This window comes from Pleurodeles waltl, chromosome 9 (assembly GCF_031143425.1).
Source record: "Pleurodeles waltl isolate 20211129_DDA chromosome 9, aPleWal1.hap1.20221129, whole genome shotgun sequence".
Taxonomy (NCBI): Eukaryota; Metazoa; Chordata; class Amphibia; order Caudata; family Salamandridae; genus Pleurodeles; species Pleurodeles waltl.
Window position 1 is genome coordinate 1047209382 of NC_090448.1, and position 1153433 is coordinate 1048362814.

At 44.2% G+C, this 1153433-nt stretch overlaps 2 protein-coding genes across 5 annotated transcripts; one reads left to right on the plus strand and one right to left on the minus strand.

Moving 5' to 3' along the window:
- Positions 1-154540: 154540 nt before the first annotated feature.
- On the minus strand, positions 154541-956892 carry FRMD6 (FERM domain containing 6). 4 transcript variants are annotated; one of them, XM_069208645.1, is made up of 15 exons: positions 956596-956892; positions 564663-564698; positions 255549-255788; positions 245119-245209; positions 242509-242588; positions 240634-240710; positions 236629-236815; positions 227300-227455; positions 204356-204421; positions 200012-200080; positions 196627-196801; positions 191092-191427; positions 185675-185806; positions 176921-177012; positions 154541-158348 (listed from the first exon to the last, which is right to left on the minus strand). In XM_069208645.1, the coding sequence occupies exons 3-15, from the start codon at positions 255693-255695 to the stop codon at positions 158064-158066; spliced, it is 1893 nt and encodes a 630-aa protein (XP_069064746.1). In that variant the 5' UTR covers positions 255696-255788; positions 564663-564698; positions 956596-956892; the 3' UTR covers positions 154541-158063. The 4 variants fall into 4 exon arrangements, with proteins under 4 accessions (XP_069064746.1, XP_069064747.1, XP_069064748.1 ...); XM_069208646.1 differs by having other exon boundaries at positions 564658-564698; XM_069208647.1 differs by lacking the exons at positions 564663-564698; positions 956596-956892 and adding an exon at positions 312846-313166 and having other exon boundaries at positions 242518-242588.
- VPS16 (VPS16 core subunit of CORVET and HOPS complexes) lies at positions 282303-285890 on the plus strand. Its single transcript, XM_069208643.1, has one exon. The coding sequence runs from the start codon at positions 282396-282398 to the stop codon at positions 284898-284900; it is 2505 nt and encodes an 834-aa protein (XP_069064744.1). The 5' UTR covers positions 282303-282395; the 3' UTR covers positions 284901-285890.
- Positions 956893-1153433: the final 196541 nt, after the last annotated feature.

Genomic DNA, 1153433 nt, shown 5'->3' on the forward strand with positions numbered 1-1153433 from the left:
GGCCTGGAGCCCCTGCCTGTCTGCCCTTTTTAATCAGTCTGGTAACCTGAGCCACGGAGAATGTTAATTCAGTAGCTCCAGGTTGACATACATGGGCCATATCGCTGTGCTTTCCTGGGCTTGTGCCCCCCGGCTACCCGTATTAGTATCCTCTATTTTGGGTTCATTAAAATGCTGAGTCAAAAAAGCAAACCAAGAAGATTCTGCAATGTCTAAACTCGTGAATGGGAGATTTCAACAAGACACCCCACCATCAGCAACCTGTTACGTTTCAGAACTCAATCAACAATCGATTACACAGTAGCTTCTTTATCTCTTTTAACCTTAGTAAATGACTATCATATAGCAAAGACAGCTAAAAGTGACCCGTAGGGGCTCTGTTTAGATTGTTTACCATTTTCCAAAACCCCTGTGAATTGCATTTTTACTTAGGAATAATGCTTTTACCCAAAAGGCATTCCTTGTCTGTACCTTGTGTTCCCAAGTCTGCTTCTGATAGATGTTATTAATAATTTGTAGCTTGTTTTTGGTTTGATAATCTGTTGGGTACTTCCTAGTAAGTCTTAACAATTTATTCCTCTTTCTTCTTATTAAAGTTATGGAGGCTGAAATGTTTATTTTAGAATTATTTTTCACTTTATCAAGTGTGTAGCACTGACATGGATTATGAGACTTTCCAGTAAGAAATCTATTTGAGAATTTATCTAGAAAAGATGACCATATGGTTATTGGGACATCAATTTCCACTCTCTTACATTGTTTATACAGTGCAATACAGTTTACACCTATAATGCCAATTGAGTCACCATTCCATAGAAGTCTCTTATAATTAGTAGAAGTGATCTTCCCAGTTAGGGTAGCTGCAGGTTTGTGTCTAGAGATGTAATAATTTAACTCCATTCTCTGCTGACCATGGTCACTTTTTGCTGTCTTTGCTATATGATAGTCATTTACTAAGGTTAAAAGAGATAAAGAAGCTACTGTGTAATCGATTGTTGATTGAGTTCTGAAACGTAACAGGTTGCTGATGGTGGGGTGTCTTGTTGAAATCTCCCATTCAAGAGTCTGAGACCAAGAGCCTCCAAATTTTTAACAAAGGAGATCGCTTTTGCATCAGTTGTAGCAGACCCTGTAGTCCACGTTGATTGTTGTGGGACTGCCCACATAAGATCCTGATGCACAATTTGATCTTCCCTTTGGTATGATTGCAGTAATTTCATATTGAAATCATCTGTTATTAACAGCTCTGGCGCATCAGGATCTTGCAGGCATGTTATAATTATTTCTATCAAGTTAGAGGGCATTAATTTCATAGAGTGGACATCATGGTGAATATAGACGTTTATGAGCAGAAGTGGTTTCTCTAAATTTTATGCCAATTTTACATTTTTAGTACCAAAAGGTCAGCGTTTTCCTCTTTTATTTGTATGCAGAATGTCCTTAGCCCTCCAGAAATAAATGTCACTAGGCCCCTTTTTGGACTACCTCATGTTTTTCCTTTTTGTGCGGGGGAGAAGAAACCCAAATAGCCATTGATTGTAAATGCTTGGTAGCCCACGTCTCCTGTAACAGAATGTTCTGGAAATCATTTAATAGGGAAGTCAAATCGTTTGGTTGATTATTAGCACAGATCCCATTTATGTTCCAAGAAGAGATTTTAAGATATTTTTGATGCAGTCTTGCCTTTTCTGAACACACTAGAGAAGTGAGTGGCTGTCAGGGGCTCCTACGTTTATGAAGAGCAGCTGTTAGCCATCCTAATTGTAATGGCTCAAGAGGATGTCTATTGTGTGATGTTTGGCTTGTGTAATGGTGAGTAGGAGAAGTTGAGTATCCTATTGCAGTTATAAGAATTGAGAAAGGTTGATGTAGTCCGTCCATTCTTTTTAGTTTTGGTGATATTTTCTTAATTGTTTTAGGCGGTCTGAATAACCAATTTGCTGGGGTATAGTTAGCACAATTCCCCATTTTAAAAAGGAACCTTTTTTCATTAAAAACATTGCTTACCAGCTGAGGTGATGCCCAAGTCACCAGGGTAGATTCAGGACAATTACCTTTTTCCACCACAGCACCAGCCATGAATTCTATTGAATTGATGACATTAGACTGGATCTTCTCTAGAGATGGAATTTCTCTTAAAAGTTTTAATATGTTGCCGTGATTGAGTATGTCGTGTGGACCCCTAGACTGGTAATGCGGGGAAACAAATTATTATATTCCCACCTTCTGGGAGATTACACTGAGGGCCACCTATAGGTGCGTCCTGATTAACTTCAAAGTATAAGCCAAGATGTTCCGTTTTCATATTCCATGGATAATCTCCTTATCGGGCTTCACCAGTTGTCTTAAATTTAGCTGATCCTTTGACCTACTTGCAATGGTGACATCAAAAGGGGGCATAGTTACTACCATTTCTCTGTAACTTTGGCCCAGCTTTATCCATTAACATCCTGATTGTTTCCCATGCATCGGCTGTGAGCACTAATTGTACGGAAACGTTTTCTACTAATGTTTGACTTGTTTTCGTACCTTGCACTTCTCAGCCCCTTGATTACTAACATTCTTAGAAGGCACTCAACCTTGTTGAATCTTACGTTCTGGAATTTCCTTACCTTTCCTGGTACGTGGATGTCCTTTAATCTCAGGTTCCCCTTGTCACTGCACGGGCTACTGGGGACCATAAAGATCGTTACTTTTCTTTTGAGTGTTAAACAGCGGGAACAAATTAGTAGCTATAGGGCAACCATTGTTGTTGGTGATTATCCCTTGGCTTTTACCATACTCATTCCTAGTGGTGGAAACGTTTGTACTACTGGACACCATATCGAGAGTGACCTCTGAAAAACCCTTCATCTTTTTCCTGGCTTTTCGTTGTTTTCTCTTTTGCCTTTTAGTTGCGGGCTTAGTTGATTGTTTAGATTGATCAATTAGTAGATTAGTTGATAGCAATGATGATGATAATGAAGATGGAGTGTTTTTAACTGTGTTTTGAACCATCTCTTTCACTGGTACTTCTGATCCGCAAGCGTCATCATTACAAATGAACACCTCATTTACACTTCGTCCTATGATACCTGCTGGATCCCCAGTGCTATCAACATCACCAGACAGGCGACCAGTCTTTGAACAGGTGCTATCCCCTTGAGGAGGATTTGAGGGGGACTCGTTGTTGTTGTTTTTTATGATGTTAAGGATCGCCTTGAAGCCATCCATCATGGAGTTTCTGACCTCTGAAAGTAAAACAAGCTTATTAATTATTGGACTGCATGTGCAGTATGACTCCCTTGACTGTCATAGTTCTGTGTCCTTTTGATTAGGCCATTAAGGTCTGCCAGCTTTTGGTCATTCCCTGATACAGATTGGGCCATAGCATTCAGTAGTAAATCGACCTGCATATCCATTTTTGTGGACTGATAGGACAGAGCTTCAAGGGTTAGTTGCAAAGTTTTGTAGAAAATGTCCCACATGAAGCTATGACCTATTTTACCAGATGGACTTTGTAATAACTGGGAGTCCTCAGTTTTCCCCAACTGACTAGGGCGATCCGACAATTGAACTAACAGTGGCTTGCAACTATTGAAAGCCTTCTGTCCATAAGATGTTACTTCCGCCTGACTAACCGAAACAGTGGACTGCACGACTTGAATTAAAGTCTCTGGATCAGTAGAATCAGTAAGTTTGGGCGAACATTTATCGATGCAATGACGGGGAATATTCTGGTATTGGACGGAGGTGTTAGGGTTATTTAAAGAACTGTTAATGCTACACCTCATCGACTACCAGGAGCAACTGATTCAATCCCATTGTTACAGGATCTTTGACCTTCTTTATAATAACATTCACATCTAAGGGGGGGAGGGATCAGACTCCTATTTCTGAAAAGCCTCTAAGAGTTTTTCCAGGTGAAAGTATAGAGGCAAATGTCCGTAATGGAGCCCCAAGCATTGTCTTTATCTTCCATTATATCAATCTTGTTACCAGGAGTACATGTCACCACCACTCCTTCCATCTCCAACATATTCTTTTCCCCTTTTTCATTCCCAAAGCTACTTTCCCTTTTTATTGGGGAAATAGGGTGAGGGAGAGCTAATTTGATCTTTAGGATTGGAAAACATTGCTTCAACTGGGTCCTTTAAAAAGTCAAATTTGTAAGGCATTTTTGCTGACTTTTCAAACATTCTTGCAATTGGTGGAATTAGCGTCAGATGCTCCTCTTTCTTTTTCAATCTCCTGGTCTTTGCAGGTTTCAGGGATGGAGATGACTGTTTCCTCTTATTTCTCTTAATTAGTGGGTAAGTTACTCTTTTTTTCCCTGAACTCATCTTCCCGGGAGAGAGGTTTTAGCAACTAGAGACCACTTCTCCTGGAGTACTTTAAGGTTTGAGTCACTCTGAGACGCAATGCCACACCTCATCAACCGAGGGGCACAAGCACAAGAGCAAAACTCTTCTTGAGTGAGAGGTATTAGATCCAGAGAGCTGTTATGCAGGGATCACCACCTGTTACACCTTAAATGTTATAACGCGCCACCACTCCTCGGCAACCGAGGGGCACGAGAACGCAATCAAGGTGTTGGGATCACTAGGTTTTTGCCTATAGGTAGGTAACCAGGGATTATAGATTAAATGATGGATAGAGGAAGACCTTATCCGGTAACAAAGCCTGTGCCGATGCTGGAGCCGAAGCGGGATGTTGGGGCTGGCAATCAGCGTTATATTAGCATTATGATATTATGTTTATATTTGACATGAAGCAAAGTAAACGGTCACAGGGCCATCAGTCATGGAAGTCCTCAGTGGCCCTTTTGTAGAAGATTTGTAGAAGATTCCTGGCACTTCTGGGACTGAGTGAAGAGATTAGAGGGACCCTGCAGATGAGTACCTAGGGTTCTGATGAAATGCAATGAGATTGAGCTGTTGCATTTTTCCAAGTGGTATGGTGGTTATCCCCTTCATAGATGGTTATCGGTGTCTGGTTTTCTTGACTCTGGACAAGAATGTGGGTGCACTAGGAAATTACAAGATTCCATAAAGAATGTGAAGTATGGTGTATAAATGTCCTTATCCATTCCTGCAGTGTAGCAAGGTTGCTTGTTGTGTAGAGTTGCACGGATGTGTGTCAACTATTACCACTAGCCCGCATGTTTTTGTGCAATTGCATGCAAGGCAGTACAGAAATGCAGATTGGTGTGTTTTACTGTGTGAAAGGCAAAGTGCAGGATGGATAATTTGTAAGACATAACAAAATAACATGACTGGGTCACTGCTTTGGTGTTAACTGATGGCTAGAGTGGATACAGGCACCCTGGTGACATGGTGCAGTGGTCTCAGCAGTGGTGTAAATAAGCTGATGTGACATCAGTGTAGGCACAAAGCAGAAAAGCAACATAATATGTAAAATAAGCCCCTTACCTGTACTCAATCTTTCAGGCAGGGCAGATCAGCAAGCTGACGTTTGTGCATCATTACACAGATAGTCCTCTTTCTTCATGCAGAGGTTGTGTGAACATGGTAAAGGTATTGCGATGTGAAAGGCAACACTAGTGTAACTTGGGCTCATCTATATCTAGTAACATATGTTCCACATATCCATGTGTACTTTAAAAGTGAGAAAATTCAGTCTGAATGTCACCAAAATCACTTATGTCTACATCTATCATGGTCCATTAGTGACAAATTTCTCTCTCTTTCCAGAGGGACAAACAACACCTCCAGTAGAGCAGCCTGTCTTTGCTGACATAACCTGTTAAGGAGTGTCATGCCTGCAACTATCTATTCTCCGGATGCAGCAGGGGTGGAGCACATCTAATACAAGCAGGAGTAGACAGACAAGAAGTTGCTTGGTGTTCTAGTTGTTCCCTGTCTGCAACTTCCTGCTGCCGGCTTCACTTTCCTTGCTTCTGGCTTCCCTGCACATTGCTTCAGCATCTCAGCGGCTCCTCGTCAGGTCCTTCTCACGCTGTGAATTCTTTTGTCCACATCATTAGATTCCTCTCTCAGTTGCTCCCGCTGTTCAGTCCTGGATATCCTGAAAAGCAAAAGAATAAACCCAATATATCATTGATGCTCTGCGGATACCAAGCTGTCAATAATGCACTCTGTGTACTCAAATGTTTAAATAGTGATAACAGAACTATACTTATCTGAACTTGCATCTTGTTTGTGAATTTTGTATTATAAACTCTAGCCTCTGATGGCTTATCTAAAAGGATGAAGGTACTATGAACATGATGGCTTATATGGATTCAAAAGTTGCACATTGTTTTCATATCTGTGCACTTTTTAAGGCTCTTTGGGGCATATTTATACTCTGTTTGCGCCGGATTAGCGTCGTTTTTTTTAACGCAAATTCGACGCAAAACGAACTCCATATTTATACTCTGGCGTTAGACGCGTCTAGCGCCAAAGTCCATGGAGTTTGCATAATTTTTTTGCGTGGACACCTACTTTGCGTTAATGATATGCAAGGTAGGCGTTCCCGTCTAAAAAATTGACTCCGAGGCATGTGCGCCGTATTTACACTCCCAGGCAAAAATCACGCCCGGGAGTGGGCGGGTCAAAAAAAATGACGTCCAGCCGCTTTTGCGTGGTTTTTTAGCGCCTGGTCAGGGCAGGCGTTAAGGGACCTGTGGGCTCGGAAGGAGCCCAGAGGTGCCCTTCCATGCCCCCAGGGACCCCCCCTGTCACCCTTGCCCACCCCAGGAGGACGCCTAAGGATGGAGGGACCCATCCCAGGGAACATAAGGTAAGTTCAGGTAAGTATTATTATTATTTTTTTTGTGGCATAGGGGGGCCTGATTTGTGCAAGGGGGCAAGACTCCTGTCTTTGCTAAGACAGGAGTCATTTCTATGGGGGTTGGGAGTAAAAAAAAATGGCGCAAATCGGGTTGAGGCGATAATTTTGCCTCAGCCTGACTTGCCCCAATTTTTGGCACCCAAGCTCCATATTCCCCTACGCCGGCGCTGCCTGGTGTACGTCATTTTATTTGACGCACACCTGGCAGCGCCGCCGGCTAACGCCATTGAATAAATACGGCGCCCGCATGGCGTTAGCCGCGTTAGATATTTTGACGCACAACTGCGTTGGCGCAGTTGTGCGTCGAAAAGTATAAATATGGCCCTTTATTGTTTTGCTTTTTGACTTTTGACTAGAAATGAAAAACATGTAGGAATATATGTTCTCTCCTTTTTTCATTTCTTTTTTCTAAATCTCTACCTAGTATTTTTGAGCCTTCCTACAATAGGAACAGTAAAACCTGATGTATGCTTTACTATAGGAAGTACATGTTCTAATTTCTCCGGTTGTTCCTTGCTATATATATGTGTACTCTCTCTTTTTACCTTAGATACACATAAACCATAATTTAGCTGCCATTCATCTTTTTATGCTGTTAAACGGAAGAGACGAATTGTTTAGGTATTTAGTTACACATAGAATAGTAGATGTACATTAACACTCACCCAAAAAAGGTGACGTCAGTGACTCCCTTTTTGTCTTTTTATTTGGGAGGAGTCTTGAATAGCTGAAGGTAGACACTAGCATCACAGAACAGTCTCTCTGGGACATTTGTTTCTTTTGCCTTCCATTCTGCTCTTTTTCCAATCAAACTTGGTTATCTTTGACTATCGTTGAGCTATCTTGGTCGAGGGTGAAGATGAGAGCCAGCATCATATTCTCCTCTCACTCCTTTAGAAAACAAGGTGAGAGTATGACAAGGACACCATCCTGCCATCCATGGATGATGACACCTTCCACTTCCAACAACTTCTGGACTCTATTGATTCACTGCCTCTGGTCTTGGCAGGGTCTCCAGAGGAACTGTCATCCACATGGCTTGCACTATGTAGCTGTCCAATACCAGCTGAGGACTCTTAGGACACCAAAGTTGAATTTTAATGGTGAGTGATAGGAGTCCAGCAGCAATTGGCTGATGAGATGGATGGCGACTAAAGCAGCCACCCTACAAGGTGTCTGTAGGCATCTGAGCTCTAAAAAGGTATGAAAAAGGCTTTTACAGACACCTACACTTGATAAGTCCCAATGTAGCATCGCTGGTGCCATGATGCAGAGGGGACAACATCAGCCCTCCACTTCTCACACCAATGAAGTTGCTACACAGCTGGGGCTATCCGTAACATCATGGAATTCATGGAGCGCAAGTTGAACTCCTACATTACAACAATGGATGACCTCAATCGCAACATTGTTAATTTGTTGGCAAACTACCAGAGCCTTGTCAGGGATTTGCTGGCTGCCATACTGGTACAGACACATTTTTTAGAGGACAGAGGGGCCACATCTTCTGTCTCAGATGTGTGTGTGCCTCAGATGCCTCACATATACAGCCACCAACTGCAGGGGAGGCACAACACCCATCAGGGGAGGAAGATGTGAAGTTCCCAAGTTTCCTTTGTCACTCTACAAGATAACATTTGTCAGTGCCTCCTGGCCTGTTTTTAGTGCTCCTGTGTTTAACATCAAGCCACTTTCTCACCCAGTACTGTATTGTTTGTTTGTGCACCTGTTGATCTCATCCACTTGTGTAATACTTTTATACACCCCACCATTGTTAATGACAATTGGTACCTCCTCAGTGAAATACTGCTCACGTCAACATGTCACATGACATGTCTCCCAAATGGAATCTGTCTGTTCATCTAAGCTTTCAATAACTACTGGTGTTGCCCAAAATTAAACAATTGCACTCCCTATAAACATTGTGCAGGACCTACAATCTTGAATCAAATTAACTCTTAAACACAAATTAGTTCTAAACCATGAAGAGTATTGTATGTTTTATGCTCGAAGGACTACATATACCTTGGTGGAAGTGTAAAATCATAATCAACTTGTTTGTGTCTAAAGAGTGAACTAAAGTCAATTGCACATGCTGCCTATGAATATGCACCTACAACAAGTACAACCACTACAATGGCATCACGAGGAATGTGTTGTCTTCCAATGAAATGTCAGATTGTGACAACAAGCTGGAGTTAACAAAATGACACACAGTGAGAATCTATTCCTAAACACACAACTAATTACCACCAATACATGGGATGTGTGAGGCATGTGAGGCCATAACCCTGTTCCTCCCATCTACATGTATGTTGCTTAGTGAACATGACAACATAATTACTCTCATATGATAACCTCACTGCTCATTCTGAAGAGATTCTGCAGTACATACAGGGTTTTGCTAATAATAGGCAGATACCCTGCTCCTCATGGTTTAGCATCGTACCTGTGCCATACAAGGTTGCATAAAACCAATCCAATACATTGAATGTCAGTAGGCAAGAAATGCAAGGGGCTCTGGGTCAATGTGACATTTTTCTGCTTAAAAAAAGTAATATTATCTGCATAATCCTCCTTTTGGCCAGAGACCTGCACTCCCCCTGGGATCACTTGAGGCCCCCCTAAAGGGTCCGCCCCCAGTTTGAAGACCCCTGGTCTAGAGTGTTCCTCATTTTCATAGGGAAAACCCACTGAACTTAAACTCAGTTTTGCAAAGGTTTAACAAAGAGGGGGAGAGGAGGTTCCAACCAGTTACACCTGGTTCTGGGAGTGTCCCTTTTCTCCTTCAGCACAGGCTCCAGACATCAGTTGGGGGTAAACAACACTTTGTGTGAGGCTAGGGCATAGTCTTTACAGATGTATGTGTGCCCCGCCGGCCCTTTTCTTAGCCCAGGAAGACCATTCAAAATGCAGATGCACCTCTGTGACACCTCCACCCTCCCTGTGTACAGGCTGTCTGAAAAGTATGCACAAAGCCCAGCTATCACTTTGCCCCAGACGTGGGTTGGAGTCAAGCTGCAAAACACCAGACTCATAAGCACAGAGAAATGCTCACTTTCTAGAATTGGCGTTTTTGTAGTGGTTATAAAAAAATCCCCCTACACAAGTAAGCAGCATTTCTCACTCCCATTACAACCACACCAAACATGCCTATGCTACCCCTCATAAATCAGACAACACCCCCTAGACATAAGGCAGGGAATTTCCAATGCTATCCTATGAGAAGGCAGCACTCACAGCAGTGAGAAACCAAATAGGCTGTTTGTCACTACCAGGACAGGCGACGCAACCAGGCACATGTCCTGCCTTCTACATACATAGCACCCTCCCCATAGGGCTAGCAAGGGCCTACCTTAGGGGTGGCTCACATGTAGTAAAAGGGTAGTTCTGGGCCTGGCAAGTAAATCTAGATTCCAGGTCCCTGTGGCAGTAAACTGCACATGAAGGCCCTGCGCTAGCAGGCCTGAGACAGGTTTGAAAGGCTGCTTCTGTGGGTGGCGCAGGCAGCTCTACATGCCCTCTAGCAGCATTTAATTTACAGGCCCTGGGTATAGAGATACCACTATACAAAGGACTTCCAGGTAGATTAAATGTGCCAATTAGGTATAAGCCAATCATATCAACCTTTAGAAGGGAGAGCACCTGCACTTTAGCACTGATCAGCAGTGATAAAGTGCTCAGAGACCTAGAGCCAACAGCAAGAGGTCAGAAAAAATAGGAGGAAGGAGGCAACAAGTCTGTGGGTGAACCCACAAAAAGGGCCAGGTCCAACAGTTCCTCTGTCACTCTATTTCACATTTTGATGACATGGACTATTTTGAGGGAGGTACAAGTACCCCTGAGGCTGGACTACAACAGCCAATCCTCTCGTTAAGTTAAGTAAATGAAGATTTATAAATACGTATGATATGATGTTCTAACAACCTTACAGTAACACGTTGACATGTCATTTGTTTTCTGTCACAGGTCAAATCTATGATATTGGAACACTTTGCCCTATCACAACAACATAGTTTGATTGTGATGACTGCCCGCCTTGTGACGACAGATGACACTGTCCTACTTGATTTAACAATTTGGCTATTGATGTGACACATAGCTACAGGGACAGGTATTTGTCACCATACATATGTGTTAATCAGCAGGAATCTTTAGCCACACCTTTAGTCAATCACACTGGAATTTTGTAAATGGAGAGGTCTGATGTATGAAGCATGTATGAAGCATGTATGAGCATAGTATGCTGCGTAATGAAGGAATATATGTTGCATATTGACACAAATTTTGTGTTACTCTGTTGTCATAATACCTTCCAGTTCCCATTTGGAAACAATGTCTCTGTAATATCTTTGCACATCACCAATACCTGTGTCAATCACAAATATGGACATAGGCAACAGAAACGTACGCAGGCAAGCTTAGCAACAGTCATTCAACTTTTCTGCTACATCAGTTGAAACATTGTTTATGTTTGTGTCATTTGTGGTAAACCAAATTCGATTGTGTTGAACTTCTGCAGATTATGCACCAGATTATGGTCCATACGCCAAATACATCAAGACTATAAATATGCTGACATCACTACAGATGTATAAGTGCATGCATCCTGTGGGCCTGCTTACATTGCCCCCACATCCACAATGACCTGCCTTCTTGTCAATTCTAAATCAATCTGTGGCTATGTTCGGTTGTTTTGGCACACTGACTATAAATTGGTTGCAGGTGATTGATACCTCTCACACACATCACAATGTTACAAATCACATGGATCACACACAAATGTCAATAAGCTACCTCCATGTACGTATTACACTTACTGGTTCTATTGTGGTGCTGGAAGTTGTCGACCTGCCCTGGTTGATTGGGACATGTTCACCTAGAAGATTTGGACATTGCATTGTAAATAGTGCAGGTACACCCAGTCCAACTTCCATTTTGAATACTATGTCATCCCAGTGTTTAAGAAAGATTCAACTCCATTGTACACACTGTAATAATATAGGATGCAGCTAATCACCTTATAGGCTTGAGCTTGGTGGATGTTGAAGCTCAGAGATAGCTATCATCACATGACTGAAGCATGTCTCAGGCGTGTGATGTTTCACCACAGCTTGTCAGCATCATCTCAGGTACCCTTGCACCATGAGACATGGGTGGCATTGTAAGGGCCATGTCAGAGTTATCATGGTGCTGGTTTGGAGAATGCTGACCAGCAGCAATGCATGCTACCTTGTAACATCGTGCAACGGTGCATGCCTTGTATAGAGGTTTATATAGTTTTGTCCTGTAAGGCCTACATTCCTGCACATTTACATTTGCCTGAGGCATATTAATCTGTCTACTTGTGCTGAACAATGCAGCATTCATGAGACGTTTAACATAAATGGAGATAGAACATATATTTCCTCCTTAGCCATCAACTGTGGAGGTATGGCATTTTTGGACCATTCCCTGGTCATTTATGTATGTTAAATTAGGGAATGCTTGTAGTTCCATATGTGTTCCATGTGAACAACCACTCACAACCCATTGAACAACCACCTTGGTCAGGTTATAGCCACGCAGCTATTGTCCCTGGGTTGCTACACACTAGCTTTCTGAAGCACACAAATTGCCCTTCTGTTGCTTCAATATTTTCACTTTACTCATTGAAATGCACATGATGCACAAGTTGCATGGCGCAATGTAAAACTGCCACATTTTAAATGATGCTGCTTTAATAATAGGTTTTGCATGACTTTTATAGCTACATTACTACATGCAGATGATACCTACATACATACCTACAGGTCTTCTGATCTCCAGTACCAGCAGGTCCACCAGATCAGTCTCCAGTGCAACTTCCCCGCTGATTCAACCCAATGATGTTTGGTGTGTGAGACAGTGCAACCCACTCCAAATATCCTGTTCAGGTGCCAACGCAAATGCTCCCACCTGTCCTTGTCCTTGGGAGGGTAGCCCTGCTGACCCTACTCCCAAAGGCCAGAATGTGGGGAAGGTAGTGTAAAATGAGCCATGAGAAGCCTTACCTCTCTTTCTGAAATATTCCTACCCTTCTCCCTTCCAGACATGACCCTGTCCATCACTGGCATACAACCCCTTAACACCCCTTATGCAAATGCCTACCCCTAATATATATAACACCTACATAGACGAATGCCCAACATTACAATGACAAATACTAATACAAAAATTCACCTGGATAGGGACAGACAAGAAACTGACAAGACCAAAAATTGCTCCAAACCACCAGATACTCTCAAACACACCTCCAACACCCAGCACAAACTAACAGACTGTAAGAGAAAGTGAAGCTAACTTTCACATTTCCTAGTATGCAGTCTGCCACACCCATTACATCATTCCCTAGGTGTATCCTGCACTTTTGCAACATTTGCATTGACTTTTCTGATGCCTTGCTACGCAAGGGGACATTGCGTGATGGATACACTTCACAGTAGCACCTCTGAAGTAGTTAGTTCCACACAATGGTATTGATGCACAGGTTCAGACCCGCGCAACAAGGGCAATGCACTGGTTCGGAGCCGACCAACAAGGACAATGAACAGGTTCTCAGCCACACAATAGAGAGAATGTGTTGGATTTACTGAAAAAGCATGGCTTCTGTTGGATCAAACACCTTAGGACCCACTTCCAGAGTTCCTGGACTGGGTGGCCCCACTTGGCTGGTCAGAATGACAGGTGGCAGTGTCCAAGTGCTGAAGCAGGGTGGTTGGTAGTCTTTCATGTCCCTGACATTTAGGGGCCTATTTACGAGTGGAGTTGCATTGCTGTCACTCCACGTAGGGTGGTGCTATAGTAACGCCACTCATAAGTGAGATTTTTGAAGTCACGCAAGCCCACTTTGCATGTCCCTGAATGGCACCATAAATCAGGAGTAAAGCAACAGAGCACAAATCATGGTGTTGCCTTTCTCTGCCAAGGGAAGGTGTTCTATGGGTGTTGCATGGGTGTTCCCACGCAACTCCGGTGGTTTTAGACACATTCCTAGATTAACCAGAACTGGTAGACTTGGGAATGTACCAGAAAGATACACCTTTCCAGGAGAGGCACAACAAGGAGAAATAAATGTAATTATCCATGCTATTACCTCTTTCAATGTGTGCTGCGTTCAGTAAGCAGCACACATTGTAAGGAGTATGCTTTCCAGGATTTTTTGTTTGATGGAAGGTGCCTTCTCATTCACAAAAAGCAATCTTGCATGCAGAACAAGCTTCCTTGCACTGGGGAAAAAGCAGGAATGTGCCATAATATTTTAAATACAGCACATTCATGTAATTTCCCTGTCAGGCAGTGCAGCACAGCAAGGGGACTAGCTGCAATGCATGACGAGGCTTGTTAATCTAGACCACTGTTTAGCTCTAAACTACCTTTGAACTGTACTAGAGTGTACCACGTAGAACACAAAGTACCAGCACACACACATTACCCATGTGCACACTGTTTGACATTTCAAACTATGGCCCTCATTATGACATTGGCGGTAAATTCCGAATACCGAAGCAGTGACTGCTGCCAACATACTGCCGTGGAGGCACACATCCGTCCGCCAGATTATGACAGATACACACAAAACTGACAGAAAACATTCACAATCAAAAATCGGCCAAACCCACTGAATGTGATAAACTGTTGGAACTACCATCCATACCATTACGCCACCAATACTACGCCCTCCAAATAATGACCCACTAATCACCACAGCGGACGTTCAACGGCAGTAAACCATTGGCGATGAACCCCGCCTCGGCAGATTAGGCCACCCAAATACAAAACAAGACAACATTGGCCAGAACAAAAAACCCACACCTGACACAAATACACACACCCCACACACCCACCAACAGCACTACAAAACACACACCCACATCACCCACAATCCTTTGCACACAACAAGACGGCTACACTTTGCGACGTTAATACAAAAGAGAACTGCACACACATATCACAACTACCTATTCATCCCACATGCACCAAACACCACACACCCCACCACATCACACATCACCCTCGGCACAACTTACACACACCACACAACACCTATGTCCCCACAAAGGCAACCCCATTTCACCGATAAGGAGTTGCGGGTCATGGTTGAGGAAATAGTTCGGTAGAGCCACAGCTGTTTGGAGCAAAAGTCCAGCAGATATCCATTGCCAGGAAGATGGAGCTATGGTGGTGGATCGTGGACAGGGTGAATGCCGTGGGACTACATCCACGCACAAGGAACAACATAAGGAAGAGGTGGAACTACCTACAGGGGAAGGTGCGTTCCATTGCAGCAAGGCACCAGCTCGCCGTCCAGAGGACTGGTGGTGGGCCTTCACCTCCTCCCCCACAGCTGACAGCATGGGAGTAGAAAGTCTTGGCAATCCTGCACCCTGAGGGACTCACTGGAGTAGCCGGAGGACTGCACACTGGTGAGTCAATATTTACTACCTATCACAACCCCATACCTGCATGCCACCACCACCCTTCACTCTGACACCCGTCACCCCACTCCATCCCACACAGTGCACCACCACAATTAGCAAACCTAAATTCCAAGCCCTGCGTGCAATTCCCACTGCATGCACATCCCTTCCAGCCCTGCACATACACCCACCACCAATGCATGCACAACATGGAGAACTAACAATCCCACCATCCATCACCATACACAAACATAGGTCACAGGGAAACAGCAATAGTATAGGGGAAGCTAATGATGCAGAATATGTCACAGACGTAGCATAATACACCACTTACATCCCCACAGGTGCCCCAGCCAATCTCAGCAGCGAGGAGGTGCCACAGCTACCCAGTCCCCCACCAGAAGATGCCCCCAGTGATGACAGCAACTCTGGAGCTCTGGATCTGGATGACCTCCCTGGCCCATCAGGGACCACTGGTCAGTCGGCTACCCCAGCCCACACCCATTCCAATACAGAGCCTCCCCCTCAGCATCCAACACAACAGCAGCCACTCAATGTTCCCAGACCTCTGTCCCCAGGACACGTCAATCAGGAGTGTGCCCACCTGCACAGGGACCCCAGTCCACACCTCACAGGCAATACAATAGGGGTCCTTGGGTCAGTGGCAGTGGGCACACCGCTCATGGAACACAGGCACAGGGGGCCAGGGACAGTCAGAGGACAGCTGTGCGCTAGGGGGCGGACAGGCCCAGGGAACCGATTGCCCAGGAGGCACTCACTAATGTCCTTGGGGTTTACCAACAATCCCAGGACAAGATGGGTCAGCTGATAAACATCATGCAGGAGAAACAGCGGCTTCAGGGGGAACACCACCAGGAGACCAAGCAAGAATTGCAGGCCCTGAACACCACCATGGTCTCCATTGCAGGGGTGCTGGGTGATATGACCAACATCCTGAGAGACTACAGAGCACACCAGTGGGCCCCTTCCACTAGCCAGTGTACAGACCAGTCCTCCACATCTGCTGCAGCTAGTAGACAGGAGGCCCTGCCAAAGGACCCACAGGCCACCAGCACCCCTCCCCCTGCAGAAGGTGAGCCACCCCTCAAACGGTCCTTGCAGCTCAGACAGACACCAGTGACAGTTGCCAAGACCAAGACCACCACCAGGAAATTAGCTCCTCCTGAATATCCCCCTGTTGTTCCACTGTGTCACCTTGTCAACTTTGAACTGCCATTGCTCCCCTTCCTATGACCCCTTGGACACTGGACCTGTGCTACAAACAGACTGGCCCACTACACTGGACTATTCCCAACCTTCACCCCACTCTATTGCACTTTGCATTGTATACACATTTTTAATAAACACCCTTGGACACAACTTGAGTAATGTACAATGTGATGAGCTGTAATGAACTGCATGATCTTGTGTAAATGTCCAGTAATATGTTGATTCATCCTATGAATGTGTCTCAGCAGTCTGTACACATCACAGCATTACTCTGTTGTAACCACAGCAACATCTATAATAAGTGCAGGTATAAGTGACAGTCAGGTGGGATGCAAAGGTAATGACTAGCATTATGCTACAGCCACACAGCACAACACTGAAATGGAGAAATCGTTAGTTCAACAGTCTTACCTGAGTATCATTGGAAGTAATGCTGGATCATATGTGTCCTGTTGTACACATCCTCCTCCTCACTGCCCTCAGTGTCCACTGCTGCCACAGCTGCATTGTCACCCTCCTCCTCCTGCAGATAGGGCACATGCCGGCTGAGGGCCAAATTGTGCAACATGACGCACACAACAACAATCCTACAGACCTTCTCCGGGGAGTATCATAGGGATCCACCTGTCAGATGGAGGCACCTGAACCTTCAGGAGCCCGAAGGTCCTTTCAACAATCCTCCTGGTACGCCCATGAGCATCATTGTACCTATTCTTAGCCCTTGTTCTCGGATTCCTAACAGGGGTCAGGAGCCAGGACAGGTTTGGGTAGCCAGAATCACCTGCAAGAGGTGACGGACATACATTAGCCCTGCACAATGGCATGGGATATGACTCCTGAAGGCATACACTGACAAACATTGGGTGGGGACTCAGGCTCACCTATAAGCCACACTCTGTGCCTCTGTAGTTGTGCCATCAGCTGTGGGACACTACTAGTCCTAAGGACAAAGGTATCATGCACCGACCCAGGATATTTGGCAGTGACATGGGAGATGTACTGGTCATCAGGGCACACCATCTGGACATTGAGTGAGTGGAAACTCTTCCTATTCCTGCACACGTTTTGGCCCTGGGGGGGACTAAGGCAATATGGGTCCCATCAATGGCCCCAATTACATGTGGTATATGTCCCATTGCATAGAATCCAGCCTTCACAGTGGGTAAATCATCTACCTGGGGGAATACAATGTAGCTGCACATGTGTTTGAGCAAGGCAGACAAAACCCTTGCAAGCGCAATAGAGAACATTGGCTGTGACATTCCTGCAGCCAAGCCCACTGTTACCTGGAAAGAGCCAGTTACCAGGAAATGGAGCACTGAGAGTAACTGCACAAGAGGGGGTATTACTGTTGTGCAACAGATAGCAGGTAGCAGATCAGGCTCCAATTGTCCACACAGCTTTGTGATTGTGGCCCTGTCCAGACGATAGGTGAGTATGATATGCCTGTCCTCCAGTGTAGCCAAGTCCACAAGGGGTCTGTACATGGGTGCTTGCCTCCTCCTCCTCCTATTCCTCCACAGTGGTTGGTACCTAAGGGACCCAAAAGTAAGAAGGGAGTGACAACAGGAACCATGAACACACTACAGCAGTGTACACAGAGCACGCTTGTATGTTGGACACTGGAATTGTATAGGTGAGTACATTCGACTACAATGACAAATTTATTAATCCTTACATGTGTACTAGCATATGAAAATGGCAACTGCCTGTCCTGTATGCAGGGACAGGTGGAAGTGACCTCACTCCGCCGGCATTCGTATCATGGTGGGAGGAGGTCTGCACCGCTGTGCGATTTCGAATTGGCTAACATGGCCTTCTATGGAGTATGGGAACCAATGATGATCAACGCCGGTGGTGACGGTGTGCACCGCCGTGGACGTGACCGCCATTTTATTTCTACAACTCCACATGATTCCTGACTTTCCACAGGACGAAATCTCCACTGCGTGTGCTGCTGTGACCTGTGCCTGGAACCTGCCATGGCACGTGCAACAGGGGAAAGAGCCCCAGCCTTCACATCAGAGGAGTTGGAGAGGCTCTTGGATGGGGTCGTACCCCTGTATGGGCAGTTGTATGGGCCTTCAGACCAACAGGTGAGTACATAATGGGTATGTTGCATGCGACATGGCTGCATGTAGATCTATGAGTGTGCTAGCAGTGTGTCATTTGGGTGAGTATGGCTGGTGGCAGTGTTAATGCAGGGTTACGGGCCATGTGTGTGCCTGATGAAGGGCTAATGCAGTTTGTAGGCCATATGTGTGACAGGCGGGATCGTCTGGTCCATGGTGTCCCACTGTTTGTGTTTCCTCTGGGTATTAAGTTGGTAACCCCGTATACCAGCAGGGGAGGGGAGTCCCATGAAGAGCACTTTGTTTCACTGATGGCGACAGTGAAGGCAGCTGTGACCTGCGAGTGCCCGAGCCCCATCTGAAACATCAGAACCCAAATGATTGTTTACCTATCTGTGGGAGATTTCAGAGAAATTGACAGCATTCTAAGAGGGGTTTCAGTGGATGACCAGCTGTTGCCTCTGCAAATTCAAGAGGGTTACTCACCAACACCAGCCATTGCAGACTTCCACAACACCTGAGTGACTCTGGGCAGCCTTGGACGGAGTGCGTAGGACTGACCACAGGACTGGATTGCTCAGTGGAACTTGTACTGCATTGTAGTGCTCTGGGCGCAGGAAAACGTTTGACTTTGAAAGAGTCAGAATGGGATTCCTAAGACTCAGACCTCTAATGGGGCCTTAACTGAATGTCGCCTATTGTGAATGGAGAATAACCACTATCAATGAATATACATTGTGTATGATCTGATACTTGAGTTTGTAAACATCATAATTAAGAAAGCTAGATGGCCAATTAGTTGATGGCTATTATGGTTCAGCCAGGTAGTGGCCTCAATTGTAACAGCTGAGTAAAGTTAGGCGTGGTTTCATATGGGTTTCAAACCTAGAAAGAATTCTGTGGACCCAGATTTTAAATCAGTTGGATCGCCTTTGTTAGTTCTGAGCCAGGCAGAATGACTTACTAACATGCTGGTCCCCGGAATGACAATTTGGTATGGCTGGCTGTTAATTATGTAGTGAACCATGCAACTTACGAATAGTGTATGATGTGATTGCATAAGGTGTAGGATGTTTCTAGGTTACAAAGTGTCACCGGCAGTAAACACTAGAGCATTACCTGTGTACCTCCACTAATCGAAATGAAAGGCAGTTACTCTCCATGTACTAACTTGAGCCCCTAGCTACAGACCATAGGTCCCTATTAAAAATGCAGAATTATAATTAGTGGTATGCAGGGATGTTACAGACCCTGGGGGGTCTCTTGTGTTGAAATCACTTGGTTTCTCATGCATGTTATTTCACTTTCTGAATTAACCAAATTAGTTCATCATAGTGTCCATTGCGAATCACCACTGCCTCTTGGTGCATATATTTCCTCTTAAGCTCTACCAAGAAATGTAATCCTTTAATCCTGTTATAAGAGTCTGGAGCCTAAACATCCATCTCTGTTCTTTTAGAGTAATGTTTTAGTCTTTAGCCCATGTTTTGTGGGCTAGGGTAGTTTCATGAATCACCCATCTGAGACTGGCTTGATTGCTACCGTTTTCTTAGAAGTGCACTTTCATTTTGGTGTTAGCCCTCTTGCAATGCATGGTCCTAGTGTGTTCTCCTATATATATTTTACTGCTCTGGTCCTCATTCCAACATGCTGCAGGCCACAGGGGAATCTGAAAAGGTAAACTGCATTTTCACTATTGCAATTAGAGTGTTTAAGTCACAAAAAGTGGCTTAGCGCCGCCTTGTAAATATGGTGCACTGCACAGCGCCACAAAAGCATCACAAAAACTGACGCTCTGATGGCGCTGGTGCCTTGTAAAGCTGGCCCAAAGTCTAGTTGGTAAATGTCCTTAAATATGTCAATATGTTTTGTATTGGTTCGCAACAGGGCATTCCTACTATTATCCCAAACTCGCTTCATTGCTGCTTTCAACAGATTATTGGGATATTTCTTTGCAAGCAATTTCGCTGTTCTCCTCCATGTTCCTAGAATCTAGCTATCTCTTTGCAATTTCATCTCAGAATGAGTTTTGTCAATTTACTAGTAATACATATTAAAAGGCATCCATAAAACAATTATAGTGGGATAATGAATTGATGTATTCTCCTTCTTGGGTGTACCTTGTTATTCAATTTTTTACAGAGAAATAGCATGGGTTCATTACATCACTTCGAAATTGAAGGCGTAGTCCATTGAAATAATTTAAGTGCAATCTTAATGTCAATAACAATTCTTTGAGTATTTTTCTCACCCCGATGAACTAAAATTAACTATCACTCATCAATACATGTTATACAAAAACACATTTCCATCTGTGATACTGTGTTTGTGTTTCTGTGCATGTGTGTGTGTATGAGTGTGAGTTTTGTGTGTGTCTGTGTGAATGTGTTTCTGTGTATGTGCATGCATGTGTGTGAGTGAGAAAGAGAGAGACTCACACACGACCAGGGCCCAGTCAGGACATGTGGGCACTACAAACTGTTTATTGCACAGTGTAAGTAATTTTCTGGCTGACGAGAGACTTGATGCTGCTTCTGCAATGGGCCTCTGTCACTGACAGTGCCAATCCACCGCTGCCCCACCCCAGTGGAAGGAGAGCTACTGCTGTCTTGGCATGTATGAAACATTAGTCCGAACCTCCCAAGAATGATGTCAAGGTAAGCTGGACTTGCGATGTGAACTGCCTCAAGCCTCCTCACATGTGTACAAGAAAATCATCAGTGACAATAAAAGAAACTTTTGCACAAGCAGCATTGACCTGATTACCTACTCTTTGTGGACAAAGTGAGATTGAGTCTTTTCATGAAAGATTGGACATTGGCAGTCGAGACATCATAGGTACAGCATACATTTTAGGACAATCCCATTCTTCACTCCTTATCCCTACTTCTCATCCCTGCTTCTCATCCATCATCCCTACTTCTCATCCATCATACATCATCCCTACATTTCATCCATCATCCCTGCTTCGCTTCCATCATCCCTACTTCTCATCCATCATCACTACTTCTCATCCATCAAACATCATCCCTACTTCTCATCCATCATCCCTACTTCTCATCCATCATCCCTACTTCTCATCCATCATCCCTGCTTCTCTTCCATCATCCCTACTTCTCATCCATCATACATCATTCCTACTTTTCATCCATCATCCCTGCTTCTCTTCCATCATCCCTACTTCTCTTCCATCATCCGTCATCCCTACTTCTAATCCATCATACATTATCCCTCTTCTCATCCATCATTCCTACTTCTCATCCATCATACATCATCACTACTTCTCATCCATCATCCCTACTTCTCATCCCTCAATCCTGCTTATGATCCCTACTGTTCATCCATCATCCCTACTTCTCTTCTATCATCCCCACTTCTCATCCATCATGCCTACTTCTCATCCATCATCCTTACTTCTTTTCCTTCATCCCTACTTCTCATCCCTACTTTTCACCCATCTTCCCTCATTCCTACTTCTCATACCTCATCCATCATCCCTACTCCTCATCAATCATCCCTACTCCTCATTCCTCATCCCTCAGTCATACCAACACATTTTCAGTTTTGTGAAACACACCTTCACACTGAGTGGTTGGCAACAGCCAATCAGAGTTATGAGAGAGGCCTGCATTCTATTTCACTGAAAAGCAGCCTTCGCATTGCACGTGCTGAGTTAAGACGGAGGAGAGGAAATGCGCCTGTGTGTTTGTTTCCAGTGAATTCAAGGCTGTACAACCTTTCCTTTTATTTAACTAAGTGTTTTTTCTATTTACTCAGGCCTCTGCCGAAATCTCTGCTGGTTTGGGAAATACAAGGAGCCCACAACTTGGGCCATAAATCAGCTCTTGGAGAAAGGGTTATACAGTTCATCTACAGTTCAAGGGTTTCAGAAAATAAAAATAAAACAGCTATCAGATGTAAAAGCAGTGTCAGATTTAAACATTTTGGGCCTCATTACGGCTTCGCGGGCCTTTTCTAGGACCGCCGAAGCCACTGCAGGCAAAAGACCGGAAATCCTGGAGGTCTTTTGCCCACCATATTAGGAGTATTCCGCTGGGCCAGTGGTCCAAAATAGCATTTTTGGAGCCGGCTGCAATGTTGTCGTGCGTCGGGTGAGACAGTTTTCATCATAGCAGTGGAATTAGACACTCTTCTAAGCTTCTAAGCAGCAGACATTCTGAAATTATTCCCATTTGCAAAACACACATGTGACACAGGCCTCAAAGACATACTAAAAGAATACCATCACATCTTTCTGGGCCTATGTTGCCTGAAAACAAAACCTAGCATGTAACATATCAATGAGACAACACGTCCTACTGTATTAAGGCACAGCAGGATACCTCTCGATATTTGCACAATGGCGAAACAAGAGCTATGAAAGTCTGAATAGCTCAAACTGATCAAGATAATGTCTCCTCTAAGATGGAGTCAGCATGGACCACCAGTAGGGAGACAACACCACAAAGACCAAGATCACCCAAACAGCACTGGAAGTAAAAACAAATCCTAGGAATGGTCATCTATTTGGACCACCTCATTCTGAATGTTGCATCATTCACTGAGCCTGAGACAACTGACTCAGGAGGAAATCCCATTGAAATGGACAGCAGCCTTCAACAAGGTCAAGGAGACAGCTATGAAATACTTCAACCCAATGTTGAACACCTGATTAGTGGTCAACGCCAGCTCCATCAAGCTTGGGCTCTTTTGCTTTAATCAAAGGACATGGAATCCTGTGCACAATCACTTTTGCCAGGTGTCTGCTGTCTCCAATCAAAACTACATATTCTCAACCTGGGAAACAGACACTGGTAACTTGGTGGGGGTGTGAGCACTTCCATCTCTACTTGTACGGACACAAGTGTCAAGTTATATCAGACCACAAGCTACTGATCCCGCTATTCATAGGCACTTTGCACCAAACACCTCCTTGCACTGAGAAATAGATCTTGCAACTCCATACAGACTCAAGGTGGTCTACTAGATGGAGTGCAGCCATTTAGTGGACTTGTATCCCAGCACTTCAGGACAAGGGAAAAACCTCAGAGAATGATGTAGCAGAGTATGTCATCATTAGAAGAATACACCCAAGTCGACATTCTCCTGCAGATAGCATCCAAGGCCACTGCGGAATAACTTGACACAAAACACAAGGAATAAAAGACTGAAGACCAAAAAACTCCCAGAGCCCTATGAAGTGTCATAAGTGAGCTAAGTACAATTGCTGATGGGCTACTCCTAAGAGCACAGGGAGTTGAGGTCCCTAAATCACTGCAAGAACAGAACATCATCTTCGCACACACAGAACACTAAGGCCACATCAAAATAGTAGCATGTCTAAGGGAGAAACTGTGGTTCCTAAGAATGGATGATCTAGTGGAAGAAAATGATTGCTGAATATTGTGTCTAGCCACAGGAACACCCGACCCCCCAGTGCTAGTAATCACTGAAGACTCCAGATGGCTGGCACCTGTTCATGATGGTCAACAGGTACTTCAAGTTACCTGTTGCATAGGCTGTTTGTCCCACTGCTTTGGATGAGCTGCAACTTGAAATAGAAAAAATATTTGTTGTCTACTGAATACCATCTGTAATTAAAATGGTTAACTGACTGCCCTTTCACGAGGTCAGATTCAAAGCAAATATGAATGAACTATGTGTGCACCACTGAAATATAGCTGTGAGGTCATCACTGGTTAACAGCCAGGAAAGGATCAGAACTGCAAACTAACATAGTAGCTGATATTCACAAATTCTTAAGGGCCTATTGAGTCATCCCCGCTCTGCGCCACCAGGTGAAAACTAGCTCAATTGATGTGTGGCAGACCCATGGGAGATGTATTACCCCATGCCCCATGCTTGACTCACACTGTAATGGACCATTGCCAGTCTCACCAGATGATGACCTACAACAATAACCGTGGTAGTCTGCGGCAAGAAGCCAGAAGGAGTAACATACAACGCACAGGATGGGACTTAATCAAGGGCCAATACAGTCCAAGACACGTTGAGGCAATTTAAAGGACCATGATCATTGCCCGGAGAGGAAACAACACCAACAATGCATCTCTACTCAAGAAAATACCACCCTCATCCCTAGGACAGAACCTGTTGACTTTGGAGGAACCAGACTGGGAAGGACAGTAGCACAGGGTAATAACCAAGCAACACCAAAATCCAGGTCCCTAGACCAAGAAGGGGCTTGAACAACTGGTCCTCTTGTGACTCCTATGCCCACCCAAGAACCAAGTCGGCAACTGTTGTATCCTCAATAGGACATAAGGGCAACTGAGAGGCTAGAGGGGCATCATCAGCTGCATATGTACCCTCAACAGTTTGCGAGACGTAGAGCCTCATGCACAGAAAATTCAAAATAAATTGAAAATGGCGACTAATAACAATTCGCAATTTATGCTTTCTTATTTGGAATGTACTAAAATGGATTTGGTAAAAGTGGTCGCAATTGGTGCACCAGCTTCTGGGATCCAGAGAACCGATCTGTGTACTAATCCGTCGTGGGCTGCAATTCTGCCTACCTCACTAATATACATGAGGTAGGTCTTAAATTGTGATCCACTATGATTGACCACAATCATAGGGTTGGTGGCCTATTGGGGTCAGTAGACCTCTATATCTGTGAATGCTTTGAAATAAAGGAATCTTTTTTTTTTTTAAAACACAGTTCCTCGAAGGAAAACAGTATGTGCTTAAAAAACAAAATGAAAAGATGCACAAACTTTTTTTAGGATTAAAAAAATGCTGTCTCAACATTCACAAAGGGGACGAGGTCCTTTGGAGACCCCTATTGTTTTTGTCTCAACATTCACAAAGGGGAAGAGGTCCTTAGGAGACCCCTTTCTGTTTTTAAATGACTTACCACCTCTTTTGAGTTTGTTACAAATAATTAATGTTTTTCGACCGCATTTCAGTTGTAAAACATTAATATATACCATAGGAAATCAGTGTTTGGAAGGGATGCCTTAAATATGTCCCTTCCAAATACAGAGTCCCTCATGTTTGCTTAATCTACTTACCTATTTGGAAAACCTTGTCTGGATTAATTGGGTTCAGCACATTCCAAAATGTGTTGTAGAGGTTGCAAGCCCTCAGATTTGCAGAATCTGAGGGTTTGCGACTGTTAAAATACTTTGTACATGAGGCCCTTAGTGACTTCCTATGCTGATGCTGGGATGGTGCCAACCTAGAATGTTCCTAAGTTGTGTTATGCTTTCTCTAATTGTTACAGCTGGATAGGGATGTAGTGTCCTTTCTGGGTTCAGAATATCGGAAACACAAATATTGGGGCATATTTATACTCCGTTTGCGCCGAATTAGTGTCGTTTTTTTCGACGCAAATTCGGCGCAAAACTAACGCCATATTTATACTTTGGCGCTAGACGCGTCTAGCGCCAAAGTATGAGTAAAGAGCGTCATTTTTTTGCGTGAACGCCTTCCTTGCGTTAATGAGATGCAAGGTAGGCGTTCCCGTCCAAAAAAATGACTGCAACGCAAATGCGTCGTATTTATACTCCCGGGCAAAAATCACGCCCGGGAGTTGGCGGGGCAGAAAACCCCGCATTTGCGCCACTTTTTAACGCCTGGGTCAGGGCAGGCGTTAAGGGACCTGTGGGCTCAAAATGAGCCCACAGCTGCCCTCCCATGCCCCCAGGGACCCCCCCTGCCACCCTTGCCCACCCCAGGAGGACAACCAAGGATGCAGGGACATTCAGGTAAGTTCAGGTAAGTATAAATTTTTTATTTTTTTTTATTTTTTTTGGGCATAGGGGGGCCTGATTTTTGCCCCCCTACATGCCACAATGCCCAATGACCATGCCCAGGGGACATAAGTCCCCTGGGCATGGCCATTGGGCAAGGGGGCATGACTCCTGTCTTTACTAAGACAGGAGTCATGTAAATGGCGTCTGGGCGTCGTTTAAAATGGCGCAAATCGGGTTAAGATGTTTTTTTTGCGTCAACCTGACTTGCGCCATTTTTAAGACGCCCTAACGCCATTTTTCCCTACGCCGGCGCTGCCTGGTGTACGTGGTTTTTTTCCACGCACACCAGGCAGCGGCGGTCTGCTTGCGCCGGCTAACGCCATTCAATAAATACGGCGCCCGCATGGTGCTTCAGAATGGCGTTAGCCGGCGCAAAATTTTTTGACGCTAAACTGCGTTAGCGCAGTTTAGCGTCAAAAAGTATAAATACGGGCCATTGTGTGAACAGAATATTGTGTCAAAAATATTGAGGACCAAAGTACAGCGAAGGTAAGTGCAAATAGGTAAGTATAGATTTACTATTCTTAACTCTAGATCTAAGTACCTTGAAGATGTATATTGTCAAGGTACATATATGTGGATTTATATGTAGTAAACATGTTTACCTATAGAAACCTACCTTTACAAAATTCTTGACACAATATTTTGTCCCGCAATATTTTTGTGTCCCATATTCTGTCTAACAACCGTGGACAAGGGCAATTATTTCCAAACAGAAACTGAGTGAGTACACGTCTGTGATGTTGGCACCATCGTTAAGCGCGCCACTAGTGAGCCCCCTGAATATGCCTCACTACAAAGAGCAATACTTAAAGATTGTGACATTATTGTTATTTTACAGCACATTATTAAGTGACTAGTAATTAACAAAGATAGACTTCTTTGATTTCCAATATCAAGGGAGAAAGAGTGATATCTTTGTGTAGCTTTTTGATCCGTCCCAAATAATCCGCCGAATTTAGTAAAGTAGCACAATATCTCTAGCTCTATGCTGACACCTAGTGGAATTTAGCAGTACTTCTCCAAGCTATAAACATTTTACTGTTTGGAAACTGTGGGCGAGAGGTACTGAGCATTTTTATGATCGAAACGCTCTGATTCAGCATATGCAACCATAAAAGTGATTTTTAGATTTATTAATCCTGTTTTAGTAGCCAAAAAAGTCTGACTCCAAAATGGGCTTAACAAATGGGTACTAATTCGGTATCTGGAAGGGGCGTGTTGTAGATGCCCCTTCTAAATACTAAGGCACAGATTTAAGAGGGCCTAGCGCCATCTAACAACACATTAGCGTCATTTTGTTGATGCTAATGTGGCGTTAGATGGCTAAAAACGCAGGGCCATATTTATACTCCGTTTGCGCCGAAATTGCGTCGTTTTTTTTGACGCAATTTCGACGCAAAACTAACGCCAACTAACGCCATATTTATACTATGGCGTTAGAGGCGAATAGCGCCAAAGTTCCCGGAATGTGCGTCATTTTTTAGCGTGAACCCCTTCCTTGCGTTAATGATATGCAAGGGAGGCGTTCCCGTCTAAAAAATGACTCCCAGGCCTTTACGTGGTATTTATACTCCCGGGCAAAAGAGACGCCCGGGAGTTGGCGTGGCTAAAAACGGCGCATTTGCGCCACTTTTTAACGCCTGCTCAGGGCAGGCGTTAAGGGGCCTGTGGGCTCAAAATGAGCCCACAGGTGCCCTCCCATGCCCCCAGGGACCCCCCCTGCCACCCTTGCCCACCCCAGGAGGACCCCCAAGGATGGAGGGACCCACCCCAGGGACATTCAGGTAAGTTCAGGTAAGTTTTATTTTTTATATTTTATATTTTATTTTGGTGGCATAGGGGGGCCTTATTTGTGCCCCCCTACATGCCACTATGCCCAATGACCATGCCCAGGGGACAGAAGTCCCCTGGGCATGGCCATTGGGCAAGGGGGCATGACTCCTATCTTTACAATGATAGGAGTCATGTTGATGGGGGATGGGCGTCGTTAAAAAATGGCGCAAGTCGGGTTAAGACGATTTTTTCGACGTAACCTGACTTGCCCCATTTTAAGACGCCCATGCGCCATTTTCCCCCTACGCCGGCGCTGTCTGGTCTACGTGGTTTCTTCCCACGCAAACCAGGCAGCGCCGGTCTGATTGCGCCGTCTAACGCCATTCCATAAATACGGCGCCCGCATGGCGCTTCAGAATGGCGTTAGACGGCGCAAAACTTTTTGACGCTAAACTGCGTTAGCGCAGTTTAGCGTCAAAAAGTATAAATATGGGCCGCAGTGCCATATTTACAACGTGGGTCAATGCTTGCATTGTGCCACTTTGTAAACCCTTGCGCCACATTATGCCTGTGCCAGGCATAATGTATGCAAGTGGGGGATTCCCTGTTAAGGGGGCCAAAAAAATGGTGCAAAGAAATCTAAGAGATTTCTTTGCGTCATTTTTATCGGGTTTTTTTAAAGCCTTCTCAGAGCAGGCGTTAAAAGGAGGGCAAAAGCGCTGAACTAGTTCCCTAACTACTACCATGGTGTGCCATATGTTAAATACGGCGCATACATGGTGGCATTAGGGGGGTGCTAAGGGCATAAGAAAAAGTGGCGCTGCACTAGGTGCAGAACCACTTTTCAGAAATCTACCCCTAAATTGGTGTACTATGTATCAATGTTTTACAACCTAAATCCAGTCACAAGACATTGATATTTTACTACAACTTCATAGTTGGTGGTAACTCATTCGCAAAAGGGAAGGGGGCTGCTTTGGGTCTCTTTCCCTTTACGAATGAAAAAAAAGCTTGTTGCGGAATAGGTACGATGTGTACCGGACCAATACCAACATTCAAACAAACAGTAAAAAAGAAAAGCTTTTCTTTTTAAATGCAGCCTGTTTCCTTTAACAAAAGCGGGCTGCATTTAAAAAAATAGTTGCTTTATTTAACTCCTTAGCTGCTGGGCCTTTTCCCCCCCAGTGCTGAGCCCTTTTTTGGCTATTTGGGGTAGTTCGCGCTTAGGGCTTCATAACTTTTTGTCCACATAAGCTAACCACGCCAAATTTGCGTCCTTTTTTTCCAACATCCTAGGGATTCTAATGGTACCCAGAGTTTGTGGTTTACCCTGGAGGAGACCAAGAAAATAGCCAAAATACAGTGAAAATTTAGTTTTTTCCAAAAAAATTGGAAAAAAGGGCCGCCGAAGAAGGCTTGTGGTTTTTTCCCTGAAAATGCCATCAACAAAGGGTTTCTGGTGCTGAAATCACTATCTTCCCACCTTTCAGGAACGGGCAGACTTGAATCAGAAAACCACATTTTCCAACACAAATTTGGCATTTTACTGGGACATACCCCATTTTTACTATTTTTGGTGCTTTCAACCTCCTTCCAGTTAGTGACAGGAATGGGTGTGAAACCAATGCTGGATCCCGGAAAGCTAAACATTTCTGAAAACTAGACAAAATTCTGAATTCAGCAAGTGGTCATTTGTGTAGATCCTACAAGGTTTTCCTACAGAAAATAACAGCTGAAATAAAAAAATATTGAAATTGAGCTGAAAACAACAGCCATTTTTCTTTATGTTTTACTCTGTAACTTTTTCCTGCGATGTCAGATTTCTGAAAGCAATATACCGTTTTGTCTGCTGGACTCTTCTGGTTGCGGGGATATAAAGGGCTTATAGGTTCATCAAGAACCCTAGGTACCCAGAGCCAATAAATGAGGTGCACCCTGCAGTTGGTTTTCATTCTATACTGGGTATACAGCAATTCATTTGCTGAAATATGAGGAGTGAAAAAGAGGTATCAAGAAAACCTTTGCATTTCAAAATGGGATCAAGATAAGGTTTTGAGGAGCAGTGGTTATTTGCACATCTTGGAATTCCGAGGTGCCCATACTAGCATGTGAATTGCATGGCATTTCTCAAATAGACGTCTTTTTTACACACTCTCTTATATTTGGAAGGAAAAAATGTAGAGAAAGATAAGGGGCAATAACACTTGTTTTGCTATTCTATGTTCCCCCAAGTCTCCCGATAAAAATGATACCTCACTTGTGTGGGTAGGCCTAGCGCCCGCGACAGGAAATGCCCCAAAACACAACGTGGACACATCCCATTTTTTCACAAAATACAGAGCTGTTTTTTTGCAAAGTGCCTACCTGTAGATTATGGCCTCTAGCTCAGCCGGCACATAGGGAAACCTACCAAACCTGTACATTTTTGAAAACTAGAGACCTAGGGGAATCCAAGATGGGGTGACTCGCGGGGCTCTGACCAGGTTCTGTTACCCAGAATCCTTTGCAAACCTCAAAAAGTGGCTAAAAAAACAAGTTTTCCTCACATTTCGGTGACAGAAAGTTCTGGAATCTGAGAGGAGCCTCAAATTTCCTTCCACCCAGTGTCCCCCCAAGTCTCCCGATAAAAATGATACCTCACTTGTGTGGGTAGGCCTAGCGCCCGCGACAGGAAATGCCCCAAAACACAACGTGGACACATCACAGAAAACAGAGCTGTTTTTTGCAAAGTGCCTACCTGTAGATTTTGGCCTCTAGCTCAGCCGGCACCTAGGGAAACCTACCAAACCTGTACATTTTTGAAAACTAGAGACCTAGGGGAATCCAAGATGGGGTGACTCGCGGGGCTCTGACCAGGTTCTGTTACCCAGAATCCTTTGCAAACCTCAAAAAGTGGCTAAAAAAACAAGTTTTCCTCACATTTCGGTGACAGAAAGTTCTGGAATCAGAGAGGAGCCTCAAATTTCCTTCCACCCAGCGTCCCCCCAAGTCTCCCGATAAAAATTATACCTCACTTGTGTGGGTAGGCCTAGCGCCCGCGACAGGAAATGCCCCAAAACACAACGTGGACACATCACAGAAAACAGAGCTGTTTTTTGCAAAGTGCCTACCTGTAGATTTTGGCCTCTAGCTCAGCCGGCACCTAGGGAAACCTACCAAACCTGTACATTTTTTAAAACTAGAGACCTAGGGGAATCCAAGATGGGGTGACTCGCGGGGCTCTGACCAGGTTCTGTTACCCAGAATCCTTTGCAAACCTCAAAAAGTGGCTAAAAAAACAAGTTTTCCTCACATTTCGGTGACAGAAAGTTCTGGAATCGGAGAGGAGCCTCAAATTTCCTTCCACCCAGCGTCCCCCCAAGTCTCCCGATAAAAATGATACCTCACTTGTGTGGGTAGGCCTAGCGCCCGCGACAGGAAATGCCCCAAAACACAACGTGGACACATCACAGAAAACAGAGCTGTTTTTTGCAAAGTGCCTACCTGTAGATTTTGGCCTCTAGCTCAGCCGGCACCTAGGGAAACCTACCAAACCTGTGCATTTCTGAAAACTAGAGACCTAGGGGAATCCAAGGAGGGGTGACTTGCGGGGCTCGGACCAGGTTCTGTTACCCAGAATCCTTTGCAAACCTCAAAAAGTGGCTAAAAAAACAAGTTTTCCTCACATTTCGGTGACAGAAAGTTCTGGAATCTGAGAGGAGCCACAAATTTCCTTCCACCCAGCGTTCCCCCAAGCCTCCCGATAAAAATGATACCTCACTTGTGTGGTTAGGCCTGGTGCCTGAGACAGGAATAGATCACACAACGGTCAATGTTGGTCCTTACGTGAGGCAGCTGTTGACCCTGGGGTGATCCATTCCTGACACAGACACTAGGTGTAGGCACTCAAGTGGGGTAGTGTTTTTATCAGGACAGGTGAGGAGTCACTGGGTGGTAGGAATATTGTGGATCCCAGCATATTCCTGTAGTTTGTGTGACAGAAATGCGAGACAAATTGAGTTTTTTTTCAACATTTCAGCTTTGCAGGGTATTCTGGGTAAGAAAACTTTGGGGAAGCCACACAAGTCACACCTCTGTGGACTCCCCCGAATGTCTAGTTTCCAGAAATGTTTGGGTTTAGTGTGTTTCTCTATATGGCCGCCGAATCCAGGACCAAAAACACAGGTGCCTGCCTTACAAAACCAGTTTGTTTTGCCATGGATAATTTTGATGTCTCCACAATATGATTTGGGTGGTGGAATTTGGGGCTGAACTAAATTGGGGAGCTCCCAAGAGAGCACTCTCTCTCTGCTTGCCGCCGCATTCACCTGCTCTCTGGGTTGGCCTAACCCACTATTACCCAGTTGCACAAACAGCTTGCGAAGGGACAGCAGGACTGTCCTCATCACCTCCCTCATAATGTACTGGAAGAGGAGTTATCGAATGGGACTCCTCTGACTGAAAAATCACTCCCAGAGTCTGCGCCATTGTCCTATCCCTCAGATGCTGTCTCAGTATCTGATGTCTCAGTCTCTGATCCTATGTCAGAGCGGTCCTCTATAACCCGAGTGTAGGCAGCAGTCATCCATCAAGATGCCATCTCTGCTATTGGCTAAACTGTTGCTCTAAAACACTAGCCTACGTAGACAGTCACAAAATCGATGGTGTGTGAGATACGTGCAACAGTAGAGGCCACCTTACCTGCGCTTCTTCCCTCAATCAGCACGTACTTTCAAGACACTCAAAAAACACCTTGTCACATACCAGTCGTCACAGTCTTTAGCACCTCCTGCGCCCAGTCCAACAATCATTATTGGTGCTCCCACTCCCTCCTCCTCGGATTCCCTCATTACCACCCAGCAAAAGTGCCCTTCATCTCTCCATAGACTTTGCTAATGTACTCAGCTATTTACATAAAATACAGATTTGCTGTTTGCAGTAGGCATATAAACCTTCTGCGCTTCTTTATGGCACTAAAACTGCCACTAGACAAGTCGGACCCTTTTCCCCCCAGGGAAACCACACACATATTGACAAAAGTGATATATATATGACAGCCAATCACCTGAAACTCAACTCAAGCAAAACCGAAATAATCCTCTTTGGCCCACACAAAAACACCTGGGACCCCTCATGGTGGCCCACCACGCTAGGCCCTGCACCCACCCCCGCCAACCATGCACGCAACCTCAGCATCATCCTAGACTCCTCCCTCTCGATGACCCAACAAATCAACGCTCTCACCTCCTCATGCTTCAACACACTCCGTATACTGAAAAACATTCAAATCGATCCCCACAGAGACCAGAAAAACTGTCACTTACGCACACATCAGCAGCAGGCTTGATTACGGAAACGCCCTCTACGCCGGCACCACTCTAAAACTCAAGCGCAAACTACACGCATCTAGAACTCAGCAGCACAACTCATCCTCGACCTCCGCCGACACGAACACATCTCTCCACACCTCAAATCCCTCCACTGGCTCCCCATTGACAAAAGGATCACCTTCAAGATCCTCATCCTCGCACACAAATCACTCCACAACACAGGCCCTGCCTACCTCAACGAGAGTCACCTTCCACACCCCCACACGAAACGTCCGCTCAGCTGACCTCTCTCTCGCCTCTGTCCCCCGCATCAAACACACCACCACCGGGGGCAGATCCTTCTCCTACCTTGCACCCAAAACCTGGAACGCCCTCACAACCCACCTTCGCAAGACCCAAAACCTACTTCTTTTCAGGAAGGGCCTCAAAACCTGGCTTTTCGAACAGTGAACCTCCCAGCCCCTTTCCCTCCCCCCGCCCCCCCCCAAGCGCCTTGAGACCCTCACAGGTGAGTAGCACACTTTATAAATCTCTTTGGTATATATAGATCTACCTCTATATATATATATATATATATCTATGTACATAGATATATCTATAGATATATCCATGTACATAGATATATCTATCTACATAGATATATAAATATAGATCTATATATAGATCTATTTTTTTTAGTTGTTGTATGGTTTCCTTGGGGGCCAAAATGGCCCCCAGGGAAACCCTACAACATCTAAAAATAAATTGCCCCCACAGGGGGTCACCCTGCCCACGGGCGACCCCCTGTCATTTTTTTTTTTTTTTTTTTTTAAACAATCCCCGGGGGGGGGGGGGGGGGGGCGCGATTGCACACTTTGAGAAGGCCTCGTAAGAAAGGGGAGAGTCTCCCCTTTCTTACGAGGCCTTTTCAAAGTGTTTCCTGGCCCCCCGATCGCAGCTGTGCGGCGATCGGGGGGCCAGGAAACCTGAAAGTGTTTCCTGACCCCCGATCGCAGCACAGCTGCGACCGGGGGCCGGGAAACACTTTCAGGAAGGCCTCGTAAGAAAGGGGAGTGTCTCCCCTTTCTTACGAGGCCTTCCTGAAAGTGTTTCCTGGCCCCCGATCGCAGCTGTGCTGCGATCGGGGGCCAGGAAACACTTTCAGGAAGGCCTCGTAAGAAAGGGGAGACACTCCCCTTTCTTACGAGGCCTTCCCGAACGTGGGAAAGGCCGTTTTCCCCATCAAAGCAGGAAGCGGCCGCAAGGCTGCTTCCTGCTTTGATGGGGAAAACACCTTTGCAAAGTCAGCGCGCCGCGAGGCGCGCTGACGTCACAAAGGGGCGGGTGGGGGGGCGGGGGGAGACACGGAAGCTTCCGTGTCTCCCGGGGGGGGTTTAAAAAAAAAAAAATCCTCGGGTGCGACGCACCCGAGGATTTATTGATACCCTTCCTGGTGTCGGCCACTGGTCGTGACCCGCACCAGGGAGGGTGTGTGGGCGTCGGCCAATGGCCGACGCCCGCAACAAAGAGGTTAATAGTGATCACAGACGTCGTGTTTCTGTGATAGCTTCAATCACAGAGAATGGCAATTTGCAACCTACCTCTGTATTATTAAGAGCAGTCGCAGCTCGCAGGTCTCTGAGGGGGTGGGGCGGTGCCACGGGAGGAGCGACACAATGTAAAAAAATATATTTAAAAAACGTACCTCCACTCCCGCAACGCACTGCACCGTTCCTCTCCTCTTCCGTCTCTCTCCTGCACAGGCTCCCAACCTGCCCTGCAGCCAATCCAGACGCTACTCAGAGCAGTGTCAGTATTGGCTGGAAGCGCCCAGCCAGGGCGCTTCCAAGCAGACTGGGAGCCTGTGCAGGCTCTCTCCAGCCCAGCAACAATGTTGCTGGGCTGGAGAGACCCTTCTGCGCATGTGTGTTTGGCCGTCCCGAGACGGCTGGTCAAACATACATGAGCTGTTAGGGAGAGTGCTGAGCACTCCCCCTCTTTGTTTGTCACCCCCATGACCCGCCGCTTTTCACCCAAAACTATAATAAACATAGTTTATCATAGTTTTTGGGGGAAAGTTTTGCAGCTGCCACTGCTGGCGAGAACAGGGGGGGCTGACGCTCCTCCGCCCTCATGGAGGAGCTGCCCCTGATTAAGAGTTAGGTCGAACTAAAATCCACTACGATTCGGAATTTTAAGAACCGACCTACTAGAACATAGGTCGGTTCTTAAAATGATTTACTGGTCGCAAAAGCACTGGTTGCAACTTGCAACTAGTTTTTGTACATATGGCCTTTTGATATATCCAAGTGAATTATAATCAGTTTGTGGAATATCATCCAACTGGGCTATTGATGCCAGCTGGTGCTTTCCTCACACTGCCTTCTTCCCAGAACAATGTTTTCTAAGCAATTAGAAATGTTTACCACATGGTTCTGATTTTCAAAGTGCCTAATTGGTAACGTCACCACCACTGAATAACTGGGGAACGTGGAGGTCACAGATTAGGAAGGCTATCATTTTCATGAAACATCTGGCTTTTTAAGTGGTGAGAGAGAGAACAAGTGTGTGGTGGTTGGCACTACAGTGTGAAATGTTAAAGTTATGTGATACCCGATCTAGGACTATTTACTTATGCCTGTATGTGCTACATTATTTGAGCATTACTGGATTTCCACATTTCTATATCAAATCTAGTACATAATACAGTTACAGCTCAAATAAATACAAAATAGCTAAACCTTCCAATTGCCTTTCGTTCTACCTATCATTCCATAAGTTATGTGAATTTCCGTTTACAAACCAAGGAAACAAATGACAGAGAAAGAATGTGGGAAAGTGGCCTGTAGACTTGGATAATAAATGCAGAACAAGCATTTGCAATGCAATGGGTCTCACGTTTGCTCAAGTTAGAGCTATTAGTGTTGCAAGTTCCTAACTGGACTTTTCTTGCTACATAAATTTAAAATGTAAAGCGAAACAGTTGACATAAGCAAGTCAATTTGAAGTGCCACGGCTGGCGTGACCACGAAGGAGAGACACAAAAGGAAAAAGAAGTTCGCTCGCAGTCAAACATATCTGCAAATGTGCAATTATCCATGTAACAGGGCTGGTCCCCAGGGTAGTAACAAAACTGCCCCAAGGAGGGACAAACGTGAAGCATTTAAAAATGATAACAAAGGATTTTTTAAAGACAAGCCCACGAAAGAATGAATGAGATGCGTCTGAGGTGAGCGTGGTTAAAAGCCCACATAGATACCAATAATTCGGTATGCTCAGCCTAAAACTTGTGAACCTCATGCAAATGCATGCAGGGCACGTAGCAGCTGTTGCCTGCCCTGTGCTTCATTCGCCCTCCTCATTTAGGTTAAAAGAGTCCCAGGGCTGGTGACAGCTGCTTTGTTACCCTGTTGGTAAAGATGAGAGTGAAGGAGGTCAGATGGCTGTTGATGGGAGGAGGTAATGGGAATCCCATTGCATTTGGGAAAAGTGGTAAAGGGGATATAGAGGCACCACTTGCACCGCTTCCAGCCTTGGGCAAGATGGGGAAGGAGGCAACAACATTCCCAAACAGTTGTCAAGGCTTGGAGTATCTAAAAAAAAAAGACATCCTCCTCTTTTAGGAAGGAAAATCCTGGCACCATTCTGGCAATTTCTGACATAAAATTGATGTACAGGTCCTCATTACGAGTGTGGCAGTAACAGATTGAATTTGCTGGGGTAATTGTGTGGTCCATAAAAAACACCATGGATCTATCATGTTTTCAACAGAGATTTCAGCAGCTGAAATATCTTGGGATAACTGTGACGGAAAATGAAGAATTATTGGGAAAACACTGAATTACTAATTCCATGAGTAATGACTCATTTTTCGGAGGATTATTAGGGTTCAAACTGGACTCCCCTTTAATTCCATACCCCTAGAGTTAACCCCAGTAGTGCAGAATTAACATGCCACCATTATGAGGCCCCTATCATGAATTCCTCCTATTCCTGACATAATAGAGGTCCTGACATAAGAGTCGTTCCTTAACACATAGCCGACATGCATGATGACTATCGGCTATCGCAGATATAAGGGATGTATGATCAACTTTCTTTGGTTTATTGTTGCTGTCCCTGCAATAATCGTTACCGATACTTGATATATGGTGAGAAACCCTGTTTACATTCTTCCTATTCCTGGCATACTAGAAATGCATCCTTTACAGAAGGGGTGCACTATAGACAATATTGGGCCAGATGTATCAAACGTTTTAGCATTCGCAAACGGTGCGAATCGCTGAAATCGTCCGTTTGCAAATGCAAAAACTTGTTTTGCGATGTATGAAAGGCATTCGCAGGGCAAAAACAAGGAATTGCAAAAATTTCGAATTTTTGCAAAGCAACATGGTTTTGCGTGTCGCAATCTGCGTATTGCAAAATGCGACATGAAAAACCGAATCGCTATTTGCATAACACAAATTGTGAGCTCGAATAGCGACTCCCAAATAGAGATTCAGTATTTCTTGTTGCAAATTGAGAAACGCAGATTGCGACATACAAAACCATGTCGCTATGTGATGCATAAAAAAATCGCAAATTGCGAATATTCGCAGAATGGCCTTTTGCACATGTAATTTACCACAGATTGAAACCAGGTGGTAACCAGGTGCAACCTATATAAAGAGGCCCAGAATGCCTCAGCCTCTTTTCCACAATGGCTGCATTCTACGCCATGGCGAGGAGAATGAGGATCTTGACAGGTTTGAGGAGAGGGAGGAGGAGACAGGAGCGCATTTTCAGAGTGCGCATTACCCTTTTTGACCAGACTGAGGAGGAGATTTATGTGAAGTAAAGTTTAAGCTCACCCATGATACTTGACCCGATGGCTGAGCTACAACCCATACTGCAGCGCAAAACACACAGGACCAATAGCATACCCACCCATGTGCAGGTATTATGCTCCCTGCACCTACTTGCCTCAGGGCGCTATCAAGGGGTCATAGCAGCAGCAGGAGAGGTATCACAGAGTGCCCTCTCTAGATTTTTCAATGCATTTCTAAATGCCATGCTGAGCAGGATACACCGGTACATCAGATTCCCCCACACCCTACAGGAAATACAGCAGACAAAAATTGATTTCTACCAGATAGCACAGTTCCCCCATGTCCTACGTGCCATAGATGGGACACATGTTGCAATCTGTCCACCATTGGTATGTGTACCTCAACTGTAAAAAACACCATTCAATGAACATACAGGTGATATGCAATGCTTCCTACATCATAACTGATCTCGTGGCCAGGTACCCATGGAGCACACATGATTCGTACATCTTTCGCCACAGCGGGATTCACACAAGACTGCTAACTGGGGAATTTGGTGAACGATATCTACTAGGTAATTTCCAATTTTACAATGTTGCATTGATGGCAGTGTGACATCAGATGGCACAGCTACTCATTATACCCTCTGTTCCTTCCAGGAGACAGTGCCTACGCAGTGCGCACCTACATGATGACGCCCTACCTAAATCCTGCAACACCAGCAGAGCGGAGATACAACTCAGCACATAGGGCAACCCGCAATGTGGTGGAGCGCACCTTTAGCCTGCTGAAGAGTCGCTTCTGGTGCATCCACATAAGTGGAGGGGCACTACAGTACAGCCCGGACACGACCTGTAGAATAGTGGCCACATGTGCGATCTTGCACAATATAGCTACCACCAGGGGTATACCTGTGGAAATATCGGAGCTAGACTCAGATGAGGATGATGATCCCATATCACCGCTACAGCCAGCAGACAAGACCAGTGCAGCAGAGGGCAAGCAAAGGCGTGCTGACATCACGCACAACCATTTCAGAAGTAAGTAATGACAACACCACCTCACTGACATGTATTCCGGTAGTTAGCACCTTTATTACCTTGACTGCGGGTAACATATGAGTCACTAGTACAAAGCAATGCACAATAGGCAGATATGAGCCATTAACAGTGTCACACTATTATCATCATAGTTTTACTGTATTGCTACATGTGAAGGTAGTCCCCTGTAGCCCTCAATGTCACTTCTTATGACCACGCATTCCACTTGAGTGTGCAGTGGCCTCGCCGGCACCTCTTGTATCAGGCTCACAGGCAGTACTGTGCCTCGCACTGCGATGCCTAGGATCCATCAAGGGGACTGCAAGACTGCTGACTCCTCAGTATTCCCAACACCCAATTCGCTGGGTGTAGCACTGCGTGCTGTCTGCATAGCATCCAGAACGTTGGTTATTTGCAACAATTCCTGTGCAACGTCCCGACTTCTATGTGCTGCCTCCACCTGTGCGGCCACAGCACGCCGTGATATCAGGCATTTGATGTAGCGAGCCGATTTACGGATCTGCAAAAGCCATTGAACATTCCCATGAATTGCCGTTGGCGCCTGCAGTGGCTCACACGCTCATACCTGATCTCAGTACAGAGTTCCTTAATGGCATTTGTCAGTTCCTGTGTGTTATCTGCAGCTGTTTGCTGTCCCTCATGCAGCTTGCAGATGTTTGTATTCAGAGACTCCAACTGCTTGTGCAGTCCTCCCATATTGGCATTGTGTGACTGCAACTGCCTGTGCATTGCCCTCATGTTTTGAGCATGGACACTTCAAGGCCACCAACGATTGATGGGCCCTCACCTTCATCTGTGTGCTGTGTGCCTGCATTGTGAGGCCTCCTGCGGGGAGTTGAGTGACGCTGGGGCAGGGACTGCTGCCTTCCTGTGGATCTAGCTTCTGGGGGTGGTGTGTGGCCTTCATCCGGCATGTAGTCGGAGTCCAGGTTCAACTCGTGGAGAGGTAACACCCTTGCCCTGCGTCTGATTATTGCTATAAACAATGACTCACTGGTGTTTGAGTCAGACAGTGGCTGTGTTTCTGCATCCCCCACATTGGCACATTCTGCTGCTGCTGGGCCTGAGCCATCTGCAACGACAATGTGCAGCATGTCATTTATGAATGTATCACCAAATGTTGCACAATGGTAATAAATGTACAGTTACATCGTATCACTGTGAATTGTGTGTGTTGTTCTTCTGTGTGTCTGTATACTTAATTGCTATCTATGTGCTATTTTCAGCTCAGGGTTGTGGGCTACCACTCCCATAAGACATTGTTGTGCCGCATGTAAGATGTAGAATGGACTACTTTTCACAATGCTTTGCACTAATTGCTATTTCCTAAGGGGCATTTGTGCATGCACATATGGGGATACACATCATTATTGGACTTACCTTTGCTGGTGCTGGGTGTGCCGGAAGTGTCAATGTCAGTGACCCCACTGACAGCTTCTGGAAGCAGTGTGGACTCCACCAGGTATTCCATGGGGGTGGAGGGTTTCTGGGTGGATGGTCCGCCTCCCGTGCTATTTGCCTCCTTTAGCCTGCTGGCCACCCTCTCCTTGGCACGGGAACGCAGGTCGTACCACCTCTTGCGTATCTCTTCCATCGAGCGCAGCGCAACCCCCACTGTGCAGATTTTGGTCTGGATGTCAGCCCAAAGTTTCCACTTCTCACTCTCTGGTACCTAGAGTGAGCTCTTCCCAAAGAGCCGGTCATGGCTCCTGATCACCTCCTCAGTGAGCACCTCCAATTCTTGCTCAATTAATTTCAGCTTCCCCTTCCTCTCTCCCTTCTCCTTCCCATTGCCAGCTTTGGTCATGTTGGGGTTAGGTCCTGGCATGCTCCCATTATAGCCTCCCTGGGGCTGGTCTGTGACTCTCTGACTGCTCCTGTGGGTGTGGTACCTGGAAACAGCATGGGCTGACTCACGTCATGCTTGTGATGTCATCAGGCTGTGCCGGGTAACCGTTTTCGCAATTTGCAATTTTCAAATACCGAATCGCAATTTTGTTTGTGATTCGGTATTTGGACCTCGCAAATTGCATTAGTGATTTTTAAGAAATCGCTATTTCGGACTCACAATTTTGATATATCACATTTTGCGTGCCAGAAATAGCGATTTCTTAAAATTCGCTATTTGAGACTCGCAAAGCAAAATCTTGATACTTCTGGCCCATTGTTCCTACCTCTGGCATATGTGTGCCCACCTTTTACACACAGTTTACATTGGTAATAATGATCTGGCTAACCCAGATGTAGGATAGACCCATCCACCACTTTTATTGGCAATTCTTAACATAATAGTGGCTCATCATTGACATATAGTGGGCATTAAGAGGAATATTTTGGTTACGCCTGACATAATAGACGGCCATCCTTGACAATGCTTTCTTCACGGCATTCTAGCTAATGCTAACATTCTACTGGTTTGACTGGTTAGCATAGAGGGGGAATTTGTTGTGAAAATATGTTGTCCTTGGCAGGATACAAAAATCATCTTTGACAACTAGTGTGCGTTTAGGACAATAATTTGGTCATCTTTTCCTTAATATAAGACCATCCTTGACACGTAGTGGCATTCTTGAGGTCATTCTATCTTTGACACATAAGAAGTCCATCATTGATGTAGAGATGTCTTCCAGTACATTATGGCCATCACTGGTGTATTAGTGACCCTTCTTTCACATATTGTTGGCGTTCCTGGAATAGTCTGCCTATCACTGCCAATAGTGCCCATCCTTGAAACATAAGAGAAGGCCAACCCTAATAAATTGTGGTAGTCTTGACAACAATCTAGCTACTTAATGTTTATCAGTAGCCTATCCGTCACATATTGTGGGTGTTACTAACTTAATTTTGGCTATCAATTGTATAATAGTGGTGCCCTCTGTGGGCCATTTATGCTCATTAATGCATTGACCCATTAAAGGCTAGAACAGTCATAGTTACAGGGGCAACTGAGGTTCCTTATTGACTGTGCCCATTCATAGGTAGTTCGAGGAGAAATTAAGGGACATTGCTGCCTGAGGGCAATAGTCATTATTATTTCATGGAGCCAAAAAGGCTTATTTCTGCCAGGGACATTGATCCTCTTTAATACCTACTTCCATTTACAGTACAGGATTATTTATTAACCAGCAATTACACCAGAGATCACTGGAAAATAACATTACTGAACGGTTAGTTAGAAATGCAGCTGTTATGTTAGTAAATTAACCTTAACTTGCACCCCAACCTAAGGGTCAACAGGTGACAAAGTACATTCATTATTTGAGCCCCAGGGCATTTGATACTTAAGGAATCCTGCCAACCCCAGGCATCTTTTAAAACTAGAGACCAGTGCAATCCAGGGCAGTGTAGTATACTTGGATTTCACCCCTTTCACTTACCCAGAATGCCCTGCAAATATCAAACATGTGCCTAAAGAATGAATTCCTCTCAGTTCCCATTGGAGATATCTTCAGCTTTTGGGCCAAGGCTATTCAGGTACCCGAGTAAACTTACAAACTCTTGGCAGATCTGAAAAACAATGATCCGGGTGAATCCAGGGTGGTGTGGCTTTTGAATATCACAGGTTGATTTCTTAACCACAATGCCTCGAAAAACGATGATTAAGAAACATCAATTATTTTCATATTCTCTGGGAGATGACTGTAGGCAAAGTTGGGCTTGAAGTTGGACACCAGCTACCAACCCCCAGTCATTTCTGTAAACCAGTGACCGGGGGAAATCCAGGGTGATAAGGCTTGCATGGATCCCTGCTTGTTCTCTTTCCTAGAACGCCATGCAAATGTCACAACTATACATAATTCAAAATTTACCCTACGTTTCCATGAGGAATCAGTATTTTGGCTAGGGATGTCCCACGGAATGAAGCATTTAAGAAAACTGAAGGCCCAGAGAAATTCAGGTTGGTTTAGCATTTGTGAATCATAACTTGCTCTTTACCCAGCATGAACAGCATACATCAAAACTACGCCTACAAAAAACTATTTCCTCTCAGTTCTCATAGGGGATGGATGTGGTATTTGTGCCGAGTGTTGGCTGGCACCAGGAAATCCTACTAGCTCTGAGTTTTATAGAAACTAAGAGCTGTGCGGAAACCCAGGGTGATATAGTTTGATGTCATTTCTAGTAATTTTCTTACCCAGAACTATCTTAAAACATCAAAACTATGCACACCAAAAATTCCTCTCGGTTTCCATGGAGTTTGGCTGTTGTAGCTGGTCAGCTAGCACTCAAGGTGCCCTACCAGCCTTGGGCACTTCTGAAAGCTAGAGCTGCAGAGAAATTGAGTGTGGTGTGAATTATGAACCCAGAAATCCTTGTAAATGTAAAATAAAGAAGTTACCATCTTTCTTATCATTCGCCATTGCTGCTCTTGTCCCAAAAACTAGTAATCCATATATGTGGGTGGCCTTATTACATGGATAGGAATGGGCCAAATCTATTATCATGCGACAATCACATTGACTCTACATTGCCTTTAGACATTTACAGTTTGGAGCCATTCGTGTCCCACGCCATAGGCCTAGCCGCACAAGTGGATACTGTTTTCATTGGCCAGGATTTCTGGAGGTTTTCCATCACATAAATATGAGGAAATTGTATTTTTTAGGGGAGAATTTGATGGCTGCCGGCAGGGGGTATCCTCAGGGGCTGGGGCGGGGGGGGGCGTGTTTTGGGTGTTCTACCCCCTATTAAATGTATTTTCTGATAAATACTTGGGTACAGGTGATTTCAGTCGTTGTTTACAAAATATTGTGTTTTCTCTCACTTAGTTCTCCTACCAATCCACATCCCTGCCCCTTTCCAATGCCCCTTACTCCCCTGGCATGCACGCTGCTTGTCCTGTAATCACTGATTAAAGCAGATTAGCAACTCAGTAAAGATTTCCAAGTTTCAACTCTATGCCTGAAAACCAAGTGACTTTATGCTGGACAATAAACTATGGCTCATATTACAGAGACGACATTGGAAGAACAGCCAGTAATAATTCCAGATATGTCTAAACGGTTCACCTCAAAGGAATATGTAAAAAAGAGCCCGAGCTAGTTTGTGATAACTATAACGTTTCTATTAATGACAAGAACAAATTAATTCAGGACCGTATTTGGTACACTTCATTACTGAATCCATAGCAGACATCGCACAGAAAATGGCATAGCATGGCAGCCATTAGGTACAAAAATGCAAAATTCCGTTTATTTATGGTTCCAGGGAAAGTGCAAATTTCTCAGAATGTGTAAAAAACAGCAAAACATGTCTGCCCATTCTGTAATTCTCTGAAAAATATATATTTTAGGAATCCTGTCTCAAATGTTCTTTTTGTTTAGGGAAATTGCATTTTTAATTGCTGTGTGCACCCAATAGTACCAGTGGTACAAATGTTATTGCATTATTAATTAATATCATTACAAAATATTTTTTTGTACAAGCCAGGCAAAAGCCTATCGAGTTTGCTAAAGAGGCTTTAAAAGGACTGATCATGACGAAGATAAAACACTAAGCAAAGGCTGAAAAAACTAATTGTGCCAATGTAAGGGTAGTTGAGCCTCCAAGTCGCAATGAACAGTTGAGACATGTCTCGGCTGCTGTCATAAACGGAACACATCTGCATTTCAATGGTAGGTTCTCCCCACTGAGACATTCAATTAGGGCGTGTGAAGAAGTGCAAATATTTAAGGCTGACAAAATGTGTTTCAATTGATACTTTTGTAACTTGTCTACGTAGGGAGAAGTACAGAGAAAGTGGGTGTTGATTCCAAAGCTGCGTGGCCTACACGTTTTGTATACTCCGGCACTGATCCAAGGAGGAGTTTGATCTTTGCAGGGAAAATGCTGAAATGATGCCCAAGGTGCTTCATTTCTAAATGTAAAGTGAATGAGTTGCCGCAGATATTCTTGATCTGCGCTCCGAGTGTAAGAATGACTGACAGTCAAGGAGTGAGAGCACTAGCTCAAGGTGTTTTTATCTAATCTCGTGCTGATTTGTTTAAATTTTTTTTAAAGAGGATGACTCAGTCTGCCATCCCACGCTTCTTCTAAATCTATTGATTTTATTGCATTTTATCAAGGCACAAACCACTAGTCTTTGATGGTTCAACTCCTGCAGTTGATTTCGTTGCAGAAGTGGCGACTTGAAGATTTTGTGTTCCTATCTTTGCTTTATGCATGATTTTGACTGATGATAATAATCTTTCTAAAAACTGATTGGACAGGCAAACTCCAATCTCATTTGCGCTAGTGAAACATTAGGCGGAAGGCAAAAAATACTGCTGCAGATTGTGCAAATCATACTGTTAAGTGATTGTGGTGGTGTTCGCTGGAAGTGTAGCTATGCTGTATGCTAGGGATCATTTTAAGGTGCTTCTCCTTACCTTTGTCAAGGGCTCGATGGACACTGGATTTTGGCGCGGGAAGATTTGAACGCATAACCCAGCTCGGAAGTTTTGTGCTCTAAAACCCTCTAAGATCCTCGATGATACAAGGTGATTCCTAGTCATTTATATATTTGTGCTGTAACATTTTTTTCCCTGTTTAGGAACCATGAGTCTTTCTTAGTTTGTGTTCCTATCAATGATCATTACATTGTTTTTTTCAATGTTTATTTCCAACATATTCCGTGAGCAGTAAGCAGATAGATAGTCTAAAAGTCTTTTAAGTCCTAATGGCGTTTTGTTGATTAGAACTTGTATCATCTGCATACTGCAGTACCTGCAAGCATTGGGATCCTAGTTTTGGTGGGTCCACTGCAATAACATTTAATGAGTTCTAGAGGTCTGCAGGGGATCATCACACAGTCACGCTTGAGGCCATTTGATGATGTGACTCAATAGCCTTTAGTAAGGTATCGGGAATGATCTACTTGCTCAGTTTTGCCCAATATAAACTCCTTGACCCCTTGTCAAAATCAGCTTTAAAATCTACTATACAGGTTATAGGATTGTTTTTGATTTAACAGCCCTTGATTTTAGCATGGCTAAGGTTAAGATAATAATCTCCATAACTATTCTGGGCAAAACTTTGTCTGTGTCAGTGGAATGAGCTCTTCTTTTATTGCCAAAAGTTCAAGATCTGCAAAAATACAATTTGGGAAGTATTTTCTGTCTATATCAATCAGTGCAATCAGGAGATATTTTGCCAGGTTTGATTGAGCGTCCTTTTTATAAATAGTCTAGAATGTGGAATCTTGCCATGACCTTGGTATATTCTGAGTGATAACTGAATTGAATTGATTGAATAGTAGGGTAAGCACAGTGGACTAAAACTCAGGACCCGATTGACAAAGGGACTTAGGACTAATAAAGTTACAAGTAGGAAGTCTCCGCACTGCAGTGCTCAGTGCGAAGATTCCGCTCAAGAGTCTGCCATGGCTGCCAAGACTCTGCACTTGTAAAGTTACGGGTTCTAAGTCTTTTTGTGAATCAGGCCCACAATGTCCATTTTGAGCAAGACTGCCATTAGGCCATTTGGTCCAGGCCTCTCACTTGTCTTTTACTTTTTATTATAAAAGCTGTAAGTTTCTTACTGACATTGGGCCACTTTTTCATTGTGCAGCCTAAGGATATTCCACGTTGATCAGCTGGCAGCTTTTTTTTCAAAAGGATTGTGTCCAACTGAAGATTTGGAGTCGAACTGGTGTAAACTCTTTCCTCATGTGAAATCTGGGATTCTAAAAATTAGATTTTTATTTTTGATGAAGAATTGCTGTCTGTTGGGATTTCAAGTGATGTCTAGCAACTTTGTGCATTGGTTTTCTTTGTCCTAATCGTTAGTGAATCATGGATTTTTGTGGTTGGTCGTCCTTTGTTGCACGATGTATAGATGCTTTCAATATTTTCAGTAGTGTTCAATGTCATCTCTTCTGGGATATCATCCTGTAATTTCCCCTAGTTAGGGGAACTGAATGCGGAGTCAGTCTGAGAGGTGGCAAGCTGAGAAGTAGGCACTGCGCCTCATTTGAAGGCTTTTACTGGCTGCCACCTCATTTCAACAGTTTTTAAGTTCTTGGTCACACTGTTCCTCAGTTTGCTTGTGGTTTTCTTTGTAAACTGATAATAATAGTTATCAATGACCCTGTGTCATGTAATCGCTCTTCACTCTTTTAATGATTTTAAAGGACTTCATAACTGCAAAGAGTGAGAGGTTGACCAAAGTATAATCCAAGGCTGAAGCTTTCCTGTGCGACAAATGTGTCAGATTAACTGGCTTTCTGTTTGGGAGCCCCCATTAAGAGTTCTCAAGGATAATAAGTGAAGAATTTTAATAAGACCTGTTCCTATCTTGTCTCTTTTTGATGGTGATAGTACAGTTTCCAGCATCCCAAACAACTCGTCAAGCGTTGGCAACACCTCGTCATCGACCAGAGACTCAGCAAGAGATGAATTGGAGTCACCTGCGGCTATCCAGTTATGTGGGAATCTTTAATAGTGTAATGGTTGATTCTATATTCACCATTGATTTTTGAAGCAAGTTTAAAAATAATATTATTGTTATTAGTTTGTGTGTTAATTCCCAGTATTCTAGCGTCGCTACTTGCATAAATTCATTTTCAGTAAATCAATGAGTTATTTTCAGTTTGTGGTCAAGGTTTTTAAAAATGGTAAGGCGCCCCTTTAAATGATCGTTTTAAATCTCTAATTGCATGTTTATTAAGGACTTTAAACCGCATCATCACAGCTTCTGATTCCTGCCATGTTTCTTGGTATGCATTTCTGAAAAAAGTTGTAAGTAATATCCTCAGTGCCTTTCAAGTAGCCACATGAAACCAGCTGAATTCCAGGAGCTTAACTTTATTTATTAGATGGCCCTTTATGCATGTTTAGGAGTCAAGGCTGTGTGGATCCGATCCCACATTTCTGGTCGTTGCACTGTCGTTGACATGTCTACCAGCCGACTGTTCTGGCCATGTACATTGAATAGTCTGATCTCGGGGTTTTGTATTATTTCATTGTTGTTATTAGTTGTTCCAAGTCAATTTTCTAAAACCAGGGCTGGCTAGGAGGCGGCTTTGAGTGTATTGTTGCCAACTCTGTGCAGTTGGACTTTTCAAGCACTGTTTGTTGAAGGCAGTATGTTGTATAGGGTCATAGCACGATCTGAGGATTTAAACGCCTTAGCCTGTAATAAACTCCCTTTTTAGTGTCGGTGCATGTTGCAACCTCCACAAAATCCCAGGTATCCCTGGTGCTTTGTTCGCATACCGGTAACTCGATGGGATGAATTTGAAGATATTGCATTTGCTTAGTTAAGAAGTATTAGATCTTCTTGTGCCGGCCAGTAATTTTAAGACCCTCCTTCTATTACGTATATTTAGGATTCCTCTCGAGTTGTATCCAGGCTGTAGAGTTGTCGGTTGATTGGGCTCCACCGATGTGCATGTGTCTAAGGTGTTCTGGAAGAGGTGTTGCCTTTATCGCAGGTGAGATGGGAGAGGCCACCTTAGAGTGTAGGATTTCCAAAGTGGGGGAATTTTCTGAGGGTATTCAGTAAGTGGCAGTCACTGCTGCCCTTCTGTTTCTGTCTGTATGTGGGGCATTGTCACTGACCTGGTTTGTTTGCATTTGTGAAGAATTCCTTCTGAGTGGCTCTTTCATACTGTAATTAGGTGGACTCCTGATGTCTTTTATTTGTCGAGCTAGTGGTTGCAGGCATATTAGAACTTTGCAGATCCTTATTGAGAGAAAAATGCTCTTCTTCTTTCAAATATTGGATAGAGTTTTGGGAAATTTACTATGTGACCATTGGCCTTTTCAGTGATTGGTTGTGTTGTGTTTTTTGTTGTGGGCTAAACTCAGTCTTCTCTATTGTCTTTTGGTCAGGCGCGTAGGACGTTGTTGCAGGACAGTGGGTCGCTGTTGTTGGGCATCCTTGATGGTCTGATTTAAGCATAGCATACGGGATCCAAGAGTGAGAAACAAGCTATCGCCTGACTCCAAATGCAATTTACATTGGTTGTTTTAATGACGTTGATAGCATTGGGTCGAGAACGTCTTTTCTAATTGATTGATTTTTTTGAGATTTAAAATTTTATGTGATGATGGTTGCTAAATGATCTGGTAAAGGAGACCGTTTGTCTAAAATTGCAGAACATTGGCGTTTTGTTTAATAGGAGTCATTTTCCCAGTGGATTTTAATAAGGAGAGCTCAGGTTATCAATCTTTTTGCAAAGGAGGGTGCCGAGGTTTGCTTTAAGTCAATCTGGAGATCAAGTTTGCGTGATTGAAATTTCAGGCTTATGCTGATTCATTCAAATTTGATAGGAGGGCTGACCACATCCTTGGTGGAAGAACTCTGCCTGGCCTGCGGCTTACGGAGGGAGGGCTCCTGGCAGCCTCTGGCAGAGGTTTCAAATATGTCCTTAGTATTTTTAGACCCAGAATCAGAAGGTGGACCTGCTTCGGAGATGTTCCAACAAGGAATTGTACTCATAAATATCAGGCAAAGAGATGATACATTTTGATCTGATAGTACAAAATTGAAGTTATTTATGGTTGTCTTTTCCGAGATCCCACATATGGTATACAATCGACAAGGCCAGCATCTGTCATTTCAATTGCCGTGAAGGGGAAGGGGGAAACTTTACAATTGGAACCTTCTTATTGGAGGGAGGCTTTGGATTATTGCGTTGAATCTTCATCTTCCTTTGATTTCTTGAAGTCTTTCTCAATTCGCCTCTTCACAATTGATTGGTTGCAGATGGCTAAGGCGGGCTTTACAGTTAATACTACAGGGAGTGCAGAATTATTAGGCAAGTTGTATTTTTGAGGATTAATTTTATTATTGAACAACAACCATGTTCTCAATGAACCCAAAAAACTCATCAATATCAAAGCTGAATATTTTTGGAAGTAGTTTTTAGTTTGTTTTTAGTTTTAGCTATGTTAGGGGGATATCTGTGTGTGCAGGTGACTATTACTGTGCATAATTATTAGGCAACTTAACAAAAAAAAATATATACCCATTTCAATTATTTATTATTACCAGTGAAACCAATATAACATCTCAACATTCACAAATATACATTTCTGACATTCAAAAACAAAACAAAAACAAATCAGTGACCAATATAGCCACCTTTCTTTGCAAGGACACTCAAAAGCCTACCATCCATGGATTCTGTCAGTGTTTTGATCTGTTCACCATCAACATTGCGTGCAGCAGCAACCACAGCCTCCCAGACACTGTTCAGAGAGGTGTACTGTTTTCCCTCCTTGTAAATCTCACATTTGATGATGGACCACAGGTTCTCAATGGGGTTCAGATCAGGTGAACAAGGAGGCCATGTCATTAGATTTCCTTCTTTTATACCCTTTCTTGCCAGCCACGCTGTGGAGTACTTGGACGCGTGTGATGGAGCATTGTCCTGCATGAAAATCATGTTTTTCTTGAAGGATGCAGACTTCTTCCTGTACCACTGCTTGAAGAAGGTGTCTTCCAGGAACTGGCAGTAGGACTGGGAGTTGAGCTTGACTCCATCCTCAACCCGAAAAGGCCCCACAAGCTCATCTTTGATGATACCAGCCCAAACCAGTACTCCACCTCCACCTTGCTGGCGTCTGAGTCGGACTGGAGCTCTCTGCCCTTTACCAATCCAGCCACGGGCCCATCCATCTGGCCCATCAAGACTCACTCTCATTTCATCAGTCCATAAAACCTTAGAAAAATCAGTCTTGAGATATTTCTTGGCCCAGTCTTGACGTTTCAGCTTGTGTGTCTTGTTCAGTGGTGGTCGTCTTGCAGCCTTTCTTACCTTGGCCATGTCTCTGAGTATTGCACACCTTGTGCTTTTGGGCACTCCAGTGATGTTGCAGCTCTGAAATATGGCCAAACTGGTGGCAAGTGGCATAGTGGCAGCTGCACGCTTGACTTTTCTCAGTTCATGGGCAGTTATTTTGCGCCTTGGTTTTTCCACACGCTTCTTGCGACCCTGTTGACTATTTTGAATGAAACGCTTGATTGTTCGATGATCACGCTTCAGAAGCTTTGCAATTTTAAGAGTGCTGCATCCCTCTGCAGGATATCTCACTATTTTTGACTTTTCTGAGCCTGTCAAGTCCTTCTTTTGACCCATTTTGCCAAAGGAAAGGAAGTTGCCTAATAATTATGCACACCTGATATAGGGTGTTGATGTCATTAGACCACACCCCTTCTCATTACAGAGATGCACATCACCTAATATGCTTAATTGGTAGTAGGCTTTCGAGCCTATACAGCTTGGAGTAAGACAACATGCATAAAGAGGATGATGTGGTCAAAATACTCATTTGCCTAATAATTCTGCACTCCCTGTATTCCATAGGCAGCCTTAGTTATATATCTCTGAAACCCTCTCGTGAGAGGCTTCTTTTGTGTAATTGTGGGTTCTAATGCCGCTCTTCTAGATGTCATCCTTGGGCCATTTGGGGGTAGGGGGAGAACCCGCACATCTGGGCATCTGGGTGACCCACGATGTCTAACCTAGGTAGGCCGATGGGTTAGCAGCCTCTGTGGGTCACTACTGGACTTTCTGCTGTGACTTGGCTGACTTTATCAGATGCAGCGAAATGAGGCCACAAGTGAGTTGGCCACTGACGGCAAGCCCCCACCGCTCCCCACCCCCTACCACAGCGGTTGTCCCTGCAACTCACTCGAAGAGAAGACCACACCACAAGCACTGCAACTGCTCCTCTGAGTCCGGCTCCCTGGTTTCCATGTGTGCAGAGGGGGGAGCAAAACAAGGCCCCAGGGAAAATCAGCACTTCTCCACCAGATGGTACAATCCACTTCCGTAATGGTCTCTGCGATCACCTGGACCTTGTTTTAGGCTTGGCGCAGACCCTCTGGTAGCGAGCTTTTAGGCAAGCACACTGCAGCAGCCCCTAGTCTGTAGTCATGCAGGTGAACCAGGCTTTCCTGCCTGAGGGTCGGAGGCCTTACTACTGGCTTTGTGGGTGATTCGAAGGCGGTGTGAGGGGCTGGGTCCCTAGGTCAGAGCGGACTCGCCTTCGCTGCTGATTGGTACAGGCTGATTGGCTGCTTAGCTCTGTTAGAGCTCTGCCTCACGGGGTTCCTGTGCAGCTCTGCAGGGCTCCTCCTCCTCCTGTGGTGAAGCATCAGCCGGACAAACAAGTTCATAGGATAGTGTCAAACAAAACACCTATAAAAAATAAATAGGTACATAAACACATTTTGGAGATGTGACACCCATCTATATTGTATGATTACTTCTTATTACCTTTTGGTAAGGGTTTTTGGAGCGTGCTCATATACCCCAAGATTATTGTCACTGGGAAGTCTGATAAAAGGGAATCGCTGCTTAGCAATAATAGAGAAATGTTTTAAACTTTTTACTGATTCAGATTGTTGCAGCCGGTGCTTCAGAGATCCAAGAAGAGAACATTCCTGGGTGAAGCAGCAAGGTAGAAGCAGAGGCATAATGACGTTTATTACACATTTATGGCCATAAAAACAGAACATTTTATTCACATTAAACAAGACAGTCACTTAAAAAAAGACACACACCTGGGTAAATTACAATTGCATCATAGTGCATAAACGTCTGTGCGATGTCTAGCATAGGTTTCTAGTAAAAGGGTAACCTTCGAGTAGAAAACACAATGCTTAGACTAACTGTAAAACTTGTCTCACTTTGTTCAATTGCTGTAAAGTCAGGCACACTAGCTAAGTTTGAAATGTTTGGAGAAATACAAGCATTTCTTTTACTTTGTGCCTGCCTGAAGGATATGTAATTTTGGGTGCAAACCCCTGTCTACCAATTTTAGTATATAGGGTGTTGATGTAAAAACTGCGGGAGGTAATGTTCGAATGCCCACGTACCACCGGTGAGAAAAGCCCCCTTGATGCAATGCTACACAAACGATGTTTGCGTTACTTTGAGGCAACTAAAAGTAAATAAATAACGAATCAACCCTTTGCACTGGTTTGCAACATGTTTGGTGACTTTGCAGAAGTGTAAGGTTTTCCTAAAACTGGACCTACTTGCAATAGTTACTATTAGTATGACACTAGGTAGTCACCCTCTTGTGGCCAGCCTACCAAAGTCAATTCTGCATGGCAGTGGAGGAGGTATTTATGAATTGTGTACCTTAGATTTCTCTCTCTACGGGTATGTTTTTGATCATGGACTGTAACCATCTAAAACAGTTAAAGAGTTGTTTGGTATTTAAAATCCGTCTCCGTGTACATCACTTGTTTTGTTCGAAAGATAGGTATATTAGGCCAACAGAAGGTGGCGCTAAACTCCGTTAAATGATAACTCAACCAACAAGCGGCGATGTCCTAAATTGAAATGTCAAACAATTTAAAATTGGCAGTCAAGCACTAGGCTCCAGTGTCTAACATTTCTAAAAGTGTTGTCTGAATGTATTTTACAGCGGTGTACATTTAAAAAAAAAAACTTTTAATGTATTAGATGACGAAGTGAGTGTTAAATGAACCGGTTTGTACTCTGCTCTGACAAAAAAAGGCTGTTGGAGCGTAGGTGTTGTTGCTCCTTTCTCTTTGCATGGGATGACCTTTTCCGGACATGAGGGGTGCCTCTGAGGGTTATTGAGGGCAACCCAAATTATCTAAAAGGATAGTTGAACTTGATTCCTTCTTTTAGGATTACGTCAATCTCGCACAACACCCGATTTATGACCACATCACTCCTGTATCTCAAATATCTGTATCCACAATCCTCTTTCTCCTGCCCACCTCCCCCCAAGAAGAAAGTTCTTTTCTTCTGGCCCGTGTTTCATCTTTATTCGCAATTTTCTTCATTCACAGTGATGCGGGTAACTTTATGCCACCACCCCGGTCTGGTGCCCTTCCACTAAGCTCATGCTTTTTCAAGTGACCTTGCTGATAAATGGTAAGTGAGTGATGGCCTGTTGTTAGTGGGGTCATCGCCGTCCAGTGAAGGTTTCTTTAGGAGTGCAATGATATGGTTTCTCCTGAGAGCTTTGGGCAGATATCCTGAGTGCAAGAAATTGTATTACTGGTTGAGGCGGGTGAAACCCTTCTCAAGCAACCACCACAATTCTTCTCAGGGTGAAGTCACAAGCAAACCCCAAATTAACCTGTGCTCAAACCTCGGGTAGCTTGGCACAGAGCAATTAGGCTTAACTCAGAGGCAATGTGTAAAGTATTTGTGAAACACACAGTGAAAGCACACAGCAAAAGGAGCTCTTAGCAGATTTAGAAACATAGAGTATGTTTACTAAATAAAACAATACTGAAACCACAAAAATCCAATCAGTAGAACAAGAGATATTCAGTTTGAAATCTTTTAGTAAAAATTAGCGCCAAAAGGCGTAAAGCGCCAACTGTGGATATCTGGTTGTGCTGGACCGGGACAAAATCACATGTTCAGGCCATCCACAATGGAATGTGGGATGGCTACAGAGACCCAGTTAGGTCTGCTGAATAAAGTACTTTCAATCCTAGCTTGCAGAGTGCTGCATGGATCAGTGACGAACATACATCAGCTTCGAAATGCAGTGAAGCTGCGGTATAAGAACTTGTTACGCAATCGACGAAGATCCTGTTGACTACTGCTTGGATGCAGAGTCAGGGATGTGTCACACAGTCAGGGCAATGCATTGGTTCTGAGAAGTTGCAAAGCTGCGACCCAGAGTCTGGCATCGTCTTCGAGGCTGCTGTCAGTGAGAGAGGTGAGGTCCTGCACCGAGGATGTGTTGCGCAGCAGTGGTTTTGAAGGCGATGCAGGCTGTGGCGGCAGTGTGGGTCCTTGCAATGGGTCCAATCCACGCAGCAGCAGAGATGCATTGGTTCTGTTCGGGGTTACACCCTGCAGCAGAGGAGATGTGCTGGTTCTGCTTGATCCACAGAGGTTGGCAAAACACCTTAAGCCCACTTCCAAGGTTCCAGGACTGGGGAGGTACCACTTAGCAGAGTAGGCTCACAGATAACAAAGCCCAGGTGCAAGGTTGTTGGAGCCTTCTGTCCCTGAGGCTCAAGGCAGGAGGCCAGCCAACTAGCCCTTGGAGTCACTTTGCGGTTCTGGGTCCAAGAAATGTAGGCCCAGTCCTTCTCACCCAGGGAGGAGGTCAGCAGGTCAGCACAGCAAAGCAGCAGCGCATAGGGCAGTAGTCCAGCAGAGTGCAGTCCAGCAGAGTAACAGTCCATCAGCAGCACAACTGCCCTTCTTCCTGGCAGAGTACCCACAGGTCCAGAAGAGTACTGAAGTGCTTGTGTCTAAGTTCCAGTATTTATACCCAACTGTGCCTTCAAAGTGGGAGCTAAGCGTCCAGACCTTTCCCTTTGATGTCTTCAGGTATCCTGCCTCTCCTGGCTCCAGACTAACTACAGGGGGTAGACAGCCACTTGAGTAGAGGCAGGACACAGCCCATTCATGTGTAAATGGACTGTGCTCAGCTCCTCTCTCCCATCCTGTTAGTGATAGCCCACCTAGGCACACATAAGCTCCCTATTGTGTATGGCTGTCTAGCAGGAATACAAAAAGCTCAACTGTCAGCTACACCCAGTCATGTGACCCAGGTACAGGCTGCAGGTACAAAATGGCTAAGGCAAGAAAATGCCAACCTTCTAAAAGTGGTATTTTCAGAATTGGAATTAAAATCTAACCTCACCATAAATTAGAATTTTAAAAATCAATTTCAGAGACACCAAACATGAACGACTTACCTGTTCCCATTTGTAAATTACACTTATAAAATATAATAAAGTATTCCAATTGGGTGTAAGCCAATGTTACCATTTTCGGAGGGACAGCAAAAGTACTTTAGCACTGCTTAGAAGTGGTAAAGTGTTCAGAGTCCTAAGGCCAGCAAAAGCGAGATCAGCAAAAATTGAGGGGGAAGACAAAACGTTTGGGAGAAGACCACCCTAAGGCTGACAGGTCTAATTCTGAGGCATTAACAATGGTATGAAATGGTGAGAGAGTGTTCTCAGTGATAGCGTTGATGAAGAGCTTTGATGAAGGAAAGGGTAAGACAGTATCTTCATAATAAGTGGCTTTGAGTATGTCGGCAAGCCCAGCAAGAAACAGTACATTGAATGATGACAATTGTGTGATTTTACAGGAAAAGATTGGCATAAGAGATGAAGCAGGCTGTCAATGAGTTATATTGTCTGTATATTTTTTACCCTGAAGAAAACGTGGACAGCGTTGCACTTTTCTGTGGAATGAGGTATAGAAAGGGATGTAGCAAGGGTTTGTTGCAGTGCTTGAATGCCTTAAATAGCATTTTGCTTCTGTTGGTGGATTCTCTGATTTTGTTGGTATAATACTTTGCTTTACCTGATGGGATATGTTGTCTCTGTGTTACATGGAGGGGCTTCAGTATCGTGAGGTCAACAGGAGTTTTATTTTAATTCCAATTTCTTTCCTAACTGAGGATGGATTGTTTATTGTCAACAAGGCATTTGTTCCAGAGTGCTGATGGCTTTGGCTTACACTTACAACTTTTAATAGTGGAGTGGATGTTGACATACTTTTCAAAAAAGTATTGAAGCTGTTTAGGATTATGCGGTCGTCATGGAGCTGATAGGACGAGAGGCGAGTCCAAATATTAGGTTGTCCATGAAGAAGTCTTTGAAATATCTGATACTAGGACACTGAGCAGGGAGATAGGGATGATGAAGTGTTAGTTGCAGTCCAGGTGTCAGAGTAGTTTGTTGGTAATGTGGAGAAGCCAAAGTCAAGGATATGAACTTTGGAGTGTGTTGGTTGTGTGATATTCTGTACCACATTGAGGGGGTTATTCTAACTTTGGAGGAGTGTTAATCCGTCCCAAAAGTGACGGTAAAGTGACGGATATACCACCAGCCGTATTACGAGTTCCATAGGATATAATGGACTCGTAATACGGCTGGTGGTAAATCCGTCACTTTTCCGTCACTTTTGGGACGGATTAACACCTCCTCCAAAGTTAGAATAACCCCCTGAGTCTGTTAATGAGGTTGAGGGTGTGTATCCTGTATTTTTTAGAATGTAGTGTCTGGGAGGTTGAAGTTACCCACCAGTGTGGTGTGGGCATGTTGGATGGACAAAGTGGAGAGGGGAAATAGTCAACAGTTGGTATAATTGTAAGTATACTAGACTGTGGTATTCTTTACCCCATAAGAGACCTGATGGTGACAGAGTGGCTGATTTATAATTTGGCAGACAGAATGTACTCCATCAGGGCAATGAAATAAATTTCCCTGACGTCCTGACAAGTACCTGCCTGCCAAATTTTGAAATATCTGTCAGCCCAAAGGACATTATACCGTTCATAGGCACCACCGACAAGGCAGTTCTTGTGAGTTTATTGGAACTTTGCTATATGGCTCAGTCAAACATGATGGAGTCATTAGTAAAGTTTCAATGCTTTTTTTATTTTCAAAAACAGAATCCCAAAGTAAATTTTTGTTCTTGATATGAATAAAGCAATGCCCCTCTCGCCATCGGAGTCATCTCCCAGGGACAGAGGGGGCATTTTTAGTTTTTTACTAGGGTTTGCCTAGCAGCAATGGGCACTAAAAATGACTATATGTCCCCCCTCTAAATTGGGCAGGTGGATATATAGCCGATTTTCCGCTGTCACCAAACCTTGTTCCACCCGCTTTTAAATTTGGTGGGTGGACCATTAAGTGGGTGGGAAGGGTCCTTCTTTGCTGGTACAATGGAGCATCCTTACCCCTAACATAGAAATCGGGCCCTGAATGTGCTTATCTTACTTTATTTTCTATGAAATGAACAAACCTTGTCACAGTTGTTTGTAATCTTATTCTCCCAAACATTCTCAAAGAGAGAATGCTGAGTGCAGAGTAGTTGCAGGCTGAGTATTACTGAACCTTGCTGGGATTTTCTAGAACATTTGGCAGTACATCATGGGATCTGTACTCCAGGGAAAGAAGTGTAGATTTCTCAGTGTGTCAAAGTTGCAATGCATGTAGACAGAAGTCATAATGTATCTTTTTGGATGCATTCTGGTGGTGGTTTCTGAGCCGAAGCTGGTCTGTTTATAGTGCTTTTAAGAAGCAGAGAGATAGGATTATAACAAAAAGTCCTCCTACACATTTAAATCACAATATCTCCAGAACTGAAAATATTTCTGAGATGGTTCAAGCACCTATGAAATCAGGTATCAGCCTAGCCAGCACAAAACTAGGCTAAGACCAAATGTGAAAATGAAAATGCTTCTGCCCCTTTGTAACTGAAAATGAGTTGTATGCTCGTCCACAAAAAGAGCGCCATGAGGCAATAAAGCTTCACCACCAAGAGCAGTCTTTGATGCATGCTATTGACTCTCAGGTAAAGCGGATGGTTCAGGCTTGTAATTATCAGGTGGCTGAAGACTCCTGGCAGCAGAGCAGAATCAATTTCTGAAGTTTATCTCCACACTGAGGCTGAAGGTTTGAGCTTGAGCACTAGCAACTCCCCTCCTATCTGGGGCACTAAACTTCTGGCAGGACACAACAGCAGGGTTCTTCTATTGGCCTAGGCGCCACCCCAATCCTAGGAAGACAAAACATGGGACAGCTACTGTTGGTCAGACATTACATCAATCTTGTGCTCTGGAGCTTCTACACAGTAAATAAAATGAGCAAGCCCTAGAGTGACATCTCCAAACGAGAAGGGTATTAGTTCAAAGTCTGAGTGAATCTAAAGGTGTACAATGGGGGTAGGGGCATGCCCAGCAAGGGCATGGAGTAGGCTGTATTGTCATTTGCCTCTGCTCCTACCATGTTTCTTTAAGCCTCTTACAGTGGACTTCCACCAAAAATTGGGATCTGGCATACCCTGTTTGATCCCTCGTCCATCTGTGGTTGGTGAAGGGGCTGACCCAGCACAATGCCTACCTTAGTAATTCTGCCAGTTGATGTTACAACTAGGTCCTGTAGTGGAGAATCTCCTGCCATCTTGAACTGCTCCCTTCGCAGGTGGCCAACTTCACCAACCCCCAGCAAGCAGCATGCCAACATTGGAAGCAATGCGATTGCTGGCACCAGGCACCTTGGAGGAATGATGCATGGCCCCGTGGACCCATGAATGAGACTGTACCCAGGGGCACTGCACCATACACAGCAGGTGAGCAGTGGCCTCTACTCAAAGCTGGATGCGCAACAAGCACGGAGGCCTGGAGACTCTGCCATTGCACAGAGAGTCCCAAATGCTCAGTGATGGTTCCTGCATGACTGTAGGGCAGAGGTGGGAGATGCAGCTTCAGGGAGCTGCACTTCGAGTTACACCATGGGGTAATGGCGGCACTCCCCCATCCACTGCCTAAGGGCTGATCCTCCGGGACGTGAATAGGCCTTGCTCCTTTGTGATATGGAAATAGTGAGATGGGGTCACCGAGCAACAAGGGGTGTCTGCATCCAGCGGGGCCCTAGGCAGATGACTTTTTGGTGCCTACCACGCTGTAATCAGTGGACTTTACAGAGGTGAGGTTCTACCTCTCCTACAAGCAGCAGTGATGGAATATTTTCATAATGGGAGAGCTGTTATCAATGTTGCATCACTGAACACTTAGGGATTCCGAAAAGTTCAAGCATCACACAAAGAACAAGTGTCAGAAATGAACCACTCCCATTCATTCGGAGTGGTAAGGGTATATTATTTAGCAGTGGTGAGTTGTGGTGCACACTGTCACAAATATATTACTAAAGCATGGTGTGGTAGCCGCTGTCATTTACAGACACCACATTTCCATTGAAATACCCATTATATTTTCACAGACATGCAAGTTATCTGATAAAACTATATAGTGCGGAAATGGTAATCTGTGAAAATTGGGCTTCAGTAAATATTTGTCATTTGCAAGCCTAATGAAAATTTAGAAATGTTTTTTCCATCACACTTCTCAATGAGAAAAGTGCTTCATTTGTGCTTTCCTAAGTTTTTATTTAATTTGGAATAGTTGTGCATTTCATTTATAGATATCTAAATGTTGTTGTGTTTTACAAGAAAATTACATCCTACTGCTTTTCCTTTCACACTAGCAAGATTGTCACATAGTTCAGTCACACCTTGCAGAAAGAGAAAGATTAGTAAACACGTCTCGCTGTTAAGAGTAAGAAGTAATTTGTCAAAAGACTTAGCCTGACATTTGACCTCTGTCTTTGAATGCATAGCAAATGAGACAAGATAAATATAAAATTGAAAGTAGGGTCTAATATGCGTCGACCTTCAAAGGTCCAGCATTTTATTTTGGGGGGCCTCTATTCCTAGCACCTATGCATAGAACGCACACTCTTGGATTAGGAGTTTGGGGTACAAGGCATGTTCTCTCTACCATTGCTGACAATAGGATATGTACCAATTCGCATCCACTCCTATGACAGCTCCAAGGAATATTCACTTTGGGAGGATAATATGTGAATTGTCAGCATATGATTTAGAAACCACACACATGAATAGTGCTATTGCATTCATAAAAATTCGAGCAGATGATCTGGAGGCGGAGCTGGAGACTGCATCTGGTGTCTCACACACCCCTACTATTGCCTCTGCCAAGGGTTCAGGATGTAATCTACAGGGTGATAAGTGATACCCAAGGTTGCACTTCCTCTCAGCTTGACAGTCGCTCAATATCCCATAAAGCAGCACACCTCATGCTCATCCCGCTAAAGGGGGGGGCTTCTGCCTGGTGATGTGATCTCAATAGACAATGACGGAAAACCTCCATCAAAGATATATTATCTCAGATGGGCTCTAAAGCAGACAAGACTGACAAAAATCGCATTAATCCCACTCCATCTCGCAATGAGGACACAGTGATGGACTCAGGTGTACCATATTAGAAGCATTTATACAATGCGTCCTGAAAGAAATCAAAGTGGAGGTGGGTACATGGTGGGCAAATCTAAAAGACTACTTGAAAAAAATACAGCAGGACCTGGACACGCTGGGATCCAGGGATAAGGAATTGGAACACATAGTGGACGAATGTGTATTAGAAATCCATGATAATGGGCGTAGACTTCTTGCCCTCAAGGAACACTATGAAGACATTGCCCTCAAGCAAGAGGACTTGAATAACAGGTCCAGTTGTAATAACATTAGGATCGGGTTCTTCCGGATAGTGTGAAGGGAAAATATTTCAGGCTTTTATCCAATATCTTCACCATGTACGAAATCGCCCAGATGACCCAAAAATACAATTTGATTGCACACACCGGACGAACCCCATCCACTCAGGCAGAAAGGCTTCTCTGGACATTCCAATGAGGGACCACTTCTTTAGTGTAAAGGAGAACATCATGGTTCTTTGCCTCATGCCACTTTTGAAAGTCATAAATTATTCTTTGATAACATTGCACCTTCCACACTGCAACGAAGAAGAACTATGATGACTGTTACAGAATACCTCTGATCTCATGATGTTGCCTGCCAATGGAGCAACCCTTTCTATCTAATTTTTGTCTCGGAGGGTCAAAAACATATGATAAAAACCTGCAGCTGAAGCCCGTGAGATCATAACGCTTCCCAGGGATGACCCACCTGCGGCAGACCTAAACCTCCTAGACGCATGTCCCACACCTGACAATCAGCCACCTCAAACATACTCCACCTCCTGTAATGGAAATATCCCAGGCAAAAAAAGATACTAAAAGGGAGGCAGAGAAAAAGGAAAAACAAGGATACTTTCATGCTGCATCACAACAACTCAGAGGAGTTCTCTTCGCCCAGTATCACAGACAGATTGACCTACAGCCAGGATCCAGGTTGACATTAAAATGAGAAAGCAGTAGTACAATTAAAGAATGGGTGTTGCTGGGGAACAAGAATTTAGAGGTCAGCCATTGTTAACCTACTGAAATACTCCAGAGCAGACATCTATTTCCTCCAAGAAGCTCACTTTAGAACTGATACACACAAGCCCAGCTCTCATTTCTTCTCCAAACCATTCTTTGCTTCTGCCAGCGCAGAGCGAGTGGGAGTGGCTACACTTTGTAGCAGATCTTTCCTGGTTGAGATCTTAAAGGTGAAACTAGACAAAACTGGGTTGCTGCTGGGCCTTGCGGTCCTCTTGGGAACGCATTTATGCATTATTTTATAGTTTTATACACCTAACACACTGCAGGAATAATTTCTCAAAACAACTATTTCATCTGCTTTACACTACACACATGGACACCTAGGCCCTCATTACAAGTCTGGCGGCCCTAGGACCACCAGACTCTATGTCGGCTGTCCAATAGCCACATTATGACCTTGGCCACGGTCCAAACACTGGTACCGCCACTCATTTGCCGGCCGACAGCCTGGTGGTGGGGACGGTCTTAAGCAGCAGCCCTGGGGATTACGACTCCTGTGCCCTCCAGCTTTTGCATGCCGGTTCCACCCCCATGCAAAGGCTGGCACAGACAGGGTGCTGGGGTCCCCCTGGGGGCCACTGAAGTGCCCATGCACTTGGCATGGGCAGTGAAAGGGCCCCCATGGGCAGCCCCGTCACACTTTTCACTGCCTGAATTACAGGCAGTGAAAAGTGCAACGGGTGCTGTCGCACCTGATGCACTGCAACATTGCTGCTGGCTCGATTAAGCACAGCGTCAATGTTGTGGGTAGTTTCCCGCTGGGCCAGTGGGCGGAACCTCATTTTAATTCCGCCGCCTGCCAAACTCATAATGAGTCCCCTAGTTTGGGTGATGACTTAAACAAAATTATGTATAAATCAATCAATAGGACCCCTATGTGATATGACACCCGGAGCACAGCTACCTCTCTTTTTAAAGACTGGCTATAAGATATAGGTTTAAGAGATGAATGGAGAGATACGCACACAACGGTTGCAAAGAGTACACCTTTTATTCAGCTGCTCCTAAATGTTACGTTTGTGTAGATCATTTGCTAGGTAACAGTTTGACAGAGTCCCTTGTAGCCATGGAAATAAGACAAATACCCCTGTCTGACCATGGGCCTATTATGCTAACCTTTGACTTTACAGAGCATAGACCCAGGACATCCAGTTGGTGACTGATTGAAGATCTCTTACAAGGTCCAGCCAACAGAGCTATAATAAGTGAAAAATCAATGTGTACCTGCAAAACAATAATCAAGCTGATGTAGCCCCCTACAGTACTGTGGGACAAAGTATGGCATGTTAATTTCTTTAGTGGCCCAACATAAAAGATTCAGAGCGAACAAGAGGACAAAACCTGCAACAAAGTTGCAGCAGGCTGTGGAACACCACCAAACATCCCCCTCTAATAAAAAGTGGTGTAAAGTAACAATATTTTAGGCATTAGATTGGGAAAACGTGTAGTATGGTTCGCTTTGCACTAAACAAAAGTATTGCTCTGCCTCTAACAGTGTAGGTAAACTACTGGCAGCCCACTTGTGCGTACAAACTCAAAACAATAAGGTTAAAAAACAAACATCTTTCGAAGGACTAGAGATAGGGGATGGCACAGCAATTGCTCATTCCTTTAGGCTCTTCTACCAACAATTATATACCAAGCAATTAACGTGCCCTGAATGGAATGCACACCACCTGACAACTCACTGGAGAGACACCGTTCTTCTCTCATGGCAGCAATCCTTGTACAAACCAGTTGGGGCCATCAGAAAACTAAAGCCCGATAAGCCATGTTGCAAAACAGTTCAACCAATGTGCAGCATGTAAAAAAAACATTGGCAAAGCCAATAGATGTTGTATAGGCGAAACATATTGACTTTGCCAATGCTTGTTTATCTCTGCCTTCTGTCTATGCTGCTGTTTTTCAATACCTACCTTCCTCATCTATACCTTTTCTACCTTTCTCTCTCTTGCTCTGGGTCAAAGTCTGATGTATAAAAATAAGTCCTACCCCTCAACAATGAGTGTGTTGGTGCCAACCACGCGAAGCACCACCACAAATTAAGAACTGAATTTATATTATGATGTGTAAAGCGCAGAATTCCTGAGGGGCCTCTGCAATTTTCTGACACATCCTAATTGCAAAGGGGTGCTGAAAGATGGCATCAAAAGGGTGACTTCTCTTGTGGTCCCTTCTCTCACACCAAAAGATGACTGCAGTCCGGCAAATGGCTTAGAGGGCAATATGTGCCTGTGCATTCCTGATAATCAGACCCCTGATGGCATATCTATAATCTTAGCTGGTACCACCGATTTATAGATCATGTGCTTTTGTGAAATGGAGCTCTTCTTTCCCCTGCCTTAATGTGTTATTTTGCATGTTTTTGGGCTTGGATATGTGGTAATACAGAATTTGTTAGCTTTCCAAGTTGCAATAGAACAGGCCAAAGCATATATCAACCCTATTACTGAAAATGAAATTCCAAGTACCTCTAGGTACCACTATTTGCTGTGCACTGCATAGGACTGTCTAAAACTCTCTCACTTTAAATCTGCAGTTAAGTTCTTGTGGTTAGTAAAGGGCATCAGCGTGTGCAACAACACCAGAAATAAAACAGTATTAAATGAGCTCACACAAACACACTAAATATGTTCAAGGGCACACAATAATCACAAAAGATTACTAAAATAGAGCATATGTATAGCTCATCAAACGTAACATATCCATTTATTATCACGGAGTATGGGAAGATACATACAGAAATAGTTCTATCATTCTTGGAGGATAACGTTTTTCATTTTTATTATTCTGAACATCATATTTTCCTGTAGATATCCAAACAGATCTAGTGCATTTTGTCTCAAGGCCACCTTGTGTTTTTTGCTCTCTGTGGTTTAAAGTGTTTACTTTGTGGAATAAGAATGCAGATTTAGCATTCACTGTATTCCAAAAAACTGGTAGAACTCTCATCTCACCCGGGAATATATCCAGGCTCTAGATAAGGAGGTGAAAATCCTGCCCAAGAATGTAGTATAGGTAGAGAGCCATATCTAAAATTTCTTGTTGATCTCAAAAACTGGGGATACTGCTTTGACATGCAGGCAGAGGTCCTTTCAGGCTTTGGGAGAAAGGTATAAAAAAGCACAACTGCCGGCTCTGTCCTCAAAGATGTGGGGGATGTGTGCGAGCAGGACACCAGCAAATAGGAGGTTTCTGGTTTGTGGTGTGGAAGTAAGAGGGACTTAGATTGTGCAGAACGTTGTATTTATTTGTAAGGAGATCGAAGAGTGCATGTTTGTGGGCAGGGAGGCCTCTGAAGTGAGAGGTATATATGTGCTGGGTGACAGCCTGAGTCTAGCTGCTGCATTTTGGTATGACCTGAAATCTTCTGGTCAGTTTGCCAGTGATGCCAACATAAAGTGCATTGCTGGAGTCCAGTTTTGGAGATGATAAGGGCCTGGGTGACGGTTCTGCATGTGTTGATTGGGAGTCATATGAAGATCTATTTGAGGATATTTTGGGTGTAGAAACAAAAGGTGACTACATTAACTTTGTTATGTATTCAAGAGATGGTGGCTATTCAAGAGATGGTTTTCCACCACTGTTCCCAGATTCCCGGCTTGATTGGCCAGGCCGGGTGTTGGTCCGAGATCTGCTGGACAATAGGTAGAGTTCCATAGAGAGGCTTTTATCTGGAGGCTTCGTGGAGGCATCAAATGAGGATGAGATGGAAGACAGTCTTAAAAGCAGCAGATAAGTTGAGTAAAATGAGAGCTGCGGTGTCTCCTCTGTCCATAATCTGTCAGATGTTGTCTGTGGCAGTAATGAGGGCGGTCTCGATGATATAATTGTTCTTGAATCTGGATTGAGTGGAGTTGAGGAGGTGGTTGTTGGTTTGGTGGTCGAGCAATCATTTATTGATAACTTTCTCCAGGACTTTGGCAAGGTAGGGCATCAAAGAGGTCAAGTTAGTTAGCCAGCGTCTTCGGGTATGCTGAGGGTTTCTTCAGAGTATTTTAATGTGCTTCCATGAATCAGAGAAAGTGTCTGTGATGACGGAGTTGTTGAGTATTGGGGGTCTAACAGTACAGATAGGGTCCAATCCTGCGGTGAAAATAAAGTGTGGGTATGGATTGGGTGGTGCTCCTGAGTGGATGGAGGACATGGTTGTTTCAGGTTCTGCCAGGAGGCCATGGTAGGGACTGGGTGAGCTCACCACATTGGGACTGGCTGGGGGTTGGAGTTGTTTTAGATGTTAGTTATCTTGTGGATTAAATAGTCAGAGAGCTGGGTGCAGAGGTCATGTGATAGGTTATGGTTGTGGAGCTGCTTGCAGAGGCATTTGGTGGAGTCTAAGTTCTTGCATGTACAAGCTTGCTTGCAGCTTGTTTCTGGTGGTGGTGGGGATTTTGATCGGGCCAGGGCATCAGCACAGGAGTTGATCCAGGTTTTGAAGTTGGTGAAGGACCGTGAGAGGTTGTCTTGGTGTTGTGGTTGGAGGGCTTGGACATCTGTGCTCTATGTTTCTGCTGGGATCCTGTTTCAGTTTCTTCAGGTGGATCTGGATGGTGCCATTACGCGCAGGTGGGGGATGAGCAGGTTGAAGCAGATGAGGTTGTGGTCATTCCAGATGAGGGGGTGGTCTTGTCCACCATGATGTCATTGATATTGGTGAAGATAGGGGTCAAGGAAATGCCAGGCTGGGTGTGGTCCTTCACTCGTTGGGTGAGTCTGTGTGGGGTCAGGCACTCCAGAATGTTATTGGTGTTTGGGTTGGTGATATCCTTCAGGTGGTAGCTGATGTCACTGAGTAGGATGAAGGAGCTGGAGTCAAGCATCAGAGAGGCAAGGAAGTCTTAGATGGTGTTGCTGAGGCTGAATGCTGAGGGTACCTGCCAGGACAGAGTTGTTGAAAATGTGAAGTTTAGAGGCCAGGTGTTCCAAGTGGTCACTCGTGTTTGCAGACTTAATGAAGCAGTGGATATTATTTTTTTTTAAGATGATGGCAGATGATGGCGAGTCCTCCTCTGGGTCTGCAGGCTCTGTCCCATCTTACGATCTTGCATTCAGAGGAGATCACCATGGCGATGTCGGGGCTGATGTCGAGGTGACCCAGGTTTTGATCAGTAATGGCAGGTCTGATGCAAGGCTGTGCAGGAGGTCCCGATTTTGTTGATGTGTCTGAAGAGTGAGCAGATGTTGAGAAGGAGGCAGTTCAAAGTCAGATGAGAGCTCTATGTGGGGTGTATGGTGATGTGTTTCAGGTCGTGAAGAAGAATTTGGAGGATGGTGCAGGTGGGGTGCATGCAGGAGAAGAGGTAGGAGATGTCGGAGAATGTACCTTCTGTGTTGGCCAGGTTTCAGTGCTGGGAGGTGTGTCCAGGGTTCAGCGCTTGGAGGGCTGCAGCAGAGTAGCATTTAAACGTGGTGGGTGGATGGAGAACCAGGGGCCATGTAGCTGGGTGCGAATGGGGTGGTGAAAGGCACAGAAGGCTTATCTTAGGCACACCAGCAGCGTGCTTGCTGCGCACATTTGCTGTGGCCACCATTAACTAGGAACGGGAGATGGAGGGGAGCTGCGGGGCTGTGAGTGCGGCTACATCGACTAACTGGAGCAGCAGGAAAACAGTTGGGAGCATGGCTTGAGAAAAAAGGTGAGAGGACCACAGAGGGGGGAGGAAGGGCGCAAGAGGAGAAGTGGAAGGCAGGTAAAAAGAAAAGGCTGAAAACAAGAGGTAAAAAGAAAAAAAGAGGCAAAGTATGAAAAGAAAAGAGGCAAAAGAGCTGAGAAAGGAGCTGTACAAGACCGGAGAGAATCAGGAGCGTGAGGCTGGTGAGTCAGGAAAGCATAGGAGTTGGGTCGGCCAGGGTCAGGCCTGGTTGTGGACTAGGCACGGTTAATGGGGCGGGCAGAGCCAGGCAGTGTCTACTTAATTGCTGTTCAATACGGTGGCCACCATTAAATAGGAGTGGGGAGGAGTTCTGGGGGTGGTGGGCGGGGCTTCAGCAAGTGGCAAATGCGGCGGGAAAACACGTGAGAGTGCAGAGAAAAAGGCGTGAGGCCTGCAGAATGGGGGAAGACCGCCAGCAGAGGTGCGGAAAGCAGGCACAAAAAGAAAAGGCTAGGAAGATGAGGCACAAAAAGGTGAAAAAAAGGTAAAGAGTGAAGAGAAAAGAGGCAGAGCAGCTGAGTAAGTGACCAGGAGTGAGAGTGCATGAATGAATAAAGAAACAGGCAAGAAGGCAAAAAAGTTGATCAAGAGTAAGAGTGCACGACTGAGAGGAAAATCGAGCAAAGGGGAAAAGCAAGCTAAGAGCGCAAGAGTGGAAACGGGCAAAGAACCAAAAGAGAGCTAAGAGCAAAAGGCAAAAGTAAGGAGAAGTAACAGACAAAGATGAGGAGCATGAGTGTGAGGCTGGGAGTCCCAAGACAACTACTGAGCTGGGTCTGCCAGGGCCAGGTCTAGTCAGAGTACTGGGCAAAGGTAACGTCGGCAGAGAGGGCAAGACAGAGCCTTACTCCATCCTGGCACGCTTAATGATCATGCACTCACAAATCCGTTTAAGGGGTTAAATGTGAGTGGTATGGGTGGAAAATGGTAAATTACCAAAAGCACTAACATGTCACTTGGCACTGTTTTTATAACATCTCACTGCCTGCAAGACTCACTGTATTTTCCTTGCAACTCAAAAAATGGTTCAAAACTTACTGGTTCAAGAAGCGTAGACTTTAATGCTCATGCGAACCTACTGCGTAGAACCTGTCTTCTGCCATATATTATGATAATCCAAGTGCCTACATCCAGATAATACCATCCCTTCAACACCGTGGCTTTGTGCACAAACTCGGAATAGTTCACCTAAACCCTTCATCTCCCAAACCCCTTTGGCTTGTACATTGCTCCGCTTCTCTCTTAGTAAGGTCCACACTAGATAAATACCCAATAGGATACAATTATATGAGAGATCATCATTTAACTCTTTCCCACCCTAAGAAATCCTACAGTTTCACACATTTTTATTTGTAGGAGACAGATTGGCAGACAATGTCTTGCAGAGACGTTTTTTTCCTTGAACTACTATTATTGTTAATTCCATTTTCAGGGTCACCAGTTTAACATAAGTTGTGACCTCAAATTTTCAAACAAGATATTATGAAAATGAGTTTCAGAACTGTTTGTGTAATTTCGCATACTTTTCAACAAATACCAGTGAATTAAATTTTGCCGTTTTGCACATGCCTGACCAAAAGGGGCTGACTTATCAGGGTCTGACCTAGTTAGTATTTACAGTTCTAGAACCTGCCAATCTGGAACGTTGCTGGGAGGATTTACATAGGATAAAACATGGCCGTATACAAACAGGATACTTCATGTCACCAAGGATGTCCATGACAATTTGGAGACCGGGTGCCACTGGGTAACAACTTGTATAAGGCATTGGAGATGCTACATACAACATCCTCATTTCACAAGTCCTGAATACAATACCTTTGTGCAAACCTTGGGTACGGTGTTTTCGTGTTCTCAGAACCTATTGTTTCTGGCATCATGCTTCCTCACCACTCATGAGTTCTACTCCCTTTTTTGGGTCACCAGATCAGTGATGAATATAGATCAAGAGGCACTGAGTTTTGAGAAAACCCTAACCACTTAATTTATGTGTTTTCAGAGGCTTAGTGTCCCAACTCAGAATAACTCACAAAACCACCTACTGTATTTTTGTTATGTTTTTGTTATGTTTATTAAATTTACATTTTTTATATGTTAACGTTATCACCTGATGGCTGCCCAGGAGCATAAAAATATGGCATCCATTCACACAAAGTCTATTGGCTAAAAGAACAGGCCGGCTGTAAAAACAAGAAGAAAATAATGAGTTTTGATTCATTGAGAAGATTCTTCTGCTCAATATGACCTTCGTACAACACATCACTTTGGGGAAATCACCATTTTATGACCTCAACTGCATTAAAGGAGTATGTCTAAAGAGATGTTTTCACGGCACTTCCGGTGCTTCACCAAAAAGAACTGAACAAAGAATCCTGAAAACAATTCACTCTCTAATCAAAAGTCAATTACGTTTTGACTCAATGAGCAACGCTTACGTGAACATTTGTGCTCTTACTGCTAAACTAGCAGCTTGATTTTGAATGAACTGCAGTCTCTTCAACAGGTCTTTTGCTACCTCTAATTACAGAGAATTACAGTGAAGCTGCCAATGATTTGTCCTGCCCGAGTATGCTCTACGCCAGTGGTTCCCAACCTGTGGTCCCGGGACCCCTGGGGGTCCAGGAAGCCTCCTCAGGGGGTCCGCAACTGCTCAGAAAATTGAATAATATTAACAGATTAGGTCCCCAGCTTTCAGTAATGCGTCAGTGGGGGTTCCCGGGTACCAGTAATGATAAAGTAGGGGTCCAAGAAGTCAAAAGGTTGGGAACCACTGCTCTACGCCCTCTTCTGATGCCCATTAGTTTGTCCTGTGAGAACTTAGAGGAGGCAATAATTATTTACGGATTGAATCACGTTCAATTCATTCCCTGGTGAAAATATTTTGTTGCACCTAAAGACTGCTGGATGAAGAGTTTATGGTGCAATGTTAAATGTATTTCGATTTTATGGCAACACCTGGAGGCTAACATTATGCATCATCCTTTTTATTGCCACTACTTACAGCAGCTCTTTCAAAGAACATAGGGCCATATTTATACTTTTTGACGCACAACTGCGCCAACGCAGTTGTGCGTCAAAAATTTGAACGCCGGCTAACGCCATTCCAAAGCGCCATGCGGGCGCCTTATTTATGGAATGACGTTAGCCGGCGCAGCTGACCGGTGTGCGTAAAAAAAAATGACCCACACCAGGCAGCGCCGGCGTAGGGGAAAATGGAGCTTGGGCGTCAAAAAATGGGGCAAGTCAGGTCTGAGGCAAAATATTGGCCTCAAACCGATTTGCGCCATTTTTTTTTACTCCCAACCCCCATTGAAATGACTCCTGTCTTAGCACAGACAGGAGTCATGCCCCCTTACCCAATGACCATGCCCAGGGGACTTATGTCCCCTGGGCATGGTCATTGGGCATAGTGGCATGTAGGGGGGCACAAATCAGGCCCCCCTATGCCACAAAAAAAAAAAAAAACTTACCTGGACTTACCTTAAGTTCCCTGGGATGGGTCCCTCCATCCTTGGGCGTCCTCCTGGGGTGGGCAAGGGTGGCAGGGGGTGTCCCTGGGAGCATGGGAGGGCACCTATGGGCTCCTTCCAAGCTCACAGGTCCCTTAACGCCTGCCCTGACCAGGCGTTAAAAAATGACGCAAAAGCGGCTGGACGTCATTTTTTTTGACCCGCCCACGCCCGTGCGTAATTTTTCCACGGCATTTTAAATAAGATGCACATGCCTTGGAGTCATTTTTTAGACGGGAACGCCTACCTTGCATATCATTAACGCAAGGTAGGTGTCCACGCTAAAAAATGACGCAAACTCCAAGATCTTTGGCGCTAGACGGGTCTAACGCCAAAGTATAAATATGGAGTTAGCTTTGCGTCGGATTTGCGTAAAAAAAAACGACGCAATTCCGGCGCAAACAGAGTATAAATATGCCCCATAGAACTTAGAATTCCAACATAATAAAAAAAGAGGGGCTTATTTCCTTGAACTGGTGCATCCCTGCGGTCACTCAGCGATGCATCAGAAAAACTTGTGCTTCCCTACGACGTGGATGCGTCATATTTACGAGATGGCGCACCATGCCATAAGGTCCCAAGGTGTGTCAGAAAAAATTATGCATCCGTGGGAGGGATGTCATAGGGAAAACTGGTGCATGTGCTGCAAAAGTGACGCATGGTGATTTGGGGCAATTGAAGCAATGCAAGTCAGCCTTGTGTCTCTTTTTCTCATACATAGAAAGGAAAAGATGGAGCAAGCAGCAGCTAGGGCAACAACCGAAACAAACCTAGGACCAGCCAGGATGTGCAAGAAGGGAAGAGCAAGAGTCATTTTAGTGAAGAGGAGAACCAAATACTCATAAAGTATGACAAAGCATTAACATCAACTCTTTGTCAGCTCTAAGTTGCTATTAGGGAAAAGAGAGGCCATATGGAAGTCCAAAGTGGATAAAATCAACAGTGTTGGGGAAGACAAAAGGACAGTGACAGACTGCATGAAATGCTGGCACAATTAGAAGTGCAGGACCAAGGAGAAACTGGCCAGCAACTTGAAAGCAGCCATGCAAACCAGAGGAGGAGGACCTGAGGTCAGGAGGAGCTGACATCCTAGGAAGAGCATGCAGCACCGGTTATCACAGCTGAGTTGGTGGCAGGAGTGGAAGGACCTGACAATGCAGCCTATGAGGACCAACAAGACCTACAGGGTAAGTGGCACCAAGGAATAATATCACCAAATATGTCAGGCCCAGTAAAGGTTGCAAAGGAAGACTCACTCGGTTACTTTCTTTGGTCTCAGTTGGAAACAAACAATTGCTTCTCGGCCAGGGCCTACTTGCTGCAGGCCCTGGGCAACCTTGGCTTAGCAAGTGCTTATGACCTTCCTATTAGCCATCAGAAGTTTAAAAACCTGCTTTCACTGCTTGCGGATAAGGACTCCCTGTCTCGGCAACGCCATGGCTGGATGACTCTCCATAGTTAAACAAGGTTGAAACTGTAGAGGTATCTAAGTTAAACTTTCAATGACTGGTCCAAGGTTCAGTTTCTGAAATATAGGCTGGGATCATTGCAGATCTTAAACCACCTGACTGCATGGAATGGACTGGGAGTGCAGGAGTCTTGTCAATTATATGCCCAGGGTCAAGAAAACATTGTTCTTGTACTTTGCTTGTTCCCAACTGACCTGGGCTCTTTCTGAGACTGTGGAGTACATGTGGCATTAGGTCCTGTAGTGAGGCAGTGATGGACTGTTTCAAGCCATCTGACATTAGGCTTAGCTGCGCATTGGTGAAATTGTTTCAAAGATTTAGTAAAAAAGGTTGAGGTTTAAGCTTAAGTGGTGGAAAGGAAACAGGATGATTACACAACATATTGGGGGTGATTCTCACCCTGGCGGGCGGCGGAGGCCGCCCGCCAGAGTTCCCCCCTCCAGAATACCGCACCGCGGTCATTAGACCGCTGCGGGTATTCTGGGTTTTACACTGGGCTGGCGAGCGACCGCCAAAAGGCCGCCCGCCAGCCCAGTGTAAAACTACCTTCCCACGAGGACACCGGCTCCGAATGGAGCCGGCGGAGTGGGAAGGTGCGACGGGTGCAGTGGCACCCGTCGCGTATTTCAGTGTCTGCAAAGCAGACACTGAAATACAAAGTGGGGCCCTCTTACGGGGGCCCCTGCAGTGCCCATGCCATTGGCATGGGCACTGCAGGGGCCCCCAGGGGCCCCACGACACCCCATACCGCCATCCTGTTCCTGGCGGGCGAACCGCCAGGAACAGGATGGCGGTATGGGGTGTCAGAATCCTCCATGGCGGCGCAGCGAGCTGCGCCGCCATGGAGGATTCATTTGGGCAGTGGAAAACCGGCGGGAGACCGCCGGTTTTCCACTTCTGACCGCGGCCAAACCGCCGCGGTCAGAATGCCCAGCGGGGCACCGCCAGCCTGTTGGCGGTGCCCCCGTCATTTTAGCCCTGGCGGTCTTGGACCGCCAGGGTTAGAATGACCCCCATTGTCTTCTACGTAGGTTGAATGGCACCCCTGCCGCCATGAGGATTAGCTGGCCCCATTTGTTGGGTTGAGGGACTTGTTGCCAAAGTCCCTACGCACCAAGTGTTTGGGCGCTTTTTCCTAATTTCTGCTGCCTTACCATCATTAATTGTAACTATACCAGTGTCTCCACCCTATTGTGTGTATGACAGTTGATTGGCAGGATAGAGCCTTTAGATGCTTAGATTGCTGTCTTTGCTCTTTTTTTTTTTTTTAACTACGTCCTTTGCACTTTATCAACACTGCATTTGGGAAAAGCAACTTATTACTAATGCACACTACGCACCAAGCCCTTGGGGGCCATTTCCTAATTCCTGCTGCCCTACTGCTTATTACCCGTAGCTCTATCAATGTTTCTGCCCTGCTTTATGATGTGTTTGATGACTTATTAGCAGGATAGAGCCTTCAGAAGCCTAGATTGCTGTATTTGCAGTTTCTCTGACAATATCTTTTGCACTTTGTCCACACTGTCCTTGGACACAGTTTTAATCTGTGTCTTTTATTTGATGAAATTTCAATGAGGTCAACTGTATTTTATTTGCCATTCATGCGTTTAAATGTTTTACTCATTTTAACATGCCTGGTGGTCAGCAAGATCTAGTCACGCGCCTTTGTTACATACATCCCACTAGTTAACTTATACATAACACCCTACACAGGGAAGACTTCGCCCAAGCTATAGTGCAGGAATTTTGCTTATTTTATGTTTATGTGTGTTTTTATAGCATATGTATTGTGTATTGTTCTGTATTGCAATAGTTTTATCAATCAAACAATAAAAAGTATTGTTATCGATAACCTATGTGAAATGAGTAATGTCTAGCAAGTACCCGTATTGTGCCTCAGCATTGCACAACTGATATGGCAAATACACAAGGGCACACACATTGCAGCATAGACTTACTCTGTGCTAGGTAGTTGAAACATAGTTGGAGGGTGGGTAGCTACCTCAAATTAAACAGACTTGCTGGACACTTCTCCAATATTGAGTCATGTAAATACTAGGAATCCTATTACATATCTCATGTAATGAAATTCAAATAATACCATGTGGACCATTACATAGCCTAGTGCTGACCCATACATGCCAGCAAGGAATCTTACCTTGATATACATCACCAAAAACATATCCATTTAATGAGTGTGTGCATGCATGCTGTAGATCTCATATGTATAAGTAACTTGCAGATATTTGTCAAATATGAATCAGCTTTTTAGGGTGCCAGTAGGGGAAAAGCCACTGGAGAAGGTGGACTGTGTAACGGGCTGTATGCTGACAATACAGTGCAATCATGCATGTGGTCCTTTACACACTGGCTATTGTGTTCAAAAACACTACAAAGGTATGACTATGTGTTGAATATAGGACAGTGGGCAAATGAGGACTTGAGTCAGGCATTTAACTGCATTACCATGTGTGAATTTGTGATATGTGCTACATCTAGCCATTCCTGTTCTGCCTGCATTGAGGTAGGAATCCTCACATCCTGTCTGAACCTGCCAGACAAAATGTCCATACATTGCCATGTGGACAACTACACTAGCAATGTGCATCAGAAAGGCAGATTGAAGTTGAACCGTCCAAAGCCATGTTCAAATAGAGTTTCTCTCCTACATCCTTAAAACCACCATGGCATTTTGCAAAACGTTCCTCTGTCACCCCATCTCTTATGTCAGTGATATGCAGTAGTCTGAGGGATGCTCAGGTACACATGATACTGGATGACAGTTGCTGTATGTCATGATAAATGTGGGCTAATTTGTGAATCTAAGTAAATGAGTACTATGGACAATGTACTTACACACTCAGAGACACACAGGATATGCCATTTGGCCACTAGTATTACTCTAAGATATGATATATTTTAACATTGCCACCTCACAAATACGCATGCAGCATCTATCCTAGGAAGGAATGCTGTTTCATGATGCCTAGCCTGCTTACATGGTCACACAAGTTTATTGGGTTCAAAAATTTGGCCAGATGCCTAGCTACTGGTACATGTATGGATCCCAAAACATTTTGGTTTTTGAATGGCATGAATGTCTGATCACACCTTTAGTCCTACAAACTGTGCCAATTGGGGATAGCAACGAGAAACGTATTCTGCATGTATGGGCATAATATGATGTGAACACACAATAGTAGGACTATTAACTTTGGAAAGATGTTCACTGTGTATAGATTTCCATAAACATGTAATGTTGACTAATGGGAATGTTGTCTGTGATATGTGTTACAGCCCAACCCCACCTATGTCCTGCTCAAATTCATACATGGGCAAACATAATGGGTCTTGAAAATCTCAGCCTATCTCATGGAACGTTTCTGCCACATCATTTTAGGAAATATTTGTTACTTTTTGCCAATGGGATGGGTGCTAGGCAGTTGAACTTATGACCATCTGTTGGTCTTGGGGCTGGTGATGGTACATGTGCCATAAGCATCCACACCATAGCTGGCCAAACATTACCGCAGTGGATTCTGAGCCATCAAGCATGTGGGCCTGGATACATTGGCAATACATGAACATTAACATCTGTATCTATCTACTGCACATGCCACTTTGTCCTACTTCATTTGTGATTTAACATGTAAGGGAAATTGTGTACAGGTGAATGATGATACCCATTACACAACTCAATGCAGTCAATATTAGAGATCACACACAATCCTTACGGAGCAGATAAAACATTTAGGTGACACTCACTAGAAGCTTCTCAATTCCTGACGGTGTCCACCTCAGCATTGGTGTATGGTACAGGTCCGCCTACGAGACAAAAAGCATGGTACATTTCTCTTTGATTTTTTTCTTTCTTTTGCATGTCCTCATTTACCTTATGCACTTCCATTCTGAACTCATGACCCGTATTCTGTCCCCTCCCCCCAGAAAGGGTCTAGATGTTTGTGATGGGAAGTCTGGGAGATAAAAGGCACGCCTGCAGGAGTGCCTGCCCACTGTCCTGTCTTCATCTCATATGGCTTTAATCATCGGACAGCTGTTAGCGTATGGGCGAAGAGATTATAACAGCAAGGTGCCCCGCTCCACCCACCTTGTCCAAGACATCCAAACCTTTGAAACACCCTTTGCACAAGTCCGTCTGAAGTCCAAATTACATGGGCTAGCCACTGCCGCCAGCCATTCAGGCCTAGAAGCGGCTTTTGAAGATGTCCATTGCTTACAGGTCTCCCTTCTACCCAACAATGTCAAAAAGAACAACAAACTCCTTTTATACCCATACAGATTTTCTTTCTTGGGGACAAGCCAAAAAATAATAATTCTGGAGTCAACGCTAACTGTACCTATAATACCGCACCTAGCACCCCGAAGGCCTCTGCCCCAAAACTGTGGATATGGGGACAGAGTACAAACATGTGGTGGTCATTAGCCATGAAGCTACCACACTTCTTGCAAGCCGTACTCCCTTTGGACACAAAGTTAGCCATTTTCTTAGGGGTATAATATGCCCTGTGAAGAACAAACAGATGATTTCTTCTTAAATGCATGGGTTTTATCATTTGATAAAGAAGGCGCCATGAGACCGCCCATAAGCGAGTGGACTCTTCACTCTGGACAAGTTCACCCTATAAAGAGCCAGGGGGGTCCTGATCTTTATCCAAGCTATCTAAAAGTAAGCTGTAGTAAGCCGCCACTTCCTTCCTACAAGGTAGGCCTTTAATCAACAATTCCTCCAGCTCATTAGTATCGGCTCCCACTTCTCGTAGAGAGTGAGCCCAACTTTGTAGTTGATAATACTTAAATTTGGATAAGGATCCCAGAGTCTTTGACAGTAAATCATCCCAAGAATTTAATTTCCCATCTTGAAGTACCTGACCCCATTCTACAATACCTGCTTCCTTTAAAGGTCGAGACAGGGAGTCCTTAAGGCACTCCGGTGTGCCCGGAGATAGAGGGGCATAGGTACTGTAGTATGATAGGTTCGTAATTTTCCTTATCTGTGCCCATAGCTGAGCAGTGACTCGCAGAGCTTTCAGTCTAACTCTTTTAACAAATTTGGGATGGACAAATTTATACATAAATTTTAAACCGTCCCCACCCTCGCTTTTTAACATGACCACCTTTAACTGATTACCCGCCCTTCCTGATAACAAATCTTTAGCCTTCTTTAACTGGAAGGCCCAGGCATATAACTGGATATCAGGCAAAGCTATCCCTCCTTTGTCATACTTCCTTCTAAGCTCCCTCCTTGTAATTCTGATTCCTTTAGAAGCCCAGATAAAACTGTCCAATTTAGCTTGGAGTTTTTGTATCCCGGCCTTCTTTAAATATAAAGGTATAATATTGAAAAGGAAGGTAAGCTTTGGAAGGATAGTCATTTTGATTGAATTTACCCTTCCATATGAGGTTAATGGAAGGTGCGACCAGCTTAGCAACACTTTATTTACCTATTGTGTTACATATCTCAAATTTACACCTGGAACATCCTTCAAATTATTACAAATCTTAATACCTAAATATTTTATCTTTTTTGTTTTTAATCTGTTCTCTTCATCCATATTCCATGTCATAATTTATGTTTTGGCCATATTAACTGCGTACCCCAACACCTTGCCAAATTCTAAAGTTAAATGTTCTAGCCTGTCTAAGGTAGGGAGCAGGTTTACAGTGTAAATCATAATATCATCTGCACATAGTGATATTTTCTTTTCCCAGTCAAGATAGATAAATGGTTTAATTTTTATAACTGCAATATCCCACCTGCCCTTCACATCCGATTTATGACCCATAATTGAGGCATTTAACTGGGTCTTAGTCAGAATCAGGACCCTCGTTGAGTGAAACACGTTATCTGAACAGACCACATATTTCACCCACCTCTGGGGTTTAAAAATCACGTGAACTTCTTTGCTTGTAAGGTGTGACTCCTGAAGTAATGTTATCTGAGCAGAGGAGTCTCTTATATACTGAAGGATGTAATCCCTCCTAGATTTTACACAGAGACCGTTCACATTCCAGGAGAGAGACTGTACTCTTTTGTCAGCCATGCCCTTCATCTCGCCTATCCTTTATGAGTTCTTTTTTCTTATACACTGACCCTGGGACTCTTTTGTTCTGAGGCACACACCTTTTTTCCCCCCATATTCCCTCCTTTACCCCAATGCTCCTCCCCATGTGCTCCCCCTCAACCCCCCTTATCTCTGTGAACTCCCCACCCTGGAAAACCCTACCGTTCTCCAAATTGGCTAACAAATCCATTAAGCGGTGTCAGGTCTAGATATCTACACAAAAAGAAAAGTAGAAAGAAAAAAGAAGCAGAGGTCATATTCCGCATTTTAAACAAAGCCAGGGCCACAAGGTAACGAAAAAGAGATCCCTCGTTATTTATCCCTAAGCGTCTCCAGAAGGTTGTCTGCATCCTCCCAATTCCTTAAATTATACATTGTGTTATGACCTTCAGGGTTGCGGTAATTTTAACTGTGGAGTGGCTCCCAGTTTTTTAAATTCATCCATTCCTTTGACTAACTCCCTCTGCCTGTTCAAGGTAGTACATGAGATATCCGATCTAATCTCAAAGGAGCAGTCCCTCACGCCTAGAGTTCCCAGCTTTAGGGCCCTAGACAGTATTTTTTCTTTTACAGTGTAAGAAAGAAAGTTCACCAGGATCCTCCTGGGTTTTACACTGTTTGCAACTTTCCGGGACGGGTCTCGATGAGCTCTCTGAATATCATTTACTAATACCGTCTCAGGCCCTTCCCAGGCACCACTTTGTACCAATAGATCCGCCAAAAGGGCCTTAATATTTTCGCCTTCCATCCCTTCCGGAACATTCATTAGCCTAATATTGTTTCTTCTTGCGTTGTTCTCTAGGGATTCAAGCTTGTTGAGACTTTCTTTATTTTTTGACCTTTAGTTTATCTATCTCCTGCCTATTTCTTGCAGAGATTTCTCTTAGCTCTTCTACTTGAGTTTCCAGAACCTGGGTTCTTTGTGCTAATATATCCAATGTATTTGCTAATCCTTCACAGACATCCTGTATCTCCTTCTGGTTGGCTTTAGATACTAAAAAACCTTGCCTGACCTCCTTTGTTAGAGAGAGGAGTAGGGCTTCTAGGGGGTCTGCCTGTGAGGTCTGTGCATTACCATTGTCACCGTGGGGCCTCTGTGGACCTCTGCATTCCACCAGAATCGAGGCTCCAAGGCTTGTCCCAGCTGAGAGTTCTGACAGACTACTTTCTTTCTTAACGGAGGGGCTCAGGGCACCAGGGAGCCCTAAACTCTCATTCGCGATCCCTAAGTCAGTTTCCCTGGGCGCCCTCACTCCTATGCCCACAGAACTTTGGGTTGACTCCAAAGTCTGTAAGGTTAGAGTGACACCCTCTTGCCTCTTATCTAGATCCTCCATACCCTTAACCAGGCCGTCATCAAAGTGTAGGGCAGAAAGGGGTTTAACCAGGGGGTCCACTGTGCTTTGAGCTTTAAAAAAGGACCTGAGCAAGGGGGTGATTTTCTGGTGCCGCATTGGAGGAGTTAGCACGTTTTTTTTTTCTCCGGGAAACTACCTGACTTTGAGGACCCCTTCCAACTTTGTTTACTTTGTTTTTCACTTTATTAGGGGGAACTTCCATCCATTCACTCTGTCCAGTTAAAACACTCTCCCCACTGATGTTTTTAAACATCAAATTCTCTCTTTCAGTCCCCTGCAAGGCTCTATGGCACTTATCTTGAGATGTGGAAACAGTCAGAGTCTTCCTCTTAGTCACTGAGGGAGCTGGAGCCAAATCCTTCTGCCAGCCACACGCCGTCTCCTCGCCAGTGCGGTCTCTGCCACTACTGCCCCCGCTCACTCCTCATAGCATGAACCTGGAAGTGAGGTTCCTGACCTTCCTCACTTCCAGGGCAGCCTCTATCCTCTCTGTGTATTTCTGCCCCTGACTCCCACGTCCTGGTCCGGGGAGGCTCCTGAGTCATGGTGCGATTGTGGACCGACACACAGTGCGCCCTGCCCGACCACAAGCAAGATAAAGTAAGGCCAGTAAAAAAAATAGGGAGACGGGATCTCCCTTCTTCGCGCCGTCCAATATTACCACTCACCGCTACATTACAACGCCCGACTAGTGCTGCAACCTGCTCAGCTGCACAGCGGCTGTTCGTTGACCGCCATTTTCTCCCGCCAAAACTCTCCTTGCTCTTTGAATTTTGAACATGGAGACTGTGTAGATATGAAGCACAGTACATTGACATCAAATATGTCTGGTATTGTCTGCACGATGGACATGTATTATATAGAAAAGTTGACATGGCTTAATGATGAACATATGTATGCCATGTTGCAGTGTATAAGGATAATACAGTAAAAATCACGTGTCTGATGCACAGAGTGCTGATAATGTACAAAACCATCCTTCATTGCTCAATGGTGCAAGGTTGCATGGCTTTGATGGCTACGTGAACAGTCAAATTTGACAGACTACACTCTGCAAGGTATTCATTTTGCTGGGGCCTTGTGAGCCCTATACAAGTTCTGAACAATGCTACACACATCAGACAATAACTATGCTTGTTTTTCCTCTTCACTTAGCTAGTTACTAGTTCCAGGGAAAATAAACATTAACTATTCATACCGTGTACAGGCTCATTTATGAAGTGTGAGCATGTGTCAAAATACATGATGTCAAATTATTTGGGATGAGCCAAACACCCTGTCCAACCTGTGGCATGATGAAATGTGAGTGTGCTCCCCTGCAACATACATGGTGGATGCACCCCACATTTTTGAGCCAGTAACAAGCTTGCAGGTGAGGGGACAAGACTCCCTGCACAGTGCCAGATTGGCCTCCCTTGCACTGCATGGTCTGTTGGGATATTGTTAAGCCACTGTGAACAAGCCTCTGGAGCATGGTTTTTTGTTCTTAACTGAGTTAGCCGGTATAATGGCATACTATCCCAGAAAATGTCTGACCCTTCCAGTTGAAAATCAACACCAGATTATTGCTAAAGACATACAGCTACAAGCTTATGGAATATAGGTACTTACCAACAGGTTCACCAACTTCCAATCCAAGATGATCAATTAGATCAGCCTACTGTCTCACCACATCTGCCAAACTGTACTTGAGTTGGTGGACAGTGCGGTCGACTCAAAAAAGACGGTTCATATGGCACCAGATCTTCTCCCACCTGTTGCTTTTGCTCCCTAGTAGAGTAACCTTGAATCATCCTACCGCTCCCGCGTCAATATCATGTTGGGAGTGTAGTAGGCGAGCAGCCAAAGCAGGCCCCCAAACTTTGCTCTGCCCTTCCCTGACATTTCTCAAGCCAAACTCCCCACCCTTGACGGGAAGTAAGCTAAAACTAGCCCTTCTGCCTACCCCTAAAGCTAAAAAATCCCTAAATCGATGTACATTCAACAATACAGTGAACAAAGTTATACAAAAGACAAATACAATACACAAATAACAATATTTATGCACAACAGGGACATCACAGACACCGACAAGACCATGATACGCAATCAATCACCAGAACACACACCAAACGCCTCCACCATTCACCACAGACAAAAAGATTGTAAGTGAAAGTGAAATAAACTTCACACTTCCGGGTTTGCTGCATGGCAGAGCAATTGCGCCATTTCCTGGGTGGATGTGAAACATTTTCTACAAATGCATCATTTTTTCTGACTCATCGTTAGAGAAAAGCCAATGTGTGATTTACGCACAGCTCATGCCATTGCACAATGCATTGTTTATGATGTATTGGGCATTGATGTGTGGCTTCTGACCAACGCTCTGGGTGCACTGTGTTGCACAAAAGATCAACTAGTTTGTTTTGATTGATTGATGCAACTAGACTATCATGTGATACAATGTAGTAAAGTGTGAAATGCAGGTAAACACTGCAAGGGCTCACTTTTCTTGCTCAACTTTTCTTACTTGACATGCTTGAGGACTTAAGGTGTGTTGCATGTGTATGTTAACAGTGGGCATATGTGCAACTCATTGCGTTCATGGTGCGGACATTGTGGCAGACAATATATTTCTGTGAAATACACATACATATTGTGAATTGTGGAGATGTTTACATTATTTATTTGTATTACAGTTTGTATTATGCTTGGCTGAAAGTAGGTAGCTGCGTCGTAGGCCTTTTTGATTTCACATATATTGCACTCCTATGCAGATGAAATACATATTGTTATACATGATTATGCACAAACCTAAAGACTATACTATCTTTCTGCATTCCTGACATAGGATGTTTTATGAACACATTACACACTCGGGGAATGACATTCACTGGCTGCCTCAGTCAGTCTACAGTGTATGTGACACCAAGCTCAGAGTATGACTATGTAGATATGAAAGGTATGTGGCTAGGCCAATATGACGCCTGTTATTATATGCGAGACACCGTTTACCAGACTAAAATACCCAACGTATAACATATAATGTTGTGGAACACACCCATCTGCTTTCTGGGCTTGGTGCCTGGCACAATATGTGTGGCACATGCACATTAAACCTGCGAAAAAGTGTTTGCCACAATGTTAGCCTATATTTTGATCATCACAAGGCCAGCTTGAGTAGCCTAGACAAGAATGATGACTTCCAAGTAGGAATATGTTTACCATTTGCATGCATTACATTATTCAGCAAGAGAGAGGGGATACATGTACTTAGACTGTGGGTAGGCATTCACACCAGAAGGTCATGTGTGTATTTGCTGACAGATTACGCCAGTCTATCCTGGAATGCATAGGTGCATGCTACCTAGGCAGGAGTGATATTGCCTTTAGTTCTACACTGATATCTTTTTTGCTCTTTGATTTTCTATATGTCCTGTTTTATCAGCGCACATAGATGGAGCTGTATGAGTCAGAGCATTGTTTGTTTAAGATTAAGACACATCAACATGGTCACATCCATTTCTGCATGTAACAGTTGCATCCTTTCCCAATGGGGCTAGTGTGCCTGCATTGAGCCTAGGTAGCCAATCCAGCACCAATACATTTAAGGATTCAACATTGAGGTAGCATATGGAAACTATCTGGGTTGCACTGTGTTCCCATGCACATCATTTGGGCCTCTGTTCATAGACATAAGACTATGATATCACTATTCTGGCCTCCATGATTGTCAGGCAGTAAAACATGTTAAGACATGCAACACACTCACTCATTCATTGCACACTGTTTACACCTACACTCTCTTTGGATTGTGGTAGGATGTCTGACGATCAGTACACTGTAGCAGCACACACACAACATGTGCACACTGTTCCACATTGCTACCTTTGGTTGGTGTATGTCTTCCCAAACCATATGTGTTTGGCACATGTTGTTGATATGCACAAATATTTGGGTCTACATGATGTTGTCCTGGGGTGAGTGTTGCACCTAGCTACATACCTTTGTGATATGCTAAATTCTATTAGGTGAGATGTTAATGTTTAGATGGTTACAGCGACTGTGAAATGAAATTGCATATACAAAGGTAGTGTTCATATATTTATTTACATTTTTGAAGAATCAATCACCCAAACAAAAAGAATTATGGCTATCCAGCCAGATCACATTTCCGTGAAAAAGGTCTGCACAATGAGGTTTTTTTGGCCTGGTACCCACAATTGTGGCAACATTTTCCCCTCTTTCCTCATCTTCATCCTCATGCTCATCCTGCGCTTCATCGTCCCATGGGACATTTATCTGCACACACACGTTGTACAGTATACAACACATTAGGATAATTTTGCAGACCATGGGGAGGAGTATAGAAATCTCCCCCCAGACATGTCCAGGCAACAAAGGGAGACTTCAGGATCCCGAAAGTCAGTTTCACAATACCCCTGGTCTTGCCCAGTGCCTGGTTGCAGTTGTGCTCTGCCTCGGTCTGGGGATGTGCAAATGAGGTAATGATTAATGGCTGCAAACCATATCTTCGGTCAGCTGAAAAGATAAAAAGAAGAAAATTCAGTCACTGATCATGGTGATTGATCAACCAACATTCAAGTACATCTGTTATGTGTACTGAATCACTCATACACATTTCTGCCAGTATTGGACAGTATTTAGAGTAGCACATTTTATTCCACATATCTCGTCCTGTTCTGTGTGTCATATCGATAGAAGTGCATAGTCTGCTCCTTTTGAGACTGCTAAAATCCGACAATCAGATTTGGGCAGTAGCTTATACTGTAGGTGTTTTGAAGGTCCAGTGCCACTGTAAGTGACAGTATGTTGTTCTTAATTTTGAGTTTTTGGTCATCCCTAGGTAGGCTGTGCTAGTACCAACCTGTTTCACACCCACACATACATGTGTCCCAGTGCAACCACTGTGGTTGCTGCTGCACTACCTGGCAATGCCAGGGCCTTTGAAATGTTCAATCCCTTTAGAAAGTGACACTGGTGAGTACATGTGATGCATTCTAAACATGTTCCCTGGATAGTTGTATGATTTATTGACAGCCTTCAGCTGCTGCTTTTTATCAGTCAATATGTCATGGTGCACTGAGGTTGACACATAGGTATGCAATGTGGGGCATCTCTATGTAGGACACACTGATGTTGTAACTGATATATGTCTATCACAGACCTGTACATAATGCATTGGTCTTCACACGTATTTGTTGTACTGTAAACTGTTGTGGATTGTATGTCTATTTGCAATGGTCCTATCATCATTCCTGTGTCAAAGGAATGTTGAGATTGGTATCCTGAATGCACTGTGCTGCCTTGCCCAGGTTGCATTACAATCTATGCTGATGATTGTTGACTGCCATATTTGGCAATAGTGGTTTATTGCTTGTGACTTGCACATTGTTGCATTCATATTGTTTTCCTTTGGGCAAATTACCCCCAGGACAGGTGTACCAACACATTGTTTGCATCTGTTGATGTGGCTATATACCTGAGTGTATGTCTGTATGTGGACTATCAGTGTGGCTGAGAGATATGTTGTTTTTGTATTGTTAATGTAATTTTGTGAACCTTTATAGACATTTACCCATGTCTGGGGCCTACATTGACATTGGATGGCACACATGGCCTATCAAAATTATTATTCATGACACTTTAATACACATACAAGTTACATGGCATGTGTGACACACTTACTAATTTAAAAAGACGCTTTTTCACGATAGCCTGAAAAAGATGAATCTTGAATGACATGGAGTGTAGGTACACCATTGAGGAGACATTTATCTCACATTTCTCCATTGTGTTGGCTTCAGAATCATATTGGCTTTTCTGGTCTGCAAAATGTTTTATTTTTAATTTAATTACCCCGTGCAGATGATGTGGTCCAAATTCATCAACACAAACTGAAATGTGTAGTAGTCATTGATGTTCAGTAGTTACTGACATGGATAGATTAGTGAGTGCAAGATGTGAATGTGCAATGTGAAACATCATTGTCTACACATTGCAGTGGTTGAGGTCTCTATGTGGAGAGGACACAAGGGCCGAGATGTTTTGAAATGTGGCACTGTACAGTGCATCAAGTAAATTATAAACACTGCACTGCCTCACTAAGAAAGGGTAGAGTGTATTGGAGGCAATCTAGCACAGTCCTGAGTTGTCAAGCTGCACTGGCACACAATAGGTTGTGAAGCACAGAAACAGGCACTATTGCAACATAGTTATTGTGTGGCTGCATTTCATATGAGATTTACTTTGTGCATGAGGGACCACCGTCCTGCACAGCTTGAAACCTTGGAGGACTGACAGTCTATGTCTGTGTGCCACCGAATGCACCACACATAGGTGGCAATAGTTTGTTGGTTGACTCAAGTAATGTTTCTGTGGTAGAAATGACCTGGGAAGGGGAATTGATTTGAGACATTTCACAGTTTACCTGGTGTGGGATACATAACTTGACTCATGTACCATGGGAGTTACATGTGGACACACAGACAACAGCCATGGAAGTTCTTCCTTGCACTCAGTGATGCAACACAGCATTTTTCCTAGAGTTGCATTGCACTGGATCTTTCCACCATTGAAAGCACACACAGTGGCTTAGTGGGTCTTCACATGTGTGACTTGTAGAGTTGCACGGCACATGTTCCATGATGTATGGTGCAAGTATGAGGCTCCCCCATCCTACATATGCACTCTCAGTCACCAAACACAGAGATGGCTATTTTATCATATATTATTTACTATCATTAGGTCTGTCATGTACTTCAGATGTACTTACCAACCAGTAGGCCATTCCCACATCTCTCATTCTTGAAGCACTCATTGATGGTGGAGTGCCTGAAGATGTAGGCATCATGAGCACTGCCATGGTACTTCACCAGCACATTGATGAACATCCCCAGATGGTCAACAATTGCCTATACTTTTATTGAGTAGGTGCTGCTGGTATTGCGGTACAGGTGTGATGTTGTAGCAGGAGGCACTAGTTGCACATGTATGCAATCCATAGTCCCCAAGACCCGTTGAAAGCCAGCTATGGCATAAAAACATTGCTTTGTGTCCAGTTGTTGTTGCTGTGTCTTGGGGAACATAAGGTACTGGGGTTTCAGTCAGATGATGGCATCCAGGACAGAGGGTAGGAAGGGCGAAAAAGATGGCTGGGATATTCCTGCCACTCTGGCTGTGGTGGTCTGGAATGGCCCAGATACCAGCCTGTGGAGGATTGCCATCAGCTTTTCCTGCATAGGGATGTTGGTGCCCCTTTGAGAGGTTGTCGACAGCCTTGGTGCAATCTGGTTCAGAAACTGTATGCTGGACTCCCTCCTGAGTCTGTAATAGGTGATTACCTCATCCTCGCTGAGGTCAGTGAGGATAGTCCTGTGGCGGTACACACACTCCCTTATCCTGCACTGCCTATGTGGTGGTGGTGGTAGGTCTCCTCATTGCTCCTAGTTGAGGTATTAGTATCTCCATGGTGTAGCTGAGCTTGCCAAAGTGCTTTGTGTATGTTCTGCTTATATACCAGTGCCAATGCGCCACGTCTTACACCTGGCTGCCGATGCACAGACATTTTGATGCATTTCAGACTCTGTGTGCCGCTTTATGATGATGTGTCACTTTTTCCTAAATTTGTAAATATCACTGCGTCAGTTTCACGTTAAGATTCACAAAGGAACGCCTACCTTGCACATTTTAAGATCTGTGTTGCGCAGCCAGTTCAGGCACAGGTATACTGTGACAGAAGCCTACAAAAAGTGGCAGACTGGCCTAAATGCATCGGCTTGTAAATATGGAGTACTGACTGCACCACCGGAGCATCAAAAACAAAATGATGCAAAGGTGATGCAACCTCTTTGTAAATATGCCTCAGAGAATCCCCAACCCTCAGCCTTCCTTTTTTGCTGCTGCTCCTGCAGTTAAATACTTGTATGATGTATGTGTGATATTTGTTGCATTATATTTTACTTAAGAATGGTTTTGAACGCTCAGGCTTTGGGCTCAGTTTCGTCAAGATGATGTTTTATGGTATGTTGTTGTCTTATGAGTTTAGAACAAATTTGATCTTTTTGTGGGGTTTTACTGGTTTCCTTTGAGATTTGTTTTGGCAACAGTTATTTTGATAGTTGTAACTTTTTGAATTGGTGTTTGGTTACTTTAACAATTTTATTTTAAATCACTTCGCTCAAGAACTGTTATCAGTTGAAGTTGAGTGTGTGTTGGCGCTTAAGCTGACCCTACATAGAGTTCTTTATTCTTAGCTCAGCTGGGCGTGTTGCGGCATCATTGCATGTGAAAGTTCAGGCCATCCTCGCAGAGAGTTAATTCAGTGGGGCAGGCTGCAGTTTACCTTCGGTTGCACGGTTATTTTCAGCAAGTCCCAAGTGCTCAAGATGGCTACATTGGGAGCCTCAGTCTGGGGAGAAAACGGGTCACTCTCAGCATTTGGGTTCAGATCACGTGTGCCCTTCGTAATCTTATGCGAGCGCAGCAGTAACATAGAGCTTACCGTTTTGAGGTTGCACAGCTTCCCGAGGTCCTTCAGTAACCAAAGTCTACACATTGAAAAAAGGAAGGACTATTTTCCGAATTACGGTGGCTGTCATATGATGTAATATGGCAGAACTCTGATTTATTATTGGGGGGTATGTGTTTTTTTACTTGACAGTTGGAATTGCCAGTTACAGTTGTGGTGATAGCAGTTTCATTGAGACAATCAGCTGATGTGTGTCAGTGCAGGTTTACAGCGGATGTGATTAGTTTTAGTGGAAAGTATTTTTTTCTGCTTTGGACTACTTTGCAGAAGATAGAAATATGTTATTATAGGTACTTACCTTTGGTCTCATACTCAAAGTAAATTAAAATTTTAATTATGAGTGAGGACAGGTCTCAGGGGTCTGAAGAGTCTCATTTAGACAAAAGGCTGAAGGTTGTCTTGGACAGGATGTCATCAGACTTGGGCGCTAAGACGGAGAAAAAGCTGAAGTTTATGATGCAAGTAGTAAGTTTGGCACAGAGGAGGATATGATTTGGTCGGCAGGTAAAATGTCTCATACTCGCAAACACAGAAAGGTGGTTAGGAAGAGGAAGCACCTTTGAGTACAATATACTCTGACAAAAAGAAGGAAGTTTGCATTGGCAGATCAAGGAAACTGTGTCGCCTCGAGCTATGGAAGTGTTGAGGACACGCATGGAAGGCAGTATAAAGGCCCAGAAAGAGAAAATAAAAATATTAAGACAAGTCTTAAGGTAGTGTTGAAGTTAAAATAAGTTGTTCATCTGATTTTGAGTCTGTAGGGTCAGAAGGCGAAGAAGTATTTAAGTCTAAGTAGTCAAAGGAGAAAGTGAAGGAATCTGATAGGGAAGTACTAACAGATCCTTTGCAGGATTCAATGTTTGATCCTCTTTTAATTAGACATCCTCTTTCCTCAGAATGGATTCCTCTGGAGCATGTTGTTGATTATGTACATTCCTGGATCAGGAAACAAATTCCAAAGGAGGTGAGAGTCAGATTGAGGTCTGAGTGTCCTTGAACATCCCTAGAAGACAATGTTATGGTGACCCTAGAGTGAGACCCAAAGGTTCTGGCTTTTATTGGGAAAAATTAGTGAGAGCCCCTTAAAGGATTGGACAAAGGATTGCATATGTGCTAGGATTGCCTTTTAGATATAGATGGCCTATTACCAAAAGTTTTTGATTTTTTGGAAGAGGCACATGTGAACAAACAGATTTTGGATGTTGATGAGCTTCTCAAATGGGATTTACAGTGAATCTTCTTATGCTTTGTTCTAAGTATGTTCTACGCCCTCTTCTGATACCCATTAATCTGTCCTGTGAGAAGTGAGAGGAGGCAATAAATCTTTACACATTTGTAAGGAAATGCCTCCTTGGCATGGTTGCCCCCTGACTTTTTGCCTTTGCTGATGCTATGTTTACAATTGAAAGTGTGCTGAGGCCTGCTAACCAGGCCCCAGCACCAGTGTTCTTTCCCTAACCTGTACTTTTGTATCCACAATTGGCAGACCCTGGCATCCAGATAAGTCCCTTGTAACTGGTACTTCTAGTACCAAGGGCCCTGATGCCAAGGAAGGTCTCTAAGGGCTGCAGCATGTCTTATGCCACCCTGGAGACCTCTCACTCAGCACAGACACACTGCTTGCCAGCTTGTGTGTGCTAGTGAGGACAAAACGAGTAAGTCGACATGGCACTCCCCTCAGGGTGCCATGCCAGCCTCTCACTGCCTATGCAGTATAGGTAAGACACCCCTCTAGCAGGCCTTACAGCCCTAAGGCAGGGTGCACTATACCATAGGTGAGGGTACCAGTGCATGAGCATGGTACCCCTACAGTGTCTAAACAAAACCTTAGACATTGTAAGTGCAGGGTAGCCATAAGAGTATATGGTCTGGGAGTTTGTCAAACACGAACTCCACAGCACCATAATGGCTACACTGAAAACTGGGAAGTTTGGTATCAAACTTCTCAGCACAATAAATGCACACTGATGCCAGTGTACATTTTATTGCAAAATACACCCCAGAGGGCACCTTAGAGGTGCCCCCTGAAACTTAACCGACTGTCTGTGTAGGCTGACTAGTTCCAGCAGCCTGCCACACCAGAGACATGTTGCTGGCCCCATGGGGAGAGTGCCTTTGTCACTCTGAGGCCAGTAACAAAGCCTGCACTGGGTGGAGATGCTAACACCTCCCCCAGGCAGGAGCTGTAACACCTGGCGGTGAGCCTCAAAGGCTCACCCCTTTGTCACAGCCCAGCAGGGCACTCCAGCTTAGTGGAGTTGCCCGCCCCCTCCGGCCACGGCCCCCACTTTTGGCGGCAAGGCTGGAGGGAACAAAGAAAGCAACAAGGAGGAGTCACTGGCCAGTCAGGACAGCCCCTAAGGTGTCCTGAGCTGAAGTGACTCTAACTTTTAGAAATCCTCCATCTTGCAGATGGAGGATTCCCCCAATAGGGTTAGGATTGTGACCCCCTCCCCTTGGGAGGAGGCGCAAAGAGGGTGTACCCACCCTCAGGGCTAGTAGCCATTGGCTACTAACCCCCCAGACCTAAACACGCCCTTAAATTTAGTATTTAAGGGCTACCCTGAACCCTAGAAAATTAGATTCCTGCAACAACAAGAAGAAGGACTGCCCAGCTGAAAACCCCTGCAGAGGAAGACCAGAAGACAACAACTGCCTTGGCTCCAGAAACTCACCGGCCTGTCTCCTGCCTTCCAAAGAACTCTGCTCCAGCGACGCCTTCCAAAGGGACCAGCGACCTCGGAATCCTCTGAGGACTGCCCTGCTTCGACGACGACAAGAAACTCCCGAGGACAGCGGACCTGCTCCAAAAAGACTGCAACTTTGTTTCAAGAAGCAGCTTTAAAGAACCCTGCAACTCCCCGCAAGAAGCGTGAGACTTGCAACACTGCACCCGGCGACCCCGACTCGGCTGGTGGAGAACCAACACCTCAGGGAGGACCCCCGGACTACTCTACGACTGTGAGTACCAAAACCTGCCCCCCCTGAGCCCCCACAGCGCCGCCTGCAGAGGGAATCCCGAGGCTTCCCCTGACCGCGACTCTCTGAAACCTAAGTCCCAACGCCTGGAAAAGACCCTGCACCCGCAGCCCCCAGGACCTGAAGGACCGGACTTTCACTGCAGAAGTGACCCCCAGGAGTCCCTCTCCCTTGCCCAAGTGGAGGTTTCCCCGAGGAAGCCCCCCCTTGCCTGCCTGCAGCGCTGAAGAGATCCCTTGATCTCTCATTGACTTATCGCTTGTTCTAACACTGCACCCGGCCGCCCCGCGCCGCTGAGGGTGAAATTTCTGTGTGGGCTTATGTCCCCCCCGGTGCCCTACAAAACCCCCCTGGTCTGCCCTCCGAAGACGCGGGTACTTACCTGCAAGCAGACCGGAACCGGGGCACCCCCTTCTCTCCATTATAGCCTATGCGTTTTGGGCACCACTTTGAACTCTGCACCTGACCGGCCCTGAGCTGCTGGTGTGGTGACTTTGGGGTTGCTCTGAACCCCCAACGGTGGGCTACCTTGGACCAAGAACTGAACCCTGTAAGTGTCTTACTTACCTGGTAAAACTAACAAAAACTTACCTCCCCCAGGAACTGTGAAAATTGCACTGTGTCCACTTTTAAAACAGCTATTTGTGAATAACTTGAAAAGTATACATGCAATTTTGATGATTTGAAGTTCCTAAAGTACTTACCTGCAATACCTTTCGAATGAGATATTACATGTAGAATTTGAACCTGTGGTTCTTAAAATAAACTAAGAAAAGATATTTTTCTATATAAAAACCTATTGGCTGGATTTGTCTCTGAGTGTGTGTACCTCATTTATTGTCTGTGTGTATGTACAACAAATGCTTAACACTACTCCTTGGATAAGCCTACTGCTCGACCACACTACCACAAAATAGAGCATTAGTATTATCTATTTTTACCACTATTTTACCTCTAAGGGGAACCCTTGGACTCTGTGCATGCTATTCCTTACTTTGAAATAGCACATACAGAGCCAACTTCCTACATTGGTGGATCAGCGGTGGGGTACAAGACTTTGCATTTGCTGGACTACTCAGCCAATACCTGATCACACGACAAATTCCAAAATTGTCATTAGAAATTGATTTTTGCAATTTGAAAAGTTTTCTAAATTCTTAAAAGACCTGCTAGGGCCTTGTGTTAGATCCTGTTTAGCATTTCTTTTAGAGCTTAAAAGTTTGTAAAAGTTTGAATTAGAACCTAGAACTAGTTGTAGATTCTTAAAAAGTATTCCAACTTTTAGAAACAAAATGTCTAGCACAGATGTGACTGTGGTGGAACTCGACACCACACCTTACCTCCATCTTAAGATGAGGGAGCTAAGGTCACTCTGTAAAATAAAGAAAATAACAATGGGCCCCAAACCTACCAAAATACAGCTCCAGGAGCTTCTGGCAGAGTTTGAAAAGGCCAACCCCTCTGAGGGTGGCAACTCAGAGGAAGAGGATAGTGACTTGGAGGAAAATTCCCCCCTACCAATCCTATCTAGGGAGAACAGGGTCCCTCAAACCCTGACTCCAAAAATAATAGTCAGAGATGCTGGTTCCCTCACAGGAGAGACCAACACCTCTGAAATCACTGAGGATAACCCCAGTGAAGAGGACATCCAGTTAGCCAGGATGGCCAAAAGATTGGCTTTGGAAAGACAGATCCTAGCCATAGAGAGGGAAAGACAAGAGATGGGCCTAGGACCCATCAATGGTGGCAGCAACATAAATAGGGTCAGAGATTCTCCTGACATGTTGAAAATCCCCAAAGGGATTGTAACTAAATATGAAGATGGTGATGACATCACCAAATGGTTCACAGCTTTTGAGAGGGCTTGTGTAACCAGAAAAGTGAACAGATCTCACTGGGGTGCTCTCCTTTGGGAAATGTTCACAGGAAAGTGTAGGGATAGACTCCTCACACTCTCTGGACAAGATGCAGAATCTTATGACCTCATGAAGGGTACCCTGATTGAGGGCTTTGGATTCTCCACTGAGGAGTATAGGATTAGATTCAGGGGGGTTCAAAAATCCTCGAGCCAGACCTGGGTTGACTTTGTAGACTACTCAGTGAAAACACTAGATGGTTGGATTCAAGGCAGTGGTGTAAGTAATTATGATGGGCTGTACAATTTATTTGTGAAAGAACACCTGTTAAGTAATTGTTTCAATGATAAACTGCATCAGCATCTGGTAGACCTAGGACCAATTTCTCCCCAAGAATTGGGAAAGAAGGCGGACCATTGGGTCAAGACAAGGGTGTCCAAGACTTCAACAGGGGGTGACCAAAAGAAAGGGGTCACAAAGACTCCCCAGGGGAAGGGTGATGAGACAACCAAAACTAAAAATAGTAAAGAGTCTTCTACAGGCCCCCAAAAACCTGCACAGGAGGGTGGGCCCAGAGCCTCTTCACAAAACAATGGGTACAAGGGTAAAAACTTTGATCCCAAAAAGGCCTGGTGTCATAGCTGTAAACAGCATGGACACCAAACAGGAGACAAGGCCTGTCCCAAGAAAGGTTCCACTCCAAACTCCCATCCAGGTAACACTGGTATGGCTAGTCTCCAAGTGGGATCAACAGTGTGCCCAGAGCAAATCAGGGTCCACACTGAAGCTACTCTAGTTTCTGAGGGTGGGGTGGATTTAGCCACACTAGCTGTCTGGCCGCCTAACATGCAAAAATACAGACAGCAACTCTTAATTAATGGGACTAGAATAGAGGGCCTGAGGGATACAGGTGCCAGTGTCACCATGGTGACAGAGAAACTGGTTTCCCCTGGCCAATACCTGACTGGAAAAACTTATACAGTCACCAATGCTGACAATCAAACTAAAGCACATCCCATGGCAATGGTAACTTTAGAATGGGGAGGGGTCAATGGCCTGAAACAGGTGGTGGTCTCCTCAAACATCCCAGTAGACTGTCTGCTTGGAAATGACCTGGAGTCCTCAGCATGGGCTGAGGTAGAACTAAAAACCCATGCAGCCATGCTGGGTATCCCTGAACTGGTGTGTGTAAAAACAAGAGCACAATGCAAGGCACAGGGTGAAAAAGTAGAGCTGGAGTCTGGAAAAATGGCCCAGCCTACCAAGAGAAAAGGAAAGTCAGTTGGGAAACCAACTGCAACACAGTCAGAAAAAGGGAACCTCTCTTCTCAGGAAGAAGTTCTGCCCTCTGAGGGAACTGAGCCTTTGGAGCTTGAACCTTATCAGGTTGAGCTCTTAGGCCCAGGGGGACCCTCAAGGGAGGAGCTGTGTAAGGGACAAGAAACCTGTCCCTCTCTTGAAGGCCTTAGGCAGCAAGCTGCTGAAGAGTCCAAGGGCAAGAAAAATGGAACACATAGGGTCTATTGGGAAGATGGACTCCTGTACACTGAGGCCAGAGACCCCAAACCTGGTGCCACTAGGAGAGTGGTAGTGCCTCAGTCGTTCAGAGAGTTTATTCTGACCTTAGCCCATGATATTCCCCTTGCTGGGCATTTGGGACAAACCAAGACGTGGGAGAGGTTAGTCAACCACTTCTACTGGCCCAATATGTCCCAGAAGGTTAAGGAGTTTTGCCTCTCCTGCCCCACCTGTCAATCCAGTGGTAAGACAGGTGGGCACCCAAAGGCCCCCCTCATTCCACTTCCAGTGGTGGGGGTCCCCTTTGAAAGAGTGGGTGTGGACATAGTTGGTCCACTGGAACCTCCCACAGCCTCAGGAAATATGTATATCCTGGTAGTAGTGGATCATGCTACCAGGTATCCTGAAGCTATTCCCCTTAGGTCGACTACTGCCCCTGCAGTAGCCAAGGCCCTCATTGGTATCTTTACCAGAGTGGGTTTCCCTAAGGAGGTGGTGTCTGACAGAGGTACCAACTTCATGTCAGCATACCTAAAGCACATGTGGAATGAGTGTGGGGTGACTTATAAATTCACTACACCATACCATCCACAAACTAATGGCTTAGTTGAGAGATTCAACAAGACATTAAAGGGCATGATCATGGGGCTCCCAGAAAAACTCAAAAGGAGATGGGATGTCCTCTTGCCATGTCTGCTTTTCGCTTACAGAGAGGTGCCACAGAAGGGAGTAGGATTCTCACCCTTTGAACTTCTGTTTGGTCATCCTGTAAGAGGACCACTTGCTCTTGTTAAAGAAGGCTGGGAGAGACCTCTCCATGAGCCTAAGCAAGACATAGTGGACTATGTACTTGGCCTTCGCTCTAGAATGGCAGAGTACATGGAAAAGGCAACCAAAAACCTTGAGGCCAGCCAACAGCTCCAGAAGTTTTGGTATGACCAAAAGGCTGCACTGGTTGAGTTCCAACCAGGGCAGAAAGTCTGGGTTCTGGAGCCTGTGGCTCCCAGGGCACTCCAGGACAAATGGAGTGGCCCTTACCCAGTACTAGAAAGGAAGAGTCAGGTCACCTACCTGGTGGACCTGGGCACAAGCAGGAGCCCCAAGAGGGTGATCCATGTAAACCGCCTTAAGCTCTTCCACGACAGGGCTGATGTCAATCTGTTGATGGTAACAGATGAGGATCAGGAGGCAGAGAGTGAACCTCTCCCTGATTTTCTGTCATCAGACCCAAAAGATGGCACAGTAGATGGAGTGATCTACTCAGACACCCTCTCTGGCCAACAGCAAGCTGATTGTAGGAGAGTCCTACAACAGTTTCCTGAACTCTTCTCCTTAACCCCTGGTCAGACACACCTGTGTACCCATGATGTGGACACAGGAGACAGCATGCCTGTCAAGAACAAAATCTTTAGACAATCTGACCATGTTAAGGAAAGCATCAAGGTGGAAGTCCACAAGATGCTGGAATTGGGAGTAATTGAGCGCTCTGACAGCCCCTGGGCTAGCCCAGTGGTCTTAGTCCCCAAACCTCACACCAAAGATGGAAAGAAAGAGATGAGGTTTTGTGTGGACTACAGAGGGCTCAATTCTGTCACCAAGACAGATGCTCATCCAATTCCAAGAGCTGATGAGCTCATAAACAAATTAGGTGCTGCCAAATTCTTAAGTACCTTTGACTTGACAGCAGGGTACTGGCAAATAAAAATGGCACCTGGAGCAAAAGAGAAAACAGCATTCTCCACACCTGATGGGCATTATCAGTTTACTGTTATGCCCTTTGGTTTAAAGAATGCCCCTGCCACCTTCCAAAGGTTGGTGAATCAAGTCCTTGCTGGCTTGGAGTCCTTTAGCACAGCTTATCTTGATGATATTGCTGTCTTTAGCTCCACCTGGCAGGATCACCTGGTCCACCTGAAGAAGGTTTTGAAGGCTCTGCAATCTGCAGGCCTCTCTATCAAGGCATCCAAATGCCAGATAGGGCAGGGAACTGTGGTTTACTTGGGACACCTTGTAGGTGGAGGCCAAGTTCAGCCACTCCAACCCAAGATCCAGACTATTCTGGACTGGGTAGCTCCAAAAACCCAGACTCAAGTCAGGGCATTCCTTGGCTTGACTGGGTATTACAGGAGGTTTGTGAAGGGATATGGATCCATTGTGACAGCCCTCACTGAACTCACCTCCAAGAAAATGCCCAAGAAAGTGAACTGGACTGTGGAATGCCAACAGGCCTTTGACACCCTGAAACAAGCAATGTGCTCAGCACCAGTTCTAAAAGCTCCAGATTATTCTAAGCAGTTCATTGTGCAGACTGATGCCTCTGAACATGGGATAGGGGCAGTTTTGTCCCAAACAAATGATGATGGCCTTGACCAGCCTGTTGCTTTCATTAGCAGGAGGTTACTCCCCAGGGAGCAGCGTTGGAGTGCCATTGAGAGGGAGGCCTTTGCTGTGGTTTGGTCCCTGAAGAAGCTGAGACCATACCTCTTTGGGACTCACTTCCTAGTTCAAACTGACCACAGACCTCTCAAATGGCTGATGCAAATGAAAGGTGAAAATCCTAAACTGTTGAGGTGGTCCATCTCCCTACAGGGAATGGACTTTATAGTGGAACACAGACCTGGGACTGCCCATGCCAATGCAGATGGCCTTTCCAGGTTCTTCCACTTAGAAAATGAAGACTCTCTTGGGAAAGGTTAGTCTCATCCTCTTTCGTTTGGGGGGGGGTTGTGTAAGGAAATGCCTCCTTGGCATGGTTGCCCCCTGACTTTTTGCCTTTGCTGATGCTATGTTTACAATTGAAAGTGTGCTGAGGCCTGCTAACCAGGCCCCAGCACCAGTGTTCTTTCCCTAACCTGTACTTTTGTATCCACAATTGGCAGACCCTGGCATCCAGATAAGTCCCTTGTAACTGGTACTTCTAGTACCAAGGGCCCTGATGCCAAGGAAGGTCTCTAAGGGCTGCAGCATGTCTTATGCCACCCTGGAGACCTCTCACTCAGCACAGACACACTGCTTGCCAGCTTGTGTGTGCTAGTGAGGACAAAACGAGTAAGTCGACATGGCACTCCCCTCAGGGTGCCATGCCAGCCTCTCACTGCCTATGCAGTATAGGTAAGACACCTCTCTAGCAGGCCTTACAGCCCTAAGGCAGGGTGCACTATACCATAGGTGAGGGTACCAGTGCATGAGCATGGTACCCCTACAGTGTCTAAACAAAACCTTAGACATTGTAAGTGCAGGGTAGCCATAAGAGTATATGGTCTGGGAGTTTGTCAAACACGAACTCCACAGCACCATAATGGCTACACTGAAAACTGGGAAGTTTGGTATCAAACTTCTCAGCACAATAAATGCACACTGATGCCAGTGTACATTTTATTGCAAAATACACCCCAGAGGGCACCTTAGAGGTGCCCCCTGAAACTTAACCGACTGTCTGTGTAGGCTGACTAGTTCCAGCAGCCTGCCACACCAGAGACATGTTGCTGGCCCCATGGGGAGAGTGCCTTTGTCACTCTGAGGCCAGTAACAAAGCCTGCACTGGGTGGAGATGCTAACACCTCCCCCAGGCAGGAGCTGTAACACCTGGCGGTGAGCCTCAAAGGCTCACCCCTTTGTCACAGCCCAGCAGGGCACTCCAGCTTAGTGGAGTTGCCCGCCCCCTCCGGCCACGGCCCCCACTTTTGGCGGCAAGGCTGGAGGGAACAAAGAAAGCAACAAGGAGGAGTCACTGGCCAGTCAGGACAGCCCCTAAGGTGTCCTGAGCTGAAGTGACTCTAACTTTTAGAAATCCTCCATCTTGCAGATGGAGGATTCCCCCAATAGGGTTAGGATTGTGACCCCCTCCCCTTGGGAGGAGGCACAAAGAGGGTGTACCCACCCTCAGGGCTAGTAGCCATTGGCTACTAACCCCCCAGACCTAAACACGCCCTTAAATTTAGTATTTAAGGGCTACCCTGAACCCTAGAAAATTAGATTCCTGCAACAACAAGAAGAAGGACTGCCCAGCTGAAAACCCCTGCAGAGGAAGACCAGAAGACAACAACTGCCTTGGCTCCAGAAACTCACCGGCCTGTCTCCTGCCTTCCAAAGAACTCTGCTCCAGCGACGCCTTCCAAAGGGACCAGCGACCTCGGAATCCTCTGAGGACTGCCCTGCTTCGACGACGACAAGAAACTCCCGAGGACAGCGGACCTGCTCCAAAAAGACTGCAACTTTGTTTCAAGAAGCAGCTTTAAAGAACCCTGCAACTCCCCGCAAGAAGCGTGAGACTTGCAACACTGCACCCGGCGACCCCGACTCGGCTGGTGGAGAACCAACACCTCAGGGAGGACCCCCGGACTACTCTACGACTGTGAGTACCAAAACCTGCCCCCCCTGAGCCCCTACAGCGCCGCCTGCAGAGGGAATCCCGAGGCTTCCCCTGACCGCGACTCTCTGAAACCTAAGTCCCAACGCCTGGAAAAGACCCTGCACCCGCAGCCCCCAGGACCTGAAGGACCGGACTTTCACTGCAGAAGTGACCCCCAGGAGTCCCTCTCCCTTGCCCAAGTGGAGGTTTCCCCGAGGAAGCCCCCCCTTGCCTGCCTGCAGCGCTGAAGAGATCCCTTGATCTCTCATTGACTTATCGCTTGTTCTAACACTGCACCCGGCCGCCCCGCGCCGCTGAGGGTGAAATTTCTGTGTGGGCTTGTGTCCCCCCCGGTGCCCTACAAAACCCCCCTGGTCTGCCCTCCGAAGACGCGGGTACTTACCTGCAAGCAGACCGGAACCGGGGCACCCCCTTCTCTCCATTATAGCCTATGCGTTTTGGGCACCACTTTGAACTCTGCACCTGACCGGCCCTGAGCTGCTGGTGTGGTGACTTTGGGGTTGCTCTGAACCCCCAACGGTGGGCTACCTTGGACCAAGAACTGAACCCTGTAAGTGTCTTACTTACCTGGTAAAACTAACAAAAACTTACCTCCCCCAGGAACTGTGAAAATTGCAGTGTCCACTTTTAAAACAGCTATTTGTGAATAACTTGAAAAGTATACATGCAATTTTGATGATTTGAAGTTCCTAAAGTACTTACCTGCAATACCTTTCGAATGAGATATTACATGTAGAATTTGAACCTGTGGTTCTTAAAATAAACTAAGAAAAGATATTTTTCTATATAAAAACCTATTGGCTGGATTTGTCTCTGAGTGTGTGTACCTCATTTATTGTCTGTGTGTATGTACAACAAATGCTTAACACTACTCCTTGGATAAGCCTACTGCTCGACCACACTACCACAAAATAGAGCATTAGTATTATCTATTTTTACCACTATTTTACCTCTAAGGGGAACCCTTGGACTCTGTGCATGCTATTCCTTACTTTGAAATAGCACATACAGAGCCAACTTCCTACAACATTGTATCACGTTCAATTCATCCCCTGCTGAAAATAGTTTGTAACACCTAAATATTGATGGATGACGAGCTTAGAGTACAATGTTAAACGCATTGCGATTTTCACTACAATTTTCTAGATACTCAATAGGAAATGTGTTTGTACTATAAACCTCACTGAAAAATAAATAAATTAATGGCATATTTTATGTAGAAAAGGCAGCAGAGCGCTGTACAAGGTTAAGCATAAAGTCATTGAGTAATAGGCGAGATAGCTGGGCTGTGATCAGTTATTCCATTGTGATGTAGTGTTCTTTGAAGAGGTATGCCTTACACTCTTTCCTGAATTAGAGCAGCGCAGGGGTAGTCCTGATGGGTAAAGGGATTTTGTACCAGATGTTGGTTGCATAAATGGAAAAGGCCTACTGCCTTGTACTTTTTTTATTTTTATTTCTTAGTTTTCTTTCTGATGGTGCCCTGGCGGCAGGTGTGCTGAGAACCACCAGAAATGGTGAAGTTGTCTGCAAGCTAAGCGGGGGCGCAGTAGTGATAGCTTTGTAAATGTGAAAGCTGACTTTGAAGATAGTGCAGGCCTGCATGGGGAGCCAGTGGAGTTCCAACAGGAGGAGGGTGATGTTTCTGCAGGCCCTGGAAGTGATGTGCTGAGATGTATATGTTGCCCTTAAGGTGTGCCAGTGTGGAGTCTGAGAGGCCATAGGGCATGGCATTACCACCATCCAGATGCAAGAATTCAAAGACTTGAACAGTAGTTCAAACTCACTTTCTAGATGAAATGGTTCCACTTTCTTTAGGAGAAAGCACTGGTACCAGGCCGCCTTTGCTTTTTGACAATGTGTTCCTTGAGGGTGTGGGAGATCTCCAGAGTGAGGCCAAGTGGCTTGGCATTCTTTTTGTGAAGGAAGATGGCTTTATTGCAAATGATTCCTCTACCCTGGCCAGATATTCATTCAGTAAGGCATGTCTGTATGACGTTTGAATACTTTTTTTGGATTTATTATCAACATTAAAGATTGCCACAGGAGATTAAAACTGGGCTTATAATTGTAAATGGCATCAGTAGCACACCCTCCAAAGGACTAAACACAACATGAAATTATAGACCTACACCTGGCATGTGGGAGAGCTGCTAGCAATGAGTCAAGGGACAGTTTTCCATCAGAATATCGTTTCAAGAGTTAGGAATAGTACATTTATACTCACCTATGTATATTTACTTTCTCTGTATTGTGTCTATATTATGATCTTGTTGTTTAATATTTTTGTACTTGACATTCTCTCCTTCAACCCCATGGGCATAGTTGAGTTCTGCACACTGCAGAAGGATAGTCATCCTATGAACTCTAGGGAGGGCCACTAGCTTTCTTCTTCCGATAATTCTTACACCACAGGCAAAGAAAGTCAGCAATTTATATGACTTTATTTGGTTTCATGACAAGCATAGTCGTTAAAGGGTTTACAGAGGCAAAAATATATAGATTAAAAATAAGTGACCAGTTTCTAATTTCTTTGGATATGGCCTTTTCATTAACACAAGTATGGTTTTGGAAAAGTACACATTTTTCTCTTTAAACAGAATCAGGTTATTATTTTTAACAAAAGGACATACATAATGAACTTAGAATGGCAATCCATTCTGTTTTGACACTCTTTCTCTTTGATTTTTTTAGTTGAGCTGAGGTTAACAAACAGCTGCCCTGTTCTCCATACAGACCTCATTGTGTTAGAACTGTACATCCTCAGGCACCCTCGCCACTTCATCATACACAACTTCTGTCACTGGGCTATACTTCGGCTACATTTGAGTGATATTTGTTCTACATTTAGGCTCTTTTCTCTCTGGTGGCCATCTTGGAAGACTTATTTGTTATGAAGCTCCCTTATTTCCTCATTTACTGCAGTATTCTCATTAAAAAATGCTTTCAGTTTTCCTCATCAATTCCATCAAGATGGTCTTCAGGTGTGCCACACTTTTGGCATACGTTTAGAATGTTAACACTCTAGTTGCTCATTAGAACACTGTAGTGAAGCTGCTGACCACCAGTTAACTAGAAGTCGGCTGCTGGTTTTGAAAGTGCATGTTCCAGTCTGCATGTCAAAATGTTTTAATGAAATACCAGAGAAAGATATTTGAGAACTCACTTAAAACGTGCCCTAATTTTTACTTCTACAGCACTTACCATAATTTCTATGACAAATTGAACCTCCTCATTTTGTTGCTTTCTAAATTCAATGTTTTAAGTTTTAAAAGTTTGATTCAGCCAAGATTGCTTCAGTTGAGCCAAACTTTTGTCATAAGTAAGACTGTTGGGGTGCTAGTTGCTCTTTAGAACACTCTGGGAGACTGCAGTAGAACACAAGCAATCAACTGAGAGGCTGCTCCTGTTGGAAGTACATGTTTTACTGAGAATGTCAGACTTCATACTCATATGGCTCAGAAAGATAGTGTGAATTTACAGAAAATATGCTCTCATTTTAGCTTCCGGAGCACCTCCCATAACCTCTATGGGAAAATCATGAATTTTTTTTTTCTCTCAAACATGATTCATGAAATCCTAGCAGAAGGCTTTTTCACAGTGTAAAATCACCTTAGAGCACACCACAATTCCTAAAATTACTATGGTACAATCAACAAATGATTTATATTGTAACTAAAATCTGTTATCACCTTTTACACATTCTCTTTTTTGTGACCCTCAAAACCTGCCATTCACTACAATGCATTTCATTGGGGTGCTATCACGTATATTGGTTACAATATGGCTGCCAGCACTTCCTGGTTGAACTGCTGACAGCCAATCAGATCTCACCATGACAACTGTGCTTAGGCTCTGCCCAGATATACAAATTTATTTTTCCTTTACTATCTCAACAACTATTGAACAGATTTACACCAAATCTAAAAAAGTGAGCTTTCTGGAGCAAAAGCTACCTTTCTGCTAAATTTGTGTAATTCAATCCAGCGATTTGGGCTGTAGTTGTGTCTAAAAATCCCTATGGAAATTGCAGGGGGGAAAAGGGTTTTGCCACCCCCCTTTTCACCCTGAAACTTTCAACACAGCAGCTGAAATGACTGTCGTACTACTTTTGAAAGTTTCAAGAAGATTTGTCAAATGACGCCAAAGTTATTGGCAAAACAATAAATTATTTTCCTATGGAAACTAAGGGCTTGATTTAGTTGTTGGCGGTAATGGTCCCGCTATTGAGTTTTTTTCTGAAAACCCGTCCGCCGCCTTGGTGGTCCACCAGCCACATTTAGATGTTGGCTGTCCCATAGAAGAAAGCCAGCATTCAAACCACCATCTCCGCCAAGAAACATCGCCTCCATTAACGGGGGGTTAGGGAAAAGTGTCTGCCTGCGGGACCCCAGCCACCCTTTCCACTGTGCAGATTTGGATGTGCCTTACCACCAAGCAAAAAGTGGCAGTCTGACTTCCACTACTGAGTTGGCGGATCTGTGGGGGGAAGGTGATAAAACTCACTTTTTTTTCACGATTCTACCTCTGTTTTCAATTGGACACGACTGGACAACACCTGCTGTCACTGCTGCCATTGACCCACTGAGAAAACATGAGCCCCCCCATCGCCGGACTCAAAAGTATGGATGCCGCATTGCCAGGGTACATTGGGTGGGCACTGCACTGGACCATTGCAAACATATATATGTCACAGTAATTATTTTAAATCACCGTGACATCCATATAGCTGAGAGACAATTGTGTCACACATAACTGGTGGCCCGTTTGCACAAGACGCATATTACACAGATACACATGTCATTGTGGTATCATTATTCATTTCCAAATAAATGCTGGCACCACAGTGATGGTACGATCACACTTGCCAACAGAATACATGTGTGCACATTACAAGGGGGGGGCTGTACTAGTAGATTTGTGCTACCTGTTGTGTTTGTGAGTCAGTATGTTTGTGTGTATTGGATGCTTGAAGTGAAGGGAGCTGGAGTGGGTGATCTGGTTGTGTCTGTATGTGTGTCACTTGCATTTGAGATCGATATTGTGTATGTTGTGTTGGCCTGTGACACATTCAGGTGAGTGTAGTTGTTGTGTGGCAGACATTTTGTTGTGATGTGTGTAGTTGTGCTTGTGTGTGAGCTTGTTTGTGTAGCTGAGTTTGTAGTATTGTCAGTTATTGTGTTTGTGCTGTGTGTGGGTGCAGTGTCAACAATGTGTGTGTTGTGTCATGGATGTCTGTCAATATGTGTTTTCGACATTTACGGGTTGTGTTGTGTTGCACTTGTAATGGATGATGGTGCGTATGTGGTGTTCTGTGTAGTGTGTAGTGTAGTGTAGGGGCACACATATGGCTAAGGTACAGAGTTATGGCAGAGAATAGCTCACAGGTTCAACTTGGTGCACACAGGAGGACATCATAAAGAGGTGGAACGACCTACGGGGAAGGTGCATTCCATAGCTTCATGACACCAGATAGCCGTGCACAAGGCTGGTGGTAGACCCCCACCTCCTCTCACAGAGCTAACATCAGGGGAGGAGAAGGTCTTGGATATCCTGATTCCTGAGGGCCTGATTGGAATACCCGGAGGACTGGGCTCTGGTGAGTAACTACCACTCCCCTGGCACTAAGTCGACCTGTCTAGCATGCTTCCTCACCACCAAAACACTCCCCAATTCACCCCATCTCCCACTACACCTCCCACCTAATCACCTAATGCCCTTCTCCTGCATGCCACACCACCACCCTGCCCCAATGCCCACACACTCCCTGCCAAGTACACAAATAGCACAGCCAATTACTATCACTATGAACCCACAATGCACTAGCCCATCTACATCAAAACCTGAAATGTGCACTTCACATCACATCTCTTTAATGTATGACTATTGCACTAGCTACAACAACTGGATGCTTCGACTGAGGACCACTACATGGCAATGACAGCAATGAAATGGCACAACACAATGCCAAAAAATGGCAAACACAGACACAGCACTATCACCAAACCTAAGGGACACTTATCCTGATCAACTGCCCTGAAATGGACTGACCATGGGCATGAAACTAAGAAGGTACACTCCATGCACAACATGCACAGATAGGATTCAGTCTCCTCAGGCTGCTTATGTGGTAGTGGGATGTGTATTTGGTGTACTAGTAGTGGTGTCCGTCCATGTGTGTCTAATGCATGCAAATATGTACCCCCTGAGATGTGTGTTGTCTGGGCTCAGTGACAGGTTTTGCAATTTGTGGAATGGTGTCTGTGAGGGTGGAGTTGTCATGGTGTATATTCTAATTGGTGTACCTGTATGTGTGGTGGCAGTGGAAGTGGTCCATGATGTGGTATGTGTGTTCCAGAGGTACATCTGTTGTGGCAGTGCAGTGCACTCAGTGGATGTGTTTGGATGTTTAACATGTGGTACATGGCCAATTGTAGATTCACTTAGCAGTATGCTGGGTAGTGATATATGTGTTGTGTGTCACCTGCTCTGGCTCTGTGATACGGCCTGCCTACTCACATGGCATACTGCAGATTCACATAGTACACATCATATGTGAACTGTTTAGGTGTCTTATTATTATTGGTGAAATCTGAGTTCCCCTCCATAGTAGCATCAGTATACCGAGTGGGCAGCCTTGTAAAATTACAGGTAGGTGCTCTGTGGTCTGTGAGTGGAGTTGTCATCACAGTAATGGACATGTTACAGAGCACATGGACTAATCAGGTGTTATGACAGTAGAGACCTGATGTTTTGTGTCTAGTCAGCTGCACATCCAATGGGTGAAAGGGGTTTTGAGAGGTAAGATGCGTCTTCAGGCATACTATTGCTACTGCATCCAGGGCATGCTATGTCAGCTAAAGGGCTTTGGTTGACATCATGGGGATGATTCTAGTAGTGCAGTCCTACTTAAATATTGCTTTAGGTGTGAGTGTTGGCAGACAGGTGTGGGTAGTAGTGACATGTCATGACATGATGTAGGTAATGTGTACTGGCAAATGTGATGGCCTAGCCATGATATGTATAGTGACATATGGACATGTGTAGCTGTGTCAATGGGAGGTATATGTTAACCATTTTGCCCCCTCTCTCTCTCTCTCTCTCTCTCTCTGTCTCCCTCTCTCTCTCATTGTGTGCATCAGGGTCGTCTGGCAAAGGAGAAGGGGCACAGGCAAGTGGGGAAGCAGCAGCCCCGGGACCTAGGAAGGTGGCACCAGTGACACTGAGGGACTCAGTGAGACAGAGGGCGAGGGGAGTGCCATGGGGGAGACCAGATTGCAGTGGACACTCCCTGGTGGTGATGGACCAATCTGGAATCACCCCAGCTCCATCTTTGTCCGCCACCCCACTTATTAGCACTGCCCTCCCTGTAAGTCACCACCCAGTTGCCTGTGCCTGCTCACCCTCCTTCACCACAGGCCCCTCTGCCCCTGCCCAGTCAGCCCTGCTGCCCTCAGGGAGGAGGCTATTGACCTCCTGAGGTCCATCTCTGTGGGTCAGTCAACCATCGTGAATACCATCCAGGGACTGGCAGCTCAAGTCCAACAGAGCAAGGCATTCCTTGAAGGCATTCACTGTACTATGGCTGGCCTACAGAGATCCTTTCAGGCTCTGGCCTCCACTCCAACAGCAGCCAGTGTCCCTTTGTCTCCCGTCCCAAACCCAGACCCCTCTCTCCATAACCATCCAAAGCACACGTACACACAGGCATGCATCCACCTCAACAGACAAGGGTAGCTCAGACAAACACAAGCACCACAAGACCCACCACAGGCATGCACACAAGCAACACCCACCTGCAGACACACCAACATTCACTCCCTGCATTGACTCCCCTGCCATCCTCTCCGTCACAGACACTACACCAGACACACCTCAGCCACCACACCATCATGCACGGATCCAGCCACCAGTTCCTTCTTACTCACAGTCAGCACAATAGCAGACCCACAGACATCCACCCCAGTCACCACATCTGCAGCCACCACAACCACCAACACCCTACATGCAGCACATGTACCATACCTGCAGACACCACCCCAATAGACAGTCACCCATCCACCACGGCATCTCCCAGCACCTCCTCTCCCCTCCTCCCAAAACACCTACACATCCGCGCTCACCCACCTACCAGGCACCCGCACCCACAAGCATTCCACACATGCACCTGCACACAAGACCTACACATCTGACAACCATTGCCTGTCCCTCAACTCTCAAAGCCTTTTGCCATGACCACCCTGTGTGTCTAAGAAGCATTTCCTTTTAGAGTTTTCCTTGTTCCCTTCCCCTCTCCCTCCCTGTCAGACTCCTCAAGCGCTGTGTCCCTCCCCAAGTCCAGCCCTTCCACCTCCAAGTCCTCCTCTGCCCCCCTGCTACTGCCCATGCCCCTCCCCCTGCCAAGAAATCTAACCCTCCCAAGCCCAGGCCCACAGACCCCCTCCCAAGCCCTAATCCAAGGACCCCCTCCCAAGCCCAAGCCCAAATCCAATGACCCCCCTCCACCCAATCCCTGAGGTGCCTGGCTGCCCCCTTGATGCCCCTACCATGTGGAGGTCGTTTTGCAGTGAGGAGTCAAGTAGGGGCACATTCAGGTGCCATTTGTGTCTTGGACACCTGGAACTTTGGACTGGCCAATGGCCTTCTATTTGTATATAGTTTATTTATCATAGCTGAATATTCTACTACATCTGGGCCAATTGGCTGTTGGCTTTGATGGTAACTTACTTGTCCTGCCTTTCTTTCTACATGGCTGTTTAGTGTTTGTGGGCTATGGATTGTGTGTGTGTGCGATGTGTGTGTGTTGGTTGTGCTAGCTGTTGTGCTTGGGCTGCATGCGTGTGTGTGTCCCTGCCGTTAGTCCCGCTGCCATTGCTGTGTTTTGTGTGTTGGATATGTTTGTGTTTGGTGCATGCATATGTGTAGCCAAATTGTGTTTAGTTTGTGTTGGCATGTGTACAGGTGGTCTTGTGTGCCTTTGTGTGGTTGTGTGTGCATCCGTGTGTGGTGTTGGGTATGTCCTATGCATTGTGTTTGGTTGTATGATAGTGCTGATTGGTTGTGTGGTGTAGTTACATGTTGTATGTATGTGTTGTCATGTGGAGGTGTGCAATCAGAGTGCTTGGCGAAACGTTTATGTAGTTGCGGTTGTGATATTGCTGGGTAAGTCAGTGGTATTGTGTATGATAGTGTTAGACAGTGGCGGTGCTATGTGTGTGTGTGGGTTGCTGTGTGTATGGCCTAATAAGAGAGAAACAAGAAGGAAACAGAGGAAACAATACTACCTAATTGAAATTGACAGTAAAAAGACAGATAAAGTGCAGAATGTTGGCCGTGGTGTGTGTAGCTTGGGTGTGCGTGTGTGGTATGTGTGTGTATGTAAGTGTGTGTATATATTTGTATGGGTGTGTGGTTCAGTGTGTGCGTCTGTCGCAAGCCGTCCTGGATGTGTGTGTTGTGTGTGTGTGCATACTAATACCTTTCACTCCAGTGCGTGCTGGGTGTGTGTACCTACGGTTGTTGTCTTCATCACTGTTGCTGGTTCTGGCGTTGTTGTGTGAGCAGGAGCAGTGAGAGGACTTCAAGTTCAGGCTCCATATTGGCTCCGGTCAGGTATGTGTTCCTGAAGGTGAGTGTCTCTTTTTATAGAGTTTTTTTCCACCAGGTTTTGGTGGCAGTACAACCGTGGCAGAAAGCCTGGTGGTGTTCAACCTCGTAATGTGTCCGGTGGAAACATGCTCCCTGCTGGTCTGAAGGTGCCTACTGCTGTCTGCGGTGACTTGTCTGCACTGGCGGTAGTTTGGCTGTTTTCTGTTGGGAAGATTACCATGGTCATAATTTGGCTGTCTTCACCACCTGCCTGTCTGTGGTAAGACCATACTGCCATCATGGCGGTCGTGAGATCGCCAAACTTAGAATGAGGGTCTGGGTGTAATAGCATCTGTCTTGATGTGAGACTGGGTGTGACAGTTTCATATCTATACAGAGAGTCTCACATCCACTGTTTCACACATAGAGACTGTCACAGCCAGTCTCACACTTTCAAAGTCTCTCTCATACCCAGACATTCTCACACCCTCTCACACCCAAAGGCACAGCTTCACATCGAGCCTTACAATGACACACAAAGAGCCTCAATATAAGTGTGGCAGTCCGAGGACCATCACACTTGCGTTGACGGTCAGACTGCCCTTACTTTGGCAGTCCGACGCCCAATTACAACCCTGGTGGTTGGGCTTGTAACCAGTCAGGACGGCGCTGAGCTCAGTGCTGCCTGTCTGATTACAACCCATCTTTCCACTAGCCTTTTCATGGTGGGAACCCCCAGGCCAATGCTGGGGGCCACAATGGGACTCCTGAACTATCTCTACCCAGCACTGTCGGAATGTGTACTGTCTGCAGACAGTGGCCATTCTGAGGGTGTTGGAGTGTTAGGCTATTGGCCTGAGCTCCCTTAATGGAGCGGAGACCAATATCGTAACACTGTTCCCGCCGGTCAGCCTGGTGGAAACGCGCACTACAATTTTCTTTCATAATAAGCTCGGGGAGAATGTCACAGGACCACCAGAGTCATAATGAGGCTCATAGTTGTAGTGATGTGAGAGAGATAGTGATTTACTTATTCAGTTTTAGTTAAACATCTAATGGCACAATAATGAGGGACTCATACACACATTCAGATATGTAGCCAGGTACTGGCACAAACTAGTCAGCCACACAGACAACTACTCCTCAAAACATGACTTCATCTTACTACTGCAGAGGTTCAGTGTGCACTTTTACTCCTACCTTGAGTTTACATTAAAAATACATTTATAATGTTTTGAACTCTACTTTTACTATAAATAATATATTACTCTATTAGATAATCACTAAGACATGCATTTAACAGTGAACACACTGGCATAGCTAATTGGTTCCAGTATATAATTTTAGACTGTTTTCTGTAAAGGTAAATTTATTTATCATTTGTTTTGTAGATATCCACTTGGACTGGAAAAAGAAAAATTGGAATGCCCAATAAGAGAGAAACAAGAAGGAAACAGAGGAAACAATACTACATAATTGAAACTGACAGTAAAAAGACAGATAAAGTGCAGAATGTGGACAAGAAAAAAGAACAGCTGTTACTAAGGGCTTTCTTAAAAAAGGTTTGTAAAAAACTGCAAACTCAAAACAATATGTCCAATAAATACAGGAGTTGTATATGAATGATAAAGAGGGATGACTACATGCTGGTAAAAGTAGAATATGAAACAAGGGAAGAAATAAGTTGACTTAGAGACAAAAACTGTTTAAGGAGGTAAGAGTGAAAATGTTTAGAACTAGAGTAATCCAAAACTTGCTGAAAAAGATGAAGAAGTATAAGTGGAGAAGTGCTATAGTTAAGTAAAAGCAACATATTGAGAGTATAGTGGACAAAGCTTTTGTTCTAAAAAGGAAACTTCTTACCTTAATATTGAACAGAATGAAGACTCAAGACAAAACGTACCGTGCATGAGGAAAAAAACATTAAGGAAAATGCTTATTAACAAAAGTAATTTTTGTAAAGTTTTAAAAGGTGAATGGATGCACACATCTAGCACAGAACCATTTTTAATTAATAGAGCTGTTTGTAAAAGAACACATTAGTGCATGCAGTTGACACAAGTGGCCTTTGCTATGAAGTGAAGGATGACACTCCTACAGAAAAAGAATAGATAGTTGCTAGGAATGTAGAACAAGTGATAGCTGAAAAGGTACAAGGAAGGTATAAATAAGGCCCTGTGTACAATTGGAAGTGTAGCAGTATTTGTACTGTACGTCAGGAATTAATTGATAAATTGAAACATTTCCTAAGAGTATTTTCATGGAGGAGTCTCAAAAAGAAAATTAAGATGCTTCAAGAATTAGATCATGCAAAATTAGAAAATACACCAAACTACAAGGCCATTCATTGGTATGTCTTTCAAAGAAAGTGTTCAAAAGCACTTTTCACCTCTTTACAATGTTAGCTGTGCATCATTAAAAAATACGCAACTTAGTTAGGAGACTTTATTATGTAAAAAGTCCAGCTTTATGTTTAGGAGATTTGAACAGAGCTTTGTTGCATGGTAGTATTGGAGAGGTTGAGAAAGTTTCTGAAGTTATTCAGTTCTGTTTCTTTGGGCCTGAAGAGGATAACAGAGGAAATGAGGAGGAACTGTTGAGAGCTGTAAAAGAAATGGATAAACAGATAAGTGCTGAAAAATGTACACAGGAGATATAAAAGTTCAATACACTGCATCTGAAAAACCGGAGTATGTTTGCATTTGTTGTCGCCGCACTTATTACAAAAACCAAACTCATAATGTAGTTCCATTTTACAAAACTGAAAAAAACAGCAATGATGAGTGGAAGGGATTTGGTGCCCATCTATTTGTAGAAGAACGATTTAATTAAGACACAAAGGAAACAATATGTAAGTATAACAAATTAAAGAATTATATAATGCCAGCTAGAGCAATTCATAATAGATTAGAAAAAGTTCCAATGCTAGACGTACTTGATAACTTGAATGGCCATGAATAAATTCTAATACAAACTGTGTTTCATTTCAAGCACGCATTTGAGTGGAGACAAAAATAGTGAAACTGCCACTAACAGAACTACAGAAATAACTTAAAGGAAGAGTTGTGTATTTACCTCTAGATTTAAAAAAATGTTGATATTGTAGGTGTTGTAAAAGTTGTCGATGAACCACTCATTATTCTAGTAAATAGAGTTCCCACCAAAAGTAAAAAAAAATCTGCCAAGAATTAATGAGTGTGAATAAAGTTAAAAAAGCAACAATATACTTGAAAGAAAATAATGTTTTACAAACTGGAGAAGTAAGTTGTGTTGTTGATGAAGCACTGCACTTAAATGGACAAATAGAAAAAGTGGATAAGCAGAATTCAAAAGAAATATAGGAGCAATATGGTATTCATCCACTACATTCAAGATAAGTTATTGGGGGTGCTATTGATCTGTTTCAAATGAAAGCTAAAGCTAGAGGAGCCGCAGTAAGTGTGTGAAAAAAAGTTTAGAGGCTGGTTGTTTTCTACAGCTATTTCCCTCAGGAATAGGTGGGTGCTACGATGAGGACCCTAGGTTTCGACAATGTATTCCCTAAATATTCCATCTGTTATTTGAGAGTGACTTGTCAGGACACTTTTATGCTGTGAACCTTATTCATAAGACAGGAGTGAATCTACAAAATCTTTCTGCAAGAACGTTTGTTGATAAAATACAAGGTAGGGATAAAACTCTGGAGTACAACTTAGTTAATTTGATGACATGTCAACGTGGGACAAATGAATATTGGAACCGTCATCATTGAGAACTTGAATGTATGCTTTGGAACTTAGGTCCACTTACTTCACTTGTAACACTTAGTTGCGCAGAGTATGCATGGGATGATTTACTACAATTTCTAAGAGAAGTAAACTCTTTATTAAGGATATTCATTTGAAGACAGCAGGAGAACTCTACTCTTTGGACCCTTCTAATGTATGCAGGTATTTCAATCACAAGTTTCAAGCAGTGATGAGTTGTTCATGCGATAAAACAAATCCTCCTCTTGGAGAAATCATAGATTTTTGGGGGAGAAAAGAATATCAAGCAACAGACTGGCTTCTTTTTTTTTTTTTTTTTAGGAACATTGCGGCCGCGTGAGAGAGGGCAGTCGCGGACACCAGGAACCTCGGCCATTTTCGGCGACCCCGCACGGCATGTAGTGACTTCGCTGCACCCTGCCTTCTGTGGGCTGTGGGACTGCGCTGGAGGGTGACGGAGCTGCGGGCGGGAGTGCGCTGCTCCTCGCAGAGCCGGGCTGTGGTTGTGGGCTGGTGCGGCTTGGAGCGTTGCGTGAGGCCACTGCTCCTTGATCTTCAGCTTCTATGGGAGGGTGGGCGGCGTTCTTGGCTGCACGCCCCAGGTCCCCTTTTCCCTGCTGAGTTGGGGTTTTAGAGAGGGGGCTCCTGCAGAGACAACGTGGGTGTGCTTTGGTCAAGCAGTTTTAATGACGCCCATCCACATTCATCGTGGGAAGATTTCGGACACAGGTACTGTTAAAGGGGCACGCCTCCAATCTAAAAAAATTAATGGTAAGGAGGGGGGAAACTCTAAAATCACTCTGTGGGGGACCGTTTGGTGAGGCAGGGGAGCCATAGCCTTGTGACTGCCCGGAAGGACGACGGGCCCCCAGAGGAAAAGTCCCCCCAAACTGCGATGCCTCTATTTTACCTTTTTAAGGCGGGGGTTGGAAATCTAGAAATGACTCAAGCAGATAAAGCCTATTTTAATGGAGGAAAAGATAAAGAGGTTAATATTAGTATTGTTGGAGGTGGGTCTTTTGAAGATATGCGGGAGCCCTCTTCAGTTATTTCTGCCATTTCGGTTGGAGACTCCTTTCAGTCTGTGTTGCCAGAATCGTCATCAAGCCTGGCACTGTTTGGTACAAAGGCACAGTCTTTTGTATTGGGGCTGCCAGTTTTAGGTACGCCTGTTGCGATGATACAGTCCAGGGGCCCGAGACCCATAATACTACTGACAACAATATTACTGACCTCCTTAACACTTTGTCTGAAGAGATCAGAGAGAAATTCCAGATTTCTGAGCAGAACCAAGCACGAATTAGAACAACCTGCGAAACGATGGAGGCTAAAATAAACACACTAGCAGACAAAATGGGAGCCCTAGAAAGGGCAGTGAAGGAGATAGATGTGCAAGTAACTAATAATAAACATGAGATCCAGCAGATTAAGTTGAAAGATAAAGAGCTACAGGATCGGCTTGAGAATTTAGAAAATAATATGAGACAGAATAATCTCAGAATTCTGAATGTCCCAGAAGATGTGGAAGGGCAGGACGTTAAAGCTTTTGTTATTGCTCTGTTTAAGGATTTTTTTTCCGGACTTGCAGCATGTGAACCTGGAGGAAGACATTCAACGTGTTCATCGAGATCCCTATAGGAAAAATTTAAATAGGAAGAATCCTAGGAAAATTTTGATTAACTTAAGGTCATATTCGATAAAGGAAAGAATTCTAACAGCAGTGTAAAAAACGGACCAGTTTATTAAAGGAGATTGGTTCTTCCGCATTAGGTCAGATATTTCACGGGAAACCCAGGACAGGCAATGGGAGTTGGGGAAACATATGCAGGAGCTCCGAGCTTTAGGGTCCACTGTTCAGATGAGATTTCCTGCAGTTCTTAGAATTATGTGGAAGAACAAAATGTATAACATTAGGGAGACGAGCAAAGTCTATTCTTTTTTAGGGCAGATGCGTGGGACAGAGTAGCTTTATTTTTTTTCTTTGAACTTTGGTTTAGAAGGCCGTGAGTTTCTGGTGGGTCCAACAAGGAGGTTTTTTTCACTCCAATGGGGATGGGGGGTGTTTATGGGTTTGATAATTTTGGAAGTTTTTCCTATTCTTTTCACAGGGTGTGGAAGCATATGGGAAAACATTATAAAAATGTGTTGGTCCTCATAAATTTGATAGAATGGATATGTGGGATGATATTACTCCAGGGCGGGTTAGGAAAGGTTGGGTTTTGTGGTTATGTAACTTGTCTAGAGATAAGAGTATGCACTTGAAGATAGTATCTTGGAATGTTAATGGCCTTAGGGTTAAGAGACGAAGGTGGAAGATCTTGGAACTCTTACAAATTATGGAGGAAGAAGTAATCATCCTTCAGGAGACACATTTATTGTGGGAAGAGTGGCAGGATATTCTTAAAGATATAAAATGGGTAGATCAGTGTGTGTGTATCGTCCAAACCTGTGCAGTGAAAGGAGTTGCAGTTCTGTTTAAAAGATCAACTAAAGCGGTATTTGGTAAGGTCAATGTAGATCCTAGAGGAAGATGGCTGGTGGTTGAGGCAAATCTACATGGTTCATGGTTTACGGTAGCTGATTATTATGGTCCTAACATAGACGATCCGGAACCATTTCAAGTTTTGTACAACCAGTTGCTAACCTCAAAATACCCGATCCTAGTGGGAGGAGATTTTAATGTTTTATTGAATCCCGTTCTAGACAGGTCCACCCCGAGGGGGACTGTGAATATGCCTAAAACTAGAGCCAGGGTGAGACAAGCAATGGTAGACTTGGCCCTAGTTGGGCTGAAGCGTGGGGATGGCTTGAGGTATACCTTTTACAACCAAAAATATGGCCATCGTTCCAGGATAGTCTTTTTTCTAATACATAATAGTCTGGTGGGAGGGGTTGGTTATGTTGGCCACGTCTCTGAACATTTATCAGACCACTCAGCAGTGAAGCTACATCTGAAGCTTGAGAAATACCCTCCCCATTTAAGTGGACGGTTAATCGTGTGGAAGGATTAAAGCAAGATACCAGAAGTTTTTTTTATTTAATTTATGGGTCAACTACTCTACAGGTGGTCTGGGATGCATATGAGGCTTATATAAGAAGAAGCCTTGTGAACGCAGCCGCCTATAGACATAGGAAAGATAGAGATCTTGTTAGAAAATTTGAGGAGGATATAGCTACTAAAGAAGAGCGTATTTTTACGCTCAACAGTCTAGAGATGAAATCTCTTTAAATACTTTGGGTGTTCAGCTGAAAGAAAAAAGGGGTGAGCTGGAGGCTTTCCTAGAATATAGAAATAGGAAAAGGTGGGAGACTAGTGGATTTGCTCACTATGAGTATGAAGAGGGTTGTGGAAAACTTTTGGCATGGAAAACCAAGGTTGATAAGACAAGGAATAGGATCATTTCAATTAGAAACAAAGCTACGGGAGACCTCTGGACAGAGGAGATCGATTTAGAAGGTGCTTTCACCTCTTTCTTTCAAAATGTATATACTGAAGACTCAGAGGCTTCAGAGTCTCAGATTAAGGCCTTCTTAGCTGATCTGCACCTTCCCGGCTTGGAAAACACACTAAGGCAGGTGTTGGAGGCTAAGATTAGCAGGGAAGAGGTACATAAGGCAATAAAGTGGTTGAAATTAGGGAAAGCACCGGGTCCTGATAGTCTACCAAATGACCTTTCTAGAGTACTAGGGGAGGAGCTCATTCCAGTTATGCTGGAACTTTTAATGATGTGTTTGTTAACGGTCAAGCGATCCCGAAATCATGGGTTGAGGCTAAAATCAGTTTGATCTTGAAGTCTGATAAAGACCAGGCGAGCTGTAACTCATATCGGCCGATTTCATTGTTGAATTCTGATTATAAGATCTACACACATATTCTATCTAAGAGGCTCGAAAGGGTGATGGGTACTCTGGTGCACAACACCCAAAAGGGTTTTATTAAGGCGAGGCAACTCCATGAGTTAACTCATGATCTATTAGGTTCTATTGATCTGGCTTTACAGGATGAGTCTCCCTTGGCAGTCCGTACAGTTGATGCCACTAAGGCCTTCGATCGAGTCAGTTGGTCTTTTTTACATTTGACTATGTGGGCCTTTGGGTTCAGGGATCTTTTTTCTAAGGCAGTAAAATCTATATATAAGAATCCAGCGGCTAGGATTTTGATCAACAGCAATCTTTCACAGTCTTTTAAGATAGGCCGTGGCACTCATCAGGGATGTCCACTCTCCCTGCTCCTCTTTACCTTGTACATTGAACCATTGGCCACAATGATTAGAAGGATTGAGAGGATTGAATCATTTTTGTGCTGAGGCTGGGAAAAGAAAGTGGCTCTATATGCGGACGATCTAATGATATATACTTGGAATATGGTTGGGTCATTGCCTAGCATATTATCATCATTAGAAGAGTTTGGGAAGGTATCTGGTTCGTCTATAAATAAAGAAAATACAGAAATTATGTGTTGGAACACCAGTTATACTAGTTCTCTAGATAAGCAGGAAGCAAGATATTTGGGGGTCCAGATGATGAACAATTTTGAGGAGGTTGCCAGGATCAGTTTCAATAAAGTTTGGAAAGACACAAGGAAACTGCTTAAGATATGGTGCGGTCTCCTGCTATCCTTAATTGGTAGTTCAAATATAGTAAAAATGATCATTCTACCCAAATTTACTTTCCTTTTTAATACAATCCCCCTGGATTTTAAGGTGGAATGGTTAACAAAACTACAAGGAGACCTATCTGCTTTTATACGGGCGTCCAGGGGAGTTCGCATTTCATGGAAGAATTTTTGCAAGAAAAAAGAGAATGGAGGGATAGTAACTCCTGATTTTTGGAAATATTGTCTTGCTTTTCAATTAAAGAATTTCAGGGGTTTACTGAACAAATGGTTTAGCTTTTCCCCACTTTTTAAGGTTATGGTTGAATCTACCTTGGAGGCAGGGGACTATTTTCTGTTTAAGTTTGGCCACCCTAAAAAAATTTTTAAAAGATTTGGCTTAAGATTTTGACCGCAACATGCAAAATCTGGATTAAGGTCCGACGTGTCTTAGGGTTGCCATACTATAGCATTATGGCTCCGATTTGGAACTCTCCTGGTACCCCGGAATGTCTTCAGGATAAACTCTCTGCTCCTCTGCAGGAAAATGGGTTTGTGAGGTGGGGGCAAATTAAGGAAGACTATATGTTAGTGCCCTTGTCTACGCTCTGGGAACAAACGGGTGGCTCGATTTATAAATTTAAATACTATCAATTAGTCAGCTGGGTAGGCTCGCTCTCGAAGGAAAGGAAAGGGGAGAGTATTTGGGAGAAGAGGTTATTGCAGAGATCTCCCTTCCATAAGGAAATCACGCTTTGGTATTGGATGTTAATGGAAGAAAAAGAAGAGTCTTTTACTCTTCTAGGAAAAAAGTGGGGCTTGTCCTTACCGACCCTGGACGTTGCTCATCTTTGGCAAACTTCAGCATTGACACTTTGGCATATGGTTAAATCAGCCTCTTTGAAGAAGAATCATCTATTTATTCTGCACAGGGTTTATTGGTCTCTGGCGAGCTTATCAGCCTTGGGAAACGCCAGAAAAGCGTGTCCTCGCTGTGGCGACGAAGAGGCCAATGATTTACATATGTTCTGCTATTGTCCTAGGTTGGATGTGGTTTGGCAAGAAGTGGGGAAGGTGGAACTCGACGTTGTTGGCCTAGTGGTGGAACTTGGCCCGTCCCTGATTATCTTTGGGGTACCATCAGATGCAAGGCTGTAGAAGAAGCTCACTACACACCAACGTAATTTGTTATTTGTGTTAATTTTATTAGCCAGACAAGAGATTTGCCTGAAATGGGTCTCCTCTGTGGCTCCACCCGGACAAGAGTGGCTGACTGCAGTCAAAAAACAATCAATTGGAAAAGTCCCCCCCCCCCTAGTAAGAGAATAAAATTTTGGGAGCTCTGGGAAGCTGCCTTTAAAGTTTATCTCCGGTGCGCACCCACCTACTGAATAAATTCATTTAAGTGGGAGTATGGTCTTAACACTGTCCAATGATTAAGTGGTCCCCTCCAAGGCTTTTTGGGGCAGCAAGACTTGAATGTTTTGGTTTGATACACTCATGAGTTATGTCCTGTACACAATGGTTAATGTGGAAGCCGCTGCCTTGGATGAAAAGGGCTGGTGGCTTTGGGCTTGGTATGATGGGGGCTTAAGCCCGTCGGTCGGGGCGGCCCTCTCCCTGCCATGTTCAGCTTGTCCCGGTGCCTAAGTGGACCATTTCTAAGGACTAAAAAAAGAAAAAGACAATATACTTGAAAGAAAATAATGTTTTTACAAACATGTTGATATTATTGGAGAAGTAAGTTGTTTCGTTGATGAAGCACTGCAATTAAGTGGACAAATAGAAAAAGGGGATAAGCAGAATTCAAATGAAATATATGAGCAATATGATATTCATCCACTACATTCAAAAGAAGTTATTGGAGATGCTAATGATCTGTTTCAAATGAAACAAGCTAGAGGAGCCTCAGTAAGTGTGTGAAAAAAAGGTTTAGAGGCTGGTTGTTTTCCCCAGCTATTTCCCTCAGGAATAGGTGGGTGCTATGATGAGACCTATACATATGTCAGCAGCTGAATATAGGTCAACAAGACTACATTCAGAGGAACATAGGTTTTGACAATGTATTCCCTATATATTCCATCTGTTATTGGAGAGTGACTTGTCAGGACTCTCTTATGCTGTGAACCTTATTCATAAGACAGGAGTAAATCTACAAAGTCTTTCTGCAAGGATGTTTGTTGATAAAATACAAGGTAGGGATGAAAATCTGGAGTACAACTTAGTTAATTTGATGACACGTCAATGTGGGACTAATGAATACTGGAACTGTCATCATTGATAACTTGAATGTATGCTTCGCAACTTAGGTCCACCTTCTTCACTTTTAACAATTAGTTGCGCAGAGTATGCATGGGATGATTTACTACAATTTCTAAGAGAAGTAAATTCTTTATTTAGGATATTCATTTGAAGACAGCAGGAGAACTCTACTCTTTGGACCCTGCTAATGTATGTAGGTATTTCAATCACAAGTTTCAAGCAATGATGAGTTGTACATGTGATAAAACAAATCCTCCTCTTGGAGAAGTCATATATTTTTTTGGGGAGAAAAGAATGCAGAGCAAGAGGTGCTCCTCATCCACATGCTTTTATTGGATAAAGGATGTTCCTACATTGGAATTGAAACTGATGAGTGTGTACTGTCTTTCATACACCAGTATGTTGCATATAGTATTCCAGATGAGAATAATTACAAAATGCTGCAACAGCAAGTTGTCACGTTCTAAACACATAGATGTGGCAAGTGTTGCCGCTGAAGATAGAGATGTAAAGGAAAGTTTTATACAAGGTGTCAGTTTGGATTTACAAGGCCTATCATTTCAAAAGGAAGAGGGAACAGCTTTTTATCTGCAGTGAGGCATACACTGACAAGAAAATCGCCAAAAAAATACATGTAAACTGAAAAGATCAGAGTCCTCCAAATATATTAACAATTATAATCCTGTCATCCTGAAATTATGGAATGCAAACATGGACATACAGTTTGTTGCTGATAGTTCCATTGCTGTTGCTTGCTATGCCACCACATACATCACAAAGTCAGAGAAAACAGAGATGAAGGAAAGGTGGGAGGAGATTTCCGCAGAAAATTCTCTATCAAAGAAATTATACAGTTTCAGCTTGAAAATGCTCTCACATAGAGAAATAAGCTTATTTGAGTACTGATATAGGGTGAGTTCAGCTAGCTTGTTCTAAAAGTCTAGAGGAATTGTTTGGGTTAGTCTAGGCCTTGACAACACATGAAACAGAGTCTTGAAATCTTATCTAGAAATTCAATACTTAGCAGAGTTTGATTCAGAGAGAACAGATATTGTAAAACATGCTGGATACCTACTATCCAAGAAGAAGTCCACACCTTGAAAATATGTGTCTTTACGAAATTCTGCAGCACTATTGGTACAAAAATAATGTTTCAGAAAACATTGTTGAAGGCAAATATGGTGTAGCTGGTTGCAATGGTTGTTTGGTTTGGCATTCAACAGGTAACTTAATAAACCATAGAAAACGTACTTGTCAAACTGCTGAGAATTCTTTTTTCTTCTATTTAGCACTCCAGCAATTCAAACCTTGGCGTTCTGAAACAGAATTACTTGGTCAGTATGACTGCTATGAAGACTCTTTCAATTCTATAAAATATAGCATTGAGTGTTCAATATTTCTCAACTACCTGACAATGTTAAATAAAGAAATTGAACAAGAGGAAACAATTTCTATTGAGAGATAGCGAAGGATAGTTCTCAAAGCAGTCAGAGTTAAGGACCTCTCAGTCGAGATTCTCTGGGACAGCCTATAATCGAAAAGGAAGCTGCCATAGTAATGCAACATTGCTACAAGGAATAGAACAAAATGTTGACTTGGAACAGTTAGTAGAACAATTCAGTGAAGAGCAGAATGAAATACACATGGAAGTTAAAGAAAAAATAGAACATAGATTCTGCCACAAAAAAGAATCAATGTAAATATTCAAGTTTTAAGCCAATTCTTTTGTATATCAGTGGGCTTCATTTTATCATGTGTTGTAACGGCCCCTACTAGATTGGCTGCACACAATATCAAAGGAATTAACTTATATTGTCTACTTGTGCTCCCTGTTGAACACAATAATAAACTGGAGTACCAAAGGTTATCTGGAGACGCTTGTCACAAAGTTTCTAGAGCCTTGAAGAAATTAAAGCTTTTAATCATTGATAAGGTGTGCATGGCCTCAAGCATAATGCTTGCTTTTGTATATTTAAGAATGCAACAGATATTGAAGACATAGTATGATGTACTTTTAGGTGGAAAGCATCTAATAGTTTTTTCTGATTTATTACAACTTGCCCCTGTGAAAGAACAGCCCGTGTTTAAGACACTCTTACACGAAGAAACACGTAATTCTTTAGGAAACATTGGACATGTGAACATTTGGTTGAATTTTCAGTACAAAGACCTAATAAGAAACATGTGCCAAGTGTCTGATATGCAATATGGAAATATTCGGAAGGATATTAGAGTAGAAATACTGTTAAAAGATGGCAAACATTGCTTGGAACCCCGACTTAAAAAGGACATATTTCTTTCAAAAACATCTGTAGCAGAGCTAATGGTTGAATTCATTCAACAAGGAAAATCCATTATGTGCCTAATGCTTAATCTTAAAGGATGTACCTTTTTCAATGAATAATTACTACAACTGGAGAAAGAACAAGTATTTGAATTAATATCAATTGATCAAATGGAACACCTATGAGGGACCATACTGTTGATTGAAAAACTACAATCAAACTCAATTCTTTGGAAAAGTGAGTTTCCGAAACTAGCAGATTAGAAAAGTGTTTATGTGTTTGTAAGAACTGTAGGGTGATTTCGCACCATTATTTAAATGTTAAAGAAGGATTAGTTATTAGAACCATGGGTAAAATAATAGATTTCATTTTGTATCCAAACAGAAATTAGGTTTAATACCTAGCAATTCAATTTGATGATCTTGATGGTGCAAAACAGAAAGCAAGGCCTGTTGCAAATTTCTTGCTTGTAAAAGACTCGTATGTTCCCAGAAACAGTTTCCAATATCTCTACGATATGCTGCAACAATACAACAGTCTCAAACTTTTAAGTGTAGATGCATCATTTATAAATTTTGGTGGCACCATATCCAAGGAAAGTATGTTGTATATAGCATTGTCACTCGTTAGGACTTTGTCTGGTTTGTATCTCATAGAGTCTGATTACAGTAAAGTAAATGCTAATTCCAGTTGGGAAATGGGAGTATAACCGTTTGAGTAGCCTGTATGCTCCTCATCTAGGACAGTACCCAGTTTACAAAAAGCCTACAATCTTACTGAAACAAAATATTTTAAAGGATGATAGGGACTTTCCTGAGAAAAAGGAGAAAAAAGAGAAGAAACAAGTATAAGAGAAGAAGAATACTGAAAAAAATGATGCTGACATTTTAGGTTTCAAGATCGCAAACATCTGTGGTCAATTGCTATGCCAATGTAATTCTCAATGCACTATACTCTTTACCTAGCGTGGTTCATGAAATTAAACAGAAAAGGAATAATAGATTGTGCTCTGCACTCTTTAGCTTGTTAGAAGGGTTGTGCAGTGATAGAACAAAAACATATTTTGCATCATTTATTAGAGATCTTGCAGATCTGTGTACTGGATCTGTACACTTCACTCAAAACACTCAAGAAGATGCACAATAATTCTTGAAGGTCTTACTTGGACTAAGTTACTCATGGTACCATGATTGTGAAAATGGTTCCTTTTCTTCAAAAACAAATATATTCAGAACGATTCATCTACTTACCTCTACCAGCCTCTAGAACTGTCAGTTTTGACAAATTGTTTAAAGATGCACCACAGAATAACACCTGCACAAAATGTAAGTCAGATCTACTATCAACTTTGAACATAAGAAAAACTGACAAGTATATCATCCTAATGCTACAGACTTACAATGCAGATGGAACTAAATTGGAAACTAAAATTGCTAATTCTAAAGCTGGACAAATCTCTATTTGTCGAAAAACATATAACTGTAAAGCTATTATTTTTCATGAAGGACTGAATGTTACATCTGGACACTACACCATCTATTTAAAAAATAAAACTGGATGGAGAGAGTGTAATGTTAGCAACCTTACATTCAAACAGAGATTACTCTATAAACTGTAAATTCTTCCCTTCTGTTTCCTGAACCAAAGTTATAACAAGGATCACTATGTAAAAAAATGGAATATTAAATTTGTGTGACTTCTAATACAAAACAAGACACCATACGGCATTCCAGCGATGAAGTCTTCACAACGGATTTCATATCTTGAAAACAACTGATTGTTACAGGAAAAGAACAGACGCACAAGTAAATTAAAACCACACAACAGAAACTGCAAACCGGGAGAAAGATGTTCTGAACAATAAAATATATAGAGCTAAACTTATCTATGAAGACCAGCTCAAAACAATATATGAGGATTTATACTAGACATGTGTTTTGACATTGTCTAATAGAAGATGGGATGTAATGACATCATGTGGCCTACCAAGTGCGACGTCTTTATATATTATTTCAGCTATCACTATGATTCATACACATCAATTGTATTATAGAACCAAAATATATATTATTTTATTTAAGAAATATATGTAAATCAGTTTGGTAAATATTTTTATTGTGATCCATAGTAAAGTTAATTTGAAATAACTTCTTGTGTACGTATATATTTTCTGACAGTCCATATGACTGTTTTTCACACCACGTTCAGTGATGAGCATCTAAACACAATTATTTTACAGTGCAAAAGTAGAGAAGCTGAGAATGGTGCAAAAAAGTCAATACAACATGGTTAAATAATAGATATAACTTGTATACAATTATATAAATTTGTTGTGATTCCTTATTAACAACCACTTTTTTATTGCAGGTTGTGAAAGTTTAATATATAAAATATGTTATGAAACTTTAACTTTTTTTAATTTCCTCTCTTTCAACACAGGTTAAGGGATCTCTTTTTCCCTGTAATATAGGTAATTATCTTTATCTTCTTTCATTCACAAATCATTCACATATTATTTTGTACAAAAAGATAATAATAGTATAACAGCAATAGATACCAAATAAACCCACCCTAGCTTACAAATATATGTAAAGTGAGATACCTAGACACACACTAATGCAGGCACTTACCCAAGCAACCAAACAATGATTCAGACATTGACACACCCAAGTATACATTGATGCACACACTGCCACTCCCAGAGAGGCACTAATGACAAATTGACACACCCAGACACACTCTGATCCATATACTGATGCATCTACCCATACACTGATGCATACACTGAGACACCTAGGGACACACTGATGCATACACTATCACAACTAAACACACTGATGCACAGACTGACACACCTAGGGACACACTGATGCATTCAATGACACAACTAGGCACACACTGAGATACCCAGACACACACTTATGCAGACACTGTGACGCCCAGGCACACACTAAATCATACATTGGAACACCTAGGCACACACTGATGCATACATTGACACACCAAGGCACACATAGATACATACAGTGAAACACCTAAGAGCACAGTCATGCATACAGTGACACATCAAGGTACAGACTGATGCTCAGACTAGCACACCTAGGGACACACTGATGCATACACTGACACACCGAGGTATTCACTGATGGAGATACTGATACAGCCATGCATACATTTATGCATACACTGACACACCCAAGCACACACAGATCCATACACGGTAACACCTAGGAACACACTGATGCACACACTATTACATCCAGAGACAGTGATGCTGTTAATGACACACCTAAGTACACAGTGATGGATACACTGACACACCCAGGAACACACTGATGGACATACTGACACAGCCATTCATAAACTGTTGCATACACTGACACATCTGAGTACACACAGATGCATACACTGATACACCCAGGCACACACTGATGCGAACACTGACACACCCAAGCACACACAGATGCATACAATGACACACCTACTAACACAGTCATGTATACAGTGATACAGCCAGGTACAAACTTATGCTCACACTAGCACACCTAGGGACACACTCAAGCATACTCTGACACACCGGAGCACACACAGGTGCATACACTGACGTGCTTAGTGACACACTCAAGCATAAACTGTTATAACCAGACACACACTGATGCACACACTGACACACCTAGGGACACACTGATCTATACACTGACACACCCAGGACACATTGATGGACATACTGACACACCCATGCATAAACAGATATACACACTGACACATCTGAGCACAAATTGATGCATACACTGATACACCCAGGCACACACTGATGCACACACTGATGTATACAGTGGATCACCTAGGGACACACTGATGGAGACAGTAACACACCCAGGCACACACTGACACATACACTGAGACACCCAGGCAGACACTTATGCTTACACTAACACTTCCAGTCACACATTACTGCATACACTGACACACCTAGGCACACACTGATACACTCACTCTCATGCAGACAGTAACATACCCAGGCACACACTGATGCATACGCTGAGACACCCAGGCACACACTCATGCTTACTCTGACACATCCAGTCACACATTAATGCATATACTGGCACACCTAGTCACACACTAATTCACACATTGACACACCCATGCACACACTGATGCATACACTGACACACCCAGGCAGACACTGATACACTCACTCTCATGCAGACAGAAACATACCCAGGCACACACTGATGCATACGCTGAGACACCCAGGCACACACTCATGCTTACTCTGACACATCCAGTCACACATTAATGCATATACTGGCACACCTAGTCACACACTAATTCACACATTGACACACCCATGCACACACTGATGCATACATTGGCACACCCAGGCAGACACTGATACAACCAGGCACACACTGATGTATACACTGAGATACCCAGACAAACTCTCACTTCCAGGCACACACTAAATCATACATTGACACACCTCGGCACCCACTGATGCATCCACTGACACACTCAGGCACACACTGATGCACACAGTGACACTCCCATGCACACACTGATGAACACAGTAACACACCCATGCACACACTAATGCATACACTGACACACCCAGGCACAGACCCATGCTTACACTGGCACCTACAGTCACACATTAATGCATACACTGACACACCTAGGCACACACTAATTCACACACTGACACACCCATGTACACACTGATACATACACTGAGACACCCAGGCAGACACTCATGCTTACACTAACACTTCCAGTCACACACTGCCACACCCATGTACACACTGATGCATACAATGACACACCCAGGCAGACACTGATACACACACTCTAACTCCCAGGCACACCTAGCTACACACTGATGCACCCAGGCACACACTGATGCTTACACTAACACTCCCAAGCACACACTGATGCACACAGGAATACACCCATGAAAACATTGAGACAACCAGGCACACTAATGCATACACTGAGATACCCACACACATACTAATGCACACATTGTCACATCCAGGTACACACTGATGCATACACTGACACACTCAGGCACACACTGATGCTTACACCGACATACCCATGCACACACTGATGCACACAGTTACACACCCATGCGCACACTAATGCGTATACTGACACACCCAGGCATACACTGACACACCTAGGCACACACTGAGATATCCAGACACCCACTAATGCACACACTGTCACATCCAGGCACACACGGATGTATACACTGACACGCCCACTCACACACTCATGCGCACAGTAAGACATCCAAGCAAACACAGATGCATTCAATGACACATCCAGGCACACACCGATGTTCAAACTGACACACCCAAGTACACAATGATGTATACAGTCACACACCTAGGGACACTCTGATGCACAAACTGACACATTCAAGCACATACTGATGCATACACTAAGGCAGCCAGGAACACATAGATGGACATACTGACACATCTATGCATAAACTGATGTACACACTGACACATCTGAGCACACATTGATGCATACACTGATACACCCAGGCACACACTGATGCACACACTGATGTATACAGTGTATGAGTGGCTCGCCTAGGGACACACTGATGCAAACAGTAACACACCCAGGCACCCACTGACACATACACTGAGACACCCAGGCAGACACTTATGCTTACACTAACACTTCCATTCACACATTAATGCATACACTGACATACCTAGGCACACAGTGATACATCCATGCACACACTGATGCATACACTGACACACCCAGGCAGACACTGATACACATACTCTGATGCAGACAGTAACATACCCAGGCACAAACTGAGAATCCCAGGCACACACTCATGCTTTCTCTTACACAACCAGTCACACATTAATGCATACTCTGACACGCCTAGTCGCATACTAATTCACACACTGACACACCCATGCACACACTGATGCATTCATTGGCACACCCAGGCAGACACTGATACAACCAGGCGCACACTGATGCATACACTGAGATACCCAGACAAACTCTCACTCCCAGGCACACACTAAATCATACATTGACAGACCTAGGCACTCATTGATGCATCCACTAACACGCAGGCACACACTGATGCACAAAGTGACACTCCCATGCACACACTGATGCACACAGTATCACACCCATTCACACACTAATGCATACACTGACACACCCAGGCACACACTCATGCTTACACTGGCACATCCAGTCACACATTAATGCATAAAATGACACACCTAGACACACGCTAATTCACACACTGACACACCCATGTACACACTGATGCATACACTGATACACCCAGGCACACACTGATGTATACAGTGGTTTGCCTAGAGACAAACTGATGCAGACAGTAGCATACCCAGGCACACATTGACACATACACTGACACCCAGGCAGACACTCATGCTTACACTAACACTTCCAGCCACACATTAATGCATACACTGACACACCTAGGCACACACTAATTCACACACTGCCACACCCATGTACACACTGATGCATACAATGACACACTCAGGCAGACACTGATACACACACTCTAACTCCCAGGCACACCTAGGTACACACTGATGCATCCACTGACACACCCAGCCACACAATGATGCTTACACCGACATACCCATGCACACACTGATGTACACAGTTACACACCCATGCACACACTAATGGGTATACTGACACACCCAGGCACACACTGATGCATACATAGAGATACCCAGAAACACACTAATACACACACTGTCACATCCAGACACATACTGATGTATACACTGACACACACCCAGCCATACACTCATGTGCACAGTAAGACATCCAAGCAAACACAGATGCATACACTGACATACCCATGCGCACACCGATGGTCAAGCTGACACACCCAGGTACACACTGGTGTATACAGTCACACACCTAGGGACACTTTGATGCACGCACTGACACATCCAAGCACATACTGATACATACACTAAGGCACCTAAGGACTCACTGATGCATAAACTATCACACCTAAACACACTGATGCACACACTGACACACTTAGGGTCACACTGATGCATACACTGACATACCCCGGCACACATGATGCTCCAATTAACACAACCAAGCACGCAATGATGTATACAGTGGCTTACCTAGTGACACACTGATGCAGATAGTAACACACACAGGCACACATTCATGCTTACCCTGACACATCCAGTCACACATTTATGCATACACTGACTCACCTAGGCACACAATAGTTCACTCTCTGACACACCCATGCACACACTGATGCATACACTGACACATCCAGGCAGACACTGACACAACCATGCACACACTGATGCATACACTGAGATACCCAGACACACACTAATCCACACACTGTCACATCCAGGAGATGTAATATGTGAGGTCATAAGCAGTGCATTGTGGGGGCATAAGTTATAGTTAGGTTGGGTAACTATAACTGCTGAATGTCACTGGTTTTGTATGAGTGAAATCTTAGCCCTAACTATAATGTCTGTGTAACCTTTGTTTTTTTCAGTGAACATATATATATATATATATATATATATATATATATATATATATATATATATATATATATTATGTGTAATCCCTTCCAGTGGTTCGGGCACTATTCCTTTTCGAAACACCTATGGAAAAATGCATGGAGGGGAAAAGCGTTTTGGGACCCCCGCTTTTTCTTTATCCCCGCTTGACAGATCACCCTGAAACTTTTCAGACAAAGTGAGTGTCGAATTTATGGGAAAATTCATCAAAAGGCACCAAAGTTATTAGCAAAACGAAAAAAAAGATTCTGTAAAAACGAGGTCCTAACTTTAACCACCTAGTAGCAACTATATATATCTATATATCTATATATATATATATATATATATATATATATATATATATATATCTATATCTATATAGATATATATATATATATATATATATAGATATATATTATATGTAATATATTCACTCAGAAAGACATCTCCCAGGGCCTTTGTTTTTTATTAAGGGGAGGGGGCACACTGCTCACCTCCCCAAGCCACTAAGGGCCCCGGTGACACCACCCCTATGGCCTTTTTCTTTAATTAAAGGGAGTGGGCAAATGATTCTCCTCTCTGAGCTAATAGTGGCTCCGGGGATCCCATCCCTGGGCCAAAAGATATTTGAAAAGGGGACGGGGCATACGCACTCCCCTCACTGAGCCACAAGGGGACCAGGCCCCCATCCCTGGGGACCTTCTTTTATAATAAAGAAGAGCGGGGATCCATCTCTTTCCCAACTCACTGTGGGTCTTGGGGACCCCATTCCACAGGGCCTTCTTATTTCAAAAATGGGAGGGGGACATCTGCCCCTCCTTCCCAAGCCTATAGTGGCCCCAGGCATCACATTCCCTAGGGCATTCTGTGCTTTTAGGTGGGTGCCCACCTAGGGAACCCCCAAACACTACGTGGGGATCCCCAGGTTCCCAGTGGCCCCAGCCAGGTTTCAGCATGCACCCATCCTGGTTTATAATTGCTCCCACCAGGCGGGGGAAAAGTGAGGTTCCCTGCCCACAGGAATGTAGGCAAGGAAAGTAAGTCAATTGCAACCCAGTGGGAGCTCTGAAAATGCTCGCAGAGGTGAGAACTTACTTTCCCTGTCTATGCTCCTGCAGACAGTGAATCTATGGTTTACCGGGACACACTATAAGACCTGGGGGGGGGGGTGCGCATGCCCCCCTCCCCTATATTTAAGTAGTGGCCCCAGGGATGAGGTTCCTGGGGCCCATAGGTGGTTCGGTGAGGGGGGCTATGCACCCACTCCTCTATTTTCAGCCCCAAGGATGGGCTCCCTGGGGCCTATAGAGGCCCAATTCCCTTTTTATTAAAAAGCTTCACTGGGGATGGGGTCCTTGAGGCTGTATTCTGCCTGGGAGGGGGCACATGACCCCTCCCTTTTATTCATACTTTGACCCAGGGGATGGGGTCCCTGGGGCATCAATAGGGTTTGGGAATAGGGCCATCCATCCACTCCCCTTAGCTTATCATGGTGGCTCCTGACTGCCATATTTTTTTGGATGCTGAAATCTCCCCTATGGGGCAAGGTATCCCCTATATATTTTTTTTTATTTAACTTCAGGACAGCGGACTACATATTTATATATATATATATATATATATATATATATATATATATATATATATATATATATATATATATATATACATATATACATATACATGTATAAAAATATGGAAAATTTCACTTACCCAGTGTACAGCTGTTCGTGGCATGTTCCACTGCAGATTCATATGCTGTGCATACGTCTGCCATCTAGTGTTGGGCTCGGAGTGTTACAAGTTGTTTTTCTTCGAAGAAGTGTTTTCGAGTCACGGGACTGAGTGACTCCTCCTCTTCGGCTCCATTGCGCATGGGCATCGACTCCATGTTAGATTGTTTTCCCGCAGAGGGTAAGGTAGGAGTGATAGATTATAAAGAAAAGTGATGTCCATGCAAATCACATGTACAAGTGTTTGTTTAACTTACACGGCTACAGGCTTCTGGGGAGGTGGGAGGGTGCATGTGAATCTGCAGCGGAACATGCCACGAACAGATGTACACTGGGTAAGTGACATTTTCCGTTCTATGGCATGGGTAGCTGCAGATACACATGCTGTGCATATACTAAAAAGCAGTTGTTCCTCCCATAAAAGCGGTGGTTAGCCTGTAGGAGTTGAAGTTGTTTGAAATAATGTTCTTAGTACAGTTTGACCTACTGTGGCTTGCTGTGCTGCTAAAACATCTACACAATAATGTTTAGTAACTGTATGTGGTGTTGACCAAGTAGCTGCTTTATATATTTCAGCCATTGGTATATTTCCTAAGAATGCCATTGTAGCCCCTTTTTTCCTTGTGGAATGTGCTTTAGGTGCAACTAAGAGTTGTCTTTTAGCTTTAAGGTAACATGTTTGGCTACATTTTACTATCCATCTTGCTAAACCTTGTTTTGAAATGGGGTTACCAGTATGAGGTTTTTGGAAGGCCACAAATAACTGTTTAGTTTTTCTGAATGATTTTGTTCTATCTATGTAATACATTAGAGCTATTTTAATATCTAATGTATGCAGGGCTCTCTCTGCCACAGAATCTGGCTGTGGGAAGAAGACTGGTAGTTCCACTGTTTGATTAATATGAAAAGGTGATACTACTTTTGGAAGAAATTTAGGGTTAGTTCGTAGTACCACTTTATGTTTATGTACTTGTATGAACGGTTCTTGAATTGTGAAAGCTTGAATTTCACTAACTCTTCGCAATGAAGTAATTGCAACTAGGAAGGCAACTTTCCATGTCAAGAATTGTCTTTGACATGAGTGCATAGGTTCAAATGGTTGGCTCATAAGTCGCGTGAGCACTATGTTTAGATTCCACGAAGGCACTGCAGGTGTTCTAGGTGGGATGATGCGTTTTAACCCTTCCATGAAGGCTTTGATAACAGGAACTCTAAATAAAGAGCTGTGCTGTATATTTTGCAAATATGCGGAAATTGCACTGAGATGTATTTTTATGGAAAAAAAGCTAAATTTGATTTTTGCAAATGAAGCAAATAGCATACAATATCTTGTATTGATGCTGAAAGAAGGGTAATTTGTTTAGATTGACAATAATATACAAATCCTTTTCATTTGTAGTGGGTTTTCTCGCTTGCTTAATTACTTCCATACATTCAGTTGGTAGTTGTAGATACCCAAATTCTATGACCTCAGGAGCCAAATCGCTAGATTGAGTGTGTTGGGATTTGGATGCCTGATCTGCCCTTTGTTTTGTCTCAACAGATCTGGTCTGTTTGGGAGTTTGGAGTGTGGTACTACTGACAGGACTAATAGTGTTGTGTACCACGGTTGACATGCCCACGTTGGGGCTATGAGTATCAGATTGAGCGTGTTTTGACGCAGTTTGTTGACTAGAAATGGAATGAGTGGGTGAGGGTGAAAAGCGTAAGCAAATGTCCCTGACCAATTGATCCACAGAGCATTGCCCTTGGATAGGGGATGTGGGTGTCTGGATGCGAAGTTTTGGCATTTCGCGTTTTTGTTGGTGGTGAACAGATCTATGTCTGGTGTTCCCCTTTGTTGAAAGTATTGTTGAAGTACTTGAGGGTGAATTTCCCACTCGTGTGTTTGTTGATGATTTCTGCTGAGAACATCTGCCAATTGGTTGTGTATCCCTGGAATGTATTGTGCTACCAGGTGAATTTTGTTGTGGATTGCCCATTTCCAAATTGTTTGGGCTAGGAAGGAGAGTTGGGACGAATGTGTCCCTCCTTGTTTGTTTAGGTAATACATTGTTGTCATGTTGTCTGTTTTGATAAAGATATTCTTGTGAGAAGAGGCTGAAAAGCTTTGAGTGCTAGGAAGACATCTAACAACTCTAAGTGATTTATGTGTAGCTGTTTGTGTTTGGCCTCCCATTGTCCTTGAATGTTGTGATTGTTGAGGTGAGCTCCCCAGCCAATCATTGATGCATCTGTTGTAAGTATGGTCTGAGGCACAGGGTCTTGAAATAGCCGCCCTTTGTTTAGGTTTGTGGAATTCCACCACTGAAGGGACATACATGTATGCTTGGCGGTCTATCAACACTAGATCTTGAAGTTGACCCTGTGCCTGTGACCATTGCTGTGCAAGGCACTGTTGCAAGGGCTGCATGTTCAGTCTTGCATGTGGAACAATTGCAATACAGGATGCCATCATGCCCAATACTCTCATGACGAATTTGACAGTGTACTGTTGTCCTGTCTGTATTTGTGCTAATATATTGTGAAATGCTTGTATTCTTTGCGGAAATGGGCTAGCCAGCACTTTTTGAGTATTTAGTGTCGCCCCTAAATACTGTTGAATTTGCGCAGGTTGTAGTTGTGACTTTTGGTAGTTTATGGAGAACCCTAGGGTGTGGAGGATTTGTATTACATAATGTGCATGGTTTCGACACTGTGTATGACTGTTTGATTTTATTAGCCAATCATCCAGATATGGAAAGTCATGAATGTGTAGCCTTCTTAGATAGGCTGCGACTACCACCAGGCATTTTGTGAATACCCTGGGAGCTGTTGTTATTCCGAAGGGTAACACTTTGAACTGATAATGCTTTCCTTGAATGACAAGCCTGAGATATTTTCTGTGTGCTGGATGGATAAGTATGTGAAAATACGCATCTTTGAGGTCTAATGTTGCCATGAAATCGTGTTGTTGAAGTAGTGGGATAACATCCTGTAGTGTCACCATGTGAAAGTGTTCTGATAGGATGTAAAGATTGAGGGTTCTGAGATATACAGGGAGTGCAGAATTATTAGGCAAATGAGTATTTGGACCACATCATCCTCTTTATGCATGTTGTCTTACTCCAAGCTGTATAGGCTCGAAAGCCTACTACCAATTAAGCATATTAGGTGATGTGCATCTCTGTAATGAGAAGGGGTGTGGTCTAATGACATCAACACCCTATATCAGGTGTGCATAATTATTAGGCAACTTCCTTTCCTTTGGCAAAATGGGTCAAAAGAAGGACTTGACAGGCTCAGAAAAGTCAAAAATAGTGAGATATCTTGCAGAGGGATGCAGCACTCTTAAAATTGCAAAGCTTCTGAAGCGTGATCATCGAACAATCAAGCGTTTCATTCAAAATAGTCAACAGGGTCGCAAGAAGCGTGTGGAAAAACCAAGGCGCAAAATAACTGCCCATGAACTGAGAAAAGTCAAGCGTGCAGCTGCCACGATGCCACTTGCCACCAGTTTGGCCATATTTCAGAGCTGCAACATCACTGGAGTGCCCAAAAGCACAAGGTGTGCAATACTCAGAGACATGGCCAAGGTAAGAAAGGCTGAAAGACGACCACCACTGAACAAGACACACAAGCTGAAACGTCAAGACTGGGCCAAGAAATATCTCAAGACTGATTTTTCTAAGGTTTTATGGACTGATGAAATGAGAGTGAGTCTTGATGGGCCAGATGGATGGGCCCGTGGCTGGAATGGTAAAGGGCAGAGAGCTCCAGTCCGACTCAGACGCCAGCAAGGTGGAGGTGGAGTACTGGTTTGGGCTGGTATCATCAAAGATGAGCTTGTGGGGCCTTTTCGGGTTGAGGATGGAGTCAAGCTCAACTCCCAGTCCTACTGCCAGTTCCTGGAAGACACCTTCTTCAAGCAGTGGTACAGGAAGAAGTCTGCATCCTTCAAGAAAAACATGATTTTCATGCAGGACAATGCTCCATCACACGCGTCCAAGTACTCCACAGCGTGGCTGGCAAGAAAGGGTATAAAAGAAGGAAATCTAATGACATGGCTTCCTTGTTCACCTGATCTGAACCCCATTGAGAACCTGTGGTCCATCATCAAATGTGAGATTTACAAGGAGGGAAAACAGTACACCTCTCTGAACAGTGTCTGGGAGGCTGTGGTTGCTGCTGCACGCAATGTTGATGGTGAACAGATCAAAACACTGACAGAATCCATGGATGGCAGGCTTTTGAGTGTCCTTGCAAAGAAAGGTGGCTATATTGGTCACTGATTTGTTTTTGTTTTGTTTTTGAATGTCAGAAATGTATATTTGTGAATGTTGAGATGTTATATTGGTTTCACTGGTAATAATAAATAATTGAAATGGGTATATATTTGTTTTTTGTTAAGTTGCTGTAAAGAAATGGCTCCCTGTTGCAGTTACCCCCCACTTTTTGCCTGATACTGATGCTGACTTGACCGAGAAGTGTGCTGGGACCCTGCTAACCAGGCCCCAGCACCAGTGTTCTTTCACCTAAAATGTACCATTGTATCCACAATTGGCAGACCCTGGCATCCAGATAAGTCCCTTGTAACTGGTACTTCTAGTACCAAGGGCCCTGATGCCAAGGAAGGTCTCTAAGGGCTGCAGCATGTCTTATGCCACCCTGGAGACCTCTCACTCAGCACAGACACACTGCTTGCCAGCTTGTGTGTGCTAGTGAGGACAAAACGAGTAAGTCGACATGGCACTTCCCTCAGGGTGCCATGCCAGCCTCTCACTGCCTATGCAGTATAGGTAAGCCACCCCTCTAGCAGGCCTTACAGCCCTAAGGCAGGGTGCACTATACCATAGGTGAGGGTACCAGTGCATGAGCATGGTACCCCTACAGTGTCTAAACAAAACCTTAGACATTGTAAGTGCAGGGTAGCCATAAGAGTATATGGTCTGGGAGTCTGTCAAACACGAACTCCACAGCACCATAATGGCTACACTGAAAACTGGGAAGTTTGGTATCAAACTTCTCAGCACAATAAATGCACACTGATGCCAGTGTACATTTTATTGTAAAATACACCCCAGAGGGCACCTTAGAGGTGCCCCCTGAAACTTAACCGACTATCTGTGTAGGCTGACTAGTTTTAGCAGCCTGCCACAAACCGAGACATGTTGCTGGCCCCATGGGGAGAGTGCCTTTGTCACTCTGAGGCCAGTAACAAAGCCTGCACTGGGTGGAGATGCTAACACCTCCCCCAGGCAGGAATTGTCACACCTGGCGGTAAGCCTCAAAGGCTCACCTCCTTTGTGCCAACCCAGCAGGACACTCCAGCTAGTGGAGTTGCCCGCCCCCTCCGGCCAGGCCCCACTTTTGGCGGCAAGGCCGGAGAAAATAATGAGAAAAACAAGGAGGAGTCACTGGCCAGTCAGGACAGCCCCTAAGGTGTCCTGAGCTGAGGTGACTCTAACTTTTAGAAATCCTCCATCTTGCAGATGGAGGATTCCCCCAATAGGGTTAGGATTGTGTCCCCCTCCCCTTGGGAGGAGGCACAAAGAGGGTGTACCCACCCTCAGGGCTAGTAGCCATTGGCTACTAACCCCCCAGACCTAAACACGCCCTTAAATTTAGTATTTAAGGGCTACCCTGAACCCTAGAAAATTAGATTCCTGCAACTACAAGAAGAAGGACTGCCCAGCTGAAAACCCCTGCAGCGGAAGACCAGAAGACGACAACTGCCTTGGCTCCAGAAACTCACCGGCCTGTCTCCTGCCTTCCAAAGATCCTGCTCCAGCGACGCCTTCCGAAGGGACCAGCGACCTCGACATCCTCTGAGGACTGCCCCTGCTTCGAAAAGACAAGAAACTCCCGAGGACAGCGGACCTGCTCCAAGAAAAGCTGCAACTTTGTTTCCAGCAGCTTTAAAGAACCCTGCAAGCTCCCCGCAAGAAGCGTGAGACTTGCAACACTGCACCCGGCGACCCCGACTCGGCTGGTGGAGATCCGACACCTCAGGAGGGACCCCAGGACTACTCTGATACTGTGAGTACCAAAACCTGTCCCCCCTGAGCCCCCACAGCGCCGCCTGCAGAGGGAATCCCGAGGCTTCCCTTGACCGCGACTCTTTGAACCTAAAGTCCCGACGCCTGGGAGAGACCCTGCACCCGCAGCCCCCAGGACCTGAAGGACCGGACTTTCACTGGAGAAGTGACCCCCAGGAGTCCCTCTCCCTTGCCCAAGTGGAGGTTTCCCCGAGGAATCCCCCCCTTGCCTGCCTGCAGCGCTGAAGAGATCCCGAGATCTCTCATAGACTAACATTGCGAACCCGACGCCTGTTCCTACACTGCACCCGGCCGCCCCGCGCTGCTGAGGGTGAAATTTCTGTGTGGACTTGTGTCCCCCCCGGTGCCCTACAAAACCCCCCTGGTCTGCCCTCCGAAGACGCGGGTACTTACCTGCAAGCAGACCGGAACCGGGGCACCCCCTTCTCTCCATTCTAGCCTATGCGTTTTGGGCACCACTTTGAACTCTGCACCTGACCGGCCCTGAGCTGCTGGTGTGGTAACTTTGGGGTTGCTCTGAACCCCCAACGGTGGGCTACCTTGGACCAAGAACTAAGCCCTGTAAGTGTCTTACTTACCTGGTTAACCTAACAAATACTTACCTCCCCTAGGAACTGTGAAAATTGCACTAAGTGTCCACTTTTAAAACAGCTATTTGTCAATAACTTGAAAAGTATACATGCAATTTTTATGATTTGAAGTTCCTAAAGTACTTACCTGCAATACCTTTCGAATGAGATATTACATGTAGAATTTGAACCTGTGGTTCTTAAAATAAACTAAGAAAAGATATTTTTCTATATAAAAACCTATTGGCTGGATTTGTCTCTGAGTGTGTGTACCTCATTTATTGTCTATGTGTATGTACAACAAATGCTTAACACTACTCCTTGGATAAGCCTACTGCTCGACCACACTACCACAAAATAGAGCATTAGTATTATCTCTTTTTACCACTATTTTACCTCTAAGGGGAACCCTTGGACTCTGTGCATGCTATTCCTTACTTTGAAATAGCACATACAGAGCCAACTTCCTACATTGGTGGATCAGCGGTGGGGTACAAGACTTTGCATTTGCTGGACTACTCAGCCAATACCTGATCACACGACAAATTCCAAAATTGTCATTAGAAATTGATTTTTGCAATTTGAAAAGTTTTCTAAATTCTTAAAAGACCTGCTAGGGCCTTGTGTTAGATCCTGTTTAGCATTTCTTTTAGAGTTTAAAAGTTTGTAAAAGTTTGAATTAGATTCTAGAACCAGTTGTAGATTCTTAAAAAGTATTCCAACTTTTAGAAGCAAAATGTCTAGCACAGATGTGACTGTGGTGGAACTCGACACCACACCTTACCTCCATCTTAAGATGAGGGAGCTAAGGTCACTCTGTAAAATAAAGAAAATAACAATGGGCCCCAAACCTACCAAAATACAGCTCCAGGAGCTTTTGGCAGAGTTTGAAAAGGCCAACCCCTCTGAGGGTGGCAACTCAGAGGAAGAGGATAGTGACTTGGAGGAAAATTCCCCCCTACCAGTCCTATCTAGGGAGAACAGGGTCTCTCAAACCCTGACTCCAAAAATAATAGTCAGAGATGCTGGTTCCCTCACAGGAGAGACCAACACCTCTGAAATCACTGAGGATAACTCCAGTGAAGAGGACATCCAGTTAGCCAGGATGGCCAAAAGATTGGCTTTGGAAAAGCAGCTCCTAGCCATAGAAAGGGAAAGAAAAGAGATGGGCCTAGGTCCCATCGATGGTGGCAGCAACTTAAATAGGGTCAGAGATTCTCCTGACATCCTAAAAATCCCCAAAGGGATTGTAACAAAATATGAAGATGGTGATGACATCACCAAATGGTTCACAGCTTTTGAGAGGGCTTGTGTAACCAGAAAAGTAAACAGATCTCACTGGGGTGCTCTCCTTTGGGAAATGTTCACTGGAAAGTGTAGGGATAGACTCCTCACACTCTCTGGAAAAGATGCAGAATCTTATGACCTCATGAAGGGTACCCTGATTGAGGGCTTTGGATTCTCCACTGAGGAGTATAGAATTAGATTCAGGGGGGCTCAAAAATCCTCGAGCCAGACCTGGGTTGATTTTGTAGACTACTCAGTAAAAACACTAGATGGTTGGTTAACTGGAAATGAAGTGTGTGACTATGTTGGGCTTTATAATTTGTTTATGAAAGAACACATTTTAAGTAACTGCTTCAATGAAAAGTTGCATCAGTATCTGGTAGACCTAGGTCCAATTTCTCCCCAAGAATTGGGAAAGAAGGCAGACCACTGGGTCAAGACTAGGGTAACCAAAACTTCCACTGGGGGTGACCAAAAGAAAGGGGTTACAAAAACTCCCCAGGAGAAAGTGGGTGACACTAGAAACAAAGAAAAAGAGTCCTCTGTAGGCCCCCAAAAACCAGAACAGGTGGGTGGGCCCCAAGGCACAACCCAAAACAAAGGTGGGTACCAGGGTAAGAACTGGGATGCCACTAAGGCCTGGTGCCACAACTGTAAACAGTCTGGGCACCACACCAAGGACACTTCTTGTCCCAAAAACAAACCCCAGAACAAAATTCCAGGGGTAACCAGTGTAGCCATGGGAGATGACTCCTCAGATGAGGAGGTCTTCATAGCCTTCAACTGGAAACAGGGCCCAACAGGTGAGTTGGAGATTCCAGAGGGAAGTAGACACTTCCACCACCTACTGGTGAATGGAATCCCAACCACTGCCCTGAGAGACACTTGTGCCAGTCACACTATTGTGCATGACAGGCTGGTGCTCTCAAACCAGTACATCCCAGGTGAGACTGCCAGGGTAAGAGTTAGCCTAGACAGGGTCACTAAGAGGCCTGTGGCTTTAGTACCCATAGAAGTGGGTGGCACTCTTAGCTGGAGAAGGGTAGTAGTCAGTACAGACCTCCCCCTTGATTGTCTCCTTGGAAATGACTACCCAGAGGTTAGTCAGAGCCCAAGAGAGGAACTGGTCCAGTGCCAGTCCTCTCCCAAGGATTCTGGAAGTCCTGCCTCTGCAGTAAATGCAAGCAGGCCCCAGAAGAAGAAAAAAAGAAAACAGAGTAGGAAGGGTGGACAACCTTTAGCCAAGGTTACAGCAAGCCAAGGAGATTCTGCTCCAGTAGGGGAGAACTCCAAAAATGGCTCTGATAAAGTCCAACCTGACCCACAAGAAGTCCTGGCTAGTCAGGCAACTGTTAAGCCTGAGTGGGTGGCTCCTCAGCTAACAGAAGAAAGAGTGGAAGAAGGGTGTTTACTACAAGATGTGGTAACCCCCCACTCTAATACAGCAGACAGGCACCCTGAACCCAAAGAAGCCTGTAACTTAGCCCCTTCCCTTGTAGGTGAAGAGCTAAAGGTGTGGTTCTGGGCACTGACAGCTGTCAGTGGCCTGTGCTGGGTGTTAGCCTTTATGGCTGCACTATCCTTGGCATGGTGGTCTGACCCCCTGCCAAATAACAAGTTAGGCCCCCTGACCCTGTTGGTCATGGTGGGGTTACTCCAGCTCTGGGTAACCTCTTTGGGTAAGCTAGGGGTGACCCTGGCTAAGATAAGATTAGCAGAGGTGGATACCTCTGACCTCAAAATAGAGAGAATGGGTGAAGACACAAAAAGCACAGACAAGAGGCAGTTCAGACTAGGTCCTATCACTGTGGAAGTGGGTCAGTTCCCCAGAGGGAATGACCTGAACAGGAGGATGTAAGGCAGAGTAGGCCCTGCAACAAACCAGCCATTTCCTCTACTCTTCCTCGCCTGACAGACTAGGAAGACTCTTCCAGCGTTGGCTGAGTCTCCTGGCCTGTGGGCTGGGGGGGGCTTGTGTAAAGAAATGGCTCCCTGTTGCAGTTACCCCCCACTTTTTGCCTGATACTGATGCTGACTTGACTGAGAAGTGTGCTGGGACCCTGCTAACCAGGCCCCAGCACCAGTGTTCTTTCACCTAAAATGTACCATTGTATCCACAATTGGCAGACCCTGGCATCCAGATAAGTCCCTTGTAACTGGTACTTCTAGTACCAAGGGCCCTGATGCCAAGGAAGGTCTCTAAGGGCTGCAGCATGTCTTATGCCACCCTGGAGACCTCTCACTCAGCACAGACACACTGCTTGCCAGCTTGTGTGTGCTAGTGAGGACAAAACGAGTAAGTCGACATGGCACTTCCCTCAGGGTGCCATGCCAGCCTCTCACTGCCTATGCAGTATAGGTAAGCCACCCCTCTAGCAGGCCTTACAGCCCTAAGGCAGGGTGCACTATACCATAGGTGAGGGTACCAGTGCATGAGCATGGTACCCCTACAGTGTCTAAACAAAACCTTAGACATTGTAAGTGCAGGGTAGCCATAAGAGTATATGGTCTGGGAGTCTGTCAAACACGAACTCCACAGCACCATAATGGCTACACTGAAAACTGGGAAGTTTGGTATCAAACTTCTCAGCACAATAAATGCACACTGATGCCAGTGTACATTTTATTGTAAAATACACCCCAGAGGGCACCTTAGAGGTGCCCCCTGAAACTTAACCGACTATCTGTGTAGGCTGACTAGTTTTAGCAGCCTGCCACAAACCGAGACATGTTGCTGGCCCCATGGGGAGAGTGCCTTTGTCACTCTGAGGCCAGTAACAAAGCCTGCACTGGGTGGAGATGCTAACACCTCCCCCAGGCAGGAATTGTCACACCTGGCGGTAAGCCTCAAAGGCTCACCTCCTTTGTGCCAACCCAGCAGGACACTCCAGCTAGTGGAGTTGCCCGCCCCCTCCGGCCAGGCCCCACTTTTGGCGGCAAGGCCGGAGAAAATAATGAGAAAAACAAGGAGGAGTCACTGGCCAGTCAGGACAGCCCCTAAGGTGTCCTGAGCTGAGGTGACTCTAACTTTTAGAAATCCTCCATCTTGCAGATGGAGGATTCCCCCAATAGGGTTAGGATTGTGTCCCCCTCCCCTTGGGAGGAGGCACAAAGAGGGTGTACCCACCCTCAGGGCTAGTAGCCATTGGCTACTAACCCCCCAGACCTAAACACGCCCTTAAATTTAGTATTTAAGGGCTACCCTGAACCCTAGAAAATTAGATTCCTGCAACTACAAGAAGAAGGACTGCCCAGCTGAAAACCCCTGCAGCGGAAGACCAGAAGACGACAACTGCCTTGGCTCCAGAAACTCACCGGCCTGTCTCCTGCCTTCCAAAGATCCTGCTCCAGCGACGCCTTCCGAAGGGACCAGCGACCTCGACATCCTCTGAGGACTGCCCCTGCTTCGAAAAGACAAGAAACTCCCGAGGACAGCGGACCTGCTCCAAGAAAAGCTGCAACTTTGTTTCCAGCAGCTTTAAAGAACCCTGCAAGCTCCCCGCAAGAAGCGTGAGACTTGCAACACTGCACCCGGCGACCCCGACTCGGCTGGTGGAGATCCGACACCTCAGGAGGGACCCCAGGACTACTCTGATACTGTGAGTACCAAAACCTGTCCCCCCTGAGCCCCCACAGCGCCGCCTGCAGAGGGAATCCCGAGGCTTCCCCTGACCGCGACTCTTTGAACCTAAAGTCCCGACGCCTGGGAGAGACCCTGCACCCGCAGCCCCCAGGACCTGAAGGACCGGACTTTCACTGGAGAAGTGACCCCCAGGAGTCCCTCTCCCTTGCCCAAGTGGAGGTTTCCCCGAGGAATCCCCCCCTTGCCTGCCTGCAGCGCTGAAGAGATCCCGAGATCTCTCATAGACTAACATTGCGAACCCGACGCCTGTTCCTACACTGCACCCGGCCGCCCCCGCGCTGCTGAGGGTGAAATTTCTGTGTGGACTTGTGTCCCCCCCGGTGCCCTACAAAACCCCCCTGGTCTGCCCTCCGAAGACGCAGGTACTTACCTGCAAGCAGACCGGAACCGGGGCACCCCCTTCTCTCCATTCTAGCCTATGCGTTTTGGGCACCACTTTGAACTCTGCACCTGACCGGCCCTGAGCTGCTGGTGTGGTAACTTTGGGGTTGCTCTGAACCCCCAACGGTGGGCTACCTTGGACCAAGAACTAAGCCCTGTAAGTGTCTTACTTACCTGGTTAACCTAACAAATACTTACCTCCCCTAGGAACTGTGAAAATTGCACTGTGTCCACTTTTAAAACAGCTATTTGTCAATAACTTGAAAAGTATACATGCAATTTTTATGATTTGAAGTTCCTAAAGTACTTACCTGCAATACCTTTCGAATGAGATATTACATGTAGAATTTGAACCTGTGGTTCTTAAAATAAACTAAGAAAAGATATTTTTCTATATAAAAACCTATTGGCTGGATTTGTCTCTGAGTGTGTGTACCTCATTTATTGTCTATGTGTATGTACAACAAATGCTTAACACTACTCCTTGGATAAGCCTACTGCTCGACCACACTACCACAAAATAGAGCATTAGTATTATCTCTTTTTACCACTATTTTACCTCTAAGGGGAACCCTTGGACTCTGTGCATGCTATTCCTTACTTTGAAATAGCACATACAGAGCCAACTTCCTACAGTTGCCTAATAATTATGCACAGTAAGAGTCACCTGCACACACAGATATCCCCCTAACATAGCTAAAAATAAAAACAAACTAAAAACTACTTCCAAAAATATTCAGCTTTGATATTAATGAGTTTTTTGGGTTCATTTAGAAGATGGTTGTTGTTCAATAATAAAATTAATCCTCAAAAATACAACTTGCCTAATAATTCTGCACTCCCTGTATTATTGGCCTTAAGGTCCCGCCCTTTTTGGGAATGAGGAAATACAGTGAGTGAACTCCATCTCTATTTGATTTTGTGGAACAGCTTCTATTGCTTATTTGAGTAATAGAGATTTGACTTCTTCTTGCAACAGAGTGATATGGTCTGTGGACAGCTTGTGTGGTTTTGGTGGAATATTTGGGGGAGTTTGTGTCAATTCTATGCAATAGCCATTGCGGATAATTGATAATACCCAGCTGTCTGTGGTAATGCCTAGCCAATTGTTGTGGAACTTTTGCAGTCTTCCCCCCACAGGTGAGGTGTGAATTGGGAAGGAATGCCACAAGTCACTGCTTAGTTTGTTGTGAGGCTTGTTTTGATGTTTGATATTTTCCCCTGCCTTTGGGGTACTGGCCTCTTTAAGTGCTTTTGAAACCACCTCGTTGGTATTGAGGTTGGTAGGCCGACTTTGGTTGTGAGGTGGATGCCTCGGCAGTTTGGGCTCTAAATCCCCCTCTATATTGGGGTTTATGAAAGGATCCCCATATTGCGTGGTGTACAGAGCACCCATGGCCTTTGCGGTGTCTGAATCTTTTTTCATCTTTTCAATTGCCGTATCAACCTCTGGGAAGAAAAGTTGTTTTTGGATGAACGGCACATTGAGCACTGCCTGTTGTATTTCAGGCTTGAACCCTGAAGACCTAAGCCATGCATGTCTCCTTATGGTTACAGCAGTGTTGATGGTTCTGGCTGCTGTATCTCTAGAGTCTAGGGCTGACCTGATCTGATTATTAGTGATGGCTTGCCCTTCCTCTACTATGTGTTGTGCCCTTTTTTGCTGTTCCTTGGGGAGATGTTGAATTATGTCTTTCATCTTATCCCAGTGGGCCCTGTCGTATCTAGCCAACAATGCCTGAGAGTTGGCTATTCTCCACTAGTGGGCTGCCTGAGATGCCACCCTTTTCCCCACAGCATCAAACTTCCTACTCTCTTTGTCTGATGGGGGTGCATCACCTGATGACTGCGAACTTACTCTCTTTCTGGCTGCGCTTACAACTACCAAGTCTGGAGGTAACTGTTGGGTGATATAGACAGGATCAGAAGGAGGTGGCTTAAATTTTTCCCCACCCTAGGAGTAATTATCCTTGCTTTTACTGGCTCCTTGAATATTTAGTCAGCATGGTTTAACATGCCGGGGAGCATAGGAAGCAACTGATAAGTTGCATGTGTAGAGGAGAGTGTATTAAAAAGGAAGTCATCCTCTAATGGCTCAGTATGCATGGCGACATTGTGATACAATGCCGCCCTAGCTATGACTTGAGTGTAGCCTGTACTATCCTTTGGTGGTGAAGGCTTAGAGGGATAGCAATCTGGGTTATTGTCTGGAATGGGGTCTGGATTATAAAGATCCCATGGATCCACATTGTCCTGCTGCGAATCAAATGAGTGTGCTGGTGACTGCACAGGTGTAGGACTAGTAGGGGGAGAGATATGTAAATGTGGAGACTGATGAGGAGAAAATTGAGGAGGTGGAGGTTTCTCCTTTGTTCTTGGCACTTTAGCTGGAGGCTGTGCAGTGTCCAATTCCTCTTGAAAGGCTAATTTCTTCTTTGGTTTTGGAGAAGGTGCGGTTAAAATTCTGCCAGTCTCTTTATGGATGTGAATCCTGGCTTGCCTTTCATCCATTGCCTCTATTTGTGAGGCTTCCTCAGTAGGTTTATGGCTTTCTTTGAGTACTTGTGAAAGTCCATGCTCCTGAATGTAAATAGGCTTTTTCGGCTATGAAGCTGTTTTTTTCGGTATCAAAAAAGTCAGGGTTGAGGATAGCCTTGGCCCGGAAAACGATTTTGGAGATTTCCACTCGAAAGAGCAATGTTTGCTCGGTTCGGAGACAGAGCTTCGGCTCGAGTCCGATGGCTTCGGAGGAGTGGCCTTTTTCGGTGCCGAAGTTGTGGTTGGTCACGGAAGGTCTTTTTCCGGGTCGAGCCATGGCCTTCCGGCAGTGGCGATCCCAAGGCCTTATGTTTTGGCTTGGCTGGGACAGGGGCAGGCGTACTCACGTGCTGTCCTGCCGTGACCGGTCTGTCGTCCTCGGACTCCTGCTCGGTGTCGGATCCTCGAACGAGACAGCAGTCTGCATGATCTCCTCCTCTTCGACGTCAAGACGTTCAGTGCTTTTGGATGCCATCTCGAGTCTCGGTGCTCTTCTGTCTCGGAGTGTTTTCTTGGATCGAAGGATCTGCAGGCCTCGCAATTTTCTTCCTGATGGTCTGGGGGAAAGGCAGAGATTACAGACAAGAGGTTGGTCCGTGTAAGGGAATTTAGCGTGGCACCGAGGACAAAAGCGGAACGGAGTCCGGTCCATGAGGCTTTCACGGGGTCGGCCCGAGTAGGGCGCGGGCACCCCAAAGGGCCAGTAAAGATGTTTGATCCGACGGTACCACCAAGTGTCAATAGAAGGTGGAACGCGATCAAAACAATACCAACGAGAAATAAAGAGTTTTGAAACTTTTCCAACTCTAACTATCGGAGCGAAAGGAAACACGTCCAAACCTGATGGCGGAAAGAAAACAATCTAACATGGCGTTGATGCCCATGCGCAATGGAGCCAAAGAGGAGGAGTCACCCGATCCCGTGACTCGAAAACACTTCTTCGAAGAAAAACAACTCGTAACACTCCGAGCCCAACACTAGATTGCAGACATATGCACAGCATTTGTATCTAAAGCTACACATGCCATCGAACATATATATATATATGGAAAATGTCACTTACCCAGTGTACATCTGTTCGTGGCATTAGTTGCTGCAGATTCACATGCTGTGCACATCCCGCCATCTGGTGTTGGGCTCGGAGTGTTACAAGTTGTTTTTCTTTGAAGAAGTCTTTTCGAGTCACTAGACCGAGGGACTCCTCCCATTTCGGCTCCAATGCGCATGGGCGTCGACTCCATCTTAGATTGTTTTCCCCCGCAGAGGGTGAGGTAGGAGTTGTGTATGCTAGTAATAGTGCCCATGCAATGGAGTAATGTACATAAAGTAGTTTAAAGTAATATATTTTCAAATTTACAAATTGACAAATTTACAAATGTTCAAGATCAACTTCTTAACGGCTACAGGCTTCTGGGGAGGCGGGTGGGCGCATGTGAATCTGCAGCAACTAATGCCACGAACAGATGTACACTGGGTAAGTGACATTTTCCGTTTGATGACATGTGTAGCTGCAGATACACATGCTGTGCATAGACTAGTAAGCAGTTATCTCCCCAAAAGCGGTGGTTCAGCCTGTAGGAGTTGAAGTTGTTTGAAACAATGTTCGTAGTACTGCTTGACCTACTGTGGCTTGTTGTGCCGTTAACACATCTACACAGTAGTGTTTGGTAAATGTATGAGGCGTAGACCATGTAGCTGCCTTACATATTTCGGTCATTGGAATGTTTCCTAGAAAGGCCATGGTATCACCTTTCTTTCTGGTTGAGTGTGCCTTTGGTGTAATAGGCAGTTCTCTCTTTGCTTTAAGATAGCAGGTTTGAATACACTTAACTATCCATCTAGCAATGCCTTGTTTAGAAATTGGATTACCTGTATGAGGTTTTTGGAAAGCAACAAATAATTGTTTTGTTTTTCGAATTAGTTTTGTTCTGTCAATGTAGTACATTAACGCTCTTTTGATGTCTAATGTATGTAGTGCTCTTTGAGCTACAGAGTCTGGCTGTGGGAAGAACACTGGTAATTCTACTGTTTGATTCAAGTGGAACGGTGATATAACTTTTGGTAAAAATTTTGGATTTGTCCGTAGAACTACTTTATGCTTGTGTATTTGAATAAATGGTTCTTGTATGGTAAATGCTTGAATTTCACTCACTCTTCTTAGAGAGTTGATGGCAATTAAAAATGCAACTTTCCATGTTAAGTATTGCATTTCACAAGAGTGCATGGGCTCAAAAGGTGGACCCATGAGTCGTGTTAAGACAATGTTGAGGTTCCATGAAGGAACTGGTGGTGTTCTTGGTGGTATAATTCTCTTTAGTCCTTCCATAAACGCTTTTATGACTGGTATCCTAAATAGTGAGGTTGAGTGCGTAATTTGCAGGTAAGCTGAAATTGTGGTAAGATGTATCTTTATGGAAGAGAAAGCTAGCTTTGACTTTTGCAAATGTAGTAAGTAACTTACGATGTCTTTGGCAGATGCGTGTAAGGGTTGAATTTGATTATTATGGCAGTAATAAACAAATCTTTTCCACTTATTTGCATAGCAATGTCCAGTGGTCGGTTTTCTAGCTTCTTTTATGACCTCCATACATTCCTGTGTAAGGTCTAAGGCCCGTATTTATACTTTTTTTAGCGCCGCATTTGCGCCGCTTTTTGGCGCTAAAAGGTGCAAACCTACAAAATACAATGGCATTTTGCAAGTTTCCGCCGTTTTTGCGTCAAAGAACGACGCAAATGCGGCGCAAAAAAAGTATAAATACGGGCCTAAGTGTCTGAATTCTAGGACTTCAGGAGCCAAATTGCTAGATTCAGTGATACTGGATTTGGATGTCTGATCTGTTGTTTGTGTGTGTTAACAGATCTGGTCTGTTTGGTAGTTTGGCATGAGGCACTATAGAGAGGTCTAGTAGTGTTGTGTACCAAGGTTGTCTTGCCCATGTTGGCGCTATCAGTATGAGTTTGAGTTTGTTTTGACTCAATTTGTTTACCAGATATGGAAGGAGTGGGAGAGGGGGAAAAGCGTAAGCAAATATCCATGACCAGCACATCCATAACGCATTGCCCTGAGACTGATCTTGTGGGTACCTGGATGCGAAGTTTTGGCATTTTGCGTTTTCCTTTGTTGCAAATAGATCTATTTGTGGTGTTCCCCAATTCTGGAAGTATTTGTTTAGTATTTGGGGGGTGAATCTCCCATTCGTGGATCTGTTGGTGATCCCGAGAGAGATTGTCTGCTAGCTGGTTCTGAATTCCTGGAATAAATTGTGCTATTAGGCGAATGTGGTTGTGAATCGCCCAATGCCATATTTTTTGTGCCAGGAGACACAACTGTGTTGAGTGTGTCCCTCCCTGTTTGTTTAGGTAATACATTGTTGTCATGTTGTCTGTTTTGACAAGAATGTGTTTGTGGGTTATTATGGGTTGAAACGCTTTTAGCGCTAGAAATACTGCCAATAGTTCTAAGTGATTTATGTGAAACTGTTTTTGCTGAGTGTCCCATTGTCCTTGGATGCTGTGTTGATTGAGGTGTGCTCCCCACCCTATCATGGAGGCATCTGTTGTTATTACATATTGTGGCACTGGGTCTTGGAAAGGCCGCCCTTGGTTTAAATTTATACTGTTCCACCATTGAAGCGAGATGTATGTTTGGCGGTCTATCAACACCAGATCTAGAAGTTGACCCTGTGCTTGTGACCATTGTGATGCTAGGCACTGTTGTAAGGGCCGCATGTGCAACCTTGCGTTCGGGACAATGGCTATGCATGAGGACATCATGCCTAGTAGTTTCATCACCATTTTGACTTGTATCTTTTGTATTGGATACATGGTCTTTATTACATTGTGAAATGCTTGAACCCTTTGTGGGCTTGGAGTGGCAATCCCTTTTGCTGTGTTGATTGTCGCCCCTAAGTATTGCTGTGTTTGACACAGCAGAAGGTGTGACTTTGTGTAGTTGATTGAGAAACCTAGATTGTGGAGGATTTCTATGACGTACCTCGTGTGCTGTGAACACCGTTTTAGCGTGTTGGTTTTGATTAACCAATCGTCTAGGTACGGGAACACATGTATTTGCTGCCTTCTGATATGTGCAGCTACTACTGCTAGGCATTTTGTAAAAACTCTTGGCGCAGTTGTTATTCCGAATGGCAACACCTTGAACTGGTAATGTACCCCTTGGAATACAAACCTTAGGTACTTTCTGTGTGAAGGATGTATCGGTATATGGAAATATGCATCCTTTAGGTCGAGTGTTGTCATGTAGTCTTGTTTTTGGAGCAGTGGGATTACGTCCTGTAATGTCACCATGTGATAGTGATCTGATTTGATGTATGTATTTAATGTTCTGAGATCTAGTATAGGTCTCAGACTCTTGTCTTTTTTGGGTATGAGAAAGTACAGAGAGTAAACTCCTCTCCCTTTCTGTTGGTTTGGTACTAATTCTATTGCTTCTTTTTGTAGCAATGCCTGAACTTCTAGTCCTAGAAGATCTATATGTTGTTCTGACATATTGTGTGTTTTCGGTGGGACGTTTGGAGGGAATTTGAGAAATTCTATGCAATAACCATGCTGGATAATTGCTAGGACCCAAGTGTCTGTTGTTATTTCCTCCCAATGTTTGTAAAACTTGGTTAGTCTCCCCCCCACAGATGTTATGTGTTGGGGATGTGTGACTTAGTGGTTTAGTGGTTTTTCCGTGAGTTTTGTGTTTCAACGTCTTACTCACGGTTTTCGGCGTTTCTTCGGGATCGATCTCATCCGAGTCCGATTCCTGGATGGAGAATGTTTCTTCCTCCTCCTCGAAACGTTCTTGTCCTGTCGGCGCCGACACCATTGGCAGTCTCCTAGCTCTTCGGTCTCTTAGTGTCTTCCTGGACCGAAACGCTCGACAGGCTTCACAAGTATCTTCCTTGTGTTCCGGCGACAAACACAAGTTACAGACCAGATGCTGATCTGTATATGGATACTTGTTATGGCATTTTGGGCAGAAGCGGAATGGGGTCCGTTCCATCAGCCTTGAAGAGACACGTGGCCGGGCCGACTAGGCCCCGACGGGGGATCGAAAAAACCCCGAAGGGCCACCGGAGCTCTTCAAAAGTCGGTGTCGATCTGTTGTAACTAACCCGATACCGAACGCAAACAATACCGATGATTTTTCCGAGATTCTAACTAACTTTCCGACCCGAAACACAGAGCGAAAAGGAACACGTCCGAACCCGATGGCGGGAAAAAAAACAATCTAAGATGGAGTCGACGCCCATGCGCAATGGAGCCGAAATGGGAGGAGTCCCTCGGTCTCGTGACTTGAAAAGACTTCTTCGAAGAAAAACAACTTGTAACACTCCGAGCCCAACACCAGATGGCGGGATGTGCACAGCATGTGTATCTGCAGCTACACATGCCATTGAACATAAATATATATACACACACACACACATAAAGAAATATATATGTGTGTGTGTGTGCTTTTATTATATCTACCTGTCACTTCCCTGGTTAAACATAATCCATCATAATTCCCTTTTTAATTCCCAATGTTTTTGTTACCAAAATGTTTTTATTTGCTGATTTATTAAATCATTATTTTGGGATGTTGTAATAACTTCTCCTCAAGACCCTCAAATATTATTTAAAGAGGTGCCTATTACTGACTTCTGAACCTGTAATATTCCCCCGCAAAAACAATATCAGTATGTCTTCTACATGTTACACTCTTGTTCTGATGCCGTTTGCCTCTCTTTTTATTGCTGACTGGAGATGTCTTCTCACTCCTGAGTCCCAAGTTTTTGTTACTGCACTACAGTGCTCTGACACTGCCTTCGACCTGGTTTGCATTTATAGAAGGTAAAGCTTTGAAGCTATTAGCAGAGCCATGCAGTGTCTTGTTTTAATTATTTCCTCCTAACGGTGGCAGCTGAAACTACATACCAGATAAATGCATCCCTGGCATTTTAGGTATTTCCTACTCAAATTGTATATCGTCAGAGTGCACACCATCAAATCTTGGCAAATTACATGGTGATCCTTAAAGTACTGTTTAATTGACATGGCAGTATCACGAACATTTGAAGAGTCAAAGATCTGACAAAGAGGGGGAAATGATACCACTTTGGAAAAGTTTGTCAAAACTTAGTACTCGGATTTGCAGGGGGTTGAGTTGTAGAGTTAGGGGGTCATTCTAAGTCTGGCGGGCGGCGGAGGCCGCCCGCCAGACTTCCCCCACCAAAATACCGCTCCGCGGTCGAAAGACCGCTGAGGGTATTTTGGGATTTGCCCTGGGCTGGCGGGCGACCGCCAAAAGGCCGCCCGCCAGCCCAGGGCAAATCATCCTTCCCACAAGGACGCCGGCTCAGAATTGAGCCGGCGGAGTGGGAAGGTGCGACGGGTGCAGTGGCACCCGTCGCGTATTTCAGTGTCTGCATAGCAGACACTGAAATACAAAGTGGGGCCCTCTTACGGGGGCCCCTGCAGTGCCCATGCCATTGGCATGGGCTCTGCAGGGGCCTCCAGGGGCCCCGTGGCACCCCCTACCGCCATCCTGTTCCTGGCGGGAGACCCACCAGGAACAGGATGGCGGTAGGGGGTGTCAGAATCCAGGAGGATTCACATGGGCAGCGGAAAACCGGCGGTAGACCGCCGGTTTTCCGCATCTGACCGCGGCCGAACCGCCGCGGTCAGAATGCCCTGCGGGGCACCGCCGGCCTGTCGGCGGTGCTCCCGCCGACCCTGGCCCGCCGGGGTCAGAATCACCCCCTTAATGTTCTCTGCATCTATTTTCCCTTGCAGACCTATAGCAGGTCCTCTGCCTCCAGCAGAGGGGACTTTGCTCCACCATGTTCCGTAAACCAGGCACTTGATTCAATATTTGAACACCCCAATGTCTCGGTCATCAAGCGCATCACATATATCGATTCCGGGTGGTTGTGGTAGCTTGTAAGCAATTATGGGGGTCATTCTGACGACGACCACGGAAGCACCGCCAACAGGCTGGCGGTGCTTCCTTTGCTATTACAGCCGCAGTCGCCCAGCCTGATCCGGCGGTTTCCCGCCGGATTTTCCCCCGGCTGGGAGAATCTTCCATGGCGGCGCTACATGGGGATTCCGACCCCCTTCCCGCCAGCCTGTTTATGGCGGTTTTCACCGCCAGAAACAGGATGGCGGGAACGAGTGTCGTGGGGCCCCTGCACTGCCCATGCCACTGGCATGGGCAGTGCAGGGGCCCCCTAACAGGGCCCCAGCAGGATTTTCACTGTCTGCTTTGCAGACAGTGAAAATCGCGACGGGTGCAACTGCACCCGTCGCACCCCTGCAACACCGCCGGCTTCAATGTTGCAGGGCCTTTCCTGCTGGGTGGCGGGCGCTCTTTTGGTGGTCGCCCGCCGGCCCAGCGGGAAAGTCGAAATGGCCCCCGCGGTCTTTCGACGGGGGAAGTTTGGCGGGCGGCAACCGCCGCCCGCCAAACTCAGAATGACCCCCTATGTCTCCATGTAGAAGTCGCCAAAACTTATTTGGGGAACATTAAGTGTTGTGACTAATTGTTTCAGCATGTGGGGTATGGTATAGTGTGCACAACTTATCTGGATCACTTTATATCTGATTAGACTCCCAAGGCATTTAAGATTTATTAATTATGCCAGAAACCTTGAGTGCATTTTGGTTTGTGATGGAAAGTGTAGCTGTGTTGTATATGAACTGTATGTTGAGATTTGTGTTTTTCAAAGTCTCAGCTATACTGTAACATTGAGTGGGATTACAACCTGCCCAGAGCACAGCGTTGGTTGTCAGTCTCATTTGCAATGTTTCAATGGCTTAGCTCCGTTGCTTCCCTTCCTTTCTTGTATTAGCTCCTCCCTGGAACATGTACCAAGTACGTGCTCTCCCTTGTGTTTATGCAATACACTATTTTTTCAATAAGTGTTTCTGTATTATTCCTGGACATACAATGTGCTTTACTAGTTCTAACCCTGGCATACGGCTTCCTATTTTTGTTGCTTTCACCCTGTCATCTCTATTTACACTTTAGTTACCTACACCCACAACTGTACTACTCTATGCAACTCACCTCTAGGCTACTCCACTTTACACCACTCAATGCCGCTCCACTCCACTCTATGCCATTCCACTCTACGCCTCTCTACCCCACTCTATTCTACGCCAGTTTACTGTATGTCATTCCACTCTATGCCACTTTACACCACTCCACTTTATGCCATTCTACTCTATGCCACTTAATTCCAGTCTACTCCATTCTACTCCTCTTTACTCCATTATATGCCACGCCACACCACAAAATGCCACTCTGCAGCACTCTGTGTCACTTTACTCAGCGTCATTCTACTACACTCCACTTCAGTCTACACCACTCCACTTCAATCTATGCCACTCCACACCACTCTATGCCATTGTATTCTGCGCCACTCCACTCTACACCACTCCACTTTAATCTATGCCACTCTACACCACACCAAACTATCCTAAGACACTCTATTCCCCTCTCCTCTACTTCAGTCTCCTATATTTCATTCTACTCTTCACCACCAATAACTTTTAGCCATGCTGATTATCAGCCATGTTGCTGCATAACATGGGTAAAAGACATCGGCAAAGCTAGAAGCTCTCAAATAGGTGAGACCTATTGCCTTTTCCAATGCTTGTTTTTCTAATGTAGCCCATGAAGTGAATCAGTTACGGGGCTGTGGTCTTTTGAGGGAAGGTAACATAACACAGTACGAGTTTCCTGCGTCTGCAACTCATTAGGGCGTCTTGCACTTTGATGGTTGTGTTACATGGTGTTTTCTGTGACTGTCTAGGGAGAAGAGCGTCACAGCACACATTTGCACACAAAACTCAGTTTGCAGGAGATGTCTTTGGTTGTCTGTAATCTGCGTATGAAGCAATTAGCCCAAACAGCATACAAAAACCATCCATAAAGACAGACGCACACGAAGAGAACAATTACAACTGCAACAATTGTTACTTTATTGTAAGAACTAGCTGTACCATGAAAGGCACAGAAAATCCATTGTTACAAAATAGTTTTGTTACGTTTTATATTCTTTCTCTCATATCGTCCTCTTGCGATCCTTTCACAGAAAGGAACATTTACAGTTTGTGTTGGCTTGACGCTCATTTTCTCAAACTTAACAGATGAAGGTAACATCTCTGTGCTACAATGACCAATAATATACGTGCAACAGATGTATAATAAATACTGGCATTACTTTTCAATGTTCAGCCATTTCATGAGACATCAGTCCCCATTACAAATGTTAACTTTAGCAAATGTTGTACATATTCTTTAACAAAGCAATGTTCTTCTCCCTAAAAGGCAGAGGTTGATGTATAAAGATACTATGAAGCCAATTATAAAGTCAGTTAACCAAACCACAGCTATACGAACGAAAACATGAGCAATCGTAAATGCATTAAGTATATCTGTACCATCTTGCTTTAGATTGCATTTAGCAATGCTTAAAAAAATTAAGCACCCATTACATATTTTCCCTTGAGTTTAAACAAATAAATACCATGCACCAATGGAGTTACCTTTATCACTGATAAAATGATAGAGAGCAGAGCTGGCAACACTTTTGCTACAATTATGGAGAATACTACTGGAAAACTAATGTGTTATGCACTGAAAACGAATAAGAAATAACACAGAACCTTTTCTGTTCAAATTGTGAGTGCCATAAACAATGAATCAAAGTCAGCAAGCGCCGACTAATAATTATTACTACAACAAACGCTAAAAATGAGTACCACTTACCAAAAAGATTGTACTCCACCAGTAACAGGAAGAAGTGGGAAGAACAGGCATTCAAATTCACAAAGGTGAAGGTAAACAAGTCTAAGAGGCAGAAGTTAGGGAAGACATGGAAGCCACTATGTACTAGGAGAGAACAAGGGGAGAGAGCTTCACAGTCAAGAACCAGGCACACCATTGGGTAGGATATAGTGTTAGAGTGGAAGGAGCAGAGACCAAGGCACTGTCAGAAGAAGGCATGAAACTGGTGGCTCCAGCAGTTTCATATATGCACGGCAGGAACCGAGAACCCTATGCAGAAAGTGAAAAGAAAATAGGGATCACTGGGGAAGATACACCAAACTGTGCGGGAAGCAAATAGAGTTAGGGGAGCAGGCAGAGAGTGCCCCACCAAGAATAAAATAATAATTTGAGGAGGTGGAGATTACTGTAAGGGAGAAGGGTCTAAGATCCAGGACAGGTACAGAAGAAGAGCAGAGGACGTAAAGCACAGGTTAGGAAAAAAAGCTGCGTGTGGAGGTTTAAATGGTACAAGATGAATAACGAACCACTTGATCAAAAGCCTAAATACTCTTGGACTTATTGACTCAATACAATAACAATGTGCGAATTCGAGGACACTACTCGATCAGATTGATTCGAATTTGATTTTGTTCAAGGTTATGCACTCAAAATTTGAACATAATTCTGACTCCTGCACACTTTTATACAACATCTCAAATGTACCCCTGCAACTTTAAATCCGTAAACCATCAATCACAAATTGGATTTCATATCTCCAGGTATTCTCTAGACACATTTTCTCAACATATCATATTGCCAAAGGGTTTCTTTTAATATTTTGATTGTTACATCTTACAATGAACACAGAGAGATTGTGGCCCGTACGTATCAGTACACCTATGTTTAGACTGATACTTTTAATGAAGAAATAAAAAGGTAAAAGCAGTAATGCTGCACTACAGATGTAGGATTCACCAGCCTCGTGATAATAGCATCTCCTTCTACTACAATAACACTGATTAGGTTGTATTACACCTAAACCTTTCATTTTTTTGTTACCAAAAAAACTCACTGTGTATAAAAATATGATTGCATATCTTAATTATAAAGAATATTATTTTTAGAAAAAAATCCAGTTTAGGAAAGATAATATATCAAAATAAGGTAAACTACCATCATACAATACTAATCCATTAATACAAGATCATATTGTAAAAAAAAAAAAAGGCATCTGACTGGAAATAGCTCTTAATATACACTTGGGAAAAGAATATTAGATATACAATATTTTGTTTACATAAGGGCAAGATACTGTAATTATGCAACCAGGTCAAATGTGTTATTTGAATTTCCCTTAAAGCAACATGATGCTGCAACATGATTACAGACATACTAAATAAACATGAACTTCGAAACAGTGCAGTATCTTGCACCTAAAGGAAAATCTGTTGCTTTGTATGTAACATTAGTGCCAGAGAAAAAAACACAATGATTGTCTTTATGAGGAAACTTAAATGTCAGTCATAATATGTTTAGAAATAAAAACAATACAAAATATATGCAACGAGTCAGAAATGGAGCAGGATGCAAGATTACAATATTGAAGGTACTTTGGTAAAACACAACATGTTTGGAACATTGTTACGGTTAATGTCTTCTGTAGATAATTCAGCTAAAAAATTGCTTTATCATGCCTTTTCGTGTACTGAACAAACTGCTCCTGTTGTTACGAAGCTTACTGGAATCTAAGTTAATTGCATATAATGTCATAATGCTCTCTTTTAGCCTGTTAAGAAGACGGACTTCTAGAGCATTAATGGAAAATCATGACTGGTATGAAAATCAAAAACATTTAGGTGTGTAACTAATTGTTACAAAACATTACTAAGCCAATAAGTTTCTATCCTTCTTTGGAGGTAGCACCTCCTGGAAGGAAGTAGGACAGATTCTATTCCATTTGTCCTTATTTCTTTTACTTAGACTAGCAATGTAGTGGAACTGAGTGCCATTTTGTAACAGGAACTGGACTGAGTACTTCAATTCACTTCATATCTGTCAATGAACACTAACTGGAAGACACTTGTCTTCTATCCTAATCTGTTTAAGTTGACTATTAACACTTACATAAACATATTTTGGAAGAACTCGGATCACAGCACAGACCATCAACTGATATCTTATGATTTGTTTCACAAAGTAAAACATGTTTTTTTGACAAGTTATTGTCCCGATTCCTGTCTTGACAGCAACATCCCACATACAACATTTATAATCCTTTGGCTTTCTAGAAGATCACACAAAATAAAGTGTTTCCTTTCTTTCCAGGTGCCTGAAGACCATAGAAGCCAAAAATAATTTGCAAGACTTCTGGAAGACTCTCTGGTGGCGACTTCAGACGACTCCAGACAAACATATTTGAAAAAAAAAAAAACACAAAAACAAATTGTGCTTTTTCAAAATCTAAATGAAAATTTCCATAAGATATTGAAGAATCTTTCTTTTTTATCAAAGTGGGAACAGTTCTCTGACGTCTTCCATGGCCCCGAAGATCAGCTGATGAACAACATCCAAAGTGCAATGAGTCCAATGACTTGAGACTGCTCTAAATTCTTTTATTGAAACACGAAGCAAAAACACGATATGGCACCCAAAAAAGCATGTGTGTCAAATGTTGGTGATGTGCTCACTACAGATTCACCGTTGAACTTCTCATACAACAAACTCTGGCACATCATCGTTAGGGAGATCCAAGGAAAAATATTTGCTTGCCTTTTTGATGGAAAACGGCTCATGCATTTTATGGCACTGTTGAGCAAGACAGCCATTGCAGTAGAGACCACTATCAGGCAGGTCATGGCCACAGCCAAAAGTGTAGCTCTGTGCTGTGTCCTGACACAGCCCTGCAATCTGCAAGAAGTCCTTTTGGTAGAGTCGGATGTCGTCAAGGCTCAAGCTATGCCGATCAGTCGAAGTCTTTGGTTTGTGGCATGCAGGCTGCAGAGAGAGAGCATAAAAACAGGTTAAAATAACTTTTCTGACAGGCAAATAAAATACAAACACTGGTATGATGAGAAGCGAATAATATAATATAATTATGTTAGCATTACAGAGATGTAACGAGGGGACTGGATTCTTAAAAAGGCCAGCACATGCTTGAGATGTGTAAAGAGTACATTAATGACTAACAAAAAGATAGCAAAGTGATCAGGTCACGTTACCCCCATGAGGACTAACGCTAGGGCTGAACGATAATACGGAGCTGTATGCTTCGCAACTTGTGCACAACAAATTCCACTGACACTTTCACACATGCCAAATTTACTTGTACACGTTTATAAGCCCTACATGGGTCTTGGTGGGCATCTTAAGCTATAGACAGGCATCTGCATGTTCCCTTTGAAATTAAGGCTAATTAAATTTGAATTTCCGTGTTTATTACGTTGATGTGAACAATACACCTGCAAGACAAAAAAATCTTATGTGATCACTCCCAATGTTAATATTCAACTGAATACTGAGGGAAAAAAACTATGATACCTTGACAAGTAGAATTTGAAACTTGTAAAAGCTATAGATTCACATGCTGTACAACATCCTCCATCTGAGAGCTGTAGTGGTGAAATTAATCATACATGGACAACTTCTGAGTTTTTTTTTTTTTTTTTTTACAGTTTTCTACTGAATGATTACATACCATTTTTAATGTAGGCTTTGTCAATGATTTTCCAGGGTTTTCTTATGATGTGCCTTTACAACTGCATTTAATGTAGAATTCTCTCTACTTTTGGGCACATTTAACACTGGACTTTTCTTGGTTTCCTTTTCATTCAGAAATTTCAATTTCAGAACTCAGTTTAGTCCGCAGAATTATTTGAAGACGCCTTATTGACTCGCTGGAACTGCTTGAGTCTAAAATCAAGCCATGTTTTTGTCTTCTTTGAGCAACTGTGGCATTTACCACCCACCTTAGTGGGTAGGCATAGCACACAGAAGCCTCCTTCTCTTTTGCTGTAGAGGATGTTTTTGATTTTGTAAATCCAGTTTGAAATTCACATATTAGTGGCTGCACAGAAGAATCACATTTGTATTGGCTAAGGCTGCTCAAACCAAAGTTCACAGCTCCAGAACTGAAAAAACTGCTTTGTAAATCAGATCTGATTCCATGTTGATCAAAGCAGTTTGGAAACTGCTTTGCTGACAGTAGTACATTACATTACAATTAACCAATTCTACACTGTGCACGCAGTTTTACACTTCTCATTTGTACACAATACTGACAGATTCACACCAAAATAAAGAGGCTTTTTTCAGGTGCAAGTTTTATCTTTATACCAAATTTGGTGAAAATCTGTCCAGCAGTGTTTGTTGTAGAGAGAACAGAAACCCCATCCTTAAATAACATTGGATAATGCAAAGGCATCCATCATTAACCTTGGTATCCCTTTGAACAGTTTGCACAAGGTTTGACAAAGCATTTAAGAAAGACCATTTATTTGGAAAGTTTAGTGTGGACCAATGATTTCTTTCCCTTTGAAGTTCTACTTAACCATAAGTAAAAAGAAGGATCATTGCTCTGAAAATATATCACTTAATCTTGACCTTGTAGGTGGGTTATACGCAGAGTACAAGTATTCTATCAAGAAAGATTCGATCTGTAGAAAGATATCTCCCACATTCAGTACGATTAACGCATGTTAAGTTGGATGTTAGCATTTACCAGTGTATTACAAAATCTTGCTCATGTGTTTCTATAATAGCCAACCTAAGTTGCCCATCATTGACATATGTCAATGTGTTGCATCTGCCTTTCAATGAGACCTTACAATGCTTAAATAAAGCAGTAAAGCGCCTAATGTAAAGACTTAAGGTTTATGCAATGTGCTCCATATGTAACTTGGTATAGCTTCTGAGTAATTAGCCTGTATCATAGCTTTCGGCCTGATGGCTCCCTGAGTAAGATTACAACAGACTGTACTTAGTGGATGTGTTAGTGAATGTTTATTATTTCTGTCACTGACTCTGTAACACAAATTTGTCACTTCTGTCAAGGACTTCCCCACTCAGAAGAAGCAAATACATCTTAATTCTCAGTAGAAGGAGATGCTATTATCACAAGACTAGTGAATAGTACTACTAAACGTACTACAAAACGCTATTCACAAACCTAAGTGCAGTGGTATCCACCTCTACTATCTTTTCTGTGTAGGGATTTCCATCCCGACTGTGGAGATCGTCGCATTCATGGGTATACGTTTTAGTAGTAAATGTGAGAGGGATGGGGGAGTGCTTGGAAAATGGGGAATACTTAATACTAAAAGGGGGAGGCTTTAGGGAGAAGTAAGAAGGGGTTAAAGAAGGGCTAGGGAGGGGCTTAGGGCTGGACAGGCACCCGTCCAAAAAAGCAGAAGCTGACTGATAGTCACAATCTGTGCCTTTATAGCTACAACAAAAAAGAAGACTCAAGAGAGTTGTAAATGTACTCCAGCTCAGAGAACAACTCATAGCCACTCAGAGGTACTGCAAATCCACCCACATCAAATAATGGAGGTAGGGACTTAAAATAACCTTAAAATAACACATGAAACAATGTTAAAATAAAATCATTTATTTAAACTTTTTTAAAACATATGTACATTATTTTAATGTTAAAAAAAAATATTATTTTACTAAACATATTTAACAACTATTTTGAACGTAAAAATAAACTTAGCTTTTTCAAAACAAAATAAATTTAAATTTTTATACATAAATTTTAGTAACTTTTAATATTTCATTTTTATAATCGTAAGTGTTTTTTAAAAATTTAGCTTAATATAATGTGCTTACATAATACATATATTATATACTTACATTGAATTATTTTTTAATTTTAAATTTAGTGCCTGATTTAGAGCTCGGTGGATGGGTTACTCAGTGACAAATGTGACAGCTATCCCGTCTGCTGTGTTACAAGTTCCATAGGTTATAATGGACTAGTAACATGGCAGGTGGGCTCTCTGTCGCTTTTGAGACAGTGTACCTCAGTCCGCAAAAATTTAAGACTTGGGAAGAAGTCCGCTACTTTACTGGTACCCCGTGCCACCGCTCCACACTGACAGCCAAGGAATGATGTTAAAAGTTGAAATTAGAGTTCTACCACCATGCCTAAAGAAAACCTTTTCAACGCTCTCTATCTTTAGTCAAGAAAGGCCACACTCTTATTGAGCTGAATATATCATTCCTGTTATCTCTCAAACTCACAAATACTCAAATTTCAAAACCGTCTCCAATACATTTAATCTAGAGCGGTATTAATCTTGAAAGACTTATGGTTAATTAGGCCCATATATTTTTTTTTTTGTTTTGTTAACCATCCACCCACGTTCTTTCTGGACAGACCGGACAGAGAAGAACCTACCAATAAGATGACTAAGGCCTCTCTGACTCCAGCATATGATAGCAGCATCATCCAAGCATGGTAATGTTGCACATAAATTCCAGCACATTTTGGAGCATTAGATAAATCAAAGGCTAAAAGTGCGGGCAAGTTATTTTTATAAATTCTAAAAAGCACTGCTAATGCGCAGCATTGCCTCACGTTATTGAGGATATAGAACATCTCTGGCTGATTCATCGCTATGCCTCTAACATACCCAGGAAAAGATATTTGCATAATGAGACTTGATTGCCTCTATAAGTTGGAACACAACACTAATTTCTTGCAATACAGCCCAGAGATTCGTTCTAGCAACACTGCCAAAGGCACATTTTAAAGATGCACACCCAATAGATGTTCCTTTCTCAGGAAACACATATTTTGATTCCGGCAAATGTAATCTGAATACCTAGTCAGGGCTCAGTTACCCTGAAAACCGGCTGGAAAAAGGGGAAATGAGATCTTTTGTATTTGTTCAGCCTCCCAGTCAGCTAAATAAAAGTTTGCCAAAGATTTTTTAGATTATTTTAATTTTATTATTTTAAATTCGTTTTCGAGGACCAAGAAGGTGTACACTGATACTGGGCCGCTTGCTTCTCTGTATTTATGCCGTACTGCAATCCATTCTTTATTTCTAAACTATCCGGTCTAAAAAGACAGTCCCCTTTCTTGGAATGTTCAGAATAATAAAGTATAATACAGAAAATTATAGCCAAACATGGCCGCCACACATATATTGCTATATTAATATGTGTTTCCCTTTTCTAAGGTGATGAGTTCGCGTTTATACTATCAAGTCCGTGATGTAAGCAGCTTATAAAGAGGAAATTAGTAATCGTCCTGTATGTCAACAGGAAAACTTATACTACTTTCCGCTAGTTTTCTTGTGGTTTTCATCCATACATCAATTTATGACTACATTATTATCTGAGTATGCAAAGTCTAGCTTGTGACAAGCATGTGAAGCCACACCTCTTTCATGCTGCATATTGCAGCATTACCACATTACTGAAACGCAGTAAAGCCACACAGCACAAGAAAGTAGCAAACATCTTATTACTGAGATTTATTTTCCATTGATGTGTGGAAAATTCCAGTTAAAACTCCACACCCTATTTTTATTTTTTATTTTAATAGTGCATCTGGGATTCAGCGAAGGATTTAGGGCCACGTTTGAAATGAGGGTCGAATGAACCACCGGCCAAAAACACAGTCTTAATCACCATCGACTTATTCAGCAACGTGAAACTATGGAATAAATGATAATATACATTATGCCAGACATATAACTAGGCCAATTTGGCATGGTTTAGCTCAATTCCTCAAAACATCTGTGTAGGAAGTTGGCTCTGTATGTGCTATTTCAAAGTAAGGAATAGCATGCACAGAGTCCAAGGGTTCCCCTTAGAGGTAAAATAGTGGTAGAAAGAGATAATACTAATGCTCTATTTTGTGGTAGTGTGGTCGAGCAGTAGGCTTATCCAAGGAGTAGTGTTAAGCATTTGTTGTACATACACATAGACAATAAATGAGGTACACACACTCAGAGACAAATCCAGCCAATAGGTTTCGTTATAGAAAAATATATTTTCTTAGTTTATTTTAAGAACCACAGGTTCAAATTTAACATGTAATATCTTGTTTGAAAGGTATTGCAGGTAAGTACATTAGGAACTTTGAATCATTTCAATTGCATGTATACTTTTCAAGTTATTCACAAATAGCTACTTTAAAAGTGGACACAGTGCAATTTTCACAGTTCCTGGGGGAGGTAAGTTTTTGTTAGTTTTACCAGGTAAGTAAGACACTTACAGGGTTCAGTTCTTGGTCCAAGGTAGCCCACCGTTGGGGGTTCAGAGCAACCCCAAAGTTACCACACCAGCAGCTCAGGGCCGGTCAGGTGCAGAGTTCAAAGTGGTGCCCAAAACGCATAGGCTATAATGGAGAGAAGGGGGTGCCCCGGTTCCGGTCTGCTTGCAGGTAAGTACCCGCGTCTTCGGAGGGCAGACCAGGGGGGTTTTGTAGGGCACCGGGGGGGACACAAGCCCACACAGAAATTTCACCCTCAGCGGCGCGGGGGCGGCCGGGTGCAGTGTTAGAAAAGGCGTCGGGTTCGCAATGTAAGTCAATGAGAGATCAAGGGATCTCTTCAGCGCTGCAGGCAGGCAAGGGGGGGCTTCCTCGGGGAAACCTCCACTTGGGCAAGGGAGAGGGACTCCTGGGGGTCACTTCTGCAGTGAAAGTCCGGTCCTTCAGGTCCTGGGGGCTGCGGGTGCAGGGTCTTTTCCAGGCGTCGGGACTTAGGTTTCAGAGAGTCGCGGTCAGGGGAAGCCTCGGGATTCCCTCTGCAGGCGGCGCTGTGGGGGCTCAGGGGGGACAGGTTTTGGTACTCACAGTCGTCGAGTAGTCCGGGGGTCCTCCCTGAGGTGTTGGTTCTCCACCAGCCGAGTCGGGGTCGCCGGGGGCAGTGTTGCAAGTCTCACGCTTCTTGCGGGGAGTTGCAGGGTTCTTTAAGGCTGCTTCTTGAAACAAAGTTGCAGTCTTTTTGGAGCAGGTCCGCTGTCCTCGGGAGTTTCTTGTCGTCGTCGAAGCAGGGCAGTCCTCAGAGGATTCAGAGGTCGCTGGTCCCTTTGGAAGGCGTCGCTGGAGCAGAGTTCTTTGGAAGGCAGGAGACAGGCCGGTGAGTTTCTGGAGCCAAGGCAGTTGTTGTCTTCTGGTCTTCCTCTGCAGGGGTTTTCAGCTAGGCAGTCCTTCTTCTTGTTGTTGCAGGAATCTAATTTTCTAGGGTTCAGGGTAGCCCTTAAATACTAAATTTAAGGGCGTGTTTAGGTCTGGGGGGTTAGTAGCCAATGGCTACTAGCCCTGAGGGTGGGTACACCCTCTTTGTGCCTCCTCCCAAGGGGAGGGGGTCACAATCCTAACCCTATTGGGGGAATCCTCCATCTGCAAGATGGAGGATTTCTAAAAGTTAGAGTCACCTCAGCTCAGGACACCTTAGGGGCTGTCCTGACTGGCCAGTGACTCCTCCTTGTTATTCTCATTATTTTCTCCGGCCTTGCCGCCAAAAGTGGGGGCCGGGGCCGGAGGGGGCGGGCAACTCCACTAGCTGGAGTGTCCTGCGGTGCTGTGACAAAGGGGTGAGCCTTTGAGGCTCACCGCCAGGTGTTACAGCTCCTGCCTGGGGGAGGTGTTAGCATCTCCACCCAGTGCAGGCTTTGTTACTGGCCTCAGAGTGACAAAGGCACTCTCCCCATGGGGCCAGCAACATGTCTCTAGTGTGGCAGGCTGCTGGAACTAGTCAGCCTACACAGATAGTCGGTTAAGTTTCAGGGGGCACCTCTAAGGTGCCCTCTGGGGTGTATTTTGCAATAAAATGTACACTGGCATCAGTGTGCATTTATTGTGCTGAGAAGTTTGATACCAAACTTCCCAGTTTTCAGTGTAGCCATTATGGTGCTGTGGAGTTCGTGTAAAACAGACTCCCAGACCATATACTCTTATGGCTACCCTGCACTTACAATGTCTAAGGTTTTGCTTAGACACTGTAGGGGTACAGTGCTCATGCACTGGTACCCTCACCTATGGTATAGTGCACCCTGCCTTAGGGCTGTAAGGCCTGCTAGAGGGGTGTCTTACCTATACTGCATAGGCAGTGAGAGGCTGGCATGGCACCCTGAGGGGAGTGCCATGTCGACTTACTCGTTTTGTCCTCACTAGCACACACAAGCTGGCAAGCAGTGTGTCTGTGCTGAGTGAGAGGTCTCCAGGGTGGCATAAGACATGCTGCAGCCCTTAGAGACCTTCCTTGGCATCAGGGCCCTTGGTACTAGAAGTACCAGTTACAAGGGACTTATCTGGATGCCAGGGTCTGCCAATTGTGGATACAAAAGTACAGGTTAGGGAAAGAACACTGGTGCTGGGGCCTGGTTAGCAGGCCTCAGCACACTTTCAATTGTAAACATAGCATCAGCAAAGGCAAAAAGTCAGGGGGCAACCATGCAAAGGAGGCATTTCCTTACACAACCCCCCCCCCCCCAAACGAAAGAGGATGAGACTAACCTTTCCCAAGAGAGTCTTCATTTTCTAAGTGGAAGAACCTGGAAAGGCCATCTGCATTGGCATGGGCAGTCCCAGGTCTGTGTTCCACTATAAAGTCCATTCCCTGTAGGGAGATGGACCACCTCAACAGTTTAGGATTTTCACCTTTCATTTGCATCAGCCATTTGAGAGGTCTGTGGTCAGTTTGAACTAGGAAGTGAGTCCCAAAGAGGTATGGTCTCAGCTTCTTCAGGGACCAAACCACAGCAAAGGCCTCCCTCTCAATGGCACTCCAACGCTGCTCCCTGGGGAGTAACCTCCTGCTAATGAAAGCAACAGGCTGGTCAAGGCCATCATCATTTGTTTGGGACAAAACTGCCCCTATCCCATGTTCAGAGGCATCTGTCTGCACAATGAACTGCTTAGAATAATCTGGAGCTTTTAGAACTGGTGCTGAGCACATTGCTTGTTTCAGGGTGTCAAAGGCCTGTTGGCATTCCACAGTCCAGTTCACTTTCTTGGGCATTTTCTTGGAGGTGAGTTCAGTGAGGGCTGTCACAATGGATCCATATCCCTTCACAAACCTCCTGTAATACCCAGTCAAGCCAAGGAATGCCCTGACTTGAGTCTGGGTTTTTGGAGCTACCCAGTCCAGAATAGTCTGGATCTTGGGTTGGAGTGGCTGAACTTGCCCTCCACCTACAAGGTGGCCCAAGTAAACCACAGTTCCCTGCCCTATCTGGCATTTGGATGCCTTGATAGAGAGGCCTGCAGATTGCAGAGCCTTCAAAACCTTCTTCAGGTGGACCAGGTGATCCTGCCAGGTGGAGCTAAAGACAGCAATATCATCAAGATAAGCTGTGCTAAAGGACTCCAAGCCAGCAAGGACTTGATTCACCAACCTTTGGAAGGTGGCAGGGGCATTCTTTAAACCAAAGGGCATAACAGTAAACAGATAATGCCCATCAGGTGTGGAGAATGCTGTTTTCTCTTTTGCTCCAGGTGCCATTTTTATTTGCCAGTACCCTGCTGTCAAGTCAAAGGTACTTAAGAATTTGTCAGCACCTAATTTGTCTATGAGCTCATCAGCTCTAGGAATTGGATGAGCATCTGTCTTGGTGACAGAGTTGAGCCCTCTGTAGTCCACACAAAACCTCATCTCTTTCTTTCCATCTTTGGTGTGAGGTTTGGGGACTAAGACCACTGGGCTAGCCCAGGGGCTGTCAGAGCGCTCAATTACTCCCAATTCCAGCATCTTGTGGACTTCCACCTTGATGCTTTCCTTAACATGGTCAGACTGTCTAAAAATTTTGTTTTTGACAGGCATGCTGTCTCCTGTGTCCACATCATGGGTACACAGGTGTGTATGACCAGGGGTTAGGGAGAAGAGTTCAGGAAACTGTTGTAGGACTCTTCTACAATCAGCTTGCTGTTGGCCAGAGAGGGTGTCTGAGTAGATCACTCCATCTACTGAGCCATCTTTTGGGTCTGATGACAGAAGATCAGGGAGAGGTTCACTCTCTGCCTCCTGATCCTCATCTGTTACCATCAACAGATTTACATCAGCCCTGTCATGGAAGAGCTTAAGGCGGTTCACATGGATCACCCTCTTGGGGCTCCTGCTTGTGCCCAGGTCCACCAGGTAGGTGACCTGACTCTTCCTTTCTAGCACTGGGTAAGGGCCACTCCATTTGTCCTGGAGTGCCCTGGGAGCCACAGGCTCCAGAACCCAGACTTTCTGCCCTGGTTGGAACTCAACCATTGCAGCCTTTTGGTCATACCAAAACTTCTGGAGCTGTTGGCTGGCCTCAAGGTTTTTGGTTGCCTTTTCCATGTACTCTGCCATTCTAGAGCGAAGGCCAAGTTCATAGTCCACTATGTCTTGTTTAGGCTCATGAAGAGGTCTCTCCCAGTCTTCTTTAACAAGAGCAAGTGGTCCCCTTACAGGGTGACCAAACAGAAGTTCAAAGGGTGAGAACCCTACTCCCTTCTGTGGCACCTCTCTGTAAGCGAAAAGCAGACATGGCAAGAGGACATCCCATCTCCTTTTGAGCTTTTCTGGGAGCCCCATGATCATGCCTTTTAATGTCTTGATGAATCTCTCAACTAAGCCATTAGTTTGTGGATGGTATGGTGTAGTGAATTTGTAAGTCACTCCACACTCACTCCACATGTGTTTTAGGTATGCTGACATGAAGTTGGTACCTCTGTCAGACACCACCTCCTTAGGGAAACCCACTCTGGTAAAGATACCAATGAGGGCCTTGGCTACTGCAGGGGCAGTAGTCGACCTAAGGGGAATAGCTTCAGGATACCTAGTAGCATGATCCACTACTACTAGGATGTACATATTTCCTGAGGCTGTGGGAGGTTCTAGTGGACCCACTATGTCCACACCCACTCTTTCAAAGGGGACCCCCACCACTGGAAGTGGAATGAGGGGGGCCTTTGGGTGCCCACCTGTCTTGCCACTGGATTGACAGGTGGGGCAGGAGAGGCAAAACTCCTTAACCTTCTGGGACATATTGGGCCAGTAGAAGTGGTTGACTAACCTCTCCCACGTCTTGGTTTGTCCCAAATGCCCAGCAAGGGGAATATCATGGGCTAAGGTCAGAATAAACTCTCTGAACGACTGAGGCACTACCACTCTCCTAGTGGCACCAGGTTTGGGGTCTCTGGCCTCAGTGTACAGGAGTCCATCTTCCCAATAGACCCTATGTGTTCCATTTTTCTTGCCCTTGGACTCTTCAGCAGCTTGCTGCCTAAGGCCTTCAAGAGAGGGACAGGTTTCTTGTCCCTTACACAGCTCCTCCCTTGAGGGTCCCCCTGGGCCTAAGAGCTCAACCTGATAAGGTTCAAGCTCCAAAGGCTCAGTTCCCTCAGAGGGCAGAACTTCTTCCTGAGAAGAGAGGTTCTCTTTTTCTGACTGTGTTGCAGTTGGTTTCCCAACTGACTTTCCTTTTCTCTTGGTAGGCTGGGCCATTTTTCCAGACTCCAGCTCTACTTTTTCACCCTGTGCCTTTCATTGTGCTCTCGTTTTTACACACACCAGTTCAGGGATACCCAGCATGGCTGCATGGGTTTTTAGTTCTACCTCAGCCCATGCTGAGGACTCCAGGTCATTTCCAAGCAGACAGTCTACTGGGATGTTTGAGGAGACCACCACCTGTTTCAGGCCATTGACCCCTCCCCATTCTAAAGTTACCATTGCCATGGGATGTGCTTTAGTCTGATTGTCAGCATTGGTGACTGTATAGGTTTTTCCAGTCAGGTATTGGCCAGGGGAAACCAGTTTCTCTGTCACCATGGTGACACTGGCACCTGTATCCCTCAGGCCCTCTACACTTGTCCCATTAATAAAGAGCTGCTGCCTGTATTTTTGCATGTTAGGCGGCCAGGCAGCTAGTGTGGCTAAATCCACCCCACCCTCAGAGACTAGAGTAGCTTCAGTGTGGACCCTGATTTGCTCTGGGCACACTGTTGATCCCACTTGGAGACTAGCCATTCCAGTGTTACCTGGATTGGAGTTTGGAGTGGAACTTTTCTTGGGACAGGCCTTGTCTCCAGTTTGGTGTCCAGGCTGATTACAGCTACGACACCAGGCCTTTTTGGGATCAAAGTTTTTACCCTTGTACCCAGGATTGTTTTGTGAAGAGGCTCTGGGCCCACCCTCCTGTGCAGGTTTTTGGGGGCCTGTAGAAGACTCTTTACTATTTTTATTTTTGGCTGTCTCACCACCTTTCCCCTGGGGAGGTTTTGTGACCCCTTTCTTTTGGTCACCCCCTGTGGAAGTTTTGGACACCCTAGTCTTGACCCAATGGTCCGCCTTCTTTCCCAATTCTTGGGGAGAAATTGGTCCTAGGTCTACCAGATGCTGATGCAGTTTATCATTGAAACAATTACTTAACAGGTGTTCTTTCACAAATAAATTGTACAGCCCATCATAATTACTTACACCACTGCCTTGAATCCAACCATCTAGTGTTTTTACTGAGTAGTCTACAAAGTCAACCCAGGTCTGGCTCGAGGTTTTTTGAGCCCCCCTGAATCTAATCCTATACTCCTCAGTGGAGAATCCAAAGCCCTCAATCAGGGTACCCTTCATGAGGTCATAAGATTCTGCATCTTTTCCAGAGAGTGTGAGGAGTCTATCCCTACACTTTCCTGTGAACATTTCCCAAAGGAGAGCACCCCAGTGAGATCTGTTCACTTTTCTGGTTACACAAGCCCTCTCAAAAGCTGTGAACCATTTGGTGATGTCATCACCCTCTTCATATTTAGTTACAATCCCTTTGGGGATTTTCAACATGTCAGGAGAATCTCTGACCCTATTTATGTTGCTGCCACCATTGATGGGTCCTAGGCCCATCTCTTGTCTTTCCCTCTCTATGGCTAGGATCTGTCTTTCCAAAGCCAATCTTTTGGCCATCCTGGCTAACTGGATGTCCTCTTCACTGGAGTTATCCTCAGTGATTTCAGAGTTGTTGGTCCCTCCTGTGAGGGAACCTGCATCTCTGACTATTATTTGTGGAGTCAGGGCTTGAGAAGCCCTGCTCTCCCTAAGTAGGACTGGAGGGGGGGAATTTCCCTCCAAGTCACTATCTTCATCCTCTGAGTTGCCATCCTCAGAGGGGTTGGCCTTTTCAAACTCTGCCAAAAGCTCCTGGAGCTGTACTTTGGTAGGTTTGGGGCCCATTGCTATTTTCTTTAGTTTACAGAGTGACCTTAGCTCTCTCATCTGTAGATGGAGGTAAGGTGTGGTGTCGAGTTCCACCACATTCACATCTGTGCTAGACATTTTGCTTCTAAAAGTTGGAATACTTTTTAAGAATCTAAAACTGGTTCTAGAATCTAATTCAAACTTTTACAAACTTTTAAACTCTAAAAGAAATGCTAACAGGGACTAACACAAGGCCCTAGCAGGACTTTAAAGAATTTAGAAAACTTTTCAAATTGCAAAAATCAATTTCTAATGACAATTTTGGAATTTGTCGTGTGATCAGGTATTGGCTGAGTAGTCCAGCAAATGCAAAGTCTTGTACCCCACCGCTGATCCACCAATGTAGGAAGTTGGCTCTGTATGTGCTATTTCAAAGTAAGGAATAGCATGCACAGAGTCCAAGGGTTCCCCTTAGAGGTAAAATAGTGGTAGAAAGAGATAATACTAATGCTCTATTTTGTGGTAGTGTGGTCGAGCAGTAGGCTTATCCAAGGAGTAGCGTTAAGCATTTGTTGTACATACACATAGACAATAAATGAGGTACACACACTCAGAGACAAATCCAGCCAATAGGTTTCGTTATAGAAAAATATCTTTTCTTAGTTTATTTTAAGAACCACAGGTTCAAATTTAACATGTAATATCTTGTTTGAAAGGTATTGCAGGTAAGTACATTAGGAACTTTGAATCATTTCAATTGCATGTATACTTTTCAAGTTATTGACAAATAGCTACTTTAAAAGTGGACACTTAGTGCAATTTTCACAGTTCCTGGGGGAGGTAGGTTTTTGTTAGTTTTACCAGGTAAGTAAGACACTTACAGGGTTAAGTTCTTGGTCCAAGGTAGCCCACCGTTGGGGGTTCAGAGCAACCCCAAAGTTACCACACCAGCAGCTCAGGGCCGGTCAGGTGCAGAGTTCAAAGTGGTGCCCAAAACGCATAGGCTATAATGGAGAGAAGGGGGTGCCCCGGTTCCGGTCTGCTTGCAGGTAAGTACCCGCGTCTTCGGAGGGCAGACCAGGGGGGTTTTGTAGGGCACCGGGGGTGACACAAGCCCACACAGAAATTTCACCCTCAGCGGCGCGGGGGCGGCCGGGTGCAGTGTTAGAACAAGCGTCGGGTTCGCAATGTAAGTCAATGAGAGATCAAGGGATCTCTTCAGCGCTGCAGGCAGGCAAGGGGGGGCTTCCTCGGGGAAACCTCCACTTGGGCAAGGGAGAGGGACTCCTGGGGGTCACTTCTGCAGTGAAAGTCCGGTCCTTCAGGTCCTGGGGGCTGCGGGTGCAGGGTCTTTTCCAGGCGTCGGGACTTAGGTTTCAGAGAGTCGCGGTCAGGGGAAGCCTCGGGATTCCTTCTGCAGGCGGCGCTGTGGGGGCTCAGGGGGGACAGGTTTTGGTACTCACAGTCGTCGAGTAGTCCGGGGGTCCTCCCTGAGGTGTTGGTTCTCCACCAGCCGAGTCGGGGTCGCCGGGGGCAGTGTTGCAAGTCTCACGCTTCTTGCGGGGAGTTGCAGGGTTCTTTAAGGCTGCTTCTTGAAACAAAGTTGCAGTTTTTTGGAGCAGGTCCGCTGTCCTCAGGAGTTTCTTGTCGTCGTCGAAGCAGGGCAGTCCTCAGAGGATTCAGAGGTCGCTGGTCCCTTTGGAAGGCGTCGCTGGAGCAGAGTTCTTTGGAAGGCAGGAGACAGGCCGGTGAGTTTCTGGAGCCAAGGCAGTTGTTGTCTTCTGGTCTTCCTCTGCAGGGGTTTTCAGCTAGGCAGTCCTTGTTGTTGTTGTTGCAGGAATCTAATTTTCTAGGGTTCAGGGTAGCCCTTAAATACTAAATTTAAGGGCGTGTTTAGGTCTGGGGGGTTAGTAGCCAATGGCTACTAGCCCTGAGGGTGGGTACACCCTCTTTGTGCCTCCTCCCAAGGGGAGGGGTCACAATCCTAACCCTATTGGGGGAATCCTCCATCTGCAAGATGGAGGATTTCTAAAAGTTAGAGTCACCTCAGCTCAGGACACCTTAGGGGCTGTCCTGACTGGCCAGTGACTCCTCCTTGTTATTCTCATTATTTTCTCCGGCCTTGCCGCCAAAAGTGGGGGCCGGGGCCGGAGGGGGCGGGCAACTCCACTAGCTGGAGTGTCCTGCGGTGCTGTGACAAAGGGGTGAGCCTTTGAGGCTCACCGCCAGGTGTTACAGCTCCTGCCTGGGGGAGGTGTTAGCATCTCCACCCAGTGCAGGCTTTGTTACTGGCCTCAGAGTGACAAAGGCACTCTCCCCATGGGGCCAGCAACATGTCTCTAGTGTGGCAGGCGGCTGGAACTAGTCAGCCTACACAGATAGTCGGTTAAGTTTCAGGGGGCACCTCTAAGGTGCCCTCTGGGGTGTATTTTGCAATAAAATGTACACTGGCATCAGTGTGCATTTATTGTGCTGAGAAGTTTGATACCAAACTTCCCAGTTTTCAGTGTAGCCATTATGGTGCTGTGGAGTTCGTGTAAAACAGACTCCCAGACCATATACTCTTATGGCTACCCTGCACTTACAATGTCTAAGGTTTTGCTTAGACACTGTAGGGGTACAGTGCTCATGCACTTGTACCCTCACCTATGGTATAGTGCACCCTGCCTTAGGGCTGTAAGGCCTGCTAGAGGGGTGTCTTACCTATACTGCATAGGCAGTGAGAGGCTGGCATGGCACCCTGAGGGGAGTGCCATGTCGACTTACTCGTTTTGTCCTCACTAGCACACACAAGCTGGCAAGCAGTGTGTCTGTGCTGAGTGAGAGGTCTCCAGGGTGGCATAAGACATGCTGCAGCCCTTAGAGACCTTCCTTGGCATCAGGGCCCTTGGTACTAGAAGTACCAGTTACAAGGGACTTATCTGGATGCCAGGGTCTGCCAATTGTGGATACAAAAGTACAGGTTAGGGAAAGAACACTGGTGCTGGGGCCTGGTTAGCGGGCCTCAGCACACTTTCAATTGTAAACATAGCATCAGCAAAGGCAAAAAGTCAGGGGGCAACCATGCCAAGGAGGCATTTCCTTACAATCTGGCATTAGTTGACTGGCTTAAAGTTTTCTGTGGCACAATCCGATAATAATGTCAGACTGTGACTCTAATAACTGGGATTGTGCAATCGTGGCCCTAGAGCCACTGAGCGGAGTGGATAGATCAGATACGCAGATCGCAAGTTTCACAATTACATATTGGATTTTTTCTACTTTTCTGCAAACACTGCAGCACAACTAAGCCCATAGAGAAAGAGCAGCGTGCCCACCCTGGGAAGATCTTAGCAGTACAGAAAGAGATGCTTTTTGTGCCCTGAGTAGGAAAATCCTTGAGATTATTTAAAATTACGACATAAATCAAAAATGTATGTAAAACAAGTAAATAGAGATGGTAATATTAGTAAGGGATGGAGCGTTGTACCATCTGTAATTTATATAGTTGTTAAGGTATTATTGCAAGTGATGGGTGTAATGTTAGTGGCGGATTAGGCAACAAAGGAGTAGAGAAAACATACAAACATCTTAGCGGTATAATTTCTAGTTATATAGTGAAGGTATGTGCTGATGGGAGACATACAGTTTGCAAAACAAATCCAGCATATGAATGGGAAGATAACAGCTTCAACAGTGTGCTCTAGTGCAAGTAGTTTCTCTAGTTTGAAAAGATAAGGCCCTGATTTATGCCAACGTGGCGCAGCGTGGTGCTGTGCCACAAACAGCAGCTCCACGCTGTGCCACTTATGAAACACAAGGATGCGCCGTATTTACAGGAAGACGGCGCACCCCTGTGATTCCCCCTGCGCCTGCGCTGAATTGACCTGCCTGCGCCATCGCAGGCATCCTTGCACCATAGTGCAAGGGTGTCTGCGTTGTAGGGATGGATTGTGTATGTGCAGGAAGGTGTCCCTTACTGCACATAAACAATCTATAATAGTGATTTGGCACTTCTATGTTTGCTGCAAAATGCAGCACACATAAAAGTACCAAAGCATCATTTTGGAATGATTGTTTATGTGCAGGAAGGAAAACCTTCTGCACGTAAACAATCATCCATGGCATTTTGCTTCTTCTATGTGTGCTGCAATATGCAGCACACATAGAAAAAGCAAAAAACTAAGCAAAAAACGAGGAAGAATAAAAGCACTCCTCCTCGTTTTGCCATGTTAACGCCACCCCAGCGGTGGCGTTAGTTTTTGGCGCTGCCACAGTTTTATGATTTCTCGTAAATCTGGGGCACAGTCAAAAGCAATGGGTGTTGTGGTAGAACGCTCACAGCAACACCCAGTGCATGCCCGTCTGATGCAGAAAACTGCGTTGGAGGGGCCCATATTTACAAGTAGGCATAACTCCACAAAAAGTGGTGCTACATCACCCTGTAAATATAGAGCAGTGGTTTGCGCCACTGGAGCGTCACAAAATGGCTCTTAAATCTGCCCTTAAGTTCAGAAGAAAAAAAAATATTTGTAATGTGCAAATGTACTTTTATAAGCATTTACATGTGTATAAATAAGCATCTGTTTGGATTAGTCATGTGTAAAAGTTTACACATAGAAGCGCTCCTGAAAATGTTTAAGAATGTCCAATATCTACTAGCTAGAACAGCAGCAATCCAGTTTGTTCAGATAAATTAACCCTATTGCTAGCACCATCCAACCCTCTACTGAGGTTTCCACTATTGAGAGTATACCTCTATTATATCCCCTTCTAAATCCTTCACAATGACCATTATGAACTCATGGCCTTCTGGTTATCTTTCTTTAGCCAGTATCAACCCTAACAACCAGGATTCTTGAACCTGTAACTTGATGGAAAGTCACACAGGTTACTTCGTCTTCTGAGCCATATTGTTCTAGCTCAAACAGAACATCATTATTCACATTTGCATACCTGGCCATTCACTTAGCTCTGCCTTATTTCTTTCAACCTGAATGTTATGACCACTTCCTTTCTTGAATTTTTTCAGGACGGGCCAGCTCTTGCAATCCTTATTTACTGGTTACCAATCCATCCAGTGCCAAAATGCATCAAAATAAAGTACCTGGAAACACACTATTGCAGGCCACAAACGCTACTCAGCAATGCATTACTTTGGACCATTCATCCGCTTCATCTGTTCACTCAGTTTGTTAATCCGCCAGGATTCCCTCATTTCCTTCCGTCGCCTGTCTAAGACGTGGCTGTGGCCATCCCGTCATACTCTATGGTGGGCACCTATGCTGTATTTCATTCCATTATCTGTGCCCTCCGCATAGTCTGTGTTTGAGGAGTGAAAATGTTGATCCTTTTCCTTTCCTCTTCCCTGATGAAGCTTGCTTTTGAACTCTGAAGCCAGTGTCAGGCGCCGTTGTCAAAGCCCATGTCAGAGGGAGGCTCGGTATTAATCTTGCTACCGGTCCTCCTCCCAAGTTCCTGTGGGTCTGTGAAGCTCTGTCAATTCCTGCCTGCTCTGCTGCTAAGAGCACCATGCCAAAGACTGGAAATACCATTCAGTGGAAATAAATATTTAACACGTTTGTGGAACCTGTGATCAGTCTAGTAGAATATTTTGCCTTCACAATTAGTCTATCACGGTAGAAATTACAACTTTATACATTCCACCACCCGTAGGCTTTATACCTCTTCAGAAGGCAGCTACAATCAATACAGACTCTTGCCTAATGAAGCCACACAACGTTGCTGAGGGTTGTGGGTTGAGATACAGAGTATTGTTTAGCTCTGTCTGGTTATTCTTGGTGCTGCATGAACTCAAAGGGTGGTATTGAAGGAGTGTGCAGCCACACCTGGCGCTGACCTCTGGAGATGCGCTGTTTTCAGAAATAACTTTTGGTTTTAAAACTAACTGCCTTTTCCGTGTCCAGAGGTTTTCAGACAACAATAAAAATGCCAAGAAAACGCTGGTGATTAATGTTCCTGCTGGAGAGAGACTGAAGTTTTGTCTAGTGGCAGTTTTGACAGCATGATCTTGACAATATTTATTTTGACTTACAAAAGGCCAGTGGACTAGACACTTCTCCTGGCACAGGACTGGTTTGAGCCCCCTGGGCCCTTCCACAGAAGAGTCTCCGTCATTCGCCATAGTCATTAGATTAGTCGCCAAAGTTTTGCCTCTACAATTACCTTCCATTGCAGTTTACACCTTTGTCTTTACAGAAGTGCTGCAACCCAGACGATCCTCATCGGAACCACTAATGGTGGTCAACGAGGCCATGACTGACTAGCAGGGTTAACCGCAATTCTTTTCTCACTACCCCTCTGAACAGAGAGTCAAAAAGACTTGAGGAATTTGACGAGAACATCGCCCTCCGATCAGTCGATTTAACTTGGAACCTGGTCAACTTAAGCCATACACAAATGCAACAATTAATAGTGCAGTTTACTTCATCTCTGAACAAGCCTTTAAATTACCTGTGGTAGTGAATCCGTGCTTTGGCCACGAAGCTTCACAACAGTTTCTGAGGAACTGGAAGTGGATGAACCCATGTCTTTCACTATTAACCCTGAAAGGGAGAAAAGGTTTACATTGCTTTAAAACGCTACAGTGAAAAGGGAACAGTGAACTAACCAAAAGAAAATAGTATGGAATTTGGGGATCTCAAACAGAGCAGGTACCACAAAACAGCTACTCTGATTAAATAAGTTCAATACATAATTTGAGAACAAGCTCAGAGCAATTTCCATAAATCCCATTATTTCATGACAATTTACATTCTGGCTCAGACGCTCTGAACATTTCTATTGAGTCCTAGGTTTAAAGTTTTGAGGGCTTGTTTCCTGAGCTCTCTGACACTCAATTAAAAAATCACTCTGGATATTTCATGTACTGCTTGTAAAACATAGTGAGTGTGCATTCAAGATTTCAGGAATTGAAAACTTCTTGACAGAAGTAAAACTAAGCTACAGTGGTCGTTGCTATAGTTTACTATGTATGTGTATTTGAATAGGGTGGGTGGTATATAAGTTTGAATGCTGCGTATGCTTTCTTTAGGAAGTGAAGATGACAGCCTGTGATATCACAGAATGTTGTGCTTGTCTGAATTAATGTATATGTCTGAGACAGACAGAATCGGGAGGGAGAGAAGCAATTAGCTATTCCATCATGTCTCCTATAGAGTCTTCTTCGCTGCGAAACACAGGATAGTTCTTGCTTTGAAGCACTAGGGCCCCAGTCATAACCACTATTTGAGGGGTCTTAAACTCCTGAATCCATGACGCGAATGATACAGCCAACTTATATATTAGTGTGTGGCATGATAGGATAGTGAGGTTGAGGGAGTTCTGGTGAAACATCAGGATTCTGTCAAGCTGCACTGACTGAGGGGCCAGCAGGGAGGATGAATGAATAAAGGTGAACCAATCAATCAATCAAAAACTTTCTTAAGTGCACTACTCACCCGTTAGGGTCTCAAGGCGCTGTGGGGGGGATAGAGGGGACAGGGAGGGGGGTTGCCGGTTACTGCTCAAAAAGCAATATCTTGAGGTGCTTTCTGAAGGGTAGGAGGTCCTGGGTCTGGCGTAGGTTGGTGGGGAGGGAGTTCCAGGTCTTGCCGGCAAGGTGGGAGAAGAATCTGCCGCCAGAGGTGGTGCGATGGATGCAGGGACTGTAGCGAGGATGAGGTCAGCGGAGCGGAGCTGTCGAGTTGGTATGTGGAAGTTTACTCGTTCATTGAGGTAGGCCGGTCCAGTGTCGTGGAGGGCTTTGTGAGCGTGGACGAGGACTTTGAAGATGATCCTTTTGCTGATGGGCAGCCCAGTGTGGGGTCTGAGGTGGGTGGATATGTGTTCGTGGTGAGGGAGGTTGAGGATGAGACGTGCGGCTGTGTTTTGAATTCACTGAAGTTTTCTTTGAAGCTTGGCTGTGGTCCCTGTATAGAGGGCGTTGCTGTAGTCCAGTCTGCTGCTGATGAGGGCGTGGGTGACCGTTCTTCTTGTTTCTAAACAAATCCATTTGAAAGTCTTGTGTAGCATGCGAAGGGTGTTGAAGCAGGAGGACGATATGGTGTTGATTTGCTGGGCCATGGAGAGAGATGAGTCTAGAACGATGCCAAGGTTGCGTGCATGGGCGGTGGGTGTTGGGGGTGGTCTGAGGGTGGTGGGCCACCAGGTGTCGTTCCATGCTGTCTTGTTGGGGCCGAAGATGATGATTTCTATTTTGTTTGAGTTAAGTTTGAGGTGGCTTGCTGTCATCCGTTTGGCGATGTCGAGGAGTCCGGCGTGCAGGTTTATCTTGGCGGTGGCTGTGTTCCTGGTGAGGGAGATGATGAGCTGGGTGTCGTCTGCATAAGAGATGATGGTGATTCTGGGGGGGCAGAGGATGTTGGCGAGAGGGGCCATGTAGATGTTGAAGAGGGTGGAGCTGAGGGAGGATCCTTGGGGGACCCTGCAGATGATCTTGGTGGCTGGAGACCGGAAGGGAGGGAGGCGAACTCTTTGGGTTCTTTCGGTGAGGAAGGAGGTGAGCCAGTCCAGGGCATTGTGTCGAATTCCGGCGTCAAAAAGGGGTGCGTGGAGGGTCTGGTGGCATACAGTGTTGAATGCTGCAGAGATTTCTAGGAGGATGAGAACGTTAATTCATTGTTCGCAAGGACATCTGATGGGTTTAGTACCTCAGATAGTTTTAGGCTGAGCCCCTCGCAGTGTCACCTTAAATCCTGCACCGGGTAAATATTATCTTCCCGTACAGTAGCGATTCTGTCAAAAATATTTGCCATCAGAAGAACGACTGACATTTTGTCCTCCGGGATGCTTATGGAAAGTGCATTTCAATAAATTAAATGTACTTTGGAGCTAACTTTATTGATGGCTACCCAAGGATTAACCTGTCTTAAATCCAAATTGGATCATTAGAATACTGTAATTTTGCTGAGAGGATGTTTCAAACCCTCACCAGGTTTATGTACCATGTTAAAAAGTAATGTATGCCTTGTCTCAAGCCAACCAACTGTTACGATCCATATGTATGCTAGCTCTTACGTAACCATGGTAAACCCACTACTATCTGTAAATGATATTATACTGCAAAGCAGTACATTATGTTAGAGGCATGTAACCTGGCATTTGTGCAGGGCTGAAAGAATAAGCATCCTCTGAAATTAAGCCTAGCTTATAAATTGAGAAGAATCTGAAGACAATAATACAGTTTTTACCTAGTCCCCGTAAGTATCTGAGTACTTAGAAATGTTACCCAAAGAATTAAAGACACCAGAAGAACAGCTTTTTAAAAATCAAACGAGTTGGAGGATAACAGAGAAATAAATTGTACCTAATGTAAAAGTTGGAAATAAATAAAATGCTGTACACAACAACTACAAGTTCGGCCAGTCTTTATTCATGGTCTATTGTTGGACAGTCATTTGTTGTAAAGACTCTGGGCATGCATTGGAGCCCTGCTCACCCAGGGAGGCACAGTGAATTACATGATTTACATCTGTGGGACACATCTCTTGGTAATCAGTTTGCACTGGAGCGCTGCAATACTCTGCCTTGACCTGTGGTCACTAGTTAGAAACCCTTTGCCCCCCTTGACTCCCACCCAACCTCCCCACGCCGCAACTGTTTTGATCATACAGCAGTGTTCTCATCTGGGTACTGCACAGTAAATGGAGGGTGGTGCTACAGTAGGGAGGTTACCTGCAGCAGTATGGTAACCAAAAGACATGTAAGATAAGGGGCTAATCTTATTCATAGACATTGTGGGTCATTTCCTGATGTCCCTTCCACTCTCCAGTTACTTGGGGGATTACCAGACTAAATGGACGGGTTGGAGTGATCATAATCCCTTAGTGTTAGTCTTAAAATATCAGTGTCAGTGCCCCGTCTCCTCGGTCTCTACTCTGCAACACCTGATTCCTAAGGATCAAGGCAGACTCTGATTAGGCAGCTGTGCCCTGAGTGAGAATGCTGCCTCAACCCTGACCTCCCCGCTATGGATGTTCTAACTGCTTTTTTTGCATTTTCTGCAGGGGTGACACTCGCCCTTACTGAGGCTTCCACACCCTGGTGGTTTAACAAGGCATGTTCTACAGCTCACCATGCCTTAAAGGTATCCCTCAAACGCTGTCTGAGAAACCAGAGGAGATGCAGGGCCTAAGAACCCACTACACGGTGTTGAAGTAGAGAAAATAATCCCTTAATGATGGCACCTGGGAGCAGCTAGCCTCTGCTAGTCATTCTAACAATTGTGCAGCATTCTGGAGATTATTAAATCACCCTTTCCTAGCTGATAATACTATGTCCAATTTGTCCACTGAAACAGATAAGATAAATGGTACAATCATTTCTCTCAAATGTATTCCATTGAGACAGTTCTGAGCTAGCTACCCCAAACACTGGTATGAAGGATGTTAGGGTCCCTTATATTGGTACAAAAGATATTAGTGCCCTTTGCCTTTCATTCTGTATTTCAGAAGTTACTTGTGCTATCAGACGTTTAGCCTGTAATAGGGCTCCTGGCCCAGATGCCGTCCAAGCCAACCTCTTCAAGAGTGACACAGTTATCTGAGCGCCTTTGTTGACTAATATCTTAAACACTGCTGTGTCAATTGCCCCCCCAGGTCTTGGTCTCAATCCATCATCGTGCCAGTATTCAGGATGGGTGATCGGGAAAGGGGGGGAACCAAAATGTCATGGGCCCATACCGCTTATTGACACTACTGTCACGGTTCTGCAGCAGTGGTCCTTAACAGGCTGTCTGGTTGGGAGGCTATAAGGGGCACATTTTTGGGGAGTTTTATGGACCTCTTTTTGGCCCTTGATTGGATGAATCGTTTAAAGTTATGGTCCTTGCTGTTGTCCTTAAGTGTGGAGCAAACCCTGGTCTTACTTTCTGGCAGACATCTATATGGACATGTCCGCCTCAGTCAGATTCAGGGAGGATAGTGCTTGAACCAAATGATTCCGTTATCAACAAAGGAGTCAGACAGGGATGCATTTGGCCCCCCATTCTATTCACCATTAATACTGAAAGTAAAAGGTGCCCCCCCCCCTCCCATGGACAGGTACCTGAGCACTACAAGTTTTTTTATATCCAGACAATGCCTTAGGACGGCACTAGTACTTTAACGATTCCTCAACTCTTATGTTGAGTTTATGGAGGGCCTGAATCTCTCTGTGAACACCTCCAAATCCTTTGTGATGGCTGCGGGTGCCACACCAGTCAAAACAAAAAGCCATTTTTGCCTCAATGATAAGAGCACCTAAGTTTGCTCTGTTACCTACTTGGCCATTTTGTTTGATGACAATTTTTCCTGGGGCCCCGCCTTCCTCTCGAAAAGGCTCACACTAGTAGACTATGTCGTTCAGTCCTTGACTTAAGTTTAACAGTGGGTAGGAAACCTATAAAAGCTTTGATCCACATTTACAAAGCTAAGTGTGTTCCTGCAACCTGTTATGGTAGTGACATCTGGCGGTAAAGGACTGTGGCCCTGTTCAGCTAGAGGAACACAAGATTGTTAGGCAACTGCTGCGGGTACCTTAAACCTCCTTCACATTTGCTGTGCATGAGGAACTTGGTGTCAGATACATCTCGGTCACCTTTAAACCCAGTCCCCCTACTATGTTGGCTCTAAATATAGTGCAAGTGTCAGTCAAGTCTTAATATGCCGATAGTCAGGGACTGTCTTTCCTTGGGCAACTCTAAAGCTATTCCCTAGTTGAGTTATATCAAGTCTGAAATAACAGCCCGGGTTGCCCCAGCATATTTATACATCCCGAAGACATTGTCAAGGCTGATTCATAATGGGTCAAAAATAATTTTCTACAACGCCTCTGTTGCCAGGGAAGGGGTAAAAATGAGAAAACCAGCTGTTCGGGCATAATGTTTGGCAAAAACTGTTAACTCCATCAAACAGTCCCTGACCGGGGTTAATAATGTTTACCACCGCCAGCTTTCAGCATGAATTATTTTCTCCCACTAATCAGCTTTCCCAAAGGCTGGACTGCCAATGGCATCTTAGGCCCATGTGAGTGTGATATTATCTCAGCTCAGACCATCACCCCTGTTGTAATGTTTTGTTCTCCATACACTTTCCCTAGGAAAAAGTTTTTGGTACCTGTTTTAAAAGCGGCTGATTTCAAGCAAATAAGGCCTGCAATGTTTTTCCCTTTTTTATGCTGGGGGAGTTTCGTACCTGTGTATACATGGGTCATTTTTTAAGCAGTATTGTCAAGATGCGAGGGGCCTGGCCATAACCTTGGAAAATTGTGGACCTCTTGACCTCATGTGTCTCCAGGACCTAATCATTGAATGGATATGTGGAATCTGATAATGCTTTCCTATATTATGTACCATGCACTGCGCATTAAGTTTCAAAACTGTAACACATACGGATTAATATGATTTTAAGTATTTGTTTTAACCAGATAAACAATGTATCTATCTATTGAAAAACAATTCTAGACACCTAATTAAATGTAGGGATGAAAAATAAGCAGTTTGCAAACGTAACATTCCAATCGTGACTCAAAGGATCTGGACTGGTGAGATTTAGGTGCACTTCTGGATGCAGAAATTCTGCTGGTATGGTGCAATAACTGCATTTTGAAGCTGAAGGTTACTAGGGCAAGGGGTTCTTGTATGTCTGGATGGGACGCTAAGCAAATATATATTTGTGATTAATTATATTCCTATTGTATACAGGTTCCATCCCTTTCAAATCTTGTTCTTACTCTTTGGAGTAGCTGTCGTTTTTATTTCTTTTTAAAAAAAAACATTATATTTTGTTTACCTAAAAAAACAAAGGGCAACAACCAGCATATACCTTTTGCTATTGTAGTTACAGAACAATATTTAATCAAAATATTCAATCTAAAACTTCAATAACTTAATGATCCAAGTGAAGTGAACACATAAACAAACAGCATGCTCTTAGCTGAGAAACAATATCTCAAAGGATAAATAGTTAAAGTTATGTAACACTTGGCAACCATGGGAATGTCAAAAACCTTTGAGACACACCCGAACTGTGCCAAATTCGTTCAGTTAATATATTTTTTTTAAATTATGATCTGTCGTGATCAAACATCTGTGAAAACATGTCTTTTTTTAAAAGCATACAAACGTAATCCTGTTGAAAAAGTATAACAGCATTACAAGCATATATTTGCAGTGGATTCAGTCACGAGGAACTATTTGCTGATGACTTGATGTGAGACTTTGGTGACTGTAATATTGCCTGCGTGAGTGATGCTCAACCCATGGCTAACCCACCTGGGGCCAACTATAATGTGCCATTAATGGTAATGTGTATACTGTGCAATATTAAAGTTCGTGTCTCTAGGCTCCTTAGGTAGAGATTAGGCCGGGAGAACGGGGAAATTGCTCACACCTTGCTACACCACAATAATTTATTTCCATGGTGTATTAGAAACACATTTTTGCTCTCTCTCAATGGATGAAGCCGCAGGGGAGGAGCTTTGAAATGCCAGATGTCCCGGCTAATCTCAGCAAACGCTCCTCAAAGTATAACGACAGAAAATGTAACAGTTTGACTTTTTCCTGCACTATTTATTGATTGTTCAAATGGCAAAAGCAATTCATTGGTCGCTTGCATCCACCCTCTCCCCCGCACCACCACCTACACACACACATACAGCACCCACGAGACATCACACCAGCTAGTTATTTAATAGAATGACACTAGAAAAAGCTATCACCTTTCTTTTTCTGAACTAAGGTTTGAGGTGGGGGTAATAAGGAACTGAAGAATGACAATGTTAGATTGATTGGAAAGAGCTACAGAGCTTCATCATGTGACCTCCTGCTGTGGGTACACCAACCCAAAATGCAACTACTTGTAATACAAGTACAAGGGAGGATACAGAAATAATGCCATAACTTTAGGGAAATCAGTGTTGGTCCGTCATAAAGTCCATGATAGGCTTCTTACAAAAGTAATGAAAATATTGAGAAAAGTTCCTCTGTACCTGAACAGAAAATACAAATTAAAAAATTTAGAAGGGAACTGGAATCCGCATAACAGTCAAGTTGAAAGTAAACAGAGAAGACCAACAGCTACGAAACACATGTCCCTCTAAAATGTAAAATATACAAGGAATATATTTCATATGAGATCCTTGCATATATCGCCACGACTCTCCTATATCGAACAGGTTTTTGAATAAGGGATTTTGATTAAAGTGAGTTCTGGTGAAGTAGGTTTTCATTGGAGGAGGAATACAGAAGTTAAAAAATCTTGAAAGCCTTTACTGAAAATAGCTAATCCACTTCTTCAAAAAATAATGACCTCCTTTCCTGATCCTGCCCTTTTCTTGTCGCAACCTTTTTCCAAACTGCTTTACTTAATCCACTTTACTAGATACACTTGTGCCTTATTCAGTTTAAACAATTTTTTTTTTTTTAAATGATTCTATGCAAAGGCCAGATGTTTAAATTGGAACGTTTGAGAAATTCAAAAAAATATAAAGGCAGCATCTTAAATAAAATTTCAAAAAACAAAATCCATAAACGTGTGGAGACCATAAGAAACTGCACTTAAAAATGATACCAGTACTTCAATCCTTATAAGCTGCATAATTTGGAGAAAATGTCATATACATGCCCTCCAGAAAACATCATTTATTACATTTCCTTGTGACCACTTTTATAGCAAAACATCGAAAGTAGAACTCCAGATGAATTTATTATAAAAATTTGCATAGCTCCTTCTATAACGAACTCGCTGAGATGATCTTTTTTTAAGTCTTTTAAAGCTTTAAAATCCAGTCTTCAAAGTGCTTTAGTACCAGTTCTGTACTAGCCATGACAGGAAGTGATCATCCTGCCGCCTCCTGTCATACATGATAAATTAACAGGGAAAATATCAACTAGAAGCAGCACCATGGCAATTCTTGGAACTCTCACTGCAAGCCTACGAGCGTCACCAAAGCACTGTCAAAGTGATTTTTAAATCTCACTGTGGCTTTAAAAAAAGTGACAACCAGCACCGGTGTGGCGAGCTGAGCATATTTGTTTTTGGGGAGGTGGGTTAATTATTAAAATAGCTGAATTACCCCTACACTGACTACATTAAAAGTACAATCCGATATATTCTGTGTTGAGCAAGAAGGGTCTGGCAGCCATTATCTTACACTGCAAAGACTGATCATGATGGGGGTAAGGCTTTTTTTTTTAGATGGGCAGAGATTTTATTCACAACAGCTTACCAGAGTGTCCGTTCAGCTGCCGCGATATGAGCATATCCTCTGTGATGTAGATACACAGGTCTGGGCTGACATCTAAGGCCTCATCCGGTATTGAATCAAGGTCTGTGGGGTCGTCCACCAGCATTTCTATTTCTGAGGCAGAAGGGAAACAAAGTCCAGTCAACTATTTAGCACATACAACGCAACTCTAGAAATTATTTTCAAAATGGCACAAACAGAGGTAACATCTGCCACTTTAACTACAACTATCTTATTTGTTTGAACAAAAGATTGTTTTATTATGTTTCGTAGATGTCCCGCTGGATGTGAAATACAGGATGTGAGTCTATAGTAACTTTGTATAACAACCTTTGAATCCTAAATCTGCTCATTATGTACCACAATTGCTTAAAGTAAACCCACTGAAAAACTGGACAATCTCATACTGGTGTGTTTGCATAGATGCAATCCGAAGTCAATGCGCTCAGCTCATGTATACTAAATGGGTGGTTCAATAGCATCCGATACTAACTTGACTATGCCATGGCAGACTCAAGTAGATGTTCAGCATATACATTTAAATGTTTGAATATAGTAGAATCAACAAATGCCTGGAAAAATAACTGTGTCGTTCACAAAGGAATTTGTGCATCTACGTGTAGCATGCATAATGAAATGCAAGCATTTACAAGGGCAGAGATTTACTCAAAATGTAAGTTTTTGCCTCTGTGGGTAAGTTTATAACTTCTGACTCTTACCAAGGGAGGTCTGTGAATAAGGCTCAAAGATTGTTGTCTAGTGCGACCTAAGGTCATTGACATAGGGTAGCATTCCAATGACAGATTTTTCGTTAGTAGGTCATTCCACACATGATTACATGAAGGACCTTCTGAATTCAGGCCTGATGCAGTTACCACATGGCCTCACACTGCATTCTAGTTAAGGAAATGTTCTTGGCTGTCAATACATATAAAGAGACATCCTTGTCAGCAGCCTAATTATCGGCCAATTCCTTCCTACCCGACCCTGTCAAAAGTACTGCAAAAGTTTGTAAATCAACAGGCTTTCCCAGTACCTCGAAATCAATAATCTGCTCCATTTTAGCCAGTCCGGCTTTAGACCTAACTTCAGTATGGAAACGGCGTTAATTGAAGTTGTAGGATATATCTGAGGCACCCTGGATTCTGGGGGGAAGGCAGTGCTGATTATGTTAGACCCGAGAGTGGCCTCTGATACGGTCCGCCAATCCACCCTTCTAATATGTCTCCAATCCATCGGGATAGGTGGATAAGCCTTGGACTGGCTAGCCCACTTTTTGGTGGACAAAAAACAGGAAATATGAGTTCCTCCTTTTTCTTCAGGTGACAGTGGGGGTGCCTCAGGGCCTGGCTTTGAGTTCCACACTCTTTAATGTGTATCTTACCCCACTAGCCAAACTGGTGGAAGCCTTGGGGGCAAAAGTGATCTCATATGCTGACGACAATCAGGTGCTGTGCTCCTGTGGGAGAGAAGAATAGATTGAGGGAGAATCCATCCAAATCTGGCTAACAGCCGTATTTTACAAGTTGACCACACATCAACTAAAAAGTACTGCAGATAAAACCGAAGTACTATTCAAAGGTCATAATTCCCTGGGAACATGGCAGACCGTTTGGCCGGAAGACACCTCCCCCAGGCCCTCAGGGAGGGAATAGTTGAGAACCTGGGTGTCAAAGTTAACAACTGTCTTTCCTTCCAATGACAAATTAAGTCTGCCGTAGGCATATGTTTTGGGCTACAGAGTATGCTAAAAAAAGTTCCTGCATTTCCCCTCATTTTGAAGGAAGTCATGCACTTACAACCTCAAGGCTGGACTATGGAAATGCCCTATTTGTGGGATTTCCTGACTACCTGTTTAACAGATATCAGATGGTTCAGACCACAGCAGCCTGTATTCTTCTGAGAAACCATGTGTCCCCGCATCTACGCACCCTTCACTGGCTCCCAATAATGAAGAGAATCCTGTTTAAAACAGTAGTTATGGTCCATAAGGCACTTCATCATACAAGTGCAGGCTACCTTAGGAAAAGAAACAGCTTTTACACCCCCTCTAGAAATCTGCAGTCAGCTAACATCTTTCCGGCGAGGAGCCCTAGGATTCACTGCACTAGAGCTGGGGGACGTGCTTCTTCCCACCTAGGGCCATCTGCATGGAATAAACTCCCCCTTGAGATACGCTCAGTCGATGAATGCTGCTGTTGAAAAAAAAGCTGAAAACCTGGCTTTTTAAACAATAGATGGTCCGATTGTATTCTGTAAGGTGCTGATGAGCGCAGCGCCATGACACTCCTTGGAGGAGCCATGCTCTTTAAAAGTCGCATTTCATTCATTCTATACCACTTAGTGAAGACTGTCTGTATAAAACAACTGTCGCAGTTGCAGTACAGGAAGACACAAGCATAACCCAATCAAATTATTACACTATCAGTCTTCTCACCAAGAACACTACACATCTATAGAGTGGCACAGCCACATCGTATATACAGACAAACCCATTCAAATTAAAGATCCTTCTAAGCACCACAGTTTAGTACATCCTGTGAGACTCCCTCATCTTTCAATAGGATAGAATTCAGCTTCAAAGTTGTAGAAAGTTTAAAGACCACTAATAGTTTTATACCGTTTTTGCAATTCAGACATAAAAGCTAAAGGAGGCCTTAAGTGATCAATGATTCAGTTTATATTTTCAGTATAATTTAGAGTTTTGAATTAAAAAACGACAAGGTTTGAATCACGGCAACAACTGCAACTTTCCTTCAAACATTTACATTTGTGACGTTCTTGTGCACTTTATTGGTATCCCTGAAAGAAAACAGGCAACTGCCTTTTCTTTGTACCAATAATCACCTTGATTTAGGTAAATCATGACCTGAATATGAAATCGGAATGCATTTCATACGCCTCCTAAATCTGGTCGGCCTAGAAATCCGTGCCACTCTGCACAAAGTCTCTGGAGAAGCTGCGATTCTTACCTTCACAACACTACTCCTTCCCTGCCGTCCCCGGGTTTGTGTCATTTTAACAGCAAATCCGTTTAAATAGATGTGAACTTCAATCCTGTGGTCCTAAAGGAAAATTGACTTCCAGAAAATCGCGAAAGGGATAATCTCTTAATTCCAGCCCCTCCTGCACGGGTTTTTTTCCTTTACACAGCTGCTAATTTCCAGTGGATGTCGGGCATTTTCTTAAGAAAATGTTCCAAATTATTATTTTTTAAATGGCAGGCACTACAATTGGTGGCTTAAAATTGCTACTACGTTATTATGGCATTTGCTTTTGCCTTCCAGTCATAAGTGCAGCCTTAAAACACAGGGTTATGTTTTCGTGCACTTATGTGAACTCATGATGAGCACCCAAAAAACACAATAGGATATTTTTGCAGGGACAGAAGCAATATCTTTAAGCATAATAACAGTGTTTTTATATACTTCTTCAGATTGTGCTTCTGTTTCTAAGCACTGGAAATTATAATTGTTGCTATTACCGATTCAAAGGTGCTCAAATTACCAATCTCTGGTGGATTGAAGGCTTAGTTTACTTTTCTGGAATTTAAACTCCTAACCTGCACATCACCATCAGGACAGTACTGAGCACTGACATCACTGAACCATCTAATGTGCTCGCAAATTATGCAATTATCATACTTTCCATAGTATTAGCCAACTTAATCCAAATGAAAGAGAAATAATAAGTAGCAATGGCCACAGTATTCTTGCTCACTACCCTGTGCCTTGCACATTGGTGGTTTTAAAGAAAGATATATATATTTTTATGATAACCTATTCTTAGGGATTGGAGGAAGGGAGTATTATCTTACCCCTTCCAACAGTAAGCTTATTACTCATAAATGAATCTCAACTTCTTTGTTGTAACACCGGTACTGGTGCAGGGGGGTAGCGCTCTTTTCATTGGATTTAGAGGATTATCAAATACAATAAATTGGTGAGTAATTATTCTGTCATCTCTACCTTGCACTATATTGGAAATTTGAACAGGAACAATTTTGCAAAATGGGCTAACATTTGATACAAAGCTAGCAATTTTCGCATGCCAGCATTATGGATCTCTAAGAGGTGGACATACAGGAAGAACTTTTTTGGCTGAAATTATTTGATCAGTTTAGCTACTTGTACAAAAGCCCATACTTCCCAGACCCAGATCTGTAGGTCATGCAGGAGGAATTCAAGGGAATCCATCAATCAAAGAAAGAGGCTGATCCGAATAATGAAAAATCTATTACAACTGCTTCTATAGAGAATGATATGTGTTAAGAAGTAGAAGGGGTTTTTAGACAAGTGTCACACTAGCTATTTGGTTGTGAGAGCCATTTAGATCTCCTTCCAGGTAAACCAAGCATTTGCAATGCAATAGGTCTTACGTTTGCTCGAGTTATAGCTATTGGTGTTGTAAATTCCTAACTGGACTTTTCTTGCCACATAAATCGAAAATGTAAAATAAAACAGTTGACATAAGAAAGTCAATTCAAAGGGCCTAGGCCACCGTATGTGTGAAGGAGAGACACAAAAGGAAAAAGAATTTCACTCGCAGTCAAACATATCTGCAAAAGTGCAATTATCCATTTAACAGGGTCGGTCCACAAGGCTGTAACAAAACCGCCCCAAGGCAGGACAATGTAAAGCATTTACCAATGTCATCAAAGGATTTTTGAAAGGCAAGCCCACAAACGATTGAGTGATGGGCGTGAGGTGGGCATGGTTAAAAGCCTACATAGATACCCACATGTCAGAAAAGCAGCGCTCGCGCGCAACTATGCTCGGCCTACAAACTGTATCCCTGACAATAATGCTTGGTGAGCTTTTAAAGGGAGGCCAACAACCAAGCCATTTAATTCCCCTTTTGCTCACAATGCCACATTGCAGCTGCACAATCCTCAACATTTGGAACCTTTGTAGTTTTCAATGGGTGTGCTTAAACCTCGTATAACAGGAGCACAATAGGAGAGTACATTTCTGTTTGGTGATTGGCAGAACAACGATGGATGAAATATGGAACAGCTTAAGACACTCACTACAAAGTTCTGAGCCAGTAGTTAAATATTTGTCGATGAACCACTATTAAAAGAATATTTTGTAAGGAGTTATATCCTGGTCATGCATGAGCGTTCCTACATAATCTTCATAGAGTTAGCTTCGGTTCTAACTTAAGTACCTATTTAAGCAGTTTATTTTAATAGACATTAATGGAGATTCAATCTACATTGGAATATTAAATAAATTAGTGTTGTGTGCATGATTCTATTATTCCTTTTACATCGGTGATTTCCCACCATGTTCAGCTCAAGAGATATCAGGTGAACAGTTTTGTAAGCTGGTAGAGAATGCAGCAAAGATATGATGCTGAACTTAGGGGTAGCGTTCAGGGCTTTCACATGAGATTACCATCATCCTGCGAATCATCCTCCAGCCTGTCTTTCCCTCCACTCTCCACCCCTGAGGTGTGGGAGCTGCCATGGCTGGTCATGGAGCTGCATGTTTTAAGCTTGCGGTGAGCTGTCGTCCCGGAGAAGCTGTCCTCAGGCCCAAGGTCTCTCTGCTTGCTATCTGCTTCGATCCCTGAAGTGTGGGAGCTGCTGTGGCTCGCCGTGGAGTGGCGAGAGAGACGTTTGTGAGGGAGGCTGCCTGCACTACTTCCACTCGCTCGAGATCGCTTTTCCAACTGGTCCATATCCAGGTCTAGAGTGTCGCTGATGTATGACTCTCGGTACTGCTTCTTCTCTACAAATTCAAAATAATTAAGTGAATTAGATACATTACACTCACTAAAGAATATGATTTCAAATCAAACAAATTTTTATTTTAAATTAAACGTACAGCCAACAGGAAAGGGCTCCATTTGAGACTTTTGTTATATGACTTCAGTGATAATACATAATGTCTCTTCATATGGCAAATTAAATAATTTCCCCATATCTCTCACTTTGCCTGTAGTGTGTCATAGCCAAGGATACTAGTAATGCGTGCATAATTTTTCCATTAAAAGAATAAGTAAAAACTTGCTAAACAGCAAAACCATACTGAGATTTTAGTCATGTCAATAGCACGAGAACAGCATTTTAAGATTTTAATGCTGACAAATAGCATGGCATTAATAGCTGATTCATTTTAGAGAGTTTACGTTCTAAGATTCAAAATGGTTTTCTGGTCCAAATGGGAGGGCTTTTGGACAAATTAATGTAAAATGTGCATTTTTACACTCTACCCCTACCGTACTACACATCTAAATTTACTGTAAGGAAAAAGATGTATGAAACTTAGATTGGCGGTTCTGAAGCCACTTACTTCATGCTGACAATGGCTTAAAGGCAATACAAATGTGTTCCTTCCTTGAAGAGGTAGAACAGGCTGCCAAGGGAGATAAAATGGTGTTCAGGAACATAAACTTGCTCTTGCTGTATGATGATCGCTGTCATCATGGTTTTTCTGTGTGTGAGGTAACTCAAGTGAGCATAGCCTGCTGTAACATGGCAGTAGCTTTTTCTTCATGAAATTGAGTGTTTAGCCAGAGATACTATTTGCACACCTAGAGCAGTTAGTCTTCGATCAAACTCCACCAAATCCTGATCAGTAAAAATGGGATTGTGGCTTGACATAATGTTTATGATATCAACCTATTTACAAAACACCATGAACACAAGATGAGGTCACAGTACATTCAAACCACTGCTCCTGACCAGAATAACAAAGAAGGTATAAATAATAAGGCACACTGGAGACACAATAAATAAATTACCAACATACTGGGGAAAGTGAATAAATAATACTTTCAGAAGAGCGATGGAATATTTGGGGAGCCTTCATTTTTGCACTTCAATGACAAATCATTCAGACTTTTAAGAAATAAGGCTCCCGCTATCATCAAGACACATCAAACGTACATACAGATTGATCAAAATTTGCCTCAACATGTCAGTATTACAGCAACACACTCTTCCTAGAGCTTCCAGATGGGTCAGCGAAGCTTGAACAGCAGAATGTGATGACTCATATGATGCAGAATTCAGCTAATACATGCAGGTGGCATCCACCCTCCATCATGTGCCCTAATCGCAGAACTGTCTTATTCTTACAGATATCTCCCCTGAAATCCACGGTCTTAGCAGAGCCTACCAAGCTTAGGGTTCACACCTTGATGCAGGGCACTCAAACTTTATGAAATGTGGCCTATAAAACGTAGGTCTGAGTGCCAGTACAAGAAAGGCTGTTTGTCCAGGTGCTCTCCTGCCATCTACCAGAACTGCTTCTTTTGTTTCTCCTTTTGTGAATATCTTTCCCTTCCCATTTTAAAGTGACTAACATACAATGACTTTACTCTGGTTTCACTTCATACCAGCGCGACTAACATGAGGGGGCAGTAACATTAGGGCAAGGTGTGGTCTAACGACTAAGGGCTACTTATAGATCTTGGCCGACTGGTTACTCCATCACAACAGTGACAGATATCCCATCCGCCGAAATATAAATCCCATTGTTTCCTATGAGATTTATATTTCGGCGGATGGGATATCCATCACCATTGTGAGGGAGTATCCTGTCTGCTGAGATCTAAATCAGGCCCCAAGTTATAGTCTTTAGAATCCCGGGACCTGGGTTTTACTCTCAGACTTTTCATATGATCAAACACTGCATGCAACGTTGAAAATATGAATGTTAATCTGAAAAAAATGAAGAAAGGGTGCTGCAGTGCAATACACCGGATACATGCTTTGGTTTCAAGCATCCTAACCATACCTTACTGTTCTGTCACTTTATGTTTGAGGAGCTTCTTCTACAATAACACTATCTATAAAGCGCGCCTTTGGCCTAGGTCCGCTTTTTATAAAGTGCAAAACAAAAATCATGCATTACACTACATTGTGTGGTTTTCAGTTACAACTGGCAAATAACTGTTGCTCATCAGCATTTTGGATCACTCCCCTGATCTAGTTATGAAAAAGTGGTCAGAAAAAAACAAATCGTGCATACAAGTCTACAACCAGTTGGTCTAACGGGATCATTCAAGAGTGATCATACAAGAAGATATTTGGGAAATGGTGAAACATTTTGCAAGTGATGATAACCTCAAAGACACTGTTTCTTACTGAAACAAAATCAAAATGTATTCAGCTTCACATAGTTCTAGCACAAAAGCAGAATTGTGCTATGTATTTTTCTGGTAGTAGAACTCACTAATAACTAGCAACATCTAATTTCTGTGATCCTGTATATTTCTACTGTATTACTCTGTGATGTTTATTTCTCAGCAGTGTTAGTGTTGGGTTTTAATCTCAAATTACATCCATTGTAAGTCCTACATGCCTTCAGCATTGTTTCTATTCATTTAATGTCAGAACGCGCATTTCTATTTGGCCTCGCTCCAGTTCAGCATCCTGTGCATCGTACAAAAGAACAATTTGTGGCCTTTAGACTGACTATCAGCATTACAACGAGAATGCACCAGGGAGTTTTCTCAACAGCCAGCACATAAAGGTTTCCTTTCCTTTTAGGAACTGTAGGATATGACTTGGTTTGAAAAAGTGGATTTAATTCAGAAGAGAAGACAGATGTTTTTGATATTATTCCATACCTGCTATCTACAAGCTCACCTCATTCTCAGTCAATACCTGAAAGATGTCTTCAAAAACTAAACCATTGTAGGTGAAAGCTGACACTTAACCAAAGCACCCAAGCTTAAGAAGAAATATGGATAGGTCTTCCAAAGTTTATGGGTGTGCGGTTTCTTTTTTTACCCAAAGTGGTAAGGCCCCACAAGAAACAAGGGATAGAGTTCAATTCTAATAATCCCTTTCTTTTATTTTGCTTTTTGTAGGACATGGTTACAATGTCAATACTGCCACAGCAGATCTGCTTGCATGAAACTAATACTATTTAGGAACATTGCTTGAGTTGCTCGGTCACTATGAACCTATGGGGAAAACATCACTCCATATAACCATGCCATTTCACCACATTTACTACATATTTCTTTAGTTCAGACACTGGAACAACAAAGGACAAATTGGTAACAAATGATTCTGAAAACAATACTTTGCCATAGCTTTAAATTGCTTTTTTAGGATGATCACCATTACATGAAGCATTACCACATTTTCCACATACATTACAGTGTTAATGTGAAGAAAAGAAAGGAAAACAATTTGGCTAGGCAGATCAGAAATGCATGCTGAGAAGCAAGGGAGCAAGCAGGCAGCCCTGCTTTAAGTCATTCCTCAATAGGATTCCGACTATGACCTTTCCCCAAAGTCTCAGCAGCATTTGTGTCCAACTGGAAATATGCAGGATCTCCAATAAATCCAAAAATACATGTGGCAAACAGAGAGTCTTCAGTTTTGGCCACAATTCTGGATTATCTATCAGATCAAATCCAGCCCAGAGGTTCACAAGCAATAGTGAAGTTTCCCTTCCCCTCGTTTGTGCACTTACTGCCAAATACCATAAAACACTGCAAAATGTCCAAGGTTCTGGGCAAAATCAAGCTATTCCTGTGAGAGGGTCTGGTTCTCAGTACACAAAAGTGGCAAAACTGCTCTATAAAGCACGAAATCGCAATATGTTCTTATTTGACATATTTCTTGAGTTAAGCCGTACCATCTGGCCGAAAACCTAAAATGGCCCAATTCAACAAGAGAACCCTATGGAAACCTACATCATTTTGACACTCTACTTACGGATAGTTCTACTTAAGGATCGGATGAAGGGTGGCAACAACATATGTTTTTTCCAGTATCCAGTTATAGGCAGATAGATATGCAATTTCTAGATTACATCAAAAGAGAGTACTAGGTAGTCCACTGTGGCCTAGAGCATGACTATAATTACCAGATTCAAGGTCTCATTTATTATTAGTTACATTTAGATAATATATTAAGGCCTTCTCACTTGCAATGCTTGCCTTATTTTAGTACCTGCGTTACTCCCAGGATGCCTTGTACCAATGCAAACCAATGCCCCACCTAAATAACAGCAGAGCCCTTTACCCGAGGTGACCCTAATTATTTTTGGATTGCGTAAAGCTGTAACCCCCGTCATTGTTTGCCAACATTTATCTTAAATAGGTTTTTTTTTTTTTTTTCTAAGCCTTTGCTTGTATTGCTTCTGTAGTTATTTGAATAGTGCAGATATACTTTACCTTACAAAGAATGCTTAAAACCCTACACAGTCCATCATAAGAGCCCTGGCATTCTTCAGCTTTCAGTTATTACAGAACACCCTCAGTCTTATGCTTGCATTCATCAGCGCAGACAATACCTCAGTAATGGTTGTTTAGAGGCAACTGCATCAGTTTCAATTTCATCAGAGCGCAAGACGAGTTTAAGTTCACTTTTCAACTTGCTTAGTCGTTCAAATATAGGCTTTATAATATTCTGCATAATATATTGAGGTCCTGATACTTGATTGACAGACTGATGATGAGCACAGGCAACCCAAAAAGGGATTTAACAGGTAAATGTATGCTTAAGCCGGGTGAGACACAACTGAGCGAGTAATGTTCTATTCCATCTTTCATTCTTTCCATGCATTAGTGAAATCAAATCTCAAGATTTAAAGAAAATATGTAAAAAATCCATCTCCCACATTACATAGAGTAACTCAACCATCAAACCATTTATGTTTTAGGTGTACCCGGGGCCTTGCTCCTGACTAGCCCAGGCAAAAATATTATGATGAACTCTATTATGACTAAGTCACAGGTTAACAGTTGTTTTGCTTACTCCAAGTTGGCTTGGATGGTATTTTACAAATCAAAGGTTGTAATATTTTATGCTTATGTCTACATAATTTGCCTACATACTCAGCTACCAAAGCAAGTGAAGGGTGTTTGCATGTGTTTCAGCACAGATTAGAATTAATTCAATGATTCAAACCAACTTTTCAGATTGAAATGATGTTTATCTATTGTGAAGGTCAGTCAAGTACCTTCGTTCTCCTCGAGCTTCCTGACCTGCCGCAGCACGGGCTGCAGATTCATATACAGGCGATGGCTGTTACTGAGCAGCTGCAAGAGGTGCCGGGAGCGCATGGGACAACCGGTGTAGTAAATGAGCTTCCTGGCTGACGGCAAACCATCAGGTAAAATCTCAAATTTCTTACCCTGCATGAAATGGGAGATAAAAACAGACACACAAATCATCAACAAAAAACACTGCGAAAAGAGAGGTATCTAAAAGCAGAAGCCAAGATAAGCTGCAGGGCAGAACAAGGACGTTCTTCCGGTAACATCTCACAATCACCTCGGACAGCAATCTAATTCATAAACATTTATCGCTTCTTCTCCACTCTGCACCCATCCTTCGCACTGCCAGTAAACATTTCATACACAAGTCATGTCAGACTGAATATCAAACCCCTTAAGTATTGCCCTGTCTGGAGAGCTCAGCTCTTCTGTTGCTGATTTAGGAAGCATTCTTTTAAATTTAATAATGCCACATCATGTTTTAAAAGATGAAAGCAATAATGGAGAGGGTAAGTGGTTTCTTGTTGAGTTGCCTCATAGTGACTCCAGAATTGTTAGTTTGCTAAAAGTCCTGTCTCTAAAACATTTGAAAAATTCTGATCTGCTCAGCTAACTGCTTGAAAAGTTCGTAATACGTGTCTATTTTCGAAAAAATCACAACTTTTTTCAAAGATATAGCTCTATATATTTTTAACAAAAAACAAATGTCTGAAGTCGAAGGAATGCTGAACTTCAATGCAACATATACATCCTCGCATAAAGAGGCTGACCTATTTCTTGCAAGCAGCCGATCTCTTGTAAGCGGCCTATTTCTTGCACTTTTCGGCTAATTTCTAGGAAAAGATTAGCTGTCTGCAGTTTAGCTTGTGGACTGATAAGAGGGAGCAGGGCTACTGTATGTGCGGCTTACTGTCAGGGCGGGTTCCTGTGTGAGGATGCGGTGCCTTGAAACCATCTACGCTGAGCGCCTTCCAGCAAAGCAAACGCTTGCAGTCGGTATAGCCCTTGGGTGCTGACTGGACGACAGCTGTGCACAGGGTGGTTTTTTTTGCACTTCAGCACACACCCTCCTCACTATGCACTTACCACTTCGCACACAGGCAAGTGGTTTACAGGACAGGCTAATATCACTAATAGAGCAGCATGTATATCATAACAAAATGAAACTATTCTACATAATTCACGAAATTTGGCTTAGGTTTGTTTTTCAAAACCGAAAACACTATGATTTTGGCATATAAATGCAACTTTATCACACTGAGGGTTTCAGTGGTCCTAAAAAAAAAAAACTGTGTCTAAAATGCAAATATTTCAGAATAATTTAAATCAGATATCTTCTACAATGCATGATTTCTTAAATGTATTTTAACATATAATAGAAAGGTGGAAGTCGTATCCTTTCAAAACAAATCATCAGTTTACAGATGCCCAACAATGGGTCATTAAAGAGATTTGTTTGACACAAATTCAGGAAAAAATACAGCCGTTTGAACTATCTGAGAACGAGCTGCCCCTGTCTGAAATGTTTAAGAGTTTCTTCGCTTTGCAGCTCACAGTTTGTCTCTGGAACAGTCCTTTATTTTGAACAGTCAAACTGTTGTATTCCATGCGAGTGGTGACAAGCCGTGCTGAGGGGAATGCGTGTTACGAGAGCAGAATATTCTGCTTCAGTTAATAATTTATCCTTCACGCTCAAACAGCTTAAAAAACTCATCCAATGACAAGATCTTGTGAGCGGGATGCAGAAGCGGCGCTACTGATCTGTCAGCTTACTTCATTTTCTGTGGATCTCGTGCATTTTCCCTGAAGGTTTTAGAGCCCGGCATCGGGTCTCCGCTTAATCAACATTTACCCGATGACAAACTGTTTTCTGCTATTTGTTTAGGGTTTTTAGAGCCGAGTTAGTTTTGCAAATTTCCCAGAAACCTCATCTCTAATTCCAAGATTTGTTTTGTTTAGCGACTCTGCAGCATTTATGTGACATTGTGCTTTATTTCGCCAAAGTGAGGGTGCCACCATTTTTTTTATTTACCTTGGCAGTGGTGGATGGTGAATACTGCATAAGGCATTCTGAGGTACCCCCAGAGGCTCCAGGTAAGACGAGCTCTTTCTGGCATCATTCCCCTTCAGAAGCTTATCTTTCTGACCGAGAAGTACGTCTTGGTAAACTGCTGCTTACCAGTTAGTAACTATACCTTCAATTTTACAAGCTGTGGACATGAGATGGGAAAAGTCATCTCTGGACACCAAGCAGCGTGAGTACTCACTTTCAATGGCGCAATGAGTAGGAGGGCAGCCGGCGCCAGCCAATGGCCTGCAAAGGGTGCATGTTCGCTGGACCGAAAAGAAGGTGGGTGGTTTTGAGTGCTCAGCATCAATTCCAAAATTAAAGGTTGTTAGACGGGGCTAGAAAGATCATGAAAGCATACCAATCTGACTGGAACTGTTGTATTACCTGGTAAAGTTACCTATGTTTAAACTAAAGGGGCTCCATGTCTCTAACCTCTATTTTATCTCCGACCAGCAGTGAAGGAATAGGAACTTAGCAAAACAAACATTGGCACAGCCAAAAGGCCTGTCTTTTTGTAAGGAGAAGTGTTTGGTAATAGTTGAGAACTTTGAGTGTGCTGCCACCAGCTGCGTCAGACCCCATTTGGAGGAGGAGGACCCCAACTGTGGTGGTTGAGTTCTTATGCCACTGGTGTCCTGGAGTAAGTACCGCCCTTTTCAGAATTGAACCTCAGGGTGGCAGGGGCGAGCAGTCACAGGCTTCTCAGGCAGTGGCGTAGCGTGGGTTGTCAGCACCCGGGGCAAGGCAAGTAATTTGCGCCCCCTAACCCGGGGCAAGGCAAGTAATTTGCGCCCCCTAACCCGTGGATTTAGTCTCTTCCAAGATGTTGCGCCCGGTGCGTCCGCCCCCCCCTGCACCCCCCACGCTATGCCACTGTTCTCAGGTAGGTAGTGTGCGGGACAAGGGCACAGAACTCAACATTCAGCATATATGGTAATATGTTATCAAGCCTAGTGCGTGTCTTTCACGTCAAAAGTACTTTAATCACAACAAAACTAAATACTACACAGTTCAAATGAGATTATGATTACAGAGTTCTAATGATTTTACAGGTTTGGAGATTCACACTGGACAACTGTAATCACAGAGCAGGCGGGTTGGGGGAGGGAGGATTCTGGTGATACAGAATGCAAATGTGGAAAGTGCTAGATTGTTGTACCTCCAATCAAATGCTAACATGGGTGGATAGAACCTATAACACGGTTTTCACTCCATCTTAACAGAGACACATGGGTCATTTTGGGTTACTATTTATTCAAGGACAGATTGGTACTCACCACAAATACAAGCTTCCCCACATTTGTCCATGGGAAATCGTAGAGCAATTGCTTTTCGTCATCTGTAATCTGTGGAGTACAATAAACAACAATTAGCAAGAAGCAGTCACAAGATGTACCATTGCTCCACACTTCATCCTGATACACTTGAAATCTACTGAATGTCAACATGTCAAAGAGAGATTACTGAAGAAATTCAATGTCAACTTAGTCATATAAATGGATCATTTCTTGTCAGAAGGCATATCTAGATGGGAACATTCTGTTTCACCATTGTGCGAAGCAATGCCTGTTAAGTCTACCCTTTGCCTATAAAATTGATCAAAATCCCGCTGAGGACGAACAATAAGTGATGCACTTATTCAATTCAATCGTCAATAGACTGTTAAAATGAACGTATTCCTTCAATTCACTATAAAGGTCTTATAGGTCAGCTCTTACCATATACATATTTTTATCTTATAACTTAACCTGCGCTAGTAGTGACTTTGTTAATTTTGTAAAAGCCTCAACAAAAACAAGTTGAAAAAAATTGCTACACATCCAAGTAGGATTATCAAAGTATCAAACAAGGTTTTAATGTGAGCCACAAGTCCTGCAAAGCAGATGGGAGTTTTGATATGTCTTCGAAAGGTGAGTGCTCCAACTTTAGAGAAGAATAATAGGGATAATTGTTTCCATAAACTAGTATGGTACAATCAGTATTTGAGTATTGATCTGAGGTTACTTGATTGCTAGGAAACTAGTGCAGAATCTCAAAAGAAGGACTTATGCAGGCCTGCTGGTGTATCAATGTGAGTATTTATGTACTGGTGCTGTGACTTTTTTCAGGAAATTGCCATGGATTTTACACACACCAACCTAGGGAGGTTTACAAAAATCGTCTCGTATTTTTGGAATGACATTGACAATGACAGTTCTGTAATGCTTATGTGGAAGACGCTGACCATCTTTTAAAAACCAGAGGTCGCCATCGATGATATTCACAACCTGATTAGTTTGATCGCCCATTAACAATGAAGACTCAGGAATAATTACAGCTGCAGGTCTGACCAACTTACTGAGGTTAAACAGATTAACAAAGATGATTGCACAATCTACTGACACTGGTGAGTGAATTGGGGGTACTTTGGTGTATTTACAAAATTGGGATTGAAATGCCTTACTTGATAAAGTACAGCTCTCCATGCCTTATTCTGAAAAGACTCAGACAGAGTAAAACTGGCACTGTAAAGTAGGCCTGTGATTCTCCAAAGTCATGAAATGGCCTTCACACAATGTAAATGTAGGTTCAACCACCAATTAATCGCTTTCTTTCACGGTCTCTCATTTAAGACCAAGTAGGACTAATACGTAGTCTCAGTGCATCTGTGTGACTCTTGAGCTGACAACAGACCAGAAGTAATGGTCCCACCTACCAAAGCTTTCTGGGTAGTTTGTCATAAGAATGATGTCACTGTTCACAAATTAATTTCGCTTCTGCCTCCATTAAACAAAATTGGTAACAGAACTTGGTGAAGATGAGACACTTTATTTACCCCATGTCTATAAGGTGGATTCAAGCATCTCACTTAAATTGCTAATGCATACAAACCACTTCTAGAGTGCACCGCAGAGCAAAACAGCAAACCTCTTAAAGAGCCTAAGCACAGTTTGACCTCCATTGTTGTCTAATAATAAAAAGATAGTGACACACTAATTGTAGTTCACCTTATGATAAGTATGCACTATGGATCCAAACCTTACTGCCCTTTAACAACTACCCTCTGAAAGAGACAATAGCACCGTAAAGTGGTCCACGCATGTCTATGTTTTGTCCAGTAATCATAATACACCAAGTTCCAAAGCAGTTCAATCTCTCACACTTGATAAAGAAAAGAGATATGCCCACGGGATAGTGGTGGTTCGTGGACACGCATGAATAATGACTGTGATAGGTAGAAACTGTGCCGAGGAAGTATGTTATTTTCTCTCAGGATGTATTGGCTATGGACAGGGGTGTCTCTAGGGCAGTGTGACCTGTGAGGCTGCACCATGTGCTGACCTGGATGATGGGGGATTGGGGGATGGGCCGACCTAAGGGGGGAGCTGTGTTTAGCAATAACTTACAAAACTCACAATTTAAAATCAACAGATGAAAAATTCCTTATGTGTCCAGTATCACAGAGGGTTAATATGCCTACTGCAAAGAACAGAATTGTGCTTTATGTGGATAGCTGAGTGGATTCGTAAAGTCAGCCTTTACAAGCGCTTTAAAGCAAATGAAATGTATGTGAGAGGGGCTATGGAGAGATGAGGGGCACTTTTGCCGGGTGGTAGTGAGGAAATCCGAGTAGGTGGTCATGGGGTGGGGAGCGCCAAAAAAGATTGCTGCACCGGGCGCCACCAGCGCTAAATCCGGCCCTGGCTATGGAACCACATTGTGGAAGTGCATTTCATTTGGTTATTTATAACTGTATTTTCTAAAGCACTGGTTTGTCTGCTGAAGATCACCTCGGGGTTTTCTGCCTCTGGAAGACAGGAGTATAAATTGCCTTTTACATGTATAAGTAAAGTAAGTATCAAGACGGGGCCTACTGCTTTACAGTGGTGGAATGTTTATTTCTGTTCAGATGTGGCAGTGATCAAAGGCTTGTCATAAAAGGACAGGTTTAAGTTTTTTCTTGATTTGGAGTGCATGCGTTTGGGTTCTCAGTGATGGGGCTGGTGTATCCCAGAGTATATCTTAGTACTTCTTCTTCGTATGTAGAACTTTTCAGAGCAATGTTTAGTGAATCCTGATGTGACAGGAAGTTAAGTTTCTGGATGCCATTGACTTTTGCAGCATAAGAGCCTGGGCATCGTGCATAAAGTTTTGATTGAGGTCCTTTAACTAAAGTGGGTTGAATGTTTCCGTTAGTCTCTCATTTGGAAATGTGTTCCCTTAAAATTGTTTACTGTTTTGAGAAGAAAAAGAAAACTTAGAGTCAAACAAAATATCCAGTTCCTGGTCCAAAATGATCATCTGAGATTATTTAAAAAAAAAGGTATCGAAATGTTTCAGCCAACAAATCCTCTAGGTAGCATTCAGTTCCAAGACATTTGAACTTGTCTGTGCCATTACAGAAAAGGACCAAAAGTATGTTAATTAAGCATGACCTCTCTCCAAATGAGCACTCCAGCCCGAAGAACTAGGCCTTGATTCTTGAATGGGAACAAGAAACGTCAGGTGCAGATCAACCTTTTGGGGCCTCACCCATGAGGTGCTGCGTGAGTCAATGTGGCGTAACAAGCTTTCAGGACTAACGTTTGTATCTGACCCCTCCCTTAGGGAGATATTGAGAGAGACAGAACTTTCTGCTAACTATTGTGGAAAATGATGATCTGCAAAACGATGAACCTGAAAATTAAAAAAAAATCATAATGTGAAAAATGACTGGCCTTCTCGGTGAAGCAATCTTCCTGCTATCCTGGGCAGTGAAAAAAATTCTAACACCTTCAAACTGACTTGTAATGGAACGATTTGAACCCTACCATTATTGTTAAGCGTGGGAATCATGAATAAGGATAGACCATTTTATAACTGCATTCCAATACATATATTTGATTTTCGTTGGTTGCACATATTTAAGATGGTGGCGCCCTGGGTGAACAAGCTTAATTCAGAGGTAACAGGAGGGAGGAGTGCTATTTCCGGTGTGAAATAATTCATTTCCTGCAAGGTGGCCATGCAGTGTTCACTTATGGATTTATTTTGTGTGACGGTGGGCGTTTCTATGTCAGTATTGAGGCTGGAACCAGGGAGCTAGTTCTTAAAAAAGTCGGTGGGGCAATGTTCATTTGTGTTTGTTTCTTTAAAGGCCAGTTCTGGAATTCTTTCGCTGCCCTGCAGAGGTTTTAGACAGTGAATAACTGCACTAGTTTCCTTTTAATCTGAAGCAATGCACACAGCGGTGTGAAATGTCTTTTGATTAATGAGTAGGGCCGAAAGTCTCTTGGCTTGGTGACAGAGCCACCCCCTGCAGAAGACACGTCAGGCAGGCCCTGTATTCCCCAGGCAGCGTGAGTAAACCACAGGGTGTGCAACTCCACGCAGAGAGGGGGGCTTGCTGTGCATGGGCTTTCTTCTGTACACATCTGCCATACTTTTTCAGTCGGACAATGCACCTTTCCCCCTGGGATTTAAATATAATAACCGGGGCCCAGACTAGGATCCGTGTAATAAAAAAATTAAGCACTGGTAACAAATTAACTAATTCAATTTTGCACAATGCAGATTATGTATTAACGAATGGGAAAAAAATGATCGAATCAAATCAAACCTGCTCACCTTTGGTTAAATTGCTCTGTGTTGGCAAAACATACCTGGAAAATCTGTATTCCTCGAAGTGTCAGGCCCAACATCAACGAAGCTTCAACTTCCCTTTTATCCTTAAAAAATGTTAACAATAAAGGTTTTTTAAATGCATTTTTTCAGAAAGGTATTCTTCAAAAAAAGAGACACATTAGTGCTGCACATCAGTCAGTTATTGCTTCGTCCCGCACATGCAAGCGAGGCTGGACGGCAAAGGTCCTCGCCGACCATGAAACAGAGCAACATGTGGCCTATTAAATTCATTTTAAACCCAAACTTAACCCAAGACCGATGCCAACATCAACATATGGACGCTAAGAAAGAGCATATGGCAAGCAGGCCCTAAATATATTAAAGTGATTTCTTTATTTTACTCCTGAGAGGCGTGCTAAAAACGTAGGGAGCTTGTTGGCATTTACTTCACAAACATGTAAACAGTAAATAACTGTGACTGACTCAATGAGTGTATTAACGAATAAATCAATCATTTGTAAAGCAGCAGCATTCTAGGTGTTCCATGAGTTAAGAACTAAAATAAACAGAAGATCAAAACTAACAAGGATGCTCTAAAAAGCTATGGTGTAGATTCACAAAGAAAGAGTAACTTCCCGCGTTGTAAACTTAGACTTGACATTTTTGTAAACTTCCTCTTGGGTTCATAAATATACAAAAGACCATCCTGCTGCCAATATTCTGGGAACATGCTTGTTTCCACTCCTAACCATATCTTATTGTGGAAATTCTGCCAGAATCAGAGGACTGATGCTGATTAGTACTGTTTTGAATATGGAATTTCACTAATCTTAAAACAGACTTTTGGGCAGCAAATCAAACTTTTTTTGCACTTTGGTGATCAGAATGATTTGTGAACTGGGCAATACATTTATTTGAAATCAGTACTCTCCATTTAGACAAAAAGAAATACACTTTCAATTTTTTTACTAAAAGTGAGGGTGAAAACCTTCCAATTTATCAAAATTTGCTAAATGCTTTCACAAGTTCACTAAATCAGATGGAGGAAGGGAAGAAAGTAAATAAATGTCTTCATTTTATGCCAACTTCTGTACTGGTATTTTGTTTTAACCTTTTGCTACTCGTCATGAGTAAGAAATGGGTCATATTCTTTCCCCCATGGTACAACTCTCAACTGCTAACCAAAAATCCAAAGGGAAGTCGTGTTATCTAACCCTGAAATCCGCTGAAGGGGGCTGAGGTACTGTAAAGAGGGAACTTACGTGGGAACCTTAGTTAAAAGCAACTTTTAATATAGCCCTCATCTTAGAGGCATAGCCACATGGCTCATAAATTCGCAAATTATTCCCAAAAAATGATAGGTGCAGAAACACTGGGTCCTAGCACAATCTGCCCCCCCTGAAGTCCACACCTGAAACTGAATTCAATATTCAGACAAATCGGACAAAGTGGCCATGATGGACATCAGTCCAGCACAGAGGAGTCTACCGTCTTATGAAGCTCTTATGGAAAAACCTAGGGCCCAAGGTACTCCAGGACTCACCAGTGCAGATGCACAAAGCCACAGACATGCAGGTCCCAGGCATGATGAAGGCTCAGAGCTCCTGTTATGGGGAAACGAACGGATGTTTTACAGGATGAGCCAGCCGCCAGTCGCTCCAAGCAACAAGTCCTGTGGCCCCGATGTGAAAACATAACGCCAACGCCTACATCCTCGGTAGAGGGCGGTAGCCCCTCTCACAAGAGTACCACTTTAGGCGTCCCTAGATATGAGAGCACAACTATGATGTCAACAACACGTATAGTAACCGGAGAGCCTTCAGTGAATTTGTTGGACTCGCACTCAGAGGGGTAATACACAGGGCTGTCCAGGCAACACACAAGGGCTAAGCGTAACACAGTCACAAAGCCTTACTGAGCACTTTTCTCACAACGCTACTACTTGAATATGCAGCAACCGGGGCCCAAAATCGGATCGGTGTAAATAAAAAAAAATATGCACTGGTAAGAAGTTAACTAAACTAATTTTGCACAATGCAGATTATGTATTAACGGGTGGAAAAAAGTGATTTTGCATAATTTTGGTCCCATTCTGCAGTACAGAAAATCTGGTGATTACATAAATCGCAACAATAGTGCAGGTTCATCTTGGTGCACTCTAGATCCCAGAGCAAACCTTTGTGTAGTACATGGAGCAGGCCAGGATTCTAGCACATGATCGCTCCTGCCCCAAACCAAAGGAAAGGGGAATGAAGCAAAATGCATTTTTTTCTACCTCTTTTCAGCAGTTCAAACTGTCCTACTGCACAGTGGCCTGGTCCTGACGCAGGCGCGTTGCCATGGCTGCGAGCAGACGCTCCGTGTCCCTGCCTACAAGAAGCGCATCTCTGGGCCTGCACAGGCCCTTCTGCGTCTTTCATCTCTCTCCAAGAGAAAGCGCCGTTTATTATTAAACTGTATCCATAGAGGGCAGAGTATGCATTCCGCTCTGTGTGATGGTTTAGGAGACAACACACTGTTGACAAAGAGCTGGCTCTGAAGGCTGCCAGCTCCTCTGTGGCTGAGGCTGGGGGGAGGCGACGCCTGGTGCAGCTGCAGCCTCTCCCAGGCTTGAGATGGTCTTGTACCACAAAGGCACCGCTCATCGCCATTCTACTCCTTATTCTGGGACGTCTTCACTGCCTCGCCTTCTGTAAGGGAGGTGGGAATGTGCACAATATGTAGTGTTATAAATAAACATCCCCCAAAAGCTCATCTCGCTCTGGAGGGTGGAGTGCTCCGTCACTGGGCTTTGCTCCAGAGCCTCAGGCAGCAGCTTTCTATGTATAGCTCTTTCCAGCAAGACATTGCCGGGCTCATTAAGAGTTCCACGGGAATCCCTATTCCGGCACAGTTTTTTCATTATCAGGACTCCTAAAGCTGCGGATGTTACCGCACCTGCAGGTCCTTCTCTGCCTCATGTCGCCAGGTAAAAAATGGCGGAGTTTGTGCAGAAAAAAAGCAACAGTCTGAGTTTTTGTATAGTAGAATTGGAGAAAAACAAACATTATTATTATTACGTTATTCCTCGTTTGGTGGTACGAAATATGAAATACTGCACCAGGTACATAGTGTGCCCTGCAGTATCATTCTCAATATGGATTTACCGCAACACTCAGGGCAGGACCTTACAGTAGGACTCATAATGAGCCCCTAATGGGAGTTTTTAATAGACAAATGAAGGTCACTCCTGAGTAATGTGGCAGTGTGTGTGTGTGTGTGGGGAGGGGGGGGGGGTATCAACAGCACTGCGAATTTCAATTCATATCGACCCCCTGCACTTTTTTGGACTTCAAAAGACTTACTGTGTACAGCATCGATTCCTACAATGCTCTTTAGATCAGCATATTGATCATGACTGCTTGGCTTTCTTGTCTGTCGTTTGTTTCTTATTCAATGGCGTTCCTTCCAGAACTTGTGTTAGTCCATTCCCTGGAGCTACTATCTTACAATGTTCCTAATTGGATGAGCTGTATTCTTCCACTGCTTACAGCCAGGAAAGTTCTTTTAGCATGCCACAGCAGTCTATGTGTTTTGCCTCTCTCTTCATATGCCGGTACCTCTCTCGCATTCCCCACCCACACACTGAGTGCTGCTCCCCATACTAGCTCATCCATCAGTTCCCCCAACACTTCCAGTCTTTTCCGTTTTTTCTAACCCCATCTCCTCAGTTGTTCCCCTGCATCCTCTCGCTACTCCACTGCTCACAAGCCCGTCCCTGATCTATTTTTGTATTTTCTTTTTTTTCAAAGGGTGCAGCAGCTGCAATTTGCTTTCTCTACAATGTGCTTTCATGCACTTATTTAATTCTAACGCTCCAAGATGAGTGTCTGCCAAATTAAAAGCGAAAAAAACAAGCATTGGCAAAGCCAGTAAGTCACAGTCTGCCAATGACATGGGGCCTCCACTTTTGGCTTTCTCAATGCAGGATGCTTTTATAATGTACTGGCATTGGGAAAACCAACTGCAGTGACCACCCATTAAGAAGTACAGCAAACAGTGTCTCCTATACTTTGAAGATGGCTGCCAATTTGCATTAAACAACATAATGTTGAAAGTTACACCCATCTGGAAAGTATGCAAAAGATTGTTTTATAACTTTCAAGATTACCACGCCATTGCTTCATGCAATGTAATGATATGTGTTGTCACTTTGCATAACGCAACATGGTACCAATCTACAGAGTATAAAAGGTACAGAGAGCAATGTGTTCTATACTTTGCACACAGCCACTGTGTTGCAGCGTCACGTTGTGTATTGTAAAGTAGTGGCCATTTTTAAAGTACAGAATACAAAGGGGCCACGTCACAAAAGCCTTTATGTGTACAAGAAGTAGTACCATAGGAATCATGTTTTATGCGCACTTAAATGACTCTGTGAATTGGCCCCAAAACAAACAGGTCTCTTGAGTGCAAAAAGAGCACACTGCTATCTGTATGTACCTATTTTTTAGGGTTGAGCCTGTGGTAGCATGCGCTAACGCTTGCGCATCGCTTGCAAGACGCTGTTATAGCTAGAAAAGGGCTTGGAGCCCGGTCATTGCTTATGATTTGGTGGATTGCGTGGAACTCTTCTTTACACCTCATAACAGGCCACAGCTGGCATATCATCATTTCTGTTCCTGTCCATGGAGCAGGGACCGAGTACTGACTGATAAACTTCATCAGTGGCCGTCCGCTACTCTCGACCTGATTATGGTACTATTTTATTCTTTGTAATTTCTCGTGCCGTGCAAACAGAAGGCACGGGACTGTCAAAAACGTGGTCAGCAGGACAAACAAAATTACAAAGTTTTAATTTCTACAGTAACTTTTTGTTTTATTTTGGCAAGTCTTTTCTCACTTTGCACTCATGTTTTGTTTTTGCTCATAGGTGCTGTTCTCAAAAGATGACTAAAATCTTGTTCTGAATATTGCAAAGCAACATTGTTTCTTCCCTATGTTTAATTTTCGAAATTATGCTTTAACATAACCGTGCAATACACCCCAGTTCACCCCACTCCAATTCAAAATACTCACCCTCAATCCACTCCAATTCACCAAACTCCAATCCTCCCAGCCCACGCCAATCCAGTGTGCCCCACTCCGATTCAAAACAATCTGCCCCGCTCCAATCGAAAAAAACCTGCCCCACTCCAGTAAAGCAATCCAAAAAAATCTGCTCCACCATCCAAAGCAAACTGTCCTACTCTAATCCAAAACAATCTGCCCCACTCCCACCCAAAACGACCTGCCCCACTCCAATCCAAAACAATCTTCCTCACTCAAGTTTAAAACAATCCGACCCACTCCAGACTAAAACAATCTGCTCCCCTCCAATCTAAAATAATCTGTCCCATTCTACTTCAAAACAGTCTGCCCTACTCCAATCCTAAACACTCTGCCCCACTAAAATCTAAAAAACATCTGCCCACTAGATTTCAAAAACTCTGCCCCACTCCAATCCAGAACAATCTTCCCCACTCCAAACCAAAACAATCTGCCCCACTCCAATCCTATCCACCCCACTCCGAACCACCGAACGCCACCCCCAACCCCAACCCACCCCACTCCAATCCAAAACAATCTGCCGCACTCCAGTCTGACACACTCCACTACAAAACAGTCTGCTCTACTCCACTACAGAAGTCTGCCCCACGTCCATCAAAAACAATCTGCCCACTCCAATCCAAAGCAATCTCCCCCTCCAGTCTGCCCCACTACAATCCAAAAAATCTGCCAACTACAATTAAAAAAATCTGCCCCACTGTAAACCAAAACAATCTGCCCCACTACAGTCTGGCCCATTTCAATCTAAAAGGACCTGCTCTACTACAATCTCCCCTCTCCAATCCAAAACTATCAGCCCCACTCCAATCCAAAACAATCTGCCCCTCTCCAATCCAAAACCATCTGCCCCTCTCCAATCCAAAACCATCTGCCCCACACCAATCCAAAACAATCTGCCCCACACCAATCCAAAACAATCTGCCCCACTCTAATATAAAACAATCTGTCCCACTCCAATTCAAAACAATCTGCCACACACCAACCCAAAACAAACTGTCCCACTCCAGTCCAAAACAATCTTCCCCTCTCCAATCCAGCCCACCTCACCTCACCTCACCCCAATCCAATCCACCTAACTTCATCCCAATTCTGCCTAATCCATCTCAATTCACCCCACTCCAATCCACCACAATCCACCCCCACTCCAATCCACCCTAATCCAGACCAATCCAATCCAACCCAGCTCATTCCAAACTACCTCACTCCAATCCAATTTAATCTACCCCACTCCCATCCACCAGACTCCACCCCACTGCAGTCCACCCACCTCCAATCCAATCCACCCCACTCAATCCAAATCACTCCAATCCAGTCCACCCCACCTCAATGCATTCCATCCCACTCCAATCCACTGTACCACACCTCAATCCAATCCAACCCACCCCAAACCAATCCACCCCAATCTAAACTATCTGCCCCATACCAATCCAAAATAATTTTCTCCACTCCAATCCAAAACAATCTGCCCAACTCTAATCCAAAATAATCTGCCCCATTCTAAACCAAAACAATGTGCACCATTTCAGTCCATGGTAATCTACCCCACTCCAGTCTACCCTGCTCCAATCCAAAACAAGCTGCCCCAAAATAATCCGAAACACTCTGTCCCACTCCAATCCAAAACTGCCTGCCCCACTCCAATCCAAAACAATCTGTCCCACATCAATCCAAAACAATCTGGCTACTCTAATATGCCCGCTCCAATAAAAACAATCTGCCCGACTCCAACCCAAAACAATCTCCCCTTCTCCAATCCACCCCATTCCGTCCCAATTCAACCTACTCCAACCCAATCTACCCCACACCAATCCACCCTAATCCAGACCAATCAACTCCAATCTAAACTACCCCACTCTAACCCAGTCCAATCTACCCCACTCCAATCCACCACAATCTAACCCCCCACCCCAGTCCACCCCACCACAATCCAATCCACCCACTCAATCCAATCCACCTCACTCCTTTGCTGTCCACCCCACTCCAATCCAATTCACTCCACTCCAATCCAATTCACCTCACCTCAATGCATTCCACACCACTCCAATCCAATCCAACCCACCCTGCCCCAAACCAATCCAATCCACCCAGTCCACCTCACCCCATCTCAATCCACCCAACTCCAATTCCCCTATCCACTCCACCCCACTCAAATCTACCTCACTCCACTCTACTCCAATGCACCCCACTATAATCCAATCCTACCACTCTAGTCCACCCTACTTCACTCCAATCCACCCTACTCTGCTCTACCAATCCACCCCACTCTACTCTACCCCAATCCACCCTACTGTACCCCATTCCAATCCACACCACTCCAGTTCAATTCACCCCACTTCAATTCACTCCACTCCAATCTATCCCACTCCAATTCAATTCACTTAACGCCACCCCACTCCAGTCCAATACAGCCACCTTAATCCACCCCAATTCAGTCCTATCCAACCCAATCCAAACCACCTCAATCCAAGCCACTCCAACCCACACCAATCCAATCCACCCCACACCATTCCAATTAACCTCACACCAATTAAATCCACCTCATTCAATCCAATCCACCCCACTCCGATCCTATTCAACCCACTCCAGTCCATCCCAATCCAGTCCAATCTACCACAATCCACACTACTCACTCCAGTCAACTCCAAGCCAATCCACCCCACTACAGTAGAATCCAATCCACTCCTATCTACCTCACCTCATCCACACCTCCCCAATTCAGTCCACCCGCTCAATCCAATCCACCCCACTCCATTCCATTTCATCCCAATCCATCCACTCCAATTACCTCACGCCAGGCCCCTTCACCCCATTTTAGTGCAATCCGCCCCATTACAATCCAATGTACCCCACTCCAGTCCACCCCAGTTCAATCCAGTCAACCCCGCTTCAAACCACCCCACTCCAATCCACCCACTCCAGTCCAACCCACCCCACTCTACCCCACTCCAATCTACCCAGCCCACCACATTGCAATCACCCCACTCCAGTCCACTCCAATCCAATCCACCCCAGTGCAGCCTAATCCACCCCACTCCATCTCATCTCACTCAAAACCACTTAAATCAAATCGACCCCGCCCTACTCCTATCACTTCAGTTCAATCTCACCCACCCCAATCCAGTCTAATCACCCCACTCCAATCCACCTCACCCCTTTTCTATCCACCTCACTCTAATCCTCCCCACTTTACTCCAATCCAATCCAATCCAACCTACTCTATTCCAATTCACCCCACTACCTCAATACACTCCAACCCACTCGTATTCCACCCCACGCTACTCCACGCAACTCTCTGCCACTGAACCACTGAACTATACTCTCCTTCCCTCAACTCTATGCCACTCTACTCCCCTACTCCACTCTACAACACTTCACTCCCCCACTCTAATCTATGACACTCCATGTCGCTAACTTTTAGCCATGTTGAACAGCAACCAGACTGATGTACAACACGCGAAAACAGATTGCCAAAGCCAATAGCTCTTGTATAGCCTAGACCTATTGGCTTTGCCAATGCTTGTTTTTAATATTACCTTTAAAAATGTATGTGTTTTGTGACAAGTTAAAAAAATAAAAAAACACAAAAGAGTACTGCAAAAGTACTACTTTAAGTCCTCTAAAAGGGCCCAATGTTTTTCATAACTTTAGAATCGCTGGTCACTGCTACTGACTACGCCAATGTCAGTGCATTATAAAAGCATCTAGCATTCGCAAATCAAACTGCGACCGCCAGCCTGCAGTGGGAGGGGATGGTAGAACAGGAGTGAAGAAAATGGATAGAGGGTCCATGGAGGAGATGGAAGGGAGGCAAAACTTAAATAAAAGTTGTAAACATAACAAGGAGGGGTGGGGAGCAAAGGAGGAATGGGGGTGAAGGAACATCTAAAGGCCACTAATGAGTGGTGACATTGAACAGATAGGGGTGGGGTTGTTAAAAAAAAGAAGAGCAGGGTTGGGATGTGTGGGGGAACAACAAACAAGCAGGAGGTCTGAGAGAGCAAGGATGTGGGGGAGAGTGTAAAGAGGGAAGCAGAATACAGCGGAAAGAGTGAGAAAGCAAGGAAACAAATGCAGTCCCATGAGTGTTATAAGCAAAGGTAAATTACGTTTCTTGAGTGTATACAGTGGAAGGATATAAGTCATCCAATAAAAACAGCTATGTTTCAGGGAGGAACGAGCACAAGACGAGGAAGGAAAGCCAATGACTAGGAAGCAAATAAATGAGATTGGCAAGAAAGCCAACTAATGGTATGTAATGGTCAGACCCAAAGCGCATTGTAATTACTGTTATTTTCTACAATAAGAAAAAAAATCAGACAGCTAAATGATGACTACAGGCAAGACCTAAAAACAGCTGCTGTAGCATCTTGATACATATGTGCATGGTGATGCATGCACACATGCATGTTTCATTATAGTTCTGCTTACTTCTGGTTGTTTCCACTCCTTGTTGCTCTCCTAGGCCCTGCAAAACAAACGGAAGGCAGGTGGGGGTAAGCATGGGACAACAGGGGAGTCTTGTTGTGCCTTCTGTGCTGAAAGAGCTTCCAAAGTCATGCCCGCTACTCCTGGTAAGTTGGTGGACCAATGCTCATAGAGCTCCCTAGGCCCTAGGATTTACTAGGATAGCATGCACTTTGCGCTTATCCAGGTTGATCATTCTTTTGTCCTGACCCTCCTTTTATATAACTGCCTGCCTTCTTACTGTCCATTCTAGTGGTCGAGTTGCAGAAGGTACATTTATCTCTCTCTCCCCCTTGCTAGTATTTCTTTACAGCGACTGGTCACTTTTTGTTTTGAGGCCAGTCCACTCTGTGGATTTTAGCTGATTAAATCTTCAGAGGTCACAATGGAGAAGGAGGTGACCTCCTATGTTTGAAGATCATTATTCCCTGTGTTTTAAGGAGGGGGGATCCTGGAACCACATTAAATCTTAAGGAACCTGTCGCCTTGCATCTCAAAGTCCAGGCGGTTTGCCAAAGGACGATTCCCAAGACCCTCATGTGGGCTGCAATACTTGGGAGCAGCTGGTTAATAGTGCAAGCATCACCATAACATTAAAAAGGGAGACTCATGATGACTGTAAACAGAAAACAATGATGCCCTTTTAATGTAGCCACCTGCACCCACTTTAACAAACTTATTTCTAAAAATAAGCCTTTGTCTATCTCCTCCTACAAAAGATTACACACCACAATATAAACATGGCCTTTCTTAAGCAAATTCAATGCCAAGCCTCTTCGCCCTTCTCAGAGACCTGCAGGTGGTGATGTTTGTTTCTTTCTGTTGGAATGGAGCCACTTGTCATGAGACAGAAAGAAAATAAAGTGTTTTGAATTTTTTTTTGGTATGCATGTGGGGGTGTTGGCTGTAGGCAGGAATCAATGCATATTTCTGGTATGTGGGCTTAGAGAACATTTGCGATAGGACTCATTTACATTCATAGGAGAATGACCTTATTATTATGGAAAATGTCGAAAACACTGTGACCAGTCATCTACTCAAAATCCATGTAGTCCTGTTTTATAATATGTCCACAATACTCATAGAAAACAAATGCTCAGGTCGAGCAGAAAAGTTTTACTGGTTATGTGAGTTCAGAAACAAAGAACTCTGTTGAGCAGACAGGCAAAAAACACTGCACAAGGCTGCAAGGTCTGCATGGCTCACAGTCGAAATCTTCATTAGATCTGAATTGGGAGTGAAAGGGCCTCCCTTAACCAATTACTATTATTCTTCAAAATGTAAGTAGAGTGGCTTTGGCTCGCTCAGAGGAGTACTTCCCTCTGCTGGTGGCGTTTTCGTGTATCCAGAGTGCTCTCAAGTTGGCCAAATAAATATCATTTAGCAGTACAGAGGAGACAGCAGGAGAGCTACATTTGAGGCCAACTTTTCCCTACTCTGAATATTCCTCCACCACTCTAGAGGTGAACCAGGGTAAGCTAACAGCTGGAACATATTGTTTGTGCCATCTCTAAAAAAAACCTCCCTGTTTATATGATTAGTAAGGCGGCCAATGCGGGTCGTAAATGCAAGACTATCAAGCAAAGCATATGTGAAGGTGTCAGCAGCCTTGGTTGAAATAAAATGCTTTGCACGTGGGTGGAAAAAAAAAGGATGGACAGAGACCGACTGTGTATGACATTTACTTGGAGAAGTTTTTTTTCTAAAACTAAAGATGACAGCTACACTCACACTTCTGAGAAGCGAACAAATATATTTTCAGAAGTGAGCCTCTATAAAAGGCCCAATTTTGTGCCCTTCCTGAAAGTCAGGCAATGCATACGTAGCCTTATGGCTCTATGTGTCTCCTGCGGGACGCTGGTCATTGTAGTTGTTTCATTTTACCCACCTGAACTACACTAATTTTACTGTATATTTCTGAAAGTACAATATTTACATAACGGCACAAACATAACTCAGGGTGTGTTTCAATCTTATTGAAACGTTACCTACATTCAATAAGTTGTGGCCAAATTAATATTCATATTTCGTGCCTTCAGGTTAAGGAAATACGCTGGGGCTGAAAAACTAATAACATTCTCCAGTTCTCTCGCACTTCATGGTAATTAATTGCAAGTTAAAAGAACAATATTTTTTAAACTCCACCCTCAATTTCAAGACAGAAACTTATTAGGAGGAAACATAGTTCTGAATCAATGCGATAAAAGCGCCATACTGAAAACTACCTTCTGTTGTCGAACAAAGAATGTGTTTCTTAAAGGGATTCTAAGATTTACCAGAAGCTAGTTTCATATTTTTTTTTATAACAGCACATTCAACACAGTTTTAGAAAATTCGTAATGTCAGCATGAAACTACCTTGGGAAGCTTGATCTTCTGCACAATACGCCAGGTCAACAAGCTAAGGAGCATTCTGGAACCAATTAGAGTGGAACCAATTAGAGCGGCACTACACCCAGAGCAGTTTCCTAATTTGGAAAATGTGCCTTTTGCAGTTTTTTTCCAAATGCATCACCGTTGAGCCGTTGAATGATGAGCAGTGGGAAATGTACAATTTAAATTCCGCTGGTGAGAGTCCTGAGACTTTATGATCTGTGAATTGCTGTATTCAAGGCACATAACTAGGCCTATATAATCTTTCTGAAGAACTCGCCAGCCACAGAATTTAACACTTCATGTCCTCTGACTGGCTTCTCTTGCTCAGCGACAGACCAGGTCTCACTAAATGTATCTGCCCTGCACAGCCCTGGCTGTGGTATGCCCTTGCAACTGCATGCTGTACTCCAAGACAACAGTTTCTCTTTGCATACCCCCTCTAAGGCTGAAACCAGTAGGATTCAAAGTGCTCCCACAGATCACTTTGTAGTATCGACGCTGGTGGATGTGGCCATCTCTGCAGGGTCACTCCAAAACATTTTGCCTTCACCCCTCCTGCATCTCTGAATCTGTTTTTGTTGGCATTAGAAATCTGTGAAGTTAACTACCGATAGTCACTGCTGAAGTGCTTGTGCTCTCTTTCTAAAACATGGTAAAATTGGCCTACACCTGATGGGCACAGTTAATTAACTCTTAAGTCTCTAGTATATGGTACTTACTACAGGTACCTAGGGCATGTAAATTAAGTGCTACTAGTGGGCCTGCAGCACTTATTTGGCCACTCCGTAAAGTATCATTTAAAAACTTTTCTAGATCCTGACATTGCGGCCTGCAGCACAATTTCAACCAGCTATTTTGGTATTTTTAATACTTATAAATCACCCCTACAGTAGGCCCTAAAGGAGGGTGCATTGTATTTAAAAAGTAGGACATGTGGCTTTAAGTTTTACATGTCACGGAAGTGAAAGACCCCTAAATCTGTTTTTCACTACTGTAAGGCCTGTCTCTCCCAGTGGATAAAATGTGGATACCGTATTACATTTAATACGTGCTAACCTTTGATTGGGAGCAAGTAGGACTGTGATGTTGGGACTCAAATTAATTGTAATTTAAAATCCTCATGAGTCACAATTCTGAAAAATGCCACTTCTAGAAAGCTGGTATTTTCCCTTCTTAACCATTTATAACTGCAGCTTGTGTCCACGGTCATGACTGTGAATGGCTTTGCTGCTGGGCTTTGTGTATTCCTCCTAGATAGTGAAACAAAAGGGGACTAGCTGTTGACAGGATGGGCTATCTTGCCAGGATGGCTGGACGATGAGGGAAATCTGTTCCTTGCCCTATTTACATTTCAAAGGGCTTGCCTTCAGCACACACAAAGGAGCCTGACACTAATCTTTTGTCACCCCAGACTCATTAGAGCCTTGGCAGAGGAAGAAATGGGCTTTCCATAACCAGATGTGGGGGTAGCACAGTGAATCCCACACTTCAAAGGCTGGCACCCTCAGAACAACTCTTCAGTACATTCCTGGACCTGCAAACATTATGTGAGGAAGGACTCCCTTATTCCCCAGAAGACTGCCCTGCAGCTTGAGGCCTGAATTGATCCCCAGAGGACTGCTCTGCTGCTTGAGGTCTGTTATGACATTTGGGGAAAATTGACGTGTTCCCTTCATCTCAGTCTATCTGAGTGACTCCAAGGGTCAATCAGCTGACTTCCTGTTCCGAGCTATAGCAACACAACAAGCTCCAGGGCCTCCATGCAATTGCCTAGTTGTCATGCTGAAGTGGACCTTCCTGGAAATGAAATTGGACTTGCCAGAGCCCTGCTGGCCTCTGCTAGAAAGAGTCTGATACCCTCTAGAGGCGCCTCCCCAGGTCTTGGACACTTGGCTGGCATCAGCATTCATTCCTCTACAAGAAAAGGTGAAACATTCACGACTGAACACCCCTGTTTGCACCGAGACTCTGACACCCTTAACAACAGCCAATGTGAAGCTCCGGTGAACCTGACTCTTTGTGCTACAGGGACCGCCAGTGGTGACAAGCAACATGAGACCTCTACTTTGCGCTACAGCAAAGGCAGCCTGCAGTAACCACCAGCGCAAAGCTCCAGCAACAAATGTCTGCGACTACCAACCAGATCTTCTAGTTACAGACACGACCTTCGGTTATGCCAGGCCTGCCCTTAGCGCTACAGCGTCAACCATCTGCGACACTCTCCCTGCTTCTTGTGGGCTCCTCTACTACAAACCGGACTCATCATGCCATACTTTGAGAAGGTAACTTTTTTAGTAGGACAAACCTGGTCCCACGTTCCATCGCGGTCAGCCTCAACTAGTGACTTTTTGTCTGGTCTAGCATGACAAGATGACTGTGAGTGGCACTTTGTGCTTTTAGGCACTATGGGCCAGATGTATCAACACGGCCCATTGCGATTCGGTTATAGCGATTTTTAAGAAATCGCTATTACCGACTCGCAAAGGGCCATGTATCACATTTGCGAATCGGTAATAGCGATTTCTTAAAAATCGCAAATGCTATTACCGAATCGCAAATTGCGATACCGGCCACATTATTTTGCATTTCCAAAATTGCGATTTCTGAACCAGAAATCACAATTTTGGAAATGCAAAAGGCCAGGGTGCTGGGGGCCTAAGGCCCCCTCTCCTGCACCCCAATTTTTTTTTTTAAACATGTAAGGTACACACATGCCAAAAGGGCATGTGTGCTTTACATGTTTAATTTAAAAATGCAGTTTAACTGCATTTTTAAATTTTGCACCGAGTTACCACCTGGTTGCAAAGCATGGTATTTTGCAAGTGCAAAATGCCATTTTTGGATAAATCGCAATTTGCAATTTTTTCCAGAATAGCCTTGCGACCTGGAAATTGTGCATCGCAAATTGCGACTCGCAATTTCCAGGTCACAACGCAAGAAATCGCTATTTTAGCGATTTCTTATCTGTAGACTGCGAATACATTTCATGCATCGCAGACCACGGTTTTGCACTCGCAAACGGCCGAATTTACCGTTTGAGAGTGCAAAACTTTTTAATACATCTGGCCCTATATCTACTTAACATTTTTAAACTGCACATCTCCAATTCTACTGATTGGAATTGTGTTGTTCTAGTATCATTTTATTTATTAAAGTGTACTCTATTTTCTAAATTGGTTTGGGATTTTTCTAATGCTGTGTTTTCCACCTATTACTGTGTATGAGCTGAATAAATACTTTACAGTTTGCCCCTAAGTTAAGCCTGACTGCTTGATGCCGTGCTACCAGAGCGTTAAACATTTAGTAACTTTTTTTTAGTTCACCCTGACAAGGATTGTGGTCGTTGCCAGAGTGGGGCTTCCACCCCCTCAACCAGTAATTTCTTCAAAGGCTGAACCTCAAATAAGCTGTCACTTACTGTGTCTGCATTACTTGTGTTCACTCCCTTTCACTCCCTGGCATAAACTGGCTTAGGTACATGATTGTAGCATTCAGAGTCCTTTCACACAAATATAGAACAATAGCACTCAGATTGTAGTGAGGAAAAATTGTCTCCACTTGGGAATACATTACTCTGTATAAAAACGTACGCTGCATATATATTTGGCAGTGAGGGATAGGTTGATTAAGCCTGCTGGGTGCTACTTATTTGTGCACTTACAGGTGTGCCCAACATTAACTAAATATTAGGACATCCTATGCTTGCAGTCAAAAGCTGCTTATGAAGACATTGTAGGCAGTGGTGTGGATAGACATTAAGGCCCTCATTCTGACCTTGGCGGGCGGCGGAGGCCGCCCGCCAAAGTCCCGCCGTCAGGTTACCGTTCCGCGGTCGAAAGACCGCGGCGGTAATTCTGACTTTCCCGCTGGGCTGGCGGGCGGTCGCCTTCAGGCCGCCCGCCAGCCCAGCGGGAAAGAGGCTTCCACGATGAAGCCGGCTCGGAATCGAGCCGGCGGAGTGGAAGCTGTGCGACGGGTGCAGTTGCACCCGTCGCGTATTTCACTGTCTGCGCAGCAGACAGTGAAATACATTTAGGGGCCCTCTTACGGGGGCCCCTGCAATGCCCATGCCAGTGGCATGGGCATTGCAGGGGCCCCGCGACCCCCCCTACCGCCATCCGGATCCCGGCGGTCGGACCGCCGGGATCTGGATGGCGGTAGGGGGGGTCGGAATCCCCTCGGCGGCGCAGCAAGCTGCGCCGCCTTGGAGGATTCAATGGGGCGGCGGTACACTGGCGGGAGCCCGCCAGTGTTGCCGGTCCGACCGCGGCTTTACCGCCGCGGTCGGAATCCCCATTGGAGCACCGCCGGCCTGTCGGCGGTGCTCCCGCGGTCCTCCGCCCTGGCGGTCTTTGACCGCCAGGGTCAGAATGACCGCCTAAGTGTTCAACAGTTTCTACCAACTTGATGCACTGAGGTGTGCTGAGTACTGCAGCCGGACACATCTTGCAGTGCGTCTATAATGTGATTTAACTGAGATGAGTTGTTCATTTTAAATCCAGTTCCCAAACTACACACAGCAATTAGTATGCTTGCATGTGTGCAGGGTGTGCATTTTGTAGCAGACATTGTACTCACATTTCTGTTTTGAGGGTAAGCAGGTTCTATCTATTAGATCTACCACTATACAAAGTAGGTAGAAACCCACCAACCACCATTTATCTAAACCTTCTGCCATGCTGTCTCCACTCAAAACTTCACAAAGTTTCCTCATCATTGAATTGTGTCCCTTATTTCTGCCTGTGGCACTGAAAGAGCAGCGGCAGAGACTGGATGATACTGATAGGTTTATTCAAACTCATTTTTACACATTCCCCATTCACCCGTTAGGAATTTACAACTTTCTCGAACGAATAAAGTGCCTTCTGTCAATGTATTCAAAATTGATCTCAATACTTTTGATACTCAATACTTTTCACTTAGCTTAGGTGTATGGCTACACACTGGTGGAGTCTGAAAAATGTGGGCAAGAAATATTGTGATACCAAAATATCAAAAGCTAAGTGCACATAAAGACGTATAGGTTTGCTCCTGTTAACTCCACATCTCCATTCCTTGAAGATATATATATATCGTCAAGATACATATATGTAGAGTTAAGAATAGAAAATATATACTCACCTGTTGCCGTTTTTGTCCTCGACATTCTGGCTATGATATTAAGGCATAACGATATTCCCAACTCGATTTTCAGGACCCACACCTCCCACAAGAGCATGGGGAAACTTCATTTTTAAGATAAAATCATTCTTTAAAAGGTCCAACTAAAATGCACCAGTTCTTCACACCATGATTAAGGGTCTAGCTATGACCCACAAGGCTGTAACATGTCTACAAATGTACTTATTTCTTACAAGGGCACCTTTACTCCCATGGGAACCTGGGTATGATTATATATGTAAACAAGCATTTGTAATGCAATGGGTTTCGCATTACGTCGAGTTAGAGCAATTAGCGTTGTGAACTCCTAATCGGACTTTTGTCACATTAAATGAAAAAAAAAAAACGAGCGCGATAGCACTGCGAAATAAGGAGTCCAGAAACCATACGGAAAACATGGAGCCTCGTATGTTTCCAGTACTCTACCGGTGCTGTTGAGGAGGGCTAAATACAGGAAATGGCATGCCTTTCACGAATTAAAACAAGCAGATTTTAAAACACAAGCCTACAACTCAATGAAAGTGACTGACGTAACATGGGAGTGGTTAAAGTCCTACTAAAGAGAGATAAGAAGAGGGACAGAGGGCTTTGTGCTCGCCCCTAAAAGCAATGGTTCTCATTAGAAACATTAGTCATCAAGTTGTTAATTTTGTAAGCAATAATAACCATAAAAAATTACTATTGACATTTGGGGAAAAAAGACCACAATTCAAATATCTTCAGGTCCTAAGTGAAAAAGAACCACAGTATGACAGAAACTGAAACAACAAATCCAAGCAGTGAAAGACAAAAAGCAAGTTCCGAGAAAACAACCCTGAGATTAAATGTCCAGACTGCCTTCGTGGAGTTGACCATCACACATCAGAATAGTAAGCTTTTTACCACACTCTTCGGGAAATCCACTGAACATAACACACTACTCTCCTATGAGAGTTTCCATCCCAGGGCCTTGAGAGATACACTCTCATTTGGCCAATTTCTCAGTCTCAGGTGGACTTGTTCGTATACAAAAGGATTACTTTAAAGAAGCAGCTATACTACAGGACAAACTAATCAACAGATGCTATTCATGTCTAATAGCTAAAACAGCTCTCATAAGTTCTTGGTATTGTCCAACTTCACGTAAAAAAGAAAGGACCATGTGACAAACTAGAATGTTGGACCACATACCGAACCCATACCAACAAGAGCAAAAATCACTGGCATGTAATTCAGAGTATCGATCCATCCACTGCAATTCCCCTATTTTCTTTCAAGAGAGGAAGAATATAAAAGACCACCTGGAACCCTCTGCAGTTAGGAGACCAAATACATTTAATACATTAGAGAGTTTGTGGGGTCTATAAAGCTCTGGGCCCATTATCGTTGTGGTGACTGGGTGGCTTGGCAAAACAACAGTAATTCAAACGTTTTTGAGCATTATATAATCAGGATGGATTGAAAACATTTCTCAAATTGTATTACAAAAAATCTGGTGTATTGCATATAGTGAATGAGACACACAAAATGTGATGGGAGGCTACTTGCAATAAGTCTAAATGCTGGCAACAGCTCGGGGTAGCACTCCAACTCCAACCTATCGTTCTTTTGCCCACCATGACACCTGTTTGGACCCAGCCATATGCAAATCAGCCTTGACCCCGCTTCTCATGGGAACAGTCCAGCCCGAACTGTCAAGCCAGGTTCTCCCTGCACCGGAACACAAGCAACCCAGGACAGGTTTAACCAAGTTGGCCGTACAAACACTTGACAGATTTGCTTTACTGAAATCTTGCCTAATTTAAATAGGAATGATGTCTGGTTGCTCCATGTACACCAACAATTTATTGTTTAAACTCCCCATTTATTTTGGACCTTTATTGTTGTCCTGTGCTTTGCATTGCTAAACAGTATTCTGCTTGAGTGCTGCACACTTACGCCCTTGTGACACCATCGCACTCCACATGAGTCCTGGTTGCGCTTTACCAAACTATGTAAAATAAAATAAAAATGTTACCTACCTGGCATAAGCCTTTCCCTGCCACATTAATGTATAATACAAGGGATAAATAGGCCAGTGCTGCCTTCACGACACCAGGTAAGAGATGCACGTGTTTTCCTTTATTTTGCATTAATTGATAACGGAGTATGGAAGGATGATGGATGGATTAACATGATTAGGAAAACTCATGGGGACTTTGTGTGATTTTGCTTATGTCTGGTGCCTATCAATGTTAATCGGTACAGAGATTAGGAATCCATTAATTCTTAAAGTGTTCTATGAGGTTTTGGTATGTTACGTCATGTTGTTATTTTATGATGTCCAACCATTCAAACTGTACCAAGACATCATAAGAACATAAAATGCTTTAAAGCAGTCATATTGTTTGCACAATTATGGGCAACTGCGGTAAAACGTTCTCATAAAACAATAAGCAAAAAATATAGGAAAGATAATTATATCTTGGTGTGACCATTAAGTGCAACAATGTATGAAATGGTTTAGCAACCAAATTCTCAAGAACACAGCATTTAAATGGACTTGAAATTCATCAATTAACGTAGAAGAGATTGGCATATGTACAGCAACCTACTGAAATGAAAAAAAGGCGAAGCTAGGGCTGGTGGAGTCTGCAGGTCTCGTTCACAGGCCCTGGAAGTGCATGGACGGCACAGCAGTATCAAACATGAGATTCCATGTGTTCGGTACTGATCAGGATGCAAAGACCTTAGTCTAAGATCGGATATGAAGTTGGACTTTAAAGTCCTGTTGACTCTACCGGGTATCTTTGTCCAACAAGCATGTCTTAGCACCAGACAGGACTTCTTTCATTACTGCATACATCTTCTCCTCACTCGTACTCAACTCCATGATTCCTTCAGTGCTTCTGAGGCGCATGGCCAAATAAACATGCCTACTTCTCTACATCATAGACCTGGTGCACCTCAGATTCCAATTTAGCACATGCACACATAAGGGGCTTTTACTGCTAATGCTTGACCTCTTACCTTGATACTTCAATACCTACTCTAGTTCCGCTCACTTTTCCCGACAGACCAGAGATTTTACAGACTGGAAAGTTGTATGGTTCAAAGTGCTTCAAAGAAGAGTCACCGTGAAAATGGTACTACTTTCTCCAGAATCACTGCACTGCCTCTCTGGGAGAGTTCAACAGGGCTGAGGAAACACTCAGATTTCACCTATATTATTGCAATTTACTGTTACAAGGGCTTTACTGGCCCTTATAGAGAGTGATAAGATGTTTCATGAGGTCAAGACTCAGATCCGACAACTAGACACTAATTAAAGGCTTTTCTCCAGATCCTGAAGTTGCAGAGAACCCCTAGGGGTATCAAGGATTAGACTGCTTGTGTTTTCTACATATCGGAGATTCTATATACTATATTTAAAATGGAATGTTTGACCTCCAGTGCCACCGTAACTCCTAAATAACTTGATCAAGCAGTCAACGTCCAGCTCATGGTAGGAAGTGTGAAATTTAAGTAGGAAACAGTATAACCCAAATGTCTAACAAACACAAATGTACAGACATGCAGACATACAAACACATCCAAGTCAGTCATGGTTATAACTTTAAATGGGAATAACTGTTCAGAGCAATAGTACCAGAACAACTGAAAAGAATGGAGAAAATGTCACATTTCATTTACCAGACATTCACGATAAAGTGATTGTGGTTCTTGGAGAGGTTTGAGATAAGTTCTGCAGACTAATTTGAAGGAACACCTTTCACAAGAAATAATGGCCATTTCAGTATGAGAGTCTTTAGAGGTGAATATGGGGCACAGTAGTTCAAAGAGAAGGTAATATGTTAGGTTACCCTGGGATCTTTAGAAATTGTCTTGTAAGTTTATCAATAAACTGATAAAAAATTTGGATACACAATAATTATCTGAGTTCCTACTGGTCACTGACATACTTTTGTCTCCTAGGGGTAATGGCTTCTCCTGCTACCTGGGTCAGGGGCCACTGTAAGCTTCTTGAACGGATATCATGAGCCACTGACTGGCATCGAAGAAATTAAGTACCCACGTGGTACACATCTAGCCTCCCCCACAGTGTCTCTAAAACTGAAAGTGCAGCTATATTTTGCACTATTGGTCATAGCTGAACAATTACAGCTTCTTTGTGCTAGGGAGGGCCTTGACTGTCTCTAGGTTAGGGTTTCTAGAAACCTAAGGACTACTTTAGACTCGGAGAAGAAGGCAACAGCCACAGGAGTCCAATGTCTATGGGCTCCTTGTTGTGGGTCAAGCGATTAAAAGCCTCTCTGACGCGAAACAACTTTTTGGCATGAGAGTGTCAGCAGATAAAGCCTCTTCAAGAGCCAGAAAACTGCCTGGCCCGGGACAGTGTGGACATTCCAGTCCCTAGAAGACAGGACAAAAACAACGACAACTATGAAGCTTCTTTCTTCCATGGATAGGCTTCTTCGCAGAATTGTTTCTATACCACGCAGAGGTTGCATGGAAATAACATTTATTGCTCCAGCCTAAACAGAAAGAAGAAAACATACAAAATGATGTCGGCCCCGTTCATCATTAAATGCGCACACTCTCCTTTTCAAAAGGACATGATATCACAACACGTGTTCCTCCAACAGTATCTTTTAACTAAATAGTTTTGCTTTAAATTTAATACCCACTACAGGCAGAGTGCTTCCCTTTCCCTATGTGACAAGAAATGACAAGGCAAACAGGACTGGCGCTGGCAGTCAAACGTCCGGTTTTGTCAATACTTGTGATTATTTAGTAAAAATGTATTCCTGGGGAGCTGCTAGGCCCTGGACAAAACAAAAATTATATACAGGCTTAACAAAAGCACACAATTCCATACTAATCCATCCCAACTACTTTATCCCTGAATGTGCCTCTTTGGAAAGGGCAGAAAACAGGCAATCACAACGAGGTTAGCCTATAATGAAGTGTGCTATATTCTGTAGTGGGAGGAAATAAAAATTGAACACTACCACAAAAAATCAAGGGACGAAGAGGGATGGCTGAAAGGCCCTATAAATAAAGTCTAGTATGCACATAAGTTTACTAAATTCAAACGGCGTTGGCTACTTAGTTCAGACCTAAGAAAACAGAGTGTATGTGTGAGAGAGACCGAGAGAGAGAGAGAATATTTGTGTGTGTGTGAGAGAAAGGAAATTCTATGTTTTTCTTAGACTGACTTCTAATTTATGAAGGCCCATGTTTCCCGGTTTCTGAAATCTGCATGCGAAAGTTGTTTTCAATGTTTGAATACAGACACTAGTAGCAAGACAATGCACTGTTGGCTAATAAGGGCATGCATGTGGAGGGAGTTTTCTGCACAAGTGACTGACTCAATACAACACATTTTATCTCACAAAGGAAGCACAGTCTTTTAAAATAATGACCAAAACAATAACATGGATTGTGAGACTCATGAAAATAAGAGCTGTTAAGTAATCCTTCACTACATAGAACATAAATGTACAAGTCAGACAATTGATTCTCTGTGATTGCTTGTGCTCTTGATGAAGCAATTTCGTAAGCAGCATCGCAGGTACTGTTTTGGCAGGAGATATTGTTGTTATACGGTTCCCACTAAAAGGTAGGGCTGTGTATCAGGGCGGCAGAACTTCAGGATGAGAAGGATGAGTCTGTCTACACCATCAGTAACTGCTGACCCAGTTCTGGTTAGCTCACAATGCCTCACCTGAACCCCAACCTTCCGAGGGTGACAGATGATTGTAGCAACCTCAAACATGATACTCTGACTTCCAAGTAAGATGTGGAAACAGATCAATGACAAGAACACAGAATCTCACAAACAAGACAATAACTGTGAAGGTGGCACTTCACAAACCAGGAGAGTGTTTGCTACCTCACAGATTAAGAAGCAGATTTCATTAAGATTAGTCTTACCTTGTACAATCTGTAGTAGTGAACCGCCACATCATCTAAGAGTGCTCCTTCCTTAATGTACTTCAGATGTGCATCAGATGCTGTCAGTGAAAACTGATCTCTGTGCATGTTCGGAATGTGCTTAAGGATGTAATCTTTACCCCGCTTCTTGATCACCTGTTGTAACAGATCAACATGTCAGTGACTGACCAAACTACTCTGTTTCTGGGTTAACAAATCTTTCAGATATTTCGGACACCTACATGGTCATATGAAATTCTTTTAGATTTCATATAGAGTTTGAGATTTTGTATTACAAGGTCTGTGAACCTATGATGCCCCAGGACGACTATATCAATCATGGTCCACCTGATGTTAATTTTTAAAAGGTTAGACTTTTGTAGTTGGGATTACAAGCTCAATGACAATTCAAAGTTCTGATTAAAAGTGTAGATGCTATTGAGAGCAACTGATAAATAACAATACCACAGGACACGTTGTTTATTGGGTGCGATAAACAGCACTTTTAATAAGACTGTAGGGAATAACATGCAGATTTTGGCGTTTAATGCACCAAAATCTGCATGGTACGGTAAATAATGTATATATTTCCCCTGTTAGTTTGAGGAGGTTTGACCTGCTGAAATCTAACAAAGCTTGAGACATTTAACACATACGATAATTATTGGGTACATTTAAAACCTTCAAACCCGTAATTCTGACCCATGCATAAATGTGGGTTTACAAATGGATCGGAATTAACCGACCCACTCGTGATCAGGCCCATAGTCTACCACCATAAAATTATATTTTCAAAGATGTGCCTCGCTATCGAATTTTAAATACATGTATATTTTCAAATAGACAGCGGGAACAGAGTGATAGTGCCATCCTCTAACTGATTTCAGAACTGGCTAAGTGTAAAATAAGGCAAAAAGAGATTCTTGAGCCGATGATTGCATTTTGCATCTGTTATGAGCTGGGAGTAATTCACGTTTGCTCGCAGAGTTGCAACACTGATTTTACCACCACCTACCTGAAGGAAGAGAAACAATGCACAAAATTGGTATTAACATAGAGCTGCAAAGAAGTTTATTTCCCTCTCTATTTCCATATTTGTCACAAAATTCGAAATTTGGAGGTAAATACCAGTGGCAAAGGAATTTGTGACTCGAGATTTTAACCTCTGGTTTATTGCAAGAAAGTAAATGTGGTAAATGTGTTCCTTGCTGGGCAATGCATGTAAGCAGCGTCCTATGTTAAAAAGCTTGGATTATTCTATGAACCTGGAAAACAACTCTGCTGCAGCAGTGGGTAAAAGACACATGTGTAAAAAAATGTATCCTGGGTATGGAGCAGCAAGTATGTGCATTCAGGAGTTTGTGTGGGGATTTTGTAATAGGAATTTGAGTTTGGAGTTCCTTGATGCTCCCCACGCAGAGCCAAAGAGTAGGTTCTGGGGCTTCCATCTAATATATCACAATGAAAATATGGCATGTGTCCTCCTCCATTGTCACATATAAGTAAGGCGGGCAGATCTATAGAATGACCTCAAAGCTGCTGGCGACAACCCAAATGCTGTTCCAACTAATGCACACCATCCATTGTTAGTACCGGAAACTAAGCAACTACAAATTTGTAAAATATCAAATTGAAACAGATTTTTACTCTCAAAAGTAATATGCACTTTGTCAAAGTAAGTTTCTACCAGTCGTAAGGTAAGCAGAAAACGTTTTGGGATATCAGGGCAGTGTTGTAACTTTTAAAAAAGAACAGGCATGTGAGAATAGGCAAGCCACAAAAAGTCTGACTCAATCAATATACGATATTCAAAATATTGACCATGCTTAACTCGTTACACTTAACAATAAACAGTTGTGCATTTTGGGGGCAGAAAAAAATGATTTATACTTCGAATCGTGCTACAACTTCAACTATGTCTGTCCAACTGACCGCAAGCAGTTCACGATTATACACAACATGTCCCAGAAGGCAAAAAAATGATTTATCTCACTGCTCTGAGAGGCAAAGACATGACCTGTGGGGCTACAAGACAGCTTACCAGTAGTTCAACATTACAAATAGGTCTTTGCACTTTTCAGCCATTGAAAGTTACCTGACAAGCAGAACTACAATTCTGTCATAGCCACTACTGCCTACAAGTGCAAATAGAAAGTTGACATCATAGTGACAGGTAGGAGTGAGGAACGTTGGGGGCCAGCCTTCTCACTCTAGGCCCAAGGCTTTCGCCCTTTTCTGGTCAAAGAGGTGAAATACCCTTAATTTAAAAAGTGAAGTTAACTGTTCCTAAATGCCTGAGGCTAAATGTACTTTTGGGTTCCACCTTTATCACCTTAAGATATTGCGCAAGATTCTTTCATGCATCAAGACTACCAGCTGCATTTTGGACTTGAGGCTGCCCAAGAAACCAATGACCTAACAGAGTTATTCTAAATATTAATAATACAACATTTCTGCAGGAAATACGCTTGTACCAAGTCCAGTTTTCACTGTGTTCACTGTCATGGTCTACATATGTTGGAAACATTTGTCTTTTTATTGGAGTGTGGCAACACAGAGTGCCCCTTCTTCATGAACCTAAAGCTTGTTTGAACTCATGTAAATAACTGAGTCTGAAAGAACATGCACTCCATTCCCCCACGTGTGCTGAGTGTTGTTTTGCTTTAGAGTGACTTCATTGTGTAGTACTCTGGGAAATCACTGAGTGTGCTTGCTTTTGAGCACAATAGAGGTGTAGAACAATATTTTAATGTTGTACTCTTGTACCCAATTTTACATTTTAACCATAGGTTTCCTACTACATGTTACTAATAGAGGTGTCAGATCGTTAGGCTAATTTAGATTATGAGTTTATGACTGAGCCATCCAGGTAGAGATTAACCCAGCCCTAGAGAAGGCCACTGATCCAAACGGGCACTGAGTGTGACAAAAATATGTTGGCACTATAAGGTGAATGTATGAAATATTGATTTAAAAGGCATCTTGTAATTTTATTTTTAACCTTTGCCCGGGGTACTAACCTATTTAATAAGCATCTTCTGGATTTACTCTGAGGGGATTTAGTGTATCTGGACACCTGCATCTATCCAGTTTATTTCCAGCTGAATTCCTACAGTCTAAGGTTGGGTCCATCCTGGTAGCACTTACCTACCAAGACAGGAGAAGGACGTCAATGATGAAGTATGGCACAAAAAACATGGGTGAGGTGTCCTGATCAAAAACTTTTGAAATTAATGATAAAATTAAGGGTATGATGTAGTATTGTTTTGACTATTTGTCACATTCTATGTGATATATAATCTGCACCGGCCTCCCATTGATAGATTACAGGAAGGCATTTGGCGCCAGGCTAATGTCCTGGAGCCCTGGACCTGGCATTAGGCTGGATACCAGAACCCTCTGAACTGCACCTCCCCCAAATGACCTCTCCAACCCAGCAGTGAATTAATTAGCTGTGACCACTGGCAGCTTTGGGTGAAGAAGAGAGAGAGGTCTGCTACTGGTTCAATTGGGGTCAAGCAGTCAACACTGTAGATCTTGTGCAGTCAGTCCCCTAAGAAACCTTGATAGAATCAGCCTAGTTTCCTTGGCGATGCGCCCACTTAGTCTTCAGATTCCCCCACAGAGCTTGCTACCATAGCTGAAATGTCCTGAACTTGTGATGGACAGAAGGCCTTGAACTGGACAGGATGCAAAATAGCTCCTATGACAGGAAGTCTCTTTAAGGCAGCCAGGTGTGACTGCGGCATGTTAACTAAGAACCTCAAAGGTTTCAGGAGCTTAGACATCATTTGGAGTTCGTCCCCAACTGCCCGATGTGAGCCAGCCTTTAACAGCCAGTCACTGATGTATGGGAAAACTGGTATCTCCCAACATCCAAAGGTCAACACTTCCAGGGGCGCTGGTGAGGCCAAAGAGAAGCACAGCAAATTACAACTGCTTCTGGCCTACCTTGAACGACATGTTATGTCTGTGGGACTTCAGGTCGGATGTATGAAAATCTGTGTCTGGCAGATTCAATGCCACCATCCAACCATCCGTATACAGGGTAGACAGAACCAGAGCCAGCATGAGTATTTTGAATCTGTCCCTCCACCGGAAGGTATTCAGAGGGCAAAGATCTAACATAGGAGTCCTTCATCCTTCTTCAGCATGAGGAAATAGAGGGAGAAACAACCTGTCCCTGTCCCCAAGCCCGGAACCCTCTTGATGGCCCCCTTGGAAAGTCGAGCGTGCACCTCTTGCAGCAGCATGGCAAAGGTGCTCATCTGAGAGAAGTTTTGATGCAGGAGGAAGCTACAGCAGGTCAAAACAGAATGAAAGGTTATAGCAGATCTGGAAGACCCAACTGTCGGATGTGATGGAGTGCCACCCTGTGAGAAAGTGCGGATTCTGTCTTCCAAAGAATGAGTATGTGCTGCTAAGGACAAACAAAAGCGCCACGGCAGTGGATACTGCAGGGCGGTGGACCGGGAATATCAGTGCCCTTGGGGACTTGCAGGATGCCTGCTTGATCCTTGTTCCCAGCCACAAAAGGACAAGGGTGACTGCTGTGGGGGTGCCAGGCACTGGTTGTATGCCAACTTCCTTGAATAGCCTTGGAATCAGCCCTAACTGGTTGCTGAAAAGGGTGAAAAGGCCTAAAGAACGTGTTGTAGAATAGCTTCTCCTAAAAATGTTTCGAAGAAGGGTCCGATTTTTCACCAAATAGGTGAGATCTAACAACAGGCATATCCAGAGGGGATGCCTGCATATGTGAAAACCCTCAGGGCCACATCTGTGCATGACAATGCAGCACCACACTGGTGCTGATTGCTTGCTCTAAGCAATCAATCCTACCCAGGTCAGCACAAATGATGGATTTGGTCTCATCCTAACCATCCAGAATGGTTTGAGCCAGGAAAGCCCTAAATTCTTCCGGTACGACTGGCAAGATCTCACTGGCCATGTCCCACTGGGCATACGTATAGCTTCCTAGTAAGCAAACAGTGCTGACCGATCTCAAAGCAAGGTTGTCCAACGAGAATGTGTTTTTTGCATGCTTCAATCCTCTGAATCCTTGATCAAGGAGACTCATAAGAAAAAAATCAGGGTTCATCTTGCTGGTAGAAGTTGAACCATCAGACTCTCTAATGTAGGATGCAGTATCAGGAAATCAGGTTTGCCTTTCATCTAGCTGCCCGGCTGTTCACCAGTGGGCAAGAGCAAGGCTTAGACAAGGTACCAATTAGACTATCTGTTAGAGCTTTGTTGAACAGGATTAAGGACTCAAAGCAGGCAGGCCCAGGGTATTCATTTTGACCTTAACAGAAGGCACTTGTAGGTCTAAGACCTCAGCAGCCCTCTCTTCTGTTGGGGGGGGGGGGGGGCAAACGGGGATCAACAACCCTGAATCAGCAAAAGAAGCAAGCCCTCTGGCCCTCTAAAGGTCCATATATAAACTGTTATCATTATAATGCGGGTAAATCATGCCCATTGTTATCTCCAGGAGATAAACTCTAGTCCTAATTGCAACCAAAAAGATGATGGAGTCTATGAGGACAGCTCCACAGTAGCAGAGATGCGGTATCAGAATGAGGTTACACAGGAACCAGGTGGAGTGGAGTTGGTCAGGGTCCAGACCGATTCGGATCGGGTCAGACATTGGAGTTGGCGCCGGATCTCCCCCTGGCGATACTGCTATTGACATTGATGAAAAAGGGGAATGGTGCATGTCTTTGAGCTGGAATGGAAGTCCACACTGGAGTTGATAACAGAATCCTAGGCAAGTAATTGGGATTCAGACTGTGCTGAGGATGGATCTGCCGGTGGTAACCCAGCTGGAGTCCCCTGTGGATCCTTGGGGCCCAAAGACATGCCAAAAGTGCAAAAAGTCCAAACATATGCAGCATGGCCTCCTTGAAGGACTTAACCTGCTGTGGCGTTGGTGATGGCCCACGAAACTCAGGATCCACTGGGAACAATTGCAGAATCAGCTCCTCAAACAGGGATTTGGAGCGAAATTGACTAGCACCTTGGTGCTCTCACGACTTCTCTATCGATAATGAGTGGTGGAGAGAACGGGCATTCCCTCTTTGATTTGAACTTTGAATTACCTGAAAACTTCAGCTGCGAAGACTTGTCTCACAACTGACCTTGAGAGTGGGATCGTGTCCGCGCCTACTACTTACAGAGGGACTTACACGCGGTCCCTGGCTTTTCTTTTATATTCAGCAACGTACAGCTTTGCTTCATGGTCCAGGATTGCCTTCGGGTGCATGAGGGCAGACACATAGCATGACCTGGAATGGTGGCCGAGCCCTGACACCAAAGGCACACTTTGTGCGGGTCCATTACTGACATCTCTTTTCAACAATCATAGCATGTTTTGAACCCTATTCTTTAAGGTGTGAACATCGTTCCCTAGCATTCTGGATTAGGCTGGAAATTCATTGAAAACTGACAAAATTTGAAGACACTGAAAGAAAGGAATAGATACTGGATTTCTGGATCCAGTCTAGTATTTTGGGATATACTAAATGCTAGGGAACTGTGGTTAAAAGTATTCATCAGAAACTGTTCCATTTTAGCAGACTGTTGCTAGCAAGGATAAGATCAGCCATGAGAAAGTATGCGGGCATTTCCTTTTCTCACCTGCTGTTCCAAAAGCACTGAGGCTGGTGAAGGAGATTCAAGAAGGCTGCGTTCTGTATAGCACGTCTGTGTTTGGTGCAGTGGGGCTTTTCACTCTGTCATATAAAGAACAAACTGGCAGCGCCAGTGGATTGAAATAGGCCAATGTGCAATATGGGGGGGAGGTGGGAGACAAAATGTGAGCAGGGAAGAATTTAGATAAAAGTGATGAATGGTCATCAAAATTCGAGAACACGGTTTTCAGCTTTGAAAAACAGCAGAGCAGAATAATGTTAGCAACAGAAATGGAAGTGAATTTCAGCTCATGTGATGGAGATGAGGATGAGAAAGGAACAGCTCTGTCTACTTAATTGACAACTCGTCAGCCAGGATGTCAGTGCAGTGGGGCAACAGGGGAGGGTGTCACAGGATAGCAGGGGCGCTTCTCTATAAGGCAGCATTTGATATATCACACCCTGGGGTGTAGTGGTCATATGGGACTGACCAAACATCTAGAAATCAGAGTGGCAACAAATATCATTTGACTGCAATACTATAGCATTATACCTACTTTTTTTCAGTTCTACTGAAAAGACATTGCCTTTGAATTGTGCCTTCTAGCCAATGTGGTATTTTTTGTCACAAACTGAACTCTAGGGATTCTTTATTCTATTCCGTAACATTGGTGCAGGACATTTCTTGTAATAATGCTGGCTAAGCCCTTTTTGCTTAAACTTTGGCTTTAGGGGTTCAGCTTCTTCTCCTTTTTGATCCTTTGACAAACAGGCCGACGTGCAAACTACAGGTATTATTAGAATATCACTTGTATAACATTCCTTTTTTCAGCCGATTAAAAAATGAACGGCTTGTCTTGGTTCTAGATTTCTTCCTGTCCTTTTGTGCCATGTGTGAAGACCTTTGATCTCAACTACAGCTAGAACCTGTGTAGAGTTAAGCACCCACTGAGTGACAGCCTCTGTAAATGTAGTGAAGGGAATAGGTCTGGTGTATGAAGTGTCATCCTTGATCTATTGCATTGCAAACTGAATAAATTCCACTAGGCATATAAAAGAAGAGGTTTTAGGCCTGATTATTTCGGTGCAAATACATCTGCCGCAGGCCAAGTGGCTTATCAACTAAGGACAGTACAATCTATAACTCTCAATTAAATACACTCTTTTTTAATCTGCTTGATGCAGGTCATGGCTGGAGAGATCATGATGCGATTGAAGCCAAGCTGATGACAGCACGTAATAAGGAGGCCAGTGTTGGGATGAGTGTGGTATGAGAGAGGCCACGGTTGGGTAGAGTATTGTATGGTGGAGTCTACTGCTGGTAAAGCATGGTATGATGGAGGCAATGGCTGGGAAAGCATGTATGAGTGAGGTGCCACAGCTGAGGGAGAATGGTATGAGGGAGGCCACAGCCAAGAGAACATGGTATGGTGGGGTCTACGGCTTGAAACATCATGGGACGATGGAAGCTATGGTAACGGACAGCATGGTATGAGGGAGGCCATGGCTGGGAGTGCATGGTATGGTGGAGGCCAGGAATGAGGAGAGCATGTGTAATTGAGGCCACAGCTGGGGACAGCATATGTGATGGAGGCCACAGCTGGGCAGAGGATGGTATGATGGAGGCATGGCAGGTGAGTGCATGGTATGAACGAAAAAACGGTTAGGGGCAACATGGTATAAGGGAGGCCACAGCTGGAGAGAGCATGGTACGGTGAAGTATAGGACTTGGAAACCATGGCACGACGGAGGCTACGGCTTGAGATATCATAGGATGATGGAAGTCATGGTTGGAGAAAGCAAGGTATGAGTGAGGACACAGTCTGGGTGAGCAGGGTTTGAGGGAGGCCGTGGCTGAGAGAGCATGGTATGGTGGAGGTCAGGGTTACGGATGGAGGGTACAGTATGTTTTTGGCCCTGGCTGAGGAGGGTATGGCATGATGAAGGTTAATGCTCAGAAGGGAGTGGGGATTGTAACGGGTGTAGCAGCACAGGTTAACATTTTCAACTGCAGATGTAAACAGAATTGCCACCTACCACGGAGAGAGCAATTATTTCTAGTTAAAGCAACTAGTTCAAGCAGTGAAATATTTTGGAGACAACTGAAGAGTAGAAACAGTAAAATTGTTGAAAAAGATGGCGGTGACCACATAAAACACAGTGAATACTGCTGAATATTTGCCATGTATATAGGTGTGGGTAGGAGGAAAGGAATTTGGTAATGTGCACATCTACAGGTCAAATTGAGGTGAACTGCAAAGGGCAATGTGGCTGCAACACTGGCTTCTCTATTGTGTTGTTTTGTTTCCTGTTTGGCTCTAAAATGATACAACAGAGGGCTGAATGCCGTGTGTAAGACAGAGTGCTTCTCACGTTGCCAGGCGCTGCTGTACATACATGACCAGATACAATACAATTTACAGGAATTTAAGACTGTGACATGTTATAAGAACAAGAGATCAATCACAATGCAAACCGCTGGTGCCTTATATCATTTGTGGGGAATGTGAAAGATATGACATTATTCCACGCCTTGTGAACCATCTCGTCAAAAACCAGGTCAGGGCCCCGGCACATTTCATATTGTTTATGATTTACACCGCGGCAGGTTGTGCTCGCACTAGGAGATGGGATGACTAATGACACGTGGCATGGGGGAGCCTGCTGGAGAAATCATTAGAAAATCTGTGCAGCGAGTCCTACCCAAGAGGGGAAGTAGGCCTCCGGTTCAAAGTATTTCCCGTAGTGCTTGTTCCTTTTGAAGTTGCCCAGGTCGGCCTGCAGCGCGAAGGCGGCCAGCAGGAAGTAGGCCTCTTCTCGGAGCACGCACTGGGACTGCAGCACTTGCTTTCTCAGGTGCCAGTAATAATAGTATCTTGCCGTTCTGTCACTGCAAAGAGAAGATAAATGTTAAAAGAAAGGGGAGTTGGCGTGGATTCCGCACCATAAAAAGAACACGCATAAGACATTTTGCAAGAACGAAGAGGACAAAAATGCATGCGCTGGTAAACGACCATGGTGTGGCGCTGTCACTATCACACAGCTGCCACAGCCCCGTGCCGTGTGTCACACCTTTGGCCTATCCTGGCTTTTCAGCTTGTAATTCTAAGCGGGCAGGTAAAACTGCAAGCCCCAAAATGCAACGCGCTGTTGGAACAAATGCAAGAGTGGTTCGAGTTGTCACACATGGCATGGGTCCCCTTGGTAGCTACTCACTGCAGGTGCAGTCTGTGTGCCTTGCAGAATCAGTATACGGGAGGGTCTTAACTCAAGAATAAAAGGCTGCTCGTAGCCTGTACTTGACTACAAGTTAATACAACTCAGTACTTACAGTTACTATTAAATATCAACAGGAAGTTCGAGGCCGCAGAAACTGAAATCCCCAGGCACCCATCTCGGGTCACAAAGAAGATGTTATTTTGTGCAATACAATATTATTTGTGTGCTTTGACTGGCGTGATAATACGTCACTTTGCAGCAATGGTAGGAATTGCACACCACCTGACCTGTTCATATTAATCAGGCAGGGATCGCGTTTGCAAATTGGTTTGAGTAACTGTGAATGTAGTGATGCAGACAGACCAGGGACGGAAAAACAAACAGCCCTGCATTCTTAGTGTGCCAACGGAGCAGCCCCTGTCCTCAATGAGCCAGGAGCTGCAATGTTAACAAACAACACACACAAGCAGAGGCCTAAACTGAAGGGACATCGGATCCCGGCAAAGTGAAAGCTGCAACTTGAGGCAAAAGATAAGGAAGTTAAAAAAGTTATTTTGTGATTATTGTTCACAATACCGCAGGAAGGGGAACTCTCCAGTTTAAAAATACCGAGCTAGAAGTACACATACGGAATAGGATTGTTGTTTGGGGCTCCCGGCCACCTGTTCTTTTCTGCAACGCCCCTTCAGTGTTTTGGTTTTCTAACCCCTCGCTGGCGGGGGAGGAGAAGGGCGGTGATTTGTGAGCTGTTAGCCATAAATGCCCAGCGAGGGGTTAATGGGTAACCACATGTTGAAGATGATGGCATCTTTTCGGGTAACTTCTCTTTACACCTCTGCTTCAAGTCTCTGTTTCTACGCACTACCGACCCCCACCCAGCACCCACCCACCACAAATACAAACACACACACACGTTTCTGTGATATAGCCCAGAGCTGATCTCCTTTCCATGCTCACTGGAATGCAATTGCACCTCTAGCGCTGCAGCAGATGCCAAACTGCACATGTTGCTGACATTTAGAAACACGAAGGAGTCACCATAAGTACAGCTGATACACTTTCAATACTGCAGGTCCCGCCTACTTTCAGCATAGCTGGAGGAGACAGTGTCTTAGGAAACACCTTCCGTTTCGGACAGTGCCAACGCTTAGCATTCTGGGGCTTGTAGTTTTCTGTTGACCATTATAAGACTGGCCAACACGCAGTTAACTGATAACCGAAGTCTGGCTGAATGGTTCACACGTGAGTGACAAAGGAGCAACTCGTAGTTATGCTTCGATGATTTCTCTGAGGACACTCGTTTCACGAGCATCAATGGCCGCTCTTTTAGATATGGACAATATCTCAATTTCGGGGTGATAACCCATCAACTGTGAGATAACCGATCTAATTAGAATGCCGGAGATGATCTACTCAATTAGAATTATTCGGGGAGGGGGACGGGGGTCATTTATCAAACTCTACTTCAAGACATAAATCGTAATCAAAGAGTCCAAAAATAACAGTAGGGGTTTATTGAAATGCTAGAGGGTCACATTAACACAATAATACATAACAGAAGCCCAGCTCTTCCCTGAAAGGGCGGGCTCAGCTGTCAGTCTTCCAACTCACCCCGTACCCCCAACCCCCACCTTCTAGTCACAGGCCTTTAGGCAGCAGAAGGCCTCAAATATCCCAGGCTCTTCCCGCACTTCACGAGGCTTTATTACTCACACCTAAAAATAAACCAGTCGTGTGCCCATCCCGAGAAGCCCACTGCCATTTTCAGAACTGGCGCGAGCGTGTGCATTCAGTTGATTAAATATACATTAAGGCTTTTGCAAAAGTCAATTTGCAAAGATACAGTGCCTTAGCGACCGACGCTCCCGCCTCAGCCGTGTGCAGACGCCATTCAAGGGAAGGTTCTAGAGCCTATGGTTGGCTACAGCCCGGAGAACGAGGCAGGTGTAAATCAGAGAATGGTGTTAAATTCGATAGACTTTCTTTTGCTTCTGCCTCGCACACTGGCGCCTGGAGGCAAGTCCAGTAATTCATGCTTCTAGGCGCTTCGTACCCCTGTAGGCTCAACCTAGTGACCCTTAAGTTACCACATGCGCAGACAGTGCTCCATTTCTGAGGTCACGTTTTTTATCATCAGGGAAAAAGGAAGCTAGTAGGAATAAGATAAACAGAGGAAAACAGTGTTTTAGGGACAAAGAAGAGAGTAAAAGGAACCTGTAAGAATGAGCTAAAAAGCCGAGAGGTGCAGGGCAGTGAAATAACGAGGAACATGATGGAATAAAGCCTAGGTAACTGTGGTACTCGGCAACTTGGGCAAGAGGTTAGTGCCAGGGGTTAAGAAAAGCTTAGGACGCCTACGCGTATTTATTAATTTTCGTTTTACAAATCATGCATCTGTCCCTTATGATGGCAGTAAACCGACGGAGTAAAACGTATTTTCCTAAATTCAGTGTCAGGATCAGGATTTTATTGGCTGGTTAAAATGCTCACGAGGAGCATTCTGGCATCTTCTGCCAGTATGCAAATCAATGTCTTCTCCTGGCTCGTGCCAAGCGCAGGACTGAGAGAAGGATGGACACCAGAGTGGAGCCATGCTTCTATGGCGCATTCCACCCAAATCCTACAGAAACAAGCACTGCCGGGGCCAAAGTGTCTGGTGTTGGCTATCTGTGTATTGGCTTTTGGGAGTGATAGTTTTTTTCTGTCATGGTTTTGCTAAACTTTATTTTGGGGAAGCTGCTAGGTCCTTGTAAGTCTAAAGAAAGTTGGCTAAAACTAAAAGTAAAACAATGTTTTGGTTTTAAAAACCACACGGTCGTGCCTGCTACAGAGGGGAACTATGTGTGTGCACGTGCTCCTTGAGAAAGGGAAGTTAGGAAATGGACAAAAAAGGCTGCCCCTTGCTGTATGCTGAGATGGGCAGAAGAAAAAAGCAAAAGACGCAATAACGGTTAGATGAACGTGGGTGGTTGATAGCCCCCGCAGTGTATTATAAAATAATAATAAAAAAATCAAAAGGTCTGGGCTAATGCCAGTCCTAAAAAACACACTCAAACCCAGTTATAAGGGCGGGAGTGTCACAGCTGAGGAAATATCTCGGCAAGTTAATCTGCTACAGAAATCTGTGCAACCTACAGAGATAAAAGGTTTGAAGCCCAGAGGGAGTCACTTCGACTTTCATTCTCCCGAGTTCATTAAAATCATACTAATGAGTTCGGTAATAGTCACTTTCCGTTAACAATGCTGTGAGGCCAGGGATAAATTAAAGCGAGCTACTGTTAAAGTACGGATGCCGAACGTCACAAGACAGGAGTTTCAGGGGCAGCTGAGGGATAACTTACTTTCGTTCACTAAGCTGCCCCCCTCCCCCCGTGCTAGCTTCTGACATCCAGTGATCAGGCCCCACCTCCGCCACAGAGAGTTTACGTCATCATTTAACCCCCTCCTACTTTGAGTACTCAACACCAGGAGTCTCACTCCGCCTCTTACCTTATCAGCCTGCCGTTTTCCACATAATATTGCACTCGAAAATGGATGATCATTGGGGGCCCAAACTGGTCAATGCCCTGGAACAAAAAACGCACATTTTACGGATATACGTCATACTAAAACATAAAGGTTTTACCATCAATGGCTGGTTACAGATCTGTATCAAAATGTTAAATCAAGTTTACAACCCCCATTTTGATTGGTCCCCAAATCGCAAGGTTTCCCTGGTGCAAATTGTGCACTTGTAAATAAGGATGCCGCGGGGTACAGAATCGAGCCCGTGAACAATGCGCGCGCCGCACAATGGGGAGAATAGCAGAGATCGCCCACTAGAGCACAATCTTAGCAACGGAGACAGCAGAAAATCCAGGACAGAATGACAACAGCCAAAACACTCTGGTTTGTTGCAGAATGATCCACAGGGTGGGGCCTGGGAAGGCGGAAGGAACACACAGGGGACGTCATTCCTGTACTTTCAATCAAGTCAGTATTGTGGCACTTTCCTTTTGTGTGTGGGGCACGTGAGAGACTTCCCTGAAGGCAGTGTGGGTGGTAAAGGGTGTTCATGGAAAAAGGAGCGTGTCTTCATTTGGAGCCATTGAGTTGCCCTACGCTGCATAATAAACCTAATTAGGGCCGGCCTTGGTGTCAGTGCCCCACATGCAAATAGGTACAGTTACTGATTGCACCGAAAACACAAGCTCCCCACAGTCTGATGCGGCGGTCATTGTGCCCTGCAGCCGTGCCTGGACAGCAATACAACCACCGTGGCAGAGAAACAACAGCTTTTTTGTTCTATTTTAGCGTTTTAAGGATGTTTACAAACCACCCTCACTGACCAGCGACTGTAATCTTGGGGCTAAAGTTCCCTGGGGAACGACAGCACCACATAAGCACAGGTCAATGGCGGTTCACTTTTGCATGAGGGCCTGAAAGTCCGAGGAAGGCTCCTTTGAACTTGGAATCCTTTTTTCACATACATTCGGAAGAAGTTGTAAAGTGTTTACATTTAAAAATAGTGACAGATCAAGCCAAGCCCTGATGCCTTCTCAGCAAAGGCAAAATATGTGGGAGGGGCTGTGTGGGACATGGTGAAAGTCAGTTGGGAGGTATGGGAGCTTCTGATGGTACTATGAGAGGGTCCCTTTTAAGTTCATGTGGTTGGCGGGGTGTGTGAGGGTCCGATGCACCTATGTGGAGGTCCATTATAGGATAGGGCCTTTGGCGGTTGTCTGAAAGCCTCTTGGGACTATGTTGAAGTCTACTGGGGTATACAAGGGTCAATCGGCGCAATAGGGCCTGACGTGGCTAAGTGAGGAAATGCCGGGGGCACAAGGGGACTGTTGGGTTGCGTTAGGGTTCGTTGGGGACCATGTGAAGATCTATTGGGGACTGTGTGAGGCTCCATTGGGGCCATTTTTAGTCCTACTTGGAGCACATGCCTGGCTCTCCTAGGAGCCATGACAAGACACGCTGGGCACCATACCAGGGCCTGCTTTGGGTTGCCACAAGCGCTGTAGCTAGTTGGGAATGTGTGTTTTGTAGGCTTTGTATGGGTCTGATGTGATACTGTTTGCAATGCATCTCTCCCTAGTGAACAGAGAGACATGCTGTTCCCCATGAGTCTTACTCTGCCATCCCCAGTAGCAATGATGTGTTAGATGACAGCCAACAGTGGCCATTAGTGCAGACCTGTTCCATTACGCACAGCAGACCGTATAATGGCTGCAAATAGGCGTGCCAAAGCTGGGGAACTGAAAAACATTTTGATGAAGCGATTTCGGACGATTTCCCAATATCACTGACATTCACAGACAACAAATACGTTAAAATAACATACCCGATGGGGCACAAGCTTTGCAACTGTTATCCTACCTTACTTGCCTCTTTCTTCCACTCCTTCGGGCAGTATTTGTACAGTTTCTGTGAAAGCTCCATATACACATGTTCATTGTCTGCATGAGAGAAAAGGAGAGAAGCATGGGTATGACATAACATAAAGCATAAGAAAAAGAACTAAGGCACAAGATGAAGACAAAGAGGTATAGCTTTATGTAAAAAAAAATAGCAATTCGCTTATAAAAAATCATATTGTACTAAAATGTGTTAAATAAGAACTTTTCCCTAAATTTTACAATACAGAGTTGTCTACCCCGACTGCTGAGTCTTCCTATGGTAAAGTACAGGGAAAACAAAAAAAAAAGAAGTTTATCAAACTTGGAAAATATAGTTAAAATATTTGTATGTTAAATATTATTGTAAACTAATTTGTATGTGTTTTAAGTGTAGGACTGAAAATGCTACATGTACTTATTTTAAGTTTAAACATTTAATCATTTTTCTGAAGTTTACATTTTAAAACAAAAATCCCACCTAAAATGAAACTATTGTTTAGTCTGTATCAATACTGATTAAAAGTGCAATACAGAATTAATTATAACTAATGTAATTATATTTTAAGAAAAACGAATATGCCCTTAATTTTTAAATGAAAAAGGGTTTAAAATAATATTAAAAACTGTTTTATTTTTAGATCATTTGCTTTAAATTAAATTACAATTTATTCACCTATTTATTTTAAATAATTAAATCTAATTCAACATTATTTCCTATTGGGTATATTTTAAGACTCTAGACCTATTATATTCTGTAGGATGGTGTTGTACCTGTTAGTGGCCAAGTGTGGTGCGGGACTTAGTCCAGTTCTAACCTGGAGTTCATTTACTACTGTTTTGGGTCCTTTTTGACAGTTGCAACTAGAGAAGTGCAATTTCTAAATAGGAGTGGGCATTTTCCTTTGTGGGTGAGTGCATGGTCCTTGCTATCCCCCCAATGAACCCATCCTTAACCCCTTCTTACTCCTCCCTAAACCCCTCTTGTTTGGTCGTAAATAATACCTATTTTACACCTACTCCCATATTTACTACTAAATGTGTACCTACATGTGCAAAGACTGCAGTCAGAGCCAACAGAAAAAGATAAGGCAGCCACAGGCCTCTATGTGTGGTTTGTAAACAGCATTTTGAAGTAGTTTTTAGTACTACTGACAAATGTACTACACAGTGCAGTTTCCGATTCGGCCCGCAGTTATAAGAAAATTACTCTTTCCAATGAATTTGTCATTGGAAGTTTGGCAATTTTAACGTCATCAAAATGCTGTCAATACCTGATAGCTTTCATAGAAAAGATCACATTTTATATTTCAGTTTGGATATTTTACATTTTATTAATGTAAGTTCGTTTTTGGTTATTTACCAACCTTACAGACTTAAAATCAATTGCCATCAAAACGTTTTAAATACCATACAATTCTCATACTTAACACAATTTCTAGAACATTTAACATTTCACATCGTAAACAAAATCAGTACCCTAAAACAACAAATAGAATAATTTCACACTGCTCCTTCCATCAGCTATTTAGCTCACACAAGGGTACTTGGCCGACACTTAGTGAAAGCAAGATGCTCATCAGTTAAGGTTCTACTAATTATATAATTATTTTAGACCTCTTTCATGGTACTGGACACGCAGTTGGTAAGAAGTTAGTCAATGTAAGTGTGCCAAATCCACATAGAGGTGATACATGAGCACTTCAAAACTGATTTGAATTGAGCCTTCGAGATGGTGGTCACTCCGGGGCCACTCCTGAAATGCACATTCCTGAAACTATCATCTTTGGTAATCCATTCCTCAGTAGGAGCTTCAGATGATTCAGGAATTAACCTCGTAAGAGCCCCTGAAAGGAGCCTTCAGTGTGTACCAATTTAGAAAGTCAGACTGAGAAACCACCGTCTTTACAGATCTTTGTGGAACCTCATGTGTTATACCTCAACAGGTAAACACAGAGCTGTGGAACAATACAAACTCTTTCCAAATTGTCCCTCTAGTCTGATCAAAACTGTTCCGTCTCTTCACCAAACAAAAGTGTAGACTATTACTAAAGGCACCACCTTTGAGGAGCACTCATCTTACAGAGATGTCAAGTCAGTTCAATGTATTTTCTACTGATGATGTTAAGCCCCCTGAAAAAATGTTAATCTTATGGTTGAATTGGTTTCCAATATCAATTTGTAATCTATAATAAGGTCTAATTATTTCAAGTAACAACTTCAAATGATGTCCCTTCAAGATAATCCCTTTACACTCCTTTGGAAAAAAGCAAACTATGGCTTTGGAAACATTCATTAACATATAGGCATATTTCACTGTGGAAAAACAGGACAACATTGTCAATATAACATACGCAGGCAAGGACAAACCCCGCCAAGCGCTCAGAGGAGATGAGAGTCTGAGTGGGTAATACTTTCAGTCATCCACATTAGAGCTCGGCACTCCATGCCTCCCTAGCTTTGTGCAACATAAATAATTCTACATGGATACCTGTTTAGAATCCCTGTTTCAGAGAGTACCAACTTATGGCCTCCAGCAGACAGAGGACGAGCAGAATATTAATGTATTGACAAGTAACTCCCTGGTACTCACTCAATATAACACTGAGCCCGAAGAGATGACAGTCTTTCAGCCTGAGCAGGTCACAGATTTGGACGAGTAACTCGCTGCATAATACTTTAACCTGAAAACAGAAGGGTTACAAAACGTTTACAGCAGAGCTAAACATTAAAAAGAACGCACCCAGAAATAAAGCAAGATGTGCTAACAGTGCTGGACAAACTCCAGGCATTACACATCCTATGACCAGGTTTGTTACAGAGAAGAAGAGGGGCATTTGAAATATGACTAACTTTGTGTCCAGCATTCAGCACAGGGAATGCAGACACGAAGGATATCTCTGTCGTTTGTGGGCAGCAATGAAGTTATAGCTAATCACAGACGTTCTGAGGTAATAAAGTTTGGCAGCACACACAAGAGGTGCAAAACCACAACTTAGTTCAATTGGAAATTATAATTCAAATGCCTTTCTTAAATATGCTGTCAATACATAATTTAGAGAGCAACTCATAGTTGTCAATCAAGTTTATACTGTTTAGGCTGATACAAAGATTTGATAGACACACTGGCTAATATTACAGGGCTCAACCATTTGAAGAGACTGCCACCCTCGCGCTTCAGGTGAAAGACTGACACAGCTGTGAGAGGGAGGAGCCTGACAACAGACCATATAAGGTACCATTCTCTGAGAGCAGGAGAATGGCAGAGGGGAATCTGGGACTTGGCAATATTTGTTATGTACATTCCCTCTCCACTGTGCCTGGCTGGTCCAGGAGTTGGTGCTATTTGGCTGCAGTTTGTATAGTCAGCAGTCACGGCTCGCATCGTTAATGAAGAGGGGGGCGTTGGAGGCCCGTGCGCTGGGTCAGCACGCGGGAGGGGGTAAAAAAAAGAATTTAAATAAAATAAAATAAAAACTTACCCGCTCCTTGCCGCGCCGCGCATCTCCTCGGTCTCCTCAGGCTGCAGGCAGGCAGAGGCTCCCTGCCTGACCTGCAGCCAATCCTGGCGCTGCTCGGAACAACGTCAGGATTCGCTGGGATTGCCCTGGCTGGGTGCTCCCAGGCAGACTGGAAGCCTGTGCAGGCTCTCTCCAGCCCAGCTACCGTGTTGCTGGGCCGGAGAGAGCCTACAGCGCACATGCGCTCTAAGGGGAGTGCGTAGTTCACTCCCTTCACTGCTTCTCACCCTCATGGCCCGCCCCTTCCATCACAAAGGGATAAATAAACCTGGTTTATTATCCCTTTGTGGTGAAAGCTTTGCAGCTTTTGCTGCTGGTGGGGGGGGGGCGATGCTCTTCCGCCCTAATGGTTAGTATGGCCTTTAGGCCTGACGGTGTTTAGAAGAAGGAAGAAACAAGTAGCACATTAAGTATAACGCCATAAGGAGGGCATGATGCAGTGAGAAGGATTGATAAAGAGGACAGGATATAGGGATGAAGATCACAGATAAGGAGGAAAGATACAGCGATAAGGACAACAGGAAATAGTGATAAGGGGAAAGGATATAGCGATAAGAAGGACCCAATGACGTGATAAGGACAGGGCACAGTGACAAAGAGGGCAGGGTATAGTGATGAGGGCAGGATATAGTGATAAGGAGGACAGGATACAGTGATAAGAACAGTGATAAGAATATGGTCAGTGATAAGGACAAGATTCAGTGATAAGAAGGACATGATACAGTGATGTGGAGGACAAGGCATAGTGATAAGAAGGACAGGATATAGTGATGAGGAGGGCAGGATAAAGTGACAAGGACTTGATATAGTGATAAGGGCAGGATACAGTGATAAGGACAGGATACTGATATGTGGAGGACAGGATTCAGTAATATGGAAGGACACAAAGATAAGGACAGGCTGCAGTGATAAAAAGGACATGATATGTTGATAAGGACAAGACACAGGATAATGTGGTGAGGTTCTTTTAGCATTTTAGGCACATCTATTTTAGCTTCCTTTGTCTACGTGGGGTGACTCCCAGCAGACTAACATACCTCTTCATTACCTCTAATACAGATATGGGGATTAGGCTTCCTTCTTGGGACTAGAAGGGCAGATTAGGGCTACCACTGCTATTTTCTCTCATGTAGAAACTTAGTAGTGTAGGTAGCGATATTAGATACACTATGGTGACAATATGGTGGAACTCTTCCTGAGATTGACTTTCCTGGCCACTGCTGTATTAATGTTGTGTTTCATTATCCTCATAATGACAATTTTATGCCTTTTTACGTGGAACACAGTTGCTTCAAAACACCCTATTGAACCAAGATTCTGCTTCTGTTTGTCTTTGCATGAATGAGAATTGTGTAACTGAGAGAAAGGGGTATGATCTGTTCTACCACGACTTCCCTGAAGAGTCAGAGTGTCATGTAATAGGCTGCCACAAGCCACCTTTACCTTTGGTACTGGTGAGGTGCTGCTAGCTAGCCGGAAGGGTTAGGCTAACAGCTGTCACACGATGTGGGATCAGACTCAGTCCCCCACGATCAGTGGTGCTGCAGCTCAAAATCCAGCAGTCTTGTTACTACAACGGGAGTCACACGACAATTAGGAGGACAGATTAGAAGGACAGGATTCTTTAATAAGAAGGACAGGATACAGTGATAATTAGGGCAGGATACAATGATAAGGAGGACACAATACAGTGATTAGGAGGACAGGGTACAGTGATAAGGAGGACAGTATACAACAATCAGGACAGATTAGGTGATAATTAGGACAGGGTACAATGATAAAGGAGGTCACAACACAGTGATAAAGATGACAGGGTACAGTGTAAGAGATCAGGACATAGTGACAAGGAGTTGAGGATACAGAGATAAGGAGAACGGGATACAGTGACAAGGACAGGATACAGTGATGAGGAGGACAGGATATTGTGTCAAGGACAGGACACAGCGACAAGGAGGATATAATACAGTGATAAAGAGGACATCATACAGTGATAAGGAGGACAGGATACCATGACAAGGACAGCATACAGTGATGAGGAGGACAGGATACAGTGATATGGAGGATAGAACACAGTGATAAGGAGGACAGGATATATTGATAAGGAGGACAGAATACAATGATGAGGAGGACAGGATACTGTGTCAAGGTCAGGACACAATGACAAGGTCAGGTTACTGTGATAAGGAGGGCAGGATACAGTGATTAGGACAGGATGGAGTCATGAGTACATAATATAATGATACGGACAGGTTATTGTGATAAGAAGGATAGAATACAGTGATAAGGAGGACAGGGTACAGTGACAAGGACAGGATACAATAATAAAGAAGACAGGGTACAGTGAAAGGGAGGGCACAATACATTGATAAGGACAGGATATAATGATGAAGAGGTCATGATACAGTGATGAGGAGGACAGGATACAGTGACAAGGGCGGGATACAGTGACAAAGACAGAAACGGTGATGAGGGTGACAGGATACAGTGAAAAGGTCTGCATGGGTGGCACACTTGGTCATATTGATATTCCCTGTGGTTGCAACCAAGATGGTTCCCTTGACATTCAGGTCACCCTTTGCACTCCACAGCAAACACAGGAACAATTTTTACCCTTTATGGGTTATACCCTGGCTCAGGGGCCTACATCTTGTCTTAACGCAAGCGTGCAGGTGACATACAGAACCCACACACAGAATCCTCACAGTCCAATTCTCACCTTCCTCCTCTGCTCCAGGAAACAGATGGAGCTAATAGTTTCCTGCCATCATTTAGACTGCTCTTGTAGATGAGAAATGGGCGTGTGTTTGGACATACCATGTAGTCCGCTTTCACTTGAGGCTGTGTCCAGCTGCTAGGGCCCTAGACCTATCACTGCGGAACACCGGTATCTCACCTTTACCTGCAGGTGGTCGCTTGACCGAAAACTGCAAAAAGATGGACAAGAGGGCCAGAGGCTGAATTGGTTGGACTGCCCCACCCAATCACGATGCAGTTTATGTCCATGGTAAGTTGATGCTTCATCCACTTGCTGATATATTGTAAGGGGGACGGGTGGTTGAAGTAGTGGACGTGGAAGAGGGCAATACAAAAATAACCTTTTTTAGGCAGTATCTAGTAGGCTACTGCTGCTTCTCAGCTCTGTAACTGACCCGTGCTGATACCCAGTAACCATGCTCAACTGACCAAAACTGGAAGTATAGGAGGGTGAGTGGGCACTAATGAGATTCAAACTCCCCTCTTGCAGATCACTGCACATCTATCTACCAGAGGTACGTGTATTGCAAAGGGTAGCAACTCCTGTGAAGAGGACGCCTTTTAGCCACCCGCCCCGAGCAAGAACAAGAGATAGGACAACTCAACAGGAGGCTGTTCACCCACAGCTGATGGTGGTGACCAGTCACTGCCAAGATGAACAACACCATCTGTTGTTGTACTTGTAAGCACGTGTTACATTGGTCTTTTTTGCAAGAAAAAATGTCTGATCTGATAGAAGCTTTTTCAAATTCAGAACTTCCAGTCATCCTCCACTCTGTAGTAAATATACATACTCAGTAGCACGCATCCTGTGGGCACTGTGTGTCATGACAAACTAAGCAAACCCTGCAAAATACTCGGATAATTATAAGAATCAAAACACTCACGAGGAGAAATCTAAAAGAAACGCTCATTTTTTAAAAACTTCGCCCCTTTCAGTTCTATCTAGTGTTTGTTAACGATCTATTTCGCAAACCTTTAAAACGAAGGTATTAAAAGGAAAGTCATATTTGGGGAGTTTGTGTACCACTCCCAATCCTAATGTCTTCCCGTTCCCCAAGAGAACACATTTCAACACACGCCCTTAAACAAGCTTAATACTTGGCAAAAATAAACTGCAAATGGAAAACATCTGTCGTGCCCTACAGTCACAAACAAGTACATGTTTCATATTCGGAACTTTTCTTGAAGAAATCAACATTACATTTTCCGACAGTAAGGCAAGGACTTTTAATAATGTTCACCCCGGGGGGAGGTCAAGGGGGCAGAGAGGAAAACGTCACCCAGCTGACCTGCGACAGAATGGAATGTCTCTGAATATCACACTCTGGTGTCACCTGTCACAGTAATATTGAGGGTTAATGTTGTCGTTTTGCAATAACGCGATAACCACACTTTTCAAGAGATGGATGTAGAAAAAAACAAACATCGGCAAAGCCAAGAGGTATGACGCTCGCAATCTTAAGCTGACAAGTAATAAAAATGCCTGCTGCGGTGCCCAATTTTTTTTTAAAAAGACTGTTTTGTGTCTACAGAGAAAGGAAGTAGTAACAAATTAATTGTGTGATGAAAGAGTGCACTTTTCAGACGTAAAACAGTCCTTCCTGCATTCTGAAGAAGAAAGTGGGATACATATACACAACCAAAGAAGACTAAAGAACGCCTGTGGGCTGAGCTAAGATCTGACTGACAATATCTCAAGCCAACGAATAGGCCTATGAGCCAAAGAATCCAATGGCTGAAGGAGGCTGAATCAATGAACCAGGAAGTATATAAAGAATACAATATGGTAAGCATGAAGGATGCAAGTGTCATTACAGGCAAAGCTAAAAAAAAGAGCACATGGAATAGCTTTCTTTGTACTTCAGCTGTTAGCTCGATGACAAGAGGTGGCACCTTGCAGAAGTGTATCATCTCTATGCAAATCACAAAGGCCACTTTAAAAGAGGGCTTTGTGTTTTGATGCCACACACTTGACAGCCATGAGGTCAATAGTTCAGGCCTGCATCACATAGATGGCACTTACTTGCATTGTATAAAATAAGTCAGCAGTCTTGAGTTGTAAAATGGCAGTGAGAGCCCAGATTACAAACAATATAAATATAACAAAAGAGGCTAATTGGTCCAGGGGTTAGAGCCTCAGGGGGGAGCCTTGGGTTGATTAACCATGAAACTGAATTCATTACTTTCTTTTCCCTAACTTGCTTTCGCTCTGGTATCACCTCAGTATTCTTTGTCTAACTCAGCTGCTTCTAATTCCAAATCCTAATTGTCCACTAAAATGGCTCAACTCTTCTTGAAACCCATCGTATCCTGATATCTCTCAATTTCACTATTCTTTATGTGTCTGTCCCTGCATCAGCTCTACAAACCCATGGAAAGCCTCATCTCGTCTTAAAACCTCTCTACTTGCATGCAGAAACGTCTTACAAAGAGCAGGAATATTTCTTGTATCTTGGCCCCTTTGTGCTTAGAATGCCCTCCCTACATTGTTCTCTAGTGTCTAGATAATTCTGAGTTTGCCATTGCCATTCACTAGTACACCCTGCCTACCTCACTCAGAGCCCTCTCGTGTGTATCACTTGTAGTCCTTTGTGTACTTACTTAGGCAGTACTACTTTGACCCGTCCAGCCAATAACATATTTTGCATTATATTGTGTTGTACATAGAAGTTAGGCACTCATACTATTTTCAAGCCTATGGGCCTTATGACCACTAGTCATAAGGCCCATAGGCTTGAAAATCCCTCATTTTGCTAAAGAAACCTTGGTGCAAACCGGGCAGGATTCTGCACCCTACGTGCCCAACATCTCCCAAAAATTTAGCTTGGTCCTTCGCTGAGCTACAAATACAGGAAAGTCACTGGAACAATCTGTTGGACAACTTAAGCTGACATCTTCATACCTACCTATCAAGTCCAGACCAAACTGTACTAGAAGAGGTGGACGACCAAGCCTTAGGAACCCTCTGGTGGGCTTCTGCTCTAACCTACATTCTTCTTTCCTCCCAGCAGGAATGTGTCAGGCCTCTATGCGGTCTGTGTAAAAATGTTTTGTGAGGCTCCCAGTCTGTGCAGGATATGGGGCAGGTTCTCTAACTGTTTAAATGTATTATGTCATCCTTCATCTTTTCCCAACTAGACTCCTTTAAGCACCCACCTTCCACATGCCCCTTCCCTTCTCCCAGTCAGCTGCATCTCTTCCTGGCACCCTTGTCTCTTTCCTGCACATCTTACATCGAGGACTCGGTCTCTCTCCTCTGCACCTCCCTTTATCATCCGTTTCCTTATAATCCAGGCAATGTGATTTTCCACCCTGGCCATCTCACAAGTACCTGTTCCCTGACACCGAGATTACTTTTCTCATCCAGGCCGAAATCTACCACTAATTAAAGGTGCCCCAGAGCAAGGTTTTGCACAGCGCCAGGTAAAATAACGTTTTGCCTTTTGGATGCTCTCTTTCCTCTAGCACAACGGTACTCAAAGTACGGCCCGCGGGCCGCCAGCGGCCCCACGGACCTAGCTTGGCGGCCCGCGAGACGCTGCAAAACAATTAAATACATCATATTAACCACGAAAGGTGGTCGACAGGTATGAACACAGGGTATTACATGTTGGATACACTTAGCAGCAGAAAAACAAAAATAGTGACTATGTGCACATTCGGTGAAAACACATAATACCCACATTTACGCACTATTTGCCGTGTGCAACGCTAAGGGATGCTTGTGGGCACAAAGCTGAGCAAATTTCAACCCGATCAGCTCTCCAGTGTGAAATGATTTTCGACGATCACCAGCCTCAAACTAAGTACTATGCGGTGTGTGTGTGTGTGTATGGGGGGCAGGGACGGGGGTGGGAGGGATGTGTCATAATAGGGCGTCACAGTGCAAAGCTGGATCTACGGAAATAATGTGACTTGTCCTTGTCCGAAATCCCAGACCCAAAATGAAACTAACACCCGTGAAATCGCACATTTCACGTGCTTACTTGTTGACAGTTGTGCTTGTGTTGAAATGTATACTGCCCGGGTTTATCTCTATGCAAATCTTCTGAATGGCAGTGTTGGGATGTCTTTGTGTAATAGCGCCTAACTGACGTTTTTTGGCATGGCCAGTGGCATAATGAATTCACGACTCTATTTAAATAATGCTCCGCTATTTTGGCCTGTTAGTGTGGTGCTGAAAGGTTTCACACAGCGATGCTTAAATGCTCCTAAATTTGGACATATTATTACTTATTCAGTACCTTGAGCACCGGCTGCAGCGATCTCTGGGCAACCTACGGGTCACAAGTTTTAATACCGTCAGGGCCCACTTACTTCCTGTAACAAACCTGTGTTAGATTAATTGGCTGTCGTTTTGCGCTATCACTGTACTGGCATGGTATTGCTGAATTAACTGCATGGACGTCAATTCACCAAGATGCCAGGCCGCAATATGTAAACATAGAAGAGGGCCACGGGAGCATGTGCAACAGTGGCTTCCTTCCTATTTATTTATTTGTTTTTAATGTAGTGTGTGTTACTGGGGTAGGCGTGAGAGTAGATTGCACTATGTGTGTGCGCTGTGTGTGTGTGTTACTGGGGTAGGGGTGAGAGCAGATGGCGCTGTGTGTGTTACTGGGGTAGGGGTGAGAGCAGATGGCGCTGTGTGTGTGCACGCTGTGTGTGTGTTACTGGGGTAGGGGTGAGAGCAGATGGCGCTGTGTGCAGATGGCGCAGTGTGTGTTACTGGGGTAGGGGTGGGAGCAGATGGCGCTGTTACTGTGGTAGGGGTGGGAGCAGATGGCGCTGTGTGCAGATGGCGCAGTGTGTGTTACTGGGGTAGGGGTGGGATCAGATGGCGCTGTGTGCAGATGGCGCTGTGTGTGTTACTGGGGTAGGGGTGAGAGCAGATGGCGCTGTGTGCAGATGGCGCAGTGTGTGTTACTGGGGTAGGGGTAGTTATACCTGGATTCAAAATACAGCATTGTTTAGCATTGTTTTGAAAAAGGGGGCGGGGTGGTTGTTCCCCCTCTAAGCCCCGCCCCTTCTAAGCCCCCCCCTGTCACTTCAGTGCGGCCCTCGGTCGCAAACCATACTGCAATTTTGGCCCCCGAGAAAAAGTTTGTGAGTACCCATGCTCTAGCAGAAAGCCCATTTGACGCCATTTGTCACAATCTGTTGAGCTCTTGTTGCCACAAACAGTGACGACATAAGACAGCTGTGTACAATGGTCTTAATGCATCCTCGGAATTGGCCCACCGATGTAGACAGAGACACACAAAGACACACACTTACTTCCTTACACAACACATTAGCAGTTCTACACCAGAGAACTACACACAGTTCAGCCACTGCACCTCGGCTCTGACATGAAGTATTTCACGCTATTCCACCAAGGAACCCCTGGCATGGCTTTACACAAGCAGGTCAATTCAGAACTGATTTTCAATATTTCAATCTACAACAATCTCATTATGTAAAAAACAATTTGTTCAGCGAGGCATGGGATATTCTAAAAAAAATAGATGTGGCAATGACATATTGCAGGGTAAATTTGAACCTGCACGCGCTCTGAAGGATGCTCTCTGCACGAGAAAGACCCTCTCCCCCCACAGATCTGCGTATCCGGGCCATGCACAACACCTCTTTCTGAGGACGAAAATCATAATATCACGTTCAAGCATTTGTATTGCTGGTTTCATTGTGGTCCACAAATCTTATATTTATCTATTACTCTGAGCTGAAGTCTAGAACCGGCCCTATGACGAGGGCCCGGGGCAATTATACTCGGCCGCCACCCCAATGTGATGGTTTTAGGCTCCACGTGCCCCCGGCACCTGGCTCCCTCTCTTCAACCATGAGCAAGTGGACACTTACATTAAGAAGAAGCAAAGAAGATCTCCCAACTTAGACTGTATTGAGAAGGGACTGAGTGTCTCCTACGCCTCTGGCCTACCCTTACATCTCATAAACAGCGTGCGAGGTATTTTAACTATCATGTCCTGGTCCCTCACACTGACGGTGCTTACCCAATTAATTCTGCCCTTTCCGTTCCACTAACCTACCTGTCGAACAGATGCCCAAGTGTGGCTACCCATCACACTGTCTAAAAAGCGAAAGAAAGAGTTTAACATTTCTAAAGGGCATGGTTATTCAAACGAAAAGCAAAAATACTTTTTGTCCTCAAAATCCAAACATTACCATAGTGTTTACTAGCACTGAAGAGAACTACTTTGTGTGGCTGTGCGCCTTGTGAAAGGGAAGAATGCTGTCACTCACAGTGCAGTTAGCCAATGGTTGAAGTGGGCTGAGCAAATGGCCCTTGCTGTATGCCAATGTGGGTGGAAGAAAAATGTGAAGGACACAATGTCGGATTAATGGACGAAGAGGGTTGGTTACAAACCCTTTATAAGTATATTATAGAAATAATTTTAGTAAAATCAAAGGTCTCGATTAACGCCAGACGTAAACATGGGCTATCTCCACTGACTGCACTGGGATCGGCCCTAAAATAACAGACTTCAGTACTCCATGCCGAGCCTCACTAGGTTTAGAGGCAGGAATCTCTTGCAGACAAAGTGCTACAGACACAGATATTTTGGGCACTACCGAATTTATTCAAGTTCTTTGCTTGAAAAACTAAGTTCAAAGGTCTTAAATTCAGAACCCTTCATCCACACACCGTATTGTCAAACAATATGTCAAACAGTACAGATCGGCTTACGCTTCTCCACCGATGGCCACGTGACCCAGGGGTACTCACATTTGTAATGATATTCAGTGTATCATCGTTGGGGAGGAAGATGCACACGCTGCGGCGGTCCTGCATGACTCGGTTGTTCTGGAAGTTCAGTTTGTTCATTGTGGTCTGGGCTCGATCTTGTGGCTCAGTCTCGCGCCCCCGGCCCATGCAGGCCCCCCAGGTTCATAGGGCTCACGCGCCGGCAGCCGCAGCTCATCGCACAAGGGTTAGCCCTTTACGCATCCCTGGGTGGTGTCATGGCTGAAATGAAGAGGGGACAGGGTCAGCACGCTGGAGTACAAAGAAACTATAGCCGCAGCCCTATTCAGACTTGAAACACTAGGTGGACAACAATGGAGGTGTGTCACAGCACACTGAGGCACAAAGTACCACAATCTAGCTTGACAAACTTATTAGGGGTCCATGAAGCCTCAAAGTCCTGCAGCTCTCCGCAGCACCCTGGGGAACAGTGAGTTTCAACAGTAGTTATGTTGTAATATCAGGTACAGTACAACCGAATTACAAAAGTGTAGAGGTTAGAACATCTAGCACAAAAACATCTAAAATGTACTTAAGACAACATCATTGGATTCAGTTAACAGCATTTCTTTTAAGAATTAAAATACGCATTTTTTTTAACGTTTAATATACACAGCGCTGGAATTATGTGATTCTACGTCTGTAGTGTATTTCACATAATTAAGGATTTGCCGCATTTGCTAGTCAACCCTGCCGCATAATTTGGACCTCCTCTGCTGCATAATTCCAGTGGCCCTGAATATATACAGTAAACCAGGAAAGTGAGGGGAGTGCTTAAGACATCTACCCAACTTAGGGCACCTCATACTGATCCCTATAGTCATGCCGAAAAGAAATCCAAAGAGTCATCAAAAAATGCTATCAGCAACACAGTTGCCCATCAACATACATAACAGCCGGCAGAAGCCTCCACTCCAGAACGATCCCAATTCAGAATATATCCACGCCCAGGGGCTCAGGGGGAGCCTAAGAGTTGTCTCATCACAATCATTTGTAGCACATACAGGCAGACCAATACAGTTCGACAGAAGATCAGACTTAACCGCAGTTTTCGCTTTGTTTATCCATTTTTCATCTCTAGGAGTCAGAAGCCTGTAAACAGTGCATAATTTGTGCCGGTGTTTGCTGGTGCTCGTCACCAGCACTTAATTCTTAACTATCACAGTCCACCACATGGTGCCTCTGTTTGTGTATTTTTAAGGTAAGCACACAGTGTTTAAAATGTAGTATACATTAAAATTAATAATACCAGTTGTCCAGGCCATTTTAATGCTTTGTGTGGCCTGAAGTAGTTCAAATTGTCACACTGTGTGATTGTTAGTAGTTGTGTTGGTACTGGCACTGGCAGGGTTGGCGGAGTAATGGGTGGTGCAAGCTGCAGTGGCCACCTGAGAAGGGTCCTGGCACTCACCTTTTTTTTTTTTTTTTTACATGTTAAGCGCTGGATGTCACATTATTTGTTACTGCTTCCATGTCATGGTCCAGCCAAGAGCTAAACATTTAAGCAGAAACTCAGCCTTTCTTCTAGCCAACACACACCCAAGCAAACAGGGCTGGGGATGAATTGCTCATTCCGTTATGTGCTACCCCGTACATGAGAAGCGCCAAAAAGCCTTTCTACTGGTAGGGGTGGCGAGGGTCCCCTACTTACGAAGGCGCTTTCAACCCTTCTCTCTACAGCTGATATGACCTCTTCTTTGAAACAGGGAAAGCGCAACCGCTTCCCTCTTTAGGCTCCTCCCCTCACTTCATGTCTTTTTCTTTCTAGGTTGAAACTCATTTCTATTTGATTTTGGTTAGGGTTCAAATACTGAAAATATAAAATTACTTTATTTTTTGGTAACTCTGTTTCTGTGGCTGTGTCTGTTGGTCCCTCAGTACTTTTGACAACATTTTGCATATAATATTATGTAAGCGAAAGTATTAAAACATCTATTTAATGAGGCTTCAGCTAATTCTGCAAATCAATTACGTTGGTTTTACATAACTTTTTAGAATAGGAGTGGGGGCACTTATCAAACTTCCAGAGCACTCAATACAGATACGTTCAAGGTATTATTTTTCCAACAGTATTAGGGAAAGTCTCTCGATTTTTGGTGAGCAACATTCCTAGGCACACACCTCATGCAGAAAATTCTTTAACTTACTCTGCTTGTGTGCAGACAGTGAAGATTATGTTTCACAGAAGCATTGCTGGCTTCATTTAATCTTTGAGGCAATATTCACTTTAGTCAATCACCACCTGAATGCTTCGACACTACCAATAAACACCGATAAACCTATTGTTTTTTTAATATCAAAATGGTTTTCCTCAAAACAGATGCCTACAAGCCAGGCTTTAGGCCACAGGAAACAATGTGGTTTCGCCATGCCAATGAAATGTGCATGTGTCAGAATGCATGCTCGTGTCAGCAGAGTGAGGCGGGCACCCAGGTACTTCAGTTTATTTACCAATCCAAGATGGCAGAAGCCCTTTGGTGGGGAAAGGAAGTGGAACAGGAGAACATGGAGGGCATGGGGGAAAATCACAAGGAGAGAACACAACAAAAGCACTCTGGTGAAGATAAGAGCAAAATGGAGCATTATGTGTGTGGCATGAGATGCACATGGAAAACAGACAGTAGTGGCAACGATAAAAGCACACTGACGACAGAAAGCATGAACAATGTAGCGTGGTCGGCATGGGATGGGGATAAGAGCACAGACAATGGAGGTCGCCAGGAAGCACTGGAGCAAACACATGAACAATGGAGGGAGGTTAGGAAGTGCTAGGGCAACCACCTGGACAACGGAGGGTGGGCTGGGGGCAAACAGACAGACAAGAGCGCGTGGGAGGGAGGGATGGATCTTGGGTAATCAGACAGACAGCGGTGGACGGTCAGGAGAGGATAAGGGCAAGCATGGGAAGGTGTAGTTTCAAGGTAAAAACAGGCGCACGAATCATAATATGTCCAGTAACCCCAACAACAAATTAATATTCAGCAAGATACTCACTTTTATGATAAAATCAGAATTTATATACAAACACAGTATGAAATATGACACATGCAAACAATATACAAAGCCCTCCTAAGGCTGGCCCTCTAGTATTCCCTCGACAAGGTCCCGATTCCCACTTCTTTGTCAACTGGCAGTGGTTATTTCCCATTTATGATAAGTGACATTCAGGTTCGGCCCTACTATGAATCCAATTCCTCAAAGTTCTGCTGTGGCCTTCTAGAAGTTGGTCATCCGAGGTACTCCTTGAATGAATCAGCAACTTCCTCTGATCCCGCTGGCAGGTCAGGGGCAGTCACTTGGCTTCCAATGCTTGAGTCGGTACTCCTGGAATGCTGGTCAACACCCACTGCTCTTCAGACATATGCTGTATATAGCAATGGCCCTCCCTCTTGGCATGGGGTGTACCAGGGCAACAGCTCTTGCTCTTCATTGCATTCCTCTCTGGCTTGTAGAGTTACTGATGTCCCAATTGGTGCGGCAGCAACTATCTTCAAAGGGGCCCTCTCTGGCATATGGGGTTTCCTACTTTGGCCAGCACAAGGGCGGATGGCCCGATTGGTGTGGCAGCAAATACCTACACACCGGCCCCATCTGGCATACACGGTCACCAACTTTGATCAACACACCGGCGGATGGCACAATCACTGCAGCCACGATTGAAACAAAGGCATTTATCTTCATGGCGCCCCTTACTGGCATACAGGGTGGCTGACTTTGAGTGCTACCTCCAGGCACTCTTCTTCTCTCCTCTGGTCTGAGTCCTCTAGTCTCAGCAGGAAGGCAGATGCTGGTGCTCCAAGCTCCAGGCTGGTGGGATTTATTTCCTTGGGTGATGCCCCCTCACTATGCTGGTACATTGGCAGACTCTGATCCCCAGTCCTGGTCATGCAAGAAAAGAAGCTTTGCTGAGCTTCCCCACATTGAGATACTGCCACAGCTGAATACTTGACGGCTGACAATTTGGGATAGTTTGGCTCCCCTTTTTATAATCCATTTTCAGACATGTATTTAATTTAGTGTCTCTTGCTCTGAAGTCCTGTTGCATTGGGTGGTGCCTCCTTAGAAGTGCCCTCTTAACTGTCCTGTCTTTAACCCTGTAGCAGTCTGTCACCACAGGAGTGACTTCAACCCTGAAGGATCACAACTCAGGTCATGGGAGTTACTCGTGGACCGTACCTGAATGCCAACCTCATTTATATATGTGTAACAAAAGGTTACAAAGATCCCCCATCCTTACTCTTCATGATTCCCTTATCAGCCACCCCATCTCCTTCCTGAGCTGTGCCCATACCCTACTGACCATTCACCCTTCCAGAATGGAAGATCCCTTTTTAAGTGCTTTAGGGAGCTTGACTCTCCCTTCCTCCAGTGTGTGTCCCAAGCAGCTCCCAGGAATATATGGCAATCCACAAATCAGTCTGGGGGCTCACCCACATGCCTTTCCAAGGCCCTAGGTGTCCAATATGAAACCCATAGGCCTCCATGAATGGTCCCACTCACAGGCATACATCCAACAGAGCGAACACATGGAAACACAGGTGTGCTGCACAGAGTTACATGCTAACATGATGTAGGCTGAGGGTGAGTTAAATACACAGTAGTGGGCCTCTACATGACTGGGCCCGTAGGTCCCGCTTCAGTGACAAGGGTGAAAAGGCATGGTTCACTCTACTGATCATAACTACAAAAACACAGCACTCTGCCACCACCATACTCGTGCTACTTAATTTGTTGGTAAGGGCAGCACTCCTTCACCTCTGTGAGGGTAGCACTTTGGGTGTCCTAATCCCAGTCTAACAAGTCTCCACTGCGTGAGACAGGCTAGGTCACAGTGCACAAGAAGATCCCTGTTCGTCCATGACCAAAAATCGGCACTAGGGATCATGTGTCATTGTGACTGGGACACTCAAGGCAGGGGGTGCACATCCATCATCATATGAGGGACTTTTCTTTCCTAACAGGAAAGAACAAAGAGGGCGAGAAGTAAAGCAGGGGACAACTAAAAAACACTTACACCCGCAGCGAGTGCTTAAACAAACAGAAAAAAGTAATGCCTGCAAAATGAGCAGTAGAAGGACACAAGTAATATGTTCATGCTCCAGGGGAGGGCTAAAGACACAAAGAGGAAGTAAGCCTACGGAGGCAGGTGAAAAGGAAGCAATCAAATGTGAGTGACAATAAAGCCTAACAATGGTAAGCAATGGTCAGCCTCTAAACGCCCTGTAAGGAAACAAAAGCCAAGAGACAGACGACGCTTAGAAGTGACAGAGAAGCAGGTGGGGAGAAAGCAGATGGACGAGAGAGAGGGAGGAGAGACATTCATGAGGGAGACAGATGGAAATCACATGCACTCTGGCAGAGTGCTTAAGCAAAAAGAAAAAAATATTTTCCTCAAAGTGTGCAACGGATGGACAGAAGTAATGAGGCTATGCTCCAAGGACTGGACAAACACAAGATGGGCAAGACAAGTCGTTGAATAAGAAGCAAGCAAATGAGAGTAACAATAAAGCCAACCAATGGTAAGCAATGGACAGACTTTAAACCCATTGTAAGATTTGGTAAACTGACAATAGGTCTTTTGCAACCAAACAACTTGTGCTGTCTATCCATTTTTTTAAAGGAGTCACAATCAACTCTATACTTCATAAGGGTATAGAAAGATGCATTTCACCACAGGCAAAAGAAAGCACATCAAGTGTAAGCATGGAGAAGTGGATTTTTCATGACAGAAGATCCACTTGATGTAGTATTAGAGTTCCCACCTATGCTCTGCCTTGGTCTAGCCTTGATTTCCTGGTGCTATGCCTAGCAAAACCACGTTTGTGAACTCCAGGCAAGCCAAATATCTGCACTATATGTACATCCAATTCTCCCCGCTTACGTTTTCAACTTTATTTGTGGATCAGGGTCTATGTAATTTAATTTCATGACATGTTTACAAGTGTCTACTGATAGGAAGAGAAAGGAGAGAGCAAAGTTAGTGGGTGCATCATGGAAAGCTGGATACCATGTGTTACATAGTGCTGTGCAAGCCTTTGAGTCATAATCTGCCATTAAATTGAATACTCTTAGCTTATAACAGGGGAAGGGTCTGTACTGTTGCTGCAGCGTGGGGGTAATTAGCACAGGACAGAGGTAGGCAGCTGTGCAATAAGCTTAGATCTCTGATGGAGGTTGAAGCAAATACTTCTTTGTATGGCACAAAGGCACATAAATAATGCATAAAAGGCAAAATAAAACGTGGTCAACTTTGTATGCCTTCTTCCAGACAGCTACAACAGTTTTCAGACTCTGTTCTGATTTGCCAAAGCAGCACAGTGTCCAAGTAAGTTACGTGTTGGCACCTTATCAATAAAAGGCTTTAATGCTAAAATACATATATTTACTTCAAACTGAGACAGGCTTTTGATCAAACATAAAAATATCTTTTAACATACTTCTTACTTGTCAATCTAAAGAGGTGGTCACCTGGTTAACATCTCAACACGCCCTTGAAATTACCTGTACAGGAGCCTTAACTCCACCGAAATACACCAAATTGCAGTCCAAACAATAATTTGACAATATCATGTCCTCAAATGTGCAACCACATGACAACATAAGTTATAGAATCCGTCTTCCCCGTACTCACATAACACATTTCTTTGATTCTTTCCCAACACAAAAAAACGAAAGAACCTACATTGAAAATTGTCTCCCAAGATTGAAACTTACCTCATCACTACCCCACCACTACCAAATAAAATCGTCCTTTGTCCCTCCCAATCTCCCATTTATATTTACTTGCCCAAACAATAAAGCTGGTCAGTGGAAGCAAATCCACCTTCTGTTCCGCTGAACTATACACCACCAAATTGAAAACGTTGATCTATTCAACAGCAGCACCTGCATACCACAGTAAGTACTTTGAATTAAAACTGCATGACTATGAAGCACCAACGCACATTTACTTTGATCCAGCTTTGAGATCACAGACTTTATGTCCATAAAACAAAGAGAAACATGATCACATGCCTTTGGGTAGTTTAGTAAACTAAAGGCATTTCTTCCTCCCAGCCACATCAAAATATCTCCTCGGCCTCTGGTATTGACTATTGATTAGTCAAGACTTGCTCCAGTGTTGACTATAGCAACCCATCAATAGCATACGTGAATCTAATCCTTACATATGGACGTCTCTAGTTGATCTATGACATTTAGATCACACCCAAATCACAATAGCTGTCTCCACTAGTTGGCGCTCAAGAATAATTTGAAATAGGACTGGTTTGAAGTCACTTATGAACAATCATCTCATCCCCTTTCCTCGGCAATGAATGCAAACTATTTGATGTTACACAGTCTGCTTCTTTATATTGGCTTGAATGAAACTGCTGCCATGTCATAATGCAATAATGTCATCAGTGGTGTTGTGCATCCACATATGACTTCAAATAAATATTTGCTGACAGATCCAACAGATGAAGACACAATCCATATTCACTTATGGTAGATTACTAGTCTCGTGGTTAACTATCCAGATGTAGAATTGGGAGACCACAATTCTAACAATAACTTTCCAACTTAACCAAATTGTGTGATGAGGGGCTATTTATTTAATCTATCTGTGTTTCAGATACCTCAGCAGCCAAAAGTGTCTGGCCTCACAAACACCCAGAGCTTTATAAGTTACCTCTTAATTAAACTGTTTAATCATAGTTTTTTATTCCAATGGAAACATACGAGATAGAAAGGGCTGTATTTTTGTCTAGCTTTGTTCACTGGGTGAACAAATGGTCCGGTTCTAAAGCTGCCAGGCATTATGGAGATGACAGAAAAACGACTGGGCCAAATAGTGACAACGTGGTTTTGCTCCCTTATGTCCTGTCACTAAAAGCTCAACGAAGCTCCACTGCGTGGAGCGATAATGAGGCAAGAGTTTGCTTGGGTGGTACACAGGAATAACAATATAAGGTGCGCACAATTAGTAAATAAAATCCCCCGAGGTACCTTATGAGTCTCATGGAGTTGGACAGGCTGTGGGTTTTGGACAACAGGGTACTCTAGGGGCCGCAGCCGTGTTGGCACTTTTATAGCGCAATCCTTTATTTGCTTGGTCGAGGGCCCCATGCAGATGCAGAAGCACTTTACTTGTGCACTAGATTATAGACGCTTTCACAGAGGCAAGAGAGCTATCAGGGGCATACTGATTTTACACCAGAGAGGTGATGCACAGTCATATTCCCCAACCCCCTGAGGGTGACCCTTGGTAAGGGGTAAAAGAGGTGACCCACACCCCCGCAGACATCCCCATGCTGGTGGCTTATGATCTTCCTGGCTTTTGCCACCACTAAAAACCGTGTATGCTTACAGAGAACTCACGCTTTATGTGTGATCTAAAATAAAGTGCGTCACTAGTGTTACTATCATTTTGATTACTGCAATGCATGAAAAAGCATGGTTTGAGTTCTGGGAATTCCCGTGTTGAGTACCACACAGTCTTCTCTTTTGCCAGGAATGTTGTCCACTGAAAACCGAGGGATTATCTAGAGGCAGAGCCTGAAAGGACAGGCTCGGCCGACGTGACTCTACCACCCCGCAATACTACCCACTGCGCAGGCGTGCTTTGTGTGGAAATCATGTCCAGAAGGCACCTGATGCTTCAGTAAAATACTCCGTGTATAGACAGAGACAGCAATTAGCTCCGAAGGGACCAAGAACAAGAAAGTATTTTACACTGTAACCCACAATGCAATTTCCAAAAACAGAAATATGCAGTGCACATATAATATACATGCTTGTAAAGTTTAAATACGACATATTACTTGTTGTGTTTTATGATATTAGAGGACCTGAGTAAATAAACGCAAACACGGGACAAGTGGCACATCTCTGCAGGTAAGACGGCAATAGAGTTAAGAATTATGCTTTCTAAGCTGTGTGAGGATGTGCCAGGAGGGCGCATAAATATTCATGGGGCATTTATCACACGTTTTAAAGCATCTGCTGTCTGTGAAATGCGGTAGACACAACTGTGCCAGAGTGAGCCACTGAACAGGCGGCTTGAATTGCGAGGACGATGGCTTCTGAACATTAGAGCTTCTTTAAAAAACAGAAACACAGCTTAAAGGCACGGCGTCTGGCCCCACGATCCCTCAGAATGTGTGCTCAGCATATAAAAGGTAATGGAATAAGGGCTGCCTAATGAGGTAAGCTTGTGGGGGGAAGATGGCTGGGGGGAGGTGCTCCTCGTTAGAAATAAAATGCACGTGCTGTAGGAACAAAAGGTCCTCACGTTTAAAACCCCCACTTCATCCTGGAGCGAAGTCACATTTTCAGTGGAACAATAAAGAGACCAGCCTTAAACCTGAAGGTGGGATATCTGACCTCAGCAGCCAGTACTGCAAAGCCAAATGAAGTGCTGAAACAGCAGGGCAAGGGTAGGGGCGAAGAGAAAGGGTAGTAGGGTGCAGGTAGGCATGGCGGCCTAGGGTTGCTTGCACTTTTTTGTGTGTGCTCTTGGTCACGGTTAGAGGATGTTTGGTGGCTGCAGGCAATCTCTAGGTTACACAATCTGCTTAATCTTCATCAAATTCAGGTTCAGAGATTAGGTGCAGAGAGCGAATATCCCACCTGGGCCACCAGACACTAATCAGAGTACGGTGTTTGCCCACCCAGCAGCTTAGCATGTCCTTTACAAAAGCCTAGAGTAACATGAAGCTAAACCTGTGGTAGGGTCCACACTTGAAACTGAAATGATCTGCCCCCATTCCTACTCAAATTACCTCCATGGGGCTCTTCAGCAGAGGTCAACTACCAGCAGCCAGGAGTGAAAGCATGCACCTTGGCTTTGTTCTTGCACCCATGCATTCACAGGCTGACACGCAAACACACCCATTCACAACACTCACTCACAAATACACATGTATTCATACATACACACACGCAACAAACAATCAACAAAAATACACTTTCCTTTTGCAGCTCTCGGAGAGAGAAGCCTGAGAGGTGACAGAGGGGTTGCGACTGCTGCCTCCCCTCATTAGATGGGCTTGAGGGGAAGCAGCACTCCCTACCTCGTCACAGAATAGGATGGGGTCAGAGAGACTGCTGATTACACCCTCTCTGTGTTGAGGTGTCAGTGATAGACACTTGGCCTTGGGCACTTCAGGGCTTAAAAAGCGCCCAGGTATGAGGCCATCACTGACACCAAGAAGAAGGGCCTCACGGACCTTTGCCAAGTGAGGACGGCATGCCCACGGGAACTGTGACATGTCTAGGTTCTGGCTGCTTGGCCTAAAAATAAAGAATGCATGTCAGGCCGACCTTTGCTCAATCTGACAGACACGCCTAATGTCCAAAAGGTGAGTGGGCGTGGCCATTCTTTCCTTAAAGATGGGCCACTGCTGTCTCCGCCCTTAACATATATCAGCAACAAGCAGGTGGCCGATGAGGAGCTAAGAATAAGACAAATGTAATGTAATCAAGAGCTAAGGGGCCCATGATGTTATAACCACTGCCCTTAGCATTTTGAAAACGTGACATCCATGCCATCAAGGCTCCTTCCTGCTGCTGACCCTCCCACCCTACTCCCTACTCTTTGCCAGTACATCTCCAGGTTGGGGGACTCCTCTATGGAAAGAACTGTGGCTGGACATCTCCAGCTCAACACGAATACAGCCTCCACGACAAGAAGCAACGCTGGACGGCTCTAGCACAATAAACCAGGCCTCAAGGGCCCTGAAATGCTGTAAAGCAGCAGTACAGTAGAAGTGCAGATTTAAAACATTGGGGCATCTAACTATGCGGTTCTGTAACAAGCAAGAGTGAACGACAACTGGATGTGATTTACCATCATGAGCTCGTAAACAGCACATCTTAGAACAATAGCGCTTCAGATACTCTCCTTTTATGATTAAGTAAAGCATGTACTGGTAGGACACTAGGGAAAGTACTGTTTGACTAAACCAGTCAGAGTATGGAATAAAGCGCAAAGCAATATGTACAGGGGAACCATAGTCTTTCAATGTGTTTGTAATTGTAGGTAGAACAAGAGGATGCCCACCAAAATATCAACGTACCATGTAAAACTGGCTCTAAAAGTACACCTAATTGAAGGGGACTGAGAGGCGCATCTACACGGCTGTAGGAATCTATGTGACGTTTCGAGGGGCCGAATCTGTTTGGATGTAATCAATGGACGTCTTACACCCTGCTCTTCGTTTCTGACATTTTCTAGGACCAGAAAGTATTCCAAACCCTCTCAAGGCGGACTGCGCGTTATACTAATTCCACAGAGCAATAACAAGGCAGCTGTGAGATGGACAGTCAATTAAATGTTTAAAGTACTAATTTACCAATATGGATCCTAACGTATAATATCCACATTATGTTGTTCTTCATCACGTGTACCTAATGTAGCTGCGATTTCTTGTAATATTTATTGGAGTTAACAAGGCAGATGTTTTGGGGTAATGACTAGTCTCCAACATGACCAGATGAAAAGATCAACAAAGCGAACTTCGATGGATGAGTGGACAAATAGAACACACTACAAAAAAAACTGCCGAGGTCACTCAGCGAGCTAAATGCTCACTGCTAGCACCTACGATCATTACCAGGGCCAACTTTGCCTTCCATCTTTAAGAAGTCAGTAAATGAAGCACCAATAGATTGGCTAATACTAGCACCTGCCATTTACCGAGCTGGTAAACGGACCAAACAGTGCCATCAGTTCACCTTTTAACGCTGACTGTACTGTACCCCCTTGTAGTCTACATAGAGAGAATTTCCATGTTTCACCCCGAGAGCCAGACGGGGTTGTTATGCGATTCCACGATTTTAAACCCAGCAACGCCTGGGCCCTGTTTTCCTCCCATCCTCCCCAAATAAAGACTCCAAACTGGCCCTAATTTTGAGTGAAGAAGTTATCATTTTTCTACTGTAAACCTGTTAAAATGTCCTGAGACCAAAGTGCACGTCAAGCTGTTAACGGGTACATGCAAGGACGCCCTCCTCAGAACCTGCATAAACCGAGGCCTTCCCTCACTCCCACCAGCAGCAATGACCTTCAGGGGCAGGAAGGGAGGAACGTGCAGCAGGAAGCACGCAGCACGCGGGGGTAACGCTGACGCAGCGAAGCCCTGCTCCAAACTAAGATGCTCCCCGTACACGTCAGAAACAAATGAAAGTGGCCACTACAGTGAATGGGAAATCATCTGAATGCTGGCTTGTGAAAACATGCAGCGACCCCCAGATTTAAAACTATGGAGCCACAGTTCTCACTTATGCGCATTTAATGTATCTTTGGGACTGTACCATTATAAAATAAGCCCACTATATTTTTGATAAATCATATTACACTTGGTTAGCCTTGTGAGTTAAGCACTCAGTACTGACATCTGCAAGGGTCAAATTCCAATGCTTGCAAGGCCAACTCGTTATTTTATCTTTCTGAGGTTGATACGCTGGCACTAAAGTATAATCTATATTTTAGCCTGGGGAGACTCGATTCAGCAAAATGCCAAGTGTAGCGAAAGTGACATCAAACACACTTTGAAGTCGATGACATCAGGATGTGGCTCATTTTCCATCTCATATCCTCTCAAAGGCCTCCTATTGGCAGCTGCAAGGCTAGGTCAGGGGTACCAGACCTATAAACAGTACATGGTGCTCTTGCGGTCCGGTGTGCTTAGTGTGCTCACTCCTGTGTCTGTGATCCCCAACATGCCAAGGTGGCAAGGACAGTGACACCAAGAGCAACAGGTATGTCAAGGGTGGCAACAGCTAAACCTGGCTATCCCTCATTGATGCTTATGCTACAGCCGGTCACTGAAGCCCACAAGTCCCCCTCATAATTATCAATCCGCAATGACACGGGCAAAATCAGATCGAATTAAAGAGAATCAATGTTCTAGTGCTGCGATGTGGCATCTTATCAAACGCCCACGCAATAAAAGGAAATTAGATTATTACATAAAAACACAAATTATTAATATGATTTATTCCGTCTGACCTCAGAATTTCCAGGATAACATTTTTAAGAATTCCGTCTCTGAGCAGCTCCTGCCAAATTTGGCGGAAGGAGACACAAACATTCCTTGCAGTCACGAGGCGTCCCCGGTACCACACATGCAGGGAAAAATGCTGCAGTAAGGAAAAACCATTTCAAGCATCTGCTTCCAATTTATGAACTGAAATATCTGGCTCTGCCCAGCGAGTGGTGCGCACATGTGCCTATGTGGCACAACTGCTGAGCGGTGAACCGAGGAATGTTCTTACTGTGAAATTCACATTCTACGGGTACTTACCAAAGCAGGGCCTCTTTTAACCGTACAACTGCCCCGTGTTACAAAGAAGAAAGAGCTTTACTTTTTAAAAACCGTTTAAAATACATCAAATGAGTTTGCGGTTTAGAAAGGTGGCCCATTTACTGCCGGACCCTAACCGAATTGCAACAAAACAGAAATTCAACACGTCAAACCTCCTTATACAAGTGCCACGGCGCTTATGCCCGATTCACAGTAAAGGTTCTAACTTAAAGCCTTTGCCAGGGCAAATTTTTTCCGGTTGTGTCTGGAGGAATTTGTGATAGAAAACTAGTGTGGGCCTGATTATGACTGCCCCGGGGATGGATGCAATAGCTACCCCATTCATTAAAATTCAACATAACTTCGGATTGTCGACTCTCCTTTTTCCTTCAAATGACCCTTTTCCTTTCCAATCTCTACATATCTTCACTGCCTCTGAGCTGTAAGCACAGCCCACTCTAAATCACATGCACGTTTCACTTAATCCATGTTATTGCAGCTCTGCAAGTTGCCCACACCTTATTTCAAAGATCACAAACTCTCCTTTAAAAAGTCATACCCCTGCACCCACCGATATCTAATCTCCTGTAGCTCATCTAGTAATACTATTATCCAATGCATAAAATTACCATATCCCGCTCACCTACTAAACACACATAATTTCTTACTAATGTAATGCGGTAAATAGAAACTGCAGTAAAGGCATTGAGTGGCTCTGGTAGAGCACAAGGCTAATCCTAATAAACAGCAATAACTACGAAAACACTAACTTAGGGATCCGGAGCAGTGTTCTGGCCAGCGTAAGGCACAGCAAGACGTTGTCAGTGGTAGTAAGTGCTATATAATGCAATCACAATACAATATATAACCCACACTAAAACGAATACCATAACACTTTGCATTTAGACAGTTGATTGTACTTCACACAGGCTGCCTAGTAATAACTACCTTTTCTGCTTGACACTCTCACACTCACATAAGACAAGACTGCTAAGGGTCATATACATCACCCAGTAGTGTACTAGTTCACAGCAAAAAAACACCCATTACCTCTGAACAGGCATAGAATAACTGAAGAGATCTGCCAGATACCGCTGGACAACGGAGAACTCTACTTTAATCCACCAATGCAGGTCCCGAATAGCTACATACTACGGCCACTTCTTGGCATCTTGCTATGACAGTCAGATTTTGGATGACATTAACCAAGTCCATCCCAGCAGATCTCTCTGCCCTTCTCCCTTTAACCTTTGTCTACCCAGGACAATAAACTTTGAAGAACATATCTCAGAGTGGACAAACCAGTAAAGTAACCAGCTAAGTGGATTATGAACATAAGAAATACGAACAAGCATTGGCAAAGCCAATAGTTCTTGCACATACAAGCGCTATTGGCTTAGCCAATGCATTTTAGCCATTTTGTTCACTAGCATGGCAGCTGTTCAGCATCTCTAAACATTAGTGGCATAAGGAGAGTGGCGTGGTATGTCGTAGAGTGGAATGGCAAAGAGTGGAGTAGAGTGTTGTAGAGTAGAGTTGCAGGGAGTGTTGTGTACTGGAGTGTCTTAGTGTGGCGTTGCATATAGAGTGGCATACACTAGAGTGGCACAGAGTGTATTGGACTGGTGTAGAGTGCATTGGTTTAGACTGTTGCAGAGTATACTGGTGTAGAGTGCAGTGGCATTGAATTCAGCGGCATACAATCCAGTGTCGTAGAAAGCAGTGGCACAGATTAGAGAGGTGCAGAGTAAATTAGAGTGCAGTGGCGATGAGTGGTGCAGAGTGGAGAGGCCAAGAGCTAAGTGATGCAGAGGGCAGTGGCGCAGAGTAGAGTTGAGTGGCACAGAGTGCAGTGGCATAGAGTACAGAGTAGAGTTGAGTGGCACAGAGTGCAGATGTGGACAGTGGTGCAGAGTAAAGTAGCATAGAGTGGTGCAGAGTATAGTGCCATAGGGTGAATTGGCATAGAGTACAGAGGAGTGGAGTAGTGTGGTGTAGAGTTCAGTGGCGATTAGTGCAAAGCTGCAGAGTAGAGTGTGAGAGTGCAGCGGTGCGAGTGGAGTAGATTGGCATAGAGAGCAGGTACAGAGCAGTAGCATAAAGTACATTGATGCTGAGTAGAGATAGAGTGCAGTGGTGTAGATTGCAGTGGCAAAGAATACAGTTTTGTAGAGTGCCTTGCTGTAGAGTGGAGTGGTTAACAGTAGAGTGGAGTGGAGTGTAGTGGCATAAAGTAGAGTGGCACGGAGTACAGTGACGTAGAGAAGATTGTTTCAGAGTAGAGTGAAGTGGTATAGAGTAGAGTGGTGCAGGGTGGAGTGCAGTTGCATAGAGTGGCATACAGTATAATCACATAGAGTAAAGTGGTTTACAGTGCAGTGGGATAGAGTCCAGTGGTGCAGAGTAGACTAGAGTGGTGTACAGTGGATTGGCGTAGAGTGTATTAGCATAGAGTGCAGTGACACAGAGTGTAGTGTTAGTGGCATAGGGTAGGGATGAGCAGAGTAGATTGGTGTGGTCAATACTGGAGTGGTGTAGAGTGCAGTGGCAAAGAGCGCAGAGCTGTAGAGTAGAGTGACAAAGAGTGCACTGGAATAGAGTAGAGAGGTACAGGGTAGAGTAGAGAGGCGTAGCTCTAAGTGGCATAGAGTGCAGTGGCATTGAGTGGGATGGAGCTGAGTGCAGTAGTGTGGAGTGGTGTAAAGTTGAGTGGTGCAGAGTAGACTGCAGCGGTGTGGAGTGGTGAAGAATGTAGTGGCGTAGAGTGGAGTATTCATGGTGTGGTAGCACACTGCCATTACAGACAATACATTTTAAATTAAAATGACCATTACATTTGCACAGACATACAGTTTTACTAATAAAACTATACGGTGCACAGACGTAAATGTGTGGAAATTGCATTATCTTGTTTACTGATTTGTTTTAATATTATTAAAGTATTTGTTTCCAGCACAGCAGAAGTAACAAAAAATGTGCTTTGTTTGTGCGTTCGAAATTATGATATATTCTGAAATACTTACACAGTTCATTTAAACATTGTCATGTGCTAGAAAAAACTCTTTCCTACACCCCATTATCAAGGAAGATTGTCACACAAATCCTCTCACCTTGACATCAGAAAAATAAACAAGGCCCTTGGAACACAGTGTCTGTCATTTGAACTCGGTCTTTGAATGCACAGCAAATGTGGAGAGATAAGAAAAAGATTTACAGGCCCATTAACAGAAAGCAAGTTTGTGGAAGGATACAGAAAACACAGTTTAGGCAACAGTTTAGGCAACAGGAGGGAGGAACTGAACCTGGACAGCCTAAAGCAAATAAAGCCAGCAATTAGAAAGCAATAAAATGTGAGTTACAAACCACAAATCCAATAGCAATCAGTGGGCAGAATACATTCCTAGGTCAACTTTCTGAATGTCCCCAAATCTTTTGCAAACGGCTGCAACCTAAAAACCATAAACTGTGCAACTCTCTCTCACACTTTTTTATCTATCACACTGCGATGCATGGTGAATAATAACCTGATAACTGCACCTCGTTGATCCTTAGCAGAACATGGAAACACTTCCCACACAGGATCAAAACAAAGATAACATCCTTCCAACCACACATCCTAAACAGTGTAGCATGCTACCCATGTAGACAAGCGATTCAGCCCCCCACTATAAAGGTAGCAAGCACCATAACAATGTTGCAATATAGTACAACACTGCAGTGTTTGGAATACGACACAGAAATTAACGCCTATTCCACGTTTTGCACTGGAAATACAATATAACATGGAAATGTTGATGCTTACTGCAACAAATCCAAAATTCATAGTATTTATCGGGTTTTAACTTGTTAACACTGGGCAGGTTTGACCTTCTGAAAATTAACAATGATGTAAAGTTTATTGCATCATATAACGACTATGCACAATAAAGGTCGCACCACTTAGAACTGTGCTCTCCTCACAAACAAAATGCCATTCAACAGTGTACTTGTAATCAGGACCCACAAAGAGGCGGATAATGGGCAGTAACACTGCTCACAAAGACGTCACTCCACATTATTCCCCATTTCAAGAGTGAACATTTGGAGTTACATGCAAACACCAACAGGAGCTTTATAAAGAAGGGATTATTTTGACACAGCAGAGAGGTGATCGCCTGTTTTATGCACATGCAGTGTGTAATCTGAGTTACTGCTTTATTTTCAGATAGTGCAGCTCGCAACCACTGGGCAAGAGCATATGATGACTTCCACTATTTACGTCAGACAAGAAGAGGAAGTCTGCTATTCTGGGTGTAGTTTTTTGCTGCTTTGTATTTTTTTTGCCAGAGGTTGGTATTCTTGCCCAGTGAGGAATGCAGCGAGGGAGACATGAATCTAATGAAGTTTAACGTTAAGTAAAGGGGGCATTATTGAGTTCCTTTTACAACAAGATTCACTCAGGCAATTGGGAGTAAGAGCGTCTCTGTGATGAGTTATATATGTTTGTATTCCGATTTGTGAACTGTATTGCCCACGCAATTTCTTCCTGGCGTTATGTGGAGGAAATTGTGGTAAAATCTGGAACTGGCGTAAAACCTAAAAATAAAAACCGGGTGCAAGTAAAGTTCTCGCTGCACCCAGAATGAGGCACCACGTATTTAAATTGTTTTTGTCAGACTTTTTTTTTCTTTGTACTAGAGGCTTGGTCCATGTAAAAATTATACTTTTTCAGGCACATCTCTGGAAATACCACTGCTGCCTACCTGCCTTAAACGCCTGCTTGCGTTGGACTGTGACTGCTCAGAGTGCGAACCAAGGACGTTGGTGCACCAATATCCTGGCAGAGACCTGCTTCTCAATAACTCTTGTTGAGTCATATATTTATCTGAGAAATGACATCCTGTTCTATAGTCATTCTATTTCCTTACAGCAATGCTCACTTCAGTTCAGCCACAATGTATTCGAGTAATAGACATCATTATGCACTGGCAAAAAATATTTGAACCTTATACAAAATCATTTTCTCACTGCTTCCTGGCTACACACACTGGACAAAGAACACATGAGGCCAACTTACAGATAAAATACAGGGTGCTCTTTCCCCGAAGCTGCATGTAGCTACTAACAACTCATGCACATCACAGAATGCAATGGTTAGGTTGGAACATTAAACTGCTGTTTGGTGAATCTTTGAGTTGGTCGAGATGACCTTCACCACTCTTGATAATGGTAATAAGTATGATTTTACACTCTACACAACAGCATATATAATGTATGCCATGGCATATTTATGCACACTTTTAAAAACACAAAAAATATTAACCAAAAAATTAAGATGCATGGGGTAAATGTGTGCGGTAGATAAAAACACAATGAAGAGGCAATCTGACTAATAGAAACGTGTTTACCTTTGTAAACTCGTTCTAGCATGCATTCATAAAGGCAGTGGACATTGTTGTCTAATAACTATTTTAGCTCAAAAATAGGAGAAGAGTTATCCTAGAGATGTACATTACACCTATCCATGTCGGCGTTTCGTTATATTTTAAACATGATCCAGTCTAAATCAAATGCCTGCTTGATGGACTGTGCTATTGAGGCCACAGCACTGATAAAATCTGCCCCTAGAAGATTGGCCTCAAATTATACATTTGTGCTAATTGTCTAAAAGCAAGCAACTCAGTGTACGGTAATAGTGACAGATGGAGAATTCAAGCTACACTTCCAGCTCTGCAGAGTGAAATGCATCTCGTGTTACACTGGCGCATTCTAACCATGCCACTGCATTACAGCAAGAACCCAAGAATTTCAGGCACATGTGAGGCACTTGGCAGGGCCGGCGCAGTCAGCCTAAGTTCAACAAGCATTTGCAATACAATGGGTCTCGCATTTGCTCGAGTTAGAGCTATTTGCGTTGTAAATTCCGAACTGGAAATTTCTTGCCACATAAATTGAAAATAAAAAGTAAAACAGAAGTTTGCTCGCAGTCAAAAGTATTATCGGCAGAAATGCAATTATCCATGTAACAGGGTCGATGTGATGCAAAGCACCCGACTACTGCCCAGCGAGATCGCGCTGCGTAGGAAATAAATAGAAAAAAGTAGTCCAGAAACCATATGGAAAACACAGAGCATCGTATGTTTTCAGTAGTTGGCCGGTGCGCTCAAGGAGGGCTAAACACCGGAAAAGGCATGACGTATGCATGCCCTCCACTAATGACAGCTCTGCCGCTAACACATGAGAGGCAAGGTGTGGGTTACCAGTGGATATCATGAAGGGTCCTTCTGCCCTCATTAACCTCCAAGGGGCCCACTCCATCCGTGCAGCTCTGCATGGTCCATCACAGCAGTAAGGCTGTGAGATGAGAGGCAGGACAAAGCACAGGCGCTGGACAAAGCCTGAGACAGAGGCACTGGCAGGAGTTGCTCACAGACCCATAGACATGCGGGTGACCATCAGGAACCACTGGGAACTGGAGCCTGTGGGTAGACAATCATATCCGCCTCTGATCGAAACTGCAGGAAGCGGACAATAGGCTGTATTCAAGTGTTAAGTCATAAGGTTCTTAGGGCCACATGTAGGAACTTTCAGATTTGCGACCCGCAAATTGCGAGTCAGAGCAACTCGCAATTTGCGAGTCGCAAATCCGAATGTAGGATGGCGTCCCTGACACCACTACGATTCGCAAGGGAGTCGCAAATGCCCACCTCATGAATAATCATGAGGTGGGTCGCAATTTGCGACTCCCATGCAAATGGCAGCCCTCACAGTGATGGTGGCCTGCTGCGGACAGCAGACCACCATGTCTGTGACTGCTCTTCAATAAAGCAGTTTTTTTATTTGTAATGCAGACCGTTTTCCTTAAAGGAAAACGAGATGCATTACAAAAACAAAACATGAAACGTTTTCGTTTCATTTTTTCAGAGCAGGCAGTGGTCCATAGGACGACTGCCTGCTCTAAAAAAATGTTTACATTGACATTCACAACGGAGAAGGGGTCCATTGGGACCCTTTCCGTTTTGCGAATGGGTTACCACCCATTTGAAATGGGTGCAAAATGCGATTGGTTTGCAATCGTGTTTGCGGTCACAAAACATTCCTACATTGCACTGCGAACCGCAATTAGGAAGGGTACACACCCTTCCTAATTGCGAGTCGCAAACCTGTTTTGCGATTCAGTAACCAGGTTACTGAATCGCAAAACGGGGTTTGTGCATCGCAATGTGCTTTTTGCACGTCACAAACAGCGAAATTCGCTGTTTGCGACGTGCAAAAAGCTACCTACATGTGGCCCTTTATGTTTTAATATTTATAATTGCTATTTTACGTACTATTTTAAGTCGTGAAATTGTTTTATTGTATGACTTACACTTGTATAGCTGACACAATAAAGATTAATTCATTCATTGTGACACATTGAGCTTGATCACACACATGTGCAGTGTGGATATATTGTTGAGTTTTTGTAAAATTGTGTACCTGTGCCTTTGTCGGAGTATGGTTTTAGAGCTGAGCCCTCCCAGAGGTCAGTTTGGGGTTTTTGTTTTTTTAGCTATTCTGAGGTCTTGAACTTGTTGCCTCTTGTCCTGGGCTTCGATCTGGGACTGAACAGGGTTGAATTTCATGTTCACTTTTATTTTCTCCACAAAAGCTATCAGCTTTTAGACCGCTGATTTTAAGAAACAGTATAGAAGCTTTTGCTGCTCCTCCCCAGAATGCTGCTTATCCATAACGTAAAGTTGATATACACTTAAAAAACGCACAGCTAAATCTGTTATGTACGACATCGTCAACAAGTTGTGGCTTCTTAACCAACACCCCATATAAAAAGGAGCACTACAAACTTCAGAAAGCAACAAGCCTGTCTGAAAGAGTCAAACGGCCAGGTATGCAGCTCACCTGTCATGTTATGACTTGATGCTGATAGATATGCAGTAGCAAACATAATAATCAGTTTCAACTATGTGCAGCACGAATTAATTCTACATTTCCAGATTTGTGATCACATCATGCCAACATTGTGTGTTACACTGAAATTTAAACAACTAATGGCTGTCAAAAATGCAGCTTAGAGATCCAAGTGATTGTCAAAAAACAAGTAAAAGAAACTGATGCACATTTAATACTGGTCTATGGAAGAATTTGGGTTATAATATAATAATATATAAATTGTATTTGTATAGCGATTGCTACTCCTGATGAGGCATCGAAGCACTTTACAGTGAATAGCACACTACCCAGAGCCTAGTTAGTGGTCAGTCAATTGGTTATTGGGGTTAGTTTTGCATGCTATGTGGGGGCTTGTTTCCTTTGATGTGATTATCAGAGGGGAGCTATGTGAGACAACATTACTAACTGGAATGAATATTGTTATGGTTTCCAAAGAGCTTTAAGGCAGATAGGCATGAGATTTTGAGAGTAACTTGTATACAGATGAGAGAGACAGAAGGTAGAAAGAAGCAGAGGTCGATTAAAAAAAAACATAAGTTATTGGAAGGTCAGTTTTTCATTCAGTATTTTAAGGGTTACAACATGTTGAGAATTTTTGCATGTAAGTTGTGGATGTAAACCTATTGGAAGAAACAGTATAATTTAAAGATACTTCTCACAGTAAAAAAAGGAAGCACAGTGTGACAAATAAAAGCCTCTTTTATATATACACACCATATTAAATACTATCCTATAAAGTATTGGAGTTTATGCAAATTATATGCACCATAACCAATATATAATACAAAAAAGTTTGTAAACATCCATCAACTTAAAAATATAACAAGGTAAATAATATAGACACATTGCAGTATATTCAGTGCCAGGTTATTAACCCATTCAGGGCCTGGTTTGAAGGAGCTGCCCCCTCCATCTGCCTAAACCTGAAGAGCAACCACCACAGAACAGACACCACGTCCAGCTGAATGGATGTGTCTGGGGTCACCTTCGCCTTCTAGGATCCACCCTGCCTCATAAAGAATGTGAGCCTTTTACAAGTAATAAGTCACAGCTGTCGTTTCACTGGGATCCAATTGCAGCACTTGACTCTCTTGAGGTAGCGAAGCAGAGCAGTCCAAGGCCTACTCAGCAGAGATGGCATGGGCTAGTAATCCCAATTCCCTGGTACGCAATAACAACCCTCAATAAATCATTGTCCAGTCAATTTTTTTCTTTTAAAAAGGAAAAGTATACTTGTATTACACACAGTACTACATATCACAAATAAAATTACAAACGTATGCATCAGGTGGATGGAAATAAATTTGGCAGCACATTCATAATACATTACACCCCAAGTGGGTCCTGCACCCTCTAATCGCAATATCCACCCACCTATACTATAAGCAAAATAATAATATAAGGGGTGTCCTTATCGATAATGTGGACCGACTGACTTTGCCAGGGTGTCATCACATAAATAAAAGTAACCATGTCATTATTCCATATTACATTACCATATTCAATAAGCACAGTAACTATGTTAAAATGCATTTATTATAATGACAAATATTTCATCGCCAATATCAATGTTGTCAGCAAAGAATTTCAAATTCAGAAAAATGTGTCAGAGGTTTGGTTTTACTTTAATAGCACTAGGCTGCCACTGTAGTTATATGACCAAGCTCAAGGGGTCCCCGCACTTCAGAGCCCAAGAGCAAAAGCCCCAGCTCTGGGAATTCTTGAAACAAAAGAAAATCTTTTGCAGGGTCATAATGTTGAGGCCTTAAGAGAGGTAAGTTTAAAGTTTTAAATACATTCTTTCTTTTTTTGGGGGGGGAGGGAGGTGGGGCTGCTGCGCTCTTTGTAGTCCCCATATGCACTCTAAAAAGCATTGATGGTCCAGCCATCGTAGGGCCACCATAAGTGGAAAAATAAGAAATGTAGCCCCTTCGAGGGCAGTGTGTAGCTCTCTTTTGAGTGGACTAATGAAAACATAACGAAAAGCTTCCTGAAGCAGGAACCTGTGATAACTTTTTCATTTTCCTCTTTCTGTTTAAATTTTGGGGGGAACAGTGACCACCAGGCACTCGGGTGCAGATAGGGTAAGTGGGAAGGCAGAAGGAGAGCCTCTTTCCCTTTTTTTGGTGGTACGGGAGCCAGCACCTTTCTTCTCTACTCCGGGCCAGGTAGAAGCAGCCTTTCTTCCTCACTACCGCCCATGATGGGCGCACCCTGCACTTTCAGACAAGGTAGTAAGGGTGAGAGGCGCCGCACCTCTAGGTAGTAAACAAAAAGTTTTATAGAATACAGAAGTATAAGCGAAGTTTGGTGCAAAGCGGCCCGGTGCCTTACTACCCGGTAGGCACCAAACGGGTGCTAGAAGTACCCTAGAACAAAGTTCTACTTTTTACCTTCAGCTGCTTGGCGCAGCCATACTAATTACAGCTTTATGACTATACTAAGCCCAATCAATCATTGAGCAACTTCTCTACCAAGTACTACCATCACCCATATTGGCTAACTGCCCCAGCCTTGATGAAGTCACCTGTGTGACGAAACACGTGTTGGCTGTATCTCCATGATGACTCAATGATTTCGAACACTTACAAATAAAGATACCATCTGCAAACAGGATTTGAGACTCGCTTCAACTTCATACTTCTCCCAACTCATTACGACACCAGGATTACCTATTCTCGTTTTACTGTTGGACATTACTCTCTGTGTGCTGTGGCCATCTTGTCCCACTTTCAGACAAGGGTTCGGGGCAGGCAACATGCCCAGCCCAGGGAACATGCCTGGCCGTAGTGTTCTTTTCTGTGTCCCAGGGGATGTGATTCCAGGGACACTCTGACTCACTCTGGGCCCCAGGGAATGGGGTCCCTGAGACAAGATCCTCTGGAAGGCAGCCCCATGCACGACCCCTCCCCATTTGATGTGGAAAAATGGGGTTGTGTTGACTCCCTGGTGCTTTTTCTTTCGTTTTTGTTTTAAAAATGTCAGACTTCTCAAGCCCATTCCTCTGGCTTAGTTGGGCCAATTTTCATCATCTTGACCTTGATTTGCTCCTAGTGGCCAACCCTAGTCACCAGTAGTCTTATCTTAAAGCTCACTGGCCTCCTAAGGAGTGCATTTTGAGAGAAGGCAGATTTCCTGGCTCCATGTGCTAGACCTGTCCTCTGCCTGGCTCCTGGTGCTATTGCGCTGGCTGCATCATAGAGCTTTTTTTTGCTTCCAGCTATGCTGCACAGCAGTTGGGCTGTTGTACAACATGGCTTAAAAAAGCATTGACAAAGCCAATAGTTTTTGCATAAGCAAGACCTACTGGCTTTGCCAATGCTTGTGCTTATGGGATGGGGGTTGAGAGACACAAGCAACAAAGCAAGAAGGGGAGGGGTAAACAAGAACACGGAGGGCACAAGCATGAATGTGGGGGGGGGTGCAAGTCATGCAGGGGAAGAGCGGAGCATTTGGCGCAATCACCAAAGGGGAAACCAACAATGGTGCAATAACGGGGCAATGACAACAGGACAAGAAACGATCAAGCAACAACCGGGCAAGAAACAACAGAGCAAACAATGACAACTGAACAAAAATGGGGCAAAAACACCAGTTGTTGTTGCTGCCCTGTTTTGCTTGGTTGTTGCTGTTTGCCTTTTGCTTCTTACCCTGTTGCTGCCCCATTGTTTCTCACCCTACTGTCATTGCCCCAACAACAACTGGCCAAGGAACAAAAATATGGAGCAGGATTGGAGGCAGTACTTTGGTCATGCTGTGGGCCGTGGTGGGAGTTAGTGAAGCAAGAACATGCTGACCAAAGAGAAGCAAGGAAATAAGAGACAATGAAGCCAACCAGTGGTAAGCAATAGTAGGTTCTGATCCACCTGTAACTAACAAAATGTCCCTAAAAATACAGCACATACTCATTCTCAGGCGAGACCTAAAAATGGACTCAAAAGTCCCAGACTGCATAGCAACAATCATGTTAGAAAACAGACTTGGGTTACTGCCCTTGAATAAGTACTATAGGAACACTGCAAGTGTTCTAATGTATTTTCTAGACTAAAATACTGCACATGAGGCACTAATATCTAAAATGGATCACGTACTTGGCCATGACTGATTTGTTCAACACCTGACAAGTATCAATCAAATCTAGTTAAATGTCACACTGAAGTGCACTGAAAATACTGACATTTCACACATAAGCTGTCATCTGTTGGTTTCATTCTCACTTATTTCAGCTTTCACAGCTATTATATCTATTATAGTCTCACCTCTACTAATACTAGAAAATGGCTAAACACCTTTCCAGCCCTGTCAGTTTCCCAGGTCCATGCATGGTGTGCAGCTCCAGGCCACTTTTTTAGGTCGAGCGCGCAAGCGCTCTGACATATTGTAATCTATCTCTGAGCTTTTAACCATGCCCACTGCACACCCATCGCAATCACTCGCTCATGGGCTTGCCTTTCAAAAATCCTTTGTTATCATTGGTAAATGCTTTACGTTTGTCCCCTTTTGGGGCAGTTATATTACCGCCTGAGCATCGACCCTTTTACATGGATAGTTGCACGTTAGCTGATATGTTTGACTGCGAGCAAAACTTATTTTTCTTTTTGTGTCTCTCCTTCGCACTCACGGCGGCCATGATGATTTGAATTGGCTTGTTTATGTCAACTGTTTTACTTTTCGTTTTCAATTTATGTGGCAAGAAAAGTCCAGTCAGGAATTTACAACGCTAATAGCTCTAACTCGAGCAAACATGAGACCCATTGCATTACAAATGCTTGTTTACTATGAGCTCTGAGAATGGTAGTCTTATTTATTCCATTATAAAACAGAACTACAAGACCCAGAATTTTATCAAAACCTTGGGCTGGAGCAGCACATGACGCATGGACCTAGGAAACTTGGCTGTTAGGTCTTACGGAACAGGTTTTGCCAGCTGCTTTTTACGAATTCCATCTTCCTGTGAGTCCATGAGTTACTAGCTACTCCAACCAAGGTTTTTTAAATTTGCATTCTGTGCTTCAAGGCTAATTTAGCACATAATGAAACCAGAACTACACGTCCCAGAATGCGTAGACTTGAATGGCTACCCACGCATGGACCTTGGAAACGTTATAGCTATGCCAGAAGCCAGTTACGACATTAGTTGATGACGTTCTTGCAACTACCCAGTTAACGTTTACAACTGCGTTCATAATCGGTCTCCATAATTATGAAGCAGAGCAATACATATATTTTTAAATATGGTGATGACTATATTAAGTTAGCAGAAGAGTACACAACGTCCACAATCACACTCTCCCTATGATGGGGTTCTTATTCACGGGCTGTCTAGCATTTTTTTCTCGCCTGAAATTAAAAGTAATTGAAACATCAGGGCTATTGTAAGGACTGGCCTTACTTTGAAGTCTTCGTGGAGTTTGTCGTCGAGCATTATGCACTATGATTCCGCTACTTATAACATGGCCGCCGCCTGGAAGAACTGTTGGTACGCGCGCTCTAGTGTTGCAGTCCCTGCTGCAACGGAGCCAGGCGCGTGCAATCACGTGAGCTCCGCCTCGCACCGAGTCTGACAGCGTCGGCGGCTGTCACAGAGACGGTTCCCCTCCTCGCCGCCGCCATGGCCTGGTACACGGCCAACTGGAACCCGCTGGGCAGCGCCTATTACCGTAAGATGGAGCTGTACAGCATGAGCTGGAGTCTGCGGGACGCCGACCTGCGCGAGAGCCTGGTGGCCGCCGCCCCCTACGGCGGGCCCATCGCGCTGCTGAGACCGGAGAAGGCGTTGGGCGGCCGTCCAACGCTGGACATCTACTCCGCCTCGGGGCAGCGGCTAGGCGGCGGGCCCTGGAAGAGCGGGCGGGTGGTGCAGTTGGGATGGACGGCGAGCGAGGAGCTACTGTGCGTGCAGGAGGACGGCACGGTGCTTGTGCACGACCTGGGCGGCCGCTACCGCCGCCACTTCAGTATGGGCAGCGAGGTGAAGCAGAACCAGCTGCTGCAGGCGCGCTTCTTCCACAGCGAGCGCGGCACGGGCCTGGCCATCCTGACCGGCGCCTGCCGCTTCACGCTCACCACCAGCGTGGACGAGCTCCGGCTGCGCCGCATGCCCGACACCCCGCTGCGGGCCGCTCCCGCCTGTTGGGAGGTAATCTACCGCGAGCGGCAGCTCTTCCTGCTCTTCGCCGCCGGGCCCGACCTCTACCTGCTGGACAGCACCTCGTGCACGGCCGTCACCCCTCCTGGCCTCAGCCCGCAGGCTGGGAGCGTCGTGGCCATGTCCGTCTCCTTCACCCACAAGTACCTGGCGCTCTTCACCGACACGGGCCGGGTCTGGATGGGCGCCTCCTCCATGAAGGAGAAGCTGTGCGAGCGCAGCGCCGGGCAGCGCGCTCCGCCGTCCCACATGGCCTGGTGCCTAAAGCCGCGGAGCCAACACCATGCCTTGGTGCTCCTCTGGGACCGCAGCCTGGTGGTGCTAGACACCACCGACGACAGCGTCTCCTTCGTGCTGGACGAGGACTCCCACCTGGTACCCGAGCTAGATGGGGTCCGCATCATCTCCGCCTCCACCCATGAGTTCTTGCATGAAATCCCCAAAGCCAGCGAGGAGATCTTCAAGATTGCTTCCATGGCCCCCGGGGCGCTGCTCCTGGAGGCCCAGAAGGAGTACGAAAAGGAATGCCAAAAGGCCGACGAGTATCTGCGGGAGATCAAGGAGCAGGACCTGCTGGCGGAGGCAGTGGAGCAGTGCATCGAGGCGGCGGGCTACGAGTATGAGCCAGACGCACAAAAGTCCCTGCTACGAGCTGCCTCCTTCGGGAAGTGCTTCATTGACAAGTTCCCCCCTCATGGATTTGTTAAGATGTGCCACGATCTGCGCATCTTGAATGCTGTTCGGGACTACCAGATTGGAATCCCACTGAGCTATCTTCAGTACAAGCAGCTCACGGTTGAAATTCTCTTGGACAGATTGGTATTACGGAGACTGTACCCACTGGCATTAAAGATTTGTGAGTATTTGAGGCTATCCGAGTTCCAAGGGGTCAGTCGGATCTTGGCTCACTGGGCTTGCTATAAAGTTCAGCAGAAGGAGAAATCTGACGAAGAGGTTGCCCAGGCCATCAACCAGAAACTGGGAGACACCCCTGGAATCTCCTATTCTGAGATTGCTTCCAAGGCATTTGACTGTGGAAGGTCCGAATTGGCCATTAAACTTCTAGAATATGAGCCAAGGTCGGGCGAACAGGTGCCTTTACTATTGAAGATGAAAAGAAGTAAATTAGCTTTGAATAAAGCCATCGAGAGTGGTGATACTGACCTTGTGTACACAGTTGTGTCATATTTAAAAAATGAATTGAACCGAGGAGAGTTCTTTATGACCCTGCAGAATCAGCCTGTGGCACTGAGTCTCTATCGACAGCTTTGTAAACATCAAGAAGTAGAGACACTTAAAGATCTGTACAATCAAGATGATGATCACCAGGAACTTGGCAATTTCCACATACGATCCAGTTACTCAACAGAAAAGGGAATTGAGGAACGTGTTCGGGCCTTGCAAAATGCAGTGGATGAATTCAATAAGGCCAAGAATGACTTTGCTGCCAAAGCTACAGAAGATCAAATCAAACTTATGAGAATCCAGCGCCGTTTACAGGAAGAGTTGGACAAAAGCTACCTTGATTATTCCCTACATGAAACAGTCACCCAACTTGTACTGGATGGGATGCACAAAAAAGCTGAACAGCTCTACAAGGAATTCAAAATACCTGACAAAATGTTTTGGTGGTTGAAGATTTCTGCTTTGGCAGATCGAGAGGACTGGGAGGAGATGGAAAAATTTGCCAAAAGCAAAAAGTCTCCTATTGGATATCTCCCATTTGTTGAAGTATGTGTCAAACACCACAACAGATTTGAGGGCAAGAAATACATTTCTCGTGTAAACCCTGAGCAGAAAGTGAAAGCCTCCCTTCTTGTTGGGGACCTGGACCAGGCAGCAGAGTCTGCAATTGAACACAAGAATGAAACTGAAATGAACCTAGTCCTGTCCAAATGCACCCCGAGTACAGACCATAATATTGTGGACAAAATTAACCGTGCAAAGGCTCAGATTCTTAAGAAATGAACTCACTCAAATTCTTTGTTCTGAGTTGCCTTTTCATTTTTCATCTCTTCTAAATAGTTCTAAGAGTCTCTAACCATACATTATAGATACACGCTGGTCCTAGTTTCAAGTGACCAGAAGCCCAAACCTGCTTGAACTGTTACTTTAAAAGACACTCTCATATATGTTTACAACTAGAAGTGTTTGGGTGGAAAAATACAATTGTGAATCAAACAAAAAAGTGGACATTCAATCAGAATCTAAATGAACTCAGTTTAACACATTTACTAAGGCAATGACTAAAGGAAAAACACTTCTATTAAAGCACTTTGTTATTCCTGTAAGGGGAAATAAACTAATGTGATAAGCCAAAGTCACTGGTAACATTACTGATTCACTAATAACGAATCAGCACATGGCTATCCTTCATGAGGATTATCCTAAAATGTGCAAGTAGTAACCCACCCCCAGGCATATAATGGAGTCTAGGGTGTTGGTCCAAATCCATCTGTTATGGTATGACAGGCCTGGCTTGTTTACATTCTCTTAGTAGGGGAGGAGTCCTTTCTTCCAACAGCAGGTTAAAAAAAGGTGCAGGGTAGGCATAGCTGGAGAGGGATTTAGCATCTGTTTAATCAATGGGCCTCTCATTTTGACGTTTTGAGATTTAAGGGGCAAAACAGTCACAGGGAAGAAACAGTTTTCACACCAGTTTCCTATGGAGGTTTATGTCTTAATTCCTAATTTTACTGGCAAGAATGGAGAATAACATGCAGGTCTCTTTTCTGCACGCCCCTCCCGCCCCTTTCTGATATTTCACCCGTGCAAAATTATACACGCAGTATCTGGAGGATCATGCGTGTGGGAAACAGCAGATCATGATGACTGAGGATTTTTAAATTCCAAATTAGTGTTCTGCACTTCCCACATCCCTTTCCACTTAAAAATAAGTCATTACTCAGTTATAATTCCTCTTTATAATTTTCATAATAAAGGATTACAATATCTTTACTTATTGAATGTGCAATTTATTCCAATCATTGCATGTGCATTAATTATTGGTATACAACACGTTCTGATCCAAGTATTTTAATGTAAAGTCGGGCACATTTTGTAGCTTTTCCTGCAACTATGTATGTTAACCCCCAGTTTGAAATATTTACGTTAAGGATGTGAACAGTACATATGTTCATTGTTTATGCTGAGAAAGCTTATACGATAATTAATTGAAGAATGTACATTTAAATACCGGCGATATCTGTCCTGCAAACTTTTTTTTCTCAAGTATCAACATAAGTGAAAAACGGCCCTTTGAGAAGAGTATCAGTGGAGGTCCAGTAAATTGTCCACTCCCTCAGCCATCTGCGACATAATGGACAGGGCTGTTAATGATATTTTGAAGTGGTATAAATTTCCTTGGAACACTTGCATGTGTTTCTGTATTAACACATAGTTAAGTGTATGAACTGCTATCATTTTTTATACTTGTGACTTTTTTTCTTTACTCAAAACCAATTCCTTTTTTGTTGACAAAGCACATATGCAGCACATACGACGTTGAAGCATACGTAAGCATATATTTTGCACCTTTTACACTAGCACATTTTAGATCGTTAAAGCTTTCCAAAGGCAGATACTTAAGCAGTTATAATAAACCATCACTGGCAAAGCCAATCGGTCATGTCTTTATAATGTGATTGCTATGCTATTGGCTTTGCCAGTGCTTACTTGTAAAGCACTGTTGAAGTAAAGGGGAAAATACTTAAGGGAAAACAAACAAAACCTAAGTTATCTCTAAAATGGACAACAGATTACACTTTTTTAATCTTTATAAACAGTTTTTTTTAAATACCGTTCACACATGAAACTCAATAGAATTAAAGTTTGCTGTACATTGCCCAACTTGAAAATAACACAGAGGACTTATTGGTACTTAAGAGTGCAACAACTGTCTGGCAAAGTCTAAAATTAGCAAAAAATGCTTCAGCCATTAGGAACAAGTGCAGCAAACCATGAGCAGATTTTATGGCCTCTGGGAATAGACTTCTCACTCCTAGTTGTGCTAATTATGCTTTCTGCCTGAAATGCTGCAGGACTAGTGGAGCAGCAAGCCCCTCCCCCATCTCTCTCTGCTACAAGATTGCAGAGTGAGGCGCCACACAGTGTAGGAGGCAGGGATGTAAGAGGGAAGCAGCACATGAGTTAAGTAGCAAGAAAAGACCTGCTCTTCTATAGAGTGTTACAGGTGATGAGAGCAATGGAGCTTACAGGTGGCCCAATCAAAAGGATAGTAAGGCAGCTATGCAGCAGGGGAGGGGCAATACAAGAAAAAGCATGAACGCCATCATATAAGAACCAACTGATGCGGACAAGAAAGCAGGAAATGATGAGCAATATGTTGACTCAGAGCTCACTCTAGGTATTTTGCACAATAGGTCTTCAACAGAGGGATGAAATCTACAAAGTGTCTAAGCTAGTTTCTTTTCCAGTTTCCAAAATCTATGTATGTTGTCAAAAGTTGTCTCCTTTTTGTTGTCCACATTTTATTTTTTTATATGGATTTCGGAGGTCAGTTTACTAATTTTCTCCAAGTAACCTACTTCGCTTCTCAGCCAGTTTTCTATGTTATATTTTGTGAGTAACATTATTTGGACCCACCGTTTCTAATATTGTCTAAACTTAACGTTTTGCAGCAATCTAAATTAATTAAGCCCATATATCATTTAGGAAAAGTGCCTCCTTCTGTCTCTAAACTACTGACCCCAAAAAACCGAACTAAGCGTCTTGATTCATGTCAGATTTGTACGAAAAGCAATACATTCTGAAATATGCTGCAAACATTAGGAGAAGCAGGTACTCTGTTTAGTACCATTATTAAAAAGGGACCGAAAACTACACCGAGGCTAATTGTGATTCTCTTAAAAATGTGGAAAGCACAATCAAAATGTTGCTGCAAATAGAAAAGCTTATGGCAGCCTAAAAAGTGATGTAGTTTTAAATCTTCAAAGTTGTCCTAAATCTATCATGCCAGACCCATTGCTTATTAGCATTAATGAACGCTTCTATACCAGTGGTCTTCAATCTTTCTGACCCCACACCTCATTTAAATTAATCTGCCCCCACCCCAGTATAACAAAAATGTTTTTCACAGCGTATAAAATCGGCAGCTCTAAAAATAATCAAGAAATCAATCTTTAAAAAAAAAAAATGCAGTCAAGTGCATAATTTTCAACATGCTAGATGTAGACAGTCTGATGTCTCTAAGGTGTAAAAAAATTATCCACAGTGTGATCCTTTATTAGAAATTGTAAGTCTAGGGGGCTGAAGTTTATTTGGAGTTCCTTCCCCCTTGAGACCTACTCCCGGACAGGATATGAGTGACAAAAGAGGTTACTGATGGCTCATTACAGAGCGTTTTACTAAAAAGCAGAAGAGTTTTTGCCAAGATGCTTATCTTGGCTCGTTTCTGGTGCCACCTCCAGGGATAATTTAAAGTGGCCCACCAGTTTGAATACCTATACTATACTATTGCTTAGATGGATGTCATACATCAAATTAGTTGCAATTTTTTTTGTTTGCTGTGCCTCTCAAGAATAGATCCAAAAGTCGATAATATCATTACGAATTGGTAGGTCCTAATAAGATTAAAGATCTATGTTTCAGTTAGAAATTTGATATAAATTTCCTTATTTAGGTATGTGAAGCATGAATTTGAAATTAATCTTTTTCGTCTTATTGTGATATTCTATATTCAAAAGAGCCAACAGCCCTCTGCATTCTTAGTAGAAGCACTGACCAGTATTTTTTTTTTTTTTTATTTAAACACCCGTTCTTGGCACATACTAATTGTTGGTAAATATTGATTATGCAGTAGGCTTCTTTCTCTTATCCTCAGTTGTACTTTGTGTCACCCTTGCCTGTAAAAAAAAAAAAAAAAAAATGCTGTACAGCCACTTAATTTCTTTGTTATAAATTGGATTGAAAGTATCTTTGTCAACCATAAGCCCCAAACCTTCCTGCACAACAGATGCAATCTTTTTTTCTTTCTTTCTCTAGGAACGGCTTCTTTTTGGGTGTGCTACACTCATGCCCAGGTCTCTTGAATTTATATTTATTGAAATGTCCGTACTAAGTAGGCCTGTAGAGTGCTTCTTGGTTAAAGTGGCTCAGCACCCAGTCAGGGTAAGCTGCCTTAAAACAGAGGCTAAACATGGCTGGTCTGGTCTATTTGCCAGGTTCACTGCATGCCTTGCTCCATTCTGTTTATTTAAGTCCTCAGATAAGAACATGCTTTTTTTCTTTAGTACACTTCTTCTGCAATACAATTCTTCCACTTAACTGATAGTGCTCTCTTCTGCCTTTCCAGCTAAGGACTAGTTCCAGAGTGAACTAAATCTGTTGTCAGTGGCCATGCTTGTTATTTGTGTTTTGCACATGCTCCATACTGAATTGTCTTTAGTGCTCAGATCCCTAAATAAGTAATAACCAATTTTTCAATTCTATGTTGAGAACAGGAAACATTGAAAGCATTTACCTAATTTCTTAATTAATAAACATGAAAGCTTTTAGTTATTTTCTAAATCACACAAGTAATTTTCTTTACTATCATCCAAAGGCAGCAAGCCCCAAATACTAGGCCCCGTAATAGGAAATATATAGTCACCTATCCACACTGGGGTGTGTAAAAGACAGATTGCTTGAATAAAGAACACTGTTTGGAACATACTGAGTAACTTTCTTTCGGCAGACAAATTGGGGTAGATCCGGGGATGTGTTTGTATACCTGGCAGGGAGGATCTCAAAGACAGTTTATGAAACACAAATCTGTGGGTAACATGTACTTAACAGCACTGTAATTCAGACATGGGTTTTCCTTGCCCCAGCCCAGGATCTCCCACAACTGAACACCATTTAGCTTCAAACTATGCCTTACAAACCACTTAAATTGAGAAATGGCTATACTAATCTCTTGGAAACAAACATCAGATCTAATCGAGTGATATAACTTGTAGTTCATACAAAAAGACCTGCAGATTTGAATCAAACATTGAAACGCATCAGATCCAGTGAACTGATGGCCTTCCTAGTTCATGCATAGAGCACCACCAGTTTGAAAATACCTTAACACCATATAAACTGTCATTAAGCACAACACAAATAGAGAGAAAACTTGAATGCACTGGACAGCAATGTGAATCTTTTGGTTTTAGGGTCCTTTCTCTGTTTCCTGGGTGTCTTCAATCTGACAGAAATCATGGCCCTATCCAAGGTGTGAACATGGAACCAGATAAATGTGTTTATGGTTGTTATTAAACCATTAAACAAACTGGGCACGTCAAGTGGGCCCATGTTTAAATCGTTGAAAGTGTTTAAAAAAAAAAAATGAACACAGTATGCTCACTCTCTGTGAATGGACTGCTAGTCACCTTTCTTTTTAAAGGCTCCATGTAACAGGGTTTCTTTGAAATAAACCATGGTATTAGCCTGAACAATCAATGCAGGTCTCTGTAAATGCAATGTATCTAGTGCCCACGGTTATTTTATATGGAGGTGTAGCAGGCTCCCCACAAGCCCACTGATAGGGCCAATAAACTGTCTTTGCCTTTGTTAGACAGCTTTTATCAGGGTGTTGAAATTGCCATGGCTCAACTGGCTCCCCCTAAGATTCTTGGGCCCTGTAGCCTGAAGAAGCCTAATCAACCTTGGTTCACTAGCGAACTTAAAATCCTCCAGAGAAACTACTGTCAACAGGTGCGACGGTGGAAATTGAATCCTGTCCCAGAGGAAAGGGACATATGGAAGTCTGATCTTAAAATCTATAAAGCCGCTAGTTTTAAAGCTAAATCTAACTTTTACACTGTAAAAATCAAGGAGGCATTAAATGTCCCTAGAGATCTTTTTAAAGTGATTAAGGCATTATCTACTCCCTCTAGCCCATCTGAATTGGAAAACTCCCAAGAGTTTTGTGACAAAGTAGCCAGGCACTTTGAGAACAAAAATTCTGCAAATCCATGCTAATTTCATTCCTCATGAGGCGTTTAGGGAGCAATCTTTTACGGTGCTCCCGGATCTTCAAGCTGGCCGTAAAATGTTATCTGACTTTCAAATTCCGACTCAGGACAGCATCAGAAAACTGATTCTTGAAATTAAGTCAGGCTCCCCTTTGGACTTCTGCCCCCTTCCACTTTTCAACTGGCCCCCGACCTTATGTCTCGGGCACTAGTTCCCGTTTTTCAGGAGGTACTTAATACTGGGATTTATCCTGCTTCATGGAAGGAGACCACGGCTGTCCCCCTGAAAAGGAAGCCATATGGTGATAGCCAGGATTTAAATAATCTATGGCCAATCGCTCTCCTCACTTTTCTGGCAAAGATTATGGAAAAATTCATGAATAAGGAACTAGTAGAATTCCTAGTGGAAGTGGGAGGCTTAGATCCTTCTCAACATGGTTTTAGAAAGGCGCATAGCACGGAGTCCGCTCTTATTTCATTTTCTGACCATCTGGAGAATGGTAGATGAAGGGCAAGGGGCTTTTTTAGTTCTATTGGATTTATCGGCGGCATTTGATACTATCTCTCCGCAACTTCTGCTGACCCGCCTTTATCAAGCATGTATTAGAGAGCAGTCTCTTAAACTCTTGGAATCCTTTTTGACCAACAGATGGACCACTGTTAGTTGTGGTAATTTTAGATCTACCCCTTATCTATTACCCTGTGGGACTCCGCAGGGGTCTTCATTGAGCCCCACCCTGTTTAACATCTATGTTGCCCCGCTGGGTAATTTGATTCGGTCCTTTGGATTTATCCCGATCTCCTATGTGAATGATACACAGCTAATCATCCCAGTTAATAAGAACTGGGAGGAGGTGGCGGATCGTTTTAATAATTGCATGCAAGCAGTCCGCAATTGGATGAAGACTAACTGGCTTAAACTGAACGTTGCCAAAACTGAAATTCTTTGTTTCGGGCCGGGCAACGAGCGATGGAATTCACGCTGGTGGCTGACAGACTGTGGTACTCTTCCAATTCCCACTCTGTCAGTAAGAATCTAGGAATTATCTTTGACGATCACCTATCTTTTAAAAGTAAGGTGAATCGCACTGTAATAATGTGCTTATGGCTTATTAAAATGCTAAGGAAAGTCTTTCCTTCAACATGAATGGAGAGTCTTTGCTACCTTAGCTTTGGTTGTGTCCAAAATAGATTATTGTAATGCTTTATTTCCTAATCTGGCCAAAGCCTTGTTGAATAAATTACAACTGATCCAGAATTTGGCTGCTAGAGCTGTCCTTAATCTTCCTCGCTGGGTTTCAGTCAGAGGTAGCCTTAGACAACTACAGTGGCTTCCGGTGGCTCAGCGAATTATTTTTAAAACACTTTGCTTGACTCACAAAGCTGTTCACGGCATTGGTCCTCAATACTTGACTACCAGGCTCTGTTAGTATAAACCCAAGAAATATCTTAGGTCATCTAAGGCCCATAGAATTCAGGTTCCTCGTACCAACAAAGCCAAATGGGGGGATAAAGCTTTCACCGTGGCCGCAGCAAAATGTTGGAACTTGCTTCCCCTGAATATTAGGAAAGAATCCAGTTATTTAAGTTTTAGGAAACTGATTAAAACATGGCTTTTCCCTTGTTAGCTTCTATTTGGGTATCTCCATTTTTTTTTTTTCCCTGTTATTTCTTGTCTGTTTCGGCGTTTTCTCACCTTTTATGCTAGCGCTTCGATGCTCTTTTCGAGCCGGAATGCGCTTTATAAATTTCACATACATACATACACTGTTTACCTGTTAAGAGCCTAGCTCCAGGTGGTTATGACAGGTGTGGGACTCCCTGTCTGTCGGTCCGGGCGCAGTCTGCATCACTGGATTGAGTTTGGTAACAAGAAGCCACTGGTCGTCTGCCTTGGCTTTAACCATACCTTTTGGAAGCAGGTCTTCTTTCTTATAGGCCAGGTTTGGAATACCACCCTAGGATGTAGGCAGGACTTCCTTTTTTCAGTACATGACTTTAGTGAGGCAGTGTGGCTCCTTGCCTAAACCTAGTGCTATTGGAAGCAATCTGCACCAGAAATACTGGGCTGCCTTATGGAACAAAACAGGGATAAATGTTGGGGATTAAGTAAGAGAGTCCCTGTTTTCTTTTTGGTATTTGCTTACCGTGCCTCTACTCGAGGTGCAGCTACATGAGTGGTCAATTCAACTTTTGGAAAGAACTAAACTTTAGATTTGATGAATTAAAATGTTTGCACTTTAGGACTAAAGTCATAAACACTGCTTTGTAAAATTACTTTTTCTGATGTAATGCTATGATTTCTCTTTGATTAAATATAGATGTTCTGGCTTTATTTCAGAGTTAGGATTTTATTGCAGGTTGTGATGTAATTGGAATTTGTATATCCTCATTAATATAAGGACTAAGATGAGGTGGAATTGAGGAGGTAAGTACCAGGTTGTTATCCAATTAATCTGTATTACTCCTTGCTCTAGTACTTAAATCCATCCTCCCTCCTGTTATTGCAATCTCGATTGCTTTTGCCTTTAAGATGATAAGATGTGACACGGTCTTCGTCCCCTTTAATTCCAGAGGAGTATGGGAATATTGTGGAAGCAAAGGGGTGGGGTGTAAAAATGTAAGGTTAGTCACGCTGTGCTTGTGGAGAGGTGTGGCCACCTATTTAAAGGACTGGGACGATAAAGGGAAATCTGAGTAATGAAGTTCACCTGTAAGCCATCAGGACATTTGATCTCCTCTGTGTTAGAAATTTGGACTTAAATGTTTTTTTCTCAAATCTTGTTACAGGTTCGGGAAGAAGGTTTATGCTTTAAAAAGTGACTCTCTCTTAGCCAAGACTTATTGTGATATTTCCACTGTTTAAAGATTGTAACCTAGTTACATGGGATTCCTAATTAATTGGGCAAAATTTACTCATTCAGGCTTTGGTGCTCGAAGTCTTTCACCACACTGTTTGGGGGAACCCTACTGAACAGCTGTGCAAAAGCAGTTCTGTAGGGGTTTCTGGAAGGAGGCTGGAAATGTCCAACACACGGTGGAAGCTTTAATCTCTAACCCCCCCCCCCCCCCCATCGAAATCATGCCTTCTCTTTTTCAGCATGCCTTTGCCCTGTAGGTTTTTCTGGTTTACACTTTGCTAGTTGTACTGTGCCCAGCATGTTGCCTGCCTCACTCGTTTTGACTGTGCCATTTCAATTTCTGCACCGTCCACGTCAGTTCTGCCTCCCCCGCCCCTCCCCAAATACAACAAATCCAAAAATGTCTCATAACTCTTTAGTGTATTTTGGGATAAATGGTAGATTACTCTTTGGCACATGTGCAGCGTAGATGCCTGGCCACCTCCCTCATATACTATTTTTCGTTAGCTGGAATTGGTTACTGCTTGCTACCAAGAGTGTCTGCCTATGAGCCACCACACACCTCAGTAATACTGAAATATGAATATTGTTGTCAGTGTGCTATGCAGTACCATCAAAGGGGATGTCTCATCTTTGACTGATTTTTGGATCTTTGTTGTGGAGGCCCAATACTCTCTCTCCCGAAATCATATCTGATGGTTGTCTGTACTAGGGAATCTGTGCCTCCTTCACACTCCATTTTGTTTTCTTCAAATCCACCAACACAACAAATTGATGTTTCTTTGGTACCACACTATCACTTAGTTGTAGAACCATTGTGAAGCATGTTCTCTTTTTGTTTCACATCTCCTCCAGGTTACAAGTTGCAGGATAACCGACTATGAATAGAAAAACTTCAAAACATGAAACAGTACAAAGGATACAACTGTGGCTGCATGTCAAGTGGTCCTCAGCATGCTGTCCTATTGTTCCTTCTCCTTGGCTTTCAAACACATACACGGTCTGTGAGCTGCTTTGGCATCCGTTTTACATGGGGTGGCTTTATAGCATTTAGACAGTAAGTAGTTTCACTTAAATCTTCCAACAAATTATTGATGAAATCCTCGATGCAAATCAAGCCAGATGAGCGTATGTTTTAGCAAAATAATTATTAAATGCCTAATGTGTCGTAAGGCATGTAGCCTGTTTTCTACCAGTTTTGGCCGATTCTCTTTCCCGTTTAACTACATGTTAAGTCTATGCCCAATTCATCCTGAGGTAATTGCAGACATTGCAAGACCTGTAATCCTCCTACCTGAATCTGGTGTTGTATGCTAGCAGGCTGCTGTTGTTTCCTTTATTCCTTACCATGCTGGCTCCTATATTGTTTAAACAGCCCCAGAGTGCCTCTCATGCAACAGCCAGTAGTTACTCCTCCTTGCACCCCAGTACCCACATTTTCATGAGCACAGTGCAATGCATCTTTGTGATTGACTCCTTAAAGAATGGGGCCTGGCCCTAAGGACATCCTAGTCACCATTTTCTGTGGAGAAACACCCTTGAGAGGTGCTTATGTTGCCCCCATCACAATCTCCATGATAAACTGACATATAGTGGCGGTTCTCAACAGCTCCTGGTACTCCAACAATAGATTATCCATATTTAGACTCCTGCAGCTCCCTTAGTGTGGCTGTCTTCTGGTCTGATCATCAGCATTAGCCTGTTGGTCGGATGCTATCTAGCTGGAAAGAAATGACTTATTGCACACTCTATTGATAAAGCTTTTTTATTTCCACTTCAGAGAATATTTATATTTTGCTACTGACAGTAGTACGCAAGAGGAAAAGGTGACTGACCATTCACTCCTATTTGAAATGCTGTGTAGGAGCACTGCCCGAGACCAGAGGGCTATGCGATGTACATGCTGAACACGGTTAGAGTGCACAGCACTGGGAAGTGTGCTTCAGTCACTTGATCACTTTCTGATCGTATGGGGAAAGAGCCATAAAACTCTGGCACTGGATGAAATAACACCCGACACATTTCGAAGAATTCAGAGCTACTTACTTAAAAGGCACACGAAAACCTTAAACTGTATGTTTAAACTGTATGTTTATCCACTCTTGCCTCCCTGCTCGTTGTTTTAGTATTTTAGTGTCCTCTTCTTGGACAGCGCTCGACAAATGAGAAAGCAATTTGTTTACTCGTGTACCAGGCTCAGACTCCTTGCTGCAGAGCTAGGCTGCTCGGTGTAGTAGGCCTGGTGTCCATCTACTACTGGTGGCTGCTCTATGTATAAAGCCTGGCCTGCATCTGCTCATCAGGGTTGCACTATGCACCAGGATATACTGCTCAGGTGCTGGCCTGGGCTCCCTCCTACATTACCTCGTCACTTACGATGGCTCCCTTTACAAGCAGGAAAATGGAGCTTGTGGGAGGGAATGCACTACACGACTTTTGAGGCGCAAGTCCCAGAAACTGGAATGACTGGGTCTCTCACACAGAAATAAGGCATTATACTCCAATCTCCTGTGAATTGTGCTTCACACCTTGCATGCCGGGCGGAGCATTCCCACTGCTGATACTTTTTCTTAGCCTTGCTCCCAGAAACGGATTTCACCGAAAGGCTGCCTCTGAGCAGTGGGAGTAGGGCAAGGGGTGAATGGTGTCCCAACTCCTTTACTTTTACCACAATCAGCAGTTTAATGGCTGCTAAGGGTCGGGAGTTGCCCGACCATACCAAGCATCCATGATCGCAGCCGCCTCCAGCAGAAGTGAAGTGAAATTGAAATAAGCATCACTTTACATGTTATGATCGATTCCCTTAGCAGATTTCCCCACCAAAACAGCTGTTTTGTAAGATGATCCTTGCCTAGGTTTCTATATAGTTCACTTCGTACCAAGTAATGCAGCTCCCACATGTCTTGATCAAGAAAGTCCCACCACAGCCCATTTGTGTACAAAGCCATATCCCAGTAGTGACCTGCCACTTTCAATACACCCTCTCACAGACACACATCTCTATTTGTAACCAAGTGAGGCTTCACTAAAATCCTTAACATTGAAATAGCTGAATCCCCAAGTTCACCATACTTCTGCTTAAGAAACATTTAGAGAGAATACTAACACAGACGGCTGAACAATGGAACAATGTAATAACATAATTATTTTAAAAGAAAGGGTTACAGAAAAAAGCAGGCTTTGAAGGTGTTGACTTAATTTCCAAAGTAGAGGTGAAATGGTTGCTTTATTTCCAGTATGCCAACCAAGAGGCTTTATGACACTGACACACTGAGCTGATTTCTACTGATGCATGGTGCTATAAAGCAGGGCTGAATGAACTCCTAAAACGAATCCACCTATTTACATTTTCCAGATTGACCGATGCAAAACTGATTAATATTATTGGACTGCAGATCTGTTCTTGGACATAGTGTTGAAACATTCTGGTCACAAGAAGTTGGACAGTGCCCATAAAGACTGAGCTAACCATTCACAGGGCTTTGAATTGTATAAGGTGATGGGCGCAAATGTCACTTCGGCAGCAGAGGACATATGTGTTAATGGTTATACAAGTGCAACTGATATATGTTAGACGGAACTTCAAATGAATGCTTCTACAATAATCCAAACTAGACTGAAACGATTGCCACTATGGCATGCTGCAGACAGATTCTGGCTGAAGCAGACTTGCTTATAAATCTTCTGCTGATAAGTAAGGCCAAAGTAATGGTTCAAAGGATACATTTTCATCAATTAGGATATTCTTATATCCTCCTGAATTCACCAAAATTGGGCAGGACATGAACGATCCAGGACATAAGTCCTAGGTCTATAATTGCCCCTCACCACAGACAAGAACTCTGATCTTGTGCCCATCGGATTTCAGAAACAGTTTTTATATTCTTTAAGAGATGGCTGTAAGCAAGAATTCCGCATAGCTAAAGTAGTTGGATTGATTAACATGACTTTAAAAATATCTGGGTAGTGTCACCTTATATATAATAGTAAGGACAAAATGTAGCCCATAGCCGATAGTATTATATATTGTATGATGATTCTGTCAGGGAATAATTTGACACCATGAATTATTACTGGAAAAGAGGCTAAACAATCTATTTTCATAAACAGAGCATATATATCGCAAAAGCGCGAGATAGGGCAGCTTAGTGCTTGTGAAGGTGACACGGTATAACGAATATTAAACAGCAAGAAAACCCCAAAACCTTGTTGATAGATAATGCAAATTAAATGTCTGTTAGCAAACAGTTAACTTAATGTAATGCCTGCTTGATAAGCCTTCGATAATGACGGCATCAAGCCTTTGATCATGTGGGCATCAACGTTTCAACCTGGTTGCTCATGATTTGTGGTAAGTTCTTTATCAGGACAAACATGGGGGGATACACCCTCATAAGTCTTGAGGTAAGTATTGGTGTGTGGTATGTCATCAGCTATAGAGTACCCAACAGAGGATGCTTACCTGATGACATACAGCACTGACTTATCTGTTTGACGAAGGACATTTACTTTTTACTATTTAACAACAAGCTTTTGTGGTTTTCTTATTCATGGTGTATCTTTGACTTCAGGAATGCAGGTGAAACAGTATTTGAAAATTACTGTAGAAGAGAGGTGCAGGTCTAAATCTGGCCTTTAGAGGTTGAACTTATGTCCAGATTTAAAAGTGGGACTACTTGAGTAAGCTTTCCTCCCTCCTTTTGTAAGAAGGAGCTGAATGGGACCTTCACAGCTGGGCTTGAGTCTAACTCCGCTAAAGAGTCAATGCCAGGTCAACTAGAATTATGGACTATGAGTACTCCAAGGTCATGTTTAAAGAAAGGGTTCAGACTGCAAGTCAAACTCTTCATATTCTGTGTCTCACCAGGGCACTAATAACCAGCCAGTGCCTTGGTAACATCTGATAAACATTTTATTTATTTTTCAAATTGCATTCTCCGAAAATGCAAAGTGCAAGTGCTAAGGTGCAAAAAATTGAGTGGTAGTATTCACAAAGGTAAATGCATCACAACTCTATTTGCCCTATTTAACATACAAAAAGCCTTATTAGTCACAGTTGCCATTAATTAAGAGACATGCCCAGATTGCAATATTCATATCTTTCAACCAAATGCTTGCTAGGAAATATAGCACAACATGTCTGTCATAGTGCCGAGACAGATTTATAAACTGCACACATTTAATAAAATAGTTAAATATGCACCTATCTAAAAAAAGAACAAGTAAACATGAGACGTCTAATTGTAAAATATATGTATGTTTTGCACTTATTGTTACGCATGTCCAACTCCAAGGTCAACAGCAGTACAAGATCAGCAAATTTGCCAAGTTTGGCAGACTGTTATGGTCATGGAACGGATTGAAGAAATATAAAGCTTCAGAAGAAGCGCATAATGTTATCTTTCCAAATGCATTAATATTCCTTCCTATAACTCAATACAGTGGCTCTATGAAGAAGCCTAAGTGTTTGCTTGTCTTTATCAGTCTTGGCATACTAATGCGGTCTCCAGCAGCAAGTCAAATGTGGCTGGTTTATATGGACAAATGTCTAGTCATTTGTGGCAACCAGAGGTTTTCACCTACTTAACTCTCTCCTGATTATGTGTCTGTTTCTTCCTCTACTTCTGGGTTTAATCCTTGTTCTGCATATCAGTATTTGATTTGCAATACCAAATGTAGCTTTAGATAGCCACCTGCACTCAGTGTCCGGACACAACACTGGGCACGTATTGCATCATTAGGCAACAGAGTGTGGACAGTGATATCTTCCAGGCATGAAGGATAAAAGCAGGTGTGATCAACTCCTCCCTAGGATTTTCTACAACCGTTACATGAAAAACCACGGAACATTGGCGATGGAAGCCTAACATGTTCCTACCAATAAATTCTGGGGAGAAGTAAAGATCTCAAAAGCAAAGATGATTTTAGGTCAAGTCTACCAGTCCTTGCAGATGGCTTGTCTATCTTGTGCCTGCCTCTCCTTCTAGTGAGCTTCTTTTTTCTTTTGTCTTACGTACCCCATGAAAGTGGATGTTTTTTTCCAGCTGTATCCCTAGTATGCTTCTTTTTCCCCCCTTTGTGTTGCTCTCTTGTCTGGGTGTTTCTCCCCCATCCTCCTCCTGATGAACCAGCCCTTATGTGCTTCACCCCCCTGTTGCTTTCTTGTTCATGTGCTTCTCTCCCACGTTTGATCCACCAGCACCCTCTGTTTTGACCCCCCTCACCTGTTCATCCTTGTTAGCTTCTGCTTCCCTTTGGCCCTGCTGTTGCTCCCATTTGTGGTGCATGCTCCTACAAATTGACATGGCTAGCTGACTTTTGTTTTAAGTTTTCTTTAGCCATGCTGCACTATATCAGGGATGCTGTAAAGCATCTTTCAAAACAACTGGCAGAGCCATCAGGTCCCAAAGGTGACACCTAGTGGGTTTGCCAATGCTTGCTTTAGTAAATGGAGCGAAAGAGTAACTGGGGTCTGACCGTGATCATGTGTGAGAATATGGATTAAGTGTTAGATATTTTACCATTTTTGACCACCCATTTTCTCCTCAAATGGTATATTTCTGTGAACCACTAGGGTGCACCTTGAAGATTTTACATGGGAGCTTTAATAATATTTTAAATGTGCATTCGGACTATAGCGTTTGTCAGCAATAAGAAACAGTGTGCTAAAAATATGAACCTTAAGAAGCATGTGACATTGAGTGACTGTCAGAGACCTCGTACATGTTGTTCTTGCGTAAGTACATAGTACAGTCAATAAAAAAAATTCAGATTTCTCCATATTAAAGACTTAAAGTGCACCAATAATTCATCTTTTTGCAGGGGTGCTTAATGACATTTATAGGCAGACTAGGATACTTATCTATCGGCACTTACAATCTTCACAATAGAATATGGTAAAAACAGCAAAGTTGCTAAAGATCCGATACACATTGGTACACAGTGGACATTCACCAGTTACGAAAAAACAATAAGGATGCATGACATTTTCAGTTGCCTCCAGACAATTCCTTGTGATGGTAAACCACCTGGTGTGGTTGGTAGAGACAATTGAAAATTAAAAAAATAAAGCATAGATAAAGTCAATCCCTAGTAAGTGTGTATAGTATATATTTGTATTAAAAACAATAGGTCTTGGCTGGGGTCAGTATAATAATTAAAGGAGAAAAAAAGGGATTAACTGGTTGAGGAACCATCCAAACACATCAATAGTCACTATAAAAGTCCATAGTTTGATCTCATAGCATTTTTATGTATGGTACTGATTGGCTATAACTAGTGCAAAATATAGTAAGAGCCATGTGTGATGCTCCTGCTTAAAATGTATAAGGCAGGAGGAGAGGCAGGAGACACCACACAAGCGCTACCAGTGCAGGGTATTGTACAGTGTAACATTGTCTTGGGCTTTTCATCATTGGTGAATTCCGCTGCATAGGATGGGCAAGCAGGTGAACAAATCCACAAATTTATAGTGTTAGGAAAAGGACATAAAGGCTGATGTGAGTGTCATCAATCGTTTGAAGGTAAAAAGAAAAAAGGGGTGGGGCTAGTACTGTTACAGGTTAATTTAAAAATGTGTCCACTGTATTGTAGATACATTAATTTGTTTCCATTCCCTCATGCAAAGGATAAGCCCTACATTATGAAAACTCTGGCATATTTCACTGCCTTACTTATTACAGATAGTCAGCCGATTGTTTAGGGCTAGAGGGCCTTCTTCAATGTCTCCCACGCCACACAAGGTAATTTGTACACCTACTAGCCCATCCTGTGGGGCCTGCAAGTGTTTAGCAGGCGAGTTAACTTCTAATGTGTGCCTGTCCGGAGAGATGACTCGCTCTTCGGTGGGCAGGCTAAATCGCTCAAATGCTGTATCCTGTTCGGAGAGTGGGTCTGCTACTTCTGCGTTACAGTACGCTGCAGAAGCAATGAGCACATTGCCAACGCCCAACCTAAACATGAGCTTCAAAATACAGCAGGCGTAACTTGCAATAGCATAATTACAACAAAATGGTGTCACTTTACATCAAAAGGAGTAACACAAAAGTACCACTATTACTCAGATTAATCTGGTGTAATTAGAATTTTGCCCAGGCCTACTCCAAACCCCCAAAAGCAACCCCACCCCTGCCTCCCGTTGAGATACACCCCAACCCCTACTAGCGTTGTTTTCTTACAACATTTCTGAATTGTTCTCTTCCCCGTGCAAGCACAGCACTCTGTTGTTGTCATAGCCAGGTTTGTGGAATATAAATACACTAAAAAATGAAACACCACAGATGAATAGAATACAAATAAATGACTTCAGTCATGTGTGCTCATATGGGCTTAAGAACAAACTTGTGCAGCGCCTTTCCAGCCACATCCCTTAAACAAAAGGAAAATAAATAGTTCCAGCCGTCTTAGATCTTTCGATCATTTAGAAGATGGAGACTAGCATTTAGTTGGAACAGAGAAAAAAATCCTGGGACCCTGTTACATAAATCGCGCACTTTTTGCACCAACTGGACCATGCACAGCTGAAATTTCCACAAACTAGTGCAAAGTTTATATGATTTGCTTCCTTTGCTTTAAGCTCTTCATTCTTTAACCAGAGGCTCATTCATCTTTACTAGACTGTGAGACAATGCTGCTGTAGCAGTTTATATCTTATGTTTAAGTCAGTGGTCTTAACTTCCCCCGTGGGAAAAACAGAATCACTGGACCAACTCCAAATTGTTCACAATTATTCTATTACATTGGCAATGTTTAAAAATGTCTAGACTTATCCAAACACTGCAGTTAAGTTCTGTTACTGTTATAAAAATGCAATCACATACATGATGCAAAACATACTATTCTGGTCAGGCAGGCCTTACTACCGTGTAAAAGTATCCACCAGTTTGAAGCCACCTGCAATATGTCATTATAAACCCCAAGGAAGCAGAGCAAACTCTGCTAGAAAACATATATTTGGCTTTTGGGCTCTAGTTATAATAACTGTGCATATTTTTAGGAGCCCCTCATAACCACAACAAGAGACAGAACAGCAGAATGTCTGAAAGGTTTTTCTTTTCACCAGTTATCTCTATATAATGGCAATTATAATGTAAACATTGTGCTGCTACAAAACCATTATAATGTAAACATTGTGCTGCTACAAAAACAGACAATTGGTTTGCCCCATCGTTGAGACCTATGTTGTAGGGCAAAGAAAAAAACGATTTTTCTCCCCCCTGTATTACAGATTTTTACATCGTATCAAAATGTAGAAAATAAGATTATGAATTAATTGCAAAAAATATAGTACATCAAACACTTGAAGGTCAGTCTGATCTGGTGTAAAACGGAAGTTTGCTGCAGATCCCGCTTTTTCTACTTCCTGTAACACGAGAGGTAAAAATGGCGCAGCAATGGAAGTGCACCATTGCGAACCTTTACATATGTGCCTCCTGATAGGCTGTACAGAGGTGTGATAAGCATTTTCATCTGGGGCCAGGGAGATATAATGGAGCATTACTGGCAAAACGCGTTTTGCACGCAGAAAGCACAGGAACATGAGGACAGGCCCCTGGGACCAAGACCCTTGACAGACGCCACTAGAAACTGCAAGGGGAATTAGACGAGCTAACAGGATCAATTAGAGGGAACTTGAGAGCTGCATCCATTTTCAGGCCAACTCCACCATAAGCAAATGGCACAGCAGATGTTGTATTTATCTGCGACGTTACATGGGAAGAGTTTACAATAGCTCAGTTAAAAAAAACACACACTCAAAACAGCATGTGACGCCCATACAGCCCACTGCCACAAAGAATGATTCTCCCTAGTATACAATGTCCGAAACATAAATTGTGTTGTGAGATTAGCGTTCTCCACACATCCGCCGACCCGGCGAAAATGATTAAAATACTGTCACGTAAGACGCGCACTTCAGCTGGCCAATCAGAGGCGCGCGCCAAATGTTCCTCGATCGCCCTACTCGACGAGGGGTTCAATACTGCAGCTATTCAATAATGCATGGGAAGACGCGCAGTCTCTTTCATGCGGGCCCGACGCTAACGACACGGCTGCATGCACCCCCGCAGGAAACTACTGCGGCCAAACACCACACCTGAAACAACAATGGTTGCCGTTCTCACATTTATGGACGCAATTATGTCCCCGACATCTCTTTAGGTAAAAGCAGGATCCCGTAAACTGATTGTTCCTCGTGTCTCAGCAACATCACGGAGAAAATGTAGAGGTAGCAAAGCCAGCTCAAGGCTCCACATCCTGCGAGCAGGGTAACCACAGACTCTCATTTGTGTACCCATCTGGGACCCAGGCAGCTACAGAGAACACTGGGGGAGATTATCCAAATGTGAACACGCCAACATTTCTACATCTGCTCTGAATTAATCCTTCCCCCTTGCTAACCTACATGAAACAGAACAGTTCCCTGGATTTCATTTAAACATTTTTACAAGATTAAATCAGTATATAAAGGCCCATCCCCCAACGAGTGCATCCACAAACTACCACCGGATGACCTGTAAGTCCACTAACTACATCTGCTGTTTGCAAGGTGGCTTGCCATCTGAACAATAGTCTGTCTTTCCTGTAGCATGTTTTGGTATTCTTTTCTTCTTCTCTATTGGGCTCAGCAGCCTTTTCACCCAGAACACTGAGACTGTGAGTAGTTGAAACAGCTCATTATTTCATATCGGACACTTCCTCGTTCATCTTGTAACTCACAGTTCAATGCACTTTAAAGGATTGGAGCTGTCTCGTTCCAGGCCTAAAAATATCAATCTTTTAAGTGTGTTTCTTTTGGGCTTTCATATTGTGCCAAAATGCCACTTGGAAACAATTGAGGAATTAAATAGACTGGGAATCTTGTAGCTACTGGAAAAGTACTCCCACTTTAGAGTACATTTCAAGCGCCCACATTTTCTTTGATAATATTGCCATGCTGCTCCAATAAGGTTAAATCGCATCGTTAAGTCTTCCCTTTCCGGAGGTGGGCCCTCATCATGGCAGTGAAAGCAGCCTTAAGGATTGTGTAGGGTACACCCAACCCGGGCGCCTCTGAATACAGCAAAGCTTCCTCCACTGCTGTTAATGAGTAATTTCCCTCAATACTGGCCGTTTAAAGGCCTCAGTAAAAATCTTAAATTAGGACCACAGATATCAGATTTGGCCCAGCTCTTGCCACTCTTTGTGATTCATAGGCTTTTTGAAATATTGTATACAATGACTTATCTTTTCTCATTTGCCACCATACCTGTAACCAAGAATCCCAACCATGGGGCAATATTTGATATGTTTGAGTTCACTCTGCCATCCCCTTGCTGGTGGCTCCAGAGACTGCCACCTAGAGTTGCCCCCGCCCATAGCTTTGGCTCTGCTCATCATTTTGATTTCACCAACTGCTGACCTTAGATTTCCATTTGAGAATAAAGTGTCACTACCTAGCTACACTTGTACTCAACATGTCTTCCCAAACCCTGGTAATTTCTACTGCATTCTGCATTGATGTGGGTGTGAAAGTTACATTCAAGGGCACCGGACTGCACGCTTTCTTCCTTGGAACAAAAGACTACTCTTGAGCCCAGAGACTGATCAACCACATGTCCTATTTGCCCTACTAGTTCAGAAACTATCCTGCCCCCAAAACCCGAGCATGATTTATGGTAGGTTTGCTGCTGGGTGGTAAGAAGTAAAAAGGTGTCATGAATATCAAGCACTATGGCGTTTTCCCTCATTTGTGGTCTGTAAATATCAGGCATTACTATGATAGAATCATAAAATAATGTTGAATTTATATTCTTAAGAAGTGAAAGACTGAGTTGATCCTGCCAGATTCGAACTTGTGATCTGCAAATCACACAGTAATACCTGCAGTAACTGTTTAACTCACTACATTATCTCAATGGCTTTCTTTGCTGAGCATCTGCCCATATCCACGGATAGCCTCCAACTATTATCTGTATGGCTTAGAATACAGTCTTTAAAAGCCCCAAAGAAATACAGTGGAACTGCAGTGCTCATAAAGTAAGAGTAAAATGTGGGACCATGTTAAGTCTTGGTGCCAAGAGTCTTACTGGACTACCTGCTGTCACATTCTGTTGACGCAACTTCATCAATGACATCATAGCAATCTCGTGTTTTTGGTATGACGGCATATTAGCTGCAGTCATCAGAGGTAAACTGTTTAAGATGTAAAATAGCCCCTCATACATTCCCATAGAAGCATTTGCTAGGAGGTGACATGATACACCAAACAACCAACAGTACGAAGTGAGACAAGAATATTCCTCTGACGGAGCCAAAACCCACTCTGTGTGTAGCTGAAAGAAGGTGTAATGCTAAGAATTCAAGACAACTGCACTGCAAAGCCAGATTAAACATTGGAGGTTTAAAGTATCAAAGCAAAGATACCCCACAAGTCTGTCTAATACATTATGCCTCGATCAGGCATCTATGAAATAGCCCTTTGTGGAAAGGCATTTAAATCTACCCCAGGAGGTTTGCCATCACGAGTTGGCTAGGTGTACTCTATTGTTTCTGGGCTTGCTCCTGTGGTTTAAACGACGCCGTATTTCAACACTTGGCAGCTTTTAAGAGTAACGTTTAGTTACACAGTTATCTGGTCCCGAAACGTATCTCTCTTTTGTTAATAAAAAAAGTCGATTTAAATGCGGTCTTCTTTACCGAGGGCTATTTCATGAATGTGTGGTCGATGCATAATCTCCTAGGCAGACAGCCTTGCGGAAGAGCTTTGCTTTGATACTTTTTTCGTCAATATTGGAGTCTGGCTATAATAATTGTTATTTTGATGTCAAGGATGTCTGCAAAATCTTCACAGTTTCCCAGTACTGAGAGTTTGGGAGTGGTGGCAGAATGAATGCTGTTTCAACTATACTATATATCTAATTTTCGCCTACTCTAACTTATTTTGTCCACTGGACAAGGAGGCCCAACCCCCTGCTGACATTTCAAAGTACCACAGTCTGTGAAAGAGAATGGTCTGCCTCTAAATGCAAGATTTAAATTCATCTGTGTAAGTTGTTCACACTGTATAGAAATCACTCACACTGTCAACATAAGCTCTCTAAGGAAATGCTGCGAGCTCACCTTGCAATACGTGCTTGTTTCTCATGTGAAAAGCTGCTGAGTGATTGGAACTTCTGACTCCTCTATTTGCACTAATAAACCCTTCCATATCCAGCATATTTCTGGATTAACAATGGGGAAGAGAAGTCTAAAATCTTAGTTCCACACTTTAGAATTGGGTTCTAACCCCAGCTTTCACAATCAAATGATGTGATTCGCGACAGATTGCGGCTCCCATATCTGCCTAAATGTGAAGTGCCTCAGGAAGCATAGTCCAACAGTATGTATTATGCACAAAGATTAACATTTGCTAAATATAAAAAATAGCTCACATTGAATCTTCTATTGAATATCCACTCTCCAAGCAGCCAGACAAGGGAAGAGCAAAACTACAGACAACAGTGGGGATGTGGGCTACAAAATGACATGTACCATAGCAACAAAAAAACTACATTTGTCAGTGTCTTGGAATTGGGCAAGAAACAGAATCAGTGTTTATTCTACTGAAATCAGTGGGTTTTGTAATGACAAGTCTTAACTGATAAACCATATAGGTAAGCAATTCATAAAGCCCACCTCCAATTCCTGTGGCTCTTCCAAGGTGTTTGTAAGAGGTTCACACTGTGCATGGCCTGTAACAGTGGAATGCGTGTATCACAAGGATGCTACTAATACACTTTAACACCTTAGGCTACTTGCAGCATGTCACGAAAGATTTCATGTCCCCAAAAACCATGCAAAGCACACTTCGTAGGCTCCAAAAGTGTTATAACTTTTCACAAATGCGCCATCAAATGACCTTTAAGTGTCACTGTTGTCTCGAAAGGTCTCATTATATGACCAGAAAAAGAAACTCAATGCTCCATATATCCCTAAAGTGTCACTGCGTACATCTAAAAAGCTCAAAAGTCCCTTTATATGCCACATCATACTCCCAAAAAGTATATTTTAACCACTATGTAATCACATATCTGAACATCTCACTATACTCAGTTAAATTGAAGCCCAAATGAAGAGATGGGGCTTTCCAATGAAGGGAACTTTAGAAATGTACTCCTGCAGGACACGTGGAGCCTACTTCACTTTGTTTTTTTTTATTTGGCTAGCAACAGCGTAGTATAGTAAAATAGGGTAGCATAGCAAAGCAACTCGGCCAATGGAGGCATATCGCTGGAGCCAGAATAAAATGCAGATTGCAGGAGTGGAGGAATTGTAACGTACAGAACCGGTGATATTTTTGGCCCTGTGTGGTCTGCATGGCTATATGTACCAACTGGACAGTGAGAATAAAGAAGCCACGAGCGAAAAGATGCATTTTTGGGGTGTTAGCGCTAGCCTTGCAGAAATAAGTAACTGTAGACACTGAAAGGTCATATTCTAACCTGTAATAAAATGGCATAGTGAAATTACCTAACAAACATTCAAAATATAAGTAATGTTAAGAAGTGAGAAGGCAGTAAGGTCAGACACGTCACCTGCTGATAAAGAAAGGGCGAGCAATGTGACCTTGTGACAAGGGAAGGCAAAGTGATGGCACCATGTTTCAAAGGCCGAAGTGATGTCATTGGCCGCCATGTTTTTCTACCATGGAAGGCACAGCATTGTGATGCCACCTGCTGCCAAGGGGAGCACCCTCACCGGGTGTACAAGTGTACATCCCTCAGGGGGCTCTCGGAAACAAAGCAGCGGGGACACTGGAGACGAGATAGTTGGTAGCGTTAGAGCATCTGAGAATGGTGAAAATAACAACCCCAGCATCACTTCGGAGGATGAAGGAATTCCTAAACCTGTAGCCGAAGGAAATCACTTTCAGACTACGTACACTTTACACTAAAAATATATAAAATTCCACAGTCTAAAATAAAAGATGGCACAGTACCATATTTTGATTTCCAGCGCATAACTAGCCCAGCAATGCGTGTGCTTGCTACCTCTGCGTGGCTTTAATGATTAGATGAGGACCGAACAATCCCTTTCAGAGAGTGTCTTAAGATTCTCCACTGAAAGATTCCTGCCTCCTCTCCCACCCCCCTGTGCGCCCTCTCGTCCCTTAAAATTACAGACCGAAAAACTAATTTTACTCAGCCTTCGAAATAAACAAAAACTTCGATCTATAGCACCAGGGGTGAAACTAACACACATCTGGCAAGGAATATCTAATTACATGTGTAAAGTACGGAGAGTGTTCAATTTATATCATCCGGAGGCATGGGTACAAAAGTTCGATTCAGTCGAAAGGCAAATTGTTCCTGGGAACATTCAGATCCTATAAAAACATCCCTGCTCTAAAACCACGGGAAGGAAATGGCTAGCATTCTTTAAAAATGAAGCACTTTCTCAAGAAAAAAATAAAAGAAAAACACAGCAATAGCTTTTCCTGTAACCTTCTTCAAGTAAGCAGCGCAAAAACTGTGTAGAGGAGAAATAAGCAGCTAAGGACAGACAGTGAGTAAAGTTGAGAGGTGCACGGGCTGCAGACGCAGGCGTGACTCCGGAGTGACACATTTCCACCCACACCAATTTACATGCGTGCAGTCGACGACACCCAGAGCGTTATGACGCTGCTCGCACCTTATGCAGTCTGGGGACAAAGGAAGTGCCAACTAAAGGGGAGGCGTGTCTCTGCACGCAAGGCGGCTGATGATGCAACGATTACTACTAGAAACAATGGGACTGAAAAGCATTGGAAAATAAGCACTGGCAGCCCCAATCGTCTGCTGTTAATTGGTGTTCATGGACTTTACTGGTGCTTATTTTATTCATGGATTGTTTTGTATGAAAGCAATAATTGTGTGAAGTCAAAAATATATACGTGTTTCCTATTTAAAACCACTCATTGCACCGGTACAACCCGGAACTGAAGGGGGCTACTTATTGTGCAGGTGTGCACACTGTGCAAAAGTGGAATGGGTCACCCACAGCCAGGTAAGCCAATGGCTGAATTGGGCCAGCTGTGTCCCCTTGCTGCGGTGGGTGGGCACAAAATGTGAGAGGCTACGGCAGACCACTGGATGAACAGGGCTTACTGAAAGGCACTGTAAGTAAGCATATACACTGCATATATGTTTATTTGAAACAAAAGGTCTTGGCTTAAGCCAGACTGAAAAAATGGGGCGCTGATCTCGCAAAGAATCAGTTTACCAAAGAAAGAGACAGACAATGTGTTCTAGCCGTGGACCACAACACAGCACAAGGCCAATCAACGAGAAGTGCCCTGAATATCATTAGTTTGCAAGCAATTGGATCCACTCAGTGAGGTGACGCGAGAGTGCTGTGTTTATTTCTGCTGTACTGGCTCTGGCTGCAAACAGTTTGCGCTAATGACCCACGGTACAGCGCGCACCGCAGGGCTGTGCCTCTCGGTGGGTCAGACTGGTTTATAAGATTCGTGTTCCCACAGGCTCCGATCAACCTCCTCGTTTAAGATCAGATGTGAGTGAGGTGCAGTGTGCAAAGGAATACTGACAGCAATAGCGGGTTTAGGACGAGGCAAACCCCAAATGACGGAAAAAGAACCCTCCTCTTTACTCAGGGGAGTGTGCTGCCGACGAGTGGGCGGTGCCATGAGGGTATCTGGAGGGGAGACAAGCTCGAAGTGCCCTAAAAAGCCACTTCCAACGTTTCCATATTCGGCTGATGGATTACCGGTCTTTCAGAGGCACCGACTTGGTGGACACCAGCAGTTCGCCTTAAAGCCAGTTAGTGTGTTTCGAGGTCGCCACAAAGAACTAACAGTCCGCCAGAGCTACAGGTCTCAGCATTTGTTCAGATTTCTTCATGGACTGTCAGCACACACAGGCCTGTTATCGTAACTCCATACCTTCAGAGCTGAAACCTTATGCTTTGTCTGTGGATACTCTGGCGGGATGCTTGCCTTTCAGAGAGGAGAGGCCTGGTAGTTTTCTAGATTTGCCTCTACACCTATTGGCCTTTTAAAGACAGAGCCCTGGAAATGCTTCTTCGGATTCGCAAGCACGTCCGTCCACCATCACTCAAACTCTTCAAGAATTCAGTCCTATTCTTGCCATGGGGGGCACTGGCCTACATTACTCCTGAGCCCCAGATATGGGCAGTGGACTCATCGCCTTCTTAAAGAACAGCTCACTGGACCGTAGAGAAGCTGGGCTCTCCCTCAGCTCGCAGGGTGCCAGGTTCCAGTCCCACTCGGCCAGGCGCTACAGTCCCAGCAGCAGTCAGACTCAGTACGTGACAGGACCGCCACGCGCCACTCCTGGCCCGCCTGTCCGAGGCTATGGCCTGCAGGCCGAGCCCCCATTGCAGCCAACCTAGATACCAGAATGTATGGGAGGGGTCCGTCCAAATATTCAGCTTGCAGTGCGTTACCCTCCGGACCACGGTGTTGATAGTCTCTGTCTGCACATGTGAACAAGCCGAGAAATAACGGTAGTAGCAGTGACTTAACAAGGCGATAGGGACTTTGGTGGAAAATGGGCCCCGTCCGCTGGATGGGTAGTGAAATAGCCATTACTGGGTTTCACAGCCCCTGGTCCCCGGTGACACTGCACTTGCTGCACTCTGGATAGCTATGACCATTAGTAATAAGGGGGCTGGAAATACAACAATATGAGTGCTGGTGGGCGACCTACTGCCCAATGAACACATTAATTGCATGCACAATGTAGTTTATACAGCGCTTTCTGTCAGTCCGGCAGCCTTATGCCACTGTAATCGTTAAATGTTACTAGGAATAGAAAAAAATCAATAAAATAAACAAAATTGTTGACGGAGGAACACTGCTGGGTATTGGGTTTAGGAAAAATCCGAACAGACCTGTCAGAAATGGTGTTTCCTCTATATGTATGTGTTTTCACAACAAATAAAAAATAGGCAAGTCTGTATACAAAAGTGTTTCTAATCGATCTGCAATGTTAATCATACGCGTTTTTACATCTAATAAAGTTATATGAGGGGAAAGACTACTGGAATCTATAGCTTGGAATATTTGCTGTTCAGTAGCTTCGTGTGTTTTTTATACAGTAGAAAGTCAGTCGGTTTTCAGGTGGCTTTACGTAATCCAAAATCTAAACACACCTATTCTGCAAAGGTTCGAGGTTAAACCATTTTCAACTGGTTAACTGGAATCCTGACTAGCGCAACTAATGATCTCTGCTGATAAATGTCCTGTCCCTTCTATTACCTCTTAACGCCGAAATGTTAAACGAGAAGCGTTTTGCCAGGAAGACGGAAATACTTTCACCCCAATTAAAATGCAGATAAAGATTATTTAATATACGCAAACCAGCGACAATCCTGGGTCCCACATTCACGCACTCCCCTGAGTGGCGATGGGCGTTCATATGCTACCCTGCGGCGGCTTCGCGAGGCGGTTACAGTCACATCCTGCTCCAGAAAAAAAAAATATTCAAATGAAATCGGAAGGTATGGGGCCGTAGCCCTCCTAGACTGAGGGAAGGGGTAGCCGGGGAGAGGGAGCTCTCCCACTGTGCGCTGCCTGCGTATTCACAGCCCCGAGCGGGGCACATTCCTTTTCGGTGACAAGTGGCCGGCGTGGCCGTGCCCTGCTCGCGGAGCACCCACAGACCTGGAGCGCCTCCGCATAGTTCGCATAATCCTCGAGGACAGCGCTCCACCGCGGGGCGCACATTCCCCTCCGTGATGCGGAGTGACAGTCCCGGTGCCAGGGGGCAGCGGAGCCGGTTCCCTCGGGCATGCACATACATGCCAGCGCTTGGGAACACCCGCCCCGGAGAGCTCGCAACAAAGAAATAGATGTTTTATGTACCCCGCCACCTGACGGGCAAACAAGTTTGTTTAAGAGATAGAAAGTGAAATACAAAAAAGTGCAGCACCCTCACGAGCAACAGAGCGAGTCTGCCCCGCTCATGGGGGTTGGCATGCATGGTAAGCACCCCTGAGTGGGGATGCCCGGTCCACCCATAGCAACGTGACTCTCTCCGGACGCGAGGGGCCCGGCCCCCTGCCCGCTGAGCTCTGGAAGGGTGCAATGTGTCCGGCCCCCAGCACAGATCACTCACCCGCAGGCTCCACGGATGCGGCGGGGCTCCACTTTGTTTGAGGCTCACGCAGCAACTGTTGCAATCACAAAGCTCCCGATTCCCAGGACCCGAAAAAGAATGTGCGCTCCTGCACTCTCCGACGACCATGTCCTGTCCCGGGGTCTCCTGTGGATGTCACTGCGAAGAGTCCGAGAGGGCACTCGGCAAAGGATGTGTAGGTCCGGGCTGAAGCGGCATCCAGCCACGGTGTGTGCCAGTCCCTCGCCCGGGCTGTGAATGAAGCGATCCCAGCTCCCGCCCACCTCACACACCAACTACCAGGGTGCACACTGCAGGCGCTGATAGCAGCACTGGCAGGGGAAAGCAAACGCCACAGCGCGCAGAAAGCGGACCGAAACAAACCCAGTCCACAAAACGAAGCAGAGTGCAGGACAATGTGTTCATTTACAAACTAGAACAGGCAAAATCAACGTGCTGCAGCTGCATGGTAAATGAATCGAAGGCAGGGTGCTCCCGCGGCGCCCTTGGGGATAATCACATTTGCTCTCCACTTCCTTGTCCCCATTTTGTCCTAGCTGTAACCTACAACTTGCTGTGTAAAGATACAGAAAGTGTAAAGCGTTAACTGCATAGACTTTACAGAAGTTGCATTTTTTTGCATCCTGGCACGTGTAGTCCCGAATGTATAGCAAATCGGAACAGATTTGAACGAGTAAAGAGAAACTGTATGCATATTTTGCAAAGTATGGCACGTGTGCTTGCTGCTGGCAATCTTTATGTAATATCATAGAAATCAGTAAAAACTGACCCACCCGACAGCAAAACAGGGAAGCAAACAACCAACAGACTAGCTCACATGCTGATCTGTCAGACCAGTCCTCCTGGCTTTGCTAGATCGCCCTATAGGCCACTCCAACCCTAGTTTCAAAGCACACACTGACAAACAATGGAAGTGTTATGAGTAAGCAGTTAAATGGTCCATCCAGTAAATTATGTCACAATATATCTCAAAACAATAGATGTCATAATCAAACGAAACAACATTCTAAAATGCTTATTAGTGGTGATTGCTAAAGGTGCAGAACTGTGGATAAGAGAACTATGGTTTTTTTCTACACTGGATGGCCACATTTCAAGTTTAAAGACAAACCTCTCCTTGGTAATTAACATGTGTAAAAAGAGTGTTCTAAGTGTGATAGATGGTTAAACCCCCCTGAGGCCGTGTTAAAGCCCTATACAATGACATAAACAAGTTGCAAATTTGAACAGACATGGGGGTTGGGCACAAGGGCTGCCGGTCTGCCTGTCTGCCGTCATTGCCCTCTGGCTCAGGGGAACAGCATTACTTCTGCACACATAATGAGGGGACGCCATCCACACATGTCCATTCCAAAATGCACACTGTGTTTTATCTTGTTTCGGGCTCTATCATGTGATGTCAGTAGACCAGATTAACAGTAATGAGGTTTGAGAGGCATAACTCCATACTTTCAGGCGAGAATCTGTACTCATCGCCATCTGGGATGATCTTAACAACACAGTCAACCGCAATGGAATCTCTTGGACCTCTCAGCTGCCTTTGTTACTGTTGACAATGACACCCTAATTAAAAGACTCCACAAAGCTGGCATAGAAGGGGCTGCTCTCGACTGGATCACATCCTACCTTCAAAACAGACCAAATGTCATCTAATCTCCTCTTTTCTCATCCAAACCCTACTTCACAGAAGCAGGGGTCCCTCAAGGCTCAATCATCTCACCTATGCTTTTCAACATCTACATTATGTCCAGAAATGGGCAATTAATTTCAACTCACATGCTACAACTATGCAGATAAGAGCACTACATTGGTTACTGGTTGCCAGAAGCTCCACCTTCAAGCTGCTTTGTATCACCCACAAAGCAATACATGGAACATGAACAGGACCGCTTTTATCAGGAAAAAAAAATCACCAAATACATTCAACAAAGAAACCTCCCCTCAAGACTGGCACCCGCCTTAAAACAGCACCATACAAGAAAAAGACAATAGGTGGTACATCCTTCTCTGTTCAAGCGGCCAAACTATGGAATTCGTTACCCCCAAATATAAGATCCTTGGATATGCCTGTGTTGGTAAACATTTATAATCTGATTATGTGTATATATCTAGATATGTGTATTTCTTTAAGAAATATGTATAATTACTATTTTATAACAATAAAATATATACATACTCTTTAAGCCCGTTTAACAAATGTATATTTTACTCACAATTAAATGTACATATGTGTGTATGCGTATGTGTGTATGTGTGTGTATATATATATGTGTGTGCATATATGTATGTATAAGTATGTATATGATGTACGTATGTGTGTATGTACATATATATGTGTATATTATCCTTTGCTTAACATGTTCATAGGTCATTGCGTAGTTCTTAGATAAATTGTTAGATTAGATACTTATTGGAGGAAGCTAGCTCTGTATATACTATGTCAAAATGAGACATATTGTGCACAGATTCCAGGGGTTCCCCAGAGGCTTAGCAGAGGCTAAAGTATATAATACTAATGCTCTCTTTTGTGGTAGTGTGGTTGAGCAGTTAGGCTTATCAGAGGGTAGTGCAAAGCATTTGTTGTACACACACAAGCAATAGAAGAAGCACCCACTCAATGAGTTAACTTCAGACCAATGTTTTTTATGGCAAAAATATATTTTCTTAATGTAGTTCTAGAACCACAAGATTCAAGTTGCAGGTAAGTACTTCAATAGATTCGTATTACACACATATATCAACAGTACTTTGTTTGAAATCGAAAAGTTATACAGTTTTTGAAATATTGGAAATGATCTGTTTTAAAAGTTGACTCTGCAATTTTCAGGAACAGTTCCTGGGGGGGAAGAAAAGTTAGTATGATTTACAGGTAAGTACTTGACTTACAGTTCCAGGTTCCGGGGGGTTTGGAAGTCCACAGGTTGAGGTTCAAGTTAACCCCAAACTCCCACCACCAGCAACATGGGGCCGGCCAGGTGCAGAGGTCAAAGCTGAGGCAAATTTAACATGGGCTCCTATGGAGACTGGGGACACTCGGTTTCAAATCTGCTGGCAGGTACGTACCTGTGTTTTCGAAGGGCAGACCTGGGGGTTTAGAGAAGAACCAGGGGGCCACAAGTAGGCACCAAACACACACCCTCAGCAGGACAGGGGCGACGGGGTGCAGGGTGCAAACAGAGCATCGGGCTCCCAATGCTTTTCTATGCGGGGACCACAGGGTTCACTTAGATGCTGCAGGCTGGGTCCAGGGACTTGGTTCCGGAAAACCACAGGCTGGACAAGTAGGAGGGCCGCCTGCTGAACGTTGCTGACCCAGTGGTCAATTTTTCCAAGGCCTGGGGGCTACGGGTGCAGTGTACCTTTAGGCATCGGATATCTTCGTCCAGAGCTTTTGCGGTTGGGGGGTCCTCTGGATTCATCCTGCAGGTGTCGTTGTGAGGGGCAGGAGAGGTCAACCCAGGGTGGGCACTTGCTCGAAATCGACTGGGGATCCTCTCTAACTGGTTGGACCACCTGGCCACGGGCCGTGGGCGTCAGGTGCAGAGTCGTCAGGACTTGCGGATTGCGGGAGGTTCTGGAGTCCTTAGTTGCAGTTTCTCCTTGGACAGGGCCGCTGTCCATGGGAATTGTTGGTCCTTGGTGATGCAGGGTAGTCCTCTGGAGCTTGCCAGAGATTGCTGGTCCCGCAGGATGACTCTCCTTCTTGTTGCAGGTTCTTTGAATCAGGAGACAGGCCGGTAGGGCTGGGGCCAAGTCAGTTTGCGTCTTCCTTCTTCTCTTCTGGCGGGTTCAGCTTAGCAGTCCTTTTTCTTTCTTGTAAGGTCACCAGGAATCTGATGATCTGGGTTCAGGGGGCTCCTTAAATCCTGGATTTAGAGGCGTTACAGGGGTCAGAGGGCAGTAGCCAGTGGCTACTGTCCCTGAGGGTGGCTACACCCTTCTTGTGCCGATACAAACCTAGCCCTGTCAATGTCCTCCAAACCAAGATGGAGGATTCTGCAGGGAGGAGGTCACCTCAGCTCTCGAGACCTTAGGGGTGGCACTAGCTGGGGTGGTCACTCATTCCTGCTTTCCCTAATTTTCCAACTTGACTTGCCACCAAAACTGTGTCTGTGTCTGGGGGGAAGGGAGTGGGGAGGCACTCAACTAGCTGGAGTGCCCTGGGGCACTGCAACAAGAGGCTTGAGCCTTTGAGGCTCACCACCAGGTGTTACAGTTCCTGCAGGGGGGTTGTGAAGCACTTCCACCCAGGACAGGCTTTGTTTCTGGCCACAGTGAGCACAAAGGCTTCACCCCATGTGGTCAGAACTTGTCTAAAAGTGGCAGGCTGGCACAGACCGGTCAGTCCTGCACTAGATGTTTGGCTAACATACAGGGGGCATGTCTAATATGCCATTTGGGTGCATTTTTCGAATAAATCCCACACTGGCATCAGTGTGGTTTTATTGTGCTGAGAAGTTTGATACCAACTTCTCAGTATTCAGTGAAGCCATTATGGAGCTGTGGAGTTTGTAATGACAAACTCCCAGACCATATACTCAATATGGCTACGCTCACTTACAATGGCTAAAAATGGACTTAGACACTGTAGGGGCATATTGCTCATGCAGCTATGCCCTCACCTGTGGTATAGTGTACCCTGCATTAGGGCTGTAAGGCCTGCTAGAGGGGTGACTTACCTATGCCACAGGCAGAGAGGGGTGCCATGTCAACTTTGCCTTTTTCTCCCCACCAGTACACACAAGCTGCAAAGGCAGTGTACATGTTCTTGGTGAGGGGTCCCCCTGGGTGGCGTAATACATGCTGCAGCTCTTGGGGACCTTCCCAGCGCACAGGGCCCTTGGTACCATGGGTACCTTTTACAAGGGACTTAACTGTGTGCCAGGGGTGTGCCAGTTGGGAAAACAAAGGTACAGACTTTGGGAAAGGACACTGGTGCTGGGGCCTGGTTAGCAGGATCCCAGCACACTTTCAATCAAAGTTGGATTCAATATCAGGCAAAAAGTGTGTGTGTGGGGGGTGTGGGGGGTTAACCATGCCAACAGTGGCACTTTCCTATACTTATGAATCTCTGTTTTTATCTTATCTATCATAATGAGCAAATGTCACCTTAACAATTTATCTGCAAATATTTCGCTATTGAAATATTGAGGAAAGATAAAATAATGTTAGAAAAGTACACAATTAACTTCAAATATTGCAAATCTTGAAAATCTATGTTAATACAATACAACTTTAAATCTCAAAATATTATATCCGTTATTATATTCCTTATACATGTATTTCCTTACTAAGTATTTACATATCTATTTATTTATTACTTTTGTCCTAGTGTACAAGATAAAAAAAATACTCTCTCGTAAGCTTTTCTCTGTCTCCCATCACCCAATAGCTCTATCAATCTACCCTTTTTCCCCACTCTCTGACTCATCCCAAACCCATTCTACTACTATAGTCTCCAAAATAACCCTACCTAAGCTCTTCCCCCCTCTACCACTCCTGGCTCACCCCAAACCTCAGTTCACTGCTTTGATCTCCCAAACAACCCTACTAAATTCTCCCTCATTTATCTCACCTTTGACTCATCCAAAACCCCTTCTACTACTTTGATCTCCCTGTCTGCAGACTCTTCCATCCTCCATCTCTCCTTTATTCCTCCCAAGTCTCATCCTATTACTAAACTCCCAATTAACACAATTCTGGGTTCTTCCCTCTTCTATCCCTTCTTTACTCTATTGAATCCAACAAACAAACTCACACATCCTCCACTCAAATTAACTCATACTAATAATAATACTAATACTGTACTAACAAACTAATAACAAACATATCCTCCGCTCAAATTAACTCATACTAATACTGTAATCATATTTTACTACACTAATCCTCCACTAATCCTTTCGGGTTACAGAGTAGCGTGCTGCTCCCCAAAAAACGTTTTAATGCCTAATCCGGGGTAGTATGTGCTATATATATACAATTACAATTACTATACTCATATGGAGACTGCAAACACAGGAGAAATAATATTCCACTGTAATGTGCAAACGAGTAGAAATTAAGATGTTCATTGCTATAAAAAGAATACTACAAATGAATAATGGCTAGTTAAGGTTCTAACTCAGCGTTATGCACTGAAGTGAACATGGCTCATTTCTTGGCTACCCTTTCAGTCCGAGATCGCTGAACTTAATAGTTTTTGTGGCATTAAACGTAACATGGTCACCATGAACGCCGTACCCTTGTGTTGAGAATAAATGGCTGCACTCCGAAGCAGAGAAAAACATCATCATTCCATTTGGAGCCACGTTTTCCGCCAGAAAAGATAAAGGCACGTTTCCCCTTTGAATCCGTGGTTCCTTTTTTTTTTTTAAACTAAAAAAGGTGCCTCAATTTTGTTTTAAATGTCAGTCGTTCAAATTGCATTCTAACATGATCAGTGCTCTAGTGTTCATGGTGCCGTTCTGTTCGATGAGCAAAGATTCTGTAATGCCAGTTTGCAAAGTGGAAATAACCCTCTCCCCAGCCCAGCACTGAAACTAGGTGTGTACTATTGTGGTCGGTCAACTTGCATACCTTTTTAGAAAATAAAACTGCTTAAACCTCCTCAGAATTAAGATATGGGACTGAAGACTGAGCGTGATTAACAGTAGGTTAAGTATGCCAGAGGACGAGCGAGGTAATTCCGCATTTTCAACCACCTGAGGTTTTGAGAAAAGAAAACGTGTAAAAATAGAGCTTTCTACACGCTGTACCAGAATATTCATTCTGAAGGGCACAGGTGGGGTCTCTTTCAAAGTCTTACAATGAAGCTACACCAATTTAACAATAGCAGCGCAGGCACATAGAAAAATAATGTTCTATAAAAACTACTCCCTTCTTTCTCCAAACTAGGTGATCGCTCTCGGGGTCTGAACTAAAATATAGTAACACCCGCTTATTAAGAGCGATGGGACTCCAAATTGCCAGACACAAGGATAATACATGAAAATGTAATAATTGGTGCCTATATAGAAAATCACATTATCAAAATCTAATAGAGCTCAACTACCTTTCATGTGCTGCGTTTTATTAGACATGAATGTAGCAAAGATAAATATGCAACCTATTTTGTTTTGGAAATCACCCATGTTTGTTCCATTCAATAGTTATTGGTAATTACAAGAACTAATTCCCATGGTAATGCGTAAGCAGAAGTTCTCGTACTTTGTTGCAAAACTTGAGGCATCCACTGAAAAAAGGTAGACTGCCACACCCCTAAATCATTAGGCATGGCACTGTGACCAGGTGGGGTATGGACATGACGTGAGGTGTCGGAGATGCCTTGCATTGCACTGCCGCAACATTTCGTTCTCCCCCGGGACCTTAACTTGGGCTAAGCATCCCTACTGACAGCCAATACAGACCATAACGCAGCTTTCATCAGACCACTGCAGCAAGATTTGGTTCTCCCCCGGGACCTTACTGAGGTGAATCGGGGTGAGATCAACATGGGCCACACGGCTTTCTGATTTTCGGAAAGATTTGAGGCATAGGAAGAGAATATCACAAAGTGAAGCCCAACCCTTTGAGCTAAGTGGAGCCACCCGCCATCTTAACTTGGGCTAAGCATCCCTCCTGAAAGCCAATACAGATCATAACGCAGCTTTTATTAGACCATTGGAGGTGTAGAGGAGGCGCTGACCTTTTTGTTAGAATGCACTGGGATAAAGGTGGTTGAGAGAGACACTGTGGGTCTTTAGGCATGGATGAGAGAGCCACTTATTGGGCTTTAGGCATGCAATTCAGCCAGACGGAGAAGTGATTTAGCTTGGTGCTGCCTGCAAAAGAGGTAGGGCTGAGAACCACTATTGCGGCAGATGTGGCTCTGGTGGGCTGCAATATGAACCACATGGAACAGGAAGTGCCCCAACAGTGATGAATGGCCAAACAGCAGTGGCAGAGCACAAAAGTGGGCGAGAGGAATCAAGAACGTACTCAGGGGTTCCGGCTTAAAGTGGTCTGTAAAATATCTAAGAAGAGTACTATAGCGCTGGCTAACTGCTGCCCAAAGACCGGTACAACGTTCATTCTACCTGTGACCGGGACTGTAATGCTAAAACTCCCATGGGCTAAATATCGAGGAGACCACAAGGGGCTAATCTACAGGGTTCATTCTCTCCGTGCCACAGCAAAAGCAGAGGAACCAATCCATCCGGGATAGCTCTGATCAGTGGGTGTCTCCTCCAGCCTGAGCCTCATGAAAGGTCAGGTGCCAGCATAGCTGCAAGCCAAGAGAGGCCTCAATGGCTTGTAGGCCCTGATAAACACCTACAAAGGCCCAGACATGGCGGGATGTGAGTGCACTGAGCGTCGGAATTGACGATATAGAGCATCCCATGGATGACTGGTCAGAAGAATATAACACATGGTAATGGGCCTGCTGAAAAGTTCCTTGTACTTCCAGCCTTCAGGAAGCAATTAAAATGTCAAGATACCTCTTAATGTTCCTCCTAGGGACAGAGATGGGAGTTTTGTCTAGGGGCAGCTTTGACGTGGCATAAAGTAGCACAGAGGGTAATATGCCTGCTGCAATGAACAGAACTTTATTTTATGTGGATAGCTGAGTGGATTAGTAAATCCAGTCTTTACAAGCACTTTAAAACAAATGAAATGTGTGTAGGAGAGGCGCTATGGAGAGATGCGGGGCACATTTGGCAGGTGGCAGTGAGGGAATCCAAGAAGGTGATCATAGGGTGGGGGGTGCCAAAAAAGACTGTTGCACAGGGCGCCACCAGCGCTAAAGCGGGTCCTGGCTGTCAGCAGGATCGGATATTGCTAAAGGGCCTACGGCATTATAGGATCATACTCCATTGATACTAAAGATACAATTCCCACACCAGACCAATAGTGATCACTTGTGGCGCCTCAACACGCTTCTGCTACATAACCCATGCTGCATGGGTAGGGAAAGCTATATCAGGCTATATGAAAGAAAATGATCAGCTGGATAACCTAGTCACAATATTATAGGACACTTTCAAGGCTCTGCTAAGAGGCTTATTTATATTTGAGGCAGACAATCTAAAAAAGTTCAGAAGGGATAAAAGGACACAACTGGAATCCCAGCTTCTGTCTTTAGAACTGGAACAGAAATGCACATCTTCACATAAAATATGTGGCAAGTGTTAGCTGCCTGAGCACAACCCTTTAACCTAGATAAATCAGAAAATCCCTTCTTATGTACTAAACAGAAAAAAATTTTGTTAAACAAAAAGGCGGGCAAATTGCTGGCTTCTCAACTAAACAGGAGTAAACAGTGTGAGGGCACAGGCACCATGCGACAAAGAAGGAGATCTAGATTTGGAATTTGGAGGACAGGAAGATAGCTTATAACTTCCACCAGTTCTACCAAACCCTGTCCACAGAGGAGGAGGTTGAAACTGCCCGAGTTACAGCATATGTTGACTCCCACTTATAGAACAATGCTTACTAGAGCTCAGATGGACTCTTTATAGGAACCCTTCCCAATAGATGAAGTGGTGTCGGAAGTGATGTCGACCATAACCGGTCTTAAACTGGGCAAAGCATCTGGGCCCGACAGCTACACCAATGCCATTTACAAGATGTTCTGCCATAAACTGGCCCCAATATTGACTAAACTCTACAACACTTTTAGAGACAAAGGTGAAATTACTGCATCCATGATGGAGGGCGTGATTATAGTTCTGCCCAAACAGGCAAGGAACCAAGCTTGTGTCTATCTTATTGACCAATATAGCTCCTTAATATAGACTTCAAAATTATCATGAGCATCCTCCCTTCGCAACTAAGCCCCTTCATGCTGAGCGTAATAGGCCACCACCAATCGGGTTTTATACCCAGGGACAACACTAAAATTTCATCCATATTAAAGAAAAGGCTCAGAGGACACACAGCAATGCTCTTCTGTTTTCACTTGAAGATGAGTAACCTTTCGCAGAGTTGACTGTTAGTTCGTGTCATATGGCTTAGAAAAGATTGGGTGTGGGAAGAGGTTCAGATCATGGGCCTTAGCGAGCTACCATGCCCTATAAGCATCCATTAGTGTAAATGGAGCTAAACCGACTTCTGCCAAAATAGGTGGGGGCACTCTGCAGTGATGTCCTCTATCACAGCTACTCTTCGTGCCCACTTTGCAGCCCCTTGCCAAGCACTGTTGGGCAGAGTCTAGATATCAAATGTGTTGAGGAGGGAAAAGGCACATATAATATTGACAATGTTTGCTGATGGCATCATGGTCTCACTGCTAGAAGAGTTGGATAATTACAGAACAGCATTGGGCTTTAAGATAAACATCACTAATTCTGAGGTCTTTTTCCTACACCCCGTAGAATGGCAACAAGAAACATTACAAAATATAATCACATTAGACTCAACCACTCTTACTGTGGCATACCTAGGACTTAAATCAAGCAATAACGCCTCCCAGATAGTCAATGTGAACCATGCTCACCTGATGACTGAGATAAAGAATGACTTACAGTCATGACACATGAAGTACTTTTCATGGATGTGTAGGGTCGGAGCAGGGAAGATGAATATCCTACCCAGGATTTGGATCTTTTTCAGAATATTTCCTTGGCAGTCCCTGAGATTATAATTAAACAATTTCAGTTGTCTATTAACCAATTTATTTGGCAAGGCCCCAAGGATAGCCACTAAGGTGTTATACCATTGAGTATGACAGGGATGCGTGGCAGTCCCACACATCCTCTCATATTATCAAACAACATATCTGAAGCAATATGGTAGAATGAGGAAAGATAGAAACCAACAAACAATGGTGCCATACCGACTACCTGATAGCTACCACCCCACTCATGTGATGAAGCCAGAGAAGCTGGGACTTGTACCACTCGCAGTCACTAGGGTCAGACTCACAATCTGGGATTGGGTAATCAGGAACCTGGGTATGTTTTCCTAGCCTTCACTATTCACACCCATCTGCGTCAACTCTGATTTCATAACAGCTATAGTAGATAAATACTCCTTTTCAAATGAGTGAGAACACAAATGTATCACAGTGGGATCCATATTTCACAATGGTCAAATTAGACCATTCGAAGACCTTAAGAAAGAATATAAGCTAACCAATCACAACAGGTTCACTTACATGCAGGTTCCACACTGGGAATTGAGCCCTCTTGTTAAGCAGGGAGCCACGAAACCGCTAACATAATTTGAGAAATGGCTCAAAGATAGACCACATAATAGTCATGATAGACACTTATTATCAATCACATAGACACATTTGATAGGACCTAACCCAACAGAGAAGGTACTCAGTCTCTCATAGAAACTGGAAGCGCTAATACTATAGGGCACGTATTGCAGGCTACAATATCTCAAGTAGAGAAACTCAATATAAAATCCTTATGCATTGGCATAGGTCTCCTGAAAAATCAAGCTATGGGACAGGTCCAGATCAGACTCCTCCTGAAGGAATTGTGGGGCCACAAGAACCCTACTTACACCCACTATGGATGTGTCCTAAAATCAGGCGCTATTGTGAGGAAGAACTCGCCGGAATAGACATAGCCTTTAAAACTTATACTCCTAGAGACCCTGAGGTAATTTAGCTTGGCCTACACAGTACCAAGGAGCAGATCCCTTAAATCAATCCAGAGAAAGCAGATGGTAATGGCATTGATCACAGTGGTGAAAACAAAATCTGTGCCGGTTGGGGGTGTGAGGACCTGTTTTGGGCCAGTAGTTAACTGAACTGTGGGAGATACTAGCAATGTAGAACGTAGTTCTCTCTCAAGACCACAATCTCAAATCATATGAAAATAATGGGCCCACTGATACCAATCCTCTCTAGAGAATTTAGGAGCCTGCAGTGCCCTAAGTATCTTAAAGTGCTAATCCTCACAACTGTGAACACAATTCTAATGTGACCAAGGCTTGCGATTTTATATTTTCCCTATCCATGGACCTTCCTGATGTTTCACACCTGGGACTACAAAAGGCTGTATTCCCTTGAAAGTTCTTAATAATTTGTGAAGGGTAAGGATAGGAAGGAGGGTTTGAGGTTAGATAAGTAAAGTACATATATTGATCATATTTTGCTCCTGGCTGGCCGATAGTTGTAGGACTAGTAACTGTTTTGTAAATTAATATGACGATTTAAACCATAAATCTTAAGGCACGTCAGACCTCAGGCAAAAAGTGACTTGAATGAGCTCAACAAATAATTTATTTGGCTTTAATTACCTAAATGAAAATGATGTAACTCTGGTGTTATGGGAAATGGACAAATACATATGTCTTGTTGAAAAGAACTGTAGGCAGTCGTTTATGGAAGCAGCAGTTGTTCTCAGTTGATAAAGCACATCAAGGCAGACCCAGTAGGGTTTTTATCAAGGCTGCCTTTAATTAGGGCATGTCACAGACAACTCTGCTGTCATTCCTGGGTGGATCCATACAGCATTTATCTTGATTTCTTCTAACCAGAACACTTCTTTCGGTTGCACTAAGTCAACTCTGTTTTGCTTCTAAAGAGCATTACTTATAGCTACACTTCTCCTTTGCGTGGCTGTTGACAACTATTTGCTGTTCCAATATACACTCAAATCATCCGCCTCGTGTGGCTGTTTGTATACAGTACATGTCTGCTCACCAGTTGCCTCAGGGAATGTATACAGAGCGTCTGCCATGACTGCCTCCATTGAGTGCCTGCCTGTGCTGCTCCTCTGTCAGCCATGGATGGATTCCATGGATACTTTTTAATAAGTTACATTTAATGATAATTAATGTAAATTGCATGTGTTCCATCTGTCGTTCTTCTCCCCACTATTACATGCCTAGACACAGTGACTTAGGACAATTTAAGCAACAAAAACAAAGCGATAGTTGGAACGGGTGAATTAATCTCAGCTACTGGCAATCACCGCCTTCCAGTCCATGGATTTTCATCCACTGTGCCACTCTAGAGAGAGACCTCTCTTAAGCAAATAAGTCTTGGTCTTGCTCCACTAGGAAAAGTCCAGCATGAGCTGCCAGACCAGGTCACCTGCAGACAGGAGCACAAGCAGCCCCTGACCGGTTTCAACCTACTCAGTTCTCATCACTGAGGTAAAGCTTGAGTTCCTGTGGCACAGTGAGCACCAACCCATGTCTGAGAATACCCGTCTCACTTAAGGTGTGACTGCAACAAGAACAAAGAGATAGATGGAATGCTAGAATTAATGTCAGCCACTGACAATACACATCAAAGTCCTTCATTTTTTGTTTACTGTGCCACTCTAAAGAGAGATCGGTCATTTGCCAATCAGTCTAAGTTTTGCTTCAATAGGAATAGTCCAGTCGGAACTGTCAAACCAGATCCCCTCCAGACGAGAGAACAAGTAATGCCAGACCTATTTCAACCTACCAGTTTGGGGTCACATGTTGTCCCTTCTGGAGGGGGTCTCGGGATGGGCTATTCCCATGAAGAACATGATCAGTACTGATTTCCATTTGGAGTATCTCTGTCTGGAGTGGCATGGTGGGTGAAGATGACGGACTGGAATGAGACAGTGAGAGATATCCAATGGCGGACTAATTCAAGCATTACATCCATCACCTTTTTGTGTGTTGCACAAAGAAAATTTAGGAGTACAACTCTGGTCAGTTATGCATGATGCCAAAACATTTCCCAAATAGGTCACAACATTCTACTAACCATGCGCTCCCTCGACAGAGAAGCATGCTAACCATCTGCTTATGCTCTTTGACACCTCGTAAGGGGTATGAAGTGCTATATGCAAATATTTCTAACACAGCACGATACAATTCAATAAAGCAATACCACATGCAAGAAGCCAAAACATATGGTTTCAGGTTAGTCTATTTGTTATCATAACCATTTATTTTCTGTAATTTGCTTTCTTTTTGTTGGTGAAAACTGATCTACAGGTCATAAGTAGCTATAACTATGAGTAAGTAAAGTCATAGGTATCACTATAAGTAATTATATAATTACTGCAATCAATGCAGAGTTTCATTTTTATTGTTTCTTTTTACAACTATAATTGCGTCTCCTATTTGAAATCAATAACTGGACGAAAACCAAAGCAGTTAGGCAAACCTTATACAAGAATCTGGAACAGGCTAGCATTTATGCGTTGTTACATTTTTTTTTATTGTAGCGTAACACTCATTTAGAATTTTCTGATAATTGTGATGGACTAGCATCCCTTGTGGCGGTGTCCACGTTATTTGCCATAGCTAAACAAAGAAATAAAGAACAAAACCTAATATTTTTGTTCATCATGGATTGTCCAGATGTTATTAGTGTAAAACACACTGAAACTCAAACTTGTTAGAAGAAATATGAAGATGTGTGCTTGTCATGAGTTAAGATGCTGATAAAACTCTGCCAAGAGATATGGCCTTCTGATTAAACTGCCATATTGCAGCTGGGGTACATGAAGTTGAATATAATCGTATAGTACACATATTGTCTGCTTAAAACTTTGAGAATTCTATGGAAACAATTGAGCGAAGGTAATATTTACGAAACATCTTTGTGCACCGCTCTAGAGTGTAATTGATAGTGCATAGTATACAGAGACGTGAAATGACTTAGTCCCTCATCACCTAACATTGCTTCTCTCTCCATGTTAGGGTAATATCCCTTGCATTATTGTAGGAATCCTCAATTCAATGCTGAATCTTCCTTACAGAGTCACATTGTATCCAAAATATCGACTACCAACTATAGTGAAAGTTAGTATACATAGGTAAATATTGGTCTACTATTCTTAACTCCACACCTAGATACCTTGACTAGATGCATGTAGTCAAGGTACACATATGTTGAGTTAAGATTAGTAATAATTACATAAAATCTATACAGTGTTGTGGTAGTCGATATTCTGGATACAATATTATTGTAGAATGACATTTTGTCACTGGACTTTGTCACTTACGTCCTGATAGAAGAGACCTAAAGACAGACTCTATCCAAAAGTGGTAAGAGTACATGTGATTATTTGATGAAAAGGAAACACTGGTGCTTAAGGATCCACTCTTTATTGTCTGAAAATGGAAAGCTAGTATGTCCAGTCAAAAATAATTAATTTTGATATGAACATGACAACCTTTCTTTTGAGAAAATGATCTTATTTACCCAACATGAAAATATGGTATTTGATAGCAAAAGGAGTGACATTTCACAAACTGGCAAGGTGATCTTTTTGGGGGAGAAAAGTATAACATTTTAAAAGTATAAGCAAACTTCTTTTTGGGATGATAATTCATGCTGTGTTTGGGAGGCTTATTGGTGCCAGAGGGCAAGTCCTACTATGGCAAAACGTCTGTGTATTAATTTCATCATCTCTGTTGATGAAGCTATTTATGATATTACCACTTCTGTTGACTGAAATGTAAGATTTGTTTAACGTGTCTGTTCACTGATCCTGTAAGGGTGATGCCAATATAAATATTTGGCCAATGATTGTTAGATTTGTATTGTTCACCCTGTTTCCTGGAGGGTATCTGTTTGCTGAGTACCATTGGAGCCACGTACATATGCTCCACTACTTTCAAAGCTCACCAATTGCCACTTGGGTGGGTTGCAGTTTCTGCCAGGGCTCAAGCACTGCCACAAGCTCACATGTACTCATCATTCAGACACACACCCATACATTTGCATATACTCATTGACACACACACACTCACACACACACACACATATATACACACATCCACACGTGCGCACAAACACAGATGTCACCACATGCAGACATGCACCCAGGCTTACACAGGCTCTTCATCCTCCTCCCACCCACTCAACCTATCATCAGCTGTAGGTGTTTTTCAAACTCTGATCCCTTCAGTCCTTGACCTCTGCCTCATGGTCCTTGGGTTTCAGGCCAGACATCAGCATGGCAGGAGCGATAGGTAGAAGACATTAATTGGCAGCTTGTGATTGTCCCATCCCGGTGCCTCTTTCATCTCCTAATAAGTGAGATTGGTAGTCAGTCTCAGCAAATCAGGAGAAGAGGAAGGGATTTGGTTTAAGTCTTTGCTCGGACAAGTAGAGGTGCTTACACTATCTGTCTTGCATGTAAACCTGTTGGTTGCCTTTTTATACATGCACATTGCACGTGGAAAGAGAGTGTCAGCTAAACCACTCTGCATCCGCACATAGTGCACCTGGGAAGCAGACATTCCCTCAGCTGAGGGCCGGAGTTCAGGCTTTTAGCTTAGCTAATGTGTATATAAGTGATGGCTGGAGAGTGGCCTGTTTCCGGACAATACACTTTAATTGGACAGCTGCAACGTTTTGGGTGGAAGTGATAAAAGGAAGAAATCCCATGCAGCGGAAAGCAGGTATTGTGTGAGAAAATGGTGCTTTTTACCCAAAAATGGAAAGAAAGTATCAACCTTTTTCAATTTCCGATGGGCTATTACTATTGCCTCCATTAATTCCTATGTTACACCTGGAATTATAACTTCTATATTCCAGATTTCTATCACGGGAGAGCTCAGATTTGAGGACTAAAAGCATTAGCTGTGCAGCTTTAAATTAGGGACATATCACATATAACTGAAGTGCTAGTAATTTCCTCCCATCAGTTCATGCTTCATCAGCACTTTATTTATTGTCTAGAATCAAGGTGGAATGGTTTGCAAAAAGATTTAACCTATATCTCATCTACCATGATGTAAAAATGCAAAGCATCTTCATCTTCAGCGACACACAGTAGAGGATTGACTGAAGAGTAAGCACTGACCTCAACTTTGTAAAGGGACTTGTAACCCTTCCCTTGTCTTCAGCTTGGTGCCCCACAAAGTTGTCTAAGCTGGTGGTAGCACAAGTATGCCTATAAGTTCTTATCTTCGAATGTCCTGATTATTTCCCAAGACAAAGAGAAATGTGGGGGAAATTTACATATGATTGAACACCAACAGTCAGATGGACAATGTTCATCCTTACACTGGCCAAGTAACAAACATTCCTTAGGTTCATGGTGCGATCACTGCCTGGTAATTTGAAGGCAAAGCTTGCAAAAATGGACTGTAAAGGCTACTATGCTTACAACAAATGATTTAAAGTAAGTACCCCGAATCGAGTTAATATTTTTCCCTTTGCCTGAATATGAGACGTCTTCCCAGTGCTTTTACACAACAAGACAACATTTGGGTCAATGGATTGGAAAGGTTGTCTTTGAATCAAGGCCAGATATCATCACAGAGTCTGACAAGCCACTTGGGATTGGGCAAAGGTTGCATACAAGTTGTCATAGAAGTGTGGTGGTCTCAAGAAGGAATATATGGACCATAATGGACTTATAGCATACAAGGTGAGCTTTTCTCTGTTGCTAAGTTTGGAGCAATATTTTGCTGTCAGATATATAAATTCGCAGGTAATGCAAATGTACTTACCCCAGAGAGTGGGAGTCAGGCAGCTATGACACTGCTTCCTGAATCACCAAATTTCAGTACACGTTACCCACATTAGAAATATATTTGAAGGCCTACTTATCCTTGAAGTATTAGTAGATCTCAGCAAATGATATCTTAGACCAGGCACTCTACAACAGTAGGTAGATCCTTTGGTGAAGTCCTCCCCTAAATTGTCAAGTCCCTCGCACGTCCAAACTCCCAACTGACCCACTTTGTTTAGAGGGGGAGGGATGAATACATTTCTGGTGAAAGAGACTATATTGTGTTTGCTATTGGAAACCCATGACACAACAGCATGGCCTTCTGACATACATTTTACTTGCCCTGGTTGGCCATGGGAGGAAAGGAAGACTGGCCCACTGACAAGATGAGGTCTCTATACATGGCAAGTGGTCCTTCATTTGGACAGTGGAGGCTGGGGCCTCTGCTACAGGACCAGTTAACAGAAAGCAGAGGCAGGCACTTCTCCTGCAAGGCTGGCTAGTGGCCTGTCCTTCAAGGTTTTTTTTTTCTAAAACTTTTTTTATTCGTTTTATATAGAACAGCACAAACAAAACCCAACAGGTCACTGGTACAATTGGCGCAATTACAATAACACGTCGGGTAGGTCCAAGGCAGAACAGGCTGAAACACACATTGGAACCACCGCGCCACTCGCTGGGCTACACATCCCCCCCTATGATAAGACTAGATGCCTTGCCCCATCCCAGCTTCCTCACACCTTTGTATACTTGGCTGGGTTCCCCCGTGCTTCATAGACCAGTTACTCCTGCTGAGCACACCAGTCCACCCCATGACGCCACTTGGCAATCGCAGGGGCGGTCTTTGCCTTCCAGTTCGCTACGATGTCTCTCTTGGCCACCAAGCAGGCCACCCCCACAAATGTCCGGAGTGCTGGGACCCACCCCATCAAGTACCCCCAGAAGAACTGGCAATGGAGCAACCTCGACCTCCATTTGTATAACTCCTGAGATCTCTCTGAGCACTGCTCTCCAGTAATTGGCTATCTGAGGACAGGACCACACCATGTGAAAGAAGTCTGCACTGGGGCCTGCACAACAGGGACAATCCGCCTGGGGACATAGGCCAGCTCTATGCAACTTGTCGGGTGTGAGGTATGCCACATGTAGAAAGTATGTCTGCACCACTCGGAACCAGAAGGTCATGGTCAGGGACCGCAGGGCCATCAATGCCTCTCTCCACTCGCCATCATCGATCGGGCCCACCCACTGCTCCCATCGCTCCCAGAGCTTGTCAAGCATTTGGGTTGTGTTAGCGACCAACGAGTGGCAGATGCGCAACACCCCTCCCTTACCCAGAGCGCCCATCATAACCTTGGCCTCTATGGGGCTGAATTCTGGGAGATCTATCCCCACCTGAATATGCATCTGCAATGCATGCCTGAGCTGCAGGTATTTGTGAAATTGGGATTTATTAAGCTCAAATTGCTCCTGAAGCTCCTGAAACGAACTCATGTGGGAGCCAGTCCAAACATCACCCAACTGGGAGATACCTATGAGGTCCCATTTGTGGAACCCCTGAAGTCCTGAGACCTCCCCCAGCCACAGACCCTGCCACAGTGGTGTCTGCTGGGTGAAACGGCGCCACCACCCCATCGTCCGCAGCGCGGCCCTCCACCCAGCCAATACCACCGAGTCACTTCCGGAACGTTACGCGGCAGGGGGTCACCATACAACATCCCCAACAGGCCAGGGAGGCCCATCTTCAAGAGTTCTAACTGGTACGCAGGGTTCGTCCAGCCCCCTCCCAACCAGTCGTGAATGACCAGTAGGTGCATAGCTTAGTGATAAAGGTGCAGGTTGGACATCCCCAATCCCCCTTCGTCGGCATCTCCCTTACAGGTACGGAGTGTCGGCCGGGGGTGCGAACCTTCCCAGAGGAACTGCCGCGCCACCACCTCCATCTCATTAAACCACCTCTTAGGAATATGGTACAGAAAGTTTTGAAGCATATAGAGGAGCTGAGGAAGCACCATCATTTTTTACAATGCAATTCGACCCAGAATATTGAGGGGTAGCGACCGCCAGCGCTGGAGGTCCTCTTTAACTCTCTTAGTCAAGGGTGCCACATTAAGGGACCAAGCTAGCTCTGGTACTCCAAGGTACCGGAAACTATTACGGCGAAGGGGGATATCATGCTGCCAATCATAGCTGTCCCTGGTCAGACTCAGTGGGACCAGGAGAGACTTACTGGGGTTTACTACCAGACCTGATGCCTCTGCGAACAGGCCTAAAAGGTGCAACACCCGAGGCCCGCTGCTAGCTGGATTTGCCAAGAACACAAGCACGTTGTCTGCGTACAACGTTATGCGGTCCTCCTGCCCAGTGGGCCAGGCCCACCCATCAATCAAAGGATCCTCCCTTATCAGCCTCTCCAGCAACTCCATCGCCAGCGCAAACAAAAGCGGGGAGAGAGGGCAGCCCTGACGAGTCCGACTCCGGATGGGGAACGGATCCGACACCACCCCATTCACCTGCACTCGGGCCGTGGGGTTAGAGTAGAGGAGTTTCACCAGTGCCTGAAACTGCGGTCCAAACCCGTCCCTCTCCAGTAGCCCACGGAGATAGGACCAATCCACTGTATCAAATGCCTTCTCGAAATCCACAAGAAGGAGTGCCAGTGGAGGGGCCAATACAGCCCTGTTAGCCAGAGCTACATGCAGTCGTCTGATACAATGCCTTGTGCTCCTATTTGGCATAAAGCCACACTGGTCTGGATGTACTAGCGAGGTCAACACTTTTCTCAGCCTGGCAGCCAGAATCGTGGAGAAAATCTTAACCTCCGTGTTAAGGAGTGAGATGGGACGGTACTCCGCGCAGCTCCGTGAAGGGGGCTTCGTCTTAGGAATTACTACAATAGTTGCCTGATCGAGTCCCGATGGGAATCCCCCGGTCCTCTCTGTCTCCTCAAGCATGGCTAGTAAATGAGGGGCAAGCACATCCCGGAACTTGCTATAGAGCTCAGCCGGGAACCCGTCCGGGCCTGGAGTCTTACCCGCCGCTAGTTCAGATATGGCCGCTCTGACTTCCTCCACCCCTATAGGCTCATCCAACTCCTGCCTGTCCGATGACTTTCTTTAAGCCAAACCACATGTTTGTATACTTAGAAACCAGACACTTGTGTGACAGTGTAAAATTAATTTATCCATGAATGGGACAAGTGTCTCCCTCTACATTCTATTATGAATCCAGTTTTCTGCATGTTAGTGGGCAGAGTTAGTTAGCTCACATTTCTGAGGAAAACTTCACTTTCAAATGATATTAATATGGCAACGGGCATATGATAGCTAACACGTGCCATGCTTGCATACCGTTGTAATAAGTGCCGCAGAAATACGCTAACGCTCCAATTTGTGAATAACAAAACTTATACAAATGTAGTGTTGTGTTCCTTAAGCCTATGTAATAGTGCACAAAATTTCGACAGTAGTACAAAACGTAAAACTGGAATGAAATGAGCTGCGACGTTTTTCATTTAACAAAAAAATAAGCATCAATCAATACAGGTAATTTGCAAAAAAAACAAATAACACAGATAATGATAAATAATAGCATACAAAAATGATGCTATAAAACCCGGAGCCATCAATACAGGATTTAAATACATTAAATGTGCATTTCTCCACAGGAATAAAATACATTTTAAGACAATCAGCAGAAAGGAAATAGTCTGACAACTGACTACAAAATCCAGGTAATTTTGTTACATTAATGCCTTGAAAATGTAGTACATAAGTATACAATTCTCTCCTATGCATTAATATGCAATCTATTTAGGTAGAGAAGCGTACGCTTTGTCAATGCATACCGTATGGTATATTGGAGTAAATCTGGACTGTGTAATTTAGTTGTAATTCTGAACTGATGAAGGCAAAAAACTCTTAATGGGTCCAGTGGGGAGGCAGCCAGTGTGGCTGCAACCTCGCCATTGGAAGTTTGGCGGACGCTGCAAACCATCCGCCGAAAACCTAGTGAGGCCCAAAGTGTCTTTAAGCCGCTCAAAGGAAGTACTACAGATTTTGAGTGCAGCCAGGCAAGAGTAATTATATCACCAGTGGAGGAGCTGCAAATAAAGGGGAAAAAAAACAGTGAAGACAGAGCACTATGCACTATAAGACTATTCAGTCTATAAGTTAGTAAACACCTGTTGCTCAAAGGAGCGATTGAAATTGGACTCCTTGTGGGTGCCATGACATGCAATGTCATATCACGCTAAATTAATGTACACGGACCTTCCAGCAGATTTAAAGGCAGTCTGTAAAGTATGGATCAAAGGATGAAGAAAATAATGGCATTACTTACTTTTAATATTTTACAACAAGCAACTTATGACATAACCATACAACCTACTATTTGCAGTGCTATGTTTAGTCCTCAAATTCTACCATTACTGTTTTCAGCCCACCCAACTGTTCTACAAGCCCAAAGTAAGTCTATAGGAAATGATAGATGTGCCACGGTCCAAACACACATGAAAAAGGATCTTGTAAATAACCTTCGAGTTCTCTGGCCTCAATAAGACACTAGGCCTTCCACCCAATGGCTGCAGTTGGTCACAGAACTCCTCGGTGACTAGTTGCGGGCACATCGTAGACAAAACGAGGAGAGCATAAAGTTTTACACATCTGTTACAGAATGCATCTAATGCTTGTTCTGATTTGACTCCCCCTTTCTTCTCTGCCCTCCTCTTAAAATTTGATCTCCTGGTTCTTAAACGACTCATCACCTCACTCTCTCCCACTAACCCAGACTCCGATGGTGCTACCCAGGACCGGCCTTAGCAATGGTGGCACCCTGTGCAACAATATTTTTTGGCGCCCTCCCCCCCCATGACCTAATCTTCGGATTCCCGCACTACTGCCTGACAAACGTGCCCCTCATCTCTCCACAGGCCCTCACTCACATACATTTGCTTTAAAGCTCTGGTAAAGACTAGCTTTACTAATCCACGCAGCTACCCACATAAAATACAGATTTGTTCTTTGCAGCAGGCATATTAACCCTCTGCGCTACTTCATGGTGAGTCAAAACTGTCTCTTTCAGGAACATTAATCACAAGTGTTATCTTGACATTTTTATTGTTGCCTGACAGCACTAGGAACTCTGCAGCATGTACTTTTAAATCGTAAGTTATTGCTAAGCACAGCGCCCTCTCCCCTGAGTGCAGCGCCCCCTCGAGGTCAGCGCCCAGCGCAGCTGCACCAGTCGCACACCCCTAAGGCTGGCCCTGGTGCTACCTAATTAACCCCTCTCTCTAGATTCCTTGCTCCTTCCTCCTCAATCCTTAAGACTTTTCAATTATGTTTACTTCTAAAATTGACCAATTGATCAGCGTTGTGCTTTGCTTCAATTGCTGCTTCTCCTCTTCCTCAGGTGCCTCCTCTTCTGCTTTCCTTCTGTTTACTTACACTTTTCCTCACCGCTTCGGAAAATCTTTCCTGCCTTTGTGGTGATAGCTCTGCATCTGCTCCTAGTGATAATCTTCTCTCTACCCTCGTCCCCTGTACTTGCCCTGTATTTCTTCCTTACCTCACTGCTCCCTTTAACCTTTCTCTCTCTTGACTAGCATTGGACTTTTAAATATGCTGCAGTTCTCCATAGTCATTTAAAGCTCACACATGGTTGTTCTTCTAATGCTAACTTTTGTTCTAAGTTTACTTTGAGTAAATCATACATTTAGATCTAGTAAGATCAGACTATATGGTACCAGCCCTGATGCCTTCTGCCAAAATGACGGTTTATAAAGTATGAAGCAAGAATATAGAGTGTATGGGCTGCAAAAAAGACAATTTTAACAGATCAGCCGTTTGATGTTTGAGTCTGTTAATACTGGCTTATAAACAGATGTTAAAGAAAAGAGACAAAGGGCCACATGTGCGTGATTCCGTGTGAATGGCAATATGAAAATCACAGTTTCAAATGTACAACATTCTATTGAGTTTCATTTACGATTCCCAGTGGGTCACAAATAGACCAACCTCATTAACATTCATGAGGTAGGTCTCACTTTGCGACCCACTGGGAATCGCAAAAATCACAGGGATGGTGGCCTGCTGGGGTCAGCAGACCACCATGTCTGTGATTGCTTTTCAATAAAGGAATCTTGTTTTTTTTTAAATGCAGCCCGTTTTCCTTAAAGGAAAACTGGATGCGTTTGAAAAAGAAAATGAACCACTGCCTGCTCTTAAAAGATTCTTTGACAGACATTCAAAAAGGGGAAGGGCGTCCGTTAGGGACACCTTCCCATTTGCGATTGGGTTACTACCAACTTGAAATTGGTGGTAACCCTGCAAATGTTTTGCAACTGCATTTTTGCCGCCAAATATTCAAGCATACCACTGCAATTTGGTATTAGGACGGGAAGCCCTTAACACGCCCCTTCCCAATACTGAATTGGCTACCCAAATTGTGATTCAGTAACATATCACAATTTTGCATTGGTACATACCAAAAAGCTTTTTAGCGAATCAGACCGTTTGCGTCCACTGAAAAGTTTTGTACATCTAGCCTTTAGTGGGGATGAAAAAAAATGGAGAGGTATGCTGGCACTCCTAAGTATAAAGCCAATAGAGCAGAGAAAGGGGCACGTTGGGGTAAAAAATCAGGTAGATACCTCTAATTACGGCATGTCTTCAGGTCATACGTAGAATAAATGAAGGAACTGTCTGGCCACTCACCATTAGAATACTAGGTCATTCGAAATCAGACATGTTGCTAATCAATATCCATATACCAAGTGATGGCACACACCGCTTTAGTATCTGATACGCCAAGGGAACAAAGGGATCAGTCAGGGATGCAGGAGGGAAAATGATAAGTGACACATGTGCAAAAGCAAGAGATGATGCAGTGCTCCCTGCCATCCATTTCATAGACTAACATAGGTTTACCTTTGTACCCTTTATTTGTGAATGGGGGATACTCCCCTCCTGTCATGACGTTAGTGGTACCTAATTAGAAGATTACGCTGAAAAACGACATCAGGATCAGGAAATACATCTTTTAAGTAGTCTTTACCTATGAGAGCAGAGGACATTGGAATGAGAGAATAATTTAAAATGTATTAATTGAGAACGTCTCAAGCAAGCACTATTTTATATGAAGGGTGGTAAAAAGCTTTCACAAAATGACAACAACTGATGCTCATTGATAGTTTATTTTATTATGATAATATATTTAACATTCCAGATACTGAGATGATGTTCAGTGTTATAGTGTAAAAGTACATTCAGTCAAGAACAACTGCAAGACTCTTAGGGATTTCAAAATGAAACGGGTCAGGTAGTTACAGTTTGAAAATTAGCTGGGGTCCAAATAGAAAATATGCAGAGGGTTCATTGACAAAATATTAAAAACCTAAATATCGTGATACAAAAATATTGTGTCAAAAATATAGTGCACAAAAATATTGTTGTCTTAAGCTTATAGTTAAAAATACAAAACTATCGAAAAAAATGATGTTTTACACTTATTTCGAAAACAATAGACAAAAATATCATTTTTTAAAAAAATATATAGTTAAAGATAGTAAAAATTAAAAATATGAACATGTAACAGCAATATAATGTAAATGAAAATATTTAAACACTATAAAAATATATATAAATATATAATTATTTAATCACACACACACACATATATTCATCTATACATGTATGTTTATTTACACACAAATAATGTAAAACTATTATTAAAATAATATTTGTAATTTATATTATAATTTAATATTTTTTTACACACAATAAATTAAAACCGTTTAACAAATAATGTGGATTTATTTTAAACATACCAATTTATTTGCAAATAAAAAAGTAAAAAATATAAAAATATAAAAAAAGACATTTTACTAAAATTATATCACAAACATTACTGATTAATTTTTTTTATTAAAAACACACAGAAACATAATGATACTATAATTTTAAGCAATATAAAAAACCATCAATTTCTAGTAATAATACATATAATATTCCCACTCCACTCTGTGAAACAATAGGGAAAGCATTGGACTCGGGAAGGGTAAAATTTTGTATTCCCACTCCAGTCTGTGCAACAGTAGGGAAAGTACATCACTTCAAACACATACCTTATTTTAATACAAGTATTAATTTAATAAAATTATAAAACTAAAATGTAATATTTACATTAAAAAACAATTACGTTTTAAATAATTATGATTTTTTAGAATTAATCTAAGAAAGATTATTTAATAAATATTTCATTAAATTCCCACACTATAGTCGCACATTAAACATATATCTAAATTAAAAATATATAATGTTTACACAGTTTACATAATAAACTAACAATTAATTATTTATGGATTAATAAATTATAATTAACAAATTATAATTGTATTACCTTCCCACCCTATATCCTAACAAATCCAACAACCTGCACCCAAAAAGTAAATTAAAACATTTTAATAGTTACACAGTTTACACAATTAATTAACGTTTAACTAATTGATCATTTTTAAATAATTAACAATTAATTATTTAATTTATCTTCACACCCTTTACTCCTATACTCCTACAAACCCAACAACCCACACCTAAAATATCCCTTAAAAATATTATTTACACAATTTATACTTAATAATCAAATAAAGAATTAATATTAATTTACAAAATATATAAATTAATTATACCTAATTAACTTTTCACCTTGTGCCCCTAAAAACCTTACAACCCATTATGAAACTATAAATTACGATCTTACAATTAAATCAATCATATAAATAACTTAAATTACAAACTATATTTAAAAACATTAACAATTACACAAACAATGTAAACAAGACAATTATAATATAATTTAAACACATCTAGAAACTTAAAAAACAATATTTCTTACAGTAAACCTCAATATTTCTGTCAACGATATTTTTGCACACAATATTTTCTGTGTCACAATATTAAAAACGTGATATTTTTGTAACTCAATATTTTTGACTCACTATTTTGTATGAGCACCTTTTCAGAGACATGGAATGCCCACAGTAACCCACGGAATATCATCTATACTGCTTGAGGTGAATTCATATGCTTGCTTACTAGAGGGAGCTAGCAGAGATTTTTATGACAAGAAGGAAGACAGCTGGATATAGAAACTGAGGACTTGATTTAGATATTGGCGGATGAGTTACTCGTCACAACAAGGACGGATATCCTGTTCACCCAAATCTAAATCCCATTATATCCCATATTTCAGTGGATGGGATATCCATCACTGTTGTGATGGAGTAACTTGTCCGCCAATATCTAAATCAGGCCCTGAGTTGGCAAAATTGTCAGTGACAGATTACCTTGAGCAATTGTTTATAGGCTAGAAACTGATGGTGGCAAAAGATTCTACAACCAATGTGTAGTCTTCATCCAGTAGGTGCATGGCATTTGAAAAAGTGGTATACAACAATAGAGTATGTTGATTAAAATATAGGAAGCATATAGGGTTCGCAGACTGGCTATTTCAATATCGAATTGGCTGATTGATGTTTATAGTGATGATAGCAGGTATAATGTTTCAACCGTGAATGGTGGGTAGAGTTAAAAGTGAGAGAATAAGAAGACCGTGGACTAATGCATTAGTAATGGAAACATGTTGTGTAAATCGGACTGTGAGATGCGAGGGCTGTGAAACAAACTGTACAAAATCCGATATAGACATAAAATGTAAGCATGTAATTTAAATTCTGGCGCTAAAAACTCACATAGGCTCTTTCTGAATGAGACAGTTGTTTATTTTTCTTTTGAAAACTAACAGAGCAAATCTAAAACGTAGTTTAAAAATCATTTTATGCGTAACCTCAAATGTGAGGTAAGAAAAGGGCCATTCAGGGTTATACTGCTGATTTACATTTCCACTTGTCAGTGGTCGCTAAATTTGACAGTAACAACTTCTTGTCAATGTTACAAAGTTGTTTCAGCTCCTTCCGCTTAACTGCACACACATAGCCCACTAAACCTCATCCTTAGGTCCACTGCACTTTTTAAATTAAATCAGTGTGACAGGCAGTCAGAAGACAAGTAACACAGCAAATGTTATCAGCCATTGCATGTGTGAGTGTACTACACGGTCAAACAATGGCAAGCAATACGCGGAGAACAGATCCCTGGTAATATTCAGGGGAAATAGCTGCTGCTAATTAGATGGCTCGACTGAGTTACAATAGCTAATTTTATGGGTATTGGTGCTTTTAAGCTTAAATGTAGATAATTTAAGGCTACATTATTAAGTAGAATGCACTGATTTGGTTGACCACAAACCTCCCATACATTACTAAGATGAAAGATCACTGAAAGTCCTATATTTTTGGGAGGTTCCCAAAAGAACTGGTGGCATCAGATGAAAGGGATGCACAGCTGCAGGATTTCACTGCCTGTGGTCTGACACTCCAGACAAGAGAGGTATTGTCAGTATTTCATGTTGGGAGATGGCTTTATTGGAATAGCAAGAGTGTTTGGTCTGTGAATCGATAGGATTTTAATAACATAAAGGATCCTTAGATAGTTTTGGCCTTCTATATCACATTCCAAAGAGACAGTGATTTCCTTATGTGACATTAAGATTGCGTGATTTCAGATATATGACAGCTTCGTAATTTAAAATAAAATTGTTACTTATCAATGTTGAGGGTTGTTTGAAAAATGCAAGTAATTGACAAAATTAAGTGATCTATTTAGCCATTTTCCTGACATTTGGCAAGCGTGCATTTGGGCTGGTGTTTCTGGACAGCTTCGGTTTATTTGAGGGACCTATTTGTTCCAGCTAAGTGGAGGGGTTTCCTGCTTTTTAGGCTTTCTACGCCCTTGGCGACCTTCAGTATGGTTGATCATGGGCCTCTCAATAACAGCTTGAGAGACTGGGTGAGTTTTCTTGCTAATGTCCTGCACTGGTATACCTCCTGCCTGGCTAGCTGTCATTAGACAGTAAGAATGGCATACACTCCATCTGGTCTTGTTCTAGCCCCAAATAGCAAATAATTTTCATTTGAATCTGAAAGGATCTGCTAAGCTTTTCAACAAATATTTGTATTTACCCACTAGCACAGCTGGGTGACCACCGAGGCAGCGGTATGCCGATGACAATCAGATGGATCTTAAGATGCATTCTCTCTGTGCTTTCAGCCGCTAGGCAGTGCCTAGAAGGTATCAAGGAGTGGTCAGATGAGCATTGCCTCCAGATGAATTGCACTACAACTGTGTCCTTGCTGATTGGTGGAAAATCCTGTTTGCACTCCTAGATGACAGTGAACTCTTGAGGAAGTGGAACTAGGGTTTTGGCAATAACAGTCATTAGGGTTAATTTCCGATACTGCCTTCACGTTTAAGTGTAGTTTTTAAATTATAGCTATCAATTATCATCTTTTTATGACAGTAAAGATTCGAATACTCATGCTAGTGGTAGATATTTGCAGTGTCCCAGACAATAATGCGATTTCACCTGGAGTCTAGAAATGCAGAATTTGCTGGCCATTCTAAGTCAGAGCTACAGTAAGTGACAGCCTTTAAAACTTTGGGCCTGATTATGAGACTGTTGGTCTTGAGACCGCCAGCTACACGGTGGCAGTCAGGACGGCCATTGCTGTGGCGGTCCGACCACCACATTAGGACCCTGGTGGTCAGAATGACAGAGTACCGCCGTCTCCACCGGGATCGGTGATCCAGGTGGGCTAACAGTGGCAGAGGTCGGAATCAGCCAGGGCCTGCTGATTACGACCTGTTTCTCAGCCAGCTTTTTCATGGCGGTATCACCACCATGAAAAGGCTGGGGGAGAAAAGGTGCAGGGGGCCGCAGAGGATCCCATGCACTGCCCATGCACTTGGCATAGGCAATGCAGGGGTCCTCCTGCCCAGCACCCTCTAAATCCTCACTGTCTGCTATGCAGACAGTGAGCATTGTGAGGGTGCTGGTGCAATCTGTGGCAGCAGCATTTCCGCCGGCTCAATTACGAGCTCACAACAATTCTGCCACCATTTTCCTGCAGGCCTGAAGAGCGTAAACCTTGGTTTCTGCCCATCAGCCCATTGGGTAAGTCATAATGGGACCGGCAGGGAGGTAGCCAGCATGGCGGGAACCTCCCCGTTGGAAGTTCGGTGGACGGGTCATCCCGTCTGCCGAACTCATAATGAAGCCCTTTATCTATTCCTTTCTAAGAGCCTTCCATTCACGAGTGCAGCACTTACACTGCGTGCCCACTTACATGTGCCAAGTTCAGTCCTACTTCTCTTTTGCGCACAGACACCTTTGGCAGTAGCCATGACGGCCCATTATTTTCTCGGACACAGGGGAATACCACATATGGAGGTAGACTTGTGAATGGTATTCAAAAATGTTACCTTAACACTCTCATTCATTTAGAAGAAGAATATACGCATAAAATCACTTTTGTGGTCTCAAAGGCAAGTAGTTAGGATACACTTGGTTTTCCTGCAAAAACATATATATTTCAGGCGAATTGAGACATACCAGGACTAGCTGTGACAAATTACTCCAGAAACTCCTAAATTTAGGAAATGCAAGGCCACAAACCAATCTATTTCTGTCTTGGTGCTATGGTAAGGAATGATGTTTTGATATGTTTTTGTCCGGAATCCCCTTTTTTGAATTTTCCTGGAAAGTGGAATCAAAGATGTTAGTGCCCATGTTTTATTTAGGAGATTTTTTTTAACAATTCTTTGTTTTTCTACTATCTGTATAAAGTGTTTGCTCATTGATGCGATGGTTGCATTTGGTGATTCGTCTGTGACAGATATGTTGCTTTGTATATTACAATTCTTCTGCACCGGCATTCATCTCACTTGATTTTATGTCACCTAAAACAATTAAATAAAAAAAGAAGAAAATCAAAAGTAGGCTAGGCAGTGTGAGCTCATAAGAGATCTTCAGTACTGCACTATGTGTATCCACTAGTTTTATCCCTTTATCTGTGGCTCCGTCATCTGGTCCCAGCTTGCATTTAGTCCTGTGTGGATCAAACAGAATAATATATTTAAGTTTACTGCATGCATTCGCATTTAAGTTAAAAGGTCGCAAAACAGGATAAAGCTTTAAAAAATCTGTCACAAAGAAATAAAGCTTTAAAAAATCTGTCACAAAGAAATGATCACTGCGCTGTCAAACTCGCTCAGCGAGTTAAGCTCCAGGTCATGCTTAAAATCTGCTCATCACAGTGTTCCAGTATAATGTTCACTGACAGCAAAATGCAAACCCCAGCATTGGTATATATGTTTGGATTGTGGCAAAGGACATAAATGTACCTGAAACGGTTTAAAGGTGCAAGTAAAACTAAGTTGGTCATTGTGGCCTGCATGTAATTGGCCTCTCATGGGTTCTACGATGACAATCCTTTGTCAGAACGTATCCTGTCTTGGGTTGGGTTTCTTACCCTGCCCCCCCCAGCCTGGGGCCTCTTGGTTAGAAGACTGATGTAGGCTCAGGTCATTGATATGCACTGTTTAGTGAAAAGTTCACATCTCCCCTGGTTCACTACACGCTTCCCCTACTAAGGGGGTCATTACAACCCTGGCGGACGGTGTTAAAGTGGCGGTAAGACCGCCAACAGGCCGGCGGTAAAAATTTTGCAATTACGACTGTGGCGGAAACCGCCAACAAATACAGCCACTTTAACACTCAGACAGCCACGGCGGTACAGACAAACAGCATGGCGGTCACCGCCAACAGACAGGCGGGAGACAATGTACCGCCCACACTATTATGACAGGCCAATCCACCACCTTTTCCGGGGCGGACTCACCGCGGATAAAAACACGGCGGAAACAGGCATTTCGAATGAAAAACGCTCACCTCTACACACTCCACGAGGAAGGAGGACAGCATGCAGCCGGAACTTCATATTCTCCCAGCGCTAGTCTTCCTGCTCTTCTACGAGGAGCACCAACGCCGGCGGCGAAGACCACGGTGAGTACTGCACCTACGACATAGGGGAGGGGGGAGGCAAAAAACAGGGACACACACACTCAACACCCCAACCCCCACCCCGACCCTCACCCACTACAACACACACACCAATGCATATCTATACATTACAGTAACCCCCCACAACCCCCCGGAAGAATGCAAAGACAAAAGGAAATGAGTGTAACTATTGTAATATATCAAAATGAAGTAAGCAAAAATATACATATATATATATACACTATAAACAAAATATATATACCACGATTAGTAGTCCAGGTTTTGCATCATTCATAGTCCGTGGACCACTGGGCCCAAAATGCATGGGCGAGGCCCACACAAGATACCCGAACATGACGGAGAGAACACTGCAGGGGCATCAGATAGAAATACAACAGGCACCTCAGGGGGAAGGGAAGGGGTGGCACCTCAGCCAGATGAGTGCACGACGCCAGATCCACGAGGGGGCACCATGCCCACTGATCAATCCTGGGGAGTGCAAAGCCACAGTCTCTCAAGTCTCTACAGTGGGTGGGTTGCCCACCGTACCATAATGGGGAGTGCAAAGCCACAGTCTCTCAAGTCTTTACAGTGGGTGGTTTTCCCACTGTGCCATCCTGGGGAGTGCAAAGCCACAGTCTCTCAAGTCTCTACAGTGGGTGGTTTGCCCACTGTACCATCCTGGGGAGTGCAAAGCCACAGTCTCTCAAGTCTCTACAGTGGGTGGTTTGCCCACTGTACCATCCTGGGGAGTGCAAAGCCACAGTCTCTCAAGTCCCTACAGTGGGTGGATTGCCCACTGTACCATCCTGGGGAGTGCAAAGCCACAATCTCTAAAGTGGATAACAGTCTCCACTGGTTCTGGAGGGGGACTGTTGCCCAGAGTGCTTCATCCTGTGCAGGACAGACGGAGTGGATGCATGTCTCCACTGGTTCTGGAGGGGGACTGGTGCCCAGAGAGCTTCATCCGGTGCAGGACAGACGGAGTGGATGCATGTCGCCACTGGTTCTGGAGGGGAACTGATGCCCAGAGTGCAGCACTCACCCTGTGACGGTCCCAGTTGCGTTACTGCCCCTCCGCTAATGGCCTAGCGGTGCTTTCCATGGCGGCCTTTGCCCTGTTCAGCGGTGCTTGAGTTGGCAGTCTCTGACCTGTTCAGCGGTGCTTGCCCTGTTCAGCGGTGCTTGCCCTGTTCAGCGGTGCTTGCCATGGCGGTCTTAGCCCTGTTCAGCGGTGCTTGAGTTTGCAGTCTCTGACCTGTTCAGCGGTGCTTGCCCTGTTCAGCGGTGCTTGCCATGGCGGTCTTTGCCCTGTTCAGCGGTGCTTGCCATGGCGGTCTTTGCCCTGTTCAGCGGTCTTTGCCCTGGCGGTCCGTCATTGCCCAGCTGGGCTGTGGCTGCCGGTCCTTCATGGGTCAGCTGGGCTGTGGCTTGCGGGGCCCTCCTGGGCAGCTGGGCTGTGGCTTGCGGGGCCCTCCTGGGCAGCGACGATGGGGCTGGCTGGGCCCTCCTGGGCAGCAACGATGGGGCTGGCGGTGGCCTCCTGGGCAGCGACGATGGGGCTGGCGGTGGCCTCCTGGGCAGCGACGATGGGGCTGGCGGTGGCCTCCTGGGCAGCGGGGATGATGGCGGTCTTCTCCGCTGTGCTGCTCCTCACTGACTTTGCGTGTTTCTTCTGCCCCTTCCCCACCTTGGGAGGAGTCACAGCCGAATCCACACTCCCCCCGGGACCCCTGTGAGTGGCTTGGCTGGCTGGAGTCTTCCCCCTCTCCAGCCGGGCACTGTCCAACTTCTGGTGCTTCACGGGGGGACTGGCTGTACTGTGGCTCCGTGACAGACTGGCTGGCCTGGTGGACGGTGCACTCCACATACCTGTAACAACAGGCACCACTGGTCCCGGAGAATTTTTGGCTGAGGTGCTAGTACAGGACCTATGAGTTGGAGGGGGGGGGGGTGGTGGGAAATAGGTTAAGGGGGGACAGGAAGAGTTGTTTGGACACACTGGGATGGGTAGCTGGAGGGGGTTTGGGAGTGGAGGAAGAGGTGGTGGTTGTAGGAGGTGCAACCTTTGTGGATTTGGGTGCAGGTGCATGCGCTGGAGGCTGTCGTGAGGTGGATGGCTGTTGGGTGGGTGTGTGCCTGCGTTTGTGTCTTTGGAGGGGGCGTCACAGACACACTGGGAGAGGACACAGGGGACGTGCAAATGGTAGTGGGGGTGGTGAGTGCACATGAGCAGGGTGTGGTGGTGGGTGTGCTGGTGCGGGACGTAGTGGCTGTAGTGGTAGTGCATGCAGGTGTGAGTGTAGACGAGACTGGGAAGGAGGAGGGAGACTAGTAGGAGGGGGACACAGTGGAGGCAGTGGATGTTGGTGTGTCTGCATGTGTGTGATGCTTGCGTGAGTGCCTGTGGGATGTGTGGTGCTTATGTTTGCCTGAGCTTCCCTTGTGTGGTGAGGTGTGTGCAGGCTGGTCTGATGGTGTGCTTGAGATAGGCAGAGGTACAGGGGATTGGGTCTGGGTGGAGGAATTTGGAGGGGGGAGGCTAGACACAGGGACAATGGCTACCATCAGTGCTGAGGCCAGAGTTTGAAGGGTTCGATGAAGGGCAGCCTGACCAGAATGAATGCCCTCCAGGAATGCATTTGTGTGTTGCAACTCCCTTTCTACACCCTGGATGGCATTCAAAATGGTAGACTGCCCAACAGTGAGTGACCTGAGGAGGTCAATGGCCTCCTCACTGCGGGAAGCAGAGGTGACAGGGGCTAAGGGGCCTGGGGCGAAGGTGATGCCCACCCTCCTGGGTGAGCGGGCACGGGGCGAAGGCTGAGGGGCTGCTGGGTGGGCGGTGCGGGTAGGGGGGTGGCGGCTGTACCTGTTGAAGTGGGGGGCACAGATGTTGCCGCCACCACAAGGGAGCTCCCATCGGAGGACGAGTCCGTGTCACTGGTTGCAGATCCTGTGACCGCCGTGGTGCTCCCCTCGCCCTCCGTCCCACTGGTGTATTCAGAGTCCGTAGTGTGGGCCTCCATGCCCATGTGGGATGCAGCTCCCTCGTGCTCCGGTGCCACTGTATCTCCGCCTGATGATGCTAATGCACACAAGAACAGGGAGACCGCCAAAAAAGGGGGGGAACAGAAGAAAGACAGGTTGATTGCATGGCTTACCGCTACCGCTGGCGGACAATACAGACACAGCAGCCCCCTGCACTACGTCGCGCTGTTGGCCTCTACAGTGCAATTCCTGGGAAATGGCCTACAAGGCTATGGACGACATCTGCACACATAGATAACCCTGGGGCATAAATAGCTGTACTTGGCACTCTACAGAGGTGGGGTGGGGGGCCACCGGGCCATGCCTTACGAATGGGCCTAACCTACGGAACTCACACTGGCCTAGGGGAACCCACAGCCCTCCTCCCCCACCCAGACACGTTCACTGCACGCAAAGTCAGCTGAATGATAGTGTACTCACCCCCTTGTGTCTGCTGTGATGCCCTCAAGCGCCCATCCAACTCAGGGTAGGCCACCGCCAGGATCCGGAACATCAGGAGGGTCATGGTTCGACGGGCACCCCTCCCACGTTGGGAGGCCATCCCCAGCTGAGCCTCCGCCGTCTTCTTGCTCCAGCGGCGAATGTCCTCCCATTTCTTCCGTCAGTGGGTGCTCCCATTTCTTCCGGCAGTGGGTGCTCCATCTGTGGTGGACCCCTAGGGTCCGGACGTCCTTGGCGATGGCACGCCAAATATCCTTCTTCTGGTGGGCGCTGACCTACATGAAATGTACAGGGGAAGAAGAGAAGTCATTACCAACTGCACCGTCAAAGTGAGTGGCCCCCATCCCTACCCTTGCCATGTGGCACATGCATTCACTGTCTTTCATGCACGCAGAACTCTGCCCCCTTCCTTCTTACAACCAGCCCTCTCCACACAGGCATAGCCCATACAACATGCTCCCTGTGTACTTACCTGTTGGTCTGGAGGACTGGAGAACCGTAGAGGACCCCGTCGACGAGCTTCTCCAACTCCTCTGCAGTGAAGGCAGGGGCCCTTTCCCTAGACGCACGAGCCATTGTCTCTTCCAGGCCGAGATCACAGCAGTACTTGCAGTGTAGGTCCTCTCCTGTCGAAGATCAGGTATCGAGTGATTAAACAGTTAGAAAATGGCGGTCACGTCCGCGGCAGTCACGTCCGCGGCGGTGCGTACCATCACTGCCGGCGTACATCGTCATTGGCTCCTGGGACCCATAGGGTCCAATGTTAACCAATGCAGCATTGTGCCGCGGTCTTCGACCGCCTACCGCGACGGTGTACAACGCCAGCCCCGTTACCTCACATCCCATTGTCCCGCTTTAGAGGTCAGGCAGCCGCCATTTCAGGGGCCCACATGGCCTAATTACCAACTGCGTCACACATACCTAGGCCTACTCTCAATACACATACAGGCCAGATTTTGTGTATGATTGGTGTTCTGTGCAGACTGTGGGTACATACCTCTGAGTTGTTTGACTCTGTGCTCGCTGTTTTCCTTCATAGGCACCGTCCGCTGGGACATGTGAGGAGATGGCAGAATCCTCCGGTGTACCGACCGCTGGTGGACCTGTCGACAATGGAGGAAAGACATTTGATCATCACCTACAGGTTTGACCGTGCCACAATCCAGGAACTATGTACCCAGTTGCAGCCAGACCTGATGTCAGCAATCCGCCATCCCACTGGAATCCCCCCTCAAGTGCAGGTGCTATCAGTGCTCCATTTCCTTGCAAGTGGGTCTTTTCAAACAACTGTGGCCATGGCATCAGGGATGTCTCAGCCGATGTTTTCCAACGTGTTGTCCAGAGTGTTGTCTGCCCTGCTGAAACACATGCAGAGCTACATTGTTTTCCCTCAGGTGGAGGATTTGCCCACAGTGAAAGGTGATTTCTATGCCCTTGGACATATCCCCAACATCATAGGTGCCACTGATGGGACCCATGTGGCTTTGGTCCCCCCCCCCCACAGGAGTGAACAGGTGTACAGGAACCGGAAGAGTTATCATTGCATGAATGTACAGATGGTATGTTTGGCAGACCAGTACATCTCCCATGTGAATGCCATGTTCCCTGGCTCAGTGCATGACGCCTACATCATGCAGAATAGCAGCATCCCTTATGTGATGGGTCAACTACAGAGGCACCGGGTGTGGCTATTAGGGCACTCTGGTTCCCCCAACCTGTCATGGCTACTGACCCCGTGAGGAATCCCAGGAGCAGGGCAGAGGAACGCTACAATGAGGCCCACGGGCGGACTAGGAGGGTGATCGAATGCACCTTCGGCCTCCTGAAGGCCAGGTTCAGGTGCCTCCATATGACAGGTGGATCCCTATTCTACTCACCAAAGAAGGTGTGCCAGATCATCGTGGCCTGCTGTATGCTTCACAACTTGGCTTTGCGACGCCAGGTACCTTTTCTGCAGGAGGGTGGTCCAGATGGCGGTGTTGTGGCAGCTGTGGAGCCTGTGGACAGTGATGAGGAGGAAGCAGAGGAAGAAGACATTGACAACAGGGACTCAGTCATCCAGCAATATTTCCAGTGAAACACAGGTGAGAGTACATTCCTGCCTACTACAAGTACTTTTACACTTCTACCTCTATCCTGTCTGTCGATTTCACCCAGTGTATGGTCACTGAGTTGTCACTTTCCCTTACGGTTTCACAGGTGTGGGTTCCAACGTGTGTCATCTGCTTAGATTCCTCATGGACTAGAGCTGTGTGATATAGGTATGTTGACATTACTATTTCCTGGAAATTTTCTCACTGTAATTGCAAATACACTATTTCAAAATCACAGACAGACTCCAGATCTTTTGGTGCTTTAGGTGTGTTTATTTACATACAAAATATTGGAGGGGGAAGTTAAATGGTGAGGGGTGATGGCGGAGGAGTGTCCATGGCAGAGTCCAGTCTATTTGTCTCATAGTTGCATTTCCTATATGGGCATAGGAAGTGGAGCTGGGGCAGTTCTAATATGGACAGGGTGACAAAGTGGGACAGTGGGTTGACAATCAGGGTGGTCTAATTTCTTGGCGGGGGTCTTGGCATCGTGCTCTGTCTTGTTCCTGGATCTCAGGGACCGCTTGCGGGGTGGTTCTCCATCTGCAGGGGGTGGGGTGCTGGTGTGGTCGTCCTGTGGTGGTGCCTCCTGTCCACTAGCGCCGGCGGAGGTGGTGGGCAGTTCATCGTCCATGCTAGTGTCCAGGGCCCCTTGTAGTGCCACAGTGTCCCTCCTGGTGTTGAGTATTTCCTTCAGCACCCCTACGATGGTGCCCAGGGCGGAGCTGATGGATCTGAGTTCCTCCCTGAACCCCAAATACTGTTACTCCTGCATACGCTGGGTCTCTTGAAACTTGGCCAGGACCGTTGCCATCGTCTCCTGGGAGTGGTGGTATGCTCCCATGATGGAGGAGAGGGCCTTGTGGAGAGTGGGTTCCCTTGGCCTGTCCGCCCCCTGTCGCACAGCATCCCTCCCAGTTCCCCTGTGTTCCTGGGCCTCCGTCCCCTGGACTGTGTGCCCACTGCCACTGCCCCCAGGTCCCAGTTGTTGTTGGGGTGGTTGGTTATCCTGGGTTCCCTGTAGTGGTGGATACACAGCTGATTGACGTGTCCTGGGGATGGAGGTATGGGCCTGCTGGGTGGGTGCTGTGCTGGTGTTACCAGAGGGTGGAAGGTCTGTGGTAGCCTTTGCCTGTGCGAGGGGAACCGACTGTCCCGAGGCCCACGATGGTCCGGGCTGGTCATCTGGATCCAGTTGGACAGAGCTGCTGTCATCACTGTGGGCCTCTTCTGTGGGTGGGGTGGAGATGTCTGGACCCTCCTGTCTGGTGACGTTGGGTAGTGGTCCTGCAGGGGTGTAAAAGCTTAATTATTGCATCTGTGTGTGTCATGGTGGGCAATGGGTGGGTGCCCAGTGTACCCCAGTGCTTGCATTCCTATGTGGGGACTTGTGTGATGATGGTTTAGGGGGCTGTATGGGTATGTGCAGTGGGCATGCTTTAGTGATGGGTGTCCATGCATTTGGGTTACATGCAGGGCTTGGTGTTGGGATGGGTGATTTGTGATAGTGGGGTATATGTGAGGTGGTGGAGTGATGAGGGTGAGGGTGAGGGTACGGGTAGGAGTTTGTGATGGCATGCAGGAAGGGTGGGGGATATAGTAGTAAAGATTTGACTTACCAGAGTCCATTTCTCCACTGACTCCTGCGAGGCCCTCAGGATGCAAAATCGCCAAGACCTGCTCCTCCCATGTTGTTAGTTGTGGGTGAGGAGGTGAGGGTCTGCCGCCAGTCTGCTGAACCGCCAGGTGGTGTCTTGAGACCACGGAACGCACCTTCCCCCGTAGGTCATTCCACCTCTTCCTGATGTCGTCCCGATTTCTTGGGTGTTGTCCCACTGCGTTGACCCTGTCGACTATTCTTCGCCATAGCTCCATCTTCCTTGCAATTGAGGTGTTCTGCACCTGTGATCCAAATAGCTGTGGCTCTACCCAGACGATTTCCTCCACCATGACCCTGAGCTCCTCCTCCGAGAACCTGGGGTGTCTTTGCCGTGCCATGGGGTGGTGTAGGTGATGTGTGGGGTGGTGTGTGTGGTGATAAGTGTGGTGATATGTAGTGGTGTGTGGTGTTTTGTGCATGGAAGTTGTGTGGGTGATGGTGTTGAGTGCCTGTGGATGCTAGTTTGTGGATGGTGGTGTCTCTCTCTGGCCTTCTCTCTGTCATATTGGTCGTAGGGGTTTGTGGGTGATGTGGGTGTGTGTTTTATATTGTATTGGGTGTGTGGGAGTGATTTGTGTATGTGTATCAGGTGTGTGTATTTAGAATTGTCCAATGTGGTTGTGTTTTGTAAATGTGTGTGTATTTTGAGTGCGGCGGTGTGTACCGCCAATGGAATACCGGGGTTGAAAGACCGCCGCGTGGATTCGTGGGTCGTCATAGCGTGGGCGTATTTCTGTTGGCGTGACGGTGGAGGTTTTGTTTTCACCAGTTTATCACTGACCTTTGGTGTGGCGGACTTCTGTGGGTGTCTGAATTTTGTCGGATTTCGAGATGTGGGTCATAATAGCTGTGGCGGAATTCCGCGGCCGCAGCAGTATGTTGGCGGTCTTCTGCACAGCGGTAAGCGGCTTTAGCCGCCAATGTTGTAATGACCACCTAAGTGCCAATACCACTCATGTGTTGCTCTGGGACTCCCTTTGGATTGATCTCACCGCTAATTAGATTTTGTCTACAAATGTCAATAAGTGTGTGGTTTGATCTATGTCACTACAATAAAGTCTATTTAAGTGCGTCTGACCGGAGCCTTCTGCCCCACAATCAGAGACCTTGCATAAGTTGAAGGAGGTTGATCCTGAGAAAAACACTTCTCTGTGCAGGCTCCCTCTGAGGATATGTTCACACCGTATGTGTTCCAGCCTGCATAACATACACGATAATGAAGTCTGCTTTGTTATTTTTTGTGCCTCAATCAGTTTCGTTTTATCTCTTTGCAATCTTAGAGTTAATCTTATAGTTCACGACATATATTTTTTTATCCCAGATAACTATGCTATCAGACATGGACATCATTGTATAGGACTATCAATGAATATGTCTATTCCATGTACAAAACCTGCTCACAAGCTTCAGCACTCATCAGAAATCCAAATGCCAGAGGAAGGAATTAGAGGATTTCAGGATCTCTCTCAACACCAAAGCAAGATACTTTAGATAGCTCCTTTAGCAAGCTGCTGGAAGTCTCTCCGCCCACTGAACACTGGTCAATTGAACCAAACATAGGAAAGTGACAATTCTTGCAACAAAGCTATGTGTTGGTTGCCTTTGCCTACTTCACACTGTCCAGTGAAAGCCATAGATTGTCAGAATTGTACGAATGTTTACCTTATGTTTGTTCTCTTTTCTCTCCTGTGTTTTCATACTTTTCCATATTGCAGATGTCACTACGTTCCTTATGTCTTGCTCTGGTCACTCCTTCAGCTTTTTTGGATTATTATTCCTGAAAAGGTTGGTGTTGAAGAGGAGCTGTGCTTTTTCTGTGCTACTTTAGGCCCAACCTAACACTCTAGACTTTTATTTTTCTGTGTAATTGTGTGTGATCCCCACGGCAAAGAAAAGTGTGACCTGTTAAGGCACAAAAGAAGATTGCTTTTTCAGGGGAGCAGCTCACGCCAGAAAATGTTTTCTCAGAGCCACAGCAAGAGGGGGACTGGATGCTGGTTGAGCCCAGGTGAGGGCAGAGTTGCTTCCTCTTTATCACAGAGTACCAAATGATCATCAACGGCTACAAAACAACCATGTGGGAGATCTTTGCTTTGCATGAAAGATTCAGTATCAACGTAATTTTATTTTCCAAACTATACCAATGTCTTCCACCTGTGATGTGAACCAGTCTACTACAGCTTTGACCCATATAAGAACTTCCATGTTTTTCACGATTAACATGTTTTTCTTAGTCACTCATGCATCAGTAGGTTTTAACTGACCTCTTCAAGGCTGGAAAATCAGCTTTGGACTGACTGAGTTTTTGTGTGATTTGAAATCTTCAGAACACGCCTAACCTTTACCATGTCCAGATCCATGGATCACTAGGGAAGTTGGCCATAGCATGCCAATATCTGTTTAAGCCTTGCCGGAGAGGGCAGTCCCTTCCAGACCACTGCAAGTCATTTTAATTGCTTTAAACATATTTTAACCATGTTCTTAACCATTCCCTCACAGTGCTTTGCAGTTTGGTTTTCAGCACTCTGTGGAGGCGGGAAGTTCTGGACTGCTTTTAAAAATACTCACTTCTAGCAAAGACATAAAGGAAATACTATTTTGCTCTAAAGCTAACCCCACTATAGAAATAAGAATCTTTCTAATTTGTGGTTGGTGGGGTGTCTGGGACAAGTTCTACCCCTACCTGGGTAATCAAGTGTGTTACATTTCACTTTCATTTACCGTAAACATAATACAAATATTACTGCATGACACTTCATGCTACAGACTTTATAGTAATTCTATAATGCCTCTGGTACACAATTACCTGCCCGATCTTTCTCCCTCTGTGGACATAGAAGAAAGAGTATTATTTTGGTAGTGAAAGGAGTACAGGGATAAGTGACAGCTTTCAACTGCTCCTTTTGCAGGTGGTTATGCCTCTCTCAGCTTTGCACTCTTGAATATGATAGTCTTTCTGATACATCTGTGGTACAAGGAGGGCTGTCTCTGCCTTCTCAGCATAGGCATATCACAAAGGTTATTATGTCTATGCAATACTTTCCCCAATACAGACCCAAAGTCTAGAACCAATTGAAAATTATTTTGCTTTTGAGTGACCACAAGACTGTGAAGTTTATGCTTACTTGAATATTAGCTGTAGTTTTCACCAGAGTTAGTGGCAGCATTCTCAGCAACCTCTGATAAAATTCGTTTTTTGACCTCTTCTGGTGAAGGATAAAATCAAGGATGACTGTCTAAAGATGTAAAGCAGTAGCTGCACCAACTCTGGTGAAAAACTATGGCTAGTATTCAAGTAAGCACAAATTTTGTACTGCATTTACCACAATGCAAAGGGGCAAACTGTGCTGTAATGTGAGGCAGTGTGCTCCCATCCACCTTCTGCTTAAAAAATCTCCCTTGAGCCAACAAACTGATGAACTTTTGGAGATGCACATGTGCACCAATGAGAGGAACTGAGACCTGAGAGGACTGTGGCAGCATTCTCACCAACCCCTGATGAAATTTATTTTTTGATCTCTACTGATGAATGATAACGTCAAAAACACGTGTCTAGACATATACAGTACTATCTGCATCAACTCTGGTGAATAACTACAACTAGTATTCAAGTAAGCGCAATCTTTGTACGCCATTTACCACAATGGAAAGGGGCAAATTGTGCTGTGATGTGAGGCAGTTTGCTCCCATCCACCTTCTGTTTAAAAAGGCTCCATTAAGCCAACAAGCCAACAACATTTTAGAGATACACTTGAGCACCATTGAAAGGTACTGAGACCTGAACCCCCTGACACACTTTAACTTTATAAGGGTCTTGAGGTACTCATTCAGTCTCCCTTGTTTCCAAGCACAGTTTGACTCCGCCATAAGTCTTGATTCTTCCATAACTGCCCAGATAGTCTTTGACTAGACAGAAGTCTAGCAATGCAGCAGAGTTCTTAGAGATTTGGTGAAACACATGACACTGGATCTGTTGCCTGGTGGAGATGGCCCTCAGCTAAAGAACCAGGGCACCTCAAATCCAAGTTGCACCTATGGATTAATTCTGTTGCTAACAGAGCAAGCATCTGGCGCCTTATTTTGTGATATTCTTGCATACACCAAGCACTATTGTTATCTATCTATCTATCTATCTATCTATCTATCTATCTATCTATCTATCTATCTCCTCTTGAGTGCTATGCCTGGTCTTCTGAGAGATGCATGGACCAGATCATGAATATCTCACTCGTGTACAAAAATGGAAATGTGCATTTCTGTTTAAGCACACAGTCAGTCGCTTTTCTGTGTTTTTATAAGTCTGGTCATCAGTATGTGTGCATGCTTTCTATTTTGATTAGCACATTTGAGAAATTTCATCAGTAGAATGTTTTCTGTTTTGATTAGCATATTTCAGCAGTCAGTGACCCTTTATGCAGTTGTCTCTATCTGGGATTAAGACAAAAATAAACACCGCTTTGAATTATTGCAAAACATGTTTCTTTACAGCGTTCTCACAAAGGTACAATGTTATAGAATGCGCACTAACAGCTAAGAAAGAGCAATATGTGCACTTGGCCAATCAGAACTGGGGTATACGTATGCAAACTTCGATCGGGTGCACAAATCAGTGAAAAGCTGTTGCGCGTGTGCAAACTGAGATCTGCACACAAGTTTATGCAAAGGCAAATTTTGTTATGCTTGAGACCAATATGTTGTGTGTTGACAGATTATGTCACTTCCTTGTCATTTTACTGGTGTATGTTGAAGTATGTGATATGTTACCTAGGATATGGTTGTCTAGAGAAAACGCATCCTAATTGTAAGGAAAACAAATCTCATTTTGTGCAGCTGTTTTCCATTGTATTTTCTCTAAAAACACCCACATGTCACAGTGGGATTAGAAATGGGTTTATATTTTCATGATGATGATGGCTTTTTTGTCTTGGGTAATTTGACAGTAGATAAAGTGGGGTTATGGTGGCCTGCCTTTCATTTTGTTTTTTATTTTTAATTCCCAGTAGCTTATTTCCACGATAATCGTTAGTCGTGTTTTTGTGTTAAACAAGAAATCCAAAAGCCATTCTCTTCTTGGAGTGTTTTTATTACTGCTGAGATCTTCAAAGCTGCTATTAAAACCTCGCAGCATGGGCAGGTTTATGAACAGAGGGAGGTTGGGACTTGCATTCTGCGCCTGTCAATCAGGCGTCTCTCTTGGTGTCAGCATTTTAATGAAAATACTGTCTAGCTCCTTGAAAACATGCCTAAAATGAGTACATATTGTACATATTCATGTAAAGGATGCTGTTATGCATTCAGACTACAGTGACGTGTCAAATGAAACACAGCACTTCGGGGAGTCCACAAGTCTAACAATCGTTTAATGGAAAAATAGGCAATATGTAAGCAAAATAGTTGTCATTTCAACAGACCAAAGCATCCACTCAAAATTCGATTGGAGCAAATAGTGATAACATTGATATACAGTGCTAAAATTCATATATTTCTGGCACATTTACATGCATTTTCTATCGATACATTTCGATAGAAACGAGAACATGTGATGGAAACGTTTTACTTCAATGAAACTAGCCAGTAGGGCAGGATGCAGGATCGTCTCACGCGAAGGAATGCATGCAAACCTTGGGAAGTAAATAGAGACCCATAAAGAAAACACTGAGGCCACTATACCAAGCAATATGCAATTGTACAACACTGAATACAATGGAGCCTGGTCCTCAGAGAGCTATGAAACTTCGCGGACATGTTAAGGTCATTGGCCGCTTTAGATTGATATAGAAACAACATTGAAAATTCGGTCATGTAACATAGAGGTGCACGTTAAGGCATACATATGTAATAACGCGTTCATAATAGATATATGACTGCTTCTCAGAACCTAAATGACAAATATTCAGAATTAGCATGCAAACATGTATCTAGCAAATGTGTCCAAAGGGAGCACTGTTTTTTATTGGTTCTTTTCATCAGTCCATGGTCACAACACCGCAGTGCATCATTGCTTAACAGGTGGACCTATGATAGACCCAGACGTTCTGCATGTGTGCCAACCGTACTGTGCAATGTGAATTCGCAGTGACATACAAAGAATAAAAGGCCACCCAAGGCTACACTCCGGCGCTCTAGTAAAGATATAACTTAGCATGCAGCACTATTACATTTCTTATGTCCAAAGACTCTTTGCCTACCTGACGTACCCCAGTCTCCCCTCTTTACCCCAGTCCCCCCTCTTTACGAGAGCCATGGCTCCCAGCCGCTGTGGTAGACAGCTGCCCTGTCTGCAGACTGCTGTTTCTCCACCTCTTCGTTTCCTCATGTTGCATGTTGAGACTGTCAAGAGACTTCATCTTGCTTGCCTGTGTCTCTTCTCTGGATTACAACGTGGCACTGCTAAAGTGTGTGGAATACAACAGCTGTTGCACCCACGAAGACTCAGAAACTACAATAACTGTGGCAACACTCTTCTGGGTGCAGGAACCACGACTTAAGTTACTTCCTGACATATCCTGTAACCAAATTCTTGAGTCACGGGTTCACAAGGATTGCCTCAGGGAGCGTTAACAGGGGTTACATGGAAATGAAGGGTGATGTCTTGGCATGGCCATGGGACTCATCCCCTGCGGGTATGTTTTCCATGTGGTCCTAATGTTGCTCCTATCCTTGACTTGCCCTTGACCCTTCCCGCCTCTGGCAGAGGACTTAAAAACACTTGGGCCTATGGAGCTTTCTTCTGAGTTCAGTCCTTTCCAGAGGCAAACACTCAGACCTCATTGCACCTTTTACCATTTCCAGCATCTCAGGGAATAGGTTAGTAGCTTGTAGACGTCAAATGGAAAACTTTTTCCTCCAGCTTATAGAAAGTATTTGTTTTTTCTATCAGATGTTTTCATTGTAAGCAGATCAGAATCCCAACGATTTAATTTGAGAGTTGATTTTTCTTAATCACATGTTATAGGAAAATGCATTAGCAAATGTCATTTGTTGTAAATCTAACAGCCATGGACTTCTGAAAGACCTTCTTAATGTGTTTCCTTGTCATTTTTGCACACGTTAAAGGCGTGGTGCACTCCCTCTCTGTTTTCTGGTGTATTCACAATCATGATCTCTACTTGGGTATCACTGGTGTGTCTGTGGTAGGTAACATTGTGATGATTGAGGCTTGCTGCAAATGAAATCATGAAGTTGTTAAAGCGCTAGCAAGAGGGATGAACCTTGCAGCACACACATCACCTAAGTCATTTTTAAGACAAATGGATCTAGCTTCACATGATAATGTAGTTTGCAAGGAATTATCTGAAACACGGGAGAACAGCCCCTCTCAGACCAAACCAAGGCCCTCATTAGGAGTGTGGCGGTCTCAAGACCGCCACACACAGGGCGGTCCGACCATCCTATTATGACCATGCCAGATGGGCCACAGTCCGACCGCCGGCACCACCAGGTTGCCTCCTGTCGACAGCCTGGCGGTCTCGGCAGTCACAATCCGCCAGGGCAGCGCTGAAAGCAGCGTTACCCTGAGGATTACGAGTCCCCTTTCCGCCAGCCTTTCCATGGTGGTATCCCCTCCATGCAAAGGCTGGCAGAAAGGGAGTATCCTGAGCCCCACAGGGGCTCTTGCAGTGCCCATGCAATTGGCATGGGCAGTGCAGGGGCCCCCATGGACAGCGCCATCGTGCTTTTCAGTGACCGAATTACGGGCGACATTGCTGCCAGCTCGCTTCCGAGCTGGCTTCAATGTTATGGTAAGTTTTCTGCTGGGCCAGCGGGCGGAAATGCTGTTTTCGCATGCTGGTCCAGCGAAAACTCCTAATAGGGCGGCCAGCATACCACCAGTATTGGCGGTATGCTGGCTGCAACGGCTTCGGCGGTCTTTGAAGAAGACCACTGATGTCGTAATGAAGGCCCAAGTCTCCAGCTGAGACAGATGAATGCTGATGTCGACAACGCCGAAGAATGCCAACAGGTCTAGGAGGTTCAAGGATCACATTTGGCCATTGTCCATGATGGACAGGAATTCTTCTCTAATGTACACTAACTAACTTTTAGAGCCTTTTCGAGATCTGGACCTAATTGAAAACTACCAAGGCAGTTGTTCATTCCCAAATAGGCTAGGATTTGTGTGGTCACTACTGCTTTCAAGATGTGAGAGATAGTTTGCAATGTGGCGGTTTTGTTGTTAATAGTAAGATATGAGTGTTGGGTGAGGGTGTGATAATTTTATGGTTGACACTGAAGAGATGTTTGGAGGAGTTGGAGATTTAGTAAGATTGAGTCCCTGCCTGACATTCTTATCATTCCTCCTGTGCACACATGGCTCATTTTCTCTATCCCTGTCGCCAAGAATTAGTCCCAAAGTACTGCAAAACTCATGCCCACAAATTGTCATTTTTATTAGCAAAGTTAATAAATTAATTTTCAAACTGCAGGACATCTAGATGTATGATATTTTTATATTATTTTAGGACTGCACTGGAGGGATGAGGGGTCCAGGCTGTGGTGTAGGGGGAGGCTCTGTGGGTGGCCAGACCACTTTGCATCACAATGGCTATGTTGTGAGGTTTCACACATGTTAGAAAGTGGGTGATCTCTTAGTTGTTCACTACATCAGGATGGATAACTGCTGGTATGTGAGATGGCTCTGTCTTAAATGTGTGAATGCTTGCTACAATGTATCCTGCACCTGGCGTAGGGATTTCAAGGAGAAGCAGGTCTGCCAAGGACCTCGCCTACAGTATTTAACAGCGTCTAGATGTGGATTGATTTGGACGAGGCACACCACTGTAGTGTCATCACGGCGCAAATGTGCCATTCCCAAGCTGTACAGGGTACATTCCAAGCTAACCACATAACCTAGGCTTCCTTTATGACTATCATACACCTCTAATGGAACATGCACAGATTATACCTTTGCCCAATGTCCATCAAATTAGCGCAATGCAGTGCAGCAACCAATGTTGGTGTGCTGAGTTGTATAATGAGAAGTGCTCATCACAGAGCCATATGCATAAGTACAGGCTGCCAAGTGTTCGCAAAAAACCTTTGCATCATATTGCAATGGTGTGTGTGCATGATTTTTAGCACAGGTTTTCAGCGCAATATACTATGCCTAGACAAACTGATCCTTTCCACATTGTGTCGCGCAAAGCAGCACACATGCAATATGTGAAAAGTTAGAAGAAATTAAAAGATTTCTCCTACTTTGCTTCCCCTGAAAGAAGCATTATTTTTGGTGAAATTTTTGCAGCTGAAGCTTTGAGTCAGAAACCCTGAAGTGTAGCACGGGTATTCCTAAGTACCACTCACGGGACGCCCCCTTCATGCAAAGTAATTTAAAGCAGCGCAGAGGTCTAGTTTCCGGTGCAAAATAAGTTTTGTGCTGGGAACACTTTATAAGCCATAGCGCCAGTTTGCATCACTTTGCACCTGTACAAACTCTTGAAAAATTTCCCCTCTTGTCTCTTGGAAGCAGCGAGCATTCTATTGAATTGGGTATAGCAACTAACCTTGTGCAAGTTCCACACAAAATGCTCAAAAATTACACGTTATTAGGCAAAATTACGGTCAGGCAATTTGTGAAGATTTTTGCACGAAATGCATCCATGTGTCCATTTCGAATGCTAGCTTGCTGTTGTGCACAAAAAGACAAAACTGCATGACACGAACAACAGCCGCTCAAGTTCAGCTTGTTCGTGTTATTCCTATGATCCTACGATAAGATTTTTACCAGAATGAAATGTAAATTATGCACCGTGGTGTAATAGCATAATCTCATTTTGTGGAATATTAGCGCTAAACGCTAGAAAAGATGTAAGATTATGCCAGCATTAAGGAAATTTCACTCTGGCTCAATCACAACTCAGGTTTGTATGAAATTATAAAATAATTAGCTCAAACGTGGATGCTGCATGACTTTGTTTACACAGCTTTCCAAGGGAGTCTCACTTTGGTGTTCAAAGTCAGGTTTTCTCTCAAGTATACATAGACATTTTCAACTATTCTGTTCCCTAGAGGTGGTTTAAAACTTGTGTCTAGTGTGCTGCACTCAGCAAACCTCGAAGGAAGCCAACCACATTAATAGTTTCAGCCCGTTAGTTGATTGTGTGCTTGAGAAGCGGTTTATGACCCACAACCAACTTGCAGCTGCTCCGGGATGCTATGGGACGCTGTGAGCATCCAGAAATGCCAAAGCAACGCGGTTTTCAGTCACAGAGACCAGATCGGGCAGTTTACATCCGAGTTCATGCACCCCAAGGTGGGGATCCTCTCTCTCTGCCTGCAGACCCAAGAACCCCCGCTGGTGACTTCTGGAAGCCCGCGAGTGGCCTGGGCAGTAAGTTTGCTGTTCTGCATGGGGCTAAGGACACAGAAGAGATTGTCTTTGCTCTGTGGGTCCTCCGTATACAAAGGTCTTGCCTGGAATCCGTGCAACACACTGGGCAGCGTTTGTGGCGACTGTGGGAACTGGGTTTATCGTCATAAGCAATAGTTTGGGTCACATGGGAGTTATAAACCAGTCCTTCCACCATCTCCTTGTGCAGCAGATGCCATTTGTACTTAGACATGGACCTCAGGTGTAAGATCAACGTAGTGGGAGGCCTGCTCTGTGTGCCTGTGTTTACTTACCAGAGAGAAAATGGGGCTGCTAGTGATGGTGGATGAGAGGGAGTGAGTGAATCAGTCAGTCAATCAGTGAGCCATTCATTCATTCAGTTTTTGAATTAATGAAAAACTGAGGTATGGAGAAAGGAGCGTATGTCTGTGGTGCTCAAAGAGATAAGGGTATTTAAATGTGCACAGGACCAGTGCATTCACGTGCCCCTGGCCCTCAACCACTCCTCTGCCTGACACATTTACCACCCGTAGGTCTCTCTGCCTCAATGGAGAGGTGAGTTCATAGGGACACACGTCACTTATGAAGTCTACTTCCCACACCCAACTCTCCTCTCAAGCCCCCCGGAACCAGGTGCCTTTGCACCCCAAGGCGAGGACAGGATGCCTGTCTCTCCCTCCTTGCTTTCTTTGTGATGAATGGTTTAGGCTCAAATGTATTATCATAGGGATGTATACTATATTGGGTATTTTCCTTTTCTGGTTAAATTAAACTCCAGCAAATTGCACCTCGCTATCGAGGCTTTAATGAGGTAACAAAGGAGGTGCTTTTTGCAAATAATAGGAATTGTTGAATTTCATGGACTGAACTGAAACAAGCACACTCCGTCTTTAATTTTCATCATCATCACATGAATGCTATAATGGTATATTTATGTTTCTAAATCTGTTTTAAAATACTCTTATTTACCAACTCACTAACTGATCAAAAAGGATTTAGGGGCATATTTATACTCTGTTTGCGCCGAATGTGCGTCGTTTTTTTCGACGCAAATTCGGCGCAAAACTAACGCCATATTTATACTTTGGCGTTAGACGCGTCTAGCGCCAAAGTATGGGCAAATAGCGTCATTTTTTTGCGTGAACGCCTTCCTTGCGTTAATGAGATGCAAGGAAGGCGTTCCCGTCTAAAAAAATGACGGCGACGCAAATGCGTCGTATTTATACTCCCGGGCAAAAATCACGCCCGGGAGTGGTCGGGTCAAAAAACCCCGCATTTGCGCCACTTTTTAACGCCTGGGTCAGGGTAGGCGTTAAGGGGCCTGTGGGCTCAAAATGAGCCCACAGGTGCCCTCCCCTGCCCCCAGGGACCCCCCCTGCCACCCTTGCCCACCCCAGGAGGACACCCAAGGATGGAGGGACCCACTCCAGGGACATTCAGGTAAGTTCCGGTAAGTATAAAACATTTTTTTTTAATATTTTTTTTTTGGCATAGGGGGGCCTGATTTGTGCCCCCCTACATGCCACAATGCCCAATGACCATGCCCAGGGGACATAAGTCCCCTGGGCATGGCCATTGGGCAAGGGGGCATGACTCCTGTCTTTACTAAGACAGGAGTCATGTAAATGGCGTCTGGGCGTCGTTTAAAATGGTGCAAATCGGGTTAAGACGATTTTTTAGCGTCAACCTGACTTGCGCCATTTTTAAGACGCCCTAACACCATTTTTCCCTACGCCGGCGCTGCCTGGTGTACGTGGTTTTTTTCCACGCACACCAGGCAGCGCCGGTCTGCTTGCGCCGGCTAACGCCATTCAATAAATACGGCGCCCGCATGGCGCTTCAGAATGGCGTTAGCCGGCGCAAATTTTTTTGCCGCTAAACTGCGTTAGCGCAGTTTAGCGTCAAAAAGTATAAATACGGGCCTTTATATCGTAAGTAGGTCAGACAGCGTTTGCTTTTGTGTGTGTGTTTCAGTGGTTGCCATTTTCAGCCAACGTATTTCAGTTCATGGGCGAGTCAGTAGGTGCATATTTCATTGAGTATTTAGCAAGTGTGTATTTCAGGCTTGAGTATTTCACTGGGTGTTTATTCCAGGGCGTATTTTCGAATGTGTGTATTTCAAGTTTGAGTATTACAGCAGGTGCGTGTTTCAGTCTGTATTTTCACATGTGTGTACGTATTTCAGTGGGTGTAGGTTTCAGTCTGTATTTTAGCATGTGTGTATTTCAGGACATTAGTATTTCATTGGATATATATTTCAGTGTGTATTTTAAGATGTGTATTTCAGGCTTGAGTGTTTTATTGGGTGTATATTTCAGTGTGCACTTCAGGCTTGAGTATTTCAATTGGTTTATGTTTCAGTGTGTATCTTAAAGTTGAGAGCATGTTCATTTAGGTGCGTTTATATTTCTCTGTGGGCGTTTGTTTGTACTCCCCCCCCCCCCCAGGTGCTTGTGGGATGTGTGTAGTGTTAGTTGACATCTATTCATAAACAGAATAGCGTGGAAGCTCTTATCACTCACGCACAGCAGCAGTTGGCAGAGCAGATAGGCTATCAGCAGTGAAGCTGAAACGAAACTGCCCTGGGAGTCTAGAGTCTGGACTCTGCCCAGATCCACGCTGCCCAGACTGGAAAGCACGACATATTTAGAGGGAAAGACATGCACTCTGGGACCAGCGCCAGATGACCATGGCACAGAGTGTACGAGATGAAGGGTAAAGAACAGAAATAGACATTGAAGCCAACGAGATAAACTCGAGATGGGCAAGTTACAATTTATGTCTTTTTAGGCCCGAGGTATTGACAACTTGCAGAGTTGATTCATTTTAGATTCCAGTTCCATAGCAGGCAAGCAAGTAAAGCAGTCCCTCTCCCCCCAGTGGGGTAGGAAAACTGTCCTATTCAAGGTCCATTGAGGCCTCTCATGCAACTGTGCTTCAGTGCCACTGACTTGCTGAACTAAAGTTAGCCACGTCCTCTGTAACACACATTGCATCGATAATTCAGAGTAGAATATGTGTGTCTTCGGGGACGCGCCCCAGGGTAGGTGCAGTGCTGACCAGTGACCATTCTCAAAGCGGTTCCGTCTCTGGTCGGGATTTTAGCGTCCTCATGAGGCCCTTTCTCAAAATGGGATGGGCGACCTAATAGACGACTGACAGCGACTATTTAATGCATACACTGTAAGTGACCTTCCAGCACTTATTGTTATTTGTTTTTAAGGAGAAGTTATCTTTTCTAAGGTCCTGAAGAAACGCCGCTGGATCTTTGACAGACCATTTAGGCGTGAAACATGTCGACCCCTTAATGTTAGGATCGAGTAGTTCTCCTCCTTTCCTCACTTTATGTTAAGGAGTGTGGGGCACATTACTCCCCTTTAGACTCCTTGACTCAATTTTTTAATCTTGGCCTGACTCCTACATATAGTATTAAAGACATTTGGTGTTCAGAGCCAATTTTAATACACCGTTTACTCTCCTTTCTTATCACCACACATTATCACATTTCACTGACTCTACTTGATCAGTAACATCATTTTCGGTCATAGAGCCTACCACCTTCGAGTGGTGGCCCGTCGGATATTGCAGTGCCGGTCCGGCGAGGAGTCAACACGATGATGATGCTCAGCATCGTAATTGATGCTTGAGGGTACTCCTGATGACACTAATTGCCCGTGATGATTAACATAGGCAGACACTCTTGGAACAGTATACTTTTTGTTATATAGGCTTATATGTGTGCACAAACCCTTGCAGAGTTTTACATAGCAGTCATTATTGGGATCAAAGTTTATTTAGTTCATTTGATTGTTAAGGTCTGTTGTTATTTCTTTAAAGGTCTGCAGGAGTTGAGCTTTGTCCATGCTCATAGGCATTCCCAGTTACCCTCATCATATTAATCGCCCAGTCCTTGCAGAACATGATGTGTGTGTGCGCCCCAAAACACAGTTATTCTACTCCCACCTATGCCCATGGAAGTTACTCCTCTTCTGTAGTAAGCCCCCCTCACTCTCTGTGGGCCTGCATCGGGTGGTGCCTCGTTTCTTACTCCTTCTTTGCATCTTGACTTGGAGGACCCGCACCCTTTCGTTATTTTTCTGCCTTATCTAGACAACTCTGGGTGTAGCCTTTCTATGGACAAGGAGGGGAGTATCCTTGCTGTGTGAGGAGCTCCCTTATACTAATGGCACTGCTAGATTCATGCGCTAATGGCAGTAGCAACATAAGTTGTATCACTACTTTTGCAGGGGATGTAAAGAGAGGGGGAAGTTGGGATCCTGCCTTCCTATGGGTCACAGTTCTTGGTGCACTGACATGACTTCAGAAGCCGCTGCATGCTGTAGCCATGGTGCATAATGACAGTTACCCCTCCATCTGGATGCAGGCACCGCTCTCATAGGACTAGGACGGGTATGGCAAACCTCACTTCCAACAGCCTGTCAAGGACCTCTGTGTTACGGTCAGGATTGAGAGCCACCTGCTTCATAGGCCATTTTGCCTTCGGTCCTACTCAATCTCAGAAGTGAATGGTCTGCCATGATGTAGTGTGATGGGCAGCCATTATTTTAATTGTACTTTAAAGGATGAAGAGCATGAAATGTCCAGGTATGTCTTCTCAGCCTCTGACAGTTCCTTCCTACAAGGAGATGGATTTACACAGGAGTAAGAGAAGAAGATTCAATTCTTCCAGGGAGTATGATATTCTAAATCCAGAAGGCTCTGCCTATAAAATCCCATACGAAGGGAAACTTGGTAGAATTGTCAGAGCACCAAGTGGCTAGTGGCATACAAAAATGATATCGAGCCACCCTTTCTCACTGTCACAAGACCTCTTTGAAAATTCATCATCCTATTCTTCATGGATTACTCTAAAATACTAAACTTTAGAGAAACCAACTCAAACCAGGAATACTTACAATAAGAAAAGGGATCTGCTTGGTGTGTTATCCTACATGTGGGAGAACCTTGACCACATTGCCTCCGAGCATCAGCTTATTCCCATGAGACTTTTTATGTAAATTCAACTACCTCTTAGTTTTATATTACATTCAAGGGTGAAAAGACTCAGCCCAGTGAGAAAGAACTGATCTGGATAAAACAGTAATTCCAAATGTTGTGACCTCTTTGTACCTACCACAAGAGGATACTATGGACGTTCCTCGAACATCAAGGCAAACGCTGTGCTGGCTCATCTGGTCTGATAGTGGTATTTCATAGCATCTACCAGGTGACACTACCCAAGTGGACAAAGCACATCTCAAAGTGGATGATGCTCTTCCCAGGACTTTCATGTCTTAGTCTCAGCCTGAGGGATGAGACATACTGCACCTATCCATCACAGTAGCTGTAAGAGATGTTTTAAATCTATCAGCACTACGGAGAGGCAAAGAGGCAGAGGAGCATTTATGCAAGATGAAAGTATAGGCCTGCTTCATGTCCAAATTTGCTTTTAACGACTTGATGACAGATGATCTCATGGCAGAATCATCTTGGGACTAGAAAGGAGAGCGAGTCAAGAAGCTCTATAACTTCTTCCTGAATAACATGGTGCCCACGGCATTCAAGGTCCGAAGGTCTGTCCTCCTTCCTCTGACCAAAATAAAGGCTCATCTGCACCAGCTCTTTAAAGACTGTTCCTATTTACAGCATTAGCAAATTCAGCCTTATCCTTACAACCTCTGGCCCAGCTGAGCTGGTAAGTTATTGAAGGGCAAAATCGATCGATAGGATGTCTTCTGGGAAAAGTTCTTCCACAAAATATTCTCATCATTCCTCAGAGTGAAAGGCTCCTAGAGGCTGAAAATCAGGAATCTTAGAGCTCAGTAGGTGACCCCCCATAGTCCAGGTGACCTACGGAATAGAGAATGATTGCATGCCTCCATATTCAGGCGTCATCTTGACCACCCTCGCCAACGGTGGTAAATAATAGGGCAACACTTTATGAAAGTATTGGGGACATAATAAGGAAGGAGGGCCACCATTCCAGAGTCCTTCTATGAACACGATTAAGGCACACATGTCCATGTTTTCATGATCCAGCAGACACTGGGAAACTTTTGGAAGACAGTGAGCCTGAGGGGAATGAATACATTTGCACATAAAGCACATTTAAGTGTGAAGACTTTCCAGTATGTCATTCCACTTCTTCTGTCGGGTGACTTATGTCTCTGTACAAAAGGACGTGTGCTAGACATCTCCGGAGTGGTTGAGAGCAATTTCTTATAACGCTGTTCCAGTTCTGTAAGGTCTGCGGGCAGGATGATAGCATGAGGGCAATGAAATGAGCAATAAGTAATCAAGGCATTCTAGCAACCATGATGTATGCTAATGTAGTAATACTTTTAAGCTCTCTCATTTACACCCCCAGGGCAGCTTAAATAACAACACACCAGCCCTGAGCCGCCCTGCAAGAAGCTGGTTCTATCCATTAACGCTGTCTTAGTAAAACACCTTTATCACTAATTCCACTCTTATTTTTATGCACCATGGGTTATGGCCTTGGCATAGATTGCAACTCAGCAGCCACCGAGCTTTATGTCCAAAAATGTGTTACAGGAGACCTCCAAGTCCAACCATAGAGTGCAATTTTAGGGAAGTGACTGCAGTCCCACCCCCAGGTCATTGGATCCACTTAGGCATATTTCTCTGTGTTTAAAATGTGACTTCACTTTTAGAGGAAGTTAGACAATTTTTACCCTCTTGCCTGTCTTCACCAACACTCTGGTACAAGTAATTGCTTTACACAGGAGATACAATGAGCACTGCCAGTCATGATAGCCCTCCTGTGACCTTGATACGTCCTAACCTTGAAGTTGTTAGTCTGCTAGTCTGCCAGAAATATTAATGCAAGGGAGGAATCGATTATGAATGTATGTATGAGACATAAGTGTTCAGTGCTAGCTGTTAAGCAATCTAATGGTTGGATAGGTGGGTGAAGGTGTGGCACATTCTACAAAATGAGACAAGATCTCTTAAATGAATAATTTCTTCTGTTGAAATTACCCAAAGCAAAACTTAGTGCTTGGGCTGGGTTCTGGAGCAGTGTTAAAAAACAGTGGCATTTGAGCATGGCAACCTGTAGATAGGTAGATAGTGGTAGGTAACGGATCAGTGTTGTGGCTATTTAATAGTTACATGATCAAAGCGTTTTTGTGTTATACTAAACCAGATCAGCATGCTGTGCAGTGTTAAGGACTGCAGCACCTCCTCAAGAGTAGCAAGAGCTATAAAAATACAATTGCAATGCAAAAGGCAAGTTCTTTAGACTTAGGGGCTGAATGCAAGTTTGGCGGTATGGGAACTGCCATGGTGGCGGTCTGACGGCCACAGTGTTGGAGGTCCGACCGCCATATTACGATACATGTGGTTACATAGAAGAAAAACCGCTGGGGTCCCACCCACACCACCAGCAAATTCAAATCACCGTGTTGGCGAGGTAGGGTAATGCGTCTCTCGGAGGGGGGACCGGCAGTGCAACCGCCGTCCCAATCACGATGTTGCCTTCCGCTGATGTGACTGTGGTGGGCCAACCACCACATCTGAGCTGCCGGAAATGGAGGTATATATGGCCGAAACTCACCTGTAAGCAGAATCACACATCCTGTGCTGCCACGGATCGATCAAACATGTCCTGACGCTGCTTGTGCTGCTCGGTGGTGCACAAAATTGATGCCGTCGTGGAAGAAAGCAATGGTAAGTCAAACACCTACCAACTCTGCAGTAACTCGATGGACCACCATTGACCAGATATGTGGGCTGTCCTCCGTGGCTCAAATATATGTTATGTGCCTGTTTGGGAGTTGTACACAATGTATGTTCCAATCACAGCCGCATTGCGCCCCCTTTGGCCAGGTCACTGACACTGCACCACCACACTCTACTAAACTTGATCTGTGTGCACATCCCAATTTCAGGGATAGTGATGTGTTCACAATATTGTGTCACACAACAGCAAATCACGATCAATTTCACACCTACAAATTGAAGTTACATGCTCACATTGTTCATATGCCATGGCCTGTCATGACAGAACACATACATCTATATGGATGTGTCATTAAACCCAAACATACCTCACCTGCAAAATCCTTGTCATGGACTCACACACATCACCCACATTGTTAGAGATTATAAGATAAATGGGATGCAGAATAATTTGTGAGATAAACATCCAAAGTACACAATGAAAACAATCCCTGCAGAATAGATATTTGCGGCATCTGGGGGACCCCAGGAAGTTTGCTGCCCTGGGACACATTTAAATTTGCACATGCCTCCAAAACACTATTTTCACAGGAACTGTGGCCTGATGACTATCAGGGGCAACCAATAGCATAATCAAGTGTCATGTCCATGTGGCAAATGTGTAAGTGCGGGTCTAGAAAGCAGATTCACCAGTAACAGCATGGGTCAGATATTTAGATAAAGTAGGTGTAAGGTACACACATTAAAATGGACACACGCCCATTCGAATGTATAGGAAGGTAGCACAATTAAACAACCTCCATGTGTGGACAAACAAACCTCTACCTTGTACACATTAAACAAATGTCCAGTCTACATCAGGGGGAGAATGTAAGCCAATAGATGTTGGCAGTGGCCAAGCCAATAATAAATACTTACCATATGAAACAAAACCCAATGCAATGCCACCAAAATTGGATTACATCCCACACATCCATCCATCCTTGTCATAGGTGACTCTGGCACTGGTTTCAAAGTCAGATCTTACCAACCACATCAAATTGATCATCAATCAGGGTGAAAAGGCACAACTGTAGGCATACCTCACAAACTATTCATGAGCATCAAAAAGGTATAAAAGTAACAACAGCACCAATGTGTAGCAGAGCAAACAACTGAAATTCATTTACAACATTACAAAAATGGAGAAAAGGCCAATGGCCAGTCCTTTGTAAAAAGTGTGCTGAGAACACAGCTGTGCCCCACAACGTGTCTCACAGATCACTGCCACAGGAGCCTCCATAGAAAGGGGCATCTAGTGGGCATTTCAGGAACCTCAGTGATCACCCTTGGGTGGGGTGAGGTGAGGTTGGGTTTTGGATGGGTGTGGTTGCTCTTGGGAGTGGTGGGCTTCTTTTTGGGTTTGGGTGGGGTATGCCTGTGTCGTGGGGGGGGGTTCAGGTGTCACAGGGGAGGACTTGGACATGGAAGGAATGGGCTGGGGTGTGGGTGGGATCATTGTTGCTTTGGGGGTGGGTTTCACAGAGGTAAGGGCAAGGGCAAACATCAAACTTTCTTTGGGAAAATGGGGAGGGATTACAGGAGGGATCGGGGGTTGGGAGGTTGAGGAACTGCATGTGTCAGGTGCGGCTTTGGGTGTTGTTGATGCTGGTGTGTCTAAAGTATGTTTGTGTTTTGTTGTGTGTCTGAGTGTCAGTGTGTGTGTCTCTTGTTGGGCTGTGACGTGGATGTGATGGGTATGGTGGGAAAGGTGGATGTGTCTGTGTTGGTGGGGGTGTCTGAAGATATGGTGTGAGGTATGGGTAGGGGTGGTTTCTGGAGGTATGGTGGATATAGTGGCTGTGTCTGTGAATGCTGGGGTGGTGTCTGGGGGTATGGTGGATGTGGTGGCTGTGTCTGTGGTTAATGGGGAGGTATCTGGGGGTATGGTGGGTATGTTGGCTGTGTCTGTGGGTGTTGAGGTGGTGTCTGGGGTATGGTTGATGTGATTGTTGTGACTGTGGGTGTTGGGGTGGTGTCTGGTGGTAGGGTGGATACTGTGGTTGTGTCTGTGGGTGTTGGGGTGGTGTCTGGGGGTATTGTGGATGTGGTTGATGTGTTAGTGGGTGTTGGGGTGGTGTCTGGAAGTATGGTGGATGTGGTGGTAGTTGTGAATAGGGTGCGTGACTGTTGAGTGCTTGCATGCTTGTGTATCTTGTGGTGTTTGTGTTTATGTGTGCTGCTTGTGGCTGTTGAGGTGTGTGCATGCGTATGTATGAGTGTGCTTTGGACAGGTATGGGAATATGGAAATTGGATGGGGAAATGGAAGGTGTTGGGGGAGGATTGTGGGGTGGAAAGACACCATGAGGTAGGAGGCCAGAGCCTGAAAAGATCTCTGTAGGCCAGGTACGCAACTATCCATTGGAGCTGGGTGCCCTGCACCTGGATGGCATTCAGAATGGAAGTCTGACCCACAGAGATGCTCCTCAGGAGTTCAATAGCTTTCTCACTCAGGGCAGCAGGGGTAACAGGGGCATGGGTGAGGTGCCTAGTGGGAAGGAAAGGGCTACCATCTTGGGGGAGCAGGCCCAGCCAACTGGGTGGGAGGCAACAGAGAAGGTGGAGATGGAACTGGGTGTGGCAGAAAAGGATGGAGTAGGTGTAGGTTCTGAGTATTCTTCCACCACTAGGGTGTGTCCACTGGAGGTCGACTAAGAAGAAGATGATGTGGAGCTGGTCTCTTTCATGGCATTCCCCACAACCTCTGAGCCACTGGGTCCCTCCGTGTCTGATGTGACCAGAGGTACCTTGGCCAGCTGCTTCCACACTGAGCTTGGCCCTGTGATGATGGTAAAATGACAATTACAAATAGAGTCAGTCCACGTGCCTGAACACACCTGAACAACAGCTTTGATTACAAAATATTACCATATTGTACGGTAGCACTCAGCCACAAGCTCCTCCAAAGTGCCTCCAACATTTCCAACACCACGTGCATGCATGGTACATGAACTGTAAACATTTGCACACAGGAAAATCAGAATCACAGATAACATCAATTGCATGATTGAAGTTGTCCAATCACAATACCAATGGATCAAGTAGGAGACCTTGTCACCTTGAATGGTTTGCCTTTTGTAGCACCCCTCACTAACCTGTTGGCGTCAAATATAATGGCAGTGCCAAGGACGTTCTCATATATTCCACACAAGGTCCTGCAATCAGCAAATGTTTGTGTACACACATCATGATGAAATGATGGGCAAATAATGGAGATTTTCTTAGCTTTAGTGAAAGAAAGTCTTGATTTTATTAAAGACACGAAGGCGAGTATTATGCTATCTTCTTTTGCTTTAATTTAAACAGCAGCCAAGAAAAAACTACAACTCCCAGCATTCCTAGCTGGGAAACTACAGAAAATATGTCACAAAGAACCAACCAATCAGGATAACAGGCAAGTATAAACGTCATGACTGAGAGCAACAAGCCCTCTTTTCTTGCAGAGCAGTTAATAAACTCTGAATAATGGAAAAATCAAAATCAAAATAATACAAGCCAACACAATGGAGGAAAAAGCTTCTAGACGATAGATAACACTGAAAGTCTTTTCATCGAGGTCCAGAGTCAGCATGATATTCTGGAACCCTTGAAAGATGGACTGCTTGTGGACCTTTCCTGTTAGATCAGCAGGAGCGTTGAACTGGGGAGGAAGATGCCTTTTAGGACGTCTGGTTAGGAGTGGCAGTTGTACCTGATAAAACAGAGGGAGGGTTAAAGAAAGTGGAGGGATAATACTCGCCTCCGTGTCTTTAATAAAATCAAGACTTTCTTTCACTAAAGCTAAGAAAATCTCCATTTTATTACAAAACACAGAGGCTCCTATTATGCTAGTTCAAAGAATAGAAATTAACAAACTGGCCACATGAGAGACCGGTTTACAATAAAACGTTCTGAAAGTTGAAACATTTGACCAATTGGCCGATTTGAGAATGTCAACTAAACTCAATCCTGCCCAAAAGGCCTTGGATGCCATAGCTCCTCTGGTGGAATGAGCCCCAAAAACAGAAATGTCAATGCCTGCCAAATTCATAATCCATTTTACCCAAAGGGCCAGAGTATTGGAAGAGACAGGGTTATGCGGGGACCTAAAAGAGATGAGGAGTTGAGTTTCAGATGACTTTCTCAAATCATTGGTTCGTGAAATATACTCTCTCATACAACTTCCCACACATAAATTTGAATGATCCGGAAAATACTGATAAAACACCCACATCAGATTGGTTTTTGTTCTTTTTCGTACCTGAAAGAAAACACCTGCAGCAGTATACTGCACAGAGGTCACATCTAAAGCTCTAACATCAGAAATATGTTTCAAAGAAACTAAATAAAGAAGGATAGTAAGCTTAGCAGAAAGGAATTTGAGGGATAAAAGAGAATTAGGTTGTTGTGAAAGTAAAAATTGCAAAATGACATTAACCTCCCACATAGCGTTGTACTTAGGTAAATGAGGTTTAGAAAAACATACTCCCTTTAAAAGGCAACATATTAAAGAATGTTCTCCGACCGTTTTATTGTTAACTCGAACATGTTCAGCGGAAATTGCAGACCTATACATATTAACAGTTCTATATGATCTACACTGAGCTGCCAGAGAGGCTAAAAAAATAACAATCAGAACTACATCTGCTGAAAAGGGATCGGCACCCCTGACCAAACACCACTTATGCCAAGCTGACCAGGCTGACTTGTAAGCCTTGGTTGTTCCGGGAGTCCAGGCCTGGCGAATGAAGCTTGCAGCTTCCTTCGAAATTCCTGAGGTTCTCCAGGAAGACCAGAAACCATCCATGCCACAACTTGAAGAGAATGATTGATTATTAGATCGTGAGGCCTTCCCATTGGATTCAACAGGAGGGAGGGAAAATGAGGAAGGAGAATTGGGAAGTCTATTAACAACTCTAGAGCTGAGGGGAACCATGGTTGACTCTGCCAAAAAGGAGTGACTAACAAAATCTTCATGGATTGGCGTCGGATGTGAGCCAAGACTCCGGAAATCATAATGAAAGGAGGAAATGCGTAATTTGTTTAATTGGACCAATCCTGTTGAAAAGCGTTGGTAGCTAATGCCTGAGGGTCTGGTCTCCAGCTGTAGAACTGAGGGAGCTGAGAATTCAAACGAGAGGCAAAGAGGTCGACAGAGAAAGGACCAAATCTGGAAGAAAGATTTCTGAAAACAGAAGTGTGAAGATGCCAATCGCTGGAGTCCTGAAGATATCTGGAACACCAATCTGCGATCGTATTCATGTTTCCCGGAAGGTATTCTGCTTGAAGGGAAATATGATTCTGGAGACAAAACTCCCATGGATTTTTTGCTAACTCGACCAGAGGTTTTAACCGTGTGCCTCCTAGATGATTTATATATCAGACCGGTGAGAGATTGACCATCCGGAGGAGAATAGAACAACTTACCTTGTCTTTGGCAAACGTTTGGATCGCAAAGGAACCTGCAAGAATCTTTAAACAGCTTATATGCAACAACAACTCCTCTTTTGACCATAGACCTCCAGTCGAGAACTGAGCACATCTTGCGCCCCAGCCAGTCCGACTTGCATCGGATTCTGAGACAAGATCTGGTGCTGTAGAGAAAATTGCTCTGCCGTTCCAGGCGTCTAGATGATCGAGCCACCATTGGAGTTCGACACGAGAATTGTGATCCAGAGAGACCAAGTCCTCGTACCCGAAACTTCTGCGAAGATGTCGAATTTTTAATCTTTGGAGCGCCCGGTAATGAAGGGACCTGGAAATATAGCTTGAATAGACGAAGCTAGAAGACCGATTATGTGAGCTAGACATTTGATTGTAAGCTTTGCTTTGTTCAAAACCAAAAGGATTTCTTTCCTTATGTGAGAAATCTTCTGGGTTGGAAGGTAAAGGGTGGCTTTGACAGAGTCTATGAGAAAACCTAGAAACTCCATCTGACGAGAAGGAATGAGATTGGACTTCTCTTTGTTTATGAGAAAACCTAGGCTTTGGAGGAGAGAAACAAAATTCACTAATTGCTCTGTGAGAATGGACCTTTCCTGGTGTAAAATGAGAAAATTGTCTAAATAAGCCATAAGCCTGGCACCTTGAGCTCTCATGTGTGTCACCACTGGCTTCAACACCTTGGTAAAGCACCATGGAGCTGAAGAAAGACCTAAGGGAGGCCTTTGAATCAGAAGAATTGGTCCTTCCATTGAAATTGAAGAGATTTTCGGAAAGATTAATGAATTGGGATGGAAAGATACGCATCTTGGAGATCTAGACAAACCATCAAATCGTTTTCTAATAACGAGTCTCGAAGATGGAAAATAGTTTCCATCTTGAAATTATGGTATACAACAAACCTGTTGAAAAGCTTCAAATTTATCACTGGACGATATTTTTTGTTCTTTATTTGGACTAGAAATAAAGTACTGATAAAACCTAAAGGATGAGGGGAGCAAACTTCTATAGCTTGTTTGAGTGTAAGGGAGTGAATCTCTTGAGAGAGAAGTTCCTCTTGATTGTTGGAAAAAAACAATGGTTTTGGCCGACAATGTTGGACCGGAGTGGAATAGAGCTCTATGCAATAACCTGACACAGTTTGCAACAGCCTGGGATCTGTCGTTAACATCTGCCAATTTGTTAGAAACACAGCTGTCCGCCCTCCCACCAACAATGGACCAGAAGACTGATCTCTTACATGAGTTTGGAAGCCTCTAGACCTGTAGCCACGTCTGAATGAGCGATTCCTCTGGGGATAAAACTGTGGCTTAAACTCTTGTAGATATGTAGCAGAGCCTCTGGTTTGATTGACCGCACCTCTGTGGGCAAATCAGCTGGCAAAGTGACTCCTGCCTTTGCCGGCCCTGCCAAAAACACAAGAATGAAAAATCTTTTGCATGGACGATTGCGCCTTGTCTATGGATGTGAAGGTGGTCACATATTTACTGAGCTCCTTAATTAAGGAGCCCCCAAAAAGCAAACCATTAGCTTCCTGTCCCATTTCTTTGGCAGCGAGATTACTCAATTTTGGGTCAGTTTTCAATAGGAGACTCTTCCGTTTTTCCTGTGCCATGGAAGCGTTAGTGTTACCTAGAAGACAAATCGCCCTTTGGGCCCAATTTGATAAAATAACCGGGTCCACTATGGTGCCCTCCATTCTGGCCTCTTCCACCAAATCCAAAATTCTTGTTAATGGACCAGAAAGATCCAATAATCTGTCCTGACAATTAGTCCAAGCCCTGTCACACCATTTTTGGGATCGTTGCCAAATTTTGTGAAGAACATTAGCATGCTAGGATCAATCACTGGAGTGGCTGTAACATTATTGGAAAGGGAAGGTCTGGGACATTCAGATTTTAATCTATTACGCGCAAGTTTGTCCAATGGTTGGCGTAATTTATTGGAGACATATATAGCAACATGCTCGCAGGGTGTCCACTCTGTGGAATTTGGGTAAGTGCAGAACCAAACATCGGTTGACCTGAGAAATCTAATGTGGATTCATTAGCACTAACAATTTTCAATGACTCTCCCAGTTCATTAAGAGAAGTTTTATGCCCCTTCTCCACAGGCCCTGACCAGATCATTATGTCTGGATCATCCTTATCCATATCTGAGTCACCCATATCATCATCTGTATCTCCCAAGTGAGAAATATGAATGGAAAAGGAAAGATTAGTGGACATACCTGGTTCAGAAAAGGAAGTTTTTGAAGGAGAGTCTGTATTAGGGGCCACATTGTCTGCCTTTCAGTTTTTGGGCTTTTTGGAACCTGAAGAGAAATATAAAAGGCCAATAATTTCTTGACTGAGGCCTCAAAGGACTTAGAAAAATCACAAATAAAACTAGAGACAGCATTTTGGACTGAGTCCTTAATAAATTAATTTAAATTGTCCTTAAAATTTTGAGCCTCTTCATCTTCAGAGTAATTTCCCATCATAAATAACTTAAAATAACTTTTAAAAAAATATGCAGAAAGAAAAAATAACTTAAGGGAAAAAAATAATTATTTTAAGGTTAAAAAAGGCTCTCCAGAGACCCACACAGTAAAAACAAACAAACACTAAACCTGGGTTAATTTTTTCCTTCAAGGAAAAATGAGGAATGAGGAAGTAAAATTAGTAAAGCAAATGTTTGTTGGAGTTAGGGAGGCGCGGCCAGCTCTCCGGAACAGATGGAGACTTGCTGGCTTGAAACTGAAATTGGATATTCCCTCAGGGATGAAGCTGCGGACAAAACAAAGCGCTGTCCGGCGCGAGAGGAAACAACTGCCAGAAAGCACACTACGGTCTTAGGAAATGACCGTTATGCCACGCGCGTCGAAGGCTCTCAATATAGAACGTTGGGGCAAAAGCAGAAACGATAAATTAGCCCCGGGTGACAGAAAGTATGTAACTATAAAACTAAATAAAGTTTATAACAGACAAGCACAGTGAAATATGTAAATTGAATATGATGAAACGGTAGTACTTATCTTGACTGCGAGCAGCAAGAAAAGAGGCCTTTTTTCTCTCAGTCAAGACATTTATACTTACCTGTTATCCTGATGGTTGGTTCTTCGTTACATATTTTCTGTAGTTTCCCAGCTAAGAATGCTGGGAGTTGTAGTTTTTTCTTGGCTGCTGTTTAAATTAAAGCAAGAGAAGATCGCATAATAGGAGCCTCCGTGTTTTGTAATAAAATCCAGCCATGTTGCAGTTAGAAATACAGGTGACATGGAAACACCCATGTCACACACTGTAAAAACTCACCAATGGTAATTTCACAATATGTACACTGTCTAAATAGTATCATGGGACTTGTACTAATGCTGCTTTGCTAGATAACATGACTTGCACAGAAAAGTACACTGAAGATAATCTGGTCAAAATGTCTGGGAGACTTGTCTACAAATTTCCACAGCATGATGAATCAGCTAAGCCTAGGAAAATCACCTGTTGCGATTGGTACTGCTGAAAACATCTTTCTAATATTGCATAGCTAAAAGGCAATAGTCCATTGAATGTTGTTGTGGCTCAGGGAAACTCCAATATCTGAAGAGGGCTTTTAATATGTTTCTCAAAGGGAAGGCACATCTCTCTACCTTTATGTCATGCAAACACAGATTTCATTGGATTACTGAGGGTACACACTCACATACCATTTCAACATTTCTGCACGTCACTCTGAGGCATGTCAGCAGTCAGGGAATGAACCTTCAACAATTGACATGTGCAAAGCACTTATCCAGATCATTCAACATCAATGGCATGGAAATGCACATTATGAGTAATTAGTTTGTCTATCTGTCATGTCCTTCATTGCTTCTGCGTTGACCTGTGTGGACGCAATAAACAAATGAAGAAGTCATAATTGCACTTTTTAAGGATATCTGTCTGTTTAACACACATTTTGGAAACACCTAGCAAAAGCATTTTGTAATTGTCAGCGCAACATATGTAAAGCACACATGGTGATATATAAGTACAGGGACATAAATAGACACTTTTGGAGTCATCTGCTGACTCCACAAACCTGGTCATGGGCTACACTGTCTAAGCAAGCACGCTGACATCATGTAGCCGAGGTCCAAGCAACATGTTCAGTGATGTGAGCCACTAGGAAACCCAACAAACCATTGTGACCTACTGAAGGGTAAACTACTTCTGTATGACTGTACAGACACCTTTACATCCAGGCACTTTGACTCACTGCATACAGTCCATACACACAACTACCATGGTACACACTACACCTTAAGACTTAGGTGGCAATGAAAGGGCTGGCATGGGTGTCACTGAAAGATTCTTCTCTCTGGATGTGTGAAAATGTGGTCTATATAATGGAATCTCATACCACTTCTGAGTAGGATTGTGTGGTATGCATTAGTATCACAGGAAACACCTCTTACCATATGTGGCACTCCTACAGAGATAACAGTCAACATACCAACGTGTGTTTGGTTTGATTGGATGCATGTAAAAAAAAGCTAATGATTCACATGTCATGATCTCCCCTGTATTAACCAACTATTTGCACTGTGGGTTTGTCACTTGTGCGATAGGCCTGTACTGTACAAACATGGTTTCTGGAAAAGTGACAACAGACATGTGGTCCTGTCATTAGGCTATTACACACATTGACAATGAGGGTCAATGGAAATGAATACCAGGTCAGGTGGTTAGATCAGTCCCCAATCCTAACATAGTCAATTTAAAAACATTCAGGCCAAATCTTGCTTCTGACGATTCATTTTAGACACATCCAGGGATCAGAAGGTCTACAGCGTGTGGGCCCAGTGCCTCAGTTGCATAGCCACAGTTACTGTGCATCTGCCTGGGCTATGTCCCATACTGTGAAAAGGCTCTGACTAGCCTTGCTGTCTGCAGGCTGATCATACAAAACCTACATGAACAGCACATTTCCATCACTTCCGTGCATGACACTACATTCTGTGGCCATCCTATTTGTGAGTTCAGGGTTGTGTGGCACTCTGAAGGGCTCAGTGAGTTTTAAATTGGTCTCATACCACAGTGTGCTGATCTGGGCTGAGTGATTTGTGGGACTTTATACATTGCTAACAACATCCTCAACTGACTCAAATAGTATACATACACAGCTCATGCAGTAATACAAATACATGAACATTGTTATTTACCATCATAAGATAGATCATTATTTGGCTCTAAAGTTTACTTGTATATAAATATGAATGCAACACAAGGAGGATCTATGGCTTATCATACAACACAATGGTCATTTAAAATACTCAGAGTACAGGGCTCCACAATCTGCACATCCTATATATGGACCACAGATAGTGACAATAGGCATTCAAATAACTCACTGGGACACAGAGGCCTGTGAGGAAGGAAAGGTTGGTTTTGAAAATAGTCAAATATGTATGTGAGATACTTACCTGTTCCTCTGGTGAGCCATAGAGTTGATCATACAGGGGAAGGACCTCTTCAACAAGTTTCTCCAGCTGCTCTGGGGAGAAGGCAGGGGCCCTTTCACCTGCTTGACCTGGCATGGTTGCTCTCAGAGGCGGCATACAGCAGTTGAAGTGGTGGAGGTGTTGATGGCAGCAGTGTCAGGAGGCAAGTGAGTTATTTTTCAAACTGCAGCATACATGTACGCCATGTTCGCAGTCAACACTGTCAACGGGCACAGCCATTGGTCCGTGACCATCACAGTCAATAACGTTAGCCTATGGCTGTGTCCACAGCGGTTGGAACTGCCCACTGGGTGGTCAACTTCCACAGTGGCGGGAGGTTCCTAAAGTCCAATGAACAAGGTCAGTCATCTGCCATTTTGGCAGTTGAAACTACAGTTTTGGTGACTGTTAAATGCGTCACAACATCTATTAATATATAGAAACATCTCAACAGATGTAAAGCTCCCTTGATAAGTAGAATCTCTTACACAATCATCAGTGTAGTGTATTGCTGGTCACAGATGCCATATAACCACGGTGCACTGTACCCCGACGGTGACAGAATATTTGGCGGTTGGAACATACTTTACAACATCAAGGGGCACAAGAGGAGAAGATAGTTATATTATGTGCATGTATGTGTTGTTTAAACGTCCAGACAACCATGGGGATCATAGCTGGACCTTGAGTAGTAGACAGATTTGATGTGTATTAGGCTTAATGTATTGCCAGTCAGTAAGGTTTTGTCACATGACTTTGGTCTTACTCAAAAGATATGTTGGTCTGGACACAGTGACTAATGCTCCAACTCATTTCATTCCACAAATAGGTACCCTGGGAGAGGGAGAATGTGACAACCTCCAGTCTACTGTCCATTTCCACACCTCCAGACCATGGAAGAACATGACATAATAAAGCACTTCCATCTGAATAGGCAAACAATTCAAGATCTATGTTGTCAGTTGGTGCCAGATTTCATGCCTCAAAACAATAATCCAAAATGTATACCATCCATTGTGAGACTCATGGCCACATGGCCATTTCAATATACAGTGGCTATATCTGGTGGTATGTCACAACTTATGGTGTTTTAAAAGATGTGCTATTGCAATTATGAAACACATAGACAGCTATATCAGGCACTCCAGATGTGAGGATTTAGCCAATGTGAAGGTTGGTTTCTTTGGATTTGGTTGCCTCCCACATGTTGTGGGGGGTGTTGATGACACATATTGCATTGGTGCCACCACATGCCAGTGAACAAGTCTATTGGAACAGGAAGCACTTTCATTAGATCACATACAAGTTGTCTGCTTGTCAGATCTGTACATTTCAAATGTATGTGCCTAGTTCCCAGGTTCAGCCCAGGATTCCTTTGTTATGCAGAACAGCACCATACCCCAGCTGATGTCACAACAGGAAAGACCTGACTTGGCAGTTTGAAATACACTGCCAATTGGAGCAGGGTCAAGGCTGATTTTATTATGCTAACTTCTCTTGCTTTAATTTAAACACCAGAACAAGATAAACTACAAATCCCAGCAGATCCAGCTGGGAAACTACAAAAAATATGTCAGACAGTGTGTAACCAATCAGATTCACAGGAGAGTATAAACATATTGGCTGAGAGCAACAAGTCCTCTTTTCTTGCTGCTCGCAGTCAAGATAAGTACTATCTTTCTACTCATGTGTTTACATTTTCCTTAACATGTATATTTGGTGTTTTTTCTTCTTGATAGAGTTTCATTATGCATTTATATGGTTATGTGCTTCCTCTCAATCCCTTTCTCTGTTCGGTTAGTTTTTATTGCCGGTATTAGCGCCGTTTCATGGTTTTGTTATCGCGTCCCCAACGTTCTAAACTGAACGCCTGGGGCGCGCGCTCTGGCTCGGCAGCGTTTTATTGACAGAACGCGAGCCGGCACAGCTTCTGACAGCGTGTTTATTCAACGCGCGTCAGATCAGCTGTTCCTCCTTCAAATCGCAGCATTGCGGTCACGCTACATTAGCGCTTCCGCTCGCTCTCTCTCTCTCATTCAAACAGTGACTCCGGTGAGCTTTCTTCCGCATTCCTTCTACCTAAGCCGTTTTTTCTTGCCGGGGCTCAATTTAATTAGACTGCAAAGTCGTTTTCAGGCTTTTTCTATCACACGCCCATAAATATTTTTTTATTGTTCGTTTCCAGAAGGGTGACTTAATTAATTAGTTAACCTTTGTTTGTGGGGCACTCACAGTTTAGTCCTTTAATAATTGACTAAAACATTACATTTATCCCTGTTGCTAAGGAAAATTATTCTGAAGATGAAGATGCTCAGCAATTTAAAGAGGATTTAGATTCCTTTATACAAGACTCCGTCCAGAAAGCGGTTTCTTCCTCAATCTCCGGTTTTTCTAAAACATTTGAAGCCTCTATTAAACGACTACTTTCTACTGCCTCGCCTTCCAAGGCCAAGAAAAGAAAGACAGACAATGTTGAGGCTAATTCTGACTCTCTGTCAAAAGATGTACCCAACCAACCCTCCACCTCTAGTATTTCCTTTCCCATTCAAATCACTAATCTGGGAGATACAGATGATGATATGGGTGATTCCGACACGGATAAAGACACGGATAAGGATGATCCAGACATAATGATCTGGTCAGGGCCTGTGGAGAAGAGGCGTAAAACTTCTCTAAATAAATTGGGAGAGTCATCTCAAACCAAATCGAAAAGTACTTTATTAGATTTTGCGGGTCAACCGATGTTTGATCCATCCCTTATCCGTCACCCTAATTCCACTGAATGGACTCCCTGTGACCATGTTTCTGAATATGTTTTAAAAAATCTACGTCAACCGTTAGATAAGTTAGTACGCAATAGACTTAAGTCTGAGTGCCCCAGACCCTCCCTCCCCAAAAACATCACTGATACCCCTGTCATCGACCCTAACATGATAATGTTTTTTACTAAATTTGGGAAAGATCCCAAAAAAGGTGTGGACAGAGCCTGGACCAACTGTCAGGACAGGTTGCTCGACCTCTCTGGCCCTCTCACCAGAATTTTGGACCTGGCAGAAGAAGCCAGAATGGAAGGCAAGAAAGTTGACCCGGTCATCCTTTCCAATTGGGCCCAACGGGCGATTTGCCTACTTGGCAACACAAACGCCTCTATGGCGCATGAAAGACGCAAAAGCCTGCTACTCAAAATCGATCCCAAACTCAATACTCTCGCAGCTAAAGAAACGGGTCCGGAAGCCAATGGTTTGCTATTCGGAGATTCTTTCATTAAAGAACTCAGTAAATATGTACAAACTTTTACCTCTATGGACAAAGCGCAATCTTCCATGCATAAGATTTTCCATTCTCGTGTTTTTGGAAGGGCCGGCAAAGGCAGGAGCCGCTTTGCCGGCCGATACACTTAGAGAGGTGCGGTCAACCAGACCAGAGGCTCCACTTCCTACCAACAGGAATACAAGCCACAGTTTTACCCACAAAGGTATCGTTCCTTCAGGCGTGGCTTCAGATCCAGAGGCTCCCAAAACTCAGGTAAGCGTTCTTCCTTATGGTTCATTGTTGGTGGGAGGCCGGACGGCACTATTTATGACAAATTGGCAGACTTTATCCGCAGATCCATGGGTCCTCCAGACAGTCTCAGGCTATCATATAGAACTCTATTCAGTTCCTTTTCAACATCATATTCCAAGACCCCTAAATTTTTTCCAAACAACAAGACACTCTTCTTTCTGAAGAGATCCATTCTCTAACTCTCAAGCACGCGATAGAGCCATGCTTCCCTCATCCTTCAGGCTTCACCAGTACGCTCTTCTTGGTCCAAAAAAAGAACAAGAAATATCGTCCTGTCATAAACCTCAAATCTTTCAACAAATTTGTGGTTTATCACCACTTCAAGATGGAAACTATTCTCCATCTTCGAGATTCGTTATTAACAAACGATTGGATGGTTCGCTTAGACTTACAAGATGCTTATCTCTCCATCCCCATTCATCACTCCTTCAGAAAATTTCTACAATTCCAATGGAAGGACCAATTTTACTGCTTCACGTGCCTTCCGTTTGGCCTTTCTTCAGCTCCTTGGTGTTTCACCAAGGTGTTGAAGCCAGTGATAACTCACTTAAGAGCTCAAGGGGTCAGAATTATCGTATACTTAGACGATTTCCTAATTCTACACCAGGACAGATCCCTACTCATACAACAACTAGACATGTTCGTTTCCCTCCTTCAGAATTTAGGGTTTCTTATAAACAAAGACAAATCCAACCTCACTCCGTCCCATCACATGGAATTCTTGGGGTTTCTCATAGACTCTACCAAAGCTACACTTCATCTTCCGGCCCAAAAGATTTCCAATATAAAAAAGGAAATACACTTGGTTCTCAACAAATCACAGCTTACGATCAAAAGTCTTGCCCGTATAATCGGCCTGTTAGCCTCATCTATTCAAGCCATATTTCCAGGTCCTCTTCACTATTGAGCGCTTCAGCGACTAAAAATTCGACATCTCCGAGAAGGCTTTACTTACGAGGATCTAATCCTGTTAGATCACGAATCCTGGATCGAACTTCAATGGTGGCTCGATCACCTAGACGCCTGGAATGGCCGGGCAATATTCTCTACAGCACCAGATCTTGTCTTAGAATCCGATGCAAGTCGGACTGGTTGGGGCGCAAGATGCGCTCAGTTCTCGACTGGAGGTTTATGGTCAAGAGAGGAGTCATCTCTGCACATAAACTGTTTAGAGATTCTTGCAGGTTCCTTTGCGATCCAAACCTTCGCCAAAGACAGGGTAAGCTGTTCTATTCTCCTCCGGATGGACAATCTTTCAGCATTACAGTATATAAATCACCTCGGAGGTACTCGGTCAAAACCCCTCGCCGAACTAGCGAAGAGTCTATGGGAATTCTGCCTTCAAAATCAGATTTCCTTACGAGCAGAGTACCTTCCGGGAAATATGAACACAATCGCAGATTGGTGTTCCAGATATCTTCAAGATTCCAGCGATTGGCGTCTTCACCCTTCCATCTTCAACAATCTCTCTTCCAAATTCGGTCCCTTCTCTGTCGATCTTTTTGCTTCGCATTTAAACACTCAAATCCCTCAATTTTACAGTTGGGGACCAGACCCCCAGGCTTTAGCCACCAACGTCTTTCAACAGGACTGGTCCAACCAAACTAACTATGCCTTTCCCCCCTTCATAATGATTCCCAGAGTTTTGGCGCAGGTTCGTCATCAATCCACCAAAGTGCTTTTGATGACCCCCCTCTGGCAGGGTCAGCCTTGGTTCCCTTCAGCTCTCGAATTACTCATAGACCTCCCTGTTCTTCTTCCACTCTTTCCCTCCCTCTTGTTGAATCCCGAAGGACAGCCTCACGACTTGATACTCAGGCAATCTCTTCATTTAGTCTCATGGATGGTTTCGGGTCTGCCTGGAGAACCCCAGGAATTTTGCAGGAAGCTGCAAGCTTCATACGTCAAGCCTGGGCTCCCGGCACAACCAAAGCTTACAAATCAGCCTTGTCAGTCTGGCATAATTGGTGTCTGCTCAGGGGTGCCAATCCCACTTCAGCAGATGTAGTCCTAGTTGTTAATTTTCTAGCATTCCTGGCAGCCCAGGGCAAGGCCTACAGAACAGTCAACATGTACAGGTCCGCAATTTCCGCGGAACATGATAGAATAAATAATAAACCCATTGGCGAACATCCTCTGATTTGTCGACTGTTAAAGGGAGTTCGCTTTTCCAAACCCCCTTTACCTAAGTACAATTCCATGTGGGATGTTAATGTAATTTTACAGTTTCTCTTATCTCAACCGTCTAATTCCCTTTTATCCCTAAAATTTCTTTCTGCTAAACTAACCATTCTCCTCTGTCTAGTTTCCCTTAAACGTATTTCTGACGTTAGAGCATTAGATGTGACTTCTGTACAGTATACTCCTCAAGGTGTTTTCTTTCAAGTTCGTAGAAGAACAAAAACAAATTTAATTGCTGTTTTTTATCCTTATTTCCCTGATCATGCGAATATATGTGTAGGAACTTGTTTGAAAGAATACATTTCAAGAACTAAAGATTTGAGAAGGTCTTCTGAAACTCAACTCCTCGTCTCATTTAGATCCCCTCATAATCCTGTCACTTCCACTACCCTAGCCCGTTGGGTAAAATGGATTATGGACCTGGCCGGTATCAATATCTCCCTTTTTGGGGCCCATTCCACCAGAGGAGCTATGGCTTCCAAGGCCTTTTGGGCAGGATTGAGTTTAGGGGACATTCTCAAATCCGCTGATTGGTCAAATGTCTCAACTTTTAGAACCTTTTATTGCAAGCCTGTTTCCCATGTAGCTAATTCAGTAATTTCTATGCTTTGAACTAGCATAATAGGAGCCTCCGTGCTTGTAATAAAATGGAGATTTTCTTAGCTTTAGTGAAAGAAAGTCTTGATTTTATTAAACACACGGAGGCGAGTATTATCCCACCACTATTGTTTTTCTATTTAACCCTCCCTTTTATTTTCATCAGGTACAGCTACTGCTACCAACCAGACATCCTAAGGCTCTTTCTTCACCCTACCAGGATACTCCGATGGCCACATCCTCCTGGATTCAGGGAAGGACTCTACTTCAAGACCTTTTCATCCCGGATCTTGATCAAAAGACTGTTCATATTGTATATCGTTTTGAAGCTTTATTCTCAATTTTATTGGCATGTGCTATTTTGCTCCTGATTGTACCTTTATTCAGAGTGACTTAACTGCTCTGCAAGAAAAGAGGACTTGTTGCTCTCAGCCAATATGTTTATACTCTCCTGTGAATCTGATTGGTTACACACTGTATGACATATTTTTTGTAGTTTCCCAGCTGGATCTGCTGGGATTTGTAGTTTATCTTGGCTGCTGTTTAAATTAAAGCAAGAGAAGTTAGCATAATACTCGCCTCCGTGTGTTTAATAAAATCGAGACTTTCTTTCACTAAAGCTAAGAAAATCTCCATTTTATTATAGCTGAGTCCAAACAGAGGTGGCATGGTGTGTGCAAAATAACTATGGATTAGAATGTGCCCAAGTGATTACTAGTGACTGAAATTAACTTAAGCATTCTGCCAATCACATTTTTGTATACTGTAGTGTGTAGCACTAAATTTGTACAGACATATAATTTAACTGATAAAACTATATAGCTCACAAATGATAATGTGTGGAAATGTGGTTTCAGCTAATACTTGCCTTTCGCACATCACCAAGTAAAGTGTCTTTATCTGTTTTGATCCTATTAACATCTTTGTTTCCATCACACTTCAGAATTAGAAAAAATCCCTTCATTTGTGCTTTCCAAACTGTTTATTTATTTTGAAATATTTGTACAGTTCAATTACAGATATTAAATGTTGTTTGTTAAAGGAGAATGCAACCCTACAGCCTTTCCTTTCACACCAGCAAGACTGTCACTTAATTCACTTTACAAAAAGCTCACACTTTGAGATGAGGGAAGGAAAAATAAACACCAATGCCCATGTTAAAATAATAAGCAGCAATTTGTCAGAAGACTAGACTGCCATTTGACCTCTGTCTTTGAAGCACAGCAAATGTGACAAGATATGACAAAATGTTAAGTAATCTTTAATGTTCATTCACCTTCGGAACGCCAGCATGAGTTTTTGGAGGGGTGCTAAAGTACTCCTACACATCTACTTCTTGCGCCTATGCATACCACACCACAGTGTGTGACAAAAATGCTCACTCACTTCTTAGCATTGCTTCATGTGATGTTAGATGTTCCTTTTGGGAAAGTGAGGAGAGTTACTCAGGAGAACACAAGTGAAGAGTTCACTGGGACATGGTGAAAATTGATTTTCCCTCAACAGGTCATGCACTGAGACCAGAGCTTTTAAGGCCAATTTATAACATCTTTATTTGTCATTGTATAACATTTTACAACACAATAAAACAAAAAGCATATTTTGGAAGAGGTAATCAGTCTGCTGATCAGTATTTGTTAAATTTGCATCTCATGCACCATGTTATTAGCATCAGTATTTGTATTAAAACAGTCTGCATGCCCCACTCATTAGGCACCAGTCCCATTTCTTTTAAAAACCTCTATTGCTGGGAGGACCATCAAAGCCTTATTTATACTATGGTGCGCGGTCCATCCACATGCCAGGCCATCAGAGGACCTGGCCTCAGCTCCCTTTGCAGGAGACCCCCGCCATATCTAGGGCTTGCGTTCTGCCTGCTAAGGACCTCTCTGCCTAAAGTGCATCTGGCAGAGCACCTGGTTCGCTGTAGGCAGGTCTGCATTCTGAAGAGGCACCATGCTTTCTCATCCCTGCATTCTTTTTTGTTTCTTACAAACTCCCAAAACGAGAATTTGTGTAAGACAAATAAATCGTCCTGACCCGCAGAGTTGTCTTACTGTGAAGGGGACAAATTTATTTTCCCCTGCTTGGGTCTGCCATCACTTTCATGGAAAACGCATCAGGGACAAATTAGTGATGGTAGCACCGCCCTAAATAGGATAAAGCAAACACCATTGAGTCCTTGAGGTCCAGTGGTAGTAGGGCTATTACTACAAATGTTTGTGATGGCAATACCAGCTGAGCCTATGCCATCAGAACCAGTGCTTACTTTGTAAATAAAAACGTGCCGGTGCCCAAATCCCTCCTCTTAAACACGCGGCTGCTGCAATTAAATGTGGGAACACGGAATACAGACGTAGGGTAATCCTGAAGCCATCTCGGGCCTCTCCAATCCATATAAAGCCCCTCCTTGCCCCTCCAGCTCACTCTAGCAGCTGTCTACTTTTTCCCTTTGTCACGCTTTTTCGTCTTTCTTTTCCTCCGCATTTGCAAAATGTGTCTTTTGCTCGCAGCAAATGCTTGAGGCAGAAGAATACGCGTCGGCCCTCAAAAATAAGTGCCGGTGCTCAGCACCGGAAACAACAAGCACAAATTAAGCACTTATCAGAACCCTTTTGTTGTCCTGACTGCAAATGATGCAGGGAACTGTGAGCCTGACCGAGCAGGAGTGCTACCTATTTATGGTGGAGCTCAAATCCCACCAAATAAAGAGCTTGCTGTCTCAATTTAATAGCCGATATATCTGTCTCCAGAAACTGCCTAGTTCACCTCCTGCTAGGGCAATATCGTCATGTGTTCTGATATTCCAGCCCAGGACAGTTCAGAATAGATTTTGGTTGCAGCACAAATTAAACACGTTTGTCCACATGGTTTGGTCCTTACAGTTTGATTTCGATTGTTATTTAGATAGTTAATTGAAATTCATATTACAAAAATAAAACCTACCTAATAAAGCAAAAATATTTACTTTTTAACAAAATATAAATGTTTATTTGGTAGTTAGCCAGCGCGGTGAAGATAGCCTGATTTACAGGAATATTGTGGTTGCAAAACGGCCCAGGAAGGTGGGTTTGTTGCAGATGCAATGCAGCTTCAGCTATTAAGAGACACATGACATATATTTCATAGTTGTGGTCTAATTCTTTTGCTTAATGTTTCCTCTGCACTGGAACTACAGAAGGGCTTCTCCCACCAAGTTACCGCTTTGGAAACATTGACTGGTAGCTCTCATAAACCCCGGTTATAGGGTGCACACTCTGAACCCATAAACAGCAGTACCCTAAAATAATATAGGCCAGCACCGTGAAATGGGGATTAATAATGAGCTATGGTTTTTCCAGGTTAAATTCCAGCATGTATTCCCTCTTCCGTGCGGATTAAGATTCCATCAATGGGAAGTGGTGGGCCCAGGACAGGTCTCCATGCAGCAGGAGGAATTGTTAGCTAGCAGAGGGGAAAGTAGTAAACTCCCCTGTGCTACATGGCAGGAATTGCCAGGGTCTGGATCTGAGCTCTGCTTCCAGCAGGGCATTCATTCTGTTTTAATGATTTAATTTTCCCGCCAGGACAATTGGAACTATTGTTCTTGCAGCTGGGAAATAAGGTTCGGGATCACCAGAGCAGAGATGTAAACAGCAGCGGATACTTTGTAAATAAAAATGTGCCGGTGCCCAAAGCTCCTCTGTAACATGCGGCAGCTGCAATTAAATGTGGGAGCACAAAATACTGAGGTTGCGTGATCCTAAAGCCATCTCTGGCTTTTTTAATCCATTTACAGCCACTCCCGCCCCTTCAACTCTCTCTTGCAGCTTTCTGCTTTCTCCCTTAGTGATGTTTTACCGTTTTTCTCCCCCTCGTCTTTCCCATATGTGTGTTTTGCTCGCAGTAAATGCCTGATGCAGAAAACTAAGTGCCGGCCCTCAAAAATAAGTGCTGGCGCCCCACACGTGAAACCAACGGCTCAAATTAAGTTCTAGTAAACAGGCAGAAAGGTATCTCACTGGGGATACTGCTCCATGCAACTTGCTATCATGCCCAAGTAGTATGCCAATTGACAATGGAATTTTCATCCCCAACTTAATCTTTCTCCCATGTGGTAAGCAACGTCCATATGGTGACGCAGTGGTAGGTCATCTGTTCTGAAGAACAGTCAGCGAAGGCCTTGGGGTGCCTTGTATAGTGAGGAGAAACACTAATGTCCACAGACACCACTGTGCATGGGCCATCAATTAACGTTGAAGGACCCGACAGGCGCCATTAATGAACAAAATGATAGTTCGCCCTTCAAATGAGCTGCCTAAAACATGGAATAGGAAACAAGGGCTTCCGAGAAAGGTCAGAGCCACCACTGTTCATTTATACAAAGATGCAGGGCATGCTTGCTGCTGTCAAGGCTTAGTGTCTCTTAAATCACCAGTGCATCTCAGAAAGAAAATGGATCTTTTATCAGTAAGACATAAACAAGTATACTCTTCAGTGAATGAATTAAAACAAAAATAAACTGACCACCATTCTTCAGGAGGAGAATCCATCCCGATACCGGATCCTGCGGCTATTATTGTGCTGGCTGGACCGGCCCCAGCAAAATATGTGGTCTTTGCCCCTGTGTAATTTGCCGGAACCAGGGCACATTTAGCAGAGACCTCACTGCTTTAAGTTCAGAGCAGCTGCCTGCAGGGTGTGGGGGCGTGGGTCTTATTTTCACTGCCAGCTGAGTCCAACACACATGCCCCACTTAAAGGGCCATCAGCACTCCTTTTTGTCTCCCTAGGGTGAGGGCTTACAGTAGCTTAACACCTTGAAGCCAATGCCATGGACAGAAAGAAGGCCGCTCAGTCTTCTGTCAGTTCCATGCAGATGCAGGTTTTTCACTTTTGCAGGACTCCTCCTTGTAAGAGAAATGCATGCATGCCAGACGTATCTGTCTGTATCAATAATTTCACTAATAAACATTTATATAATGGATTTTTCTTTTCTTTAGCCTACTCATCCCTGTGTAGGTTTTCAGAGTGCTTTGCATAACACAAATAGTATACTGATATAATGAATTATATGTGTGTGATCCCATATGCTCATCAGGTGACGTAGGACAATGAGGGAGACATAATGATGGCTCTCACACTTTTAGAGCGCTAAGTTGATAGAAATCGAGTCTGGATTTAAAACGGGTGTGGTTTCTATTGAATGATGTGTTTGGAGTTGTCTCTATTAACAAGCCTTTATTAGTACCCAAAGCGATCTTTTTTGATCAACCTTAAAATAACGAAAGAAAGATACAAAAATAAGGTTCCAAACTTATGCCTTGTAGTTTGCAGCTATTTTAGACTGCTATTAACTCACTGTGCTATATTACAAGGATTGAAAAATATGACATACATGGATGATCTCTGCAACACTAGCAGTAACTAAGCCAGCTATCTACACACTACAAATCAGCAATCTGCATTGTGCTTTGCACCAAGCGCTTTAACCCTTCATGCTAAATTATGACACGTGAAACCTGTAATTAGTCTGTATATAGATCTCTCCCGCAGGAGTATTAACCACCAGAGTTATCTTAATGTTATTACAGCCTGGAATTTGCTCGAGCCACGAATATCTCGGCAGAAGGTGCCTTAGTCCCCTTAAAAACTGTCCGTTTTGACCAATGAAATAAGCCCGAATAGATTTGCCATCACGTGTCCTTTTTGCAAATTTTTATAAAACATAGTTTAAAAAAAGAAATGTATAATTTAACTGTCAGACTCTGCTACTCGTGGAAATGCCCCTTGTGACTCCACTCCCATGCTGCTGTCATATCTTGACCCCCAATGTATATGATCCTGCAGTATTTTATGCAATTTCCAGCACTGACTGTTATCATTCTACCAAAATAATCATATCTTGTAAATGCTGAGATTTCAGAATGTTAGCACTTGACTGTTTTCTATAAATCATTCTCATCTGCTTCTCATATTCTTGCTAATGTATTAAGATTTTTTGCAAATATAGTGTAAAGATAACGAAGGGTAGATCGAGACCGAATTAGGAGTAAAATGAAGCTGTCTGATGATGGTAAATTAGTTATTGTTAAATACATTACATGTAATTTATTTTGAATGTAGTCAGTTCAAAGACCATCACAAGCCACCAAGTTTACATACAAAGCCATGTCTAAGCCATCCTGGGGCCTGGCTTTAAATAGCCGCCACGTAAATCACACAATACTTGACAGGTTAAAACCCTTCAAGCTCAGTGATAGTAGACACATTGACATTTTTATCACATTTATACCACATTTATGTGGTACTCTGTTGCAGCAACTCTTTCAGTTTCCAGATTGCTGATTGTATATTTTATGTTGCTAAACTGCATAAAAGGCAGTGGCCAGGCTTGTCTCTGACTTGTTCTTTAATTGGGGCCTGCAACTAGACTACAGCCAGACCTTTGGCCCAGGCCTGCATCGGCTCGGCTTCCTACAGTTGAAATACATATACACGCCAATTCAGAGGTTATTCCTTTGAGATGTTAGGTGCTGGTGACAATATCCCAGGGGACCAGGCACAACGATGGACTTTGGTTCACCTGTTGATATGACCTAAACCTCGCCAATTAATGTTGTATCCTGGCTCTGGTGCCCCTCTTCTACCAAGCTTGCTCGAATCATATCAATCAATCAATCATGAAGATTTGTAGAGTGCAAACTTGTCACCCCGGTGGGGGGTCTCCAGGCACTGGGGGGAGTATGGGAGCCTTGGCCGGCTGGTGATGGATGTGGAAAAGCCATGTCTTGGGCTGTCTTCTGAAGTCTTCCAGAGAAAGGGAGAAGCGCAGGTGGAGGGGGAGGTCATTCCAGGACTTGGCGGTGAGGTGGGAGGAGCAGCCACTGAGGCATTCCCGACGGATGCAGGGGACATAGGCCAGGGCACGGTCATATGGGTACTATAATGGAGCAAAGGCAAAGATTTCTCTCGTTTGCATGGAGAACACCCCATGCTAATGAAGGAACACACCATTGAGATAATGACAGAACGATATGTGCTCCAATGTTATCTGTTACAGAATGGACACACAAGTGTCTGTGTCTGCTTTCTGGGGGTGCAGAAAATGTGTAAACACACCCGCTGTACATCTGAGATTATGTAAGTAATACAGCCCCACGTGTTCAATAAGTGTAATGTGGATGTGACTGTTGGCTATTACTGTACATGTGAAATAGTTCAGCTCTCCGTATTACTTAAACTTCTTGAGTGATAATAACTTGCATTGAGCTGCTGTTTAACACCATGGTAATATTCCAAATAAGGGCTAATTTGCTCCATGTCCTTCGTGGACATCAATGCTGTTTTGAGGCTGCAAAAATCTGTCTTTATATTTTGAACCATACCTTCCAAAAAAATAACAAAGCAAGCACACCCCACAATATACAATATGGTATTATATGGAGCTTTAATGCAAATTTGGATCACCCAATAAGTTTATGCAATCCAGGCCCAATGCAAGGAATCCTTTTCCATATCCTTCAAATCACGCATGTGCACTGGCAAACTAAGTTAACAATTTGGCCCACCGTTTGCAAGCAAGGCGCTGTCCCCTGGCCGTCCCCTAACCCCTGCCAATCTCTTTGTTCGGTAGTAAAGCACAGCCACTTATTATGGGAAAGCCGGTACATCAGCGGTCTGGTACCTGGTGCTTCTGCACCTACCGCACCATTTAGAGCTACTCCCCTGCTGTACGTTCTTAAAAAAAACACCGCCCAGTGGGAAAGGCTTCAAAGCCATGACTCTGGGTTACACTGGTGAGCGCCATGTGCTTAAAGGTCCCGGTACGGTTTTTGTTACCAGTCCTGTTTCGTACAGGCTATTCTCCCCCGCGCTGCTGTGCCCCAGGGCCCTGCGCATTGCGCAGATAAAAGCTTTGATTGGAGATGGCGGCAGTGCTCGACAGCCACCAATCACAGGCCCTCTTTACACATCAAGCGCGCCCTGGAGACTCCTTTCACACCAACGACCTACCTCCTCTCTCGCGCTCACTGAGCACGCGGTGGCTTTTATTCTGCAGATTAACCGGAGCCTCAAATTTAGAGCTGCTTTGTTGACATCACTGCCGCCAGTTTATAGTCTTGGCCTGGACTTAGAATGTGGTTTGCGGCATTATGTGAGGAATTCCTTCCGCGCACGTGCTTTCTTTGATACCAAGGAGGATTTTACCGCAGGTGTGCTGAGACGCAGTAGGCCTTTGGTGACCTCAGTCTGAATGTATTCTGCAAATGTGACAGCAATAAACCCGCAGAACAGTGCATTCGACATGGAAGTGTACAATTAAACATGTGTCTGCATCATATATTGTAACTAAAACTGGTTCCCACCGAATCTGGCATAAAGTGACTACGTACGCCCAGTTCGTTTATAATATTTTTATTGAACACATACCTTTTTTTACTCACATAATATAATGTGCATGTTGTGCATTGTATATTTCTCCTGGGAAATCATTCTGTCAGTATGCGTAGTTCCTTTCCTTCCTCGATGACTCTGTAATTTCGAGTTTCCCTGCTTCTTAATCCATCTCCATGTTATTCCTTGGTCTCCTATATTCCGACCCTGGTCTACTTCCTCGATACCGCTCTTCCTATTGTCCTCCTACTTACCTTCTCTGTCTGTTGTAGTCCTGAATATCGACTCCATAATATCGAATCACCTTAATATTGAGGTAAAATATAGAAAACTATAATACCAACAACCCGATAATTATAATTTAAAAGAACACAAATATTGATTCCAGAATATCATCCTACAAAAATATCTAAAGTTAAAATATCTAATACAAACATTTAGTTTACAATAATATTGTGTTTCAAACACACTGCAATTAACAATAATATCGAAAAACAAAACATAGTTTGAAAGATTTGAAAATTAAATGTTTTTGTTTGAAATAAATTTCTAATAAAAAAATGCAAATGCTTTTTAAAAGTATATTTTAGTGAATTTAGTGGGTTGCTTTGGAATTATTCTATAAAATATAGATCAAAAAATTACAGTTAATCAAAAATAAAATAACTTCTTCCTTAAACATCCTTAATTTACAAAAAAAATATCAATTACAAATAAAATCATTGTGGTAAACATATATGTAGCTGAAAATTAAATTAGAATAAAATATCTTCACAAACAAATGTTTTTTTAAAAACTTTAAAACATAAAATGATCTCAATGTACAACAATATTTATTACTTGTAAAGTTTTACTAAATTAACACGTTGGGGCAGATTTATTTTTCCATCTTCAAACTAAGCAATATTGGGAAAATCATTGAGCACAGGGTGTCAGATTTACTATTCCCACTACGAACTAAGCAACACAGGAGAAAGCGTTAGACCCTAAAGGGGTCAGATTTATTATTCCCACTCCAAACCAAACACCAATGGGGAAAACATTACTCAGTGGGGTGAGCTGATTTCTATTCCTAATCCAAACTAAAGAACTCTGGGGAAAGCATAGGATTTAGGGGAGTGGGGTGAGGGATTTAGGGGGTGGTACAATTGCTCACTCCCCAAAACGTTTTATTACATGCACAAAGAGGAAGGGTCTCAAAGCACCTCTTTTGGGGAGTTGGTAACCTATCAATGATTTGCAAACTAAATTGCAGTTGTAAACTATTGATATAAAGCATTTCTGAATCTCAGTTTGGAAGAGGTGCCCTAAACATGCTCCTTCCAAATTGAAATTTGGTATGCAGTTCTAAACCCATGTTGCAACCCGGAAAGCAGTTACCGAATCTCAAAGTAGGTTTAGTACACACACAAAAAATACATTTAGTAGTCATAAACTCAGTGAGTTATCTAATCACAGGGTTTGTGACTACTAAATGACTTTGTACATCTAGGTCCAACTTGCTTCTTTATTCAAATGCTCAATTAATCTGGTACTTTTCTAGATATTGGTACTTGATTGCTGAAGACTTTCTTGTAGAAATATTTCTGTTGCTCAATAAAAACAAAAATACCAGCCAATTTGTTAACAGTTCTGCTTATTTCATTTTTAGGTTGAGCGTATGCATACGACCTCTTGTATACTTTTAAGTATACTTCTTCCGTGGGTTTCCAGCTATTTTATTTGCTAGTTCCAGTGTCATTTAAAAACCCGTGCTTGCTAGAGGTCAGTCATGCCTCTTTGTCCCATCTTCTTCTGTGTGAGAGCAGGGACCAACTACTATACGATAACGCTTTGTCCTGTTTATCTGGTCTGTAGCGGACTTTTTTTTTTAACTTTGTTTCCTCCGTCTGTCCAGGGAAGTTTCACTTTTCATTTGCAGAGCATTCTTGCTCTGAGCTTAGCTGTAAACACGACAGGTAAATCAGGCTGTTATCTTGGTCACATTTGGTCTTTGTCGGCTCTCTGCACCCTCTCTCAGCTGCCTGGCTCCTGCCCTTTCTTGGCTTGGATCGTCTTTACCAAGTGTGCCTACCTGTGGTCCCAAGGGTGGAGGATCGCTTGTAATTGCTTATAGCCAAGGCACCCAGCTCAGCCAGGGCTCTGCAGTCCTTAGCGACAGTGCCGACTTCTGCTCCATACTGGGATCCCACTCGCAGCTCCCTCACTGCACCTCAGTTCACATACTCCAAGCCCTCAGTTGTGCCAGTGGCTGAATCCTGCACACGCTGTCTGCCAGAGCACCTCAGTTCTTACAGTCAGTACACACTGCTGTTCCGGTACTGGGACCTGGGCGCACATCCACCAGTGCACCTCAGTTCACACACTCCAAGTCCCTCAGCCATGCCGGAACACCACACATGCTGTGCGTCAGAGCACCTCAGTTCTTACAGTCAGTACACACTGCTGTTCCAGTACTGGGACCTCGGATGCAGCTCCATCAATGCACCTCAGTTTACACACTCCAAGCCCCTCAACCATGCCAGAACCCCACACAGGCTGTCTGCCAGAGCACCTCAGTTCTTACAGTCAGTATACACTTCTGTTCCAGTACTGGGACTTCGGGCGCACCTCTGTTGGTGCACCGCAGTTCACACACTCCAAGCCCCTCAGCCGTATTCGTGCCAGAACCCCACTCATGCTGTCAGCCAGAGCACCTCAGTTCTTACAGTCAGTACACAGTGCTGTTCCAGTACTGGGACCTCAGGAGCAGCTCCATCAGTGCATCTCAGTACGCACACTCCAGGCCCCTCAGCCATGACTGTGCCAGAACCACACACATGCTGTCCGCCAGAGCACCTCAGTTCTTACAGTCAGTACACTCTGCTGTTTCAGTACTGGGACCATGGGCACAGCTCCATCAGTGCATCTCAGTTCTACTCTGGCGAAGTCACCTCCTTTGCTATACTGGGACTCTGCTCACATAGAGTTCCATGACAGCAGCTCAATTTTAATATTCAGTCCCACTGCCAAGCCAATACTGGACCCAAAAGAGCAAAACACATCTCAGCCAGTGCACCTCAAGTCTAACATCCAATGCCACTGTTGATAGGAACCACCACAGCTCTGCCAGACTCCATAAATTCTACATTCAGTGCACATTTCTTCTCAGTACTAAGGGTCTCACACACACACACCCCTCACGTCTGTGGTTCAGAGGCAAAACCACTCCCATGCTGGTCCACACTGTCATCGTCACCAGGAGACCTCCAGGTTAACACTCAGCAACACTGGCCCGCCAATACTAGGCTCCACACAGCTCCATTAACATACCTCACTTCTAACCTTGTCTGCCTGTTACTATTCCAGAACTGCAGCTCACAACTCTCAGTGCACCTCAACCCTAACCTGCAGCGCCCCATTATTCCAATACCAGGAATTACACAGCGCTCCGTTTATCATTCCTCATGCTCTGCGTTTCTGTTATTCCAGCACTGGGTCGGGACACATCTCTGTCTATACCCTCAATACTGATCTCAAGTGCCCCAATATTGCTGTAGTGGGGTTCACATACAACTCTGCTAATGCACCTCCTGCTGTTCTGCAGTGACCCCTGCTGTTCCACACTCTGACTTCTGTTTGAGGATGTGAGGGAGCCAATTAAATCTATTCTTAGCTGACATCTTTATTTGGGAGGGTTTGTTTCACCTAGCCCACTCCGTTCTTTCCTTTACTCTGTTTACACTCAATGTTTTCTTTCTCCCCCACTTTTCTCTTTCCGGCTCTTCAAATCCACACATTAACAGTTTCGCTCTTTCTTTCAACTGTTTATTTCTAATCCTCTCCCTTATTTTATTTCCCTCTTCCACTTCTGACCTCCTCTTTCAAACTCACAAAAACATGGTTATTTATTTTCTTGTTTCGTTCCTCTCTTTCCTTCATCAGGTGTTCATTCGTTCACTATTTTTTCCCTTCATTCTTTGTCTTTTTCATTTTCTCTTTCTTTTGGCTCGCTATGCGTCCTTACACTTTTTTTTTGTAGATCTTTCTTCCTTCCTCTGTCTGGTGTTTTTCTTATCTTTGTCTGTCAATTTATGTTTAACTATAAATCCTTCTTTTTCCCATCTGTATTTGGAAGTGACAAGTTACTCGTCGGGATCCAAAGTGTCAAAGTTGTTTTCCCATTCTGTGTCTGTGGGAAATGTCTCAGTACATACATGCCCTGGTTCTTTCGTTGCTTATTTCTCTCACCGTCTCTCTTTTTTTCACGAAGGTTCATTTTTCTCTTTCTTTTCACACTTCTTTCATTATTTTTTCCTTTTTCTTTCATTTGCTAGCTTCCTTTCTTTTTTCATTTGTCTCACAAATTTGCTCTATTTCTTCTCTTAGTTGTGTTTTCATTTTCTCATTCTTTCTTTCCCTTCTTTCTTTTATTTCTTTGCGACACCTTCTCTTTCTTCCTTTTGTCTGTTGTATTCCTTTCGCTTCTTTCTTTCTGACCCATCCGCTTTCTCTCCTGAGGCCTAGTTATCAATGGAGCAACAGGTGCAGTGGCACTGGGGCCCAGAGACCTACAGACCTCTCTCAACACTAATTACTGTTATATTTTCCTACCAAAATTCCAGCTAACTATTTTCCTTTGTTGCTCCAGGGTCCATGACACAGTAACTATGCCACATGTCCTCTCCACCTTTACTCCTGACTCCCTATTTCCTTTCACCCTCCAATCCATCCCAAATTATATTTTTTTATGGCATTTTGAGCATTACACTCAAATGCCAAACGTTTATTTCTGATAAAGGTTTATATGATAATCGTATATGTTTTAAAATATAAGAAGAAGGCAAATGAAAGTGCTTTAGTTAAATGCTGACCCACTGGAATTATATGGCAGGAAAAGAAGAAATTATGAGGCAAGTTTGACCAATGTATGTGGCAAGCAGTTATGAATTTACAATGCTAATAGCTCCTACTCAAGAAAATGCGAATCCTATTGCATCACAAATGCTTGTTTGTAAATTTGTAAATTGACGTTTTGTGCTCTAAAGACTTTTCAATTCTTACAATTTGCATCGGTTTATTAAGGCAATTTTTCTTAAATCTAAGTTGTTCATTATGAAGATTTTTTTAATATTACCTTAGAACATGATTGTTGAGAGCTGGGTGTTCCTGTTACCTTTGTTACCTGAGGAAAGGGCGAGTAGTTGTTAGAAATTCAGAGAGGAGTGATATGCTGAACCCCTAAAACCCATTATTGAGGTGTTGCCCCTCACTGGCTAAGGATGGTGCACTTTGATCTCTATTGATTATAATCAACACGGCTACCTCGTCTACCACAGTCCTAAGACATATAAAACAGCAAGTGCTTGGAAGCCTCGCTAAAGACACACCTGTACCGAAGGGTACTTCGACTATCTTTGTCTGACGGTTCCATGTGTACTTGTGCCAAACGCCAAACGATGTTGGTTTGCAAATCAAAATTGCTAGCTCGAGTACAACCCATGAAATTAAAGATTACAGTGAACATTCTTTAAATCATACAATCTTGGAAAGAAGATGCATTTTAGGCGACCTAATGTTCTAGGTTCCAACATCTTAGCAACTCCTAAGTCCCTTTCTTATTGGGTTTCAGTACAACTGAAACACAGCCTAACATTATTATGGTGAACAATCTGATCACAATACCTAGTGTAAAAGAAAAGTATGCTTGATAAAAGCAGGGGAGGAAACAGTTAATGATTTCTGTTTTTGCATTTATTTTCATTGCATTTTACTGCGTCCGAGGGGAGATGCAGACTTGATGAAAACTGAGACCATTGTGTGTGTGATGCATTCACTTTAATTGCGGCGTTTGAAAGAGAGATGCAGATTGGATAAAACACAAAAGTGGGAGCACCCGCAGCATAGTGATTACCGCGCACTGGGTTTATCTGTCTCTGAGAACAACTCCCTGCAGAAGAGCGAGTGACTTGCAAATGTTCCTATCGCGAACATCCCTGCATAATAGCAGGCAAGCTTCCGGCGCAGGGAACGGAAGGCGCTCTTGTAGAGGGCCAGAGCGAGCCTGAAGAACTGGTTTGACTCTCACTGGGAACAGGTGAAGAGGGGGAGGGCGCATTTCTGTTTGTTTTTCTTTTCTTTTCAGCCTTTCCGAAGGTTGTGGGTCGGAGTCATGAGGGCGGTGCATGGTAGTAGCACCTTATGCCATTTTTTTCATTTGTTCTCGTTCTTATCAATTTCGCCTCAACATTCTTCTGTTTCCATATGTCATGAAATTAGTTTCACTCAGTGACACGGTACCTGGCCATCTAGCCATTGCCATAGTTGGAACGAATTGGTTGTATTTCCTGCTCCAGCATGTCCCTAAAATTGTAACTAATCTAAAATGTAACGTAATTGTAAATCTGAAATGAAAATACGTAAATACACATTTAATGTACAGGATCTTGTGTCATCTCCTAATCCCACTAACCAATATAAAGCTCTTTTTGGACTTCATAACAACAAATAAACACACACATACCTTTGAATTTAGACATAAAACAACCAAATAGCATTTCACCTGCACATCCAGGATGGTGGTGCATGATGTGAAATACGGACCCGGAGCAGTTGTCACCTACTCGCTGTGCCTGAAACATAATTTAAGGCCTGTGTCTCTGCATAATCTACTCTTTCTCTCCTAACACAAGCACTGCCGGCGTGGCTTTCCTCTCCAGGAGACTGTTAGTGCCTCGAAGTAGTGCAGACTGAGCTTTGGTGAAGTATCCAGTGTGTGTCTTTTGCTGTCACCAGTGCCAAGTCTGACCTTGCATATGTGATGCTGGTCACGGGGGATGTGGAACTCCAGTTCCCGCTTGAGTGGTTATGGGACACATTACTGTTAAGACAGAGAACCCCTTAACTTAAAAATCGAATTCTGCGCAAATGCCAAAGTCCACCTGGAGTCTACCTGAAGATGCAAATCTGAAGGTGACCTTGAGAGTGAGATGACATTTACACTGCACAAACAAGCATCTACAGAAGCCACAAAGGAAACCAGATCGTCTCTCTGAACTACTTTACTCTTTTAGTGTCAGATTTCGCAGTCGTTTGTCGGAGTAGAAATGAGAAACAGAATCACCAGACCATATAATTTTACCGATTTATAAAGCCTACATTTTTAGCCGTATACAGAAAGGGTTAATTCTACTTTGCTCGACTTCTTGATAAGCAAAAGATGGAAACAACTCTTTTATTAACAGAAGATCCCGTTTTATGCAAGACTTAGAAAACAACATATTTCCCAACTAGTTCATTGCACACTTTGTCACTCATTGAACAGAACTAAATCACATACCATTTTCTGCCCCATTTATTTTTATTAATGCATTTATTTTAAGTGGTTTTACTCCAATCTGGGATAAGCCAAATGTGTAGTTAGCAACAGTGAAACACCACACACACAAGGGACAAACACACCTTACGCTGCCTATGGAAGGCCAAGTTTTGGTCTGTTAAAATAATATCCTAGGATTGGATTTCTACTTGGTGCCAGTTTGAAGCTTGAAAGCTCGTGATCCAGTATGATTCAATATTAGTTTGCTGATTTTCAAAAGTGTCCCAGGTCTGAGCAGAGGATGTGAGCTGGTGCTCTTGATCACTTACAAGCCATCCTATGGGTAGGGCTTAGATGGGTAACACCATTAGTAGAGTATGGTGGCCTTTCTCCTTCCTTGAAAGATACACTAAGTCAGCCCTTGAAAGCATCTCTCATGCCCAAGACTTTAGCTTCTTCTAACCCCTCCACCATGTCTGTCCTGGGTTTCCAGGTCTCAATTGCACACTCAGGTGTTCCCAATCTTCCAACAGAGGTATGGCAGAGTTAGCCATATTGCACTGCACCAAGGGCAGGATAACCTTATATATTAACAAATATTTCCTGCCCAAGGAACCAACTGGTTCAGCCCAGATCTTCCTGGTGCTGCTAATATGCAGTTAATCAGATCATTGTTTCAGAGACGCTGCTTTCTCATTTAAACCTTTCAGTATGAGCCCACTACTACTGTTTCAGTGAACAAAAACATTGTATTAAAAGTCCTTACTCTGATTGGCATCACGGAGGAAGCACTTTTGAACAGAGAGCTATGCAAGCATATACTAAGGCCAGGTGACATTAGAGGCCATATGACCTTGTTTTCTATCAGGTAATATATAAAATGTAGCCATAATCATTAAAAAAGTGTCCTTTTACAGAGAGCTAGGCAGTCGTAGAAGAATAGAGCTGATGTTGCCTTGTAGTGATCTGTCCATAAAATGTAGCCATACGCTCATGGACATCATGGAGAAAGACATCCTAACTAGAAAACTAGGTGTGAAGATATTTCTATATTCCCTCTTGATTACCTGAGGAAAGTGTTACTCTGCTCAGTTGTCACTGTGCCATTATTACTCATGAAAAGTGTCAGATGTCTCCTTAAGAGTGTCATAGTTAAAAGAAGAAAGCTGCACAGGGAAGAAGAAACCTCCTCGGCAAAATTCCTAGTCCTTGATTGAAGATGATGATTGATACAGAACTTTTTAACTAGTTACTTAAAACTGCCACTAGACAGGGTAGATAAAGAGCTTGGCATAAAGCTCTTCCAGGTGAAGAAATCCAGCTAGGCAACATGCAGCATGAAAAAGGAGCACATATCAGAGGCAAAAAACAAGCCAAGGCCCTAATTACGAATTGGCTGGTAATTGGTGCAATATTTATCACTCCTGATAAAATCTCACTCAGGAGGATTAGAATTTATTGTATGCAATAGATACCAATTAATACTGAGTTTTTCCTCTGATAGTAGAGAATAACATGCAGCATTTGGTGCATTTCTATTGCACGTGGTTGGGACCAGTTGTGGTGAAAAAAAACCAAATCCATAATTGTGATATGTTCGTTAACATGAGTTAGTCACATATCAGTAGTTATCACCCCACTCACAATAAGGGCCTAAGCGGACTATAAGCATGGTGAAAAAATAAGAATACAAGAGGTTTGCTACACGACTGTCACAAGGGCAAGTCTAGTTACAAATTGTCTAGGCAGGAAATGACATCCAAAAATATAGGTTGACACCATCATGGACTGAGAAACGCAGACAACAAATACTGGATATGTGACCCTCTTGGAAAGGATAGATTTAAAAAGAGAGCTGCCTTCTCCAAGAGAACGGTGTTTCCTCAAGGCGGCATACATAAGAAATCCTTCTGTTACACATTCTGCCTCTGTTCTATTCTCCCAGGGTACCCTTGACAATTCCCCAACTCTGTTCACTGTTCATGGTTGAGCTCCCAGCCAGCGGGGAACTTCCCTGACTGGTACAACCATGCAAGCAATAAAGTTGGCTGTCTGCAGCAGTAGCACAATCCTCACCTTGTGTGAGTGCCAGACTACTTTTCTGTAGATTCCAGGTCAAGCGACCATGCAACTGCTTATGGTGAAACTCATTCTGGAATGTAACACTGGACAGCCAAAGAATTAAGGTTAGGTGATGTTGTTTTGTATCAACTTAGCTGTAAAATGTAACCTTATTCCCATGGGCAGAAAGCAGAATGATACACAGAGGGCTCAGATGCTTTAGAAGCACAACTATGTGGCTTTTTTTTGTGACAAACTATCAGTAAAATATGGCCTTACGCGCATGGACAACATAGAGAAAGGTAACCTGTGCAGCGGTCTAGGAAGTACTAGAAGTGAGCCCAGGTGATATTGGCCTATGCATAAGATGTGGCCTGGGTTGTATCGAGTCCTTAACGTGGTGAGGCAGAAATTTGTCACAGCTGACAGCAACATGGACTTAGGGACAGGCCACATCCTTCCATTTTGGGGACCTCACCTCATTCTTTTACATCTCTGACTAGCAGGTGTCAGCATTGTGCCCATCAATTGCTGCGTAACCAGCTTAGGAAAGAGAACAGCTGGACGCATAAGAGTGTGAAGGTTTTTTAATGCACTCCTGACTTTATTGAGGCACCCTCTTTGGGGCAGGGAAGGAACAAAGAAGAGGAGTGAGGAGAGCATAGTTGGCTTCTGAATTCATGTTGCAGGCTTGACGTATTTAGATAGTTCAGCCCTACTGTTGTCATTTGAAAGTCCATTTTTAATCCTGTAGGTGTATGTGTCTCCTTGTGGTTGAAAATTCATAACCAAGCCTCATATCCCATCAGTTCTTTCTAGAGTAGCGGGTATTGATGTTCGCCTTAGTAGCAATGATCATTTATTTCTCTCTAGGTCATTCTACCACAGGTTTGCAATTCTGAAGCACAGCAAATAACTGTTATTAATCCTGCTGAACCCTATCTTACTCGTTTTATCATGTCTGAAAAGAATAAAGGATGAATCTGTCCTACAGGGACTCCCATCTATGGCCTGTAGGCTGCAATGAGATCTCAGAAGCAAGCATACAAACCACAAACCCACTGAGATAACTTACTAGCCAGACGGGTCACTATGTTGCCTGCTTGGACACAGTAGGACCTTGAAGCATGAAGTGGGGAGTGACTTGGGAGTGTATTCTTTGACAACAAGAGAGAAAGAGAAAATATGTGGAAAAGGAGGTGGTGAAAAAGAACTTAAGAATTTCGCTCTATGGAGAATGCATTCTCTCTCAAGCTGCAGAGTCAACCCAAAATTATGATTTTGTGTTTGTTGTTCGATTGCCTGGCTAATAAGCCCAATCAAAATAATGGAAGTTTGTGACTCAATCAAAAGCAGCCCCTATTCTACACTGACCACCCATCTGCTTGCCCTAGTCAAGTCACCATTTCAAACCAACATTTGAGGAGGCTTTAATAGATTACATTCAAATACCACAGCCTCCATTGTGCATTTAGAGTCATTCCTTTCATATGTATGGAACACGTCTTCCTAACAACTGACATCAACATAACCAACATATTAAACACAGGTCTTGCAAATGGCACAGTCCCTAACCAGTTAAAACATGCAGTCATTTCAAGCACTCATATTAAAATCCTACAGCAGACTCTTTTGTACTAGCCAAATAGTATCCGACTTCTAACTTCCCATGTTCACCAAAATTGTGGGAAGTGAATTCATAGACAGCTTCAAGAACAGAAATCATCTGCTCCATGAGCTCAATTCAGCCTTTAATAGGAACAGAATCTGCATTAGATGTCATGAGAGAGCCTATCTTCTTCACCCTCAAGGTAGACCCAAAAATTACTTCATGTTAATAGAACTTGCTGAAGCACACAACATTGAGGATGAGGATATTTTGATATTCAGGCTGAAAGAATCTTTTGTTATGTCTGGGGACAATCCAAATTAGGCACCAGAAGCACTATTGTACTGGTCCCAAAAGGTGTTTGCAAACGGTGCACCAATATTTGGCAAAGAATATCTCATTTTGCGAACCGAACTATGCAAAATTAGGTCACAATTTGTTACCCCCTGTGATTGGCTACAAACACAAGGATGGTTGGCTGCAAGGAACAGCATGCCTGTGTTTTCATTTCTAAATGGAAACCTTTTTTTTAAGCAGACCATGTACCTTCAGTGAGCCGTTGCTGCTTTCAAAAAATAAAAGTTTTCCTTTTAAAAATACACTACGGGGATAAGGGCAGTGTTCCTTGAACTACTGCTACTTCCACCGAGGCTGCTAAAAAGGTTCCCAAAGGTTAGAGGATCCCCAGAGGGTCTGATCCTCTTTGCAAATCAGATACCACCTTTTTTCTGTAACTGCTCGATAGTTTGCGCCTGGAACATTGGTTACAAACCATTGATACATTGAAATATTGTGTGCCATATTGCAGTTTTTAAGGAATGCCCCTTTTACTCACTTTTCAAATCACAATTTTTCGTGGGCCACAAAACCCATTTTATGAGCCAGAAAAGCTTCTTTGACTCGTAAAATGGATTTTGTGCATACTAAGTAATGACTCCATGGTCATAAGCCCAGTAATTTTTATGGATCTCAGGGTTTGCGATTGCAAAATCCTTTTGTTCATGTGCATCTATCTTCTTCCTTTGTAAAACTCAGCATTGTAACTATTGAATATTCTGCATGTGGGATGTTATGTGACGTTCTTCAACAATCCTCCCTTTCTCCTTTTTTACTTAATGCACATTATTAGTTTAATACCAAACATACCTAAGCATACAAACATTTGGAGAATAACTTTGAGAGACAAGTTAACAGCCGTTGCCAACAGTTGATGGAGAGATCTTCCTCTGCTTGAATGGAGCAAAAGCCTCTTGTAGGGGGGGGGGGAATACACACTTCCTCCCTCTGTTCAGGTTCCCCCAGAATAGGACCGCATTTCACATGAAGTGAGGAATCTGTGAGTCATTTTGATATGTTATCCTGGGATGCTAAGTTACGGGGACTCTAGGCTAATGTTCTGTGACCTACATCTAAAGGAACAATCAAGAAGGCAAGAAGACTTAGAATGGCAGGATGTGTTCGAACTTATGAAAAAGATCCATGTGAAGGCAGCCCTAAAGTGCTTCATTGGCTTTCTGAGAAGTGCAAGATCAAGTTCAAGATGATTTGCATTTTGTTCACAAAGCCTATTGGAACAAAGGCTCAGAAAACCTTCAAATATTAGGACTCCATTATATCCCAACAAGAGGTACATATGAATTTCCAGCACATCTTCAAACTATGGTGGCCTAGCAGGGTCCCAGGCTCTCAAGTGCCCTGGATCTCCACTACAGGCACAATTAATTACCTTTTTCATTCAACTGAAGGCCTTCCTTTCAGTCAGTAATCGAAGAATGAAGGTGGCTCCACTGGTTGCAGGTGACTGTAGTGAGAAAACAAATAATCTATAACAGTGGTTCCCAACCTTTTGATTTATGTGGACCCCCATTTTAACATTAATGGAACCCAGGGACCCCCACTGAATCATCATTGGAATCCGGGGACCCCGCCTGTCTCATTACTGGAAGCTGGGGTCCTAATTTGTCAATATTTGTTAATATTTTTTAATTTTCTAAGCAGTCGCGGACCCCCTGAGAAGGCTTTGCGGACCCCCATGGGGCCCCGGACCACAGGTTGGGAACCACTGATCTATACGTTCCCTGTTTTTTATTTAATGTTCTTCTTCCTTATTCTTGTGTTTGTCCGCCTTCCGGAGCATTTCTTTTTTACGGCGCTTACGATTGGAGGCGGTGTATTCTATGACTCCTGACACGAGGGAACTATTTTATTATTTAGTTTTTAGCACTCCTTGGGAACCTATGCTTTCAATCACTGTCTCCCATCTGCTCAATCCACTATTACGTCTCAGCCCCTGTGCTCTCTCTTCCTGCAACTCAGCTCATTGGCTGCTTCTCCTCCGTTTCCTCCTATTCCCCCCCACTCTCTTCTTCCTTCCCAGCTCGTCCTGTGCTCCCCTGCCACTCTGTGCCCTCTTCCTGCTTTCCAGCTCCCCCGAAGCATCTCTGCCATCATCCTACTGTCCACCAGTCCCCATTTTATTATTTTTATTTATTACTTTTAATTTTTTGTGAGTGTCCAACAATTGCACAGTGTTACCAGGCCACTTAACATATCTCTCTTCGCGCAGCATCCTTTGAATACTTTAGATTTTAATTTAACATTCGAAAAGGGCTGTCTGACATCTAAGAATGGCACATTAATAGTACATGTGCATGCATGAGTATGAATATTTATGAAATAGTGCAATGCAGCTAAACTGGAATGCTCTTTCGTTACTACAAAAACATTCTAAATTGACCGTCCTTGCAGTCTGATGCACTAGTAGCCACCATGGAAAGATTTTTGTCAGAAAAAACACGTCCATGATGGCTACTCGTGTGTGGGCATCCCTGTGTACACATGGTGGCCGTACAACCAAGATTTTTGTTATTGGCAAAGCCAGTGGGCATAAGCCCGAATTTTAAAGATGAGACGTATTGCCTTTCCTGTTTTAAATTGCAGTAAATGAACTTCTTTTTCCCCACATACACCCTTTTCCCTTTATCTTTCGACTCCTTTTCTTCCTTTGTCTCTCATTTCATATTTTTTTTCTTTAGAGGGGTGACTCTGACAAAGTCCCCTCCTTCATGCAAACTGTCTTCATCCAACTGGAATTTAATGCAACTCTTTCTTCTTTAAAAAAAATGTTTTTATGTTACTATTGTTTTTAGTAAATTAATACCAATTATTTGTAACCGTTATTGAGTTTTATTTCTATTTTTCCAAGCAAAATCTATGTTTATTAATTTGAATTTCCTCTAAATGGTTTTCCATTATTACGTTCTCAAAAATGAGTTTCTATTTTTTATGTTTTTTTATAGTGTACCATACCACAAAGACCTTCCCATCAATCAACTGGACTCTCCTGCACATGTATGTTAGTTTTCTGTAAATATGAAATGCACTGAAGTGAAACAACAGTGACAATCAAAATTTCAACTTGGATTTGTAGAGCACGGCTAATCACCCGCAAGGGTATCAAGGCACTAGATTCTTGCCGGGCTCACTCGCACAGTCCACCCTTGAGTCCCTTTCTGGATTCTGTGAGTGTGGATGCTGTTTAGAGGTGGAAGGGAAGAGCATTCTAGGACTTGGAGGTGAGGTAGGAGAATGATAGTCCTCCACTGTGGCTCCAGCAGATGCGGGTGTGTGTGCGAGGGAGGAGGAGCACAGATGCCTGGAGGATTTGTGGAAGTTCAGGCGGTGGTTGATGTATGCTGGTCCTTGGCTGTGGAGGGCCTTGTAGGCGTGTCAGCATTTTCTGGATGGGGAGCCAGTGGAGGTTCCTGAGGTGGGGTGTGATGTAGGGCCATCTGAGAAGGTCCAGGATGAGTCTTGCTGCTAAATTCTGTATCGTCTGGGTCTCTTCAGGAGTTGGGTGGTGATTCCTGCATAGAGTGCATTGCCGTAGTACTGCTGACTAGTGACTACAGCTTGAGTGACAGTTTTCCTGGTGTCGGCAGAGAGTCATCTTAAGATCGTTCAGAGCATTTGGAGTGTGTGGAAGCAGGTGGAAGAGACTGTGTTGATCTGGTGCTTTATGGTGAGTTTGCTGTCCAAGATGATGTCAAGGATGCGGTCATGCTCTGTTGGTGTGGTGTGGGTCTGAGTTTGGAGGGCCACCAAGTGTTGTTCCTCTGGGAGGCATTGTTCCCAAAAATTAACACTTTCATCTTGTCCATGTTGAGTTTCAGGCAGTTGGTCTTCATCCAGTCAGCAGCACTCTTCATGCAGCTATAGAAGTTGGTCCTAGTGGTGAAGGGGTCTTCTGAGAGCAAGAGGATGAGCTGGGTCCATCTGCTTAGGGTATGATGTTGAGGCCGTGGTTCCTGACGATGTTGGCCAGGAGTGTCATGTAGGTGTTGAACAGTGTGGGCCTGAGGGATGGCCTTTGAAGGATGCTGCAGATGATGCTCTTGGGTTCTGAGGTGATGGGAGGTAGGCAGACTCTCTGAGTACGTCCTGTGAGGAAGGATGCAATCCATTAGAGTGTGTGTCTCTGGTGGAGTCTTTTGATGACTGGTGGGTACGGTATCAAATACTGCTGAGAGGTCAAGGAGGATCAGGGCCACTATTTCTCCCCAGTTGAGGAGGGTTCTGATGTTGTTGATGGCAGCGATCAAGGCGGTCTCGTACCATGGTTGGCACAGAATCCGGGTTTGTAGTTGTTAAACAGGTTGGTTCTTTCCAGATGTTTAAGAAGGTGGTGACTGATTACCTTCTTGAGGATTTTGGCTGGGAAGGGGAGCAGAGAGATGGGCTAATAGTTCTTGAGTTTGATGGGGTCTGTGGGTTTCTTGAGAAGCGGTCTGACTTCTGTGTGTTTTAATACATCGGGGAAGTGGCTGTGGTAATAAATGAGCTGAAGATTGTGTTCTCGGTGGCTGATGAACAGGAGAATTCTCTGAAGATGCTGAAGAGTTCCTTGCTGTGGTTGAAACTTGCTTTTATGTATTCTGTCAGGGTACCCCTTTTAGTGTCTATCAAGCATAGGTCGTATTTGTTGAGAGCTGTCTTGAGGGTGGCGTGGTCTGTGGGATCTTTGCTGGTGTGCCATCTTCTCTCTAGCTGTTTGCAGTTGCGTTTCATTGACCTGAGTTCTGGTATGTACTATCTGGCTTAGTTGGTGTATCTGAGGGTCTTGGCGTGTTTGGTGGGGGAAACTTTGTCGGCGCAGTTGGTGAGCAAGGAGATATTCTGGACAGCCTGTTCCAGTATGGTTGCCTGGTCGGGATGTATAGTACTGAGGCTGTCCATCCCTTTGGTCCTTTTTACTTTGTTCCAACTGCAGTGGGTGGAGCTGTGAGGCGTGGTGCTGGTGAATGGAGATTCTGTAATGGTGTAGTGGATGATGGTGTGGTCAGTCCAAGTGAGTTTGGTAACTTTGACTGCACTTGACTTTGTCACTGAAGATCGGGTCAAGCGTGTTTCCTGCACTGTGTGTGGGGTTGGTGACCAGCTGGGTGAGGGAGTTTGTGTCGTTGTCACAGAGGAATATGTAGCACTTGGAGTCAATGGCGAGTGGGGCGATGAATTCGGGGATGGGGTTGCAGAAGCCGGAACGTGGTACTAGGGGTCTACAGGTAATGGTGCCTTTTATTGTCGTTCCGTAATTGGTTTGGAGGTGGCAGTTGAGGTGTTCCATAATCGGTGTGGTGTTGTCATAGATGATGGTGCAGTGGATGGTTTCTTTGTGGATGGTGGCGATGCCTCCTCCGTGTTTGTTGGTGCGTCATGGTGTATCATCTTGTAGCTTTTGTGGGTTACGTTGGCGTTGTCAGGGGTGGAGGTAGGGTTGAGCTAGGTTTGTGTAAAAAAGCTAACATCAGGCGTGAGGCTAGGGATGGTGTCTCAGATTTCTGTAGCATGTTTGCAGAGAGATCTGGTTTGAGCAGGGTGCAGCAAAGTGGGTGGTTGTTGGTGAGGTGGCGTGGTGCGAGTTTCTGTGAGGGGGGGAGGTCCTGAGTCACAGGTGAAGAGGCATCAGTGAAAGGTGAAGGGCCCTACCATTGATCGAGGATATGTGATGCAGCAGTTGTTGTAGCAGTGTCCGGGATCCAGGTCTTTGAGTATCTATGTGTGGCAGGAGGACCAGGGTTCCTGGAGCTGGGCAAAGTTCAGGTGTGGACGAGCTCAGGCAGGCTTGCATTTGGCGCACCTTTGGCTTTGACACGCAATGCTTTACAAATCAAATAAAATATTAAATGACTATTACCCATTGCATGGCCCCAGACATGAACTTGTAGAAGAGAAAAACAAGCACCCTTTTCTGAAATAAATTGCATATATTGAAGAAATGGAAATTGCATCTTGAGATCAGAAATCTGGACTACAAGGACCATGCCACTGAGTAAAACTAAGAACCCTGTTTAATGAAGGCCATTATTATCAGGAAAGTAAATTGGTCCTGAATCTTGAAGCAGGTATTATGGATTTTACCCAGCTACTGGAGGTAAAGACGATTTACAGGTATGATTTATATGTGAATGTATGTGTACATGCATTACTATTTGGAGAGCAAAAATGTAACTCGTGCATCAGAGCACTGAACAGAGGGCATGGTCCCTGTGAAGGAACTTTCAGCACCCAAGGTGCTATTGCAGACCTCTAGGACTGCTGTTCAAGTAGTACAGTCCGTAACTAATGTCTCTAGCACATTTTCATTGTTTTCCTTGACACCATTCCTACACAAGGCACCCAGAAGGGTTATTCCAATACCTCATAAGACTTAATCAAATGGACACATCAAAGCCTTGAAAAAGTCCAAAGGATGAAACACATGTTGGATGTTGGATTATTTTCACAATTTGATAGTGACTTTTAGTAAAACTACAGAAAGGCTTTTAGATATTTTTACAAAATTTGATTGTGACTTGTATTACAACCACAGAAAGAACTATGGATCCTTGGGCTCTCACGTCATTACCATTTATAATGGCACTACAATACTGCTTGAACCCTGGTGCGTTATCTTCGATATACTGAATGTAGCGGACACGTTGGTTAATGCTCAGATCAGACACATGGATAGAAGAGTGTCTGATTTTGTTGTAGCACATTTACCTTTATGACTATTTTCCTCTAATATATTCCGACCATTGACTGTAATTAATGGGGATGTGCAGTGTGCAATATATGTCTTATCACTGCTATCTGTTGTAATAGCTCTTCTATGATTTTACATTGCTGATGGTTAATATAAACCTATGCATATGTGTCTTATTTTTCTTTGTATAGTACTCTGACACCCTGCTTTGTGACTCTCTGAGCACACTGTACACCTTTGTTGATTTTTTATCTTGTAAGTTCGACTAGCCATGACCATACACTCCTGCCATCCCTTCATTACATGAGGCAGCAAATAAATAAAATACATTTATAGAACACCCTTTTGGTTACTAGTTTTGCCCCACACATGGATATGGTTCTTTATTCCAGGAAAACAAAAAAGTGATGGATGGAATGCTTGAATAAAACTCAGCATCTTGTAATAACTTGGGATGACATCCCAATCCATCTTTTTTTTGCCCGCCATGCCTCTTGAGACAGAACATGGCCACTTCAGAAACAACCAGTCCCGCTCCACTAGGAACGTTTCAAACCAAACTGCCAGATGAGGGAACCAGAAGAAAACCAACTCCAGACCAGTTTCAGCATATTTGGGCCTAGTCACTAGGGTGCAGCTTGGTTCCAGTGGCATAGTGGCATACTGAAAACAGGACTAATGTCTGGGCATTCCCTTTGCACATAGGGTGTCACACTACGTAACATAAGCAAGCATTGTTTAGAGAACATGTAGTGAGCATCATTACTAGATAAGCGGGGTAGGTCACGTAACCAATGAAGGAATTATATCTTTCTAAATATTGGAAATAAGTTACTAAAAGAGGGATACAGACTTGGCGGTAATCACAAACTCGACACGACAATGTGTTATCCTAGTGCATTAGCGTGATAACAAAAGGAGGCAGGCTTAAAAGGACTCCTGCTGAACTCCTTTTTATTATGGATTGTTTCATGTATCTCGCAAAGGAGTTTAATAATGCTATGGGCTTTAACATAATAGATGCATCAAATATGAGCCTGATAGTTAGAAGGCCACTAGTATGACAGTATACACCATTAGGTTAGGGCAGTTAGGGTGACACATTATATGCGAGCCCATTACTGATACTGTGACAATGTATTGGTTATAACAATATAATAATAAGCATTCGCAATGCAATGGGTATTGCATTTGCTTGAGTTAGAGCTATTAGCGTTGTAAACTACTAAGAGGACTTTTCTTGCCACATAAATTGAAAGAAAAAAACTAGAGCGCGCTATGTAAAACCCAGCACAAGAGTGGCGTGGAAAATAAAAAGATAAAGTGGTGCAGAAACTAGGCTGAACACATGGAGCCTCGTATGTTTTCAGTAGTTTGCTGGTGCGCTCGAAGAGGGCTAAACACCAGAAAAGGCATGACATATGCATTCCTTTCATTAATGAAAGCAAGCGGATTCTAAAAGGCAAGCCCACAAACCAATGAAAGTGACAGGTGTGACATGGGTGTGGTTATAAGACCAAAGAGAGATTACAACAGGGGCAGAGCGCTTGTGTGCTCCACCCTAAAAATGGGAACAGAGTATTTATTATTAAAATTTTAAAAACGTGATTGAACCAACAAGGATTATTCATTTTCAAATGACAGATGTCCACTTAAAGTACAAAGTGGCCAGCAATTACTTACGTGCTCCTCCTTTACTAAAAAACCTGAGGATGAGTCCCAAAAAACAGAGAAAGGGGGGCCTTTTGGCAAGCTGTAAGAGGATACAGGTGAATGAAAACAGCATCTGCCGTTTAAAAATAAAATAAAAATATAAGAGTTCAATAAGGGATAGGACATTATGACATTTTTTACATCTTTGATTTAATAGCACATTGGAATCTCAGCTCCATAAGAGGGGAGGAGATTGAACGAAAAAGTATAATATAAAATTCTTACTACATAAATTGAAAGTAAGTAAAGGCTTATATAATCTTGATTTGAAGTATCCACCAATAAAGATATGGCCCACAATGTTGAATTTTTTGCCACATATTAGGCACTGGTGTTTGGCCTTGGGATCTTCCTGAATAACGTGAGGCGAAGGGATGTAATCTCCCGTGGTTGATCCTTGTACTACAGCAGAATTTTCCTGTAGGCATGTAGCCTATAAATAAATTCCATGACAATGATCAACATATTGAGCAGTAGCAACCTCAACTGGATCGGAGGTTTATTACATGTGTGGCCCTCCTTTTTGCAACCCAAGATGGTGATGTATATGTAAATCATGGTGGCATAGCTGAAATGTATTAACAACTTTCAGTACAGATGTGGATGGAGTGATGATAATTAAGGTTCAATTCCTGTACGATTTCCTGATATGGTTTGATAAAGGTGGGTGTATCAATTTGAAAGTCCCATGGGGAAAAAAGGTCACTAGAAATATGACCCAATTTTGTAACCCAGGCTGTTGAAATACATGTAAATAATTTATGTCAGTAGATACACAGTAATCATGCTAAGTACAGGATATATGGAAACTTGTGTTTAATTTATGTTTCACTGTCTTGTAGAAAGTTATTGTGATTTATCATTGATATGTCCTGATGAAGGTGGGATTGACCAGCTTTGAAACTGCTGCGTCAACAGTTTTCATTTGTTTTTACTTTATAGAAAATGTAAAGAACCACAGTAAGGGAATCTTGTCTGTGTTTGAAGTCTGCAGGTTAAGCACACATGTCCACAGCTGGTGCATTAAATATTTAAACCTATTTTAACATACATTTTTACTGTTTTATAAACACTTTTAGAATGGTATTTGTCACTTTCCCTTTGCAGAACATTTCTGGTTCATCTCAATGAGGCCTACTGATGTCTCCAAACAAAGTACATTAATATGTTTCTGCTCGGTTATATATGAGCTACATTATACTTTATTTCTTGCAGTGACGTGGGTAACAGGTGTGACAGGATTCTAGGTAAACCAAAACCCACTGATGCATCATAAGTGTGATCGGCACAACCGATTACATGGAAGAATTATGCCAGTGGCATGTAACAGGCTGCCAAGCAGGCTATCAGTCGACATACATATTTGGACACTCAACGTGGCAAAATATGACCCTCAAGCATATTGGCTACCCTAGAAATATAATGTGGCTTGCAGGAGTGCCAAGAGGAGCATGTGACTTGTAGCACTAATACCAGGAATGGAAGTGTCCACATCACCACTGTATGCTAAAATGCAACACTCTTCTATAAAAATTATTAATAATTATAGACAATGAGAGAAGGTCTCCATTTACGCACATTTTAGGGACAGCTGAGGCAAATTATTGTGACAATTGTGTGATATGATCACTGATGAAGGAATGCGTGTGACTTGAGGAATGCCAGCCCACTCCCACCCCAGTTCCCAGCCCTGGCACTGCAAACTCACATGTACTCGTTTTGAAACGCTAAACAGCCAAAAATACCAACCAAATAAAGAAATACATATGTCTATGTGCATTCCCTCCTTCCATTTGTAAATGTATACCAGTGCCTGTGTGATAGGATGATGCCAGGTGGAAGAATACGGCTGAAGCAGATATCTCAGAGGGCCAAGTATGTGCTGAGGAGATCTGTGTGCCATTTATTTGCAACTTGTGAGGATTGACTCAGCATACCTTCCCATACTTCCCATTTTTGTAACACCATGATGACTGCATATTACACACTTTGCCAAGAGGAAGACTTTCAGCCAACACTGACATTATGGCTCATACCTTTTAGGTTTCAAGTACTTTTCATTTTATTTTTGGTATTATTAAAATTGGACTACAAGTACCAGAATGCAACACATAAAACAATAGCACTATGACAGAAGCACTATTAATAGAACATGTTTTCCGTCGTATTTGTTGGCCAGGAGACGAAGACAGGTTTTCCACAGTCGTATTTTCATTCAGCACTTCCTACACATAAACACAAACTGGTTTCATCTGAAGCAAACCCCTGCACTCCTATTGTATATAATAAAACTTGTGCAAGCAGCCAGGGCCAGACGAAAACACAATGAAACTCCCTCAAATATGTGGCAAAACCGCCTCCCCATTAAAGTGATGCTGACTCTTGATTTTAACCCCTTTGCTGCCAGGCCTTTTCCCCTCAGGTGGCAGGCCTTTTTTTTGGCTATTTGGGGCAGTTCACGCTTAGGCCCTTATAACTTCTTGTCCACATAAGCTACCCACGCCAAATGTGTGTCCTTTTTTTTCAACATACTAGGGATTCTGGAGATACCCAGACTTTGTGAGTTCCCCTGAAGGAGATCAAGACATTAGCCAAAATACAGTGAAGATTTCGATATTTTCAAACAAATTGGAAAAAGGGCTGCAGAAGAAGGCTTGTGGTTTTTCCCCTGAAAATGGCATCAACAAAGGGTTTATGGTGCTAAAATCACCAGCTCCCCAGCTTTCAGGAACAGGCAGACTTGAGTCAGAAAACCCCATACTTCAAGACAATATTTGCATTTTACTGGGACATACCCCATTTTTACTATTTTTTGTGTTTTCAGCCTCCTTCCATTTAGTGTCAGAAATGGGTGTGAAACCAATACTGGATCCCAGAAAGCTAAACATTTCTGAAAGGTAGACAAAAGTCTGAATTCAGCAAGGGGTAATTTGTGTAGATCCTACAAGGGTTTCCTACAGAAAATATAAGCTGAAATAAAATAATATTGAACTTGAGGTGAAAATAACAGCCATTTTTCTCCACGTTTTACTCTGCAACTTTTTCCTGCATTGTCAGATTTTTTAAAGCAATATACCGTTACATCTGCTGGACTCTTCTGGTTGCGGGGATCTACAGGGCATGTAGGTTCATTAAGAACTCTAGGTACCCAGAGCCAATAAATGAGCTGCACCTTGCAATGGGTTTTCATTCTATACCGGGTATACAGCAATTCATTTGCTGAAATATAAAGAGTGAAAAATAGGTATCAAGAAAACCTTTGTATTTCCAAAATGGGCACAAGATAAGGTATAGAGAAGCAGTGGTTATTTGCACATCTCTGAATTCCGGGGTGCCCATACTAGCATGTGAATTACAGTGCATTTCTCAAATAGACGTCTTTTTTACACACTGTCTTACATTTGAGAGGAAAAAATGTAGAGAAAGACAAGGGTCAATAAAACTTCTTTTGCTTTTCTGTGTTCCCCCAAGTCTCCTGATAAAAATGGTACCTCACTTGCGTGGGTAGGCATAATGCTCACGACAGGAAACGCAACATGGACACGTCACATTTTTACATTGAAATCTGACATGTTTTTTGCAAAATGCCCAGCTGTGGATTTTGGCCTCTAGCTCAGCTGGCACCTAGGGAAACCTACCAAACCTGTGCATATTTGAAAACTAGACACCTAGGGGAATCCAATATGGGGTGACTTGTGGGGCTCTCACCAGGTTCTGTTACCCAGAATCCTTTGCAAACCTCAAAATTTGGCTAAAAAAACAGTTTTCCCTCACATTTCGGTGACACAAAGTTCTGGAATCTGAGAGGAGCCACAAATTTCTTCCCACCCAGCATTCTCCCAAGTCTCTAGATAACAATGGTACCTCACTTGTGTGGGTAGGCCTAGCGCCCGCGAAAGGAAATGCCCCAAAACACTATGTCGACACATCAAAATGATCAAATACAAAACAACCTGTTTTTGAGGGGAGGTCACCTGCGTTTTTGGTCCTGGGCTCAGTAGCCATCTAGGGAAACCTACCAAACGCAGACATTTCTAAAAACTAGACACCCGAGGGAGTCTAGGGAGGTGTGACTTGCATGGATCCCCCAATGTTTTCTTACTCAGAATCCTCAGCAAACATCAAATTTAGCTAAATAATTAATTTTGTCCCACATTTCTGTGTAGGATCACCGCACCGGGGCGAATTTCCTACTACCCAACGTTCCCCTCAGTCTCCCGGTAAAAATGATACCTCACTTGTGTAGGTGGGCCAAGGGCTTGTGACAGGGAAGAGCCAAAAACATGTCGAAATTGAGGGGAAACCAAAGTGGGTCCAAAAGGGCAGTATGGAAAAATCTTTTTTAGGCTGACTATTGCTGCTGAATTTTTATCGGTATAGATGAGACAATGCTTGTTGGTAGGAATTTTGTGGATTCCTGCAGATTCCGGAAGGTTCCATCACAAAAATGTGGGAAAAATTCATGATTTCCAGCAAAGTTGGAGGTTTGCAGGGCATTGTGGGTAAGAAAATGGTGCGGGGTGCATGTGAAGCACACCACCCTGGAATCACCCAGATGTTTAGTTTTCAGATGTGTCTAGGTCTTGTGGATTTTTCTCCATGGCAGCGTCCCAAAGTCCAAAAAGTGCAGCCCTCACCATTACAAGTGGGTCGATATTGAGAGTTAGCCAAGCTCTCATGGCCCAAATGTAAAACCAAAACCCAAAATAATCAAATGTCCTCTTGCTTGCCATGGGATAAGATGTTTTAGTGTGCAGAGGGAGAGCTGAAAGACTGTTACCCCCTTCAGTTGGGGTGGGGGCATAACCAGGCCCATACTGGTTGGTAGCCACCACCCCACTATTTTATATATTTTTTTTATTCCCTGGCATCTAGTATGCTTTCTGCCCCCCTGGGGAGTGGATCCGGGGTAATTGCCCCATCTGCCCACCGGGGGGGCAGAACAACTTAGGCCCCATTTATTTGGGGTGGGGGTATGGCCATACCCCCACCATCTTATTTTGGAAAAACAATCTTCTCTGATCTCTGGTGGGCTTTTTCCCGCCCTTGGGGGCAGATAGGCCCTCCAAAAATAGGCTGATCTGCCCCCAGGGGGGGGCATATATGGCCAACAGTAATGTGCCCCCTATGGGGAGTGACCCTTGCCCAAGGGGTTGCCCCCAAACAAAACACACACATACACACACACCAATCCCTGGTGCCTAAGTGGTCCCCCCCCCCCTCCCCGGCAGATCAGGGATTTTTTCTGTGCCAATTTCACGCAAGGGGAGTGACTCCTTAGGCAAGGGTCGCTCTCCTGGGGGGGGGCAAATTTATTTTAGGCCATTTCTGCTCCCCTTGGGGGAAGATCGGCCTATTTCTATTAGGCTGATCTGCCCCCTGGTGGGGGGCAGAAACAACTTAGGCACCAGGGATTGGTGTGTGTGTTTTGTTTGGGGGGAAACCCCTTGGGCAAGGGTCAGATTTGCCTAATAAAAATAGGCTGATCTGCCCCCAAGGGAGCGACCCTTGCAGTTAATGGACATTTGGAAGGAAACCTATGTGGGGAAAAGGTATCATACCTTTTATTCTCATGTGCAGAACACTCACATAAGAATAGATTTCTTTCTCATACCCCACTCCCTACACTCATGGGTCATAGAAGCCTCTATCGGTCCTCAGGTCCTCTCGGACCACACTCTAGTGTAGCTTATTCTTGATATAGGCACACTTCCACAACCCATACCTCATCTCTGGTATGCCAATGAGGTTGCTTTCCACAACCCAGCTTTGTAGGCCTCAATATATGAGGCCCTTCGGGATTACTTCAAGGAAAGTACCACAGGAGAATTATCCTGCACAGTGCTGTGGGACGGGGTCAGGGCAGTCTGAGGGGTGAACTCATAGGCCACACAGCGATGTTCACGTGGTTAGTCATGGCTAAGAACCTAGATCTAGAAGCCCAGGCCTCGGAATCTAATAAAGTGTACAAAAAGCGGTGACAGGTCAGGGTGAGCTAGAACAACTATAGATGTCGGACACAGCAAGGAAACTGCTGTATGTCAATCACGAATAGTAAGAAAAAGGAGACAAAGCTGATGGTTTGCTAGCATACAAGTGGGGGATGGAAAATGACTAGATTATCAAGGATGATCTTATAATGACACAACAATATAATCAATATTTTTACAGCTTTTTACTCAATGGTCTACCAAGTACACTCTGTCACTCCAGAAATCTGGGAACACAATTTGCGAGGGTTTGCCTTTTCTCACTTTGACCTACCTTGGTACAGGAACTCAAAGATCCCATCAGGCCAGAGGAGGTAAAGATAGCTATCCACAATTTGAAGACTAATAAAACCCCATGACCCGATGGGTTCTCAGTGTTGTTCTATAAATCCTAATGCGAGTTGTAGCAGCAACCCTTAGCAAGGATCTTTCTCCTCTCTAAGTCAGTCACCCCTACTATAACAGAATCTAGGGTCACACTTTTATTAAAATCTGGCAAAGGTCCAACGGCTTGCTCCTGTTATAGGACCATTGCTTTGCTCAACTTTGATATGAAGATATACACTTCCATCTTGGTCTTGTGATCACATACGATATGGCCACTACTGGTGTCCAGCTCCCAGTCTGCGTTTTCAGGAACAGGCACGTTAGAGATAATGTACGAATAGCGTTCAATGTTGTTGATACAGAGCAGCGGACGAAAACCAAGACTATCCTTCTCTCAATGGAGAGTAGGCTTTTGACCATGTGGATTGGCACTACCTCCAAACTGGGCCTCACATGATTTTGTACATATTGGCCAACTTTGCCACTCAATTGGCGCAAATCAAAGTAAATTGTGCATACTCCTTGCCGATTCCCCTGGGGAGAGGGACCAGACAAGGGTGTCCCCTGTCCCCTTTCCCCTTTGATATTTGCATTAACTATGGAAACATTGGTCCACCATTTGGAAACTAACGCTTACATTCAGAGGATTGAGATTGATGGATAACGGTATAAAGTGGCCTTATTTGCAGATGATGTGTTGTTTTTTATGACATGCCTTGAAACATCTCTCCCAAAAACTGAGACACTTTGAAATTGCCTTGGGCTTTCACATTAACTGTGTAAAATCTAGGAGCATGGGGTGGCTGAACCGATGGCCAGTGCTCAGCACTTACTGAGTAGGTAGGGCCTTGTGTGAGCCGAGACATCTTTACAGTACCTGGGGGTCTTCCTTACTATCACTGTTCAAGACCTTATAAAAGCAATGTACCATCAGTGCTTGTGGCCCTGATGAAGGATCCCTACTACTGAGGCCGATCAGTTGTATAAATAGTACCAAAATGAACTTTCTGCCCAGGCTGTTGTACATTGCTCAAACGCTTTCACTGTGGTTTCCTAATGAGATTGTAACCTAGATACAGAATCAGCTGCTACTCTTTATGTGGAACAATGGTTGGTGAGAGCCACACTCCACAAGAGATCATTGGAGGTGGGGATTAGGTCTATTGAACATCACCAATTACATCAACTACAGCCTGTCCTGGACTAGTATCATCTCTGCCATGTTAAGCCTTGGATGCTGTTTGAGCAGGGTTGTTATCTCTTCCCTCTGCATTACCTTGTGAGGGTATGACCCAGAGACTGCTTTGCCCACCTATTTATGCTGTAGCCACATTGTTGAGATACTGGGATTAAACCAATAGGAGGCATGCAGTTACCACATACCCCCTCCACACTCTCTCCCTATTGTTAAAAATTCTGAGTTCCAACCAGCCCTGATGGACAAACGTTTCGGGAGTTAGGGGGGGGCACTCCTGGGCGATAATTACTACAATGGGGGCACTATAGACAGACAGAAGTGCAAGCACCTCTATAAACTGACCAGATCTGAAGAGCTTTGACTGAACCAACCACTTCACTGAGTGAATACTGAGGCGTACAGGGCTAAGACAGGTAGAGTCAAAACATCCCTAGAAAAACTCTTTACTCATGGTTCTACAAGAAAGGGAATCACTCACCTATATGCCACATTTGGCACGCTCACACAGGCACAACAACACAATTATGTGCGGAAGTGGAAATAAGACTTTGGCAGATCGATTGCTGAAGATACATGGTCACAGATCTGGACACAAGCGGCCAAGTCATCAATATGCTTACAACATAAGGCTAATGCATACAAGATACTCACTGTGTGGTATTTTACTCCGGTAAGACTACACCTAATGCTTGGTGTTATAATGTGTAGCTTAGGTACATTAGAATGCTCGTTTGTTGTTATAGGAACATGGTTCCCTAGGAACGGTGACATTCCACTGGAGGCTGTTATTTTCATCCTGGCTGTGGTGGAGGTCACACTTGTTTCGTGTTAACTAAATAAACACTTAATGAAGACATCCTTGGTGTGGAGTCCCCTTTACAACATAATTTTGGCGACGAGTTGGAGCGGCTAATGATTAGTGTGACCTCTATGGACTATCGTGTAGAGATTCGGCGACTTCAAAGAGAGAAAGGACCTTGCCCGTCTTACTTTTCCCTGTGATGTTTTGTAAGTACTGGTATGAGCCAAGCCGTGGATGGTGTTCACTGTCATCGTTTGGTGGAAGAAGTCCTCGGTGACAAAAGACCGGGTGCGCGCTGCGTGGAGTGCACTGATATTTGAAATTTATGTGTGCAGCGCGTGAGACGGGTGAAATCTACAATAAATATACACAGTGGATGGTGTCTAATGTTATCGGTTGATGGAGGAAATCAACGGTGACAAAATAACAGGTGCGCACTGCGTGGAGTGCACTGTATTTGGTATTTATTTGGTGAGACGGGAGAAACAAACGGTTATCGAACACCGCGCGCGTGCTGTGTGGAGCGCGGCGGTATCCAACGTCTGTTTGTGCAGCGCATGAGACTGGCTGTGTGGAACCCACTTGTACAGCCCGTCGGACTCACCTCGTTTCGAAGATTTTTCGTTTCGTCCAGCACAATGGCATGTCTGCTCCAGATTGACGGATAGGAGGAGGATCGGAGAGCTTTTCCGGCTCTACGACGGTGAAGGAGAGAGTGTTTCCGGCTACACGACGTTGAAGGAAAGGATCTTGGGTTCCGGTTTGAGGATTTTAGAAGAAGGGCCCTTAAGACATAAAAATCAGATAAACTGATTATAAGCTATCACTTGCAGCACAGTGGGAAGTTACCACTGTTAGGTGACATTGACTCAAGCCTGAGGTTTTTGAGTTTGATGTGTTGAATGCATACCAAATGCACACTGTTATTTACATATATTTATATTTTTCTGTTCTTTCCTTGTTTTTACATTGTTTAACATTTAATTGTCTGTGTAACTGCAGTACGTGGTTGACCACTTCTTGTATAGACATTAATTTTCTTGAGCAGCTGTATCAGTATGGATTTGCATGCTATCACGCCACCATCGCCATTTTTATCCCAACCAGGTGAGCCATCGATGGAGTGGGAAGAATGGATTGATGCTTTTGATAATTATTTGGAAGCAATTGATGGGCGCAGTTTTTCTATTGGGAGGAAAAAGGCGATTTTATTGAATGCTTTGGGCAAGGAAGGGCAACACATCTTTAAATATCTACCGGCGTTGCCTATTCAAGAAGATCAACCTGATGTTGATGTTTATGTTGATGCGCGTAAACGTTTAGAGATTAGATTTGCTAAGGGTAGGAATATTGTGATTAGACGACACAAATTTTATACTCAGCCACAACGTATTGGTGATGCGATCGATGATTTTGTCACCAGGTTAAGAGAGTTATCGATAAAATGTCAATTTGGTCCAATGACAGACGAGATGATACGCGATCAACTTATAGTACAGTGCAACAGTCGTAAGATACAGGAAAGGTTGTGGGCTGCTAAGAATACGACTTTAAAAGATGCTATAGAGATAGCTAAGGTGACAGAAGAGTCGGAATATTGCATGAGGGTAATGGATAAGAGGGAGGAGAAAATTGGTGTGTCAGTCATTGGACAACACGCGGACTGTGAGGCCTTTAGTAACAAAAGTGGTGCGAGTACATACAGAATCAGTAAAGGTGGTCAAAATGGGAAAGCTCCTGGGAAAACATGCAGTAACTGTGGTAGTTACAATCATAGTACTGGAGCTAGGAATTGTTTCGCAAAGGGAAAGGATTGTAGGAAGTGTAATCAAAAAGGACATTTCGCCAGGATGTGCAGAAGTACCGCAAAGATGAGGGTAGCAGTGTTATCCGAAGGATCAGATAATAGTTTGAATGGATGCTTGGACAGGGTATTAATAGTGGAGGATGTATGCAATAGGAAACAAAGACCCACAGCTGAATTTCTTATAAAAGGACAGGCTATTCAGTTAATGGTTGACTCAGGGTCTCTGTATACCATTATACCAAAGGGTTTATTTAAATCCAAGTGGCCAGACGCTAAGCTTTTGCCGAAGGATATCAACCCTGGTGGGTATCAAGGGGAAAAAATTGATATCATAGACTATATGTTAGCTGATATCACCTTTGGTGACAGGTTTACTCAAGGGAAGGTGTATGTTGCGGAAGCTGGTCCGCCGATCCTCGGGTGGGCTCATCAATTTGATTTGCATATCACTATAAATCCACGTGCCGAGAATCCTGTTATGGTTGTTCAAGAGGTGGCATTGGAAGACATTATCAGGGGTGCAGACTATGTGTTTCATGAGGAAATGGGTGAACATAAGGGGTACGTGCATAAGATTAAATTGAAACATGGGGCGATTCCAGTCCAACATAGAGTAAGAAGAGTACATGTTTTGGTAAGAGAGGAAGTAAACAAATTACTAAATGACATGTTAGAAAGGGGAATAATTGAGCCTGTGGAGACATCTGAGTGGATTTCTCCAGTAGTAATTACACGCAAAGCTGATGGAAAATTGAGATTTTGTGTTGATTTGAGGAGCCTGAATCAATGCGTTGTTGCAGACAATTTTCCACTCCCCAATATCAACGAACTCTTGACTCTATTGAAGGGCGGAAAATTCTTCACGAAACTAGATCTGAAGCATGCATATCATCAGATCAAGTTGCACAATGACTCCAAATCTCTAACTTCATTTATAACCATGGAAGGAACATTCCGATTTACACGCATGCCGTTTGGACTATGTTCGGCAGCCAGTGTGTTTCAAAGAGTGATGACTGAAGTATTCCATGATATAGATAATGTACTATATTTCCAGGATGATATTTTAATTTTTGGAGATACAGTGGAGAGTCATAACTTCACTTTGAAACAGGTTCTGGATAGAATCTCCAATGCTGGACTGACTTTGAGGAAGGAGAAATGTGTGTTTTTGGTCAGAGAGATAGAATATCTTGGGCATACACTTTCGGGGGAAGGTATCAAGCCTAAAAATAACCTACTAGATTCCATTAAATTTGTCCCACCACCGCAGGACAAAGATCAATTGAGGTCTTTTTTAGGTATGATAGAGTATTACTCGAAATTCGTGAAGAACTTTGCCTCTAAGACGGAGATTCTGAGAATGCTGTTGAGGAAAGGGACAAGATTTGAGTGGTCCAGGGTGCAGCAAGAGTGTTTTGAGGCCATCAAGGAAGAGGTGTGCTGTGCTGACATTTTGACTCCTTTTGACACTGGTAAAAGATCTGTAATCATGGTGGATGCGAGTGCATGTGGGATAGGGGCTGTGTTAGCGCAAATACACCCAACAGGTGAAAAGACCGTTGCGTTTGCTTCGCGTTCTCTTACGGATTCAGAGCGGAATTACTCGGTTATCGAGAGAGAGGCTTTGGCTGCAGCTTGGGGCATGGAATACTTTAGAGTTTACGTATGGGGAACGTGTGTGACGCTATGTTCTGACCACAAACCTTTGTTAAAGATTCTGTCTTCTGGTGGTGCTGGGAAGTGTTCAGCAAGATTGGCTCGACTAGCAGCAAGGTTACAGGAATATATGTATGTTCTTGAGTACATACCAGGGTGGAAGAATGTGCAGGCAGACTGTCTATCAAGGTTACCTTTAGATTGGGAGGTAGTTGATGGAGAGGGTGTGTTGAAGCATGAGAGAGAAGGTGCAGTTGCGAGTGTCTGTGATGTAGTTCATTGGACTCTTGGTGCGGTGAGTGAAGAAGAGTGGGAGCGAGCTTTGACACAGGATGAAGTGTTGAAGGGGGTGGTCAAAATGATAGTGGAAGGAGGAAGGAGAGAAAGCACATTACCCCCAGCTCTTAGGCCATACGGTAAGGTCTTGGACGAGTTGTCCATTTTGGGCAATGGAGTTTTGGTACGGGGAGAAAGGTTGATACCTCCGCTAGGGGTCAGGAAAAGATTATTTGATATAGCCCATGAAGGCCCCTTAGGACAGACAATGTCAAAGAAACGCCTCAGGGCTGAGTTTTGGTGGCCAGGCATGGATGATGACGTGGTAAACTGGGTGGAAAGGTGTTCTGAGTGCATAGAGAGTGAAAAAAGGCTGAAGGTGAGCAAACAAACTGTGTGTGGGACCATGCGGGATCCAGGCATAGCTTGGCATACGGTCTGTGGTGATTTTATTGGTCCTATGGCAGGTGTGGGTTACAGTCAGAGATTTGCGTTTGTTCTGGTTGATTTGAATACCAAATGGTTAGTTGTTAAGTTTATGACGGAGGTGACAACAGTTTCTACGATAAAGATTTTATCAGAAATTTTCAGTGAGGAGGGTTTTCCAGACTGTCTCGTCACTGATAATGGTACTCAACTTACCTCAGATCGCATGAAGCAGTTCTTAAACGAGTGTGGTGTAAAACATGCACGCACGTCTCTTTATAATCCCCAGGGAAATAGCACTGTAGAAAGGGCTAATAGGATGGTTAAGGGTGCCATTCAGCTTGCTTTGGCAAATAGACTGAGTGTAGGAAAAGTGGTGAGTGATTTGGTGTGGGCCTATCGCACTACAGCAAACAACACATCAGTATATTCGCCTTTCGAGTTGATGCGAGGCAGGAAGCCTAGTACCAAGCTGACTCCGTTCTGGATTAAAGCTCTTTTAGAAGGTAATGGAGTAGAGTGTGATAGTCAGGAGAGGGAAAGGAATATTGGGAAAAGAATAATTCCCGGTGATTGGGTGAAGATAAAATCGGGAAGGTGTGTTGGAGGATTAAACAAATTTCGAGGGCCATTTCAAGTTAAGCATATCGGCAGGTGGCATGTTGTGTTGGAGAATGGTGAAAAGTGGAATTTTAGGAGAGTGGCTAGATTTGGTGCGCAGGACTCAAAGTTTGGCACACAGAGGGGTGAATGTGAGGGATCAGTTTTGGGTGAGAGTGAAGGAGAAATCTCGGAATACTTGAGTTCCACTAAAGAAGGTGGTTCTAATAAAGAGGTTGAGTGCCCGAGTTCTTCTAATGAGGTTGGGTCTAATCCTATAGTGTTTAATGTGGAAGTAGGTGGATCCAGGGGTGAGACGTCACAGGACATGAAGAAGGGCACTACATGTTGGTCAAGGGTTCTTGTAGAGGACAGTGTATCTTCTTCTCAATCATCAGGGGGTAAATCTCCTGACATAAATCCAGGTGGTGATGAGCGTTTGTCTACAAGAGAGCAGAGGCTGAGACACCCTCCTTCATACTTGCAAGATTATGTGAGATAACCGCATTTAATGTGGTAGAAGTTGTAAGTGACATTTAATATCGCTATCTGATGTTTATCCAATCTATGCTTTTTTTTGTGTTGTATTTACTGTTGTTATAAATCAAAAAGGGGGAATATATTTTTATGTAAAGGAGGAGGATATGTTATAATGTGTAGCTTAGGTACATTAGAATGCTCGTATGTTGTTATAGGAACGTGGTTCCCTAGGAATGGTGACATTCCACTGGAGGCTGTTATTTTCATCCTGGCTGTGGTGGAGTTCACACTTGTTTCGTGTTAACTAAATAAACACTTAATGAAGACATCCTTGGTGTGGAGTCCCCTTTACAACACTTGGCATGCCTGCACTTTGTAGGAAAGGTACATATTTTCATATGTGATGGCACTGTGTACAGGTGAAGCGGTTCTGTTTGGACGTTGCCTGGCAGATCCAGCTGATTAGCATGATCACCTGGATCCTTTGGTACTGCTCTTGGGGGAGTCTGTCAAAGATTCAGTATACCTTTATACCACCTGGAGAGGCAAACTTCTGACCTTACTGCTGCTGCCCGCCTGGATCTTCATAGCCCATACCTGGAAGAACCCGCTCCCTCTGAGCTTATTGTTGTGGTGGTCCAAAGTTTGGTATATTTATGGAATGGAACGGCTGACAAACGTATAAAAGATAAAATGTATAGGTTGAAAGAATCTAGTTACCTCTCTAAAAAGGTGTTAAGAGGGAAAGGGAATGGGTCAACCGGGGTACTGTTATGTTGACAGACTGAATAGATTCTGCTTGAGGTGTCTTTCCTCCTTCGACAGTGACTCCGATAAAACTACCAATGTTTTAATCCGTTTCAACTTTTTCTCTAAAACCTGACTTATGACATGCTGTTCTTGTGTTGACCCAGTGTATACAGCTGAATGGTATTTCACTCTATCTATTGTGTTGTGTACCACCCTGTGCTCTTGCAAAAACCTGATAATGTTTTTTTTTTTTTTAAATGAGGCCTCATCGGTACTTCCTGGGTAGCAGGGCTGTCTGGGAGTGCTATGCATCACTATCTTGAGAACAGATGACCATGCTCACAGCAACACGGTGACTGGATGCAAATGACGATTGTTGGGTAGCACTGTGTCTTATGACAAAGATTCCGCTCAACCTTGCAGGGGTCAGGTTGTCAGCGGCTGGGTTCTCAGATCCTAAGTTGGGCCTCAGGCAAGGAGCAGTGCAGGGGCTCAGTGGTGAGGGCTGTCAGGGAGCTCTGACCCTGGAGCCCAGTAAGAGCTTCTTGCCTCAGATAAGCAGGGGAGGCCTCCCCAGGTCTGCAGAACCCCATCCTCAGCACCTTGAGATATGGTAGGCTGGCAAATGGAGCGAGAGGCTTTAAACACCAGAGTCAGCAGTAGCTCTGACCCAGGGTCCGTCAGAGCTTCTTAACCCAGCCAGGCAGGGATGATCTCCTTGAGCCTGAGAGACCCATTTCCGGACACTTGGACACATACGGTTACAGGCTTCCATCACAGGATCAGTCGAGGCTCTGACCCAGGGCCCCGTCAGAGCTTTTGCATCCGGCCAAACAGGGGAGCCCTCCTCATCCTTGCTGGACCAGTCCCAGTGTAATTTGCAATAAGGTGGGCCAGCGAATGAAGTCCAGGGCAGTGGCATCCATCCCAGAGCCAGCTGGAGCTCTGTCCCAGGGCCTGGTCAGAGCTTCTTAATGCAGACAAGCAGGGAAGCCTTCACCAGACCAGCGTGACCCCTTCCAGGGCATGTTGCAAACCTGGGTGTCTGAGTATGGAGCCAAGGGACGGATGCTTCACCCCACAGGGTCAGCTGGAGCTCTGACCCAGCACCCAGTCAGAGCTTCTTAATGCAGTCAAGCAGCGGAGACCTCCCTGACCTGAGGGACCCTGTCCCGGGCACTTTGAGATACAGTTGGCTGGAGAACAGAGCCCAGGGCTTCAGGCTTCCATGCTAGGGCCAGCCAGAGCCCTAAGCCGTTCGTATATTTTTTACCCAGCCAAGCAGGGGATCACTCCCTGGACAGGTGGAGACTCTTCCTGGGGACTTTCGAGACAGACGGGCCAGTAAACAGAGCCCAGAGCAGAGGCTTCCACTCCTGGGCCAGCTTTAGCTTTGACCCTGAGCTCGGTCTGAGCTTCTTAACCCGGCCAAGTAGGGGGACTTCCGGTTTCTTTGAGACACTTTCAATGGCTCTTTGTGACACAATGTGTTCAACAATGGAACCTAGGGACAGGGATTCTGTCCCCGGGCCAGCTGGAACTCTGACCCTGGACCCAGTCAGAAGTTCTCAACACAGCCTAGCAGGGGAGGCATGCCCAGGTCTGTGGGTCCCCTTCCTGGGCACATTGTGACATGGTGGACTGGATTCTGGAATCTAGAGATAGAGGCTTCCACTCCTGTGCCAGCTTCAGCTCTGATCCAGGGCCCAGTCAGAGCTACTTAACCAGGCCAAGCAGGGGAGCCCTGCCCCGGCCTGAGGGATCCCACCACGGGCACTTCGAAACACGGCTGGCCAGAGAATATAGCCCAGTCTGTGGGCTCCCACCCCAGGGCAAGCTCTGGCCTCGGGCTCAGTCAAAGCATCTTAACGAAGACAAGCTCAGGAGCCTTCTTGGTACCTGCAAGACCCCGTCCCAGTCACTTAGTGACAATGCAGGTTGAATACTGCAGCCCGGGATGAGGGCTTCTAATGCAGGGTCAACCAAAGCCCTAAACTGGGTCCTCACTTGTGGCCCGTCAGAGCACTAACTGTTCTTATAATCCATGAAAACCAAGTAACAGAGAGGGACATTGAAGAGTATGTATTGGGCCTCTTGAAGTGATGGTTGGTCTTGAAACTTCAAATGAGCCCTTAATGGGACTTCCGGGGCAGCTCAGAATTCTGAACACTGAGTCGCATCAAGGATATGGTGTGTTTTGTTTATTTATTTTGAGTACCAAATGTCACCAGTGATGTTGTTATTACACACTTTGCATCATCCCTATAGGTGTGGTAAATGTCTCATAGGTGTAATTTCACATGCCACGAATTATAATTTCAAACACCCCTACTTTTGTTGTTTTAACAAACTCAACAACAGAGCCAGACAGCGAGTCCATCACTCAGCTGCCATCACTCACTAGTTTCCGTGAACTGAACAGTAGGCACTGCAGCACTGCTCGAGAAATGTGATTCATTGCTGGTGTCCAAGGTGGAAGACAGTAAGAAGTGTGAGCTGCCTCTCCAGGCACGAGGAGGTGCAAGCCATACACCCATGTCAATATACTCATCATGGGGCTATAACCCAATGGAAAAAGTGAGAGGTGGGGACATTTAGTAGTCAGATGTGTGACTCTGTGTAGCAACATAATTATAGTTCTATAGTGTGCCTCTCCAGCCCTGTGAACATGACTATTCCTGAGACATGGGCACCAAAGGGCATACAAATATGCGCCTCTGCATAAGGCACATGTATATTAATCGCAAGGACATTATTTCAATATGTAAATAATCTGAAAACCTCTAATTATCAGTAGTGCAAACTACTGTCACCCTCCTCACTGTCAGTTTGAAGAGCTGCCTTGGTAGTTTCATGGGACGGTCCCTCTATCTTCCACACGAAGGAACTGGATAGTTTCCACGCAATGAAAAGCTACACACTCGCAAACCCTACCTAGGTTGGGACGGATTCCTTAATTCACTAATTCTGATCCTCCTATATGATTAATCTTGGGGCATCCTGAAGTTCTAGAGAAACGCCTAAAGACATGAGTAAATCTACCTTGCTGTGCCACATTATACCACCATCAGCTGCTCGAGGGGTCACCAAGCAGATCAGCCTGACATCTTTGAATGATTTGCCAAATTTTGTGGCCGCAAACCAAGAAAATTGCGCCCAAAACAAAACAATTAGCTGAGTTTCTGTGACAGGCATAAAATGTGCTTGTCACAAAATTACTGTGGCCCAGTAAGCATGCCTGCACTGCGTGGTAAGCATGAGCTGGGGAACGGGATTTCTGCTGCCAGAGGGAATGCGGAATACAGTTACAAATTTGCACTTCCTCTGGCACGATCCAGACAGGTCACTTCCCAGCATGACATAGAGGCTGCTGGAGGGGGTGGTAATGTGTTGCTGCAACCTCCTCCCCTCTTAATGTAAGGTGGCGGGGTGGGGAGGGCTACTGTATCAGCCCCCATGCAGCTGTATGTGTGTCATGCTTCTATGTTATGCAGGTGGTGGGTGGTGAGAAGACAGGAACACACCTGTCAGGCAGGGGGTTCTGGGGACCAGGACAAAGACTGCCAAAGGCCCAGGGATGCTCACATACCTGCAGTGTTCCAGTCTCCAGCAGGATTTTTCTCCTTTTTGTGCAGGACTGGTGCAGCTGGTTTTAAGGGTTCTTGGGGGCGAGCTCTCCCCCAGGAGGCTCATAGTAGAGTCGCAGAGCGGGCGAGAGAGAATGAAAACACCTCTCTCTTGCCCACCCTCCTTTTATTTAATGGGTGCAGCAGTGCAGGTCAATAAAAGGAGGGTCAAGGGTGTTAAAAGATTTTTTCTGGGGCTTTTTTTTTTTTAAATCACCCGCTTTTTATCAATGTCCCGATTTCATGATTCTTTTGAAAGTGGCAAAAATCACAAAATCCTGTAGGGCCTAACCAAGGCAAGTGCAAGGGTAGCTGCTGCACTTTACAAATTTCAGAAAATAAAATCAATCCATGAATGACTAATAATGCAAAGTACTGAATTAAAATATGCACACTCAGCAAACAAGACTTGGGTCTGCCTGCAGGCTTCTTGCTTGCACTTTGCCTTGGAATGAGGTTGAATGCCGATATTGGTTGATTGGTTTGGCTGCCTTAAGGTGGATCTGTCTGCTACTGTGGCCAGCATGCTATCAGTGTTGTTACATTTTGATTTTGTTTTCAGCAAACTATCTCACTAGAATGTCAAACAGCACTCATCAAACACCCCCTGCACAGACCTACCTCATTCTCACATCTTTCTGAGGTCATCTGCCTCACATTTTCCTGGGAAATGGAAACCAGCATCATATCTACACTCTACAATAGCTTATTTTGCAATACTTTGCAATGAGCTTGCTTCCTTTGTGGTGACTTCCCTGGGCTGTCTTGGTTCACTTCAAACAGCTCCGGCCCACACAATGAAAGGTTCCAATGGGTCCACCGCATGGAGATCTGAAGAATACTCTAGGTGTGGAAGCATATACAGCATCTTTTTTTGGTTTTTGGGTGCGCTCTACTCAGATGATAGTTCATGTACTTCTCATTTCCACTGATATAGTGTTACTTTTATCTGCAAATAACATAATCCAGGTGGTGTTATAGAACTTAAGCCTAAGCGTTTAACTATCCCTTTTCTGTCTCTCCAGTGACCTTGTCAGTGTCAGATCATATATATAGCTGCTGATACTGCCACTTCTGGCTCTATCACTTTCAGTGGCAGCATTTCTGGTGATGTCACAGCTGTTGAAGGTGACACTTTACAGCTCAGCACCAACAGTGGAATTTGAAGGATGATTCTACTGGGGTCTTGTGATGGACTTGCTTGGCTTACTGCATTTTTGAAGTAACGTTTGCCCTCTTATAGGTGGAGGCAACCAATCCTGTTTTGTGTTCCATATATGCTTTCTCCGTTTCGTTTGTTCAACACCCCTGATTGTTTTTCCAGGAGTGTGTACTATGCCAGCTGTTGTCTTTCCTTTCAACTGTGTGCTGGCTTATATGGCCCAAGCTAGTCTGTCTCTGTACATAAGCATTATCTTGAGCATTTTTCCCCACGTGGTTCCAATCCCAGAGTGGAGAACCTGTAGAAACTCCTCTGGATGCAATAGAGTTTTCCTTCCTTTTTCCAAGACTGAAGATACCGGACATTGACTTTCCTTGACCCAGACTATTCCCAGTAATGTTGTTGTGGTAGAGACTTCTGTTTGCCCGAGTTCTCAAGAACCTGCACATCTCTGCTGCCCTGTACAGAAACATGATAGGGACTGTTCTATATTTCGGATGCATGCCCTAGGCTGAAATCCTTTTTGTCCTTTTCTCCAAACTGTTCATTTAGGTTACCTAATACAAATTTCATTTTTTTGGTTGACTGAGGCCAGATATGGCTTCCGCCCCTTGGCCTGAGGAAAACCCCTGCACTGAGGTACGAACAGAAGGCGATCAACCATTTCAGCAGAATCTTGCAGCATCGCTAGCACGCAGAATTCCGGCTTATTGACCCGTGTAACTGACATTACCAAACGCTGAGAGCTGCAGATGGACGTCAATTCACCGAAACGCCAGGGGTAGCGGAAGTGACACCACATGCCCTTTGACCTCCACTTTCACACACACACACACACTTACACATAAACACAAATTCAAACCTACGTACACTCTCACATAAACACACACTCGCCCACAAGCACGCACACAACATACACTTAAAAGCATTTTGTACTTAGCCGCCACTGAAGGGCATATTCCAGCTAATTTTACTCTATTTTTATTACACAAATAGTGAAATATAAATTATTATTCACTATTAGTGTAATATAAACAGAAAACAAAGGGAATGCAGCCCCCACTGACGTCCATAAGGACCAGCTGCTACTGTGTTCCTGACATTGAATTTGCCACCTCTGAGGCCAGAGGTCGCAAAGGCAGTGGCAGGGGTCGCAAGGGGCAAGCCAGGGGTAGCAGCTGCGACCCTCGGCGACCCCTAAATGACCTCCATGGAGCTGCAATTGCTTTGTCTTGAAGAAATTCCACATTCATCAAAGAACCAATACCACAGGCAGATCCCATCAATGTTGGATTTATTATGTAGCCACTAGCCAGACATAAAATACGTGACCGAGGTGCCAGCTGTCTGAGCTCCGCGGTTACAAAGGGCAAATAGAAAACATGTACTTGAGCTGAAAGCGCTGCTGCAGTCCAACAAGCTCCAGTCAATTAAATTACTGGAGCTGAGGGAGATGTTTAAGTAAATTGAGAGCTGCTGGAGAGTGGGTGACTTTATAATGCACCTTTGTGTGATGTCTGGGGACGTCTGTACAATGCTAATGCTCTCCCTTGTCTAGGACACACTGTGTGGATATTCAAGAACCCTGCACGAAAATACGTTCTTATAGGGAAAGCTTGGGACTATGGATGTCAGACTTTGGTCCTTGAGAATCACATTTAAACAAGGTTTTCACGATTAACTCTATGTAAATGAGTTTGATTTAGGTTCATTTCATGTAAATGTACCTCTTACGTCCAACCTTAAAGTGTAAAATGGCTCTGCCCCTCAAAACCCAAAGGAGGACACCAGTGCTTTAGATATATCAGCCATGTTGTTTAGTCGCATCTATTGTGTAATGTTTGGCGTACATTCAAAGTTTCCTGGATTTTTAACAAACAGTACCGCTACCCTGGGACTTGTAGTTTCACTTTTCCTATATTAGGTCTGGGGCTCTCATGTATCATGCAGTCACGGCTCGCCATGTGGTAAAAGGGGGGTGAGGGGGTGGTTGGGGGGCAGCACAGTGCCGGGTTAGAGAGAGCTCAATGCACATATGTGTTTGGACGGCCAAACACACATGCGCACTGAGAGGAGTGCTGTGCACTCCCCCTCCATCCCTCTCACGCCCCATGGTCCTGCCCCTTTAACAATAAAATGAAAATAAACATAGTTTATTATGGTCCTCATTACAACCCTGGCAGTAAATGCCACTTACTGCCGTGCAGAAGACTGCCAACATACCGCTGAGGCCGTGGAATTCCGCTACAGGTATTACGACCCACTGCTTGGAATCCACCATAATACAGACACCCACACAAGTCCGCCACACCAAAGGTCAGTGATAAACTGGCGATAACAAAACTGACACTGTCACACCAACAGGAATACGCCCACACTATAACGACCCATGAATCAACGCGGCGGTCTTTTAACCGCGGTATTCCATTGGCGGTACACACCGCCGCGCTCAAAATACACACACATATACAAAACACAACCACATTGGACAAATCGAAATACACACACCTGATACACATACACACACCACACACCACACCCACACACCCAATCCAATATAAAGCACACACCCACATCACCCACAACCCCTTACTACGAGAATTCTGAAACCACGCCAGAGAGAGACACCACCATAAACAACACCAGCATTCACAGACACACAACACCATCACTTAAACAACATCCACACACCTCAAACAACACACACCAACACATCCCCTCACACATCACAACACACACCACCTCACACATCACCCACACCACATCATGGCACCTCAACGACACCCCAGGTTCTCTGAGGAGGAGCTCAGGGTCAAGGTGGAGGAAAGCGTCCGGGTAGAGCCACAGCTATTCGGATCACAGGTGCAGCACACCTCCATTGCAAGGAAGATGGAGCTATGGCGAAGAATTGTCGACAGGGTCAAGGCAGTGGAACAGCATCCAAGAACTAGGGATGACATCAGGAAGAGGTGGAACGACCTACGGGGGAAGGTGCGTTCAGTGGTCTCTAGACACCAGATTGCTGTACAGAGGACTGGCAGTGGACCCCCACCTCCTCCCCCACAACTAACAACATGAGAGGAGCAAGTCTAGGCAATACTGCATCCCGAGGGCCTTGCAGGAGTAGCAGGAGGAATGGACTCTGGTAAGTAAAATCTTTACTACCTTATCCCCCCCACCCTACCTGCATGCCATCACATAGTTCCACCCTCACCCTCACCCCCATTACTCCAACACCTCACATATGTCCCACTATCACAACCCACCCATCCCAATACCAAGCCCTGCATGCAACACCAAAGCATGGACACCCATCACCAAAGCATGTCCACTACAGATACCCACACAGACCCCAAACCAAATATCACACAAGGACCAAGCCAAGAATGCAAGCACTGGAGTACAGGGTCACTCACCCATTGCACACAATGGCACACACAGATGCAATAATCATGCCTTTACACCCCTGCAGGACCCCTACCCAACGTCACCGGACAGGAGGTACCAGACATATCCAGTCCCCCCACAGAAGAGACCCACAGTGATGACAGCAGCTCTGCACAACTGGATCAAAATGACCAGCCCGGCCCATCAGGGACCTCGTGACAGTCGGTTCCCTTGACACTGGCACAAGCCACCACAGAGCCTCCCCCTCAGGAAACACCAGCACAGCAACCTCCCAGCCGGCCCATCCCTCTGTCCCCAGGACACGTCAATCAGCAGTATGTCAACCACTACAGGGAACCCAGGCAAACCCACCAACCCAAGACAATCAGGGACCTGGGGGCAGTGGCAGTGGGCACACGGTTCAGGGGACAGAGGCTCAGGATAACAGGGAATCTGGGAGGACTGCTGTGCGACAGGGGGAGGACAGGCCTAGGGAACCCACTCTCCACGAGGCACTCTCCAACATCATGGGAGCTTACCATCATTCCCAGGAGACGATGGCAACGGTACTGGCCAAGTTTCAGGAGGCCCAGCGGCTGCAGGAGGAACACTATCTGGGGATCAGGGAGGACCTGAAGTCCACTAACAACACCCTGATCACTATTGCAGGGGTGCTGCAAGACCTTGTCAACACCAGGAGGGACACTGTGGCACAACAAGGGGCCCCTGACACCAGCCTGGACGATGAACAGCCCTCCACCTCCGCCGGCGCTAGTGGACAGGAGGCACCTCCACAGGAACACAACACCAGCACCCCAACCCCTGCAAATGGAGAACCACCCCGCAAACAGTCCCTGAGATCCAGGAACAAGACAGAGAACATTGCCAAGACCCCTGCCAGGAAATGAGACCCCCCTGAATGCCACCCTTCTGTCCCACTTTGTCACCCTGTCCATACTTCAACTGCCATTGCTCCACTTCCTATGCCCCTTTGGACAATGCACCTGTGAAATAAATAGACTGGACTCTGCCATGGACATTCCTCCACCATCCCCCCTGCCCATTTTACAACCCCCTCCACTTATTTGCACAGAAATAAACACACTTCAATCACAAAACGATCTGGAGTCAGTCAGTGCTTTCACAAACATGTAATTGCAATAACCATGGGATATAGCAATGTCAATTTACTTGTGCACATACCGATGTAACACAGCTGTAGGCCTGGAGGAAATATAGCAGAGGGCACAAAGTGGGACACACATCTGTGAAATGGAAAGGCAAAGTGACAAGTCAGTGTCCATACACTGAGTGCAAATGACAGACATATGCTAGCTCCAATAAGAGTCTGAGATATAGAAGGCAGTGACATCTTCTTACCTGTGTCTCACTGGAAGTATTGCATGATTATGTTGTTTCTGTTGTCGATATCCTCTTCTTCTGCCTCCTCTTCTTCACTGACCACAGGCTCCACAGCTGCCACAAGACCACCAGCTGGCCCATCCTCCTGCAGAAAAGGCACCTGGCGTCGCAAAGCCAGGTTGTGCAGCACACAACAGGCAACGATGATCTGGCACACCTTCTTTGGTGAGTAGTAGAGAGAACCACCTGTCATATGGAGGCACCGGAATCTGGCCTTCAGGAAGCCGAAGGTTCATTCTATCACCCTCCTACTTCACCCATGTGCCTCAATGTAGTGTTCCTCTGCCCTTGTCCTGGGATTCCTCCCTGGGGTCAGTGGCCATGACAGGTTGGGGTAACCAGAATCACCTGCAAATATGGAGGGACAACTGTTAGACACACACTAACCCTTAGGGACAACCCCATACCCAGACACCTATTCACACTGTATAGGGTCCTTGGGCTCACCTATTAGCCACACACGGTGCCTCTGGAGTTGCCCCATCACATAAGGGATGCTGCTATTCCTCAAAATGTAAGCGTCATGCACTGAGCCAGGAAACATGGCATTCACATGGGAGACGTACTGGTCTGCCAAACACACCATCTGCTCATTCATAGAATGGTAGCTCTTCTGGTTTCTGTACACCTGTTCACTCCTACAGGGGTACCAATGCCACATGTGTCCCATCAATGACACCAATGATGTTGGGGATACGTCCCAGGGCATAGAAGTCACCTTTCACTGTGGGCAAATCCTCCACCTGAGGAAACACGATGTAGCTGCGCATGTGTTTCAGCAGAGCAGACAACACTCTGGGCAACACGTTAGAGAGCATTGGCTGGGACATCCCTGATGCAATGGCCACTGTTGTTTGAAAGGAACCACTTGCCAGGAAATGGAGTACTGACAGGACCTGCACTTGAGGGGGTATCCCTGTGGGATGGCAGATAGCTGACATCAGGTCTGGCTCCAACTGGGCACACAGTTCCTGGATTGTTGCACGATCAAGTCTGTAGGTGACCATGATGTGTCTCTCTTCCATTGTCGACAGGTTCACCAGCGGTCTGTACACCGGAGGATGCCACCATCTCATCACCTACCCCAGCGGACGTGCCCTATGGAGGAGAACAGCGAGCAGAGAGTCGTCCAACACTGAGGTATCACAAAATGTCATTTGCACACACTGATTAATCTACAATGTGCCTGTAACTGTGTGTATTCAAGGCCTACATTGGTGTGACGCAGTTATTATTAATGCCATGTGGCACCCTGAAATGGCGGCTGCCTGACCTGTAAGGTGGGACAAGAGGATATGAGGTAACTGTGCTGGCGTTCTACACCGTCACGGTGGGCGGTCGAAGACCGCGGCGCAATTCTGCATTGGTTAACATTGGGCCCTATGTGTCTGAGGAGCCAATAACAATGTACGCCGACGGTGACGGTATGCACCGCCAGCGGACGTGACCGCCATTTTCTGTCTGTACACTCACTTGATACCTGACCTTCAACAGGAGAGGACCTACACTGCAAGTGCTGCTGTGACCTGTGTCTAGAAGCAACGATGGCTACAGTTTCTGGGGAAAGGGCCCCTGCCTTCACTTCGGAGGAGTTGGAGAAACTAGTGGATGGGGTCCTCCCCCTGTACACGCAACTGTACGGTCATCCAGACAAACAGATGAGTAAACTGTGAGCATGCTACATGGGCAATGCCTGTTTTGAGTGGTGTGGATGGAAGATACATGGGGGGGGTGTGCTGAGGCCTGCATGTGCGGACGGTGAGTGTATGTGCGTCAGGGCAAAGGTGGGAACAGGGGCCAATGAGTATGACGGTCCGGACGGGTAAAGAATTTCCTTTCCACCTGTACTATTCCTCTAGGTCAGCGCCCACCAGAAGGCGGCTATTTGGCGTGCCATCACCAAGGACGTCCGGACCCTGGGGGTCCACCACAGACGGAGCACCCACTGCCATAAAAGATGGGAGGACCTGCGCCGCTAGAGCAATAAGACGGCGGAGGCCGAGCTGGGGATGGCCTCCCAATGTGGGAGGGGTGCCCGTCGCACCATGACCCCCCCGATGTTCTGGATCCTGGCGGTGACGTATCTGGAGTAGGATGGGCGCTTGAGGGCATCACAGCAGCCACAAGGGGGTGAGTACACTCATATTCAGCTGACTCTGCGTGCATTACGAGGTGCCTGGGAGGGAGAAGTGGGCAGTGGGTTCCCCTAGGCCAGGGCGATCTTGGTAGGCAAGGTCCCTTGTGAGGCAGGCTATGTGGCACCCCACTGGTGGTTAGAGCCATCTACACCTAGTCAGGCTCCTGTGACTTCCAGGTGTGCAGCAATCAGGCTTAGGCCTTGTACCCCATGGGCATGTGATTAATCTAGGAACTATAAGTGCATGGCGTAGTGCAGAGGGCTGCTGTGTCTGTTGTGTCTACCAACGGTAGTGGTGTTGCATGCACTGAACATGTCTTTCTCTTGTCTCCCCCCCTTTTTGTGGTCTCCCTGTTCTTGTGTGCAATAGCATCATCAGGCGGAGGAGCATTGGGACCGAAGCAGGAGGGAGCTGCGTCCCACTTGGTCCTGGAGGGTGAAGCAACAGAGTCTGAAGCCACCAGTGGGACGGAGGGCGAGGGGAGCTCCACGGCAGGGACAAGAGCAGAGACCAGTGACTCCTCCTCTGATGGGAGTTCCCTTGCGGTGGCGGGCCCCTCTGTGCCCACCTCATCAACAGGTACAGCCGCCACCCCCACTACCAGCACTGCCCTTCCAGCAGCCCCTCAGCGTGTGTCCCGGGCCCGCTCACCCAGGAGGGTGGGCCTCTCCTTCGCCCCAGGCACCTCAGGCCCTGCCCCAGTCAGCCTTACTGCCCTCTGTGAGTAGGCTATTGACCTCCTGAGATCCCTCACTGTTGGGTAGTCTACCATTCTGAATGCCACTCAGGGTGTTGAGAGGCATCTGCAACAAACAAATGCATACCTAGAGGGCATTCATTCTGGCCAGGCAGCCCAACAGAGAGCATTTTAGGCTCTGGCCTCAGCACTGATGGCAGCCCTTGTCCCTGTGTCCAGCCTCCCCCCCCAACCTCCTCCACCCAGACCCAATCCCCTGTACCTCAGGCTATCCCAAGCACACCATCAGACCAGCATGCACACACATCAACACACAAGAGTGGCTCAGGAAAACATAAGCACCACACATTCCACAGGCACTCACACAAGCATGAAACCCATGCACGCATACCAACATCCACTTCCTCCACTGTGTCCCCCTCTTCCACATCTCCCTCCTCCCTCCCAGTCTCGTCTCCACTCACACCTGCATGCACTACATCCTCAGCCACTACCTCCATCACCAGCACGCCCATCACCACACACCGCTCACGTGCACTCACCACCCCCACTACCATTCACACATCCCCAGTGTCCTCTCCCAGTATGTCAGTGAGCCCTCCTCCCAAAGTACCCAAACGCAGGCACACACCCACCCAACAGCCATCCACCTCACAACAGCCTCCAGCCCATGCACCCTCACCCAAATTCATCAGACGTACACCTCCTACAACCACTACTTCTTCCTCCACTCCCAAACCCCCTCCATCTACCCGTCCCAGTGTGTCTAAAAATCTTTTCCTGTCAAACCTTGACCTCTTCCCTTAACTTCCCCCCCGTCCTTCCCCTAGGGCCAGGCTTTCTAGGTCCCAGCCCAGCACCTCAGCCACCACATCCCCAGGCACAGTGGTGCCAGCAACTGCGGGGTCCTGGAGTGCACCAACCATCAGGGCTGCCAGTGTGCCACGGAGCGAGGGCAAGGACATTCCGCCACCTGCCAAGGTTAAAAAGGTGCCCACATCCCGGAGGGAGAAGCCGAAAACACCTGCCACCAAGGGGTCAGTGAAAACAAAAGGGGATAGTGGCAAGACAACTGCGCCACCATGAAAGGTGGAGAAAGGCAAAAAACTGAAGAGCAGGTCAGGAGAGGGCATGGTGGCACCTACTGAGGGACCAGTGTCACACCTTCTGTCCACGTCCGCGCCAACCATGTACGGCGGCGAACACCACCACCTGCACCGCCACCTGTACCACCACCTGCATCGCTACCTGCACCGCCTCCGGCACGTCTACAGCCACTGCGACAGTCCCCAGCCTCTTCCTCGGTGGGCAGCCGCCCGAGGCTGCAAGAGACATCCTGCTTTCTCACTCAGCCGGTGCTGACACATTCTCCGCCCCACAGACCCTGCAGCCAGCACCGCAGCCACAGACCCCGCAGCCAGCACCGCCACCACAGACCCCGCAGCCAGCACCACCACCACAGACCCCGCAGCCAGCACTGCTACGACTGACACAGAAGCAAGCACTGCCACGACTGACACTGCCGCAAGCACCGCCACGACTGACACCGCCGCAAGCACCGCCACGACTGACACCGCCGCAAGCACCGCCAGCGGCCCGCGACGTCCTGAGACAGTGGCACCACCTCAGACATGGCTACCATCCCCAGTGGTCAGTCGTCCGAGGCTGGTGGTGAGTTCAAGGACCCTGGACCCTGGGACCCTGGGCAGCTTCCATGAAGCATCACTGTCATCACAGTTGTTACCTGCATATGGAATGCAAAGCCGCAGCAGTGTGGGGTATATCTCTCCCTCCATGGCATATCATGCTACCTGTACCTCGGCAATCTCATGGCGCACACACCCAGGCGAGTGTATCGTACCGGCCACACTGCATGTGGAGCACTCTGGTCACCAAGCCCCCTCCAAAACCAGTGGAGAGATACATCCACTACCTCAGTCCTTGGCAGGATGAAGCACTCTGGGCACAAAGCCCCCTCCAGAGCCAGTGGAGAGATACATCCACTACCTCAGTCCTTGGCAGGATGAAGCACTCTGGGCACAAAGCCCCCTCCAGAACCAGTGGAGAATGACATCCACTTGAGAGACTGGCTTTGCACTCCCCAGGATAAAGCAGTGGGCATACAACCCACTGGAAAGACTTGAGAGACTGTGGCTTTGCACTCCCCAGGATAAAGCAGTGGGCAAACCACCCAATGGAAAGACTTGAGAGACTGTGGCTTTGCACTCCCCAGGACCAAACTGTGGGCATGGAGCCCCCTCATGGAGCAGTGGCGTCGTGTGTTCATCAACCTGAGGTGCCCCCCCTTCCCCTCCCCCTGAGGTGTCTGTATATTTTCGATCTGATGCCCCTCCAGTGTTCTCTCCGTTTGGAGTCAGGTATCATGTGTGGGCCTTGCCCATGCATTTTGGGCCCAGTGGTCCACAGACAATGATTGGTGCACTATCCGGACTTGTGTAGTTGGTGTACATAATTGTATACACAGGATTTTGAATTTTGATAATGATATTTCACATGATTACATTCGTTCAAATCATTTCCTTTTGTCCTTGCGTTCTCCCAGGGGGTGGGGGGGGGTGTATATGTAATGTTGCAGCATGTATTTGTGTGTATGGTGTTGTGGGTGAGGGTGGGGGTAGGGGTGTTGTGTGTTGCATGTGTCTGTCACTCTCTTTTCCCTCCCCCCTCCTCTGTGTTGTTGGTGCAGTACTCACCGTGGTCGTCGCCACCATCGTTGTGGCTCCTGATAGAGGAGAAGGAAGACCATCATCAGCAGTATCTGCAATTCGGGCTCCATGGCGTCTGGGTTCCTCGTGGGGTGTGGAGAGGTGAGTGTTTTCCCTTCTGTGTACTGTTTCCGCCGTGTTTTTGTTCACGTTGGTTCCGCCCAGGAAAAGGTGGCGGATAGGCCTGTTGTGATAGGGTGGGCGGTACATTGTCTTCCGCCTGTCTGTTGGCGGTGTCCGCCGCACTGTTTGTTTGTACCGCCATGGAGGTCGGAGTGTTAAAGTGGCTGTCTATGTTGGCGGTTTCCGCCACGGTCTTAATCCCATTTTTTTCTCCGCCGGCCTGTTTGCGGTATTACCGCCGCTTTAACACCGACCACCAGGGTTGTAATGAGGGCCTATATTTTTATTGTTAAATGTTTGCAGCTGCTGCTGTGTGGGAGAACTCCACCACGATAGCAGAGGAGCTGCCACTGGTATCATGACATTTTACAGTCGGTCAGGCTCTGATTCGAAAAATCAGAGCCTTTCCAATAGCAAAATTGAATTTTTTTTTTATTCATCAACCCATCAGCAATTTGGTGATATATTGCCAAATCAGTAATTGGGTTTGGGAATAGATACCGAATCAGTATTTGGAAGCGGCCTGTTAAGGCTGTCCCTTCCAAGTACCAATTCCTTTAGGGACTGTTGGTAATGGCCCTTTTTGCAGGGTTATCCCCAAACTTTTTGCCTTCTTCCTCCTATTTTTTCAGGTCTGTTTGTGCTGGTTTATTGTCTCTGCGCACTTTACCACTTCTAATCAGTGCTAAAGTGCAACTGCTCCCTATAGAAATTGTACTGTTGATTAATTTATCCATGATTGGCATATTTGATTTACTGGTAAGTCCCTAGTAAAGTGCACTAGAGGTGCCCAGGGCCTGTAACTCAAATGCTGCTAGTGGGCCTGCAGCACTGGTTGTGCCACCCACATAAGTAGCCCTGTAATCATGTCTCAGACCTGCCACTGCAGTGTCTGTGTGTGCAGTTTTGACTGTAACTTCGACTTGGTCAAGTGTACCCACTTGCCAGGCCTAAACCTTCCCTTTTCTTACATGTAAGGCACCCCTAAGGTAGGCCCTAAGTTGCCCCAAGGGCAGGGTGCAATGTACGGTTAAGGTAGGACATATAGTAATGTGTTTTATATGTCCTGACAGTGAAATATTGCTAAGTTCGTTTTTCACTGTTGCAAGGCATGTCCCTCTCATAGGTTGACATGGGGGCTACCTTTAAATCTGATTAAAGTGTAGATTCCCTTTGGGAGCGGATGGACATGTGGAGTTTGGGGTCTCTGAGCTCAGAATTTAAAAATACATCTTTTAGTAAAGTTGATTTTAAGATTGTGCGTTTGAAAATGCCACCTTTAGAAAGTAGGCATTTTCTTGCTTAATCCATTCTGTGACTCTGCCTGTTTGTGGATTCCCTGTCTGGGTCAGTTTGATAGTTGGGCTGTTCACACCTCTCCCCTAGACAGTGACAAAAAGGGGGCTGGGGTGTAGCCTGCATATCTTGATTAGCCATCTGTGCTGGAGGGGAGGGGAGGAGTGGTCACTCACACCTGAAAGGACTGTGCCTGCCCTCACACAATGCCATCTCCGTCGCCCTGGTGAGTGTCTGGGACCTGGTCTGGACAAGGTAGGATCTTGCAAACACTTGAGACTTTGCTTTGAAGTTTGCCAACTTCAAAGGCAGAACTGGGTATAAGAAGAAGACCCAAAACCCCAGACTTTTAGAATCTTTCTGGAATCAAGAGGAACCTCTACCCAGGAGAAGAGCTGAAGGAGGAGTACTGTCCCTTTGCTGTGTTGCTTTGCTGAACTGGCCAGCAGTTGCTTCTTCTGCCTGAAAAGAGTGCAAAGGGTGAACTTTGCTGTGTGTCCTGCTTGAGAAAATTCTCCAAGGGCTTGGAGTAGAGCTTGCCTCCTGTTGGAAGTCTCAGGGACACCAAAGACTTCAGTTTCCTCAACCTGCAGCACCGGGAACTGTGTGTTTTGTGCTGTTCAAAAGGAGAAACCACTGCGACACCACCAACGACGCCGCTGGCCTGCACCGTGACCTGCCAACGCCAGTCACATTGCCCCTCTTCGCACCGCGACCCTGTTCTCACCGACGCCGTCATCAAATGACTTCACTGAGCCGCTGCTCACACCGCGACCTGTGGGCCCCGCACTCTGGCATCACCTGCTCACACCGCAGCCTGGCATCCCCGACGACGATGCTCCTGCTGGCATCAGCGCTGCTGCCTGCACCGTGGCCTGTGGACACGCTCGTGAGGAGCACGAAGCACCGTCCCGCGCTGCAGCCCCGGTCCACCGACGCCAGTACCATCGGCTCCAGTGTCGTCACCAGGCATCCTTGCCTGCACCGTGGCCTGTGGACACCGCTCGTGAGGGTCACGAAGCACTGGCCCGCACCGCTGACTTGGGTCTACAGACGACAGTGCTTCCGCAGTGACGCCGCCGCTGCCTGCACTGTGACCTGTGGACACCGCACATTGCACTGCCCCGCTTCACACCGCAGCCCTGGTCTCACCGACGCCGCTGGACGCCGTCACCGAGCCGTTGCCTGCATCGTGACCTGTGGGCACTGCACGTCGCATCATCCCGCTTCGCACCGCAGCCCCGACGCCATCCCCGCCAGCGCACCTGATTTCATCAGCCCGGAGTTAGATCCCTGAGGTACTGTTTGTGGGTCTTCTCGACACCACAGCTGGCCGGCGACGCCGAGGCCAGCCTGAACTTTTGGTTTTGTTGTTCACGATGCCGTGAAAGCCCCAGGTGGAGTTATCGTCTTCAAGAACTGTATTGTTAAGTACATCTTGCAGCATTCATATTTTTATTACCGTATGTTTGATTCTTATCGTATTTGGTCTTGTTTTATATAGATAAATATTGGCTATTTTTCTAAAACTGGTGTGGTGTCCTTTTGTAGTGTTTTCACTTATTACTGTGTGTTATGTGCAAATGCTTTACACATTGCTTCTGAGATAAGCCTGACTGCTCGTGCCAAGCTAGCAAGGGGGTGAGCAGGGGTTATCTGACCGGGTATCTCCCTTATCCTGACTAGAGTGAGGGTCCCTACTTGGACAGGGTGCAAACCGACTGCCAGCTAGAGACCCCATTTCTAACATTGGTGGCAGCGGTGGGATAGGACTTGCATTTGCACTTGACCTACAGTGATTGGTGTACACTACTACCATATCGCAGACCATTATGTGCCACATACAATTTTTTTGTTTTTGATTTCCTTCTCTTTTACCTATTTTTGATCTTGAGTTCAAGTGAACCCCAATGACATCATGTCTCAAACAAGAGCATCTTCAGTTGCATCCCAGGATTTGGTTGTTGAGGAGGATAGGTTGGAAACCTATTCCATGAAGGAACTGAAGACAGTTTGGTGGTCATTCTGACCTCAGCGGTCTTTTTTGTAGACCACCGAGGGACCGCCGTACGGAAGACCGCCAGTGCTGGCGGTCTTCCGCACGGGCCATTACGACCGTTGGCAGCGCTCCGCCCGTTTCCGGACGAAGAGCCGCCAACAGCCATACTGGCGGCAGGCGGGGAAGTGGAGGAAGCTCCACCTCCACCGCCACGCCAACAGAACACCGCCCAGCGAATCACGACTTGTGATTCGCTGTGGCGGTGTTCTGTTGGCGTGGCGGTGTCGGCGGAGCTGCCCCCATGGGTCCCGTTCCCTCCCGGAGGATTACCGGAACAGGTAAGGTGATCGTCCGTTAGGGAAAGGGGGTGGGGGGGTGTTGTGAGTTGTGTGCGTACATGGGGGTGTGCGTGTATGTGTGTATGTTGAGAGTGTGTGCATGAATGCGGGGGGGTGTGTGTGTATGTTGAGAGTGCGTGCATGAATGCGGGGGGGGCGTGTGTATGTGCATGAATGCGTGCATGTATGCGTGCGTGTATGTGTGTATGTCTGTGTACATGTTGGGGATCGGGGTGGGGAGGGGGGTCCTGCAACCTTTTGGGGGTGGCAGGGGTGGTGGGGGGGTAGGGGAGGGAGTTGGGGTGGGGGGTGGGGGAGACCCCTATCAGTGCCAGGGAAGGGATTCCCTGGCACTGATAGTGCTTACCGCCATGGATTTCATGGCGGTCCCAAACCGCATGAAATCCATGGTGGTAAGCCGGGGTCAGGCGGGTCGGAATACCACCGGCGGTATGTGACGACCGCCAGGCTGGAGACCCAGGTCTCCAGCCCGGCGGTCATTACCGCTGTGACGGTCGGTACGGTGAAGCGGCGGCTGGCCATTGCGGTAACCGCCATGGTCAGAATGTCAGAAAAAAGACCGCCAGCCTGTTGGCGGTCTTACCGCCGCTTCACCGCCGACCGCCACGGTCGGAATGACCGCCTTTGTGTATTAATGTTTTGCAACCAAAATCTGTTTGCAAAACATCATATTTTACCACCTCCTCAAAGGAGGTGGTATGTCATTCGCAATTCCCTTTTGTGAATGTTCACAAAAATGTTTTTTATGAGCAGGCTGTGGTCCGTGATAGCAATGCCTGCTCATAAAAATGTTTGCATAGTTTTTTTCATAAATGCATCCTGTTTTTCTTTAAGGAAAACAGGCTGCATTTTAAAAAAATGACTTTATTTAAAAGCAGTCACAGACATGGTGGTCTACTATGCACCTATGCCTGTCATTGCAGCCAATCATAGTGGGTCTCAATATATGACCTACCTCGTGCATATTAATGAGGTAGGTCAAATTGTGACCTGCTACCAATCAGAGTTTTAAGAAGCAACTTATTAATACATAGGTCAGTTCTCAAAATACCCAGGGATTTGTTAGAAGTCGGTGCACAAATTGTGACCACTTCTAGCAAACTCATTTTGTACATTCCATGTAATCACTTGCTTCTTGTGAATCATTATTTGTTGCAAGTTGCGATTCCTTAAGTGGAATCTTTGTAAATGAGGGCCCAGGTCTTTTTGTCAAGACGGGCTAAAGCTGATTCTCATGGTCTATCAATGCACGTCTTATTTATTTAGGTTTTTCCAAAGCAATGCACACTGCTATAGTGTTGATCCAGAATTTTCAGGGAGGGGAATAGAGTGCCTGTATAGTGAAAGAAGATATATTGTGTGGAATCTGGAGCCTCTGTCATATTGTTCTTTACAAACACCTTTGTATATATGAGTAGTGATGCCCTAGTAGTGGGAGGGTCCATTGAGAAGTCTATGGCAGGATTCAAATCCAATCTGACGTGTAAAGCGGATCATATGAAGGAGTAAGCATACATCAACAATAATTTGCTTTGAAAAGCTCTCACATGCAGCCTTGTGTTCTCTTTTTCTATTTTTGTTTCTGAAAGTAACAGTTTCATAAGCCGTTTTCTGCACGCATGGAGGGCAGTGCATGACAATGGTGGGACTTCCACGACTCAGCAGCCATTACCTGTTTATGGTCCCCACGCAAAAGCAGAGTACTGACCTTGCACTTGCTGGCCCCCTGCTCTGTCCACCTGCCGCCACCACCTGACGTCTCACCACCTCACTGGCTCTGCCAACCATCCTGAACCTGTCCGCTTTAATCTTCCCACACTTCTTACCAGTGAGTGTATTTTCCATGGAAACTTTTGAGGCAGGAAATCCGGTGTGCAGACTAGCTGCGTGAATATTAACCATGCTTCGTCTTCAGAAAACTTCGAATGAGGAAGAAAACTGAAGCTTCACTACTATGTCTGCCCACAGGTGTTTAGTTAGTACCTTCACTTACCTGAATCAGGATGGTCGTTTTTAAAGGAGAGAAACCTGTACATAACACCAGAGCAAAGCAAGAGCCTGGACCATCATTTAGCAAATGTGAGAGGTATAAGTCAGTATGCCCTTATATTCACTCTTGGGCTGGGGATGAGGTTGAAGGGTTTTAAAGAATGTAGAACTTTGGGGTATATAGCTACGTATAGATGTTTCAACCCGTTCACAGTTACTTGTTATCATGATATTGCATAGGTTTTGTCATGTAATATTTTTTTATATAGCACAATATTTACAGTTTTAATGGCCACTTAGTGCTATTTGGAATTTTTTCGAGGCTGAAGAGGCTTTAACCCAAAATTGGAGGGCATTCCTTTTTGGAATTACTTCTTATGTTTCATCTTGTACCTTTGTGTTAGCACCTAGAAGAACCTGTCTAATTAATCTGTTTTGTTTTTCTTGTTCATATTATCAGAGGGTTTTTTCTCTGGTGTTGTGCTTTCCCTGCTCTTGTACTCATCGTGCCCTCTGTCTTTCTAACAAACCAGTTAGAAAAACAACATTTGTTTTGTTTAGGATTTGTACTGTTGAACAGAGGTCTAGGCTTCTGTTTTCATGTGTGAGCAACTGACTCAGGCCATGTCTCTGCATTCTGATATTCGTTCTCAAGGACTGGATCATCCATTTATGCACAGAACTGGAAAACTTGTGAGCTTTGTCAGGTCGCCATTGTGAAAAATTGCGATGTTGGGCTATTCTCTCTGTCCTTCATACTTGAACCGAATATGCAAGTCTACCTGGCTTATTCATCTGGTCAAACAATTTGGATATAAGGGAATTTTTCATAAATGCTTTAAGCCACTAATTTTGCATCTGAAAAAAATTAAAATAAAAGTGGTTTGTCATGTAGCTGAAACGCCTATGGTGACGTTGAAAGAAGAGCAATGTAGACATTGATCGAAGATCGTAAGTTTGTTCAGCCTTGCAAACAACGAGCCATCCAGATCCGCACCGCCTCCCCAAGTCTACAGATTCCGTCTTTTCAGACTGTCAGAGGTTTTCAGCATTACAAGTGGTCATTGATATAATGTGGCTATCTGTGAATCTTTAAAGACGAGAGCCTTCAACCCAACTTACGTAAACACAGAGGAACCCACATTAAGAAATCCACACAAGAAAGTCCACACTGGATAATCCACATGGTGCTGTTGCAAGGTCAAAGCATATAGCAGCCTCACCAAATCAATACTAATGTGGTTCCAGGGTCGAACTGGAAGTTCAATGGTTAGAAGAGTAGCAGAACAAACCTTGAGATTCTTTTCACAGCTTGTACACTTTACACAGTTCTTTACCCTCTCATCTACTTCAATATCCATCCCAGACCACCAACACGTAGCCCACACTTGACCACTCATCATAGCTTAACCTAAATTCCCTTTACATTCATTGGGTGTAATCAGAATACCATCTTTCAAAGGCAGTTCATCAGATACTTTGACAAATCCTTGCAAATCACACTGTAAGCTCCTTTGTTTCGACTATCCATCTACTACCAGATGTTTGACTATGTTCAAGTGTTGCTTTTGATGATATGCCTCTCTTCATGTTCTTTCCGGACTGACACTAAAGTGTTCTACATCCACTGCAGCAGTTAGACAAGATTCCAAATCATTCTCCAACCCCTTCTCTTTCTCACCTCTTTTCTTATCAGCAATAGGAAACCAGAACAACTAATCTGCCCTACCATGTGTCTCTCCTGGGATATGTTCAATGTTAAACAGACAATTAAGTAGTCTAGTAGACAACCTTACAATTCTGGGAGCAGAAGCTTTAATGTTAGTTCCCTACAGAATATTAAGTAAAGGTTTGTGATCTGACCTGATGGTGAACCTTTTTTCTGGTGAATACATTCAAAATGTTTCTCCAGCCCACCGGCATGCTAATAACTCACTCTCTATCACTGAAGAGTGTTGTTCAGACTCTCTCAGCGCTTGTGAAGCATATCCTCCTATGAGTTCTTCCTTGCCTCTCCTTTACAAAACGACTGCTCCCAGGCCCACATTACTGGCCTGTGCTTTTACACAGCATGGCAAAGAGTCAGACACGCTCAGAGCCTTGATACTGAGTAGTTGTCCTTAAACCCAAACAAACATACTTTGGCATTCCGCCCCCAGAGAAGCTCAAAACTCTGTCTTCCACACATTGGTCAGACATTTGATCTGTGAAGCCTAGTTTGAAATGAACTGAGCCTAAAATTCAATCAGTCCAAGAAAACACTTGAGTCCAGTCTTATCTTCTGGAGGTGGGACTTCCAGTATTGCTTTCCCCAAACGTTGTTGGCGTTCAATATCATTTTCTAACATAACATGACCTAAATATTCAACTCTGTCTTTGAGGAAAAACATTTCTCTCTTTTTAAAAGAAAAATCTCAATCTTGTAAAATTTTCAGTACTTTCTCTATGATATAATCATGTGTTGCACAATCTTGTGCAAATACGACGTCATCTTTCTGACCCTTTTGTGTCCCATTAACCATGTGTCACATTATCCCCCGAAAAACTGATGCAGCCGAGACCAACCCAAAAGGCATTTGGCATTACTGAAAAAATTCAAAAGAAGACATTAAGGCTGTATAATGGCAAGATTCAGGTTCTAGTTCAACTTGATTGTAAGCTGATGTCCAGTTGAGCTATGAGAACTTTCTTGTGCATTCAAAAGTAGGCAACATTTCCCTTATATTTGGAACCGGGTGAGAGGCTACCCAAATTTCTCTTTTTAAACAGCTTAGTTCCACACTTGCAGAACTCACCATTAGCCTAAATGTGATTACCAATAGTGAAAGCTACAGAGAGGACTCTACAGGTTGGATGACTCTTCGCTTGCAAACACTCTTGAGTTCTCGCTCAAGGTCATCATGAATGCCAAAAGGCACTTTCTGCAATCTGTGTTTCATGGGAATAGTTCTTTCTTTCACATTATTCCTATGTTTGAAACCAGATAATTATCCCTACTACCCTGAAAACTCCCTTGGCTATCTGCTCAGCAACTCTTGAGAAAGGTTGTCTTCTATGATCAGTAATACTAATTATTTCACTCCTTACTCCTTTATCATTATTAAGGCAGGTAGTACAAAGTTCTGTTTTTTTATCATTGAGTTCTGTGACAGGCTGCCTGGAACTTTTTACGCTTTTTGGCCTATTTTGTGGTATCTGTTAGTGAAGGGTTTCCCATAGACAAGAGCTTTTGTTTAATGTTCTTCTCCATAAAATGTGTGATGAATTGATCTCTGAGCAATTGAACCACAAAATTAACACAGTGACAATTCACAACAAGCCTAAGAGAGCTGTTATGTAGGTATCAACACCTTTCCCGGCCTTTGTACTTGCCTTAAAAAGTTCTGCATTAAAATAAACAGGCTTGGTATGGCATCAATCTTGGTATTCATAGTGAAATTCCTCATTGTTAGGTGTCAAAATTGGAAGATATTTCTATATGGCCCTCCCTGACTTCAAAAGAAGACATTTCATACATTCCAGTCTGAATCTGGATACACCTAATCGCTCCTAAATGTCTCAAATGCCTCGTACCCCTGCTTCCAAGACACTGGTGGATCTCCTAGAGATTCTGCAAAACGAGAACGCAAATTTACAGATTGCTTCGTGATTCATAATGACTATTACAACACTCATTATGAGGTGTATCTGTTAGGTTTGAAAAGGTAACACATAACACGGCACTTCACTGAAAAAGGAGGATGTCAGAGTGAGTAATCGGTGTTTTAGTCACTCGAGGCCGTAGACTTAGTAGCATTAACCTAGAAATCTGCTGTACGAAAATAATTGTCTGTGTTTTAAGAAGTAATCCTTCTTAGATGTACCTTGTCTAATATTCAAATGACATACATAAAACTCACTGTGAATGTTTGCATGCCATCATTATGTGTATCCTTGAGAAATATACACCATTTGCATTGCACCCTGTGTGGTTTTGCCATTCATTGGGGTTGCATGCATCACTATGAGCACTTTTACCGCTAGTTGCCACTGCCAAGTGCGTATGTTGATACACGTCGTCATCGTTATTGCGCTCGGTTAATAAGCATTAAATTAGTTGTTAGGCAACATTCCAACTTTCCTGGTAGCCCTTCCATGTAATTGTTGCTATGATAGAGTCACAGTGGTGTGGTGCATGAATGATGTCGGCCAGTAGCAAAACAAGACTTGGTTGTCGTGCCTGCGTTCTACTAAAGTGGTGCGTGAATGAGATGGCCGCTACCAGGACAAGGTTTGCTTTTGGGCCTGTGAGTACTACACAAATGGCTGACATTATTGGTATAGATAGGTGCAAATCATTTCTGACAAGCATGTAGGCTTACACTTGTTGCGCGAGCCATCTAGATGGACTGGACTGTCAACAGTAGTGATGCAATAAGCACCATATTTTAATAGTTAATAGAACAACGAAAAACCATTCAAATATTTACATAATTAATTTTGAAGACTTATTATCAGGTCTAAGTTTCCAGGCATGATTTGTACATTTTATAAAAATAATTTAATTATTCTTATACTTTTGTCCCAGCAGTCATTATATCCCTGTTATGCTCAGCAGCTAATTCTTCAACTAATCACCTTGTAAAATAATAGCATTTGGACCAAGCTGATTATCCTGTTTCCTTTCAGTTTTCGGATAGAGAGATCGATCATTGCTTATCAAATGTTCAACGTAATACTTAATTCTTTGTATCATTTCCAACCTCGAGTAATACCCACGGCAACTGGACATTTGCAGCAATTGAGGACAAAATTGTGTATGAGGCTGACTAAATTATGCGGCAAGAAAAGGCAAATTGTTCTGATTAATCTGTCACGTTCTATGGTAGTACTATTTCACTGTTGGGTCATTTTACCACACAATAAAACTGCCTGGGCAAAGTTTCATCTCCCAGCACTAGTTTAATGAGCAATTCAAAACAGACCAGACATTGTTTACCTATTCATGTGTGGTGCATTTTTCATTACTTATGACCTGGAAACATTTTTTGGCTGAAATCGTCAAGTTAAGTGCAGACAAAAGTGGAAAATTCATAATTATGCGGAAAGCACAATGGCTGCTGAATCACATAATTCGAGTGTTATAGTAGGTACGTCTTAATTATCTTTGCTATGACGCATCCCATTTGATTATTAATTCAGGAGCTCAGTGACCTACTTCCCAGACATCCATCTGGAGTCCAATTTATGCTCTCAATGGGGAGGAGTCCCCGGGCCTAGGCAAAGCTCCTCGCGAGAATAATAAACAGGTTTACCCTGTCACAAGCCAGCTCGTTTGTGAACTCCGAGAACTAGAAGTTAACAATGTGCTTGCTTTCATCGCTGACTCGAATAGGGCAGGAATGCCTCTTTAAGATAACAAAATAACACGCAACCTTAAACAACATAAACAAACGTGCTGCCAATTCCCTGTGCGCATTAATATAATTGCACTCCGAGGGGAAGCCATTTTGTGAAATATCTCAAGCACGCCGCACAAGCAAACAAATTCCGTCCACCACAGAGCCCGCTGTGGCTCCGGTCGCATTGTCTTGCCTCATTATGTGGCAGGGTTTGGAAGGATGTGGCGGCTGTCGCTCCGGTTTGGCTAAGTAACTGGAGCCAGGGATCAGCAAAGTAAACACATACAAGGTGCAAGCCACACCTCTCTGTGACACCTCCGGATCTTTCAGAAAATAACCGTGTGAAAGAATGAAAGCACCACTGCGGCACCTCGGTAACCTCATAGGCAGCCTTTCATGCTGGAGGTACAGAACACCTCCGCTTGTACTTTTATACGCTTTAGAGGAAAGTGGTGAGCAGGGGCGGCTCCTTCGCAATGGCCAAGGAGTGTTGCCCTCTTGGTTAAGCCCGGAGCTGAAAGATAAAACAATATTTTTGATAATTTTATCTTTCAGCTGGTGGGTCAGGTAACACTACATTGAGGGAGGGCCAGGCTGGGTCACAGGAGATGGGAGGGGGGACGAGGAAAGAGTGCACCTAAGTGTGCATGTTTGTTTGGCTGCTGTCACAGGCCGGCCAAACACACATGCGCACTTACGTTTCTCCAGCCCGGCTGCGTTGAACAGCCAGACTTGAGAAACTGCACAGACCCTAGGGTTGTGTCTGAGCAGCAATTCAAGCCACTCAGGCCAATCCTGACGCTACTTTCATGCTAGGTTTAGCATGAAAGCAGCACCAATATTGCTCGAGAGCCTATGCTGGAGTCCCAGTGAATACTGGGACACCAGAAGAACTGTTGTGACGAGGGAGGAAGCAAGAGATGGCGGCGATGGAATGATGTATGTTTTTTTTAATTATTTTTTTATCTTCCCCGTCCCTCCCCTTCCTCACCCCTCCTCTTGTGATTTGCGGCGGCCGCCGCTGGTAGTGAATATACTAAGAAAAAAACACCTCAATATCTATGTTCATAATGTCTAACAGCGTTTTTAGCAAGGCCATGTTGGCCTGCAATCATACCCACACTAGTCTTTTCTTCATAAAAATGCTTTCTGCAGATTTTGGAAGACACCTTTTTTCCAAAGGACAGCTGAGCAGTCGAACCTGTGCCACGCTAATTAGCGTATTATTCTGTCTTTTTGACTCTGCCACAGAATTTATTGATTTTTGAGCAGCACCCTTGATGCTTGAGATGCTCCTGCTGATATGAATATGATCTTTGGTAGGCACTTAACTATTGCTTGCAGTCAGATTAATTCTAAAAAGCAAATACCTAACAAAAATAGGATTAACCATTAAGTATAACACACATGCATGTTATGTTATATGTATTTGTAAAGGGCTTTATCACTCGCGAGGGAAACCTGCATTCATGGGCTAACACACAAAACACACACATGCATAAAGACACAGTAATTGCATTAGCACCCCATGCTGTCTCATCACATTGGAAACTATGACCTTAACATTGTTACACACAGGTCACTACAGCAGACTCTTAGCATTGTGAACTTATGTAATTGGATAGGAAACTTTAAACTGCAAGTGATATGGCTTTTTATGGGCGAGCACAAAGCGCTCCATCCCATGCTGTAATCTCTCTTTGGGTTTCTAACCACACCTATGTCACGTCAGTCACTTTCATTGGTTCGTGGGCTTGCCTTTTAAAATCCGCTTGCTTTCATTTGTGAAAGGCATGCATATGTCATGCCTTTTGTGGTGTGTAGCCCACCTACACTGCACCAGTACACTACTGAAACCATTCAAGGCTCGATGTTTTCACTGTAGTTTACGTACTACTTTATCTTTTTATTTTCCACACAGCATGATCGCGCTGGGGTTTACATAGCGCAATCGCACTCATTTTTTCCGTTTTCAATTTTCAGCGCGATCGCGCTGTATTTTACATAGCGCAACCGCGCTGTTTTTTTTTCTAGTAATTTGTGTGGCAAGAAAAGTCCAGTTAGGAGTTATAACGCGAATTGCTCTAACTCGAGCAAATGCAAGACCCGTTGCATTGCAAATGCTTGTTTAGTTTGTACCTTACTCATCACTCTTCTGCCAGGTGTTATCAAAGCTCATTTTGTACAACGCACAACAATCGAACAGACTGCACAGGCTTCAAAAATTCCCATTTTTTTTGGTCTATTGTCACCCCTGTCCTTGACACTCTGAACAGGTAAGGCCTCTCCCCCAACCCCCCTCAAAGCTTAGTGTTCAGCCCTGCAAACCTTGATCGATGCACCATCTTTTTTTAGTTGGGCACACTGCGGAGATACGGCATGAAGAATTCGATTTTTTTTTCAAGCTCTCTGCAAATATCCAACTATAATCCTTTGTTCTTGACTAACCATAAACGTCTCTCCTATATGACATGTGAGAAAGTGTCTCCATACCTCAAGCCTGAATAATGATGAACTGCTGAAGCCTAAAAATTGCAGCCCCGTCAAAGATGACAGCTGCAGAATGACCCTTGTCCCTGGCCACAGGGTACTGGCCACTTTCTTTTTTATTGCTATGTTGGCGATTTCATTGGCACTGCTTCTGTCATGAACTGAAGAATTTACATTTTCAGTACAACTCATAACAAGAATCTGAACAATTACACATTTGTATTCCTCTCCGAGTGGCTGTCACTTGTGCAACAATATCATCTCACAATACAAAAAGGTGTCAATTGTCGTGAGTTAAGAGGGTTTCTACTTACTGAGCCAAAATGAATGTTACTGTTACATAGTTATTCCGGTCCTCTGTATTTACCCGTGAAAGCTGAATAACGAAACTGAGGGCCTCAATTAGAGGGAACGTGGCGCAGGACGGCGCAGCAAGTGGCTTGCTGAGCCACCCTGCGCCACCAGGAAAGGACAGATGTGCGCCGTATCTACAAGATATGGCACATTTCTGTCCTCTCCCCCTACTCTGGCGCACAAATTGCTGCCTAGCACCAACACAGTGACTTCAACATGGTGCAAGGATGCCTGCGCTGCAGAGGTGATTGTTTTTGTGCAGGAAGGGCCACTTTCCTGCACAAAAACAATCACAAGAGGTGTTTTCCTCTTTCCATGTGTGCTGTAGAATGCAGCACACATAGAAAGAGGAAAAATGGAGAGAAATAAAGATATTCCTCCCTGTTGCGTCATTCTTACGCTACCCTTGAGGTGACGTAGGAATCGGACACATTTCCAGACTTGTAAATCTGAGAATGTATCAGATTCCTTCAGATTCCGTAGGTGTTGCTTGGGGTGCAGGGGTATGCGTTCAAGGGGTCCATAATTACAAGGCCATGCAAGGCCTTGTAGATATGGGCTGGCACACTGCACCACCTGAGTGTCGAAAAAATGACGCTCCGGTGGCGCAGTGTGTTGCTAGGACCTTGTATACGAGGCCCTGAGTTTCCTCTATCTTGCTCTTCTACCATCGTCTTGTGATAACTCTAGTCCTAACAGAGCATTGGATGTTAGTCCTAAAAAGCAGGACATTATGCGGGAAACTGGCTTGTATGTAATAATTCAAGTGTATTTCAACAAGTAATGCTGTTTACAGTAAAAGAGCTTGGTAAATTTTGAATGATAAACATAGAAAATTATTATTCTGTTTGGGGCAGGGATATCCCATGAGTGGTGTACTATTGTATTCCCCTGACATGGATACCTGACCGTGTATCTGGGATCATGGGTTTTGATTTTTGACCCTCACACTGATCTGGAATGTGCGCAGAGGCCTAGACTGTTCTCTTGACCTGAACAAGATCCTGCACTTGTCCTGTGACAGGTGGGATGCACCAAGTATGCTCACATTGTACAGACAGTGAACTACTGTCATGAGTTTAGAACAAGGAGCTGTGGTTGTATTGTATCATGTATCTTGAATCTTAGTTGTGACCAGAGCTTTCTATCTGTGTCACTGGTATGGAGGCCTGCAGTCCCTCTCAGGCATGGTTCCATTTCCATTTCTATGCGCTTACTTAGACCTTGGAGCTAGCATCTCAAGTGTATCTTGTGCATGTTTGAATATGTGGCCTGTGTGATAAATGCATGGTCCGTTTGAGTCAGTCAGAGTAATGCAAGACTGTGGGATCCATTTTGGATATCCAAAGCCTGACGCTGCACAAGATGGAAGTGAGATCATTTTCCCCAGACTGTGGAAGTGTATTTCTACCATTCCTGAAGCTGGAAGCTGTCCTAGACACCAATGTGAGACTAGAGGAGACAAGACTCCTTTTGATATTTGATTAGGGCTTTTTGCTGAGATGAGCTGATGATTATTTTTCCTGTGTCTCTGCCATTTAGTAGCTTGTGGGGGTGAAGGGTGGGATTGCAATCCCTATTGTTCAAGGTGAAGGGCAATGAATTGGGAGAATCCAGCCGTTTGCCATTCCCTAAGCACCCTTTCAGTGTTCCTGGTGACAGCATGGTGCATTAATCTCACATCTATTTGTGCCTCTTTTGTTTATGTTCCTGGCTGGAGACTGTGAGGGACATCTCTTAATATAAAGGCTGTGCCGGGGAGAGCAGCTTTGAGAGGACACCTGAAAATAGAACCACTCTAAACTGGCTTTGAGAGTGCAGACGAAGGATCCACATCTCCCGTCTGATTTGAATTTATAAAAGTGGGACCTCCTGACCCACTTGTTCCAGTTCCATGCTCTATATGCCCAAGTAAGGTAGTGCTCTGCAGAATACTCAAAGACTGCTGTACAACCAGAGCTGGTGTCTGCCTGACAGTCAGCTTCCCAGAGATAAAGGGACATCATCTGAGGATACCCGTTCCTGAAGAGCTGATCACGGTTCCTGAAGCACCTAGAAGACAGGCAGACAAGAGAGGTAATGAGCCTGGCAGCCATGTAGGAGGAATGAATGTCCTGTAGGTGTGAAGTTCAGTGTGACCATAGTGTGGTGGATCTGGAGAAGCAGAAGACTACGTAGAGTGATTGGTTTGCCCCAGTATTGGTGGGCTCCAGACTCTACCCGTGATTCCAATTGGGGAATCAAGAGACTGTGGTGCAACCTAATCCACTGCCTTGAAAGCATGAAGCTGAGGCATGACCTGAGCTGCTGTGCCCAAATTGTGAAGCTGAGGCATGACTTGAGCCGGTGTCCGACCTAAGACCACAGCATGACTTGACATGTGGGCCCCACCTAGGTAGTGAGGTCTGTGCAATGCCTTACCTTCTGTTTGAACCTAGAGTGTCCATGGCTGCTCCGAACATGACCCAAACAGCCCGAGCAGGGCTGCACTGGGTAGTCACATGGGCCAATTGTGTGAAAAACCAGCACTTCTTCAACCAGCTGTCGAGTGCATAGAGCATAACAGGAAAATAAATATTTTTACGTTTTCTGAAAGAGGTCAACATGCCTTCCCGCCAGTAACAAGCTGAGTGCAGAGGAATCACCTAGGGATACTGCTGCACCCAATTTTAACTGGTCCAGTGATCTCCAGTGATCTCATACCTAGATTTCCTGGTTGCAGGAATGCTGGGCCTGATTTTACCAGCAAGAAAATCTAGCCAGTAAAATCATGTAGGGATGCCAGTGCAGCTGAAAGCTAGCTCATGCACAACCCCCTCCTTAGGCATGGGGGAGCACAAAACACTCCTCCTTGTCTTCTTCCCCCATCAGATCCTCCCAACCCATATCAGTGGCAGCCGGCAACATGAAAATATGGTGGGGCGCGATGCCGAAAAACTCCCACTGAATGGTGTGCTCTGTCCGTGGTGTGTCTCCCCTCCCAGTGGGAACCTTGTGACGATGAGCAGGAAAGGAAAGGAGTTCCTTCCTGTCTAGTGGAACACGAATCCAACCACTCCTGGAGCTGCTCTCATGCTGTTTCCAGGATTGGTTAGAGCAGTTCTTATTTTGAGGCTAAGGGCCTGTGCCAGCAATCCCCCAGATCTAGGATTGATGGTTCAGCAGTGCGCACGTCGGGATGGCCATCACAAGACAGCGGTCAGTCTGACATGCGCACTGGCAGGGGCAGCAATCATCCTTCAATCGGAGGAATCAGCCCCGCCCCCTGCCCTCATGATCAAGCTGTACAAAGCACAAGCCAGCAGCTAAATTAAATGGTATTGACATTCCATTTTATTCACTTGTGTTTACCTGCTGCCCATGCAGCAGGTGGGGCAACGCTCCTCTGCCCCTTAAGTATGAACTGCCCATGGTGTAGATTTCCCTTCACCTCAATCTCAGAACAGGTGGCAAATAGGACTGTTAATTAACAAAGAATTAGTAATACTGTGCAGAATTTCACCCAGAAAAACAGGGTCTCCGCAGTTCTGCCACATTCTGGAGTGGTTAATTTATAGTAGTCACATTTAAGTGTCACATGTGCCACATACATGCCAAACACATTATTTTCAGCAGCCAATATCCCCGCACTGAAAATGTCCTATCTCATAATAAGGGATTTGGTGTAATATTGGTCAGAAATACAGACTATGCAACCTCAGCTTTAGCTGTTTACATTTCTTTATTGATTTATAATTTAACCTTTCTTTCCAGCCATCCTTAATAGGAATCTTTTGCATATATGACCCCTTTTATTCAACCTCGATTTTTCTTACATTTCAAAATATTTTTCGTTCTATTTCTGAGCCCCACCGTGATTGACCCAACCACTTCTAGAATTGCCCATGCTGATATTTTCTTGACATCGTGGTCATCTCTCAAAATTAGATGTTTCTGCAAATCAGACATTCTCTCAGCAAGTGTCTCACAGCAAGATGTCCCTTGAAAAAAACTGAAGTTGTCTCAATCTTAGCTGTACATCGAGGTCCTAATGTCTCTTACCACCATCCGTTAACCTTTCGTATCTTACACCGTCAGCACCCGTTGTTAACACCATCTCCATATCTGTAGAAGCCACACATCCCAGACATCCGAGCCAAGTGCTTAATTCAGTCACTCATCACCTGCTTAGTTTAAGGTAGTTCGCTGCTTTGGGGGCATGCTCCTTTCCTCTGCCTGTCTTCTCTCACCAGACCACCCTGAATCACAAATCGCTGCTGCCTGTCACACTTCAACTACAACCCTGCTCCTAACATTGCGCCATTCAGATCCAGCAAAACGTCTTTCAGCACTTATTTAAAAATCACAAAAAATAAATGTGGTTGTGCACAGCATTATAGCCCTAAACAAAGAGTATGCAGAGCTTCCAGACCCTTTTCCTTTACTTGGTGTAATTCACAAATAATCTACACATCATGTGATGAGTTTGCAAAGTTCCACCTGTGCATAGTTCATGGAACTAACGTGTAGACTTTACTCCTACAGGCCCCGAGTTACACAGCACTGCACATACATACATTTTGTGTTCGGGGTGATGAGTTTGCAAAGTTCTTATCGCACAGCCTTCCCTTAATACTTGCAGATGCTTACAACCCACAGTTCGCAAAAACACTCTATGTAGGGTTTCATTCAGAACCTTGGTGCCCTTTAGGTTGCAGTTGTGAAAAAATATATTGCCAACATCTATCCAATTTCAAAACAGTTGCGGGAAAACCCGTTTTAAAGCTAGTTCACGAGAAAATGACAAATCCCTTCTTAGTACTAACCAGGCCTGCAAGGAAGTTTGCTAGAAAAACTATGCCAGTGCCTAAAGGAAGGAACAGTGGGAAACTCCCCAAATTATGGTTAGCCCAATAATCATGACTTTGCTATCATAATAGAAACTTCATGAAAATGAGTTTTTCTGCTTAATCTATGCCATGCTAAGGAGTTCTTCAGCTGTCCTCAAGCGCCTAGAAGCCAGGCTACCTGCTGTAATGCAATACCTTTTAAATTAACTTTAAATTTGGCAGCGTGACAAAGTTAATAAAGTTCAAAATTACTGTACATTAAATAGTAAGGGGCATATTTAAGAGCCTCTAGTGCCATTCCAAGGCCACATTAGCATAATTTTTTTGACACAGTGCCATATTTACAAAGAGGCGCAATGCATGCATTGCGCCACTTTATAAGCCTTTGTACTATATTATTCCTCTGCCAGCCATAATGTATGCAAAGGTGGTGTTCCATTATTAGGGGGGCCAAAAAAATGGTTCAAGGAAATCCAAGAGATTTCCTTGCGCCATTTTTTTTGCCACTTTTTACGCCTGCTCAGAGGAGGCTTTAAAAGGAGGCTTCAATTGGTTTTAATAGACCTCTGGGTGCTTTGAAGGATTAGTGTCAGATTTTTTTACGCTAATCCTGCAAAGCGCCGGACTAGCGGCAAAAAGTGTGACTCTAGTCCCCTAACTACCACCATGGTATTTTAAATATGGTGCACACATGGTGGCTTTAGGGGGCGCTAAGGGGCGCAAAAAAAGTGGCACCGCCGTTTTTTAAAAATAGGCCATTTTTAAAAAATAGGCCCCTAATTGTCTTTGTTAAAATGGGCCAATGAGCACTTCACTTTGCAGTACACACTGTAAAATAACTAATCGCGTGTTCAATAATAAAATACTTACACATTTTCGCAGGTCAGGTATCTGATTTTAAAGTGTATGACTAGAGTGGGGCTACCCTGTAGCACTTTTCAGATACCTATAGAGAGCATTTTGGAAAAATAGGAAACTCCTTAATGTACGTAAAATCCACCTGTGCATAGTTCATGGAACTAACGTGTAGACTTTACTCCTACAGGCCCCGAGTTACACAGCACTGCACATACATACATGATGAGCTAGCTCATTGTACTTTTGCATGCACATGCTACATGCCTGTAGGTCTGGAGTAAAATGCAGGTCTGAACCAGTCGTTCAAATCCTATGCCTGTAAACGACCACTAAAGCAGGTGGGTGCGCAACAGAATCAGGTGACATTTCATTTCCGCAGTTGTAATCTCATGCAACTTCTGCCATTTTTTGTTATGCTTGTTACGTTTATTATGTGAAATGCCCAAGGCGGTACCAATACGTCATGTAGCACAATTTTAAGGGCATTTTGCAAAATTTCCACATTTGAAATTATTTGAATTTCGCCCAACACAGCCTAGTGCACAGACACTTCCATGTTATTCATTGACTCCCATAAGCTACCTGAGTGATGGGGCAGGGGCTGCTGACATAATCATGACCCCGCCCACCACCATATCATAAACATAACATCGTAACATAACATGACATATCACATAGCATAACATAGCAAAACATAATAGGTGTACTTGTAGAGCAAACTTCACTCCAAATGGTTCTCTCGGTACTGCTGTAATGTTCCGCTCCTTTGTGTAGTTCTTGCTACCATTTTTGTGCATTATCGCGCTTTTGGAATCTAGGGACGTCTTATAGCTCTGAGGCAATGGTGAGTCCAGTCAAGTTCTTCTGTTGACACTGGATTTGTTACGTTTCGTATTGTTTGGTGGTGATTCATTCTGGATATTGATGGTGAAGTTAGAACAGTATAATATATTGTTTAGTAATGGATTAATTGGATATTGGACAGCTACTCCTTGATACTGATCACTGTGGAGTATAATGTGCATCAATGTGTGCTGAAGATCTTTACCATTTGTTTCATTACGCTAGGTGTTCAGTTGTCCATTACATATTGGAATCTTCGTCCTTGTGAAGAATAAACCACAATTTATCACTATTACGTGTTGGAGATCCATACGTTTATCCATACGTCTTGCCATCATAAGATTTTTTTGGACTTCTGCAGTGTGCCCTGGTAACCAGTGAAAACTAGTTAAGCCTTACTTGGATTCTCTCCAGTCTGGCAATTGCACCTTTGGTGGTTGGGTGTGTACATCAGGACGGCGCCTATTGGACTATGTCTGTGCTCAAGTACTACATTTTCTCCTTATATGATGTTTGTTGTTGGGATGTGTGAACCAGATGGCGTAACCACTATCATTTTGTAATTGTTCATCACGCTTGGTGTTGAGTTGTTCATTGTTTGGCTTTTGGCATCTGTCATGTTTGGGGCATCTTTAATCACTATGTTTTTTTTTTGTCAATCTGCGTGTATATAAAGATCAATGAGAGTATGTACATGTGTTATTGGGGTACCAAGTACATTTCCAGCATTATGGCCAGGAGTTGTATTTAAAGTTGACTGCTGGTGTAGTATGAAGTGTAACTATGACTTGACTGAGAATGTTGGTGACGTGGGAAACATTTTGCCAGCAATATAGAGTAAGGCTTGAAGCCATGTTGTGAGAATGTTGTGAGCATGATGATGTCAAGGGCTTCGTATAATATGCTCTGTTGGAACATGCTTTAAACCTATGACCTTTTAGTCAAACATACATTCCTGCAGGGGTGCTTTGGATCACCGAGCAACCAGATCTGGTTATGGACGCATGTTTCCATCAAATTGGCATATACGGTCTAGAGGGAGAAGTGTTCAGGATTTTAGCTGTGGAATTGCAGCTCTAGCATGATTCTTGGCCAGATCCCCCAGACTGGATTTATGTGTTCTACCTGTAGACCTGGCTGTTTCCTCCTATCCCGAAGCATGACAGGGCTGTCTCGTGGAAAGGCAGGCTGGAGACAGAATGCAGCACATCTTTCTGTGAATGAAGAATATGCCCTATCCCGAGCATGCTGTGCTCCTCAGCGCACAAACAATATATATGCACACACTGTGATCTGCGCATGTGCAGTGCATTTTTGTCATGTGCAATTTTTTTCTAGTAAGTTATCAAATTTTTATATAAAATTAGATTTTCCCAAACTGCAAAACTGTAGATCGTAGAAATATTTTGCTAAGCTTACCGACAATTCTAAAGTTGGGTTTAATGAGTGGATGCTTCCAATAAAGTGCTGTGGACTGTGAGAAAAATGCAAAGTAACCTAGGTGTGCACTTGCACTTATATATTATTGGGCCATAAACAAATATTTTGAAATGCATTTGTTACACTATCGATCATTTAACATACAGAATTGCATCATCTTTTGAAATACTAATAACTGGACACAAAGTTGGTGAATGCAATTCAAACTAATGAAATGTTAACGTGCCAAAAACAGGTTGAGGAAATTTGATGCGCTTACAGACACACTATAAGAGACTGGTTCTATATTCAAATACTGAAAGGCATAGTCTAAATTCATTAGTGTTCACAGGGTTAAGGCAGAAAACAATTACACTCAAAAAGAATTGCCACTAAGATGTATTCGCAAAGTTGCTTTATCTGTACTTACTTTGTAGCCAGATAGTGTCTCAATTTGATGCCGCGTTTTTGAAGTGCATGAATTTGTAGGTTTCCTAAACTGAAGGTGGTGAATTCTGCATTCAGAAACCCTTCTTCCTGGTTTATAAGACTCCATTGTCATGTGCGCGCGAGGCAGAAGCTAAAATCCGTGTATTCTAGCAGCAGGCTTCATAGAATTTGTTAACCCTCCTGTTGTTTCCTACCTTTGACCATAGGAGCAAGTACCAGGGCTAGGGCATCTGGGCTGAGACAACACATCTCTGCATACATCTGAAGAGTAAAATGAACACAGAACTAATCTGTGCAGTTACATTTTCTGGTTGCATAGAGGAACAAGCAGTGGCAAAGACAATAAGTCTTGTCTATGTGAGATCTATTGGTTTTGTCAATGTCTTTTCAGCCATGCTGTACATTAGAACGACTGCTTTTCAGCATGATTGAAAGTACATTAAAACAAAGTGCAATGGTTCTGTCAGCGCTGACTGTGTCATAGTGCCTTTTTACAATGTCAACCATGCTGCACAGCAGTCGTGCTGTTGTACAGCATGACTAATCAAACATTGACAAAGCCTCTACATCTTGCAAAGGACAGACCTATTGGTTTACCAATACATGTTTTATCTTTGTGGCTTCAGTCTGTTCATCACTTTATTCTTCCCTGTTTCTACAGCAGAAAGAGTACATACATTTTGTTATTTTATTTAAAAGCACTGCATTCAGCAAGAGGGTCTTCTAGCACTGTAGAATCCCAGGGCGAGGTTTTAAAAGATTTGGCTGGATATAATCAGGTTTTCCTGGTTCTTCTGAGTTTGTAATGTTCTTGTTCTCTCTTGAGATCTACAGGGAGAGTTAAATAGTTTTGCCCTTTGAATATGAAAGGACCTGACTCCAACAGATTCCAATCCAAACGAGGAATCTAAAGTAGTAGGCTGGATGCAGAGTGAAAGGAACACATTGGATAGTATTTCTGAAATAGGGGATCAATACAGAGAGTCTTGAACTGTGTCCGTTTGAAAGAGGGAACTAGTGTAAGGTTTATAAATCCGAAGATATGTGATCAAACCCATTTAGATTAAAGTGAATATGAACTGTATTGCTTTGAATATATTTAAACTGTTTGAATGACCTACAAGGGCAGCCCCAAGTTGATGCCATTATCATAAAGTATTCTTGAAAAGCCAACATTGACTAAGCAAATAGGTATGGTCATGAAAACCATTGGGATTTGCAACCATATATTACAGCAGCATGGATGCTTTTCAGAGTGATCTAAACTAATTTTAAAAGTAGCTATCGAGTAGGCAGGGCTAATGTTTTTGTGCATTAGTGCTGGATATATCATAGTCCTTTTTTATTATTATATTTAGCCATACTGCACAGTAGCCCTGCTGCTATCTGCAAATCATTGCCAAAGTTGGCAATGCCCATGCTATACTGCATGAACAAATGGCAATGGCAAATACAAAGGACTTAACAGAAAGCCCTATTGGCTTTGCCAATGCTTGTTAAGCCGCAACACAATACCCCTGTGATTCTGAGTAAATCTGTTAATCTCCCAATGTGTGAAAAAGAAAAAAAAATGACATTTGGCAAAAAATCACATAAAGAAAGTAATTGTTCCCATGTCCATGTCTTAGTGAAAATACACTTGGAAACAGATAAGATCAGTTCTCACAATAGAAGCAGATAACATCTGTTGTGGCAATTAATATCCATTTCAAATGAGAAAAGAAGTTCTTTGAAGTTCAAGTGGCACAGTGAAACATAGCTACAAATGGTAAGCGGTTCAACTAGGATGACAGAGAAGATGAAAGAAGAAAAGCTGTACCTCAAACACAGCATGATCAGCGGAAGGACAGCATTCAAGCTGAAGCCATCAGTACTTGGCCCATGCTCCAGACGAAAGAAAAGCAAATGAAGCCAGCAGATGCTGGCCTATTAGAAAGCAGCAAATAAGAGTGACAATGAAGCTAACGTATGTTAATCAATGGGCAGGGTGTAATCCCCTTATTGTGTACAATATCTCTCGCAAGAGAGAGCGCATGCGCAGTCTCGGTCAGGGACTAAAAACAGGCTTACATCGCTGACACCAGGCCAGAGAATGTATTAAAGAGAAGATTGACTGCAACAAGCTAAGTTGAGAAAATAATTTTCAGATAAACTCTGAGATATGAGAAATTGAGCTACAGATCAGAGCTTACCGGTGTTCTCAGATTCCTAACAACACAATATCCTTCAACGAATGTGCTGACCTTTCGGAGCCTACAACACTCTAAGCAAAAACGTCTTGATAAAGACAAACAAAATCCAGAAAGGGGAAACATGGCAAATTTACTCTTGCTGAGCTCCATGGATCTCAAACTCACTACCTACACAGATCAGGCAGCTCCCTCACTCATGCTCTGCAAAACATTTCATAAATTAAAAATGTTTCCGATTTGAGAAGACATTGGTGTAACATGAAGTGGTCCACAGGACCACTCCACCAGAGGCCACCTGACAAATTCCACAAATGGGAAGCTGTCCGATATGAACATCTTCCCCTTTGTGAATCAGATACCACTTCTTTGAGATGCCAATAACATTTCAATGGTTTCAAACTGCAATTGTGGTAACAAACCATTGATACATGTCATTACGGATTACAGATAGGAGGGGATTCCTCTTTTCCACTTCCATGCTGCCTCAAGAAATGAGTTGCAAATCCTTATTTGTGATTCAGAAAGATGTTTCTGAATTGCAAAAAAGGGTTTAGTATATTGTAAAAAAATATTTTAAGGGGACAAATATTGTGAATTTGCAATTCGAGGGGCTTATGACAGCAACATGGTTTATACATAAATTCCTTATTTCTTTTCAACAAGTAGATTTTGCAGACCTTAAGTGAATGATTTCATGTCCATGCATTTACCCCTACTCCCTGCCTAAAGCCACATCAACCTATTGATTTGGAAAATGTCTTGGCCGTATCCAAAGTTTCACCTCAAGGGCTTTCTTTATCCTCTTTATCATGCAGGACATGTAATTTTTACCAGGTCATTAAATAAAAATATCATGGGAGGTAAAGCAACATGAAAGTCACCAGAACGTTATTGTTATTGTTTCAGGTACACAGATCCAAAGGTAATCACAGAATGAAGCTTTATTGACCTCTTCCACTGTTCCCTATGATATGTTTAAATGTCTAGGTTTTATAAGAACTCCTGAGCAAATAGATAACACACGCACCTTGTCATGCTTTTCAGTGAAAGTGAAGAAAGAGCTGAGCTGGAAATCAGTGCACCTAATTAACTACTCTACTACGCACTGGTGAAGAGCAAACCATGGGGACCTAAAGGGAGCACATATTAGAGAAAACTACTGTATGTTTATCAGTCAGGTCTTCTCACATTACTATCAAATTGTGAGCCTGTCACTAAGGTTTATGAAACATGAAACTATGACAATCATACCCAGAGTGCTATTGCTTAATCTGTAAATGCTATAAATACTTGTGAGGTTCATTCTCAGGCCCAGAAAAGGCTGGGCACTTGTTTTCTTGGTAGGTTAATTTTTAAGTGCACTATTTCTCATCTACTCTTTAGATCCCATCCTTTCTTCTAAAGAAAGGTACTGGCTTGTCAATCTAGGTATTATCTGTTATCTATTGTGTTATCCTGAATTCTGAAGGTCTAGCCCCCCCGGCCACCCCACACACTTTGAAGAGTATGTTTTGACTGAGCCTCATTTCAATTGGAGTACAAAGGTATTGCGGCCCTTGGACATTGGTGGTAAAAACATAGCTGGTCATTACGACCCTGGCGGTCTTCACCATAGTCACGGCTGCGGTTGAACCGCCGCCAATGTGCGGTCTGGCATTCCCATTATGACCGTGGCATTTACGCCACTTCAGACTGCCAGCACTGCCACTTTTCGGCTGCCCGACGGCCTGGTGGTGCTGGCGGTGCTGGCGGTCCCAATCCGCCAGGGCAGCGCTGCGCTGGGGATTATGAGTCCCATCTCCACCGGTGATTACATGGCAGTAGCCCTACCATGTAAAGGCTGGCGGAGATGAAGTGCAGGGGGCACTATGGGGGCCCCTGCACGTCCCATGTGCTTGGCCCCCATGGGCAGCCCCATTGCGCTTTTCACAGTCAGCTTTGCAGACAGTCTAAAGCGCACAGTGTAAAGCATGACAGTTGCTGGTGCACCCTATGCACCGCAACATTGGAGCCGGCATCCATGTTGTGGGCTGTTTCCCGCTGGGTCCTCCCGCTGGGTCCGCCCGCTGACCCAGCGAGAAACTTGTAATGGGGCCCGCGGGCAGGGAACCGCACTGGCAGTAACCTGACGGCGAGAGTTTGGCGTAAGGCCTTTTCCGTCCGCCAAACTCTTAATGACTCCCCATAGTCCATAGAATAAAGTCTGGTAACCTTCAACTGTCCTTTTAACCCCAGGTAGTCAAACAAAAAGCTAGGTAATATGATACTTTAAACAAAAAAAAATCATAAAAGCATGAACACTCATGGAAGCACTTTTAGTTGACCTCTCACCTTGATTTTAGTACTGACTTTCTGACACAGGGTGAATTCGAAGAATTCCTAAATCCCCCATGATGCCTTACCTATTAAAACCCTGGCCTGGCACCGCAGGTAGTACCAACATCCTGGAGAAGGAAGCACCTGAGCTAACTGTATTAGCAGGGAATTGACGTGGACTTTTAAAATGCTCCTTTAACTCTAACAGGGCAGCCAAGGGAAAATGGGATGTGAAAGAAAATATGTCTTGGAGGAAATTATGTCTGGTATAAGGATACTATGGATAAATCTTTTGGTGTAGACGATATTGACGAATCTGTGGCCATTCAAGGTTCTTAATTTAAGCATCTCACATATGACAAAGTTTCAGCTTTTTAACACAAAATTTGTGTTGTAACTGGTTACACAATTCAGATAAAGAAGGTAATATTGCTGGTCTAATTAGGTTTAATCAAATCGAAAGTCTAAAACTTCCTTCACAAAGCGTATTCGGACATTCAAAACATTCCCAAATTGCCTGTACTATCCATGAAAGGCCACAATGCATGTAAATTTAACGGCTGGAGTTAGAATACTTTGCCATTGTCATCACCTAAAAGCCATATTATGCTTTTGTATAGAATCATATTTGATGGTGTTTCCTTTTGACTATAAATCTTGAAAACGCTCTTTTAATGAGGACTCGGGTATGAAACCAGATGTTATGACCTGGTACTGTGTTACTTTCGCTTTAATTCATGAACCAACTGAATTCCACAATTTCTGGGACATATAGATGGAAACATTCTGCTCCACCTTCTGTGCTGCAATTCATTATTTTGAATTAGCAGCACTGTAACTGGTCCACCCATTACCATTCTTTGAAATGCCCCTTTTTATAAGGGTATAAGTGCCAACGTTGCTGGTGTCTGCATCCTGCTGTGATACCTTTGTTTAAACACTGGAGTGGTACGTGGTATGTGGTAAATCCCCGTGGAATGGGGATTCCTCTTGGTTTTAAGACCAGAAATATTAATGCCACAAAGTAATTCCCCGTTCTAAGGAGGTCTTATTCATAATTATGTGGTACTGTCTACTTACCAAATTGTCTTCTTTCTTGGTAAGCCTTTATATGTCTATTAATCTACAACAAAATAACACAATAATACTCTTGAAGCACAGCAGTCAGCACAATAAATTACCCAAAATAGTTATTAAAACACCTACAAGGTAAAAGATTTAATTATGCAGGCAAAACAGCCACATGTAAACGATTAAGTCAGTATTCCCATATAACCTTCAAGGAAGTAACCAATAGAACAGCACGCTTATGCGAGATGCTTCACAAGCTGTGCGGACACAAAGAAACAATTCTTAACTCGTCACCCCATTATCCCACACTAGCAGATGCTGAAATAGCTTTTTTAATTTCAATATTTGCTGAATAAATCCACTATCAGTATATCTCACAGCTGCAGCACCTGCACTTATTGGCAGAAAACAACAGGAAATAGGAAACTCAGCAACATTGGTATTGGTACCAAAAAGGCGGCCAAGCGCAGTCGGCTCCTCTGGAAATTAAACAGGTAGCAGAATCCTACCTACAAATAGCACCTGAAGTCATACATTCAGAATAAGAATTCATGAGCTCAAAGAGATAGCACAACACACAGAAATGTTGTAGGTAAACACACTACACTGCACACAAAGTAAGGCATTAGAATCATTCTCCAATCCTCTTAAACAAAAGGGATGCAAAGTACAACCACGTTAAAACTAGAGAAACAGAGGTAATGCAAGGAGAATGTCATGCTCGATAGCCACAGTTCTCTGAAAGGAAATGGGAAAATTAGCATTAATTGAATGCTGCCCGCAAGCAAACACATTAGGTCCATGTAAGTGTGAATACACACACCTGAACCATCTAACCATAAAGTAGTACATCGGATAAGCAAATTCAATGGAATGCTCATAGAAGTTATTAGAAAACTAACAAGCATTGGCAAAGCCAATTAGTCTCGCCCTTGTGTCCTGTTGACTTTGCCATTGGTGCTTAGGCATGCTACACATCATCCGATGCTGTGCCGCAGTTCTAAATGTAAAAAAAAGCTTTTGAAGTGTCCATTCATGTCATTTTGTAGGCGCGCACACCACACAATTGTGCCTATACTCCAATCTACCCCACTCTACTTCAATCTACTCCTGTCCCTCCAATCTACCCCACTCCACTCCAATCTACCCCCACTCCAAACTATCCCACTTCAATCTACCCCACTCCAATCTACCCCACTCCAATCTACCCCACTCCACTACCATCTACCGCAACCCACTGCACTACACTCTTCCCCAATCTACTCCACTCCGCACCAATATATCTCACTTCACTCTGTCCCCATCTAGCCTACTCCAAGCTACCCCATTCTACTGTACCCCACCCAACTCCAAGCTACCCCACTCCAATATACTCCACTCCAAACTACCCCATTCCAATCATCCTTCATCAATCTACCCCCTCCAATGTACCCACTCCATTCCAATCAACACTACTGTAATCCACCCAGTCTACTCACTCCACCCGAATAGACCCCACTACACTATACTCTTCCCCAATCTGTCTCACTCAGTACCAATCTCCAGTCCACACAACATACCGCACTCCGCTCTACCCAACTCTAACTCACTCTAACCTACCAACTCCAATCCATCCAATCTACCCCACCCCACTCTACCCTAATCTACCACACTCCATTCTACACTACCCGATCTACCCCAACAAGAACTGAGTGGAGAGAAGCACTCAGGTGACATACAGCAAAATTGGTGCAGGGGGGAGAAGTACATGAAAGAGACATCTCAAAAATACATGCACTCTCTTGAAGAGCTTAAGACAAACAAAAAAGGAGTGTTTGAAATGCAAGCAGTAGAAGTAGAATGCTGGCTAATCAAAGAGATTGTAAAGTTTAGTGCAGCCACTTGAGCCCACCTGATTCTGATGCCTGAACTCCTATCGGTAGAGCAGGATGGTTGTTGGGTGCCAGTAGGAGGTAGGAGAGACACATCAGAGGGTCACTGTTCGACACTCCTGCAATTACCTTACTGCAGCTGACCCACTAGTTTTGCCATTTGTTTGTGGTTTGTTGGAGGCTGCTCATGGAGGACGCTATCAGCGTCCCCATTTCTTCAAGCCTTCTTATTCCCAGAGTCCCCTGATGAGGAACTCTGGGTTTAACGTTAGCCCAATCCAAAATGGCTGACCCTGAATAGGAACCCTCAGCTCCTTGCCCAATTCATGATGGGCTCCTGTACACTTCCTGTTTCTGGGCCTATAAAAGAAAGAAAGTCCAGCTCACTCTTTGCATCGCAATGCTATGAGCTACTAGCCCTAGTGTTCATTGCTCCTATTCCTCCAGTTGTTTCTAGTGATTGTCAGGTACGTCTTTACTGAATTCCTGCATTCCTGTCGCTTCAGTGTTCTCTTCCTTGTCTTTACTCTTTGATACTGGCCTTGATCTCTCCCTCTGGAATTCCACTGCCACCTTTGAGGTTTTTTGCCCTTGGGTTTTTTCCTCCATTGGGATTCCTTCTAGAGGGCCCACTTCTGGTTAGTCGTATCCGACATCAGCAACAACGTAGTTATTAGAAGGGGTTGCCCTTACCTCCGGCAGACCAAGACAGTCAAGACCTGGAACTTTCCATCACTCCACAGCCAGAGATCCTCAACTGGGGATCTGTTTCCTGTCAGAAAAGAGGCAATGCTCCATGGGAGAGACAATCACAAGATCCAAGTCCGGAACCCACCGGCTCAAATTAAGCAATGATTACACGTGCACATGTAAAACTTTTCTCTGCCCCTTTTTAACATATGTTTTCTATCTGCCTACTCACTTTCTTTGTGCTTAAAATCTACATGGCACATATTGTCACCTTTATGGTTGTGGCTATGCCAGTTCTGTTTTATTGTCTATACTTGTAGCCTAGGTGTTGTTGTTTCCTTTCGAGTGCTCCACGATTATCTTTGCTCGTTCTTAATTTGTGATAGAATACTGTTGGGTTGCAGACAGTTTTTCTGTCAAACTGATTTGAACATATTGATTTCCACAATCTTTGTCCGGAATAGCCTCAAATAACAATTCTTTAACAGTAAATTATGTGCCAGGTGCCCTAGGGTTACAACTTTTGAACAGTTGGGTATGTGCTATTGGGAGTTCAACTCTCTAGCACTACACTATGTGCAGGACCACTGGAATTATGCAAATGTGTGGCTGTGGCGTTTTTCACATAATTATAGATTTGCCACATTAGCAACATACCCCTTCATATGGGTTGTTAAAATCTGTGGATTTTAACAGAAAATGTGTTTCTAGGTCCAAAGGTTAAAAAATTACTATAATGGCAGCAGCACGTTTTCCCACACAGTGGAAGGCCGTTTGCGAAGCTTGACTGGTCTCCTTTTTTTGTTACTTATTGTTATATTTGGGTGTTAAACTGGTACTAATAATGCACAACTAATGCTCAGACACCATTAGCAAGTGTAAAAATGGCAAACCAATTAAAGTAATATTATTAAAATTGTGTCGCATTTTGCTGCATAACTTGCCTTTTCTTTCTGCAGAATTTGCTCAACCCTGATGCAGAATTTGGCCCTAACCAGCCACATAATTCCAGTGGCCCTGCAACCATAAAATTCACCTCTCAAACACTAGAGTTTGTGCCCAGTGACATGGGAGTTCGAGTCTCAAGCAGGAGAGCAGGGACTTAAAAGTTTAACTGTATAACAGCAGAGCATGGTCTCTGTGATTTAGGGGTTATTTCTCTCACAGTGGAGTTTGTACCAGGTGACCTGAGAGTTCAAGTGTCAAAGAACAGAGAATATGCCGCCAACTTTGGTGTTCATCTCTCTTGCAGTAGAGTAGGATTCTGGCAGCCAAGAGGCTTGGAAGTTCAACTCTCCAAAAGTGCAGTATGCCGGGTGAGGTCAAAGGTCTGTACAGTAGAGTAGGTGCCCAGCACTATTGAAAACTCAACTATCAAACAGTAGATTATGATCCTAGTCGCAGTCATAGTTCATCTATTTAACAGTATAACATGTGCGTAGTTACCTGAGAGCTCAACTCTCTCTCTAAAGAATAAGAACCCAGTGAATAGTATTATTATTATATCATCATCATTATTATTATTATCATTACTATCATGATGATGATGATTATTATCATTGGTATTTTTATTATTTTCGCTGTTGTTATTGTTGTTTTAATATTATTATTATTAGTAGCAGCAGCAGCAGCAAAAGAAGTATTAACAGTAGTAGTAGTTGTACCAGCAGTAGCAGCAGCAGTAGTAGTAACAGTAGCAGTGATAGTAGCAGTAGCAGCAGCAGCAGCAGGGGTAATATTAGCAGTAGTAATAGCAGCAGTATAGAAGTAGTATTAACAGTAGTAATATGTGGTAATATTAGCAATAGTAGTAGTAGCATCAGTAGTAGTAGTATTAACAGTAGTAGAGGTTGTAGCAGTAGTGGTAGCAGTATTAGAAGTAGTAGTAGTAGCAGTAGTAGTAGCTGTAGTATTAAAAGTAGTAGTAGTTGTAGCAGTAGTAGCAGCAGTAGTAGTAGTAGAAGTATCATTAGCAATAGTAGTAGCAGCAATAGTAGATGTTGTATTAACAGTGGTAGTAGTTGTAGCAGTAGCAGCAGTAGTAGCAGTTGCAGCACTGGTAGTAATATTAACAATAGTAGTAGTGGCATAAGTAGTAGAAGTAATATTAAGAGTAGTAGTAGTTATAACAATAGCAGTAGTTGCAGCAGCAGTAGTAATAGCAGTAATATTAGCAACAGTAGTAGCAGCAGTAGTAGCAGTAGTATTAGTAGTAGCAGTAGTAGTAATAGTAGCAGCAGTAGTAGCAGTAGTATTAACAGTAGTAGCAGTAGTAGTAGTGATATTGGCAGCAATAGTATCAGCAGAAGTAGTAGTATTAACAGTAGTTGTAGTTGTAGCACTGGTAGTAGTAATATTAGCAGCAGTAGTAGCAGCAGCAGTGCTATTATCATTCACTTGTATTAGACCCCTGTCAGGATAAGGCGCCTCTAGATGCTCAGTGACGTGGGTCTTGCCAGTGAGTCTGAGCCGGGCTTCTTATCACATGTATATATAGCCCACACAGCAGTCAAATCATTATTATCTGGTTCACACTAGAGCTCTCACTTCTCATCATTTCTCTCTCATATAATTAGAACCTATGACCTGAAGCATTCTCTCTCTTTTCCTGGCCGAGGTCCTGCCTCGTTTTCTCAGTTGCACCACACTCACTGAAAATGACGCTTTCTGGCGACGCTGCATTCTCTCTGAGTCATCACAGTCATTTCACGCCAAGATGAAATCACTTTCCATGGTGTGAGGGAGCTTTACTGGTTTTATTTTTAGCTTTATCTATATCAATTGCGCCAGAGATCTTCGGGCTTGTTGCAGCCATTGTTTTATTTAATAAAAATGTACTTTGGAGGTAGACCCGTGAGATGTATTAGTTTATCACTTCAGATCACCTTCAGGTCACAGGTTTACTCTACGATGACCTGCTATCCAATGACAGCTTTTATGTACGATGTGATTGGTCAATAGACAAACTGAGAAATGCCCTGCGCCGAAATGAATGGAGGACCAGAGTGAGTGGCGAGACTCCATATTTTATCAAATGTAGCCTGAAGTCTACTGTAAGGCAAATACATCAGGGAAAAGCAAGAAGGCAATAACTTTATAACTCACGTGCTTTTTTATAAAGAGGACTCAATTTAGTAGTGGTAGTCAATCGTGTGCTATCAAATACAAGCTATGGGAGTGCCAAAAAGGCTGGTTTTATTGTGCTAACACATTAGTGGGACACACAGGGAGTAATCCATCAAGAACAGGCAGAGAGGGTTATAGGCGTCCGTCCACCACGCAGTTCAAAGCAAGCACTCACGTAGAGGCAAAATAATACACCCAAACTACCAATAGAATTAGATGAGCCTTGATTATCTAAGCCAGGACGTGACTGGCATAGTCTTCAGCCAATGGCTGATAAGGCTACTTAAAGAAAACCAATCTTTGAAAGGGACAGAAACAAATTCCAATCTACGCACATTGCTAACAGTAGGTCTGTTTCACACTTGCACTGTCAAAACTCAGGCTTAAAACGGAGCTACTGCAGATGGAGGATTTCAAGTACCCAAATGTTAGCTGCCTTCATTCGGAAATGCTTCCGAGTAAAGAGTAAGTACTGGTGGATTTTGTTCCCACAAATGAAAACCCTGTTCTGTTTTCAGAATTTGTACAGTGCATTTCGACCATTTTTAGGACCCATAGCACTTTTCAGTATCAAATCCTGTCACAAGGTTTTTGTGGTATATTACATGCATTGGAGACAGTGTTATACATATTTTCATAAGGGTATACTGGGACAGCATCACCAAATATTTGCACAAGTGCAAATTTGTATTATGTCAGTTGTGTGCCAACTTTTGCGAAAATGTTTATTTTTCTTCTTCTTGCTAATTTATCTGAAGGTATCTGAATATTGTGTAAACAAATATGCATATTGCAAATGTACACTATCCAACACAATACACACTTATGCACGAACGCACATACACTCGCACATACATACACATCAACAAAGTTATACCACATTTTTCTTCACAAACGAAACTCAAAGCATGCTCATGGCTCCCCCTCCCCTTTCATTACATCTCTCTCCCTAAACAAATTAATGATCCTTCACCTCAGATAGCCTCTTTCTGGGAACATTATACTCATATAGTACTATCTGTAGCCCATTCCCTTCACATCATCATATGAGACAAAAATACACGCACGACAATACAACCTATAGTAGTCAATCCAATGTAAACCCACTGAATACCACATATTACACCTTAAAACCACCTTCCACACAACTACCACTTACCACATTCTTGAATTCATCCCATTCAGTGGTAAACCTTCATTTCAATCCATTATTTTATCCCAGTATTTCATTCCAGACAGAGACCAGCCATATGCAAATCAGTCTTAATCCTGTTCCATTAGAAACAATTTTGCCAGAACTGCCAACGAAACACAATCAACCCAGACTAGCTTTTGCCTAATTTGACCTCATCAATGAGGTGCAGTTTGAGTCCTATAGCACATTAAATCTTTCCACTCATCACCTTTTGTCTGAGGGTGAGTAGACCCGCGCTACTCACCCTCTCTCCTGCTCCTGCTTCTTTTCCTCCTCTCTGTCTCTTCCTCCTCGCTCCTCCTCTGCAATCTTCTTCTGTACTCTTCTCCTCCCGGTCTTCTCTCTTCTTCTGTGTGCTCCTCAGCCTCTCCTGTCGCCTCTCTTCTTCCTCATCTTGCTCTGTGGTCTTCTGCCTTCTGCTCTTCTTCTTCTGTATCTTCTTTGTTGATCTTCTGTTCGTCTGCTCTTCTGCTTCTTCGTCCCCTGCATCTTCCTCTGTGTTCTTCTGTTCTTCTGTGTTCTTCTCTTCTGTTCTTCTGTGTTCTTCCGGTCTTCTGTGTTCTTCTCTTCTGTTCTTCTGTGTTCTTCCAGTCTTCTGTGTTCTTCTCTTCTGTTCTTCTGTGTTCTTCCGGTCTTCTGTGTTCTTTTCTTCTGTTCTTCTGTGTTCTTCGTTTCTTCTGTGTTCTTCCGGTCTTCTGTGTTCTTCTCTTCTGTTCTTCTGTGTTCTTCCGGTCTTCTGTGTTCTTCTCTTCTGTTCTTCTGTGTTCTTCGGTTCTTCTGTGTTCTTCCGGTCTTCTGTGTTCTTCGCTTCTTCTGTTCTTCGGTCCTCTCCGACTCCTGTCTCTTCCCGCCCCTGTCTCTGCCCTCCTGCTCCTGCCTCACCCCCCTCTATCTCTCCACCTATCTCTCACTATCACCCACATCTACCCTTTCGCTACCTGCCTCCCTCACTCCTCTACCTATCTCTCCACCTAACTCCCTCACTCACCCCCTCCTCCTATCTACCTATTTTTCTATCTCTCCACCTATCTCTCCATCTATCTATTTCCCTATCTCTCCCCCCCGTCCCGACACCCCGTCTGTTACCTATCTCCCTATCCTCTCACTCTACCTCTCACCCTCACCCACCTCTACCACCCCACCTCCCCTATCTTTTCAACCCTACTCCTATCTATCTCCCTATTCTCCTAAAACTCTAACACTCACCCCCCTCCACCCTTAAACCCCCCTCCCTCAGCTCTTCTCACTCTACCTGTCCCCCCCTCCCTCGCGCTTTCCCGCCGCGACCTCCTGCACGCCCCCGCCCCCCAGCTCCCATTCGCCCCCAGCTGACCCCTCCCCCCTCCTCCCTCTTATGGCGGCCGCTGCGCGACTGCGCAGCGGGCGCGCCGCTGGCGTGCCGGAGGCGCGCCAGAGGCAAGCCCGTCTGCGCCTGTCCGTGCCTGGCCCGCGCCCAGCGCCACGACCCCTGGTCCCCAGCCCTCCCCTACCCCGCTGACCTGCTACGACCCCACCACCCTCCACGCCCTCAACCCCGGGCGCTCCAACACTTGCTTCCAAGCCCACCCCAAGCGCACCCATGGACCCTTCGCCTGTAACTCCTGCAAACGCATCTTCCACCACGCAACTACCACGACCACCAGCCCACGCGCCATCAACCACCTCAAGTGCATCCTGGTCAACGCTCGCTCTGTCCACAAGCACGCCGTTGAACTCTGGGACCTCCTGGACTCTACATCTCCGGACGTCGCCTTCATCACGGAAACCTGGATGAACGCCTCATCAGCTCCAGACATCGCCACTGCCATACCCGAAGGCTACAAGATCTCCAGAAAAGACCGCACCAACCAAGTAGGAGGAGGTATCGCCATCGTCTTCAAAGACTCCATCAGCGTCACCACCTCCACCGAAGACACCCCTCTCGCCGCTGAACATCTGCATTTTCAAATTCGCACCGACCCCAGGACCACCCTCAGAGGATCCCTCGTCTACCGTCCCCCCGGACCGCGCGCCCCTTTCAGCGACGCCATCGCCGACTTCATCTCCCTGCACGCCCTCGCCTCGCCGGACTACATCCTCCTAGGCGACCTCAACTTCCATCTGGAACAGAACAACGACCCCAACACCACCGCCCTGCTCGACAACCTCGCCAACCTCGGCCTCAAGCAACTGGTAAACACCGCCACCTACATCGCCGGACACACGCTCGACCCTATCTTCTCTGCCAGAAAACACATCTTCTTCAGCCACACCTCCGCTCTACACTGGACCGACCACAGCTGTGTCCACTTCACATTCCGACGCGAGACCCGCCACCTCCGCACTCAACCCATCCCTCGTCGACAGTGGAACAAGATCCCCGAAGAGCAACTCTTCTCCGCACTCGCTGCCAACCAACCCACTCTCACCAACGACCCCAACGACGCAGCCCTCAGCCTCACAAACTGGATCTCCAACTGCGCAGACAACCTTGCTCCCCTCAAACGCACGCATCGACAGACCAACACCAAAAAACCTCTCTGGTTCTCTGACACCCTCAAAGAATCAAAGAAAACTTGTCGCACCCTCGAGAAGGCCTGGCGCAAGGACCACACCGCTGACAACATGACCGCCCTCAAGAACGCTACCCGCGAACACCACCACCTGATCTGCGCTGCCAAAATGAACTTTTTGACCGACAGACTGGACAAAAACAGCCACAACAGCAGAGAACTTTTCAGCATTGTCAAGGAGTTCTCCAACGCCAACGCCGTCACGCCCTCACAGGATTTGTGCGAATCCCTCGCCACCTTCTTCCATCGCAAGATCAGCAACCTCCACAACAGCTTCGGACACCAGACCCAACCAAACATCACCGAACCCGCACCCCCGGCCTTCACCCTCAACAACTGGACCCACATCAACACTGAAGAAACCAAATCCATCATGAACTCTATCCACTCCGGCGCCCCTTCGGACCCCTGCCCTCACTTCATCTTTAATAAAGCCGACGACATCATCGCCCCGCACCTCCAGGCCGTCATCAACTCTTCTTTTTCTTCTGCTACCTTCCCCGAATGCTGGAAACACGCCGAAGTCAACGCCCTCCTAAAGAAACCTACGGCTGACCCGAGCGACCTGAAAAACTTCCGCCCCATCTCTCTCCTGCCTTTCCCAGCCAAGGTAATAGAGAAGACCGTCAACAAACAGCTGACCACCTTCCTGAAAAACAACAACCTGCTCGACCCTTCACAAACCGGATTCCGAACCAACCACAGCACGGAAACCGCCCTCATCTCAGTCACAGACGACATCAGAACCCTGATGGACAACTGTGAAACAGTCGCCCTCATCCTCCTCGACCTCTCGGCTGCCTTCGACACTGTCTGTCACCGCACCCTAATCACCCGCCTCCGCTCCACCGGGATCCAAGGCCAGGCCCTGGACTGGATCGCCTCCTTCCTCTCAAACCGTTCCCAAAGAGTTTACCTCCCACCGTTTCACTCAGACCCCACCGAGATCATCTGCGGCGTACCTCAAGGCTCATCGCTCAGCCCAACACTCTTCAATGTCTACATGAGCCCCCTCGCCAACATCGTACGCAAGCACGACATCATCATCACCTCCTACGCCGACGACACCCAACTTATACTCTCCCTCACCAAGGACCCCGCCAGCGCCTAGACCAACCTACAAGAGGGGATGAAGGACGTCGCAGACTGGATGAGGCTCAGCCGCCTAAAGCTGAACTCTGACAAAATGGAAGTCCTCATCCTCGGCAACACCCCGTCCGCCTGGGACGACTCCTGGTGGCCCACGGCCCTCGGCACCGCACCGACCCCCACAGACCACGCCCGCAACCTCGGCTTCATCTTGGACCCCCTTCTCACCATGACCAAGCAAGTCAACGCCGTGTCCTCCGCCTGCTTCCTCACCCTCTGCATGCTCCGCAAGATCTTCCGCTGGATCCCCGCCGACACTAGAAAAACCGTGACCCACGTCCTCGTCACGAGCCGCCTGGACTACGGCAACACCCTCTACGCTGGGACCACCGCCAAACTCCAAAATCGCCTGCAACGCATTCAAAACGCCTCGGCCCGCCTCATCCTCGACGTACCCCGCAACAGCCACATCTCCGCACACCTGAGACACCTGCATTGGCTCCCAGTCAGCAAAAGGATCACCTTTCGACTTCTCACCCACGCACACAAAGCCCTCCACAACAAGGGACCGGAATACCTCAACCAACGCCTCAGCTTCTACGTCCCCACCCGCCTCCTCCGTTCCTCTGGCCTCGCGCTCGCTGCCGTCCCTCGCATCCGCCGCTCCACGGCGGGTGGGAGGTCTTTCTCCTTCCTGGCAGCCAAGACCTGGAACTCCCTCCCCACCAGCCTCAGGACCACCCAGGACCACTCCGCATTCCGGAGACTCCTAAAAACCTGGCTTTTCGAGCAGCAGTAACCACCCCCTTTCCCCTAGCGCCTTGAGACCCGCATGGGTGAGTAGCGCGCTTTATAAATGTTAATGATTTGATTTGATTTGATTCTAAGTACGAAATCCTAAGTGCAATGGGTATACCCATGTGGGTCTTGAGCTCACTCTGCCCCAAGATTCAAGCTGCACCTCACTGACAAGTAACAGTAAGGCCAAAACCAGACTTGCTTGCTTGTGTTCCCTTCTAGAGGGGACTGGCCTGGCAGTTATGCTTAACTGTCTACAGAGGCAGGACCAAGTCTGATTTGTAATTGATTGGTCCATCTTTGGAGTGGTAAACATGGACGTCAATTACCAAAATGCCAGGGCTAGCGGAAGTGACATCACACATACTTTGATCTCCACTTTCAATCACACAAACATACTTAGACATACACACAACTTAACACTTACATTCACCCTCGTATATAAACACAATCTCACCCTCAGGCACGCACACAACATACATTTAAAAGCATTTTGTACTTACCTCAGCTACCATGGAAGGGCATATTCCACCAAATTACGCTCCATTGTTATTACACTAATAGTGGATAATAGATTATTATTTGCTATTAGTGTGATAGAAAAATTGACAGAAAACAAACAGAGTGGAGTCCCAACTGACCTCCATAAAGGCAAGCTGTCACTGTGTTCCTTGCTGAGTTTGCCACCTCCGAGGCCAGTGTGTCGCACAGGCAGTGCCAGTGTTAGGAAAGGGCAAGCCAGGGGTGGCAGCTACAACCTCTGGTGACCCCTAAATGACGTCCATGGTGGTAAAGTGGGCAAAAAAACGATAGACTGGAAAGAGGCCCCAGTAATTAAAAAAAGAGGCTGGGATTAATTCATGCATTATCCATCACTTTTTTGGTTTACGCAGGAAACTTAACGTAAGACCTCCTACACATTTTCCTATCACACAAAAGCCTTTGTAGGAAGCCAACGTGCATAATTTTGAACTGTGAATCCCAGACTATGATAAAATAAAACAAGCATTTGCAATGCAAAAGGCCTTGCGTTTGCTCGAGTTAGAGCTATTAGTGTTCTAAATTCCAAATCCGAACTGAACTTTTTTGCCACATAAATTGAAAATGAAAAGTAAAACAGCTGACATAAGCAAGCCAATTCAAAGCACCATGGCCGCCATGAGCATGAGTGCGAAGGAGAGATACAAAAGGAAAAAGAAGTTTGCTCGCAGTCAAACGTATCAGCAGACATACAATTATCCATGTAACAGGGTTGATGGCCAAGGTAGTAACAAAACTGTCACAAGGAGGGACAAATGTAAAGCGTTTACCCATGAAAACAAATAATTTTTGAAAGGCAAGCCCATGAACGAGTGAAAGTGATGGGCATGTGGCGGGCGTGGCTAGAAGCCCACAGATAGATTACAACAGGCCAGACCGCTTGCGCGCTCGAACTGAAAAAGCAAAAGACGAATATGACTTGCAGGACATGTCGGTCTGTAAAATTGTTAGTGTAAATAAACCTGTCCAACCTTTACATTTTTTTAAGCATTCTTCAGTCAGAAATTCGATATCATCAACATGGGTGGGTGTTATTTCCTTACCTTCAAAAACATTTGGAATCTGTTTTTCTATGGAGATGTTTGGCAGGCATCCAACTGCACAGCAACATTTCAAGGAAGTTAAGACCTCTTTTGCAAAGGCTGTATAGGGGCATTAATTGGATGTTTTGTTTATGACAACAGTGCTGTTATATTAAATCCATGGAGTAGGATTTAATAAACATTCAAATCATTTCCATTTGGGATTTGTTGCTTGTTGTTTGAAATAAGTTATATATGTTAGTTTTAATTCCAGCAAGAATCTGGCAGGTTGTCATGAACTGCCAAGAAACATGATCGGTTGCAGCCTGCCTGGGGAAGTCGCATCAGCTATGTTGGCTGCATTTCTATTTGAAAAGAGACTTCGGTTCGCTGACTCAACTCATCATCACAGGAGATTAAACACAGGTTTGTCCATTTAAAAAGTTTAGCTAGGTTTGTATGTATTTATGGGTGCAAAGTAATGTACTTAATTGAGATTATCTAGCTCCACATAATTGAGAAAGTACTGCTAGATTTTCTTGGTTTTTTTTAGTTGGATTCCCTAAATCAGAGATTTATAGTAATCACTAGTCCTCTCATTGCCCCCCAACTTTCTTAGCGTCTCTTTTTATCAAAACAATTTAACAAACACTAGGGAATTTGTAGTTCTATATTGGATATGTTGCATTACGGCTAGATACAATAAAATGTGTGGGGTTCTGAGAACGTTTCTTACAATCATTCAAGGTGAGAATGTAGGTGATTTATTCAGACCCCCAAAACAAGTTGTCAAAGTTTTTCCTTTATCAGTAATGGGTCTTGTACACGAGGACAACCCGTACTGTTTGGTGGCAAACGTTTACAGTATAACTTCAGTTCTTCACCAGCATGTGAATGCAAATTACACAATTTCCTAACCAATATATTTATCTATTTACTTTTTAAACTGACACCTGCCTTTCATTGTGATACTAAATCTCTGTAAATTTTGGGACACAATTGCTAGTTTATATAGGTAAATATCATTACTCACATAACACCATTAACCTTGAATATTTGCGTTGCTGAACTTCACAGAATGAAATTGGAAAACATGTTATAGTTATAGAATGCGGAGGATGAAACCTCTGCATCTTTTAAACTAACAAACAACCAAATATACTGCTGACATATTAATATTAGAGTAAGGTATGGACTAGCAGGTTAATGCTTTCATCATAACATGCTTGGAAGGTAAAAAAGAAAAAGTGAAACATCTTGCAAACAATTTGTGACTTTCTTCAAAAATATAGATTTTAAAACATATGATTAATTGGGTTTTACTTAGCCAGTTTAGGCATATTTTTCACCAACAAGTTATTTTTTCAAAGTTACAAAAAATGTAGGGCCTCATTATGACTTTCGGTGTCAGAATGAGCAACCACCAAAGCCGGGAGGAGCTGCTGTCATACCAGCAGCCTCCTCCCCAAGTCGTATTTCGGTGTTTCCACCGGGCTGACCAGTGGAAACACTGTATTACATACAAAACCATAGAGATTCACCTGTTATAGTTAGAATTATCTCAAGTAACTATAGCTCGTACCCTAAGGTAACTACAACTCGCGCCCCCACCATGCACAGTATTTTCACCAAAAATGTTACTACTAACATTACATTGATATTATCAATGATGTTATCAAAGGTGTCATGCATGCCATATTTTGTGGGGTAATTAGCAGTCCATGGCGAGGGCGTGAGTTTAGTGTCTGTGTGTAATTTAATTGATAGTGTTAATTACTCAATCCCAAAATTCCTTCCAGGCTGGGCATGCCCATATCATGTGTAATAGATTGGCTCCCTGTTCTCTGTAGTGGGGGCAAGCCGCTGTAGCTGAATAGAATAGGCACACTATTTTACCAGGGGTAAAGTACACCCTATGGAGGAAGTAGTAGTTGATTAATTTGAACCTGGTGTTCCTTGATACCTTGTGTATTGTGGCGAGTATGGAGGGCCATTGCTGTTCAAGGTCTGTTTCCCACTTCTCCCTCAGGCCCTTTAGTGGCATGGTGGCATGGAAATATCTGATTCTATAGCATTATATACAGAGGTCACCGCTCCAAAGCAGCCAGTCGAGGTGCATAAGGTCTGACAACTATGGTGGAACTTTGGTGCGGCTGGGCCCGTCCGCCAGTGCAACCGAATCGCTGCTACTATGTCACCATAGTGTAAGAAATGGCCTCCGGGGATCTTGTAAGCAGAGGAAAGGTCCTCAAATGCCAGGAGTTCTCCATCTCAAAATAGATTTCCCACCCAGGTGACCCCGTACTGGGACCAATCAGGTAGTGTTAGACCTGACAGCCTTAGGGTGGTCACCCCTAACTTTTTGCCTACCTCCCTCCACTTTTTCGACACTGTTTTTGCTGGTTTTAGGACTCTGAGCACTTTATCACTGCTAACCAGTGCTAAAGTGCATATGCTCTCTCCCTTAAAACATGGGGACATTGGTTAATACCCAATTGGCTTATTTAATGTACTTGTTAGACCCCGGTAAAGTGCACTACATGTGCCCAGGGCCTGCAGATTAAATGCTGCTAGTGGGCTTGCAGCACTGATTGTGCTACCCACATAAGTAGCCTATTACCCATGCCCCGGGCCTGCCATAGCAAGGCCTGTGTGTGCAGTTTCACTGCCACTTCAACTTGGCATTTAAAAATTACTTGCCAAGCCTTAAACTCTCCCTTTTTCTACATATGTCACCCCTAAGGTAGGCTCTAGGTAACCCATAGGGCAGGGTGCTATGTAACTAAAAGGCAGGACATGTACCTATGCAGTTTATATGTCCTGGTAGTGTAAAAATCCTAAAATCGTTTTTACACTGCTGTGAGGCCTGCTCCTTTCATAGGCTAACATTAGGGCTACCCTCATATACTGTTTGAGTGGTAGATTCTGATCTGAAAGGATTAACAAGGTCATATTTAGTATGGCCAGAAAGGTAATACAAAATCCTGCTGACTGGCGGAGTTGGATTTAATATTACTATTTTAGAAATGCTACTTCTAGAAAGTGAGCATTTCTCTCCACTTAAATCCTTTGATGCCTTACAATCACCGTCTGGCTGGGTTAGTTGACAGCCGTCTTGTGCATTCACTCAGACAAAGTCCAAACACAGGATGCTCAGTCACACTCGCATACCTTTGCATATTGAATGGGTCTTCATGGGCTGGGAGGGTGGAGGGCCTGACACTTACATGTCAAGGGACAGTAGCCTGCCCTCACACAAAAGACTGCCACACACCCTACTGGAACCCTAGCAGACAGGATAGAACTGAAAGGGGACCTTGTGCACTTCTAAGCCACTCTTTGAAGTCTCCTCCACTTCAAAGGTACATTTGGTTATTTAAGCAGGGTCTCTGACGCTACCAACTCAGACACTTCCTGGAGAAGAAAACCTGAACCAGAACCTGCAACCTGCCAAGAAGAACTGCCTGGCTGCCCAAAGGACTCACCTAGGCTGCTTTTCTGAGAAGGACTGCTGCCTTGCTGTTGACCTGCTGCCTTGCTGCTCTCTGGCTGTGCTGAGAAGTGCTCTCCAAGTGTTTATATAGAGCTTGCCTTCTGTTCCTTGAAGTCTCAGGACCAAAAAGATGTCATTCCTGCAAAGAACTAATTGTGTGGTGAAAATCGACACACAGCCTGCAAGAAACGACGCACAGCCTGCACCGTGGTGAGAAAATCCCGCACGCGAAACCGGAATGATGCAGCCCGACTTTGCAAGGAAAAGATTGACGCTGCGCCAGCGTTGCGACTGGAAATTTGACGCACGGTCCACTGAACTGACGCAAAGCCAAGCCGGAACAACGCAGCCTGACTTCCTGAGAGGTATCGACGCAGTGCCTGCTGTGCAACAGAAATTTACACGCATCGCATACCGGATTGACGCATCTGAAAACCCTGCAACTCGAAGAGATCCCAGTCTCCACATCAGAAATCGACGCAAAGCCTGCCCTGTGTGAAAACTCAATGACGCATCGCCTGTGTGCGCCGGAAAAATCGATGCACACCTCCCCGTTTTCCACGCATCTCCTCCTCTGCGGTCCCTTGAGGGGAATTTGAATGCAAACCAGGTTCTTTGCGCTTGCAAGAGACATGTGTTGCTTTTTAAAGACTAAAGACATTTTATCTCATTTTTACAGTGATATCTCAACGTATACTTATTGAATCTTGATTGTTTTGACCTGCATCTTACCAGATAAATATTATGTATTTTTCTAAACACTGTGTGGTGTATTTTTGTGGTGTTCTACTGTGTTATTGCATGATTAATTGCACAACTACTTTACACATTGCCTTCTAAGTTAAGCCTGACTGCTCAGTGCAAAGCTACCAGAGGGTAGGCACAGGATAATTTGGATTATGTGTGACTTACCCTGACTAGAGTGAGGGTCCTTGCTTGGACAGGGGTAACCTGACTGCCAACCAAAGACCCCATTTCTAACAGGTAGCCTCTGTAGGGCTGTCCTGGGGTTCAGGGACTTGATTGCCTGCAGTGGTATTGCTCGGGTATGCATGGCATATTTATCTTAGGATATTAGTTATAGTAACTTGAGATAACTCTAACTATAACCTGTGAATTTCTATGGTTTGGTACGTTTAAAATGTGAGCCTAACTGTAATGTCCCTGTAACCTTTGTTTTTTGAGTGAATTTCTATGTTTTTTAAAATTCGATTTCCTAAGTATAACAACCCTGTATCCTTTGTTTTTTTCAGTAATTTTCTATGTGTTTTTTAACATAAAATAATTTTCATGACTATACATTAATCTAACTTTGACCGTGTGCAGCAGGGGATGGCCACAGGCCATCGCCAGATGCTACGGCCAACTCCCCCAACCACCTAACTCCATGCTGCGCACTGCTTTTGGCCACGCCTGTCTCTCTGGGTGTGACAATAGGTGTGACAGGGCGTATCTGGGTGTGAGAGTGGCAGTGAGAGTGTCTGCCTGGGTGTGAGTGGGGATACATCAGTGTCTTAGTAGGTCTATGAGTGGGTGCGTCAGTGTCTGTGGGGGTCTGTGAGTGGGTGCATAAGGGTTTCAGTGGATCTGCGAGTGGATGAGTGAGAGTCTGAGTGGGTCTGTGAGTGGGTGCAATAGAGTCTGAGTGGGTCTGTGAGTGGGTGTGTGAGGGTCTGAGTGTGGCTGTGAGTGGGTTCACCAGGGTCTGAGTGGGCCCGTGAGTGGGTGTGTGAGTGTCTGATTGGGTCCGTGAGTTGGTGCGTAAGGGTTTGAGTGGGTGTGTGAGTGGGAGAAAGAGATTGAAAGAGAGAGAGAGAAAAAAAAGTGGGAGGGTGTGAGAGAGAGTTGTTTACATTTTGATTCATATCGTACTTAAAATAAGATGTTTCGGGACAAATTGAAAATAAATATATATTTGTCAATCAAAAAGTGTGAGATCACCTTTCGGAAAGTATCTTAAATATATAAATTGCAAAAGAAAATAAATCAGAGAAATAATCTCTAACATACTTAGACTGGAACCCTCAATCTTTGAGGTAGAGGTCTAAGACTTTAGCTACTAAGCCCCAGGATGACTCTTTACTACACAGTATTCACACATGACTGTGACATTCAAACTGAAAGTTGTGATGGGAAAAACTGAAAGGTGTGATGGGAAAAACATGTAACTGTTGCACTAATAGGCATCTTTAATATTAAACAAACTAGTAAATAAACAGACACACTATCAGTATTACAACTTTCAGCTTACAGGGAGACATTTCACGTGCTTTACCAGCAGGCCACCTGTGACTCTCTCATGCTGTGTAGCAAAACATGTCTATGACATTTGAACCTAACAGCTACCCAATGTGACACTTTAAAGTCATTGCCTGGAGAGACCATTGCAATGACAATCTCTATCTCTCTCTCTTTTCCATCCCAGGACACCCTGGAACATAGCAGGAGGTTGCCCTGGGTGGGTGACGGTCCCCAGAGCCATTAATAGCTTCTTTGAGGGGGGCCCTGCTCGAAGTCAATATTCTGTTTTGAGAAAAAAAAAAAATCTATCAGGACATGTGGGAGAAACCCCATCCCTAGGGAGTGGGGTAATTCCCAGAGGTGTAGAAACTGCAGTGTGTCTAAGAAAGAACAACATAATTCAGTAACAGGGCCAAAATGCCCTCCCTTCTGTACTTCCAGTCAGCTGGCAATATCATCCTTCTCCACTAACTTCCTTTAGGCTGACTCTGACCTTAAGCCATATTCTACGCTCGTACTGGTATGTACTGCACGGTGTCCTGCCCGCAGAACCAGCTATTAGGTAATGGACAAAGAAGTTGCACAAAGGCCAACCCTCATGCTTGCTGGACATGAGCATTAGAGTTAAAGTGGCCAAAGGGTGTGATCAAAATATTTGCCTGGTACCAGTGCTAGCTTTCAGTGTCTGTGATGGGTAAGCAATGTTAACTCTCATTGAGTGTTCAGTTTGATACATGGTTGGCCTGCCTCCTGTCTGCCTATATTTGCATCCACTATCTACCCCCTCCATTTCTATGATCACAACTTGATCTGCGTGTGTCTGGATCATGTTTCTAGGTGAATTATCTTCCCAGAAGCACATTTATGCCACGGCTGCTGAAGTTTGTTTTTCTCAGATTTGCTCCTCTTTGGTAATTTTGGTGCCATTAGTTACTCTAGTCTTATTTCTTCAGCTATCCCCAAAGTCTCTAATCCCAGAAAACAGCTTACATTAATGTATCTTTTTATTTTCTCAGGGCATACCTTGCTGGAATGCTATGCCATTAAGACTTTTGGAGTCATCTGCCTCCCTCCCTGTCATTCACTGTCAGTCTCTGTTCCTCCACAGTAAAAGGGCTCCAAGCTCTAGGGCAGTTGTTGGTTCCAAAGCAAAAAAAGCGTTGTAAAGTGTAATCTTTTAAGGCGGGTATCCTGTGTCTGGAAATGTCTTTCTCCACCCCGAGGCTACCCCCTAACCTTTCTATGCATTACTCTAGGCACTCATTGATCACACTCTTGTCAGGGTTCCTCTGGGCCATCTACCAAAGTTATGCCTCATGGTTTCAAGCTCTTTGAAGCGCAAGCTAACTCAGCTAGTAGCTACCTCCTCCTTTGGCTATGTCATTCTGAAGGACTAAGGGCCTGATTTAGAGTTTGGCAGGTTACTCCGTTACAACAATAACGGATATTCCATCCACCGAAATCTAAATGCCATTGTACCCTATGGGATTTAGATTTCATCGGATGAAATATCCGTCACCGTTGTGACCAAGTAACACCTGCGCCAAACAGGCCCTTAGTCTTAGTGTATGTCATTATGTGAACAAAGTGAATCTAGCCATGATCATAAGCAGAGTGAATCTTGGTAATTGTGATTCACATCTGAACGTTGTTCAATTAAATGTCCGCTTATGAGCACTTTAGTAAGTCCTAGTTTTTATTACCCGGCACCTCTTCCCCTTTATTTTGTTAAGATCACATTCTACTTCCAGTGATTGAATTGCTGTTTAAAAACGTGCCTGTAGGGAATGGGCTTTGTTAGTTACCCAAGGTCCTAAAAGTCAAATAATAACTTTCAAGTAGAGAATGATTTGCGGAGAGCTTGCTAAACTCTTTTCATTATCTGAAAATTCAGGTTCCATTTGACATATCTCGTCCTAATTACTAGGAATATTTAGGGAAAAGCTAGAGGTTAGTAGGCCTCTCTCTTCTCACTGTTTGCTCTCAGAGGTGGCTCTAGTAGGTCTGGAAAGAAGCATTTTGTGTAAAAAAAGAACTACATAAAAACATTCAAGTGCCTGCGGTGGAAGCACAATAGAGCTTGACAAGTCTGCTAAACAATGCAGATTACATTTCAAACCTTGACTTGAAAGCCCCAGATCATCTCCCTTCTCTAAACATATCACAAAGGGAACATGATGTGTGAGCACTGTGCAGCCACACACTCTTTCAGAAGTGACAAGTGCCAAGAGGTGTAAATGAACATTGGCATTTGGCCAGCAGCGCTCTGGGGCTCGTGCACTGTCTGCAGGTAAGAGGCGTCGCAGGTACATTTTATGTACCCTCTGAAGCTGAACAGAGGCCTTTATTGCCCAAGGCTCCACCTCTGAGACGCCACAAAGCCGGGGGTCAAAGGGGTGAAGTCAGGCAACATCAAACAGCTCTTCATGTTTCCAGGGAATTGTGAGAACTACAATATTTGTATGGCTCACTTGAAGTGGAAGCCATTCCTGTCAATCTCGGTGCAAAATACTAGCCTAATGGAGAAATACGAGACCCGAGAGAAGCCCCAGCAGACGGCTACAATGTAATGTAATATTAATAGTCACTTATTTATTGATTCATTTATTTGAATATATAGTTTTATATAGCAGTCATGCATTAGCAAAATAACAGAGTTTACTGTAAGGGCAAATGACAGCATAAAATAGATAGAATGGAAAAATAAAAATAGTGTATTTAGACCACTAAATATACAATGGCCTGCTCCGTTCTGAATGTAACAAACTTCAAAAAAGTGTTTTAGTGAGTCAAGTGACCAATTCCACCCCCTCCCTCATAAGATCTTATCTGAATTTATCATATTCGTTCCATACATTAGTTAGCAAGATTTTTAAAGAGTAATCCGTTTAATCAATGTTTTGGTTAAATGCTTTCGTAGCATTTTCTGAAACATCTGGTTGGCCCGTGTGACAATTCCTGCAGACACTGAATGACTCTCTGAGTTCCAGATCATTTTATAATGTTTTTTTACATAGATGTGGGCACCGTATCCCTAGGTGACGTGTGCAAGGGGAATGCGCCACAAAGTGGGCTGGTTTGCCTTTCTTTGATGGTAGCAACTGTTAATTTGTAAATATTATTTGCATCCACTAACTCGGTTTGTAACCTTTACTCCACAGTTTTTACCCGGTATGACAATAAAAACGCAGTCCTTACCACACAGGTAATTAACACGCATTTAAGTTATGCTCATAGGGTTTTACCTTTCTGTCCCGTCATTTCCCATGTGGTACTTCACTCCGGAGGGAGGTATTTTTAATAACATTACATTAAGGTTATTTTAAAGAAAAAAAGAGTAAAGGTGCAAGCAAAGATAAAGGTGGTTAAGGGTGATTTTAGGTTAACGGATGGGCTGAAGTGAATCGAGGCAAGTGAGATTTTGGGGTGAAAGATGCAAAGGCGTAAAGGTAGGTGGGGTGATTTGAAGGTTAAGTGATGGGTAAATGTGAAGGGAGGCAAGGGTGATTTTAGGGTAAAGGTGTGGGTAGAGGTAAAGGAGAGTAAGAGGAATTTTAGTGTTAAGGAGTGGGTAGACGTCAATAGACAAAAGGGGTCAATGGAGGTGAGGGTATTTTAGGGGTAAGGGGAAAGGGAAAAGAGTTCAGGGGTGTCGGGTGGTAAAGGGAGGTATGGTGCTTTTATATATCAAAAAAAGAGGGGGGGTGGGAAGATTATTCCCCGAAAGACCAGAAAAAGGGGTGTACGTATCTATATATTACCTAGTGGAGTTCGCCACTAGGTAGTTATAGTTGGGACCATGTTTCCATTGAAAAAGCATCTTTTGATTTGCCTACATCTTTGGCACTGAGTGACAAATCTTGACAAAATTTTCCAAACAAAAAATGCACCGTGCTTTTTGATGCACATGGAAATGTTTGGAGTGATCCGTCAAGAGGGGACCAAAAAAAGGGGGTGTCAATGAAGTTGTGTTTACCATGTTAATACCCATAGGACATTTAGACACAATTACAGCCAGAACCGCTGGGCGGACTTACACCAAATTTGGCAGAAAGCTGCTTTTGGTACGCAGATTGTGCTTTTGCAAATTTAGTGTAAATCCATTCAGTAGTTTTTGAGAAATTAAGGGGAAAATACATTGATATATCTAGGGTCACGGATCCTTTGCGATGATTTGTGAAAAAATATAAGGGAAATGCACAACTCTGATTGGCTGTCAACAATTCAAACCAGGAACTGTTGGAAGTCATCTTGACACTCGGCTTGAGCCGAGTCCCTTAAAAAAAGTGTACAAAAGGAAGAAAGGGCCAGGGTAGAGGAATCTTGACCCCCCTAGCTCTGATTCTGAGGTCACAGAGGGACCCCACTAGAGCAAAAAAGCTTTTTTTTCCAAAACTTTTTACCACAAAATCATGGTACCATCTCAAATTTGCGGGAACAATAAAAAAAAAACAAGCACAGGCTCCCTTGCTTATTTTTTGTAAGTTTTGTATCTTGCAGTATCCAATATGGTGCTAGCTGGGGAATCGGCCTGGGCCTTGTGGAGCCTTGGAGTCCCCCCACAGCCTTCAACTATGGCAGCGTTGTTGGTGTCCTGGGTGGGCACCAGGGACCCACCAAAAAGGTTTTAAAAGGGCTGGCTCCTGCTGGAGGAGCCAGCTAGGGCCGGTAGGTCCCTTGGCGGTCCCCCGTCCCAAAACAGTTGAAACTGTGAGTGCCCCTGGTGGGCAGCAGGGCACCACTTAAGAAAATATGCAGGCTCCTGCCAGTACCCACTATGGGTACTAGCTGGAGGGGTGCTCAGCAAGAGGTGCCCTGGTGCTCCTCCACCCAACCCCTTAACAAAATGTTTAACGTGGGTGTCCTGAGTGGACACCGACAACAGAATTCATTATTTTAAAAAAAGAAAGTTAATAATAAATGAGCGGCAGGTTCCTATCATTTGTTATTCACTGCTCCTTAAAGGAGCACCCCATGATGCTATGTGAGGGCCATTTACATATTGTCTTAGCTTGGTATGTCCCTAGAAGGGGCAGGGACACAATCAAGCATTTTATTAATGTTGTGTGGGCTGCAGGGATTGCAGCATCCCCCCAGCAACATAAAAAAAAACAGTAAGTCTCCTGGGTCATTAAATCCATGATCCTAGGAGAACTTGCCATATTTTTCTGAAACACTCCTGGCTGGAGCTCTAGGGTCTTCTTCTGAAGTGCAACACCCTCTTGTGGTTGCTTTTATGATTGTGTTTTGTAGGCTGACAAATGTTAAATAAAAGACTGAGAGACGTTGGTTTTATTTTTGAAAAAAAAACAACAACAATATGTTTCTGAGTCATTCTTTCAACATTTTTCAGGCCCCAAAAAGCAATCATTTAAACTATGTTAAAATAAAGACTCAGAGGGGTGTTGATTTTGTCTTTATTCATTAATTTCTTATTAGTTAAAACTGTATTAAACATTTTTACAATAATCACTGTTATTAAACATTGTATTTCAGGAATTATTGCAAAATACATTTGATTACAAATATTTGTAATTTTTAGGCAAAAATTATAGCTTTATATATATTTATATGCTCACCCCTTGATAAAGTCAATAGACCCACTTTATATATTTTGGTTTTTCTGACTTTTTGACAAAGCCGAAGGCCAAACACAGCAGCATGTAGTGCACTCACAGGGCATTGCCCTGCACCCAACCCCAAGCTGTGCACTGCCTAAAGCTGTGCATGGGTTTGGCATTTTATATGCTAGTAAAATATTACTTTATGTTAAAAAAACCTAGAAATTCACTGAAAAAATAAAGATTAAAGTAATGTTATAGTTAGGTGAAAATGTCAGTTACAACTTAATGTTTTAAATTGAAAAAACATGAAATTCAACAGTTACAGTTATCTCAAATAACCATAAATGGTGCCCTAAATTAACTATAACTTACTCTCTCACCATGCTTAGCTAATTACCCAACATATTACATCACTCACGATATGATCCCATGATTTCACTGATAACATCACTGAATCATCTGAAATGATGTCCTTGATAACAACAATGTACACGGTGAGGTTGGGAGCTAGAGTTAATTACGTGAGCTAATTAATTCAATTTTATAAATAGCTACAGAAGATTTCCAGGTACATCTTCTTGAGTTCAACAGCAAAGAGCAAATGTATTCAGGCTTTGAGGCCTGAGCAAGGCAATTTGGCCATGAAGCTGCCACCTTTTCAGCCGGTTCTGTGTTCTTGTTGTATGTTGGTCAAAGCATTACATGGGAATGTTTTAGAAAACCATGTCCAAGGAATTAGAAACACTATGTAACATCATCACTCTTTCCTCGCCCATGGTACTTAACAGAGAAACCCTCTTACACAAAACCAACATCTACTCCACCTACAAACTATGCTGGGCTGTTACCCCCTGAACACTTGATTCTTTCTCACATCTCTCTAACACTTGTTAGTCTTGTAGGCTCCTAATACTCAGGTCAACTTTAGGGTAGGTGACTTTGACCTCTCGGTAAGAAAGTGTATCATCCATCCTGCCTCTGAGCTTCTAGACTCCTCCACACAAATGACATTTCCCAAATCTCCTCAGCCCCCCTTCTAAGGGGCAATGCCTTGACATTCTATCTCACAGGCAAGGAAGTACTGTTGTTAGTTAGAAACCATGTTTTTTGTATCAATGATTAATTGTGTGTGATTAACTGTGATTTACTGTACCTTTTTTAATTAAGTGAGTAGGATCTGCCTATGTAACACCAAAAACAAGGACATTGTAAAAAGGGCATTATCTCTATCCTTCCTACATACCAGAATCTTGAACCAAAGTAATATGGGTGCTAAGTAATGAGCTTTACCTGCCATCAATGTGTCCTACACATTCCAGCATGTTAATCAAGTAATCATCTGCCTGTTATAAACTCTAGTACCAGAAGGCCAATTCTGGCATGTATGCGCTTTGTAAATTAACTTAACATAACGAACAGCAATGTATATCAGGAAACAGAACAGGCATTTTCAATGCAACGGGTCTCGCATTTGCTCGAGTTAGAGCTATTACCGTTGTAAACTCCTAACCGGACTTTTTTTGCCACACAAATTAAGAGGAAAAAAACGCAGCGCGATCGCGTTATGTAAAATGCAGCGCAATGGCTCTGCGTGTAAAATAAAAAGATAAAGTAGTCCGGAATCCATGCTGAAAACATCTAGCCTCGTATGTTTTTAGTAGCCTAACGGTGCTGTGTAAGTGGGCTAAACACCGTAAAAGGCATGACGTATGCACGCCTTTCACAAATGAAAGCAAGCGGATTTTAAAAGGCAAGCCCACGAACCAATGAAAGTGATTGACGTGACATGGCCGTGGTTGGAAGCCCAAAGAGAGATTACAGTATGGGAGGGAGTGCTTTGCGCTCACCCATAAAAAGGAAGTAGCAGCGCCCTCTGTGTCTACTTGGGAGTAATTGATTCATCAGTTTAGAACAACAACCTCTCAGTGTTAGACGCTGGATCGATCTGTTGTTAAAAACTGAAACCTTCCCGACTATGGGGGCATTGCCAATAATATTGGATGGGTGAACCTATCTACATGCAAATGCACAAATTGCCTTTATGTAAAATTTCTGAAAGCATTTCATACTTGCCATTTGATGAGGGAGTATTAAATTTAATTTTGGTTTATTTAAATGTGGAACGTTTGGGCAGCAGGAGTAAGACACAAACTTCACAACAAGCTTCAATCAGACAACTGAAGGTACAATTTGTTTTGACCATCATTTTCATTTCAATAAAGGAATTTTGCAAGCTGCGTTGCAGGCAGAAATATTAGAAATATTGTTCCAGAATCTGATGTAATTTGGCAAACTTCTGTTGCTCGTCCTGAAAACCATGCTTAAGCTACTAGTGGGAAGACTGGATTGGGAAACAGGGCTATTTCTGGAAAGGTTTTGTGATGGAGCAGAAATTTCGTAAGTGAGTTTGAATATATATCTTTGTAGGCAGGCCTATAACCGCCCTTAAAACATTTTTTGATGATAGGTTTTGAAACTTTGGAAAGGATGGTGGCTAGTCTATCTTAAAAGGACCATCCAGTGAAACAAGTCACAGCGGGCCTCAAAACGTATTCAGACACCATTAGACAAGGCAGTTCTTGTGGTCCTTATTTTTAGGTCGACCCTAGGTAGTATGCAAGTGCCGTCTCTCAACAAAACAGTTGTGCCCATAACTCACCGCGTGGTTGTCCTAGGACAATGGGACCACCATCAAGACGGTCAGCACTACAGGGAGTGCAGAATTATTAGGCAAGTTGTATTTTTGAGGATTAATTTTATTATTGAACAACAACCATGTTCTAAATGAACCCAAAAAACTCATTAATATCAAAGCTGAATATTTTTGGAAGTAGTTTTTAGTTTGTTTTTATTTTTAGCTATGTTAGGGGGATATCTGTGTGTGCAGGTGACTCTTACTGTGCATAATTATTAGGCAACTTAACAAAAAACAAATATATACCCATTTCAATTATTTATTATTACCAGTGAAACCAATATAACATCTCAACATTCACAAATATACATTTCTGACATTCAAAAACAAAACAAAAACAAATCAGTGACCAATATAGCCACCTTTCTTTGCAAGGACACTCAAAAGCCTGCCATCCATGGATTCTGTCAGTGTTTTGATCTGTTCACCATCAACATTGCGTGCAGCAGCAACCACAGCCTCCCAGACACTGTTCAGAGAGGTGTACTGTTTTCCCTCCTTGTAAATCTCACATTTGATGATGGACCACAGGTTCTCAATGGGGTTCAGATCAGGTGAACAAGGAAGCCATGTCATTAGATTTCCTTCTTTTATACCCTTTCTTGCCAGCCACGCTGTGGAGTACTTGGACGCGTGTGATGGAGCATTGTCCTGCATGAAAATCATGTTTTTCTTGAAGGATGCAGACTTCTTCCTGTACCACTGCTTGAAGAAGGTGTCTTCCAGGAACTGGCAGTAGGACTGGGAGTTGAGCTTGACTCCATCCTCAACCCGAAAAGGCCCCACAAGCTCATCTTTGATGATACCAGCCCAAACCAGTACTCCACCTCCACCTTGCTGGCGTCTGAGTCGGACTGGAGCTCTCTGCCCTTTACCATTCCAGCCACGGGCCCATCCATCTGGCCCATCAAGACTCACTCTCATTTCATCAGTCCATAAAACCTTAGAAAAATCAGTCTTGAGATATTTCTTGGCCCAGTCTTGACGTTTCAGCTTGTGTGTCTTGTTCAGTGGTGGTCGTCTTTCAGCCTTTCTTACCTTGGCCATGTCTCTGAGTATTGCACACCTTGTGCTTTTGGGCACTCCAGTGATGTTGCAGCTCTGAAATATGGCCAAACTGGTGGCAAGTGGCATCGTGGCAGCTGCACGCTTGACTTTTCTCAGTTCATGGGCAGTTATTTTGCGCCTTGGTTTTTCCACACGCTTCTTGCGACCCTGTTGACTATTTTGAATGAAACGCTTGATTGTTCGATGATCACGCTTCAGAAGCTTTGCAATTTTAAGAGTGCTGCATCCCTCTGCAAGATATCTCACTATTTTTGACTTTTCTGAGCCTGTCAAGTCCTTCTTTTGACCCATTTTGCCAAAGGAAAGGAAGTTGCCTAATAATTATGCACACCTGATATAGGGTGTTGATGTCATTAGACCACACCCCTTCTCATTACAGAGATGCACATCACCTAATATGCTTAATTGGTAGTAGGCTTTCGAGCCTATACAGCTTGGAGTAAGACAACATGCATAAAGAGGATGATGTGGTCCAAATACTCATTTGCCTAATAATTCTGCACTCCCTGTACATGCTCTTTCTGTCTAGGTCATCCCTGGGGCCTCGTACTAGGTTGGGGAGGACCCCAAACTAATAATACAAAAAAATATAATAAATAATGGCAATATTTAATTGTTTTTTGCTGCAGATAGAGGAAAAAGGTAAATGGAAGTGATTTAGTTCTATGCAGGGCCACTGAAATTATGTGGCAAAGAGGACCAAATTATGTGGCAGGGTTGACCAATTTATGTGGCGAGAAAAGTCCAGTTATGCACTTAAAAGGTCAATAGCTCTAACTTAAGCAAATGTGAGACCTGTTGCAGTGCAAATGCTTGTTAATGATTATTATTGGTGTAAAGAGAATGAGATTCGTTGAGTGCTACTTTAAGAACAGGCTCCTGGAGGTCTGAAAGAGATGCCAAGCCACTATATTTGTTGTCAAATTACGACCTTTCCTAGCAGGAAATAAGGCCAGAATCCACATTATAATCCTGGATGATGTTGTGCCATGCTAACCTCTTGACAGAGGCAGCTCGCGGGAGGAAAAGGGGCGGGGCAGCGCGTGGCATGGCAGGGGGAACAACAACAAAAAAAATAATTACAAAAAATAACTTACCTTACACGCAAATGATCTGCTCCGCTCCTCTCCTCTATTGCAGTCACAGGCTCACAGCATGCCCTTCCCCATAGCCCTGCCGCTTTTATTATAAAATGATAATTATCACAGTTTATTATTGTTATATAGTAAATGTTTTTCAGCTGCTGCTGCTGGCAGGGGGCGGTGCGCACCAGAGCAGAGGAGCCACACCTGCCTCTTGACTTGTATTTGCATGCAGTTCTCTAGTTTTTATTGTACTGGAAAAAATGGTAGATGACACCAAACAAAATCTATCTTCTTTTAATTTTGCACTCTTCGATTAATGGTTTTTATATTTGCAGTATATATGCCGCATACAAATTACTGCAGTTCATGCTCTGCAAGATCGCGTTTTTTGCAATTATGAAAATTGAAAATACAAACACATTTTGGGCATTGATTAGTCCTCAACATAAAGTCTCAGAATCATCCGCTTGTTTTATATTTTCACGTGCAGCCTCTGACCCCGTTTTCCATTGTTAACACTGAAAGGTCCTCCTTTCTTCCCTCACATATTTTAGAGGAAGAGAACCACTTGCTACTTTATTACTTTTTGCAGCCTTGTATAGTGCAAACATGGACTAAGGGTCAAGGTGGCTCCTTCGCAATGGTGAATGAGTGTCGCCCCTCTGGCTAAGCCAGCATCTGAAAAATAAAACAATAGTTTACTGTTGTTTTATTTTTCAGCCAGCCTGTGCAGGGAGGGGCAGGCTGTGCCATGGGAGGAAGGAGAAGGGAGGGGGAGTATAGTGCACTTAAGTGTGCATGTGTGTTTGGCCGGCCACCTTAGGCCGGCCAAACACACATGCGCACTTAGGTTTCTCCAACAGTTAGAGAAACTGCACAGACTCCCATGCTGTGTCTGAGCGGCAGACCAAGCCACTCAGACAAATCCTGGCAGTGCTCTCATGCTAGGTTTAGCATGAGAGCAGCACCAGGTGTACAAGGGGAGCCTGTGCTGGTGTCCCAGGGACTGTTGGGACACTGGAAGAGCAGAGGAGCGAAGCGGCAGGTGGCAGCAACAGTAAGTTTTTGTTTATTATTATTTATTTTTATTTCACGCCCATCCCCATTCCCCCTCTCCGCCCGCCCCTCTACTTGAGATATGTGGCAGCCGCCGCTGCTACGGGCACGAGAACCAGATGTTATTTTTTCACACAGGGTGGATTCATTGATGTGTCCATAATCGCAGGATGTTAGGCCCAGGCCAGGCTCAAACCTGGTTCTCTGCTTTCAGTATTGGTGGCTCTGTCCGTGGGCCATATCCCCTCTCCTTCATGTGCATCATTGACACCAGTGTTTCTATGTAAAGCAACAAATGTCTTTCTTAAAGATAAAACATATCAGTGAATAGCAAGAAGGGAGGAAATTTGCACAGTCCCAGTGACAAATTTTAGTTAGGAAAAATGGGAAAATGTGACAGAAATGACAATGTAATATATAAAATCACTGCGTAATTCTGTGTTTTGTATTGTGGGGCATTCCATGGCTACAAACGTGTTAGGTGGAACTTCTCATTTAACAAACTTCCGAACAATTGTGCCAGTTTTTTTATTTATGTTTTAGTTAAATTGCTCTTGTTTATGTTCTGCTGGCAGAGGGAAGTCCAATTAAGCGTACAGTATTTTACAGGGTTTTCCTGTCCTCTAGCTCTCGCCACCCTCAGCTCCTTCCCTCTGAGAGACATCCGCGGAATGCTTCCTGGAGGGGTCTCATTTCACCGACTCTGCTGCAGCCAAGACCATGCATTAGTGGCCTCCACTCACAGCCTGCTCTTCTGCAATTAATGAGCAGCGGTTCCTGTTTTCAAATAACTCTTTTTCCTGAGGCCGAAATAGCTAGCCCCCAGGGTACCTACAAGGAATGCAAAAGTCAGAAACATCTACTTTGCTAAAAAAAAAAAAACAGAATCCCCCAGTTCCTAAGTAATTAAAGGAACTTTCGTCTGGAAAAAGGACTTCTCTCTTCTATTACTCAAAGGAAAAAAAATACAGTAACACACATTTCTAGCTTTGTGTAAATGCGGAACTGAGTCTAACTCTTTCAACTTGTCACTTTTACAATACATTTTATCAAAAATTTGCATGTAGCTGGGTAGCTCAAGGAGAGAATTCTGCATTTCAAATCGCAGTCTGAGTTTGAAGGGTGATAGGTCTGCGTGCTTTTTTGCATAATTACTAAACTGCACAATTTCGAGTTTTTACTGGTTCGTCAACACACTCAGGAGAACCAAGTGCTTTTCCACAGACATTTAACACGCTTAAAAACCAGCGGAAAAGTGTGTGTGGAAAAAACCTGGCATTTAGAAAAGGCAGGCAATAATGGGAACATTAATTTTGGGACCTAGATGTTATCCCAAAACTTATGTTTAGAAACTGGGGTGGAGATCCCAGATAGAAAAGGAATTACCAACCAATGTCTCACTTTCAGTATCCTTTCATCACAGTAACCTACGGATTTCTGATTAGCTTTCAGACCCTGGTTCTGTGACTTCTGATTTGTACCCCACTGTCAGATATTTATTCCTCTCATGATCAAATACTGATTTCCAACTCGATGTCCAGTTTTGAGTCTTCTTGCAGGCTTCCGAGCCATAGAAATCTACATTTCATTTCCTAGCTTGCTGTCAGATACTTTTTCCATTCATTGTCAACTGCTGCTTCCTAACTTTGTTTCAAGCCCTGATTGTGATTCCAGAATCAAATCTGCCTGGACATCAGTGGCTTGTGTGTGTTAACGTTTTGAAGATAAAGACCACTGCATTTACGTGATTGTACTTTAACACTAGGACAGAAATTGCTTCCATGTTTCTTTGTTCTTGCCTTTTCATAAAGGTAACATATGCATGATTAAATCTACATGTGAAAATGTACTCTTACATTTTGTAAAACATTTACTGCATTTTGTTGCTCACTGTTTAAAAGTGTAAATGTGCTAGAAAGTGTAGACGTACATGTCCCCACCCCCTGAATTCTGGGGTGCAGCATAATAGATCAGTGTGAGGTTGCTACCAGCAACTTTCATACGTCGGGAAGGTCTCTGCTACCAGAGCAGAAATCTCCCTAGGGTATAGGGTGAAGAAAGAAAGTTTACTTGAATATTATTTTTTGGGGGGATAAATCTTAATGTATATTGATTGTATATGTTTATGTTAAGTGTGAAACAAAATAAAAAATGCTACAGCACTGTTAACTTAATTTTGCATTAATGTTTTGATTAGTTTAAATATGTTAAATCAAAATAACATTATTTTCCTAAAGATTTATTTTAAAAAACACTGCATGTAAAATATGCATATTTATTTATTATGCATTAAAAGCTTCCAAATACATAACAAGCATTTGCAATGCAATGGGTCTCACGTTTGCTCAATTTAGAGCTATTAGCGTTGTAAATTCTTAACTGGACTATTCTTGCCACACAAACTGAAAATCAAAAGTATAGCAATTGGCATAAGCAAGCCGATTCAATGCGCCACCGCCGCCATGAACGGGAGAGACACAAAAGGAAAAAGAAGTTCGCTGGCAGTCAAAGTTATCTCCAAAAGTGCAATTATCCATGCAACAGGGTCGATGGCCATTGTGGTAACAAAACCGCCCAAAGGAGTGAGAAATGTAAAACAATTACCAACGAAAACAAAGGATTTTTGAAAGGCAAGCCCATGAGCGAGTGATAGTGATGGGCGTGCAGTGGGAGTGGTTAAAAGCCCAGATACATAACACATCGGAAAAGTAGTGATTGCGCGCTGCTATGCTCGACCTAAAAATTATTAGTATGTTTTAAAATCAATCAAGGTCTTAATTATTTACATATTTTTAATCTTAAACTAAATGTATATGTATTTTTAAAAAGTCCGAATACGTTAATTTATTTTAACATTATTTTCTATGTCTATTTTAAGTTCCTCTCTCCTATTGAAGGGTGTTGCTAACCAGTGGTTGGCTATGTGTGGTGCAGGACTCCAAGTCTCAACTATAGTATGTTTACAACTGTTGTGGATGTAGTAACTGTAAAAGTGCAGTTTCTGATTACTTTTGTGAGAGTGGGAGTGTGTCCTTCCCTAAACCTCACCGCAACTCTCCCTAAACCCCTTCTTACCTCTCCCTTAATGCCTTTCATTTTGTAGTACGTATTCCTCTTTTTCCATTCACCCGCTCATCCTTCCCACATTTACAACTAAAATGTAGGCTTATGTGTGCAGAGATCTGCACAGTTGGGGTGGAGAGCTCCACACAGGAAAGATGGGAGAGGCAGAACAGAGACTTCTGCACGTCGGTTATTGATAGCAATTTATAGTACGTGAGTAGGATTATTGTAGCACTGAAAAACATACTGAAAATGCAGCTTGTGAATAAGCCCTTATGTGAGTAAGGGTGGAATGAGCTGTAATCTTATATTATCTACTAAAAAATGTATTATTTTTATAGAGCACTGCATGTCTCCTTTAGGTTACTTCGGATCACTGTGCAAATGGATCAAAGTCAGCTTCATGCAACTGAGTGAGTTGGGGACTTTGCCATTATTTGTCATGTATTGGTTTTATAATATACATCTATATAATGCTTTCCTACCCCTAAAGATGCTGTAAAGCACATTCTAGGAGATTTAGAAAGTAACCACTCAGACTGCTGTGCATAATGTTTGTTGTGTACATAGCACTTGTAGTGTGTTTTTTAGAGTAAGCCATGAGAGAAGTATTTTAGAGTCATGGTTGAAGATCAGATGTGTGCTATAATCATTTTGTGGAGAACGTATCATTGGCGTGATGCAGAGAGATGTAGGAGAATTAGTCAAACACAAACATACCTTGAGTGGAATAGATTGTCTGGCTAAGGTCCAAGAGTTTGGTTCAGGATCATTTACAAAGAGGGTAGGATACGAAAGACACTAAGAACGAAGAAAAGGACCTTCATATGGTGATGAGTCGTAATATTCTCAGGTGTCTTCAGCTCTCTCCTGGATTAGAAAGGCTTTGGCAGTTCCAAGTACTGGATGCAAAGCTGGGGAAGTCTTGTTCCCTTTATTTTTTTACATTTCCTAGTTTTCAATCTAGCAATGTCCTAGCTATGGGTATGGGACACACTGGAGATGGTTAGTTTGTTAGCCATAGAGAGAGGGGCGCCATTCTTGATAGCACTGTAGATTATGAAGCTGGTCCTGAAGGTGATGCAGGCGAGCATGGACTGCTAGTGGAATACCATCAAGGTAGGAGTCTTTCATGAGGTGAGCTGTGGTCGGTAGCATATTTTTCAGAGGTAGAAGGAAATCTGATAGGCTGCGGAGCATGATGTTGTCTGTGACTTAAGACTTCCAAGCCTGAAGACGTCGTTTTTCACCCTATTTAGTCATACACATGTTGTAGTTTATGCTTATTGTTGATATCTTATTGGCATTTCCAATAGAAACCTTTTTACACAGTGTACAACTCTTCACTGAAAAATGTTTCCCTTCATCTCTTCTTCTTTTTACCACTGGTTGTTTTGATAGGTGTTTAGCACCTGGGCTAGATGCTCTATCGCCCTGTGTTCAGGTCATTCCCATGAATCAGATTGTGTATGGGAATCAATATTTTGAAATGTGTTTTGAAGGACTGGCTGACACTGCTGCGCCTGGCTCCTTGACCTCGCTACAGCTTCCAGGTTACAGCTCCTAGCTTCTGGGCTGGGTACCCTCTTTAGCTTCTGGTATTCCTGTACTTTTCTGGGTCCCTGCTGCTCCTGATTCTAGAATACCTTTAATCCCTGGTGTCCCTGCCACTCCTATTCCTATGGTTTCTTTTAGCATGTGTTCCCCCTGCAGATCCTGGGCACAGAGCTCTCTTTAGCTCCTGGCATCCATGCTTTTCATGACCTGACAGCATCATTTGGCTCCTAACTACCAATACAGCCCCTAGACTGAGCCCTCCCTTGAGCTTCAGACAGTCTTTCAAGCTCCAGTGCTGATGTCTCCTTTTAGCTTCAGGGTTCCAATGAAGCTACTGATCACAGGGCTCACTTTAACTTGAGACATTCTTTGTTGTTCCAGTGCTGAGGGTTCTTTTAGCCTTCTCAATTTCAATGCAGCTCCTGTGCTGAGGGCTCCATTTAACTTGTGGTATCTCTACTGTGTGATGTCTTTACAACTACAGTACATCACAACTCCCTGTTTCTCCTGGCATATCTGCCGCTGCTGGAATCCCTCAGGTTCCTGGGATAATGGCTTTCTTTAGCTTCTGGCATCCCTGGAGCTTCTGGGCTGGGGACTTCCTTTGGTTTCTGTCGTTCTTGTTGCACCTGGCCTGAAGCTTCCTATTGGCACCTGGCGTTCCTGCTGCAAATGGGTGGAGGGCTCTTCTTGGCTTCTACTCCCTGCATCTCCTGGGTCAAAGACTCCTTGTGGTTCCCATCAACCCTACAACTTGAGACCATCAAGTTCCCCTGTCTTAGTCTTGCTGTTTTTGGCCTCTCTTTAGCTCTTGATCTACCTGTCGCTTTTGGTCATCTTTCCACTTCCGGCAATACTCGGTCTGCTTGACACCTTGAAATGCATGGCCACCAGACCTCTTCAGAGCTCAAGGTTCTGACTGCAGTTTGCTTTTTGGAAGTAGTTTCTTTCTTTTCCACCAATCTACCACTTTGCTCTTCTTCTGGCACTCACTGGACCTCTTGGGCTCCCTTCGGTTCTGGGGTTGTAAGTCCCTCCTTCTCCTACTCAACCTGTAGCTTTTGACTCCTCTTCTGACCTGTCCTGTTTCTGCAGAATCTGATCTTCCAGAAAATACTGGCTTGAGTTCAGCTCTTGATCTCTCTGTAGCTCCAAGTCTAATAGCATTCTTGAGCACCAGGAGCCCCTCCTGCTGCTTCTGCATGTTTTCTCACCTGACCTCTGTCTGACACTCCTGGCATCATTTCAGGCTTTGTTCTGTTTGCAGGCCATGCAAACCCTGAAACCATTTCCTGCTTATACAGCCATTTGGTCTCCCATTAGTTATTTCCTGACCTCCCTACCGCTATAGCCCACAAATAAAATCCTGGCTCTTCCAGCAACACCTGGGACTTCCTGTATCTCCTGACTCTTCACTAATTTTCTAGATCTACCTGCAGATGCTCCTGGGGGACAGCTTCAGTTCTGGCTCCTCCAGCAACACCTGAGTCTTCCTGTATCTCTTGACTCTTCCCTAATTTTCTAGATCTACCTGCAGATGCTCCTGTGGGACAGCTTCTGTTCTCACTAAAGCTCTTCTCCTTCCTGCCGCAGCTAGGGCCCCATTTTACCTCTCTGCCACCATCATCTTTCCCATTCCTGTATCATCTACCACCATGCACAACATGAGTCCTCTTCAAATCTGTTCTGCCATTCCGCAATCTAGTCATGCGGCTGATATTGTCCCACTGTAACCCGTGGCCTTCTTGAAGCTCTTGGGTCATATTTCCCCCGTCCTTCTGCTGCCATTACAGTTCCTGAATGTCAACACCTCATGGATCTTTGCAGCTTCTGAACTGAGTTGCATTCTGCTCCTACCAACCTTGCAGCTCCTAGATTCATTGCACATCTGCCCTGTCCCTGACATGCCTGAATTCCTTTAATCTCATAGTCTTCCTGAAACGCCTGCCCTCCATTCTTCCTCTGAGTTGAGTGGATCCACCCCAGGGACAAGGACAACTAGGCAGTCATCAGCACTCAGTCTGACCCACAGTGACATGGGAAAAACTCCTGTGGCTCAGCCAGCAAGTGCTAGATGTGGTAATTCGCTTCATAGGTGTGTCCTCCATGCTGCCTTCGCTTTTACAGTCGGTGACTTAATGCACAGGTGCAAACACGTGTTGTTCACCTGAATGAACTTTTATTCCATTTGTTGCCTGTGGCGCAAGCTGTGCTGCAGCCTTCCTCCGTGTCTGTCAGTTCTGGAGATTGGGGGTGGGGCGTTGGTGTGATGTGGTCCTCGCAAAGGCTCAGTCCATCCGGCACTCCTGTAAGTATAGGGCTTATTGTTCTGTCCTCCACATGCAGCGAATGTCAAAGAGACGCGTCATTTGCTTACGAGGTGTAAATAGTTCAGTTAAGAAGAGAGGCAGTGAAAAGTGTCAGAGTTCATCATTCACCGAATTTGACATAATGTGAAATCCCCGATGGCTGCACACATTTTATTCATATAGCTGTAATAAGTGTCCTTAGGCCAGTGATTGCGCAAAAAAAAAAAAAAAAAAATCTCTGTTCCGTTACAACGAGGTCACTTCCTGCACTTCTGTTTGAGGGGCAGATAGAATATCGAACATCAACAGCAGGTCCATTGAAGAAGTCAGAAAAACAGCTCTCGTACTCGCTATCTCAAGACGCAAAACGTGACGGAAGGCGATGTTTTTCTGCTAAGGGCTGACGCTGTTATTCAACACTTTATATATTAGGGACGTACATATGACAGAATGAACAGCTGTGCTGCAGATGAAAATGAGTGAAAGTACACCAGTGAACCCAGAATAATCCAGGAAGTGAGCCAGACAAGGAGTCATCCTGACTAACCGGAAGAGGAAGTCGGTGTACGCGCATCAACAACACGTAGAGTTCTTATTTTTATAAAGCTTTTTTTTATCGCTGTGCTTGACAGAAAGGGACGTCGCAGACAGCAACATGTGAATTATACAGTCTTTGTAATCAAATAGTTTCATCAAGGAGAGTTAAAATGTTTACACATCCCAAGTAAAAAAAAACTAAATGTGAATGTACCCACAACCGCGCACTTTTCCCGTCTTTCCCTCAAGTAAGACACATAACAGAAAATACTTTAGCACAACATAACACATAATGGGGCATATTTATACTCCGTTTGCGCCGAATTTGCGTCGTTTTTTTCAACGCAAATTCGACGCAAAACTAACTCCATATTTATACTTTGGCGTTAGACGCGTCTAGCGCCAAAGTTCATGGAGTTAGCGTCATTTTTTGGCGTGAACACCTTCCTTGCGTTAATGAGATGCAAGGTAGGCGTTCCCGTCTTAAAAAATGACTCCCAGGCATGTGCGTGGTATTTATTCTCCCGGGCAAAAATGACACCCGGAAGTGGGCGGGGCAAAAAACCCCGCATTTGCGCCTCTTTTTAACACCTGGGTCAGGGCAGGCGTTAAGGGACCTGTGGGCTCAGAATGAGCCCAGAGGTGCCCTCCCCTGCCCCCAGGGACACCCCCTGCCACCCTTGCCCACCCCAGGAGGACACCCAAGGATGGAGGGACCCATCCCAGGGAAGAAAAGGTAAGTTGTGGTAAGTATTTTTTTTTATTTTTTTTGTGGCATAGGGGGGCCTGATTTGTGCCCCCCTACATGCCACTATGCCCAATGACCATGCCGAGGGGACAGAAGTCCCCTGGGCATGGCCATTGGGCAAGGGGGCATGACTCCTGTCTTTGCTAAGACAGGAGTCATGTTAATGGCGTCTGGGCGCCCAAAAAAAATGGCGCAAATCGGGTTAAGACGATTTTTTTGCCTCAGCCTGACTTGCCCCATTTTTGGACACCCAAACGCCATTTTTCCCTACGCCGGCGCTGCCTGGTGTACGTGGTTTTTTTTCACGAACACCAGGCAGCGCCGGTCGGCTAACGCCGGCTAACGCCATTCAATAAATACGGCGCCCGCATGGCGCTTCAGAATGGCGTTAGCCGGCGCTAATTTTTTTGGCGCACAACTGCGTTAGCGCAGTTTTGCGTCAAAAAGTATAAATATGGCCCAATATATCATAACATCATTTTGTCAGGTCTGTTGGCTGAGTGGACTAATCCACCCACTGCAGGGGTCTGTGTTGGACGTCATGATCACACACTGACAGGAGGGCTGACTGAGACTAAGTGGTTACATACTGACCACTAACTCCTACCACTAGCAACATTCACTATCCGTCCCTGTGTGTCAGCCAGTGGTTGTTTGCACTGCAAGCAAGGGACAACGTGGTTTTTAACCGTAAACGACAAAATAATTGCACATTGCTGGTAACATTTTGAAATTTTCGAACTGGTGAAATGTTCATCACTATTGAGTGGCTTGTATTTTGCTGTTAACTATATGATGACACTTACTGAAAAATCCAGTAGGTTTGTCTTTATATAATTGCATGCCACAAGTCTTATAGATGTTTATGAGGATATTGTGGTTTTAGAAGATAAAAGTGCCTCTGACTTTGGAGGTCCAGTTCACATGTAGAGGGTCATCTGACCTTCATGTGACCCTTCGGTACATTGCAAGGCCCTTAAGAGGATGTGCCCATTGGTTTTGTCACCTGTCATCTTGTGTAGATTTGTAATTTTGTGCATACTAAATAGTTGTGTGTCTACTGAACAGTTGTTTTTCTTTAAAGGACACCATTACTGGATATTGGTTGTTAAGTGTTTGTAGTTTACAGCCCACACCACCCCCCTGAGTAATCTTTGGACTGCTCTGGCTCACCACTCTGATTGATAAAAACACTAAAGAAGGCTACTTGTTTCCCAGTTTGGAATCTGTCGTAGGTGGAGTCCATAAAACCAGATAAAAAATACCTTAGATGTAACAATTCGGGTCCAGTAACTTCTGATTGCCCTGACATTCTCTGAAGCAACTGTCTACATTTACCTTCACTAAAATGTTGTGTTCCTTGTCAGGGGGGTTATGATTGGTGTGTGTAAGCATCCCAAGGGGAACATGTACAGGTGAGCCTACGTGCAGGTATGAACACATTTTCACTATCCATGTTATGAACTGTGTATAATATTTGAGAGTGAAACCAGTATGTGGAGTCCTTTGTTTGCTGCTTTCAATAATTCAACCTAAAATCGTTATTATGGGGGATTATCGGTCCTTCCCCAGATCAACTGTGGGTCATCTGTAAAGGTGAAGGCAACTGTTGTTTTGCCAAGCGGAATGAAAAATGTTTCAGAAAGTGTCTACTCCTTGCAAACTTTTGGAACCCTTGATAAATTCTCATTTGAAGTCTGTGCCAAGAGCCTCTCAGCTTCATTGGATACCATGTGCACCAGAAAACATTCTAAACTTCAATTGTGACCATTTCAAAGAACTTACTGCATTCAAGAAATAACTCACTGGAAAAGACCACAGTGCCAATCAGAGGATCTCGGACAGTGCAATGGCCTCTTCCAGTGCCTGCTTACAACTTCAGTATTTTCTTTCCATTTGACCACGAGTCACTGACTTTCACCACGAGTACTGATTATGCTACTCCAAGAACATTTAAACTTCATAGTACAATGCCTGGTGCTTGCTTACCTTTGACACTGATGCAAGGACCTAGAATCCAGTAGTAGCCCATACGAGTACCTGCTCTGACACAGCAATTCATATCTTATTTAAAATTTTCACTGAAAGCACTAATAAAAATGGTCCATGGATTTGCAACATGAGCTTCTTTGAGAGAACTTAGCCTATTCAAATTTTAAATGCAAAGGTAACTTTCCCGTGGGCTGCTTTGACATATGGTGTGCAGGTTCATCTTGGCTCAGCTTTGTGCCCAAAACTTGCACTAGAAAGACAGATACCGATGCTTACAGCCTGATTTAATTTTTATGTGGGTAAGTCTCCAACATTTCACCCACAGTTAGGAAGGAGGAAAAAAAAGACAGGGAACTGAGATAAAAGGAAAAAACAAGGATGAAAGAAAACTTGCAAAACTGAGATAAAGAGGCAGACGTATATTGTGTTGAAAGGAAGGGGCATTAAGTAAAGTTAAGACTAGGCACCCCTAGCACTTATTAAATGCAGAAAAAACAGAACATGTTAGGCCTATCTCTCTGCTCCCTGTCTTTTCTATAATGTTGATCCCAGACCTGGCAGCTTTTTGGTGTGTCTCCCCTGTCTTTTTGCCTTCTGACCTCCTGGTTTTGGACTCTGTTTTTGCTGGTTTATTGTCTCTGCGCACTTTACCACTCCTAATCAGTGCTAAAATGCAAGTGCTCCCTTTTTAAATTGTACTGTGGATTGGTTTATCCATAATTGGCATATTTGATTTACTAATAAGTCCCTAGTAACATGCCCTAGAGGTGCCCAGGGCCTGTGAATCAAATGCTACTAGTGGGCCTGCAGCACCGGTTGTACCACCCACATTAGTAGCCCTGTAAACAGGATACAGACCTGCAGTGTCTGTGTGTGCAGTTTTAAACTGTCAATTCAACTTGGCAAGTGTACCCACTTGCCAGGCCTCAACCTTCCCTTTTACTACATGTAAGGCACCCCTACGTTAGGCAATAGGTAGCCCCAGGGGCAGGGTGCAGTGTATGTTTAAGGTAGGACATATACTAGTGTGTTTTATATGTCCTAACAGTGAAATACTGACAAATTCGTTTTTCACTGTGCAAGGCCTATCTCTCTCATAGGTTAACATGAGGGTTGCATTTAAATATCCTTAAAGCGCAGATTCCCTCTGAGAGTAGATACAAATGTGGAGTTTAGGGTCTCTGAACTCACAATTTAAAAATACAGCTTTTAGTGAAGTTGGTTTTTAAATTGTCTATTTGAAAAATACCACTTTTAGAAAGTAGGCATTTTCTTGCTTATACCATTCTGTGACTGTCTGCTTGTGGATTGCCTGTCTGGGTCAGTTTGACAGTTGGGCTGTTCATACCTCTCCTTTAGACAGTGAGACAAAAGGGGGTGGGGTGTAGCCTGCATATCCTGATGAGCCATCCGAGCTAGAGAGGAGGGAGGAGTGGTCGTTCACATCTGAAAGGACTGTGCCTGCCCTCACACAATGCAGTCTCCGACCCCCTGGTGTGTGTCTGGGGCCTGGCCTGGACAAGGAAGAATCTTGCAAACACTTGAGACTTTGCTTTGAAGTTTGTCAACTTCAAAGGCAAAACTGGGTATAAGAAGAAGACCCAAAACCCCAGACTTTCAGAATCTTTCTGGAATCAAGAGGAACCTCTGCCCAGGAGAAGAGCTGAAGAGCTGAACGAGGAGTACTGTCCCTTTGCTGTTTTGCTTTGCTGGACTGGGCTGCAGTTACTGCTTCTGCCTGAAAATAGTGCAAAGGATGAACTTTGCTGTGTGTCCGGCTTGAGAAAATTCTCCAAGGGCTTGGAGTAGAGCTTGCCTCCTGTTGGAAGTCTCAGGGACACCAAAGACTTCAGTTTCCTCAACCTGCAGCACTGGGAACTGTGTATTTTGTGCTGCTCAAGAGGCGAAACCACTGCAACCCCACCAACGACGCCGCTGGCCTGCACCGTGACCTGCTGACGCCACACAGAGTCGCATTGCCCCGCTTTGCACTGCGACCCTGTATAACTTCACCGTGCCACTGCTCACACCGCAGCCTGTGGGCCCCGCACTCTGGTATCACCTGCTCACACCGCAGCCTGGGCATCCCCGACGACGCCGCTCCTGCTGACACCTGCGGCGCAGTCTGCACCATGGCCTGTGGGCACCGCTCGTGAGGTACACGAAGCACCGTCCCATCCTGCACCGCAGCCCTGGTCCACCGACGCAGCACCATTGACTCCCTTGTCGTCACCAGGCATCCTGCCTGCACCGTGGCCTCTGGACAGCGCTCGTGAGGGTCACAAAGCACCGTTCTGTCCTGCATCGCTGGCTTGGGCCTACCGACAACAGCGCTTCAGCAACAACGATGCCACTGCCTACACCGTGACCTGTGGACACCGCACGTGGCACCACCCGCTTCACACCACAGCCCTGGTCTCACCAACACCGCTGGAGACGTCACGAGCTGCTGCCTGCACCGTGACCTGTGGACACCGCATGTCACATCGTCCAGCTTCGCACCGCAGCCTTCAATGCCATCCACGCTGGCGCACCTGACTTCATCAGCCTGGAGTTCGATCTGCAACGCGTGTGACCTCAAGGGCCCAATGACTCCTGCACCAACTCCGGAACCGACACCGCGACGTCAGTGACGCCACTCTCCGGAGCTCACCGCGAGGATCACAACGCCCTGCAAATCCAAGGTACTGTTTGCGGGTCTTCCCAACACCCTAGCTGGCCCGCAAAGCCACGGCCGGCCTAAACTGTTGGTTTTGTTGATCAGGACACCCTGATAGCCCCAGGTGGAGCTATCGACTTCAAGGAACTGTAGTTTTGAGTAAATCTTGCAGAATTCATATTTTTCTTACTGTATGTTGGATTCTTATCGTATTTGGTCTTGTTTTATATAGATAAATATTGGCTATGTTTCTATAACTGGTGTGGTGTCCTTTTGTAGTGTTTTCACTTATTACTCTGTGTTATGTGCAAATGCTTTACACATTGCTTCTGAGATAAGCCTGACTGCTCGTGCCAAGCTACCAAGGGGGTGAGCAGGGGTTATCTGAGCGGGTATCTCCCTTATCCTGACTAGAGTGAGGGTCCCTACTTGCAAAGGGTGCAAACCGACTGCCAACTAGAGACCCCATTTCTAACAGTTGGAAAAATATGTCAACCAACAGTTGACAAAATATTTTGAGACTAAGGACCTGCTACATGAGACTCAATCAGGGTTCAGACCCCAGGACAGTACCAAATCCTCACTGTTGCTTGCGTCGGTATCACTGAGACTTATTGCGACGGAGGCAAAACTGCAGTATTGATCATGCTGGATTTGAGTGTGGCCTTTAACACTGTTTCCCAAGGCCTTCGAGTTAAACTGTTGTGGTCCTTCGGGGTCGCAGGTCTTGCCTTAAAATGGCTAACCTGTTTTCTTCAGAACCACACTTATCAGGTAGTACAGCAGTCATGTTCCTCATAGGTCGTCACGCTCCAACAGGGTTCGGCAAGGCTCTACACTGAGCCCAACTCTTTTTAACTTGTTTATGCTTCCTTTAGCTGACATGGTTGAATGTCATGGCGTAAAAATAGTGGCATACGCTAATGACACTCAGCTTATTATCACCCTGACACAGGACAATGGGATCTCCGCAACCGGCTCTCCAACTTGCCTACGTAGCCTGGCAGAATGAATGGACCGAAGCTGCCTTAGACTGAATGCAGAGAAAATTGATGTATTAATCGTGGGGAAACAGCCATCCATCAGGTCCACAGTGTGTTGGCCAGATGTTTTAGGCTCAGCGCCAACTCCAAAACCAAAAATAAAGAACCTGGAAATCTGGTTTGACAGTAATCTTACATTTGACATCCAGATATCCAAAATAGCAGGGGAATGTTTTTGCATACTGAAAATGCTATGCAAGATCTTTGATCTCCTTCCAGAAGCGGCCAGAAAAATGGTAATCAAAGCACTCCTGGTCTTCAGATTAGACTACTGTAGCGGACGGTATCTGGGTGTTACCCAAAATAGATTGAAGATGCTCCAGAGAGTACAGAGCGCAGCATCCAGGCTGCTCCTGAATATCACTAGACACTCTTCTCTGGGACCAGCACTTATGAAATTGCACTGGCTTTGGATTAATAAAAGAGTATCATTCAACACCCTTTGTTTCTGCCATAAAATCCTGAACACCAAAGGCCCCCACTACCTTCATATTCTGATTAAGCTCTACAATCCTAATAGGTGCCTCAGATCTTCCGAAGCCAGGCTAGCAGCTGTGCCAAGGGTGGAAAGAGCTCAGATGGGTGGTTGCTCTTTCATCCTTCTGGCCCCCAAATTGTGGAGCTCCCTCCTTCCTGACCTGAGGCAGGATAAGTCAGAACAGACATTCCAAAATAAACTCAAAATATGTCTGTTTAAATCATTTTATTAGTCTCTTCCTGTGTAGTTCTGGTAGCCTGACTTCCTAGCATGGGGCACTCCGTTTTGGAATACCCAAGTGCTTTATAAACACTCTAGCATAACACAACATAACAACAGTGCTGTGGGCTACTACCAAAAACATTGAGCCTCTGCATCACATAATAGATATGGTGAATATCACAGTGTCCCATGGGATAAATCAAGAAGATATCACAAGATAAGAAGGTAAATGGTGAAGTTAGCAGGATGCCCGTGACATCTCCATTACCTTATTACGGACCTCGAGGATGTCAGCTCAGCCCTATGGAACAGAAACAGATGACAACCTTCCACTCTAAAGACTTCCCCAATTCTTGAAATAACATTATTATAGAACGGTAGGTAGAGCAGCAAGCAGTACCCAGTCCAGTTTTCTCAACTATCCCCTATCCACATACCCTCTGCCTTTCCTGTCTTCCAGTCCCCCTTTTCTCTCTTCCTTACCATCTTCAAATCTCTGGCTACTCTCTGGCCTTGACTTCTTGTCTGCAGTTCACCTCTCTCTGCCTCTCCTTTATCCTCTGTCTCACTGTCCACGTGCCCCATTTTCCTCAAACCTTTCCATAGTACTTTGTCTGATTGCCCCCTATATCCATGCTCCCTCGCCCCTCTACTTCTGTTTTTATGTTGTCTTTTCTGCCTTCCACTTTCACTTTTTTCCCATTGTTATGTTGAAGTTCATGTGTATGGCTCATGACAAGTCTGAAATCATTGTGTTTGAAGCTGATGTGCAGATGATTATTTTTCCATGCAGTACCTGTGAAGTATTAACCTGATCACCATGTCTAATCAGTCAGTTGAGTCTATAAAGTGACTACCAGGATTGTCCATCCTTGTAACTATCATACCAATTATACGAAAATCATACAATTGAAAAAGCATAGCGTTCTCTATTCCCCAAAGTCTACCCTTTACCACTGTCCCTGTTTCCAGTTCCTTCTCTCCTATCACCTGTATGTCCTTCTCCTGTGCATCCCATGTGGTCAACCTCTAACATGCCCACCTCTCAGCTATTCCTCTCTATCCCTCTCCCACTTGTCTTCTTCTTTCCCTCTCTGTTCCCATTGTGGCTCCCATGCCTCCCTTGCCCAGTTCTCCACAGTTCTTCCCTGAAATCACCCTTCCATTACTCCTCTTACCCGTTTCGTTTGCCTGCTCTGTCACACAGCTCTATAGCAGGGTAGAAGTCACGAGTGACCAACAGTGTTGAAAGCCATGCACAGGTTAAAGAGGATGAGGGCATTAACGCTTCCCTTGTCCAGTACAATTATAGGTGCCCCAGGATGGAGATAGGGAATGATTTAGTGCCTCTGGCTGGGTAGGACCACATTCATTTATCATTTAGAAGGTCTTCTTGAAGCAGTTTCTTTGCTCATCAGATGCCAATTATTTAAGCCAACAGCACACATTGAAGTATACTAATGAATGTACAAAACAAAATGCTAACATTTATCAAACTACACCACCTTTATAAAGAAAAAATACAAGCACTGGTGATAGGAACTAAATATAAGGTTCAGAGTGCAACCATTGAAACATGCAGTACCAAAAAAAAAATCATATCTGTTATAAATTGGCTTTAGTTTGCTAGGGTATATACCTCAGCCAAGCAGTGTTTATCCGCTCTAGTCAGGACAAGTCAGATATACACACTAAATTGACCAGTGCTCACCCTCTGGTAGCTTGGCACAGAGCAGGCAGGCTTAACTTAGCAGGCAATGTGTAAAGAATTTATGAAATCCTCCTACACAGTAACCCCACGTACGCACCACAAAAAGCAAAGGGAAGACTCCACACATTAATAGAAAAAGAGAGAGTACTTTATATATTTAAATGTGCTCAAAAGGATAGACTTTCAAATAACGATACTTAATGATGCATAGTTTTATGTTATTATTAATAGAGGAGTTGTCCGTTCACTCACGTGTTTTAAGAACAAATGTGGAGACGCATCACATCCAGGAAATGCAATAATTTCCCTGGCCGCGCTACCTTCACTTGAGTGGCGGGGAAGAGAGTTCCGGATGAGGTGTCAGCCCCCTCCAGCAGGCTATGGGGAAAAATGACAGAGGCAGGCTATGGTGAAGGGTTCCTCCATGGAGTCCGGATGAGGTGTCAGCCTGCCCACCATAGGGAGTAAAGGGCTCTCCCAGGGTAGGTGATGAAAATCCGTGCAGCAGTGCATTGAGGTCCTGGGGCACGGTGGCCAGTGGTCAAGACAGGGCTTTCTCTGTTGTCCTGGGAACCCTCCAGGCAGGCGGCACAGAACCAAGTGTTGTCTGTGGGCCCTCTGGAAGTCCACAGAAGGGAGGCGGGCCGTTTCACAGAGTAAGGGCTCCTTCAGGGTAAATGAAGTAGGGACCGCAGGTCCTGAGGCAGAGCAGCCACTCTCGCGGTCGAGATGGGGCCCGCTTGGTGGTCCTAAAAACCCTCTGGGCAGGAGGCGCAGGGCCCAATGGTGACCGCAAGCCCTCTGGAAGTCCTCAGGAGGGAGGTGGGGTCACGACACAGAGTGGATGTCCCACAGACAGCGACAGCTCTGAGTCAGGGACACAGAGGCAGATGAGCCGAGTACACTGTTTGCAGAGCAGGTCATGGCGGCCCTGATGACAGTCGGTTGCAGTCTTTGGGGAGGCATGACCCACCAGTGAGGTTCAGAAGGCACTCTGGAGTTGCCATGGAGAATCCTTTCAAAGGGCAGACAGGGATCAGTAGGTAGCAGGGCAGCCCAATCTGTCAAAGCATCAGTTCCTGGGAACAGCAGGTCTTGGCAGAGTGGAGATCTTGGCACACAGCAGTCCTTGCTCCAGCACAGTCGTATGGGCCCAGAAGTGTCCTCCTGAGTGGGTCACAGGCCCACTATTTATACAGAAAAGTGCCTTTGATGTGGAGGATAACCAGCAAGGAATTCTTGTGAGATGCGCGGGTCCCCCTTTCAAGTCACTCTCGGCTCCAGACAGCCAGTGGAAGGTAATCAGCACTCTTGTGTGGACCCCTTCCCTTACCCTTTGAGATGTAAGTGTGAGATCCTCCCCACGCCTTCCCCAGGAAGACCCATCAGTATGCAGATTAATGTAAATATGGCTGAGTATCCTCTGTTATTTGTGTCTGAAGGGAATGCACAAGTGGAACTGTCACCCTACCCCAGCCAGACATGTATTGGAGGGAGGCTCACAGTGCAGTGAGTGCAGAGAAATGTCTGCTTTCTAAAAGTGACATTTCTAGACTAGTGGTGATAAATCCAACCTTACCAGTAAAGAGGATATATTATTACATTACCATTTCAGTGGCACTAAACATAACCCAGCCACTCCTCTCAGATCAGGGAATGTAGGGCTTGGCAAGAGGTTTTAAGTGCCAAGTCGGGGTGGCCGTGGAACTGCACATACAGGCTCTGCAGTGGCAGCCTGAGACATGTTTACAAGGCTACTTAGTGCTTGCCACAATTAGTGCTGCAGGCACACCGGTAGCATTTCATTTACAGGCCCTGGGCATATGATATAGCACTCTACAAGGGACCAACAGGTAAATTAAATATGCCAACTGTGGATACACCAATGTTACCATGTTTTTAGGGGGGAGGCACATGCACTTTAGCACTGGTTAGCAGTGGTAAATTGTTCAGAGTCCTAAGGCCAACAAAAAGATACAGCAACAAAACAGGAGGGAAAGGCAAAATGTCTGGGTTAAGAACACCCTAAGGATGTCAGGTCTAACAATAACCCCAGTTTACCCTAAGTCAAAATATTAGTGTTTCCTCTGTTCTCTGACATCTGATAGTTTTCAAAGTTACTGTAGGCTGAAATGCTTTTAAAAAATAGCTCTTAAAGAGACACCCACAGTAAGAAAAAATGTTAATGAAACAGTCCATCAACTTAGTAAACAAAACAAATAAAAGGCTAACCCAAAACAAGGAGACACTTGTTATAAGGGCTCTGGCTAGGATCACACAGTAAGCCAAAATCAGCACTGGTAAAAATGATCAGTCCATCCACCCAAGCCCACCTGAACTCCCACCCACCTGTCCATCCATCTGCACGTCCGTCTGGCCGTCCGCTCATTCATTCATCCATCCATCTATCCATCCATCATCTACCCATTATTGATTCTGTCTACTGTGACCCTTTCTACTTCTTCCTCACCCCAACTCTCTCTTGAACCCTTCTTGTGCCTGCTTAACCTCTGGGAGGTGGGGAACGTGCCTGAGGCAAAAGGAGAGGCCCTTGGATTTTAAAATCCACCTCCGAGGCCTCCAGCCCATGAGGGAAATGACCTTTAGAATAAAAGAGCTGTATGGCCCTGGCTCTTGCCAAGCAAATAAAGGAAGTGCTTAATTTGACCTGGTGGTTGAGGACTGGAGCCACTGGCACTCATTTTTGGGACCAGCACTTATTTTCTCTTTTCAGACATTTCCCGGAAGCAAGAGAGGGGAACAAATGGACAAAGCGGAAAGCCAGAGGATGACAGACGGAAAACCCGTTACAAAGGGAGAAAAGCAGGAACTTGGAAGAGTGAGATAGAGGGGCAGGGAGGGTCTGGCAGTGATTAAAGACACCTGGGGTGAATTCAAGGCTACGCAGCCTTGGTATTTGGCTTGTGGGCTTTTGATCAGACTTTTGGGCACTGCACTTATTTTATTACAAATTAAGCACTGAATAAAAGACCATGGGCCACATGTACAAAGCTATTTTGCATTTCTTAAAGATTCTAATCACTGTCTTGGGCCATTAAGAAATGCAAAATGGGCTTTTCAGATGTACAATGCCCTTAAGGGAATCACAAATTGAGATTTCTACCCAGTAGAAATCGCAATTTGCAATCCTCTGAATGGGAAATCGCAAATAGGGATTACCTATTTGCAATTCCTATTCAGATGTACAAAGCATTTCCTTAATGCGAATTGGGCATTTAGGAAATGCAATAACCATTGACTTGAAGTCGATGGTAACCATGTGCAATTTAAAGCAAGCGTTTGCAATGCAATGGGTCTCACGTTTGCTCTAGTTAGAGCTATTAGCGTTGTAAAGTCCTAACTGGACTTTTCTTGCCACATAAATTGAAAATGAAAAGAAACACAATTTTACATAAGCAAGCCGATTTAAAGCACCATGCCATGAGCATGAAGTAGCACACAAAAGGAAACAGAAGTTCACTCGCAGTCAAATGTATCAGCAGTTATACAGTTATCCATGTAACAGGGTCGATGTCATGCAAGGCGCTCGACTACTGCCCAGCAAGATCCCACTGCATAGGAAATAAAAAGTACTCCAGAAACCATGCGGAAAACATGGAGCCTCGTATGTTTTCAGTAGTTGGCCAGTGCGCTCGAGGAGGGCTAAACACCGGAAAAAGCACGCCTTTCACAATGAAATCAAGCAATTTTTAAAAGGCAAGCCCACAAACCAACAGACATGATGGGTGTGCGGTGGGCGTGGTTAAAAGCCCACAGAGAGATTACAGAAGGCTAGAGTACTTGCGCACTGGAACCTAAAAAGCACCTCAAAATGCTTTTTAAAGTGCAATAGAGCACACATATGCTATTTGGGCATATGTATGCTCTACATGTGCACCACTATTTTTGGGATCCATGGTGGTCTTTTGCCCATAGCCATCATTGGTTTTGCATTTCCCAAATAGCAATTTCCTAAAACCTGCCCATTGTCACAAATGGCATGGGATTTCTTCTTTGTGATTTCCTAGGAATTGCTATTAAGAAATTGGTATCTTGATACATAGCATTTTGCATTTTCTAAATAGCGATTTCTATGAAGTTGCTATTTAGGAAATGCAAAATTAAATCTACGTACAACTGGCCCCACATTTTAATTTGACTTGTATGTTACGACCTCACTTCAATCCTAAAAGATGAAATGGGTGCAGATGACGTTCATGTTCGTATATAAGCATATAAGCATTCCAAAATGTCTTTCTTGATCGTAATTAGTACCGTTGAATATTAACATAAACCAAGAAAAAATATATAAAATAAACCAATTTTGAATTGCTGCATGACATAGGCCCTGCTGTGGCAACGCACTCGTTAGCTTTCGGAGCTCAGCAGATGTTTTTAATCCTGTGAACCGGGGAAGTGCCAACTGCAGGATTCATTGTGCACAGGGTCGAGCTGAGTGAGATATCACACTCAGAATACCTGTCCGAACGTGCCCAGCGGCTCAGTGTCTTCCGCCCTTTCTAATCAGTGCCCCTGACAGCCCTGTCCGATGTCTGATGGAGGGGGCTCCTGATCTAAAGCAAACAATATTTGACTGGGATAACAAAAGGCGGATAACAGGGCCCCCATTTCGCCCCACACATTCGCCCACGCAGCAGATTCAAATCTTTAACAATATAATTACAGGAGATAACAGTTCGGCGAAAAACAGGCTAAGCGGAAGAATGCTTCCTGCAGGCCTCTGTTGCGTTCACCCCGAGGGGAAGCAGTGCAGTGCCGTTTCTACTTCCTGCCAAGGAGTGCAGCAGTGCAGTGCCGTTTCTACTCTCTGCCAAGGGGCGCAGCAGTGCAGTGCCGTTAGCAGTGCAGTGCCGTTTCTACTCTCTGCCAAGGGGCGCAGCAGTGCAGTGCCGTTTCTGCTCTCTGCCAAGGGGCGCAGCAGTGCAGTGCCGTTTCTACTTCCTGCCAAGGGGTGCAGCAGTGCAGTGCCGTTTCTACTCTCTGCCAAGGGGCGCAGCAGTGCAGTGCCGTTTCTGCTCTCTGCCAAGGGGCGCAGCAGTGCAGTGCCGTTTCTACTTCCTGCCAAGGGGCGCAGCAGTGCAGTGCCGTTTCTACTCTCTGCCAAGTGGCGCAGCAGTCCAGTGCTCTGCCAAGGGGTGCAGCAGTGCAGTGCCGTTTCTACTTCCTGCCAAGGGGCGCAGCAGTGCTCTACTTCCTGCCAAGGGGCGCAGCAGTGCAGTGCCGTTTCTACTCTCTGCCAAGGGGCGCAGCAGTGCAGTGCCGTTTCTACTCTCTGCCAAGGGGTGCAGCAGTGCAGTGCCGTGTCTACTCTCTGCCAAGGGGCGCAGCAGTGCAGTGCTCTGCCAAGGGGCTCAGCAGTGCAGTGCCGTTTCTACCTTCTGCCAAGGGGCGCAGCAGTGCAGTGCTGTTTCTACTTTCTGCCAAGGGGTGCAGCAGTTCAGTGCTCTGCCAAGGGGTGCAGCAGTGCAGTGCCGTTTCTACCTTCTTCCAAGGGGCGCAGCAGTGCAGTGCCGTTTATACTTTCTGCCAAGGGGCGCAGCAGTGCAGTGCCGTTTCTACTCTCTGCCAAGGGGCGCAGCAGTGCAGTGCCGCTTCTACTTCCTGCCAAGGAGTGCAGCAGTGCAGTGCCGTTTCTACTCTCTGCCAAGGGGCGCAGCAGTGCAGTGCCGTTTCTACTCTCTGCCAAGGGGCGCAGCAGTGCAGTGCCGTTTCTACCTTCTGCCAAGGGGCGCAGCAGTGCAGTGCCGTTTCTACCTTCTGCCAAGGGGCGCAGCAGTGCAGTGCCGTTTCTGCTCTCTGCCAAGGGGCGCAGCAATGCAGTGCCGTTTCTGCTCTCTGCCAAGGGGCGCAGCAGTGCAGTGCCGTTTCTGCTCTCTGCCAAGGGGCGCAGCAGTGCAGTGCCGTTTCTACTTTCTGCCAAGAGGCGCAGCAGTGCAGTGCCGTTTCTACCTTCTGCCAAGGGGCGCAGCAGTGCAGTGCCGTTTCTACCTTCTGCCAAGGGGCGCAGCAGTGCAGTGCCGTTTCTGCTCTCTGCCAAGGGGCGCAGCAATGCAGTGCCGTTTCTACCTTCTTCCAAGGGGCGCAGCAGTGCAGTGCCGTTTATACTTTCTGCCAATGGGCGCAGCAGTGCAGTGCCGTTTCTACCTTCTGCCAAGGGGCGCAGCAGTGCAGTGCCATTTCTACTTTCTGCCAAGGGGTGCAGCAGTGCAGTGCCGTTTCTGCTCTCTGCCAAGGGGCGCAGCAGTGCAGTGCTGTTCTGCTTTCTGCCAAGGGGCGCAGCAGTGCAGTGCCGTTTCTGCTCTCTGCCAAGGGGCGCAGCAGTGCAGTGCCGTTTCTACTCTCTGCCAAGGAGTGCAGCAGTGCAGTGCCGTTTCTACTCTCTGCCAAGGGGCGCAGCAGTGCAGTGCCGTTTCTACTCTCTGCCAAGGGGTGCAGCAGTGCAGTGCCGTGTCTACTCTCTGCCAAGGGGCGCAGCAGTGCAGTGCCGTTTCTACCTTCTGCCAAGGGGCGCAGCAGTGCAGTGCCGTGTCTACTCTCTGCCAAGGGGCGCAGCAGTGCAGTGCTCTGCCAAGGGGCGCAGCAGTGCAGTGCTGTTCTGCTTTCTGCCAAGGGGCGCAGCAGTGCAGTGCTGTTTCTGCTCTCTGCCAAGGGGCGCAGCAGTGCAGTGCCGTTTCTGCTCTCTGCCAAGGGGCGCAGCAGTGCAGTGCCGTTTCTGCTCTCTGCCAAGGGGCGCAGCAGTGCAGTGCCGTTTCTACTTTCTGCCAAGAGGCGGAGCAGTGCAGTGCCGTTTCTGCTCTCTGCTAAGGGGCGCAGCAGTGCAGTGCCGTTTCTGCTCTCTGCCAAGGGGCGCAGCAGTGCAGTGCCATTTCTACTCTCTGCCAAGGGGCGCAGGAGTGCAGTGCCGTTTCTGCTCCCTGCCAAGAGGCGCAGCAGTGCAGTGCTGTTCTGCTTTCTGCCAAGGGGTGCAGCAGTGCAGTGCCGTTTCTGCTCTCTGCCAAGGGGCGCAGCAGTGCAGTGCCATTTCTACTCTCTGCCAAGGGGCGCAGCAGTGCAGTGCCGTTTCTACCTTCTGCCAAGGGCCGCAGCAGTGCAGTGCCGTTTCTGCTCTCTGCCAAGAGGCGCAGCAGTGCAGTGCTGTTCTGCTTTCTGCCAAGGGGCGCAGCAGTGCAGTGCCGTTTCTACTCTCTGCCAAGGGGCGCAGCAGTGCAGTGCCGTTTCTGCTCTCTGACAACGGGCAATGGCTGCAGTGCTGTTCTGCTTTCTGCCAGGTGAAGAAGCACTGCAGTGCTGCTTGACCCTGTCAAGTGTGCAAGCAGTGCAGTGCCGTTGCTGCTCTCTAGTGGGTAGGGGGTTGCAGTGCCGTTTCTTTCTGCCAAGTGGGGAGGCACTGCAGTGCCGTTCCTACTCTGCCAAGGAAGGAAGCAGTGCAGTGCCATTCCTGTTCTCTGACATGGGGGGAGCACTGTGTAATGAGCCACCCGGACTGTTGCAGTTGTCCTGGTGACCCGGAACTGTATTGCACCTATCCTCGGCCAGGTGTGACCAGAGGCTATAACTAAAGGGGTCATAGGCCACTTGTGGTCTTGGCACCCATACCAGCACCTGTGTTCCATGTGACATAAAGGGCCAGATGTATCAAAAAAGCCTTTTGCGAATCGGTAATAGCAAATTTTAAGAAATCACTATTTCTGATTCTCAAAATGCTATGTATCATATTTGCGATTCGGTAATAGTGATTTCTTAAAAATCGCAAATGCTATTACCGAATCGCAAATAGCGATGCAGCCCCATTCGCACCTATGGGCCTGTCGGCCCATATTTGTGATTTTTTTGCATTTCCCAAATAGCGAATTCTGAACTTGAATTTGCAATTTTGGAAATGCAAAACCCCAAGATGCTGGGGGCCTAAGGCCCCCTCTGCTGCACCCTAAAAAGTTTTTTAGGACATGTAAGGCACACACATGCCAAAGGGGCATGTGTGTGTGTTACATGTCAATTTAAAAAATGAATTTTTAATGCATTTTTAAAATTTGCACATGGTTACCACCAAGTTTTACTTGGTGGTAATTGCGATTCCTTAATGGCAAATTCACATTAAGGAATTGCTTGATACATGTGCTTTAGAAAATCGCAAATAAGGATTCCTTATTTGCGATTTCTTATTTATAGAATCGCAATGTGTGATTCTCTAAACGGGCTCGCGAATTTAAGGAATCGCTATTTTAGCGTTTCCTTAAATTTGCGTTGCGAATGCCTTTCATAAACACTGAAAGGCATTTTTGCATTCGCAAACGGGCATTTGCACCGTTTGCGAATGCAAAAAGGCTTGATACATCTGGCCCTTAGCGACTGCTAGATTATTGCGCAGCGTGCAGCATGCAGTAGTCTGCGCTATGGCCACACCACAGTGCCACTTGTGCCCACTGCCAAGGATGGAAGCACTGCAGTGCCACTTCTGCTCTCTGCCAAGGGAGGAAGCTTCACAGTGCTGTTCTGGTCTCTGCCAAGCGGGGGAAGCACTGCAGTGCATTTTGGTCTCTGCCAAGGGGGGAATGATTGCAGTGCCATTCTGGACTCTACCAAGTGAGGAATCACTGCAGTGGTTTCTGCCTTGGTAGCGCTGAATGAAACAAGGCAAGAAAGGCACTGACGGGAACCAGTGCCGCAAGATATCAGGGTAGGTAAAAAATAACAAGACCCAGTCTGTTGAGTTTTGAGTAAAAGACAGAGCCATCTTAAGGACTTGTGTCCGGCGTTAGGCATATTTTGAGTCCATATTCTTCGGAATCACTTTGAATGTATTACCCATTTTCAGGTTTCATTTGTTGTCCTCAGGAGGCCAAACAAGACTAGAAATTAAACATTTAGAAATGGAGACACGCAAAAGCAGGCAAAACATCTAGCTGCCTGCCATCTGCCAGCCAAATTGTCCTAAAAGAATCCTTGGCAAAACACTGCTAAAGTATTTGGTCCTATTTTCTGACTTCCAGTAACCACATGCAGAATTCAGTGTCAGGCCACATGCTTCACCCACTGCAGGACAGGCCTAGTAAAGGTACCTTGGTGGATGTTTAGGGGACCAGCTCATAATATTAAAATACAAGCTATACACATAGTGCCTGCAATTGTAGCTGTAATTACTGGATAGGTGTGGAAACACATGAATAACCCTTCACAACTGGTATTGTTGCTGCAATAGTGAAAGTGAAAGCACTGAATTTCAGATTTTCACCAGCTCCCAAGTGAGAACTGATAACGTTCTTCATAAGTCCCTTCCCCTATCTTGTCCCTTCTGTTCCTATTTTTATTTGTACATTAACTTTACACTTCTCTCTTCCCTGGCATATAAACTGCACTCTCATTGCCCACTGGCATGACAGGCAGACAGGTATCAGCATCGATTGAAGCCAACCTTGATAACGTTTCCTCAAAGCCTTACATCATAGTGTGTACTGCCTTGTGATGTACATGTGGTCTTCATCACATACATGTGTGTCTCCATTTAGTCAGTCTCCATAATTATTCTGAAGGTTTATCGGAGTTACTTAACAGCTTCCTAACCTTCATGTGTTCATTGCAATGATTTTCTTCATGGTGAGCTATATGAATGTTTCAATAAAAGCTATGATCTGGGCTTATTATATACTTTTATATTATTATAATGGTGTTTTCAGTGAAAAAATAATGTATAATCTATAATAAAGTTACCCAATGTCCCAACAAACAACTATAACAATTATACAGATTTGTTGTATGTGCAGTATTTGTTTATTTAATTAGACTTTCTGGAAAATGCTACCTGTAGCTCTTCAGTTTCTTCAGAGCAATCAGGATTATACACAAGAAACTCAAAGCAGGAGGGCAGGAGGTAAGAGTCGGACCTCAAAGATTATGACCTGTGTTGATGTTTGTCAATCCTGTCTCATGAGTCTGCAGAGTATGCTGAATATGGCAGTTTTCAGATGTTTCTTGCACTGAGTTTGGATTCAGATTCTGGGTGAGGATGAAGGTGTTCCATATTGTAGGACCTTGTACACCAAGGTACGAGCCACCATTTTCTTTAAAGATTGGTGGATGATCATGCCGGTTGCATATTGAATGGAGACTTCACCACCACAGCTAAGGGGTCTGGGTGACCATGCCCTGGTCCCTTTTATTTTCTTTAATCTTTTTTTCAGGGCCTCAACTTGGCTGCCATCACTTCCTTGTTGAAGTGTTGGCAGCCAATCAAATCTCAGAACAAGATGGGGAGGGTTTTTCGGAGCCTTTGCTTCCCTATATATACTAATTCGTTTTTTCTTCAATAGTTCAAAAACTACTGACTAGATTTACACCAAATAACAAAAAGGGCACTTTCTGTACCATGAGCTATCTTTCTGCCAAATTTGGTGTAATTCCATTGAGAGGATCGGGCTGTAGACATGTTCAAAATCCTTATGGGAATTAACATTAGAAACACACCTTTTTTGACCCCTCCCTTTTCTCACAGATCACCCCAAAACTTTCCAGACAGTAGCTGACGTGAGTGCAGATTTTGGGGAAAATTTAGTAAAGATTTATCAAGAGGCGCCAAAGATATTGACAAGTCAAAAGCAGTTTTTCTACAGAAACTAGGTCCTAAATATAACTACCTACAGGCGACTGCCAGTAGAGAACAGATACATATATATATATACAGTATATATATATATATATATATATATATATATATATATATATATACACACACACACACATATATTTGTGTATATATAGTATGTATGTATATATATATATATATATATATATATATATATATATATGTATAATAATAATAACACCTGCTGGCATTTACCAGTAGGTAGTTATGGTTAGGGCCATGTTTCCATTAAAAAAGCATTTTTGACTATATCTTTGTCGCCTTTTGCCATACCTTCACAAAAGTTTCCAAAAAAACTGTTCCCGAGAACCTTGTTGTACATGAGAAGTTTCGGGGTGATCCCATCAAGCGGGGGCTGAGAAAAAAGTGGGTAAAAAAAGTGAGTTTCCCATTATAATTCCACTGGGGATGTTGGACATGACTACAGCCCGAATCGCTGAACAGAATTATACCAAACTTGGCAGGAAGGTAGCTCTTGGCCCAGAAAGAGTGCTTTTTGTTATTTGGTGTAAGTCTGTTCAGTAGTTTGTGAGATATTACAAGAAAAAGAAATATAGATATCTAGAGGCACAAAGGATTCACAAATAACAACGAGCTCATGCAGAGACCTGCAGAGCTCTGATTGGCTGCCAACACTCCAGTCAGGAAGTGTTGGCAACCATCTTGGGACTTGGCTTCAGCCGAGTGCCAGAAAAAAAGATAAAAAATGAACAGGGGCCAGGGCAGGGACACCCTGACTCCTTAGCACTGATGCTAAGCACTAAGCACAAAGAAAAAATACCTTTTTTGGAAAATTTTCACGGAGAATGGTGGATCTGCAGATCCGGTTAAAATATAAAAAAATAAAAAACTAGCACTAGTTTGGGTAAATCTTCTGGGTGGACCAGGGGCATGTGAAAAATAAGGAGTAGGTGGCATGGGGACCCACACCTGGGCTTATGAATGGCCCAGAGACTACCACCTCCCCAGGGCTTAATTTATGTAGGAGGCGGGGGCCACCTTTGGGCAGGGAAATTGAGGAAGCAATAGCTCTCATAGACAGGAAGCTGCATGTTTAGCTGTGACAGCAATGCCAGCTCCTGCAGGCTGGGACCGCAGGGCCTTGAGGCTCCCCCATGGTCCCCAATGCACACTGAGTGCCATGTAGATGGTGAGGCCGGGCCCTGACAGATAGGGTCCCCAGGGGCCAAAATCAGCCAGGGTGGGTGTGGCCCCTCCTCTGCCATTTTGTGTATTGGGACTCAGTTCCAGGGGGGAGGGGGGAGGAAAAAAAGTTTAAAATGATAGAAGGGGTCAGGGTAGAGGTACCCCACCCCCATGGGGCTGATGGAGGGGGTCTGTGTGGGACCCCGCATGGGCAAGAAATTACCCCAACATTTTTTGGAGGACGTGCGAGGATCAGCGTGTCTCCCATGTGACTCTGTGATGGAACTACTGACCCCACTTATAAAATGAATAAAAGTACACCAAGTCACAGACACACTCACTCACATACCCACGCACCCACTTACTCACCCACATAACCACACACACACCTAATCACACACCCACAGAGCCACTCACACACCTACTCACAGTCCCACAGTGTGGGAGTTGGCTGCATACAGGCGGTTGGCCAACCCCCCACCACATACGGCTGAATGCCCTGCATGGCGGTGGTTGGATTTACATATGGTAATTAAATATTACTTCATGTTAAAAAAACTTGGAAATTCAATGAAAATTAATGAAAAAAACAAAGGTTACAGGGATGTTATAGCTAGGAAATAAAATTAAAAAACCTTAGAAATTCACTAAAAACCCAAAGGTTATGGGGATGCTATAATTAGGTTCAGATTTTACACACACAAAACCATGAAAATTCAGCAGTTATAGTTATACTTATCTCGAGAAACTATAACTCATGCCCTTAGGTGACTATAACTCGCACCCTCCCCGCGTGTGTGCACAAAGGGACAGAAGTATGGACAGGGGTAAGATAGGAAGGGGAGTATGGCAGGGCAAAAGTGCAGAGCAATGGTATACTAGGAAGAGCAGGTGAAAACAGATCTTCGGATAGGGACAATCCTTACCCTAAGATCTATTTTCCCCTGCTCTTCTTACCTGTCATTCTGAGGACTACAAAAATCTTGATTCCAGCTCAAATGTAAGTGTGCATCCAATTCAGGAGAGTAGCTTCATTGTTATTTGTACACTCTCTTTTCCTGCCGAAGTTTCTCCCGTAAAATTGGGTCCAAATCATTTAACAAATTGTGCAAAATCTGACTTTCCCTGTACCACGTTGGGGTATACACACTCAATTAGTGTATTATCTCTCATTTCATAGCTTGAAACTTAGAATGATGATCAATTTGCAGTTCTAATAAATTTGTTTGAAATGATCAATTACCCTGCTGGGAGCTGTTCCTGTAATCATTTAGTTTACTTAACTTACTTTCCCTAGTTTAAGGTGCAGTCTGAAAAAACTCAATACAACAAACATGCCAAAACATTGGTATTTTAGAAACGTCCGATGTGCAAACTGCCCTCTTGTGCCAGGGTATTTTAACCAGTTTTCACTTAAATAAATACACCTAAAATATTTTTTCTGTTACCAATTCACTCATTTATTGTTATTCCGTAGTAAATTAGTTTCTTCTTTACTTGAAATAAAGTATTTCAATTATTTCATAATATTTTCAAAACTTCACAATTTCATGTGAGTTTAAAATCTTTCATTGACCCAAAGCATTTTGAAGACGTATTTACTCTTTCATGAGGATACCTTCTCATATCACTTTTTAAACTTCATACAAACTACAGAAAAAATCCAAAAATGTTTAATTACATTTCCAATTTAAATTAACAAATCAAGAAATGAATGACTCAAAGTGAGCTAAAATGAAGTTGTGCCTCAGTTTCAGAGGATTGGGACCAAAGAGAGGGGAACACCCTATTTTAAGGTATTGTGGATCCAGGGATGCAAATATGCAGTTGTTTTTGTAATTAGTATAAAATAAAAATTCTCATTGTATTTATATAGCACTTACTAACCCTGACAAGGTGTTGACGCACGTTTTGGTGAGTAGCACGCTACTCCGGAACGCAAAATGGATTAGTGGTGGATTAGTTTAGGGAGATATGTTATTATTTGGAGTTCTGGACATGTGGGTCTGTTTGTTAGAATGAAAAAGATAAAGGGGGATAGAGGAGGGAAGAGTCTAGAGAATGTTATTTAACAGATCATAGTAGTAAAATGAGGTTTGGGATGCGTAAAAGGAGGAATAGAAAACAGAATAGTTTCAAAAGGTTTATTTGAGAGATCATAATAGTGCAATGAGGTTTGAGGTGGGTCAGAGAGAGGGCGTAGAGGATATATTGAAAGAGGTATAGGATGAGACATAAAGTAGTGAGTTGGAGAGAGTTGAAGGTTTTTTATTCTACACTGGGAGTAAAGTAATAAATAAATTGGGCCAGACGTACTAAAATGCAATTTTTCATTTCCTAAATAGTGACTTCATAGGAATCTCTATTTAGGAAATGCAAAATGCTATGTACAGCGATACCGATTACCTAATAAGAATCCCTATTAGTAAATCGCAGATAAGGAGTCCCATTGCATTTGTGTCAATGGGCCGGTTTTCCATTTCCCAAATAGTGATTGCCTGTTAGGAAATCACTGTTTGGGAAGTGCAAAACCAAGGATAGCAATGGGCAAAAGGCCCACTTTAGTGCACACCAAAAATAGTGGTGAATATGTAGAGCACACAAATGCCCAAGGGGCGTGTGTGTGCTTTATTGCAATTTAAAAAAAAAGCATTTTGGGGTGCTTTTTTAAAGTTGCACAAGTTTGCCATCGACTTCAAGTCGATGCTAATTGCATTGCCTAAATGTCCAAATCACCTTTAGGAATTGCTTTGTACATCAGAATAGGAATCGCAAATAAGTAATCCCTATTTGCGATTTACTATTCAGGGGAACATAACTGTGATTTCTACAGGGTAGAAAATGCAATTTGCGATTCCTAAAAGAGCTTTGAACATCTGAAAAGCCCATTTTGCATTTCTTAACGGGCTGAAATAATTATTCGGACCATTAAGAAATGCAAAATGGCTTTGTACATCTAACCCATAGACCATAAATCTGCCCTGATTGCTTACCATTAAATGTATTTAGTCTTAAAACTGCTATTGTCCAGAAATAAAAATACTATTTATCTCATCTGACTATGGCAGGAGGGGAAAAGTGGGGTTAATTCTGAAAAAATGTAATAAGCTTGAAGCAAAATAGGACTGGAAAATGCCACTCATCTAAACAAACTCAAAAGGCCTGGAGTATGAGATCGAGTATTCAGGTGTGATCACCTAAATAGGGAGGGGAAGAGTATTCGCACTCGGAAAAAACATGAATTCATATTTCGATGAAAGAACAGTGACGCAAATCATTAGGTATGTCTTTATTTTGATATTTTTTACATACAACAGTTTTCCATAGTCCGTTCCTGCTCTCTTGGTATGATTCAGTCACGATGTCTGCACACGTTGGTTTAATCACCGCACTCTGAACTGAATTTATGCCTGAAGGATGCACTATAGAGTGCGCTGGAGGTGGGGCCGATGCTACATATTTTGTGCTACTATTACTAAACAAAGTAAATGGCAATAAAAAGAATTATATAATATAATTATATAATAGACACGACACGAACTGACTTGTGAATATAAACGTGTGAGCGAAAGAAAAAAAGTGCCACACGACACAAAGTCAACCACTGCAGTGTTTCTGGACTTTCGTCGTCCCTGGTGACGCATGTTGGAATGTTCTGCCGCCAAAGTGTGCTAGGCCCAGCGAGCACAAGTGGCTGCGGGGGACTTTTCTGCCAAGGTCACCGAGCCCTGAGTCACCGAGAGCATTAGCAGGCTGCGGCCATTGTAGCGAGATTACTTGCTAATAGGGAACCACAGAAACATTGAATACTCAGTCCTAACAGCTAATGCACTGGATAAACCAACAGAGAATGCTTTTCACAGGCTAATAACACGCACAGTGGAGAACTCAGCCAGCTGTAAATAACCCCCAAACTTTTTTCCCTCGTGGGAATACCTGACTAGAAAGAGTCGTCATTTTATAATTTTGAACGCATGCACATATAGGTAGCCTCACTTCTAAGAACATCAAGTTTAGCTTCTAAGCCAGCATTTGGTGCATGTGCAGTGAACAGCATAAGATGATGATCCTCTATGGACCCCTCCACCACCGCCATCATTGAGACGATCAGCGAATGAACGGAAGGAAGATTATATTGCCATCATGCGGAATGGCCTGACACCAAGCTACAGTTCAGCAGCCATGGTGCAGACAGATCCAGTGATCTGCAGAGGGTCACCTGTGTGTCTCTGGGGCATCCAGGACTTTAACAGTAAAACATATTAAGAATAGTTGTATAATTACTTGTGGCAAAAATCTGAGTTTACTCTAAAAAGCCCCCTCCCAGCCCAACAAGCATGCCACAAGCTAGTCACAACTGGCACTCTCCTCGGCAATCAGCAAAACCCTCCCGAATTATTCATATTGCAGCTCTGCTTGAACCTTTCAAACCTCTGGAGACTACAGAGCCTACTTTTGTCAACAGAGTAAAAATGTATTGACTTGTAGGGTAAGGACGATATCGCTCTTCGGTCGCCTTTATGGAGGCAAAGGCTCCTATGTGGGTTAGGCCACATAATCCTAAGGCTGTGGGTAAGAGTGACATATGTTCCCATCAGCTATGTTTTGAGAAATGGAACCCACTCTCTAATTGGGATGCAGGGGGTTAAGTATACCTCACTTCTCCTGCATGATGCGTCTTCTGTCAGGCTGGTGAGTTGGAGTGGACATGCTCATGGCACAGAAGGGACAATAGACCTGACTCTTGAACAATACACCAAATCAAGCAATAATAAAATAATGTAGAGAGATGAGAAACATTTTTTTATACTCACATAAAAAGAAAATAGGTACAAAAAGTCAATAAAGCAACATATGTATAGGGTGAATAGGCCTATAAAGGCTGAATCGGAGAGCCAGATGGATAGTGGGACTTGTCCCCCCTGTAAAAAGTTCATATTCACTAAAACACATTCTAGTGGACCCAAACTACTAGTTGCCCACAAAGCAGCTCAGTTGTAAGTTTGATGATGTGACCCCACAGGTGTGATGCAAGTGACCACTCTCATGCGGACCAGCCCAAGATTTGGTTTTAAAGGCTGCAGCACCAGCTGATGGCAATCTACAGCATCTGCTTAATGGAGGCACGTGGTGACTTTTTAATATGCTCACAAATGTAGCATAACTGTCATGCTCAAGAACACATTCCTATGAGACACGACAACACTTAAAGGGTAACTGATGGTCCCTTAAAGGGGATGAGAGTGAAACTGTCCTTCTAGCAGACAAAGCCATCCACATTTCTAATACTACAAGGGAACATACGTGGGATAGTGAAAACCAAAGGGGCCGATTTACCAAGTCTTTGAACTGGAGCAAAGTCATGCAAAGTGACACTAAGTAGTGTGAAGAAAGCCTTGTAAGGGTATTGGAATGGCATTTACTCTCCAGCACAAAAGGTGCTCTTTTCTTGGGTTGTCTTGGCATAAATGGATCTTTGCACTGATCTGCAAAACTTTGCGTCAAGGTGGTTATTTCATGGATGATACTTGGGTGGATCAACAACTGCAGGCATAGGTTTTAATGCAAAGCTCAACCTACTAAGATACTCAAACCAGGCTTTGCATAAAAAATAACACCTCCTCGAAGCAGTTGGAGAAGTGTTTTAATTTCTCCAAACATTCCACACACTGCTTGTGTGGTGCACCGTACAGCTCACATCCAATGTGTGTAATGTACTAAAATTGTTAAGGCATAGGATTTGAATTGGAAGGATATGCTTCCAGTGCAAAACTTATGTTAAACATCACACACACCTTTGCACCATAGATGAGAGCTTGCACGTGGCACCAGCAAGTCTGTTTGTTCTCCATTGCAAAAGATGAGAGCAGCAGCAGGCTATCTTTTAATAAACATGGCTCTGTGCTGCTTTTACCTCTTGCGCAATGCAGCATTACAACTGTGGTTGCTGTTCTCAGTTGCTCTAAAAAATTATAAATCTGCCCCAATGTGTCTACGGTATCATGATCTTCAGTTGAGCAGTTTTCTCCTTCTCACACTATCCTTTCGGGCAGAAACCCTTTCAAACAAGGAAGAAAAGGCAACAGATGTTGCACAGATTCTAAAATACACGGAGTCCAGTGTTCTCCCCCATTAAGATTGGGGTCCTTAAGAGCAGCTAAATGACCAGTCTCTACAACAAAACCTCCCCTTACCTCCTCGTGTATTCCCGGAAGTGTCCAAACTGGGACAATAAACAAGCAAGCACACCCTTACAAATGTATCCCAGGAGATTTCATAGTTGCTAGTGCTGTGTGTACAGGCAGGGTACTGACCCTGCCTTCGTCTGGATAGAAACCGATGCCAGGGCCAGCAGCTAGTATGGCAATCTGTAGAAGAGGGCCCCTGAGGATGGAATGGTGCACCATGATTGAAGGATCATCATATCAGCAAAACATCTATTCTCACCACTGAGGGTCTCTCACGAATATTGTAGTAGTCACCAAAGGAATCACACAAATAAATGCATACACACTATTCAAATTCTACATTTGAAGAAGTTTTGCCTTAAACGTTTTTTTAAAGATACTTTGAACCATTGGTGGGGGGTGTGTGCCATGTTTGATGGGTTATGCGGAGACTGCAGAACGCGAATTGCATTACCACAAAAACGGTCATTAGTTTGCCTGCAAGAAATTATAACGTCCAGAAAAAAACGGAAATCAAGAGATGCCTTCCTGTAATACAAGCAACTTATTTTCAGTATCCATCTTTATTTGTATTTCATACTTCAGAAAACATTAGTAAGGTGCAACAGCAGTTGCCTCAGTGAAACCCGTTGAGATTGTAAATTAATTCTTAAGCAGCTTGTGATGTGCAACACTTTTTTCCCACTGTATAATGAGATACTAAACTTACTCAAAAGTAATGTGCTCCTTAACAAAATTACAGCTTGGCTCTGAATGCACACAACTTTGCACAGGGAAACAGAGACAAGCACACATGTGCGCACATCCATACAGGCACGAACACACTTGTTTCATTTCCTTAAAGTGATGACGGTATCAGAATTGATATCAGAGACTCAGTTGTCCACCTGTAAGAAGGGACATCACACAAACTTTGTGATGTGAAATCATCGGATGTCAATGAAATCATAATACAATTAGAAAACCAGAGAACAGCTTTAACTCAAAGTAGCAGAACAAAACGCAAGAACGCATAAACGTTTCAAGAATGGGCACATCGGTTAGAGTTTACAGGCACCTTGTGCCTCTTACGCGAAGGCCTCTGATCAGTTACAGTCACATTGTGGCCATCCCTTTCCTGATGTTGTCTGTGGCAGTGGTTACAATAACACCAATTCCTCTTTTTGTGTGGGTGTTAAAGACTCAGTTGACATGCCATCTGAAAGCCAAGAGTCTCTGGCGCCTGGAATGCTAAGAACACCATAGGAGCTGGTCTCATTCACGGTCACTTGTGACCCTTAGATGATGCCTATGTGCACAGATGCATTCAAGCATACCCTTTCAGAAGAGGATGTGCTCACATGCACCGCAAATCACATTCTGGCGTGTTGTGTTCACCTCTGGACATGCACTGTGTGTCTAGGCCATCAGGTGTGTGTAAATAAACCCCACTCTGTTAATCATTATTAAATCATGCTTGTGCCCATCCCTTAAAGAAACTGAAATGTCATATTTCCTGACCAGTTGTCTGTGCCATGCACCATTAGGATGTTTCGGAGCTGCAAACAAGTATCTACTTCTGTTGCTAAAACTGGGCATGCCTCAATAGGAGTGTAAGGATTTCAGTAGGGTGGGCCTTCTCTCTTCTGAATTCTGTCACTTAGTTGTACCATGTTTTTCCAAAATATTCATTTAAGTATAAACTAAAACCTCACATTTTTGATCAGCCCTTTCTCCTCATGTTTAGTATTTCTTGCCTCTTTAAGGCACTGTGGTTTTAGTGCAGACAATACTTGCAATCTAATTAATTAGTGTCAAAACAGTCCATAAGTAAGAAATACAATCAAAAACTCCCATACAATTTATAAAAATAGTATATACTTATATCTTTAAATAGACACCAAAATGCCAAAAATCTGAGACAAGGAACCGGATTTATGATTTTTACAAGATTTTCATAAATAACTGCTTTTCACTCTAAAAAGTTTTAAAAGTTCCAGAAAGTTTGGTAAATCATTGCTATTTTAGAGTTAGCCCAAGAGCCTTGAACGTGAAGGAAGGGGAAAGTCAAAGTTTAAGGCCAAATGCAATGGATTTCGGGTTGGAGGTGCCACTGGTTGATCCTGGTCTAGATTTTACTTTCTCACTTTGCTGGTTCCTTTTCTCATTGATTGTGAGGTCAGCAAGGTCCTCCGCATCTTGGGGCTGGTGTTAGACTTGACATCCATGGACAGATGAAGTCCAGTGGTTTGGTGCAGTTTTGGACCTTATTGGTGTTCAAGGTTGCCCACAGACTGGTAAGTAACAGTAGTCTATGAACCTTTGTGCCTAAAAACCATTTTCTTTTGCCTTTGGCTTGCAAGCTGCAGTTCTGTAAGAGAACTCTCTGACCCTTGGCACAAGTGGGAGCAGGTCCAGCCCTTGGGGTCTCTCGCCACAAAGTCAACAGAAGAAGCAGCCCTTCCCTCTCTGAAGTCCTGTCTTGGTTTAGCAGGTTCAGCAGATACATTCTTTAGTGGTGCAGCCTTTCTTTCCAGGGCCCACAGATTCAGCAGGTACAATCCTTCTTCTGTCCTTTCCGAGTCCAACAGTGCTCTCAGGCTGGAAGCCAGGGGCCCACTTTTATGTCATTTTTGAGTTTGTGGGTTGGGAGGACTCCCTAACCAAAATGGCTACAATTCCCTTAAGGCAACCCTTCCATTCTTGTATCACTTCCTCAGGGTTCTGGCACTAAACAATGACACAATGCATATCTCTGCCCAAATCCAGGTCATTGGGCCCCTTCTTCCCTGGGTCAGAGGAAAGGCTACAATAGCGTTGGGCAACAAAGCTGTGGCTTTCTAAAGTTACCATTGTACATAAAAGTTACTTTAAATCCAATTACAGCAAAAAGTCAGGTTTAATGTAATGATTAATTTGATACCTTACAGTACTATGTTGGTCCCAAATGAAAGTTAGCATTTGGCGCATAGGTTAGCCTAATACTATGTGAACCATTGGGACAAATGACAATTTCGAATTTTCAGTGTCAGGACCTGTCAAACATCAAAACACAAGTCTTTCTTTTTAAAATTTAAAACCGGCCTTGTGGGCTACTAGAGCCTTCCGTGGGGGTGACTTATAAATATGAAAAAGGAAGACCCTGACTTGTCAAAAGAGTTTATTTTACCAAGTTTAGTTGGCAGTTTAAATGATGCCTGACTAGGCGGCAGTGGTAGACCTAGAGCCATGTTTTCACTTTGTTCATGTAGTGATAGTACAATAAGTGCTGCAGTCCACTAGCAACATTTACCTTACTAGTCCTGAGTACACCGACCACCAGGGTACTGCCTGCCTCATTTTGACCGCGGCGGTACCGCAGCGGTAACACTGCCGGGACTGGTGGTATACCGCCATGGTGGTCCCGGCAGTCATAATCCGCCAGGGCAGCTTTACCGCCAGCCTGTCCATGGCGTTGAAAGGCTGGCAGTAAGGGGATTCGGGGTGCCAATGGGGGCGCTGCACTGCCCATGCACTTGGCATGGGCAGTGCAGGGGCCCCCAGGCATAGCCCCATCGCGCATTTCACTGCCCGAATTTCAGGCAGTGAAATGCACGACGGGTGCTACTGCATCCACTGCACATCAGCATTGCCGCCGGCTCTATTACAAGCCGCAGCAATGTTGATGTGACTTTTCCGCTGGGCCAGCTGACGGTAACACTGTTACCATCCGCTGGCCCATCGGAAAAGTCGAAATAGGGACCCAGAACTACCACCAGCACTGGCGGTATTCTGGCACCCGCAGCTGCCGAGGTTGTAATGAGGGCACATGTGCCATATAATAGGCACTTATAGGTAAGCTGAGTGTGCCAATCAGGGGTTGGCCAATTACACATACACGATCAGAGCTCATATGCTGGGGTATTGTCAGGAGGGCCCACTGCACTTCAAAAAGACCCACTTTTTTACAAAACTGTTTTCTTGTAACATGCATGAAACGATCGATGGGATAGTTTTGAAATAATCAATGCCACTACAGGGAAGAAAGAGTTAATTTCATGAGAAGCAGTTCACTTTCTGTTTCACCTACAACTTGTTGCTTGATTTAGCTCTGTCAGGTGCCAAGAACGCTCAGTGATTGGCTGCGTGCCTCAAAGTACATTTCCATGTGTTTACATTCTTTTAATGTGACATTTGTTTACGGCTCTTCTATAATATTTTAACCGAGTCTATATATGTTACAACGTTGTGTCATGTGATCTTTATGAGTAGTGCAGTGCGCTTTTGCGATAGAAACTATATTGCTGATTCGTATTCCATTATATGTACTTAAAGAGGCCATCCAGTAGTGAATGTTGTCACAATAGATTTCAAAACCTAACCGGACGCCATTGCCTATTATCAGAAATGGTGGACTGGTTAAAGAGAATTTTTTTTCTTCTCTACGATATGTGACCCCTTAAGGAAGGAAAGAAATGTTATATATGTACATATGACAAAAAAGTCGAAAACATTTTCGATTTGATAAACAGCAATTAATCTTTTGGTTTTCATTGGTCATTTATGCTTTGGTTCCTATTTATTTAGATTTTTGTTGAGTGGTGACCAGTTCGCGTATAGCACATTGTACAGTAATATTGTGAATTATCAATAACCAGGGGTAAGATTTACAGAATTGTGTATGGCTTACCGTCCACATCTGGAAATGTTCTCCACCAAGGACTCCTATATTTTCATAGCCCTTGACAAAGACATTTTCAGTGGTCTCACACTCTCTTGGAACCTCGAAGAGAGAAACTCATCCTGCTTTTGACTAGCTAATACCTAAAATCCGCAGTCTGTGCCAGGTCTGGAGTTCCTTTCAAGGCACAAACCCTTCTGTTCGGTTGAGTTGAAGTTCGATTTGCTGCCCTTGCTGGACACATATGTTCCATAAAAACGACCGTCCCTTTGGTACATTTGTATCATCGATTGCTATTAAAAAACAAGAGTCAATGTGCCTAAAGTTAAAGAAAAATATTGTAACGATCAGCCAGCAAATTTGGCTAAAATTTGCGCACCCACTAATTTTCGATTGTGCAGGGTTTGCAAAGTAGTGTCTGTGCAATTTGTGCCCAGTGCCACCTATGGTGTCTTAGAATTGGGAATAATATGACATCAATGCATGTTATTCTTCATGTCAACATATACAAACAGCACACTGTTTGCCTCTGCAATTTGCACAAGGTTTCACCAGTTGCAAACCCCAGGAACAAACATCTTCGGTCTGCGCCTAAAACAGGATTTCCAAGTTGACTAGAATCAGACCGACTAGTTGTTTTTCAAAAGCACAAGAATTAAGCATGTACTTGTTTAGTTGTCAGGAAGCAAACAAGCACTGACACGAACAATAGGTCTGGCTTGTATTTTGAGTTCCGACTAAAACATTTAACAAGTCTGATGCAGTGAAGAAAGAAAGCAAGGGTGATTGCTCTCCGTAAAATTGTATTTCAGTGAAATAATTCATATACGATGATTCAGTATTTTTCATGTAAAAAAAGGCCCTCGGGCATTTTAATGCAAGCAGTTAATGGGATGCGAGATGATACAGCAAATAGCCGTTTGCATGAGTTAAGAGTTACATACTCCCCTGGCCAGAACCAGAGTCCACTCCAAACCCTCAGTAATGATATGCCTTACAGACAGTTCTGCTGTCAAGCTAGACTTAGAAGATAAGGTAGAACATGAGCACAAGATAGTGCGGCTATTTGAGCAGCTCCTGTCCATGCCTTTGAGACTATAAGATGACAATCGTGGAAAGCTGTTGTAAACTGCTGCAAAATCCTAGCAGAGCCCAACAGGCTTCGCTGTCACTAATACACCTTTTGAGGATTGAGACTGTAGTTTTACCAATAATAAATACACATTTTGAAATATGTGGTTAGGATGATGCCCATATGGTAAAAAACAAACAAACAGGAAATCGCTACACTTGATAATTCTAGCAGTAGTTCTCTATAAACGAAACCCATAATTCTCTGTTTCTTGGTTTTAGCAGGGCACTGCATTGCAATAACATGGCTGCGCAAGAAATCATTATGTTAAAGTGCCCATCAGAAAATCTTTACACTTTAGACGAGACAAATCAGACAACTTATCACAGAATTAAGAGCACAGAATATCAATGGCAACAGTACGTTTTCTTTTATTGAATCAAAATCTTGACTTGTCATACATCACCATCACTTATGTAAATGTTGTATGATAAAATAATTCAGAACCAGAGTAAACTGTGTGAGTGCTAAAACAAATGGGAAGCATTCAAGAAGATAGAAAATGAAAAACATAAAGACTTAGGGCCTCCTTATGAGTCCGGCAGTCTGAGGACCGCCACACTCGCCTTGTCGGTCAGACCACCGCACTCCAGGCAGTCCTACTGCCCAATTACAACCCTGGCAGGCAGACCCACAAGGGGACTGCTGTCGCCGGTGGGAACATGGTCCCCGATGGCATGACGGCGGCAGAGTTGTACTCAGCCAGGGCGGCTCTGAACTCAGCACCACCTGGCTGATTACAACTTCCCCTCACTGCCAGCCTTTCCATGGCGGTTTCACTGATATGGAAAGGCCGGTGTTGAGGGTCTGCTAGGGGCCCAGCACCATTGGAGTGCGCACTGTCTGCACATTTTGATGATGGTGGTTGTCCTCCTCTTTGCTACAAGATAGCACTCGGCTCCCTTAAGGGAGCTGAGTGCTATATCGTAGCACTGTTCCTACCGGTCTGACTGGCTGGAACATTGTAATAGGGCAGGGGGGATGCCACCGCAGTGGCTGTAGGATCATCCCCATGAATTTGGGGGACCTGCGGTAGGACGGCCAGACTCTTGATGAGGCCCGTACTAATAAAAGCAGTTCAAAGGAATGGTTGGTCTGACTCGAAAAGGGAGAGAACAATGATGCATTTAGCGCTCCCATACATTAAAGGATCCCAACTACCAATCTACCCAAATAAAGTCCAAGCATATGATTTTTTCCACATTTCACCAAACCCTTCTGAATTACTGTCCAACCTATCTTTAAGGGCGGCTTCTCAAAATTGGTCAGCATTGATATATATTTTAACCACACAGAGAATTTCAAATTGATTTCCAATGCCTCATAATTCCCCTTTCAGCAAAAAGGGTGACTCTGAGGGTCGAACTGTTTTGTGACAAAATTAATGATGACTGGTAGAGCTGAAGCTTGCTACTAAAGCATACACAAACGGTTAGATTTATCTTTTTACCTAAATTGGTACTGAGCATTTCAATCTCTTCTTTCTGGGGGCACTTTAGCAAATAGACAACTTGTGCATGAGTGTACCTGCATTTTCCTTATCCCAAGTGGACAATCATACAGGTGCTTAACGCAATTTGGAAGGCATTTATACACCTGCATTCTGTAAAACCTAATATACATGGAATCTCTAAATCTTTCTTCTGTTTTGTCCTAAACATAAATAAATAAATCCAGGATAAGCACGGCAAGTCACCCATGAGATTCTCAAGGCACTGAATTGCAGGCAAGAGGAGATGAAGAGCCTGATTTAGATTTCGGCTGATGGGTTACTCCGTCACAGTGGTGACAGATATCCCATCTACTGAAATATAAATCCCATTATTTCCTATAAGATTTATATTTTGTCAGAGTTGTGTTGGAAAAACCCGTTCGCCGAAATCTAAATGAGGCCCTAAGTGATTTTCTCAAATCACAGGATGTTGAGTCAACACCAAGACTCAAACCTGGTTTCCCGAGCTCCGAAGTCGGCAGCTCATGCTGGTACGCCACATCCTCTCAGTTGATGATCTACTCCTTGAAGGCCAAAAAGCGCAATCCACTTTTTTTCTAAAATGAGTTCAGAATTTGACACAGTGGCATTCCTTACCATTTAAGAGTCCAACAAATGAAACTAACATGTAAATTCTACCTCCGCATCTGCAACAAGAAAATAGGCCCTCATTTAAAGTATGGCAGGCAATGTACTCTGTCACAGTGTGCATCTACTATTTTTAGCGTTAGAAAGACCATAATGTTACTGCCAGTGGTGCCCCCACTGACTTTGGTCTCGGAATCCTCCCACAACCTGACCTGTGATCATTGGAGTAAGTACCTCAGTATAGGTGGACATTCTGAGGTACTTTATTCGGCCCAAACAAATAAAAATGGTTTAATTTGACATAAACCTTCACTGTTAAAGCAAAATGTTTGCTGGAAAGCGACATAAAAAATAGTGGCCACTTAGTAAGCTTTCAATGCTTTTAGTAATGATTTATGTTCTGTAGAGATGTTTAATGGAATTAATCAGATTTATAATTTGCAGCTACTTAAAGAATATACCACAATTTGGGAAAATAATTTATTTTCAGCTCATCCATGAAGTTTCCAGTTTTGTTTACTCCTTTCCTAGACCAAATTAGACCTCTGTCTTTAATCTTGTCATTGAATCCCATATTGTCCAAAATAGCTCTTTCTTTATGGACAAATGTAGCACCTATTGCCCTATTTATTTTAGAGCAATTAGTTTTATAATCTTGGAGGAATTGATATATAATATTAAAGCTAATTACTTTAAAAACTGTAGTGTTGAAATATTTAAACAGAAATCCACCAATCTTCTTTTGCTGAACCATTGCCTATTGTATATCATTATCCACAACCTTAGTCAGCTTTTGTCAATCGACTCCCTTAATTATCCCAGTGAGGCTGTGATGTAATAATTTTCCAAGTTTTACAATGCCCAGCGACTATGTAATACTGTACAACTAAGTTTGTTACGGGTAATCGTGCTCCTACCCTCAGACCGTATGAAATAAAATAAAACATTATTCAGTTTCATAAAAAAGATTGATGTGACACAGCAAAAACTAAGGCAGAATTTTATCTTTATTAGACTTGACCAACCCATAAGTGAACACATTGTGTTGTCCCATCTTTGCATTTGTTGAGTAATATTGTTTAATAATGGAATATGATTGAGATAATACAGTTGTGAAATATCATTAGTTGTTTCAATATCTAAGGGTCTCACTGGTTTATTTATACTAATATTTTCTAATACATTTGAGAGATCAATTTTCCTTGTACCTCCCTATATCTAATAACTGTGTGTTAGAGTGATTAATTTTGTATTCTGAACCCTTGCCATGCTCATCTATAATTTTTAAATTGTATTCTAGGTTTCTCAGTTTTGGACCTAAATATAATACAACATCATATGTACACAATGTTATCTTTATTTGACCACAAAGGCATCTTCTGATATGATACGTTTTATGCAAAGTTACATTGACATATTTAAAATATTCAAATTTGCATTGCATTCGGATACATTTTTAAACCAATATATCAGACTCAATAAAATGTATCCTTACCAAGATAATGGGATTGCCTAATACATTTTCTTCTTTGTATTCCTTCTTAAACAATATAATTCCCTTTATTCAATATTTCTTCTCTTTTATCATAGATAGTCAACTGATAGAGTATGCAGAGATCAACCCTGCATCTTATCCGCATTCAGTTTAGAAAGTAGGAAAGTGATTGGATTTGTATAATCCACATCTGATAATGAGAGCTTAGACATGTGTAAGGAAATGCACCCTTGGCATGGTTACCCCTGACTTTTTGCCTTCGCTGATGCTAAGTTTTGATTGAAAGTGTGCTGGCACCCTGCTAACCAGGCCCCAGCACCAGTGTTATTGCTCTAAACTGTACCTTTGCTTCTATAATTGGCATAGCCCTGGCACTCAGATAAGTCCCTTGTAACTGGTACCCCTGGTACCAAGGGCCCTGATGCAAGGGAAGGTCTCTAAGGGCTGCAGCATGTCTTATGCCACCCTGGGTACCCCCTCACTCAGCACATGCACACTGCCTCATAGCTTGTGTGTGCTGGTGGGGGGAAAATGACTAAGTCGACATGGCACTCCCCTCAGAGTGCCATGCCAACCTCACACTGCCTGTGGCATAGGTAAGTCACCCCTCTAGCAGGCCTTACAGCCCTAAGGCAGGGTGCACTATACCACAGGTGAGGGCATATGTGCATGAGCACTATGGCTCTACAGTGTCTAAGCAAAACCTTAGACATTGTAAGTGCAGGGTCGCCATAAGAGTATATGGTCTGGGAGTTTGTCAAACACGAACTCCACAGTTCCATAATGGCTACACTGAAATCTTGGAAGTTTGGTATCAAACTTATCAGCACAATAAATGCACACTGATGCCTGTGTGGAATTTATTGTAAAAAGCACCCAGAGGGCATTTTAGAGATGCCCCCTGAATACCAGTCCGACTACTAGTGTTAGGCTGACCAGTTCCTGCCAGCCTGCCACAAACCAGACGAGTTGCTGGCCACATGGGGAGAGTGCCTTTGTCACTGCAGGAACTGTAACACTTGGCGGTGAGCCTCAAGGGCTCACCACTTTTGTTACAGCGCCCCAGGGCATCCCAGCTAGTGGAGATGCCCACCCCTCCGGCCACTGCCCCCACTTTTGGCGGAAAGGCTGGAGGAAATAATGAGAAGAACAAGTAGGAGTCACCCACCAGTCAGGACAGCACCTAAGGTGTCCTGAGCTGAGGTGACCCCTGCCTTTAGAAGTCCTCCATCTTAAGTTTGGAGGATTCCCCCAATAGGATTAGGGATGTTCCCCCCTCCCCTCAGGGAGGAGGCACAAAGAGGGTATAGCCACCCTCCAAGACAGTAGCCATTGGCTACTGCCTTCCCAGACCTAAACACACCCCTACATTTAGTACTAGGGGCACCCAAGAACCCAGGAAATCAAGTTCCTGCAACCTGAATACAAAGAAGGACTGCTGACCTACAAGCCTGCAGAGATGACGAACAACGACAACTGCTTTGGCCCCAGCCCTACCGGCCTGTCTCCTGAGTTGAAAAACTGCAACCAGCGACGCATCCAACAGGGACCAGTGACCTCTGAAGCCTCAGAGGACTGCCCTGACCCCAGGACCTAGAAACTCCAGTGAGCAGCAGCTCTGCTCAACAACCTGCAACAAACTTGCAACTTTTCTTCAACTCCAAAGAACTTCACTCTTCCTGCCGGAAGCGTGAGATTTCACTCTCTGCACCCGACGCCCCCGGTTTGAGATCCAGAGAACAAACACCACAGGGAGGACTCCCAGGCGACTGCAACCTCGTGAGTAGCCCGAGACGGCCCCCCGGGACCCCCACAGCGACGCATGCAGAGAAAATCCAGAGGATCCCCTGACCGCGACTGCCTGTAACAAGGGACCAGACACCTGAACCAAGCACTACACCTGCAGCCCCTAGGACCAGAAGGAACCGAACCTCAGTGCGGGAGTGACCGCCAGGCGACCCTCTGCCTAGCCCAGGTGGGGGCTGGCCCGAGAAGCCTCCCCTGTGCCTACTTGTGTCCCCCCCAGTGCTCTACAAAACCCCACTGGTCTGCCCCCCAATGACGCGGGTACTTACCTGCTGGCAGACTGGAACCGGCGCACCCCTGTTCTCCATAGGCACCTATGTGTTTTGGGCACCTCTTTGACGTCTGCACCTGACTGGCCCTGAGCTGCTGGTGTGGTAACTTTGGGGTTGCCCTGAAGCCCCAACGGTGGGCTGCTTATGCCCAGGAACTGAGACGTGTAAGTGTCTTACTTACCTCACAATCTAACCAATACTTACCTCCCCCAAGAACTGTTGATTTTTTAACTGTCTACTTTTAAAATAGCTTATTGCAATTTTAACAAAAACTGTATATGTTATTGCCCTAATTCAAAGTTCCTAACTTACCTATGTGGAGTACCTTGCATTCTATGTATTTACTTCAAATCTTGAACTTGTGGTTCTAAAAATAAATTAAGAAAATATATTTTTCTATATAAAAACTATTGGTCTGGAGTTAAGTCTTTGAGTGTGTGTTCCTCATTTATTGCCTGTGTGTGTACAACAAATGCTTAACACTACCCTCTGATAAGCCTACTGCTCGACCACACTACCACAAATTAGAGCATTGGGATTATCTAATTTTGTCACTATCTTACCTCTAAGGGGAACCCTTGGACTTTGTGCACACTATCTCTTACTTTGAGATAGTATATACAGAGCCAACTTCCTACAACACGCTATTGAATCAATAGACCTTGTGCTGAATTCCAACATTTATAGGCCCCTTCTACAGCCAAAACCATTAATATACAAGCATAATGCATATTATGAACTCTTTCATGTGTCTTAATGAAACCATTCTGGTGTTTACCAATTAGTGTGAGCTTGGCTGTTTAATTGTTCAGCCAACAAGTTGCAAACCCTTTCCACATATAGGTATTAATAAAAGAGTCATTGAATGTTCACAGTCTTCCTGTGCTTTGCTGGTATTGTTGATCAATTTGACCAGGGCCATCTAGAAATATCTAGCAGAGGAAGACACCTTAAACATGTTGAACAGTTAGAAATACCTCTATTTGAAAACAATTGGGTTTTGAGATTTACCTTTTCACAACACTGCCAAAACACTTAATAGTTTGTTTTGTAAAAGGCTTATTCAAGTCTACACCCTCCACACTTTCAGGTTTAGTCAGGGGATGAATCTTTAAAAAATCCCTATGTTCTCTACTATTGAAGGGTTTTCCTTAAAAAAATCCTGATGTAGATATTTTCAAATTCCTAATTGAACTCTACTCTTGAGAAGTCCAATCCTTAATTCACAAATCAAATATTGACTATTAGATTGCAATTGCCACAATCCTCTGATTTATTCTATTGTCCAATAATGTGCCCCTTTTCCCCACTTCCACAAAAGCCGTGAAGTAGTTGTAACATTCCGAATTCAGCCCAGACAGAATATTCTGTATTAGTCTCAAATTTAAGTTTAATTGAGCTCTTAAATTATCATCTATCGAGCATCTCATTATCCACTTAATTCTATATTTTATGTTCATTTTTGTCAATATCAAAAGTTGTGTCCTTTTCTTCTCCTTATGTAGCTAAACACAGTCCATTAATAGCTGCATTTGTCTTACAACTTCTGAGAGATCTATGGATAGCTGAATTGTGGAATCCCCGGCACTTACATACAAAATGGGTCCCATCTACTATTCCTATATAAACAGACTGCACTCACTAAAAGTTATTTACGGAAGGCCCTAGAGATGATAAAGCAGGGCACCAAAATGTGTTAAGGGCCACAAAAGGAAGAGTAAATATACTTCTTCCATCAGTCTTCCTAATTGCTGTCATAAAGGACATTGCCACTCTGAAGATTATAATTTTGTAGACTGAGATAGAAAAGGAAAGAGAATGATGGTACCACACTAGTTGTATTGAGGTACAGAATGTATTAGTAAATATTTTATGAAGCACATACCCTTGTGATCAGTGAATTATTTGTTTAAAATTATCCTCACAGTGATTCTAAAATAGTCTTACATACTAAAAGGTTCCATTCACCATGGCACACTCCCACCCTCACCATATTTAAATCACTTCTCAAAACTCCTCTTCTTCGAGTAACTTGTACCCCTCTCCTCCTTAATTTACACATTGGCCCTGGCTTGTGCCAACACAAATCACATATTTATTAATTTGTGCATTTTAACGATTTTGGAGGTTTGTACGGTGCATTAAGTCCCCTTTTTGGTTAATTTACAATTCTGGTGACTTGAAAAGAAAGTCTGCTTTGATCATTCAGGTGGGGTAGTAGAGGCAAATTGGTGTAGAGAAATATGGGTTGATTTTCTTCAGCTACAACCCCTTTTGTGTCTGGATATCAGTGGTAAGCATTTTTGAAAAGTTCAGTGTTTTAATTGCTTTCTGAATCACACTTGGTTTGTTTCTCTTATCATGTGTTGGTTCAGGACAATTCATAATCTAGAGCCCTGGACTCCAAAGATCTGCCTCAATTTTTGTCCTATTTGAAGCTTTGCTGGGTGATTTACTATACAGATATGGATCAAAGATTCGGGTGTGGGAGCGTGCGAGGTTGGGGACTCAAAACCATAAGCATTTCACGCATTTTTTTTCAGTATACTTTGTACACAGTGCAAAGGACCCTGAACGTTTTAAATGCTTGTATACATTCTGGCTGCCTTGGTTTTCTACCTTTGAAGCCTGTAAATGAAATCCTTTGGTAGCTGTGTATAGATGGTGTTGCAATAGTATAGGCATGCAAAGACCCACTCCTGCAGCATGGAGTATTGTATGATGACCCATATAACCATTATTTGACTTGAGGCACTAACACCAAAGATGATCCTTAAATTCCTTAACTTTGGTCAAGAAGTTGCAATGTTCTTAGGCCTGGGGACCAAGCAATAGGTACCATGCCTCATTCCATCCCTCCAGATATCTGGATTTCAAGTTTGCAATTCATGCAACGTAACTGACTTCTTTCAAAGGAAAGTCTTATCCAGTCATAAGGTGATGCTATTCTTGTTTTCCGGGCTATTTTCGTGTTGTGAACAGATTTAGATGTCATAGGAGTGACTGCCTAGCCAAGTATAAGAGGTTTCCCCCCAAATGGTCCCTACTCAAATTACTTTCTTCACTGCCCCCAGGGCTTGTGTCTGTGAGTCACTCGAGCCCTCTTTTTATTGTCCTACCAAGCCTGTTAATCAGTGACCTACCCAATATCCTGGTAACATGCTGGAAAAGTTTTTTGGCTGTATGTTAAGTGCTACCTCCTTCCAACTCTGGGGAGACACGTCCTTACTTGCCATGGGCCAACTTGCGAGCCCTGTACCAACCTTATAGGGGCTACCTTTTCTGAGCGCTCATAGAGCTCCACCAATTGTAACCTGGATGTGCTATATCTATAGACTCATCCCCTTTTTTGTGCTTGAGCGGCTGATAACAAGGCTTGTTCTTTGGGTGCCTCTGCTCCTGATATTCCATTGGGTCCTGAGGTTGATCCCCTACTTTTGGTTGGATCGAAACGTAAACAATAGGGGTACATGGTAGTGGAAATAATTTGAAATTCTACTGTATTGGACTTATTTAACAAACAGGATCATTGGTTTTTGGCCCATTGTTCACCCTGCAGTTCATTTCTACACATGCTTTCTCACTGTTCACTCAATGTGTGTTCACTGCAGCACTGTGCAGCTCTCAATGTTTTGCACTATTAAATGCTTTCTGAGAATATATATGTATATATATTCACTTAAAATACCAATGATTACAGGGACCTTATAGTTACTTCTACATTTTAAAGGTTCAAAACCATAGAAAATCACCTGTTAGAGTTAGCTCAAGTAACTATAACTCGTGCCCTAAGGTAACTATAACTTACGCCGCCACCATGCACAGTTTTTTCATCAAAATTGTTACTACAAATAATAAATTGATATTATCAATGATGTTATCAAAGATATCATGAGTGCTGTCATGTACCATTCTGAGAGTGAATGCTAGAATTACCCTTGTTGACTGAGTCTGCTGAATCCCTCCTGGCCACTGTGGGTAGTAATTGCAGGGATATCCCAAAACCATGGTAACCCAACCTTTGGTTGCAAGGAGAGACCCTTTGGAAGAATTCACTCTCAATTTCATTTCTCAGCCCTCAGGGGCCCAAGAAAAAACTTAACAGCCTGATGCTAATATCAGCCAACAACCCAATTGTGTTCGTAATCAGGAATATTGCACTTTTCCTGGTATATACAGCAGATATGTGTATGAGTTATGCAACGTTGTTATACTAAACTGTACAGAACTTGCGAAGAGGGTAATAAAAAGTGATCATTATCATTAAATAATTTCAGGTTTCAATAATACCATTAAATAATTTGTCTACTATCACACGGTGGTTCCGATATGAGAGTGATATCAACCTATCTACACTTTAAATAAAAACAAGTGGTTCACGTATGTGAGGCTACCATCAACGTTGCTACTCTTCACATTCACAGCCAAGTGCCTAAATCAGAAATCCCATACTTGGCGTATTGTCCACTGTGAAATGCAAAGATGCATCGTGATCCCGCCTTTGTTTGGTGCGATAAGTGATTTATGGCACTAATTCTTTTTTTGCATTTACTTCTAGGAAAAACACACGTTATGAGGCAAAAACCATAAAGAAAGTTGTTGTTTTCCTTTGGAGATCTTGTGAGGGGCTGCAGCTGGCTGCAGAACAATGTTTACATTTGTAGAATCTTGGCCACATCACTGCATTTCTCAGAGTGGACGCGCAGCTGGTGTCCAGTCCTCTCCTGGGAAGGCAGCAGCTGCAACACGGCTGCCAATCCACTAGGAGTAGCTAGTAGAACTAAGTCTCTAAGAAATGTCACGAGACATCACTTTATGCAGCTTAACAACCTTAATGAGGAGACGCGCTAATTCGGATTAAAAGGATTAAAGGAAACGCTCTGTTGTTTTCCTGTTTCAAACACAAGCTCAACTCATTAGTGAAAATGTGATAATACAGCGAGTGTGAGTCAAGCAACTAGTTCTTAAGTGGGGTAGTATGAGCAATCTCATAGGCTCCAAAGGCACGCAGGCATACACACACACATGTACACACACACGTCTCTCACGCTGATATACGTGTGATTAAAGCTTTCACAACCGTAATACAATCTCCAAATAAATGTTTTGTATAAGCCCAAAGCTATAGTAGCAGAGTTTTCTTGCTGGTCATTTGCTTCTAGTTACCCAGTGAGGGTCATTTTCAGCAGTTAGAAAAACAAGCATTGGCAAAGCGAATAGGTCTCGCCTTTTCCGCCAAAAGGCTTGCCAAACGTTTTTGCTGATGGTCTGCAGTTTTTTTGTTAAATCTTTTTATTTGGTTTTTAAGAGGTGCATAGCATACCTAAGTAAGCTTTACATACTGGTAGATCATCATAGCACCAAAACTAGAGAGAAATAAGCAACAGTCCCTCGTGCCCCCAACAGCCCACAGATGCATGAACATATAGATGGTCAGTAGAGTCATTGGTCTCTCCATCTTTAAACAGCACAATCCATATGTCTCTCAGTATTCAGCAGTATATATTCCCTCAGCATGGCCCAGTGGACCAAGATTCGGTAGGTATCTATACATCCAAGGATTAATACGTCATTCAGGCCCCCAGTCCCCCCAAACTTCCACCGACAGCCTCGATTAGTGTATGCCACCTTCTCTGCCATCATAAACCTATCCATCCCTCTTCTCCACATATTCACAGTTGGACATATCTCAGAGCCCCAAAGATAGGCCAACAGCCCAGGGCCTCAAAATAGGAGCTTAGCATGGAGCAAGTCAACATCATTAGGGATTCACAGGAGATTCAATTTGGGATCAAGAGCAATTTACTCCGACACCGCTCTCCTTAATTCCCCCCAATCCTTGTCCAATACTCCTGAAGCACAGGGCATCCCCAGATTGTGTGTAGAAAGGTGCCAACGTTCTCACAACGTCTAAGACTTTTCGGGTGCTGTGCCCTTCCCATAGTATCATAACATATCATAACATATCCTATTAAGGATCTTAACTTGGATTAGTCTCAGTCTCGACCTGATAGCTACTTCTCGTGAGAGCATCAATGCTGCCTCACAATGTACATCCTCCATTTCCCCTAAATCAGTCTCCCAATGACTACGTAGTCTGAAAAGTGTGTCAGGCATGTTAATATTGATAGACCTATGCGTCATAGGTGTTGCTTTTACGTCTAGGCTCCCCAGCAATAACCTGCCTTCCAGCGGGGCATAATCAGGTACCACCTCCCCTGGGAAGCCCTCCACTTTCCATGCATGCCGCAAACGTGCATAATGGAGGAACTGTGTCTAGCTAAGTGTATACTAGGTTTGAAAGGAAGCAAAAAGCATGATATCTCCCCATCACATCTCCCACTTTGGAAATGCTGATACGATCTCAGGCCTCAATACCCTTCAGATTATTAGTTTCCGGCATCTGGTCTCTCTCATGGGTCACTGATGCCGTCCCAGTATGGTGGTAGCCTTAGACCATGCCCTGAGGGACACTTGAGTGGCTGGTAGAAGATGTCACCCCCCCCTCCTCTGTATAAATAATGAAGACAGAATTTCCTTCCCAATTGCAGGCTCTCCAATTGGAAAGTCAGTGATCCCTGGAGCCAAACATACAGTCATTGATGTTAATCAGGTGGGCTGCCCAGTAAAACGCCTCCAGGTCCGGGAGAGATAAGCCCCATTATACTGATTGTGCTGTAGCATTTTGAGAGCAATTCTAGGGTGTTTCCCCTCCAACAGGAAAAGCTGCATCTCTTGTGCCAAGGTCATGAAGAATCCCGGAGGGATCTGGTGATATGTATTTTGCAAATCATATAGTAACTTCAGGAGAGGGATCATCTTAAACTTGGCTACACGCCCCATTAATGTGAGAAGGAGACCTCTCCAACGTTCCAAGTCAGTAGCACCCTCCCCAAATTATTAGTAGGACAGAGGTGTACCCTATGTGTCATATAGATACTGAGATATTTGAATCCCTCACATGAACATTGCAGATGAGTTGGGAGGGAATGGATAGATGTGTTTCTGCAGGGCCTACAAAATAGATTTGTCAGTATGTCATTAGCATATAAGGAAATGCGATTCTCTTCAGTCTCCTCCTCTCTCAGCCTGAAGCCATGCAGCCCAGGATGGACACAAATTATGCACACCAGGGATTCTACAGTGAGAGAAAACAACAAGAGGGACAGGTGATATCCCTACCTAGTACCCCGTGCAATGGGGAAGTCAGACGAAAGCGCCCCATTTACTCTCACTACAGCCACTGGGTTGCAGTAGACCAGTCTCACCCATTTCCGGTACTGAGGGTCAAATCCAAATCTCGCCAGTGTGCCTTCCAAGAAGGGACAGTTCACCACATCAAATGCTTTCTCAGCATCAAGGGCCAAAAATATGTATGGATCCGGACGTTACAGTATGGTATTCAGCCAGTTGTGCATGCGCCTCAGATTGTATCTTGTAGAGCATCCGGCATAAAGCCGGATTGGTCTCTATAAACTAGGGGAGAAATAACGCCTTAGAGGCACGTTGCTAATACTGTAGCCAGAAATTTCACCTCTACATTAAGGAGGGAAATTAGTCTATAGGATGCACAGGACATTTTAGGCCTTCATTCTTTGTAGATAGCAACTATCTTGGCCCGTCTCAAATCAGGAGGGAGAGCTCCTTGTCATCTTGCCCCCAGGAACATATATATAGAAGATGGGGGCTAAGATATCGCCTAATCTCTTGAATAGCTCAGCTGGGAACCCGTTGGGGCCAGGGACTTTGCCTGAGTGTAGCCGTCTCATGGCAGCTTTAACCCCTTTCAAGGTGAATCTATTCAAGCCTCTGCATCTAGGACTGGGACAGCTGTGCTCTGCAGATATCCCGTAATCAGACGGGCGTCTTTCAGTGGTCTTGCCTTATACAAATCATGATAATAGCATGCAAAGGCCTCTGCAATTTCTTTATTTGAAGACATCCTAACTCCGTCCGGAGTCACTATCTCCTGTATCCACCTCTCTTCCATCTCCCTCTTTCCCAGCCAAGCTAGGAGTTTCCCTGCTTTATCCCCCATTTCATAGAGCCTGTGCTGGGTAATATGCAGCTGACTTTTAACCTTCCTGTCCGCCGTTTCCCTGTGCTCTGCCCTCACTAGCTCCAGTTGTCGGAGTGCGGAGTGAGCCGGGATCCTGTTGTAAAGCCCCTCGAGTGCCAGCAGCTGGTGTTCAAACTTTCTCAAGGTTTCCAACGCCTTCTGTCTCTTCTGGACCACTAAGTTCTTGGCGCTATTCCAAAGCACTGTCTTCCAGAGCACTACTGTGGACACGACCGACCCCATGTTTTCCTTGAAATATAGTTTAGTGTCTACCTGGAGCGCATGCGCCACCTCTCGATCCTGCAGGTCCCTGGCCCCCAGCCTCCATCTCTGCCCGCCCTCAACTCGACTCCCTATATGCACCATCAGGGGGGAGTGGTCAGACAGACCTCGTGCCAAGAAGTCTGCCTGATGTATAGTCCCCACCTCCCCCTTCTGGGGTAAAGATATAATCTAATCTGGAAAAGACCTTATGGGCTGCGGAGAAATAAGAGTACTTCCTGTCAGTGGGATGGGCACGTTTCCACAAATCAGACAACCCTATGGCTGTAGCAAAACAGTAAAGCAGGGTAGTGGGGCAAGACGACCCGGGCGTCCCGAATCTCTCCGTTGGACATGGAGCGGTGAGTCAGCCTCCAGCAAGATCGCCGCTAATGTCTCCAGCAAGGGGGCATGGGCGGGGCATAGGTGCTCAGGATCAAGACCTCTGCCTACCCCAGAACCCCTTCACCCCCACGTATCTACCAGCGGGGTCTGTCCATTGCCATGTGATGTGGAAGGGGGGGGCCTGCAAATCAAAATTGCCAGCCCCCTAGAGCCGGAGGTAAAACCTGCATGTGCCAATGTAACATAGGGCCCTCTGCCCAGAAACTTACACTTCGTGCCTTTAAGATGCGTATCCTGTAGAAGTACGACATCTGGGTGCAGCCTCTATATACTGGGACACCAAACCACGCTTAACCTTATTGCCCAGTCCATTCACATTCCAAGATAAAATGGTGGGGGACTGTGAGTCCACCAAAGGAGGCCCTGATTCACTACCCGCAAGGGTCATTCTTGGTCTAAGGGAGAAGTGTTCTAAGCGGAGGTGCACCCCCCCCCCCAAAGACACTCAGGGATGTAAAAGGAAATGGTGGAGTCCAACATCACAGTAGGAGAGACCTATTAGATGCATGTGTCTGCGCTACGATTTCACTAACCATGAACAAGTAAAAAACGAAACCCCCTGAACAGATATCCATCCCTCCCCCCTTCCCAACTCCCACCTTCCACATGCCCCTGTGAGTACTAAGCCCCATGCACTGTTTCAGCATGAGTCAAGAAGTATGTAGCCCACCAACCCCCACCTCATTACCCACTCCATGTCAGAACTTTAGAACCAACTTAGGGGCACCCGCCTCGGTAATAGAAACCCCTTGGATCAACAGAGAACACAGAAAACGTTATTGTCTGCGTGGAAGAAAACTCCAATACCAACTTATTGAGTCCTCTGCATGTAGAAGAGGGGGCAGGAGAAGCCCTCCAGCCCCTAATCACAGTACTGCCTCCACAGTTCTACCACCTACTTTGGCCCCCGGGGCCTTCTTGTCAGTTTCTAAGTGATTTATGTCTGCCACTAACGAATGGGGAGACTCTGATCCAGTCTCAATGTCTGTGCCCAAGCCGTCCACTGTTTTGGCAGTGTCCTCTCTCAATCAATCAATCAATCAATCAGGGAATATGTAAACCGCACTACTCACCTGTGAGGGTCTCAAGACACTGAGGGAGCTGCTACTGCTCAAATAGCCAAGTCTTGAGAAGTCTCCTGAAGGTAAGGAGGTCCTTGGTCTGATGCAGGTGGGTAGGAAGAGTGTTCCACGTCTTGGTGGCAAGCTGCGAGAATGATCTGCTGCCGGTGTTTGTTCACTCCTGTCTATCTTTCGGGTGACCGTGTTTCAGTTTCCCTCCGGGTCGGATGAATCCGCTCTTCCCATTGTCAGCCAGAGCGGCCGTCACGGCGTATCCCTGCTACCTCTCTGCCTTTGCTGGCCTTTTCACCTGGGGAGTGACCACTCCTTTGGTCTTGCTCCCCCTTTGTCCTTGGGCCTACTGTCAGCCCCTTGACTGCCTTTCCCTGAGAGTTAGGGGCGCTCCTCCAATGATGCCCAGGCATCCTCCAGGGTCTGGAAGAAGAATGCTTTCCCTTGGAACAGGACCTTCAATTTAGCCAGAAAGAGGAGCATATACTATAACTGAGGACTTCAGAGTTTGGCCTACATGGAGTCAAAGTTGCAACACTGCCTCTGAACCTCTCTGGTATAGCGAGGGAAAGTAAGGATATTAGAGTTTTCATGTCTGACTTCCCCCATTTTGCGAAGCTCTGTCAGGATCATAACCTGGTCCTGGAAGATTAGGAAGTGGGCAATCACCCGTCTAGGGGGGCTCTAGAGGGGGCCTACCCCCCAATGCCCGATTGGCACGCTCAATCACGAAACAGGCAGAGAACTTCTCAGGCAGCAGAACTCGCTGGAGCCATGCATCTAGGAATCAGCTCCTGTTGGTCCCTTTGACCCCATTCCGGAAATCCTACAAATCGCAGATTGTTACTGCGGGCCCGATTTTGTGCATCTTCCAGCCACCACATGGTATCCTCCTTAAGGACCTTAGTCTCCCACTTCTCCTTACGCAGGTCTCGGACATTGACTTTGAGGTCCGATATACGTGTCTCCGCTGTTGTGACCCGCTCCACCCCATTCCAGAGGTCCTAATGCAGAAGGGAGACCTCCGAACGCACCTCCCACATGCGCCACACCAGGGCCTCTTTAGAGGATTGTATCACTGAGAGGAGGGTAGCATTGTCTGGCACCGCCAGGAGGTCTGGGGTCGGCAGCCGAGGGTTCACAACTCTCGTGTAGTGGTCCATTTTTCCCTGCTGGGGTTCCTTATCTCTCACCATCTGGCAAAGGTGCAACGGTCAACCGCTCCAAGGACACCTGTCTGTGTAATGAATCCCTCCCAAACAGCAAGTTCTACTCTCTGTAGAGGTGGGGAGAGAGGCCCACAAATAGGATTATCTGTCTCCAGTCACGGTACCCCGTCAATGGCAACCCTGTCACTCACGACTGCCAGTGTCTCAAGGCTCCAGGGTACACCGAAGAACCAGGACCATGTGCGCATTCTCATATGCCCGGCCAGGGGAGGCCTGCAAAGCCAAAGGAGTGGGAGCTCTCCCTCCCAGCGCTCCGCTCTTGAGGTTGCTGCATGCCTGTATCTCAGGGCTCTTGCAGGCCCCTGTAGCAGACCCTCTGCCTGCTCACCAACCTCAGCACACGTGGCAGGGGCCGCGCAGTTACTTGGAGCATGGGAGACCCCTTGTCTGTCTCCCGCCCTTCTGCACCTCCTCCTCAGCCAAGGCCAGCACCGGCATTAGAGAAGCTGCAGGCCGCAAAGCCACACAGGCCTCCCGGCAGTCCAGCAACAGACCGGATCCGGCCCAGCAGCAAATCTCTCCCCGCAGCTCACAGCGGCCAGCTACCAGACATTCCCTTCGGCCCCAGGTCTCGGACCGGGAGGCATACACATGTAAGTCAGGATTATGCCGGAGGCCAGAAGGGAGCTCGTTCAAGGAGGCTCCGTCTCCGGTGCCATCTTGGCTCCACCCCAATGGTCTGCATTACTGGAAAAAACATAAAATAAACTGAAAAAGAGTGCAATGATGAGCACATCAAAGCCATGTGTACACATCATGAGACTATGGTGACCAAGAAGAATGATGTACATGGTCTTGTACCTCCATGTATGGGCACCCATACAGCATGAAATGGCCTCCATTTTTCTCATTGTTTTATTTACCATTGCAAAATGGTGAACTCCACTTGGAGGGTAGGTAACCAAAAAATAAATAAAGATTTTAAGAGGTGCGCAAAAATGCGGTTAAAACAGAAAAGATCAGCATGCGAATGAGAGCGTTGTGGTGTGTCTGGAGTGTTGTTGAGTTTCATGAAATGTCATGAAGTAGAGTAGATTGGAGGGCTTAGAGTGGAGGGGTGTGGTGTGGAGCAAAGTGTCATGGAGTGAAGTGTTGTAGAATGGGGTGGTGTAAAGTGGTGTAGAGTAGAATGTAATGGAGTGGCGTAAAGTGGAGTAGAGTGAAGAGGCATAGAGTGGAGTAGTGTGGTGTAGAGTCATGGAGTGGAGTGGAATGGTGCAGAGTGGAGTATAGGTATAGCGATGAGTGGGATACAGTGGAGTAGAGTCATCAAGTGGTCTGCTGTGGAGTGGTGTGGAGAAACGTGGAATGGAGTATATGCACAGAGTGGAGTGGTGTAGAATGGAGTGATGTAGAATGGATTGGCATAGAGTGGAGTGGCTTGGACTGGAGTGTTATAAATTGGAGTGTTGTGGAGTGTCATGGAATGTCATGGAGCAGAGTAGAGTAGAGGGGCGTAGAGTGGAGGGATGTGGAGTGGAGCAAAGTGTCGTAGAGTGAAGTGTCATTGAGTGGGGTGGCATAGAGTGGTGCAGAGTGTCATGGACTCGCATAAAGTGGAGTATAGTCATAGAGTGGAGTGGCTTACAGTGGAGAACAGTCATAGAGTGGAGTAGTGTGGAATGGAGTAGAGTCGTAGAGTGGAGTCGTGTAGAGTGGAGTTGCATAGAGTGTGGTGGGATAAAGTGTAGTAGAGTGCCGTAGAGTGGAGTGTAGTAGAGTGACATAGAGAGGAGAAGTGTAATAGTGATGAGTGTCATAGAGTGGAGTGCTGCAAAGTGAAGTGGAGTCGTGCATAGTGGAGTGGTGTAGCGTAGAGTGGAGTAAAGTGCCTTAGAGTGGAGTGGCATTGCATATAGTGGCATTGAGTGGAGTAAAGTGGCATAGAGTGTAGTAGAGTGTCAGAGAGTGCAGTGGAATGTCAGAGTGGAGTGGAGTGGTATGGAGTGTCAGGGAGTGGAGTGTTGTAAGGTGGAGTAATGTGGCTTAGAGTGAAGAGGCATAGAGTGGAGTGACAAAGAGTGGAGTAGAATGTCATACAGTGGAGTGTAGTAGGGTGAAGTAGAGTGGAGAGTCATAGAGTGGAGGGCAGAGAGTGGTTTAGAGTGGAGGGGCTTAGAGTGAAGCGGCGTACAATGACATAAAGTGTTATAGAGTGTCTTAGAGTGGAGTGGCATAGAGTGAAGTGTCACAAAGGGAAGTGGAGTACTGTAGAGTGCAGTGGCATAGCATAGAGAAGAGTATAGGGTGTTGTAGAGTGTGGTAGAGTGCTGTTGAGTGTCGTAGAGTGGAGTGTCATAGAGTGGAGTGTCCTAGAGTGGAGTGGGATAGAGTGGAGTGGCGTACAGTGACGTGGTGTAGAGTGGAGTGGCATGGAGTGTTGGAGAGTGGAGTGCTGTAGAGCAGAGTAGATTGGCCTAAAGTGAAGTGGCATGGAGTGGCATAGAGAGGAGTGTAGTGTGGTGAAGTGGAATGTGGTGGTGTAGAGTGTTGTGTCGTAGATTGGATTGCTGCAGAGTTGAATAGAATGTTGTATAGTGAAGTAGATCATTGTATAGTTGAGTGGAGTGGAGTGGCACAGAGTGCAGTGGCTTAGAGTGGAGTATGCATGTCGTGTTGGCGCACTTCCTTTTCAGACAACACCTTTTCAATTGAAATGACCTTTAAATGTGCACATACAGTTTTACTGATGAAACTATACAGCACACAAACAATATTGTGTGGTAATGGAATTAGCTAGTATACTGATTTGTTTTAATCATATGAAAATTGTTGTTTCCATCACACTTCAGAATTACAAAAAAGTACTTCATTTGTGTTTTCCTAATTTTGATATATTTTGAAATATTTGCACAGTTCATTTAAAGACATTTACATTTTGTTGTATTAGAATAAAAACCTTTTCTGTCCCAGTACCATATTGTTACATAAATCCACTCACTTTGAAGTCTGAGAAAGAAAAGTAAACATTAAGCTCCCTCAGAAGACAGAGCCTGACATTTAATATCTATATTTGAATGCAGAGCAAATGTGACAAGATAAGTACAAAATTTAAAGGCCTGTTTAAAGAAAGCCAGCACTTGTGGAAGAATTACAAGAAGCGATAGTGAGCAGCCTATTCTCCGTGAGAGGGACAAAGCCATGCTGAACAGCCTAACACAAGAAAAACGCCAGAAAATCGGAAGCCAGATTATATGAATTAAAACTCTGCACTATGCTGCATGACAGGGAAAAGGCAGGAATGTGCCATATTTAAAAGAATACAGCCCATTCCTGTGTTTATCTGTGCTCTCACTCTATTTTGGACGCCTAGCGCCGGAGAAGGCACTCTTGTACCATGGTGCAAGGGTGCCTGCATTGTTAAGAGTATTGTTTTTGTTCATGAAGGGGCACCTTCCTTCACAAAAACAATCCCCTGAGACAATTTCCTCTTTCTATGTGTGCTGCAGAATACAGCACACAAAGGAAGAGGAAATAATGAGCGGAACTAAAGATATTTCTCCTCGTTATGTCTCCCCTGTGAAGGTGTAGCATTTTAATGCATTTCCAAGTCTACCAATTCTGGTAAATCTGGAAATGCATCAAAATCCATGGGTGTTGCATGGGAACATCTACGCAACATCCATGGAACGACTCCCTGGGGCAGAGTACTGCAACATCCCCATGTGTGCTGTGTTGCGTTATTCCAGATTTATCAAGCCACTCAGGACTTCCGCCAGACATTCACCATGTTGCGTGGTGCAGGTGTGATACAACCCGAGTCATAAATAGGCCCCATAGAGTAAAACATAGTGTACATATTGTGCTGTAAAGCATCCTTACTTCATGCCCTTTTACCTGGATATTACATGCCCTGGCAAAGACATTGCAGACACTTTGCTAGAGTTCATATGACAAAACATAGTGATGTATGAACCAAGGTTTCTCTTCAGACCAACTAAAGCTCTGCCTCTACCATTGTGAAAGGTGCCACCTTTTCGATGAGAAACAAATGAATAGCTCCATATCTGTATCCATTCATCAGATTTAGCCTGTTACAAGAAGTCTCTAAAACCTTTCAGTTGCAAGCAGCAATAGAGTTACCAGATTATTTTATGCCACCATCACACCCCTGGCTGTGGTTCTACAATTCATTGCTTTTAAGGGCCAGATGTACGAAGCAGTTTTCAAGTTGCAAATGGTGAATCAGCCCATTTGTGACTTGAAAAATGCTATTTGGGTTGTACAAAGCCCAAACTGCGATTCGGTAACATGATACCGAATCGCAGTTTGGGTTTTGCGATTCGGTGTTAGGAAGGGACGTGGCAAGGGCGTCCCTTCCTAATACCGAATCCAGATGGTATGTATGATTGTTTTGTGACCGCGAATGCGGTCCCAAAACAATCGCAGTTAGCACCAGTTTTAAACTGGTGCTAACCCATTCGCAAACGGGAAGGGGCCCCCATGGGGCCCCTTCCCCTTTGTGAATAGTAGCGAAAATAATTTTTCATTTTTGATTTTGAAATGCATCTCGTTTTCCTTTAAGGAAAACAGGCTGCATTTCAAAAAAGAAAAATCTGCTTTATTTAAAAGCAGTCACAGACATGGTGGTCTGCTGTTTCCAGCAGGCCACCATCCCAGTGAGGGTGGCCATTCCACATGGGGTCACAAATTGCGACCTACTCCATGAATATTCATGAGGTAGGTCATTTGTGACCCCATTGGGAATCTCAAACAGTGTCATTGACACTGTTGTACATCAGGTTTTGCGACTCGCAAATTGCGAGTCGCAAAACCTGATTTTTGTACATGTGGCCCCAAGTGTCTTGTTCCAACTTGGTCAGCTGAAAGCAACTAGCATTGCAACTCACTCAATGTAATGATTTTAACATGAAGTCTCTTCACTGGAAATGAATTGTCGTTGACTTATAAGTAATCCTTTCAGTTCTAGAAATCGGGGGGGGGGGGGGGTGGCGGGGGTTGTCCTTGTTCCCTTTTAAGTGGCGTTCTCTGGGGTATATTAACCGTACACCACCTCAGTGTATCACACACTCAGTGTGGCTCCGGACAGTCTCTGCCTCTTCTCATATGTCTGTAATAGGCCACACATCATGCAATGAAGGAATGCCCCCTCTTGATTACTCCAGCGAAACACATGTGCACCACGTGATCAATATTATAGAAGAGGCTGCACACGCATCTGCAGGCCATCCTATAATACCAAAGTGCCCAGGAGCTGCAAGAAGTGAGCACGGCACTCGTTGTGCCCCCATGCGCTTACTGCAATACAAACTCTGAACTTCTTGGCCGCTCAAAAAACTAAACTAAGACTCCAACTCGCACAATGTATTCATTTATCAAATGAAAGCACAACGCTGGCAACAGTGTGTCACAGTCAGACCAAGTCACCAAGTAATGCTAACTAGGATGTCTAGGGGCATCAATATGTGTCACATGAGATTTGGTGATTAAGGTATTATTCATTTTATTTCTTTGCGATTTATGATACAATTAATGTTCTTAATTTGATTTTATTTATTTTCTTACCTTACCTTTGCTGGGACAGATACACCCCCAAAAGCTCTCACCTGAAATACACAAAAAAATGCTTTTAGGCAAAGTATCTTAGCGACCCTCAGAAAAAATAAACAACGAACCATGGTTACTGTTAGAAGTCAAAGTTCAGCAAGTGATGTGACAGACTGTTATCGCTATCAGCAATGTACAAAATAACACCAGCCTGAGGGATGCTCTGTACCCTTCTATCACAGAACCTTTCGTCCTGTCTCAAAGTGTACAAAGATATTTTCCCATCTATATAACAACCCTAATTAGATGACGCTTCCCCGATCCGGCTGCTCTGGGACATGCATGGCAAAATGGAAGTAGCAGTGAAAAAATACAAAACTAAAGCAACTTCCTTTTTGGCACAGCCCACCGAAGGTCTGAGTCCCCAGTTAACGAGCTACCAGCTATTTTTTAATCATGCGCATCAATAATGTTTATTTACCTAAAAGCAATTATTTTTACTCTAAAGGTAGGATTTTATTCATGGCACAGTAACCATACAACAAGTAGATTATTATTAGACAGACTTGGAGATAAAAAACTATACAAAATGATGTTTGCAGTTTGTGGATGCTGTTCACAAAGAGGTTTTACCTAAAAATTTTGGGAGGCGAGATGGAAAGTGAACATGTAACCAGTGACGGCCCCTCCGCTATGGCGGAGGAGCGTCGCCCCCGGTCAGCAGCAACCGCTGCAAATCTTTTAACAATGAAAGGATAATAAAGTAAGTTTATTATCATTTCATTATTAAAGGGGAGGGGCATTGGGGATGACGAGCCGTCTTGGGCTGGCCAAACACACATGCACATTGTGTTCTCTTCAGCCTGGCATTGAGCTGCCGGGCTGGAGAGAGCAGGCCCAGGCTCCCAGTCTGCCTTGGAGCGCCCTGGCTGGGTGCTCCCAGCCAATGCTAACGCTGCTTTGAGCAGCGTCAGGATTGGCCGCAGGGCAGGCTGGGAGCCTCTGTTTGCCTGCTGCTGAGACGAGGATTGGTGGTAAGTTTTTAAAAATGTATTTCTTTAATTTTATTAATCACCACCCTAGCATGCCCCCTACCCCCTCTAATCCCCACAAGCCTCAACTGCCTGTAAAGCATGTTTCAGGATGTGAATGTTTGGAGCAATATAACATTTGAAGCAGCACACATTGCAGTGTGAGGAAGGAGCGACTGACAATGTCCAAATGGAATAAATGAAGATTAAGTGAGTCCTCTGTGGAAACACAATACACACTAAAACAGAGAGCTTAAATTAGTCCTGCTTACTGTGAGGACAGTGACTACAGTAATCTACTCCAGTTGATCTTGCTTAAAGCAAAAGGTTACCTACTAAATAAATTGAGCTTGGATCAGTTCTTCAACAATTAACGTTAACATGGATATGAAGCATGGAAGGATTCTCAGTAAAACAAACATTCTTTGATGAGAGTTTTATTACACCTCAAATTGCAAAAATGGCTATAACCTACTGCTGGCAGTGGGCATAATATTCAGATATATCAAAACAAACATTATACCGTTCTGACAATACATATTTTGCAACACAATGATACAGACTAAGCTCACTGAATAAGAGCTTGTCACCCAACCTAGTGTAGCACTATAAGACAATATCCATATCATCGTGGGATAATTCAAACCACAGGTCTGTGATGGAAACCTTGAAATAATTCCTTTTTACCGTACTGGTTTAACCTTCTGTTTTTGTTTCTTGTTTTTTTGTGTTATTTGAGTGTGTTCCCTATACAATAGTATAGCTCTTTCCACATCAAGCATGGCGTAATTTCCTTCAATAGGTGTAGTTAATGTATATTTGCTGTTTATTCTTACATATCTATTGGGACCTTATGACTTGGTTTGTACCTCAGTATACTATGCTGTGAACAAATGCACCTAGTAATTAAATTAAATTCAAATTTATCATACTGTCCTTTCCCTATAGTAATCGTCTGTAAAAAGCTAATAAAGATGATTTAAAAAATAAAGCATGGACTTCATTATGTTTTTTACTAGAAAACAACTCTTTCAACTATGGTGAGGTCTACTGACAAAGTGCATTGATGCCATGAGTACCAGGTTTGCTCCAACTTTCGCCAACTCTATCTTGGGTAGATATGAGCTGGAACATAGGTCTGCTGAAGGCCTAGCTTCATAAAATGTGATCTATTTTCGGGCCAGAATATTGATGTGGTTCCGATGATTTTTACTGTTTTTTTGAGAGAAGTGTTTTTAATATGCTGTCTTTTCAATGTTAATGAACTAAATGTTATGCATTTCAATTGTAAACAACAAGGATTCCATTACATTACTGGACAACAAGTTTTTTGTTAACAATTGATAATTAAAGTCTTGATTTCATAGAAAACCAATTACTATTTTCTTTATTTTACATTCTGATAGCCATCAACCTCAACCCCAGGCATGTAATCAGCCATATGTATGATTCTGAAGTTATTCCATCAGCATATTAGAATTTAAGAGATTATGCTGAGAGACCATCTATCTTCTTAAAGATGGTATGATGAAAAGAGCCTGACAAAAGACATATCAAATACATTCACACTCAAGGGACAAGGCATTCATTATTGGATAAATCAGCGTTCTAGAATCAATTCATCAGCATTCTTTGCCTACATATAAGGTTTTTCATTTCTTTCTAGAGTGATAGTCCATTTAAATGTATGGAGGAGGATTTTAAGTCTTTTGGCACAGATTGACTGCAATTAACCTTTTGGAAGACCAAGAATCCCAAACATACATAGGGGGTCATTCCGACCCTGGCGGTCGGTGTTAAAGCGGCGGCCAACCCGCCAACAGGCAGGCGGTAATAAAAATGGGATTCTGACCCTGGCGGGAACCGCCAACACAGGCCGCCACTTTAACACTCCGACCGCCACGGCGGGACAAACAAACAGCGCGGCGGTCACCGCCAACAGACAGGCGGGAGACAATGTACCGCCCACCCTATCACGACCCACCAATCCGCCACCTTTTCCGGGGCGGGCGCCCCGGCGATAAAAACACGGCGGAAACAGACTACGAACGGGAAAACGCTCACCTATACACACTCCACGAGGAATCTGGACAGCATGGAACCCGAATTAAACATCCTACCAGCCATTGTCTTCCTGCTCCTCTACCAGGAGCACGAATGCCGGCACAGAAGACAACGGTGAGTACTGCACCTACGACACAGGGGAGGGGAGAGGAGAAAAGGTTACGGGCACACACACACGTGACACACCCACCCCCACCGTAACCCCCAATCCCTACACACCAATGCAGAGTGACACCCCCCAAACCCCCCGGAATAATGCAAAGACAAAATAAAATGTTCATTAAAATTGAAGTATATTAAAGCATATTTGAACATAAGTGAAATATGAAATTTATCAAATAAATATATTACAACATGAACAATATATACATAGTCCAAAAGTCCGGCACATATTGGCTACATTTCATTGTTCGTGGGCCAATGTGCATAAACACATGGGCAACGCCCACACACGAGACCCGATTCCATTGGAGAGAACACTGCTGGGGCATCAGATAATAAAAACACAGGCACCTCAGGGGGAAGGGAAGGGGGGGCACCTCAGCCACATGAGTCCACAACGCCAGATCCACGAGGGGCCTCCATGCCCACTGTACCATCCTGGGGAGTGCAAAGCCACAGTCTCTCAAGTCTCTACAGTGGGTGGATTGCCCATTGTACCATCCTGGGGAGTGCAAAGCCACAGTTTTCCAAGTCTCTACAGTGGGTGGATTGCCCACTGTACCATCCGGGGGAGTGCAAAGCCACAGTCCATCAGGTGGATTACAGACTCCACTGGTTATGGAGGAGGCATGTTGGCCAGAGTGCTTCGTGAAGCCCTGCCCGACACAGATCCGGCCCTGCCAATGGGCCAGCGGTGCGTGAGATGAAGGGCCCAGCGGAGCGGTGCAGAGACGGCGGTGCCCAGCGGAGCGGTGCTTGAGATGAAGGGCCCAGCGGAGCAGTGCAGAGACGGCGGTGCCCAGCGGAGCGGTGCTTGAGATGAAGGGCCCAGCGGAGCGGTGCTTGAGATGAAGGGCCAAGCGGAGTGGTGCTTGAAATGAAGGGCCCAGCGGAGCGGTGCTTGAGATGAAGGGCCAAGCGGGGCGGTGCAGAGACGGCGGTGCCCAGCGGAGAGGTGCTTGAGATGAAGGGCCCAACGGAGCGGTGCAGAGACGGCGGTGCCCCGCGGAGCGGTGCTTGACATGAAGGGCCCAGCGGAGCGGTGCAGAGACGGCGGTGCCCAGCGGAGCGGTGCTTGAGATGAAGGGCCCAGCGGAGCGGTGCAGAGACGGCGGTGCCCAGCGGAGCGGTGCTTGACATGAAGGGCCCAGAGGAGCGGTGCAGAGACGGCGGTGCCCAGCGTAGCGGTGCTTGAGATGAAGGGCCCAGCGGAGCGGTGCAGAGACGGCGGTGCCCAGCGGAGCGGTGCTTGAGATGAAGGGCCCAGCGGAGCGGTGCTTGAGATGAAGGGCCAAGCGGAGCGGTGCTTGAGATGAAGGGCCCAGCGGAGCGGTGCTTGAGATGAAGGGCCCAGCGGAGCGGTGCTTGAGATGAAGGGCCCAGCGGAGCGGTGCAGAGACGGCGGTGCCCAGCGGAGCGGTGCTTGACATGAAGGGCCCAGCGGAGAGGTGCTTGAGATGAAGGGCCAAGCGGAGCGGTGCTTGAGATGAAGGGCCCAGCGGAGCGGTGCTTGAGATGAAGGGCCAAGCGGAGCGGTGCAGAGACGGCGGTGCCCAGTAGAGCGGTGCTTGAGATGAAGGGCCCAGCGGAGCGGTGCAGAGACGGCGGTGCCCAGCGGAGCGGTGCTTGACATGAAGGGCCCAGCGGAGCGGTGCAGAGACGGCGCTGCCCAGCGGAGCGGTGCTTGAGATGAAGGGCCCAGCGGAGCGGTGCTTGTCACGGCGGGGCCCAGTTCAGCGGTGCCTCTCACCGCGGGGCCCTGTTCAGCAGTGCTTGTCACGGCGGGGCCCTGTTCAGCGGTGCTTGTCACGGCGGGGCCCTGTTCAGCGGTGCCTCTCACGGCGGGCCCTGTTCAGCGGTGCTTGTCACGGCGGGCCCTGTTCAGGGAGCGGTGCTTGAGATGAAGGGCCCAGCGGAGCGGTGCTTGTCACGGCGGGGCCCTGTTCAGCGGTGCCTCTCACGACGGGGCCCAGCGGAGCAGATCTTGTCATGGCGGGGCCCTGTTCAGCGGTGCTTCTCACGGCGGGGCCCTGTTCAGCGGTGCTTGTCTCGGCGGGGCCCTGTTCAGCGGTGCCTCTCACTGCGGGGCCCTGTTCAGCGGTGCTTGTCACGGCGGGGCCCTGTTCAGCGGTGCTCCTCACTGCGGGGCCCTGTTCAGCGGTGCTCCTCACGGCGGGGCCCAGCGGAGCGGTTCTTGTCACGGCGGGCCCTGTTCAGCGGTGCTCCTCGCGGCGGGGCCCTGTTCAGCGGTGCTTGTCTCGGCGGGGCCCTGTTCAACGGTGCTTGTCACGGCGGGGCCCTGTTCAGCGGTGCCTCTCACCGCGGGGCCCTGTTCAGCGGTGCTCCTCACGGCGGGGCCCTGTTCAGCGGTGCTCCTCACGGCGGGGCCCTGTTCAGCGGTGCTTGTCTTGTGTTCCTAGGGAACCAGATCTGGCCAATAATTCCCGCTCAGTCGCCATCCGACCTTTCGCTTGCGGGGCCCTCCTGTGCTGGAGTCCTGGGCCCGTGGGTGTCCTCCGTCACACCCCACATGGGGCTGGTGGGGCCCTCCTGGGCAGCTCGCCTGCTGCCGGACTTGTCCGCCCTGCTGCCCTTGCCCTCCTTGGCAGAAACTCTGGGGCCCTTGCCTCCCTTTGTGGATGGGCCAGGTGATGGTGCAAGGGTGGTGTCCTTGGGGGCAGCCGTCTCAGGCCTGTTGCGCCGGCCCTTCCCTTTTTTGTTTTTTTTCCTAGGGGGTGGGCTGGCTGTCCCCTTGCTGCTGGCCGATGTCCCTTCCCTAGGAGCTGGTGGACTCCAATAGCCCTGAACAATGGTCCTAGTAGGTGCAGGGCTTGTGGTGGCTGAGGTGCTGATTGGAGTCTTATGAGATGGAGGGGGTGGGTCAGTTGTTGGAAAGAGGTCAAGGTTGGAATGGAAAATCAATTTAGAAAGACAGGAACGGGTAGTTGTAGTGGGTATGGGAGTGGAGGAAGAGGATGTGGTTGTAGGAGAGTGAAGTCTGGTGTCTTTGGGTGCAGGTGCTTGTGCTGGAGGCTGTCGTGAGGTGGATGGCTGTTGGGTGGGTGGCTGCCTGCGTTTGTGTGGTTTGGAAGAGGGGGTGACAGACACACTGGGAGAGGACACAGGGGATGTGTAAATGGCAGTGGGGGTGGTGACTGCACGTGTGCGGACTGTTCTGGTGGGTGTGGTGGTGATGGACGTACTGGCTGATGGTGGTGTGCATGCAGGTGTGAGTGGAGACGTCACAGGGAGGGAGGAGGGAGACGAGGAGGAGGGGGACACAGAGGAGGCAGTGGCTGTTGGCATGTCTGCATGTGGATGTTGCTTGGGTGAATGCTTGTGTGATCTGTGGTGCTTATGTCTGGATGAGCTGCCCTTGGGTGTTGAGGTGTGTGCAGGCTGGTCTGTAGATGTGTCTGGGATAGGCAGAGGAACAGGGGAGTGGGACTGGGTTGAGGAAGTTGGAGGGGGGAGGCTAGACACAGGGACAATTGCTGCCGTCAGTGCTGAGGCCAGAGCGTTGAACGATCGCTGATGGGCAGCCTGACCCGAATGAATGCCCTCCAGGTATGCATTGCTCCGATGCACCTCCCTTTCTACCCCCTGGATGGCATTCAAAAGGGTAGACTGCCCAACAATGAGCGTCTGGAGGAGGTCAATGATCTCCGCACTGAGGGCAGCAGGGGTAACTGGGGCAGGACCTGAGGTGCCAGGGGCGAAGGAGATGCCCGGCTTCCTGGCCGAGCAGGCACGGGGCACAGCTGAGGGGCTGCTGGGAGGGCGGAGCTGGTGCGCTGGGTGGCGGCTGTACCTGTTTTTGCGGTGGGCACAGATGTTGCCGCCACCACAAGGGAGCTCCCTTCCGAGGACGTGTCGGTGTCGCTGACGTCTCCACGGGTCCCCGTTGTGGAGCTCCACTCGCCCTCCGTCTCACTAGTGTACTCGGAGTCGGTTGCATGGCCCTCCGGGGCCATGTGAGATGCAGCTCCCTCGTGCGCCGATGCCACTTCTCCTCCGCCTGATGATGCTAATGCACACATGAACAGGAAAACCAAAAAAAAGGGGGGGGAGAAGAAAGAAAGACATGTTGAGTGCATGCATTGGCGGCACCGTTGGCGGAGAGGACAGACACAGAAGCCCCCTGCACTACGCCGCGCACTCGGGGTACAGTACTCAATTATTGTGACTTGGCCTACGAGTCTATGGACGACAAATGCACACATAGGTGAGCCCGGACCATGGATAGCTGTACTTAGCACCCTACAGAGGTGGGGGGCGGGGGCACAGGGCCATGCCAAACGGAGGGGCCTAGCCTACAGAAACCGCCCTGGCCTAGAGATAGCCACAGCCCTCCTCCCCCACCCAGACACCTCCACTGTGCGCTAATTGCAGGAATGTGCTGATACTCACCCCCTTGTGTCTGCTGTGATGTCCTCACGCACCCATCCAAATCGGGGTAGGCCACCGCCAGGATCCGGGACATCAGGGGGGTCAATTGCCGTGTGGCACCCCTCCTAGGTTGGGAGGCCATCCCCAGCAGAGCCTCGGCGGTCTTTCTGCTCCCGCGGCGGATGTCCTCCCACCTCTTGCGGCAGTGGGTGCCCCGTCTGTTGTGGACCCCCAGGGCCCGGACGTCCTTGGCGATGGCACGCCAAATGTCGAACTTCTGATGGGCGCTGACCTATGTGACATGTACAGGGTGGAAAAAGAAATATCATCACTTTTCTGCATGGTCGATGTGAGTGGCCCCCCCACACCAACCTTGCCATGTGGCACATGCTCTCATCTGTTGTGCATTGCACTCCTCCTTCGCTCCCCTCCCCACCATCTTACATCCACCCCACTCAACACAGGCATAGCCATACTACGTGCTCCCTGTGTACTCACCTGTTGGTCTGGAGGACCGTAGAGTAGCGCATACTGGGGGAGGACCCCATCAACAAGTTTCTCCAATTCCTCAGAAGTGAAGGCAGGGGCCCTTTCCCAGTCGCAGCAGCCATTGTATCTTCCAAACCGAGGTCACAGCAGTACTTGCAGTATAGGTCCTCTCCTGTGGATGATCAGGTCTCGAGTGATTAAGCAGTTAGAAAATGGCGGTCACACCCGCGGCGGTGCGTACCGCGGCGGTGCGTACCGCGACCGCCGGCGCACATCGTCATTGGCTCCTGAGACCCATAGGGTTCAATGTTAACCAATGCTGCTTTGCGCCGCGGTCTTCGACCGCCTACCGCCACGGTGTGCCACGCCAGCGCATTGACCTCACATCCCATTGTCACACTTCACAGGTCAGGCAGCCGCCATTTCAAGGGCCCACATGGCTTAATTTCTTCTGCGTCACACAGGCCTAGGCCTTGCATTGCCACTCATACAAGCCATTCAATGCATAGCGAATCGTGTACTGTGCAAGCTGTGGTTACGTACCTGTGGGTTGCTTGACTCTGTGCTCCATGTTGTCCTTCCTAGGCACCGTCCGCTGGGACTTGCGAGGAGATGATGGAATCCTCCTGTGTACAGACCGCTGGTGGACCTGTCGACAATGGAAGAAAGACATGTCATACTGACATACAGACTTGACCGAGCCACTATACAGGAACTGTGTGCCCAGCTGGAGCAAGACCTGATGTCCCCCATTCTCCAACCCACAGGGATTCCCCCTCTGGTGCAGGTTCTGTCAGTACTCCATTTTTTGGCAAGTGGATCATTCCAAACAACAGTGGCCTTTTCATCTGGGATGTCTCAGCCTATGTTTTCTAAGGTTTTGTCCAGAGTGTTGTCTGCCCTGATGAAATACATGCGGAGCTACATTGTTTTCCCTGAGGTGGGCGATTTGGCTACAGTGAAGGGTGATTTCTATGCCCTTTGACATATCCCAACATCATTGGTGCCATTGATGGGACCCATGTGGCTTTGGTTCCCCCCAGTGGAAGTGAGCAGGTGTACAGGAACAGAAAAAGTTATCATTTGATGAATGTCCAGGTGGTCTGTTTGGCTGACCAGTACATCTCCCATGTAAATGCCAAGTTCCCTGGGTCAGTGCATGACGCGTACATCATGCGAAATAGCAGCATCCCTTATGTGATGGAACAGCTACAGAGACACCGTGTGTGGCTAATAGGTGACTCTGGTTACCCCAACCTGTCGTGGCTACTTACCCCAGTGAGGAATCCCAGGACAAGGGCAGAGGAACGCTACAATGAGGCCCATGGGCGAACTAGGAGGATTATAGAAAGAACCTTCGGCCTCCTGAAGGCCAGGTTTAGGTGCCTGCATATGACAGGTGGATCCCTAATGTACTCACCAAAGAAGGTGTGCCATATCATTGTGGCCTGCTGTATGCTTCACAACCTGGCTTTGCGACGCCAGGTGCCTTTCCTGCAGGAGGATGGTCCAGATGGTGGTGGTGTAGCAGCTGTGGAGCCTGTGGAGAGGGAAGAGGAGGAAGACGACGGGGACGACACAGACAACAGGGACACAGTGATACAACAGTATTTTCAGTAGCACAAAGGTACGAATCAACCACGCCATTTTACATTTACTTAAAGTCTCCTGCCTCTCTACTGTCTGAGTTCCCCCCCAGTTCCTGTTAACTGAGTTGTGACTTTCCCTTCCGTTTTCAGAGCTGTGGGCCCCACTGCGTGACCTCTGCTTTGTTTGCCCATGGACTACAGCTGTGTGACAGTGGTATGTTGTCATCACAATGTAACTGAACATTTTTGCACCGTTATGTCTAATACATTTGTTCAAAATACAAGCAGACTCCAGATTTTTTAAGTGCAATAAGTGATTTAATTAAAGTGCTACATTTAGGAACATGATTGTAAAACGGTGATGGGTGATGGTTGAGTAATGTCCATGGCAGAGTCCAGTTCTCAGTCTCACAGGTGCATTGTCCATATGCCTGTGGAAGGATGGAGCAGGGGCAGTTCAAGGTTGGACAGGGTGACAATGTGGGACAGTGGGATGACATCAGGGGGTATCGTTTGCTGGCGGGGTCTTGGCATCCTACTCTGTCTTCTTGTGAGATCTCAGGTTCCGCTTGCGGGGTGGTTCTTCTTCTGCAAGAGGTGGGGTTCTGGTGGCCTGTCGTTGTGTGGGGGCCTCCTGTCCCCTAGCGCCGGCGGAGGTGGTAGGCTGTTCCTGGTCCAGGCTAGTGACAGGGGCCCTTTATGGTGCCACATGGTCCCACAATGTGGTGACTATCTGGTTAAGGGCCATGACGATGGTCCCCATTGCGGAACTAATGTTCCTCAGTTCCTCTCTGAACCCCATGAACTGTTCCTCCTGCAGTACCTGGATCTCCTGGAACCTGGCCAGTACCGTAGCCATCGTCTCCTGGGAGTGGTGGTATGCTCCCATGATGGAGGAGAGGGCCTCTTGGAGAGTCGGTTCCCTGGGCCTGTCCCCCCCTGTCGCACAGCAGCCCTCCCAGTTCCCCTGTTTCCCTGGGCCTCTGTCCCCTGGACGGTGTGCCCACTACCACTGCCCCCAGGTCCCTGTTGTTGTTGGGGTGGGGGGTCAACCAGGGTGCCCTGTAGTGGTGGACACACCGCTGATTGACGTGTCCTGGAGACAGAGGCATGGGCCCACTGGGTGGGAGCTGTGCTGGTGTTCCCAGAGGGGGTTAGGTCAGGTGTAGCCTGTGGCTGTCTGTGGGGAACCGACTGTCCCGAGGTCCCCGATGGGCCGGGCTGGTCATCTGGGTCCAGGGAGACAGAGCTGCTGTCGTCACTGGGGGCCTCTTCTGGGGGTGGGATGGACATCTCTGGACCCTCCGTGGCGGTGTGGTGGCGTTCGGGTCCTGCAGGGGGTATAAGAGTATGGTTATTGCTTCTGTGTGTGGCATTTCGTGTAATGGGTGGGTGGCCGTATACCCCAGTGCTGGCATTCCCTTGTGGGGGCCTTTGTGACGGTGGCTTGTGGGGGTGATGGGTGTGTGCAGTGGGCATGCTTTGGGGATGGGTGTCCATGCTTTGGGGACGCATGCAGGGCTAGGTATTGGGATGGGTGGGATGTGATGGTGAGGCATTGGCAAGGAGTTGGTGTGATGGGGGTGGGGGTGAGGGTGGGGGTATGATTTGGCATGCAGGTGGGGTGGGGGGAATGAAGTAGTGGAGATTTGCCTTACCAGAGTCCATTCCTCCGCCTACTCCTGCGAGGCCCTCAGGATGCAGGATGTGCAAGACTTCCTCCTCCCATGCTGTGAATTCTGGGGGAGTAGGTGGGGGTCCGCCGCCAGTCCGCTGTACCGCGATGTTGTGCCTTGATACCATGGAACGCACCTTCCCCCGTAGGTCGTTCCACCGCTTCCTGATGTCGTCCCGATTGCGTGGATGCTGTCCCACAGCGTTGACCCTGTCCACTATTCTGCTCCATAGCTCCATCTTCCTGGCAATGGTGGTGTGCTGCACCTGTGCCCCGAAGAGCTGGGGCTCTACACAAACTATTTCCTCCACCATGACCCTGAGTTCTGCGTCAGAGAACCTGGGGTGTCTTTGGGGTGCCATGGGGTAGTGTGGATGAGGTGAGGGGTGGTGTATGTGTTGTAGAGTGTGGTGAGTGTGGTGGTGTATGGTGTTTTGTGCGTGGAAATTGTGTGGGTGATGTTGTGATTTGCCTCTGTGTGATGGTCTACTCTATGCTGTGCTGTCTCTCTCTGTCCTTCTGTCGCAATTGTGGTCGTAAGGGTTTGTGGGTGATGTGGGTGTGTGTTTTATATTTAATTGGGTGTGTGGGAGTGGTGTGTGTCTCAGGTGTGTATAATTTGATTTGTCCAATGTGGTAGTGTTTTGTAAAGGAATGTGTATTTTGAGCGCGGCGGTGTGTACCACCAATGTAATACCGCCGTTGAAAGACCGCTGCGGGGATTTGTGGGTCGGAATGGTATGGACGTATTTCTATTGGCGTGACGGTGGAGGTTTGGTCATCGCCAGTTTCCCGCTGACCTTTGGTGTGGCGGACTTTTGTTGGTGTCGGGTTTTTGGCGGTTTGCCAGTTGCGGGTCAGAATGACCGTGGCGGTTTACCGCGACCGCGGCGGTGTTATGGCGGTCTTCTGACCGGCGGTAAGCGCCTTTTACCGCCGAGGTCGGAATGACCCCCATAATGCTTTAGCTATTGTGTTCCTCAACAAATCACATCCATATGGTTACTATAACTCCCTCTGCCTTTTTAAAAATCAATTTTTAAGTCTTTGTAAATTTTCTTTGAATAACACCAATGATTTCAAATTCAATGGAAGAAAAGTTATGTAATTTAGTATTTATAACTTGTAAAAAGAGGTTTATGTAGTCATCGGTCCAAATGATGAAGAGTCCTGAGCATGTTTTGGTTTCATGGCTCTCTTTTTTTGTATTATATTGGACTTTTTCCTTCTATTGATTCTTTTTCAAGCTACTAATACAATACTACACGAAAATGTTTCCTTTTAAACTCAGTTTTGATATTGTTCATGCAATTATGTGTGGAAGTAATGTTGGCATGAATTTGTTTAATTTGTCATTTTAGAGATCTTTCAAACAGAGATGTTCCCCACTATGGTGATTTAGTAGTTAGTAAGGGCATTGCAGGCTAAACTTGTAAGTTCTAGCTAAGATGTTACACCTCATACATGAAGTAACAGGATGGTCTTGATAGGGTTCTGAGCTGTGGGTTTTTTGCTGACGTCAATGCATTTTAGAGAGGCAGGAAGAATCCAGTCCAGGGGAAGGGTGGCCTCCCTTAAGCCTTCTTCATTTGCTACTCCAATCAGTGAAATCAGTACACCGGCTAATTTTGAAGATGTTTGGGAAAAAGAAAATGTAAAAATTATTGGCCGACATAAATATCGGGATTTAAATATCGTGACACACAATATTGTGATGCACAAATATCATCGACAAGAATATTGTTTTATGAGGTAATATTGTTGTAAATAATATTGATGTTTTTAAAATCATTTTCACTAATAAATTGGTAATAAATATTGTTTTTCAATTATTTTAATATGTTTTGGTTTCATATTCATTTTATGTGTTACCATTGTTTATATGAATGGTATTCATTTTTTATAAATATAGATTGTAATTTTAAGTGATTTAGCATTTTCTATTAATTTTTAATAGTAATTTACAGTGTGAGAAGGGGTTGTTGGGTTTGTAGTAGGATAGGGTGGAAAGTTGATTAAGATTATTTAATACATTTTGTTTAAATATATGATTGATATTTATTATGTCATTTATATATTACTGATTTATTATTGTTATATGTTATTTGCATGCTCTTAGGATTGTAGTGGCAGTTTGTAGAGGTATAGTGTAATTTATGTAATACTTATTAATTTTGTATATATTTGATTGTGGGCTGCTGGGTTTGCAGGCGTGTCGAATGGGAAGTTAAGTAATATTTAATGTTTTTATGTATTATTAATTGTTAATTCATTATTTAAATGATTTTTAATTATGACAACTTTAGACTACGGATTTATTTTACCTATATTTTAGTTGCAGGATGATAGATTAACTAGATAACTGAATAACAAATGTTTATTAATTGATAATTTTATTGAATAGTAATTATGTTAATTGATTAAATGCTTTTTATAATACACATATATGTATGTATATATGTGTGTGTGTGTGTATGTATATATATGCATATATAGGTAAAACTAAAAAAACTTAATCAAATTTATATAATATATATATAATGTTCATCAATATTTTTTATTAAGGTTTTAATATTTTTACTATGTGCGGCAGTCACTCATATATGCAATGTGTTTGAAGTGAAGAATTTTCCCTACTCTTGCTTAGACTGCAATAAGAATAGTGAAATTATCCTCTTCACAGTTCAACACTTTCTCTACTGTTGCGATGTTTGGAGTGGGAATAGTAAATTTCACCCTTCCGAAATCCAATGCTTTCCCTACTGTTGCAGAGACTGGAGTAGTAATAGTAAGTGTTACCCCTCCAAAGTTCAAAACTTCCCTACTGTTGTGCTGATCGAGCAGGAATAGTATTCCACCAACCTGAAGTTCAGGGCATTCCCTACTATTGCACTCACTGGAATAGAAATTGTAAATCTAACTCCTCAGTAGTTCAACCCTCTCTATTATCGCCGTGACAGGAATAGATATATTAAATCTAATCCTTCTGAAGTCCAACACTTTACCTATTGTGGCATAACCTAGAGTGAGAATAGTATATCAATATTCTTAGACTCCAATAGTTTTCATAATGTTGGTTAAATATCTTTTTTAGCATTATTTGTGTTATTTCGGTATAATATATATATATATATCATTTACTTTTTATTTTTGCATGTGCTTTATTGTTTATAGTTTTTAGAGTAAATGTGTTTTTTTGGGTTTTCAATATTTTATTTATTGTCTACATTAATTTAATCATTTTTTTTATCGAATTGTTTATATTTTTACGGGTTTATTGTGCACATATGTAATATCTCTATATATCGATATTTCTATGTATGTACACACACACACATATATATAGTGTTACAATCAATAATATTATTATCCTCTTGGATTCGGGCGTCGGCCACTGGCCGACACCAGCAATACCTCCCTGGTGCAGGTCACGACCAGTGGCGACACCAGGGAGGGGGTTAAAAAGTCCTTGGGTGCGTTTCACCCAAGGATTTTTATTTTTATTTAAATAAACCCCGAGTCACACAGAAGATTTTCCATATCTCCTCCGACCCCCACCTGCCCCTTTGTGACGTCAGCACGCCGCGAGGCGCCCTGACATCACTATCTGTTTTCCCCACCAGATCAGGAAACGGCTGAAAACGGGCCCAAACTGGACTCCCCGACGTTCGGGAAGGCCTCGTTTGAAAGGGGAGATTCTCTCCTTTCCTATGAGGGCTTCATGAACTGGTTTCCTGGCCAGCACAGCTGTGATCACGGGCCAGGAAACCCCACTAGACACCAGGGATTTCACTTGGTGGGGTCGGCTCCCTCAGAAAACGGTGCACCACCCCTCCCGGGCATTATTTTTTTTTTTTAAAAGGTAGGTTTACCCCAGGGGAGGGGGAGGCCCGATCACACCCGATCGCGCCTCCCCAGGGGTTTAAAATTATTTTTAAAAATATACATGAAATTCACAGAGGGTCATCTATGAGCAGGGAGACCCCCTGTGGGGGCAATACTTTAATACTTTTTGTAATAGTTCTATGGTTTCCCTAGGGGGCACTATGGCCCCAAGGAAACCATACAGCTATCAAAAAAATAGATAGATCTACATATATATCATATATGTATATATATATATATATATATACATATATATATATATATATAATATATATATACTATATATAATATATATATATATATATATACAGAGAGAGAGAGAGAGAGAGAGAGAGATAGTGATCACTTTTGTCTGTGGTTTCCCTGGGAGCTGTGATAGGCCGCCAGGAAAACCACACCCACATATAAAAGTGATCTCTTTATATATATATATATATTTGCCACCAGTTCTCTTGCAGTTGCAGCTTGCGTCTACAAGGCAATGCACATAATTCAACTGACGCTTTTCAACTGTAGCTTTTATGCAGCAATAAAAAAGTCAGGTAAGTCTTGTGATTAAATATCTTCTACAAAAGAATCTGACTTTTGTCTGGTGGCAGTTCTGATGCCATAAACTAGCGAAGAAGGTTTATATGCCTACTGCAAAGATCAAATCTGTATTTTATGTAAATAGCTGAGTTGATTAGTAATTAGTAATTAGTTAATTAGTCATTACCTGTGCTATAATACAAATGAAATGTATGTGCGAGGGGGGCTATGGAGAGATGAAGGGCACTTTTGCTCAGTGGTAGTGAGGGAATCGAAGGAGGAGGTAATGGAAGTGGGAGCACCAATAATGATTGTTGGACTGGGCGCTAGAGGCGCTATAGACTGTGACGATTGGTATGTGACAAGTGAAGTAATAGTGTGTCTTTCTTTGAGTGTCTTGAGAGAACATGCTGATTGAGGGAAGAAGCGAGGTAAGGTGACCTCTACTGTTGCACGTATCACACACACACCCAAAAGCAATTTTATGACTGTCTACGTAGGCTAGTCTTTTAGAGCGACAGTTTAGCCAGTAGCAGAGATGGCATCTCTTTGGATGACTGCTGCTCAAGCCCTCACTTGTGGTATTGAGGACAGCTCTGATGTAGGATCAGAGACTGAGACAACAGATACTGAAACAGCATCTGAGGGATAGGACAATGAGGCAGACTCTGGGAGTGATTTTTCAGTCAGAGGAGTCCCATTCAATAACTCCTCTTCCACTGATTATGAGGGAGGTGATGAGGACAGTCCTGCTGTTCCTTCACAAGCACAGTCTGTGCAGCGGGACAATAGCGGGTTAGCCTAACCCAGAGAGCAGGTGCATGTGGCGGCAAGAACAGAGAGAGTGCTGTCCTGGGAGCTCCCCAATTTAGTTCAGCCCCAAATTCCACTGCCCAAATCGTGTTGTGGAGACATCAAAATTATATATCACAAAACAACCTGGTTTTGTAAGGCAGGCACCTGCGTTTGTGGTCCTGGGCTAAACAGTCAATGTAGGGACACCTAGCAAACCCAGACATTTCTGGACACTAGACATCCGGGGGAGTCCACAGAGGTGTGACTTGTGTGGATTCTCCAAAGTTTTCTTACCCAGAATACCCTGCAAAGGTGAAAATGTTGAATAAAAACTCATTTTTTTCCTGCATTTCTGTCACAGAAACTACAGGAATATGCTGGGATCCACAAAATTCCTACCACCCAGTGTTTCCCCACCTGTCCTGATAAAAACGCTACCCCACTTGAGCGCCCGTACCTAGTGCTTGCGTCAGGAATGGATCACCCCAGGGTCAACAGTTGCCCTCTTGTAAGGACCAACATTGATCGTTGTGTGATCTATCCCTGAAATGTGCAGTAGGCCTACCCACACAAGTGAGGTACCATTTTTATCGGGAGAGTTGGGGGAATGTTGGGTGGAAGGAAATCTGTGGCTCCTCTCAGATTCCAGAACGTTCTGTCACCAAAATGTGAGGAAAAAGTGTTTTTTGCCAAATATTGAGGTTTGCAAACGATTCTGGGTAACAGAACCTGGTGAGAGCGCCACAAGTTATCCCATCCTGGGTTCCCCTAGGTGTCTAGTTTTCACAAATGCAGAGGTTTGGTAGGTTTTCCTAGAGATGTGCAAATAACCACACTGCTTCTCAACACCTTATCTTGTGCCCATTTTGGAAATATGAAGGTTACCTTGATACCTATTTTTCAGTCTTTACATTGCACCAAATGAATTGAGGTATACCCGCTATACAATGAAAACCCATTGCATGGTGCAGCTCCTTATTGGCTCTGGGTACCTAGGGTTCTTGATGAAATAATAATAACATAGGACTCCAATTTACATACAAAATGAGTAACTTCTCTATAGAGTTTTTAGATGTCAAGGTGTACATTGAAGACAGTACACTGCAAACGACTTTGTACCGCAAACCAACAGCCACAAACAGTATCCTACATGGCTCAAGCTTTCATCTCAGATCACTCCTCAAAAGTATTCCATATGGGGAGTTTATTAGGATAAAGAGAAATTGTTCCAAAGTAGATGATATGGAGATGAAGTTTGAAGAAATGGAACAAAGGTTCTTAGCAAGAGGATATAAGATCAGAGACGTAAAACAAGGAAAACAAAAAGCAAGACAAAAAACTAGAAAACAGACTTTGATGCAAGTGGTAGATCAAAGAACAGTGGAGCAAGATGATAAGATATGTTTGATCTTGGACTATAGTAAGGAAAATGCCCAAATTCTGAATGTCCTAAATAGACACTGGCATCTGATTAAAAAAAAGATATGAATGTTGGTCTAAGAGTGGGAGAATGTCCCTATGTAATGTATAGGAAAGTTCCATCTTTGAAAGATAAGCTAGTGAAAAGTCATTTTGAGTCACCATCTGTGTCCAATTGGTTAACAACTTCACAAAGGGGTTTCTTCTGTTGTAACAAGTGCAAAGCATGCAGAAATGGGAGCAACAGAAAGAAAATTGAGGAGCCTCATGGCAGAGACTTTATAATTGATGAAAGGATCACATATGATACTATGTTTGTAGTGTATGTAATAGAATGTCTTTGTGGTATGAGATATGTGGGCAGTACTATTTGCCCCTTAAAAAAACGAATTCTAGAACACCTAAGGGAAGTACAAAATGGTGATGGTAACTATGCAATGACTAAAAATTTGAAAAACCATGTGGGAGCTGATTGGCTACATATGAGATTTTTTGGTATAGCAGTGGTAAAAAAACACGAAAGAGGAGGTGATAGAGCTGAGACGGCCAGAATCAAGGCTTATAATCATATTAAAAAGTAAGACCCCATATGGGATCAATGGGGATGAAGAACTATATTGCCACCTCTAATTTCTCTTAGAAACTAGAAAAGAAATCCTGAACATTCATATCTGGCCCTTGGTCACTGTGATGGGGCTGTTTGATATGTACAGAAGTGTGTGAGATCATCACTATATATATATATATATATACATGTCCAACATCACAGTGAATGTGAAGATGGTTTAATCTAAAAAGAAGGAATAGGTTAATAAGGAGAAATCCCTCTGTAAGTAGTAGATTGCCATTAGTCTATTCGACTTGTCCATCTGGGACATAATCTTAAAATGAAAAATCTCAAAACGTTAAAATGAGAATAGTCGTCTTTCTTTCTATCCATCTATCTTTATCTCTCCATTGTCTCCTCCTCCTTATCTGTACTATCGTGCTCTCCTGCCCCCTCTTTCACCTAAATTATAAAAGAATTTGAAATTGATGTGCGTAAATAAGAGAAGGTCAAAAAATTTGCTTTTAATATTTGTCAATAATAGATATTTAGTTGTGCTTAATCAATGTGGTGTGTGGGATTTGAAATAAGTTGTAATTAGTTTTCACTGTGTAATGTTATGTAATGAGAAAGTTGGTGTGACTACATATCCCCGAATGCCCCACAATGGCATGTAATAGGAGAAACTATAAATTAAGCAGTAAATGGATCACTTACCCACCGTGATCAAGACCTTGGTGGTTGAAACACGTTGGTGGTGTTTGGGTTACTCGTTTCTGCTGTAAGAATGAACATCAAACACAAGAATTCCTGTGTGTGCCGTGTATGACTTTGTGTCATTTGGTGGAGAATATATATATATATATATATATATATATATATATATATATATATATATATATATATATGTATGTATATATATATATATATATATATATATATATATATATATATATATATATATATTCCGCAGAAATGCTTCTCCAGAACCTTTGATGCCAGGAGGGGTGGAGCGCCGAGCAGGTGGAGCACACCGGTGAGTAACATGATATAGACCACCAGCAAAGGAAGACACTCACTCAGGGTGAGGTTGCTGTAGAAAACGTTACTGACTCAGCACCATGATGTATTTTCAGCCGGCAAGCGGCCTTGCTCTGATGGCATAGTACAAGCAAAGAAGGGTAGGATGATCCAGGAATTAAAATGTTCAAGGAAATGGCAGTGCAAATAACCACCTGGCCCGAAGGTGCAACACAAAGAAAAAAATATTTATTAAAAAGACCAGTTTTTAATAGCTTTCTAAAAGAGCTCAAATTAGAGTCAGCTCAGGGCATCATTCAGCTCATACCATCACTATACTGTGAGTCCTCAGGGATTAGAAATTTGTATTATATTTTGGACAAGCAAGGGAATATACCAATAGAACCTTGCTGTGACTGTGGGAATACAACTTTGACCATTCCACCCTGCATTTAAGGGCCCTATAACGATTTCAGTGGTCTGTCCACCGGACTGCCAATACGACGGTGGGGAGGTGGCCACGGAAACAGTGCGGCGGCATTGTCCTTGACTCTTAAGGAGCCAAGGCCAATGCCGTCACACAGACGATGCCCCCAGCACCCTTGGAATCCGAGGGCTGACAGGGGGGTCCCTGCATTGCCCATGCCATGGTATAGGCATGGCAGTGCAGGGCCCCTCGGTGTCCCTGTCCCTGCCTTTCCATGGTGGTGTGCCCACCATGGAAAGGCATTTTTTTATCAAGACAAGTCATACTGAGCACTCAGTACCGTCATGGCTGACCACGACTTGCACTGCTGTCAACCCATTGGGATCTCTGATCCTTGCAGTGGTGTGCTGGCAGTCCCACCGCCAGCATCATAATGTGGAGGTCAAACTGCCAAGGTTGCGGCAGTCCGACCATCACCGTGAGCATGGCAGTCCATGGGCCACCATACTCGTAATGAGGCCCTAAGTGTCTAAAAAAAATTCTGTCCTTTTGACTTCCACAATAGCCTGTTTCACTTGCTCCAAGTGACTTGTTTTTAATGTGCCAAACAATGACATACATTAGAAATAACTACATAGTACTGTTGAGCTGAAATTGAAATGTAAAACTGAATACACTCTTGTTTTATTCAGTGGTTTCTTTTTTTAAATTAAATATTGGGGAACGAACACAGACGTCATGTTAAAGTCTTTTTATAGCACAAATTCTGACTGCATTATAGCCTTCCAGCACTAACAAAGTATATGTACCTTCCAGCCCTGGTTCTGAAGATACCTTTGAAGAGTGAAGTCTGGTTTGACCTCTAAAGCTGGATTATCAGTGGGTTAGTTAAGGTTAGTTTACTGTTTCCTCTAGGTATGTCTCATACATGGACATGTCAGAGACTTTAGGAGCTTAATTGTATATATTGTACATGGAGGCATGCCCTCACTTTTGTGCTTTTTTTTCTTCTTTTTATCAATGGGCAAATTACTGATCTTGGTGGAGAAACTCCTCCTCCTCGCCAACTTTAAGGGCGTTCGGTTTCTCTTCCCACGTTCCAAATGTATTTACCTGTGGTCTTGGCAGGAACAGATCGTGAACCATTTCCAGGATTTTAAGGGGTCAGACAGGTGTTTGTTTACACCCAAAAACTCTCCAGCTACATAACGGTCCTTCAGCTCAAACTACTCACCCCTTGAGTGAGATTTACTTGCACTCAGTATTAATTCATAGCAGGTAATAATATATAGGAATAAAACGATTCATGAGTGTTAGCTGCAGCAGTCGTAAAATGAGCTATTAGGCTTGCTAGTCCAACTTACACACTCAAATGGACCCGTGAATGAGAGCAAATACACTCGTTCTTTAAAGCAATTGGCATATACGCCCAGAGGTTTACAACCTATCATGGCTGTTGAAACAATAATTTCAGAAATTCATAAAACTCTTCCAGGCTACAATTGGAAACCTGCACACGTTACAGTTTACCAGGAGTAATGCCGGGAAGTGCTTTGGAAATACCGTTAATGCATGTGAAAAAACGTCACAAATATATCTTTGCATTGAAAAACATTCAAATGCAAATGCATTTGTAATTTTTTCTCCAAGGGGGAATCATTTTTTCTCTTAGGGAACAGTTTTGAGGGACTTACTTGCCCTTTCCCATACCGGAAAGGGATTATGCTCGACAGGAGTAAATCATCAACTTTTACCTGCGTGGGAAGTGGTGACAGATAATCTGTGAATGTTTACAGTGTGCACATTTCAGAGTGGGCACCTGCTTGGAATGTCCTCTTCCCATCCGCAGGAGTAAATTTAGTTATACAGGCAGGAACTTTGGGGCCATCATGATGGCCATGTCACGCAGCACAGCGCAGCAAGTCACCATGCTGCGCTGCATGACAGGAAAAAGGCAGGAATGCACCGTATTTAAAAGAATGCCCCGCATGCCTGTCTTTGTCCCTGTGCTGGTGCCATTTTGGCTGCCTAGTGCAAATGAAGGCACTCTTGCACCAAGGTGCAGGAGTGCCTGCGTTGAAGAAGCATTGTTTTTGTGCAGGAAGGGACACTTTCCTGCACAAAAACAATCCCCTGAGGTATTTTCCTCTTTCTTTCTTATCTGCAGAATGCAGCGCACATAGAAAGAGGAAAAAGGAGGAGAAATACAGATATTTCTCTTTGATGTGCCTCACCTGGGAAGGCTTAGCTTGTTGGCACATTCCTATGGCTACCATTTCTGGTCAATCTGAAAAGGAGTCAAACTCCATGGATGTTGCATGGGGAAAACCCATGCAGCACCCATAGGACATCTCCCTTGGGCAGAGTAATGCAAAGCAGCAATTAGAGCTGCGTTGCTTAACTCCAGATTTAGGAAGCCACTCGGGGACACACAAGATGGCCTTGCGCGGCTTCAAACATCACATTTTGGGCTTGCGTCACGCATGCACCACGTTGCGTGGTCCAAGGCCAATGCAATCCCACTTATAAACATATACCCATGTGTGAGTAAATCTGTGAGTGAAACCAACGTTCATGAACCTGAACAGTTGTTTTGCAAGTTCATATGTTCAGATGCTAAGCTATTTGCCTGTCTATGGCTCAATTACATACACTAGTAGTTTTAGAAAAGATGGCCATGGGGTGTAATTGGTATCAGGGGCGAAGCAATTGCATTGCCACTAAGTAAAGGGGCAGAGGGACCGGCTACACTCCAGTTAAAGCTGTGTTTTATTCCTAAACAGGATGCGAGGGGGCATTGTCCTTCCTTGTTTTTCCCAAGGTATACTTGATCACCATTTATGGGAGCAGTTTACAACATATTCACATACACTGGGCTTCACCCAGTGTTGAACTGGCCAATCTACCACTCTGGCATTTCCCTGGGGGGCTGCAAGTTCAAGGGCTGCTCTCAGATCAGGATGGCTGCTTTGATGCAAACCATGCTCCCACTGAACCCATTCTGTTCATGCTCCTGCAGTGTGGGGTGTTTTATATATATTTTGCTAAGGTTAATTTTGGCTTTACGTTCTGCCCTGACATTGCCTGCTCAAAATAGTAGTTCTAACTATTGCACTCACCATTGCATTTCTGTACATTTGCCCTCACCATAGCATTTCTGTATACAAAATCCCAAGAGCAATCTAGAGTGATTTCTTAAATACACAGGCCCGTATTTATACTCCGTTTGCGCCGAATTTGCGTCGTTTTTTTCGACGCAAATTCGACGCTAAACTAACGCCAACTAACGCCATATTTATACTATGGCGTTAGAGGCGTCTAGCGCCAAAGTTCCCGGAATGTGCGTCATTTTTTAGCGTGAACCCCTTCCTTGCGTTAATGATATGCAAGGGAGGCGTTCCCGTCTTAAAAAATGACTCCCAGGCCTTTACGTGGTATTTATACTCCCGGGCAAAAGAGACGCCCGGGAGTGGGCGTGGCTAAAAACGGCGCATTTCCGCCGCTTTTTAACGCCTGGGTCAGGCATGGCGTTAAGGGACAAGTGGGCTCAAAATGAGCCCAGAGTGCCCTCCCCTGCCCCCAGGGACCCCCCCTGCCACCCTTGCCCACCCCAGGAGGACACCCAAGGCTGGAGGGACCCACCCCAGGGACATTCAGGTAAGTTCAGGTAAGTATTTTTTTTTTTTTTCTAATAATTTTTTTTGGCATAGGGGGGCCTGATTTGTGCCCCCCTACATGCCACTATGCCCAATGACCATGCCCAGGGGACAGAAGTCCCCTGGGCATGGCCATTGGGCAAGGGGGCATGACTCCTATCTTTACAATGATAGGAGTCATGTTGATGGGGGATGGGCGTCGTTAAAAAATGGCGCAAGTCGGGTTAAGACGATTTTTTTGCCTCAACCTGACTTGCCCCATTTTAAGACGCCCTAACGTCATTTTTGCCCAACGCCGGCGCTGCCTGGTCTACGTGGTTTTTTTCCACGCACACCAGGCAGCGCCGGTCTGCTTGCGCCGGCTAACGCCATTCCATAAATACGGCGCCCGCATGGCGCTTCAGAATGGCGTTAGACGGCGCAAAATTTTTTGACGCTAAACTGCGTTAGCGCAGTTTAGCGTCAAAAAGTATAAATATGGGCCACACTATCTCTGAAAGCCATGCTTTTAAAACAAGAAAGTGCCTTATCTGTAGGCATCACTGTGAACCTATGCTCTAGTCTAGTCACATTGCTATAACCTTCAAAGTGGAGGGCACTAATTCTAATGAACCAAAGCAGAAAAAAACATCCTTCCCTTTGAGGATCAGGAGCTATTCCCTCCTTAGCTCGTGATGACAGTTTCCTAATAAAAAAAGTTTGCTTTGTAGATAAAATAAATAGCCCGTAGATTGTTAACCGCGGGCTGCTAGTGAGAGCTGCACGCTCAGTAATCCCCTAGTTGAGCCAGTAGATGATGTAGAAGTGCTGAGTGGCCTGGAAGCGGCTAGAGTCGCTGGCGCTGCAGTGAGCCTCCTGCATTGTAGACGGCAGCGGCATTCTTCAATTCTTCATCCCAGCGGTGCCCAGGGGGCTTATAACCATGGCACAAGAAGCTCTAGTTATCAATGTGTGCAAAGGCCAGCAAATGCCAGCTCCAGCTCGTGTCTAAGTATATTCTGCAGTATCAAACAGCTTGCAGCATCAGTGCAATTGACATCTAGGGGACATTTGTGGTCTCTCCTGTAGATCATTATCATATGTATAAATATATAGTGGACCAAATGAGAAAGCGACTTTGTACAGCAAAAGCCCATAAATCTCCAGCACAGGAACCCCTCTCCCCAAACCACGTAAGGACCCAGGGGACCCTATCCCCCTGGACAGATCATGTTTTTTTGGGAGGGGGAATGTGGTGTGCAGTCCCCTCCCCCCAGAGCCTTCTAAAGACCGTGCAGACCACATCCACAAGACTCGATTCTCTTTACAATGGGGAGTGGGCATCGGACCCCTCTCCCTGAACACTTAGGGGCCTCAAGAGCCTCACCCTTTGGCCGACTCCCGAAACCTCCAGTGGCCCTAGGGAACCCCATCCACAAGGGCCCAATGGCAGCAGGGTCCCAATGATGCCATATCTCTCTTGCTCTTGCAGGTGGGGAACACAGGTTTGCTTCCACCTGGTGGGGGCACACAGATGTTACCAGCTCTGGCTGAGCCACAAAGGGTGCTAGCTGGCCAGCAATTGTTGTGGGTGTCCCAGGTGGGCACCGAGGCAGCCATGCAATTACTAAAAGTGCTGTGGCCTGAGAAACAGAGCCCCCAGGGCTAATTAATGGCTCAGGGATGGGGGCAACATACTTCCCTCCATGAAAAAATGTAATGTGGTCACAGGGAATGGGGTCCGTGGGGCCTGATAATGGCTTGGGGAGGTGGGGCAGCACACCCTTGCCAAACAAAAAAATACAAGCTGCTACCCCGTGGGACGTGGCCCATCCCACGGGAGGGTGTCTCATATTTAAAAAGGGTATTTTTTAACAGGACAGGGGACTGAGTCCAGAAGTCCTAAAATGGCTGCCTTTACATCTTTGTTGATGTGGTGTCAGACAGTCAGATCTTATATTGAGATATGTTGGCTCCTTGGCGTGAAAACTACAAATTTTTTGAGCCTTCATTTCTCAAAAACTATTGGACTGATTCACACCAAATCACAAAAAACATGGTTTCTGGACCAAAATCTAACTTTCTGTCAAATCTGGTGTATTTCGCTCAGCCCTTTTTGGGGTATGGCTGTTATATTGTTCTATGAAAAATTGCATGGGGAAAACATATTTTGGGACACTCTCCCCTGTTGTCGGCCCCCCTCTTGACAGCAGATGCATTTTGTTTTTTCTCGACTACTCCTCAAATTGTGCCAAACATAGTAGCAAACCAAAAAATGCTTTCCTATGGATACCTAGTCGTAACTATAACTACCCAGTGGCAGCTGCCTCTGGGTAATCTATCTATCTATCTATCTATCTATCTATCTATCTATCTATCTATCTATCTATCTATCTATCTATCTATCTATCTATCTAATCTCTCTATGTACATATATACATAGATATATGAGAAGAAAAAATGCTCCTGCATTATCCGATTACTTCCACCAACGGGCCGGTGCCGGGCAAGCTGGTGCAGGAACCTCTGAAAATCAAATCAAATTCCTTCATTTTAAACTCCCAAAAAATGCCTGCACTCCAGGATACTTCTAAGAGTTTCATTTTGGCTCACGCATATCGACCAACACGGTCTTCGTCAGAGATGACCGTGTTGGTCGATATGCGTGAGCCTAAATAAAATTCTTAGCAGTGTCCTGGAGTGCGAGCGTTTGTCTGGAGTTTATAACAAAGGAGTTTGATTTGACACATATATAAATATATATATATATATATATATATATAAATATATATATATATATATATATATATATATATATATATATATATATATATATTATCTAGTGGTGATCGCCATGCACTGCTAATTACACTACAAATTAAAGGACTGATGACATCTTTGTTAACATCATTGACGACATTTATAATGTCGCTGTAACATCTGCAGAAAAATTATTGATCAGATAAGGAGGCGCGAATTATAATTACCAGAGGGCACGAGTTATAGTTTATTTAGATAAGTCTAACTATAACTGGTGCATGCCTATTTTATGGTAGGTTTAAAATGTGAGCCTAGATATAACATCCCTGTAACCTTTCTTTTTTAAGTGAATTTCTAAGTTTTTTTAAATTCTACTTCCTAACTAGAACGTCCCTGTAACCTTTTGTTTTTTTAGTGAATATATATATATATATATATATATATATATATATATATATATATATATATATATATATATATATATATATATAAACTAAAGGTTACAGGGACATTATGGCTAGACTCACATTTTAAACGTACAAAACCATAGAAATTCACCTGTTATAACCTTTGTTTTTTTCAGTGAATTTCTACACTTTTTTTTAACGTAAATTTTCACAACTATATGTTAATTCAACCACCACCGCCATGCACCATGCACCTGCAGCCAGGCCCTACGGCCAACCCCTATAACCACCGAACTGAATGCTGCGCGCAGCCTTCAGATATATGCAACAGGTGTTGGCCTCAGGGCCTCGGCTGCAGCCAGTCCCTGTGACCAACCCATATACCAACAAAACCCCGCACAGTCCCCTCTTCCCAGGCCAATCCCGACCCCAGGTACCCCATCCCTGGGGCGCTGACTAAATTTGTATATTTTTTGGGGGAGGGGGTCCGTGTGGCACCCCTCCCCAGGCCGATGTCGGCCCTGGGAACCCAATCCCCCAGAGCCCAGCCTAAACATTAAATTATTATTTTTTAGGAGTGGGGCTGTGTGGCCCCCCTCCCTAGGCTGATCTTGGCCCCGGGGATCCCATATCTTGGGGCCAACCTAAATATTAAATTTGGGGGAGGAGCGGGCCCTGCGGTCCACCTCCCCAGGGCCGATCTCGGCCCCAGAAACCCACTCCTCCAGGGCCCGTCCATGTGACCTTGGTTCCCTGTGGGGCTCCCAGTTACAATGTTGAGGACCACGTCTGTGAGAGCATTTTTGTCTTCTGTCTTGGAATGAGACATGACCTAACGCAAAGTACAGCCTAGGGGCCACTTGTGGCCCTCCTGACTTTTGCATATGGCCTTGTAGTCAAAAGCAGCACTGGGACGGTTCCATGACTGAGCACTAACATTCAGAAAAAGGTTAAATAATCAGGCAAGCATTTATTTAAAGGGTAACTAAACTGAAGGGATGGAAGTAACTAAGGCATCCTGCAGCAGTTAAGTATAGGAACAGCTTCTTTTTAAATACATCTTACAACAAATGTTTTCAAATATGCTAGTCTCTGCAAAATTCAAAAAGTGTATTTCGTTAACATACAGAAGCGTTTCACCATAGAGTTAGAACCTCAGATTATATCAGTGCACTGAGAAGTATTTTCTTAAAAGTGAGTAACAAACAGGAATTTAGAAACATTCATGTTTCTCTCCACCCTGACAACAATGCCAAAAGTGAACGAAGATGCAAGTTAGTTGTTATGTCCATCCTCTGGGAGGCCTGGGTTGCTATTATACATGGAAAACATTATAAGCCTGATTACAACTTTGGCGGAGGGGGTTAATCCGTCCCAAATGTGACAGATATCCCGCCCGATGTATTACGAGTTCCATAGGATATAATGGACTCGTAACACGGCGGGTGGGATATCAGTCACATTTGGGACGGATTAACCCCCTCTGCCAAAGTTGTAATCAGGCCCTATATCTTATTTAAACAAACACAAGACAAGATTTCGTACAGCACACATCCTACATTGATGTATTCTGGGGTCTTCTTGTATGTGTTAATGAAGAAAAAGGAGGCAAAGTGAATACAAACAATTACATAGGATCACACCATTTGGTCAAGTAGGGATGCTGGGATTGTACAGAGGTTTTCTGGCTTCACATTTTGCAGTTCAGCCACTAGAAGTACATCCTTTTCTTCCCGTATGCCCACCTTACATCTCTCCCCACACCTCCATACCATCACCCCACAGAACAAACTGTTTGGCCCCTGGCAGAATGTTTGCGAGTACCTATATCATAGTACCAGCTATGGTTAATTAAAAAACTATAACATATGCAGATGCGTAGAGTGTAATATTTCTATGTATTACCATTGTTGAAAATATTCTCTAAGAAATGCCCAATCCAGCCACTAAATCCAGACCCTTTATTCATCTAGTGCAGAGGTCTTCAACTGGGGGCGCGGCGCACCCCCCGTGGGTCCGTGGTGGCTTGGCTAGGTGGACGCAAATACCTCAATAGGTACTTGGTAACGAAGATGGCCTGAAAGCGCAACAGTATTTATTTTTTGCATTTCCAAGCAGTCATCATTTACATGAAGCAGATGAAGAACATTAAAATGTACTGCAACTATGAGCCCTGTGATGGCGAAGTCACAAATATGGCTAAAAACAATATAATATTCTATAAGTATTTTGTTGTTTTTTCACCATCCCAGCAACTGCATTAAAAGTACCGCACACACCTAAAATGAAAAATAAATGCAAATGAAACTAATTGGTAAGACATGTACTCTTTTAAATTATGATGTGTCAGTTGGTAAATATGATTACAGCAAACGTCTGTTTGTGAGACAAGAGAGTAAAAAAAATTTAATTCTGATTGGCACACTGAAGAATAGTGACAGGTGTATTTATCGTGCTATGAGGTCCCAGCAGGTAATAGAAAGCACGATGAATATGTAATTTTTTATTTTATTGTATCACAGATAGTATAAGATAGGATGCCATAAAATGAATGACTTAGGGGGTCATTATGAGGGTTGCGGTGGCGGTTTGACCCTCGCCAAAGCGGTGGTCCGACTGCCTTGGCGGCAGCTGACTGCCACATTATGACTGTGGCAGTTGTACCGGTGGGACTGCCAGCACCTCCAGCACGGCCAGTTCTCCTCCACAGGATGGACTGGTGGTCCTGGCGGTCCTAATCCACCAGGGCAGTGCTGCAAGCATTGCCACCCTGGGGATTACAACCCACCCTTCTGCCATCTTTTATATGGCGGTAGCACCGTATGGGCAGTGCAAGGGCCCCCTTGGCCAGCCCTGTCGCAATTTTCACTGTCTGCTTTGTAGACAGTAAACATCGCAATGTTTTCTGGTGCACCCTACAGACTGCTGCATTGCAGCTGGCTCTATTATGAGCCGGCGTCAATGTTGTAGGCTGTTCTTCACTAAGCCAGTGGGTGGAAACATTGTTTCTGCCCACTGACCCAAGGGGGACTCTTAATGTAGGCTGCAGGAAGGTGGCCACACTGGTGGCAACCTGACCGTGGGACTTCCGCGGACGTTTTTCACAGTTCGCCGAAGTCATAAAGACCCCCTTAGAGTATGTGATAAAACAACTGCATTCAAAGAATACATATTAATGATAGATAACTAGACTGTACCTAGTGGAGACATTTCATAAGCTAAGCCCAATAAAGGGAGATGTTCCAAAACTCAGCAATCTTGAGTTACCATTCAAAAATAATAAATCGTTGTCATCATGATGCTTCAAGTAACTCCATAAATTAAAGCACTCTAGACCCCATCCCCTTTTCACGCTCATACAGAGGTACCTCCCAGCCCACAATCACAGATTTGGAATGGTTGTTTTTAACAAAAGATATGAGAACTATTTTTGTAAAATTCAAAACATATGGGCATCTTAGTCTAAATATACCCAGCCAACTTCGATCTCTATTCACATGTATATATCCTTTCAAGTAAGTCAAAGGGTTAGCAGGGAGGAAGTCAAAAGAGTAGCATTAATATCCCTGATTGTCTGGACTGCTGGGGCCTCAGAGTAATGGCCCATGAGAAAGCAGAAATGAATCAGAATCCATAGATAGCGTCAAAGGGGTGGCCCAGAAAAGAGGGCACTCTGGTGGGTCTAGTTGTTTTTGTTTACAAATAAACAGAGACAGCTTCCTCACTTCTTCAGAGAGATGCCATTAAGAAGGTGGGTTAATTTGTTTAAAGGCTATCATTACCATTAGTGCAGCAGGTGCATTGGCATGGATGGATGTGTTATCAGCACAAAGGGGTGAGGAGCTACTTTATTTGTTAACATTGGGGCCCAGATCACCCTTGCTGAGCAGGGAACAGGTCCAAAGCAACAGGGGAGGCAAGATGTGGATATTTTTCCCTTTTGTTCTGACACAAAGGGGCAGATAGTCTGCTTAGGGCCTAAGGCTTAGGAGTGACGGCCCAGTAGAATGGTCAGGGTAGTAGGTATCGTGCCGCAGGTGCAGTATCACTGGGGCACAAGGGTGTGATGGCCCAACTAAACCCCTATTATTGCTGTTTCATTCCTTACTTGCTCTTGTGCCTAATTCACCTTGGCTGTGCCAGTGTTGCTTTAAACATCGAACCAACGGCCCAAGAGAGGGGAAAATTGAAGAAGAGGAAACACCTTTGCCTAGGCTTCATAGACATGGCAGAAAGGAAGATGGGGAGTAGGGAGGGTTAACAAGGGGCAGAGGAGACTACTCACTTCACAAGATAGTAGCTTTCATTAGTCATGCAGGTGCAGTGGCACTGGAGCCCAGGAGTGTGAAGGGCCCACTGCATCACAATATGGGCCTGATTACAACTTTGGAGGAGGTGTTAATCCGTCCCAAATGTGACGGATATACCACCAGCCATATTATGAGTTCCATAGGATATAATGGACTCGTAATACGGCTGGTGGTATATCCGTCACATTTGGGACGGATTAACACCTTCCCCCCAAAGATGTAATGAGGCCCTATGTCTGTTTACCTTTATGGGCAGAACATTAGGGCTGAGGGCAGCCTTGCTGCAAAGAGGCAGGCAACACATGGGAGTGCATTTTTCGTGAAGGGACAGAGAATCTGTTTCAAGATTGGAGTGATAACCAGGCTTAGTGAGGATGGGAAGAAGGAAGCAGATATGAGAGCCTGCTACTCAGGGCGGCAGTTTTCATTATTGCAGAAGGTCCAGTTGCCTTAGAGCCCTAGAGTGGGAGGGCCTCAAAAGATCCCAATTAATGGGAGTAGGTGGTTTTTTTGACTATTTTTTTCTCTTTTAAAAGTCTCACATATACTGTGGGATGTGAGCTACTGAAAAATTACCCTTGAATTGATCTCATAAGCCTCACCCCCTTTCCTCAGCTCTGCCCTTCCTTTTCCACAAAGTCTTTCCATCAAGTTTTGGAGGAGAGCCTGATTTCAAAGCAGTTTGAGTAGGGCGCTCAGAACAAAGAAAGGTGAAGACCTCTGATCTACCATCATGCAAATATTTTGATATCAGTTCATTGGGTACTCAAGCATCCTCCTTCTGGATTTTAGTTCTTTTCTAAAATTCAGGAAGTCACTTCTCTTATCACAAATGTTCAGTCAATAGCTCAACTGATATTCCAGACTCTAAATATCAACAATTCCTTGTAATTTCTTTGAATTGTGAGTACCGTTTTCATTTCTTGACAGTGCTCTGGAGAATCTTCTACAATAACAAACAGAAAGTAGTTGGGGCCTTAAAGGCAAGTGAGGTAGACCCATCATCGTTATACAACACAAAAAATGAGTCACCCTAGCATTTTTTACTCTTTACATGAGAGACTAAGAAAAATTGTTCAATTGCGCTGTATGCATTTACTTTATGGTGCATGCTGTATATCAGCATACAAAACGTTGAAAATGTCATGATCTTTTCAGCATAAGAGAGGAATAAAGTAACATTGCAAGTGATTCTCATTTCAGCATCAGAGTGTAGGATGAAAGTGAGGACCATCACCATGTAATAGCATTAGTACAAATGATCCAAACATGTCACAGGTTTGTTCAACCAAGAGTTATTATACACCACCCCAGTATTCTGAAAAAGTAGAGTATGGAAAAATCATAGGAACTTCTTTCTCTGCATGAATAATTAAGCAGGAGGACAGCTGGAACCCTTTGAGCACACATTGCTATGTTTGGCATTGCCTAGCATTCTGAACTACAGGTAACTATTTTACTGTCTGCTCCGAATGGGGAACTGGTGGGCTGTGCTTGTGGAGCAAGGACAGAAGGGAATGGGTTAAAAGACACTGGTTTATTTATTTTAGGAGTGAGTTACCACACGATCTGCAAAGGATATTGCTCTTTAGCAATCCTCAGGGTGCCGCATCTACAAGCCCTTTGCGCCACAGCTGCGTCATTTGTTTTGATGCAGCAGTGGCGCTAGCAGGGCACTACACTGCTCCATATTTACAAACTGACACATTGGGCCCAATGCGTCAGTTTGTAAAGCCCTACATCACATTATACCTATTCCAGGTATAATGTATGCAAGGTAGGCATTCCAATGGGAAGCGCCACACAGAACTGACACAGTGAAATTTACAACATTTCACTGCGTCATTCTGCGACTTCAATGCATCAAAATCTTACCGCCTCCCCAGAGTAGGCATAAAATTCACTTTAGGGCTTTTTGCTTTGGGAGACTCCTCGCATTGTTGGATGTGGGTCAGTTTACCAATGCGACTGCAGCAATGCATGAGTTTAGCACCAACAGATACGTCAGAATTTCTGACACATCTGTGAAAACGTGCGCAATGGAGCTCTGCATTGTAAATACAGTGCGTCCATTGCATCGTTAGGGGATGTGCGGGAAGCACAAGAAATCTGACGCATCAATGGAAATGCCTCAGATTCTTGTAAATGAGGCCCAGTATTTGTAGCAAAAGGTTTTTTTTCAGAGCTCTGTGAATACATACATAATTCCGTTGAGAAGGAATGTAAATGAAGTTGTGTGAATCATAGACAGCAGTGACCTGAGGGCACAGTGGCAATTGAAGTCCCTTTATTCTGAAATTCGTGGCTTGGTCAGGGGGCATGGAAAATAGCATTTATGTAAAAAAAATGGATTGAAAACATATCGTACTGTGAACTATCTGTATTTGTTTAACTGGATGTCGTACTGTGAGGCAAGGGGGAGGGTGCAGACATTGTGGAGCCATTGTGACTGGTGCTATGTGGGAGTCACAGATTGTTCTTGTTAGACCATAAATTAGCTGGATTCTGTGGTTCTGGGAGCAAAAATGGCCCAAAGAAAGGCATTGTTGTGAATGCAGAGGGGTATACAATGCATGGCAGGGCATAGTGAAGGGTGGACTGGATGGAATTGAGAGAAACATATAGTTTAGATGCTATGTATTTTGGAACTACATTCAGTCCAGTGTTTGGGGTGTTGAATTTTTTTGCGGGCTGCAGGTGTCCCTAGAGGCACTAGAGATGGCCAGCTTGTAAGACACATGTACTTGAGTGTTGGTATTGAAAGATTTTTACGGTCAAACCTGTGAGTGCATGTGCTATCGCATGCGTCTCACTAGCAAGACTATTTTGTACAGTAAAGGGCTTGGATCCCACTTGTTGCTTACCATTTGTTGGCTTGCATGACATTCTTCTTTACAGCCTTGTAATTCATCACTGCAGTGTAAGTATCATTTCCATTCCTCTGTGTGGAGCAGGAACCAAGCACTGATTGGTTTAACTTAATCAGTGCCCGTCTGCTGCAACGTGATTGAGGTACTATTTTGTTCTTTTTAACTGCGAGTGCCCTGCAAACAGAAGGCGTGTGACTGGCAAAAATTTACCCAGCAGGGCAAACAAAATTGCTGCCCCACTCAATCCACCCACTCTCCCCAATCCAATCCACCCCACTCTACTGCAATCCAATCCACCCCACTACCTCAGTCCACTGCAACCTACTCCAGCCTATTCCACTCCACTCCAGTCTGACATACTCTGCCACTGAACCACTGAACTCGAAATCCCCTCTACTCAGCTCTACGACCATCTACTCCCCTACTCTGCCCTACAACACTCTTACACATCCACTCTAAGACACTCTACTCCCCCACTCCACTCTGACAGTCCACACCACTAACTGTTAGCCATGGCGAACAGCAGCCACACTGGGGTATAACATGGCAGAACACTTTGCCAAAGCCAATAGCTCTTGTGTAGGCGGGACCTATTGGCTTTGCAAATGCTTGTTAAGTGAGGCAGCTGGATTTGAGGATGGCACGAGCTGGCAAGAGACGTTACAGCAGTAAGGTGGCAGTCATTCTTCTTCAGGTGCTGGATGAGATGTGCTGCAGCATATAGGATGCCCTTAAGGGGGGAAGTGTGGCATTTGAAGTGTCATTGAGCATGGAGCTACCACTCTCCAGCTGCTAGAGTATGAGGATTTGACCATCAGTTATGAAGTCACTTTCTGAGAGCAAAGTTTTCACTTCCTTAGCAGAGAGAGCTGGTGCCAGGCTGGCTTTTTTTATGGCAATGTGTACTTTGAGTGTGAGGTTTGTGTATACAGCGTATACTAGAAGCTTGGCATTTGGCATAAGTTTGGTTTCAATTCTTCCAGGTATGTGTCATTAAACCAGACTTGGAATAGTTGGTGCTTGCTGTTCTTGGCAAATAACAGGAGATACAGATTATGGAGTAGGGCTTTAGGTGGGTGCTGAACATCCAGATCTGAATGAGACGGAGGCAGTGTTTCATTTTAGGGTGTCTGGAGTGGAGGAGATTTTCAAGTAGAGTTGTGTATCCTTGGCATACTGGTAAATAATTTGATGCTGCTGTTAAAGAGTAGATCCCCACGAGGCTCCATATAAGGGGTGAAGATGAGGGGGAAACAAGATGGAACCCTTCTAAGACTTCAAGGCATTCATTTGAACAAACCAGTGTTGGTTGGACAAGAGAGAAGATATCCAGTGAAGGGCTTTGCCAGTGAATCCCATTTGAGAAATCAGTGTGTAACTGATGGTGGGATGGTTCATCAACCATCGCGTTGAAGGCAGCAGAGGTGTACACCTAAGTCAGAAGGCAGACTTGTGTTTTTTTTCTTAGGACTAACAGCAGTATAGTGTATGTGTAACACATAGACCTGTCAATTATTGAGGGAAGAAACAGGCCTTTAAGTTCTTTCTGAACTACAAGAGCTTCGGGTCTCTCTGTGATAATAAAGGGACAGATTTTCACAATTCGCTGTCCAGTAGTTCAGCATCACAGGCATTGCACGAGAACAAGCGGCAGCAGCCACAAACCTTAAGGGGAAGGGTGGGCGGGGGAAGGGACGGGGGAATAACCTTTTTTTAAAATGTGCCTGTTCACACTGCCTGACTCCTCTGCTCTTCTTCTGGTATCCCAGCATTCACTGGAACACCAGCACAGGCTGCCCAGCAATCCTGGTGCTGCTCTCATGCTAAACATAACATGAGAGCAGCACCCGGATTCGTCTGAGCGGCTTGTTCTGCAGCTCAGACAGTGCACTGGAGCCTGTGCAGTTTCTTCAACTGTTTGAGAAACCTAAGTGTGCATGTGTGTTTGGCTGGCCTGAGACGGCTGGCCAAACACACATACGCACTTAGGAGTGCACAGACTCCACTCCCTCTCCCCTCTCACCTCTTCTGTGGCCCAGCCCCACCCTTCACATGCTGCTGGCTGATCCAGGAGCTGAAAAATAAAACGATAATGATGCATATTGTTTTATTTATCAGCTCCTGGCTTAGCCATTGTGAAGGAGCTGCCCCTGAGAACCCTCACTTTTGACTGATATTTCCCAGTAAAACATAGTGCCAATCACAACACAGTTAAAAACTCACCATTCACTGGGTGAACTCCACTGCAGTATTCAATTGAGTGGTCAGTGAACATGGTTTGTGTGGGTCCTGAAAGAGACAGAAGAGACTTGGATCTGCTACTGTTACACCCTTTGGTTTTAAAGAATATAGGGTTACATGTACGAAATAATTGTTTTGCGACTCGCAAATTGCGAGTCAGAGTGACTCTCAATTTACGAGTCACAAAACCTTATGTTGAACAATGTTAATGACACTGTTTGCAATTCGCAAGGGGTTCACAAATGAGGTAGGCCGCAGTTTTTTTAAAATGTAGCCCGTTTTCCTTAAAGGAAAACGAGATGCATTTCAAAAACAAAAAATGCAACGTTTTCGTTTCATTTTTTCAGAGCAGGTAGTGGTCCGTAGGACCACTACCTGCTCTGAAAAAATGTTTTTACTGCCAATCACAAAGGGGAAGGGGTCCCTATGGGAAGGGGTCCCATGGGGACCCCTTCCCGTTTGCGAATGGGTTAACACCAGTGTGACACTGGTGATAACTGCGATTGTTTTGTGACCGGATTCGCGGTCACAAAACAATCATACATGGGACTGTAACTCGCAATTTGGAAGGGAACACCCGTTCCTAATTGTGACTCGCAATCCCTTTTTGCGATTCGGTAAATAGTTTACTGAATCGCAAAAATGGGTTTCAACATACCTAAGTGCAGTTTGCACGTCGCAAACAGCCCGATTCGCTGTTTGCGATGTGCAAAATGATACGTACATGTAGCCCATAATTACAGTGCTATTTTTTTGCAAGTAGATATATATATGTGCACTTAGGACGATAAACCAGCTAAAGGCTATTTCGGGTAAATAGGATGACGTTTGCAATCATTCAATTATGGGTTAGAGCACCGAAGAAAGATGTTTTTCAGCAGTAATCTAAATTAACACAACTTGTAATGTACGTCTCACTTTCAAATCTATTTTTATTTGATTTACAGGGTAATCGATTTTAATTGAGTCAAAAATAACTTGTCAACGTATGTGAAATAAAACAAATAATTGTTTTTGGTCAGCTTTCACATGAGGTAACACAAGGCACATGTGAACTCAACAGGGTTGTTTGGTAGTTGTGAAATTAAACAATTAGCTATGTGTTTGCACTCCTTTGTGACCATGGTGTTCATATTAAATATACTAACAGCCTTTGTTATTGAGGAAATTGCCTGATGATGTACCCCTTGCGACACAGAGCTTCGAGCCTGCTCAGCAGTTAACTTTGTATGACTGGATTGGTACTTTGACCACACAGAGCCCTAATACGCATGTTCATCTCTGTGACAGGTCCTTCAGAATCTGTGTACTTGGGCAGCTAGCAATGGCTTCCACCTGGAGTGTGTCAAATCGTTGTGATTGGAGGACGACAGAGAATGACGGAGAGGCGGGGCTTCTATGTGCCTTATTAGATCATGATTCGGGACGACCCTCCAATGAGCTCCCTTCTGTCTGGGGCCACAATACTGTTAATTTTCTGACGCCTGGCCAATGAAGGTTATTTGCACTCTTCTTTAATAAATGTTTTTTCCTGAGTTTCTGGGATTAATTCCCACAGCAAGCTATCTGCCCGTTTATGTGAGGCGTGAAGCTCTAGGGTGCAGAGACAATCACAACATCTGATAAATACCAGACCTGGGTGACGTTTTAACCGAGTGAAATGTGGCCTTTTGTTGTGACAGGAGCTTTGCCGTTACCTTGGGAGCGGCTCGTCAGATGGTGACAGGTGGGTCGGAGGGCCATGCGCCCCAGCAGGGGTTCATCAAGGCTCCATAAAGTAATCCAGACCACCCTTAGGCCACAGGGGTGGAAGTCAGCCATCAGAGGTGACAAGATAGAGCAGAGGTCTCGCTGAGGTCCTGTATCATTTCATCCAGTCCCAGCAGGAGCGTGGGGGCGTTGTTGCAGCAAGGAGGTGGCCTGCAGCATGGTGATTAGGGATCTTGACATAAGACAGAAACGTTTGCCAGAAAATCAGTGCTTATTGTTCAATGGGATACGCGCCATCCTCAACAAATTAAAAAAAGTGCAAGGTGCTAGGAGGGCCTCCGAGGAAAGCTTTTATTTTTTTATCGAGTTGTGATTCTAGTCATAAAGTAGCGTCTTGGCTCCAGTTTACCAGTAACTAGGTCCATTGTGTACAGTAGCTTTAGCCATGCTCTGTTTTTCAGAAACAAGCTCTCCTGTTGTCTGCAGGCACCTGGCACATTCATGCCTACACCAAAAGCTATTTTCAGGCATTTGCACCAAAAGGGACGTTACCTGAAGAGCACCTTGGATTCTACCAAGATGTGCCTGAACTAAAGGACTCTCGCAGTCTCATTCAGAGTGGTATATTAACTTTAAAATGTGGTTGTGCACTACATCTGCACAGTGCTTAGTTTGTAAATAAAAACGTGCCGGTGCCCAAAGCTCTCCTTTAAAATGCTTAGATGTGCGAGCACAGAATACTGAGGCAGCTTAATCTTAAAGCCGTCTCGGGTCTCTTTAATCCATTTACAGCCACTCCTTGATCCTTTAGCTCACTCTTGCAGCTTTCTGCTTTCTCATTTTGTGACGCTTTTTAATTTTTTCTCTTCCTCTGTCTTTCCCATATGCGGGCCTGATTCACAAAGGTAAACTTAGACCACAAATCTAAGTTTAGACTAACTTTACTGGTAGTAAAGTCTAACTTTACTGCAAAGTTATACTTTTGGTCTAAGTTTAGACTTTTGGTCTGAGTTTACCTTTGTGAATCAGGACCTGTGTCTTTTGCTCACAGTAAATACCTAATGTCAACAAAAGTAAGCACTGACCCTCCTCACTGGAAACCACTGGCTCAAATTACACACTGCATTTGAGACTGATTTTAAATCACAGATTTCATGCAAATTGGGCTTGGTCCCGAGTTTTTTTGCACATGCAATTTCCGTGACACCAGGAGGAAAATGTGCAGACAAAGCAGTATGTTGAAGGTAATACCTTTTGGTAGAAACAGTTGCAAAGACTGTTCACATGCTATTCCCCATTTCACAGGGAAAAACTAACGGGATGTCATTAGGAAAGTCTCTATTAGATGCAACAAAAATCTGACACCAAGATATTCAGAACTTATTGAATGCTATAATTATCACATATTCTGTGTGTTTGGGGAATAAAATGAGAATTTTATGACAAGACCGGAGGCTCCTATTATGCGTTTCTTCTCTTGCTTTATTTATACAGCAGCAGTCAAGAAGAACCACAAATCCCATGAGGCTTAAAACAAACAGCCAATGGGATTGAAAAAGTAGTATGCTAATATAACAACCAATAGGAACGACCCTATACCATTATGACGTCACTTGACTGCAAGCAGCCCTCTTTTCTTGCTGCTGCAGTCAAGATAAGTTCATACCAATGTTTCTCTCATGACTTTATGATAGTTTAACATGTTTATCTGTATTTCTTAAGGTAATTGTTTTCCGATATCATATTTTGTTGACGGCATGTTGCCGCATTGATTCTAGCGCGTTGCTGTGCGCTCGCTTCCTCTTCCCGGTTCCAGGGTGCAACGTCGTGCTGCTCCCGGGCCGCGAAACCTAACGTTTTCTCTGCGCCTCGCGCGCAACGTTCCGGAGGAGTTTCCCTCGCGTCTGGGAAGTGACCGTTATTCTGGTTTCTCCCCTGACGCGAGGAATACTTCTGAGACACCGCTCTTACCTGTCGAGTTGTTCAGACGACTCCGGCTCTTCACCAGCTTCACGCAGCCTCATACGGCTTGTCACTCGGTCCCGCCCTGAAGTAGGAGGAGTTTTTCGGCTCCAAGTCAACTTAGTTTTCTATTAACCCCCGGTTGCCTGGGTGTTAACCCTTTGTGATTATTTACATTTTCCCTTTATATTTCATTGACATTTGTTCTTTAACAATTTAATACTATATTTTCCTTTATAATGGAACCCAATTCCTCACCAACGGAACATAGTGCTTCCAGTGTAGAGGAAATAAGGAATGAACTGCGCAATTTTATTAAAACTTCTGTTAAACAGGCAATGCAGTCATCCATTCAAAAACTATCAAAGAACTTGGAATCAAATTTTGCCAACTTATTGTCTAAATCTTCGGCCCAGACTGCGGGGGAATGCAGTCAACGCCTGCCTGTCAACCCCTCGGGTTCGACTCAAACGGAGAGTGAGTTTAACTCACACATGACAGAGGACGCGGTTCCTCCCACGGCTCCTGCCAAGGAGTATAATAATATGGCTTCCAGACCAATTTTAAAGAGAAAGTCCAAACAACATAATATTCCCCCTTCTATTCCTACGACCTCTGCTCCAGACACTGATGAGGATTTGCCTGACGCTGATTCAGACTACTACGTTTCAGATAAGGATCATGATGATTCTTTCAATCCTCCCCCTCCAAAGAAACCCAAAGTTTCCTCGGTTCCCCCCCTCTTGGATGCAGAAGGCTTACCTATGTTCGATCCCTCCCACATTTTACACCCCAACTCTACAGAATGGTTCCCAGCTGAACATGTGGGGGATTATGTGGCGAAAAAGTTATTTTCCCCCCTTGATAAGCAAATTAGAAACAAACTAAAATCGGAATGTCCACGTCCGGTGCTTCCACACAGGGCAACAACTACCCCTGTCATCGACCAACAGATGTTAACCTTCTTTACTAAGCAAGGCAAGGACCCCCGCAAAGGGGTAGACAAAGCGTGGTCGTCCTGCCAGGACAAACTCCTCGATACAATTGGCCCATTAATGAGAATTTTTGATATGGTGGAGTCGGCCAGACTGGAGGGAACCTTTTTGGACCCGGAAGAGCTTTCATTGTGGGTTCAACGTTCTATTTGTCTTTTAGGAAATGCGAATTCCGCTTTCATTCATGAGAGACGTAAAGGTCTTCTGATCAAATTGGACCCTAAATTAATTAATTTGGCGACTGTACATCCTCAGATCCATACTGAGGGACAACTGTTCGGGGATTCCTTCATAAAGGACCTCGGCAAGTATGTAGCCACTTTTACCTCGCTGGACAAAGCCCAACAATCTATGAGGAAGATGTTTAATCAACGGGTTTTTGCCAGGGCCGGTAGAGGCAGGGGTCGCTTTACCGGCCGTGGTTTCTCCAATCAAGGCTCCAGAGCGTATTATAATACCTACCAACAAGACTTCAGACCTCAATTCTACCCCCAACGTGGCAGAGGTTATCGTGCCAGGTCCTTCAGACATACTAGAACCTCCAACCCTACAGGTAAGCCCTCAAGTTGCTCTCCTTCCAACTGGGGGTCGTATTTCCCATTTTCTTTCAAATTGGTTAACAATTACAGCAGATGTATGGGTTCTAAACACAGTCCAAGGTTACAACATAGAGCTTTACTCTACTCCGGTGCAAACATTTCTCCCCCCTTTTCCTCATTTCTCTACGTAAATGAAAGACTTGATATCTACCGAGGTAAACGCACTCTTACAAAAACAAGCGATTTCAATCACTCGTCCTCATCCTTTGGGATTTATCAGCCCAATTTTCCTGGTTCAAAAGAAAAACAAAAAGATGCGTCCGGTCATCAATTTAAAACATTTCAATCAATTTGTGGTGTACCGACATTTCAAAATGGAGACAATTCTTCATCTCAGAGATATACTTCTCCAATACGATTGGATGGTCAGACTGGACCTTCAGGACGCTTACCTAGTGGTTCCCGTACATCCAGAGTCAAGGAAATTTCTACAGTTCCTATGGTTAGATCAAACGTATCACTTTACCTCTCTACCCTTCGGTCTATCGTCTGCCCCTTGGTGTTTTACCAAGCTTCTCAAGCCCGTAGTTGCTCATCTAAGGGCTCAGGGTATAAGGCTCCTAATCTACTTAGACGACATCCTCATCATGAATCAGTCTCCCCAAACTCTACTACTCCATTTGCAGATCACTTGTTCTCTCTTAGAGGACCTCGGTTTCATAATAAACAGAGAAAAATCTCTCCTAACTCCCTCCCAAGTTCTAGAATTTCTGGGTTTCCAAATAAATTCCATTTCCGCTACTCTTCTTCTTCCTACAACGAAAATAAAATCCATAAAGTCGGAAATTCTTCAGATTCTTCGCACTTCACTCATATCTCTCAGAACTTTAGCACGAATAGTAGGTCTGCTTTCCTCTTCCATCCAAGCGATATTTCCAGGTCCCCTCCATTACCGATCACTCCAAAGGCTAAAGATCCAGCAATTAAGGAAAGGGCTGTCTTATTCCGACCTCGTACCCTTAGATCTCGAATCTCGCACAGAGCTTCAGTGGTGGATAGACCATTTAGATGCTTGGAACGGGAAAAGTATATTTCCGTCAGCCCCAGATCTTGTATTAGAATCCGATGCAAGCCATCTAGGCTGGGGGGCCCGTTGTGGTCCCATCTCGACTGGGGGTACATGGTCTATCGAGGAGTCCAAATTGCACATCAATTGTTTAGAGATGCTTGCCGGCTCCTTTGCAATCAGAAGCCTGGCAAAACACAAGGTACATTGTGCAATCCTTCTCAGAATGGACAATGTATCCGCAGTCAGGTACATAAATCATCTCGGAGGTACAAGGTCCAAACCTCTGGCGGATTTGGCCAAGAGTTTTTGGGAATTTTGCCTTACAAACCATCTTTCGGTTCATGCAGAATATCTTCCAGGAGCCCTGAATTCAGTGGCAGACTGGAATTCTCGTCATCTTCGAGACTCCAGCGATTGGAAACTCCATCCTTCAGTGTTCCACAGGATACAATCCTTATGGGGTCCGCTCTCCATAGACCTTTTTGCATCCCGTCTCAACACACAGCTTCCTCGATTTTACAGTTGGCGTCCAGATCCATTAGCCTTAGCATCAGATGCTTTCTTGCAAGATTGGTCTCATGCGCTCAATTACGCCTTTCCCCCTTTTATCATGATCAACAGAGTCTTAGCACAAGCCAGACGTCAACAGGCCTCTCTTATTCTCATAGTTCCGTTTTGGCAATCCCAGGTATGGTACCCTACCTTACTGGAACTTTCAGTGGATTTTCCCCTGTTGATACAACCCTTCCCATACTTACTCCTAGACCCTCTGCATTGTCCTCACCCCCTCATTTCGGACAATCTCCTTGTTCTATCCGCCTGGAAGATTTCAGGAATTCCCAAACTATCCCTTTCATTTCGTCAGAAGCTTCTCAATACATCGCAAATTCCTGGGCACCTGGTACCAAGAAAGCATACAAGGCAGCCTGGTCTTTATGGAGCGGCTGGTGTTTGGGAAGGCACATTAATCCCTTTTCAACAGATATAATATTTATAGTAAATTTCCTAGCGGCAGAAGCCAGCAAAGGCAAAGCTTCCCGTACTATCAACCTTTACAGATCAGCTATTTCCTCTAACCATACACACGTCAATGGGAAACCGGTCGGCGAACACCCGCTGGTATGCAGATTACTAAAGGGAGTAAAATTTTCCAAACCTCCTCTACCAAAGTACAATAACTTGTGGGATGTTAATGTTGTTCTAAAGTATTTGAACTCTTTACCAGACAACTCAATTTTATCACTAAAAATGTTATCTGCCAAACTTACAATGTTATTATGTTTAATTTCTATTAAACGTCTTTCGGATGTCAAGGCATTGGACGTCTCCAACCGCCAATTCACTCCTTCGGGGGTGTTGTTCTCGGTTGTCCGACGTACCAAAACCAATTTATCGTCAGTTTTCTATCCTTATTTCCCTCAACATCCGAAGTTATGTGTGGGCCAATGTCTCAAAGTTTATGAACAAAGAACTGCAGAGTTGAGAACATCCTCTTCCCAACTTCTTATTTCTTTCAGGAAACCTCATAACCCGGTTTCATCAGCTACCTTAGCACGTTGGGTTAGATTGATCATGTCCTTAGCGGGCATAGATATTTCCACTTTTGGAGCTCACTCTGCCAGAGGGGCTATGGCTTCCAAGGCCTTCTGGGCAGGTTCTCGTTTGGAGGATATTCTCAAGTCTGCAGACTGGTCCAATGATAATACCTTTCGACTTTTCTATTGCAAACCTGTTGATAATATGTCGTTAAATGTAGTTAATATGCTTTAAACTCGCATAATAGGAGCCTCCGGTCTTGTCATAAAATGTAGATTTTCCTAGTTTATGACGGAAAGTCTTAATTTTATTAAAGACACGGAGGCGAGTATTATCCCACCTCTGGATTAACTTGGTGTTTTTTCCCTCCCTTCTTTCCAGCACCTGCTACAACTACGCAACCTACATCCTAATTGGACCTCCTGGCATCACGTGGAACTCCCACTCACGTCAAGTCTGGAATCATATCCCTCGGACTTCAGGAAACATCCCTATCTCTACAGAATTCTGGACTTTTGTTCTGATGTTTTTGCTTTTCTCATGGCATTGTTTATCCTTTGTTTTCTATTTCCATTATTTTTCAATGATTAACTATTCGCAAGAAAAGAGGGCTGCTTGCAGTCAAGTGACGTCATAATGGTATAGGGTCGTTCCTATTGGTTGTTATATTAGCATACTACTTTTTCAATCCCATTGGCTGTTTGTTTTAAGCCTCATGGGATTTGTGGTTCTTCTTGACTGCTGCTGTATAAATAAAGCAAGAGAAGAAACGCATAATACTCGCCTCCGTGTCTTTAATAAAATTAAGACTTTCCGTCATAAACTAGGAAAATCTACATTCTGGTGCTTACTGTACCAAAAGTCACATTATAGTAAATACTGTCCACCTTTGCTTTTTAATTTCTGTCAGGCTTGACCTGCTGAAATTTAATGACGAGTGCGATCTTTATCACACCCTTTAATAATGGGATGCAATATACACCGCAACACTCTGAATTCTGTTCCCACACGAGCAGGAGTTTGCAGAGGGGTCGGAAAACTTCAAGCCATCTACAGGGAGTGCCCTTATCGAGCACTTAAAGCCGCCCAATACCAGGGACGGATTGGCCTATAGGGCAATCAGGAAGTGCCCAGAGTGCTGGCCTGACAGCTCAGTGTGTACACCATTTTGGTGGTTGTGGACTATTTTATGGCCCAGCGGGCCCAGGATTCTTTATTGAGTTCCCTGATACTACTACAAACATTGCCTATAACCAGGGCACTGGGATTATGTGATTGTGCGGCTGCAGCAATTTTCACATAATTATAGATTGGCCGCATTTGCCACGTAATCCATTAGCTGCTGCATAATCTGCAGGTTTTAGAGCAAACAAAATTACATTTGAGCTCAAATGGTTCAAAAGTTACTAAAAATGCAACAACTCGTTGCAGGGGAGTGGAAGGACATTTGCAAAGCTGGACAGGTCACCTTTCTGTTGCTTATTTCTATATTTCAGTGTTAAATTGGTACTAATGAGGTGCAGCTAATGTCAAGAAAGTGTTACCAAACTTAAAAATGATGAAATAATGAAGTAATACTATTGCAAAATGTGTCGCAACATGCTGCATAATTTGCAGTTTATTGCCGCATAATTTACTTAACATATTTTGTCCCTCCCCTGCCACATAATTCCAGTGGCCCTGCCTATAGCAAGAAAAAATGCATTTGGACTCCAAAACACCTTTACAGTGTCTTTGCAAGTTCAAAGCTGACACTATTTGCAGAATGTGGCCCACTTTTTTAGCTATCTGATGTGCTAATGGGGACCACTTCTATTTTGGTGCCCAAGCCTATTTTCTGTGCCGTCCGGTCGTGCTGAATACTATTTGCTAACAATATTTCCAAGTGGTTCTTAAGTCAAATTTTTTTGTGCAGTGCTCCGAATGAACCTTTGAGGATTTCTCAAATAAGCACTCTAATGCATGAAAACTAGAGAACTTTGCTCCGCTTACATTTGCTTCCCATTGCAAAAGGTGCATATCTGTCTTCATTCTATATTTACTAGGGTGAGGCTTGCCTTATGTAATTTAAATGTATGTGTACAGCATTAGCTTTATGCTTTGGCCCACCACCCTCATAGAAGAAGGCTTGATAGGAAATCCGAGGCGACCAGCAATTATGGCAGCTTAAGGTACATTGGTTACAAAATAGCCTCGGGTGCTCATCAAAACTTGCTCTCGAGTTTGGACATTTGGTGTGAGATGCTGACTACTTCTAGTGTCTTGGGAAAGGCTTGCCACTGCCTGGGCGTTACTTGAGTATTAAGTACAGACTTTCTAAATGTAATTTTAACATACACTTCCATATTTCTAGTACTCATTTACACACGTCCCCGTGGATACTCATTCAGTCACAGACACACCCACATGCTTACTCACCCTCGTGGTACCGCACACTCTTAAATTCCATCTCATCCTCAGTTTAATATACACTTGGTCTGTCATCCTATTTAGCGCTCTCTTTTCGGGGTGCATTATAAATCTGTGGTAGGACTTGAACAAGGCAACTCTGTATTACCGTCAGGATGTGGAGTACTGCGGATTCAGTCCTTTCAGCCTGGTGTATAAATAGTGGCAATCAAACATACCTCTAGTTTTGTGCAGATATGTTCAGTGGTGGTAATACATAATTTTGTTAATAGGGTTATACCAAATCCACTTAAATATGGGCAGATGGTAAATTTTCAGGAGCCTCACTAGAACACATTTCATCACGTTCGATGTAAGAGGCCATCGGGGTAGCATGAAGACATCGACAGCGCAAAGCACGTGTTTCAAAAACTTCAGAAACTATTTGAAAATAAAATATAGATTCGTGCCATGTTTTTCAAGTCCAGCAACATTTGTTTTGCAAATCGCAAAATACTCTTTGAAACTGGTCTCAGTGAGGCGGCCTTTTACCTGCCTCTAAATGCATGTAATGTGAAGCTACAGTCATCTTACCCTGGGTCATTACCTGTTACTTTCACTCTAAACAGATCTCGACAGCTCATCTGGCCAAGTCGCAGCGCTCCATTACCAAGGCATGGATAAGATAAGCCCAGCCCTCAATTGTTTTTGTATCCCTCCATCATGGCGGACAGCACTGATGGAGTAGATGATACATGCTCTGAAAGAAGCCAGTGTCTGGCTTAATGACCTGTGACGAAAGTGCAGCCAGGTAGTTGGACAGGTAGAATGCATGACATCTCACGAATACACACGTTCAACCACCCTCCACCCTACAACGCAAATAATCACTGACGTTTCTTCCCTGCCATAAAATCACAATTTGGTGAATAATTAAAAATATATTTTTAAATTCAACAGTCAGTGTAGATTCTTAAATTAAGGTCCAAATCTACATACATCTGCGCTTAATCTACTGAACTGCTGTCTTGAAACCAGGGCTCAGAATCTTGCTGTATTTTTCAGTCCCTAATCAATGTCTGAAATGGCTTGAAATTGTTTTTCATTAAATGCCTAGAACGGAAAAACAAATGGGTGGACGATAATGAATGTTAAGCCTCATTTAAAGTCTGCCACTCTGTGCACTAAGGTGTATATATAACAGTGTTATCTTAAAAATATTTACCACTACCATATGAATAGGGAGACGTGGTTACATTTCATTCTTAAGCTCCATACACTGGATCCCTGCTGAGAAAGAATGGTCACTAATCTTAAATACGTTTCATTCTTTAGGTGTTCTAGGCCTTAACATTGTGGATATGGAAATTTGTGATGGGTCATAGAGGAAAATGTTTGTGCATATTTTGGGTCATGTCACCATGATGTTTTGAAATGTTCTCATTTTCCTAACATGAGGTTAGGTTGGATCCACATATTTCTCCAAAACCATATGCAACAAATCAGGGTAAATCTATCTGTATGTTCCAAGAATCGTGTCTTGGAGGTTTTACCAGAGATTCTAAGTCCGACACAGTATTTCTATTTATACACATATTCCCTCGTACAGGTCTAACCCTAAAAAGGGAGGGCAAAATGACATAGGTATATCAGTCCGTACAAAAATACCTGGCATCCCCCAAATGAATGTTTATCAAGGGCACCTATTTCCAATCACCCGATACTGAAAATTTCATTATAGCCTATACATCGGTTTCAGGGTGAAGATCATTGTGTCACCAGTCAAGGCTCAGCTGGTCCACTGCCATTTAAGAGTATCCAGGTCCCCCCAAAAATCCGATCACTGGACAAATAAAATAAAATCAAAATGTGGCATGTGTAACATGAAAAAGTAGGAGCACACTGAGCCTGCCAATGAGGCTGTCCCTTTGTGAATGGCGGAGTACGGTTCACTGTCCTCGCCACCACGCAACTACGCTTCTTGTGTGGGGAGCTCACGTACCTACAGAAAAAGATCAGTTGCTCCACACCCACATTAGGCCTTAGATTTTGTCTTACCTTGACATGTCTTCTTTGTTACATTAGTTAGCAATCCATCTGGCCATTACGTAAGGTTCAAAGAGAGCCAATTTAATGACAATTATCCAACACTATTTGTGGCAACCTGGATTTCAAAGCAGCCAATGTTTCTTAAGTCATATTTGCCTAGTCACTAGATCAGTCTTACACAGTATGCTGACGATATATACTGTTTATGGCATGTGGCCATGATACACAAAAATGTATCTCCCTCAATTTGAACAATTTAAAATGCGATCACACTTTTCAATGAGCTGCTTATTTTACAACCTAGTGAAAACAGGATGGGTGGATCGTAGGCCTTTAAAGGACCCTTCACTTTCTTAATTACTCCTCCAGTCACTTCATGTGTTGATGTGTTTTTTGTTGTGTTTTTATTCTGGTGTTATTTCTAAAGAACCAGTGAATACCAGTGACAGTTCAGGCAAATCTGACTTGAGCCACACTTCCACTGTCTCCTTAGCCACTTATAAATGCAATATTAATCACGCTCCAACATTGTGAGGTCCTGACACATTCTCAGATACTTATTCTCACAGTTATCAATCAATCAATCAGTGGATTTGTAAAGTGCAGATTATCACCCTGGGTGGTATCCAGGCACTCTGAGAAGTTGCTGTGTCTCAGTGGCTACTCCTAAAATAGCCATGTCTTGAGCTTTCTCCTGAAGTCGAGGAGGGTGTGCGATGTGTGAAGGTGGGGGAAGCTGTTCCAGGACTTTGCATCGAGGTAGGAGCAGGAGCGACCTCTGCTGCGTCAGATTCTCGGGACATGTGCAAGGGTGATGCTCCTTGGTTGGAAGGAGAGTCTGCGGTTGATTACCTTGGGTCTGATGTTGTGGAGGGCTTTGTGTGCCATGGTGAGAACCTTGAATTTGCACCTCTTGTGCACCGGAAGCCAGTGTGGACCTCTGAGTTGGGGAGTGGTGAGGGCCCTTCTGGGGAGGTCTAGGACAAGTCTCGCTGCTGCATTCTGAATGGCCTGGAGGCGGGTGAGGAGCTGGACAGGGAGTCAGACGCAGAGGGTGTTCTAGTCTGCTGGTGATGATGGCTTGGAGGACTGTCCTTCTGGTTTTGATGGGGATCCATTTGAAAATCTTGCGTAGCATGTGGAGGTTATGAAAGCTGGAGGAGGCCACTGTGTTTATCTGCTGTTTGAAGGTGAGTTTGCTGTCAATGATGATGCCAAGGTTGAGTGCATGGACTGTACGGGTCGGAGGATGTCCGAGCGTGGTTGGCCACCAGGAGTCATTCCAGGGGGAGGGGTTGCTTCCAAAGATGATCACCTCTGTTTTGGCTGTGTTCAGTTTCAAGCAGTTGGATCTCATTCATTCGGCGACTTGTGTCATGGCATTGCTGAGGTTGTCCCTGGTGGTGGCAATGTCTTTGGCAACAGAAAGTATTAGTTGCATGTCGTTGGTGGAGGAGATGATGATGAGTCCATAGGAAAAGATTACCTCAGCCAACAGTGTCATGTAGACATTGAAGAGGGTGGGGCTGAGGGAGGATCCCTGCGGGACGCCGAAAATGTTCTTAGGCTCTGACGTGAAGGGTTTGAGGTGGATCCTCTGGGTGCGGCCTGTGATGAAGGTGTGGATCAATTTGAGAGTGTTGTTTCGGATCCCGATGTGGTGGAGTCTGGAGGTGAGGGTGGAGTGGGAGATGGTGTCGAAAGCAGCGGAAAGTTCTAGGAGTACCAGAGCTGCTTTCTCTCCGTGGTCTAGGAGGGACCTGATGTAGTCCATTGTACCAATGAGGGCGGTCTCTGTGCTGTGGTTGGTGTGGAAAACACATTTGGAGGAGTTTAGCAGGTTGTGTCTTTCAAGGTGTTCAGAGAGTGGCTTGTTAATAGCTTTTCCCAGGACCTTGGCTGGGAAGGGGAGCAGAGAGATGGGGTGATAATCTTTGAGCTCTCTGGGGTTGGCAGAGAGTTTCTTCGGAAGCAGTTTGACCTCTGCTTGTTTCCATGCTTCTCAGGTGGTGGCAGTCACGAGGAAGGTGTTGAAGATGTGAGTAAGGAAGCTGCTGATCTCCTTCTGGCCCATGTATTGTGGGCAGGGTGTCATTGGGTGCGCCGTAGTGGGTTAAAGTCATGAGGGCAGCTGTTTCCTGTATGGATAGCGGCATCCAGTCTGTGATGAGATGGCTTGGGTAGTCCTCAGATGGAGTCAGAAGGTGATCCATGTTGGTGGATTGAGGAGGAAAGTTCCTGAAGATGGCTGTGATTTTGTTGTGGAAGTAGTTGACAAGAGAGTTGCAGAGGGTCTGGGAAGGTTGGATCGTGTTGTGGGTGGCTGCTGGACAGGAGAACTCTTTGACGATCTCGAAGTGTTCCTTTAGGCAGTTTGTGCTTTCCTCAATGCAGCTGAGTAGGGCAACCTTTTTTTCTTCTCTGAGGTGGCGTTGGTACTTGTTCAGTGCATCTTTGAAGGTGGTTTGGTCAGCGAGGACACTTGTGCGATACCATTGTCTTTCTAGCCTCTTGCATTCTCTCTTGCGCATGCACAGTTCAGGGGTGACCCACCTAACAGGCTTGTTGGATCTTTTGGAGGCGGAGATCATTGCGGGGATGACTTTGTTGGTGCTGTTGATGATCCATTCAGAAAGTTTGCTGGCATCTTGTTCGAGGTTGCCAGAGGTGCTGGGTTTGATGGACTGGAGGGTGGTGGTCAAGTTTGCCTCTGTGACTTTTCCCCATCAGCAGAGGGGGGGAGGTGAGGATGTGGTGGACAGTTCCGGTCTGATGGCTATGGTGAAATGTACCAGGTGGTGGTCGGTCCAAGTAAGCTCCGTTGTGTGAGTGAACTTGATTTTCTCGCTGCCTGTAAAGATGGGGGTCCAGGGTGCGGCCCACGGTGTGAGTGGGTCTGGAGACTCATTGTTTGAGTCTGATGTTGTTTAGGTTGTCTAGAAGATTGGTGGTGTTGTGGTCACTGAGGTTGTCCGGATGGAAGTTCAAATCTCCTAGGAATATATATTCTGTTGAGTCGATGGCTTGGGGGGTGATGAGGTCAGTAATGGCTCTGCAGAAGGGGGGTCGGGAATCCGGGGGTCTGTATGTGAGGGTTCCCCTGATGGTTGTTCTTGCATCAGTTTGGATTTGGAAGTTTAGTTGTTTCATGAGGTGGGACTCCTCTTCTTCAAAAGTGGTGTACAGGAGGTTGTCCTTGTGCATGATGGCGATGCCTCATCCGTGCTTGTTGTGGTGGTCTTTGTGGATCAGTTTGTATCCTTTCAGAGTGGCACAGGTGATATCGGGGGCTGAGATGGGTGTGAGCCATATCTCGATGATGAACATCAGGTTTGGATACAGTGTCCCAGTTTTCCGTGGTGTGTTTGCAGAGTGAGCGTGTGTTGATCAGCATGCATCAGAAATGCTTCGCGGGCTTGGAGGGCAGCTGTGATGATGTGGTGTTGGTCTGGGTGTTGCAGGTGAAGTGGCAATGGTGGCAGGTGAATGGTCTGACTGTGATCCAGGAGGAGAAGATGCAGCAGTTGTTGTCCCAATCATTGTTCCAGTTCCTGAGGGCCAAGGCCTGGAGTTCGAAGGTGGAGTATTGGCAGGTGGAGGGAGATCAAGGGTTCCTCTCGCCAGGGACGGACGGGCACAGACGAGCTTGCTTTTGGTGAGCCCGATGTGTGAGGAGGAAGGTGGGGTGAGGCAGGTGGGAGCGCAGTGAGCGGGAAAAAACAGCAGGAGGCGGTGGGGTCCTGAACTGAGAATAAGCGCAGAAGATCAGGAAGAAAACCGAGAAGAGGTGGCAGGGGCCCAAAGCAGTTAAGCACAGCAGAAGTGGGCTGAGAGGGAGCAGAAGGTGCTACCCTGCAAGTGCTAGAGAAGCACTAGCAGTGGGAGAGCTGGTTCAGGACCTGCTTAGTGGGGTCACGCAGCGACCGCCATTAAGCAGGTTCTGGATTGGGAGGGTGGCAGAGACAGGCGGGAGCCCAGTGAGCGGGGCAAACTGCAGGAGGCGGAAGGGGCGTTAACTGAGGGTAAGCGCAGAAGAGCAGGATGAAAACAGAGGGGAGATGGAGGGGGCCTGAAGCAGGGAAGCACAGCAGCAACGGGCTGAGAGGGAGAAGAAGGCTCTATACTGCAAGCGCTAGAGAAGCAGACCGTCAGTACCTGCTCCAGTGACTCACTTCCTGGCTTGTATCAATGTGTGTGCACACATGTGCTCATGTACACACACACACACGTGTCCAGTTTGTTCCTGTGCCAGAACATTAACTTTGGCAGAGATTTAGGTTGCTGTTTCAGTACTAAAGTCATGCATACGAACACACAAAACTCACAAGCATAAATACACACCTAGAGTGACCAAGAGTCACTTCACATCTTCTCTCTTAATAGGAAGTATCCCTGTAGGTTGATTAGCAAAGAGGAATTGGCAGTTCATATTGGCACCTAGTTCGTGCTCTGATTATTTTTTCTCTACTGAACAAAATAGTACTGCATGCCAGTCCTCACAATTCTACTCTTAAAGAATCGTTTTAGTACTTTATGATTGTATGTTCGGTGTGCATCTACCTTTGAATTCTATTATCAACTTGACATGGTGGTTGGGGTAACTGGCCTGCTGTAAGTTGTTTTAGTCCTTGCCCCTCTACATACCCATATCATTGTTATTTGATCTATTTGAATGATGAATATTTTTTTATTATAATCCAAGTGCATTTTATTGTGGTTGATACAATGCACAGAGAAAAGCATTGATAACCAGGTCTTGAGGAAATACAGTCATTATTTACCATTTGTTTCATATATGTTTTCATTAATTTTCACCTAGATTATTTCACTTTTTTATTTTTTCATGCATGTATTGCACTTTAACTGTCTAATCATGCCAATTCTGGAATTTAAATATAGTGCCTGTACATCTTTATCACATTGTTATTTCAAGAAACTGAGATTTTTTTATAAATCCGCTTTTTTGAATTTTCGACTATGTTTGATTTAATGAAACACACAATGGAATTCTTAACGTTGAACTAGGATGAACGGCATTAACTGAGAGTGACCTTTACATTACATATAGTATCTTGTTGATATCTATGTTGTTTGTAATGTATTGTTCCAGCGCTGTTCCTGTTCTTTGTATACAGTAGTTTGGAAGTAATGCTATTTAAGATTATGATGAAATCGAATTATTGGCTCATGGATATTTATGCGATTTTCATTGAATTAAGTTTGCCATACCGGTTGTAGGATTTTTTTTTTCCTTTTCTGTGCTTCAATGCGCGATATGCTTTTCTGATGCCTGGAAATTGATAATGTCATATTAATAATTTGTATTAGATTGTATTACATCATTTATCATTGTTGGCAGGACCATATTATTTACAGTAATTTATTTTGCAATATTTGTTCGGAGGATCAGATGGATAGATTACATCTACTTTAGTATATGTTTTCCATGTCTATGAATGGGTATACCTTTTATTGATGATTCGCAGTGACATGAATTGAATTTGACAAAGGCTACGGGAACACACTGTTCCTTATTGAACCAATAAATCCTGATGTGAGAAATTCCTGGTGCGCTGCTTCTTTGCTTCGTGAGTGCAAATATTGACTGGGACTGAGAAAAATATTATGTATATATATATATATATATATATATATACTGGAAGATGCAGGATCACAAGAAAACAACAGCCAGCCAGGGCAAAAATCTGGATCCCAAAGGATACAAAGAGCCACAAGAAAATGTAATATCCAAGAAAGAAGTGACTCACACAGATGATCTCATTAAAGAACAAAAATATATTTCTACTACAACGTTTCAGCTTCCGCCTTCCTCAGGTAGTACAAGATGGTTTGCTCAGTGGCTGCACAGCTGACACTGGTGGATTTTCAAAAAGCATCATGAGTGAAGATTCCAATTGGAATGTGGAATCAATGCAGTCCTGAGAACTCTTCAGATATGCAGAAATCAAGTGGTATTGTCAGTGATGTTCAGTCCATCTGGATGCAGAGATTTTAAACGGTACATCCAGAAATTTTCTCTGATGTCCAGTAGTTCTTCCTTTAAAACATGCTCCACAGGGAAAATCTTCAAATCTGATAGTAAATGGTCCACAAGGTTAAAATGGTTGGCTACAGGCTGGTCAAGTTTCTTGTTAATTATTGCCGATTTGTGGTTCCTGAATCGTGTACGGAGGTCATTCACAGTTTGACCTACATATTGTTTTTTACAGCTTTGACGTTGGCACTGAATCACATAAATAATGCATCTAGAGCGACATGTAAGATGCTGTCTTATTCCATAGGTCCTTTTTTTAACAGAGCTAGTTACTGATGATGTTTGTAAAAGGTATTCACATGTGATGCACCTTTTGGAATCACAGCAATGAACTCCTGCATTTGTTACAGCTTGCTTAAGTTCAGCTCTCACAATAAGTGATCGTAAATTGGGAGCTCTGCGGTAAGCAATGACTGGCGGTTTTGGAAAAAGCTTTTGCAATTTTTCACAAGTAGATAGTAAGGGAAAAGTTGTTTGTATTATATTTAAACCGCCAGTCATTGCTTACCGCAGAGCTCCCAATTTACGATCACTTATTGTGAGAGCTGAACTTAAGCAAGCTGTAACAAATGCAGGAGTTCATTGCTGTGATTCCAAAAGGTGCATCACATGTGAATACCTTTTACAAACATCATCAGTAACTAGCTCTGTTACAAAAAGGACCTATGGAATAAGACAGCATCTTACATGTCGCTCTAGATGCATTATTTATGTGATTCAGTGCCAACGTCAAAGCTGTAAAAAACAATATGTAGGTCAAACTGTGAATGACCTCCGTACACGATTCAGGAACCACAAATCGGCAATAATTAACAAGAAACTTGACCAGCCTGTAGCCAACCATTTTAACCTTGTGGACCATTTACTATCAGATTTGAAGATTTTCCCTGTGGAGCATGTTTTAAAGGAAGAACTACTGGACATCAGAGAAAATTTCTGGATGTACCGTTTAAAATCTCTGCATCCAGATGGACTGAACATCACTGACAATACCACTTGATTTCTGCATATCTGAAGAGTTCTCAGGACTGCATTGATTCCACATTCCAATTGGAATCTTCACTCATGATGCTTTTTGAAAATCCACCAGTGTCAGCTGTGCAGCCACTCAGCAAACCATCTTGTACTACCTGAGGAAGGCGGAAGCTGAAACGTTGTAGTAGAAATATATTTTTGTTCTTTAATGAGATCATCTGTTTGAGTCACTTCTTTCTTGGATATATATATATATATATATACAGTGTATATATATATATATACACACACACATATTTACATCTCATTGTAAAATAAAACCTTCCCCTCCATCCCACCTCTGTCTCGTTCCCAACCTTTCTGTCTAATATGAACTCCCAAACATCCTTCTCAAAATTCCACCCCTCCTTTAGCCATTCAACCCAACTAACAAGCACCCACAATCATACTTAGAGAAAAAGTACCAGTTCCCCTTTCCAAATCCATTCCTATCATTCTATCTCTATTTCAAACTCTACTAAAACCAAAAAAACTACTTATCATTGGTTCCAGAGTAGTGTGCCACTTGCAGAAATGGCTTTAGTGCTATGTCAGAGTTGGTAGCGCTATATAAATACATTTACAATTACAATGAGGCGGAATCAACTCCGTGCGGCCTTGGTTTTGGGGGCACTAATATTTTATAGTACCTGCCTCAGCATTCTGAGTAGTGCTTTGGGACCAGCACTCACTATTTTACAAATTCGGCCCTGGTCATGCCACCTGTACCCATTACATCAGAACATGGAAGCAACAGTTTGCAACGGTAAAGTCATAGTTGTACACATGGATACACGCATTTGCTGTGGATGTCTTGTGTCTAAGAGAGTCGGTGCTGTACCTCAGAGGTGCCTTTTCTCCAAAGACTTCAGTAAGATGTTAGTTAACCTGCAGCCCCTCAAGATGACTGGGTTGTGAGATAATCAGGCAACTGGCGAGCGCGTGGGTGTTCTCCGAACTATAAACTGTGGACATTAGGTGGGAAGGGCGGAAAGAAGACAAGTCTGGTGATATGCAGCACAGTTGGCAGGCAGTTCTGAATCAGGTGCTATAACAATGAGGAAGATTGAGAGTGAAGTGCTGAGGGCATAAACCATAGGGAGGAAGAAATGGAGGGTGTAGAGCTGAGGGAATAATATGGTGTGAGTAAGAGGAGTTAAAGAGCAAACAATTAGTGATTCCTAACATTTTGACTTCAGTGGACTCCCACTTTATCATTACTGGAACCCGACGACTTGGTGAATCATTATTGAAATCCGGGGAGCCCCACTGAGTCATTACCTGAAGCCAGGGCCCTCATCTTAAACATTGTTGATGATCTGAACCACAGAACAATGCATAAAAAATACAGAAGCAAGCATTCACCAAACACATAAATTGGCAAACAAATCTAAATAAAAAAATATGTTTAATGTTAATACGAAGGTTGGAGCTTTTCTAAATTCAATTGATGCTACACATCATCCATACTATGTTCTATTTGATGCACCTGCACGTCTCCCACGAACCAATCTGAAGATACTAATTTAATTTTTAGCCTCCAATTATAAAGCCTTTGACATCTACAGTACGTTTAAATGTTCAATTGTACATTTAGCCACTTTATTTATATGGACTTTATTGATCTGTTAATATTATTGAATTTTCTAAGCAGTCCCGGACCCCCTGAGGAAGCTTTGTGGACCCCCAGATGTCCCCGGACCACAGTTTGGGAACCACTGACTTAGGATGAGGAAATGAAAAGAGCAGGCAGCAGGAAATGAATGGTGAGAGGCAGAAGGGACCCAAAGCGGCAGAGAAGCCGAGGGAAGGGAACAGATGATGAAGGAATGAGGGAAGTAAAGATAAGGTGGATGAACCAAGGGTAAAAAGGAGGGAGAAGGGTTGAGAGGAGGAGGGGAAATGAATTATATGAATCTAGCTTACTGTGTGCTGCTAGCGCTAGGCGGGAAATCTGTTTAATGTCTTTTAATTAGCCCAGAATGCGACCTTTCCTGTTAATGGAGAGCCAAGCTGCCCTAACGTGCCAGTATTTAAATGCTAATCAGCACAGCGTCACGTGATGGTATTTAAGTACAGTACTGCACGTTTTGGTCTTCAAATTAAAGGCTGCGCCCTACTCATCGCGAAGTTTCAAACGTAGAGACGAAAGTGTCTTTATTTGCCAATGATACTATGGTCCTCTACACATCTTTGAATGCAGGGGCACGGTGAGTCTTTAAATGCAGGGTCCCTCCATGAAATATTCCTGCAGCTGTATCACGATACGTGCCCCTTACGGTAATGGCTAATCCAGTATTAAGTTCAGTCCCAGATATCTGCAGACAACATTCATCCATTCCTGAAACCCCACAGTGCCCTTTTAAGGAGCTAGAATACAGAAATCTATCCTTGGGAGCACTGACTCCAAATCGTGGATCACACTGTACTTCCAAGTCAGAGTTCAAAGTATCTCACATTCAGGAAGTGTCTTAAAATTGAACGCCTGAAGAAACACATTGCTTCAGTCCATCTGTCTTGGTATCATGACCAAAGAATGCAGGTTCGTGATCTTACCCTCATCGTGCTGGACCATGCTGGTCCACTGTCTGCTGTTTGCCCCACCTTCAAGTCTTCACAAAACTCCTAAATAAAAAGCAATGAATGCCTGTCTATAAATACAACGTTTTTCATGCTCGACCGAAGAGTCACACTGCTCATGTGCTAATAGTCACATGCAATCACACCGTATTCATGTGCCAGTCCTGCAATGGAGTCACACTGTACTAATGTGGCATCCCTTATATTCATTCAAACTGTATTCATGTGCTAGTCCTTAAATGTAGCCACAACGCCAGTTTGTACAAGAATAGCTGTGCCATTTTGTCAAGCTACGCTTTAATACTGAGCTATGCCATGCTACTGTGCCGCACTTCAAAAGAGAAGATACACTGTGCTCACGTGGCAGTATGTATATTCAGAGCTGCACTGTGCTCGAGTGCACAGTGTTCAAGTGCCTGTCTTTAAATGATTTGCAGCACTGTAAATCATATATTCAGTTAGATTAAGCACAGTAATGTGTGGGTTTTAAACAGAATTGATATTTAGTACAAGGCCAGTGTGCCTGGCCACATTCTTCAGGGGTCTCAGTGTAATTGTTAGGAAAAATCATTTCATGTAACACAAAAAATGAAGTCCATTTTTTGTATGCATGTATTGGTCTTGACAGTGCTCAGACTCTACCAGCAACAACAAGAATCTAAAGCCTAGAAACATGTACCTGGACTGTTACAAAACAAACATTGGCATAGCCGATAGATCTCCCCTTTGGGACCTTATAAGTGTTTAGCCAAAGCTATTGGCTTTGCCAATATCTTTAAACTAAGCTGTAGACCATTGTGGCTGCTGTGCAGAATGTTGAAAAGTTATAATAAAAGAGTGTTACAAGCATTTTTGTTACCTCATATTTAACCAAGAAGACATTATGTACAACTGAACGACTCTATTAAAAAAAGGATTAACATACAAAAATGTAATCTATTTTTTTTGTCGTTGCAGTGTTGGCTACTTCTTCCTGCCTTTTTTAACACTAGTGTGTTATAGATTTTTTTTTGTCATACACGGGGGACATAAACAATGGGAGGGTAGAGATTGGGAAATAGTACCTGAATTACAGCAGGAGCAGCGGACGGACGGTAAGGGAGAATCAACAGATTCCAGTTTCTGAGGGCAGACTGAGGTGGTGCTGAGTGATGCTGAGGTGGTGATGAGATGGTGGTGTGCTGGTGCAGAGGTGATGCTCAGGAAATGCTGAATGATACTCAAGTGGTGCTGAGTGATTCTGAGGTGGTGGTGTGCTGGTGCAGATGCAATACTCAGGTGATGCTCGTAGTAAGGAGGGATACCCTCTGCCATCATTCAAAAAGTGACAGTTGTCCCACCACCGAAAGTGATGTCATTTCTGTTACTGGGACTTCTGGGCCCCTAGGGGCCCACCCCCGGCAGTGACATCACTTTATGGGGGTCCCGTGACCGAGTAGGGTCACGTGTGTTATCACATCACCCTGGTGACCTGCTAGTCATGGGCTCATGGTCCTAAAATGTGGTTAGGATGCTATCGTAACAGGTCCGGGCCCCATTGCCCTGTGGCTAGGTCTTTGTCACAGGCAAAACTGCAACACTCTCTTGGGTATACAATATGTGAGCCTCTAACAAGACAAGCTGGGCCATGTTCAGACAGCCGCACATGTGAAATCTTGATGAGACAACTGGAAGCCTCCCCAACGAGAGGCTTTGGAAAATTTGCAGACGGTACCCCCCCAGGGCCCCACCATCTTCCTAAGCCCATCTTTCTTATCTTGGATGGTGCATATTTGACTTAAAAAAGGTCTTTTGTTAGAGATGTCTAGACAAATCAATAATTGAATCAAGATTGCTATGAAATGCAACCCATACGCAGATGGTCGGTACGCCTCAACTACCCAAAGTGCTCCCATCTCATAATTAGCAAGCTCGACTAAGTATAAAATGTCCTCCCAAGGCCGCACACACACAATCAGAAGCATCCAAATGCTATGAAATGGAACCTATACTCTGATGGCTGGTACTCCTCACTTCCCAATGTGGACCGATGCATAATTAGCTGTCCTACTGATGCACACACACAATCCAAAGCAACAGGGAAATGCTGAGTTTAAGTCTGTGGACTGAGATGCCCCAAGCAAGATGGAGCAAAGCTTTGAGCTCAATTGCAGGGAGATACCGCGCAATGCAGGACAATGTCTGCTGCAGGTAATAACATTGATAGTATATATCTTTTAAATTATTTTTTTCCATTCAATGTGCTGTATAAAGAAGCCCAGTTTCTGTTTTTCCTGGTCTGCAAAATATCTGCTTCTTTTATGATTTGAAAAAAAACAGTGTGTTAGCTTAACCTCATAGTGACTTAGCTTAGAACGCTGCAGGTCGCGTGGAAATCAGCATTTACAAAAAAATGTACAAGTAAAATCTGTTGTTTGAACTAAGGGTTTGCTATGGGGTAAAAGGTCAGCAACATGCTTTAAGTGTGTTTTCAAAAGCCCTGTGCAACAGGCCCTGGGGGCAGGAGGTGTAGAAAGAAAAACTGTATGTGTTTAGTTCAAGCTCTTATTAGGAGTTATTTCTAATATGCTTTGAGCAGTTCTGTAACTTATGTAAAAGTGTAAAATTTTGACAAGGCAGCCCATTAGGGCATGGTAGCTGAACCATATTGTTTGTTTCACTGTGTTGTATTTACTTAAGAGGTCGCTGGCTGTGTGGAAATAAAATCTGTTGTTTAAACCACAGTTTGCCAGAGGTGTACAAAGAAAAACTGTATGTGTTTAGTGCAAGCTGATTAGGAGTTATTTCTAATATGCTTTGATCAGTATGTAAAAGTGTAAATTTTGACAAGGCAGCCCATGGTAGCAGCTTGTAATTAAGATGATGCAGTTGTAAAATAGGGGAGCCAGAGGGACATCTATTTCTTTTAATGGCAAGGGCTCAAGGACCTCAGCTGCTGTTTAGGGAATGGTCACTGAAGCATGTCATTTGTTTCATTGTGTTGCATCTGTTTAAGAGGCTGCAGACCACATGGAAACAAAGGGGGTTATTACAACTTCGGAGGAGGTGTTAATCCGTCCCAAATGTGACGGATATACCACCAGCCGTATTACGAGTTCCATAGGATATAATGGACTCGTAACACGGCTGATGGTATATCCGTCACTTTACCGTCACTTTTGGGACGGATTAACACCTCCTCCAAAGTTGTAGTAACCCCCCAAATCTGTTGTTTAAACCACAGTTTGCCAGGGGTTTTTGCACAGAAGTCTCTAGCTCTTGAATATTTAGTTGTAAATGTTTACTTTTCTGTGTAATAGCACAAATTGCTCTGATGTAAAATACGTGTTGAATTTCTAATATGCTTTGAACAATTCTGTAACAGGCTTATGTAAAAGTATAACATTTTGACAAAGCAGTTCTTGAGGGCACTGGCTGAGCCATATTATTAGTTTCATTGTGTTGCATTGCTTACATGAAAATCTGTCTGTTACAAAAATGTACAAATAAAATTTGTTGTTTAAACCATGTGTTTGCCAGGGGGGTTTGCACAGAAGACTGTAGCTCTTGAATATTTACTTGTAAATGTTTAATGTTCTGTAAAATAGCACAAATTGCTCTGATGAAAAGTATATGTTGATTTTCTATTATGCTTTGAGCAATTCTGTAATAATGGTGTTAAGGTTCTAGCGCAGCCCCTTAGACGCCAGAAGTGTTTAGCGACAATTCAAAGCCCCTGCCTTAATTATCCCTTTGAGCCACAATGTTTGATAAAAATGATGGTTCCAGCAAGGTAGGTAGATCTCAAATCAAATCAAATAATTTCTTAAGCACACTACTTACCCGTTAGGGTCTCAAGGCGCTGTTGGGGGGGGGTTGCCGGTTACTGCTCAAAAAGCCATGTTTTAAGGTGCTTTCTGAAGGTTAGGAGGTCCTGGGTCTTGCGTAGGTTGGTGGGGAGGGAGTTCCAGGCCTTGGCGGCGAGGTGGGAGAAGGATCTGCCGTCGGAGGTGGTGCGTTGGATGAAGGGGACTGTAGCAAGGCCGAGGTTGGTGGAGCGGAGCTGTCGAGTTGGTATGTGGAGTTTACTCGTTCGTTGAGGTAGGCCGGTCCAGTGTTGTGGAGGGCTTTGTGAGCGTGGACAAGGATTTTGAAAATGATCCTTTTGTTGATGGGCAGCCAGTGTAGGGATCTGAGGTGGGTGGATATGTTTTTGTGGCGAGGGTGGTTGAGGATGAGACGTGCGGCTGCGTTCTGAATTTGCTGGAGTTTTCTTTGAAGCTTGGCTTTGGTCCCTGCGTTGAAGGTGTTGCCGTAGTCCAGTCTGCTGCTGATGAGGGAATGGGTGACTGTTCTTCTTCTTCCTAAAGGCATCCATTTGAGAGTTTTGCCTAGCATGCGAAGGGGGTTGAAGCAGGAGGATGATGTGGCGTTGATTTGCTAGGTCATGGAGAGAAATGAGGTTAGAACGATGCCAAGGATGCGTGCGTGGGTGGTGGGTGTTGGGGGTGGTCTGAGGGTGGTGGGCCACCAGGAGTGGTTCCATGCTGTCTTGTTGGGGCCGAAGATGATGATCTCTGTTTTGTTTGAGTTTAATTTGACGTGGCTTGCTGTCATCCATTTGGCGATGTTGGGGAGTCTGGCATGCAGGTTAATCTTGGTGGTGGCTGGGTTCCTGGTGAGGGAGATGATGAGTTGGGTGTCGTCTGCATATGAGATGATGGTGATGCCATGGGGGCAGAGGATGTTGGAGAGAGGAGCCGTGTAGATGTTTAAGAGGGTGGGGCTGAGGGAGGATCCTTGGGGGACCCCACAGATGATCTTGGTGGCTGTAGACCGGAAAGGAGGGGGGCGAACTCTTTGGATTCTTTCGGCGAGGAAGGATGTGAGCCAGTCCAGGGCCTTGTGGTGAATTCCGGCATCAAAAAGGCGTGAGCTGAGGGTTTGGTGACCTACAGTGTTGAAAGCTGCAGAGAGGTCTAGGAGGATGAGGGCGACGGTCTCGCCCTTGTCCGCTCTGGTCCTGATGTAATCTGTGCAGGCGATGAGGGCGGTCTCAGTGCTGTGGTTCTTGCAGAATCCGGACTGGGAGGCATCAAGTATGTTGTTTTCTTCTAAGAGGCGAGACAGTTGAGCGTTTACTATCTTCTCAGTGACTTTTGCGGGGAAGGGGAGAGGAGAAATGGGACGGTAGTTTGTGAGGTCTTCCGGGTCTGCTTTGGGTTTTTTGAGAAGAGCGTTGACTTCGGCATGCTTCCAAACATCTGGGAAGGTTGCTGTGTCGAAGGAACTGTTGATGACGGCACAGTGATGGGCAGCGATGATTTGGGTGGCCTTGTTGAAAATGTGGTGGGGGCAAGGGTCTGTTGGGGAGCCTGAGTGGATGGAGTTAATGGTTTTGCCGATTTCTTTGTCGTTGGTGGGGGTCCAGGTGTGTAGTTGGTTGGTGGGAGAGGGTGTTGTGGTGTTGGTTGTGTCGGTGGTGGTGATGGTGGGTGCTGATGCTGTGAAGTTGTTGTGTATGTCTGCGATTTTGCGGTGAAATTAGTTGGCGAGGGAGTTGCAGAGGTTTTGGGAGTGTGGAGGGTCGATGGTGCTGTCAAAGAGTTCCTTTCTGTTGTGTGTGTTGTTGTCTATCCGTTCTTTATAGTAGGACCGTTTGGTGGTCCGGATGAGTTGGTGGTGTTTGCACATGGCTGTTTTGAGAGTGGAGAAGTTGCTTGTTGAGGGTTCTTGGTGCCAGGCTTTCTCAATTTTTTGGCATTCTCGTTTGGAAGCCTGGAGTTCTGTGGTGAACCAGGGGGCGGTCTTGATGGTGCAGGTGATGTTGTTTGTTTTCAAAGGGGCGAGGGAGTCTGCGCAGGTTGCTAGCCATTGTGTGAGGTTGTGGGCAGCGGTCTTGAGGTCGTTGGTGATGGGAGGTGGAGCTTGTGTGAGGTTGGCGATCAGGTGTTCTTTGGAGATCTTGTTCCACTTGCGGTAGGGTGTAGTGTATTGTTGGTGGTGGTTGGGGGGTGTCATGAAGGAAAAGTGGACGCAGTGGTGGTCAGTCCATTGGAGTTCGGTGGAGTGAGTGAAGGTGATGTGGCTGCTGGAGGTGAAGATGGCGTCTAGCGTGTGTCCCGCTGAGTGAGTGGGTGAGGTGACCAGTTGCTTGAGGCCGAGGTTCATGAGGTTGTCGAGCAGGGCTGTGGAGTTGCAATCGTGGGTGCTTTCCAGGTGAAAGTTGAGGTCACCAGGGAGTATGTAGTCTGTGGAGGTGAGGGCGTGGGAGCAGATGGTATCTGCGATGGAGTCGCAGAATGGGGGGGGTCCTGGTGGTCTGTAGATGAGGGTTCCTCTAAAGGTGGTGTTGGCGTTGATGTGTATTTGAAAGTGTAGGTGTTCGGCGTTGTCTAGGGTAGTGTTGGTGGAAATTTTGATGGTGTTTTTGTGTATTATAGCGATACCTCCTTCTGGTTTGTTTATGCGGTCTCTAAGGATGATTTTGTAACCTTCTGGGATGGCTATGGCGATGTCGGGTTCTGATGAGGGGTTCATCCATGTTTCAGTGAGGAAGGTGATGTCAGGAGAGTATGTTGTGAGCAGGTCCCAAAGCTCGATGACCTGCTTGTGGACGGAGCAGGTGTAAAGGAGGATGCAGTTAAGGTGGTTGCGGAGTTTGGTGTTATTGCGGTGCTTGTTGGTGTTGCTGGCGTTAGTGTGAGTGCAGGAAAAATGGCATGAGTGGCATGTGAATGGTCCATGTGTGTGTTTGGGATTGACCTGGGCGCAGGCGGGATACTGGCCTGGGTTGAGGGCATGGAGTTCTGTGGAGGAGTAGTGGTGCTTCAGGGGGTCGTAGAAACGTGGACCAGGGGGACGGGCGCTGGGCGCAGTTCAGGCGTGGCACGGCCGACCATTACGAAGGGGAGGTGGGAGGGAGGAGCAGCTTGGACGGGTGGGACCAATGGGGGCACGAGGGGTCGGGTCGCAGGGGACGGGCCGCAGGGGACGCAGCGGTAGGGTTGGGAGAACCGGCAAGAGCCAGATAAGAAAACAGGAAATAACACAGTGGGTAAAACGGAGCGGAAAAAGGGCACAGGTACAGTCAAAAACAGTACATGAAACAAAATACAATTTACAAAAAATGAAATACAAAACGAAATACAAAGTATAAAACACACTAGATATGCCTACCACTAGGCACCAGGGATGAGGCGCAGGCGGGTGCCTGCGGGTGATGGAGGGCCTCGAACTTCCTTTCAGCAGCAAACGGTGGGGTCAGGGTTACGGGGGCAGGCTGGTGGAGCCAAAGTGTACTCCTGGCCTAAAACAGGTCAAGGGGTCACACTAGGTTCCGCACTAAACAAACCAACATCGAGTCATCTTTCCTTAAAGAAGAAGAAGAAACCCACAGTCCTGGACCTACAAACCATCCCTTTAGATCTATCCTTAAACAACAAAGTTACAGCACAGCCAGGTCCACATAATCTTCATGCAGGTAAATGTTCAACAGCTGTGAGGGTGAATGTCGATGTGCTCCCCAGAGAATCCCCAAAACCTACTATAAATATCTCACATGACCTTTGGGATGAAGGGTTTGAAAACGATCATCCCGACCCAGACCAGTAATCTGCATGTATAGGGCTTCAGGCACATATATAAATCTCATGAATCCTAGTTGACGAAGGGCTTGAAAACTATTATTCCCAGATGGATATACCATATGTAGGGATAGGGTTTCTCAAGGGTCTGACAGGGGAGCCAATGAGTTCTGAAAACAACAGCCAGAGTCACAGCCATTCACAGTGTTCCTTCTAATGTAGACCCCAAGGTGCAGCAGTCACCTGTTCCCAGCCCCAGCGTTTCCTACTCCTCTACCACACAGAGCTATTATGACCAACATTTAAATTCACCATAGCCTTTGTCACCAGTTACACCTCCAGGCGCGTACGATCCCATCAGCCCTGCATCAAGTGCAAAACCTTCATCACCCTCCTCAACATACCCCACCAGTAGTACAGGATGGAGCGGATGTCGTAATGAGAGCTTTGAAACAGAGTATAGTGACAAGGCATCCTCAGGAGCAGCCGTCGAATACTCTTCTGGGTGTTCAAATTGGGAACTGCTGTTTTTGCCCCTCTCCAAATTCCAGAAGTTCAGAACGGTGTTAGTGGAGGTAGCCCGAGAGGGTTCTATACAACCCACCCCTATTATCACAGTTAATGGAATATGGGTTTTTAGCCCAAAAAGCTGTACTATGTGTATATGTGGAAGACATGCACCAGGTTGTCAGAAAACTAAAATCCAATCTGAACTCTAAGGCCAAAAAACTGTGGGAGGCATTAACCGAGAACCGACCCTTGAGGGATGTACAGAGAGAGATAATCCAGAGGGTACAAAGGTGTAGAAGAGAGGTGTTACAATCTTGCAAATCAGCTGTTGCAGACGTAGAGGTTATTTCATCTTGAAGAGGTCTGTGGCACTTTCTAAAAAGCTGGGGTTTCAGCTTTATTAATAACTCAGTCCAAAGTTTCAAATTTAAAAAGAAGGTACAAGACATCCTTACTAAAGGGCAATGGATCTTATGAGTCTACATGGCCAAAAAGAAGTTAGAACCCGCAGACAGGGCCTAAAAGTTCCAAATCCCATGACAGCACATCCTAAAATAGCAAGAACAGGACCCCCAAACACAAATTTAGGAGAGGGTCACAGGTGCACCAGGCGTTTCAAGTGTTCACATGGGGTAAAGGCTGTAGCTGGGGAATCAGGGCGGGCATCTTCAGCAAGTACTCCAGAGACCGGGGGGCGATCTAAAAACAAGTGGGCTGGTAAGAAACAAAAGTAAGCTAATAGCACTAAGCTATGTAGGCTTTTAATCAGTAAATTAAAGAAAGACAGAATTTGTGCTACAAGGAGGCTTAAAAATGAGCTGCCTCAGAATCAGAGTCAGACCCCCCCAAATCGATTTGCCGGAGAGCCCAACATCCAACGCAAACCCCCAATCTGAGGACTCAGAGATGGTGTTTTTAGGGAGCTTCAGAAGGTACCGGTGAAATGTAGAAAGATTTTATGCTACAGAATACTACAAAGAATTCAGGTTTGTTAACTTAGAATGCCTAAACTTACCTGAACATGGCTTTTTAAGCTATTCAATCATACAAATGCTTGTAGTGATTGTTATACAACGTAAGGCAAATTATTTCTTTCAGCTCTGTTTCCACATGCAGGGAATTGACAACCCCTTGTTCACCAGACAAATGCCCCGTGATATGCTTGAAGCTGTGGAATTTTTCAGACAAAATCAAAAAGGTATACCATGATGGCCCATAATTCAAAAGTGTATGACTCGTCCTTCATTTAGCAAAATATGATTCTTGAGACGATGCCTGTAGTGCTCATCATCCAAGGTTCCAGACTGATACTGCAAATGGCTGTCCCTTTACATCTAAGGTTTATAGATACTTTGAATTTATTTTCTGCCCATGAAATTGAGCAAGTTGCCAAAAGCCTTTGGGTGTATAGATTATTTCCTCCACTTTTTTAACATGTGGGTGAATCAGAATTATGAGGGTTCCATGCATCCTCCCGACAGCCGGAGGAAAAAGAGAGTTTTCTATAGTGGTATGGTGAAAACCGCAAAAAGAAGTTTCATTTTCAAACCGAGTTGAAAGCTTACTGTCAGGCAGATGTAATGATTTTGAGAAAAGCTGGCAATCTCTTCAGAGATGCTGTTGTAGATCTGACAAAACAAGAAAAGGTCCTGAAACCCAATACCGCCAAGATGGGAAAGTCCATAGAGTACATCGACCCTTTTCCACACGTCACGCTGACTTCCATGTGTATGTCTATCTACAAGCACATGTTTTTACAACCTGAAAGCGTAGCTCTAGTGCTGCCTGACCTCTATAATGGTAAACAGAAGTGTTATTCTACCCCCTCTAAACAATGGCTCATGTACGTCTCTGACAAGGACAACATCTTTATCCAACATGCCTTACAGAGTGGTGAATACCATGTGGGCCCTTATTTCCTAGATGGATACACTGTAATTAATGGCGTGTCAAAAGCCTTTGAATACAGCGGTTGCTTTTACCATGGCTGTCCCCACTTCTACAAACTCCATGAGTTTAATAAGCTGTTGAGTACCAAATTTGAACATTTGCTCACGGGTACTCTGTTTTGTTCTGAGATCCCTCTGGGAGCATAAGTAGCTAGATATGTTAACATCAGATGGGGAACTCTGATCCTTCATTAAGAGCAATGAGTTACCCGGACATTTTGAGCCCCATGACGCCTGATTTGGGGGTTGAACAAACGCTACACAGTTGTACAGGGCCCTGGGTGTGGAAGAGAAAATACATTACAGCGATTTCACGTGTCTGAATCCATTCGTGAACAAGATGAAGTTATACCATCTAGGTCATCCTAACATCATATATAGTGACTTTAAAGCCATAGGCGAATACTTTGGGCTAGTTTAATGTCAAATCTACCCACCACGAAGGCTTTACTTCCCCATACTACAGTACAGAGTCAATGATAAGGTAATCTTCCCCCTGTGTCGAACATGTGCTGAAAGTAAAGTAAAGAGACTAGCAAGTGCAGACACACTGTGGAGCAAAGGGTGCTCACCGGGACCTGATGTAGCATTGAGGTACAGCCTGCCCTAGAGAAACGATACCGACTTGGAAAAATACACATAATTTGGCACTTTGAGAGGACAACAATCCAACTCTTTCTGAGTATTTTAACTTATTTCTCAGAGGCAAGCAAGAGGCATCAGGTTTTCCAGAATGGTGCATTAACTAGGTCTCAAGGCAAAAATACATTGGTGATTACTATGCTCACGAGGGTATATGCTTGAGACCTGAGTTCATCGAAGTCAACCCCGCCAGACGACAGTTAGCCAAGCTATGCCTCAATTCCTTATGGGGAAAATGCGCACAGCGTACACACTTGTGTTATGAGGTGTCCAGCTGCAATTTTATCAATGATGAAACCGCAGCGCTGTGTTGGAAGTACACAAAAGAGTAACCCACAAGTTGTAACAATATAAACATCGTCATAGCCTGTTTCACAATGCTTATGCTCGTTTAGAGCTTTACAATGTGAAGAATAAACTTCAGGAATGGTGTCTGTTGCACTATACCAACTCTAATTTTTGTGAGCAGATTAGAAGATGAACATCACCAACTCGGTGATTATCTTGGTGATTTGACCAGTGAGCTAGAAAAGGATGAGTACATAGTACAGTTAAAGTCATCCGGGCCCAAAAGATATTCTTACAGAACTTCTAACAATGCAGTATGTATGAAAGTCAAAGGCATCATCTTAAATGTAAACAACAGCCTCAAAATCAATTTTAACAATCTAAGGGATCTGGTGAATGAATACCCTACCTCAAGCAACTGTGAAAATGATAAAACAATCAGTGTAAAACAACCTAGCATAGTCCAGTCCAAAAATGATGAGAAATTACAACCCAGCCATTGCATAAAATCTTGTGTGTAGTTTTGATAAAAGGATCCTGAATGAAGACTACAAAATCTGACCATACGATATTGAAGGTTAGAGTCTTGTAATCCTGACTATGGACACCAGGCTGCAGCACCCATTCTCATGCATTTTAGGAGGTCCCTCAAATTGTGGTGAAAGATATTTTATAGAGAAACTATTAGAAAATGCTCCCAGTGTTCTATCCCAAATCTCTAACAAGAATGTTCGGCTTTATTTGTGCTGCTAAGATCTTTATACAGAGCTATCCCTAAGGTTCCCACACATCAAATTTATAGAGGCATACCGAATAATCTCAATGATGAGGCATTGTTACCTACAGGCCTTGTAAACTTGGTGATTGTAGACGACCTTATGAGGGAAGGGGGGAATCACTCTGAGATAGAAAAAGCTTTTAGTCAATATTCACACCATCACAATCTAAGCATATGTTACATCATGCAGAACTTGTTTTACAAGGGTAAGAGCAGTCATTCTATTGCTCTCAGTGCCTCATACCTGGTTTTATTTAAAAACCCCTGAGACAAACAAGAGATATCCATTATAGCTAAACAGATATATCCTGCAAACACCCAGTTTTTCTTGGAAGCCTTTAACAACATTACTGAGAAACCCCTTGGTTAATTGCTGGTAGACTTAAAACCCAATACTCTAGAAGACTACAGATTGCGTGGTGGTATTTTCCCCACACAGTCTCCCCGTTGCTTACATAGTTAAAATCAAGCCCAAAGCCTATAAAAAGAATCGTTAAAGAGACTCCCATGACAGTTACACTGCAGACCTTAAAATACCCAGTCTTACACACCCCAAAAAACTATCGCTCCAGAAAGCGCCTAGAGGTTGGGAACCGTTTCTGGAAGCCTCTGCAGAACTCAACATTTCTTTGACGATCGTTGGTAATGCTGAACAGAGGCGACTGCTTGAAAGTTTCAAAGATCTGACTTACAGCCCCCCAAGTACTACAACACCTGTTGTTTTTAACCCCCTCCCTATGATGCCAGCATCCCCTTTCTTTACCCAGCTATCCTCTCTTGGAGCTCCGCAGCTCTGCCTCTGGAACCTAAAAAAAAACATCGTCCAAAATGAACACGCAGTTAAATGTCTGATGTTTCTTCTGACTTTTGCACCTATGCAAATATGTGCCTGTATTTGTGTGTATAGTTTTGCCATAGTTAACATTTTGATGTTTTTCTTCTTTTATTTCTTTAGTAAGTTTATCAGTGTAATACTTGTAGTACGAAAAAACTGTTTTGTAAATAAACCTTTTACCTTTTTAAAAACATTTTAAATGTGTGTCCTTGCGTCAGAATAAGGATACTGAGACTGCATTCAGGTTTTTATTCTTTTATTTTAGACAGTTATCATTACACATAAGAGGTGTTACATGATCCCAAGCTTTTGACAAACTGCGTATTCTTTTTTAACAGCATTTGATGTAGACCTAGAGTTTTCTTTTACATATTTCATAACAATACTGTCAATGTTAACTAGGTTGTTTGCATATATATTGAAACAATTTCCAAACAACATACACTCAGACATTTTACTAATAAAATGTATACAATGCTCCCCGCATGTGATGGTGAGAGAATTCTATACCGGTATTTTGTTATACTCCAACCTCGCAACAGCTTTTTTTACATACTTGAATATAGGTTTTGCATAGATGCTATGCTCGGGGAACGCTGCTGCACTGTCAAACACAGTAACCTTGTCTTTATCTAAAAACAGGGCCACCCAGTGCGTTCCTTGCATGTAGTGCGGATCTGTGTTAAAGATAAATATGGGCCTTACTGCGTTAACCTTTGGCGACATTCCTTTTACCACAGCTGTTTTTGCTCATGCTTTCTACAGTTCAAAAAAGAAAGAAAGACAGACCATTAGTTAAAAATAAAATATAGTCATGTATACGATATAACTAAGGGTCTATAATCATTTTTACTAACCTGGTTATTTTCGTGGGACTCAGCAGCGACTCTGAAATCTTGAGAGTCACTGAGGTCCAACCATGTTTTAGGACCATGAGCATGTGACTAGTATGTGACCAGGGTGATATCACAACACACATGCCCCAATATGGTCACGTGACCTCCACACAGGAAGTGATGTCACTGCTGGGTGAGGGACCAAGAAGTCCCAGTAACAGAAGTGACATCACTTTCCGGGGGTGGGACAACTGCCAGTTTTTGCATGATTGCAGATGGTATCCCTCTTTACTAATGATGCTCAGTGATACTGAGGTGGTGCTGAGTGATGCTGAGGTGGTGCTGAGAGATGCTGTGGTGCTGAGTCACGCTGAGATGGTGGTGCTACACCGGTGCTCCCCGCTCCGCCATCCGCGCCACCTCCACTCCGTACTTTTGTCTCCTGTTTTCCCCGCCGCTGCATCCCCTGCGGACCCTCCCGCCTCCCCCCGACTCCTCACCGTCCTTGTTTGCCTGGCTTTCCCGCCGCTGCATCCCCTGCGGCCCCTTCCGCCTCCCCCCTCCTCCTCACCGTCCTTGTTTGCCTGGTTTTCCTGCCGCTGCGGCCCCTCCCGCCTCCCCCCTCCTCCTCACCATCCTTGTTTGCCTGGTTTTCCCGCCGCTGCTTCCCCTGCTGCCCTACTCCCCCAGCCCTCTCATTCGTCAAGCTCTTCCTCCTCTCAGCTGCCACTCCCACCGTCCCCTCCTCTTATGGCAGCCGCAGCGCGGTAACAGGGAGCAACCTTTGACCCTGCTTCTTCAGGCAGGTCGCTCCCCGCTCCGCCATCCGCGCCACCTCCACTGCGTACTTTTGTCTCCTGTTTTCCCCGCTGCTGCGTCCCCTGCGGCCCCTCCCGCAACTCCCCTCCCCCTCACCGTCCTTGTTTGCCTGGTTTTCCCGCTGCTGCGTACCCTGCGTCCCCTCCCGCCTCCCCCCTCCTCCTCACCGTCCTTGTTTGCCTGGTTTTCCCGCCGCTGCGTCCCCTGTGGCCCCACCCCCCAGCCCTCTCATTCATTAAGCCCTCCCTCCTCCCAGCTGTCACTCCCACCCTCCCCTCCTTTTATGGCAGCCGCGCAGCGGGCACGTGCAGCGGGCGCACCGCTGGCGCGCCAAAGGCAAGTACCTCTGCACCCGTCCGTGCCCAGCACCAGTCCCCCTGGCCCTCTCAGATGCACCTACTCCCCCCTCACCCTCCACTCTCTCAACCCAGGCCCCCGCCCCACATGCACCCCATCTAGTCCCACACACACTCATGGCCCCTTCACCTGCCACACCTGTCACTTCTCCTGCTCCTCATCCCTCACACCACACACCAACCATAGCGACCCCACCCTCAACAAACACAGCACCCCCAACACAAGACTCACCCACCCTTCCCCCACCAACCAACCCCGCCGCACACCAGCCCACAACCAGAACACACCCCGCAACAACACCCTCACGCACTACACCAACGCCACCCACCACAACCACCTCAACTGCCTGCTCCTCAACATCCGCTCCCTTCACAAACATGCCATAGAACTCTGGGACCTCATCACATCACACTCACCTGACATCGCCCTCCTCACGGAAACCTGGACCAACCCCTCCTCAGAACCCAACATAGCCATAGCCACCCCCAAGGGATACAAACTCCAACACAAAGACTGCCTCAACAGGCCAGGCGGCGGCATCCCCATCCTACACAGAGGCACCATCAAAGTTACCACCAGCTCCCGACACAATCGACAACACCGAACACATGCACTTCCTCATCCACATTAACAACAACTCCACCCTCAGAGGCACACTAATCTACAGACCACCCGGACCACGCCCCGCCTTCTGCGACACCATCGCCGACAGCATCAGCTCGCACGCCCTCACCTCCACAGACTACATCATCCTCTGTGATTTCAACTTTCACTTAGAAAACCTACAAGACCACAACACTACCTCCCTCAGAGACAACCTCACCAATCTCGGACTCAAACAACTGGTCACCGCACCCACCCACTCAGCAGGACACACGCTTGATGCAATTTTCACCGCAAGCAAACACATAGCCTACACCCACATCACCGAACTCCTCTGGACTGACCTCCACTGCGTTCACTTCTCCTTCACCAAACCCTCCACACACTACCATCAACACACCACACCCTACCGCATGTGGGACAAGATCCCCACAGAACGACTAAACTCCCAACTGGCCCATACCCCCCCACGCCAACGACCCCAACACAGGAGCACTCAACCTCTCCAAATGGATCACTACCTGTGCAGAGACACTAGCCCCCCTCAGAAAACACATCGCCACCCGCAACATCAAGAACGCCCCATGGTTCATCCCTGAACTCCAAGACTCCAAGCGCAAATGCCCCCAAGCTGAGAAAACATGGAGACTAGAACCTTCCACAACCAACTTCTCCACCCTCAAAACCACCATTCGCACCCATCACCAAATCATACGCACCGCCAAAAGAGATCACTACAAGATACGCCTTGACATCAACTCTCAAAACAGCAAAGAACTCTTCACCATCAAAAATGAACTTGCCAAACCCAAAGCCAGCAACATAGACCCCACACACACACAGCCCCTATGTGACGCCCTTTACAACCACTTCCTCCACAAAATCCTGGACATCCACAACAGCTTCATACTACACACACCCACCACACACACACCCCTCACTCACCCAACCCAACCCCCACTCATGACCCCCCACCACACTCTCCACATGGACCCCCACCACACACGAAGAAACCGAAAAAACCATAAACTCCATCCACTCCGGTTCCCCCTCCGACCCCTGCCCACACTGCATCTACAACAAAGCTAGCCCAACAATGGCCCCCATACTCTACAACATAATCAACTCCTCTTTCGACTCCGCCACCTACCCAGACCCCTGGAAGCACGCGGAAATCACTGCTCTCCTAAAAAAAAAAAAAAAGCCGGCCCGGAGATCCTCTCCAACTACCGCCCTATCTCCCTCCTCCCTTTCTCCGCCAAGGTTGCAGAGAAATTAGTCAACGCCCGCCTATCCCACTTCCTTGAAGCAAACAACACTCTTGACCCCTCACAATCCGGGTTCCGCAATAACCACAGCATGGAAACCGCCCTCATCGCGTGCACTGACGACATCAGGACCAAAGTCGACAAAGGCGAGACCGTCGCACTCATCCTCCTATACCTCTCCGCAGCCTTTGACACCGTCTGCCACCACACACTCCGCACACGACTCCACAACATAGGAATTTGCCACAAAGCCTTAGACTGGCTCACCTCCTTCCTCACCGACCGGACCCAGAGAGTCCGCCTTCCACCCTTCCACTCCAACACTACCAAGATCACCTGCGGAGTCCCACAAGGGTCCTCCCTCAGCCCCACACTGTTCAACATCTACATGATCCCCCTAGCCAACATCCTCCGAGCACACGGAATCACTATCCTCTCCTATGCAGATGACACCCAACTCATCCTCTCCCTCACCCGCAACCCCACCACTGCTAAAACCAACCTACACGCCGCTCTCCTCGACACCGCCAGCTGGATGACCACTAACCACCTCAAGCTCAACTCAGACAAAACCGAGATCATCATCTTCGGCCCCAACAAAACCACATGGGACGACTCCTGGTGGCCCACTGCCCTAGGCCCCGCACCCACCCCTGCAAACCACGCACGCAACCTCTGCATCATCCTTGACCCCTCCCTCTCCATGACACAGCAAATCAATGCTCTAACCTCCTCCTGCTTCCACACACTCCGCACTCTAAAAAAATCCTTCAAATGGATTCCCCCAGAAACCAGAAAGACAGTCACCCACGCACTCATCAGCAGCAGACTGGACTACGGTAACGCCCTGTACGCTGGCACCACACTCAAACTCAAATGCAAACTCCAGAGAATCCAGTACACAGCTGCACGCCTCGTCCTTGGCCTCCCCCGCCACAAACGAATCTCACCACACCTCAAATCCCTTCACTGGCTCCCCATAGACAAGAGAATCACATTCAAGATCCTCATCCACGTACACAAATCCCTCCACAACACCGGCCCAACCTACCTCAACGAAAGAGTTAACTTCCACACTCCCACACGCAAACCCCAATCAGCCGACCTCGCCCTAGCCACAGACCCCTGCATCCAACGCACCACCACAGGAGGCAGGTCCTTCTCCAACCTCGCCCCCAAAACCTGGACCTCCCTCCCCACCGACCTTCGCAAAACCAAAGACCTCCTGGACTTCAGAAAGAACCTCAAGACATGGTTGTTCGGTCAGTAACCCTCCCTGCCCCCCCTATCTACCCCCCCCCAGCGCCTTGAGACCCTCACGGGTTAGTAGCGCTCTCTACAAATCTTTTTGATTGATTGATTGATTGAATGATGTTGAGTTTGTGCTGTATTGAGGTGATGCTGCACTGATCCTGAAGTGATGTTGCACTGACGCTGAAGTGGTACTGCGTTGGTGCTGAATTGCTGCTGAGGTGGGGCTGTGCAGGTGCTGAGGTGGGGCTGCACTGGTGGTGGTGCACTATTGCAGATGTGGTGCTGTGCTGAGGCAGAGATAGTGCTGTGCTGATGTTGATGTGGTGCTGCTATGGTGCTGCTCTGATACTGAGTTGGTGCTCAGTAAAACCCAGTGACGATCAACTAGATTACATGCTGATTCCCTTAATGGAAATCACAGGCCAAATATGCAATCCAGTCATTATTATGGGGCAATTATATCTACCATTGACATCAAACTTTCGATATTCCATAGGTTTGAAGTTTCTGGGCCTTTTTGTTTGCAGCTCTGCAAGTTATAGCTGCAAGGTTTCTAATGTCCGTGTGTGATGAGCTGCTCCAGCCCAGGTTCTTTTTTTCTTGGAGTTGTGGGACTTGTTGTCCTCGTTTTATAATGGAATAAAGAAGACAACAAGTCCCAGATTTCAAAGTAAAATCCTACACTGGAGCAGCCTGTCACGCTTGAAACTGGGAAACTTAGCAGAGCTGGATAATCTATTTTTTTTCTTTTCATTCATGGCTGTATAGTCCTAATTATACCATTATAAAATAAAGCTTAAAAGTCCCATGATGCAAAGGAAAAAACTTGGCTGGATGAGTGACTTATACTTTGACCTGGGAAAGTGAAGTGCTGAACGTTGTTTCCAGTCTGCTTCATGGCAAGACGCCATTTTCATCGCACATGGGACTCTTCCAGCTCTAAATTCGGTGGAAAAAATGAGTTTTTGGGTTAAACCAAAGGGTAGATTTAGAGATGACATGTCATTTCATGTCACGGGGCACACTGTATACAGTCCTAGTATTTTCTTATGCAAACCGTTGTGTTTTTTCAGGTGCGATTGCCCAATTGTCTCGGAGTAATGACACCAAGAAGACTACAATTCCCAGAATGCAATATTTGCGATATTGTTAGCTGCTTTCTTTTTGTTGGTCTTCTCAGAAAAACCACTCAGACCCACTCTGTTGAGGAGTGGAGTTTAGATCCCTATACCGGCACTGTGATTGGTTAATCAATATATTCAGTATGGACCCCACACTGGTTATCCTGCGTGCGGGCCATACCGCACCTGACTGCCGTTCCAGTCGCTGAGCCCACAAATAAGCACGCAAATGTGGCCTTTTGGGTGAAAGACTCCGTGATAACGAGGGTCTTGGAAGAGGCTTATGTTTACTTTAAAAATGCGACATTCCAGAGGTCACGTCGAAACACACATTCTTCATTTGTAATGGCCTATTCAAGTGTAATGTAATTCAAAAACAGGAACACAATGTAAAGTCTGGTCAGACAAGTCATGGGACATAGTTGCCAACTGGTTCTGTAGCATGACGGTCCCCTTCAGCCAGGCGTGCCTAACAAGTATCACACTGGATTCTGGGACTTATAGGTTACTTTAGCATAATATCTACAATTGCATAATATATGCGGTACAACGGGTACCAGGGCTCTTGAGTTTCTACTGTCCTTGCTTATGTATCTATTGTAGTCCAGGGTTGTTTTCTTGCGTTCTGGCACTTGCAATCCTAAACAGGTATTAAACAAGACGAAAAGTACCAGAATGTAAAGATAACAAGGCAGCATGCACTGTAAGCACAAGGGGAGATCAAGAATGCCTGGAAGGGGTAGTGTGGGGGGCATGGATACTGTCTGATAGAATTATCTTCCCCCTTGCACTGAAAATCTGTTAATTTAATCAGCGCCTTTGAAGGGGCCCGCGGAGAGAGAGACGCAGTCTAGTCTCTCCGCGGGCAGTTTCGGGATAGAGGAAGTGGCGCGTAGGGCGCCCTATTGGGTAAAAGCTAAGTGGGGGCGGGTTTAGGGTAGGAAATATAAGGGGGGTGGAGGGTGGGGTCGGCCTCTTCACCGCGCCTACTTAGCGTGGGAGGGTTGCGTTACTTAGGAAGGAGGTAAGGAGGCAGGTCCAGTTAGGCCAGGGGGTTTTTAGTTGGAGAGCATTATCTACAGGTAGGGCCTGCAGGAGGAGTAGGACACCGGCGGAGGGGGAGGCCGGCTCCTTGGGCATTTGTGGTCACGAGGGCAGAAACGGGGGAGGCAGCCCCCCCCCCGGGCATTTTTTGGCAATTGACAAAGTTTAACCGGCGCGCGAAGCGGAGAAGGCCGGCAAAAAAAAAAAAAAAAAAAATTTGTTAGCGCGCGGAGACGCGTGTTCGGCAAGAGGCGGCCCCCCGGGGTTTGTTCTGCACCGCCGGGAGACGCGCTGCAGAAAGTCAGCAGGCACAGGCCTTGCTGACGCGGAGGCGACGCCACACCCCCGCGCGGGGCCCCAGGGCAACAAAAAGGGGATAGGGACAGGGAGGGCCCCTTTGTATATAAAAAAAAAAAATTAATTATATTTTTCGGAATTTCAGGCAGCAGTGTCACAGGCAGCTGGACACCTACCCAATGCAGGGGACATCATAGGGAACACCCAGAACGGGTGCAGGCCAGTTTTTGGGGGCACAACATTGGTGCAAAAAAAATAAAAAAATATATATATATATATAATAATATATATAAATAAGTATCAATAAAATAAAGATAAAACACAGACAATTATACAGAGACACATAAAAGGAAGCAAATAATAGGGCCGTAGTAGAACAACAAACGACGCCTCGGTCGACAACATGGCCACCGGCCATGACGCGGAGGCAGTAAGGGCCACACTACGCGTTTTAGGCGAAGCAGGTAGGGCGGATTTACTTAGACCAGGGGTCCTAGACCAGGCCTGGGTGGGGATGACACGCCCCAGTAGGGCGGCATCGGGGCGGCCGCAATAGCGGCATGCGAGTCACAGGACTCTGATGGGGAGAGGGACGAAGGATCTGTAGCACCCGGGCAGGGCGTGATTGCGCAGCAAGTTCTTCACGGGACACATAGCCAGCTGATGTTTGGCGGGGAGACACAGGACACGCAGGACACAGGGACAGCCAGCGCGCAAGTAGGCGCGAACCCCCGCAAGTAGCGGGGGCCACACAGCGGGGGGGCCGGGGACGACAGGCACAGCAAGGAGGTGGAGCAACCCATACCGGGGCCCAGTGGGGATTTCACCCCCTTAGATTTGCCATACCACAGGGGGGAGGGCCCCAGCGACGGGTTTTTCGGGGCGCCCGTAAAGAAAAGAGGCAAGTATGCCGGAAGACACAGGGGTGGGCCAGGGAGTGCCAAGGCAGCGCCACGCCAGGCCAGGGGAGGGAAAGTCAAGGCAGCACAGGAAGCAGGGACCGTGGGGGACCTGAGCCTGCACACGCAGGGGGCCTGGGACCAGGCAGAGACATGGGATTTAGAGGCCAGAATAAGGGAACAGCGTAAGGCCGTTGCAGAAACAGAGGCCAGGTGGGCGCAGCTATGCAAGGACAGGGATGAGGCGCAGGCCCGCATGGAGTCAACTCCAAAACCCAGAGAGGCCAAGGGGCAGGCAGGGACACAGCAACCAGGTCAGGGAAGTGGAACCTGGGTATGGGTGCCACAGGCAAGGGGAGAACAGAGACAAGAGGCTCGAGCGGCCGAAGGGGCAGTAGGCGCGGTGAAACCCGGTGACGCAGACGGTCACGGGGGCAGAAGGGCAGCAATGCCAACGGCAGAGGTTGGCAAGAGACGGAATACGCCGACTGGGCGCAATACGGCCCAAACGCGTTGGCACGAAGCTCTGGAGGGGTCTGCGGCGGCCTTCTCCACACCGAGGGATCACAGACACCGTCCCGATGACACGCGTCATGCGGGTTTGGAAGCAAGTGCGAGTACATCAACTAATACTAGAGATTTCGGCCAGCGAAAAGGCCAATGGGAAGGTGATGATGAACTGGAACTGGACTATGAGGAGGAAGGGGATGAATGGGAGGATGGCGAAATACGAGATTGGGAGGTGAGCATGGTGACAAAGGGTGGCGGGCGAGGGCGCAAGAGCGGCGCAACCTCTTCGTGCTCTGTTTTACAGGTGGCAGCTCCGCTGGAAGGCCCCACTGGTGGTCGGCAAGTTACGCCGCGTGGCAGAAGCCTAAAAAGAATACCAAGGAGTCTGGGAGACACCGCTGGAGGTAAGAATTGGTGGTCAGTGTGGGGCGAAGGGAGCGGGATAACAAAGGAGGCTAACACAAGAAGGTCCATTGGGGTAGGAAACGGGTCAGTTTTAGAGAAGGCAGGTGATAGCGACATTCAGAAGACGGTCGAGAACAAAGATAAAGAAGGCACCGCCACGAGTGGTACGGCCACAACGGGGAAGGTGGATACAGGAGAAAAGACGGTAGATGACAAGAAAGGGGGAGGTCACAGAAAGAGATTGCCGTACATGGGTTTAGCCATGCCATTAAGTTTGCATGTTGCCGAAAAAACAAAAAACTAAATATGGAAACACGAATATGTAGATGTGTTTAAACTGTTGCATAGGGACATACAGGCAAAGGAAGGGTCCAAAGAGGAAGAATGGGACCTAGCATGTAGGCCTCGGGTGCCGATAACAATGGACAACTGGACATCGGCCTTTTTTATATAGGCCAGTATATACTGCGAGAAATACCCGGATAGGGCCATTGCACTTTTTAAATACATGGATATAATTAGGAAGGCCCAAATGCATTTTGGAGGGTTCGCATGGCTCAGTTACGATGAAGAATTCAGGGCCCGGGTAAGTGTCAATCCGGAGAAACCGTGGGGTGACGTGGATCCCGAATTGTGGATGCAATGGATGGCATCGGCGCAGACAGCGGCGTCCACTCACACTGTGAGTGGCCTGCCAGTGACTTACAAGCCCTTTCAAGCTCGCCCCGCCCAGGGAGGGGCGGGTAATACCACTAAGACAACAGGTACAACGGCGGGGGCTTGTTGGAACTTTAACAAAGGTTTTTGTTCCAGGGCACAATGCAGGTTCAAGCATGATTGCTCCAAGTGCGGGGGCCGTCATCCAGTCACCCAATGTTTCTCCCTGTCCAGCCCAGCTGAACAGTGGAGGGCTGCTAGAGGGAGAGGGGCGCATGGCACTCCTGCGCCAAAAGGGGCCTACACCAGTTAGACTGGAATTTCTGTTGCCATGGTTACATATATACCCAGACATGGATAAAGCACGTTTACTCGAATGGGGTTTTAGAGAAGGTTTTAGAATAGGTTACCAAGGCCCTCGGCAACGGAGATGGGCTGACAATTTGCGGTCAGCCAAAGAACGCCCGCATATAGTGCGTGACAAGCTGGCAAAAGAGGTAGTTTTAGGCAGAATAGCAGGCCCATTCTCCGGGTGGCCAAGTGACACCCTGATGATATCCCCTTGGGAGTGGTACCCAAGAAAGCACAAGGGGAATTTCGGTTGATTCATCATTTGTCTTGGCCGGAAGGGACGTCTGTTAATGATTTTATTGCCCAAGAGGACTCTAAAGTAAACTACGCGTCAGTCGATGATGCGATAAAGTTAGTTTTAAAGTGTGGCAGGATGGCGGAATTGGCAAAATGCGACATTCAATCAGCTTTTAGACTGCTCCCTATTCACCCTGCAGATTTTGACCTCTTGGGCATGCAGCTGGATGGCAACATATACGTGCACAGGGTGCTGCCCATGGGCTGCTCGATATCATGTGCTCTTTTCAAGACTTTCAGCACCTTTTTACAATGGGTTTTTGTAAGAGCGAGTGGACATAGGTGGGTGACGCATTACCTAGACGACTTCTTATTTGTAGGGCCAGCGGCATCTGGGGCGTGTGGGCGGGCTCTGGATGCTTTCCTGAAGCTGGCGCAACAGGCAGGTGTGCCTTTGGCTCCGGAGAAAACAGAAGGCCCCGTGCCGATTCTAACCTTTTTGGGCATTGAACTGGATACGAAAGAATTGGTCGCCAGGTTGCCAGCGGCAAAAGTGGGAGAAATGCTAGACTGCCTGGCAGAGGTGCGCACTTTGCGCAAGATGGACCTGAGAATGGCTCAGAGGCTGTTAGACTACCTTAATTTTGCGTGCAGAGTAGTTAGGGGAGGTAGAACTTTTTGTAGGCGTTTGGGACTTTCCATGTCAGGTGCAGTACTTCCGCACCACAGGATACGAGTATCATTGACGTTACGAGAAGACATTAGAGTATGGGAGATTTTTCTGAGACATTTCAATGGAGTGCCGATGTCTTTTGGGGAGTCAGACACAGTATGGCAAGTACAAATTTTCTGAGACGCAGCAGGAGCATCAGGTTTCGGTTTGTATTGGGACGGGAGGTGGTGTGCGGAGACATGGCCGGCATCTTGGATGCAGCAAGGGAGAAGCATTGCGTTTTTGGAGTTTTTTCCCCTTTTAGTGGCACTGGCAGTGTGGGGACAAGAATTAGCTAACAGGACAGTGATTTTTCAGATAGACAATATGGCATTGGTAGAGTTGGTAAACAGACAGAGAGCAAGGGACCTCAGAGTTTTGCGCTTGTTGCGCCAGTTCATGCTGTTATGTTTGTCATTGAATGTTATTTTTAAAGCTGCACATATACTGGGGATCTAAAACGAGACTGCAGACTCACTATCTCGTTCACAGTGGCGGCGTTTCCGCGAATTGGCACCTGGAGCGGATCAGAACAAGACTGTGGTCCCGGCAGACATCTGGGAATGGGGGGCATGATGATCTCGGGGCTGGTGGAGATGTCATTAGCAGTATCCACGCGGCGTAATTACAGAATGGCATGGTTGGATTTTCAATCTTTTGAACAGTTTTGGGGCAATTTCTGGGCACAAAGCCTGCCAATGCTTGAAGCCAGGACTAGACGTTTCGTGCTGTTTCTGATCGGGGAGGTTTTATCTCCAGCTACAATTGGGGGGAAACTGGCTGGCGTGTCTTTTTATGGCAAATTGTTTTTCGGTTATGATCCAGCGCGCAATGATTTATTGGGAAAAATGCTAAGGGGATGGGGCAAGGTGAGAGCGAGCGGAGACAAGCCAGCAAGGGAGCCCATTACGTTTGAAATGTTGGTAGAGATGGTACAGGTGCTACCAGTTTGTTGTAGGGATGAATACGAGGCGGGTTTATTTCGGTTATGTATGTTGTGGATGTTTTTTGGTGCATTTAGAGTATCAGAGTTGTTGGGGGTGGGAAAAGAAATCGGGGTAAGGAGAAAAGAGGTATGCGTGCATAAAGACAGGTTGGGGATATGGCTAAGACGGTCAAAAACTGACCAGCTGGGGAAAGGCAAGTTGATATGGTTGAGAAAAGGGGGTGTGGAGTTAGCTTGCCCAGTTGAGGAATGGGTCAGTTTCAAAGCCAGATGGCCAGGGGCAGGTGAAACAGGGGTTTTCATGCATGCGTCAGGGAAGAAGCTAACTAGTTACCAACTTTTGCAAGTTATGAGAATGGCCCTTGGAAGGATAGGGTGGCGCGCAGGTGACTATGGGACGCACTCATTTAGGATTGGCGCGGCAACGGAGGCGGCACATTTGGGATGGGATTGGGCTAAGATCAAGGCCATAGGGAGATGGAAGTCTAGGTGCTGTGAGAGATATGTTAGGCCTTGAAGAACGCGGAACAGACAGGAGAGGAGAGATAAGGGGGGGGGGGTGCGTATCCGGACAATTGTTACAATGTTTTTTCTTTACAGGCTGCGTGGCTGGGCCGGAGATGGGAAAGATGACGACATGGTTGGTCGGCCATTCATTTGTTCATTGGGCGGCGAAATTTGCAGAGAAGCAAATTTACGGCAGATCATTGGGACTGCCCAGCAGAAGCCATGAAGTGCGTTAGTGGGGCAAGAGTGGTATGAGGTGGGGGAGCCTGCTTCCATTTATCACGAGTAACTTGCCTCACTGGGGATGCCCAGATTTGTTATTGATACATCTGGGGGAGAATGATCTGGTGAAGCTATCGGGGCTCACTTTGATTCAATTGATGCAGAGGGATTTGGAACTTTTAAAACAAAAACTATACGGAGGATGTTTGATATGGATGGAATTTGTGCCGAGAAGGGCTTGGAGAGGGCCTATCAATCATGGAGCCATAGAGCGGGCTCGGAAAAAATTGAACAGAGCTATGAGAGTTTTCTGCTGGGCTCAGGGGATCAAAGTGTTGAGACACGGGGACATAAAAGAACAAGAAAAAGTTTTGTTTCGCAACAACAGGGTCCATTTATCACAGTTGGGTAATGTGTACTATATCACAGAACTGAGACTGATGTTAGAAAGCGTATGGGGTACAAATTTGTGTACCCGGAAATAAAAGAGGGTGGGGCAGCGAAACGCCTCACGGGTTTCTCTGGTTGGCAGGAGATGGGGGAGGGTGGAGAGCCAGGTGCGGGCTTGTCCACCCTTCCAGGGGGAAAAACAAGGAATTGAAGGATCAGAGCGGGGAGGGGTAGGCTACAGGCAGGGAAGGCATGGGAGGAATAGGGGAGCATATACAGTAGGAAAATTGAAGGGAGATATTTTAAGGAGAAAATAAAGGAAAGGGAATTGTTAAGTCAAAGTCTGTTTAAAAGGAGATACAGTTAAATGTTTAAGTAATGATGTTTAAAACCTGTTCTAATAAATGACCTTTTACACCAACAAGAGTGTCACGTATGTATGTCCCGATGAAGGGGCCAGTGGAGAGAGAGACGCAGTCTAGTCTCTCCGCGGGCAGTTTCGGGATAGAGGAAGTGGCGCGTAGGGCGCCCTATTGGGTAAAAGGTAAGTGGGGGCGGGTTTAGGGTAGGAAATATAAGGGGGGTGGAGGGTGGGGTCGGCCTCTTCACCGCGCCGACTTAGCGTGGGAGGGTCGCGTTACTTAGGACCACCCACCCATCCAGCTTAGGAAGGCAGAGGGAGGAGAGGATAGTTAGGCAGGAAAGGGGGGTCAGGTAGGGGCGGTTAACAGTCATTTAGGACAGGTGAATTTGAGAGTGATGGCAGGAGATGGGGGAGGGTGGAGAGCCAGGTGCAGGCTTGTCCACCCTTCCAGGGGGAAAAAACAAGGAATTGAAGGATCAGAGCGGGGAGGGGTAGGCTACAGGCAGGGAAGGCATGGGAGGAATAGGGGAGCATATACGGTAGGAAAATTGAAGGGAGATATTTTAAGGAGAAAATAAAGGAAAGGGAATTGTTAAGTCAAAGTCTGTTTAAAAGGAGATACAGTTAAATGTTTAAGTAATGATGTTTAAAACCTGTTCTAATAAATGACCTTTTACACCAACAAGAGTGTCATGTATGTATGTCCCGAAGGTGGAGCTTTTAAAAAAAGCTGCATTTCTCAAGGGATAGTCCTGAAAGCAAACGTGCACAACCTGTGTGTTGCCTCAGGTGTAAAATGGTAAAGCACCGGGGATGCATGTCAAATGTCTAAAAGTACTTGGAAAGGCCGAAGTGATAACACCCTCCCTCCACTGACACGCACAGGACGGAGGTGTTTGTAGTTAAAAGTAGCGTGAGCTGATGTTGAACTGGGACTTCCCTGCTGCTCACCGAGCCAGAGGCAAAAGAAAAAAATAGTGCACAGAAACTAACGCCAATGGCAAGATGTGAAATTCTACAAGTCATAGGGCAGCCGCCATTGCGTCAGCAACACACCAAAAGGAGGGAAAAAAGGGATAAATGTAAGCGATTCACCACAGAAAAACAAGGATTTTCGAAGGCCACACAAAGAAACATAGAAAAAGCGGTGGGCGTGCTCTGAGCCCACTGAGTAGGAAACAGCATGCCTCAAAGAGGCAGCGCATGCGGTGCCTAGGCGAGACCTTAAAAGAGTGCCTGCTCAAGCCTTCCAATTAAAGAGGGTGGTGCTGATACCATTGTTTCATCTGTTGTGATAAATGCTTAGCTATGTTATTAAATATTGTGAGCGCGTCTGGCCTTATTTGGTTTTCTATGTTATTTGATAAGGTGACGCGTTAGAGGTTTGATGGACCTTTTGACTACGCTTAGAGTGATTCCACCATGGGTACAATTATTTCTCATAACCTTAACTAACAATAGGACAACAAGTTCAATAAATCAACATCAACATTTAATTGTCAGTAATTGTCTAACATACCATGACCCATGTGGCCATGAATAACCACACCTTTTAGTAGAATTAGAAAGTTTATTTCCCTAGATTAACAATGTTAATATCACGTAAAGTAATCTCAGAACCAAATGATGAACATATACAATCAAAACAGGCTGACCAAAGCGTGGAAAAATCTCTCTCTAACCAGATCATTTATCATTAAACATTCAAGGGTTACTGTACAGATCATTAATAACAATATCTGAACAGGTGAGTAAAATCAATCCTTTTGTTAGTAACATTTGTCACCACCAACTAACCCTCTAATTCGAATGGCATGTTTGGACTTCATGCAAAAGTAATTTAGACAAAAGTTAATTTGGAAGACATGGAAGACATCTCACTAGGGCCCTACAAAAATAGCAGTTGGTACTTAAAGAAAGACAAACCTACAACAAAGACATTTGCATTTGTTATACCTCTCCTGTATGGATCAGCAAGCATAGACTTCTTCGTCAGGTGGGCATCCGTCTGGTCAGCGAGGGACAGTGAAGGGGATTGGCTCAGCCACAGTGGGGCTTTAAGTTAACCGAACCAACTTAGAAAGGGCATCAAACTATGGAAAACAAAATTAATAGCATTTGCAATCCATAACAGTAATTACATGGTGAGGCTAAGGAAAAGAAGAAAGACATCTGGAACTGCATCGTTCTTCGAACTGGACCGGTAAAGGACAGAGAATGGACTAGAACTCCTAAGTGCAGTCAGGCTAAGTTAAAACTCCATAAAGTATCTTCTTGTGCCATAATTGGTCAGAAAATCGCGTGTTCACAGTAGAACCAATAAACGTTAATTCTCAAATCTATGATATAGTTAGACAGTCTTTCACACATCGATGATTGGCTCCTCTTCTCCCATTCCCATCATCAGCTTCGTCAGGTAACTTTTTAGTTGCAATCCTAGCTGCAGTCAGTGCAGCCATTGTTGAGTTGTTGAGTCCTGGGAACATCAGTTTCTCATGCAGCAAGGATGCAAATGTATCCTTAGATAGGACATTGCATTACAGCAGACAGTTCTCACAAGAAAGTTTAAGACATTTACAAATCACTTGGTCAGCACTGTGTGAATAATGAATAAACAAATTCTCTGCTCTTACAAAACATTTATGAACATTTATTTCTGCCATGAAACTTAACATGAGGCTCTGTCCACAAGGCCTATAATTTCACAATTACTTTGTGCATAGTAGAGTTAAGCAAATACAATTATTAAAACATTAATATGATCCACTAATACATTTTATTCTACAGGTGCACATTATTCAAACTATTAATGCAATTTTTCTTTATTAATGTTGTACGTTATGGTGGTCTATGGTGGTCACTTCAGTGGGCGTATTTCTAAAATACTCAATTTGCATAATTCATGTAAATTCTTAGCCATTAATCAAAGCATAATTATTAGTAATTAATTCAGCTTTCACACTATTGATACACTTTTTATTATCTAATATTTTGCAAACATAAAAGTGTGCTTACATATTGTGTTTCATAATATGATTTATCATTCTATTTACATGAAATGCAACATATGAGCGTAGTCAGATACTAGTAGAGACAGGGGCAGAAGTCAGGTAGTGGGGGGGGGGGAGTAGTGAAAATTAGCATTTGGCTAGGACCCCAAACATTAGTGGACACACACTGGGTGATAAATAAGAGCCACCTGACGCCCTCATGGATATCATACTGCAAGCATACACTCACACATATCATTGTAAAGTCTGCAAATGCGAAGGGTCAAAGTGGCATTTAAGGGCTGCAGGTAGCTCTGACCTGCTTCTGGTTTCAGTTTCTTCTTAGTCTTTTAGATGACAGCAGTTGAGCAAAAAGGAAATGAGTGGCAATGTGTTATGCGTGCGATAAGAAGAGGTGGTCATCCCTCTGGGCCAAAGTGAAATGTCCCTGCGTCTCTACCTTTTAACACACCTGTGACGTGGTAAAATATGTTTTTAATATGTATGATCCATCTCATAGATCATAATTGAATTGGAGACTTGCATACCAAAATCACTAATTTTACATTGGTGGGTTTTAAAAATAATAAAGATACTTAATGCCCATGTTGCCCGCACAGGGATGCAACTTTTCCTGCACAGGGCTTTTGTTTAACAAGCCATTGCTTTAGGATGTTATAGTCCAATGGATAAAACTGAACTAAAGCATAACTGCAAAGCCCAGAATGCACTCATATGGTACATTTAAAAAATAGGCATGGAAACAAGGCGTCCATTGGGAATGGAGTCCTGTCATAATCCCATACAAAATGTTTGTACGATTTGACATCCCTAGCATTCCTTGAGAGTTAAAACAACAAAAGCACCTTTTTTTTAGTTCAGCCTAATTTATGTATCATTTTATAGTTTAATGTTATTGATGGACCTGGCTCTCTCTGCTCGGTCACCCCAAACATTTGGGCTTTTTCCCTCCACTAACCAGAGCTGAAGTGCTTTTGCGCTCTCCTCAAAACATGATGACATTGGTGTATTCCAAAATGGCATATGTAATTCACTTGTAAGCCCTCGTGGAGAGTTGCTGGACGCAGATGCCCTTTCTCCTACTAGGTCTGTCACAGGACTGACCCATGGACCCTTCGTAAGAGGACACTCTGTGCGGCACTGGGTTGGGTGAGTGGCACCTGCAGGAGCTGCTGAGGTGCAGCAGAGTGGAGTGACTCGAAGACGTGGCTCGAAGAACGCAGCTGACTGGGTATGGAAATGGACTGAAGTGATACCCGAAGCGGCGCACTCCAAGAACCGGCCCTGCTGTCCTGATCCCCACGGGTTCAGAGCGCTTTGGCACTTTGTGCGCTCAGAAGTTGGAGTCAGAAGAGGGCTGTGGCTGCACACGTGGTTTACTGGCGTGCGAGACGTTGCAAGCTGGCGCTAGCGAAACACAGGGCATCCCGTCAATGGTCTAAGGGGGTCCTGACTCTAGGGCACCTCACTGTCATTGTTGCTGTCGCCTAGCACCTTCCATTCCTCTGCCATTATTCTGGTTATTAACCAGTAATGCTAAAGGGGAGCAGGAGGGGGTGAGTGTGAGCAGCGTGACTTGGCTTGACTCAGTGCAGCTGCCGTTAGGGCTACCACAGTCAGGGAGATAGCAGTGCGTGGCGGTAGCAGCTGCAGTAGGCTGCGGTGTGGCTTGCTGCCCGCTTCTCCTGTTCAAGCCCGCCCCCCCCTACCTTTTTCTCTATATTGTGGCAGCGGCTGCCCAGTGCCTCTTCAACTCAGTGACATCACAGTCCACCAGCAATTGTGCTACAGAGTAGACATTGCAACCAATTGTAATCAATGGCAACTAACTGCAATGGCAGCCACGACCACCACTTTTCACCCCTAGAGCATCATATTGCATTGCATTGTGTAAATCACACAAATCTAGCGGCACTACAGCACTACTGCATCGCCACTACAGAGTCAGTGCAGAGCCATTACAAAGCCATTAAAGCCACTCTGGCCAGGTACGACAGTATGACAGTTACAACCTCAAGATAGCACATAAGCGTGGCAATACTGGAAAGGGGGCCCTGATCCTGTGGCTCCCAGGTCTTAACATGCATTAAGAGCACCACCTGCTTCTCCAGCACCCTCTCAATTCAACTCAACTCAACTCTAATTTGATTAGTCTGATCAAAAAGGCACGTAGGAATATGAGATCAGGTAAAGAAAGATGCCAATGCCCTCCAGTTGCCACAAAAAAGGAAGAGGGGCAGTCAGGACTCCATGGGAGCATTGTCAGTGATGGTCAGGACTCACTGACCGATGCAGCGATTGTTCAAGAGTTGTTGGTAAGTAGTGGGGTTCGTTAGTAGGAAGAGGATGAGCTGCACTGTCTGGCTGTTCTACTGCGGGCAGCAGCCCATCAAGGTAGTGTGGTACTCCTTGACGGTGTTGGGCAGATCCACAGTGGCTGGCACACTGTTTCTGGGTTAGAGTCATCTCCCTGGGATGATGCTGGCAGGTCTTTCTACAGATCCCAAGCAAAATTACCAGCCTGGGTGGTTTTCTCCTAAGAAAGATTCCAAGAAGAATGGTCCAGTTCAAAAGAGATCCTGACAAATATGGTTCCTCCAGAAATCTTCCAGTTGAAGGGAGACTGCAGCGCTTTTTGGAGTCTTGACTTCAGGATGTCTTAGATAAATGAGTGCTGCGCACAATCAATAACGTTTGTGCGGTAGACTTTTGGCAGCAGCCTCCAAGAACTAGATTAAAGATCGCCAATCTTCCAGCAACGGGTCCCCAATGACTAGCTTTGTTACAAGAGGTGAAATTGTTGCTCAAGAAGAAAGCAATTGTTCGGGTTCCTCCAGAGGAGAAAGGCGAGGGTGTATATTCAATTCTCTTCCTGGTCCAGAAAGTATCAGGAGCATACAGGCCTGTCCTCGTTTTGAAGTGGGTCAATACTTGGATTCGGACTCTTCATTTTCAGATGGTAAATCTGCAGGCCACTTTCTCTTTTCATAAGGACAGGAGATTGGTTAAAATCCATAGATCTGGAGGATGTGTGTTTCTATGCGCCCATCAAGAGGTCATACCAAAGATGTTTGCATGAAGAACGCTCTCAATCAGTTCTGAGTTCTTCCTTTTGGGCTCAATTAATCCCCGACGGTGTTCTGGGACCCACTGGTAGTCTTGCTTCACACTGAAGACTGTTTGATCTAGGCTTCTTTGGAGGGCTTGCTGTTGTCTCATGCGAACAGAGCATTGGAGGTTCTTCAACTCATGGTTTTCTCGTCCATTGGGAAAAATCCAATTTGAGACCAGTGCAAGGTCTCATTTTCATTGGAGCCTGATTTCTTACTCTCCAAGGTCGATTTTTGCTTCCACCTGGGCAGATTACCAAACTTCAGAGGCACGTCAAAGATCTGATGGCGTGCGATCAGCCAAAGACGGAATTGTGGCTCAGGACTCAGGGAGATATGGCATTTATGGTTTTCCTTGGCTCCTTAGGCTCGATTCCATCTCCACAAGCTGGTTGCTTGGATAATCCTCAACTGAGATCCGAGTTCCCAGGACCTGTCACATGCCATTCCACTCACCCATAAAATGAGAATAGTTCTGCCATGGTGGCTGGATTCAGACAATGTCTTGCAGGGGGTGCAATTAGATTCACCAGATCTAGTGATTCTCATCCCAGATGCCAGTTTGTCAGGAGTGGGGTGGGGAGAAGCATTGCAGGCATAGGGGTTCTAGTCCCACAGCAAAGCAAAAAGGTCCTCTAATTGGAGGGAGCTTGGGGCAGTAAGAAGGGCCCTTCTTGTCTCCAGTTCGCATCTACAAAGGAAAGTAGTCTTAGTGAGAACAGACAATGTCACAGCCGAGGCTTATGTGAACAGACTTGGGGTGGTGTATTCTAGGAGTCTAAACAGGATGTTCTCTTTGACCCAGGGTTCTCTTCTGGCTCTAAGGGTAATTCACATTCAGGGCTTCTCCAATGTGACAGCAGATTTTCCCAGCAGGGATATTACTTCACTAGATTGTTCTCTGGATCCGAAAGTGTTCTTGTTAATTCTTTGTTGGGGTCTTCTGGTGGTGGACATTTTCGCTTCAAGGGTCCAAGTGAAGGCTCAGACGTTCTGTGCCAGGGAGAGAGACGCTCAGGCTTGGGCAATAGATGCACTATCATGTCCGTTTCCGATAGGCCTGTTAAATGTCTTTCCTCCCTTCCCTCTCATCAGGCCTTTTCTTGTGCTAGTGCAGATGAGTGGAAATATGATTGTAATTGCTCCTCGGTGGCATTGAGCAACTGTTTTCCTCTGTTGTTGAAGATGCAGGTGTCTCCAGAACTGTGTCTTCCTCTGATTTCATGTCCCCTGGACTTCCTGAGCTTGAACATGAAGTCTCTACAAAAGCTGTGCTTAATGGTTTGGAGGTTGAGAGAAGAGGATTGAAAGTTCAGGAAGTTCCAAATTCTCTGGTGACTACTTTACAGCTTTCCAGAAAATGGTTGACTCAAACTTCCTATGATAGGCACTGGGGTTCTTTTTAAAGGTGGTGTGAGAAGAAAGGTCTAGAATTACATTTTGTCAGCTTGATCATCCTGTTTTTGCTGGATGGATCATGGTTGGGTTTGACGGTGACCACTCTGAGAGTACAGTGGCAATGATGCAGGCATTTTGAAGGCCACTGACAAATTCATCAGATGAAGAGGGCCTATTATCTAGGCCTGTCTAATACCTGTCCTAGATCTTTCAGATTCATCCCAGCATGGGATTTAACTTTGATATGGGAGGCATTGCCTAAGGCTCCATTTGAGCCTTTAGAGGAAGTGGAATGGCAGTTGATTCCCCGTAAAATAATATTTGTGGTAGCTGTTACATTAGCCAGGAGGCATGGGGAGTTGGGAGCTTTGTTTAGTAAGCTTCCTTTCTGGAAGATTTTTCTTGACAGGGTGATGTAAGTTACAGCACCTTCTTTCACCCCTAACATCAACTCCTCTTTTCTCAAACAGCAGGAAGTGATTTTTTCCTTCGGTTTCAATTGTTGGATGTAAGATGGGCTTTCATTAACTATTTACAGAGAGTTCACCTTTTTCGGAAAATGGAGTCCTTAATTGTAAAGAAAAGGAAGGTGGCTCAGGTCTTTGATTGCAAAGGCCAATAAAGTTCAGGGACAGGTTTCGCCATTGCCTATTCATGGCAGATCAACCTGCAGTATGTCTTCTACGATAGCTGCAAGGTGCTTCTATTACAGAGCTTTGCCAGGCAGCTACATGGTCTGTTTCCTCTACCTTTTGTAGGCATTATCGACGGAAGTTTGATGCGTTCATGATTATTGTGGGTACAAGGTTCTGCTTCCATGATGAAACAGAAGATGCTGTTATTTTCTGTATTTCTAATAAAGCTTTATCTTTGTGCAGCAGGCATTGTCAGTTGTCCTGGTTCTTTTCTTGCTACTGCTCAATAGTGATGGCTTCAAGTGAGAAAAGAATGAAGGAATGATGGTTACTTATCAGTAATAGCATTAATGTTAGTCTAATTGTCTTGCTTGAAGCTCTTTTCCCTCCTACACTCCCTATGTACAAATAACAAATGGGATTGGTTGGAGCTTGCTTACTCACAGAAGGAGTGGCGGGGAAAGGGGTTTTATTTCTCAAGATGGCATTGGAATGATTTCTGGTGGAAGCGGGTAGGTGATGGCTTCAAGCGAGGCAAATTGACTCAGAGTAATGCTATTACTGGTAAGTATTTTAGACATGTCCATGGTGCAAAATGTTATTACTACCTCTAAAATCTATTGAGTATTCTAAATACACTTGATAAATTGTACTCTAAAATATATTGAATACCATTACCTACTCCACTGAAATACTAACAAGTTAATAGAATATGAAGAAGGTTTAACTATACCAGTATCACTAAACCTACATTTTTGTGCCCTGGGTACTCTCGACCAGGCATCAGTGCATTCAAATATTTCATCAAATTTCAGGTGACATCTCAAATAATTGAACCCTAGTACAGGATATAAGGTTATCAGATGGTAGTCGGGTTTCCATCAATTACCACCGAAGCAGCATGCTAAGCATAGGACGTTTCTTGAAGGTAATATTTACTTTCATGGTACATTTTACTTGATTGTAAATAAGTGAAGAATATTTTAAAACATTATAAATAAGAGCTGTGAGAGTCAGTTCACCTTGAAACGCTACATTATGATGATAATCAATGACAATCGAATACAGCCACTAGGAAGAAGGGAGTTTAAGGCCCAGATTTAGAGTTCGGCAGATGTGCAACATCTTTAAAAAAAGGCGAATGCCTCATCCACCCTATTTAAAGCCTAAGCACTCAAATAGGGCTTATGGGACATCCACTGCTTTTTGGTGGATGTCCCGCATCCACCAAACCTAAAGATAGCTCGTACCTTCTTATATGCTCAAAGGTCTACATGCTAATGCATGAATCAATAGCCTCTCCTGGGTTTGCAGTACCCAATGTACCTTCTGGATTGAACTTAAATTCATAACTGCTTAAAAGCCAAACTCCTCCTACACCATGCAGCCAAACCTTTCATGTTTCATAATGTCTGCTAATCATTTGCTGTAAATATTCTCTCTCATACAATTTCCTTCAAAACCACCAAATAAGTAGCAACTCTGCAGAGAGGCCAGTGATATAAAGAGAAAGTGGCCTGCAACAGCTTCTGACCTGCCACAATCACCTCATTGACACAGATGAGCATTGTGAAAAGCATTCAAGCTGCTATGCTCTCAATACTGCACCTTTGTTGTGCACGAATTACACATAAGCAATTCTACAGTGCACATACACGTTGGGCAATCTAATAGGTAGAAAAAGCTGTACAAGAACACTCACTCACTCAAGAGCTTACTCAGCTGCTCACTTATTCGCCAGCTCGTTTGCTTGTTACCTCCCTCCACCACTCAATTGCCCACTCACTCTCACACAATCGATCACCTGCTCTCTCAATAACTTTTTTTCAATAACACAATTGCTTGCTTGCCACTCACTTATTCATTTGTTTTCTCATTCACTTGCCTGCCTACTTTCGCTTTCACTCTCTTGCTTACCCACTCCCTCAGGCACTCAATCACTAATTTGGTCACTAAATTTCTCTTACTTACTCAATTGCTTGCTCACTCAATCGCTCTAATCATGTACAGTCCTTTACTCTCCCACCCACTCCCTCGATTGCTTACTCAGTCACATCATCGCACATTTGATCACTTGGGGCCATATGTACGAAAGCTTTTTCCCATAGACACAGAATGGGTAAAATCCTTTGGTACATCTGGCCCTTAATCCCTCGCTTACACCCTCACTTAATCGCGTGTGCACTCAACTTCTTGCTTACCAACTCAATCACCGAGTCCATCACCAGTTCACTCCCACAGTCCCTCAGACACAACCTCACTCAATCGCTTGTTCACGCACTCGGTTGCTCATTTGCTCCAAGGAATTCACTCACTCAGACCCTGTAGGTGTCATTCTAAGCCAGACACACCAATGATCATTGGGCACTTGCAGCTCCTTTCTTCCCACGAGCACTAAAGGAGTTTGGTCCCAGAATTAAACGCGCAGTTTTCTATTTTATAGCGAGTGAATCCAGCAGCCTCCCATCTCATCAAAGAGAACAGGAAAGATTAGAAAATCTGTCTAGAATTGCAATGTTTTCACGGTTATAAGTGCGGTAATCTGATCTCTTAATGTGTCTGTTTATTGCATGTTTGGCAATATCATCACTGAAATCCTTCGCTGTTATATTTCAGAATAATTAGCTTTGACACAACACAACTGCTCAGGGTGCTGTGCTGCAATCACATCTGATTTAACAACCTCTATTAATATTTTATCATAAACCTCCGCAAATAAGCAGTGATAAAGGGCATATCCGCTTTCTCCTCGGCTCCCGGCTCATGAATATTTGATAAATTCCCAGCAGTTATTCTCGCGCGGTCCTGTGCTCTGGTTTGCTTTGGATTAGCTATATGTGGCGAGGAAGACAGCAAATATGGAGAGGCAGAAATAGAGAAGCAGGTTGTGTCCTTAGAATTTATGACTGGATGGGAGTCCGTCACTCGTTCGAACTTTTGAATGAAGAGAATTTGTAAAAGGAGGAAAGTACCTCCGAAGAACTCATCCTCCCTGTGCTCATCTTGAGTTATGAAGCTTCTTTCTTCCCTGTCATGAGAGCAGACTGTCCACAATTCTTGGATTACTATTGATAGTAAATTCATAAATAAATTGAAAAGAAAGGGATTACACTCTTCCTGCCTTCTACCTGCTACAAGGAGCTCTTCAAGGTGCCCCATCGCCTGGATTTCCCAAGCAAAATGTAGACACAGACAAGATATTTGCCTACTTAGGCCTGTTAGGGGCCAAAAGGGCCTTTGGCCAGAACCCTGTTCGACTGAAACATATGAGGTAAGATATAACCATCGGCCTCATCCAGCAACCCTGTCAGTACCCACGATCACACCGGGAGCTAGAGAACACAACACTCACATAGCATTCACAGACACATTGACTCAGCCTCAACACCACCCACCAACTACTAAACACCCTTAAACTACAGAACACACATTCCAACTCATGCTTGTCAACAGGCACTCTGCAGTACTCCACGGACCAGACATTGCAGACCTCAGCACCTATTATGTATGATGCTCCGTTCATCACAGAAATATTGTTCACCCCCACGTCCTTGCACATCCTAAACGTCCTTCTTTCCACAAGCTACAAAATTTATTATGTGGACCTCGCACTTAAGAAGGGATGACAGCTCAGTTTGATATACATGCTTTCTTGATAAACTTATTTACTAAATGACCAAAGCGTGTAACTATTGATCAATCTGCTAGCAAACCTTCATGGTTTTGACGCCACCCTCTCTGTCATTCTGGTGGAGCTGGACTGGTTCCACTGTAATCTGACTTGTGCTGATGTTAACTCCCTCAATACACTTCCAGTCGATAATCAAAGGATCCGTACGCCCAGTGGCACAATTTGTTTGACGGCTACACCGGAACCTACAGGGTACTGGAAAGTGCATTGGATCGCTCACCATTGATTGGCTTCATTGTTGCTCTCATTTCCATTTTTTATTCATTCATTTATTCATTAACTATGTGGTCTTTCCTTTCTCTTATTGTGTTTGTCCCTACCCTGGAGCTTGGCGGCATTATTGTGCCCATCCTCAGTTTGCTTTTTCAGGCGCTTCATTCTGCGTAAGTACTCTACAAGAGTGCATGTGGGGGTTTCTGTTGTCTGTCTTGAGTGCATCTCTTACACATCGTGCTCCGTTTTCCTTTCTCTCACCTGATGCTTCAGCTAAGTTCTTACTATGACCACTTCTTGACATCTCAAAGTGACATTCTCAGCGTCTCCTCTCCATACCTCCCAACAGCCAGTATTTTATCTGACACAAACCACTGGGACTGCCCCTTATTGAGGACCTAATAAAACATTCCTATTTGATGCTTTGGGTGTCTATCTGGAGAAATTCGCACACCAATATCAGCAAGTCATCAGGAATTGCCTTGATTGTGATCTAGGGCTGAGTATTCGTTGGCTATTCTATATTGAGCAGTCTTTTGGGCAACAAGGAAGGTCATCTATTATCGTGAACCCTTGTTCCATCACCTAAAAAGATAAATCGTGGCACTGAGCCTTATTATTGCATACAACAGGTCTTGTGAAAGGGCCTTATTATTTAGATTAGATCAAGTTTTGTACCTAATATGTTTTGTTTTACTTACGGTCATTTTGGAAGTGATAGTTCTGTTGTAAACCCATGTGATGGTTTTTCAAAACAAACTTTGTTTCATTTTATCTTTGTCTGTAAATTTTATGTAATTCATACAAAGATTTGTATTACCTTTATTGAAATGTAAAAATTTTACAACATATAAATAGAACATTATTACTTGCAGTCACTTAAGGATCAAGACATTTGTTTTGATGTGGCCTTTTTTCTGAAATCTATTGTCCATTTTTGGGATACTATGTTATTTTAATGAGTTTTTGTCGATTTTTAAAAAGATTATTTTGTATAATCGAATAAAGTTTTAATGTCGATGATGATGATGATTGTAACAAGGTCTTTATCAGAGATCTCCTGACATCTCTTCTACCAATCTGTGCTTGCTCAGGACGATAAACATAAATGGAAAAGTCACAATGGACAACCCTATGCAGTGACCAGCTTAGTGGACAGTGATCATAAGACATATCATTTAGGGACTTGCAGAGCTGATCAAAGTTGCCAATCAAAATCCATTAACTTTCTGCCTGTTTCACGAATTTCTTTATCCATCACACTGCTTAGCGCTGGGTCTCATTACACAATAACCGCGCCTCAGTGGTCATCATGCATAACCTGTATATACTTTCAATAAAGGATCAAAACAAAGGCAAAACCCTTCCAACCACACACCTTGCACATAACAAGATTGTCGGAGTAGGGTGCGGTATTTACCCCAGGGATAGGTATTGTGGAAATACGTCCTATTCTGAGCTTTGAATAGAAACATAAGGCATAACATACGGAATCGGTTTTCAAGACACCAATTCCGCATTTTTCCGTTTTTCCAAGTCTTTTCCTCTGATAACTTCAATAGGTTTGACTGCTGGGATTTGTTAGGGGAAAACTGTAAGGGTGTAATGATTATCACACAACTCATAATTCTGATCTCTGTACAAACACGTTTGACCGGTGATCGAAATTTAGCCCTTAACTCGTGATGATGGCCACAGAATAGTGTGGTACCCAAATAGGCAAGGCCTATAGCACCCGACATTGGGTTACAAAGAACTGTATAACTGTTACAAGAAAATACAACACATGTAGAGGCAGTTACTATAGAACATGGGTATGTATGTAAAAAACATGAGTATGATGTCTGTGCATGCTTAGTGGAGTGTCTACCTGTCTTCTGCCGATACTTGACATATGGTATCCTGACTTTCAAAATCTGTACAATACCAACATATTTTACAAAGTGAACTCCCAAAGCAAAATGATTAACCTATGAGTGATGAAGATCACAACACTTGTAGAACAGAAAGCCATGCCCCGAGGCTATCAGGTCAGAAGCACTCAGAAAGGAAATCTGTTTTTCAGCCGATGGGTCTTTTTTCCATGACATCACCCAAACAAATAACCTTCGCTGCTCATTTTTACCACCGTCAAGTGGCTCTCCAAACAAGTACATGATACCCTATGCGTATTAATACAGGTTTAACACCAATGTACAGCAATCAGCAACTAAAACGTGACCCTGCATCTGCACGACCAAAGGCCTGCCACTGTACTCTGTACTGCAACTTGTGAGGTGGTGTTTTTAGTAACTTTTGATTCGTTGAATCCAGAAACAATGCTTTTTGTTAAAATCTACACATTATGCAAAATGTGATGAATTAAATGGCAGTTGCTGCAAATCCATAAACATCATGACTGTAGAATTACATAATTCCAGGGACCCTTAAGATGCTGTTAATTAGAATAAGTCAGGGCTGCATGTTTAACAATAGCAACTGTTAGATGCTTGAAACGGACAGCTTGCTAAAGTCACTCTGTAGGATATTAAAATGTGTCATTGAGTTTTCTGATGATTTATAGTTGTTGGCAAGCTGGAGCAATTGCAAAAACAAGCACATGCCACAAACATTAAAAAAACATGCTGCCTAAACATGGCCACCATACGCCTGCAATAGAAATTTGACATTTGAAAAACATTCATTGACCTGGCTGTTTTACTAGTGACTTTTTTTTATGAAAATGCCTTTCAGTTGTGTAAATAACGAAATAACCGAGCATGCAAATCTCAGGCAGGATAGAATGTCACCTATGTTGTTTACACATAGAAACTTCAAAAAGGCGAAGAGAAACTATTTTTGGGGGTATGTGAACAATGTGCACAATGTATCTGAAACCCCTCAATTGAAAGGAGCCTATGAGTAAAGTGGGCTGACTCATGCTGTATGCTGTTGTGGGTGGAAATTAAATGTGAACGCCAGTTTTAAGGGCCATTAGAAGGAGCCTATTGACCAAAAGTATGTTTATGCCTCTATATTATGTAAAAAATTTTAAAAGCAATTGTCTTGTGAAACTACTAGAGATGCCTCAAAGTCAAGTGAAAAGTCCCCCACTCCCTAGGAGAGGATCAGGCTTGTTTACCACACCGTGAAAGTATTTCAATTTTTCATGAGTATCCCTACACATCAGTAGATGGAGTACAAGGCATTTAGTCAGCTTATTTGAAATTTGTGGAGTAAAGTGTCCAATTTAGCGTACTTTTTTTAAACTTGCCTCAAGAGGAGAACTTATACCCATTGGAAATTCCTAGACTAAGTTACGCTAGCCCCCGTAGATCTCTGAGTCCAATTTGTGTTGCTATTTATGCCCTACCACTTCCACAGTTCACTTGCTGCCACTGTGGGCTTCTTATAATGTTGTCACCAGTCACGAGGTGACCAATGCTTAATTGAGCCAGCGGCAGGGGCATAGGTTGGTCAATAAAATTAGGGGGGTGAAAGCATCAGCTTTTCCAGCAACCATGCTGGCATATCTTGTTAAAATACTTTATAAGAGAAGCAGTGCAGAAAGGGAGTTTAGAAGATGATGGAAAGGAAGCAAGGTGCACATTGTAAGGGGTTCTTAAAAGACAATACTGTGTAAACTGACCAACATGCTTAAGATCTTCAAAACAGAAATGAGAGATATTGTGTGTGTGTGTGTGTGTGGGGATGTGTCAATGGCCATAGTTATGTGTGGAAAAACCCACCGCAATGCCCATGGGACACCTCCCAGGCACAGAGTAAGGCAACACAGAGGCTTGTACTGCCTTGCCTTACTCCATATCTGAGAGGCCATTCAAAAGCATGCAAACTGGCTTTCCGTGGCCTAGTTGATTTGGTCTTGTAGTCTGTGCTGCTGGAACATCACAAAAAGTGATGCTCAGAAGGTGCACGAGGCTCATGAATATGTCCTCTAGTCCTCCAAATTTCCTGGTAAATCCTGTAATTCTACACGCTTCCACTGGACCTTCAGTGTTCAGATTGCAGTGAGCTGGCCTGCTTCTGCTAACTGGGAGCCGGGGCTGCATGGTTCCACGTGATGTGTGACATCAAGAGACCAACTGTTAACTCGGCCTCAGCCCAACTAAAGCTAATGTTGTCTGGAAATGGGTCTGCATTCATACATGAGAAATGTAGGCCCCCTTTCTGCTTGTGCTGCTGAAGAGCAGGTAGATCCTTGCTGATAGTTATTCCTTGGGCCCAAAAACAAGCCCCCAACCCAGAGAAAGCAAAGGGCTCACCCGAGTCTCCAGCATTAATCAAACAAAGGTCTGTAACAAACCGCCGATTGTGGAATGTGAAATCATTATAGCACAAACCCTCTCTAGGTGCTCTGGTTTCTGTTGATGTGACTGTCAAAGTGCGGCCAAGGTTCTAGTGCCACATATCCACAGGCACTTCTCATTATGGGAAGACTAAAGGATATAACAGGAATATTCGGGAGCACCAAGCCATCACTAGTGCATTGTTTCCTGGGCAGACAGCAGGGTCCTCAGAGTCTCAAGTCCTCAACACAAGCCTGGCAGAGCAGATCCTTTTGTTGGTTGCAGCATGCTGTACTTGGCTCCTTGCGGCTTCACCCCTCCCAGTCCTCCTCTACTAATTAGCATCTTCTTTGTATTAGGGGTGACTTCAGCACCCCTCTTTAGAAGCCAGTCAGCTCCTTCCCTCAAGCCAGGGCCAAGGCAGCTATTCATGACAGGTTGCAGAATGTCCACTACCATGATCCTGAATCTGGGACCTGGAGAAGACTGGAGAACAAAGGAGTTTCTCATTCACCACTGGTGTGGGAACCAGGATTCTGGTAGAGAAATCTTGGTACATTGGCTAGTACTTTCCCCCCATATTTATACTAAGTTTGTGTACGTTCCATTATTTCAACTCCTGGGCTGGCTTGAGGCAGTTTCTGATGTTTGTGTATTTATCCAAGAGTGGTCTGCCATAGGCTTTGTCTTACAATTTGAGCGGGAGTGTGGGGTGGATTTGGGAGCCTGATGTCACGGAAAACCCAACGCAAGGGCACGAAACATGTAGGGGGTTCGCACTTAAGTGCCCCTTGACCTGTTGGGGATAAACCATTAGAGGACAATGAGGAAGAACGAGCAAGGGGGAATTCCCTGTAATTTAATTGCACACCTACCATGCTTTTTTTGTTTTTTCAAATGAACGGCACCTTTGTAAAAGCTCTGTGACCAGGGATTTCTGGCTGTGCCCATTTAAAGCACTGGCCCTGAGCAGCAGAATCAGTACGAGAGACATTGTATCCACAGAGAAGGCCCTTGCTTGTCGGGGGCAGCGCTGCAGGAACCCCCTTTGAAGTCTCCCATTCTGACAACAGCAAACAGAAGCGAGTCCTTGAGATGTGTTGTTTGGACACGCTGGCCTGAGGTTATCATTTTAGAAATGAGAAATAATGTCATTAGTGGTTTGTTCGAGCTCGTTTGATGGGCTATTATTAGCTCCTCTTTGTTTTTCTCTTTGGTTTGAGTCCCTTGTCATCCCCTTTCATCCTGCAGAACCTTTCTTGTTAACTCAGGCTCAAGCCGCCGTCCCCTCGGTGCATGCGAGGCTGAAGGCCAAGGCATGCTTGGGGATGCACAGCTCGGCGGCAATGGAGATTGTTAAATCAAATAAACGTGAGGGCTCTATGGAAATGTTGGTGCCAGGCGTAATTATAGATGAGAAATATACATGTACATTAGAAATGTGAATTACAACCAAGGACGCGGTACTCTTAGGGTGACCACCTGGGATTGAGGCAAATTCTGGACAGGACTGTAAAAAATTCAGGACAAAGGGTCAAAATTCAGGACAAAAATTCAGGACAAAGGGTCAAAATTCAGGACAAAAATTCAAGAACAAACGTCAGTTTTACAGACACACGCAAGAGAGGCCATGCCTCACTATGTTGTCAGTGCATTTATTTACTCTTTTTTAACATAGCACTATTTATTCACTGTGGTCTTTTTGTGATTGCCTCCTGGTATGCTACATTCAGGTGTCACATTACGTCCTTGTTTAGTAGTAAATTAATGCCCCTTCAGTACTGTGGAAAGCCCATCCCCCCTACCCAAACCTACCCGATCTTTCTTGAAGAGAAAGTAACAGCAAAATTTTTATTATGTTTCTGAACATTTTAAAACCCCTGGCAAACAGTATGGGAAACATTAAGGTAATTAACCTTATGCTAATTTAAACAAATAGAACAAAAACACCTGGCTTACCCCAACCGCCCATGGACTTTCCACCTAATTTATTTTTAAAGAGGCTGGGCAGATGGTGTGGGCGACAGTCTCACACCTAATGTCAGGATGTGATGTACCCATAACTTGTCTGTAGTCTCACTGCACTAGAGTGTATGTCTGGGACTCTACATTTATCTCAGAAATGGGAGCCTGGACTACAAATCAAAAATAATAAAAGAGGAGGATGAAATTGAGATCAAATGGGAGATCCTCAGCAAGTAATTCAAAGCGTTGTTGCTAATAACTGGATAAATAAAGAAGAGAAGAACAAGGTGGGACAATTCCTAAAATCAGACAAGATGAGTCCACCAAGACTATTCGAAGGTACTGGGTACCTGGGGAAATGTCTCTGCACACAGGAGCAAAACAGAAGAGGCACTATCAAGTGGTCAAACAAGCAACACCCATCCACCTTGGCAAACTCTTCTGGTGCAATGGTCCGCTGTTAGTGCTTGTGAAGGATGAGCAGGGGGCAGACCCCTTGCAAGGTTGTGCAAGGCAATTGCCTGCTTTGTCCATGTCTTTAAATGGTTTTGAAATTGAGCAAACTAGAGATCTGGGTTATCCTTAAGTGTCAAGTACACATAGAATCTTCAAAATATTTGGGATGTAAATTTTACAAACAAAATGTACAAATTTTAAAATGTAATTAGTGTTTCTTAAACATATGGCACTGTTTTCCCCTTTATATACAATACAATTAGATCTCAGATTGAACTAGGAACCAGTTACCTTTTGATATCTAGTGATTAAGATCTACCATTCTTACACTGATTTCCAGGATGAAAATCTCGGCAGAGCAAATGGTCACTCCAAGCCCAGTTTGCTTTTTGGTCTTCTCTTCGGCTTTCTTTAGTGGGCCATGTGGCACTAGTGAAGATGGTGTGCTACCCCAATGATAGTATTATTTTGCAAACCTTCCCCTGCTCGTCCTTCATTCCTTCTTCAGACATGCCACACATCTGATTTGGTTGCTGCGTTGCCATTGGGTAGCTCTTTCCACTCTAAAGTTACCTGTGACTGTGGGTGGATTAGGTCTTCTGGACTTAGAATGCTATTATTCAGCTGCACAGGTCCAATGGGTGGCTCGCTGGCTTTCTGCCCACCTCCCTGCATTAGATTGGGTTACCAGTAAATACTTTTAAGGAAGGCTTAATACACTGCTCCTTGTTTCCTACTGACCATTCCATGGATCTCCATCTGGGGTTATCATGCACAGCTTTCTCTTGCCCTGCCAGAACCTGTAAACTCACTGACCTGAAGAAACCCTATGCTCCTGCACTACCTTTGCTAAGCCTTCCCACCTGCACACTGCACTGGTCGCCACTGTACTCTACACCACTCTGCTCTGTACTAGTGCATTCTGCACCAATACACTCTATTCTACTGCACTCTATGCCACTCTACCCTGCCCAATGCCACTCTATGCAACTGCACTCTACACCAGTGCACTCTAAACAAATGCACTGTGTGCCACTGCCCTTTACTCTGAACCACTGTACTCTATGCCACTGTTCTCTATACCACTCTACACCACTGCACTGACACTCTACTCTGCAACTCTGCACTCTACACCACTCTACTCTATGCCACTGAACGCTAGGCACTATACTCTACTCTACACCACTCTACAATAATCCTCTCTGTACCACTCTACACCACTGCACTCTATGCCACATGAGCCTACTCTGCACTCTGACACTGCACCACTCTGCATTACTGCAGTCTCTGCTACTCCACTGCACTCTATGTAACTCTATCCCATGCCACTCTATGCCACTGCACTCTGCGCCAATGCACTCTAAACAACTGCACTGTACTCCACTGCCTTCTACTCTGTACCACTGTACTCTACGCCACTCTACATCACTGCACTGACACTCTACTCTACAGCGTTGCACTCTCCACCACTGTACTATACACCAATCTACTATGTACAACTGCATTCTATGCCAATGCACTCTATGCCACTGCACTCTATTCCACTCTACTCTGCATCACTCCACTCTACAGCACTATACTCTACTCTGCACCACTCTACACTACGCCACTGCACTCCCTGCAATGCAAGTCTACTCTGCAATCTATGCCACTGTACCACTCTACACTACTGCTCTCTCTGCCACTCTATTGTATGCCACTCTACTCCACTGCACTCTACTCTGTCCCACGCCACTCCATGCCACTGCACTCTAAACCACTGCACTCTACGCTAACGCACTCTAAACAACTGCACTGTACCCCACTGCACTGTACTTTGCACCACTGTGCTCTACGCCACTGCTCCTATGCCACTCTACTCCACTCCACACAACTATGCCACTAACCTTAAGCCATGCTTAACAGCAGCTACTCTGGTGTATAACATGGCTAATGGCTAAAACACATTAGCAAAGACAATAACTCTTTCGTAGACGAGACTTGTTGGCTTTGTCAATGTTTGTTAGTACTATGAGGTACAGAGGTCGCTGAAAGAACTGTGAAAAATACAATTACATCATAATAAAAGCTGCTACAAAATGCGCAAATACATTTCGGTTAAATTAAAAAAAGCGCTTCTCAAATACAGATTTGAATAATATACAGTTTATACCTAGTACTAAAAAGTTTTATAACACTGCATTAAAACCACACACTCCACAGCTCACCTTGGAACACCATTACAATCCCTCTCTAACAGAAATATCTTTGCCACCAGAAAACTTCCAGTGACTCCTTTTAGCAAAGTCAATGCAGGTTTTCAAGCCCCTTTGTATTTGCAGATTTACCAGTTGCCCACATTTGCATGTCTTTAGGGAAGGTGACACCCTAGCAAGAGGGTCTGATTCTTATCTGTCTGCCCCTCCCTCCCTCAGAGCACAAGAGACTCCCTGCCTTTGAAACCTGCTGGGGAAACTAATCGCCCGTAATTTCGCTCTACCTTCCCTTGTCCATTTGGTGAAAGGCTAAAACAGTCCGTGAAATTTACGGACGGGTGGTCACCCTCTGCCTAGAAGTGATGACCCTGGTGGAAAGTGTTGTACCTGTCAATCACTCAGCTGGGGTCTGAAGTGCACTCCACACACAAATTAAGGTTGTGTTTTAAAAACCTAAATGATTTTAGGAGGGCTCATTCTCCTTGTTTGTATTATAGTCCATGCCATCCTTGCTACCACCGAATGTTTCCTCTGCACAGTAAACACATGGTTGGTTTTAGAAGAGTTCACTCGGGTAACTCTGTGGCCCTGATATTTGTCAGTAATATGTTACTCCGAGCATGCCCCATATCCGGAAATGACAATTAAAACAGAATTCCACAAAAAGTTTTCCGGTGAGTTCTGTTTGTTTTTGACTTGTCGCCGTTTGCTTTTGATAACTCATATGTTGTCATCGCTTTCTCTGGCCTTTTCTAGCACCAGCTGTGAAAAATGCCCAAGTGAATGTGCACATCTGAGTCTCAGTTAATTCCGCAGATGACTCTGAAATCTCTTCACTGAGGTAAGTCATTTCCCTGTACTTTCCCCGGGGCACTTGTTACTGATGGCAGGAAATTGACGTCATAATTTGAATTAGTGAAACGCGGCCAAGACCACTGAAACTGTCTGTTTAAAGGGCACCTGGACGAGCGACCTTTCTTGTAGCTTTTTGGGTCTGGCTGGAAAAGAAGTTAGCTACTTTATACAATCTAGACATAAGGTCACATAAAAATAGGACTCAACAAGCAAGGGCGGTTCCTGCATTAGAGCGGAGGAGCGTCCCCTCACTGAAATGCCCTCAGAGACGAAAAAAAATATGGTAGTGACATGTTATTTTTCCTCAACCCGTTCCGAACCAGGGGTCAGATTTAAGAGAATATAACAGTGTGCGTCGCTGTGCCAAATTTGGCAGCATCGCGCACCCTCATTTTCAAAGACTACTAGAATACGGCGCATCCCTGAGTTTCCCCTTGCGCCTGTGATAAATATGCTACTGTGTGCCAACGCATCAACCCTTGCACCATAGTGCAAGGATGGTTACGCTGAGGATGAGATTGTTTTTGTGCATGAAGGAACACCTTATTGCACAAAAACAATCTTAACTGGTGATTTGCTGTTTCTATGTGTGTTGCAGAATGCAGCACACATAGAAAGAGCAAAAAACAAGGAGAAATGAAAGTGTTACTCCTTATTGCACCATGCTAATGCCACCCCGGGGGTGGTGTTAGATTTTGGCGCTGCCTCAGGTTTATGAAAACATGTAAATCTGGGGCAGAGACAAAATGCAATGGGTGTTGCTGTGGCATGCCCACAGCAACACCCATTGCATGCCCCTTCCACGCAAAGTGTTGCGTGTGATGGGGTCATATTTACAAGGTGGATTTAAGCCACAAAAAGTGGCTTAATGCCACCTTGTATATACGGCGCAGGGCATAGCGCCATCGGAGTGTCACAAAAAGTGACGCTCCGGTGACACTAGGGGCTCTTAAATATGGCTCCAAGTGTCAGGATGGGGCAGGCCCTGCTGAGTGGCAGCAGGCAGGAGTGGTGGGCTGCCTGTGCACTGGTTTAAAGTGTGCATGTCTCTTTAGCCGGCCGTCTTGCGACAGCCAGTGAGATGTGCATTTTAAACTTCTCTAAGCCAGCTGTCTTAAGACAGCTGGGTTAGAGAAGGCACAGGCCTCGAGTGATTTTAAAAGCACTGTGAGAGGCCACTCCCTCCAATCCTGGTGCTGCTTTCATGCTGGTTACCAGCATGAAAGCAGCACAAGGATTGGTTAGGGGTATTTGCTGGAGCCTGGAGGAGCCAGAGCAGAACAGAGACTTGAGCAAGGATGTCGTGCAGCAAGCAAGGTAAGTGGCGATTTCTTTTTTTTTTTTTACTGTCGGCACTCACCTTGCATGCATCCACACACCACTCATTTCCTGCCCCCCCCCCACTCTAAGTACTTTCCAGCTGCTGCTGATCAACAGAAGGACTCCACGTTCATTGCAGGAAATCCTCAAACTCAATATTTCATATAACAGGAAGTCTTGAGACAACAGCTCCAAGTCAGGCCTGTAAGTGTGTCTGTCTACTGAACACATTGCTGTATAGTTAGGTTACAGTTTGTGATGCACTAAGGGCATGATCACAAACTGTATTTATAAGTGTACGGGGATATAGCTGTCATTTGTGTAGCGGGGTAGTTGTACCGAGGCCCAACAATGGACTAGGGTGATTGTGTTCCCTTCTGGAGGGGGCATCGTCTGGCAGTTCAGGATGCACTATTCCCATGTGAACTAGGGTCTTTACTGAATTGTGTGCGGTGGACCTCTGAATAGTGTGTCAAAGTCGGCGAAAAACAATCGGTTGCAATGCCACCCAGAGTGGTTGCAAGTGTTTTCGACTATTTCCAAGTATTTTCCCATCATCTTTTGTGTGTTTGAAGGTTGTACTGGTGTCTAGGAGTATGAAAAACACACTGCAGCACAGTTGTGGGTGTATTTTATCATCTGACTTGGAGGAGGGGGTAATTTTTCTCTTTTGCATTAGGACCTTTGGCATTTTTGCTGTGCTAAGGCCAACTTATTACCCTTGCTTCATTTATGTGCACTGACTTTGAAATTGCAGGTGTCATGAGGTCAGTGTTGAAGTTCCACTGTGCCAAACAAATCCCTCACGTGTGGTTTGGTAGAAATGGAATGGAAGTTTTCCCATCACCTAACATAGCCATCTCCAAACGGAGTAACTTCAACTGTGAAAGCAAATGCAAAGACATATTTCCAAATATCATCCTGGAATAAAACACATTTTCAGGTTCACAGGTATAACCATACTACTGCAGTCCTTACATTTGTGACTTGTAGAGTATTCAGCTGAAAACTGTGGCGAGATAGAGAATTCCAGGCTACTTTAACATTTTCAACCAAAGTGATTAGCATGGAAAAAAAGATCTTTGGAGCTGGCTTAGCTGGGGAATAAATATGAAACATTGCATAACTGTTGCAAGATCTGAATCTTTTACCAGACCTGCTTTTAGCAATGCAGTCCTCTTGTGTTACATCAGTGACAAGGATGACGTTGAGAGCGTTCTGCAAGCCCAATGCAGGCCAACGATTAAGAATCATTGATTGAACTTTCAGAGTGCGTATTTTGATTTGCCCTCCAAGTGTGGCCGAGCATCTGTACTGGGACCACCATGTTGCCTCTGTCTGGAGGGGTATTCTGTGAGCTGTTTGGAGTACAAGTTGATAATAGTGCCAATGGGATCACGGAATACAGTCCTCTGTGAATGATGTCAAATCTGGGTTTCTTTTTCTCTTCCCAAGTGAACACCATCATTTCCAGAATGAGGGTTTGTTCCACCCTTACATCATGCCTTTTCCAAGATTGTGGTCTGTCCATGGGATATTGTCTGAGAACCCCAATCCAAGATGAAGTAAGCCTTTTGCCTTCAATGTCAGTTTCTGTTACAACCATATAGAGGCCATTCTAGATGAAGTATGCATTGCAACATGTGTTGCCATATTTCTCATCATGTTCTTCATTCCATTGCTTCCATTTTGCCCCTGATTTGTGCTAGTTGAAAACTAGAACTTCTTGTAAATTCTGCTTCTGGAATTTTGCCTGGCTCTTTTCCTTTTCTTGTTTACTCAGAAGGGGTTTGGAGCTCTGATATTCTCTTCATTTGTTATTTGCCCAGTAATGCAGTATTCACAGTATTGCCAAAGAGGATTTTCCTCTTCTCCTATTAGGGGCCCTCTTAAGGAGACACTTTTCACATATACATTATTTTGTGCACAGTGACACTGTGGCTACTGGGAGGGCCACTTTTTCTTCAGGTAATCTAAAAGGGGATTCATCAGGCCATTGAAGGACTCAATCTTACATAGACTGGATTCTTAACTTTTACCAAAAAACAATAGCCCTGTTTTGTGTGGGTTGAGCTTCAGGTAGGGGCTGAGCATCCAAGTCTGGATGATTCGAAGGCAGTGTTTGAGGCATCAGATGTCTGAAGTGGAGGAGACTTGCAGGTGGAGTTGTGTAGCATCAGCACATTTCTAAATCTTGAGCAGCGTCAATTGGCTCTATGTAGACATTGGAGATGACAAGTGGTAGTACAAGACCCTGGGAGACAATGCATGTCATAGGTATTTTGTGGGACCTGGAGGTGTCCATGTGAACAAACTGGTTTTCTGGAAAGGTAGGAGAAGAACCAGTGAAGGACACTGACAGCGAATCCCATTTGAGTCTCCAGGGTGGATGAAAGGGTAGCGTGGTTGACTGTGTTGAAGGCAGCTGAGATGACAACATTAGGAGACAGAGGTCATCTTCATCTGTGGTCAGGTGGGCATCATCTGCAATATGTAAGGTAGCACCCTGATTGCTAGTAATATGTAAGGTAGCAAGCCGTATTGTAGGGTGAACTGAAGCCAGTCTGCTAGTTACGCAGGAGATTGTTAGCACTATTGTCATCTTGTGATCAAACATAGATTTCTTTTTCAATGGTCTTGCTGATGAATAGTGGGTGAGTGATGGACTAGTAGATGGTGAGGTCACCAGGGTCTAATGTAGGTTTCTTGAGGAGTCACATGATCTGGCCTAGCTTAAAAGCTTCTGGGAGGAGTCTTTAAGGGAAGGAGGCACTTACAATAATTGTGAGTAGGGCTGAGGGAGCAGTTCTAGAAAGCGCTTTAATGAAGGACACGGTCCAGACATCATCTTTATTAGCAATGGATGTGAAGGAGTAGAGTATGTTAGTGAGATTTGAAAGATTTAGGGCTTTGACGGATGACCATTGTGGGATTCTTCAAGAAGGGGTAGAATTAAGACCCAACTTAGTGTTCTCAATGTGCTGTCAGATCTTCTGCATCATTTATGGTGTTGGTATAATGATTTGCTTTAAAGAATGTGATTATCTGTCTGTGCATTGTTCAGATGGATTTGAGTATCATGAGGACCTCCGGAGTTCTGTTTTACTCTATTTTCTTTCTTTCTCCTGATGGATTGTTTATTTTCAGCAAGATATTATATCTAGCGGGCGCTTAAGGTTTTGGCTTGGAGTTGCCTGGTTTAATTGAGGCATAGATGTCCTCATATGTGAGAATGTAGAATCTAAGTTGGTGTGGATGGTAGTCCACCATAAGGAATAATGACACTATTTTTGTTAGGTCAAGTAATGGCTTGAATAATTCAAAACTGAGTTTAACCTCTGGCAGCTATGGTGCAGAGTAGATAGGCTTAACTTAAAAGTGTAAATCATTTTGAAGTACCGAAATAGAAAGTTGAAAACACAGCACAATAAAATCACACTCTAGTTTATAAAAATAGAGAATCATTTAATGAATACAATGACACCAAAACAGCAAACAATCAACAAGGAGAACCAGAGGTATGATTTTTCAAAGTTGTAAATAAATATAGCATCAAAAAGAATTAAGCACTGACAACAGTCATCTGGTTGTGCTTGATCAGGACCTAGACACAATTTAAAGCCAACTGCAATGGAGCACGGGCCAGACACAGAAACCAGGTTCCTCCTGGTCTGAAGTTTTGCCTTCTGATTTAATCTCAGAAATGGAACTCAAAAATCCTCAGGGGATTGACTAGGCAGGTTTGTCCCAGTCTTCCAAAGCTCTTTGAAGCCATAAGGTTTCTAAGTCCCAGGTTTTTCAGGATGTTAGGAGAGGTAGACTTTGATACAAGCAAGATTATAAGGAAGTTAGGAACAGCACTTGGAAGTCAATACTCACTCCACCAGAAGCCACAAGGAGGGTCCAGGGCAGGTTCAATTGGTACTGGTCAGCAGACTTCAGGAAAAGGGCTTCTAGCACCTTCTTTTGTCCTTGCAGCTTAAAGGGAGATCAGGTTGCTGCCCCCTATAGTCCACTTCTTTGTCCTGGAAACAAGTGGGATGTGGTCCATACTTTCAGGATTCCTCACAGGTCTCAACAGCAGGTGAAGACCTTCTTCTGTCTTCCACAGGTCAGTAGTGTCCTGAAAGGTATGCCTAGGGGTGCCACAATTATGCCAACTACTACCCTGTGTGTGGGAATGACTCCTCTTTCCCCTAACTAATAGGAAAACAGTTCACAGGGGTAAACCTACCCACTGTTGCAACAGTTTATGTGTGCCCTACTATAAACAATCCCACAGTGTCCCTCATTGCCTACAACCAAGATGACAGACCCTTCCTTTCCCTGTGGAGAGCTCCTGCGCCCAACCCAGATGTGTTGCCAGAGAAATGATCAGCCCCTCCTCTGTGATCACTTCAAAACAGCTCTGAGGGCAGCTCCTCTCCCATTGTCATTGACTGGTGCCTGACTAGGTAGACTGAAGTTATCCCTGACTAGGTGTCCACTAATATCTACCTGTGACAGGGTCGTTATTCAAATTCTGGGGCACAGCCAAAATGGTCATCCTGCCAAAGGTTTTACAATAAAGGTATCCACAGCCATCTGACATCAGCCATCTCACGGATTGGATTTCAATCTTAATGTGAATGACCCTGCATTGTCAACAAAAATAACTCATGGTCTCTAAAATTAAGATTGTTATCCAGTCAAGGGGATAGCTTATATCAGATGGCTGTGGATACCTTTATTGTGAAAGCTGTAGATTGGGAGAATGTATCCCAAAATCTCTTACGCCTTCTTCCCAGAACAGTTGAAGATCTGGGTTAATTTTCTGTGGCACATCCTGCCAGAGAAACAGACACCTCTCCACATTCAAAGCTGTTGTCTCAGCTGTGGGAACAACTTCACACCTCTTCAAAGGGACTATTCAGCTGCCAGATGAGAGCTGAAGCTCGTGCAAATGGGCTTCCAGAGGCTTTAGGCTGGGGAAAGGTAATGTTCTAAAAGTACCTTTTCCAAAATATTTATTTCAAATCTGACTTCAGCATTGAATTGAGCTTGTAATGAATATTTTAAAAATTTCATAAATCAATTTTGTATATGTTTCCTAGCTGGAGACAACAATATTCAGTTTAATATTGCATCCTAATACTTTCCTGTGAAACAGCTAACCCTGCTACATTGACATAGCTTTTGGGTCCTTTCACAGTATGGACATGTTTAGCAATAAATATTTACATGTATTATTTTTACATACCATGTACTCTGTCTTATGATCAATAAGGTCTACTTAGGGGTAATTTAAAACAAGGTTTAAGACTTGTTGGAGGGGGTATTTTGACAGGTCGAATTTGCAGTTTAAAAACTGCACAGACAGGGTATAGTTATAGCCATGCAGTCATGTTTGTTTTGTCACTGTAGTGGGTTGCTCAATGGGTGCTGCAGCATCCAAGTAACATTTAAGTTACAGATTCTGGATGCACTTTGCTCCCATAATAGAGCCTTATGGCTAAGTTAAATATAAAATAAGGATTATAGCCAATTTCTGCATGTGTTAGGGGTCACAGCAGGTGTTCTTAGTCCTGGGTAGCAGAGTCCCAATGCACAGAGTCAAAACAACAGCAGCATCAGATCAGGGCTTAATTTGTAAATAAAAACGTGCAGGTGCCCAAAGCTCTCCTCTGAAACACACTTAAATGTGCGAGCTTGGAATACTGATACAGCTTAATCCTAAAGCCATCTTGGGCCTCTTTAATCCATTCACAGACACTCCCTGCCCCTTCAGCTCAACCTTGCAGCTTTCTGTGTTCTCCCATTTGTGACGCATTTTCATTTTTCTCTTCTTCTGTCTTTCCCATATGTATCTTTTGATCTCAGTAAATGCCTGAGGCAGAAAAATAAGTGCCAGCTCTCAAAAATAAGTGCTAGTGCCCCGCACCGGAAATGACCGGCTCATATTTAGCAATGCATCAGACCAAACGAAATGGCGGCAATCACACAGGAAAAAAGCAGTGATCATGCAAAAGAGGTATAGTTTTCCAAAAATTGTTTAAGTTGTTTAGAAGGGTGTTGCATCAGCTGTGGAGTTGATAGGGTGAACAATGTGTTCAGGCATTAGGTTGTCTATGCAGAAGTGTTTGAAGCATCTGAAGGTCTGGTCTTCTCTTTTATGTTGACCATACTTTGCTGGTAGGACAATTAGCAGAGTGATAGGGATGGCAAAGTGGTTGGTGTAGTCCCTGACTATTTGTGGTTTCATTGGGTTGTTGGTGATGTTGAGAAAACAGGATTGAGAATGTGGCCTTTGGAGTGCGTTTGTTGTGTGACATGTTCAGTATAACATTGGGCTGATACCTGAACATGCAAGATAATTTCAGTGCAACCACCCGGGGAGACAACTACCAACTGAACACACTAAGGAAAATCAAACCCTCTTACCACATGATGACTTTCAGTTAGCAGTACAATCCCTAGTCATCACCTGATTGGATAACAGGAGTGCTAATCTTGCAGGCCTATTCAAAGTTAGGCTGGCAATGTTAAGAGCCACAATGAACTCAGCTGCTACAGGATACAGAAGATTCAACCACATTACACCAGATCTAAAACATTTAAAATATCTCCCATTTGAAGCAAGGATCCGGTTGAAGATAGCCTGCATGATACACAAGGCCCTTCATCATAAGAATACCATCTACCTGGTCCAAAAACTTGAATTATCTGGTGGTAGAAGTGCTAACTCCCTATTTTTAAAACCACAGAAGTTCAACAGAAAGAAAACTTATAACCGCTTTTTCTCCAGTCTAGACCCAGAAAAAGGATTGCACGGCCTCCTGAAACCAGGACAAACCCCTCAACTACTTTCTTCAAAAAGAAGTAAAAATGCTTCTCTTGAATAAATTCCTTCAGTAGTAGCCCAGAAGTCACTCAGCCTGACTATTCTCCTCTGGAGTCCTCCGGGTCCTGAATCTACAAGGCCGATGGTTATATTGTATGTTTATTACTGCTTGCTTATTCCTTCGTGCATTTTTCTCTGAATGTATGCTTTGACTACTATATGTATAGCGCTCTGATACCCTGATGGGTCATGTTCGTGCTTTATAAAACTCCTTAAATAAAACAATATGCTGCAACATATTGGGTATGTTGATAAGGTTGACAATGGTGTCTTTATCATGAATGAGCTTGTTGTTGCCTGGGAATTTGAAGTAACCCGAAAGGGCATATGACATGTTGCATGGATGACGTGGTGAGGAGATCTGAGAATTAATCACTTAAGTCTGTGTTTGCCCAGGAGGCTTGTACAAGAGATGGATTATTATATTCTGAGTTGCAGAGAGTGAAAATGGCTTCATGGAGTTGATCCTTACTTGCTTGTCTACGGTGAAGGACCACAAAGGACTTGTGGATTGCAGGGAAGCCTTTTCTCTTCTTGTTTGCACAGTTCACACAACGTATGCTGTAGCATGTGAGAAAAAGGACATATAGGACATGTGATGATGCGGGGGTTAACCCATTGCTTAATTTGAGCCGGTGGTTTCCGGTGTGTGACACCGGCAATTAATTCTCAACACCGGGACTCATGACAGCCAGCAACATGGAGGTGCTGCTTGTCTAATTTTGTGATGAACATAACAACCATTGTTTACTCATTCTATATACATTCAAATGACTAGTACCTGCCACCCAACGCTATAAAAATAGCTTGGGTGGCTGGTATTAGTCATTTTGAATGTATAAAAGTTTGAATTGTCATTAGTAGCACTGACAGAGGCAATGGGTGGTGCCAGCTGCAACGATCTCCTGACAAGGCCCCTGGCACTTATTTTTTTTACAAAATAAGTACTGGGTTAACCATGTTTCGATGATGAAGAAGGCATCAAGGTTGTAACAGGTGATGCTGTCTGTGATGTCTGGTGCATGAATACTGCAATACATGTGTTATTGAGCACGGCTCTGAATGTGTGTTCTGTGGTTTGAGGGTGACATCAAGACAACAAAAATCCAATAAAGGGAATCAGAGATATGAATTTTAAAAATTTAAGTTGAAATAGGGCCAAAAAGGGCAAAGAGCTAACAGTAGCCTATGGTGGCAGTAGACTGAGACTTAGGCATTGTCACAACTCCATCTTGTGCCCTATGCTTTGAGGGTTTTACTGGCCAGGCTCATGTCACCCTTCCCTTGTGGACCCTCTCCGTACCGAGCACTCAGGAAGCCTGAACCATTGATCCTCCTGGTCTGTTAGGCAAGTTTAGTCTAGTTAGCACCTGCAGATAACATGTGTCTATTTAGGATGGTCACATTTCTACTGTGAACCACTGAATTGAATCATCATGTACTTGGGGTTCCGTTGTACTTGTTATTGTGGTCAATTACCGTTTGCACATGTTATCTGCTAGACCCCCACATCCATTGTAAGTAACACTCCATCTACCTTCAATTTCATTGGAATATTCCACGATGCCATGTGGGACACATGTCTTTCTGGAATACTCTTTGCTTCCTGTATAAATACCCCCCTCTGAACCTGCATCATCACTAGGCCTCGTTCCAGTCCTGCGTATCACATCATGCCTGCACTCAACTTCTGAGTTGCTCAGATCCTCCAGTATTTCAGTCCTGCGCAAGCATGATCCCTGCACTCACCCTCTGTGTCATCCAGAGCTTCCTGTGCTCTATTCTTCCAAGCCTTCCCAATGATTCCATGATCCTGGTGTCTTCTACACTTCCAGTGTTTTTTCTTCATGAGCGATGGCTCCGCCTCTACTTGAGTTTCTTGCGCCGAGTCTCCTGTTGTCTTCTGATTCCAGTTCAAGTACTGTCATGGCTCCTCTGGTTTGTGTGCACTAATCCTTAGATCAGCATATTTCCAATGATTGATTCCTTTGAAGGCATGAGCACATTTTCAGATTTTGGACATTATGGAGTATTAATTCCTCATGAGGCCCAGCACTCCAGACTCTTTTATTGCAGAGCTCTGAACTCTATTGTTCCTGACCCGAAAGATTGCCTCTGTGCTTCTTGACAAGTTGTATTCAGCATTTTGGGAGATTCTCCTAGAGCTTAAAGTGTATTCTAGTTTGAATCAGAACCCTGTATGTTCCAGAGTGTCAGAAAATCTTCAGTTTATTCTTGAAATGTTTTCTGCTTTCTCTCATGCAATGTTTATGATGAAGTCTGTAAGTGTACAAATAGTGTAAACAATTGCTAGATTATTTTGAGTTGAAAATCTTTGGGTAACATTGCCTCTTGTTGTTTCCTAGTGTATCACACCTGCATTGAGGATAACAATGTCCAAAGTGAACTGATTTATACCATTATCCTTTTCCTCCTGAATACAGTAGGTGACAAGGGTTGACCTTACCATTGCTCAGTCCCTGCCTTGGGAGGGATTGAAGGTCCAACATTGTCTCCGCAGTTGGAACCAGGTGAGTGTGTGACAAGGTTGATTTCATTCCAACTGTGGTGGAGCACAAGTAAGATGCACCAGCCAGGTTCGACCCAGTAAGAGGTTTTACCTTGGGACTTACAGCCTGATTAAGATATTGGCAGAGGGGTTATTCTGTCACAATGGTGACAGATATCCTGACTGCCAAAATCTAAATCCCATGATATCAAATAGCATTTAGATTTTGATGAATGGGCTATCCGTCACCGTTGTGACAGAGTAACCTTTCCACCAATAACTAAATGAGGCCCTTAGTCTTTTTTCTGGAAGTCAAAATCCTTCAACGGGGTAATGAAGCAGGCTGCATCCAAAGATGGCACCACAACATCAGATAGGCATTGGACAAGGTCCCGATGAAGCTTTTTGTTTTGGCGGTAAAAGCTTTGAGTGGGAGAAATTCAAATGTTGCACCTAGGGAAGTCCTCTCATGGCCAGGATGCTTTTGGCACCTTTGCCATGTCAGGATGTCTACCTTTGGACTTAATCTCTTTTTCAGAGCTCAGAATCCTCTAGCAGGGCAAGGCTGTAGGCTGTGTCCAAAGAGGGTTCCACAAGGATGGATGCCTTCTCTCTGAGGTCCCACTGAGAAAAAATGTCTGCTGTGAAGAATCTCCGAGCAGCTGAAGCCTGTTTCTTCAGCACAGCTGCAACTCACCTTGATCGGATCGGCTGGGGAGGTTTGTTTAGGTCCTCCTATGGTCCTTAGCCCCAACATTTTCTAAGACTCAGATTTCACAGAGGTGTGCACTTTGACACAGCCAAGGGTCCCAGGACCTCAGGAGCAGCACTTAAGGGTCAAGAGTCACTCCAGCAGAGGCCACCTGCAGAGACCAGGTCAGGTCAAGTTAGTACCTTGTTGAGGCCCCGTAGCTTACAGGAGAGGCCAATCAACTGATCCATGGAGTCCACTTCTTTGTACTAGGTCCAAGTAGGAACAGAACCAGCCCTTCAGGCTTCAAAGTTCTCAGCAGAAGGTGTAGCCCTTCTGCTGTTCTTCCACAGGACCAGAGTTTTCTGAAGAGGATACTGGGAATGCCATCTCCTTACACCCAGGCCTCTGCCTCTTCTCTGGGAGTGGTTTTCACACCGCATTCAGACTTGAGCGCTCAGAGGATTGCAATTTAGCCTTCAGGGGATTTAGGCCGTGTAACTTTCAAAAAGTATATTTTCCTTAATAATTATTAAACATCCAACTTGAATTTGGATTTTAATAAAGATTACAAAGAGTTCAAGAATTCAAGGTAAGGTGTTTCCTAGAAAAAGATAACATTATTACGTTTAATAGTGCATCTTGTGTTTTTTTCTATGGAACAGCCAGCCCTGCACCATTCCTAATGGGCTCTAAAATGAACATATGGGTGGCATTGTTATTTAAACTGAAGATTTAGATCTATCAAAATGGTTTATTTCTGTATTACATAGGTGACATATAACTTTCCAAGCAGTGGGTGTATTTTGGATGCCATATGCCATGGACGTCTAGGGAAGTTTAATATACCAGTTAGGTGTTAGCTAATTGGACACAGTGAGGGGGCAGAGCACATGCACTGTGGCTGGGTTAGCATTGTCCTAGAGGACAGAGTCAAAAGAACAGCAGCATCAGTTATAATGATGGTGATCATGCAAAAAGAGGCATTAACTACAAAATAGTTTTCCAATTTTTTTATTTTTATTTATAAGGATTTTGCTATTGGGTAAGGAGTTGATAGGGTGAACAATGAGTTCAAGCCTTAGGTTGTCTTTGGAGAAGTCTTTAAAGGATCTGAATGTTTTTGTCTTCCCACTGGATAGAAAGAACAAAAACAGCTTCATCAGCCAACATAAAATGAGGGTGACCGGGGGAAAAAGAGGCACTTTCTCACAAGTACCAACTAATGACAGTTCCAGAACAAGGCATTCTAAGGTGCAACTGGAAATTGTTGGAATTTATTCATGCAGTTAACAATGATTGTTATTTGAATTCAGTAGAAATTACTTGTTGCTTTTCAGCCAGACTTTTGACCAAGGTAAAGAAAGATCCATTTCTAGTAAAGTTACACAACAAAGGTAAGAAAAGTGTTAGGCCCATGCAGGCTACTATGAAAAATTCCATAGTATTCAAATGATATGTGAAGAGACGCACATCCCTCTGTTGTATAAGGCTAATTTACCAAATACAAAATCCCTGTACATTCAGTGGTTGTCCAACGCCTCGAAGAAAAGTTCTTAATATTCATTTAGTGTGCTATTGTCTATAGCAATATATCTCAACGTGTCATGATGGTTTGAAGATGTACACATAGTTGGGCAGTCAGAAAGATAGTATCAAATAGTATAAAATATGAAATTCATACCGTCTTATGGTATTCTACATGTAAACGTCAAGTAATGCCAACTAAATATCATTCTACTTTTTTTAAGAGCGCTGTTGTTTTCTGCACATCCTTATTCAGGTGAATACATTATTATGTCCCTTACTTAGTATGACCTCTATTTTAGATTTTCTTCAGCAGCTTGAAAGTGACTTTACAACCAAAGCGCTGTCTAAACAAATGAGTATATGAAAATCTGCTATCTTTAGTGACAGCGCTCCACACACATGGAAAGATAATTCGGGCATTGTAGGAACAAAACTGGCACTACCATGTATAGTGTAAAGTTGTTCTTCGTTTTTTTTTATTTTTTAACTCACTGTTTTTTTAGGGTTCCTGGAAAACATTTTACAAAGAGATTGTCTGTGTAGCCAACATTTTTCAGTGTCCACGTTAAAAATGTTTCAATTTCGCACTCATTCATTTTAAAAAACAGGGTACTTCAGGCGACTTTGCACAGGATTTTTGAAACCGTTGAATTTACTACTAAATACACAGCAAGACAATCTCCCGGCTTAGAATTTAAAAAAACTAAACACATCAAGCCATGAGTGCGAAATTAAAGAATTAAAATTAATATTTTTCTCCTGGTTTCTGGATGCCTGGAACAAGGCCATGGATGTTAAAAATGTGATCTTACCTACCTGTGAAGTGTCTTTAAATTCAGTGCAAGGATGAATAATTTTAAATCGATATTTAAACATGCCTGAGAACTGGCAGAGGAAGCATTGGTTTCTCTCTTGCATGGAGCCCCAGAGGACATTAAACGCAGCGCTTTACCTGAAAAAAATTAATTTGCAATTTCTCCTCATCCCCTAGTGTCCTTAACAATTGCACAAATCAATTCAGTGAGTCTAATCTGTTCTCAGAGACCATTTCTTCTTGGTTAGTTCCAAGCTGGGCTGAAGTGAAGTAGCCACAAGGATCTTAAGCGGCACCACCAGTGTGCTGTAGCAGCCCATACCAATGCACATTTGTTTGCCATGCCCATATGATAATTCAGTTACAACCACAATCAGTACCACAAGACATGCCCAACAAACACAGCTCTACACGGATTAGCCTCCTCCATATCATGGCGAAGACTGGAACTATACCTCCAGAAATAAATTGTGCCATGGACCTAGCTGGTAGTAAACATGTTGCATCTTCAACAATCCACATATATACATTGAAAAATGTCCTTGTAAAGCTCTTAAGCAAGCATACATGGCACTTTGTCCCAAACAAGGTAATCCTACCCACAACAAAACTGCTACTTGTGAACAGAAGAAAATAGTTTACAATCAAAGAAACTCTTTTAAGGCAGAGGATTGAAAAAGGGATCCCAACCGGTCTAATTCAACACAAAAATTACTACATCAATTATGAAACAAATAAATCTGAATTCCTATTGCATTCTTGAGTTATGGACAAGGACATCCACAACATCTCAGTATATTAAAGCATAATAATAGAACGTGGGCACCAAGGGTCATACATATTTATCCAAAGAAATGTCCTTCATTTATCATATTTGATGTGGTATTACATTTGTTGTTCTTCTTCATTTGTGCATATTTTCATATATGTGTTGCTTAAAGAACTTGGTCTTGCTAACATAGACATTATTCTTTACAGGGACAGCCGACACGTGTCTTTTCATGTATGTGCTCGTAAGCGTGGGGCTTTTTCAAACCTTCAAAAATGTTCCAACTGTAATCAATACAATTGTAGCATGGAGGGCACAACTAGATGTAAAATTCTTAGACTTGGAAAAAATACTTAGCAAGCCAAAGTCCATGCTTGTAAAAGTAAATCACAGCACAGAGGCACGACCCGTGGTGCTCATAAAGCAAGATGAACTTAAGTAATGTCTTCTGGGTGTTGAACCTGTGTCAAAAACGAGTCAAAATAGAAAGATACATAACAATTTATCATAAGGTTGTTAGGTCCCCAAGGGTCCTAATGTGAATCAGGCAGGAATCAGACTGAGACTAGTTGTAGGGAAAAGGGAAAAGGAGGAGGACAGGATGGAGGAGAATGGGTTCTTGTGATGAAGTTTTGACAGTGTGTTGCGTTATGAGGTGATGTCATTCACGCTTCAGGCCCACTTTGTTCTCACACTATCCGCTGGCCATTTTGTTTTCTGCACAAAGGATAGTTATAAAAAAATCCGCTGAATGGAAGGCCTTTGTGCACAATTATTGAAAACTGAGCTATGTCAGTGTTATGACCTATTTATTTATTTGTGCACGGTGTGTCTACCAATAGCACATCATCTTAGTCACTAAAGACAGCTGATTATATAAGAATACATAAAACATTTGATAAAGGATTTAGAGTATGGCCTCAATTGTAGGAATGACTTCCATACCACCTTCTTTGAGTATTGAGAATTCTATCTGAATGATTCACTAAATAAAAGTTTTTTCAGGCGTTTCCTAACCTAGAAGTATTTCTCTTCACAGACCCCCATGATACTGCAGCTTGGACAAGCAAATATGCGGCTCAAAAGGTGTCCATTTGTCTGACAAAATGTGGCACACGGATTTCGTTTAGGTAGCCAAATGTTGTACTGAAAGGAAACTATATGGTCTAGCGTACTTATGGCACACAAGGATGCCTGCTTGACTCTAATCGTTTTGCTTTTGCTCTCTGTGACATTGATTGCAATCATTGTTGATTTAAGCTCTCAGTAAGATTTTTTTCAGATTTATTTTTCGCAACTGTTAGAAACAAACCTTTGTACCATGTCACGTTCCCACTACATAAGGCAGCGTTTGTCTTCTTTAAGGTATTCTAATGACTTATTTGTGTAGAGTTCTATCACCATATCCACTGTCACTTTGAGGAGCAAGACGTACACATGGTCACCCTGACTCTACTAGAGTTTAAAGCTGCTTCTCATTGATGTTTTAGACTACTTTTCTCTAGTCTTCAAGACAGTTAATTAGAAATGAAGCCCTTACTTTTCCCTCCTCTGGAGGAAGTCAAGCTTATGGCAGTGTAGAACTGGTGTTTAAACATTTAAAGCTTTTCCGGGATTGCTTCTAATTCCCAGTCTGCTCTAAGCCATGAAGTGTCATTATCCCATTAACTCTTAATGAGTGTGTGACATTTTCATCTGCGAGTGTGAAAGAAAGGGAAATCTAAGGGTCAGATTTATCAAAACTATGCACCAATGCAGTCACCAAGGGCCTGATGTGCGACCATTCCAGATTGTGAATCTCAATTTGCATTTTTTTGTGAGTCTCAAATTGTGAGTCTCAATCTGGAATGTACAACTGTATCAACCACACTTTTTGTGATTCCCAATGGGGGTCACAAATGACCTACTTCATCAATATTCATGAGGTAGGTCGTAATTTGCGACCCTATTGGGATTGGCCACACTCACATGGATAACGGTCTGCTGGGGACAGCAGACCACCATGTCTGTGACTGCTTTTTAAAATAAAGCAGTTTTTGTTAAATGCAGCCCATTTTCCCTTAAAGGAAAATGGGATGCATTTCTAACAAAAAAATTAAAAGTTTTCTTTTCATTTTTACAGAGGAGGCAGTGATCCGTGGGATCACTACCTGCTCTGAAAAATATTTTCGCTTCCATTCACAAAGGGGAAGGTATCCCATGGGAACCACTTTACATTTGTGAATGGGTTACTACCAATTTGAATTGGTGGTAACTCTGATAGTTTTGCAACCATATTTTGCAGTCACAAAACAATCATACATGCCACTGCAATTCACAATAAGGAAGGGATGCCCTTGGAACGCCCCTTCCTAATTGCGAGTCGCAATCCCTATTTTGCGAGTTGGTATTTGCATGCCGGCTCACAAAATAGGGATGGTACATTGGAAAAGGCCATTTTGCTTTCGGAAAAGGGGAAATTCGCCTTTTTCTTCCACAAAATTGTGTCGTACATAGGGCCCCAAGAGTGAAGCAAACTGGCAGTGGCAAAGTGTTGATTTGGGATTTACGGTCTAAACAAAATGTGTTTTGTGCTAGAAAGTTACCTAAAAGTAACGCAAAGTAGCGCTATGTGTCAAGAGGGTGCCCCCATCTACTATGCTTTGTATACCGGGGTTTGAGCCAATAAATACACCTCTGTGTGGCACATTCAAAGTAGAAGAAACATTTTGTTTTCACCAAACGTTTACCAATTTTCATGTGTGCTGCACTGAACAGCACACAAAGTCAGAAAAAAGTGAAGTTAGTCTAAGTATAGTGTTGTGTACTAGAAGGGTACCCTTTTAGTACAAAACCTATGACAGACACACAAAGACATGCTCGCACACACACACACATTTGCTTCGTGCAAGGTAGCTAAACTGTGCACCCGCAATTGGGAAGAGAGTAGCAGTGCCAAATTTTAGTAGATATTGAGCTGTTCTCCTCTCTCCCTTTCACACAGCGCAGCAGCTTTGGTTGCTGTGCTGCTTTGTATCAAATGTTAGTACATTTGCCTTCTCATGCATACCAGATCCACACCTCATAACGATTATAAAGGAGGGATGAATAGATTTGTTCTGATGCATCCTGACATGATACGCCATTAAAATGCTTAAAATTACCCATTGGGTGACAGAAAATGGGCAAGCTTAAAAATATAATCATTTCATTACTCTTGAGGGGAATAACAAAATCAGTAGCTTTTATGGAGGCCGATGAGACATGTGTATGTTGTCCTTACTCGTGCTGGAGGTGGGAGGGAGGTAGAAACCCTAGCCCCGAGACCCGGCTTTGATCCTTGAAGCACACCACAGCCTTACATGCAGCAGGCAATAGAGAAATTCAACACTTTCCTTCTTGCTCCATCCACACTTTTATTATTGCACCCACCAGCAGCTACCAGTGCAAAGATAAATAAAAGCATGTGGGTAGCAGGCATTTAGTACATTTCACGGGGGCATTTGTCAAAAATGAGGACTGTTTACAAAAGTCCCGATTTTGTTATTCTATAGTGAAACACAACATTGCTTAATCCTGGATATTCAGCATATGCATATGGTTGAGGCTGGTGGAATTCCAAGGTTTTGGTCACTCAACTCTCAAGGACCCTCCTCCACGTTATAATCTCTTGAAAGGACATTGCTGGATCAACTGTGAAAATACTGAAGAGGTTCCTGGTTTGTTCATAGTGGTATATTTTTGAGCTAGTTTCAGATCACAAGCTTTGCAATATTTGAAGTCTGGCAATAAGACTGTGTTACTGTTGTACAAGAAAGCTATCACTTGAGCTTCAGTTAGGTCTACTTAGTGAGTGATTAGTTTGCAAGAGCTTGAGAGTTTTCAATAGGAGAGACAATTAAAAGTATGTTCTCGTTACAATTGTCTGGATTTGTCGGATGATGCTTAGGTCAAACTAAAATGACCTCTAACTTTCTTGCCTGTTGATTGAGGGTTGCTTCAGAGCCCAGACTTGTAGGTAATTTGAATGGAGGTGATTTAAGGCCCGTTTGGCCTGCAACTAAGACATGTTTCTTTGCTCAGCTCAGGCAGGATAAATTCTCACTCATGCAATGATTGATGTGGATGTGGCATTCCACACTACTCACGTGCTCCATAGCACTATTGTCCAAGTGAATATCATCAGCGTACTTTTGGAACCATATAAATGATGTTCTTCTAGCATTTGCATCAGAAGGAGCATGGACATATTAGAGGGAAGAGGAAAGGGGATGATTCCTGTGACAATCCTTAGAGTATTTTGTGGGGGTTAAAATGATCATGTGGAAGATCCTAAGTGTATTTCCAGGCTCCAATTATGAAGAAAAGATTGCATCCAGTCAAAAGTCAGCGTTTGATGCTCATGTCCCATTGTCAAGCCTCATTATGAGGACATTGTGCTCCACTGTGGCACAGGCTACTAAGAGGTCTGCCTGGATTAATGCTACTTGTTTGCCTTAATCAAAGATGAAGAGACGGTCTTGTCTGACATTTGCAAGAGTTTATCATTATTTATGTATTTTTATTGCACCGTTCTACACTTATGAGCAATGGAGAACTTCAAATATAACAGAAAACAGAGCACAGTAACATTATTTCCTATAAGTAAAAGAAAAACATTTAAGCATATGAGAAAAGTATGCGTTAACTTCAAGTACTACCGACAATTTTAAAGCAAATAATACATAATACCACAAAGTAAAATTCCCGAACCAATTTCAAACAATTGAAAAACAATTATTGAGCAAAATACGTTCAACAAGGAGAAATATTTTAATTTCTTCTTGTTGTTTCCCTTTTCTAAGTGTGCTGCATCTTGCAGCACACTTAGAAAGAGAACACTGCCTCTAAAAAGAGTTTTTGTTCAGGAAGGTGTCCTTTCCTGCACAAAACAATTCTGTCTGTAATGCAGGCGCCCCTGCACCGCTAGGCTAACATGAGTGAGCCAGCACAAGAAGAGGAAATGAATGAGCAATATCTTGATAGATATGGTACACTCCTGCCCTCTTCCTTTCACATAGCGCAGCGCTGCAACTTGCTGTGTTGTGTTGTATGGAAAATGATAAATCTGCCCCTTTATCTTTAAGTTGTCTCATATCCCTCAGCATTGGTGTTATGCAATAATGCTTCCTTGTTGCTGCAGGCAGAACCTTGACACTTGAATTCATAAATTATTTTACAGAATAGTTTGGAATTACAGGGAAGTGTTCTGGAAATCAGCTCCTATTTAGCAAAACACATTTTGAACATTGCCTCTAGCACAGCTAAGCCATTATACAAGCTTTTTGATAAACTTTGAGTATTTCGCATGAAGAAATAGGAAGGATCCTATTGTCATGACAGTTGAATATTCATGATATCTATGTATTTAAATGTGTTAACATACACGTGGTGTTTAGATAAGTGATATATTGGTTACAGTAAAAGCTACAGAATATTTATGACTGTTTATTATATTTCTGTACCTCCAATACATAATCTATAAACCAAGCCTATCAGAATCTGAGAGTGCAAAGGTACCATGGCATAAGGTAGTTAAATTGTTATATACAGGGCACCACACAATACCTATACTTATACTTAAAACATCTGCTAGAAAAACAGACATTTGAGGTGAGAAGTGTTGGTGTTGTTGAGTGCGCCATACAAAGAAGCCGCTTCCCACCTAAAACTTCAGAACTATCCAGGGTTAACTTTTTTCCGTTTTTGCATAATTTATGTAGCACTGTAAACATAAAAGGGTATTGCTTTGACTTGACTTCTTAGCTATGTCTGGCTGGTAGCTCTGATGAGGTGAAACACTTGCTAAGGTCAGCTTTTATTCATTCCAGTTTGGCTTGGATGGTATTTTACCGATCAAAAGCTGTAACACTGTGTTTGGAGTGGTAAAAAGCTTTTTTGTCATTTTTAGGAGTTGTCGTGATCAACTTGATAAAAATGTTCGTGATGGAAAGGAATGAAATTAAATATGGAAGATTATGTTCATTCATACATGGTCTTTCAAGTGAGGACACATTTTTAATGAACAATAATGATTGTACATAAAAATGCTCTATAGGAAGGCGTTTTAAAGTGCTACATAAATTAGAGATTATTAATTATATTGTAAATGGTGGGACTTGCTTTTCAACCAATCGCGCTGTTCAGAAATCTAGAAAGACGATTTGATTTGTGGTTTTTATTTGATTTGTTCATTTTTTCAAGTATTTCCTTGACAATGCCTTTTGGGTAATCATTTTTTGCTAAATAGTTTTACACGCTTCGCTTTTACCGTTTAGCCAACAAGGGCGTCGCCCAGAGAGTACTACAGGCCGTAAAGTATTGTAGCCCCATTAATCATTTGGATTTGAAACAAATCACAGGGGCCTCCCTCCCCTCAGAATCCCAGGTGCTCACTACAGCGTTAACCTTTGGCAGAGCTTTCTCTTAACCGTTTTAGTTCAACGCTAGTGGCCTGCGGCTGGATTCCTTTGGCTGGAACTGTGCATGGGTCATTGAAAGTGAAACCTTTTGTCAATGGAGCCCATTTTGGACCTGAGGCGCGAAGGTTTGGGTCATGCATTTACCAGAACACACTATCAGCACTTTCAGCTCATTTACATTTAATGACCCGAAGTTCAGAAATAAAATAGCCAAAATGTAGTAGTCCCCAAACAAAACATATCAAATCCTCAAGAAGATCTATGCTGCATCTGTGGAAACTGCGTGAGCATTGGTTTTCAATGACTGTGCCAACTAGAAACTTGGCAGTGTGTTGCCCTGCCCAGAATCCCCAGGTGTTTCTTGTTTCTGACACCAGACCGTCCCTTACTTTAAATGGTCCTCTGTTCTGCTGCTGTTTATACCATTTCTGTCGAGGCTTGTTTAAGACGCCTGGATCCTGAGATGAAAAGTGGACAAAGAATGTTGTACCTGCCTGCTACTGACACTCCTGAGTGAATGGCGAGTCTCTGCAATAAAGCGTGAACATGATTTAATGATCTGGGTGCTCACTCATGGCCTTACTTTGTAATGTCAATTATTTTTGGCTCTTCTCTTCATTCGAAAGGTTGCCCTTCGTGAGCTTACTATGTTGTTTTCTAGGACCCCACTGAAATGTATGGCCTTGCAAAATGATACAGGCAACCTCTATCCTTAGGAACCAGCAGTTTAAAATGATAGAAAAACAGATGTTATTGTATGTGTTAATCAGAATCTTGAAGTAAAGCTCCTTCAAACACACTTACCAATGATATGTGAAGCTGAGGGAAGGTTGCCTTAAGCCTTGAGGAAGCTATAGGTCAAACTATCCTTCAGCATAAACTCCAGGTCTCTGGAACTCTGAGAACATCCCTGCAATCCGCCCTCACCCCATCTCCATTTTATCTAATCTGACCCCCAGGCAGTTGTGGACCCCAAATGTTAGGCCTCAGGAACCCCTACCTATTCCTACTCTATTCAGTTCTTAAAATTCCCCTACAATTGACTTCTCATTAAATTCTGAACTCCGAAATCTGTGTCTGTCATTCTAAAAACGAACAGTCAAACAGTGTTGGACTTTTTTTATTCTTTCTCTGACAAACTATTCAAGTGAGTTGCAACGAGATGACTGTAGTATGACATGAAAAGTATTACCCAAACCAAGTCAAAGCCTGGAAGTAACACAAAACATCCGCTAGTATCCGTCTTGGATAACCTAATGGTGCATGCTACGTCCAACAGTGCCAATGTTATTATAATGCTAGCTCCTCTCAGACACCTTTGCCATTACTAACCGCCAGGGAAGGCCTACGGACAGGCTCTTGCAGCACTAGACAACACGAAATGTCTCACAGGACATCAGTGTGTGCATGTATTGTATTACGTCCTAGGCCTACATGGTTTGGAACTACAGCCAGGGCATGCAGATCCAGGGCCTGCTTTAGCGCCTGTGGCACCCAATGCGACAGTCTTTTTTGACACCCCTCCATGACCTCCTTTTCAAACAAATCCCACACTACCAGCCTCCAGCAGTGCTGCTCATCTCTCCGTGCCCCTCTCTGACATACATTTCATTTTTTATAGTTTAACTCAGTGGTTCCCAACCTTTTGACTTCTGTGGACCCCCACTTAATCATAACTGGATTCTGGGGACCCCCACTGAATCATTGCTGGAATCCGTGGACCCCCCACTGAGTCATTACTGAAAGCTGTGGACCTAATTTGTTAATATTATTAAATTTTCTAAGCAGTCGTGGACCCCCTGAGGAGGCTTCGTGGACCCCCAGGGGTACCCGGACCACAGGTTGGGACCCACTGGCTCAACTCATAGTTCACTCACACTCAGTTCTGTGATCTGCACATTCTTTGCAGCAGACATGTGTGAGAAAGTAGCCTCTTTCTAGCCTTGTTACCCCCACTTTTGGCCTGTTTGTGAGTGTATGTAAGGGTGTTTTCACTGTCTCACTGGGATCCTGCTAGCCAGGGCCCAGTGCTCATGGTGAAAACCCTATGTTTTCAGTATGTTTGTTATGTGTCACTGGGACCCTGCTAGTCAGGACCCCAGTGCTCATAAGTTTGTGACCTATAGGTATGTGTTCCCTGTGTGGTGCCTAACTGTCTCACTGAGGCTCTGCTAACCAGAACCTCAGTGGTTATGCTCTCTCTTTACAAATTGTCACTAACAGGCTAGTGACCAATTTTACCAATTTACATTGTCATACTGGAACACCCTTATAATTCCCTAGTATATGGTACTGAGGTACCTAGGGTATTGGGGTTCCAGGAGATCCCTATGGGCTGCAGCATTTCTTTTGCCACCCATAGGGAGCTCTGACAATTCTTACACAGGCCTGCCACTGCAACCTGAGTGAAATAACGTCCACGTTATTTCACAGCCATTTTACACTGCACTTAAGTAACTTATAAGTCACCTATATGTCTAACCTTTACCTGGTAAAGGTTGGGTGCTAAGTTACTTAGTGTGTGGGCACCCTGGCACTAGCCAAGGTGCCCCCACATTGTTCAGGGCCAATTCCCCAGACTTTGTGAGTGCGGGGACACCATTACACGCGTGCACTACATATAGGTCACTACCGATATGTAGCTTCACAATGGTAACTCCGAATATGGCCATGTAACATGTCTATGATCATGGAATTGCCCCCTCTATGCCATCCTGGCATAGTTGGCACAATCCCATGATCCCAGTGGTCTGTAGCACAGACCCTGGTACTGCCAAACTGCCTTTCCCGGGGTTTCACTGCAGCTGCTGCTGCTGCCAACCCCTCAGATAGGCTTCTTCCCTCCTGGGGTCCAGCCAGGCCTGGCCCAGGATGGCAGAACAAAGGACTTCCTCTGAGAGAGGGTGTTACACCCTCTCCCTTTGGAAAATGGTGTGAAGGCAGGGGAGGAGTAGCCTCCCCCAGCCTCTGGAAATGCTTTCATGGGCACACATGGTGCCCATTTCTGCATAAGCCAGTCTACACTGGTTCAGGGACCCCTCAGCCCTGCTCTGGCGCAAAACTGGACAAAGGAAAGGGGAGTGACCACTCCCCTGACCTGCACCTCCCCTGGGAGGTGCCCAGAGCTCCTCCAGTGTGCTCCAGACCTCTGCCATCTTGGAAACAGAGGTGCTGCTGGCACACTGGACTGCTCTGAGTGGCCAGTGCCAGCAGGTGACGTCAGAGACTCCTTCTGATAGGCTCCTTCAGGTGTTGCTAGCCTATCCTCTCTCCTAGGTAGCCAAACCCTCTTTTCTGGCTATTTAGGGTCTCTGTCTCTGGGGATTCCTCAGATAACGGACGCAAGAGCTCATCCGAGTTCCTCTGCATCTCTCTCTTCACCTTCTGCCAAGGAATCGACTGCTGACCGCGCTGGAAGCCTGCAAATCTGCAACAAAGTAGCAAAGACGACTACTGCAACTCTGTAACGCTGATCCTGCCGCCTTCTCGACTGCTTTCCTGGTGGTGCATGCTGTGGGGGTAGTCTGCCTCCTCTCTGCACTAGAAGCTCCGAAGAAATCTCCCGTGGGTCGACGGAATCGTCCCCCTGCAACCGCAGGCACCAAAGAACTGCATCACCGGTACCCTGTGTCTTCTCTCAGCACGACGAGCGAGGTCCCTTGAATCCAGCAACTCTGTCCAAGTGACTCCCACAGTCCAGTGACTCTTCAGTCCAAGTTTGGTGGAGGTAAGTCCTTGCCTCCCCACGCCAGACTGCATTGCTGGGAACCGCGACTTTTGCAGCTACTCCGGCTTCCGTGCACTTCCGGCGGAGATCCTTTGTGCACAGTCCAGCCTGGGTCCACGGCACTCTAACCTGCATTGCACGACCTCCTAAGTTGTCCTCCGGCGACGTGGGACTCCTTTGTGCGACTTCGGGTGAGCACCGTTTCACTCCACTTCGTAGTGCCTGTTCCGGCACTTCTGCGGGTGCTGCCTGCTTCTGAGAGGGCTCCTTGTCTTGCTCGACGCCCCTTCTGTCCCCAGGCCACAGCAGCATCAAAAACCCCAACCGCACGATTTGCAGCTGGCAAGGCTTGTTGGCGGTCTTTCTTCAGGAAAACACTTCTGCACGACTCTCCACGGCATGGGGGATCCGTCCTCCAAAGGGGAAATTCCTAGCCCTTGTCGTTCCTGCAGAATCTTCAGCTTCTACTGTCCAGTAGCAGCTTCTTTGCACCCACAGCTGGCATTTCCTGGGCATCTGCCCATCTCCGACTTGCTTGTGACTTTTGGACTTGGTCCCCTTGTTCCACAGGTACCCTCGTTTGGAAATCCATCGTTGTTGCATTGCTGATTTGTGTCTTTCCTGCAGAATTCCCCTATCACGACTTCTATGTCCTTTGGGGAACTTTAGTGCACTTTGCACTCACTTTTCAGGGTCTTGGGGTGGGCTATTTTTTTAACCCTAACTGTTTTCTTACAGTCCCAGCGACCCTCTACAAGGTCACATAGGTTTGGGGTCCATTCGTGGTTCGCATTCCACTTTTGGAGTATATGGTTTGTGTTGCCCCTATCCCTATGTGTCCCCATTGCATCCTATTGTAACTATACATTGTTTGCACTGTTTTCTAAGACTATACTGCATATTTTTGCTATTGTGTATATATATCTTGTGTATATTTCCTATCCTCTCACTGAGGGTACACTCTAAGATACTTTGGCATATTGTCATAAAAATAAAGTACCTTTATTTTTAGTATAACTGTGTATTGTGTTTTCTTATGATATTGTGCAAGTGACACTAGTGGTACTGTAGGAGCTTCACTCGTCTCCTAGTTCAGCCTAAGCTGCTCTGCTAAGCTACCATTATCTATCAGCCTAAGCTGCTAGACACCCTATACACTAATAAGGGATAACTGGGCCTGGTGCAAGGTGTAAGTACCCCTTGGTACTCACTACAAGCCAGTCCAGCCTCCTACAACATGTTAACCCTCTGCGCTACTATGATGAGTCAAAACTGCCACTAGGCAAAAGTCCGATCTCCCTCTAGCAGGTACATTAATCACCAGAGTTATCTTGACATTTGTATGGTTGCCTGAAAACTGCTGAAGTTCACCTGCTTTTAAACCCATAACTATTTAAACACAGCACCCCAACCCCCACACCAAACTTAGCACCAGGTGTACAAATCATTACAGAAAGGACAAATATCAAGAAAACGGCATAAAGTATTGAAACTAGGTAAAAACGCTTGAAAGAGGCAGAAATACTTTGTTGCCACAGATTACTTTGCGGCTTCCTGGTATACCAATTTTTATGTCTCCAGTTCGTTATACAGTAATCAAGGAGGTCAGAAAACGTAGAGATACTAACTGCACCAGGTAAATACCATGGTCCTAGAGTTAGGTATTTACTGTGTGCGGCAAGTACATCCTATTAAATTTTTATATTTAGAAATGAGGCATAACATGCAGAATGGTTATCCAACAGACCGGATTATGCCTATTTGACCTTTTTCCCAGGCCTTTTCCTCTTGCCCGAAAATCTGACCTGCCAAAATATTCTGAGGGGCAACAGTGGGCGTACAATAGTTTTCGAACAGCTTGGAATTCAGATCAATGAATAAATAAAGGGCAAAGGACTGTGGTGGATGAATAGGTGAGTGAGCAGGAGAGGAGCTGATTCTTGTAGGAACCTACTCCTTTCCCAACATAAGTTTCTGTTTTATATTATGTTGCATCATGTGGTGTCACGTCGGGCTAGGGTAGGTATTACTTGGTTGGAGAGGGCTCAGTAGGTCTCTGAACTTTGAATTTGATTGTGTTATGAAGCCTACTCAATGTAGTCATTGCCAGCAAAGAGAGCACAATGAGAAAATAAAGCATTTGATTGACAGATGTGACAAAAAAAAAGACATTCCTTTGACTTCTAAGTTGTACCTTGTCAGCGCCTCTCGCATTTTTCTAATAAACCTGTAACTCTCACCAAAATCTGTTCAACAAAGTCGGGTCTGTCACGGCCAGTGGTATATTTTTACAGAATGCTGTGAAGGAATGTCGGAGTCATTCCAATCTCTACTTAAGGGTGAAAGGTCAGGTCACAGCTAATATAAAGGTCAATTCTGTGTCGTCTGTTTCACCCTTTATTACTTCTCACTCCCCCTTCCTAAGCGCACTTTCCCTTCACGTGAATTTTTTTTTTTTTAAACGCGACCGCTGCTTCTTATAGTTCACTCGCTATTTGGAAAATGTCTTTTTTTGTTTTTCTATATCCTAAAACAATCCTAGTACCATTTAATGGGCATTCTAGTTTATATTTTTGATGTATACCACTCGGGGAATCCAGGCACAGGATTTTACGATGGTGAGTTATTTCATGAGGGGCTCTTTTAACATCCTTTCTCTTTATGGATGACCAAAAACATTACCCGAGGCCCGCTTGACTATCCCACTGGGTCTGAAGGAAGGGCAATTGCTTGGCATCTGTTTTCTTCACAGATCATTCATTACACCAGTGTACTCCAGTCTATTTTAGCCACTCGTAAACTCTAGTCACTCTGACGCGTGCTTTTTGCTCTGTGATGAGAATGCTCGCTGCTGATAAAAGTGATGTCCTAGTGGTCGGATGCGTGGCCAGGCCTGGAGCAAGAGTTACACAATAGGGCGAGCAACAATTGCATTGTGAGGGCAAAGGCAACATTCAGCAAGAACTGGCACACTCGTGACTGTGCTGTGGGGTCCCTACCTCATCTTTTCATTGGCTGGCCCTGATTGGCTGACAGAAAATGAAAGGAGTAGGCGAGACGTGGGGTGAATCATCTACACCCTTAGTAGAAGTAAAACTACCGTTGCTTTGACCCTAGCATGCACCGGGACATTTTGCGGAGCTCCCACACACACTTAAATGGACGAGTCACATCTGTTCTGCTAGTAATTATACTGCCCTTAATACTTAATCTGCCTGAACTAGAGCTTAACGGGCGCACAGCATGTCGACTTGTAAAGTGAACTACTTGCTTAACAGTTTACGGACACTCACTAACCAAACATACTACGCACATGTATCTCAGAATAAGATTCTACCTTCTCCAAGTCTGGGGAATATTCATTTTAGCATTATATCTAGTAAACTTGCAGGGAGACTGGCGCCTCTAATGTGAAATTTAAACCTGTTTATACAGCATGTCATAACTTTATTTAATGGACAAAGAAACTGGCCTCTGCCAATGAAGGTAGATAGTTTCAACCTGTGAGAGGGTAAATTGTGGGTTTGTTTGTAATTCTGCCCCTGTTTGTGTGTTGGTTAATGGGCCTGTGTGAAATCCTCCACATGTACTGGTATTCACATGTATGTACACATGTGCCTGTGAAGATTTTTTTGTGTCATGGTAGCATTGACAGGCATATATTGGATAACATGGGAGCATCACAGCATTGACTAACATTTAAGGTATTGTGAGAAAAGGCCTCATGTCATTGGTAGCCCCCACTTTTTTCCTGGTATTTGATGTAGTCTCAAAGTTGTTAGTGCCCAGGGCCCCCGCTAACCAGGTTCCCTGGGCCAGATCTCTTTCCCTAAAACTGTTGTGATGCATTGGCACAATTGGCAACACCTTTAGTTGCCTCTATAAGTCCCCAGTAAATGGTATTTAGGTACCCTGGGCATGGGGTACTAATAGTAGGCCTCTGAGGGCAGCAGCACAGAGTGTGCCACCCTCGAGGGCCATACATCCAGAAGCACCCAGCACTGTCATTGCAAGCTGAGTGTTCTGATGCAATTCTAAAAGGCAAACTTGACGTGGCACACACCCTTGTTCCCTATCACTTTATACTGCATGCACTATAGGTAAGTGACCCCTCTGGAAGGCCTTCCAGCCCTAAAGCAGGGTGCACTATATGGTGTCTGTGGGCATAGATGCATGAGCAACGTGCCCCTACTGTGTCCTTGTCAAACCTGGGGCATAGTAAGTGAACAGGGCAGCCATTTTAATACATGCCCTGGACACTGGTCAGTACAAGTTTCACAGCTACATGATGGCTACCCTGAACCATGGGTTGTTTGGTATCAAACAACTCAGAATGATAAATCTAAAGTGGTACCAGTATTGGATTGATTACAAAATGTACCCAGGGGTCACCTTAGCGGTGCACCTGAAAAAGCTAACTACACTTTCATTGGTTGCTGGCCGGTTCCAAACAGCCTGCCACCACCAGACAAGATGCTGAGTCCATGAGGTGAGAGATCCTGCTCTCTGGGACCTAGAACTAAGCCCTTCGTGGGGGGTGGTGCTAACACACCCTTCCTCAGCAATGTGCCCTGCCCCACTAGTGAGCTTCAAAGGGTTTACTGTCATTAAAACTCAACCCCCAGGCCTGCTGCCAGCCGCTGATGGGCGCCCCTGTTCCAAACCTCCACTTTTGGCGGGAGCAATGGTGGGAAACCAGACAAAGGATAGGAGAAGTGGTCAATCCTGACTTGCACCATCCCTAAGATGTTGCATGCAAAGTGACCTCTCCATTTCATCTTACTTCATATTACATGGAAGGAAAATATCCCATCAGGTGTAGAGAAGTAACATCTGCCAACAGGAAGTGGCTACTTATTGGGTGTAGCCACCCTAAGGTAGATCACCGATTGATCACTACTAGGTACACCCTAAAACACCCACTAAATACAGAATTTAGTGGGCATCCCTAGACCAAGAAATCAAATTATATTTACAAATCACCAAAGACCTCCCTCCATATTGAAGGCATCACTCCACACCATCAGGGAACCAAAGACCGAGTGAAGGCCACTTCACTGACCGGCTGCTGACTAAGGAACCGGATGCTGCAGCCACACCAAACTTCGCCCATCAGTCCATGAGGACAAACCATGCCAGTGTACCAGGTTTAGTGGTGCTGCTCCCTCCAGTGGCCAGACCATGCAATAGCCCTAGGTATTCATCACCTCACATTGGACACCTTGAAGGACAGCCCATTCCGGACCAAAAAAGGACCAGGGTTTCAGAAACCACCCAGACCTCCCACCAGAGTGCCCCTGTTGACCTGCAAGCATCCCTCAAAGTGCCATATTTCCTGCTTCCAAGGGCACCTTTGCACACAGCTTCTGGCTCACAGATTCGCTCTGCACCTGGACGCCCTGTGCCCTGCATCAAATATCCAGCTGTGCCTTAAGGGTCCCCCAACCCTTGCAACCTCAATAATCCACGGGGACCCACCGGACTTCCCTTTCAGTCCACCCGTGCAGCACTTTTCCAAGTGGTCCTCCGCAGTGGCTTGGCACTAGCTCCAACAACTTTCTGCTTCTCCAGCTGGTCCCTAGTGCCCACTGATGTCCTCAACATACCTACCAAAAGAGACATTGGTAACCACACTGCATGAGTTTGTATGCATTTTTGAAGTATTTTCTCCATTGATTTCTTATGGTGTGTAATTATGCACAAAAAGACTATTATTAATAAAACTTACAAAATTCCTAACTTAAAAAGTACTTACCCAATTTTGATGATCTTGATCTTAAAATATGTATTCAAATTTGTAGTATTTTTGTAAATTGGTTTTGAGTTATTCTTTTGAGTGTGCGGTCTCATGTATTGATACTGTGAGTACAACAAATGCTTTGCACTTCTCCAAGATTAGTCTAACTGCTCGACCAAGCTACCATAAACATTAGAACATTAGGTGGTCTAGATTTTACCTCTTTGAACCAACATGTGGTTGCCTGGACCCCTTGCACAGTGTGCCTAGGTTTGCACATTACAGATAGGGCCAGCATTCTACATGTATCAACCATTTAACTTGGGATAACGAGGGCATACATGGAAAGGGTTAGCATATCATAGTGAAGGATTACAGTATTAAATTGACTTACATATGGAGGGATAACCAGGGACACAGTGGTATTGAATGATATATCAAAAGGACATAGTATGAAACTGGATGGCGTATGATATTAAAGCAGAGGTGCAATCTAGCATTGACTATCATATTAGGGATAATGAGGCACATCCTGATATTGTTTAAGATTCAGGGAATATCTATGATCCATTTTGGAACTGAATGCGATATGGGGAATACAAAGAATACCTCATGACTTTTATTATCATAGTGCACTGCATGTAATTAATCCAAGTATGTGGCTATTAAAGGCATGTTCAGTCATTAACTGTCAAACAGGAAGATAACTAGGACACCAAAGGCCATTTACTGGCATTTGTAAGTGGGATACATTAAGACATTGAGAAAATGGCACACGTGGGGGAAAACTGGAACGCATTAATGCTTCCTCTAAGTTGGTTCATTTTAGGCTTTGGACAAAATTTAAATTAAACAAAAATAATTTGCATAATTTTGGAAATTTCATTTTATGCTTGTACTTAAAATGTCCAAAATTATGCCATAACCAGTAGTCATGTAATTACGCTGCCCTTCTTGGCAAAATTATTGTTTGGAAATAACGTGAACAACCAGAACATTAGTGGCTGTTGCTTGATGCACTTATGTTTTTCATGCTTTACGTAGCTTGAAATGCATCCTTGTGTCAAAAATGGATCCTCAATTGATTTCCATCTCTTTCTTTTTGTACACATCCCCACTTTGAATAGTATGCTACACAATGTCATATCTGCTAACACTCACTGTGCTGAAATTGCTGATCTCATCACAACAGCTACCCTAGACCTTCTCGGTATCAGTGAATCTTGATTAAAAGGCTTCTCCAGTTCTATCAGGGACTTACTAACTCCCCAGAACTGCTTCTTGATCTGTATAGACAGACATTCTGAAGTTGATTTTGGCATTGCTATCATTTTCAAATCATACATTCAATGCTCCAAAGTCCCTATCTTATCTGTTTCAACTTTTCAATGTTTCAAAGTAGCCATTCAGACTTAACCCTCTTCATTTTACTATCTCCACATCATTTACCAGCCACCTAACATGAATCAGAATCGGAAATTGACAGTCAAGAATGTGACTATATTGCCTCCTGCCAGTTTCCATAAGGCAACAATGTGTTCCTTGGTATCTTTAACACTGACTTGGGTAATGGAAAATGCTAATTAGAACCCTGTAGACTTTCACTGACCCTCATGATCTCCAACACCACTTCTCCACTCCCACCTATATGAAAGGCTGCATCCTCAACCCTCGTCATAATTAACTCCTTCTTTGCAATCAGCCTCTTGGCATGGGCTGATTCCTCTCCATTTTCTGTTAGCTCTTCCTTAACCATCTTGCTGCATTAACTCAACATATTTATCCGCCAAAAAAAACACTCTCTTTCCCTCCATGATGATGTTAAGAACATGATCAGATCCTACAATAACATAATTTCTGGAGCTATCAACATCATCAAAATTAAACAGCAATGCCAAAGACCTTCCCAACTGTGGTTCACTCTTGACCTCAATTTGAAAAGCCGCCCTATGCACACAATTGAAAATGAAGGGGGAACTCCTAATACACAATCCTCCTAACTACACTCAAGACTCCGAGAAAAACTACATACAAACTGCCAAGTCTAATTATCTGCATTCTCAGCTTTCATAATCTTCAAATCCTTTCAGGGCTCTATATCAAATCATCCACACCAACAATTTTTCAGTCTCCATATCCCCTTAGATCCAGCACCAAGCTATCCCAAAACATTCCTGGATTACTTCAACAGCATCCTCCCAGTTTGTACCACCCCCCCCTAACAGCACCACAAATGAGGTATTCCCTGAAACATTGATGATTTGGGATGAGTTCAGACCAGTTCTTCCTGAACATCTTTTGACAACTGTCAGAAACTAAAGCCTACCAAAAGGACATCATCCTACCAAGCATAATGAAAGGCAACGTCCCCTTCTTCATTGAAGCCTGGTGCAATATTATCAATGCATTCCTTTGATATATTCTCTTGGGCTTTCTAGAGTCACAGGGGTCGTTTTTTTTTTACCCCCTGGCATTAAGGACTACGTCAATGTGCCAGCCCAATTCAGAAATCCAGTTAGACCTCAGCCAATACACAATCTACTGACCAATGTTTGCGTAACAATTGTTTCTGGTAACAATCAGTTCCATATGATGACTTAAGTACAATTAATGGCACTCAAACCCTCTTTCGTAAATTAATACCTCACTGGAAGAGCAATACAAAAAGGATATGCATTTAAAATGTGTATTTCATCATCCTAACCTAGTGCATATTTAATGAAATGTTGCCACACAGAAAACAAACAATAATGCAGTGAAGCAATTTATGAATAATTACAACAAAAGGAAACAGTCTACCTTGGTTATTGTACTATATAGTCCTGGCACCGTCTTTGTGCTAATTCTAGAAGCTAGATTTACGTTCTCGTAGATTAGTAAATAAACTGCCCAAATCTAAGTTTCGAAGGTGGAGCGCCTCGCATCCCTGTTTTAAAACAATAAAACCTTATTTTTCTGTCTGGATATGAAGTTTATATTTCAGTCGAAGGATGTGGCTAAGCACACAGCCGACGAGTGAAGGCAACAACCCTGCAGCGACCTCTGATTAGAGTTGGTGCTGAAGTCATGCCTCACTTGTCTTCTATAAATTGCAGGAAGCTGCTCTCCTATCTCTGGTCTGATACGGGAGGTTTTATAAGGCCTAGCCACAGAGCTTGTTTTTATAAGGTTTAGCCAGAGTGCTTGTTGAAAATAATAGAATAAACAATAAGTTTGGTTTAGCCACAGAGGTTCTTGAAATCATTAGAATAAACAATAAGCAAAGTTCAGCCAGGGAGGTTGTTAAAACTGTTAGACAGTAAGGATGGGATGGCAGAGTGCCCTGACAGCCACTGTTGTCTGGTTTGCAGTGTTCTTTTCTGAAAGACATCAAGGACCGAGGCTGACACTCACCAATCGTCCAGAAACTCTTTTTGTTAGTAGCTCATGACATTGTTATGCTTATGCAAAGATGTCTAACTATCATGAAAGCATTTGCATGAGCTTGATTATCATCATTTCATGACACATTTGTAGAACAGGAGAACGTGCTAAAAATGTGCATTCAATGAAATTACAGTTATTCATTTGTCGCTTGTTTGAAAAACACACATTTAACACAAGCATTAAAGATCTCTACACCAAAATAACATGATATTTCCAATACCTTAGCCAAGGAGTTTTCCCTGACACTCTAAAATTGGGTGGGTCAAATCACCCCCATGATGAAGAAACCCACCCTTGATAATATGCTTCCATCTCATCTCACTGCCATTCTATTTCCAACCTTTACTGCGCAGTGAGGCACTGGGAATAGTTGCCTCTCTTCAACTCAGTGATCATTTCAATAAAGCTAGCCTGCTCGCAATCCCTCAGTCTGGGTTCAGAACATTGCCATGGCATTGTGACGGCCTCAGTCAAAAATCCTTGATGGCATTCACTCCATTTTCTATGGTGGCCACACATGCCTTCCATTTTTTGACCTCACTGCCACCTTCGACACCTCCCACTACACTCATCTGATCTTCCACCTCGATCAGTGTTTTTGAATCACATGTCCGGTCTTCGCATGGTTTGAATTGTTTCTATCCAACCACTCTCAAGAAGTGAAACAAGATATCCAAACCCACTCTTAAGATGTGCCTATACAACCAAGTGGATTTTAAACTAATTTCTGTGACAAACGTCCAGTGAAATGCACCTTTTCACCAAGTTCTTTAAAAGTTTCCTCTGAGAACAGAATAATTGAACCTTCACGAGCCCCCGTATATAACAGAATTTACATCATCCTATTTGTGCTGTTTTTTCTCCCCTGTTTTCTTGTTGCCACATCAGTGTGAAGGTGTTTAGTTCAACAGATACAGCCCTGTGTGTGTGATATCCATGTATGTAATGCAGCTGAGAGGGAAAAGATCAGTCTAATTAAGCAGTGAGTTACTTTGCGAGGACAAAGCAGGGAAGTACCAATATTTACAGAAATATTTTTTTCAAGTCATGCTTTTTCCTTCCCTTCCCAATCTTTTTACTTCCCTCCTGATGTCTAGATGAGGGCATGGTTAAGGTCAGGTGCGGAGGAGCATGAGGCTCAACTACCTGGAGAACGGACTAGTTTCTTTACATGTTAAAGAAAGGACGCTAGCAGTGCTTCATTTGTAAATAAAAACGTGCCGGCGCCCAAAATGCTCCTCTTAAACACACGGCTGCTGCAATTCAATGTGGGAAAACGGAATACTGAGGCAGCGTAATCCTGAAGCCATCTCGGGCATCTTCAATCCTTTTAGAGCCACACCCTGCCCCTTCAGCTTGCTCTTGCAGCTTTCTACTTTCTCCCTTTGTGACGCTTTTTCGTTTTTCTCTTCTTCCCTCTTTCCCATATGTGTATTTTGCTCACAGCAAATGCTTGGGGCAGAAGAGTAAGCCGGGCCCTCAAAAATAAGTGCCAGTGCTCAGCACCGGAAACAACAAGCACAAATTAAGCACTGGACGCTAGTGTTCCTAGCAATAGAGTACTGAGGCTCATATTTATACTTTTTTAGCGCCGCATTTGTGCCATTTTTATGCAAAAGAGGTGCAAACTTACAAAATACTATTGTATTTTGTATGTTTATGCCTATTTTGCGTCAAAAAGTGTCGCAAATGCGGTGCAAAAAAGTATAAATATGGGCCTGATAGTTTATTTTTGGAGTGCACTGTAACATTGTTCACTCTGGTAAACCTTCATCCTTACTGATGCACATTGAACACTCGTTCATGAAGTAAAATAGGTTACGTCCAGTTACTCAGACAGATTTCACTATGGAGAATTATTTGAGTTCCTTAAAGTAACATTACACTTTCAAGTGTCACATTCAATGACAGTGAAGTGATTTTTTTTCTACCACTTGTTTGATGAATATTGAAATATTATGAGCAAATTAGTTTAAGTACCATTGCACCCTCCTTGTAATGCATAAGTGTTCTGTTTTTTATTAGCCATGATGACAAAGAGAAGAGCAGAATGGTGGGTAGAAAAGGGAGAAGGAGATATTTTTGGCAGGATGATATCCACCGTTCACACAGACTGTTCCTGTAAATCTAAGAAGTCAAGTTTCATTGGCATTGGGACATGACAAAAAATGTAACATTGTGGTATTCATTCATAGAGTGAGACTGCATGGCTAGATGAACTGTTCTTCTATGGAATAGGGTCAGCAAGAGAGTGCAATGCTGTGACATTTGTAGGTCTTGCCTGCAGCAGTGCATGCCCTGCATACACTCTTGCTTGCAAGAGATTGTGTACACCAATATCTCTCGCTTGTGAGCTAGCTCAGGCTTGCAGCCCACTCATTACTTATCATTTGTTGTCTTCATTGTCAATCTTATTTGCTGCTTTCTAATTGGCCAGCGTGTGCCAGCTACACTTCCTTTTCTTTTGGTCGGAGCTTGGACCAAGTACTGATTGCTTTAGTTGATTGCTCTCCTTTCACTAATACGCCTTCATTGAGGTACTATTATTATTTTTTCTCTGTGTTGCTTCTTTCCCTCTTCCCGTGTCTGTACTGCTTCTTTCTCCTCCCAACCCCATGTCTGTGTTGCTACTTCTTCCCCTCCCATCCCTCATTGTCCATGTTGTTCTTTTCCTCACACCCCCAGTTATCTGTGTTGCTTCTTCCCCTAAATCCTCACCCTTTTGTTGCCTGTATTGCTTCTTCCCCCCCTCACCCTTCCTTGTCCGTGTTGCTTCTTCCCTTCCAAGCCCCCACCTTCTTGTTGTCCATGTTGCCCACTCACCATAAGAAAAATGTGGTCAGCAGTAGTGCTTCTTTTGTAACTTTTATCCATGCTGCACAGCAGCTGTACGGGTCTACAAAATGATTAAAAGACATTGGCAAAGCCAATAGCTCTTGGATGGGTGAGTCTTATTGGCTTTACCAATGCTTGTTTGTTTTTTTCTATCTTGAAACGCTTTATCCCTCAGTATCAATGAAAAGTGAACCTTTTGTCTCTCCTCTTCTATGTCATTTCTAATATCCAGCTTCTCTAGAGCAAGACCAATTCGATCTTCTTTAGTCATTGTCACCTTAGAAAAGATGAAGAGATGTAAACAAAATCTTGGAAATGGAATGGGTATTGCAGAGAAAGGAAACATGAGAGGCAAGACAAAAAGTAAGGAAGTGGATGAAGCTACAATCAGGAAACCAGGAGAAAAAAGGGCGATTAAAGATAAATAATTTAGACGAAATGAAAAAAGATTGAAAAAAAAAGATGCAGTTTCTTTCTTCTCTTCTGAATAAATACGATTCCTAGATCAGTGGTCTGTCAATTAATCATACAAGTATATTTTCTTTGGAACACATTTGAGAAATTAAACTCCATTTCTAGGTTTCAGATGTCTTCTCTCATAAGGGCTGTTAATTTTTCGAATGTTTGTCCTTTACAAAAAGCACAATATGTGCCTCTGCCATGCCCATGGTTCTCAGGGAGACAGTCTGGAGCCACTAGTGACTTCATCTATCACATGATAAAGTGGCAATGCAACCTTGAAGATGTGCAGAGATACTGAGTCACTTTAATGAAATATGCCTCAGTTGTCATGCATCTCCTGTAAATACCTGTATTCATCCTAAATAGAAACCTTGCTTTTCTTAACGATTTGTAGCCGTTTTTATGATAAAATGAGGGAAAACTACATGCATGAACCACTGTTTTTGGTTTCCACGTGTCCATTCTGTCTTGCTCCACATTCGGTTTTTTGGATACACTGATGCTGACACAAACGTGCATGTCCCCAGTGTAACAACCTCGGTTACAGTTAGTGCAGTCAGCCGTGGGCGAGCCTGATGTCAGCAGTATTTACACAGCAGCTTCCACTGGAATTACTCACACCTCGCGGGGAGGTGGCAGCTTCTCGAATGGCACTGACAAACGCCAGAGAAAAGGCGGCGCTGAGGCTGAAAACTAAATAAAATACCTTGCCACCTAGATGATCTGTACGTTACTGAAGAGAATGACGTGTGCGTGCAGCAAATTAAATAACTGCAAAGAAAACAAGATCTCCCACGTATCGCCCAAAGCAAAGTCACACTCTGACAAGCCCTATTTACAACAGCAAGCATCCACTGGAAAAAGACATCATCTGGCACGAGGCACCAGCTGCTGTTGGGTTTAGAGTAGTCTGTCAGCAGAGCTCCGCACACGCAGTAGTGTTAGCGTCACTTTCAGAACGTTAGTAATGGAGTACAGCGAATGGTTTCCGACGTGGGAAAGAGAAAAGATATCATTTAAACGGAAGACCTCAGGAAAGTACACTTTTCTCTTTTTTAAATTTCAACGGTTTACTCGGCACGGAAGGCATAGGAGACCAAGTCAGAACAAGCATTGCAAACCCATCCATCAGGAATTGGCCGCCAGCCTTTTGGCTTTGCCAATGCTTGTTTCCTTTTTGAGGGATCTCCAGGTTTCCCACCAAAATACCTAAAAAGCCTAAACTGTGTTTTTTTATGTTTCCTGAAAGCACAGATTGCAATAGTAGCCTCTGATGTACAGAGCACTCCTTTGTGTGTGAATGCGCTTCCTGTGAAAGAGCGGGCTGACGTCATTCACACTTAAGGGAACCGATGCTGAAGTGAGTTGACCAACTGCCAATGTTGTGTGCTGTAGTGGATGGAATTAAAATGCGAATGACACTGTAACAGACAACTAGATGAAGAGGGCTGGCTGTAAATTCTATATATTATAGTTATAATGGCTCAGTAAATCATAACTAGATAATTGGGTGTCTTTTTGGACTTTGCACATTCGTTTTTATCTAATTTCAAGACCTAAATAAACATCATTTTAAAATGTGTTTGCTTTTTTCAGTGAATTCCTGTTGTTTTTTAACAGCAGCAAAGATCTTATTACACACACACACACACATACACATGAATACACTCATTGATGATGTTGCCAGCGATGCTGAAGTTCAGCTTCAATTGATGTGCAGAATCTAATCTTTTCCCCCGATCTCACAGAAGTGACAAAATCACTGGTATTATGCCACCCAGGGGGACCCCTCACCAAGAACATCCAGACCCAATCACATAAATGTTCTCTCTCTTGTTGGAAATCTCTGTCCTCAAAAAATCATGGACTTTAAACTAGTCAGTTTCTGGATGGGCCTCAAGAGTTTGGAATTCCATTCCTCTTTCCATATGTACTATCCCCTCTTGTCACACTTCTAAACGAGAACTTAAATGATTTCTCCTGAATCAGTAGATCAGTACTTCCATTTAGCCACTCCATAAACTCGGGACATGGCTCTGCTGGACACCTCCTGATTCGCAAGCTGAAGCTGTTTGTTTTGCTCTCTGACCATTTTTGCCTCACCACTTCTTTTGATGTATGTACATACATAAGTTGTCTTTTGTTCTATGCTAATCAGTCACTATTGTAGTGTCTATTATGTATGGTAGCTTATATTACGTATGGCACTGTGTATTCTCAGTTCTGTAAAACACACTCTACTGCTATAAAAATGCTACTAAATAAATAAATGAATAGTCATACAAGGCCGTTTAAGAGCATGCAAAAGTCAGTTGTAAGTGTTGATAAAATATATGATGCGTGAGTCTAAAACGGAAAGAAAATGACTGGCAGATTATTAACGAGAGACAGTTGATAGCCTATTGATTGGCAAACATAGGATGACAGTTTTCAGTACAGGAAAACAGCCAACACGTGTTTCATCCTATGAACTTTGTCAAGTCTCAGGTATACATGAATATGAGTAGTCCCAAGTAAAATCTATTCTCTGTGCTGTCCAGAAATTGTAAATGAGATCAATGGTGCGTTTTCATAGTATATCACCAAGATGAACACTAGGCAGGTTTAGAAGTTTAGTTTTTTGCACCATTATATAAAGAAAGAGGGAACATAAAAAAATTATCAAAGGGCCTTCAGAGAAATTGGGTTGTTGGTTGACTGGGGTGTGAGCTCTGGTCAAGCAGCAAACACAAGTCTTGTCAGGATTAGGCCCACACAAATCCCAAATTAACCTGTAACCCCCCTCTGGTAGCTTGGCACAGAGCAGTCAGGCTTAACTTGAAGGCAATGTGTAAAGTATTTGTACAACACTTCAAACAGTAAAACAGTGAAAACATCACACACAAAAAGATCCCAAACCAGGTTAGGAGAATAGAACTTCATTTAATAAATTAAACAGCCCAAAACAAAAAATTAATTCAGCATAACTTGAGTTATGTATTTTGAAAGAATAAACTGCAATATAGTGCTTAAAAGAGAAAAGCTCCAACTAGGGATATTGGGTCACACCGGACAGGGACAAAGTCAAAATTTCAGACCACCAGCGATGAAGCGCAGGCTGGTTACAGGGACCCAGTTAGTTCCACTGAACAAAGTATCTTAAATCCTGGTTGCAGAGCATTGCATGGATCAGAGGCAAAGATGCATCATGCACCCAATGCATTGCGTTGCTTCTGAGATGTGGTGAGGCTGTGGTCCGAGGTCCTGTTGTGTCACCGTCGAGGATCCTGTTGATGGGGCTTGCGATGTGAAGGCTGTTGCGCAGCTGAGGCAATGCACTGGTTCTGATGAGCGAAGGAGCTGTGATGTGGATCTTGGGCATCATCGTCATGGCTGCTGCTGGTGAGGGATGTGTGGACCTGCTCCAGAAAAGCGTTGTGCAGCTGCGGGTCCAAAGGTGAAAAGCCAAACTCAAGATGCGGGATGCAGCAGCGATGTGAAACTTCTGCGCTAGGTCCTATCCACTCAGCAGCACCGATACGTCAATCCTCCTTGAGGATGCGCTGCACAGCCAAGGAGATGTGCCAGTCCTACTTAGGCCGCTCAGCAGTGAAGATGCGTCAGTTTTGTTGGGAAGCACTTGAGGCCCACTTTCAAGGGTCCAGGACTGGAGTGGCATCACGTAGCAGGGTAGAGTCACCAATAGCAGGGTTCAGGTGCAGAAGCAGGGTAGTTGGAAGTATTTTGTGTCACTGAGACTTCAGATTAGGAGGCCAGCTAACTAGCCAATGGAGTCACTCTGGATTCTGGGTTGGATAGATTGAGGTCCAGACCTTCTCAATCCCTGGCAAGAGGGCAACAGGTCAGCAAAGCAAGAGTCTTGCAGAGTGGAGTTCAGCAGAGTGGCAGTCCTTAAGCAGAGAAGCAGTCTTTTTCCTGGCAGAGCACCTCCCATCCTGCAGAGGGTGGCCCATCAAGTTATTGATGGCCCATCACGTCACACCTAAGCTCCCATCGTGTGTGGCTGTCCAGGAGGAATACACAAAGCCCAGCTGCCAACTACACCCAGTCACGTGGCCAGAGACAGGCAGCCAAATGACTAAGGGAAGAAAAGGGCAACTTTCTAAAAGTGGCATTTTCAGAATTGCAATTTAAAATTCAACTTCACCATAAGTTAGGCTTTTAAAAAAAATGTGATTCCAGAAACACCAAACTTGGGGGTTATCTATTACTATTTGGATATTAGACTTGTAAAATGTAAAATATAGGTAAATCCAATGTTATCCTATGGGAGAGAGAGGGCTTTCAGTACTGAAAAACAAATTTAAGAGTTTTTCAATACTAGGGCATGTTAAATTTAAAAGTATGTGCCCAACTTTTTAAATACACTGTACACTGCTCCTGGGACTGTCTAAGGCCTACCTTAGGGGTGACATTTGTATTAAAAATGAACGTTATGTGATTTTAAAAGGACTTTTTAGGGCTGGTAACAGGTTTTAATTTGGCAGGTTGACAAGGGAGTTCAAATCTACACACACATTTAAAGGGCTGCTTACGTGGGTGGTATAATCAGTACTGCAGGCCCACCAGTAGCATTCAATTTACAGGACCTTGGCACATGTAGCACCCTCTACTATGGACATATAAGTAAATTAAATATGCCAAATAGATATATTCCATTGTTAACATGTTTTAAGGAAAGAACACAAGAAACTTTAGCACTGGTTCACTGGTAAATGCCAACAAAAACGAATTCAGCAAAAAAGTGGAGAAAAAAGGCAATCCTTTGGTGATGACCCTGCAGAAAGGGCCAGATCCAACAGGCCTGAAATTGTACGTGCCCTAAGTGTTGATGCTTACTGTGTAGCAATGTGTCTGATATTGTGGATCACCTATATCAGGGTTGATACTTTGTTTTTATAAAATATATGCATATGTTAATACTTACCAACATTGTTTATATTGGGGCTGTGGGAAACCACTGCTACCATTGTAATAGTAGGAGTCCCAGACTGGTCACACCACAATCACTTTTTGAGCCTTTTAATTATTGGCCAATGGAGATTTAGGTTTCCCCTGTCACAGTAGTAACACAGTATGGAGTTTTGCAAGCCCAGGTTTAGATTTTTGCCCATTATTTGTCTCTGTGCCCATTCAGCAACACAAAAGGATGATGGACGGAGTGCTGAACAATGCAAACACTCAGCCCCAGTCACAGATCTGGGTTTAATCCATCATTATTTTGCTCACCATGCCGCCCCTGTTAGGACCCAGCCATATGCAAATCAGTCTTGACCCTGTTCCTCATGGGAACAGTCCGGTCCGAACTGCCAAGCCAGGTCCTCCCTGGACCGGAAACAAGCATCCTGGGACCAGTTTCTACATATCACCCTTCATAAGTCAGGCAAGCTTGAATCCAGTGGCACAGTGAGCACGGGACCCACGTCTTGGCATACCCTTCCCACTTAGGGCAAATTTAGCAACACAAAAGGATGATGGACGGAGTGCTGAACAATGTAAACACTCACCCCAGTCACAGATCTGGGTTTAATCCATCGTTCTTTTGCTCACCATGCCATCCCAGTTTGGACCCTGTGCCCATTCAGTCAGCAAGCATGGGATGCCCTCCAGCAGCAGCTGAGGTGCTCGTCATGTGAAAGCTGCATAGACCAGGCTCCTTCCCCCCAGCTTTTACTGCTGTGGTCTGTGTTTATGCTTTAGCAATTCTTTTTAATGCCTTCTGTCACTCCATGTATATTGTCAAGACCCTCTCTGATTAGCATGTTATGAGGTGCATGCAAGTAAACATTTGAGCCTTTTTGTGTCTACCAATTATCACTCCATTCTCTCTTGTTCAGCTGTTGGTGTTTAGTTATCCCTGGTAGGATATTGCTTCACCTGATCAAATGTGGCCCAGGCCAGTTTTTCCAGCTGGTAGTTCTTTCTTGTAAAACCACATCAGGCTTTGCTTGCAACAGCAACTGCTTAACCCTGTCTCTTTTCTTGCAAGGGAGGGAACATTCAATGCTCCACTTCTGGAACCAATCTTCCCATCTTCCCCCCTACCTTCCTTACCCATATCCCGACCCTGTTACACCTTCCTCCACAAAAAACAATGTTTAGATCCACATTCGTCTTTCTAAGTGCAGCATGCTTAGAAAGAGGAGGCAGCAAGGAGAACACAAGAAGTTTGTCCACTCTGGTGGGAAGGTGCACAGTTCTGATGCATTCCCAGTTCTACCACTGTTGGTAAATCTGTGAGTGCCTCAGAATACATGAGAGGATGTGTGGGAACACCAATGCTCTACCCATGTAAAGCCTCACCACGTAGAGTAATACAAGGGAGCAAGTTGAGATGACCTGTGTTACTCTAGATTTACCAAGCCACGCAGGACCATGTATGGTGGCCTTGCGTGGTTTGGTAAATCTCATCTAGGTTTTGCATCACTCTTGAGTTAACTTGCTTGGCCTCAACTCTTTTGTCTGGGGATTTCTGTAAATACCGGTCACTGGAGATTAAGGGGGTCATTACGACCCTGGGGGTCTTCAGACCGCCAGGGTCGTAGTGGCGGTCAGACCGCCACCAAAGCGGTGGTCCGACTGCTTTGGCGGAGGTCTGACTGCCACTTTTTGACAGTGGCTGTTGCACCACAGTCGGACCACCAGCACCACCAGTTTTCCTCCACATGAGGGACTGGCAGTGCAGGTGGTCCAAATCCGCCAGGGCAGCGCTGCAAGTAGGGCAGCTCTGGGGATTACGACCCCCCTCTTCACCAGCTTTTACATGGCGGTAGCACCGCTATGTAAAGGCTGGCAGAGATGGGGTGCAGGGGCCCTTAAGACCAGCCCCGTCGCGCTGTTCACTGTCTACTTTGCAGACAGTGAACAGCGTGATGGGTGCTCGTGTACCCTATGCACTCCAGCATTGCCGCCAGCTCAATTAGGACCTGGCATCAGTGTTGTAGGCTGTTTCCTGCTGGGCCAAACGGCGGAAACACCATTTCCGCCTGCTGTCCCAGCGGGAAGCTCCTAATGGGGCCCACGGGAAGGCAGAGGCACCGGCGTCAACCTGACAGTGGGAGTTTGGCGGACGGCCTTTTCCATCCGACAAACTCATAATGATCCCCCAACTCTGCTAAATCTTCACAGGTTACCTAATAGGATGCGTACAAAGCCTCCAGCTCTCTGATCGATCACTTTGTGATATTAGCACTTTCCCGGCTGATCATGTAAAGAGTGATAGGCACAGTGTGATTTGGTAGACTTGCAACATGGTAATTGAGTGTGAGAGTAATGTGAGCGGTAGCCCGCAAAAGAAGAGAGGATAGTTCAACTCAAGTTACTCTCAGTCTCTACTACCCTGGTCTGCATTCCATCTAGAGCAATATTACACAAATAACGTACGTACCCAGAACAATGTATGTTGAGTAACCTGCCCTTGTTGCACATAGTGTGAACTTTGCTTACTTTGTTATTAGTACAAGAATGGCAACATATATCCTTTATCACTCTGTTTTTTTAACTTCTCTGTATCAATTCCTTAGTTATGTAAATATCCACTGTGTAAATCTTCACTCTTGCTTCCATAACCAGAATGGGGCATCACCTATTCCTGGCATGAATATGAAACACGCTGTGTTACTCTCATGTCTGCAGTACTGTGCCATACAGTCAGTCATCTACACCCATTGTCTCTTTACTCAACTGTGTACAGGGCACTTACCACCACTTTCCTCAACTGTATGCCAAACCCTGCCACTCAACTCTGTGCAGGGAACTCACTGCCACTTCACTCAACTGTATGCAGGGCACTCACCGCCACTTTACTCATCTGTATGCAGGGCACTGACACCACTCTAGTATGCAGAACACGTACTGCTGCTTTACTCATCTGTATGCAGGGCACCCACTGTCAGTTTACCTAACTGTATGCACGGCACTCACCACCACTTTTGTATGCAGGGCACTCACTACCACTTTACTCAACTTTATGCAGTACACTCACTGTGACTTTACTCATTGTATGCAGAGCACTCATGGCCACATTATTCAACTCTATGCCTGGTACTCACTGCCTCTTTACTCAACTGTATGCCACTTTACTCAACTGTATGTCACTTTACTCAACTGTATGAAGTGCACTCACTGCAACTTTACCCCACTGTATGGGACTCTCTGCCACTTCACACATCTGTAAGCAGGGCACTCGCATCCACTTTACTCATCTATATGTGTGGCAGTCACTGCCACTTTACTCATCTGTAAGCAGAGAACTCACGTCCACTTTACTGAACTGTATGCAGGGCACTCACTGCCATTTTATTCAACTGTATGCAGGGCACTCACCACCACTTTACTCATCTGTATGCAGGGCACTCACCGCCACTTTACTCATCTGCAGGTAGGGCACTCACCGCCACTTTACTCATTTGTAAGTAGGGCACTCACCACCACTTTACTCATCTGCATATGGGCCACTCACCGCCACTTTACTCATCTGCATGTAGGGCACTTACCACCACTTTTACGCGTTTGTATGCAGGGCACTCACCACCACTTTACTCATCTGCAGGTAGGGCACTCACCGCCACTTTACTCATTTGTAAGTAGGGCACTCACCACCACTTTACTCATCTGTAAGCAGGGCACTCACCACCACTTTACTCTAGTGTATGCCAGGCACTTCAAAGCGGCCGGAAGTCATCATTTTGGTGCTACATAAAGCAACAAAATAAACAGACATACCGATACAATTCTTTACAAGTATTTGCTAATGTCCAAGTACCATTAGCAAATGGTTGGCCGAGCTAGGCCCACGTGTTCTCTGGACTGAAGGAGCTCCAAGAAGCTTGTCTAGCCTGGAAAGGGCATGCAGAGGTATGTCATGCTATTGATACCTCACCACCACTGAAATAACTAACTTTGTTTGTTCTCCCTCTCGGGCACCTTTGATTTTCTTTCTTGCTATTTTAGCTGCTTGGCTATTAGTCCGTAGGAGTGAGAGTGGTGACTTGGTTGATTGATGCGCATTAGGCTGGAGAGTAAATAGAAAGAAACTGATACAAGCAGCTGAGCAGCTTTCTGCCGAGGTCACCACAGGTCTCCTGGAGCGTCAGACACTTGGTAGCAAAATTCCTTAACGCCGCTAAATTTCGAGGCGAAGCACACAGCCATGGTACCCCATAGTCACAAGGCAGAGTATTTCTATACCAAAACACAGCTGCTCTCCCGTCCGCCCCCACTATGGAATGCATTTTTGTTTGGCCCACTGTAAAGCGAATGATGTCACAACACATCTCAATTTCCCAGGTGAGATCATCAAACAAAGCAACTTTCTACAATGTATATTGTTGGTGATTGCTAGATGTGCATGGTGAAGCAAAGAGATCTGTTGTTCTCTGTCCCTTTAACACAAGTCACAATTGAGGGGGCTCAGGAGTCATTGAGAGGTCTCAGGAGTCGTGGACTCACCCCTCGTTCTCAGAAAGCTGGTGAGTCGCTCTAGTAGTAAGGCCAGGCTCAGGCCAAGAGTGCAACAGGTGGAGTTGCACCCAGACCCTCAATTATGTCTGTATTTTACTTCCCAGCTGGAGCTAGTTACGACCCATTTCCCTGGCTTATATTAGGCCCCATGGGCTTCCCCATCCCCCGTGCTACACCAGTTGTCATGTTAATTGAATGATGCTCGGCGCTTTCTGAGAGGTATTACAATTGTCACCAAGCAAATGACACTTGCCAGGAACATAAACAAGAAACGCAGCAGCCCCCCTTTACAAATGGGACTTGTTTTCCTTCCACTGCCAGGACAAGCTTTGAGAAAGGAATTTAGATGTCACAAGGACGTGTCCCCTTGTGCCGGCCATAATTGATTCTGAGCGGACGCCAAATGCTGCGGTTTGGACACGCGCACGTGCCCAGGTTGAGAATGTTATCTGAAAACTTTCCCACATTTTATAGCACGGTTTTAGGGAGAATGTTCTAAGACGTCCAAGTGCTCCATTTTAGACATCATACCAAAATGAACGCCTTTTGTCTTTAAAAGTGTAAGCATTACTTCCTGTATGTATGTTCCAAGGAGCGCGAGAATCTATTTTGAGCCCTATTTTCGAGTGTTTAGGAAAGCCCTCCGTGGAGCCGTCAAGTCTGACGCAATAGTTTATCCTGAGCGCAGATATTTGTTCCACTCAAGCTGGATACTGACGGTTAACAATTAGATGTAGGTTTGCTTTAATGGAATACTAGCGATGGGCTTGGCTTTAATGAAACGACAGCGCCAGTTATGTTAGACCCATTGGTATTGGTTTAGGTTTGGTTTTAATAAAGGCCACATTCGCGCCTTTCATGTCAAATTTAGGCCCATATTTATACTTTTTTAGCGCCGCATTTGCGCTGGTTTTTAACGCAAAAGCTGCGGAAACTTACAAAATACAATTGTATTTTGTAAGTTTGCGCCGCTTTTGCGTCAACAAATGCCGCAAATGCGGCGCCAACAAAGTATAAATATGGGCCCTAGTGTCATTGGTTCAGATGTGTCTTAAATTACCTGTTAGAGCTTTCATGACAAATGCATTGTCACTGAAAAGAAAACTCAAACTTGGGGTATTTTTATGTTTTCCTTCTGATACTATTGGTCCACTGTATTGGGGCTTTATGCTTGATGGGATAAGGATTGCACCATGTGTGCCTCCACCTCATAGAAGTAGTCCATGCCCACTGTGTTGTGAAATTATTTTGAAAGCATTGCATTCGTTCATGCAATAATCTTTTTAGATATCATGGCCCAGATTTACAAGAATTCCTGCACCCCACACTGCCTCCTAACGAAACCAAGGGTGCGCTGTATCTACAGTGGCACAAGTGGTTAGAAAGTGGTGCAAAGCATGCATTGCACCACTTTGTAAATATGGCACAGCGATTTTTGCCTCGTTGAGCCACATTAGAGTAAAAAAATGACACTAATGTGGCGCAAGGAGGCGCTAGGGCCTTGTAAATCTGGCCCCATTAATTTAGTGTTCTTGGTTGCCACATCTTAAGAATATCACAGTCTACTGGAATTATGTAGTTTTTGGCTGCTGCTTATTTCCGCATAATGATAGATTTGCTGCATTTGCCACATATTCCATCATGTGCTTCGTAATAAAAAAAAAAAAATATTGTTTATAGCACAAGTGGATCAAAAGTTGCTAAAAATGTGCCAACATTTTTTGCCACACTGTGGAATCCCCTGTACAAAGATTGACTTGTCCCCTTTCTGTTGCTTATTGCTGTATTTGAATAATAAACTGGTACTAAAGAAGTTAAACTTCTGCAGAGACAGTGTTAATCTGTGTAAAAATGGCAAAATAATGATGTAATACTATTGAAAATGTGTCACATGCGCACCACAATTTGTCTTGCCTACAGCATAATTTAGTCACCCCTGTCATATAATTTTGTCCTCCCCTGATGCATAAATCCAGTGGTCCTGATCAAAGTCATCTCAAATCTCGATCCTAAGATATACTCTCTAGAAAAAACTGCATTAATGAGTAACAACATTTTGCCATTGCTATAATTCATTATTATGTATATATATATATATATATATATATATATATGATTTTGCAGAATTTACAGAAATATGTATCTATCCTTGATTGAAACTTGTGTAGATTTTTTCCTAATGTTTTCAAATTTTTACCTTTTTAGATTTTCTCTTCCTTTTGAAATTGATATCTATAGAAGAGTTGATATATAGATATAAGTATTTATCACTGTTTTTCACCATGTATAGACACATAATTTAATATAGAAGTAGTTTTTTCTAATTAGCACTTTGCACTTTAGCCTGCAGCCTTTTTCCATTTCCATCTTATATACATGCATTAACTACATTTCTACAATATAGATTACAACAGAATAGATCAACTTTACATAATAAATTTATCTCTTCCATGTTGTCTATGTATGATATTATGAAATAATAAGGTAAATCCATGGTTCAATGAACTAGATGATTACATATAGGGGCTACATCATAGGTCGACATTAAATATATAGACTATACAGAAGACAAAAATTCCAATATGGTTTAGCTAGATATTGCAATCGGTTGTGTATATTTATTACATTCATCATTTTACAATTGGTTTTAGATTTTGAATTTAATAATGATTAAGATCTTACTTATTGCGAGAATTGTAAATATGATGGTTGTCTTTCTTCAACACTGAATTACAAAATAATAGTTATTTTGCTGATTGGTTTGTATGTATGAATAATTTATAATGTTTTCTAATAATTTACATTATTTATAATATTTAAAATATTTAAAATAATTGAAATATTTGAGATATTTATTCTCAAATTGTCGAAAGTATTTAAAATATTTATATACATAAACCAATATCGGAGAATACATTTTACAAATATTTGATAAATTAGATTGAAAATTGGTAACCAGAAGAAATTGATGACACTGGCCAAATAAGTACAATAATGTAAGTTCCTCATAATACCAATTTTGGCATGATACAAAGATAATGATAATAGAATTACTTGCAAGGACATAGCCATACATTAGGCAAATATACCAATAAGACATGCAATTGATTGTCAATTATTATCATTCTTAATTTTAATTTTTTTAATTCTTAATCAATTTTTTGTCAAGTCTCCTTTATACTAAATTATGGATATGCTTCATATAATCATGAAATATGTGTGGAAGATACAATGTTTTAATGTTTAGACCATCGAAAGTAGTTTATGCTAACATTGCTGTGTCAAAATTGGGCACAGATATATTGATTGTATTTATGTTGTTGCATGTTCTAAGATGGCCGCTGCAGTAGATCACACTACAATGCAATGAAAACAAATGATGGATTTTAACTTGTGTATATATGGTGCTGGTTTTTTGGCTGGATTTGTCCAGTAGAAGGCGCTTTGCTGAAACGCGTCGACATTTCACTGCAGGACTCTGTGTAACCATTTCAAGGAATAAATTTGAAATAATTTAATTCAGCATTTTTGAATCTGACTTCGCTTTTATGGTCGGGATTTAACCAAGGGATTGGTGCAGCCGTCGGATGGTAATCGTTCCATCTGTTGAGGATTATTTATTACGTGGTCTCTGGTACACGATACAGCTGGCACGCCGTCTGAGTGCGCGTGACATTTTCTACCAGAGAAATTTGATGAGCGATTTACACGCAGCACCGTGCCGCTTTTACCCGGATGCGAACTTTGCCAATCTGACACGGTAGGATTGTTGCTTTCTTCTAGGGGGTTTGGAGAACGCACAAGGGTTGGAGGTTTCATTCCTCTGTTAAGTTTGGCTACCAAATATCGGGTTTTCATTATCGCATTCTAAATTGGCACACAGCCCGGAAAAAAAACAACAGACAAAGTAAACATCAGTGTTTGAAATACGGCTTTCTCCAGATACATTGTTACAAGTACAAAATCCATTTGCAATAACGGATCAACAATTATACACAGTATCCAGTTTATCACTGGTGGTTACTGACACAGCGTCCTGTTTTTTAGATTCGTTTACTCTTCTTGGTTCTTCCATTATTCAGTGGCTACAAATAGAATATTATTTTTGATCGCATAACCTGGGTTGTTCGTGTCTACCGTAATTATGGCTGAACGGAGAAGGATGTGGGAACAAGCAGCAGCCGAATTGTTTAACAACACCAAGATTAGCAGTGGACCTCCAGGGGTTCAGATTCACACTACCTCCAGCCTTATCAATCAGTTAGAGAAAGCACGCATTTCAGAACTCAAAAAATGGTGGGAGATGACATCATTGACTAAGTACATTGAAAGTGGCAGAGTGCCAAGGGGCCTTCGTATTTTATACTGCCCACATTAGGCGACATGGATCTGGATTTGCTGGAGGAGTGGAGAACCCAAACAGCAGATTGTTCCATCAAACTTATGGGAACCTTAATTACCCAGGCTAAAAGGCGAATGGATGAACAAATCACTAAAGTTGAGCAACTAACTAAAGATTTAGAGAAAATAACCAATCAACAAGAAGTCTCCAATCAGCTAGCCAAAATGGAAGAACAAATTAAAAATAAGGAAGAGGAAATCAAATTACGTAAAGTACACAAGTTCAATAGAGACAAACTTGATTATGAACATGGAAGAATCTATACTTTTGCTTGGAAATATGATAGTGTAAGAACTAAAGATGTGTCAAAGAGTGGAGCACAAGTTGCCGTACATCACATGTCCACTGATGATAGCTCTGAGATAGGCTCCTCTGCAGATGAGGCACCACGCAATAAATTGGATTTTCAGGGGGAGATGTGTCTTATGCAAATGGTCACACCACCCCGTGGCCAAAATCGCAGACGTGGCCAAGGAAGCGGAAGATGAGGCGGGGCAAGAGGAAGAAGCAATCAATATAAGGAATAGGATTGAATCCTCATTCCTCCAGCAGTTCAAATCACTAGAGTACTGTTGTTAACATCTCCAACAGCATCCTTACAGATAATCAAATATGAATACTTGATTTAGCATTAAGCTTCTGTCCCAGTGTTCAATGGGACTATGTCAGTACATGGATTGAGCTCTACAAATTTGTTTGTAAATTACGTTTAATTAAACATTTTTCGAACAAGGATAAAAATCTTACTGTAGATAATGCAACAAGTAGGGCTCTAGTCTCAGGATTCAATATTGCGGATAGTACAGAATTGATGGCCATTAATGATCTAGCTAAAGAAAGCAATGAATTTGAATGCTCGACATATGATCAAACAGACATCAACATCTCTACGCTTAATGTGATGGGGTTTGCTACTAACTTTCACAATACCAGTCATCTAAAATCGTCGAGCAGATTCAATCCACCATTACCAAGTGGAAATTTGATTGATACTTTTCATGAGCTGGTAATAGGCGACATTGATAAATTCCGCATGAAAGTTCCATCCAAAACAACAAATAGATCCAATTTTACACAACAAGATTGGAAAGACCTAAATGTACTGAGAACCAACACGTCCATTATCATTAAGCCCTCTGATAAGGGCGGTAACATTGTTATTATGGACACATGCGAATACACCAAAGAAGCTTACCGACAATTGATGAATATAGATCATTATGATGAGCTGCGGACTAATCCCATAATTCAATATCAAGTGACGTATCATGAGATGCTCAAAGAATGGCACACCAAACAACTTATTGATTATGATGAGTTTACATATTTAAAGATTGATCACTCCAAAATTCCATGTATTTACTTTCTGCCAAAAATCCATAAGAATAAATCACATCCCCCAGGTAGACCTATAGTCAGTATGAACCAGTCACTGCTAGAAAATACTTCGAGATATTTGGATCTGTTTCTATGCACCTTTGTCACTGAATTACCATCTTATTTACGTGACACCAATGATTTCCTGGCTACGATACATAACATTCCATGGCATAAAGATTATTTAATGGTCACCATGGATGTGGCCTCTTTGTATACCTCTATTAAACATCATTATGCGTTACAAGCATGTAGAAGATACTTTCTACAAACACGACCTATTGAATTCCTTGAACATACAGACATGCTTCTATCCATGTTGCAATTTTGTTTAACCCAGAACCTGTTCCTATTTGACAATGATTGTTTTTTACAAAAACAAGGGACGGCTATGGGGGCTTCCTTTGCTCCTTCATCTGCCAATTTATATATGGGCTAGTGGGAGAAAGAGGTGGCATGGTCTGAAAACAATAACATCTACATGAACAGGGTCGTGTTGTGGGTGCGATATATTGATGATCTTTTCATTACTTGGGATGGCACTGACCAGTCATTGTTGGAATATATAAATATACTAAATGATAATCCATTTAACATCTATTTGGAAGCCACCTTTAGTAGAAAGACTATTGAATTTCTAGATGTCTTACTAGAAGTGAGGAATGATTGGTTAGAGACCACCATATATCGAAAACCCACGGCATGCAACTCTATTCTGCATGCCAACAGTGGGCATCCCACAACATTAAAATGGACTATACCTTATAGGCAGTTTCTGCGGGCTCGCAGAATTTGTTCAGATGAGAGTAGATATGATTTGGAAATCAGGAATATGATGGAAATATTTCTAAACAGAGGATATCGTCTCAAAATTTTGATGGATGCACAGAACAGAGTCAAAAACAAAAGCAGAGATGAGTTACTCTTCAACAACATACCCAAAAATAGTGAGACAAAACAATCGTCCCCTAGAATATTTTTGCAATTCAACCAACAACATGGCTTTTTGAAAACCATACTTCAGAAGAATTGGCACATCCTACAGAATGATCCCAATATCAGGGAAAGTATTGGTCCACATCCATCCATAACGTTTCGTAAGGCTCCCTCACTAGGGGATCATCTAACTAGAAGCTTTTTCTCTATAAAAGAAAAGACATCGTGGTTGAGCAAAAAAAGTTTGGGATTTTGGAAGTGTGGCCACTGTAAGGCATGCACGTATGCACAAAATATGCAAAGATATCAAACGTTTGATGGTCGCTACTGTGACATCAAGGATCGCATTACGTGTGATACTGAATTTGTGGTTTATGTTGTTGAATGTGGATGTCATAAAAAATACATTGGCAGTACCACCCACAAGCTAAAAGTTAGATTTTTACAACATTTTAGAGCCATTAAAAATCAAGATAGAACACATCCCCTGGCCAAACATTTTTGGGATACACATAAAGAGGATTCCAGCACATTATCATTTTATGGTATTAAATCTATTAAAAATAATCCTAGGGCTGGTGATAGAACATCGGAGCTAAGACAAATGGAATCCAAGATGATTTTATTACTTGGTTCTGAATCTCCCTGGGGGCATAATCTTGATTCTGAATTACATGTTCATCTAAGATAAAGTATAGATTGTATATGGTATTTATAAAATATTAGTAGAGGGGTCTGATGTACTGTGAAACTTTGCTCACATTGAATTGTGGATATAATGTGATCTTTACAACTGCCGTTTATAAGGGGTAATTTTAACGATATAAATGATATATGTGATTTTGCAGAATTTACAGAAATATGTATCTATCCTTGATTAAAACTTGTGTAGATTTTTTCCTAATGTTTTCAAATTTTTACCTTTTTAGATTTTCTCTTCCTTTTGAAATTGATATCTATAGAAGAGTTGATCTATAGATATAAGTATTTATCACTGTTTTTCACCATGTATAGACACATAATTTAATATAGAAGTAGTTTTTTCTAACTAGCACTTTGCACTTTAGCCTTCGGCCTTTTTCCATTTCCATCTTATATACATGCATTAACTACATTTCAACAATATAGATTACAGTAGAATAGATCAACTTTACATAATAAATTTATCTCTTCCATGTTGTCTATGTATGATATTATGAAATAATAAGGTAAATCCATGGTTTAATGAACTAGATGATTACATATAGGGGCCACATCATAGGTCAACATTAAATATATAGACTATACAGAAGACAAAAATTCCAATATGGTTTAGCTAGATATTGCAATCGGTTGTGTATATTTATTACATTCGTCATTTTACAATTTGTTTTAGATTTTGAATTTAATAATGATTAAGATCTTACTTATTGCGAGAATTGTAAATATGATGGTTGTCTTTCTTCGACATTGAATTACATAATAATAGTTATTTTGCTGATTGGTTTGTATGTATGAATAATTTATAATGTTTTATAATATTTTATATTATTTATAATATTTAAAATATTTAAAATAATTGAATTATTTGAGATATTTATACTCAAATTGTCGGAAGTATTTAAAATATTTATATACATAAACCAATATCGGAGAATACATTTTACAAATATTTGATAAATTAGATTGAAAATTGGTGACCATAAGAAATTGATGATACTGGCCAAATAAGTACAATAATGTAAGTTCCTCATAATACCAATTTTGGCATGATACAAAGATAATGATGATAGAATTACTTTCAAGGACATAGCCATACATTAGGCAAATATACCAATAAGACATGCAATTGATTGTCAATTATTATCATTCTTAATTTTAAATTTTTTAATTCTTAATCAATTTTTTGTCAAGTCTCCTTTATACTAAATTATGGATATGCTTCATATAATCATGAAATTTGTGTGGAAGATACAATGTTTTAATGTTTAGACCATCAAAAGTAGTTTATGCTAACATTGCTGTGTCAAAATTGGATACAGATATATTGATTGTATTTATGTTGTTGCATGTTCTAAGATGGCCGCTGCAATAGATCACACTACAATGCAATGAAAACAAATGATAGATTTAAACTTGTGTATATATGGTGCCGGTTTCTTGGGCAGATTTGTCCAGTAGAAGGCGCTTTGCCGAAACGCGTCGACATTTCACTGCACGACTCTGTGTAACCATTTCAAGGAATAAATTCGAAATTTTTTAATTCAGCATTGTTGAATCTGACTTCGCTTTTATGGTTGGGATTTAACCAAGGGATTGGTGCAGCCGTTGGATGGTAATCGTTCCATCTGTTAAGGATTATATATATATACAGTATATATATATATATATATATATATATATATATATATATATATCACAAACACACTTTCCCAACAAGGGGAGAATCACTCAAATCTCATTATGAGTGCAAAGCTGCTTTTAATGAAGCATCTCCGGATGTGTTTCGGTCTCAACAGACTTTTGTCATAGGTAATGGGAGTAAAGTGACCATCGTGCATATATAGATAATCTAGTGAAAACAGTGAAAGGACTTGTTCAGTATCAATTCACATAAGCACCATCTTTCAATGGTATTAATTAAACAACCAAAGCATATCATCATCCTGTAACTGCATGTGCCTCAGAATTTCTTATTTAAAATGCTATAGCACATCATCCAAAAAATTATTTGAAATTTTTGAATTTCTTGATGTTTTCTTAGATATTCACAACCAAAAACCAATCACTATAACCTTATAATAAATTTTTGTTATTCTTAATATACAATATTCATCTCTTATATCTTTAAATAGAGTTGGGTTGTAATTGGACTCTTACAGTCATTAGGCATCATCCTTGCATAAATCTAAGGTAACAAATATCATAGCCTTCTAATTTCCATGAGGTCGATCACATGGGTGATCCGGCCCAGGCCCCTTGCCACATCACCTGCAAAGTGGCCCATTTCCACCTGGAGGCCGACTGTTCTTCTTGACAGCCCAGTAGTGTTCACTGCCAGTCTGCAAATTGAGGAGGCCATCCTGTCCAGCCTTTGGAGCAGCTGGCGGTCCCTGCGCCGCGCACCCTCGCTCTGTGTAAGCAGTCCAGCCACCAGTTCACGCATGGACAGGGCTAGGTCACCAGTGTTGTTGCCTATTACGTCCAGTTGTGCATGAAGCTGCTGCATGCTGTTTTCATTGCTCCTTACGAAGCGGTGCAGAACCCCACTAATCCGCCCTAACATTTTATTCTGCAGGCGCTGACCACGTAGCAGTTGTGCCTCTGTCAGTGTGGTGGACGGACACCCTGACTCTGCCTGCAGCCCTGCTCTCCTCATCCTGCGTCGCCTGCGCAGCGGTGGATGCCCTGTGAGATGTGCTGTGGCACTCCTGGCTGTTGCTGGTGCAGCCTCCGAAACCACTGTTGCAGCGGGTGTTGTCATAGAGGGGATGGTGTTGGTGGTGCAGGTGGGAGTGGTGGCTGCTCCTGTTGTTTCCTCATGGGGCTGGCTGACCAGTGGCACCTGGCTGCTGTGGCTGGTTGTGGGGTCTTGTGGGAGACCTGTGGGACATGGGGAAAAGACTGTCAGTGTCTACTATCTGTTGCACACTTCCTAATAAACATTTGCCTATTAACTGCCTACTTGACTAAATTGCCCATAATGCATCATGCTGGGATATGCCACTCTGAAATGGAGCTATCTTGGTTGTGCATGCCCCTGTGTACATGGTGGGTGGGGGTATGGCATTGATGGGGGTACAGGCATATCACATGGTACTCACCGGTTGATGTTCTGGGCTCAGAGGTGTCCAGATCTCCGAATCCTGTTACAGCCTCCTGCTCCAGGGTCTCCTCCACCCTTTCCTCCAGGGGTGTGGGTGGTGGTATGGATGATGGTCCCCCTCCTGTGCCTCTCATCTCCCGAGCCTTTCTGCCACCCTCTCCTTGGTCCAGGAGCGGAGGTCATACCACCTCTTCTTTATCTCATCGACACTCCTGTGGCTGACCCCCAGGGAGTTCACCTTCTCCTGAATTTCCTGCCAAATTCTTTTTTTGGTAGAGTCTGGCACATTGAGGGCTGCCTTCCCAAATAGCTCATCATGGTGCTGACAGCATTCCTCTGTGAGCACTTCCAGCTCCTTCTCAGCAAATTTCAGTTTCCTCTTTCTGGGAGTGTCAGCCATGGTTGCTGTTGCTCTGTTAGCTGTGCAGCAGTTAAAAAGGGTGTGGTCCTCCCTCCTCCCAGGCGTATTTGTAAACTTCCTGGCTGTGATGTCATCATCATGTGCCAGGAAGTGATTCCAGAGTGTTCTGGAGTGGTTTCTGGAGTGTTCTGCAGCACCTGCAATAAATTTTCATGAAAATCGCAATTTGCGACACCCACTCGCAAATTGCGAGTCCGTTGTTTGCGCGGTCGCAAAAAGCGACCTCGCAGACAGCTTACTCGCTATCTGCGGTGCGACTCCGGGTGCGAGTCGCAATTTGTCCCCGCAAATTGTACCTGCATTCCAGTTAGCAACACGCAAATTGTGAGTCGCACATGCTCGCAAATTGCGAGTCGCTAATTTTTTTGTACCTACATCTGGCCCCAAAATCATCTAAAAGCATTTTCGTCTTTATTACTGGACAGCGGATGTAAATTTAAAATTGTAGCATTTTGTGAAATCACAATTTTTCTCTTAGTGTATTTGGATGTAAATTTGGTTAAAAATGGTGTCTGAACTGGACCTTTTGCTATGTCTGATATATGAAAATTGGCAAAAGGAAATACGTTTAACCAGCAGTTCAAATGGTTTGTTTACTCAATTTCATGTAACCGCATATAATTCGTAAAAATTTACATAACATATTTTCACCTTAATTTTTCCATCCTGACACTTCCAAGAATATTTTCAGTAGCACAACATAAAAAAGAATGTACTTTGAGTGTCAGAGTGAGAAATTAAAAAAAGTTAAACAGAATTAATAATCTCACCTATTATCAATTGGAGCTAATCCTCTGTTTAGAAAGATTTCACCGGCTCAGGCACTAGAGCTACATCTCACGCTACATTGAGAGTAAATGTTTAAGCGGAAGACCTATTAATAAGGGCTTACAAGTATTGGAGAATCTGGCACCAGAAAGCCATAGCAATATTGATGATAAAATGTCCCTCTATGAGCCATCTGACTCAAAGAAAACAACATCACCAATAGGTGTCCACATGAATCACCTCTCAAATTTCATTATTAATTATATGAAGGTAAACCTATAATTCTGCCCAAAAACATAAGCATGCAATATTATGCAAATATACACAAATCTTTTGATTTTGTAGGGAATAAACACCCTCCCCAAAACAAAAGGATCTTATATTTTTAAAAATAATTTTGCTGTTCCCTAAATACTAAAGTGTTGCAAATCCATGGGTATGGCCTCCAAGTGTCAGCCTGCCATTTTCGTCCAGTACATGTGTAATAGTGCCACACACTGAGAGACTCCATCTCACATGCCTACATATCTCAATCGCATTCTATAGTTACAGTTGCCCATCATAGGCTAATGGTAGGCATCTAATGCCAGCTGCATACTGGAAGTCATTGGTGGGTACTGTCTACCACAGTGAGCAAAATGTATAAGAGTAGGATGCCAAAAATATACAATGAGGCTCACCTTATGTTATGGCCACCATATGCCATGTCAAGGACTAAAATGGGTGTGAGGAAAAAACAATGACAATCTGTAGCAACTGCCTGTAGACCCCATCATGCTGCACACTCCTACAAGTAAGCTTGACTGACCACATTCGGCATGCAGTGCATGGCCAATCAGCATGGAGCTTACATTTTCACATAGTGATTGTAAAATAGTTACAGGTTCTGTGCTGTCAGTCACAGAGTGTGTGTGTGTGTGTGTGTGTGTGTGTATGTGTGTGTGTGTGTGAAAGCAAGGACCTCTGAGTACGGCGCGATTCGCTGGAGACAAGAGTGCAGAGCAATATGTAAGAGAGCAGAAGGATGAGGTGCCATTCTTTGTTCAACAACAGATCACAGAAATGCACAAACCTAAGGACACTACAAATTATTTAAAAAAACCTAACAACAAATCTGTGATGGGATACTTGGCCCAATGCACAGGGGTTATTCACTTTGGCTGTCTGCTGCCACTCACAGGGACTAGATCAGAACAGTCCAAACTTCAACAGTGTAAAGGAGGTGCATTACAATTTTTGTCCCTGTGACTGATGCCTGTTAGTTCTGGAGTGCCACCACACACACTCTCTATTGAAGAGACACCACTAGACAGCATTGTTTTAATTAATGCCTATACGCTGAATCTTCCACTTATTCTTTGTCCTTCTTTTATAATATCAGCTATTTTTATAGGCCCTATGATGTCTTATTCATTGCATGCACTAGTGTACCTGCTGTCCCTCGGTCTTTTAATTGGATCCTCTCCTTCTTTTTTGTCTCCTACCATTACCACACAATTTTTTACTTAACTACCTTTACCTTGTTAAAGTATATTCAACCATACCCTTACATTAGCTGTAATTGTAACAGTTTTCTAGTCTGTAAATCCTATAGCTTAACCCATTTTTAGTCTCCATTTCTTAATTAAATTTTTAGTAAAATAAAAAAGATTTCCATTTCCTGGAACTGTATTGCTAACCTCAGCTTCCCAATCTTATATTAAATATTAATGTGTATGTATTTAATGTATTTCAAATAAGTATTATTTAATTTAGCTGCTTCTCCCTAAATCTACACTTACATTGTTTTTATTATTAGTTAATTAATTTAAACATAAATAATTATACATGGCATTACATCGTATAAATTTGTATTTACTTCTATATAACTTAATTAAATTATACGACTGAATGGATCCCTACTGTAACCCTTGATTTAAACTTAATGAATTAACAGATTCTTACCTTAAACCTAATCCTAATGCTGTCACTAACCCTTACCCAAGTCCCATTGTCTAGTCAGTCATAATGGCATATTTACAATCCCCATGCGCTGCCGGTGCTTCACTTTGTGTGATGCACTGGCGGTGCATAGTGCAGACCCATATCTACAAGGTCACCCAAAGCCACTTTGCGTGGCTTTTCATGTCCTTGTAGATTTAGGGGCATATTTACAAGCCCCGTCCACCAACAGAGCCTCACGTTTTGTGACGCACCACCAGCGTATAATGCAGACCCATATTCACAAGGTCACACAAAGCCACTTTGTGTGGCTTTTCATGGCCTTGTAGATGTGGTGTAAGACAATGTAGCACACGTCAGTGTGTAGCCTTACACTGCATCAGGGCGGCATTCCATGGGCATTGCAATGGGTTTTCAAAAGCAACACCCATGGGTTTTGATGCATCCTCAGATTTATAAGAATCTGTAACCCTGTGAATGCTTCAAATCTGAACCCCTCCTCAGGGCAGGTGCAATGAGGAGAAATATAGTTATTTCCCCTCGTTGTTTCTTCTTTCTATGTGTGCTGCATTTTGCAGCACTTATAGAAAGAGGAAAATGCCTCCCGGGATTGTTTTTGTGCAGGAAGGTGCTCCTTCCTGCATAATAGGAATCCTGCCAAAGACGGAGAATTCCTTCCACCATGGTGCAAGGGTGCCTACGTTGGCGCTAGGCAGCAACTTGCGACCAGCGCAGGGGAAAGGACAGAAATGCACCATATCTTGTAAAGGCAGTGCATTTCTGCCCTTTTGACTTGACATAGGCAGCAGAGTGAAAAGGCTTGCTTCATTGCCCTTTGCCAGTTCAATTTAAATATGCCCCCTAGTCCATATGATTCCCTGTGCAAAAGCACCTTGAGTACTTTTCATATTATAAGTGTGCATTTCATTTTTTCCGGTAGAGGCATGTGTAATTAAAGCATGCTCAATTGGAAGGCTCATTGCCTCATTTGAGCATTTTTGGGAGGATCCAAGCTCCTTCAGAAACAAAGCAATTTTTTGTTTTTGTATAAATGGTAACACTTTTTTGAGATGGTGTATAAGTAGTGTTCAGCTTAGTTTCAAGGTCTATCTTGTAAACTAATACTATGACTTCTGTGATATTGAATGATACTGAATGCAGATAGATATTTTTATGCCCTTTTAACCTGCTCATTTCCAAGCATATTGCAATTTCATTGACCCCAGGCATATTTTTGAAATTACAAGATGACTACAAAATATATTTACACATATAAAATAGAGTGGCGTGGATCATTAAATCTTACAACTAAATATCAAGTAATTTCAGTACATTACTGACATACTTTAAAAGGGTAAACAAACTAGGTTTTCTATGCTTATTTAATATAGCACACTCTGGTGTCTTCATCTTTGGTTGTAGACAGAAAGGCAAGGCTAAGAATGGATACAGAGTTGCTTTGTTCCCTTCCATTGTAAGAAATAATTCAGCGGTCTATGTGGTTGCCTCCCACTCCAGATTTCCCCTAATGTAGGCTCAAGATTAATATCAGCTCAAACCAGGGTAGACGCCATCTTCCTAAACACAAAAGACAGGAAGGGGGTTCTAGCAAAGACTGGATGAATTTTTCTAGTGTCAGTGATATTACACTTATCGTAACATGTGATTATATTTATAAAAACATCTTTTGCAAGAATCATTTTTCACATTGTTATAATAGTCTCGTTTTTCATTACCCTCTTAGACAAGTTTAACTTCACAATCTATGGCAAAAGCAACATCTAGCACGAATGTATTTACATATAAAAGTTCAAAGAAACAAACTACATAGAAAAACTTTATAAATGAAAAATATGTTTTGGAAAATGTATTTTGTTATGTTCTGAAAATGTTTTTATCATATGGAGCCTCTGCTGGCACCCCAATGCTCACTCAGGTGATCTTTGTACCCTCTGGTTCTTGCTGGCCCTTCTCTTCAAACATTACCTGTGTCTCCTGTTAGTCTTCTGGGGGATAGAAATGTGTACAAATGCTGTATTCCAGTGGCATGTTTATAAGGGGGAAGACAGGAGGAATATGTTGCTGCTGCAGAGTTTTCTACTGTACGTCTGGGACCTAACCACACTCTGTTGCCAGAGCCAGGGGGATGCCTGAGGCAATACAGGACATCTGCGGGTTGCAGTGGTCTGCTAGCTAATCATCAACACCCCATTGGACAGAACCAAGCCAGAATTGGCAGTACAGGCTGCCCTACACCTTCAAATTTATCATTGTTGTTGCTATAAGGGACCTTAAAAATGTTATTATTTCAAGAATCTGTGCTGAGGAGAGTCCATAAGAAAACAAATGGTCACTCATGGCTGATGGGTCAAATGGCAAAGCAATCACTATTGGAGGGACTTTCCGACACTCAATAAGCCATTAAGACTTTATTCATTTTAGACACAAAAACCTGGAGGAATGCTGGACCCAGATCCTATCGCCAAATTCTTTTAAAATTTCTCTGTTTCTAAACCACCTCTAACAGATCTTCAATTAGTTTCACCATCAAGACCTTAAGTGGGTATTAAACTGTTCCAGACTGCACCATTGATTATAAACATCCTTGCTGCAAGTCCATATGTGTGTATCCTTGCGCCGCTTCACAGTTCACCATCAGTAACCACGGTGCTGACCATGCTCAGACCCTACCAAATGAAAATGCTGGAGGGAATACATTATATGCTACTAAAGTCATGTATGGTCATGGTCATGGGGTAGGCAAACAGGATTTATGGATAGATAATGGGACCATGGAGGACAGTTAGGAAGAGGGTTGCTGGGGAGATGTGGTGCATTAATGGGAAACCTGACTGACACTAAGAGATATATTATTATAGTCTACATTGTAGGAACATATGGACTTGTATCATATAAGACATTAAACTTTTAACGCAAATGGTGCAATCAACTGGGACATCATACACTTATTTAAGATTTCAGTTAAATTACACTATTGATTTGAAATTATGTGACATTGTTTAATTTGCTCAGTACATTACTCCGGCAGACCACTATTCAACTGCACTTACCAGATAGATTATGCATTGAAAATGTAATGATGTATTGTTTCTAGAGGCGGAGATTTTGCCACTGAGTGTGGGACTGACTTTGGTTGCATTTGGAGAAAGTATATTTGTTATGAAGTATTTGCATCTGTACAGTTTATTGCTTTTACAAATGTTATTTGTCTTCACTTCTATTAAATCACTTTCTCTGTTGTCATTATATGTAAAGGTCAACGGTCATACAATGTCACATTATGTAACACCATCAGGTTTACATTTTCTTGATGTTACTTCTCATGATTCTATTGGTATAAGTTGCTGTATGGTGTCACAGATGTGATGATAGGATCCTGGCTGTTTGCTAGTACGTCTGCTAGCCTATATTATTCTGCTGAAATAATGGCACTATAACTATTTCCCACATCTACAATTTGACCATGCGGGCAGATTTCGTTCTGACAAAACATCATCTGAAGAATATTGTGAGGAACACATATTGCATTTTATGTATCTTTATGTCAGAAATATCATGGGTCAGAATATGCCAGTTAAGAATATTGTTTTTTTTATTTTTATTATTTTTTAATAATATTATTAAGAATATTGTTCTGTGTTATATCATTGTAATGTGTGTCCTTTTTAAGTGTATTTTGTGCATATTATTGTAGCATTAATAGATTGTGATTGTTTAAAAAAAAATGTTTTTTTGTTAATTTCAGGAGTGGAGTGTTGGGTTTATATGGGAAAAGTGCAAAGAATACATTAAAATTGATAAGTTTGTTATCTTTAACATTTTTGTTGTGTGCTTCTTTTAATTTCAAAATGTTTTAAATATTTTTAATCAACAATGTATGCACATTTCTTTTTTCTTTTTAATTACTTTAAATTGATTGTTGATATAAAATATTTATAACAAGTAACATTTTTTGTTGTAATTTTTTTAATGTTTTTTAAAAATTCGTAATAAATCTTTGTTTCTGAATTTAATTTGATAAATTGAGTGTTGTTCTTTAATTCCATTTATATTTTAATATTGTTTATTAAAATACATGTATTTAATTATTCTATACATATTTTGTGTTTTCAAATAAAAAATTGTTTGTAATGTGTCTAAATGGGAACTAAATATTTACATAATTTGTTGTTAAAATTTAGAATATTGTTACATTTTTCCATTCATTACATTTTTTATTATACATTCATTTTTATTTCAATTGAATTATAAGTATAAAATCATAGTAAATATTTGTTATTTATAGGTTAGTACTCACAGTTATCATGTCACAAAGTTTAATTTATTCAGGATTATTAAAATGGCCGCTTGCAAATAATTATTTTTTGTGCAATCGCTTTTAAAACTTTGTGGAAGTAGTTAATTATGAATTTTAAAAGTCCAGTCCTCCCACCCAGGTCCAACACATTCCCCAATGTGGTAAAGTGTGGAGTAGGAATAGTAAATCTGACCCCCCCCCAATGTCAAGCACATTCCACGGTGTAGTTAAGGGAAGTGGGATTAGCAAATTAGATTTTCCCTAGATTATAACAGTTCTCCAACACTGCTAAATTTTTATTGGGATTAATAAATGTGACATTCATCAACTGTTAGTATCTGTATGTATTTTTTACTATGCACATTAAAAAGTCATAGTAATTTATGGTATAAATTGTTTGTTTATAACTATAGTTTTTGTAAAGTATCTTTTTAAAGAATGTATTGTTATGTATTTTCCAAACATCTGTTTTAATGTATACCATTTTAATGCACGTTACATTATAATGGTTACAGAAAATGTTTTGGAGTTTTTTATTTACAAGAAAAAAATCATTTTTTATGCCTGGATTATTGACATTACACATGTGATATATCAGCATCTAAATCCAGTTTTTTGTAGGTATATCATTTATTTTGAAAATGTTTACAGTGGTTTTTAGCAAACTTTTTTGACATTATGCATATGCTTTTTAGACAGAATATGTTCAAAAGTACTGAAAGAATTTAACAAAGAATGTTTCTAAATGATTTAGGCTTTTGTGTTCCTTCATACTGTTTTTGCTGGAAACATGTTTCTATTTGTTACCAGTTTTAAATTCAAATTGATAGGTTGTTTGGAGACTAGTTTGCATTTATTTTGCACCATTTTGTTAACCGTAATTAGTGATTTGTTGTTCATTTAATGTATAATTATTTTATTTTGACTGATTATATGTGTGCCTATGAGTATAAAATATAGTATTAGTTTTATTTAGATTTATGTCAATTTTCCAGAGTTAATTATTTTGGTTCTCAAGACTATTGTTATGTTTCCTTATTTTTAATATATTGGTGAAATTTGGCATTTCTTTATTTTTGTTTTCAATACTTTGTATATTACATATTTTTGCTGTTATATCTCTGTCAATGATATTTGTGTCTTTGGTGTTGAAACATAGAATTGCGATATTTAATTTTTTGAGAATGTTTGGTGATATTTGTGTAGATATTGCTTTTCTCAATATAGTGGCATACATTGTGCAGATGGAAGACATTATCAGTACAAACAGGCAGAGCTGACTAGAAAGTAACTGAAATATGTTGTTAGCTCAACCAGTTTGTCCAGTTCCTGACCTCATACAGCATCCTGGGGCATTAGATTCAACCTTCCATAAATTAGTGTTCCTTGTAATTAAATGTTTACATATAGGTTGGTAACTGGTCATTTACATTAATGTGTTTAATCAATCTCAGTTTTATTCAGTACCGGAAATAAAGAACATTAACCCAATTAAATTAGACAGTTTGTCTTACAGAGTATGTCACTTCAAGAAGGAGCAATCTTCTTTGGATCCAAGTAGATTCCCTCACTCTAAGGCTCTGTTAGCTTCGGCAGCTCACCATCTCATTTGGAAATGTTTATATTTCAGGAACATTAAAAATAGGTGATTTGACATTTTGAATGGTAAGTCACTTAGGTAGTCAGCTGTATCTAGTCACAATAATCACCCTTCCTTTCACATCCAACACACACACACCTTTAGTAAGAGTTTTCAATAAAGATACAGGTTGCATTTGCAGGTACACACATTTCCATGTAAGGCATACATAAAGTGTTAGAGTCATGAACCTCTACAGTGCCAGTCTCTTCTACTTGCATCAATTCAGAGGTCTGGGATGCTGTGATTTCCATCTGACTGATGTCTGTTAACTGAGTGCACTATTTAGAAATTGGCTGATGATATACACCATCATAAATATGAAGGATATCCTGTCCACTTTATTACAAGTGCGTTACAGCCACTTGTTATGTTGCAGAAGGGATAGACACCATGTTTTGAAGGAGTAGCCATCTGCTCAAGTCTAAATAGGGCTATAATTCTTCTTTTATGGTGGTGGCTAAAATTTGAAAAACACGATATGGGTAACTGAAGTGAATCAATGATGTTTAGGGAAGAAGGAAGAAAGAGGGACTGTGCAAACCCTTTGTAAGTAGATAAGGGGCAATTCACAGAAGCATTAATGTGTAGTAGTGCACCTGTAATACCACTTCCCATACTCATAAATGCAATTCTCAAAGGTTAGGGCATAGATCTATGTCTGAGTGATCCAGACTCTTACGTGCAATGATCTTAGTCAAAACTGGTAGATTTACATTTAAAATGCACCTGTCAAATTTCTAGTAGTAACTTGATGTGTGGATTTTAGGTTGTTCAGTTTTCATACCCACATTTAAGGAACTGGGTTGCTGAGTTGGATTTAGATGGAGATTTATGTCCAGGGACAGGTGTGCTTTCCACCTTTAGCCTTATCTTAGTGAATTGGGCCTATACACTTCTGTTCATTTAAGTACCCCAAAATATCGGACCAACAAGCTCTCACACCGATGGCTCTCACTGACTATGCATCACGAAAAACAATCACCTGAAGGTACAAGCAGAGTAAAGTATTCTCACATAAAAGTGATCCTCCTTTGAATGCCTACCTTTAAGGACTCTACCACATATGGCTTCTGCACAGTGTCGAAGCTAACTCTTGAAAAGATTATGTCAATGTTAGTCCTCTGGTGACTGTCCTAATTTGACTGCACCTTTTTGCTCTTCAAATGTTTTTTGTGTAAGGTTGTTCTTGGCCCATAGCAGTCACATGCTGCATGCAATCATGTGAATATACACACACGAGTATACCATTTTCACTCTCAGCAACACCTAAAGGGGTTCCTCATTTGAATGTCTACCCTTGATGACTCTACCACACGTGACCTCTATCCAGTTACATAGCTAAACTCTTGAAAAGATGATGGCAATGTTTGGCCTCTGATGACTGTAGATTAACATGTCTTACCCTTTTTGTCTTTCAAACAGATTTTATTAAGATTGTGCTTGACCCATGTAGAAGTCAAATGTTATCATGCTATTGTTTTTAATTTATCACACTAACATTGCCTATGGCTACTGTGCATGCAAGCATTTTTTTTTTCTAAAAAGCAATGTCCATGCCTCAGCAGGGCCAAATCTACCATACTACCTGTACCCTTATTTATTATTTCATACTTCTAATATATGTGTTGAAACCTAGATTGCTCATAACATATGGTCACTGATTTATCAAAATGATTCCACATTTGGTTGTCACTGCTTGCTTTAAGGATAAACTCAGAACTATGCTTTCTTAATAAATCATTAGCACAGTTCAACTGTTCAACTGTTTTATCAGAATACTTATGAATTTTCTGTACTGGTTAATGATTACCTTGTATGCTGTTGATATGTCAAGTACAATGTGCTTTGAAGTTAGTTAGACCTACCCATGTTTTTTTAAACCCACTGAATATATAAATAAATGAAGCACATGTCCACACATAGGCCCTCATATTGTGTGTGGTGGTCTTTTGGCAAGACCACCACATTGGTGGCCGCCAAAAGTCTGCCATGTTGGTGGTAATCCATCCGCTGTATTGAGTCACAAAGCGAAGTCTGCCAAAATCCAGACAAATTTCCAAAACCGCCAGGACACTGGAGGGCGGAAAAGAGGCAGTCCCACCACCACCACCACCGCCAGCCCGCCAAAAAACGTCTGATCATGTTACAATCCACAAATCACAATAGCAGTTCTTCCATGACGAAAAACCAATAGAGGCGCGAACAGCGGCGGTTGGCAGTCACATCAGTAATACACCACACCACATTGGATAGTTTGAAAACCCCACATCTGATACACATCAACACGCCTGACACACCTACACACTGCACTATAAAACACACCCCTTCACGCCCCACAATCCTTTGCAGCAAAAACACCAAACACAGCCAGATAGAACCCTCAAAACAATTATCAAAAAGCATACAATAGGCACCCCTAGACATTTCAACTAGCGTTCATCCCAAACCTGAACAACACACAACTTATTACCCTACACAATAGACACCAACCTCCTCCCACTCACATCACAGCACTCACACCTCAGCACCAATTTATTATTTTTTCTATTTTTTTCTACCTCACCATCTCATCCACCACTATTATGTCTCCACAAAAACATCCACGATTCACTGATGATGAGTTGTGGGTCATGGTGGACGTAATCATCAGAGTAGAGCCACACCTATTTGGAGCACAAGTCCAGCAAACATCAACCGCCAGGAAAGTGGAGTTTTGCAAAGGATAGTCGACAGGGTGAATTCTGTAGGCAGCTTTCCATGCACAAGGGAGGACATCAGGAAGAGGTGGAACGACATCAGGGGGAAGGTCTGTTCCATGAACCCCAGGCACCAGCTGGCGGTCCTCAAGACTGGCTGTGGGCCCCACCTCCTCTCCCAACTTTTACATCTTGGGAGGAGAAAGTCTTGGTAATCCTGCATCCTGAGGGCCTGACAGAAACACCTGGGGGAATGGAGTCTGGTAAGTCACTACACCATTAACGTCACCAAAAGGTTTTGTATTACAGGCTCACTGATCACCCTTGGCCACCTTAACAGCCACCCCACCCATCACCCCTGTCATAAAGTCCAAATACCCCTCTCTTGCATGCCTTATGTCAACTAAACTCACCTGGGGGCACACTGTCTGTGTCTGGCATGAGTAGTACAGGGACTGACAGCACTACAACTCCCAGCGGCACTGTTCCACTTTTAAGTAAATCAGAAAAGTGTACTACAATGTAAATGGCCTTGCATGTGAAACTAACCATCAATTCAACCCACCTGAATGCTCCACTATTGTACAGTCTATGGCAATCACATCAATGCTAAGGCCAACTACCAGTGCTATTAAAAGCAACACACAGCTACCACTGGGTTCCCTACTAAACTGGCCATTGAAATTACCATCCAAACAATGTCATGAACGCACCTGAGGGGATGGGGTAAACTATACTGGAAGCTGGATGTACTTGTAGTACACCCATACAGGGGCCCAGGTAAAATGATAACTCCCATACTGTTGGCAAGCTCAGTTACCATAGTACATTGTGCAGCTGTTAGTGGACTCAACAATGCTATACAGCTTATTAGGAGCTAACTTTACATTGTCATGTCTTTACTAGGACAAGATATAAGTCAATGACAAGTCATCTAACCACCAAGATACTCCAAGATCGTGGGGCATGGTGTATCCAATTGGAAATCTCTGTATCCCAAATGGCTGTAACCCAGAATGGGAAGCAGGTGTCATTGTCATATCAGGGCATCATGTAAAGGCTTTGTGTGCATGTCTCATAGCATGTCTAGTGGCCAAACTTTGATATCTCTTGTTGCATTACTTTCAACAACTGTGTGTTCCACTTCTCCTACAGGTAACCTGGCCATTGTCACCATGGAGAGGACACCAGAGACTGCTAATACCCCTCTGGATGAAGGTTCCAGTGAGGAAAACATCCCTGGATGTGTGGACATTGAGGACAAAGCTGGCTCATCTAGGACAACTGGTCAGTCAACAACTGTGAGCCTCACCCTGCCCACATCGACTCCTCCCAGCCCTGTTGTATCAACACCACAGGCAACCATTTGCCCCCAAACTTGTGTCCCAAGGGCAGTGTCTTCCATCTTGTGTCCCCTAGTACAGGTACCCGAGTCTTCTGTTGTGAATCCAGGCAATGATGGACCTGGCACCAGTAGGAGTGGGCAAACTGTGCCAGGGGTACAGGCACGTGAGAATACGGTGCCTGGGAGGGATGGTGTGGGCCAGAGAATGGAGTCTCTTCAGGACACAACTAGCCAGGACACCATCTCCCAAGTCTTGGGAGCTTACCAACAATCCCAAGGTGTGATCGTCCAGGTACTTACCATGATGGGGGAGATCAGACAGCTGCAGAGGGACAACCACCAGGAAGTCATTTAGCAGTGGCAGGCCCATAATGCCTACCTGGCGTCCATTGCAGGGGTTCTGAGAGAGATGAATATCACCCTGTGTAAGTTTTGTAACCATCTGGCCTCTTCCACTAGCAATGAAACATCAGGCCCTTCTAAATCTTTGGCAGCTAGTGGAATGGAGGACCTGACAGGGGAAGGGTATGCCTCAACACCCCAGCCTCTGTAGCTGAAGAACCCCTGCAAACATTGATGTCCCCCCAAGCATCCAGGAGCAGCCGATGTCAAGACCAAAACCACTGCCAGGACTTGAACCACCCACCCCTTGTGTGTAGACTGTTCTGAGACCTATCTCCATTTTTCTATGGCACAAGGACACTGGACTTGTGTTGCCAAATGTTGTAGCAGCTACCCTGATGATTTCATACACCATGACTGAACTCTTCATTGTTTACTTTGTGTTATGCTTGTTTCAATTCACTCATTTTGCTATGCACTCCCCAATAAACACCACTTAACCACATTTCATGTGTTAGAGTCATTTATTAACCATAAACAACTGTCATGTATATCACCTCGTGCACTAAAGCATTTCTCTCAATTGTAAAACTTTTGTTATGTTCCATCACACATGTACTGTATAATATAGCTAGATTTGCATTGCCTAATAATGAAAGACATAACTCAAATAATTTGTAATTCACTTTCCTACATATACGTTAGGAGAATGCCAAGGTTCAAACAGTGAAGGACTGCTGCTAACTTCAGAGTTTCAGCATAGATGTCACACACCACCCCCCCACAGAGTTCTGAAGTTAGGGACATGGCAGTATTTCACTATCCCAGGAGGCAAACATATTGGTTAAATCTATCAACAGCTAAAGCCTTATCACATACAAATACTATTGCTCCCAAATGACCGTACCCTGTGAAAGAGCTAGAGGTCAATACAAATGTCCCCACTCATGGAACCTTCCAGTTACCACTGTCAGGTATCTGTATGCTTGCCACTCACCTATGTCAGTCTTCAAACAAATGCACATTGGTCTGCAATGAGGAAACACACTGTCAGCTACATGCAAGTTTGTTTTTACCAACACAAACCATTATGATGTTAGAGGGTATGAGGGTACGGATAGCACATAATGATACACATGGCACCATTGGCCCCACATCCAATGCCAAACAGGTCTTTAGTGTGGATTAGGACACTACCATTCCACTGCCCTGACAGTCTGGGCATAGAACTCACACACTACAAATCTCAAGCCTGTCAGTACCTGGCTCAATCCATCCCCATCTCAATTGTCAGTCTGCAAATCCCATCTGCCTGTGACACTGTCTGATATTGCCAAATGAGCCTGTTTATTAATATGCAATTTGTAAATGACAAACATAAGGTAAAAGCCACATTGATACAGAAACATTACACAGCCAATGCATATATATAAATGTAACTCAGATTGTGCATTGTGAAAAACTTAGACTTTGTTGATCAAATGGCTGGACACTCCTCCATGTAACAATCTGCATGCATATCTGAGTCATGGGCTTTGGAGCTACTTTTGACCGCTCTGAGGGTCATACTAAGACCTTTATCAAGCATTCCTAACTTCACCAATTCCCCTCTTATTCACTTTAATTACATCACATCTCATGCCTAAAGTCAGGTGAAGTACTGATTGATTAGATCAGCCCTGATGTTTCCAGGTTCATCCTCATCATACTCATCCTCACTTGAAAAATCTGCATTCTCACCTGCAGGAACTGGTGGTTCCCCCTCATCTGGTATAAATGGGATTTGACGTCTTAGGGCAAGGTTGTGGAGCATGAAGCAGGCAACAATAATTTGACATACTTTTCTGGGTGAAAAGAGGAGGGCTCCTCCAGACTTATCAGTGCAGTAGAATCTTGCCCTCAGGAGCCCACATATCCACTCCACAGCACGCCTTGTCCTTGCATGGGGCTCATGGAAGCAGACTTCTTCTGGCATGGTTGGGTATCTCACTGGTGTCAACAACCAAGGACGGTTTGGGTAACGAGAGTACCAGTAAGGAATAGTTACAATAAGGCAAACATAATTCTTGGACATCCACATATCTAGTAGCAGATATAAGTAACAGACACACATGGCATATGTGACTTATCAACCAGCCAGGCCCTCTCTGTGTGTTGTCATGTCATAAGCAGTGAGATATTGCTGTTCCACATGATGAAGGAATCATAAACTGACCCTGGGTTCATTCAGCAAACTTGTGACATGAGGAGGTCAGCCTAACAGACCACTTGGATATTAATGGAGTGGAAGTTTTTCCTGTTCCTATACACCCGTTTTTTGGCATTTGTAGGAACCGAGGCTACAGGGGTGCCATCTATGGCTCCGACCACATGTGGAATGTGTCCCAAAGCCTAAAAATCTGCCTTTCCAAGGGCCAAACCTTCACATTGTGGAAATCTGATGTAGCTGCCCTGGTGTTTAAACAATGCAGACAGTACAGCCTTCAAGAACAGACTGAACAGATGCTGAGACATCCCTGCAGTTAGGGCCACAGTATTTTGAAAGGAGCCTGTGGCCAGGAAGTGCAGCACTGACATTACTTGTACAATGGGAGGTATGTTATGGGGATTACGCATGGCAGGCATCGGGTCTGGTTCCAACTGACGACAGAGATCCATGATTGTATGCCTGTCCAGGCGGTATTTCTGAATCTCATGTCTCGCCTCCATGGTCTGCATGTCTGCTAGTGGATGGTACACTGGAAATTCTCTCGCTCTTCTCATGCCAGCGTAACTATGTGGGAAAACACCAGAATGTATGTATATCACTCAATCTGTACAACATAAGTATGATCACACCTACGTCACATATAATGCTAAATATTGAAACATGAAACTGTAAATACGTTGTACACAGCACATACCTGTCAACATCAGGACAGTGCACGCTCTACGGGTGACGAAAATGCAAAAACCCAGCCTTTATGCAAGAGCATAATTCATGCATTGTGTTTATATGCAGTTTGTTAACCTTTTGCATTGCAGACTTTAACCTTGAAAAACACTATTAATGATGTTTGCAACAACTGTTCAATTGAAAGGTATTGCTGCAGACGTATTGAGTGTGTTAAGGTGTGGTCCCTTTCTAGGACCTTCTAGAAGTTTTCCCTGCAGCATGACTGGATGTGGTCTGTGGGCTGGGCCAGACTCTATATAAGGGAGCCAGCCCAGCTCCAGGTGCTCACTATTCAGAGGTCCCGGTACAGAGCAGCAGCAATTTCCTGAGCTCCTGTTCCGGAGGCCTACTTTGAAGTTCCAGGCCTGCACGGCATTATCTTGGTGATCCTAGAGCCCACCCTAAAAAGACTCTTGAATTTTTGGGCCTATTCTTGAAAACTTTCAGAGTACGCAAAGCATTGCTTTGATGTTAATCTTGGTGTTCAGATCGGCAAAGGTTTGCGCAATCGTATCATGGCATTTGCATACTTTGTTAGAATCGGCTGTGCACGCGATTCATTTCTTGCATGACAACCTTGGTGTTCAGATCGGCATAGGCTTGCGCGATCATTTCATGGCATTTACATATTCTGGTTAGAATCGGCTGTGTGCGCGATTCATTTCTTGCATGACAACCCTGGTGTTCGGATCGGCAAAGGTTTGCTCAATCGTTTCATGGTATTTACATGTTCTGGTTAGAATCGGCTGTGTGCGCGATTCATTTCTTGCATGACAATCTTGGTGTTCGGATCGGTGAAGGCTTGCACGATCATTTCATGGCATTTACATATTCCTGTTGGAATCGGCGATGTGTGCAATTCATTTCCTGCATGACAAACTTGGTGTTCAGATCGGCAAAGGCTTGCGCGATCATTTCAAGACATTTACATATTCCTGTTGGAATCGGCAGAGTGCACGATTCATTTCCCTCATGTAAAACTTGATTCCCAAGTCGGAAACAGTGTGTGCAATCATTTCATGGCCATACAAAAAAACTCTGAAGTGTAATGTTATTTAATGTGCACACATTTCTTTTGTGAAGATGACAAATCCTAAATGTGATGTTCTTGTGCATATTAAGTTCCTAGCATAATTCCAATTGTTTTCCAGGGATGGTTTTCAGACAGCCTTTAGTCCTCATGTTAAATAAGGCAGTGTTTGTTCTGAAGCTGTATTCTAGAAGGTTCTTGTATTTCTCGACATTACGTGACATGTTATGAAAAGCTTTTATGAAACATTGCATTAATCATCCTTGATTTTATTCCAGATATCCAGAGTTCTTGAGGCCTAGTTAAAGTCTAGTGCTAGGCAATTCATGTTCTTTCAGTCGGAGTGTTATTTCATGTTCCGAGTATCACAGAACTCTGGATTCAACAGAGTGTTACTTCATGTTCCGAGTATCACAGAACTCTAGATTCAACAGAGTGTTATTTCATGTTCTGAGTATCATTGAACCCTAGATTTAACAGAGAGGTTTTATGAAACTAAAAGTGATTTTATTCTGATGTTGTGTTGTTTAACCTTTTCCTTCCTACAGGTCTCCTTCCCAGCTGTTCCGTACCTAATCCCCTTTTCCCCACTTGGATTCTTTTAGACTCTGTGACATTCTAAGCAGAGTATTGGAGCTGTCTTGCGGTGGACATCTGGTGGATCTCGAGGATCTGGTGACTCTGACAATACCTTTGCAAATAATGGCTTATAACTGCATTCACATCCCCTAACCCCTATCATGTTTTTAAAATGTAGAAACATATCACTGACATTCTATGTGACAGTTAACTTTCTTAACATGTTAACATGTTGCACATATTTGGTACACCTACACCATTTACAGATTGTCATTATTCTGCTGACAATCCCATTACATGTACATATGTCAGGATACATAAATTTTACATCCTGTACATAATACATGCACATTTCTACATACTTGATTAAAGCCAGCAGTGAACACTATGTGGTAGATATGTTTCACAGCTCGCGATGCAACTTAAAAAAAAGTTTTGTTCATATATGAGCCTTAAAATGTCTGCTGCCTGACCTACTGTACTGAACATTAGGAAGTGACCTAAGTGCGCTGACGGATGGTGTCATGGGAGTACGTGGATGCAACCGCGGTGGACATTGTCACTGGAACACATTGCTGCCTTTGGCGGTCTTGGACCAATGGCAATGTCCACCAGTGGTGACGGTATTGCAAGTGGTGGACATGACTTCATCACTCACTTGATTTCTGACATTGCTACCACTTCTGACATTGCTGCCTCCACGATCTGAGCTGCTGTGTACTGCCTATGGGAGCAATCATGCCACGCATTACATGAGATAGGGCCCCTACCTTCTCACTGGAAGAGCTGGACAAGCTTGTGAAGGAGGTCCTACCCCTGTATGAACAGCTCTATGGTGCACCTGAGGAGTAGGTAAGTGCAATGCAATGCCAATGTTTGAATTGGTGAGTGTATGATGATGTTCAGGAAATATGGCTGAATGAAGGTATGAGGTAATATGTGTGGGTAGATGGACATGTGCACGTGTGTAGATAGATTTTGAGTTCAGAGACACAGTAGAGAGTGTGTGGTGTGTGTAATCTGACTCACCTACGCCTGTATTACATGGGAATTGAAGGTGGTGTGAAAAATATTTGGACAGATATATCTTGTGGTCTGGTCATATGTTTCAAGCTGACACCTGGTGCTGGATATGCATGTTGTACGTCTGTCTCAACGTCACACAATGGCCCGACTGCAGATGGTCATTCCCCATTGAAGGGGATGTTGAAGGCTGTCTGTGTATGGCTACTTGCACTAACTTGTATTTTCACCCTGCTTGTTTTGGTATACTGCATGTTGACATGGCATTCTCTTATTGTCTGTGTCATCCATGTAGGTCAACACCCATCAGAAAAAGGGGATTTGGCTTGCCATTACCGAGAAAGTGCAGACCCGGGCGGTCCACAGCCTGGGGAGCACCCACTGTAGGAAGTGGTGAGAGGTCCTGAGACGCTGGGCCCAGATGACAGCAGAGGCCAACCTGGGGATGTCCTCCCAAGGAGGAGATGGTGCCTATCGGACCTTGACCCCTCTAATGGACCGCTTATTGGTGGTGGCCTACCCAGAGATTGATGGGCGTTTGAGGGCAGCACAGAAGCCACAAGGGGTTAAGTACAGACAACACATTATCATCCCTTTACCAGGTTAGTGTATGATGTGAAAGATTCTAAGCTCTGACAATGTGGTAAGTGCAAAGGGTCAAAGATCTCCAAGGAACACATAAATGTACAGACCCCAACATTGCTACACAGGTATGCACATTCTTTTGTGTACTGGGACATATTACTCACCTATGTTGTCCCCTCTATACAGAAGCATATGTTAAAGCAAATGTGACTATGTCATATGTGTACCACTTTACAGCTTTTCATACCCTGCCGGTTGTTCCTTCCACCTACAGATCAGTCCCCCAATATCATTATGGTAAGTTGTCCAGGTCTTTGCCCTCTCTCCATTCCAATTCCCCTGGATCCATGTCTATGTGCAACATAGAGTCTGACAATTTAAAGTAATTCCTAATTTTCAAAAGGTTTCTGATGAGTGACAGCTTCATGTGAGGCTGTGATGTTCATCCGACATTTCACATACCATACTGGCAAAACATATTCAGGCCTTTTACAATGTGAACCCCCCTTGGGAAGTGAAGGATGAACATAGGCCTCTGTAATGTGTCACTCAGTGTACATTCTATATGTAGGTAAACATGGAGGTATTGCTAGACTCCTATTGGATCACATACATTGATGTCAGAGCTATGAATGTTAGTACCATGTTCATGTTCGGTTGGTGGGAAATGGCAACATTGTTTCCTTAGCCATAGTGTTGTAGGCATGATAAATAGGCAAGACATCTTATACACAGTTACAATTTTAACTGGTTTTTGCCATTATGTATACATTGTAAAGTTCAGTCATAAATCCACATTGTAATGAGTTTTAAACATACTTTCTGTTGCTATATTGGATATGTTTTGAGTCATCATTGTATTGAAACCTATTGTTTGCACTGACTACATTGTGGTGTAGGTGTGGTAGTTCACATACATGTGAGTGGAGTGGTATGTGTAGTCAGGCATTTGGCTTGCATCAAGTTGCATGTCCCTGTTATGGTAGCCTCAGATGTGCTTTGTGTGTCTGATTTTTTCCCAAACAGGTGTAAGGCCAGTCATGTTTGTTGTATGGATAGTGATGTTGCCACTAAGTCATTGGGCTATTGATGAAATAATAGAATGATACGTTGAACTATATGTCACCTTCATGAACGTGATAGGTGTCCAGTGTATTGAAAGAGTATTTGTACTACCTGTGGTTGTGTGTGGGTAAATGTTCTGAGATAATTAGACCCTTATAAGTGTGATATTCTTTATTTTCAGGAGGATAATGACTTAGATGACTTGGTTCACAAAGTATGTATCGTCCCTTCCTACATCACTATTGGTACATGTGTAAGTGACGTGTTCTGACACTATCATAATCCAATTTTGGATATGCCAATTAGAGTAGTTGCATGTTTGCAAATTTCCATTGTGAAGGTTGAGAACTCAGTGACATGAAGTGGGTATGGCTTGTATGCAACATGCTGTCTTGTGTTTACTATACTATAAGATCCCTTGTCTGGTACATGACATCAGGTCAAAATGTTAGTATGTGTTGAGTTTGTGTTTGTGATATGTGGAAACCTATGTTACCTATATTTCCTATAGCTTGGTTGTTGGTTGACTATGTTGCTGTGGATAGGGACCCAGTATCATGTAGCCAAGTCACCTTGTCATGGACTAGTTGGTGTGATAGCGCTACTGATATTATGGTATTGAAGGTGTGACATAGGTAACTTAGCTAGTGTGTGCCAAGGTTTTTAAGTAGGGGTGTACATTGTATCTTGTTGTGACATAGGCCTACATTATGACTTTGGCAGTAAGTGCCGCCTACCGCCGCGGCAACGGCTGCCAAAAGACCATTGCCGCGGCTAACATCCATCCACCAAATAATGACCACAGCCAGATTTCCTCCACAAGGAGGGCGGAAATCCGGCTGTGGCCATGCTGGCAGATGGGGTGAAGTTGGCGCTGCTACCACCAGTAGCGCCACGCCAGTAGACCGCCGCCATCCGTATCATGACACATGATACGGCCTGGCGGTGGTCTGCAGGCAGGCCATGCTGGGATAGCAGTGCCCCATCCCGTCCCCTGCCGGGAGACCCCCTGGATCCAGGTTAGTTGGGTTTTCGACAGGGAGGTGGGTGGGGGTGTTGTGTGTGTGTGTGTGTGGGGGCGGGGTGTGTGCATGAGTGTGTGAGTGTGTGCGTGAATGCAAATTTATGTGTAGTGTTTTTTGCGTGCATGTATGCATGTGTGAGAATGCGTGTAAGTATGGAAGTGTAAATGTGTGCCTGTGTGTCAGTGTGAATGTGATGCAGATGTGTGCATGAATGAATAGATGTATGCGTGTATGCCTGTGTGAGTGGGGGTGTGTATGCACGTTGCATGAGATTGGAAGGGGGTGTGGATAGAGGTTGTGGGGGCCTCTGGGGAGTTGTTGGGGGGAGAGGGCTTCCTATCAGTGACAGGAAAGGAATTTCCTGTCACTGATGGGGCCTACCACCATGGATTCTTATCTCCAGCCGGGCAGCTGCTACTTCCGCGGCGGTCAGAGTGGTACATTGGCGGGTTGGCTTCAGTGTCATATGTACCACCAGCCTGTTGGCGGTACCACCTCCACATTACCACCGACCGCCGGGGTCAAAATGAACCCCATAATGTTGACACTAAAGTTGTACTGCTTTGGGGTGTTATACAACTAGATGTGATGTTACTGAGGTGTAAAGTGTGATGTAAGTGGCGTGTAAAGAATGTGATGACCCTACCTCACTTTCGGTTTTCCAGCATCAGCATTGGCAGGTGAAGGAGACGGGGCACAGCTGATTGGGAAAGCTGCAGGACCTCCAGTCATGAGAACACTGACACAGAGGGACCCAGAGGCCTGGAAGGCAAGGGAAGTGCCAGGGGGAGAGTGGATCTAGGTCTTCATCTTCGGAATCCTCCTCCGGTGGACACTCCCTGATGCTGGCGGACCCATTTGGAACCACCCCAGCACCATCCCTTTCCGCCCCCCCCTTTTTATATCTCTACATTCCCTGTAGCTCCCCACCCAGTTGGCCATGCCTGGTCATCCAAGAGGGTGGGTGTCTCCTTTACCACAGGCACCTCTGCCCCAGCCCTTGTTAGTCCAGCTGCCCTGAGTGAGAGGCTTTTGACCTCCTTGCGTCAATCTCTGTGGGTCAGTTGACCAATGTGAATGCCAACCAGGGACTGGCAATTCAGCTGCAACAAAGCAATGCGTTCCTGGAGGGCATTCACAGTGCACTGGCTGGCCTACAGAGATCATTTAAGGATCTGGCTGCCACACTGATGGCAGCCAGTCACCCTTTGTCTCCCGTCCCCCTCCACGTTCCTCTTCCCAATCTCAATCCCCTCTTCCCCAACCAAGCCAAAACAGACAGGCATGCATCCACCTCAACATCCAAGGATAGCGTAGACAAACCAAAGCACCACAGGACACACCGCTGGCATACACACAAGCAACATACACCTGCACACACAGCAACAGTAACGTAACAACCTGCCCTGACACTTCCACCACCCCCAGTATCACAGACACCACATCTGGCACACTTGCATGCACCACACCAACATACACAGATCCAGGCCACCCATCCTACATACAGATAGCACCCTAGCAGACCCTTAGACATACACTCCAGTCACCATATCCGCAGACACCACCACTGACACGCCTACATGCAGCACATACACCATACCTGCAGTCACCACCAGAACAGACGGCCACACATCCACCACAACATCCCCAAGCACCTCCACCCCCTCAGCCCAAGACACATAAACACCCTTACTCACCCTTCCAACAGACACCCACCACCCACAAGCATACCTCCCACATACACGCACCCAAGACATCTACACTAACACCTCTTACAACCACTCCCTCTCCCTCCACACCCAAACACTTTTGTTATGACCGTCCCCGTGTGTACCAAAAAATCTTCCTCTTGGAGTTTGTCTTTTTCCCTACTCCTCCCCTGTGACATTCCTAAACATACAGTTTCCCTCCCAAAGGCCCCCCCTCCACCTCCAAGGGTTCCCCTGCCCTCCTTCATGTTCCTATGCCCCTCGCTGGCCAAGAAGTCAACCCCTCAAGGTAAAATCCCAACCCCCCCAAGCCTAAGCCGAAACCACCCCTTTCTCCACCACCACCCCACAGATCATCCCAGAGGTGCCTTCCTGCCCCCTTGATGCCTCTACCTGTGGAGGTTACATGGAAGTCAGGAGTCATCATGGGGCACCATTCTGTGCCTTTGGTGTATAATCTGTGGCCTATGGACTGGCCTACGGCCTTTGACTTTAATCTTATTTATTAACAAAATATAGTATAACCAACCAGTTGTTGGCTTTTGGTTGCATCTTTGTCCTGCATTTCCATTCCTGGGTTAGAGTTGTTCATGACTGACATTGGTTGTGTGTGAGTACTTGTGTGTGTGGTGCTTGTGCTTCCTCTATTGCATTGGCAGTATGTGAGGCTGTGTGCAGTGCTTTTGCCCCACAGGGATAGGGTGTGTATTGTGTTATGGGCACCTGTATGTAGCAGACATGTTGTTGTCATGGTATTGTGTAGTGTTTGTGTTGACATGTGTTTGTTGTTGTGGTGTGTGGCTTTGTGTGCTTTGACTGTGTAAGTGTGCAAGTGGTGTGCATGGTTTGATAGGTATGATGTGCTGTATGATGTGTGTCAATAGGTAAGTTGTATGATTGTGTAATTGTATACATTCGTTTTCTGTTGGTTGTGCATTGTGTTGTATGTATGATGTGTCCCTAGATAGTTGTGAGCACTTGCCAATGTGTTTATGATGGTGTGGTTGTGGTTTTGTTGTGATGTGTAGTTAGGTTGTATGTTATTGTGTGAGACTGGGCCTCTGCTGTGTTTCCGTGCATTAGTGTGCATGTGGTGTGTGGGTTGGCTGCAGTGTGTGTGTATGTGTGGAAGTCTTTGTTGTTGTATATGAGTGTGCGTGTCAGTGTACTGTTACGTGTGAGTCTAGCCCTCGCACCCTCTTCCCTATAGCATGTTATATTACTGTACAAAATTTAACATTATACGACAGTAACAGGTTAGTGTGTGTACTTACGGTTGTTGTAGTTATCGTCGGCACAGATTCCTTTGTCTTTCGTTGAGCAGGAGCAGCAGGACGCTGTCTAGTTCTGCTTCCATGGCAGCTTCGGACAAGTGTGGCTTCCTTTTATACAGTTAATTTCCGCCTGGGTTCCCGTGGTGGTCTGACCGCGTCGGAAAACTTGGCGGTGTGCAAACTCATAATAGGTCTGATGGAATCATGGTCTCTGCTGGCCTGCTGCTGCCTTCAATTGTCTGCCGCAGTCTGACTGCACTGGCGGTGCTTTGGCTGTACTGTATTCGATTGGGATCACTGCCAAAGTCATAATATGGTGGGCTTCTCAGCCAGCCTGCTGGCGGTGTGACCGCCACCGCCAAAATAGCGGTCACAGGACCGCCAGACTTGTAATGAGGCCCCTAATCATGCAACTCATAGTCTCACACACATCACTATGCAGCATATTTGCAAATAACACATTAGCATGCACCAGACAACACACCTTCATACAACAATTCACTATTATATATGAATCACTGACCACCACCATACAACATGTAATCAGCCATCCTTGTCATGCAATACATGACAGCATACAACATAAACCACAATCCTTCATTATGCACAAAATCCCCATGCAACACAGCATATTATAGCCAGTTCCTTCTAATAAAAAAAGACAACTAATTATCACAGAAAAGCGTGACAAAATCAGGCAATTTATTGGCATAAAATATCAACTTACAAAAAGCAACACATCTATACACAAGAAAGTGGCACAGCACATAAAAGCTCACAGCACAGAGGTTTGCTACAAATCAAAACTCAAATAATTATTCTGCATTGTGTCACCCCATGCTCAGTAATCATGCTTCATAACTACATTAGTAGCAAATTTGGAGATAACATTTAAGTATATCATACAACAGTGCTTAATTCATAAAAAAACATAAGTGCCAGAGCCTTCATCAGGGGGCCACTGCAGCTTGCATCACCCATTGCCTCTGTCAACGCTGCCAATCACAGTACCAAACCAATTACTAACAATCACAGTCCTATAAATGTGACAATTTAGACTACTTGAAGCCACCGAAAGCTGTAAGCATCGTTTGAGAGGCAGTTATTAGTAATTTTTCATGTACATTGAATTATTAATCAACTGTTGTGCTTGTCTCAAAAACGATGTGGCAGACTGTCATGAGTGACAATTAAGTGTTGGTGACGAGCACTGGAAACCACTTGCTCAAATTAAGCACTACACACAACAGATCAATTCCAAATGCATATTCACCAAGCACATTATGATGCAACATGTACAAACACAGTACATTATTAGCCTTTTTAGTTGTGGGTGTCAGCCAATGGCCAACACCAGCTCTCGCTCCTCAGTGTGTGTGTGTTGGCCATTGGCTGACACTGGTGAGGTAAATAAAGCAGCTCGGGCTGTTCGGGAAGAGCTTCCCAAGCACTCTGAGTCTTTTTTCCCCTTGACTGTTATGACAATCAGTGAACAGAGTGTGCTGACATCATCACAATAAAGAAAAAGTAAAGCGAGCTGATGGGCTAGTTTTACTTTCCCTTCATCACTGCTCGAGGGACATATCTCAGCCCACTCCCCATCATTGATTGGGGTGGGAGAGTTACTGTTGGAAAGTGGAGAATCTTCCCTTTCCAATGATACATCTTCTCAAGGGCTCATGCTCCCCCCCAGCATATTAATATATTGGTCTTTCTGCCCCATGGGGGGCGAATGGGAGTACCTGCCCCTGATCTGCCCCCAGAGCGGGAGGAAGAAAGTTCAGTAGAACTCAGGGAAAGGACTTCTAGTTAAAATATAGGGGTGAGAGCCTGCCCACCATGGGTATGGCCTTGCCCCCAACCAATTTAAATGGGCCATCAGTCTTTCTGCCCCCCAAGGTGCAGATGGGGGTAATTCACCCCCAATCTGCCCCTAGGAGGGGCAGAAAGCACATTAGATGCCAATGGCAGCATCTATTTATTTATTTTTTAAATAGGGGTAGGAGGATGCACACTGCCCCATTCCATTTAAATGGGCACAAGTCTTTCTGACCCGGGGGGGGTGATGTGGTAATTATCCTCGATCTGTTCGGGGGGGCTGGCTTAAAGCCCACTAGATGCCAGGGAAAGCATATTTTTTAAATATAGGATAGGTACTGTCCACCATGGGCATTGCCATGCCCACACCCCATTTAAATTGGGCGTCAGTCTTTCTGCCCCCAAGGGGACAGATGGGGGTAATTACAGAATTAAAGTCAATAGATGCCAGAGTAAGCATTTCTTTCACATATAGTGTGGGGCATTGACCACACCCCAAATAAATGGGGCATCTGTCTTTCTGCCCCCTCTTGGGAACAGATGGGGTACTAGTCCCGAATCTCATCTTTGGGTGTGGAGCAAAAAGCCCTCCAGCTACCTGGGATTTTTTTTTATTTTAAATATAGGGGTGGGAGATGTCCTCCTTGGGCATGTTCATTCCCCCACCCCATGTAAATGGGGTATCAGTTGTTCTGCCTCCACATGGGTGAATGGGGTAATTACCCTTGATCTGCCCCCTGGGAGGCAAAAAGTCCAGTAGCTACCAAGGATTTGTTTTTTAAAGAAATATAGGGGTAGGGGCCGCTCTCCATAGGAATGGCCATGCCCCATCCCAAAAACAAAGCAGGCAGCCTTTCTGCCCTCTGGAGGCAGATGGGGCAATTATCCCCAAACAGCCTCAGGAGGCAGTAAACCCACAAGACACTCAGGACTGCATTCATATAATATGTTCTCTGGAGGGAGAGCCACCCCCTCCCTCCCTCTGGTCATGGACCTATGCTCCCCCAACCCTGAGTCCCAGTAGACTTGCAGCCCCACCTGGGGAGTGTATAGGGTTTTTAACCTACCAGACCAAGACAGTTATGAAAACTAGACATCTAGGGGAGTCCAAGGTGTTGTGCTTCACCTGGATTCTATACCATTTTCTAACCCACAATGCTCTGTAAACCTCAAATTGTGCCTGAAAACACACATTTTCCTCACATTTTTGTGAGGAAAACTTCTTGAATCTGTAGTGAGCCAAACGTTTTCTACCATTCTAAGTCTCTAAGCCTCCCTGCAGATTAAAGCAGTTCTTTCCAATGGCAAGCAAGAGGATATTAGACTCTTTTGGGTGTTTTTACATATGGGCCAGGAGATTGTGGTTAACACCCAGTATCGTCCCACTTGCATTGACGAACGGTACACCTTTTGGGCTTGAGTAGGCTGCTGCCTGAAAAACCCTACCAGACCATTCTGAAGACTAGAAATTTGGTGGAGTCCAGAGTAGCTTGCTGCACATGCATTCCACACCATTTTCCTACCCACAATGCTCTGCAAACCTTAAACTGTGACTTAGAACACATATTTACCTCACATTTCTGTGAGGAAAACTTCTGAAATCTGCGAGGAGCCACACATTTCCTACCACACAGCATTCTCCCATGTCTCATGATAAAAATAGTGTTAACGTGTGTAGGCCAACCAACCTTGAAAGGAGGGCCTAAAGTGCTATGTGGAGAGATCAGCAGGATTTGGGGCCGTGCTCAACTGGCACCCACAGAAACCTAACGACCAAAGTAATTGTTAAAAGCTAGACAACTAGGGGATTTCCTGGTGTTGTGCCTTGCATGGATCCCACAAGGTTTTCTTACTGCCAATGCCATGCAAACTCCAAACCTTGACATAGCTTTATATTTGGAAACTGTGAAAACAACACATATAATTTAAGGAAGACATCCAGAGGAGGAGCAAGACCCAAATGGCGAGACAGGATCAGTGTTATGTATGGTGACATGTGGGTACAGTAGAGCTCTGACATGACCAGAAAGTGCAACCCAGAATGTTCAACTCTAAACAATGATGTCATGGTCTTTTTCATAGGACCTAACATAGATGCAGTCTACAGAATGCAGTGAACTAATGCTCCCTTTGTCTGCAACACCAGAATACATTACACATAATGACAAGTTCAACTTTAAAAGCCTACCCAGTGCTAGTGTGTTTAAATGTATTGTTGTGTCCATAGATATGCCACGGGTGAAATATACTTTCTATTGGATGAACAGCCATATTTGAATCTGGAAAACTGAATTTGATCCAGATTAATCCTTTAAACTTTGATGGTTCAGTAATCCTAATTTTGTTTGCAAGAAGTGCTTCTTTGGCAGACTGATGCTGGTAGAATTGAAATGGGAAATCATGTGCTGCTGACTCACTCACTCATCTGATGGGTATCCTTGAGGCAGACTTCAGGTCACAGATTATGAATCTTAACTCATCCAAGTTATAACCCAGACCCATAGTCTATGACAAGTAGTCCACCAATTAAGGAAGGGGCATAGGAGAGATTTGCTTTATAGATTGCAAAATGTAGGTCTCTGAGAATGTGACATTTTGAGCCTGTACCATATCATTAAAAAGGTAACAACTGGCTTCCTATATCACCTTATCACAACACCTTTGTCTCAGTGCACTGTAAACAGGTGTTACTACTACTACCTTACATAACAGTACCAATTTTAGCAATCTCAGATGGATGAAAGGCTGGGTGCAATGCCCCAACTCCACCAAGGTTCAATATTGTGCAGGTCATGCATTTTATCAGTGGATGTATTCTTCCACCTAATTATCTTATACTTAAACTATTCTTGCACTTTAAGCGCATGATTATGAGTCAGATGGTGCAGTAATACCATATGGAATTCTGGTCCACCTGATCATGACTAGGCCAGTGTGCCCACACCTAGTTTTCCCTGGTGTTGGACCACCTGACCCCTTTTTTCAAGCAATAATTTCACTAAGTACAATGCAAGAGTCTCTGACTACAGCACAGCGGCATCCACACTTCAACGCCTAATTTTAATCAGGCAGAGGGAACTACTCAGCACTCCCTACTACAATCCAATATAGACCCCTTTTTCCCTACACTCACATCACCCTGCCACAACCTCTTACCGTCACAGAGGCCCCACATTCATTTTCCACATTGTAATTCTCTATTCCATGAGATTCATCTCATAAATGTATGGTACTGATGTGTGGTGTTATCACACAGATTAACATACATTTTGAAAGAGATGAGGTAAGCATTAGGGCAAAGGTTTCAGGCTTCAGGACATAAACATTTGGATTTTCAACATAAAAATTCACACTTTCACAAAGGTTTAATAAGCATATATATAATATTCTGGACTAATGAACCTCAACATCTATAGTCATTTAACCTCACATAGAAAATGGAGAACTGTAATCTTTCCTTTTCAGGAAACTGCCTACATATGAACCAAAGCACCCCTCACAATCTAGGAGGTCCATGAGCATCAGTCATATCCAATCCCTCTCCTCAGATCTTCTAAGCGGAGATGAAATCTCTACTCTTCCAACAATTTCTTATGAATGGCCCATTCATTTCTCCCTAGAGGCGAATCACAGAAAATTTGCAGATGAAAGAACAGTCCCTCTATTTGGATTTGCCTATTATTTGAACTTGTCATGATAGAGATGCCGGTATAGCCTACGCTTTAACAGTCTATGATTACTAATTTCCTGTACTTTTGAATCATATAGTGCATGTTGTTCTTTATCGACCAAGACCTGCCAATGGCAGGGTCTCATCTTGGTCCGAGGGTGACTACACCAGGGACCATCAGTGAACTCAACCTATCTTCTTTAAATATTTTATTGACCCTCTCTAACACTTATTGTTTTATTTGAATAATTTGTAATAGTACCCGGTGGGACTCACACTCTAGACTGAGCCAATCTGACTTGTACGTAGTTGTATGCCATTTAAAGTCATTGCATCTAAAAACCTTCTCTATTCTGTTTACTGTGTATCATGTAAAGCGCTCTGACGATCCTTGGGTTCGAGTCTGCACCATTTAACCCCCCCCACCCCAATAAATAAATATACATAAATAAATGCAGACATACATACATACATAAATAAATAAATGAAATGGGTACTGTGTCACATCTCCCTCCTACCACATGATTGTTTTAAAACATTGTTTGATTTTTTCATATAGTTCCAATCTTTTCTGTACATAATGCATAGCTGTGATATATACATTTAACATTAGCTACATTGAGTGTGGGGAATTAACATTTTTCTGGCAGTCATCTACACAATTGTCAAAAGCTCTTTAGTGCTCCGTTATGTGTTGTTTTAATATCATCAGGATTGCTTGCTATTAAACACTGGGTGGACCAGATTTACAAACACTTTGCCTACAGTTTGCATTATTTTTATAATGCAAACCTGACACAAATTGTTGTGGTATGATTCACAACAAAATACTCATTTAATTGTAATGCAAAGTAATGCAAAGCTGGGCAATTTTCTGCTTTGCATTAATTTGTGCCACGGGGTGTTCTGCTGCAAAGCTTGAGCAATAGAACCGTTCGAAGCAGGCGTCTGAAATTAGCCCAGAAAACGTAGGGAAAAGAAATGCTATGTTAACTTTTTTAAAACAGGTATGTTGTCCAGGAGTTGTGTACAAGGTGTCAAGCTATGGCTATGGCATCGTCCTTCAGTAAGGCATAACAACATCCCTCAGTCGCAGCACTGAATTACTTACTCCCTGTATCCGAATTTTAAATCCTCCATTCTACCTGGAGGAGAAACTATGGAAGAATTTGATGCCCTTGAATACACCAAAACTGCCATCTCATTGGACATCATGTATGCTAAATCATCTTCCTACCGGGATATAATTTTGCACAACACTCCCACACTCACGGACTTGATCCTACAGTTAATATCCCTTTCTCTACCCTTACTACATTAAATATTCCTTTGACTCAACTGATAATTTTGACATAGATTGAATTTTTAAGCAATCAACAGATATGCTGCCTTCAAAAATAGACTGACAGCTACACCATGTGGTGAACTGTCAGAAATATGTGCTGGTGTTGCCAAATAAGTGCTGGGGCTGAGCACCGGAAAATACCTGCACAAGTTAAGCACAGTTTTTTTCTGTCCGAAAAGCATCACATCAGTTTCCCTCTCCACTCATTTGCATACCTGCATGGCATCTCTCTTCATTCACTCTTTCAATAAGTACATGTAACTCTCATGCTTTAAGTTTGCAGTTGATTTGCCAGTAGTAAAAATGCCACTTAAGAACCATCATCACCTATTAACCGAACCATCATCTCCTGCTCCCATTATTCTCAAAGTATTTGGAATTATTAGAAGTTAGAATTTTAGCTTTTTCCTCACTGCACACAAACTGTCTGACTTCCTTCAGTCTGAATTAATTGTGCTATGGTCAAAAGGCACTGCCATTTTTATACTTGTCCAACATTATAACAAACACACAAAAGCAAGTGATTTGCTTGAGGCTGGGCTCTGCCTGGAGTGGCAAAGTGGGCTGAAAGTGGTGGACTGCCTTTGATTCAGACTATTTATAAGCATCCCTCCCATCACTCTTACTGTGTTCGCTCCAACAATATATTGTCTGGCACCAATCACCAGTTTTTTAACCTGATAACCCTCAATCTCTCCGTCTCACCACTGTCCACCATAGCCAACCTAAAGAATGCAGATTGTGCAGTTATCCCATGTTTCCAATGAATCCCTTTCAGCCGCTTGGTGCTCTTTGTTCTCCACCCTCACACCTCTTTGTGTAGGTGGGACAAGGCTCCTTCCTGGTCCACTCGTTACACATCACTCCTTTGTAATATCATCACTTCCTTTGGTTTTTCTTGTCATCTCTGTGCAGATAATATACAAATATTTCTTTGTTTCACTCCTTATATCCACCCACCCTCACTGCTATCCCCTATTGCACACCAGTCCTCAGATTATGTTGTATTCACCCAAAGCTTAAATAATCTTTTATCTGGCTGTATCAGAACCTGCCTCCCTCTTCCATCCGCTTCACTTGTCGTAGGCATCATTCCCAAATCTCCAGCCAGAAAACATGAAGTACAAGTCAACCCCTTGGTAACATTGGAAACTATAAAATCTAACAAAGTCACAACAACCAGTTTTAACTATTGAACACTTGAAAAAGCTGATCAAGCATTCCATTTTGCACAGCCAAGTCACTGATGCCCTCTCTGCTCCATTGCGTATCCAACAGCTTCAATAGTGTTCTAGTAGATAGCCCTTTGTGTCCTTTACTATATTGGACACAGGGCTTCTTTCAAGCTATTGGAAATGTATTTCTCCTCTCCAAACTACCTCCCTAAAACCATGCGTAGATGCGTCCAAACTCGTAATTTGTGATCAAGCAACAAAAGCACCTGGACTCCATGTGCAGCACTGGGGTTTCAATCCTTTCAACTAATGAGCCCAGGTATACTTGACATATATTCTACTGACTGTATGCTATAACTCTACTTACACCAAAGAAAACTGGACTCTATGGACAGAAATCACCTTAAGCAATTTAATGTTGACACTATGGCCCTAGTATGAGTTTGGCGCATGGGAACACCCATCCGCCAAACTCCCAACGAGGTGGTCACCGCCATGCTGGCGACCTCCCCACCAGCCCCCATTAAGGCTTTCCCGCTGGGCTGAGTGGCGGAAACCAAAGTTATGGGCAGTGCAGGGGCTCCCCTGTGGCTCCCTGGACCTGTTCTCTGCCAGTCTTTTCAAGGCGGTGGCACAGCCATGAAAAGGCTGGTGGAGAACAAGGGTGTAATCAGCAGGGCGGTGCTGCGTTCAACGCTGACCTGGCTTATTATAACCTGCCAGCCCGTCGGAATTGAAGGTCCTGGTGGGGACGGCCAAAGGTTGGCAGCTCTGCCCACCAACCTCGTAATGTGGTGGTCATACCGCCACAGCAACATTGGCGGTCCTTGGACCGCCAGTGTCATAATTGAGCCCTAAATCTGCCTCTCTGCATAGCTCCAGGTAATGTCATGTTATTTTTTAACCTTCATCCTCATTGTCACCCATCAAGCTCTTTATGCATCCACTCAAAACTGCTAATATTTTACACATAGTGACACTGTTACCATGTACGGTGTTTCTTGTTGGAATGTTTTGTTTTTGATGAATAAGTAAATAAATAGTGGGAGCAAGAGGAGACAAGCGATGACGATAACACGAGATTGAGAATACCAGTTTGGAAGATTTCATGGGATTTTAAGTCTTGTATCTGGCCACTTTGGAGCCCGAGCTATAGGGCATATGAAAGTATCTGCCATCTCATGAAGGCTCACGGGGAGCAATAAGGACTGCATCCACTGTAGCTGCAACTGAGCCGGTGTACATCAAACCTAACGCAACATGTCCCACTATAGGTCAATATAGATTCAACAATGCATTCCGAAATGGCGCCCAGGAAATCGATCTAAATTCGAGCCACTTGCTACCTGTTTTGGGAATAAAGAGCTGCAAAAAACCTACAACACAATAGAGTATAACGCAAAACACACTGCACAGTATGTCAATGCAATTCACTAGGAATGCGTTAATACATTAATTGCTGTTGATATGGAAGTGTAGTCACATTCCCTTGGACTCCCTCCATTAAAAGCCACAAAAAAGAAATTTACAACAATAATTCTAAATACATATTTGAGGCGCACATTTCTTTTAAAAAATGCATGATTTATTTTTTGACACACTTGATAAAACACAAAAACTAATTTTAGCAAACCTCACGCAAGTAATTTCACAGCAGCACACACCATTTATCTGACAGATTTGAAGGCATTTTGCAGATGTACAAATGTTGGAAACATCTGGAAGTGCACACTATGATTAAACAGGCAGTATTGGTATGCCAATTAAACATTGCCAGATTTTGGATGCAGGCCACAGAACAGGTGAATCTGTAAGAATAGTCAAGCTAGCCCAGAACAAAGCCGGCAATTATATGTAAGCTGCACAACAATATGGCGGATGTATTGAATGCCGCAAGCCATTGCAATGGATGTGCTTTGCATTGAAATATAGAAGATGGCACGGCTGCGCAGAGAAGGTGTATATCTGTTGTGTATGTGTGTTAGCTAGAGATGGTAATATAATTCAATGACTTCTATGCCTGTTGTTGACATCTGCATTGAACTAGTAATCATAGATGCAGATCCTGCATGCACTAAGTGCTAATAGCCAAAGCAGCACCATTGAAATACACAAATGGAAGCGAAACATAATGGGCCTGATTGACAAAGGTAAACTTAGACCAAAAGTCTAAGCTTAGACCTGAAGTCTAAGTTCAGACCAAAAGTATAACTGTACTAGTAGTAAAGTTAGACTTTTGGTCTAAGTTTAGGCCAAAAGTCTAACTTATACCAAAAGTCTAACTTTACTGGTAGTATAGTTAGACTTTTGATCTAAGTTAGACTTTTGGTCTGAGTTTACCTTTGTGAATTGGGCCCATAGAATTTTATTTGTCTCACAATACAAAAAGGCAGATTCCTGGGGACTGAGGTGGAGTATAGGGTCTCTCCATAACAAGAATCATGACTGACTAATTATATCAGTCTTCTAAGGCTTATACCTTGATTACATTAACTTGGGTCACAGTATATTGAATTGGGTGATAGAAATACCTTTTGTTTAGAGTGCTTAGAAATGGCAGAAGTGTGGTGTAAAGAGCTCATGGAAAACAAATTATTATTATTATTATTATTTTTTTTTTTATCATCATCATCATTATTATTGATATTATTATTATTAGTGTTCATAGTAGTAGTAAAGTTACAGTTCTTACAGCTTCTCCACTCTTGTGCTGTGACTCCTAATTCACAAATTGCTAACTAAAGGGCTACTTTCAGACACACCGGGTGTAATATTAGTCAGACACATTATTGGTAATCATCCTTCTAATGCTGTATGGTTACAGCTGTAGGTATATATATATATATATATTGTCCATTTGAAGGCGTTTGCAAAAACACGTTGACAGTGTTTTTATGGGAGATAGCGCTTTCATTTATAACGCATTCAATAAAGCAGTGGATTCTATGGGAAAGGCTTTGTTTCCTCTTTTCGCAGACATGGATTGATCTCAAAATACGATATGGTGCAGCTGGTTCGATGAGTTTTTCTCACCGTTTTTTGCAAAATATATATATATATATATATATATATATATATACACAAACCTAGTAACAAGACCATTGAATGATGTATAGAAAATGGCAATTACTAAAAACAAACCAACAAACTTGTGTGCAGTCTGTCTGCCACAAGTAACAACAAGTCTGTTTACCTTAGTCGCATCATGTTCCCCGCCCTCTCATTTCACATTGATTCGCACTGCTAGAACAGTCTAAAGGTTTTGCAATTTGTTGCTGGACCTGCCGTTCAAACAGTGCTCCATATACTCTTCTCACAGTGAATCTTCTGTCTGTGTTTATGGGATCATAAATAATTTTTCTTTCATTCCCAACAAACATAATGCTTGTGTCCTGAAGAAGCTCTTCAAAGGCATGCATTGTATTGTGGTTTCATTTATGTAGTGATTCATACCTGTGACAGGGTACTGAAGGACATTGCTAATACTGTGTTACAGTAAGCATGTAATTCATTAAAGGTGCCACCATAAACACACACTTGTGCATACCTGCTATTTTTGGGGTATTCTGGGTCTCACAATTTAAACTACATTGAATATGGGGATAAGAGTGTGTACTGACATGGAGGCTGCTGTCCTTGGGAGCCACAACCTTCCATAAGTTTCTGTAATCTTCCATAACTGTAGTATGTTTTCTGGAGTCCACACGTGAGCAGCAAAGAAGCAGCAGAGGAGAATCCATGGAAATGGTTATGATGCAACCAGCCATAGCATATGCTCTGGGGAGTCTACCCAGAAGCAGCAGGGAGCAACCCACAGGAAAGGGCATTATACAGTCAGCAATACAATATGCTTTAATATTTCCACCTTGGAGTGACAAGCCATGGCATGCCTCACAGAGGAGTGGGGATTATACAATATGCCATAGTATATGTTCTGATGAGTTCACCTAGTGGTGCAGGGCGCAATCCATAGGAAAAAGTAATATCTTCTATCAGGGTCCACCTAGGAAATGGGGGAGATACAAATATTAAGTAGCCATATTCTGTGAGGGTACATTGCAGACTGGTAAAGAAGCCACCCAAAGGAATGGATATTACAAAATGTAACTTGTATGCTTTTAAGTGGTCCACTTAGGGATCAGGAGTGGCATAGAAGCAACCAGTAGAGTCTACACCACGCCACTCTATGCCACCACACTCTATGACACACTGCTCAATTCTATGACAGTCCACTCTACAGCACTCTACTCCACTCTTTTCTTTGAGACTCAACTCCACTGCACACCACTCAACTCTATGCCACTTCACTCTATGACACACTATGACACTCTACACCATTCAGTTGTATGCCACTCCACTCTATTTTACTTCACAACACTCTATGCCACTCCATTCCATACCACTTCACTCTACTCCACTCTACGCCACTCCATTCTACTCCATTTTACAATACTCTACTATGCTCTACTTCACTCCACTCTATTCAGCTCTACACCACACTATGACACTCTACTCCACTCTACACCACTATAGTCTGCAACACTCTACACCACTCTGTCACTCTACTCCAATCTATGATATTCTACTCCCCCACACTACTCACTCTATGCCACTTCAATGACACTATACTCACTCTAACCCACTTCACTCTGTGCTATTCTAATCTATGTGACTCCACTCCACAAGAATCCACTCTACAATATTTACTCCACTCTATGCTACTCTACTCCACTCTACACCCCTACAATCTATGCCACTGTCTCCACTCCATGCCACTCCACTCTACATAACTCCACTCCACTCCACTCCATTCCACTCCCCTCCACACCACACCTCTCCAGGCCTAACTTATATCCATGCTGAACAGAAGCCACAATGGTGTACAACATGGATAAAACACAATGGCAATGCTAAACGCACTCTCGTAGGCGAGACCCTTGGCTTAGCCAATGCTTCTTTTCTTTTTTCCACCTTCTTCTCTTCTCTGTCCCTGTTTCTCTTCCCACCCCTCTACTCAAAACCGTTCCTTGTTCTTATCTTGTCACATTTGCTGTGCATTCAAAGACAGAGGTCAAATGGCAGAGTCTGTCTTCCAAGGGAGCTTAGTTTTCACTTTTCTTTGACTTCAAAGTGAGAGGATTTATGTGACAATCTTGCTGGATACTGGGGGTAGAGGGAATGTCTTTTTTCCAGCAAACAACAACATTTAAATATTTTCTGTTGAAAGCATTTCAGAATATATCAGAATTAGCAAAGCAGGAATGAAGCACATTTTTTGTTAATTCAGAAGTGTGTTGTAAACAAATACTTTAATATCACCAAAGCAAATCAGTACACTTGATGATGCCATTTCCATACTTTATCAGTTGTGCACTGTATAGTTTTATTAGTAAAACTGTATGTCTCTACAAGTGTAATGGTCATTTCATTTGAAACTCCGGTGTCTGCATTCGCAGCGTGCTACCACACCATGTATATTCCGCTTCTTGCTACGTTGCTGCACTCTTGCCCACTCCAAGCCAGTGCACTCTACTTTGCTCTACTTTGCACCATTCCACTTTACACCACAACACTGCCCTCTTCACTACTGCACTCTACTCCACTCTGCACAACTTAATTCTACGTCACTGCACTCTACATCACTTTACTCCACACCACTGCACTCTCTGTTTCTCTAGCCTGCTCTGCACCAGTCTACTCTATGCCAATGCACTCTACACCACTCTAGTCTACACTACTCACGTCTAGGCCACTCCAATCTACTCTGCACAACTCCACTCTATGCTACTCCACTCTATGCCTTTCTGCAATACTGCACTCTCTGCCAGGGCATTCTATGCCAATACATTCTACTCTGTAACACTCTACACCCCTGCACTGCACTGTACACCACTCTAATCTACTCTGCATCTTTGCACTCTATGCCACTGCACTCTACCCTACACCATACAATACAGTAAACTTGAGATTGATAGATTTTCCTTTATCTTACCATGGTTGCATAGCCTGTGGCTCCTCTGTGTACATGTTCGTCTTCCTTTCTTGATATGTATTTGACAGTGGAACTGTATTTTGTAGATGTCTGTTCAGTGTTGAAATACATTTATTACATGAATTGTTCCTACATTTGTGTTTCATGTGGGATACTGATAGCTACTCATTTATGTTGTTGATTTTGGGTTTATATGATTTCTTGGGTGCAATCTTGTGCATTTTCTAACTGCGAGCCATCTCCAACCAGGAACTGCTTACCACATAAAAGCAAGAGAACATGGCACCAGTATTATAAGAAAAAGATGGAGATGAATAGGACACATCATCAGAAGCTAACACAACTCCATTACAAGAATAGTTCTCCACTAGACCCCAGAAGACAAACATTAGAGAGGCAGAAGAAAGAACACCTGGAGATGAACTTTGGAAACAGAAATGAAGACCCTGCAGCACAGCTATGGCACTGTACAGAAAATTGCCCAACCCAGACAAAATAGAGGATCTACATGCCAGCATGGATGTCAATTTACTGAAATGCCAGAGGTAGTGGAAGTGACATCACATGCCCATGACCTCCACTTTCACTCACACATCTCAGCTGCCATGGAAAGGCATATTCCAGCTAACTGTACTCCATTTTTATTATGCTAAGAGTGAATAATACATCATTATTCACTCATAGGGGCATATTTATACTTGTTTTGCGCCAAATTTGCATAATTTTCTTTTACGCAAATTTGTTTCAAAACTAACTCCACATTTATACTTTGGCCCTAGACCCGTCTAGCGCCACATTTATGGAGTCAAAGTCATTTTTTGGACGTGGAAACCTACTTTGTGTCAATGAGATGCAAAGAAGGAGTTCCCGTGCAAAAATGGACTCTATGCCTTAGTGCCATATTTATCCCCGTGCTAAAATCATGCACGGGGAGGAGGGGTCAAATAATAGTGCAAAGATTGCTTTGCACCATTATTTAACGCCTGGGTCAGGGCAGGTGTTAGGGGACCTGTGGGCCTATTTCCATGGTGGAACACCATGGAATAAGCCCACAGGTGCCCTCCTGAGGCCCCAATGACAGCCCCACCCACACGAGAGGGACAGCGGAGGATGGGGGACCCAATCCCAGGTAAGTACAGGTAAGTATATATATATTTTTTTTTAAGTGTCTTAGGGGGCCCTGAAATGGGACCCCCTACATGACACTGGGTGCAATGGCCATGCCCAGGGGACCCTGGCCCCCTTTGCTGGCCATTGGGGTGGTGGGCATGGCTCCTGTCTTTTCTAAGACAGGAGTCATGTGGTATGGATGGTTTTGCGTCAGAGAATGATGTTAGGCTAGAGTCATTTTTTTTTTTTTTTTACTCAAACCTGCCTAACGTAATTTTTTGGTGCAAAACCCCCTTCTTCCATACTGCCAGCTCCAACCGGCTAACGTCATTTTTTTTTACCGTAGCCTGCCCTTTGCAACGGCTTGCACCATCCCATAAATATGGTGCACAGCTGGTGCTCAAAAATGGTGCAAGCCGGTGCTCAACTTTTTGGTGGCAAAACTGCGTTAGTGCAGTTCTGCACCAAAAAGTATAAATCAGGGACTTAGGGGGTGATTCTGATTCTGGCGGGCGGCGGAGGCCGCCCGCCAGAATTCCGCCACCATTATACCGCTCCGCGGTCAGAAGACCGCGGAGGGTATTATGAGTTTTTCCCTGGGCTGGCGGGCGGTCTCCAAAAGACCGCCCGCCAGCCCAGGGAAAAACTCCCTTCCCACGAGGATGCCGGCTCGTAATCGAGCCGGCGGAGTGGGAAGGTGCGACGGGTGCAGTGACACCCGTCGCGTATTTCAGTGTCTGCAAGGCAGACACTGAAATACTTTGCGGGGCCCTCTTACGGGGGCCCCTGCCGTGCCCATGCCATTGGCATGGGCACGGCAGGGGCCCCCAGGGGCCCCGCGACCCCCCCTACCGCCATCCTGTTCATGGCGGCTTTCCCGCCATGAACAGGATGGCGGTAGGGGGGGTCAGAATCCTCATGGCGGCGGAGCGCGCTCCGCCGCCATGAAGGATTCCCCCGAGCAGCGGTAAGTCGGCGGGAGCCCGCCGACTTGCCGCTTCTGACCGCGGCTGAACCGCCGCGGTCAGAATGCTCGTGGGAGCACCGCCAGCCTGTTGGCGGTGCTCCCGTGGTCGGTGGCCCTGGCGGCCACCGGCCGCCAGGGTCAGAATGACCCCCTTAGTGTAATAAATTTTTTACAGAAGACAAAGAGAGTGGACCCCCCACTGAAGTCAATAAGGACAGCTGTGACTGTGCTCCTGACACTGAATTTGTCACTTCTGACGCCAGGGTTTGCAAAGTGCAAGCAAGGGGCAGCAGCTACAACCCCTGGCGACCCCTAAATGATGTTCATGCGTGCCAGCAGCGATAACGGGCATTAAGTATGTAAGAAATAATTCATTGGGTGCATGAGATCGGAGCTAATAGCTATGATTGTCACAAAAAGGGGTGTTTTCTTCCGAACTGTATATTTTTTAAAGGTTTTTCAGGGTTCATGTGAAAAAGTCATAAGTTTATAATGTAAAGAAATTACTCGGAGTTAGTTGAAAAATTACAGCTCATTCATCTTTTCTTAAATTCATAAAAATCTCTTTTGTAAAATGTATCTTCTACAGGAAGAATATGTAGCACCTTGTAGGTGTCTGTCTTCTATGACTAACACTGAGAGATTTGTTCATCATAGCCGTTGTTAGGCTGGTGAATAATCTGTGATGACTCCTTATTTTAATTTTCTATCTTCACAAAAACAGATGGATTCCCCCAAGAGACAACTGGAAGCAGAGACATAGTACATGACAAGGACCATCTACTTCCATATTTTTGCACCAGCATGCTGCCTTCTGTGTGAATCCTCCAAGTGCTTCCATTTTCTTTCATGCTAAATATTAAGCTAGTATTGTAGAATGCAAAGTTGCCAATCCCACGGAGAGCTAAGCTAAAAATGTGGTGCCTGCCACTATACCACTTATTATGCTATTACTCAGCACATTATAGTGGCTCGTAGACACTGGACCACCAAATGTCTATGGCTAGTGGAAGTGACATCACACTATTTAACCACAAGCACACTCTCAAATGCTATGTCACAGCACCAAATGCCTAGGCCCCCCTACTACAGGCTCAGCACAATCATTATATGCTCAGGTATGGATTGAAATGCTGATAAATAACCTAAGTGTCCAGACACAGCCTCTCCCTATGTACAGCATCAAATGCCACGGCAGAAACACTGAATGACCTGGCACAACAATTATTATTATTTTCATAGACACATTTACATTGCCTGGGCAGAGACCTACATATATAGGAGCAACTATAATGTGCATAGGTATCACTTCAAATGCATAGGTGTAGCCTCTCCTAAACTTGTGCAGCATCAAATCTACAGACAAAACCATTGTATGCCTAGGCTGAATCATAAATGGCCTGGTAAACCTTCAAACCCCTGTGCAGACAAGCTGAGCCATCAGATACCGAGGCATATCTGCAAATGCCAATATGCATACCCAAAGTCTCAGGAGCAGCCTCAAATTATTACTCTCCAACAATATAGCAAAACATAACTTCAGATACCCAAGATAGCTCAAGGTGCACAAGTATACCTTCATATTGGCAGGCACACCTTCAAATGTCCAGCACAGCATCACAATGCACAGATTTAGCTCAGTGTTTCATTTGTAGATGAATAAGTGCCAGGACCTCAAATATTTCTAAGGTAGCCGCTGTAGTTTGCACCACCTATAGTCCCTGCTATTGTTGCCAAATAACATTACCAATGACACCAGCTTACCATTACAGTCCTTCAAATTAACAGTGTGGACTACTGTAGGTGACTTAAAGCTGTAAGAATGGACTGAATACCCTGGTAGTTCTATTTTAGTGATCATCTATTATTTGCTAATCACTTTAGAGCACGTTTATGAAAGAGTTGCATCGCTCTTGCACCCCGATGTGTGGCGCAAGGGCGATGTTAGACTTATCAAGCATGCAAGGCCACTGTGCGTAGCCTTGCATACTTGATAAATCTAGAGCAACGCAGTACAGTGCAAATCTCTGATTTGAGGTACTCTGCCCTGAGAAGGCCCTCCATGGGTGGAGTTTGGGTGTTTCCACGCTTCCACCCATGGATTTTGTTGCATTTCCAGGCATACTAATAGTGACAGTCCTTGGAATGCATCAAAATGCTACTCCTCCCCAGATGAGGCGTAACGAGGAGAAATATATTTATTTCTCCTTATTGCTTCCTCTTCCTATGTATGCTGCACTTTGCAGCACACATATGAAGAGGAAAATGCCTGTGAGGATTGTTTTTGTGCAGGAAGCTGTCCTTTCTTGCACAAAAACAATCCTGTCTGCAAGAAAGACACCCTGGCACCATGGCGCAAGGGTGCCTGTATTGGCTCAAGGCAGCTTATGGAAAAGACATGAATATGCCATATTATGTTAAATATGGAGCCATTCTGCCCTTTCCCTATCAAGTGGCTTGCTGCACTGTGTAATGCTTTCACAAATATCCCCTGACTGTGCATGTTTCTTTAAAAAAAAATAGACTGACACAGTGTGGTGGATTGTTATCAATGTGTGCTGTGAAATAATTGTGTTGCCAAGCAATGGCAAACATCTGCACAAATTAAGCACTGGTTTGGCTTCATACAATTAAATTTAGTCGCAGATCTCCAACACAGCTTGAAAACGCCATATTTAACCTCGTACTCAAGTACAATGTCAAAGATCTACTTTCCTTCAGGAACCTGCACCCCTAACACTGAATCCAGGTAACAGTGGAGTTCAGACATATTGGAGGGTACCCCAGCTGTGCCTCATCCAGCTCAACAGCCTCCCTATCTTCTCACCTGTCTCAGAGGAAAGCGTCCTACACATTGTTGCATGGCTTATAAAATCCTGAAGAAATTTCACCACAGCACCCATCAGTGAAGGAACTGCACTGGATCCCTTTCCTAACAGGGGATCATATTTAAGCTTGATCACATACAAGGCCACAAGAAATGGCACCCAAGCACACTTGGCTGAGAAAATAACCACTGTTGCCCACCAGAAGAAGGACATCATCATCCCAGGAACAAATTGCGAAAAGTTGAAAACAAGGAGACAAACAACATATCCATCAACATCAGAACAATCCTAACCCTCCTTCAATTCAGAAAAAACTTGAAGACTCACCTATGCTAATAACACATCATTGCAAATCTGTAGGGTTGACCAATCCCAAACACTCTTTCTCATTGCACCTTTGGCTCGTGCCTTATTCGGTGCTCCTCTGAACTAGCAAGAGTTGTGCTACACTCATACATACATTCATACATACATACATACATGTATACAGACATACATAATTGCATACTTACATACATTCCTTTGCTCCACATAGAAGTTGTACGTTGTATCCAGTTGCCTTTTTAGGGCTTTAGTTTTCCTTTCTCTGACGTGAGAAAGAATAAAGGTTCGGACCACTTTTCCCACCAGTACCCCTCAGAACTAAATAAGAGATCCCTTATCTTTCTATATCCGCCAAATGATGCACAGCAACTCACAAGTTACTGATGTTAGTCTAAAAGCACAGTACTTACTAAGGTGGTTCGGACTGCCCTCACTCAATCCACTTTAGGATCTAATGGGCGAACATTGATCACAGCAAAGAGGAATGCCACCTTAGAAGCCTCCATACAAATAGATATACTATACAAGACATACATGTCATTTCATAACAAAACATTGTAAGGAGTTCATCACAAGCAGCGACATGATTTTATAATGATTTTGTTTGCTCTTTAAACGAGGACAACCAATTATATGCTAATTATTGTACACCACACCCTACTACAGCTTTCACTTCAGTGATTTCTAAAGTAATTAATCAAGAATATAAAGAATGTAGCCTAGTGATGACGATATGATCCTTTGTGAATTTGTTTTAAATTCTAAGAATATTCAGTTCTACCACATAAATTGTGTGCCTTTCTCAAGCACTCAGTTCTTTGACAAAGTAGTTATGAGCCAGGAATTTCCTCAGCACCTCTTGAAACCCTGAAGAGTGCTTCTGACACTGGTGTCATGAAAGCAGAGACGGTTCCTATTCCAGCCTTTCTAAGTCCATCATTTGGTTCTGTCAAACTGTGCTATTTCTATTCTTTGCCAGTTCTCAGAATTTTCTACCTCTTTCATTGAAAGTGTGAAGTATTCAAGACAGGCCTGGAAATGTTTGTATCATGTCCGCTTAATGTCTAGGATGACATGTTTTTGTAGTTTATAGGGCGAGCTACCTAAAATCAATATGATAATTGAGATGACACATTTGTCCCCATGATTGGTCAGTCTTGTTTATACTTTAGCACCTGCAATTCTTGCATTTGTTTTCATAATTGACTATAAAATCTCAGGAATCTAATCATAGTTAGAGAGGGGCTTCTTGCTAGGACTTTGAGGCTAGAGATTACACCGGATTACAGAGCCAACCAGCCTCAGTCAGAGATGACATTGGGAATGGGGAGAAGAAGTGCCTTCAGCCTGCTGCTGTTTATTTACATACCAAAGAATCTTTCAAAGAGAATAGCTGACTTGGTAATTCATAATAGAAACACAGACATGTTGTGTGGTCCATCTCAGAAATCTGAGCAAAGGATTGCTACTTACTGCTTCAGCTAAAATCTGACATAGGGGGTCATTCTGACCCTGGCGGTCGGCGGTGAAGCGGCGGGAAGACCGCCAACAGGCTGGCGGTCTTTTTTCATGTATTCTGACCATGGCGGTTACCGCCATGGTCAGCCGCCGATTCACCGTTCCGACCGCCACGGCGGTAACGACCGCCAGGCTGGAGACCTGGGTTTCCAGCCCGGCGGGCGTCACATACCGCCGGCGGTATTCCAACCCGCCTGACCCCGGCTTACCGCCATGGATTTCATGCGGTTGGGGACCGCCATTCAATCCATGGCGGTAAGCACTATCAGTGCCAGGGAATCCCTTCCCTGGCACTGATAGGGGTCTCCCCCACCCCCACCCCAACTCCCTCCCCTACCCCCCCCACCACCCCTGCCACCCCCAAAAGGTTGCAGGATCCCCGTCCCCCACCCCGATCCCCAACATATACACACACATACACACATACAGGCACGCATTCATGCACATACACACACCCCCCAGCATTCATGCACGCATACATGCACATACACACACCCCCCCGCATTCATGCACGCATACATGCACATACACCCCCCCACATTCATGCACGCATACATGCACATACACACACACCCCCGCATTCATGCACGCATACATGCACATACACACACCCCCCCGCATTCATGCACGCATTCACACGCCCCCTCAATATACACACACGCACACCCCCATGCACGCACACAACTCACAACACCCCCTCACCCCCCTTCCCTAGCGGACGATCACCTTACCTGTTCCGGGTGATCCTCCGGGAGGGAACGGGCAGCTCCGCCGACACCGCGACGCCAACAGAACACCGCCACAGCGAATCACAGGTCGTGATTCGCTGGGCGGTGTTCTGTTGGCATGGCGGTGGAGGTGGAGCTACCTCCACTTCCCCGTCTGCCGCCAGTATGGCTGTTGGCGGCTCTTCGTCCGGAAACGGGCGGAGCGCTGCCAACAGTCAGAATGGCCCATGCGGAAGACCGCCAGCACTGGCGGTATTCCGTACGGCGGTCCCTCGGCGGTCTATTGAAAAGACCGCCGAGGTCGGAATGACCCCCATAGTGCTTAGAAGAAGCCTGAGGGTGTTAAGATGCTAAGAACTAAATACCCATGTTAGAGTTGCTATTTTTACTGACCATAACAGGTTACTCTGGATTTGATTTAGCATCCTTTGTTGTTTACCATTCACATTTCACACACTAGTTTAGGATTCTAAAATGACCAATTTAAAATATATCTCCTGGGAAATTTTGGATGTGTTATTCAAATACAAAAGAGGCAATGGAGTTCCACTGTGTCCCTGAACTCATTTTGTAGGGCTGATCATTACCATTAAACACTTTTTACACAGTATTTCTCCATAAGTCCATGTGCCAGAGGGTTTGAAATCTGATCCTGTGATTCTATTGGAGGGAAAGGAGGATTACACAAAAATGCGCGGAAATTAAATTTACACCTTTACAGAGTTGATTGGTTAAAATATTGCTGTCTGCAACTGTCTTTGCCCCACCTCTCACCTACAGCTCAATGGCCCTCACTCAGCCTGCCTTGGTGGTCCGCTGAGCATTTTAGTCTATCTATTGGCTGATTTTCAGCCACTCAGATGCACTGGTGTACACAGGATGTTACAACAACCAATAAGATTGCCTTGAATCCTTGGGTCTCTTCATGAGAGAAGAGTCTTCGAAAGTCCCATATAAGACTGCCAGGAGTCTGCGCTTATGTAAAGGAATTATGGTATTATGCATGGGAGTGTACAAAATATTTGAAGCCTTCTGCACTACATACAGGAAACAGTTCCACTACAATCGGAAATACTTTGTTGTGAAACGTGATGTTCCATTGCAAAAATGGATGGATGGCAGAAAATTGTTTGTGCCACAGGAAAACAAAAATTTATCAGCTCCACCAGTCAAATGGTGGTTTCGAAAGAAGATTGTTCATTCACGAAATGTGATAACATGTCTGTTTCCTTGGCCACTGTAAAGAGTGTGCGGAGAGCCATTCGGGCTCTCCTCGAATGTACAGCGTGCTCTGCGTGTCCGGGAGCAGAGCACGGGTATAAATAAAGGGCGAACTGCGGTGACGCAGTTCCTGGTGTGCTAGCATTCAAGCACGATCTCCGTGTCGTTATTCATGTGACCCCCAAGAAGCATCTACATTGGCGACAAGGATAGGATACCGTATATAGCGCGCGGCTGATGTGAAAAAAAAATATTAATAACGAGGTGAAGCTCTTCCCCCTCGACAAGAACATACCGTCGTGGATGAGGTGTGGCGTCGAATGTGGCAGCGTCGGAGGTGCTGCGTGGCCTTAGTGACGAGGGCGATTGATGGTCCTGGCTCGGTGGAGCCCGACTGCCTCGTGTCCTGTCTGGCGAGTGTGCGGCCCAGTGTGCGGCCTGGCTTCCTGCCCGGGGAAGTCAAAGAAGGTGAGCCACGCCCACGCCCCAGGGGAGCTGTCACACGGTAGCGCAGCGCTCCGAAAGGCGTTCTGTTGCTAGGCAAGAGCAACAGTGAACGCCGGTCGCGTTCTGAAAGCCGGAGACTCCCTCTGCAGGAGCTGGAAGAGGGCGTGTCTCCTTTGTTCAATGCCAGAGACTGTTTAAAGCAGGAGGCTCCGGATCTGAGCCGGTAGGCAGAGGCCTGCCTACATAAATAAAAGCACACAACAAGAAAACAAAAGCACAAACGAATGGGGAGTCATTTTTAAAATATCACAGAGTGCACACAACAAGGAAAAAAAACGAAAAAAAACCACCAAATAAATAATAGTAGCAAACAAACAAAGGGTGAAGTTAAAAAATAAAATAAAATAAGAATAAAACTTTAGTCTCTTTAAATCAGTGGAGTGGGAGAGCGCAAACATGAGTGCCCCGCCGCAAGAGAATGCAAATCCGCCACCACCACCACCACAAGGATATCCCCAGCTCCCGGCACAGTTAAATAACAGTGTTCATTCCTTAGTCACATCATTACCCCCGTTTAGCCAACTGATTGATCCGGCCACTGCTGCGCCCAGATGGCGCCTATGGATAAATCGTCTAGACAACTATTTTTGTGCTACGAGGGAAACGGATGGAGCAGTACGAAAGGCGTTATTCCTGTTGATGGGCGGAGATGAACTACAAGAGCTGTTTGATTCCCTCCCCGATACAGGTGACAAATCTGACTTTGATGCGGCGGTAACAGCTTTAAATAGACACTTTGATCCTCAACTTAACTCCGATTATGAACGTTTCAAACTTAGACAGGCACAACAAACAGAAGTCGAGTCAATGGACATGTTCTACGCCAGGTTAAGAAAGCTAGCGAGTTTGTGTACAGGACTCAACCAGCAAGAAGAGATCCGGGCTCAGATTATCCAAGGCTGCAGGTCCAATGCCTTAAGAAAGCTTATTCTTCGGCAGCAGGGTATGTCCCTTGACGATATTCTAATTCTTGCACGGTCCCATGAACTGTCTGCGGTACGGGCAGACGCGATGGCGGCTGTGAGAGGTCAGTCGTTGGCTGCAGTGTCGTCGACCCGTGCTGTCCAAGTGAAAGAGGAGCAGGTGGATGCTGTTCAGGCACGCTCGGCAGCACCGCGCAGGCCGACCCTCGCCAGATCCAGTGACCGTGCCTGTGGAAGCTGTGGCTACGAACACAGAGCTAATATGGGGTGCCCAGCAAAAGGACAGTCGTGCAGCCGCTGTGGTAAAGCAAATCATTTTGCAAAAGTGTGCAGGTCAAGGAGGAATAAGCAAGGGGATCAAAAGGGAAAGGATGCTAATGTCAGGGCTGTGTCCAAAAGTGCTGAAGAGGTGAGAGACCACGCAACGGCGGGTAGCCCTGTTTTGGAGGAAGATAAGGAAGAGGACATATTGTGATTTCTTTCACTGGAGGGAGGCAACAAAAAAAGAGACCGCCTCCCATGAGCGATGTACACATCAATGGCACGTTGGTATCAGTACTTATTGACACGGGGGCATCAGTCAATGTCATGGATGAAACCCTCTTTCAGCAGTTGACTCCTACACCGCCACTTACCCCGACTGCTACCAAGATATACAACTATGGAGGATGAGACCCCCTTCCTCTCAAAGGAACTGTGGAAGTGTCCGTGACCAGTGGGGATAGGTCAACAGAGGCAAAGTTCTATGTGGTAGCAGGGGATCGCGGCACTCTGTTAGGGTGTCACACGGCAGAAGATTTGGAACTGGTGTTCTTTGCACGTCAAGTTTATGACACTCAGGTGGAACGTCTTCTTAATGAGTTTCCGCAACTCTTTGAGGGGTTGGGACGCTTGAAAGAAAAGCGTGTTAAACTGCACATAGATCCCAGTGTTGTCCCTGTGGCGCTGAGGCATCGTCGGGTGCCATTACATTTGCGCCCTGCCGTTGAAAAAGAATTGCAACTGCTTGAAGACCAAGGAGTCATTGAAAAGGTAGATGGGCCTACGCCCAGGGTCTCACCGTTGGTGATTGCGCCAAAACCCAAACAACCTGGAGCTATTCGCGTCTGCGTTGACATGCATTTGCCTAATAAAGCCATTCGAAGGGAGCGACACATAACACCCACTATGGATGACATCATTGCAGATCTGAATGGGGCACAGTGGTTCTCAAAACTGGATCTTAACGCTGGATATTATCAACTGGAGCTAGATCCTGAGAGTAGGAACATTACCACTTTCTCGACGCATGTAGGGTTACAGAGATATAAAAGGCTGAGTTTTGGGGTGTCCTCGGCCGCCAAGGTGTTCCAGAATGCTATCAGAGAGACTTTGTCCGGATTACCAGGAGTAATCAATTTAAGTGATGACATTTTGATACACTCCAGGACGAGAGAGGAACATCATCGTCATCTAAGAGCTACGTTGTAAAGACTAGCAGAAGCGGGACTAACACTTCACAAAAAGAAGGGTGCATTTTATCAAACATCAGTAGATTTTTTTGGTTACATCTTTTCGAAGGATGGTCTACAAGTGGATCCACGTAAGGCTGAAGCAATTCGTCAAGCCCCAACTCCGCAAAATCCCACGGAAGTACGCAGTTTCCTGGGGATGGCCACGTATTGTGGGAGGTTCATACCACAGCTTGCCACCATGTCAGAGCCTCTTAGGCAGCTCACAAAAGGGCAACACCGCTGGGAGTGGACTCCCGATGCACACAAGGCGTTCGAAGACATTAAGGCCGCGTTACTGGACAGGTCAACTATGGCTTATTTTAACCCTAGCAGGCGAACAGAAGTGGTGGTGGATGCAAGCCCTGTTGGGCTTGGGGCTGTTTTTCTTCAAGAGCAAAGACATCGAGTGGATTCCCGTTGCATATGCCAGCTGGGCTTTGTCGGCGGTTGAAACAAGGTATGCGCAGATTGAACGCGAAGCTCTAGCTATTCGGTGGGCATGCCGTCATTTTCATTTATATCTGTATGGGCATGAGTTTCAAGTAGTAACTGATCACAAGCCTTTGGTTTCGTTGTTTGCGGGTAGCCCACGTCTTGCACCCCCGATAATTGAACGATGGACTGTCCTGCTTCAACCTTATCGATTTACAGTCATTTATCGACCTGGGGCGAACAATCCAACAGATTATTTGTCTCGCCATCCGTCTCCTAAGGTACTTGATTCTCACCAAGAGCAAGATGAAGAAAGCACTGTGGTTTTTGTCAGCATGGTCGTGCAGTCGGCATGTCCTAATGCTCTTCTCATAACCGACATTGTGAACGCTACCCAGGATGACGTGGTGCTGAATCATGTTAAAGAGGCATTGAACTATAAGAAATGGAATCACTTTCTAGAGAAGACAAATGCGTCCAGTCCAGACCAGAAGTTGGCTATGCAGAGCTTATGGAGAGTGCGTGATGAATTGTCTACAGATAATGCCGGACTGATCCTGAGGGGAAAGAGAATTGTACTTCCTCAGTGTCTATGGTCTCGGGTGATTGAGTTGGCTCATCAAGGGCATCAAAGTGCTGCCAAAACCAAAGCCAGGTTATGTGCCAAAGTGTGGTTCCCTGGCATGGACAGTCAAGTTGATGAATTGGTAGGGAAGTGTCACTCCTGTATCATCACATTGGTGGAACCGCCGAGCTGCCCGGAGGTGACTGAACCTGCTACTTTGAAACCGTGGACCAAGGTGAGCATGGACTTTGGGAGTTTTCCGGATGGAAGGCTGACTGCCGTTTTGATCGATTCCTATACAAAATTCCCTGTGGTCGAGGTCATAGCATCCACAGCATTTGAAAATGTACGACCAGTTCTTCAGAAGACTTTTGCATTGTTTGGGCTACCCGACGAAATTAGAACAGACAATGGGCCCCCGTTCCAGGGGCAAGAGTTTAGCTCGTATCTTGATGGATTGGTGATTCATCATCGTAAGATAATGCCCTACTGGCCCCAGGCAAATGGGGACGTTGAAAAATTTATGTGAACTTTGAATAGGGCTCTCAGGATTGGAGTTGAGCAAAGAGAGGACAGTGAACAGTGCTTGTACCAGTTCTTGAGTGCCTACTGTCAAACACCCCATAGCACCACTGGGTGCGCCCCCTCCGCCTTGATGTTCAAGGTGTCTCCACGTGACTGTATTCCATCTGGTCCAAGGTGGAAACCACCTGTGTTGGATATTAAGGCCACTCAGAGACGACAGGAAATTACTAAGCAGAAGGCCAGTGTAAAACGAAGAGCCAAGTATCAGGAGTTTCAAGAAGGTGATCGAGTGGTGGTGAGAAGTCGGCGAGGAGGAGGAAAGTTCCGGACACCGTTTGAGCCTGAGGTCTGGGAGGTCATTGATGTAAAAGGAGCAATGATAACTGCGGCCAGAGGAAGACAGAGAGTGACACGAAATGTGTCACATTTCCGTAAAGCTGGTGTTAGTGTCTCGGCAGAAGAAGAAGGAGAGATGAGGACGTAATAGGTGGTTAACCAACGATACCTGAAGAGACTGTGAGTGTCCCAGGGCCTGTGCTGGTTGAGCAAACCAGGCCTTCTGTTGCTCCTGGACATGGAGGTTTGCACACCAGAAGTGCGAGGTATGATTTACGCCCCAATCCTGTCCCCAGCAGTCAGTTGAAAGATTTTGTCTGTAAAGCAGGCTGTTCGTGAACTGTGTTTCGTTACCATCTTTCATTGACTGAACACTAATGAAGCCCGATGTTGATAGTATAAGAAGGTGTCCAGAGGTCTAAAGTGAACAGTGTTAGTGGGGGTGGGAAAATGATTTGTTCCTGGATTATGTCATTCAGTTTCATTGTTATTTCTATTATCTTCCTTCACTCATTCCCCTTTTCGGGGTCTGTGGGGTAATGTTCAATTGTTTGTTTTAAGTTTACAGGTTAATCCTTGTCCTTGTGAAGTAAAACATGGGGGGGATGTAAAGAGTGTGCGGAGAGCCATTCGGGCTCTCCTCGAATGTACAGCGTGCTCTGCGTGTCCGGGGGGGGGCGCAGAGCACGGGTATAAATAAAGGGCGAACTGCGGTGACGCAGTTCCTGGTGTGCTAGCATTCAAGCACGATCTCCGTGTCGTTATTCATGTGACCCCCAGCCACTAAATAATACCCTGGAGGTTGATAATTGGAACGTTCAGTATATCGTCACAGGGTGCACAGGATGGTGTCAGTGGCGTAACGCAAAATAATGGGGTCACCCATGCAGAATGTGATGAGGAGACCCTGGGTCTCCCAGATATGTATTGTTCTTGAGCTAAATTGCCCCCCCTTCAATGGTTGGGAACCCATTGGTGTTTTAGGGCGAACCGTGTACCACAGACGCTGCAGCGGCCTTTGATATGCCCCTGGATGGTATAGGCAGAGACAGATATAGCTGTGTGACTTCCACCATCCCCTAAACAATTTCACTGATTTAAGAAATGTTCTGCTTGCTCCCGCAAGAGCCCTCTTATGCAATGTTGCATTTTATCTCGCATTTAATTTGAGTGCATTATGTATTCAGTAATGTTAATATAATTTCAATTGAAGCCATCACCTAGGAGGCTGGCTGCAGCACAAACTTGAAAAGAAATCCGCACATAGCAACAGAAAAGAGAGAAATAGGATTATTTTACGTCAACTAGCATAGTTGCATGGGGGCAAAAATAATTTTAATAGGAATTTTGAATATCATCCAAGTGGATTGTGTTTTAGCTTTTTGTATGCTGCATTGCATGTCACTCTAATTAATATCGCCGCAGCTGGGGGTAGAATAGATTGTTGTTTCTCTGATGAAGCAGATAAACTGCTTGCTCATAACAAACACATAAAAAGCAATATGAAATCAGGAGCACAGATCAGAAAGATTCAAAAAACCCTCCCCGAAGGCTTGTTTCCTGATGCATGAGGAGGATGTTCATTCATTTCCTTTTGTAAGGCTGACAAAATGTGCCTATTTTTGTTTCCGAGCAATCACATTTAGTCATGAATAATAAAAAAAGCTCAGAGCAATATAAGAAAAACGACCTTAATCGCTGACGTCATTCTCGAAAGACCTGCACTACATATTAGATTTGGCTCATGTAAGACTTTCATTATTGTATTTATTATTAGTGATTTCCTGGCAAAACACGTTTGTGGTGGATTAAATGACTGAAGTAATAATGGAACGTTTTGAAAGTTCTTCGTGACCCTGGTCTCACAGAACAGACCTGGTGATGATGGCGTCACCTACACTCAGAACGTTAGAACCTATGCCGGCACAGGCCAGGGACTATTAGTAATTATAAACTGGTTGGCCTCACCAATTCCCGGAGAGCACAAACCAGCTGGATGTGTACTTTATTTTTTGGTTATTTTACCACACTGTAACTTCCTCTCCCTTGCTGGGAACTTTTCTGTCCCTTGCAGTAATCCCGAGGGAGCATCTGCTGTTATAGTGCCCAAGTATGTATGTGACTATTTGAAATTACTAAAGCGCATTAGACCAATGAGTTGTCAAAGCGCTAGGAGGAGGCCTCAAGAAATAAGCATTTGCAATGCAATGGATCTCGCATTTGATCGAGTTAGAGCTATTAGCATTATAAACCTAACAGGACTTTTCTTGCACATAAATCGAAAATGAAAAGTAATACAGTTTCACATATTCGAGCAGATTCAAAGCGTCATACCATGAGTGTGAAGGAGACACACAAAATGAAAAAGAAGTTAGCTCACAGTCAAACGTATTGGCAAAAGTGCAATTAGCACATGTAACAGGGACGATGACCAAGACGGTAACCAAACCGCCTCAAGGAGGGACAAACGTAACACATTTACCAATGATGATAAAGGATTTTTGAAGGGCATGCCCATGGACGAGCGATAGTGATGGGCGTGAGGGGGCGTCGTTAAAAGCCCAAACAGATAACAGCATGTCGGAAAAACAGCGCTTGCGGGCTGCTATGCTCAACCTTAAAAGCAGGGCTGTCAAACTCAGAACCGCCAGAAACAAGGGAAATCCTTTGTTTCCAAATACTCTAAAAAAAAAAAAAAGCCACATTTTGACCTGTATGCGAAACGGCAGATGAGAACTCAAACACCTAATATGAATAGGGAGGAAATTCCACAGCCTGGCTCCCACAACCGAGAATGCCCGTGCACACCATCTAGCTTTCCTGCATTGCGACACTACCACATTATACTGTCCAATAGACCTCAACATTCTTGTAGGTACATACCAGTTCACGGTTATCCTAAGGTGGTGCAATCTATGCTCATATAGAGTTTGTAGGTCAAACAAAGTGCCTTAAAGAGCACACGCTTCTTAACAGGAAACCAATGCAAGGATCTCAACCCCTTTCTGACTGAGCAAAATCTGGGTAAATACAGAACCAAGAGGGCTGCCATATTCCAGATGATTTGAAGCGTATTAAGGGAAGATTGGTCGACACTTAGGGGCCAGATGTAGCAACTTGGCAATTTGCGACTTGCAAATTGCGAGTCCCTGCGACTCGCAATTTGCAAGTTGCAAATTGCTATGCAGTACGGTGTCTCAGACACCGACTGCGACTCGCAATGGGGTCGCAATGACCCACCTCATCAATATTCATGAGGTGGGTTGCAAATTGCGGCCCCATTGCGAGTATAGGCACTCGCTAACATGGAGGCCTGCTGACGTCAGCAGACCTCCATGTTCGTGACTGCTTTTTAAATAAAGCAGTTTTTTTTTTTTAAGTGTAGCCCGTTTTCCTTAAAGGAAAACGAGCTGCACTTTAAAAAAAACCCGAAACCTTTAGTTTCGGTATTTTTTCAGGGCAGGGAGTGGTCCCTTGGACCACTCCCTGCCCTGAAAAAATATTTTTGGGTCCATTCACAAAGTGGAAGGGGTCCCATGGGGACCCCTTCCAATTTGCGAGTGGGTTACCATCCACTTGAAGTGGATGGTAACTGCGAATCCATTTGCGACCGCGAATGGAATTGCATCCCACTGCGAGTCGCAAATATGAAGGGAACACCCCTTCCTATTTGCGAGTCGGAAATGCATTTTGCGAGTCGGAGCCGACTCGCAAAATGCATTTCTGAATAGCAAAGTGGCTTTTGCGCCTCGCAAACGGCGATTTTCGCCATTTGCGAGGCGGAAACACTTTGCTACATCTGGCCCTTAGATACAGGGCATTGCAGTAATCTAAGCGTGATGTGATCAAAGCAATGATCACCGCCACCCTCTGATCTTTAGGAAGAAAAACCAATACTTTCTTCAAGATACCAATCAACCAAAAGCATGAGCACACAGTTCTGTTTACCTGAGTATAAAAAGATAAGGTGTTAACAAACAATACCCCCAGATGTTTGGCTGGTTTAACTAGGACAGGTAATGCACCACAATTTTCTGACCACCAGCAATTATTCCAAATAGAGCTGCCCCTCCGAACAGCATGGTCTCCATTTTTCCCTGTTCATTTTTAGCCAATTCTTTCTCATTCATCTGCTGATTTCAACCATACACATCCTAAACCAGCCTACCACCTCTTCCCAGTCATCGGCGATGGACACAATGATCTAGGTATCATTCGCATAAGATGAGACTAGGAAGCCGAACAGGCGCAACAATTTCGCCAGGGGGACGACATAAATATTAAATATAGTTGGACTTAAGGAAGACCCTTGAGGGACTCCACATGGCAGCTGAAATGGGGTGGCTCTAAAATCACCACAACTGACTGTGAGGGTCCTAGCTATTAAAAAGGTCAACAACTTTTTCGTGACCTTCAGCTTGACTTGCTGCACACTTTGCACCAACAAGGAAAAGAAATGATGTCTAAGACTGCTGACAGGTTTAACAAGACCAGTATAGCTGCCCCCCCGATCGACTAGTTTACGAATAAGATCCGTAATAGAGATGAGGGCTGATTCAGTACTATGATGTTTACAGATTCCATTTTGTGATTGATCCAGAGCACTGATTGATCAATTTCTTGTTAATATGTTTTTCCGAAATCTTACCCACCAATGGCAGCAGGGAAATGGGTTGCAGATTTTTCAGATCACTGGGATCTGCATCCGATTTCTTCTGCAAAGGAATGACCATTGCCTTCTTCCAGTCCTGAGGATATACTCCAGAAACAAAGATCTCCTCAAAGACCCTTTCTAGCACCTCTGCTATCAGGTCCGGAGCTAACTCCAAGATCCCAGATGGATAAGGTTCATTTAGGGAACCGGAAGTGATTCCAGCTAACAGAGTCTTGATCTTATCGACCGGACTTGGTGGTAATCTATCTAAACACCTGGAGCTCTGTAGAGCTAATAATCCACCTCCCCCCCTCTCCGGAGATTTCAGTCCTCACAACCCTCCGCAGAAACCATAAACTCCACATGGATCTTCAAGATTTTTTCTTTAAAAAACTCTGCCTCTATTTCACAGAAAGATTGTGAATTCTCAATTTCCTGTGATATTGGAGGAGCACTAAGAGTGCGTGCCATATTAAACAATTCCCTCTGGGCATTAATGGCAGACCTTATTTTCTAGGCAAGTAGTTAGATTTCCCTGTTCTAGTGGTGCCTTTATATTTAGGCGTAAACTCCCCAAGTTTAACCTTCTCCTCCTGATTAGGGTCCAGCCTCCACCTAAGTTCCTGCCTCCTGTGCTGCCTTTGGAGCACTTTGAGCACAGCAGAAAACCACCTAGCTGAGGGTGTAATCCTACCCTTTGAGCTCAAGTTTCTCAAGGGTACAACCTCCTGTACCGCCTGACTAACCAAGTTATGAAAATTCCCAGCTAAGGAGCCTTGGTTTAGAAGGACCTTCTCCTTATTATTTTCCAGAGCGTGACAAAATTCCCTCACATTAATTTACCCCAGTTCCTATTACTCTTCGAGAATCACCTCTTGCCTTCCTTTCCCAGTATCTCAAGAACCTTAAACAGAATAAGATTGTGATCACTCCAATCCAATTGCAAGCACTCACTAATATTCAATGTTTTCAGTGAGGAGAAAATGCTGTCCAAGGTATGTGCTGCTACATGGGTCGGGAGCTTGACCCATTGAGTGAAACCAAACTGCACATAAGATCTAGGAAGATCTAGGAAGGCTTCTGTATCTGGAACCAAAGTTTTGTAGGAAATTACAGGCTCCAACACTTACAACCAGTTGTCAGGAATTTTCTTACTGGGACCTGGAGGATAGTAGATTAACAAACCCTCCAATCTCTTTAGCTTATTATGTAAGATTGTCGAACGCCCCACCTCGCAACCTTCAATGGGAGCAGATGGGCTTGCTTTAGGTGTGCATTCAGCATGCCAACAGTGCGTGTCCGTGTGCATCTGTGCACCAGTGCATTCAAATGCTGAGGACATTACCCATGCAGAAGCGGCAGAAGACTAGAATGCTTCACTTAACGGCAAAAGCAGCGTGGTGGCACTGCAAAAATAGCCACCCACCGTAAATGAACAAAGAGCTATAGCAAGCTCTAGCCCCAACCTCCCACAATACCAATCAGAGCATAAAGTGAGTGCTACGGAGCAGATAAAGGATACAGAAGCTTAAGCTTGTGTTGTATGTGTGCTGATCCCTTTTTGGTTAACACTCAGGGTCAAAGTCAATGCCCTGCATTGGGTGATTTTTCAGCGCCTTGCCTCCTTGCGCTTCTGCCCCCGTTGTGCCCCTTCTGATTACTGTACCCTGATTGTAATTTGTGCCATAATTGTATTGTGACTGTTTTTGAACTTTTCCTAACGGTTTGTGCCTTGCTTTTTCCCTGGTTTTTTTGCCCCTTGGGCGCTCCCCCTTACCGATCTACCCTTGCCGCTGCCTCCCTGCGGCCCGCCCCCCTCGCGCCCCCATTCACCGCTCCCTCCCGCCTCCCAGCTGCTCCTCCCTCCCCCCTCCCTTCTAAATGGCTGGCGCTGCGCGTCGCAAGTGAGCGACCTCTGACCTGCTTTAGGTCTAGAGGTCGCCCCCCACGTCCGCAGCACCACCCAGCTGTCTCGTGCCCCTGACCCCCGCCCACGCTGCTGCTAGCGTGTTCGAGGCCCTGGTAAGCCTCACTTGACCCGTGTGCCGCTTTTCGCCGTCCTGTAAGTGTTTTTCCTATTTTTCAGCGCCTTGCCTCCTTGCGCTTCTGCCCCCGTTGTGCCCCTTCTGATTACTGTACCCCGATTGTAATTTGTGCCATAATTGTATTGTGACTGTTTTTTAACTTTTCCTAACGGTTTGTGCCTTGCTTTTTTCCTGGTTTTTTCGCCCCTTGGGCGCTCCCCCTTGCCGATCTACCCTTGCCTCTGCCACCCTGTGGCCCCGCCCCCCTCGCGCCCCCATTTGCCGCTCCCTCCCGCCTCCCGCCTCCCAGCTGCTCCTCCCTCCCCCCTCCCTTCTTAATGGCTGGCGCTGCGCGTCGCGAGTGAGCGACCTCTGACCTGCTTTAGTTCTAGAGCTCGCCCCCCACGTCCGCAGCACCACCCAGCTGTCTCGTGCCCCTGACCCCCGCCCATGCTGCTGCTAGTGTGTTCGAGGCCCTGGTAAGCCTCACTTGACCCGTGTGCCGCTTTTCGCCATCCTGTAAGTGTTTTTCCTATTTTTCAGCGCCTTGCCTCCTTGCGCTTCTGCCCCCGTTGTGCCCCTTCTGATTACTGTACCCCGATTGTAATTTGTGCCATAATTGTATTGTGACTGTTTTTTAACTTTTCCTAACGGTTTGTGCCTTGCTTTTTCCCTGGTTTTTTCGCCCCTTGGGCACTCCCCCTTGCCGATCTACCCTTGCAGCTGCCTCCCTGCGGACCCGCCCCTCTCGCGCCCCCATTCGCCGCTCCCTCCCGCCTCCCGCCTCCCAGCTGCCCCTCCCTCCCCCCTCCCTTCTTAATGGCTGGCGCTGCGCGACCGCGCCGCTGGCGCGCCAGAGGCGCGCCAGGGGTAAGCCCATCTGCGCCCGTCCGCACCTGGACCGCGCCCAGCGCCACACCCCCTGGTCCTCACGCCCCCCGCATCCCCACCTTTCGCTACTCGGCCAGCGAACTCCTCGCCCTCAACCCTGGCCCCTCCACAGAATGCTTCCAGGCCACCCCGAAGCACACCAAAGGACCTTTTTCCTGCCGCACCTGCAACTTCACCTGCAACAGAACAACGAAGTCTGCAACAACCAACACAAACCACCTGCACTGCATCCTCCTTAACACACGCTCTGCACGAAAGCACGCCATCGAGCTCTGGGACCTGCTCGACACCACCGCCCCAGATGTAGCCTTCCTAACCGAAACCTGGTGGAACGACTCCTCGGCCCCAGACATCGCCATCGCCATCCCTGACGTCTACAAGATCACTAGAAGAGATCGCACCAACGGAATCGGCGGAGGAATAGCCATCGCCCACAAATCCACCCTCAAGATCCACACCCACACGGACGACACCCTCAAGACAGCCGAACACCTCCACTTCCAGATCCACACGGACCCTAACACTACCCTCAGAGGAACCCTCATATACCGTCCTCCAGGACCAAGAACCCCCTTCAGCGACACCATCTCCGACCTCGCAAGCACCCATGCCCTCGCCTCTTCAGACTACATCCTCCTGGGAGACCTCAACTTCCACCTGGAGAACAACAATGACGCCAACACCGCATCACTGACCACCAACCTCTCCAACCTCGGAATCCGTCAACTGGTCAACACTCCCACCCACATCACCGGCCACACCCTTGACCCACTCTTCACAGCAAGCAACCACATCTCATTCAGCCACACCTCCGAACTCCACTGGACCGACCACCACTGCGTCCATTTCACCTTCAAGAAAAACACCGAACACCACCGCACCCCATTACCGCCTCACCGCCGCTGGGGAAAAGTCACAGAAGACCAACTAGCCAGCACCCACAACAAAAACCCACCACCCGACCCCACCGACCCGGACTCCGCCGCCATCAACCTCCAACAATGGATCCTCAACTGCGCCAACATCCTAGCACCACTCAAGAGACCCACTGTCAACCAAGAAAAGAAAAAAACAGCCTGGTTCACAGACGAACTGACCACCTCCAAACGCACCTGCCAGAAACTCAAGAAAAAATGGATCCTCGAGCGCACACCCGACAACCTTGCTACCCTCAAGGAAGTCAACCGCGAACACCACCAACTGATCTGACTCGACAAACGCTCCCACTTCACAGAACGCCTTAACAACAACGCACACGACTGCAAGGAACTCTTCTGCATCGTGAAGGAGCTCTCCAACCCCAACGCCAACGTCAACGACGTCCCACCATCCCAGAAACTCTGCGACGATCTCTCCACCTTCTTCTACCAGAAAATCGCAGCCATCCACGACAGCTTCAACACCGCACCTCCGCCTGACCCCACCCCCAACAACTCCTCCCACGCCGACCGCCTCACCACCAGGACCCACACAGACGACGCCGAAACACTAAAGACCATGAACTCCATCCACTCAGGATCTCCCTCTGACCCCTGCCCACATCACGTCTTCAACAAAGCCGATGTCACCATCGCCCCCAAACTCCTCAAGATCATCAACCTTTCCTTCAACACCGCTACCTTCCCGGACAGCTGGAAGCACGCAGAAATCCAACCCCTCCTCAAGAAACCTAAGGCTGACCTCAACGATCTCAAAAACTTCCGACCGATCTCCCTCCTCCTTTTCCCAGCGAAGGTCATCAAGAAGATCGTCAATGCACAGCTCTCCCACTACCTCGAAGACAACTCCATCCTAGACCCCTCCCAATCCGGTTTCAGACGCAACCACAGCACAGAGACTGCACTCCTCGCCGCCACAGATGACATCAGACAACAAATGGACAACGGCGAAACTTCAGCCCTCATCCTCCTAGACCTCTCCGCTGCCTTCGACACGGTCTGCCACCGCACCCTACTAAATCGCCTCCACGAAGCCGGTATCCAAGACAAAGCCCTCAACTGGATCTCCTCTTTTCTCTCCGGCAGAACCCAGGGAGTCCGACTCTCACCCTTCCGCTCCAAAGCCACCAACCTCATCTGCGGCGTCCCCCAAGGCTCCTCGCTAAGCCCAACGCTGTTCAACGTCTACATGGCCCCCCTCGCACAACTGGCCCGTCAGCACGACCTCAGCATCCTCTCCTACGCCGACGACACCCAGCTCGTCCTCTCCCTGACCAAAGATCCTCACACCGCCAAAGCCAACCTCCACGAGGGACTGAAATCCATCGCCGAGTGGATGAGCAACAGCCGCCTGAAACTAAACTCCGACAAGACGGAAGTCCTCATCCTCGGCCGCTCCCCCTCGGCCTCGAACGACTCTTGGTGGACCACCACCCTGGGCCCCCCACCCCAGCCAGCCACGCACAAAACCTCGGCTTCATCCTCGACTCCGCTCTCACCATGTCCAAACAGGTCAACGCAGTCTCCTCCTCCTGTTTCAACACCCTCCGCATGCTCCGCAGAATCTTCAAGTGGATTCCAACAGGAACCCGAAAGACGGTGACCCAAGCCCTCGTCAGTAGCAGACTCGACTACGGCAACGCACTCTACACAGGCATCCCAACTAAAGACATCCAACGACTCCAACGCATCCAGAATGCATCCGCCCGCCTGATCCTCGACATACCCCGCCGATGTCACATCTCCCACCACCTGAAGGACCTCCACTGGCTCCCCGTGGACAAGAGGATCACCTTTAAACTCCTCACCCACGCACACAAGGCACTACACGACACCGGACCCACCTACCTGAACACCAGACTCAACTTCTACGTTCCCTCACGCCAACTACGCTCTGCCAATCTTGCCCTCGCCATCGTCCCCCGAATCCAGCGCAAGACCTCTGGCGGCAGATCCTTCTCCTACCTCGCCGCCAAGACCTGGAACTCACTCCCAACCTCACTACGCCAGACCCAGGACCTCCTCACCTTCAGAAGACTCCTCAAGACATGGCTCTTCGAACGATAGCAGCTCCCCCCCCCCCAGCGCCTCGAAACCCTAACGGGTACATAGCGCGCTTTATAAATCTATTGATTGATTGATTGATTGATATGGAGCGAGGAGGACAGCATCATAACTAGAGAGATATGGTGCTGCACCTGTCATCGCCTACAGCAGTGCAATTTCTGGCCTTAGCTCCACGCACACACCTTTGCACTATAGTGAGAAATTGTACATACGTGTCTACCATAAGTTTCATACAGCAAGAGTACCCTTTGGGTAGAAAAAACAAGGCTAAGTCATAGGGTAAAACTTTTACCGCTTTGAATGTGTGGTATGCAGTACAACACACATGCCAAGTTAGAACATTTTGAAGAGAAACACTTTCCTCAAATTTACACCTACCTCCAGGAGGTGTACATTTTTGCTGAAAATCCCTGTCTACAAATGTTTGTAGATAGGGCTTTGCATCAAAAACCATGGGTGATTGCATGGGAATGCTTAAGTGCCACCCACTGGAGACCCCCTTGATAGAAAGTAGACCAAAGATGTGCTTTGTGTTACTTTAGAGCTACTTTCTAGCACAAAGCAAGGAGAAAACAAGAAAGTAAGTCCAAAATCAACACTGTATGCAAATTGCATGCATTGACTTTACTTAAAAGAATGACAAGTTAATGAACCAATGCACCACTGAACAAAACCATTAGACCGATGTTCGGTGCTTTGGAAAAAGGCAGGCGACAAACCAGAAGACATTCAAACTATGGGGTGTGTCCACTTTAAAATGATATTTAGAAGTGGGTAGAATACCCGGAGAGACATGTATATTTATTATTTTGCCCGTTGAAACCATAAATTCCACCAGACTAGCAAACTGGGAGAAAAGCCTTATCGAAACAGAAACATCGAATAACGCTCTAAGAAACATATCTCATTTTGCAGAAGAGGACCTTCAAACTTTCAGAAAAAAGCAGCTGACGTCTTCAAACAAATCACAGAGAAAATGTGGGGTGAAACAACTAAGAACTATGATGTTCTACATAGGATCCTCATTGAAAATGAGTACGCCTTCTATCCTTGTTACAGCATCAGCAGTTTTAAGCATGTGTTTCTTCCATGGTGGCATATCTGTCTGAAAGGAATTCAGAAGCAACTAGTGCCACTTACTACTATAAACCTGTTGATTTGTAGAGGAAGTTAAGATATAGCAATCAGGGACTAGATAACATCATCCAAAATATCAAACAAGAATACTACTGGAGTACTTCTTCAATCTGATTCAACAAGACACAAAAAGATAAACAAATGCTAAACAATGAAGTGGGGGACTTAAAATTGGACTAAAAAAGAGAACAAGTAGAAGGGATCTACACCCGAAAAAATCACTAATCATTAATTATTTACCCACACCTCGGCCAAAGAAGCACTGAATCTGCGCAATAAAGGACGTTTTTGTCTGCCCAACTAGCACTTAGGATAGAATACATATTCAAGTTCATCAGCAAATTGACTCTCAAGCTATTTCTTGCTCCAAGGCGACACTTTACTGGTTGATATCTCCTAACCAATGACCTAACGCCACCAAAAGCCGGTCTGAATCTCTCTGCAGGAGCGTGCTTGTGCCACTCCTACTGCATATGCTAGCGTACCAGTGCACACATTTCGCACCTTGTCTCTGCACCTGCTAATCCAGATGGCTCTGCTTCAACACACAGCACGGTGATTATCACACAACTTCATACCAGGGCACAGATTTACTATGATTTTGCATCTGGACTGCATTACTTTTGTGGCCCTACCTTGTTGGTCATTGTTGGCATTGTCTAAGACACGCAAAGCTACTTTCTGTGGGTTAGTAAAATCAAGGTAATGCAACCCAGAGCATAGTTACTTTGCTACTTTATGTCGGGTAGGTGGCACATGGGTGAAGCATGGGTGTCTCCATGCACCCATCCATGTATTTTGACACAAACCCAGATTTACAAAACATGTAAACCTGGGTTTGCACCAACATTGTGCACCTATCTGACAGAGGTGTAACAAGAAGTATCTTTATTTCTCATTGTTGTGTGTGCAGCATTTTTCAACACACAAAGAAATAGGAATATGCCTCTAGGGATTGTTTTGGTGCACAAAGGTGTCCCCTACTGCACAAAAACAATCTTGCCCATAACGCAGGTGCCCTTGCACTATGTGCAAAGGTGCCTGCATCAGTGCTACTCAGTGCTCCAGCTTAAGGAGAGAGCAGATAGGCTCCATATCTTTGTAAAGTTTGAGGATTTCTGCTGTCTCCCTTTTATGCGATGAAGCACAGCAGGTTTCCTTTCCTGCACAACATTGTGTGAAATAATAGAAAATGTGCCCTCAAGTGTTCAACAGCTGGGCAGGGCATGGAGTTAGCTGGTCTCAGCTGGCCATGGCAGGTCTGCAGTGGCACTGATCGCACTTTCCTCACCTTACAACCTCTACTTTGCACTCAACATTAATAACCCCCGGTAGAGAAAAAAAAGCAAAACATCCTCATGCGAGTAGAAAGGAGGGGAGTTATACCACTTAAGGTGTGTAACAACATTAATGGAATGCAAAATATATATTGCTTTTGGAACTGTGTCAATGAAGAGTAAAAAGGTTGTCACACAGGTGGACTAATTACCTTAATGTCCTATACATTGAAAACCATATGTACTTGTACATATTGGAACTGGAAAGGTCCCACAGTTGGAAGACTCTGCTATGATGTCTCACAAAACTCCTCAGACATTCTCTTGGACTGTCCAAGTTTTAAGATTGGTCATATGCATGGCAACAACTAGCAATATGAGCAGAGGGCTAGAGCCCCTAAGCGGTGTAATTACTGCGACCTGCCCAATGTGAAGCCAGACTGAGGACAAACAACATAATGGAAGTGCATCCACTGATAAGTAACACATGTGGTTGGACTCTTCACTATCATTGGCCTGTCTGATTATCAATACATTTTTCCTTTTAAATTTTGGGTCTCACGTCTACTATGTCTAGAGAATGCAGGTTTCCAGCCATATCACATCAATGTGTTTGAATATTCCCAAATTTCCATTACCACACTGGGTTCTTAGAACTGGGCCTGTTCCACAACACAAAATGATCACCTTGCCCACACTTAGACTCTCTGGAGCCCTCAGGACAACAAGAGTTCCTCCTTTAGAGACAGGATAGTGGGCTGGACTACCTGATGAAAGTTGATCCTGACAGTTAACATTTGGAAAAAAGTCTAAGAACGTCAGTTTTGTTCACCTTTTTGAACAAGGAATCAACTAAAACATAATTAAGCTTCCCTCAACATTGCTCTCTCACAACACAATAATGCCTCGGACTAAATACTTGTCAAGCACTGTAGTAAGTTCTCAGAAACGTCTCCCTGCAGAACCACAGCCCCTCTGCTCCATTGTAGAGGCCAAATTCTAATGTTTTCTCTTATTTTCAACATGGCTTACAATGCACCATCTGGGCCCAGCCTTGTTTAAATTAATGTAAACAGGATGAATTAGGAGGAAAATCCTAGCCATCTAGCCTTCAATCACTCATTTTGATCTTGATACAAGGAACCAATTTTGACACAGGTTAAAACAAACAAATATAAAGAGACCCATGTGGTGAGTAGCTGCCATACCACTCGGAAAGGTATTGTAGTGGATCCTATTTAGTTTTAATGGGAATCAGGAGTTTAGCTTAGCCTTCTGGCTTGCAGGCCTGTGCCCCCATCACCAAGTGACTTTTAACCTACTTAGCTTGCTATGTTTTAGCACATTTATTTTATTATTTCTTTTAAAATGAGTGCTATGTTTATAGTTAGAAAGATGTTTCAGTTTTATGTTATCAGTGCCACTCTGTCAAGGCGTCACTATCGGCATCAAAGATAAATGAAATACGGAGGTATTCACAGCAAGTACTTTCCCAATTTCGTATGACAGTAACATAATGTACCTTTTCAGGGAATTGTTTATATAATTGCTGCCCCAAGCATGCCTTCTTTTCTATTGTTTGGGAACATATCGACGTCAGGGATCCTACAAGAACTGTATAAATACATCTCACACAGACAAGATTATCACAGGGGTTCCTACCAGATGCCATCAACACTATCTATACTACAAGTCACCTTAATGCAGACATAGCCATCTTGTCCCCACGGAGTCAGAGCTAGAGTCCTCATTTCAAGGTAACGAGGGTTGGGGGGTTCTTCTCATGGACATGGTACTGGCAGATGTGGTTTAACACACCTAGCTCTCTTTAGGTTAGAGATTAGGTTGATCATGCTAGGGTATTAGGGCCTATTTCACACCTGATTTACATTTTCATTTTATTGCAAGATGGTGGCGGTCTTTGTATTCATGTTTCTCGTTTTTACAGTTCTGTTTCTTGCATTGTTCACTTTCCTAATCCTTACAGCCCATGCAATTTACAGTAGATTGCAGTCTTGTTAACAAAACCTATTGAAACTTTACTGCATCTCCTTCATTGCCTGTGTGTATGAATGAGACATGCTGCTCATGTGAGAAAAGGGTAATCTCCGTTTAACCACGATTCCCCTGAGATGTTGCACGCTTGAGTCCATGTGTGAAGGCTGCCACAAATCACCTTTTACTGTTTGGGTTTTTGGTGGTGTACTGCTTATGAGCCGGGAGGGTTGGACTGACAGTTGCGACTTGTTGTAGGATTGGCCTAGTCGCCTACAAACAAAACTGCTGTCATCCCTAAACCAGCAGTCTTGGCTAGAGCAAGAGTCCAACTACGACAGTATCAGGGACACTTTTACTGAAGACATGGATGAATGAAGACGTTCACTTTATATTTGCAGAATTAAAGACACAACTGTCAAATTAGTATGGATGCAAACACTCCTTTCCTGTGGAAGGTGTTTTAGGAAGATGTATCTTTCAAGCAACTGAGAAGTTACCTCAACAAGCTGTCCAAAGCTTTGACTTTTAATCCAGGGATTGACATTTTGGGCTGCAGAAACCATAGCCGAATACTGCTCACAAATATGAACCTGAAAATCCTGGTCAGGGCCCCGACTTGATGATTATGAACGCTTACCACAATCCAGCTCCCTGGCTTGCAGATGGTCTTTGTACCTGGTTGCTTATTTAAGGAAAATATGAGGATATGAGTTTATATACTATGGCAGACTAGCCTGGACTCTGATGAGAAGATAGATGTATAAAAAGGATTTAACCATGTTGAATGGGATAAAGTGGATACTTAATGCATAATACTGACACTGATCTCACATAACCAATCAGTTTTAGCACTACTACATGAATGACACTTGCCTAGCACATCAGCTGCCTACAAGGCACTCCAAATATGGGGACAGATACATACATTGTTAAACATCCTGAAATAGCCAGGTTTTCACCTTTAGCAATTAATTTTCTAACACTTTTTGCATAAGAGTTAGCTCTGAGATGAAGTGACAACTCATTCCAGAGTTTAGAGTTGAGAATTGAGAAGGAGCATCCTCCTTTTCTACACCTATTGAGCTTTGGGATTTCTACCAACAATAGGAAAGATCTGAGCTCTCTACAAAGCTTGCAGTGATTATGTCTGTCCCAGAAATATTTAGGGCCTTTTTCATAAAAAGCTCAGTAAGTCAACGCCATATATATGAAGTAGATGCACTTTTGAATCAATAACCAATGCATCCATTTCAAATGATGTGCAATAGCCTGCCGATGAGGGATAATAAGTAAGTGAATTGTTTTGCACCAACTGAACTTCGTGGAGCAGGCATTGAGGCATACCAAGATGTAAGGCATTGGCATCGTTCAACCTCAAATAAATCTTTTCTTAAAGAACGTAAAACTCCAAGACAAGTTGCAATGACCAAAACATTTTCTGGACAGAAAGACAGCTCATTATCAAATTTAGTACCAAAGTTCCTCGCTGTGGTAGTTTGGGAAGGTGGCACACTTAGGCCACTTGGCCACTACAGGCTGGACCAGAAGGACTGAGCATTGCCAATAAAACAAAATAAAAAAAATTTCTGAGTTAAATTTCAGACAACTTTTCTTTTTTACCAAAAAAGTGCAAAATTAGAAAAAGGATCATAGGTTTCAGGGGACAATGAAAGACAGAGTGGGGGACCAGGTGGGATAGAAGGAAGGGTAAAGCAGCGCATAAGGAAGACAGCAACTGATTGTAGGGAGAAGCTAATGACGTCAGAGCAACACAGAACAAGATGCACCGAGGGAGAGGACAAAAGAGAGTGTGGGGGCAAAAGTGGACAAGAGGGAGCAGCATATTTGTGAAAACAACACAGAGGACAGGGGAAAGGGCACTTGTGGGGGATCACAAAAGGGAGAGAGTTGGAAAACCCATGCAATCTCATGGAGTGCTTAAGCAAAAACAGTTCCCTAAAAGTGAGGAGTCATATGATATAAGTCAGCCAATCAAAGAGCAAGCAAATAGGCTATGCTATAGGGGACTGGCAAGTCAGGATGGACAATTTGAGACAAGAAAAGCAGTTGAAAAAACACAGAAGTAAAAGAGCATGACAATAAGGCCAGTAAATGGTAACCAATAGGCAGCTTTAAGCCCTTGTAATTTCTTGATAAGCTTGCAATAGATCTTTCGCAACTAGACAACTTGTGCAGTCTGGTAGCAGACACCTACAAAGGCAGCACACTGCTTGTTACCATACAGTCCCAAGCCTCTTGTAATTACAAAGAAATGCTTCAGCTGTGCACAGCTGCATTTGAGAAGCATGCATGAACTGGGTTGAATAATGAAAGATAGCTTTGTGGCCATTGCTGCTTTCATTTCTCAGGAACATGCAGGCCACACATTCAAATCTCAACATAGCTGGCATAGCCTTTCTGAAGTCTGGGATCAGAACAATTAGTGCTATTGAACTGGATGATACTATCCCTTAATACCTATGGATAGAGCTTAAAATATAAATACGGAGGTTTAGGCACAATACTCGTGTACCTGCCAATTTAAAGTACTATATATGTCTCGAGGGAGTGTAGGTCTAGGTTACGTAAGTGGCCTGTATTATATTTACAATGATCAAACGTGTTGGCAGTCCCTTTTCTTAACTCACAATCAAAGCATGGTACAGGATGGATGACACATAAACTGATATTTTTATATATTTTGAAACACCAGCTTCCTTCAGATTAAATATGCTTACTCTAGAACATGGAAACTCACAAACATTTTCCCAGGGGCCACAAGGTTTGGTCTGTCATGTGATGGATGGCTGCATTGATACCAGCAGGGTGGTAGTCGGGGGGAATTAGCAGGTGTAGGGGAAGCAAAGCATATACATTTTGGTGCTTATTTATAAGCCCTTGGGGCTGCAGGGCCTCATTTTTAGTGACGGTCTGGTGGCGCACACTGCAGGGCCATATCTACAAAGCCTTATAGATATGGACTGAGGCAACGCAGCATGAGTAGCTGCATTGGCTCGCCCTGCGACAGGGAGGCATGCCATTGGTCTTTTCCTTTTTTGGTCAAGCATAGCAGCAAGCAAGCGCTGCTCTTCTCGACATGTAATCTATTCTGTGGGCTTCAACCACACCCTTCTCACACCCATCAATTTAATTTGTTCCTGGCTTCCCTTTCAAAGCTCTCTTGATGTCATTGGTAAATGCTTTACGTTTGTCCTGCCTTGAGGCTGCTTGTTTTCCGCCTCGGAGACTGACCCTGTTACATGGTTTATTGCACAATAGGGCATGTACCTTTGTGTGGCACACTATTTTTTATTTTGCCTCGCCACCTGGTGGTTTCTTCCTCTTCTTTGTTTTCGGGCATTTCGCTGTTTCTTTGCAATGTCTGTGGTGTTTTTTTTGTTTAATTCGTTTTTTTGCAGTTTCATATAGGACAAACTAGACACAAAGGTATTGGAGATTTATTTATTTATTTTTTACAGTTTTATGTAGCGCAAACTCGATACAAAGGTATTATGGTGCTTAACACGACACCGGTTACATTACATATTTATTTTTGGTAGGAAGGGGAGATTAAGTGATTTCCCAGAAATCACAGGATGTTGAGCCGGCACATAGACTCAAACCATGTTCCCCAGCACCAAAGTTGGGCGCTCTGGCCCTTACGCCACATCCTCTCTCCTAGGGTTATTTGTCTGGTGCGTGTTGGGACAATCTGGGAATAATACTTTTTTTTTATATAACGCTTGGTAATACAGGTTCTGCAATTTCATTGCACTGCAAAGCAGGTGCCATTCTTAACAAAATCACTATATTTAATTTGCATCGACCTTGCAGAAATGAAGAGGTGAAAAAGCTATGTCAGGATTGCAATCTGTGACATTCTCATTCTGTCAAGACCTCGGCAGTTGGTGCATTAACCAACTGACAAGTAGAGCTTAACCCTGGGCCTTAGCACGTGCTCTTGATAACCTCTGGAGGGTTGCCAACCAAGCACATAGGTTAGCTTTAGGCAAGAAGATGGAGAAAGGTGTTTTCTCCAAAAATGTGGAAAAGGAATTGTGACTCCAGACCAAAGCACTTCATGCCTGAAGAGTGACAGCAAAAAACATCGAGTCTTTGGATGTAAATTGGGGCTCGTCAAATAGAGTTCAGTTAGCACAAACTCGAGGCAAATGTATTACATGAGCACTGATTACATTACACAAGAACACATTCATTTTTGGTAACAAGGGAAGATTAAGTGATTTGCCCAGAGTCAAAGGATGTTGGGTCTGCACCGAGACTCAAACCATGTTCGCCAGCTCCAAAGTCGGAAGTTCTGGCCCTTACGCCACATCCTCTTACCTAGGGTTCTTTGTCTGGTGTGTGTTGCAGCAGACTGGGAGTAACATGTTTTTTTTTTTAAATAGCACTTGCCACTTCATAGCGCTGCAAAGCAGGTGCTATTCTTAACAAAATCGCTATAATTAATTTGCATCGGCCTTGCAGAGATGAAGAGGTGAAAAACCTATGTTAGGATTGTAATCTGTGACATTCTCATTCTGCCAAGACCTCTGCAGTGGGTGCATTAACCGACTGACTTGAGTGGAGCTGGACTCTAGGCAATAGCACGTGCTCTTGATAACCTCTGGAGCTGGAGGGCCACCAACCAAGCACAAAGTTCTAGGCAAAAAGATGTCGAAAAGAGTTGTCTCCAAAATGGTGGAAAAGGGGTTGTGACTCCAGACCCAAGCACTTCATGGCCTCAAACTTGATAGCAAAAGACATCTTGCCTTTGGATGTAAATTGAGCCTCTTCAAATAGAGTTCAGTTAGTAGAGGCAGCCATTTTCCTGACCCTGTAGCAAAAAGAAGCTAACCAAAGGGTGCCACAGTGAGACGAGAAGCATATTATAAGGCACTAAAGTGGAGCAAACTCCATCTCTTCCTCCTCTAAGAATTTATCTGTGCCATGGCTTTGACAGTCCCCTCACAGCTACTGCGACCTTGCAGATGGTACTTTCGGAAGCGCTGTCTAAAACAGAGCTTGGATAGCGCTGCTTCCTGTTTGAAGAGGCCCCACTTTGAATACACCCCGCAGTTGCTGTCACAGGTGCAGAGCACTTCCCCATCACCCTCTGGACTTCTGTGTATAATGATCCACAAATCATCTGTCACAGACCAGTAATATTTAAACTGCTCTCCTCCCTACCAACCCCAGGCTTCATGTAACCACTCCACTAAGTTTCCATGCCTCATTTGATGTAACCTCTATGTATTTTTTCTGATTGCCGTGGTTACAAAGTACATGGAAAATCAATGTCAAGAAAATATCTTGGGACCCTATCAAGTGTCCCTTTTCACACTCCTGCTTCTACTGGTGTTCCTTCTAGTGCTTCACCACACCTCCTTTTGTCTACAGAAATATATGTGTGTTTGTTTATAAGGGTACACACCCCAAGGTCTACATCTCAAAGTCAATTCTGGACAGTAACAATAAAGGCTCCATGGGCAGAAGATGTTTTAAAGAGGATAACTCCTGTTTCACAAACTGTGGCCACCAGGACCTGCCACTGCTGAACTTATGCTACCCAAATGTGTTGTTGTGACTCAAGTCTTTTTTTGTATAAGACAACAAAGAAAGATTACAAATAGGTGCTATGACGAGTCCAGATTTGTCGGTGGCACAACATTGATAGGTTATTATAAATTGGCTCACACAGGGCGACGGTGGAAAAGCAGCTTGATAATTGAAATAGTGTACATCAAGTGGGTTTCTTACATAATTACATGACAAATTTTGTTCACATTACAAGTATTTGAAATTTGAGGTCCCTGCATTTAAGTGAAGGTAGCCTGAATATGGGCTACGATAGCCCACAGGCCTAATGTGTACCCAGCAGAGATCTGTGTGGCAGCAAGGATGAAATGTTTGATTCCTTGAGGGGCTAGCTTGGCCTTTCATCATCCAAGATGATACCACACAAGCCTTTGAATGACATATAACACCATCACTGAATGGAAGAGATCGGCCATCACTGAACTAACACATTGAGCCCAGACCACCACTATCCCAGTTATTGAGAACTTTTGGAACCCAGCGGAAGGGATGCATAGGTTCAGATTATGCCATACAGAAGGCAAAAGTGTGCAAAACAAACGGTGGAAAGATTATATATATGTTTTATCTTGTGTCTGTCTCTGTCTCCTTGTACTGTATTCATATCTTGTCATGGTTTTGTGTGTGATGCCATGTGGTTCCTCAAGATTTTGTATGTCGGCTGGAAACAGAAGAAGCTACTCAGGGAATGAGGTGATAAAATCACGCTGCTGGTGGGACAATACCACACTGATCACCTACCTTCTGTACTGATTTACATGGTCATAAATGCTTCAACAAGTGTATTGGACTGCCTCATGTGCTATGCATCTGTTTCTTCTCTTCGGATCACCTATTATCAGGGCCACTGAAATTATTCAGCACATGATGGGCAAACGTATGTGGCAGAGGTGCCTGAATTATGTGGCTTGAAAGTACAAATTATGCTGCTTAATGCTGCACATTCAGTGGCAACATTAGTTTGCTGTTTGTCATTGAACACATATTTAATAACGTCTGAGCAAAGATTTCTCTTTATTAGTACCAGTTTAACAAATGACCACGAGAGTCAACAACTAAAAAGTGACCAGGTGACTTTTGCAAAGAATCTGCCTCTCTGCAGAATGTGCCAGTCACAGAACTGCATCATTCCAGTGGGCCTTCCTCTTACTAACATGCACCAAGAGGAGACACTGCATGCTTAATGTGGGCTACATAAATGATTATTATTATTTTATTATTATTGTTATTGCATTAGTGGTGTGATGGGGTTATGAAGAGGAATGAATCTTTACGTAGTGATACAGTTTAGGTTTCTAAAACAGGAGTTAATACTTTCTCCAAAGTAACAAATGATTCCTATTTTTGACTTGTGAGGCACTTAGAATTTGTGGCTTTTGCAACATCTATTTATGCTTCACAGACTTGCTCACATCCGCTCTCAGCATTACCACAACATTGATCTGTTTCAGAGCTGCGGTTCACAGCATCTTTAATACACACAAATATTCCTGTCACGTGACCAAACTATTTCTGGAAATCTTTTTCTTTAACAGAGGTCAGAACGGAGTCACTGCCTGAGAGAGACATGACTATCTTAGCTTATTCTCATTGTGTGTTCTACTACTACACACCAGAAGGGCACTAATTCTGTATGCTTTATACATGTTGCATTTGGGATGCACAAGTTCCCCTTCATAGGGAATTGGGTCTAACCATCCCTGTGGTGCAAGGAAGGTGCCTTATGGAGTCACCTAGTGGTTAGGTGAAATTATTGGCAATTTACCTTAAACCCTATATGGGGACTACATCATTGGCACAGTTCTATTTTGCTCAAGGAGCTGAAAATTGCACCGCTCCCTGGCCCAACTGTTTCAACAGAAGCCCATTGAGTGGCATGGCCAAATTAATTTTCGCATGGTTTGTCCCAGCCTATAATGTCACAGACAAGCTAAAAATGATGGAGCGGAATGTGCCTCACCATGTCCCAAATATTTTATTCGATATTACAATTCACACAGAGCTAGCTGCTTGCCAGCTGGAAAAGGTCTGTGTGATTTCTCATTTACAGCTGTGCCACACAACCAAACTGTGTCAAAACTGGAAAGGGGACCAAGCATCAATGAGATATAACATAAGGCACCATCATTGCGGTATCCAGTGCCATGACAGTGACATGATCAGTTGACACCCTTTGCTGGATCAATGTCCACATTCTGGTCTGCAGGTATATTGTGAATGCAAACCTTTTCCCAGTACCTAATTGGGCACCATGAGATTTATTTGTCAAATTATTTCTTTGGAAGCCAGAAGTTGGGATTATGTGCCCCATAGTACTCATTGTCCGATTCACAGTCATTTGCATGTATTGGTTATACTTGCTTGTGTAAATGGCTTGATTTACAAAAGTGGAATATACATTTGAGCTTATAACTCAATTTACATTCACATAATATAACACCATATTATGTAACATAGGTTGGAGTAAATCTGCTCTCATGGGTATGGAGTGTGCATTCCTGAGTGGGGATGCCATGGAGAGTCTGGGCACACTGACAAATGTATGAATTTGTAACTACTCACAAACATTCTCAGCCTGGAAAAGTTTAGAGACTTACTGATGTGACAGGCAGGAGTAAATCATTTCTCAGTAACAGAATGAGGGGAAACATCGCTACACTTTGTAGAGCTATAGGAGATGTGGCTTTTCCATTGGGGAAAACATTTTCCTGCTGGAAAATGGGGGAAAAATGTAGAAAAGGTAACTGTTTTAGTAATCATTTTTTTCTCATATGAAATTGTTTTCCATGAGCAGTTATGTATGTGTAGCTGCTTATGACTGTGAGTACTTCTGAATGCAGGCTTCCGGGATTACTTCTAGAATTCTTTGAGAATTCTAAAATCAGAATCAAAAATCTGCCCCTGAATGTACGAGTAAACTTAAGACTGTAGGTTTTCTTACTGAATGTGGCCTCTTGTGTGTGAAAAAAACACACACACACATACAAGGGTAGGACATAACTGGAGGAGCCATGACTCCAGGCCAGGTGGCAGCCCAATGCCACCTCCTCACCGTGAATATTTATGTTACTGTCCAAACCCAGGCTTCCCTCTCTGCTCTGAGTGGTCCAGATGACAAGGCCAAGACCTCAAATTATGAGTAGCCACCCAAACAGAGATAATTCTCACTTCAAAATCATCAGCCAGTGAACAAATGTATGCACCGAAAAGGCACCAACAAGGCCCAGGAGATTCAGGCACACATATCTGTTCTACAGAGTCCAGTCCTGAGCTGAGGGCTGTCATAAGACTATTAACCCAAGGCAGTGCTTTAAATGAATACAGAGTACGAGCCCTTCTGTATTTCCATGTAAAACCCTGACCCAAATTCACGGATGTCGCGACTTTGGAACTTATCCTGTCGGCCTATCTACCACTGAAGCTCTGTTTCACCAATCTGCCCACATTTGAAGCCTCCTGTTCAGTTAAGCTGCCTATTCTGTTATTCTCTTTGTATATACTCAATGTTTTCAAAAGTCAGGCTGGTATTGCAAATGTAGAGAAATAATTCCTTTAAAAGTGAAACACACAGAAATGTATGGCTGCCCCCTTTTCTTTGCGCCTAAATCTTTTGTACCCCTCATTCTCTGGGTTAAATGCCACGAAGGTGCCTCTTTGTGGCTTGTTTGGTGCTATAAAAGTTTAGGTAAACACACTAGAAAGGGTTGCATCTCTAGAATATCACAGCCAGTCTGTAGGAATAAGGCAAAAACATTCCTCGTATGGGTGTCTTGTTGTGTCCTCTCTCCTGCAGTGACAGACTTGGGAGGGTTGTTGTGGCACCTGGCATACATCCACTACACTCCTCCAAACCAAAACACAGAAGTAAAAGACATTGTCATTTACAACACCAATGGTTCTAACTCTCACAAATGCGAGACCTATTGCATTGCAAATACTTGTCTTATGTGTACTGCATTTTGCAGCACACATGGAAAGAGTAAAACGCCTCTTGTGATTGTTTTGTGCAGGAAGGTATCTCTTCCTGCCAAATCAATCATCTCTCCAATGCAGACACCCTAGCACTATGGTGCAAGGGTGTCAGCATTGGTGCATGGCAGCCCATTGTGCGTCAGCACAGGGGAAAGGCGAGAAATGTGCCATTTCTCAGAGATATGGCACATTCCTGCCCTCTTTTTTTGATGCAGGGCAGCTCTGCAAGAATCCTTGCAACGCTGCCCTGCGCCAAAGCCTCATAAATGAGTTCCCTAGTGTCTAAATTGTAGAACGAAAAACGTTGGATTAATTCCAGGATCTGCATTTAACTAAATCGTGTGATCCTAGGCAATTGTTTCATTTCACTTTCCCTCTTTTTCATGATTACATATATAGATCTCGAAATACATGACTTCTAGTTATGTGCTGTACGAAGCCTTCTTCTGTGTTTGATTTATTAAAACATAATGTTGCTTATGTATAATACAAACCCAGGCCACCCAATAGTGCACATAACAACTGACTTGCCTCTTAGATCACTATTGAGATTGTGGGGGTTGAGAAGGAAAGTTTCGAAATTCATGCTTGAAAAATATCACTTTATCAAAAGTACTTCTCAATGCACTGTTATAATCTGATGTACTAGGGTGAAATGGCTCTGCATGTTAATGATATACACTTTTTGGATTTTGCACATATTGTGTCATATATCATATTTTTACTGCACCATGTCTTTAAAAATAAAGGTGTTTTCTAAGTTTATGTTGTGCAGGACACCCTAGTTACTTCCTTTGTTAAGCTTAAATTAACCTTTAAATAAATGCTTGCCTGTTCCTTTAACATCTTTTTAATGGTTGTGCTAAGTTCAGCCCAGTCCTATTGTTGATCAGTGGGCCGCATATAAAGGCCAAGGCGGCCGCATGGAGACCCCAGGACATACTTTGGACATCACTGCTCTAGAAGAACAAGGCGACTGCGGCTCCATCCTTCTCTGCCTTTGAAAAGTGGTACACCTGGCGTCTTACCACAAAAAACGTCATGTTAATCTTTTGCACTCTGGTGGGGTTTCACTCACTGCACGTGGTGAGCTGAGGCCTCCAGGAGCCTATGTTATTTACCTTGGCAGCTGAGAGAAATTCCTTTACTATGATTAACTCAGAACTTTGTAAACTGAACTGTCCTTTGTCTGCCTCTGCTATTTTAGGAAAAAATAAAGGTGATTGTGTGCGAGGGCAATGGTTATTCCAGTACAAAGCCTATTCCAGGCTGATGTTTAAAGTGGGAAGGTAAATGCCCTCACCCACAGTTAAATAAAAACAATGACTTAATTGTGGTTTTGGCCAGGACAAATCTATCATTTCTAATTTCAGCTAGTCTTCTTCCGGTGACCTTATCCAGATGTTATTTGCCAATAGAACTCAAAACATAAGCCCTTCACATTTAGGGGCATATTTATTGGAATTGTGGCGCAGGGCAGTGCAGTGAGTTACCTTGCTGCGCTGCCCTGTGCCGCAGTGCAAGGGCAGGAATGCACCGTATTTATGTAATATGGTGAATTCCTGTCCTTTCCCCCTGCGCTGGCGCCATTTAGGCAGCCTAGCATCAACGCAGGTCCCTCCGTTGCATGCAGGATTGATTTGTGCAAGAAGGGGCACCTCCCTGAACAGAAACAATCCACGTAAGCATTTTCCTCTTTCTAGGTGTGCTGCAGGTTGCAGCACACTGGTTGCTGCACACATAAAAAGAGGAAAAACGAAGAGAAATAAAGACATTTCTCCTTGTTACACCTCTCCTGGGGCGGCGCAAGATTTGAACACATTTCCAGGTTTACAAGCACTTGTAAATCTAGCAATGAGTTAAAATCAATGGGAGTTGCATGGGAAACGGAACGTCCATGGAACGCCTCCCTGTTCCAGAGTAAAGCAATGTGGCAACTTGCGCTGCCTTGCCTAACTCCGTATCTACAAGGCCATAACAAAAGCCCTGCAAAGTGGCTTTGCGTGGCCTTATAGATGTGGTTCTGCAGTCTGCGATATTGGTGCATCAAAAAAAGTGACGCTCCAGCAGCACACAGGGCTCATAAATATGCCCCATAAACTCTAGTGAAGAGCTGACCTTGTTTGTTAGAAAAGTTCAGAGACTGTGAAAACTAGAAAAATAATCCATTGAACTACCTTCTATCTTCGTGCATGTGTTTATGGATGTTTAATTTGTCTGGATCTTATTTCATAAGTTAAATAAGTTCTCTTTTCAGATTTATTGTTCTCTAAAGTGTGTAGTTTCAGTAACTATGGACTGAGGCTCTTCTTTACACACCCGTTAGTTGTTGGCTGGCTTAAGCGGGTGAAGCCTGAGTGCAGGCCTTGAAGAGATTGCTTGGAAGAATAGCACATATCAAAAGTGCACTGAAATTAGATATTTTGCAAGTTGTTTTACATACAAAGTAACATAGGAATTAATTCACAATGTTAAAAAATTAGACAAGTATGAGAAGATGAAGAAAACTGCAAGAGGAGAAAGAACGCATGGGTCACCCTCATGACTTTGAACATCTCCAGGGCACCTTGCCTGAGAATGTCTTAAATTCTGGCCCTGGCCATCTGATGGTGACATGATCCTCTCACACTAGAGAACCCAAGTGGATGTAAGTTTGGCAAAGGTTAGCATTACTGGTGTCCCTATTTTTTAAACGTGATGATTATTGCACACAATAGAAACCTACACCCAGGTTTACGGAATTTATTGTGTGCAATACTTTTTTGCCCACCACAACCTTTGTCCCTAGAATGGGCAGTAACATGCAGAAGTTGTTGCATGTAGATGCACAATCTTCCTGCCATGCTATTTACTGGCATTTTCTGCCTACTAATTATGAGCAGGTTTGGACTACTGTTAGAAAAGGAGTTTCTAGTTGTCAGTGGTTTTACCCTGTCCAAGTAGGGACTCTCACTCTGGTCAGGGTAAGGGAGCCACACAGCTAAGCTAACCCTTGTCACCCCCTTTGTAACTTGGTATGAGCAGTCAGGCTTATCTCAGGGGAAATGTGTAAAGTATTTGAACACACACACACATACACACTAACACAGTGAAAACACTACAAAAATACTCCACACAAGTTTAGAAAAAATAACCAATATATAGCTGAGTCAAACAAGACCGAATTTTCAAAGGTTAAATCCTAGTATAGTGCTTAGAAACACAATAGCTCCAACTGAGGCTATCATGGCGTCTTGACAGAATCATTTCCAACAATTCGACGCCACTCGGTAAGGGAATACGGGCTGGTCACTGAGTCCCACGGACCCCGGGGAAAGTACCTTGGAAAACGCTGAGGAAACAAATACGCTGCATGGAGTCGGGGAGCTGAAGCGTCGCTGGTGTGGGGTCGATTCCTTACTGCTAGTGGGGAGGTGAGGCATTGGTTCCTTACTGCTAGGCAGGAGAGGTGAAGAGTTGGTTCCTTGCGGTTGCAGGGGTCAGTGAAGCAGCATCGGTGGTGCGGCATCGGTTCCTCACGACAAGGAGGGGACAATGAATCTAGCAGAGCAAGATGCAAGGCATTGACTGTGTGGTGTTGTGATCACACAACGGGCCACAAGTGCTGCGGCGGAGTTGGAACAGGTGTCATGGGCATTAGTGACTCAGCACTTGGGACTCACGCTGTGGCAGTACTTCGGAGGCACTGTGGCAGCATCAGGCCTGCATTGCAGGTCAAGGTCACGCATTCAGCTGGGTCCACGACTCCAGTGTAGGCAGCGGCCGGAGTCGGAGAGCGGTGCCAGTTCCGAAGTCAATCTGGAGTCGATGTGCTTAGTTTCTTCTTGGTTGCACCAGAGCTCACTTCCAATGGCTCAGGAACTGGATTTGGCACCACTTGGCAAGTCAGGGCTCTCAGCAAGAGAGCCCAGGCACTGGCAGCTGAAGTCTTTGATGTCCATGAGACTTTTTAGCAGGAGGCAAGCTCAGTTCAAGCCCTTTGAGAACCTTGGAAAGCATAATATAGAAAACAAAGTCCTGTCCTTTCACTTTCAGGACAAGAGCAGCAAGCAGCAGGAAAGCACAACAAAGTAACAAACTGAGTGGCAGTCCCTCCTACAGCATCCAGCTCTTTTTTTTCCTTGCAGAATGTCCTCAGTCCAGAAGGATTCTAACTATGTGGTGTCAGAGGTCCAGTACTTCTACCCATTTCTGTCTTTGAGGTAGGCAAACTTCAAAGAAAAGTGTTTGTAGTAAACAAGACCCTGGCTTTCCCTGTCCTGATCCCAGACACACCCTGGGGGGTTGGAGACTGCTTTGTGTAATGACAGGCACAGCCCTATTGAGGTGCAAGTGTCAGCTCCTCCCACACTCTAGCACAGAAAGACCTATCTGCCTGGTCATAGGCCATCAGGATATGCAGGGAACACCTTAGCTCCCTTTGTGTGACTGTCTAGAGTATATGTACAAACAGCTCAACTGTCATCCTGACCAAGTCGTATATTTAGCAGACAGGCAGAGGCACAGAATTGTTAATCAGGAAAATGCCCACTTTCTAAAAGTGGCATTTTCAAACTCACAGTTCAAACACCAACTTCACCAAAAGATATATTTTTAAATTGTGAGTTCAGAACCCCTAAACTCCACATCTCTATCTGCTCCCAATGGGAAGTTACACTTAAAAGATTTTTCATGATATGTTATCCAATAGGAGAGATAGGCCTTGCAATAGTGAAAAACTAAATTAGCAGTATTTCACTATCAGGACAAGTAAAACACCCCAGTACATATCCTACCTTTTAAATACACTGCACCCTGCCCATGGGGTTGCCTTGGGCCTACATTAATAGTGGCTCACCGGTAATGAAAGAGAAGGTTTGGGCCTGGCAAGTGGGTGCACTTGCCACGTCGACTTGGCAGTTCAAAACTGCTACACAGCCACTGTAGTGGCAGATCTGAGGCATGTGTACAGGGCTACTCATGTGGGTGGCACAATTAGTGGAGCAGGCCCACTAGTAGCATTTGATTTACAAGCCCTGGGCACACATAGTGAATTTTACTAGGGGCTTACTAGTAAATCAAATATGCTAATCATGGAGAAACCAATCACCAATACAATTTAGACAGCGAGCATATGCACTTTAGCAATGGTTAGCAGTGGTAAAGTGCCTAGAGTCCTAAAGCCAATAAAAACAGGTCAGCAGAATAGGAGGGAGGAGGCAAAACATTTGGGGATAACCCTGCAATGAGGGCCAGGTCCAACACCTGCTCTAATTTTTCCAGGCAATGCAATATTATTAGTTTGGTAAAAAAAAAAAAACACTTGGGTGCAAATTTATCAAAGGGTTGTGATGCTTCTGCACCGTGGAATGGGGTGCAAAAGTGACACAACCCGTAAAATGTGATTTATCAAGCCAGGCACCTTGCGTGGCACTGAGTGGCTTGATCAATCCAGAGTAATGCAACACAGCGCAAATTGCTGTGTTGCGTTACTCTGCCCCAGGGAGGTTTTCTTTGGTTGGTGCACTGATGTTCTGATGCAATCTCCATGGATTGTGATACATTCCCAGATTTACCAGAGGTAGACACCCAGGACCACGGTGCAAGAATGTCTGAATTGGCACTAAGCAGCACATTGTATGTCAGGACTGGGAAAAGGCAGAAATGCACTGTATAATGTTAGATAAAGTGCATTCCTGCCATTTCCCTGTCACTCCGCACAGCAAGGTGACCTGTTGCGCTGCATGATTTGTTGATAAATGTGTCCCTTAATTCTGACGTGCAATAAGCGGAGTTATACATCGACATGGGCATAAATATGTTTGATGAGCTACATCTTTGGCACTTCTCTGTCAATGTGGGCTAGCGCCAGTGTATAGTGAGGCCAGACTTTCTATAGGTAAGGCATTTTTGTTTCTTCAATAATTTGGCTGATAAGGCTGCATAAAACGTTCTAAAAATAAAGTCCTTCCCCTTTGGCTCCTTCATGGAAAGTTTTGCGCCAATCTGTTAAGCTACAGGCTAGGAACAGTGAGAAGGAGAGTACCAAAAGTGTGAATTCCCCTTTTAATTCCCATAGGAATTACAGAAAAAAAATTGAATTACACCAAATTTGGCAAAAGGTAGAACTTTACTGAGAAAGTGTGCATTTTTATGTGCGAGGGCAAAGCGCTCCATCCCATTCTGTAATCTCTCTTTGGGCTTCCAACCACACCCAGGTCATGTCAGTCACTTACATTGGTTTGTGGGCTTGCCTTTTAAAATCCGCTTGCTTTCAATTGTGAAAGGCATGCATACGTCATGCCTTTTCCGGTATTTAGCCCACCTACACAGCACCGGTAAACTACTAAAAACATACGAGGCTCAATGTTTTCAGCATGGTGTCTGGACTGCTTTATCTGTTTATTTTCCATGTAGGGTGATCACGCTGCATTTTACATAGTGTGATCGTGCTGTGTTTTTTTCTTTACAACACTAATAGCTCTCACCCGTTGCATTGAAAATGCTTGTTGTTATTTTGTGTACATCTATTTATCATGACATGTTAAATGACATCAGTGATGACATCACTGATGATATCTCAAATTATATCATTGATAACATCACTGAAGACATCACTGATGGCATCAGCCAATGAATGTGACAATGTGCTGTAGGCTTTATGGACTCAAATTGATTTAACAAACTACACTTGGGGCCAATCTTCTATTACCACTCAGGTGTTAATGGATATAACATTTCATTCATGCAGGACAAAAAACACATCTGTCAACTTACTCCCCTTAATTAGATATGATCCTCTTTTTAATGGTGTCCAGCTGCTGAAGAAACCAAATGACCTACCGACATTAATGGAGTCAGCAACTTATTAAGCCTTGATTAGCCTCCAAAAATGTTTGTTTTAATTTGCCTTAGTTTAATCAGCATACTAAACACCTCATCTTACCCACAATTTTAAGCCAAGAGCTTCACATCTACGCATTAGCAACTGATGAGGTATGTATAGCCATGCCCTATGGACAAACTTCTGTAGTTTGTTAAAATACTCTACTCGCATTCCTGAAATGAGCACCATGGCATATATCCTTGAAACCACACTTGCAAGCATACTGTGAGTTAAACCATCACTAAGGTGGTCATTCTGACCCTGGCGGTCTTTGACCGCCAGGGCGGAGGACCGCAGGAGCACCGCCGACAGGCCGGCGGTGCTCCAATGGGGATTCCGACCGCGGCGGTAAAGCCGCGGTCGGACCGGCACCACTGGCGGGCTCCCGCCAGTGTACCGCCGCCCCATAGAATCCTCCACGGCGGCGCAGCTTGCTGCACCGCCGCGGGGATTCTGACCCCCCCTACCGCCATCCAGATCCCGGCGGTCTGACCGCCGGGATCCGGATGGCGGTAGGGGGGGGTCGCGGGGCCCCTGGGGGCCCCTGCAGTGCCCATGCCACTGGCATGGGCATTGCAGGGGCCCCCATAAGAGGGCCCCTACATGTATTTCACTGTCTGCCGCGCAGACAGTGAAATACGCGACGGGTGCAACTGCACCCGTCGCACAGCTTCCACTCCGCCGGCTCGATTCCGAGCCGGCTTCATAGTGGAAGCCTCTTTCCCGCTGGGCTGGCGGGCGGTCTGAAGGCGACCGCCCGCCAGCCCAGCGGGAAAGTCAGAATTACCGCCGCGGTCTTTCGACCGCGGAACGGTAATCTGACGGCGGGACTTTGGCGGGCGGCCTCCGCCGCCCGCCAAGGTCAGAATGAGGGCCTAAGTGTGTAACCCATTCACTGTACATTCTTCAACAATGTATAATATTTCAAACTTTTCACACATTTTCTGGAAATAAGTATCTGTGCCTTATAAACCTTCAATTTACATAGCAATTGTCTACATTAATGTATGACAACTAAACTAGCATGTGCATGTCACCAGACTTCCACAGGTGATTAATATATTGGTAACAGCAGCTTTGACCTGCCCCACCCATCTTTAGCAATAGACCTTGGATTTAAGCCACAACCTAGTTAAAATATGTATCTGCAACTCTCATTAGTTGCACACAGTATATAATTGTTTAACATGGAGTACGACTTGCTTTCAAAGCTCTACTGATAGGTAAACTTTGCACATATAACTTTAGCACACTAAACCAGCCTTAGCTCCTGGACTACACTATTTCTATTCTATACACACACAGAAGTTTACACAGTAATTCTATGCTGTATATGATTGTAGGCCTCTATTTACCAATTTTGTTTATTTTTAAATGATCTAAGGGTTTATGGAATACTGTGAAAAGCAATATCATGGATGAACTCATCAGAGATGTTATCAATGATGTCATTATTGATATGATTTAAGATGTCATGAGTGATATAATATATGAGGTTATAACCAGTACATGACGGGGGCAAAAGTTATAGTTAGCTGACATTGCTATAACTCAAGAATATCAGCGGTTTTCATTTCGTTATAGTTAGGCCCTCATTTCCATAGGAAAATAGTTTTTTGTTTTGCTAATAACTTTGGTGCCTTTAGACAAATCTTCACAAAATTTTCAAACTAGTGTGCCAGTCACTTCAGCTGCTGTCTGGGAAGTTTCAGGGTGATTCATTAAGTGGCAGCAGTGAAAAAGAGGGAGTCCCAATACACGTTTTCCCCTTGCAATTTCCCATAGGGATTTTAGACACAACTACAGCCCGAACTGCTGGATGGAATTAAAGCAAATTTGGCAGAAAGCTAGAGCTTGGTCCAGAAAGAGTGCTTTTTGTAATTTGTGGTAAAGCTGTTCAGTAGTTTTGGAGTTAGTAAACAATTCATGTATGTCTAGAGACATAGATCCACTGCGACGGATCTGCGCATCCAAGCACCAACAGCAATACCTTGATTGGCTGGCTGCAACCTGTGCAAATAAATTGCAGCCGCCATTTTGTGCAATAAGACAGGGTCCAGGGGCGAAGGGAAATAAACTTAAAACTGATAGATGGGGTCAGGGTAGAGGTACCCTGACCCATTGGGACTGAAGAAGTGGTTTGTGAGGGACTCCTCATGGGGAAGAAATTGTAGAAAAAAGTTTTTTTTTCACAGGAGTGAAGATCTGTGTGTCCACCACAGAGCTCAGCGTGACCCCAATGAGAATCCACAGCAGATCGTGGATCCAAACACACAATTAAAAGAAACACATACAGCCAATCACAAACTCACACAGCCACTCACACACCCACTCACACACCCATTCACACACTCACAGACCCACTCATAAACCCACAAAACCATTTCCATACCCAACAGACCCTCACAGCCACCCACTCAGACACCCATTCACACCCATTTACAGACCCCAAAAACCACTACCTCACCCACTCACAGACCCACACAGCCACTCACTCACACACCCACTCACACACTCACTCACAGACCCACAAAAGCATTACCACACCCAATGACTGACCCACACAGCTACTCACAGAGCCACTCACACACCCATTCACACACTCACACATCCACTCACAGCCCCACACAGCCACTTACACACCCATTCACATTCACACACCAACTCACAGACCCACAAACCATTCACACACCAACTCACACACCCACTCACACACCCACACAATCACAAACATGCCCAATCATTAAAAAAACAATGCAATTCACTAAAAAAAACAAAGCTTACAGGTGCGTTATAGTTAGAAAATAGCATTACAAATCCTGGAAAATCAATGAAAAAGACAAAGGTTACAGGGGCGTTAAAGTTAGAAATAGGATAAAAAAATTTTAGAAATTCACTGAAAAACCACATGGTCCCTTGCTCCCCAGGGACCACCACCACCCTGGGGCGATATTAATTATTGGTGTGTGGGAGGCCTGTTGGTCTCACCCACAGTCCCAGGGACCGCCACCTTCCCGGCACTTTGCGAATATTAAGTGCGGGGGTGCCCGGGCCTCCCTGCTGCCCCAGGGATCACCACTTCCCTGGGGCTATAGTTGTTGGAGGGGGACCATGCAGCCCCTCTCATGGAGCCACTGATGTCCCAGGGTGCCCTCTCTTGGGACGTTGCTGTTTGCTGTGGGTTGGCTGCAGCTCTAAAGATGCAGCCAACCAATAGCAAACACTTCTGTTTCTGACAGCTGGACCGGACCAGTGCAGTGTTTCTACAATAATTGGCAATGCGCCTAAGGCTACTCTGCAATAGGGGTACCACGGGTCTTAATGCAAACAAGTTCAAGCAACAGCCAAAACAATGGGCCTGTGTTTAATGCGATAACATATGCAGTGTTAGAACATTGGAGAGAGATAGAAGGAAAGCAGGAACAGGAGTACAATGAGTATTATGATTTTAAAGTAGTCCATCATGCAGTTCAATGCATGCACTTGAGGGGAGGCAGAAGGATACACTCAATCAATGCTACCATTGGATGGGAGATGACTTATTCACTTAGCTGAGCCAAGACCTGGTTAACAAAGTCTCAAGATAATGGATGAAAGAAGCTGATTGTAGAAAGTCAAGGACTGACACTAGCAGACCCAAAGCCCTCCTTGGGTATATTGTTAGTAATAGGTATTTTGGTGTCAGTGATGTAAAAGCCTACATATTAAAATGGGACCTCAGATTAGGCAGTATATGATTTCTATGACTGCGGTGCCTTGGGCCTGTGGCATCAAAGGATCCTTGGCCAGTGTAACTCCTCCATTAATGGTAATTAAACAACTACAGCCCGATTCACAAAAGTAAACTTAGACCTGAAGTCTAAGTTTAGAGCTGCAGACTAGGGGTTCAATTCAAAAGGGTAAACTTAGACCTGAAGTCTAAATTTAGACCTGATGTCTAAGTTTAAGCCCGAAGGTGAATGTGGACTTCAGGCACAAACTTAGACTTCAGGTGAACTGGACCCCTGGTAGGCAATGTAGTTTACTGATATTTTTTACATGAACAATCTATTAATTTAACAAGGGCCTTATGACAGAATGCTTGTTTTTTGATGATGTGATAGTAGACCTGGTAATGTTCAGTCCCACCGAACGTGTTTTAACTGCACCTTTACGGGCAATAATGCTGTAATACTTTATGCTTTTCCCTTTCCAAAAACCGAGAAGGTGTGTATTGGACCTGGCCCTTTTGAAAGGGTCATTCCCAAAGGTTTTGCCTTACTCCTCCTATTTTTTCTGACCTCTTTTTGACTCAGGGCGCTTTATCACTGCTGATCAGTGCTCAAGTGCATATGCTCTCCCTTCTAAACTTAGTATGGTTGGCTTACATCTGATTGGCACATTTAATTTATCTGTACGTCCCTTGTACAGTGGTATCCCTATACCCAGGGGCAGTAAATTAAATGCTACTAGTCGACCTGCAGCGCAGCTTGCGCCACCCACAGAAGCAGCCTTTCAAGCCTGCATCAGGCCTGCTACCGCAGAGCCTACATGCATGCACAGTTTACTGCCACAGGGACCTGGCATCTAACTTCACTTGCCAGGGCTTGAACTCCCCTTTTTATCTTCAAATAAATCACCCCTGAAGTAGGCCCTAGCTAGCCCTTTGGGCAGGGTGCTGTGTGTGTAAAAGGCAGGGCATGTGCCTGGATGTGTGGCCTGTCCTGGTAGTGACAAACAGCATATTTGGTTTCTCACTACTGTCAGTGCTGCTTCCCTCACAGGATTGCTTTGGAAATGCCCTAACATATGTCTAGGTGGTATTGTCTGATCTATGAGTGTTAGCGTAGGCATGTTTGGTATGGTTGTAATGGTAGTGATAAATGCTGCTTACTTGTGTAGGAGGATGTTTTATTACCATTATAGAGATGCCACTTTTGGAAAGTGGGCATTTCCCTGTGGTTAAGACTCTGGTGTTTTGCAGCTTGACTCCATCCACATCTGAGGCAGAGTGACAGCTAGGCTTTGTGCATACCTTTCAGACATCCTGTACACAGGGAGGGTGGAGGTGTCACAAGAGTGTATCTGCGTAATGAATGGTCTTCCTGGGCTGGAAGAGATGGGGCACACTTGCATTTGTAAAGGCTGTGCCCTGGCCTCACGCAAAGGGCTTGATGTCTGGAGCCAGTGCTGGATGAAAAAGGGGACACTCCGGGGACCAGTTAGCACTAGTTGGAACCCCTTCTCCCCCTTTTGTGCAGGCTACACAAATTACTTATAAGTACAGAGGATTTTCTCCCACATTTTGAGACACTAATGGACTACTGAACTGGACACTGGATGCTGCTGGAAGGACTCGCCAGGAACCGCCTTGGGACTGCTCTGCTGTTGTGCTGACCTGCGACCTGCTAAGTCACTGAGAGGGACTGCCACTGCCTGTGAGCCCTTGTGCTCTCCTTCTTGTTTGGGCCCTGCAGCCCCTTGTACCCTTTGCTATCTCCAGGGGCTGGGCGGTGTGCCCCCTCCCGACTTCCAATTGCAGGCAGGTAGAGCGCAGGTAGAGCACTGAGTCTTTGCATGTTCAGCACATGAAGAGCACAGTAGTGCCAGCCCAGAGCGCTCCATGCTTTATCGTCAATAACGCATTGAAATCGCTTTCTTGCTGCATCAGCACGTGAAGAGCGCACAACTTGGCTTCTGTGGGACTTCCTTTTGTTTCTTTTCTCCCCGGGCACTAGGAAGCGCTTCTGTGTCCCTGTGTGTGAGGTTCCCGCCTCCCCAGTCGGAGGAGAGGCTGTGCGGAACCGCTTGTTGGTGCAGACAAGCGTGCTTTGTATTGTACCCCCAGGGCACTTGCCGGCACTTCCTTTGGGGAGATCACCACTGCTACCCGAGCAAAACCAAAGTGCACCCAAGGGAAAAGCTGCTGCCACGGGCTGTAGCCGCCATGCTGCTAGTTTGCACAAAGCAGCGGCTCCGGGACACAGAGCGGAGTGGCCCGGGAGGCCCTGGAGGGCTCTGGGTGCCTGGATTCGAGAGACAATGTACTGATGCGCCACTCTCTCCCCCTTTTTTGTTTTCACCCAGGTTTGGGGGTGCTCGGTGCGGCCAGAGATATGGTTCCTGCCTCACGGAAAGAGACCACATTGGAGGCCTCCGAGTGGAACCTCATTTAATTACTGCTTACCTTTTTACGGTGCAACATAGTTGCCTAACTGCTCGTGCCAAGCTACCAAGGCGGCGAGCAGAGGTTATCTTGGGTGTGTAACTCCCTCACCCTGACTAGAATGGTGGATTCTGCCAGGCTTAGGTGCATACCCTAGCCAACCAGAAAACCCATTTCTAATAGTGTGGTATATTCCCTTCACAAATTCTGTTATGTTTGTGCCCTGTGTGTACATTTGGTGCTTCTGTATCAAGTGACATTCTTCGAAGACTTCGCTACCTGTTCCTAATCAGGACAGAGTAGAGCCAACCTGCTAGGGTAGTGTGTGGGTGCTTCTATCGTTGCCCGATGCATAAGTGACAATATAGTCTCCTCCTTTCTAATTTGCACTATGGCATAGATGAAGCAAATAAACCTCACTACGAAGCTTAGCTGTCTAGAAAGGAGCAGCAGCACTTTCCAAGCACATCCAGGAAATAGTTAACAGTTAGAAGATAATTCTGATTCAGCCACTCATGGGAGTTAAGGGATAATTATAATTACTGCAGGAACACTGTATAGACATTTTTGCTATATTTCACCCTGACAAATCAGGTGTTATATTCATGGGAAAATGGCCTACAACTAAGGAAACGTGGTAATCCGTGCAGAAACAATTCTGCTGATTATTCCTCATTGCTACAGGTCAAACTTGTAATCATGCGGCAATACTGCACCTGGAAATTACTATCCACTGTGGTGTGAGGATTTCTGGGTTTGGTAGGCCTCACCAGTAGTCATATGACTCTCATAATGAGCTTCTTAGTGATGATGTCAGTATCAGTAATCGACATGTTTATGAAGCTCTTTTTGGGCACCGACGTCCAACAATAACACCTCACTAATGTAGTTCACAAAACCCAGTTTCACTCACAGTCTAATCATATATAATAGTACAACAAAATGTTGTAATAGTACAGATGGGTAAATATGCTGTAAGGGTGAGAAGTGTATCTCCAGGCATGGATCCAATGGAAATTTTGAGAAGTTACAAACTTTTTAAGAGCACATTCTTTGACTATGACAAGAAATGTACTCCTGTCAAGATGAGAAGTAAATCCTTATACCAGGTAAGGACATGTACGGGGAACCCTCACAAGTAGGGAGTCTCTAAGGGAAAGGGATTTCTTCACAAAGAAACAAATTACAGGAGTGATAAAATTAGCATGCGTATGTGCGGGTTTGGTAAACATTTGGTAAACATCTTGCTCCTTCTCTTTCCTAGCCCCAAGCTGTGGAATTCTCTTCCTGAACACCTATGGAATATCTCCTTAGAGTCCGCCTTTAAGGCTCTCTTGAAGACACCCCTCTTCAAAGAGATACAACTCTAGTTCCCCATCCTACAGCCGTGATAAGGGTTTTCAGCCTTCTTACTTCTCAGAGCGGGGACGCTCTGGTTAGAGCAGCTGTTGCGCTTTATAAAACTATTTCATTCATTCATTCATTCTTTTACAAATGCATAGGTGTACATCATGCACAATCACACATGTGACCTGGTTGAACATGTGATACTTCTGGAAAGCTGCGACTGTAACAGCCCTTATGGAGTACTACCGGAATTGTTTACGTAATCCAGAAGGTGTTTTTGTGAATTGTGGCAATATGGTAAAACTGTCTCCTATCTAAAAGGCACCTAAAAATATATTACAATACATTGAACACCACAGGTCAATACCGGGATGGCTGCCCAAACATGTTATTGTCAATGACAACTCCTCAGACATGATTATCTTCACCCACATCTTCAAGTTGCCCACCTAAACCACTGGTGTTTCTAACCAGAGCTGCAAACACTAGGGGTTTGCATTGCCAGAGAAATGGGGTAAATCAACAATGGATTATTGTACTGAAAACACTCCTATCTCTATCTGGTGGTGTTGCAAAAACTTTAAATTCGAAACTCTTGCTGTAGTTAATCCCATAATTTCATACACAACAAAGCAATTTGCAAGAACTGCACATGTGATAGACAGCACTCTGTGTTGCACAACGATTTGGATAGCCAGTGGCAATGGGCGTTGGATGGGAATGAGACGCGTAGGCCTGGCACAGCCTTCCTAGTAGCTCAGCCAGTTAAAACAAGTGTGGGGATAAAAAAGAGCACAGACTTTACTTCACATGTCACATTATTACTAGACCAAACATTTCATGATACCTCACCACACCTCTGCTTGCAGAAAAACCAAATCTCTCACAAATGAAATTAGATCATTATTAATGACCGAACTCTTTGTTTTGCTGTATTTTAGAAAGTTTTGTAAATAAGAACATACTTCATTTTATTACAAGTATTGATTGTGCTACCTGGTTGGGGTTTTTTCCCTTGCTCTCACAAGATATACATTTATCTTGCAGAATTAAATATGATTCCCTTTAGTCTGTAGCATTTTGAAACACTCTTGTAACATTTATAGCAAGGACAAATGGATACCATGAATTAGGTGTTGCATTGCTTTGATTGTGAATTGTATAATAGTGATTATTTAGTCCATCTGCATGGGTCCTGATTCACAAGGATAAACTTACACTTTTGTGTAAGGGTACACTTGTTGTAGTAACATTAATATTTTTTGGTAGTCACGAACTTTGAGTGTAATTTTACTACTAATGATTTTACTAATTGTCGAATTACACCCGTAAGGACCAGTTTCACAAAGGTAAACTTGCACCTTTGGGTAAGTTTACAACTGTTTGGTATTCACAAAGGTTTTTTACTAGTTACTAGTTTACTAGAAAAGAAGAAAAACAGATAGCAAAAAGCAATCCCATCACGATGCGTAGGGTATAGCACACCTGTTAATACTATACCTTGTCCAAAGTCAATGGGAACCACCTACCAGACTTCACTATCATCCAGAATGTGCAGAGAATCATCTAATAACTGTAGTGCCACACTTAGGTCATTGCCAGATTGACACAAGACAAGAATGTTGTATTTCACACATTTGGATTGGAGTTGCTTTACCGAGCTTTTCTCCATCTGTTTGCTAAGAAGCAGGAATTTAGAGAGCAGCCTTGACTTTTGCTTGTTACAGGAATCATTAAGAGATTTTGTGAGCATGTAGTCCATAGGAAGAGGATACAATCTCTGACGAGAAAGAGGCCGTGAAACATTTTGGAGTGAACGTGGCATCTCAGTTGGTACAAGCTTTGAACAGGAGTCTGTAAGGTGTCATCACTGACACAAAGAGAGCTTTTGGTGAAGGTTTTAATGTAGATGTTCTGAAACTTTAACTAGACCGGGGCAAATATGCGTTATTTAGATGATAGTGTCCTCAATTTCGGTAGTGCGATTAAAGAAGAGAGAGTTTGATGAGGGTTTTAATGTCAATTATTCTGAAACTTTGACCAGACAGGGGCAAATAAGAATTATGTAACGTGTGACTGCGAGGATATTTTCTGACCATTACTCTCTCACCTGGTGTTAGAGCCATATTTGCAAAGTAATTACCCATATTTGTGAGAAACTTTGGGGACCGACTCAGAGAATTTCTGAACGGGACTGGGGCGATGCTTTACTTGAGAATGGTGACATTGTGTAACTAGTGAAAGGGTTAACATGCTTTTGAAACTAGGGGCCAGATGTAGCAAGCAGTTTTGCCCATTTTGTGTCTATGGTTCGTACATATGGCCCTAGGTTTCTTTTACAGTGATAAGGGTTGTGTGGAGTGTTTTTCTTTGAGCTCTAAACTTTGATCGCACCAAGGGAAGAGTTAGATCTCCCTTCCTAGTTTCATAGCTACAAGTTTAATAGCACTGGCTTCTTGTGAGACTGACAATAGGAATAGACCTACAGTGAAACCACTATAGAATTACCACACTTTGCGGACATTACTTGTTCAAAGATCAATTCTTCTTGCATTGGAAGGCTTGAAAAACACTTGGGGCGAGTAGGAACATATGCTTCACAGTAATGCTTTTCTTGGCAAATGGCGGACATTTTTAACATGACTGTGTGCGTACATACGCACGTGTGTGTGTGTGTGTGTGTGTTTCAGGCTTTCTGGAGTTTAACTCTTATTCCCTCTGATGTCTTGCGCGACTTGCCATTATGCTTCTCAGTTATGCCGTCATCGTGCAAGCATCACATTTTCCATCCTCCTGTGGTGACTTTGCTTGCCAATGTTTGCATTGTTTAGCTCTGAACATAAGCAGTACATTTGTCCATAAACGAAAGGAGATTTCCAGTTTTAAGATTTAAATCTCCAGCCAGTTTTACTGGGAAGAAATGCATTTCACCTTACGACATGAAACAAGGTGGGATGAGTCACACGGCAGGATAATAAAGTTAATTATGATTAACAATATGTTCAGACTGCTCCGGGTGCACTAAAATAGAAGACGTAAACTATCCCTCTTAAAGAACAATGCCCCGTAAATTCCAAGTACTTGAAAAAGTCAATTCAGGAAGTATAAACACATTTTTCACCAATATGTGTGATATTCATATCCCAAAAACCCCTTCAGTCAACGCATAGGTACTTGTTGCAGAAGCACGCCACAGCACAAAAGAATCAGGCTTACTATTTGTTGTACCAAAGCGCTGCTCCAAGGGATCTGTAGTTGTTGGAGTTCAAGTTGGCCTGTCCCTGGCAAAGGGAGTCTAAAAGCTAATTTATTTGTTTGTAATCCAAGACCTGGCTCTAAAATAGGGTCTAAAGTAGATTACCGCGCTGACTGTTCTGGTTTGGGGTCTGCCATTCACCAACACAGTGAATAAGATAAGCAGTGGTAATGGTAATAGGTCTGGCTTATGAAAGAAAGTGCTCTTTGCCAGGGACAGGCCAACTTGCCTTCCAACAACTACAGGTCCCTTTGTGCCATTGATGGGTTTGTGCACTCAATAAGTCACTGTACATGCACTGTTACTCATGTTTGCACTCATAGCTGTTCATCCATCTATGGATTCACTTTTGTATTAACCCTCACACATAACTGCATTAAAACAAACACAAATTCAACAACATATACACGATAAATTAAATGTATACATGTAGAAAATTCAAAACACCTAAACACCGTGAGCATATGCTTGAAAGAACCAAGCTAATCATAGCAGTGGGTGCCCTTCTTGCATAGTCTATCTTTGTATCTAAGTTAAAGCACGGCCATAATATTTAGAACCAACTGTTTGGTCATCACGGAAGGTTTAAACAATGATATACTATGGACTGTGTTAATCCATAATGATCTCCTGATTTAGAAGATGTAGCCATGTGGAATGCAGATTAATTAAGTTGGAAGCAAGCAACCTGTTAGCACTGCCTGGAGACCTGTAAAGCCTCTTCAGAAACATTAAAATAAAAAGAGAAGCGAAGGAATAAAAAGGTGAACATGAAAAGAGAAAACTGAAAACGAAACGTCTGGCCAACTAACCCTGACATTGAGACTCACTCGTTTTCAGGTTTATGCACACATGTGATCACAAAATGCTGTGATTCACAGGGCAAGCGAGTCGATGGCCGATGTGGACGGAGCCATTACCCCGTGCAGTACCCCATTTAGTAAACTGTTGTGGCATGTAGCGGAGTGTAAATGACACACAGACAGACCAATAGCAGAATAGAGTTGACCCAAAGGCCCTTTGTACATCTATGTGAATATACATTTATGTACATTGGTTTATGTATTATTTAATGATTTCTTTCTTACAAGAGCCTGGCAAGGGAGCCAAGATGCAACTCTAGCAAGAATTATTACAGTGAAAATATTGAACTCTTAGGGTTTCACGGAGGTGGTAACCAACACCAACATTATTCCCTATAAACTGTAATCTGTGCCATTTCATGGTAGCAAAATACCTATTGGTAGGCTTTAATACAGAGAAATAGCAATCTAGCCTTAAATGCCTATTGAATTTAACTTATACTTTCCACAATCAATTCAGGCCTACTGTGTTTATGTGGCCTTTTCCTAATAAACAAATCAGGTTTGTTGCATCAGAAATATTTTTTGCTATTGAACCAATCAGGCAGTATTGATATGTCACCATAACCAATTAAAGCATCCTGTACTGAGCTTAAGCTTTCATACAGATTCTGGAAGTTTCCATCACAGAAATGTAGAGAACATGCATGACTTTAGGCAAAGTTGGAGGGTTGCAGGGCACTGTGGGTAAGAAAATAGTGAGGGGTGCATTTGAAGCTCGCCACCTTGGACTTCCCCAGATGTCTACTTTTCAGAAGTGACTGGGTCTGGTAGGTTTTTATAGGGACCAGTCTACCCAAGCCCAAAAAGTGCAGACGTTCACCACTGCAAGTGGGACGATAGTGGGAGTTAGCCAAGCTCTGCTGGCCCCTATTTGACATCAACACCCAAAAGAGTCAAATCTCTTTTTGCTTGCCATTGGGATGAGATGCTTTAGTCAGTAGAGGGTGGGAGGGTGAGAAAAGGACTGTTGTTCCCGTTTTGGGGGTGGGGGCACTGGGTGCAGCCCCCACACGAATAAAAAAAAATCCCTGGTGCCTAGCGGGCTTTTTGCCCCCTGGGGTGGCAGGTCAGGGGCTATTGCCCCTATCTGCCTCCCAAAGGTAGGCAGAAAGACTGTGACCATTGTTTTAGGGGGGTGGGAGAATTGTCATGCCAATTCTGGGCAGCCCCCACCCAGTACACTAATAAAGAAATATTCCCTGGTGCCTATCGGGCTTTCTGCCCCCAACACTAATAAAAACAATCCATGTTGCCTAGTGGGCTTTCTGCCTCCCCCCCTCCCCCAGGGGTGCAGATCGGGGACTATTGCCACTATTCACCCCCCTAAGTGGGCAGAAAGACTATGTACATGTTTTTAGGGGGGTAGGGGCATTGTCATGCCGATTCTGAGCAGCCCACACCGCTACACTAATAAAAAAAAATCCCTGGTGCTTTCTCCCTCCCCAGGGGGGCAGGTCAGGGCTATTGCCCCCAAGGGAGGGCAGAAAGTTTTTGCCCATTTTTTGGACCTGCCTGGACAGTCCCCACCCCAACACTAAGTGAATAAAATACTCGCTGGTATGCCAGTGGGCTTTCTGCCTCTCCTGGGCTGGTAGATCAGGGGCTATTTTCCCCATCTGCCCCCCAGGGTGGGCAGAAAGACTGCGCTAATTTTTTGGGAGATGGGGACATTGATAGGCTCATCCTGGGGCTGCCTGGGCACCCCCACCCGAACACTAAGTGAATAAAATATTCCCTGGTGCGCTAGTGGGCTTTCTGCCCCCCTGGGGCGATAGATCGAGGGCTATTGCCCCCACCTGCCCCCCAGGGGGGAAGGGCAGACAGATAGACTGAATTGTGCCATAAAAATATTTGGGGAGCAAAAGCCCTTGCCCACTAATTCTACAGCCTTACTTCTTCCTTTAGTGATTGTGAAGCTATGCATTACATGTGACTAAAGATTATTCACTGGTGATGGCATCGATTATGTATTTGGAGGGAGATGTTATGTTATCATCTGTCAAGTTATGTGTGAGGCAATGAGTAATTCATGGAGTTTTTGTAATGGGATAATAATCATAACTGCGTATTTTAGCTTTTTTCTAGATCTGTATCTAATACAAACATGCATATTTAGAGCAATTTGTGGTCTGGCCTGAACATATTTTAATCAAAATATTGCTAAACAAATTAGATTAAGATTGCTGTTGTTGTATGAATGTCCATCTTGAAAGCAGCAACGGATTTAACGTCAATATTTTTTTAATCTGCATTACACTTTTATTACATCCCTTTAAATGGCAGTAATAAAAACATCACACCAATTTACAATACAGAAATTTAACAAACGTTTAACAGTTTGACCATTTGAGCTTGAATAATGTTCCATTAACAGACACGTTCATTTTCTATGTAACTCCTGCTTATATTTGCTTATTCATGAACTAGTAATTAGTTAGTGGAGCATTGTTCATTTGTAAACTAATTATTTTTTAATGAGAGTTTTAGGTTGTGGTGTAAGAATTTGAGTTTGGTTGTTTTTAATCAATTGCCTTTCTCTTGTGCGAGCTTAGCAGTAATGTATCGTTTGATAGTTTGTTTTGAGATAATTCTTTCTCATGTGTTAAAATGACATGCAAGAATGTCTGTGAAGCAGATGGAAAGCTCCACTTCTCTGGACTGTGTGACGAACAGGCAGGGATGTTCTCTTCTTGTAGATCAAAATTAGCTGTCTCTACCATGTGCAATTACTTTCTTAATACTCTGAATCATATGACTCAGAGATGACTATGTGGATTTGCTGTTGCATGGAGTATCACAGACCTTATAAGTTAGTTGGTCACCCATTTCCTTCTAAGCAGATGTCCATATTATTATATCGAAATATGCATTTGGTAATTGGTGTGGCCATTATGTAGCAGCACGTCTTCCTTTAGTGAATGATATCTCAGAAGGTAGGAATTCTATACTTTTGAAGAGGCTTCCAAAGCCAAACAGATGAGTTTTTGAGATGCATAAAAGGTGTAATTTGTTTTTTAGATTGACTAGTTCATACTTGTATCCTAAATAAACAGCTGTCTTGGTAGTTATGCTGCTGTGTTTATGCTTTTAGGAGAGTATTTGATGTTTGTCTTTTGGATATTTTTGGAATATCTTTGGGAGAGCTTTTAATGGTGAAAAAGCTGTGTTTAATTTAGGGAAGAGGACCAAGGGAATGTTTATAATCCGTTTTAACAGCAATATTTAGGCCAGCCTAAGCTTTGTGTTTTAGGATGTTGGCTGGCCTAAGAGTTAAGGTCAAATGTGTATAGCTAAAGTGGATCAGTTGCTGATATTAGATGTGAAGCCATCCGGCTTAGCTTGTTCTCCAACTTTTTAAAGGTAGATACAAATTCTACAATTGTATGCAGGTGTATCTTTTGACATGTTTAGACCTCCTTCTATGGGAGGAGGTACTGCTTCTAAAGCTTTTTTTTGTGGGGGACTTTTAGAATAAATTACGAAGACAGCAATGTGGTCTAATTAGATCTATTCCCTTTTACTAAACTTTGTTTTAAACAAACCAATTATATTTTTAGGAATGTAGTTGATAAACGTTGAAAGTGCAGATAATACACAACTCTGATATTTACATTAAATGATAGTAATGTAAGTATTGTGGCAGAAATAGTCAATTAAAGAGACACATGCACGTGAGATCCCATTAATTCACAGTCCATTCAATTTATACATGTTCAATGAATTAATGATAATTGCTTATTTGTACATGATGCCTGATTGGTAGCATGTTATTATTTGGTATGATTTTAAATAAGGTTTCAATTGGACAGTTTTTTTTGTTTTTGTTTTTCTGTTGTTTTTTTCTGTTATTTGTTTTATTAAATAATTTTCTGCTGGGGACGTAGATCCCGATTTCCTAATTTTCCATGCAATAGAGTACAGATTTCAAATTTCCTTCACTGCTTTCCACAAGGGGAATAAACAGTACACTATATATACAAATATTTACCTGCTGCTTCTGCCATCTCCTTTTATGGTGCAGAAACAGGCTGCCCTGTGTCCAGTCTCATACCAGGGTACATATGGTAATGCATGCTGTACAAAGTACTATGCATAAACAAACCTAGGATGTCCAATGCGTTAGACTTGTGCTGTGCGCTGCAGCAAACATGCACTGCATTACACTTTTTGAGCCATTAACACATTTCAACTTGTTTGCACCTGCTTCAAGTCTGCATTAGCTTTAGACACAAAGCTTGGTCTGGCTATCATGGTAGATTGGGCTTGGAGTCAAAACATATAGATGTTTGTGTTGATCCACTCCAGTAACTCCTCCTTGAAAGCAGCACAAAATTGCACAACCAATTGTTTGTGCTGTGGGCGCTGGATAGAAAATACCCTGTGCCATTTTGTTCTATGTTTGCACTAGTGAAAAGACTTAGTACAACTGACCCTGTGTCTAGAAAATGTGTGCATTTGTTTTTATTTTATTTTAATTTTTTTAATTTATATTTTAATTTTTTTTGTAGTGTTATCCAGGTCAACAAATTAAGATGAATATCTGTATCTTTAAAGCAGAATCAATTGGGGACTATGGGCCAGATGTAACAAAAAAGGCATTTGCGATTCGGAAATAGCGATTTTTAAGAAATCGCTATTTCTGATTCGCAAAATGCAATGTATCATATTTGCGATTCGGTAATAGCGATTTCTTAAAAATCGCAAATGCTATTACCGAATCGCAAATTGCGATACCGGCCCCATTCGCACCTATGGGCCTGTAGGCCCGTATTTGCGAATATTTTGCATTTCCCAAATTGCGAATTCCTATCTGGAATTAGCAAATTTGGGAAATGCAAACCCCGGGGTGCTGGGGTCCTAAGGCCCACTCTGCTGCACCCCAAGAAGTTTTTTTAAGGACATGTAAGGCGCACACATACCAAAGGGGTTTGTGTGCGTTACATGTCAATTTTAAAAATGTATTTTTAATGCATTTTTAAAATTTGCAAATGGTTACCACCAAGTTCAACTTGGTGGTAATAGCGATTCCTTAATGCCCAATTCGCATTAAGGAATTGCTTGTTACATGTGGTTTAGAAATCGCAAATAAGGATTCCTTATTTGCGATTTCTTATTTGGAGAATCGCAATTTGCGATTCTCTAAACAGGCTCGCGAATTTAAAGAATCGGCTTGATACATCTGGCCCTATATACTGTCATAGAAAAGTGTATTTTCACTCTTTTCGTTTCTGTTTTTTCAGAACAGGAGGAACTATAGAGTGTTTGAAATGCCAAATAGTTCTTATTTCTCTTAATGTTGGTTGCCGTAGTGTTGATGTTTAAGGAACTGAAAATAACGGAGTAATACAGATGGTAAAGATCATCAAATCTTTATTTTCCTAGTCACAACACAACGACATTTGCCATTAATCAAAAGCAGTGTGGAAAACATGGAGGAAAGAGTAAAAGAGATGGAAGGAGAGGATAAACAGGTTAGTGAATGCTTAACTAGACAAATGTATTCAGCTAGAATATATTGAAAAGCACTTGATATTTGGCATGAATGAACAAAAAACAAGCACAAAAACTAAATATGTTGAACAGTAATCTAACCTTGTTCTGATTGCAAAAGATAGCGCGTGGATGTACCATAAAGAAAACACAAGTGCATTTTCGCAACCACTCAAACACAAAAGCACTGTTTCTTGGCCTATAGGCTTCACATTGGCAAATTCTTCAAAATCAATTAATTATTTGTATTGTTCAGTTGCCTAGGTATAGTTGATCCCATATGTACTTTTAGTAAAACCTTCATAAGCTCAAGTCATTTTGCAGAGGTTCATCCACTTATAAAGACAACATGCATGAAAACTATGGGTCTACTTTAAAGTTTGAGGATGGATACCCCATGACAGTCGCCATATATCCAGTCTGAGTCATTACAAGCGTGTTAGGATGTAATGCACTTGTAATAAGGTGGACAGGATATCTGTGACATTTGTGACGGACTGCTCATCTGCCAGACTGTAAACCTGATCCAACATGTCCATGGTATTGAAAATTGCCCCAGTTTAAAACAAAACACGTTCAGTGTACCAAACACTTACGCTTAGGGGAATAGGAAATAATGTGGAGGTAGGAGTCAAGGAAAGAAAAGTTAAAAAGATGTAAAGTGTGTCGACTTCAAATAAAAATATTTTTGTGGGAATATTCAGCCATTTGTTAGACCTCAGTAAAGTGTACTTTCTCAAAATAATTGTTTCTATATGAAAACACTGAAATAGGTCATAAAGGACCCTGGGTTGTCAGTGTCTACTAGTATGGCATTTTTCTGATGGCATCTAATTATTGCACACCATGGAAAACCACTCTTTCATTCCCAACTAAGCCCTCAGGGCATGTATCCTGGTCGCCTGTAGCCAGTGAATGTACATGGATTGTCCCTGGATTCTGCCTCTACTGCACCTGTCTATTCCTGTAGGGATCTCTTCTTCACTCCTGAAGGCACTTTATTTAGATTATTCAATATGCATGACTTTACATACTTAGGCGGTCATTCTGACCCTGACGGTTGAAAACCGCCAGGGCAGAGCGCTGCAAAGCACCGCCAACAGGCTGGCGGTGCTTCTGGGGCAATTCTGACAGCGGCGGTAAGGCCGCGGTCAGAAAAGGGAAACCGGCGGTTTCCCGACGGTTTCCCGCTGCCCCAGGGAATCCTCCACGGCGGCGCTGTAAGCAGCGCCGCCATGGGGATTCCGACCCCCTTCCCGCCATCCTGTTTCTGTCGGTTTTCACCGCCAGAAACAGGATGGTGGGAACGGGTGTCTTGGGGCCCCCTAACAGGGCCCCATTGAGATTTTCAGTGTCTGCTTGGCAGACACTGAAAATCGCGACGGGTGCAACTGCACCCGTCGCACACCAGCAACTCCGCTGGCTCCATTCGGAGCCGGCATCCTCGTTGCTGGTGCTTTCCCGCTGGGCGGGCGGGCGGCCTTTTGGCGGTCGCCCGCCAGCCCAGCGGGAAAGTCAGAATGACCGCCGCGGTCTTTTGACCGCGGTACGGTCTTCTGGCGGTTCCCGCCAGGCCGGCGGCTTCTGCCGCCAGCGGGGGTCAGAATGACCCCCTTAATGTGGAGACCTTCCCCGTGAAAGATCCTTGATGGACCCTATAGTATATGTATTACTATTGATTATGCTATGTACGCCTGTGTGTTACTCCCCATCATTCGTGGATGTAATCTTGAGTTAATTTGCCATGTCACGCTGTATACAGTGCATTCCCGTTGTGGGCTGCTGTCCTGTTTCTCCAGGAATGTTATAGAGCACCTGACATGACTTCTTTATCCATTGTATGCTGTGGGCTGTTCCTCATCCCGTCCTGAGTGAATTCTATAGAGACCCATTCAATCAGTTACAACATTCAAATAATGTATTGTGCATGCACTCTAGCGCTCTCTCCCTTTTTCTCCACTACACACCTGAGTGCAGAGATCTAGCAGCCAGGACATGATAAATACACCACTTTGGTCACTCATGCTCAACATCAAAACATTTCCTGTGTAGGCAGAGGTCGAAGTGGGCGGGATCTGAGGGACAGAATGTGCCCATACTTTTATAAGTTGATCAAAACAGGTCATTTGCTTTATGTTAAAAGGCAAACATTCCAGGATGGTTAATTCCAACATTTGAGATGCCTCAGCTGAAGTTAAAGGGGAGGGAGTCTCCTGTGCTGTGAAGCCAAGAGAGAGGGTATCTGCTGCCCGAAACAAATGTAAATGTACATATTTGGTTAATCTGCAAACGTATAGGCTGCTTGAAACCCGGTATTAGCTCTAGTTGATGGAGACACTAGACGAGTATTCTTTTTGAGAGATTTTGTAAGATGGCCTGAAGAGCTTGGAGTGCGTGTTTTTAATGGACAGTTATAAAAAGTGTTAGCACTAAGTACAGCCTGCAGATTATCTATATTTTGAAGCACTTGTTTATCTTAAACCTAAATCTTTTTCTGCACTCTGTGGCAGCCTATCTTATACAGTGTGTAATGCAGTGCTTAATTTGTAAATAAAAAGGTGCTGGTGCCCAAAGCCCTCCTCTTAAACACGCAGCTGCTGCAATTAAATGTGCGAACATGGAATACTGAGTCAGCGTAATCCTGAAGCTATCTCCGGCCTCTTCCATCTATTTAAAGCCACTCCCTGCCTCTTCAGCTCACTCTTGCAGCTTTCTACTTTTTCTCTTTGTGACGCTTTTTCGGTTTTCTCTTCCTCCGTCTTTCCCAAATGAGTCTTTTGCTCGCAGCAAATGGTTGAGGCAGAAGACTAAGCGCCGAACCTCAAAAATAAGTGCTGGTGCTCAGCACCGGAAACAACAAGCACAAATTAAGCACTGGTGTAATGTAAGTTCAAACTAACTACATATGTATTTACCACGCTGGGACCTTGTCACACTAAAACACATGTCATTATTTCCCATTGCACCAACCAGAATTCAATTGGTGGCTCTGTGGTTATCTGTGGTGATCACATTAACCAATAGAGGCTTCACAATGTATAATATTGCATCTCTCACTGATTAGCTTCACTTGCATCTATTTTTGGCTTGAGGTGCATGTTATTTTATGTGCAGTTACTTAAAGGTGAAAGACCAACACAATAGTTTACAGAATATTTTTTTACTTTTACCCACGCCTTTGATCCCACCCCCATGCTCACTGACCCAGCTTCCATTGAACTCTAGATCACAGTTCTCATACATTCTTTAATGCACTGCTGTGTGTAGGCCAGACTGCAATTCAAGACTCTTCCACCCAAGCACCCCCCATATTGTAGTGTGCTACCCATCCGCTTCTATGCTTCATTGCCCCATCAGCAATATGAGCCGCTCTGTCAATGCAACTACAGCACAGTTGACCTTACACATTGGACCTCTGAGGTGGACAGACTGCTCGTCCTCCTCAAGTGAGTCCTGGGAAAAGCTTACCGTTTCACAGTCCCGCACAAAGTTCAGTCCACTGCTGTTACCGCCCAAGGGACATACCATCAGTGTGCTGAAAAGAAACCGCACAACATTTGTATTCACGGAAATATACCTTTCACGCATGAAGAAATTCGGGCCGTATTTATACTTTTTTAGCGCCGCATTTGCGTCGTTTTTTGACGCAAAACGGCGCAAACTTGCAAAATACCATTGTATTTTGTAGGTTTGCGCCGTTTTGCGTCAAAAAGCGGCGCTAAAAAAAGTATAAATACGGGCCTCTATTTTTTGCAAATAACTATATAAGTGCAACAGACTGAGAAATAAGTAGTAGAAACGGTGCATCCCCTTTTAGCAAATCAATTAAAGGGGTGGGGGGAATTGTAAAGATTTTCCCTCCCTTAATAAGCAGCAACAATTATGTGAAAATTATGCAAAATGCACTCCAGACCTTGCATAGAATTTGAATATGAGGAAATACCTTGTATACAAAAGTCACAAAGACACCATCAGGAGACTCGTTAGAGCAGGATACTTCTTGAGGCTACCGCACACATCATTTTCACTGTTTGTGCACGACATGTATTACTTGAAAAAGTCTTATGTTTTGAGCCAAGAAATCCAATCGCAAAAAAATGCATATGAAATTTAAGCATAATTATGCGTGCAAAAAAAAATGTCTTCTCTCCCTACACGGTTGCATGTGGAAAATGGCAATAAATAATTATTGTCCGAATATCGTTTACAAAACATATTGCCCCAATAGGTGCACTAACCCCCAAAGGGCCATATTTCTATAAATGATATTTAGCATACAACATTTTCCTCAGGAGATATTCAGGTCAAAACAGTCTAATACCAAAGCGCATACCTATCAATCCCGCACCCATATAACAAAGGATTTTACTCCATGGTCACAATGCAATACGAAGCTTTGGATGTGTTCATTCCTGCTGGTAGGAAACGATGGGGGGTTTTAGATTAAGAAAAGGAAATACTTACTTTACATACTTGTCAGGGAGCCCACAGCTCACACTATTTCTGCTTGCCTGGTCAGCTTGAAAACCACAGCTTAATCTTGACGGATGTATTTTCATTTGAAATTACCCCATTATATTTTGAGTAAGCACTGGTAGTAAATCATGAATATCGAGTCACCAAACTGTCAGGATTATTGAAAGGGGCATCACACACCCTTTAACCCCCAAAAGTATCAAACCTTTGTCTCCTTGTTCCAACCTTAACTGCTCAACAGCCTCCTATTTGCTGATGATAAGCTTATGAAAAATCACAAATTTAAATCTGAAGGAAGCAACCAGGGCTTTGAGAGTTCTGTTTTTAAACAGCTTTATTTAAAGATTGTATTTGGCACTAGTATATAATGTGTTGAATTCCAAAGTACCAGTTTTGCAGGAATATCAGTATTGAGACATACAGCTTTGAAGTGTGTCCACAACATTGTCGCCTTTTATCTGTATCTGTCAGACCACCCCATCAGATATTTCGGATCAAGGCTGGCGGGTGTGAGGTCCCTTCCACTGCTCAACAGTCTCTCCTAATATATGTTTTAAAGGGGGCCCAGGGTTTCTCTAATTTGTTCATCCTATCGTGAATTAGGGCAGTGATTCGTTCCATGGTGTAGACATTCCACACTACTGTTCGCCATTAGGAGATAACATAAGAGTTCTGTGTAATTGTTAATTGTGCTGCTAGCAATAGAAGAGTGATCAAAACCACCCGTGGAGTGGTTAACATGTGTGTACTATTTCGCCCTGAGTCGTCCAGTAGAATTATGATACGGTCTATGGAAGAATCAATTGGTGATTGTTTTAATTTGTAGGAGAATTTCACAGTTTAGGTATGACTGCCTGTCTATCACACATAAAAGTATGTCACTTCTCCTCAACAACTCCTCCAGCACAACCGATACCCCGAAAACATTACTCTGAGCAATAGCTCTGTTCTCTGTTTGCTCCTGGTTTTGCCCCCATTGCCTCTGAGGCAGCGGTTTTAAGGACTGGACAAAGAAATAAATTGCTGCTCCCGGATAGGTCTAACTGGTGTCTGTGCATTGTGAGCAGAAAGTATGCAATGGTTTTCAGTGCACCTCTTCCCTGCTGTGGCTTTGCATTCCCTCCAGTGGACTCCATCCTTGGCTTCTGATGACGCACTCACAGTTTATTTGTCCCCTGTCGCCCCCGCATGTGCCTCGTCCACAAGTTTGGAGGAAAACGTTGAAGTGAATGGCCCCTAAAAGAAGAAAAATTGTGGGCTGTTTGTGAATTAGGCAGCTTGAGTGCACTTTTAGTTCCTTTGGCTCCACTCTTGGAGTTCATTCTGGTTGTTTTTGGTTTGTAGACAGTTTCCGCCTACAGGTGCCTTCATTCCTTTAGGTTGCTGAGACCAATCCCCTTGTCCCACTGGGCTCCGCTCCTGGTCCTCTTCCTTATCCTGACTAAATGTATCCTTCCCTCTCTGAGAGACCTGCCTGGGCAACCAGGTAAAGGACAGATGATTAAGGGAGCTTTCCTGGGGCATCATCCCCATTTCAGCCTTTCAGTAGGAGGGCCTGAAAGCCTACCTTCCTCCCTCTCAATACTGGATACTTCCAATTGCTGAGCAGAAAGGAATGATCCCACAAAAAATGTGGAGACAGGGCTGTTCTCATTGATGTGGGCAGTCAATCGATTGTGATGCTGCCCGATGTATGTGACTGCCACATGTGTTGTCAGTAGTCAGACAGTCCTGCATTGCCATGCAGAAGCAGGGCATAGGATGTCTACCCACAGCAGAAACACTCATGTGGCTGAATGGCCGCTCGGCAGAGGTGGTGGATGAAATGAATTCTACACAAAGGGTGCTGCACCCGATTGTCACCAACTAGGTGATCTGTTCACAGATCAGACCCTGGTGAGTTACAGTTAGATCAAGGAGGGCTTAGGAATGCCTTTCCTCCAATCGGTGCTTTATGAGAGAAATATGTGGGGTGTAAAGACTCGAACAATCTAAAGAGCAACTGTCCTCAGCACCATAATGGAATTTGGGAGGTGAGTTGAACACATCTAAGTCTTAAAGAGTGAACACAAACCTAAACAGGCTAAAGGTTGACTGAATGCACACATTAAGGACAAAGTAATATGCAGATTAATCATTTACACAAAGCAGAATCCAGGAACCCTGGACATATAATCAAATCAATTGTCCAGGGAAGACGTCCGTGAAACCAGCAAGGCTGCACTCCACAGAAAGAAATGTACAGTTTGATGCTGTCCGTCAGCAAGAGGACTGTGGGGCCCAACCGGGAACTGTACTAAGGAAAGTAATGGAGCAAAAGGACCAGGACTGTGTAATGAGTTGGGATGAATGTAAATCGCAAAAGTGAGGCTTATGGTCCCAATGTATTACCTGTAGTTTATTTATGGACTTTCCTGTGAATGATACTGTGCAAAGCCATAACTCGTTTTATGGAGCAATTTGTATGCACATGTTCAAGACATGGTAACAAACTCCACTTAACTTTGTATCTCAAATGGTAAACGACAAAATTACCCACTCAGGCTGTTATTAAGTGGAATCTCGCCAAACCGTTTAGAAACATACACTGATGCACCAAGAATGAATGCAGGCACATTTACAAGGCAATGCATGGTGCGTCCAGTGAAAGACACGTTTGACTCTTCGATCACTGATTTGAAGAGTCAGTTTTACTTTTCACAAGGAAATCATCATTTTGCTGGTGACTCTCCAGGGTTTGCTGTAGGGACAGAGATAAACGCCTATCACTAGACATTTCAGCAAGATGAAGACGATTTATATCTCCCTAGGCATCTGCCTAGATCTCATGTTCACTCCTAATTTAAGTTTTAGCTGGCGATCCCTCCAATGAGCGATAAAGCATCTTTACAACAATAGTTACCTGCTAAAAGTCATATTTTACAGTCAGAAGCTACTCAGTGAGCATAATGTTATGAGGCAATCAAAAGAGAATAAGTTAACAACCAAACAGGTAGTCCTCCCTGTTTCCATTTTTATTTCCAGAAGACTTATGAATAACCAAGGTATTGAAAACCTTCTTCGTAATAGTAATACAATGATGAGTGAACTTAAAAGAAGCAGCCAACCCGCGGATCCTCCTTCGGTCACCGCTGTAGAGTTTTACGTGCTAATGATAACAGGTGCCTAGGCGCTATGCGGACATAAGAAGCACTAAAACCCCTTCATGCAAGATTTCTGGTGATCTAGGAAAGACCACTGTTCCTTTAAAAAGGCTAATATGTCCCGCAAGAGTCGTCAAGGTGAATTTAATGTTCCTCTATCTCTGTTCCTCACAAGCACCACAATCCATTCATAGCACACATTGCTGTGGGGAGGTTTCAGAGGGTCCTCTCACTGAACATCTTCGGTTCTTCAATCTGTGAACCATTAAACAAGGCAAGCTGCGGCATGCAGCGCTTCTGGTTGGTGATAAAAGTTGATTAAGAAGATGCTGCTAAAAGAGCCGCATCTGATTGCACAGCAAGGAGAACGGATGCGGCTTGTATGAAAGTGGAACACTCCACTCATGCTGGACAGAACGCCGCAGAGCAAGCTAGCTTCATCACATTTATTGTCAAGAAAGAGTTTAAAAACGACCTACAACTCTAAAGGAGCAATGGAAATTCACAGTAATTATCTGAGGGACCTCTCAGCTCTAATCTTTCTGGCTAACTTCGAGAGCTTGATCAGATTTAATATGATAGTTTTTCAATTATGAAATTTACTGCTCCACCATGAATTATGCATTCACATTGAACATTATTTTGTTTACAGATAAGGGTAATAAGAGTGCAGTAAAGGGGCACAGGGAATATTACTGTGGTACTCCTATGTATTGCAATTGCAGTAGATGTAACATTCAGTGTTTTATATTTTAATGATCAAAATCAAATATTTCACACATCTCTTTCAGAATAAATCTGTCCCTCGTTTAGGCATGGACATCATTTAGGGGTGACCAGGGGGGCTTGCTCTTAACGACCACCTGGCACTGTCTTTGCCACTTCTGACGTCAGAGGTGGCAAAATCAGTGCCAGGAGCAGCTCATCCTTGTGGACGTCAATTGGAACTCCGCTCTCTTTATTTTCTCTCAATTTTTATTCCAGTAACAGTAAATAATAACATATTTTTCAGTGTTAGTGTAATAAAAATGGGACACTGTTAACTTGAATATACCCTTCCATGGCAGCTGAGGTCAGTAAAAATGCTTTTAAATGTATGTTGTGTGCGGGTGAGAGAGTATTCATGTGAGAGAGTGTGTGTGTGTGTAAGTGTGAAGGTGTGTATGTGTCTGTGAGTGAAAGTAGAGGTCAAAGGGCTCGTGATGTCACTTCCGCTACCCCTGGCATTTTGGTAAATGTGTGCATTTAGGGCTCAATTCACAGTTCTTTTGTATGAGTAGCTGTTTTGTAATTCTACCTCTGGCCCACATTACAAGTGGCTGATAATTGACCAATTTAAACAAGATTATAATTTGAGCTAGAACAGTACAAAAAAATTAATGAAAATGTCCTCCAGTAATCGAAAATATGTAGGAATCAAGATGTAGTTATTCGTAATTTCCACAAAAACAATGTGCAGTTGTTCCCCAGTCACAAAGCACAAAACTCATAATGAGCCAGGAACATCGGAAACTGCAAGTAAAGACACTTGCTTGTAAATAATTACGAGTCACACCTACGCTTAGAGTAACACAATACTATTTGTGAATGGGATTCCTTGAGGATGAAGATAATTTTGAAATGTAATAGAATCAAAGTGACAAGTGAAATGTTTGCATTCTTGTGAAATAATGTAGGTGGTATCACCTCCATACCACAATACAGACAAACAAATGCAACCCATAAAACACCAATCACAAATAGGGTGTCAGACATTGGCCCCTCTTAAAAATACTAGCAGTCCACCACTCTCAAACATAATATGTTTAGCAGCATAAACATCTACATCCACTGCTCTACCTGATCTGTATCTACAGTAGGTTGAATGCACTATTTAGAACTTAATTGTTCACTAAAATGTCACTTGACAGAACTGTAGGGCAGAACCCCAACAGGAGCATTGTTATTGTTTTTCACAATGCAAGCATGTTCTCGGGAACTACCAATATTAACATGTTCAGTGGTGATAATTACTAGATCCTCCACAACAAGGTATTCTATACATATAGCTGTTCTGCCTACAATCACTGGAGAATGGACAATGCAGATGAACTGAAGCTAAACCCACATCGTTTGTAGACAAACGTAGTATTGTTAAGTAAACCCTCACACATCTTATGTGTGTCATGCTTCATTATCGGGTCTCATCCTGGGCCCTAAAAAATATAAGCTGTAATATGTTCCAGGGAGCACTTAGGATACTTTTTCTGCTGGTTTCATAATATATAAATACCTCGAAACACCAGGGTAACTCTTTCATTTATGGTACTTCTGCTATGATTAAAATAATAATAGTGGGTGTCTATGGAAGTAAAGGTCTACACTCTATGTGTAAATGTCAACATATTTCAGCCCTATGTCAAAATGGCCATAGAGTTTAGGGATTTTGTCAGGACTCGGACATTATGCCCCAGAGTACTAGTTTAATATCTCAAACCTAATTAAATTGGTCAAGACAAAACACAAACATGCAACATATATCTGCATGCAAAAGAATAATAGTGCCCTTGTTCAGGTTCAGTTCCCTTCTTGGGTTCTGTAAGAAAAAAGACAATAACAAGACATACCTTGTTTATGCTTATGTAGTTACAAGCTTCACATGCACTACTGTGGTGCACAGTCAAAATCATCCATTCAAAACAGAAAACAAATCCTGTTAGCCAATGTGCATACCACTTAAGAATAAGGACAAACTCCACAATGTAGAAGTATAACCATATGTGATACATGCTTGAAGTACATGCAGACAAAGCAATGTGCGGTGAGTGAAATCATTGAGAAGAGGTTTTTACCTACCCATATAGCCACTAGGCTACACAGGCGGAGTGCGGGACATGTCCTTGTAGTTACACACTATTGCAGGTGTAATAACAATATCAAGTAAATGAAGAGTCGAAGAGAGGGATAGAAAATTTAATGAGATCTTTAGAGTGAGCAATTATCCTCCTTCTAGTGCTATGTAGGCCTAAGGCACCAGGGGGGTCACTTACTTCGCCAAGGGTAACACGTCTCCATCCACATCTATCTGGTTCGCTTTTCACCTCCTCCCCAGTACCCAATGGTATAAGAAGCTGGTTTATTTACCTTATAGCTTGATTGTTCCGTATTCAGAACATTGTGACGACCAATGCATTATCATGGCACATGTTAGGGCCGCTAAGTCCTAAGGGAAATGTAGTACCTGGGACTGATACATATCGCAAACATGTAAATCCCCAGCATAATGGTGTAGTCAGGGTTCAATGATGAGAGGCCATGGTCCTAACTCAATTCCTTATAGCATAACCAGATTAGCTCTCTTCCACCTGCAATAAAATCTCTCTGGATTATTAGTTCTCATATATCTAACCTTTTACATTGATTCCACAATAGAAATTATTCACAATGGCAATACTTACACCCCAGTCTTTGCTATGGAATATGATTCCCTGTGGAACTGTTTATATACTCTGTAACATGACGTGGTGGCTTTGTCTCTGCCTTAAAAACATCCATTTGACCAAAGAATTAACATAAGTCCTAGATGTAAAACTACTAACCCCTGTTATGGAGATTACACACAATAGCCAAAATAGAAAACATTTTTTTGTTACTATAATCAAGGCTAAATACAAAGGATTATCTTTTCAAATCCGGTGCATCCCCTGACTATACCAATATCAGTGGCTCTTCATGCTTGTGCTATGTGCTAGCCCTGGGTACTACTTTCCCCATAGGACTTAGCTGTGCTAACAAATGCAGCGCAATGACACAACAGTTGTGACAACGTTCCGAATATGGAACGAGCGAGCTGCAAGATATATAAACTAGTTCCTCACACCACTCTGTGCCAGTGGGGAGGTGAAAAGCAGATAGAGTAGGTGTAGATGGAGACATGTTACCCTAGACAACAGTAAGGGCCAGATTTATACGTATTCACGCAAAACTGCATTAGTGCATTAGGACTAGCGCCATTCCAAGACTCCGGCCGGGTGCCATATTTATGGAATGGCGCTATCCAGCGCTAATGCCCTGTTAGCGTCCTTGGAAAGGACGCTAACAGGGCGGGGGAGGCGTAGGGAAACCAGATCTTGTGTGACGAATTATGGTGCTACACCGTTTAAAGGCAGAAAAATACCTCTAAGCAGAGTAGCGCCATTTTCTGGCACACAACCCCCAGGGACACGACTCCTGTCTTAGTAAAGACAGGAGCCATGCCCACCACCCCAATGGCCATGCCCAGGGGAAAAATGTCCCCTGGGCATGGCCATTAGGGCCAGTGCCGTGCAGGGGGCCCTAAGTCAGAGCCCCTGAGCGGGGAAAAAAAATACTTACCGGGACTTACCTGGGATTGGTCCCCATCCTGTGGTGTCCCTCTGGTGAGGGTGGGGGTGTCCCTGGTGCTAGGTAAGGGCACCTGTGGGCACTTTCCATGGTCCATGACCATGGAAATATGCTTACAGGTCCCCTTACGCCTGCCCATACCCAGGCGTTAAATAATGGCGCTAAGCAAGCTTAGCGCCATTATTTAAGGCCCCCATCCCACTATGCTGGGTTTTTGCATGAATATGGGGATGAATATGGCGCAAAGTTTTCTGGACGGGAACGTCTACCTTGCATCTCATTGATGCAAGGTAGGTTTTCTCAACCAGAAAACGGCGTTAACTCCATAACTTTGGTGCTAGACATGTCTAGCACCAAAGAATAAATATGGAGTTAGATTTGCGCTGAATTAGTGTAAAAAAAATGACGCTAATTCAGTGCAAACCGAATATAAATATGGGCCTAAGTGACTCCTGGTGCCTTAGGCATACATGGCAGTAGTAGGAGGATAATTGCTTGCCCCAATGATCTCATTCATTTTTCTCTCCCTCTCCTTGATGCCTCATTTATCTGATGCTGTTACTACATTTGTGATAGACTGTGACCACAGTGGTGACATGTACTGTACTTCTCCCATGTAGCCTAGTGGCTATATATATATATATATATATATATATATATATAAATATATACATAAATATATATATATATATTGTATATATATTTAATATATATTTATATAAAACAAGGTTTTGATATATATATATATATATATATATATATATATATATATATATATAGTTAGGTAAAAACCTCTTGTCGACAATTTCTGTCGCCATGCATTGGTTTGGTTGTATGTACTTCAAGCGTGTATATATGTGCTTATACCTTTATGTCATGAAGCATGTGCCTACACTTAAGTGGTATGGAAATTGACAACAGGAAGCTTTTGTTCTACAAAGGTGCTGTTTTGTTCGCTGCTTTGAAGGGATGACATTCAGAGTGCACCACAATAGTTCATGTGAAGCTAGTAACTACACAAACATAAACAAACTATGGAGCTAATTATGATTTTGGCGGTCAGAATAACCCGACCACCAAACTGCCGATGAGGAGACCGACACGGTCCTGGCAGGCTCCCTACCGGCTCCATTAGGAGTTTTCCACTTGGCTGACTGGCAGAAACCAAGGTTTCTGATGGTCAGTCCAGTGGAAAACATGTATTCAAGTCCAATGCCACTGCACAGGGGGCCCCCTTAGCACCCTTGGAATGCACACTGTCTGCTAAGAAGACAGTGCGCGTTCAAACGGTGATGGGGGGCCCTGCACTGCCCACGACAATGTTGTGGGCAGTGCGGGAGCCCTCCTGTGGCCCCCAGCACTTGTTCTCTGCCAGCCTTTTCATGGCAGTTGAACCGCCATGAAAAGGCTGGCGGAGAATGTGGTTGTAATCGGCACGGTGGCACTGACTTCAGCTCTGCCATGGCTGATCACAACCATGACTCCCGTTATCCTGCCGGGATCAAAGATCCTGGCGGAGACGAGGGTCTTTTGACGGTCCGACCGCCAGGGTCGTAATGTGGTGGTTGGATAGCCACGGTGCTCCGACCTCCACCCCGAGTTTTCTTGCAGGACCCAAGAAGGGAACCCGACCTGAACAAGGGCACTATTGTCCTTTTGCATGCCAGATATATTTTGCGTGTTTGTATTTTGTCTTGATCAATTTAGTTAGGTTTGACTGATATTAAAAAAAGACTCTGGGACATAATGACCGAGTCCTGACCGAAGCTCTGGACCCTATGGCCACTTTGATGTAGGACTGAAACATGACGACTTTTACACATAGGTTGTAGGACCATTATCTCCATAGATACCTCTGTATTATTATGTTAATCATGCTCAAAACACTGAAAAATAAAGGAATACCTTGGTGTTTCAAGATACGTTTATTTTAAGACCCCAGCAGGAGAATATCATAAGTGCTCCATGGAAGATGGTCTAGCCCATGCTGGTTTTTAGGAACTAGGAAGAAACCTGATGATGAAACATGACACCAATAGGGTGCGTGAGGGTCTGCCTAACAACACTATGTTTGTGTCCAACGGATGTGGGTTAGGCTTCACTTCATCTGCACTGTCTGTCCTCCACTGATTAAAGGAGGAAGAGCTAAATGTATAAGATACCTTATTGTGGAAGCTGTTGTAGAAGGGAGGACTCATCCTATACTCTCACCTCTCATTCCCTCCAGAACCCCGGACTGTGTGTAAATAAAAGGTAATTACTGGGTGTCACAGCACTTAAATTCAGATTTCATGTCAGGTGTTATGGCTTTCTTATTTAAAGTTACTATATTTGTCGCTCTGGGAAGGATGCAGGCAGAGTCCGCTATTCCAGGATCTAAACATTTTGAATACATAGCCTAATAGACAAGTAGGGAGCAAATTCACACAAGCATTTCTCAGGCCAGGAAGTGGTACTACAGAAGTATTATTTTACATACTCTTACACACCTTTGGGATTATAATTGTTAGTCTCTTGGGTGTAACCCTAAGTAAGCAGACCAAAACAACTTGTTCCACTTGTCAGACAATAGATGCATTGTTCAATCGCATCCTCTAAGGAGCAACACCTCCTGCTTGCCTGTACCTGCACTCGGTTCGTACCTCCATTCTTGGCTATGCCTTTCAGTCTCTGTGCAAAGGAGAACTAAGTGAGGCATTGGCAAGCTAGTTCACGCAGGAGGATGGGAGACCCTGAGCATTAACCATGAACTTGGCAACTCCACTGGCAGGAAATCTTTGTTCACAAATAATGCTGGAATGTGTATTTGAATCTTCACGAAAATAAAATCGATTCTTGGCAGTTATCTGCCTAGGGAGAGTTGTTGCAACACAAACATTAAACAGCAGAACAGGATTGACCATCAATAACCAACATGTGGAAAGGAAACATGTTCAGGAGGAAAACTGTGACAATGGATCACTTATCTTATTGTTTGTAGCTTTTCGTCATTTTAAAGTACATTTAATTGCGATGCATCTAGTCTTCTCAGGAGAACATCTCAGGAGGCCTATAATTATAGCTTTTTTTTTTAAAGGTTTGGAGAATTTTAAAGCTGTTGCTAAAGACAACTTACTCTTCTGATTTTTTTTTTCTTTTACACGGTTCTCTCATCAGTCATGGTTTAGTGATGAAGTGAGGTCTCCAGAGAATTGGATGTTAGACTATGGGTTTTTTGAGCCTCACACCCAGAAGAAGAGGAGAACCTGTTGCTAACTTTCAAAAAAAGAGACGTTTTAAGGCATGGGCAAAGGGGGCTCTTGCTCAAGGCTACAGCCTTTCAGCCTCCCCACTCCCCATAGATCAACCTCTCTTCTGCAGGGACTCTTTTCCTAAAGACCTCTAATAATTCTTAAATAGATTGTTTTAAATACGGTTATTTCTTTAATTTATTTTTAACATGGGTGATGTGTGAGAGTCTAATATAGACATTTTGCAGAGAAATATGTGTTTATGTTTCATTCCACATCCATAAAAAGTTTCTGTTAGATCAAAATAGGACCTGTCATTTGAAAGATGGGAGGGTGTCACAGAGATTATTTGGAGTAATATCAGTCAGCTGCTGCTGTGTTGGAATATTGCAAACACATGTCAATTTCCCTGAACATTAGATGTAAACACATTTAGATTTTGGGCTTGTGCCTGTGAACTGTCAGTGACCTGGCCAAACAGGGCGTTCAAGAAATGGAACTGCTAAGAACACGTGCCTCTAAAATATATTTGGCCTAGGGCCCCCAAAAGATGTCCCTACTCCCAAAACACTGATCCCAAGACAAACACACACACAGTAAGGTGCAGGGGAGTCGTGAAGTCACACGGACGGGGGCAAACATGAAGCACAAGGCCAGTTGGCCAGGTGGAAAAACAGAGACTCATTACAATGATTTATGAATTTTTGAATCTATATGACTAGCTTTCTTTATATTAGCGTGTGGTTCAGAACGAGACAAAATGTCTTATCTTGACATTTAGCCAGCTAGGAGAGTTGAATTAGAGGATTTGACATAAGAAGGGATACGAAGATAGGTAGGTTCAGTTCCGCTTTCTTCTTGGAGTTTTTATTTTTAAATTTAACTGATTTTGTAAATATAATTAAGCTGGCAATTTTTTTTCAAATAAATTCGTGAAAATTCAGGTAGTAGTTGGTTTTGTAGAGGAAAAATATCAGGAAAAACTATTGCAGAGAAAGATTTCTCTCCATCTTCCAAAAAAATGTTTCATACTAGCTTACTTTGGGAAGAGTAAGGCTTGTGACACAATTTAGATAGCTCTGCTGCATATGTTGGCCCTCTATTGACACAATCGTAGATGCCTTGTTAGAAAGCAAGTTAAATAATATAATTTTGAAGTATTAAAGTACTAATTAAAAGAGCAAAGTGTGTATTAAAAGTAGGGCTTGAAATTAATGTGTGTTTAAAAAGTGCAACGTGTAAAGGGCAAAAGTGGTGGACACCATAAACAACGTGTATAAACATGAGAAAGTAACTGTCTAATGAAAATATGTTTCATGTGTTCATAATTAATTGTACTGAAAATTGAATATTAATATGCACTAAAAGGATTCATAAATTAAATATTATGAAATGTTTAATTCTTCATGTTTTAGCATTGGTTTGAAAAGGCCTCATGTTTAGTAATTTTCCAGAGGCAACGTTTTAAAAGTGTTAACTCTGTAAAATGATGTTTCTCTAAGCATCCTGTGTGCCTTGCTCACTGTGGAAAAGTTATGTTCTGATGTTGTAACATTTATCTGTCTTCTTGGGATGAGATAATGTGTATCCAGGAACAATAGTCTTCAGTGCACATATATAACCTCAACTATTGTATTCTACTGTGGAAACTGGTGACCAGGAGCAGAGAAGATTAGCCAATCGTAAATGCAGAAAATGAAGAAAAGATACTTCTGAGAACGTGGAATAATTCTAATTGGTTCTGAACTAAACCACCCCATAGTCTGACCAATAGAAACTTAGCTAGTTGCTTTCTAGGGTTTTAATATAGCATAGTTCGGATGATGTAAGTTTAGATTTCCTTTTAATAAGTTAGCGAAATAACATGTTCCTGTTTCTTAGCTCTTTGCCTGTGATTCTGTCAGTTCAGGTGCATTAGGGCCATACATTAATGAACTGTTCCCTACTATGCCATTGTCCAATGAAGAAGACCAAATGCTCAACTGATGAAGACATCGCTGCTTGCTGATTTATTTAGGAGAGGTATAACCAAATGTGCATTTGTCTTTCATGAAGATATTTATGTTTTCTCGTTTTAGAAAATCCAACCGCTAATTTTGGTTAGGGCTACAGTCAGATGTTTTCCAAAATAATTTTTGTCTTCTTTTCTTTTTGCATGAAGCCCAACATGCTTATCAAATAAGGGTAATAGTTAAAGATGTCAATCCTAAATTCAACCGTTTTATATAATTTGATTGTAAATAATTCATTTGTGATAACTAAATGTATTCTGTTTGTATCATTATTTTTGTTATTGTTGTTATTCTGCATGGTGGCACTTGAATGTTTAATGATAAATATTCTGTCTGGCTTAAGATTTTTCCGAAGATTTGGTCAGCCTGTGTTATTCTTGTATTTTTATCACTTGGTCTTGTGTTTGATTTACGTGATCTTAGTATTGTTAATCTAAAGGGCAATAGATGTTTGAACTTTATTAAATTGGTGTGGTGATTCATGGCTACATAGTTCATGGTGCTTATAAATTACTGACTTCAAATTGAAATTGATGTTTATTGATTTGATATTGTCAATGCTGTTCGTTAGGACGTTATCACACTCCTATCTGAGTGCAAAGATTTGTGTCGACCTCTAAGAGTAAATGATGGTTACCCTATTTGTGTGACCTTATAAATAAAATATCAAAAGAAATTTAAGTCTGGCCAGGGCCACAGCCTTGACAACGGTAAAGGTTCACGGAATGGGTTGGGGCCTGCCATCATGAGGCTGAATCCCATACTCTAATGTATCACAGGTCACCTGAAAAGGTGTTCTGATAAATATAGATTTGCCATTTACAGCAACCATTCTAGGATGCTGAAGTTGGCTCTGCTTTGAATGTTGGAAATGGCTACTCTTGTCTGTTTTCACTGTAATTTCAGTGAGAGTACTGAACATTGACTTAAGGCAGCCAGAGGTAATTAGATCTTCCATCTGACTGTGGTGGGCGAGTGGATGTTTGTAGACATAGGGCTACATTATGAGTCTGGGAATCGGGCAATCCGACCGCCAAAGCTGCGGTGAGGAGACTGCTACGGAGCTGGCGGTCTCCCCAACAGCCCCATTACAAGGTTTCCACTGTGCTGACCTGGTCAGCCCTTTGGAAACCATGTAGCGACATTGGTCTTAGCTCCACATGGAGCCGAGGCCAATGCTGTCGCACGGGGAGTAAAGCACACAGTGTGCATTCTGACGGTGCGGGGCGTGGGGGCCCCTACACTGCCCATGCCATGAGCAGGGTAGGGGCTCCCATGTTGCCCCCAGAACCGGCTGACCGCCAGCCTTTCTATGTAGCGTTGTAGCCAGCCAGGCAGCGATGAACTCAGCGCCGCCCTGGCTGAGTACAACTCAGACTGCATTGTACCATCGTGAACCATGTTCCTGGCAGGGACAGCAGTCCCCTGGTGGTCCGACCGCCAGAGTCATAATGTGGCAGTAGGACCGCCACAGTTGTGATGGTCCAACTGTCACCACAAGGATGGCGGACCTTGGACCGCTATCTTCATAGTGAGGCCCATATTGTTTTATGCTGTTGGAGATTAGCAGCTGTTAAATTAAAAGCCCTTTCACTACTTCCATGACCTGGCATTTGGCTCATATTTTTGAGATAGGAACCACCTTCTGTAGAGCATGATAACCACTATTAGAACCCAGTGCAGAGGGCAAGAATGCTTAGGTACTGTTTAGGTTCCACCCAGAGACAGTGCGTGCACTGTCTCTGGAAAGAACTATTGTTACCTTACAGGTGAATTAGAAGCCACCCATTACTTACCATTGGTTGGAGTCATAGTCACTCTCATTTGGTGGCTTCATATCGATGCCTTGTGTGTGCTTTACAGTGACAGTATGAGTTTGCCCTTTCCCTGCATAATGAAAACGTTACTTGTGTCTTGCTAATGCCCTTCTGTAGCCCCCATTAACAAGTACTACTTTTTCTTTCCATTTGGCACTTGCCAACAGTACATATTTTCTGTCTGTCTCAGTTGTGTTTCTTTTTCTCCCCATCTGATCTCACCATGTGCCCTCTGAGTTACTTATGTGCCCCACCAACCCCCAAATGCTTTCACCCATCTGTGTGCTTAAGCCGCTGTCCATGTGCTTGCCCCCTTGACCACACACCATTTTCTGTATGCTTTACTCCCTGCTCATCCTTTGTTGTCTGTGTGCTTTCCCACCATTGCTCACACTCTGTTGTCCATGTGGCTGGCCCTCGCCCACCCTCTGATGTCCTCTTCACCAACCCCTCTTGCTTGCTCTCTTCCTCATCTCTCTCACTCTCCATGTTGCCTTATTTCTAACCCACACCTATATATATATTTTTTTATAAAAGCTCATTAGCACTGACTTAAGGTCTGATTATGACCTTGGTGGATGGGATACTCCTTCACTAACATGACAGCTACCCCACTCACCGTATTACAACATCCATTATATCCTATGGAACTTGTAAAACGGCAGGTGGGCTATCCAATCCGACAAGATCATAATCAGGCCCTTAGTCATACCACTTTTTTTTTTAATAAGGTGCATTGGTGCTGACCGTGTGATAGAGTTTTAAAAAATAATTTTCAGCCATGGTGTACAGCAGTCGCGCTGCTTTACACCATGGGTAAAATAACTGGCAAAGCTAATAGATACCAAAGGTGAGACCTATTGGCTTTGCCAATACTTGTTTGAACTTACCATCATCACAGTAAGTCGACAAAGTCAAAATGTAAGAGCAGTCAGATCCTGATATGGAGTATGCAAAAGAGTTTTCCCATACAGTTTATATTTATCGATCCACTAGGCAGATACCTGCACTTACAAGCATCTGAAAGAGTCCAGTAAGAAAAAGAACCCCTTTTCTTTTCTTCTGAAGGTATATTTATTCAAGTCAATGAGATTTGAAGGCATGGAGTTACACATTCATAGCGTATAGACTGAACATTTATGACCTCAAACATGAACCCCCACTCTCACACGTATTGATTACATCATGAAAGTGAATTGGCTTACCATACCTTTAGGGCCTAGCTGTATTTGACTGAGCCACGCTCCTGGATCCTGTTTCAAAGACATATTCCTTAAATAGACCGAATAGCTCTGTGTCCAGGGTCATTAATTTACCATAAATCCTCCCGGCCTTTGACAGTCAGGGCCTTCTGTAAAGCCTGAATTAATGAGCTCTGCTCCTCCAGGGCGAAAATGAAATGCGTGGTGACACACTAAGCGCACTGTATGAACGGGCATTCCTGCCAAAAAAATACTGCCAGTGCAGTAGAAAACACAAGGTCTGCATTGTAGTGCAAACGAAATGTAGAGACAGATTTCATGTTGGCCAACTTTCTAAACTGAGACTGCGGGGAAACAGATTCTCTGGCAGCAAAAAATTCTTATTGTTGTAGAATTCTGGGCTCTCCCCTTTAAGTCACGTAACCAGCCAGACATTTTTTGAAACTTTCTTACTGGCCGTATGGCATAATGTTATAGTGTCATCGCCCCTGTTTGCAATGAATGCCTCCAATAAATGGGACATCCAGAGATGAGTAAATCTCCAACTGTTTTCAAGGTCGGAATTGATTGTGGAATCGTGTATGTGTACCCACAAACGTATGAGTTGGGAATGTGCACAAACTATGAAGAACGTCACCGCTCCCCCGGAAGGCTCACTTCATTCACCGGGAAGAAGGCTGACTTCCGCTTATTACTGTACTATTCTGCGGTAATGTCACACATTGTGTGCGTGGTTGTTCGTATTGATCGCTGTTAAACAACGTCCTGCAATGATGTCAATAATGGTGTGGTCTGTGCTACAAACAAACTCAAATGCATGAACGTGAGTAAACCCCTTTATGAGTGCAAACTCGCATTGCATGAACTTCAAAAGGGAATTTTTACAAGCAGGCCAGGCCATTTGTGCGTGTTTTTTTACTGCTCTCATTCAAATACATGATACAAAGTTTCTTCATGTCGTGACCGATAACAAATATTAGTTAAACACAATACTGTAAGAATCTTACTCTTGCAAAAATCCCATTAAAATGGCCATCCCCCAAGTTAATAGACTCTTGTCCTCAGCAATCTCATAGCAGATAAATATATAATGCTTTAAAACAGGTGCAAAATAGGCAATTTGTAAGCAGCCAGAAAAGAAAAGCATTCTATGAATAAATGCCATTCACTAAGGTACAAACACTGGAAGAAGCTACATCCAGGTGCTAGTATCAGAGAGAAGGACATCATTACAATAAAACAGGCCTCAAGAAATTAATGGCCCCAAACGTTGTGTTAGCGCAATCCTTTCTTGGTAGATCATATATCGAAAAGTGTCCTATACCAGGTGCATAAGAAGAATCCTATACCCAATTACTCAGTCATGGTTTGCTGCTCTCTGAAGGGCCGGGGAGGGAAGAGCGCGCTGGGGTGAGGAGGGGAGAACATTTAATTAAAAAAAATTAAATAAATAAATAAAATCTTACCTCCTCCATTGCCGCTGCACCGCTACTCTGCCCCTCGTCGCTCCAGGCTGCAGGCACAGGCTCCCAGCCTGCCCTGCGGCCAATCCTGACGCTGCTCAAAGCAGCATTAGGATTGGGTGGGAGTGCCCAGCCAGGGCGCTCCCAGGCAGACTAGGAGCCTGTGCCGGCTCTCTACAGCCCGGCAACTGTGTTGCTAAGCTGGAGAGAGCCAACTGTGCATGTATTTTGGCCGGCCCAAGACAGCCGGCCAAACATACACTGCCCCTGAGGGGGGTGCTCGGTACTCGTCACCCTCTATGCCCCACCCCTTTACAAGAAAACGATAATAAACACAGTTTATTAATGTTTTCTTGTAAAGGTTTTGCAGCTGCTGCTGCTGGAGGGGGCGACGCTCCTCCACCTTAATGGAGGAGCAGCCCCTGCAATTACTTAGTACGGTACCACGCCCATGATAAAGTGCTGTGTGCCAGGAGTTTAGAGATGAAATAATGAAAAAAAAATGTACCCTGTTGCGTACAATACTAATTCCTTTAGTGCTTAAATGTGGCTTTCATTACCATGTTACGCTACAACCCCTGGCCTTGAATAGAGCTATACCCCCCTGGCCTTGAAAAGAATCCAAGGGCTGGTAATAAGACCAGATGGCATTAAACCTTTTGACATTCCCAACCCGCTTATCATAGGCTTCCTCAAATTTTCCTACCCTTGACATTTTCTCTCCACATCCCTGCAACGGAGGGACCCGGCTAGTCCACCAGTTTTGCGAAATTAAAGTTCGGGCTACTACTAGTGCAATTGTGATATAATGTGGTCCTGCCTTATTAGCTTTGCAACTTTCTTTGGACACACCAAATAGCACTAGCCCAGCCTCAGGAGTGATTGTAGCCCTCATCCTGTTGCTTATAACAGAGGACAAAGCCTCCTAAAAATATCTCAATTTTGGGCACATAAAAAATACATGCAACCAGTTCCCAGTTTCGTCCTCATGGCAACGAAAACATTGATCATCAACTTCTGGATACATCCTATCCAAAACATTCGGAGTGCAATATTCCACCCATCGTAAGGGAAAGGTCATCCACTTCAACTTTTCTTGTTGCATTCAATGATTTATCCCCCAGTTCCGAGATAACTTGGCAATCATTCTCCATCAATCTACATCCAATAGTCTCATATATTCTATTAAGTAACCTGGGAATGATATCCTGGTTTGATACGTTATGGAGTAACCTATATCAATTCCCACCCCGTGAGCCTGGTCTTGATCAGCGAGCGCATGATCTGATGTGGTTCTTGACTTGGATCACATGAAATAGAGAAAAAGTGAGTTAGCCGGGATAAATCCACATCATATTATCAACTTGTCCCCCCACCTCTGCTTCACCTCTTCCCAGGTAAGTAGTCTTCCTCTACCGGCAAAATCACCTAACTTCTTCCAGCCAATTGATACCCAATACGAATCCACATTCTTTGAGAGTGAGAGGCCAAAGTAACTACATTCTGAGATTTGTAAATACAAACCTGCTGGTACCTGATATCTCTTGCATATGACCGACAATCTTTCACCCCAATCCTATAGTGTCTTGTACCTGTTTTTTTGGTAGCTTCGCAACTTAAATAAAAACAGGGAGGCTACTTGAGAATTCCTGCACCATTTTATTGATAACAAAATCCTCCAACACCGTCCCTCCCCCAACTTCCAATTGTCAGCCTCTTAAATCAAGCAAAGTTGATTTGTAATACATTTGAATGTGCGGAAGAGCTAGCCCTCACTGGTCCTTCTGAAGCTGCATTATGCTGAACTTCACCCTGGGGACCTTCTTATTCCATGTAAAGCTCCTCAACAGAGAGTCAAGTTCTTGGAAATAACTATTATTTATCTTGGTAGGAACATTCGAGAACAGGAACAAAAACAGGGGCAAAATTGACATCTTAACTAATGCTACCCATCCAATCAGTGTCAGTAGTTGGTAAGACCACCGGTCCAACAGATCTTGCACTTTTCTGTGCATAGCAACATAATTCAACTGGAATAACTGGGAAAAATCATTAGTAATGTGTATGCCCAGATACCTTACTGGGCCACGGGTACTTGCCTGACAGCAGAGAAACCCCCGGCAGATCTTCAGCAGAAGCGTTAAACAATACCACCTCCGTCTTGCTCGGGTTCACTTTATAACCAGCGATACAAGTATATTCTTCCAGGAATTCAAATGCCTGCTGTGCATTGACTATGCCAGGCTTAAGACATAACACTGTATCATCAGCCAATATTTTTAATTTGGGCATCCCTTCCAATGGTGCAACCAATTCAATTGCACTACGTATTTTAAGCACTAAAGGTTCTATGAAAAAAGTGAATAGAATGTGGGATAGAGGACACCACTAAAAGGTGCCTCTGTAGATGGAACTCTATCCAACCATATTAGAATTCAAAATGACCTTAGCCTTCATACCCTGGTACAAATTTTTGAGCATCATCACAAATTGTGTAGGCAGACCGAATTGCAACCGAGAAAAAAACTAAAAAGTCCCAGTTAACCAGGTTGAACGCCTTCTCAGCGTCAACCATAATAGCCACTGCTGGTATTAGATTGCACAAGAAATAATTCAGAGCATGGATTAGAAAATTTGTATTTGAAGCAATTAACTGGTTAGAAACAAAACTGCACTGGTCCTGATGGATCAATGATTGACCTGCTGGAGAGACACATATTGCATACATTTTTGTCAAGAGCTTGTAATCCACGTTGAGCAGACTAATTGGTCTGTTTGAATTGACATTCAGCAGAGTTTAATCCTTTTTAAGAAAGCTAATTATGGTAGAATCCTGGGAGGAAGGGGGGACCATGCAACCCTCCCTTACATCATTACAAAGCTCAGCTAAAAAAGGGACTTTTTGTTGTCCAAACGTTTTATGAAATTCTGAGGGAAATCCATCATTTACACACACTTTTACATTAGACATTTTCGCTAGGACTTAAACAACCTCAGTATCATAAGTTTCCCCCATCATAGCCTTAGCCAGTGCACTGGGTAAGCAGGACAAACTATATTAACCGATATATATCAATCTATATAAGCCTGAGGCACTTGGTATATAGCTTTGTACATCATCTTTTTCCAAAACCATGCTATGAGTAACCGGGTCCTGAATCTGCCTCACTAGTGATTTCTTCTGCTTAACACGGGTAGACCAAGCAGGGAATTTACCAATCTGCTGACCTTCCTCATATAATTGCTGCTGATAAGCTTTAAAACAATTGATTTCCTCTCGTATGTAAAAACCCCTTAAATTTAGTTTGGCCTGCTCCAGATCCTTTACCATAGAATCCTGGCCAGATGATTTCATAAATGTCCTCACCTTAGTTTCAAGAGTTGATTGTAGTTCCTGAACCCGTCTACGGCGTTCTTTGAACTGCTTTGTTTTGTATGCAGTAATATGCTCTCGTGCAGTGGCCTTAAAAGCTTCCCAAAAGGAAAAAAGTGGACTGTGTTTCTGTTAATTTAGAAAAACTCTGCCATCAACACCCGCATTTCCTGTACCCACTCTTATTAAGAATTTCGGTCACATGGAATGAAATTACTCCTAAACTAGTCATTGCACTTTGTAAGTTGCTCCTACTACTGCTGCAACTGCCACCTTGACAACAAACAGTTGACAACCAGGACCCCCTTCTTGAAAAGAGCTCAATTTTTCTACTCTACCCCACCACCTGTGCCTCCCCCTAGACATAGCCCCTCCCGGGTCCCCAATCCCATAGGGACCCACCAACCTCGGAGGGGGAATTGCCCACAGTACCCCTCTCCCACCCAACCAAAAAGGGGTGCCATGGCTCTGTACCCTACTGCACTCAGACCCCCCAATCCCCCAGGTATACCTCTTACTTCAAAAAAGGAGACAGAGTAAATGATCCCTCCCCCCCAGGTTCCAAGTACCACTCATAATAAGTAAGTTCTGTCACAACTTGTGCTCAGTGCTGATTTGAGTTTCTGAAGAAGTCTTTGGGCCTCCTCAATATTGGACAAAAAAATAGAACTGTCCCTTTGCCGAGACTTTAAGTTACAACAGTTGCTTAATTGATATCTGGGCCTCCCTGGGATTTAATTGTCTGTCGTTTTGATGACCTCTTTCCATCTTCTCGCTCCCGATGCAGACATATCCGAGAAGATCCAGAACTGAAATTGTGGTGCTTCATTACTGAAAAAACTTTTTTTCTTCTATAGCCTTAGACAAAATGTGCTCCTTCACTCTAAAGTCAGCAAAAGTGACTAATATAGTACGAGGATTCTTGGCACTAGATGATTTTTTAAATGGTACTTTATTCACCCTTGTAATAGTCAAGTCCCCTTCTAATTCTGGAATTGCTTTCCAAATCAGCAGGTCTACCCACTGGATTGACAGTTGTCCTTCACACCCTTCTGGGACCCCTACAATTCAGAAATTTGAGCACCTATTATTATTTTTCAGGTTCATCAAGCAGATACTCCAGACTATTCTTGCTCTTTTCAAGCTGTAAAATCTTTTGTTGCATTGATTCCACATTATACTCCAAATCAGATATTCTGGTTTTGGGCTCCTTTAACCACCCCAGGGGTTGTGCAATACCCTCTTCAATCTCTGTCACTCTTTCTTGAATCTAATCTAGTTAGCCTGCAAAGACTTAAGATCCCTTATTTCTGACAGAATAATGTCAAGTAGGCTTTTAATGGTCTGATTGTTGTGTACATCATGTCCCTGTCAATTGCTATACTTTCTGATGGTGTCTATGGGAGTGTCTAAAGAAGCCAATGGTGCCTGGGCTGCACTTATCATTGCGCTTGAGCCCGGAGTCCCTCATGGCCCCTCCTGCCGTTCCAGCTGCTGAAAAGAAATCATGGGGCTAGCTTCCGCCTTTGCTTGTGGCCCATACAACAAAGCATGTACATTAACTTGTATATCCAACTGCCCATTCTCATTAGCTAAGAATGTAAATGCTTCAACATAAATTGTTTCTGGCCCTATAACTCCTGCTGTGAATAAGACTGGAGGTGCTATCCGACATGTTTTGGAAGACTTTAGGAACATGGGGTACTGGTTAGATGGAGCAGAACTCGAGAGTGCTTCCCCATCGTCATCAGCTTCCAATTTCACAATGGTGTCTATTTCATCATTCATAAGCTCAGTCATAGATACGGTAGCTCCTAAATTCCTCATCTGAGAGTCCGGCAGAGAGCCCAGCAGCCTCGCCTGTTCCTCCGTGATCGACGTTGTCTCAGACCCTTTACCATGGCCATTTTCTAGCAATGCTCTGGTCTTGACCCCTTTTTCTATCTTTAATGAGGTGCTGCGATTCCCTCTAGCACCCCTGGTTTTAATGGGGACTTTAGCAGCCCCCCCAAATGCTTCAACCTCTTAGGAGTGAAGTGTGTGTTCACCAGGCCCCTGGGTACTCCCTGATTTGGGATGATGCTTTTGCATGCAGCCTAAGGGGAGTCTTTTGTAGGAGAAGTCCACCTCTCGCTGTTGCCAACACCTAGACTTGCACCACTTGGTCAGTAGATCAGATCCTGATGTCCTTTGCATCAAAGGCGACCATAAACCCGTTAAATTGGCTTAAATTAGCCAAGTACTTTACAGCATAGTCCAGTACAAGCAGTCCATGTAGCACCAACGGCGTCTACGCTAAATTACAGCTTTCATTGGAAAATTTAGCTGGCTGGCCAATAGTAAGATGCAAACAAGTCTAAAGAGATGTGTCCAGCTGATACACTAGACTTAGTAGGGTTCTGCTTGTTGCCGCTTTTCATAGCTGATGCAGTGTCAATATTATTTATTACTAAAACCAGCCCCATGTCACCCTGGAAATGAGCCCTGCCCACCCTGACTCCTCGTGGCCTGTCAGTCTCACCTCTTGACAAAGGGGGATTTATGGCACATACTCTTACGTCTTCTTATCCCTGGTAGGGCAATCAGACGGCACACCGGAGGTCTCAAACAATCATGAGCACAACCACCTCGGCTCGTGGATGCACCTCATTCCTTCTATCTTTTACCTTCGTCCTTTCTCCTTATGATGTACTCTTTGCTGTGTTCCACTTTACACTGGCAACATGGAAGCCAGAGACTGCATCCTCTTGAAACTGCTATAGTCACTACTCATGCATCTCGTACTTGGTGGTTGTTCTGTTCCTGTATGCCTGAGTTCACCACTCCACTTTCGGCAAACAACCTATGCCATTCCCTCACCTCAGCAGTACTACCGGGACAAGGGTAAGGGGCTGAGTGCTCAAAGGAAGAGCATGTGGGCTATGCCTGCCATCTTCCCTCCCATTTGTGCATGTTACTTAAATATACATGTGCAAAGGTTTTGTAAATTGGATACTACAGTGGGTATTATTTTAGGTCAAAGCCTACCAGACAGCACAGCTGTCTGGTTTGATTACAACTTCTTGTAGGAATTCTGAAAGCTTCCCCGGGAATGCATTCCACCAATTGCTTACTATTGGTTTTAAAGTTTGTAACTCACATTTCCTTGCTTTCTTTTTGTTTTAGGCTGGTCACCTTTAGTTCAGCCCTTTCCTTGCCCAAACCTTGTTTACCGAATCCTTCCGGCACAAGTTTTCTATAAACAGGCTTTTAAATATTGTTCTTATCTTGTCACATTTGCTGTCCATTAAAAGACAGAGGTCAAATGGCAGGTTCGGCTTTCTGAAGGAGCTTGGTATATACTTTTCGTTTATAGTGGATACTGATGTGCAAGGGAGGCCTTAGGATGTTGTTTCCTCTAGCACACAACACAAATGAACTGTGCTGATGTTTCAGAAAACATATGAATTACAAAAGTACAAATTGAGGAAATTTGTTTGTAATTCTAAAATGTGGTGGAAACAAAAATTTGAATATGATCAAAACACATCAATACAGTAGCACATCATCATTTGTGCACAGTAAAACTGTATGTCGTAGCAAAGGTAATGGTCATTTCAATTGAAAATGTGTTTCTTTAATGGCAGTGTGCTAACACACCATGCATACTCCACTGCACTATATAACACTCCACTCTACAACACTCTACTCCATTCTATGCCCTTCCTCTCTACGCCACACCACTCCATTCCTCAACACTCCACTCAACTTCTACGACGTGCCACTCCACTCTATGCCCCTCCACTCTAAGACACTCTATGACTCACCATGCCACTCAAACTCTTGCCACTCCAGTCTATGTCACTCACTCCAGGACAACACACCCTCCTCTATTCTACCCCACTCTACCCTGCACCACTCAATGACATTCTATTCTACTCCCCCCACCACTTACTCTACTCCAATCTACCCCAGTCTACCCCACTCCACTGCAATCTCTTCCACTCCACCTCACTACAATCTACTTCACTCCAATCTACCCCACAACACTTCACTATAATCTACCTGAATCTATCCCACTCCATGCCTATATACTCCACTCCACTCCACCCAATCTACCCAACTCAGTCTACCTCACTCCACTCCAATCTACCCTACTCCACGCCAATCTACCCCAGTCTACTTCAGTCCAATTTAACCCAATCTACCCCACCCCACTCCATCTCATCCCAGTCTGCACCCCTCTTATCTACCTAACACAGTCCAATCTGCCTCACTCCAATCTGCGCCAATCCACTCCAATCTGCCACCAATCTACCACACTCCATTCTACTCTATCCCAATTTATCCAACTCCAATCTACCCCAATCCACTCCACCACAATCCATTCTACCTCAGTCTACTCCACTCCACTTCAGTCTACTTCACTCCAGTCTACTCTACTCCCCTCTACACCAATCTACTCCACTCTACCCCCACTCCAATCTACCTGACTCCACCCAATCTACCCCCTCCACTCCAATCTACCTCACTTCAATCTAGTCCACTGCAATCTGCCCCAATTCACCCCAAACCACTCTTCCCCAATTTACCCCTCTCCACTCCAATCTCCACTCCATTCTGCCCCACTCCACTCTACCTCAATTTACCCTACTCCACTCTACTCCAATCTACCCCACTCAACTCCACCTCATCTACCCCAATGAAATCTACACCCCATCTACGCCACTCCAATCTAGTCTACCCACTCCACTTTACCCGAATCTACCACACTCAACTCCACCTCATTCACCCCACTCCACTTCATTCAAATCTACAAGACTCCACTCTACCCCACTCCACACTTCACTCTACACCCCACTCAAATCTACCCCACTCCAGTCCAATATAACCCACTCCATGTCAATCCACCACATCCCAATCTACCCCACTCCAAACTACTCCAATCCAACCTATCCCACTGCAATCTACCACATTCCACCCAAGTCCACTCCAATGTACGACACTCAACTCAAATCTACCCCGCTCCATTCCAATCTTCCCTACACTAATCCACCCAATCTATCCCACTCCACTCTACTCCAGTCCACCCTAACCAACCCCACTCCATTCCAATCTACCCCAATATAGCCCATTTCACTCTACCGAAATTAACGCTCATCTCCCCAATCCAATATAACCCAATATACCCCACTCCACTCTACCACAATGTACCCTAATATACCCCATTCATATCTACCCCACTCCAAACTACCCCACTCAACTCCCTTCTACCCCACTCTACCCCAGTCTACCCCTATCCACGCCAGTACACCCCAGTTCAAAGTACTCCACTCCAGCCTACTATGCTAATCTACCTCAAAACCCCTCCAATCTACCCCACTCCAATTCAATCTACCCCACTAAACTCCAATCTACCCCACTCAACTCCACCCCCATCTACCATACTCCAGTGTACCCCACTCTACATTATAATCTACCCCACTCCACTCTACCTCACTCAACCCAATCTACCCCACTACAGTGCATCCATCTACCCGACTCCACTCTACCCCAATCTACCATACTCAAATCTACCCCTACTCCAATCTACCCAACCACACCCCAATCCACCCCACTCGACGCATCTAACTTTTAACTATGCTGAACAGCAGCCACACTGGTGTACAAGGTGGCTAAAACACATTGTCAAAGCCAATAGGTCTGGCACTGGCAAGACATATTGGCTTTGCTATTGCTTGTTCTGACAATGGAAAATGAACACATGATGGATGGAATGCTGAACAAATCAAACATTCACCCTCAGTCACAAATCTGAGTTAAATCCATCCTTTTGTTGCCAGCCATGCTATTTCAGTTTGGACCCAGCCATATGCAATTCACTCTTGACCTTGATCCCCATGGGAACAGTCCAGCCCAAACTTTCAGTCCAGGTTCTCCCTGAACTGGAATCAAGCATCCTGGGACCAGTTTCAGTGTATCATCTCTCATCAGCAAGCCTAGCTTGAATTCAGGGGCATAACAAGCACGGGGCCCACGTCTGAGCATATCCTTCCCATTTAGGGTGTCAAATGCAAAATGAACACAAGATGGACGGAATGCTGAACAAATAAATACTTCACCTCCCATCACAGATCTAGGTTAAATCCATCGTTTCTTTCCCGCCAAGCCATTCCAATTTGGACCCAGTCATATGTAAATCAGTCTTGACCCTGTTTCCCATGGGAACAGTTCAGCCCGAACTGCCAGGAAAGGTCCTCTCTGGACCAGAATCAAGCATCCGGGGACCAGTTTTGGGGTATCACTCTGTTGTATAGCCATTTTTAGTTACATCTCTGGGCACGTTATTTTAGCAAACAGGCCTGCTGCATGTGGCCTTTAGCCTTGCAACATTTTATTTTGCTTCATTTTATTATTTTAGAGTTAGCCACATTCATGGTGGTGTTTTATTTTCTCTATCTAGGTGTCCTTTCACTTAGGAAAGCATCACATTTCTTAGCACAACATGCTTTTCACTTTGTGCTTTGCTCAAGGCTGCAGCGAGACAGGATTGTCGGCACAAATGGTACACTGCGTCTCTAACATTCACAGAATACATGTATCCTTACAGGGGGATATTTCTCCGAACATCAGCTGTTTTATTATTAAACATTTCACTGTACCATGCACATTAGAGGGAGGTTCTAGCCAGATGACCCCAACCGTATGCTGTCTGACTTCGTTACAGCTGTGTGCTGAGACCACCGGTTTCCTAGCCTACATGGGGATAGTGTCTCTATAGACAACAGGCTTCCTCGCTACTGCCATACTCAAGTATGGGGGATGATGTCTTCCCAAGGGGGAATTCTGAAGTGCGGATTAGGGCTTATCCTGCTGTGCTCTAACATAGCTTAGGTAGGAATCACATATATTGTGCATAGTGACAGTATGGTGGGACATTTCCTGTGTTTCACTTTCCTTGTCACCATTTTGCTTCTAGTATGTTTCATCATTCTCATTATTTTATTTCATGGCATTTTATCTAAGACACAGCTGTTTCAATAAATGTAATTGAACCATTTCCTGCCTCTGTTTGTCTTTGTATGTGTGAGACTAATGTAACTGAGAGAAAAGGATTAAATCTGATCTACCATGATTTCCCTGAGAAGTCATCTTGTCATGCTCCAGGTTATCACAAATAGTCCCTGCTCTTGGGTAGAGATGAGGTGCTGCTAGTTGGCAAAAAATGGATTAGGTCGACAGCTGTCATATGGTGTGGGATTGGACTCAGTTCCCCACAATTCAGGTGATGCTGCTGCCCAAATCCAGCAGCCTCATTAGGATAATGAAAGCTCATGCGACAACCCCTCATCATCTAGGCTAGCTTATATCCAGTGGCATAGTGAGCACGGAATCCACCCACTTTTGACCATACCTTTCCCCGTTAGAGCAACAAATGCAAAAAGTACACATACTAGACGGAATGCTGAACAAATCAAACATTCACCCCCATTCACAGATCTGAGTTAAATACATAATTTTTTTGCCCGCCATGCCATTCCAATTTGGACACAGCCATATGCAAACCAGTCTTGACCCTGTTCCCCATGGAAACGGTCCAGCCTGAACTGCCAGGCCAGGTCCTCAATGGGATGGAACCAAGCATCGTAGGACCCAGTTTGAGGTATCATCCCTCATCAGCCAGACTGGCTTGAAACTGGTGACATAGAGAGAACGGGCCACACGTCCAGGAATGCCCTTCATACTGAGGGTGACAAATACAAAAAGAACACATGATGGTCGGCATGCTAAACAAATCAAACACTCACACCCAGTCACAGATCTGAGTTAAATCCATTGTTTTTTGCCCGCCATACCATTCCAGTTTGAACCCAGCCATATGCAAATCAGTCTTGACTCTGCTTCCCATGGGAACAGTCCAGCCCAAACTGTAAGACCAGGCCTCCCTGGTCCAGAACCAAGCATCCTGGGACCAGTTTTGTGGTATCCCCCCTCATCAGCAAAGCTAGCTTGAATCTGCTGGCATTACTACTGCGATCTCCCAAACAACCCTACTAAATTCTCCCTCATTTATCTTTCACTTGACTCATCTCAAACCCCATGTTACTACTATGATCTCCCTAATCCCTTTCTATAGACTCTTCCCTCCTCCATTTCTCTTTTACTCATCCCAAACCTCATCCTACTACTTTGATCTCCCAATTAACACTTATGGATTCTTCCAGCCTCTTTCCTTCCATTATTCTATTCAATCCAGCTAACAGACTCACATGTCCACCACTCATATTACCTCATACCTCCCCATACTAACACTGTACTCATATTTCCCTATCCTAATCTATCACCAATCCTTTTGGGTTCAGGAGAAGAGTGCTACACAATGAAAAGCGCTTTAACGATTCGTCAGGGGTAGTAAGCACTTTATAAATACAATTAATGGAATATTTTCTCTTAATGGAAAATAAAAAAAGACAGAAAAAAATTATCTTGAAAAAGAATAACTCAGCTCAATGATAGAACAATGGCCTACTAAGAAGTATAAAGATTTCCATTTCCCATAAATGTCTATGGCAATCAGCTTCTCAACCATCACCTAAGGTGCAAGCAATTTAAAACTTTAGGTCAGGTGGCTTACAAGACTGGATGCTCAGCAGTGCAGTGGCAATTTTAATTTCTTACATCTGAACAAAAAAAGAATACTTGGCTAGATATGACACTGTACTCAGGATGAGGCCTCCCAGGGAAGTTGTGGTGGAATGGAGGTTAGCAGTAAGTTTCATACACACAAAGGCAATGAAGTAGATGCAGGAGAGTTTTCAAAATATATATTAAAAAGACTGCAATCTACAATAAAATGCATGTGCTGCAATGATTAGGATAATGAGCGATAGTAAAAGCAGAATTGTGAAGATGAGAGTTCTGATTATCTTATAATAAACATAAGATATGAAATTCCTAACCAAGAACACCTAATCTCTACTCTAGTGAGAGCTAGGTATGATAAACCTAATCTGACAGTACCATGTCCATGAGAAGCTCCCCCCAACCCTTGTTACCTAGATATGAAGTCTCTAGGTCAGACGCTGTGGAAACACAAAGGGTGAGTTCTGCAGCAAGGTGACATGCAGCATAGATGGCAACTGGAAGAAACCCATCTAATGACCTTGTCTGTGTGAGGTGTATGTTTACTGATCATGTTGGATCCCTGACACAGGTATGTTCCTAAACAACTGATAATGTGGCAGACTTGTGTCAGCAATTACAGAAACAATCCCTAACAAGCGTGCATTATATTCCTGTCAAACATAAGTGAGAAAGGGACATGATGACATTACCTACATACATCACTGATAATGACGCCTTCTCAGAATGGCCCTGATAAACAAAACATTTCTTATAAGATGTAGGCAGCTGCGAAGTGCTAAAAGAAATAATAAAATAAATGGAATAAAATAGAGCATGCTAAGTGTGTGAAAGAACACTAGATGACGGTGCAACAGGCCTGCAAGTCGAAGGCTAAGCTAACTTCTGTGCCCAGTGAGAAACTAAAATGGATTCACCACAAAGGCTAGGATTATTGGTTGTTAGTTTCCTTCACCAGTTGGGAACAAGCCTGCTCCATGAGCCCTGCAAGATGAGATGTAGACTGCCTAGAGAAGGAGCACAAGAGCTGGAGAAATGAGAGGGGTCTCTGCCTTTTGGAGCCAGCTTCTTGGTGACTGCAGGTGTACAAGGGACCTGAGTCCTAACCCTATTGGAAACTATGTGGCATCTTTACAAGCCCATAGCGCCACCGGTGTGTCACTTTTTGTGACGCTCCGGTGACTCTGTGCACTGCACCGTATTTGCAAGGCAGCATTAAGCCACTTTTTGTGGCTTAACACCACCTTATAAGTACGGTCTCTTCACACATAGCACTTTGCGTGGAAGGGGCGTGCAATGAGTGTTGCTGTGGGTGTCCCACACCAACACCCACTGCATTTTGATGCTGCCCCTGATTTACAAGATTTCGTAAACCTGAAGCAGTGGCAAAATCTAAAACCACCCCATGGGTGATGTTAGCATCGCGCAACTAGGAGAAATGTTTTCATTTCATGTCTTTTGCTCTTTCTATGTGTGCTGCAGAATGCAAATCGCCGTTGAAGATTGTTTTTGTGCAGGAAGGCTACCTTCCTGCACAAAAACAATCTCCCCTGCAATGCAGCCATCCTTGCACCTTGGTGCAAGGGTGGATGCGTTAGAGCGTAGCAGTTAATTTAGCAACAGCGCAGGGGGGGATGCGCCATATTCTAGTAAATACGCCAAATCCCATCATTTTAGAAGTGATGCAGCGAGGCACTGCCAATTTAGGCACAGCAGCCGCACTGCACCACTTCTTGTAAATATACCCCTGTGTATGTCCCGTGAGGTAAGACACCATTTGAGTTAAAGCCTTGCTTTGGTGCCTTTGTGAGCCTTGCTGTGTTCTCTGTGGCTCTGCGGATGGCTCAGGGTAGTCAAAAGGTAACTGAATTAAGCAGGTTCTGATTTAAAGCCTCCAGAAAGGTTTTGTGTTAAAATCTCATAACTGTGAACAATGGTTTCACAAAGATGGACGTTTGAATGGTGGCTACTTGAAATCTCGCAACCATGATGAGTGATTTAAAAAATGTCACTGTTTTATCCCCTTTTGCTGCCAGCTCATGGACTTTTATTTCATAGACTTCGTGCATGCAGGAGTGAGCAATTCACTGTGCTTGTGGGAGAGTGGTGAATCCAAGAAAGAATAAGGAATCCGCTCCCGCATTGGCATAGACTTTGGCCAGGCAGTAAAGGCTTGGTGTGACACACTTTCTACTAACCTTGGCTCGGGATGCTCCAGGAACCTTCCTCCCCAAAGCCACGACAGCTCTGTGCTCTTGTCTGGTCCCGTTTAATTCAGTGACTTCATAAAGAACGGCACGTGGAACAGATACAAGGGAGGACAGTGAAGCCAGAAGAAACCCCCAAAATCTTGAGATTTAGGACTGGCTGCTCTTACAGCAGGACTCTCCCCAGTACAGCATCCATTTTAGGACATTCTCATTCCTCACTCCTCATCCCTACTTCTCATCCCTGCTTTTCATTCATCATCCCTACTTCTCATCCATCATACATCATCCCTACTTCTCATCCATCAGCTGAGCTTCTCTTCCATCATCCCTACTTCTCATCCATCATCCCTACTTCTCATCCATCATTCCTCCTTCTCATCCATCATACCTACTTCTCATCCATCACCTCTACTTTTCATCCATCATACATCATCCTTACTTCTCATCCATCACCTCTACTTCTCATCCAGCATCCTTACTTCTCTTCCATCATCCCTACATCTCATCCATCGTACATCATCCCTACTTCTCATCCATTATCCCTACTTTTCATCCCTCATCCCGCTTCTCATCCCTACTATTCATCCATCAACCCTACTTCTCATCCATCATACATCATCCTTACTTCTCATCCATCATCCCTACTTCTCTTCCATCATCCCTACTTCTCATCCATCATCCCTACTTCTCATCCATCATCCCTACCTCTCATCCCTCATACCTGCTTCTCATCCCTTCTGTTCATCCATCATCCCTACTTCTCATCCATCATACATCATCCTTACTTCTCATCCATCATCCCTACTTCTCATCCATTATCCATCATCCCTACTTCTCATCCATCATCCTTAATTCTCTTCCATCATCCCTACTTCTCATCCCTCATCCATATTTCTTTTCCATCATCCCTACTTCTCTTCCATCATTCCTACTTCTCATCCCTCATCCCTGCTTCTCATTCCTACTTCTCATCCATCTTCCATCATTCCTACTTCTCATGCCTCAGCCATCATCCCTACTCCTCATCCATCATCCCTACTCCTCATTCTTCATCCCTCAGTCATACCAACACATTTTCTGTTTTGTGAAACACACCTTCCCACTGATTGGTTGGCAACAGCCAATCAGAGTTATGAGAGAGGCCTGTATTCTATTTAACTGAAAAACAGCCTTCTGATTGCATGTGCTGGGTGAAGATGGAGGTGGGGAAATGCAAGTATGTGTTTGTTTCTAGTGAATTCAAGGCTGTACAACATTTCATTTGATGTAACTGTTTTTTCTGTTTACACAGGCCTCTGCAGAAAGCTGTGCTAGTTTGGGAAATACAAGGAGCCCACAGCTTGGGTCATAAATCAGCTCTTGGAGAAAGGGTTATACAGTTCATCTTCAGTTCAACCGAAAAGGTTTCAGTTTCATATGTAGAAAGAAAATGTTTTAAATGAACTCTGGTGACAGTGCAATCCAATTAATCCAAACCTTTTTCTGCTTACATTTTTATTTGTAACAAATAAAAGTGGTCATTACAACCCTGGCGGATGGTGTTAAAGCTGCGGTAAGACCGCCAACAGGCCGGCGGAATTTTTTTGGGAATTACGACCGTGGCGAAAACCGCCAACAAAGACAGCCACTTTAACACTCCGACCGCCACAGTGGTACAAACAAACAGCGCAGCGGTCACCGCCAACAGACAGGCGGAGGACAATGTACCGCCCACACTATTATGACAGGCCAATCCGCCACCTTTTCCGGGGCAGATACACCGCGGATAAAAACACAGCGGAAACTGGAATTTCGAAGGGAAACCGCTCACCTCTACACACTCCATGAGAAAGGAGGACACCATGGACCCGGAACTCCAAATCCTCCCTGCGATAATCTTCTTGCTCCTGTACCAGGAGCAACAACGCCGGTGGCAAAGACCACGGTGAGTACTGCACCTACGACACAGGGGAGGGGGAGGGAAAAAACAGGGACACACACACGCAACACCCCCATCCTCACCCACTACAACACACACACTAATACATATCTATACATTATAGTTACACCCCTTAACCCCCCCGGAAGAATGCAAAGACAAAAGGAAATGAGTGGAACCATTGTAATATATCAAAATTCAGTAAGCAAAAATATGCATATATACACTATTAACAAAATATACACCAAGATTAGTAGTCCAGGTATTGTACCATTCATAGTCCGTGGACCACTGGGCCCAAAATGCATGGGCGAGGCCCACACATGATACCAGATCAAAACAGAGAGAACACTGCAGGGGCATCAGATAGAAATACAACAGGCACCTCAGGGGGAAAGGAAGGGGGGCACCTCAGCCGGATGAGTGCACAACGCCAGATCCACGAGGGGGCTCCTTGCCCATTGATGTATCCTGGGGAGTGCAAAGCCACAGTCTCTCAAGTCTCTACAGTGGGTGGGTTGCCCACTGTTCCGTCCTGGGGAGTGCAAAGCCACAGTCTCTCAAGTCTCTACAGTGGGTGGGTTGCCCACTGTTCCGTCCTGGGGAGTGCAAAGCCACAGTCTCTCAAGTCTCTACAGTGGGTGGGTTGCCCACTGTTCCGTCCTGGGGAGTGCAAAGCCACAGTCTCTCAAGTCTCTACAGTGGGTGGGTTGCCCACTGTTCCATCGTGGGGAGTGCAAGGCTACAGTCTCACAAGTGGATGACAGTCTCCACTGGTTCTGGAGGGGGCATGGTGCCCAGAGTGCTTCATCCTGTTGAGGACAGAGTAGTGGATGCATGTCTCCACTGGTTCTGGAGGGGGACTGATGCCCAGAGTGCTTCATCCTGTTAAGGACAGAGGTAGTGGATGCATGTCTCCACTGGTTCTGGAGGGGGACTGGTGCCCAGAGTGCTTCATCCTGCCAAGGACAGAGGTAGTTCAGCGGTGCTTGAGTTGGCAGTCCTTGCCCTGTTCAGCGGTGCTTGCCCTGTTCAGCGGTGCTTGAGTTGGCGGTTCTTGCCCTGTTCAGCGGTGCTGGGGTTGGCGGTCCTTGCCCTGTTCAGCGTTGCTTGCCCTGTTCAGCGGTGCTTGAGTTGGCGGTCCTTGCCCTGTTCAGTGGTGCTTGCCCTGTTCAGCTGTGCTTGAGTTGGCAGTGCTTGCCCTGTTCAGCGGTGCTTGAGTTGGCGGTCCTTGCCCTGTTCAGCGGTGCTTGCCCTGTTCAGCGGTGCTTGAGTTGGCGGTGCTTGCCCTGTTCAGCGGTGCTTGAGTTGGCGGTCCTTGCTCTGTTCAGCGGTGCTTGAGTTGGCGGTCCTTGCCCTGTTCAGCGGTGCTTGCCCTGTTCAGCGGTGCTTGAGTTTGCGGTGCTTGCCCTGTTCAGCGGTGCTTGAGTTGGCAGTGCTTGCCCTGTTCAGCAGTGCTTGCCCTGTTCAGCGGTGCTTGAGTTGGCGGTGCTTGCCCTGTTCAGCGGTGCTTGAGTTGGCGGTCCTTGCCCTGTTCAGCATGCTTGCCCTGTTCAGCGGTGCTTTAGTTGGCGGTCCTTGCCCTGTTCGGCGGTGCTTGCCCTGTTCAGCGGTGCTTGAGTTGGCGGTCCTTGCCCTGTTCGGCGGTGCTTGCCCTGTTCAGCGGTGCCTGAGTTGGCGGTCCTTGCCCTGTTCGGCGGTGCTTGCCCTGTTCAGCGGTGCTTGAGTTGGCGGTGCTTGCCCTGTTCGGCTGTGCTTGCCCTGTTCAGCGGTGCTTGAGTTGGCGGTCCTTCATTGCCCAGCTGGGCTGGGGCTGGTGGTCCTTCATTGGTCAGCTGGGCTGTGGCTGGCGGGGCCCTCTTGGGCAGCTGGGCTGTGTCTGGCGGGGCCCTCCTGGGCAGCAGCGACGATGGAGCTGGCGGGGCCCTCCTGGGCAGCAGCGACGATGGGGCTGGCAAGGCCCTCCTGGGCAGCAGCGACGATGGGGCTGGCTGGGGCTGGCGGGGCCCTCCTGGGTGGCAGCGACGATGGGGCTGGCGGGGCCCTCCTGGGCAGCAGTGACGATGGGGCTGGCAGGGCCCTCCTGGGCAGCAGCGAAGATGGGGCTGGCAGGGCCCTCCTGGGCAGCAGCGACGATGGGTTTGGCAGGGCCCTCCTGGGCAGCAGTGACGATGGGGCTGGCGGGGCCCTCCTGGGCAGCAGCGACGATGGGGCTGGCGGGACCCTCCTGGACAGCGATGATGGGGCTGGCAGGGCCCTCCTGGGCAGCAGAGACGATGGGGCTGGCGGGGCCCTCCTGGGCAGCGGGGATGATGGCGGTCTTCTACGCCGTTCTGCTCCTCCCAGACTTGTCGGGTTTCTTGTGGCCCTTCACCACCTTGGGAGGAGTCACAGCTGAGTCCACACTCCCACCGGGACCCCTGGGAGCAGCTTGAGTGGCTGAAGTCTTCCCCCTCTCCCGCCGGGCACTGGCCAACTTCTGGTGCTTCACAGGGGGGGGGGACTGGCTATGCTGTGGCTCCGTGCCACACTGGGTGTCCTGGTGGCCGGTGCACTCCACATACCTGTGACAACAGGCACCACTGGTCCCGGAGATGTTGTGGCTGAGGTGCTAGTTCGGGACCTATGAGTTGGACAGGGGGGTGGTAAATAAGTTAAGGGTGGACAGGAAAAGTTGTTTGGACACACTGGGATGGGTAGCTGGAGGGGGTTTGGGAGTGGAGGAAGAGGTGGTGGTTGTAGGAGGTGTACGTTTTGTGGCTTTGGGTGCAGGTGCATGCGCTGGAGGCTGTTGTGAGGTGGATGGCTATTGGGTGGGTGTGTGCCTGCGTTTGTGTATCTTGGGAGGGGGCGTCACAGACACACTGGGAGAGGACACAGGGGATGTGTGAATGGTAGTGGGAGTGGTGACTGCACGTGAGCGGGGTGTGCTGGTGGGTGTGCTGGTGCGGGACGTAGTGGCTGTAGAGGTAGTGCATGCAGGTGTGAGTGTAGACGAGACTGGGAGGGAGGAGGGAGACGAAGACGAGGGGGACACAGTGGAGGCAGGGGATGTTGGTGTGTCTGTATGTGTGTGATGCTTGCATGAGTGCCTGGGGGATGTGTGGTGCTTATGTTTGCCTGAGCTTCCCTTGTGTGGTGAGATGTGTGCAGGCTGGTCTGATGGTGTGCTTGGGATAGGCAGAGGTACAGGGGATTGGGTCTGGGTGGAGGAAGTTGGAGGGGGGAGGCTAGACACAGGGACAATGGCTGCCATCAGTGCTGAGGCCAGAGTTTGAAAGGATTGGTGAAGGGCCGCCTGACCAGAATGAATGCCCTCCAGGAATGCATTAGTTTGTTGCAACTGCCTTTCTACACCCTGGATGGCATTCAAAATGGTAGACTGCCCAACAGTGAGTGACCTGAGGAGGTCAATGGCCTCCTCACTGAGGGCAGCAGGGGTGACAGGGGCAGGGCCTGAGGAGCCTGGGGCGAAGGTGATGCCCACCCTCCTGGGTGAGCGGGCACGGGGCGAAGGCTGAGGGGTGGCTGGGAGGGCGGTGCTGGTAGGGGGGGGTGGCGGCTGTACCTGTAGAAGTGGGGGGCACAGATGTTGCCGCCACCACAAGGGAGCTCCCATCGGAGGACGAGTCTGTGTCGCTGGTTTCAGCTCCTGTCCCCGCCGTGGTGCTCCCCTCGCCCTCTGTCCCAGTGGTGTATTCTGAGTCCGTAGTGTGGCCCTCCATGCCATGTGGGATGCAGCTCCCTCGTGCTCCGGTGCCACTGCTCCTCCGTCTGATGATACTAATGCACACAAGAACAGGGAGACCACAAAAAGTGGGGGGGGGGAGAGAGAAGAAAGACATGTTGAGTGCATGGATTACCGCTACCGTTGGCGGACAAGACAGACACAGAAGCCCCCTGCACTACGTCGCGCTGTTGGGCTCTACAGGGCAATTTCTGGGAAATGGCCTACAAGGCTATGGACAACATCTGCACACATAGATGACACAGGGGCATGAATAGCTGTACTTGGCACTCTACAGAGGTGGGGTGGGGGGCCACAGGGCCATGCCTTACAGAGGGGCCTAGGCTACGGAACTTGCCCTAGCCTAGGGAAACCCACAGCCCTCCTACCCCACCCAGACACCTCCACTGCGCGCAAAGTCAGCTGAATGAGAGTGTACTCACCCCCTTGTGTCTGCTGTGATGCCCTCAAGCACCCATCCAACTCAGGGTAGGCCACCGCCAGGATCCTGAACATCAGGAGGGTCATGGTTCGACGGGCACCCCTCCCACGTTGGGAGGCCATCCCCAGCTGAGCCTCCGCCGTCTTCTTGCTCCAGCGGCGAATGTCCTCCCATTTTTTACGGCAGTGGGTGCTCCATCTGTAGTGGACCCCCAGGGTCCAGACATCCTTGGCACGCCAAATATCCTTCTTCTGGTGGGCGCTGACCTACATGAAATGTACAGGGGAAGAAGAGAAGTCATTACCAACTGCGCCGTCTAAGTGAGTTGCCCATATCCCTACCCTTGCCATGTGGCACATGCACCCACCGTCTTTCATGCACACAGCACTCTGCCCCCTTCCTTCTTACACTCAGCCCTCTCCACACAGGCATAGCCCATACAACATGCTCCCTGTGTACTTACCTGTTGGTCTCGAGGACCGTAGAGTAGCGTGTGCTGGGGGAGGACCCCATCGATGAGCTTCTCCAACTCCTCTGCAGTGAAGGCAGGGGCTCTTTCCCCAGACGCACGAGCCATTGTCTCTTCCAGACCGAGGTCACAGCAGCACTTGCAGTGTAGGTCCTCTCCTGTCGAAGATCAGGTATCGAGTGATTCAACAGATAGAAAATGGCGGTCACATCCGTGGCGGTCACGTCCGCGGCGGTGCGTACCATCACCGCCGGCGTACATCGTCATTGGCTCCTGGGACCCATAGGGTCCAATGTTAACCAATGCAGAATTGCACCACGGTCTCCGACCGCCTACCGCGACGGTGTACAACGCCAGTGCAGTTCCCTCACATCCCATTGTCCCACTTTAGAGGTCAGGCAGCCGCCATTTCAGGGGCCCACATGGCCTAATTACCAACTGCGTCACACATACCTAGGCCTAGTCTCAACACACATACAGGCCATATTTTGGGTATGAATGGTGTTCTGTGTAGACTGTGGGTACATACCTCTGAGTTGTTTGACTCTGTGGTCGCTGTTGTCCTTCCTAGGCACCGTCCGCTGGGACATGTGAGGAGATGGCGGAATCCTCCGGTGTACCGACCGCTGGTGGACCTGTCGACAATGGAGGAAAGAAATTTGATTATCACCTACAGGTTTGACCGTGCCACAATCCAGGAACTGTGTACCCAGTTGGAGCCAGACCTGATGTCAGCAATCCGCCATCCCACAGGAATCCCCCCTCAAGTGCTGGTGCTATCAGTGCTCCATTTCCTTGCTAGTGGGTCTTTTCAGACAACTGTGGCCATGGCATCAGGGATGTCCCAGCCTATGTTTTCCAACGTATTGTCCAGAGTGTTGTCTCCCCTGCTGAAACACATGCAGAGCTACATCGTTTTCCCTCAGGTGGAGGATTTGCCTACAGTGGAAGGTGACTTCTATGCCCTTGGACATATCCCCAACATCATAGGTGCCATTGATGGGACCTATGTGGCTTTGGTCCCCCTCCACAGGAGTGAACAGGTGTACAGGAACCGGAAGAGTTATCATTCCATGAATATACAGATGGTATGTTTGGCCGACCAGTACATCTCCCATGTGAATGCCATGTTCCCTGGCTCAGTGCATGACGCCTACATCCTGTGGAATAGCAGCATCCCTTATGTGATGGGTCAACTCCAGAGGCACCGTGTGTGGCTATTAGGTGACTCTGGTTACCCCAACCTGTCATGGCTACTGACCCCAGTGAGGTATCCCAGGACAAGGGGAGAGGAACGCTACAATGAGGCCCATGGTCGAACTAGGAGGGTGATCGAGCAGACCTTCGGGCTCCTGAAGGCCAGGTCCAGGTGTCTGCATATGACAGGTGGATCCATATTCTACTCTCCAAAGAAGGTGTGCCAGATCATCGTGGCCTGCTGTATGCTTCACAACTTGGGTTTGCGACGCCAGGTGCCTTTTCTGCAGGAGGATGGTCCAGATGGTGGTGTTGTTGCAGCTGTGGAACCTGTGGACAATGATAAGGAGGAAGCAGAGGAAGAAGACATGCAGAACAGGGACTCAGTCATCCAGCAATATTTCCAGTGAAACACAGGTGAGAATACATTCCTGCCTACTACATGTACTTAACACTTCTACCTCTATCCTGTCTGTCGATTTCACCCAGTGTATGGTCACTGAATTGTCACTTTCCCTTACGGTTTCACAGGTGTGGGTCCCAACGTGTGTCATCTGCTTAGATTCCTCATGGACTAGAGCTGTGTGACATAGGTATGTTTACATTACTATTTCAAGAACATTTTGTCACTGTAATTGCAAATACACTATTTCGAAATCACAGACAGACTCCAGATCTTTTGGTGCTTTAGGTGTGTTTATTTAACTACAAAATATTGGAGGGGTAAGTTAAATGGTGAGGGGTGATGGCGGAGGAGTGTCCATGGCAGAGTCCAGTCTATTAGTCTCACAGGTGCATTGCCCATATGGGCATAATGGAGCTGGGGCAGTTTAAATATGGACAGGGTGACAAAGTGGGACAGTAGGATGACAATCAGGGTGGTCTCATTTCTTGGCGGGGGTCTTGGCATCGTGCTCTGTCTTGTTCCTGGATCTCAGGGACTGTTTGCTGAGTGGTTCTCCGTCTGCAGGGGGTGGGGTGCTGGTGTGGTGGTCCTGTGGCGGTGCCTCCTGTCCACTAGCGCCGGCGGATGTGGTGGGCAGTTCATCGTCCATGCTTGTGTCAGGGGCCCCTTGTAGTGCCACAGTGTCCCTCCTGGTGTTCAGTACTTCCTTCAGCACCCCTACGATGGTGCCCAGGGCGGAGCTGATGGTTCTGAGTTCCTCCCTGAAGCCCAAATACTGTTCCTCCTGCATCCACTGGGTCTCCTGAAACTTGTCCAGTACCGTTGCCATCGTCTCCTGGGAGTGGTGGTATGCTCCCATGATGGAGGAGAGGGCCTCGTGGAGAGTGGGTTCCCTTGGCCTGTCCGCCCTCTGTCGCACAGCAGCCCTCCCAGTTCCCCTGTGTTCCTGGGCCTCCGTCCCCTGGACCGTGTGCCCACTGCCCCCAGGTCCCTGTTGTTGTTGGGGTGGTGGGTTATCCTGGGTTCCCTGTAGTGGTGGACACACAGCTGATTGACGTGTCCTGGGGACGGAGGTATGGGCCCGCTGGGTGGGTGCTGTGCCGGTGTTTCCAGAGGGGGGAAGTTCTGTGGTGGCCTGTGCCTGTGTGAGGGGAACTGACTGTCCTGAGGCCCACGATGGTCCGGGCTGGTCATCTAGATCTAGGTGGACAGAGGTGCTGTCATCACTGTGGGCCTCTTCTGTGGGTGGAGTGGACATGTCTGGACCCTCCTGTCTGGTGACGTTGGGTAGTGGTCCTGCAGGGGTGTAAAGGCATGATTATTGCATCTGTGTGTGTCATGGTGTGCAATGGGTGGGTGACAGTGTACCCCAGTGCTGGCATTCCTGTGTGTGAGCTTGTGTGATGATGGTTTAGGGGGGTGTATGGGTATGTGCAGTGGGCATGCTTTAGTGATGGGTGTCCATGCGTTGTTGTTGCATGCAGGGCTTGGTGTTGGGATGTGTGGTTTGTGATATTGGTACATTTGTGAGGAGTTGGAGTGATAGGGGTGAGGGTGACGGTGGGGGTATGTGATAGCATGCACGTAGGGTAGGGAAAGTAATAGTTAAGATTTGACTTACCAGAGTCCATTCCTCCACCGACTCCTGCGAGGCCCTCAGGATGCAGAATCGCCAAGACCTGCTCCTCCCATGTGTTAGTTGTGGGGGAGGAGGTGGGGGTCCGCCGCCAGTCCGCTGAACCGCCAGGTGGTGTCTTGAGACCACAGAACGCACCTTCCCCCGTAGGTCGTTCCACCTCTTCCTGATGTCCTCCCGATTTCTTGGGTGTTGTCCCACTGTGTTGACCCTGTCGACTATTCTTCACCATAGCTCCATCTTCCTTGCAATTGAGGTGTGCTGCACCTGTGATCCAAACAGCTGTGGCTCTACCCGGACGATTTCCTCCACCATGACCCTGAACTCCTCCTCTGAGAACCTGGGGTGTCTTTGCCGTGCCATGGGGTGGTGTGGGTGATGTGTGGGGTGGTGTGTGTGGTGATAAGTGTGGTGATATGTAGTGGTGTCTGGTGTTTTGTGCGTGGAAGTTGTGTGGGTGATGCTGTTGTGTGCCTGTGGATGCTAGTTTGTTGATGGTAGTGTCTCTCTCTGGCCTTCTCTCTGTAATTTTGGTCATAGGGGTTTTTGGGTGATGTGGGTGTGTGTTTTATATTGTATTGGGTGTGTGGGAGTGGTGTGTGTATGTGTATCAGGTTTGTGTATTTTGAATTGTCCAATGTAGTTGTGTTTTGTAAGAGTGTGTGTATTTTGAGCGCGGCGGTGTGTACCGCCAATGGAATACTGCGGTTGAAACACCGCCGCGTGGATTCGTGTGTCGTGATAGTGTGGGCGTATTTCTGTTGGCGTGACGGTGGAGGTTTAGTTTTCGCCAGTTTATCACTGACCTTTGGTGTGGCGGACTTGTGTGGGTGTCTGAATTTTGTCGGATTCAGAGATGTGGGTCATAATAGCTGTGGCGGAATTCCACGGCCGCGGCGGTGTGTTGGCGGTCTTCTGCACGGCGGTAAGCGGCTTTTACCGCCAATGTTGTAATGACCGCCAAAATGTTTAAATCTGAGGCTACTTTTATTTCTGAGAGATGTTTTTATTTTATTTTCTGAAACCAGAAAGGTTTTCATTGAACTGTATAACCCTTTCTCCAAGAGCCGATTTATGGCCCAAGCTGTGGGCTCTTTGTATTTCCCAAACCAGCAGAGCTTTATGCAGAGGCCTGTGTAAACAGAAAAACACTTAGTTAAATAAAATGAAAAGTTGCACAGCCTTGAATTCACTGGAAACACACACACAGTTGCATTTCCTCTCCTCCATCTTCACCCAGCACATGCAATGAGAAGGCTGTTTTTCTGTGGAATAAAATGCAGGTCTCTCTCAAATGTGATTGGCTGTTGTCAGCCAATCAGTGTGAAGGTGTGTTTCACAAAACTGAAAATGTGTTGGTATGACTGAGCGATGAGTAATGAGGAGTAGGGATGATGGATGAGGAGTAGGGCTGATGGCTGAGGCATGAGAAGTAGGAATGATGGAAAAAAGAAGAGAACTAGGGATGAGAAGCAGGGATGAGGGATGAGAAGTAGGAATGATGTCAGAGAAGTAGGGATGAGAAGCAGGGATGAGAAGTAGGGATGATGTATGATGGATGAGAAGCAGGGATGAGGGATGAGAAGTAAGGCTGATGGAAGAGAAGCAGGGATGATGGATGAGAAGTAGGTATGATGTATGATGGATGAGAAGCAGGGATGATAGATGAGAAGTAGGGATGATGGATGAGAAGCAGGGATGAGACGCAGGGATGAGAAGTAGGGATGATGGATGATGGAAGAGAAGCAGGGATGATGAATGAGAAGTAGGGATGATGTATGGTGGATGAGAAGCAGGAATGATGGATGAGAAGTAGGGATGATGGGATGAGAACCAGGGATGAGACGCAGGGATGAGAAGTAGGGATGATGGATGAGAAGCAGGGATGAGAAGTAGTGATGAGGAGTGAGGCATGAGGATGTCCTAAAATGGATGCTGGACCCCAGGGTCCTTGTGAAAAAGGTCTAGTAACACAGTAAACCGCCATTGTCAGCAACTGTAGTCAGAGGCTGTGGGTTTGAGGAAGACCATCTGTTAAGATCAGGTGACAGAAATTGATTATATGTGAACAGACCTGGTGTTAAAGTCAGGAGGCTGGATCTATTGTGTAAACGGTGTTGTTGAATTGCTTAATGTTCCCTTATCTGCACTCATATTATTTCTCAGCACTGGTTGTGTTGACTTATGTGCGTACATTAAAGTCATTTTCTTTAATAGTGCAAGCACTGGCTGAATATTAAATAGTTTTACTGCTGTTACACAATTTACTGATCTCGGAGTCCCTAGACCAAACCACCTCTCTAAATAAGATGTAGAGCCTGAGTCACAAAGGTAAACTTACACTTTGGTGTAAGTTTACAATTTTTACTATTCAGAAAATGATTTATGAGTAGTATCTTTACGAGAGAGCAGTCCCTGCACTATTCCTTAATCCCTTTGTAAATAGAGAACAATCCTAAATTTACACCAAAGTGTAAGTTTACCTTTGTGAATCAGGCCTTTAAAATGCTCTGCTACCCTAGGTTTCAGATTTGGGTCCAAAAACAAGGTGGCTCCAATACTCCAGAGGTAAATGCCCTAAAGGTCACAATGAAGTCTGCTAGCCCTTGGGAACCCACAATCAGTTCCCACAAACCTCATAAACTCATCATAAACGTGATAAACATTAAACATAGATGACATGCCATGTTCATGCACCATTGCTTCATATAACATGCTTTCTGTAGCGTTCATACAGCGTACATTGGCTTATGCTCTAACCCTTTCTGAAACTTTTAATATCAATTATTTTTGACCACACACCTTTGGTACTGGCGCCACTCTTAATCTTTATACACTCATCTCAGCACCAACTCTCCCTACAGCAGAATCTTTGTACATATCGAACCGGATCATTCCTTAATTTACTGTGTAACATCACATTGCTCCACATACCAACTCCCTCTAATGTCACCCCACCATAGTACAAGAAACCTCTACCAGAATTCTAATAAACTATGGTAAAGAAATACACTCCTAACCTAATCACCACACAGCATCAGTAAAATATCATTAAATAATACTTAAACTCTGAGAGGTGCATGCAGCATGCAAACGCAGACACACACACATGCATGCACAGTTTCCCTTTCAGAAAATGAACCTAGTAAAAATGCATTTATATGACCTTCAGCATGCAAACCTATGCCCAATGTTATTCCACCTGTGAGTGATATCCTAAAGTCTGAGCCCGCCCTATCGTCTCTTTTCTAAAGCTCACTGAAGCTTGTTTAAACTAAAGGCAGAGGACTGAACTATTTCAGTGAGGATCTGGTATGAAAAATATTTAGGCCCATATTTACTCATTTTTCATACACTACTTTGCAGAATCCAAAGTTGCTGTTGTTGTGTTGTGCCAAAGGTGAAACAGTGCAGAGCCATATTTACTGAGAGTTGCATGTTGCAGGTGTCATTCATTGAGGTGTTACTCAAGCAAGGCTGTCTCGTAGTGGCACAACCTTGCACCATGGTGAAGAATTGAGCGAGTGCTCTCTGCCACATGATTTCTATTGCAGGCATACCTTCCTGGTACAAATACGGGAAATACGTGTAGGCAGGCTCGGGAATTTCCCACCTATTGGATGGAGGCTGTGCAAGGCAGCAGTCATGCAATTATTTTAATTTGAGAAATTAACACCTTTCACTTTGTTTGCACTTGCTTCAAATAAGCATTATTTTTTGATGGAAAACATGGTCCGGTTATCTTAGTAGATTGAGATTTGGTCAAAACCTATAGGTGTTTGTGTTGATCTGCCCCAGTAAAACCTCCTTCATGCAAAGCTGCACAAGCACTTGTTACAGTATAAAAAGTGCACCTTTCCAATGCAAAAAAACTTTGGGGGTCATTCTGACCGCCAGAATACCGCTGTGCGGTCAAAAGACCGCCGCGGCTATTCTGGGTTTCCCGCGGGAAACACCCTTCCATGAGGATGCCGGCTCCGAATGGAGCCGGCGGAGTGGAAGGGGTGCGACGGGTGCAGTTGCACCCGTCGCGATTTTCCGTGTCTGCATGGCAGACACTGAAAATCTTTGTGGGGCCCTGTTACGGGGGCCCCTGCAGTGCCTATGCCATTGGCATGGGCACTGCAGGGGCCCCCAGGGGCCCCACGACACCCCATACCGCCATCCTCTTCCTGGCGGCCAAGACCGCCAGGAACAGGATGGCGTTATGGGGCTCGGAATCCCCATGGCGGCGCAGCAAGCTGCGCCGCCATGGAGGATTCCCCAGGTTTTCCGTTTCTGAATGCCCATGGGAGCACCGCCAGCCTGTTGGCGGTGCTCCCGCGGTCGTTGGCCCTGGCGGTTTTTACCGCCAGGGTCAGAATGACCCCCTTTGTGTTGAATAATAAATAGTGTGCATCACTTTATCTCATGCTAGTGCCGGTGCAGAGCCTTAGTAAACAAGGGCCTTATTTGAAAAACATCAATATTTGTCCCATTATCATCTTTCAAACACAATCTGTGCTATTAACCACTTAGATGCATTTGACATTCAAGCTAACTCACAGTCCTTTGTCTGTGCACTGATTTGGCAATGTTCCAGTTTCTGCCTTTTTTTCGGAAAGGTGTGGTTGACGTTAATTATAACAAGCATTAGCAATAACAAGCATTAGTAAAGTAAATAGGTCTGAGTTTAAGGTCTGAGTTTAATGTGCTAGTTCATGTAGACCCTCAAAAGGGGTTCTGCAGGAGAGGACAGAGTGCAATCCCTTATGCAGTTCAATGTAAGCACTGAAGTGTAGGTGGAAAGGTACACTCAGGCAATAGTATTATGCAAAAGGCGGATACTCCAATGAGCTAAGACAAGATGTGATTGTCAAAGCCTCCAGACAATGGCAAAAAGAGATTGGTTGGTCGAAAAAGACAATTTTTGAAAGAAGTGAAGCCAATGATTGAAAAGAGGGTACCCAAACACTGTGTATATTGTTAGCAGTAGGTCGGTTTGATGGCTGCGCTGTTGAAACCCAGACCGGTGTGATTTTGTTTCAACCGCAAACGGGGTCTTGATTGCTTTTCAAAGAATCTAAAGATGGTCAGATTTGCAGCATATTTATCTGTGGTTTCTATAAAGTCGTTTACCGGGTCTCATTCAGTGATATTGAGTGGTATCTTCTCCTGAACGTGCTTCTGGCAGCATCATTTGTGAAGAAGACAGTGAGGGGCGACCTCTAAAAGAGCCAAGGCCAAATCAGTGAAACTCAGAATCTTTTACAAATGGCATGGCCTATGTAAGTAAGGGCATAACATAAAACATGTAAGCTTGACAAAACTTGCTATGTAACTAGTGTTTAGGTGCCTCTATTTATCTTGCCTGATAGTGTATTCAAACATATCACAAATAGCGTACGCCTAAGACAAGTCAGGCCTATTGGTTTTGGAATGCTTATTTGTTCTGATTTTTATTCAATATTAGAGAAACGAGCAGCACAAGTATTGTGAATTATTTATAACTGAAAATGTTTCATTTCTGAAAGTATAAGAATATAAAAATAAGAGACTGCAATTTAAACAACATGAAGGTGGTAAGGACAGTACTTAATTTGAGCCGGGTGTTTCCTGTGCGGAACACTGGCACTTATTTTTGAGGGCCGGCACTTTTTTGCTTCAAACATTTACTGTTACCTAAAGACACACATGGAAAAGACGGAGGAAGAGAAAAAAGGCGTCATCAGGGAGAAAGCAGCAAGAGTGAGCTAAAGGGGCAGGGAGTGGCTGTAAATGGATGAAAGAGGCCCGAGATGTCTTCAGGGTTAGGCTGACTCGGTATTCTGTGCTCACACATCGAATTGCAGCAGACGCGTGTTTCAGAGGAGGGCTCTGGGCACCAGCACGTTTTCAATTGCAAATTAAACTCTGGTCAAGGAGTCCATCTGTGTGTCTTACTTATGTCTGTTCTCCCCATCACATCATTTGCCTCTGCAAACTCCCCTTAATTAGGTATGCCTTTTCTCTCCATATCTTTGTGAAGTCTCACCATCTACATGTCTCACTCGTCACCTCACCTTACAACAGTTCATCACTATGTTTAACTCTTTCCTTCTACATCTACTTTGTTTTGTTTTCGTGACTTAACCACCCCCTCTAATACACACACACAAACGCGCGCACACACACACACAAACACACACACACAATTACAATAAGTACATATGTGATAAACACTCTTGGTATTCTGCAAAGCGATCAAAGTTTGGGTGGGCAGGAAATCAGAAGCCCCTAATGACCCAGTGTCAGATTATGTCAACATCTGGAAAAAGTCTGAAAAAAATTAAATATGCTTAGGCAAAAGGGAGACAAGAACTACGAACTGTGATATAAAACAATGGTATAAGCAAGGGACTCGGATTACTTCATTGTCTATAAAAGGCATCATATAAACATGCACTGCCCTGGTTACAAAGGTAAGTGTTTGTACGGAGATCTCTGCACATGGGGATCTCCGCCGACACCTACTTGACGATCTCCTCCTGAACAGAATTCCACAGGCACCTGGAAGGAGAGTGATGGGGGGGAAGTGCTGCAGCACCCCAAAATTACAATGATAGAGTTCAGAAAGTGAATGAGCACTAACAATGCCTGCAGTTTTTTTGTTTTTATCTTGTCACATCAGCTGTGGGTTCAAAGAAAGAGGCCAAATGTCAGGCTCTGTCTTGTGACAAATTGTTGCTTATTCTTTTATTGTAGAGTCTGGTGTCTAGTTTTCTTTCTCGACAAACTAGGAGGATTATATTAAGTCAATTATAGGGACAATCTTACTAGGCTACTGGGAGTATGAAAGCAAAGGCTGTAGGATGTCACTGTAAAGATATTTCAAAATATATCAGCTGTTATGAAAGCATAAATAGAGCACATGTTAATTCCTGTGGAAACAAATATTTGAATAGGACCAAAAGATATCAAGACATTTTACTAGGTGATACACATATTATAAATATTTGCTGAAACCAATTTACCACACATTGTTTGTGCACTATATTGTTTTAACAAAAAACTCTATGTCTATGCACATTTTGTGGCCATTTCAATGGAAGGTGGGTTGTTTGTAAATGACAGTGCATTACCTCCTCATGCCTTAGTAATATTTTTGCGACAGTGTGCTCCAAAATGCACCTCCAACTACATACTACACCCTTATTGCTCTCTTGATGAATGGGTCTAAATCATTTGTTAAACTTGTTCTTTGTGCAACTCTTAGATTTGTTCACAATCCTTATGATTTCAGTGTTGCAGCACCACTGTAGAATTCACCATTTCCATGCTGAAATCTCTACCTGGATTTAGCCTTTTCAGCAAAGACCTGAAACAACCTCCCCAGGCAACTCCAAACCATCATCTCACTGCCAGAATTCCAAAGGGCCCTCAAAACCTGATTGTTCGAATAATGTTCCGGGGCCTGCAAGCGCCTGGATTCCCTATTGGGTGATTAGGTGTGGTCTATAAATCCTGATTGATTCTAAAGTTAAGAACAGGAATATGAAGCATTTAGTGACCCTGTTCCAATTTGCTGATACTAGTAACCTGCTCAGAACTCCCCACGGCATAGCCTTGGAGTTTGCACGGTACTATAGCATGATATATTGTTCATATATCGTAGAAGACACACAGCGAGTAGACCAATTCTTTGCAGCACTGTAATTGCAGTGATTAAACTATGATGGCAGAGCACTGTTGAAGCATGAAATTATCAAAGAGGAGATAGCCCAGACCATCTCCAACCTTCTGTATAACAAAGCCCCAGGTCAAAATGGATTCTCCGTAGGTTTTTATAGATGGACAAAGCAGGAAATTCTGGGCTCCTTATATGATTCTTACAAGGAGGCAGAACTGACAGACAATTTATCATCTTTATCCAACAAAGCAATGATTGCTGTCATTCATAAGCCAGGGAAGGATCCACAGCTCAGCAGCAGATACCACCTGATATCCCTTCTTAACATGGATATCAACCTTCTGGCTATTAGTCTGGCAACCTGCCTTAAGCACATTATCCCTACTCTTATCCATCATGACCAAGTTGGATTTGTGCTGGGTCGCACATCCCATAACCACCTGCTCACACTGAGCCACCTGCTATGGCTATCTGAAGACCTCCCACAAGATGCCCTGGTCCTCTCACTCAATGCAGAAAAGGTATTCAATTGAATTTAATGTCTGTACCTATTCAGCACCCTTCAGAGATTTGACTTGGGAGGCGAGTTAATCACCATAGTCAAATGGTGCTATGGGGATCCGATGGCCCAGGTCAACTGTGTGGGCTTCTTGTCTGAAGCCGTTCCAATATGAAAAGGGATGCTACAGGGGTGTCCTCTATCTCCCCTATTGTTTCCTTTGGGAATTGATCCACAAGTAGCAGCCATTTCTCTGTCAGCTTTGATCATAGGGGTTCCTAGTTCAGAGGGTCCCTCAAATATACTCTTATATGCAGAGGGCATCTAGTTCACAGATCTTCAACCACAATCTTAATAAGGGTAAGGCACAAGCAACCCAATTTAACCTGTGTTCAACTCCCTGGTAGCTTGGCACAGAGTATCAGGCTTAACTTAGAGAAAATGATTGAAGTATTTGTGCAACACTTCACACAGTAAAACAGGGAAAGCACCACACAAGAAAATCTCACACTAGGTTAGAAAAATTGAGTTTTATTTGAGAAATAGAACAAGACCAAAATTACATAAATCCAAGCAGTAGCATTGGAGTAATGAATTGTTAAAACTGCAATATAGCACCTAAAAGCATAAAGCACCAACCTCAGCTACCTGGTCGTATTAGACAGGGTCAAAGCCAAAAGCCCAGTCTGGCTGCAATGGCATTGTTCTATCTCACACTGCCTAGGTTTAACCATGCAGGATTCTGTTTCGATGATGATTTCCTACCTTTAAGTAGGAAGAAAGGAGACTCTCCAGAAACACATTTGGAAGAATTATGATGCACCCACCAAGTCTCACACAATATCTCCTTCAATGACAACTTCCTGTCCATTGCCCTTTGCTCCACCAACCCATTGGCTTGTAGGGAGTATAGTGCTGTCTTAAGAAGTTTTACCAATAATCCTGATACAAACTCACTCATTTCCTGAGATGTAAACTGCACCCCATTATCGGTTATCAGGCCTTCACATAAAAATGTATCTTCAAAAACTCAATGACAACACCTGTATCCATCCTGGACACACTTCTGGTTACCACTCACTCTGATGTGTATTATACCAACAAAATAACATACCACTAACAATTCAAATGGCCCTGCAATTTCAAGAGTCAGTTTCACTCAAGGCTGTTATGGATCTCCATTGGTGCTAGAGGAGGATTTCCGTAGCAATCTATTCTTAGCAGTCTGAGCAAACAGCAACCATTCTTTGACTACAGATTCAACATGGTGATCCATTCTCAGCCACCGATACCAAGCATGAAGTTTAGACTTGGTTAAGCTCCTACCTAGATGTCCACTGTGTGCCAAATCGACCAATTGTTCCCTTACTCCCATAGGCAGTACCACCATATCACATCTGCAAATCTTATTGTCCCAAGTACAAAGTTCCTCACACACATTCTGAAATGCGCTCAGCTCCTGAGAAACGTCTTTAAACTCTGGTCACACTTTTATTATAAATTCTTTCAACACTTTCAACTCTTCTTCTGCAGTAGCATTAGTCCATTCCTCATCATTACTGCATTCTCAGTTATCCAACTCACCAAACACACATCATCCAAAGTACTTTCACTTTCAATAGGTAATCTGGACATGCACTCTGCAGCGTAACTCTTTGGTCCAGGGAAGTATTCCATAACAAAATTAAAGTATCTTTGACCCTCCATTTGTCTTCTTAGTCTTGGCAAAATAAAATCAGAAGGCCTGTAAGCGAAAAGTTGGGTCAGAGAGGATGATCTGACCTCAAAATGAAAGGTAGTCCCCACAGATAAAAGTAAAGTGCAATACAGTCCAATAAACTACCAGTGCTTCACGCTCAATAACTGAATAAAGCTCCTCTGCCACCGTTAGTGAACATGAAGCAAAAGCTCCCACGTTCTCTCCCCATCCACAGATTGAGATAATACTCAATACATAAAATAATTATGCTCTCAACTCACTCAAACGTGCCTCAGTTGAAAGAACAATTTTCTTGCATTTGTCAAAATGACCGAACATTGGTGAAGCGCCAATATTTATTTTTATGCAGTTGAACACTGATTGGCATACACTGGTCCACTCAAATTTCATATTTATTTTCAAACAAAGGTCTCAATGGTAGTGACAGATTGGCAGAATTGGCAATGAATTTAGAACCCACTTCTGCCATGCCAAGGAAAGAACAAATGTGTTCCTTGCCAACTGGTGAAGGTGCCTGTAGAATGCTCTTAGCTAAATCCAACTTAGTACTTACTCTTTTACAAGATGTTGTGTGGCCAATATACACAAATGTTGTCACCCTGAACTTGTGCTCTTCTTTTTTAATAGTAAGACCAGCTTCTCACAATTTGCACAAAACAGATCTGAGAGTAGCATTGTGTTCCTTCTGATCTTTCCTATAAGCCAAAAGTCGTGCTGAAAGTACAACATCTTGGGAAACCACTCCAAAACCTTCTTCATCCAACTTTGGAAGCATACTGCAGCTGACATCAGGCCAAAAGACATACAAATAAATCTGTATGCGCCTAAAGATGTAACAAAGGATGTAAGATTCCTCGACCCGAGTTGTAGTGGAACCTGATAGTAGGCCGATGATAGGACTAAAACTTCATATCCTTCATCAAGACAGTTTTAGAAACACTGGGTGGTGGCTGGCGATCCACCCAAATATGTTTGTTCAACCCTCTGAGATCCGCACACATTCTTTTCTTCCTACCCCATCCTTATATGCCAAAACCCCTGGGGCTAGCCACTAAGACAATTCAATCTTCTCAATCACTCAAAGGCCGAATCGTTCCTCTAACTCCTCCTTTAGTGGCACTCTTTTCACCTTGTACACATCACAAATTGCACTCTGTTTCAATATGGTTTCATGTTCAAAGGGTTTGACCATGCCCAACTTCTCATCAAACACACTTGGAAACTCATCCAAAAATTCACATGGCACTTCCCCATTCCACACAAGCCTTACACAATGAGGTGAGTTGGGATTCATTGTTATTCCCACGTCACCCTTGTGTCTCCATCCCAATAAATTGTTACCACATTTAGCCACCTACAGCTTTTCAATGGTTTCCCTGAGCTTGACCTGAATTTTCATTACTGAAAGCCCAGGACATAAATCTACACTCCACTGTAGCCAACACGATTAAAGTCAGGAGAAAAAAAATCTTTAAAATCCACACCATATATACTGTCCCAGTTTATAGCCCCGATCATGGCATGAGATGATCCTAAGTCTGCTAGAACGATGACACTATTACCACCGATTTTCACTTCACAATTAGGAATAATCAATGACCCACCATCATGCATACCATAATTCCGAATTGTCAAAATCATTTTCTTCTCAACATCCGTATCATTTGTCGCTAATCTTTTAACAGAATGGCATACTCAAGAATAGTGTCCCTTTTTACAGATCTGGCAAAACATCACTGACTATTGGCATTATGACCTTCATTCCCAAAAAATAACACCTTGGTCACTGTTCCTTATTTTCCTTACTTTTGACATCTTTACTCTCCTCCTTGACTCTCTGCACATACCCTGTTCGATATTGATATTAGCAATTTCTTTAACCACATTAATCATGCTCTCAGCACCATTTTGACATTCTCTCATCTCACGCACCCACAAATCAGTGTTTTTGATGCTTTCTATCAGGGCTATAGCCTCCTTCGGATTGGGACTCCTAGTAAGAAGCTTTTCTTGCACTTTCTGGTTATTGGTGCACATCACTAACTGGTTCCTAATCAGTGACTCAGTAAAATTCTCAAAATCGCATTTTTGCGACAAATGTTTCAAGGAAGTCACAAATTCTGCAATCTTCTCGATCTTCCCTTGAAGCCTTCTGAAGAACTTGTGCCTTTCTAAAACCACATTAATCTGTGATCCAAAATGTAGTTCTTTCATTAATACTGGCATTTCATAGACATTATCAGGATCATCATCAACAGACCCGAATTGAATCTCATCTAAGTTTTCATAAATGTTTCTACCTTTCACACCCTGATTATGAAGTAAGACAACTTCTTTCCTGACTGCAGAAAATTGTTCACATCCAGTGGCCAGTAGATAGGAATCACATAACTGACTCCAGCATTTCCTAGGTAAACCTGCATCACTTTTCTCCAGTACAAAATTGTGGTGGCCTAGACATGTTTGAAGCTGCCATAGGTGAAGCACTCAGCACCAAAGTGAGTACAAAATACTACTGTGCAGCTACATTTTCTTCAAATAATGTTTCAGCACAAGGAGCAGCAGCTCTAACACTCCAGATCCAAATCGAAAATGACCACCAAATGAAGCACAATATTAGAATGATAGATTGCGCCTGAGATACAAAGTATTTCCCAATTAAAAATGGCTGTCAATTAATACACAGTCATCACGTCAAGTGACACCTGGAAATGTTGTCTGTGTACAGTTCCCAAATGAAATGGTCATTGCACTACTGTGTAATCACCATAATGAAGTATTTGAGGATGCAAACGTGACAACACTGCTCTCAACAAAGATGACACCTGGCCTCAAAAACAACCCTTGGGCAGTATCGACCAGACCACACAACTTCCATCAACTTTTACGTCCAGCAACAAAGTCAACCATTGGACAGCGCAGCACAATGTCCTCTATGCAGTGCTTTGAAAATTGCAGTCACCAGGCTGGGTCCTCGCACGCCTCCAAAAACGTGTGTGCAATACAATGCGATCAAAAGGACTTGGCAAAGATCACAGAAGTGTGGTTTCAGCTTCCGAAACACTGGTGGGCCTGAAAAACTTATCATCAGTGTTACATTCAAAGATCACACCTGATATGGTAAATTGCTCATCAGGTTTATTTAGTACAGCATAGCAGACCACCAAGTACCCCAGCCTCCTTCCAATAATGATCATTTCCTTCACTATTTCGACTCCCATCAGATCACATGAATTCACCACCCAAGATTGCAACCCCAACATTCCCAGATAGGAATACAACACACAGATCGGATACGGTGTCACATTCGTCCCGCTGAAGTTTTACCTTCCCAAGTTTTGTGTAGGAGAAGGTGATAAATTCCACTCTGCTGGCAGAATTGACAGAATTTTGGCCTTAGTGCGGAGCTCTGTCCAAATTCCACCAACCACTGCATGGCACAGTTGTTTTTCGTGTGTGGTTCTCCAACATTAAGTTGGTAAGCACAAACAAGAAATGGCGTGCCCAAGCACAATGTTCAGGCACTAGGAGGGTTTCTCATTTTAAATGGTATTGGAAGGTCACCACAGTTCCTGGTGAGAAAACTGCTGCTCAAGTAAAAAATCTACTCTAGCACCAGCAATATCAACTCGAGCAGCAGCACTCTCTGGTGCTTCACGTGGTGCCTGTCACACTGATTTTTCAGTGAAGAAAGAGTACCTGGTGCTAAAAATCAGCACACGCAGTGCAACATGCCGATTTCACCCATTTGCAGAACTCTGCTGGATCTTGGGAAGTTTTCATTTAACTCCGAGGAATCACACAGAGTGCACCTCTGCAAGTTCTGCTCACCCCTAGTTTTGTGCCAAGAGTCCCGTTTGGGCCAGAGAGGGTCACAAGGAGCAAGGAGAGTGTTCCGAGCAGCAGTTGTTTTGATGTGAAGAGCATACTGGGCGTTGCAGAGGGACAGGCTTGAGCTTTGCATTGGCGGTCCCCCATGGGCTGTTGATGCTGCTGTGTGAAGAGACAGGGTGGGGGTGGCTCACCCTTGATTTTGGTCTGAGCGACTTGGTTCTTATGTAAATGGGCCCATTCGTGGTTGCAAAGAGCCCAAAAGCAGGATTTAAGGAGCCCGTCACCCACACCAAGGGTCTGGTTCCTGAGAGGTACCACTTAGGGTCAGGAACTCACTGAAGATTAGTCCAGGAGCTGTTGGGGAGCCTTTCATGTCTCTGAAGCTCAGCTAAGGAGGTCAGCAGACTAGCCTTTCGAGTCACCCTGTGGTCCTGGGTTCAATATAAATCTAGTCTTCTTCCCCAGGCAAGAAGGATGCCATCAGCCAGTCAGCAGGGCAGCAGTTCTGTTAGAGCAGCAGTCCAGCAGAGGTGCAGACCTTATAGCAGCACTGTACCCCTTCTTCCTGGCAGAGTATCCATAGATCCAGAACTGGACTGAAGAGTTTGTGTCTGAGGTCCTTCTCTTATACATAGTTGTGCCTTTGAAGTAGTGACAAGCTTCAAAAGGCATGCCTCTGAAGTGCACTGATGTCTTGCCTTCCCTGGCTCCAGACTACCTACACGGGGTATGCAGCCCTTTGTGCGGAGAGAAAGCACAGCTTATTCAGATGTATGTGGGTCTGCACCCAGCTACTCCCTCCCATCCTACCAGTGATGGCTCATCCTGTCACAATAACCTCCCATTGTGTGTAACTACGAGGAATACACAAAGCTTAACTGTAAACTACACCCAGTCATATAACCCAGAGACAGGCTGCAGGCAACAAATGTGTAAGGCAAGAAAATGCCTACTGTCTAAAAAATTGCATTTTCAAAATTGCAATTTAAAATCCAACTTCACCATAAATTCGGATTTTAAATTGTGAAAGTAGAGACACCAAACATGCACGGTTCATCTCTTCCCATTTGGAAATTACATTTTAAGAGTTTTTCACTACTAATACGCATAAAACTTAAAAGAACATGTCCTACTTTTTAAATACACTGCCTTTGGGCTGTTCAGGGCCTACCCGTGGAGTGACACAAGTATTACAAAGAAACATTTTGGGCCTGGTAAAATGCTTATTCTGCTATGTTGAAGTGGCATTTTAAAACTGCACACATGGGCCCTGCGATGGCAGGCCTGAGACAGGTTTGAAGTATTACTAAAGTGGGTGGCTCAATCAGTGTCACAGGCACACAGGTAGGATTTATTTTAAAGTCCCAGGGCACATAAGTGCACTTTACAAGGGACCTATAAGTAAATTAATGGGTATAAGCCAATGTTAGCATTTTTTAAGCAGAAAGCACAAGCGCTTTAGCACTGATTAGTAGAAGCAAAGTGTACAGAATCCTAAGGCCAGCAAAAACAAAGTCAGCAAAAATAGTAGGTCTGAAGGCAAAACGTTAGTGGAAAACCATGCCAAGGATGCCAGGTCTGACAATGGTAATTAGAGATAAATAAGAAGAAACAGTTTTCTCATTTATATCCTTGTCAGGAAACAATGTGTTTTCAAACTAGTTTTCCAGTGTTGCGTATGTTCACAATCACTGTACACAGAATTCCTGTAAATTCAGAGGTATTTATTGTTGTCACACATGCATTGCAGCACCCAATATTAATTAATATGGTGTTATACATTTTCAGTTTTGGAGTTATCAATACCTTTTGTGAACTAAGCTCCGGTAGATCAACACATATTTCACTCAACTCTTAGAGAGCAGAGTACTGACAAGCTTTTTAAAGTTTCGAGTTTCAAGTCAGGACTGTGCTGTTGAAAGAAGGAAATTATAAACTCTCATGACTATTATACGTCCTTGTTAAGGGTGTGGTTGTCAACAGACAGAAGAAAGTCGCTCTCGTGAGCTGTATCTGGAATATCTCAGTATGGCATCCCATATACTCTCCCAGACAATCTTTCAAAAGGGGTCTAGGTTTCTATATGGCAGAGGCCATTGAATCTGATGAACATCTGTAATGGTGGCGGAAGACCTAGCCTTTGGCACATTTGCTAGTAAGATCATACAGTTGTAGCCGTGCACCAACTGGTGCTCTAGAATTGGACAAAATGTGCCTCTAGTTTGGTGGAAGGAGCAGGATGGCCCCTTAGACTCTATACACATTCTGTCAACATTCTGTCTGACTGTATACCACTTTGGGCAAGAAACTCAGACATCTGCCATTTTCAGTCAGTATTAAACCAATAAACATACCTAAAAGAGTGGTGAGTCACTGCTGCCGTTAGTGCCTGTGCTGGGATTTAGCTAGATATACTTTTCTGCGGTGGGGCACAGTTGTTCACTGCTCCTCCACGATAGTGCATCCCATGAACTCCTGAACAAATAGGCGACAGAAACAAAGGGACATGTGGATATCCCCTTGCACTGTCATAGAACATGGGCTTCCAACCCTAGTAGACCATACTATCTTTGTATTAATCATTGTACTTGTAAATGAACAAGCATTGCAAAGTCAATACATCTTGAATCTGAGACCTTTTGGAATTGCCTTTTGGATTTGCCTAATGCTTTTCATCATGCTGCACATCATCCCTGATTCCTTGCAGCATGGCTAAAGATTTTTTTTTTTTAATCCTTGAACGTGTGAGTCTGTATCATTTTGTAGGTGAGGACACCATGCCTTCCTGCACAAAATGGCACAGGTGTTTTTCTTTTCCCTTTTAGTTACTGATTCGAGATGGATCAGGATTAGTAACTAAAAACAAAATAAAACGCCTATTTTTAAAAATGTTATTTAAAGAACGTGGGTGGAGCAGAAGCAACAACGGTAGAAGCCACACCAGCCATGGAAGCAAGATGGGGAAGGCAGGAGTGTGGAAGCAAAATAGTGAGGCTTGAAGGAGGTGGAAGTAGCACAGGGGTTATGGGGAAGCAACACAGAGGGCACAGATGGGGAAGGAGCAATGGGCAAAAGAGAAGGAGGGTGCAGCTGCAGGAGAACAACAGACATGCGGATGGGGGAAACAATGGGGAGAAGCACACAGGTAAGTGCTACATGGAGGGTGCGGTTAGAAGCAGTGGTGAAACAGAGCAAGGCAGAGTTCAAGGGAGAGAAATACGCAAAGGAGGCAGCTCAAAAACACACACACTCTCATGGAGTACATAACACAAAAGAAAAAAAGTTATTGAAAAGCCGGAACCAGAAGCTGCAAAGAGATATAAATCGACTATGGCCAATGGCAGAGACATACACACAATTTACTCACCTGGACACACACGAATAGGAAGCAGACAAATGAGAGTGACAAAGAAAGCCAACCAATGGTAAGCAATGGGTGGAGCTCGAGCCTCTGTATGTTCCTGACGAGCCACAATATGTCTCGCAACAGAAAGCACTTTGCTGCTTAGTAGGTTTCGACCTAGAAACCGTACCCTACATCAGCACCCAGATTTATTTCCCGAACCCACAGGGATAGAGACAAGCTTTTGACTAACGGGTGCAGGACCCTTTACTTTCACTATGCCCTTCCCTATCAATTCAGATTACTATTCAGTGTCAGAAAGTGTGTCCTGGCCCACTCAAAATATATATTTATGCTTTTTGGATCTTGCCCAGCGTGCAATTAAAGGCGTTGCCTTTTCTTTTGAATGGCTAGCATCTCTAAGATAACCCTGCCACATAGGTTTCCCAGAACAGAGAACAGCAGGCCCATATGTTTACACTGGGATTTTGCAGGTTGATAGGTCACTTTTTATGTCTCCTGATTAGGACAATAGTCATGGGAATGTCAGACCTGAACACTAGTCCAGGCTACTTCACTTCACCGTTTTCTTTGATCCTAGACAAGTCATCCGATCCCTTTGGCTCTCTGTTCTGTTATCTACCAGAACAGGGGGCATTGAAACCAGCATTACGTTTTAATGTTATCTGTATCAACTACGCAAACAAAAGTAAATAGATACAGGAAGGCCTATGTGCAACCCTGGCTTCTGAGCAAGGCACCCGCAGACTGCAAATACATTCAGATTTTCCATATCATGAGTTTCTCTCCCGGATTGAGTCGTCATTCTTTGCTCCGGTTTTTAAGCAGCTTTCCACATTCAGGTTTTACTATTTTCTTGTGGTGAAAGATGAACTCTAAAAGTTACCCTGCGTGCGGGTATTTCTTTTGCAACTGGTAATTCAAATTTGGGTGAAAACTGCTTGTCTGTCCAAATTTGATTTTCAGTTTGGCTGAGGATGTATCCATTTTTTTTTTATAACAAGGCTGGCACAGGGATTTTTGCCAGCGAGTCTAAGTGACATATCATCGCCTTTCCTCCTGCGAGACTGAGATACACTTGCTGCTTATTTGGGCAGTCTGGCGCCCCCTGCTGGCAGGGCTTCAGGCAGCAGCAGCCAAAAACCGCTCAATTTAAGCCTGTTAGCTCCGGTAACTATTTCATAACTTTGACCGCTTCAGTGTCTAATACAGAGAAGCATTTTTTTGCCTCAAACTGCGCATTCGGAGATGCCGGTCTCTGGCAGCGTAGCCTGTGGGCCGGGATTTCATTGAGCCCTTTTGTTCTCGTTATCAATGCTGTGAGTAAATATTGTGTGCCAACTAGTAGGAGAACAAGCAGGCGATACATACAACAAAATACATAATGGTTTCATTATGTAGAATACAAATACGCGCGTAATTCTTAAAGCAGCGCGGCATAAAGGGCCTGTTGATTAGCTTCCCGAGACGCACAACAATACAGAATGCGGAATCATACGATGAGATGGAGGCTGCGTATTCGTCAAAATGAGTGCGTCGTGATGCTTGTGCGATGGATGGGGCTATGTGAATCAGCCATTAGAATGTTTATCTGCTGTAAAATTCAGCATCTAATCGCAACTGGGCGCTGTAAATCTGCTTTTCAAACGTATTTTTTCCCCATTATGCATTTTTGAAAGAACTCTGATGTTTGTACATCGTGAATTACAGGCAGCGAGCGACACATTGCAACACCAAGGGCCATATGTAGGAAAGCTTTTTCCCATAGACATAGAATGGGTAAAATCCTTTGGCACATCTGGCCCTAAGCCCCTTAGTTTCCTGTCTTTTTTGTTTACTCAAAAAGTCACTCAAAGGCTCTGGATTGCCCCAGATTTTGCATTGGATTACATTATTGTGTTGATATTTGCATGGCACATTGCCAGCCATGCCAGGTTTCCCAGGTCCATGCGTGATGTGGTGCGCAATTCCAGGTTTTTTTCTTTGAATTCTGGGACTTGTAGTCTTGTTTGTTCCATCTAAAACAGGACTACAACTCCCAGAAGGCAAAGAAAAAACATGGAGTTGAGTAGCATATCTCGCATGGACCTGGGAAACTTGCCAGCTATGTATTGCTGCCACTAGTGTGGCTCTCGTGCTGTGTTAGCCGTGACTAAACTGGTGCTATTCACAGAATGTCTGTTTGCCTACTACTATTTAATGCAAGCCGGAACTTAATTGTATGGTGTGTCAATTTGCAAAATAATAATGCCCGTAATTACGATCCACCTGCGCCACAAGTGCATCACATGTGTGACGCACTGGCAGCGCAGACTGCTCACCCATATCTACAAGGCAATACAAAGCAGCTTTGTGTGGCTTTTCATGGCCTTGTAGCTATGGAGTAAGGCAAAGCTGTGCAAGTCACTGCGTTCCCTTACTTTGCGTCAGGGAGGCGTTTCCATGGGTGTTACAACGCAACATCCATGGTTTTTGACACATTCCCAGATTTTGTAAACCTGGCAATATGTCAAAAGCTCAGAGGTGGTGTAAGAGTGACGCAGTGGGGAGATATATCTTTATTTCTCCCATTTTTTTTCTCTTTTTATGTGCTGCACATAGAAGGAAATCTCATCGACTGATTGTTTTTGTGCAGGAAGGTGTTCCTTCCTGCACAAAAACAATCATCCCCACAACGTAGGCACCCTTGAACCATGGTGCAAGGGTGCCTGCCTTGGCACGTAGCAGCAAATTGTGCACCAGCACAGGGGGAGAGGCTCTTTCCCAGTGGTGCAGGGCGGCGCAGCAAGTCACTTGCTGCACTGCCCTGTACCACACCCCTTGTAAACATGGCCTTAAGTGCTGGTGCCCCGCACTCTGCTCAGGAACCCACGGCTGGGATGGCACGTTGATTACCAAGGCTGCATAGTCTGGAATCCAAAAAGTGTCTTTAATCCAAAAATCCACTTCCAGGCACTCCCTGAACCCTTTATGTCACTCTTACAGGTTTCTGCTTTCTCCATTTGTGGTGTTGTTCCCTCTTTCTCTTCCTTCTCCTTTTCCCCCTTGTGCATTTTCCCCTCTCTTACTCTCAGAAAATGTCTGCTGACGGAAAATAAGTGCCGGTCCCCAAAAAAGAGTGCCGGGTAGCCCCAACCGCAACTACCAACTCAAATTAAGCACTGGTGTGCTTGCACAAGCAGAATAGGATAACGTCCCTGTATTGGTGGTCACTCCTGATCTCTACTTTATCCATATCCTGCACCACTATGGACTACCACTGAAGGCTTTACTAAAGGCCCTTCAATTAAAAGTGATCCTAGAACAAGTAGACAACATAAAATACATAGCCACTTAGAGACCCCACCACACACAAACCTCCCCCACATGTGGTTCTCACCACACTTACCACAGACCCCTCCAAACACATTTCCCAAACTAGACCATTCACATAGCTCAACACAGACACCACTAGCCACAGGTCACATAGCCTGCACACAGACTCTTCACATAAATCTAATACAATTGGATAAACGCATACATAGCGCTCAAAATGTTCCCACATAACTTCAGAGCCTCCATAAAGACCCATGCAATATCTTCAACATAGACCCCTGTGCACATACCTCTAACACTTATCCCTCACACTACCCCTCATCAACAGTTTGCAAAGCTCCCAATAAACACACACAAGCAGCCCCACTTACAAATACACAGACCCCTTACACAGAAACCACTCAGAGGCCACTCACAGAGCTGCCATATGTTGTAAAGGACTCCTAAACCCAAGTAGAGGTTGATGAAAAGAGGTTTATTAAACCTAATACATTTAGCGTGGCTTCTCTCCCTGCCAGCTCGTAATAACTGACAAAGATAGAACCCAACGCTCTCCGACAACAACCACACAGTTCTACAACATTCTAGGATGCCACAATGAAGCTTAGTCGGGCCATTCCACATTACACATATATGAACATCTTAACGAAGAAAACATGTACATCCATTACAACACCATACATCTTAACGTTTGACTTTATCCCTTCCTGAAACATATTTCAAATGAACAACATGCATGTGGGCGATAGTGGGAGTGCTAAATAGCAGGCAGTGAGAACACACATCTCTTCCCCATGACTTTGTCCATGGAGGACGCCATAGAGGAGGCTTGGACACCTTCCCCAGAAATTGTTTGAATAAAGACAGAGAAAGGTGAGGCCAACATCATCACCAGGCTTCACTTGGAAGGGGATATGGACCTCCCAAGCCACAAAAACAACCGACATTTTCAGTGACTCACATAATGTTCAAGTCAGTAATCCCCGGCACTAAGCATTTAAAGCTGTGATGCTGAGACCTTTAGTCAGAAGTTCACAGGGTCAATGTCTGGCTCTGCCACTAAAAAGCATGTGGCTGTGGACAAGCAGCTTTGGTCTTGTGTGTCTGCATTTACTCAACAACAATGGATTAACAACTACAGACTGTGTTAACTTCAAAGTGGAAAACAGAGCTCGTTTAATTTTTTTTCTCTGAAGATTAGTGCCTGGGCTTTATAAATACAAAATGTTACTTGAACTGATTTCCTTGATGTACATAGATATCGATAGAATTTTCAAAAAGAGACTGACCTGGTCAAGTGAATATGCTGCAGGGACAATGAGCATTTATTATTTCGGTTTGTTTTTTCAAAGTCTAAATACTCTATTGATCTTCTTTCAGCAGACCACTGCAGTCATATTGCATGTGTCTCAGATAAACAATAGCGCAGCCAACCATGCCATGTATTAAGTGATAACAATTAACATACTATTTTACAGCACATCAGTCAGGCAACTGTTTGTGACCACCCACGACCAGACTTTCATTTCTACTATCCCCTCTGGTACTGTGGGTGTGTGACCTCCAAGATTAGGCTAAGGTGACAGCAATAGCGTAGTGACATTTCCTATCCTCAGAGCTCGACTCAAATCTTTTGACTCAGATAGGAGTTATGCAATCATCCATTTGAACAATGTGAACCAATAACCATCAAATATAGCATCAAATAATCAAAATATACAATTTTGGAGTCAGATATTTACACACCATGACCTATGTGGTTATGAATTACCACACCAGTTTAATAAATTGTAAACATTTATTGCTCTTATATTAACAATGCTAAAGTCACATAAATGATGCGCAAGATGAAATGATAGAAATACAGAAACAACATAGGCTGTCCAAAATGTCTAAATAATCTCAATCTTGCTAATATATTTAACGTTAAGCACTCCAAAAGAATAATACAGAATAACAACAGAATTAAATGAACAATAGCGACAGAATATATTTAGTTTGTGCAGCTGAATTAATCACTATCAATTAATAGATTAATATCAAATATTGGGTCAGGCATCCTAGCTATTATTCTAATTCGAAAAAGCATGTGTGGGATTCATGCAAAAATAAAAATAAGACAAAAATTAGTTTGGAAAACATTTAACTATGCAGCTAATCAATAACATGCGGTTGGATTTTGTAAAGGGAAAACCTGCAAAGGAAACCAAATGCACATTGGTTATACCCCTTCTAATTGAGACAGCAGCCAACAGTATCTTCATCAGCGGAGCACTGGAGCATCACTTCCTCATTAGTCAATATCAGGACCATGAAGGGGCAACAGTTCAGTAATGTTGGGCCTAAAATATCTGAACTGTTAGAATCATAAATAAGAGCTAAATAGCAGACCTGAATAGAAGCTCAACAGAATCAAATCTGAACTGAACTACATCACCTAAACCTTGCTAAATTAAAGTCCCAAAATTTACTAGCTAAGCGTCTATTGGACAAGACTATGAGGTGAGACTGTTGACAGCCAATCAGACTTTGCATGAACTTCAGATGTATCTTTTTTCTGTTCCTTCTTGAGGATAGGCCCACGTTGTCACTCCTCTCTCCTCTCCGGTCAGCAGAGTCTGTAGCATTATTACATTTTAGAAAGGAACATGAAACATTACATTGATCTAGCATTACTTCCTACCAGATCTAAGGCCCATTGTTAAACTTACAATTTTTATCTCAAGGAAGGAAAGAAAGAGAAGCAAGAACAGAACAGAACATTTCCATTGTGCAAGTCATACAGGATGGCTAATAAAACAATGTTTGCAAAGCATTTCAGTAAAGTCAGCATCATTTAAACATTGTGCTGCTGGAAAAATACTAAACATATGCATTTTCACTAATGCTCATACATGGAGAAATAAAACGATTTCATAATAATTTCAAATCATTAATTTTGTAATACATTTATATTTCATTTTTTGTCAGTACACGTAGTTACGGTTAATCAAAATACATTTTCTTTATCATTTATTATTTCATGTAGGACTTCATTGTGGCTGACACCATGCAACCATTTCCCAAACATGCATGTTTATTTTATTAAACTACATTTTCATTTAGGACTTTTAATACACATTAATACTTAATACACTTAATATGTTATATTTAGATATAATTAGATATTAATTTTTTTATTAATATCATTTGCTCTCTAACAGTACCCAAACCATGCTTGCGAGAGGGATCACATTGGGGTAGGCCGACAGATTATTTACCTACCTGCCCCCTTTCACAATCGCATGATTGAACTCTGTGCCATTTCTGGACCTCAGCATTCGTCCCATTTTAGTCTTACGTCTACATTTCTGTGTCTTTCGTTTACCTCTAGTGCTGTCCTTGCCTTCCCTCATATTGCATTGCAGTGTTTTATGTTCTCTGTGCAGTAGTGTCCAGCACATAATTTTGTTGATTGGTAGAGAGCAGCATTTGGGTGAGAACATCAGTAAAACACATACTTAATTTAAATCAGAAAGGGACATTATCGGTTAAGACAGAATGAACCCTCTTTCATATACAAATTAGCTTTCTTGTCTTTCTCTCTTCCATTTTGTACAGCCTTGACCAGATGCAGTTTCTTTTCATTGACTGTGAGATTGCAACTACAGGTCATATGCTATTCTCTCACACAGTGTCTTCCAAGAGGGTGCTTCCTGTGTGACACAACAATTCTGAGATGATTGATGAGCACCTTATAAAGACTTGATAGATCATCATCTTCATCCTGCTTTTGGCTAACTCTGCATCCTCCCTTGAGAAAGAAGAAGTATCCCTTAATCCCACAGAGATAACCTTGTAGTTCTCTTCCAATACCTCACTAAGGGTCATTTTCTCACTACAGTCTATATTCAGCCATGGATCAGTTCTTCCTTATTACTACAGATTGTGCCTTGAACCATTTAGAGTCTTCAGGACATAATTAGTTCCACACATAAGGTGGTGAAGGAATTGCAGGGAGCACAACAGCTAGGGTAATTTCCTCCTTTATCTACACCAGACATAATAAGAGCATTAAAATAACTGGTGGAAGAGAGAGAAGAGAGTTGCATATCTTGGGGGGCAGATGTTCATAATTATTAGTGATTGCAACCACTGTAAGTTGAAAAATAGTAGGCTTTGTGAAAGCAAGATACCTTTTTAGTATGTATCAAATCCATTTTGACTTGAAATATGGATTTAGTGGCCCATACTGAATCGCAGTTAGGAAGAGGAATGAAAGGGACTTTTCCTTCTTATTGTGATTCAGTATGGCATGTATTAATGGTTTGCCCCCGAAATTATAGTCTCAATCCTTTGATCAGTTAACAACACCTCATTGGAGATGGTAGCTAATTCTCCTTTGTGAATGATGTTCAGTGACCTCAGGGGAAGCGCGCAATGGTCTAGAGGACAACTGTCTGCTTCCATAAAAGATATCCCAGACAAGAAACCTTTTTTAAAAAGCAGCACTGGTTCTTTTAAGGAACATGGGTTGCTTTTGATAAAAAAAAAGTTCTGATTTGGGAATGTAAACACCTGGCCACTATCCCAGTGTTTGTAGCTAATCACAGAGGGTTGGAAATAGTAGTTTGCCTAATAAATATTAGGCAGGGAGCTCTGCATCCCCCTGCAACTTAGCATTTTGCGATGTGCCCCATCAGTACTTAAGTCACATTGCAAAATCTGCGACAGATCCTAAAAAGTTAGTGGAAAGTTTGCAACTACTTTTTGTGACTTGTGTTTTAGTACATCTAGCTCTTGGTTATTGGGTAGATTCAGAATTCCTATTATAGAAAATCTTCACATGGGGCCTCCTATTGCAGATACATTTTATTTGAATATTGTTCTAAAATTCTTTAGGCTTATGAAGGCTATCCCTGGGGAAGTGAAAAAGAGAAGTTGGTGTTGTTCTCATGCTCACTGGTAACTCAGAGTTATATAGTGGTATATAAAATCTTACAGCAAGGTAGTACATCCTTCCAAGTCTCTCATGGGTATCCCAACATTATCTTGGTTTCTCATAACCCTTCTATTTTCTTAAAGTTTCCTAAGATTATAAACTAACTTTTTATCTGTATATCTTCCTTTTAAAAAAATGAATATTTTGTGGAAAGCAATCTCAGAGCAGTATTCAACTATGGCGCCCAAGAGCGTCTTGGAGTAGGTGGGGCTTTGCATGAGAAGATTTCACTATTGCTGTCCTCAGTATGACTTGCAAAGTTGTGCTTTGTGGCTCAGGTTCTGCCTGAAGTTACCCCACTGTTGGTGCTCTCTGATTACTGCTTTAAAGTCGTCAGGGTTCTTATGTCAGGGGCTGAAAGTGCACACCCCTCTCTTGCGGTGTTTTGTGAATAGTGATGGTGGATGTGTTCTGCTATGCAAGGCCAGAGATTTTTTTTACCTGTACCCCTGTACAAAACTGCCTCCCAGATCCTCCCTATAAAAGATCTGTTTATCGCTCCAGAACTGGGTCTGTGTTTTTTTTATAATGTCTAGGATATGTACGAAGGTTACTGTAACATGTGATACAGGATACAGGATTGGAGCCTCAGCTTAGAATACATTCTCCCTCCAGAATGGGCCTAAGTAATAGTAATTTTAGTCGGGACAGAGAAGTCCTCACATATTAAGATAGGATAGGCCTATCTTTTCAGAGAGATAAAATTTTATTAAGACATTAGTGGAATAGAAGTTAGCATATGGTGACTTACAAATCATGAATTAAAAGGCTAATAGAGTATTTAAAGTGAAATGTAAATTGTGCACGTTTAAATTTTGGTAGACAATATGACCGCCATTTGTATTTGACATCATGTTTCAACATGAAGATATTGGGCACTTATGTTTAAGTTACAGACGTGAATTAATGCTAAGAGTGTTTTTAATAGATGAAAATTAGAATTGAAATATTAAAAGAACATGAATTAATCGTACTCATACCGACTTAAATTAAATATATTAATGTGAGTTACATTTACGCTGAAAAATAAATGCAAGTTTAAACTCTTTCTAACATGTCATAAAACATTTGAATTTAAATAATTTGCTTTGCGTATTTGTTTTTAATTGTAAGGTGCGAAATAGGATTTATGTCTAATAATTTTGTTAATGTGCATCTAGTTTTTTTTTAGCTTGTTAGGCCTCCAGATTCATTCTTGCAGCTAAATGTGGTTTCTTCTTTTCTTTTCAGCTCAAGCACTTACACCAGCGCATTTGTATTGTGAGTTGCCCTAGTTAGATGATTTTATTGTTGCTTTGCCTGCATGTGTGTGTCCATTCCCACACATGCCAGTCGAAATTCATGTTAGTGATAGCAATGGCACAACCCTGAAATCTGAAAGTTATTACCTGAACTTTGATGATTTACTGATGTCACTATCATCTGCTTTGAAATCTGACGAATGTGCAGATTGTGAATTTGCAAATTTATGTCATTCTTTTGGAGTATTTAATAGTATTGATGTTTAGTAGGCTAAATCTCTTAAGACGTTTCAGCCAGCCTATGGTTATCATGTATGTTTATTACTTATTTTTGCACACCATATAAGGTATATTGATATTGGGATTGTAATAAAGCTTTGAAACTTTTATTCAGTTTGGAGTTTGATTTAGTGTGAAATTATTCTAGGTGTCCAAAACTGTTTAGGGGTTTTATGTTGTTCATTTGTGTTCAATGAATCTGACTACTACGCTCCTCTCTAAGTCCAACGATCCAATTGTGTTCAGAAGGTGAGATAAGGTGGTGTCTCACCTGCACGCTTGTGGTTTCCAAACCCGAGGCAGGAAGAGTATCTCTGTGGGAGCGCCAGCACTTTTTATGTGCTGAGTCTTTGCTGTAAGTGTGGAGTCTCCGTAGTTGTAAAAAAATACTGTTAGGAAAATTAAACTTGCAAATTGCGAATACCAGAAAATAGTAAACATACAAAAAAGTGCAAGTTTCCCTTTGTGAATTAAGCTCACAGTAAACAAGGCAAGGCCCAGATGCCTGTTAGACCCCTGAATCGACAGCCATGTGGTCTGTCACATGGTTACACTAGGTGGAAGGGAGAAGCAAGGTAATGCAGAGGTTAATGGTCTGTTCTGTCATCTTCAGAAATTGAGTAGGATGAGCGTGCAGTTTTCCCAGTCTACCTGTACAAGTATGGTGCCTGTTCCTACCATCCTCTCCATCCAGTGGGGCATGGAGATTGCTGATATTCAAGTTCCAATGTGTAGTGTATGATCACTGGTAGAGGTCAACAGCAGGGATCTGGATTGTTTGGACTCATCATGCTAGGAAATGTGCTTCTGGTGATATGTCTGGTTGAATCCGTGATTAATATTCCTTTCAAGCTGACTAGTAGCCAGTGGGCACTGATTCCTCCAGTGCATGTGCAACTAACATTGGGTACCCCTGCCCCATAAAAGCTTGACTGTAATCAGATTTTCTTCTGTTACAGGCTTCTACATCTATACCAACACCTAAAGGAACACCTACCTGGTATTGGGCTATTAGCCCTCAGGACAGAGTTTGTTCTCCACTTATGTTGTAAGTGTGCTTTAGAGAACAAATAAGAATGGTCACCTTATGACCAAGAGAAACCACCTTGAGAAACCCTGGGTGCTGGCAAAGGCATTTTAAGATTTAGGGTGAGACGCTGCTGTGTTTGAATGATAACATTTGGATTTTATTTGCTTTTAAAGTGCTCAAAATCATGTCTGAAGCTACACTTTCTAGCTATTGTCCTTATATATTCAGGTACCCTACACTTGGCTGGATGTACTGTACTATCTACATATTATTTACCACACAGGCATTCCAGGCAATAAACTATCAAGTGTTCCAACCAGATCTCATTAATCCCTGGCCTTGACACCTATCTCTTTCACCAGCAAACAAAAAGGTTTGTGTAGCTGGGGGCAGAGCAGGTGCCCTTGGATGTTTCTCTCTTCTGCCTATAAGGAGGAAATATCAGTGAGATAAAATGTTAACATTTGCAAAAGCATTGAATTACGCTGATAATACTTCAAAGATCTGTCTCTCAAGAAATATTCACATGATCTGATACCATTTGTATGTGCAATACTACTATTTAAATTAGTGACATTCAATGTAATCATAATAAAGTCTGGTTCCAACTGAATCTCATTAACTCCCCCTTAAAAAGTATTTAGAGTCTCTAATGTAAGAACTAAAATTCCTCACAAATAGAAATAAGTTAAAATCCACATAGATAAAAGTGTTCCCCACTAAACGCGTTTTTAGAAGACACTATTGGACATTCTGGGGTATTCACTAATCTCTTAGGTAAAAGTAAAAAGTCGGAGTCTGGAGATGCTCACACATAAGAAACACATGTTCCTCATAATCCAAAACACCTTTGTCTTTTCAAAAATTGTACGTTTTGTAAAAAGTTACTACAGTGACATTAGATTCCTCTTTCATAACAATCATTGTCCCCCATTTGACTGAGAGCTTCTTTCTCATATCCTTTGCTGGATATAATCATCACATTCCCATCCTTGTAAGAGGGCTTAAGGGTAACGTCCTGTTCTGCTCTTTCAGCGATTTCAAGGCTTTCCAGTGACCTTTTGGTAAATTACTCCTCTTACCTCATTGTTTCTTCCTGTTCCAAAATGTGTTGAGACTTTTGCTCACTTTTCAATAAAATATATTAATATTATCTCGGAAGGTTTGTGGGATAAATCTAGATTTTGGCTTCATCCTGCTTTTGGCACTATATTGTTCAATTCACATTTTATACAAAACCAATTCTGTCTCTGTTTGACTAATTTCCATTGTATGATAATCAGGTTGTTCTTCTTTAAAAAATTCCAGTGTTCTCAAAGCTTCTAGAACATTCACGGTTAATATATGTATTGGTCCCTTCACTCGTGTCATTCTCCATATAACCATATGTTTTTGATGCATATATTTTAGGTAATTTGAGTTTCCTACTGATTTTAGAAAGTTCTATCCTGTTTTGAACATAATCACTAGAACTTGTAGAACAGAGAGAAAGTATCACCTCCAAAATTTCCTTGGTAATTGGCAAAAAAGGCTTCGATCCTGTGGGACTTCCCCAGGATCGAAAAAAACAAAAAACAAAATAGTGACAGGGCCACATTGTACAATTATAGGCCTGGTGAGCCCAACCACTGTGGTCCTATTCAATAAGCGTAGGAGGGCGCGTGGCCCTCCACCTTGAGCCATTACGAGCCCCGCAGAAAGGGGAGGGGCCACACATCCCCCTTCTACAGGGCATTAAAGGAGCCAGGAAGCCTGTCCCGGGGGTTGAAATTTGTATAAAAGGGGAGGGGGCAATGCAGCCCCTTGCTCAGAGGATCCAGAAGCATTGGGGACACCATCCCTGGGGACAATTTCATTACTAAATGGGAGGAGACCTCTCAACTCGGGTCTCAAAGGCAATGGGAAGCCCATCCCCGGAGCCACTTTAAGGGAGGGAGGCCATGCTGCCCCCCTCCAAGACATAGCAGTTTACCTGCCAGCACCCGTACTGGCAGGGAAACCTGTGTATTTTAACCTCCCACCATGCAGGAGCAAACACAAAGTCTTCTCCCAGCAGGCAGGAGCTTTGAAAATGCTCCCACCATCTGGGAGAAGACTTTTAATCTGTTCCTGAAACAAATAAAAATGTTTCTCCCACTCGTGGGGAGCAACATAAGCAGCTGCTCTCTGCTGGCAGGAACAATACCTGCTCCTGCCGCATGTGTGGGGCCGGCTTGGGCCGCAGAGACCTTGGTGCTTCCCCAACATCCCCCATCAAGGTACCTACCTTTATGTAATGCTGGCCCTGGGGGATGGGGACCTCTAGGGCCCATAATAGTTAGGGGAGGAGGTCACGTGAACCCATCATCTTTATTTTGATTAGTGGCCTTGGTGGGTGACGTCTCCAGGGCCTAATAATTTGTGGGAGGGGGCACATGTGCCCCCCACCCCACCATTAAGAAAAAAACGGTCCTGGGGGATGGAGTTCCCAGAGCATAATAAGGCTCAAGAAGGGGGGCCAAGTGCCCCTGTTAATAAAAAAGAAGGCCCTGGGGGTTGGTGTTTGCAGGGCCTAATAAGGTTTGGGGAGGGGGGAACACGTGACCTCCTTTCCCTCTAATAAAAAAAGGGGTAAGGTTGCATCTGGTAATAAAATATTACTTTATGTAAAAAAAAGAAAACCTTAGAAATTCACTGAAAAAACAGTTTAAAGTAACGTAATAATTAGGTGAACATGTCAGTGACAACATTAACGTTTTGAACTGAAAAAAATACGGAAATTCAACAATTAAAGTTAGCAGAGCTAAATATAACTTTTGCCCCCGCCATGCATTGCTTATGTCTTCACATTTTACATCTCTTATATGTTCTATGACATCATTTAGGACATCACTGGTGACTTCTCAAATTAGAAGAAGAGTAAAGCAGGTCTCCTATGCTATGAAGACAGGGAGAGACAGAGAGCTAAACAAGAAACAAGCCTTCTTGCCAGGATGCCTGCTTGCCTGAAGAAATATAAATGTGCACAACTTGTTAATGTATAAATGTAAAGGGTTCTTGGAAGCTGGTATCGGTTTTAATTGATCACTTGAAACTTCCTATAGCCACAGATTTAGGCCCTCATTGCGATCTCCCCGCCGAGATCGGCGCTGACGGTTAACAGAAGACCGCCAGCACGCAGAACCCCGCGGCCACATTACGAACATACAGCTGGGCTGGCGGGCTCCAAATGGAGCCGGCAGCAATGTGACAGTGCGGCAGGTGCAGCAGCACCCATCGCGCATTTCACGTCACACATTTCACTGCCCGTAAATCGCATTTCACTGCCTGTAAAGTGCTGAGCATGGGGGCCCCAGCACTGCCCATGCCAAGTGCATGGGCAGTGCAGTGGCCCGAGGGGGGGGGGGCGAGACACTCATTCCGCTAGCCTTTCCCTGGCAGTGTAGACCGGCAGGGAAAGGCTGGTGGAATCTGACTCATTATCCGGCGGACAGTGCTGCTTGCAGCGTTGCCCTGTTGGATCAGAAACGCCGCCACCGCCAGGCTGCCTGATGGCGGGAGCCAGGCGGTGGCGGCGATTCATCCGTGGCAGTTCTGCCACGTTCATTAGATGGCGGTCTGGACTGCCAGGCCGTTGGCGGAAGTTACCACCACCGCTAGCATGGCGGTTCAGACCGCCATGTATGTAACTACCCCCTTAGAGTTTTTGAGTGGTATTGCAAGGGAACTGAGCTGTGATGAATGTGCTTATAAAATACAATCATATAAAAATTGCACTAAGTTATGCCTGGGTATTACAAAATCTATATTTTGGAAACACTTTTTTTTATCTTAAACCTTTTTGCACATTTGGCAGCAGCCTATATCATATGTCTGTAATGCAGGTTTAATAAAATGACTTACATATTCACAGTACTTTCTGTCACAGACTGGTACTTCATAGCACTAAACATACACAAGTCACAATACTCTATTGCACTAACCAGGATTCAATTTTGTGGGTCTCTGGTTACACATACAGACTTCTGCAGTACATTAACTAATAGAAGTTTCATAATGGACAATAGTGCATTTCCCACCGATTAACTTAATTTCCATTTATTTTTCATTTTAACTGTGTGTTATTTTATATGTTGAAGATGAAAGACTGATAAAAGTTACATAACATTTTGTTGTTTTAGGTCACACCTTTGACCACACCCTAGGCTCACTCACTCCGCCCCGACTGCACACAGCATCACAGTTCCCATACTTTTTTAATGCACTTTGACCACATGACTGAGAAAGTTGTAGAACTTTCTGGTGTTTGACCACTGCACAAGGTTGGTTGCAACACAGTAGATGTCTCATCATTGTTTTAACTGAGGTGTGGGCAGCCACGTGTCTTTTAGGGTAGCAAAGCTTACTTTAACCTGTTGCATATTTGCAGTGACTCTTTTTGCTGTCTTTGTGTGTCTGCATGGATGTTGGAGATTGTAAAACAATGGTAATTGTGTGCATGTCTGAGTTAGACAACTGTGAATTATTGCCCCAATAGTGTAAGTGTAGGGTAATTGTAGGGTAAGTGAATAACTGTTCTTTGCTTTGTTCTTGTTAAGAAATGGAGGAGTGTAATATCCGTTATGTCCTGATTATTTCTATATGTAAGGTGTTGTCTGTCACGGCTGGAAATGAACGTGATGTAATAGAATGCTGATGTGTGTGTCTGGAGTGGAAGCCTCTAGCTGGTCATATTTGGTGGGAAAATTAAATACTGACCAGAACGCAGCACACTTAGAAAGAGGAAACAACAAGGAGAAATAAAGATATTTCTACTCGTTACCCCTGTCCTGGAGAGACGTAGCATTTTGGTGCATTACCAGGTTGATCAGTGTTGTTAAATCTGGGAATGCCCCAAAATCCATACATGGATGGGTGGGAACACCCAAGCTCTACCCATGGAACACCACCCTTGGGTAGAGTAACGCAACTCAGAGAATTGCCCTGCATTGAGTTACTCCAGATTTATCTAGTGTCTCAGGGCCACACAAGGTGGCATTGCATGGCTTGATGAATCTTACTTTAGTGTGTCCTTGCCCTTCTGCCCTCCTTGCCTGGTGCAAGAGCAAAGCAACACAATAGAACATATGCCCCAAAATGCCCCAAAACAGTTTTAGGAAATTGGATAAATTTAACAACACCAAAATTACTAGAATCCGATAGGTGGGACCAGAGATATGGGTTTATCAAGTTTCAACCAAAAAATAGCTCCACTAAACACTATTGACAATTAATGGTCTTGTAGATGGGAACATCTGAACAATTTAGAGCCAACCACGATAGAGCACAAGTCGGATACATCAACCAGATTAATCCTAGTCAAAAATTAATGTTGCCTTCTGACTTAGGGCCCAATTTATATGTTGGCAGTATTTATACACCTTCTGAATGGTCATGGAGGATACGAACTGTCAACACGAAGGTCTCCATCACAGTGATAGCCATTTCTTTGACATAGGAGAGATTTGGCTATCTGTCTTCCTGCCCAATCAGGATCGGTGGACATTTAGTCACTTTTTTACTGTTCACCACTGCCAGACAAACCCTGATGGTGTGGGGCATTTAAAAACAAATAATGCTCTACACTCCACGGGAGATGACTCCTATGGGAAGGGGAGTATTACTTTTTTATTTTCAAAAACAAAATCGCATTTTGGTGAAAGTTTTTGCTATATTAAACTTGGGTTCTGAGGGGTGGGTTGTGAGTGGGGTATGTACTATGGTAATCCCAGTGTCTTTCCACATCTAACACTATAATCCAATTTGAAGCCACCACTGTATTTAAAAAAATTGTCATGGCATAATTATACCTCCCTTTCATGTGCACCTGAAGGGTTAAGTGAGGCTTAAGGGACCTGTCAAACAGAATTTGACATTGTGACAAAATGAGCCCCTCACCTCCCACAATGCTTATTATGTTGAGCTCAGAGGAGTCATCCCTGCCCATTCAGGTCAGAGTATTGTTTCCTCCTGGGGACCACTTCACACCTATTTGATACATATTGAAGGCTAATCATTGGCTAGACTACTGAGGAAGAACTAATACAAACTGTCGACCAGAAGCTTTATGCAGGGGAGAAGGTACCTTTCTAAAGGTTACTTTTTTCCAAATATTTATTAAAAACTCAACTTTACCATTACATTTGATTTTAGTAACTATTAAAAATAGCCAGTCAATTATATTTCTAACTGGTCCCATTCCTGAGATATATTAGGAGTATTTTATTTTAATCTGTACTCTGGATTTCTACATAGCACAGCAGGATCTACCACAGTGAAAATAGCTTTTTGGGCCATATAACTGGGGTACAGTAACATTAGTTTTCTACATGCCCCTTTTAAATATCACACACCTTACCTTGTGAGCTACAAGGTTTCCATAAGGATGACTTACTAATATTTCAAAAGGAGTTTTTCATATCAAAAGATTATTTTAACAGGGCATCCTGAATATTTACACTGAAACACACAGGCTATTCATGTTAGGCCACTGAAGTAGATTGTGTAATACAAAATCTTCCAGGCCCTGGTTGCACTTTTTAACTATATTATAGGGACTTACTGGCAAGTTAAATGTGCCAATCAGGTGTAAGCCAATTTAACCATGTTTAAATGGGGAGCACAAGAACTTTCCTACAGTTTACCAGGGGTAAGGTGCACAGAGTTCTAAAGCCAGCAAAAATATGAGACACGCAAAAAGCGGCAAAATCTGGGTTGACCACTCAGAAGAAGGAACATTTCCTGCACTCACCTTTAAGACTCAAAGGAGGAGCATCAAGACATGTAAGTTCATTGTTTGTGGGGAGAAGTTCCAAGTTTACGTCAAAGGAGTTTACGTCAAAGGGGTACATCCTAAGCTTAGCAATTTCATCTTTTGTCCCAGATGCCAGCGGACCCAAACAATAATGTGAGCAGTTGGCCAAGTTCCCTCTTACTCTCCACATTTCACCCATCTGTACAACAAATTAAGTGAGGGTGAACACATTGGCCCAGATATAAGAGGGCCTAGCGCCTCCTTGTGCCGCATTAGCGTCATTTTTTAAAATGCTAATGTGGCTAAACGACGGCAAAATCGCTGCACCAGATTTACAAAGGGCACAGTGCATGCTTTGTGCCACATTGTAACCCCTTGTGCCAAATTATGCCTGTGCCAAGCATAACGTATGCAAGGGGGGCGTCACCCCATTAGGGGGGGACGAAAAAATGGCGCGAAGAAATCTAAAAGATTTCTTTGCACCATTTTTTGGCATTTTTAATGCCTGCACAGAGCAGGAATTAAAAAGGGGGCATGCCATTATTTATAATGGGCCCCTATGTACTCTGCAGGATTAGTACCAACATTTTGGCACTAATCCTGTAGAGTACATCAACAGCATCAGAAATGCTGATGCTATCGCCCTTACCCTGCGCCATGGTACGCCGTATATTAAATACAACGCACACATGGTGGCGGTAGTGGGGCTCAAGTGGTCGCAAGAAAAGTGGCGCTACATATAATGTAGTGCCACCTTTCTTAAATCTGGTCCATTGTGTTTACATGAGAAGGTTATTATAAATGGCTCTGCAAGGAGGAAGCTACTGTACTTACATCTGAAGAGCCAGGATTTAATTCTGTTTCGTGTACATCAGACAGTTTAGCTACTTTGTACCATGCCTATGGTTATCCTTATATTTATATTGTCATTAACACTCTTCTAATGATCTTTACAAGAAAATACTCTTCCTCACAGCAGTAAAATGTAACATTTGAAAACATATTTACAAAAAAGCTGGTACAGCTAGATGAGAAGGTGTGAAATTGTTAAAAGTTAGAAAACAAGGCCATAGCTTGAAAAAGCAGTGGCCCTTGCACGACAGCCAGCAATATCAGTCCACGCTGCCACAGAAGTGGAAAGAGGACTCTAACCATCACTGCTTAGGAACTTTTGCAGTGGCCTCAGCAGCGAAGAGGGAGTGGGAAGCAGGACAGAGTGGCAGGACACTGGCATGGGAGTTGTGTATTTCGGGCCTTACTATCTATTAAAGTTGACAGCTAAGCACCTGTACTGAATGCTCACTGTGTCCCCTGCATCTACCTCTACATACTTCACATTGTTTAAACCGGACCTTTCAAGTATTAATTTGATTTCTCGCTTCTTAATGCAAATCAATGAGGAACCCAAGAGATCATTGTTTTTTAAGATCAAGTGGAGCCCCATTAACTGTTTCAAACCAGAGGACTCTTTTAATGTGATCTCTGGCAGTCAGGCTCATCATAATGCTGGTTAGCATTATCCACTCTTTAATTATGGCAGCATGTTCCAAATCAGGCAAAAGAAGACTGACAAGTGGCATCTTTAGGCAAAAGAAGAACTGGCAAAGATAATAGACTTGGCCTTTGAATAGTACTAGCCCATCTTCTGACTTTACATATGCTGGTTGTCAACAGCAAAAAAAACAAAATCTGGCCCCACCATGATAAAGTATGCACATCAGTGCATCACCACGTGCGTGTATGTATACTTCAGGATGAGGCAGCCATTTTGGCTTTTGGTCAAACATAATGATGTAGCGCTCACATGCATCACCATGCATGCGCATACACGTGGCATCATTCAGCACCCATTTTGACTTTTTTTAATTTACTGTTTCAAGATGCACTTTTTGAAGGGATAAATTGAAAATAATTTAAAAGGTTCATAAAAGCACATTTAGATAAAGTAGATGCCAGGTAGCCGATTGCCACTGCTGGGCCCATCTAAAAAGTAAAAAATACATGTGTAGAAGAGCAAAATGCAAAGTGCAGGGGGTACAATGTGAAGAGGGAAGCAGTTCGTAGGGGAGAAGTGAAGAGAGCAAGAGAACACATTCACTCCAATAAACTGTCGAAAGCAAAAGAAAAAAGCTTTAGAAAAGCCAATATTTCCTACCTTTATGATGTGCCATCTAAACTATTGGCTTTGCCAGTGCTTGTTTGTAAATCATTGTAAACATAAAAACAAAACAAATACTGGTGAAAAAACAAACACATATCCCCAAATATCCCAGAACTGAACAAAGAAATCAATATTTTTAATCTTTATAAATGGCATGGTATATTTTTTTAATTTCAAGTACAAAACTGAATAGAATTTTAAAAGATCCCTTACATGAGATGCAGCAGAGGAATAATAAAGGACTAGTTCCATGTACTTAAAAGAATATATCAGTTGCGTGAAGATGTGAGTAGGGAAATTACAGAATTTATAGAAAATCTTTTGCCACAAAGGCCCCGATCATAAGTTACGCGAAGTGGAATTAACATACGGATTTCCACTGCACCTGATCATGACTGGCCTGGTATTCCCAAACCCAGTGGCTTTTTTACAAGCCCCTGTGCACCACCGGAACATCACTTTTATGATGCTCCAGTGATGCACACTGCAGATCCATATCTATAAGGCCACATAAAGCCACCCTACATGGCTTTTCATGACCTTGTAGATATGGAGTGAGTCAAAGCACCGCAAGTCATTGTGTTGCCTCACAGTATAATCAGGACGCCTCTCATGGATGTTACGGTGAGTGTTACCACGTAACACCCATGGCATTTGACACATTCCCAGAGGCCTCATTTGCAATATTTTGGTGCAGGACAGCGCTCCAAGGCTTCTTGCAGCGCTGCCCTGCATCAAACGTAAAGGGCATCAATGCACCCTATCTAGAAGATATGGAACATTCCTAAGCCTCTTCCACAGCACTGGAGCACAACTGATTACCATGCACCAATGCGGGCACCCTTGCACCATGGTTCAAGTGTGTCTGAGTTGCAGGTATAATTGTTATTGTGCAGGAAGGGACCGCTTCCTGCACAAAAACAATCAATGCAGGTGATTTCCTCTTACTATGTGTGCTGCAGAGTGCAGCCACATAATAAGAGTAAAAACAAGGAGAAATAACGTTATTTCTCCTTGTCGCGCCTCCTTTACACCTCCCCTGGGGAGGATTAGTCTTTTGTCGCAATCCAGGTATAAAGCGTGTTGTAAATCTGGGAATGTGTCAAACGCCATGTGTGTTATGTGGGAGCATCCACTATAACGCTGATTGCACACCTCCCTATTGCAGTGTGAGGCAATGCATCAACTTGTGCTGCGTTGCCTCAATCCATTTCTACAAGACCATGCAAAGCCAAGCAGGGAGGCTTTACGAGGCCTTGTAGGTATGGCTCTTCACTCTACGCTATGCCACTCCACTCCACACCACTCCACTCCACTGTATGCCACTCCACTCTCTGGCCCTCCACAACACGTCCCTCCACACTAGGACAAATCACTCTCCAACACCGCCCTCCACTCTACTTTACGACGCTTCATTCCACTGTCTGCCACTCTACTGTACTGAGGAACATGCCACTAATTTCCCCTCAATGCCCTTCCACTCTGTGTCCCTCCTCTCTTCACCCCTCCCGTCCTAACACACTCTACTCTACAGCACTCTACTCAACTCTCTGAAACTTTACTCCACACCATGCTATGTCCCTCCACTCAGCTCCACTTCACTCAATGGGTCTATCCTCTATGCCACTTCACTCTACAACACGCTACTGTATGCTATGGTACTCTACTCCACTCTACAAAGCTCTATGCAGCTCCCTCTGCTCGACTACAAGCCACTTTAATCCACTCTACTCTACAACACACTACACCATCCTACTCCACTCTACTCTTCTACTCTATGCCACTCTATGCCATGCTATGCCACTCTATGCCACTCCACTCTACTCCATTCTGTGCCATTCCACTCTACTATACTACTTATGCCACTCCACTCTGTGACAATCTACTCCACATTGCACCACTCTACTCCACTCTATGCAATTCCATCTATGCCATTTCATATTACTTTACCTTACTCTATGCCTCTCCATTCTGCCCTATGCAACTACACTCTACTCCCCTCTATGTCACTCCACTCTAGGATACTCTACTCCACTCTACTCAAATCTACAACACTGTACTCCACTTTATGCCCTTCTACTCTACAACACTCTACTTCCTCCACAGCACTCCACAACACTTTATGCCACTCCACTCTGTCACTCCATAACACTCCACTTCACTCCACTCTGCTCTACTTTATGCCACTGTACACCACACTACTCCACGCCACTCCACACCACTCTACACCAATCCACGACAATCTATGCCACTCCACAACACTCTATGCAATGCCACAACATTCTATGTGACTCCACAACACTCCACTCTACTCCAGTTCAGAACACTGCACTTTGTGACACTCCACGCCACTCTCTTTTATCCCACCAACTTTTAGCCATGCCTAACAGCAGCTACGCTGGTGTACAACATGGCTAAAACACATTGGCAAAGCCAATAGCTCTTGCATAGGCTGGACCTTTTGGCTTTGCCTTTGCCAATGGTTGTCTTTTATAGGTCATATTTTCTCATACCATTACTAAACACTATAGGGACCCACTGGAGAGGAAGTAAAGTGTTTAAAGTGATGATGAGTCGGATCTAAATCATATTGTGCAAGTTATTCAGGCAGACTCTGCCTTTTCAACCAGGCTGTAAACACCACACAAGCCAAGACCTTGGCTCCAACTGTATCATGCACTAGAAGTGTATACTTTGCTCTCCCACCAACAGCCCATTATGTTAGACACATGTCTTGTGGCAACTTCTGAAACCAGTCCTTAGCTAACAAATGATAGGCTCCGCATGTCTAGGCCTTCAACATGAGGACATGGGCAGAATGGAAACTCTTTCAGGCAAGGCAGTGTAAATCAGCTTTCTCATGGAGCAGTCTACAATTTGAAAAGGCTAAAATAAGAAATATACATAAGTATCACCTAGACATCATCACAGCTACCATCTAAAAATCACAGTATTCTGACTGTTTGGCCTGTCTGCTATGCTCGTAATACAGTGGTGCTATAACATTTTTCAGAGGAGGGGGTGCTACCATAACTGTTACATTTCTGAAGTCACAGGGATTGTGATAAATCCAAGTGTTACACTAAGAGCAAGTGTAGCAAATGAGCCACACCTATTCAGTAAGTGTGGTATTTAGCTAGTGGTTCATTTTGGAGCACAAACATTATTAATGCATAGGGGCCTATTTATGAGCCCCTAGCGCCACCGAAGCATCACTTTTTGTGACGCTCTGGTGGCGCTATGCTCTGCGCAGTATATACAAGGTGGCATTAAGCTACTTTTTGTGGCTTAACGCCACCTTGTAAATATGACCCCTTCACACGCAGCCCTTTGCTTGTAAGGGGCATGTAATGGGTGTTGCGGTGGGTGTGCCACAGCAACACCTATTTCATTTTGATGCTGCCTCAGATTTACAAGTTTTCGTAAACCTGGGGCAGTGCCAAAATCTAACGCCACCCCAGGGGTGGCGTTAGCAAGGCGCAACGTGGAGGAATACTTTTATTCCTCCTCATCTTTAGCTTTTTCTATGTGTGCTGCATTCTGCAGCACGCATAGAGAGCAAAATAACAGAAATTATTGTTTATGTTGGGGATGTGTCACTTCCTGCACATAAACAATCATTTGAAAATTACGCTTTGGCACTTCTGTGTGTGCTGCATTCTGCACAGAAGTGCCAAATCGCCATAAGTGATTGTTTATGTGCAGGAAGGCACACCTTCCCGCACATAAACAATCAAACCCCTCAACGCAGACATCTTTGCACAAAGGTGCAAGAATGCCTGCATTGGGGCTTGCAACTAAATTTAGCTCCAGTGCAGGGGACAACACAGGGGTGCGCCGTAGTCAATTAAATGTGGTGCATTCCTGCAGTGTGAAAATGACAGAGCGCGGTGCTGCCAATGTAGGCACAGCGTCTTGCTCCGTCATTTTCCTATAAATATAGGCCATAGTGTGGTAGGACACGGTCATGTCACTTACATACATCACATTTTTCAATGAAACGACCACTACATTTGCACAGACATGCAGTTTTACTGATTAAACTAAAATACACAAAAAATAATGTGGGGAAATTGGGTTTCATTAATATTTATTATTTGCACATTACCATGTGAAGTTCCCTGATTTGGTTTGATTGTATGAAAATGTTTCTATCGCACTTTCCAAACTAAAACAAATTGTGTTTCATTTGAATGTTTTTAAATGCTGATATATTTTGAACAATTGTTACAGTTCATTTACAGGTAGTTTGTTGTGTGTTCGAAAAAAATGACATCCTAACAAGCTCCCTTGCAATATTGTCACTTAGTTCACCTTACAAAATTCTCTCACTTTGCAATCAGAGAAAGGAAATTAAACACCACTCTCCATGTTAAATGCATAAGCAGCAATTTGACAGAAGCCATAGCCTGACATTTGACCTCTGTCTTCGAATGCATAGCAAAGGTGACAAGATAATAACAAAATTTAAAGGCCTCTTTGTACTCATCCACCTTCTGAATGCCAGCATGGTTATTTTGGGGCACCACGGAAGACCCACTTCCAGTGCCTATGAATGTATTAGTTTACTTTATGTATATCATTAGACTATAGTTTACTTTACATATATCATCAGACAATTCATTATTTTACTAACAGGGTTTTATTTGCTGTTGTTAATTGTAATGCTTTTGTATATAAGAACACTTAGGAATTATGAGATCCATAGCTAGGTCTATGTTTTCAGAGGAGGAGCATTTCAGTGGGAGTGTTTGCAGAGTACTAAGCCACGTTCCTATCTAATGCAAGTATACAAAGAGCTAATTTCCAATGTAATCATTAAGAAGGACTGTTCACAATCAATGTGAGCAATTTTCTGCAGTAAATCGCTGCTATCCCTGCAATATGATGATGTTAATGCGATAAAATGTAGCAAGATGAGTGTATGAGGCTATGACTTTTTGTGTTACTGGAAAGAAAAAGCCCTTTTTGGACTGTGATGGATTCGAGTTTTGGGGAACTGAAAAACCTGTGAACCCATTTTTCTATTTATTACCAAAAGACCATAGACATCCCTCAAACCATCAGGGAGACCAATTTGTAGTGTCTTTGATAGCATGTGCACTAGGACCCTCGCAATTCTGTGAACTCTAGACAGGAATTATGTAATCGGATAGATGGTGTTAAGGTGTGGTTATGAAATGTATAATGCAATGTGTGCAGAACACACAAGTATGTTGAGGAATAAAGACATCTGTTATAGAGCTCTGTGTGTGGCATATTCATTTATATGCTACCAGTCTGTGGAGGACTCTACAACTGGCGACGAGTAGGGGATGCACTTCTCAAACACTGTAAGATCTGTAACTTTAATGATGAGGAACCCATGTGCCTCAGAGTCATTAATGGCTGCATTTCAGATTCTTCAGCAGACATATGCTAAGAAAGCCACTTAGTTTAGAGAAAATGCTACTGGCTGTGAGGGCAGAAGAAGAAGCAGATTGACAAGCTGCTGACATGGAGGCAGGAACATCGCATAATGAATCAGCGCTGATCATGAAAAGCAAGCAAAAGCACAAAGTAGATGCACACAAGTTGACTTCTCTGAAGAAGAAAATGTTATGCTTCCGATGTGGGTTTTCATTTCACCATGAAGCTAAATGTCCAGACATAAGACAGTAATTCAAAGGCTGCAGGAAAGAGAACCACTTCATAACAGTCTGCAAAGTGAAAGAGAAACGAAATGCATCACTGTGAGAAGAGAAGATAGACGCCAGAAGGTTCCAGAAACATTCTCGCCATGCCCAACAGGCCAAAAGACAACATCAATTACGACAAGTAGAAACCAAGCACAGTTGTTAATTGCCAAATTCATCATAACCAAGCACAGTTGTTAATTGCCAAATTCATCATAAGGCTCTTCAACTTTATTATCATGCATTAGAGAACAAGACAAATGTGCATTGATGATATTGATAAGGAACAACGTGCACATATAGGAGTAGCTGCTTGCAAAGAAGATCAAAAGTAAAAAAAGACTCACCAAACAAAGCTTCAAAATTCACTTGGACACCATCCTAAAATGATGTTATAGGTAAATAGTATCCCCATGACCTTCATTTATGTCAGTGGTGCGTTGATTAACATCTTGCCAGTAGCTCAACAGCCTATCTACTGTACCATCTTACTCCGTCAAACACAACTGTATAGATGTGGGCTGCTTCTAAACCGTTAAAGAGTAAAATGTGATTTACAGCAAACTTGTGACATAAAACAACATCGGTGCAAGCATCAATTCATGTCATTTAGGGAACTTCATCTAGTGCATGCCTACTTTGCTTTGCCACTGCTGCTGACAGGACTGAGATCTCTCACATACAACATCCATGCTCAGGGTGAAATTGTAAGTCAGTTCACGTCATTGTTTCATGGCTTAGGAACCCTCAAGAAAATAAATGTGAAACTTCATATTAATCAGGACATTCACCCTGTTGCCAAACGGTATGTTTTCAGTTACAAGCAGCCATGAGAAATAACTAGAAACACAATTGAAGCATGCCATTACTGAATGCTCCATTGGTTCTACGCTGTGGGTTTCACCCATAGTCGTGGTGCTAAAAAAGGACAGAGGAGGTGCAGTGCATATTTTTGTTGATATGAGCGAGGCAAACAAAGCAATTGACAGAAAAAGACACCCTGGTCCCCACATAGGAGACATGATCATGCAGCTGAACGGAGCCAAAATCTTCAGGATCAAAGAAATAAAATGTGATTTAGAATGCAACCCAAATGGAATATTTTGACTCCAGATTACATACTGAGATCACTGTAGATGCGTGCCCGGTGAGGCTTGGGGCAATCCTTGTTGAACACTGTGGCCATCCAAATGCCTAGAAAGACACATTGTGGCTTATGCCAGTAAAAGCATCTCTGAAACAGAACACACCTACTCTTAGCCTAAGAAGGAAAGTCTGGCTACAGTGTGGATCTGTAAACATTTTCATGTGATTTTATATGGGAAACACTTCACTATCATCACAGACCACCAGTTGCTCACTACCTTCGGAAACCTGAGAGCTAAGATACTCCTTGGCACTGAAAGATGGGGGTTGTGAATGCAAGAGTATGACTACGTGATTGTACACAAGTCGGCAAAAGACAAAAACCCTGCCAATTACTTTTCACAAGTACTCTACATCGCCACAGTTCAACATCCAAATTGGCTGAAGGGTATCTCAACTTCATTGTGATGTCCAGCATTCCAGCTGCTCTATCCATTGAATAGGTTACTGCTGCTACCGAAGCAGATAAAGACAGGCTCATGCTCAAAGTCCTCATTACAACACAATCTTGAAAGACAAGTATTCAACCTTTAGCTAATGATGTTCAATTCCAAAAGTAAAAAAAATTTACAGGATGAGCTATCCATCACCCGAGAGGGTATCCTATTGAGAGGCTCAAGGATTGTCAAGGATTGTCATACCTGACAGCCTGAGATAGCAAGGAATTGAGCTAGCCCATGAAGGACATTGTGGCATTGCATCCACCAAATAAATCAAAAGACCGCGGCGGTCATTCCAACTTTCCCACTGGGCTGGCGGGCGACCACCAAAAGGCCGTCCGCCGGCCCAGCGGGAAAGCCCCTGCAACGAGGAAGCCGGCTCCGAATGGAGCCGGCGGAGTTGCAGGGGTGCGACGGGTGCCACTGCAAAGCAGACAGTGAAAATCTTTGTGGGGCCCTGTTAGGGAGCCCCTGCACTGCCCATGCCAGTGGCATGGGCAGTGGAGGGGCCCCCAGGGGCCCCACGGCAACCGTTCCCGCCATCCTGGTTCTGGCGGTGGACACCGCCAGAAACAGGCTGGTGGGAAGGGGGTCGGAATCCCCATGGCGGTGCTGCAAGCAGCGCCGCCATGGCGGATTCCCTGAGCCAGGGGAAAACCGGCGGGAAACCGCCGGTTCCCCTTTTCTGACCGTGGCTTTACCGCCACGGTCAGAATAGCCCAGGAAGCACCGCCAGCCTGTTGCCGGTGCTTCCGCCGCCCTCCGCCATAGCGGTCATGGACCGCCAGGGTCGGAATGACCCCCCAAGTGTTTTTCCCTTGCCTAGATTAACAAGTTGAGGGAGAGCTAAAAGGATGGCACCTTTGTAACTGTTTATCCCCCAAGGTGACACTACACCCATTGACAATGTCTGACCTTCATGTGTATGCCTGGGAGAGAGTCGCAGTTTATTTCTTTGGGCCTCTAGAAAATGAAATTCATCTCATGGTAGTCATTGATGAATTTTTGCATTTTCCTTTGGTGGAAGATTTATCATCGACAACCCATGATAAAGTTATTGTGTGGCCTGATGACATCTTTGCAGCGTGGCCCATCCCTGCTATTCTCAAATCTGACAATGGCCTGCCTTTTAATAGCAAAGAATTCAAGCAGTTTCTTGTTCAACTCAATGTCGAGCATCAAGAGTACACCTCTCAGGCCACAAGCCTATAGTGTTGTTGATCGACTTGTGGGCACCCTCAAGAGAGTAATTCAGTGAGAATCTGTGGAGGGAATTGGTCTAAACCAAGCTCCATGCCCAGCCCATCAGCCATTTGTGCCTATTGATCAACTCCTCACTCTACAACTGATGAGAGCCCTGCCACCTTGCTATTTGGGAGAGCCATTGGAACCAAACTACCATAGAGGACAGTGGACCGATCGATGAATACCGATAAGGTTTGTGTCACACATATTTCTCAAAAGTGCAAGATGGAAAGATATGTTTGTGAGAAAGTAGCCTCTTTCTAGCCTTGTTACCCCCACTTTTGGCCTGTTTGTGAGTGTATGTCAGGGTGTTTTCACTGTCTCACTGGGATCCTGCTAGCCAGGGCCCAGTGCTCATAGTGAAAACCCTATGTTTTCAGTATGTTTGTTATGTGTCACTGGGACCCTGCTAGTCAGGACCCCAGTGCTCATAAGGTTGTGGCCTATATGTATGTGTTCCCTGTGTGGTGCCTAACTGTCTCACTGAGGCTCTGCTAACCAGAACCTCAGTGGTTATGCTCTCTCATTTATTTCAAATTGTCACTAACAGGCTAGTGACCAATTTTACCAATTTACATTGGCTTACTGGAACACCCTTATAATTCCCTAGTATATGGTACTGAGGTACCCAGGGTATTGGGGTTCCAGGAGATCCCTATGGGCTGCAGCATTTCTATTGCCACCCATAGGGAGCTCTGACAATTCTTACACAGGCCTGCCACTGCAGCCTGAGTGAAATAACGTCCACGTTATTTCACAGCCATTTTACACTGCACTTAAGTAACTTATAATTCACCTATATGTCTAACCTTTACCTGGTAAAGGTTAGGTGCAAAGTTACTTAGTGTGAGGGCACCCTGGCACTAGCCAAGGTGCCCCCACATTGTTCAGAGCCAATTCCCTGAACTTTGTGAGTGCGGGGACACCATTACACGCGTGCACTACATATAGGTCACTACCTATATGTAGCTTCACAATGGTAACTCCGAATATGGCCATGTAACATGTCTATGATCATGGAATTGCCCCCTCTATACCATCCTGGCATAGTTGGCACAATCCCATGATCCCAGTGGTCTGTAGCACAGACCCTGGTACTGCCAAACTGCCCTTCCTGGGGTTTCACTGCAGCTGCTGCTGCTGCCAACCCCTCAGACAGGCATCTGCCCTCCTGGGGTCCAGCCAGGCCTGGCCCAGGATGGCAGAACAAAGGACTTCCTCTGAGAGAGGGTGTTACACCCTCTCCCTTTGGAAAATGGTGTGAAGGCAGGGGAGGAGTAGCCTCCCCCAGCCTCTGGAAATGCTTTGTTGGGCACAGATGTGCCCAATTCTGCATAAGCCAGTCTACACCGGTTCAGGGGACCCCTTAGCCCTGCTCTGGCGCGAAACTGGACAAAGGAAAGGGGAGTGACCACTCCCCTGACCTGCAACTCCCCTGGGAGGTGTCCAGAGCTCCTCCAGTGTGCTCCAGACCTCTGCCATCTTGGAAACAGAGGTGCTGCTGGCCCACTGGACTGCTCTGAGTGGCCAGTGCCACCAGGTGACGTCAGAGACTCCTTGTGATAGGCTCCTTCAGGTGTTGCTAGCCTATCCTCTCTCCTAAGTAGCCAAACCCTCTTTTCTGGCTATTTAGGGTCTCTGTCTCTGGGGAAACTTTAGATAACGAATGCAAGAGCCCATCTGAGTTCCTCTGCATCTCTCTCTTCACCTTCTGATAAGGAATCGACTGCTGACCGCGCTGGAAGCCTGCAAACCTGCAACATAGTAGCAAAGACGACTACTGCAACTCTGTAACGCTGATCCTGCCGCCTTCTCGACTGTTTTCCTGCTTGTGCATGCTGTGGGGGTAGTCTGCCTCCTCTCTGCACCAGAAGCTCCGAAGAAATCTCCCGTGGGTCGACGGAATCTTCCCCCTGCAACCGCAGGCACCAAAAAGCTGCATTACCGGTCCCTTGGGTCTCCTCTCAGCACAACGAACGAGGTCCCTCGAATCCAGCGACTCTGTCCAAGTGACCCCCACAGTCCAGTGACTCTTCAGTCCAAGTTTGGTGGAGGTAAGTCCTTGCCTCACCTCGCTGGGCTGCATTGCTGGGAACCGCGACTTTTGCAGCTACTCCGGCCCCTGTGCACTTCCGGCGGAAATCCTTTGTGCACAGCCAAGCCTGGGTCCACGGCACTCTAACCTGCATTGCACGACTTTCTAAGTTGGTCTCCGGCGACGTGGGACTCCTTTGTGCAACTTCGGCGAGCACTGTTTCACGCATCCTTGTAGTGCCTGTTTCTGGCACTTCTCCGGGTGCTACCGGCTTCAGAGAGGGCTCCTTGTCTTGCTTGACGTCCCCTCTCTTGGCTGGTCCAATTTGCGACCTCCTGGTCCCTCCTGGGCCTCAGCAGCGTCCAAAAACGTTAACCGCACGATTTGCAGCTAGCAAGGCTTGTTGGCGTTCTTTCGGCGGGAAAATACTTCTGCACGACTCTCCACGACGAGAGGGATCCGTCCACCAAAGGGGAAGTCTCTAGCCCTTTTCGTTCCTGCAGAAACCTCAGCTTCTTCTGTCCAGTAGAAGCTTCTTTGCACCTGCAGCTGGCATTTCCTGGGCATCTGCCCATCTCCGACTTGCTTGTGACTTTTGGACTTGGTCCCCTTGTTCCACAGGTACCCTAGATTGGAAATCCACAGTTGTTGCATTGCTGGTTTGTGTCTTTCCTGCATTATTCCTCTAACACGACTTCTTTGTCCTTAGGGGAACTTTAGTGCGCTTTGCACTCACTTTTCAGGGTCTTGGGGAGGGTTATTTTTCTAACTCTCACTATTTTCTAATAGTCCCAGCGACCCTCTACAAGGTCACATAGGTTTGGGGTCCATTCGTGGTTCGCATTCCACTTTTGGAGTATATGGTTTGTGTTGCCCCTATCCCTATGTTTCCCCATTGCATCCTATTGTAACTATACATTGTTTGCACTGTTTTCTAAGACTATACTGCATATTTTTGCTATTGTGTATATATATCTTGTGTATATTTCCTATCCTCTCACTGAGGGTACACTCTAAGATACTTTGGCATATTGTCATAAAAATAAAGTACCTTTATTTTTAGTATAACTGTGTATTGTGTTTTCTTATGATATTGTGCATATGACACTAAGTGGTACTGTAGTAGCTTCACACGTCTCCTAGTTCAGCCTAAGCTGCTCTGCTAAGCTACCATTATCTATCAGCCTAAGCTGCTAGACACCCTATACACTAATAAGGGATAACTGGGCCTGGTGCAAGGTGCAAGTACCCCTTGGTACTCACTACAAGCCAGTCCAGCCTCCTACATTGGTTGTGCAGTGGTGGGATAAGTGCTTTGAGACTACTTACCACTCTTGTCATTGTACTTTTCATAAGAGAAAAATATACAAAACAAGGTCAGTGTATATACACATAGCCAAAAAGTTTTGCATTTCCTCTTTTTCACTCTTTTCTAAGTGCTGAAAAGTACTTCTAACTTTCTAAAAAGTTCTAAAAAGTTTAAAAAGTTTTTTTTCTCTGTCTTTCTAAAAGCTCTGAGAAACTTTTTATCTTTTACTATCACTTTAACTCTCTCTAAAAAATGTCTGGCACAGGCCAAAATGTTGATCTGTCCAAACTTGCATATGACAACCTTAGCTGGAAAAGAGCAAGGAGTCTCTGTATAGAGAGAGGTTTGAGTGTAGGGAAGAATCCTTCCTTGGAACTGTTACTTAACATGCTTAGAGAACAGGATAAGGCCATAGGTGCCTCATCTGTTGAAAAAGTACCTAATAGTTCCCAATCTGATTCAGGGACTCCCCCAGGAAAAGATTCAGGAAAGAAACTTCCTAGCCTGCCCCTTACTAGACAATCTAGCATAGTTGGTCCAGAGGTGGAGTCACTTCATCCAGATGATGTGCTCTCACATTACACTGTCAGCCAAGCTGTTAGGGTGGCCTCTGTAAGGGACAGGTCTCCTTCTGTTCATTCCCATCATACCTCTGTATCTAGAAATGTCCCTCCCACCCACCCTGATGACAGATTGTTAGAAAGGGAGCTCAATAGATTGAGAGTGGAACAAACCAGACTGAAGCTTAAAAAGCAACAGCTGGATTTGGATAGACAGTCTTTAGAATTAGAGAAGGAAAGACAGAAGTTGGGTTTAGAAACCCATGGTGGCAGCAGCAGTATTCCCCATAGTCATCCTGCAAAAGAGCATGATCCCAGGAATCTGCATAAGATAGTTCCCCCTTATAAGGAGGGGGATGACATTAACAAGTGGTTTGCTGCACTTGAGAGGGCCTGTGTTGTACAGGATGTCCCTCAAAGGCAGTGGCCTGCTATCCTATGGCTATCATTTAGTGGAAAGGGTAGGGATAGACTCCTTACTGTGAAAGAAAGTGATGCCAATAATTTTACAGTTCTTAAGAATGCACTCCTGGATGGTTATGGCTTAACCACTGAACAGTACAGGATAAAGTTCAGAGAGACCAAAAAGGAGTCTTCACAAGACTGGGTTGATTTCATTGACCATTCAGTGAAGGCCTTGGAGGGGTGGTTACATGGCAGTAAAGTTACTGATTATGAAAGCCTGTATAACACAATCCTGAGAGAGCATATACTTAATAATTGTGTGTCTGATTTGTTGCACCAGTACCTGGTAGACTCTGATCTGACCTCTGCCCAAGAATTGGGAAAGAAGGCAGACAAATGGGTCAGAACAAGGGTGAACAGAAAAGTTCATACAGGGGGTGACAAAGATGGCAATAAGAAGAAAGATGGTGAAAAATCTCAAGATAAGCATGGGGATAAGGGTAAAACCAAAGATCCCACTTCAAATCTTAAACACTCTTCAGAGGGTGGGGATAAAACAAATTCTTCCTCTTCTTCCCAACCTGCACACATTAAAAAGCCTTGGTGCTTTGTGTGTAAAAACAGAGGCCATAGGCCAGGGGATAAGTCCTGTCCAGGTAAACCCCCTGAGCCTACCACCACTAATACATCAAGCTCTAGTGCCCCTAGCAGTAGTGGTACTAGTGGTGGGACTGCTGGCAACAGTCAAGTTAAGGGTGTAGTTGGGTTCACTTTTGGGTCCATAGTAGAAACTGGGGTAGTCAGTCCCAAGACAGTTTCTGTCACACCTAGTGGCATTGGCCTTGCCACACTGGCTGCTTGTCCCCTTACAATGGATAAGTACAGGCAGACAGTTTCAATAAATGGTGTTGAGGCCTTGGCCTACAGGGACACAGGTGCCAGTATCACTTTGGTGACTGAAAACCTAGTGCACCCTGATCAACACATCATTGGACAACAGTATAAGATTATTGATGTCCATAACTCCACTAAGTTTCTTCCCTTAGCTATAATTCGGTTTAGTTGGGGTGGAGTTACTGGCCCTAAGCAGGTGGTGGTATCACCTAGCTTACCTGTAGACTGTCTCTTAGGTAATGACCTAGAGGCCTCAGGTTGGGCTGATGTAGAGTTTTATGCCCATGCAGCCATGCTGGGCATCCCTGAGGAATTGTTCCCTCTCATTTCTACTGAAATGAAAAAGCAAAGGAGAGAAGGCCTGAAAACTCAGGATCCCTCTCCATCAACAGGTAAAAAGGGTATCACAGTATCCCCTAACCACCCTACCATTCAGGATACCATTCCTGTGGTGGGAGAAACCTCTCCTGGGGTGGCACCTGTTCCAAGGGAATCATCAGCTGGCAAAGCTGGACTCCCTGAGGTAGAAGTACCTCTCTGTGGGATAACTAACATTGGTGACAAAAAGAGCACCATTTTAGTTAACATGGAGCATCCCTCCAACCCTCCCAGAGAAACTTTAGTGCAGAAACCCTGCACTGCCTCACAACACTTAGGACAGCATCCCTGCCCTAGTGTGGAGCTCATAGGACAGCATCCCTGCCCTGCTCCAACTCAAGAGAAACAGCATCCCTGTTCTCTCTTCCAGCCATATGGACAAAGTTTTTGCCCAGCTATGGCTTTTCTGAGACAGCATCCCTGTCTGGCATTTCCATCACTACAAATAGGTTCAGTGGACAATTCCCACTGCTCTAAACTAAAACTTACTGATAGAAACTCTGAAAATACATCTTCACATTGTTGCTTAGCTAAAAAACTTCAAACAGGGTGGTTTACATCCCCACAGGGAAGTAACCATAGAGTGGATGATAAAGGGAGTAACCAGTCTATTGCAGAGCTACTCTCTACTTATCACCACTTAGACAATAAAGTCTCAACTGGCCAAGGTTAGCCTTATTGTCCTTCGTTTGGGGGGGGGGGTTGTGTGAGAAAGTAGCCTCTTTCTAGCCTTGTTACCCCCACTTTTGGCATGTTTGTGAGTGTATGTCAGGGTGTTTTCACTGTCTCACTGGGATCCTGCTAGCCAGGGCCCAGTGCTCATAGTGAAAACCCTATGTTTTCAGTATGTTTGTTATGTGTCACTGGGACCCTGCTAGTCAGGACCCCAGTGCTCATAAGGTTGTGGCCTATATGTATGTGTTCCCTGTGTGGTGCCTAACTGTCTCACTGAGGCTCTGCTAACCAGAACCTCAGTGGTTATGCTCTCTCATTTATTTCAAATTGTCACTAACAGGCTAGTGACCAATTTTACCAATTTACATTGGCTTACTGGAACACCCTTATAATTCCCTAGTATATGGTACTGAGGTACCCAGGGTATTGGGGTTCCAGGAGTTCCCTATGGGCTGCAGCATTTCTTTTGCCACCCATAGGGAGCTCTGACAATTCTTACACAGGCCTGCCACTGCAGCCTGAGTGAAATAACGTCCACGTTATTTCACAGCCATTTTACACTGCACTTAAGTAACTTATAAGTCACCTATATGTCTAACCTTTACCTGGTAAAGGTTAGGTGCAAAGTTACTTAGTGTGAGGGCACCCTGGCACTAGCCAAGGTGCCCCCACATTGTTCAGAGCCAATTCCCTGAACTTTGTGAGTGCGGGGACACCATTACACGCGTGCACTACATATAGGTCACTACCTATATGTAGCTTCACAATGGTAACTCCGAATATGGCCATGTAACATGTCTATGATCATGGAATTGCCCCTTCTATACCATCCTGGCATAGTTGGCACAATCCCATGATCCCAGTGGTCTGTAGCACAGACCCTGGTACTGCCAAACTGCCCTTCCTGGGGTTTCACTGCAGCTGCTGCTGCTGCCAACCCCTCAGACAGGCATCTGCCCTCCTGGGGTCCAGCCAGGCCTGGCCCAGGATGGCAGAACAAAGGACTTCCTCTGAGAGAGGGTGTTACACCCTCTCCCTTTGGAAAATGGTGTGAAGGCAGGGGAGGAGCAGCCTCCCCCAGCCTCTGGAAATGCTTTGTTGGGCACAGATGTGCCCAATTCTGCATAAGCCAGTCTACACCGGTTCAGGGGACCCCTTAGCCCTGCTCTGGCGCGAAACTGGACAAAGGAAAGGGGAGTGACCACTCCCCTGACCTGCACCTCCCCTGGGAGGTGTCCAGAGCTCCTCCAGTGTGCTCCAGACCTCTGCCATCTTGGAAACAGAGGTGCTGCTGGCCCACTGGACTGCTCTGAGTGGCCAGTGCCACCAGGTGACGTCAGAGACTCCTTGTGATAGGCTCCTTCAGGTGTTGCTAGCCTATCCTCTCTCCTAAGTAGCCAAACCCTCTTTTCTGGCTATTTAGGGTCTCTGTCTCTGGGGAAACTTTAGATAACGAATGCAAGAGCTCATCCGAGTTCCTCTGCATCTCTCTCTTCACCTTCTGATAAGGAATCGACTGCTGACCGCGCTGGAAGCCTGCAAACCTGCAAACCTGCAACATAGTAGCAAAGACGACTACTGCAACTCTGTAACGCTGATCCTGCCGCCTTCTCGACTGTTTTCCTGCTTGTGCATGCTGTGGGGGTAGTCTGCCTCCTCTCTGCACCAGAAGCTCCGAAGAAATTTCCCGTGGGTCGACGGAATCTTCCCCCTGCAACCGCAGGCACCAAAAAGCTGCATTACCGGTCTGTTGGGTCTCCTCTCAGCACGACGAGCGAGGTCCCTCGAATCCAGCGACTCTGTCCAAGTGACCCCCACAGTCCAGTGACTCTTCAGTCCAAGTTTCACGCATCCTTGTAGTGCCTGTTTCTGGCACTTCTCCGGGTGCTACCGGCTTCAGAGAGGGCTCCTTGTCTTGCTCGACGTCCCCTCTCTTGGCTGGTCCAATTTGCGACCTCCTGGTCCCTCCTGGGCCTCAGCAGCGTCCAAAAACGTTAACCGCACGATTTGCAGCTAGCAAGGCTTGTTGGCGTTCTTTCGGCGGGAAAATACTTCTGCACGACTCTCCACGACGAGAGGGATCCGTCCACCAAAGGGGAAGTCTCTAGCCCTTTTCGTTCCTGCAGAAACCTCAGCTTCTTCTGTCCAGTAGAAGCTTCTTTGCACCTGCAGCTGGCATTTCCTGGGCATCTGCCCATCTCCGACTTGCTTGTGACTTTTGGACTTGGTCCCCTTGTTCCACAGGTACCCTAGATTGGAAATCCACAGTTGTTGCATTGCTGGTTTGTGTCTTTCCTGCATTATTCCTCTAACACGACTTCTTTGTCCTTAGGGGAACTTTAGTGCGCTTTGCACTCACTTTTCAGGGTCTTGGGGAGGGTTATTTTTCTAACTCTCACTATTTTCTAATAGTCCCAGCGACCCTCTACAAGGTCACATAGGTTTGGGGTCCATTCGTGGTTCGCATTCCACTTTTGGAGTATATGGTTTGTGTTGCCCCTATCCCTATGTTTCCCCATTGCATCCTATTGTAACTATACATTGTTTGCACTGTTTTCTAAGACTATACTGCATATTTTTGCTATTGTGTATATATATCTTGTGTATATTTCCTATCCTCTCACTGAGGGTACACTCTAAGATACTTTGGCATATTGTCATAAAAATAAAGTACCTTTATTTTTAGTATAACTGTGTATTGTGTTTTCTTATGATATTGTGCATATGACACTAAGTGGTACTGTAGTAGCTTCACACGTCTCCTAATTCAGCCTAAGCTGCTCTGCTAAGCTACCATTATCTATCAGCCTAAGCTGCTAGACACCCTATACACTAATAAGGGATAACTGGGCCTGGTGCAAGGTGCAAGTACCCCTTGGTACTCACTACAAGCCAGTCCAGCCTCCTACAATGTTGATCAGCGCTGGCGTGCCCAGGAGACAGTCTTTGAGAAAGGGGACTTGGTACCGATCAAACAGAAACAGAAGCAGAAAGCAGACCCTTTGCTGTTGACCTTTTGAGAATCATGATGTGCAAAGGCACATGGTGACGGTGCATTGTTCCAGAAAATCCATCACACGGGACACATCAGAGTTTATACACCTACCTCAATGTACATCTGCTCCTGAGATAACCAGTGAGGCAACCCCACATCCTGATGACACATCTGAGCTTATGTAATCGATGCATAATGATGGTGCAGCTCACTACCTTATACCACCCGATCTGGCAGACCAATGCAAGCACCTCGGATCAGAGCTGATGTGCCACTTGTTTTGCACCCCCTACTAGCACCTAATAACACCATGGTTGCGCCATATTTATAATACGGCACACCGTGGCAGTCGTTAGCACAATGCATCAACATTTTTGACACTATTGTGGCGCTTTGCTACACTAGCATCAAAACTTTTGACTCTAGGGCAGCAAAGTGCAAGGAGGCCCATAGGTTTCTATGAGAGCACCATTTTAGTGCCTGCTCTGAGCAAGCATTAAAAATGATGCCAGAAATTGAGAACTTAAATCTGTTAAATTTCATTGAGCCATTTTTGTGGGCCCCCTAGCGCCTAAACGCCCCCCCTTGCATACATCATACCTGGTGCAGGCATAATGTGGCTCAAGGGTTTAAAAAGTGGCATAATGCATGCAGTGTGCCACTTTGTAAATATGGTGCATGGAAAAAGTCACTTTAGTACCACCACCTAAATGGTGCGAGAGTGGCACTAAGGTGGTGCTACGGACTCTGAAATATGCCCGTGTTTGCTGTTCACTGTTGACCCTTTGAGAGTCGCGACGTGCAAAACACACATGGTAACAGCGCATCGTGCCAGAAAATCCATTACACGGGGCCCATCACACTTTAGACACCTACCTCAGTGTTTGTCAGCTCCTGAGATCACAAGCGAGGTGACACTGCCTGAACATACAGGTAGCACATCTCAACCTGTCGCCAATGCATAGTGACAGTGCATCTCAACAACCTCATATCACCCAATCTGGCAGACCAGTGCAATCGCCTTGGCAACTCATTGAAGAAATATGATACTAATGTTGTTTGTACTTTTATTTAAAAAAGGGAGAGATGTAGTGTTTTTTTTTACATCATGCGCAATAGGACCCTCACAGACCTGGGTGAACTCTAGACAGGGATTAAGTAATTGGATGGGAGGTGTTAAAGTGTGGTTATGAAAGTTATGATGCAATGCTTGCAGAGTGCGAATGTATGTTGAGGAATAAAGACATCTGTTACAGAGCTCCATTTACGTGCTCCCGGACTAGGGCGGACACTACACAACTACTTCCTCCAATGGAGGAACTTTGGAGAACATTGCCATTTACTTGAACCATTTTATGTTACCTATGGTTTTCGGTCTTCTTTCATATTGCATCGATAGCAGTGATTTCTTGCAGAAAACTAATAACAGTGACTGGGAGCCATCCTTCTTAATGATTATATTGGATGTGATCACTTTGTATCCACGCATTAGACATGAACAATTTGTATTAGCCTGCAAGCACTTTAGATGCAGACCGGTGACACTGTATAATCCTACCACTATATTACTGAACATGATCAGTTTTGGCTTGAACAATAACATATCAACAAAGATAGCTTCTTAAGATATGGGCACCTGCTATACCACCTGTTTTGCAAACCTAATCAGTGCAGTAGGTGATCTGGTTATATGGACCAAATATATAGACAACATTTTCCTAGCATCAAATGGCAAATAAGAGAGGCCAAATATTTATTGTCAATCACAGAACAACCTTAATCTTCAGTTTACGTGCAATACAAGCAACTAATCACTAGATTTCCTGGACATACATATGGAAGTCAAAGGAAATTTGTTGCTCACAACCTAACACGTGAAATAAATTGCAGGTAACAGTCTGTTCCATGCTATAAGTCAACATCCTGAAAATTGTATATGAAATATATTGTATGGGGAATTATTAAGAGTGAGAAGAAATCGTAGTGACCCTGATATGACCCCGATATGTATGAAAGGGAAGAGGCTAGAATGATTGCATGATTGAAGCCAATTGATTATCACAGCATAATCTTATGGGAAACAGTACAAAAGACATGCTCAAAAACTAGGGGAATGTTACTTTTTCAACCCAAACCCAAATTCAATAACATCAATGGGTTTATCAACTCCTTTAACAGGAGCTCTAATGAGCAAAGGAATGTTATGGCTAACCACAGGTGGATCCTACAAGCAGGCCAGCTTATTGGCAAGGAGATTATCTCCCATATGTCAATAAGATACATGAAAGCTAAATCCTTAAAAGATATGCTGGTACACAGGCATTACCAGGTTCCAGAAATATTATCCTGGTGCAAAATTCGAAAGGTTTCAGGAAATTTGGGTATTTTAAAGCGTGACAAATGAGCGATAACAAAGACGAGTTTGAGTTCCCTAGTGTAAAAAATAATCTTAATAGTTATATTTCAAATTATGTTAGAGAAGTACTATGCGGGATCACACAGGATAGAGATAAATTAATGATTTTAATAAAAAATGACATCTATATCATGTATGGAGTTTTGATGCCTAAGTATACCAGAGAAGGACTATGATAGATACCCAAGATAGATCTAAATGGATGGTTGGAAAAAGAAGTGGCGTCAATTTCTTGTATGGATGTTTGATTCCTAAGTCAACCCTGCAAATCCCTGCTGAAACATGTTTTGAACAGGCGTTAAAAATGACCCAAAAAATTGCGCATTGAAATCTTTTACATTTTACTGAGCCATTTTTGTGGTCCTCCTAGTGCTGGAACGCCCCCTTGCATACGTTATGCCTGGCGGAGGCACAATATGGCGCAAGAGGTCACAAAGTGGCACAATGCATGCATTGCAGCACTTTGAAAATATGGTGCAGCAGAAAAGCCATTTTAGCGCTGCCCTAGCATCCAAAAATTGATGCTATGGCAGCGTAAGGTGGGGCTGCGGGCTCTTAAATATGCCCCATGGAGTGGCAACCGCTGCTGTATTACTCTGAGCTATGCTGTATGGAGCATGTGCGGAAAGCCAGAAACCCACAGAGTGAACACGGTAGAGGATGTAATCGGACTTTAACTGAGCCAGGTCCCTGATGATCTCAGAAGTTAAATAATGGACACTTAAATTCGACCCTACGTTCATGTCCTTAACTTTATTGGCAAAAACACTCATCAATTTCCTAAGATTGAATGTAAAAAGCGTTAAAGTAATCTATATCAGCAACTTAGTTCTGGTTTATATTTCACATGCTTTACTCAATCTTGCATTCCCTAAGTGTTAGCTATTTTCAGGATGTTGTTTTTCAGTATTTTTTTCTCATGCGACATATCACTCTTGTATATTGCATAATTTGACTGACTCGCATCCAGGTGTTTATGACAGACCACAATTGAGAGCTGAGGCTAAACGAAGGCAGTGCAAATTTCTCAGAGTGCCTATTAATGGGTTAAAAAGGTGTTCTGAATACATTGCCTCACTAAAGAGCTCACAGAGCACTTGTCACATATTCAATCTACAACTGTGACTGTGTGCAAATGTGTGGGAAGGAGGTATATAGTAGTCAAAATATTGAGAGGCTGAAGGCAAAAAAACTGCAATGCTTGGTGGCTAAGATGTGTTTGATGGGTGGTGAAGTCAAGAAGATGTGAGGTGTAATATATGCAAATGGATGAGATGTGAAGAGAACAAGGGCATACATGTCTAACATGGAGTAAACATAATGGGAGTGATTGAGACACTCTGAAGACCACTACCCCTTCCACTGGCCTAATTCACTGTCTGAGAATTTCAGAAACGAAAAACTTTCAATATTATTTCAACAAAATCACTATTGTTACTCATTTATCTTAAACGAGTCCTGGCTGGCTTTAGATGTATATCAGTTGTTGTGTAATATACTTGTATAGGAACAACAGAAAGCCCAGAGAGGAACTGGGTGGCACACTATGGAAATCACAGAAATATATATTATGTGTGTTTACGCCACACCCCTGATTGTGTAGGCCACGCCCTATTTTAGAGATCCCACGCACACACTTTTTTCATCCCATAGAAAGTCCTGGATGCGATTTCTTGAATAAACTAGTGCAAGGGTTCTTTTCGCCTGCACACACCATACCACCATACGGACCACAGATCTATATGGTTGCCCTTTGAATCATTTGTATTTTTTAAGTATAGCATTACAATGCTTCACTAGGAGATGCCCTGAACATCCAAAGTGGTGCCTTTATTAGCTGAGCGGCAGTATGTTTACTGATTTTTATTGCCAATCACAAAAATGTGACATATTTAAAATTGAGGTCAGCAAAGAAGTAGAGTACACATTGTAACAATAAATAGGATAACTGGAAAATGTCATAGCCAGTGTGAGCTTTTGCTGATGTCGCTTTCAATGCATGAAAGTGATCCTGAGTGCTGCAAGTGTTGCATAAACATGCGATAGTGACACTAGTGGGAATACCATAAAGATTATTGCAAGCAATTAAGACTAATGTGAAGCGAATAATTTGCGTTATAAATCGCTAAATGTGATTGGTTGTATTCATTTTTGTCCTCAAATGAAAGAATACATCAGCTATTAATTATTTGGCTGAATTTAAGCATGAAAGCTGTGCACACCAGCGTTGCATGGGTGGACTCTTCTGAGAAGATATTAAACGGGCAGATTCCACGTCTAGTGTGCGTTTCTGAAATTTTAATAACCTACTAAAAAAGGATCTGTATCTCAGGCTCATGAGCGACTGTCAGACCCAGGCGGCCCATTTATGAAAGTGATTTATCAAAAGGCATCTGTCTGCCCGCATGAATGTGAATACTGTGCCTATAAATAGCCCCCTTGACAGCCGTGCTTTCAGCAAGGCCCAACAATATGCACAGAATGTGGCTGGCTTTATGGGACGGTTGTAAAGATGCCTTGTTTATGATATATTTTGGAATGAGAAGAATATGAAAAATGCCTTCGACCCACACTCACGAAGATAGTTTCTTCAGTCTATGTCTATAAATAACATGCTTGCTGCTGTGGAAATTACTTTTTTTGTGAAACATTTAATCGATTTGTACATTAAGCAGCACAAGAAGTCGCACACCATGCGCTAGATTCCACAGGCTTGTGGCAGGGTAGACATGCACTCCTCGAAAAAGTAATATCTTACTCATGTTTAGCATATGTGTAATTCACAATGCAGATACATCCAGTTGTGCAAACGAGTGTGTGTAGACCTGGCTCAAGGGCGTAGGATGTGTGCTATGATTGTTTGAGGTAGATAGTCGTGGACATGTGCCCAGATATAACAAACTTTAGTAAAGAGAATATGCTCCAGGGGATGAACAAATATATGATGGACAAGCTGGGACAATAGAAGCCTTCAAATACGAACCAGGCACATGGGAGTGAAAATAAAGCAACTGTTGGACTGGCATGTAGGGCAATCAAGCTGTGCCCGATGGGCTGGTGTGACAGCTCGTTGTGTGAGCCATTTTTTACGGTCGAGCCTGCGAGTGCATGAGCTAGCACATGCAACTTGCTTGCAAGACTGTTGTGAACAGTAAAGGGCTTGGAGCCCACCTGTTGCACACCAATTGCTGGCTTGCACAGCACTCTTCTTTACAGCCTCTTAATACTCCACTGCAGGGCAAGCATTATTTCCGTTCCTCTCTGTGGCGTAGGGACCAAGCATTGATTAATTCAACTTAATCAGTGCCTGTCCGCAGCTCCCAACGTGATTGAGGTACTATTTTGTTCTTTTAAACTTCTAGTGCCCAGCAAACAGAAGGCTTGAGACTGGTAAAAACATGCCCAGCAAGACAAACAAAATTACAAAGTTTTATTTTTCATAGCTAACTTTCTTTTATTTTGCCAAGTCTGCTTTTCTCACATTTCACTCTTGTTTTCTTTTGTTTTTGTTTGTGTTGGCGCTCTTCTCAAAAGATGATAATTATCTTGTTTGAAATGTTGCAGAATGACATTGTTTCTTTATTATGTGTAATTTCAGAAATTATGCTTTAGCACATAATCATGCAATACACCCCACTCCAATCTGCCACCGTACAATCCACTTCATCCACCTCACCTTACCCCACACCAACAGACCCACTCCAATCCAAACCACTCAACCTAATCCAATCCACTACAACCTGCCCCACTCCAATACTCCCAAACATCCCCAATCTAATCTGCCCCACTCCAATTTGCCCCACTCCAATCCAAAACAATCGGCACTACTCCAAAACAAACTACCCCACTCTAATCTGCCCAACTCCAATCCAAAACAATCTGTCCCACTTTAATCTAAAACAATCTGCTCCACTCCAATCTGCCCAAATCCAAAACAATTTGCCCCACTGCAATCTGCTGCACTCCAATCCAAAACAATCTGTCCTAATCCAATCTGCCCCACTGCAATCCAAAACAATCTGCCCCACTCCAATTCAAAACATTCTGCCACACTCCACTCCGCTTCACTCCAATCTGCCTCACTTTCTTCTAAAACAATCTGCTCCACTCCAAGGCTCCCCATTCCCATCTGCCCTACCCCAATCCAAAACAATCTGCTCAACTCCAATATGCCCCACTCCAGTTTGCCCCACTCCACTCAAAAACAATGCGCCCCACTCCAATCCCATCCACCCCACTCTATCCCAATTCACCACGCTCCATCCCAATACACCCCACTCCAATCCAGTCTATACTAATACAATCTGCTCCACTCAAATCCAAAACAATCTGCCCCACTCCAGTCTGCCCCACTCAAATCCAAAACAATCTGCCCCACTCCAGTCTGCCCCACTCCAATCCAAAACAATCTCTCCTTCTCCAGTATGCCCCACTCCAATATGCACAATTCCAATCCAAAACAATCAGACCGACTCCAATCTGCCCCACTACAATCCAAAACAATCTGCCTCGCTTCAATCTGCAATCTGCCTCCACTTCAATTCAAAACAACCTGTCCCACTCCAATCCATTTCAATCTGCCCCACTCCAATCTGCCCCACTCCATCCTGCCCCACTCCAATCCCAAACAACCCACTCCAATCCAAAAAAATCTGCCCAATCCAATTCAATCCACCTCACCCCAATCCAATCCAAATCACCCCACTACAAACCACCCCACTACAATCCAGTACACCCCACACCAATCCAATCCACTTCAATCCAGCCCAGACCAATCTACCCCTCTTCAATCCAAGCCACCTCACTCAATTCCAATCCACCCACTTCACCCTAATCCACTCCAGTCCAATCCACCCCACTCCAGTCCATTTCACCCCACTCCAATCTAACTCACCCCACTCCAATCCAACCCACCCTACTCCAATCCAACTGACCCCACTCCAATCCAATCCACTCCAATCAAGTCCACTGCTACCCAATCCACCTCACGCCAATCCAATCCAGTACACCCACACCACCCCAGTCCACTCCACTCTAATACAATCCATTCTAATCCACCTCACTCCAGTCCAAACCACCTTAATCTACCCCACTTCAATCCAGTCAACCACTCTCCAATCAATCCACCCAACACCAATTAAATCCACCCGACTCCTATCCACCCCACTCCAGTACAATCCACCCTCTCTAGTCCAATCAACAATCCATTCCACTTCAATCCACTGCACCCCAATCCAATCCAATCCACCCCACTCAATCCTCCCCACCTCACTCAATCCAATACACCTCACTCTACACCAATCCAATCCACCCCAGACTAGTCCACCCCAATCTGGTCCTCCCCAATCCGGTGCACCCCACTCTAGTCCACCCCACTCCAATCCACCCCACTCCAATTCACTCCACTGCAATCCACTGAACACTAATCAAATTCACCACATGCCAATCCAATCCACCTGACCTCAATGCAATCCACCCCAGTCCAATCCACCACACCCCACTTCAATCCACTCCACCCAACTCCAATCAAATCCACCCCTCCAGTCCACTCCACCCCATTTCAATAGACTCCACCCCACTCCAGTCACCACACTTCAATCCAACCCACTGTAGCCCAATCCACCCCACTCTACCCCATCCAATCCACCCCATCCCAGTTCAGTCGACTGCACTCTAATCCTAACCAACCAGCCCACGGCACTCCAATCCACTGACTCCAACCCAATCCACTTCAGTCCACCCCACCCAATCCCAATTCAGCCCACCCCACTCCAATCCAATCTATCCACCCCACTGCACTCCAATCCACCCCACCTCAGTGCAATCCCCCCAACTTCAATGCAATCCATCACACTCCAATCCATGCCAATCCAATACACCCCAATGCTACCTACACACTGCACACAATACAATCCACCCCACCCCACTCCAGTTCAATCCATTCCACTGCAGCCCATCACATCTCAATCCAATCCACCCCACCTCATTTCAATCCACCCTACCCCACTCCAATCCAATCCACCCCACTCTACTCCAGTCCATCCCACTCACTCCAATCCACCACACTCAACTTCAATCCAGCAAACTCTACTTTAGTCCACCCACTCTATCCCAATCCAATCCATCCCGCCCAACCCATCCAGCCCAGCTCTCCCCACTCCAATCCATGCAGTCCACTCCACTCCATCCAGCCCACCTCAATCCAATCCACGCCACCTCACTCCAATTCAATCCACCCCACTCCAATCCAATCCAATCACCCCACTCCTATCCTATCCACTTCACTGCAGTCCAATGCACCCAACTCCAATCCAGTGAATCCAATCCAATCCACCCCCATCTAATCCACCCCACCTCAGCCTATCACTCCAATCCAAACCACCCAGTCCAATCCAATCTAATCCACCCCAATCCCATCATCTCACTCAGTTTCAATCCATCCCACCCACTTCAATCCAATCCACCCCACTCCACTCACCCCACCCCACTCTACTCCAATCCAATCCACCCCACTACCTCAATCCATTCCAGTCCGCTCCACCCTATTCCACCACACTCCATTCCACTCTACGACACACTCTGCCACTGAACCACTGAACGCTACACCCTTCTACTCAACTCTATGACAATCTACTTCTCCTACTCCACTCTATGACATTTCCGCAAATCCACTTTACAAGACGCTACTCCCCCATGCTACTCTGACACTTCACGGAACTAACTTTTAGCCATGCTGAATAGCAGCCACACTGGTGTACAACATGGCAAAACACATTACCAAACCAGTACCTTTTGTGTAGGCGAGACCTATTAGCTTTGACAATGCTTGTTTAATAAAAATGGTTTGTGGTCCAATTTTATGGCCAGGTGAGCCAGTTGTTTCCGATAATTTCCATAATATTACCACAAATATTGCCTACAGCAAATACAAATGCATGCAGCCTCCTACACCTTGCAAAATGCTGATATTTTGTACCTTCATAGGCTCAAAACTGGTCTAATTTGCAAATGTGGGCCACTTTCTTAGCTTTCTGGTTTGATGATGGGAGCCACTTTTATACTGCTCCCCAGGCCTGTTTTATCGTCCTATTCCGACCCACAATAAAGCCAATCATTGATAAGCACTGGTCAGGCTGTAAGAGCCTATACATTCTTGGTAAGACCACATTAGGCATTTTGCAAGCATACAGCTTGTGCTGTCTCTTTAGCTCGACCTAAAAGTTTGGTATTTCAAGGGATGCCGCCCAGGGAAGTGGAAGTGTCTGAGCAGAGTGTTCAGGGATATGAAATATAAATTGGGTTCATGCTCACAATAGCAGAGCATTGGTTTTGGGGCAGTCTAATACTATTAGGACACTTTTCAGAGCAATTGATGTACTCCTAAATGAACCTTAAAGGCGGAACAAAAAGAGCATTAAATCACAATAGTCAGTTCAGTATTAACCGTGTGTGCATGGGAAGTGGTAGCATGTATGGAACAATATCAAAAGTAAAGGTTAAAACTATGAATTGTAAAAAATATTGATTCTTGCGTGTATCTTTGGTTTACTTACTTGGGTAAACGGTGATATTTTGCCCTATCCTTTGTAATTAGGCACCTTTGACCTTTAGTTTCAGCATGCTTTATTGAGAATTAAAGACAAATATTAGAACTTAGACTCGTTTTGCCTCAATGTGCCTTGAATCACATAGCACTAAATATGCATCTGTTTCAACAAAAAAAGGTGCTATTGTGAGGTAATATGGGCCCAATTAACTCTTCTGAAAACAAAGCATGTGGACACAAAACTATTTTAGGGCATGTTTTACAACATGTCCGTATAAACCTTGACTTTCAACTTAAAATGAACATAAAATGGGGATTTTTTAATGGATGTTCATAATTCTGGGAGTTGGTGGGAAATTCATGGGATTCGGGCAGCGCAGTACTTCCTGTTTTTCCACCTTTGAACTTTTAGGTCGAAAAATGTCTGCTCATGTAGTCGTGACTCGAGGCTTCCACATTCAGCCAGGGGGTTTCAGGGTTATTTCGGGACCAGCAGTGCTTTAACTGGACAGGAACTGCCACTACTGAGGGCCAGATTTACAAGGCCCTAGCGCTTCCTTGCACTAGTGTCATTTTTAAAAGCTAATGTGGCTCAAGGAGGCAATTTTCACCGTGCTATATTTACAAAGTGGCACAATGCATGCATTGCGCCACTTTGCAACCCCTTGCGCCACATTATGCCTGCGTCAGGCATAATGTATGCATGGGGGGGGGGGGCCTTCCACCATTAGGAGGACCACAAAAATGGCGCAGTAAAATCTACAAGATTTCACTGCGACATTTTTGCTCGAAGCAGGCATTAAAGTGATGCTCCTATTTTAATCAATTGGCCTCCTTGCACTTTGCTGCACTAGCGTAAAAAATGTTTATGCTAGTGAAGCAATGAGCAACAATTGCGTCAAAAATGTTGACGCTATTGGCCTAACGTGCGCCATGGTGTGCCATATTGTAAATACGGTGCACCCATGATGTCGATAGGTGGGACAGGGGTGAAGCAAGAAAACTGGTGCATCAGCACTAATGTTCCACTTTCTTGTAAATATGCCCCTGAGTTCCTTCACTTCTTTAATTTGAAAGGGCGAGTACTGGCACTTCTCAGCATGTGTGCAATATGTTTAATTGATGAACACTTGCACTTTGCAGTAGCCAAGAGGTATTCTGAGGTTTTGAGTATCTGCACTATTAAAGTTCTATTTGAATCACTGGGTATTAGTAAATCGAACACCCTCCCTTTTCTAAGGAACATAATCATAGCGCTGTTGAATATATCACCGAAGTCTCTCATTTACAAGTTGCTCTCCTCTGCAAAATAATGAATTTTAAATGCTATTCCTCAGACCTTTAGAATTTAATGTTCTGGTTCTTACGGTTTCTAATGAATACATATGTAGTCCCATGTACAAAGATCATTTTAATTTACGTTGAATTCCGTGCGAGGGAGAAACAGTTATCAGAGCTACTTCACCCTCTTTTGGTGGTGACTGATGAATTGTTTAAGAACTAACACTTTTGTGGGTGGTACTCGTGCATCTCAGGGATCATATTCATAAGTATAATAATGTATTTATATCTTTAGCTGTTTCTTTTATTTATTAAAGTATCTGTCAAGCTTGACCCATCCAATGGTTATCATGGGGTGTGCAACCAGCAACAACGAGTGTAAAACAAATCAGGACAGCAAAAGACAAAACCAAAATCCAACAGATGACACTTCGGATATAGACTAGGGTAAGCCATACTAATAACTAAGTAGGCAAGTGACTATTAACGGCTTGCAATAGAGGAGTAGTATGGGGAACAAAAGCCTGATATTTTTGTACCAAGTGCCATAGTGTAGGTGAGACATGGCCGAGTTGGTGTTGTAACTGCTTTTTTCCCAGTGGAATATGTAACTCCTTTGGATGCTTTTCTGTTAACAAATCTCAGTTTTTACTCACACAGTGAATTTGCACTTGTGCCTATCATGGACCTGGTAAACTGGCATTCAAAGTTTGCCTTGGTTTAGCCTGAACAAAGCATATGCTTTCTACTAACAGTGGTGTGCATTTTCATCCTGTCACACAGTGGTTAATTTGTGCAGGTGGTGGCCACCGGCACTCATTCTTGGGGACCAAGAATATTTTTAGATTTGAAAAGTAATGAGTAATGGTGCATGCAACAGTCATGGCAAGGTTTGTATATATAGAATTTAAAAAACCTTAGATATTAACTGAAAAAATTCAAAGGTCACAGGGACTCTTTATAGTTAGTTCCTGAATTAACGTCCACAAAACCAGAGAAATTCAGCAGTCATAGTTACCTTAGCTAACTATGACTTACGCCTCTGTAATACACTGCTTATGACATCACATATTACATCACTCATGTCATAGTCAGTGACATCATTATGTAATCCGCAGAACCACTCAAACACCAAATAATACTCTTACACAAACTCAAATAGATCACCACACATACAAATACTAAAACCCTCATTGACAGACCAATACAACTACTGCCACAAACCGGCTCATTCACACACAACATTAACATACCCACTCACTCATACATACATAACTAACTATGCTATTACCACACTGATACAATCTTTCACACACCCACTCAAAGCCCAATACACCACTGATACACCCACTCACTCACCCATACATGACTCACAAATCTACTATATAATACATATAACTACAGTTACATGCACTCACTCACGCATACAACAAAAAACACACCTGCAAACTCACCCATACAGGCAGTTACACAACCACTTCCCCACCAATACAAAGACTTACACATCCAATCAATCACCAATACAACTCCTACTTCCAATCACCAATACATCCATGCACTCACTCACCCACATACTCACCCATACAACTACTCATACTCTCAGTTTTTTACGAATACATTTACTCACATCCACTCACTCTCACAATGACCCACTGATGCAGCACGCGATTATGGGAACAGAACTCAAAGATAAAATCAGTCACTGACAAACTCTCCCAAGCACCCACTAACTGCCTAATAAAGATGCTATTTAGGCTACTCAGTCCCCAGTTAAACCTCACACACACATATACAATGACCCCACACAGATCCTTTTTCTTACAAGTATACCTTCTCACACATACCCTTACTGTACCACACAAGAAGTAACAGAACCACTTACCTGCGGATACAGCAACTTATAAAGGCATTCACTTATCCAGCAGAGAGAGTTCCACACTAACACAGTTGCTGAAATATACAGGCAGTACTCTATACAAACACTCACACACCCATTACCTCAGCTATACAGCTACTCAGACACCGACTCACTGGACGAATACAGACTATCACACAGCCACTTCCTCATATATACACCTAGTAGTGCATCCACTTATGGTTTCATACAGAAACAAACTCAACCAATAACTCACCAATACAAGCACTCACACCTTCAGTCATACATACATATAACCACTTACAGATACTGGATGACGTCATCAGTGATGTCATTTGAGCTGTCATTAGTAACGTCACTGACTGTGTTATGAACGATGTAATATGTGATGTCATAAGCAGTGCATAACAGGGGTGCAAGTTATAGTTAGCTCAGGTAAATATAACTGCTGAATTTCTTGCTTACAGTGGACGGATGTAACATTGATTTGCTTTGGCTAGATATGTATAAAAGATATGCAGAAAACCCGAGGTTTGCATTTTTCCCTGTGGTTGTAACTTTTATCTGGATAAATTAATTTTCTCCCACACTAATTGTCTGAATTAATCCAAAAGTTTAACAACCCGGAGATTACGACATTAGGTGTAGTACTACCAGATTGGACTACATTTTATACTGAAGACGGTACTTCTAGAGAACAGAGGCCACGTCAGTCACGGGAGTTACAAAGGGCTGCACAGAGGAATCCGGGTGCTGTGTCCCAAGCTTCTCTTCATTGTTGTGGTCCCTCCGGATAGGAGCCCTGCCTCTCAAGGATCGATTATTTTGCTTCCTGTGTTAAGCCATCTTGTTCAGTTGTCAACTTTCTGAACGTAAGGGGGCACGGGGCGTCCCCTATTCTTCAAGCAAATCTTCTATTTTGTGTAGGAAGCTGAAGTTAAAGTGTGTGTGTCCTCATCTTTAGGGGGAAAATCCCCATCCTCATTTAAAATGTATCTATGTTGCATCAAATACATTTTGTTACACTGGTGTGTAGCACCGGTGTGACAAGGGTACTGTAGTGATCCAGTTCATGGCCTCACCCTGGTAATCAATATTTCTTCCCCATTAATTGCATGACGTTTGTTTGGAATGCCCTCTAGGGCTATATGATGATGGAGGGAGATTCTCCCATGGTAAATAAAGGTCGTGTGAGTTCAAAACACGTCAGAAATGGATGAAAACGTCAATCACCCAAAATGCGTTAGAGAGCAAAGAATGCTCTTGGATTCACAACTGACACGTCAATCAACCTCACAATCAATGTACCGCTTTTACAGTGAAGCTTTCTAGTCCACTGTACACAGCTGCAAAATACTATGCACACCAAGTTAATATATGCACAGATCCACTAGTAAGATCTTACATAAAATGCAACTTCTTAAGGTGTAAATTATTTCAAGATATCTAGCAATCACTTTTTCACTTTTTATCAGACTAATAAATATGCAGCAAAACATCATAGCCGTAAGTGGCTGACTTGTAGTTCTTTTATTGAGCACGAAATTCTGTTTTGACAGCTAATAATGTGTGCGTATGATTGAAATACCTCAAGATGAGTACAGCAGTGCGTCGCCGTATTTCAGTGCCTAGTATCTGTGTCTCAAGTCCTTCGCGTGCTGTAAAATGATTGCTTCTATGTACAGATAGAATTGCACGTTTTTCTGATATTTAACAAAGGTTGTAACTCTGTGTTCCCTTTTAATGGTATAGCATTATAACAGCTATTTAAAGTAAAGAATTAATACTTTCAAAAATGACAAATACAATTAAAACCAAAATATACAATTCAAAAACCAAAAATGAACAATAAATGAAAATAAAATACATCAAAATTATTAATATTAGTAATAATAGAAATGTAAGAAATATATATATATATATGTACATATATCGAAAAAAACAATGGTTACAGGGACGTTACAGTTAGGAAATAGAATTAAAAATACCATAGAAATTCACTTAAAAAAACAAAGGTTACAGGGACGTTATAGTTAGGCTCACATTTTAAATGTACCAACCCATAGAAATTCACCAGTTATAGTTAGAGTTCTCTCAAGTAACTACAACTGGTGCCCTGAGTTAACTATAACTCGTGCCCCCACCATGCACAATTATCTGATCAATATTTTACTGCAGATGTTACAGTGATATTGTCAATGATGTTATCAAAGATATTATGAGTGCTGTAACTTGTGCAGTAATTATCAGTGCATGGCGAGGGCACAAGTTATAGTTACCTTAGGGCACAAATTGTAGTTAATCCAGCCTGGGGTCAACACCCCTAACCACCCAACCCCACGCTTTGGCCGTGCGCGGCGGGAGATGGCCGCGGCTTGTCTCTCTGAGTGTGAGAATAGGGGTGAGAATAGGTGAGAGAGGGTGTCTCTGGGGGAGAGAGTGGGTGTGAGAGTGTCTGTCTGGGTGTGAGAGAGGGTCCATCAGAGTCTTAGTGGGTGCGTCACTTTCTGAGTGGGTCTGTGAGTGGGTGCATGAGGAATTCAGTGAGTCTGTGAGTGGGTGTATGAGAGTCTGATTGGGTCTGCGAGTGGATGTGTGAGGGTCTGAGTGGGGCGGGTGCACAAGGGTCTGAATGGGTCTGTGAGTGGGTGCCTGAGTTCCTAAGTGGGTCTGTGAGTGGGTGCGTAAGGAGGAGAGTGGGTGAAAGAGATTGAAAAAGAGAAATTGAGAGAGAGAGAGAGAGAGAGAGAGAGAGAGAGAGAGAGAGAGACAAAGAGACTGAGAGGGAGAGAAATATACAGTTTTTAGGCTTTTGTAAATTATATACTTAGAATGAGATAATTCTTGACAAATTGAAAACCAAAGATGTATTTGTCAATTAAAAATAGTGAGATCACCTTCCATTATGAACCTTAAACTTTTCAAGATTGAAAACAAATGAAAGCATGAACATGACCATAGACACACCTAGACTAGGCCCCTCAACTTTCAGTGTGAGGGTCCGTAACTTTAGCCATTATGCCAAGGGTGAGTCCTTGTTCTCTGAACCCATTGCATGGAGAGACCACTTGTTGGACCTGGCCCTTTTTACATGGTCATTCCCCAAACTTTTTGCCTTCCTCCTCTTACTTTTTTCAGTGTTTGGTATGATTGTAATGGTAGTGAGAACTGCTGTTTACTGGTGAAGGTGGATTTTTTATTGCCCTTATGTAGGAAAGTACCATCTTGCCTGGCATGTTACCCCCATATTTTCACTGTATATATGTTGTTTTAGTTGTATGTGTCACTGGGACCCTGCCAGCCAGGGCCCCAGTGCTCATATGTGTGCCCTGTATGTATTCCCTGTGTGATGACTAACTGTCTCACTGAGGCTCTGCTAACCAGAACCTCAGTGGTTATGCTCTCTCATTTCTTTCCAAATTGTCACTAACAGGCTAGTGACCAATTTCACATATTTACATTGGCATACTGGAACACCCTTATAATTCCCTAGTATATGGTACTGAGGTACCCAGGGTATTGGGGTTCCAGGAGATCCCTATGCGCTGCAGCATTTCTTTTGCCACCCATAGGGAGCTCTGGCAATTCTTACACAGGCCTGCCACTGCAGCCTGAGTGAAATAACGTACACGTTATTTCACAGCCATTTACCACTGCCCTTAAGTAACTTATAAGTCACCTATATGTCTAACCTTTACCTGGTAAAGGTTGGGTGCTAAGTTACTTAGTGTGTGGGCACCCTGGCACTAGACAAGGTGCCCCCACATTCTTCAGGGCAAATTCCCCAGACTTTGTGAGTGCGGGGACACCATTACACGCGTGCACTATACATATGTCACGACATATGTATAGCGTCACAATGGTAACTCCGAACATGGCCATATAACATGTCTAGGATCATGGAATTGTCTCCCCAATGCTATTCTGGCATTGGGGAGACAATTCCATGATCCCCTGAGTCTCTAGCACAGACCCGGGTACTGTCAAACTACCTTTCCCTGGGGTTCACTGCAGCTGCTGCTGCTGCCAACCCCTCAGACAGGTTTCTGCCCTCCTGGGGTCCAGCTAGGCTTGGCCCAGGAAGGCAGAACAAAGGACTTCCTCAGAGAGAGGGTGTTACACCCTCTCCCTTTGGAAAAAGGTGTCAGGGCTGGGGAGGAGTAGCCTCCCCCAGCCTCTTGAAATGCTTTGATGGGCACAGATGGTGCCCATCTCTGCATAAGCCAGTCTACACCGGTTCAGGGATCCCCCAGCTCTGCTCTGGCGTGAAACTGGACAAAGGAAAGGGGAGTGACCACTCCCCTGACCTGCACCTCAGTGCCCAGAGGTGCCCAGAGCTCCTCCAGTGTGCTCCAGACCTCTGCCATCTTGGAAACAGAGGTACTGCTGGCACACTGGACTGCTCTGAGTGGCCAGGGCCAGCAGGTGACGTCAGAGACTCCTTCTGATCGGCTCTTACCTGTGTTGCTAGCCTATCCTCCTTCCTAAGTAGCCAAACCTCCTTTTCTGACTATTTAGGGTCTCTGCTTTGGGGAATTCTTTAGATAACGAATGCAAGAGCTCATCAGAGTTCCTCTGCATCTCTCTCTTCACCTTCTGCCAAGGAATCGACCGCTGACTGCTCTGGACGCCTGCAAAACTGCAACAAAGTAGCAAAGACGACTACTGCAACCTTGTATCGCTGATCCAGCCGCCTACTCGACTGCTTTCCTGGTGGTGCATGCTGTGGGGGTAGTCTGCCTCCTCTCTGCACTAGAAGCTCCGAAGAAATCTCCCGTGGGTCGATGGAATCTTCCCCCTGCAACCACAGGCACCAAAAGACTGCATCACCGGTCCTCTGGGTCCCCTCTCAGCACGACGAGCGTGGTCCCTGGAACTCAGCAACTCTGTCCAAGTGACTCCCACAGTCCAGTGACTCTTCAGTCCAAGTTTGGTGGAGGTAAGTCCTTGCCTCCCCACGCCAGTCTGCATTGCTGGGTACTGCGTGATTTGCAGCTGCTCCGGCTCCTGTGCACTCTTCCAGAATTGCAAGCCTGGGTCCCCGACACTCTAACCTGCAGTGCACGACCTCCTGAGTTGTCCTCCGGCGTCGTGGGACCTTCCTTTGTGACTTCGGGTGAGCTCCGGTTCACTCTTCTTCATAGTGCCTGTTCTGGCACTTCTGCGGGTGCTGCTTGCTTCTGAGCGGGCTCCTTGTCTTGGTGGGTGCCCCCTCTGTCTCCTCACACAATTGCCAACATCCTGGTCCCACCTGGGCCACAGCAGCATCCAAAAACCCTAACCGCGACCCTTGCAGCTAGCAAGGCTTGTTTGCAGTCTTTCTGCACGGAAACACCTCTGCAAGCTTCTTCACGACGTGGGACATCCATCCTCCAAAGTGTAAGTTCCTAGTCCTCTTCGTTCTTGCAGAATCAACAGCTTCTACCATCCGGTGGTAGCTTCTTTGCACCCTCAGCTGGCATTTCCTGGGCATCTGCCCACTCACGACTTGAGTGTGACTCTTGGACTTGGTCCCCTTGTTCCACACATTCTCTCATCTGGAAATCCATTGTTGTTGCATTGCTGGTGTTGGTCTTCCTTGCAGAATTCCCCTATCACGACTTCTGTGCTCTCTGGGGAACTTAGGTGCACTTTGCACCCACTTTTCAGGGTCTTGGGGTGGGCTATGTTTCTAACCCTCACTGTTTTCTTACAGTCCCAGCGACCCTCTATAAGCTCACATAGGTTTGGGGTCCATTCGTGATTCGCATTCCACTTTTGGAGTATATGGTTTGTGTTGCCCCAATACCTATGTGCTCTCATTGCAATCTATTGTGACTATACATTGCTTGCATTGCTTTCTATTGCTATTACTGCATATTTTTGGTATTGTGTACATATATCTTGTGTATATTTGCTATCCTCATACTGAGGGTACTCACTGAGATACTTTTGGCATATTGTCATAAAAATAAAGTACCTTTATTTTTAGTATATCTGTGTATTGTGTTTTCTTATGATATTGTGCATATGACACCAGTGGTATACTGTATTAGGAGCTTTAAAAGTCTCCTAGTTCAGCCTAAGCTGCTCTGCTAAGCTACCCTTTTCTATCAGCCTAAGCTGCTAGACACCTCTTCTACACTAATAAGGGATAACTGGACCTGGTGCAGAGTGTAAGTACCCCTTGGTACCACTACAAACCAGTCCAGCCTCCTACACCTTATAGAAATGCCACTTCTAGAAAGTGGGCCTTTCTTTGTGTTTATGACTCTAGTGTTTTGCAGCTTGACTCCAATCCACATCTGGGGAAGAGTGACAGCTGGGCTTTGTGCATATCTTTCAGACAGCCAGAGGTGTCAGAGAGGTGCATCTGCGTGTTAAATGGTTTTCCTAGGCTGAGAGAGGGAGAGGCAGGACACACCTGTATTTGTAAAAGCTGTGCCCTGGCCTCACGCAAAGGGCTTGTTTACCCCCCACTGATGTCTGGAGCCTGTGGTGAAGGAGAGAGGGAACACTCCTAGAACCAACTAGAACTGGTTGGATCCCCTTCTCCCCGTTTTGTAGAGACTGCACAAAATAAGTATAAGTACAGGGGGCTTTCCCCCCACATTTTAGAGCACTTTTGGAACTTGGACTGGACCTCTGCCAGAGAGGCTACTGGATAGTACAAAGGACTCATCTGGACTGCCCTTCTGCTTGTTGTCCTGCTGCCTGGCTTCTGCTAGGTGGCACAAAGGGCTCATCAGGATTGTTTTCTGCTTGTTTCTCTGTGGACCAGCTGCTCCCCTAGGCTAGGGCTGGACTAGGTTTGCTGGACTGGTTGAAGAGATCGCCCCTACCTCCCTCAAGGGTGCTGTTCTTCTTATTTGCTGCTGCCTATCTTTGTGTCCCCTTGAGTGCCTCCAGGGAGCCCAGCATGTGAACAGTGCTTTTCTGCACGGGAGAAGCACTTTATGGGCATCTTCTCCCAAGCAATGCGCTCCAGGCTTTGGTAGTTGTGCCCTGCCCCCACGAAGGCGGGATAGCTAGCGCGAGTTAGCACACTGTAGTTGGTGCCCTCGGGGAACAGGAGCACAGTGAGGAGTGCCCCTGGAGCACAGGCAGGACCCTGCTGTGGAGAAATCACCACTGCAACCCGTGCGACCCCAGGAGGGCTGTCGGGCAGGCAGTGGCCATCAGGAAAAGGACGCTGGCCGGTCAGGTCGGAGGGAGGAGATTCCCCAGCCGGAGTCTTCTTCAGTCCAGGGACCGGAGGACCTAACTTTGGGATTGGTGGGGTCCCGGGCCAGGAGGCTCACCCCACCTGGCGTGCGGCTACTGGAGACGTGTGGTTTCCTACGACAGAGGGAGAGGGGGCTGGCTGAAGCTACCCCTCCCTCCTCTCACAGCGCTTCCCTTCCCGGAGGACCTGGACTGCGGGGAAGAGAACAGCCTTGAGGTAGGGGTTGCTTGCAGCAGTGGAAAACGGCTGACTGAGACGGGAGGAGAACTTCGAAAGAGGTCCCATGCCGGCCCAGTCACTTTTCCCAACCTCCCCCTCCCCGTAGCAAACCTTTTCTTTTTGGCTGCATAGGCATCAGGCTGGGGTGGCGATCCTCACGGATGTCTCCGGCCCCGCCACCATTATTTCTGTGTATCCCTCACTAGGAGCATAAGAGCTTCTGCATTTCATCTCTGGGGTTGAGGTTACTGCCTTTTGTATAATATTGGTGATGGTGCATTCAGGATAATGTCTTGACCTTCTGGTGATATTTTGGCTGATATGTGCAGTCAAGATGGTGCATTCATGATAATGTCATGACAACATGTTTATTGTGGCATGGGCCTGAGGGTAATGTTTCACTTTATGTACATTTATGATGATATCTTGGTATCTCTGACATAATGCTTATTCTGATGTGCCTTCTTGGTGATAATGACAGCCTGACAACTGCTTATGTAGTAGGGTATTACTGATACATGTTGTGTTTGGTCTAATGATATGTTATGCAATACAGTTGATGTGTTTCCTTTGTGGTGAACTTATCACATCACGTGTGTTGTGGAGTCGCTTTACACATTGCCTCTGGGATAAGCCTGACTGATCGTGCCAAGCTACCAAGCTACCAAGTAGATGAGCAGGGGTTATCTTAGGTGTTTAACTCCCTCACCCTGACTAGAGTGGGTGGGTTCTGCCTGGCTTAGGTGCGTACCCCAGACAACCAGAAACCCCATTTCTGACACCATTGCAATCACTCTGCCTTTTCCGTCCCATTATGGGTTAGAGGAGAAAGAGAGTTTCAAGACCCCCCGTTCCTAGCCAGCTCCCCACGTCCTATGGGAGCAGTCATTGCTCCCCCAACAAGGAGCTGTTTCTAATTGCAGCTCCCTGCTTGATGGAGCAATGTTTTCATCTGTCTGCCTTGCACACGAATATGCATGCAGGGAAGACAGATTAAAATGCTTGACTTTGTTCACTTTTGCTTGGTGGGAGCTGTCATCTCTCACCAACCAAAAGCAGACAGCTATGTCCAGGGATGGGCTCCCCAGGACATAGCAGGAGACAGCCCTGGGGGGTGGCGGTCCCTAGGGCCATCTGTGGCTATCTGAAGGGGGCTATGTGGCCCCCTTCCAATGACCTTTGCCCCAGGGAGGTGTTGGTCCCCAGGGCTTGGGGGTCCAAAACAGACCACTTCGCCTTTTTATTGTACCCTTGGGGGGGTGGAGGTCCCTGGGGCTCAAGGGGGGAGGCTGCGCCCCCGCACTGTATAAATTGATAGCCCCAGGGAGGTGGTGGTCCCCATGGCTTGGGGTTTCCAGGGTTGCGGGGGAGGCTGACGGGCCTGCCCCACACCAATAATTAATTTAGCCCTGGGGGGTGGTGGTCCCCAGGGTGCGGGTGGCTGTGTGGCCCCCTGCACATATTTTCTGCTTCGCCCTGGGGACGTGGCAGTCCCTGGGACTGCGGGGGGGTCAGGCAGCCCCTGCACTCTAATAAAAGAATGCCCCCAGGACTAGACCCACCAAGGGGCTTAAAAATACAAAGCACAGGAAAAAACATTTTAAAAATGCTTTTTAGCCCTAGGGGTGACATCCCAGGACTGAATACTATGAAAGCCCCGGGAGGTGGCGGTCCCAAGGTTGCGTGGGGTGCCAAGCAGCCTCCCCGTAAGCCAATAAAAGAATGCCCCCTCGACTTGGCCCACCCCAGGGCTTAAAGAAGATGAGGCACGGGAGCCCACGCTTCAGTATTTTTTTTTATTTTTACCAGATCTGCAGATCCACTGCAAATCGGGCCCCCCCCTTTTCTCTTGGTCCTCCCGGACGGGTAACCCCGAAACTTTCCAAACGGCAGCTGACGTCACTGGCCAATTTTGGGGGAAATTTTCGGGAAGATTCGTCAAAGATATAGACAAGTAAAAAAATGCTTTTTAAATAGAAACTAGGTCCTAACTATAACTACCTAGTGGCAACCATATATATATATATATATATATATATATATATGTATACACACACACACAAACCTTGCCATGACTGTTGCATGCACCATTACTCTTCAAATCTGAAAATATTCTTGGTCCCCAAGAATGAGTGCCAGTGCCCCCCACTTGCACAAATTAACCACTGTGTGACGGTATGAACATGTACACCACTGTTAGTAAAATGGATACATATATATATATCACTGAAAAAACAAAGGTTACATGGATGTTTTACACACACAAAACCATGGAAACTCAGCATAAAGTTACTTTATGGCACAAGTTATAGTTTCTTCAAATGTCTATGTTTTTTTTAATGGAAAGTAATATTTAATTGCCATACGTTGATCCAACCGCTGCTGAGTGTGGCCCAAGGCCGTGCACGTTTTGGTTGGCCACAGGGCCTGGCCACATACACCCAATTCCAGGCCACAAGGCCGATGGTTCTATATGGCAGGGGGTTGAAAAAAGGGCCTGGCCCATGGCCAGGCCCTGTAGCCAACCCCCCACATGCACCCAACCCGATGCTGCTCATGGCCTTTGGCCATGCGCAGCAGGAGTTTACTGAGTAAGTGGGTGTTGTTTATTTTCATTTTGTTTTGAATCCACTGATCCATCACCAAGTTACACTGGGGAGTCCTGCTGAGTGCAGCAGTCGATCCTCATGTGCCCCCCCCAAACAAATGTGGGGGCAATTTCATGCCCTTGAAGGGTCCCTCAGAGACCCCTCTATCTGTCCTATGGGGTCAGGATACTTGTACCCTAACCCATTATGTCACTTTTCATTTCCCCCTCCCACCCAACAGCCCCAGCCAATGACCAAAATGGTGACTGCCACTTTCCTCTCAGGCCGCAGCCAGCCAATCAGGTCCTTGCTTTTGACTTAGAATCCACACCCCCCTCCCCCCAAAGGTGGTTATGTTAAGGATCCGCATCCCTAGATATACATAAATCTTTTTTCTTTACTAACTCCACAACTACTGAACAGATTTGCACCACATAACAAAAAGAGATCTTTCTGGACCAAGATCTAGCTTTCTGCTAAATTTGGTTTAATTCCGTTAAGCAGATCATGCTGTAGTTATGCCTAAAATCCCTATAGGAAACTGCACTGGGAAAATGTGTTTTGGGACCCCCCCTTTTTCTTGCCCCCCGCTTGACAAATCAGCCTGAAACTTTTCCGGACAGCAGCTGAAGTGAGTGGCAAATTAATTTTTGAAAATTTTGTGAGGATGCGTCAAACAGCGCCAAAGTTACAGGCAAACAAAAAATGCTTTTCATATGGAAAGTAGGCCGGAACTATATTTACTAAAAAAACAAAGGTTAGAAGGAAGTTACAGTTTGGCTCACATTTGCATGCACAAAACCATAGAAATTCAACAGTTATAATTATTCTTATCTGAAGACACTAGTGCTCTAAGGTAACTCTAACTCATGCCCCTGCCATGCACAGTTTGCTCATCAATAATATGTTTGAAAATGTTGCAGTTATATTGTAAATGAAGTCATAGAATATGTCATTACTGATATAATATGTGGAGTAAGTAGTGGTGCATGGATGGCGAAGGTGCAAGTTATAGCTACCTTAGAGCACGTGTTATATTTTCTTCAGATAAGTACAACTATACGGTTTTGTGTGTGTTAAATCTGAACCTAACTACGATGACCTCTATCCTTTGCTTTTAGTGAATTTCCAGTGTTTTTTAATTATTTTTCCTAATATGTCCCTGTAACCTTTGTGGTTTTTTTGTGATTATTTTTTTTTTTTTTTAACATTAAGTAATATTCAATTACCTTACTTTAATCCAACCCTTGCTGCGCATGGCCGAAGGGAGTTGGCCGCAGGGCCTGACCTGAGGATGACACTATGTCAATCCTATGCTTAAAGATTTTGCTGTACAAATGGCAAAAGACTTAGTGCTATCCTCGCCGAGCTAGATAGTGACAGTGCTAATCCTATGCTTAAAAACTTTGTTAGATAAGCAGACATTTGAGGTGAGCAAATTTAGAGTGTCGCTGGTGTTGCAGGGTGCTCCTTACTAGAGCAGCTCTCCACCTAAAATTGGGAACTTCCCAGAGTTCTCCTTTGTTTTTTGCATAATTTATGCGTCGCTCTAACCCTGAAAGGGCCTTGGTTTGACTTATACTGGGTGCTCCCTTGTGTCTGGACAAAGCTATACCCCTCTGAAGAGCTCTAATGAGAGCGAAACACGTGTCAGGGGTTGCTTTACTCATTCCAGGTTGGCTTGGACGGTATTTGACCAGTCCAAAGCTGTAATACTGTGCCTGGAGTGGTAAATGGCTTTTGTCATTTTACAGCTCGGTGAGGATGACACTATGTCAATCCTATGCTTAAAGATTTTGCTGTACAAATGGCAAAAGACTTTGTCACTATCTAGCTCAGCGAGGATAGCACTGTGCTAATCCTATGCTTAAAAACTTAGCTAGATAAGCAGACATTTGAGGTGAGCAAATTTAGAGTGTTGCTGGTATTGCAGGGTGCTCCTCACTAGAGCAGCTCTCCACCTAAAATTGGGAACTTCCCAGAGTTCTCCTTTGTTTTTTGCATAATTTATGCGTCACTCTAACCCTGAAAGGTCCTTGGTTTGATATATATATATATATATATATATTACTACTGGTGAAATACCAATAGTTCATTTTTATATATGTATATACAAAAAAGCTCTGAACACTGCAGACCTCTTGGGGGAGGTACGCAATGGCTCGAAAAGCAGACTAGCCTACAATCTTCAAAGTCCAAAAACAAAGAATTGTGGTGCTCACAGGGGAGAAGATGCAAAACACAGTGGTTTATTCTAGATCACACAATATATATATATATATATACATATATATATACACAAGACTCCTTGAGAGTCGAAACGCATAGGTGGTTGTTGCTTGCAATAAATACACATTAATTCTGGATTTCATGGAGTGCAGTGAAATTCTTTGCTTTACAATATTTTCGAGATTGGTCTTCTTCGTCACCTGGCAGTGGAGTGCGCCGACCAAACATTTCTGACCATATTGTATACATTTATATATAGCTATATATATATATATATATAGATATAGATATATATATTTGTGTGTGTGTATATATATATATATATATATATATATATATATATATATATGTATATGGGTGTATATATATTTATATTATAATTCTATTCCTATCATTACGTGATTTATATATGAGAGTACACCCTAAATTCTTGGTAAGCTCACAACAGGTCTTTTGCATCCAGACAGCTTATTCTGTCTGGTAAGCAAAGCCAAAAAAGGGAGAAGGAAGAGAAAGACAGCAAAGCAATGACAATGGAGAAAGCAAAAGAAACTACAGAGGCCGGAAGGGCAGGGTGGTGATCGAAAAAGGCATGAGGTGGAATACAAATTAGGCAGTCCTGGTATTGGCACTGAGCAGGCTTATAGGAAAACCATTTGGCCCACTGCACTTAAACTTTCTTACAAATTAAGCATTATAGCCAAGAAAGGAGATGGGTAGTCTGCCCAGGGCAATGGGGGACTCTGAAAAAGATTTTATTGCAGTCGCTCTGCTTCTTTGCATGTAGTTTTCTCACAAAAAGGTGCCTGGTCTGGAGCTCTGGCATTCCAAGGATGCGCGCGCTGGGGTCCACTGGACGTCATTAGTAAGTGCGAGATTCTTATCAGTGCTGCGGGCAGAGCCGTGAAAGGCCAGAGTAATGAACTCCATCTCTCTGGTTTCATGAATGATTTTTAGAAAATCACACCTTAATAGTCCACTAACCCCATCCCTTCCGACTGCTCTTGTTATTTGCAGTGCGTGTTCATTTCTCCTTGGTGTGTGTTGTCGGGGGAGCGTTGCCGCCTCCTCAGTCAGGAGCTAGGCCCATTTGTTGTGACATCAGTCCCTCACATACAGTTGACAGTTTACTTGGCAAATTCACTGCGTTTTCGCATTCCCCTTTCCTGCTGCGGTTGCTTTGATGTGTAAAGTGGTATTTAATGTCGTTTTTGGAATTCTCTCCCCCCACACATGGAGCCCTGCTCTCCGTGAAATCCTGCGACCTTTGTGCACTTTCCCCTCACACCACAACCTGTCACGGCAAAGTACAGAGCTCGGAAAGTCACCAGAGCGGTGGGGGCATTCAGTGAGTGTGACAAAATATTACATGGAGCCTAAGACGGGTTCCTCCAAAGAGTGACTGTGCTGTTTTATTTACTTTCCAGTAAAACACTTTTATTCCACTGCCTTTGATGAAGTAAAAATCGCATGGCAAAAGAATTAGCGTAAAGGGTGGAGTGCACTGTATGTAAATCTGTGATACACATTGTAAAGCGCAGAAAGTGTAGTGTAAGCCTCTGCTTTAGGTGATCGGAGTGCAAATCCTTTTCAGAGAGTTAGGGCAGTGCTTAATTTGTAAATAAAAACGTGCCGGTGCCCAAAGCCCTCCTCTTAAACACGCGGCTGCTGCATTTAAATGTGGGAACACAGAATACTGAGGCGGCGTAATCCTGAAACCATCTCGGGACTCTTCAATCCATATAAAGCCACTCGTTGCCCCTTCAGCTCACTCTTGCAGCTTTCTACTTTCTCCCTTTGCGATGCGTTTTCGTTTTTCCCTTCTTCGTCTTTCCCATATGAGTCTCCTGCTCGCATCAAATGCTCGAGACAGAAGAATAAGCCCCTGCCCTCAAAAATAAGTGCCGGTGCTCAGCACCGGAAACAACAAGCACAAATTAAGCACTGAGTTAGGGACGGGCTGATTTAAATTGGGAAGTGTGTGCTTATTTCTGTTCGAACTAGGGTGCAGCTGTGCTGTTCGCGTGGTACAAGTTAGTACAAAGCCAGCGGTAAAGCATTACTCTTTTGAACAGCAGGCACTCGACAGGATGCTACGAGAGTTTCTTTGGGTAGGTTCTAAAAAAAACAGTATAATTACGTTCCTACCTTTCGCAGAAGAGCGCCCAACACATCAGAAAGTGTGGGTATGAGTCCATAACACACCATTGCTGTGCTCCATGCTGGAATGCCGTGGAGAGCGAAGGAGGGAGTCCTGACGTAGATTCCCTTCCAGTCTTATATCTAATGTCATCTAACCTTCGTTCATCGATGCTAAGGAATAGTCGGCGAACTTTCAGCACTCTGCCCTGGGGTGGAGGGGCGTGTGTGGTGTTTCTTCAGGGGGTCTGTGACGCAGAAATAATCCCAAATGTCCTTAGAATGTTGCAAATAGTTCCACAACCTCCAGTGCCCGGTAAGTATTAGCAAGTGCACTACACGCCAGACATGCCAGTTCTGAGAATTTCCCAACCTGCCGCGGCGTGTCTTCACCTGCCTCAGAGAGGTGCGGGAGAATCTACCTTAATAATGTCGCGCTCAGAACTTTTTTCCCAGGCCAGCTACCCTCTTGTTAGGCATGTTTCACCAATCATCCTAATTGCGTTTTAAAAGGACACACTCAGTTACAATCAGTGACAGCAAGCAAGTGTCGGTGTTTGAATTTACAAGCCACGTTGCACGTAAATGCACGTGAATTGTGTTACATTATTTGAATCTTTCAAGGCGGTCACAGACAGCACGAGACAAGATCCGACATGTCTGCTGAAAGAGGTAAAGAGGGACAGGCTGTACTCGTGTGCAAGGAATGTGGTTCCCTCACCAGGCCGCTGGGAAGGGAATTCTGAACTAAGGCAGATCTGTAAACACTGGTCTCGTGCCCACCACCAAGATTTATCGATTAGTAAAAATAACTTTCAATTCGAGGGAAAACCGCCTTTTTAAATGCTGTCTGGTTGAACTAGACTAGAGGTACTGTCTGTCTTTTCACCATTATGCGCCGAGTTGAACTTTAGTGGCCATTTCATAGCAACTGCCTGCAGAGTATCCTGTAATGATGCAGGTGGGACACACTTCATTGTTTGTAGCAGGCCCACCAGTCGTCCCTTGAGATGGTGGGCACATGGGTTCTCTGTGACAGAAGAAGGATAGGTTGTGAGGTCACAATGACTGCATTAACGCCATGGATCACTCAGCCTGCCTTTGTATGAGAATCAGGCCTCTTTCCGTGAGATGTAGAGTCTGACTGTCTTTCAATGACTCCGGAGAGCTCCTTCCCCTCCCAAAGACTTCTGTTTGTTGGTGAAGTTGTACACATTTCCTCAATGGCCCACATTTTGCAACTCCCTTTTGTCTGGTGGTTGTTCTCTAATGGAGGCATGCACAGTGGTAACATAATTGCCACAAATCCCCAGCCGCACCATATATGTCTCCTCCATAATAACCTTTACTTCACCACAATGACTAAGGGTCAGGTCAAACACATCAATCCCATCAATCATTTACATTTAGTAGTAACATTTGTCTCACACTTCCAGATTAATGTGTCATTCTCATTTTCCTGTTCTTCTGTTCACTTTACAACAGCAAGGTTGGTTTCCAAACAAAAAAATGAGAGAGCAGGGTTATGTTGAGATGGATCATCCCAACCTCCTCAACAGCCACAGGGGGATACTGTTTATACCCCTCGAGCCAGGCATTAACGGTACCTGCCATGACGTAAGGGGTGTGTTATTAAAGAGGCCCTGGGAAGTATCCTCGTAGTCAGTTAGCCAGCATACTAATGTGTGTGTGCTTCATCACAGCTGCATTCAAACCATAGGCTACACTGTTGAACACAACAAAATGGCGAAGATGGCGGCAGCAGTACCCCACACCGGGATCCCTACATCCAGTACACACTCGCCATACTACTCCAGCCCTCCTCCTGCAGAATGGACCAACATAAGCTTTCCGTGTCGTGCCCCAGACCCGGCCAAGCTCACCAGGTGCATCATGTGCCTCTCAGCGTTCCTCCCCAGTAGCAGACGCAGCTGCTCGTGCCTCCAGGCATGTTGGTCTGCTGCTGATGAAGATGTCTGAAGACGTGTTGCTATTGGCGGTTGAACTACACAGGTGTGTTGCCTTCCTGCGGGTGGTGGCTCCACCAACGTTTGAATGAGCGCATGTTGTCTCCGGCACACCACCCAGACAGCACCTACGATTCCCCACCTGTTAGCAGCTCACTGCCCAAGCTGAGAGGGCCATGTTAACCACATAATCACCGAGTAGTCACCGCACAGTGAGCCCATCCACACCAGCTGTTTCAGTCACCACTCAAAGGAGTTTTCTTTCATTCAAAATAAATAATATAATAAGAAGAGAGGGGGATAGTGTTTTTATCAGCACCTACATAGATAAATCCATAACAGTAGATCAGTTAATTGTCATCGCACCAGGACAAATCACTGGGGAACACTCTGCCTCGGGTTTGCAGCTACATGAATACTCAAAGTTAGTTCCAGTCACCTGGGTAAAGCATACAGCCTTCATTGAGAACAACCACCCCACGACTCCCTAGTAGTCAGAACATGCAAATCCTAGTACTGCCACACATCCAGCACCTCAGGCAGATACTTATTCACACTTGTGGTACCTAGACTGATCTCCCATGGCTTCCATCCCTGCTCTAGAACCCTTGTGGATTGTCCCCCTTTGGCACAAGCGGACAGATGGAAAGAATGGGTAAAGTGTCTGGAGAACTGTTTCACTGCGGTGGTGTTGGACAATGATAGAAGACACCCTATGGTCCTACATCTAGGGGGTGCTACAATTCACAAGCTAGGGAAATCTGTAACAGAGGAAGGTCCACCGTTCACCAATCAGACCCTAGAGAGGGCCCTCACTGCGCACTTTGAACCACCTGCAAACCACTACTATGAACAGTTCCTTCTCCACCAAGCCAGGCAGCTTCCCAACAAATCAGTGGACACTTTTTATGCATGGCTCAAATAACTTACAAGTATGTGCACTTTGCCTAATGCTGACAATGAATTCCGTGCCCATTTAATACAAGGATGGCACTCAGTGAAACTGAGAGAAAACATCCTGTAGGTACCGGGCATGTCCATAGTGGACATACTCACCATGGGAAGATCAGAAGAACTGTCAAAAGTGCACACCGTGCACATGGAAGTAGCCTTGCAGTGACAAATAAAATTTGAACCAGTCAATCAAGTGACAACCACAGGCACAGAGAAAAAAAGGCATGCCCCAAACCGACCCGAACATGCTACAGATGTGTAGGACCCTGTCCTCATCAATGGTCATGCCCTGCACAAGGGAAGCGGTGCACCAACTATAACAAACCAAATCTCTGTGCAAAAGTTTTCAATTCTTCTGCATCCCAAAAGACTCAAAAAGCCAAGTCAGTCAACGTTGCACAAACCGCCATCACTCCTGGGGCTGAAGGAGACATGGATGATGACGATGATGGGAAAGGTGTGGTACATGTCATTCATGCCATGCAGCCTGGAGGGCATCCTAGACGACGCTCTTCAAGGTGCACCATTTCCCTTGCAGGCCATCAGATTTCAGACCTCATCGATATGGGGGCATCAATAAAAATATTAACACAGTCCATGTTACAGACTCTGCCAGTTCGACCCACATTGTATCCCACCCCCATTCAAACTTATGCATTTGGGTCGTCAACACCACTCCCTCTGCCCGGGGTGTTCACAACCAAAATATTACATGAATTGCAGTCAGCAAAGGGCCAAGGTGTATGTTACCAAGACAGGATCAGGGTGCTGCTGAGCTGTAGAACAGTGGAAAGGCTCAACCTATTGTCCTTTTCTTTCACTGTCCACCTAGGGAGTGTGGATGAGTTGGTGTCTGAATTCTCGCAGCTGATTGAAGGCATTGGATGTCTAAAAGACAGACTCATACACCTCCACGTAGATGAATCCATCCAGCCGGTTGCATTGAATTATGGCCACGTGGCATTCCATCTGCGTCTCAAGGTGGAGAAAGAGTTGAGAAAATTGGAGCAGGCAGACATCATCTAATGAAGGGACAGCCCAACTTTTTGGGTTTCCCCAATCATGGTTACTCACAAAACCACACAGCCAGACGAGGTCAGAATCTGTGTAGTAATGCACATTTCTAACATCGCCATCCAATGCAAACGACACCTGACACCCACAGTGGATGACATTGTTGCAGAGGTGAGTGGATCGCAATGGTTCTCCAAAATGGACAACGTGCAGGGTATCATCAACTGCTGTTGGCTCCGGAGTCAAGAGCCATTATTACATTCTCCACCAATGTCGCTTTAAGAAGGTACAACTGTCTTAGTTTTGGAGTTTCAAGTGCAGCAGAAGTTTTGATAACATTTGAGGAGTGCTGGTAGGGCTAGAAGGCGTAATCAATGTCAGTGATGACATTTTAGTGCACTCTCCAATGACCGAGGAACATCTAGAGAGGCTGAGAGCTACCTTCAGACAGCTACATGACAATGGACTCACTCTCTGCCGCGAGATGTGTGAATTTCTCCAAAAAGAAATTGCCTTCTTAGGGTACAGATTCTCAGAGAATGAGGTCATGCCTAATCCAGATGAAGTCAGGGACATTCAATCATCCCCTACCACTGTCTCTGGAGTCCGAAGCTTCTTGGGGATGGTCACATACTGTGGGAGATCCCTCCAGAATCTGACCTCCCTTACAGAACCACTTCGAGAGTTAACCAAGACCATTGCAGGTTGGTAATGGGGACCCACCCAAGACGAGGCATTCCAAGCAAAGAAGAATGCCCTTTCAACACACATTACATTAGTCTACTTTGATCCAAGCAAGGGATTGGAACTCTCTGTAGAGGCCAGCCCTACTGGCCTTGGGGCAGTTCTATCTCAGAAGAGAAACAATGGTGAGGGAGCCCCAGTAGCATATGCAAGTTGAGCGTTGATGGACAGAACAGAGATATTCGCATATTGAAAAGGCAGGGATCACCATCCACTGGGGCTGTTGCCATTTTCATCTCTACTTGTATGGCCAACCATTCAGACAGACCACAAACCAGTCATACCATTGTACAATGGATCATACTCCAAGCCACCTCCCAGAATCGAGAAGTGGATCCTTCAGCTTCAAGAGTACAGATTCTCATTGGTATATTGACCTGGATCCCAAAATACTGGTGATTACTTGTCCCGGCAAGCTCGACCAGCCACTATCCATGAGGAGGCTGACACTAAAGACGTGGAGGAGTATGTAAGAATGGTGTTGGAGTGGTCATGGCCCCTGTCCATCTCCCTGGATGACATCAAAGCGGCTACCCAGCAGTCAAGTTTCTTCGACTGGCAATTTCATCCATCACCTTAGCAACCTGCCACACACTGATGCACAATGTGTCTCATCGGTCAGAAGAAGTGCGCCTGACCCTGCCCTCACTACATCATGTCAGGCAAGAACTTGCAATTTCCCCGGATGGTTGCCTAATGCGGGGTTTTTGACTGGTAATTCCTACTTCACTACAGCAACAAGTAGTGGATCTAGCCCACTCTTCCTACCCAAGAAATAGTAAAACCAAAAGCAAAACTCTGGTGCAAGGTATGGTTCCTGGAGCTAGATTACCATGTTGAACGACATTGCACCATGTGCCAAGCGGTTAGCCCAGCTGAACCCCCAGCACCCATCATCACAGAGTCCAGCCCATCTGTCCGGTGGTACCGGGCAAGTGCAGACTTCTGGAGCCTACCGGATGGTCGTCACATGCTGATGATCATTGATGACTTTTCAAAGTATCCCAAAGAGGAAATTCTGTACTCAATCACAACAGCCCAAACTGTACCTTGCTTAGAGAAAGTCATGGCCACTCATGCATTACTACATCCGATCAGGACTGACAATGGTCCGCCCTTCTCAAGCCAGGACTTTGCTGACTATCTAGCTTCCAGGGGTGTTCGTCACTGTAAAATGACCACCCCTTGCACGCAAGTCAATGGGGAAGCTGAAAATTTTATGAGGACACTAAATAAAGTTGTGAGGATTGCCGTGGCCAATAACCAAACATGGAGTGTGCTCTGTACGCCTTCCTGCGTGAGTATCAACTCACCCCCATATGACCACTAAAGTGTCACCCAGCACCCTGTGCGTGAACCAAATAGTGGGAGACACCATCTCCCATATTGAATAACCCTCTATGATGCAAAATAAAGTGGCGTATGCATTACGTAGACGCAGTGTCCAAAATTAGCGCATGTCGAAGAAGAGGCATGCCCAGTGACATGACATCTGCAGTGGTGATCTAGTTCTAGTCAGGAACTGACATCCGGGAGGAAAGTTCAGACTGCCATTTGAGATGGAGCCCTGGTCAGTGAGTAAGGTTAAGGAAACCATGACCACGGCTCGACGAGGGTGTGAGACAATCACAAGAAATGTGCAATTCTTAAACTGTACCGAACCTCACACCATGAACTGGAGAATTTGGGAGATGGCCAGAACTCAACTCATCTTGAGAATGATGACAATACTGCCAGCTAACCATGTGCCGGGGCCAGTGAAGCATCTGTTTCTGCACCCAGCCGATCAGATGAACAGCAACAGTCAGCAGACATGCCGGACTCCCGTCTGTCTAATGCTAGAGATGTCCCTCTTGTGGGTAACAATGAGTTGGCAACAGATGAGGCCATCTCGCAGAAACAGGGCAGCGGGAGGTACAATTAGCGGGCCGACCTTCAACCGCCACCAAGTTAAGAGATTTTGTGTTGACCTAATTTGATATCTCTCACTTTATGTTGTAGGTCAAACATGCTCCAGGGTGACTTTACCCCATCTATGCCAATTTTTTGAAATGTTGTATTTTCTTTCAGATTTAGTTTTGTTATTTTGTGCAGGTAAAGGAGGAATATTATGTTGGGACAGTTCCTCCTAACCTCGGCAACAGCTGCAGGGGGATACTATTTATACCCCTCACGCCAGGCGTTAATGGTATCCACCATGATGTAAGAGAAGTGTTAATAAAGAGGACCAGGGAAGTGTCCTCGTAGTCAGTTAGCCACCATACTAGTGTGTGTGTGCTTCATCACAGCTTTATGCAAACCATAGGCCGTGCCATCGTACACAACAGGCAGCTCTGGAGTCCTCAAAGTCTTGCAGGGGATATTAAAGAGGGCATGGATATCTCAACACCATTTTGTATTCTCAGACTACTGAGTGTCACTACAGAATCATTCATTGTTGATAGAAATTATTATTTCTTCATTATATGAACTCTTCACACATTTATATGTTATGTGTATGGGGCAAAAGACTGTTGTGTGTCACTATGGATCTGAGAGAGTCCCAATATACAGCATACATGTCTGCCTTGTGTTACCTTCTTCTTATAAAAGTCAGTATGAACCCTTTTTGTTGCATAAAAAAAGTGATTTGGGGTGTCAGACCACCCATTTACTGTCTATGGATATATGTATGTATATATGTATGTATCTATATCATATTTGACTTTATGCTTGTGTTGAACTGGGCCAAAGGCAAGCATAAAGTCAAGAAGTGATAGGAGAGGTAGCTGTGTTGTGTGCGGTTACTTCATTGTGAAATAGTGTTCTCTAAAGAGGTGAGTCTTCAACTCGTTCCTTATTTGGAGCAGCATTGTTGCCGTTCAGATGGATATGGGGATGCTGTTCTAGATCCTAGGTGTAGTGTCTTGTGAGTTAGCGATGACGGACACTTTTGGTTCCAGATGGATTGGGGATGATACTACAACTGGTGAAGAAGACAGGATACATAAACCGATGAACTGACAGTGCTTTTCCAGAGAGTTTGCCTTGCTCCAGGAAACTGCTCAAGCGTGCCACACACGCCTCAGTTGAAGTGAAGATAGACATTTGGCATATGTGGAGTCAAAGCGAAACTCCAGCCAGTGAAAATTTTTCAAAGAAGATGTAGGCCCTACAGAGAAATGTGTGTATCATTGGCCAGGAACCTGCTGGTAAGTCCATGAAAGAGGTACCATGCAACACAGAACTGTAAGATACATGGAACGATAATGCTAAAGAGAAGTGTCTAAGGCAGCAATAGTTGAGTGCAAAGAAACACCAAAGGCAGCAATAATCTGTTAAGGAAAACACAATGAACAGTGACAGACAGGTGCAAGAGAATGCTGTGAATGGAAGCAGATAAATGCAGAGAAACATTAGTGGCGGTGATAATCAGATATATAGAGAATACGATCATGCTTACCAGAACTGGAGTAAGAAGAGCCATCCAACCTCAGCACCAGGACCCGCAACCCAAGTAAAAGTATGGGGTTGTTCTTACAGAGTGGTCAATCCTTCGAGAGGCACGCCACCAAAATTGCTGGGTCGGGCTCAGTACAACTCAAAATGTCTTCAAGAAGTTGAAAGATTCAAATGATCGTGAAGAAAGAGTCTACAAAACTTAAAATCGTCTGTGACGAACAAGATGCCAGCATGTCGCAGGGCCTGAGAGATAGGGATGATACTACAATGAAGCAGGTATCAGTGGACAGCAGATGGCGCTGGAGAGAACCCCACTTTCCTTTTTAAATCATTGTGCCAGTTTATACATGTGGCGTAGTGAAGGGGACTGGTTAGTGCCACCACAGTATAAAAAAAATTATGCAACAGTGGCGCAAGGAGATTATAATTAAGCCCCTTAATGTGGCGTGAGTACTCATGGTTGCAAGAGCTGAGGAACATGCAGATCAACAAACTGCTGAGATGGAGGCTGGCGGTGCCCACAATGAGTCAGTCATAAACATGAAAAGTAAGCAAAAACACAAGGCTCAAGGACACAAGGTGATGTCTCTAAAGAAAAAGAAAATGTGCTTTAGATGTGGATTCTCATTTCCACATGAAGGTAAATGTCCTGCAGTTGGACAAATATGCAAGGGCTGCGGGAAAGAGAACTTTATGTAACAGTTTAAAAGAAAAAACTAAGTGTATCATGCCGTGAACACAAAATGGACACCTGAATGTTCCAGACATGAAGTTCTGCACATGCCCACAAGGGCAAGTGGTAACATCAGCAGAGGCAAATTGACACCAAATGAAGTCGATCATCATCTAAATCTTCGTCCAAAAGTTGTTTTGTTTCTGTGTCAAGTGACAGTGAGGAAGATGGATATGCGATGTTGATGTTTACTTCAGAAAAATGTGTGCGCGTCGGACTGGTGACATGCTAGAAAATACGAATCAAAGACAAGTTGATGAGAAAAATCACAAAAGTCATTCAAACATTGCCTGAAAATTACACTAAAGATAAATGGCTGCTCCGTACCTTTTATTATTGACAGTGGTGAATTGAAACATTATGGCTGAGGAGAAATACACTGAGCTATCTCCATTTTCCCGTCTCACATCGTTAAAGACCAAAGTATATACATGGGCTGCATCAATGCCATTAAAGAGTCAAGGGTCATCCGTAGCCACCATGAAACACAAAAAGACAAAGGTAGAAGCACCCATTCACATACTTCAAGGTACTGCGTCAAGTGCCTGTTTACTCAGTTTCAATACTGCTGCTAAAATTGAACTGATATCTACGAACTACAACATGAATGCTCATCACAAAATAGTAAGTCAATTCCCTTCATTGTTTCATGGATTGGGTAAGCTTAAGATCATAAAAGTGAAACTGCATATCTATGAAGACATTTGTCTTGTTGCTCAAAGACATAGATGAATTGCTTTTCATTTAAAAGAAGCTGTTGAGAAGGAGCTTGAAACATTCCTAAAGCATGATAACATTGACCGATCTACTGGTTCAACTCCCTGGGTTTCACTCATAGTGGCAGTACCTAAAAAAGAAAGTGAAGGAGATGTACGCATTTGTGTTGATATGTATCAAGCTAACAAGACAATTGAAAGATAATGACATTCCAGTCCGCACATTGCCGGCATGATCACATAGTTAAACAGTGGCACAGTCTTCTCTTGCCTTGATCTAAACAAAGGGTATCATCAATTGGAACTTGAAGAAAATTGCAGGTACATTGCTTACTTGTCTATTCACATTGTTCTATTCAGATATAAAAGATTAATGCCACCATTACATGGTCGTGGGCAGTGCTGGGGCCCCGTGTAGCCCCCAGCACTGCCTTTCCCCTAGCCTTTCCATGACGTTGCAACTACCATGGAAAGGCTGGCGGAAAGGGAAGTCGTGGTCAGCATGGCAGTGCCAAGCTCAGCATCACTGTGGCTGAACACAACTTGAACCATCACAAACTCATCAGGATCCCTGATCCAGATGGAGGCAGCGGTCTCCTGGTAGTCTGACTGCCATGATCATAATCTGGTGATAGGACCACCACGAGTTCAGCAGTTTGACTCCCACTGCAAGTTTGGCGGTCCTCAGACCGTCATACTCATAATGGGGCCCTAAGTTTTGGTGTGTCATCAGCTGCAGAACTTTTTCAAGATGTCATTCGATGTATAATACAGACTGTCATGGATGCTTTCAACTACAGAAATGACTTATTAGTCTTTGGCGACATGATAAAGCTATTACACAAGTTTGTTGACTACTTGCTGCTGCAGGTCTAATCTTGAATGCAGAGAAGTGTGAGTTCCACAAAACAAAACTCAAATTCTTTGGCTATATCTTTTCTGATGGGGGTATGATGCCGGATGCAGCTGATGTGGAAGCCTTGTCAGCCACCAAAACCCCACAAAATGTTAGCATGGTACATTCATTCCTTGGCATGGCCAGTTACTGTTCTAGATGCATACGTGGCTTTGCCAACGTGAATGCTGCCTTAAGAGACTTAACAATAAGAAATGTTTCATTTTACTGGCCACATGAATGTGAAATAAGTTTTAAGAAAATTAAACATGGAAATGAAAACACCACTGAAATGGCCTAAAGGATCCAAAAATACATACAAAGGTTGTTGCTTATGGGAGAGAATTGCTGTTGATTTCTTTGGTCCTCTTGACAATAATCATCACCTGATGGTCATTATGGATGAATTCTCCCATTTTCCACTGGTAGAAGATTTCTTATATATTACTCAAGAAAATTTTTTAAGAGATTAGATTGCATTTTTGCAATATGAGGTGTTCCTTCAATTCTGAAGTCTGAGAATAGTCCACCTTTCAACAATCAAGAATTTTGAAACTTTCTTGATCATCTCACTGTGAAGCATCAGAAAATGACATCTCTTTGGCCACAAGCAAATGGCGTTGTCAAACACTTTATGAGCACACTTAAAAAGGTTGTTTAGCGTGCTAAATTGGAGAAGCTTCATCTGAAGCCAGCTCTCCAAGCTACTCTTTGAACTTATCGGTCGACTTCTCACTAAACGAAAGGTAAAAGTCCTGCCACACAGATGTTTGGGAGAACCATGATGAACAAGTTACCACAGTGGACCAACAGCAGATCTACAACAGATGGTCAACTTAGTCAAAAGGACTTTCGTCATAAACAGAAGGTGAAGGCTGACAAATGTTGATGTGTCAAGAACATGACTTTTAATTAAGGAGATCGAGTATTGGTGTGACAAAAGAGAAAACGTAAGCTAGATGCTTCCTTTGCTGCTGAACCTTTGAAGTTGTGACAAGTAAAGGACATATAGTACCTGCTCACCATCCTGGTAAGTTCATTATGCAAGATTCTTTGCACTTCAGACATGCGCCTCATCACTCACCAATTCTTAATGTCAGAGATGAGACTGCTTCATTTGAGTCTGCAGGGCGCCCTCTGACTGCTTCTGTCCCTACATCACCAGCATCAGTAATGGATGCTTCTCCTTTTTCTTCCCAACCTCAGAGGACATGATCTGAACATGTAGTCAGGGCTCCAAGACAATATGTATATAGGTCTGTAATAAAATGTATTTTTTAACAAGGGGGAAGATGTAGTGTCTTGTGAGTTAGCGATGACGGGACCCTTTTGGTTCCTGATGGACTCCGTAGAACTGTGAGGTAAGTGGTAAGCTGTGGTGAATAGATTTCCTGTTTAGAATGTGGAGTTTGCGCTTGTACGCAGAGGAATAAAGGCATTTAATACAAAATAATGTACGACTATCCAGGCTGGAGAGTCGCTACAAATGGCAATGAAATAGGGGATACGTAACCCAAAGAAATTACTACACCCGGTACATAGATGTAAAGGGCCTGTTGCCTTGTTTTTTTCCTTTTTACATTTCTTAATCTGCATTCTGATAGTGTCCTGGCAACAGATGTGTCAAGAACCACCAGAGATGGTGAACTTATCTGCAATATAAATGGGGATGCTGTTCATGATGTCTTTGCAAATTATGCAGCTGGTTTTGGAGTTGTGTGAGCCTGCAAAGGCAACCAATGGAGTTTCATTAGCTTGGAGGGGATGTGGTCGTATTTCTTCAGGATGTGAATGAAACATACTGAGGTGTGTAGGATCCCTTTAAGGGGTGCCAGTATTGAGCCTGAGAGGCCATGGCATAGGGAGTTACCCCATCCAGGGTCAAGAAGATGAGGGTTCTGATGTCACTTTTTGGAAGTAGTGTTTTCACTTTCTTTAGAAGAGAGAGCTATTACCACTCTGCGTTTTTTGGCAATGTGTTCCTTGAGGATGAGTTTGGTGTGCATGGGGTGAAAATTGGGTTCAAAGCTGTCAAGGTTTGTATAATTTAATCAGGTCTGTGCTGTTTCTTGTTTATTGTTCTTGGTACATAACAGGAATTCTGTCTTGTTCGGGTTGAGCTTCTGGTAGGTGCTTGAAATCCAAGTCAGGATAATGTGCAGGCAGTGTTAGAAGAATTGGATGGCTGAATAAGAGGAAACAATCGAACAGAGGTGTGTATCATTGGCATATTGATGAATGTTGATGCTTTATCTGTGAGTAGAGCTGCTCACTGTGCCACCGGATCCAAGCTACACCCGACTGAAGAGCCAAAGTCAGGGCAAAACCAGTTGCTTGTGTTCAGGTTCAGGGAAAACCTGGCCTGGAAGTTCGGGCTGGGCTGTCCTATTGAAGCAGAGTCGAGACTGATTTGAATATGGCAGGATCCAAACTGAGGGGCTATGTTTGGCAAAAGAACAATGAGTTGGAATACTACCCCAAGCAATTGCAAGTGGTTAGATTTATTGCAAGCATTTCTCCCAGCAGTTTTTGTGTTCTTGATGTATTGTCCTAAGTGACCAAAGGTATGCCCAGCCCTTGATCCCTTGCGCACTGGACCCAACCTAGATCCAAATTAAGACCCCCATTTCAATGCAAAATTGGCATTGGGTTGTATGAGGACATGGCCTGGTAGTTGCGGCTGGGTTGTTCCTATTGGAACAGGGTTTAGACTTTTATACGTCTGGGTCCAAACTGAGGTGGCATGGTGGATAAAAGAACAATGGGTTGGAATGCGACCCTGAGAAATTGCCACTGGTTAGACTTATTTGTATGCTTGATGTAACATCCTAAGTGCCCAAGGATATGCCCAGTTCAGGGTCAACGGCTCACTGTGCCACTGGAACCAAGCTATATCCAACTGAACAGCCCCAATCAGAGCCAAATTAAGGTGGCATGGCGGGCAAAAGAACAATGGGTTAGAATGCTACCCTGAGCGATTGGCAGTGGTTTGACGTTTGCAAGCATTCCTCCCATCTCCTTTTGTGTACTTTATCTGTGAGTAGAGCACAAAGCGGATCCATGTTGAGATTAAAGTTGACAGTAAACACCATGGAATCCTGGGGACTCCATAGGTGAAAGGAATCTTTTGAGCCCGTAGAGATGCCCATGTGAGCAAACTGGTGTCAAAAAGGTATAGGGAGAAACAATAAAGAACATTTCTGGCAAATCCCATTCAATACTTCATGGTGAATATGAGGTTGGGATGGTTGAGTGTGTTGAAGGCAGATAAGGGGTCAGCAATATCAAAAAGCAGGGTTCATCTTAATATATGGTCAAGAAGGCATCATCTACAATTTGTAAGATAGTTAGTGGCCTCTGTGCTACAGTATGCTCTGAAGCCGGACTGTTAGTGGTGCACGAGTTGAATATAGGCTGCTTTGTCAATGCTATTGCTGATAAATGGTAGATGAGTGAAAGGGAAGTTTTTGTCGAGGTCATCCAGTTCTAGTGTAGGTTTCTTCAGGTGTGGGAGTATCTGGCCTGTTTTGCCTTTTTCTGTGAAGGGAATGAATGCGGTATTTACAATGGTGATTAGGGCTGAGAGAATGTCCCAGAGAGCATTGAAGAAGTCAAGGGTAAGAGATCACCTGCATAAGAAGTGGCTTTGAGGGAGTTGAATATGTTGGCAAGATCTGTGGGAGATAGAGATTTGAAGGGTGACCACTACAGGATTCTACAGGAAGAGATGGGTATAAAAGATGTAGCAGGCTTGATGTTGTCGATGTGCTGCTGGATTGTTTGCTTTTTCACTGAAGAAGAGGTTGTGGGCATCACACATTTCTGTAGTGAGCAATAAGTGGTTCTGGCAGGAAGTTTAAGCAGTGCTTGATTGCCTTGGACAGATTTCTGCTTCTGTTCATGGCTTCATTGAAGGATTCGGTATAGTACTTTCCTTCAGAGGTACTTCAGTATATTGAGTCCAGCAGGAGTTCTGTTTTTTTTAATCTTCTTTCCTGTGTGTGGGTGGATCATTTATTGGCAGCAAGGTCTTTAGTGTACCATGGTGCTGAAGGCTTTGACCTGCACTTGAGTGTTTTAATTGGGAAATAAATGTTCACATAGTTTTCCAAAAAAGTGGTGAATTTGTTTAGAAAGGGGTTGGTGTCAGAGCTAGAGTTGATAGGGAGAAACATGAATTTAAGTATTAGGGGCCAGATGTATGAAAGGTTTTTGCCCATTCTATGTCTATGGAAAAATGTATTCGTACATAAGGCCCTAGGTTGCTAATAGAGAAGTCTTTGAAGGATCCGAAGATTTGATATTCTTTTTTGTATTGACCTTTGTTTGTTGATAGGATGCTGAGCAGAAAGATAGGCATCACAAATTGGTTGGTCCAGTCCAGAGGTATGGGAGATGTGCACAGGGTTGTTGGTGATGTTGAGAAACAAGGTTGAGGATATGGCTTTTGGAGTGTGATGATTGTTTGAAGGTGTACCACACTAAGTGTGGTGATGGGGTTTTGAGGGTGTATTTTGTATTTTTGTTTGAACTTTTCTTTCCTGTGAGGTTGAGGTCACACAGAAGGATGGTGTTGACATATCCGATGGACGAGGTGATCTTGAAATCTGAAAATTCATCAAGGGATTTATTCTTCTGCCAAGAAGATCTGTACAGGAGATAGAAGGTGGTGGTTGGATTTGCAGAGAATGTGAAATGGCATGCAAGCAACTCTATAGTGTTACTTGCGTGGTTAATGTGCATAACCATAAGAACACATGGATGACAGTGAGGCCCCCTCCCTTTTTACTTGCATGGTCCATGTAATACATGCTGTAGCCTGTGAGAAGAAGGACATCTAGCATATTTGAGAATGTGGGTGTGCATCATGTTTTTGAGATGAAGAAAGTGTCACACTTGTGATAGATGATGAGATCTGTAAAGTCTGGTGTGCGGATTACAGAGCAAGAATTACTAAACATGGGTTTGATGTGAATTCTGTAGTTTGAGGGTGTATGGTATTTAGTGAAGGTGTACAAGGTTGGGTCTGTGTATTGTGCAAATGTTATATGAGTGTCTGGATCGTCTAGATGTGGGTGTGATTGTGGGGATTGGCAGTATGGGGTGCAGGGTAAGGCACATGATTTCATCCAACCGTGTACGTTTTAGTGAAACAGGACCTCTGGTCTACAGCCCAAAAGCCCAAAGAGACAATGCCTGTCTCTGCCCTTTGCTGTGCCCCCCAGTTAGTGTGATTCCTTGAAGATTTGATTGCACCGATAAATATATGCTTTAAAATAAAATGGTCACAGATGTAGACAGAGTTATGCTAAATGTAACCTTTAGATGTGATCATTAGTTTCAGTGCTTCTATGCAAACTTTGGCTCACTTTTTCATTAGGACTGCAATAAAAACATCATCATATGCACTAGGATACATTAAATCACAATCAAAGGATATGACCATTTACCCACAATATCTTGGTTTCTTCAATGTATGTTGCCTCTCTAGAGACAATAATGCGGCCTCGCTCAAGATTTTCCTATAACCCTGGACTCACGTTCACACGTACATAAATACAAGGGATTCAGTTGTATGCTGTTCAAATAGCTGTTCTGTTATTCAGGGGATCAAACACTTGCCTGCTGTTCTTTGTGGTTAAGGACCTTTTGGGCTTCTTTGATCCTCTTGATGAGACATATATTGCGACCTTTACCCTATAAAATAAAGTATAGACTGAGACCATTAAACTAGCTTCTGGGCATTGATAACATTGGTTTCCCCTAATCATTATGGGGGTCATAGCCGCCCGCCAAGCTGTAACCGCTGGGCGGGCGGCAATGCGGCCGCACTCCCGCGTTGCCCATTTGGACATCCCCGCTGGGCCGGCGGGCAGAAACCAAGTTTCCGCCCGCCGGCCCAGCGGGGATGTGGGCCGCAACATGGGAGCCGGCTCCAAATGGAGCCGGCGGTGTTGGGGCCGTGCGACGGGTGCAGTTGCACCCGTCGTGGAGCAGACAGCGAAAAGCCGCATGGGGCCCTGCCAGTGGCATGGGCAGTGCAGGGGCTCACAGGGGCCCCACAACTCCCTGTACCGCCAGCCTTTTCCTGGCAGTTCATACTGCCAGAAAAAGGCTGGCGGTCGGGGACTCGTAATCCCCTGGGCAGCGCTGCAAGCAGCGCTTTCCAGGCGGATTATCACCGCCGGGGCAAAAGTGGTGGAATACCGCCGGCCCCGGCAGTGCGACCGCGGCGCTGCCGCCGCAGTCGTAATAGGCCAGGAAGCACCGCCAGCCTGTTGTCGGTGCTTCCGTCATTTTAGCCCTGGCGGTCTCGGACCGCCAGGGTCAAATGACCCCCTATATGTCTTAATGTATGACTTGAATGGAAGAGATGAATAGCATCTACCTCTGCCTCAGTGTTAATCTATGGGCTATATTTTCCTTCTCTGGAATCACTCTTTACAAGAAGAAGTCTCTAACTGTTTCCATGGTGATAATGACTCATGGAGAAATTTGTGAATACCCACAAACACTAGAGTTTGTAACTTTTTTCAAACATTATGTTGTGTCTCCACTCTGAAATACCCACTCCCAGCCCCTTAGAGTGCTTGACTCCCCATTTTTTTCCTTTGAAACCAGGATGGACAGACCTTGGTGGGAAAATCCTCAATCTAAACCTTATATAAAGGAAACATTTTCATTCTGTGTCCACCTCATTCAAATATTTCTCAAAGCCAGGAGTCAGCTTCTGGATGACATATTTAGCTGTTAGGCCACCTGCTTGTGCTTTTTTTATCAACTCTCCTTCTTTATATAGCCAGAACTTAACAAGTTAAATTGAGTCTGGGCCAATATTGGATGGGTCTTTTCCAATAATGTTCTGGGTGTTGCAGATTGTTCTATGCATCTTGGAACTGTAAATTGAAAAATGGCTGCTGTGTCATAATGTATGCGTGCATGTGTAGTGACTGGTGGCCTTGTGATACATTCAAGCCCATGAGTCACCACGCATGCATGTATATACAACACTGCACTTTTTTTTTACAATCCTATTCAGCATCAGCAATGACAATTTTTTCCTGTTTTTTGATGCTGAATAGCATCACCAAAAACCACTGGCAAAGCCAATATGTCAATATTGGGAAAACCAAAGTTGAGAGCGCTTGCCTTTTCATTGCTTGTTTCATTTTCCTAGTGGCAATGGCAAAAGATCCTCCACTTTGTCCATGCACTGAGTGTTTGAAAAAGAAGGAACAGAAGGACACTCCCTCAAAGAAGAGAAGGCAATAGGTTCTGTCATCAACAGCATTCATACCACTGAAGCTATTTATTAGATTTCCCAAATAACAATTTATGGACTCTTCTCTCCTCTATCCCTCCTTTAATTCATCCCAAACTTCATTTTACTACTATAATCTCCCGAATAACACTTTCTAAACTTTTCCCTCCTCTATCCCTCCTTTATCCTTTTCAATCATACTAACAGACGCACATGAACCCTGTTCAAATCAACTTATATTTCCCTATACTAATCCACCAATAATCCATTTTGGGTTCCAGAGTAGCATGCCGCTCTCTGAAAAGCGCTTCAACGCCTCATCAGGGGTCATAAAAACTATACAAATACAATTACAATGTGCTCAATTGGTAAGATTCTTCTTGTGGTCGAAGGATGTGATAAAAGCTGCAAAGGTGTACCACACCCAGCCAGAGCCGGTGCTTCAACCACCCTTTGCACATATTTACACTGAACAGACAGTGGACAATGTTGGGATTTAACCCAGTGTCGTGTCTATGGATCTGTAGGACCTCCTTGTCACTAGATGACGTACCTCAAACACGGACAATCATTTACACAAAAAAAGTATTGTGCTATGCTTCTTTATTCCTCTCAAATTCCCTCTCTTAATCTCTTAATCGCTGGTTTACAGCAGGCCTTTAAAGAAGTATGGAAGTCTGTGACCATCTGTGTGACCACTGAAGAAACACAGAGAGGAAAGGCGCGGGCCCTGATGCGTAAAGGGACCAGTTGAAATGGGATGGCACAGCTAAATGAGAAATGTTTTGGTCCATGGACCTCGGCCATAAAATCGTACTAATTTAAGAAACAAGTGCTGGTGGCTCACCCATTACTAATATGTTGCTATTTCTTCCGTAGTGAGTAGCAAAATGCCTTTAAATACCTGAAACGTTCTACATTTGCTCCGGATCATTGGTTCCAAGGGATGAATCAAATTATCTGTAAACGGCAAGGGCACAAATGCTGGGGTCGAAAGAATCCCAGTCCTGCAGTTCATTACAGCTTCGTCAACACGTTTGGGCACTATAGTTCCCCATCTAAAAATCACTGAAGTATCCTTCCCTGCTCCCACAAATCGAAATATTGAGCTGGTACCTCATTCGGAAGTTTATGGTCTCGGCAGTACCAGGATGTACAGGATGCAGTATCACATTCCAAGTCCAGATTGTATTTCTTACTACAAAGCATCCCTCTTACCCCTCTAGTCATTCCCGACATTTTTTCACTTGGTCTTGGTTTATTGCAAACAGGGAGGCGGCACTCGTCATTCTGCATTGTTCCTTTTGATAGGAAGCAAAAAATAAAACATGAAGCCTAGCATTAGTCAAGTAATCATATAAACAATGAGTAAATAAAGGTAAACAAAGGAAGTTATTTCAGACAAATTATAAATTGGATACCTTTCCAGTAAAGAAGTGAGGGGTATATTTATGAAAATATCACGCAGCGCAGAATGTTATCTCTACTGATTGATAGGAAAGGGTAGGAATATGCTGTATTCAACATTAATTGGAACATTCCTGTCTTATCCCAGCGCTGGCCCACAATGTGCTGCCTAGCGCCAACGAAGGCTCTCTTGCACCGTGAAGCAAGGGTGTCTGTGTTGTAAGTAGGATTGGTTATTCTGTGCAGGAAGGGGCACCTTCCTGCACAAAAACAACCCTCTGAGGCTTTTTCCTCTTTCTATGTGTGCTACTGAATGCAGAGAAATAAAGATATTTCTCTGCGTTACACCTCACCTGGGGAGGTGTAGCATTTTGACGCACTCCCAAATCTAATGTAAGAGTTGTATCATTCTTACTAGATGAACACATACCCTGCACAGCGATTTCTCCCACCTATCAAAAATGAATCAACAATCGGCCTGATTCACTGCACCGCCTATGTGAACAAATGGGTTGGACCTGGGACAGCTGGCTGATGACGGGTGGTCCGACACCCTGGCTTCTCCCAAAGAGGTTGCCATTAGGGCTAGATGTAGACTAGTGCAACTGAAGATACTACAATGGGTATATTTCTCCTGTGCAGTGCTCTTTGAAATGGGATGAAGAATTGATACACTTTGTCATAGAAGGTGGGGTGATGAGGGTACTTTTTTCATATCATATGCGATTGTCCGCTGATACAAACCTTTTGTGACTCAGTGGTGAGATTTATGTCTGTGGTAAGTGGCTGCAACCTGTGAAACTCCACTAAATCGTGCCCTCTTAATTTGTGGGAAACAACTGCCATAGCTCGCATGGACCAGACATTGAAAACACTAGGAATGATTATTGCAAAGAGGAATATAGTTAGGCTAGTTAGGCTCTGGAGTGTGGAGATAGTGCCACAATTAGAAGAATGGAAGAGAAACATGGATCGGAACATGGTTGCTGAAAAATGTTATATGAAGTTCAGGAATGTCCAAGAAAATGGGAACAGATCTAGGGAAAATGGAACACTTATCGTGGATCTCTCTGCTCAGCCCCAGTTGGGTCGGGGATGGTGGTGAACATTGCTGATGTTGCGATGAGAGGCTCCTGGACATAGGGGAGGGCCATGGGAGAGTGAGATGTTGCACCGACAATGACATGTTGATCAGACTAATTGAAAGATGTTCATGCTGACTTGTGGTGGTGTTCACATTCACTTGTTTGTTGTAACTGCAATAAAAATATATATATATTTTTTAAAAGAGTTGCGTAGTTCTTGTACCCCGTTGCATGGTGCAAGAGCAACACAACTCTTTAATAAATATGCTCCTAAAAACCATAGCACTAATTTCTCGAAAATACCTCATAGGTGAGTTCATCATAATGATCTAGGTCAAAAATAATAATATTTTATGTTGTATTTTTTACAGATAGCGGAGGTAATGATATGTTGTGGTTCTGGTGGAAAATGGTAATCCTAATGTGTATAGGACATATTCTAATGAGTGCACAAAGTACAGTACCATAGAGCATGCTCTGAATAGTATCATATATGGGATAGTGTATCCCCAACTGCATTTTATAGGGATATTACAAGTTACTGTGGAGTTACCTTTATAAGCTGATGGAATTCTGTGTTGACTTGCAATGTCCTTTTGTCACACGAAGAGGGTTTTGCATTCTTCATGATATGTCACCCTGTGTCCTTTCTTGTAAACATAGTTTCTCCTTCACCTTTTTCATGATTGACAAGTGTGACTACTTCAGCCAGCCTTGAATCTTCAGCCAAGAAAACGTTGCCTCTAGCGCTTTCATCTCACGTGTACAAAAATTAAAGTACAAATCACAGAATGCTACATTTTGCTAAAAAAAATAAAGTGCTGGTTGACAGTTTCCGACTTGACAAGGTACCAACTGGTGTATAGAACTGGAGTTAATAGGTAAAGAGAAAACCAGCTGTGACAGAGAATAAAGGTGGTTCTTGCAATTAAACACAATTTAATTTCAAAACAAGCAATCCTTTTAATTATCTTCTATGGAAAAAAAGAAAGCACTAATCTGGCAAAAGGTCCCGACTTTGCCAAATGCTGCTACACTGATCTTTTCTTAACTGTTTGAATCAAAGCCTTGAGAACACTATAACATGGTCTTGTTGTTGGCAGTTCTGTTCGGTGTTTCTGGGGTGGTCTTTTGAGCATAGTAGGATTGGAGGTGGTCAAAGCGTGGTTCTTCTTGGAAGAACGTCCTGGTCAGATCTAAAATCATTAGCTCAGGGAGGGTGTTAAACAGTGGCTGTGATTTATAGTTTGGCAGACAGGTTACTCCGTCACAAAAGTGGCGGATATCCTGCCCACTGTATTACAGTTTCCATAGGATATAATGGAATCGTAATACGGTGGACAGTATATCCATCACTTTTGTGATGGAGTAACCCGTCTGCCAAACTCTAAATCTGGCCCAGTGTGAAGATGACAAAGAGACTAGCATAGTAATTCATGTGGTTTGGCGAGGAGATGTAATTGAATGAACAATTTAGTCGCCTTTCAATTTTGCGTATATTGTGACATTGCAACTGTATAATCATGGTGTAGTCACAGACATTTTTATAATGGTGTCATTTGTTGTAGAGAGCAATTTCTCTCTTACATGCTGTTGATTATTTTTTCACTATAGGTATGTTCTGATATGATGCACATTAAATTAGAAAGTTTGTCACTCCTTGTAGTACGGTGTTACTTGCAGGGAGAGCAAGAGCCTCTCCCGCTGTTGCTAGGCTCCTCAGCTCCCTTCTTTGGAAGTCTTACCTACTTGAGCAGTGGAGTGTTGCAATGAGTGACACACTCAAGCACAAGAGACCATGCACACCACGACAGAGAGGCTTCTCACTGTGCCCAAGCGGACTCTCATATATGAGAGGCTGTACAAGGCTGGAGAGCCCCTCCCCTAAGCTTCTGCTTAATGTGAAGTGCAAAATATACCAGAGAATGTACCTTCATAAAGGTATAGCATAAGGATATTGTAACTCACTCACTAAAAAGTTCAATGTCCTCACAAACCACTTGAACTTTAGCCTTGTGCCTTTTTTATAGCCACAAGACTCCTCCTTGCATTGCAATACCTTATAGTTTACAATGAGTCTAAATAATTTGAAATATAATTGAATGATTTTTAATATAAGCCTACAATCAACCCTTGGCTGTCTGCTCTATTAAGACCTGAGTTAACCATTACCTTTTCAGTGGTGGTACCACCTTTGGCTCCACCATTGTAAAGCTTACTCCGACAGCCCAACAGAGTAGAGTTCATTGGAGTAAGGACATCAGACCGTCTGTCCTATTTAGAGTGGGCAGTCTAATGTCTTTTCTTTCTGTCCGTCACCACCAGGAAAAAACGCGTGGTCTCGGACAGAAAAAAACAAAAATGAACCCGACACCCTGCAAGAAAGTCTCACAGTGTTGAGGGTCATTCGTTGTTTGGGTTTTTAATAAAAACTTCCAATGTGGAAGTCTTTTTTGAAAAACAAAAAAGTTTGGTGCAAAACTGCCTAAAAGACATTGGCCACACACCATGCTTGCAGTGCCTTCAGAGGAATCACTATGGCAGTGCTTCCTCTGAAGGCACAGTGACCATCACTGGGCCAGTGGTGATCTCTAAGTATGATGGGTGACCCCCATCCAGATTGGTGGACAGAATGTCTTTCTCCTTCGTGACAGATGCCAGACTACTTGACACATTTTATATCAGACCCAAAGTTTTCAAGGCCCACAATTAAGTATAAGCCACTTAGCATACAAAATATATACAATTAAGTTAACAGATTGGCATTCCTTAGACCCCCCCCAGACACGTTTTAAGGCATGAGCAAAGTAAGCAATTGTCCAGGTCTGTAGCTCAATTCTGTGCATTTTGGTATCTTAGCCTTCAATGTATAATTCAATATTGTTACCCTGCATTATGGGTATCCATGGGAAGAAGAGGTGTGGGAGGAGGGATGGCGAAGGGTGCCTGCCCCTCCCCCCGGATTTAGGTACAGCCTGATGTGCAGACTCACAGTGTAGAGTGACACTATGGCCGCTGTAGTGTTACACTGCCTGTAAAAGTACGGCTGCGACCTCGCAAAAAGCAGTCCAGGATGCTGTGGACAGTGGCAGATGGGTCACGGCAGATAGGGGTGGGTCCTCCTGGTGGCAGCTAACACTGAGTCGGAGTCTGTCCCAGATTGGTCCGACTCTGGAATCTCCACTGTCATTGGTAGATGAGTCTGAGCGCGCTGCTAGCAATGACAGTGCAAGACAGCGTGTGCACTGCTACCAGTGACAATGCGTGACTCCCGAGCTGGACCAACCTGCATCTGACTCTGACATCTGGCCTCCAAAGTTGCCCTGCCCACACCCCCAGCAGCAGTGTGCAGGCTCACGCCAGTCAGAAGAAGCAGGCTGCAGTGTTTGTGTCGCATTGAGCAGCTTGTTACTGGAAGAAGTGAGATAGCTGGAGCCAATGTATAATATTTATTTGGTGCATAACATGTTAACATAAAAACAGATAAGAAATTACTAATCAGACAATGGCAGCTTGATCCTTCTATTAAGCTTTTGCTTCAGGTTTCTCAACCCTTTGTATGCCTGTGCTTTATCTGATAATGACTATGACCCTGCCCTATTTAACATTGTCAAAAGGGGTCGGGGGATGGATGATGTTAAAATCATGTCACCCCTAAAAACATTTCTACGGTCGCCCATGGCCAGCATGAGGCTTAAATGAGAAAAACTGAGAAATACAATTCGAAGTTGTTTCAAACAGGCCGCCCCACAAACTACTTCTTTCCCGGGGACACTAAAATCTTTAAGATGACATTGAGTGCTCTATCAAAACCGCTGACTACAAATTCAAATATCTACTTTTTATATTTCACTGCATCTTCAAATTACCTGTTTTTCAAAGCTCTCCTGATTTCAGCAGATAAAGTAACTGAGGCAAAGGGAGATCTTTAATCAGTATATGGTATGACCAGGGCAAAAGGATTATGTCATTCTGCATAAGCAGCAATAAACAACAACACCTCGTAATCAAGCCCTTTTCACTATTGCCACATAATATCCCACTTGCTGAACAGTCTGCTGATTACAGTAAATAATGATTCTTATTGGAATGGATCAAAAGGTGCAAGTAATGCTACAGTAAAGACGCAAATGAATCTTCTTTCATTCTGCAGAAGCAGCTGTTGGCTGTTCAAATTTGTATTCTGTCCCCAAAAAGATGAGAATGCCTGTCCGTTCGTCCGCACCAGTGGTGTAAGGCATCTTCTAGGATTTTTGTGGAGCTAAATAGATTGTGGTGAGTTTAGGAGATTTTTTATGCGTTGTCTAATTTAAAATATGAGAACGTAAAATATAATACATTTACAAAAGTGTGACGAGAGCGATTTATTTTTGTGCTATTGCAGGTTTTAATAAAACACATTAGCAGAGTCGCAGTGTTAAATTTTATGAGCAGCACGTTTCTTTACAGCAAAGATGTTAAATTATCCAAAGATTTACCACCTATTTTGTACAGCTTGGTGCAGGGGCGCAACTGGACCTGAACTTCGGGGGGGTAGGGGGGGGCTAGTACATCAAGCAGCAATAGTGGGGCTGTCAGTTCACACAATGCGGGAAGAGACATTCTCAGAGCCAGTTTAAAAGCACACATTGCCAATATGTCTGCATTTAATGTACCAACACATGCAAACATTCATGAACACTGTATTTTTACGCATGGACACACACGTGGCTTTGCTAATAATTTCCACTCAGACACTCGGGCATATTTATAAAATTGTCACGCAATGCACCACAAAAAGTAGCCTTGCTGTGCTGCAATGTGTGGCAGGGAAAGGACAGGAATGTGCAGTATTTAAGTCAATACGGTGCATTCCTGCCTTTTTCCCTCACTGGCACCTTTTTGGCAACCTAGTGCCAATGCAGGGGCCCTTGCAGGTGCAGGGGTGACTGTTGCATGCAGGATTGTTTTGTGCGGCTTTTTCCTCATAGAAAGAGGAGAAAACGAGGGGAAATAAACAAGGAGAAATAAAGGCGTTTTTCCTCAATACCCCTCACCTGGAGGCCCATTTGTTTTTGGCACTTTCCCAGGTCTACCACTTCTGGTAAATCTGGGAATGTGTAAAAATCCATGGAACACCCATGGAAATGCCTCCCTTGTGAAGAGTAATCCAACACAGCGATTTACGCTGCGTTGCACTACTCAAGATTTTTTAAGCCAACCAGGGCCACGCAAGGTGGCCTAGTGTGACTTCATAAATATAATTTTTCAGCTGTGTCGTTCTTACACCACGTTGCATGATGCAAGAGCAATGCAAAGGGGCTTGTAAATATGCCCCTAAGCACTGCTGGAACTTCGAGGCTATCCAGCAGACCTGAGGGTATCAGATGTCTGCAAGATAAATGGTACCAAGCATGTCTGACACACAGAAAAGAAACCCTTATTTTAAAGGTGTCTTTTCTTACTAAAAGTAACATCAGGCACATATTAAACAAATGCTTTAGGAAATAAAAAGATGTTTATGAGGAGGATCCCCGGATAAACACAAGAAAGTGCTCCCTCAGACATCGAGAAGGAGACTTATATGAACCCTATTAAAGGTGTGGGACGAAGAAAATTATATAGGGCTTCAGTGTGAATGTTACAAAATGACAGGTGTTCACAAAGAGCCCTAAAGGAAGGGGCATGCACAGAGAGGAACAGGTGGGACAACTTCGCAATGCAAAAACCGTCCATGATATTATATAGTTATAATATAGAGTTAGCCAGGGATCAGCAGGAATATTGTATTTTATATGTAGTGACTGAGACAAAGCAAGACTGGTGACATAAAATGGGAGCCTACATTTTTGAATTACACACAGCTATACATAACTCCACCTTCATCACAGATTAAGTGATTTGCTCAGAGCTGCACAATTTTCATTCTTGATCCAAGCTAGAATCAAAGCTAGGTTCTCAGGTTTACTTAGTCATTATACAAGAGTTGCATCTTAATTACATTTCTGATTTTTGTCTGACGTTTAAGGTTCATGTTTGTCAATATGCATATACACTATGGGTTGAAGTGTAACATGGTGGTATTTAACATAAATATTTATGTATTTCTCAACAACGTAATGGTTTATTAGTAGGGATATATCTCCAGTGTACCCATCATGGTGGAACAGAGATCGTGCTCCAGATGATGAGTACATCTCTTTTTTTACTGTGGTGTTATTATAAATTAGTATACAAAGGGTTGATGAATCTTGTTTTATTCCTCTCTTTGGCCCTTCAATGTTTTCTTGACATGGCTATGCGCTGTTGTGACACGAAAGTGCCAGTATTGCAAATTAAACTAGTGAAGCTAGTTTAGTTTTTGTGAGCTGCAGGTTAAATATCTTGAAAAAATACAGTCACATGCCTAGGCCATGCATGCACTCAGTCACATTATCTTTTTGTCTGAATGAAAGAGGGTTGCCTAAAGATGCCAAAATTAAAATATGTGCATGCTGCACCAGAAATGCATCATGGTAAATAATGTTGTCAGCCATATTTATGAATGGGTTGAAAATGTGCATCCACAGTACAAGCCACTACTGCAGTAGTAGATTGAGAGATCTGAGGATAACCAGAGGGAGACCGGGACATAGATCATGTACGTGGGAAGTTATGAGATTGCCCATGAACTGTTTCTCCCTCACACTGGGATCCTATAGCTCTAGCTGGTGGACAGCACCTGCACCACCCGGTGTTCCCCCTCCTGAACAGATGCCCCATGATCTCTTGCAGGAAGACCATAGGTATAGACAGCAGTCTAGGGAAGTGCTTAGATCTTTGGTCTGCTGAGGCAACCATAATTGAAGCCTGAGGCTGCTGAAGGAAATCCCTCCTCCTGTACCCTTAACGTGGACCTCCTCTCACAGACTTTATTCTTCACACATCTCTTCACTCCTTTTTGGGTTTGCCTGCTCCAACCAAGCCTGGAGTGCTGGTGGCTGAAGAACTGACAGCTGGACCTCCAGCATATGACAGTATTGTTCATAATGGCCTGAAGAAGCAGGGGACTGGTATGCGTTATATCCATTGACTGCAGTATTCAGAGTGACAGCAGCAAGAGCATACAATAGCAGCAGCACTCGCTTGCATTGACAAGAGCATGAGATGCAGGGTATGGCAACGTTAAGACCTCCAATTGCTGAAAGCCAGACTCAGTGTCAGCCGCAAGGCTCCAAGATATGAAAAAGAAGGAGTTGGGTATCAGCAGGATTCACTGCAACCACTTCAGAAGTTTCAGGATATTTAAGAAGCATCTCTAACAGCATCTTAAGTACATGGGTGTGTCTATATAACTACCAACAATGCCACCACAGTGAGAGGGGAATTAGCACTCACACTTTCACCAACATATCCATTTCAAAGGATTTACCACCTGCTCCAAAGAACTGTGAGTAACCTACATCCTACGCCTTACAATTTCTGTCCGCAATAAAAGTTTATACTGTGGCTGTCATGTTGTGTATGTTCTAAATGGATGTTGCGATTGCACTGCTGCTACCTACTGCAAGAAAAGGAAGCATAATATTGCTGTCAAGGAGTATCTGTTCTGTGAGGAAAGAAAGCTTGCACTGTAGGGGCTTGATCTGTAGTGAAGCGTACATCGCTGCTGCCCAGGCCCTTCATGTTCTGTAAGAAAGGGAAGCTTGTACTGCTGTCACCTAAGTCGCACCTGTTCTAGAAGCAAATAAAGCTTGCACTGCTGCTGTCTTATCTGTTCCTATTCTGTGAGAGAGGGACACATTACTACTCATGCTTGTCTTCTACCTGTCCCACAGGGAAACAGCTGTCCTTTTTGTACTTCCTCTCTTTGACGCCACCTTATGCTGTTTCTACTCCCACTGTCATGTGCCCAATACATTTTCTTTGTGCTAGGGATGCTGCCAATTTCATGATGTCATGTGGTATGCATTAGTGATCATTCTAATACATAATTTACCTCTACAGATGCAAAATAATTGGTTTATTTTTATACATGATCTTAATAAAAAACTGAACTCACCAAAATATGTGAAAGGTTAATGCTTGATGTCCCATGTGAAAGAGTTTCAGAAGTAATTATGCCACCTTCTACAGTTCTAAAACATGGCTGAGAAGTGACTATGTTGTGTGAAACACCTTCACCACCTCCTAGTGCTTAGTTTGCGAGAAACAAAACTTAAGTAGTGTAATCCAAAATGTTCTTTGTACGTGAAACATACACCAGCAGCAGTGCCATTGCCCACTAACAAGTTGACAGTTAGATGTATGGTGAAAAACAGAGCAAAAGTTATAGGCAGAATATGCAGAAAGGTTTGCCCTAGTATCTTTGCCAGCTGCATATTTACACATCATTCATTCTGCCATCTTGTACTGGACACACTTTCTGTCCTCTTTCCCATATCAGTCATGTTTGCCTCTCATTTCTTTTTCCTGTCTTTCTTCCCTCCATATTCACTCACACTTCCTCTCTCTTCTCTGTCATTATTCTCTATCTCATCTCTCTCTCTCTCTCTTTCTCCACAATATCTTTTTTCATTCCTTTCTATCTAGTGCTCACCCTCTCTCCTACCTATTCCTCCAGACTCCCTATTAGAGACATGCCATGTCAGAGAATAACCTGGATGTGAGGCCTGTGGTACTCCCACAGATTAGAAGCTGGTCACAAGTATCTCACTCCTTACAGAATATTTTACAGTGCATTAGTGAATATTTGAAAGAGCTGAACACTGCTTATGAACTGGCTCCTCACAATCTATTAATCAACACAACTCATGATGCGCAGGGGCTGAGCTCTATGTATAGAGGGACTCTGCTCTGGTTCAGCGCAAGAAATAAACTGTAAAGAAACTCAACAGAATATCTGTAGGAGCTTAGCTCCATTTGTTTGATAAACTCTGATGTACCTTTGCAGGGGTTCCGCAATATGTATGCAGGGACTCAGCTGTGGGGTCCAGAGATGCTGACTTGAAGTGAGGAACAAGGTTCAAGCCTCGGCATCAGCTCAGCCTCCCGTGATCCTGGGCAAATCAGTTAGACCCTGATTTAGCTGTCAGCGGGTAAGTTTCTCGGTTCCAAAAGTGATGGATATTCAATCCACCGAAATATAAATCCCGTAGAAATTAATGCCACTGAAATCTAAATCAAGCACTTAATCTCCATGTGCCTGAAAAATTTGTGATCTTGGGTAATTTAACTGGTGCTCAGATAAAGTGCCCCATTACCTTCAGGGCAAGTTTATGCTACATAAAAATGCAAAATAAATATCAACTCAATCTGTGAATGAGCTCTGCTCTACAAGAGGATGGGGTCTGGTCATGACAAGATCCCCACTCACTCCGCATGTGCAGGAACTAAGAGCCATATGTACTAACACATTTTCCCATAGACACAGAATGGGCAAAACTGCTTGCTACATCTGGCCCTAATTGTCTCTGTGCAGGAACTCATTCATGTCCTCTAGGTATTCAGCCACATATCTAGAAGTGCAACTAACTTCAATTTGGGGTTCTGTTAGAAATAGGGTCTCTAGGAGGCAGTCGGTTTACACCCTGTCCAAGTAGGGGCCCTCACCTAGTCAGGGTAAGGGAGATACCCATCCCAGATAACCCCTGCTCACCCCCTTGGTAGCTTGGCATGATCAGTCAGGTTTATCTCAAAAGAAAGATGTAATGCATTTGCACATAACACGCAGTAATATAGTGAAAACACTACAAAAGGACATCACACCAATTTTAGAAAAGTAGCCAACATTTATTTGTCTAAAACAAGACCAAGACAAGAAAAATCCAACATACAGTAATAAATTCATGACTTTTGCAAGAATTACTGAAAAATACAGTTCCTTGAATTCGATATCTCCATCTGGGGCTATCATGGCATCGTGAACAACAAAACTAACAGCATACCTCATGAGCAGTGTCCTCAGGCCACGGTGCAGGCAGCGGCATCAGTGCAGAGGGTCATCATCGGGGATATCAAGTTACAGTGTGAGCAAGACGATCCAGGGCCCACAGTTCACAGTGCAAGCAATGGCTCGGTGACGGCATCAGGTGGCGGCATCACTGAGACCAGAGTTGTGGTGCGAAGTGGGCCATGGCTCCATGCAGCATTGTCAAGTCACGGTGCAGGCAGTGTCATCGTTGACAGCGTTGTGTGGTTTTTCTTCTATTGCAGCACAAAACACACCTTTCCCAGTACTGTGGGAAGATGAACTTGAAGACTTTCACATCCCTGAGAATTCCAACAGGAGGCAAGCTCCACTTCAAGCCCTTGGAGAAACTTTGCAAGCAGGATACGCAGCAAAGTACAGTTTTTGTCCTCCTTAAGGTAGAAGCAGCAACAGCAGGCCAACCCAGCAAAGCACAAACAGCAAAGGGGCAGTACTCCTGCTACAGCTCTTCTCCTTGGTAGAGGTTTCTCTTGATCCAGAAGGGTTCTACCAGTCTGGGGTTTGGGTCCACTACTTATACCCATTCCTGCCTTTGATGTAGGCAAACTTCAAAGGAAAGTCTCTGTTGTTTACAAGATCCTGCCTTGCCCAGGCCTGACCCCAGACACCCACCAGGGTGTTGGAGACTGCTTTGTATGAAGACAGACACAGCCCTTTCAGGTGCAGGTGTCAGCCCCTCCCCCCCCCCCCCACACTCTAGTCCAGGAGACTCATCAGGATATGCATGACACTCCCCAGCACACTTCATGTCACTGTTAAGGGGGGATTCACAAACAACCCGATTGTCAGTCTGACCCAGACTTGGATTCCACTAGCAGGCAGTGGCACAGAATGGTTAAGCAAGAAAATGCCCACTTTCTAAAAGTGGCATTTTCAAACTGACAATTTAAAAAAACAATTTTACCAAAAGATGTATTTTTAAATTGTGAGTTCAGAAACCTCAAACTCCATATCTCTATTTGCTTCCAATGGGAAACTGCATTAAAAGATATTTAAAAGCAGTCCCTGTGTTAACCTATTGGAGCGATAGGCCTTGCAATAGTGAAAAACGAATTTGGCAGTATTTCACTGTCAGGACATGTAAAACACACCAGTACATGTCCAATCTTTTAAATACACTGCACCCTGCCCATGGGGCTACCTAGGGCCTACTTATGGGTGACTTGCATGTAGTAACAGGGAAGGTTTGGGCCTGGCAAGTGGGTGCACTTGCCAGGTCGAATTGGCAGTGCAACACTGTACACACAGACACTGGAGTGGCACATCTGAGACATCTTTACAGGGTTACTCCTGTGGGTGGCCCAATCAGTGCTGCAGCCCCACTAGTGGCATTTGATTTGCAGGCCCTGGGCACACATAGTGCACTGTACTAGGAACTTACTAGTAAATCAGATATGCCAATCATGGATAACCCAATTACCTATACAATTTACACAGGGAGCACTTGCACTTTAGCACTCATCGTCAGTGGTAAAGTGTGCATAGCAATAAACCAGCAAAAACAAATCTTGAAAAATGGGAGGAAGGAGGCAAAAAGTTTGACGATAACCCTGCAAAAGGGACCATTTCCAACAGATTCCTCTACTTAATCAAATAAGCATTGAAATATGGTTCTCTATCCAAAGCAGTCTTGACCCTTTGATTGTTATGTTACACAGCAACACTCCAGATCCACCATGCTTTGGCTGAGGTCACCTTGTCAAGTTCTATGCAGGGGCCCTAGTGGAAATGAGGGGGGACCTAATCAGATTTTCATGTGGATAGTGTTTGAAGGGACAGACTAGTGAGTGATCATGAATTTGAGAAATGTCAGAAAGGAACTTTTATTCATTGGACTTCTGGAAAATAAATACTGCTTTAGAATGTTTAATTCTCAAACCTAAAAGCCACATTCATGAGGCCGTAGCGGCACACTGCACCACCGGAGCATTATTTTTTTTTACGCTCCGGTAGCACAGTGTGCCAGTCCATATTTACAAGGCCACGCAAACCCACCTTCTATGGCTTTTCAGGGCCTTGTAAATATGGACCCTTTTCATGCATAACACTGCATGAAAGAGGTGGGGTTGCTTGGGGTATTCCCATGCAACATCCATGGAACCCAAAGGAATCTGATGAATTCCCAAATTTACAAGTCTGGGAATGCAGCAAATTCCAACGCCACCTCAGGAGTGGCGTAAGAAGATGCAACTGGGAGAAATATCTTTATTTCTCTCTGTTTTTATCTCTTTATGTATGTGTTGCCTTCTGTTGCACACATAAAAAGAGGAAAACACCTCTTGTGATTGATTTTGTGCAGGAAGTTGACCCTACCTGCACAAAAATAATCATCCCTGCAATGCAGGCATCCTTTTACCATGGTGCAAAAGTGCCTGCGTTATGCTAGGCAGCAATTTGTGCACCAGCGCAGAGGAAGAGGACAGAAATGTACCATATCTTGTAGATACGGAGCATTTCTGCCCTTTCCCAGTGCCACAGGGTGGCCCAGCAGGGCACTTGCTGTGCCGCCATGCGCCAAGGGTCTCCTAAACAAGTTTAGTGGTCTTAGGCTACTTAATTCCTTTGGTGAGGAATCTGGTTGTTGTAGTATATGCACCCAGATGACATCCCTACGCAACCTCTGTGATTCCTTCCCCTATGTAAAATATGAACTCTTGTTTCTGGCACTAAGCCTGAGCATTTAAATCCCCCTTTCAAGCTGACATTCAAAAAAGGGGAGGTGTTTGGACTGTTTCTTAGAAGAAGGTGCATTAACGTATAGGAATAAAGTTGCTGATTTGAAGTTGATATAGGATAGTAGAAGGCAGGGGCAGCACCAGTTGACTGCAAAAGTGGGTTTGCTTGAGAGACAGCAAGGGCCAGAGCTTGCACACCCAGAGTGTTTCAATTGGGCCTTTGAAATGTGTAGTTGTGTAGGAATTGGAGTTGGGCACCCTTTTCGCCATATTTCCCAACCACCAACTACCACTTGCAGAGATGGTAAGGAGACTCAATAGGGAAGCCACAAAAGGGCAGTGCGGTTTGGGGCACCTTATGCTGCTGCAATAGAAAGCTTTGGTGGGTGTAGTGCTAGGTACCATCTATGTACAGCGATAGACTGATCCTCTCTGTCAGTCTGTTACATGTTCAGCTACCGAATACCCAAGGCAAGAAGCACACAGAGGGGGTCATTCTAAGTCTGGCGGGCGGCGGAGGCCGCCCGCCAGACTTCCCCCACCAAAATACCGTTCTGCGGTCGAAAGACCGCTGAGGGTATTTTGGGATTTGCCCTGGGCTGGCGGGCGACCGCCAAAAGGCCGCCCGCCAGCCCAGGGCAAATCAACCTTCCCACAAGGACGCCGGCTCAGAATTGAGCCGGCGGAGTGGGAAGGTGCGACGGGTGCAGTGGCACCCGTCGCGTATTTCAGTGTCTGCAAAGCAGACACTGAAATACAGAGTGGGGCCCTCTTACGGGGGCCCCTGCAGTGCCCATGCCATTGGCATGGGCACTGCAGGGGCCCCCAGGGGCCCCGCGGCACCCCCTACCGCCATCCTGTTCCTGGCGGGAGACCCGCCAGGAACAGGATGGCGGTAGGGGGTGTCAGAATCCCCATGGCGGCGGAGCGCGCTCCGCCGCCATGGAGGATTCTCAAGGGCAGCGGAAAACCGGCGGGAGACCGCCGGTTTTCCAAATCTGACAGAATTCCCTGCGGGGCACCGCCGGCCTGTCGGCGGTGCTCCCGCCGACCCTGGCCCCGGCGGTCTCAGACCGCCGGGGTCAGAATCAGGGCCAGAGTGTTTTGTGGGGTAGACTGTGATAGGTCAGCACCCAGCAGCCTGTGACAAGGCACAGTGGAATATTTCACCTCCTGTGTGTCTCTAATGGGGTGCACATGTGTTGCTCTACCCAAACTGAGTAACATAGCAATAATTAAGTAGAGGTGCACAATGACAGGCGGCTTTTCTGCGCTGCTTGTGTACAGACTGTTAGAGTAAAATAGAAGACTCTTAAAGTAACTGTGTGATATAACACTATTGTCAAATCATCACTCATGCAAATACTGCCTGATAGGCCATGGGTGGCATTCCTTCTGGGATACAATAGGCAGCTAGGCATATTTTAATCAGAGACTGCCTGAGGAACTATCTTTTAAAAGCCCCTGTCCCCACTCATAAGGGCTGGTGCCACCTACCATCTGTCATCTAAAAAACGTAACGGTTGCCCTCACCTCCATTTGCACATCTTAGGACCAGATTTACTAAGGACTTGTGTTGCCTTTGCGTGATGCAAGTCACTGCAAGGCAACGCAAAGTCCTTCAGTGGTATTAACTAAGCCATGCAAAGACACCTTGCGCAGCTGTGTGTGGTTTACTGAAACCAAAGAAAGGCATTCCATGGGTGAGATATGGCCTTTCCCACACATCCACCCATGGATTCTGACATAATCCCAGATTTACAAAGGTCTGTATGCCAAGATTGCGTCAAAATGACGCGCCTCCCTGAGCCAGGATTAACAAAAAGAAAGAACCTTTATTTGTCCTTGTTACTTCCTCTTTGTATATGTTCTGCATTCTGCAGCACAGACACACAGAAGAAAATGCCGTTAAGGATTGTTTTTGTACAGGAAGGTATCCCTTCCTGCACAAACACAATCCTGCCCTTAATGCAGGCCCCCTCCACCATGGCGCAAGTATGGCTGTGTTGGTGCCAGGCCGTCTCAGTCAAGTGCTCCAGCACTAGGAGGCAGCAGAAACGTGCCATATCTTTGTTAATTTAGGAACATTTATGCTCTGTCTCTTTTCATTTAACACAAAGCAGGACGTTGCCTTGCTGTGTTGCATGAAAGAAATGTGTCCCTTAATGTTTTTGCCAGTATTGCAGTTTTTAGAAGCAAAAACCAAAAACACCTCAATTCATAGCCCTCAGCCCACCCATCACCACCAGAAATGCAACATGTTATTGGTAAAAATTAAAATCTGGACTGCCTGATGGACACTGAATCATTTCAATTTGAAAAAGAAAAAAAAAAAGTTCTCCCTTTTTTGCATCCTTGTCATGTGTAGTTAGAGCTGTATAAATACAATTACACACAATATAATTTGTGCCTTTTCTGTTTGGAAGGACTCAGACTAAGGTTGGTTGGGAACAAATCAGAGATTACCTTTCAATTGCAGAGGCTGCCTTGGTCATCATGGTGTTAATAGGCAATCATCGTACTGCCTGTAAAATGATAAGGAATGCCAAAGGACATGACTTTGCACAGCGAGAGCCCCCACCATGACGTTCATGACAGCATATTTAGAATCACTGTTGGCCTCCTCCCCTTATTTGAAGACACTCTCCAGCAGCACAGAAGTTGAGCATGTTGTTCTAAAGAAAAGAACAGTGCTTTGCCTAGGGCACATGACGGGGAGGGGGGGCTAAAGCCCCTTTAGCCTAATGGGTGTTGCACAACTGGCCTGGTGCCTCCCATAGAGACTCTCACATGTTTTATATTTGACACACAGTCAGTGCTTAATTTGTAAATAAAAATGTGCTGGTGCCCAAAGCTCTCCTATGAAACATGTGGCTGCAACAATTAAATGTGCAAGCATGGAATACTGAGGCAGCATGATCCTGAAGCTATCTTGGGCCTCTTTAAATCATTTACATTCATTCCTTGCCCCTTCAGCTCACTCTTGCAGCTTCTTGCTTCCCCCCCTCTGTGACGCTTTTTCATTTTTCTCTTCTTCCGTCTTTCCCATATGTGTCTTTTGCTCGGAGTAAATGCTTGAGTCAGAAAAATAAGTGCTGGCCCTCAAAAAGAAGTGACGGTGCCCTGCATCCGAAATCTCGGCTCAAATTAAGCTCTGCATATAGTGCTGGAACCACTTTTTGTAAAGTTGTGCTGTCAGTGTCTCCACAGCATAATTCTCACATTGACAACCCAGGGCATATTTTCAAAATATGGCACGCATCAATAGGAATTGCCAATAAGAAACTTTGATCAATGGCATTCCAGTGTTTAAATGAAAGGCAAAAACAATCATTGCTGGTGCATAACATTTTGAATGCATGTACATACGCAGATAGTGAGTATTTTGTAGCGCTCAATGTGCATCCTGATTGCTGCTTCAGAGTATGGAGAAATGCTGGAGCTTGTATTGGAATTGGTTTTGTAAAGCATGAGAGCATCCAACATTCTTTTGTACACGTTGCTCTATAAATAGGTATGGTATTAGAGCCAGCACTTCATTTGAGCCGCTGGTTTCTGGTGCTCGGCACTGACACTTTATTGTCAACTCTTATAAAAGCATGCCAGATGATGAAGCTGTTTGGATAATTTTGTAAGGAACACAATAACAGTTGTTTAAGAATTAAATATACAATAAAATCATTAATACCTGCCACCCAAAGCTATAAGCATAGCGTAGGGGCATGCAATGGTCATTTATAATGAATATTTAGTCTGAATTGCCACACATGTATGAGTGTGATGGTTAGTTGTGCTGGTACTGTCATTGGCAGCACTGGTGTGGGCAAGTTATGATCCATGCTGCAGCGGTCTCCTGACAGGGGCACTGGCACTTGTTTTTTTTTTTTTTACAAATTAAGTATTGATTAGAGCTATGAAAGTAATTGGTAAATATATCAGAATAATATGAAGCATCATTACGGCTTTCATACATACAGCCCCCATAGGTGAAGCAAGCTTGTGTTGTGGGTAACATTGACCCTATACCATACACTTCATGGGTAGCTGAGTACTTCTTGTTGTGAATTAGTTTGTTTTATAGTTTACATAGTGGCTGGTAGCTGTTGTAGTTCTTTTCTATCTAATTTTGTGCAGCCTGTTCTCAGCTAATGGGAGTATGTGTTTACAAAATGCATGTGTTTCTAATGCATCATAGGTTTGTTTAGGTATTAAACATGTTATTAATCTTTGTATTGAAAAATAACTCTGTGATCAGATATCATTTGACAAATTGGGCACAGTATGTTCCACACAAGTATTTTGGTTCTGCAGAAAAACTTTCTAATTGGGCAAAGATTCTATGTAGTGGATACTAAGTATTGTGAGCAGCCTTGAGTTATTAGAGAGAATCATCTCATCATGACAAAATTTGGACCAAGTACTAATCTATGTACGTGTATTTCTTTTGCTTCAGAAGATGGTGTATCTGCAAAGGTTTCAGCATTATATGAAGACAGCCAGTAGTATGATCTCTGGCACATTCAGGACTTGATTATTTTGAGTGAACAGTGTTTCTTTGGACACAGTTTACATTGAGTGTGCACTGTTTTTAGTACATACATTTTAATACTCTTTGGCGTACTTCTTCTGTTTACAGAACCCACTTTTCTACTCATAAACTCTTCATTTCTCAATGTAGGTTCGGTGACTGTGAGTGATAGTGATCAATTCTGTCCATAGTAGGTTGTCAATTTTGAAAGAGACATTGAAAGTCCAATTACAAGTGTGGTGGTCTGTAGACCACCACACCTGCAGTGGTGGTCTGGACTGCCACCAATGCGGCAGTCCAACCGCCACATCACAACCCAGGCGGTCGGACCACCAGGGAACCGCTAGCTCCACCAGGATCTCAGATCCCAGTGGTCTGGAGGATGGTGCCCTGGGGATTATGACCCCATTCTCCGCCAGCGGTTTCATGGCGGTAGCAGCGCCATGGAAAGGCTGGTGGAGAGTGTGTGCAGGGGGCCCCAGGGTGACCTCTGCATTCCCCATGCACTTGGCATGGGCAGTGCAGGGGCCCCCTTGGCCAGCACCCTTGCAATGTTTACTGTCTACCAAGAAGACAGTGAACATTGCGAGGGTGCTGGTGCACCCTGCATGCTGCAGCATTGCAGCTGACTCGTTTAAAAGCCAGAGACAATGTTGTAGCTTGTTTCCCGCAAGGCCAGCGGGCAGAAACTCAGGTTTCCGCCCGGTGACCTAGCAGGAAACTCTTAATAATGCCAGTGGGGAGGTCACCGCATAGGGAGTTCGGTGGACGGGCTTTCCCATCCATCAAACTCATAAAAGGGCCCTGAGTATCTTGAGGGACGTTGTCTCTGAACACTAGCATGCAGGTTGAACACTGTGTGCAATGAGGGTTTTCCATATATCTGTAATTGATTGTTAATGTGAACTAGGCTATCCATGAAGTTAATGGTTTAGGGCCAATGTGGCACATAACCCATGCTTGCTACACCCAAGTGAATGTCATCTGTGATGGCAGTAATGATGCTTCATATTATTTTGAGCTATTTTGCACTTACTTTCAGGCCTCTAATGCCATACTAGTTTATAGAGCAATGTGGGCAAAAAAGCTTGGATAATGTCATCAGTGATTTAATCAATTATGTCATCTGAGATGTCATCAGCGATGTCATAGAACATGTCATGAGTGATGTAAAATTTGAGGTCATAAGCAATGCATGGTAGGGACACAAGTTACAGTTAGCTCTGCTAACTCTAACTGGGGAATTTCTGTGATTTATTTGTTAAAAACTTTATTGTTGTCACTGATATATTCACCTAACTATAATGTGAATTTAGCTATTGTTTTTTTCAGTGAAAAGAAATATATATATATATTTTCCCTGAAAAATCAAAAGATAACTCAACATTTTTTCAGTGAATAAATATATATGTATATATATATATATATATATATATATATATATATATATATATATATATATATAAATATTCATATATATATATATACATATATATATATATATATATATATATATCATCATCATCAACACTTAATTTCGGTAAAAACATACCATAAAAGTACAATACAAATCGATCCAAAAGATAAAATATGAGAAGAAAAACAGATAAAATTAGAATACAAACTCTAAAATCGAAGGAATTTAGAACAAAATAAAACAATAGCTAAAATAATTTCCACAAGTATAAAATTTAAAAGGGGCATACAAGCTCAGCTAGATAAAAAATACATTAAGCTAATATCCATACACTTGTATACAACAGCTGTACTCTATGGTGCCTACTGCTACTGAATCTATTTCTAAAATGCCAAATTTATTCAAGAAATTTTGCCACAAGGCACACAATTTGTACAGATGAATCTGACTTGAGTATTCTCAGAGCAGATAAACAGTTCCTAAAACCCATTTGTTTGCATAGAGCAGTGGTCTTCAAACTGTGAGGCGGGCCCCCTTAGGGGGGCCTCAAGTGATCCCAGGGGGGGGCGCCAGACTCTGGCCAAAAGAAGCATTACACAGATGACAGTGTTTTGCTTTAAGTAGAAACATGCTATTGCGTTTAAAAAAAGGAAACAGTACTTAACTGCAATGTTTAAATACGTCTAGACTTATTTAAGCATTGCCATCTTTATAAAATGTTTCTGAAAAATTCTGAGGGGGGGCCCAATGATTGGTATTTTTCAACTGGGGGGGCGCGGCATTAAAAAGTTTGGAGACCTCTGGCATAGAGGGATGATCCAAAGTGCCCTCTGTTTACGATATGTAGGACATTGTAAAAGAACATGGGAAACAGTCTCATCATTCTCACAGCCCATCGGACATAACTTGGAACTATTAATTGAATTAGGCCATTTATAGGTTAGGGAATGCAGAGGAAGAGACCGTAGTCTAAATCTAATATAAAGGGATCGCGCTAATGGAGAGAGTACTGTATCAACGAGAGCTCAAACTCGTAATGGCATTTTAATTGGAGAAAACTATCAGTCATAGACTTCGACCAGTTGCACAGTTTGGACATTAAGCCAAAATGCGTCCTTCAAAATCTGGGTGCCATTTTTAGGAATAGAGGAAGGATCCCGCCAATAGGCCCCCAGACCAAGATAAGATAAGGACCGTTCAACATAAGCACACCACTTGATTCTGGTAGTAAAATTGGGTCCCACCAGATTGGTCAACCCACATCTAAATGGAATAAGAGCGTCTGATGACCATAAACGAATCCAGAACAACAGTGGCCTTAAGGCAGCAATTTGGTTAATTGGAAAAAAGGTTTAAGTCCATTCGAATAGGCAAAGAAGGCGTACTTGATGGGACTCTTTCCGCCCCTACCAAGTCCTCCAGGTTGCAATGGCCCCATAACTCAGCTCCATACAAAAGCCCCCAACCCCCCCCCCCCCGGCTTGAGATTTATATATTTCAAGAGCAGGAGTCAAAGCAAATCTGGGGGATCTGGTTGCAAATCTCACCAGACCATCCGCCCTTTGTTTCAAACACGTTATTGATTTCTGGAGGTGGGCATGCCATTTATGTGAGTCTTCTAGTTTAACACCTAGGTAATCAAAAGTGCCCACTCTTTCCAATATGGCGCCCTCTAAGTGAACAGGTCTTTTCATCTTGTGCTTTTTATCTACAAACACCATGTATTTCGTTTTTAGTGAGTTAATTTCCAGACCGTGGTCTTTGCAAAACTCCATAAACCTCGCAAGCAAGTTTGAAAGGCCCATGGCTGTTCGGGATATTAGAAAAGTATCGTCAGCAAATAGAAGACAAGGAATCTACTGCCCTCCCATATTTGGGGCATCGCTAGAACAATCCAAAAGATAGGGAATACATGCATTAATAAATAAAAGGAACAATGTGGGCGCAAGTGCACAGCCCTGTCTCACACCACGATCTGTGGGGAACTCTGAAGTCAGTTCACCTGCCAGTCCCCATCGTATTCTGGCACAGTTGCCAGTGTAAAGGTCTCTAATTATGTTAAGCACAGGACGGGGAACTCCAGCTTTACTCATAACTTCCCACAGTTTGTGACGCGGGACAAGGTCAAAAGCAGATTTCAGGTCTACAAATGCCAGAAAAAGATGGCCTGAGTCCACATCTACAGTTTTCCACTTTATAGTAATAAAGCAGAAAACCTGGTCTATAGTGCAGACACTATCTCTGAATCCTGCCTGGAGGTGGCTTAATATCTGGTTATTCGCTATCCATTTCTTCAACCTACTTAATAGCTGATAACAAAATATTTTTTGTAAGTTATCTAATAGGCTGATAGGTCTGTAGTTCCCCGGTAAGCCTTTCTCACCTTTCTTATGTATTGGCACAATAATTGCCTCCATCCAAGAATCAGGATACGACCTATTAGTCAAAGCAATATTCAAAATCCTGTTTACATACGGGGTCCATTTGTTCAGATCAGCTTTGTACATATCTGAAGGGTTCCATCCAGACCAGGTGCCTTCCCTGATTTTTGAGCAATAATTGCCAACTCAGTTTCTTTTAATGTAAAAGGAGGCATGGAGATTGCTGATGAATGGGAAGACGGCATCTCTCCAAAGCTGATGGCATCGAGGTGAAATGTAGCACCAAACAGCTCCTTAAAGTGAGAGAGACAAGTATCAGGGACAATATAGCACTCTGGTTAAGATGTTTGGTTTTGGTCTCTGCGTGCGACCAAAAACCAAAAGTGTTTGGAATCATGGGCCCTGGCAGCCTCGACCAATTCACCCCATAGTCTGTCTCTCCTCATACTTAAGTTTGCGCATCCTACATATGGAGGCATAGTTTCTTCTTCCCTCACAATGTCTTCCCTATCTTTAGATCTTAACACTTTAATCAGGGTACTTTTGGCCTCTCAGCACCTCTTGTCAAACCACTTGCTACTGAATTGAGAAGAGGAATTGCTTGTGTTCCTAACAGATCTGGAAAACAGCTCCTTAAGAGCAGCAAAGAGGTCCGAATGAGAAGACATAACTTCCAGCGAAGTTAGTGAGAGATGGTCATCAAAAAGATGATGTCTAGAAACTACTACACAAAGTTTGGCCCGTAACTTGTTGGACCTCTGAAAGGAATCCCATCTCACTGTGTGCCTATTGCTAGATAGCTTCAAGACGCCAGGAAATTTGGGAACGGGGAAAGACACAGCTCCTGAAAAAAGGATTCTGTCATATGTATATATATATATATATTCAGTGAAAAAACAAAGGTTATAAATAACGTTACAGTTAGGTGACTATATATATAAATTCACTGAAAAAAACAAAGGTTACAGGGATGTTATAGTTAGGTGGATGTTTTACCCATACAAAACCACAGCAATTCAGCAGTTATAGTTATAGTTATACTTATGTTAAGAAATTATGACTTGCTGCCCAAAGTTACTTTCCGGCACAAGTTATTGTTTCTTTAAAAAAGTATAACTATAAGTATACCTATAACTGCTGAATTTATATGGTTTTATTTAGGGGTAAAGTGTAAACCTAACTATAACATCCCTTTATGTCTTTTCAGTGAATTTCTATGTTTTTTTTATTGTACATGTTAATATTTTGTTGAGGTTGCGGCAAGCCAATCAGGACCTTGCTTTTCCCCAGGATCCGAGGAGGATTCTTGAATCCACAGATTGGCAGAAAAAAAAGATTGGCACTATTTTGCCCTTCAAGGGTCCCTAGGGACACCAAGTTTATCCTTTTCTCTCAAGGCCAATGCAGATTCTCAAGCAAGGTTAGAATTCAAGTCCTTAGAGTAGTTCCTTTATCACCAGACAGTCCAGCTAATAAAAGCACACATCTCCTCTGGAGGATGAGATCCACCAATCCCTTTCTCCAAAAGGAGGTTTCTCCTTTCCCTAAGCAGTCTACAACTCTCTTTGTGAGGGTTTGGCCTAGGTTGCTCCCTGGAGAAGAAACCACCAATCAGAGTTCCTGGCTCTGGCAATCAAGTAATTCCCACCAACACTGCTGAGTGAATCCTGTCACTCATTCATGAGTGTACATTGATCTAGGTTTTTACCAACAACAATGCACACCCCAGAATTCTTCTCTTGAGCTGAGTTTACACTGTTCCTGATATTTTTTTATCCCCTGGCTGGTTAAGTTAAAGTCTCACAAAGTTTATCAGGAAGAGGTTGTGGAGCTGAGAGTTCCTTATCAGAGAAATCCAACAGAAATGTGCAAAAGAGAAATAGATAATTTCACTCAGCTGCTACACAATAATTTCTGCAGAAATACCTCTGGGTACAAATGAAGCCAGAAGGGACCGGGTCTGTCCTTACATTTTCAGAGGACATTTGTCCAACTCCTTCCCTAAACAGGAGCATTGTCAACTTCAAAAGACCTCTGAAATATTCTACAGTCAGAGGTGCAGAATTTCTGACACTCAGAACATATTGTTTGAGGTCAAGGAAAAAAGCTTTAAGGTTTGTTTTGTACGCCATGCATATAGAGCCAAACTCCTATGGCACAAATTCATTGTCTCTAAGGTTACAGTGTATAATTTGTTGAAGGAACAGTGTTGCTTGCTACTAAGGCAAGAGACATAGGGCCTGATTTAGTTCTTGGTGGATGGGTTACTTATCACAACAGTGTCGGATTTTATGTCTGCTGAAATATAAATCCCATTATATCCTATGGGATTTATATTTCAGCAGGCAAGAAATCCGTCACCGTTGTGACAGAGTTACTTGTCCGCCAAGAACTAAGTCAGGCTCATAATCTCTTTCTGGAAGCCAAAAATCTCCAGTATAATAAGGCTGGAAGTTGTAGCCAATGAGGGCTCCACAAGGCCAGTTACCTCTTCTGCAAAGGACTGCCAAACAGGATTTGCTGCTGCGGAGAAGAATGTAGCAGGAGCTTCAGTAAAGTCAGGCTGACTGGCGATGCACTTTGGGAGGACAAACCAACAGGTTGGTCTTAGCCTCCTTTCAGTTCTCTGAGTAGTTGTAGCCAATCATTCCAAGTTTGGATTTTGTTTATCAAGGCATTTTCAGCACCTCTCACAAGGGTCCAGGACTGGGGAGGCACCACTTGGAGGGATGGGACTCACTCAGACCTGGTCAAAGTGTGCGTTCAAGGTGGTTGGAGCTTTTTCTGCCCCTGAGGCTCTAATCAGGAGGCCAGCAAACTAGCCCTTGGAGTTGTTTCTGGTAGTCCTAGGTTCATCAGGTGGAAAAGGGCTCAAGCAGCAGGGCAGGCCTCTGAGGATTCATTGCAGGCTTCAGGTAGCAGAGTAGTCATTTCAGTTGCAGAAAATCAGTCCTCCAAACTACACAACAGGCCATAGCAGCAGGCAGTCCTCTAAAAGTCCTTCAGCAGGTCCAGAATGTGAACTGAAGAGTGAGTCTGAGGGTCCTTTTTTCCTGGTAGCTTCTTTGAAGCATGAGAGGTTTCTAGAGAATTTACTTTGAAGTGTTTGAAGTTTTCTGCCTCCCCTGCCCTTGCTTGTGGCTGGCTGCCTGAACAATGAGGAGGTCACAATTCCTTTGTGTGAATACTGGGCACAGCCTACTGAATTGCAAGTGGGGCTCTGCCATCCCATCCTGACAGTGATGGCCCATCCAGGCACACATATTCCCTCTATTTTGTGGCTATCAGAGAGTTAATAAACAAAGTCCCTCTGCTAGCTATACCCAGTCATATGACCCAGGAATAGCCTGCAGGCACCAAATAGGGCAGGGAAATGTCAACTTTCTATAAGTAGTATTTTCGAAATGGTGACTTAAAATCTGACTTTACCATTAAAGAGGATTTTAAATTACAATTTGTGAGACATCAAACATGAAATCTTTACCTGTTTTGTTTCCAATCAAAGGATAGCACTTATTAAATGTAAGAAGGCAACCCAACGTTATCAAATGAGAGAGGTAAGCCTCACAGTAATGAAAAATGAATTTGTGAGTTTTTCGTGTCCTGGATATGTGAAACATAAAGGCATATGTGAAGCCTCTTAATTACAATGCATCCTTCCTATAGCTACCTGGGGCCTACCTTAGGGGTGACATATGTAATCAAACAAGAGTTTAAAGCTTCGCAAGGGGGTTATTTTGCAAGCTGAATTGGCAGTTTAAAACTGCATTCAGGCTGCAATGGCAGACCTGGGGCATGTTTAATGGTGCTACTTAAGAGGGTGGCACAATACGTGCTGCAGGCCCACTAGTACCATTTAATTTACAAGCCCTGGGTATCTGGTATGCTACTTTACTAGGGACTTATAAGTAAATGAAATATGACTATCAGGTGTTACCACATTTTAGGGAATCAGCACTTTAACACTGGGTAGCAGTGGCAAAGTCCACAGAGTCGTAATGTCAGCAAAAATGAATTCAGAAAAAGAGGAGGGTTAAGGCAACAGGTTTAGAGGAAGACAACCCTAAGTCTGACAGGTTTAGCAACATGTTAGCAAATTGTGACCGTCTTTTACTATTTATAATGTTCCCAGAATGAAAGCAGGATTGGTGTTTGTTTTCCATATAAAATGTACCCAAATAATAATTGCAATTTGAAAAAACACTAACAGGCAGATTTCCTAAACTACTGTGGAATTTTAAAGAATAATATTAAATAGCAAGTCTCCAAGGCAAAAATAATAAAACAAATTTGAGGTATGCCATCATTTTTACAAAAATTAATAAGGGAGAATCAGTGTAAAACAACAAAGGGCAACATGTAAAAAATACACTAAGTAAATAGCATTTTGAAAGAAACTCACTAAATTGCATGTACAGGTCCGTGACCTTCTTTTGGTGCTGATTGATGACGTCGAGAGTTTACTGAAGTAGACACAGAAACCAGGCACCTAGAAAACTTGTGAGATCTATTTTTGCTCCTTTTAGGGTAGAATGGGTTGGAGAGTTATTGCTGGATGACCTTAAACCTAAAGGTTTGTGTGTGTGTGCCCGCGCGCTCAAACTCATCAGACATGCTAACTCAGGACCTACCACTTCCAACCTGCTTCCAGCCCCTATGAGTAGATTTGCTCAAATGAAAATCATGCGAGTAAATCCCATTATGAGTATAAAAACAACTTTTTGCATATATAAGCTATACTTACATGTGTAGAAACCTTTGAGATAATAATACAGTAATATTCCAAATTTAGAACAAAGAATAACCAGTTATGGGTGGCTCCACAATTCATAACAAACCTTAGCAACCCTATTTTTGAATGTCAACACATGTACAAACAAAGAACTGTATCAAAGTGATATAATTTATAATTGTAATGGTAAGCTGATGTATTATCTCACTAGTGAGCTCATTTGTCTCAAGCCCTAAAGTAACTATACCTCACGTCCTCAACAGGCACTGTTTCTAAGCTTGCGTATTACTTCACTCGTGAATGCAATGATAACATCCAAAATGATATTTAAATGATATAATTGATAGCAACACTATGCATGGTGAGGGCACTAATTATAGTTATTTTAGAGCACAAATTATAGTTATTCAGTGATTAATAAAAAACAAAGAGTGCTGGTGCTCAAACCCTGCTCAGAAGCCCCCACAATTAAACATCAGCCTGCCCAATACCAAGGCTGGTAGTCCAGAATGCTCCTCATGCCTCTTTAATTTAATACCAGACCCTCCCTGCCTCTTTATCTCAGTCTTGCAGGTTCCAGTTATTTGCCCCTTGTGAAGATTTATGTCTTTGTAGTCTCATTGGCCTCTCTTTTGGAGGATTCCTGTTATCACAGAATTCTAGAAAAAGAGGCAACAGGAATAATCATGTTGCCGAAACACACACAAGGTCACTGGTGACATTACCTCGCTGTAGTGTAGAATACATACTGGACATTTATCCAAGGAGGCAGAAAGGACTCTACTTGGGTAGATATTTTGTGCAAAGCTGGTGATGGATAAAAGGGCAGGTGAGGCTTGTGGTGGCTGAGTCACTAACACTGCTACTGACACACCCACAAAGAGACAAACACCCTCTCAAAGATGCACTCAGACACTCATGCACCCACTTACAGACCCACTCAGACACTAACTCAGACACTCATGGACCCACTCACAGACTCACTCAGACTCATGCACCCACTCACAGACCCACTAAGGCACTCACGCACCCACTCACAGACCCACTTAGGCACTCATGTGCCCACTCACAGATCCACTCACACAATCAGGCACCCACTCACAGACCATCTCACACATTCATGCACCCACTGACAGACCCACTCAGGCTCATGCACCCACTCACAGACCCACTAAGAAACTCATGCATCCACTCACACACACACTCAGAGACTCGTGTACCCACTCACAGTCCTACTCAAAGACTCACACACCCACTCACAGACCCGCATTTATAAACTCACGGACCCACTCAAAGACTCACGCACCCAACCACACACCCACTCAGAGGCTCACACTCACTCACGAGCCACCTCAGAGACTCATGCACACACTCATAGACCCACTCAGACACTCATGCACCCACTCACTGACCCATTCAGAGACTCACTCACTCACTCACTCACTCACTCACAGATCCACTTAGACACTCATGCAACCACTTACAGACACACTCAGACATTCATGCACCCACTCACAGACCCAGTCAGCCTCTCACACAAACACTCACAGACCCAAATAGACACTCACACACCCACTCACAGAGACACTGTCACACCCACAGTCATACCCAGAGATTCCCTCTTCCACGTACTCTCATTCCTAGACAGACCCTCTCACACCCACATAGAACCTCTCACACCCAGACCGACGCTCTCACACCCATTCTCATACCTAGAGACACCTTCTCAAACCTATTCTTAGACCCAGAGAGACAGGCCCTGTGGCCAACTCTCATTGCACATGGCCAAAGGCCTGTGCACAGCGCGGGACAGGGTGGCTATAGGGGTGAGCCCCAGGGCTTGGCCTTCGGCCTTATGCGGAATGGGATTGGGTGGTTTTAGGGATTGACCACAGGGCCAACCCGGGCTCTGCACAGCCAAAGGCCTTCCATGATGGTGGTGGTTTGATTAACGTATAGTAATGAAAATTGATTTATGTTAAAAAAAAGCTAAAGAAATTCATTAAAAAAACTAAAGGTTACAGGGATGTTATAGTAAGGAAATAGAATTAATAAAACATAGAAATTCACTTAAAAAAACAAAGGTTACAGGGACATTCTAGTTAGTTTCAGAATTTACTCAAACAAAACCATCGGAATTCAGCAGTTCTAGTTAGTTATTTCAAGTCAGCATAACTTACACTGTAAGGTAACTACAGTGCATGCCTTCACCTTGCACAACTAATATATTATATAATTAAAGACATCTTCTTTGTCACCTTTGATATTATCACTACAACATTTGCAATAAATAACTGATAAGAAAACTGTGCATGGCGAGGGCACGAGTTATAGTTACCTTAGGGCAGGAGTTATAGTTACTTGAACTAACTCTAACTATATCTGATGAATATCTATGATTTTGTATGAGTACATTCAGAACCTAACTATAATTTCCATGTAACCTTTGTTTTTTTCAGTGAATTGTATATATATTCACACTCACACACAGACACACACACATATATATGTTTACTCAAATTATATATTTCCGTATATTTAAATATTTACTTGAAAATACAGAAATATGAGGCTGTAGGCTAGGCCAAAAAGAGCGAAAAAAGTGTGGCCTTCGGGCGCTACAGTTAGCCATTGTAGAGTAAATACAAAATAACAATGGGTGTATTTTTTTAAGAGATCATAGCTTGATAACAATTGGTTTGTTTCCTGTTGATGGTCTGCAATCAGATCAAAGCAGAAAATCACATTACCCACCTCAGTATCCTATGAAACGATAAGTATAAGGTCGTTCCCCTCCACAGTTAAGTGCTTTTAAGCAAAGTGCACTGTGGCATCCTGTGTCCCCATTCCTTGTAGGTGTGCACTGGTGTGAGCTGATATGAGCCGGTGTCTTGAATGCTTAGACTGAATGATGCAATAGAAAGTTGGTGTGTTGTTGTAGTAAGCATTTCTATGATGTGCCTGTTGCATGAAAGTTTATTCCGGAGTATAAATCCATGGCGCACTGCGACCAATCAGTCAGTGTCCCAGTTGAAAGTGACTGAATTCACGCTCACCACTCGCAGAGCATGTGGGACACATTCAAATACATACAGGTTCAACTAACAACAAAGTACATGAACACGCTAAACTGAACAAAATGCACGTGGACATCACCCATGCAACAGACACGTCATGTATATGCTTACTACATCACCATCCCACAAAACAAAAGGAGCCCCAAAAACACCCAAGTTCAACAGATGAGAACTCTAAAAACAGAGTCTCATCACAGTATTTAAAGTCTGAATTCAATACATCAGAAAATCCTTGAATCTGCCAGGTACCCTAACATCATATGTTCTCCTGTATGCCAGTTCTGGCATAGCAGTAGAATTAGAAGAATAGGGTAATTTATCAAAGGTAGATTGAAAGTGCTAGTTAGCTGTGACTAACATAGGTTGCACCCAGGTTGCCCAATCAGATTCCAATACAGGTTAACCTTTTCTCAGTATAATGTTATCTTGTTGATCAGATAGTTTTACTAGTTGGCGTTTGTTTCAACACGCCTCGCTTTCGAGTAGTGCAGCACCATTACCAACCCTTTAAACTGTAACAGGAGTGAGTAAATAGTTTCACCCTTCCTAACTTTGACTGTTCTTATGATTAGCACCAATTCACCTGTGCGAATGTCCTGGGAAGACACATTGTTTAGCAATGTCCTTAGAGACAACTGCATCCTTTCTCACTGCATCCCTCATTCCAACATTACCAACTTGTTTCTCCAACCAGTTTGGAAACATTGTTGTATGGGAATTTCTGTCCCAGCAATGAAAATGTGTCACCCCTGTAGTGCAATGAGGTGTAGTGTTATAACACCCCACCTTCTGTTTCAGAAATGACTTCACATCCAGATTAGCAGCTAAACACAGTTTGTACTCCTTCTTTGATGATCCTGTTGCCTCTTTCAACTAGACCATTGGAGGATGGGAAATATAAAACCACTAGAGTTTTGCTCAGAGGTGAAGTGTGTTCCATTATCAGTGACAATGCTTCTGGGAGCACCTTCTAGACTGAATATCTGCTCCAAGAATTCCATTCCCAAATCAGTGTCAGGTGACTTAACAAAAGAAAAGTACATCCACTTTGAATTGTAGTGGTAGCAAGAAATTTGGCCCAGAGAAATGCAGACCCACTTTCACCCATGCAGCATCCCGATAAGTCACATGATGCAATGGAGTGTTGTGTACTTTACAGGGCTTGTCAGACAGTAAACATTGTGGAGACTTGTCAACCAAAACTGTAACTTGTAAGTTCATACCTGGTCACCAGTAAATACTGTTTTACACGCGTAATTGTTTTGGGTGCACCAGGGTGGCCTCGAAGTGCTTGAGTAATGATGACATTACATAGTTTGTCTGGAAGTATGTGCAAATCCCCTCTCAAAAGTGGATCGTTCATCAAGGACAGTTCATCTGCCACCTGTCCGAATGATCAATTCCCCAACTAGATGTCTCTTCTCAGCCTACCCTAGAACAATGTACTCACTGACCTTGTTCAAAACATTGTCACTTTGACAAGCAGCCAACCACTCAGCTTCATCAGGTTTGTACTGTACTCCCCGTTGAAATCATCAACTGATGATACACGCACCACATCATCCAACATACAGTCATCATTTGCATCTAAAATTGGCATGCGTGAAAAAGTCTGCACTAACATTTTTGCGTCCTGGAACATGCTTAATTTCAAAGACAAATCCTTAAAGCTTGGAAACCAGCCTTGTCAGTCTGGCTGACAAATTATTGCCCGAACCTGCAGTGAAGATATGAACCAAAGGCTTGTGATCCATATTCCAGTCAATTTGCGGCCCCACATGTACATTTTGAACTTGTGAACAGCCCAAATGTAAGCCAGTGCCTCCCACTCAATAGTGCTGTATTGTTTCTCATACTGTTTGAGTGACCTAGATGCAAAGGCCACAGTGTGTTCTTTTCCAGACAGCTTCTGACTTAAGACTGTTCCTAAACCCATCAGGCTAGCATCTACAGTAATGATTGACTATGGACCTTCCTAAAAATCACTCCATGCAGGAGGTTTCTCTATGAGTATTTTGATTTTGTTAAAAGCATTTCCCCTGTCTGCACACCAAGGAAATTTCTCACCTTTCTACAACAATGTCCTCAGAGGTTCTACTGCTTGGGCATAGCCAGGAACAAACTTAGGATAGTACTCTGCAAGACCAAGGAAGTAGTGCAGAGCATCTCTGGCAAAAGGAGGCTTCACTTTCCTAATGGCCCTGGTGAGAGAACACCTAGGTTTGATTCCAGATGCAGAAATAGTATGTCTTAGGTATTCAACCTCATGAGTGGCGAATTTGCATTTATCTTGTCTGATTGTCTTGCTTCTTTGTGAAAGAATAGTTAGTAACTGTCCCGTCTCACCATGTGTTCTTCCATGTTGTCTGCAAAAATCGGGAAGTCATTTTGATAGGCTTGCACCACACCGAGATTGCTGAACAGAGTATCCATTAGCTTCTGAAATACACTAACAGCATACCATGTCGAATAGCAGTCTTGAATGCCCCAAATGGTGTGACAAATGTATTCAATGACTGTGATCCTTTTGCCAGAGCCATCTGGTGATACACCAACCTTAAATCAATAAAAAAGGACCACTTTGCACCACCTAAGTTGGCCAGCAGCTCCTGAATCCTAGAAAGAAGGTGACAATCTACGATTATGCTAGCCTTCAGTCTCCTCAAATCAGTACAGAGCCTTATCCGCCACTTATTACAGTGGTGTGGAGTGGAAGCTAGGAGATTGGGACACCTGGAGGGAGAATGCAGCCCTGACAGAACCTCTTCAATTGCTGTAACCTGAAGCCATAACATAAAATTTAGAAGAATACACTTTCCTATCTGAGTGGTTTTGACTCTTGTATGAAGACACTAATCTCTATCTACAACACACCCCTGAATCACTACCCACCATCACAATCCTTTAGGGCCATTGCCAAACCAGAGATATTGCTACCAAAGGTATTAAAGACAGTTTTAGGCTAAGTGGCTAATGTGTAAGTATTAGTATAAAACCTTTGAAGATTCAAGAGGCTTTGGTGATGGGGTGGTTGGTGGTACCACAACTCACTTTACAATAAATGAGAAATCTCCCAGCATTGGTCAGACTCATGTCAAGGGACACAGGCATTTGTTCTATAAAAATAGGGATGTCCTCATCCATTTATGTAAACCCTCAACTTGTGACCTGGCTGTAATGTCCACATCAGATTTTGATGAGAACGTAATTGCATATTTGTAACCTCTACAGATCAGGTAGGGTGTTACTCTTTTCAGGCAAGCTGCAGCCTTGAGATTGGTTTGGACCTTCCTACTACTTTTGAGTTTACCGCTGATTGAACATGTTAAGAGATTGAATGTCAGCTCCCTGAGTGGAAAGAGAATTGCCAGCAACAATCTGAAAGGCCCCAAATATCGTAAAGTGCATTGTGTTTATGTTTATGATTCTAGCAAGAATGGAAAGCTCTGATGTAAAGCATTGAGCACAACTCCAGGATGGGAAGTCACTCAAGAATCCTTTGAAGAAACACCGGTCCCGGTATTCAATATTAATCGTCAATCATTTTAAATAAATGTTTATATTGCACTCAGTGAAAGCCACTAGTGTGACTACAACAATCAAATCTGGTTATTCACTGCTATGATGAAGCAACAGCACAATTAACATTGGGGAACAAAAGTTGTTTGCTATTGTTGCTATGTCATAAAGGAATTTCAGACTGTTCAGACAGGGTTCTCCAGCAAAATGTTAGTACTACAGAGAGCAGAGAGCATAGCTTCAGGAGATATGAAGTGGTGGGGGGAGGGTTACAGAGTGGGGTGGGTGACAGGAGTCCAGGAATTTCCTTTTACATTTGGGCCTGGGAGGAGGGGCCATGGTGTGTAAGACTTCCCAATACTCCTCAGCCCCTGCAAAATTAGCTATAAATGGGGGCAGATGACTTTGGAATCCTTACATAACATAACAATACAAACTGGTAAAAAGTGACAAATAGTGATGTGATTTTTGAGTGACATAATTGACAACTCGAGCTTCTCTCTTGTCTATTTAATGCCACTTAGACCCTCTTGGTGAAATACTTCCTTCCTATTCAGTATTACCCATTTACAATTCCATACGTTATTAAAATGTAAACACACCACAGTGCTCAATTATGTTTTGTCAAAGCTTTATCATTTCGTCTGATTCTGAAGCCACACTGTCATTACCTCTGTTTGGTGTCCTGCAGTATGACATCCTGTGATGTAATCATGGGTCTAGAATAACATGATGTCATTTCGTTTGATGTAATCATTGTACAATTTGATGGTTATGAGATCTGAAAATCCATTATCTTTTGTTTTCAAGTATATGTCTCACTTTTCAGAATGGATAAACAGATCAGATGATATAGATGGGGGCATGCTAAATGCCAACATAAATAAATTAATGTAGAGCAATGATGGGATACACTAGAGGATGTATGGGCTTGAAGCAGGGATATGTACTGGTGAAACAGCTTGCAAATCAGGAATAACATTCAGAATCAGGCCATCATTAAAAATTTGGAGGACGGAAAAACCCATCCGCCAAACTCTCGACAGGGTGGCCGCCACCTTTGTCAGGAGTTTCCCACTCCACCCACCGGCCTACCGTGAAACAGGCTACAGCATTGTTTCTGGCTCATAATCGAGCCAGCGGCAATTCTGTAGACCACAGGGGGCACCAGCACCCTCGCAATGTGAACACTGAAACAGTGCTGGGCAGGGGGGCCCTGCAATGCCCATGCCAAGTGCATGGGCAGTGCAGGGGTGCCCCCTGTGGCCCCCTGTTCTCTGCCAGTCTTTTCTTGGCGGTGTTACAGCTATGAAAAGGCTGGAGGAGAATAAGGATGGGATGTTAATTAGGTAATAATTAATTAACAATTAATTTTAATGTATTGTTAAGTATTTAGTTGATAATTAATTATGTAAATTATGTAATAATCATTTTAGTTAAATTTTAGGTGCAGGTTCCTGGGTTTGTAGAGGTATATGGTAAGCAGTTAATTAGGTTATAATTAATTTGAAATTGCATTGTAATTTATTATTAGTTATTTAATTTGTTATTGATTATGTGAATTATGTAATAGTCATTTATAATAGTTACATTTTAGGTGCAGGATGCTGGGTTTGTAGGTGCATAGGGTGGGAATTTATTTTGGTAGTAATTAATAACCAATTCATTTTTATTTTAATTATTAGCTATTTAATTGATTATTATTATTATCATGTAAATGATGTAATAATAATTTATTTTTGTTAACTTTTGAGTGTGGGTTGCTAGGTTTGTTGGCGTATATGGTAGGAGCTTAATAAGTAATTATTAATTACTGATAAATTATTAATTTATTATTAATTATGTACATTATGTAATACAGAATTATTTTCTTTATATTTTAGTTGTGGGCTGCTAGATTTGTAGTGCATAGGCAGTGCATGGGCCACCTGCACCTGTTCTCTGCCAGCCTTGAAAAGGCTGGCGCAGAACAAGGTCATAATCCGTATGGCAGCGAAGCATGCAGCACTGCCCTGGCGGATTACGATCTCTGCCAGGCCACCAGGATCACAGATCCTGGCTGTGCTAGGGGTTCCCTGGCGGTCTGACCGCCAAAGGTTTTAATGTGGCAGTCGGACCACCGCAACAGCAACGGTTTTGACCACCACCACAAGTGTGGCAGTCTGAAGACCACCACACTTGTAATGAGGCCCTAAATGTATTATTAATTATGCAATAATTATATATATTAGTTATATTTTAGGTGTGGGCTGCTGGCACTGTAGGGTTGTTGGCTGAGAAATTAAGTAGTTAATAATTGAGAAATAATGAATCATTGTTAATTAGTTATTTAATTGTTTATCAATTATTGAAATGGTGTTATTCTTGTTTATTTTAGTTATGGCTTGTTACGCTAAGGATATAGGATGGCAAGGTAATTAAGTAATAATTACATAACCATAAATTTTAAATTGAAAATTAATTATAGGATTGTTTACTAATTTTGTCAATTGATTAATTGTTTTATATTTTTTCTATCTATCTACCTATCTAATCATCTATCTATCTATCTCTCTTCCTCTCTCTCTTTATATATATATATATATATATATATATATATAAAGATATGTTGATAAGCAGTAAGCGTTTTATATTTTTTCTAAATAAATATGGCTATGCAAATATGCATTGTGTTTGAAGTGAAGTCCAGCATTTTCCCTACTACAGACTGGAGTGGGAATAGTAATTTTAACCCCCCAACTTCCAGTGCTGTCCCTACTGTTGCACAGACTGGAGCGAGAATAGTCAATCTTACACCTCCAAAGTTCGACCAAGTTCCCTACTGTTGTTTAAACTGGAGTGGGAATAATAATTTTAACGCCTCCGAAGTCCAAGGCTTTCCTTACTGTTGCACAGACTAGAGTAGGAATATAAAATTTGACCCCTCCAAAGTCTAACACTTTCCTTTCTGTTGCACAGGCTGGAGTGGGATTAGTAAATTTAAGCCATTCGAAGTCGAATGCTTTTTCTACTGTTGCATAAACTGGAGTGCAAATAGTGTATGTGTCATTGCTAGACTTAAATAAATTTCCTAATATTGTTTAAATACATCTATTAGTAATATGTGTTTATAATTTTAATGTTAGAATAAGTATTTACATTTGTATTTGTTTCTAAAGTTTTTATAATATTTTTTGTAAATTTGTGTTAATATTTTTTATTTTTATTTCATATGTTTAGGAATTTATATAATGTTTTGGAATGTAATAATTTATATTTTTATGTTTTATTTTATACATATATATATATATATATATATATATACACATATATATTTGCTTTGTATAGTAGTAAATTTAAATAATTAACAACAATATAATGTAAAAAATGTGTTGAAAAATTGTTATATATATGTATTTATATAAACATACGCATGCACATATATGAATATATGTATGTGTGTTTATATGAGTATATATTTTTATACAGTAGCAAATATTAGTGAGATTTATTTAAATAACAGTTTAATAATGGTATATATTAAAAAATATATATGTATCAAGAAACAATGTTTTTCTATGTTTTAAACAATATTAGTGTTTTCAATATTTTTGTACTTACTATTTTAAGAATAAGAAAAGAACATTTTTGCTATCAATATTTTTGACACAATATTTTTGATGTACAATACTGTTGGTTCTGATATTATATCAGTGTTCCCATTGTAGCCTGTAGTGTAGTTTAAACTGCCATTTCAACATAGCAAAATAACCAATTTTCCAGGCCTGAACCCTCCTTTTTAATACTTATAAGTCACCCATAAAGTAGGCTCTAATAGCTCCTAGAGCAGGGTGCATAGTATTTAAAAATTAGGGTGGGTTTACGTGGGTTTACTCTCTCCATATCCTTGCAGTGAAAAACTCCTGAAGTCATCTTCCATGGTTGTGAGGCTATCTCATCCATACACTAACTCTGAGTTAACTTATTGCATTTTAACACACACTTACTTCAGATTGAAAGCAGACAGAGAAATGCTGTCCATTCTCAAATAGATTGTACTTTAAAATCCTCTTGCAAGGTAAAGTCAGATTTTAGGTTACAATTCTGAAAATGCCAATTTTTTAGAAAATGTTCATTTTTGTGCTTCAACATATTCTGCCTTTTTACCAGTTATTATGATTACATTTGTGTGTCTGTCTCTTCTATAGTGGGATGTTGATTCCTTCCAGACATGGGGACAGAGGTGGCTCAGGTGTGGACAGAATGGGCAATCCAGACAGGATGGCTAAGCAGGGGCTGTACACAGCTCCACTTACATTTCAAAGGGCTTTCCTTAGAGCACACACAAAGGAACCTGACTCCAGGCCTTTGCTTGCTTTTGACCGCCTACACAGTGAGCCAAACCCAGAAGGACAGGGGAACTGGTCAACAATAGTTTGGGAGGGAGTTTGGGTTTGGCCACAACACAAAGTCTGACACTAGGGGTAAAAGGTGTCACTCTCAGGCCCCACACCAGAACACTCCTGGACCTGTGGGAGTGTCAGAAACACGCTTCATCGTCAGCACCAACACTTCTGCAAACACCCACTTGCACCTCACTCACACATTGCACCTCAGGCTGGTGCCTGTACTCCTTAGTGCTTTTTTCTGTTGGTGGAACTGTGCTTAAGAAGCCCCCTCTGCAGATGTAAATCCACAGCCTCCGTTTGCTCATGATGTCTTGCGAGATTGGCAGGTAGCAATGACTGGCGGACATTTTGGGCATGGTACGTCTATTTAAAGCTCATTATCTGGAGGCTTGAACAGAAGCAGAAGCTCAGGATTAAGGCTCTTGTGTTCTGCAGCACATGGCCAAGTCCATACTCCAGAGTGACTTACCTGTTTTGCCTTCAAGTGCCTCTTCTTCTGTAGCTGATGACTCGAGAGGTGAGCCAGAAATCCTGTAGAGAAAAAGGAAAACAATCATAAGGACATCTTCCCAAACTTTCAAGGTAAGAAGTTATTTTTGGGTTCAGAGACACTTACCTTATTGAAGAAAGGAGACAGGTTAAGGGGCAGATGTGTGAATAAACATCTTTTCATTCCACAAGGTGATTTGCAGGTCTGACCCTGAGATTACTCCCAACAGCCACCCAGAAAAGAGAACATGTACACTTCTAACTTTCCTTAGGGATGGTATGGACAAGACGATACCTGAAAATAGACAGTGAATGCTCTTGTTTCTCTTTCCCTCTAGAACACATGGGATCACCCAACAAACATACACCGAAACCGCATAACCCACACAAGGATAGGGGGACCTTTAGGGGAGTAGTTTGACACAGTATAACCAATAAGAAGGAGGAGACACTAGCGGTAGCAAACTCGAGTGACACACTGTGTGCTTCCATTTCTGAATATGCAAGCACATTTTCACTGGCCAGAGGGATGCCTGGGATCAGAGTCTAGACTTGCAAGGACCTCACCCCAGTGCCAACCACAGGCATAGAAGCTCGGCAACCTTGTTCTCTCTTCTTTGCTTTCTCCTCCAGCCCCATTTCCCCTGCTTCCCTGGAGTTGGCCTTCATGTTACTCTGTGGGTATCCCCCAGGGTGGTGACGGAAAGGAGGGCCAGGAACATTTGCGGATTCATATCGCTCCTTCAGGAGAAGCAGCACATGTTAGCACTCAGACCTGACAGGAAAATGCAGCAGAAGGACTGCCCTGCTGCCAGAGGACCGCTATGAATCTTGAAGCACTGGCTTGCTGTTTGACGAAGGAAGATTGGACCTGCTTGCCTTGATCTCAGACTGCCCAGAATGACTCCAAGGGTCAGTTGGCTAACCTCCTGTGTGAGAATCAGGGTCACAAGCTTCCAGGAGCCTCCTTGCAACTGCCAAGCTGGAAATGGAACTGTCTGAACCTGCCTGAGCTCTGCTGCTGGCATTTGCTGGAGTAATTCCTGAACCCCAAGAGGTGCCCCCAGGTCCTGGACCCCTGGGCGTCAGTGAGAGCTCCTCCCAAAGAAAAAGGTGAAAATTCTGATATTTGGGCTTCTCATGACTGTAAACAGGCCAGTTTGTCCCAAGATTCTCCCGATTTTGATTGGTGCCATCATTAAGTTTCACGGGGACCTACTCTTTTCGCAACAGTGACTGTCCGTGATGACTGGCAACACAAGAGCTGCACTTCGCACCGACAGTGACCGTTTGCGATGATTCACCAACGTGAAGCTCCAGCTACAATCGGATCTTCACACTGCAGCAATGACCATCCGCGATGCTCACTCTGCTGTTCGTGCCAAAATCCTCCTCCTCATGGCCTCCTCAAACACAAATGTAACCCTTACAGCTTGGCTGGAGGAGGTAACTCTTCAGCTGAACTAACCTGGTGCCTGTATCGGACCTGTGCTCCAACGCAGTCAGCCTGTACTTGTGACTTTCTCCCAGTTTAGCACGTTGAGAAAACGGTGAGTAGCTTTTTTTCCTTCTTGGAGCTCTTTTCACTAAAAACTTTGAAATTCAATATCTTCGGTGCTACTGATTGGATTTTCTCATTTTGGTGTCATTTTATTTCCTAAATTTACTCTATGTTTTCAAGTTACTTTGGGATTTCTTTGATGTTGTGTTATCAATTTATCACTGGTTGTGTGCTGCATAAATACTTTACATATTGTCTCTCAATTAAGCCTGACTTGCTTTTTGCGAGCTACCAGAGGGTTAAGCACAGGTAAATTTTGTGACGTTTATGTTTCACCCTCGCAAGGATTGTGGTTGTCGGTCAAGTTGGGCTTCCACCCCTCTCAATCAATAACCCAATCTCATACAAGGGAGTTTCCAGAAAATTAAAATACCTTCACTTGAACCGTACCTCTAACCAATTCCTGGGAGAAATTTAAATTACATTAGTATAATTTGGGTAATTGTTGAAATGCATCCTTGCATTAGACATGCATTTTGTGCAAAATATAGTGTGAAATAACGGATTTGCATTTCGTGTAATTACACAAAATTTTGCCATAATTTCACGTAATTACTCAAAAGCAAACTACTCAAATTTCGCTCATCTCTACGTTAAATGCACTGAACATGCAAAGCGAGCAAACCTGACCCTTATTTGGAGGCTTCCCATTACCTTTTGACCCTCTTTCCATCCTTTTAATCACGTGTTAGATGTTCATCCTTTTACGTCAATTCCTTCACTAACCCATCCATCCGTCTATCCATCCAGCCATCTATCCATCCATGCGTTCATCCATTTGTCATCCATCCATCTGTTCTCTCATCTATCTATTCATCCATCTAGTCATTACTTTACATTTCCATCCACTCACCATCCAACCATCAATCCATCTTTTTGCCTTTTCATACACCCTTTCACTCTTCTCTGCGTCCATTCTTCTTCCTTCCATTCACCCTTTCACCTATTAATCCTTTCACTCTTTCATCTATTATTTGCCCTTTGTCTATCAATTTTTTCACCCTTTCACCCAACCTTTAATCTCCATCCATTAATTCACCCTTTCTTTCACCCTTATACCTTACCATTCATCTTTTCTTTTTTTTTCACAGTTCCTTCCTTTGTTTCTCCCTTGATTTCTCGTCGCATTCCTTCTTTCCTCTTTTTATCTATCCGCCTTTCGACTCTTATCCTTTTTCGTTCTTGCCTTTCTGTCTCGTGCACATTTTTTCTGTTGCTCACTATCTCGGTGTTATCACCAAATTAATTCCATAATTTCACTTTCTGTTTCCTTTGCTCTGCATGTCAGGCCACGACACACCCAACTGTCATGATATTCCCCAAATATTAGTAATTAGTATTTTGTCTGCAGATGGGAGAAGCCCACTAATGTATCATTAACCTTTTATTAAGACCCAGTTCACCAGCCCATCGGTCCCAGCGGCAGCCCCCGCTTATGCTGCTTAAGTGGGAGGTTCACTGGGTCAGTGCTGCGAAGCGGTCTTGTAGAGCTGTGTGGGTGAATGAATACAAGACATGGACGGGCAGTGGCCTGCCATGAGCCCAGGCAGTGGCGTAACGAAGCTTGAGGGCCCCTCCTGCAGAGACCCTGGAAGGAGACCCCTTACCCCAGGACCCAGTCATGGACCTGCCGCCCGTGCACAGTGTAGGGTGCTGAGGGGGGCCTCTGGGGGTCGGGGTGTTTCCCCTTATCTCGGGGGCAGCGGGGGCCTTTGTTACTTCACCAGGGAAAGGCAGGGAGTTTGGAATGCATCATTGTAGACGGATGAGAAAATCAGAGTTTTCGCTGTAGGCTCTACCCATGTTTATCTTGCTCTCAAGACCTCTAAATGATTTATTATGTCTTGAGCTCTGCAGTATTTCCTTTCCCTGGTCTTATGACAGCTTCACATACTTTTGGAACATTAAGTTGATATGCGTCTTTGCAGGTCTTGCTACTGTGCTGAACGCATTGCCATGAATCTCATCTAATTTCCGCACTGAAAGCAAAATAAATAAAATTGTAATCCTGCTCAGCAATGAAATTAATAGCATTCATGTTCTCTTTGGTATTTAGGAATATTTATCTGTTTAAAGATTTCCTGCTGTGATACACCCAGGGCTGAGCTGCACCAAACTGTGCGAGTTATGCTTAAAGCATGATGCTTATTCAAATATTGCTGTCTGCAAGTCTCAGTTTTTATGGCGTAAGCATGATTTACTAATGATAATAAAATAAGAGATGAAAATGAAAACAAAGCTGAACAGAGTTACCTCCGATGAATATGAATTATTTGTGTCCTTTCTGGAGCCGTCTGCCTGCATTGTCTGTTGAATCAGATAAATTACTCAAACTGCAGAGACATTGTTGCTCCAAGACATTTCTTACAATTACATTGTACGGCCTATTCACAAAGCCATAGTTAAGTAGTACTCCATTAGTACTCTATGGGACATATTTACAAGAAAGTGGCGCATCATATATTAGGCGCCTCTTTTCTTGCCTCCCCTACCATCACCTAACAATACCATGGTAGCAACGTGTTTACAATATGGTGCACCGTGCCACTCATTAGCACTATAGCGTCAGAACTTTTTACGCTATTGTGGCGCTTTGCTGCACTAGAGTCAAAAATGTTGACGCTGGTGCAGCACAGTGCAAGGAGGTCAATAGGTTACTACGGGTGTGTCATTTTAATGCCTGCTTTGAGCGGGTGTTAAAAATGACCCAAAAATGGTGCATTGAAATCTTGTAAATTACACGACGCCATTTTTGTGCGACTCCTAGCACTAGAACGCCCTCCTTGCATACATTATACCTGGCACAGGCATAAAGTGGCGCAAGGGTTCGCAAAGTTGTACAATGCATGCATTGCGCCACTTTGTAAATATGGCGCAGCAAAAATGCCTCCTTAATGCCACATTGGAGTAAAAAAAAATGAAGCTAATGTGGTGCAAGGAGGCGCTAGGAGCTAATAATTATGCCCCTATGTAGGTACTTACATACATTTGTGAGCTGTCCCCAAAACATCTAAAATGCAAATAAAATGGGAACATGTAGGGGATATTCATAAACAAGTAGTGCAAGTAGGACCATGCCCGCTTGGAACTTTTACTAATAGAGAGTTGGGTGTTTCAGCGTTGAATCACAAAGTGACGAAAGAGTGCATAAAAGAGTACTCTTGCAGTACTATCACATATATTCATAAATGTTTCTGTGACCTGGTCATATTAACTCTTCACCCCTTAGTTTACTTCATTACATGAGGCGTGTCTTCAACCTTCAGGCAGCATATCACCCTCAAACCAGCTCAGAATCATAAAAAAACAAAATGATAGACTAGCTCGTCTGTCTATTGATACAGTGCCCACTACCAGTGCATCCTGTTTGTTTCTGTTTGCATTCCAGACAACATTCCTATTGTATACATTTCTCTTACATAGCTGAGTGCGGGTCACAGGTTCCAAAGCTTTTGTATTTCCTTTTTTTGTTGCTATATAGGTCGAAAATGCCATCGGTATGATTTTACTGCAAATTGTTTGGCAGTGGAAGTTGGAGTCAACAGGCCTTCCCGTGAGGACATTGAGTGAGTTGCTTCCTGGTTGAAGGAGGTGAGGCAGCGGGAGCATGGCTGGCAGACTCATGATCCATGAATACAGTGGGCGAAGAGAGAAGGAAGTGGAGTAGTGCAATTCATACTCCATCCTTTACACGTTGACAATCCACAATTACGTATCTATGTCTGACATTGAGGGCCACATTTACAAGCCCCTAGAGGCACACTGCACCACCGGAGCATCATTTTTTGTGACTCTCCAGGTGATGCAGTGTGTCGGCCTATATTTACAAGGTCACACAAAGCCACCTTGCGTGGTCTTTAATGGCCTTGTAGATTTGGCCCCCTTTCATGCATAACTCTGTGTAAAAGGGGCGTTCCATGGATGTTGCTGTGGGTGTTCCCACACAACAATCATAGAATCTGATGCATTCTCAGATTTACAAGGCTGGGAATGTGTCAGATCCCTACACCACCTCAGGGCTAGTGTTAAAGTGGCACAAGAAAAATAAATCACATTATTTCTTCCTGTTTTACTTTCCTGCACATAAACAATCATCCCTGCAAGGCAGACACTCTTGCACCATGAAGCTAGGGTGCCTGCTTTGGTGCTAGGCAGCAGTTTGTGCGTCCGAGTAGAGGAAAGTACAGGAATGTGTTGTATTGTTGTAAATATGACTAATTCCTGCACTTTCAAAATGACGCGGCGCAGCAAGCTGGCTTGCAATACCACGCTGCATCAGTTCTTTGTAAATGAGTGTCTAGGTTTATTGTGTCTCATAATAATATGAATAGGTGTGGACGTTTAAATGCATTAATAGAATGTAACTATAGAGAAATTGAAGTTTTATAAACATTCGCAGTAATGTTCATTTAAATTTCTTTCACGTATTTATTATTCATGTTCATATTTACATTTTAGGTTGTATTTGCAGAAGTAACAAGTTTCTGTTGTTCATGTTCTGCATATATTTCTAAAGTTATATGTGTGCATGTATAATCATATAGTTGAAATGCAAATTAAGGCCCACATTTAAGGCAAAATGGGGCATTGCAGTGTAACAAGTAACCTTGCTGCACTGCACTGTGTCACTGGGAACGGGCAGGAGTGAGCCACATTTAAGGCATACAATTAATTCCTGTCCTTTTCCCCTGCGCTGGTGCACAACGGGCTGCCTAGCGCCAATGCAGTCACCTTTTCACCATGGTGTAATAGTGCCTGTGTTGCATGTACCTTCCTGCACAAAAACAATCCTTAGAGGCATACTCCTCTATGTGTGCTGCAGGATGCAGCACACATAGAAAGAGGAAGTAACACGTAAAAATAAAGATATTTCTCCTTGTTACACCTCAACTGGAGAGGCATATCTTTTTGGCACATTCCCAGGTTTACAAGGTTTGGTAAATCTGGGAATTCATAAAAAACATGGAAGTTGTATGGGAACGCAATGCCCAGAGAAACCCATCCCTTGCTCAGAGTAACACAACACATCGTTTTGCGCTGTGTTATATTACTCTGAATTGTTTAAGCCATTCAAAGTCACGCAAGTGGCTTTGCGTGGCTTCAAAAATCTGACTTAGAAGTTTACATCACACATTTACCATGTTGTGTGGTGCAAGCATGATGCAAAGTTCTCATAAATATGCCCCTAAATGTTTAGTTAAATTTAGCCTGACTAAAGGCCTTAATTTTGAAATGCATCTTGCTTGGTCCATTTGTTCTTTCTTTTACAGGTGTGTTCTCATGATTTCATTAGCTAGAGAAAGGAGTATTGTTGTATGTATTAGCTTATTGATAATAAGATCTGAGACGAGAAATCTTGGTAAGAAATGTGAAGAACTAATGAGCAGATAAAGCCTCCTATTCATCGCGTATCAGGAACAGGGGTTGCTCAAAGTTGCAGTAACTGTCCAAGATCTATGGGATTGGAAATTCAGGTGATGGTGCAAATGCACACCATTAGAAGTAAAATGATTGGTTCTTGGTGGGGCGGGAAGAATTATGATTGTTGCTTAAGTTTTATTGGTTTAAGTATTGTTCGGTCTGTCAGAAGTTAGAGCAGATTCCCTTAGACTTTGAGGGGCTAAGACCTATTTTCTTCCTTTATTCTTGCAAGTGTGAAGACTTCATGCTAAAAACGTATTCTTCATTTGCTGATACCTTCTCTCATTTCCAAATTCCCTTGAGAGCCCACTCTATAAATCATCCTTATTTTGAACTTAGAACCTTGATTAGATGACTTTAGAACTTTTCTATGTTGAGTGAGAGAATCAAAGTTTCTTTAAGGGACATCTATTTCTAATTCCCAGTTTCTGTATTACTGTGGCTGTGATTTGTTGTATTTTATCCTATTGAGACTGAACTTATTGTGGTATTTCAACTTGCCAGCTGTAATTTTGTATCTTTTTAATTTTGTCCTTACAGGCATCCATACTGGACTGATTATTAATTGGTAATAAAAATACACAACTTCAGTCACTGATACCTTGTCCTCATAGTGTGGCCAGTTGGACTCCTTGAAAATGTATTTGTTTTGTTATTGCTATCTCTCTTGGAATCTCAGTCAACTGAAAAAAATCCATCAGATGAGAGTTTGTAAATTACACACCTGAGTACTCTCAGAAGACTGGCATTGCTCCCTGCTGCCTAGAATGTGTGGGAGAGTCGAGATAAGGTAAAATCTCTCTTTATTGGGACATCACAGTGAGTAATAAGAAAAGGCTCCTTTTATTGGGTTCATGTTTTCTGCTTTTTTGTTTTGATGTTTGTCTACTGGACAAAAAAAAGAAAAAGAAAAATGGGTACAATTTGAGAATGTTCTGGCACAATTTTGTTTTTTTCTGTTTCTTTTTTTACAGCAATTGGTTCACCTAGAATTTCACATGATTAGTGTTTAGATATCCTGAGTGGTAATTGTTCATAATGGTGGGGAAAATAACCTCTACAAGGAAGCATATATCACCCGTCTTATCAGAGAATGAAGAAATTGTGGGAAGGAGGAGTGTTTTTAGGCACTCATATTCAGTTGCTCTGGAGAGTGCTAGAATTATGTCTGCTGCAGAAATTCAAAGAATGATTGAAGAAGCAGTGGCAGAAAGAATATGTAAGGCTTCAAAGGACCTATGAAATCAGTCAAATATATTTGAAGGGAAGAGGTGAACCACATTTTGATCACATAGAAGAATATTAGGGTTTCCAGTGGCTTCTCCCACAGAGGAGCACCAAGATATGTTTCCCAGTGCAAACGGGGTTCTACTTAGGCTTTGATACTATATGATATAATCAGAAATCTCACCTGAGGTAACTGAAGTATTTGGATGCAGAAGAAGGTCCTCCTAGTCCAATTCAAATGGGCTATCTTCTGGCAACCTTGATTGGCCACACTTCTGTTAATCCTGAGGATTGTTCACCTTTAGATCCTGTGGTTAGAAAATGCACTGAAGAAATCCTTCACTGGCAACAACTTGGTGCTTAGAACTAACTAATGATGCATGTATTGCTGAATCTGTGGACATGGATACTGATAGTCTAGCAGCCCCCATGCAGGAAGGAGAGGATAGCCATGATATTTTGGTCCACATGGAACAGCAGACTAGATTTCTCTCAGATATCTCTTGCAACATCATCATCAGATCTTTGGCTGTAGTATCAACTGCCTCTATTTTAGCCAGGCGGTATATACAGATGAAAGACTGAAAATTTAACATGGCAGACATGCTTCTTTACTGAAGACTGATTCCTTTGAAGCTATAAGCTGTTTGGTGAACAATTAGATCAAATGTTAACAAAGGCTTTTAAGGACAGTAAGTGTGCTTTGTCTTACCAGGGTTCAGGTCACTGCTGCTAAGACTACAACAAGAATTGTTATCAGGTCTTATGATCCTTCCCTTCACAAGCTATTTCAGTCAAGAAACTCCAAAGAGGGTTGATTCATCCACTAAGGATTCCACGTCAAAGTTAGAATCCTGGCTATCAATGAGATTGTGGATTCAGCAGGAGAAAGGATTCAGACATATCTGGAGGTCTAGGGAAAGGATGTCACAGATCTCTGGGTTTTGAATTTAGAGAGGGAAGGCTATATGATAGAATTTGTTTCTTTTCTTCCAGAATTGGGTGCCATCCCAATCAAGAAACAAAATCAAACAGAAGGCATTATGGGAAGACATATTGTTAAGGAAAGAAGCCATCATTTCAGTCGTTTTTCAGTTGAAAGATAGATAAACAAATCTATTGGTTTTATAGTCAAAAAGCTACCAGGAGGCCTACTGCAAGAGTTGAATTCAGAGACTGTCAACTCGTGGTTCAAGACATTTCAAAGTAAGATGGAGCCTCTGTGAAAATTGATTCTAGTAGCTCTTCCACGAGAATTTATTTTCAAATTGGATCTTCAAGATGTGTATCTTCATAATCAAATTTATCCCACCCACCAGAAGCTCTTAGGGTTCACAAAGGGAGGTTTCCTTTTCAAATCTCCATTCTTTCTTTTGATCTGAAAGAGTCTTCACCAAGATCATGGCTTCCTTAGTGACTCTTCTTTACAAAGGAAGAATTTTGCTCCATCCTTATCTACACAACTGAGTAGCTCATTCATGTTCCAGAGAGAAGTTGCTGCAAGACACAAGAAGACTGATCAAGGCTCTTCAAGCTCTTAGATTTCTAATGCATCTAAAGAAATGTCAGCTGCTTCCATCTCAAGACAAAGATGATAAAGGTGTTCAATTCAGATCACATTGGGGTGAATGCAACTGTAGCACAAAAAAGAAGCCAACTGTTACAGATTCTCATGCAGTTGATCCATTCTCAAAGGCAAAACCATTGTTACAGATACACATAGGCATGGTAGCTACAATATCATTGGTTCCTTAGGTCAAGTCCCACTCAAGATTGTTGTGAATCACATTGTGTAGTACTAAAATGCAGTATGTCAGGACTTTATCAACACATTCCAATGAACCAGAACCTCAGGAGGGAACAGGAATGGTGGTTAAGTCCTCTCAATCTATACCAATGTGTTTTGCTTTCTCCCCCAAATTCACCAGGGATAACAACAGATCTAAGTGGACATGGCTGGAGAGTGTGCATGGATAATTAGGTCCTAGAGTGGAGAAGGTCTGAAGGAGGAAGGGAAAGTATTGGTAGCTTTCTGTGTAGCATCAATGGTTTTTTTCTCTCTTCTGCCCGGAAAAGGCAATTATGATTTAGACGGAAAATACAATAACAAAATCTTACGCACACAGAGAAGAGAGAACTCGTCCTTTTCTGTGCAAAATCACAAACAAGCTCTTCAGTTGGGCAGAGAAAGCTTTAGTGACCTTTGCAGTGATACACGTTCAAGGAGCACTGAATGCTGTGGCAGACAATTTGATCAAAAAGTTCCCTTCACCTTCAATGTTTTGGCTACATCCCCAATTATTTTCAGACCTGTGTTAGAAGTGGAAGAAATTAGTAAACTAGTCAGGTGAATGTTCTGCTTAGAATATTGTGCCTAAGTGGGAAAGAGGAAATGGCCTGGGGGAAAAAGACCCTTTCTTAACCATGCACCAGGGGTCTGTTGTTTACATTCCCCCATTCCCTCAATTTATGAAATTCCAAGTTTAGGTAAAAAATGAGAGCGAATCCGCAAGTCTGATTGCTCCAACATGGTTCCGCCAATCTTGATATACTCTCCTGACTCTAATGAAGATATCACCGGAGCTGATTCTTCTTGTATCCTCTCTTTTGAGCTTTGTGGTCCTTCTGTGGAAGGTTCTATAACAGCTCCGTTTAGTGGCTTAGATGTTGAATAGGGTAAAGCTGAGTTGGTTGACTTACAGAGAAGAGGTCTTTCAGAGTAGTTAGCAATTGTAATGCAGGCTTCTAGGAGGAGTTCCACCTTAAAATCTCATTCTCATCACTATAATTCCCTCAGAATGTGGTGGGAGGGAGTTTAGTCCATTACAGGCAGATATGATAAATATTCTTAACTTTCTGCAAGAGGGTTCCAGTTGTAGAAGGTTCCTTCCCTGATGGTGCAATATGAAATATCCATCTATTAAAGTAAAGGTAAATAACTCAAAACCATAACTGTGATTTCACACTACAATATCTTTAGTTCTTAGGTGGGCCTTTATTCTGGGTTTGAAACTCATCAGTGTTAAAGTTATGTTTCCGGCTTTGTGAGCTGCTTTCACGTTTGCACAAGATAAAGGGCAATTTGATCTGTGTTGTGTCTTTTCTGCCTTGTGGATAAGATTCTTATTTGCTTATACTAACTTGTCTCACTGTGGAAACTGCTTCGTGAGGTTAAGAAAAACAGGAATATTACATTATTGCATGTGAAGAACATACATTTATCTGTGTATATTTCAGCACTCATAAGGAATTTACATATATGACTAGGAGTTTTGTGAAGGTCTTAATCTCTGCAAGGTATAGGTGCAAGCCTATGTCTCTGGTTCAGTGAGGATGCAAACAAACTGGGTGGCATCATAACTTGCCCCTCAATAACCCTCTGGTGCACCTTTTCATGCACATGTGTCCATGGTGTCTGTGAGTGCCAGCCAGGGAATGTCATTTTTTTAAAATAATGAGGCATATAACTTGTAACACATATTGGGCAGTCGGTGTGAAAACTGATATTAATATTGGGACTGTAAGCCCCTGCACATATATACATCCAGATGGATTGTGATACATTAATTGAGTAAGTTCACTTACATCTGAGTATTTAGAACCGCCATTTCCATTCATTGACATTTGGCACTTTTTACGTTGTACATTGTCCTGACGCAGGTCTCATCGGTTGTACCTCTCTTCCTCTGGGGTATGGAAGCTTGATGACGCTATCTTCCCAACTTTTCATAGGTAATAGTTGCGTGATTTTCTACAGTGGAGTTTCTAAAACGTATGTTTTTAAGTGTATACACATATGCACATTTTAGGATGCGTGTGAGAACTTTTTCAGGAGTCTAATGGCATATAGATTGCGTCAATTAGAGCCTTGACCACTGGGGCCTACCCCTACTTTAATGCCCAAAACTAAACACTAAGTACACCCAAATAGCACTTTGACCTCAGGGTAGCGAAGTGGAGAGATCTGAGTTCTTTGAGAGCAGTGGTGTAGGTTAAGGCATTGAGTGCTCACCAAACCAACTAACATTAGTTAATGATATAAAGCGTTGTCTTTGGAAAGAGGTACTTTACTTAACTCACACATAATGTCGTACTGTACATAATATTTCCACAAGCAAATAAGTTAAAATGGGCGCAACTAGTACCCTTCAGCAATTATTAAGGGAAGTAGACGGGATTGTTCCCATTGAACAACACTGCAAGGCACTCTTCGTGCTGTAATCTCCCAACCACTCTCTCTGGAGCTCCCTTCTGGTCGATTGGGGGCGTTTGGTAATTCTGTGGAGGATGCTGATGTGAACATGGTCTGTTCCGCTGAATTACCAGCGGAGATATTGTGTCTATCAAGCAATAGTGCTCTACAATTTAGAGTATCAGCTTGATCCCATCCTTGTGCGGGATACAGGATGCCCACAATCCATCATCGCAGAAAAGCATGTTTTGTTACTGCAGTATAACTGCTATGAGAAGCCTTTGGACGTAATCAGCCACCTTAGAGATGGCCGGAGGCGTATGCTTTGGCATACTTCTTGTACGATTTCTTCTAAATCAGTGCTCTACAAAGTGTAGCAACACATATATTCCCCAGACACGCAATTAAAGCTGACACTTTTGAAAGATGATAGGCGTGCACTAGCAGATTTGTCCACAGGAGTAGGTTTCATTGGTCGTTTACTTCCCGATTTGGCCACGTCTCAGGGCACAAGTATTACCAGATGCCAAACATGGCAGAGTTAATGGCAGCGCCCTTGTCCATTGCATTTCTCAACACAGTGGCCGAAGTGACGACCCCACACTAGTTAAGTACAACCCATGTAGATGAAAAAAGAGACATACATCATACTCATGAGTAATCTAGGGGGGGAAGGTGTTTCCCAGATCTATAAAATGTTAGTCAAACCGGGAAGTTTGGAATTAAATTGGAACAAATGGGAGTTGTGGGTGGGAGCGTTTGTAGGAGGCTGGCCTGGTTTGTAGTGGGTACCAAGGGGTACTTACACTCTGCACCAGGTCCAGTTATCCCTTATTAGTGTAGAAGAGGTGTTCTAGCAGCTTAGGCTGATAGAAAAGGTAGCTTAGCAGAGCAGCTTAGGCTGAACTAGGAGACATGCAAAGCTCAATCAATCAATCAATCAGTCGCATTTATAAAGCGCGCTACTCACCCGTAAGGGTCTCAAGGCGCTGTGGGGGGGGGGGGGTCAATGCTCGAAGAGCCAGATCTTGAGCTGCCGTCTGAAGTGAAGGTGGTCTTGTATGGCGCAAAGGTGGCTGGGAAGGGAGTTCCAGGTCTTCGCTGCTAGGTAAGAGAAGGACCTGCCTCCGGCAGTGGCTTTGCGAATGCGTGGTACGGCTGCCAGGGCTTGTCCGGTCGAGCGTAGGGTGCGAGGAGGAGTGTAGAAGGAGATGCGGTGGTTGATGAGTTCTGGTCCGCGGTTGTGCAGGGCTTTGTGTGCGTGGCTGAGGAGTCTGAAGGTTATCCTCTTGTTGACTGGGAGCCAGTGGAGTTTCCTCAGGTGTCCGGAGATGTGGTTGTGGCGGGGTATGTTCAGGATAAGTCGTGCAGCAGCGTTCTGGATTCGTTGAAGTTTCCTCTGTAGCTTGATGGTGATGCCGGCGTACAGAGCGTTCCCATAGTCCAAGCGACTGGTGACGAGGGCGTGGGTGACGGTCTTCCTGGTGTCGGTGGGGATCCAGCGGAAGATCTTGCGGAGCATGCGGAGGGTGTTGAAGCATGCTGAGGTCACCGAGTTGACCTGTCTGGTCATGGAGAGGGAAGAGTCCAGGATGAAACCGAGGTTGCGTGCGTGGTCGGTGGGTTGGGGAGTGCTGCCTAGGGCAGGAGGCCACCAGGAGTCGTCCCAGGCGGTAGGTGTAGGGCCGAGGATGAGGACCTCCGTTTTCTCTGTATTCAGTTTAAGCCGGCTGTCTGTCATCCAGTTCGCTACTTCCTTCATGCCTTCGTGTAGTCTGGTTCTTGCTGAGGTGGGGTCGTTGGTGAGGGATAGGATGAGCTGGGTGTCGTCTGCGTAGGATATGAGGTTGAGTCCGTGTTTGCGTGCGATGTTCGCCAGGGGGGTCATGTAGATGTTGAAGAGGGTGGGGCTGAGGGAGGATCCCTGGGGGACGCCGCAGATGATCTCCGTAGCCGTGGATCTGAAGGGGGGGAGGCGGACTCTCTGAGTTCTTCCGGAGAGGAAGGAGGTGATCCATTCCAGGGCCTTGCCTCTGATGCCGGCGTTGCTTAGGCGACGTATCAGGGTGCGGTGGCAGACCGTGTCGAATGCTGCAGAGAGGTCCAGGAGTATGAGGGCCACGGTTTCTCCTTTGTCGGTCAGGGATCTGATGTCGTCCGTGGCTGCGATGAGGGCGGTCTCGGTGCTGTGGTTAGCTCTGAAGCCGAACTGTGAGGGGTCGAGTGAGTCGTTGGTTTCCAGGGCGGTGGTGAGTTGAGCGTTGACGATTTTCTCGATCACTTTGGCGGGGAACGGTAGGAGCGAGATGGGCCGGAAGTTTTTGAGTTCGGTGGGGTCTGCCGTTGGTTTCTTTAGGAGGGCGTTCAGTTCAGCGTGCTTCCAGTTCTCCGGGAAGGTGGCGGTGGAAAAAGATGTGTTGATGACGTCTCGGAGGTGGGGTGCGATGATGTTGTCGGCTTTGTTGAAGATGTGGTGCGGACAGGGGTCGGATGGTGATCCTGAGTGGATGGAGTTCATGATGCGGGTGGTTTCCTCAGTGGAGGTTGAGTTCCAGGTGTGGATGGTGGTGTTGTCGGTGGCGGGTTCCGGTGGAGGGTTCGAGTTGGTTGTGGTGAAGCTGTTGTAGATGTCGGTGATCTTGTGGTGGAAGAAAGCTGCGAGGGAGTCGCAGAGGTCCTGTGAGGGAGGGATGGAGTTGTTTTCGGCGTCGGGGTTGGAGAGCTCTTTGACGATGCCAAATAGTTCCTTGCTGTTGTGGGCGTTGCTGTCTAGTCTGTTCTGGAAGGCTGATTTTCGTGCTGCGCGGAGGAGTTGGTGGTGTTTGCGGGTGGCGTTTTTGAGAGCAGACATGTTTTCGTCGGTCTGGTTGAGGCGCCAAGTCTTCTCGAGGGTGCGGCATTCTTTTTTGGAGTCCTTGAGGTCGGGGGTAAACCAGGAATTTTTCTTGTGGCTGTTTCTGTTTGCTTGGGTCTTCAGGGGGGCCAGGAGGTTGGCGCAGTCTGAGATCCAGCTCGTGAGGTTGTTGGCGGCTTCGTTGGGGTCTGTAGTGCTGGTGGGTGGGTTCTGAGAGAGGGTCGATATGAGTTGTTCCGAGGAGATTCGGTTCCACTGTCTTCTTGGTGGTTGTTGGGCGTGGTGGTGTACGTTGGTTTTCTTGAAGCTGAAGTGGACACAGCTGTGGTCTGTCCAGGAGAGTACAGTGGTGTGGCTGAAAGAGATGTGTTTGCTGGAGGAGAAGATGGGGTCCAGCGTGTGTCCGGCGTAGTGGGTGGGGGTGTTGACTAGTTGTTTCAGGTTGGCGAGGTTGTCCAATAAGGCGGTGGTGTTGTTGTCGGTGCGATTCTCCAGGTGGAAGTTGAGGTCCCCTAGGAGGATGTAGTTGGTGGACGAGAGTGCGTGTGGGCTGATGAAGTCTGCGATGTCTTCGCTGAACTTTGTGCGTGGTCCTGGTGGTCTGTATATCAGGGTGCCTCTGAGGGTGGTCTTGGGGTCGCTGTTGATTGAGAAGTGGAGGTGCTCGGCGTCGGGCAGTGAGTTGTCGGTGTGGGTTGAGATGCGGATGGAGCTCTTGTGGGCGATGGCGATGCCTCCTCCGGTGCGGTTGGTGCGGTCTTTCCTGATGATTTTGTAGCCGTCGGGGATGGCTATGGCGATGTCGGGTGCCGAGGAGGGGTTCATCCAGGTCTCAGTGAGGAAGGCGATGTCCGGGTTTGTAGAGTCGATGAGGTTCCACAGTTCGATGGCGTGCCTGTGGACGGATCTGGTGTTGACCAGGATGCAGTTGAGGTTGTTTCTGGGCGAGTCGTTCCTGTTGGGTGTAGTGTGAGTTCGTAGGCAGGTGAAATGGCAGTTGCGGCAGGTGAAGGGTCCGTGGGTCCGCTTCGGGGTGGCGCGGCAGCAGGCCGGCGTGCGGCCGGGGTTGAGAGCAGTGAGGAAGGCGGAGTTGTGGGTCAGGCGGGGGAGGTGGGGGTCGCGGGGGCCAGGGGTTGTGGCGCTAGGCGCGGTCCAGGCGCGGACGGGCGCAGACGGGCTTGCCTTAGGCGCGCCTTCGGCGCGCCAGCGGCGCGCCCGCTGCGCGGCCTCGCAGCGGCCGCCATTTAAGGGTAGCCGGGGAGGAGGGGTCAGCTGGGAGGCGGGAGGCGGGCGGGCGGGGGAATCTGGAGGCGGGAAAAAGAAAAAAGCAGCGAAAAAGGCGGCAAAAGAACGGCGGCAAAAAACGGCGAGAGGCCAGGTAAAACTCTAAAGGGAGGGGCTGAGAATGAGGGAGAACGGCAGGAGGGGGCACACGGCACTCAGGGGGACACGCACGGGATACACGGGAAGAAAGGAGGATTCCGGTCAGTCAGTCAGCACAAGCACTCGGGGTACACGGGTAAAGAGGGGGCACACTCGCACACACTCACAGGATGAGAACGGTGAGGAGGGCAGTCAGGGACTGGTGGCGCTGCGTGAGCAGGGGAGCGACCTACCCGAGGGTCAGTGGTCGCTACCTCTGCCTCGCAGCGGCCGCCATTTAAGGGTAGCCGGGGAGGAGGGGTCAGCTGGGAGGCGGGAGGCGGGCGGGCGGGGGAATCTGGAGGCGGGAAAAAGAAAAAGCAGCGAAAAAGGCGGCAAAAGAACGGCGGCAAAAAACGGCGAGAGGCCAGGTAAAACTCTAAAGGGAGGGGCTGAGAATGAGGGAGAACGGCAGGAGGGGGCACACGGCACTCAGGGGGACACGCACGGGATACACGGGAAGAAAGGAGGATTCCGGTCAGTCAGTCAGCACAAGCACTCGGGGTACACGGGTAAAGAGGGGGCACACTCGCACACACTCACAGGATGAGAACGGTGAGGAGGGCAGTCAGGGACTGGTGGCGCTGCGTGAGCAGGGGAGCGACCTACCCGAGGGTCAGTGGTCGCTCCCCTGTCAGAAAGCTCCTACTATACCACTGGTGTCATATGCACAATATCATAAGAAAACACAATACACAGATATACTAAAAATAAAGGTACTTTATTTTTATGACAATATGCCAAAAGTATCTCAGTGAGTACCCTCAGTATGAGGATAGCAAATATACACAAGATATATGTACACAATACCCAAAATATGCAGTAATAGCAAAAGGAAGTAATGCAAGCAATGTACAGTCACAATACAGTAGATTGCAATAGGAGCACATAGGTATGGGGCAACACAAACCATATACTACAAAAGTGGAATGCGAATAACGTATGGACCCCAAACCTATGTGAGCTTGTAGAGGGTCGCTGGGACTGTAAGAAAACAGTGAGGGTTAGAAAAATAGCCCACCCCAAGACCCTGAAAAGTAGGTGTAAAGTGCACCCATATTCCCCAGAGAGCACAGAAGTCGTGATAGGGGAATTCTGCAAGAAAGAACAACACCAGCAATGCAACCAAAGTGGATTTCCGGACGAGAGTACCTGTGGAACAAGGGGATCAAGTCCAAGAGTCGCAACAAAGTCGAGATTGGGCAGATGCCCAGGAAATGCCAGCTGAGGGTGCAAAGAAGCTGCCACCGGATGGTAGAAGCTGTGGATTCTGCAAGAACGAAGAGGACTAGGAACTTCCCCTTTGGAGGATAGATGTCCCATGTCATGAAGAAGCTTGCAGAGGTGTTCCCACGCAGAAAGACCGCAAACAAGCTTGCTAGCTGCAAGGGTTGCGGTTAGGGTTTTTGGATGCTGCTGTGGCCCAGGAGGGACCAGGATGTTGCCAATTGCGTGAGGAGACAGAGGGGGCGCCCAGCAAGACAGGGAGCCCTCACAGAAGCAGGCAGCACCCGCAGAAGTGCCGGAACAGGCACTACGAAGAGGAGTGAACCGGAGCTCACCCGAAGTCACAAAAGAAGATCCCACGACGCCGGAGGACAACTCAGAAGGTTGTGCACTGCAGGTTACAGTGTCGGGGACCCAGGCTTGGCTGTGCACAAAGGAAATCCTGGAAGAGTGCACAGGAGCCGGAGCAGCTTCAAATCACGCAGTAGACAGCAATGCTGTCTAGCGTGGGGAGGCAAGGACTTATCTCCACCAAACTTGGACTGAAGTCTCACTGGACTGTGGGAATCACTTAGACAGAGTTGCTGAGTTCCAGGGACCACGCTCGTCGTGCTGAGAGGAGACCCAGAGGACCGGTGATGCAGTCTTTTGTTGCCTGCGGTTGCAGGGGGAAGATTCCGTCGACCCACAGGAGATTTCTTCTGAGCTTCTAGTGCAGAGAGGATGCAGACTACCCCCACAGCATGCACCACCAGGAAAACAGTCGAGAAGGCGGCAGGATCAGCGATACAAGGTTGCAGTAGTCGTCTTTGCTACTTTGTTGCGGTTTTGCAGGCGTCCTGAGCAGTTAGCGGTCGATTCCTTGGCAGAAGGTGAAGAGAGGGATGCAGAGGAACTCTGATGAGCTCTTGCATTCGTTATCTAAAGAATTCCCCAAAGCAGAGACCCTAAATAGCCAGAAAAGGAGGTTTGGCTACCTAGGAAGGAGGATAGGCTAGCAACACAGGTACGAGCCTATCAGAAGGAGTCCCTGACGTCACCTGCTGGCACTGGCCACTCAGAGCAGTCCAGTGTGCCAGCAGCACCTCTGTTTCCAAGATGGCAGAGGTCTGGAGCACACTGGAGGAGCTCTGGGCACCTCCCCTGGGAGGTGCAGGTCAGGGGAGTGGTCACTCCCCTTTCCTTTGTCCAGTTTCGCACCAGAGCAGGGCTGGGGGATCCCTGAACCGGTGTAGACTGGCATATGCAGAGATGGGCACCATCTGTGCCCATCAAAGCATTTCCAGAGGCTGGGGGAGGCTACTCCTCCCCAGCCCTGACAACTTTTTCCAAAGGGAGAGGGTGTAACACCCTCTCTCTGAGGAAGTCCTTTGTTCTGCCTTCCTGGGCCAAGCCTGGCTGGACCCCAGGAGGGCAGAAACCTGTCTGAGGGGTTGGCAGCAGCAGCAGCTGCAGTGAAACCCCAGGAAAGGTAGTTTGGCAGTACCCGGGTCTGTGCTAGAGACTCGGGGGATCATGGAATTGTCTCGCCAATGCCAGAATGGCATTGGGGTGATAATTCCATGATCTTAGACGTGTTACATGGCCATGTTCGGAGTTACCATTGTGACGCTATACATAGGTAGTGACCTATGTATAGTGCACGCGTGTAATGGTGTCCCCGCACTCACAAAGTCCAGGGAATTTGCCCTGAACAATGTGGGGGCACCTTGGCTAGTGCCAGGGTGCCCACACACTAAGTAACTTAGCACCCAACCTTTACCAGGTAAAGGTTAGACATATAGGTGACTTATAAGTTACTTAAGTGCAGTGGTAAATGGCTGTGAAATAACGTGGACGTTATTTTACTCAGGCTGCAGTGGCAGGCCTGTGTAAGAATTGTCAGAGCTCCCTATGGGTGGCAAAAGAAATGCTGCAGCCCATAGGGATCTCCTGGAACCCCAATACCCTGGTACCTCAGTACCATATACTAGGGAATTATAAGGGTGTTCCAGTATGCCAATGTGAATTGGTGAAATTGGTCACTAGCCTGTTAGTGACAATTTGGAAAGCAAAGAGAGAGCATAACCACTGAGGTTCTGGTTAGCAGAGCCTCAGTGAGACAGTTAGTCATCACACAGGGAACACATACAGGGCACACTTATGAGCACTGGGGCCCTGGCTGGCAGGGTCCCAGTGACACATACAACTAAAACAACATATATACAGTGAAATATGGGGGTAACATGCCAGGCAAGATGGTACTTTCCTACAGCGTTTGAAGAGACTGACTGGGTGGAGGCGCTGATGGCACCTAGAGCACTGGTGGTGTCGGCGAGGCTTAACGCCGTGAAGTTTTACTAATTACACCGGGCATATTTGACTTCTGACAGGCTGCATCGGGCGGGTCTTCGCCCCACGGCCCAGTGCCCGCGATGTGCAGGGGAACCAGCTGATTTTTTTCATATGGTGGGGTCTTGTCCGGTGCTGCAGGTTTATTGGGGAAAGATAACATGCGAACGGAACGCAGTGCTGGGGCAGGAGCAGCAGCTGTCCGCCAAACTAGTGTTATTAGGTGTGATGGAAGAACTGAGAGGCCCGCAAGCAAATTGTGCTTTTGTGGGTACGGCCCTGCTGGTCGCCAAGAGAGACATTGCGGCTGCTTGGAACTCATCCATCCCGTCCCTTTATAAATGGAGACGCGGGGTGGACTGGTGCATGAACCAAGAAAAACTGGTCTATGAGTCAGGGGGCTGTCACCGGAAACATCAGAAGGTGTGGGGAAGGTGGCTGGGATTGCTCCTGTAGACTGCTGGGGAGGTGTCTCCCGTTGTTCTGCCTGGAAGTGGATTTGACGTCTGCCGCATGGATTGGTTTAATGTAAATGTACACTGGATCTGGAACTCTCTGTACTTACCTGTGCAAGTTGTTTTGAATATTCTTTCTCCACTTGTTTTCCCTTTCCCTTTTCTTTTTCAAAACAATAAAAATGTATTTATAAAAAAAAGTGCTTTACTGTGACCTCTGCCTTTCAGCTGCACAAGCCCAACAAACAGAGTGACTGAGCCCAGTATCCCAGAGGCAGAAATGAGACATGATTTTCAGGTTGCAGTGCATCTAAGTTCTTGGCACACATACACAATGCTCCTATACAAGGCATTCACTTAACATGTTAACAGAGTGGTTGACTTGATGAACAGGTTCTGAACTTCTTTTTCATGAGTTCCCCAATTGTGAATGGCTTGCTGAATAGGCCAGCTATGACAGAGGAGCTACCTTGTCATCATCTGTACATGCAGCTCCAAAATGAGATGTGAGGTCTAGCGACTAACCAAATCACTGGTGATGAAGTTGAGGTCACCAGCCGCCAAGTGTAATCCAGGAAATACCAACCACCTGCAAGGCCGCACTTAGACACTATCCCCATAAAGTACAAGAGACCAAGAAAAAACCCTCACCTTAGGAATCAAATCTAGCTCAACAACTGCAAGGAACTTTTCACCAATGTCAGGAAATTCACCAACCCAACACCCGCAATCCAAACCATCATGTTTACACAAGAACTGCGCAACAACCTCTCTGACTTCTTCCATGAAAAAAATCATCAAGATCTACAGCAACCTTGAACCCCTGCTGTCGGAAGCTGGCTCTGTATATATTATACACAGTACAGGTTTTTACCAGAGGCTCAACAGAGGGTAGAGTAGATACTACTAATGCTCTCTTTTGTGGTAGTGTGGTTGAGCAGTTCGGCTTATCAGAGGGTAGTGCAAAGCATTTGTTTTACCCACCCACTCAATAAATGAGGCACACACTCAATGACTAACTCCAGGCCAATTGTTTTTATATAGCAAAAATATATTTTGTTACTTTATTATTAGAACCAAAGGATCTTTTATTGCAGGTAGGTACAGTTGTAAGTAAGTATCAAACATATGTATCAAATATACTTTGTGTGGATTTTTCAGATAAAGCAGCTTACAAGTAAGTAACACTTTTTAATTTTAAACGTTGACACTGCAATTTTCCATGGGATCCCATAGAGTCCTGGGGGGGGGATAAGTGTTAGCACAGAAAACAGGTAAGTACATGACTTACAATTCCAGTCCTCAAGAATTAGGATGTCCACAGGTCAGGGTTCAGGTTGACCCCAAAAATGCAACACAGGGCCAGCCAGGTGCAGAGGTCAGATTTAGTATTGGGTTTGCAATGGAATTCTATGAAGACTGGGGGGAATTAGTAGAAAAGAGATTGCAGGTAAGTACCCGTGGTTCAGGACACAGGCCTGGGGTATTTATGTCAGCACCGGGGGGGCCACAGGTCAGAACCAAACACACATTCACGGCAGCACAGAGGCAGCTGGATGCAGGGTACAAACACAGCATCAGGCACCCAATGCGTTTCAATGAGGGAACCCAGGGGGTCACAAAGATGGCACAGGCTGGGTCAAGGCGGTCAGTTCCAGAAAATCAAAGGATAGGCAAGAAGGAGAGGCACCCTCTGGACGTTTCTGGATCATCGGTCGGATCCCCCAAGGCTATGGGGCTGAGGATGCAGGGGTACCATCTGGAATCTTCGTTGGATCCAGTTGCTGTCAGGGGGAGCCTCTGGATTCAGGCTGCAGGCACCATTGTGTTGGCCAAGAGGGGTCAACCCAGGATTGACTCAAGGTCGGAATTGCCTGGGGACCTTCTCTGGACCAGTGGGCCACCTGTACTCAGGCCATGGCGTCGGGTGCAGAGTGGACAGGGCTCGCGGATCTAGGGCGTTCTGGAGTCCTTTTGGTGATTTCTGCTGGACAAGGCTGCTGTCCTCTGGAGTTCTTGGTCCTCAGCTGCGCAGCAGTCCTCTGGGGGTTTGTAGAGGTCACTGGACAGGCAAGATGTGTCACCCTCTTGGAGCAGAGGTCTTTGAAGCTGCAGACAAGCCAATAGGGCTGGGGCCAAGTCAGTTGTTGTCTGGAGTCTTCACTGCTGGGGTCGGCTTCGCAGTTCTTCTTCTTCCTTTTTTCTTCTGAGGTCACCAGGAATCTGATGAGTGAGGTTCAGGGCAGCCTCTAAATACTAGTTTTAGGGATGCTGCAGGGGCCAGAGGGCAGTAGACAATGGCTACTGTCCCTGAGGGTGTCTACACCCTTCCTGTGCCTGCTCCCTTTGGGGAGGGGAGCATATCCCTAACCCTGTTGTCCCTACCCTCCAAAACAAGATGGATAATTCTGCAGGGAGGGGGTTACTTCAGCTCTGGACACCTTAGGGGTGGTACTAGCTGCAGTGGTCACTCCTCCCTGTTTTACTTAATTTTCCTGCTGGATCTGCTGCCAAAAGTGGGACTTGGTCCAGCGGGCAGGCAACTCTACTAGCTGGAGCGCCCTGCGGCACTGTAACAGGAGGCCTGAGTCTTTGAGGCTCACCACCAAGTGTTACAGTTCCTGCAGGGAGGAGGTATGAAGCAACTCCACCCAGAGCAGGCTTTGTTTCTGACTCCAAAGAGCGCAAAGGCTTTCACCCCATGGGGTTGGAAACATGTCTGCCAGCGGCAGGCTGGCACAAACTGGTCAATCCTGCACTAAAAGGTTGGGTAAAATACAGGGGGCATCTCTAAGATGCCCTCTGTGTAAATTTTACAATAAATCCTGCACTGGCATCAGTGTAGGTTTATAGTGCTGAGGAGTCTGATACCAAACTTCCCAGTCTTCTGTGGAACCATCTTGGAGCTGTGGAGCTCGTAATGACAAACTCCCTGCCCATGTACCCAATATGGCCATACTGCACTTATAATGTCTCAGAATGGACTTCGACACTGTAGGGGCATATTGCTCATGCAGCTATGCCCTCACCTGTGGTCTAGTGCACCCTGCCTTAGAACTGTAAGGCCTGCTAGAGGGGTGACTTAGCTGTGCCATAGACAGTGGGTTGTGGGCATGGCATCCTGAGAGGGATGTCATGTCCACTTTACCTTTTTCTCCCCACCAACACACACAATCTGCAGTGGCAGTGTGCATGTGTTTGGTGAGGGGTCCCTTAGGCTGATACTATACATGCTGAATCCCTTAGGGATCCTCCCTGGTCACAGAGCCCTTGATACCACTGGTACATTTTACAAGGGACTTAGCTGTGTGCCAGGGGTGTGGCAATTGTGGATACAAGGGTACAGCTTGGGAAAGAACACTGGTGCTAGGGCTTCGTTAGCAGGATCACAGCACACTCGCAGTCAAGTCAGCATCAATATCAGGAAAAGTGGGGGGTAACCATGCCAAAAGATGCATTTTCCTATACGTGCCACCCACCATCAACCTTCCCATGCTATTCTCATCAACCAAAGACTATCAATCAGCAGCATGGAACCCTAGAACCATTGAGGAGACTGCATCATTAATGAAGACAGTTCACTCAGGGGCTTCCACTGACACCTGCCCCCACCATGGGTACAAACTGGAAAGACCCACAATCAGCGCTGCACTCATTTTATCAATACCTCCCTCTAGATCGCCAGCTTCTCAGACAGCTGGAGACACATCAAAGTCACTGCCCTACTCAATAAAACCTACAGCCCCCCAACGTATTCAGCAACTACCGACCCATCCCACTGCTCCCCCTCAAAGTTATTGGGAAGACCATCAAAAGACAACTCTCAGACAACCTAGAATGCTGCAAACTCCAAACAACTTGCAAGCAGGATTCCTAATCAACCACAGCACCAAATCAACCCTCAGCGATGCCACAGATGACATATGCACCACCCTCAACAGTCGAACATCTCATCCTCCTCGACCTCTTTGGTGCTTTTGATACTGTCTCCTACCACGCACTTATCTCCAGACTATATACAGTAGGAATACAAAGACCAGCATTCAAATGGATAGCTTCCCTCTTATCCAGAATAACACTACATGTCAGGCCCCTGCCATTCACTTCCGAACCCAAGGATCTATGGAGTCCCACAGGCATCATTACTGAGCCTTTGTATGGTTGTGCTGAGTTGGGAGTGATTGCCTTTTAGAGCAAGTCACTTTCCCATGGCTATTTTGATTAAGAGGCTGGTCTTTCTCATTAGGAGGAGACTATAATTCTCCAAGGGTGGTGCGACCGCGCAGTGGGCGTGAGCAGCAGGCTCACCGCTGACTCGCCAAAGGCAATCCCATCTGTGCCTGTCTGCAGACCGACCATTCACAGCACCAGCCATCCTGCATGTCGGTCCTCAGACCAAAAGGTAATTTTAAAGGCTAGTACTCGGTATTCTAGGAAACAGTTATTGGATATTGAGGTGCGAACTTCCAGTGGCCTCAAACTAGCAAGAGGGAAGGATGCTCATCCAATTCTAGTTAGCAGCAATAAGACTCAACTTACAACTGTTGAGGAAAATATATACATACATATCTCTATATATATTTCCATATGTATGTGCCACAGAGATATCATACTTTAGTTCCAATTCTCTCTGCCATTATCTGAATCCCTCTAAGCTATTTATTGTTATTTCTGACCAAGCTGCTTGCTCATTAACTCCCCTCTCATTCACAGAATGGTTCCCCTTGTCTACATTACTATTTTAGCACTGTCCCACAACTTCCCTGATGACCTTTCTGACACCTACGCCAGCAGTGAAAACAAACCTCTCCAAGCCACTTTGTTAAGTTTAGCTTCGTCACACACTTTAGGTTCAGCCCATCAGCAACCCAGCCCCCTTTTGCCTACAGTCCACCTGCTGTCTGTTCACTTGTTTTTGCCCACACTGCATTATGTATAATTTAACTCTGTGGTCTTAATGTTTGTGCATATGCAGCATTTCTATTTTGTATATACTTGCCCATGTCTGAACTATGTCCCCTTTTGGGGTTTTGCTGTGCCAGCACTTTTTAACATCTATAACTACCTGACTTAGATGACTCAGGGCAGAAGATGCTTGCTTGTAAGACATAACACTGGGCTGTGTGTCTGCCTTCTGCCTTGGCCTGCTAATAAATCTTGGTACCTCAACAAACATTTAGGCCCGTATTTATACTTTTTTAGCACTGCATTTGCGTCTTTTGTTGACGCAAAATCGGCGCAAACTTACAAAATACAATTGTATTTTGTAAATTTGCGGCGATTTTGCGTCAAAAAATGACGCAATGCGGCGATAAAAAAGTATAAATACGGGCCTTAATCTGTTCCTAAGCCTTGCCTGGTGTTTGTGTTTACTTTGCGTCTTTCTGAGGAGGTTTGGATAAGTAGTTTTCCTAACAACAACCACCCTAAGATGTGGACTTTTGAATGTAAGGACCCCAATAAAGCGTGTGCTGGAAGTTCACTTGCTGCCTCACTTAGGAGTTTGGGACGCGCTCTTTCTAACAGAATCCTTGACTTCCTCTAATTCAGCAGTTGATCTGGGAATGGCCAACCTGCGAGGAAACAAGGCCTTCCACAACCCCACGAACAAGAAGGGAGGGGGTGTGGGCATTATCTTTAAGGACAACTGGAATTTTGCCCCAATTGGCCGGGATGACCTTGCAGGCCCCGAACTCCCAGGAAGAGGCGGCCTATGTTCAGGCATTTTATGGTATTGCCCTCCCCCCAAACCTTCAAATTCATAATTTCAACCCTTCATTGAGCTTGTAAGTAATATGGCGATAGCACACTCCAATTTCTTGGTGCTCAGCGATTTTAATTTATGGTCAGACATGGACTCATACTCTGCACTTAGCTACCTACCAGGTTCCTGTGAGATTTTAGGAATGTGTCAGCTGGTCCATGCTTCAACCCATAAGGTCGGCGACATTTTAGACCTTATGTTTGCCACAGCAGGGTTAGTTTCAGTGGATAATATTTCACAACTTAGCTGTACGAACTTCAGGGACGTGAGTCAGCTCCCTTGAAAATATCTTCAATTCCGCCTTGCCGTAGCCAGGTCTTGAGTAAACTTAAGACTCTTAGGCCCTCATTATAACATTGGCTGTAAAAACCGCCTACCGCCGTGGCAACAGCCGCCAAAAGACCATTGCTGCGGCTACCAGCCGTCTGTCAGATTATGACCACAGCAGGGTTTCTGCAAGAAGCCCCGTCCCGTCTTCTGCCGGAGGACCCCATGACGACAGGTAAGTCGGGTGCTCCGACAGGGGAGGGAGGTGGGGGGTGTTGTGTGTGTGTTTGGGGGTGTGTGTGTATGTCTGTGCATGTGTGTATGCAGGTGTGTGTTGTGTGTGTGTGCATGTATGGATGTGTGAGTGAATGTACGTTGAGTTGTGTGAATGCGTGTATGTATGTAAGTGTGTGCGTGTGTGAATGGATGTATGCATGCGTGGATGAATGTTGGAATGGGTGTGTGTATGCGTGTATGAAGGTAGGGGCGTTTAGGGGGGTCTAGAATGAAAGGGGTTGTGGGGGGAATCCAGGGGAGGGGGCGAGGAAGACTCCTATCAGTGACAGGGAAGGAATTGGTGGTTTGGCGGTTTGGCTTTAGCTAAACCACCAATGTCTTACTATGGAGAAAAGTACCGCCAGCCTGTTGGCAGTACCTTCCTCCATAATGACCCTCTTGGCATGGGTGAACCCATTTTTAGGTTGCCTCCAGTTATTGACCTAGATAGGTCAGTCACGGATAACTATGCGGTCTTGGAGAATCAAATCTTGGAAAATCTAGATTCAGTAAGCCCTTATAGGGTAATCAAGCTCTGCTCCTTGGAATAAGGCCTCATTCATGCTTTTGAAGCAATCTTGCAAAAAGGCAGAAAGAAAATGGCATCATGCTTATAAGGAGGATGACAAAATAGCCCTTAAGAAGGCCTTGTGTGAATACAAAATGGGTATCACAAAGGCAAAATCAGAGTTCTACGCTAACACCATACTGGCTGCCCCAAATAGCACTAAGAATTGTTTGAAATCACAAGAGAGCTGTCTAATCCGAATTGCATGAATCAGACTGGTGTGCCTTCACAGGCTTTCTGCGATAAGTTTGCTGCATTTTTCGAGGAGAAAATTAACAAATTTTTATAAAACAATAATCCCTTAAGTCCCAGTCAGAGTCCTCTGGCGAGTCAGGACCGCTGCCTCAATTGTCCCCTGACCCTTGGCACTAAGTGTAGGATCCGCTCTTGTAAGTTAGATCACTTCAGACCGCTCTCAGAGGAAATTTTCTGTACTCTGGCCATGACCACTTCTTCAGGCTCACCCCTGGATCCTTTGCCACATTACATTTGGAAGGAACAAACAGAAACTTTTTCCACTACTTTGGCAAATCTGCTGTTAATTGTTGCAGTCAGGTTCGGTACCTGCTACTTGTAAAAAAGTTATTGTGATGCCTATTTTGAAAAAGCCTTCTTTGGATCCATCTGTCCCAAGAAACTATAGACCAATATCTTTCCTGCTGATATCTTTGCTACCTTACCCTGTGAAAATTTTGGAGCGATTTGAAATTAAGGCACTGTCTCAATATCTGGAACCCAACAATGTGTTGGAAGAGGAATGATTTGGATTCTGGCCAGGCCATGGGACGGAGACAGCACTGCTCACGGCCACTAATGAGCTCAGAATGAGGGTTGACCAGGGGCAATGGCCATAATCTAATTAAGCCTCTCAGCAGCATTTGATACAGTCTGTCACAATAGACTTGTGTCCAGGCTGGCCGTGATTGGGGTGGGTGGGACAGCTCTGAAATGGTTCTGCTCATGCCTATTGGACAGATGTCAGGTGGTTGTTCTCCCCCATTTAGTTCAGAGTTCAGGACTTTAAACCAAGATGTCCCCCAAGGCTCCTCTATCAGCCCAATTCGCTTTGACATCTATTTGGCCGCTTTGATCTCACTGGTTAAATCTCACAATTTGTAGTTGGTCAACTATACAGATGATACACAACTGATTTTGTCGCAGGCTGGCAACAAGCAGCTGGCCTCCGTTCATGACTACATGCCCAAGATTAGACAGTGGCTCAATTCAAACTGTCTCAAGTTCAATGGGAATAAGACCGAGCTGCTCTATTGTCCATCTAATAAGGAGCTGGCTGTGCTTCCCGCTAATTTTTGGCCATTTCCAGAGGATGCAATATTGTACCCACTGACTCGGTTTGGAACCTAGAGGTTTCTTATGACAAAAAGCTCAGTATGGAGAGCCACATGAACAAAAAACAGAAGCTATTTGTTTAGCGCTTTTGAGAGCTTTACATAAGACTCCTCCAGTGCTTCCACCATCAGTCAGAGCCCTTGTGATACGCAGTGTTATTCTTAGTCGACTCGACTATTGTAATGCCCTTCTGCGAGGTGCCCCAGATTACCTGTTACTTCGTCTGTCAAGAGTACAAGTCGTGGCTGCTGAACTTGCCCTGAACAGACCTAGAAAGGCCTTCACGTCCTTCCCACTAAGACATTGGATGCTGCTAAGACAAATAACTTTGTTTAAGTTATTCTGTATTGTGTTTCGAGCTCTGCAGGGGTTGGGGCCGGCCCCTGTATGATGGAGTCTATGGATATATACTACAAATAGGGATCTCCCTAACTCCTCAGCTAACTTGGCATGTGTGGCCAAGTTCAAGACAGCCAAACAAGGTGGTCAGACGTTCATTGTTGGGGCAGCCAGACTCTGGAATCAGCTCCTGGTCTTCCTTAGATCACTAACCGACTTTATACAATTCAGAAAAGCCCTCAAGACCTGGCTTTTCCCTAATTAACTTGACTGGGTATCATAGCAGTTTGCTCTTGAGAAGTACTTCTACCTGGCTTCGTTTATGGCTAGCATCAGAATTCCAGTTGGTGGCAGAGCGCTTTATAAATGTATAAATAAATAATTAAATATTCAATTAGTCTTCTTGCGGGGATATCAAGACTGCCTGTGTTCAGGCCCAGCCTCACCACACACCTACACTCACCTACTCAGTTCCTGGATACTCTCACGAGTGACAGTCAGCATTCTGCAAATCCACCTTACATTGCTTAAAATGACATGCAACTAGGGTGGAGAAAATACCACAACTAGCTAAGAGGTCTGTGTTCTCTAGCTGAAAAGCATTTAGCCCCAGATGCAGTGATTTAAAAATAATGGTAAGCTTTCCAGGGGATATGCACTTGTTTACCAAGTAGACTTAGTTTTCTCTTAAAAAAATAAAAATTTCCTAGGGGGCTGCTGTGCTCTTTTAAGCCCCCTCAACACTATTGTAAATTTTAAGTGATGCTGTCACGTAGGCTCTCATTGTACCAGTAAGGCTGCTGGATTTGAGTGGCAGTATCACCTGAATTGTGGGGAACTGAGTTTGATCCACACTATGGGACAACTGTCAGCCTAATCAGTTTCTGGCCAACTAGCAACACCTCACCGATGCCAAAGAGCAGGGGTGATTTTTGGCAACCAGACGCATGACATTGATACCTCTCATGGAAATCGTGGTGCATCAGATCGTAACACTTTCTCCCAGTTACAATTGTCTCACACATGCAAAGACAAACAGAAGCAGAAAATGCTTCAATAAGTTTTATTGAATCAGCTGCATTCTAGATAAAATGACATGGGCTGCAAAAATTAGGATGATAAAACTTACTTAAAACAGAATGGTGACCAGAAAAGTGAAACACAAAAAAAGTCCCACCATACTGCCACACTGCAAAATGTATGATTCGTACCTACACCCCTAATGTTCTGTGAAAAGTGCCCCCATGTAAACATAAGTTTTTTCTGTGAAATGTTAGAGATGCGATGTACCAATTTGTGCCGACAACCCTATCTTGTTGCAGCCTTGAACAAAGCACAGAGTGAAAGAATGTTGTGCTAAGAAATGTAAATGCATTTCTAGGTGAAAGAACAGCAAGATAGAGAAAAATAAAACATCACAGTAAGAATAAAATTGAATAAAATGTAATGTAACTAGGCTAAAGAGCAAAAGCAGCAGGCCTATTTGCTAAAATAACGTGCCCAAGAACACACCTACAGTGCCCCAGCCCTCCATGGTGTACTAGGGCATAATGGGGTGCTCCCGGGAGTGAAGATTTATGTGAGGCCTTGCCCCTTCAATAGTGAAGCACTGAGGCTGTGTTTTATTTATTTACTTGGGTGTCTCAATACCACCCAGGGCACCCACAACATATGCTATTGTTGGGGACTGTGTGAGTAGGGCCAAGGCCCCCATGGCCCACCAGCAGCTCTGCCAGCACCCATCATTGGTGCAGGCAGGAGCCAGCTGTTTGCTCTGCTTCCAAATGGTGAGAAAAGCTTTTGTTTCTGCTCCAGGCCTGCAAGAGTAAATCTATGTTTCCTGCCCAGGAGAGTGCGGGCAGGGAATTAGATTTGTATTCCATGCCTGCACTTTCCTGGGCAGGAAACAAAGCAGCGTCCCAGTTATGGGGGTACCTGGGACACTGACTACCTTTGGATCCTGGGGCATGGGAGTCCCGGGGGCTTCCTATGTGCCAGGGAAAAGGGTCACATGCCCCAATCTCTAAATAACACCTCTGGCCTCTCAGGATTGGCTTTCCAGGGCCGTGATATGACTTAGGTAGGGACACCGCAAAACCACTCCCCATTAAAACAAAATTAAAAGGCTCAGACCCTGGGGTATAGAGTCCGCAGGGCCAATGAATTGCTCAGGGAAGGGGGCCACATGTCCCTTCACAAACAAAATAAATTATGTGCCAGCCCCTGGGAGTGGCCCACCCCGGGATGGTTTCCATTAAAACGGCCTCTCCCCAAATCTTATTGTTTTTATTTTAATTTTCAGAACTCTGAGTTCTAAAAGGGCTGCCAAATATTTTTGTTATGTGAGGCGGCCAATCAGATCTTATCTTTTGATCTGCTGGTCCTGCAGTACTACCATGTCCCTATATATGCATACATTTTGAACATACCTTTCCCAAAAACTACTGAACAAATTTACACCAAATCACAAATACACATTTTCTAGGGGCCAGATTTACAAGGCCCTAATGCCACCGAAGCGTCACTTTTAGTAACGCTCCGGTGGGCTATGTACTGTGCCGTATTTACTAGATGGCGTTAAGCCACTTTTTGTGACATAACGCCACATTGTAAATATGGCCCCTTCGCACTCAGCACTTTGCTTGGAAGGGTCGTGCAATGGGTGTTTCTGTGGGCGTGCCACAGCAACACCCATTGCATTTTGATGCTGCCCTAGATATACAAGTTTTGGCAGCGCCCAAATCTAACGGCACCCTAGCGCAACGAGGAGAAATGCTTTCCTTTTTCCTCTTTTTTTGCTCTTTCTATGTGTGACAATTTAGCGCCACAGCAGGGGGAAACACAAGGGTGCACCGTATTGTTGTTAATATGCGTTTTGAAAATGACGGAGAGCGGCGCTGTCAACTTTGGCGCAGCTTAGCGCTCTGTCATTTTCTTGTAAATATGGGCCATGTTGTCTGCCAAATTTGGTGTAATGCTGTTCAGCATTGAGAGAATGTGTATTGGAACCCCTTTTTTCTTGATGTGGCACCTCAAAACTTTCCAGGGAGGAGCTGAGTTGACTTAAGTCTTTGTGTAGAAGGTTTTGAGAAGATTCATCAAGCTGCTCAAAAGTAATTAGGAAACCAGAAAATCTGTTTCCTATGGAAAACCAGTGCTACACAGTGGCGACCACCATATACAGAATTAAAAAGTGCTGATCAGTGGCTAGCCTGGGTGTTATATAGTTATGTCACTTCAAATATAACCCTTCTAGCACACACTAATACTAATTCCATAACACTCACTGCTCAGCAGGGAATTGTAACTTAACTGGCATACACTCACATAAGACAGGCATGGTGCAGTCCTTGTCCATCACTCAGTACTGTACCAGCCCACAAAGCAGCAATCATGAGTTGAATATGCATGGAATAACTGAAGAGATTTGCCAAACAGTACTAACCAATCGGGGGACTTTAAGTTCATCACTACAGGTTCCAACTAGATACATACTATTTCCACTTCTTTACATCTCACAATGACACTGATGTGGGATGATAGTAAAGAAGTCCATCCCAGCACATCACCCCACCATGTCTTTCTCTAACCATGCCTGCTCGGGCACATATTAAGGTAAAAAGTATATATTGGGTTGGACAGCTCAATGGAGTAACCAGCTAAGAACACAATGATCTTAAGGAATGCCATAAAGGAACCTACAGAGCTCGTAGATACTGCCAACTTACTGACAATAACAAGAGCTGGTTGAAGCTACCAACTTACTGAAAATGACAAACAGCATGTCTGTCTCTCACACCCCTTCATCTATAACACTCAAAACGCTACATGCCATTACATGATAACCACACCTTGGTAGTTATCAAGCACAACATGGAAATATTTCCCACATATGATCACAGAACAAACAAGCATTTGCAATGCAATGGGTCTTGAGCTTGATCGAGTTAGAGCTATTAGCATTGTAAATTCCTAACTGGACTTTTCTTGCCACATAAATTGAAAATGAAACGTAAAACAGTTGACATAAGCAAGCCAATTCAAAGTGCCATGGCTGCCATGAGCATGAAGGAAAGACACAAAAGGAAAAATAAGTTTGCTGTAATCAAAGGTATCGGCAAAAGTGCAATTGTACATGTAACAGGGACAATGGCCAAGGTGGTAACCAAACTGCTCCAAGGAGGGACAAACGTAAAGCATTTACCAATGATAACAAAGGATTTCTGAAAGGCAAGCCCATGAACGGGTCATTGTGATGGGCATGCGGTGGGCGTGGTTAAAAGCCCACAAATAGATTAGAACAGGCCAAAGCGCTTGCGCGCTCAACCTAAAAACAGCATCCTTCCAACCAGACACTCTTCACGGCGTACCTTGCTGCCCAGGTAGGCAAGCACTTAGGGGTAGCAAGTGCTATATAAATGCTGCTATGCATTACACCCAATCGTGCACATTTCTGCTCTAATTGGTTAACCATGGTATCTCTCTAGCTTGTTCTTACTGCCTTCTGAAAAGCTGAAGGACATGGAGTTCAAGTGCGTCCATCACCGCTGCCAGTCATTCAGATTAATGAAAGTGTCTTTGAGCGCGAGACCCATTTTACATTTGGCGAGACAGAAGATTCACTATAAAGGAAAATTGCAAATGCCAAGTGTATTTCGCAGAAATGATGGATTCGGTCCTAACACATTTGGAATCACTGAAGTGTGTCTCCCAAGCTTTTGGTAAAACCCATTTGCACGAAGAGGAATTATTTTGCATGGCTAATTAAAATACTGAGCACAAAACCTATACACAAGAACCCATTCAAGCACTGTATAAAAATGCTGACCACATCTTGTGCTGGGTTCTGTAACTTGTTCTTCTGTGCAAAGTTAATATAAGTATATTTATAAAGTATATGACCAACTTTGTATTTGCTATTCTACTTAGGCATTCTTGAGGTCACCTAAGCAAGGGGCTCATTAGAACTCCCGCAAGAGTTATAGAAATCGACGGGGTTCACTATTAACCAAATGCAGTACCACTACATTATTTCGATTCCTGCCCCTTAAAATACTAGATAAGGAGGGCCTATGGTTCAATCAAAGCAGCATGCAATCATCTTTAATCATCATATGGGCTGGAAGTATCGTCGTGGGAGGGGCAGTATGGTGCTGCAGCATCCCCATAATCACTATGCTGAAGTTCAGAAGGGGAATTCGCTATGAAGATGAGTTGGAATTTTGTTTTCATCTTATCGCATTTGCTCTGCATTCGAGGACAAGTCAGATGTCAGGCTATGTCTTCTGACAAGCTGGTGCTTATTAATTTTCACATGGACATTGGTGTTTCCTTTCTGTGACTGCATCGTTAGAGGATTTTGTTAAGTGAACTGTATGACAATCTTGCGTCCGAATAACAACATTTAAATACTTGTGAAGAAACTGTCGCAATATTTTTAAAATGATCAACTGTTAGGATAGCACACATGAAGCACTTATTGGTAATTCTTCAGGATGATGGAAACAAAGATTTTTGTTTTCCAATTCTTTATTGATTATCTGGTGCATCACAATACATACATAATGAGGAAAACACAACCCTCTATGATGCCAACAACCAGAGATTTCAATAGACAGATGCAGTGACATAGGATACAACAGCAGAAACCGGGGTCAGAAGCAAGTTTCAGTCGAAAAAGTCCAAACTTCATTACAGCACTGAAATTCAGACTCAAGTGGGGGGTCAATGCGAAAGAGCCGATGCGAAACCCATACCTTATAAAAAGACCCCTAGATTATTGACGCGAGGGTAGACCTTTGTGTGTGTCCTAGGTCGAAGGGGGTGAAGGCAGAGGTGTGACAATGGTGATGCTGAGGGAATGGTAAGGCATAAGGCATTACCAATCAGAAGGTGCTTGCATCCAGTGTCAGGAGGAGGGAAGGAATGTGTTACGAAAGCAAAGAAGGAAAGGGACAAAGGGAGAAGTGAAAAAGGAGGAAGGGAGAAAGGAAGGATGGGTGATCGGGGGCAGGAGGAAGAGGGTGGGCAGGGGTGAGGGCAGTTTGTGAGTGCCATGGTATGCACAAGTTTGACCTTGTGGGAGGGGATATGGCGCGAACTGGGAGAGCACATTAATGGTTAGGAAGATGCACAGGGGCCGCACTTGTTGCAATCAGCGCTGAGTATTATGAAGAAAAGGGGCCCCGGTTTGGAGAAAGACCTCTGCCCTGTCCTGTAGGCTATAAATCACTCATTCATGGGAGGCTGTTTGATACATTGCCGTAAGCCATTCATCGTGGGAGGGGGGGTATGGTCACGCGCCAGTGTCGAAGGATACACAATTTACCGATGGCCAGTGCTGTCTGCAATAGGCGAGTTTGCGGGCGAGAGTGATCTCGAACCTCACCTCTGTCGTGCAGTATGATCAGGGGTTGGGAGAGAGAGTGTGGAATTGGTATGACTTCCCGTAATGTGTTCCCGACCGCGTCCCAATAGGGTTGGAGGGATGGACAATCGCATAGGATGTGGAGCAGGTCACAAGGTGGGTGAGGGCAGCGCCACCAATTCGCATGAGGTAGGAGCCCTCCAGCTCTACGTTTTTGGGGCGTCCAGTACCATTCATGTAGAGTCTTGAAAAGGCAGAATTTCATCCAAGCCTCCCTTGCACCATGGTCTTGCAGCTCTAATAAGTCAGCCCAGTTGTCCAAGAGAGGTAGGGAGAATATATGGTGGCTCATCAGGTTGTATATGGACTTGAGGTAGGGAAGCACTGGAGAGGGTTGAAGCATCCATGGGGTAGATATCGCCATGATTATTGGCTTGGGAGGCCAAATTCATCCTGGAGGGCCGTAAAGGGCTTAAAACCCCCAATAAGCACAATCTGGCCAATATGCAAAATCCCCATCAATCGGCAACCCTCCCAGTCAACTGCCCTACCCCCGATTTACAACCTGGCATTACCCCAAATTGGTGCGTTGTCATGGATCCAAAGATCCACTCGCAGCAGGCGGTGGGAGCCCGACACCAGGATTTCAACATGGCTTGTATCATTTGGTTGGCAGGGCGGATCATGGTATCCCCGGCACCGTAAAGCAAACTGAGTCCCTGGAGACTCTTTAACAGCGTGCGTTCAGTCACTACCCACATTGGTGAATCTTGTGTTCCAGGGAACATATGGGCAAGTTGGGGAAAGTGTAGAGCCAATGCATAATGCTCCACAGGGGGTAAGCCCAGGCCACGGCACTCACTACGAGCTGTGTCTTCTGCGCTGGATAGCTAGGGGCGCTTCGACCCCCACATTAAGGTGTGAATGCATTTGTCCATTGCTCATAACATAGGGAGGGGTACCTGTAGGGGCAGCATTCAAAGGACATAGGTGGATTGTGGCAAGGTTAAAATATGGACTGCCTGCACTTTCCCCCACAGACCCAAGTAGGACCACTTTTCAAAGTCCTGTTTTGTGCAGATAAGCAGTGGTTCCAGGTTGTCTGCCAACAATTGTTCCAGGCCTCTATTAATGTAGAGACTCAGATATTTGAGGCATGACTGTTTCCAGTGGATCGGGAGGTCCGTATTGCAGTACATGTGGTCACTGAGGACAACGGTAATGCTTCACTTTTGTCCCAGTTTATTTTGTATCCCGACAGTGCCTCAAAATCTGCTAAGAGGGAGTGCAACGCCGGGAGTGAATGGGTGAGATCTGTAAGTATGGGTAATACGTTGTCAGCATAGAGGTAGATTGTTGGGTGGCCGCCTGGGATGGGGATTCCAGCAATGAGAGGCAACTGCGAATAAAAGCTGCAAGGGGGTCAGCAACCAAAAGGAACAGCAATGGCAACCGTAGACAGCCTTGTTGGGGTCCATGCTTAGTGGAAAATGGGTCTGAAAGAAATCCCCCACATTTGACCTGTGCCGTGGGGGAATTAGAAAGCCAACGGACTTTGTTTATGAACGCATCTCCCAACCCAAAGAGTCTTAGGGTCTCAAAGAGGTACCACCACTTCATCCTGTCAAACGCTTTCTTCGACCGTGGCTGTCCAAAGAGTATGTGCCAGGGTACGGAGATGTTTTCTGGAGGACCGTCTGGGTACAAATCCCACCTGGGTATGATGAATGAGGGACGGAATCACTATCCGAAGACGAGCCGCCAGGACCGCTGCCCGAATCTTCATAGCTCTGTTGAGGAGGGAGATGGGTCTATAGCTACTGCAAAGTAGAGGGTCCTTCCTAGTTTTCAGTAGGGCTGCTATGGACACCCTATGAGAGATGGGGCTCAAGGAACCCGTCTTTCCACTCCTCGATGGGCCTCATACAATGAACCCGCAGTTTCTGCTCCTGATTATTTGTAAAATTCTATCGGGAAGCCGTCTTCATCCAGAACCTTGTGGTAAGGGAGTTTGGAAATTGCCTGAATTATCTCCTTGCTTATTTCTCCCCCTCCAACAGAACTCTGCCCTCGTTTGTAAGACTAGGAATGCGAGCGTTCATGAAGAACGCGGCAAGCAGGGTGTGATCCACCTCTTTCTCAGGGATGTATAGAGTCCGATAAAAGTTCCCGAATTCACAGGCTATTCCCTGAGGGTGAGTGAGGATTGTGCCAGAAACAATGATTTTAATAGGATGAAAACAAATAAAGGCACTTTGCTTGTTGATGTGCAAATGATAAGCATTTGCTGAACCTCAATTTTATCACATTATTTGTGTGCTATATAAATTTATCAGTAAAACTGCATGTCAGTACGAATGTTGTGGCCATTTCACTAGAAAATGTTCTGTCTGTACATGACAGGGTGCTATCACACTATGTTTTATTAATATATATGTGTGGCAATTTGCTCCACATTCACCTGCTACATACCACACTATTATCACTTTCTTGCTGAATGGATGTGGCTCATTAGTTGTACTCAGCCCCTTTTATATCAGTGATGTACATTGATGGCAAAACCAACAATCTGAAAATTGTTCCAGCACCCCTGCATTAATACATTTTAGCACCATGATATTTGATACACGATTCATGATCCTTTAACAGGTATTTTGATCCGGCACCTATTATAATAATAGATATATAACAGATATTGATTCATGTTATCAGATAAACACATTTAATTATTAACTTTACACAAGGATATAAGCTCACACTTGGCTTTGACTAAGTGAAGGGGATAAAGCATGTTCTAATTCACCATTAATGTAGATTTTCCTAGTAGGTTATGAAGGAAAGTCTGAAAGAAACAGAGGCGAGTGTTCTGTTTTTCTTTTCTTGATACTTTTTAATAGCAGCACAGTCAAGAAACTACAAACCTCAAATGGCGAACGACAGCCAATGGGAAACAAAACGTAGTCCACAATGCCCCACCAATCACCAACCAGCAGACCCTCCAGTAGTTATTTTGACTGTGAACAGCCCTCTTTTCACTGCGAGGGGTTAAAAGGTAATAAACATAGGAACAACTGAAAAAATGGTGCCACAAGCCATTAAAACAGACAAAAGTTCCTGGAGAAAATTCACAAATTTATGTAGACTTTGCAGGGAACCAAAAGTCTTTGGAACAATGCTGTGGATATAATCCGTGGAGGACGTAGAGATCCGTCTCTGGTATCGAAGAGGGAGATTATCCTTGAGAGGAAGATTGTGAAGGCATCGATGGTGCTGTCAGGGAGGGAGAAAACATGAAGTAAGAAATGTTTTATGACAAAACCGGAGGCTCCTATTATGCTTGTTTAAAACAAATGAATCACCATTAAAGAAGCATGCATACAGGCCTACAATAAAATACCTCAAAATCATTATAATTTGACCAGTCAGCCGATCTGAGAATATCCTTGAGCCAAGAACCAGCCCAAAACGACTTAAAAGCCATAACTCCTCTGGAAGAATGGGCTCCAAAAGAGGAGGTATCAATGCCCGCTAAGGACATAACCCACTTAACCCAGCGGGCGAGGATAGGAGATGAAACAGGCTTGAAAGGTTTTCTGAAGGAAATGAGGAGTTGGTATGCTGAGGGTGATCTAAAATCCACTGTCTTTTGTTCATAAGTCTTTACGCATTAGCCTACGCATAACTTAGGATGGTCGGGGAACTAGGGATAAAATACTGATGTTAAATTAGTTTTGGTACGCCTATAAACTGCAAACAAAACACCTGATGGACTAAACTGGCAAGCAGTAATGTCAAGCGCTTTAACATCTGAAAGTCTTTTGAAAGAAACAAGGCATAACAACATTGTAAGTTTAGCAGATAACATTTTCAAAGAAAGGACTGTATTATCAGGCCAAGATAAAAATAGGTTCAATACAACATTAACATCCCACACAAAATTATACTTTGGTAAAGGAGGATTACAAAATTTTACTCCCTTCAATAGACTGCAGACCAAAGGGTATGCGCCGACTGGTTTTCCATTGATGTAAGGAAGGGAGGAGGAAATGGCTGACCTATAAAAGTTGACGGTGTGATAAGTTTTACCTTTACTAGCTTCTGATGCAAGGAAATTAACTATAGAGGTTACATCCGCTGAAAGGGAATCAATATGTTTTCCCATGCATCGACTATCCCATAGGAACCATGCTGATCTGTGCGCCTTTTTTGTTCCTGGAGCCCATGATTGCGCAATGAAGTTTCTGTTGATATAAACAGAATTGGTTGGGAATCCCTCAGATTTTCCAAGCTGAGAGAGTAAGAAGATTCTCTACTATTAAGCTATGAAGAAGACCGCGAGGATTTGAAAGTAGATGCAGAAATGAAGGAAGAAGAAACGGCGTTTCTATTGAGAGTTCCAGAAGAGTAGGGAACCACACTTGGGATTGCCAAAAGGGGGCTATGAGAACCACCACTGCTCGTTGACGTCTTACCTGAGCTAATCATCTGTTGTTCTGGATGAATGGAGGGAAGGCATAATTGAAAGCAGTTGACCAATCCTGAGAAAAAGCATCGGATGCCAAGGCTAAGGGATCCGGGTGCCAACTGAAAAACTGGGGCAGTTGGAAGTTGAGGTGAGAAGCAAAAAGGTCTATCTGGAAAGGGCCCCATTTGCAATGAATAATGTTGAATATTTCGGGATGGAACTTCCAGTCGCTTGAATCTTGAAAATGGGAAGATTTCCAATCTGCCACTGAGTTTAGATTGCCTGGTATGTACTGAGATTCTGTTTTGGAGGCAAAAATCCCCAAAACTCTTTGCTAGTTCCACTAAGATTTGAATTTTCTGCCTCCCAAATGGCTGATATAACGGACTGCCAAAATGTTGTCCATCCTGAGAAGGACAGAACAACAGACTCCGGCCCTCATTCCGACATTGGTGGGCTGCGGGCACCGCCCGCCAAGCGAAAACCGCCATTTGGCCGCTCCACGGTCAAAAGACCGCGGAGGCCATTCTGGCTTTCCCGCTGGGCCCGCGGGCGCCCGCCAAAGGAGCGCCCGCCGGCCCAGCGGGAAAGGCCCTGCAACAATGAAGCCGGCTCCGAATGGAGCCGGCGGAGTTGCAGGGGTGCGACGGGTGCAGTTGCACCCGTTGCGATTTTCACTGTCTGCAATGCAGACAGTGAAAATCTTTATGGGGCCCTGTTAGGGGGCCCCTGCACTGCCCATGCCAGTGGCATGGGCAGTGCAGGGGCCCCCAGGGGCCCCACGACACCCGTTCCCGCCGGTAAAAACCATCAGGAACAGGATGGCAGGAAGGGGGTCGGAATCCCCATGGCGGCGCTGCGGTGCTTCAGCCGGCTGACCGCCAGGGTCAGAAAGAGGCCCTCTGTCTTTTGCCTGACTTTTGATTGCAAAGGAGCAGGTAAGCATCTCTAAACAAGTGATATGCAACTTGGACTCCTCTTATGACCATGTACCTCCAGTCGCATTTGGACTACACGAGAACGCCCCAACCCCAATGACTTCCATCCGATTCTAACACAAGCTCTGGGGCTGATGCAAAGATGGCCCTGCTGTTTTAAGCATGTCTATCCACCATTGCAACTCTATTCGAGATTCTTGATCTAGGGAAATAACGTCTGAATAAGCAAGACCTTTTAGAAGATGTTGAATCTTTAGTCTTTGAAGAGCCCGATAGTGAAGTGGACCTGAAAAAATGGCTTTGATTGAAGATTACAGAAGGCCTACTATCCTTGCTAAAATCCTGAGAGAAATCTGAGCATTGCATAATAGTTGAAGGATTTCAGATTTTATGAATTTTGCTTTTGCCGAGGGCAGCTGCAGAGTAGTGGAGACAGAGTCTACGAGAAAGCCTAGAAAACTCTATTTGCTGTACTGGAGTTAGAGAGGACTTTTTGTGGTTGATGATAAACCCAAGGTCTGACAGTAGAGAACAAGTTAATTGGACTTGGGATTGAAGAGAAGGAAGATTTTGGTTCATAATCAGAATATCATCTAAGTAAATGATCAGTCCGACTCCTTGAGCTCTAAGAAATGCCACTCCCGGTTTCATGTTCGTAAAACACCATGGAGCAGAAGAGAGACCAAAAAGAAGAGAAGAAAAATTAAAAGTCTGGTTTAACCACTGGAATTTTAAGAATTTCCTGGAGTGCGGATGTATGGGGATGATGAGAAACGCATCCTGAAGATCCAAACAAACCATCCAATCTCCTTATAAGAGAGAATCTTTAAGGTGTAAGATGGTCTCCATTTTGAAATGGCGATAAACGACAAAGTGATTGAAGTGTTTTAAATTGATGACTGGATGCATCTTCTTGTTTTTCTTTTGGACCAGGAATACCGAACTGAGGAAACCTGAAAATTCAAGGGACAATTGCCTGTTTTTGAAAAAGAGCTTGGACCTCTAACGAAATTAGGTTTGTCATTTCCAAAGAAAACTGGGAAGGATGAGGAAGCACCACTTGAAAAGGTTCTGCAGAGAGTTCAATCACATAACCTTTAACAGTGTTCAGTACCCATGGATCCGCAGTAAGCGACTGCCATTTTGGATGAAAATGTAAAAGATGACCTCCTAAAATAGGAAGGCCAGAAGGGTGACTCGCCTGTTTGAGAGGTGTGTCTGGAACCTTTATGTCCTCTGCTCCGAAATCCACGACTTCTCTGCGGATAAAAGTGAGGTCTGTACTTCTGGTGTGAGGTCTGGAAAGCGACATAGGAACCTTGGATGTTATGTGAGCGGCCGGCAAAGCTCCTGCCGCTGCTGACCCTGGAGAAAACCTGACTAGAAAACATCTTTTTAAAGATTGTTGGGCCTTGTCGAGTGAAGTGAATGTAGCAACATATTTGCTAAGTTACTTGATAAAGGAGTCTCCAAACAGAAGACCTTCTGCCTTAATACCTGAATCCGTAACAGCCAGATTCACCAATTTAGGGTCCAGATTGAGTAGGAGCCCTTTCCTGCGCTCATGCGTTATCATGGAGTTGGCATTACCCAGCAAACAAACAGCACACTGGACCCATAAATATAATTCACTGGGTTGATGGGTGAATTCTCCAACTGGCCGACTCAGCCAGATCAAAGATGCGTGTTAATGGTCCCACCACATCTAACACCTTGTCTTGGCATGTGGCTATTCTTTGTCCACTCCCTTGGGGGGATCTTTGCCAAATTTTGAGAAAATAGATAAGGAGAGAAGGGTCAATAGTAGGTGTTACAGTAATCTTAGACTGAAGAGATGGTCGAGGACATTTGGATCATAATTTTGCCCTGGTCTGTTTGTCTAGTGTAGTGCGCAATCGTGAAGCGACATATTCTCCGACACGGTCTGCCGGAAAACATTCTGTTGAGTGAGGGTGATGGATTTCATTTGGGTCGAACATAGGGACCCCCTTCCCTGTCAGAGATTGTGATAGTTTGGACACTTCTGAGGTTGAGAGTTTAGATGTCTTTGCGGGAGGGGGAATAAACAGGTCCCCATTATCATCATCGAACTCCCCAGCATCCAAGACTGCATCACCCATGTCGTCAAAGATGATGTGTTCTTTGCAAATCTCTCCTTTAAAGGAAGCCTGTGAGGAGCCCCGTCCTCTGCCTGATGTGAAGAACTCTCACTGACCAACAGTGCCACTTTTGGGACTTTTTTTAGAGAGAGGGCGCTTTCTGCTATCCCTGGCAGACTGGGCCTACATTGTCTTGGATTCCAAGACAAACACTGATTTTTCCAAATTTTTGGATAATTTGTCCATAGAGACAGAAACTGTCTGTTCTAATGAGACTTGAATAAAGTCACTCAAATTGTCCTTAATGGACTCATCCTCCTCATTGAAATTATGAGAAACCGAGAACTGTCAATCTCCTTACTGAAAAACGATTAGAACTGTCTGGGGAATGAAAACCAGTAAAAAAGGGATTACATTTGAGGCCAAAGGAAAGAATCGCTCAACTACGCCTATGGGCAAAGAAAAGGGAGTGACTAAGTGGGCTAGGAAGTCGAAAGAAACAATGAGGAAGAAGGGCACCTTACGGGACCAACACAGAGGGAAAACGGCAGCAGGGGAAAAGATAAACGCTGTCCTAGACAAGGCAGAAGCAGGAGCATATGAGGAAACACAACGTCTCCCTTAACCGTATTCTAAAATGGCAACCGCGAGTCGAGGAGAACGTCGTTAATAGAAATTGAATGGCACGTGAGGAGTAAAGGAAACGGTAGCGTGCGGCTATAAGCCGACTGTCAGGGAAATAACAAAAGCAGTGGGATGTACGGATGACGCTTATACAGCGATGTTCATGACTAAGTAGAGAGACACATATAAACTTAGTAACGCTATGAAAAATGTACTTATCTTGACTGCGAGCAGCAAGAAAAGAGGGCTGTTCACGGTCAGGATAACTACGGGAGAGTCTGCTGGTTGGTGATTGGTGGGGAATTGTGGACTATGTTTCATTTCCGAGTGGCTGCTGTTGTTCGCCATTTGGGATTTTTAGTTTCCTGACTGCGCTGCAATTACAACTTATCAAGAAAAGAAATGCAAAATAGGATCCACTGGTCTTGTAATAAAATTTACAAACAGGAAGTGGCATTCCTCATTAGTGAACAATAGGGCCACCATACTGCCGAGTGGGCGGTATTTAGGCATAAGCTGAGGTTGGTGGAATTACCAATGAGGAGAAATGCTGCAGTGGAACTACTTTAATGCATAACAGGGAGGGGGGCAGTCATACATACCCATTGTCAAGTGCATGGGATCTATGTGGTCAGGACACGTTAATTTGAAAAAGGAGGTTTTAAGTTATTTTTTGAACTCTGCAAAAGTTCCCAAGATACAGTAAATGTAGGCTAAATTTTGTGTCTGAAGGCATCTTTGTGTGGTTTTTGGATGTGCCACTTTGTTTCGGTTATTTTGCTGACGTAGAATGCCAGGTCGAAGAAAGACAGATGTACAATGTGTTGCTCATTGTGTGTCTGGATATTCTTAGCAGAAGAGGCGGCTTGTGGAGAGGTTTACCCTCAGACAATTGTAGGGAGTAATAATCCAGTGGCAGCGGCGGAAGGCAATTGCATAGCCACAGAACCTAAACAGAGAGAAAATAGGCTGTTCAGATGTGAATCATGGTCTATAAACACTAGCATCCTTTCAGTATCCAATCAGCGAGCGTTCAGCTTGGCACAACTAGGCCTAAACAACAGCATTATTTTTCTTTCAGGAAGACGCTGGTTGCTTCAGATCTCTTCTTCTTCGAAGATGGGATTTTATAAGGTTAGGAAAGGCACCAGAGGCAGAGTGTGTTTGTAGTCACTGCACATACATAACTGGGGAGTGACACAGAAAACAAAACAATCTGTAGTTATAATCACTTTATAATTACAGGCTGCAAATATTTCAAACTTCAAATGTTAAGGAGCAATGCAGTTATAATTCACCACACTGTTCCTGTCTTGTTACATCACAGAGGATAAATGGGTGGCATCATCGCAGGCTTTGATTCTAATAGACCCCACAGCCTGCTGTGGCACACCTAGCAGCAAAAACGCTAATTAAAAATAAACAACTCAGACGTCTCAAATTTGTGATGCCTTCAAGGGTATTGGAGGATTGTGCACGATTACACAACTCTAAAGGGGCCTGTAACCATGATTTATTAAATAGCTTTATATGCCCACTGTCTGGGCACGCTGGGTACTATGAAAGGGGAGAAATCTTGTTTTTCTGATTGCGTTGAGAATGCCCAGCCATTTCCACAGGATTATCAGGGGCGGCTTCTCCACAATGGCTGTTGTGGCGCTAAACTTTAGCATGGATGGACTAGCGTTAAAATCTTGTCATTAGTCCAGCAATGTTAAGGGGGCCCCATAGACAACAGCACAGTATAAAGTATTGCCCGGAGCAGGTGTTAAAAAAGGATGCTATGCTGGTGCCGCATGACACAGTTTTCCATTTCTGTGGGGCTTTTAATGGGGGTACACCTACCTTGCAGATATTATACCTAGCGCAAGTATGATGTGGTGCAAGGCTTTACAAACTGGTGCAATGGTGACAATGCACCAGTTTGTAAATATGGTATGGTGTGGGGGACTGTTTTGCGCCTCCTTAGCGTAACAAAACAAATTACGCTAAGGCGGCACAAAATCCTTGTAAATGAAACCCTATGTCTGTGTCTGACATACCTGTATAGTACTGCAACAAAACATTCTATAAAGTGAGCTGTCTTAAAACGCTCATAAGTGCATGTTCTTTTACATTAGTCTATGCACGTCAGTGCAAAATTAGCTGCATCAGAGCAATGATGTATAAAAGGTGCTATATCGTCCAGTGCTCGCTTAGAAAATCATGGAATTACACTATGAATTGCAAAAAGCCCTGTGCTATGAAACATGCACACATTTACGGAGAGTTGAAGGTATGGCACTGAAGGTGGATCAGGCACTTCACACTGCTGGATTCTTCAGGACAATGACCGCTTCCTGAGAAGGTGGAGGGGCAGAAAGTGACAAAGCAGAGAGAGGGTATCTTTGAGGCAGGATATTAATAGGGGTGCATGGGTAGAGGACAGCTGCCTCGATCGCAGAACAATGAGTACTAGCGAGAGATTTTACCAAAAGACTTAGTAGTTGATGATTACATCTGTTCAGGGAGTTGTTTCGCAACAAACATTTTCTGTGTGATCAACGTAGACTGATGTAAATGCTTGTGAGAGTTACACTTCCACCCGCCCTTCAATTAACATTACATTCCCCTGGCATCCAGTCAATAAAAAACAAATGTAAAAGGGATTAATTTTAGGCAGGTGCTCAAATACAATAGTTATTTCAATACCATCCTTCAAGCACATAAAACACATTGGACCCAATTTGGAAAAAAGTTGTAAATCTGCACCTGCAGATTTATGGCCCTCTTTGGGTCCAGAATTACAACTGTCCAGAATTACAAAGTCTTCCAGACATATGCCAGGAGAGCAATGACAGTGTTAGAGTGCAAACATTATTAATAAAATTGTGTCATTAAAACGTAATGTGAAATAACATGTATTAAAAGGTCTAACGGAAACCAGGTGTTAGTAAATAAAAATGTGTACCTGATATGGTGGACACCATAAACAATGTATATTAATATAAAATAAAAACTGTCTAATGAAAATGTATCTTGTTTAATAATTAAATGTACTGAAAAGTGAGCATTAATATGTACTAAAAGGATTATTGGTTTAAATTTAGATGAAATATTTTATTCTTCAAGCTTAGCATTAGTTTAATAGGTCTCACGTTCTAGTAATTTTCCAAAGGTAGGATGCCTAAAGAGTGTAAACTCTGCAAAATAATGTTTCTTCAGGCATCCTGTGTGACTTGCACACTGTGGAAAAGTTATGTTCCGTGCTCATAGCATTTGTTTCCTGCAATGAGATAATAATGTACGAACTAAAAAATAGACTTCAGTGCTCAGTGTCGTGTTTCCTGCTACAATATTTGTACTTGCTTGAGTTTTTAGTGTTTAGAGTGAAGCACATGTAATGTTTTTCCACACTGCTTAAATGTAATTTTTGTGAGGAAACTGGTGATCAGGAGCAAGAGAGGATGAGCCAATCGTGAGCGCAGAAAATGAAGAAAGATACTTCTGAAATGTGAATCAGAATGTATTGGTTGAACACTAAAGCACCCCATAGTTTGACCACAGATACTTAGCTAGTTGCTTTCTAGGATTTTTATGTAGCAAAGTTTAGATGATGTAAGTTCAGTTCCTTTCAGCTCTCAGCTGTCTGCAGATTTTCTGTTTCTCAGCTAGTGAAATGATGTGTTGGGTCTCTTAGCTTTTTGCGTATGATTCTGTCAGTTCAGATGCAGTAAGGCCAAACATGTTTGAACTGTTCCCTAGTATGCCATTGCCCAGCGAAGGCCCGGTGCTCAACTGATGAAGACATCGCTGCTTGCTAATCCATTATTGAGAGTTATATTCCAATATGCATTTGTTTTTCCTTGCAGATTTTTGTGTTTTGTCTCTTTAGAAAATCTGACTGCTATTTTTGGTTAGTGCCATAGTCAGACGTTTTCCTAATTCATTTTTGTCTTCTTTTTCTTTTTGTATGGAGCCCAACCATGCTTATCGTATTAGAGTAGTAGTTTAGAGATGCCAAAATCTAAATTCAACTGATGAATATAATTTGATTGTAAATAATGTATCTGCAATAACTAAATGTATTCTGTTACCATCATTCATCGGTTATTGTTGTTATTCTGTATTGTGGTTCTTGAATGTTTAATGATAAATATTTTGTCCAGATTGAGAGTCTTCCGACGATTTGGTCAGCCTGTATTGTTCTTGTACTTATATCTTTCGGTTTCAGGTTTGATTTAAGTGATTTTAGCATTGTTAATCTAAAACGCAATAACTGTTTGACTTTTATTAAACTGGTGTGGTTGTTCATGGCCACATTGGTCATGGTGCGTGTAAATTACTGACTCCAAAATTGAAAGTGATGTCTATTGATCTGATATTGTTAATGTTGATTGTTAGGACGTTATCACACTCCTTTCTGAGTCAAAAGGTTCTGATCGACCTCTAAGGGTAATAGATGGTTACCATATAGGTGTCACCTTATAAATGTATATCAAAATAAATGTAAGGCTGGACAGGCTCACAACAGCTACAGGTTCCTGGCGTACCTCCATGTAACCTTTGTGAATCCCTGTTTACAACAAAGCATAGGTGTTTCCACATGGGTAGTTGCTCCTCCTTCTACTTTACTCCCTGAAATGAGGTTTACTCCTGCCTTTTCTAAGAGTAACTCTCAAACCATTTACAGGTAGGAAGGAGTCAGAGAGGAGCTTGGGAATATACACAAACTTGCGAGTTTCAGGTTAAACACAAATCTCCTGTCTTTGATTGGGATTTACTCAGAGGCAGCATTACCACATTGTGAGGTCTGAGGGTGAGTAAAAGCACTGAAGCGTGCAATTACACCTTTTACACCTTTTACTCGCAGATTCAGCCACCTGCTAATGTAAATCAGACCCAGATCGGCAAATAGCTCTGTGATTTGGACTCGTATCCTCTGCAGACGCTCATCCCGTGACAAGTAGCGCTTTGTTCATGCTCAGACTGTCACCATCTTTCACAGGTGCACCTAAAACGTTAATTTGAGGTCTATAAATATTGGCAAGAATCGCTGTTTTGTACATACTGACGCCGAGCCGACATCCTTGCTGCTAATTCCTAACTATGAAGTCTTCAAGTGCCTCAAAAATAGCGCAATTAATGCCAGACACTTTCCGATGCTATGTTGCCCAAAGGCACAATCTCTTCTATTTCGGTTCAGCAATCTCCATTACAAAGGACTTTCAAATCCAAGAGGCAATTAACTTTAAGTATCAGATGGCATAACCGCGGCTCATCGAAAGCCAAAACCACCCTAGCAGGCGATGCACCACTGCGTCCAGGGACGCTGCCAAAAAGCACCAGCCAGCGGGGACTAAGAACTTTTCCCCTTACTCGTGAACAATTCAAGTTCATAATTTACCAATATGGAATTAATTTAAAACAGCTTATTTTAACGGAATAAATGCCACCTATATGCAGATATATGTCGATGCCACAGAAAGTAAGCTGCTATACAACTGACCGATTCACCAAAGCATTTTTGAGTATGTAAAGTATTTACGCACTCATATTTGCTAACATGCGGGCAAAAATCTCCTCCTGTGCCTGTCCTGTCTCTTATATGCTCAGTTTTCTGCATAAATGCTGATAACTCCGCGTGTGGAGATTTACGTTTAAGGAGTAAATTTGAGATGGGCAAAAATGAGTGGCTGAAAAATGGGGACTATATTTTCCAAAATGGGAGTAAAGAGAAAATTAAGGACGGCCTCAGAAAGGTACATGCAAATACTGAAACACTCCTACAAAAGTTACTCCCACATCTACTTGTATAGTAATACTGATGGAACAGGCTCAACTTTACTTCCTCCCAGCCCTGGATTAAGTCACACACCAAGCAAAGACACTTTCTAGAACTGCAAGTTCCTCTCACAGAAGCCCACGAAGACAAGTAATAACTCTGACAGCACATACGGAAGCACAGGAAAATAAATGGAAAAACGTTTTTTTATGTTTAAAAAGATGTCATTTTCTATTTATTTTTATAATATTTAAAAACATAATGAAACTCAGGTACGTATCAATAAACCTATTTAGAATGTGTGGATAAGGCATATAGGAACAAGCCTTCAATCATATTCAACACTGTAGGAAGTTGGCTCTGTATGCACTATTTAAAAGTAAGGAATAGTATGCACAGAGTCCAAGGGTTCCCCTTAGAGGTAAGATAGTGGCAAAAAGAGATAATACTAATGCTCTATTTTGTGGTAGTGTGGTCGAGCAGTAGGCTTATCAAAGGAGTAGTGTTAAGCATTTGTTGTATACACACAGGCAATAAATGAGGAACACACACTCAGAGACAATTCCAGGCCAATAGGTTTTTGTATAGAAAAATATATTTTCTTAGTTTATTTTAAGAACCACAGGTTCAAGATTTACATGTAATACTTCAAATGAAAGGTATTGCAGGTAGGCACTTTAGGAACTTTGAATTAGCAAAATAGCATATACAGTTTTCACATAAATCACATATAGCTATTTTAAAACTAGACAGTGCAATTTTCAACAGTTCCTAGGGAGAGTAAGAGTTTGTTAGTTCTTGCAGGTAAGTAAACCACCTACGGGGTTCAAGTTTGGGTCCAAGGTAGCCCACTGTTGGGGGTTCAGAGCAACCCCAAAGTTACCACACCAGCAGCTCAGGGCCGGTCAGGTGCAGAGGTCAAAGTGGTGCCCAAAACGCATAGGCTTCAATAGAGAAGGGGGTGCCCCGGTTCCAGTCTGCCAGCAGGTAAGTACCCGCGTCTTCGGAGGGCAAACCAGGGGGGTTTTGTAGGGCACCGGGGGGGCACAAGTCCACACAGAAAGTACACCCTCAGCGGCACGGGGGCGGCCGGGTGCAGTGTGCAAACAAGCGTCGGGTTTTCAATAGAAAGCAATGGGAGACCAAAGGGTCTCTTCAGCGATGCAGGCAGGCAAGGGGGGGGCTCCTCGGGGTAGCCACCACCTGGGCAAGGGAGAGGGCCACCTGGGGGTCACTCCTGCACTGGAGTTCGGATCCTTCAGGTCCTGGGGGCTGCAGGTGCAGAGTCTTTACGAGGCGTCGGATCTTGGAAGCAGGCAGTCGCGGTCAGGGGGAGCCTCAGGATTCCCTCTGCAGGCGTCGCTGTGGGGGCTTAGGGGGGGCAACTCTGGCTACTCACGGTCTCGCAGTCGCCGACGAGTCCTCCCTGAAGTGTTTGTTCTCCACAAGTTGAGCCGGGGGCGTCGGGTGCAGAGTGTCAAGTCTCACGCTTCCGGCGGGAAACGCAAGTTGTTGCAAAGTTGCTTCTTTGTTTCAAAGTTGCAGTCTTTGGTGAACAGAGCCGATGTCCTCGGGAGTTCGTGGTCCTTCTAGATGCAGGGCAGTCCTCTGAGGCTTCAGAGGTCGCTGGTCCCTGGGGAGAGTGTCGCTGGAGCAGTGTCTTTAGAAGTGGGGAGACAGGCCGGTAGAGCTGGGGCCAAAGCAGTTGGTGTCTCCGTCTTCTCTGCAGGGTTTTTCAGCTTAGCAGTCCTCTTCTTCTTAGGTTGCAGGAATCTGAGTTCCTAGGTTCTGGGGAGCCCTTAAATAATAAATTTAAGGGCGTGTTTAGGTCTGGGGAGGTTAGTAGCCAATGGCTACTAGCCCTGAGGGTGGGTACACCCTCTTTGTGCCTCCTCCCGAGGGGAGGGGGGCACATTCCTATCCCTATTGGGAAAATCCTCCATCTGCAAGATGGAGGATTTCTAAAAGTCAGAGTCACCTCAGCTCAGGATGCCTTAGGGGCTGTCCTGACTGGCCATTGACTCCTCCTTGTTTTTCTCATTATCTCCTCCGGCCTTGCCGCCAAAAATGGGGCCGTGGCCGGAGGAGGCGGCAACTCCACTAGCTGGAATGCCCCGGGGTGCTGTAACAAAGTAGGTGAGCCTTTGAGGCTCACCGCCAGGGGTTACAGTTCCTGCAGGGGGAGGTGATAAGCATCTCCACCCAGTACAGGCTTTGTTACTAGCCACAGAGTGACAAAGGCACTCTCCCCATGTGGCCAGCAACATGTCTGGTGTGTGGCAGGCTGCTAAAACTAGTCAGCCTACACGGATAGTCGGTTAAGGTTTCAGGGGGCACCTCTAAGGTGCCCTCTGGGGTGTATGTTACAATAAAATGTACACTGGCATCAGTGTGCATTTATTGTGCTGAGAAGTTTGATACCAAACTTCCCAGTTTTCAGTGTAGCCATTATGGTGCTGTGGAGTTCGTGCATGACAGACTCCCAGACCATATACTCTTATGGTACCCTGCACTTACAATGTCTAAGGTTATGCTTAGACACTGTAGGGGCATAGTGCTCATGCACTTATGTCCTCACCTATGGTATAGTGCACCCTGCCTTAGGGCTGTAAGGCCTGCTAGAGGGGTGACTTATCTATACTGCACAGGCAGTGTGAGGTTGGCATGGCACCCTGAGGGGAGTGCCATGTCGACTTAGTCTTTTTATCCCCACTAGCACACACAAGCTGGCAAGCAGTGTGTCTGTGCTGAGTGAGGGGTCCCCAGGGTGGCATAAGATATGCTGCAGCCCTTAGAGACCTTCCCTGGCATCAGGGCCCTTGGTACCAGGGGTACCAGTTACAAGGGACTTACCTGGATGCCAGGGTGTGCCAATTGTGGAAACAAAAGTACAGGTTAGGGAAAGAACACTGGTGCTGGAGCCTGGTTAGCAGGCCTCAGCACCCTTTCAAATCAAAACTTAGCATCAGCAAAGGCAAAAAGTGAGGGGGTAACCATGCCAAGGAGGCATTTCCTTACAAACACAGTTACTAAAGCAAGGGGATAGTGGATTTAACACTCATTACTCCAACACACACTTCACCAGCTGAAACTCATTCTAACATCTGCCCACATAAGAAAGGAACCACAGACTAAACAATGATTTCACTATTTCATTGAATGTCTGTCACCTTGCTCCTCCTTTTCAGGCACAATTGCTTAAGAAGGTGAGAAAGGATATACAGGCATAGGATCAACATCTTTGATATGTTTAGGGAAGCAGTAATAGCTAGATAGCATTTCTTACCAGATGTAATCCTTCACCTGGTTGCAGACTGATAGCAGGAGCTCACTTCATCTGCAGCCTACTCCTAGGCCATCCTTGAATATGCCAGAATACTGGCAACACTCATCTTCCTGACCCCTGGATCTATTCGGAGGGCTTGGGGATATGGTGAGCATCCCAGAGGCAAGAAAATCTTGGTGCCATCCCAGGTACTGATATACATCACCATCCAAGTGTACCAATTTTTCACCATGCCACAGTCACTGATGAAAAGGTAAAGGAGGGCAAGGTAATTCCACTCGATTGCCCATTTCCCTCAGGCATTAGGTACCATCAATTGCATCCAAGTGGCGAGTCAACCACTGTACCACAGGGAACCTTATTGCTGCAACAAGCACTGCTGACACGCCGTCAATGGGCAAGCTGTTTGCAATGCCAAGGGTTGCTTCACTGATGTGTATACTGCCTTCCCTTAGTGAACACGAAAGATAAATTTTTATATGATCCACTCATGCACTTCCATTGGTTTCATGGTATTTTGGTAACCCGTTGTAGGAGGCTGGACTGGCTTGTAGTGAGTACCTAGGGGTTCTTGCACCAGGCCCAGTTATCCCTTATTAGTGTATAGGGTGTCTAGCAGCATAGGCTGATAGATAATGGTAGCTTAGCAGAGCAGCTTAGGCTGAACTAGGAGACGAGTGAAGCTCCTACAGTACCACTTAGTGTCATATGCACAATATCATAAGAAAACACAATACACAGATATACTAAAAATAAAGGTACTTTATTTTTATGACAATATGCCAAAAGTATCTCAGTGAGTACCCTCAGTATGAGGATAGCAAATATACACAAGATATATGTACACAATACCAAAATATGCAGTAATAGTATTAGAAAACAGTGCAAACAATGGATAGTTACAACAGGATGCAATGGAGACACATAGGGATAGGGGCAACACAAACCATATACTCCAAAAGTGGAATGCGAACCACGAATGGACCCCAAACCTATGTGACCTTGTAGAGGGTCGCTGGGACTATTAGAAAATAGTAAGGGTTAGAAAAATAGCCCACCCCAAGACCCTGAAAAGTGAGTGCAAAGTGCACTAAAGTTCCCCAAAGGACATAGAAGTCGTGATAGGGGAATTCTGCAGGAAAGACACAAACCAACAATGCAACAACAATGGATTTCCAGTCGAGGGTACCTGTGGAACAAGGGGACCAAGTCCAAAAGTCACAAGCAAGTCAGAGATGGGCAGATGCCCAGGAAATGCCAGCTGTGGATGCAAAGATGCTACTACTGGACAGTAGAAGCGTAGGTTTCTGCAAGAACGACAAGGGCTAGAGACTTCCCCTTTGGAGGACAGATCCCTCACGCCGTGGAGAGTTGTGCAAAAGTGTTTTCCCGCCGAAAGACCGCCAACAAGCCTTGCTAGCTGCAAATCGTGCGGTTAGTGTTTTTGGATACTGCTGTGGCCCAGGAGGTACCAGGATGTCGCAAATTGCGTCAGGGGACAGAGGGGGCATCGAGCAAGACAAGGAGCCCTCTCAGCAGCAGGCAGCACCCACAGAAGTGCCAGAAACAGGCACTACAAGGATGCGTGAAATGGTGCTCACCCGAAGTCGCACAAAGGAGTCCCACGTCGTCGGAGAACAACTTAGGAGGTCGTGCAATGCAGGTTAGAGTGCCGTGGAACGCAGCCGCGGGGGTAGGTGCACCACTGAGCGCCGGCAACACTACAAATTCACTGTGAACCGGGCAACAGGCCTGCGTGATCCCATGATACCCTTTCTCAGAATGGAGTTGGGTGACTGATAGGAAAGAAAAGCCAGTCCGGTTTATCTCTAGTAAGTGACTGATGACGTCTTGACTGTGAGCGTTAGATTGCAGGAGCTGAGAAAAGGGATAATAATATTTGTTTCCTTTATTTTCAATTGGAATAATCCAATGATTTAGTAGGTCCTGAAGAAGCGTCAGGGGATCCTGTTGGACCATAAGAGACGCGAAACATGTCGACCGCATATTGACCATATACTGAGGGATTTCGGATAATTACCGTCTTCCTTTGCTTTGATTTTTTGTACGAGTGCCTGAGCATTATCTCTTGTTTCACTCCCTTGTAACTTCTTTTAATCTTAACCAATTCCCAACAGCAAATAATAAACCATTTAGTGAGGGTTTTGAGCCAATTTTACTTTGTCCTTTTCTTTTTCCCTCCTCTTTCGGACCCACATTTGGTTCCGCGGCTTCATCATTAATAAAAAGATCTCCGGCAAAGAGCCCCCCTTCGGGGGGTGCCCGTCAGGCATTGCAGCGCCGGCCTGACGAGGAGCTGTCCGATGATGAAGCATGACACCATATGTGGTGTGTGAGGACTTTTGCTCCTGATTATCAGGACTTCTTTCCTTTTCCTTGTATCAGCTTTGGAACAGTGTATTATATTTCATTATTAGAGTGCCGTGGACCCAGGCTGGACTGTGCACAAAGGATTTCCGCTGGAAGTGCACGGAGGCCGGAGTAGCTGCAAAAGTCGCAGTTCCCAGCAATGCAGTCTGGCGTGGGGAGGCAAGGACTTACCTCCACCAAACTTGGACTGAAGAGTCACTGGACTGTGGGAGTCACTTGGACAGAGTTGCTGGATTCAAGGGACCTCGCTCGTCGTGCTGAGAGGAGACCTAAGGTACCAGTGATGCAGTTCTTTGGTGCCTCCGGTTGCAGGGGGACGATTCCGTCGACCCACGGGAGATTTCTTCGGAGCTTCTAGTGCAGAGAGGAGGCTGACTACCCCCACAGCATGCACCACCAGGAAAACAGTCGAGAAGGCGGCAGGATCAGCGTTACAGAGTTGCAGTAGTCGTCTTCGCTACTATGTTGCAGTTTTGCAGGCTTCCAGCGCGGTCAGCAGTCGATTCCTTGGCAGAAGGTGAAGAGAGAGATGCAGAGGAACTCGGATGAGCTCTTGCATTCGTTATCTAAGGAATCCCAAGAGACAGAGACCCTAAATAGCCAGAAAAGAGGGTTTGGCTACCTAGGAGAGAGGATAGGCTAGCAACACCTGAAGGAGCCTATCAGCAGGAGTCTCTGACGTCACCTGATGGCACTGGCCACTCAGAGCAGTCCAGTGTGCCAGCAGCACCTCTGTTTCCAAGATGGCAGAGGTCTGGAGCACACTGGAGGAGCTCTGGGCACCTCCCAGGGGAGGTACAGGTCAGGGGAGTGGTCACTCCCCTTCCATTTGTCCAGTTTCGCGCCAGAGCAGGGCTAAGGGGTCCCTGAACCGGTGTAGACTGGCTTATGCAGAAATGGGCACCATGTGTGCCCATGAAAGCATTTCCAGAGGCTGGGGGAGGCTACTCCTCCCCTGCCTTCACACCATTTTCCAAAGGGAGAGGGTGTAACACCCTCTCTCAGAGGAAGTCCTTTGTTCTGCCATCCTGGGCCAGGCCTGGCTGGACCCCAGGAGGGCAGATGCCTGTCTGAGGGGTTGGCAGCAGCAGCAGCTGCAGTGAAACCCCGGGAAAGGCAGTTTGGCAGTACCAGGGTCTGTGCTACAGACCACTGGGATCATGGGATTGTGCCAACTATGCCAGGATGGTATAGAGGGGGCAATTCCATGATCATAGACATGTTACATGGCCATATTCGGAGTTACCATTGTGAAGCTACATATAGGTAGTGACCTATATGTAGTGCACGCGTGTAATGGTGTCCCCGCACTCACAAAGTCCGGGGAATTGGCCCTGAACAATGTGGGGGCACCTTGGCTAGTGCCAGGGTGCCCACACACTAAGTAACTTAGCACCCAACCTTTACCAGGTAAAGGTTAGACATATAGGTGACTTATAAGTTACTTAAGTGCAGTGTAAAATGGCTGTGAAATAACGTGGACGTTATTTCACTCAGGCTGCAGTGGCACGCCTGTGTAAGAATTGTCAGAGCTCCCTATGGGTGGCAAAAGAATTGCTGCAGCCCATAGGGATCTCCTGGAACCCCAATACCCTGGGTACCTCAGTACCATATACTAGGGAATTAAAAGGGTGTTCCAGTAAGCCAATGTAAATTGGTAAAATTGGTCACTAGCCTGTTAGTGACAATTTGAAAGAAATGAGAGAGCATAACCACTGAGGTTCTGATTAGCAGAGCCTCAGTGAGACAGTTAGTCATAACACAGGTAACACATTTAGGCACACTTATGAGCACTGGGGCCCTGACTATCAGGGTCCCAGTGACACATACAACTAAAACAACATATATACAGTGAAAAATGGGGGTAACATGCCAGGCAAGATGGTACTTTCCTACACCCGTGAATACCAGATAAGTTTACTTAACTCACAATTAGGACTGTATGTGTACCTGGAGAACTCATTCAAAAAGTTATGCACTTATTACTTCACCCATCTACTTCTATGGTGCTGACTTAACTGACTTGGCTGACCAGCATTGAGAGCTGTGCTGTCTCTTGTCCTCCTGCACTGCTTGCACATCATTTCGCCCAGAGGCCCACCTCTTACCACATGCCTTTCTTGTGTCTCCCAGTGTGGTTTTGCCCTCTGTTCCTCAATTTACCATAGTGTTTCAGGAACTGAGGAGGTTTCCTGTCCTGTTGTACTACCACAAATGCATGCACCTGTGGTGTAGATCCAAGTGGTCCTAATGTCATACCCTGAGTATGGCCCTCAAATCAGACTAGCCTTTCGGACAAACCATCTGGGTTGGAGGACAGGCTTTAAATATCTGTTGAGCTTCAGAATTTTTATTTCAACTTCAACTTTACATTGGGACTTTTTGGCCCAAAACATTAAATGATACAGACTCTATAACACAATACATTGTAATACCCTCACACACTCATCTTCACGGTCAAGGACGGGTGAGGGGAAACACAGGTACGTGCAATTATTCTTTTTTTAAACTCTTTATAATAATTGTAATAAAACACAAACCTTGATCAGGTAATTCTGCACAAACATAATCTACACCTGCATTTTCAAAAGCAGTTGCATGAGTCACAGGTGCAATCTAGCCTACTTGACAGAAAATGTCCATGGCCAGTATTACATTCTCCACATACTTTATCTTCCCCAACGCCACTCCCACGAAAAAGCAATTGATATTTATTGAAAAGGTTTTACAACTAACTTTTTTAAAATACATAAATCGTAGTGGGAGGGCTAATTACAAAAGTTTTGGTGTGTTGTGTGAGTGTTGGTGAATTGTTCATGTCAGCGATGGTTGCTATTTTTGTCCATGCCCTAAAGGGGACATGAAAATTTGTGCATGCCCAGGTACACAATACAGGGTCCAAATTGGGTTAAGGATTTGTTTTTTTGGAGTGGGAGAAGGTGGGTTTGTTGGAGTTGCAGTTGCAAGTGAGGTGCTGGTAGGGTTTATGTTGGGCTGAGCATTGCAGGCTGATGTTGATGCACAGATGACTGAAGTGAATGGTTTAGTCATGAAGCTTGAGATAGGCTTATGTGAGACTGCCTGTATCATCTCCAGGGCCAAAGCAAGATGGCTTGCATCCTCCTCCATTGACACCATGAGATGCATTTTTCAATGTTCTCCAAGAAACAGGTCTACGCCCTCATTATGACATTGGCGGTAAGGGAGCCGCCACGCCAGCGATGGCGGACAGACCTCCATATCACGACCATGCCAAGCCGGCACTCAACCCACTGAAACAAAGCCAGTTTGCCGATAGTACCGCCAGTGTGGCCAGACCACCGACAATCGCAGTTGCGATCCCCAGGCTGGTGGTAGCCACTGCACCGTCCACCCTAATACGACACTGCAGACCGCCATGATTTCTGGGGCAGGACGCCCGCCACCCAAAGCCTGCCAGAAACAGCAAATACAAGAGGAGCCACTCACCTCCAGGGATGCAGACGACTCAGCGAAAGCCATGGAATGCCACCTTCCTTGCCTTTCTCCTCTATGATGGGCTACGCCATCGGTAAGTACAGCTGCTGAGCACAGAAGTGGGGAAGGGGAGAGTGACACACCCACACACACCATACACACGATGGACGAACTCCAGCACTCATACTTGTGGACACACGCAACACAACACCCATACCGAGACACACACAGACAACAGCCATGCCCAACACACATGTCACATGCACACACCCCGGATCACAACTACACAACCACACCAATAGCACCAACAAGCAGAGACACACAAACCAATACAAAGGCACAACACTACATACAATGCCCAAATACAATAAATAACAGTGAATGTGAATGAAAAAATGCCTAGAAATGCACATTTCACAGCACATGATAGATAGATGGAAATTCATCAGAGAACAAAAATACTCGACAACTGTATGTGAAGTAAAACAACAGGAATCATGTATTGGAAACATGAACATATAAATGGCAAATGTAGGTGAATGCGGTCATAAAGCATCAAGGCCCGTAGGCAAGCCCAAAGTCCAATGAGTACAACTGTGCCTGTCAAAGGCCCCAACTTGACTCCTGGCAGCCTAATGGCCTCCACAAGGTAAGGGCATCAATGGGGCAGGCAGGCACCTCAAGGATCTGGGGGTGGGGGTTTGGGTTTGGGAGAGGGGTCCTTGGGCTTTGGTTTGGGAGGGGAGCCCTTAGGCCTTGGCTTGCTCTTGACAGAGGGGCAGGGGCCTTGCAACCATGTTTCTGGCCAACTTCCTTCTTGGGGATAGGGGGCGGCTTCTTCGTGGGTGGAGGGGCAGCAGCGGTAGAAGGGGGGTCACGGAGGACTTGGAGGTGGAGGGACTTGGCTTAGGGAGGGAAACATGAGAGCGAGTAGCAACACAGGTGGGACAGGGTCAGAAAAAGCTTCTTAGGACCAAGGGGGATGGATTGGAAAACAGGTTAGGAGTAAAGGTAGAGGGAGTGATTGTAGGACGTGTAGGTGTGCTGGATATGGGTGCAGATGTATGCAGAATATGTATGTGTGAGGTGGAGGAACGTTGAGTTTCTGAGTGTGGGCATTTAGGTGTCCTTTGAGGAGGGGTGGAAAAGAGTGTGGGAGTGGACAGACAGGCCTTGTGGATAAATGTTGGGGTGGTGTCTGCATGTAAGGTGGGTGTGCTGCATGTGTGAGTGATGGTGGTTGTGGTGAGTGCGGATGTGGTGCATGGGGTGCATGTATGAGTGTGCGCTGTTGTGGTGACTGAGGGCAAAGTGGTGACAGGGACTGGGAGTGAGGATGCAGTGCTGGCAGGTGTGAGTGGTGTTGTGACAGCAAAGGAGGAGGTTCTGAGGGAGGCATGGGTGGTAGTGGCTGATGTTGTGTCTGCTTTTGTGTGTTGAGTGTGTGCATGCTTGTGATGTAATTGGTGGTGCCTGTGTCTGTCTTTGCGTACTGTGTCTGTTGATTTGGGTGAGTGCCTGTCTGTATGTGTGATTTGGCTAGGAGAGGGCTTTGGGATGGGGCACACGTAGCAGGAGGAAGGACGATAGCACTAAGAACACTGGCTGCCGTCAATGAAGAGACCAGAGCATGAAATGATCTCAGTGGGTCAGTCAAGGCACAGTGAATGCCCTCCAGGTAGGCATTAGTCTGCTGCATCTGGAATGCTAGGCCCTGGATGGCATTCTCAATGGTTGACTGCTCTACAGAGATGGACCTCAGGAGGTCAATAGCCTCAGCAATGAGGGCAGCAGGGCTGGCAGTGGCAGGGACAGGGTGCCTGCGGCGAAGGAGACTCCCACCTTCCTGGGTGAGCGGACATAGGCAACTGGGTGGGGAGCTACTGGGAGAGCGGTGGGGTTGCAGACGAGGATGGTGCTGGGATGTCCCAGAAGGTGCCACCACCATCAGGGAGCTTCCGTCGGAGGAGGAATCTCTATCAGTGGTATCAGCTCCAGTCTCCCCCGTGGTGCGCCTCTCACCCTACGTCCCACTGGTCCTTCGGTTTCGGTGGTCTCTTCCTCCTGGGACCCATGGGCTGCAGCCTCACCACTCGCCGGTGCCCCTAGTCCTTCACCTGCTGATGCTAATGCACACAAGGATAGGATTGTAGAAAAAGGAGGGGAGGGGGTGAAACAGATGGGAGCATAGGGTCAATCCCCAATGCACATTTGTGCATTTCAAAAACATGACTCTATGTACATTCCTGAATACACCCCATACAACATCAATGGAGATCTCCCTACACCCACTGTGCATACACTCTGATGTGCACACATGATCATGATACCACTACAATTACCCTCAAGTAGTACTCTACACTGCCAGGGCTCTTGAATACAGGACAATTACTGTGAGAAACCTGTCAATGAGTGACATTTGTACTTTGTTATACCTACCTGTGTCACCCATTATGGACAATGTATAGATAGGTCTGGATACCAACTGAAGATCCTGTATGTTCATGTGAAGTCCACAAATGTGGTACTGTAAAAATGCCATGTACACCTGATACTCACCTATCACAGCTACTTCTGTTCACAGCACAACTGTATCCTACCTACTTTAACTGCCATAGCTACAGGTTACATCCTTGAACCCATGGCTGACACACCCATCCAGTCTATTGCAAACTGTAGAGGACATGCATTATGTCACTCACCCCCCTTGTGGCTGCTGTGTTGCCCTCAAGTGCCCATCCAACTCCAGGTAGCCCACCGCCAGTATGCAGGCCATCAGGGGTGTTCAGGGTCTGACCAGCACCCCTTCCTCAGTGGGAGGCCGTTCCCAGTTGGGCCTCTGTGGTCTTCCGGTCCCAGCGTCTTAGGTCCCTCCACCGCTTCCTGCAGTGGGTGCTCAACTGGGTATGGACACCCAGGGTCCGCACTACCTTGGCGATGGCTTTCCACAATCCCTTCTTCTGATGGGGGCTGACCTGCATGGGAGACACAGAAGGAAAGGGACAATAATGTAGGCACAACAACCTACGCCATTCATAGGCCTAGCAACATACACAACGATTATGTGACCTGCCTGATGTTCTGGAGCCCCATACAGCTTTGTGTACAGGGGTAGGACGCCATCCACAAGTTTCTCCAGTTCCTCAGAGGTGAAAGCGTGGGCCTTATCCTCTTTAACATGCACCATTGTGTCTCCCACAAACATGACACAGCAGCACACTCAGTGGAGGTCTTAATGGCTGGATAGTCAGGAGTCAGCTGAGATACACTGTAGAAACTGGCGGTCACGACTGCAGTGGTCTGCACCGTCACTGCCAGCGGTAGTCGTCATTGGTCCCTGTATGCCATAGACATCAATGTTAACCAATAAGGAGTTGCACAGCGGTTCCGACCGTCTACTGCCATGACGGCATACGTCGGTGTAATGAGCTCACTGACAGCTGTCCTCTGCATGCAGGACAGGCAGCAGCCATTTTGCAATACAACTGTAAAAAATACATTTACTAATGAATTCACTACTCATTTCATTGACACGTGATGAGTTATGCCTTGGGACAGTGATAAGTACAATTAGCAGCATGAACTTGGAGTGTGCACATATGCTGGTAATGACAACATGACATTGTGGGAGTGCTCTTACATTTTGATGGTGACTGTAGAGTAGCAGTGACAGACAAGCATCTCACTATTGTCAGACATTGTAACTACCAGATGTATGTCCAACTGACATAGGAATGACAACGTCTCAACACATTGAACTCTGCTTTGCATGCAACAAGTGGCAGCATATGTGATGTTGATTCACAGTTTGTCACCCTGCAGTACGATGCATGAATGGTAATCGTTGACATACTTGTGTTGTATGCTATGTGTAGATGCTGACAACAGTGGAGGGTGAGGCATGCACCTGTGTACCGGCCCCTGGTTGACTTGGTAATGATGGAAGAATGCCACATCATCTCCCACTATCGACTAAACCGTGCTACGATCAGGGAGCTGTGTACCCAGTTGGAGTCTGATCTGCTGCTAGCCATTCAACAACCTACAGCCATTCCTCCAATTGTGCAAGTGGTCTCCATCCTCCATTTCTTGGCCACTGGCTCATTCCAGGGGACAGTAGGAATGGCAACAGGCATGTCTCAACCTATGTTCAGCAATGTGTTAGGGAAAGTCTTGTCCACCTTAGTCAAACATATGGACAGCTACATTCAATTTCCCATACCTGTAGATATTCCCAGTGTGAAGGCTGATTTCTATGCATTGGGATGTATCCCTCATGTGATTGGGGCCATAGATGGCACACACATTATATTGATACCACCCAGGGCTGATGAGCAAGTGTACAGGAACCGTAAGGACTTTCACTCCATGAATGTGCAGATGATCTGCTTAGCTGACCTGTACATCTCCCAGGTGACTGCAAGATTTCCAGGATATGTCCATGATTCGCCCATGCTCAGGAATAGCAGTGTCCCATGGTTGATGGCGGCTCTACAAAGAGTGAGGGCCTACCTCATCGGTGAGTATAATGAGTGCATATGTCATCACTGTTACCCCAGCCTTACTACTCAGTTTGTATGTGACACTGTGTAAATGTAAATGTTGGTTTACCCTATCCACATTTGATTCAGGTTATCCCAGTCTCTCCTGGCTCCTGACACCAGTAAGGAATCCAAGGGACAGGGCTGAGAAACAGTACAATGAGGCTCATGGGAGGACAAGAAGGGTGGTCGAAAGGACATTTGGGCCCAGATTTATACTCTGTTTGCGCCGAATTCGTGTCATTTTTTTAATGCAAATTTAGCGCAAACCTAACTCAGTCAGTCAGTCAGTCAAAGTACTTTATTTCGATAAATAAATATCATAAAAAGGCATAAAAAAAGAAAAAAAGTTCAATCAAATATTACAGGCAATCAACAATTTATATTATCTACAATGTTCAAAAAAGGGGGGTCAGTAAAGTAAAACATCCTAAAAACATCATTTAACGTAAAACATTAATATTCTCCCAGATTCGCAGAAATTACATTTCCTATAAAAAGTTAATTAATCACTCAATTCATTACAATAAAATAATCGGATTGATGGCGAACTTCTTTTTCTTAACCCTAACAGCTCCCACTAAAAAACTAGCAACATGGAACATAGTCCTAGGGGTCTGTAATAACTGTAAGAACAAGAGGGCAGGTTTGACCTGTATAAACCCCTCCTCCTTTAAAATTGGGAACAAATATTTCTTTCTTAAGGCCGCGTAATGGTCACAGAATAACAGAAAATGCATTGTATTCTGGATCGAAAAATTATCACAATTACACGGCGTTCCTTTTTCCGGAGGAGACCAGGTTTGAAAATGGCCAAGAGTTAGATGGATCAGGTTAAACCGAAAGCGTGTGAGTAGAAACCGGTGAAAGGGTTGATTTACAATAGACAAATATAATTCAGGGCCCACATAATACTCAGAATGATACTGGCCCGCACCGATGGTTTCTCATATTCAACTTGTTCTCTTTCTAGACATAACAGATCTTTCATCATGCTTTTAATTAGTCCAATATCTTTAACAGTTATTGATTCCGGGGAATAAAAAAGATCCGCTCTCCCTAATCTAACAAAACAATTTTTGATATAAACTAGCCACGCTATTTTATTTACTTTATCCAGCTGCAGGCAATCTTTTAATATGGAGTGGTTGAGCGGAATTTCTTGATTCAGCCAGATCTTTAGCCAGGCTAGAACGGGGGCCAGTTTGATCAAGTCTGAAATGTAGCCCACACCCAATTCAGTATGGACAATGTGTGTGGAAGTAGACTGTGGGAGAGAGAGAACCAATCTTAGAAATGTATTTTCCGTGATCTGTATACTTTCCATAGAGCAATAGCCCCATATCGCACTTCCATACGTTGCTATTGCAAGGCATTTTGCTTCATAAATTTTTAGCAAACTAACAATTGGCCTCGCCCCGAGTTTGTTCATAAAACCCCGAAGAGCAGAGGACGACTTTGCAAGGGCAACATTTCTATTTTTTATCTGGGGGCCCCAGGAGCCTTTCTCATCGAAAGTGATCCCTAAGTATGGAAATATTGCTACTCTACACAATTCTTGCCTCCCACAAGTAAAAGTTTTGGGGAGTTTATTTTTATTACCCTTACCCATGATCATAATCTGGGACTTTTTAACGTTGATCTTTAAATCCAAGGAAGTCATAAAAACCTCAAAGCCGTCCAATAATCGTTGAAGACCAACACCAGTACGAGAAAGCAGGACAGCATCGTCCGCGTATAGGAGAACCGGAATACCGAGTTCTCCTATCCGTGGGGTGTCCTGGGTAGCATCTTCTAGTGTAGATTCCAAGGCATTTATATAAATAGTAAAAAGAAGGGGAGCCAGAATGCACCCCTGCCTGACTCCCCTTTCTGAGTTAAAGTGGCTGGTGCATCGCCCGCAGTAGTAACTCTAACAGAAGCTGTTAGGTCAGTATGTAAATCTACTAAGAGGTTAACAAGAGCCTTGTCCAGTCCCATGTCAAGTAAGATTTTCCATAATTTAGATCGATTTACAAGATCAAAGGCTGACGAGAGGTCCATGAACCCCAGATACATGGAACCCTCCTTTGCCTTCGTGTATTTCTCCATTAATAAATACAAATTCAAGCCTTGATCTATAGTACTCCTTTTAGGTCTAAAACCATACTGCACATCTGCTAGGACCCCTTTCTCTGTTAACCAATCGTTCAATTTATTTAAGATAACTCGACCTAAAATTTTCACTGAGGAATCAATCAATGAAATCGGCCTGTAACAAGATGGGTCTTGCCTATTACCCTTTTTATACACTGGTATAATTATAGATTTCTTCCAGGAAGACGGAATTTTATCAAATTCAAGATTATTAAAAACCTTGCATAATACCTTAGACCAAAATTTTTGAAAACTTTTAAAAACGTCCCCAGGTACCCCATCTGGGCCCGGGGCTTTGTTTTTTGTGGTTAGGTCTATAGCCCTTTCAACATCTGCAACTGCAAAAATAACTGCATCCTTGTCAGGGGAGATTTCCCCAACTTCATCTGCTAAAATTCCACCAGGAGGACCAATATTAGAATATATCTGACTAAAGTGTTTTATCCAGCCCTCATCTGGGATGTTTGCCTCTAAAGGAGTTTCATCAGAAAAAAAGGGCTGATTTATTATTTTCCAGAATAAACCACTGTTTTTTAGGGTTACTGGATCCAAGAGTTGAGCCAAGGCGTTATCTTTCAGAGTCCTTTTCCTCTCTAGAATAGTTTTTTTATACACTTTCCTAGCATTTACTATTTTTGATCGATCTTTAGGAATAGATTTTAGTGCCTTAAGTAGTACACCATGTGCTTTCGAGCATTCCTTATCAAACCATCTATTGCCCTCTAGCGCCTTCTGGCTAGATTTAGCCTGGAGACTACGATTAATTTCTAAGCAAATCTGATCAAATGCTACTGTGTCCTCCTTAGGGTCTGGATTTTCCGCTAGACATATAGAGATTTCATCCTCCACTTTGGATAAGACCTCCTGAAAAAAAGTTTCAGGGACTATTTTTGTCCACTTCAACCTTCGATTCTGGTCTTTGACTTTAAGGTTCAAGCCCCCACTCTCTGCGACTAGTTTGAGAGAAATCAGTTCAGTGTTCTTAAAAACAAGTACAACAGGATTATGATCACTAAAAACTGACACCTCAGTACAATAATTTAAAACACTATTTAACAAAAAAGAAGACAAATAAATATAATCTATAATAGTACCATTTTCTTTGCCCTTAAACGTAGGGGACCTGCTATTCCCGTCTCCACAGCCAGACTCATATAAATTCCATTTAGCAAGGAAAAGCTCAAGATAATCCCCCTGCCTAGTATGTTCTGGATGAGCAGTTGAGGAAAAGGGAGGGCCTTCCTCATCCCTCCTAATACATGGTAGGGTACATGGATGTATGTTAAAGTCCCCTAGTAATATTAACTCAAAAGTATTAACATTTATACTATAGACTGACAAACATTTATCCAAGTCATCCAGATTTTGACTGGTGCAATCATTAGCATGCGAATTATAAAAATTTATAAAAAGGACCTTACCCTTATCCTGGGTGGAAAGCTCAACAATTAGACAATTTACTGAGCCCGAGGGGCACTGAGTTAAAGTACCTTTCATATCCAGTTTGAAAAGGCTTAATAGTCCCCCCTTAGGTCTTCCTGCCACACTGTTTGTAGCTGGAATGCAAAAATGACAAAAGCCATCTAAGGAAAAGCTATTTGTTTGATCCCAAGTCTCTTGTAAAGCAATGACGTCAAAAGATTTTAGAGTCCTTTCCCATTCGGCTATCCCAGACTTGCTCTTTAAACCAGCAATGTTCCATGTAGCAATCTTGATGGACGATGCTGAAGACTGGGAAGAATTTCCCAAGGCATTTGGCAGTCAATCATTTTCCTCCATAGAAGATAAAGCAGCATACCGATTGTGAAGAGGTAAAGTGTTAACGGTCTGCCTGTAAGACAACTGATGACGACTTGGCTCCCCCCTAATTTGAGACCGGGACATATTCACAAATACATTCGGGGTACAGACATCCATACCTCTTCCGTTCTCATTTGAACATTGCCCTTGCACATACGACGAGCGACATTGAGTATTGGTCCCATGATTATAAAAGAAGCCAAGAGGTCTAGCATGAACCGCATTTTCTAGAGTTGGCAAAATTGCAGCTCTCAGAAGCACTGTTGCCACGTGTTGCGGGTGTTTAAAATTTATAATAATGCAGTCTCCACCACTATTTTTAGGGCCATTGCCAATCCAGCTAACTCTGCGGGTAAATAAAATGTCATTTGCAAGGGCACAAGGAAATCCACAGTTCTTATTCAGCCAAGCAAGCGTCTTGTTTTTAAGAGCAGGATACGTTTCTACCCCAGAACCATTCAGGCACAAGTCAACCTCTAGGACATTTGTTAGAACCACAGTATATGGGGCACATTCTGGCGGGAGATTAATAGAATTATGTCGCCTAGTTATACTTCTTCTATCAATGACTGTCCCTCTTATAGTGTCCTGAGTACTCCTTTGTATTGATCGTGGTTGACTAAATGTGTTTTGTACACTAGCCGACCATACTGACAACGTAGACAAGGATGAGGCGGTCGGCACACTTACAGTTGGTGGGGCCTGAACAGTAGCCCCCAAGCCTTCCACCCTATTACTGACTATAGAGTGTGTAACTGAGCCCACTGGGCGGTTGTCCATAGAGCCTATTGAGTCTAAGTGGGTACTCAGTGGAACAGTGGACCGAGTCAAACAAGATTCTACAAGGCCTTCCAGTCTAGTAACCCTAAGAAGCACTAATTCTACCTTGGCCACCAGGGGACTGATCAGTACTTCCAGTTTAGATTCAAAAATTGTGACCAAAAGATCAATTTGACTTGAGTGCAGACTAGCCCCCTCAATAATATTGGTGGGCTCAGGGACATTTCCCCTATTGGTAGCTGTTGGGCCAGCTTTTTTTTACTTCCAACCCCCTGCTTTCTTGACAGGCCCCTTCCTACAAGCATGTACCGCTCTCCTAATGGGAGATTGAATAAGAGGAGACCTTGTTGGTAATGTCCAATCCTGTACTTGAATAGGTTCGGAACAACAAACCTGCTCTACCACAGAAACATCAATATTTAAATCGTTCTCATTGTTGGAAATAGTTGAGACACTCTAAGACAGTGATATAGAGGGTGATATAGAGGGTAAGCACTGCCTTATGGGAGATGTTTCTGGACTAACCCTACTTAATGATGATCTCCTATCTTTGTTAATTTTACTAACTACTTTAAAAAGATAGTTATCCAGGGTCCTTGAGTCATTATTTGCAGCCATTTTAGAGGACCTCAGTTTGGACATGATGGGAACAGCGGAGTCGTCGATTATCTGAGTTTGCACGTACTCTTTCCAGTTCACCCTACAAATGTAAGGCTCCTTCCAATACTATATTGTTTACACAATTTTCCCGTGAAACGCCCGCCAGTGTTCAGACAACACTGGATAAGGTCAGTGGTGTGTCAGTGGTGTGTCAGGGTCACAGGGTTCCGACACTGCGCGGGACTCGAGTCCGGCTCCCGTCTCCCCTTCCACAGTCTGCAGCTCTGACCTCGCCTCTTCCCGTGGTCTCACCTCGTGTCCGCTTCCCCCCGGGATCTCAGGAGCCGCTTGTGCCGGTTGTGCCGGAGCCGGAGCCTGGAGCCTGGCAGTAGAGGCACAAGCTGCGGCTCTCCGCGGCGGCGTGTGCTGCTCGTTGGCCGGCTGGGTGCTAGCGCTCCCCCCTGGCGCGCTTTAGTTGTCCTGTGTGTAGTAGCTCCTGAGATGTTCCTGCTCTTGATATCCCAACAGAGGCTGGAGGCGAGTCCCGAAGTTCCCAAAAAGACACTGCTGGCCGGGTCAGGAAGGACGATGGTTCTCCGTTCCAGTAAGTATTTCGCTTTTCTTTTGTGAGCTGGGGTCCTCAGAGAGCAAGTGAAAGGGGGGGGCCCAGCCCAGCCTCTTCCGGGCAATGACGGGCAAGGACGGGCCCGCCCTTGGCCCGGGCTTCGCCCGCGCGCGTCCCGCGCGGCGGGAGCACGAGTTAAATTTAAAGGGCTCCTGCCCTTTCACAGCAGCAGAGTGGTTCCCCCGGTCTCTGGCGGCAAAAGCGCTTCTCGCGACGGCGGGAGCGCGAGTTAAATTTAAAGGGCTCCTGCCCCTTCACAGCAGCAGCAGCAGAGTGGTTCCCCCGGTCTCTGGCGGCAAAAGCGCTTCCCGCGATGGCGGGAGCGCGAGTTAAATTTAAAGGGCTCCTGCCCCTTCACAGCAGCAGCAGCAGAGTGGTTCCCCCGGTCTCTGGCGGCAAAAGGCGCTTCCCCTAACTCCATATTAATACTTTGGCACTAGACCCGTCTATCGCCAAAGTTTTGGAGTTAACGTAATTTTTTGCTTGCAGGAAACTACCTTGTGTCAATGAGATACAAGGTAAGCGTTCCCGTGCAAAAAATGACGATATGGCCTTAGGGCCATATTTATCCCCCGTGCTAAAATCAGGCATGAGGGTAAAGGGACCTTAAATAATGACGCTAAGCTTGCTTAGTGCCATTATTTAACACCTGGGTCAGGGCAGGGTTAGGGGGCCTGTGGGCCTATTTCCATGGTCAGAGACCATGGAATGGGCCCACAGTTGCCCTTCCCTAGCCCCATGGACACCCCCACCCACACCAGAGGGACACCAGAGGAAGGGGGGACCCCATTGCAGGTAAGTAAGGTAAGTGCAGGTGAGTATTTTCAATTTCTTTTAAAAGTGCCACAGGGTGGCCTAACATGGGCCCCCCGAAATGGCACTGGGCCCAATGGCCATGCCCAGGGGCTGTATGTCAAAAATGATGCACAACCTCCTGTTCCCCCCACGTCTCCCCCACCCACCTAGCATTCTTTTTCATGACGCTAGCTGGGTCTTACCGCCGGCTATTGTCATTCCATAAACATGACACCCGGCTGGCATCTTGGAATGGTGCTAGCCGGCAGTGAACTTTTTCACGCAAAACTGCGTTAGATGCAGTTTTGCGTGAAAAAGTATTAATCTGGGCCTTGGTCACTCGAAGGCAAGGTTCAGATGTCTGCACATCTCTGGGGGTTACCTGCAGTACTCACCACTGAAGGTGTGCCAGATTGTGGTGGCATGCTGCATGTGCCACAATCTGGCACTAAGGAGGAACATCCCATTGCTGGAGGAGGTAGGAGTTGAGGATAATCCGGAGGCAGAGAAGGGAGGAAACATGAGTGACGAAGATGGGGTTGAGGCAGATGTAGGAACAAGGACAGATCTCATCCAGCAGTACTTCAGCTAAGCTTCTGGTAGGTACTTCTCTATGTTTGACATGTCATACGTTAGTGTACAGATTGAGTGTACTTCATTATCCATACCTGATATCAGTAGGTGTTGACCCCATTTGGGTTGCAGAAGAGTGGGTACAGTAGTGGTCTGACAAGTAGGTCTGCAGTGCCACTGTGATGTTAGCTAGTCCATCTGTCTGGGTTACATAGAGTTCTGACATCCTATCTACTTCTCCACACATTTGTGACTTCTCCATTCTGGAATCTCATTTTCATTGGCATAGTTTGCAGCTTCTTGTGACTTAAAGTGCTGTCAATAGTTGGCATCCAAGGGTGTGAGCTGTGTGGTTCTACTACAATGAGTGTCTATCACTCAGGTCATTGCTGTTAGATGCAATGATTAACTAGTGAAATTGTACCTGAACAGGGTTGTGGTCATGTGTGCATTAGCATTGGATTGTCTATCAGTGTGTGGACCTAGAGTGTGAATTGTTTAACCATCATGATGTGCTGGTACATACTGTTGGCACAAGTAAACATAATGTGTGTTGAACATTCTGTGCTATCAATTGCAGATGCACTATGGATTATGTATCACCACCGTTCCCTGTCTGCTACCTGAGGTCACAGGGTTGTGTGGACACTGACTTTGCTGCAGGAAGCCGGTTAACAGCATGATACATACACATCTACAATGTGTTTTAGGACTCAATTCCTGTGACATGTCACACATCTGTTGCACTTTTACACTGAGTAAACACATTCCACCAAAACGTGTGTCTATGTGCATTTATTGCGTATACCAAAGAGTGGATAGCGTGCAAAGCAATGGGACCATGGTGATCGATTCCATCAGTCTGTAAGTCTCAGTAGTTGGTAGCACATGTCTAGTATCCATGTGGCATTTGGAAATGGGGCTATGGCAGTAGGAAGTCAACAAGGTGTCTGAGTGGCACACAAAGGAGACAGTTCTTGAGAGGCTAATTTCCTGGCAGTGGGGTTGGTCTTGGCTTCTGTTCCTGCAGGATGTCTGGGTCTGCGACCACTTTTGCATGGGGTTTTCTCAGCAACAGGGGGTGGCTCAGTGGTGGCTTGTGAGTCCTCAGGCATGACCATCATCCCACTAGCTGTAGCAGATATTCAGGGCTGGTCAGTAGGTTGGCTAGTGGAAGGGGCCTCGTGGTGGGTGGAGGACTCCTGCAGGACTGTGACGAACTCATGCATCAAGCCCAGAGAGCCTGGATGGGCCAGGTAGGTCTTCCAGTTCCAAACATCCTGTGTCACTGTCATTACTGGTGTCTTCATCCGGTCTGGGACTGGTTGTAAGTGGTACTGGTTGTCTGACGACATTCTCAGTGGTACTGTGGAAGACAGGGATTGTTATTCGCTTCTGCCTGATGTACTTTACAGGGGCTGTAGGGTGAGTTCTATGTGTCATGCTTCAGGACTCAGGTGTAGTTATGCGTCTGTGGGTCTGTGTTGAGTATGTCGTCTCAGTGTCTAAACACAATACATTAATTGTAGTGACATTGACAGCAGTGTGACATACCCATATGGATAGCAGGGATGCTTTGATATGTGAGGCTGGGATGTCCTCCTGCCACACTAGGCCTACTCCTGCTATCAATGCATTTGAAAACAGGACTGTGTAAAAGTATGTGTGAAGATTAATATTAACATGTTCCTCCCTAAAGAAGACGGGGAGTTAAAACGGTGTATGAGTGACATGTTTGGGATGTGTGCCTGTTTGCGACGGGGTAACCTATGTTACATGGGTGGACCGTTGTAAGACAGTGAAAAGAAAGTGGGATTTCGTCCTTAGATGGCCATAAATTGTAATCCCAATAACAGGCAGGACGTATAGCAGATCAGATAGCAGGTGCAGACCCTAATTGCAATCAAACCACTGGTATATGCCACTCCAGTTCCTAAATAGGAGAGAGACTCCCCCTTCCCACGCCCTCCAATATGCCACTTAGAAAGGTTTGCAAACGCCGTTTTGTGAGACTCAAAGAAGTTTCAAACTCATAGAAGGGTGTGTGCTTAAAAAAAGTGCATTTGCATTTGCAAACTCGTGAAGTTGTGAATCACATGGTTTGTGATCGCCTAAGGGCTTTATACACCTTCATTCTGTACTTTATTTCGAATTGAGATTGTTTTGAATACAGGGCATGCTCATGAGGTTGGGGGAGCCATATTTACTGATTATTTAACAGCAAGCATTCGCGAAAAATTCAGGAAAGCTAAATGAATGTTAGAAAAGTAGACTTATTAATTGAGATTTTCCAAGCCTTGGTGTCTGAAAGGCTATATTTTATTAAAGACACAATTTGTGTTCTTTTCCCTGATCTGCTCTTGAATCCTCAAGGTCTTTCTCACACCCGGTGGTGGAGAACTCCTTGCATCTCATACCTTGGAGAGTTTCAGGGCTTCCTGTGGAATCCTGGGAATTTCGGTGGAGGCTGTCCATTTTATCCAGCAGTCCTGGGCCCCAGGCACAACGAAGGTCTACAAGTCAGCATGGTTGGCTTGGTGTAGCTGGTGTTTTGGACAGGGATTCAGATCCCATTTCGACAGATGTAACATTGTTTGTTAATTTTCTTGCTTCCTTGGCTTCTCAGGGTAGAGCTTATCGTACCATTAATATACACAGATTGGCGATCTCTTCAGAGCATATAAGAGTGGACGGAAGACCTATTGACGAACACCTGTTGGTCTGTTGACTTTTAAAGGGAGTACAATTTGCTAAGCCTCCGGCTCCTAAATACAATGTTATGTGGAATGTTAATGCTGCACTTTGCCTTTTTATTGCATGGCCAGATAATGCTGACTTATTGCTCAATCATTTGTCTGCCAAATTGCCGATGCTTTTGTGTTTGGTATCTATTAAAGCTCTGGATGTTTCCCCTTTTTCGTTATTCCTCTTTAGGTGTTTATTTCCAAGTCAATAGGCGTACTAAGTCTAATTATCATCTGTGCATTACCCATTTTTCCCCTCTCAACCCAAATTGTGTGTTGGTAATTGTTTAACGACTTACGTTTCTCAAACTGCAGATCTCAGAAGTATCTCCTCTTCTCAATTACTTATTTCCTTTCAGAAACCCAATAAGCCTGTGTCGGCCCCTACATTGCACCATTAGGTCAAGTGGCACTGGGCCCAATGGCCATGCCCAGGGGCTGTATGTCAAAAATGATGCACAACCTCCTGTTCCCCCCACGTCTCCCCCACCCACCTAGCATTCTTTTTCATGACGCTAGCTGGTTCTTACCGCCGGCTATTGTCATTCCATAAATATGACACCCGGCTGGCATCTTGGAATGGTGGTAGCCGGCGGTGAACTTTTTCACGCAAAACTGCGTTAGATGCAGTTTTGCGTGAAAAAGTATTAATCTGGGCCTTGGTCACTCGAAGGCAAGGTTCAGATGTCTGCACATCTCTGGGGGTTACCTGCAGTACTCACCACTGAAGGTGTGCCAGATTGTGGTGGCATGCTGCATGCGCCACAATCTGGCACTAAGGAGGAACATCCCATTGCTGGAGGAGGTAGGAGTTGAGGATAATCCGGAGGCAGAGAAGGGAGGAAACATGAGTGACGAAGATGGGGTTGAGGCAGATGTAGGAACAAGGACAGATCTCATCCAGCAGTACTTCAGCTAAGCTTCTGGTAGGTACTTCTCTATGTTTGACATGTCATACGTTAGTGTACAGATTGAGTGTACTTCATTATCCATCCCTGATATCAGTAGGTGTTGACCCCATTTGGGTTGCAGAAGAGTGGGTACAGTAGTGGTCTGACAAGTAGGTCTGCAGTGCCACTGTGATGTTAGCTAGTCCATCTGTCTGGGTTACATAGAGTTCTGACATCCTATCTACTTCTCCACACATTTGTGACTTCTCCATTCTGGAATCTCATTTTCATTGGCATAGTTTGCAGCTTCTTGTGACTTAAAGTGCTGTCAATAGTTGGCATCCAAGGGTGTGAGCTGTGTGGTTCTACTACAATGAGTGTCTATCACTCAGGTCATTGCTGTTAGATGCAATGATTAACTAGTGAAATTGTACCTGAACAGGGTTGTGGTCATGTGTGAATTAGCATTGGATTGTCTATCAGTGTGTGGACCTAGAGTGTGAATTGTTTAACCATCATGATGTGCTGGTACATACTGTTGGCACAAGTAAACATAATGTGTGTTGAACATTCTGTGCTATCAATTGCAGATGCACTATGGATTATGTATCACCACCGTTCCCTGTCTGCTACCTGAAGTCACAGGGTTGTGTGGACACTGACTTTGCTGCAGGAAGCCGGTTAACAGCATGATACATACACATCTACAATGTGTTTTAGGACTCAATTCCTGTGACATGTCACACATCTGTTGCACTTTTACACTGAGTAAACACATTCCACCAAAACGTGTGTCTATGTGCATTTATTGCGTATACCAAAGAGTGGATAGCGTGCAAAGCAATGGGACCATGGTGATCGATTCCATCAGTCTGTAAGTCTCAGTAATTGGTAGCACATGTCTAGTATCCATGTGGCATTTGGAAATGGGGCTATGGCAGTAGGAAGTCAACAAGGTGTCTGAGTGGCACACAAAGGAGACAGTTCTTGAGAGGCTAATTTCCTGGCAGTGGGGTTGGTCTTGGCTTCTGTTCCTGCAGGATGTCTGGGTCTGCGACCACTTTTGCATGGGGTTTTCTCAGCAACAGGGGGTGGCTCAGTGGTGGCTTGTGAGTCCTCAGGCATGACCATCATCCCACTAGCTGTAGCAGATATTCAGGGCTGGTCAGTAGGTTGGCTAGTGGAAGGGGCCTCGTGGTGGGTGGAGGACTCCTGCAGGACTGTGACGAACTCATGCATCAAGCCCAGAGAGCCTGGATGGGCCAGGTAGGTCTTCCAGTTCCAAACATCCTGTGTCACTGTCATTACTGGTGTCTTCATCGGGTCTGGGACTGGTTGTAAGTGGCACTGGTTGTCTGACGACATTCTCAGTGGTACTGTGGAAGACAGGGATTGTTATTCGCTTCTGCCTGATGTACTTTACAGGGGCTGCAGGGTGAGTTCTATGTGTCATGCTTCAGGACTCAGGTGTAGTTATGCGTCTGTGGGTCTGTGTTGAGTATGTCGTCTCAGTGTCTAAACACAATACATTAATTGTTGTGACATTGACAGCAGTGTGACATACCCATATGGATAGCAGGGATGCTTTGATATGTGAGGCTGGGATGTCCTCCTGCCACACTAGGCCTACTCCTGCTATCAATGCATTTGAAAACAGGACTGTGTAAAAGTATGTGTGAAGATTAATATTAACATGTTCCTCCCTAAAGTAGATGGGGAGTTAAAACGGTGTATGAGTGACATGTTTGGGATGTGTGCCTGTTTGTGACGGGGTAACCTATGTTACATGGGTGGACCATTGTAAGACAGTGAAAAGAAAGTGGGATTTCGTCCTTAGATGGCCATAAATTGTAATCCGAATAACAGGCAGGACGTATAGCAGATCAGATAGCAGGTGCAGACCCTAATTGCAATCAAACCACTGGTATATGCCACTCCAGTTCATAAATAGGAGAGAGACTCCCCCTTCCCACGCCCTCCAATATGCCACTTAGAAAGGTTTGCAAAAGCCGTTTTGTGAGACTCAAAGAAGTTTCAAACTCATAGAAGGGTGTGTGCTTAAAAAAAGTGCATTTGCATTTGCAAACTCGTGAAGTTGTGAATCACATGGTTTGTGATCGCCTAAGGGCTTTATACACCTTCATTCTGTACTTTATTTCGAATTGAGATTGTTTTGAATACAGGGCATGCTCATGAGGTTGGGGGAGCCATATTTACTGATTATTTAACAGCAAGCATTCGCGAAAAATTCAGGAAAGCTAAATGAATGTTAGAAAAGTAGACTTATTAATTGAGATTTTCCAAGCCTTGGTGTCTGAAAGGCTATATTTTATTAAAGACACAATTTGTGTTCTTTTCCCTGATCTGCTCTTGAATCCTCAAGGTCTTTCTCACACCCGGTGGTGGAGAACTCCTTGCATCTCATACCTTGGAGAGTTTCAGGGCTTCCTGTGGAATCCTGGGAATTTCGGTGGAGGCTGTCCATTTTATCCAGCAGTCCTGGGCCCCAGGCACAACGAAGGTCTACAAGTCAGCATGGTTGGCTTGGTGTAGCTGGTGTTTTGGACAGGGATTCAGATCCCATTTCGACAGATGTAGCATTGTTTGTTAATTTTCTTGCTTCCTTGGCTTCTCAGGGTAGAGCTTATCGTACCATTAATATACACAGATTGGCGATCTCTTCAGAGCATATAAGAGTGGACGGAAGACCTATTGACGAACACCTGTTGGTCTGTTGACTTTTAAAAGGAGTACAATTTGCTAAGCCTCCGGCTCCTAAATACAATGTTATGTGGAATGTTAATGCTGCACTTTGCCTTTTTATTGCATGGCCGGATAATGCTGACTTATTGCTCAATCATTTGTCTGCCAAATTGCCGATGCTTTTGTGTTTGGTATCTATTAAAGCTCTGGATGTTTCCCCTTTTTCGTTATTCCTCTTTAGGTGTTTATTTCCAAGTCAATAGGCGTACTAAGTCTAATTATCATCTGTGCATTACCCATTTTTCCCCTCTCAACCCAAATTGTGTGTTGGTAATTGTCTAACGACTTACGTTTCTCGAACTGCAGATCTCAGAAGTATCTCCTCTTCTCAATTACTTATTTCCTTTCAGAAACCCAATAAGCCTGTGTCGGCCCCTACATTGCACCATTGGGTCAAGTGTCTCATGTCCCTGGCGGGTGTCTCTACTCTTTCCTTTGGTGCTCATTCGGTGAGAGGGGCTCTCTGACAAGATAGTTGTACTCATACTCGATGTGCCATTGGTTGTCCCCTTTATGATGCGATTTGGTAGTTTTTTCCCAGGGTTTTCTGGAATTTGTAGTTTTCTTGGCTGCTATATTTTATTAAAGTGAGAAAAGAATGCATAATATTAGCCTCCGGTCTTGTAATAAAATTAACATCAAATATTACAAATCTTGAAAGACTGTGTTTATACAGTACTACTTTTCTTCTCATATTATCATCCACATTATTATGTTCCTTGTACATATATTCCCTTACTATGTATTTACATATCTATGTATTTATCACTCTAGTCCTACTGTACTAGAGAAAAAATCAAATAAAAGTAAATATAATTACATCTATAAATAAAATACAAAATATAAATAATTAAATTAATTAACATAATAAACACATAAAAAATAATATAAATTTTACTCTCTCATAAGCTTTACTCTGTCTACCCATCACCCTAGGTCTCTATCAATGTATCCTCCATCTCCACTCTGACTCATCCCAAACACATTCTACTACTTCCATCCCCAAAATAACACTGCCTAAGCTCTTCCCTCCTCTACCGAACCTATCTCACCCCAAACCTCAGTTTACTACCATGATCTCCCAAACAACCTTACTAAATTCTCCCTCATTTATCTCACCTTTGACTCATTCAAAACCTCTCCTGCTACTATGATCTCCCTAACCCCTTTCCACAGACTCTTCCCTCCTCCATCTCTCCTTTACTCATTGCAAGCCTCTTTCTATTACTATAAACTACCAATTAACACTTCTGGATTCTTCCCTCCTCTATTCCTCCATTACTCTAGTCAATCCAACTATCAAACTCACATATCCTCTGCTCAAATTAACTCATAATAATACTAATACTGTACTCATATTTCCCTATACTAATCCACAACTAATTCTTTGTGGGTTCTGGAGAAGCGTGCTACTCGATGAAAAGCGCTTCCACGCCTCGTCAGGGGCAGTAAGTGCTATATAAATACAATTACAATTACTGACAGGCATAGATGAGACATGCAAGACTGCGGCAGCACTTTTGCCACTTTTTTATTCTAGGAGAAGGGAAAGTGAAAAGACGGAAATGAGCTCAATGGAGACCAAGGGGCTCCCCACCATGGGCCTGGATATGTCCAGATTACAAGGCTGCAGATGATAAATCTATTGGATGGGTTTTATGCCAGAATGTTGTTGACAAAAATATAATCTGACAATTATTTTGCCCTCAATATCAGTTACACAAATATTGTTCCGGAGGGCGTATATTTTATATTAAGAGATATTTAGGATCAAATATTCTAGTGCCATGTTGTTGAGGGAGCTGGCCAGGTGAAAATGGGGCATTTCTGACTTTTACTAATATGTTTGCCAAATTGTCAATTGAAGCTTAGAAATTGGGGGAGCTCAGGCAAGAGAAGGCAGGATGCATCCCTTAGGAAAATTCAGCAGGATAGGAGGGTCAAAACAAGGTCTCTGACCAGCAGTCACCGTCCACATGTTGCTAATCAGTGCCTTCCTTAACTGGGTCCGTATGTAAATTCATAGGTAAATTTTACTCTACAAGGAGTAATATCTCCATCCAAGGGTGGCACCTAGTTAGGCTGGCATTAAGCAGAGAGATGAAGGAACTTCATTTCTAATACAAGAAACGTGAGAGAACAGATCAACTACGGCAATTTTACTTCTACACCAGTCATATCCACAGCCTCAACTTAAGAGGAGTACGTTGAACGGGACTCATGGGCAGCTGTGGAAAATATAAGGCAAAAATCTAGCATCTCTAAGAAGGATAAAGCCACAGAGTCTGCACCTACAGCAAATACAAAGGATAAGGAGGAGGGTTCTTTGATAATCCATGTCACTCTTCTTTTACAATCAAAGCTTCAGGGGATTTTAGAAACCTTACTCCATATTCACAGAAAGGACACCCAGAACTGCCACTGCAATTGATCAAAGTGTGTGATGAAATATGCAAAGGGCATAGTGACTATGTAAAAAATATAAGAAACTTAGTTTGTCTGGCCATACTCAGTACACAATGAGTATACTTCAAACAATAATGCCTCGTTTACTTACCAGTAATTGCATTTCTCTGAGTCCTTCTCTCGCTATGATAACTTACATATTGGGGCCCCTGTGCCTCCAATCACAACCCTTTCCCACATTTAAATATCCCTTCCCCCTCCACACTTCCTGTTCCGTACCAAGCCCAAACATTCCACAGCTGGACTGCCCGAAAAGGGCAGGAGGGACCCCCCTCTTATAACAGTGAGAGAAGGACGCAGAGTAATGCTATTACCCTTAAGAAAGTGAGGCATTACCTCTTTGTCCCTCTTGCTGTGATGACTTATATAGTGGGATGTACCAAGCTAACAAGAGGGCCAGGACAACTGCACAGAAAATGCAAACACAAGTGCAAGTGACAGGCAAAAAACAAGGTACCACACTCAAGTCAGTACCACAGAACCCAATAAAGCCAGAACCACCAGACCCCAGACCACCTGATAATGAGACCCAAAGGCAGAAGGAACTGCCCAACTGGCAGCCAAACAGAGGACCAGCAATGAGGCAAACTACCCGCATCCACAGAATCTGACATGCCCAAAGGAGACCACCCCGGCATCCCCAGAGGAGAAGACAGACCAAACAGCTTATATACAAGCAGCACCCCGACCCACTGGCACAAGGCCGGAGCCAAAGATTGAATCCCCTATGAGCGGGGCCAAAGCGCACAAAGAAACCCAAGGCCCAGGTGGATCAGAACTGCTTTCAGCAAAACAAGCTAAGGCAGCGACACTGCACCAGGAAGCAGACCTAGATAGCCCACCAAACTTCCCACAAGATTACTGGAAAGCCACAGCAGCCCACGCAGGAGGCATACCAGCGCATGAGGCCAAGAAACAGAAAGAAGAACCATATACATCCAACCACACCAAGCCTGAATGACTCCCAATGCCGAGCAGAAGACCACCTGGTAGATAACCATCCGAAGCAGAGAGATTCAGGAACAACAAGCCACCATGCACAATCGCCAAGCCGACAACTTGCGACACACCAGAGAGGGCACCCACAGTCTCGGAAACCTCCACAGAGACGGAACCAAAGGAAACCACCACTCCAGACCCACCAGCAATTTCCCAACAGAGAAAACCAGACAGAATGGAGCCACCAGAATCACAGGAGCCCCCACCATCCAGAAACCCCCAGACCAAAGAAACATAGGGAAAGCAAACATCAGGCTCACAGGCAAAGAACCCATTAGGACATCCATCCACGAAGCTGACTCGTCCCTACCACAGAAACAAACTGGGAAAAAAGTGCCATGTCAAGGCATGTAAACAGTTCCAACCAGGAGGTGACCCCAAAACTGACACACCCCAGTAAACATCTGGGGGAGAAAGACAAAAAGTCTGGAGAGGACGGAACCCTGCTCTGCACAGGCGAACAGACCAACAATCCAAAACTACCCAATTAAGATGGCCCCAAATGAACCTACAGCCGAAAGAGCCCATAGAACCAACTTCTTCGCAGACAACAAGAAGCCATGAGAGGACCGAAGACCCAGTACTGCCAGCCCTAGCAATAAGACAGGGGCAAAGAAGCCCTCCCTGACCAACTGCCATTCACAACCGGGAAGAAGGAAATCCCCAGCAGATGAAAAACATCTAGCAGAGTAGCCAATACCACAGCCTAAACCACTGGATCCGTACACGGTCTGAACGGCAAGACCAGGATCTGGAAATACCTTGACCCCACAGTCGACCTCAGAAAACGGCAAAAGACAGGGAGAAACAGAATGGGCAGGAACGGAACCTTCAGCACAAGTGCAGCCATGAAGAGCTCAGGAGACAACAAGGAAAGCAGCCGCTGCAATAACAGCATTCATAAGGAATGGACACCACCCAACAAAAGAGTTGCAACAGAACCCATACTGTCTGTAAGACTCCCAATACTGCCAGTACCACAAAAAGGACAGAAACCCCCTTGAGTGAATGGGATGATCCGCCTTGAGATGGGAGCAGATAGGCACCCCGGAACTAGAGGAGGAATATGGAGGTAATGAAAAAGGTGCCCCAAACGAAGCTTCACCCCCACTAGATGGAAAACAAGTACCCACACTGGAAGGAATGCCACAATCTGATCACACACAGGACATGAGCTCACCGGACACCCCAAACCGAATACAATGCATCTAACACCAGGCATCTAATCCCCCAATAGGGGGTACTACACACAACTCTGCCAATACACCTCCAACCTCATTTACAGCAACTTCCATTAGTGCACATCCATCTAGGTATATAACCCCCCTTTTATCTGCCACACAGCACTTCTTCTCTTGTAACACAGAGCCAAGGAGTCAGCTTCACTGCTACCCCAGTCAACTTAGCACACACTCCATCATCCCTGCACACTGATGGCCTCGGGAACCCGCGGCACAGTGTGCAGCCTATCAGCGGAGCCAGAAACATAGAAGGGTAAATTAATAAACCCTTATGAGATTGTGTATCGCTATATATATCCACAGAGTCAGGCTCTTCCCCTCAATCCACAAATCAGGAAATCAGAGGGGAGCCTGAGAGCCATCGGCAGAGATGACAGGATCCCCGAGAGATATGCTAAGCTAAGTCACAGCCCTGGAGGAAGATCTCAGCAGAGGGGGTGATTGATAGGTGAGATGCCTGTTCAGGCCTGCAAGAAGTAAGGGCTACATCTTCACATGCCCCTTGCTGTGACTTTGGGGTCAGAGTGAAGACTCCAAATTATACTATCCAGAGTAACAAGGATGAAGGAGCTGAGGTGAGTAACTACAGAGGTACAGTGCAAAGGACAGGAGAGAGGGGTAGAGGCTCCAGGAAGTGGAGTGTTGGTAGTCACAAATGGACCAGGAGAATGTCATATTTTGCCCACAAATCCTAGAAATCCCCCACTTCAGCCATTGTACAGAAAGAATCCCCAAAGTTGTTTTCAAATGTTGTTGGTTAGACACTGGCACTTTGAGGAAAGCATTCCCTATAATTGTTTCCCTAACCCTCGGTACTCCAGCAGGACCACATACGTACCATGCTGGGTCCCACTAGAGCAGAGTGGGACCAGCGGCATAAATTTAGTTCCCCTTGTGCCCTCGGAGAGAGGGACCGAGATCCCAAGTCCTCAAAATGTTAGTCACAAAATTTCTGTTGATGTTGCAGCCTATTCATCAGATCGCTCAGTCCCATATCACTAAAGGCCACATATAAAAACAATTCCAGTCAGAAATGTGCAAATTCACAGAATAGGCTAATCTGGAACCAGAATAAAGCATTTTGGTATGGATCAAGCCAAAAATGTGGTTTGGTGATACGCTACAGAAATGCAATTTTGGTTTGCGACCCAATACCGATTCAGTATTTGGAAGGGGTGTCCCTTCCAAATACAGCACTGGAATGTTATGTGCAACTGTTTTTCAACCAAATTCCAGTCACAAAACAATAATAATTTACCATCGTCTTAAAACTTGTGATAACCCATTTGCAATAGGAAAGGGATTCTATGCACAGTTTTTTCATCAAACATTTTACTGCAAATATTACATTGCTAATATCAATGATGTTATCAAAGATGTCATGAGTGTAGTAATTTGTGGGGTAATTAGCAGTGCATGGCGAAGGTACAAGTAATATTTTTTCCTTAGGGCAGGAGTTATAGTTACTTGAGATAACTATAACTATAACAGGTGAATTTCTATGGTTTTGTACATTTAAAATGTGAGCCTAGCTATAATGTCCCTGTGACCTTTGGTTTTTAACCCCTTTGCTGCCAGGCCTTTTCCCCCTCAGGTGCCAGGGCTTTTTTTGGCTATTTGGGGCAGTTCGCACTTAGGCCCTCATAACTTTTTGTCCACATAAGCTACCCACGCCAAATTTGTGTCCTTTTTTCAAACAGCCTAGGAATTCTAGAGGTACCCAGAGTTTGTGGGTTCCCCTGAAGGAGACTAAGAAATTAGCCAAAATACAGAAAAAATTTCATTAAAAACAAACAAAAAGTGGAAAAAAGGGCTGCAGAAGAAGGCTTGTGGTTTTTTCTCTGAAAATGGCATCAACAAAGGGTTTGCGGTGCTAAAATCACCATCTTCCCAGCTTTCAGGAACAGGCAGACTTGAATCAGAAAACCCAATTTTTCAACACAGTTTTAGCATTTTACTGGGATATACCCTATTTTTACGATTTTTGTGCTTTCAGCCTCCTTCCAGTTAGTGACAGAAATGGGTATGAAACCAATGGTGGATCACAGAAAGCTAAATATTTCTGAAAAGTAGACACAATTCTGAATTGAGCAATGGGTAGATCCTACAAGGGTTTCCTACAGAAAATAACAGCTGAAATAAAAAAATATTGAAATTGAGGTGAAGAAACAGCCATTTCTATCCACATTCTACTCTGTAACTTGTGGGGCTCTCACCAGGTTCTGTTACACAGAATCCTTTGCAAACCTCAAAAATTGGCCAAAAAACACTTTTTCCTCTCATTTCGGTGACAGAAAGTTCTGGAATCTGAGAGGAGCCACAAATTTCCTTCCACCCAACGTTTCTCCAAGTCTCCCAATAAAAATGGTACCTCACTTGTGTGGGTAGGCCTAGCGCCTGCAAAAGGAAATGGCCTAAAACACAACGTGAACACATCACATTTTCCCAAAGAAAACAGAGCTGTTTTTCGCAAAGTGCCTAGCTGTGGATTTTGGCCTCTAGCTCAGCCCACACCTAGGGAACCCTAGCAAACCTATGTATTTTTGAAAACTAGACACCTAGAGGAATGCAAGATCGGGTGACTTGTGGGGCTCTCAGCAGGTTATGTTACCCAGAATCCTTTGCAAACCTCAAAATATGGCCAAAAAAACACTTTTTCCTCTCATCTTGGAGACAGAAAGTTCTGGAATCTGAGAGGAGCCACACATTTCCTTCCACCCAGTGTTCCCCCAAGTCTCCCAATAAAAATGATACCTCACTTGTGTGGGTAGGCCTAGAACCTGCAAAAGGAAATGCGCCAAATCACAACGTGGACACATCACATTTTCCCAAAGAAAACAGAGCTGTTTTTTGCAAAGTGTCTAGCTGTGGATTTTGGCCTCTAGCTCAGCCAGGACCTAGGGAAATCTAGCTAACCTGTGCATTTTTAAAAACTAGACACCAAGGGGAATCCAAGATGGGTTGACTAGTGGGCCTCTCTCCAAGTTCTGTTACCCAGAATCCTATGCAAACCTCAAAATTTGGCCAAAAAAACACTGTTTCCTTTCATTTCGGTGACAGAAAGTTCTGGAATCTTAGAGGAGCCACCAATTTCTTTCCACCCAGCGTTCCCCCAGATCTCCCGATAAAAATGGTACCTCACTTGTGTGGTTAGGCCTGGTGCTCGTAAAAGGAAATGCCCCAAAACACTATCTGGACACATCAAAATTATCAAATACAAAACTACCTGTTTTTGCGGGGGGCACCTGCGTTTTTGGTCCTGGGCTTAGCTGCCATCTAGAGAAATCTACCAAACCCAGACATTTCTGAAAACTAGACAACAGAGGGAGTCCAGGGAGGTGTGACTTGCGTGGATCCCCCAATGTTTTCTTACCCAGAATTCTCAGCAAACCTCATATTTAGCTAAAAGATCACTTTTTTCCCCACATTTCTGTGTGGGATCACCGCACCAGGACAAATTTCCTACCACGAAACGTTCCCCTCAGTCTCCTTGTAAAAATGATACCTCACTTGTGTAGGTGGACCAAGTGCCTGTGAAAGGGAAGAGCCAAAAACATGTCGAAATTGAGGGGAACCAAAGCGAGTCCAAAAGGGCAGTTTGAAAAAAACATTTTTAGGCTGACAAATGCAGCAGAATTTTTATCGGTATAGATGAAACAATGTTGGGTGGTAGGAATTTTGTGGGTTCCTGCAGATTCCGGAAGGTTCCATCACAGAAATGTGGGAAAAATGTGTGATTTCCATCAAAGTTGGAGGTTTGCAGGGCATTGTGGGTAAGAAAGTGGTGTGGGTGCATGTGAAGCACACCACCCTGGAATCAACCAGATGTTTAGATTTCAGATGTGTCTAGGTCTTGTGGATTTTTCTACTTGGCAGTGTCCCAAAGCCAAAAAAGTGCAGCCCTCACCATTCCTAGTGGGACGATTTTGAGAGTTACCAAGCTCTCATGGCCCATTTGTAAAACCAAAACCCAAAATAATAAAATGCCCTCTTGCTTGCCGTGGGATAAGATGTTTTAGTGGGCGGGGGAGAGCTGAAAGACTGTTACCCCCTTCAGTTGGGGTGGGGGCATTACCAGGCCCATACTGGCATACTGGTTGGTAGCCACCACCCCACTATTTATTTATTTTTTATTCCATGGCATCTAGTAGACTTTCTGCCCCCCGGGGTGTGGATTGGGGGAAATTGCCCCATCTGCCCACTGGTGGGCCCCATTTATTTGGGGTGTTGGCATGGCCATACCCCTACCCTCTTATTTAAAAAAAATATCTTCCCTGGTTTCTGGTGAGCTTTGTGCTCCCTCCCCTTGGGGGCAGATGAGCCTTCCAAAAATAGGCAGATATAGGGCAGATATGGCCAACAGTAATGTGCCCCCATGAGGAGCGACCCTTCCCCAAGCCGCTGCCCCTCAAACAAAACACACACATACACACACACACCAATCCCTGGTGTCTAGTGGTTTCTGCCCCCCTTGGGGGCAGATTGGCCTTACATAAATAGGCCGGTCATCCCCCAGGTGAGGCAGAAATGGCCTAAATATAATTTGACCCCAAGGGAAGCGACCCTTAACTAAGGGGTTTCTCCCCATACATTAAAACATAAAGTAAATATATATATATATATATATATGGTGTCTAGGGGTTTTCTGACCCCCCCTGGGGGCAGATAGGCCTAATTTTTCCTTTCCTTTCTTGTCTCTCCCGCCCCACCTCCCGGTAGGAAGAGAAATGCAAAAGCATTTCTCTTCCGGGATATCCGAGGTGACCGTTGATGAGATCAGTGCATGATTTGCGCACTGATGTCATCAGACATCACTGGTGGGGTGGGCCAGGTGCAGGACGAGCTGGTCTCGTCCCAGGCACACGACAACTGTGTGCCTGGATGAGACCAGCTCACGCGCGGCACCCATGGGGTTACGTGAATTTTTGTGTTTTATTTGATTCTATTTCCTAACTGTAACGCCCCAGTAACATTTATTTTTTTCAGTGAATTTCTATGTTTTTTAACGTAAAGTAATTTTCATTACTCTATGTTAATCCAATCACCGCTGTGCGTGTCCTTCAGCCGTGCATGGTGGCGGTTGGCTTGTGGCCAACCTCCTATAACCACCAAACCTTGCACCGCGCCCAGCCTTCGGCCAGGCACGGTAGGGGTTGGCTGCAGGGACTAGCCGCATGCACGGTGGAGTTGGCTGCGTGGCCTGTGGCCAACCCCCCTAACCACCCAACCCCGAGAGAGAGAGAAAGTGAAAGATTGAGAGAGAGATTTAAACAAAGTGAAATTGAGAGAGAGAGAAAGAAAAAGGGAGCTAGAGTTTTTTTTAGACTTTGATGAATAATATACTTGGAAAGAGATATTTCAGACAAACTGGAAAGAAAAATTAATGTTTTTGTCAATTAAAAAGTGTGAGATCACCTTTCAGTATGTAACTTAAATATTTATAGTTGAAAAGAAACTAAAGCAAGAAATGACCACAGACTTACCTAGACTGGAACTCTTAACATTCTGTGTACATGTTTGAAACCTTAACCAATAGGCCGGAGGCCTCCCCTTACTCTGCAATGTCCAGACTTAACAATGCCATTCAACCCACAGATTGTGAGAGGAAAAAGACTTTAATGTTCCATCACTGGGAAATTTTACCAGTCAAAACACTAGGAAATAAACAGACACACTGCCATAAGCTACTAGAATATGAAATTTCAACATCTTGAGAGTCCAACAGCTTTACCTTCATAAGTGACCCTGGTCTGATGTCGATCAAAACATAACTAGAACATTTGCACCAAGCATCTTGCTAGTTTGATGCTTTGAAGCCATTGCATGGAGTGACCATTACAATAACAATCTCTCTCTTTCCCATCCCATTATGGGATGGGAGAGATAGAGGGAGAGGGAGAGAGAGAGAGAGTGGCAGGACCTCAGGGAGACCTTCAAGGCCCATGCAATCCTAACTGTCTCCCCATGTCCTGCGGGGGACGGCATTGCTCCCACAATCAGGGAGCTGCTTTAAATAGCAGCTCCCTGCTATTGGGAGCAATGTTTTCATCTGTTTCCCGGCACGCATATTTGTATGCAGGGAAAAAGATGAAATCTCCACTTTCTGCAAGCAGGAGCTGCTTGACTGCTCCTGCTTGCAGAAAGAGGAGTGGTTTGCTTTTGCTTCACCAAGCAAAAGCAAACAGCTATGTCCCAGGGGTTGGCACCCCGGGACATAGCACGAGCTAGCCCACCGGGGTGGCGGTCCCCAGGGCCATCATTGGCTCTTCGAGGGGAGCCGTGTGGCCCCCTCCCATGTTAACTAGCCCTGGGGAGGTGGTGGTCCCAGGGGGTCCATGATGGACCCCTTTCCCATTGGAAATTCAACCTAGGGGAGGTGACGGTCCCCAGGGTTTGGGGTGCATAGCACCAACTGCATTCATGTTATTTAAAACACCAGGGAGGTGGTGGTCCCCCTGGCTGCATAGGGGGAGGCGTACGTGGCCCACAGTATTCATTTTCAATAAAGTCCCGTGAGGTGATGGAACCCAGGGCTGTGGGGACATGCGGCCCCCACTCATTCAATGTAATTAAATCCCTGGGGAGGTTGAGGTTTCTGGGGTTGCAGGGAGGCCACATGGTGACACCCGCATTCAATGCAATAATTGTCTCGGGGAGGTGGCAGTCCCCAGGGCTTCAGCAAGCCCAGGAGGCGCGCACCATGTGACCCCCTCCTTATTTTGAACATTCCCCCTGGACCCAGCCCACCAAAGAGGTTTGTTACAAACAAGCGCTGGACCCTACACTTTATTTTTTTTAAACTTTTGCTGTGAATTTGCAGTGGTGTAGTGAATTCACGGCAAACATTTTGCTTTTTTGCCCTAGCGTGGTCCCTCTGAGACCCCAACACCAGAGCTAAAGGGTCAGGGTGTACTTATCATGGCCCTTTTATTTTTTCACTTTTTCTGGGACTGGGCTGAAGTCGAGTCCCAATATGGCTGCCAACACTTCCTGGTTTGCAGTGTTAGCAGCCAATCAGAGCTCTGCAGCTCTCTGCACAAGCTCTTATCTGCGCAAGCTCTTATTATTTACGAAGTCTTTGGTGTGGATCCACAGCCTTAGATGTAAAAATTTATTTTCCCTTTAATATCTCAAAAACTACTGAACAGATTTAAACCAGATAACAACAACATAATCTGTGTACAGAAAGCTATATTTCTGGCAAATTTGGTGTAATTCCATCCAGCGGTTCGGGCTGTTATTGTTTTCAAAGCTCCTATGGGAATTAACATGGGAAATACACATTTTTGACCACCCCTTTTTGTCAACCCCCACTTGATGGATGACCCCAAAACTTCCCCTGCACAACAAGAATCACGGCACACTTTTGGAAAATGTTATGAAGATTTGTCAAACTGTCCCAAGATATAGGCAAGTCAAAAAACATTTTTTCTATAGAAACATGGTCCTAACTATCCCTAGTGGTGATCACCACTGGGTAATATATATTAATTTATTAATCACAGTGTTGCGGTAGACATTCTGTAGTTATAGTTAGGATTCCCAGAGCCAGCTAATACTTTTGCCACCATTTGATGAATCTCCATGAAAATGTGCAGATCTATTGCTTTTTCTACATTGATAAGACAATTCAAAGTTTTGAGGAAATTCATGAAGGGGCACAAAGAAAAAAGTAGGGTCCCCAAATGCGTTTTTCCACCATTGTATTTTCCATAGAATTCTTAGTATCGGTAGCGCAAAGATGGGGTAAGTCGGATTTGAATGAAATTTGGCAGGTATAGTTTATGGTGTGTAGATCCGTTTTGTTAGTAGAGGTAAGCAGAGTAAGTATTTTCAAAGTTAAAGGTCTCTCAAACTTAGTGATATATGATGCTGTGGTATTTTGCTGTAAATCTGTGGTACGTGCTGATGACAAGGCTGTATATAATTGGCCAATGGCTGCATTCAGAAACGTAAAAGGCAGCCATGTCTTTCTTAGCATTCTTTGCCTGTGTTCTGGGTTAGGGCCTTAGATAAAAGTAAGTAGTAGGTTTTATATTTTCCCTACCCACTACCCCTTTATTAAAGTGGTAATAGGTAGGGAAATTATTTATAAGTTTCTAATATATTTTTAATAAAAGTCACAGAGTGTTCCTGTACTTCCTATGAAGTACAGTGGTACTTAAAAAATTGTTTAAAAAAATGTAATATATAAAACAGTTAAAAAAACATTGTACTACAGTATATTTCACAACTTTAGGGCAGTACGGTGTAGATTTTAAATTTTTACATATTTTCTTGCAACTACCGCAGTACTGTGTAGGTATTAGAGCAGTACTATTCAAGCGTATTTAAAAATTAATCCTTTTTCTTATCGAGTACTTCTTTAATATTGTGAAAATATGTAGGAAACAACAATAAAACCTACTATTTCCTATATTTAAGGCCCTAAACAAGAACACAGTGAACATCTAGTGAAAACTACTGGCTGCCTTTTACTTTTGTAAACGCAGATATTAGCCAATGATATACTGCCTTGTGATTGGCAAGTACAGTGGAATACTAAGAAGTTACAACTGTATACCGCAGCCTAATATATAAGTACCTTTTTTGTACTTATAACTTTAATAGTACTTAACCAATTTAGACCGTTCTAAAATTACCATTTCCATCGCATAATATATACTCCTGCCAAATTTCATGCACATCCATTAAGCCACTTTCATCCTACATCTCCTTAAACTATTCCTTTAAACATTAGACACCTCTCCATTCCACATCACTAGTCTACAGCACTCCACTGTATGCCACTCCACTGTACGCAAGTCGACCCTTCACAACTCCACTCAACAGCACTCTACTGTATGCCACCCCATTTGACTGTATGCCACTCCACTCTATGCTATTCCACTCTATGCAACTCATCTCTATGCCACTCTACGCCACTCCTCTCTACTCTATTCCACTGCCCACCACCCCACTGTAGTGCACTCTACTTTACAACACCCCACTGTATACCATTCCACTATACGGCACTCCAATTGACCCCACTCCACTTTACACTATTCCAATCTATGGCACTCCACACTACAATATCCCACTCTATGGCACTCCACTGTATGCCACCCCACTGTACTCCATAACACTGTATGCTATTCCACTCTACTTTGTGCCACGCCACACTATGCTGTTCCAGTGTATTCAGCTCCAGTCCACTGTCTTCCACTCTACGCCACTTTACTGTATGCCACTCCATGCAACTCTACTCTTTGCCACTCTACTCCACGCCACTCCATTCTATGCTACTCCAATCTATGCAACTCCACTCTGTCACTCTACTATATACCACTTCACTTTATGCCACTCCATGCCACTGTACTCTATGTTATTCCACCCTACACCACTTGACTCTATGCCACTCTATGGCTCTGAATCCTATACTATTTCAATCTATGCCACTGCACTCTACACCACTCCACTCTGCGCTATTCTACTCTACCTTAATCCACTGTATGCCACTCCACTCTATGCTACTCAACTTTATGCCTCTCACTCTACGCCAATGTACTCTATGCTATTCCACTCTATAACTCTCCACTCTACGCCACTCCACTCTGCGCCTCTCCAGTATATGCTGTTCCACACTACACCAATTCACTCTATGCCACTCCACTGTACACCACTCCAGTCTATGACATTGGACTCTACACCACTCCACTTAATGCCACTCCACTCTATGCTATTTCACTGTACGGCACTTCCTTCTATACAACTCCACTCTATGCCATTCCACTCTGTGCTATCCTACTCTACACCACTCCACTCTATACCACTTCACACTATGCTATTCTACTGTACACTATTCTATGCTATTCTATTCTATGTCACTCCAGTGTTCACCACCCAACTCTAAGCCACTCCACTCTACACCACTTCACTCCACGCCAACCACTTTATGCTATTCAACAATACGCCATTCAACTCTACACCACTCCTGTCTATTCTATTCCATTATATGCCTCTTCACTCCATGCGACTTCACTCTACGTCACTCCTTTCTATGCCACTGCACTGTACGCCACTCTACTCTGCGCCACTGCTCTCTAAGCTTTTACACTGTACGCCACTCCACTGTATGTCACTGCCCTCTACGCCAGTCCACTCTGTTATTCCATGCCATTCCAGTCCACTCTATGCCTCTCAACTCTATGCTATTCTACTCTACACCACTCTACTGCATGCCTCTCAACTCTATGCCACTCAACTTTATGCAACTCCACTCTATGCCACTCCACTCTATGCCAATCAAATCTATGTTTTTTCCACTCTATGCCACTCCATGCCTTTCAACTCTATGAGATTTCACTCTATGTCACTCTACTGTATGTCACTCCACTGTACCCCATTCCACTCCACTGTACACCACCCACTGTATGCCACTCAACTTTATGTTATTCCACTCTACAACACTTCACTCTACACAATTCCACTCTACACCACTCCGCTTTACACTATTCCACTCTTTGCTATGCCACTGTACACCACTTCACTCGCCACCACTCTGCGCCACTCCACTCTACACTATATCACTCTATGCCACCCCACTGTATGTCACTCCACAGTACGCTACTCCACTCTACGAGACTCCACTGTATGAAACTACACTGTATTACACTGCTCTTCACTGTACTCTATAACACCACACTTAAAAACGCTCCACTCTATGACACTACACTCTGCAGTTTGAAACTATTGTATTAAAACATGTAATCCATCTATATTCAATGAAAAGTTATCAAAGTTTACAATTTAGTTATAGTTAGGAAGACATTACCTATTATTGCAATACAAAAGCAACGCCCACTACACAGACTTTTGAATGAAGTACATTTGTATTAACAACGATGGCAAGTACTAGACCAAGCCTCACTCACAAACATAATGTAATATTCGCTGCTGAGATATGAAACTACAGTCATTTACAATGGGGATAACCAAGGAGCAACATAAATGTTGATGACAATAATAAAAGAACGCATATTACATAACACTATACGGTATTTCAACTTGTTAGAATGAAATATGGAGAAGCCTTAAAGATGTCTACTCGTCCACATTTTCGGGTACAAAATAATAGGCTTCCTGTGAGTATCAATTGAAAATGTCTTTCTTCTTGCTGATTCTTTAAATACGGTGCACACTTTTAATTAATCACCCAGCCTCTTACCTAGGTATGTCTGCCTTTGAAATTGTTTCTTACGATCAGAGAAGAATTTGAAGTCATGCCAAGTTCTAAACACAAAGGCAACTATTTATCATTCAAGGTGTTATACAAACTATGCACAAGCTCTCAGTTCTTTTGAAAACTGCCAGCTTCTGCAAAAGTTCATATTTTCTGCAGTGATTGGAAATGTAAAGTAACCACGTTGGCAAAAAATCTCTGATTTCCCTCTGTAAACCAACAAACAACTGCGGCGATCATAAGCTCAACAAAGAAAAAATCATAGGTAAACAAACAAATGACTACAGTTAGTCCCTATTCTGTTCCTTATAAAAACGAGTCCTCAAAATAAATAAAATAAATTGCAAGCTAATTTTTCCCGGTAAGAGGAGAGTGTATTCATCAACACAACTGAAAATTCAGCACTTAGTGGGCAGATAGTCTTTGTCTTTGTGATGTCGTCATCGGTGCTGGACGACACCACGGCACAGAGACGGAAGTGGTGAGTGTAAAGCCCCCCCCTACCATCGGGGTAGAATGGACTGCACCGGGACGAGTGGGCGGAGGGGATAAATAGAGGGAAAAAGGTCGCGAGCTTTAGATAGCGAGTGAGAGTTAAATAAAGAGCATTAACCATACCGCCTGTCTCCGTGTGTCATTTAGCGCAAGCACATGACATAACAATTGGCGACGAGGTGGGCACACGACCCCCCCCCGAGGAGAAAAAAAAAGAACGGCCGAGCCACCCAGCGGAGCCTCACCTACCTGCGTGAGAGAGACGAGCTCGACGAATCCCGCGACTGAGGCGGCTCGATGTGGCACCGCAGGTCTACCACAACGCAAAAGGAGACATTCCGAGAGAGACTCGGCCTCTCCAACCACGCGTCCCTGGAGCAGAGCAGCTGGCGTGCTGCCACACGGCTCAGGTACCCGGCCGCTTCACCACCTACGGGCGCTGCCCGGCGCGAGGGCTGCAAGCCCCGCGAGAGTGCCCCCCCCCGGAGGGCTCCGTCGTAGAAAACATAAACGGCCGCTGCCCAGCGCGAGGGCTGCAAGCCCTGCGACAACACCCCGCCTCCCCCGGAGGGCTCCGTCGGTGGAAACTGAAACGAGCTCTGTACAGCACGAGGGCTGCAAGCCCTGCGACGGCGCCCCGCCTCCCCCGGAGGGCTCCGTCGGTGGAAACTGAAATGAGCGCTGTACAGCGCGAGGGCTGAAAGCCCTGCGACAGCGCCCCACCTCCCCCGGAGGGCTCCTGGAGACACGTGCTGCCTGGCGAGAGAACACACACGCCAGAAAGACAGCGGCCCCCGTTGAAAGCCTCACAGCAAGCGCGCTAACCAGCGCAGACCCAACGCACATCAGAGGAGGTACTCCGCCACTCCCGGAGGCCCATCAACACGAACGCACTGCCCTGCACCAAGAAAGTGCCCCACACCACCCAGAGGAAAAAAAAAAAAAACAACACTACTAAACCACAGGAACGGCTCAGCCACCAAAGCTCAAGGGGAAAGAGCACCAGAAGACGCCTCACCCCCTGAAGACACTCACAGGCAGCCCAGCTCCAACATCACGCCCCCCCTAAAAAAAACAGCAGCAAGGTACAACGACCTACCTGACCCAGCAGGGAGACACAGGCAGCAGGCCTTTTCATTGTAAGGACAACTATTGCCTCTCAACCCCAAACGCTGTCCACCATGGCAGGTGTACCACCGTTAGAGCCTTTCACCATCGCAGGCGCCCCCCCCCACCCAAGCAGCGAGATGGAGAGTCTGGGTGGAACGCCTGGAAATGTACTTTGAGGCCCTAGACATCAAACCAGAACAGCGCAGACCCCTCCTGCTCCACATTGGAGGTGCAGAGATCCCCAGAGTATTCAAGTCTGTCACGGAAGCACGGCCACGCACATATGAAACACTAAAAGGAGCAATTACTGCGCATTTTGAACCGTACGCCAATGCTGACTACGAGAGGTTCCTACTGCGCCAAGCCCGCCAAACCACGGAGGAGTCTGTCGATGTTTTCTATGCCAGGCTAAAGGACCTAGCTAGCACCTGCACCCTGCCTGACGAAGAAGACGAAATCCGAGCACAATTCATACCAGGGGTGCTCCTCGACGAAACTCCGGGAACGCATTCTCCAGCAACCCAACATGCTGAGACGCTCCCAAGAATTGGCGCAAGCTCGGGCAGCCCACATGGAACAAGCACCGACAGCCCAGGCTAAAACAGAGGCAGCCAACGCCGTGACAACACACACAATGAGACAGAAAGGAGAACCCCATAAATGAAGGCTACGAGGCAGACCATGTAGGTGGTGCGGTGGCCCAGCACCACACCCAACCACCTGCCCAGCATGGGGCAAGATATGCAGCGCATGTGGAAAACTCAACCGCTTCGCCAAAGTCTGCAAATCAGCACCGAAACAAACAACAAACACCACCAGGAAAAGCGTCAAAATGGTGGAGACCACGCTGAGCCCAGACTCAGATAGCGACATGGACAATGACCAACACACAGTCCATGTCATTCACGCCGTCGGAGGCCGACGATTACCCACTTGCACTATTGTGGTCAAAGGGTCCCCAACGCCGGCACTGGTAGACACAGGAGCATCCATAAATCTAATGGCCATGGACATATACAACAGTTTACGGCACCCACTACCACCGCTCCGACCCACGAACATGCAGGTATTCGCATTTGGAAACAGCCAACCCCTAGAAATAGCAGGGGTTTTCACAACCGACATCACCCACGACGGCACGGAAACAGCCACAAAAGTCTACTTCTCCAAGGACGGCACAGGTTTCCTCCTCGGATGCCGAACGGCTCAAGACCTAAACCTGGTACACTTCGCATTCGCCATCCATGAAAACACACTCCAAAGCTTAACGCAGGAATTCAAAACACTATTTGAAGGCATCGGATGCCTCAAAGGACCGCCGCTACGACTACATATCGATGAGTCAGTCACACCCACAGCGCTTAGACATCGCAGAGTGGCATTTCATCTACGACCCAAAGTAGAACAGGAACTACGACTCTTAGAACAGGCAGGAGTCATCGAAAAAGTATCGGGCCCCACACCATGGGTCTCCCCCATCGTAGTTGCGTGAAAACCCAAACAACCGGATGGCGTCAGAATCTGCGTTGACATGCGCATACCCAACCTGGCAATCAAAAGGGAGCAACACTTAACTCCAACGTTAGACGACATCCTCGGCGAACTGTCAGGATCGTACTGGTTTTCAAAAATGGACCTCCGATCAGGATGTCATCAAATCATGCTGCACCCAGAATCACGGCCCATCACCACCTTCTCCACCCACAATGGCCTCTGGAGGTACAAGAGGCTGAACTTCGGCATCTACAGCGCAGCAGAAGTCTTCCAACATGTTATCAAAGGAGTCCTGCAAGGACTTCCGGGAGTCCTCAACGTAAGTGATGACATTTTGGTCCACGCACCCACCATCGAAACACCTCTGAAGAGGTTGCGGGCAGTGTTCGCACGACTACAGAGTAGAGGACTGACGCTACACAAAGACAAATGCGAATTCCTAAAACAAGAAATGTCATTTTTTGGCTATCATTTCTCAAAAAACAGGGTAGGGCCAGACCCCCAGAAAGTCAAGGACATCCAAGAGGCACCAGCCCCCACCTCAGTGTCAGGAGTAAGGAGTTTCCTAGGGATGGTCACATACTGCAGCCGCTTCATGCAAAACCTGGCAGACATCACGGGACCCCTACGGCAGCTTACGCAAGCAAATCGCCAATGGCAGTGGGGCGAGGAGCAAGAGAGAGCGTTCCAAGCCATAAAAAGAGTGCTTTCTGCAGAGACCACACTTGCATTCTTCGACCCGCAACGACACTCACAGTTAGTCGTCGACGCCAGCCCCACGGGTTGGGGAGCATTACTGGCACAGAAACAAGAGTGCGGAGAGTGGGCACCCATCGCTTTTGCCAGCCGCACACTCACACCAACAGAGCAGCGGTACTCGCAAATCGAATGAGAAGCAATCGCAACACACTGGGGGTGCTGTCACTACCATCTCTACCTATATGGAAAACCATTCTCGGTGGTGACAGACCACAAACCACTCCTACCCCTGTTCAAAGGCTCATCCTCAAAATCGCCACCAAGGATAGAGAAGTGGATACTGCAACTTCAAGGATACGACTTCACACTGGAGTACCAACCGGGCACAAAGAACCCGGCCGACTTCCTGTCCCGACATGCCCGCACAGCCACACCCCAAGAAGTGGAGGAAGCAAGAGAAACAGAAGAGTATGTCAGGATGGTAGTGGAGCGTGCTAGACCCCTGCCCATACCGCTTGACGAAGTCATCACAGCAACTGCCCAGGATGAGTGCCTGCAGATAGCCATAACAGCCACCAGAACAGGAAACTGGCAACCCCTCCAACGCCCGACACCTTTCGAACACAAGAGGCCTAAACCCGGCTGCACGCTCTCTTCAATGTACGACAAGAACTCTCAGTGAGCGAAGAGGGCTGCCTGTTAAGAGGTCTCCGCCTAGTCATCCCGTCCAGCCTAACTACCAGAACAGTGTCCTTGGCGCATGGAGCACATCAAGGCATCGTCAAGTCAAAAGCCCGCCTCAGAGACAAAGTGTGGTTCCCCGGCTTGGACAAACTGGTAGAGGACACAGTTAAACGGTGCCTAGTGTGCCAAGCCAGCGGAAACCCCGACCCTCCAGCGCCGATCCTTACTGAGGAAGGGCCCACAACACCGTGGAAATGAGTCAGTGCAGACTTTGCGAGCCTCCCCGACGGCTCACATATGGTTATAGTGATGGACGACTACTCGCGCTATCCGGAAGTGGAAATAGTACATTCCACGTCGGCCCACGCAGTCATCCCCAAGTTCGAGAAAATGATGGCCACCCATGGACTCTTCGGTGAGGTGCGCACTGACAACGGGCCACCTTTCAACAGCCACGAATGGGCAGAGTTCCTGGCGTCAACAAACACCAAACATCGGCGCATCATGCTACGCTGGCCACAAGCAAACGGAGAAGTAGAGAGGTTCGTAAAGACACTAAACAAAGTCATCCGCATAGCTGTGGCGGAAGGCGAGAACCCGGAGAGAGCAATATATGTCTTCTTGAGGGAGTACAGAGTCACCCCACACGCCACCACAGGAGCCTCCCCCAGCCAACTCTGTTTCGGGAGAGCCGTGAATGACGCCATCCCCCATCACCCATCATGGGCGGCAAGGCCACCGCCACCAGACGAGTCGACAGCCAGAAGAGCCAACACCAACGCGCAAGCCTCAAAAAAGCGGAGAGCCCTGCGAAGTGACAATACAAATAGGCAACACCGTCCTAGTAAAAGACTGCCACCCTGGGGGGAAATTCCGTCTCCCATTCGAGGTACGGCCGTGGACCGTGACTGCGAGAAAAGGCACCATAATAACAGCCCGGCGAGGACCAGAGACGGTAAAACACAAAACGCAGTATTGATTCGTGGGCTTGCCTTTTAAAATCGCTTGATTTCATTAGTGAAAGGCATGCGTACCGGCGTTTAGCCGTCATCTATAGCACCGGTAAACTACTGAAAATATACAATGCTCTGTGTTTTCCAAGTGGCTTTTGCACAACTTCTTTTTATTCCTATTCAGCACGATCTCGCTGAGCATTAGTCGAGCGCTTTGCATGACATCGACCCTGTTACATGGATAATTCTACTTTTGCTGGTTACATGGATAATTCTACTTTTGCCGGTTACATGGATAATTGCATTTTTGCCGATATGTTTCACTGAGAGCAAACTTCTGTTTCCTTTTCTGTGTCTCTTTCACGCTTATTGCGACTGTTGGCTCACATATGTGAAACTGTTTTACTTTTCATTATCAGTTTATGTGGCAAGAAAAGTCCGGTTAGGAGTTTGCAACGCTAATAGCTCTAAGTCAAGCAAATGCCCGATCCATTGCATTGCAAATGCTTGTTTTTGCTTTTGCTTGTACTTGGACAGAGGTGCTGTTGTGCCTCACTTGCTCACCAAAAAGAGTTGTGGGCAGTGGGGATGTGCTCACCTCATCGATTTCTCACCTACAAGTTTCAAGCATTTAAAATCACGTCTCAGTAGTATATTTGTATTAGTGCAGACACTCAACAACAGGCAACAGGTCAGTACACCCACTATGAGCTCTAAGAACATGAGAAATATCAGACACTTTGGGCCTCATTAACAAGAATCTGACTCATTGTCTCTGATGCATCAGATTTCTTGTACTGCCTTACGACCCCCTAAAGATGCCATGGATGGACTGTATTTACAATGCAGAGCTCCATGGCTCACGTTTTCACAGATGTGTCAGAAATTCTGACACATCTGTGGTGCTAGACTCATGCAGACTCATGCAATGCTTTCTTGAAGATCATAACATCCTGCATCTCACGCAAATGGTCTTTAGAACGGCCCATAGCACAGAATCAGCTATGATATATGTTACAGAAGAGGCCAGAAAACGGATGGCTCAGGGACTGGCAACAGCTATCATAATGCTGGATCTAAGTGCCGCATTTGATACGGTTAACCATGGCCTCCTGGTCCAAAGAATGGAAAAAGATGGAATTAAAGGCCAGGCACTTAAATGGATGAGGTCTTTTCTTCAAAAAACGATCCTTCCAGTTTTTAGATCGCTCCTTTTTGTCGGAACAGTTTAGATCACATTGTGGGGTACCCCAGGGCTCATCTTTGAGTCCTACCCTTTTTAATATTTACATGGCCCCTCTAGCAGATTTAGGGGAACCTTTTGGTCTGTCCCTGATATCCTATGCCAATGACAAGCAGTTGGTGGTGTCTTTTTCCCAGATGAAGGTTGCAGATAATTCGGCTTTGTCAGCCTGCATGCAAGCTGTCTCGAGTTGGATGACTGATAGCAGGATTCATCTCAACAAAGAAAAGACAGACATAATGTTCCTGGGAAAGCTTTCCAATCCGGCGAATAATATATTGCCGGCTTTCCAGTTGGAACATTTACCCCCTCCGAAAGATCATATTAAAGCCCTAGGAATTTGGTTAGATTCCAAACTAACACTAGAGTACCAAGCTAGGATGCTCTCCGCCTCCTGTTTTGGATTATTAAGGTTACTCCGAAAGGTTATGGGCTTGCTTCCCCCCTTGGCCAGAAGACTTACGGTACAGGCCCTTATCCTATCTAGGCTTGACTATGGTAATAGTCTTTTTCTGGGCTCACCGGAATATGTGATCAAGAAATTGCAAACAGTACAAAATGCAGCTGCTCGGTTAATGTTTAATATGCCAAAGCATACATCAGCCAAGCAAGCTTTGACCACCCTGCATTGGCTGCCAGTAGGGAAAAGAGTAATCTTTGTGCATTTTCCACAGAGCCCTACATAATAGGGGCCCACATCAATTGAAAACTCTAGCTTCATTTTATGCCCCTACTAGAGCTCTAAGATCTTCCCTCTAAAGCCTTAGTGGCGGTCCCCAAAGTAAAACAAAAGCAAGATTGGGGTGGTAGATCGCTGAAATACCAGGGAGCCAAACTGTGGAACACGCTTCCCCTCAACATCCGGGTGATTAGGCAGGAGTTGGAATTTCAGAAAGCCATTCAAATCTGGCTTTTTAAATTTTAATTCCTTGTGATCCAGTATTGACCTGCTTGCTATGAGGCTAGTGTCCTTCTCAGCGCCACAAAGCCTCCGGGTAGCTTTGGCGCTATATAAAATGCAATAACATAACATAACATTATAAATGGAAAATTGACAACATCAGTCCAACACGGACATCTCTACATTGGTTATTTCTTGAAGCTCAAAGTGCCTACAAAATCACCTGTATCACATCCAAGGCTTTATTCATGGTAACCCAAGCTTACTTGGTTACCAAACAGACTAAAACTTGAGAGGAAAAGCTTTCTTATACCTCAACAAGCCCAGGTTCAAGAACACCTTTGTGAAGCATTGTGAAGCAAACATTTTTTAACAATGCCCCTATAGTTTTGAACTCTGTCCTAACTAAGATATGCATGAGGAACCATCTAGAAGCTGACTGTGTGCTCTAGTTAATCCTAGAAACTATTTCCACCCACGCTGCACAAGCCTAACCTCTAATGACTTACTTCTTAAAAGCATCCAATTAACCCTCCTGTGCATGTATGTAGCACCTTCTTATTAAATCATGGCTTGGTTGACTATATGTCTAAATGACCTTGTTAATCTATGTACAGCTGTGCACATATCTTTCTCTGTTTTGCCAGGCTTACTGATTCAGTGATATTGTTTTTCTCTTTTCTATGAAGCACTATGGTGCCCATATTGGAGCTGGGAACGCATTAAGCAAAAACAAAACCATAAAAAAAGAATAAATAAATGTAAATTACAAGCATTTTCAAAGCAATTTTTGATCTATTGGCCTTATAAAAAAAGAAAATTGCGGATGTTATGTCGCTTCTGAAAATAAGAAACAAGCATTTGCAAAGCAAAGAGTCTCGCGTTTGCTTGAGTTAGATCTATTGGCCTTGTAAATTCCTAACTGGACTTTTCTTGCCACTTAAATTGAAAACAAAAAGTAAAACAGTTGGCATAAGCAAGTCGATTCAAAGCACCATGGGCGCCATGAGCATGAGTGCAGAGGAGAGACACAGAAGGAAAAAGCAGTTCACTCGCAGTCAAACGTATCTGCAGTCGTGCAATTATCCATGGAACAGGGGCAGTCTGCAAGGCGGTAACAAAACCGCTCCAAGCAGGGACAAACGTAAAGCATTCACCAATGATGACAAAGGATTTTTGAAAGGCAAGCCCACAAACAAGTGAAAGTGATAGGCATGCACTGGGCATGATCAAAAGCCCACAATTCTTACAACAGGTCAAAGCGCTTGCGGACGCAACCTAAAAAGGAGCAATGACACGGCCTCTATGGGTGGTACTTCATTGCATACTCACATATACGTGATAATTTGTGCATCACCGGCATTCATATGGAATGATCCAGGTGGCATTTTCTTTTTTATTTGCTATTACAAGATGGTGGAAGACACTTTGGTAAAAAAAAAATATAGATTTAACTTGTGTGAGAGCACATTTCACATTCATGTAAGCCAAGCAGCAAATCACAGAGAGCAGGCCCTCTAAAAACGTACAATGAATTAAAAAAATAAATACAGGAATTGCAAGGGGAAGGTGGTGCATTAGAGGAGTGGGGGAGGGGGAAGCAATGAGGTTTGTGCTCGGACATGAGTTCAAATAGAGAAATGCTGGCTAGGGGAGAATTTTTTTTTTTTTAAAGTCAGGGAGGGGTTGGGAGAACAATGGACGAACCTCTGAGGAGGGGAAGAGGGAGCAACACTGGACACGAGTTCTGTTAGGGGGGAGGAGAACACTAGGGAGAGAGCAACAAAACATGTGCACACTCATGAAGCTAAAAAAAAAAGAAATAAGTACACATAACTAAATGTGAACCATGAAACGATACAAGTAAGCCAATCAAAACTATGGCTAAGAGGCTATGCTACAGGCCCGGGACAGGCACAAGAAGAAGGCAAGCCACTCTACAAGCCGATGAAAGTGACAATAAAGTCAAGCAAGGGTAAGCATTGGGTGTGCTATAAGCCCACTGTAAGTTTTTGATATGGTCCCCAAAAGGTCATTTGCAACCAGACGGCAAAAAGCTGTCTCGTAGATGAGCTCTAACACATAATGAACAAGGCACATAGACCCTCGTTACGACTTTGGCGGTCTTTCCACAAAAACGCCAAGGCCGTGGGTGCCGGAAGACCGCCATATTACACATTTTGGGTGGAAATATTATGACCTGTAATACGGCCTGGCGATGTCCTGGTGGCGGAGCGCTGCCGGCGGTGGAAGTTCCCATTCCCTGCTGGACAACCTCCTCGCCCGACAAGGTAAGTCGATCATCCGACAGGGAGGGGAGCTGGAGGGTGGGGGTGTGTTGTGTGTGTGAGTGAGTGTTGTCTGCGTGTGTGAATGTGTGTATAGGTGTTTGTGTGCGTTTTTGTGTGGTTTTTTTTATGCGTGTTGGTATGCATGTGTGTATGCATGTTGGTATGCTTTTTTGTATGCATGTGTCTATGCGTGGTTGAAGCTTGTATGAATGTTGACATGAATGCATGTTTGAATGTTAAAGTGAGTGAGTGTATAATTGTTGAAGTGAATGTGTGTATGGATTTTGAAGTGAGTGCATGTATCAATGTTGAAGTGTATGCTTGTATGGATGCTTGCGAGTGAATGCGTGTACGGATGCTTGTGAGTGAATGTGTGTATGTCAGTATTGGTGACTGAGTGTACGCGAGGTGCGTAAATGAGTGTATGTGGGGTGCGTGTGGTGTCTGTGTGTGTGTATGCAGGGGTGGGGGACTCTGTTCTGGTAGGGAGGTGGGGTGGAGGCTCTGTTCTTGGAGGGAGTTCTGGTATGGAGGAGGGTGGGGCAGCATTGGATTTGAACAGGGGGTGAGTCGTCTGCCAGTGACAGGAAAGAAATTTCCTGTCACTGGTAGCCTTTCTGCCAGGGTTTTCAAGGAGCTGCTACCGCCATGGAAATCCTGGTGGCGGTCTTCACCGCCAGCCAGTCGGCGGTGAAACCGCCACTGAGGCCCTGGCGGTCAGTAGACCGCCATGGACATAATGAGGGCCATAATGATCACTTCAAAATGTTCCAATTAAATGTTGCCATTTCTATTTGGAAAAAGAACAGCTGATGAACAGAATGCAGAATAAATCAAACATTCACCCCCAGTCACAGATCTGGGTTTAATCCATCAGTTTTTTTTGCTCACCATGCCATTCCAGTTTGGACCAGCCATATGAAAATAAGTTTTGACCCTGTTCTCCTGGGAACAGTCCAGCCTGAACTGCCAGACCAGGTCCTCCCTGGACCAGAAACAAGCATCGTCAGACCGGTTTTGGGGTATCACCCCTCTTCAGCCAGGCTAGCTTGAATCTGGTGGTATAATGAGCACGGGACCCATTTCTGGGCATATCCTTCCCACTTGGGGCGACAAATGCAAAAAGAACAGTTGATGGACCACATACCAATGAATATTACTAAGTAGGTGCAGTCAAATGTAAGGGTATCAACTTGTGGAACAGATTTCCTTAGTGAACTGATAAGCAGGCACAACATATTTAGAGATGTGCAGGGACCATTATTTTACAAATCAGTGCTTTGGGGTGTGTGAAGTAGACACTTCGACTCCATGAGGCTACTGATTGTTAATAATGGGTTCCTCCTCCACTATCAGTACCAAGCATTCATGAATGCCCAGCAGTTGCATTGCATATTTCATGGGCTATCCTGGATCCCAAAGGTAACAAATTGAACTATTTTAGCTTGGGTCCAGTGAAAATGGTCTTTAAGAGTAAGACACGATTATTAGTTTTGGCCTCCATCAATAAGGTGGGTAACTTTGCAACTCTGTTACTTTCTGCTGATGTTTGTTTTCATTGGTTAGAAAAGTCTATATTATCATGATGCTCGATAGAATATGACTGAGTGCTGCCTGCAAAACACTTTGGAAATGTCTTGCCCAAAGCACGCCTGTCTTTGAGGCGTTCTTTGGACATTCTTCTCCAATATCAATTAATAATGTCTTCAAACAATTTCCACAATGACAGACCTTATCACAGACTTCACTGGGCTCCCAAATGCTACTTAAAGGTCACTGCATTTTCAACTCTATTTTCACTTATATTCTTGCATATTGAGAAGGAGCAATGATGAGATTCCGCCATTAGAGAATCATTGATATTAATCAAGCAGCGTCGCCAACTTTGTTTCATTTTCCTAATATTGGGGATAAAAATTGTACCTCAGAAACACAACAGAACAATGTGCAAAATTAAGAAATTCATGTTACAAGCATATACAAATATAAAAAATTACATACTTTGGCCCTCATTACGAGTCTGGCGGTCCTAATACTGCCAGACTCACAGCAGCGCTGACTGCCGCCAAAGCCAAAGATCCTTCAGGAGGGATGAATTGATTGTACCTTCTTCCAGTAACTCATCTGAAAATAGAAACATTTTAATGTAAAATGACCATCTGAATCAGCAGGGTGGCTCCTAGAAAAACTATACATAAATTATATTCACATCACATTACTTTTCAATTCTGTTGTTCAGGTTAGTACAAATAAAATGTCTCAGCTATCTCAGATGTCAGAATAAAAAGGAATTTGTACCACATATAACACTAAAAAAGGACTCTAGGCCCTATCATGCCTACCATTCCAGATTCAAGACTGTACTGTAATGGTTAAAATGGATCATTGTTCTGTGTCCTTGTAACCTCAAGTTTTAAGATACATTTAATTTCTTTGTAGATCAGTTTTGTTTTTATTCCATGGCAGTGGGATTGCTCACCTGTTGCATGAGCTTCACCGATTGAAGATGGTCAGGAGGGGCTGGCGGTGCCGGCGGTCCAAATCCGCCAGGGAAGCGCTGCATGCAGCACCACCCTGGGGATTACAAGTCCCCTCTCCGCCAGCTTTTGCATGGCGGTAGCACCGGCATGTAAAAGCTGGTGGAACGGAGTGCAGAGGGCCCCCTGGACAGCCCTGTTGCCATTTTAAAAAGCACAAAGGTGCTATTGCACCCTACGCACCTCAACATTGCTGCTTGCTCGATTCTGAGCTGACGTCAATGTTGTGAGCTGTTTCCCGCGGGCCAGCAGGCAGAAAATCTGTTTCCGCCTGCCGGCCCAGCAGGAAACTCATAATAGGGGCAGCGGGAAGGTCACCGGCGGTGACCTGACCGCGAGAGGTTGGCGGGCGGCCTTTTCCACCCACCAAACTCGTAATGAGGGCCTTTGTCTTATCACACACCGTCAAATTAGACACTTTCAGGTATTTACACATTCCCAAGCACTTTGATAAAACATCAGTAGGCCCTATGTTAATAACCATTAGACTATTGCATGGTTGAACAGCAGGTGCTCTTAGTAAATAGAAATAAGCATTAAGACATACCAGTCAGACCACAAAATTAGGCCCTCAATTTGAATTGCACGTGAATTCCAAAGCTGTATTTCCATTCCCAGAAAGCCTAAATCGGTAGTATTTGCATTCCAAATATGTGTCAATACAATTTTGTTCTTCATCCTGAGAGAGCGTAGCTTACATAATCTATGTTAACATGAAATGTTTATGAATTAATGTGTGATGCTGTCGCATAGAAACTATAATAATAGTAATTTTGCTTAGACGTGCGCTTGAATTATGACCACGATGAGTGGCCACCAATGTATACGCGAACTAATAATGTTGATCAAATTTTTTTTTATTACGTTTAAATATGTTTATACTAACATTTGCGTTATTAAATCTGTACTGAAAACCTCATAGGCCTTAAGTTAGCGCGAGCCGGAGCTTAGCTGCCTGGCTCTCATATTAAATGCATTTTTCTATTTTTCAGTGTGCTGACTCACAAGGGGCCATGACCCTGTTTATTCTTTTCCTTCGACTTGGGAGATAAATGTAACCATGTTAGATCCGTTCTCACCATCTCCTCTCGTCCACAGACTAAATGTTAAAAGTGAATTGAAACAATGTAGATTAATATAATGTACAAGGTCGTTCAAACCGTTGAAGACAATGGAACTGCTGACCAAAAGATGTGCAAAGAATTACAAAGGGATGAAATCACACGGGACGTACAACCTCTGAAGACGTCAACTACAAAGACCAATCAAAACTTGTAAAATAACATGGGGTGAAGAGTTCGATTACCTAATGTACTTTATGATAGGCCAAAGATAGTGGGGTATAGCAAATGTCCAATAAAATTTTGGGGAATGTACTACGAAAAAGGGATAAAAACTCATGTCACGGGGAGTCATTTAGAATTAGGTAGGGAATGCTATTGATTTTATCCAGAAACACTGTCACTCTGTTTGGTGACTTGAGATTTTATTAAAACCATCCTCGCCCTTAGTTTGTCCATTTACACTTTTCCTCCTTATGAGGGAAGTGCCCTTTGTCCCGGAGCTGAGTTTTGACTGATGGCGATTTGACTGATGTCCCGAAGACAAAGACTGATCCTGTGTGCTGACCTAAACCTTGGAGGGTAATTATGACAATGCAATTGTAATTTGTCTGTTTGCTTTACCTTTCTAGGTACCAACTGCTTGCTTTTGACAGAGACCATAGCTAGATGTTTTCCAAATTGGTGTTCTAAATTGTTTTGCATGAAGCCCAACATGTGAACGCTAATCAGTGGTTAGGACAGGTGTTCATCAAACTGACGCAAATAGACAAACGACTGAGATTATGCTTTGTTGAACTGACGTGTTATTGACCTATGTTCACGCTGTGTTATGTTCTGATGTTTGTGATTCTCGCCTTCATGAAAGCTTATCAAAGTTGCCATATTGTGAGTATGCTATTATGTTTCTTGGTGTTGAGATTAACGCATTTGCTATTAGATTGTAATTAATAGGGAATAAAACTCACAAAATTCTACTAAACAAGGTGTGGTTATTCATGACTAAAAGGTCATGGTAATATCTTCGAATTGATTAATGACTTTGACTAAAGTGAAATGCATTGTTGTGATAAATATTGATGACCTTATTGAGTGATAAATTGATTAGCTATCTCGTCCTTAGGTGTTTCTCAACTGGGTCAAAAGATTAATTGGCCTAAAACGAGTCATGATGTGTGATAAATTATCATATAGGGACGCGTTATCAGTTCAATTACATCATTTTTTTTTTTTTTTTTTTTTTCGGGCCGCTTGGCACATAAACATTTTGCACTGTTTTTTCTAATGGAGTGTGCATGGGAGGCCCTGAGGAGTGCGCTGTAATCGTGACATTGGTTTGCTCGTAAGGTTGGTAACTTCCCATTCTTTGCAAATTTGTATTACCTATTGATCTATAATGAGAGCCTTTGAGTGAGCACATCAACAATGCGGTGTCGCTCAGTCATGCAGTGGAAAAGGGGATAAAAGAATTGAGGGATGACTTCGGGACTGGGAAGAAGATATCAAGAGAAGGAGGGATGAATTGATTGTACCTTCTTCCAGTAACTCATCTGAAAATAGATACATTTTAATGTAAAATTACTATCTGAGATGGACAGACTTCTCTTCCTTTGAGAAGACAGACCTGAAAAACATTACCATTTTCAATAGGCCCCAGGGTATTGTCCGACTTGGATGTGCCAGTTCCAGGTTTTCTTTAAGCAAGTTGCGAAAACCTTTAAAAAATGGTCAAATACAGCCTAGTATTATGTTTCTGAGGAAGTGGGCCCATTAAGAACTATCTGCCATCCTTAACCTATTAGTTGCATGATGAGAAATGCAAGACCACCAACAAAGACATCACGAGACAAGAGGGAACGAGTGGGAGAAAACCAGTACTGGACTTCCTCAGATTGGAAGTGCAACACGGGTTTTCTCCCACTCTTTCCCTCTTGTCTCGTGAGGGAGACACGTATGAGTAATGAGTAATTAAAAAGGTACTGGGAATCGGGAATTCACCAATGGAGGGAAGGCTGCACTGGGACTTAGTGAGGGAAATAGTAGGAAAGCCAGAAGATACAAGGAAAGAAATAGGGAAACTAGGAATGAAGTGCAGATCGGAGCCGGTTAAGAGGCACTTTTAGGTCAGAATAATCATAAGAACCAGGATGTGACAGAGGCAAAGTTTGATGATTAAAAGGAGCTACCCACCCTTAATACGTCAGGATGGTGGTGTGGAAACCAGGAATGGAATATGATGTGGAAGAAGGGGTGCAATGTACTGGCGAGTGTCTTGATATTAACTGGTACATATGCAGGACACCACAGTGCCCTCATGAGCATCACCTGATGGCAGGACCGCAGAATCCCCACAACCAGAACCCAGTGATATTTCAATGCACCAGCAACATATAAGATCAGCTATCATCTTGTTTAAAATGAACCAATGACAGCCCAGACACTGTGCTCTGTTGCCATGGTGAAAGAAAGCATTCATGTCACTGGAACATGACTTTTAGGTCCTTGTAAAAGAAAGCCTGGAGTTTTGCATGAAGCTGTAGGTGAGCACAGCATATAAAGGCAAGCTCCTTGGCAGATGGTGTTTAGAATTTAAAAGTTGCACTGAGATTTGTGAAGGCTGCTGCTGTGCTTTATGCCCATTACAATGGCTGTATATTATTAGCAGTCATCAATTTGAAGAGCGTGCACTATAAGGTAGGATTTGCTGTCCAATTATCCCTTATATAGGTTACCCATTTTGAGTGGTGGAGCACCTGGTCGCACTGTGTTTATATTTGAATTTGGAGAGGGTGTGTCATTTCAGGCACAGGTCTTTGTTTTTGTGTGGGTCTTGATTATATTAAACTACGGTTACTTAATAGTTTATCATGGACCTTCCTTGCGCTTGTCCTTGTGGACATGTGTTCATTTTCTCTCACTTTTCATGGAAAGGGAAGATGAACTGCAGTATTGGATCACTCCTCCATCCTCATACTCCTGGACCTATTGGCTGCCTCAAGAGCTTGAAGCACCCTACAATTCTTGCTAACATTTCACCCACTGGAAGTACAGACAGTTCAATTAATTGGTTCTCCTCCTCACCCACTAACTGGTCTTGCCTTGTGGACTTGCAATCTGTTAGACTTCCTTCAACCCCTCTACCAGCTAGTGTCCCTAGGACTCTATGCTAGGGCCCTCTCCTCTTCTCCCACATTAAAATGTTCTTCTCCTTTTGAACCCCTATACCCAATCTTCAGTCACGGATATCAAATTGCCTCTCTGTCCTGTTCATTACTGGACAACTTTGTCGTGTCTCATGCTGAACGCTGATATAACAGAGGTCCTATATTTTTGCAATGTTCCACATGCTACAGAAGTCTCTTCACTACTAGTGTCCTTTATTTCCTACCGGATGGTGACATGCCAGAATACAATAACAAAAATATCATCCGATATGAATATACTGGCCAAAGTATTGTTTACAAAAATATCACTCAATTGCGTTATTACCCCAATGAGGCAAGCGTGCAGTAAACGATGTATGTTTATATCTCAAAATATAATATTTTGATATTTATCTCTCAAAATTCGTACACCATACTGTCTGGAATCTGACTTGCACCATCATTCACGCAGGAGTTTGTGGTCCTTGCCCATTATGTGAAGCAATTGAAAAATCATGCTGCAGGCACAGGTTGTTGGTGCAGTACTTTGTTCTAGGAATGAGTTTGGCCTTTGCCATTAAGGAAGACATTATGGGAGCACTAAACTGTTTCCGAAGACACTCCCTAATTTACAAAGTACCAGTCACATGCGCTTCCTTTGTAGGGACGAGCACCGGAAATCTCACGATATTTGGCAGTTATCTTGAATCTCGAGTGGGGCCCGCCTATAAACAGAGAATGCACCCATACGCTGCTAGATATTGAGTGGGCAGTGAGGTGATAGCATCTTAGAAACCAGAGGTGAATCAGAGGAGCCTTACCTTGGGTTCATGGTAGGTGTGTGAGTGCCTAGTGAAGTATGCAGCAGTGAGAAAGGCCACATTCCCTGCACGCTGATAGAAGAGAGTAGACTGGATAAATGTGACTTTGGGGAAAGACTGAGGCCCTTATTTATACTTTTTGGAGCAAAACTGCACCAATGCAGTTTTGCACAAAAATGTTTAGCATTGGCTTGCACCATTTCTGAGCACCAGCTGGGCACCATATTTATGGAATGGTGCATGCCGGTGCAAAGGGTAAGCTAGCGTAAAAAAAAAAAATGATGTTAGCCGGGTGGGGCTGGTGGTATGGAAGAAGGGTGCTTGCACCAAAAAATGACGTTAGGCAGGTTAGAGTAAAAAAAAATGACTCTAACTAGCATAGCATAATTTTCTGATGCAAGACTATCCATATCACATGACTCCTGTCTTAGAAACGACAGGAGTCATGCCCACCACCTCAATGGCCAGCACAGGGGACCAGGGACCCCTGGGCATGGCCATTGCACCCAGTGCCATGTAGTAGGGCCCATTTCAGGGTCCTAAATGGCACTAAAAAAAAAAAATACTTACCTATACTTACCTGGGATGGGGTCTGGTGTGGGTGTCCCTGGGGCCTGAGGAGGGCACTTGTGGGCTTATTCCATGGTGTTCCATCATGCAACTAGGCCCACAGGTCCCCTAACACCTGGCCTGACCCAGGCGCGTGCATGATTTTAGAATGGGGGATCAATATGGCGCTAAGATAATAGAGTAATTTTTTGCACAGGAATGCCTACTTTGCCTCTCATTAACGCAAAGTAGGTTTCCACATCCCCAAAAAATTACTTTAACTCCATAAATTTGCCGCTAGATGGGTTTAGCACCAAAGTATAAATATGGAGTTAGTTTTGCACCATTGTATTTTGTAAGTTTATGTCGCTTTTGCATCACTAAATGACTCAAATGAGGCGCAAAATAAGTATAAATCAGGGCCATAGAGGCTTATTTACAAGCTTCTTGCACTGCTGTGCATCACTTTTTCTCTGGGAAAAAAGTGATGCACCGGTGGCGCAAGGGGCTTTTAAATACAACCCTGAAGTTCTTTGGTAAAGGGAGATGTGAGAGGAGAATTTGCTTGGTTGGACTGAGTTTTCTTTTAGGTGAAAGAAGATTCATTTAGTGCTTACAACTGGAGAGTTATTTAATCCTGAAACCCAGCTTGCGGGGAAGATTTTAAAAAACTCTCTGAGGGAAGAGAGTGTAAATAACCAATGCTAATGATCAGAAGATTAAACAAATGTTAGGACTCAACTCCCTGAAACCAGTAGAATACAAGCCTATGATCCAAGAGACTCTAATTGAACCTACTAGGTTAGTGGAACATGTCAGGGTTGGTTAAGGTCAGGGAGGCTTCAGAAAGAGAGGAGTCAACTATCTTGTCTTGTTCTTTGAATAGAATGTACTAATTGTGTCATTGATTTGCAGGGGCTCAGCTCACTCCCGCCCTCTAATGGCTCCTTAATTCTACACTCCAAATTCATGGAGTAAAGATACCAGCATCGGGTTGTGGTTGGCTCCATATCTGTACAATGCAGGTAGGAGCAGTACCTTCATTAACTTTTGAAAGAGGTTTATCTAGAAGAGTTTCCCATCTGTTTGAATGTCGACAGCATGCAATCTCAAGTGTCCTGTTCCTAATCCCTACCCCAAAGACCTTGTAGTGGTTCGCCTGTTCAATTTGTCTGTTGGCTATCACTCCAATATTAAGGTAAAGTGGGGTTACATTCTCCTCCTGCATATGCGTACTGAGCCCTGACGTATACCCCACCACAAACCTCACGTTAGCGATATCAGCCAGCAACCTAGGAGGACTGTACAACTCCTTCAGGTTGACAGAATATTCCACTACTACAACAGCCACTGCAGATAGATATGACATCTTAAATAGACTCTCAATTCACCCACATATCTTTTTCTGACTTCCATAGCACTTATTGACCTAATGATTATTAACAACATATACGATTGCTATTGTTAGTCATCATACCTATAATCACTTCAGTTCACCCCTCATCAGTCAGGCTAACTCGAATTCAGTGACACAGAGAGCACAGGACACACATCTGGGCATACCCTTCCTGCATAGGGTGACAAAAGCAAAAACAACAGATGACGGGCAGAATGCTGAACAATGCAAACATTCACCCACAGTCACAAAGATCTGGGTTTAATCCATTGTATTTGTTTTGCTCACCACACCTCCCCAGTTTGGACCAAGCCATATGCAAATCAGTCTTAACCCTGCTCTTCATGGAAACAGTCCTGCCTGAACTGCTAGGCCAGGTCCTCACTGGATTGGAATATCACCCTCATCAGCAAGGTTAACTTCAATCCAGTGGCACAGTGAGCACGGGACCCATGTCTGGGCATACCCTTTTGCCTTAGGACAACAAAAGCAAAAACAACAAATGAGGGATGGAATGCTGAACAATGCAAACATTCACACCCAATCACAGATCTGGGTTTAATCCATCATTGTTTTGCTCACCACACCACCCCACTTTGGATCCAGCCATATGTAAATCAGTCTTGACTCTACTCCCCATGGGAACAGTCCAGTCCAAACTGGCAGGCAAGGTCCTGTCTAGACAGGAAACAAGAATCTTGGGATCAGTTTCGGGGTATCACCCCTTATTAGTCAGGCTAGCATGAATCCAGTGGTACAGTGACAACGGGACCCATGTCTGGGCATACATTTCCCAAATAGGACAACAAAAGAAAAAACAACAGATGATGGATGGAATAGTGATCAATCTAAATATTCACCCCCAGTCACAGATCTGGTTTAATCCATTGTTACTTTGATTTCCACGCTACCCCAGTTTGGCTCCAGCCATAGCCAAATCAGTCTTGACCCTGATGCTTATGGGAACAGTCCTGCTCAAACTGCTAGGCCAAGACCTCACTGGACCAGAAACAAGCATCCTGGAACCAGATCCAGAGTGTCACCCCTCATCAACGAGGCTAGCTTGAATTCAGTGGCACAGTGAGCACGGGACCCATGTCTGGGCATACCCTTTCCACTTATGCCAAGGAAAGCAAAAACAACAGAGGATGAACGGGATGCTGGACAATGCAAATATTCACCCCCAATCACAGATCTGAGTTTAATCCATCATTATTTTGCTCAGCATGCCCTCCCAGTTTGAATCTAGCCATATGCAAATCAGTCTTGACCCTACTTCCCATGGCGATAGTCAGTGCGAACTGCCAAGCCACGTTCTCCTCGGAAAAGAAACATGCATGCTGGGACCAGTTTCAGGGTATTATAACTCATCAGCCAGGCTAGCTTGAACCCAGGGGGACAGTGAGCACGGGACCCACATCTGGGCATATCCTTCCCACTTAGAGTGACAGAAGCAAAAACAACAGATGATGGTCAGAATGCAGAACAATGCAAACGTATAGCCCCAGTTACAGAACTGGGTTTAATTCATCTTTATTTTTCTCACCACCCCAGTTTGAACCCAGCCATAAGCAAATAAGTCTTGACCCTGCTCCCCATGGGAACAGTCCAGTCCAAACTGCCAGGCAAGGTCCTGTCTGGATTGGAAACTAGCATCCTAGAATCGGTTTCGGGGTACCACCCATCATTAACTAGGGTAGCTTGAATCCAGTGGCATAATAAGCACAGAACCAATGTCTGGGCATAGCCTTCCCACTTAGAGCTAAAAAAGCAAAAACAGTAAAGCTGGATGGAATGCTGAACACTGCAAATTATTACCCCCAGTCACAGATCTGATTTTAATCCATTGGTATTTTGCTCACCATGTGAACCGAGTTTGGATCCAGCCATATGCAAATCAGTCTTGACCCTGCTCCCCATGGCAACAGTCCAGCCCGAACTGCCAAGCCATGCTCTCCCTGAGCCAGATACCAGCATCCTGGGACAGGTTTCAGGGTACCATCCCCCATCAGCCAGGCTAGCTTGAATCCAATGGCACAGTGTGCCCAGACCCCACATCCGGACATATCCTTCCCACTTAGGGTGACAGAAGCATCCTGAAACCGGTTTTGGGGTATCACCCCTCATCTGCCAGGCTAGCTTCAATCCAGTGGCACAGTGAGCATGGGACACACGTTTGGGCATACTCTTCCCACTTAGGGTGACCAAAGCAAAAACAACAGATGATGGACCAAATGTTGAACAATAGAAACATTCATCCCCAGTCACACAGCTGGGTTCAAACCATTGTTATTTTGCTCACCATGCCACCTCAATTTAGATCCAGCCATATGCAAATCAGACTTGACTCTGCTCCCCATGGGACCAGTCCAGTCCGAACTGGCAGACAAGGTCCTGTCTAGACTGGAAACAAGAATCTTGGCATCAGTATTGGGGTATCACCCCTTATTAGTCAGGCTAGCATGAATCCAGTGGTACAGTGACAACGGGACCCATGTCTGGGCCTACCTTTCCCACTTAGGACAACAAAAGCAAAAACAACAGATGATGGACGGAATGCTGAACAATCCAAACATTCACCCCCAGACACAGATCTGGGTTTAATCCATCATCATTTTGCTCACCATGCCACACCAGTGTGGATTCAGTCACATGCAAATCAGTCTTGACTCTGCTCCACATTGGAACAGTCCAGCCCAAACTGCCAGCTTAGGTCCTCCCTGGACCGTCAACAGGTATCCTGGGACTGGATTTGGAGTTTCATCCCTCATTAGCCAGACTAGTTTAAATCCAGTGGCAGAGTGAGCACATGACCCACATTTGGGCATACCCTTATCACTAAGGACAAGAAAACCAAAAACAACAGATGATGGACTGAATGCTGAACAATACAAACATTCACCCCCAGTCACACATCGGGGATTAATCCATTGTTATTTTGCTCACCACACCACCCCAGTTTGGCAACAGCCATATGCAAATCAGTCTTCACCCAGATCCCCATGGAACCAGTCCAACCAAAACTACCAGACTAGGTTCTCCCTGGACTAGAAACAAACATCCTTGGACCAGATTCCACTACCATAATGCAATACATGAATGCTAGAAGAAAACATGTGCACTGGTGTGTGATATAAGAAAAAATTACAAGCACAGGTTTTCTTTTGGAAACAATGTTTGGTTCCCCATAATGTTTGCAGGACTTTGTCTTTCATATAATACGAAGTTGTGATGAAATAGCTCCTAAAGTTATGGTCGCTATATAGTGGCGTACAATGTTGTGTCTGGTGATGTAGTGGCATACAACCAATGGGGATGATGTGAAAATGGAAATGAGAGAAACTGAAGTGATTCACTGAGTGAATGGTAAAGATGAGGGGGAAAACGTGGAGTATGAAGAGATAATGGCACTGCTTGTAACAGTGTTGGGCCTTCTAGTCAATATGGATGCTCTCAAGTGCAGTGGCCTGCTTTCAAATATTTCTGTATTTAATAAAAATGGTCTCCACAGCACACTTTACGTATTCTACGAATTACGGTAGCAGTGGTATGTATGAGGTGACCCTCTTTGACATATCAGAGGTGTCTTTGGCATGGTTGTGGCCCTTCTATGAGTTTGCCTACTATGACAATCTTAGGCCTGAGAGAGGCCTTGGCACAACACACCACATTTTGGTATCTTATAGGCATTGAGGTAATTATGGTGCAGTGAGAATAAAGAGGGCCTCCTGAGCAAACTGCAGCATCCTTTGTGTCATCCTGGCAATTACTGGTGTAATGGTGCGGATGGCATACGGTGGGCACATTGGCATATTGTCAGCATTCTTAGCAGAAATGTGGCCATCTGAGATGCATTGGTTTACATTCTACAGCATATGATGGTCCCCCCTGGGTTCTGATGGGCTTTTTGTGGAGGTGCTGGGCATGCTTGAAATTGTTAACCACAATAAGCATATGATAAGCATCTCTGGCATATGACTGCTATTCATGGGTAAGAAATAAAGATTTTTTTCTACGTGGAGCAGAAGTGCAGGTAAATAATTGATGAAAATGGCGGGCTGGTATTTGGGGTCCAATCTTCGTGGCACTATATAAATAAACTTAGGACATTAATAAATTATTTTTAAAAACATAGGCCCTCCCAGGGTTGTTTTGGCGATCATACAGCCAACAGGCTGGCAGTACAATTTGCCATATTTTGACCGCAGCTGTAGCACCGCAGTCACACCGCCGGACCAGCGGTTTCCGACCATCGTTGTCCTGGCGGTTATAGTCCACCAGGGCAGCGCTGCTTGCAGCGCTGCTCTGGGGATTATGACTCCCCTTCCCGCCAGCCTGTCCATGGTGGTAGAGACCGCCATGTAAAGGCTGGTGGGAAGGGGAGTCGCGGGCCCCTGGGGACCACTGGGCTGGTGGGCAGAAACTCCCAGCTAGGATGTTGTAATGCGGCCCAGCGGGGATATTGTAATGCGGCTGGAGGGTTTGCGGACGCATAGGCGGCCGCTCGGTAGTTCAACCTTGACGGGCCGCCAAAGTTGTAATGAGGGCCATAATCTTTTTCTTTAGAGAGGATTGACGTAATTTACCCAAGTGAAAAGCAGGCTTTTGAAAACCTCTATGTTTTTCCAGGAAATGACAAGCTGACATTGGAGAACAGAATCATGACGCTTGGATAATATATTAATCAGTGCTATTTGAATCATAATTTGTGCTTATTTGAGAAGCAAATTGCTGATGCCATCTCCTTGATACGAATAGTATTTATTGATTAATGGAAAGACATTTGGTGCTCTTCATTGATTAGATTTTTAAGACAGTATCAAAAGTGCTGATATCCAGAGTGATTGTTGTTGTTACCTTATCGATCCGTTAACTCCCTATCAGTGAAAATCATAGAGGTGGCTGAAGCAGTGAAAACCATTGAGGATAAGTTGGAATTTCTTTCGGGCAGAGTTGGAAACATTGAACAGGAGCAAGACTGACAAATAATCCTAAGGTTCAGATCCTTGAGGACCAGTCGAAAGAGACTCATGAGTCTCTGCAGGGGATGGCCTCGTTTCAGGACCAGGTGGGAGGCAATATTTGAATATCTAGACAATCTGAGATGAGTCTTGGTGTCTTGGGATTTCCCACAAAGGTCTAAAAAGAAGCATTTTAAAAAAAGTGAAGGAAATGTTAATGGGACCACTTGGATTACAAACTGAAGCAGAGGGAAGAGCGTACACAACCTCCCCTCAAAAACATGTGGAGACGGAGTACTGACTGTGGGTATGGTGATGGTCACCCTTAAGGCCTATGAAGCAGAGGGTGACAATGCTCAAAGAGGCCACTAAATGAAAATTATTGACATTAGAAGTGAGGAGACTTTTTATTTCTTCCCTGATCTGAATCTGAGTACTCTTGAGAGTAAGAGATCTGTTTTGGAAACTCATAATTCATTGGTAATTAGGACTCTGGCATCCTAAGTGATATTTCCTGTGAAACTGAAAGTAATATTGCAGGGACAAAATACCAGTCCCAACAAGCATAAATGCCAAATCTTTTGCATAGAAGCTGACCCTCAATGCAGAGCAAAATGTGCTGTTATGAGAAGTATGAATGTAGAGGCTGAAGGACGAATGGGTCTTGGTAACTTCAGTAATGAAGGGGGTCATCTACCTGGTGGGGAGGTTGTTGAGTTTTCTCACTGCTCTTCCTCTTTTCTCTCTGGAAGTAGTTCAAGGAGGCAATGACCTAAGTTATAGAAAACAGCAAGTCACAAACCAGTCGCAACTGGTTTGTGATGGCTAGAAAGAGTGTTGTTGATGTGCAAAGAATTGCTAATGGTGGATTTCCTAAAATTGCACACCATGACAAATGTTACTCATTTGCATGAAGACTTCTGAATAACACTGCACTACGTGGTGCTGAGGGTGCCTCATAGCAATAGACTGCAGAGCGGTAATATTAGTGAGTTCCCCTAAGTAATCCTGAAGGCCATGTAAGGTCAGTGTGTCAAGAGCACAAAGGAAAGGAGCATCACCCTCATCATGCCCCTATTTGCCCTCACATTTGACAATTTCTAGTGTGTTGGAGGGAAAGTGTGAAAAATACAGTGAGACCAAGAAACTGGCCTAAGAGATCTTCAGTCATCAAAAACATCCTACAATATACCCCAAAACCTACTTCTTGACACGGTGTTCTTCTCAATATAATGTACATGTAGGTTCTAGCTTTCGTGTTCCTCTTGAATTTGATCTTCTGATATACAAACATTGTTGTGCACCTCCTTCCTATAAATCCTATATTGGTGTGTTGCCTTATTAGACATTATGGTTAATTTGAGAACGGAGAGCAGCCAGGGGTGGAATGCACAAAGGCAGTCTATGCCTAACACTTAGAGGTTCTACCAAAGACAGTTTGGAAGTAATTTAGAGTGCAATGTGAATTATAGGTTCAAAAACTCCCTTGTGAAAATAAACATTAGCAAGTTACCATTGGGTTGACTTTCTTGCCAAACTCAAATAGGTGTTTCCTGCTCAACAGATTTCCTTTCTCTTTTTGTTTTTTTCCCCCCACTGGAATATAGCTGTTTTATCCTCCTGTTGTTTGGGTAATTTGTATCCTTTCACTGCTCACATTCAAAGTATTAACTTTTTTATTTGCATTTCAGCACTCTGTGTGAGTGCACACATTTTCCTCCACTTTTCCTCTTGTACGGCTGTACTTAGCAATAAAAGCCTCCCCTAACCCACACACTCTGCTTTACTTAGTACCTCATTTGTAAAAAAATAGGTGCCAGGGCCCTTGTCAGGAGGCCACTGCAGCTTGCACCGCCAATAGCCCCTCGAGCACTGCCAATGACAAAATCAACACAACTAACCATCACACTCATAAAAATGTGACAATTCAGACTTTAAATATAATTAAAAATGACTAATGAATGCATACAATGTATTCTGATAGCTTTGGGTAGTGTTATACGTTGAATTTTACTAATGAATATTCATATATTCTGAGGGTTGGACTTGCATAGAAAATGAATAAACTTAGAGAAAAAATAATGCACGCATTTGAAATTCGCACCCACCTGGGTGAATGTCAGTGTTCACGAAGTGTACTCATTAATAGCTTATTAATGTAAATTATTGAGCAAATGTTTGATTAATGTAAGAATATGTCATATTGAAGGTTGTGTATTATGTATTAGCTTTATTAATCATAAGACTTAACTTATCGAGGTATTGGGGTTTCACGGCCTCATGTCAAGCTGCATTTCTTAGACGACTCATAAAATGGCTGCTTAGAGAATAAAATTGTGATTTTCCATTGTGCTGACCAAGTGCTCGTAGCTGAAGTTCGTTCTCATGAGAAACTGCTTTCTAGAAAATGTTGTGCTAGCTAGGGATACATTATATATCGTAGTATGTGTAAGAATGATCTTCCCAGGAGAAGACAATGGATGCACTGACAGGAGTATAAGCAGCAACAATATTGATACCTGACAAACCGAACGATGGGAACAGAAGAGGAGCCAAACATCAACATGTGAATCGTATAGTAGTACACTATATTAGATGTGGGTGTTTACTTTCATTGGACTAAGTGCAAACATGCCATTCTTTGACCAAAAAGGACGTGGGAAGTAGTCTTAGGTAATCTAACTTAGCCGGACTGCACTGAGAGGAGAGAGACCATTCCGCAATATTCTTCTTAACTGTCTTGAATGTTTAGCTAGTATTCTTTCCGAACTGCATGGAGACTTTGCTTTTTCTGAACTTTAATGCTGAATCCTGATGCCTTATTGACCGAACTGATGTCCTATTGACGAAGACTGTCACAGCTAGTTGAACCATACTGAGGCAAGATACAAGACGATGTTACTGATTGTTATGTCTCTTTGCTATTGTTCCTGGGTACCACCCGCTACTTTTGATAGAGCCATACTTAGATGTTTCCAACTTTGTGTAGACTAAATTGTTTTGCATGAAGTCCAAACATGCTATTCTAATCTGATATTAGTTAGGGTTCTCACTGATGAAGTTTGTTACATGTAATAACAGCTGGTGTCTTTTCTTTGCTGAATCCAATGTATGCCATTTCTTTTGAACAGTTATTTGTGCTATTAATTTGTACTGTAACTTTAGAATGTGTAGTGGCTCAAGCTTTGATTAGATTGTGATTCTTTCGGCACTTTGGGCAGCCAGCATTGTTTTTGTATGTTTATCATTTGATTTTGAGACCATGTTATGTGACATCATTGTTAATATAGGGAAATAAACATTCTAACTTTTACCTAAAAGTGTAGTTATTCATGGCTGAGAGGTCATGGTGTGTGGAGATTACTAACTCCTATTGATTATTGATGTCATTGATTGCTATTTGCTATTGATTTTTATTGGTACATGGTTATATGATTGGAACTACTCGAAGCGCAGTCAAAAGGTCCATCGACATATACGCTTCTCCTTGTAAGTTTTCTTAATAAGGGCCGACACACTAACAGAGATGGTAGCAGTAATTGATGGTTTGTCTACTTAAGAGCCCATCATGCAGTCCAGAGATAGGTAGAAGAGTATTTGATCCCAGAGATTGTAAGCAGAGAATAACAGGTGTTCTCAGAGATGGTAGTGGGGTAAGAGTTAATATCCTACAAAGAGCAAAGTTATTAGCAGATTTGGGAACATTTTGATTTTTTTTTAGATTTGATGATACAAAGTGGAAAGAAAATGTGCCCCTAAGTACTTAAGATGACTTTCCCGGAACCTTGGAGCTTGCCAATGATCATTTGAGGATGTTCTTGGCATTCTAGTGACGGTGTGAATGAAGTAGATTTTATGCTTGCACAGCTTATGCAAATCGCAGGTCAATTGTGGTGTTTGAGAGGGTTTAGGGAGTTTGCGTACTCTAATTGAAGTTGTAGAAGGAGTGTGCATACTCCGAAGTGTGAGAGTAGGGAAGTCGTCGAACTTCACATGTGTGTGGCCCTTTGTGCTCAAAAATTGTTCACGTGGTTGTTGGTATACAGCCATTGCGTGGTCTAAGACTCCGGAGTATATTGAAAGGTGTATGAGACACTAAAGTGAGCAAAAGAATTTTCAACTGAGATCTGATGAGTCCGATGTGCATCAGGACAGACCCATTGATCAGTTGAGAGTGAAATTTGCAGGTAGAATTTTGCTTGCAAATTAGGGAAACCAAGAAAGGAGGAGTAGCTGTTAGAGTGAAAAGCCGTAAGTGACAAATCCGTAAAGTTTCTGAAGTGATTGTTTTACTCTACCTGTAGTAAATGGACAAAGTGGGGTTTGATTTTGTTTAGTGCTCACAATAATATTGCATTAGTTTTGTGTGAATCTGAGTTTGGGAGGACAAGCTGCAAGACTTTGTCAGCCGCAGTGTGTGTGAGTGTGATGTCATTGGAGCTGCGCTGGGATAGGTTGGTTAGCGAAAAGGGTCACATACGGATTGGCAGCCAACCGTGAAGCGCAATTGGTTGAGAAGGTGGGTGAAGAGAATTCTGGGATTAAAAGTCACTTCCTGATTTGATTTAGAATAACATAATAGCCGCAAAAATGAACATTTTCAAAGCTCTAAAGAGTACTTTAAGGGGAGATACATACATTACAACAAGTATAGGGACTATTGCACCACCAGAAGGTACACAAGCTTACATTGTAATTGAAGAAAAGGGAGCAGCACCTTGTCTTTGGCTGAAGCAATGGTGCAAAATGAGGGAGAAAGATGGGAGTTTAGCGTTTCTTACCCACAGAACCTTTAATTTGAGGAGCTGAGAGAATCTGAGGAGGGTGCTGTATGTTCTGAAACCCCCCTCTGAGACCAGCAAAGTTTGAGCCATTAGCAATCTGGGAATTAGCAGCCAGACAGCAACAGCAACAGAAATTTGAGAGGAGGATGAGAAAGGCCAAAAGGTGGAAGCTTGATGGGACTGCGATCAGAAATTCTGGGGAACCAAGACTTTACAGGGGATTAAGTTGTTTCTAGTGATTACACAGGACAGCGAGAGAGAAGGAAGGAAAGCCATTAGGAAGACAAGTTGAAACCCTTCAGAGAGTAGGGAGCGGAGATCAAAGTAGTCTAGAGGATCTTTCACTCTTGAGGAAGAGGGAAGAGGGAAGAGTCAGACGATGATGAGTTTATTTTACAGTTATTGAGAAATCGTCCCCCACCATATGCAGCACAAGAGAGCGGTCCGAGCAGCAGTATAAATCCTTCGGCACCGACACAGGTTAATGTGACAACAAGCCCAGTACAGATTAATCCTAGTATGACACCGAGCCCAACGCAGAGCAGTCTTAGTGCACCTATCACTGAAGTAGCACAAACCCAGGTGCCACAGACGAATGTCCCGAGAGTTTACCCTGGTGTCCCTATAATGGAAACTGCCACAAACCTAATAGTGTCGACAGGACAGGTTTTCCCGAAACCGTTGTTGGTTCAGACAGAACCAACTCCACTTTTACTGCCTCAAGTGCAGTCACAGGCAGTGCCAAGGTACACACTAGTAATGTGGACACAGTCAGACAGGTCCTGATGAGCCAGAATACGGGAACTGTGTACCCACACAACTTGAGAGTTAGACCAAGCCCAGATGCTGTATCTGTACCTGTCACCCTTGCTCCAATTGCACCTTTGTTTGCACAAGAGAGTAACAGTGCAAATGGACAGGGAGTCCTGAGTTCGAATTCAATGAGGGAAGGACTTAACGAGAATATCTGAGTAGTCTCTCCTATGGAACAGACCTTTGATGGATCGAGATCATTGCTAGACTTTAGTCCTTTCCTCTGGATACTGTCATAGGGTCGAACATTAGTCAGAGCCTGAAATTACTGGCACTGCAGTCCCCAAATAGAGTGGTGCAACAAGTACTTCGCTGCAAGGTTTGACTGCCCAACAACTGACTGAATGATTAGACAAGCTGAATACCCCGCACTATGCAAGACTAGGAATGGAAGGGGGCGAGCTAATTGAAGGAACTAAGGGTGTGAACAGACTAGAGTCCTACACAGAAGCAGAGTTGAGATATCTGTGCCCCAAAACTACGAGGGAAGTGGGCAATGTACATCAAAGGCTAGCCGACCTGGCAGAAAAGTATGGCATAGAAAAAAACAAGCATTTGAAAAGGAGTTACAGGTTAGATTTTTACACAAAGGACTTTGAACACATGAGATCTGCAGGAATGAAGACACACCTTATGGAGTTACTCCAAAGTGTCCAAACATGGGGAGCATTAGACAAATAGGAAGGTACAAAGGTAAAGAAAAAAGATAAAAGAAAAAGGGATTCTGCAGAGCTAACTGCAAATGTTCAGCAGGGCAAGGATCCGGTGAAAATCTTACCAATGAGAGAGATTCCAGGAGGGAAGTTTGTCCATGTCCCTTTGAGCAGAAGTGTCATTCTGTCCTTTACAAATGACTATCCCAGGATGAGAGAGAAACCGGTAGAATTGTACAAGCAGACAGACAGGTTTGTGAAACTTGCAAAGTGCCTGTAGGAAGACATGAACACTCTATTAGAGATAGTAGTTCCAGCTGATATGTGGATGGAGTGCAGGAGGAGTATAGATTGGCCGACAAAAGAACCAGAGAGATCCGGCTACAGGTGCGCCATCTCCTGAAGTGATGAAATATTACTATAAAGTGATTGAATTTTTGAAAACGAGAATCACGCCCAAAAACATTGACTGGCAGAGAATAGATGAGGCAGCTCAGGAAGCAAAAGAGTCAATATATGTGTATTATGAGATATTGTTGCAGGCATTTAGGCTTTACAGTGGTACAGAGACAATTGAGCCGAAAGATATGATTAATTCTGTGTTTAAATTTGTGGAAGGATTGAGACCTGAAATTAGCCAGGTGATTAAGGTTCATTTGATTTGCTGGCAAGCAAAACCAATTGATGAGGTGTTGCAGTATGCAAAGTACTGTAGTGACGAGATCGAGTTGAAACAGAGAAAGCTGAAAGAAAAGGCGATGGTGATGCAGATTAAAGCGGCACAAACAGGGATCCAGGGAACTTTTTCAAATCAGCAGCAGGGAAATGTGGTATTTCAAAATCAAATGAGAGGTAGAGGTCACACAGAAATTGGCAATGGAAACCGTAGTCCCGACTTTGGTACTGTAGTAATCCAGAATGATGTGCAAGGAATGAAGAGATTGTTGCTTGCGGAGCTGTCGGACATTGGAAGTGGGAGTGCCCGATTATGGAACAGGAAGGTGTTGTTCAACAAACAAGTGACATCAATTCATTCCAAAACATGAGAGGACCAAGAATGAGAGGTAATAATCCAAATTTTCATAATAATGTGAATCAAATGGAAAATGTTCAACTCATGCAACAGGCGCAAATGACACAGTTGCAGCCAATGCAATAGCAGGTTCAAATGGTACCTCAACAGCAAATTCAAATACCTCAAGCCCCAATGCCAATAGAACAGCCACAGGTGATGCTTCCTCAACATGTCACAGGTCAGAAGATTACCCAAAGTAATAACACTGTACACCAATTCCCCTTACACAGTGATAATGGAATAAACGATGATTGGGTGAGCAAGAGTTTGGATGAAGAGGAATGTGGGCTTGCAGCTTCTTTAGATGTAGATCAGAAAGGCCCATATGTGAAGGGAAAGGTAATGGGTCATAAGGTTTCATTCTTGGCGGACACAGTAGCTACACTCTCTACAGTGAGAACTGTAGAAGTTCCAAACTTGCCCCTTTCATGAAAGACAGTTTAGATTGTAGGGGTAGCGAATCAGTATTTGACCAACCTGATTACAAAACCAGTTCAGGTTAAAATTGGCAACTTTAAAGGATTGCACAAATTCGTAGTCTGTGACTCAAGTCCGGTATCCCTACTGGGGAGAGACTTGCTGTGTAAAATAAGATGCTCGATTACTTGTTCGAATGACGGAATTGAGATACAGATGAACAGTGACAATGAGGATGAACCAGCTCCAGAGACAGGGTATGAGACCATAAATGAGGAGTACCCCCTGATTAATCCTCCTGATTTCCATGGAATGGTTAAAAAGAGAGTGTGGGATTTGACAGGTAACGAGATTGGCCTGATAAAGGGAGTTGAGCCAGTTAAAGTTCCTGTAAAGCTAAACGCAATTTTTCCTCAGATTCCCCAGTATCACATGCCACAGGACATCCTTACAAAGGTTACTCACATAATTGCAGAATTTGTCAAATAAGGGGTCTTGAAAGAAATGTTGAGCAGCCCATGTCAATCACCGAGAATGGGATTGAAAAAGCCCTGTGGGAAAGTTTGGATTGTCCAGGACCTGAGAAAAATAAATGACATTGTGATCAAATGTTGCCCTGTGGTGCCAAACCCAGTTCGGGATTTTGTTCCAGATTCCATGTGATGCTGAATGGTTCATCATCATAGGATTGTCACAAGCCTTCTTTTCTGTGCCTCTTCAAGGCGATAGCCAATTTCTCTTTTGTTTCAAACTTTTGGACCAAGTTTACTGTTGGTGTAGGATTCTTCAAGGGTTTTCAGAGTCACCTTCCATATTCAATCAGATCTTGAAAAAGAATCTGGAGGTGAAAACCGCCTAGTAGCATATTTTTCAGCCACTTTGGAACAGGTCGCAGCAGCTTTACCAGGCTATCTGCGTGCAGTTGCAGCAGCTGGACAGAGCCTCGCACAGTGTGAAGGCATTGTGATGGGACACCTTTGACAATTATGGTCCCTCACCCCATTGAAGTTTCACTTACACGAACCAAAGCCCAGTACTTGACAGGTGCCAGATTAACTCGCTATGAGACGAGTATCTTAGGGTCATTGAAAAGACATACAGTGCTTAACCCGGCAACCTTACTTCCAAATGAAAACATTGGAATTGAAAAGTTGGAAGACATTGAGCATGATTGTCTTGAAGTAACTTATTTGTGCATGAAACCCGATATTAGAGACACCCGATTGGAAGAAAATGACCAAATTATCTTTATTGATGGTTCCTGTCTAAGAGACAATACAGGAGAGCAGGATATGCCATGTGCAGAATTTCTGGTGTACAGGAAGCATCTTGGCTTCGAGGAGTATATTCTGCACAAGTAGCGGAACTGGTAGCCCTTACTAGAGCGTGCCATGTTTCTGCTCAGCTTAAAGTTACTATCAGTACGGATAGCCAGTATAGATTTGGATTAGTCGATGGCTTTAGCCAGTTGTGTTAACGGAGGGGTTTCATGATGTCTTCTGGTTCACCAGTGAGAAATAGTGATAGAATTCAAGAGTTGTGGCAAGTTATCCAGATGCCTGAAAAGATTAATGTGATGAAATGCAGTGCATTTCTGAAATCACAGGATTTGGTATCAATGGGAAATGGATATGCGGATCAAGTCACAAGGTTTTGCACATTGAATTGTATATCGTTCAAGGATAAGTGGGAATTGCTACCTGAAGAAGATGAAACATGTCCAAGTTATGTATTGCATGTAATAGATCCGTTGGAAGAATTGCAAACACTGCAGAATAATGTTGACAGGGAGGTAAAACAATCATGGAGCAAAATGAAATGTGTACAGTGACAGGATGAATTGTGGGTTTCAGAAGAGGGTCAGTTGGTTTTACTGAACATTCTGTTGTCTCAAATGGCTAGGTATTATCATGGTCAATCACATGTTGGGATGGATGCCATGGTTCACCTCTTTAAACAAAATTGGTTTAATCTGAGGTTGAGACAAGTTGCTGAAGCAATTTGCCATTGTTGCGTCATTTGTCAACAAATGAATGCGGACAAAGGGACAGTGGTTCATTTGAGCCACATTGAAACAACAGGAGGTCCTTCAGCAGGACTCAAATGGACTTTATTGAGATGCCTGTATGTGGAGAATTGAGGTATATGTTGGTAATTGTCTGTATCTTTAGACATTGGATTGAAGCATACCCTACACAAAGAAATGTCAGCCTCATGGTAGCGAAACTACTGCTTAGGGAACTGATACCACATTTTTGTTTCCGATGTCTTTAGAATGAGATAGAGGAAGTCACTTCAACAATGAAGTAATTAAATTACTATGTGCAGCCTTAAACATTGAGCCGAAGTTGCATTGTAGTTACCGCCCTGAAGCATCAGGACTAGTGGAACAGATGAGTGGTACCTTGAAATCAAGAATGGCGAAGATTTGTGCATCCATGAATCTGAAATGGCCTGATGCACTGCTGTTAGTTTTGATGACAATAAGAAACACACTCGATAGGAAAACAGGATTGTCACCGCAAGAGATCCTCAAGGGCAGAGCAATGAGATTGCCAGCGATTCCTGCAAATGCTCTTGTGAGCATAACAGATGATATGGTGTTGAACTACTGCAAAGGTCTGGCTGATGTGGTTTGCTCTTTCTCTCACCAGGTTGAAGCCACCACACTGCAAATGTCCCAAGATCAAGGACACAACCTGAGAGCTGGTGACTGGGTTGTGGTCCGAAAACACATGAGGAAAACGTGTTTCGAACCTTGGTGGAAAGGCCCTTCCCAAGTATTTTTGATCACTACCACAGCTGTGAAGTGTGTTGGGGTTCCAAACTGGATCCACGCCAGCCACACAAGAAAAGTGGCATGTCCTTTGGACAATGAAGAGGAGTTGTTGAGAGTACCAACAACGACCAGACATGCTTCAGAGCCGGAAAGAGAAAAAAGGGGAACTGAGACCGGATCTGAGTGAGTTGAGAACAGTTCAGTCAGTCCTGTGAGAGATGAAGGAGAAGACCTTCAGGAGAGTGACAGTGAGCCAATTTCAATAGAGGCAGCAGGAGAGTCTAGTCAGAGGAGGGCTCTCCCAGAAGTGGACGATTTTGAGAAACAAACGGAGCAAACGCCAGACCCCGAGAGGGAAGGAGTTGAGGTGGATCAAAGCCAATGTGGTCTGACTCCTCCTGAACCAGTTGCGGGTCCATCAAGAGAAAATCCTGCAGAGCAAGAAGAATTTTCAAGTTCAACACTGAAAAGAGCATTGACCAAAGGTCCACTGAAAGGAGAAAAGTGGCTGGAGTCAGAAGCAAAGAGAAAGGAAGAAGTTGTTGTGACAACAATTGAGGAAGAAGTCGATACGAAAAGAAGGGAAGACGTAAGTGAAGGAGAATTGAATGGAGACCGAAGGTTGAACAGAAAGAGAATAGCAAGTCAAAGGTACGCAGGTCCTAATTGGGGTATGCAACAATGAGTGAATGGCAAAGAGAATTTTTGTCTTTTTGTTTTGATCGAGACATCCCAGGTCAATATTTTGCCACTTCAAGGAACTCATTGAACCAAACTATAGAAATTACAAATTGAGGGAATATACAAAGAGAAAGAGACTCTTCAACAGAAATGACTTTTGAAAACCTGATTTGAGAAGATAACTTGATTTGGCAAGCTGCTAAACCAATTTTTGACAAAAAATCCTGAGAGTGAAACTGATCGCTGTGAATAACTGCTGGAAGAAGATTGGAGATTTTTGTTTTTGATTTTTGCTGCAGAGTTACTACATTTTCTCTTCTACTTTCTGATTCTTTACAGATCATGAGTAACATTAGCCAGCAGGGTAGGAAGAACAGGTGCTGTAAATGCATGAGTATTGATTTGGCATTTGTGTGTGTGATATTGTGTGTGATATTGATTGTGGGTATGACTGCTCTTGACATGAGTAAAGCAACCATACTTCAGCTTTGGGGACAACTACTGCATTAACAGAGATAGAATAGTTTAGGTTAGATGAGAAGTATTTACACGTAGACAATGCACAAGGGGAACTTTCTTCTAATGTCTTCTATCGCTTATTGAGTGAGTATGTTGAGATGACGGATGCAAGGAATTGTTATTTGTGTACGCAGATTCCTTCATCAGTTGAGGAAGGAGTTACCCATCATAGGTTGCCTCTTACTTATTGGATAAGCTGTAGTCTGTTACTAAAAGGATTCTATAAACAGGAGCACAATCAGTATTTATATTCTAACCACAATGTTGTGTTTTCGTTTGTCCCCATAATTAGAAATCTGAGTAGTGTAGCTAAGGACAATGACAAAGTATTAGGAAGAGGTTTCTTCAAGCCTACATTAACTTTTGCCACAGCATATGCGCACACAAATAACCTGACATGCTTGCTTACACCAGTAGAAAAGAGCTTCTTAGATCAGACAGATAGCAGGAAAAAGGCATTAAAATAAAAGTTTGAGAAGGGTTTACAGAAAAGTCTTTTAGAAATGATTATGCTTATGGTGAAATAAAAACACAAGGGAAATTAGCTTCAGATGCGCAACATGTAGGGAAGCTTTGTGTATATAGACCCAGATCTAGCACTGACACTTTATTTGTGGGAACAAGTGAATGGAAGCATGTGTTTTTGTTTCAGAGTAAATGGACATTTATGTTGAATGGACAAGATCCGGCGATTCCTGGTATATATTACATCTGTGGACCTAATACTTATTACCGTCTTCCAAGAGGATGGTATGGCACATGTTACTTGGGTATAGTTTTCCCAAAGATATTCCAACTTGATGACTTGAAAAGATAACCAAAAATGACTGAATTATATCACATTAGAGAAAAGAGACAGTCTCCTTCTGACTAGAGTATAAGCTGCAACAATATTGATACCCGACAAGCCGAACAATGGGAACAGGAGAAGAAGAGCCAATGATCGACATATGAACCATATAGTAGTAAACCTTTAGATTTGGGGGGTTACTTTCATTGGACTAATTGCAAACATGAAATTCTTTGACCAATAAGGACGTGGGAAGTAGTTTTAGGAAATCTAACTTAGCCAGACTGCACTGAGAGAACAGAGACCATTCTGCGATATTCTTCTTAACTGTCTTGAATGTTTAGCTATTATTCTTTCTGAACTGCATGAACAGACTTTGCTTTTTCTGAACTTTAATGCTGAATCCTGATGCCTTATTGACCGAACTGATGTCCTATTGAAGGAGACTGTTAAAGCTTGTTGAACCATACTGAGGCAAGGTGTAAAATAATGTTACTGATTGTTATGTCTATTTGCTTTTGTCCCTAGGTACCAACCGCTACTTTTGATAGAGCCATAGTTAGATGTTTTCCAAATTTGTGTTGACTAAATTGTTTTGCATGAAGTCCAAACATTCTATTCTAATCTGATATTAGTTAGGGTTCTCACTGATGAAGTTCACTACATGTAATAACAGCTGATGTCTTTTCTTTCATGAATCTAAATGTTTGTCATTTCTTTTGTGCATTTATTCATGCTATTAATTTGTACCGTAACTTTAGAATGTGTAGTGACTCAAGCTTTGATCAGATTGCAATTCTTTTGGCGCTTTGGGCAGCCAGTATTGTTTTTGTAGGTTTATCATTTGATGTTGAGACTAAGGGGGTCATTCCGACCCCGGCGGGCGCCGCCCGCCGGGCGGACACCGTCAAAAGACCGCACCGCGGTCAAATGACCGCGGCGGTCATTCTGACTTTCCCGCTGGGCGGGCGGGCGACCGCCAAAAGGCAGCCCGCCCGCCCAGCGGGAAAGACCCAGCAGCGATGAAGCCGGCTCCGAATGGAGCCGGCGGAGTTGCTGGGGTGCGACGGGTGCAGTGGCACCCGTCGCGATTTTCAGTGTCTGCTTTGCAGACACTGAAAATCATTATGGGGCCCTGTTAGGGGGCCCCACGACACCTGTTCCCGCCATCCTGTTCCTGGCGGTAAAAACCACCAGGAACGGGATGGCGGGAAGGGGGTCGGAATCCCCATGGCGGCGCTGCAAGCAGCGCCGCTATGGAGGATTCCCTGGGCCAGGGGTAAACCGGCGGGAAAACGCTGGTTCCCCTTTTCTGACCGCGACGGTCAGAATGGCCCAGGAAGCACCGCCAGCCTGTTGGCGGTGCTTCCGCGGTCGTTGGCCCTGGCGGTCCAAGACCGCCAGGGTCAGAATGACCCCCTAAGTTATGTGACATTAGTAGTGTTAATATAGGGAAATAAACATTCTAACTTTGACCTAAAGGTGTGGTTATTCATGGCTAAGAAGTCATGGTGTGTGGAGATTACTGACTCCTATTGATTATTGATGTCACTGATTTCTATTTGCTATTGATTTGTATTGGTACAGGGTAATATGGTGGGAGCTACTCGAAGCGCAGTCAAAAGGTCCATCGACATATATGCGTCTCCTTGTAAGTTTACTTAATAAGGTACGACGTGCTAACAGTAGCAGGTATTAATGATTTTATTGTATCTTTAATTATTAAGCAACTGTTGTTGTGCTCCTCATAAAATTATACAAATAGTGCCACCACGTGGGAGGCTGTTATAAGAGCCAGGGTTGACAATAATATGCTGGTGCTGAGCACCGGGGAACACCGGCTAAAATAAAATAAAGGTTTTACTTTTCCCTGTCTACCTGTTGCTTTTCCCTCCCCTCCAGCCCCCACACAGCCCTCCCAGGGTTACCTACCTTTCCCTCTCCATCCTGCTTGAGTTGCACGCTTTTTTATTTTAATTGCTTTGTTATTTTGTATTTTTTTGTTTTCCTTTTTTTTTCTTTCCCTCCAAGTTTCGTAGTTGGACTTGCATCACTACTGGTGCCCCAGTTTACACCACTTATCTAATCCCCCCATCTAGTTTAAGTGTATATAAATATATATGTATATATATTTATTTTCTGGAGGACCTGGAAGTTGCAATTTGCTACCAGGCCTCTGCATGTTACAAACAGTGCCCTTTAACGCACTTCCTATGTATTAAAATTACCAATCTAAGATGGGTGTCCACCATCTCGGAATGGTAGATAGAAACAAAAACCATGTATGGTGACACTAGGCCCGCACAGCGTCATGAAGGATACATGCACATGTGTGATGATGCATGCGAGACTGTGCGCATTACACTCTTTTTTTAACTTTTTTTGTGGCACTGCTGTCGGCATTAGATTTTTTTTTTTTGCTGATGCTGAATGGCATCTAAAAAACACTGGAAAGCCAATAGCTTTTAAAAAGTGAAACCTACTGGCTTTGCAAAACGCTTGTTTTTAAAACAGTTAACGTTGTATTTTTTATGCGGGTGTTTTTTAATCAGCCCCAAATACAAAAAGCACTTCACTTTGGTACCTACTTAAGTGAGAGAGTGGTTAATGCTGTGAAATGCTCTGTTCTTTCTTACAAGAGAGTTTCATTGAGAGCCCTTTCCTGGGTCATCCTCATAACTAAAGAGGATAGTGCCGGTGTGACCGAGGGTAAACACAATCTGAGGCCAGGTGACACTCGTGCGGTGTTTTTTCAAATGGAAGCGACTGTAGTTTTGGGTCACAAAGTGACATTTCTCAGCCTCTTTCAGCCCCTGGCTAAGGGGAACAGAGGCCCCTTAAAAATATTGGGGGGAATCCATCCACTCGCATCCACCCCCGACTTGTCCCGCGCTCTCTTCTATTTATACTTCCATTTAATCTTCATCATTCTAAACTGCTATTCAGTTCATTTCTCACTGACATCCCCTTTCTTATTTCTCTCACTCCATCTTTCTCACTCCCATTGTCTTCCTGACCACCCTTTTCTCTCTTCTATTCCTCCATTTTCCTCAATCTACATACTGTATTTCTCCCTGAACAACAGCTCGCAATCCAGAGTCTTTCTCTTCCCTTCTCGTGCCTCTCACAAGCCACAAGGCCTCGATTAACCATTTCTATCAATGCTGAGGGGGATGCTTGAGATGAGTGGGTATTTTACAACCCGGCAGAACAACCTGTCGCTTTGTTTCATGTGACTGTGCTGAAGAGACTCTTTTAGAATGTAGTCTGCAGTGATAACACACCCAGCAAAAGTGCAAGGACCACTGGCAAAGTTGTATTTTGCAAATTGGAGTGCTCCTTGGCACCTAATTTAAAGCCTATCTAGTGGCGTTTTTGTACTTTGGATTCACTTAGGGGCGTTGCCGCATCAAAGCTGTCTTCCTTTGCCTTATAGAAGCACCAGCCCTGGCAAAACCTTTCAGGCAAAACTTTCAGGCAAAACTCTTAAGTGGCTCTCATTAACCGCCTCATTTTACACACTTCTGACTTGCAAAAAAAAACAGAAGACCGCCATGCAAAGGGTAGCAGTTAAGATTCACAGGGGAACCCCGCCCCAAAAAAAGGCAGGTAGCGCAGCAGAGGCCCACATTACCATTACAGATTGTCAAACACTTCCGGTAAAGGCTGCAGTGCACCCGCAAGCCTCCTTTTAACCATACATTAGCACAGAATGCGTAAGTGTCCTATCTCTCACTCTCACTTCTAAGTCACCCAGAGGTGCAACAAAAAATAGGATACAATTACAGCTCTGGTCTTCATGCGCAACATCAAAACACTACCCATGTAGGACACGTGGCAGACACATGCCCCCCCACCCAACAGTCCACGAGTGCGCTACATGTTCATACATGCCCTCTGGCTCCTCCCCCAAGGTATGAAACCCCATATAAATACAACTATTATATAATATCAACTATCTCACTAACTAAAATCCATAATAATTATGTATCAATAATTCTGTAAATTCAGTGTTAATTTACATTTAATATTATTCTCAAGTGACTGAGTTTGATACAGAATTTTTTGATGAATGCTTTCTTTTTTTATTTGTCGATATTATTTTAATTTCGTAATAATGTTAACTCAGCACCCAATGAAGTTCGCAGTCACCATACTGCACAGCCATAGGCGCTGTCATTGCATTTCTTTCACGGCTCTTTTGTGGTTCGGACAATGATGAACCAAAGAAAAAACTGAAAGTGCATAAAAGGGAACTGTACATTAGCCTTGGCTGGGCTGTCTTGACAGCCACGAATTCTGTGTGGTAGAAACACATCAGAAAGTGGATTAACCTTTAAGCTTTTATTGTCTGAAATGCAATCTTCCCCTCTACGGCGCAGTAGTGAAAAATGAACAGCTCTTCAAACAGCCGTCCGATAAAAAGGCACATAATCTCTGGTCTCCAGGCCTTTCATTCCCACTGCCATTTATCTCCAGAAGATCAAGTGCATAGCGTTGTCAAAGGCACATAAAAGGTGGGAGTCTGACAGAGGAGAGGCTGTTTACACAGATGAAGTGTATTGATGAATGTAAAAGGGAGTCTGTCACCAGCCAAGGAGGAACTGTTGTCTTCAGTCACTCATGCTTTCTCAGACTATGCTCACGTGCCCTTCCTTACTCGAGGCTAGGGCCTGATCAACCAAGTTTACATTAGCAAAAAGCGGTCCCAAATTGTACATCGACATTTTGCGCAATTCAGTCTGATTTTGCAAACCTGCTTCTGTACACCTAGGAGGACAGCTCAAAAATACCGAATTGCAATGGTTGCAGAACGACGTGACTAATTATTATAAATTGGCAGGTCGCAATTTGTCAACAGCATGGGTTCCTTAAAGAAACCCGGCCTGCTTTAACAAGAAAAAAAGGTTTTCATTTTGGGAAACTTCAGTGGGGACTGGCAATGGTCCTCTGGACCTCTTCTACTCCCCTAAAGCTGGCACACTAATTCCCAAAGGGGGAAGGAGTCCATTGACCAATTTATCTGCCTCTAGAGGAGGAATGATGAATCTGACTTGCCGGAGTTAAAACTCGATCTCAGTTGGAAGTGCTCAGTTCACTGGGCCATCATCTGATTCTCCTAGGCTTCATTGTCAGGATACATTCCTCATAACGATATTTGCCTATAAATCACAATCAAGACGCCCATGAAAAAAGCATGTTAAGACACAGGCATACTTTAAAAAGGTCTAAAATGCTACTCTCTAGGTGTGGGAAGAAATAAGGACCTGATGTATGAAAGTCTCGTGAGTGCATATCACACACTTGCAAGATTACATGCTTTCCACACCCAAAACTGAAAGTTTCAATATCTAAAAATTATATTGTGAGTCACAAATGACTTGATGTGTAATCGAATGAACGAGTAGTTTGCAACCTTAGTTTTCAATGTACACTACTGACTGTATACCAACACCAAGAAAGGGATTATATCCATTAGTAAACTGGAGTTTCCAGTTTGTGAATGCGGGCTGTGGGCATTAGTGGGAGAACATGGCAGCCACCTGTTGTTTTTTTTAATTTCAACACCTGACTTGTGGGACAAGGTTTGCAATCTAACTTTATCAAACAAGGTTGTGACCCAATGACAAGAGAGAGTTTATTACATAATCTGAGAGCAAGGACTGAAAAGCCTTTGGAAAAGGCATTGATTTATAAAAGAAAATGTTCAAATCGGCTGTATCATGTCTAAACTTGGGTAGTTGTTGAAGATGCTTGAATTTCAGGCAGAGAAACTGAAAAATGCAATACGGTGACAAATTAGGAAAGAGTGGGAGGCATAAAATAAGCGGAACATTGTCAGGCATCTTGTTTCTTAATCTTCTCCCACACGAGGCACAAGTTACACTAGTTAAGGCTTTGATTCTCTCCAGGCTGGATTATGCCAAAGCGTGGACTTGGGTCTCCCTATCTGATACAACAGTTACAAGTTATGCAAATATGTCTGTCCATCTACTTTATAAAATTCTTTAGTCTTTATCAGTCTCTCTAATGTAAGAAACTACATTGGTTGCCAGTTCAACAATGTACAAGGTACAAGGCATTAGCATTGATGTATCAAGCTCTTTATACCAAGGGTCTTCTGTACCTAAATGAGAGGATTAGGAGCTACAGTCCTGGAAGGTCCTTCCATCCTAAAACACCAGCCTAATTGTGATTCCCCGTTTAAAAAAACAAAGCAGTGCAGACACTTCTTTTACCATCAAAGCAGCCAGCCTTCGGAATCAGTTACCTGGACTCTTGAGGTCCATCATGGAAGAAGTAAAATTCAAGAAAGAGCTGAAAACATTCCTATTTCAACATTAGCGGGTGTTAGGACTCCTGTGGTTCTCTGCTTCTATCTCCCACCTTCGAAGTACCTGAGTGCCAAGACACTTTGTTGAGTAGCTGTGCACTATACAAAAATACTGCATTCATTAATTCTAACATTTTTATGGTGACCAGGAGGGGCTGTGCTCCCTCTACTGGCCCTCATCTAGAACTGTTGTTTCTTAACCTTCTGTGAGTGAGGCAGCTGCCATAGGAACATAGCCACATTCTCCAATCCTTATCTCACTTTTGTATATTTCTTAGACAGAAATGCACAGACTTGCACCTATACCTCTTTCCCAGTATGTTTCCAGATCTGGTGCCTGATGTACGAAATTTACAATCTCATAAAGTGGACACAAATTACGCACCACATTTTTGCAAAGGGAAAATAACTTTGTGAACCCACTTACATACTAATAGGTCAGTTGACAAAATGTTAAAACATAGTCAGTCACAATCCGACCTAGCACATCAATACCCTTGAGGTAGATCATTAATTATGAATCACTACTTTTGAATGCCACCACAGTAAGGGTGGTCTGTTGGGGCCATCACACCCTATGTCTGTGAGTGCATTTAATATTGAAAGCTTTTTTTAAATGCAGCCTATTTCCCTTAAAGGAAACTGGACTGCATTTAAAAGAAAATGTTTATTATTTTTTTAAAGTTTTAGAGAAGGCAGTGGGCCCCTGAATCAGTGACTATTCCCCAACAACCTTTTTTTGTTACATTGACAAATTGCAGAGGTTTTACCTCCCTAACCCAGGAGTTTGTAACTTTTCAATTTTTACAACTGGTTTATGGTGGTAAAAGATTGATACACCTCTTCACAGATCACTATTTGGAAGACCTGCTCTTTCCAAATAGACAGTCATTAGGGATTTCCATACCCGTTTTGCTATTAGTTAACCTGTTACCAAATTGCAGGTAGGTTTAGTCCATGACAAATAGCATTTTCGCTGTTGCAAACCCAGTGGTTTTATGAACTGCAGGCTTTGCAATCTTAAAGTAGACTTGTACATCAGGCCCACCATCCTGACAATACCCACCACCCCTTCTGATATTACATTACTCCGTTTGTGTTTGGCTTTAGGGGATGAGTGGCATGAAAGGGAAAGACCTTAACCAATCTGAGTGCATGTACAAAAGCCACTGGTTCCCATGATCTCTCTGAAGCATAGTACTCCTTCCATGGAACAAGATATTCGAGGCACCTTCAATGCATTATAGAGTCTAAGATTGCTTCAACCTCATTTCCTGAACCAGAACCAGTGGTAGTGGTAGTGGGTCTTTTGTATGGTCCCAGGACAACGAGTAAGGAGATACCCAATGGCACAATATGGTGAGTTGTCTAATTCCACTAAAGGAATCAATAAGGCCCATTCCTCTTAATGTTCCATGTTAAATTATCTTAAGAACTGTTCCAAGGAATGGTTGAGTCTCTTTGTCTGGCATTGGTCTGAGAGTGGTAACTGGTGGATTATAGTTCCCGGTTCCCAATGACAAGGTATTCCAAAACTTCACTAGTAACTGAGAACCTCAGTCAGTAATTAGCACCTCAAAGATGTCATGTAATTGCACTATTTGAGTCACACAATGTTGAGTCAATAATTGGGCGGTTGATAATTTAGACAAAGGGATGAAAAAACAAGGGCCTGAGTTATATCATGACGGTAATGGTTCCGCTGTTTGTTTTCCGACTCAGAACTTATCCGCTGCCTAGGCGGTCCACCTGCCAGAAGTCCCATAGGCGATAGCTGCCCGAGTCCTGCCGACTCCACCAAGGACTCCAATCCGCATCGACTGCGCCATAGAAAATAGTGGCTGGCGGCGGGACTCCAGCCACCCTTATTGCCTTGTAGATTTGGATGTGCCTTACTCCCAGGCCAACTGTGACAGCTGGACCTCCACATCTAAATTAGTGGATTGGTGGGGAAATGAGATAAAAATGTACCTTTTGTCTCATTGACTGGGCAACACCTTCCGTCACAGCTGCTACTGGACCAGAGAGAAAACACAACCCCCCCATAGCTGGGCTCAATGGTAGGGAACCCGCATTGCCTGGGTCCATTGTGTGGCCACTGCACAACAAGCTCAGGACCACTGCAGTCATATACATGACACAGTAATTTTTTAGAATTACTGTGACATGCATGTGTCAGGGAAAGTATTGTGTCTGACATGGATGGGGACATATTGGTATAAAACACAAATCACACACATGCACAACTGTCCTTATGGTGTCAGTATTCATTGCCAAATGAATGCTGGCACCATAATGACGTTACAGTCACACTTGTCAAGTATGTCCATGTGTGCACATTGCAAGGGTACATGTATCTGTCATGTTGGGCTTAAAGTTGTGTATCCAAGTCAGTATCTGTATGTGTGAGTGTGTGAGAGTGGCTTGGCTGGTTGAGGTGGATGGAGCTGGAGTTGGTGGTGTAGTTGTATCAGTATGTTGTGTGTTGTGTTGCTGTGTGTGACATGCAGCTGAGTATTGTTGTGTGGTGGTCATTGTCGTGATGTGTGTAGCTGTGTCTTTGTGTGAGTGTGTTTGTGTAGAACAATGTGTAGTTGTGTTGTGGTTGTTTCATGTGTAGGTGTAGCAGAAATGTTGTGTGTGTGTTGTGTCATGGATGCATATCAATGTGTGCTTTCGGCATGTTTGTTTTGCGGGGTATGCGCATGACAAAGTGTGTATGAGGTGTGTTGTGCCATGTGTTGTGCAGGTGGACCTATATGGCTAAGGTACAGTGTGTGTGTGTGTGTGTGAGAGACTTACCTCTATTCCATAGCCACTGCCATTGTCTGATGTCCATTGGGTCCAAGGACGACTTCCTTCCAGCAGCAATCTGCCAGCAGTACACCGCCTGCAGGATTGTAACATCTAAATCGGATCGGCAGGAACCTGCCAGTCTGACGGCTACAAAGAGCACTCCATCATGGCGGTGTGCAGCTCAGCCACAATACACCTGCATTCGGCGGTGGGAACACCATCACCTCGATGGTGTTCTCGGGTCTGCCGCTGTAGCGTATTGGTGCTAAAACCACCAAGATCTAAAAAAGGCCCTATGTGTGGTGAGATAATCTACTACAAATAGCACTGTAGTCTCACATTGACTTACTGGCAGGTCCACAATGAAATCCACAGAAATGCTGGACGAAGGATTAGAGAGAGTGGGCAAAGTTTTCAGTACTCCCTCTCATCTCTGATCTTTAATCTTGGCTTGAGTACAAGCATCACACTCTTAACATACTGTGTAATATCCTTGCTCAACAAAAGCCACCAGAAATGATGTTGTACAAGTTTGACATTATTAGTGATTCCCAATACCCTGCTTCTGGGAAATTATGAATCCAGACAAGGATACTTTTCAGCTGCCTTCATGGGAATAAAAAGTCTACTCTCATGAAATAGCAAAATCTATGCTATCATTCTATGCCCTGGACATTC

What these genes read in the sequence shown, in the direction of transcription:
- FRMD6 (XM_069208645.1), bottom strand. Translation starts at nt 255,695, where the DNA reads ATGGGCCGGGGGCGCGAGACTGAGCCACAAGATCGAGCCCAGACCACA. An exon ending in GCAGCTGAACGGACACTCTG is followed by an intron (nt 177,013 to 185,674) that starts GTAAGCTGTTGT and finishes TCTCCCTTTCAG; the next exon opens with GGTTAATAGTGAAAGACATG. An exon ending in GCACGGATTCACTACCACAG is followed by an intron (nt 158,349 to 176,920) that starts GTAATTTAAAGG and finishes CTCTCTCTGCAG; the next exon opens with CCTGCATGCCACAAACCAAA.
- VPS16 (XM_069208643.1), top strand. Translation starts at nt 282,396, where the DNA reads ATGGCCTGGTACACGGCCAACTGGAACCCGCTGGGCAGCGCCTATTAC.